The sequence below is a fragment of the Bos indicus genome, chromosome X (assembly GCF_029378745.1).
Source record: "Bos indicus isolate NIAB-ARS_2022 breed Sahiwal x Tharparkar chromosome X, NIAB-ARS_B.indTharparkar_mat_pri_1.0, whole genome shotgun sequence".
NCBI classification, from domain to species: domain Eukaryota; kingdom Metazoa; phylum Chordata; class Mammalia; order Artiodactyla; family Bovidae; genus Bos; species Bos indicus.
The window spans coordinates 22,371,375-23,480,604 of record NC_091789.1 but is presented as its reverse complement, the minus strand read 5'-3'; the positions used below and the strand labels follow the sequence as shown (position 1 = coordinate 23,480,604).

General features: G+C 40.9%; 5 protein-coding genes, 1 non-coding gene and 3 pseudogenes across 12 annotated transcripts; 5 read left to right on the top strand and 4 right to left on the bottom strand.

Moving 5' to 3' along the window:
• Window positions 1–74,861: 74,861 nt before the first annotated feature.
• LOC109555092 (RNA polymerase II subunit A C-terminal domain phosphatase SSU72 pseudogene) lies at window positions 74,862–75,437 on the bottom strand (annotated as a pseudogene).
• A 110,138-nt stretch (window positions 75,438–185,575) lies between these two features.
• Window positions 185,576–185,828, top strand: LOC109555063 (small ribosomal subunit protein eS27-like pseudogene; annotated as a pseudogene).
• An 88,023-nt stretch (window positions 185,829–273,851) lies between these two features.
• On the top strand, window positions 273,852–274,923 carry LOC109554776 (endoplasmic reticulum resident protein 44 pseudogene; annotated as a pseudogene).
• Window positions 274,924–326,424: 51,501 nt separating this feature from the next.
• Window positions 326,425–899,029, top strand: FGF13 (fibroblast growth factor 13). 7 transcript variants are annotated; one of them, XM_070784002.1, is made up of 8 exons: window positions 326,425–326,711; window positions 353,375–353,587; window positions 479,438–479,504; window positions 679,519–679,686; window positions 826,127–826,237; window positions 831,605–831,708; window positions 896,129–896,327; window positions 897,623–899,029. In XM_070784002.1, the coding sequence occupies exons 4-8, from the start codon at window positions 679,557–679,559 to the stop codon at window positions 897,757–897,759; spliced, it is 681 nt and encodes a 226-aa protein (XP_070640103.1). In that variant the 5' UTR covers window positions 326,425–326,711; window positions 353,375–353,587; window positions 479,438–479,504; window positions 679,519–679,556; the 3' UTR covers window positions 897,760–899,029. The 7 variants fall into 7 exon arrangements, with proteins under 7 accessions (XP_070640103.1, XP_019811528.1, XP_070640104.1 ...); XM_019955969.2 differs by lacking the exon at window positions 479,438–479,504 and having other exon boundaries at window positions 326,426–326,711; XM_019955970.1 differs by lacking the exons at window positions 326,425–326,711; window positions 479,438–479,504 and adding an exon at window positions 352,053–352,196.
• Window positions 451,698–479,431, top strand: LOC109555252 (RNA polymerase II subunit A C-terminal domain phosphatase SSU72-like). Its single transcript, XM_019955973.2, has 2 exons — window positions 451,698–478,509; window positions 478,596–479,431. Exons 1-2 carry the CDS (start codon window positions 478,123–478,125, stop codon window positions 478,914–478,916), a joined length of 708 nt encoding a protein of 235 aa, XP_019811532.2. The 5' UTR covers window positions 451,698–478,122; the 3' UTR covers window positions 478,917–479,431.
• Window positions 665,222–666,076, top strand: LOC139181644 (small ribosomal subunit protein eS1). The gene has a single exon (XM_070785175.1). It carries the CDS (start codon window positions 665,262–665,264, stop codon window positions 666,054–666,056), a length of 795 nt encoding a protein of 264 aa, XP_070641276.1. The 5' UTR covers window positions 665,222–665,261; the 3' UTR covers window positions 666,057–666,076.
• Window positions 899,030–1,019,309: 120,280 nt separating the features above from the next.
• On the bottom strand, window positions 1,019,310–1,019,444 carry LOC139181806 (small nucleolar RNA SNORA48). Its single transcript, XR_011565545.1, has one exon. It is a non-coding gene; the product is annotated as a small nucleolar RNA SNORA48 (small nucleolar RNA).
• A 7,830-nt stretch (window positions 1,019,445–1,027,274) lies between these two features.
• On the bottom strand, window positions 1,027,275–1,028,707 carry LOC109555000 (putative MAGE domain-containing protein MAGEA13P). The gene has a single exon (XM_019955559.2). The coding sequence runs from the start codon at window positions 1,028,644–1,028,646 to the stop codon at window positions 1,027,663–1,027,665; it is 984 nt and encodes a 327-aa protein (XP_019811118.2). The 5' UTR covers window positions 1,028,647–1,028,707; the 3' UTR covers window positions 1,027,275–1,027,662.
• A 70,612-nt stretch (window positions 1,028,708–1,099,319) lies between these two features.
• On the bottom strand, window positions 1,099,320–1,099,666 carry LOC139181725 (probable protein BRICK1). Its single transcript, XM_070785404.1, has one exon. The coding sequence runs from the start codon at window positions 1,099,658–1,099,660 to the stop codon at window positions 1,099,433–1,099,435; it is 228 nt and encodes a 75-aa protein (XP_070641505.1). The 5' UTR covers window positions 1,099,661–1,099,666; the 3' UTR covers window positions 1,099,320–1,099,432.
• Between the last annotated feature and the right edge of the window lie 9,564 nt (window positions 1,099,667–1,109,230).

Genomic DNA, 1,109,230 nt, shown 5'->3' with positions numbered 1-1,109,230 from the left:
GGCTTGTTGTCATTAAGATGGAGTTAGCCACTGGATTGATTTCTGACTCTGCCTGACACCTACATTGTCTCTACTTGGCCAAAAAGGAGCAGCTAAAAATGGTTTATTCAAATGTCACAATATACTTTCTTCCAGTAACCACGACCTCCATGAAGAACTATTGAATCAGTTGTCAAGTGAGTAAAATTGAGAAATAACACATCATTCAAGTAAAAATAGCTCTATTTTCAGGACTAGTATTGGAAAAAGCTAAGATAAAAATCTCCTTTTAGCTTTCTTTCCATTCCCCGCCACACTCCACACTTCTTCCAAGATGGTTTGGTTTTTATTTTTTTTTCCTCTACTAAACTGCTTCCTACAAATCTTGGCTTCATTTTTAGATTTAAGGAGTGATAAGGTAATGTACAGACTCATTCATTTGCCCTTTTCTTAATCCATGGGGTCGCAAAGAGTCGGACACGACTGAACTCCTTCTGTGTGTGTCTGTGTGTGTGTTAAATTTAAGTGAAGAAAGTCTAACATTACACACCTGCATGTGCCAGGAACTTCATACATGTGATCCCCCCTAAATCCTTGCAATCCATGAAGTAGGAATGATATGTTTTACATATGGGGAAATTGACACTCCATGACAGACAGGTTCTATAGGCTTGTTCAAGCTTATGCAGGTATTAAGTGGAGGAGCCACAATTCAGATCCAGCACTTTCTGATCTCAAAACCCTTTTGGTTGGCTTCTATGTTGATGCCTACTTCTTAAAGTTGTGGTCAGGATTAAATAAGATAATACATGTAAGGTACCTACTTAGCAGAGCAGTATACATAAATAGATCAATAAAGGGCAGCTATTACCAGCATTACAACCACCACTATTCTGCCTTCCATATAGTTGAGGTTCCCTGGAATACAGGGTGTGTGAACAACTCCCTGCAGGGTCTGTGCATAAGTGAGACAGTTTTAACTGTATAGTGATGCTCATTTACTGAATGTGAACCATATATTAGAGCCTTTTTCAAGTTTTCTCCTTTATTATCTTTTCATCTGACAACATTGTTAAGTTGGTATTTAAAAAACTTTAAAAAAATATAGTTAATTTACAATACTGTGTCAGTTTCAGATGTACAATTATACAAGTGATTCAATTATACATATATAAACATATATATTCTTTTTTATATTCTCTTATATTTTTGCAATAGCTTCCTATGCTATACAGTAGATACTTGTTTATCTGTTTTATATATAGTAATGTGTATCTTTTAATCCCAATCTCCTAATTTATCCATCCCCTTCTGTTCCTTTTGGTAACTACAAGTTTGTTTTCTATGTCTATTCAGAGTATATTTATATTTTGTAAATAAGTTCATTTCTATCATTTCTTCAGATTCTACATATAAGTGATATCATATGATCTTTGTTTTAGTTCACTTAGTATGATAATCTCTAAGTCCATCCATGTTGCTGCAAATGGCATTATTTTTTCTTTTTTTATGGCTGAGTAATAGCCATGAAATTAAAAGACGCTTACTCCTTGGAAGAAAAGTTATGACCAACCAAGATAGCATATTGAAAAGCAGAGACATTACTTTGCCAACAAAGGTCCGTTTAGTCAAGGCTATGGTTTTTCCAGTGGTCATGTATGGATGTGAGTGTTGGACTGTGAAGAAAGCTGAGCACCGAAGAGTTGATGCTTTTGAACTGTGGTGTTGGAGAAGACTCTTGAGAGTCCCTTGGACTGCAGGGAGATCCAACCAGTCCATTCTAAAGGAGTTCCACCCTGGGATTCCTTTGGAAGCAATGATGCTAAAGCTGAAACTCCAGTACTTTGGCCACCTCATGTGAAGAGTTGACTCATTGGAAAAGACTCTGATGCTGGAATGGATTGGGGGCAGGAGGAGAAGGGGACGACAGAGGATGAGATGGCTGGATGGCATCACCGACTCGATGGATGTGAGTCTGAGTGAACTCCGGGAGTTGGTGGTGGACAGGGAGGCCTGGTGTGCTGTGATTCATGGGGTCGCAAAGAGTCGGACACGACTGAGCGACTGAACTGAACTGAACTGAATATTCCATTGTGTGTGTGTGATATGTGTATATATATACATATACCACATCTTTTTTATCCATTCCTCTGTTGACGCACATTTAGGTTGCTTCTACGTTTTGGCTATTGTAAATAGTGCTGCTATGAACATTTGGGTGCCTCTAAGTGTGTCCTTGAGGTCACAAAGAGTTGGACACAACTGGGCAACTGAACAACACAAGTGTGTGAAAGAGTGTCACTAAGTCATGTCCAACTCTTTTGTGACCCCATGGACTGGTCAGGCTCCTCTGTGCATGGAATTCTCCAGGCAAGATTACTAGAGTGGGTTGCCATTTCCTTCTCCAGAGTGTCTTCCTGACCCAAGGATTGAACCCGGGTCTCCTGCATTGCAGGTGGATTATTTACCATCTGAACTACCAAGGATATAATTATTGCTGTCAAATGGCCTCCTGGTTAGCCAGACAAACCAGTATACTTGGAAGATGAAAGCCCAAAGAGTGAGTCTGTGCAGCTGGGCAAGAGAATCTCATGCCAAGGATGCTCTCCAGAGACTTTGCTGGCAGAATTTCATCTTTTTTACTTCTCTTGGTGTCTTGCCTCACTCATAGACAAAGCTTCCAGAATTCTCTCCAAGTTTGTATCTGCTAGAACACTCTCCTGCATTTCTCGAAGAGAAGCAGCCACAAGAAACGATGGAGGGATGTCTAAAAAGTCATCGCACTGGTTTTTAGAGATGAGTTTGTGTTACAGGGGCACACAAGAAGGTCACAGAATTGTTCCAACCCCGTATATCAAACCCTGCAGAGAAACAATATTAGTTTCTTCTATTCAATAGACTGCTGAGCATTCTTTCTGCCCAAAGACAGCTCTGACTGTCAGCCTCTGCCTTCTTCAGTCTCCAGCCCATGGACTCAGCCCCAATCCACCATGAGGCAGAAAGGATATTAATCATTCCATCCCTATCATCAGGTGGGGTCTGGACCTACTTTTATTGCCAGGCTTATATCCACTTTGCTTGAGAGGAACCCATGCAACCAGGCCATGTGACTGGGTTGTTGCCTTGTTTTTATCCACCTGGCCCACCAGTTCTCCACGTTCCTCTAAACCATCTTCTACCAGTCTATAATCCTTGACCCACTCTTTCTCTGGAGCCTGGACCTGGCCCTTACAATCTCAGCTGCTCAGTTTCCACTTCTCAGGTGCTGATGTGTGCTGCTAGCTGCCTTGGCCTATGGAAGCTGGCCACACTTGAGAATCATAGCTCCCCACATAAGCTTTTGGGCTAAGTGTAGTGGACTGTCCACCACTCTGTTCAGAGACTAGACCTTTGCCTGTTCACAGCTTTCTTCTCCCCTCGACTAGCTCACTGCAGTGGTCCTTTTGGCTCCTGTCTGAACTTGTACTGCTTATACATCATGATACATAGACGAGTACTCAACCATCTTTGTGATGTGATGAATGTGTTGTGTTATCATGGAGAGAACTGGAAAAGAGTGATTTTTCTAACCACAGCTAGCAACTGCCTTTTTCTTTACACCTTTTGTGTGAGTTGGAACAGCTTCTCTTTCACATGCCATGTAGTGACAGCTCTCATAACTTTTGGTGTATTAGTGAACTCAAGGTATACTGTTGGGACAGAAGACATGGGTTTGAGTTTGTAGATCTGTTATTGTGTGGGACCTTGGGTATGATGCCCCACCTTGCTGGATCCTAGTTTCCTCATCTATAAAAAGTGGGGGTGATAATGGTTATATATCTCATGATATATAGTGATGAGAAGATGAAAGAATGAATGTGAAAATGTTTCATGACATACTCTTTATCCTGTAGAGGAGAACCTTGCAAGTTATGAAATTTTATGACCAGAATTTTATGTTTTGTTTCTCACATGTGAAGATGTGCATGTGGGTATCAGGACATCTAGTGGCCAAAAAGTCTGACCACCAACTGATGGATGCTTATAAGACATCCAGTGGGCTTTCATATCTTAGATTTAGCTGTGGCTCTGTGACTTAGTGCATAGAAAATCAAACATTACACATTTGATTACAGCCAAATCCATATATGAGGAGGCAGCATGTAGTAGTGAAAAGAACATGGACTTGAGACAACCTGAATTCAGATTTCAGCTTAGCTGCTTAATGGTTGGGTGAACTTGGGCATATTAATCGATCTCTTTACATCTCAGTTTCATCACAATAATACCACCCACAAATGATTGATTTTTTTAAAGATCCAATCCAACCATTTTGGTCTATTGATTGGAACATTCAGCTCACTTATACTTAATGTATTTACAAATATATTTGGGATTAAACTTACTATTTTATAGTATTGTTCTTTGTTTTCTTCTGTGCCTTTCTTTCAGTTAATTATTTTTAATCATGCTATTATTTTCCCTTTGCCACTTAGAAAGTTATATACTCTATTTATTTAGATGTTAGCCTGTAAATTAAAACATGCCTAAATAACATCGAATTCTAAAGTGAGTCTAAGCCTTTATCCTACTCCCAGATACTGTAAGAATTTTGGAACTCATTTATATTTTGTCCTCTCCTTCTCACCTCAAGCTTATATACTTTTTGGTATTAAAATCTATTGCATTTCATTTTTGTTTTTAATACCTCTAGACATTATTATTATTGCTTTTATAGTTAATGTTCATTTATATTTGCCCACATTTTTATTACTTTATTTTTCAGTCTTTTTTACACCTCAGATATTCCATCTGGTATATTTTCTTTTGACTTTAAATAAATCTTTATTAGTAAATACTTTTTAGTAAAAGTATACACTAATGCTAGATCTGACAGACTGCCTGATGAACTATGGACAGAGTTTCGTGACATTGTACAGGAGACAGGAATGAAGACCATCCCCAAGAAAAAGAAATGCAAAAAAGCAAAATGGCTGTCTGAGGAGGCCTTATAAATAGCTGTGTAAAGAAGGGAAGTGAAAAGCAAAGGAGAAAAGGAAAGATATACCCATTTGAATGCACAGTTCCAAAGAACAGCAAGGAGAGATTAAAAAGCCTTCCTCAGTGATCAATGCAAAGAAATAGAGGAAAACAATAGAATGGGAAAGACTAGAGATCTCTTAAAGAAAATTAGAGATACCAAGGGAACATTTCATGCAAAGATGGGCTCAATAAAGGACAAAAATGGTAGGGAACTAACAGAAGCAGAAGATATTAAGAAGAGGTGGCAAGAATACAAAGAAGAACTGTACAATAAAGATCTTCACGACCAAGATAATCACGATGGTGTGATCACTCACCTAGAGCCAGACATCCTGGAACGTGAAGTCAAGTGGGGCTTAAGAAGCATCACTACGAACAAAGCTAGTGGAGGTGATGGAATTCCAGTTGAGCTATTTCAAATCCTAAAAGATGATGCTGTGAAAGTGCTGCACTCAATATGCCAGCAAATTTGGAAAACTCAGCAGTGGCCACAGGACTGGAAAAGGTCAGTTTCATTCCAGTCCCAAAAAAGGCAATGCCAAAGAATGATCAAACTACCACACAATTGCACTCATCTCACACGCTAGTAAAGTAATGCTCAAAATTCTCCAAGCCAGGCTTCAGCAATACGTGAATTGTGAACTTCCAGATGTTCAAACTGGTTTTAGAAAAGGCAGAGGAACCAGAGATCAAATTGTCAACATCCACTGGATCATCAAGAAAGCAAAAGAGTTCCCGAAAAACACCTATTTCTGCTTTATTGACTATGCCAAAGCCTTTGACTGTGTGGATCACAATAAACTGTGGAAAATTCTTCAAGAGATGGGAATACCAGACCACCTGACCTGCCTCTTGAGAAACCTGTATGCAGGTCAGGAAGCAACAGTTAGAACTGGACATGGAACAACAGACTGGTTCCAAATAGGAAAAGGAGTACGTCAAGGCTGAATATTGTCACCCTGCTTATTTAACTTATATGCAGAGTGCATCATGAGAAACGCTGGGCGGGAGGAAGCACAAGCTGGAATCAAGATTTCCGGGAGAAATATCAATAACCTCAGATATGCAGATAACACCACCCTTATGGCAGAAAGTGAAGGAGAACTAATGAGCCTCTTGATGAAAGTGAAAGAGGAGAGTGAAAAAGTTGGCTTAAAACTCAACATTCAGAAAACTAAGATCATGGCATCTGGTCCCATCACTTCATGGCAAATAGATGGGGAAGCAGTGGAAACAGTGGCTGACTTTATTTTTCTGGGCTCCAAAATCATTGCAGATGGTGATTGCAGCCATGAAATTAAAAGACACTTAGTCCTTGGGAGGAAAGTTATGACCAACATAGACAGCATATTTAAAAGCAGAGACATTATTTTGTCAACAAAGATCCGTTTAGTCGAGGCTATGGTTTTTCCAGTAGTCATGTATGGATGTGAGAGTTGGACTATAAAGAAAACTGAGCACCTAAGTATTGATGCTTTTGAACTGTGGTGTTGGAGAAGACTCTTGAGAGTCCCTTGGACTGCAAAGAGATCCAACCAGTCCATCCTAAAGGAGATAAGTCCTGGGTGTTCTTTGGAAGGACTGATGTTGAAGCTGAAACTTAAATACTTTGGCCACCTGATGGGAAGAGCTGACTCATTTGAAGAGGCCCTGATGCTGGGAAAGATTGAAGGTGGGAGGAGAAGGGGAGGACAGAGGATGAGATGGTTGGATGGCATCACCGACTCAATGGACATGGGTTTGGGTGGACTCTGGGAGTTGGTGATGGACAGGGAGGCCTGGCGTGCTGTGGTTCATGGTGTCGCAAAGAGTTGGACTCGAATGAGCAACTGAACTGAACTGAACTGAATGCTTATTATTATTAATATTATTATTATAATTGCCTGTAGTTGTCTGTGTTTTGCATTGATTCAAAAAAAATATTTCTGTAGCCTGTAGAATTCTAGGTGGATAGTTATTTGGGGGTACTCCCTGGTGGTTCAGTGGTTAGGACCTTTCACTGCTGGGGCCAGGTGTGATCCCTGGCCCAAGAACTAACACCTTCAAGCCATGTGGTATGGACAGAAAGGAAAAAAAAAATTTGTTCAACATATTGAAATAGCCTATTGTCTTTTGTTGCTGGTTTTGAGAGGTCAGCTATCTATTTGGTTATTCCTCTGAAGTTGACTTGTCTTTTTTATCCTACTTTTAAATTCATCCTCCCACACCACACATACCTCAAATCTGTCTCTGTATAGTTTCATTACTATGTGTCTAGGCATGAATTTCTTTTCCTGTAGCCTGCTTGGAATTCACTGGACCTTTTGAATCTTAGAATTTTGTCATTATTCTGCCTACGGTGACCATGTGATATCTTCTCACAGCCAGGACTCTTCCTAGAGTGAAAGGAGGTGATATTAATTATTAAACTGGCATAACAGGCCTAAGGTACGACTATCCCAAGCAAACAGAATACATATGGTCACTATACCCCTCTCTCTCTCCAGCCATCTTATGCTTAATACAGTTTGCATGGTATTTTTTTCCCCAGTCATTTACTTTTGACCTGTCACAGTTTTATTCTTAGTTTGTATCTTGTTGGCAGTGTATAGTTCAGTTTTGCTTTTTTATCCATTCTGAGAATCGGATTTAGGCTTACCATTTTGTTGTTTCCTGTTTGTCTCGTTTCTTTTTGGCTGTTGTTTGTATCCTATTTTCCGCTTTCATGTTGATTATTTGAACATATTTTAGTATTCTATTTTATCAATTGCCTTTTTAGCTGTAATAATTTATATTAGTTTTTAGTGATTGTCTTAGCAATTAAAATATACATTCCTGAGCTTTACCAATCTATTTAGAATTAATACGATGCCATTTAATGTAAAATGTAGAAACTTTTTAACCATATAGATCCCTTTAATCCCCATTTCATCCTTTATGTTATAATTGCCATATACCACATCTACCTACATTGAAAATCAGAAAAGAAAGTGTTATACTTTTTAAAAATAATCATGTATGATTTAAAGAATTTAAGAAGTAGACCACTTCTAATGCTTTTCATTTGTTCTTGAAGATCCAGGTTTTCCCCCAGTACTGTTTCCCTTTAGTGTAAAGAACACTGCAATGTGTCCTCTTAGTTCTCCTTTTTCTACAAATTTATTTATTTTGCCTTCATTCCTAAGGGATATTTTCACTTGATATAGAATTCTGGGTGACTTTCTTCCCTCCCATCACTTTAAGCATGCTCCACCATCTTATATTCTTCATATTTTCTGATGAGAAATCTATGGTCATCCTGCTTCACTGTCATCAGATAAATGAAAATTAAAATCACAGTATGGGACCAGTAACTTCTGAAAGGGGTAACTGTTTACTTGACAAAATACAAAAGCTACCTGAGGATTCTGATGTAAAAATATAAGTAGAAAAACTGTGGAGGAGACCTGCAATTCAAAGAAGCAACATGCCTGGGCATGAGTTTTGTGCTATTTGTTTCTGTCTTCATAGCTTTGCCCCAAGGGCAGGCACTCAGTTGTTTCCTGAGGCAGGGCAACAAAGGCAGCTTCCATTCTGATAGAAATGGTTCTGATTTCTGCCCAAGAGAACCAGGGAAAGAAATCCAGACAGTCATGACTAGAGTGTGAGGTGTAATTCCCAGAGGGGAGAGTTGGAGAAAGGGATCTCCTATTTCTGTGTATGAACACCAGGGACGTCTCAGGCTGACTCCTGAACCAGTAGTTATAGAGCAGACTTAAAGAAGCAGAGTGAAGACTTAAAGACTTAATAGTTAAACCACCACCATGCATGGGCCATGGTTATTTTGTTTGTATTATGTAATCTCCACTCGGTTTTTTTCCTGTTTTTGATTTTTATTATTAATTTATTTCTGTTATTAATTTCTGTTTATATTTCTGTTATTAATTTCTATTCTATTTTAGTTAAAAAGCATGCTGAATGGTTTTAATATTTTATAATATGTAGAGGTTTTTTTCATGGCTTAGCATGTCAGTTCAGTTCAGTTCAGTTCAGTCACTCAGTCATGTCCGACTCTTTGCAACCCCATGGACTGCAGCATGCCAGGCCTCCCTGTTCATCACCAACTCCTGGAGTTCATTCAAACTCATGTCCATTGAGTCGGTGATGCCATCCAACCATCTCATCCTCAGTCGTCCCCTTCTCCTCCTGCCTTCAATCTTTCTCATTTTCAGTCTTTTCAAATGAGACAGCTCTTTGCATCAGGTGGCCAAAGTATTGGAGTTTCAGCTTCAACATCAGTCCTTCCAATGAACATTCAGGACTGATTTCCTTTAGGATGGACTGGTTGGATCTCCTTGCAGTCCAAGAGACTCTCAAAAGTCTTCTCCAACACCACAGTTCAAAAGCATCATTCTTCAGCGCTCAGCTTTCTTTATAGTCCAACTCTCACATCCATACATGACTAGGCTCAGCGTATAGTAGATTTTAATAACTTCCGGGTGCCCTTAAAAGAATGTGAATTCTGGCTCTTTTGGATGCAGGGATCTGTAAATGAATATTGCATCGCCTTTGTTAATTGTTCTCTTCGGAACTTTTATGTGTATACTGATAGTTTTGTCTGCCTGGTCTAACTATTAAGATTGATGGAGATGGGCAATAAGATCCTACTGTATAGCACAGGGAACTATATTCAATATCCTATGATAAGCCATAATGGAAAAGAATATAAAAAAGAATATATATATATATATATAACTGAGTTACCTTGCTTTACAGCAGAAATTAACACAGCATTGTATATGAACTATACCTCAATTAAAAATATTGATGGGTAGTATTCCTTTATTATTGTGGAGTTGTCTATTTCTCATTTTAGTTTTCTCAGGATTTTTGCTATGTGTAATAAACTTAAAAGCTATATTACTATGTATATACCATTTTAGGATAGTGATATCTTATTGATTATATTGAAATCTTTGTCATCATAGAGATATTGAGGAGGTATTGACCTCTTTTTAACATTTAAAAAGTCTTACTTATTTTTTAACATTAAAAAATTTTAATACAATTTTTAAAGGTTCCTTTCCATTTACAGTTATTACAATATATTGGCTATATCCCCCATGTTGTATGATACATCTTTGAGCGCGTCTTACACCCAGTAGTTTGTGCCTTCCACTCCCCCACTCCTACACTGCTCCCCACTGGTAAACACTAGTTTGTTCTCTGTATCCATGCATCTGCTTGTTTTCTGTTATGTTCACTAGTTTGTTGTATTTTTTAGATTTCACATATAGGTGATATAGTATTTGTCTTTCTCTGTCTGGCTTATTTCACTTAGCCCTCTAAGTCCATCCATGTTAGTTCATTCTTGGGTTCTTCATTCTTTCCTGCATTTCCACATTCTGTCTGGGGTCCCTTTCTTCTGCCTCATGGACTCCCCTTATTCTTGTTGTAGTGCAGGGCTTGGAATGTTTGTATACTCCCTAGAATATTAGAGCATCTAGTCCTAGTTGTTACTGAAGCTCTCTCAGGCAGTTAAACTAGGATTTTTATAATGTATCCATATTTAATTAGTTATTGCAACAGGAGTATTTATTGCCCATGATTTATTACATTTTACCTCAAGGTTGAAGTTGTGTGATTATTTTTAATGTCTCTTTCTTGAACTCAGTTGTAAGCTATGTGAAGGTAGGAACATTGTCTGCTTTGCTGATTTGGGGTTGTCTGACATTTATAGGTTATTTGTGAATAAGTGAATGCATGATTAAGGGAGATGATGTCTATACAAATAGCTGGTTACATTGTAGGTTCTTGATAAAATTAATGGTACTTTTACTTCTTAACTCTCTGATTTCTGTCAACTGTATATCATACTAGAGTGGAGGCTAAAATCTGTACCTATTATCAGATATTTTTGCCTGCCTTTTAATAGAGGGAGTAAGAGAAGGTGTCAGGGGAGGCTACAGAGCTGGGATGTTGAGATACAACTGGCTGACTTACTTATATAGGTTTACTGGAGCTAAGTCTTGTAGCTGACAGTATGAGGATTTGACTCATTTCATTCTATGGTTTTGAGATTTGGGTTACACCAGTGGATGATTTGTGAAGTAACCACTCTCATACTTCAGCAGCAGAAGCATCTTAAGCTGTACTTAATCTATTTATGAATTCAACTGGAGAATGTCATGATAATTACTTAGCATCCTCTGTGTGTAAGAATCTGCAAATGAGCAGAGGCACCCAGGGAAAATGAGGTGCAATTGTATAGCATAATGTGACCCCATGGATACAGGAAGCAGGGAGACTACTATTCTACTCGTTAGATTAATAAGGTTTTTGATATATACGAAAATAGTGTTATATAAGTATCTGGCTTTCAATATGTGTCTTAGGGCCTTGTAAAAGTGTTGCTGCTCCCCTGCATTCTAGAATCAAGAGCCATATTAGTAGGATATAGCCAATTATAAGTGAGACAGCCACTCTGGTTATCAATTGTTATGACACAAATTGAGAGTAGAGGATTTATACTTGGTCATTTTTCAAAAAGGAGGTTCTAAGAGAAATTCATTGGCTTGTCTGAAATTCTTAAATTATTATCCTCAGAGCTGTGACATTTTTAGAAGAGGAGCATCATATTGCCTCCAAAGATAATACATCATAGCAGATGAAACATAAAAGGAATTTTTGAGTGATTCAATACAACGATGTTCTTTTGCTTTTTAAAGCATTTCATTTTCTTTAAAAGCCAAAAGTTTCTACATTTTAACAATTCCATTTGCTCTCCCATCTTGGGAATAAGGTAGAAGCCAGTTCTTCCAAGTTCTCTGAGTCATTTGGCTTATACGTGGATAGCATTTTACAATTGACAGAGCCCACTCCCATTTATTTTCATATTTGGTCTCATAGTAATCCTTTGAACTAGGCAGGGGAAAGAGTTGATATCTGTCTTATAGATATGGAAACCAAGACTCTGAGTCCTGGCCAGTGTTCTTGCCTTTATTCACTCTGCCATCCCAGAAGCTGAGTTTATGTTGGATCTAACTTCATTATTATTTGTTCAACCATCAGTTGAAAGTGAGTGTTAGTCACTCAGTCATGTCTGACTCTTTGCGACCCCATGGACTGTAGCCCACCAGGCTCCTCTGTGAATGGAATTTTCCAGGCAAGAATACTGGCATGGGTAGCTATTCCCTTCTCCAGGGGACTTTCCCAACCCAGGGATTGAACCCTGGTCTACCACATTACAGGCAGATTCTTTACCATCTGAGCCATCACTCAAACCCCTACATTTCAGCTTGTAGTATATAAGAAAGGAAACACAGATAAATTTTTGAATTCTTGCTGGATCAAAAGACCTATTTTCTCAAATATTTAATTAGATTTGTGTATAGTAACCTACCTTGAACTCTGCTTTCATCTGAGAAATACTGTCACAGTAAAATATGTCTGGGAAGAAAAATATCAAAAGTTAAAAAACATGCAGGTTGAGATGAAATGCCTGACTTAAAAAAAAAAAAATTCTTGCAAAGATAGCTTTCCCATTCAAATGACAGAAATGAGTGGTGAGACAGGGAAAAGTCTACAGCAGAGAGGACAAACATGATTATTAATTCATTAGTAAACTGCCTTTTCCTCCTGTAGCATCTGTCATTTTCCTTCTATCAAGTCTAGTCTGTTTTTCTATTGATGATGAACTCTCAGATAAAAAAATAATCAGACTTGGTAATTCTGTTTATAACTGAGTATAGCCATTTTATGTTGCACAATGAAAAGTTTTCAGCCAGGGGTTAGATGAATCTGCCTTTTTTGTGTGGCTAATTGAATTGTCAATAGTACTTCGTCATAAGCTTTGCAAGTTATTTTTATAAAGCATTAGGCCTACAGAATTGGCCTTGGCGATACCCCAGGGCCTGGGAGTACCTCTGCTCTGCCACTCCACCCCCATTCCTGTCCCTATTGCTTTATTACCAACTAATGTAGGTTCTCTGTCTCTCTGTCTCTGTGTATACACACACACACACACACACACACACACACACACACAGAGTTCCCAAATAATTGCCTGGAGTGAACATTTTATTTAGTGTTCAGTTCAGTTCAGTCACTCAGTCGTGTACAACTCTTTGCGACCCCATGAATCGCAGCACGCCAGGCCTCCCTGTCCATCACCAACTCCCAGAGTTCACACCAGACTCACGTCCATCGAGTCAGTGATGCCATCCAGCCATTTCATCCTCTGTAGTCCCCTTCTCCTCCTACCCCCAATCCCTCCCAGCATCAAAGTCTTTTCCAATGAGTCAACTCTTCGCATTAGGTGTATAGCTACTTTAATACATTTACCTTATTTTTATTCTGAGTTGACTAGTTGATTTGGGATTTTAAATCATTTATTCAAAGAATATTTATTGAATACCCACTGTGTGCTAGGTACTGTTCTGTGTCCTATGGATAAAGCAGAGAACAAGATAGGAAGAAAATCTCTGATCTCATAGACTCTGCAATTCAGTGTCAGAGGAGACAAATTAAACAGTAAAGAAAATGTAGAGTAACTCGGTGATGAATGCTGTGAGTAGAATCAGGGAGCACAGGCGGACAGGGAACACACCTGTGGTGTGTGGGAGAGGGTGCCATTTGGAATTGGGTGGCAAGAAGAGGTCTCACTGACAAGGTGCCATTTGAATTAAGATTTGAAGGAGCTGAGAGAATAATGCATGCAGACATCTGAGGAAAGAACATTCTAGGCAAAGGGAGAGCATCCAAGTGCAAAGACCCTCAGATGGACCTGTGCGTAGCTAGGTCTGTGAAATGCCAGGTGACTGGAATTGAGTAAGGGAGGTAGAACCTGGCTGGAGGCCTTAAGATGTCATGGAGGACTGTTGGGAGCCAGTAGGGAAGTGATATGATCTGACATGTGTTTAATGGATCACCATGCCCACTGTGTTGAAAACCAATGTTAAGCAGCAAGGGCAGAAGTGGACCAGTGAGGAGGCTGCTGCAGCACCCTAAGGCAGAGATGCTAGGGGCTGGAACAGGTGGCAACAGGGGCAGAGGTGAGAGATGATGGGGTTCTAAGTGTAGTCAGAAGCTATTGCCCATAGGATTTTCTTACAGAAGGCTGAGCACTGAAGAATTGATGCTTTTGAACTGTGGTGTTGGAGAAGACTCTTGAGAGTCCCTTGGTCTGCATGGAGATCAAACCAGTCCATCCTAAAGGAATTCACCCCTGAATATTCATTGGAAGGACGAATGCTGAAGCTGAAGCTCCAATGCTTTGGCCACCTGATGCAAAGAGCTGGAAAAGGCCTCAATGGAAAAGGCCTTGATGCTGGGAAAGACTGAAGGCAGGAGGAGGAGGAGATGACAGAGGACGAGATGGTTGGATGGCATCACTGACTCGATGGACATGAGTTTGAGCAAGCTCCGGGAGTTGGTGATGGACAGGGAGGCCTGGTGTGCTGCAACCCATGGGGTCGCAAAGTGTTGGACACGACTGAATGACTGAACAACAACAGATTGTGTGTAGATATGAAAGAATGAGAGGAGTCAGGATGACTTGAAGGATTTGACCTGAACAACTAGAAGGGTGGGGTTGTTATTAACTTCAATGGGGAATATTGAGGAGGAGCAGGTTTCAGGGGAAGTCTGGGCTTTGGTTTTGGACATGTTAAACTTGAGATACCTGTTAGATATTCAGGGGGAGTTATTGAGAAGGCAGCTGGACACATCTGGGCTTCAGAAGATACATATATGTGCATTGGAGAGTTGTCTGCATAGAGATGGAATTTAAAGACAGAGGACATGATGAGATCATGAAGGGAGTAAGTGTAGAGAAAAATGTCCAAATACTGGGCCCTGAAGTCTTTTGACATTTAAAGGTGAGATAGATGTGAAAGAGCTAGTAAAAGTGACTGAAATAGAGATGCAGGTAGGTGGTCTGAGAGACCCCAAGTGTGTGCCTGACAGTGCATGCAAATGCAGCAGTCACTTCATCTATTAGGCCTTGCTTCCTCCCTCAGCTGGAGGGGCTTCACAGAGTCAACTGTATGTAAGGGGTCTCCTCACTTATTTTTAAAGTTTAGTCAGATATAATTCCCTTGCAAGGGGATTGGTACAAGACGGCAAAGATATTGGGCAGTGACAGATGTGTCAAAGCAAATATTGTAATGGAACCACTCTTTGTTCCAGTGAATGCAGCGTGTGACAGTGAAGACACTGTCGTATTCTGTCATCATGACGGATTAATTTAGTGCTTTGCCCATTTCTTTTTCATTTGGGGGATAGGGTGTGGTAAGAGAGAAATGGAAAGGTCAGCATGAGGCAAGAGAGACTAACCATTTGAACATTTGACATTGTTTATTCTGACATACAACAGTAGGTCACACAAAAGAGGACCCAGGAGCTGTTTTTCCCCTCTGTGACCATTAAATGTCATGTCACCAGTGACAGCATGGTGGCTGATTCCATATTCTTGTTTGTTTGAAGAGCCATTCTTGAGACATAGATTTCTTCTGAGGCAGAAGGTTAAGGCCACATGAATTGTGAATTGAATAGTCAGCTCAACTTTTGGTTCTTTGCTCTTTGGCTTTTACCTTCCCTGAACTTGCCTGCCAGCATCTGTCATTTGTAAGAATCAATTTAGAAAATCGGTGAGCAGGTGTGCATTCTGAGCATCCCTTCAAGTCCCAGGTGAGCCCTCCTAGAGCACAGTGGCACTGCAGCATCCTTGCTGGTACCTAGGAATAGGACTAATTAATTTTCAGTGCCTTTCCCCATCTGAGAATTTTGGTCAGAAAGACTCATTTCTAAAAGATGGCCTGGAGCAGATTTAAGCACAGAGCCCTTTAATTGGCGTGAGCGAGCAACAGTTGGACTTTGTGAATTGAGCTCTTCCACAGTAAGCCAGAGTGCATAGAGACAGCTCTAATTGCCTCTCAGCTCCCCAGAGGAGGAGACAAAAGAGAAAAAAGAAAGCAGAGCAGTGAATGGCCTGACCAGATTAGCCCATGGGCATTGTTTCTGCAGCCTGTTTCTGCAGGTGAACCCTACTTTGAAAATAAAACGTTAGAATTATAAACAGGCACTGTAGCAGCTGGACTACGTCATCTTTTTTAAATTTTGATGTAAAGTTTCAAAAATCTGTTTCTGTGAATCATACCTCAAAGGGAGCAGGCTTAATTTTTGGACCTGTCAGATTTTCTGAAACCTTCATTTTCTTTTTGGGATAGGCTTATCAAATTTAGGCCCCTGTAGCTTTAAATACTAAAATATTCTCTTGGTTATTACACACACACACACACACACACACACACACACACACACACACAGTGTGCTGGTTTATGAGAGCTTTTTATTTCAAAGGAGAACTGTCAAATTAGTGAAAGAATAAAGAGTATAGAGTATGCACTCAATGATAAGATGTCACATTTTATACGGAAGGAATCATGCTTTTAGACAGGTAGGCTATTAATAAACTCTTTCCATAAATATATACTATGTGTATGAGTCCAAGAAAAATTGTGAAGGAGAAATACTGATAGTGCTGCCATACTTGTCTTCTATGTTGTAGTCTCTTCTTAAGGCCATTGTAGTTCATGGTTAGGAGACTAGCTGGGCACCCTGGGGGCTCTCCATCACACCCTTGCACTGATTTGCTGGAAGATTTTGGGGAACACATTTCAGCATTCTCTAATGGGCTTTCTTCATTTACTAAGAGGAATGTGGTGAGATGACGAAAGCCATGCTTTGCCACATGCGAGGTCAGCAGCACCAGGGCTGAGTCCATGAAGCACTGCTGAAACCCCTGGAGCTCTAGGGGCTGGTGGGTCAGCAGTTTCAAAAATGCCTGTTGTGCACTGAGTTTTAGGACTTATGCCTTCTCACGTAGCTTCAGATTCTGACAACTGGGTTGAAATACTGAAGGTTTAGGTGATAAGGCATCCTTTTTGTTCAAGCTGCCTGTTACATGATAAGATCCTTGGGGCCACCCTTCACTGCTCCTCACCCTGGCAGGACCTGAAGAGGTTTTGGAATTGTGTTCTCTGAGGGCCCCATGTCTTGGTGCCACTGTGGGCTCATCCACACCTTGGCTGGACACCTGCTTCTGTCTGGGGCCCACAGACCTCAGCCTCTTTATTTACCTCAGCCTGCTGAGTGCCAGGTGGAGTGCAGGTTAAGTAGTGTCAAGATTCGATTGTTCCTCACCAGACTGTCTTCTCATATCTATGTGTTTACTTATTTACTTAATCATTCAAACATTTTCTAGAAATAACTGTGAGATAGATCCTGTGATACTTTATATCAAGTGCGAAGCAGTAGTGGAGAATTATAGCACTACAAATAAAGCTGATCTAAGTTACAAAGCTATAATTGCAAGTTACTGAAGAAATATGAAGCAGGGTTCTGGAGACTTTGGGCTGAGGTTTAGGCTGAGATGCTAAAGGTGTCTCCAAAACTGCACACCAGTATCAGTTATTTAAATCTTTTCTCCCTTTCTCCTTTGTTTCAAAAGTGACTGGCTCCCATCTATCTGACGGTTTATGTCCCCTCCCATTTCCTGCCTGACTCTGCCCGTTGGTTATCTTCTGTCCATAGTTCTTGAAAACTTCCTTTTGTCCTGGGGTCTCTCTCTCACATGGAGGACATTCTCAGGCCTCTTCTAGCTCCCAGCCAATTCTCGTGACCTTATCAAGTCCCAGCCCTTATGCCCTTTCTGTCCACCTTCTGTAGTTACTGCTGAGCTGAAATTGTGCTTTCCATGGGTGCTGTGGGTTTAAGGGTCTCCTCCCCAAAATAGGTATGTTAAAGTCTTAACCTCAGCACCTCAGAATATGACTTGTTTTTGAAAGCTTTCTTTTTTCTTCCAGTTTTATTGAGCTATAATAGACATTCAGTACTGTATAAGTTTAAGGTATACAGCATAAAGATTTGACTCACATATGTCATGAAATGATATGACAGTAAGTTTAGAGACCATCTATCATCTCATATAGATACAAAACTAAGTAAATAGAAAAAATATTTTTCCTTGTGATGAGAACCCTTAGTATTGACTGTTAACAACTTTTGTATATAACACACAACAGTGTCAATCATCCTTATCATGTTGAGCATTATATTCATAGTATAATACTTTTTTATCTTACAACTGATAGTTACCTTTTCACTGCCTTCATCCAGTTCCCCTCTCTCTACTCCCTGTCTCTGGTCACCACAAATCTGATCTCTTTTTTCTATGGTTTCTCTGTTTTTGAGGCATAAGGGCTTCCCTGGTGGCTCAAGCAGTGAAGACTCTGCCTGCAGTTCAGAAGACCTGGGTTTGATCCCTGGGTCAGGAAGATCTCCTGGAGAAGGGAATTTGCAACCCACTCCAGTATTCTTGCCTGGAGAATCCCATGGACAGAGGAGCCTGGTGGGCTATACAGTCTGTGGAGTCTCAAAGAGTTGAACACGACCAAATGACTAACACTTTCATTTTCACTTTTGACCTACAACTCTGTTAGTTCCTGTTACACAACATAGTGACTTAATATTTCTCTAGATTTCAAAATGTGAAATAGAGTACAGGGGTGATCAAGTTAAAATGACATCATTAAGGTGGGTCCTAATCCCATATGACTGGTATCCTTATAAACAGAGGAAATTTGGCCACAGAGACAGACATGTACAGAGGAAAGACTACATGAAGATCCAGAGGAATACCATCTATAAGCCAAGGAACCCTGGAAGCTACCAGAAGTTTGGAAAGGGACATAGAAGAAATTTTCCTTCACAGCCCTCAGAAAGAACAGACCCTGCCAATGCTTTGATCTCTGACTTCCAGGTTCCAGAACTATAAGACAATACATGTCTGTTGTTTAAACCACCCAGTTTGTGGCAGTTTGTTATTTGAAAGCCCCAGTGCAATGACCACAAATATGATTTCCTGATGCTCAAAGCCAAAGGCCCCTTCTTACACACTCTGATTGACCCATCTGCACTTTTTAACCCTGTTAGTCACTTTCCTTTTTAAAATTTGAGTGAGATGGAGTAAAATTTGAGAGTGAGGATGGTGAGGTGGAATAAACCAGAGCTCTAGAGTTAGGCCAAGTGTTAGTCGCCCAGCTGTGTCTGAATGTTTGTGACCCCATGGATTGTAGCCCGCCAGGCTCCTCTGTCCATGGAATTCTCCAGGCAAGAATACTGGAATGGGTTTCCATTTCCTTCTCCAAGAGTTAAGCCAAGCTGGGCTCAAATTCTTGGGTAATTTTATTCCTCTTCTCTGCACCCATGAAATAGAATTTGTATCTACCTCATATAGTAGTTGTGAGGATTACATGAGATGATGCATGTAAAATATGTCATACAACTAAAGTGAAGTGAAGTCGCTCAGTCGTGCCCAACTCTTTGCGACCCCATGGATAGTAGCCTGCACCAAGCTCCTCTGTCCATGGAATTTTCAAGGCAAGAGTACTGGAGTGGGTTGCCATTTCCTTCTCCAGGGAATCTTCCCAACCCAGGGATTGAACCCAGGTCTCTCACATTGTAGACAGATGCTTTACGGTCTGAGCCACCAGGGAAGTCATACAACTAAGCACAACATAAATAAAACCTAAATGTTAGCTCTATAGTCAAGCTGGGAAGAACTTAGAGGTTGAGTGGTCAGCCAGGGTACCAAGCCAGATGGTAGGACCCTGGAAGTGAGCCCCTGATGGTGATTTAGCAGGGTAGGTGTTTGTCCCTTCTCTGCACTCTGACCTTTCTACTGTACTTAGCAGGCTGGGCCCTCTCATTGGTGCATTGTTTGTCTCATTAGATTTTAAGATGATTGATGGTAGACATATTAACTATTTCAAGAATGAAGGAATGACTGAGTGGGGCAAATCTAATAGAGCATTCTTGGCCTATCCAAGGGCTCAGTGTTTGTGCTGTTGTGTCAAGGCTCATCATGGAAAGCAGTGAGCTGTGTGAGTCTGCAGGATGACAGAAGCTGCTCTTAATGAGTTGATTGTTTGGACTGAATTGTGTTTTTCTCAAGTTCTCAACAACCCCCTCTGCCAGGACTGCATAAAAAATTCTTTTTTGTAAATCACTACTGGAGCCAACCCGAATGAGTGATGAAAATGTACTTTCAACATATCGTTTGAAACTGTAGGCACGAGGGCTGTGTATTACTGTCATTTTTGTGATTTCATTATCAGAATTGTCCACTTGTGCTACACAGATGCAGAGATAACAGCAAGACTGACATTTTAGAAAAGCAGTTTGTCACTTTAAGAATGCAGAAGGCCAAACCAGAAAGAACATTCACTTCATGGGCCAAAATTCTATGGCAGTAATCCTAGAAATCACAAATGTAGGTAGATCGGAACTTGCTGGTTCCTGTGTCATTTCATAAATGTCATTCAGCTGGCTGTGTAGAAGAATGGGCTTCCTCAGCAAACACTAATTTTCTTTAATGAACAATCGAAAAGCTCTTTGTATTCCTTATTATATGAGACTCTAAGGTGGGTTTGCATTGATTTTGTTGTAATTCAAACATAAGCTTCTGTTTGACATCAATCTGAGGGCTATCTTTTCTAGCTGTTCAGGAATCTGAATAGCTTTTTCAAACAACTCCATATTTACTCAGTTTACCCACGTCCCCACCCCTACCCTCCATTTATTCTAGTCTAGAAACAAATATTTCTCAGGGCAGATGTGCTGCTAAGTCACTTCAGTCGTGTCCGACTCTGTGCGACCCCATAGACGTCAGCCCACCAGGCTCCCCCATCCCTGGGATTCTCCAGGCAAGAACACTGGAGTGGGTTGCCATTTCCTTCTCCAATGCATGAAAGTGAAAAGTGAAAGGGAAGTCGCTCAGTCGTATCTGACTCTTAGCGACCCCATGGACTGTAGCCTACCAGGCTCCTCTGTCCATGGGATTTTCCAGGCAAGAGTACTGGAGTGGGGTGCCATTGCCTTCTCCACAGGGCAGGTATAGAGAGAAAAAAAACCATGGTAGATTTTTCTAGTGCTATTCAGGGAGCTTAAAATTAAAAAAGCTGTATTTATACTTCATTGAGTAAGAAGGTTGGCTTGGCTAAAAAAGCTGGCAAGCATTAATAAAATACAAGATTTAAAAAGAGGCAACAGTTGTGTTACCGCCCCCACCCCCTTGCAAATAAAAAACACAAGGCAGAGAGTGGCAGGAGATGAAGCTGAATAATGAGGCATTTTTCTAAGAAAAAGAAGGAGTAGTAAAGTGATTCTCAACTCTGGGCCAAATCCTTGGCCTAACCCTGGCCTGATTCAGTGCAGTCCAGTTTACACTCTACTGTAAGACTCAGAGAAGGTAGGGTGTACACAATCAGTATCCTTTTATGTCATCCCTTTTATAGGCCCAAGTTGTCTTGAAATACCCTGACATGCATGTTTTCATCTCAGTGTTACTTATAACACTGAAAACTTGGGAACATTTCAAGCATCAAACAGAACAGAACTGGTTAATTAAACTGTGATGCAGCTAAGTGATGCCCATGTTTTAGAAAAGGGATTGAATGACATGGGATGATATTTACACTATATCAATAATTAGAGAAAAAGCAGATTATATGATAATCCAGTAGGAGCTTCATAAACTGTGTACAAATATCCAGAGAAGTCTGGAATATAATTTCTCAAATTGTTAACAATGGCTGTTTCTGGGTTGTACAATTAAAGATGGATTTTCTTTTCCTTTGTGCTTTTAAAATGTTCTCTATGGGGGGGGAGGAGCCAAGATGGCGGAGGAGTAGGACGGGGAGAACACTTTCTCCCCCACAAATTCATCAAAAGAGCATTTAAACGTCGAGTAAATTCCACAAAACAACTTCTGAATGCCGGCAGAGGACATCAGGCACCCAGAAAAGCAACCCAACTCTTCGAAAGGAGGTAGGAGAAAATATTAAAAAAAAAAAAAAAAAGAGACAAAAGAGGGAGGGACGGAGTTCCGTCCCGGGAAGGGAATCTTAAAAAGAGAGAAGTTTCCAAACATCAGGAAACCTTCTCACTGCCGAATCTGTGCCGAGCTTTGGAAGCACAGAGGGCAACATAACAGGGAGAAAAAATAAATAAACAATTTAAAACTCGCAGATTGCGAGCCCTACAGTAACTCCCCCAGCAGAGAAGCAGCGCAGACGCCTGCATCCGCCATTAGCAAACCGGGGCTGGGCAGGGAGGCGCGGCGTGGGCTGCATCGCTGAGAGTAAGAATCTGGCCTGAATACCCTGAGCGCTATCTGAGCGAAATAATTTGGGCTAGCAAACCAGACTGTGGGATACCTACCACGCGAAAAGCCAGCCCTAACCTAAGACCGCCAGGCCCGCGCACGGAACAAAGGACTGAACAGAGATAGCCGGCTGCAGACCTTCCCCCTCCGGTGACAGGCAGCCAGAGCCGGAAGGGGGCAATCGCAGCCCCAGAGAGACATTATCTATAAAATTGTAAGCAGGCTTCTTTGCTAACTAAAACTTCTTGGGGGTCTGGACGGTCAACATCTGCCTGAGAAGGTGCGCCGGTTTTACATCCAGATAACCGAGTGGCGGGGAGGCGATAAGTCGCAGCATTGGCGCTCGCCTGGGAAGAGCAAATTGGCGCTCGGACCTGGGAAGAGCACAAAACGCAGGCCCAACTGAGTCTGCGCCTCTGAGGACTACCCGAGTGCCTGAACCTGAGCGGCTTGGACCTGGGAGGTGCATGCAGCCCAGGGCCAGCCTCGGATTGTTCCCGGCGGAACAACCTAGAGTCCGAGCAGTGTGGACAGGGAGGCTACACGCGCCGTGAGCAGGGGCAGACCCAGGGTGGCTGAGGCACTGCGAGCCCACGCCAGTGTTATTTGTTTGCAGCATCCCTCCCTCCCTCCCCACAGCGCGACTGAACAAGTAAGCCTAAAAAAAAAAAAAAAAAAAGTGTCCTCCACCGTGCCCTTTGAGTCAGGGCGGAAACCAGATACTGAAGAGACTAGCAAACAGAAGAAGATATAACAGAGGGAAACGCCTTGGAAGCTACAGGCAATAGATCAAAACCCTGTGGTTACTACAGACTACATAGGAAGGGGCCTATAGATCTTGAGAAATATAAATCTGACCAAGGAACTAGCCAAAAATGAACTGAACCCACAACACCCCCAAAAAAAAAAAAAAAACAAAAACAAAAACAAAAACAAAAAAGTCCTAGATATATTTTTATTATTTTTACGATCATTCTTTTTTTTTTTTAATTAAAAAAAAAAAATTTTAAGTCCTCTATTGTTCCTTTAATTTTCACTTTTATAACCTATTACTTTGCAAAAAAAAAAAAAAAAGACCCTATTTTTTTCTTCTTCAGCAAACTTCATATATATATATTTTATAATTTTTTGACCTTGTTTTTTTTGTTTGTTTGTTTTTGTTTTTTTCTTCTTTTCTTTAACATTGTATTTTTGAAATCCCAAACTCTACTCTAGATTTTTAATTTTAGCTTTTTGGTATATGTTATCAATTTTGTACCTATAGTTTTTTTTTTATATAATTTCTGTGACTTTTTTTTTTCTTTTTCTTCTTCTCTGTTTCTTTCTCTTCTTCTTTTATATAACATTGTATATCTGAAATTCCAAACTTTACTCTAGATTTTTAATTTATGCTTTTTGGTATTTGATATCAATTTTGTACCTGTATTTTCTTTATAATTTTTGTGACATTGTTCGTATTTGTTTGTTTGTTTTCTCTCTTTATTTTTCTTCTTCTTCTTTTTTTTTTTTTTTTTTTAACATTGTATTTTTGAAATTCCAAACTCTACTCTAGATTTTTAATTTTTGCTTTCTGGTATTAGTTATCAATTTTGTACCTGTACTTTCTTTATAATTTTCGCGACCTTGTTTGTTTTTGTTTGTTCGTTTTTTCTCTCTTTCTTTTCCTTCTTCTTTTCTTTAACATCGTATTTTTGAAATTCCAAACTCTACTCTAGATTTTTAATTTTCGCTTTCTGGTATTAGTTATCAATTTTGTACCTGTACTTTCTTTATAATTTTCGCGACCTTGCTTGTTTTCGTTTGTTCGTTCTTTCTCTCTTTCTTTTCCTTCTTCTTTTCTTTAACATCGTATTTTTGAAATTCCAAACTCTACTCTAGATTTTTAATTTTTGCTTTTATGTATTTGTTACCAATTTTGTACCTTTAAGGGCCCAATCTTCAGGACCCATTTTTCACTAGGGAGTGAGATTACTGGCTTGACTGCTCTCTCTCCCTTTGGACCCTCCTTTTTCTCCACCAGGTCGCCTGTGTCTCCTCCCTAACCCCTCTCTACTCTACCCAACTCTGTGAATTTCTGTGTGTTCCAGACGGTGGAGAACACTTAGGGAACTGATTACTGGCTGGATCTGTCTCCCTCCTTTTCATTCCCCCCTTTTATCCTTCTGGCCACCTCTGTTACCTTCCTCCTTCTTCTCTTCTCTGTATAACCCCGTGAACATCTCTGAGTGGTCCAGTTGTGGAGTGCACATAAGGAAGTGACTACTGGCTAGCCCACTCTCTCCACTATTGATTCACCTCATCTCATTTGGGTCACCTCTAACTCCCTCCTCCCTCTTCTCTTCTCCATGTAACCCCGTGAACCTCTCTGAGTGACCCTCACTGTAGAGAAACTTATCATCTTTAATGTAGATGTTTTATCAATGGTGCTGTATAGAAGGAGAAGTTTTGAAACTACTGTAAAAATAAGACCGATAATCGGAAGCAGGGGACTTAAGTCCAAACCCTGACTCCAGAGAACTCCTGACTCCAAGGAACATTCATTCACAGGAGCTCATCAAATGCCTCCATACCGACACTGAAACCAAGCACCACACAAGGGCCAATAAGTTCCAGGGCAAGACATACCAAGCAAATTCTCCAGCAACAAAGGAACACAGCCCTGAGCTTCAAGATACAGGCTGCCCAAAGTCACCCCAAAACTATAGACATCTCATAACTCATTACTGGACATTTCATTGCACTCCAGAGAGAAGAAATACAGCTCCACCCACCAGAACACCGACACAAGCTTCCCTAACCAGGAAACCTTGACAAGCCACCTGTACAAACCCACACACAGCGAGGAAACACCACAATAAAGAGAACTCCACAAACTGCCAGAATACAGAAAGGACACCCCAAACTCAGCAATTTAAACAAGATGAAGAGACAGAGGAATACTCAGCAGATAAAGGAACAGGATAAATGCCCACCAAACCAAACAAAAGAGGAAGAGATAGGGAATCTACCTGATAAAGAATTCCGAATAATGATAGTGAAATTGATCCAAAATCTTGAAACTAAAATGGAATCACAGATAAATAGCCTGGAGACAAGGATTGAGAAGATGCAAGAAAGGTTTAACAAGGACCTAGAAGAAATAAAAAAGAGTCAATATATAATGAATAATGCAATAAGTGAAATTAAAAACACTCTGGAGGCAACAAATAGTAGAATAACAGAGGCAGAAGACAGGATTAGTGAATTAGAAGATAGAATGGTAGAAATAAATGAATCAGAGAGGATAAAAGAAAAACGAATTAAAAGAAATGAGGACAATCTCAGAGACCTCCAGGACAATATTAAACGCTACAACATTCGAATCATAGGGGTTCCAGAAGAAGAAGACAAAAAGAAAGACCATGAGAAAATACTTGAGGAGATAATAGTGGAAAACTTCCCTAAAATGGGGAAGGAAATAATCACCCAAGTCCAAGAAACCCAGAGAGTACCAAACAGGATAAACCCAAGACGAAACACCCCAAGACACATATTAATCAAATTAACAAAGATCAAACACAAAGAACAAATATTAAAAGCAGCAAGGGAAAAACAACAAATAACACACAAGGGAATTCCCATAAGGATAACAGGTGATCTTTCAATAGAAACTCTTCAAGCCAGGAGGGAATGGCAAGACATACTTAAAATGATGAAAGAAAATAACCTACAGCCCAGATTATTGTACCCAGCAAGGATCTCATTCAAGTATGAAGGAGAAATCAAAAGCTTTTCAGACAAGCAAAAGCTGAGAGAATTCTGCACCACCAAACCAGCTCTCCAACAAATACTAAAGGATATTCTCTAGACAGGAAACACAAAAACGGTGTATAAACTCGAACCCAAAACAATAAAGTAAATGGCAACGGGATCATACTTATCAGTAATTACCTTAAACGTAAATGGGTTGAATGCCCCAACCAAAAGACAAAGACTGGCTGAATGGATACAAAAACAAGACCCCTACATATGTTGTCTACAAGAGACCCACCTCAAAACAGGGGACACATACAGACTGAAAGTGAAGGGCTGGAAAAAGATTTTCCATGCAAATAGGGACCAAAAGAAAGCAGGAGTAGCAATACTCATATCAGATAAAATAGACTTTAAAACAAAGGCTGTGAAAAGAGACAAAGAAGGTCACTACATAATGATCAAAGGATCAATCCAAGAAGAAGATATAACAATTATAAATATATATGCACCCAACACGGGAGCACCACAGTACGTAAGACAACTGCTAACAAGTATGAAAGGAGAAATTAACAATAACACAATAATAGTGGGAGACCTTAATACCCCACTTACACCTATGGATAGATCAACTAAACAGAAAATTAACAAGGAAACACAAACTTTAAACGATACAATAGACCAGTTAGACCTAATTGATATCTATAGGTCATTTCATCCCAAAACAATGAATTTCACCTTTTTCTCAAGCGCACATGGAACCTTCTCCAGGATAGATCACATCCTGGGCCATAAAGCTAGCCTTGGTAAATTCAAAAAGATAGAAATCATTCCAAGCATTTTTTCTGACCACAATGCAGTAAGATTAGATCTCAATTACAGGAGAAAAACTATTAAAAATTCCAACATATGGAGGCTGAACAACACGCTGCTGAATAACCAACAAATCACAGAAGAAATCAAAAAAGAAATCAAAATTTGCATAGAAATGAATGAAAATGAAAACACAACAACCCAAAACCTGTGGGACACGGTAAAAGCAGTCCTAAGGGGAAAGTTCATAGCAATACAGGCACACCTCAAGAAACAAGAAAAAAGTCAAATAAATAACCTAACTCTACACCTAAAGCAACTAGAAAAGGAAGAAATGAAGAACCCCAGGGTTAGTAGAAGGAAAGAAATCTTAAAAATTAGAGCAGAAATAAATGCAAAAGAAACAAAAGAGACCATAGCAAAAATCAACAAAACCAAAAGCTGGTTCTTTGAAAGGATAAATAAAATTGACAAACCATTAGCCAGACTCATCAAGAAACAAAGGGAGAAAAATCAAATCAACAAAATTAGAAACGAAAATGGAGAGATCACAACAGACAACACAGAAATACAAAGGATCATAAGAGACTACTATCAACAATTATATGCCAATAAAATGGACAACGTGGAAGAAATGGACAAATTCTTAGAAAAGTACAACTTTCCAAAACTGGACCAGGAAGAAATAGAAAATCTTAACAGACCCATCACAAGCATGGAAATTGAAACTGTAATCAAAAATCTTCCAGCAAACAAAAGCCCCGGTCCAGACGGCTTCACAGCTGAATTCTACCAAAAATTTAGAGAAGAGCTAACACCTATCCTGCTCAAACTCTTCCAGAAAATTGCAGAGGAAGGTAAACTTCCAAACTCATTCTATGAGGCCACCATCACCCTAATACCAAAACCTGACAAAGATCCCACAAAAAAAGAAAACTACAGGCCAATATCACTGATGAACATAGATGCAAAAATCCTTAACAAAATTCTAGCAATCAGAATCCAACAACACATTAAAAAGATCATACACCATGATCAAGTGGGCTTTATCCCAGGGATGCAAGGATTCTTCAATATCCGCAAATCAGTCAATGTAATACACCACATTAACAAATTGAAAAATAAAAACCATATGATTATCTCAATAGATGCAGAGAAAGCCTTTGACAAAATTCAACATCCATTTATGATAAAAACTCTCCAGAAAGCAGGAATAGAAGGAACATACCTCAACATAATAAAAGCTATATATGACAAACCCACTGCAAACATTATCCTCAATGGTGAAAAATTGAAAGCATTTCCTCTAAAGTCAGGAACAAGACAAGGGTGCCCACTTTCACCATTACTATTCAACATAGTTTTGGAAGTTTTGGCCACAGCAATCAGAGCAGAAAAAGAAATCAAAGGAATCCAAATTGGAAAAGAAGAAGTAAAACTCTCACTATTTGCAGATGACATGATCCTCTACATAGAAAACCCTAAAGAGTCCACCAGAAAATTACTAGAAATAATCAATGACTACAGTAAAGTTGCAGGATATAAAATCAACACACAGAAATCCCTTGCATTCCTATACACTAATAATGAGAAAACAGAAAGAGAAATTAAGGAAACAATTCCATTCACCATTGCAACAGAAAGAATAAAATACTTAGGAATATATCTACCTAAAGAAACTAAAGACCTATATATAGAAAACTATAAAACACTGGTGAAAGAAATCAAAGAGGACACTAATAGATGGAGAAATATACCATGTTCATGGATTGGAAGAATCAATATAGTGAAAATGAGTATACTACCCAAAGCAATTTATAGATTCAACGCAATCCCTATCAAGCTACCAACAGTATTCTTCACAGAGCTAGAACAAATAATTTCACAATTTGTATGGAAATACAAAAAACCTCGAATAGCCAAAGCGATCTTGAGAAAGAAGAATGGAACTGGAGGAATCAACCTACCTGACTTCAGGCTCTACTACAAAGCCACAGTTATCAAGACAGTATGGTACTGGCACAAAGACAGAAATATTGATCAATGGAATAAAATAGAAAGCCCAGAGATAAATCCACGCACATATGGACACCTTATCTTCGACAAAGGAGGCAAGAATATACAATGGATTAAAGACAATCTCTTTAACAAGTGGTGCTGGGAAATCTGGTCAACCACTTGTAAAAGAATGAAACTGGACCACTTTCTAACACCATACACAAAAATAAACTCAAAATGGATTAAAGATCTCAACGTAAGACCAGAAACTATAAAACTCCTAGAGGAGAACATAGGCAAAACACTCTCCGACATACACCACAGCAGGATCCTCTATGACCCACCTCCCAGAATATTGGAAATAAAAACAAAAATAAACAAATGGGACCTAATTAACCTTAAAAGCTTCTGCACATCAAAGGAAACTATTAGCAAGGTGAAAAGACAGCCTTCAGAATGGGAGAAAATAATAGCAAATGAAGCAACCGACAAACAACTAATCTCAAAAATATACAAGCAACTCCTACAGCTCAACTCCAGAAAAATAAACGACCCAATCAAAAAATGGGCCAAAGAACTAAATAGACATTTCTCCAAAAAAGACATACAGATGGCTAACAAACACATGAAAAGATGCTCAACATCACTCATTATCAGAGAAATGCAAATCAAAACCACTATGAGGTACCATTTCACACCAGTCAGAATGGCTGCGATCCAAAAGTCTACAAATAATAAATGCTGGAGAGGGTGTGGAGAAAAGGGAACCCTCTTACACTGTTGGTGGGAATGCAAACTAGTACAGCCACTATGGAGAACAGTGTGGAGATTCCTTAAAAAACTGGAAATAGAACTGCCTTATGATCCAGCAACCCCACTGCTGGGCATACACACTGAGGAAACCAGAAGGGAAAGAGACACGTGTACCCCAATGTTCATCGCAGCACTGTTTATAATAGCCAAGACATGGAAGCAACCTAGATGTCCATCAGCAGATGAATGGATAAGAAAGCTGTGGTACATATACACAATGGAATATTACTCAGCCATTAAAAAGAATACATTTGAATCAGTTCTAATGAGGTGGATGAAACTGGAGCCTATTATACAGAGTGAAGTAAGCCAGAAGGAAAAACATAAATACAGTATTCTAACGCATATATATGGAATTTAGAAAGATGGTAACAATAACCCTGTGTACGAGACAGCAAAAGAGACACTGATGTATAGAACAGTCTTATGGACTCTGTGGGAGAGGGAGAGGGTGGGAAGATTTGGGAGAATGACATTGTAACATGTAAAATATCATGTAAGAAACGAGTTGCCAGTCCAGGTTCGATCCACGATACTGGATGCTTGGGGCTAGTGCACTGGGACGACCCAGAGGGATGGTATGGGGAGGGAGGAGGGAGGAGGGTTCAGGATGGGGAACACATGTATACCTGGGGTGGATTCATTTTGATATTTGTCAAAACTAATACAATTATGTAAAGTTTAAAAATAAAATAAAATTAAAAAAATAAAAAAAAAAAAAATAAAATGTTCTCTATGATGATAATGAATGTGTATTAACTTTATAATCAGAAAAAGAGAGGGTACCTCTTTACCCCTTGTAAATGCTGTTGTAGTGGCCTGAATGGTGGCACATCACCCCCCCACCCCAATATATGTGAGTTTCCTAGTCTTTAGAGCCTGTGAACGGGACCTTATTTGGAAAGAGAGTGAAGATATAATTAACTTAAGGGTCTCAAGATGAGATCATCTTGGACTGTTCAGGTGGGCTATAAATCCAGTGACAAGTCTCTTTATGAAAGAAAAGGAGAAGGTACAGACGCAGAGAAGAAAGCCACGAAGCTGAAGTGGAATTTGGCCATAAACGAAGGCATGCTTCCAGTCACGAGGAACCAGAAGAGGCAAGGAAGCATTCACCCCTAGGTCCTCCTGGGAGGGGCACATACATCTACTGACACCTTGATTTTGAACTTCTAGAAATGTGAGAAAATTTCTGTTGTTTTAAGTTTGTGGTAATTTGTTACAGGAGCCATGGGAAATGAGTATGTATTACAGCAGGCCAGATAGTTTGTTGACTATTCCTTCTGCACAGATATCTCACCAGACTCCTCTCTGGCTCTCCTCAGCCCTGGACCACAGTTTTCACCATCTTCGAGGCATCATGCTGAGCTCTGTTGTCAGCTCATTGTCCATCCATGTGGCATGTCTCCTCCCTCCCTTAACTCTTCACTCTTGTTTGTGAGACCTTCCTTTGATCACTACATACCTCCTGTGTTGTCTGGTCCAGGCTGCGAGCTTGTCCTCCAGGTGTCTCTGCCAACTGGACAGTTGTTGCTGCACATTCACAAAAGGGCCCTGGTGGCTGCTGAAGGCCTCTGTATTTTCAAAGGAGATCCATTGACTTTCACTGTCCTTTCAAATATCTGCAATGACTTCAAGAGGCACCCACATGACAGGGGCACCCAGGATACTTCGGCTACATCATTATCCAGTTAGAGGAGAAAGGGAAATTCTTTATAGCAATGTGAGGAGAAATCATTCCCAAAGTCCCTGAAGAGATTTCCCAGAGACCAGAGGTAGATAGTTTGCAGATCCTTTGTTGTTCCTGTTGGCAAAGCAAGTGAAGATAGCCCACTGGTGACTTGACTGTGTCTAACATGGTGGCTTCATCTCCCATTCCTTGCTGATAGTCCAGTAATCCCTAGGTGCCAGGTTCTCCCCTCCTGCCATTGTTCCCACTCTCAGCTCTGCCTGGGATGAGGCCCTCATCCAGCATGGTCCTCTTAGCCTGACTCATCCCCTGCCTCCTGCCCCAGTCCTTCAGATCTGGCTCTGAGCCCCACTCTCCATTTTCCAGGCCTAGCCTCTTGTGTCTCTTTAGCAGCATGGCCTCCCCTCTACCTCTGTTCCAGTATCCATGTGTGGAAATGATCTCTTTGTGGAGGTGGGATGTTTTCAAGTTCATGTTACCTGATGATATGATATCCACAAGATGAAGGAAAGAAGAAATGAAGCAAACCCTCAAGTGAATGAAATTATTGTCTGTGGCTGAATAATCTCTGTGAAGAAAAGGCTGTAGTAAATCACTGCCATGAAGATCTTTTCCCTTCTGCCCCCTGGATCCACGTGATAATTCCCTAAGCAAAGCTCTAATTTTATTTTGCAAGGGAAAAAAAAAGAAGCTGATGAGAAAAGGTTGAACAGGGGCCTCCCAAATGTGAGAAAATGCTTGCCTCGTATGATCATAATAAAAAATGAGTTGATCTGTTTGGCTCTTTCTTCCCTACTGCACTAGGAACTACTCGAGGCAAGCAGCTTCTGGATTCCCAGCACTTAGTGCAGAGTTGCTGCCCCTTAGATATTCATGGAATGGATGAGTAAATATTTTGTTCACAGCCCTGTGCTTGTAGTTCGGGAACTGTCAAGAGAGAAGCAGAGCAAACACACTGATATAAGATCTACCGTTTGTCTGGATTAGTGTCCTGAAGCCCTTTAGACAAGACCTTCCTATCACCCATTTCAGAAGCATAAAAGATTTTCAGCAGGTGAGAATGGGGAAAAGCTGATAACGTTTTCTCTTTTCAGTCTAGAAAAAGTATCAGCAAGGAGCTTTATGCTAGGAGGTGATAAGGGATGCCACTCACAATGGGGCAGATCAATACCCAGTCCCTCAGTGGTCAGCAAACATGGTGGTGACACAGGAGGTGGTGCTGAGAGACTAATCAACTTAGGTCCTAACATTCCTCCACCACAGGACCCAGGATTGCAGGAATAATCGATGCAAGCTCTACTGCTTGTGCTAAGACAAGACAGGACAGGAATTGGTTTTCAGTTGCTGCTATCAGCCTCTAGAACACAATTGGAAGGCAGCTCCAGAGTGGTAGATTCCTTCCTGGGATGGAATAGAAGGATGATCTTCCTAGTCATGAGTCTTGGGGGCCAAGCAAAATGGTGTCTTGTAACTGAATTTCAGAAAGTTTTGCATCTGGAAGAAAAAAGCAATCTATATCTGGGAATGAAAGCCAGAAAATCAAGAGCTGAACAGTTAGTCAAACAGGTCACCATTCTGGAAGTGTTGTATTCTCAGCTGTAAGCCAGATGAGAATAAGGGAGCAAGCAGAGAGAACAAGGTGGCAGGGGTCAGAACTGGTGTCTAAAGTAATTTCATGAACACAGCCTTCCTCTGCATGTCCCCGCATGCTTTGTGGGGCAAGGGACAGGCTCTTGAAGCTCTAGAATGGCTCTTTTCCCCATTTCCTGGCCCAGTCAGATTAGCCCAGGGCTGACAACCATGAAAAATGGCAGGTTTGGGGCGGGAATGGGATTAGTATACCCCTGCTGAAGACAGTACCATGTTGAAGGGTTAATTTGAGGATTAATGATACGATATGCTTTGTGAAACACAGAACACTACACACTACAGGTCAACAAATATTTACTGAACTTATTGCATGTAAGACACTCTCATTAATGTAAGGATGGTATAGAGATGGGTATCAAATTCCATATTCTCCCTAAATATAGTGTCTTATCTTAGATGATAAAGACATGGAGAGAGATGGGAAAACACAGGTCATGTTCCAAGTACAATGCCAGGTAAAGTGGGGTGGGGACAGGAAATGAGGCAGGAAACATATGTTAGGTTAGACTCCAGTGCCAGCCACCAGCAAGTATTACTTAGAACGCTAGTTGGATAGTACTGTGTAGACGTGTGGAAGGCACTTGGGCTAATGCAGTGGTCTAGGTAGGGATGATGTGGGTCTGACTTAACTCTGGTGGCACTGGGACAAGAATAGAGACAGGACTGATGGACATTGGAGAGGTGAATTGGCTCTGATTTGGTGACTGATGGACTGTTGGGAATAAGGTAGAGAGGAAACAAAGATGACAGCAAGCTTTCAAACTCAGGGGAGTAAATGAATAGGATCACTCATAGAAGTTGAGAAAGCAGCTGGGGTCATGATTTGAAAGTGGACATTTGTTTGGTTTTGAACATGCTGGCTTTGTGCTAGTTGAACATCTGAATAAAGGTATCCCAAATACTACTGGAAATGTGAAATGAGACTAGCGCAGACCCTCTGCCATAGGTTCCCTGTTCCCTGTGTGCTCCCTACCTGCACACCACCTTCCCTTACAGCTATGTTTGTAATAAGTTTCTGTTAGCTCTGTATGGAGAAGGACTTTGTTCAATGTCCTTTGTTCAATAAGAAGTTATAGGTTCACAATATGGTGTTTTTTTTTTTTTTTTTTTTTAATTAGTGAGCTAGTGATTAGGAGCGAGGTCAAGGCTAAGTCTGATGGATAACAATGACCAAAGTGATCATTCAAACCACTGAAATCAGATGAAATCAGTGAAGGGGTGTTTTGGGTTGAACTGTCTCCCCAAATTCATGTGTTGAAGTCCTAGCTTCCAGTACTTTGGAATATATGCCCTTATTTGGAGATAGGGTCTTTATAGAGGTACTCAAGCTAAAATAAGGTAAAGAGGGTGGGTCCTAAACCAGTATGACTAGTGTCCTTATAAAAAGGGGAAATTTGGACAGATACAGGCATGCATACATAGGGGAGGAAAAATAATTTTCCCTTTATCCTTTTAGGTTCTTGGCTAAGACCCTGTATAACAGGAGAAAAGCAAACAAGTTTAATAATGTGTATACCTCCTGTATGCATGAGAGATACCCAGGAAAACAAAGCAGTTCTCCCAGATGGCCCAAGCCATCACATTAAATACCATCTCCAGGTAAAGAGAGAAGAAAATGTTAGGGGCAAGGGAATCAGTTATGAGAGGTGACCAGGAAGAGCACAGTGAACAAAGATACCGTTATCGTGCAGCTTTAAGTCCATGCCTTCTCCATAGATTTTTCTGGAAATGTGGACATTTTCCTCTTGGTATACAGGGGGAGACACACTTATAAATGGAGGTTTCCCTTATTTCTCTTTTTGTAAATCTCTCTTACAAAACAGTAACTTCTAGTTGACTTTCAGAGCTTCTCCTGTATCTGTTATTTCTTAAAAATAACCAGTTTAAGATAATCGTCAGGTCAAAGAGACATATTTTAGGGTGACATATCTTCTTGCTTCCCTTTGCATAGAAGGAAGATGATATCAAAGGGATTCAGAACATGTCTCCCCAAAATGTGCCACTTTGGCATGTGGATTATTTGGAGCCTGAAGACAATCAGGCTTCAAAAGTTTTAGGAGGAGCTTTTTACCTCCTCTGAACTACACAGTGATTCAGTTATGCATATATATGTGTGTGTGTGTGTGTATTCTTTTTCAGATTCTTTTCCCTTCTAGGTTATTACAAAATATTGAGTATAGTTCTCTGTGCTATACAGTATGGCCTTGTTGGTTATTTTAGTGTGTACATGTTAATCCCAACCTCCTAATTTATCCCTTCCCTATGCCTTTCCCTTTGGTCACCATAGTTTGTTTTCTGTTTCTGTGGGTCTGTTTCTGTTTTCAAGCATCTGTTCTTATTGTCCAGTGAATTACCCTCCTCCTTTCTGAAACACCAGACCCCCATCCCATCTCTTAGCTCAGGATGGCATATAAGCCTCAACTGCCCAACTTGCCTTTAGGTATCATATCTTTGGGGCTCCTGTACATGAATCATGAAATTTGTTTTTGTATGGTTAATCTATCTTATGCCAGTTTAATTATTAAACCAAGCAAAGAACCCAGAAGGGTAGAGGAACATGTTTTCTTCTCCTTCAGTATAAAGAGATATAAGGAAAAGATGGCTATTTACAAGCTAAGGAGAGAGGCCTGAAACAAATCCTTCCCACATAACCTCAAAAGAAACCAACTCTGCCAACACATAGACCTCAGACTTCTAGCCTCCAGAGCCGTTAGGCAGATTTCTGTCCTGTCTGCCATCTTGTTCGTGGGGATTTGTTATGGTGGCTCTGGCACACTAACAGAGGGTGAACATATGTAAGGGAGAAAAGAGCAGAGGACTCAAGTTCAAAGCATAAGATCACATCTATGCAGAATGAAGGAAAATAGGAAATAGGAAGACCCCAAAATATATTGGCTATTATAAAGCTAGAAGGAGAGCAACAGTAATGTCATGTCACGGAAACTTTGGGAGGCAAGAATTTCAAAAAAGGGAGTGGCAGATAACAGTGCCAGATGTTACCAGGAACACGAATAGGACAGACTGAGGGGTTTTGTCATGAGGAGGTCGTGGAGGTCTAACATGGTCTGTGGTAAGGGGCGGGGGATGATGAAGGCAGGTAATGTGTAAACAGGAGAGAGGAGTGGAGATTGTGGTACTCAGATGTGTCTGAAGAGTGGGACAGGTTGGCTGCCTCAGAGTCAGCTGGGGAGACAATAAAAAACTGGATTTTTAAGCCTCAACCCCCAAATTGTATTCAGACTCCTCGGGTGTGGGGTAGGTTTAGAACTCTGCTTTCTTAAAAGCTCCCTATGTATTTCTCATACACAGGTAGATTTCAGAACCACATGCTCGACTTTTATTGAAGGGAACTGGTAGTAAAGTAGAAGCGAGGGAGAAAAAAAGACTGTTGATCAGGATTGATTAGAAAAGATTGAACTAATAGCCCCAAACCTCAATGTTTTTAACTCTCTGTCAGTGAGGAATGCTGATTTCTTACTCCTGCTGTCTGATCATCATAAGCTAGGGGAGAGGTCTCTGTTTAAGTCAGGCTGACAAAGCCTTAATCATCTTGCTGCTATATCTTCTAGAATGTGAAGTTAGCTGCTCCTTCAAGGAAAAAGTGCATGGACATTTTATTGATATGTTTGCTCTTCTAAGCAAGTGATGTGTTAGCTCCTTTCACAATTCATTGGTCAGAATGAGTCACATGAGCTTTCCTAACCACAAGGAGTGGGCAGTATGGACTGTTACATATCTCGGAGGAGAGGAAAACTAGGTGAAGACAAGTCATGTTTGCTTGGAAAGAAGCAGAGAAGTGGAAAAGTGTTTTCCACTTGGGAGAGAACTGAGCATGTGTGTAGGGCAAGAGAAGGGTGCCAGAGGAAATGAATTGTAAAGGGGAAAGGAGGAGGGTGAGAAAAAACAAGAATCAACAGGGTAAAGTCCTAGAAGGGGGATGGGCACAAAAGTGCCAGTTAGGGTGGGCCTCACCTTGGACAAAGGGATGTGTTTCTTCCTTAGAGTCAAACATGCCCTAAAGACAGAGAATGACACATCTGTGTGATTTTGTAGGGCATGGAAATTCTCATCATCGCTATTACCAATATTATTCTGAGACTTGACCTGTCCTTCCTTTCTCCTGTTCAGATTTCTATTTACAATTCTTTCATATGAGAGTTCAGACAGTTCCAGCATTTCCAAAATTAACCCAAGATGATTAGTCAACAGGACTGAATTAGCAGGGCATTCAAGAGTCAATGGTGTCTCTCTCATCTTAAAGGTAAAGTTGAGCGTTGAATCAAAGCATATACTTCAGGGTCTCCTATGAATGGGCAGTTTGGGGCTTTTGGGGCTGCATTTTCTTGTGCAGGTTCCCAGAAAATGGGAATGGCCATCAACAAAGCATTACAATGTGAATAGTGTGTTCCCCTACCAGCTAGGGAAATGGTCATACTATGGCTTCCCCTGTACTTAGGATTCAAAGTTGTGAAAAGCAGGATTTCCATTTGCGGACCTTGAGAGATAAGACCATGATAAACTGACTAAAGTGAAAAAAATTGTTTCTATTTTTGGAAGCCCACATCAGAGACTGATTACTTGGTGACTTCCATTCTTGCTTTTGGCTAGCTTACTTCCCTTGCCTTGCATTTCAGATGCCTCTCCTCTTGTTGTGCTCTCTATGGACATGGAGAATAATCCCTTATATACACAAAGACATTCTTATACTGCCCTATAGCCCTCATTTCAAACTCAGAACATCTTTTCTTGTTCCCATAAATGTATCCCAGTGGCTAATATGTGCCAGTTACTGTGGCTTTAAAATTAATAAGTTAATAAATCAGTCTTTGCTTTCAAATAACTTGTAGGCAGGAAAAAATATCCCTTGGCTGAGTGCCCACCCACCCTCCGCCCCCTCCCCACCCCCTGCTGCCAAGCCAAGTGATAAATCACCAAGTAATAGGAGAAAGCAAATTTAGTGACATGTATCCCTTTAATATACATGGGAGAGACAGAGGAAAACTGAGTAACTCCTCCAAAGGCCCAAGTCACCACCTTAAATATCATCTACCATCTCCAGCTAAAGACAGAAGGTGATGTTGGTAATTGGAGTCAGTTGAGGGAGGTGACTGGGAAAAGCCCTGTGAGGCAGGGTGAGAGAGTGAGAAAGTGAAAGTTGCTCAGTTGTGTCTGACTCTTTGCAACCCCACGACTATACAGTTCATGGAATTCTCCAGGCCAGAATACTGGTGTGGGTAGCCTTTCCCTTCTCCAGGGGATCTTCCCAATCCAGGGATCGAACCCAGGTCTCCCACATTGCGGGCACATTCTGTACCAACTGAGCCACAAGGAAGCCCAAGAATACTGGAGTGGGTAGCCTATCCCTTCTCCAGGGGATCTTCCCGATCCAGGAATCGAACCGGGGTTTCCTGCAGTGCAGGTGGATTCTTTACCAACTGCGCTATCAGGGAAGCCTGTAAAGGAGGGTAAGGTTGGGCAGATTGAAGTGTCTGCCTTCTCTATTGATAAAGTTGTCTAGAGAGAGTCTTCCTCGTCTTCCTGGTTGGAGAGGGAGACACCCTTACAAATGGGGATTTACCTTGTAAATGTCTCTTACAAGAAGGTAACTTCTAGGTTTTCAGAGCTTTTACTTAAAAATAACCAGTTCTAGATAATTCTTCTGCCAAAGAATCATTTCTTTAGACTCCTGATCTAGTTAGGGGGAGACACACACACACTCTTTCTTTCTCTTTGGATTCTGACTTTCTTTCCTGTGGTTTAACAGAGGTAGGTTGCAGGAACAGGGGAGCACAAAGAAGGCATGAATCCCGGGCCTGGAGCCATCAGGAAAAGCTTCGCAGAGCAGGTAACAGCTAACCTCAGTCTCAAAGTCTTGAGTCAGGATTTCTCTTCCTATGTAACCACATTGATATGCCCAAATTCTCCCATCTTTAGGTTGTACCCTGTCCTTTATAATCAACTCTAATCCCACCCAATGCAAAGTGGGCAGCCTAGAATCCCTCCAGCATTTCTGAAGCCTCTTCTCTGGGGCCACTATTGAATCCTTGATCTTTGCTGTGTGTCTTATCTCTTGAAATAAGCCTGACAGATTTTTTTTCCTGCATTTCTCCATGCAGATCCTGGACTGGGCAGGAGGCGGGGGCGGGGGGGAGGGAGGGTTGCAGAGGACTTCAGTGCCTCCTTACCTTTGACTTGGGGCTGTGTGCAGCAGACTTTGCTAAAGGTTTGAAGACAGGGAAAGGGCAGGATTGAGGGGAATGCAGGCTGAAATTCAGCCCATGAGCCACTCACCAAGCCTTGTGCCCTAGCTAGGTCCTGGGAGGAAGGGTTAGTTTTTTCTATTATAACTAACCCAAACCTGTGTTATGGATTAGGTGGCATCTTTGAGGGGGATTACACTATAGTACAGCTAAACAACCTCAGATTGAAATTCCTAGAGTATTTGTCATTTCAAAATGCCCTGGTAGGATTGCCAGATGTAGCCAATAAAAAAATACAGGCTACCAGTTAAATTTGAATTTCAGATAAACAATGATTTTTTTTTTTTTTTACTATAACTATGTCCCAAGCAATATTTGGGACATACTTAGACTAAAAATTATTCCTTGTTCACCTGAAGTTAAAATGCAAGGTATCCAGTTAAATTTGATCTGCAAGCCCAGCTTCTGGGAGCTATTCTTGAGACCCCCATTATATGTGTGACTCAGCCTTCCATTGTGCTACATGGCCCCTACCTCCTGCCTTCCACCTCTTTTCTTTCCCTCTTCAGTTCCTTTCTTTCTGGCCACCTGCATTTCTTCCCTTTTCTTATAGAGAGCAGATTAGCTGTTAGGCTGGTCTCAGTTCAACCCATTCAGACTCTGCCCTGGGAGCTCATCTTCATAACCAAACATAGTCTTTGTCCTAAATCAAAACAGTTTTTTTCCCAGAGAGGCATTCTGCAGCCAGCCAGCACAGGTTCCTGTTCTTTATATAGTTAAATATTGCCCAAATATAAGCACAGTTCATGAGGGAGGGCTGATTAGTTATGATAATTGGCCCATCTTTCTTATGATGAATAAACAAAGAAGTGGGACAACCTTAGCTTCAGAAGATAATCCCACTCACATAGTTTCAACCTGGCAATTGAATCCTAGAGCCCAGGCTGTTAGGACTGAGATGGTTTTAGAGACTATTTTGCAGACAGAGGAACTGAAGCCACGAGAGGGGCTGTGACTTGTTCACACAGCAGGTTCATGTTAGAGCCTGGACTTCCGCCAGATTTGCTACCCTTTGTCTCTCAGGAAGTGCAAACAATTTGGCAGAATGTGCATTTTTCAAAGACTGACCTTTCTCCCTGTGGTTGTGGTGGTTCTTCAGTTTTGTGCTAAGGTGAAGGTAACTTCACAGTTTGTTATGCAGCCTCCCTGGAGAATCTCCAGTGCTATGCTCCTTCCCAGGCCCCCAAGCCCATCTTTGCTGGAGCCCAATGGCAGCTGCAGAGGGGAGCTGGCTTCCCTCTGCCCAGCCCCTTGGTCCTGCCAAGGAGTTGGAGTTACCCATGGTGATTTCCACAGAAAAACAACAGCAAATGCCTCTGCATCATCGGTTTCATTGCAGCGAAGAGAAAGCACTCAGCTGTCTCTTGAGTTGATGTGTAGATGTCTTCTCACTGTAAAAACATATGCCAAGTGTGAGTTCAGGGCAAAAACGATTTCTTGGCAGTGGTGCAGATGTTGCGAAGTCTCCCCCTCAGCTTTTCTTGAAGCTACTGTGTAAGGGCCAGTCCTGCTGAGAGTGTTTCCTTTTGGCCACTTTCGTTTTTCCTAAGTTTGTTGCCTTAGTAAATGTTGAACATGATTTCCTGACCTTTCTAAATTAGACCATGCTGCTTACAGGAGTCAATCAGTCACACTGCAAAATGACTCAGCCCCTTGGGTGAGGACTTGGGACATTTTTAGAGCTTCCTTGTATTAACCTCCCCCTGCTGGTGAAAGATAATCCAGGTATAGTCTGTTCAGGAGCTGAAAAATGTAAGGGGAGGGAATTTCAGTCTCACTGTAACACAGTGCCTTCCCTCCCACAAAGGTAATTCTGCCTTTTAAATACAAAAAATAAATGAATATCTCTTCCAGCAGCCATAGTCTGATCCTTTGCAGCTAAGAAGGAACCCTAGTTCTGCACAGTGTGTTTTTATGTAACACATGTCACAAATATAATGAAGATCCATAACCCATAGATGGCATTGTCATCTTTCTTGGGCATTTATGAGGTACACCTGTGGCTGTTGGCATTCCAATGAACTCTGAAAATGGGGGAGAATAGCCTCCTTCTGGCCAACCTTTTCCACCTTCTGTTTCCTGCATTTCAGTGGCTATGAGACATGAAAATTTGACACCTGTTAGAAATGTGCCCAAACTAAGAGTTAAGAGCCCCAGAGTGAGTCACTTGCATACAGAAAGCATGAGCCCTCAGGCCCTATGGAATGAACAAACCAAAGAACCAGTGCAGTGTATTTCTTCAGTGCCCATACTTTGTAAGATAGATTTTAGCTGCTCAGAGGAATTTTCTGCATTCTTTAAATTTTAAGTGCCTTCTTCAGGGTTGAAGTTGATAGGTAGGTAGCCTTGAGATAAGTTAGGTATTAATATGCTATTCGTAATCCTGGGGATTGAATTAAGAGGGGATAACAATGGAATACTGCAGGTTATTATAGAAAACATTTTCTGTTATTAAAATATGTGATCTTCCCTACAAGCTTGGCTCTGCAGTGTCCATCCATAATTTATGAAAGCTCCTTTGCTAAGGAATGAATGGTGTGGGAGAATACTTTGAATGGTGATGAGAGGGTAACAGGCAGGAAGGCCAGGGGTCTCCAAATGGAAGAAATAGCCTGCAAGTGTCAGACATTTTTATCTCTCTTAAGCGGCATGAGGAAACAAACTAATGATATTTTTTTCCTTCTCTATACAAATTTAAAAAGAGGTTTCTCTTAAAATACTGTTTTGCCATAATGACACCTGGTTTCACCTGAAGTTAACTATTCTCAAACCTGGAGATAACCAATGCCTTTTTCTTATGGAAATGTTTGTCTTAAGCTATGCTAATGTACTATGCATTTACCCCAGACTCTGTCTTCAGGTCGGTTCCACCTCTTGGCTCAGAACCTACTTGACAAACCAGTATGTTATACTCAGATATTGTTCCCCTAATCTATGTAAATGGAACTATTTGTATGGTGGTCTGCCCTTCTTCAAAATTCAAGTTAATCATTTTATGGCCCAAGATAAACCATTTGGTGCCAAGATTATCCCAAAAATACATTTTACAGGTGAGGGGCCTGGTGCCATTCTGAATTTTAAGACATTCCTTTTTTTCATTAACAGACTGCTAGTGACTATATAACATCCAGCTGAAGACTAACAGGGGGGTACTCTTCTGCCCCCTTCTGATGCCTATGTCAGAAGCTTTCTCTATCTCCTTTATACTTTAATAAAACTTTATTACACAAAAGCCCTGAGCGATTAAGCCTTGTTTCTGGCCCCGGATTGAATTCTTCTCCTCCGGGGGCCAAGAATCCCAGTGTCTTTTTGTGATTCAACAACAACCTTTTAGTGACATGCTTTATAAATGTTAAAGATCTTTTGTCTAATGCTAACATGCTTTATATATGTTAAAGATCTAGTTCTTTTGTCCGTAATAGATCTTTCCTGTTTGCCATGTTTTTTTTTTTTTGGAACACCTGTGCTCATGCTGAAGGATGAACAGAGACGACTAAGGCACAGTTTCTCCCCTCAAGTTGCTGAGAGCCTGTGAGGGAAAAGATGCCATGGGCACAGCTAAAACTGATGAGCAGTGTGGATGGACGCTTATGAAGGCATGACACTTAACTTCATGTGTGTGAGTTTACTCATCTGTAAAATAAGGGCTTTTGATAACATGAAATGTAAAACTATCATTCTGATTTTATGATACATACTGCAAACATACTGTTCCCATGTGGCACAAGTGGTGAAGAATCCGCCTGCTGATGCAGGAGGCACAAGAGATGCTGGTTGGATCCCTGGGTCGGGAAGATCCTCTGAAGGAGGAAATGGCAACCCACTCCAGTAGTTCTTGCCTGGAGAATTCCATGGACAGAGGAGCCTGGACAGAGGATTCCATGGCAGAGCCATGCAATCCATGGGGTTGCAAAGAGTCAGACATGACTGAGCACACATGTATGTACTGCAAAGGTACACAATCCATGGAATCAATGTTCTTCCTGTGTCATTCACTGCTGTTTCTGCAGCACCTACCATAGAAGCTAGCACACAGTAGATACTCAGTTGTTTCTTGAATGACTGAATAGAGAACATGCTAAAGAAATCTGAGTAAGGAGAGCTCAGTTTTGGAGTGAGTGATCAAGAACTTTATGCAAGATATTATATTTAAAACAGACCAAAAAAAAAGACATTTTCATAGGTGAAAACTTGGAATGGGGTGCAGTCAAAGCCACTGTGTATCCCAGGGAAGTTGCGTGGTGTAGTGGGAAGAAATGTGAGGCTCTGAGCCTGAAGATTTGAATTCCAGTGCAAGCTCTAATGAACAAAGCTAGTGGAGGTGATGGAATTCCAGTGGAGCTATTTCAAATCCTGAAAGATGATGCTGTGAAAGTGCTGCATTCAATATGCCAGCAAATTTGGAAAACTCAGCAGTGGCCACAGGACTGGAAAAAGTCCGTTTTTGTTCCAATCCCAAAGAAAGGCAATGCCAAAGAATGCTCAACCTACTGCACAATTGCACACATCTCATACGCTAGTAAAGTAACGCTCAAAATTCTCCAAGCCAGGCTTCAGCAATGTGTGAACCGTGAACTTCCTGATGTTCAAGCTGGTTTTAGAAAAGGCAGAGGAGCCAGAGATCAAATTGCCAACATCCACTGGATCATCAAAAAAGCAAGAGAGTTCCAGAAAAGCATCTATTTCTGCTTTATTGACTATGCCAAAGCCTTTGACTGTGTGGATCACAATAAACTGTGGAAAATTCTGAAAGAGATGGGAATACCACACCACCTTATCTGCCTCTTGAGAAATTTGTATGCAGGTCAGGAAGCAACAGCTAGAACTGGACATGGAACAACAGACTGGTTCCAAATAGGAAAAGGAGTACGTCAAGGCTGTATATTGTCACCCTGCTTATTTAACTTATATGCAGAGTACATCATGAGAAACACTGGGCTGGAAGAAGCACAAGCTGGAATCAAGATTGCTGGGAAAAATATCAATAACCTCAGATATGCAGATGACACCACCCTTATGGCAGAAAGTGAAGAGGAACAAAAGCCTCTTGATGAAAGTGAAAGAGGAGAGTGAAAAAGTTGGCTTAAAGCTCAACATTCAGAAAACGAAGATCATGGCATCCAGTCCCATCACTTCATGGGAAATAGATGGGGAAACAGTGGAAACAGTGTCAGACTTTATTTTTTGGGGCTCCAAAATCACTGCAGATGGTGACTGCAGCCATGAAATTAAAAGACGGTTACTCCTTGGAAGGAAAGTTATGACCAACCTAGATAGCATATTCAAAAGCAGAGACATTACTTTGCCAACAAAGTTCCATCTAGTCAAGGCTATGGTTTTTCCAGTAGTCATGTATGGATGTGAGTGTTGGACTGTGAAGAATGCTGAGCACCGAAGAATTAATGCTTTTGAACTGTGGTGTTGGAGAAGACTCTTGAGAGTCCCTTGGACTGCAAGGAGATCCAACCAATCCATTCTGAAGGAGATCAGCCCTGGGATTTCTTTGGAAGGAATGATGCTAAAGCTGAGACTCTAGTACTTTGGCCACCTCATGCGAAGAGTTGACTCATTGGAAAAGACTCTGATGCTGGGAGGGATTGCGGGCAGGAGGAGAAGGGGACAACAGAGGATAAGATGGCTGGATGGCATCACTGACTCAATGGACGAGAGTCTGAGAGAACTCTGGGAGTTGTTGATGGACAGGGAGGCCTGGCGTGCTGCGATTCATGGGGTTGCAAAGAGTCGGACATGACTGAGCGACTGAACTGAGCTGAACTGATACTGTATTGGTGTTTTTCTTTCTGGCTTACTTCTCTTGGTATAATAGGCTCCAGTTTCATCCACCTCATTAGAACTGATTCAAATGTATTCTTTTAAATGGCTGAGTAATGCTCCATTGTGTATATGTACCACAGCTTTCTTATCCATGCGTCTGTTGATGGACATCTAGGTTGCTTCCATGTCCTGGCTATTATAAACAGTGCTGCGATGAACAATGGGGTACACGTGTCTCTTTCAATTCTGGTTTCCTCTGTGGTTATGCCCAGCAGTGGGATTGCTGGTCATAAGGCAGCTTTAGTTCCAGTTTTTAAAGGAATCTCCACACAGTTCTCCATAGAGGCTGTACTAGTTTGCATTCCTACCAACAGTGTAAGAGGGTTCCCTTTTCTCCAAACCCTCTCCAGCATTTATTGCTTGTAGACTTTTGGATAGCAGCCATTCTGACTGGCGTGAAATGTACCTCATAGTGGTTTTGATTTGTATTTCTCTGATAATGAGTGATGTTGAGCATCTTTTCATGTGTTTGTTAGCCATCTGTATGTCTTCTTTGGAGAAAGGTCTATTTAGTTCTTTGGCCCATTTTTTGTTTGGGTCATTTATTTTTCTGGAATTGGGCTGTAGGAGTTGCTTGTATATTTTTGAGATTAGTTGTTTGTCAGTTGCTTTATTTGCTATTATTTTCTCCCATTCTGAAGGCTGTCTTTTCACCTTGCTTATAGTTTCCTTTGTTGTGCAGAAGCTTTTAAGTTTAAATAGGTCCCATTTGTTTTTATTTGCTTTTATTTCCAATATTTTGGGAGGTGGGTCATAGAGGATCCTGCTGTGATGTATGTCAGAGAGTATTTTGCCTATGTTCTCCTCTAGGAGTTTTATAGTTTCTGGTCTTACATTTAGATAGTTAATCCATTTTGAGTTTATTTTTGTGTATGGTGTTAGAAGTGTTCTAGTTTCATTCTTTTACAAGTGGTTGACCAGTTTTCCCAGTACCACTTGTTAAAGAGATTGTCTTTAATCCATTGTATATTCTTGCCTCCTTTGTCAAAGATAAGGTGTCCATAGGTGCGTGGATCTATCTCTGGGGTTTCTATTTTGTTCCATTGATCTATATTTCTGTCTTTGTGCCAGTACCATACTGTCTTGATGACTGTGGCTTTGTAGTAGAGCCTGAAGTCAGGCAGCTTGATTCCTCCAGTTCCATTCTTCTTTCTCAAGATTGCTTTAGCTATTCGAGGTTTTTTGTATTTCCATACAAATTGTGAAATTATTTGTTCTAGCTCTGTGAAGAATACCGTTGGTAGCTTGATAGGGATTGCATTGAATCTCTAAATTGCTTTGGGTAGTATACTAATTTTCACTATATTGATTCTTCCAATCCACGAACATGGTATATTTCTCCATCTATTAGTGTCCTCCTTGATTTCTTTCACCAGTGTTTATTATAGTTTTCCATATATAGGTCTTTTATTTCTTTAGGTAGATATATTCCTAAGTATTTTATTCTTTTCATTGCCATGGTGAGTGGAATTGTTTCCTTAATTTCTCTTTCTATTTTCTCATTATTAGTGTATAGGAATGCCAGGGATTTCTGTGTGTTGATTTTATATCCTACAAGTTTACTATATTCATTAAAGTCTCACTGTTTGCAGATGACATCATCCTCTACATAGAAAACCCCAAAGACTCCACCAAAAAATTACTAGAACAACCAGTCCACTCTAAAGGAGATCAGTCCTGGGTGTTCTTTGGAAGGACTGATGCTAAAGGTGAAACTCCAATACTTTGGCCACCTCATGTGAAGAGTTGACTCATTGGAAAAGACTCTGATGCTGGGAGGGATTGGGGGCAGGAGGAGAAGGGGAGGACAGAGGATGAGATGGCTGGATGGCATCACTGACTCGATGGATGTGAGTTTGAGTGAACTCCGGGAGTTGGTGATGGACAGGGAGGTTTGGCATGCTGCAGTTCATGGTGTCCCAAAGAGTCAGACACGACTGAGTGACTGAACTGAGTGAGATCTCTATTCTAGTAACACTGACTTGAAGCCCTGAATCTTTCCCTGTTTATTGGCTGTTTCAAGTGCCAAGATCCTTGGGTCTCTCTCCAGAAAGCTGGAAGTCTTGGCTAATTAACACAAGTGGAAAGTACAAGAATATCCTTCATACTCACTCAGAACATGCACCTGAGTGTCTGTTGAATTGAGACTTACCACCTTTTACATCATCTATCTTATTCCATCAGAATTCATAGGAGGTAGTACTGGCTATCTGGAAGTCACTCTGGGCCTCTTATTGAAACCATTTTACCTCTCCCCATTAGAGCATTTGTTTTAGATAAGACCTTCAATCTAATTTGTTAATAGTATTATCATTCATGTAGTCAATAACACTGAATGCGCCCCTCATTGTTATTTTTCATTAATGGTAGCTCAGGGCTGTACTAAAAGTAATTATGATTATTTCCTGGTGAAGGTACATGTGAGGAGTATAACTAAGCTTTGCTGCCCAGAGGGCTGCAGCATATCAACAGGCATGTCATTAATAATTTGCTTTATGCTGCAGTTATTGAGAAGAGTTCCAAGCTAATGCTATGGATTTATTTAGTTGACTTTTGGGTCACAATGTAATCTTCTTTATCTGGTCATCAGGCATCTCATTTTTAAATCACAATTTATCTCATATGACTTATAACTGTGAATGAGAGATTCATTTGGCTATTTTATATGCTAGACTTCTAAATGGAATGTGGTAGAGAGAGATTAGTTTTTTGTACCTATAGTTATTACTATGGCATGTACAGTATGGAAACTGAAATAATTAAATACTTTGCTTTGAGGAATTTGTGTTATTGTCAGAAGTTGAATGGTTTATACCCTTTGAGTTCTAGAAGGTTCTGTTATTATGTTTCTATTTGCTCTTCATATTCCTGACTGAGACTTGCCTAACCTGTGTCTTGTTTGGATTTTTGTTATCAACAGATCAATTCAGTCAGTTTTAGCTAAAGTTTATTTGCCTTTCTGCCTGTGTACATAAGACTTTTAAGAACAAATTTCAAAACAGCCTAACCTCTTTTACTCCTGTTCGTTAATTTTAATTAAGCTTTTTATTTTGACATAATTGCAGATTCAGATGCAGTTGCAAGAAATAATACAGGCTACCCACTTTTTCCAAAGGTGACATCTTTCAAAAACTGTGATATGGTGTCACATGCAGGATATTGACATTGATAGAGTCAACCTACAGAAGAGTTACAACCCCACAGGGATCCCTCTTGTTACTTTTTTATAACCATGCCTACCTCCCTCCCCCATTCATTTTATCTAGAATTATTCACAGGTGTATATTACCTCAATTCTTTTTATAAGTAGGTCGAGTTCTTCCACCATCCATAAATCCTGGATTGAATGAGGTATTGGTAGAAGATGTATTCTGTAACTTTCTCATTATGTGTGTAGTGAATTGCATGTAGCAAACCTCAGGTCTGAAGTAGCAGAAAGCATTTGAGTGGAACTTCTAACTGGCTTTAGCTCATACCTTGGGGTTAGAGGAGTGAGGGGACTCTTGGAGGGACTTACTAGAGCCTCTGCCATGAGCAGGTGCTGAGGGAACAGCAGGAGAAATAGTGGGACAGGTTATGAGACAAGGCAGGGTTACAGGCTCTGTTGCTAAGGCATGGCTATCCAACAGTGAAAAATGCAGCACCCAGTGGAGTGAGTGAACTCTTCCTTGACCAAGACTTACATGAGAATCTTCAAAATTCCAATGTATATGTGTGTAAGGGTAGGAGGGGGCATGTCAGGAGTGAGTGATGATCTGAAATCAACTGAAAAATGCTTTGTTTCTCTTGGAGAAGGTTCTCAAGCAAGAGAAGGATCCACTGAGAACAGGGTTCAAAATCCTGTAGGAAGGGTTGACCATCCTGGGGTGGAGCGTGGCTTGTTTGCAAGCCTGATTACTTAGTTGCTCAGTGTCAGGATTGAACCCAGCTCTCTACATTTTAGGCAGATTCTGTACCACCTGAGCCACCAAGCCTGATAGCCCCAGTAAGAAACTGAGGCAGAAGCCCACACAAACAGACTTTACCAACTGAGAAAGCATTCCAAGAAAATCATGACTTGGAGCATTCCAGAACTTAGTTCTACTCACTGTACATTTGTCAAGTACTTGCTTTGTGCCAGTGTCTGAGCCAGGCATTGAGGATATAATTCCAGTAGACTAAGGAACTGAGAGGCCAGTGGATATAGTACCAATAGACTGACCTAGGATCATTCTAGGGCAGCAACACAGTCTAGCTTCCATTTTTGGTTGTGGCTGGGGCTCTCGTAAGACTCTCTGTCCTAGTCAAGACTGGTTTTAGCATTTAGTATAGTAGCTCAGACAGTAACGCATCTGTCTGCAATGCACAAGACCCAGGTTCGATCCCTGGGTGGGGAAGATCCCCTGAAGAAGGAAATGACAGCCCACTCCAGTATTCTTGCCTGGAGAATTTCATGGACAGGGAGCCTGGTGGGCTGCAGTCCATGTGGTTGCAGACAGTCGGACATGACTGAGAGACCAACACACACATACATATTCCCTGTGTAGCTCCTTACTAGGGCTTAAAATTAATAGATAAGATATATACATATATAGATTGAGAGATAAATGGGAATGAAGCTCAGCAATTCCAGCAGAGCAGGGCTTCAGAAGGTGAGGGCCAACAATACCAATTCAGTGCTTTGTCCTTGGGGAATAACACAAGGCACATTTAACACTCAAGATATCAGTAAACAGATGGGTGCAGCTTCATGTCACTGTGAATGTTTCCAGAGCTCTGAAAAATCTATAGCTGACTGAAAAACCCCGGCGGATCTTGCTTCGGATCAAAAAGCTTTCGTTAACATCTTTAATCTGTGTGATGAAATCTTGAACTATTTTTCATGCCTTTATTGTCACTTCAACCAGTAACCAAAGTCTCAAGAGAACTCAGTGAATTAGAATGTGACCTAAAAATCAAGAGTGAAGAGTCATCAATCAATAGGGGAGATTATTTAGGAAACAGAAATGATTTGAATACCAAAGAAACACTGCTTGTTGACAGAAATATACATTTGTAACTAATGTTTCATTGGTCATGTAGGCCATGGAACACATCAAAAGTCCAAGTCAGATCAAAACGAAATTTGATTTTAGACTTCCCTCTGCCACCTTGATTTTCTAGAGCTTTGATTTAGATTCTCTGTGACCATATAAACTTTAGTGCTTTGTCTTCTTCTTGCTTTGTCTTTCCCGTCTTTGTGTTCTCTATTTTTTTTCTTCCCAGTTTCATTATAAGAATGATGTTTTCCATCTTGAAGAAGTACTCCACACTCATCTTTTCCCCCATGCTCTGTCTCTGCTAAATCAGGTTGTCAGATAGGAGAGAGGCCTTTTTCGTGAGTCCCTGTTGAGACAGTCTGATGAATTTAACAATCAACCCTCAGATTTCAGTGGCTTAACACAAGAGATATTTCTTTCTTGGTCACACAAGATCCAATGTTGATGTTCCTGGTTAATTAGTTGTCCTAGGCAGCTCTCCTCTAAATGGTGACTCAAGCATGCAGCCCCATTCCATCTTCTGATGCTGTCATCTTCAACGTGAGCCTCCATGGTCACTGCAGAAGAAAAGAAAGTACAAGGAACCAAGTGACACTTGGTCCAGAAGTGGTACATTCTCTATTTGTTTCATTCCATTGGCCAAAACTTCACATGGCCCCACATAGATGAAGGAAGGACTGAGAAAAGTAGCCCGAGGCTGGGCAGTCACTTCCCAGTGACAACAGTACACTTTGGTGTTCTGCTGCCTGTTTCTGTTTCACTGTGCTTTGAGAACATTGTTCCACGAGGGTGTCCGAGCTCTCTTCTGTCTCCTAAGTGACCTGCTCCGTTCCACATTCCGACTGAACTGTGTATAATCATGAAATCTTCAAGTCTTGAGTCACCAGTTAGAAATGCAGTGTTTTTTTTTTTTTTTTAATTAATATATCTGGAGAAGAGTGGGTACCTCTTCATAGGCGGTGCTACAACAGCTTACCATTTATGATTTCTAGAACCAGGAATCCCCCCATTAAAATTGGATCATCATTTAGAAAATTTAAAAAAACAGATGCAATAACTGATAATAATTTCAACTCAAGTTTTTGTTAAATATTGTGAATATAGGGAATGAACACCTTGATTTAATTTTCTTAGAAGCTGGGTTTTGATTGGTCCAGTTGAATTCCCTGAGTTCTATTCTCTTGTACTGGTTTCTGACCAGTGCAGATATGAGAGCCACTCTCACCATTCTGGTAAGGAATCCCTGTCTTAAGTGCTCTGATCTAGGGGCACCTTTCAGCATAACACATCAGCAAAAAAGCTAAGTATAGATATATATGGGTGAATACTTCTAAAGGCTAAAAATATTGTGTTGGTCCTGGCTCTCTTGATTCTATTAAGTTGCAGAGACCAAGGAATAACCTAGGGTTCTTAATCTTCTGTACTTAATTCAAGTCCTGTTATTTACATAACGATTTATTTCCTGACCAAGGCTTGCTGTTCTCCAAAGATAGGGGAATGGTTAAATAAATAATGTTTCATCTGTATGTTGGAGAATTAAAAAAGATTTAAATTTTGTCTCTTGGAATTTTTAATGACCACTGTAAATGCTCATCAGTTCAGTTCAGTTGCTCAGTTGTGTCCGACTCTTTGTGACCCCATGAATTGCAGCATGCCAGGCCTCCCTGTCTATCACCAACTCCCGGAGTTTACTCAAACTCACATCCATCAAGTCGGTGATGCGATCCAGCCATCTCATCCTCTGTGTTCTCCTTCTCCTCCTGCCCCGAATCCCTCCCAGCATCAGAGTCTTTTCCAGTGAGTAAACTCTTCGCATGAGGTGGCCAAAGTACTGGAGTTTCAGCTTTAGCATCAGTCCTTCCAAAGAACACCCAGGACTGATCTCCTTTAGGACGGATTGGTTGGATCTCCTTGCAGTCCAAGGGACTCTCAAGAGTCTTCTCCAACACCACAGTTCAAAAGCATCAATTCTTTGGCGCTCAGCTTTCTTCACAGTCCAACACTCACATCCATACATGACTACTGGAAAAACCATAGCCTTGACTAGATGGAACTTTGTTGGCAAAGTAATGTCTCTGCTTTTTAATATGCTATCTAGGTTGGTCATAACCCTCCTTCTAAGGAGTAAGAATCTTTTAATTTCATGGCTGCAGTCACCATCTGCAGTGATTTTGGAGCCCCCAAAAATAAAGTCTGACACTGTTTCCACTGTTTCCCCATCTATTTCCCATGAAGTGATGGGACCTGATTCCATGATCTTAGTTTTCTGAATGTTGAGCTTTAAAGCTCAACTTTTTCACTCTCCTCTTTCACTTTCATCAAGAGGCTTTTTAGTTCCTCTTCATTTTCTGCCATAAGGGTGGTGTCATCTGCATATCTGAGGTTATTGATATTTCTCCCGGCAATCTTGATTCCAGCTTGTGCTTCCTCCAGCCCAGCATTTCTCATGATGTACTCTGCATATAAGTTAAATAAGCAGGGTGACAATATACAGCCTTGACGTACTCCTTTTCCTATTTGGAACCAATCTGTTGTTCCATGTCCAGTTCTAACTTTTGCTTCCGGACCTGCATACAGGTTTCTCAAGAGGCAGGTCAGGTGGTGTGGTATTCCCATCTCTTTCAGAATTTCCCACAGTTTATTGTGATCCACACAGTCAAAGGCTTTGGCATAGTCAATAAAGCAGAAGTAGATGTTTTTCTGGAATGCTCTTGCTTTTTCCATGATCCAGCGGATGTTGGCAATTTGATCTCTGGTTCCTCTGCCTTTTCTAAAACCAGCTTGAATATCAGGAAGTTCACCATTCACATATTGCTGAAGCCTGGCTTGGAGAATTTTGGGCATTACTTTACTAGCGTGTGAGATGAGTGCAATTGTGCGGTAGTTTGTGCATTCTTTGGCATTGCCTTTCTTTGCAATTGGAATGAAAACACCTTTTCCAGTCCTGTGGCCACTGCTGAGTTTTCCAAATTTGCTGGCATATTGAGTGCAGCACTTTCACAGCATCATCTTTCAGGATTTGAAATAGCTCAACTGGAATTCCATCACCTGCACTAGCTTTGTTTGTGGTGATTCTTTCTAAGGCCCACTTAGTTTTTAAACATGTATTGCTATTGCTAAGTCACTTAAGTCGTGTCCGACTCTGTGTGACCCCATAGATGGCAGCCCACCAGGCTCCCCCGTCCCTGGGATTCTCCAGGCAACAACACTGGAGTAGGCTGCCATTTCCTTCTCCAATGCATGAACGTGAAAAGTGAAAGGGAAGTCACTCAGTTGTGTCCGACTCTTCGCGATCCCATGGACTGCAGCCTACCAGGCTCCTCCGTCCGTGGGATTTTCCAGGCAAGAGTACTGGAGTGGGGTGCCATCGCCTTCTCCATTAAACATGTATAAGTGATCTCAATTTGTGTGTAAATATATGTTTAGCAAAAAGATTGGAAGAAAATATGTCATGAGTTTAACTAGGATTGTCTCTGGGCAATGGGATTATAGATGATTTTCATAATCTTTGTATTTCTTTGTGTTTTCCAAAGTTTAAAAATGAGCATGAATTATTCATGAGAAGAATGTTAGTCACTACACCTGTCAATCCATTCCAGTATTAACCATTCTTGTGAAAATTACTGGAGGCTAGCAGAAAGAGGAACTTTGGCTGCCTTAAAGTAGTTGAATCCTCTATCTTTAAAAAAAACTTTTTTGACCACACTGCATAGCTGGTGGAATCTTAGGTTCCTAACCAGGGATCAAACCTGGGGCCTTAACAGTAAGAAAGAGTGGAGCCCTAACCTCTGGAGAGCCAGGAAATTCTCAAATTCTCTATCTTTAAATGAAAAAAAAAATGTAGAGTGACCTAGTATCCAAAAAAATGGTTGTGTCACTTTTTCCCATTCCAAAATTTTTACTGGGGAAAGTTACTGGTCCTCACAGATAAAATTAAGTCATGAAATGTGAACCTCAGAGTGAAGAGCATTAGCCTTTGATTTCCTGCCTTCATAGGAGGAGCCATAATGCACTAGTTGTGTGACTTGTAGCAAGTTACTTTAAGTTTCTGAAATGTGTCCATATCTACAGACTGTAGATAATACCTGTCTTGCAAGTCACTTTTGATGATTAGAGATGATATAAGCCTAACTCACGTACTTAATCCCTCAATTGCTTAACTAGCTTAATTGCTGCTACTGCAGCATTTGCCACTACTAATTACCTTCCCCTCCACCAGCGGAAGTGGTAACACTGTACCGTGTAGCTGTGTTGAAGTTGTTGGCCAGGTTAGTTTGACTGATGTAGCCTAATTTCCAGTCCTACAAAGGCAAGACAAGCTTTCTCAACCTACCTGTGCTCCCCCACCCCCCAATCCAGCAACTAAGGGGTTAGGTTCTAGTGAATCAGGGAACTTGCAGTAAGTAGCTGAGCCCTGAGGTCTGTATCTTTTTAGATTGTTTGTTGCCTGTGGTGTTCTGGTTGTTAAGTATTTTGAATATTATACTGGTTCTACAAGCTCCGGGAGTTGGTGATGGACAGGGAAACTTGGCGTGCTACAGTCCATGGGGTCACAAAAAGTCAGACATGACTGAGCAACTGAACTGATACTGGTTCTAAGGGAAGTCATTTATTTCCTCTGTTTCTGAAGAATATAATACCATAATGGCCAACTGTGTTTGAATATTGAAGGCCTGGAAAGTGAAAGGAGATTTCCAGTACATGTAAATTGATGATAAAATATTATTTCTCTTTTCACTTTGTGAATTGCTTGCTCAGATGGCTCTGAGATCAGGAATGTATTGGTGAGTACAGCTGCCTTGGTCCTTGGGAAGCATCTTTATGGAGAAGGAGGACATGACTGACACCAACAGGGGAATCTTTCATTTCCAATTTCATTTTCTAAGAGATGTAAAATGAACTTCATCAAAAACAAACAAAACCAAAACCCTGAAAAGCAAACAAACAAAAACATAACTTCCATAGCCTTCTTATCTCCCTCTTCTATGGCTGGAAATTTAGGAGAGAAGCCAGAGACTGATCAACCCTGACTTGACGTGAACTTTCTGTGTGGTCAATTCTGTGTGTGATCTGGCCCTGTTGTTACATTGCAAAGCAAGATCAATGAAGACAGTCTAACTCAAGCATTCAGTTCTTGGACTGTCACCCATATTTCTATGCATTTTAATTTGAGAGCTCTGGTATAATTGCATCAAGAAGGGAGAGATATAAATCTTACTTGAATTAGCTGATCTGGGTGGAATATTTGCCAAAAATAATTTTAGCCTAACTCAAGCCCTTAGAGTTAAAATATCTTGATTATATAAATTTGTCTTCTGTTCTCAACCCTAGAAGGACAGTAAAGGATGAGATTGCCTTGTCTCTGCCAAGACTGAATGAAGTAGAACTCTCTTATGGATGGAATGTTTGCATCTTCTCAAAATTTGTATGTTTAAGTCCTAACCCCGTATGCGATGATATTAGGAGGTGAGGCCTTTGGGAAGTAATTAAGATTAGGTGAGGTTGTGAGGGTAGAGCCCCCACGGTAGGATTAGTTCTCTTAGAAGAAGAAGAGACACTGGAGCTTCCTCTCCCGGCCATATGAGTACATGGCGAGAAGGTGACTGTCTGCAAGTTAAGAAGGGAGCCCTTATCAAGAACCACATCTTGCAGCACCTTGCTCTTACACTTCCCAGCCTCCAGAACTGAGAAATAATGTCTGTTGTTTAAGCCCCCAGTCTACATTATTCTGTTTTAGCAGTCTGAGCATACGAAGACAAATTCCACGACACCCAACCTTTCTGAAACATGGATTCAGTTATATTGCAGGCCAAAGTATGCACTCAGATATAGCAGCTCTATAAGGATGTTGATAGCAGTACTCTCCTTCAAGACTAGCATTAGGGTTGTAGGTGTCCATTTTGGAGGGATACGTTTCTTGTAGGAGAATGAATTTGTATTTTACCTTGCTATATATACAGTTAGTGATGCCAGACATGGCAGGTCTGTGCTCTGAGAAGTTCTTCAGTAAGATCAGTGCATTTGGACCGTGGTTAGACTAAGCTGGTCATGATAAAAGTAGGTACTAGAGCTGAGAGTGGAGACACCATCTTTTGAGCATCTGTGCCATAGAACAGCATTAGGCACTGTGGACTCTCTAGAGTGCTAGCAGCCAGAAGAGGCCCATATCCATAGCTGTTCATCCTGACAGCTGCTTAAGTGCTTCTGCTGGCCTTAAAGGTGAACTATTTCAAGCCTCTTCAGCCTAACCAGCCAGCCAGCCAGTCTGCAATTAAGGAGATCAGATTATCTCAACTTTAGTTTCCAACACTTATGTGGTCTTTAAAACAAAGTTTGCTCTAAATTCTTAATCACAAGAGTGTATCTTGTTTTCTGACTCTTCTTTTATTATGATAACATTGCGTTCTTGTACATGTGTCCTCTTTTTACTCCTTTACCCTCACTTTGTGCTGTTTGGGAAGGAAATAAATACAGCAATGTGAGATTTGATTCACTGCAACCGGACATCTTCCAGCATACAACATTTTCAGCTGCTCCTGGGGACTGACTGGCTCCTTCCCCATCCACTCAACTACTCCTCCATCACATTTCCGCCCATGCTCATTCTAGCCTGCTGGCCTGTGTTCCCTGATGCTGCAGCTGCTACAGTTGAAGGAGAGGACCTGTTCCACACAGAGAAACCACTCAGACACGGGTCTGCTTTCTCCCCACTCCTCGGACAAGTCTTAGTCAAATGGATTTTGGAATCAGATAGAAGTTCTTGCCTGGAGAATCCCATGGACGGAGAAGCCTGGTAGGCTGCAGTCCATGGGGTCGCACAGAGTCGGACACGACTGAAGCGACTTAGCAGCAGCAACAGCAGAACTAAGTTCAGATCATGGTACTGTCATTTACTTACCACACAGCATAGGAAAAATCAGTTAACTGACCTGAGCCTGAGTTTTTCTCTCTGTAAAATGGGCCTGGTATCTGTATCTCAGACTTTTCTGAAGACTACATGAGTGAAATTTTAGCCACACTTAACAAGTTACCTAAGCTATAATAGATTCAAAGAAGGAGAGTTCTTATATTTGTCTTAGGCAGGAGTTGAGGCTGAACAGCTATTGGTTACCTCCACAGGACAGAAAACCAGGCAAATCAGCTATTTGATACTAAATAATTTTTTAAAAGTATCTGACTTACTAGAAAGGCTGAACTGACTAGTCAGTTTAATCAAAAGAGATGTTTTTGTGGAAAATTTCCCTAAATTAAAACAAACAATTTATTGGATTTACCAACACATCAGCATCTTTAGATTAGTGGCTTACTAAAGTGAAAGCACTCTACTTGAAATGTATTGACTATTTGGGTGTTTGGAAGTCTATTTCAAATTCAGTGAGAATAGAGGATTCATGTGGCCCTTTTCTAGACCCTGAAATGAGAAGGTGGAGGGGGTAGGTGGTAAATAAAAAATACACAATCTGGCTCTGCAGGAACTTGCAGGAAGGGTGATGAGATAGATACTTAAATCATTATAATAAGCATAATACACTCTGGTTACATTTGAAGAGCTCACAGGAGTCAGAGTTTGTTTGTTTTTTCCCCCTTCTGTAGTTGACAGAGAGAGGTAGGGTGGGGATGGCATTCTGGAAGGAGTGACTTGTAGTTTTTTTTTAATTTAAATGTATTTATTTTAATTAGAGGCTAATTACTTTACAATATTGTATTGGTTTTGCCATACATCAACATGAATCTGAGGAGTGGGCTTTCATCTGGATTCTTTTTTAAGGTGGAAGCTCCTTGATTGTATTCTTTTATGAGATGGTTAGTCAGGCACAGCCACAAGAGGAGACAGAGAATAGGCTCAGGGAACAAAGATGATGATACTCTTAGGTGCTGGAGAGGCCGGTGGGGTGAGGGGCCACCCTGCTCCTCAGGCTCCACATATGAAAGAAAGACATGGGGTGGTTGGGAGGTGCAGAAAACAGGAGGGAGGGGAAGGTTGAGGCAAGGTGAACAGTTTGGGATGGGCTAGTTGGAAGAGTTTCCTTGGGCTCTGGGCTAGAGGGGTCGGTCCTTACTTGTTTGACACCTGGGGCTGAGTGATTAAGTCAGAGGAATATGTCTCCAGGGGGGTAGGTGCCAGACAGAAGGAGATAGTCTCTGGATTAGATGGTTTGCATATCAAAGACATACTTCTGCCTGGATACTTTATCTCTGAGAATTGGCTAGTCCCTGGAGGGGCAGGCTTTTTCCAGGCAGAAAGATTTTTTTTAGGATGTCAAAACATCATAATATACAAGAAACTTTAAATATTTATAATAGACTTCTTTAGCTGTTCCTTTGGCTTGTCCACGTTTTGACTTGGAATGTGTTGAAACCACTAGCACTCTCGGCAGGAAAACGCAGGAGGCCAACGGGTAGCAGGAGTTCTAACAAGAGAAGCAATGCCGTACTTCAATGTGGTCACAGATATTAAGGCTGATGATATACAGCCCCATGGCTGCCTCTGTCAGGATCTGGAGGGTTGGGTCAGCCCATCTCCGACAGGCCCAAGGCAGCTGTTGTGTCTAATACATCTTTGCTTGAACAACTGGATTAAGGTGATGTTTTGATGTATGGCTAGTCATCTTTTATAGCCCCAAATCTCTGACACTCTTGGCTTCCTAGATGATTGTGTTCCTGCTGGCTGTGGCAGCCCTGTGAGTACAGCATGTTGAGAGTCAAAAGCACATAAATCCACTCCCCTCCCATTTCCAGGAGTGTTGTGAGACTCTGCTGAGAATAATCAGTGGTAGGATAGGTGTTTGGCTTTTGCTGGCTGTCTTTCTGATGAAGTACCGTAGGAAGGAATACTAATGACTCAACTCGCTTTTGTTTTTTTTTCCTACAGATTGGAGTGTAACAGAGAGTAAAATGTTAGCATTAAAGAAGTTTTCAAATCATATAGACCCAGATACCTCAGTGGCTTATCTTGTTAGGTACTTGTTCCTTGCTTATTAAAGTCCAGTTGGCAATAGTAGGGGTGAGACAGTATCCCACAATCAAGGACTCAGACTAACAGAGATTCTGTTCTTTTCAACACATGATTTCATTGTATTGACATCAGCTGGCAGACAAGGAAAGAAATCACGTGGGAGATGGGTGTGACCCAGGCAGAGAGGTTGCTCACATAAATTCTACACAATTCTATTAGCCAGAACTCAGGCACATGGCACTGCCAGGATGCCGGAGGAACCAGGAAATGCACTAAGATAGAGCAGCCACTTCTCAGCATCAGCCCACTTTAGAGCAGGTACACACGATTTTCACTTTGGCAGCATTGTAACTGTAATCATTTTGTATCCTGCTTTTTCACTTCCCATATTTCATTGACCAAATACCTCATTCATGTTTTTCCATAAGATGTTATGGGAAAACCTGAACAAACATTTTGGCCAACCCAATATATTCAAACCATTCCTGTCTGCAGAGTTTGCGCAATTATTTTTAGTTGCAATATAGTACTCTGTTCTGTGGATGAATCATAATTTATCAGGCCATCCCTTATTGGATATTTAGATTATTTTTCTGGTTTTGAAGATTATACATTTTATTTCTATTAATATGAACATCCCTCTGCTTCAAGATTTATCTCTCTGTTAAATGACTTTCTTAAATTCCTATGAGTTGAATTAGTGAGTCAAAGGAAGTGGCTCTTACATAAGAGCCACTTTTAAGATGATGTTTCTGGTCAGAAGGCTACTAGCAGAGTGTGGAGATTCTAGTTCCATTTCAGTTTTATCAGGCAATGAGAATTGAAACACTACTCTTCTAATCTGCAGAGTAGCCTAGAGGAAACACAGTCTTCTTCCCCGGTTATTACTTTAAAATTATCCTTAAATATTTGAAGAATGTTTCTTGGTCAAAAGGGGATAGTCAAAAATTCCTGTTCCTGAGTGGTTGGATAAAGCATGACCCATCCACACAATGTTGTCTTAGGCAGCAGTTTAAAAAAGTGAGGGAGAGTCTAATGAACTGATTTGGAATCATTTCAAGAATATACTCTTAAATGGAAAAAGCAAAGTGCAAAAGCCTATACCCTTCATGTAAGGAAGAAAGGGATTTAAGAAAATATAGACATATCTGCTCATGTGTACAATATAAGCAGGAGGGAGGGAGAAACTGGAAACTGAACAGACTGATTACATGCAGGGTCTGGGATGGAATGAAGAGAAGGATGGCCATGAGGTAGTAGGGATGAGGGGGCAGTGACATTTCTCAGGGCTGCTCCTTTGGTACACCTTGGGTTCTTAGAACTGTGGTAATGTTCCCAATACCCTGCCAAAAATGAACTGATAATTTAAATCAACCAAGATGTGGGGAGAAGGAACTCAATTGGAATACAAACAGTATTCCAACTGTATTTCAAGACAGTATTCTTAACTTCTGTCTTGGGCACCCTTCTTCCTTTCTCATCCTGATAGAAGCTGGCTGTGAGCTGTCTGTAGAGAGATTCTTGTGGCAAGGAACTGATGTTTCCAGTTGACAGCTGTGGAGGAACTGAGGCCTGCTAGCAGCCACACAAGTGAGCTTGAGATCACTCAAGCTGGTTGACACCTTGACTGCAGCTTTGTGAGAGACCAGGAGCCAAAGGCATCTACCTAAGCTACCCAGACCCCCGACCCCACAGAACTAGTGAGAAAAATGTCTGTGGTTTTCAGTTGCCAAATTTTGGGGAAAATTTGTTATGTAGCAATAGTTAACTACTAAGATCCCCTGGAGAAGGAAATGGCAACCCACTCCAGTATACTTGTCTGGAAAATCTCATGGATAGAGGAGCCTGGTGGGCTGTAGTCCATGGGGTCACAAAGAATTGGGTACTACTGAGCGACTAACACATGTACACACACATAGTGACTTTGGAAAACAGCATTCTGACTGGTTACAGTAAGATTAAAGACAAAAAAAACTGTACCCAAATACTGCATTCCTTTTGGTAACTCTTATTTGCAAGGTATTGCTTAGCAATTCTTTAACAACTTTATGTGGTCAAGATTGAACAAATCAAATGAATCTATTGTAGATAATGAGAGCCTGTTTTCTCACAGGTGGAGAGAGAAGTTACAAATAAGGAAAGAGGGAAGGCTAGAATGATTGACGTGTTAGATTGGACTTAGCATTATCAGTGTGAACTCACGATTTGATTTCTGTTCGTTTCCAAGGCAAATCATTCAATATCACAGTAATCCAAGTCTATGCCCCAATCAGTAATGCTGAAGAAGCTGAAGTTGAAAGATTCTATGAAGACCTACAAGACCTTTTAGAACTAACACCCAAAAAAGATGTCCTTTTCATTATAGGAGACTGGAATGCAAAAGTAGAAGTCAAGAAACACCTGGAGTAACAGACAAATTTGACCTTGGAATATGGAATGAAGCAGGGCAAAGACTAATAGAGTTTTGCCAAGAAAATGCACAGGTCATAGCAAACACCCTCTTCCAACAACACAAGAGAAGACTCTACACATGGACATCACCAGATGGTCAACATCAAAATCAGATTGATTATATTCTTTGCAGCCAAAGATGGAGAAGCTCTATACAGTCAACAAAAACAAGACCAGGAGCTGACTGTGGCTCAGATCATGAACTCCTTATTGCCAAATTCAGACTTAAATTGAAGAAAGTAGGGAGAACCACTAGACCATTCAGGTATGACCTAAATCAAATCCCTTATGATTATACAGTGGAAGTGAGAAATAGATTTAAGGGCCTAGATCTGATAGATAGAGTGCCTGATGAACTATGGATGGAAGTTCATGACATTGTACAGGAGACAGGGATCAAGACCATCCCCATGGAAAAGCAATGCAAAAAAGCAAAATGGCTGTCTGGGGAGGCCTTACAAATAGCTGTGAAAAGAAGAGAAGTGAAAAGCAAAGGAGAAAAGGAAAGATATAAGCATCTGAATGCAGAGTTCCAAAGAATAGCAAGAAGAGATAAGAAAGCCTTCTTCAGCAATCAATGCAAAGAAATAGAGGAAAACAACAGAATGGGAAAGACTAGAGATCTCTTCAAGAAAATTAGAGATACCAAGGGAACATTTCATGCAAAGATGGGCTCAATAAAGGACAGAAATGGTATGGACCAAACAGAATCAGAAGATATCAAGAAGAAGTGGCAAGAATACACAGAAGAACTGTACAAAATAGATCTTCACATCCCAGATAATCCTGATGGTGTGATCACTGACCTAGAGCCAGACATCCTGGAATGTGAAGTCAAGTGGGCCTTAGAAAGCATCACTACAAACAAAGCTAGTGGAGGTGATGGAATTCCAGTTGAGCTATTTCAAATCCTGAAAGACGATGCTGTGAAAGTGCTGCACCCAATATGCCAGCAAATTTGGAAAGCTCAGCAGTGGCCCCAGGACTGGAAAAGGTCAGTTTTCATTCCAATCCCAAAGAAAGGCAATGCCAAAGAATGCTCAAACTACCACACAGTTGCACTCATCTCACACGCTAGTAAAATAATACTCAAAATTCTCCAAGCCAGGCTTCAGCAATATGTGAACCGTGAACTTCCTGATGTTCAAGCTGGTTTTAGAAAAGGCAGAGGAACCAGAGATCAAATTGCCAACATCTGCTGGATCATGGAAAACGCAAGAGCATTCCAGAAAAACATCTATTTCTGCTTTATTGACTATGCCAAAGCCTTTGACTGTGTGGATCACAATAAACTGTGGGAAATTCTGAAAGAGATGGGAATACCACACCACCTGACCTGCCTCTTGAGAAATCTGTATGCAGGTCAGGAAGCAACAGTTAGAACTGGACATGGAACAACAGACTGGTTCCAAATAGGAAAAGGAGTACGTCAAGGCTGTATATGGTCACCCTTTTTATTTAACTTATATGCAGAGTACATCATGAGAAACGCTGGACTGGAAGAAACACAAGCTTGAATCAAGATTGCCGGGAGAAATATCAATAACCTCAGATATGCAGATGACACCACCTTTATGGCAGAAAGTGAAGAGGAACTAAAAAGCCTCTTGATGAAAGTGAAAGTGGAGAGTGAAAAAGTTGGCTTAAAGCTCAACATTCAAAAAATGAAGATCATGGCATCCGGTCCCATCGCTTCATGGGAAATAGATGGGGAAACAGTGGAAACGGTGTCGGACTTTATTTTTTTTGGCTCCAAAATCACTGCAGATGGTGACTGCAGCCATGAAATTAAAAGACGCTTACTCCTTGGAAGGAAAGTTATGACCAACCTAGATAGCATATTAAAAAGCAGAGACATTACTTTGCCAACAAAGTTCCATCTAGTCAAGGCTATGATTTTTCCTGTGGTCATGTATGGATGTGAGAGTTGGACTGTGAAGAAAGCTGAGCACCGAAGAATTGATGCTTTTGAACTGTGGTATTGGAGAAGACTCTTGAGAGTCCCTTTGACTGCAAGGAGATCCAACCATTCCATTCTGAAGGAGATCAGCCCTGGGATTTCTTTGGAAGGAATGATGCAAAAGCTGAAACTCCAGTACTTTGGCTACCTCATGTGAAGAGTTGACTCATTGGAAAAGACTCTGCTGCTGGGAGGGATTGGGGGCAGGAGGAGAAGGGGATGACAGAGGATGAGATGGCTGGATGGCATCACTGACTCGATGGACGTGAGTCTGAGTGAACTCTGGGAGTTGGTGATGGACAGGGAGGCCTGGTGTGCTGTGATTCATGGGTCACAAAGAGTCGGACACAACTGAGTGACTGAACTGAACTGAACGAAGAGATAGATATAGAAGTATATTGATTTTTTTTATATGTGAGTTAATATACACACCTATATCTCTAGCTTTTTTTCTCTGAAAAGACCTAGGGCTCGGGACAATCCATTAGCAGTAAGTGCACTTAGTGCCCAGACTTGATTTTGAAATAATAGTTTTCCAATAAAAGGAACCAAGGCTTCTCAGAGAAGTGACTGATTTCAGAGTTGAAACATAAAAAATATCACATTAACCTGGAGCATCTTGTGGTAAGACAATTAGAAAATGTTCACACAAAATAAGCATGTCAAAAGGAGATAGGATCCAATCTGATGAGGCTCCCAATGGCCAAATTTGGGACAAGTTGAGCAACAAAATAAATGATGATAGTATAGTAATATTATAACCTGTAGAATGCAATAAATATCTATTTGTCCATATGTAAATGAATGAATGAATAAGTACCTGAAAGATATCTTACTTCATTTGGAGTGCTATAACAAAGTACTGTAAATTGGGTGACTTATAAACAACAGAAATTTATTTCTCACTTTTCTGGAGGCTGGAAATCCAAGGTCAGGTTGCCAGCATGGTCAAGTTCTGGTTAGGACCCACTTCTGGGTTGCACACTACTGACTTCTTGTTTCCTCTTGTCGAAGAAAGAGAGCAATAAGCTACCTCCTGACTCTTGTAAGGACCTCATGACCTCATCTAGCCCTAATTACCTCCCAAAGGCCCTACCTTCTAATATCATTACATTGGAGGGTAGGTTTACAACATATGAATTTTAGAGGGACTCAAACATTCAGTCCATAAGAGAAGATAATGGGCAGCTCTTTCTTACAGAAGAGTTCCAATTAATATGTATAGAAGGAATGAGCAAAATGCAGAATCACCATTAGGCAAACAGCACAGGGATAATTATTTACAGAAAGAGCCACCAATGGATAAAAGGAAAACAGTAGGTGGGAATTTGAGGAGAAACAAGATATTGGCATAGTCTCAAAATATCTCAAAGATGTTTACCAATTGCAAAGAGAAAAGAATATTAATATTTCTGTGGAGAAACCAATCAAATACCACCTAAACTATCTAATCAGAATTAACATCAAGGGTAATAAGACACATGGGCCTGATGGACCTCCTGATACAATGCACTCAGGTAGGTGGGGCACAATGTGACTTCTATGGCATTCATACCAACACTATATAACCTCAGTCTTGCCATAAGGAAATACCAGCCAAACTCAAATTGAGATCCATTCTGCAAATTAACTGCTCGGTATGCTTCAAGTGTCCAGGTTATGACAGACAAATGAATTCTGAGGAACTGTTGCAGATCGGAGAGGAATACAGAGAACTAACAATTGAATGCAAGGTGGGATTGTGAAACAGATTAAGAACATTAGTGGAAAAGCTGATGAAACTTGAATGAGACATGTAGTTAATAGTATTTCATTAATGTTAATTTCCTGGTTTTGATCATTATATTGTGGTTGTTTAAGATGTTAATTAGGGGAAGCTGGATAAAGGGTAGACGTGAACTCTATTATTTTTGCCACTTTTGTGCTAGGAAAATTCCTTTTTTTTTTTTTTTTTTTATTCATTTGGTGTCAAAAGGAAAATTCCTTTTTGAAGATCTCTGTTCCTGTCCCTGGAGGGCAAAACTTGCCTGGTTTTCAAGGAGAGGGACTGGATTCCCAGTCTAATGAATGTTTCTATAGGACACATACCTTTATTAGTTATATGTTCAGTGGGTTGGGAGTTAATCTACAGATATGTAAGTCTATACATAAAATCGATCCTGTATCACTTGACTTATAACCTCAGAATTATGCTCTTTCTGCATGCTTCTAAATCAGTGTTGTCTCTCTCAGGCTCTGCTTTGGATTATGTATGACATGTGAGGTCGTTTTATATTGATAGAAGCCCTAGACAGTTACCATGTTCTCCAGCAGCCTCCAGTAGGGTATCACAGAGCTTTTGCTACCACGATCCTTTTCTCTGCACAGTTCCTAAACTTGCCCTTTTTAACTTACAGGATAATTGATGTCTTCTGTCAGTGTTCTCTTGGCTAGGGTTTGTTTCATCACAAGCAAGAGGAGAAAGAATCACATGTTGGAAGAGTACAGGCAGCACATGCATGTTCAATAACCTAAATCAATTTGAAATTACCCTAAGTGATGACCCTGTAAAGTAGTTCTGACATGGAAGACTTACAGTGAAAGCCTCATTTTAGGGTCAAAACTAAATATTTGGCCAACTCTTTCTCCCTTTCCTGTTTATCACACAGTGATCCTTTAATAGGAATGAATATTTTTTATAAAAATGAATCAGGCAAGCTATAAAAATTCAAGCAATATAACAAAGGACAAAAACATGTTTAAAAAAATCTCAAATCTCAGTGCTCAGAAATGACTGATGTTATCATACTTTGTGGCCATGATTATGGATACTGCTACTGCTACTGCTAAGTTGCTTCAGTCATGTCCAACTCTGTGCGACCCCATAGACAGCAGCCCACCAGGCTCCCCCATCCCTGGGATTCTCAAGGCAAGAACACTGGAGTGGGTTGCCGTTTCCTTCTCCAATGCATGAAAGGGAAGTCGCTCAGTTGTGTCCGACTCTTACCGACCTCATGGACTGCAGCCTACCAGGCTCCTCTGTCCATGGGATTTTTCCAGGCAAGAGTACTGGAGTGGGGTGCCATTGCCTTCTCCGATAAAAACAGAAGGATGAATGGATGTGTGAATGTGCAGATAAAAAAATGTAAAAGAGAGGGGCGGTCCTAAGATGGCAGAGGAATAGGATGGGGAGACCACTTTCTCCCCCACAAATTCATCAAAAAAACATTTGAACGCTGAGTAAATTCCACAAAACAACTTCTGAATGCCAGCAGAGGACATCAAGCACCCAGAAAAGCAGCCCACTGTCTTTGAAAGGAGGTAGGAAAAAATATAAAAGGCAAAAACAAAGACAAAAGAGGTAGGAACAGAGCTCTGTCCCAGGAAGGGAGTCTTAAAAAAGAGAGAGTTTCCAAACACCAGGAAACACTCTCACTGCCCAGTCTGTGGCGAGCCTTGGAACTACAGAAAGCAACATAATCGGGAGGAAAAATAAATAAATAATTAAAACCCACAGATTATGTGCCCAACTGTAACTCTCAGGAGAGAAGCAGCGCAGACACCTGCATCCGCCACTAGCAAGTGGGGGCTGGGCAGGGAGGCGCGGGCTGCATTGCTTAGAGTAAGGATCAGGCCTGAATGCCCCAAGGGCAGTCTGAGGAAACTAACTTGGGCTAGCAAAGCAGACTGTGGGATAGATACCACGCGAAAAGCCCTAACCTAAGACACCGCCAGGCCCAGCCCACTCACAGAACAAAGGACTGACTAGAGCTACAGGAAAAGCCCTAACATAAGACACCGTCAGGCCTGCTCACAGAACAAAGGATGAGCAGAGCTAGCTGGATGCAGGCCAGCCCATCCCCCTCCAGTGACAGGCAGGTGAGAGCAGCCAGAACTGGAAGGGGGCAATCATGGCCCCAGAGAAGCATTATCTACCAAACTGCAAGCAGGCTTTGTTGCTAACCAAGATTTCTTGGGATTCTGGACGGTCAACATCTGCCTGAGAAGATGCGCCACTTGTACACCTAGAAAACTTAGCGGCAGGGATGGGGGAGGCAATAAGTCGCAGCGACCGCGCTCGGCAAACACTTGGTCACCTGAGCTGCTCGGATCTGGGAAGGGCACAAAACGCAGGCCCAACCGAGTCTGTGCTTCTGAAGACTGCCTGAGTACCTGAACCTGAACCGCTTAGACCTGGGAAGTGCATACAACCCAGGGCCGGCCTCAGACAGTTCCCGGCAGAGCAACCTAGAGCCTAAGCAGCATAGACAGGGAAAGCACACACGCCGTGAGCAGGAGCAAACCCAGTGTGGCCGAGACACTGCGAGCACACACCAGTGTTATTTGTTTGCAGCGTCCCTCCCTCCCCACAGCAGGACTGAACAAGTGAGCCTAAAAAAGTGTCCACCACCGCCCCCTTGTGGCAGGGTGGAAATTAGACACTGAAGAGACCAGCAAACAGAAGAAGCTAAAACAGAGGGAACCTTCTTGGAAGTGACAGGTGCAATAGATTAAAGCCCTGTAGTTAGTACCCACTACATAGGAAGGATCCTATAGGTCTTGAGAAATATAAGCTGGATCAAGGAACTATCTGAAAATGAACTGACCCCACACTGCCCACAACACCAGGGAAAGTCCTAGATATATTTTTACTATTTTTACTATCATTCTTTAATTAAAAATTTTTTTTTATTTTTAAGTCCTCTATTACTCCTTTAATTTTCATTTTATAACCTACTATTACTTTGCAAAGAAAAAAAGAGAGACCCTATTTTTTAAAGCAAACTACATATATATATATATTGTATAATTTTTGTGAGTTTTTTTTTTCATTAATATTGTATTTTTGAAAATCCAACTTCTACTCTAGATTTTCAATCTTTGCTTTTTGGTATTTATTATCAATTTTGTACCTTTAAGAACCCAATTTTCGGTACCCATTTTTACCTGGGAGCGAGATTACTGGCTTGACTGCTCTCTCCCACTTTGGACTCTCCCTTTTTCTCCACCAGGTCGCCTCTATCTCCTCCTTCCCCCTTCTCTTCTCTACCCAACTCTGTGAATCTCTTTGTGTGTTCTGGATGGTGGAGAACACTTAGGGAACTGATTACTGGATGGATTTGTCTCTCTCCTTTTGATTCCCTCCTTTATCCTCCTGGCCACCTCTGTCTCCTTCCTTTGTCTTCTCTTCTCTGTGTAACTCTGTGAACATCTCTGAGTGATCCCAACTGTGGAGGGCACATAAGGAAGTGATTACTGGCTAGCTTGCTCTCTCCTCTTTTGATTCCACCTCATTTCATCCTGGTCACCTCTCTCTCCCTCCTCCCTCTTCTCCATGTAACTCTGTGAACCTCTCAGTGTCCCTCACTGTGGAGAAACTTTTCATCTTTAACCTGGATGTTTTATCAACAGTGCTGTATAGATGGAGAAGTCTTGAGGCTACTATAAAAATAAGACTGAAAACCAGAAGCAGGAGGCTTAAGTCCAAATCCTGAGAACACCAGAGAACTCCTGACTCCAGGGAACATTAATCAACAGAAGCTCATCAAACACCTCCATACCTACACTGAAACCAAGCACCACCCAAGGGCTAACAAGTTTCAGAGCAATATATACCATGCAAATTCTCCAGCAACACAGGAACACAGCCCTGAGCTTCAATATACAAGCTGCCCAAAGGCACTCAAAACCCACTGACATCTCATAACTCATTACTGGACACTTCATTGCACTCCAGATAGAAGAAATACAGCTCCACCCACCAGAGCAGCGACACAAGCTTCCCGAACCAGGAAACCTTGACAAGCCACCCATACAAACCCACCCACAGCGAGGAAATGCCATAATAAAGAGAACTCCACAAACTGCCAGAATACAGAAAGGCCACCCCAAATTCAGCAATATAAACAAGATGAAGAGACAGAGGAATACCCAGCAGGTAAAGGAATAGGATAAATGCCCACCAAACCAAACAAAAGAGGAAGAGATAGGGAATCTACCTGATAAAGAATTCCAAATAATGATAGTGAAAATGATCCAAAATCTTGAAATCAAAATGGAATCACAGATAAATAGCCTGGAGACGAGGATTGAGAAGATGCAAGAAAGGTTTAACAAGGACCTAGAAGAAACAATAAAGAGTCAATATATAATGAATAATGCAATAAATGAGATCAAAAACACTCTGGAGGGAACAAATAGTAGAATAACGGAGGCAGAAGATAGGATTAGTGAGGTAGAAGATAGAATGGTAGAAATAAACCCAATCAGAGAGGAAAAAAGAAAAACGAACTAAAAGAAATGAGGACAATTTCGGAGACCTCTGGGACAATGTTTAACACCCCAACATTCGAATCATAGGAGTCCCAGAAGAAAAAGACAAAAAGAAAGACCATGAGAAAATACTTGAGGAGATAATAGTTGAAAACTTCCCCAAAATGGGGAAGGAAATAATCATCCAAGTCCAAGAAACCCAGAGAGCCCCAAACAGGATAAACCCAAGTCAAAAAACCCCAAAACACATATTAAGCAAATTATTTATTACTTATTAATGCAAATAAAATGGACAACTTGGAAGAAATGGACAAATTCTTAGAAAAGTACAACTTTCCAAAATTGAACCAGGAAGAAATAGAAAATCTTAACAGACCCATCACAAGCACGGAAACTGAAACAGTAATCAGAAATCTTCCAGCAAACAAAAGCCCAGGACAAGACAGCTTCACAGCTAAATTCTACCAAAATTTTAGAGAAGAGCTAACACCTATCCTACTCAAAATCTTCCAGAAAATTGCAGAGGAAGGTAAACTTCCAAACTCATTCTATGAGGCCACCATCACCCTAATACCAAAACCTGACAAAGATGCCACAAAAAAAGAAAACTACAGGCCAATATCACTGATGAACATAGATGCAAAAATCCTTAACAAATTTCTATCAATCAGAATCCAACAACACATTAAAAAGATCATACATCATGATCAAGTGGGCTTTATCCCAGGGATGCAAGGATTCTTCAATATCCACAAATCAATCAATGTAATACACCACAGTAACAAATTGAAAAATAAAAACCATGTGAATATCTCAATAGATGCAGAGAAAGCCTTTGACAAAATTCAACATCCATTTATGATAAAAAAAAAAAAAAAACCTCCAGAAAGCAGGAATAGAAGGAACATACCTCAACATAATAAAAGCTATATATGACAAACCCACAGCAAACATTATCCTCAATGGTGAAAAACTGAAAGCATTTCCCCTAAAGTCAGGAACAAGGCAAGGGTGCCCACTTTCACCACTACTATTTAACATGGTTTTGAAAGTTTTGGCCACAGCAATCAGAGCAGAAAAAGAAATAAAAAGAATCCAAATTGGAAAATAAGAAGTAAAACTCTCACTGTTTGCAGATGACATGATCCTCTATACAGAAAACCCTAAAGACTCCCCTATAAAATTACTAGAGCTAATCAATGAATAAAGTTGCAGGATATAAAATCAACAAACAGAAATCCCTTGCATTCCTATACACTAACAATGACAAAACAGAAAGAGAAATTAAGGAAACAATTCCATTCAGCATTGTAACGGAAAAAATAAAATACTTAGGAATATATCTACCTAAAGAAACAAAAGACCTATATATAGAAAACTATAAAACACTGGTGAAAGAAATCAAAGAGGACACTAATAGATGGAGAAATATACCATGTTCATGGACCAGAAGAATCAATATAGTGAAAATTAGTATACTACCCAAAGCAATGTACAGATTCAGTGCAATCCCTATCAAGCTACCAACGGTATTATTCACAGAGCTAGAACAAATAATTTTACAATTTGTATGGAAATACAAAAAACCTCGAATAGCCAAAGCAATCTTGAGAAAGAAGAATGGAACTGGAGGCATCAGCCTTCCTGACTTTAGGCTCTACTACAAAGCCACAGTCTTATCAAGACAATATGGTACTGGTGCAAAGACAGAAATATAGATCAATGGAAGAAACAGAAAGCCCAGAGATAAATCCACCCACCTATGGACACCTTATCTTTGACAAAGGAGGCAAATATATACAATGGAGAAAAGACAATCTCTTTAACAAGTCGTGTTGGGAAAACTGGTCAACTACTTGTAAAAGAATGAAACTAGGACACTTTCTAACACCATACACAAAATAAACTCAAAATGGATTAAAGATCTAAACTATAAAACTTCTAGAGGAGAACACAGGCAAAACACTCTCTGACATAAATCACAGCAGGATCCTCTATGACCCACCTCCAAGAATATTGGAAATAAAAGCAAAAATAAACAAATGGGACCTAATTAAACTTAAAAGCTTCTGCACAACAAAGGAAACTATGAGCAAGGTGAAAAGACAGCCTTCAGAATGGGAGAAAATAATAGTAAATGAAGCAACTGAAAAAGAATTAATCTCAAAAATATATAAGCAATTCCTGCAGCTCAACTGCAGAAAAATAAATGACCCAAACAAAAAATGGGCCAAAGATCTAAACAGACATTTCTCCAAAGATGACATACAGATGGCTAACAAACACATGAAAAGATGCTCAACATCACTCATTATCAGAGAAATGCAAATCAAAACCACAATGAGGTACCATTTCACGCCAGTCAGAATGGCTGCGATCCAAAAGTCTACAAGCAACAAATGCTGCAGAAGGTGTGGAGAAAAGGGAACTCTCTTACACTGTTGGTTGGAATGCAAACCAGTACAGCCACTATGAAGAACAGTGTGGAGATTCCTTAAAAAACTGGAAATAGAACTGCCAATAGAACTCCTTCCACCAAGGAAACCAGAATTGAAAGAAACAAATGTACCCCAGTGTTCATCGCAGCACTGTTTACAATAGCCAGGACATGGAAGCAACCTAGATGTCCATCAGGAGACGAATGGATAAGATAGCCTTGGTACATATACATAATGGAGTATTACTCAGCCATTAAAAAGAATACATTTGAATCAGTTCTAAGGAGATGGATGAAACTGGAAGCTATTATACAGAGTGAAGTAAGCCAGAAAGAAAAACATCAATACAGTATACTAACACATATATATGGAATTTAGAAAGATGGTAACGATAACCCTATATGTGAGACAGCAAAAGAGACACAGATGTATAGAACAGTCTTTTGGACTCTGTGGGAGAGGGCGAGGGTGGGATGATTTGGGAGAATGGCATTGAAACATGTATAATATCATATGTGAAATGAATCACCAGTCCAGGTTCAATGCATGATACAGGATGCTCAGGGCTGGTGCACTTGGATAACCCAGAGGGATGGTATGAGGAGGGAGGTGGGAGGGGGATTCAGGATGAGGAACATGTGTACACCCGTGGCAGATTCATGTTGATGTATGGCAAAACCAATACAATATTGTAAAGTAATTAGCCTCCAATTAAAATAAATAAATTTATATTAAAAAATAGTGTACATACACATTCATATAATGTGCAAAGTATACCAAAATAAGATGAAAAAAGTCTATTCATCAATAATGATATCACAATAGTTTCTATAATTAGCACAATGCTGTATCTCAACAAATGTATGTAATTGTAGGTTCCCAGAATGGACAGAAAAGATTCAAATAAACACACAATTCAGTCACATCCTATCATACATGCAGAGAGGATTTTAGATCAAACACCAGGACCCATGAATCCTACCACCTAAACTATGGCAACGGGAGCCTGGGTAGACACATGAGATGAGACCCTGATTTGATCTATGCTGGTGGCCCTTTCTCCCTTTGAAAGCTATACTGAGTTCAAGAGGATTAATCAACTGAAAAGTTACTCTTCAGAACTGCCTTCATCTTTTATGTTCTAAGATAGGGGAAAGAAAGGGAAATGAGGAGGGGAGAAAGTATTTTAAGCATCTAAGCATCACTTTCATTATTAATAGAGCCAAGGTCTGAAAATTCTACTGAATATTTAAGGAAAGACTTTTTATTCTTGCACAAGAACAAACCCAAAGTTAGGTGATTAAAAAAATAAACACTGAACCCTTTCAGTTTTCAGTGATATATAAAGAGAGGGAAGAAAAATACACAATTTGTTTCAGCGATGAACTCAGCCCCTTCATCTACAATCCTGAGTCACCTGACCCTTCTACTCTCCCCAGCAGAGAACCACCACACTGCATACCTGAGTCACTGCCACAATAATGGATGGTATGACACCAGGCTTTTCTATAAGACAAAGAAAGATTTCTTCAAGGTAAGAACAATAACTTAGAATATTTTAAGTGAAACTATCCAGTAGGGTCTGCCTGGTCCACTTCAGATTCATCAGACTCCAGGAGATAGGACTTAACTTTTCCAACCATCTCCTCAGGGGAATCTTCTGAACTATGTGTGGCCCACTACCCAAAGGCCCCAGGAAACCCCTTGGCATGGCAATGTCCATTTCCCTATTCTTTTGCACAAATGTAGCACACGTCCTTTTCCAGATCACTTTGTACATGCAACACTATTTTCCAGATTCATCTTTATTGATGAATGGGTGAATACCATTCAATCATTCAAAGTGCCATTGATAATACTAATTAATTCTCATATCTGGCCATTCACTTTTGATAGAGCAATACACATTCTGGTTTATGTCTTCTCACACATGCAAGGATTTCTCCCTGGTAAACATCTAGAAGAGGGACTTTGGGACCATAATAAGGCATGCACACCTTTGCTAGATATTGCTAGTGCTCTCCAAAGGAGCTGTATACAATTATATTCCCACCAGAACTTCAAGTTCCCTGCATCTTTCTGTGGAATGACCACTTGGCATGATCATGCTTTTTAATTTTTGCTAATTTGACCCTCCCTTGTGAAAGACAAGGGTCAATGTCTTTTATGTTTGCTAATTTGACCCTTGTGAAAGTTATGTTGAGTTTAACTTACCTTTTCCTCATTACTTGAGAGGTTGAGAACCTTTTCTCATTTGTGGATCAGCCGGTAAGGAATCCACCTGCAATGTAGGAGATCCAGGTTTGATACCTGGGTCAAGAAGATCCCTTGGAGAAGAAAATGACAACCCACGCCAGTATTCCTTTTGGTAATATTATTACTAATGACCATCCACATCTATTTATTGGCCAATGGCAGGATCCTTTACAAAAGTGGATCCTGTTGCTTTATTCAGGAATTCTTACATTATAAGCAGTTAGGGAAGCTGGAAAAGGGACGTTCAGTGAGAGGCAGATGTCTTGGGGGAAATGTGCTATCAACCGTTTTATCTTTTTTGGTTAAAGAAAAAAAAAAAAACCACAGTCAAGATTCTACTCATAAGGGAAAGAGGGATGGGAAAAACGTTTGTTTTGTGATCTGGCATTTCTGTATCTTCTCACTGCATACAGTACCATTTACTGGGTATTGCTAATGTCCACCAGCAGAATACCTAAAGGTAAAAACAAGTATCAGGAAGGAAAAAGTACTACCAAAAGGAAACTGAAGAAAATGGCTTCATGTGGGCTGTGGGCCGGGCATCAGGCTGGGCTCAGTAGAAGCAGACGGTGTGCAGGAAGCTCCTGCCGCTCTTTTCCTGGAACACCTGCAGCAGTTTGCTGATCCCATCCTCCATGTCCCCCATGAGCTGGACGCACTGGCACAGGTCGCAGATGAGGAATGCTCCCAGCGTAGCCTCTTTGTGGGTGTCCACGTTGATCACATGCACAGGCTGGCAGGTCTCCTGCTCCCCGGAATTCATATCTTCCACTACCTGGTCATACACTCGCTCTTCACAGGAGAGGATGAGGTCAAAAGGATCTTTGCAGTCCTGGAACCTCTCTGGCCTGGGCTTGATACTCTTATTTCTTTCCAGCATCCATAAAACGCCATTCTGCATATACAGTTCTTTGTCTTTCCTAAGAAGGTCTTTGTACATCTCGTCACACGTGGTTCTGAAATCATAAACGTTTGGCCTGTCGCGTGCTGGTCCTGGAAGCTTCACGTTTGTTCCTGTTCTTCAGGACCGGACACTGAATCCTCATTTGCTAAGGATGTCGTGCACCTCCATGCTCCAGTTCTGGTTGTTCGAGCATACCACAGTGAGGCGCAGTGACAAAGACGGCATGACTGCAGCTTCACTCACCAAGACTCCCAGCTCAGAACTTTCGCGTCTGGACTCCTGCTGCTTCCATAAAAGCAAGATGGTGGCCTTGACGCCTAGAAGTGGAAGCTGCGGCAGCGGCAAAGTAGAGTGTCAGGACTTATGGCCTGGGCACGTATAACTTGTCCTGGCAGGCTCCTCGCACAGGCCCAGATTGCTGGGTGGCAAGGTGAGCGCCACTGCGGTATTCTTGGCTTGGAAATCACATGGACAGAGGAGCCAGGGGTGCTACAGTCCATGGGGTTGCAAAAGTCAGACACGACTGAGCAACTAAACGACCACCACTACCACAGTTGAATCAGGTTATCCCTCTGTAAAATGCCTGGTCATATCCTTTGTATGTTTTTCTAATGAATATCTGTCTTATAATGATTTTTAGAGTGCAGATTCTAGATATTCTATTCAGTTGCTCAGTCGTGTCCAACTCATTGCGACCCCATGGACTGCAGCACGCCAGGGTTTCCTGTCCATCATCCTGTCCATCAGGAGCTTACTCAAACTCATGTCCATCGAGTTGGTGATGCCATCCAACCATCTCATCATCTGGCGTCCCCTTCTCCTCTAGATATTAATGCCCCCTCTCCTTCTAGATGTTAATCCTTCCTTATTTATAAGAGCTAAAAATAGCTCCCACCAACGTGTGGCTCATTATTTAAAATTTTCTTTGTGATATATACCTCATCAACTAGTCTTTACTTTTAATGAAGGCAAATGTATCTATCTTGTATAGTTTCCATTTTGTGTTTTTAAGAAACCTTTCCCTACTTTGAGATCATTAAGGTATTCTTTGTCTTTTTCAAGATCAAATAATTCTTGCTTTTAACATTTATATCTTTAATCCATCTTGAGTTTACATTTCTGTATAGTATGCTGCTGCTGCTGCTGCTACTGCTAAGTCGCTTCAGTCGTGTCCGACTCTGTGCGACCCCAGAGACGGCAGCTCACCAGGCTCCCCAGTCCCTGGGATTCTCCAGGCAAGAACACTGGAGTGGGTTGCCATTTCCTTTTCCAATGCATGAAAGTGAAAAGTGAAAGTGAAGTCGCTCAGTCGTGTCCAACTCTTAGCGACCCCATGGACTGCAGCCTATCAGGCTCCTCCGTCCATGGGATTTTCCAGGCAAGAGTACCAGAGTGGGGTGTCATTGCCTTCTCTGTCTGTATAGTATAGGGTAGGAATTTTTTTTACCATCTACATAGCCAATTTTCCCAGGACTATTCTATTGGTTTGTAATGTCTCCTCTGTCATAAACCAAGTCCTCATTTATGTATGAGTTTGTTTCTGGAATTTCAATTTTGTTCTATTGGTACACTTGTCTGTCCTTGTACTAATATCACACTTTTGTAATATAAGTGAATAACAATTATTAATATCTTATAGAGCTAATCTCATATTGTTTTTCTTCTGTAGAGAATCTTGACTAATCTTTACCCTCTTTCCACATAGATTTTAGGGCAAGTTTGCCAAGTTCTAGGGGAAAACAAAACTGTTGGAGAGTTTGATTGGAATTGCACTGAACTGCAAGTTAATTTGTGGGGAATTGATTTATGTATGATATTGAATCTTCCAAACAATTTAAAAGGTATATATCTTCTATTATTTAAATTTTGTTCATTGTTTATGGAATTCAATAAAAGCTCATAATATTTCCTTAAAAGACATACATTTTATTAGGTATAGCTCCAAATTTATTATGGGTTTTTCTACTATGTAAATGGAATTTTTTATCCTTTCCAATTTTGCAATTTATCTTGCAAATAAACTCTAATTCTAGTATTTATTCATAAATTACATAAATAACTAAGGAAATAGAGCTTATGTGCTTGAAAGTAGCTGACAGTCTGAGCTCACTAAAATAGAGTCAAGTTTGTCCTTTCATTAAACAAAGTGGGATAATTCCTATTATGTTCAGAGACTGTGTTTTAGTTAGTGTGACAGTGTTTCCATGTTTCAGAAACGATATTTTTTCCTATGAAAGCTTCCACTTTTCCTACCAGGGACTCACTCCATTATAGTAGTTATAAATACAAAGCTTTTTCTTCTTATTCTTTACAATATGTTTTGATCCTTTATTTTCATTTAAGGTATATACTTGTTCAAAGTCATGGTTTTTTTGTCCTTAGAGGATTATTAGTTTAGAGAGCATACACACACATACACAGGCAAACATACTTTATCTAGGTTCTTTTATATATATGAAGTGTTTCTTCTTTGTTAAAAATTGAAATAGAATTGATTTACAATGTTGAGCCAATCTCTGCTGTACAGCAAAGTAACTCAGTTTTACATAAATAAATATATATATTTAAAATATTCTTTTCCATTATGATTTATCTCAGGAGAATGGATGAAGTTCTCTGTATTATACAGCAGAACCTTCTTATTTACCAGTTCTACATGTAATAGTGTATACTTACCAACCACAAATGCCGAGTCCATCCTTCTCCCCTCCTCCTCCTTGGCAACCTCAAGTCTGATCTCTATGTCCTTGAGTCTGTTCCTGTTTTATAGATAGGTTCACCTGTGTCATACTCTACATTCCACATATAAGTGACATCACATGGTATGTCTTTCTCTTTCTGACTCAGTTCACTTCGTATGATAATCTCTAGTTGCATCCATGTTGTTGCAAATGACATTATTTTGGTTTATATGGTGAGTAGTAGTCCATTGTAGTAATAAAAAGAAAGTAACTTGATAGATTTCTTGCTTGAATACACTCAAGTTGAGGGAGTACATTCTATAATGAGCTGTCAAGTCCTTTACTTAGAGATAGGAACAAACTGAATTTTGAATAAGCTGGTACAGAAGCAGTAGCTATAGCAGAGTCACTATGGACCTGTAAGAGAAACCACTGGATAGGAGTATTCTCTAAATTCTTCCCAATGATCCTGTCTCCTCTTCACTTGTTCTTTGGTCTAAATTAGTTGATTTCTTTTTAAAGGGCCTAGAAGAAAGGAAGAACAAACTTCTTGATCCAAACATACTGGGGGCAGAGGGGCAAACCTTACAAAAACAACATAGGACCTGAAACGAGTGAAACATGGGAAAAGAGATACCAATATTGGGTGCCATGTTGGTTGTCAGAATTTGTCTTTATAACATTTTCTCCTTGATTCTTCCTGTTGAAGAGGATCACTATTGATTTTTATATATTGAGCCTATACCCAGAAACCTCGTGGAACCATATATTCATTTCAGTTCAGTTCAGTCGCTCAGTCGTGTCCGACTCTTTCTGACCCCATGAATCGCAGCACGCCAGGCCTCCCTGTCCATCACCAACTCCCAGAGTTCACTTAGACTTACGTCCATTGAGTCAGTGATGCCATCCAGCCATCTCATCCTCTGTCATCCCTTTCTCCTCCTGCCCCCAATCCCTCCCAGCAGCAGAGTCTTTTCCAATGAGTCAGCTCTTTGCATGAGGTAGCCAAAGTACTGGAGTTTCAGCTTTAGCATCATTCCTTCCAAAGAAATCCCAGGGCTGATCTCCTTCAGAATGGACTGGTTGGATCTCCTTGCAGTCCAAGGGACTCTCAAGAGTCTTCTCCAACAGCACAGTTCAAAGGCATCAATTCTTTGGCGCTCAGCTTTCTTTACAGTCCAACTCTTACATCCATACATGACCACAGGAAAAACCATTTAGTTATACTCATTTGTCTACATATTTTAGTACATTATCTGTGTAGACAATCATCCCATCTGTGAAAATAAAAATGTTTTCAACCCTTATATTTTTCTTTTCCCAATGAGATGGTTAAGATCTCATTTATAAAGCTGAATAAGAACAGTGACTACAGATATCCTTGTCAGTCTTGCTCCTGACTTGAAAAACATATGGACATCTTGAAGAAATGTCTAGTCTTTCCCCTTCTGTTGTTCTCTATTTCTTTGCACTGATCACTGGAGATGGCTTTCTTATTTCTCCTTGCTATTCTTTGGAACTCTGCATTCACATGGGTAATCTTTCCTTTGCTCCTTTGCCTTTAGATTCTCTTCTTTTCTCAGCTATTTCTAAGGCCTCCTCAGACAGCCATTTTGCCTTTTTGCCTTTATTTTTTGGGGGGATGGTCTTGATCACTGCCTCCTGTACAGTGTTTCTTGTACAATGGCACTCTATCAGATCTAATCCCTCGAATCTATTTGTCACTTCCACTGTATAATCATAAGGGATTTGATTTAGATCATACCTGAATGGTCTAGTGGTTTTCCCTACTTTCTTCAATTTAAGTCTGAATTTTACATTAAGAAGTTCATGTTCTGAGCCACAGTCAGCTCCTGATCTTGTTTTTGCTGACTGTATAGAGCTTTTCCATCTTTGGCTGCAAAGAATATAATCAATCTAATTTTGGTATTGACCATCTGGTGATGTCCATGTGTAGAGTCATCTCTTGTGTTGTTGGAAGAGGGTGTTTGCTATGACCAGTGCATTCTCTTGGCAAAACTCTGTTAGCCTTTGCCCTGCTTCATTTTGTACTCCAAGGCCAAATTTGCCTTTTACTCCAGGTATCTCTTGACTTCCTACTTTTGCATTCCAGTCCTCTATGATGAAAAGGACATCTTTGGCAGGTGTTAGTTCTAGAAGGACTTATAGGTCTTCATAGAACTGTTCAACTTCAGCTTCTTGGGCATTAGTGGTTGGGGCATAGACTTGGATTACTGTGATATTGAATGGTTTGCCTTGGAAACAAAAAGAGCTCATTCTGCTGTTTTGAGATTGCACCCAAGTACTGCATTTTGGACTCTTGTTGACTATGAGGGCTACTCCATTTCTTCTAAGTTTTTGCCCACAGTAGTAGATACAATGGTCATCTGAAATAAATTCGACGATTCCAGTCAATTTTAGTTTACTAATTCCTAAAATGTCAGTGTTCACTCTTGCCATCTCCTGTTCACTTGCTAGCTCCCCATCATTGCCATCACCAAAGATGTCTAGGACAAAGTACTGTCCAGAGAACCTTAGCTACAACAAAGGTCAATCACATGGAACCAAGCCATTTGAAAGGTTTAGGCGTGTGTCTCTTTCAATTCTGGTTTCCTCAGTGTGTATGCCCAGGATGGGGAACACATGTATACCCATGGCAGATGCATGTTGATGTATGGCAAAACCAATACAATATTGTAAAGTTAAAAAATAAATAAATAAAAAATAAAAAAGGTTCAGGCATCTAGTTTCGATGTTTTCCTACTCTCACCAGGAATGTTGCTGGAACACCTAGAATCAAAACTTTACTCACAGACTGATTTGTTCCCTACTGAATGAAGCTTGTGTAAGTTTTATGTAAGTTTACAACAGAGCTTAGTGTGATGAGCTGGCAAGAAATGTTTGCCAAGTTTCAAAGGCTTGGAGGAAAGATATCATAACCCTGAAAGGCATTTTCTTTTCAGTTTTGTTTGGAAGTGTTTTTAACTCTAAGAACAAAAGGTAGTCCTTGGACTGTCTCTTTTCCAGATAGCTGACACTACATTTCTCTACTGTTATCAGTTTCCTAAATAAGTGTAGCTGTATTTAATTACTGCTGAATACAGGGAAGACATGTGTTAGTCCTTTTGTTTAGTACTTTAGGATCAGAGGAATAACAGGTGTGGCAGTGTTTCTTCGTTCATTTAAAAGTCACCTGTATCACCAAAATGTACAACTCATCCAGCCCACCAACGTTAAGGAATTGCAATAAATACAATTCTAAAGAATTCAAAGCTAGCTCTGTCTTTCCCTCAGATATCAAATGTGGACGAATGTTTTGTTGAATAGTTGCCATCTCAAGAGAGATTATAGCAGGCAGATGATGTGAGCGAGCAAAGCATGCTCTTAAATCACTAGATATGACAGGCCCAACCTGAAGGAAAATAAGCCTGTTTAGGTTCAGAGAGGTGAAGACCTGCCCAAGGTCACACAGTACATCCATTTTTCTCTTCCACTGCTTCCATCCCAGTCTAAGTCAGCTGTGCCTGGTCTAGTCCACTACGGCAGCCTCCTAAAGACTCCCACTACCTCCAGTGGGGCTCCTGCTTTGATCCATTCTTCACCTCCTTATAGCTGGAGTCAGCTAATTAAAACATTATCTTACTGAAAACCTGCTAATGGCTTAACATTGTTATTACAAAAATGTTTCAACACTTTCTTTTTTTTTTTTTTTTACCATGAACAGGTAGGCCTGGAAGGGGCTGCCCCCTTCCTATCTCTTCAGTCTCAGCTTTACTCACTCCCTCCATCATGTGCTCTGCTTCAGACATGCTGGCCTTCAGGTAATGTACTAGAGCCTACTGGATTATCTCCTTATACCTGCTCATCCATCTTTGGGGAAGGTTCCTTTTATACACCCTTGCCTAAATAGCTCTTCATTCTTCATATTCATTTCTGATATCTCACCTCAAGTCTCACTTCTTTGGGTTGTGAAATTCCATCAGTGGATTTCACCAACACTCCAGGTGAGGTCAGGTCTCTCAAAACATGTACTTTTTCTTCATAGCACCCACCATGTTTGTTACGTAGTAAGTTCAATACCTCTTTGGTGAATGCATGAAGCATCTGATTGAGGTCTGTCTTCTTGACTAGATGGGAAGCTCCAAGAGCATCACTACTGCCATCTGTTAGATGGAGGAAGTAGATAGAGGACTTGGATTCAATCTCTCCTAAATCCCTCCTGTTCCCCAGACTTTACCTTCCCACTCTGCCTTACTCCTCTGCTCCTCTGCCCCCACCTGTCAGAACAGTGGCCCTCTTCCAACAGACACTGCCTAATTCCACTGGTAGCTCAAGGGGTGCTATTCCCAGTTTCACCTAGTCACTCACTGGCAATTACTCCTTGTCTAGGGACAGCCTTCATCAGGGGCAGAAGCAGCAGTTACCTGCTAGTACCTCAAAAGCCATCATCAGGACATTGTTACTTCCCATTAAGGATAGCTCTCTCCATGCAGTCCTCTTTTTAAATGCCCACAGGTCCATTACAGGGAAGGTAACATTTGCCCAGTCCATCCCTCAGTCAACATATTTGACTGCACACTCTTCACCTGGCTCAGAGTTGACTGAGGTGCTCATACGGTTAAATGGAAGAAAGAACTGAAATCAGAGAGAATGGATGAGAAAGAAAAGGCTCTCAATTTGGCCACAGGCTGAATCTGACTTCCTCTTCTGGCAAATGTCCCCATGAATTTGTAATGGATAACTTCATGTTAAACAGGTACATACCTGAATATTAAATTACCTATCCCAAAACAACGGCAAATGGTATGTATGTATCTCTCCAGTTATAAGGTTGGCCAAAAAACTCATTCACATTTTTCCATAAGATGTTATGGAAAAAACAGTTTGGCCAACCCAATACCTTCATTTACATAGCTTGAATCTATAATGACAAGCAAACATTCCTCGTAAGAAAAAGTGCTCTCTGATGACTATTTTGTTATTCTTGTTGTTCAGTCACTAAGTCATGTCCAGCTCTTTGTGACCCTATGGACTGCAGCCCACTATCCTTCATTATCACCTCCCCAGTAGAAAGAACATTACACTTTTCTGGTCACCTAATACCAAAGCACTCTATAGGCCATTAGTGCATTCTGGATTAGAAAACCCAAAGTGTGTAGAATGGGGATTTGTGATCTGAAAGGGAAAGTGAAAGTCGCTCAGTCATATCCAACTCTCTGCAACTCCATGAACTATATAGTCCATGGAATTCCCCAGGCCAGAATACTGGAGTAGGTAGCCTTTCCCTTCTCCAGGAGATCTTCCAAAGCCAGGGATCGAACCCAGGTCTCCCACATTGCAGGTGGATTCTTTACCAACTGTGCTATCAAGGAAGCCCTTTTGTGATCTGAATGTGGCCTAATTATCACATGGTCAAACACAATCAGTGCAATCACTGGAATAAATGCAATGGTATGGAAGTGTAATTTGCACTCATGTGAATACTGAACTATTTACCTGAAGCAGCATCTGTTTTTCAAGTTCACCAGAACCAAAAAAGAAAAGGGAATGGAACCCACCATGGTGGGAAGGGAAGAACCCACCATTTTTGGCAAGTACAAAGATTAATGAATTTGATTCCACACCAATCTGACTCCTTCAGAGGTGAAAAAGAATCTGGACTCTGATTCTCACCTGGGAACCCGGGAGGAGAAAAATTCCCATTTTTTCCTCAGGACCCTGACCTGATCTTTTGACAACTCTGAGAACTCAAAGCCTGGAAGGTTGTGAGGTCACTTGGCCCAGGTAACAAATTGTGCCTGTGAGGTCTGCCCAGAAGTATCAGAGGAGGAGTTCAGCCCATGAAGAAAATAGTGTCTGGCACAGGGGTGTTGATTTGATGACATGGAAGAGGAGAAAGAATGGTCTTTCTGAAATGTGCAGATTTGAAGAGGTGGGGTTGTGTGGAATGGCAGGATTGTTTTTCCTGTACCGCTGCACCTGAGCTGTTCTGGGGAATCGATTTCTTGTGCTACAAAAGGATAGGACAGTGTGATGGTGACTGGCCCTGGGGACACAGCTTCAATTCAAGTGCATTGATTCAACAAGGATGACATTGTTTTCTAGTAGGATCCAGCTGCCCACTTGCCAGACCCCTTGGTGATCCTTATTTAAAAAGCAGGAGGCATCTCTGAAACTTTAATATGCACTTTTACAGAACAATACAGGACTAAAATGTAAAGCACATCATTTTGCTTGTGTTGTTTTTAGTATTTGATTCAAGTGCATGTAAACTGTGAACTATCTTAAATGTATGGTTCAAGCAGATGTCACCAGGAGATGACTTAGTTGAGCTGAAGGATGTTTAAATAAATTAATGGTGTTGAGGACCACACAGTTGATAACCACCAATGATTCATTCAATTCATCATTTCAATAATTAAGATCAACTGTGAAAAAAAATTGGATCCATTCAGTGGAAAAAGAACCTGAGAGAACACACAGCCCATTCTTGACATTATAAGTGATCTCTAAGCCCAACACCACTAATGTTCCTTGAGAACTTACATGAATTGATCACAATTAGCTATTTTGCCTTCTTTACAAAGATTAGCCAAGATGGCCCTTCAACTGTGCTCAGTAATTAGCTCCCATCTTTAACTCCTATGTGCATCAAGGAAGGATGGACAGAAAATGTGACTTAGAGTCAGACAGGTCTGGATTCAAATCCTGATTTCATCGCTTATGGCTACATGACTGTGAGCAAAACGTCATGAGGACGATTTCATAGACTGTCACAAGGATGGAAAGAAAGCATCAGTAAAAATGCCTGGCATATGGTATTAATAAATGCCAATGGTACCTCCACTTAAAAAGCCACTGGAACAGAATTAAAATAAAGATTATCAATGGAACATTTCTTACTGATTAGTTTAAAACAATAATGTTTGGAGAAGTGTAGGTTCCTTTAGAAATCAAACCCACCTTTGAATGCCAAGGGGAATTTTTACTCCTGTATTTAGACATACTGGGCCACCTCATTGCAGAACAGAAAGCAGAATTAGGCAACTCGATTCTTAAGAGTAGGGACCATGTTTCATGGTCTTTGTGTCCCCAGTACCTAGGCACAGTGCCAGGAACAACATCAATACTCAATATATACACACATGCCTACCTATATACATACATAGCTTTATGAAGTGGCATCATAGCACAGAATCTTAACCAGCTTCTAAAACAGATTTGAAGCAGATGCTTCACTTTTCATATTAAAAGCTATCTTTCAAGAACGTTTTAGGAGCAGAGATTCTCAGTGGGGATAGAACTCCAGATAACCTGTGAACTTCTTAAAATGGAGACGGCTAATCACTACCTATGAGTCAATAATAGTAAGCATTCAAATAAGAGATGTATTTTTTACCTACGTACTGTCCCCTGTATGTCAACTCATTCACCCCTTTCAACAACCATATGAAGGCAGTGCTAACATTTTACCCATTTGACAATAAAGTGATGGGACTTGGAGAGGGTAAGTGATTTGCCAAAGAGCACGTGACTAGCAGGAGACAGAATCAGTATTCATACCAAAGTCCATGTGACCCCCTCCATTGACCTGATCTACCTGAACAACACCCATAAGGCTGCAGCTTGTGCATTTCTCTTTCTTTTTCTTAAAGTTTCCACAATGGCTCTGATTAATATGCCTAGTTAAGAGTCAGGTAATCAAGGAATGACTAGATAAAAAACATGCAAAGGAGGGACTTCCCTGGTAGTGCAGTGATTAAGACTTCACCTTCTAATGCAAGGGGTGCAGATTTGATTCCTGGTCAGGGAGCTAAGATCCTACATGCCTGTCAGCCAAGAAAGCAAAGCATAAAACAAGCAATACTGTAACAAATTCAATAAAGACTTTAAAAGTGGTCCACATAAAAAAAGTTTAAAAACATGCAAGAGAAAGAGAAGGAAACCAAATGGCCCAGGCCATTAGCGCAGTTCTCCAAATCCAAATAACAGTATGTGAAATAACCTATCCCTGCGACTCAAGCAGAAATTAGACCTTCACGAGGCTACAAATCACCTTTACAAGGTTTTGAACTCTTCTGCCACTATTGGCTCACTCTAAACAATCTGTCACCACACAGCGAGGCTGGCCCGGCTGTTTCCAGAAGGGCACAATTGTATGGTGTCCACCAGGCCTGATAGATGGGATTGTTAAGGACAATGACATGTTCTATGAGGTATCCTAACTTACTACCAAAGAGTAGATGTTATTAGCAGTTAATATTGTCTATTCTTTTCCCAGCTGAATTTTTAAAGACTGTGGAAAGTGATCTAAACCTCAATGCTATTGCAGAATCAAGAAGCAACTACCTCCCTAGTTCCATAATGAATGCTGATCAAATACATGTGAATTGGAAAGGTATATTTAATTTGAAGGTTTCTGTCTACATGGTCTGCTTCTATTTTCTTTGATAAGATTAGTGAACAAAGTTTAGAGGACTTTTTTTAGTTCAAACATTTTCCCATAATGGCAAATCAGTCTGCTTGGGCAAACAGAACATCAAAACGTTAACCATCAGGAGCTAACATGGGAAGTTGATCTGATTTACACATAAAAACACCTGCTAAAATTTAAATGAAACTTTATACAGGAACAAAACTGGATAAAGGATTTTTTGCATCTTTTCAAGCAGTGACTACAATAATTGCAAGAGTATGGACAAATGGTACCAAGTCTAATCAATCTTGTATATTTCTTCTGCACTGTTGCAAAATACATTTCATACCAGGGTAGAGTAAGTACACAGCAGGCAAAATGTGGTAGCTGAAGTCAAGCATAGCTAATATGCTGCTTAGAACAGGTGAGATCTACAGAATTCCCTGATCCATCCTGATTGGCTCTGGTATAGAGGACCGATTCCTAGCATGCTTTTCTTCTATGACTTTTATGTCCATGATATATATAGGCTGCTTGGATCTAAACAGATACAGGAGATGGTAGCAGTATGTGAGCAGAAAGCCTACTCTATTTTACATGGCAGTATTATGTATGATAGTAAGGCAATTTGTCATGCCAAGACTGGTAGGTGGGAGCCAGCAGCAGGTCTCAGACTCTCCCACCAGAGTTAATAACAGCTTAGAGAAATGGGCCAGGGCAGGGGCAGGATGATAGCATGGAGAAGAACAAAATGGAAACCTGATACCCACTGAGCCAGCAACACCACAAGATGTAACAAAGTCTCAGAGATAAAGGAGGCCAGTCATCAGAATGGGCTCCTCAGGTGGCTCCGTGGTAAAGAATCCACCTCCAAATACAGGAGATGTGTGTTTGATCCCTTTGTCAGGAAGGTCCCCTGGAGAAGGAAATGGCAACCCACTCCGGGATTCTTGCCTGGGAAAGCCCATGGATAGAGCAGCCTGGAAAGCTACAGTTCATGGGATAGTAAAGAGTCAGACATGACTTAATGAATAAACAAACAAAAAATAAAGTCATCAGAATATATACTAGGAGCCCAGAACAAAAGATTCTAGAACAGCTTCCCTGGAAAAAGACCATTCCTCCTCTAGCTCCATTTATTATTATTTTTCTTTTTTTCAAATTTTATTTGATTTAACTTTACAATATTGTATTGGTTTTGCCATACATCAACATGAATCTGCCACAGGTATACATGTGTTCCCCATCCTGAACCCTCCTCCCTCCTCCCTCCCCATACCATCCCTCTGGGTCGTCCCAGTGCACCAGCCCCAAGCATCCAGTATCGTGCATCGAACCTGGACTGGCAACTCGTTTCATATATGATATTATACATATTTCAATGCCATTCTCCCAAATCATCCCACCCTCTCCCTCTCCCACAGAGTCCAAAAGACTGTTCTATACATCAGTGTCTCTTTTGCTGTCTTATATACAGGGTTATTGTTACCATCTTTCTAAATTTCATGTATATGCATTAGTATACTGTATTGGTGTTTTTCTTTCTGGCTTATTTCACTCTGTATAATACGCTCCAGTTTCATCCACCTCTTTAGAACTGATTCAAATGTATTCTTTTTAATTGCTGAGTAATACTCCATTGTGTATATGTACCACAGCTTTCTTATCCATTCATCTGCTGATGGACATCTAGGTTGCTTCCATGTCCTGGCTATTATAAACAGTGCTGCAATGAACATTGGGATACACATGTCTCTTTCCCTTCTGGTTTCCTCAGTGTGTATGCCCAGCAGTGGGATTGCTGGATCATAAGGCATTTCTATTTTCAGTTTTTTAAGGAATCTCCACACTGTTCTCCATAGTGGCCGTACTAGTTTGCATTCCCACCAATAGTGTAAGGGGGTTCCCTTTTCGCCACACCCTCTCCAGCATTTATTGTTTGTAGACTTTTGGATCGCAGCCATTCTGACTGGCGTGAAATGGTACCTCATAGTGGTTTTGATTTGCATTTCTCTGATAATGAGTGATGTTGAGCATCTTTTCATGTGTTTGTTAGCCATCTGTATGTCTTCTTTGGAGAAATGTCTATTTAGTTCTTTGGCCCATTTTTTGATTGGGTCATTTATTTTTCTGAAATTGAGCTGTAGGGGTTGCTTGTATATTTTTGAGATTAGTTGTTTGTTGCTTCATTTGCTATGATTTTCTCCCATTCTGAAGGCTGTCTTTTCACCTTGCTTATAGTTTCCTTTGTTGTGCAGAAGCTTTTAAGTTTAATTAGGTCCCATTTGTTTATTTTTGCTTTTATTTCCAATATTCTGGGAGGTGGGTCATAGAGGATCCTGCTGTGATGTATGTCGGAGAGTGTTTTGCCTATGTTCTCCTCTAGGAGTTTTATAGTTTCTGGTCTTACGTTTAGATAGTTAGTCCATTTTGAGTTTATTTTCATGTATGGTGTTAGAAAGTGTTCTAGTTTCATTATTTTACAAGTGGTTGACCAGTTTTCCCAGTACCACTTGTTAAAGAGATTGTCTTTAATCCATTGTATATTCTTGCCTCCTTTGTCAAAGATAAGGTGCCCATAGGTGCGTGGATTTATCTCTGGGCTTTCTATTTTGTTCCATTGATCTATATTTCTGTCTTTGTGCCAGTACCATACTGTGTTGATGACTCTGGCTTTGTAGTAGAGCCTGAAGTCCGGCAGGTTGATTCCTCCAGTTCCATTCTTCTTTCTCAAGATTGCTTTGGCTATTTGAGGTTTTTTTTATTTCCATACAAATTGTGAAATTATTTGTTCTAGCTCTGTGAAGAATACTGTTGGTAGCTTGATAGGGATTGCATTGAATCTATAAGTTGCTTTGGGTAGTATACTAATTTTCACTATACTGATTCTTCCAATCCATGAACATGGTATATTTCTCCATCTATTAGTGTCCTCTTTCATTTCTTTCACCAGTGTTTTATAGTTTTCTATATATAGGTCTTTAGTTTATTTAGGTAGATATATTCCTAGGTAATTTATTCTTTTCGTTGCAATGGTGAATGGAGTTGTTTCCTTAATTTCTCTATTTTCTCATTATTAGTGTATAGGAATGCAAGGGATTTCTGTGTGTTGATTTTATATTCTGCAACTTTACTATATTCATTGATTAGTTCTAGTAATTTTCTGGTGGAGTCTTTAGGGTTTTCTATGTAGAGGATCATGTCATCTGCAAACAGTGAGAGTTTTACTTCTTCTTTTCCAATTTGGATTCCTTTTATTTCTTTTTCTGCTCTGATTGCTGTGGCCAAGACTTCCAAAACTATGTTGAATAGTAATGGTGAAGGTGGGCACCCTTGTCTTGTTCCTGACTTTAGAGGAAATGCTTTCAATTTTTCACCATTGAGGATAATGTTTGCTGTGGGTTAGTCATATGTAGCTTTTATTATGTTGAGGTATGTTCCTTCTATTCCTGCTTTCTGGAGGGTTTTTTTATCATAAATGGGTGTTGAATTTTGTCAAAGGCTTTCTCTGCATCTATTGAGATAATCATATGGTTTTTATTTTTCAATTTGTTAATGTGGTGTATTACATTGATTGATTTGTGGATATTGAAGAATCCTTGCATCCCTGAGATAAAGCCCACTTGGTCATGGTGTATGATCTTTTTAATGTGTTGTTGGATTCTGATTGCTAGAATTTTGTTAAGGATTTTTGCATCTATGTTCATCAGTGATATTGGCCTGTAGTTTTCTTTTTTTGTGGCATCTTTGTCAGGTTTTGGTATTAGGGTGATGGTGGCCTCATAGAATGAGTTTGGAAGTTTACCTTCCTCTGCAATTTTCTGGAAGAGTTTGAGCAGGATAGGTGTTAGCTCTTCTCTAAATTTTTGGTAGAATTCAGCTGTGAAGCCCTCTAGGTCCTTTTAAAATTCATTGTTCAAGAGGAGTTGGGAGATAAAGCCCTCCTCACCCACATACATGCTCTCCCTACCCAGCAACTATTACATGCCTGGAGTGAGCTATGGAAGAGTTCTACTGAATGGAGATGTATAAGCAATCCAACATGCAAATGCATTGAAGTACAGTGCGGAAGGGATTAAGAGTGTGGACAGGGACTTCCCTGATAGTCCAATGGATAAGACTCCGTGCTTCCACTGTAGGAAGCACAGGTTCGATTCTTTGTCAGGGAACTAAGATCCTGCAAGTCGTGGACCAGAAAAAAAATGTGGACAATTTAATCACAGAATTAAAACCTTCTGCACAACAAAGGAAACTATAAGCAAGGTGAAAAGACATCCTTCAGAATGGGAGAAAATCATAGCAAATAAAGCAACAAACAACTAATCTAAAAAATATACAAGCAACTCTTGCAGCTCAATTCCAGAAAAATAAATGATCCAATCAAAAAATGGGCCAAAGACCTAAACAGACATTTCTCCAAAGAAGACATACAGATGGCTAACAAACACATGAAAAGATGCTCAACATCACTCATTATCAGAGAAATGCAAATCAAAACCACTATGAGGTACCATTTCACGCCAGTCAGAATGGCTGCTATCCAAAAGTCTACAAGCAATAAATGCTGGAGAGGGTGTGGCGAAAAGGGAACCCTCTTACACTGTTGGCAGGAATGCAAACTAGTACAGCCACTCTGGAGAACAGTGTGGAGATTCCTTAAAAAACTGGAAATAGAACAGCCATACAACCCAGCAATCCCACTGCTGGGCATACACACAGAGGAAACCAGAATTGAAAGAGACACGTGTACCCCAATGTTCATCACAGCACTGTTAATAATAGCCAGGACATGGAAGCAACCTAGATGTCCATCAGCAGATGAATGGATAAGAAAGCTATGCTACCTCATTGTGGTTTTGATTTGCAATTCTCTGATAATGAGTGATGTTGAGCATCTTTTCATGTGTTTTTGTTAGCCATCTGTATGTCTTCTTTGGAGAAATGTCTATTTAGTTCTTTGGCCCATTTTTTGATTGGGTCGTTTACTTTTCTGGAATTGAGCTGCAGGAGTTGCTTCTATATTTTTGAGATTAGTTGTTTGTCTGTTGCTTCATTTGCTATTATTTTCTCCCATTCTGAAGGCTGTCTTTTCACCTTGCTTATAGTCTCTTTTGTTGTACAGAAGCTTACAATTTTAATTAGATCCCATTTGTTTATTTTTGCTTTTATTTCCAATACTCTGGGAGGTGGGTCATAGAGGATCCTGCTGTGATTTATGTCGGAGAGTGTTTTGCCTATGTTCTCCTCTAAGAGTTTTATAGTTTCTGGTCTTATGTTTAGATCTTTAATCCCTTTTGAGTTTATTTTTGTGTATGGTGTTAGAAAGTGTTCTAGTTTCATTCTTTTACAAGTGGTTGACCAGTTTTCCCAGCACGGCTTGTTAAAGAGATTGTCTTTTCTCCATTGTATATTCATGCCTCCTTTATAAAAGATAAGGTGTCCATAGGTGTGTGGGTTTATCTTTGGGCTTTCTATTTTTTTTTCTAATTTTATTTTATTTTTAAACTTTATATAATTGTATTAGTTTTGCCAAATATCAAAATGAATCCGCCATAGGTATACATGTGTTCCCCATCCTGAACCCTCCTCCCTCCTCCCTCCCCATACCATCCCTCTGGGTCGTCCCAGTGCACTAGCCCCAAGCATCCAGTATCGTGCATCGAACCTGGACTGGCAACTCGTTTCTTACATGATATTTTACATGTTTCAATGCCATTCTCCCAAATCTTCCCACCCTCTCCCTCTCCCACAGAGTCCATAAGACTGTTCTATACATCAGTGTCTCTTGGGCTTTCTATTTTGTTCCATTGATCTATATTTCTGTCTTTGTGCCAGTACCATACTGTCTTGATGACTGTGGCTTTGTAATAGAGCCTGAAGTCAGGCAGGTTGATGCCTCCAGTTCCATTCTTCTTTCTCAAGGTTGCTTTGGCTATTTGAGGTTTTTGTATTTCCATACAAATTGTGAAATTATTTGTTCTAGCTCTGTGAAGAATACCGTTGGTAGCTTGATAGGGATTGCATTGAATCTATAGATTGCTTTGGGTAGTATACTAATTTTCACTATATTTATTCTGCTGATCCATGAACATGGTATATTTCTCCATCTATTAGTGTCCTCTTTGATTTCTTTCACCAGTATTTTATAGTTTTCTATATATAGGTCTTTAGTTTCTTTAGGTAGATATATTCCTAAATATTTTATTCTTTTTGTTGCAATGGTGAATGGGATGTTTCCTTAATTTCTCTTTCTATATTCTCATTATTAGTGTATAGGAATGCAAGGGATTTCTGTGTGTTGATTTTATATCCTGCAACTTTACTGTATTCATTGATTAGCTCTAGTAATTTTCTGGTGGAATCTTTAGGGTTTTCTATGTAGAGGATCATGTCATCTGCAAACAGTGAGAGTTTTCCTTCTTCTTTTCCAATCTGGATTCCTTTTATTCCCTTTTCTGCTCTGATTGCTGTGGCCAAAACATCCAAAACTATGTTGAATAGTAGTGGTGAAAGTGGGCACCCTTGTCTTGTTCCTGATTTTAGGGGAAATGCTTTCAGTTTTTCACCATTGAGGATAATGTTTGCTGTGGGTTTGTCATATATAGCTTTTATTATGTTGAGGTATGTTCCTTCTATTCCTGCTTCCTGGAGAGTTTTTATCATAAATGGATGCTAAATTTTGTCAAAGGCTTTCTCTGCATCTATTGAGATAATCATATGTCTTTTATTTTTCAATTGGTTGATGTGGTGTATTACATTGATTGATTTGCAGATATTGAAGAATCCTTATGTGGAGAAAAGGGAACCCTCTTACACTGTTGGTGGGAATGCAAACTAGTACAGCCACTATGGAGAACAGTGTGGAGATTCCTTAAAAAACTGGAAATAGAACAGCCATACGACCCAGCAATCCCACTGCTGGGCATAAATACAGAGGAAACCAGAATTGAAAGAGACACGTGTACCCCAGTGTTCATCGCAGCACTGTTTAAAATAGCCAGGACATGGAAGCAACCTAGATGTCCATCAGCAGATGAATGGATAAGAATGCTGTGGTACATATACCCAATGGAATATTACTCAGCCATTAAAAAGAATACATTTGAATCAGTTCTAATGAGGTGGTTGAATCTGGAGCTGATTATACAGAGTGAAGTAAGCCAGAAAGAAAAACACCAATACAGTATACTAATGCATATATATGGAATTCAGAAAGATGGTAATGATAATCCTGTATGCGAGACAGCAAAAGAGACACAGATGTATAGAACAGTCTTTTGGACTCTGTAGGAGGGGGGGATGATTTGGGAGAATGGCATTGAAATATGTATAATGTCATATATGAAACGAGTCGCTAGTCCAGATTTGATGCAGGACACAGGATGCTTGGGGCTGGTGCACTGGGATGACCCAGAGGGATGGTATGGGGAGGGAGGTGGGAGGGGGGTTCAGGACTGGGAACATGTGTACACCCATGGTGGATTCATGTAGATGTATGGCAAAACCAATACAATATTGTAAAGTAATTAGCCTCTAATTAAAACAAATAAATAAATAAAAAGAAAGCTGTGCTATATATACCCAATGGAATATTACTCAGCCATTAAAAAGAATACATTTGAATCAATTCTAATGAGGTGGAGGAAACTGGAACCTATTATACAGAGTGAAGTAAGCCAGAAAGAAAAACACCAATATAGTATACTAACGCATATACATGAAATTTAGAAAGATGGTAACAATGACCCTGTATGAGTGTCAGCCAATGAGACACAGATGTATAGAACAGTCTTTTGGACTCTGTGGGAGAGGACGAGGGCGGGATGATTTGGGAGAATGGCATTGAAACATGTATAATATCATATGTGAATTGAATCGCCAGTCCAGGTTTGATGCATGATACAGGATGCTCGGGGCTGGTGCACTGGGATGACCCAGAGGGTTGGGATGGGGAGGGAGGTGGGAGGGGGGTTCAGGATAGGGAACACGTGTTCACCAATGGTGGATTCATGTTTATGTATGGCAAAACCAATACAATATTGTAAAATAGTTAGCCTCCAATAAAATAAATAAATTTACATTAAAAATAAATAAAGTATAAAAAATGTAAAATAATTGAATCGTATGGAAGCATGTTATTATTTTAATAGTAAAATATTAGATATACATTTTTTTCTTAAATTTAAAAAAGAAAAATAAAATAGAACTGAATAATTCACTGAACGTTAGGTAAAAGTTTCTTTGCCCTAAGAGATGTTGGTTCCTGAAAGATTTCTTTCAGATGAACAGATTCTAAAGGTCATTATGAGACTGAACTAATATTTGTTGTAGGGCTCCATAATCTAATTTTTAACATATAAGTGACCTTAAAAGACCAGCTACTTAGTTCTCTTACCACTTTTCTCACTTCCTTCCCCTCTACCTCTTGGTTTCCGTTGCTTGTCTGGGTTTCATGTTATTAGAGCTTATAATATTTACATTACTATTCTGCAATCACAATTCTCTCAGTTAAATTCTAGTTTAATTGGATTTGATGCTTACTGTCCCATTACCTTATGTTATCCTATCCTGAGTTCTTCATTAGACTCTCCTCTTGGTTGTCTGAGTTTCATTATCAAGTAGTATTTCTTTTTCAAGGAGCTCATTAGGGCTACATTTCCTGAGTGTTTAATTTATTCATGTTTGAGAATATCCGCCTATTATTTTCATACTTGAACAACTTGTCTTGGTAAAGCATTTTGGAGTCACGATTTGGTCTTTCTTCCAGCATGGAAAGTTTTCCAGGGAAGAATCTGAGGCCAGAATGTCCCACCTTTGTGGATGACTTGCTTTTTCTGCTTGGATACCTAAATAGATTTTCCTCATGAAAAGTTAAAGTGTTAGTTGCTTAGTCATGTCCAACTCTTTGTGACCTTAACATATAAATGACCTTAAAAGACCAGCTACTTAGTTCTCTTACCACTTTTCTCACTTCCTTCCCCTCTACCTCTTGGTTTCCGTTGCTTGTCTGGGTTTCATGTTTTTCATGGACTGTAGCCCACCAGGCTCCTCTATCCATGGAATTCTCCAGACAGGAATACTGGAGTGGGTAGCCATTTCATTCTCCAGGGGATCTTCCCAACACAGAGATCTAATCTGGGTCTCCTGCATTGCAGGCAGATTCTTTACCGTCTGAACCACCAGGGATACTTCAGGTTTAATAGCTTAACCAGAATACCTACCTTTGTCCTCTCCAGTTTTTCCTGCATTAGTCCATTCTGTTTTCTTGTTATTTTTAATTTATATATTATAATGTGTATTAACATTTTATTTTTTACTTTTTTTAGCCCCCCCCCATCTCTGTCCTCTGATTTTATCTTATATTTTAACTCCTGTTTTATTTCCTCTTTTTTTTTTTTTTTCAGCATGAAGTCCTTCCATAAGACATTTAAACATGACTTTGTTTTCTTGTTTTGTTTTCCTTCAGACTTGCTGGGTCTTCCCTTCATTCACCTCTCTCTCTTTCCCCTCCCTTCTTCTTTGTCTGCAGTAGTACGTTTGCATAGTTGCTTTGTCACCCCTGCTTATTTTTGATGGCTTTGTCCAAACCTTCAGTCCTAACTGATGATGATCTTATCTAGGTCCGTCTGCTCTTTCCTGGTCCGTGATTGCACCCACTCTTCCAGATGACTGTTTCACACATTCTCCTCTCTCCAACACCTAACACCTCCTCCTTCAACTACTCTCTCAAATAGTGTGCTTGTTTCCTTCTCTATTGAGAAAATTGAAGCAGTCTGAAGAAAACTGCAGACTCCTACCAAAACATCTACCCACACACATTCATGTCTACTTATATTTTCAGCCTCTGTACAGTGACTACAGATGAACTTCCATTGCTTCAAAAGACACCCCTTCCAGCTCTGCATTAGATCCTATCTCCCCATTACATTCTCCAGCAATTCTACCCTCTCCTTCATGTATTTTTCCTTTTCTCTTTGATCACTTTCTTCACCATAAAGACATGTTATTACTCATCTCAGTTTATGATAGTCTTCTGTTCACCCCACTCACTGCCCCATTTCCTTCCTTCAGTTTACATGAGAATTCATAGAGTTGTCTACACTAGCTGTCTTCACTTCATCTCTTCCCATTCTGTCTTGAACCCACTCTAGATGAGCTTTCACTCCCACTGCTCTACTAAACTGCCCGTTTCAAGGTCATTGTGACAGCCTTGTTTCAAATTCAGTGATCAATTCTGTCTTCATTTCACTTGATCTGTTAGCTGGCTTTGCCACAGTTGATCACCTCCTCCTTTTGGAAAACCTTTCTTCACTTAGCTTCTAGAACAACATAGTCTTTTTCTCCTGCTTTACTGGTCTCTCTTTCTCAGTCTCCTTTGCTTGTTCCACATCATCTTCTGACTTCTTGACTTTGGCTTGACTCAGGCTTAGGCCTTGGACCTTTTTTCTTTATTTATACTCATTCCCTTGGTAATTTACCCAGCCTCATGAATTTAAATAGCTTACATAGGCTTTCACGACATGTATATCTCTTGCCTGAATCTGTCCATTAAACATCATCCTTGTATATCCAACTTCCTACTTGGCATACTTATTTGGTTAATAGCCATCTCAAAACTAACATGTTGTAAACAGGACTTCTAATCTTCACCCACCTTCACACCTTCTCTACTAACAGTCTTCCATAAATAATTCAACACCAATTCCATCCTTCCTTTTTATTATTAATCAGTTCAGTTCAGTTGCTTAGTCTTGTCTGACTCTTTACGACCCCATGGACTGAAGCATGCCAGGCTTCCCTGTCCATCACCATCTCCTGGAGCTCCCTCAGACTCATGTCTATCAAGTCAGTGATGCCATCCAACCATCTCATCCTCTGTCATCACCTTCTCCTCCTGCCTTCAATCTTTCCCAGCATTTGGGTCTTTTCCAATGAGTCAGTTCTTCACATCAGGTGGCCAGACTATTGGAGCTTCAGCTTCAGCATCCGTCCTTCCAATGAATAATCAGAACTGATTTCCTTTAGGATTGACTGGTTTGATCTCCTTGAAGTCCAAGGGGCTTTAAAGAGTCTTCTCCAACACCACAGTTCAAAAGCATCAATTCTTTGGCACTCAGCTTTCTTTGTGGTCCAACTCTCACATCCATACATGACTACTGGAAAAACCATAGCTTTGACTACAAGGGCCTTTGTTGGCAAAGTAACATCTCTGCTTTTTGATAAGCTGTCTAGGTTGGTCATAACTTTTCTTCCAAGGAGCAAGCGTCTCTTAATTTCATGGCTGCAGTCACCATCTGCAGTGATTTTAGAGCCTAAGAAAAGAAAGTCTGTCACTGTTTTCATTGTTTCCCCATCTATTTGCCATGAAGTGATAGGACCAGATGCCATGATCTTAGTTTTTTCAATGTTGAGTTTTAAGTTAGATCAGGCCACAAACCTTGGAGTTCATCTTGGTTATCCTCTACTTCATATTTTCTTATACTCTATATCCAATCCATCAGAAAATGCTGTTCATTCTAGCCTGATTGACTCTTTTCTCCCTCCCTTCCTTTCTTTTTTCTTTCATTCTAGAATCTGACAACTTTTTATCACTTCCATTGCTATCATCCTAGTTCAAGCCACCATAATCTTTTACCTATATTATTGCATTCAGTTCCTTACTGTTCTCCCTTCTGCCTTGCCCCAACAGTCTATTTTCTGAGCAGTTGCTTTAGTGGTACACTCCTTTACTCAAAACTGCAATGGCCCTACATGAACTGGTCCCTTGTTGCCTCTCTTAACTCATCATTGGCTTTTCTTTCCTTCCATCACTCCATGTTAGCCTCTTTAGTCTCCTCACTATTTCTCAAACATGCCAGATACACTCTTCCCCATGGCCTTTGTAGTTGGAGTTGCCGTCCACTTGGACTATGCCAGGGCTTCCCTCCTAGTTCAGTCAATAAAGAATCTGCCTGCAATGCAGAAGACCTGGGTTTATCCCTGGGTCGGGAAGATCCCCTGGAGAAGGAAATAGCAACCTACTCCAATATTCTTGCCTGGAAAATCCCATGGACAGAGGATCCTGGTGGGCTGCAATCCAAAGGGTCACAAGATTCAGGCGCAACTGAGCAACTAACACTTTCACCTTCACTTTTTCTAGACGATGCTGATACAGGTTAGCAGTACCTGGTATTAGTAAGCACTCAAATGTGTTGAATTGAATTTGCTGAGGTCTCAAATTAAGCAATAGATTTTCTGAATGTAGAAGTTATAAGAGCACTCAATGGATCCAAAGGATCTCTTAATTCATTGTACTTTATTTTGGCTTCATTCTTTCCTACAACTCTTCTTTCATGTGTTCAGCAAGGAGAGGAAGTCAGAAAGTAGCTCTTTGAGATTGAGACCATAACTCCTTTCCTCCTGTATGAGATCTGACCCTCTCTGCATGTTCGGCACAAAAGCCAAAGGTTTCTCTGGCTGACTTGAGCATTCTTGGGCATCTGGAAAATATGATTGTCTTCTTGCTTTCCAGTTAGAGCAACAAATTATTGCTCAGAGGGCATATTCAATCAATGTTCTATCTGGATATCCTTTGTGGAACTCATAATCAGCCATTGTGAACATTACTCAACCAAAACACTGCTTTAATTTGGAGAAGCAATGTTCAGATTGCAGTCTCCCTCATCCTGCTGGGTTAAGCCATTGCCTTTGGTCTAGCACACATGTATTTCCACTATGTTTCATTGAACAAACCCTGACTTAATTCCTGGGGAGGCACACTTGGGTGTTAACAATTAACAGCATTGCTTCCAACTAATTAAACTCATTCTTAACATTTTTTCTCAGTTGACTTTTCCTCATTTAACATGTTTGTGCCTGCAGGTTTACTCTGCTAAAAAAATCGCCTTTAATTGCCAACGCCAAATCTGAAGACTACATACCTTTCTGACTGTTGGTTGCCATTTTAACACTGCAATGAAGTACAATGGGTATTTAGTTTTAAGCCTAAAATGGCATTACCTTGATAGAGAAGTTGTGTTCATTGGCAAGGAAGATTTGGAATGGCAGTGGGTCTGATTGCAGTGTACTTCCACTCTTTAGAATCTTTGTCAGGTATATATTGTGGGTGTAAGTGGAGAGACAAGTGATAAATGAGGAGGGTAAATTTGCTAGGATTTCTTGTCCTTTGAGCTTATAAAAATGGGTTTTTAAGAACACTGCTCATATTCATTAGGTCTAGGAGAAAGTAACTTTATGTCAAATAGCTATTGATATTACTTGGGAACCAAAGATACAGCTGTGGCCATTAGGACATATAAAAAATTCATTCTGCAAACACTTTTATTGGTGCAATCATCACATTTTTTTGCCTTTTGATTTTTTGTCTTATTTGACTAACCTGTAAAAGTGTTCAGCTACGGAGAAATCCATTTATTCTGAAGAAAGTACTTAGAGAGTTTATTTGGCAACAAGCACTGGGACTTTTAAAACTGAAAAACTGATGAAATGTTGTTACTTTCTCAGTTAATTTGTTTTCTCTCTTGCTATGTCTTAACCTCTATCTCAGAAACATTTCCTTAGTAAGCTGAAAAGGTTCTGGGACCCTATTTTTACATGGTTATATGGCATTTCATTATAGTTGTAAAGCACTGTTAGAGACTCCAAAGCATTTCACGTACACAAAAAATATTCATCTTGGAGGTTTCAAGGGAATGCTGTGGTCATATCAAATAGCAGTCAGGGTAAAGAATTGTAGTGTATATCAGCAAAGATATATGGTGGGTATATCTATCTATCTATCTATCTATATATCTTAGTTACTGTTATGGGTTAATTGTGTCCCCACAAATGGATGTGTTTGAATCCTAACCCCCAGTATATGTGAATGTGACCTTATTTGGAAATAGGATGTTTTCAGATGTAACCAAGTTAAGAGGAAGTCATGCTGGAGAATGTAGGGCTCTTAAAGTTCAGTATGACTGGCTTTGTTATAAAAAGAGAAGGGATGTTGGTGCATATAGAGAGAAGATGGCTATGTGAAGACAGAGGCAGGGATTGGAGGTATGCTGCCATGAACAAGGGATATCTGGGAGAGTCAAGGAAGCATCATTCGTTGGAAAGGTTGAAGGGAGCATGGCCCTGCCAACATCTTGATTTTTGACTTTTGGCCTCCATAACATATCTAATAAACTTAAGTCACCCAATTTATGGTACTTGGTTACAACAGTCCTAGGTAATGGATACATTTAATGAGAAACAGGGCCTAGCTCTTCTAAAACTGCCTACCTGGAGGCATAATTCATTGAGCAACAATGTGTATTGCTGGATAAATCTCTGGATTTTGGAACTCTGCATATGTTCCAGAAATAGAAGACAACTGTTTCTGTTTTGATGCTTCCCACCTTGCTTAGACAACAAGCAAAAAATTGTTGTGCAAATATGAAAGGGACGTCAGTGAATTTGATGTTCAAAGATAGGACCTGGTTTCCCACAGCAATGCCATCTTATAATACTGGGCATCTTGCTTTTAGTCCCCAAGTCCCCTAACCACATTGGTACCATAGCAATGATGACAGCATCTGTCTGAATGAGACAATGCAGCGCAATTGACTCAAATCACTGTGTTGCAGAAAAGACAACATAATTAAAGTTGAAGTACCAAAGTTCCAGGATTTCCTATCATGGAAAATATAACCTTTACTTACAGGAACAGAAAAATCAGACAGTTTAGTCAGCCCTTGGTCTCTCTTGTACTGCAGGGTTGCTTGCTAAAGTGGAGCAGGCAGAAAGGTTGTGCCGATTTTATGAGAGCTCTTTGAGATGCAAATGTCCTACCTGACCTTCTCAGGAACCCTTGTCTCCACCATCTTTTTAAAATCCAAATTTTGGAAAAGAGGGTAACATAATTTAGAACTTGACTTGTTTTCCATAAACATTAGCAGAAAAGGGTTTAGCCATCTAGACAAGTGAGCTTGATTTACTCTGTCAGCCAGAAACCCAATTTTAATCCAGCCTCTTTTGTAGACTGACTGGTTTTACACTGTTGTGCCTGATAGGGACTTCCCAGGTGGCTCAGTTCAGTTCAGCTCAGTCATGTCCAACTCTTTGTGACCCATGGACTGCAGCACGCCAGGCTTACCTGTCCATCACCAACTCCCAGAGCTTACTTAAGCTCATGTCCATTGAGTCAGTGATGCCATCCAACCATCTCATCCTCTGTCTTCCCCTTCTCCTCCCGCCTTCAATCTTTCCCAGCATCAGAGTCTTTTCAAATGAGTCAGTTCTTCCCATCAGGTGGCCAAAGTATTGGAGTTTCAGCTTCAGCATCAGTCCTTCCAATGAAAGTTCAGGAGTGATTTCCTTCAGTAATGAAGAATCTAACTGCCAAGCAGGAGACTTGGGTTTGATACCTGGGTTGGGAAGATTCCCTGGAGGAGGAAATGGCAACCCTCTCCAGTACTCTTGTGCCGGGGTCCAGCCCCGGTGGATCCAGGGAATTCGAAGCGGGGACGGCGTCGGCAAGGATCAGGAAACAATTGCTTAATTAAATGTTAATTAAGGATATAAAGAGTAATAGAATGAGGATAGCTCAGTAAAATTCAGTGAAGAAAAGAGGCTGAAATAAGGATAGCTCAGTGAGGAAATTCAGTGGAGAAAAGAGGCTGAATAATTCAGCCAGAAGGTAAGAGAAAGAACGACATGGTGAGACCAAGTTTTGGTGAACAAGGCCCGCACTTTATTTTCCAAAGTAGTTTTTATACCTTAAGTTATGCATAGAGGATAATGGGGGAAGGGGTAGAGTCTTGCAGCAAGCCAGGCTTTCTTCCTGCAAACTTATCATATGCAAAACTTAGGTGATTTGCATCATCTTCTGGCCCGGAGGCCTGTTAACATTTTAAGACCTTTTCTTCAGAAAACTTATTTTTCTCTAAAGGTGGTTGGTCAGGAGCCATCCTCCAAAAGCATTAGATAAAGTTGCATTCCTACAGAGCAAAGGTGTGGTGGGCTATAACAAGAAAAAGAATTAACTCAAGGGTCCCAGGTTACAAACATTAAAGCTACTATTTACACCAATTATATTAATCAATACACTGCCAGGGACACAGCAGGTAGGGGATATGGAGACTTAGCAGCAAACATTGGCCCAACAAGTGAAAATCCCTTCACCAATACAATTTCTAATCAATCTTTTAACTGCTCAAAGGAATCTGTATTTAGACAGTTTAGAACATCTCATGCCTCTCACAGTTTGGAGGCTCTGAGCAATCACATGTGGCCGGAAAAACCTATTCAGGCAGGCTAGAGGACTTCCAAGGGAGTTTGTAGGTTGAAACACTGTCACACCCAGGAATTATTAACTGGAGCTGTAAGCTAACTCTTTTTTCAGAGAGAGGTAGTGGGGGACAGCCCCCCATAAAGTCAGAGGTGTACGTGAAAGCACAAAGCAGAAAGTAGGCAGACTCTGGTTTTGGGGGTAGATTGCTCGAGAATTTCCAGGGAGACTCCTGAGGCTTGATCCCGCCTTTGCGTATGCCAAGCCTCCTTCCTCATGACCTTTGCCACGGGCGGAGCTCGCTCCCCGCATCTCCCCCTTTTTTATTTCTTAAAACAGCCATATGCAGCTCAGTCATGAGCTTCTGAATGTTCTGCCGAAGAATCTTGACAATACAAGGAAGAATGATTATGAGAAGCAAAATTAGAACTAAAGATATTAGACAGAATGTTTTTTCAAGAAGTAAAGTTAGAGAAGGTGTGAAATAAGTCATTGGCTGCTCCAGCTGTGGTAAAATCCAGTCGACAGTGTTCCAGGGTCTGTATTTGATTATGAAATTTCCCTAAGTCCAGGCCAATGTCAGAGCTGTTGCAAACACCTGAGATATGTTTTTTGATTTTTTCCCATTCATAATCTGTCTCGTTTACCTTTAAAGATGCCACACATATCCACCAGTAATCAGCGTGGCATGACAGAGCCATTTTCACTTTTAAAACCTGTAACTCAGTCCCAATATGCATTATTGCCTCTTCTAAGGTGTCTACTCTCATCTCCAATTTTCTATCTATAACTTCCTGTGTTGCTAGACTTAAAGAGACATTTTTAGACATAGCATCAACATATTGGGCAGTATGCACTTGTTGAGTCAATGATATTGCTGCCACAGTAACAGAAATAATTGCTGCTATTAAAGCTGATATTCCTAAAATAAGTACCCACAAATTGTCATGATCACATTAAATCTTGTAGTTGTTGTAACACAGCAAGACTATAGTTATATAAATAAGTGGTTACATCATAAGATAAGGTGGACATTGTAACACTACCAAAGAGCAAACATTATATTGAGGATTTAAACAAAATGAGAGCATGCATTGTTCACAAGTCACTACATTGGGTCCACCAGTGAAAGTCACATGTACATTAAGTTTTCCAGAATCGTTGGTAAAGAGAAAAAACATAAGGAGAGGGTAGACAAGCCAAAACAGAATAAGTAGAATTATTTTCTGGTTGGAGTTCGCGCTGCAGCAGCCCCGTCAGTCTCGCTGGGATCTCGATGTTTATCTTGCCTCCCCTTCCAGCGGGCTCCTCTTTTGTGATAGAAGCAATGGGGGAACTGGATGTCTGGGGGTCTGCAACATGGCAAATCAACCTGTCTTGGATCTAAATTGGAGAATCTGCATCCTGTGGAAAAATACAAGCACATCCTCCACCGCTAGTTAATAAGGGGTCAGGACCCTTCCATTGTCCTGAGAGAAGGTCCTTCCATTTGACTAACGGTTTTGCATTTAATTGCTCCAGGCACCAATGACGAAGCATTGCAGTAGTTCCAGCCAGATCAGTATTTAGAATATTTATTATGAAAAGAGCATGTTGCAAAATTTGATGGGGAGAACTATACTTAAACTCCCCTTCTTTTAGTTTTTGAATTTGGATTTTTAATGTTTGATGCGCTCTTTCAACAATGGCCTGTCCCTGGGGATTATAAGAGATGCCTGTATTATGTTTAATTTGAAACTTTATACAAAATTCCTGAAAAGACTTAGAAGTGTAAGCAGGAGCATTGTCAGTTTTCAAAGCTTTTGGCAGACTCAAATATGAAAAACAAGTAAAGAGATGTTGTATTACATCTTTAACTGCCTCTCCAGTACGAGCAGTTGCAATAATAAAATGAGAAAAGGTATCTACAGTTACATGAACAAAGGACAGTTTTCCAAATGAAGAGATATGAGTTACATCCATTTGCCAGAGTACGTTAGGTTTGAGACCGCGAGGATTAACTCCCATAGGTAGACTATTATAAACAGTGGGGCAATATAAGCAAGAACGCACAATTTCTCGAGCAGTCTCTCTGGGAATTTGGAATTGATATCTTAAGGCAGTAGCATATTGACGATAAAGTAAGTGAGAGGCTCTGGCCTCCTCAATCACAGTAGCCACTGTATTTCTGGTTAACAAGTCAGCCAAATCATTAAAGGCATTTAAAGGGCCGGGCAATCCGGAATGAGCCCGAATGTGCCCAATGAAAAATATTTTATTTCTTTTCCAAATTTGTTGTTGTAATTTAGTTAACAAATGAAATATGGTAGTTTTATTTTCAGGCAAAACTGCAGTTTCAATGTGTGGAAACAACCTGACAATATACTGAGAATCAGAATAAAGGTTAAATTCCTCATCTGCAAACATAGCAAAAGCCTCTATGACTGCTGTTATTTCAGCTCTTTGAGATGAAGTTTCCCGTGTTTCTAAAACCTTTTGGTGATTTTTAGTAACTATGGAGGCTTTACTGTTTGCTGCCCATCAGTAAAGTTTATCTGAGCATTTAGAATAGGAGATTGTTTACATCTGACAGGAAAAATAACTGGATGTCTGGATATAAAATTCAGCAAAACATGTGAGGGTAAATGATGCAAAATTTTGACCAAAATAGTTTCCTATAGCAATCTGCCAATTTTCATCAAACATTAGAAGAGCACCAAGTTGTTCCTTATTATATGGAATTACAATTTCTGATGGCTCTTTACCAAATAATTCAATGTTCCGCTTTTTTCCTTTAATATCAAAGTAGCTATCAATCCCGGATAAGAAGCTGCTACTTTTTTAGTTTGAGCGGGAAGATGGACCCACTCTAGGGGACCGTTTTGGTATAAAACCAATTTTTTGTCTGGTTACCCCAATTACACCTATGGGGGTTTTATGGCAAAGGAATTGTCAAACAGTTGTCAATTTAATTTTTAAAAATTTTTTTAAAATTTACATTTTAACAACATAAATTTAGAGATATGTTAATTTAGGTATAATGTTTAGTTTAGGTCCCTGTATAAATTTAAATAATAAATGTATAACCTCCTAATCTCATTTTGATATACAGATATACCTAAATGCAAAATGTATTTATATGTGTATATGGCAACAAGTATAAACTTACTGACATAATATACGTGAATTAATCTTTATAATTAATGTTAATTAATATATATTACAGCAATACAACACGTACACAGCCAATACCAACCAACACAAACCAATGTACTGTAATAATACATGTCACACATATATAATTATACAGCATACAGAACATATATCATCACAGCACATCAATCCATACCAATTAATATCAGCCACACACATTATATTACTGCAATATACATTTAATTATACAGTATATATATAATACATATATTGATTTATATACAAATTAAGTAAGTATAGATCTATAAATAGAATTAGGTATACCTTTATTATGTTTTATTTATACCCATACCTAATTAGGCAAACTGTAATTAGGCAAATATATTATGTATTTATAACAATATATAAAGTATTGTTAATTGTACCACCTGTTGATAACTAAGAAATTGAGAAAACCCTTCTCTGAGTATCTCCTATTTGAGACAGCACGTCCCTCCCCCATAGGGTAAAGGGGAGCGTAGGAACTACATACGGTTGGAAAGTTCCACAGGTATCCTCAAACTGCCAATCTAACATTTTTGAACTTTTAACGACTGTGGGGGCTTGAGGGCAAATGAAACAAAATTTGACCCCTGAAATCTATCAGGGCAACTTGCCAATTATCACTATTTCATAAAAGACTTGCAGTTGATCCTTATTGAGTGAAATTATTATATTTGCTACTTCTTTTCTAAAAAGTTCCACACTTCTTTTTTCCTCCTTTTATAATTAATTGTGCCACCAAGCGGGGATAAGATAAAACTATATTTCTTGGGGTCACTGGTAGATGGAACCAATGGGCCTTTTTGTCACAAGCACCCTGTAGGTGTATGTTTTATGGCAAGAATAATTTAATCTCATCTTTTGGTAATATTAATCCTAATTAACTGATCATTTAAAGTCTCATACACTTCAACAAGAGCTAACTCTGTCTCATTAGTCAACTTTCTCTTAGAACTGGAATTAGGATCAATTTTTAAGCAATCAAATAAAGGCTTTAAATCTGCAGTAGTCAGTTTTAAATGAGGGCGTATCCAATTAATGTCCCCTAATAATTTTTGGAAATCATTTAAAGTTAGTAAACAATCTCTCCGCAGCTTCAAAGGGGCATTTTCTCCTCTTGCCTGGAAAATCCCATGGACAGAGGAGCCTGGAGGGCTGCAGTCCATGGGGTCACAAAGAGTTGGACACAACTGAGCAACTAACCAATGACAACTTTGCAATAAAGCAGACATTAGGGCCCTTGTCTAACTCCCTGTCTAAATAAGATTGTTGTCATTCAGTTGGCAAGTTGTGTCTGACTTTTTGCAACCCCATGGACTGCAATACGCCAGGTCTCCATGTCCCTCACCGTCTCTTGGAGTTTGCCCAGGTTCATGTGCATTGAATTGGTGATGCCATCCAACCATCTTTTCCTCTGCCACCCTCTTCTCCTTCTGCTTTCTATCTTTCCCAGCATCAGGGTCTTTTCCAGTGAGTTGGCTGTTCAAATCAGGTGGCCAAAGTACAAGAAGAAATAAAGCCATGTTTCTAAGTCCATGTTTCATAAGCCTGTATGTAACATTCATCCACAGCCTCTGTTCATTCTAAAGAATGTAGTTAATCTTTTTGGTATTGATGTTCCCTTTCTGTTTAACATTAGGTCTTCTTTGCAAGAGGAATTATATGAATGGTTTTCCTAAATTACATAAAAGTTAAAATCTAGCTGTTTTGTTGTCAAGATTGGCAGGCATAAGGAAGAAAGTGTTGTAAGCATCAGCATCATCATGTTCCCAGTCATCATCAATAATCATTTATTTAGGGTCTTCTGTGTAAAAGGCAATAGGTAAACTTCTTGGGAATACGAGGAAGTGTAAGACATGTTATCCTGGCTCTCAACAACTGAGAGTCTGGTTGGAAAAGTAGAACATATAGAAATGAGGTAGCCAATGCATTATAGTTTGGCATATTAATATTTGAGCAGATGAAACATTCAATAAGTATATGAGGAGTTCATGGGACAGAGCTTTGCACTGAGTTGTAGAGGTAGCAAAGACTTTCTGTGGAGGTGGGACTTGGGGTGAATTGTAAGTAGAGTGTTTTTAAGGGGAGATGATAGGAGAGTCCATCTCCTTCCACCTGGGGAAAGTAGTGAACAAAAAACTGGATCAGAGAATGCAAGCAGCATGTTTAGGAGACCATGACTAGATTCATTTGATTAGACTGAAAAGTTCCTCAAGGGGAGCCAGTGGAGGCTGGATTATGAAAGATCTTGAATGCCTGACTTGGGTCTTTGGACTTTACTGTAGGAAACTAAAAAACATGGAAACGATATTTGCAAAGCAGTATTTTCAGAGATGTGCTGAATGGTAAGAAGTAGAAAAGTTACATGACACTTTGAAAATGTAGACTATGGTACATTTTTCTCTCTACTTTTTCTATAAGTTCTGGGGGAAAATGTGTTGAAATCTCTGACTAAAATTGTGGGTTTGTGCATTTCTCCTGGATTTTGAAACTCTATTATTAGGTACATAAACAGATGGGATTGTTATGTATTTGATGAATGATCCCTTTTTCCATTAGGAAATGATCTTATTTGTCTTCAGTTCAGTTCAGTTGCTCAATCATGTCCGACTCTTTGCAACGCCATGGACTGCAGTACGCCAGGCTTCCCTGTCTATCACCAACTCCCGGAGTTTACTCAAACTCATGTCCATTGAGACAGTGATGCCATTCAACAATCTCATTCTCTGTTGTCCCCTTCTCCTCCTGCCTTCAATCTTTCCCAGCATTGGGGTCTTTTCAAATGAGTCAGTTCTTCCCATCAGGTGGCGAAAGTATTGGAATTTCAGCCTCAGCATCAGTTCTTCCAATGAATATTCAGGACTGATTTCCTTTAGGATGGACTGGTTGTATCTCCTTGCTGTCCAAGGGACTCTTAAGAGTCTTCTCTAGCACCAAAGTTCCAAAGCATCAATTCTTTGGTGCTCTCAGATTTCTTTATGGTCCAAATCTCACATCCATACTAGACTACCGGAAAAACCACTGCTTTGACTAGATGGACCTTTGTTGGCAAAGTAGTGTCTCTGATTTTTAATAAGCTGTCTAGGTTGGTCATATCTTTTCTTCCAAGGAGCAAGCATCTTTTAATTTCATGGCCGCAGTCACCATCTGCAGTGATTTTAGAGCCCAAGAAAAGAAAGTCTGTCACTGTTTCCATTGCTTCCCCATCTATTTGCCATGAAGTGATGGGACCAGATGCCATGATCTTAGTTTTCTGAATGTTGAGCTTTAAGCCAACTTTTTCACTCTCCACTTTCACTTTCATCAAGAGGCTCTTTAGTTCTTCTTCACTTTATGCCATAAAGTGGTATTATCTGCATATCTGAGGTTATTGATATTTCTCTTGGCAATCTCGATTCCAGCCTGTGCTTCATCCAGTCCAGCGTTTCTCATGATGTACTCCGCATATAAGTTAAATAAGCAGGGTGAAAATATGAAGCCTTGACATTCTCCTTTCCTGATTTGGAACTCGTCTGTTGCTCCATTCTCCTTTCCTGATTTGGAACTCGTCTGTTGCTCCATGTCCAGTTCTAACTGTTGCTTCTTGACCTGCATACAGATTTCTCAAGAAGCAGGTCAGGTAGTCTGGTATTCCCATCTTTTGCAGCATTTTCCACAATTTATTGGGATCCATACAGTCAAAGGCTTTGGCATAGTCAATAAAGTTCTCGGTTCATGTACTGTTGAAGCCTGGCCTGGAAGATTTTGAGCATTACTTTGCTAGCGTGTGAGATGAGTGCAATTGAGTGGTAGTTTGAGCATTCTTTGACATTGCCTTTCTTAGGGATTGGAATGAAAACTGACCTTTTCCAGTCCTGTGGCCACTGCTGAGTTTTCCAAATTTGCTGGCATATTGAGTGAAGCACTTTCACAGCATCCTTTTAGGATTTGAAGTAGCTCAACTGGAATTCCATCACCTCCACTAGCTTTGTTCGTAGTGATGCTTCCTAAGGCCCACTTGACTTCCCATTCCAGGATGTCTGGCTCTAGGTGAGTGATCACACCATCGTGATTATCTGGGTCGTGAAGAATTTTTTGTATAGTTCTTCTGTGTATTCTTGCCACCTCTTTTTAATATCTTCTGCTTCTGTTAGGTCCATACCATTTCTGTCCTTTATTGTCCCCATCTTTGCATAAAATTTCCCATGGTATCTCTAATTTTCTTGATATCTTGGTATCTATGCCTTAGGTTGTCTTTAGTATCTTTGTCTTAGGTTCTCTTGGTATCATTGTCTTCAGTTCATTTCAGTCGCTCAGTCGTGTCTGACTCTTTGCGACCCCATGAATCACAGCACGCCAGGCCTCCCTGTCCATCACCAACTCCTGGAGTTCACTCAGACTCACGTCCATCGAGTCAGTGATGCCATCCAGCCATCTCATCCTCTGTCGTCCCCTTCTCCTCCTGCCCCCAATCCCTCCCAGCATCAGAGTCTTTTCCAATGAGTCAACTCTTCACATGAGGTGGCCAAAGTACTGGAGTCTCAGCCTTAGCATCATTCCTTCCAAAGAAATTGCAGGGCTGATCTCCTTCAGAATGGACTGGTTGGATCTCCTTGCAGTCCAAGGGACTCTCAAGAGTTTTCTCCAACACCACAGTTCAAAAGCATCAATTCTTCAGTGCTCAGCCTTCTTCACAGTCCAACTCTCACATCCATACATGACCACTGGAAAAACCATAGCCTCGACTAGACGGACCTTTGTTGGCAAAGTAATGTCTCTGTTTTTGAATATGCTACCTAGGTTGGTCATAACTTTCCTTCCAAGGAGTAAGCGTCTTTTAATTTCATGGCTGCAGTCACCATCTGCAGTGATTTTGGAGCCCCCAAGAATAAAGTCTGACACCGTTTCCACTGTTTCCCCATCTATTTCCCATGAAGTGATGGGACCAGATGCCATGATCTTCATTTTCTGAATGTTGAGCTTTAAGCCAACTTTTTCACTCTCCACTTTCACTTTCATCAAGAGGCTTTTGAGTTCCTCTTCACTTTCTGCCATAAGGGTGGTGTCATCTGCATATCTGAGGTTATTGATATTTCTCCTGGCAATCTTGATTCCAGCTTGTGTTTCTTCCAGTCCAGCGTTTCTCATGATGTACTCTGCATATAAGTTAAATAAGCAGGGTGACAATATACAGCCTTGACGTCCTCCTTTTCCTATCTGGAACCAGTCTGTTGTTCCATGTCCAGTTCTAACTGTTGCTTCCTGACCTGCATACAGATTTCTCAAGAGGCAGGTAAGGTGGTGTGGTATTCCCATCTCTTTCAGAATTTTCCCCAGTTTATTGTGATCCACACAGTCAAAGGCTTTGGCATAATCAATAAAGCAGAAGTAGATGTTTTTCTGGAACTCTCTTGTTTTTTCCATGATCCAGTGGATGTTGGCAATTTGATCTCTGGTTCCTCTGCCTTTTCTAAAGCCAGCTTGAACATCAGGAAGTTCATGGTTCATGTATTGCTGAAGCCTGGCTTGGAGAATTTTGAACATTACTTTACTAGCATGTGAGATGAGTGCAATTGTGTGGTAGTTTGAGCATTCTTTGGCATTGCCTTTCTTTGGGATCGGAATGAAAACTGACCTTTTCCAGTCTTAACCTTTGTCTTAGGTAATATTATTTGCTGTGAAGGCTACTTTGTCAGATAATAATATAGTCACCTCACATTTCTTTTGATGACTATTAGGATGAGATATTAGTTTTCATTATTTTAATTTTAATTGATGTGTGTTTTTATATTTACTATGACTTATTTTAGGAAGGGTATGATTGAGTCTTGCTTTATTATCTAATTACACACACTCTCTTTCCTTATTGAGGGGAGGGATTTCAACCATTTGCATTTAATGTGATTAGCAATATGATAGGATTTAAATCTACTATCTTGCTATTTGATTTCTCTTTTCTTACCTGTTCTTTGTTCCTTCAATTCTTTTGTCTGCATTCTTTTTGATTAACTGAATACTTTTTATGATTCCATTTTCTTACCTTAATCAATTTATTAGCTATGATTTTTGGTTTTGTTATTTAAGTGGCTAAGTTGGCTTGTAGTGTATATCTTTGATTTTTCATTCTACTTTTAAGTGATGGTATATCACTTCATGATGGCTACTCCATTTCTTCTGAGGGATTCCTGCCTGCAATAGTAGATATAATGGTCATCTGAGTTAAATTCACCCATTCCAGTCCATTTTAGTTCGCTGATTCCTAGAATGTCGACATTCACTCTTGCCATCTCTTGTTTGACCACTTCCAATTTGCCTTGATTCATGGACCTGACATTCCAGGTTCCTATGCAATATTGCTCTTTCCAGCATCGGGCCTTGCTTCTATCACCAATCACATCCACAACTGGGTATTGTTTTTGCTTTGGCTCCCTCCCTTCATTCTTTCTGGAGTTATTTCTCCACTGATCTCCAGTAGCATATGCAATATCAAAAACGACAGCATGATCTCTGTTCGTTTCCAAGGCAAACCATTCAATATCACAGTAATCCAAGTCTATGCCTCAACCAGTAACGCTGAAGAAGCTGAAGTTGAACGGTTCTATGAAGACCTACAAGACCTTTTAGAACTAACACCCAAAAAAGATGTCCTTTTCATTATAGGGGACTGGAATGCAAAAGTAGGAAGTCAAGAAACACCTGGAGTAATAGGCAAATTTGGCCTTGGAATATGGAATGAAGCAGGGCAAAGACTAATAGAGTTTTGCCAAGAAAATGCACTGCTCATAGCAAACACCCTCTTCCAACAACACAAGAGGAGACTTTACACATGGACATCACCAGATGGTCAATACCAAAATCAGATTGATTATATTCTTTGCAGCCAAAGATGGAGAAGCTCTATACAGTCAGCAAAAACAAGACCAGGAGCTGACTGTGGCTCAGATCATGAACTCCTTATTGCCAAATTTAGACTTAAATTGAAGAAAGTAGGGAAAACCACTAGACCATTCAGGTATGACCTAAATCAAATTCCTTATGATTATACAGTGGAAGTGAGAAATAGATTTAAGGGCCTAGATCTGGTAGAGAGAGTACCTGGTGAACTATGGAATGAGGTTCGTGACATTGTACAGGAGACAGGGATCAAGACCATCCCCATGGAAAAGCAATGCAAAAAAGCAAAATGGCTTTCTGGGGAGGCTTTACAAATAGCTGTGAAAAGAAGAGAAGCAAAAAGCAAAGGAGAAAAGAAAAGATATAAGCAACTGAATGCAGAGTTCCAGAGAATAGCAAGAAGAGATAAGAAAGCCTTCCTCAGCAATCAATGAAAAGAAATAGAAGAAAACAACAGAATGGGAAAGACTAGAGATCTCTTCAAGAAAATTAGAGATACCAAGGGAACATTTCATGCAAAGATGGGCTCAATAAAGGACAGAAATGATATGGACTGAACAGAAGCAGAAGATATCAAGAAGAGGTGGCAAGAATACACAGAACTGTACAAAAAAGATCTTTAGGTCCCAGATAATCATGATGGTGTCATCATTCACCTAGAGCCAGACATCCTGGAATGTGAAGTCAAGTGGGCCTTAGAAAGCATCACTACGAACAAAGCTAGTGGAGGTGATGGAATTCCAGTTGAGCTATTTCAAATCCTGAAAGACGATGCTGTGAAAGTGCTGCACTCAATATGCCAGCAAACTTGGAAAACTCAGCTGGGGCCACAGGACTGGAAAAGGTCAGTTTTCATTCCAATCCCAAAGAAAGGCAATGCCAAAGAATGCTCAAACTACTGCACAATTGCATTCATCTCACATGCTAGTAAAGTAATGTTCAAAATTCTCCAAGCCAGGCTTCAGCAATATGTGAACCGTGAACTTCCTGATGTTCAAGCTGGTTTTAGAAAAGGCAGAGGAACAAGAGATCAAATTGCCAACATCTGCTGGATCATGGAAAAAGCAAGAGAGTTCCAGAAAAACATCTACTTCTGCTTTATTGACTATGCCAAAGCCTTTGACTGTGTGGATCACAATAAACTGTGGAAAATTCTGAAAGAGATAGGAATACAGACCACCTGACCTGCCTCTTGAGAAATCTGTATGCAGGTCAGGAAGCAACAGTTAGAACTGGACATGGAACAACAGACTGGTTCCAAATAGGAAAAAGAGTACGTCAAGGCTGTATATTGTCACCCTGCTTATTTAACTTATATGCAGAGTACATCATGAGAAACGCTGGACTGGAAGAAACACAAGCTGGAATCAAGATTGCTAGGAGAAATATCAATAACCTCAGATATGCAGATGACACCACCCTTATGGCAGAAAGTGAAGAGGAACTCAAAAGCCTCTTGATGAAAGTGAAAGTGGAGAGTGAAAAAGTTGGCTTAAAGCTCAACATTCAAAAAACGAAGATCATGGCATCTGGTCCCATCACTTCATGGGAAATAGATGGGGAAACAGTGGAAACAGTGTCAGACTTTATTTTTTTTGGCTCCAAAATCACTGCAGATGGTGACTGCAGCCATGAAATTAAAAGACGCTTACTCCTTGGAAGGAAAGTTATGACCAACCTAGGTAGCATATTCAAAAGCAGAGACATTACTTTGCCAACAAAGGTCCGTCTAGTCAAGGCTATGGTTTTTCCTGTGGTCATGTATGGATGTGAGAGTTGGACTGTGAAGAAGGCTGAGCGCCGAAGAATTGATGCTTTTGAACTGTGGTGTTGGAGAAGACTCTTGAGAGTCCCTTGGACTGCAAAGAGATCCAACCAGTCCCTTCTGAAGGAGATCAGCCCTGGGATTTCTTTGGAAGGAACGATGCTAAGGCTGAGACTCCAGTGCTTTGGCCACCTCATGCGAAGAGTTGACTCACTGAAAAAGACTCTGATGCTGGGAGGGATTGGGGGCAGGAGGAGAAGGGGACGACAGAGAATGAGATGGCTGGATGGCATCACTGACTCGATGAATGTGAGTCTGAGTGAACTCCGGGAGTTGGTGATGGACAGGGAGGCCTGGCGTGCTGTGATTCATGGGGTCACAAAGTGTCGGACACGACTGAGCGACTGAACTGAACTGAACTGATGTCACTTCATGTGGTGGTGGTTTAGTCACTAAGTCATGTCCAATTCTTTGCAACCCCATGGACTGTAGCCCACCAGACTCCTCTATCCTTGGGATTCTCCAGGCAAGAATATTGGAGTGGGTTGCCATGCCCTCCTCCAGGGGTCTTCCCAACCCAGGGATCGAACTGAGGTCTCCTGCATTGCAGGTGGACATTGTTCTAATAATAACTTTGTAGTAATCTTTATCTTTTCTCTTGTGTATTTAATGTGTATTTTTTCCTCTGGCTGCTTTTAAGCGGTTTACTTTTGCTTTTAAAGAATTTGACTGTGATGTGCTTTACTGTTGCTTTTGCTGTGCTTCTGAAATTTGGGATTTGTTGACCTTCTTCAATCTGTTGGTTTATACTTTCCATCCAATATGAAAAATTTTCAGTCACTGTTTCTTCATATATTTCTTCTGCTCCCTTTTCTCTGCTTCAGAGATTACAGTTACATAAATATTCAGTTGCCTGGAGTTGTCCCAAAGCCCAATGATACTCTGTTCATTTTTTTTTTCAATTTTTTTGATCTTTTTTTAAAAAAATTATTTTATTTTTTAATTTTATTTTTTAACTTTACAATATTGTATTGGTTTTTGCCATTTATTTTAAATTGGAGGATAATTGCTTTACAATATTGTGTTGGCTTCTGCCATATATCAACATGTTTCATTTTTGATAGTTTTTATTTCTATTTCTCCAAATTATCTGATCTTTCTTTTTGTGATGACTAGCCTGGTGTTAATCAACTCTAGTCTATTTTTCATTGTTTTCATTTCTAGGGGTTTCACTTAGGTATTTTAAAATATCTTGTGTGTCTCCATTATCATGTTCAATATTTTCTCCAGCTTCTTAAAATATATGAAACACATGTATAACCAACACCTGTTTTGATGTACTTGTCTACTAATTCTGTCATCTGTGCCACTGGTTTTAAGTTGATTTTTAATTTTCCTGCTTTCTTGCATGCCTGATCATTTTTGATAGCAAGACTGATATTTTGAATTTTATCTTTAGAGTGCTGGATTTTAAGAAATATTTTTGAGCTTTATACTGGACCACAGTTATGTTAATCAGAAACAGTTTGATCCTTTTGGCCTTGCTTTGGTAGGCAGCATCAGAATAGCATTTAGTTCAAAGGCTTATTTTGCCGTGAAAAGTGAAAGTGAAAGTCGCTCAGTCCTGTCTGACTTTTTGCGATCCCATGGACTATACAGTCCATGGAATGCTCTAGGCCAGAATACTGGGGTGGGTTGCCATTCCCTTCTCCAGGGGACCTTCCCAACCCAGAGATCGAACCCAGGTCTCCCACATTGCAGATGGATTGTTTACCAGCTGAGCCACGAGGGAAGATTTACTATTTATTTTTGCCTTACTACTGAGAAGAACCTCTGAGTACTCAGTGCCTCATGAATTATGAGTTGTCCACTCTGCCTTGTGGGAACACGAGCTTTTCCCATCTCTGTGCAAGAACTGAGGACTGTTTGCCTAAACGTTTTGTGTGGTTCTTTCTCTGGTAGTTTCCTCACACACATGTGCTGCTCAGTACTCAAACCGCAGATTCAGCAGATCTCCAGAGTTCTCTCTGTGCACCTTGTTTCTCTCTGTTACTCTGTCCTATGAACTCTTGCCCCCTTGGCTTTTCCAGGCTTTTATCCCTGTCTCTTCCACTCAGGGGCACCATAGGGCTCTTATTGGGTTTCCCTTCTGTGTTCAGTTCAGTTCAGTTGCTCAGTTGTGTCCGATTCTTTGCGACGCCATGGACTGCATCACGCCAGGATTCCCTGTCCTTCACTATTTCCCATAGTTGCTTAAACTCATGCCCATTGAGTCGGTAATGTCATTCAACCATCTCATCCTCTGTCGTCCTCTTCTCCTTCCACCGTCAATCTTTCCCAGCATCAGTCTTTTCAAATGAGTCAGTTCTTCGCATCTTCTCTGCTCAGCAGCCTGGAAACTCCCTTCAGGCAATAAGCATGGGAAATTGTAGGTCTCATCTCATTTGTTTTCCATATTTCAAGGATCACTGTCTTTTATTGGATCACTTTCAATGTCTTGGAAATAGTTTTTTTTTTTTTTTTTAATATATTTTGGCCAACTTTTTAGTTGTTTCAAGTAGGGTGGCAAATCCCATTCCTGTTACTCCATCTTAGATGGATGTGGAAACCCAAGTAGTGTGAAGTAGTTAGACTAACATTTGCAAATATCCTCCATATCTGGTGCTTTGGGCAATGGAATATGGGTGAAATGGACAGTGTGGAAGCTCCAAGTCTAGATCTTAGAGGCAGGGCCTGTGTCTTCTTGCCCTTTTGATAAGTTTTAGCTTCTGCTGTGAGAAGAACATGAACCAGGTAGTTGCTGCCTCTCTGACCTGGGCTCCCTTCATGAAACATGCAGCAAGCTGGTTCTTTGCCTGTGGTTTGAAACAGAATCACCCCATCTGACTGAAAACACTTATGAGTAAGAAATAAAGACTTTTTGTTACATGCTATTGAGATTTTGTGAATGCCTACTAAGTTCTTACTTGGTCTGCATAAGCAGAAAAGTTTTAGGTCAAATGAGGAAAAATCTTAACCTGAATCATAAAAACAGAGAGTCATGGTCCCTTAATCAATTCCTAGACTTGAGTCACTTTATAGATGCAAAACATCTTCAGTGAAGGAGGGGCCAGTTCCCCTTGAGAAAAGAGCTGCCTGCACTGACAATAATGAATACTGTTATTGAGTAGTGGGAGAAGGTAGTTATGGATACCAGTTATGACCATGTGACCAGTTTCAGAAATGAGAACTATAATTATATGAATATTTCCTTATTTTGTTGTGCATAAATATGTGTTATATATACATATGTATATGTATTTATATACTATACATATATATACTAAGCAAATAATCTTTTCTTTCTTCCTTTTCTTATTCCTTTATCATGTAATATATATTGAATTAGTCATAGTATTTCTTATTGTCAGTTTTATAGCATAGTATTTAAGTGTCAGGATATGAAAGATAAAAGTAAGCATCCCTCAAGGACTTTAGCTCTTCTTCTGGGAAAGAGATTAGTATATTTTCAGTTCAGTTCAGTTCAGTTCAGTTCAGTCGCTCAGTTGTGTCCTACTCTTTGTGACCCCATGAACTGCAGCATGCCAGGCCTCCCTGTCCATCACCAACTCCCGGAGTTCACCCAGACTCACGTCCATCGAGTCAGTGATGCCATCCAGCCATCTCATCATCTGTTGTCCCCTTCTCCTCCTGCCCCCAATCCCTCCCAGCATCAGAGTATTTTCCAATGAGTCAACTCTTTGCATGAGTTGGCCAAAGTACTGGAGTTTCAGCTTTAGCATCATTCCTTCCAAAGAAATCCCAGGGCTGATCTTCTTTAGGATGGACTGGTTGGATCTCCTTGCAGTCCAAGGGACTCTCAAGAGTCTTCTCCAACACCACAGTTCAAAAGCATCAATTCTTCAGCGCTCAGCCTTCTTCACAGTCCAACTCTCACATCCATACATGACCACAGGAAAAACCATAGCCTTGACTAGACGGACCTTTATTGGCAAAGTAATGTCTCTGCTTTTGAATATGCTACCTAGGTTGGTCATAACTTTCCTTCCAAGGAGTAAACATCTTTTAATTTCATGGCTGCAGTCACCATCTGCAGTGATTTTGGAGCCCCCAAAAATAAAGTCTGACACTGTTTCCACTGTTTCCCCATCTATATGCAAATAGTTGCATCAGTTAGATGGAGTTATGACCTTGTTATTGTCTTTACTGGAGATTAAATGTGGTTTAAGAAGCTGCCTATGGTGCCACATTGTGGAATTTGTAGGCTTGTGATGGTTAATATTATGTGTCAACCTGACTAGGCCACAAGTTATCCAAATATTTGGTTAAATTCTATTTCAAGTATGTCTGTGAGGGGGTACCTGGATGAAATTAACATTCGAGTTGGTAGACTGAGTAAAGCAGATGGCCCTCTCCAATATAGATGGGCCTTATCCATCATCCAATCCTTTGAAGGTCTGAATAGAACTGAAAGGCTGAGTAAGGGGGAATCATTCTCTCTTCTCAACTGTCTTCCAGCTTGGACACTGATCTTCTCCTGCCTATGTATTTGTACTTGGACTGGAATTTATACCATCGAGTCTACTGGTTCCTGGGTCTTCAGACTCCGACTGGAACTCCCACTATTGGCTCTCCTGGGTCTCCAGCTTGCCAACTATAGCTCTTGGGACTTTTCAGCCTCCATAATCATGTGAGTTAATCACTCATTTAATATTTTTATCCAATTTATATTAGTTCTGTTTCTTGGAAGGACCCTGACTAATATAAGTAGTAACTGGCCAAAAAGTTTAAGAAACCTTGCAGTACTTAGCTTCCATTGCTTCTTCAGTTAGTGATCTTGTGCCTGAACAAACACTCCTTTCACAGTGTTGCCCTTTTGTGACTCCAAAGTGAAAGTGAAAGTCGCTCAGTCTTGTCCGACTGCAACCCTGTGAACCATAGCCCATCAGGCTTCCCTGTCCAGGGAATTCTCCAGGCCAGAATACTGGAGTGGGTAGCCTTTCCCTTCTCCAGGGGATCTTCCCAACCCAGGGATCAAACTCAGGACTCCCACATTGCAGATGGATTCTTTACCAGCTGAACCACCAGGGAAGCCCTTTGTGACTCCAATCTGTGCTCAAATGTGTTCCTAAGATGCTTAGAGCTTGAACTTGGATGAGCTCAGCTAGAGGGCTTCTTGGATATTCAGTGAATGACTGAGAGCTAGCACTGAGGGAACTTGGGGCAGGGGCAGAGAGGAAGGGAGGAGCCAGAGGTACAGTGTGCACTGTTTTAGGGTTTTCCATGAGGTCAGGTCATGGCAGTGACCATGACATCTTGTAGCTCAAGAAGTGAAAGAGTCAGCATGAGGCCACAATCAGATAAACCACCATGGCTTAGATTTGAGGCAAAAGCCATGGCCCTCTCATCTGTCACTTCATCATTTCATTTTGGTTGGAGGGGGAAATTTGGTCCTAGGTAGAAGAGGATGCCATAAACTAGTAACTTAAAGGAAGAATTACCCTAGGGCTTCTAGGGTGCTTCATCCCCACCCAGTCTCCAGGTTTACCCGGAAACCGCAGAGATCTGTCAAGGCACAGTAGGTGAGAGGAAAGTATTTGGCCTCAAAGCTTGGGAAAACCATGATATATGTTTTTCAACTCTGCTTATGACTTGGTGTATGAACTTGGGTATATCACTTAGTCTTTCTGGTATCTTGTGGTTTATGAATTCAGCTTCCTAATTCATAAAATGAGGATAATATCACTTTTTGTGTCTACCTCCCAGGGCTATCATAAGGATCAAATAAAGTGTTAGACAGGGATGTGGTTTTGACCTGTAATATGCATTGATAACGTAAGGCATTGCCCCACCACTGCCTAATCATGCATTCATTTAACAAATGTTTATTGAGGACTGACTATATAATGACACTCTTCTAGGTCCTGCGATAAAGCACTGAAAACAATATACTTTCTGTAATGGGACTTTTATTCCACTGGGTAGGAGAAAGAGAATAAACCGTATTTATGATATCATCAGGTAGTGATAGGAAGAAAAATAAAGCAGGTGAGGAAGATAGATAAAAATGGATGATAAGCCATAGCACTATTTTAGATAGAGTATGTGTGGATTAAGGGGCCTGCTGCTGCTGCTGCTAAGTTGCTTCAGTCGTGTCTGACTCTGTGCGACTCCATAGACAGCAGCCCACCAGGCTTCCCCGTTCCTGGGATTCTCCAGGCAAGAACACTGGAGTGGGTTGCCATTTCCTTCTCCAATGCATGAAAGTGAAAAGTGAAAATGACGTCGCTCAGTTGTGTCTGACTCTTAGCGACCCCATGGACTGCAGCCTACCAGGCTCCTCCTGTCCATGGGATTTTCCAGGCAAGAGTACTGGAGTGGGGTGCCATTGCCTTCTCCTATTCAGGGGCCTACATAATACCAACTGAGAAATTAAAGGGAAAATGAGGAAAGCATAGGGAAGATCAAAGACAAAGGAATAGCATAGTCCCTCACAAATTGCCTCCCACAGCACAATCATATTTTCATACTAGGTGAGAAAAGGTCATTGCATGTTCACACACACATAAAACGAGTTTCATGTAAAAACAAACAAAAAAGAGTTAGTTTATTTGGTGGTTTGCTTCCTGTCTTCCCAAACACAAGGACTGGTTTCAGAGTTAATAAGTACACAAGGAGGAAATTCAGAGTTTATAGAGTGATATTCCTTTGAGGGTTTGTGATCTCAAGAAGAATGCTGGGGCTTCTAAGTGGTGATGGGAGAAATCACTTAGTGAGTAAACAAAGTTGTAGCAGCGTATTTCAAAACAGAGCATGTGGCAAAAAACATTTTGGCAATTGATACTGTAGAATTGCCAATTGGGAGAGCCTGTTTTTGCAACTAGTTGAAGAAGTGAGAAACCCAAATGACAAGATATCACTTTGTCTTTTGCCAAACAAATGGAGCGAGGTGGTGGATTCCCTTTAGTGAAGATGGTTGAGACTGGTGGGATGTATTATACAAACCAGACCACATAGGCCCAGCCTCCTGGGAGGATTACTTGGCTTCAGAGCCCAAGTAGTATGGAGCCTGGCATAGAGGATGCCCTCAGAACATGTCTGAGGAAGAAGTGAGGTCCAGAATCTCCTCAAGCAGCTCATTCTTTAATGATTTAGCTCTGGGAAAGCTGGCTTATGCCAGTAAAGCTCATACTGTGAGTTAGAAAATCAACCTATTAATTAACAGGGAAAATATAAGTCAAATGATGACTCATGTTCATATTAGCACCCTCTCTCCAGGAAGGGCAGCCTTCTCCAATGCATTGGGGGTGTGCACTTGGTCAGTTATTTCATTTTTACTTTGACATAATTTAAAAAATAGAAAGATATTGCAAGAATAGTGTAAGGAACTACCCTGCACCATGTATCCTTTATTCCCTCTACCCCGATCCATCAACCATTTACATTTTGCCCCATTTGTATGTACTTATCTCTTGTCTTTCTTTCTCTTTCTCTCTCTGCCTGTACACAGACACATGCACATGTATTTTCCTGAATCATATGGCAATAATTAAGAGATATGGTGCCCTGAAAATGCTTCAGGGTATATTTCCTGAAAACAAGGATAAACACAGTACCGTTATCAAAATCTTCTGAAAATTTAACATTGATACAAACCAATTCTGTTTTTTAATTCGTAGTCTGTTTTCACATTTATCCAGTTATCCTAATAATGTCCTGTGTAGCTATGTTTTGCCTGATCTAGATTATAATTCAGTGTCATGCATTGCACTTGCAGTCATGTGAATTTAATCTCCTTTATTATTTTTAACTGAGGTACAGTGGGCAGATGACATTGTATTAGTTTCAGGCATACAACATAATGATTTGATATTTGTATATATTGTGAAATGATCAACAAGTCCAGTTAACAGCTATCACCACACATAGTTACAGAATTTTTTTTCTTGTGATGGGAACTTGAGATCTAATCCCTTAGCAAACTTCAAATATACAAAACAGTATTATTAACCATAGTCATTATGGTGTACATCCTGTGCACCCTTATGACTTATTTTATAACATGAGTTTGTACCTTTTTACTCCTTTCACCCATTTTGCCTACCCTCCACCACTTGACTCTGGCAGTCACTAATCTGTTCTCTGTATCTACAAATTAGGTTTTTGTTTTTTTTTTAAAGATTCGACACATAAGTGAGATCATGAGGTATTTGTTTTTCACTGACTTATTTCACTTAGCATAATGCCCTCTAGGTCCCTCCAGGGCATCACAAATGGCAAGGTTTCATTCCTTTTTAATGGCTAAATAATATTCCATGTATATATACAATGCTTCTTTACAACAATATACAACAGCTTCTTTATTCATTCATCTTTTGGTGGACACTTAGGTTGTTTCCATGTCTTCTTTTTAAATTAGTGTTTTTAATTTCTTTGGATATATACCCAGGAGTGAAAATGCTTATCCTATGGTAACTCTCTTTTAACTCTATTTTTAATTTTTTGAGAAACCTCTGTACTGTTTTCCACAGTGGTTGCACCAGTTTACATTCTCACCAACAGTGTAGGAGGGTTCCTTTTTGTCCATGTCCTTATCAGCACTTACTTGTTATCTGTTCTTTTTGATTCTAACAGGTGACATTTCATGTGGTTTGACTTACATTTCCCCAATGGAATTTTATCTTCTTTAATCTGGAATAGTTCTTCAGACTTTCTTTGCTACCTTGATCTTGAGATTATTGAAGAATATATGCCAGTTATTTTGTAGATTGTCCCTCAATATAAGTTTGTCCGATGTTTCTTCCTGATTAGATGCAAGGTTATGTATTTTTGGCAGAAATACCACAAGAGTGATATTATGGCTTTCTCAGTGCATCATATAATTTTGATGCTAATGTAAATGGAATTGTTTCTTTTAAAATTTCATTTTACAACTTTTTCCTTTTAGTATATAAAGATACAATTGATCTTTGTGTATTGATGTCATATCCTGACACTTCACTGAATTCACTTATGAGTTCTAGTAATTGATTTGGAAATTCTTTTTAATTATCTGTGTAAACAATGATGGCAACTGCAAATAGAGATTAATTTCTTCTATTCCAATCTTTAATTTTTTTCTTACTATATTAGATCTTCTAATACAATGTTGAATAAAAATGGCAAGAATTGAAAATTTTGCCTTATTACTGAAAACAGGGTGCAATATTAGCTGGAGGGTTTTTTAAAGATACATAATTGACCATTGAACAATGTTAGGGTTAGAGAGACCAGCCCTCTGCACAGCTGAAAATCTGCTTATAAAAGGCAGCCAGCCCTCTTTAAACACAGTTCCTCCATATCTGTGGTTTTGTATTTCCTGAAACACAGTTCCTCCATATCTGTGGTTTTGTATTTCCTGAAACACAGTTCCTCCATATCTGTGGTTTTGTATTTCCTGAAACACAGTTCCTCCATATCTGTGGTTGTATTCAACCAACTGTGGTGGGTATAGTACTGTAGTATTTACTGTTGAAAAAAATCCAGGACTTGTGCAGTTCAAGCTCAACTGTTCAAAAATCAACTGTACTTTATAAGATCAAGGAAGCATCCTTCTATTCTTCTATTCCTGGCTTTCTGGGAGTTGATATTATGAAAGGGTATTTAATTTTGTCAAGATACTTTCTGCATCTATTGAGATAAACGTGTTTCTTACTTTAGTCAATTAATATGTTGGTTAATGTTGGTTGATTTTGAAGTGTTACTCCAACTCTGCATTCATGGGATAAGCCCCTCATGGCCTTGATGTATTATCCCTTTTATGTCTTGACTGAATTATCTTTAGCAACATTTTGTTGGCTTCCCTGGTGGCTCAGATGGTAAAGAATCTGCCTGCAATGCGGGAGACCTGGGTTCTATCCCTGGGTTGGGAAGAGCATCTGGAGAAGGAAATGGCAACCCAGTATTCTTGTCTGGAGAATCCCCATGGACAGAGGAACCTGGCTGGCTATAGTCCATGGGGTCACAAAAGCATAGCTTTCTCTTTTTATAATGTTTTACCTGGCTTTCATATCAGGATAATGCTGACTTCACAGAAAAAATTGAAAAAGTTACTGTCCCTCCTATTTTTGAGAAGTGTTTGACTAGAAGTGATGTTTTTTGAGACTTCCCTGGTAGTCCAGTAAGACTCTGAGCTTCTAATGCAGGGGGCCCAGGTTTGATCCTTGGTCAGGGAGCTACATCCCACATGCCTCAACTGAAAACGTCCCACATGCTACAACTAAGACCCAGTGCAGCCAAATAAATAAATGAATAAATAATTTTTTTTTTAAAGAAATGGTACTTTTTCCTTCCTTAATTTTTAGAATTCACCAGTGAAGCTATCAGGGCCTAGAGTTTTCTTTGTGAGAAAGTTCAATGTGTTAATAGATACTGTGATATTCAGATGCTATATTTCTTCTTAGATGAGCTTTATATTTCAAGAAATTTGTTAATTCTGAGATGTTGAATTTTGATGTGTAAAACTATTCATGAAAATTTCTTTTTATCATTTTAATGACTTTAGGATCTATATTGATGTCCCCTTTCTTATTCCTGATATTGGTATTTAGTGTCTTTTTTTTTTTTTACTTTTTCCCATATTGGTATTTTCTGAAAACATGTTTGTAGTTTTATTGATTTTTCTCTATTATTTTTCTTTTTTCTATGCAACTGACTGATTTCTGCTTTATCTGTTTTATATTTTTACTTCTTACTTTGGGTTAAAATTTGCTCTTGTTTTGTTTGTTTCTTAAGGTGGAAGTTTAGATCATTGAAATGAAATCATTCTTTTTTTACTATAAGCTTTCAATGCACCAAATTTCCCTCTAAGCACTGCTTTAGCTGCATCCCACAAAATGTAATCTTTTGTATGTTCGTTTTAATTTAATACAAAATATTTTAAAATTTCCCTTGCTCAATAAGAATCATATAGAGCCATATTTAGAAGTATTTGTTTAATTTGCAAATATTTGAAGACTTTTCAGATATCCTTTTAGTACTTATTTCTAATTAAAATTTATTGTAGTCAGAGATTCATCATATCAGTTCAATTATTGAAAATTATTTAGACTTATTTTATGGCCCATAACATAGTATATATTGGTAAATATTCCATATGCTATTGAAAATAATTTTTACTTTGTTATTTTTGGATGGAATATTCTACAAGTGTTAATTAGGTCAAGTTTATTGATGGTACTATTCAAGTATTTCATATTTTCTGTCTAATTAGTTCTATAATGATTGAGAATTTGGTGTTAAAGCATCCAACATAATTGTAGTCTGATCTGTTATTTCTTTCAGTTTTATTAGATTTTTCTCATGTATTTTGAAACTCTGTTGGCATACATATTTAGAAAAGTGAAAGTTGTTCAGTCATGTCTGACTCTTGGTGACCCCATGGACAGTAGCCTGCCAGGCTCCTCTGTCCAAGGAATTCTCCAGGCAAGAATACTGGAGTGGGTTGCTGTTCCCTTCTCCAGGGGATCTTGCCAACCCAGGGATTGAACCCAGGTCTCCTGCATTGCAGGCAGCTTCTTTACCAGCTCAGCCACAAGGGAAGCCCAAGAATACTGGAGTGGGTAGCCTATCCCTTCTCCAGAGGACCTTCCCGACCCAGGAATTGAACCGGGATCTCCTGCATTGAAGGTGGATTCTTTCCAACTGAGCTATGAGGGAAGCCCCATACATATTTAGAATTGTTCTTTATTTTCAATGATTTAGCCCCCTTTTTTTTCACTCTTGATAATATTTCTCGTTCTGAGGCCTACTTTGTCCAATATTAGTATGGATAGTCCATCTTTCTTTTGATTGCTGTTTGCATGATATATCATGTTCTATCATTTTACTTTTACCCAACTGTGTCTTTACATTCAAAATGGGTTTCTTACAGAGAGCATATAATTGAATCTTGCTTTTTTATACAATATGTCCACCTTTGATTATTATTTGGTAGTTTTAGACTATTTGCATTTAATGTGTTTCATTATTTTTCAATGAGTTCTCTATAGATTACAACATGTATCTTTAATTTATCATGGTCTGCATAGAATTAATACTATGTTATTTCACATAAAATATTATACACTTTTAACTGCACAATTCCATTTTACTTCATGTCCTTTGTCCTATAGTTTTAATGTATATTACATTTATGTATGCTATAAAATTTAAGAGAAAGTTATATGGTCTTTATATTTACTAACATATCAATATTTACTAATTCAAGAGCTCTTAATTACATTCTGGAGATGTCAGTTATCATGCAGTGTCCTTTCTCTTCAGTCTGAATAACTTTCATAGGTCTAGTGGGAGCATTGTCTCAGCATTTTTTCTTTATTTTTTTTCAGTTTCATTTATTTATTTTACTTTACAATATTGTATTGGTTTTGCCATACATTGACATGAATTTGCCATGAGTGTACATGTGTTCCCCATCCTGAACCCCCCTCCCACCTCCCTCCCCATCCCATCCCTCTGGGTCATCCCAATGCACCAGCCCTGAGCACCCTGTATCATGCATCAAACCTGGACTGGCGATTTGTTTCACATGTGATAATTTACATGTTTCAGTGCTCTTCTCCCAAATCATCCCACCCTCGCCCTCTCCCACAGAGTCCAAAACACTGTTCTATACATCTGTGTCTCTTTTGCTGTCTCATATACAGGGTTATCATTATCATCTTTCTAAATTCCATATATATGCGTTAGCATATTGTATTGGCAGAGAAGGCAGTGGCACCCCACTCCAGTACTCTTGCCTGGAAAATCCCATGGACGGGAGGAGCTTGGTAGGCTGCAGTCCATGGGGTCGTGAAGAGTCGGACACGACTGAACGACTTCACTTCCACTTTTCACTTTCATGCATTGGAGAAGGAAATGGCAACCCACTCCAGTGTTCTTGCCTGGAGAATCCCAGGAACGGGGGAACCTGGTGGGCTGCCGTCTATGGGGTCACACAGAGTCGGACACAACTGAAGCGACTTAGCAGCAGCAGCATACTGTATTGGTGTTTTTCTTTCTGGCTTATTTCACTCTGTATAATAGGCTCCAGTTTCATCCACCTCATTAAACTGATTCAAATGCATTCTTTTTAATGGCTGAGTAAGATTCCATTGTGTATATGTAGCACAGCTTTCTTATCCATTCGTCTGCTGATGGTCATCTAGGTTGCTTCCATGTCCTGGCTATTATAAACAGTGCTGTGATGAACATTGGGGTACACGTGTCTCTTTCAATTCTGGTTTCCTTGGTGTGTATGCCCAGCAGTGGGATTGCTGGGTCGTATGGCAGTTCTATTTCTAGTTTTTTAAGGAATCTCCACACTGTTCTCCATAGTGGCTGTACTAGTTTACATTCCCACCAACAGTGTAAGAGGGTTCCCTTTTTACCACACCCTCTCCAGCATTTATGGCTTGTAGACTTTTGGATAGCAGCCATTCTGACTGGCGTGAAATGGTACCTCATTGTGGTTTTGATTTGCATTTCTCTCATAATGAGTGATGTTGAGTAACTTTTCATGTGTTTGTTAGCCATCTGTATGTCTTCTTTGGAGAAATGTCTGTTTAGGTCTTTGGCCCACTTTTTAATTGGGTCTTTTTTTCTGGAATTGAGCTGCAGGAGTTGCTTGTATATTTTTGAAATTAATTCTTTGTTGCTTTATTTGCTATTATTTTCTCTCATTCTGAAGGTTGTCTTTTCACCTTGCTTATGGTTTCCTTTGTTGTGCAGAAGCTCTTAATTTTAATTAGGTCCCACTTGATTATTTTTGCTTTTATTTCCAATATTCTGGGAGGTGGGTCATAGAGGATCCTGCTGTGGTTCATGTCAGAGAGTGTTTTGCCTATGTTTTCTTCCAGGAGTTTTATAGCTTCTGGCCTTACGTTTAGATCTTTAATCGATTTTGAGTTTATTTTTGTGTATGATGTTAGAAAGTGTTCTCAGTTCAGTTCAGTCACTCAGTCGTGTCCGACTCTTTGCGACCCCACGAATCGCAGCACACCAGGCCTCCCTGTCCATCACCAACTCCCGGAGTTCACTCAGACTCATGTCCATCGAGTCAGTGATGCCATCCAGCCATCTCATCTTCTGTTGTCCCCTTCTCCTCCTGCTCCCAATCCCTCCCAGCATCAGAGTCTTTTCCAATGAGTCAACTCTTCGCATGAGGTGGCCAAAGTATTGGAGTTTCAGCTTTAGTATCATTCCTTCCAAAGAAATCGCAGGGTTGATCTCCTTCAGAATGGGCTGGATGGATCTCCTTGCAGTCCAAGGGACTCTCAAGAGTCTTCTCCAACACCACAGTTCAAAAGCATCAATTCTTCGGTGCTCAGCCTTCTTCACCGTCCAACTCTCACATCCATACATGACCACAGGAAAAACCATAGCCTTGACTAGATGAACCTTTCCTTCGAAGGAGTAAGCGTCTTTTAGTTTCATGGCTGCAGTCACCATCTGCAGTGATTTTGGAGCCCAAAAATATAAAGTCTGACACTGTTTCCACTGTTTCCCCATCTATTTCCCATGAAGTGATGGGACCAGATGCCATGATCTTTGTTTTCTGAATGTTGAGCTTTAAGCCAACTTTTTCACTCTCCACTTTCACTTTCATCAAGAGGCTTTTGAGTTCCTCTTCACTTTCTGCCATAAGGGTGGTGTCATCTGCATATCTGAGGTTATTGATATTTCTCCTGGCAATCTTGATTCCAGCTTGTGTTTCTTCCAGTCCAGTGTTTCTCATGATGTACTCTGCATAGAAGTTAAATAAGCAGGGTGACCATATACAGCCTTGACGTCCTCCTTTTCCTATTTGGAACCAGTCTGTTGTTCCATGTCCGATTCTAACTGTTGCTTCCTGACCTGCATACAAATTTCTCAAGAGGCAGATCAGGTGGTCTGGTATTCCCATCTCTTTCAGAATTTTCCACAGTTTATTGTGATCCACACAGTCAAAGGCTTTGGCATAGTCAATAAAGCAGAAATAGATGTTTTAGTTTCATTCTTTTCAAGTGTTTGAACAGTTTTCCCAGCACCACTTGTTAAAGAGATTGTCTTTTCTCCATTGTATATTCTTGCCTCCCTTGTCAAGATAAGGTGTTCATAGGTGTGTGGATTTATCTCCAGGCTTTCTATTTTGTCCACCAATCTATATTTTTGTCTTTGTTCCAGTACCATACTATCTTGATGACTGTGGCTTTGTAGTAGAGCCTGAAGTCAGGCAGGCTGATTAATCCAGTTCCATTCTTCTAACTCAAGATTGCTTTGGCTATTTGAGTTTTTTTGCATTTCCATACAAATTGTGAAATTATTTGTTCTAGTTCTGTGAAGAATACCGTTGGTAGCTTGATAGGGATTGCACTGAATCTATAGATTGCTTTGGGTAGTATACTCATTTTCACAATATTTATTCTTCCAGTCCATGAACACGGTATATTTCTCCATCTATTAGTGTCCTCTTTGATTTCTTTCACCAATGTTTTATAGTTTTCTATATATAGGTCTTTTATTTCTTTAGGTAGATTTATTCTTAAGTATTTTATTCTTTTCATTGCAATGGTGAATGGAATTGTTTCCTTAATTTCTCTTTCTGTTTTGTCATTGTTAGTGTATAGGAATGCAAGGGATTTCTATGTGTTGATTTTATATCCTGTAACTTTACTGTACTCATTGATTAGCTCTAGTAATTTTCTGATGGAGTCTTCAGGGTTTTCTATATAGAGGATCATGTCATCTGCAAACAGTGAGAGTTTTACTTCTTCTTTTCCAATCTGGATTCCTTTTATTTCTTTTTCTGCTCTGATTGCTGTGGCCAAAACTTCCAAAACTATGTTGAATAGTAGTGGTGAGAGTGGGCACCCTTGTCTTGTTCCTGACTTTAGGGGAAATGCTTTCAGTTTTTCACCATTGAGGATAATGTTTTCTGTGGGTTTGTCATATATAGCTTTTATTATGTTGAGTTATGTTCCTTCTATTCCTGCTTTCTGGAGGGTTTTTTATCATAAAAGGATGTTGAATTTTGTCAAAGGCTTTCTCTGCATCTATTGAGATAATCATATGGGTTTTATTTTTCAATTTGTTAATATGAGGTATTACGTTGATTGATTTATGGATATTGAAGAATCCTTACATCCCTGGGATAAAGCCCACTTGGTCATGATGTATGAGCTTTTTAATGTGTTGTTGGATACTGACTGCTAGAACTTTGTTAAGGATTTTTGCATGTATGTTCATCAGTGATACTGGCCTGTAGTTTTCTTTTTTTGTGGCATCTTTGTCAGGTTTTGGTATTAGGGTGATGGTGGCCTCATAGAATGAGTTTGGAAGTTTACCTTCCTCTGCAATTTTCTGGAAGATTTTGAGTAAGATAGGTGTTAGCTCTTCTCTAGAATTTTGGTAGAATTCAGCTGTGAAGCTGTCTCATCCTGGGCTTTTGTTTGTTGGAAGATTTCTGATTACAGTTTCAATTTCCATGCTTGTGATGGGTCTGTTAAGATTTTCTATTTCTTCCTGGTTCAGTTTTGGAAAGTTGTACTTTTTTTACGAATTTGTCCATTTCTTCCAGGTTGTCCATTTTATTGGCATGTAGTTGCTGATAGTAGTCTCTTAGATCCTTTGTATTTCTGTGTTGTCTGTTGTGATCTCTCCGTTTTCATTTCTAATTTTGTTGATTTGATTCTTCTCCCTTTATTTCTTGATGAGTCTGGCTAATGGTTTGTCAATTTTATTTAACTTCTCAAAGAACCAGCTTTTGGCTTTGTTGATTTTTGCTATGGTCTCTTTTGTTTCTTTTGCATTTATTTCTGCCTTAATTTTTGTGATTTCTTTCCTTCTACAAACCCGGGGGTTCTTCATTTGTTCCTTTTCTAGTTGCTTTAGGTGTAGAGTTAGGTTATTTATTTGACTTTTTTCTTGTTTCTTGAGGTAAGCCTGTATTGCTATGAACCTTCCCCTTAGTACTGCTTTTACAGTTTCCCATAGGTTTTGGGCTGTTGTGTTTTCATTTTCATTCGTTTCTATGCATGTTTTAATTTCTTTTTTGATTTCTTCTGTGATTTGTTCGTTATTCAGCAGTGTGTTGTTCAGGCTCCATTTGTTGGAATTTTTAATAGTTTGTCTCTTGTTAGTTAGTTCAATCACTCAAACGTGTCCGACTCTTTGTGACCCCATGAATTGCAGCATGCCAGGCCTCCCTGTCCATCACCAACTCCCGGAGTTCACTCAGACTCATGTCCATCGAGTTGGTGATGCCATCCAGCCATCTCATCCTCTGTCGTCCCCTTCTCCTCCTGCCCCCAATCCCTCCCAGCATCAGAGTCTTTTCCAGTGAGTCAACTCTGTGCATGAGGTGGCCAAAGTATTGGAGTTTCAGCTTCAGCATCATTCCTTCCAAAGAACACCCAGGACTGATCTCCTTTAGAATGGACTGGTTGGATCTCCTCACAATCCAAGAGACTCTCAAGAGTCTTCTCCAACACCACAGTTCAAAAGCATCAGTTTTTCAGCACTTAGCCTTCTTCACAGTCCAACTCTCACATCCATACATGACTACTGGGAAAACTATAGCCTTGACTAGATGGACTTTTGTTGGCACGGTAATGTCTCTGCTTTTTAATATGCTGTCTAGGTTGTTCATAACTTTTCTTCCAAGAAGCAAGCGTCTTGTAATTTCATGGCTGCAGTCACCATCTACTGATTTTGGAGCCCCCCACCCCCCAAAAAAATAAAGTCAGCCACTGTTTCCACTATTTCCCCATCTATTTGCCATGAAGTGATGGGATGCCATGATCTTCCTTTTCTGAATGTTGAGCTCTAAGCCAACTTTTTCAGTCTCTTCGTTCACTTTCATCAAGACGTTCTTTAGTTCTTCTTCACTTTCTGCTTGCCCATGTATAATTTTACAGCATTTATAAGGTTTCTCTGAAGTATTAAGGTTAACTTTTTTTTTAAATTTTATAATAGTAATACAGGTTCATTACAGAACATTTAAGAAATATAGATGCATTAAAAAAAGAAAATTAAAACAATCTATAAGCCACCCTCCTACCCACCATATAATCACTGTTGAATTTTTAGTGCTTATCTTTCTAGTCCATTTTCTGTGTCTTTATTTATTTATTTTTTTCTTCCAGTGCACCAGCCCCAAGCATCCAGCATCGTGCATTGAACCTGGACTGGCATCTCGTTTCATACATGACATTTCACATGTTTCAATGCCATTCTCCCAAATCTTCCCACCCTCTCCCTCTCCCACAGAGTCCATAAGCCTGTTCTATACATCAGTGTCTCTTTTGCTGTCTCGTATACAGGGTTATCGTTACCATCTTTCTAAATTCCATATATATGCGTTAGTATACTGTATTGGTGTTTTTCTTTCTGGCTTACTTCACTCTGTATAATAGGCTCCAGTTTCATCCACCTCATTAGAACTGATTCAAATGTATTCTTTTTAAAGTATTACTCAGCCATTAAGGTTAACTTTTTAAAAAATTAAGACTTTATTTTTAGAGCCATTTTAGATTCAGAGCACAGTTAAGGGAAATGTACAGAAATTTCCCATATACTCCTGCCCCCACACATGCATGCTTCTGCATTATCAATATCCCACACCAGAGTGGTACATTTGTTGTTTAATAAATTAACCTCCATTGGAAAATCATAATCACCCAAAGGCCATAGTTTACATTATCATTCACTCTTCGTGTTGTACGTTCTATCCATTTAGAGATGGGAATACCAGACCACCTGATCTGCCTCTTGAGAAATTTGTATGCAGGTCAGGAAGCAACAGTTAGAATCGGACATGGAACAACAGACTGGTTCCAAATAGGAAAAGGAGTTCATCAAGGCTGTATATTGTCACCCTGTTTATTTAACTTATATGCAGAGTACATCATGAAAACGCTGAACTGGAAGAAACACAAACTGGAATCAAGATTGCCGGGAGAAATATCAGTAACCTCAGATATGCAGATGACACCACCCTTATGGCAGAAAGGGAAGAGGAACTCAAAACCTCTTGATGAAACTGAAAGTGGAGAGTGAAAAAGTTGGCTTAAAGCTCAACATTCAGAAAACGAAGATCATGCCATTTGGTCCCATCACTTCATGGGAAATAGATGAGGAAACAGTGGAAACAGTGTCAGACTTAATATTTTTGGGCTCCAAAATCACTGCAGACGGTGACTGCAGCCATGAAATTAAAAGGCGCTTACTCCTTGGAAGGAAAGTTATGACCAACCTGGATAGCATATTAAAAAGCAGAGACATTACTTTGCCAACAAAGGTTCATCTAGTCAAGGCTATGGTTTTTCCTGTGGTCATGTATGGATGTGAGAGTTGGACGGTGAAGAAGGCTGAGCACCGAAGAATTGATGCTTTTGAACTGTGGTGTTGGAGAAGACTCTTGAGAGTCCCTTGGATTGCAAGGAGATCCAACCAGTCCCTTCTGAAGGAGATCAGCCCTGGAATTTCTTTGGAAAGAATGATGCTAAAGCTGAAACTCCAGTACTTTGGCCACCTCATGTGCAGAGTTGACTCACTGGAAAAGACTCTGATCCTGGGAGGGATTCGGGGCAGGAGGAGAAGGGGACGACAGAGGATGAGATGGCTGGATGGCATCACTGACTCGATGGACGTGAGTCTGAGTGAACTCCGGGAGTTGGTGATGGACAGGGAGGCCTGGTGTGCTCTGATTCATGGGGTCGCAAAGAGTCGGACACGACTGAGCGACTGATCTGATCTAATCTGATAATGGTCTTTGTCCATATGTATTGTATCTTATAGAGTTTTCTCTGCCCTAAAAATTCTTTGTGTGCTGCCTATTATCTATCCCTCCCTCCCCAACCCCTGGAAACCACTGAGATTTTTTACAGTCTCCATAGTTTTGTCTTTTCCAAAATGTTATATAGTTGGAATGATATAATATATAGACTTTTCAGATCATCTTTCACTTATCAATATGCTTTTAAATTTCCTCTATGTCTCTCATCTTTTCATGGCTTGATGGCTCATTTCTTTTTAGCGATGAATAATATTCCATTGTCTAGATGTACCAATTGGTTTGCCTGTTGAAGGACATCTTGGTTGCTTCCAGATTTTGGCAATCATGAATAACGATGCTGTAAACATCCATGCACAGGTTTTTGTGTGGTATAAGTCTTTACTCTTTTGGGTAAATACCACGAAGCATGATTCCTGGATCATATGATGAGAGTATGTTTAGTTTTGTAAGAAACTGCCCAACAGTCTTGCAAAGTGGCTGTAGTATTTTGCATTCCTACAAACAGTGAATAAGAGTTCCTCTTGCTGCCTGTCCTGGCCAGTATTCAGTGTTGCCAGTGTTCTAGATTTTGGCCATTCTAATACGTGTGTAGTGGTATCTCATTGCTGTTTTAATTTGAATTTTCCTGATGACATGTGGTGTGGAGCATCTTTTCATATGCTTATTTGCCATCTGTATATCTTCTTTGGTGAAGTGTCTGTTAAGGTCTTTGACCCATTTTTTAATGGGGTTGTTTATTTTCTAATTGTTGAGTTTTAAGATTTCTTGTATTTTTTGGATAACAGTCCTTTATCAGATGTGTGCTTTAGAAATATTTTCTCCCAATCTATGACTTGGCTTCTCATTTTCTTGACATTGTCTTTCCCAGAACTATTCAGCTTAACTTTTATACAAAGAACAACTCACACTTCCATTTGATTCAATTAATATTTTAATTAAACCTATTAGTTATAATTAACCAGTAAAATTTGAATAAACAAGTTTGGGAATAAATGGAACTTATACTTAGTATGCACACAGCCTAATGGTGGAAGCAGAGCGAGTGGATGTGCTACAGTACAGTTTATTATCCCTGGGGATTCAGTGTACCATGGCCATTGGACAGAGCATTTTACAGATGGATTGAAGTACTTGATTGATTTTCCAAGTAATTGAAATGGAGATTGTTTTAAGGGAGATTGTACTTCACTTAGGAAATTTTGTAAGAGCAGAAGCATGCATGATTAAAACAGTCATGGCAAATGGATTTGAATAATCCTAAAGTGCATATTCCACCAGTGGTTGTGACCTGGTAAATTACTCTTTTACACTGTAGGAATATTTACATTTGCCAATTCTTCTGGATACTTAAGTCACCAAGATGTTGGAGACAGTCACATTGATTAGACTGGGAAGATTTTGGACTGAAGTTGATGACAAGGGAGACAAATGTCATGAATTAGATTCTTTGGAGGAAGAATAAGATAATGTCAAATTGTGCCATGTGACACATTTGTGCTATGTGTCAAATGTGCTTTCTGAGTCTGAGGAAATAGCTTTGGGACTAACACAGATGGCGGAGAAGGAGTGGGAAGGGAATAGTATAGGTGAAGCTTTAGATCCCCTCCCCTTACTTAACTGGACCAAATGTGATTTTTGTCCATTTGTCATTTGAGCTTATGCACTGTAGAAGGAAAAAATGAAAGAAGTTTCCCAGTAATCCTAAACGTAAAAGCATGAAGGCAGTTTCTCATTACTTCAGATGTTAATTTACAATGTCTGGAGTCATGAGCAAAGTGATCTTAAAGATGTCATATACGAAGTTAATATTATCTTGTAGGTTCTGGTGAGGTATATAGAGTTGAATTCATGATTAGAATGCTGTAATAGATGCTTTATATAAAAAACTCATCTTTGTAAGGGTTAAATGTCACAAGTTCCTTACAATCTGAATCTGTAGACCAAAGGAGAAATGTAACGAAATACAACTGGGAGATGATGTTTTTGGTGGAATACTATGAAATTCTTGAATTGATACATGACTGCTTTGGATGATGCTTCATAAGACCAGTAAAAACTAAGAAAAGCAAGATAGAGCAGTGATGGCACATTTCAACTGTAAGAGAGGCCACATGCAGATGGGAGACCAGTGTTCCAACTGTGTATGACATCGGGCATTTACCGTTAATGTTCTGTCCTTTTATGGTAGCAACAGACAATGGAACAAAATCAGTGATTGACGGAGCCTCAGCTTGGATATACCATACTAGAATTAAGAGAAGCAATGATAAGCATAAAAGAGAGAGACTACCATAGTGTTGATAAAAGCAAAGAAAGGGGAGGCTGTGCACAAAAGCCTATTATAGAGTATAATTCCAAAAAGTTCAATATAAAGTCAAGTATGAATGCATGGCCCACAACTCTAGAAAGGAAGATAAAATCAGAAATCAGGAAGATTAAAGCTCAGATTTAGTTGAGAATGCCAAAAGAAAAAAAAAAAAAAAAGAGGATGTCTGAAGTGCTGAAAGGGAGAATGTAAGAGATGGATTTAATTTCCTTTTTTCTTTGGCCACACCACATGGCTTATCTTACTTATTACTTAACCTACCAGGGATCGTGGAGTCCCAACCACTGGACCCCCACGGAATTCCCTGGATTTAATTCTTAAGACAAATGGCAGATGATAAAAGATTGTTCTCAGAAGGCTGATTTACTTACTTTTGTATGTTACTCCTCTCCTTTCTCTCAAGAGAAATGGCCATCAACATATTCAACGCTGCTTGAACAAATTCAACAACAATGCTTGAATACTCCTTGTTTCTTAATATCATCATAGACTTGAGAACAACCACAGCATGGGCTGTGATTGTTCTCTGCTCTACTGCCTGCATTCTTGGCCCACCACCACCACCACTGCCATGCTTCTGCCAATGATAAGAAGGCAATAAGAAACTTGATCATCCCACCCCCACAACCAACCCTGGTGTCATTTGCTGCCAGCCGTCTGCTCTCTCTCTCTCTCTCTCTATCTGACAATGGGGCTAAATGGCTTTGGTTACCTAGCAATTTAATGGTTAAAAGCAGGGGCCTTGAGTCAGAAAGACCTGGACCCCGGGTCTTTACTGCCTACTATTTATATGAACGTAAAGGAAATCAGTCCTGAATATTCATTGGAATGACTGATGCTCAAGCTGAAACTCCAATACCTTGGCCACCTGATGTGAAGAACTGACTCATTTGAAAAGACCCTGACACTGGGAAAGATTGAAGGCAGGAGAAGAAGGGGATGACAGAGGATGAGATGGTTGGATGGCATCACCGACTCAATGGACATGAGTTTGAGTAAACTCCAGGAGTTGGTGATGGATAGGGAGGCCTGGCGAGCTGCAGTCCATGGGGTCGCAAAGAGTTGGACATGACTGAGCTACTGAACTGAACTGAACTGGACAGTTTCTAAACTCCATGCCTCAGTTTCCTAATCTGCCAACATATGCCCTACTTGCCAAGGTTTCTGTGAAAACTAGAATGTTTAAAAACATCTAGAGTGAAGTAAGCCAGAAAGAAAAACACCAATACAGTATACTAACGCATATATATGGAATTTAGAAAGATGGTAACAATAACCCTGTGTACGAGACAGCAAAAGAGACACTGATGTATAGATCAGTCTTGTGGACTCTGTGGGAGAGGGAGAGGGTGGGGAGATTTGGGAGAATGGCATTGAAACATGTGTAATATCATGTATGAGACGAGTCGCCAGTCCAGGTTCGATGCACGATGCTGGATGCTTGGGGCTGGTGCACTGGGACGGCCCAGAGGGAGGGTATGGGGAGGGAGGAGGGAGGAGGGTTCAGGATGGGGAGCATGGGTATACCTGTGGTGGATTCATTTCGAGGTTGGACAAAACTAATACAATATTGTAAAGTTTAAAAATAAAATAAAATTAAAAAAAAAAAATAAACCTTTTTGCTGTGCTCAAAGACTCTGCATCACCATCCTGCTTTAAAAAAAAAAAACAGAGTATAGCACCGGAACACTACATCTTATTCCCTTTCATTTCCTTTTATAATAGTTGAAAATAACATGAGGTGCTTTGGCTGAAAATCAAGCTTGTTCTAGACCCGTGACTACCCTATAAAGCCAGAATTACACAAAGGCTCTGCAGAGCTCCATCCTCTCACCCCACGGCACAAACCCCAGTTCCTAGCTAGAGACCTAGGTCAGGAAGCATTTCTTGGTCAGCCTGCTCTCTTACCTTCTTCTAAGCAAAAGCAGGAAATCTGGAAATGAGTTTTCTAAAATAAAGCAAGGCATGTTCAGGAGATGGTTAAAATGGCAATATTTTCATACTAATTATTTTTCTAGATCACTTGAGGTGCTGGAGAAGACTCATTAGAGTCCTTTGGACAACAAGGATTTTGGCCAACTGATGGGAAGAACTGACTCATTGGAAAAGACCCTGATACTGGGAAAGATTGAGGGCAGGAGGAGAAGGGAGTGACAGAGGATGAGATGCTTGGATGGCATCACCGACTCAGCGGACATGAGTTTGAGCAGACTCTGGGAGATAGTGAAGGACAGGGAAGCCTGGCATGCTGTGGTGCATGGGGTAACAGAGTCAGACACAACTGAGTGACGGAACAACAGGAACAAATGAGGATTAAAGGCATGGACATTGGATGATCAGTGTATGGGACCATTGAATAAATTCACTCTGTTACTGTTGAAAAAAAAAAAAAAAACAAACATCTAGAATAGTATCTGAGTCATAGTAGGAGCTCAGTAAATATAGGTTTCCCTGTCTGATGTATCTCTGGATACTTGGTCCTTAAGAGATGGCACTGTGTTCACATAGCTGCTATTTATCTTAATTGCAGGCCCATTGCCTGGTAGGAAATTATGTCTCATGAGTCTTAGCCTGAATATCTGAAGCTTAAATAGCCTCTGAAGCAGTTTTTCTATCATTTATTTTATTGCCACCTAAACTCAAAAGTGTGCCAGTTTAGTTCAACTGCAAAGACTGCCAAATAGACAAAGTCTTCCATTTGGAAATATATTTTTTGAAGACTCAATTTAATTTAAAAATTATTGATGACCCTCTATATATTTGTCTACATTCTTTGGCATATCAGAGGGGCTGGCTGGCTGGCTGTATTCTTCACAGATGGGCTCTGCTTTAAGAAAACCTAATAAAGGAAAAAAAACGTGAACTTACAGAATGTAACATTGTACCTTGGTTGCTTCAGGGGTTTTCAGTGAGTGAGTATGTATATAGATGTGTGATGTGTGATATGTGTGTGTAAGGGGCAGGTTTAAGATTATCCTGTGGGGCTTTGTGAAACTACACACATTCCTACATTCCTCCTTTCTGCTTTTACAGTTTCTTTAAATATCCTCGCAATAAGGCATCTAGATGCTCAGGGAAAAGCATGAGTAGCTTAAAAATTCCAAAAAATCATAGATGACTCTGAAACACGTGTAACGTATTTACCTTACCAACATTTTGGTTTACAAAATTACTTGTCAACAATGCCACAGGGAAGGTATATATTATGACTGCACTCATTGGGAAAACACAGCTAAATTTATGATGACTCAATTCACACTTTAGAAACAGATCTACTGCCTAGTGCAAGGGACATGTGGAAGTGTGCTGTCAGGCCAAGCTCTCCAAAGCGTTCTTTCAGTCAGCGCCATTTCCTTACTCCTGTCAGAGAGGGGTTGGATGCTGGAGAACAAGGTAGGCACAGCAAAAGGAGATTTCTGGAAAGGGCTTTTGGGTGAATATACTGATTCTACCCATACTCCACTTAGTTTCCATCCATCAAGCATAGAAAAAGGTGATACTTCACTGAAGCTGTAACATTTAAGTTAAGGCTCAAAGGAAAAGCATGTTGGGGACAAATGACAACCAGCAGAGTGGGACTGGTAGCTCCATCAGGAGCACATTACCACCTTGTCAGCTGTTCTCCAGAGAAACAGAACCACTAGAAGATGTATATCTATATAGCTATAGATATCTACACACCTATAAACTCTCTCTCTAAAGAGAGACAGACCGACTATGTACTGTGTGCTCAGTCATGTCCAACTCTTTTCGACCCCATGGACTGAAGCCACCAGGCCCCTCTGTCCATGGAATTTTCCAGGCAAGAATACTGGAGGGGATTGCCATTTCCTTCTCCAAGACAGACTATAGAAAATAGGAAAAGAAGGGAGTGAAATAAAGTTTAGAGAAAGAACTACTTTTGAGCACTTGCCACTGTAAGGTTTGATCATATGACACTGCAGCATGGCCCTTGTTTCTAAAACAGCAGTAACATTAGTATAGCCTGTTTAAATCCAGTTAGGTACCCTCTGGCAAGCAAGAATATAGACTTAAATCAACATACATAAAAGTTCAATACATGTCCAGATAAATTTAACCAAACAACAGGGAAGGGTTCATTTGCATAAATGCTGTTAAAATAACGTGACATTACCATGGAGAAACATTAACTTAAACCTATGCCTCATGCAATATTTCACAGTCAACACAATAAAAATTCATGTCAACTATTTAGAAAATTTTAATTATGGTGGAAACAGAGAAAATGGAGCACTTATTCAGTTGTGAGAGGGAGATAATGCTTGATTAAAGGAGAAAAATGAATTACAAAGGAAAAGATAAGCAGTGTGATTATACAACAAAAATTAATAAAACTAAACCACAACAAAACCAAGATAGAAGTCAAGTGACAAGATAGAAAATTACTTTTATTTTTATTTTTATTTTTATTTTTTGTGAGGACAGATATCAGCAGAGGTATACTAAATCATTTTTTTTTCATTTTATTTTATTTTTAAACTTTACATAATTGTATTAGTTTTGCCAAATATCAAAATGAATCCGCCACAGGTATACATGTGTTCCCCATCCTGAACCCTCCTCCCTCCTCCCTCCCCATACCATCCCTCTGGGTGGTCCCAGTGCACTAGCCCCAAGCATCCAGTATCTGGAGCCTATTATACAGAGTGAAGTAAGCCAGAAGGAAAAACATTAATACAGTATACTAACGCATATATATGGAATTTAGAAAGATGGTAACAATAACCCTGTGTACGAGAAAATTACTTTTAATACATATGATGACATTTCCAAAATATATTGAGTTTTACAAATTTATGTTAAGTTCACTATGGACGGGCTTCCCTGGTGGATCAGAGGTTAAAGCGTCTGCCTGCAATGCGGGAGACCTGGTTCGATCCCTGGGTGGGGAAGATCCCCTGGAGAAAGAAATGGCAACCCACTCCAGTATTCTTGCCTGGAGAATCCCATGGAGGGAGGAACCTGGTAGGCTACAGTCAACGGGGTTGCAAAGACTGAGCTAGTTCACTGTCACTTTCACTTTTCACTATGGACAGTGGTCTAAGAATCCTTACATAAGATGAAACACCATTAGTAAATTAATATAGGAAACAGTATTAAGTCTTGCCAGCTATAAAAGAGGTACAAATTAAAATGATGCAATGTCACTTTATAACTCTAAAATTAGCAGCAATAAAGGAACATTAGTAAAACTAGTGATAGAACTACTGGGGAAATTGAAACATTTTTACATTTCTAGCAACACTGTAAATTATCTTAGTCAATTTGATGAATAATCTGGCAGTTTTTATCAAGAGTCATAAAATGTTCCTATGTTTTTACTGAATAATCTCACTCCAGGGTATTTATTTTAAGGGTATAACTCAAAATAAGAAATGCATTATGTGTTATTTATTATCATGGAAAACTGCATACAGCCCAAACAACCATTAATAGAGGGATGGTTATAGAATCATAGTATTTCAACTTAATGGAATTGCTTGAAACCAATGAAAATGATGGATATGAAGATTATTGAGATACATGGAAAAGTATATGTAAAATTTTAAGAATGAAATAAATTAAGTTATAAGAGCCTGTATTAAGAAGGTCTGAAAGGGCTGGAGCTCTATATTCTCTATGCTTCATTAAGTTGATGCACTAGGAATCTCCTTCCATGATGGAATGTGGTATTGAAGAGAAACTCCTGGTAGTTGAATAAAATTTAAACATGTAGGAATAACAGAGATGAGGGAAAGATAAGGTCCAAATAAAAGTTGGAGAGGGAAACAGATACAGTAAGTCCCCACATCCAAACAAGTTCTGTGGATTCACAAGTCCAATTTTGTAAGTCCAACAAAGTTAACCTAGGTACCCAACTAATAGAATCAGCTATATAGTACTGTACTGTAATGGGTTTATAATGCTTTTCACTTATATAACACATTAAAGACAAACACAAAAACAAAATATTTTAATCTTACTGCACAGTACCTTGAAAAGTATAGTAGTACAGTATAACATCTGGCATACAGAGGCTGACATTAAGTGAACAGACAAAAAGAGTTACTGACTGGAGGAGGGAGAGAAGGTGGGTGGTAAACCATATGAATCCAAGGAAATGATTACTATAAAATTGAGGATAGAGGTTATATTTGGGGGGGCTGTATAAGGATTGGTAATTTGGAGGAGCTTCTGGCATGGCTAGTTTTCTAGCCTGGATGGTGCTTATGAAGGTATTATTTGTATAATAATTCCCTGAGCTCTACATTTTTTTCTGTGGTTTTATATGTCTTCATTTTAAAATAAGGTTAAAAAATGACCTATGCAAACCTATAGGTTGAAAGAGATTAGAAGAACAAAAATATGGGTTGTGGGCCTATTTCTTCAAGAAAAGTTAATAATAATGATAAAGACTAAAGATTACAAATTAACTTTCTATCCCATCCTACAGGATATTGTAATAGAAGAACTGCAAAGGAGAATCACCTCATACTATATCTAGAATTATGATTTTTTTTAAGAGGAAATGTGTTCTAACTCTGCTATAAGTGGCATCTGTATAAGTGGGCCACTCTACTCAAAGAACATCCGTCTTTATAGCCATGAATCATGCAGGATGAATTTTTAATTTAGTCAGCCTCTATGGTCATTTTTGAAAAACTACAAACAATGGGACTTTTATTTAAGGATGTCATGTTGATTCAGGATCCTTGATGCAGAGTTTAATCTTGTCAACACCCAAGGGAGTTCCTGACACCAGTTATTGGAGATCTCCTCTCCTCAAAGTCCAGCCACCCAATACATCCTTAGCAAATGACCTCTCCTACTTTGCTAAGACTAAGTCCCTTGAATATCCTCTTTTCTCCACCTCAATTCATTGCTGCCTCTATCAGTTCAGTTCACTCAGTCCTGTCCGACTCTTTGTAACTCCATGGACTGCAGCACACCAGGCTTCCCTGTCCATCACCAACTCCTGGAGCTTACTCAAGCTCATGTCCATAAAGTCAGCAATGCCATTCAGCCATCACATCCTCTGTTGTCCCCTTCTCCTCCTGCTTTCAATCTTTCCCAGCATTAGGGTCTTTTCCAATGAGTCAGTTCTTCGCAGCAGGTGGCCAAAGTATTGGAGCTTCAGCTTCAGCATCATTATCTCCATCGAATATTCAGGACTGATTTATTTTAGGATTGACTGATTGTATCTCCTTGCAGTCCGAAGGACTCTCTCAAGAGTCTTCTCTAACACCACAGTTCAAAAGCATCAGTTCTTTGGTGCTCTCAGCTTTATTGACAGTCTGACTCTCCATCCATACATGACTACTGGAAAAACCATAACTTTGACTAGATGGACCTTTATAGGCAAAGTGATGTCTCTGCTTTTTAATATGCTGTCTAGGTTTGTCATAGCTTTTCTTCCAAGGAGCAAGAGTCTTTTAATTTCATGGCTGCAGTCATCATCCGCAGTGATTTTGGAGCCCAAGAAAATAAATTTTCTCACTGTTTCCATTGTTTTCCCATCTATTTGTCATGATGTGATGGGACTGGATGCCGTATCTTCTTTTTTTGAATGGTGAGTTTTAAGCCAGCTTTTTCACTGTCTCCTTTCACCCTCGTCAAGAGGCTCTTTAGTTCCTCTTTGCTTTCTGCCTTAAGGGTTGTGTCATTTGCATATCTGAGATTATTGATATTTCTCCTGGTAACCTTGATTCCAGCTTGTGCTTCTTCCAGACCGGCATTTCTCTTGATGTATTCTGCACATAAGTTAAATAAGCAGGGTTAACAAGATACAGCCTTGACATACTTCTTTTCCAATTTGGAACCAGTCCATTGTTCCATGTCTGGTTGTAACTGTTGCTTCTTGACCTGCATACAGATTTCTCAGGAGGCAGGTAAGGTGGTCTGGTATTCCCATCTGTTGAAGAATTTTCCACAGTTTGTTGTGATACACACAGTCAAAGGCTTTAGCATAGTCAATGAAGCAAATGTTTTTCTGGAACTCTCTTGCGTTTCCTATGATCCAACAGATGTTGGCAATTTGATCTCTGGGTCCTCTGCCTTTTCTAAATCCAGCTTGAACATCTGAAATTTCTCAATTCATATACTGTTGAAGCCTAGCTTGGAGAATTTTGAGCATTACTTGCTTGTGTGCTAGATGAGTGCAATGTGCAGTAGTTTCAACATTCTTTGCATTGTATTTCTTTGGGATTGGAATGAAAACTGACTTTTTCCAGTCCTGTGGCCAGTGCTGAATTTTCCAAATTTGTTGGCATATTGAGTGCAGCACTTTCATAGCATCATCTTTTAGGATTCAAAATAGCTCAGCTGGAATTCTATCACCTCCACTAGCTTTGTTTGTAGTAATGCTTCCTAAGGTCCACTTGACTTCACACTCCAGGATGTCTGGCTCTAGGTGAGCGATCACACTGTCACAGTTATCTGGGTCATTAAGACCTTTTTTAAATAGTTCTTCTATGTATTCTTACTACCTCTTCTTAATATCATCTGCTTCTGTTTAAAAATTAAACATATTTTTAATTTTTGAGTATAGTTGCTTTACAGTATTGTCTTAGTTTCTGCTGTACAACAAAATGAATCAGCTCTACATATACATATGTCCATTCTTTTTTGGATTTCCTTCCCATTTTGGTCACCACAGAGCACTGAATAGAGTTCCCTGTGCTATACAGTAGGTTCTTGTTAGTTATCTATTTTAGCACAGAGTTGGACATGACTGAAGTGACTTAGCAGCAGCAGCAGCAGCTGTCAATCCCAATCTCCCAATTCATCCCATCCATCCCCTCCCTACCTTGGTATCTATAAGTCTTTTCTCTACATCTATGTCTCTATTTCTGCTTTCCAAATAAGTTCATCTGTATCATTTTTCTAGATTCCACATATAAGCAATATTATACAATATTTGTTTTTCTCTTTCTGACTTTCTTCACCCTGTATGACAGTCTCCATCCACGTCTCTGCAAATGGCAAAATATTGTTCTTCTTTATGGCTGAGTAATATTACATTGTATATATGTACCACATCTTCTTTATCAGTTCCTCTATTGATGGACATTTAGGTTGCTTCCATGTCCTGGATGTTGTAAATAGTGCTGCAATGAGCATTGGGGTGCATGCATCTTTTTGAATTATGGTTTCCCCCAGATATATGCTAGGAGTGGGATTTTTGGGTCGTATAGTAGTTCTATTTTTAGTTTTTTAAGGAACCTTCACACTGTTCTCTATAGTGGCTGCACCAACTTACTTTCCCACCAACAGTTGTAGGAGAGTTCCATTTGGGATATGATATGAAGAATACCATTTGGGATATGATCCATTTGGAAGAATGGCAAACCAGCACAAACGTCCACAGCTTGTGGTATATCTGCTGTTAACCCATCACTGGTTTTTTTTTTTTAATTATTTTTAACAGTGTTTATTGCTGTCTTAGTATGTGCCAAAAGTAATAATACACTGGGTACTTTGAGGGATGGCAAGCACCAAGATAAGTGAGATGTAGTGCTTGCCTTCAAGAAAGTAACATTGAACTTATTTTAAGTAATGTACAAGGCAATTGATAAAAGTAAGCGTGGGGTAAATGTTGGGGATCGATGGGAGCAAACAGAATGCTGAATGTGGGCAAGCAAGCACTCGCAAATTTTCCAACTTTAATGTTTGGGGCAGCATTGGTCTATTCTATACACAAGAATACTTCAGGACAGCTGGAAGAAAGAAGCAGCTCTTCTGTGCATTATTTAACCCCTCTCTCCTCAGTATTAAATATTTCTTTTTCTCCACGGACACTGAGAAGTAGCTACAAAGACATAGAAACCATGGCACCTGACCTCAAAAAGCTTACATGCTAGCTGGGAAGATGAGGCACACCTGTGGAACTAGAGACATCCTGACTGCAGGGGTGCTACATAAATAAAACTATTGGCATACCTTTTATGCTGCTGCTGCTGCTAAGTCACTTCAGTTGTGTCCGACTCTGTGACTCCATAGACGGCAGCCCACCAGGCTCCCTGTCCCTGCGATTCTCCAGGCAAGAACACTGGAGTGGGTTGCCATTTCCTTCTCCAATGAATGAAAGTGAAAAGTGAAAGTGAAGTCTCTCAGCCGTGTCTGACTCTTAACAACCCCATGAACTGCAGCCTACCAGGCTCCTCCGTCCATGGGATTTTCCAGGCAAGAGTACTGGAGTGGGGTGCCATTGCCTTCTCCATACCTTTTATGAGTTGAACACTATTCCAGGCACAAGGAGATACCAGGATGATGAAAACATATTCTTACACTTACTATGGTTAAGCCATTTTGATCTGGTTTTTATTCCTGGGACATGCCAAGCAATGAAAAACTGCTAAGATTTAGAGAGCCATGAATAAGCTTTTAGTAAAAGCCATGCTTTAGCAAGATTAATCTGAAAACTGTTTATAGTAAAGGCTGAAGAGAAACTTCAGTAAGGCACTGAAGTTGGACAAGTGAGAGCTAAGAAGGGTCTTTAGCTGCCATAGTGCCTGAATATGTGCTTTGATGTCAGATATATGTGGACTGTGTATAACACTAGCTCTGCTGTCCATGAACAGTGTGATCCTGGGCAGGTCACTAGCCTTGTCTTGAATCTCAGTCCTAGTATTATTCAGGATTTGATAGATAGATAAATAGATTGATTATAGGAATTGGCCCATGTGATTTTAGAGATTCAGATGTCCCACAGTCTTCTGTCTGCAAGTTGGAGAACCAGGAAAGTCAGTGGTGTGATTCAGCTCTGATCTGAAGGCCTGAGAACCAGGAGAGCTGATGATGTAATTTGAAGTCCAAGTCTGAAGGTCCAAGAGTCAGGAGTTCAAGAATCAAATGTTCAAAGGCAATAGAAGGTAGATGTCCCAGATTAGAGAGAACCAATTCATCCTTCCTCTACCTTTTTGTTCTATTCAAACCCTCAATAGATTGGATGATGCCCACCTATATTAAGGAGAGCAATCTTCTTTAGTCTACTGGTTAAAATGCTAATCTCTTCCAGAAACACAGATGTGCCCAGAAATCATGTTTACCAGCTCTCTGAGCATCTCTTAACCCAGTCAACTGACAGACATTAGCCACAAAAGTCCACTCAGATATTATAGATGGAGAAGATGGAACAAATGGGCCAGATACTCTGAAGGTTTACTAGTGAAGACATGGCAGTTAAATAGAGGAGGGGAGCAAGGAGAAGCCCCTTCATGGATCACAGCCATGTCGTGGCAAAAGAACTTGAGTAACTCAGTGAAGCTATGAGCCATGCCATGCAGGGCCATCCAGGACAGACAGGTCATGGTGTAGAGTTCTGACAAAATGTGGTCCACTGGAGAAGGGAATGCCAAACCACTCCAGTATTATTGCCATGAGAACCACATGAGCAGTATAAAAAGGCAAAAAGATATGACACTGAGGCCCCTAGGTCAGTGGGTGTCCAATATGCTATTGGGAAAGAGCAGAGAAATAGCTCCAGAAAGAATGAAGTGGCTTGTGACAAAGCAGAAATGATGCTCAGTAGTGGATGTGTCTGGTGGTGAAAGTAAAGTTTGATGCTATAAAGAACAATATTGCATAGGAACCTGGAATGTTAAGTCCATGAATCAAGGTAAACTGGACATGATCAAGCAGGAGGTGGCAAGAGTGAACATTGACATTTTAGGAATCAGTGAACTAAAATGGACAGGAATGGGCAAATTTAATTCAGATGACCATTATATCTACTACTGTGGGCAAGAATCACTTAGAAGAAATGGAGTAGCCACTCATAGTCAACAAAAGAGTCCAAGATGCAGCACTTGGGTGCAATCTCAAAAATGACAGGATGATCTTGATTTGTTTATGAGGCAAACCATTCAACATCACAATAATCCAAATCTATGCCCCTACCACCAATGCCAAAGCAGCTGTAGTTGACTGGGTCTATGAAGACCTACAATACTTTCTATAGCTAACACCAAAAAAGACGTCCTTTTCATCATAGGGGGTCAGGATGCAAAAGTAGGAAGTCAAGAGATACCTGGAATAACAGGCAAGTTTGGCCTCAGAGTACAATATGAAGCAGGGTAAATGCTAACAGAATTTTGTCGAGAGAACACATCGGTCATAGCAAACACCCTTTTCCAACAACACGAGAGATGACCTTATGCATGAACATCACCAGATGGTCAATACTGAAATCAGATTGATTATGTTCTTTGTAGCCTAAGATGGAAAGCTCTATATAGTCAGCAAAAACAAGAGTGGGAGCTGACTGTGGCTCAGATCATCAGCTTCTTATTGCCAAATTCAGACTTAAATTGAAGAAATTAGGGAAAACCACTAGGCCATTCAGGTATGACCTAAATCAAATACCTTATGATTATACAGTGGAGGCAACAAATAGATTCAAGGCATTAGATCTGGTTGACAAAGTGCCTGAAGAACTATGGACAAAGGTTTGTACCATTGTACAGGAGGTGGTGACCAAAATCATCCCAAAGAAAAATAAATGCAAGATGACAAAGTGGGTGTCTGAGAAGGCCTTAAAAATAGCTGAGGAAAGAAGAGAAGCAAAAGGCAAGGGAGAAAGGGAAAGATATGTCCAATTGAATGCAGAGGTCCAGAGAAGAGCAAGGCGAGATAACAAGCCCTTCTTCAATGAATAATGCAGAGAAGTAGAGGAAAGCAATAGAATGGGAAAGACAAGAGATCTCTTCAAGAAAATTGGAGATATCAAGGGAAATTTTCATTCAAGAATGGGCATGATAAAGGACAGAAACAGTAAGGACCAAACAGAGGCTTAAGAGATTAGGAAGAGGTGGCAAGAATACACAGAAGAACTATACAAAAATAGTCTTAATGACCCAGATAACCACGTTGGAGTGGTCACTCACCTAAAGCCAGACATCCTGGGATGCGAAGTCAAGTGTGCCTTAGGAAACATTACTATGAACAAAGCTAGTGGAGGTAATGGAATTCCAGCTGAGCTATTTCAAATCCTAAAAGATAATTTTGTGGAAGTGCTGCATTCAATATGCCAGCAAATTTGGAAACATCAGCAGTGGCCACAGGACTGGAAAGGGTGAGTTTTCATTCCAATCCCAAAGAAAGGCAACACCAAAGAATGTTAAAGTTCAGTTCAGTTCATTCACTCGGTTATGTCCGACTCTTTGTGACCCCATGGACTGCAGCATGCCAGGCCTCTCCATTCATCACCAACTCCTGGAGTTTATTCAAGCTCATGTCCATTGAGTTGGTGATGCCATCCAACCATCTCATCCTCCGTCGTCCCCTTCTCCTCCTGCCTTCAATCTTTCCCATCATCAGGGTCTTTTCAATGAGTCAGTTCTTTGCATCAGGTGGCCAAAGTATTGGAGTTTCAGCTTCAACATCAGTCCTTCCAATGAACATTCAGGACTGATTTCCTTTAGGATGGACTGGTTGGTTCTCCTTGCAGTCCAAGGGACTCTCAAGAGTCTTCTCCAACACCACAGTTCAAAAGCATCAATTCTTCGGCACTCAGCTTTCTTTATAGTCCAACTCTCACATCCATACATGACTACTGGAAAAACCATAGCCTTGACTAGATGGACCATTGTTGACAAAGTAATGTCTCTGCTTTTTAATATGCCATCTAGGTTGATCATAACTTTCCTTCCAAGGAGTGTCTTTTAATTTCATGGCTACAGTCAAAGATACCATACAATTGCACTCATTTTACATGCTAGTAAAGTAATGCTCAAAATCCTTCAAGCTAGACTTCAGCAGAATGTTAACTGAGAACTTCCAGATGTACAAGCTGGGTTTAGAAAAGGCAGAGGAACTAGAGATCAAATTGCCAACATCCTTTGGATCATATAGAATGCAAGTGAATTCTAAAAAACATCTACTTCATTGACTTAATGAAAGCTTTTGACTCTGTGGATTCCAATAAACTGGAAAATTCTTAAAGAGATGAGACTACCAGACCACTTCACTTGTCTCCTGAGAATCCTGTATGTCAAGAAGCAACAGTTTGAACCTTACATGGAACAACTGACTGTTTCAAAATTGGGAATGGAATAATGCAAGACTATATATTGTCCCCCTGTTTATTTAACTTATATGCAGAGTACATCACGTGAAATGCCAGGCTAGATGAATCACAAGCTGGAATCAAGATTGCAGGGAGAAATATCAATAACCTCATATATGCAGATGATACCACTCTAATGGCAGAAAGTGAAGAGGAACTAAAGAGCCTCTTGAGGGTGAAAGAGGAGAGTGAGAAGGCTTGCTTGAAATTCATTATTCAAGAAAACTAAGATCATGGCAACTGGTCCCATCACTTCAGGGCAAATAGAAGGGGAAAAGTAGAAATGGTGACAGATTTTATTATCTTGTGCTCCAAAATGACTGGATGGTGATAGCAACCCTGAAATTAAAAGAGGCTTGCTCTTTGGAAGGAAAGCTTTGACAAACTTAGATAGCATATTAAAAAAGCAGAGACATTGTTTTGCCAAAAATGTCTGTATAGTCAAAGATAGGGTTCTTCTGGTAGTCATGTATGGATGTGAGGTTTGGACCACAAAGAAGGCTGAATGCCAAAGTATTGATGCTTTCAAACTGTGGTGCTAGAGAAGACTCTTGAGAGTCTCTTGGATAGCAAGGAGATCAAACCAGTCAACTCTAAAGGAAATCACCCCCTGAATATTCGTTGGAGGGACAGATGCTGAAGCTGAAGCTCCAATACTTTGACCACCTGACATGAAAAGCCAACTCATTGGAAAAGACCCTGACACTGGGAAAGATTGAGGGCAGGAAGAGAAGGGGACAACAGAGGATGAGGTGGTTGGATGGCATCACCAACTCAATGAACTTGAGTTTGAGCAAACTCCAGGAAATAGTAAAGGACAGGAAAGCCTGGTGTGCTACAGTCCATGGTGTCACAAAGGGTCAGACATGACTTAGCGACTAAACAACAACAACAAAGCATGGAGAAGGGAAGAATCAACGATGAGTCTTTGAGCCTGGATGACTGGGAGAATAGGGCTTCCCTGATGGTTCCATTGTAAAGAATCTGTCTGCCAATGCAGGAGAGGTGGGTTCGATCCCTGGGTTGGGAAGATCCACTGGAGGAAGAAATGGTGACCCACTTCAGTATTCTTGCCTGGAAAATCCCAGGGACAGAGGAGCCTGGCCAGTATAGTCCATGGGATGGCAAAGAGTCAAAGAAAACTGATAATGCACACACAAAGCACTCAAGTTCTGAGGATGACAATTTGTCATTCACAGAACTAAGAAGCACATCAGAGATAGGTGAAGGTGGCCAGCAGAAACCTGGAAATTTAGAACTAGGAGTCAGGAAGCCTGATTATGGATGCATGATTATGCATGATATTTTTTTGTTCGCTTTCTTGGAACATTCAATAATGTAGGCAGAAATAAGAAAATCTGTAATTGAGGGCATGTGGGCTACTTTAAGAATCAGCTCAAAGGACAAAAATGAAATAGTGATTTATTTATTTTTTTTTTTAATCTTTATTCAGAAAACAGTTTTATTGTCATACATAACAGTAAGAAAATCTCTATTGGAACATACACTCAGTTCAGTCTCTCAGTCATGTCTGACTCTTTGCAACCCCATGGACTGCAACATGCCAGGCCTCCCGTGGACCATGATTAACTGCAATCATCCCACTTAAGACAAATAGTGAAGTAGATACTATAAACCAGGAAGGCAGAGGTATTGAACATCAGCCTTCTTAAGTGCCTAAGATTACCTATTGCTGTTTTTCAATCTGAGAGTCCAAACTGTGTCTATCTGGTTCATCATTACATTTGCATCCTCTAGCACAAGCTTGGTACATAACAAGGGCTCAATAAATATCTGTGGGATGCATGATTATGGAATTAATATAGATCCATTAGTCCTGATGATTCTATCTTAGAGCTGTCTGTTCCTCTTCTTCCTACAGCCATTGTTCAAGTTCCAGAAATAATGAAAATTATTTCTCATCTGGTCTCTGTGGAGTCAAATAGGCCTATGTTTCTGGTCCTGGCTCAGTCACCTACAGCTGCCTGACTTGATAGAATATGGTTTTGATTGATCTTTTTTTCTTGATATGAATATTAAATATTTCTAAACTAATGAAAACATGGCCTAAAAGACACTGTGAATTGGTAAAACCCATGATTGGCACCAATGCCCTTGACAGAGTGCTACTTCTGCTTTTGTGTTTCCACAATACAGCTGATAGAGAAGAGGGAGCATTTTTTAAAAAATTTCTCAACAGAGAGGAATAAAATGACTCCTAGTCCTTTATACATTGGATGATCTACAAATAAAGGGAAATCTGTAAGTGCTCAGTGACCGAAATGAGGTCCTTTGGACTCTTGACAGTACTAGAATACTGATGGTTTTGGTGCTAGTGCAAATGAACCTCAAATATGGTTTGTAGCTATGGCAAGTGGTTTATAGTCAGGAAGCAGCCATCCTAGGAAGCTTCCAGGAAGACAGCTCTGTGACCTTGGGGAAAATCTCTTTTGCTCTGGGGACATCAGCTAACCCATCAATGTGAACTTGATTTCCAGTGTTCTTTGTGTTCTCAAATTCTGCAGCTGGTGATTCTTCACAATAAATCTACAAAAAAGCTCCCTGATTCAAATGACCTCAAATGTGACAAAACAAGACAGAGGAGCAGGCTCCCTCAGGCTGAAAGTTACATAGTACCATTCTGGCTTCATGTCTGTGCCTAAAAATGCCAGCTTCGCTGTGACCAGAATGTTGGATGGTTGTGGTACCATGTTAAAGGACTGTCTCCTTATCAGGATAGAGACATGGCCTTCTGCAAAGCCTTACTACCAAACAAAATCTCCAACTGCAAGCTAAGCAGTCATTTATTCTTGAGGCCATGGCTTCAAGACATTCCACTGACGTAGTAGTATTTTGTCAGTGGCATAAAGCTATTTTCCGAACTGTTAATTAGAATAGAGGCTCTTAATAATAGACCCATTCAGTGTTAGCTGCAGGGGACTCCTAATTCATGTTGAAAATTATGTTCCTGCTTTTAATCAAGAACTAAGCTACCCAGACTTTTTTCCCAGTTGCTACTTCACTAGGGAAAGAACAGTGCAGACTTTGGCACTTTAAGATGACTTTCAGCTTTACAAGGCATCATGGGAACTTTTTCCCCAATGACCCAGAGCATGCATCCCCAAATAATTAGAACGGGCTTGTGTATCTTGAAGCCTTATCTAATTGGTGTTCAAACCTGTTGCTGCCTCTTCTCCTTTTCCCTTATCTCTAAGGACTCCCAGAAGAGAGGAGAACATATCCATTAATCACACCTTCTCTCTCCCTGCACACACTCTCACGTGCACATGCGCACATGAAGACCCACACACAACACCTTTCATCCCCTCCAACTCCAATCCCTGCAGACACTCAGGATCACTCAGGAATAGAATTGTGTTCAATCTGGAATGGACCAGAAATATCATCTAGGCCCGCTTTCTCATTTTATAAAAATGGAGAAGCTGAGGTTCAAAGACAGGTGGTACACAGCAGAGCCAGGACTCAGATCCAGTTCTAACACCATCAGCCCCGTGTTTCCCACCAGGAGCTCAGGGTTTCAAGGAAGTGCAAAAGCACCTTGATTCAACTCTGTATATCTGCCATTCACTCTCTTTGTATATGAAACATTGTGCTGAGTTCCAGATGTGTTTTTGTAGGGGAATGAGCTATTATCCTGGTCCAGTGAGGGCCAATGGAGATGCATGTAAATACGTCAAGGGCAAGCAGATTGCTAAGTCTTCTCATAGAGGCATCAAGTAATTTGGAGATGAGAGTCAGAAGAGATTTGTTCAAATTGAATTATTGGTTCCAGGTGCCCTTTCTGAGTTCCATGGAGAGGGTTTTCACTGTGATTTGAGAGGCTAAAGATTATATTAAACTATCAGCATTCACATTGCTCTTTCTGCCCTTGTTTAGAGAAACTTCAGAAGTGTTTCCAATTAAAATAAATACTATGTTTTTGCTTCAAAAACATCAAAAATAAAAAGAATGAAAATATGTAGGTTTGAGGAGGGCAAGAGGAAATGGGAATGGTCATACATTACTACTGACAATTATGATAAATATATAAGTATGTGTTGGGAGCTTTAAAATGTGCATATTTTCTAATCCAGTATATTTGACTTATAGAAATAACATCCTGAAGGAATGCATGAGTGTTTGTGTGCATTTAATTATGTATATAATTTGTGTCTGTGTAAAGAATGAACACAAGAAATGCTTGTTATAGTGCAAGGGAAAAAATGTCAAGGGGCAAGACAATATATCTTCTATCAAAATCTTCTTTTGTGTATTTTATAGACTCACATATATCATACATAACCCAAATTTCAGCCTGGCTTGTTTCCACCAGGTGTCCACTTTGAGGTCAGTGACATATATCACATTAAAATACAAACGCCCACAAATCCAAGTCTAAAAATAGACAAATGCTGTGAGTTTTATCCACAATTTCATGACAAGATGGGGTAGGGGAAGAGTTATTTCACATATGAAATAGTAAAACCTTCTCATTTACTCTCCCTTCAAACATTTCTCCCTTGTCAAAGTTTAATGTCCTTCTCCAGCCACTGTTCTCCCTTCCCTTTCCTCTCAAACCCCTTCAGAGACTCTCCCCTTTCCTATTGCCAATGTCTCCTCCTCCTCTTCTTACTCCTCTACCACCACCATGACCATTGCCACCACCGTGCCCCTTCTGTGATGCTCTAGTTAAGCATTAACCAACAGAATGTTCTGTAATGATCAAAAGGTTCCATAAACTTCTCTGTCCAAGATAGTGGTCACTAGCCACACATGGCTCGTGAGCACTTGAAGTGGAACTGTTATGATTGAGAAAATAAGTTTATATGTTTCTTTAATTGTAATTGATTTAAGTTAACCACATGTGGCTAAGAAGCTTCTGAAATATGGCTGGTGTAACTGAGGAAATATATTTTAATTTTTATTCTAAGGTTGCTGCCAAGTCACCCCAGTTGTGTCCGACTCTGTGTGATCCCACCGACGGCAGCCCACCAGGCTCCACTGTCCCTGGGATTCTCCAGGCAAGAACACCAGAGTGGGTTGCCATTTCCTTCTCCAATGCATGTAAGTGAAAAGTGAAAAGTGAAGTGAAGTCGCTCAGTCGTGTCCGACTCCTAGTGACCCCATGGACTGCGGCCTACCAGGCTCCTCCATCCATGGGATTTTCCAGGCAAGAGTACTGGAGTGGGGTGCCATTGGTATTTAAACTCAATTATCCATATGTGGCCATGGGCCATCATATTGGGCAGCAAAGCTCTAGTTCTTTCTTAGGCAGAAAAAGGTAGGGCACGTCTGGGTCTTTAACTTCGCTTTGTTGAATACAGGAGATGTTAGGCATGATTCAGTGACTTCCTCAGCATCTGCTTTGCTTGGGAAAAACTGGAAAGGGTGGGGAGATGGAAAATAACTAATATTTTCTTTATTTTCATAGGTATGTACAGAAAAACCTAGAAATACGTAAATGAAATTAATGTTTAGGTTAATTTCTAGTAATTAGCTAATTGATGACTTCTTTTTTTCTTTTTACTTTGTGTTTCCCAAGTGATGCAGAGTGGGTGTTTATTACGTTTTGTTATTTAGAAAAAAATATATAACATTATTAAAATATCTCTTCTGTATGATTTTTGAAAAGCAAGTTAGAGGAGGCATCTCTTCTAAGGGTTCTGTAACCAACTCCCAGAGCAGCCTCTCGTTTGGTGAATGGGGAAGAGGCTGATAGATGTGGGTGGGGGTTTGTGTGCTGGAGTAGGGCCCGGGAACTGTGTGTGTGTGTGTGTTCTCCCAGCTGCTTCCTCACATCAAATAGCTAACCAACCAGAGCTCCAAAACCAAGCCAATTCCTGCTGTCATCATTGATGAAGCCTGTACACAGATGGAGAAGTAAATAAAAGGGAGAGGTGGTGAATTTTCTATATTTGACCCAGTTACTATTTTTGTTGAATAAGGAGAGAAAAGCTTGGGATTTCAAGCATGAAGAAATAGATCCTGATTTTGTGAGCAAAATCTTGCTGTTCTCTTTTAGCCTGTTCTGGATATGCATATCCTTCATGGAATCTGGGCAGAATTTAGCAGAATCCATTTGGACAGAGGAGCCTAGCAGGCTACAGTCCACAAGGTCACAAAGAGTCAGACATGACTGAAGTGATTTAGCACGCATGCATGTGGACTCCAAGTTGTGACCTTACAACCCAGACCAGAAGAGGGGCTGTTTGAGGTCAGCACAGCGGAGCCACCCAGAGGGTCTGAAAAAAGGCAACAGATCTGGGCTGCCCACAGGGTTAGCCTGGGGTCAGAACTTTCAGTTTAATAGAGTTGTCATGACATAGCCTGAAATGGCAACCCACTCCAGAGTTCTTGCCTGGAGAATCCCAGGGACGGGGGAGCCTGGTGGGCTGCCATCTATGGGGTTGCACAGAGTCAGACACGACTGAAGTGACTTAGCCGCAGTAGCAGCAGCAGCCTGAAAATTTGGACTCCAAAGTTGCTTAAGGAAAGGGGTCCCCTCTGGAAATGGCAGGCACCAGTAGGATCAGTGAAGTGTCTTTATGCAGTCTTATTTCTGACTTAACCACATTCAAGCCAGCTCAATGGTCACACCTATGGCAGTATCCTGACTCTCTTCTCAGCAGCTCCTCCCCAGAAAACCATGCCAGCAAATCTCTTGTGAGCCTACCCTCTTCCTGGTACATGATAAATGTAAAGGTTCATACAATGACGCCCTCCAGGATTTCTCATGTTTATTTCATAGAGGGCTCTAGAAGGCTGAAAAACTTTATGGGATTCAGAGGAATAAAACTAGAAAAGGAAATGGTACTGTAAGTGGGAAGTACTCAGGGGCAGGGGGGCAAATGGAATCTTTCCAGGGCTTTCCGCCCATACCCAAGCAAATATTTTGCATTCCACTTGGTTGCTGACTGAGTTTCTAGGGACTAATGTCTTCTTCAGTGAGGCAGAGAGGAGGTGAGGTACTGTATTCTGGTCCTTGTTGTGTAGCAACAGAAACCACATTTCGACTTCTGATTTTGTGTTTATTTTCACTGGTTATTTTTAGTTGGTTCAAGTCTAGAAATACTTAAAGATCACTCCTTCCTCAAATAGGTTTAGTTCTCTGAAATTGGAAAAATAAGATGCTTTCAAGTTGCAAATCATTGCATTGATGATTATAAGACATTCTTTTTATTAAACAGCCAGAGATTAAGTGAGCAGGAAATAGGCCCTCTGGAGTCCTGAGATGTTCAGTGCCTCTACTCAGCTTGATCATACTGCATTTGAATGAGTGCCCATGGAGCAGTTTCTAAAATATTTCCTTCTGGCAGATTTCAAGTGGCTTGAGAAAAGCTAATGCACATATTCCTTGTTTATTATATACAACATGGCTACCAATAAGTTCTTGACATCATCCATTTTACAAAAGGCTGTCTTAGCTCTAATATAGAAGTGCCTTGAGGATATTATTTATAGCAAATCCACACTGGGCCAGTCAGCTCTCAGTTGGCTAGAACCCAGAACCTAAGAGGCCATGGTCATAGATTCAATCTCAAATGGGCCACTTAGCTTTAAACAAAAGATGAAAGTTAATCTTTGTGTATGTGTTTCCAAATTGCAGCTCTCTCATTGCCTTCCTAGTTGCAATGCAGTGTGCTAATGAATAAGACTGTAGCTTGATATCTGACCTGTTAGAGGATCTGTCAGAGCTTTTTCCAGTAGGAAAACAGGGCATGAATATTTAGAACTCTAGGCCACAGTAGAATACGACAGTAAGAAGATGGTGGAGTTAGAGACCAGAGATGAACCCAAGTGCAGTTCGGAGGGGCAGAGCCAGGGTCTGAAGTAGGTATGGTACCTAGAAAGCAGCAGGTCAAGGAATAGTGAGCTTATGTGAGGGAATCACCAAGGTTATATAAGGAAAGTCTGGAAAAACTTGCTGTGGCTTTGGAATGTTTCTTTATCCTTTATTTCCCAATTTTATTGAGATTTGCTATTGTTAGAATTGTATAACATCATATAATGGGATTTTTTTGGTGTATATATATGTACTGAAAAATGATTACCACAGTTGAGTCAGTTAACACATCCATCGCTCAGATAAGTTGCCATTTTTTCAGGATTGGGGAGGGGGATGTTGAGAACTTAAGATCTACTCTCCTAGCAGCTTTCAAGTATTTAATACAGTATTGTTAACCATAGTCACCATACTATGAACTGGATCCTGGAATAGTTATTTTGGTACTTCAGGACTCTGTTGGTGTCACCTCTTTTGTTAGACTTCCAGACCACCACTCCCCTTGCATCCAGGCAGAGTTTGGGATTTTCTAAACTTCAACCGGCATAAAACCCTGTGATTATCTCTATTATATCACTTACAATATTATGTTTTAACCTTTCATTTGTATTTCAGCCTCTTCCATATAAACAAAGAAAAACAAAGTGTTGCTCATCATCCAGTTCTATAAGGGTTAGTTCCAGCCCCTGTAGTCACCAACTGATGTTGCACCCTGAGAGAGACAAATTCAGGATGAAAAACAGGGTACTCTGAGCTTTGGATGACAAGGCCTCATAGGTAGATGTATTTGTCTTAAGAAAAAAAAATATAATGATCCCAGATTCTATTTATATCTTCCCATGCATAGAAAAGGAATAAAATGATTAATTTGAGATATCTGTTCTCCGTGAAGAGCAATCATCTTTTACCAAGAATGTATGCTTGACTGCACCTATTCCTTAGCCAAAAATCATATTTAAACTGGCTTCTCCACTACCTCTTTGGAGCAGTTCCCTCAGAGCTGTAGTCTTCCTAGCTATAGTCCTCAGCAAGATGCTGAATAAAACTTAAACTCACAGCTCTTATTCTGTGAGTTTTTCTTTCAGTTGACATCCACTAGACAGCAAGCGTCTTTATGTTTAGATCTCTAGCACCCAGCAACTATAGGTTTAATGCATGCTTGTTGGCTAACTGAATCAGTGATCAAATGAACAGAAGAATGAAGAAACAGGGAAGAAAATGCCAAGGAAGAGATATGGGTGGGTTCTAGATATGGGTGAGTCAGTGTTTGATAGGAATAACATGCCACATTTTAGAGAGAGGGAGATGTTTAGTGTATCTGGTTCCCTGAATGCATGCAGGAAAGTCAGGGTAGTGGAGACTAAAGGGGAAGTTGGGATCAGAGAGTGAAGAACCTGTGCCACCTCCTAAAGAGTTGGAATCTTATCTCTAGCAGTGGTTCTCAAACTTCAAGGTGCACAGTAATCGTCTGGAGGGCTTGATAAAACACAGATGAGTGGGCCCCATTCCTTGACTTTCTAGTCTAGGTTGGAGCTCGCAAATTTTCTTTTCTAGCAGGTTCTCAAGTGATGTTGATACTGTTGGCCTGGGATCAAAACCCTGCTCTAAGCTGTGGGCTTGGGGCTGTAAGGAGACTGATCAGAAGAAGCTCAGACCTGGAAAAAAGTACTGTGAACTGGAGGCTAGTCACAGAAGTCCATTCATTCACTCATTCATTCAGTAAGTATTTAATAAACACCAATTATGTATGTGAGCCTGGTGGACTACTGTCCACGGGGTCGCAAAGAGATGGACACAACTGAGCAACCTAAGCACATGTACTTGGCATTGTTTTAGTGTTGGAGACACAATAATAAACAAAGGATTGTTAAGATAGGATTCAGGATGAGTTTCTATGCAAATTCACTTTATCCCTGAGTCATCAAAGGGGCAGACCTTGGTATTCTAAAATTTTGCCTCCTTCAGGTCAAGATTAGTCTCAGATTCTGATTCTCCTGGTCGCAGTCACAAGACATTCAACTCTTGTGAGAGACAGCAAGGAGTCCTAGTACCATTTTAGGGGAGAAGTACCACAGACTATGGTGGCCCCCTGGTGGCTCAGTGGTAAAGAACCCTCCTGCCAATGCAGGAGAGGCAGATTCAATCCACGGGTTGGAAAGATCCCCTGGAGAAGGAAATGGCAACTCACTCCAGTATTCTTGTCTGGGAAATCCAGATTCATGGACAGAGGAGCCTTGAGGGCTACAGTCCATGGGTTGTGAAGAGTTGGACATGACTGAGCAACTAAGCAACCACCATCACAGACTATTTTGGAACTCTAGCAGAGGAAGGCAGCCCTGTACTACTTTTTATATGAATCCTGTTTTCATAAGCTTGTCCAGATGCAAATGTTATTGGTTTCTCCTCAGTGTGGCTTCCATGTTTGAGGGTGTTGGAGGAGCCTTTGTAAAAATCTCAGTGTCTAAGCTGTCTCCTCAGTCAATTAATTCAGAATTTATAGGGCAGGATGCAGCCTAGGTACTTGGAGAAATTCCCCAGATGATTCTAATGTATAGCCAGAGTTGAGAGCCTCTTGCTGTTGAATAATCTGAATCCTCAAGAGCTGAACGTAAGCACTTGTGACCATCATAGATCACCAGAGACTTCTGTTGCTAGAGATGGAACCTCAAGGGTCAGGGTGGCAGAAATTCCAGGTGACTTCCTAGAATCTGATGAGCCACTGGAATATAATAAATCTTTTGATTTGCAGTGTGTTGTGCATAGCCATTGACAACTTGAATAGTTTTGGAAACTATTGGTCCTTCACTAAAATCTAATTGTGTTGGTTATATTTGCTCATCACTGGTCCCCTGTCCACATTTTGTCTCTGGAGTACAATGTCATGATTAAGAGTCTATGGTTAGAGAAGAGCTGGTTTTGACCCCTGGCTCTGTCACTGTCATGTGTCCTAACTTTGTGACATTCTCTGAACCTCAGTTTCCTTACCTATAAAACAGGGGTGTGAGTACCTACCTCATGGGATTAAAAAAAATTTATTGGAGTATAGCAGTTTCACAATGTTGTCTTAGATTCTGCTGTACAGAAAAATGAATCAGCTGTATGTATATATATATTCCCTCTTTTGGGGGATTTCCTTCCCATTTAGGTCACCACAGAGCACTGAGTAGGGTCCCCTGTGCTATACAGTAGGTTCTCATCAGTTACCTACTTTATACATAGTAGTGTATATATGTCAATCCCAATCTCCTGATTCATCCCACGCCCCTTTCACCCCCCTTGGTGTCAGTACTTTTGTTCTGGACATTTATACCATTTTTCTAGATTCCACATGTGTGTTAATACACAATATTTGTTGTTCTCTTTCTGACTTGGAAAGAGAACTTTCTTTCACTTACTTCACTAGGTACTTGGAGAAATTCCCCAGATGATTCTAATGTATAGCCAGAGTTGAGAGCCTCTTGCTGTTAAATAATCTGAATCCTCAAGAGCTGAAGGTAAGCACTTGTGACCATCATAGATCACCATCATAGATCACTGACTTCACTCTGTACAGCAGTCTCTAGGTCCATCCTCATCTCTACAGACAGGGTTATTGTTGACAGTGAGGGTGAAATCAGCAAATATCTGTAAAGTATAGCTCAGTGCCTAGATCACCTAAATCTCTGGAGACGAGGTGTCACATCAGGTAGCTTCAGTGGTCACCTCAGGGTTTGGGAGGGTGGAGGAAATGGAAGACTTTCACATTTTACTTTTTACCCTTCTGTATTAAGTTTATAGATGGAGTAATTTACCTTTGTAAGTTTTTTTTTTTTTTTTTTTAGTTTTAAACTTTACATTTTGAAAGTGCCAAGAAAAGACAAAAGAAGCTGACCTCCTATCATGACCCCAGAGAGTCTCCAAAGAGGCTCAGAGGTCATCCAGACTGTGGCCCTAATGAGTGCAAGAATCTCTGCTACCATCACCCTCTGAGGGCTTGTTCAATTTCCACCGCACATTCTCCAGGGCAGGATTTCATGTCCATGCCATTTCATTTTTCATATAGCTCAAAATGCTGGAGAATTATCTCCTTCTATATTGAGCCCAAATCTGTCTGCCTGGGATGTCCTTCCATTAGGCCTGCCTAGTTTCACCTCATGGAGCCACTCAGAGTAAGCTAAATAGAATCTCCTGTACCTAATACTTCATGACAAGCCTTGATATATTTAAAAAGAGTTCTCCTGTCAGTTTGAAATTTGCTCTTTTCAGAAAAATCCCCAAATATTTCAGCTGTTCCTCAGAGGACGTCATTTCCCCACACAGTCACAGATTGAGTTCTGTGGAAGGAGACATCGAACAGACTGGAGGGTGCAAGGTGTTTATTATGGGTCAGTGCTTACAAAGGGATTGGGGAAAAATCAGACAGGGGAGAGGAAGAAGTTGAACTCCAATTCAGGCTCAGCAAAGTGTCAGCTAACCAGGCACAGGAGCTCTAGAGAGGGAGTTGTCTGTCAGAGTTGCCCAGCAGTGGACGATATGCCCTGCCTCCCTCAGTCCTCATTGTGGGACATGTCTCCTCGGGTGACAGCTCTCTGCAGTCGAGTCTGTCTGCTGACTGCACTCCTCACAACTGGGCAACAAGTCCTTCCTTGGAGAGGGATCTGAATTAGCACATTCCCACGTCTATCAGCGGAGAAGGCAATGGCACCTCATTCCAGCACTCTTGCCTGGAAAATCCCATGGACGGAGGAGCCTGGTGGGCCGCAGTCCATGGGGTCGCGAAGAGTAAGACAGGACTCAGCGACTTCACTTTCACTTTTCACTTTCATGCATTGGAGAAGGAAATGGCAACCCACTCCAGTGTTCTTGCCTGGAGAATCCCAGGGACAGGGGAGCCTCGTGGGCTGCCATCTATGGGGTCACACAGAGTTGGACACGACTGAAGTGACTTAGCAGTAGCAGCAGCAGCAGCATGTCTATCAGAGTCTATCCATTGTGCCATCTGGATTCACTTCTTCACACAAATTCAAGGGACAGGTCTTCTGGGAACCAGGGGAGTCAGTGGGCCTCTCTTCCTGAGGGAAAACAGAGGAGGTGAGGAAGGTTAACTTGGATGAATTGGATGAACTACAGTCCCTGCTACTACAGTTGGTCTCAGGACCGTGACTGGTACTTGGTTCTATACCCTTTGTGTGACAGCATCCTGACTGCTTCCTGGTGACCATGTCAGTTGTCCTGTCAAGACATGGTTCATTCTTGTCCAGGTGTCCCTAGTAAGAAGTCTGAAGTGCCCAGGTTGCAGCTGTGCCTTATATAATTCAATGTGATTCTTGTTGTATCCTCTGGAAGAGGTGTTCCCCTTTGGGAATCACAGCCTTGAAGCTAACAAAGCCCTGAGGTTCATGGATGGAAAGCATAGATTCTCCCAATGGGTTTTGTGAGTGATAATAAGTAAGTGGTGTGTTAGTTGGATAGGGCTGCTATAAGAAAGCACCACAGGGACTTCCCTGGTGGTCCAGTGGCTGAGGCTTTGTACTCCTAGTGCAGGGGCCCGTGTTCCATCCCAGGTCAGGAAACTAGACCCCACATGGCACAACCAAAGATCCCCACAACTAATACCCAGTGCAGCCAAATAAATATTTTTTTTTTCTTTTTAAAGAAAGCACCACAGACTGAGGGGCTTAGCAGAAATGTATTTTTTCATGGTTGTGGGGCCTAAAAATATGAGATCAAAGTGTTGGCAGGGCTGGTTCCTTCTGAAGGCCATGAGGGAAGGATCTGTTCCAGGCCTCTCTCCATGAGAAACTACTGGTCTTTCCAAGTAAGGAAAGCTCAGTGTGGTCAACGTGCCTTCCAGGTGGCCAGGAAGACTCCTTAAGGCCTAGTGCCATGGCCGGGGCTCAGTGTTGGCCTCCACTGTTGCCAAGTTGAATACTGAGAGGCCACAGTAATTAGATCCATGCTTTCTGAAGTGGGAGTTCGTGCTGTTGGGCCACGTGCAGGCTTCATATCTGCCACCAGAGCCACTCCGCTCATGTCCCCATCAGGCCACTTTGGAGACCCCGGAAGGTTGACTGAGGTTACCTGGCTGGGTCATTCTGTCAACTTGCTTTTTCAGTGCCTCTATCACAACAGATGCTTGCTGGTGGAGATTAAAATGGGCTACAAAGGACTTCATATTTGGGTCCCACTCCCAGGTGCCCATCCATGTGCCTCTACTGCTGAGCTCCTTGCTCTCCGTACTCCCGTCTTTCTCCTTTATGGACCCTATCCAGCTGGCCAGACCATTCACCTCTTCTTTTTCCAGAGACAGTGGTTGCCTAGGTACACTGTCCAAAACTAGCCCATTGCAATCTCTTCCCTGCCCACTGTCTGTCAAGGCCTTCATTGAGAGAGGCCACACTAAGGTACTGTCCATGTTTCCCTGGCATCACACCCACCCACACGTAGATGCCTATGCTTCCATAAATCAAGCGCAGGCTTTTTCCTCCTCTTCCAGCTGGTGGTGTGGGATCCCGCATATGGCCTCAAATGTCAGCTCATGGAGGGCTTGGGGGCAACACTGGTGGATGCCACAAGGATCTGGGCTACTTATTCATGCATCATTCTTCTACCCCGTGGCCTTGTTCATATTTAATCCAAAACGTACTCCTTCCAGCTTCTTATGGATTATTGATTGGCTCACCTCATCTTGTGACTTGGGGCCCCTGACAGCATACAGACTATCAGGGAGATTCTGGACCCATGGACTTCTGGTGTCTAAGGGTTGGGCATTCTGTCTGTACCACTAGCAACCATGAGGAGTTTTTAAGTTTTTCAGGTCTCTCACCATGGTCTTGCACTAGAACTCCAGCAGACCGTCTTGTGGCTCTTCCCCTGGGGCTTGCCAAAATCTGTCGGTGGCCATTGTTCTCACCATGGACCCTCCAGCATCATAGCATCTGCTGAACCAAGAAGCAGCATTGCTTACACTAAAGCCTGAACCTGATGCAAAGCACTTCTGTAGGCTCAGAAGTGTCTGTAACAGCCTGAGGCCTCCTGCCTGCTAGCAACTTCCTCTCCACAGAACCCAGTCTTCAGATTCTGGTGACTATTCTAATGACTGGACCACCACTTTGTGCGCTCCACCTGTCACTAGTGAGTGGATTCTCAATGCCAGCCTGGCAGCCGGTGATTCCACTCTGGAGACCTGATTACTCCTCACACCAACTTCCTCATTCTGGGTTTTCTGGAAGCAGACACTGAGATGGAATTTAGAGGACATGACATTTTTTAGGGACTAACACCTGTGAAAGGAAGCATGACTGAGGAGAAGAAGGAGTCCCAGGGCAAGGCAGACTTGACTGCACCTCGGCCCACCTCGCCAGGAGCTCTGGAGCCAGTGCTGCCCTTCACAGTTGCCCTGGGGTAGGTGAAAGTGTCCATGCCTTTTTACCCATCACCCTTTGCCCACTTGGCCCAGCCACCTGCTGAGGGCAGACTCAGGAAAGGCAGTATTTTGGGTCCCTCTGCTCTGCAGACCTGACCTTGGCAGAGGCAGCTCTCAGTGCTGGTGGCTGCATGTAACCATGCACCCTGCAGGGGCAGCAGGGCCTTCCTGGAAGCAGAGTCTGACCAGTGTGTGTCTCTGTCTCCACCTCCTCCACCATTTTGATTATCTGCGTCAGCACTGCTTACAGGTTGTGAACTGTCTCATGAATCAAAAGCTCCCGAGCAAAAAGCAGTCTTATTACCCCAATGATTCTGAGACCAGTACCTCATTTTCAGCAAGATCCAACACACTGGTCCATGCCCCCCAAGGTGGCATGTTCTTTCCTTTTTTTTTTTAAAGTCATCTCACATTATCCAAATATACAAAGCTGCTTTGGAGCAGAGGAGTTCAAGCCATAGGTATGAAAGCAGAGCACAGCAGGAAGAGTGTGCTGTCGGATCGGAAGGAGATGAGTGAAAATCTCTGCCCTGCTACTCACTGACTGGCCAGCATGTATTTGCTTGTGCAGAAACATCGGTGAGAGAAGCTTTGAAGTAACATAAGTTCTCTAAGCCTCTTTTGTTCTCTAGAAAATGGGAGTCATAAACACCTACCACGTGCTTGTTCTGAGATTTAAAGAAAATAAGATAATTATGAACAGTTGTTCACTGCTATGTCCCCAGCACCAAGAACATCTGGTTCTGAGGTAGCCTTCAGATGTGTGCATGAGTGTTGATGAATGAATCAAAACCTTTGGTATAGAATGAATGCTGGCTTTTGTGATTATTATGGACTAAACACTTTACATGCGCTAACTCATGTACTCTTTGCAACAATCCTATGAGTATCTTCCATTTTACAGATGAGGTAACTGAGGCTTGGAAAGGGGAAGGTCATGTTGCCAGTAAGTTGGCGAACCAAAATGGGAGCCCAGATCTTTGTGCATCAGAAACCTGTGCTCTTTCCCATGTGCAACTTGTGGTTTTCAGCCATGTGTGTCAGCACACTGAGGTACTGATCAGGGAGTAATTTTCTGTCAGAAGAAAAGCCATGGTTGACCTTTTCAGAGCAGAGCGCTCTCATTTTCAAAGGCTGAGGTTGCTGGAAATTTGATAGTTCTTCAGGCTCTTGTGAAAATACACGCCTTACCCTGAAGGATCAATCCACTCCTCTGTCTTTTCAAAGAGCAGTCTCTCAAAATATAGACTTTTGATAATAGAGCAAGAAATCAGTCAAAGGTGTAGGGAGAAGGTTCGTTCATCAGTCAAGGTTTAATCGTAGCTGTGAGCCAACACTAAAATGAGTGCGTATTATATAAGAGGCTTTACACACTTTAAAATGCACATCTTGCTACTGCCCCAAGTTTTGCTTGCACTCATCCTTAGCTTTCTCCTGATGCTTGCTGGTAGCTTGGGGAATGGAGTGGGCTGGGGGAAGTCTAGGCAAAATGGCCCCTCCAAAGACCATGACCCCAACCCTACCAGCATGCTCCATTCACCAAGCTCAAGTCCACTAAACACCTTCCTGTGAAACACTGATTTCAAGACACTCAAAAAGTCAGTTTGGATCTCTTCATTTTCCTTCCTCTCCTATGGCCATCGAATCCTGAATCTGGCAAAATGGCGCTCCCTCTTGCCAGGTGGAACTAGGTCATGATTAGCCTGGCCCAGGGCTCTCAAATGCACAGCCGGCCCTGGATCTTCATCTTTAATCTCAGGACCACGATGTGATGTACTTTTGATATCATAATGTCATGTTATATAATGCTCATTTTCATCTGGACTCACAGCTGAGATTAAACCTTGATTGATGAATGAAATAGCTAAAGACGATAGCTGAGTATTAAAAACCTTGAACTGGCAGCAGTATGATAGCGCACATGCTAGGAAAGTGTAAGGAGCTTTAAAAACAAGCATTTTCTGCTAATTTTAGCTTTCCTGTGCTGTAAGAAGACTCACCAGCTCTGTGGCTCCATTCTTCAGAGATAATGAGAACAGCTCTGCTCTTACTCCTGGCAGTTGAAGCTTGGGCAGGGGTGTGGATGTGCACCATATTCTTCATTTCTGCACAGAAGTGCTAACTTTTTCCAGTCAGCCAGCCACTGTTGCATCATTAGCTCCCTGTCTGCAGGCTATATTGTCATCATCATCATCATTATCATCATAGAAAACGCTCATACCCCCAACTGAATATATTCTCCCCTAAGCCTGCTTTCTTCAGGACCTTTAACTAAAACACTTCAGAATTCTTCACTCTGACAGTTTTTTGCCATCATTCATTCAAAATTGAGTGATAGTATGTTCTTTTGAACTAGTGTATGCCTCTTTTCTTCTATTTTGACTCTCATGAAAGAGAGAAGAAATGTATATATAATAAACGTACAAATAAACGTGTGTGTGCGTTAAGTCACTTAATTGTGTCTGACTTTTTGTGATCTTGTGGACGGTAGCCCACCGTTCTCCTCTGTCCATGGGATTCTCCAGACAAGAATACTGGAGTGGGCTACCATGCCCTCCTCCAGGGGATCTTCCCGACCTAGGGATTAAACCCAAGTCTCTTATGTCTCCTGCATTGCAGACTGGTTCTTTACCACTAGCACCACCTGGAAAGTCCACCAAGCAAATATATATATGTATATATGTACATATATACATACATATATACATACACATATATACATATACATATATATATGTAAAACATTCACCAGCAATTCCAGTTGCCTTCACTTTCAAAAAAATTCCAGAATGTGATTACATTTATTCAGTATATATGTGTGTGTGTGTATAATCTCTAGCCTGCACCACAGCCATAGCCTCCTAACTAGTCTCTGGTCACGCTAAGTGATCACTCTTGTCCTGTGCAATCCGTTCCTTCTCTAATAGCAGTCTGAATAATCCCTTATTAATCTAAATCAGATTGTGTCCCTCTCTGGTTCAGAAGCTTCTAACCACTTCTGATTACATCCATACCTCCTGCCACACCCGCTGAGGCCCTGCATGGTCTGGGCTCTACTGACCTCTTAAACCTTATCTCCTCTCTCCTCCTTTCTCACTCTGCTCCATCCACACAAATGAAATCAGGTAAAGTGAATGAGGTACATGAGGGGACTTTTCCTAGAGTCCTGGATATTTGGCTGAAGTGCAAAACTGGGGGCTATGGGTATTAAGTAATTTGATAATAATGGAGGCTTACAATCCTTCGTCACTGACTATGTGCCAGGCATGCATCTAAGCACTTTGGCATGGATGGACTCATTTAAACACACCCCCTCGAAGCAGGTACTATTATCATTCTTATTGTACAGAAGAGGAGACCTAAGTACAGAGATGACAGGTTGTATTGTGTTAGTCTCTCAGTTGTGTCTGACTCTTTAAGACCCTATGGGCTCTAGCCAGCCAGGCTTCTCTGTCCATGGGATTCTCTAGACAAGAATACTGGAGTGGGTTGCTGTTCCCTTCTCCAGGGGATCTTCCCAACTCAGGGATCAAACCTGGGTCTCCTGCTTTACAGGCAGATTCTTTACTGTCTGAGGCACCAGGGAAGCCCAAGTCACAACACAATGGTGAATGCTGGGGCCAACCACACACTTTCAAGGGATCAGTCAAGGAGCTACCAAAGACACCTTTCTAATACTTCTCAAAGGCAGCTAAGCTGCCCCTTTAGACCCTTATCCCCACTCCATCCAACATAAAAAAGCAGCAGATGGGGGCTTTTTGAAGGTAGGGTTGCCTTGGAAGAGGGAATTTGCATTAGTCGAGAGTCGTCAGGCCAACTTGAGGACCTTTTCCTTCCCTCCTCATGGGGATCAAAGGACTCCTTCAAGCTAAATGAGATAGGACTGCTGATATGTCCTATAGGAGCAGTTGAACTGAGCTCTTTATTGGCAGGGGCTGTGTCTTTGGGGGTCTCTGGATCTGCAGTTCCTAAAACTGTGCTAGCCACAGGGTGAGAGTTCTGTGCACCAGTGAGGGACTCCTAGCTGTGCGGGAACCTTTCTTTGTATGCTTCCACTGGCTTAGGAATACCCAGAAAGGAGATGAAAGGTTTGGGCTTTGACCTTCTTATGATCTAGACAGGGAAATGGATAGCAGAGAGCAACTGGGAAAAGAAGAAGAAAAAAAGAGAGACCAGCACAAGAAGACAAAGAGAAAATTCCAGTTGCCAAGTATGAAAACTGAAGGCCATCTGGAAGGAGGGCTTCATAAAGGTTGCAGTTATTACTACCTTCATTTAGCAGATGTCAAAACAAGATACAGAAAGATGATGAAGGGCATGAATTTATGCCCATTGTGCAATCGGACACGCCAGAAAGATTCAGTCACTTTGATTTGCTGGGGCCCATCTCCCAGTCCTTATGAGTGACTGGGGCTCAAAGATATGGGATCATTATTGCAGGAAAAACCATGGAGAATCGTGACTATGTCTTATAGCTGCATCTGATTCCACTGTATTTGTGCCCATCGACTCAGAGTCATTTGAGTAATTGAGCCCAAGTTAGGGAGGCTGCCAGCGATGGGCCTGGCAGCAGGCACTGGATCTGAGAAAATGGAGTGAAGAGGTGGAGAGGGATGAACTTTCAACCAGAGCATTGGGCAAAGGGATTAGAGAGGCCTCTTTACAAATAGGGAGCAGATTTGTGCAGACTGTTGTTTATGAGCGAGGGCCTGGGAGCCATACTGTCTGGCTCCAGATTCCGGCTCTGCTTAGTGACTACAAGTAGCTTATTCATTCTGGCACCGGCATGTGGCATGTTGATTAACTCCTATATGCCTCTGTTCTTTTGTCCATAAAATAGAACTGTTAACAGTGCCTACCTCACTGGATTGTCGTGATTGTTACATGAAATAGTGTATGTAAAGTCTTTGACATTGAGCTAGTGCTTAGCAAATGTTTGCTATGATTGTTATCTCTTGCCATATTTTTTACACTGTGGTTTCAACCCATTAATAGATGAGAAAAATCATTTAAGTAGTCATGACTTGGGTATTTCTTTAATAAAATAGCATTGCATGAAAAATGAGTGCCTTGAGTGTTGTAAATGTTTCATGAAACTTTTTTAAGGGGTTTATGTGCATGTACAACATAACTGTATACACATAAATACTTATACACATGTATGGGCATATGTTAAAATATGTATATACTTATATGTGTAAGTATATACATGTACTTGTACAAACCCATAAAAACACTTATTCACATGCATACACAGATTCACATAAACACTGGCATATCCATTCACAGATACAAAAGCATGCATGTGCAGACATGCACACACATGCACACCTACATATATATAGATACATATTCATGTATATACACATACATATACAAACACATAATGTCCTAATAAATGTAAACACTCTCATAACACATATAAAGCCATATATACACACATTGATGTATATATACACACAAAAATGCAAATGAATACACACATATCTAGACATGCACAAACATACACACATAGATACTTGTTCACTCATGTGATGCTACACACATATATGTATAGATATACATTCACACACACATATATATATACCACCTGCTCAAATACAAACACACACCCACATATACCTATATAATACATACAGTACTCTTCTGTTGGCATGAAAATCAGATTCTAGATTTCAGGTCTGCCTTTGCAGACCATGTTTAGACTAGATCAGTCCTCAGACCCTAGCACACTTGATGCCATTGGAGAAAAACATCTGACCACACTAGAAGCATTTTATCATCATTATTGGCAGATTTCAATACTGCTTTGAAACCATTTATCCATATTACCTACTCAGAAAAGACTTGTGACATCATTTATGTTCAGTTCCTTAACTTCTGGGAGGTATTTGGACTTGGGTTATATCACCAAAGCCTGATTCCATGGGACAGACCAGTGTTTCTGGGAATTGTTTCCACTGTCTAATTTTGGAACAGTTTATCCCTTACTAGAATTCAAAGAGAAGGGAAATTCGTGTGAATAAAACCAATAACAAAAGCCCCAAATTAGAGACGAGACCTTTAAGATTTAGGCAACATAAAGGAGTTTTTAAATGTGTGACTAGAAAAGATAAATTGTACTTTCAACTTCTTTCAAAAAAAATGTGCAAATGAGCAGCCTACTGTCTTCATTAAAACTTCAGAGTTCAGCCCACATGTGAACATTGAGGATTGAGAGTACCAGGTAGACCCAGTAGAGATAGCTGATAAGAAAGAAGAATGGGGATTTCCCTGATGGCGCAGTGGGCAAGAATTCACCTGCCAATGCAAGGGACATGGTTTTGATCCCTGGGTTGGGAAGATTCCACATGCTGCAAAGCAACTAAGGCTGCGAGCCACAATTACTGAGTCTGTGTGCGGCAACTACTGAAGCTTGCATGCCCTAGAGCCCATGCTCTGCAACAAGAGAAGCCACTGCAATAAGAAGCCCATGGACTACAATGAAGAGTAGCCCCCACTTGCTGCAATGGGAGAAAGCGTGCACAAAGCAATGAAGACCCAGAGCAGCCAAGAATAAAATAATTTTTTAAAAAAGAAGAATTGGGCACTCTGTTGGCATATAGCCAACTCGATTCTTTTGTCCTCTACAAAGATATCATCCCTGTGTTAAGTTCTGAGGACATAGAGAAGAGTAAAAGACAGCCTCTGACCTCTAGAAGCTCAGAATCTTACCCCACCCTTACTCTGCCAATTTTGAACTTGTTACCCTACAGCCAATGGTAGAGATGGCTAACCATCCAACCAAATTCATGTTCCTCTTCCATTGTGTGGAGTGGTGTCCTGTTGGGAACTACATTCCTAGTCTTCATTAGAGTTTGATGGAGTCATCTGGCTAGATCTCACAAATAGCATGTGAGTAAAGAGTGTGTATCATCTCTAGGCAATCGTGCATTTTCTCCACCCAACTTTCTCTTTTCACTGTCCTGATACAAAGGAGTATAGTGATCGAGGAAGCTGCATATTGAAGATAAAGGAGCCACAGTGTATAAGGAGTCTGAGTCCCTGAGTCACTGCTTAGAAGAAAGCTGCCTGTCTAACATGAACACCTGTTTGGATTTTTAAATGCATGAGAAGTACAGTTTTATTGTGTTTGAGCCAATCACATATCTGAGTCTGCTTGCTTTATCAGTTACCTTATTCTGGGGCTTCCCAGGTGGCACCAGTGGTAAAGAATCTGCCTGCCAGTGCAGGAGACACAAGAGATGCAGGTTTGATCCCTGGGTCAGGAAGATCCCCTGGAGAAGGAAGTGGCAACCCACTCCAGTATTCTTGTCTGGAGAATCCCATGAGCAGAGGAGCCGGGTGGGCTATAGTCCATGGGGTTGCACAGAGCTGGACATGACTGAGCACACACGCACACCTTACTCTAATACAATTACCTTAGGTGAGATGCATCTTTCTTGATCTATTATTTAGATTAGACACTCCCTAAGTCTGGTGGTTCTATTAGTCAATCCAGGCTGCTGTAGCAGAGTTACCATGGAATAGAAGCTTATCAGTTCAGTTCAGTTCAGTCACTCAGTCGTGTCCGACTCTTTGCGACCCCATGAACTGCAGCATGCCAGGCCTCCCTGTCCATCACCAACTCCCGGAGTTAACTCAGACTCACGTCCATCGAGTCAGTGATGCCATCCAGCCATCTCATCCTCCGTCATCCCCTTCTCCTCCTGCCCCCAATCCTTCCCAGCATCAGAGTCTTTTCCAATGAGTCAACTCTTAACATGAGGTGGCCAAAGTACTGGAGTTTCAGCTTTAGCATCATTCCTTCCAAAGAAATCCCAGGGCTGATCTCCTTGAGAATGGATTGGTTGGATCTCCTTGCAGTCCAAGGGACTCTCAAGAGTCTTCTCCAACACCACAGTTCAAAAGCATCAATTCTTTGGTGCTCAGCCTTCTTCACAGTCCAACTCTCACATCCATACATGACCACTGGAAAAACCATAGCCTTGACTAGACGGGCCTTTGTTGACAAAGTAATGTCTCTGCTTTTGAACATGCTATCTAGGTTGGTCATTACTTTCCTTCCAAGGAGTAAGCGTCTTTTAATTTCATGGCTGCAGTCACCATCTGCAGTGATTTTGGAGCCCCCAAAAAATAAAGTCTGACACTGTTTCCACTGTTTCCCCATCTATTTCCCATGAAGTGATGGGACCGAATGCCATGATCTTTGCTTTCTGAATGTTGAGCTTTAAGCCAACTTTTTCACTCTCCTCTTTCACTTTCATCGAGAGGCTTTTTAGTTCCTCTTGACTTTCTGCCATAAGGGTGGTGTCATATGCATATCTGAGGCTTATGGGAAACAGAAATTTATTTCTCACAGCTCTGGAAGCTGGCAAGTCCAAGATCAATGTGCTGGGAGATGTCATGTCTGATGAGGGCCACCTCTCCAGTTCATAGATGGCCTTCTCAGTGTGTCCTCACGTGTTGGAAGGGGAGAGAGTGAACTAATCCCATTCAGGGAGACTCCATCCTCACAACTTAATTGCTTCCCAAAGACCCCCACATTCTAATTCCATCACCTTGAGGGAGATTTCAACATATGAATTTTGAAGACAAAAATATTCTATCTGGCACTCATGAATTCACAGTAATGTGAGGTTATCTACAACCCTCTCTACTGAATTTGGCCATTAGTACTTGTGCTCTGCATGTCGTTGTTCAGTTGCTCAGTTGTGTCTGACTCTTTGCAACCCCATGGACTGTAGCACACCAGGCTTCCCTGTTCATCACCATATCCCAGAGCTTGCTCAAATTCATATCCATTGAGTCGATGATGCCATCCAACCATCTCATCCTCTTTCATCCCCTTCTCCTCCTGCCTTTGATCTTTCCCAGCATCAGGGTCTTTTCTAATGTCAGGTCTTTGCATCAGGTGGACAAAGTATTGGAGCTTCACCTTCAGCATTCGTCTTTCCAATGAATATTCAGGATTGATTTCCTTTAGAATTAACTGGTTTGATCTCTTTGCTGTCCAAGGGACTCTGAAGTGTCTTCTCCAACACCACAGTTCAAAAGCATCAATTCTTCAGCACTCAGCTTTCTTTATGGTCCAACCTCACATCCTTACATGACTACTGGAAAAACCATAGCTTTGACTAGATGGACTTTGTTGGCAAAGTGATGTCTCTGCTTTTTAATATGCTGTCTAGGTTTGTCATAGCTTTTCTTCCAAGAAGCAAGCATCTTTTAATTTCACGGCTGCAGTCACCATCTGCAAGGAGGGGAAGATTTTAATAAAGGAGAAAAGCACTTAAATTATTATTGGTCTTTAGATACTTTAGTTGGTGCCAAGCATATAAAGATTATTTTGTTTAGTAAACAATTAAGAAACACTAGGCACTGTTATAAATACTTTATAATTATTAACATTAAATTTTCTCCAACATTCTATGAGCTAGGCTCAATTATTTCCTCCACTTTACATATGAAGAAACTGAGGCACAGTGAGGTTCAATAATGTGCCCAAGGTCACATGCTAATAAGCAGCAGACTAGAGAGGAAAACCCAGGCAATTTGGCTCCAGAGCTCTTACTTTTATCCACCATAACAGATTGCCTCCCATTCATGGATGAATGATTTTCTTCCACCCTCCTCTTGGTGGGAAGCAGATCTGGTTTCCTTCCCTCAACCATAAAATAGGTAGTAGTTTTTCAAGGAGTGTTAGAGACTGTGTTTTTGCTTTGGGCAGAAGATGGCCTTCTGGCCCTGGACACTTCCTGAATTAGAAAGTAGCTGACTGCCACCTACTGCCTCCGCGATCCCATTTTGAGCATTCCTTGGAGGTTGTGCACGCATGCACACAGAGGGAGGCAGCCAGCCCCACTGAGCTGCTTTGCTTGTGAGAATTAATAGGATCACAGCACACAGTGGTATGATTGCAAATAGAAATACCGCTCTGTTCAAACAAATCTGTTTCTTGCTTCATGCCAAGAACTACAGTGGGTAAACTTGCATTCAAATTGGCCTTGATGCATGGAATGTTGTTTCTTCTATAACAAACCCTTGGCCTTGGTCATATCTCCCTAGTTCAAGATCCCAGTCAGGGAGCATTCAGGGCAGATGTGGCCCATGGCTCTGAGATGTCTGGGGTCTGCTGTGTCTTTGGGTGAGATGAGTGGAGACAGGTCAATACCCCAGAAGTAGCAGGCATCTCTTGTCTTCACTGAAACTGATCAAAGTTGGGTTATTAATTCATATATACCCCTTTCCTTACTCCCTACTTAGATGTTCCTATGGGAGTTTTTAACTCTTTTCTCTATCACTTTTTATTCTTAAGGGTTGAACTCATCACTGCCTCTACTAACTTCATCCCTGTCTGTGTCTGTATCACCTATTTAAACATTTCAAGAACATAATGTTTCTACATGTTTATGTCTCTAGGTATAAAACCATGAGGACTTAGAATATCAGAGCTGGGAGCGCCCTTAGAGTTGATCTTCTCCCCAAACTCCTTCATTCTATAAACAAGGAAACTGCGGCCTAGGGGAGGGTGTGTTCCCAGAAGTGGAAGTGAATACAATGGCTGTTGAGAGTTGACCTATGACCCTAAGTCAAGGCTGTGACACTAATGAGCCACATTTACGTGGACAAGATATTGGTGTACTTTGGTGTTGGCCTCCTAAACCGTACGCTTGGCAGCAGAGTCCAGACTACTGTTCAAAGGACCACATGATTTAGTGAGGGTTCTGAGCAGGTAAGAAAAAGCTGTAACCCATGCTAAAGAGAAGAAATAGTAATATATACTAAACATCAAGCCCCCTCCTCTAGGTCAGCAGTTGTGCTGTGTGCTTATGTGCTCAATTTGTGAAGCAGTAAAGGGTTAACTATCTCAGCTGTATTACCTCATCTTGAGCTCCACTGTAATCTCCCAAGGTTGGTTTTTTTATCTTTATTTTACAGATGATAAACAGAAGCAGAGAGGTATTAAATATCTTTCCAAGGGTCACAGAGCAAGTAGTTGCAGACTCAGGATTCATACTGAGTTGATGTCACAGTCTGTGTGTTAAACACTGAGCCACGTGACTGCTTGGCCACAGTGTGAGACTCTCAGATGCACCTGGAAGTGTACCTCGATGTCCCCCTTCACTAATCTGATAGCACTTTGCCCATTTTATTTGGGAGAATCAGTAGTAGCATCTTAGAACCATGCCTTGGCTGGCAACCAGGCCTTACTATGGACCCTAGGAAGTGACAGGAGGAGAGTGGTTTTCATAGCCCATTGTCCCCAAGTAACTGATCATTTCCCCAGGTGACTCACTGTCATATGGCCTTCTGCAGTTACTCGACAAATGATGTGCACCATAAACCCCTTCACACTAAGGACTGTGTGAGGCTGCAATGCTTGTCCCTACCAGCTAGGTCTCATCCTCTTCACTCCTTCAACCACATAATGAAGAAGAAAAATGAGAATTAAGTTTGTCTCTTCTGAAAATGTTCTTGAATGAAGCTATGTTTCCTGATACTTGAGAACTGGGCAAAGTCTGGTGATAATAGCTAATATTTATACAACACATAGTATATTCAGTTGCTAACTTTAGTGCATTATATAGCCATTAATTCACTTAATCCTCACAAGGACCTTAAGAGGGCAGTTCAGTTCAGCTCAGTCGCTCAGTCGTGTCCGACTCTTCGCAACCCCATGAACCACAGCATGCCAGGCCTCCCTGTCCATCACCAACTCCCGGAGTTTACCCAAATCCATGTCCATCAAGCTGGTGATGCAATCCAACCATCTCGTCCTCTGTCATCCCCTTCTCCTCCTGCCCTCAATCTTTCCCAGCATCAATGTCTTTTAAAATGAGTCAGCTCTTTGCATCAGGTGGCCAAAGTATTGGAGTTTCAGCTTCAACATCAGTCCTTCCAATGAACACCCAGGATTGATCTCCTTTAGGATGGACTGGTTGGATCTCTTTGCAGTCCAAGGGACTCTCAAGAGTCTTCTCCAACACCACAGTTCAAAAGCATCAATTCTTCGGCACTCAGCTTTCTTTATAGTCCAACTCTTACATCCATACATGACCACTGGAAAAACCATAGCCTTGACTGGACGACCTTTAAGAGGTCAATATACTTTTATTATTATCACCATTACCATTTTACAGATTTAGAGGGTTTCCCTAGTAGCTCAGTTAGTAAAAAATTTGCCTGCAATGCAGGAGACCCCAGTTCGATTCCTGGATTGGGAAGATCTGCTGGAGAAGGAATAGGCTACTCACTCCAATGTTGTTGGGCTTCCCTTGTGGCTCGGCTGGTAAAGAATCCCGCCTGCAAAGCAGGAGACCTGGGTTCGATCCCTGGGTTGGGAAGATCCCCTGGAGAAGGGAAAGGCTACCCACTCCACTTTTAGAAACTGAGGCACAGAGAGGTAAGTTCACACAGCTAGGGAGTGGTGAAGTCAGCCTTGTAAACCTAAGCAGTGTGACTCTGGAGTACGTACCCATGATCATCACACTGGCGTACCTCAGGGACAGAAAATGTGGCCTAATTGTGAGCCTGCACAGCTTTTGAGGACAGGCCACCTGTGCTCTGACTCTGACTTGGTCTTGGCAGGTCATTGACAGAGACTGGAGTGTGGTGCACTGACCCTGATGTAGGTATGGTTGTTTGTTCATCTGCCCTCTCTGTCCTACGACTCATTCAGGGCTACCAAGAGCAAGAACGGTCAACATCCAGGAAATTAACACTCTGGGCTTATCCTCCTTTTCCTGCAAAACTGGAAATTGATGCCTTTTCCATAGTCAGTGGGTTCTACTCTGGCTGATTCTTTTGTAGACCAAGTCAATCAATTCACATGAAATGCAGGTAAAACTGACACTCACCTTATTATGTCTTGTCTCTGGAGAAAAGTGAGCGGACCCATTCATCAGTTGTGTAGTAGTCAAATCATATCCAAACTGGAGTGGTCCCAAGAACCTTCAGCTAGCAAAAGTATATGATTATGCGGGTGAAGATCAGGACCCCTAGGCATTTTTGCAGTTACCACCAATTACCAAAAAATATTTGAAGCTCAGCCTCAACAAGTTCAGAGTCCAGAACCCCAATGTTTAACCATGAAGGAGAAGCCAGGGGAAAGTAGACTTTGGTATTTGTTGTCCTTACATTCCGGAGAAGGCAATGGCACCCCATTCCAGTACTCTTGCCTGGAAAATCCCATGGATGGAGGAGCCTGGTAGGCTGCAGTCCATAGGGTTGCTAAGAGTCGGACACGGCTGAGCGACTTCACTTTCACTTTTCGCTTTCATACATTGGAGAAGGAAATGGCAACCCACTCCAGTGTTCTTGCCTGGAGAATCCCAGGGATGGGGGAGCCTGGTGGGCTGCCATCTATGGGGTTGCACAGAGTCAGACACGACTGAAGTGACTTAGCAGCAGCAGTCCTTATATTCAGAAAAACTAGTGGTTTCAAATATTACAAGCTGTTATTTTTAGAGGCTCCCAAACTCTTACTCACACTAGGTTTAGAAGGCTGATCTAAAAAAAAAAAAAAATAATAACAATAGCTTCTGCTTAAATTAGGTCTGTCTCAGTTTCCATGGCATCTGATCTGTTAGAATCAGTATTCTCACCTGGATCTCTGCTTAGCCTTTGGGATGGCAGTGTTTGCTTTTAGGTTTATAGGACTAGCATCACTCAGTGGATTCCATTACATTCTTGGAAACAGAGGATTTGTGGAAACTCGTTGGTGGTGCTGTATTTGATTCCTGGCATCAGTGTTTGGTCCTAGTCTTCACATGACTCTGTGGGTAGCCGGGACTTGATAGAATCATAGACGATGAATTTTCAGCAAGTTCTTGGCCTCCAGCTACATTGATCTATAGCAGCTTCTGCAGGTCATATTCCCAGGCTGACCCTAATAAGCAGATACCTCAGGGAAATAATTTCAATGCAGAGAGTATGGAAGCAACTAGGGTTTGGACAATGTGTAAATCTTCATTTTGCCCTACAAGAAACTTAACTGCAAGGGAAAAATCTTTTCATATGTCAGAGGGTCCACACTAAATTTATTTCCTCAAAAAAATAGACATACAAACAGGTAACCATACAAACAGTACCTCTGGTAGGCCTTCCTTAGAATGGGAAGAAAATATGATTAAACTGATAAGTGCAAATTTCCAAAGAAACTAGCAAGAAGGAAAGTGTAGACTTCTATGTTACAATATACATGACAGTGGGAAATGAAAGAATGTGTAGCAAGGTTAGCAGATGGAATGGCCTTAGTCCTTCTTTGGGCATATCATGTAAAAATAATATTCCATTTAGAAAATACATATGCAAGTACCATAGTTTAAAATCATTCCCAACTCTCAAAGTTTTTTATAGTGTTTTTTTTTTAATAAGGTGACAATATTTAACTTCCTGTCTTCTGTTTCTTCTTTAAATTGTCTTATTTTTTAATCAGATTGCAATTGGAGCAGCATCTTTGGGAAGATCAATCTAGATAGATCTTTCCCTTTAGTGTCCTTATCTTTCAAAGGAAAAGTCTGCATGGATACACTTCTTAGTCTGGGCTCCATGGATGGGCTTCCTGGCTGTCTCTAAACCCCAGGCAACTGTATGTAAGATTGTGTGTGTGTGTAAATACACATGTGCAGTGTTCTGAGGAAAGTGTCTATGGCTTTCCTCAGAATCTCTGATACTCACGTAACCCCAGAAAATTGAGAATTTCTGAGTTAGATCCTTTCTGAGTTCCTGTGTGACTCTAAAGTTCAAAGAGATTTGCTAAGCAGATTCATTACAGCTTGTCCTTAGCTGAGTGGAGGGTAATAGGAAATTCAACAGGTAGCCTGGTGAAGGTCATATCATATTTGCTATCGTCAAGCATAATTGAAGGTCTGACTATGTAATGAGATAATCTACTGTGTGATCTTAAATTGGAGACAGCAAAAGTAGTAAAGACTAATAATTTGCATGCCCAAATAATTTTCAGTCGTTTGAAACACTGAAAGATCTTCAAGTCCATTTTATTTTCAGTGCTGTTTATTATCATGCTAACTGCCTACTTCTCATTCTTTTTGCATTTCCATGGATATCCTGTGGACTTTCAGAGTAAGCTACCCAAATACAGAATAAACATGTGAGGGAGACTAGATGAGAATGAAGCTGACTATAATTGCAACTAGGTCAAATCTATTAATATGTGATATTTATGTCTCTGCATGGTTGAAGCTGCAAATCCTTTTGCATAACATTTCCTCTTGCTTTGATAGAAAATTTCTCACTCAAAATACTTCAAAACCAGCATTTTAATTTTTATCACCCCTGAAAATTTCATTCTTAACCAGAGAACCAAGTTATCATGCTAAAATAGATGTCATTGGATTACATCACTTGGCCTGGTGTGAAACTCTCTCTCTCTGTCTCTCTCGTTAATTTCACTGCCTATCAGAAATGCGCCTGTGAAGTTGGGGGCCATTAGAGGATAGAGCTAATGAGAACCAAGGTCATGGAGTCAGTCTCTGTAAGAGTATTAACTTCGTTATGTTTCCTGGCCACGGACTGTACCCCAATCTTAGCCAGAGGACTCTTGGGGTCAAGGGAATCCAGGAAAGAGATGACTCAGTGTAAACCCATCCCCCATGACCAGAGAGACAGCTCAAAGAACACCCATTTCAGGATCTTCCAATGTCCGTGTTGGAAAGAATCTCAGGCCTCTTCTTACCTCCCCATCTGACGTGCAGCAATTTTGTAAACGGATTAGTCAGTCCTCTCTTGAGTACCTCCAGTGACAGAGAACTCATTGCCTTCCATTGCCAACCATTCAATCTTTTTTTAAAAATTTTATTTCATTGAAGTATAATCTATTTACAATGTGTTAATTTCTGCTATACAGCGAAGTGTTTCAGTTATATAGATATATATTCTTTTCCATTATGATTTATCACAGTATATTGACTATCATTCCCTGTGCTATACAGTAGCCAACCATTTAATCTTGAAGCAGTTCTGATGAATTCTTTCTTATGTGAATTACAACCTTCTGTCATTCTGTAAACTGGTCTGAGGCCCTCCCTGTGAGATCAAAGGAATAAGACTCCAAACCAATCCTTTACAAGTTGGAAAATAGCAAAAGAATTGAACTTAGGGCTTATGGTTGTCCCTCCACATGGCCATTCTTATTGGCTTTTGTCAGCAGAGAGAGTCCTTGGTCAGAGAAGCAAGCATTTAAGCAGAAGTTTCGATTCTTTTATATAAGGGACTTGATACAGCATTTAGGAAATGAGTTTAAATTCCCTTTCCATTTTTGAGGCCAGTTTCATATGTAGCACACACAGATGGGTGATATAGAAAAGATCACTAGAGAGCTATCCATCAGCCCTCAGCCGTCAAAAAAACTTGCAATGGGGCACTGCCTTCAAGCTGAAGATTTTGATATTTATGAGTAGTTTAGACCAATCTGTCATTGAGGGCCTATTGGAAAGACCTTTGAATGACACGATTGACTTTTACTCCCATCAGAAGACATGTACTCACTCATTCATCCTTTCAAAAAGCACTTATTTAGGATTTTCTAAGCCCTAGATGTTAGGGATATGATAATGGTCAGCTGGGGGGTATATATGTCAAATAAGGAATCACTCAAAGTAATAGATCATTACAGACCATGATTAGTGATATAAAGGAAAGTGACAGATTATACTCAGAACATTTATCCTTCTCCAGGGGATCTTCCCAATCCAGGGATCGAACATGGCTCTCCTATATTGCAGGCAGACTCTTTACCCTCTGAGCCACCAGGGAAGCCCTTAGAACATATAACAGGTCTCACTTACTTGAGAATTTTGAAGAAGCCTTGCCTGACATTTGAGTTAATATATAAGGGGTGAATAGGAATGAATAGTAAAGGATACAGAGATGGGGGAAGCATTGCAGGCAGAGGCCCCATGGAAGAGAGGTATAAGAAGAAACAGAATATTCAAGGAACTAAGAGAGGGCTGCTGTTGGTGAAATTCAGAGATGAGGATATGATATAAGGTGAAGAGGTCTTATGATATAAGAATGGAGAGGTCATCTCTACTCTTTTCAGCAAATGCCATGAGCATTCCTCACCTTCAGTTCTTTCCTTGTTCTGGGAAAATTCTCCTGGTCATCTATCTCTTAAACAAAGCCTTACTCATCTTGTTTTCTGAACTTTGGCATCCAGAAAGTGGGGGTGAAGGCAAAGGGCTCTCATGTATATTCAACACTTGCCATTCACCAAGCTGAGTCCTTTATACGTATAATCTTTAATACCCTTATCCTAACACTGTGAGCTAGTGCCCTTTCTACCATCTTACCATGGGAGAAATTGGCTCTCAGAAATCCTGAGTCATTGGTCCAGTGTCAGATAGCTTAACTAATAAGCCCAGATGAAAATTCAGGTTTGCCTGACTCCAAAGATTCTGCTCTTTCTCATACATTGACTTGCTTGCAAGGACACATTCAAAGAAAGAGTATTCTGAACATCAAGAAAAAAATGTGTAAAACAATGTAATTAGCATTATAGATGTTGTCTCAGATGGAGCCAAAGGTCCCCATTCCAATCTCAGTGTGTCGCACCTTCATGAAATTCTTTCTAAAACTTCTTCCTCCGTGTCTTTCTCTCAATTACTTACCTGCAGGGCAGATGTCCCAAACTCTCTCATTTTTCATTCCCAATCTTTCCAAAACTTTCCCCAAACCTAGTCTGTGTTGCTGACGCTGGTCTTTCTTACTCTTAACTCTCATCTTCAGGATTTATTCATCTCTTTCTTACCGGTACCTTTCTCCTCTGTCCAATGTTAATCCTGGTGTGGTGTCAGTGATCAGGGTGGCAGAAAAAGGATCTTTACAAATCAGGAGGAGCAGGAGATGACCTGAATGTCCAAATGGTTTAAAGTGGATAGTAGTTCATTTTTTTCCTTTACACTTATTTTTTTCTGTATCCACTTCAAAATTCTTTCAACTCTCAAGTGTTAAAGAATCTGCCTGCAATGCAGGAGACACAGGAGATGTGGGTTTGATCCCTGGGTCTGGAAGATCCCCTGGAGAAGGGAATGGCTATCCACTCTAGTTTTCTTGCCTGAAGAATTCCGTGGACAGAGGAGCCTGGTGGGCTATAGTCCATGGGGTCACAAAGAGTTGGGCACAAGTGAGCTCCCCCACACACACAAACACAATAACTGTCCAAAGTGATTCATAGTTTGCTTTCTGTTTCCTCATCTTGGGAGAGTCTGTTAGTGCCCACAGTCTTGAGCTACTCTGCACTTCCCAGCATCTCTTTTGCAGCTGGATTGGCCATGGACTAGTTCTACTCTATGGAGTTTGAGCAGAAATGATATGTGTTACTTCTGCACTGAGATGGGTGAGTATCCAGTTTGTCTTTTCCAAACTTTTTTCCCTGTTTGCTGTTTGGATAATACTAGGTGACCTTAAAGCCACCATATGGAAGCGCTCTGAGTCCTTGAGTCATTGCTTAGAAGAGAATCAATCCACATTAGACTATAATGTGAGTGAGAAATAAACTGTTGTTACATTGTTTTAGTAGTGCTAATTAAGCTAATACTTTATTTTTTAATATTTTAGTTAAAATCATCAATAAGTTCATAATTATAATGAAGTCCACCTTATCAGTCTTTTCATCTGTAGTTAGTATTCTTTATGCTCTGTTTTAAATTTTTGTCTAACTCAAGGTCATGGAGGCATTTTCTGATACTCTATTTTAGAAATTTTATTGTTTTGCCTTTTACATTTTGGTCTAACTAATATGTATATCAAGTTAATTTTTGTATAAAATTTGAGGATCATGGTTAATTTTCCATATGGATATGCAATGAACCCAGCATCACATATTGAAAAGATCATCCCTCTCTCACTGGGTTTCAGTAGCCCCTTCATTGAGTATCAGATATAGCAGATAGTCTCTAAAACGGCTTCATGGATCCCCACGTTCTTTTCTTTCTTTTTTTCTTTTTTTGGCTGCACATACAATATTGTTAAGTTTAAAAATAAAATAAAATTAAAAAAAAAAAAAGCTTATGGGATCTTAGTTCCCCTACCAGAGACTGAACCTGTGCCCTGGGCAGTGAAATCACAGAATCCTAACCACTGGAACACCAAGGAATTCCTGTGACTCACCTCTAATGAACAGATATGGCAAAAGTGACTAGAGTCCCTTCTGTGATTAGGTTACCAAAGACCATGAGTTCCATTTACCCTCGCTTTCTCTCCTTCTTCAGTAAAGAATTTCGTATTTTCCCCTTGTAATCTAGTGTGTGCTGTGCTGAGGTTGGAGGGAAGTGATGTCGTAGGTCTAATGGTCTAGTTTGGTTGATATTGTGCAGAAAAAGATGACACCAGAAAGGTCCCTGACACTTGAACTGTTAGAAGGAGCCTCGCCTGGTTACCTGCAGGACAAGACATCACAAACGAATGCTCAGGTGCAAGATAAAATCAAACCAAATTCCCAGGTGCTACACTAGGTTGGGTCAGGATGCCTTGTATGTCAGAAAGGGGAGAGCCTACCCCATCTGAGTTACATGACAGGAAGCCAAATTTATCCAGATTTTGTTATCTGGAGTTAACCTTCTGTCAGTAGTATTACCACATATAAAATTGACCTCTTTTTTCTGTTTTTATAAGATTCTGCTTAAGAAAAATCTGAGCTATAAAATTTCATTTTCCAGCAGCATCAATTTTCTTCAAGATAAGACATAAATCAAATAAATATTTCTTTGTCCCCTCCCTTTCATCCTTCTCCCATCTGGACGTAAAACATGTATTTAGAATATAAACATAAGAGATGGGTAGGCAGGGCTGTGAAAGAATCAACATGCCTTTGGCTAGAGAGTTACTACGTTCATCCTTGGAAAAGAAGGGAAAAAGGATAAAAAGAAATGACTTGTTCAATGTCCAAATTCTTATTTTATGGATGTAAAATGTCCATGTTGCTACAGGATTTCCATGGTCTACAGCCATTCTCAGATAGTGGTCCTCTGTGCAGCTTGTTCAACAGAGTTGTACCAACCTACGGGAGGGAAGGCCAGGCTCACAGAGGGTGTTCATATAGAAGAAAGCAACACTAATGACCCACACAATTTCCTGAATTTGAGTGATATCACAGAAATCAGTTCCGTATCAGTTCCTTATCAGTTCCATAATTCTACTTAATCTATCAAGATAAGGTAATTACGTTTAATTTTGTAAGGGATACAGCAGTGACCTCCTGTTTTGGTATCAACTTTTCAATAAAGTGTTGATTATGGGCAAAAGCCAAGAACATTGATTTTCAGAGTCCAGAGAACATGCTTCTTTTCTTCTTGGTAAGTGAGCTAGTCTACTGCTGCTTCACCATTTTCTTGATTTAAGACCAAGGTTCCAGACAAAAGAGATACAAGCCACAGTGGTGGCTGGAGTGTAGTTGACTTTTTACATGGATAATTTTCAATCAAACCACAGCCTATCACTTTATTTCGCAATTTCCTGAGGTTCTAGAAATTCCGCAGTCTGCTAGTCCTGGCAGGAGGAGCAGAAGGTATTTTTAAGCTTCCATCTTGTCATTTATTCAGCTAATGTGCTTGGGCGCATCTTTATTCCTCTTCACCAGGCACGTGCGGCTGCTGACAGAGTGCCGGGGTCCCAGATTCCATCAGAGTCTGTGCAATGGGAAAGTCACATGAAAAAGAAGGGAGAGGTTCAGTTAAGTCTGTTTGGGTTGGCATATGTGCTTCTTATGAAGTATTGACAGGGAGGGAAAGCTTTAGAGAGTGACTTTGCCACTTCGCACAAAAGCAAAATAAAGCAATTTCACTTCCATTTCCTAGGAGCATGGCAAAATCCCAAGCCCCTTAGTTCCTGTCATTTATTCCTCCCTACAACTCTGTGAGGCAGATACTATTATTTTAGATAAAAAACTGGGTTAGACACAGAGTAAGAACTGGTATGAAATTCCATAGGTTGTAAGTAGTTAATCCAGGGTTCAAACCCAAGTCTATCTGATTCCAAGGTCCATTCGCACAACTCACACAACACTGATTTGTTATAGTAATAAGATGTTCAAGGGAGCGAACAATGGTGCATTTTACAATGGGAAAATATGCAGAAAAATGATAAAAATATGGAAAGATATCCAGTATATATTTTTGTCTATTTATATATTAAAAATGACCAACATTCACCTACTATGTGGCAGCCACAGTTTTAGGTGCTAGAAAATACAAATACCTTGTCCTCCCAAGGCCTGTTGCAGCAAGATTTGGCTCAAGCAATAACCTATCATCAACACTGTTATTCCTGCCCATAGTAAGTGCAGGGAACACAATAAATTAGAGCTCTGTGACTGGAGGGGATGTTTCAGCTTGAGTGGAGTAGAAGGATATCTCTAAGGAGGTGAGATCTAAGTGATGAGAAGAAGGCAGTCATTGTGCATTTCACAGTTGGGGAGGACAGCAAGTACAAGTACACAGAGAAGTGGAAAACATGTATGTCAGCTGGGATGGAAATAAGGGAATGGGGGCTCAGGCATAATGGTGGGGGGGATACTGGGAACATCAGTGGGGGGAGTGGTAGGAGATTTGAGGGGCTAGCAGGGGCCAGATCATACAGGAACCTGTAGACCACATTAAGGAGTTTAGATTTTATTTTTCAGTCCAGTTCAGTTCAGTTCAGTCACTCAGTCATGTCCAACTCTTTGCGACCCAATGAATTGCAGCATGCCAGGCCTCCCTGTCCATCACCAACTCCTGGAGTTCACTCAGACTCACATCCATCGAGTCAGTGATGCCATCCAGCCATCTCATCCTCTGTCGTCCCCTTCTCCTCCTGTCCCCAATCCCTCCCAGCATCAGAGTCTTTTCCAATGAGTCAACTCTTCGCATGAGGTGGCCAAAGTACTGGAGTTTCAGCTTTAGCATCATTCCTTCCAAAGAAATCCCAGGGCTGATCTCCTTCAGAATGGACTGGTTGGATCTCCTTGCAGTCCAAGGGACTCTCAAGAGTCTTCTCCAACACCACAGTTCAAAAGCATCAATTCTTTGGTGCTCAGCCTTCTTCACAGTCCAACTCTCACATCCATACATGACCACTGGAAAAACCATAGCCTTGACTAGAAGGACCTTTGTTGGCAAAGTAATGTCTCTGCTTTTGAATATGCTATCTAGGTTGGTCATAACTTTTCTTCCAAGGAGTAAGCGTCTTTTAATTTCATGGCTGCAGTCACCATCTGCAGTGATTTTGGAGCAAAAAAAAAATAAAGTCTGACACTGTTTCCACTGTTTCCCCATCTATTTCCCATGAAGTGATGGGACCAGATGCCATGATCTTCGTTTTCTGAATGTTGAGCTTTAAGCCAACTTTTTCACTCTCCTCTTTCACTTTCATCAAGAGGCTTTTGAGTTCCTCTTCACTTTCTGCCATAAGGGTGGTGTCATCTGCATATCTGAGGTTATTGATATTTCTCCTGGCAATCTTGATTCCAGCTTGTGCTTCTTCCAGCCCAGCATTTCTCATGATGTACTCTGCATATAAGCTTATTAGCAGGGTGACAATATACAGCCTTGACGTACTCCTTTTCCTATTTGGAACCAGTCTGTTGTTCCATGTCCAGTTCTAACTGTTGCTTCCTGACCTGAATACAAATTTCTCAAGAGTCAGGTCAGGTGGTCTGGTATTCCCATCTCTTTCAGAATTTTCCACATTTTATTGTGATCCACACAGTCAAAGGCTTTGGCATAGTCAATAAAGCAGAAATAGATGCTTTTCTGGATCTCTCTTGCTTTTTTGATGCTTTTATTGTGTTTTTAGTGTTATGGAAAACCAGTGCTGTGTTGTAAGTAGGGAAGGAATATGATCTGGTTGCTTTGTAAGGACTGAAATATGATAGTGCAAGAATGCAGCATTAAAGGCTATGGTGAGTGATGGTCAAAGGAGGTCAGCAAATACTCTTTCCTAAAAGCAATTATGGGCTTCCCTGGTGGCTCAGACAGTAAAGAATCTGCTTGCAGTCAAGGAGACCTGGATTTGATTCCTGGGTCAGGAAGATCCCCTGGAGAAGGAAATGGCAACCCACTCCAGTATTCTTGCCTGGAGAATCCCATGGACATAGGAGCCTGGTGGGCTGCAGTCCACAGGGCTACAAAAGAGTTGAGCATGACTGAGCAACTGAGCATGCATGCACAGAAGCAATTATAGCTCAGGCCCAAACTGATAAGACACCCATCTCTGGACCATGGAAATCGACAAAGAGTGTATAATAAACTTAGAATTGTTTATTATTTATTTATGAAAACGACTGAATCTCAGGTCAGAACTGTAGGAATTCAACGTTTTTAGTGTGGGGCTGCTTCTCTCCCTTCCATCTATTAGCACAGCAATTCTATTAGGGTAGGACCAGCCATACAAGCAACAACTTTGTGGTCAAAGGTGGCTGAATTGGTTTGGAGTGCAGCAGGAAAAAACCCTGTACTCCTAGGACTCATAGGAAACAGAGCTGATCTTGGTGACAAATGAATGGGGGGACGACAGGACAGCCTGCCTAGCTAGACTGACAGACTAGCCTTAAACTCAACTGGAAAATCCAGGAAATGAAAAACTGTGGTGGGCTTTGCCCAACTCCCACATGTCCCTGGCAGTCTAGAAGGCCGTGCTCATGCTCAAAGCTGCCTGAATGCTAAGACAGCAGAGAGAGTCCTTGCTCCCCTTAAGTACCTGTTGAAATGCAACAGAGGAGACATGAGAGGGCCTGATAGAAAATAGAAGCTGAGACATACTTTTAAACTGCCTGAACTTTGAATGTAACATCCAACCCACACAGAAATCCATCCGAAAAGGTGGAATACTTAACCTTCTCAGGACTTTTAAGCATATGTCTAACCAGTCCTTGCCTGCTCACAAAGATATGGTGACACAGGGCTGACCCCTAAGAGACAGGCTTAAAAATTAAAAACAGAATTTTCTAAAACCTGAGCAAAGACATTAGTAGCTACATGCTTTAGAGACAACAGACTTTACACAATGAGCCTAGAAAATCCATTAACTAAGTAACTAACAAAACATGGCCAACAACAGCCTCTGGGGAATCAATCTAGAGGTCTTACACTTTTGTTGAAAAATATCCAGTTTTTAGGTAACCAACAAAGATCTCCTGTATTGCACTCCATTCAATATTCTATGATAGCCTATATGAGAAAATACTGTGAAAAAGAATGAATATATGCATATGTATAACTGAATCACTTTGCTGTACACTGTAAACTAATACAACATTGTAAATCAACTATACTCCAATAAAATTTTAATTTTTAAAAGTGAAAAAAATACTCAGTTTTGAGTAAAAATGGTGAGACTTTCAAAGAAACAGCAAAGTGTGACCCATATTTAGGAAAAAAAAAAAAAAAAACAGTCAAAGAGGCTGACTCTGAGTTAGCTTAAGATGTTAGATTTAGCACCAAAGACTTCAAAGCCACTGTTATAAATATGTTCAAAGAACTAAAAGGAATGATGTCTAAATGATTAAAATATGGTATAACAAAAATAACTCATCAAACAGAGAAACGAGAATCCTCAAACAGTTGTGGTGAAGATGTAAAAGTGTTTCAGTCATTTTAGAATCGACTCATCAATTTCCTAACATATGATGCAGCAATTTCACTCCTAGAAATCTGCCAAAGATAAATGAAAAACATGTGCCCACACAAACATATAAGTTCAAATGCTCATACCTTAGTTATTCATAATGTCCCAAACTGAATATAATCCAAATGACCACGAATATGTACATAGTACATAAAATGTGGCTTAACTAGTCAATGGAATATTATTTGCAATTATTAATAAAAGGAATGAATAACTGGTATATGCAACAACATAGCCGAACCTGAAAAACATTGTGATAAGTAGAAGAAGCCAGGTATCAAAAAACTCGACATATTGTATGATTCCCTTTATTAAAATGCTATTAAAAGGCATATTTACAGAGACCTGAAGCAAATCAGTGGTTGTCTAGGGCTATGGGTGGGAGTATGGATCAGTTGTAAACATATAGGAGCAAACTGTTTGGGGTGATGGAAGTGTTCTAAAACTGAATTGTGGTTCTGATTGCAAAACTTTGCAACTTTACAAAAAGTCACTTTTAATGCTTACAATAGATGAATTTTATATTTGTAAATTATACCACAATAGTAGTGTTAAAACTAAAATTAACATTTTTTTAAAGGCTGACAGAGGCCCCGTCTGGGAAAATTTGCCCTAATGCACCGGAGACTTCTCTCCCCTGCTGAGAGACACCAGAGCAGGCAGGAGGCACTGGAAAACAATCCAGACAATCGCAAACGGTCAGATCTTGGAAACCTCTTTATCTTCATAGTTAAAAAAGTCTTTACCCCTACCCAGAGACACCAGAGAGGTTGGGGACATCAATAAGTGGATCTCAACACACCCTTCCCTTCCCCCACTGGGAACACCTTGCAGCCTGACCTTATGAAACCGCCAGTCATCACTAGCAGGAAACTCAGAAAGCCCTAGGGGCACAAGATGAATGAAACAGACCAAAATAACAGGACAGAGTCTCTGAAATCAAACTGCCATTGGAACCACAGCCCACAAAATTAGGTCAAGACCTGCATACTAAACTAAAACAGGGTGAATGCCTGCTGAAATCAAAGAAGTAATAGTTCTCAGAGTCCTAACGTAATGAACAAAATGTCCAGGAAACGCTTGAAAACCACCCATCATCACAAGAACTAGAAAATCACAACTTGAGTGAGGAATAACAATCAACTGATGCCAACACTGAGATGAATCAGATGTTGGAATTATCTGACAAGGATTTCAAAGCAGCTCTCATAAAAATGCTTCTGCAATCAATTACAAATTCTCTTGAAACAAATGGAAAAATAGAAAATCTCAGCAAAAAGTAAAGTCATAAGAAAGAACCAAGTGGAAATTGCAGAACTAAAAATTACAATAACTGAAATAAATAACTTGCTGAATGGGTTTAATAGTAGACTGAAGATGACAGAGGACATAAACTTGAGGACAAACTATACAAGTCACGCATTTTGAACAACAGAGGTAAAATAGACTAAAAGGAAACAGACCCCGAGGGACTTGTGGGATTATAAAATATTCCAATGTTTGTATAATCAATGCCTCAGAAGGATAGGAGATAAGGAGGCTAAAAGAGTATTTCAAGAAACAATGGCTGAAAAGTTCCAATTTGGCAAAAAACACAAAGCTACAGACCCAAGAAGTTAAGTGCACCATAAATAGGAAAACCAAAGAAAGATAATAAGATATGTCATAATTAAACTTTTGAAAAATTAAGAAAAAAACTCTCAAAAGCAGCCTGAGAGCCATGGCATATTACCTATAGGGGCACACCAATTCAAAAATGTATTTCTCATCTGAAAACACAGAGGCCAGAAGTGACACAACATTTTTCAAATGCTGAAAGAAAAGAATTATCAACAGTAAATACTGTTTCAGGTATCTTTCAAGAATGAAGAGAAAATAAAAATGTTTTCAGGCAAAGGAAAACAAAAAAAGAATTTATCACTATCAGACATACCATTAAATATTGGTTAAAGGAAATTCTTCAAAAAGAAAGATAATGATAAAAGAATGAAATTTGATGCATCAGGAATGAAGAAAGAACAATGGAAAGAACAGAAGTGTGGGCACATATACTATCTATTTCCTCAGGAGTTTTATAATTATTAGTAGTGGTGAAGTCAAATATAACATTATCTAATACTCAAAACAGTAATATTTAAAAATGAGGAGGGTAGAAAGACCTAAATAGAAGTAAGGTTTCCAAATCTTAAATAGTAAAAAGTTGATACCAGGAAACTGTTATAAGGCATATATTTATTTATTCTTTTAAATTTATTTGGCTGCATTGGGTCTTAGTTGTGGCATGCAGGATCTTTAGTTGCAGTGTGTGAGATCTAGTTCCCTGACTAGGAATTGAATGTGGGCCCCCTGAATTGGGAGTGTGAAATCTTAGCCACTGAACCACCAGAGAAGTCCCTAAGGCACATATTTATATTGTGATACACCAAGCAACCACTACACTTGTGTAATGAAAACTACACAAAGAGAGACTTAAAAACACTGTGAATGCATCAAGATAGATAGTAAAAAAAATGTCTAAGCTGTCCACAGGAAGAGGAGAAAAGAACAGAGGAATGAGAATCAGAGGAATTAAATAAAGAAAACAAATAATAAATTCAAGTGCTAATATATCCATAATTACATGAAATATAAAAGGTGTAAATAAAACAATTAAAAGAAAAAAAATTAAACGAGTAAAAAAACCATGACACAAATATAAACTCCTTAGAAAAACTTTAATGCTTTTTATAGTTTCTTGAGTTTGGAACTTAGGTTATTGATTTGAGACCTGTGCTTATTTCTAATGTAAGCATTTAATGGCTTAAATTTCCTTCTCAGCACTATTTTTCAATGTCATAAGGAAATTCATTGGCATAAATACGTTGAAAGTAAAAGAATGGGGAAATATGCAAATGCAAATATTGAAAAACCGGTGGCTATAGTAATATTTGATAACATAGACTTCTAAATTAAAAAGTTACTACAAATAAGGACATTGTTTAATAGGGTCAATCAGTCAGGAAGATATTACAGTCCTAAAAGTGTGCATACCCAAAATCAGAGTCTCAAAATACATACAGCAAAATTGATGAAGTTGAAAATAGAAATAAGCAAGTCCAGTACTACAGTTGGGAACTTTATTTATTTATATTTTTTTAAATTTTAATTGGAGGTTAATTACTTTACATTATTGTGGTGGTTTTTGCCATACATTCACATGAATCAGCCATGAGTGTACATGTGTTCCCCATCTTGACCCTCCCTCCAACCTCCCTCCCCATCCCATCCCTCTGAGTCATCCCAGTGCACCAGCTCTGAGCACCCTGCCTCATGCATCGAACCTGGACTGGCAATCTATTTCACATATGATAATATGCATTATTCAGTGTTATTCTCTCAAATCATCCCACCCTCACCTTCTCACACAGAGTCTAACAGTCTGTTCTCTACATCTGTGTCTCTTTTGCTGTCTCGCACATAAGGTCATCGTTACCATCTTTCTAAATTCCATATATATGCGTTAATATAGTGTATTGTTGTTTTTATTTCTGGCTTACTTTGCTCTGTATAATAGGCTCCAGTTTCATCCATCTCATTAGAACTGATTCAAATGCATTCTTTTTAATGGCTGAGTAATATTCCATTGCTTATATGTAGAACAGCTTTCTTATCCATTCATCTGCTGATGGACATCTAGGTTGCTTCTATGTCCTGGCTATTGTAAACAGTGCTGTGATGAACATTGGGGTACACGTGTCTCTTTCAATTCTGTTTTCCTCGGTGTGTATGCTCAGCAGTGGGATTGCTGGGTCATATGGCAGTTCTATTTCCAGTTTTTTAAGGAATCCTCACACTGTTCTCCATAGTGGCTGTACTACTTTGCATTCCCACCAACAGTGTAAGAGGGTTCCCTTTTCTCTACACCCTCTCCAGCATTTATTGTTTATAGACTTTAGGATAGCAGCCATTCTGACTGGCATGAGATGGTACCTCATTGTGGTTTTGATTTGCATTTCTCTGATAATGAGTGATGTTGAGCATTTTTTCATGTGTTTGTTAGCCATTTGTATGTCTTCTTTGGAGAAATGTCTGTTTAGTTCTTTGGCCCATATTTTGATTGGGTCGTTTATTTTTATGAAATTCAGCTGCAGGAGTTGCTTGTATATTTTTGAGATTAATTCTTTGTCAGTTGCTTCATTTGCTATTATTTTCTCCCATTCTGAAGGCTGTCTTTTCACCTTGGTTAGAGTTTCCTGCTGGGAACCAGTGTGAGGAACTCCGCCCGTGGCAAAGGTCATGAGGAAGGAGGCTCGGAATATGCAAAGGTGGGATCGAGCCTCAGGAGTCCCCCTGGAAATTCTCAAGCATCTACCCCAAAAACCAGAGTCTGCCTACTTTACTGCTTTGTGCTCTCACCTACCCCTCTGACTTTATGGGGGGCTGTTCCCCACCACCTCTCTTTGAAAAAGAGTTAACTTAGAGCTCCAGTTAATAATAATTCCTGGGCGTGACAGGAGTGTTTCAACCTACAAACTCCTCTGCAGGTTCTCTAGCCTGCCTGACAGGTTTGTCCGGCCACATGTGATTGTTCACAGCCTCCCAACTGTGAGAGGCACAAGATGCTTTAAACCTAAAAACAGGTTCTTTAGAGAAGTTAGAAAACTATTAGTATAGTATAGTGGGCTGATTAGAAATTGTACTGGTGAAAGGTTTTTTCATTTGTTGAGTCAATGTTTGCTGCTAAGTCTCCACATCCCCTGCCCTTATACACATTGATGAATATATAGAAGAAATAAGTATTAACCTTTGATATTAATCACGTTGGATCTTAGGCTAAGTAAATTCTTTTCTTAATTAAAACCCACTACACCCTCACCCTATAGGAATGCAACTTTATCTGGTACCTTCAGAAGGTGGCATCTGTTTTAAGAATAATCACCCCTGGAGAAATAAGTGTTCTGGTTGACTGACTGCTGTCACAAGGAGAGGGTCAAAAATTGTTAACAGGCCCCCTGGCCAGAAGATGATGTAACACCTCTGAGACCCTTGTATACATTTGTATGAAGCACCTGACTTTAATAAAAGTCAGGACTGCTGACCCCGCATGACTTTTGTATAATATCTCAGTGTATAAAAACAGACCCTGGAAAATAAAATAAAAAATGGGATCAGTTTCTCGAAAAACTGGTCTCCTCATGTCATTCTTTCTTTCACCTTCTGGCTGAATTCCCATCTGGAACGCAGAGGCCCACCAAGCCTACTAATTTTGCCTGGGCTTCTAAGATCTGACTGGGGAGGCCTTAGTGTCTTAGTGTCTCCTCTCCCTCGGGAGAACGGAAAGATGCCTTGGCCTACGTGGCTGGCGCAGACTTCTTGTCCTAATGTTTTATTGGTTTTCCACGTAAACCAAGTTATTCAGCCTCTTTTCTCCACTGAATTTTCCCACTGAGCTATCCCTATTTAACCACTCTTTATATCTTTAATTAACGCTTAATTGATCTATTGTTTCCTGATCTCCAAAGCCATCTCCTTTGAATTCCCAGGATCCACCGGGGCTGGACCCCAGCAGTTTCCTTCATTGTGCAAAAGCTTTTAAGTTTAATTAGGTCCCACTTGTTTATTTTTTCTTATGTTTCCATTACTCAGGGAGGTGGGTCATAGAGAATCCTGCTATGATTTATGTCAGAGAGTGTTTTGCCTATGTTCTCCTCTAGGAGTTTTATAGTTTCTGGTCTTAGGTTTAGATCTTTAATCCATTTTGTGTTTATTGTTGTGTATGATGATAGAAAGTGTTCTAGTTTCATTCTATTACAAGTGCTTGACCAGTTTTACCAGCACCACTTGTTAAAGAGATTATCTTTTCTCCATTGTATATTCTTGCCTCCTTTCTCAATGATAAGGTGTCCATAGGTGTGTGGATTTATCTCTGGGCTTTCTATTTTGTTTCCATTGATCTATGTTTCTGTCTTTGCACCAGTACCATGCAGTCTTGATGACTGTTGCTTTCTAGTATAGCCTGAAGTCAGGCAGGTTGATTCCTCCAGTTCCATTCTTCTTTCTCAAGACTGCTTTGGCTTTTCGAGTTTTTTTGTATTTTCATACAAATTGTGAAATTATTAGTTTTAATTCTCTGAAAAATTCCGTTAGTAGCTTGATAGGGATTGCATTGAATCTATAGATTGCTTTGGGTAGTATACTCATTTTCACTATATTGACTCTTTTGATCCATGAACATGGTATATTTCTCCATCTATTTGTGTCCTCTTTGATTTCTTTCATCAGTGTTTTACAGTTTTCTATATATAGGTTGTTTGTTTCTTTAGGTAGATTTATTCCTATGTATTTTATTCTTTTCATTGCAATGGTGAACGGAATTGTTTTCTTAATTTCTCTTTCTGTTTTCTCATTATTAGTGTATAGGAATGCAAGGGATTTCTGTGTGTTAATTTTATATCCTGCAAACTTACTGTATTAATTGATTAGCTTTAGTAATTTTCTGGTGGAGTCTTTAGGGTTTTCTATGTAGAGGATCATGTCATCTGCAAACAGTGAGGGTTTTACTTTTTCTTTTCCAATCTGGATTCCTTTTATTTCTTTTTCTGCTCTGATTGCTGTGGCCAAAACTTCCAAAACTCTGTTGAATAGCAATGGTGAGAGTGGGCATCCTTGTCATGTTCCTGACTTTAGGGAAAATGTTTTCAATTTTTCACTATTGAGGATAATGTTTCCTGTGGGTTTATCATATATGGCTTTTATTATGTTGAGGTATGTTCCTTCTATGCTTGCTTTCTGGAGGGTTTTTTTTTTTTATCATAAATGGATGTTGAATTTTGTCAAAGGCTTTCTCTGCATCTATTGAGATAATCATGTGGTTTTTATCTTTTAATTTGTTAATGTGGTGTATTACTTTGATTGATTTGCAGATATTGAAGAATCCTTGCATTCCTGGGATAAAACCCACTTGGTAATGATGTATGATCTTTTTAATATGTTGCTGGATTCTGTTTGCTAGAATTTTGTTGAGGATTTTTGCATCTATATTGATCAGTGATATTGGCCTGTAGTTTTCTTTTTTTGTGGCATCTTTGTCAGGTTTTGGTATTGGGTGATGGTGGCTTCATAGAATGAGTTTGGAATTTGACCTTCCTCTGCAATTTTCTGGAAGAGTTTGAGTAGGACAGGTGTTAGCTCTTGTCTAAATTTTTGGTAGAATTCAGCTGTGAATCCATCTGGTTCTGGGCTTTTGTTTCTTGGAAGATTTCTGATTACAGTTTCAATTTCTGTGCTTGTGATGGGTCTGTTAAGATTTTCTATTTCTTCCTGGTTCAATTTTGGAAAGTTATAGTTTTCTAACTAAGTTAGAAGTTATACATTTCTTCCCAGTTGTCCATTTTATTGGCATATAGTTGCTGATAGTAGTCTCTTATGATCCTTTGTATTTCTGTGTTGTCTGTTGTGATCTCTCCATTTTCATTTCTAATTTTGTTGATTTGATTCTTCTTCCTTTGTTTCTTGATGAGTCTGGCTAATGGTTTGTCTATTTTATTTGTCTTCTCAAAGAAACAGCTTTTAGCTTTGTTGATTTTTGCTATGGTCTCTTTTGTTTCTTTTGCATTTATTTCTGCCCTAATTTTTTGTGATTTCTTTCCTTCTACAAACCCAGGGGTTCTTCATTTCTTCCTTTTCTAGTTGTTTTAGGTGTAGTGTTAGGTTATTTATTTGATTTCTCTCCTGTTTCCTGAGGTAAGCTTGTATTGCTATGAATCTTACCCTTAGCACTGCTTTTACAGTGTCCCATAGGTTTTGGGTTGTTGTGTTTTCATTTTCATTCATTTCTATGCATATTGTGATTTCTCTTTTGATTTCTTCTGTGATTTGTTTGTTATTCAGAAGTGTGTTGTTTAGCCTCCTTAGGCTTGTATTTTTCATAGTTTTTTTTCCTGTAGTTGACATCTAATCTTACCTCATTGTGATCAGAAAAGATGCTTGAGATGATTTCAATTTTTTTGAATTTACTGAAGCTAGATTTATGGCCCAGGATGTGATGTATCCTGGAGAAGCTTCTGTGTGCACTTGAGAAAAAGGTGAAATTCATTGTTTTAGGGTGAAATGTCCTATAGATATCAATTAGGGCTAACTTGGCCATTGTATCATTTAAAGTTTGTGTCTCCTTGCTAATTTTCTGTTTAGTTGATCTATCCATAGGTGTGAGTGGGGTATTAAAGTCTCCCACTATTATTGTGTTACTGTTAATTTCCCCTTTCATATTTGTTAGCATTTGTCTTACATTTTGTGGTGCTCCTATGTTGGGTGCATGTATATTTATAATTATTATATCTTCTTGGATTTATCCTTTGATCATTATGTAATGTCCTTTTTTGTCTCTTTTCATGGCCTTTATTTCAAAGTCTATTTTATTGATATGAGTATTGCTACTCCTGCTTTCTTTTGGTCTCCATTTGTGTGAAATATCTTTTTCCAGCCTTTCACTTTCAGTCTGTATTTCCCTAGGTTTGAGATGGGTCTCTTGTAGACAGCATGTATAGGGGTCTTGTTTTTGTATCCATTCAGCCAGTCTTTGTCTTTTGGTTGAGGCATTCAACCCATTTACCTTTAAGGTAATTATTGACAAGTATGATCTCCTTGCCATTTACTTTATTGTTTTGGGTTCGAGTTTATAAACCTTTTCTGTGTTTCCTGTCTAGAGAAGATCCTTTAGCATTTGTTGGAGGGCTGGTTTGGTGGTGCTGAATTCTCTCAGCTTTTGCTTGTCTATAAAGCTTTTGATTTTTCCTTCATATTTGAATAAGATCCTTGCTGGGTACAGTAATCTGGGTTGTAGGTTTTTCTCTTTCACCACTTTAAGTATGTCCTGCCATTCCCTTCTGTCTTGAAGAGTTTCTATTGAAAGATCAGCTGTTATATTTATGGGGATCCCCTTGTGGGTTATTTGTTGTTTTTCTCTTGCTTCTTTTAATATTTGTTCTTTGTGTTTTATCTTCATTAATTTGATTAATATGTGTCTTGGGGTGTTTTGCCTTGGGTATATCCTGTTTGGGACTCTCCGGGTTTCTTGGATTTGGGTGGCTATTTCCTTCCCCATTTTAGGGAAGTTTTCAACTATTATCTCCTCAGGTATTTTCTCATGGCCTTTCTTTTTGTCTTCTGGGACTCCTATGATTCAAACGTTGGGGCATTTAACATTGTCCCAGAGGTCTCTGAGGTTGTCCTCATTTCTTTTAATTCTTTTTTTCTTTTTTCCTCTCTGCTTCATTTATTTCCACCTATCTATCTTCAACCTCACTAATTCTATCTTCTGCCTCCATTATTCTACTGTTGGTTCCATCCAGAGTGTTTTTGACCTCATTTTTTGCATTATTCATTATATATTGACTCTTATTTCTTCTAGGTCCTTGTTAAACATTTCTTGCATCTTCTCAATCCTTGTCTCCAGACTATTTATCTGTAACTCCATTTTGTTTTCAAACTTTTGGATCATTTTTACTATCATTATTCTGAATTCTTTTTCAGTTAGACTCCCTATCTCTTCCTCTTTCGTTTGGTGGGCTTTTATCATGATCCTTTACCTGCTGTATATTTCTCTGCCTTTTCATCTTGTTTAGGTTGCTGTGTTTGTGGTGGCCTTTCTGTATGCTGGAAGTTTGTGGTTCCTCTTCATCGTGGAGGTTCCTCCTTGTGAGTGGGGTTGGACTTGTGGCTTGTCAAGGTTTTCTGGTGAGGGAAGCTTGCATTGGTGTTCCAGTGGGTGGAGCTGGATCTTTTCTCTCTGGAGTGCAACAAAGTGTCCAGTAGTGAGTTCTGAGGTGTCTATAGGCTTGGTGTGACTTTTGGCCACCTGTATTTTTGTGCTCAGGTTTATGCTCCTGCTTTGTTGGAGAATTAGCTTGGTATGTGTTGCTCTTAAACTTGGCTCTTGGGTGGAGCTTGGTTTCAGTGTAGTTATAGAGACTTTGGGATGAGCTTTTATTGATTAATGGTCCCTGGAGTCAGGAGTTTTCTGGTGTTCTCAAGTTTTGGATTTAGGCCTCCTGCCCCTGGCTTTCAGTCTTATTCTTATAGTAGCCTAAAGACTTCTCCATCCATACAGCACTGATGATAAAATATCTAGGTTAATGGTGAAAAGATTCTCCACAGTGAGGGACACCCAGAGATGTTCACAGAGTTACATGAGGAAGAGAAGAGGGAGGAAGGAGATAGAGGTGACCAGGAAGAGAAGAGGGGGAATCAAAAGGGGAGAGATCAGCCTAGCCAGTAATCAATTCCTTATTTGCTCTCCACAGTCTGGAATACTCAGAGAGGTTCACGGAGTTGCATAGAGAAGAGAAGAGGGAGGAAGGAGATAGAGGTGACCAGGAGGAGAGGAGGGGGAGTCAAAAGGAGAGAAACCAGTCTAGCCTGTGATCAGTTCCCTGTTTTCTCCACAGCCCAGAGCATCCAAAGAGATTCATAGAGTTAAGTAGGGAAGAGAAGGGGAAGGGAGGAGATAGAGGTGATCTGGGGAAGAAAAAGGAGAGTCAAAAAGGGAGAGAACAGTCAAGCCAGTAATCACACTCCTAAGTAAAAATGGGTATTGAAAATTGGACTCTTAAAAGTACAGAATTGATAACAAATACCAAAAAGCAAAGATTAAAAATCTAGAGTAGAGGTTAGACTCTCAAAAATACAATATTTAAAAAAAAAACCAAAACCACAAAAGTTAGATAAAAAAAATATGAAATTTGCTTTAAAAATAGGGTCTTTTTGTCTAGGAAATAGTAGGTTTTAACAATGAAAATTAAAGGAGTAATAAAGAACTTAAAAATAAAAAAAATTAAAATTAAAAAATGATAATAGTAAGATATATCTAGGAATTTCTCTGGAGCTGTTGAGGGCAGTGTGTGGTCAGTTCAGTTTCAGAGAGTTCCTTGTTCCACCTTATACTTCTTCTTAAGGTCTATAGGTCCCTTCCAATGTAGCCAGTGCTAACTACAGGGTTTCAATCTGTTGCACCTGTCAGTTCCAAAGCTGTTTCCTCTTCCTTTATTTTGGCTTCCTTTGTTTACAAGTCTCTTCAGTATCTAACTTCCGCCCTGACACATTTCTGCCCCTGGTCATGTATTTAGTCTCACTTGTTCAATTGTGCTTCAGGGATTGATAAACACTGCAAACAAATATCACTGGCGTGTGTGGGGAGTGCTCGCAGTGTCTGGGCCACACTGAGTTTGCCTCTGCTCACGGCAACTGTGCTTTCTCGGTCTATACTGCTCAGGCTCCAGGTTGCTCTGCTGGGGAACTGTCTAAGGCAGGCCCTGGATTGCGTGAACTTCCCAGATCTACGCCACTCAGGTTCAGGTTCCCGGGTACTCCACCAAGGCACAGACTCAGTTGGGCCTGCGTTTTGTGCCCTTCCTAGGTCCTAGCAGCTCAGGTGAACAGGTGCTTGGCAAGCGCACTCTCCCCAGGTACAGTGCATCTTATCACCTCTCCAGTCCCAGCCTCTCAGTTTCCTGGGTGAGCAGCAGGAGTGCTGTCTCAGGTGTGCCGTGTGTCTCCTCTGGAGAGCTGATCTCTGGCTGCAACCCTCCAGGAGGATGACAACTGTCCAGGATCCCAGGAAGACTTGGTTAGCAACTGGAAGCCTGCTGGCAGTTTGGTAGGGGATGCCGTCTCTGGGGCTCAGTTAGCCCCTTTCTGGCTCTGGTTGCCATCTGTCTGCCTCCCTGCCTCCAGCAGGGGATGGGCTGGTCCACTGCCAGCTAACTCTCCTCTGGTATTCGTTCAGTCCTTTGTTCTGTGAGTGGCCCGGCAGAGCCTTAGGTTAGAGCTTTTTGAGGGAAAGTTCTCTCTCTCTCTTTCCTTTTTTTTTTCCCCCCCTCTCTGGATATCCCATGGTTTGGGTTACTATCTCATGTTAGCTCCCTCAGGTTGCCCTTGGGGCATTCAGGCCCAGTCCTTACTCTAAGCAATGCAGCCCATGCCACCCTCTTCAGCCCCCGCTTGCTGGTGGCAGATGCGAGCATCTGGGCTACTTCTCCACTGGGAGTTGCCATTAGGCAACTGTAATCTGTGTAATCTGTGGGTTTTATTTATTTATTTTTTTCCTCTCAGTTATGTTCCCCTCTGAGATTCCAAAACCCCCCACAGACCCGTCGGTGAGAGTGTTTCCTGGTGTTTGGAAACTTCTCTTCTTTTAAGACTCTCTCCCCAGGACAGATATCCATCCCTAACTCTTTTGTCTCTCTTTTTATCTTTTATATTTTGTCCTACCTCCTTTCAAAGACAATGGGCTGCCTTTCTCGGTGCCTGGTGTCCTCTGCCAGAGTTCAGAAGTTGTTTTGTGGTATTTGCTCAGCATTCAAATGATCTTTCGATGAATTTGTGGGGGAGAAAGTGGTCTCCCCATCCTATTCCTCCACCATCTTAGGACCACCCACTACAGTTGGGAACTTTAAAACCTCCCCTCTCAGCAATGGATAGAACTTCCCACAGAAAATCAACAAAGATATTAAAATTTTAAACAATACTATCAATCAATCAGAATCCAGTTGACATATACAGGAAATTCCATCCAATAACAACAGAATGTACATTTTTTTTCAAGCATATGGAAAGGGAAAGGCCCTAGGATAGATAAAATAATACTGATAAAGAATAAAGTGGGAGGAATAGCTGTACCTGATAATAAGGCTTACTCTACAGTCCCTGCTTTCCTGGTCGCTCAGATAGTAAAGAATCCACCTGCAGTGCAAGAGACTTGGGTTTGATCCCTGGTTCTGGAAGATCCCCTGGAGAAGGGAATGGCAACCCACTCCAGTATTCTTGCCTGGAGAATTCCATGGACAGAAGAGCCTGGTGGGCTACAGTCTATAGGGTCACAAAGAGTTGGACATGACTGAGCAACTTAACAAACATAGCTACAATAATCAAGATAGTGTAGTATTGGTGAGTGGATAGACAAACACGCTGGTCAATGAGATAGAATAAACAATCCAGAAAGAGATCAACACAAATCTCCTCAGTTGCTTTTAACAAATGTTCAAGAGTAATTCAGTGGCGGCATATCCTTCTCAGCACACAGTGCTGGAACAATTGGACATCTTCAGGCAAAAGCCAACAGCAAAAACTTTCACCTAAATCTCATACTTTATATAAAAATACCACAAAATGGGTCACAGATCTAAATGTAAAACAGAACTATAAGAGCTTGAGAAAGTACATTATTGTTGTTGTTCAGTCACTAAGTCCTGTCTGACTCTTTGCGACCCCATGGGCTGGCACGCCAGTCTCACCTGTCCTTCACTATTTCCTGAAGTTTGGTCAGATTCATGTCCATTGAGCTGGTGATGCTATCTAATCATCTCATCCTCTGCTGCCTGCTTCTCCTTTTGCCTTCAGTCTTTTCCCAGCATCAGAGTACTTTTCCAATGAGTCAGCCAAATTACTGGAGCTTCAGCTTCAGCATCAGTCCTTCCAATGAATAGTCAGGGCTGATTTCTTTTAGCATTGACTAGTTTGATCTTCTTGCTATCCAAGGGATTCTCAATTTCTGGAAATAGGCAGGGTGACAATATACAGCCTTGATGTACACCTTTTCCAGTTTGAACCAGTCTATTGTTCCATGTCTGGTTCTAACTGTTGCTTCTTGTTTTACATACTGGTTTCTCAGGAGACAGGTAAGGTGGTCTCTTATCCCCATCTCTTGAAGAATTTTCCACAGTTTGTTGTGATCCACACCGTCAAAGGCTTTTGTGTAGTCAACAAAGCAGAAGTAGATGTTTTTCTGGACTTCTCTTGCTTTCTCCATGATCCAACTGATGTTGGCAATTTGATTCCTCTGCCTTTTCTAAACCCAGCTTGTACATCTGGAATTTCTTGGTTCACATACTGTTGAAGCCTCACTTGGAGAATTTTGAGCATTGCCTTGCTAGCATGTGAAATGAGCACAATTGTACAGTAGGGTGAACATTCTTTGGCATTGTCTTTCTTTGGGATTGGAATGAAAACTGACCTTTTCCAGTCCTGTGGCCACTTCTAAGTTTTCCAAATTTTCTGACATGTTGAGTGAAGCACTTTAACAGCATCATCTTTTAGGATTTTAAATGGCTCAGTTGGAATTTGATCACCTCCACTAGCTTTGTTTATAGTAATACTCCCTAAGGCCCACTTGACTTCACACTCCAGGTTGTCTGGTTCTAGGTGAGTGACCACACTACAGTGGTTATCTGGGTCATTAAGACCTTTTTTGTATAGTTCTTCTGTATATTCTTGCCACCTCTTCTTAATCTGCTTCTGTTAGGTATTTACCATTCCTGTCCTTTATTGGGCCCATCCTTGCATGAAATGTTCCCTTGATATCTCCAATTTTCTTGAAGAAATCTCCAGTCTTTCCCATTCTATTGTTTTCCTCTATTTCTTCACGTTGTTCATTGTTCTTATGTCTCCTTGCTATTCTCTGGAACTCTACTTTCAGTTGGGTACATCTTTCTCTTTCTCCCTTGCCTTTTGCTGTGATCCTTTAAGGGGAGAAAGTACATAGGTGACAGTATTTAGGAACTTGGGCTAGACAAAGACTTTGTAGACTTGAAATAAAAAGCATGGTCCATAAAAGGAAAAATAGAAAAAAAATTAAAAACTTGTTCTGTGAAAGTCTGTGTGAAGACAATGAAAGATAAACTATAGATTGGGAGAAAATATGTGTAAACAACATATCTGACAAAGGACTAGTATCAAGAATATATAAAGAGCTCTCAAGACTCAGCAGTTAAAAAATCCTGTTGTAAAATGACCAAGAAACATTTCACAAAAGTGGATATACAAATAGCACAGAAGCACATGAAAAGATGTCCCACATCATTAGCCATCAAGGAAATACAAATTAAAATCAAAATGAAACATCACAACACATCTATCAAAATGGCTAAAATAAAAACCAGTGACAACACCAAATGATGGTGAAGATCACTCTTGTATTGCTGTGTAAATGCAAATAAATGGCAGCTACTTTGGAAACTAGTTCTTTCAAAACTAAAAATATGGGATTTCACTGGAAGTCCAGTGGTTAAGACTCTGAGCTTCCACTGCAGGATGCACGGGTTCAATCCCTGGTCAGGGAACTAAGATCCAACATGTTATGTGGTGTATCCTCTCCCCCAAAAAAAGACTATACACGCAGTTATCATACAACCCACCAAAGGCACCCTTGGTCATTTACCCTAGAGAAATGGAAATTTATGTTCACACAAAAACCTGTACACATATGTTCATAAAACATGTACACACATGTCCATAGCATCTTTATTCTTAATAGGCAAAAACTGGAAACAGTTCAGGTGTCCTTGAACAAGTGCTGGTTAAAGAAACTGTGGCACATCCATACCACAGACTACTACTCAGCAGCAAAAAGGACTAAACTATTGAAACACACAACTTGAATGAACCCCTAGGAAATTATGCTGAGTGGGAAAAAAGAAGCCAATTCCAAAAAAGTTAAAAATGCATGATTCCATTTTTTTCTTCCTTTTATTTTATTTTTAACTTTACAATATTGTATTGGTTTGGCATATATCAACATGAATCCGCCACATGTATACACGTGTTCCCCATCCTGAACCCTCCTCCCTCCTCCCTCCCCGTACCATCCCCCTGGGTCATCCCAGTGCACCAGCCCCAAGCATCCAGTATGTGCATCGAACCTGGACTGGTGACTCGTTTCATATATGATATTATACATGTTTCAATGCCATTCTCCCAAATCATCCCACCCTCTCCCTCTCCCACAGAGTCCAAAAGACTGTTCTATACATCATTGTCTCTTTTGCTGGCATCTGGTCCCACCACTTCACGGGAAATATATGGGGAAATAGTGGAAACAGTGTCAGACTTTATTTTTCTGGGCTCCAAAATCACTACAGATGGTGACTGCAGCCATGAAATTAAAAGACGCTTACTCCTTGGAAGGAAAGTTATGACCAACCTAGATAGCATATTGAAAAGTAGAGACATTACTTTGCCAACAAAGGTTCGTCTAGTCAAGGCTATGGTTTTTCCTGTGGTCATATATGGATGTGAGAGTTGGACTGTGAAGAAGGCTGAGCGCCAAAGAATTGATGCTTTTGAACTGTGGTGTTGGAGAAGACTCTTGAGAATCCCTTGGACTGCAAGGAGATCCAACCAGTCCATCCTAAAGGAGACCAGTCCTGGGTGTTCATTGGAAGGACTGATGCTAAAGCTGAAACTCCAGTACTTTGGCCACCTCATGCAAAGAGTTGACTCATTGGAAAAGACTCTGATGCTGGGAAGGATTGGGGGCAGGAGGAGAAGGGGACAACAGAGGATGAGATGGCTGGATGGCATCACTGACTCGATGGACGTGAGTCTGAGTCAACTCCGTGAGTTGGTGAGGGACAGGGAGGCCTGGCATGCTGCGATTCATGGGGTCACAAAGAGTCGGACATGACTGAGCGACTGATCTGATCTGATCTGATACAGGGTTATTGTTACCATCTTTCTAAATTCCATATATATGCGTTAGTATACTGTATTGGTGTTTTTCTTTCTGGCTTACTTCACTCTGTATAATAGGCTCCCGTTTCATCCACCTCATTAGAACTGATTCAAATGTATTCTTTTTAATGGCTGAGTAATACTCCATTCTGTATATGTACCACAGCTTTCTTATCCATTCATCTGCTGATGGACATCTAGGTTGCTTCCATGTCCTGGCTATTTTAAACAGTGCTGTGATGAACATTGGGGTACATGTGTCTCTTTCAGTTCTGCTTTCCTCAGTGTGTATGCCCAGCAGTGGGATTGCTGGGTCATAAGGCAGTTCTATTTCCAGATTTTTAAGGAAGCTTGATTCCATTTCTATAGCCCTTTTGAAATGACAAAATTTTAGAAATTAAGGACAGAGTAATGGTTGTCAGGAGTTAGGGACAGGAGAGGAGGCAGTAGGAGGAAAGTGGGTGTGATTATAAAATAGCAACAGGAGGGATCTTTCTGTCATTGGGACTATTCAGTATTTTAACTTTTGTGACAGCAAACCTACACAGGAGAAAAAAAAAGTATAGCATTAAATACAACACACACACACATACACACATGGGAACCATTATAACCAGAGAAATCAGAATAAGCTTGGTGGATTCTATTAATGTCAATATCCTGGTTTATAATTTTGTAAAATGTCATTTGTATAAACTGAGCAAAGTGAACAAGCAGTCTCTCTGTATTTCTTACAACTGCCTGGAATCTTCAGACATCTCAATAAGAAACATACTACTGCAGAAGTTGAGAGAACAGAGGAGGAAATTGGACTTAGGTGATAATGGAGATCTTACCAGGGTGTTATTCAGTGAAAAGAAACAAGGTCCAGGGTAGACTGTGCAGCATGTTCCCGCTTATGACTTAAAAGGATGCATCTGGGACTTCCCTGGTGCTTCAGTGGCTAAGACTCTGTGCAGGGGACCTGGGTTTGATCCCTGGTTGAGGAACTAGGATCCCACATGCCACAAGTAAGAATTCACATACTGCAACTGAAGAGCCTTCATGCTGCAACTAAGCCATGGTGCAGTCAAACAAATAAATAGTTTTGTTAAAAAGATGCATCTATACATTTGTATATGAACATTGAAAATTACTGTAAGGAGATATAGGAGATTATTGAAATAGTGGCCACTGGAAAGTCTAGCATGGGAGGAGAACTATTATTTTTCAAAATAGGCCCTTTTGTGGTACTTTATTTTTCTTTTAACTATGTGCCTGTATTGCTTGTGATAATTTATACTAAAAAATGCATAGAAACTAGAATATCTTACATAGAATGCGAACTTCAGTGTTTTAGGATATGAATTTTTATACTCAGTGCTGTCATAATTATCACAGAGACTCTGTGGGGAAAAATCTCACAGGGGGCAAACAAATTTGCTAGTTTTGCTGGAGGAGGAAGCTGTCATGAAGAAATGATTGCCATTGCTCTGATACTCCTGAAGCCCTAGACTCCAGGCCAGAGCCAGTTGCAGAGGGAGCTATCACATGGGAGTGAGGTGAGTTTTGATATGAGGTTGATGGTAGTTTAAAAAAAAAAAAAAGGTTCCTGAAGACACTGTTAGTTTGGTGTCAAACTGTACGGAAGCATTGAATCCTTTGTGCTAGTGTTTTGCCATTTATCCTGATCACTCTGATCACTGACCACATTTTAAATCTGTTCATGAAAACTAGCATGTATAATTTAAAAGTTTATATCCTCCTAATGCTTCCTTGTAAATATCAATGAAGTTGGTAGTAGTTGGTGTCTGAGATTTCCTACAGCCCACCAGCAGGAAGAGAGAAACTTACAGGCAAAATATAATAAATCAGCTGGGCCTAATTCTGGGCACATCAGAACTCCTGAAAAGGCTGATCTATTCTGACTAAATGAGGAACAACCAGGAAACAAGTCTGCTGTACAATTAATTGATGTGTAAAGTCTCTGACACCTTTTGAGCTAAATGTAATCCTCAGCCATAAACAGAGGCAAGACGGCACAAACTATTTAATCTGTGTAAATAGCAAAGGAGTTGTTGGGGGGTGGTGATCACACTTAGGTTACCTTGGGCCAATGTGATTTTAAAAATATTTGTTTTTTGACACTAATGAAAAATCACTATTCCACAGCAACATTTTCATCATAAAACTGATCTGGTTTAGCCCCTTAGTTTTACTTTTACGTCCTGCTCTATATCTTAGGAAGGTGTTGACAAGCAGCTGTTTCAAACAGCTGGGACAACTTTTAAAACAAATATCCTGGGCCTTTGGCTCCCTTTTCACATACCTCAAGGGCTGGAAGGCATCACTTTGCACGGACAGTGAAGGATCTCAAATAACTTTTGCATTTGAGCAATGAGTTGGATGATGATGGTGGTGAATTTTCACTGGTGAATGCTTAAAAGAAGGAATTTCACTAATTATACACAAACCTGTTCAGGAAATGGAAGAAGAGGTACACTTCATACATTTTTTCCTATGAAGCAGCAAAACCTTGTTGCCAGAACCTTGCAAAATGATTGATTTGAAGAGAACTACAAACCAATATATTTTGGGTACATAGTTGGAAACATCCTTAAATAAATATTCAGCTGAAACCAACAATATATTAAAAGAATAAAGGAAAAGGGGAGTGGGATATGATCATATCACTAGAGTAATGAGATTTTGACAAAATCCAATACCTGTTCATGATAAACAACAACAAAACCTCAGCAGACTGGGTACAGAAGAAATCTTCCTCCACATGAAAAAGCTACAGTCTCATGATATTTATTGATGAGATACAAACACTTTCCCACAAATTTAGAATTAGGCAAGGATGCCCAGTCTCACTGCTTCCATTGAGCATTGTTCTGGACATCTTAACCAGTGCAATAAAGGAAAATAAATGTTAAAAAGGAAAATTTTAAAGCATCTGTATTTGCATACAATATGATTGTTTACCTAGAAAATTCTAAGGGATCTACAAAATCATGCTTCAGACTAACAAGTGAATTGACCAAACTGACATGACTCAATCTACAGCAAGGGTAGTACATATTTACAGTGGCCTGAAACATTTGGGAAAAATTTAAGAGAATAATTTTGTTTACAATAGCATCAAAAACACAATATAATTTAAAAAAAACAGACATATGTGATTTCTACTTTGAAAAGTGTAAAAATTGCTGGATAGAGACTAAATAGTGGGATTTCCCTGATTGCCCAGTAGTTAAGATTCTGAGTTTCTACTGCAGGAGGAGCAGGTTCAATCCCTAGTCTGGGAGCTAAGATCCCACACACCACTCAATATGACCAAAAATAAGAAAAAAAAATTCTTTAAGGGTGATACTAGCCTACAGATAGAAAAATAAATCAGTGCAAGAGAATAGGAATTCTAGAATTTAAACCTAAATTTCTAAATTCAATTGAATTTTGACAATGTGCCAAAGTAGTTCACTGGCAAAAATGAAGTCTTTTCAATAAATGGTACTAAAACAACTGAATAACCATATAAAAAACATACTTTACCTCTCCCTCACACGATGCAGAAAATGTAATTCAAGAGGGCTCCTAGATATAAATATAATGCTTAAATTACAAAGCTTCTAAAACGAAGCACAAATGAATATCTTTGCAATCTAGGGATACCCAATGTTTTTGATAGATATGACACAGAGAGAAATAAATATATAAGCACATACTTGGTCAACTAGACTTATTAAGAATAAAAAACTTATGTTTATTAAAAGATACCATATAGAAAATGTATAGTCAAGTCAAATGCCTGGATGAAATATTCACAAACCATATTAAGCATTAAAAAGGTGGAAAAGACTATGTTTTTTCCCCAATCCATTATTCTTTATGATAGTTCCCCAGTTTTCCTGTTTTGCCATTTATCACAATATGTAGACATCCATTTGCTTGTTTGGTGTCTTGTGCACAAAAATGTAATCCCTCTGAGAAAAGGATCTTCTACCAGTTTCTGTCTCAGTGTATACAGTAAGTGCTTAAGAACATTTATTGAATAAATAAAGACTATTTATCCTTTGATCTCAGAGGGGCTGGGGTTGTCCATTCATTCACTAGATGGAGATTGGCATCATTCAAAGAGACAACTTAGCTGTGTGGGGGACACTCTAAATGTGTATCTTGCACACCTCAGGCTAGATCTGCTTTGATATTTCCAGTTATTGTTAACTTGAGATATCTCTCTTCCATACCTCTGCCTTAGAAAGTGAACTTTGATACTTGTTAGTCATCAGGAAATGGATCCAATCTTTTAGGCTTGTATTATTCTTTGAGTAATTCAACTATGTTAAGCTAGTTAGAATGGTCCCCATTGGAATAGTCCTAAATTTCTTGGTAAGTCTTTTGGATTGGAGTATGGCAGAGCCCAGCACTTCATCATGGGTTTAAAGTTGCTTTCACATGTTGATGAGGGTATCAAAGTATTTCAAGCTCCAGATGAAGCACTTAAGTGAATTGCACATCATCATGGTGTAGAAAGAATTGACTTTGGTGCTCATCACAGGTAGGATTTATCAACCTCATTTTACATCCTAAATGCTAGTGAAGATGGCTAACACTGAAAATACTTTGGCTATTGGTTGTTTATATGCCAGCCAGTGTTAAAATTTTGCTTTCAAATTGTCAAAGTCTATTTCCATTTATTTGCACACAAGTAAAGGGAACAGGATTTTGAAGTCAAATTGGCACCTAAATAAATGCCCCTGATAAATGCTTGCATTTGGCCAGCCTTTCTAACCACCATCTGGAAGGGGCAAAGTGGGTAATTTTCAAAGCTGTGTTTACTTTGAATAAATTTGAGAAATTCTATTTCAGCCTATTATATACTTAATAATAAAATACTGGATTAAACAAACTGAAGATTACCATTACAGAGGGTTGTTAGAGATTAGCCAACCTCAACCATGGTTTCAAAAAGTTAGAAAGGATAATAAATAGCATACTGTGGGGTGTCGAGAGAAAGCCACTGGCTGCCTTTGAAGAGAGGATTCATCTGGGCTCTTATTTCACTGTTCAACAGCCCAGTTACCCAATCACTGGAGAGCTTCCTAACTCACATTTCATCACAACTATACATTTTTGGAATGCTTTCTATACGTCAGGTACTAGGCTACCTATTACATTTTATACATTTCCCAAACTATTTTAAGTACATTTCCTCATGCGGTGCCCATAGATGCCCATCAAAGCAAGCGTCATTAGCCCTTATTTAACAGATGAGGAATGGAGAAGGAAATGGCAACCCACCCCAGTATTCATGCCTGGAGAATCCCATGGACAGAGGGGCCTGGTGGTGTACAGTCCATGGGGTCGCAAAGAGTTGGACACGACTGAAGCTAATTGGCAACAGATGAGGAAATGGAGGTCCAGAGAGGGGAGCCAATGATTCCACATTGTCAATGCGTGGAAGAATCAGAGTCTAATTCTTCTGTGTGTCAGTCCAGAAGCTTGCCTTGTTTTTTCTTCCTGATACGGATACAGTAACATTAACTAAAGATGTGACAGAATGAGGTGAATGGTTAGAGACGAAAGTAGCAAGGTACATTTCAGGAACCATTATTGAAGGTAGGTGATTCCCAGGTGGCGCTCATGGTAAAGAACCCGCCTGTCAATGCAGAAGACACAAGAAATGCAGGTTCAATCCCTGGATCAGGAAGATCCCCTGGAGAAGGGAATGGCAACCCCCTCCCGTATTCTTGCCTGGAGAATCCCGTGGACAGAGGAGCTTAGCAGGCTACAGTCCATAGGGTTGCAAAGAGTCAGACATGACTGAGGTGACTTAGCAGACACACACACTGAAGATAAGGACTTTCTCTGAGAATTGCCCCAGCCTACTGATTTCTCAGGGAGCCATACAGGGTGATCCTTGAGTTCTCCTTACATGCACTCCAGCTTGCCCAAGAATTTCCAAGCCTCTGACTCCCAGCCTTGGAAGGAAAAGCTTCAGAAATGAAAGGATGGTCAGCCCGTGCTTCTCTGAGTGGACTCTGTCTGCTTCTGGCCTTCAGGGCATCCGGACTATCTATGACTCTGGCTTTTTGTGCTGCAGGAAGGAAGCCCAGTGAAAGCAGAACCCATCCTCAGGGGTCAGTTGAGGCTTCTCCTGAAGAGTCAGTGCAGAGGGTATCAGAGCACTGCCATGATCACCAGTAACCCTGCCTGTACCCTCCATGTGCATGAGCTCTGTGACGAATAGAACTGAATCTAAGTTACCATGTGTCTGGTGCCCATAATGTAGTTAGCACCCACTGAATGTTTGAATACTTAAACTGAAATATCAATCAGTAGATGACCATGAGCCCCTAGGGCTACCTGACATTCCCATCCCCAGTACCTACTTGCTGACACCTGCTCCTCCATCTCAGACAGCCCTGGAAGTCCTAGTTAAGGATATAGGCTTCAGACAAGAGAATGTGATGTTGACTCTAGTTCACTTGGTCAATTTTTGGTTTTGTTTAGTTACTCAGTCATGTCTGAGTTTGCGACCCCATGGACTGCAGCATGCCAGGCTCCCCTGTCCTTCACTATCTCCCAGAGTTCACTCAAACTCATGTCCATTGAGTCAGTGATGCCATCCAACCATCTCATCCTCTGTCATCCCCTTCTCTCCTGCCTTCAATCTTTCCCAGCATCAGGCAGGTCTTTTCTAATGAGTCAATTCTTCTCATTACGTGGCCAAAGTATTTGAGCTTCAGCATTAGTGAATATTCAGGACTGATTTCCTTTAGGATTGACTAGTTTGACGTCCTTGCAGTCCAAGAGACTTTCAAGAGTCTTCTCCAGCACCACAGTTCAAAGGCATTAATTCTTCGACACTCAGCCTTTTTTATTGTCCAGCTCTCACATCCATACTCAGTCAATATGTGTTCATTAAGAATTGTTGAGAAAAGCAGTCTTGTCTGTGCTTGCAAGTCTTTTGACTCCCCCTCCCAATTTGGCCACATAAGAATGGGCTTTGGCCTGGAACACTTCCTCCCCACACCTCATAGGAGAAATCTTCCTGTTTCAGACTTCACGTGTATTCCTTTGTTCTGTTTAGCATGGGTGTCATACAGTGCCTTGTCAACTCCACTGCACTGTCTGTTCCTAATGGGCAGGAATGGGGTCCTTAGCTTGCAGTAAGAGAGTGGTGGGTGCAGATCATCTCCCTATGGGCCAGAACCTGCTGGCCAGGAGGAACTGATGCCCACCATGGAAGCTGATGTGTCTTCTCCATGCCAGTGAAGCGTGGCTCCATCCTGTGCCTGTGTGAGTCATCTTGGCAGCCTCAAGCCATGGTTGACCTCCTGGGACTGTGGTTCCTGGTGGCAGGTGTCATTTCAATCTTTGCTGTCCTCCATATAGTGGGATAACAGCCCTGGAAGTGGTAACAGGTGTCACTTTCTGGCCAATTCAACAAGCCTTTCATGTTTTCCAGGTCTCATGTAACAGAGGTTCTGAGTAGGTGGAAAAATAATTAAAACCTAGTCTTTCCACCCCCAGGGGCTTCCCAGGTGGCACAGTGGTAAACAATCTGCCTGCCAATGCAGAAGACCCAGAAGATTCGGGTTTGGTCCCTGGGTTGGGGAAGATCCCCTGGAGAAGGAAATGACAACCCACTCCAATATTCTTGCCTGGAAAATCCCATGGACAGAGGAGCCTGGAGGGCTAGAGTCCGTGGGGTCACAGAGTTGGACACAACTTAGCAACTGAGCATGCATGCCTAGCTCTTCATCCTAAGAGGCTCATGATTTCTTAGGGATACAGGTACACAAAAATTACAGTTATCATGTACTAAATACCTACTATGTGCAAGGGCTGCATCTGAACCAAAACTCTTTCTCATTCCATTAAACCTAGAGTTACTTTCATCTTGGTTTTGTTGGGACAGTCCTGGTTTATTCTTGTTATTCCAGTGAAATGATTAATGGCACCCTCTTCACTCTCAAAAGTGTCTTGATTTGAACAATAAATTATATGGTCATTCGAACTAAGCCACATGGTCCCTCATATATGCTGACTCAGGAGTCTAATCAGAGTACTGTGGGACTCCTGAAGAAGAACCAGTTACATCTCCTCAGGAGTGATGTGGGAAGAGGGTCATTGGAAAGGATGGAATTTGAGGAAGACTTAAGTAGAGGTGACATCTTTTGACGTGTTTTTCCTTTTCTTTATATAAGTGTCTATGTACTTGGATGTTCAAAGACAAGATCAATGAGTTCTGGTACAAAACATAGGGATTTCCATCTAAGCATATGAGTGAAAAAATAGAACATAATGTTTATCGATCACTTATTAGGCACCAGATATTGTGCTAAGTCAGTCATGTTCACCGTCTCATTGAATCCCGACAAACCTGTGGGAACTTCCGTGGTGGCTCTGTAGGTAGAGAACCCTCCTGCAATGCGGGAGACCTGGGTTCGATCTCTGGGTTGGGAAGATCCCCTGGAGAAGGGAAAGGCTACCCACTCCAGTATTCTGGCCTGGAGAATTCCATGGGCTGTATAGTCCATGGGGTCACAAAGTGTCAGGCACGACTGAGCAACTTTCACTTCACTTCACAAATCTGTGAGATGGTGCCTGTGAATGCTAATCCCCTTTCTAAGGAAAGGAAATGAAGGTTTCTGCTGCTGCTGCTGCTGCTGCTAAGTCGCTTCAGTCATGTCCAACTCTGTGCGACCCCATAGATGGCAGCCAACCAGGCTCCCCCGTCCCTGGGATTCTCCAGGCAAGAACACTGGAGTGGGTTGTCATTTCCTTCTCCAATGCATGAAAGTGAAAAGTGAAAGTGAAGTTGCTCAGTTGTGTCTGACTCTTATCGACCCCATGGACTGCAGCCTACCAGGCTTCTCCGTCCATGGGATTTTCCAGGCAAGAGTACTGGAGTGGGGTGCCATTGCCTTCTCCGAAATGAAGGTTAAGAGGGGCTAAATGACTTATTCAGGATCATACCACTAGGAAGTTGTGGAATCAAGATTCAGACACAGGTATTTCTAACTTCAGAGTTCCCATTACTATTTTTTTAATTGAAATATAATTGACATTTAACATTGTATAAGTTTATGGTGTAGAATGTGTTGATTTGATACATTCATGTATTGCGGTATGATTACCACCATAGCATTAACCCACACCTCTCTCAATATCACATTTTCATCATTTTTTTTTTGTGGTGACAACACTTATGATCTAGTGTCTTAGCAGCTTGGAAGCATATAATGTTGACTGCAATCACAATGCTGTGCATTAGATCTCCAGAACTCACTCATCTTCTAATTGCAAGTTTGTACCCTTTGGCCAGCATCTCCTTAATTCCCTTATCGTCCAGCCCCTGGTAACTAATACTCTACCCTCTATTCCTGTGATTTTGGCTTTTTTAGATTCCACATACAAATGATGTCATATATTGCAGAATTTATTGCAGAATTATTCACAGTAGCCAAGATATGAAAACAACCTATGTATCCATGAACAGATGAATGGATAAAGAAGATGTGGTGTGTTTGTGTGTGTGTATTTGTGTGTATATGTGTCGCTATATATCTTTATATATATGTATATATTCTATCTGTGGGTATTACTTGGCCATGAGAAAGAATGAAATTCTGCCATTGGGGACAGCAGGGATGGAACTTGATGGCATTGTGCTAAATGAGATAAGTCAGACAGAGCTCACATTCTTAAAACCTTTACTATCCTACTTCCATACTGTTCATGGGGTTCTCAAGACAAGAATATTGGAGTGGTTTGCAATTCCTTCTCCAGTGGACCACGTTTTGTCACAACTCTTCACTATGACCCATCCATCTTGGGTGGCCCTGTGTGGTATGGCTTATAGCTTCTTTAAGTCACACAAGGCTGTGATCCTACTTCCAGATATTTCTATAACCTGGAATCAAAATTTCACTGTTGTCCATGTGCCTGTCAGTTTCAGTGGGTTGTGAGAACAGTGCTAGGGACCACCATGTACTGAGCATCCCTGATGTGCCAGGCACTGCATATAATTAATTTTGAATCCTTGTAACCACCCTGCTAAATAGATACTTCTCATTTTATGGATGAGGAATATTTCATGTCCTTTATGATGGGGAGGGATGGTAAGTGTAAGAATGCCTTTGGGTAGCATGAAGGATATGCACTGCTGGATTTCATTACACACCTCCTGAGCTGGTAAGAAAGGCAAAATCCCCTGTTCTTTTAATCAGCAGACCTCTGAGAAATAACACAGAGTGCTACTTCTTTGCTTCCTCAGAGTCATAGCCTTGTCACCCTGGGCAATTTCGTTCCTCCCTACGAGTTGGTTTCTTCATCTGTACAGTGGAGATAACTCCTACATCACAAGTTTGCCAGCAAGACTAAATGAGAAGGTGCTTGCAGACTATCTAGCCCAGCATCTCTCTGCACATGACCCTTCTGTTTCCAACAATTATTGATCTTGTCTTTCTGTGGACGGTTCACAAGTATCAGTTTCACCTTTGCAGTAGTCATGGCTGAAATTTAGCTCAACCGCTTTTCACATTAGGAATGTGTGATCTTTCTACATTAGAATTTGCATACACTGGGGAAATTAAGCTAGAAGAATTTTGTGTCTGATTTTTCCCCACCCCCCAACATTCAAGAATTCTGTTCTCTGGGTGCTTACATGGAAATGCTAGCTTCCCAAAGAATGTACATAACAGAGGATTCCAAAATTTTACCTTTTTTCTTACTTTATATTTTTCATAATACATGCACTTGGGGGAAGAGTAAAATGGTTATACATTGAATAAATTGTTCTTTCTCACCACCCTCAATCTCCTAGTCACTCATCTTAGAAGTAACCACTGTACTTATTTTGTGTTCCTTTCAAGAGAGGTACTCTGTTTGCGTATAGGCATATCTGTATACTTTTTTTTAATTTAAATTTATTTATTTTAATTGGAGGCTAATTACTTTACAATATTGTATTGGTTTTGCCATACATCAACATGAATCTGTATACTTTAATCTCCCTGATTTTTTTTCACAAACAGGATAGCATAGTCTATACACTGTTTGAACCATATTTTTGTTATTTAACAATGTGTCTTGGCAATCTTTCCATTTCAGTATGAATAGATCTCCCTCATTATTTTTAATGGCTGTGTGGTATTCAAACATATGGATACCCTATAATTTATATAAACAGCCCCAGAGTTGTTTATGGTCTTTTGCTGTTACAAATAATTTGGAAGGCATTATCTTCACTCACACATCATTGTGCACGTGCATGTAGAATCCTAAGATAAATGGCTCTTACTAGAATCACTGAATCAAAGTGTATATACATTTACAATGTTGATAAATATTGTCAAATTGTCCTTCAAAGAGGGTGCCCCAGTTTAATTACCACTAACAATGAACAAGGGTGTTTCTTTGCATCCAAGAATACACTATAGCTTATCCTTTTCAGTTCTAGTTGGAAGAGGATCATTTGTTTTAATTTAATTTTGTTTTTCTGTTGCTATGAGTTGATTGATCATCTTTTCATATATTTGAGTCATTTTTTTCTATATACATGTTCCTTACCCATTTTCTTATGGATTATTAAATTTACTTTCAGTTCAGTTCAGTCGCTCAGTCGAGTCTGACTCTTTGTGACCCCATGAATCGCAGCACGCCCGGCCTCTCTGTCCATCACTAACTCCCGGAGTTCACCCAAACTCATGTGCATCGAGTCGGTGATGCCATCCAGCCATCTCATCCTCTGTCGTCCCGTTCTCCTGCCCCCAATCCCTCCCATCATCAGAGTCTTTTCCAATGAGTCAACTCTTTGCATGAGGTGGCCAAAGTATTGGAGTTTCAGCCTCACCATCAGTCCTTCCAATGAACACCCAGGACTGATCTCCTTTAGGATGGACTGGTTGGATCTCCTTGCAGTCCAAAGGACTCTCAAGAGTCTTCTCCAGCACCACAGTTCAAAAGCATCAATTCTTCAGTGCTCAGCTTTCTTCACAGTCCAAATTTCACATCCATACATGACCACTGGAAAAACCATAGCCTTGACTAGACGGACCTTTGTTGGCAAAGTTATGTCTCTACTTTTGAATATGCTATCTAGGTTGGTCATAACTTTCCTTCCAAGGAGTAAGCGTCTTTTAATTTCATGGCTACAATCACCATCTGCAGTGATTTTGGAGCCCCCAAAATAAAGTCTGACACTGTTTCCACTGTTTCCCCATCTATTTCCCATGAAGTGATGGGACCAGATGGCATGATCTTCGTTTTCTGAATGTTGAGCTTTAAGCCAACTTTTTCACTCTCCTCTTTCACTTTCATCGAGAGGCTTTTTGGTTCCTCTTCACTTTCTGCCATCAGGGTGGTGTCATCTGCATATCTGAGGTTACTGATATTTCTCCCGGCAATCTTGATTCCAGCTTGTGCTTCATCCAGCCCAGCACTTCTCACGATGTACTCTGTATATATAAAACCTCTTTAAAGTTTTAGATTCTTTACCATAGACATTGAAAGTATTTTATCTGCCACTTATGTTTCAATTTTATTCATAGTATCCATGGTATTTTGATACATAGAATGTTTTATGTTTTAATGTGTTTGTCTCTTGTTTAATGGTTCTTGGTATATGTGTCATACTCACAAAACATGTCTAAGAATGTAATAAATTTTTCCTGTTTTCTTTTGTTACTTTAGTGGTAGCACTTTTTAAGAAAACATTTAGCATTTTTATCCATCTGGTATGTATTTTAGTATAAGAAATGGGGCAGATATCCAATCTAATTCTTTTTTCAAATGTGTAGCCAGTTGGTCCAATACCATTTATTGAATAATTCATTTCCCCCTGTTGATTTTAAATGCCTCCTTAATAATAAAGCAGGTTTTAAAAAGCTGTATTTTGGTCTATTTCTAGATCCTCTGTTCTGTTCTATTGATTTGTCCATTCATTTAATGGCATCAAACTGTGTTAATTACACAAGTCTTATGATATCTTAATAGGTGTTATTGCTGCCATCCTCACACAACTCTTCTTTTTCCAAAATTTCCTTGAGTTTCTTACAAGTCATGTTTCTATTTGAACTTTGACAAGAAGTTGGGCTGCTTCAAAATATAATTGTATTTGAATGTTATTTTGAATTGTTGAAATTTATAAATATTCTTGAAAGAATAGTTTCAGTAAGAAGCATTTCTGTTGTTACTTTAAATGGATTGTTTTCTGTGATTTTATTTTCTAACTGATTATCTATATATAAAGGAAAGTAAGTAAAGTGAAAGTAAAGTCGCTCAGTTGTGTCTGACTCTTTGCGACCCATGGACTGTAGCCTACGAGGCTCCTCCGTCTATGGGATTTTCCAGACAAGAATACTGGAGTGGGTTGCCATTTACTTCTCCAGGAGATCTTCCCAACCCAGAGATTGAACCCAGGTCTCCCGCATTGTAGGCAGATGCTTTACCATCTGAGCCACCAGGAAAGTCCCATATATAAAGGAAAGTGGGTGTTAGCTTTATTAAAGAATCTCCTATGCAGCTATAAAAATTGTGGTGGGAAACCATGTGTACTGAGTCTACATGATGAACACTCTGATTCCAGTTTTGAAATGTAGACAAATATAGAGACTCCTAGGAAACATATTGACAAGACATGAGCCAAAATCTCAATCTTGATTATCTCAGAATGGATAATAACTCTGAATGTCTTTTGTTGTCTTCTTTGTGTTTTTCAGTGTTTCCCATGTTTCTTACAGTAAGCATGTATTATTATTATATCGAGAAGAAAAAAATTTTTAAGTTGATGGCATAATTAAGAGATATAAATTTGGAGTATACTTGATAGGGAGAAAGGGAACAACATAATTAACTAACTGCTTAGGGTAGATTAACTGCTGTAGTAAACTACCCTCAAACACTCAGTGGCTAGAAACAGTAAAATTTCTTTCTTAGGATCTAACGCAGGTCCACAGAAACTGGGGCAGGGAGAGGTGAACTATTGCATATAGTTGGTTTTAGGGTCACCTCCTCTCACATTCCATTGGCCTACACTCAGTCGTATGACTATATCCAACTGCAGGCATGGCTGGGCAATGTCACCTAGCTGTGCACCTAGGAAGGAGAGAGCGTGCAGTCTGGTGAGCACTCCCAGACTGTAGTGAGCTATTGACCATTTACAGTTGCACTAGTGTTTTTGCATCATTTTCCAGGGTAATTATTTGGGTTTGGGAGTGTTTTTATCAGGGACCTTTCTTAAAGTTATTGAGAGTACCCAGATTGTACTTGAATACTGAACAAGCAGAGGTGTGCCTCCCTCCCATGCAAACCTCTTGGTATCCTATTACCCATGTTCAACCTTTATGTGCACTAAGCCACCTCCAATCTGAAGTTGAATCCTCAGACTCTGATTACCCACCTTACATCTGCTCTGGTGTGGTATCTTCAGTCATTTAACTCAGTATCTGACCATCATCTATACTGGTTGCTGCTATCTCTATGTACAGTGGTTTGGTGAGCTGTCAGACACATTTCTTTCTGTATCTGAACTCACTTCATTTCCTGCTTCCTGACCTGACACTGAGTTGTGAGATTGACATCTCTAAAGGACTCTGCATCATCTTACCTATCTATGGCTGATTACTTCCTGGAGAAGAAGGGAATCATTTTCCCTGCTCTGGTTTGTGGAGAGTGATTGATGAACTACTTACTGTTCAGTGCATGTTGCTCCTTGTCCAGTGTCCTTTGGTACCCTGAGTTCATGTAAAGAAGCTGATGGATGTATGCAGTACAGCCCGACATGGCTTATCTGGAAAGGATTACACCTAGCACCATCACTTTCCCACAGAATATAAAAAATGCAGGATATGGTGAAAACATTCAGTGTGGTCACAAAGGACAATCCTTAAATAAATATCCTGGGAAGCCAAGGTCTGAATTTGCTAGCTCTGTACTCACCCTGAAAGAAACTCTTTGTTTCTTTCTCATAGGGCCTTTGGAGTATAATTCCTTTTTCACCCAGGATCAGTTTTCCATGTTGTGTTTCTATTTGCAATGCAGGAGATCTGGATTCAATCCCTGGGTGGGGAACATTCCCTGGAGAAGGGAATGGCTACCCACTCCAGTATTCTTGCTGGGAAAATTCCATGGACAGAGGAGTCCAATGAGCTACAATCCATGGGGTCACATAGAGCTGGACACAACTGAGTGACTAACTTAACTCTTTTATTTGTGTAGTTTCTGTGCTGTGCTCATCCAACAAGCTGCTAGGAAAACAAAATGCCTGGGACCTATGACCAGCCTTAGGTATTGAAATTCAGAGCTATTTTTAAAATAACATTTTCTTTCTGATTCTAAAAGTAATACATAACAATGACTTATGCTTTTGAGTACATGCTAAGAGCTCAGTACTGGGTTCTGTGCTTTGCATGCATTGACTGATTTACACAACAAATTTCTGTGGTAAATATTGTGATTTCCATTGAACTTAGAAGGAAACTGAAGTCCCAAGTAATCCAGCATCTTGTTCAGGTTCACAGAGCTGGGAAGTGGTAATGCTACAATTAGAACCTGGGTCTTCTGACACTGGAAACTTCACACTTTACTGCCACCAAATCCTACCTGTATACATAACTATTATGGCAAATTTAAAAAAGATAAAATAAAATGAAGAAAACAGCAATAAGAATAAAAAGTATCTATAGTACTTTAACTTGGAGATACATATTATATTTGGCACATTTTCTCCAAGTCTTTACCCTGGATGAGAATATAGATAAAATTTTTTTCTATATTCATGGTTTTGTATTCATGGTTTGTATGCTATTCTCATGGTTGTATTCATGGTTTTGTATGCTATTCTCAACAATTAACCTCTTATTGTGATTGTATTTCCAAGTCATTAAATTTGGTTGAAAGCATTTTCGTGGTTGCTTTCCACACAATTCTACCATAATTCATTATTCAATCTTTTATTACTGGACATTTTTCTGCTTTCAGTTTTTACTATTACAAAACCAGATAAATAGTTCTACCATGAATCAATTTGATTATATTTTGACTGATTATTTTCTTGTTATAAATTCCTAGTAGAATTACCATTTTAAATATATATATAAATAGATAAATAAGTGCATATATTTAAGGACCTTGACACACAGTGTCGAATATAATGGATTATTGATAGTATCTATATCCTCAGCCATAATTGACTTTAATATACTTCAAAATTTATTTTAACCATTTCTAGAGGCATCTTTTTTATACAGTAATTGAATATAAAATAGATTTAGATTATTTTTAAGTGTCCTGTCTTCTTTCTTATCTAAATTTCTATGTTTAGGGAATAAAGCAAAGATTGGACTTCAACACTACCAGTTCAGAAAAGACATGATGATCTCAGGAGACCAGAGATAGGGTGTATGGTATCTCCAGTAGTACATGGCCATCATGAGGGAAGACCTGCAGGACAGAGACTGAGGAAATTCTGTTTACTATAATGGTTTTACATGGATACAACATTTGCAGCTACAATCCATGTGTGAGATTGGCATTGTTGAGTAAGGAAGAGAGGTAAAAATAACTTTGAGCACTTACAGCTTCTTCCAGCTTAAAAACTGAATTTAAAGTACTACACATTTGAATATGTCATGAGCTTCCCTGTGTAATACCCTTGTGACAACCCTTTATGGCACACAGATTAACTACTATCATCCTCACTTTACAGAAGATAAGAACAGTAACAATGGAAATTTATCAAGTATGTACTAGGGGGCAGGCATTGTGCTAATACTTCACATGTATTATTCCCCTTAATGTACAGAAGAACCCTGTGAGATAGGTACTATCTTTAATGGATAGGGACATTGAGACTCAGTAATTTGAAATAATTTATTTAAAGTCACAAATTTATCAAGTGGCAGAACTGAGATTCAAACCCACTTAATTTGTCTCCAGAGAAATCTCAGAGAGATTCAGTGCCTTGTTTAAAGTTTCCCAGAGTAATACCTCACACTGATCAGAATTGGCCATCATCAAAAAGTCTACAAATAATAAATGCTGGAAAAGGTGTGGAGAAAAGGGAACCCTCTTACACTGTTGGTGGGAATATAAATTGGTGTAGCCACTATGGATGGAGAAGGCAATGGCACCCCACTCCAGTACTCTTGCCTGGAAAATCCCATGGACGGAGGAGCCTGGTAGGCTACAGTCCATGGGGTCGCTAAGAGTCGGACACAACTGAGCGACCTCACTTTCACTTTTCACTTTCATGCATTGGAGAAGGAAATGGCAACCCACTCCAGTGTTCTTGCCTGGAGAATCCCAAGCACGGGGGAGCCTGGTGGGCTGCTGTCTATGGGGTCACACAGAGTTGGACACGACTGAAGCGACTTAGCAGCCACTCTGGATACAGTATGAAGGTTCCTTAAAAAACTAAAAATAGAGTTACCATGTGATCCAGCCATCCCACTCCTGGGCATATATTCAGAAAAGACAAAAACTCTAATTTTAAAAGATACATGCAGCCCAGTTATTCATAGCAGCACTCTATGCCAAGGCATGGAAGCAACCTAAATGTCCATTGACAGAGGACTAGATACAGAAGATGTGGTGTATGCAATGAAATACTACTCAGCCATAAAAAGATGCCACTTGCAGCAACTTGGATGGATCCAGAGATTATTATACTAAGTGAAGTAATTCAGACAAAGAAAAACAAATATTATATGATATCACTTACATGTGAAATCTAAAAATATAATACAAATCAACTTATTTACAAGACAGAAATAGAATCACAGACATAGAAAACAAACTTGTGTTACCAAAGGGGAAAGGAGGAGGAGGGATAAATTAGGAATTTGAGATGAATATACACACACTCCCATATATAAAATAGATAGACAATAAGGATTTACTGTATAGCACAGGGAACTATACCCAGTATCTTGTAATAAACTATAATGTAAACAATCTGAAGCCATACACCTTAAACTAACACAATATTGTAAATTGGCTATAGATAAATTTTTTTGAAAGGGAAAAAGCTGTGAAAAAAATAAAGTCCTGAAAAAATAAAGCCTCTGAGAGACTTAAGCAGTGGAACTGGAGCCCACATCCAGGCCTCAGTATTCAGCGATCTTTCCTCTACATGAAGACTTCACTGTAGCTATTTGGATTCCGTTGACAATGTCAGCCCTCATTTGAAATACCCAACACTGTTAAGAGTCTCTAAAATGCAGACCAGTTTGCTCACAGATACATGGTGACAAACATTGCTTTTTTCCCCGTGCTATTAGTGTATTCCCCTGCGTATGTTTGTACCTGTGAAGACCTGACAGTTCTTTTAAGTGCCATTTTCCCAATGAGTAGGTACAGGAACTTAGAGATAAAATGATGTAGTCAAAGTCACATAGCTGGTAATAAAAGTAGAAATCATAATACTTTATCTCCCAAAATTGTTGAGAACATTATATGCATGTTCAAAAGTGCCTATCATAAGGTAGGCATTCAATAAATAATAGTAAATATGCATAGCACTATTGATGATAATTATCCAGTTGCCATGATAGGGTAATGAGTTCTTCTGCTTTCTTAATCCTTATGTCCTCAATTAAGGACCATTGTAGTCATTCATTGTCTTACTGGACCGAACACTACCTTCAAGATTTGCAAATACTAATTCCACTTTGTATGAAGACTGTCTCTGCGGGATGTCACTGATTAGTTAGAAGAAGCTGGATAACTTTGAGATCTTCAGATTTGTATTGATGCTCCAGAGGCTTCTAAGCAGAGGCATTATTTTCGAAGTGTCAACCTCTCACATATCTTTGATAAACAGGGACACTTCTACTTTTGCACACTATTCTTGGATACAAGTCTGCTTTAACATGATAGGAAGCCACATGCTACCCTCCGCCTCTATTTTAAGTAAGAAATAGCAAAATGTTGTGGCAGTCTAGGAAACTTACCTCTGCAGAATGTGCTGACACAGTAGAATGGAATGAATGGGACCTCACGCCTAGTGTATTTCTCCACCAGCATGTTTTATTCATCCTTGCCTGGCCGTATGAATGGGCAGTTTTCCTTCCAGATGAAGAGACACTCTAGTAACAGAACTATAATTTTCCAAGGAGAATTACTGGGCCCCTGTTTAGAAAGAAGAGGTCATTTCGGCGGGGAGAAATTATTAGTTTCCTGATGTGGTATTCCCTGTGCTATTAAAGTACATAGTGTGGAGATTCCAGCTGGAATTTTCCTAGGAACAATGAATGCCAAAGAGTGAGACTCTTTAGTCCTGCGTTATCAAAGCCATATATGCTAGCAAGGCTAGACCCAGACATGGCTCTCTGTTGAAGTCCTGGCTATAATTGTACTGGGGAACACATCACTGCAGTGTGCATTAGTCTGCTCATCAAGAAATGGGAAAACAGAGCAAGCCATACCCCCTCCAAGAGGCCTCGTGAAGAAAGTAGGTTTGGGACTTCCCTGGCAGTCCAGTGGTTAAGACTTTGTGCTTCCAGTGCAGGAGGTATGGGTTCGATCTCTGGTCAGGGAACTAAGATCCCACATGCTGTGAAATGTGGCCAAAAACATAAAAATAAAAAGTTTTTAAAAATAAATAAAATGTGCTGTATGCAATTTAAGGTTTTTAAAAAAGAAAAAAAGATTTGTGTCATCAACCTCAGACCACTGAAGGCAGTGTACTGCTAGGCCAGGGCCAGTCATTGCCATGAGAGCAGGCAGAGTATGGCAGATACAATAAATCCATTCCCACTTCCAAAATAAAACATAAGATAGAATAATTAATGGAAGACTTGATTTTTGTTGGGCATCAGTTATGTGAAAGAAAGAATCAAGCACCTCAGATGTGCTTGAATATTATAGTGGATGCTTTAGTAACCATATCACCAAACCTGAAAATAATCATATGGACTAGGCAGTATTATTATTGCACCCATTTTTAAGATAAGTAAACTGAGGCTCAGAGGAATAATTTTCCAAGAACAGATGGTAAGGAACAAAGCTGAGATGGAACCCGAGTAGTTTAATTTTAGAGCCTGTGTTCTTAATCACTAAGCCCGGTTACCAAAAAAATAGGTGTATTACTGTGAACATCAGATCAATACAGAAGTTTTACAGTGTATTCATTAGAATACCTGTGTTGAGTTCTGTGTGGAACACTCCATTAAGGAAAAAACCATCACAGCAGCCTTAAAAATTAAGTACTATTATCATGTCCATCATACAGATAGGGAAACTGGGAACACAATAACTTTAGGGTACAGAGCTGAGATGCAAACTCCAGTTTTTTTTATTTTAAAATACCAACCTATAAAGTGACTCTACAGATTAATCAAACAAGGCTTTTCCTTATTATGAATGTGTGTTCTCATAAGTGGGAAACGCACCCTGGACATGGATCACTGTAATACCAAGTCCAATGTAAAAAATTTCATATGGATAATGCAAAAGCAGAAGGAGAATGAAAGGGAGGGGAACAGGAGAAAGGAACAAAAGGAAGGAGGAAGGGAAGAAAGAGGGGATCCTGGGGAAAAGCAGGATACCATTTCTCTTCATGAATGGCTCTGTGGAAGAGGAGGCAGGAAGTACATCCTTCAGGCATGGATGAAACTGGACTAGACAGCTCCTCCTTGTCTTTAGAGCCTGCTGTATGTATGCCAGACCTTGCACTCGGGACTTTTCCTCCATTAAGACTTGGTCTCACAAGAACAATGTCATGAGTCCCAACTTGTAGACGAAGAAACAGAGGCTGGCAAGAGATGATATAGCCAGATGTGGTGAATGGCATGAACAAGGGCCTGGTCCAGGGAACATGAAGAAAGAGGCTGTTTTTACAGAAAATGCACAGTAATACTGGAGAGGTCCACCAGACTCAGATTATGGGAGTTCTGGGACTCTATTGAATTGACAATAAAGAGTCGGTCATTTCCTGAGAAGGCAGAAAGGAGATAATGAAAGCTGTGTGTTAGGAAGATTCTCAGGCATTGGTATGCAAGGATGAATTGAGTGACAGGAAATCAGTGAGTAAAGACACTTTCTCTACTCCAAGCTCAGGGCAATCAGCACAGGCCCCAGAGGCCTGAGTCTGAAGCTGAGCGCAGCCATTGATTAGCTGTGTGATCTTAGGCAAGGTGTTCCATCTCCCCTGACCCTCAACTGTCTCAGCTGTGGATGAAGATGATAATGGAAATGTATGTATCTCATAGGGAGGCTGTAAGGAGTCAACAGGACAACATATGTGAAATACTCTGCTCAGTGCCTGACCCGTAGTATCATGCTGTAAATGGAAGCTCTTATTTTTTTTTTTTTTTCATGAAAAGAGAGCAAGACCAGCTTGGAGGCTGTTTTAATCCATGCATGGGATGATAAGGGACCAGCCTGAGATGATGACAAGAGAGATTCAGAAGGGGAAAATAATTATGTTAAGTGTAAGACAGTGACTAGATTGTTGAGGGGAAAACAAATCTTTCCTAAGCCAGAATATTCTGTTGTCAAATGCAAAACAGATTTGAAAATGAAAATTATCTATCATGTGCAGTGTAGTATTTGTCGGGCTTTTGTTAGACTGCAGCACATTGACTCCAATTTTGTAATATCTATATCTATCATTCTTTAAGCATTCAGCATGTTGAGTTCATATCTCTCAAAGCCTTTCCATTTTGTAACTACTGAAATGAAAGGTTTTGAGATAAAGCAAGGGATTTGAGTATATATGAAAATGAATCCTAAAATGGAAGATTGAGTTTCATATTTATAACCTTTTATTCTGTTTCCAAAAGGCTTGCAATTTCATCATTTCCATTCTGTTTCCTGAAATGGCATGAATGTTATAGATATTAAGTCTGGTATTCAATTAAAGGGAGGTTGTCTATTCATGTAATTGCTGTCTAGGGTAATTAGTCATTTGTCTTAGATAGCTAGAACGGAATGTGACCACCACAAACTCAGTTATTTATTTGTCAGTTATTTGATACATAAATAAGGCCCTGGAGACAATGAACTTAGGAATTCAAAACGTGGGACCTGCCTTTGGTTTTAATATTCAGCCCACAATAAAAAGTCCTAGAATGCCAACCTCCAGCTCTTTCTTAAAATAGGTTTATTGGTAGATCACTAAACATATGGTATATGCCACATAATTAATTTTATAGTAAAGTTGGTTAAAGCCTGAGTAAATGGACAATTACCCTCTCCTCTGTGAGCAGATCCATTATCATAATTGCTAATGAAACAAAATTCACATGCATACATAAGACAAAAATAACCCTTCTCTCTGATATGACACAGAAGCAAAAAGCTCAATCTGTAATATTTAACAGGAATAATTCCTTCATTTCATTCTTTATCTTACAGTGATAATCAAATCTTCTTATAAAGCCATCCTATCTTGTTTGCATTTAATTCTCCAGCTTCCCTTATTTGAAATCTAAAGCTTGTGTTTAACACCAGAATATATTATTAGTTAGATTTCAAATACATAGATAAAATAGAGAGCATACAAATTTCATCAGAGGTTTGAAAAACATAATTAATATAATAGATCATTTATAAAGTGTCTATACAGTCATAGGTTAAATATCTCTCAATGAAAAATAGGAGAGATGACACATACTTTGAAATGGCACATACTTTGGTAACTCCTCTGCTGTAGACAGTAGAATTGATGGATAATATACAGAAAAGATAAAGAAAAAGACACATGGCCTTGGATAGAAGACAGGTATCTCCATGAATCAGATGCAGAAAAGCAAAGTACAGGTGTGAGCATGGCTGAGTGTTGCTGGGGTCCTGCTCTAGTAATGGGCAGTGATTGCCAAGTGGTTAGGTGCTTGGTGAGGCATCTAAAGTGCTTCATATATAAAGGGGGATCAGGACTAACTGGGTGTTTAAAAGCAAGAACTGGAAACGGAGGACAGAACACCTTGTCTCATAAAAGGAAGCTGTGAAATGTTACCTGAGACCACATCCCTTGCAAGATGCAGGCCTTGGGAACTAGGAGGACACAGATACAGCCTCAGGACCTAGGTATAAGCCAAGTGGCCCATTTGTTCAGTGAAAGCATCTGCCAAGTCCCTAATATTACCACTGGACAGAAACTTCAGACTGACTGTAAGACCGAGTTCTAGAATAGGGATGTGGGGCTGGGTAGAGACAACTGTAAAACTGCTAGATGGGAAGGGATGAGAATAGACACAGAGTTGGAGGGGGGAAAGGCTCTAGGCTGTTGCTTTTAAGATGATGTTTGCACAGCACTGAGTATAAGTGCCTCCTTAAATTTTGTGCCCCAGCTGCCTTATTCTCCTCACCTAGGCCCTGCTGTGAATCCACAAGTTCATACAAATATCAATATAAATAAATAAATGGAGAACTTGTGAAAGTTCTTCTTTACAGGAAATTTTAATAAATATAGGTGGAATCAGAAAATCACCATTTGGTAATATCGTTAATATATGCTAAAGGTAATAGGTTAAAATTTTGGTGAGAAATGGCATATTTACATATTTTCAAAGAGTTTCCTTTTTTTTATTTTATTTTTAAACTTTACATAATTGTATTAGTTTTGCCAAAGAGTTTCCTTTATAAGATACTTAATAACAAAGAAAAACATAGTAAGGAGAAGCCTGGAAGATACCACTGTAACCAAGTGAACAGACTTTATATCACCAGTAATGGGACATAGATAACATGTGTCTCCTAAGTTGCACTGAGAAGGACACATCATTTGTGTGACATCGCTGCCATAGTTATAGAAATAACCTGAATTTTTTTTAATGAGGAAAGATCAAACAAATCCAAATTGATAGACATTCTCCAGATTAAATGGCCTGTACTCATGAAAGACAAAGAAATGCTCAGCTACTCTTCTAGATTAGATACCAAAGAAATGTGACAACTAAATGCAATACCTAATCCCAAATTAGATCCTTCTGCTATAAGGAACATTAGTTAGACAACTGGTAAGAATCCCAGGGATGGGGGAGCCTGGTGGGCTGCTGTCTATGGGGTCACACAGAGTCGGACACGACTGAAGTGACTTAGCAGCAGCAGCAGCAGCAACACATAAATGAGATCTGTAGATTATAATACTGTATCAATGCAAATTTCCTGATACTTGATAATTGTGTTGTAACTGTGTAAAAGAATGACCTTGTTTTTAGAAAATACACACTAAAATATTAGGGAAAAAGAGACTTTATGTCAGCAACGTTCTTTCAAACAAACCTGTTTAGAAAAATATATAGTATTGGGTTGGCCAAAAGTTCGTTTGGGTTTTCCAAACTTTTTGGCCAACACATTACATACAATTGTGTGTGTGTGTATGTGTGTGTGTGTGTGTGTGTGTGTGTGTGTGTATGATGGGCTTCCCACCTGGCATTAGTGGTAAAGAGCCCCCCTGCAATGCAAGAAATGCAGGAGACCTGGGTTCAATCCTGTAGTGGGAATTTCTAATACTGTACTTTCACAGCCTTGAGAAATTTCATAGAAATAGTACCTGGAAAAACAGCATATATCAAGAAACTGTGTTGATGATTATTTTTCATGTTCTTCTTAGAATAACAGCCTTGTTACAGACCCCAAGGCCAGACCCAGAGGGAGTATGACTGGGATCATGAAAACATGGACCTTGGAACACCGGGTCAGTGTGAGGTATGAACACTGCCTACGCACTTGCTCATTGTTCCCAAGACTATCCCAGAAGGGAATGGCCTGGGGTAAAAACAAGGAGATCTGGACTATGTCAGTGTAGTGTCTTGGAAAAGATAGATCAAAGACAGTTTTGTAGTCTGCAATTAGAAATAAAGGCTGGACTCAGAATGAACTCTACACCTCAGTCTAATAGAGGCTGCAGATCCCCTGACCCATTGCACCAGATTTCGTGTTCTGTTTTCATTCTCATCGCTGACTCCCGGACCTTTAGGGCAACATGATCCCTGGGTTGGGAAGATCCCTTGGAGGAGGGCCTGGCAACCCACTCCAGTATTCTTGCCTGGAGAATCCCATGGACAGAGGAGCCTGGTGAGCTATAGTCTATAGGGTTGCACAGAGTCAGACACGATTGAAATAACTTAGCGTGTGTGCACTCATTTATATATACATGATAACCTTTGTGGAATTTGCGTTGTGGTACATGAGAATTATTTTATTATTTTTGCAACTTTTCTGTCAGTTTTAAATTATTAAAAAATAAAAGATCTGCCAAACATTGAAATGAATCCGCCACAGGTATACCCGCGCTCCCCATCCTGAACCCTTTAGTTTTGGCAAAACTAATACAATATTGTAAAGTTTAAAAATAAAATAAAATTTAAAAAAAAAAAGAAAAGAAGAAGGAAAAAAATAAAAGATCTAATGTTATCTTGCTGAAGTGATAAAGGTAATTTTACAGTCTTAACTATATTTAATCTAAAAATTAAAGCAAATTGAAAATAATTGAATTAAATGTTTAACTCAAGAAACCAGGAAAAAAAGAAAAACAAAGTATTTTAAAAAGAAGAAAACTGTAAGGAGCAGAAATTAATGAATTCAGTAGAAAACAAATCAGAGAGAGGATCAACAAATTTTAAGAATTGGTTCTTTGAGGAAAATAGGGATGAATATAGTGAGAAAATAACAACAGTAGTCAAGAAAAGACAAATAATTTTAGGAACAAAAAAGGGACTATGACAGTTGTACTAGTGAATTAGAGATTTCAGCAATAAGATAAAACTACAATCAACTTTATGCCTATAAACTTGAAAGCTTGAAAGAAATGAATATTTTCCTAGAAAATGTATCAAAAGTGACTCGAAGAAAACATACCTCTGTAATGCAATAAAAATTAATGGAAGTGAATTTTCTGTACCTTAAAAAACACTAGGCTCAAGCAGTTTTATAGAAAAAAAAATTACCAAACCTTCCAAACCCTCTTTTACAAACTGCTGCAGAGAATAGGAAAATATAAGAGAAATATCTACAAGATTTTGGAAGAACTAAGTACAGTATCTTGCTCTATCTCATATAAAAACTTCTTATAAAGCTGCATGGATATTCTCTGGTGGTCCAGTAGTTGGGCCTCCACGCTCTCACTGCCGGTGTGCATACAGGCTTAGTCGTTCAGTTGTGTCTGACTCATTGTGACCCCATGGACTGTGGTGTGCCAGGGCTCCTCTGTCCATGGGATTCTCTAGGCAAGAATACTGGAGTGAGTAGCCATTCCCTTCTCCAGGGGATCTTCCCAACCCAGGGATTAAACCCCAGTCTCCTGCATTGCAGGCAGAATCTTTACTGTCTGAGCTACCAGGGAAGCCCCCTCGCTGCCAGGACTGAGTTCAACCCCTGGTCAGGGAACTAAAATCTCACAATCCATTTGGCACAGCCAAAAAACAAACAAATAAAACAAAACTTCCTTTAAAGCTACAGTTGTTAAGACACTATGCTTGGTGCAGGGAGGGACAAAAACATTGGAACAGAATAGAGAGCCCAGAAGTATATTCAGATGAGCATGGACCCTGGATATATGTCAGAGATGGGGTGTCCAATTAGCAGGGGGATGGAAGCATCCCTCAGTATATGCTTCTGGTAGAATTGGGGATAATTTGGGGGAAATAAAAGTAAACGTCCGTTATATATAATGTGAAACCAAACCCAGGAGAAAATCTTCATGACCATAGAACAGGGAGTATTCTTAAACAAAACCAGACAAAACAAAAAAGCACAAATGATAAAGGAAACAACTGATACATTTGATTTTGTAATAAAAAAAAGAAACTTGCACAGAGACACCATCTAGTATCTTTAATTTATATATGTTTTATTACTTACTTTCATTGCAGGATAATTGCTTTTCAATGTTGTGTTGGTTTCTGCTGTACAACCACATGCTTCTGCTGCTGTTTTGTGACTAAGTCGTGTTTGATTCTTTGTGACCCCATGGACTGTGCCTGCCAAGCTACAATCCATGGGATTCTCCAAGCAAGAATACTGGAGTGAGTTGCCATTCCCTTCTACAGGAGATCTTCCCAACCTAGGGATCTGTAACCAGTGGCTCCTGCCATCTCTCCTGCATTGCAGACAGATTCTTCACCCCTGAGCCACCAGGAAAGCCCCTATACATCAACATGAATCAGCCATAAGTATACATATGTCCCCTCACTCTTGAACCTTCTTGCCATTCTTCACCCTATCCTACCGCTCTAGGTTGTCACAGAGCACCGAGTTGAGCTCCCTATGTTACATAGCAACTTTCCACTAGCTATCTATCCATTTAGTATCTTGAAAACATAATGTTGAGTGGAAAACCCAAATTGCCTTATTATACAGTATAACCTCATTTGTTAAGTGTTGAAAAATACATACATTGTTTATGGATGTACATGTCTGGTGATGATTAAAAATGTGCATGGGAACTTTAATACTGTGTTCCTAACTACAAGAAGAGAAAAGTAGGGACTAGATTGGGAAGAGTACAATGGGGTTCTCAACCCTATCTGAAATGGGTTTTGTTTCTTTGCCATGGCTTTTCAGGGTATTCTGTGGTTCCATACAAACTTTAGAATTGTTGCTCTATTTCTGTGAAAAATGCCATTGGAATTTTGATAGGAATTGCATTGCATCTGTATTATGGGTTGTATGAATATTTTGACAGTATTAATTTTATCAGTTCATGAGCATGGATTATCTTCACATTTATTTGTATTTTCTTCAATTTCTTTCATTAATGTCTTATAGTCAATGTACTATAGTCAACCTCAATGTATAGGTTCTTTCACCTCCTTGGTTAAATTTATTCCTAGATATTTTATTCTTTTTGATGCAATTATAAATGGGATTGTTTTCTTAATTTCCCTTTCTGATAATTTGTTATCAGTGTATACACACACAACAGATGTTGTATGTAGATTTTTATATCCTGCAGGTTTGCTGAATTTATTTATTCTAACAGTTTTTTGGTGGAGTCTTTAGGGTTTTCCATATATAATATCATGTCATCTATAAACAGTGACAGTTTGGGCAGTTTTTTGGGGTAATTTTTCATTTTGAAATAATTTCACACTTACAGAAATAGTTACAAAGAACTCCCATTTACCCTTCCACCTTAATTTTACCACAATCATTCTATTATTAGGATCAAAAAAGCCTTGATGAATAGGAAACCAAACTATCATATAGCCTATTCTATGGTAAAACAGGACTATTTGGAAGGCAGTATATAACCATGGTTAGGAATGTAGGCATTACATGTGACAATATGGATGGACCTTGATGGCATTATGCTAAGTAAAATAAGTCAGACAGAGAAAAAGAAATATCATATGATTTCACTCATTTGTGGAATATAGAAACAAACAAACAAAAATACATTAACAAACCAAACAAAACCAAACATGTAGATACAGAGAACAGAGTAGTGGTAACCAGAGGGGAAGGGATAGTGAAAGACAGACAAAAAGAATAAATGAATTAGAGGAATCCATTGTCTGGTGACGGATGGAAACTAAATTTTTGGTGGTGAGCATACTGTAGTGTACACAAAAGTAGAAATAGAATGTTGTACACATGAAACTTAGTATTATAAAGTGATAGTATCTTAATTTTTTTAATAAAGTGTGTACCCATTGTATTTTGACAGTCCTTAATGGGACCTCAGCTTTCCCACTGACCAACTTGTGACTTTGGGTCACCCAACTTCTTTGAGTCCATGAGGGAAAAAGTCAACACAGTGTGGCAACACTGGTCATCGATCCAGGCTTTGAATCAGCAAGCAGCCCCAACATTACTGAGTTGGGACTATCTGTAGCATTTTCGGAGATGCTTAGAGAGGCCTACCCTCCCTAAGGGGCAGAGAGATCTGGAGTCTGGCATTTTTCTCTGTGAACCAGAGTCACATGAATGAGACCCAGCTTCAGATGCCTGAGGCCAAACTTCAAATTTCCTAGATGCTTCTTTCAGAATGCATGCATGGGCACGCACAGGCACAATGCGCCACACGTGTCCTTTTGATTTGCTTGATTTTTTTCCAACTCATCAAACCTAGCTTCCTTTGCCACTTTAGTCTCTGTCTTGTTCTCTGCTGAAGCTTTTAGACATAGATGTTCTTTTCCTTCTGGGGAGGAAGAGGCCAGTAGCATTCCCCTTGATGAGTTTCTGACTGGTGCAGCAGTAAGCAGGCCTGGCGAAAGAAATCACCCACCCAGGGTGAATTTAGGGGACAAATAAGAAAGTTTTGGTGCCATAGAGCATGGAATCCCAAAAGTGGATCTGATGAGCTTTGCCAATCTTTAACAATCTTTCTTTTCTTTCTTGGGCCACATGACATGTGAGACCTTAGTTCCCCAACCAGGGATCAAACCTGTGCCCCCTGCAGTAGAAGTGCGGAGTCCTAACCACTGGACTGCCTGGGAAATCTGGACAATGATTCTTATGTGTACATGTTGCTGAGTCCTGTCCAACTCCCTGCAACCCCATGAACTGTAGCCTGCCAGACTCCTCTGTCCATGGGATTTCCTAGGCAAGAATACTGGGATGAGTTGCCATTTCCTTTTCTAGGGTATCTTCCTGACTCAGGGATTGAACCTGCCTCTCCTGCATTGGCAGGCAGGTTCTTTACCACTGAGCCACCTGGGAAGCCCAATGTTCTTATATCTGTATCTAAACGAGAGAGAAAAAAAAAAAAATAGACAAGATAGTGAGTTTTTTATAAAGCTAAAAGGATTCAACGTAATGACCTGTTCTCTATTTTGAGATGATGCCCTTCCAAGTTTTTTTGGTGATAAAATGTCTTTTCTTGTTTGAAAGTATTGTGGTACCTTTTAAAAATGCCTTCACTCGGCAGTCAAACTTTGTAAATTCTATGTATGTCTCCAAAATGTTCATGGAAAGTGTCATTGGTCCATGCAATTCAAAAATCTGGGAACCATTGATTCAGACTGCCAAAGATGAAAAGATTCTTTGATGTTAAGGTCCCTATCCCCATTTTGCAGATAAGTCAACTGAGGGACTTGAACTCAGAGCAAGTTGGGAGCAGAACCAAAATTAGGATCACATCCCTTGGTATCCAGCACACAAAGCCTTCCTGTGCCCTGCCCTGCTGCTCCAAATGGGAAGGGGCATTGAAGAAAAAAACTCTGTTGACCTAACTACGTAACAAGTTTTTACTGTGCAGTGTTTATTTCCCGTTTCATCTTAAATTCAGGAACCAAAAGAACAGCCAAATTCCCAATGGGAAATGATGATGACTGAGTTCCCTACTTCATAATCGTTAACCCTGTCAATGTGGAGGCGGGCAATGAAGTGCTCAATTAAGGATTTTGCTGACTTGCTCACTGTTAAGTTGGAAGAAGTGCCTACCCAGAGCATTAATTTCTGATTAGCTGTTAATCCTACCAGGTTGGAAAATAAGATGGTGAACAATAAGGCTTCCTGTATCCTTTTCATATTGTTAACTAGCAACGGCTTGCAGAACTGGGTCAGTGCTATTACAGAGGGGAAACTGGAGGCTTCCGCTCTCCTTAAAGCAAGAGACAAACAAGTCAGAGTCTGGCCTGAGGAAGCTGATGGGGGGGTGGGGGAGTAGGGGGGGGAACCAGTTCAAAATTAGGGCACTTTCGTAGCTCACACCAAGAATTCTAACTGCTGTGCCAGGATTCGAGGGACCCTAGAAAGAGTCATGATGAGTCACTGCCCTGGAAAAATGTCTCTCTGCCTCTGGGTTAAAGGAAGCATGGCTTTAAAAGCTTCATGATGTTTTATACTAGCATATTCATTATTTATATTTGCTGTAACAAATCACCACAAACTTAGGGGTTTAAAACAATGCAAACCCATTATCTTACAATTCTGGATGTCGAGAGTAAAATGAGTCTCAGTGGAATCAAATCCAGGTGTCAGCAGGGCTTCTGCAGGCTCTAGGGCAGAATCCATTCTTGCTTGTTCCAGCTTTCAGAGACTGCCCACATTCCTTGTCCCGTGGTGGCATCACTTGAACTTCCACTTCCATTGTCACATTACTGTCTCTCTTTCTCACTTTGACCCTCCTGCTTCCTTTTTTAAGTAAGAAAGAAGGATTTATTTATTTATTTATTTGGCTATACCAGATCTTAGTTGTGGCATGTGGGATCTAGTTCCCTGACCAGGGATTGAACCTGGGCCTCCTGCATTGGGACCATAAAGTCTTAGCCACTGGACAACCAGGGAAGTCCTGAGTCCTTCTTTTGAGGACCTTGTGATTACATTAGTCCTACCAGGATAGTCCAGGATTACTTAAGTACTCATCTCAAGATCCCTGATTTATTAATAAAACACATCCAGGTTAAGAATCCATTTTCCAATGTGTGGGATGCAAGTTCAATCCCTGCTCAGGGAACTAGGATCCCACATGCCAAGGGGCAACTAAGCCTCTGAGAGAGAAGCTGGCTTGCTGCAACAAAAGATCCCATATGCGTGCATGCTGTGACTAAGACTCAACTCAGCCAAATAAATAAATAAATATATTTTTTAAAAAAACACATTTGCCAATCCCTTTAGCCATTCAGGTAAATTCACAGCTTCCAGGGACTGAGATGTGGACATCATAGGGTGGGGGTGGGCTTTATTTAACTTATTACAACTAATAAAATCATTTTTTCAAGTGAAATCATGTAAGGAACCCCAATACATAAATTACATCAAAGCAGAACAGCTATACTTTAAGTCTTACTCATTTAACCTCTAGTATTTCCTAACCATGATGGTCCCAGAAGCACCCAAGGGGAACCTTTTGGCTCTAGGACTGGTTTAAATACAACTGATTTATACCTGAAAGGAAGACACTATTTGGAAATACTTCAGCCCCAACATCCTTGTGTTCAGTATATTTTTCAGTGAGACCAGATGCCTCTTAATATTTGTCTGTGAACTTGACAAGAGATCTTGTTCATTTAGCTCAGCATCACCAGAATCTGAGGTGTTAGATGTTTGTTGAGTGAACGAGTGCATAATCAACTCATGGTGAATGAAAAATGCTTAGGCAGCATCCGTTTCCTGTTTCCCTGCTAACAATTATTCATGAGTCAGACCTGTACCTCAGCATTTTTGGAAACAGATCAAAATGGAATGGTGCCACCTTGCCGTCCCTCACTATATCCTGTCCCAAACCACTTGTGCACATGGATACACACTGAATTTAAGTGCTTGTCATGAGCCTTAAAAAAATGTATTATTTCAAATCTTGACCATGGACATCTTAGCTGCACATCATAGAAGTAAACAGTGGTAGTCTAATATATTCCTCTTCCTGTCTCCTAGAGCCTCATTCCCTGAGGGCAAGATTAGAAATGGAAGAAGCAGCTTAGAGATGAAGGTGTTCTGGTACCTTAAAGGCTGTTTAAGGCAGGCAACTTTACAGATAACTAAAGAAGACAAGGGATTTACCCAATATCACTTTATTTACAAGCACATTTTGTAGGATCAAAACTAGAACCAAGTCTTCTGTTAGTGAAAGCAGTGTTCCTTCCATGGTTCCACAGTTGTGCAATACTGAACAGTTCTATCTAGAAGAAGTTCAGTTCAGTTCAGTTCAGTTCAGTCGCTCAGTCATGTCCAACTCTTTGTGACCCCATGAATCGCAGCACGCCAGGCCTCCCTGTCTATCACCAACTCCCGGAGTTCACCCAAACTCGTGTGCATCGAGTCGGTGGTGCCATCCAGCCATCTCATCCTCTGTCGTCCCCTTCTCCTCCTGCCCCCAATCCCTCCCAGCATGAGAGTCTTTTCCAGTGAGTCAACTTTTCACATCAGGTGGCCAAAGTATTGGAGTTTCAGCCTCACCATCAGTCCTTCCAATGAACACCCAGGACTGATCTCCTTTAGGATGGACTGGTTGGATCTCCTTGCAGTTCAAGGGACTCTCAAGAGTCTTCTCCAACACCACAGTTCAAAAGCATCAATTCTTCTGTGCTCAACTTTCTTCACAGTCCAACTCTCACATCCATACACGACCACTGGAAAAACCATAGTCTTGACTAGATGGACCTTTGTTGGCAAAGTAATGTCTCTGCATGTGAATATGCTATCTAGGTTGGTCATAACTTTCCTTCCAAAGAGTAGGCGTCTTTTAACTTCATAGCTGCAGTCACCATCTGCAGTGATTTTGGAGCCTCAAAAAATAAAGTCTGACACTGTTTCCACTGTTTCCCCACCTATTGCCCATGAAGTGATGGGACCAGATGGCATGATCTTTGTTTTCTGAATGTTGAGCTTTAAGCCAACTTTTTCACTCTCCTCTTTCACTTTCAACAAGAAGCTTTTTAGTTCCTCTTCACTTTCTGCCATAAGGGTGGTGTCATCTGCATATCTGAGGTTATTGATATTTCTCCTGGCAATCTTGATTCCAGCTTGTGCTTCTTCCAGCCCAGCATTTCTCATGATGTACTCTGCATATAAGTTAAATAAACAGGGTGACAATATACAGCCTTGACATACTCCTTTTCCTATTTGGAACCAGTCTGTTGTTCCATGTCCAGTTCTAACTGTTGCTTCCTGACCTGCATATAGGTTTCTCAAGAGGCAGGTCAGGTGGTCTGGTATTCCCATCTCTTTCAGAATTTTCCACAGTTTATTGTGATCCACACAGTCAAAGGCTTTGGCGTAGTCAATAAAGCAGAAATAGATGTTTTTCTGGAACTCTCTTGCTTTTTCCATGACACAGAGGATGTTGGCAATTTGATCTCTGGTTCCCAAGATTTGTCTTGGGATCCACCAGTTTGCCAAACTCAGCTTTACAGAGATCAAAGATAATTGTATCACCCTTGAAACCTCAGGTTTTATAATCTTTATAGCTAACTTCTTCTTCTCTCCTATAGAGATTATAAAACCTGAGGTTTCAAGGGTGATACAATTATCTTTGATCTCTGTAAAGCTAAGTTTGGCAAACTGGTCGATCCCAAGACAAATCTAACCCTCAGACCTGCTTAATTTGTCCATAGTTTTGTTTTCATTGAATTGGTATGTGTTTAAATAGAGTAGTCACACTCCAATTTCCCAAATGTCCCCAGCACTCCTGTTATCTTACACTGAGTCCATTTCACTCATTTATGTTTTATATGTGACCTTTGCAGACATGTAAGTTTCTTTTCCAATCTGCAAATGTGGATCTACAAATTTATTTATATACTGACATTTGAGTTTTTAACCCCTGACATAAACAATCAAAATGTACAAGACCTGTTCATCTTTGGAGTCAGAATTTCTAAGTGTTTTTAATACCATAAGTGATACAAAAGTCTGACAGACCATGTGTCTTGAAGACTGATGATTTAGAAAATAATCACCACAGTTAACCTGTAAATCAGTCAACACATGAGAAGGGAAAGATGCTAAAGCAGAGCGTGTCTCCTTCCCTTCCTCCAAACCAGTCATCCCTACCTCCCCACCTGGCTCTCTCTCCACCCACCCCTTTGGAATCTTTAGGTCTGACTCTTGTTGAGATTAGCCTTGGCTGACATGTGACTGTGACTTTGGCAGGCTAGCCTTATAGCGTGTGAAAGAGATAATTAGAAAGCCTGTTATCACATGAACTCTTGAGCATGAGATAACTGTTCCTAGTGGAGGAAGAGCAGTGTTCCAGTACCAATGGGGAGCTGGAATGGTCATTAGGAACTGTTGTTGGGCACAGACAATGAGATTTGGCATGGAGGCCATATTTTAGTTGGCATAGAGAGCCATAGTCTCTTCTCCAGTACACCAGAGAGCAAGTGCCAGCTAGCAGGACTGAGACTAAGCCTACCTGTGGTGGGCTTCTGGTATCCTACTTGGCATAGATTTTATAGGTTTTTCATACATAAAGCTGGCAGAGCTTGGCAAATAGGAGATGACCATTATCACCCTTCTGGGCACATCGCTGGTACCCAGTCAAAGCATATTGATTGAAAGGATTTATTGGAAGTAATTCCAATCTACCCAGTAGAAATAGAATCTGGTTTCAAGTTGTGGTTCTGGACTTGCACACCTAAAAACATTGAAACAACTTAAAAACTTTCAGCACGGTGTACCACACAGAATATTCTTGGAAACTCTCTGGTGTTATTTGGAAAATTATATCTGCTGTTTGGTCAGGTTTAAAGTTTCCTGGGCTTTGAAGTAATGTTGAATCCTAAACAGTGTGCCTTCAAAAGCTTTGACTGTTACAGGGCATTAATGTGATCTATAAACAAGAAGAGAACTGTATGTGAAAAAGGAAAAAAAAGTGCCAAGTTTTTACATTATAATAGGTAGGATTCCTTCTCTGTTTCAGCAACAAATACAACTCTGAGCAAAGATATATCAGGACAAGGCATGAGCAGGGAAGCAGGACAGAACATCGTCCTGGCTATGCTCCTGATGTCCTCTATTGGGGGACTGTCCCAATCCCCTGTTCCACAAAGATAGCATGCTACATAAGTGATAGTGGCAGAAAGGCAGTTTACACCAGAAATGTCCCCTGGGAGGCTTAGACATATCAGCTCCATGGAGAAAGAACTATGTTTATGATTCTGTTCTACCCTGTGACTTAGACAGTATGCGTGGCACATGGTTGGTGCTTATGCAGTGGAGCAAAGGGGGGTCCCAATTTCAATTTCATCATCTAGATTCTGAGCAAGTTGAGAAATACACAAAACAGTAAATACGGGCTTTAAAAGATCACTTCCTTGCTGATGGAGGCCATCCTAGAAGACTGAGTTTAATGAGTAAGTGAAATGTGTCTGTTAAATGAATTGTAAAAATTAGACAGACTTGCCCACTTCAATATAAGCAGCACAGAACCAGGGCAGGTTGCCCACACAGAGGAGCAGAGAACAGCTACTCCCAGGAGTACGATTGTTCCCAAGAGAAAGGAGGACTGTGTTGAGTTGAGCTTGTCTAGTAATCTACCCAAATGTACCCATTAAATAAGTATTCATCACTTGTGATGCTCAAGAAATACTCTGTGAAGGCATACATGTATGGTACCTGTGGAAGGTGGAATGTGAACTTGAACTGCGAAAGGTCAGAAGCACCCCCTGTGATAATTTGCTATTGTTGTTTAGTCGCTCAGTTGTGTCTGACTTTTGTGACCCCATGGACTGTAGCCCTCCAGGCTTTTCTGTCCATGGGATTCTCCAGGCAAGAATACTGGAGTGGGTTGCCATTTCCTCCTCTAGGGGGACTTCCCGACCCAGGATCGAACCTGAGTCTCTTTTGTCTCCTACACTGGCAGGTTGATTCTTTACCATTGTACCACCAGGGAAGCTCCCTATGATAATTGGTATAGCCCAAAGACTGCTCTTCATTTTGGCCTGAAGAGCCCTGGGGTAGCCAGAGTGGGGTATTGGTGTAAAGACCGCTTTAGAGCTCACAGTAATTTTCTGGAGTACCAGGCTTGAGATCCTCTCACATGCAAATAAGTGCAGATAAAGGCTGCTTTGATTTCTCAAGAGGATGTCATAGGAAAACATCTTTTACCCTGAGACAGGGAAAACTCAACTGACAGTCAGGGCAAAGGGTTACTGATATGGCTTAAATAAGAGGGATCAGCTAATTCTTTCTTCCCATAACAAAGTGGATGAAGAGAAAGAGATTCATTAAGCCAAAGCAAGTTTCAAGCTTTGTTTTGCTTTGGGTTATTGGTAAGACACCTGTTGATGTCACTCTCTATTTAGCCATGTTTCTCACTGAACTAATCCAAGGCAACAAAAAGAAGAGCCAAGAGGCCTCATGCTACTAGAAGGAGATCCTCAGAAGGAGGCTACTTTGTCCCTAAAGACCTCTATGATTGGGAGCCACAGGCTTGAAAGGAAAAACATTTGAATCTTCTCCATTTTTCTAAAGTACTGAGTTCATTCATTGGAAATGATTCAGAGGACTTCCTTGGTGGTCCAGTGGTTAAGAATCCATGCTTCCAATGTAGGGGGCCAAGTTCACTCCCTGGTCAGGGAACTAGATCCCACATGCTGCAACTAAGACCCGATGCAGCCAAGTATATAATAAATATATAAGTATTTTTTGAAATATTTAAATAAAAATAAATAGTTTTTAAAGTGATTAGAAGGGATTATCATTGTGTGTCCACGTTTTTGAGGTCAGAAGCCCAGCAGGTTCTGCACTGGCACTATTTTTCCTTTCAGGTAAGTTGTGTGCAAAGAGGTCACACCGTCACCCTGTGCCCTGGTATATGACCCAGAGTTCTAGGTCATAGCAAAGCAGAGTTGACAATCTTAACATTCCTTCATGGTCATCTCTCACATTTTTGCTCACAGACTTAGATGAGACCACCCTTGTTAACTCTAAATGAAATCTGAGAATCAAATCTTCCTGGGCCTAGGATTGAAAGGTTGTTGTTGAATCACACTAATACACCGGGATTCTTGGCCCCCGGAGGAGATGAATTCAATCCGGGGCCAGAGACGAGGCTTGATTGCTCAGAGCTTTTGTGTAATAAAGTTTTATTAAAGTATAAAGGAGATAGAGAAAGCTTCTGACATAGGCATCAGAAGGGGGCAGAAAGAGTACCCGCTTGCTAGTGTTAACAATGAAGTTATATACTCTCCAGTGAATCCAAAGAATGTCTGGAGGTTGTAAAGACCTCATCAGACCTACTCCCATAATTTACATTTTAAGATAACAGAATTAGCCAGAAGGTTTAATCCAAAGACTGTCCTTAATCCAGAGACTGTCCTCAGGCAGGATACATTATTGTTATATAATCCTAAGGAATGTGGAGAAAGAAAAAAAGTTTGTCCTTTCTTCCTCCTTGAGAATTCCAGACCCCTCTCTCCTTGGGGACCCCTAGATTTCCTATCAACCTGCCTAGGAAATGACTCTCTCAGGATTTGCATCAAAAGCCTAATGATGTATGCAGTTTTCTGTCACAACCATCAGTATTCTTTTTTTTTCCTCTGACATTTCTTTAATTTCCACCAAAGTACTATGAAAAGTTCTGATTATATTTTCTGATCTTTCTTTTGGACTGTAGATAAAGAGTACAGTCAATTTTAATTTGGGGGCTGCCATTATCCAGTTCACACCTTGAATTCCAGGGCATTATTTAGTCTTCATCTCTCCACATATCTTCTCATGAGATGGTTCTCTTACTCCATGCTAGATAGCAATAGATTCAGTTTTTTTTCTTTACTTAATGACTATCAGTATCCTCTTGATCCTGCTTAAGCTTTAGAGTGAATTAAAGGGACAGCCTCAGAGAAGGCAATGGCACCCCACTCCAGTACTCTTGCCTGGAAAATCCCATGGACGGAGGAGCCTGGTAGGCTGCAGTCCATGGAGTCGCTAACAGTCGGACACGACTGAGTGACTTCACTTTCACTTTTCACTTTCATGCATTGGAGAAGGAAATGGCAACCCGCTCCAGTATTCTTGCCTGGAGATTCCCAGGGCCTACGGAGCCTGGTGGGCTGCCGTCTATGGGGTCGCACAGAGTTGGACACGACTGAAGTGACTTAGCAGCAGCAGCAGCAGCAAAGGGACAGCCTTAGTTTTGATATTCATAAATGGGCATTAATTCCACATTTATGGAGGGCCTACTTTGTATCAGGCTCCATACTCTTTAAGCCCTTTACATACACTATCTCATTTAACACTTACAACACCCCTGTAAGGTTGATGGTATCCTCCCAATTTCCGAGATGAAGAATCATCTCATTAAAGAGATGGAATCACTTGGGCAGGTTCCACAGAGAATAGATGGTACGATTCACACCCAAGTCTTCTGAGCTGCCAAGCCTCATAAGCTCTTTCTAATCATATGTTCATCTGCTTCCAGCTACCTGTGGGCTCATCTCCAGATTAGGGGGACTGAGTCCTGCTTTATGTGATGTTTACTTTGTTTCTTCTCCCAGTTAAAATAGAAGAAGCTGCCCATCACAGTAGGATTGGGCCCCTTAATGGTAAAATATGCTCACTGATTTCCTCTTCGGGTAAGAACAGCAGGATCCTCTTTTTGTTATCTGCTTCTTTGTCTGGAAACTACCAAGTGTGAAGAGATGGAACATCATTAAACTACACTTTAAAGCTTCCTTCCATAACTGCAGAAACTAACAAACGGCCTTGTTTGGCAGAGCTTCCAGACACGAACTGAGGCTTGTACCATGACAGAACTTTGGAGCCATTTTAATCTAATCATCAACAAAGTTGTTTTTTGTTATAAATGGAGACTCTAAGCAGCTTCATCCAGGCCTCAGATCCAGAGGGATATCCACAGATCAGAGTTCAGGTCAAGTCCAGTGGCTCTAGGAGTCCTGACCACCCAACTCACCCATCCTGATTTTAGGGGGTCAGATGTCAGGGAAATAGGAGAGCAGAAGGGTTGTGATTCCTTGATATGTGGGTTAAAATGTCCCCAAAGATTGCTTTCTGAGGACACTCTTCCATACATATGCATTAAGAAAACAGAAGAGTGGAGCATCTGGGGAAAATGAGCCCAGAGTTACCCAGTGGATTCCAGAGTCCTGGCAGAGTCAGCCGTCACAGTCCCAAGTGTGGCCTTCCAGTCTAGCTGACCTGAGATAAATCATCTATTATAGAGTGGCTCTCATATTACCCACTGGAGAGTTCCTGTAACTCTGGTACAAGTTGATGTTTTTATTTTTGTAAACAGGAATCTTGTACAAATATGCTCTCATTTAAAAAGAGAATGGTGAATCCTTTCGTCAGCTAAAGAGATCTTTTGTCATGCAAATAAGCTCCCTCCAATCTATCCTCATTGTTTCTGAGTTTTGTGTTTAGGATTTTCTTAAAGAGGATGTATTAGTAATGCCCCAAATCACAAATATTGTGTTTATTTATCAGCTATTCATTTGAGCACACAGCCCACCTAGAAATTCCTATCCCATTGTTTCTCTTTATCGTTAATGAATCTTGCCAAATACTGACTGTATTTTAGAGCCGCTTCACCTTGTCACATCAAGCTTTGGAGACTTTGCAGGAGATTTTCAAAACTAACAAGGACAAAATCAAGCGGATCATGAAATAAAAGGGAAGGCAGATGTCAAGGATCAGGACAATGACACTGAGATCTTTGGTTTTGCTTTTCGTTTTTGTTTTTCCTTTGAAAAAGGAAGTAAGTGGTTGGTGCATTACAAGTAGTGGCACAATGACTTTTCTCTTCCTCAGTTCTCAGGCTGGAGTTAGGGCTCCAAAATCTTGTAAAAAGGAATCTTTCAAAATCCGAAAGCTTTGCTTTTTGTTTTTTCAACTTCAAATGTCTGATGGGTGTTGACGCCTCTTTGTTTCTTAGCTGGCTCACTTGCCAACTAATTTATCCTGTGGTTCCCTCAGGATAGCTGAGGCAGAAACCAGGCATCTGGACCAGATGCCTGATATTGAGGGTAAAGGCCTCTGAAAAAGAAAGGAGCAATTTTGAAATGAGATTGGAAGGACAGTAAGTTTGGGCTATAGCATTGATCACTCTAGCTGGGTAGTTATTGTTCAGTCACTCAGTTGTGTCTGACTCTTTGTGACCCCATGGACTGCAGTACACCAGGCTTCCCTGTCCTTCACTGTTTCCTGGAGCTTGCTCAAACTCATGTCTGTTGAGTCGGTGATGCCATTCAACCATCTCGTTCTCTGTTGCCCTCTTCTCCTGCCTTCAATCTTTCCCAGCATCAGAGTCTTTTCCAATGAGTCAGTTCTTTGCATCATGGCCAAAATATTAGAGCTTCAGCTTCAGCATCACTCCTTCCAATGAATATTCAGGATTGATTTCCTTTGGGATTGACTGGTTTGATTTCCTTGCTGTTCAAGAAACTCTCAAATGTCTTCTACAGCACCACAGTTCAAAAGCATCAATTCTTTGGCACTCAGCCTTCTTTATGGTCCAACTCTCACATCCATACATGACCACTGGAAAAACCACAGCTTTGACTAGATGGATGTTTGTCAGCAAAGTGATGTCTCTGCTTTTTAATATGCTGTCTAGGCTGGTCAGGGCTTGCCTGGTAGCTCAGTGGGTAAAGAATCCACCTGCAATGTGGGAGACCTGGGTTCAATCCCTGGGTTGGGAAGATCCCTTGGAGAAGAGCATGGCCAACCACTCCAGTATTCTTGCCTGGAGAATCCCCATAGAAAGAGGAGCCTGGCAGGCTACAGTACATGGGATCACAAAGAGTCGGACATGATGGAGCAACTAAGTACAGCACAGAACAGCAATAGGTTTGTCACAGCTTTTCTTCCAAGGAGCAAGTGTCTTTTAATTTCATGGCTGCAGTCACCATCCACAGTGATTTTGGAGCCCAAGAAAATAAAGTCTGTCACTGTTTCCATTGTTTCCCTGTCTATTTGCCATGAAGTGATGGGACCAGATGCCATGATCTTAGTTTTCTGAATGTTGAGTTTTAAGCCAGCTTTTTCACTCTATTTTTTCACCTTCATCAAGAGGCTCTTTAGTTCCTCTTCAATTTCTGCCCTTAGGGTGGTATCATCTGCATATCTGAGATTATTGATATTTCTCTGGGTAATCTTGATCCCAGGTTGAGCTTCATCCAGCCTGGCATTTTGCATGACCTGGGCTTGATCCCTGGGTTGGGAAGATCCCTTGGAGGGGGGCATGGCAACCCATTCCGGTATTCTTGCCTGGGAAATCCCATGGACAGAGGAACCTGGCATGGGGTAGCAAAGAGTCAGACACCACTGAGCAACTAAGCACAGCACAGCACCCTGCATAGAAGTTAAATAAGCAGGGTGACAATATACAGCCTCAACGTACTCCTTTCCCAATTTTGAACTAGTCTGTTGTTCCATGTCCAGTTCTAACTGTTGCTTCTTGGCCTTCATACAAGTTTCTCAGGAGGCAGGTAAGGTGGTCTGGTATTCCCATCTCTTTAAGAATTTTCCAGTTTGTTGTGATCCACACAGTCAAAGGCTTTAGTATAGTCAATGTAGCTGAAGTAGATTTTTTTCTGGAATTCCCTTGCTTTCTCTGTGATTCAACAGACGTTGGCAATTTGATCTCTGGTTCCTCTGCCTTTTCTAAATCTTTTGTACATCTGGAAGTTTTCAGTTCACGTACTATTGAAGCCTAGCTTAAAGGATTTCGAGCGTGACCTTGCTAGCATGTGAAATGAGTGCAACTGTGTGGTAGTTTGAACATTCTTTGGCATTGCCATTCTTTGGGATTGGAATGAAAACTGACCTTTTCCAGTCCTGTGGTCACTGCTGAGTTTTCCAAATTTGCTGGCATATCAGGCCCCAGAAACGGTAATGGAGACCAAGTGGATTGTTCTAAGGGTGTGGCATCAAATTATAATTGGCTTTTAAAGTTATTTGTGAATTGAGCTAATGAGTTCTTCAGAGGAAGTGCCTTGCTGACTGAGAGGGTATTTTCCCCAAGTTCCTGAGTAGGTCGTGGAGCCCAGAACATCAGGCACAATTCCCTGAAGAAGTCTCTAGACTCATCATGTTTAGTCTTATCTTCCTTACCTGTAAACTATATGGCATTTTTGAGATGCCAAACTGGGTAGGTAATTTTCAGTTACGTTCCTAATAAATTCAAACATAACTAGAAACTAAGAGGAAACCATTTTGTCCAGATGTTAAGTAGTCACTAATGGCATCTTTGAAACTAAACTTGATGAGAATCCTCAAAGGAGACATTAATGGATGAATTTGTGTACTATAAAATATAAATCCACCCTCACTTATGCTCTGCTTTCCTGTATAAGAAAATAACAACTAATTTGGAAACAAATTGAATTGTGATCCTGAATTTGGTTTAATTATGAGTCTCTGTGGTTTGAAATAACTGCTCATTTCTCAATGACATCTGCATCATCAAATTTCCTACCTAGGATGGACCTGACAATTTGTGTCTGCCACTTTAGTAATCCAGCCTGATGCTTCATTTTTGTGTATCCATATGGGGGTGAGGGAGGTGATTGGGAGGTACCTAAAAAGGAGGGTATCTGGAATACTAAAGAATAAGATGGGCTGCCTGGAGTCTAATCACATTTTGCTTTGGATAATTTGCTTGTTCATTTATTTATATAATTCTATGATTATAATGGCGTCAGAAACACATTTGATAGTGTAGGATTGAAAACGGCTATCATTTCTGAGCCCTTGAAAAGTAATTGTAGGAATAAATTGTAGCTAATGCCTAACTATTAGCCTTCAATAAAAGGCAAACAACATGAAGTCAGCATGAGGATCACATTAGCGATAAGTGGTAGTTAGAAAAATGATGCCTGGAACAGCAAGCAGTTGGGAGTTACTGAAGTTCTCAACACGTGGGTGGGTCTGGGAAAGGGGCAAGGGGACGTGTGAAGAATTTGAGGTTGGATTCTGCAACTTAACTATGGTCATATCATACAGTCAGCCCAAGGGGGAGCAGAGCTGATTCTTCGTTGTCCCAAATCACCTCTAGTTTCCTAAATCTAATGGACATTTTCCCATCCTCATCTTACAGGGCATCTGCCCCAGAGCTACTGTTGATGACTCCCCCTTTCTAAAAATTTATTTATATTTTAATTGAAGGATAATCACTTTACAGAATTTTGTTATTTTCTGTCAAACATCAACACGAATCAGTCATAGGTATACATATGTCCCCTCCCTCTTGAACCTCCCTCCCATCTCCCTCCCCATCCCACCCCTCTAGGTTGATACAGAGCCTGCGTTTGAGTTCCCTGAGACATAATGCAAATTGCCATTGGCTATCTGTTTCACATATGATAATGTAAGTTTCCATGTTGCTGTCTCCATACAGCTCTCCCTCTCATCCCCTCTCCCTGTGTCCATAAGTGTATTCTTTATGTCTATTCCTCCATTGCTCCCTTGCAAATAAATTCATTGGTACCATCTTTCTAGATTTCATATATATGTATTAGTATACAATATTTATCTTTCTCTTTCTGACTTACTTCACTCTGTATAATAGGCTCCAGGTTCATCCACCTCATTAGAACTGACTCAAATGCATTCCTTTTTATGGCTGAGTAATATTCCATTGTGTGTATGTACCACAGCTTCTTTATCCATTCATCTGTTGATGGACATCTAGGTTGCTTCCATGTTCTAGCTATTGTAAATAGTGCTGCAATGAACATTGGGATACATGTGTCTTTTTCAATTTTGGTTTCCTCAGGGTATATGCCTAGGAGTAGGGTTGCTGGGTCATATGATGGTTTTATTCCTAGTTTTTTAAGGAATCTCCACATCATCTTCCATAGTGGCTGTATCAATTAACATTCTCATCAACAGTGCAAGAGGATTCCCTTTTCTCCACACCCTCTCCAGCATTTATTGTTGGTAGACATTTTGATGATGGCCATTCTGACTGGTGTGAGGTGATATCTCATTGTAGTTTTGACGTGTATTTCTCTAATAATGAGCGATGTTGAGCATCTTTTCATGTGTTTGTTAGCCACCTGCATGTCTTCTTTGGAGAAATGTCTGTTTAGGTCTTTTTCCTACTTTTTAATTGGGTTGTTTGTTTTTCTGGTATTAAGTTGTTTGAGCTGCTTGTATATTTTGGAAATTAATCCTTTGTCAGTTGTCTCATTTGCTATTATTTTCTCCCATTCTGAGGGTTATCTTTTCACCTTGTTTGTAGTTTCCTTTGCTGTGCAAAAGCTTTTAAGTTTAATTAGGTCCCACTTGTTTACTTTTGTTTTTATTTCCATTACTCTAGGAGGTGGGTCATAGAGGATCTTGCTTTGATTTATGTCATCAAGTGTTCTGCCTATGTTTTCCTCTAAGAGTTTTATAGTTTCTGGTCTTACATTTAGGTCTTTAATCCATTTGAGTTTATCTTTGTGTATGGTGTTAGGAAGTGTTCTAATTTCATCCTTTTACATGTAGTGTTAGTTTTCCCAACACCACTTATTGAAGAAGCTGTCTTTGCCCCATGGTATATTCTTGCCTCCTTTGTCAAAAATAAGGCACCCATAGGTGCACGGTTTTATTTCTGGGCTTTCTATCTTGTTCCATGATGACTCCCTCCTTGACACCCTCGCTTTCCTAGCTCCCAGCCTGCTTTGTTCTTCTTAGTCTTCTCAGTCGGTCCTCTCCCTGACGTTAATCTGATGGAGGTGATCAGTGTTATGTCTTCTGTCCTCCGTGCTCAATTCAGTGCCCCGCTGGGGAGCTCATTCGTGCCTCACCTTCAATTCCTGCCTCTATACTGAGCTGACAGAATTTATATTTCCAGCTTCTTTCCCCTAAGCTCCTGATCTATATATGCAGCTGTCCACTGCCCTGCTTCCCAGGCATCTCAGTTCAACTCATCTCAAAAGGAACTCCCCGTCCTTCCAGCCCACTCCACACCATCACTTCCTCTGGGGTTTCCCATCCCCGTGAATAGCTCCCACCCATCCACCAAGGGTGCCAGCCTGAGAAGGAGTCACTCCTGACCCCTCCTGCTCCCTCACACTCCACATTCAATTCATCGCATCCCCTCTTCCTTCTCTCCTCCTCTGAGTGGCTATCACCTCTTCCTGGACAATAGCATCCATGCAGGTCTCTGCGCCCTCACTCTGGTCTGCCTCCCCACAATCCATTCTCTGCATGGCAGCCAGATCTTTCAAAACCTAAGTCAGGTCATGTCGCTCTCTGGCTTAAAATCCATCAACTGTTCCCCACTGGCCTTTTTAAAAGCAAGTCTAATCCTGGACCAAAGACCTTGAGTGACATGGGCCCACTGACCTCATCACCTCATCCTGTACCATTCTTCCTTTTCCTGATTACCCCCAGCCTAACTAACAATCTATCAACTCCTTCAACTTGTCACAAGCTTTCCTTTCTTGGGGTCTTCCTTAAAGTTTCCTCTGCCTGTAAGCCTTTCTCCCACCTACCACCCTGCCTTCTGCAGTCTCTGCCTAGAAAACTTCACATCCTTTAGTTGTTGTTTAGTCACTAAGTCATGTGTGTCTCTTTCTCAGACCCCATGGACTGTAGACCACCAGGCTCCTCTGTCCATGGGATTTCCCAGGCAAGAATACTGGAGTGAGTTGCCATATCCTTTAGAGCTCAGACCAAATGTTACTGCCTTCATGATCCTCCAAGCCCAGCCAAGCCTTCATTATCTACTCTCCTAGCAACCTGGTTCTTTCCTTCCCATCACCTACACACCTAGCAAGTAATTAAAACAGGAAGTGTATGGTTTAAATTAGGCAATCCCTTTCACTATGTTATAAGCACCTGATCGTCAGGGATGCTGTCTGCTTTTATATCACCAGCACCTCTCTAACACTAAGCATAGGACTTGGCACAAAATTTTACTCAATTCATAGTGGTTAAATAAATATGTGAATATTGTTATTTCTCGCCCAATTGAGTATTGTTTGTGATCACTGAGGGCCAAGCCAGCATCCAGCTTGCATACCACTGTAGTCTCTGCTCCCTGTTCCATGCCTGGCCAAGGAGCAAGTCTGGTTTAGGGATGGGCATGGCCTCACCTCAGGGATGCCTGGACCTGCTGCCAAATGCCAAGCCTGTGGCAGGCCTGGCTCAGTCATCTCTGCAGGAGAAGCCACAGCTGGTGAGGAAGATCCCCCTGGAGAGGGCTCCTGGAGGCTTTTGGAGCAGGAAAAGTGAAACAAGACTGCCATTTTCCAGAGTCCTCCAGAATTAGTACCACCAGGCCCCGATGGCTCAGCAGGTAAAGAATTACCTGCAATGCAGGAGATGCAGGTTCAATCCCTGAGTTAGGAAGATCTTCTGGTAAAGAGAATGGCTACCCACTCCAGTATTCTTGCCTGGGAAATCCCAGGGACAGAGGATCCTGGGGGGCCATGGTCCATCGGGTCACAAAGAGTCTGACATGATTGAGTGAGCACTAGTAGGGAGGACCCACTGTCACAGGACCTGGTGCAAGCCAGCTTATTTTTATTTATTTGTTTATTGACCATGCTGCACAGCTTGTGGGGTTTTAGTTCCCTGACCAAGGATCAAACCTGTGCTTCCTGCATTGGAAGCACACAGTCTTAACCACTGGACTGCCCGGAAATTCCTGAGCCAGCTTACAGGGCGTGCCAAGCACTGTGCTGAGAGTTTTACAGGCATTCTCTAATTTAATCCTTGAAAAACTCTGTGCAATACATAATCTTTTATAGGTGAGAAAATTGAGGCATAATGAGATTAGATAATTTTGTCAGGCTCATATAGCAGTGTCATTTTGAACTCCAGTGTAGACACTTGTTCTCTGGACATAAAATAGACTCCTGCTCATGGGGCCTTGGTGTCCCTAGGTGGACAGTGAAGAGGTTAGACAAGAGTGCCGTCAGGGGTCTTTCTTAGTGTTTCCATCTGGCAGCAACAGCTTGTTTTCCAGGGAGAAATTGCTGAACTGAGTCCCTTTCAGGGCCAGTTGTCACCTCCCGGGTCTCATTGTTCTGTGCGGTCAGCCTGTCCCCGAGATCCCTGCCACGGTACCTTGTATGAACCTCAGCTCCACTCCCACTGCGAGGAGTGGGTTGATGGTCATCTGCCGCCCTGGCCCTGCACTCATGGTTCTGCCTCACTCGCCCGCCTCCTTCCCGCCCACACACACACAAGCTGATGGAGGTCCCCTCTTCCCTTGGCAAGCCACTTGTCCTGCCTCCATTCTCCCACTCGGGGTTGCTGGGAGGTTGTCAAGGGACAACCTTGACAGGGGAGCTGACTCCCTCCAACAGTGGCCAGCGTCACATTTTACAGTCTCCTGGTAGGAATTGCTACCCTGTGTTGTGTGTGTCCTCCGTGCCAGGACATGTGCTGAATGCCATCCTCGTGTCACCACGTGGAATCCTTGCCATCACACTGTCAGAGAGAGGCCATCCTTTATACATAAGCAAACCAAACCTCAGGGAAATGACATCACAGAGCTCACCTCTAAAAAGGGGCCCCAAGCGTGGGAGGTGGGAGGGAGGTTCAAGAGGGAGGGGACTCATGTGGCTACTCATGTTGATGTATGGCAGAAACAAAAGCAATATTGTAAAGCAATTACCCTTCAATTAAAAATAAATAAGTTAAAAATAGAAAGTGGCCCCAGTGGAGGTCCAAGGCCAATCATTTTCTGCCTGTGCTGCTTTCCTGTCACTTCCTCTCCATGTGGGCTTTGGCCAGGGACCTGTCCTCCCCAAGCCTCAGTGTCCTCATGTGTGAAAGGAAGATGATGTGAGTGCCCATTTCATAGAGTTGCCAAGAGGCTCAAAACACAAGCTGTGTAGACCTAGCCCAGAGGAAGTGCTCCGTGTGTTTTAGCAATTACACGTGTGGTGGTTGTAGTTAGTGATGTAACCTTACGCCTCTAAGCTGCGCCCACTGAGCTCTTCCAGCCAGCCCTCTTCCTCTGAACAGCCAGGAGGCTAAGGCATAAGAGCCGAGCCACTTTGTGACCAGGGAACATGGTGGCTTTTCGTCTCTCCACAGTCCCCTTCCCCAACCCATTCCGTCTGCCCTGGGAGAGCTGGCTTTTGAGTCATGACTCTGCCCAGGTAACGAGAATAATGAGGTGATCCACCTAGTAGGCGACCGAGCCGCTCATGCCTAATAAAAAAGACAAATTCCCGAGGCTAGGCAGCCAGTGCCTTTAAATAAAACTGAAATCCAGTGAAAGGAGAGATCTTCACAGTTGTTGAAATCATGGCCTCCTGCACCTGCAGAAGGGAATATGTGGCACTCCCAGGTGGAAATCTAATACATGGGCTCCTAATCTCTTAGAACTGATTACTTTAATGAATTTTAAAGGTAGGGCTTTAATTAAAACAGGTCTTTGTGGACAGAAAGCATGCTATTTTGTGAGCTCGGTAAATATTGCCTTTTAAACTAGTAAGTTCAGTTACCAGAAATACTACTGCATATAAACAGTTGGTTTTTTTCATCCTGTGCTGTGGAAACATAACTAGATATTGAAGAGAGGCTGGCTGCATTTCAAAGCCTGGCATTTGGCTCTGCAAATAATAGCGACTTAAATGTACAGGACATGTTTCTCCTCTGGAGCACAAAGAACTTTCCAGTCATGATCTCATCCTGTCTTCAGACATTCCCCTCTGAGGCTGGACTGAGGAAGACAGTGTTCATGATGGCAGCATTGCCAGGCCTTTCTGACTCCCCCAGGACCCCTACTGCACCCCCCCCCCACCCTGTACATTACAGAGAAGAAGGAGACCACCCAAAGGAACACGACAATTTCTTCTCCCTTTCTCCTTACCCAGCTGGTAGGTACCACTCTCCTTTGTTCAGAAGAAAAATAAATAATATGAGTACTCAGGCTGACGTTATGTGCTAGGCACTGGGCTAAGCATGAACGTATTATTTCATGTAACACTCAAAACAATCCTGGGACATAGGTACTAATATTATCCGCAAAGGTTCCTCCACTTCACTCACTAACAGCCTTGCTGTGGCCTGCCAGTCCCCCCTGCAGGTCCTTCTAGCTCTCTGTTCTCATTCCCTCCCCTTTCTCCTTTGTCTGGTGGGATATCTGAGAGTCGAGGACAGGCTAGAGCAGTAGGCCCCACATTGACAAATTGCTTGCCAATATTTTTTTTTAAAAGAGACCCTCTCTTGGGCATCTTCTCTGTGCCAAATTTCATGCCAATCAATTTTACATTAACTATTTACCTTTCCCAGGAGCTCTGTGAGGAAGGTATCATTATTATACTCATCTTAGTGATGAGAAAACCAAGACTTAACAGAAGCTGAGTTCTCCCAAGACCATAGACTTGGTAAATGGCATGTCCTGGCCTTCAAACCAAACTGTCTACCTCCAGAAGCTGCTCTATTTCCATTCAACTCACTGCCTCCCAAAGTCTAGAAATCTGCCTGCAAACATATATGGAGTTCTGCACCTTTTCCCATTGCATATCTCCCATTGGTCACATTTGTAACTTCCCCTAATAGCAGCATAATTTATAGGCTGAGAGGCAGTGTGCGTGGCTTGTGTCACCTGTCATTCACCTCTAATTATGTGACTCAGCCGTTGAGTGCTTCATTGTCAGAAAGCAGATCCTTTCTGTCAGTAGAGTTCTGTCTTCATTCAAGTAACCTCTAATTTGTGAGCCGGCTCTTCCCTTTGGATTATTTAGAGAAGGTATAAGTCATGTTGTGGTCAGTTTCAGGAAACCCACTTATTTTCCTTTTGTCTTTTCTTATCTCCAGGTTCATTGTAATGACTTAGGGATTTGCATTCCTAATTGAAAATCAAAGAATGGAGGACTTGACCTTGGAGGATGTTGCAGAGATCCCTAGCACTCACCAATATTCATGTTCTACTCTTCTTAGGCATGTAGTTCAACTGTTGTTCCTAGGCTCCCCTGCAATAAGGTGTGGCCATGTGACTATTCCACATAAAACAAATGTAAATGATGTGAACTTTGTCCAGAGTTGGCCCAGAACAGCTCCAGGTAATCCTCAATCCTTTTCCCATATCTCAATCAGATTGATGGAGAGAACTCTAAGCACTGGGCTTCCCAGGTGGCTCAGTGGTAAAGAATCCACCTGCAATATGGGAGACACAAGTTCGATCCCTCAGTTGGGAAGATCCCCTGGAGAAGGAAGTGGCAACCTACTCCACTATTCTTGCCTGGAAAATCCCATGGACAGAGGAGCCTGGCCGGCTACAGTCCGTGAGGTCACAAAGAGTTGGACATGACTTCATGGCTAAAACAACAAACAACAGCTCTGAGTATGAGAGGAACCTGGATACAGGATAACAATGAGAGAGCTGCCTGACCAGGAATGCTTGCACTGGGTTATGACACGAATGGCAAACAACCCTTTTTTTGTTTTGCTACTGAATTTTTAGTTACAGAGGCTAGCTTTACTGACCTTAACTAATATAGAGGAAAGCAATAATTTCTGGATATCCAAAATACAGATGGAAAGGAAGGATGTATAATAAGCCAAGAAAAGCAGAATCACTGATGAGGAGGAATCTGATAAACAGTGAATGAATTACCTCCTTCTCCATGTCCATATATCCTTTTATTTCTCTCATCTCCCTCCTGCAAAGGAATCAGCACAACTTTGATCAAGATCATTTCCTCCCCTATGCTTCTGCTAAGTCACTTCAGTCGTTTCTGACTCTGTGTGACCCCATAGACGGCAGCCCACCAGGCTCCCCCATCCCTGGGATTCTCCAGGCAAGAACACTGGAGTGGGTTGCCATTTCCTTCTCCAAAGCATGAAAGTGAAAAGTGAAGGGCTGATTGAAAACAGTAGACACCAATGGATGAATGGCTTCTATGTATGTGCAAACCCATTGATCAACCTCAGCATCTCACCAATTGGTGGAATATACTAGATGGAGATTTTTTGAGGAGGAGTCTAATGTGTGGAGGTCACTGCTGAGCAGAGAGAGGTCTTCCTTTCCCACCACCAGTCGTCATGGGTCTCTGGAGATCAGCTTGTCTTCCTAATCCTTTCAGTGGTGACTTTGACCCATGAGAGTCAGCACAAGCAGAATCATCCCATTGAAGGAAGGGAGTTATGCATGTTTAATACCAGAAACCCTCATGGAGCCAGGGCTTTGGGTGGGAATGCAAAGAATCTTCTATATTTTTAACAGGTGACACAGGGGCTTGTTGTAACTTTTATCCACTGTGGAGACCTTTCTGTTAGATATGGAGGAGGTCTTTAGTAGATTGTATAGATGGAGACATGGAGGCCTCAGAGGGTGGGGTGGACATGACCTGTTGAACACCTCCTGGCTGGTCAGTACCAGCAGGAGAACTAGATTAAGGCTGACTGCTCCAGATCCTTTCAAAGCAAGCTTGGGTTTAATCATTTTATAAAAATGAGAAGTAATTTTAATGTAATAAATCTTTTATAGTATGGTAGGCTTAGAGGCATATCTTCTCCCCAGCCCAGAGTAAGTTATGGAAATATAACAGGGTGAGTCATCTCTTTGTGTGTATATGTTTATTTGAAAGTATCAGAATACTATAAATGAAGTGTTTTTCTGAAATATTAACTTGGAGATTTGCCGGAAATCATGCAGTTTTTGCCTCTGCTGTGTTATGTAAAAAAAAAAATGTTCCTTGATGAGTGACTAATAGCTGTGTATCTGTTTATCATTATTCAGTCATTAAACATTTACAGAGCACTTGTTGGAGAGTTGGATTAGGTGTTGTTTGGAGGGTTGTGTGGATATGTGGGCCAAAGACATGCCTTGCTCTGGGACACAAGCCCTTCAATTCTCAGGACCCCTCCCCTATATTACCCCCACAGAAGCCTTCCAGAAAGTCAGAGCAGCTCTGATCACAAAGAAAAGTTCTGCCTTTCCCCTGTCAGCACTGCTTCATCCAAGATCCATCCTTTCAGCTTCATTCTCATAGTCTCCCCTGCTTCTTAGCCTCTTTTGCTTTATTTTTTAAAGTGATTTTAGTTTATTGTTATTATTTTTTGACCATGCTGTGCAGCTTATAGGATCTTAGTGCCCAGACGAGGGACTAAACCCAGATCCCTGGCAGTGAAAGCACCAAGTCCTAACCACTGGACCGCCAGGGAATTCTCTAGCCTCTTCTATTTTAAATGGTCTCTCTTGCTTTTTATTAAGCACTGAACTTTTTAATTATTCAAAAATGCCATATTCTTTGTAGAAGGTATATAAAATATAGACAAGAAAATTGAGAAAAAATTGATTAACTCCACCAACCATAAGAAACCACTCAACATTTAGTGAACATGTTTTCAGTCTTTTTTCCTATGCATAGAGAGTCACATGTGTTTTAAATTTATACACATGAAATTATACTTCAGACACTATAGCTTGCCTTTTGATCAACTGTGCAAAGATTTCCATGACCACAAATACTGCATTTTTACTTTTGGTGTCTGCAGAACATTTTACTGTAAAGAGGAACTATCATGTACTTAACCACATGTTGGTGAATATTAAATTATTTCCAATTTTTCTCTGTAATGAATTGTTTCTGTATTTATCCTTGTATACACACACGTTGTTGTTTGGTCACTAAGTTGTATCCAACTCTTTTGTGACCCCATGGACTGTAGCCCATCAAGGTCCTTTGTCCATGGGATTTCCCAGGCAAGAATCCTGGAGTGGGTTGCCATTTCCTCCAGGGGATCTTCCTTACCCAAGGATCAAACCCATGTCTCCTACATTGGCAGGTGGATACTTTACCACTGAGCCACTAGGGAAGTCCTATATACACACATTTGTATGTTTATCTTATTATTTCCAAAGAATAAATTCCTAGAAACTGAATTTCTACATCAAGCGGTGTATACTTTTTTGAGGTTTTTAATCCTTATCTGTTTAGCCTTTGAGTCTATGTCCATAACACCCTGAACCTGCCCGATCTTGTGTCTTTAGCTTTTGATCCATCTTCTCCTAAAAATATTGCCTCCCAGATTATTCCATTTGCACTTCAGAAACCTCAGACCAAGTATTGCCCCACCAACCAAGACCTTAGGTCATACATCTAGCCAGATATTGTCAGAGCAGAAGCTAAAACCTTAATTTTCTGACCCAGTTGACTTATAAACATTTGGGTTACCACTAAGGGACTTCCCTGGTGGCTCAGTGTTAAAGAATCTGCCTGTGAATGCAGGAGATGTGGGTTCAATCCCTTGGTTGGGACAATCCCCTGGAGAAGGAAATAGCAACCCACTCCTGTATTCTTGCCTGGGAAATCTCATGGTCAGAGGAGTCTGGTGGGCTACAGTCCATAGGGTTGCTAAAGAGTTGGACACAACTGAGCGAGTAAACAATGACAAAGGGCTAACAATGGCCACCACTAGCCCACTCTTTCTTGCCAACAGTGATCTGGCTGCTTGCTGCCTGGAAGGAGAATCTGGCTTGCAATGGGCCTCTGGCTTATCTTCGCATTTTTACTCATGTCCAAATGGAAATCACATTACTTAAAATACAAACATGATTTAATGGTTTTTAAAATGTGTAGCTGTCTCCATTCTAATTGCCCATTAAGGCAAGGAACACGACTATGGAATGATAGGGAAAAATGATATGCAGATAAATGTGAAGCTGAGAGGAAAGGGATGCAAGAGACGTAGCCTAGTAGAGAAGAGCAAGGAACCATGGTTCTAAGTTTCATTCTGCCACTAAGTCTCTGGGTCATTGAGAAATCCTTTTGTAGAGGAGGGTGGACACTGATCTCTAGGCTTCCTGCCAGTTTTAGTGATATAGGATTAAAAATCAACAGGTTTGAAGTTTACCCCTTTTCCCAGGTTTATAAAGAAGGGGGTGTTTGAGAAGTCTAATAATAGATCCAGGACCCAGGGCTTAAAGCTTAAATCAACTGGCCATGAATTTAATGAGCCTTAAAGCCCCTTTTTTCACTTTCACTTCACTTTCAAAGCCTGAATGTGACTAACTTAATGTATCTCATGGAATCTAAAATGCCATACTAGTAAGATCCTCTCTTATATACCACTAAGAAATGTTTTTTAATGCTTACCATTAAACTACGAAACAATACTGTTTTATGTTTCAATGATAACTTACATCCTAATCTCAAATCTTAAGATTATCTGGCCTTCACACTCACAGACCCCTTTACGTTGTACAGAGGAAGAAAGCCTGGAGAAGTAACATGAGTACCCCAAAGCCACAGAGACAGTGTGGGACTAGAACCAAAAAGCAATAGAGAGAAGCACTTGCAGAATAGAGGAGTAAGGATGTCCAAAAATCATTCCTTCGTGAAAGCAGGGAAAACACTGGCAAATTTATCAAAGTCAACTTGTTCACAACTTTTTCTAGAAATTAACCAAAGGCTTCAAAAATCCATGGAGAATTTTATTCAAGAAAAATAGCTGGGCTTTGATAAGAATAGAAGACTTTGTTGTGTTTTATCTTTCCCTACTTACATCCTCCTCTCCCCAACTCAGTGGCAGCCTTGAAAACCAGTAGCCTAGGAAGAGAGCCAGTGTTAGAAGGAAAACAACAGAGCATCACACTATGGGAGGCAAAAACTAATAGAACTTCCAAGAGAAATAGATAAATCTACTATTATAGCTGAAAATTTCAACATCCCTCTCTCAGAAAAGGATAGATCCAACAGACAGAAAATCAGTAAGAACAGAGTTGAACTGAACAATACCCATCAGTCAACTGAATATAACTGATATCTCTTGACTACATCTAACAACAGCAGAATACACCTTCTTATCAAGCTAACATGGAATAGTCACCAAGATAGGCTACAGTTTGGGTCATAAAACACAACTTAACAAATTTAAAAGACTAAGTCATACAATGTCTGCTTTCAGACAACAAAGGAAAATGATAATGAAGGAAGACTATGAACAACTCTAAGCCCACAGATTTGATAACCTAGATGAACTAGACCAATTCCTTGAAAGACACAATTTGCCAAAGCTCACACAAGAAGAAACAGACAACAGATATGCCTGTATGTAAAGAAACTGAATCAATAATATCCTTCCAAAATAGAAAGCATTGGTCCCAGACTGGGTTCACTGCTGAATTCTATCAATCATTTAAAAGAGAAATTATAGCAATTCTTTACAATCTCAGAGAATAGAAGCAGAGGGAATACATCGTAACTCATTTGAGGGCAGCATTGCCCTAATATCAAAACCAGACAAGACATTACAAGAAAACTGCAGACCAATATCGCTCATGAACATGGAAAAATCTTCATCAAAATATTAGCAAATTGAATCCAACAATGTATAAAAAAGATTTTATACCATGACTAATGGGATTTATCCCAGGTGTGCAAGGCTGATTCAACACTTGAAAATCAATGTAATATATCTTATCAACAGACAAAAAAGAAAAAGTATCACATGATCATATCAATAAATGCAGAAAAAGCATTTGACACATCCACACTGAACTCTTAATAAGCTGGAGTGGAACTTCTTCAACTTGATAAAGTTGAGTGAAAGTCATTATACAATTGTCCAAGCCCATAGAATATACAGCACCAAGAATGAACCCTAATATAAACTATGAACTTTGAGTGATTATGATATGTGAATGTAGGTTCATTAATTGTAACATATAAACCACTCTGGTGGGAATGTTGATAATGAGGGTAGATATGCATGTGTGGGGCAGGGGATACATGAGAAATCTCTGTACTTTCCCCTCACTTTTTCTGAAATTTCATTAAAAACTTTTAATGAAAATGATCCAGCTATATTCACTTTACAAGAGGGTCACTTTAATTAAAGAATCATTATAAGGGACAAAGTATGACACTATTCATTGATAAAAGAAGTAGTCCATTAAGAAGATCCAATAATATAAATATATACATAGCTAATAATAGAACCCCAAAATATAGGAGCCAAAAACTGACAGAAATGAAATAGAATAGATAGTTCTCCATAATATTTGAAGATTTAAATACCTCATTTTCAAAAATGAATAGAATAATGAGAAGATCAATAAAGAAATGTTACACACCAACTAGACCTAACAACACTGTATGCAATAGCAACAGACTATACGTTTTTCTGATGTGCACTTGGAACACTATCTGGGAGACATAGGCCATAAATTAGGCTACAAAACAAGTCTCAGTAAATTTTAAAATATTGAAATTCTGTAAAGTAATTTCTCTAACTCAACAGAAACTAGAAATCACTAAAATAGTAAATCTGAAAAGTTCACAAATATGTGGAAATTAAACAGCACACTCTCAAACAACCAATGGATCTAATGAAATCACAAGGGAAAATGTAAAACAATTGGAGGTAAATGAAAGTGAAACAATATTATACCAAAACTTAAGGGATGCAATGAAAGCAGTGCTCAGAGGGAAATTTATGACTATAAACATCTACATTACAAAAGAAGAAAGATCTCAAATCAATGATCTATATCTTTGCACCATAAAGGCAAAAAAAGAGAAAACTAAACCCTACTGTAGCAGAAGGAAGGGTTGAGTTTAAAGTAGAAAATTTTCAAAGTACACAAGAGAAAAGCAATAGAATCAATAAAACCCAAAGTTGGTTCTTCAGGAAGATCAATAAAATTGGCAAACCTCTAGCTAGACTGGCCAAGAAACACAAAAAGAAGATTCAAATTATTAAAATCAAAAATGAAGTTGACATTACTACAGACCTACAGAAATAAAAAATATTGTAAGATAGTACTGTGAACAATTGCATGCCAAAAAAATTAGATATTCTAGATGAAATGGAACAGAAATAAAAAATATTGTAAGATAGTACTGTGAACAATTGCATGCCAAAAAAATTAGATATTCTAGATGAAATGGATAAAGTCCTAGAAACAAACTACCAAACCTGACTCAAGAAGAAATAGAAAATCTAAGTAGACTCATAACAAACTGAGATTGAATCAGTAATCAAAAACCTCTCCACAAAGAAAAACCTAGGACCAGATGAATTCTACAAAATATTTTAAAAAGCACTAACACAAATTCTTCGGAAACTCTTCCAAAATATGTAATTTTGAAGGGATTGTTCCCTAATTTATTCTTTGAAACCAGCATTCTCCTATCAAGGCCAGACAAAGACCTCACAAGCAAAGAAAACTACAAATTGATATCCATTACAAATATGGATGTAAAAATCATCAGCAAATTACTAGCAACCAAATCCAGCAGTATATTAAGGGGACTCTAAACCATGAGGAGTTGCGATTTGTCTAAAGAATGCAAGGAGTTCGACATTAAGGAAAAAGAACAGTCCAAATATATTAGTCTACTAGGACTGCCTTAAAAGAACGCTACAGCCTGGGTGGCTTAAATAACAGAAATTTATTTTCTCAGATATAGAGGCTGAAAGTCCAAGATCAAGGTGCTGGTTGGTTTCTAGTGAGCCTTCTCCCTTGCTTCCTTCTTGCTGTGTCTTCACATGGCATTTCCTCTATGCTCATGCACTCCTAGGGTCTCTTCCTCTTCTTGTAGGCATACCAGTCCTATTGGATTAACACCCTGTCCTTATTACTTCATTTAATCTGATTACCTCCTTAAAGACCCTATCTTCAAATACAGTCACATTGAGGGTTTGGGCTTCAACATATGCTTTTTTTTTTGAGGGGGACATGATTCAGTTCAGAATTTAATATACCATACTAACAGAATGAAGGAGGAGAAAACTCATATGATTATCTCAACTGAGGCAGAAAAAAGCATTTGATAAAATTAGATTTCGATATTTATGATAAGAATATTCAACAAATTAGAAATAGATGGGCACTTCCTCAACATGATATAGTGCATTTATGAAAAACTCACAGTGAACAACATATTTAATGGTGAAAGACTGAAAACTCTCTCTGTAAGATCAGGAACAAGACATGCAACTTGCTTTCCCCAATTCTATTCAACATTGTATAGGAAGTTCTAGCCAGAGCAATTAAGCAAGAAAAATAAAGAAAAGATATCCAAATTGAAACGAAGTAGAACTATCTCTATTTTCAGATGACATGATCGTATATATAGAAATTCCATGATATTATATATAGAATTCCTAGAGCATCCGTAAAAACTATTAGTGCTAATAAACAAATTCAGAAAATTTTCAGGATATAAGTTCAACATAAAATGATCAATTGTAACTTTATATGCTAGTAATAAATTATTCATAAAGGAATTTAAAGTAAACAGTTTCATTCACAATAGCAAGAAATTTAACCAAGGTGGTACAAGACTTATACATTGGAAATTACAAACATTGCTGAAAGAAATTAGAGTTAAATAAATGGAAAAATATCTTGTGTACATGAACTTGAAGATTTAGTATTATCACTATCTAATACTTCCTAAATTGATCTAAAGATTCAGTACAATTCCTGTCAATATCATAATAGCCCCCTTAAGTTCAGTCACACAGTCGTGTCCGACTCTTTGCGACCCTATGGACTGCCGTATGCCAGACTTCCTGTCCATCACCAACTCCTGAAGCTTGCTCAAACTCATATCCATAGAGTCAGATGTGAAATACCCGCCTTATTTTTACATAAATGGAAAAGTTGATCCTAAAATTCATATAAAATTTCAAGGGACTCTGAGTAGCCAAAAACAGTTTTAAAGACACAAAACAAACCTGAAGGAGTGTCTCCATCCGTTCAGGCTGCTATAACAAAATACCATAGACTGAATGGCTTATAAACATCAGAAATTTATTTCTCACAGGTTTGAAGGCTAGGAAGTCCAAGAATGTAGCACAACAGATTTGTCATCTGGTGAGGACCTGCTTTCTGGTTCATATATAGCTATCTTCTCAGTGTGTCCTCATATAGCAGAAGAGACAAGGGAGCTTTTCAGGGTTTCTTTTATATGGGCACTAATCTCATTTATGAGACCTCTGCTCTCATGAGCTGATCACTTTCTAAAGACTTCACATCCAAGCACCATCACCCTAGAGGTTAGGATGTCATCATGTGATTTTGGAAGGATACAAGTATTCAGTCAATAGCAAGGAGTCACACTTCCCTGTTTCGAAACTTGACTGAAAAGATACAGTAATTTTTAAAAGTGTTGGTAGGAGCTTCCCTGGTGATCTAGTGGTTGAGAGTCTACCTGCCAATGTAGGAGGCATGGGTTCAATCCCTGGTCCAGGAAGATTCCACATACCACAGAGAGGCTAGGCCGATGTGCCACAACTACTGAGCCCACACTCTAGAGCCTGCAAGCTGCAACTACTGAGTCCATGTGCTACCACTACTGAGCCCACATACTGCAACTACTGAAGCCTGCATACCTAGAGCTGTGCTCCACAAGCGAGATCACTGTAATGAGAAACCTGTGCGCCACAATGAAGAGTAGCCCCACCCCCTCGCCACAACTAAAGAAAGCCAGGGCACAGCAATAAAGACCCAGCACAGCCAAAACTATTAAAAGAAAAAAAATGTCGATAAAGGAATAGGGATAGATACATAGATTAATGGAATAGAACTGAGAGTCTAGAAATAAATCCATATGTCTAAGGTCAATTGATTTTTCACAAGGATGCCAAGATCATTCAATGGGAAAATGACAATCTTTTAACAAGTCATCCTGGGGAAGCGGGATATGTTTATGTATTAATAAAAGAATGAAGTTGGATTCATACCTCATATCATATGCAAAGATTAACACAAAGAGGATCAAAGACCTAAATATAAGAACTAAAATTAGGAGACCCTTAGAATGAAGCATAGGGGGAGCCTTCATAAAAGTAGATTTGGGAGTGACTTCTTATATATTACACCAAAAGCACAGGCAACAAAAGAAAAAATAGATAAACTGAACATCAAAATTAAAGTCTTCTGTGCATCAAAGAAGTACTATGAACAGAGTAAAAAGGCAACTCACAATGTCAGAGAAAATATTTGCAAATCAAACATTTAATAAAGGATTAATATCCTAATATCCTGAAGCTCCAATACTTTGGCTACCTGATGCAAACAGCTGACTCATTGGAAAAGACCTTGATGCTGGGAAAGATCAAAGGCAGAAGAGGTGACAGAGGATGAAATGGTTGGATGGCATCACCAATTCAATGGACATGAACTGGAGCTAGCTCTGGGAGATGGTGAGGGACAGGGAAGCCTGGCGTGCTGCAGGCCATGGGATCACGAAGAGTCAGACACGACTTAGTGACTGAACAACAACAATATCCTAATAAATTAAAAAAACTCATAGAGCAATAACAACAACAAAAGAACTAAAAAATTGGTAAGGACTTGAATGTACATTTCTCCAAAGAAGATATAAAAGTGGGTGACAAATATATAACAGATACTCATTACCCAGGTTCAATCCCTGGGTCAGGAAGATCCCCTGGAGAAGGGACTGGCTACCCACTCCAGTATTCTTGCCTGGAGAATCCCATGGAAAGAGCAGCTAGGCAGGCTACAGTTCATGGGGTCGCAAAGAGTCAGACATGACTGAGCAACTAACACTTCACTGTCACTATTATTCTGGAGAAAGGAATGGCTACCCACTCCAGTATTCTTGCCTGGAACATTCCATGGACAGAGGAGCCTCGTGGGCTATATTAGGGAAATGCAAATCAAAACCATAATGAGATACTACTTCACACCAATTAGGTTGTGTGTGTGTGTGCGTTAGCTGTTCAGTCGTATCCGACTGTTTGCAACGCTATGGACTGTAGCCCTCCAGGCTTTTCTGTCCATGGGATTCTCCAGGCAAGAATACTGGAGTGGGTTGCCATGCCCTCCTCCAGGGGATCTTCCCGACCCAGCGATCGAACCCACAACCATTACATCTCCTGCATTGGCAGGCAGATTTTTTACCACTAGTGCCACCTGGGAAGCCAAGTGACTAGGTGGAGATGTAAATTAGCACTTCTCAGTCTATGACATGCTTTGGAGACACCTGGGCATCCTGTTAAAATGCAGATTCTGATGTAGTAGATTTGGGGTGAGGTTTGAGATTCTGCATTAAAAAAAAAAAATTAGCCATGTCACACAGCATGTGAGGTCTTAGTTCCCAGACCAGAGATTGAACCCGCATCCCCTGCATTTTAGGGGGACACAGTTCTAGGGGGCAAAATCTTAACAACTGGACCACCAGGCAAGTCCTGAGATTGTGCATTTTTAATAAGCTCCCAGGTAACACTGATGTTGCTGATCTCTGAGGAATATACTTTGAGAAAGAAGGCTGTAAAGGAATGACTGTTCACCTAGGTTGTCAGTTAAAGCCTTCATTTAGCAATTTTTTGAAGAAACAACTGTACTAGAAAGTCATAGAGGCATGGTTTGTTGGGAATAAGGCTTTGAATAAAGTTGAGTGTGTTTTTGTGTAGAATAGCAAACACTATTTAGTACGTGTCAATCACAGTGCTAAAGCATCTCATTGATTATCCCTTTTCAGTCCTTTGAACAATTCCATGAGGAAGTCACTTGTCTTTTAGACTGGGTGGCTTATAAACAAGAGAAATTTGTTTCTCACAGTTCTCAAGTCTGGGAAATCAAAGATCAAGCTGCTGGCAGATTCAGTGTCTGATGAGGGCATACTTCCTGGTTCATAAATGGCCAGCTTCTTGTGGTGTCTTCACATGGTGGAAGGAACTAGGGAGCTCTCTGGGGTCTCTTTTGTAAGAGCACCAGTCCCGATCAAGAAGGCTTCATTCTTAAGACCTAATCACCTCCCAAAGGCCCCACCACCTAACATCATCACACTGGGAATTAAGTTTCAACATATGAATTTTAGGTGGACACATTCAGTCTATAGCAGTGCTATTATAGCTGAGGAACTGAGCACAGAGAGGTGAAGTGATTTGTCTATGTTTATGTATGTAGAACATGGCAGAGCCAGGAATTGTACACAGACAGTTGAACACCAGAGCCCTTTAACCAGGGCAGTACCCTAAACTTGCATATCAGTGTCTACCTAGAACTCATACACTTCCCAATGGCAAGCTATCATTTATGTGTTTATCTGTTTATTCTTCTCTGCCTCCTATACTTAAAATCATATAAAAATGTCTTTTAGAAAGTGATAGAAGAACATGCTTTCAGTGAATGCTTATTCTGTGCAGGTCTGACCAGGACCTATAACATAAAATCATCTCATTTAACTTAATTCTCACAACAGTCTTTTCAGATAGTTATTATAACCCCCTGTTTATATGTGATCACACTAGGCTTTGCATAGCTTAAGGAACATGTTCAAGATCACTAAGCTAGCACACGGTAGGAGAACCAGGGTGGAAACCCAGGTCACCAAGCCTATCAGTCTGTACTTCTTTTCATCTAACAGACTGTTTTTGCAATGATTTTCATAGACCTTGGTGTTGTACTACTCAATGAACACTTCTTGGCTTTGGGCCATCTAAGCTGTGTAGTCAAGGTTAGTATATATCATTTATGGCCTCTTTCAGGCCAGGTAGTTTCAGAGTGGTTCTTTTTTGTTTTGTTTTGTTTAGTTTTCATCTTACTTTATATGACTTCAAATTTTAATAAATAGGGTGAAGGAGAAGGAATGTAACTTCTGCTATTAATAATTTTATATTAAGCTGTAGCCAATTAATGATGTGATCATTTCAGTTGAAGAGCAAAGGGACTGAGCCACATATATACATGTATCCATTCTCTCCCAACACCTCCCCACTCCCAGTCCAGGCTCAGAATGGTTCTTTACACTATCCCAACCTCATCAGTTCCCAAGGCCAGATATCCTAGTTATCGAACTTTGGCTATAATCCTGTTCTCAAGGATCCTACTACACAGCAAATTTTCAGTGTGTGTGGTTGTGGTTATGGTGAGTGGTGATGGGGTGGTGGTGGAGGCTGGTTAAACATAAACACCCATCAGCCGTATTTGGGGCTTTCAAACTTGATAAGCCTCCACATTCTCTACACACTTTCTCAGTGGATTTGAGAATAGTTATTGTAAATGGTTGTTTTAAAAAAGTACATCTTGAACTTCACAGTGAAGTCTGAGAAGTCTAAGCAACTACATGCCACAGTGGAATCAGGTGTGCTAGATAATGGGTGGACTTGTACTCAAACTTGAGCAAAATGTTCTCATTAGGTTCTTTTAACCATTGTCAAGATGAAATGAGTTATGTTACATGAGACAGTTTAAATTCAGAGAAAAGTATACAGAGTACTTGAAGAGACACACCCATATACCATATCCAATATTAACAAATGTTAACCTTTTGCTTTAAGCTTTTTCATTTTTTTAAATAAAAAATTATATTACTGAAATTTCCAGTTGTAAAATGGTTGAATACAATTTTCGAGTTGGGGTAAATAGACCCTTGGGAATACAGAGGTACTCTGTATCTATTTCCATATCCTCTCCTTATATGTTCTTTCCTGAAATTGATCAGTCTGAGTAAAGATAGAAGGTTTAATAAACTTGCCCACTGACAGATCATTAAACATAATTTTTTTTTCTTCCTTTCATCCTTTTTTTTTTCTAATTTTATTTTATTTTTAAACTTTACATAATTGTATTAGTTTTGCCAAATATCAAAATGAATCCACCACAGGTATACATGTATTCCCCATCCCGAACCCTCCTCCCTCCTCCCTCCCCATACCATCCCTCTGGGCCATCCCAGTGCACCAGCCCCAAGCATCCAGCATCGTGCATCGAACCTGGACTGGCAACTCGTTTCCTACATGATATTTTACATGTTTCATTGCCATTCTCCCAAATCTTCCCACCCTCTCCCTCTCCCACAGAGTCCATAAGACTGTTCTATACATCAGTGTCTCTTGCTGTCTCGTACACCGGGTTATTGTTACCATCTTTCTAAATTCCATATATATGCGTTAGTATACTGTATTGATGTTTTTCCTTCTGGCTTACTTCACTCTGTATAATAGGCTCCAGTTTCATCCACCTCATTAGAACTGATTCAAATGTATTCTTTTTAATGGCTGAGTAATACTCCATTGTGTATATGTACCACAGCTTTCTTATCCATTCATCTGCTGATGGACATCTAGGTTGCTTCCATGTCTTGGCTATTATAAACAGTGCTGCGATGAACATTGGGGTACACATGTCTCTTTCCCTTCTGGTTTCCTCAGTGTGTATGCCCAGCAGTGGGGTTGCTGGATCATAAGGCAGTTCTATTTCCAGTTTTTTAAGGAATCTCCACACTGTTCTCCATAGTGGCTGTACTAGTTTGCATTCCCACCAACAGTGTAAGAGGGTTCCCTTTTCTCCACACCCTCTCCAGCATTTATTATTTGTAGACTTTTGGATCGCAGCCATTCTGACTGGCGTGAAATGGTACCTCATCGTGGTTTTGATTTGCATTTCTCTGATAATGAGTGATGTTGAGCATCTTTTCATGTGTTTGTTAGCCATCTGTATGTCTTCTTTGGAGAAATGTCTATTTAGTTCTTTGGCCCATTTTTTGATTGGGTCATTTATTTTTCTGGAGTTGAGCTGTAGGAGTGCTTGTATATTTTTGAGATTACTAAACATAATTTTTTATGAAATATGAATAAGTGATTAGGGTATATGATTCAAAAGGAGTTCAAGGAATAGAGTGACTTTGCTATACCAAACTCCTTTTAATACTTGCTTATGTGAACAAAGTTTCCTAGCCCTTATGCATACAAAAATGTAAAAGAGGGATAGAATTGATGCTGAACCTTATCTAATTCTGTCAGAAAGTAGTATCAGTTAAGAGATACCTAAGTTAACGGAGAACCTATCCTCATCCAATGCATTCAGAAATGGACTTGCAATAAAATTTTATTTTTAATAAATTTAGTGGCTTAATAAATAGTAAATGTTTTATTTAATATTATAAATAAAATGATGAATAATTAATCATTATTTAATAAAATATTTAATATTTAATGAAATAATCAAACATTTTATATTCTTTTTAAAATTGTGTAATAGTGATAATTATAATTATAATGCAGTTCAGAAGAAAGGCATATAGAACTTTGCGCCAATAGAAAATTTTTAATTTCAATTTACATATGTATTTTAATGTGACTTAATTATAGACATTCAAGTATAAAAATATATTAGGATAGAAATACTGGGGATATGGAATGGATATGTGAGGTCAAAGAAAAATAGGAACTGTGTATATTTAAAGGAGATAATACTTCAATGGTTTTTATTTTATTCACAATTTGTGGAAAATTATATTCCTTGTACTTCACACATGTAACAAAAGGAGTCAACATTAAAACATGCAAAGATTTGAAGACAAATGAAGTAAAGATTTTATTGCCTCCTTCTTTCAGAAATCATCTCAAATTAACCAGTATGAAAAGAAATCAGTATACACTCTGTAACCTACAACAAAAATGTATGAAGAAGGGGTGCCAAGTGTAACACACGCAGCTATGTAGGCAGGTGTGAAAGATACCAGGTGAGGTTAGGTGGGACAGTAAAATTCAGTTGAAGCTGGCAGAAATGATACATTGAACATTCTCTGATCAAAATGAACTATATGTAGAAAATTTAGATACAGTAACAAGAAAACACTATCACTTGAAAAATATGAATTTTAAGATCAGTAGGTCATGGAGAAGGAAATGGCAACATACTCTAGTATTCTTGCCTGGGAAATTCCATGGACAGAGGAGCTTGGCGGGCTACAGTCCATGAGATTGTGAAAGAATCCGACATGACTTAGAAACTAAACAACAATAGTCATACTTCCAAGGAATTTATAATTCAGTAGAGGGGGGAGAAGGTATATGTGTAAATAATTAGAATTCCAAAGTGAGAGTGATAGGTGCCCTTAAGGTATTTGTAGAAGTGGGTTGTAGATCTTGCTTCTTCCAGTGTCCTCACCTTAGGCCTACTGATTGAGAACTGGCACTTTAGCAGTGTACCTGGCTGATTCATATATGCCCATTAAATATGAGAAGTACAGCTGTAGATTTCTGAAAAGAGGAAAATTTCTTCTCATTGGCAGAATCAGAGAAGTCTTCTTGAAGGAAGAGGAGAATAGAGCCTTGAAATGTTAAACTGATGTTAAATTTTCAGTGTTAAGTGGAATGAATAAGGTAGCTTGTTCCCTTCAATAACTTAATAAATCTTTATTATGAATTGGTTACCTTCTTTTTTGGTTTTATATTTTTAAGGAGTCTTATTGTGTGACATGCTGACATGGCCAGATGTCAGAACTGGCCCTAAAGAAACTGGCAAAGCCCTTGGCCAGTTTCCATTAGGATGGCTCTTTATTATCTTAGCCAAAATAAAATCATGGTCTTTAGTGGATTCTCAGTAGCCTTCCAATTACTCCACTCAAGAGGAGAGGGACAAAAATGGGACTTTGGAGAAGTTTCTTATGTAATGCCATGGATCTCAGGTCTTGGTTCAGTTCTCGTAAATATTACAATGCAATTCTAACTGCTTTGATTCCCATGATGATATTGTGATCAAGATCTCTGATTCCTCTAATTCTGGGATTTTCTCATTATGTGAAACCTTGAACATTATACTTTAATGTACCTAATTTTTATTCACCTGAGTTTGTAGACATGAACATTACTAAAGTAATACAAAAAAGAAGAAAACAATGTAAAAGAAGGAAAAAAAATCTTAGAAAAATATGCAAGTATTGGAGCCAAAGAAAACTGTCAGAAAGTGCCATGGAATATTGCTAGTCTAGAGCTTCGCTCTTGTCTGTCTCAGAAACCAAGACAAACGAGGTATTACTTGCATGCTTCCATGGTTCTATGGAACAAAAAGTGGTAAAAAAAAAAAAAGCAGATTGTTGCACACAATTTTTGAGGAAGCTTCCAATGTCATTAAGGAAGAATATACAAATGCAAATCAAGTAGTGTTTGCCAAAGTTAATTGCGATCAGCATGCTGATATAACACAGAGATACAGGATAAGCAAATACACAACCTTCAAATTGTTGCATAATGGGAAGATGATGAAGAGAAGATACAGGGGTAGTGATAAGAGAAAGAACTTGCAGATTACATCAGGCAACAAAAAAGTGACCCCTTCAAGAACTTCATGACTTAGCAGAAATCACCACTCTTGTCCGCAGCAAAAGAAATATCATTAGATATTTTGAGCAAAAAGATTCAGAAAACTATAGAGTTTTTGAAAGAGTAGCAAATATTTTGCCTAATGATTGTGCCTTCCTAGCTAGCTGCATTTGGGGTTGTTTCAGAACCAGAAAGATACAATGGAGACAACATAATCTACAAACCATCAGGGCTTTCTGCTCCAAATATGTTGTACTTGGAATCTATGACAAATTCTGATGAGATATATAATTGGATTCAAGATAAATGTGTTCCTCTTGTCTGAGAAATAGCATTTGAAAATGGAGAGGGATTGACAGAGGAAAGACTGCCTTTTCTGATATGGTTCCACTGTATGAAAGAAGGTACAAAAAGTTTAGAAATGTTCCAGAATGAAGTAGGCCAACAATTCATAAGTGAAAATGGTACAATAAATTTTTACATGCTGATGGTGACACATTTAAACATTGTCTTCTGCACATACAGATTGCCCTGTGAAAGCTATTGACAACTTTAGGCATATGCATGTGTTTGCAGACTTCAGTAATGTAGTAATTCCTGAAAAACTCAAGCAGTTCATATTTGACTTACATTCTAGAAAACTACACAGAAAATTCCATCATGGTCCTGACCTAACTGATACAGCCTCAGGATAGGAAGTCCAAGATGTAGTAAGCAGTCCACCTGAGAGCTCCTTCCAAAGCACCCAGTGAATATAAGTATACTTTATTGAGGGATGGAGATGAGCTTTAAAAACTTAAAAAAAACAACTTGCAAGCCTTTCAATTATGAAAATTATATTTTCATAATTCTATGTTTGTTTTTATTTTGAATAAATTGAAAGATTTGGGGTTTTTTAGTTAACTTATTTTTTAATTGAAGGAAAATTGCTTTACAGAATTTTGTTGTTTTCTGTCAAACCTCAACATGAATCAGCCATAGGTATACACATATCCCCTCCCTCTTGAACTTCCCTCCCATCTCCTTCCCCATTCCACCCCTCTAGGTTGACACAGAGCCCCTGTTTGAGTTTCCTGAGCCATATAGCAAATTCCCATTGATCATCTGTTTTACATATGGTAATGTAAATATCCATGTTACTTTTTCTATACATCTCACCTTCATACATCTCATCTTCAATTTTTATTTTGAATAAACTGAAAGAAGATTTTTTTTTTAAAAAATCAGTAAGTCAAATTCTATGGAAACTTCTATTGGAGTTTTGATTGCGGTTGCAATGTATTCATAGATTACTTTGAAGGAAACTGACATCTTAATTATTTTGTGTCTTCCCATTCATGCCTACTTCTTTATTTAAATCTTCTTTTAAGTGATTTTGTAAAAGTTTATATAATAATAGATTACATATAACTGTGATGTGCCTCTTTTGATGTAATTTATCCCTTATATTTTATAGTTTATTTTGTCTATTTTTCCTTATTTATAGATACATTTACTTATTTTTTTTGTTTGTCTTGATTCTTGAATCTTGCTCATATTATTTTTGGTCATTTGTCTTTAGATTTTCATGGATTTTCTAATATAACCACATCACCTGTAAATAATGAAAATTTTATTTTTCCCTTTATAATCATTTTAATTGTTTCTTATCTTACTTCATCAGTCATGATCTCTAGTGAGTGGTGAATGCATTGAGATAATCAACTTCTTTTCCTTGTTCCTGATTCAATATCAGTGTTTCTAACATTTTGCTACATAGCATGAGGCTCACTATAGTTTTTTGTAGACATCTGTTATAAGGCTAAGAAAATTTCTTTTATTCCCATTTTGCTAAGAATTTTTAAATCACGAATTTGTGGACAATTTATTGAAATAACTTCTCTGAATTCAGTGGGATGATTTGATCTTTTCTTTGCTTTTTCTATAATTCCTGGAACAAATTCAACTTGACTTAGTCATGATGCAATTTTTTAAAAAAAGTTTGGCCACACCACATGACATTTTAGTTCCCTAGCCAGGGACTGAACCCCCAGCCTCTGCGTTGAGGGCACAGAATCTTAACTACTGGACTGCCAAGGAAATCCCTCTGATGCAGTTTTTAGAAAAACTACCTCATTGGTTGGATTCATCTGGCAGACATTTTAAGACTTTTTCATTTATAAGATTATGTTGAATTTGCCTATAATTTTACTATGTTTTTTGGTTCTTAACTTTTTTATTGGTTTATTTTGAAAATTAGGTTGTGATAGGATCATAAAGGAATTGAGGACATTGCTTCTTTTTCTATTATCTCAAATAGTTTTTAGAAGCTAGGAGGAATTTACCTGAACATAATAAAGGCCATATAGGAAAAGTCCACAGCAAATGCCATACTCAATGGTGAAAAACTGAAAGTCTTTCCTCTAAGACCAGAAACAAGGCAAGCATGCCCACTCTTACCACTTTATTCAAGTACTGGGGTCCTAGCCAGAGAAATTAGGCAAGAAAAAGATATAAAAGTCATCCTAATCAGAAAAAAAGAAGCTAAATAGTTATTTGCAGATGGCATGATTTTATGTATAGAAAACTATTTATATGTAGAAAAGATTCACAAAGAAGCTGTTAGAACAAATAAATGTATTCAGTAAATCTGAAAAATACAGATTCAACATAAAAAAATCAGTTGCATTTCTATAATCTAGCAAAAAGTTATTTGAAAATAAAATAACTTACAATAGCAAAAAGAATAAAATACTTAGGAATAGCCTTCAGCAAGAAGGTAAAAGCCATATACTAAAAGCTATAAAATATTGATGAAAGAAATTAAAGAAGACACAAATAAATGGAAAGACATCCCATGTTCATGAACTGGAAGACTCAATATTGTTAAAATGTCCATAGTATTCAAATTGACCTACAAATTATATGTTATCCTCATCAAAATCCCAATGGCATTTTTTTTTTACAAAATGAGGAAAACAATTGAAAAATTCATATGGAACCCACAAAAGACCCCAAATAACAAAGCAATCTTGAAAAAGAACAAAGCTGGAGACATTATACCTTTCTGGTTTCAAAATACATTACAAAGCTACAGTAATTAAAACAGTATAGTAATGGGATAAAGACAGGCATATAGACTAATGGAACAGAATAGCTGCTGCTGCTGCTGCTGCTAAGTCACTTCAGTCGTGTCTGACTCTGTGCAACCCCAGACACGGCAGCCCACCAGGCTCCTCTGTCCCTGGGATTCTCCAGGCAAGAACACTGGAGTGGGTTGCCATTTCCTTCTCCAGGAACAGAATAGAGGGCCCTGAATTGACCCAATAAAGTCATGGTCAACCGATCTTCAACAAGAGTGCCAAGAATCTACAATAAATAAAAGTCTCTTCAACAAACAGGAAAGTTTGGAAAGCTGTATATCTGCATTTCATACAAAAGGATGAAATTGGACCCTTTCCTTACTCCACATACAAAAATCAACTAAAAATGTATTAAAGACTTAAGCATGAGACCTGAAACTACAAAACTCCTAGAAGAAAACATTGGGGAAAACCCCCCTGACATTGATTTTGGCAATGACTTCTTGGGTATGATGCACAGGCAACCAAAGCAAAAATTGACAAGTGGGACTACATAAAAAAACCCAAATAACCTGATTTAAAAATGGGTAAAGGTCCTAAATAGACATTTTTCCAAAAAAGGCATACAGATGGCCAACACTTATATACAAAGATGCTCAACATCACTAGTCATGAGAAAAATCAAAATAAAAACCACAGTGAGCTATCACATCGCACCTGTTAGAATAGCTATTTTCAAAAAGACAAAAGATATTGTGGAGCTTACAATGAGTGATGTGGTAGGGAGGGAAGACAGATGTTTAAAAAAAGATGAAAGTTAAATGTCAGCGAGGATGTCAAGAAAAGTGTTGGTGGGAATGAATGATCCAGTAATCCAACTTCTGGATACATATCCAAAGGAAATGAAAGCTGAATCTTGAAGAGATAGCTGCACTCCCATGTTCATCACAGCATTATTTAAAATAGCCAATATATGGAAACAACAAAAATGTCTATTGACATGTGAATGGATAAAGAAAGTGTGGTATTACACACAATGGAATATTATTATTTGGCCTTTAAAAAGGAAAAAAGAAATCCATCTCATACAACAACATGGACCAACCTTCAGGATATTATACTAAGTAAAATAAACCGACACATAAAAACAAATACTGTGTGATCCCATTTATATAAGATATCTAAAATAGTCAAGCTCATAGAAGCAGATAGTGGAATGGTGGTTGCAAAGGGTTGGAAAGAAGAAGTAGGGAGTTACTGTTCAATGGCTTAAAGTTTTAGTTTTGTATGATGAGTAAGTTCTAGAAAGCTTTCTATAACACTGTGCCTACAGTTAATAGTTCTGTGCACTTAAAAAATTTGTTAAGGGGGTAGATCTCATGTTAAGTACTCTTACCAAACAAACAGGCAAACAAAATGGGGTAAGAGAAAACTTTTGAAGGTTATGTATGTTTATTACCTCATTTGTGGTGATGGTTTCACAAGTATATGTTTATGTCCAAACTCATCAAATTGTAAACATTAAATATATGCAGTTTTTTGAATTTCAATTATGCCTTAGTAAAGTTGTTTAAAAATATAATAAATACATACATATTATTTTATTTTTTCCTTTAAAGTTTGTTTTGGAAAATAGTCCCAAAAATTCCTTGGCTTAGTGGTTAGTTTTTTCTTTTTTTTCTACTATTGAATTTCTCTAGTACTTTTACTGTGATATTCTTCTTGATTGATTTAAGTACATTTTTAAAGGAAATTATTCATTCTATCTACATTTCCAAATGTATTGGCCTACACTCACTGTTCACAGTATTATTTTATTATCTTTAAATTTCTATAAAATCTATAGTAATGTCCTCCAATATTTATTTGTCTGTAGAGAACCAACTTCTCATGTTGTTGATCATTTCTGTTGTTTTTATTAATGTTTCTTTTTGATTTTTATTATTATCTTTCTTTTCTTTCTGCTTTAGTACTGCTTACTGTTATTTTTCTTTACTCTTTATTTGAACTTTTACCTCATTAATTTCAATTTTTTTCTATTTTCTAAATATGTATTTAAAACTATAAAATTTCCCCCAAATACTCCCCTTAAACCAAATCCCACAATTTCTATAAGTATTCCTTTCAGTGCTGTTTATTGCAAATACTGTATCCATCATGATCTCTTCTTTAATCCATATTTCATTTTTAAGTTCTTTAGAGTCCACATTTTTGCTATAATTATTGACTTCTAATTGCATTAGTTGTGGTTAAAGAAAGAAGTCTATATGGCACTGTATTCTTGGAACTGATTGAATTGGCCTTTGTGGTGAATTACTTGTATTTTTTTCTCATTTACTTACTCATTGGAGTAATTAAGGATTCCTTATTCCTTTTCTCCCCTCTCTTGGTTTGATACACATTTTGTTTCTATTCTTTTGATGGTTTTATCTTTATACTTAATACAGATTAAATTTAATCTGTATTTCTCTCCTCCTAAAAAATAAAATGCTTTTAGGGTACTTTAATTCCTTTTTTTTTTTTTTTTTTTAAAGATTTCTTTCTTTCTTTATTTTTGGCTGTGCTGGGTCTTGGTTGCTGCATGCAGGCTTTCTCTAGTTGTGGCGAGCCAGGGCTAATGTCTAGTTGTAGTGCATGGGCTTCTCATTGTGGTGACTTCTCTTCTTGAGGAGCATGGGCTCTAAGGCATGCAGGCTTCAATAGTTGTGGCCCACAGGCGTAGATGCTCCATGGCATGTGGGATCCTCCTGGACCAAGGATTAAACCTGTCTGCTGCATTGCAAGGCAGATTCTTAACCAGGAGACCACCAGAGAAGCCCCTGCTGCTGCTGCTGCTGCTGCTGCTAAGTCGCTTCAGTCGTGTCTGACTCTGTGCAACCCCATAGACGGCAGCCCACCAGGCTCCCGCGTCCCTGGGATTCTCCAGGCAAGAACACTGGAGTGGGTTGCCATTTCCTTCTCCAATGCATGAAAGTGAAAAGTGAAAGTGAAGTCGCTCAGTCGTGTCTGACTCGTAGCGACCCTATGAACTGCAGCCCACCAGGCACCTCCTTCCATGGGATTTTCCAGGCAAGAGTACTGGAGTAGGGTGCCATTGCTTTCTCCGAGAGAAGCCCCTAGAATGTTTTAATTCTGAGCTCACATGTTCCATCTTCTATGTTACCATTGTTTAGATTTTTAGTTTCATTTTATGTTTACCATTTTTATTAGTAATTTATTAGAGACGCAATACAGCAAACAGGTTTATGGGCACAGATTCTGTAGCCAGACTTTGTCACTTATTAGCTATGAGACAGTGAACATGTCACTTATCCTCCATGAGTCTCAGTTTTCTCCTTTATAAAATAGGATTATATCAGTACCTATCTCTAAAGATTCTTGTGAAGTGCTAAATATAATATTTGGCTCATAGCAAGTGCTGTATAAGTATTATATAATAGTAGTAAGTAAGTAAATAAGGTTGCTCAGTCATGCCCGCCTCTTTGTGACCCCATGGACTGTAGCCCACCAGGCTCCTCTGTCCATGGGATTCTCCAGGCAAGAGTACTGGAGTGGGTTGCCATTTCCTTCTCCAGGGGAACTTCCCAACCCAGGGATCAAACCCAGGTCTCCTGCATTGCAGGCAGACGCTTTAGCCTCTGAGCCACCAGGGAAGACCATATAATAGTAGTAGATGTAATATTATTTAAGTATATTGTTTAGCACTTTATATGTTTACAGTGATTTTTGTAACTAAAACTTCCCCTCTAGTTTTATTTCCTTTTTGTGATAATGTGTCATTTAGTAGTTCTGTTAGTGATGGTCTGTGAGTAATAAACTCAGAATTTATATGCCTGTAAAAGTATTTTATGCTCCTCCAAGATGAGAGCTTAGCTGTGTAGAGCTTATTAGATTGTTATTTTCCTTCAGCACTATGAATATATTATTTTTTCTGACATCTCTTATTGGTGATTCAATATCTACAGCAACTGTGGCATTCTTTGCTTTTTCCCTTCCATTTTTATTGAGATACAGTTGAAATACACTGCACTGTGGCTTTCCTTCCTTTGCAATTAATCTGTCTTTTGTCTGTGGCTGCAATTTCACTACAGTCTATCTAGTTGTGATTTTGTTGTAACATAACCTTCTAGGGATTCAGTTACATTATATATGCTACTTGAATCTGGGGACACTCACTTTTCTCAGTTCTGAAATTTTGGGCAAATATTATCTTGAAGATTGCATCTACACTGTCGGTTCTAGAACTCCCGGTGGCTAAGTGTTGGCTATTCTCATGCTATCTTTCATGTCTCTTCACTTCACTTTCATATGTTCTTTTTATCTCTTTGTGCTGCATTTTCAGTGATGTCCTCAGCTTTATCTTCCAATTCATTTAACTCTTTTCAATGATTTCTAATATATTGTTTCATATGTTGAGTTTTTTAAATTTCAATGGTTATATTTTCCAAATTTGGAAGTTTTTATTTGGATCATTTGTAAATCCTCTTATTCTTATTCATTTTCTCTCTTTTAACAAAATAATTTCAAAAAGAGCTTAAATTAAATACATTTTAAATGCTGAATTATTTCTAGTCTTGAGTCCAAAATCTCATTCACAGTGTTTTGTTTTCTTGTAAGTCTTGAATGTGAACTAGTCTTCAGAGGAAGTTATTTTAGTAGGTATCCTAGACCCTTTGGTAGCAGATGAAATCCTGTAGGTCAATTTGGCCCTTTTTTTCAGATCCCTATAGAATCTTCTTGCTTCAAACATATTTTTTTTATTTCTTGCTTCAGTTTCCTGAACCATGCAAGTACCATGAATTTGAGTCTCACTTCCATGGATAATGCAGATTTGGGAACCCATTCTTGCAACTGGCTCTTTTCTTTACCCATACTGACAAGAGTATGACAACCTATTCTGCTTCTTCCATTGGCTCCTAGGTAGAGTTTTGTGGTTCTCTGTTTCACATAAAGGACATGTTTTTTTTTGTGGGGGTGGGGAGGGGCATGTAGCTTTAGGGAGGAAGCTCAATTCTAGCTTTCTACACGGTCCTGAACCTTTATTTGCTATCCTTGAATAGATGTTAAAATACAAATACTCCAAGACCTGTCCTTGTCACCTATAAGAGCTGTTCTATGTCAATATCTGCCTGCCATTCTAACTTTTGAGTTCCTTCTTGGTTTTTATAAAGATATTTTCTCTTCCTATTTTTAATCTTGACCAGGCATTTTTAAATGATTTTGTCATATTTTATCTAACATCTATTTTGTGTTTGAGGCAGAAGGTTGCTTTTGTTTTCATTTTTACTATTGTCTCAGTACACCATCTTGACAAGGAGTACCTTTCGTTTGATATGTACAGGTACCAGCAAGCTGATAAGGGGACTTAATGGTTCACTTGATCCCAGATCAAAGCTTAAAAGATAAAAGTCCTGTTAACCTACTTTTTGCTTTATAGTACTTAGTCCTACTTATTTAAAGCTAAACTCTTATTGTATAATTTGCTTCAAAGAATTTTCCCCAAACATAAATATAGACTAATTATATTGCATTATTACTTAGATTTGAACATTTAATATAGCTTCCTCAGAGGACAATTCAAATGAAGTATGAATGTGCAAGGTTCAGAATGTAGTAAAGATTATTTGAGGTTTTATTTTTTGTTGACTTGTATGTATTCTTTATATACTTTGTATATTAACCCCTTATATTTTTTGTTGAGTTGAATGTATTCTTTATATACTTTGTATATTAACCCCTTATCAGATATATGATAAATATATTGCAAATACTTTACCCCATTCTGTAGGTTGTCTTTTCACTTTGTTGATGGTTTCTTTTGCCATATAGAACCTTTTTAGTTAAATATAGTCCACTTGTTTTTTTCTGTTTGTTTTTGCTTGTGCTTTAGGTGTGATTTTCAAAAAATCATTACTATGTCCCATGCCAAAGAGTTTTCTTCTGTTTTCTTTTAGGAGTTTCATGCTTTCATGTCTTATAGTTCAGTCTTTAATCCATTTGGAGTCAATTTTTTGAGTAGTGTAAGGTAGAGATTAACTTTGATTCTTATTCATGTACATATCAAATTTCTCCAGTATCATTTATTGAAGAGAATCTCTCTTTCCATTAAATATCCTTGGCTTACTCATCAAATATTGCTTGACTGTGTATGCTTGGGTTTATTTCTGGGATCTCAGTTCTTTTCCATTGGTCTATTAGTCTTTTGTTTGCCAATACCATACTATTTTAATTACTATAACTTTATGGTATACCTCAGCCATCAATGCAAAGAAATAGAGGAAAACAACAGAATGGGAAAGACTAGAGATCTCTTCAAGAAAATTAGAGATACCAAGGGAACATTTCATGCAAAGATGGGCTCAATAAAGGACAGAAATGGTATGGACCTAACAGAAACAGAAGATATCAAGAAGAAGCGGCAAGAATACACAGAAGAAGTGTACAAAAAAGATCTTCACTACCCAGATAATCACGATGGTGTGATCACTCACCTAGAGCCAGACATCCTGGAATGTGAAGTCAAGCAGGCCTTAGAAAGCATCACTACGAACAAAGCCAGTGGAGGTGATGGCATTCCAGTTGAGCTATTTCAAATCCTGAAAGATGATGCTGTGGAAGGGCTGCACTCAATATGCCAGCAAATTTGGAAAACTCAGCAGTGGTCACAAGACTGGAAAAGGTCAGTTTTCATTCCAATCCCAAAGAAAGGCAATGCCAAAGAATGCTCAAACTACCGCACAATTGCACTCATCTCACACGCTAGTAAAGTAATGCTCAAAATTCTCCAAGCCAGGCTTCAGCAATATGTAAACTGTGAACTTCTGATGTTCAAGCTGGTTTTAGAAAAGGCAGAGGAACAAGAGATCAAATTGCCAACATCCGCTGGATCATCGAAAAAGCAAGAAAGTTCCAGAAAAACATCTATTTCTGCTTTATTGACTATGCCAAAGCCTTTGACTGTGTGGATCACAATAAACTGTAGAAAATTCTGAAAGAGATGGGAATACCAGACCACCTGACCTGCCTCTTGAGAAATCTGTATGCAGGTCAGGAAGCAACAGTTAGAACTGGATATGGAACAACAGACTAGTTCCAAATAGGAAAAGGAGTATGTCAAGGCTGTATATTGTCACCCTGCTTATTTAACTTATATGCAGAGTACATCATGAGAAACACTGGGCTGGAAGAAGCACAAGCTGGAATCAAGATTGCTGGGAGAAATATCAATAACCTCAGATATGCAGATGACACCACCTTTATGGCAGAAAGTGAAGAGGAACTAAAAAGCCTCTTGATGAAGGTGAAAAAGGAGAGTGAAAAAGTTGGCTTAAAACTCAACATTCAGAAAACAAAGATCATAGCATCTGGTCCCATCACTTCATGGCAAATATATCGGGAAACAGTGTCAGACTTTATTTTGGGGGGCTCCAAAATCACAGCAGATGGTACTGCAGCCATGAAATTAAAAGACGCTTACTCCTTGGAAGAAAAGTTATGACCAACCTACATAGCATATTGAAAAGCAGAGACATTACTTTGCCAACAAAGGTCCATCTAGTCAAGGCTATGGTTTCTCCTGTGGTCATGTATGGATGTGAGAGTTGGACTGTGAAGAAAGCTGAGCCGAAGAATTGATGCTTTTGAACCGTGGTGTTGGAGAAGACTCTTGAGAGTCCCTTGGACTGTAAGGAGATCCAACCAGTCCATTCTGAAGGAGATCAGCCCTGGGATTTCTTTGGAAGGAATGATGCTAAAGCTGAAACTCCAGTACTTTGGCCACCTCATGCAAAGAGTTGACTCATTGGAAAAGACTCTGATGCTGGGAGGGATTGGGGGCAGGAGGAGAAGGGGACGACAGAGGATGAGATGGCTGGATGGCATCACTGATTCGATGGACATGAGTCTGAGTGAATTCTGGGAGTTGGTGATGGACAGGGAGGACTGGAGTGCTGTGAATCATGGAGTCGCAAAGAGTCAGACACGACTGAGCAACTGAACTGAACTGAACTATGGTATGCCTTGAAATTAAAAAGTGTGATGCCTCCTGCTTTGTTCTTCTGTTCTCAGAATGTCTTTTATATATGAATGGCCAACAGGTATCTGAAAAGTCACTAGTTAATAAAGAAATGCAAATTAAAACAACAGTGAGCTCTCAACCCACACCTGTTAGAATGGCTATCATCAAAAAGTCAGAGATAACAAATGCTGGCATGAATGTGTAGAAAAGGGCACTCTTGTATACTATTCATGAGATTGTAAGTTGGTCCAGCCACTTTGGAAAAACAGTATGGAGGTCTCCCAAGAAATTAAAAATAGATCTACCAAATAATCAACAATTCCACTTCTGGGAATATGTCAAAAGGAAATGAAAACAGTAACTCAAAAATATGTCTGCACTGCCACATTCATAGACACATTTTTTATAATAGTCAAAATATGGAAACAACCTTAGTACCCATAGATAGACGAATGGATAAAGAATTTGTGATACACATGCGTGCGTGCACACACACACACTTAGGTACAGTGGAATATTATTCAGCCGTAAAAAAATCAAGGAAGTCCGACCATTTGTGACAACATGGATGGACCTTGCAGACATGCTAGGTGAAATAAGTCAGACAGAGAAAGGCAAATCGGATATGATCTCGCTTATTTGTGGAATCTAATTTAAAAAGAAAACCAAAATCACCAAACTCACAGAAAAAGAGATCAGTTTGTAGTTACCTGAGGCAAGAAGGGGAGTGATTAAAAGGAAGGTAGTCAAAAGGTACAAACTTTCGGTTATAAAATAAGTACTAGGGATGTAGTGTACAACATGATGACTATAGTTAACACTGCTGTATGATGTACAGGAAGTTGTTAAGATGGTAGATCTTAAGAATTCTCATTACAAGAAGGGTGTGTTTTTTTGGTATTTATATGAGATGACAGATATTAACTAAACATAATGTAATCATTTCACAATATATGTAAATTAAAGCATCATCCTGTATACCTTAAACTTATACAGTAAAAAATATCAATTATTTCTCATTAAAACTGGAAGAAAATGAAGTAAAGAAGCATTAGACTTAGCCACCTCCTCTCATTGTTTTCCTGGGTTGTCTCACCACATTTGGTATTCTTGCTAAAATGTCTCTCATGACGTTTTTGACTTCTGAATTTTGCTTTTCAAAGTTTTCAAAAAGAATTAATCACATTGTTCAAATATATCAAAGATTGCAAAGAACATAACCAATCTGATTTCAGTGTTGACCATCTGGTGATGTCCATGTGTAGAGTTGTCTCTTGGGTTGTTGGAAAAGAGTGTTTGCAATGACCAGCATGTTCTCTTGACAAAACTCTGTTAGCTTTTGCTTTGCTTCATTTTGTACTCCAAGGCCAAACTTGCCTGTTATTCCAGGTATCTCTTGACTTCCTACTTTTGCATTTCAGTCTGCTAGGATGAAAAGGACATCCTTTTTGTGTTAGCTCTGGAAGGTGTTGTAGATCTTTATAGAGCCATTCAACTTCAACATCAGTGATCATGGCATAGACTTGGATTACTGCAATATTGAATGATTTGCATTGGAAACAAACCAGGATCATTTTGTCATTTTGGGGATTGCACCCAAGTACTGCATTTCAGACTCTTGTTGACTAGGAAAGCTACTCTGTTTTTTCTAGGGGATTCTTGCCCACAGCAGTAGATATAATTGTCATCTGAATTAAATTCACTCATTCCCATGCATTTTAGTTCACTGATTTCTAAGATGTTGATGTTCACTCTTGCCATCTGCTGCTTGATCATGTCCAATTTACCTTGATTCATGGACCCAAGATTCCAGATTCCTATGCAATACTGTCCTTTATAGCACTGGAGTTCACTTTCACCACCAGACACATCCCCAAGTGAGTGTCATTTCTGCTTTAGCCCAGACACTTCATTCTTTCTGAAGCTATTAGTAATCACCCTCTGCTCTTCCCCAGTAGCATATTTGACACTTTCTTACCTGGGTGGCTCTTCTTCCGGTATCATATCTTTTTGCCTTTTTATACTGTTCATGGGCTTCTTGAAGTGAGACTACTGGAATGGTTGCCATTTCCTCCGCCAGTGGTCCGTGTTTTGTCAGAACTCTCCACTATGACCCATCCATCTTGGGTGGCCCTGCACAGCATGTCTCATAGCTTTATTGAATTATGTAAGCCTCTTCACCATGAGAAGGGTGTGATCCATGAAGGGGCCCTATTTAATCTGATGACTATGTAACAGGCAAAATGTACCAACATTTACCTACTGAGTACTGAATTCCATATACCTGTGCTAATTGCTTTGGCATTGCCTTTCTTTGGGATTGGAATGAAAACTGACCTTTTCCAGTCCTGTGGCCACTGCTGAGTTTTCCAAATTTGCTGGCATATTGAGTGCAGCCCTTCCACAGCATCATCTTTCAGGATTTGAAATAGCTCAACTGGAATTCCATCACCTCCACTAGCTTTGTTTGTAGTGATGCTTTCTAAGGCCTGCTTGACTTCACATTCCAGGATGTCTGGCTCTAGGTGAGTGACCACATCATCGTGATTATCTGGGTAGTGAAGATCTTTTTTGTACACTTCTTCTGTGTATTCTTGCCACCTCTTCTTGATATCTTCTGCTTCTGTTAGGTCCATACCATTTCTGTCCTTTATTGAGCCCATCTTTGCATGAAATGTTCCCTTGGTATCTCTAATTTTCTTGAAGAGATCTCTAGTCTTTCCCATTCTGTTGTTTTCCTCTATTTCTTTGCATTGATCACTGAGGAAGGCTTTCTTATCTCTTCTTGCTATTCTTTGGAACTCTGCATTCAGATGCTTATATCTTTCCTTTCCTCCTTTGCTTTTTGCTTCTCTTCTTTTCACAGCTATTTGTAAGGCCTACCCAGACAGCCATTTTGCTTTTTTGCATTTCTTTTCTATGGGAATGGTCTTGATCCCTGTCTCCTGTACAATGTCACGAACCTCATTCCATAGTTCATCAGGCACTCTGTCTATCAGATCTAGGCCCTTAAATCTATTTCTCACTTCCACTGTATAATCATAAGGGATTTCATTTAGGTCATACCTGAATGGTCTAGTGGTTTTCCCTACTTTCTTCAATTTAAGTCTGAATTTGGTAATAAAGAGTTCATGATCTGAGCCACAGTCAGCTCCTGGTCTTGTTTTTATTGACTGTATATAGAGTCAACAAATCCCAAAGAAAGGCAATGCCAAAGAATGCTCAAACTACCGCACAATTGCACTCATCTCACACGCTAGTAAAGTAATGTTCAAAATTCTCCAAGCCAGGCTTCAGCAATATGTGAACCTTGAACCTCTGATGTTCAAGCTGGTTGTAGAAAAGGCAGAGGAACCAGAGACCAAATTGCCAACATCCGCTGGATCATCCAAAAAGCAAGAGAGTTCCAGAAAAACATCTATTTCTGCTTTATTGACTGTGCCAAAGCCTTTGACTGTGTGGATCACAATAAACTGTAGAAAATTCTGAAAGAGATGGGAATACCAGACCACCTGACCTGCCTCTTGAGAAATTTGTATGCAGGTCAGGAAGCAACAGTTAGAACTGGACATGGAACAACAGACTGGTTCCAAATAGGAAAAGGAGTATGTCAAGGCTGTATATTGTCACCCTGTTTATTTAACTTATATGCAGAGTACATCATGAGAAACACTGGGCTGGAAGAAGCACAAGCTGGAATCAAGATTGCTGGGAGAAATATCAATAACCTCAGATATGCAGATGACACCACCCTTATGGCAGAAAGTGAAGAGGAACTCAAAAGCCTCTTGATGAAAGTGAAAGTGGAGAGTGAAAAAGTTGGCTTAAAGCTCAACATTCAGAAAACGAAGATCATGCCATCTGGTCCCATCACTTCATGGGAAATAGGTGGGGAAACAGTGGAAACAGTGTCAGACTTTGTATTTTTGGGCTCCAAAATCACTGCAGATGGCGACTGCAGCCATGAAATTAAAAGACACTTACTCCTTGGAAGGAAAGTTATGACCAACCTAGATAGCATATTAAAAAGCAGAGACATTACTTTGCCAACAAAGGTCTGTCTAGTCAAGGCTATGGTTTTTCCTGTGGTCATGTATGGATGTGAGAGTTGGACTGTGAAGAAGGCTAAGCACTGAAGAATTGATGCTTTTGAACTGTGGTGTTGGAGAAGACTCTTGAGAGTCCCTTGGACTGCAAGGAGATCCAACCAGTCCATCCTAAAGGAGATCAGTCCTGGGATTTCTTTGGAAGGAATGATGCTAAAGCTGAAACTTCAGTACTTTGGCCACCTCTTGCGAAGAGTTGACTCATTGGAGAAGACTCTGATGTTAGGAGGGATTGGGGGCAGGAGGAGAAGGGGACGACAGAGGATGAGATGGCTGGATGGCATTACTGAATTGATGGATGTGAGTCTGAGTGAACTCTGGGAATTGGTGATGGACAGGGAGGCCTGGCGTGCTGTGATTTATGGGGTTGCAAAGAGTCGGACACGACTGAGCAACTGAACTGAGCTGAACTGTGCTAATTGCTATCTCATAGCACTATGTGGTTTAATGTAATCTTATCAGACAAGTATTAGCATCTCCATGTCATTTCATAACACAGTGGTAAGAGTTCAGATCAAGAATCAGATTTCCAGGGTTTTAATCATGGCTCTAGTATTCACTAGCTACATGATCTGGGACAGATCACCTGAACATTCAAAGTTTCAATGTCCCCATATCTAAAGTGTGAAACACTTCAAGCAAAAGGCCAGAATCATAGCGTACCTGTGAGGTTTAAATGAGTTACTACATATTAAGGTCTTAGCACAATGTGTGGCACATAGGTGATCAAGACTCCTGAGATGTTATTATTGCTACTAGAACAGATAATCATAAATATCTAGTCCCAGGTCACAAAGCTCTCTAATTCTCTATTTCCTATTCTTTGCCTGGTTCTGTGCTGCTTGTGATGGCAAGTCACTTCTCCTTTTTTGGTTTAAGTGAAGGTCCTCATTAAAATATATATATATATATTTGGCTGCTCCAGGTCTTAGTTGTGGCATGCAGGCTCTTTAGTTACGACATGCAAGCTCTTAATTGTGGTATATGGGGTCTATTAATAGTTCCTTGACCAGGAATTGAATCTAGTCCCCCTGTATGGGGAGCCCAGAGTCTTGGCCACTGAGGGAAGTCCCAAGAGCGTCATTTTTAAAGTAAACATTGTGATCTCTTGCTATACTATAAATTCGTCTTTCTGTTCTAAAAACAAAAGCAATGATTTCTGGAGAAATTTATATAGTCTAAGCCAAAAGTTGAGCAAAGAGCATTCTTTTCCTGGAAGCACTTAGCATGACAGCACAGATACAAGGCTGAAAGGGGGATACCAGTAAATATGGCACTGTGACCTAAAGTACAAGTATCTGCATGATTTGTGAATTATTTTGAGTTTTTCTAGTTGTTATAAGAGTATACAGCATATATGATCTGATACACTCAGAAAGCTTATTACTGAGAAGCACTGGGAATGCTCTTCTGTCCAAGCCAAAGGCAAGATAAATTTGGTTCTTGGCCTTCCTCTGTATAAGGATGGGAAGAGTCATGTCTAAAGAGAGAAACAAAAGCATAAAAATCCACTCTCATGAGGAAATCTTTCTATGAAGATGATTGAGGAGCTTGTCTACACCCATTAGATCTGTTCTAACAGAAATACCATGGACTGGATGACTTAACAACAAACATTTATTTCTCACAGTTATGGAGTGTGGGAAGTCTAAGTGCAAGGCACTGACAGATCAATGTTTGGTGAGTGCTCACTTCTTGGTTCATAGAAGGCCATTATCTCCATGTATCCTCACATGGTGGACAGAGAGAGCTCTGGTCTCTTCAACCCCTTACAAGGGCACTAATCTCATTTATGAGTATTTATGACATAATTACCTTCTAAAGGCCATACTTCCAAATACCATCACAGTGGAGATTTTATTTCAACGTATGAATTTTAGGGGGATACAAACAGTCTTTAGCAGAGCTCCAAGGATCAATCTTCTCTGTACAGGACAGGACACAACTTAGTGGCTGAACAACCACAACAACTTAATTCACTGTTCATTCCATCTGTTTCTTAACTGACTTCACCTCAAACCATCAGTTTATCAAATAATAGATAATATTTACTGAATCCTTACAACCTGCCAGGTGCTACTCTTAAGTGCTTTGAATGTAGTGCTTTAATCAATATATCATTCCTTTGAGGAAGAGACTGGCATTACCCTTATTTTATTTTTCCATTCTGGGACATCTTTTCATTTACACTACTCTTATTTTAAAGGAAGGAAATAGAGGCCAAGAGAGGGTAAGTTTCCCACATTCTCTGGCTAGTAAGTCAGGATTTGGAACCCAAGCAATCTCACTCCATGGCCTGTTCTCCTAAATGCCATGCTATAAGCAGAAGATGTGTCATAATTAACTCAGTAATCAATATTTTTCACTCAATTCCATAATTATATGCTAGAGTCCTGGGCCGGTTTTCTCTTTCAAATCTAGTGACTGACCAGTGTGTATTGATTTCCATAATCCTTTAACAGAGAGGGTATAATAAGTGACTTTTAGAAATAATATCAGGCAAAAGACTTTGTTGACAGTTCAGGATCTGATTTCTGCTCAGGAACATTTTAACATAATAATTCTGAGATGTAAATTAGTGATTTTTTCCAATGCAGACAGTACAAGTAAAACAGAAATTATGTTTCTCAGCAGTATCTGAATTAAATATATACATGATGTGAATGCTTAAAGGATATTTTAAAATGCAAGTAGAAATTTGATCACTTAAAATATTGTTTGATTAAAACTAATCTTGGAATTAATGATGTTTTAGATTGTCATACCAACTGCACTAGGAATAAAATAAAGGAAATTTCAAAAGGCAGAATTGTATATGAATGTTAAAATACTAGTGTATCTCAAAGTATTGGGGGAAATAGGAAATGTAATTGAGATTCTAAAATGTTGAAATTACAAAGATCAAATCGAACCAAATCTCACTATACTTACATGAAAAGGTCAGGACCTAAATAAATTTTAGAGGGTTTACTTAGATGAAGATGAAAAAGATGAAGAGAAATTTAAAAAGATGATACATTTATATTATTCTGTAATATTACTTCTAAACTATACAAGAGATCTGATAGAGACCAAATTTCATATATTAAAGTATTATTTATTTTTATGATGTTAGCTATACAGCTCATGTATAAAAATGAAGAAAAGCAGATAAGTAAATAGATGAAAAAGTTTAAAATACTCACAATTTATAATTCACAGCAAGTTGTCATGTAAACCTTGATGTTTATCTACTGCAGCTCATTATTATGCACCGTGTATAAGATAGTTTTAAATAAAGTTTACTGCATATATTATTTTTAACTTTTAAAAAGCATAAGATATTTAAAATACATTTGATAAATAATAATCTACATTGTCTTTTTTAGAGATTGAATTATTGTTGCAGTTCAGTGGCTAAATTGTGTCCTACTCTTTGTGACCCCATGAACTGAAGCATACCACTCCTCTGGCCTCCACTATTTCACAGAGTTTACTCAAATTCATACCCACTGAGTCAGTGGTGCTATCTAACCAACTCATCCTCTGCTGCCCCCTTTTTCTTTTGCCTTCAATCTTTCCCTGCATCAGAGTCTTTTCCAATGAGTAGGCTTTTCGCATCAGATGGCAAAAGTATTGGAGCTTCAGCTTCAGCATCAGTCCTTCCAATGAATATTCATGGTTGATTTCCTTTAGGGTTGACTGATTTGGTCTCCTTGCCGTCCAAGGGACTCTCAAGAGTTTTCTTCAGCGCCACAATTAGAAAGCAACAATTCATCAATGCTCAGCCTTCTTTATGTTCTAAGTCTCACATTGGTACTTGACTGCTGGAAAAACCATAGCTTTGACCATACGTACCTTTGTCAGCAAATTAATGTCTCTACTTTTTTAAATGCTGTCTAGGTTTGTTGTAGCTTTCCTTCCAAGCAGCAAGCCTCTTTTAATTTCATGGCTGCAAGCACCATCCTCAGTGATTTTGGAGCACAAGAAAGTGAAATCTGTCACTGCTTCCACTTTTTCCCCTTCTATTTATCATGAAGTGATGGGACTGGATGCCATGATCTTAGTTTTTTGAATGTTGAGTTCAAGCCAGCTTTTTTATTCTCCTCTTTTACCCTCATCAAGAGGTTCTTTAGTTCCTCTTCACTTTCTGCCATTAGAGTGGTATCATCTGCATTTCTTAGTTTTTAATATTTCTCCCAGCAATCTTGATTCCAGGTTGTAATTCATCTAGCCTTGCAATGTTTCACATGATGTACTCTATATAAAAGTTAAATAAGCAAGGTGACAATATGCGGCCTTGATGTATTCCTTTCCCTATTCTGAATCAGTCTGTTGTTCCATGTACAGTTCTAACTGTTGGTTCTTGACCCCTATACAGGTTTCTCAAGAGATGGTAAGAATTTAAAGAATTCCCATCTCTTGAAGAATTTTCCACAGTATGTTGTGATCCAGTCAAAGGCTTTAGCATAGTCAATGAAGCGGAAGTAGATGTTTTTCTGGAATTTCCTTGCTTTCTCCATGATCCAACAGATGTTGGCAATTTGATTTATGGTTCCTCTGCCTTTTCTAAACCCAGCTTGTACATCTGGAAGTTCTCGGTTCACATAATGTTGAATTCCAGCTTGAAGAATTTTGAACATTTCCCTGCTAGCATGTAAAATGAGTGTAATTGTATGGTACTTTCAACACTCTCTGACATTGCCCTTTTTGGAGATTGGAATGAAAACTGACCTTGTCCAGTCCTTTTGCTACTGCTGACTTTTCTAAATTAGCTGACATATTGATGCAGCACTTTAACAGCATCATCTTTTAGGATTTGAAATAGCTCAGCTGGAATTCCATTACCACCACTAGCTTTGCTTTTAGTAATGCTTCCTAAGGCCCACTTGACTTCACAATCCAGGATGTCCAGCTCTAGGTGAGTAATTATACACTGCAGTTATCTGGGTCATTAAGACTTTTGTATAGTTCTTCTGTGTATTCTTGCCACCTCTTCTTAACCTCTTTTGCTTCTATTAGGTCCTTATCATTTCTGCCCTTTATCATGCCCATCCTTGCATGAAATGTTCCCTTGGCATATCTAATTTTCTTGAAGAGATCTCTGTCTTTGCCATTCTATTGTTTTCCCCTATTTCTTCCCATTGTTTATTAAAGAAGGTCTTCTTATCTCTCCTTCCTATTCTCTGGAACTCTGCATTCAACTGGGTATATCTTTCCCTTTCTCCTTTGTGTTTTGCTTCTCTCTTTCCTCAGCTATTTGTAAGGCCTCCTCAGACAACCACTTTGCCTTCTTACGTTTCTTTTACTTTGGGATGGTTTTGGTCACTGCCTCCTGTACAATGTTATGAATCTCTGTCCATAATTTTTCAGGCACACTGTCTAGAGTTTCTCCATCTTAGGCTGCAGAGAATATAATCAGTCTGATTTCGGTATTGACCATCTGGTGATGTCCATGTCTAGAGTCATCTCTTGGGCTGTTGGAAAAGGGTGTTTGCTATGACCAACGTGTTCTTTTTGCAAAACTCTGTTAGCCTCTGTCCTGCTTCATTTTGAACTCCAAGGCCAAACTTGCCTGTTATTTCAGATATCTCTTGACTTCCTACTTTTGTATTCCAATCCTCTATGAGGAAAAGGAAATTTGTGGGGGGGGGGGGTTGATGTTAATTCTATAAAGTGTTGCACATCTTCATAGAACCAGTCAACTTCAGCTTCTTTGGCATCAGTGCTTGGGACGTATACTTGGTTCCACTTTTCCCCTATTTGTGATGAAGTGGTGAGACTAGATGCCATGATGTTAGTTTTTTGAACGTTGAGTTTTAAGCCAGCTTTTTCACTCTCCTCTTTCACCCTCATCAAGAAGCTCGTTGAAAAAAAAGTAGAAAAAGTAGCAGATTTTGTTTTCTTGAGCTCCAGAATCACTGTGGATGGTGACTACAGCCATGAAGTTAAAAGAGGCTTGCTCCTTGGAAGGAAAGCTCTGACAAACCTACGAGGCGTATTAAAAAGGAGAACCATCACTTTGCCAACAAAGGTCCAAATAGTCAAAGCTATGGTTTTCCAGTAGTCATGTATGGATGTGAGAGTTCAACCATAAAGAAGGCTGAGCACTGATGAATTGATTCTTTTGAACTGTTCTGTTGGAGAAGATTCTTAAGAGTCCCTCAGACAGCAAGATCAAACCCGTCAATCCTAAAGAAAGTCAACCCTGAATATTCATTGGAAGGACTGATGCTGAAGCTGAAGCTCCAATACTTTGGACACCTGATGTGAAGAGCTGAAACTCATTGGAAAAGACCCTGATGCTGGGAAAGATTGAGAGCAAGAGGAGAAGGGGGTGACAGAGGATGAGATGGTTGGATGGCATCACTGACTCAATGGACATGAGTTTGAGTAAACTCTGGGAGATAGTGAAGGACAGGGAAGCCTGGTGTGCTGCAGTCCATGGGGTTTAACACGACTTAGCAACTGAATGATAACAACTGTTATGTTGAATGGTTTGCTTTGGAAAGGAACCCAGATCATTCTGTTGTTTTTGAGAATGCACCCAAATACTGCATTTCAGACTCTTTTGTTGACTGTAAGTGATACTTCATTTCTTCTAAGGGATTCTTCCCCACAGCAGTAGGTATAATGGTCATCTGAATTAAATTTGCCCATCCCTGTCCATTTTAGTTGACTGATTCCTAAGATGTGGATGTTCCTCTTGCCATCTCCTGCTTGATCACATCCAATTCACCTTTATTTATGTACCTAACATTCCAGGTTCCTATACAATATTGTTCTTTACAGCATCTGTCTTTACTTTCACCACCAGACACATCCACAACCAAGTGCTGTTTCTGCTTTGGCCCAGCTGCTTCATTTTTTCTGGAGCTGTTCATAACTGCCTTCCGCTCTTTCCCAATAGCCTGTTGGACACCTTCCAACATGGGGGGCTCGTGTTTCAGTGTTGTATCTTTTTGCTTTTTCATACTATTCATGGGGTTCTCAGGGCAAGAATTGTTGTTGTTTAGTCACTCAGTCATGTCCAACTCTTTGCGACCCCATGGACTGCAGCACACCAGGCTTCCCTGTCCATCACCAACTCCCAGAGCTTACTCAAACTCATGTCTATTGAGTTGGTGATGCCATCCAACCATCTCATCTTCTGTCGTCTCTTTCTCCTCCTGCCTTCAGTCTTTCCCAGCATCAGGGTTGTTTCTAATGAGGTGGCTCTTCACATCAGGTGGCCAAAGTATTGGAGCTTCAGCTTCAGCATCAGTCCTTCCAATGAATATTCAGGACTGATTTCCTTTAGGATTGACTGGCTTGATCTCCTTGCAGTCCAACAAATTCTCAAGAGTCTTCTTCAACACCATAGTTCAAAAGCATCAATTCTTTGGTGCTCAGCCTTCTTTATGATCCAGCTCTCACATCCATACATGACTACTGGAAAAATTATAGCTTTGACTAGATGGACCTTTGTCAGCAAAGTAACATCTCTGCTTATTAATATGATGTCTAGGTTGGTCATAGCTTTTCTTCCAAGGAGCAAGTGTCTTTTAATTTCCTGGTGGCAGTCACCATCTGCAGTGATTTTGGAGCCCAAGAAAATGAAGTCTGTCACTTGTCAGGGCAAGAATACTGAAGTGGTTTGTTATTCCCTCCTCCAGTGGACCACCCTTTGTCAGAACTCTTCACTGTGCCCCATCTGTCTTGGGTGGCCCTGCATGGCATGGCTCATGGCTTCATTGAATTATGCAAGCCCCTTTGCCACAACAAGGCTATGAACCATGAAGGGAAGTGATTGGATAGCATCCCTTTATTTGAAAGAACCATGTATAATTTACCCATACCTCTATATTGGCATTTATGTAGTTTGAGGTTCATATCTACTAAAAACAATTCTACAATTAGGATTTATTTTCAGGGTACAGATCTATATGTATTTTGGTGGTATTGTAAAAGTTAATACTTGTTTTAAAATTTCAATTCCAATTGTTCATTGCCACCATATAGAAATATATTTTTGTGAGTGAATCTTACATCTTATGACTTTGATACAAACTCACTTATTAGTTCCAGAAGCTTTGAAATTTTTTACAGTTTCCAGCATGAATGAAAATTTATTTCTCCCTTTCAAATCTCTAGTAAATGAGTATCTTCTTCTTTTGTATTTGTAGTTAGGACCTCCAGTGAAATGTTGAGAAAGAGAGATGAGACTGGACATTCCTGTCTTATTCCTAATCATAGGGGGAAAAACACATAAACTCATCATTTGACTGTGATAGAGCAATTTTTTAGAGAACATCTACTGGCTGAGGGTTTTTAAAAAATAAATACTCTATCAGTTTTAGAAATTTCTCTTTTATTCTTATTTCTTGAGGGTTTTTAACTGAATAAATGGTGAATCTTGTCAAATATTTTTGCTGCATGGAGTGAGATAATAAAAAACAATTCACTTGTTATAGTGAATTGCCTTACTCATCTTTGAATTTTTTATTGACATATAGTTGATTTACAATGTTGTGTTAATTTCCACTGTACAGCAAAGTGATTCAGTTATACATATATACATTCTTCTTTAAAAATATTCTTTTCTATTATTATTTATCATAGTATATTGAATATAATTCTCTGTGCTATATGCTAAGACCTTGTTGTTTATCCATTCTATGTATAAAAGCTTACATCTGCTACCCCCAACCCCCTACTGCATCCCTTCATCAACCCTTTCCCCCTTGATAACCACCAGTCTTTTTCTAATGTCCATCAGTCTGTTTCTGGTTTGTAGATGGGTCCATTTGTGTCGTATTTTAGATTCCACATATAAGTGATATCATATGGTATCTATCTTTCTCTTTCTGACTTACTTCATTTAGTAAGATAATCTCTACTTGCATTCATGTTGCTGCAAATGGCGTTTCATTCTTTTTAATTACTGAGTAATATTCCATTGTATTTTTGTACCATTTCTTTATCTATTGGTCTTTGAATTTTGAACTAAACTTACTATCTTGGACCAAATTCTACTTAGGTATGATAGTTTATCTTTTATATATTGTCAGATTAAATATGTTAATATACAGTTAAGGATTTTTACATCTGTATTCAAGAGGGATATTATTTTGTAATTTTATTTTAATGCCTTTGATTTGGTATTGGGATAAAGCTGGACTTACAAACTGAATTAATTATTCCTTCCTCTTGAGTCAATAGTTTTCTTTGGGGAGGTTTTCAAACTAGGGCTAGAGTTTTGTTTGTGGTAAGGTTTTGACTATAAATTTTATTTCTTTAATAGCCATAAAAACATTCAGGTGATCTGTTTCTTCTTGAATAACTGGAGGCTTGTGATCTTCAAAGAATATCTAAGTTACTAAACTTCATCTAATTTACTAAATGTACTGGTATGAAGTTATTCATAATATAGCCTTAATATCTTTTAAATATCTTTAGAAGCTATAGCTATTACACAATCTATTTTGATGTTGAAAAGTTTGTGTTTTATCTCTTCTTTTTTGAAGTCTTGCTAGAGATTTATCAGTTTTATTCTTTTCAAGGAAACAATTTAATTGATTTTCTCTATTATTTGTTTTCTATTTGATTTATTTCTGTTCTTATATTTATCATTTCCTTCATTTTGCTTCTTTTATGTTTAATTTCTTCTACTCTTTCTAGTTTTTCAAAGTAGAACTTAGTTGATTGATTTTAGACTTTTCCTCTTTTCTAGTTTATACAATTAGTGCTATAAATTTCCCTTTTAGCACTACTTTAGCTCTACCCACACATTCTGACTATATTATGTTTTATTTTTATTCAACTCAAATTTTTTTCTGACTCTCCTTGTGACTTACCTATTGTTTCATAAGTTATTTAAAAGTATATTTCTTAATTTCCAAATATTTGGAGATATGCTAGATATCTTTCTGCTATTGGTTTCTAGTTTAATTCTTTTGTAACCAGAGAACATGGTTTGTATAATTTTAATTCTTTAAATATTTTTGGAGGACTTCCACTTTTGAGAAGATGGACATACTTTATCCTCTTTGCCCTGCTAAGTGCAAATAAAAGCCCTAGAAATTATATATAAAAGAAATGTAAGAAGACGCTGAAATGTGGAGAGACATGCAAACCATGTATGGACTTCAGGACCTGAGGTACAACATGGTACTGAGTTCTCTGGGTTTTGTTTTTCCTCATACATCCCAGACTTGAAGCTGGAGAAGTCAGTAACAGAGAAATAATAATGGGCACATACCAAGAGAAAAAAAGACCCAGTAGAAGCATGCCTTCTCTAGCCAAAGGACTAGGAAAGGAGTAGCCTAGGAAGACAGAAACTTTTAGAGAATACTGCTCTCCTCCAGCACAACATCACAGATAAAACTATGAACCCACCTCCAACTCATATCAACAAAGGCAGAATGGGGAGCGTAGACCTCCGTCCTTGCAGACTGCTAGAAGGTGACCCAAAACTCACATCAAGATGATATTAGAGAAGGCCATATAGGGAGCAGTGTTCATTCCTGATGGCTAATAGTGAGCTCCACACCTCCTGGTGTCAGTCAAGTTTATTTGGGGAGCAGTAACAAAGAACTCCTACCCTTCCAAGGCAAGAAGGTATCAATGGAGGCCTCATGAGGAGCCAGAAATCCTACTCACCACTCAACATTAATGAGATACCTCCTCTTGACTGACAGCAGAGGTCAAGTAGGAAAGTTGGATTTCTAACCCCTGTTATCAGCAGTGAGGCTGAGTCATCCTCCCTCTGCCAGTGTGGTGTCAGAGAAAGCCTGCTAAAGTTTAAATAAATTAGATCCAAAGCATTATAACACACTATGAAATTCTTCAGGTTTCAATAGAAAATTCAGTTCAGTCAGTCGTGTCCGACTCTTTGCGATCCCATGGACTGCAACACTCCAGGCCTCCCTGTCCATCACCAACTCCCGGAATTTACTCAAACTCATGTCCATTAAGTCAGTGATGCCATCCAACCACCACATCCTCTGTCATCCCCATCTCCTCCTGCCTTCAATCTTTCCAAGCATCAAGGTCTTTTCCAATGAGTCAGTTCTTCGCATCAGGTGGCCAAAGTATTGGAGTTTCAGCTTCAGCAGCAGTCCTCCCAATGAACACCCAGGACTGATCTCCTTCAGGATGGACTGGTTGGATCTCCTTGCAGTCCAAGGGACTCTCAAGAGTCTTCTCCAACACCACAGTTCAAAAGCATCAATTCTTTGGTGCTCAGCTTTCTTCACAGTCCACCTCTCACATCCATACATGACTACTGGAAAAAACAGCTTTGACTACATGGACCTTTGTCAGCAAAGTAATGTTTATGCTTTTTAATCTGCTGTCTAGGTTGGTCATAGCTTCTCTTCCAAAGAGCAAGCATCTTTTAATTTCATGGCTGTGGTCACCATCTGCAGTGATTTTGAAGCCAAAAATAAATAAATAAATAAATAAAGTTAGCCACTGTTGCCATTGTTTCCCCATCTACTCGCCATGAAGTGATGGGACCAGATGCCATGATCTAGAATGTTAAGCTAACTTTGTCACTCTCCTCTTTCACTTTCATCAAGAGGCTCCTTAGTTCACTTTCTGCCATAAGAGTGGTGTCTTCTGCATATCTGAGGTTATTGATATTTCTCCCAGCAATCTTGATTCCAGATTGTGCTTCATTCAGTCCAGCATTTTGCAAGATGTATTCTGCATATAAGTTAAATAAGCAGGGTGATAAAATACAGCCTTGACGTACTCCTTTCCTGATTTGGAACCAGTCTGTTGTTACATGTCCAGTTCTCACTGTTGCTTCTTGACCCACATACAGATTTCTTTGACCCTCATACAGATAAGGTGGTTTGGTATTCCCATTGCTTGAAGAATTTTCCACAGTTTATTGTGATCCACATAGTCAAAGGCTTTGGCATAGTCAATAAAGCAGAAATAGATGTTTTTCTGGAACTCTCTTGCTTTTTCCATGATCCAGCAGATGTTGGCAATTTGATCTCTGGCTCCTCTGCCTTTTCTAGAACCAGTTTGAACATCAGGAAGTTCACGGTTCACGTATTGCTGAAGCCTGGCTTGGAGAATTTTGAGCATTATTTTACTAGCGTGTGAGATGAGTGCCATTATGCAGTAGTTTGAGCATTCTTTGGCATTGCCTTTCTTTGGGATTGGAATGAAAACTGACCTTTTCCAGTCCTGTGACCACTGCTGAGTTTTCCAAATGTGCTGGCATATTGAGTGCAGCACTTTCACAGCATCATCTTTCAGGATTTGAAATAGCTCAACTGGAATTCCATCACCTCCACTAGCTTTGTTCATAGTGATGCTTTCTAAAGCCCACTTGACTTCACATTCCAGGATGTCTGGCTCTAGGTGAGTGATCACACCATTGTGATTATCTGGGTCATGAAGACTTTTTTATACAGTTCCTTTATGTATTCTTTCCACCTCTTCTTAATATCTTCTGCTTCTTTTAGGTTCCCACCATTTCTGTCCTTTGTTAAGCCCATATTTGCATGAAATGTTCCCTTGTATCTCTAATTTTCTTGAAGAGATCTCTAGTCTTTCCCATTCTATTGTTTTCCTCTATTTCTTTGCACTGGTCACTGAGGAAGGCTTTCTTATCTCTTCTTGCTATTCTTTGGAACTCTGCATTCAAATGGGTAAATCTTTCCTTTTCTCCCTTGCCTTTAACTTCTCTTCTTTTCTCAGCTATCTCTAATGCCTCCTCAGACAACCATTTTGCTTTTTTGCATTTCTTTTTCTTAAGGATGATCTTGATTCCTGTCTCCTGTACAATGTCACGAACCTCCATCCATAGTTCTTCAGGCACTCTGTTTATCAGATCTAATTTTCTGTTTTGTACATGTAAATCTTCCTTTTACATGTACAAAAAGAAGATTTGAAACTGAATAAAAAATGTATTCAAGAGGTTCCAATTCCAGAACTTCCCTGGTGGTCCAGTGGTTAAGACTCCATGTTTACAATTCAGGGGGCATCGGTTCAACCTCTGGTCATAGGATCCCACATGCTGAGAAGTAAAGCCACAAAATAAAAATGAAAAGAGGTGCCAATTCCAAGATGACATAGGTGTGAGAAGTGTCTGATGAAAATTTAAAGGCAGCCATAATAAAAATATTTCAAGGAGCAGTTTCACTTGAAAAGAATGAAAAAGAAAAGAAAATAAAACTCTCAGCAAAGAAACAGACAGTTTCAACAAAGGTATAGAAGATGCACAGAAGAACAAAACATAAACTTTGCAACTGAAAAATACAATAACTGAAATAGAAAGTTTAGTGGATGGGTTGAATAACAAAAGGAGGAGATCGCGGGATGGATCAGTGAACTGGAAGACAGAATAATATTTATTCTATCTCAATCTGTACAGCGCTTCCCAGGTGGCTCTAGCAGAAAAGAACCTGCCTGCCAATGCAGTAGACTTAAGTGACGTGGGCCTGATCCCTGGGTTGGGAAGATCCCCTGGAGGAGGGAATGACAACCCACTCCAGTATTGTGTTTTTCTTTATATATTTTAATTGGAGGATAATTACTTTACAACACTGTCATGGCTTTTGCCATACATCAGTATGAATTGGCCATACGTATACATATGTCCACTCCATCCTGAAACCCCCTCACACCTCCCTCCCCACACTGTCCCTCCAGATTTTAACCACTCCAGTATTCTTGCCTGGAGAGTCTCATGGAGTGAGGAGCCTGGTGGGCTACAGTCCATAGGGTCGCAAAGAGTTGAACATGATGAAGCAACTGAGCACACATGCATACAATTTGTACAACAAAAAATCTAGTACAAAAATGAATGGATCCTCAGAACCCCATGAAACTATAACAGAATATCTAACATTAATGTAATAAGAGTCTTGGAGGATAGGAATAAAAGCTGAAAAATACTTGAAGAATAATGGCTGAAAACTCCTCAGAGTTGGCAAAGACACACAGATTCAAGAAGCTAAACAAACTACAAAGGGGTACACTCAAAGAAAATCTATGCCAAGACACATTACAGTTAAACTTCTGCAAAATAAAGACAATTAAAAATCTTGAAAACAGTAAGAGAAAAATGACACTTTGTAGGGAGAAAACAATTGGAATAAGGGATTTCTCATCAGAATCCACAGAGCTAGAAAGGAACTGGCACAATCTTTCTCAAGTGCTGAAACAAAAAACTGTCAACTCAGAATCCTCTACCCAATGAAAATATACTTCAGAAATAAAAGAGAAATCAAAATATTCTCAGATAAAGGAATATAAGAATTTTTCAACAGCAGACCTACCCTAAAGGAAAGGCTAAAGGAAGTTCCTTCAACTAAAAGGAAATGATTTTTTTTAATTAAGTAATAAATAAATCTTGGAGCATCAGGAAGGAAGAAGGAATACACTTAGTAAAAATGCAAGTAAATAGACTTTTTTCCTGTTCTTGAGCTTTCCAAATTATGTTTGACAGTTGGAGCAAAAATTTAAAGTGTCTCTTGTATTTCTAACTGTATGTAGAAGAACTATTTAAGGCAACTCTATCATAAATGGAAAGAGTAAAGGGATGTCAATGGAGGTACAGTTGCTATACTTCATTCAAACTAGTTTAATGATGACACCAGTAGACTGTAAAGACATTCCTGGTGGCTCAGACAGTAAAGCGTTTGCCTACAATGCAGGAGACTCGGGTTTGATCCTTGGTTCGGGAAGATACCCTGGAGAAGGAAATGGCAATCCACTCCAGTACTCTTGCCTGGAAAATCCCATGTATGGTGGAGCCTTGTAGGCTACAGTCCATGGGGTCACAAAGAGTTGGACACGATGTATCTAGAGAAAATACTAAAAAATGCCTATACAAAGAGATCCAGTCAAAAATATTATAGATAAATCAAAGTAGAATTCCCACAGGAATGCAAGAAAAATAAAACAGAGAAAAAAAAATACAGAGGATAAACAGAAAATGAAAAATAAAATGGCAGACTTAAGTGCTAGCATAGCAATAATTAAGTTAAATGTAAATGGTCTAAATCCACCAATTAAAAACATAGATTTTCACTGTAGATTTAAAAAATATGACTCAGTTATATAGTGTCTATAAAAACTCACTCTATAATTAGAAATAAGTTGAAAGTAAAAGGAAGACAAAAAGAAATCAGGAGTAGCTACATTAATATCAGAGAAAGCAGACTTCAGAGCAAATAAAGTTGCCAGAGAATGACAGAGACATTATATAATGACAAAAAGATCAATCCACCAGGAAGATCTAGGGAGGACTTCCCTGGTGGTGCAGTGGATAAGAAGCTGCTTGCCAGTGCAGGGGACATGGGTTCAATTCCTAGTCTGAGAAGATTCCATGCGTCTTGGAGCAACTAAGCCCATGCACCACAACTGTTGAGCATGTCCTCTGGAGCCCAAGGGCCGAAACTACTGAGTCCACGCGGCACAACTCCTGAGCCTGTGCTCCACATCAAGAGAAACTACCACAGTGGGAAGCATGTGCACCTCAGTGAAAGAAGAGCAGCCACTGCTCACTGCAACTAGAGAAGGCCTGCATGTAGTGGCGAAGACCCAGCACAGTCAAAAGTAAATAAATGAATAAAAGAGAAGACATAGAAACCCAAAACAGAAATGCAGGGAAAAAAACCAGAGCTATAAAATTTGTGATGAAAAAAAGGAGAAATAGCCAAATCCACAGATATATTTGGTGACTTCAACATCCCTCTCTCAACAACTAGAGAGAAAATCAGGAAGAGTATAGAAGAAATCAAGAATATTGTCAACCAACAGAATTTAATTGACATTTATAGAACTGACAGAGCATGAGATGGTTGGATGGTATCACTGACTCAATGGACAAGAGTTTGAGCAAGCTCTGGGAGTTGGTGATGGACAGAGAAGCCTGTCGTGCTGCAGTCCATGGGGTCACAAAGAGTCGGACCAAACAACTGAACTGATAGAACACTTCCCCTCAAAACAGAATAATACCTGTTATTTTCAAAGGTCCACAAAACATTTATCAAGATAGTTCATATCTTGGGCCATAAAATGAACCTCAACAAATTTGAAAGAACCAAAATAATGCAGAATGTGTTCTCCTATTACAATGGAATCAAATTAGAAATTGATAATAGAAAAATAACAGAAAATTCTCCCAACATTTGAAAGCTAAACAATACACTTCTAAATAAACCATAGGTCAAAAAGGACATCTCAAGGAAACTTTTTAAAATACACTTTGCTGTACATCTGAAACATGTACAACATTGTAAATCAACTATTATAATAAAAAATTTTAAAAATAAAGCAATTAAATGTGAAAATAATATATTTTGTTTACCTTAATTTTTGCCATTTTCCACTTAATTTATCTTCATATATCCAAATTTCCATCTAATATCATATTCCTCTGAGTCTCTGTGTGTGCTAAGTTGCTTCAGTCATGTCTGACTCTTTGAGACCCTATGGACCATAGCCTGCCAGGCTTCTCTGTCCATGGGATTTTCCAGGCAAGAATACTGGAGTGGGTTGCCATGTCCTCCTCCAGGGGATCCTCCCAACCCAGAGATCAAACCCATGTCTCTTACATTGGCACCACTAGCACCATCTGGGAAGCCCTCCTCCGCCTTTCAGTTCAGTTCAGTTGCTCAGTCATGTCCAACTCTGCAACCCCATGAATCGCAGCATTCCAGGCCTCCCTGTCAATCACCAACTCCCAGAGTTTACCCAAATTCATGTCCATTGAGTTAGTGATGCCATCCAGCCATCTCATCCTCTCTCGTCCCCTTCTCCTCTCGCCTTCAATCTTTCCCAGCATCAGGGCCTTTCCAAATGAGTCAGTTCTTCGCATCAGGTGGCCAAAATATTGCAGTTTCAGCTTCAACATCAGTCTTTCCAATGAACACTCAGGACTGATCTCCTTTAGGATGGACTGGTTGGATCTCCTTGCAGTCCAAGGGACTCTCAAAAATCTTCTCCAACACCACAGTTCAAAAGCATCAATTCTTCGGCGCTCAGCTTTCTTTATAGTCCAACTGTCACATCCATACATGACTACTGGAAAAACCATAGCCTTGACTAGATGGACCTTTGTTGGCAAAGTAATGTTTCTGCTTTTAACGTATTATTAATATTTATTTTAAAGTCTCTGTTTAAAAATTCCTACAAGTGGGTTATCTCTGAATCTAGTTCTGTTAACTATGTAATCGCCTGAAAATGTTTTTTTTAACTTGCTTTTTTGTGTTTCTTAAAAATTTTTTTATTGAATCCTGGGCATCATGGTTAGAACATTAGCCTGCCAATGAGTACACCTCTTCTTCTGCTAGGCCAATGGGGCTTGAGTCAACTTAGTTGGGAGTTTAGCAGGGTTTGTGTTGTTTTGTTGTTGCTATCTTTACCTAAGTGTGCTACAGGCTTCAAATTTCTCCAGATCTTGGCTGTTGTTACCCTGTTCTTAGAATGGAACTTGATGCTCATGGGTTTTTCTCAATGCCTCCATTATCCACCCATAAGGGAATTACTAGGTTTTATACACTTGCCCTACAGAGGTTGACTGACTGTCCACTCTTGTTAAACTGCTATTGCTTGTTACTCGATAGTCGGCTTGTGGTAGGGGGTGGACACGTTTTCTGTTGTCTTGGTCCAGCCCCTTTCTTAGGCAAGCTCTGTGTACTTGGTCTTCAAGGGTAGTGTTTTCTCAGTGTTCTTGCCCTTCTTCCCTATGGCACCAGATTCTGCCTTGTTTTCAGCGTTGATCTGGTATAGGAGTTCCCTTCCCCTCTCCCAGATGATGTGGATCTTTGCTTGGTATCCTTGAAAGCTCCTGAGCTCGAGATGGATTCCTGCCCCTCCTTCAGGGTCAGGAGGTTTTTGCTTCTACCTTCCTCCTGAGGCAAGAGATTTCGACTTGGAACCTAGGAGCAAAAAGATATGTCACCATTCTCCCAGTCACTTAAAGCTTTTGCTTCATTAAAAAAAAAGGTTCAGGGAAATAGATGAGACTTTGTACTGGTCCCCCAGCATCAGTCATCACTTCCTGCAGGCCTCTTTCACCAAGAGGAGTTCTTTCCAGTCTCCTGCCTTCCCTTCAGTCTTTCAAGTCAACCCCCAGTGAAGGTTTGTGGAAGTGAGTGTGAGATCTGTTTATGTCTGCGCTCCTTAGCTATTTTAAACTGATGTGCTAACCCAGACTTGGCCTTTAAGAATTCGTTAAATTGTTAGCTGAGGGGACTTCCCTGCTGGTCCAGTGGTTAAGAATCCATGCTTCCAACGCAGGGGGTGTGGGTTTGATCGCTGGTCAGGGGACTAGATCTAACATGTTGCACAGCAAAGAAAAAAAAATGTTAGCTGATACCACTTGTGTTGCCAACTCCTTTTTCCCTCTGCTCTGCCAAAGATGAAATAGATCAGCTGTCTCATCTCTTCTCAGAAGGTTTGGTGATCCAAGAACTCATTTTACTTGCTTTCCCTCTGACTTCAGAGTTCTATTGGGATCAAGAAATGTTATGTTTTTATAAATTACTCAATCTTTCTCATTGTTAGGGTGGAAATCACATTCTCATGTGCCTTTCTACATCCTAAGTGGAAGTTCAGTCTCTGTGCACACATCTTTATTTCTTACTATAAATTCCTAGAAGTGCAGTTGAAACAAAGGATATGAATAAACACATTTTTAAGATTTCTTTCTACATATGGCTAAATTGCTGTTGGGAGAATTTTGAACATGTGCTTCCTTCAGCTGTTGCTATAGTAGTTCCACATTATAATTCCCATATCACAAAAAAGCTATCCATTTACTAAGGTGTGTATATGTTCGATTTAAAAGTTTCGTCTGTGGAACTAAGAAAAGATGTCTTAAAAAAAACAATTTTATAGTTCTAAACTTCTGGGAAGGACCACATGCTAGGATTGTCATCATTAAAACATTTGATAATGAGATTCTTTGAGGTCTTTGATAATCAAGTCTCCTCAGAATGTGTAAAGATCAACTTACATCAACTTCTGGCTTGTGGGAAAAAGTGCTTCCTTGAAATGCCAACATAACTGAGATGAGCTAAAGCCAAAACAGTACAGAAAGAGAGGGAGAAATAATGGAAATAACTAATTGATAGCAAGTGAAGAAGAAAGCTCAGTTGGTCCCTAGATGTAACAAAGGGTTTGTCCAGAGCCCCAAGGCTACTAACTTTCAACAGGTTCTTAGTGCTATAAGTCCTTGAAGTTGAAATCATTTCCAAAAACACTGGCCCCAGATCCCTATATGATCAGTCCTCCCCTGGTGAGATGGTCTGAATGACACAGACTCTTTTTACCCAGACCAGATGCAGGGTAAATGACTTACTCCTTTTCCTCTTTTCCTTTGGAGCCACTCTTCTTCTTTCCTTGCCATCTGAGGATAGAGGCATCTTCTGATCAGGAGATATTCTGGGGCCAGTAGAGAAATATACCTGTACCCCACCCCACCTTGCCAACACCAAGGGTTGTATGGAATGATTAGGAAGACACTGGCTTACATACTCTTCTAGCTCCTGTTACTTTGGGATAGGACTCTACTGTAGGCAAACAGACCTGAGGAGGCTGCCCAGTTAGACAGAGAATGGATGATTCAGAACAATCTGCAGGGTCCATGGCAATAAAGATTAGAGGAGGCTTGGGCATTTCAGTGTGGGTGGCAGCAACGTCCACTCATGTCTGGGCAAATGTCACCCTACTGTGTTTCCTCCTGCCCTTCCATTTATGGAGCTGACTGTCTCTTTCCTCACCCTTTGTGTTATCCTTGTAATTCAGCTTAGGGGAAAGAAGTAGGATGTCCTTTGCCAAAGGACTGCAAAGAACACACAGGATGAGTTACATGGCCAGTAAATGCCAATTTGGGACTGAAACTGATCAGAGACAAGAAGCAGATCACAGATGTCTGGACCCTATGAAACCATCCGCTGCCCACCTGACATGAGGAAGGAGATAAAAAATGGGGGAGAGAGTATCCTGGATTGTTTAAATATTTACTTGAAATAGGCATTAAAAAATGACCAAAAATCAAGAAATAATAAGTTTACTTTGAACTGGTAAGGTTAAATTTTTGTCTTCAGCATAAATAGGAGGCCTAAGGGGTCAGTTAAGCTTTAGAAATGTGAAGTTTTGTATTTATACACGTCATTGTTTCCGAAATTCATGTCTACAACACATAACTGAGAATTTTCTGTTCTCTTGACACACACTGCCATCCATCTAACAGCTGACCAAAGGTTTTTCTACTGTTTCTCTGCAAGTTGCAGATCATGATGTTACTCTGGGTTTTTTTTTTTTTTAATTTTATTTTATTTTTAAACTGTAAAATATTGTATTAGTTTTGCCAAATATCGAAATGAATCTGCCACAGGTATACCTGTGTTCCCCATCCTGAACCTTCCTCCCTCCCCCCTCCTCCCTCCCCATTACTCTGGGTTTTTAAAGCTTCAGGATTCTAAGTATGACTGTTTGGTGTGAGTTTAGTTTTATATTTTCTTCCCTGCAGCCCAAAAAAGAGCTAAAAATCCCCAAAGAAGGATCCTAATTCTGCACTCTCCCTTTGCTGATGAATTTGTGGGAAAAAACCCAAGCCTGGAATTCCTGAAACATACAAATATGATCAGGGCTTGTCAATTATCTTTAGAGGGTGTGTGGGCTTTGCACTCCCCATAGGTGATCCCAGGCTTTTCCCTGGTTTATCCAACCATTCTCATCCACAAGAATCATGGCTTTTTTTTTTTTGGCTGAGCTTCCCAGTTTGTGAGACTTTAGTTCCCTGACCAGGGATTGAACCTGGGCCCTCGGCATTGAGAATGCAGAGTCTTAACCACTGGACAGCCAAGGAATTCCCACATCTTTCATAATATACCAATATGCAAGTAAAAGATAGGCTTTTTAAATAGAGAAAACAATGAATGTTCCAAGGTAACTTTTGGAGAAAGTAGTTTGTTCTAAACTGTGTGTGACATTCCATAAGTGTTGTTGGCACCCATGTGTGCCATGCCACCATAACAGATAGCTCATATCATTCTCACAATAATTGTACAAAGTAAGTATTGTCATGCTCATTGGACATATCTTTGGGGCAGTCATTCAACCCACTGCAATGCTGAATCACCATCAGTGCCTGGATTACAGCAGGCATCAATAAAACTGTGTGATATGCTGCTGCTGCTACTGCTGCTAAGTCACTTCAGTCGTGTCCTACTCTGTGTGATCCCACCGACGGCAGCCCACCAGGCTCCGCTGTCCCTGGGATTCTCCAGGCAAGAACACTGGAGTGGGTTGCCATTTCCTTCTCCAATGCATGAAAGTGAAAAGTGAAAGTGAAGTCGCTCAGTCCTGTCCGACTCTTCGCGACCCCATGGACTGCAGCCCACCAGGCTCCTCCGTCCATGGGATTTTCTAGGCAAAAGTATTGGAGTGGGATGCCATTGCCTTCTCCAGTGTGATATGAGTAGATGCAAAAAAATAAAAGATATGAAGATGCAGGTGGGATGACCTCAGAAGAGAATGCTGAAAGAGAAGAGAACTTAAAGGCAGTCTGGCAGAGTGCTTACGAGCACCTAGCCCAGGGTTAGACTGCCTGGGTTTGCATCCCAGCTCTGCCATTTACTAGCTGTGTGATCTCAGGCAAGTTGCTTAAGTTCTCTGGGCCTCTGTTTCTTCAACTCTACAATAAGCATGACAATACGTACTTTGTAGAATTATTGTGAGAATGATATGAGCTATCTTGCATAAAATTCTTAGAATAGTGCCTGGCACATTGTCTAGTACAACTTACTACCTCTAGCACAAAACAGAGGGCCAGTTGTGGAGAAGGTGCTCAAGAAAGGCACAGACCTCATCTTCCTGATACTCTTGACTTGGTAAAGATTTTGAGGAAAATCTCAAGATCACTATAATATCCAGTGCATGTGCGTGTTGTTGTTTCACTTGTGTCTGACTCTTTGTGACCCTATGGACTGTAGCCCGCCAGGCTCCTCTGTCCATGGAATTCTCCAGGCAAGAATACTGGAGTGGGTTGCCATGCCCTCCTCCAGGGGATCTTCCCAACCTAGGGATCAAACCCACGTCTCTTACATCTCCTGCATTGGCAGGTGGGTTCTTTACTGCTAGCACCACCTGGGAAGCCCATAATATTCAGAAGAGTATGAAAAGTGCCTTAAAAGGGGAGAATGAAGGGTTCATCAGGATTCTGAGAGGGTACCGTAACATAAAATTAGTGGCCTTGGGAAGGCTTTTTCTATGTACTAGTGTCTGAGATGGGCTTTAATGAACCGGGTGGGTTTCCACAGTGGGCACAGGGGCAGTTCAAGTGGAGAATTTTCTTGAGTGAAGGGCTAGGGATAGGAGTGTAAGGGCATGTCTGGTACAGCTGGAACCTTGACAGTGGGTATCAGGAGAAAGAAAGAGAAACATGCAAGGGTTGATTAGGCTCAGAAGTTAGTTGAGTAGGCAGTGGGAAGGACTGGACCACTTTTTAACTGAGTAAATTACACAACCAGTGAGTATGGTTTAGGAATCGTGACCTGAATTAGTGGATTGGAGATGGGGAGAGGCAGAGGAGCTGGTTAGGATGTTAGCGCACTCTATTAGGAGAGGGCAAAGAGGCCCTAGGTAGATGGTACAGTGGACAGAAAGGAAAGCAGGACTGTGATGCATGCTGTGGAGGTTAGGTGAGTAACTTTGAGGAGCAAGGGTGGGGAAAGAACACAGATTCTAGGCTTTGCTTCTCACTTGCTAGGGGCCTTCAGACAATTCAATTCTCCGTGACTGAGCTTCCTCGTCTGTAAAATGGGGCTAGCTGCCTCAGAGAAATGTTATGAGGCCCCTAGTGCCATGGATTAAATAGGATAGTTATGACTCTTCTTGGCATATGGGGGTGTGGATAAGGACTGTTGAATTGAAAGTGACAGAAACACCATTCAATTCAGCTTAAAACAAAAAAGGGAGGAATGTGTTGGTTCCTGCGATTAAGCTGGGGAAGGACAAGAATGGAGCTAGCCCTGGGGACAGCTGGAAAGCAGGAAGAAGAATGCTTGGACAAGCTAGTTCTGCCTTTCCACTCTCTTTTCTTCATGGGGCAGCTTCATTCTTTCCTGCTGGAGGCAGCATCCTCCATGAGGTGAGAAACTGGACTGCGGGGACCCAAGAAAACAAAGATGGTCCTCCCCTCCAGCTCCAATTTGAAAAAGCCCAGCAGAAGGCCTTGATTGGCCAGACTTATGAGCGTTATTAGGGGCTTCCCAGGTGGCACTAGTGGTAAAGAATCTGCCTACCAGTGCAGGAGACACAGGAGATGTGGGTTCGATCCATGGGTTGGGAAGGTCCCCTGGAAGAGGAATGGCAACCAACTCCAATATTCTTGCCTGGAGAATCTAGTGGACAGAGGAGGCTGGCGGGCTGCAGTCCATGGGGTCACAAAGAGTTGGACACGACTGAACACACACATGAGCACTATTTGGACTGACCTCCATGGGCACAATAGGATGGGAGGTGGGGTGCTTCCTGGATCACATGTCACAGCACAAGAGGAACTGTTTCTCACAAGAGAGATGGAGCCATAAGCACAGCAGGTGAGGAGACTTCTAGAACCTGGGCAGTGACCACAATGCAGGCTCCACGGGAATTAAGGGTGAGGAAAGAATGAGACAGGCTAAAGGTTCAGGCTTGATAGTATCCTTCAAAATGAAGCACTGGAAAGGCAGGAGCTGGAGCTGGAGCTGGGGTGTTGAGGCATGTGCCCCAGGCAAGGGGGTCCCTGCCACCCTTGACCTATAGCATTTCTGGTGACATCAACTCCAGCTTCCCCTTCATCTCCAGCCCTACCCCAGTGTTGTTAACAGCTGGGCCTGACTTGAGAAGCCCTTGGTGACACGTGACTCTGTGAAGCCTGCATAGTCTACTTGCTCAGCTCCTCGTGTACGTTGGGGTGTGTTAGTTCTGTCCTGAACCTCTCCATTGTCAGGAGACACTCCAAGCATGACGACAATGTGACCAAGCTGTGTGCCTTATGCCAGCTCATCCTTCTTCCCTCAGGTTGTATAATATTTTCCTCAGGAGTGTCAGGATCAGGTCAGAGCTGTGCAAGCCAGTGGCACCCCCTGGTCATTGCTGACCCTGTCCTTGGACTTCTCAGGTTGGGTAACTGCAGAGGTACTTGGATGGTGCTGACAGCACTGGTTATTATGATGAGGAGGAAGAAGAGGAAGTCTATAAGAATATGGATAATTACTTTATTTTCCATGGGACTTGTCTTCTTTTCAAAGTGAGTTCCAGTCACATACATCATCTCCCGAGATCCTTCCCACGACTCTGGGAGGCAAGGAGTTGTTGTTGTTCAGTCACTCAGTCATGTCCAACTCTTTTTCCACCCCATGGACTGTAGCCCACCAGGCTCCTCTGTCCATGGGATTTGCCAGGCAAGAATACTGGAATGTGTTGCCATTTCCTTCTCCAGGGGATCTTCCCAACCCAGGGATCAATCCCATGTCTCCTGCTTGGCAGGCAGATTCTTTGCCACTGAACCACCAGGGAAGCCCTTGGACAAGTTACTAAATCCCTCCATGTCTCAGGTTACTCATCTCTAGGAAAAGAAGGGACTGTTAATAATGTATTTAACTGGTATGATCATTATGAATGTTACTTATTTATTTATTTGGCTGCTTTGGGTCTTAGTTGCACCAGGCTGGATCTTTCCTTGTGGTGCACAAACTCTCTAGTTGTGGCACATGTGCTTTGTTCCTCTGCAACACGTGGGATCTTAATTCCCCATCCAAGGACCGAACCTGTGTCCCCTGCATTTTAAGGCAGATTCTTAACCACTGGACCACCAGGGAAGTCCCAGTTATGGATGTTAGATGTGTTTTGATTTGTCAAGCACATAGGAGAATGCCATGCCCAGGCTCAGTCCTCAATAAATGAAATTTCAGAATCTGGCGGAGATGAGTTGGAATGCACCTTCACTATGTACTAACTGTATGACCTGGGGCTAATGACTGAAGTACTCTCAGCCTCATCTGCAAAATAAAGTTGACCTGAGCATCTGCCTTCTATAGACGCTGTGAGGATTAAGTGACAGAATGCAGATACAGCCACCAGCCCTGGTTCTGGCACCAGTTAGTATCGGATATATTTTTCCCCTTTACTCAAAGGTAGTGACATCATGAAAAACCAAAATCACCAGGCTTGAAAAAGGTAGACTTTGGTCATGGAATGAAGACCTGTAGTGGATTGAATGGTGATGCACAAGAGAACATCCATGTCCTAATTCCTAAAACCCGGGAATGTGACCTGATTTGGGAAAATGGTCTTTGCGGATGTAATGAAGTTAAGGATCTCCAGATGAGATCATTCTGGGTTGCCTGGATGGTCCCTAAATGCAACAAATGTCCTCCTAAGAGAAAGGAGAGAGATTTGACACAGAGCAACACAGAGAAGGAAATGTGGGATTTCCCTGGTGGTCCAGTGGTTAAGACTCCTCACCTTCACTGCAGGGGGCGCAGGTTCAATCCTTGGTAGGGGAACTAAGATACCACATGCTGCATGATGTGGCCAAAAAACCAAAAACAAGCAAACAAAGAGTTTGACAAGGGAATGGGAAGATGGCGGCAGAGATTGGAGTGATATCCACAGGAGCCACTGAATGCCAAGGAACGCTGGCAACCCCCAGAAGTGAGGAGAGAGGCAGTGAGTGGATTCTCCCTCAGCACCTCCAGAAGGAATCGCCCCTGCCAACGCTTTGATTTCAGACCCCCAGCCTCCAGAACTATGACAGAATACATTTCTGTTGTTTAGTGCCACCCAGCTGGTGGTACTTTGTTATAGCAGCCCTAGGAAACAAATGCAGACTCTAGAAGTTAAGAGATTAGTTGGGGTTGTGTATTTTCCTGCAGGCCTGACACAGCACCTCTAGCCCATGTCCCTGTTAGAACTGCTACTCTATATATAGCTGGAGATTTCTAGAAGCCCTAAAAGAAACATTAAAGTCCTTTCACCCCTGTATGTGAGACAGCAAAAGAGACACAGATGTATAGAACAGTCTTTTGGACTGTGTGGGAGAGGGCCAGGGCGGGATGATATGGGAGAATGGCACTGAAACATGTAAATTATCTCATGTGAAACGAATCGCCAGTTCAGGTTTGATGCATGATACAGGGTGCTCGGGGCTGGTGCACTGGGATGACCAAGAGGGATGGGATGGGGAAGGAGGTGGGAGGGGGGTTCAGGATGGGGAACACATGTACACTCATGGCGGATTCATGTCATGTCAAACCAATACAATATTGTAAAGTAAATAAATAAATGAATAAAACTGAGATTAAAAAATAATAATAAAATAAAGTCCTTTCACGTAGAGAAGAGGATTCCCAAAGGGAAAGAATGGCCTCCTGGCCTAAGCAGGGATCACATCTCTAAGGTCCCCTGAGGGACTCCAGATAATCTAAGAGGCTGGCCATAAGAAGCCACTTGGGAAAATGAAGCCAGACAGACTAATCTGCGTGATGGAAGAGGAAAAAAAAAAAAAAAAACCAATAGACTCTGTAGGAAACAAACAAACAAAAAAAAGATCAATTTATCTCTTGGCTACACTGTCATCTCATTGCTTTCGAAAATTAAATTCCACTTAGGAGAAGGAAGGAGAATGACCATTTATTGATTGCCAAGTCCCTGTAGGTGCTTCACAGGCAATTTTGTGTTTGATCATCGCAACTACCCTGAGAGGAAGAATAGTACCATTGTTATTCTCATTTTACCAATTAGAGAGCAGAGGTTCTAAGTCTCACAGCTAGTGAGTGATGCAGTTGCATCTTAAACTCACCTGTGAAAGGGTAAAATGTGCATATAAGTAGACACATGCCCTTATCTAGAGAGATATACTTTTCATCAGATTTTCCAAGGGTATTATTACCCCAGAAGAACTCTTACTGAGGTCTCCTACTGTTATTTTCCTGGTCTCTTCTGAGGTGTCACCTTCTTAAGCAAGTCTTCCTTAATACTCCCCACTGAAAATAATTAAGCCAACAGACTTGACAAGGTACCCCTCCTCCATGCTTTTATGCAACTGTTCCACAGTGGTTTCCATTTAAGTTCCTACTTATCCCTCCTCTCCCCACATTGTGAGCAACTAAAGCACAGTAGTGTATTCTCTTCATCTCTGTATCACTAGCACCAAAAACAATGCTTGGCATATGGGAGGAATGTGGCAAATGTCAGATGGATAGATGGGTGGGTGGGTGGGTGGCTGAATGGACAGATGGATGGGTGGGTAGATGGATGGTTGAATTGATGAGTGAATGGGTGGGTGGGTGGATGGATGGATGAGTACATGGGTAGATGGATAGATGGATGGATGAATGGATAGATGACTGGATGGTAGTAGGACCTCTCCAAGGTCAATATCCAGGCCTCTTTCACTGTTTGAAGCTTGTGATATATTAAGAAAAGAAGATGTTGAGCATCTTTTCATGTGTTTGTTAGCCATCTGTATGTCTTCTTTGGAGAAATGTCTATTTAGTTCTTTGGCCCATTTTTTGATTGGGTCGTTTATTTTTCTGGAGTTGAGCTGTAGGAGTTGCTTGTATATTTTTGAGATTAGTTGTTTGTCAGTTGCTTCATTTGCTATTATTTTCTCCCATTCTGAAGGCTGTCTTTTCACCTTGCTAATAGTTTCCTTTGATGTGCAGAAGCTTTTGAGGTTAATTAGGTCCCATTTGTTTATTTTTGCTTTTATTTCCAATATTCTGGGAGGTGGGTCCTAGAGGATCCTGCTGTGATGTATGTCAGAGAGTGTTTTGCCTATGTTCTCCTCTAGGAGTTTTATAGTTTCTGGTCTTAGAATGACATTGAAACATGTAAAATATCATGTAAGAAACGAGTTGCCAGTCCAGGTTCGATACACGATACTGGATGCTTGGGGCTAGTGCACTGGGACGACCCAGAGGGATGGTATGGGGAGGGAGGAGGGAGGAGGGTTCAGGATGGGGAACACATGTATACCTGTGGCGGATTCATTTTGATATTTGGCAAAACTAATACAATTATGTAAAGTTTAAAAATAAAATAAAATTAAAAATTAAAAAAAAAAAAGAAAAGAAGAAATGCCAAAATAGGGTAGCAACACTTGTGTTATTTTTTAAAAATCATTCATATATTAACACTTTAGCATGCACTTAGAATATCATTATAGTATAACTTTGGATTATATGAGTTTTTGTCAATAAAGATCTTGGAGTAGAGTCTGATACATACCAAATACAGTATGTTTGTTGTTGTTGTTAGATGATATAAAAAGTTGAATTGAGACTCTCTGTGATATATGGCTTAGGCCTAGTGGTTTCCTTCCCTCACAGCCCCCTACTCCACATAATCAGCCCTGGTTGGATAAGTACTAGCAGGATGATTTTTTTCTTTGAGGAACAGTTATCATTTCATCTTTTTGCCTTATCTCTGAAAACATTTATTGTAGATGCATGTTGAAAATAAGTTAATTTAGCTAGTAAAGTATACTACATTTTGTGAAAATAAAAAAGGTTTATAAACAGCTGTGTAGCAACAGAAAGAGCACTGGTCTTTCAGCCCTAATGTCTACTCCTGACTCTGTCCCTAAGATGCTGTGTGACCTCAAGTCAACTAATTTCCCCCTCTGGGCATCTGTCTCCAATTTAGTAATATGGGAGAGATAATTAGGCCAGGTGACCTCTCAGGCTCACTTGAGTTTGGGGAATACTGTTGTCTTGCTGATCGCTGAATCCAGGGTAGACAAGGCACAAGCAGGAAAGCTGGAAGAAAATGTGAGGAGCCATAGGAACTACAGACATGCTTTATTTGCTAATGGCTGATGAAGCACTGAGGCAGCCATGCTTTATTCTTTTGTGACTGACACAGACGCAAAGGCTGTTCAGGTGGTGCTTATATAGGTATTCCGAACAAAGGTGGCACGTGGCCAAGCGAGTATATCATGATGTACATGTGCATTGCTATAAATGATCTCCACTGTTATGTAACCATGCAAAGTTATTGTTTATAGAATGTGGGGTGAGAGTGAGAGAACGTGGGGCAAGAGAGCCTGACCATCACCATCTTGGCTAATTGGCACTTCTTTACAACTGTGAATCTGTCAGTCCTGGTATAGTAGGATGATCAGAGTGAGCAGACAAGTAACATCCCTAGGTTCCTGGCTAGGATAGGGTATGACTCTTTCCACTGTTCTACAAAATAAGAGGGAATAGGCCTTAGGCAGTTTCCAGTGACACCAAGAGGTCAGAAGAGCCAGCGGGATAAGGTGGTTTAGCTCTGGTTTCAGGATTTTAGGCTGTGGTTCAGCTGATGAGTTAACAGATGCTTTCAGGAAGTACTTTGAAAGTACTTTGTAGGAAGTGCTTCCATGTCACCTTGGAGGATTTGGGGTAGAACAGGAGAAGAAATGGTCATTTTTGAGAATTTACTGTGAGCCAGATAGGATGCTAGGCATTTCCAAATACAGTATTACAGTATTATCTCTACCTTACAGATCATAAAACTAAAGCTCAAAGAGATGGAGTGACTTCAACAGGCTGATAGACAGCTTTTCAGTTTCTCATTCCTACTGTCTTACTCACCTTGGAATCAGAGAAGTCAGATTCTGGCTGGTGGTGCAGAAGCCCTTTCCTGGTATGATGGCTCAAGGATCTCTATTGTACAGCACTAATCATTTTAGCCTTTACAATAGCTGAGATTCTTGAAGGAGGCTGGACTAGAGTGATTGGACAGGAGAACTAAGGATACAAACAACAACCAGCACTTGCTTGGCCCAAAGTATAGGTGTTTTGCCGTTCCCTAACATGTGACCAGGCTGAGGCCCTCCTTTTAGGACTAGCCCAGCAGAACATTTTTCTTCAATCCTAAGAAGAATTCTGTTGCTGCCCTAAGCATAGGGCAAAAGTCTCTGAAGACCATCACACTTCTGTCTCTCCACTGACAGGTCTCCTTCATCCTCCCCATCCAATGATGTTTCCTCACCTCCTGGTAACATCTCCTGCCTGGGCTCATTCCCCTCAAGGGGGAATGTCATTTAATTTTTTTAATTTTAATTGAAAAGTAATTGCTTTACCAAATTTTGTTGTTTTCTGCCAAATATCAACATGAATTAGCCATAGGTATACGTATGTCTCCTCCCTCTCCCCTCAAGGGTTTCGAATGGATTATTTTTCTACAGTCTTGTCCTCCATGCACTGAATTTCTGCTGTTTTTGCCTCCTCAGCTTTCATTTCCCCATTTTTTAAAAAATATTTTTGTTGGAGCATAGTTGCTTTACAATGTTGTGCTAGTTTCTACCGTACAGCAAAGTGAATCAGCTATATGTATACATATATGCCCTCTTTTTTTTGGATTTACTTCCCATTTAGGTCATCACAGAGCACTGAGCAAAGAGCAGTACTCTTTTTTTTTTTTTTTATCTTATCTTTTGGCCGTGCCTCATGTGGGGTCTTAGTTCGCTAACCAGGTATTGAACCCAAGTCCCCTGCAGTGGAAGTGTGGAGTCTTAACCGCTGGAGTACCATGGAAGTCCCTCTCCATCTTCTGATGACACTAATTTTTCATTGAGAAACATTAGGCCTCTATTCTCAGTCCAATTGGTTTGAGTGGGATTGACCCCTATCTATACCTCACATGCCTACTCATGTGACCTGGGCCTGGCCTACTGCTGAATTCCAAGCTTTTGGGCACAATGCTAATCCAGTCCAATGAGACTCAACCTGGAATTTGGTTTTATTGTAAAAGAGGTAGGTCTGTTTCTAGACTTGTGTCTCTGAGGTTATCAGAGAGGGACCCACCTGATGGGAGAAGCCTGTTCAAGTTGGGTTTCTATTACTTTCAATGTAAAGTCTTTACTAATACATTCAGGGAAACCCCCTCTGTCTTTCCCCCTTACCTTTCAAACCAGAAATCCATTGGCCCCTTGGTAAGGTTGCCTTGTCCTCATGCAGACTCCAGCCTGAGGGACCTGAACAGCTCCAGAATAGGCCTGCTCCTTGGATCTGGGTCTCTGCTTCTCTGGACCCCCTCACAGGGACCCGTTTTCCTCCTTTACCATATCCTTCTAACCTGGCCTCCCTGTCTCCATCCCTGACTGTTCTATTTCCATCCTCATAGGATGTTTATGACCCCAGGCTCCCAGGATGAAGGCTTGCTGCTTTCCTTGCAAATCTCATTTTTCCCAGATGACAATCTCTGTGCCTACTGAAGCAATTTCCTTGATTAAATTCTTTTTAACTGTGGATCATGTGGCTTCTGGAAGGCTAGGCCCAAGTGTTTACTACATTTGGCTTTTTGAAATTTCATATATATATATATATATATATATATATATATATATATATATATAATAGGCTTCCCCAACGGCTCAGTGGGTAAAGAATCCACCTGCAATACAGGAGATGCAGGAGATGTGGGTTCAGTCCCTGGGTCAGGAAGATCTCCTGGGGATGGAAATGGCTAGCCAATCTGGTATTCTTGTCTGGAGAATTCCATGGACTGAGAAGCCTGGGGTCTCAGAATCAGACACGACTGAGCAACTAAGCACACACATGCACACACGTATATATAAAACAAATGACAATGAATAAAAGCAGTACCCACCCCCCCACACACACACAATTACCTGTTTTGTAGGGTAAGTTGTGTGTTTCTGGATAGAATGTCCAGACAGCCTTAGATAGGAACTTTAGATAGTATCTGGACAGCTTGGGGAAGGTGCTGCAGTTTCCTATGTTTAATTAAAATGAATGATAGCATTTTCTATCTTTCACCACATGCTTGCTGGGTCCCTTCTCTGTGGCAAGCTGTGTGCTCAGTGCTGGGGTACCGAGGGTGAGAAAGAGGGAGAGGTAGACAAAGACATCACGGTCCCTGTCATCAGAGCACACACATTGTCCACATCTGTCAAAGACTTCATTTCCTGCTTTTGGCACAGTGTTGTTGTGAAGAACAGATGGGCTTATGGCAGGGCAGGTACTTCAGGAGTCTCTCCACATGGGAGGTGGGGGTGGCAGTGGTCCTGTGGTCTGTCTTAGCATTTCCAGGCTGATCTGGAGTATCCTTGTCTTTTACTCTGCCTGGTCCATCCTATCAAGCCATTGGACCCATCCCTGCAAGGTACCTGGAAAGAAGCTCCTGGAAAGCAGAGATCACAGAGAACACAGACCCAGCATGGTCATCTTGGAAATGGTCCCAGGAGCAGTAATGAATGGGGCACCATGACACGCCAGGTAGCTCAATTAGCTCATGGACTGAGGATGTTAACACAACTCAGCCCTCTGCCTGGTGAAGCCACTCCACCCTCGTTGAACTGCCAAGAAAGCATTGGACACCAGATCCAAAACTAGTCTCTTGATCTTCCTTTTCTCCTAACGATGCTCACCCCACCCTCATCCCTGCTCCTAGCATCTAGCTGCTCAGGACAAAAACTTAGGAGTCATCCCTGACTCTTCCTACTTCTTCACCCCCACTTCCACATCGGCACCTCATTCTGTTGATCATGTTTCCTAAATTCTTTTTTAAAATTTATTTATTTTAGGCTGCTCTGGATCTTCATTGCTGAGCAGGCTTTTCTATAATTGTGGTGAGAAGAGGCTATTCTTGAGTTGCAGTGTGCGGGCTTCTCATTGTGGTGGCTTCTCTTGTTGCAGAGCATGAGCTCTCGGATGCGCGGGCTTCAGTAGTTGTGGTTCCCAGGTTTTAGAGCACAGGCTTAGTAGTTGTGGTCCATGGGCTTAGTTGCTTCATGGCATGTGGTATCTTCCCTGATGAGGGATTGAACTTGTGTCTCCTGCATTGGCAGGCGAATTCTTAACCACTCACTGCACCACCAGGGAAGTCCTTTTTCCTAAATTCTTATAAAATCTGTTCACTTCTCTCCCATCCTAACCCTATTCCAGAAGAGGCCACCATTGTCTCTCATGGTCCTCTCTAATAGTCGGCCAGTGGGCCCACTGCTTCTACTCCTATCTCCACCATTACATTTCCCACCATGTTGCCAGTAGGATATTTTAAAAATGCAAATAAAAGCATATTAGCTGCTTGTTTGGAGCACTTTACTGGCTTCCCACTGCTTTCAGGGAAAAGTCCCCACTCCTTACCATGGCCCATGAGGCCTTGTGTCTAAATCTGCTTCCCCTCCTCCTCTCTTACTTCATATCCGGTTGACCTTGTGTTTCTTGATCTCAGCTGATGTAGCTCAGAAGAGGTTGAAAGTGAAAGTGAAGTCACTCAGTCATGTCCAACTCTTTGCGACCCCGTGGACTGTAGCCCACCAGGCTTCTCTCTCCACGGGATTCTCCAGGCAAGAATACTGGAGTGGGTTGCCATTTCCTTCTCCAGGGGATCTTCCCAACCCAGGGATCGAACCCGGGTCTCCCGCATTGCAGGCAGATGCTTTAACGTCTGAGTTGGGCGTATCATAAATGGCTATAAGTTGAGGTTTCCAGGTGATTCTGACTCTGTTACAGAAATTTTCAAGCATACACAAAACTGAAAAGTCCAGCGAACTACCTTGTACTCATTACCCAGCTCCAACAATCATCAACTCAAGGGCACTCTTGTTTCAACTGTATTCTTGCTCATTTCCTATCAGTCATGTATTGTTTGAAGCCAGTCTCAGATATTATATCTTTCCACTTGTAAATGCTTCAAAGTGTGTCTTTAAATGGCAAGGTAATTTTATTAACGTAATTCTATCTCATTAAAAATATTAACAATTTCTTAACTATCCAACATTGAATCCATATCAAAAGTCCCCCTGGCATTTCATAAATGTGTCCCTCTGGTTGGTATATTTGATTTGGGATCCAAACAAGAATTTGGTTTATGTGTCTCTCGAATCTCTTTTCATCACAAGTTCCCCCTTCCTTCCTTGTTTCCTAGAAATTTATTTGTTGAAGAAACAAGAGACCAGAAACTTGTTCTTCTCTGTTTCTGTGATGTCTAGTGTAGTAGCTAGAAAAGTATAAAAACTTAATCGATGTCACAAGAATGAATGGATGAAGGAGTGAAGGACCAAATTCCTCAGCCTGGTACCTGGTTTGGGTGGGCTTCCACTTCTTGTCTGCCTTTGCTCATTGTTCATCCTTAAAATAGTATCCTCTTGATCAATCCCTCAGTCTCCTGGTCTGCGAAGTGGAGCTGCTAATACCTGCCTTCTGCTCCATTTCCTGGGGAGGTTGTGACAAAGGCTGGGATTTTAAAAATAAAGCCTAAAACAGCTTTGAGCAATTGGTGCTATAAATACCAGACGAGGAATTCTATTATTAAATGTCCTTTGTTCATAGAAGCTCCAGGCAGAGAGGTAAGGTTGAGAAGTGGAACCCCTTGACTTTGTCCTTCCTGCCCTGCTTCGGTGGGTGTGGCCACTAGAGAAGGCAGGGCTGGGGCACATCCTGGGGTGGGGAGCCCCAGGGCTCCCTTACAACAAGGCAGCCCTGCTCTGGCTGGGGCAGGCCTGCAATATCCTATTCCATACCGGCAAAAATAGAAGAGCCAGGATAATGACAGCACTGAGACAACTGTTCCTATTTGGAAGAGTGTCAGAAGGATGTTGCTACAGGTGGGGGTACATGTCGGCCCCTGAGAGTGAAGTCCCGCCAGGAAGGGGCCAGGCCCCCAAGGTGCCCAGCTGAGGTTTGGGCTGGACACCTGCCAGTGCCTGTGGCCACAGGGTCTGATCAGGTCACTGGTGACAATGGAGAGCTTCTTGCCTGGAAATTGTATACGTGTTTATTAGTCAGTTAGTTTTCATTTCAAACAAAAAGATCAGAGAAGCTCTGATGAGTGGCCAGAAACTACTACAGAGAAGTGAATAGCCAGTGAGGTCAAGTTTTAGGCTCCCCTGCTTGGGAGAGAATTGTCTTCTGAAGCCAGCAGCCAGGTGGTATTGTTTGGGCCCATGCAAGCAGCCAGGAAACAAAAGGAAGGCTTGCCCTTTGGGGCATTTTTCACTGAACCTGCACTAGGCTATATTTGGTACTTCCGCTCCTATTCAGCCCCACCCCTTTTACTGGCACTTGTGGAGGCCAATACCTCTGGTCTACAACAGGAGGACTCAGCGCATAGGGTGTGGGCTGTGGGAATTACAAAAATGACAACAGAACATCGGAGCCTGCAAAATGAGCAAATCACTAGGAATTTTAAAAGTAAATTTAAAAGTAATGAGGGCCTAAAAGTACCCATATGTGAAGTGGGAAGTTTTAAGTTTCAGCCTTTTCTGAGCTTTCTGTGTGCCCAAAAGAGGAGCTTATTTTGGAAGTGGAAGAAGTATGGTTTTTTTTTTTTTCCTCATCAACTCAGAAGTGGTTGAACTGATTTAGCTCAAACTATAAAAAGATGAACACCAAATGCGGCCTGCTACAAGATTTCTGTGTGGAATAGAGTGGAAGCAACTAGAGGGGTAAGACCATGAAAATGTAGTGCCTGGAAGTCATATGGTTCCAGCTGATTTTTCAGATGTCTGGAAGCTGTGTGAGGTGAGGGGTTCTGAGTCTAATAGGCAACGAATTCTAATTTGAAATGAAGCCCTCTTTTCTGATAAGAGTTTACCAGAAGCTTTTGGAAATGTGAAATTATTTTTCTAAATATTTTCATCTTATTTTATTTAAGCCACCAGCACATTTAAGCTTTTCATATGTGTTTAGCCCAGGTGCTGCTAGTGGTAAAGAACCCACTTGACAATGCAGGAGACATAAGAGATGATCCCCCGGAGAAGGGAATGGCAACCCACTCCAGTATTCTTGCCTGGAGAATCCCATGGACAGAAGAGCCTGGCGGGCTACGGTCCATAGTGTCGCAAAGAGTTGGACACAACTGAAGCGAATTAGCACACACACAATGAATTTAACCATGTATTGACCAATTAAAGAAGGGAGTGGTCTAAAGTGGTTAAAAACACAAATTTCGGAGATAGGTAGACCTAGGTTTATACCCTGACTCTTCCATTTACTTGCTGTTTGAGCTTGCTACTGAGCTTTACTGCTCTTTCTGGAGAATCGGATAAATTTACCTCAGAAGATTGTGGTAGGGTAGACAAGATGATGACATGAAGTGGAATGGTGCCTGACACATAATGACTCCTCCCAAATAGTGGTTATAGTAGTATTAATAGTAATATTTATGAAATTGGGGGTTGCCCAAGGGCTTTTCTTCATGCTCTTTTCTACCAAATCATGTAGCTCACTGTTCTTCAAACAAATTTTATGATGACCAGCAGTAAGAAATACATTTTATGGAGTGATTGATACACATATCCATAGAAGAAGCAAGTTTCACAGAACAATATTCCCCTTTACTACGTGGAATGTGTTCTATGATATTCTAGTCTAAATACTTATTCTACTCTGTTTGTTTTATTTCTTTTCATTCTTAAATACTGATTACAGCCTGGTAAATAGCTTTTACTACTGTATAATGGGTCATGGCCCACAGTTTGTAAAACGCTCACCTAGATGGATCTGGGAAATGCAGTTAGCACACTCAGGATCTGTCTTCTTCTGAATTAACACCTCGGCCAAGGTTTGGATCCAAAATAAATCTTCCCCATTAGAACTCCCTCTGAGAACAATGACAGCTGCAAAGTGACTAGACACCAGCCCTCATACTTTCACCTCTGGCCTGACTCCTGGATCATGGCATTGTTTTCTAGACCCTTCTAACAACAAGTCCGGACCAAGATCGGGTTTGGCCTGCAGGACCTGCCACGCATTTGAGAATGCGAGTGTGTGTGTATGTGCATGTTTATGTGTGTGTATGTGAGAGAGAGTGTTTGTAGGAATCGGGGAAGAGAGGAAGGACTGCCAACTTCTCAGTTTTTCCTGCTGATGTCATCTACCTCTCAGGTTTCTGCCAGGTTGGAGGGGAATGCCCACTCCCTCCGGAGATGCCTGAGACGGCGAGAAGGAGCCACAGCGCCCACAGTCGCCAGCTCTTGGCTCCACCTCCCAGGTTTGTTTCCTTCGCCTTGACAGAGCCTTGGTCCAGTAAGATGATCTGACCACAGCTGGTCTCCTACACTTAGAACAAGTTGGAAGCAAGAGAACTTGGGGAAGGAATTTGGTTTCACTAAAAATAGCTGCTGTATAGACCCTGTGACTTACCACTCCTCACAACAGTTTGCTATGCACCGCATGGGGTCCTCTAACCCCTGCCATCACTTTGGATGATTTGCCTGTTCTGCCCGGAGCCCTTGAACCCACGAGGGGCTTAGGGAGCTGGGAGTGCTTTGGCTCAGATGCAGACTCTTGGAAATCTCAGACCTGCATGGTGATGATACGATCAAGAAGCTTCCTCCCCCGTGGGAGCGCGTGACCGTTGGCACTCATAACAACAGGTCCCTTTAAGAGTTTGGTCCATGGTGGGATCCAGCTTCTTCCTCACCACTGGGCCCATTGCATCTCCACTTCTAAGGTAAGTGAAACCAAAGTCTTTGGGGGAAAAGCCACTGGAATTGTGATACTCTTGGGTAACCTCGACCCAGTTTTCCTCCGCCTGGGCCAGGGAAGCAAATGTCAGGGCAGGACGTACCTTAGGAAAAAAAGTCTGAGTCCATGCTCCCAATCATGGTACTGTTTGGCAATTCTTTCCTTTCTTTGTCCCCTCCTGCCCAAAAGCCAAGATATTAGCCGGCAGGAAAGCAGCTCAAATGTTAGATTTAACCCTTTCTTGACTTCTCAACTTAGAGTTGCCTTTTTTTAAAGTTGCCTTGTGCTTTCTGCCCTGTTACTAACACTGAGAATTTGAACTTGGCCCAGGGCACTGGTTATCTCTGTTTGTCTTTTCTGCTGGTACAGTGACAGAGAGTGACACAGAGCTGCCTAGAGCAGGGATTCCTGTGGCTCAGGCAGGCCCTGTGACAGAGGGAATCCACCCCAGGTGCACAAAAGACTTGCTTGGATTCCCTTTCCTCCCTGCAAAACCCCTGTCAGGACACATCTATGATTTCCAGCTTGTTTATAGCTACAGGCCTTGGGGAAGGAGTTGGAATTGAGGGGAGCTGGAAAATTCTGAGGGTGAGGTTAGGAGACCTCTGAGAGAAAAAGAAGTTGCCTTGGCGGTTGGAAGGTTAAGCACTAACAATTTCTTGCTTAAGGTTAACTTTTGAGCATTTGCTATGCAAAGTACTATGCCAACATTCCAGCTTGCCAAACCAAGGTGTTTTTATGAAAACGAAGAGACACTTTAGTAACAGATATGCTTACTTTAAATGAAAACTACAATCTTAAAATATTACATGGCTGGCGGAGACAAATCTTTTGACTCAGAATCATCATTTGTGTACATTTTGTAGAAGAATGGATTACGGATGGACACTTGAACATTATATCCCTATCTTTTTTTTCCTTTTACCCATCTTTGGGGTAGATGAGTGTCTAAATATCATAAACTTGAAATCTTAAACCTAGGGAATGCCCTAGCAGTCCAGTGGTTAGGACTCTGTGCTCTTACTGCCAAGGGCCTAGGTTCAATCCTTGGTCAGGGAACTAGGATCCCACAAGTCACATGGCACGGCCAAAAAAACCCCCCTTAAACCTAGAGGAAACATCTTGGAAGTCATCTTGTCTGATCCTTAGAGGGGCATGAATTAGGTTGAGTGACCACCTAGTCTGTACCTAGATTGTTGCCTCAGCTTTCCCTGTGACCTCCACGTGGATACATGGTGGATATTTCCATTTTGAAGCCACGGTTCTATTGACATCACATCTTACTAGTACTTTCTCCTTTCCAATAATACTTTAAGGTTTATTCATGTTGCTTCAAAGCCAGATGAAACTAGAATGTTTTGAAGTATTTTCCCCATGTTGAATTTGTGTAACCATATGGCATCATTAATGCCAGATGCTGGTCTTACCACCCAAATGTGTTGTCACATTTCATCGAAAGTCGTCAGGGGTTTTGCATTCAAATTGGGTATTCATTTTATTGAAACACTCTAGAGAAGGTGATTTGCTGGATGTTGCCTCTAAATAGCGCACTTGTCTAGTACTTTGAACAAATGACTCCTCTAAGAAAATCGCCATGAACAAACAACTTTTCAGGAATGCATTTGTCAGTAAAGCGATGCTTCTCATATTCTACTTTATGAACCAATGCCAGGTTAGCTGCCCAGGAATCACCTGGAAAGATTGTTTAAAAATATGGTTTCTGGGCTGCATCCTTGGAAATTCAGATTCAAAAGGTCTGGGAGTAGAGTCCCAGAACCTGGACTTTTTAGCAAGCCATCCTGATCATTCTGATACATGGCCAGATTTTGGAGGCTCTGTGAAAGTCAAGGTTGCCCTGCTTTTGTTTCTTTGTCCCACATTTCTTAATGGTTTTCTGTTGCCTTCAGGAAAAAGTTCATACTTCATTTGGCATTCCCCAGGCCCTCCATGTTCTAGCCCTAACCCACCTTTCCAATCTGATTCCTTGTTTTTCCTCTTCACATCCACTCCCAGTCAAATTGAATTGGCCACTCTTCATTTTACTTCCATGCCTGGGCACTTAACTAATGTCTTTGACTGCTGCATCCTTCCTTACATCTCTGCACACCCAAATCTGCCCTATTTCTCATGGTCTAGGCTTCACTGTACGTAAGAAGGACTCCGAGGGCGTCTTTAAAATACCAAGTCCTAAATCTCACTTCTGGAGATTCTGATTCAGCAGGCCTGGAGTGCTCAGGAGCCTCAGAGGGTCTGATGCTGGCACGCTTTCAGAGACATTACATCTAGCTCAAATGTCATCTCTTTATAAAACCATTGCTCAAAGCTTTCATGCTTCTCCACTCCAAATCCTAAAGCATTTTGTTTATAGATCATAATTTAATACTTCACTCTTTACCTTTTATTTGAATCATTCCTGTACATCATAATTTCTCTCACTCAACAGACATTCACTGAGTGCCTAATATAAAGGTATATCTTTCCTCGAGAACCCACGCTCCTTGGGAGAAAGGATCTGTGTCCGTTTGTCCATGTGAACACCTTGAGCCTGAGTGTGCAGAGTCAGTGGACATCATCAAGTTTAAATCACTCTGCAGTAGATGAAGCAAGGCAAGAAACCATCCCAAGGATAAAGCTTTATTTTCCCTCAGAAATGTGAGTGTAAGGCAGACCCTTTCTGTCTCTATGCCCAAAATCTGAGATGTATGCACCAGAAGGGGATCTGAGAAGACTTCTGGAGTTGGAAAATCTCAGAGCAAAATGATGACTGGGTTCCAGGAAGTCTCTTGGCTTAGGTAGCATGGAAAAGCACCTGGCATTTCTAAATACAGTAGTTCTGCCATAAGGGAGGGACGAGCAGAGGAGGGGCAGGAGACACTGGGTGATGGAGATCTGCAGGGACTTCACTGGGAGTACACTTCCCTTCTGTCCTTCACCTGGTGTAACAACTGCAGCTCCTCTAGAATCATCCATTATTGAAATTCTGTGGCTCTTTAATTATTTGGAGTTTACTTAAACACATATTAATATATAATTGTGTAAAAATAATATATAATTATGTAAAAATACATAACCCACATTACTAGCCTTGTAGGTATCCTTCTATATTTCTATTCTCATATAATTATATAAAACATGCATATGTACACATAAATACATTTTTGTTATAGATTATTTTACAAAAGTTATGTCATGTTACTTAAACATTCTTGCATCTTATTCTTCTTGCCATGTACTAGCTGTGTGACTTTAGGTTCTCTGGTCTTCAGTTTCCTCATCTGTAAAATGAAGATAATAATAGTACTTACCGCTTAGGGTTATTATGAGTATTCATGGAGTTAAAATACATAAAGCACTTAAAATAGAGCTATATAGGAGTGCTTATTATTAGCATTATTGCTATTATTCTCATTCAACAAAACATACAAGTCATCTGCAGTTGCTGGACTTCATTCTTTTTAATGGTTGCACAGAATTTTGTGATGGAGAACAATTTCTCTATCCATTTGACTTTTAGTGGACATTCACTTTGCTTCCTTTTTTTTTTTTTTGGTCACAAGAAAGCAACATTGCAATCTTCCTATATATAACCTTTTGCTTTGTTGTTCAGTCACTCAGTTGTGTCTGACTCTTTGCGACCCCATGGACTGCAGCACACCAGGCTTCCCTGTCCTTCACCATCTCCCAGAGCTTACTCAAACTCATGTCCATTGAGTCAGTGATGCCATCCAAACATCTCATCCTCTGTCATCCCCTTCTCCTCCTGCTTTCAATCTTTCCCAGCATCAGGGTCTTTTCTAATTAGTCGACTCTTCACATGAGGTGGCCAAAGTATTGAAGCTTCAGCTTTAGCATCAGTCCTTCCAATGAACGTTTAGCACTGATTTCATTTAGGATTGACTGATTTGATCTCAAACCAGACCCTTAACCTGTACTTTTTTTTCTTACTCTGGGACAGATTCCCAGGAATGGAATAGCTAGGTTAAAAAGTGCATGTATATTGTTTTAAATTTCATTAAAGGTCACCATGTTGCTTTCTAAAAAGCATGTAACAAGTACACAATTCCATCAGTAAAGTATGGGTGTACACCATTTCAGGAAATCCCATCAATTGTTGATCTTTCTGCTGTTTTTAAGTTTTAACAGTTGTATGAAAAAGATCATCTCATTGTTATTTTAACTTGAGTTTCTATGGCTACTCATGAGTCTGAGTATCTTTTGAAAAAATTGTTGGCCATTTGGATTCACTTCTTAGTGGCTCTTCATATCATTTGCTTATTTTTTGAATGGGTTGATTCTCCTTGTCAGCTTCTAAAAACTCCTCCTATGTTATTGCTATAAGCCCCTCATCTATTACCTGTGTGCAGCTTTGTGTCCAGTTTCTTATTTTATTGATTTTACTTATTGGGCCTTGTGCCAAAATTTTGAAAATATATATATATATATATATATATATATATATATAGTTAAATTTCTTTTATAACTTCTGAGTTTTAAGGATTGGTTAAGAGAGTTTTCCCACTCCTAGCAAATTTGGAAAACTCAGCAGTGGCCACAGGACTGGAAAAGGTCAGTTTTCACTCCAATCCCAAAGAAAGGCAATGCCAAAGAACGCTCAAACTACCGCACAATTGCACTCATCTCACATGCTAGTAAAGTGATGCTTAAAATTCTCCAAGCCAGGCTTCAGCAATACATGAACCGTGAACTTCCAGTTGTTCAAGCTGGTTTTAGAAAAGGCAGAAGAACCAGAGATCAAATTGCCAACATCCGCTGGATCATCTCAAAAGCAAGAGAGTTCCAGAAAAACATCTATTTCTGCTTTACTGACTATGCCAAAGCCTTTGACTGTGTGGATCACAATAAACTGGGAAAATTCTGAATGAGATGGGAATACCAGACCACCTGACCTGCCTCTTGAAAAACCTATATGCAGGTCAGGAAGCAACAGTTAGAACTGGACATGGAACAACAGACTGGTTCCAAATAGGAAAAGGAGTATGTCAAGGCTGTATATTGTCAGCCTGCTTATTTAACTTATATGCAGAGTACATCATGAGAAATGCTGGGCTGGAAGAAGCACAAGCTGGAATCAAGATTGCCGGGAGGAAAAAAAAAAAAAAAAAGATTGCCAGGAGAAATATCAATAACCTCAGATATGCAGATGACACCGCCCTTATGGCAGAAAGTGAAGAGGAACTCAAGAGCCTCTTGATGAAAGTGAAAGAGGAAAGTGAAAAAGTTGGCTTAAAGCTCAACATTCAGAAAACAAAGATCATGGCATCTGGTCCCATCACTTCAATGGAAATTGATGGGGAAACAGTGGAAACAGTGTCAGACTTTATTTTTTGGGGCTCCAAAATCACTGCAGATGGTGATTGCAGCCATGAAATTAAAAGACGCTTATTCCTTGGAAGGAAAGTTATGACCAACCTAGATAGCATATTAAAAAGCAGAGATATTACTTCGCCAACAAAGGTCCGTCTAGTCAAGGCTATGGTTATTCCAGTGGTCATGTGTGGATGTGAAAGTTGGACTGTGAGGAAAGCTGAGTGCTGAAGAATTGATGCTTTTGAACTGTGGTGTTGGAGAAGACTCTTGAGAGTCCCTTGGACTGCAAGGAGATCCAACCAGTCCATCCTAAAGGAGATCAGTCCTGGGTGTTCTTTGGAAGGACTGATGCTAAAGCTGAAACTCCAATACTTTGGCCACCTCATGCGGAGAGTTGACTCATTGGAAAAGACCCTGATGCTAGGAGGGATTTGGGGCAGGAGGAGAAGGAGACGACAGAGGATGAGATGGCTGGATGGCATCACCGACTCGATGGACATGAGTTTGAGTGAACTCCGGGAGTTGGTGATGGACAGGGAGGCCTGGCGTGCTGTGATTCATGGCGTCGCAAAGAGTGGGACATGACTGAGTGACTGAACTGAACTGAACTAAGAGAGTTTTCCTACTCCTAGGTTGCACATATAGTTTCCTAGATTTTCTTGCAAGACTTTTACTGTTTTTATATTTAAATATGTCCTTACCTGGAAACTATTGATTTTTGGTATAAAATAGAAGTCCAGTTTTTTTCCCAAATATTTAGTTTTATTTATTTGGCTGTGCCAGGTCTTAGTTGCAGCATGCAGAATCTTTTTTTTTTTTTTAATTGTGGCATGTGAGATCTAGTTCCCCAACCAGGAATCGAACACAGGTCCCCTGCATTGGGAGCATGGAGTCATAGCCACTGGACCACCAGGGAAGTCCCGAAGTCTAATGGTTTATTCTTCCAAATTAATAACTAGTTCCATCTCTATTGTTCATTAACAATCCATCTTTTTTCCACTAAAATGAAATACTTTTGCCATGTATTAAATGATTATGTACGGGACTTAATTCTTTATTCTCTACTTGATTCCTCTGTTCTAATTGCCTATTATTCCCATGCCACTACCATGTTTTGACTTCATTATGTTGACATTAAGGTATATCTGATATCTGGTTAAAATTTTTTCTCTAATTATTCTTATTTTTCATGGCTATTCTAAGGTTTATATTTTTCCATACAAATATTAAGGTTATGTATACACATCTTCCTCAACTTATGATGGGGTTGCTAAGTTGCTTCAGTCATGCCCGACTGTGCAAGCCTATGGACTGCAACCTGCCAGGCTCTTCTGTCCATGGGATTCTCCAGGCAAGAGTACTGGAATGGGTTGCCATTTCCTACCAGCGGATCTTCCCGACCCAAGGATTGAACTTATGTCTTCTACATCTACCTGCATTTACAGTTGGGTTATTTACTACTAGCACCACCTGGGAAACTCTATGATGGGATTCAGTTCAGTTCAGTTGCTCAGTCATGTCAGACTCTTCGTGAACCCATGGACTGTAGCACTCCAGGCTTCTCTGTCCATCACCAACTCCCGGAACTTGCTCAATCTCATGTCCGTTGAGTCAGTGATGCCATCCAACCATCTCATCCTCTGTCATCCCCTTCTCTTCCTGCCTTCAATCTTTCCCAGCATCAGGGTCTTTTCCAGTGAGTCAGTTCTTCACATCAGGTGGCCAAAGTTTTGTAGCTTCAGCTTCAGCATCAGTCCTTCCAGTGAATATTCAGGACTGATCTCCTTTAGGATGGACTGGTTTGATCTCCTTGCAGTCCGAGAGACTCTCAACAGTCTTCTCTAAAACCACAGTTCAAAAGCATCAATTCTTCAGTGCTCAGCTTTCTTTACAGTCCCACTCTCACACCCGTACATGACTACTGGAAAAACCATAGCTTTGACTAGATGGACCTTTGTCAGCAAAATTCCCTTGTGGTTCAGCTAGTAAAGAATCCACCTGCAATGCAGGAGACCTGGGTTCAATCCCTGGGTTGGGAAGATCCCCTGAGAAGGAAAAGGCTACCCACTCCAATGTTCTGGCCTGTAGAATTCCATGGACTGTATAGTCCATGGGGTCACAAAGAGTCAGACGCGACTGAGTGACTTTCAAAAAAAAGAAGGAACCTGGAACATTGATTCAACAAAAAGAGAGAGGCGACCCTCCTCTCTTGATTGTCCATGGGCGAGGAGCTGCATTATGGGGTTATATCCTGATAAATCCATTCTAAGTTGAAAATATCCTGTTAAAAATGCATTTAATACACCTAACCCTTCATAGTATCATAACCCAGTCTACTTTAAACATGTTCAGAATACTTACATTAGCTTATAGTTGGACAAAATCCTCTAACACAAAACCTATTTTATAATAAATTGTGGAATATCTCAGGGCTTCCCAGGTGGCTCAATGGTAAATAATCTGCCTGCCAATACAGGAGCTGCAAGAGACAGGGATTTGATCCCCGGGTCCAGAAGATCCCCTGGAGTAGGAAATGGCAACCCACTCCAGTATCCTTGCTTGGGAAATAGAGGAACCTGGTGGGCTACAGTCCAGGGGGCTGCAAAGAGTATACTGGGTGACTGAGCACATACACAAGTTTGATATCTCATGTAATTTATTGAATACTGTAGGGAAAGTGAACAACAGAGTGGTTGTATGAGTACAGAATGGCTGTAAACATGGATTATTCATGTTTGTGATCATCTGACTGACTGGGAGCTGCAGTGGGGGCTGGTGCCCAGCATCACTAGAGAGTATGGGACCACATAGTTCTAGCCCGTGAAAAGATCAAAATTTGAATTACAATTTCCAGTGAATATATATTACTTTTGCACCATTGTATGATCAATAACTCATAAGTCGAAGCATCATAAATGGGGGACCATCTGCAAAAATAAATTCCCTCTCTTTTACTTGAAAAATCATGTTGGAAACCTAAACTGGAATTTTAAAATGAACATTGGTTTTGTGAAAATTGACATTTTATGATATAAAATCTTATAATTCTTTAATTCATTCCCTTTTTCAAGATTTTGTTTTATGTCCTTCAGTCAGCTATTGTAATTTTCTTCCTACTGGCCTGATGTTTTTCTTGTTATATAGGTTTTTTTCATTATTATAAATATAATTTTTCTCATTTTCATATCTTGGTGTTGATTGCTTGAATAGAGAAATGCTATCTGTTTTGTATAGTAACCTTGTATTCTTTACCATACCAAATTCTCTAAATAAGTCTCACAGATTTTATTAGAGTGTTCTGTTTGGGTAGCTGTACAAATATACCCCTAGCAGACAAAGAAATAGACATCTTTTCTGATATTTGTTAGTTCTTTCCCTCTTTTTTTGGTCTTTTTTATAAGCTAGAATCCCCAAGGCAATGTTGAATAGTAATGAGGATAAGAAGCATTCTTGTCGACTTCTGAATTTTATTTGAAGAGGTCAGTGTTTTGCCATTTGAGATAATATTTGGCATCCATTTTTGGTAAACAATCTGTATTATTTTAAGAAATTTCCTTCTAATCCTGTTTCACTTAGAAATGTATTAAGAGTGCAGCTGAGTTTTATCAGTTGACTTTGAAGCCTTTCTTGATACCATTATTAAACCAGTTTTCTTTTTTAATTTACTAATGTAATGAATTATGTTGATAGATTTGTTGATACTGAACCTCCTTTGCATGTCCAAATGTAATACTGTGTATCAGTAATTTCTGTGAAACAAACCAGCCAAAATCTCAGTGGCTTCAAAAACAACAATCATTTCTTCCTGTTCATGGTTTCTTCAGGCTAGTTGGGGTCTAATTAGTCTAGTCTGGGCTCAACCAAGTGGCTCTGCTTGTCGCTTGCAGGTCTGTTGGTCTAATGGGGCTGCTTTGCTTCAGGGAGTGGTGGCTGGAGCAGCTTTGCCCCAGGTGACTCTTATCCTCCTCCTGGGGAAAGCAGGCAGCCCAGGCTATTTCAAAGTGACTGCAGATGCACAAGAAGGGAGACAGAAGTGCATAAGGCCTCTTGAAGTGTAGGCTGGGGACTGGTACCCTTGGACCTCATTTTATTCCCTCAAAGCCATTTGGCTTCCCTGGTGGCTCAGTGGTAAAGAATCCACCTGCTAATGCAGGAAAGGCAGGATTGATCCCTGGGTTGGGAAGATCCCCTGGAGAAGGAAATGGCAACTCACTCCAGTGTTCTTGCCTGGGAAATACCATGGATAGAGGAGCCTGGTGGGCTACAGTCCATGGGGTTGCAAAGAGTCGAACATGACTGAGTGACTGAACAACAACAAAGTTAAGGTGCGGGGAAATATATACCATGTTGATGGCAGAAACTCCAAAATCAAATGAAAAAATTCTTGGACACAAGGAGGGGGCGAAGAATTATGGCCCTCGCTAGCCATAACTTTACTGAAAGATTGTTGGATTATATTTGCAAGTGTTGTATTCAAAATGTCAGCATCTACATTTTAAAAGTGTTTATGGATTTCTTCTTGGTAGCCTCCTTTGTAGATTTGGTTATTTAATTAAATTGGCTTCCTAGAAAAGAATTAAGGGGGTTCCCATTAACCTACTCTGGAGATGGCCCCAGCAGCTTTCTCCACTGAAGAAACCAGTGGCTACAGGAGTGCAAGGCACAAACCTAGACCACCCCCCCCACAGCTGACCCATGCCACTATGTGTGCTCTCAGGGCTAGACCCTCCAGCTGTGCTCTTGCACACTGCTGGCCTGAAACCCATCACCAGCCTTCACTGCCATGTGTGCATCTGTGTTGACATCCTACAGCCATGAAAGTGTATGCTGATAGCCAAGGCCCCTGCAGCTGCTTGTGGGCCTGGATCTGGCCCTTTCTCCTATCACTAACCTGTACCACTAAGCTCACCTGCAGCTAGGCCCAGCATTTATGCACCTGTACACCTCCAATTTGGTTTCCACTGCTGTGCATCAAAAATAATAAAATACTTAGTAATAAATTTAACCAAAAATCTATTTACAAAGCTAAAAGACATTGATGAAAGAAACTCAAAATGATAAAAATAAATAGAATGATATTCTACATTCATGAATCAGAGGAGTTAATATTACTAAAATGTCCCTACTACACAAAGCCATTCATTGCACCCTCTATCAAAATTCCAATAGCACTTATAAAAGAAATGTAAAAAAATCCTGAAATTCATATGGCACCACAAAAGACCATGAATACACAGAGAAATCTTGAGCTAGAAAAGAGCTGGAGTCCTCAATCTTGTTGATTTCAAACTATATTACAAAACTATAATGATCAAAACACTATGGCATTGGCATGGTCAAGGAAACAGACTTGAGAGGCCACTAAGGAGACTAGAATATTCAGTGGAGAATGGATAGTCTCTTCAATAAACAGTATTGGGAAAACTAGATACCCATATGCAAAAGAATGAAATTGGACCTCTATCTTACACCACTTACAGAATGTTAACTCACAATGGTTTAAGAACTTAATTGTAAGACCTGAAACTGTAAAATTCAAGAAATCTCCTAGACCTTGGTTGCTGCTACTGCTGCTATTAAGTCACTTCAGTCGTGTCTGACTCTGTGTGATCCCGTAGACGGCAGCCCACCAGGCTCTGCTGTCCCTGGGAGTCTCCAGGCAAGAACGCTGGAGTGGGTTGCCATTTCCTTCTCCAATGCATGAAAGTGAAAAGTGAAAGTGAAGTCGCTCAGTCCTGTCCGACTCTTCGCAACCCCATGGACTGCAGCCTACCAGGCTCCTCCATCCATAGGATTTTCCAGGCAAGAGTACTGGAGTGGGGTGCCATTGCCTTCTCCGAGACCTTGGTTATGGCAATGATTTTTTGGGTATGGCACCAAAAGCATAGGCAACACATGCAAAAATTAACCAGTGGAATCATATTAAACCAAAAAGCTTCTGCATAGCAAAAGAAATAATCAACAAAATGAAAAGACAACCTATGGAATGGGAGGAAGTATTTCCAAATCATGTATCTGATAAGGATTAATATACAAAATCTATAAAGAACTCATACAACTCAATAGTGAAAACACCCAAACAATCCAATTGAAAAATAAGCAAAACACCTGAATGGACATTTTTTTCACAGAAGACATACAAGTGGGCAACAGGTATAGGAGGAGGTGCGTGAAGTCACTAAACATCAGGGAAATCCAAATCAAAACCAAAATGAGATGTCACCTCACATCTGTGTGATTGACTACCATCAAATAAACAATAGATAACTAATGCTGGTAAGGATATAGAGAAAAGGGAACTCTGGTGCATTGTTATAGGAATATAAATTGGTACAGCCACTATAGAAAACAGTATGGAAGTTCCTCAAAACAATTAAAAAGAAACTGCCATATGATCTAGCAATTTGACTTCTGGGTCTATATCTGAAGGAGATGAAATTACTATCTTGAAGCGATATCTGCATTTCCATGTTCATTCCAGTATTATTCACAATAGGCAGGACATGGAAATAACTCACGTGTTCACTAATGGATGAATGGATAAAGAAGATGTGGTATATATATATACACACACACAATGGAATATAATTTGGCCATAAAAAGAAGGAAACCCTGCCATTTGTGACAAGATGGAAGAACCTTGATGGCATTATGCTAAGTGAAATAAGTCAGGTAGAGAAAGATATGGCATCTGGTCCCATTACTTCATGGCAAATATATGGGGATAAAGTGGAAACGGTGGCAGAATTTATTTTCTTGGGCTCCAAAATCACTGTGGATGGTGACTGTGGCCAGGAAATTAAAAAACAATTGCTCCAGCCTTGTGGACTCTGTGGGAGAGGGAGAGGGTGGGATGATTTGGGAGAATTACATTGAAACATGTATAATATCATATATGAAACGAGTCACCAGTCCAGGTTCGATGCACGATACTGGATGCTTGGGGCTGGTGCACTGGGATGACCCAGAGGGATGGTATGGGGAGGGAGGAGGGTTCAGGATGGGGAACACATGTATACCTGTGGCGGATTCATTTTGATATATGGCAAAACCAATACAATATTGTAAAGTTAAAAAATAAAATAAAATTAAATTAAAAAAAAAAAAAAAAACAATTGCTCTTTGGAAGAAAAGCTATGACAAACTTAGAGTATTAAAAAGCAGAGACATCATTTCACCGACAAAAGTCTGTATAGTTAAAGCTCTGGTTTTTCCAATAGTCATGTACAGATATGAGAGTTGGACCTTAAAGAAGGCTGAGCACTGAAGAACTGATACTTTTGAATTGTGGTGCTTGGAAGATTCTTGAGAGTCCCTTGAGCAAAGAGATCAAACCAGTCAATACTAAAAGAAATCAACCCTGAATATTCATTGGAAGGACTGATGAGGAAGCTGAAGCTCCAATATTTTGGCCACCTGATGGGAAGAGCTAACTCATTGGAAGAGAGTTAGCTCTTCCCATCAGGTGGCCAAAATTGGAAGAGACTCTGATGCTGGGAAAGATTGAGGGCAAGAGAAGGGGGAAACCGAGCATGAGATGGTTGGATGGCATCATTGATTCAATGGACATGAGTTTGAGCGAACTCCAGGAGATAGTGTAGGACAGGGAAGTCTGGTGTGCTGCAGTCCATGGGGTTGCAAAGAGTAAGACACAACTTAGCAACTGTACAACAACAAACAACAATAGAGAAAGACAAACACTATGTGATCTCTCACTCTCTCACACACACATATGCACACACAGAGAACTTACACAATGTTATTTGTCAATTATATCTCAATAAACCTGAGGGAAAAAGAATTGAAGAGCTTTCCTTCTATTTTATGGCCTGGAATAATTCCAATCATATTAACATTACTTGCTTTAAAAAAAAAAAAAAAGTTGAATTGAAACAAATGAACCACTCTTTTATGATGACTTTTTCAGTGGTAGATATTTATTCACTTTTTCCATCTCCTTTTTGATAATTAACTTATTCAACACTTCTTGTTCAGTTAATTTTGGCTCCTGAAGAATCATGCTTTTTTCCTAAATTTTCAAATTTGCTGCTATAGAGTTTAATGTAGTGTCATTTATAATTATTTAAATCTTTTATGTATACTTTTCCAATTCCAATGTTGTCAATATTTATTCTCCCTTTTTCCTTAATGAGGCTTACAAGAAGGTTACCTGTTTTGCATGTCTTTTCAAAGAACAAGTTTTGGTTATCTCATTAATTCCACTTTTTTTTTTTGCTGCTAAAAAGACTTTTCCTAGTTTTTGCATATTTGTTTAATTTCTGGTTCTTTCCCACATATCTTGAGATGAATACTAAGTTCCTTTATGTTTGCATCTTTGTTTGTTAATACTGAGATTGAAGAAGATAATTATTTTTCTGAATAAGGTATTTACTGTGCCAAGTAGATTTTAGAATAAAGTGTTCTTTTAAATTGCTTTCTAGATAGTTTGTAATTTCACTTTTTATCCAGTGGTGTTCTAGGAGTGTATTTCTTAATTTCCCAAACAGTTATTCTTTGCATCTTTTACATTATGTAAATTTTATAGCTGTTATGCTCAGAAAAATCTATTGTATTTTAAAAATATTACTGCCTTTCCTCTGTGTCTTCCCTCTTCTTCTAGAAGACTATTCATCAAGATCTACAACTCTCATATTTTCCTTCATGATTCCATGTCTTGGTATTTTTGACTTCGTGCTCTGTGATTCTTCTTTCACTTTCTCTTACAGGTGACTATTGGGTCTCAGCAGTGATCATCCTCTCCTTCAATTCATCCCTGAACTGTAGTTGGGGAATTGCATTTTGTAGTTCCAGAAAGTCCTTTTTAGTTACACTTGAATCTCTGTATGAGTTCTTCTTTTGTTGTTATAGCTGTTGTGGTTGTTCAAGTTGGCATCTGTCTATCTCCCAATCGGTTAATTTCTTTAGACATGCATTGCTTCATCAACCTGCCACTGGGTGCAGGTTGGGTATAAAGGATTTATTTGTTCACTCAGAGCAGTCAGCTCATGGTGGAAGGGGGTCTCTGAGAGTCCCACAGAGGCTAGGAGGTCCTTAAGTGGTGAGAAACTAAGTACCTGAAGAAAGCTGCCCTCTTCCCAGGTCTCCTTGCAGAGTCCCCCTCTGCTCCTTCATTCCTTTTTGGTCTCTAGGAGGCCTAGGTGTGAAAGTGAAAGTCGCTCAGTCCTGTCTGACTCTTTGCAACCTCATGGACTATACAGTCCATGGAATTCTCCAGGCCAGAATACTGGAGTGGGTAACCTTTCCCTTTTCCAGGGGATCTTCCCAACCGAGGGATCGAACCCAGGTCTCCCGCATTGCAGGCGGATTCTTTACCATCTGAGCCACCAGGGAAGCCCAAGAATACTGAAGTGGGTAACCTATCCCTTCTCCATTAGATCTTCCCGACCCAGGAATCAAACCAGGGTCTCCTGCATTACAGTAGGATTCTTTACCAGCTGAGCTACTAGGGAAGCCCTAGGAGGCCTAGGAGACCAGGAATATAGGTCTGATACTGTTTCCTGATCTCCTTGCACCAGGCTTTCCTGGGGCTGCATCCAGCTTTGCTTAGCAATCAAAGGATTTTGCTGAGACTCCCACAATGCCTAGGGCTTTGCTCATATTTGGTAGCTTTTTGGTTAAGGAGAGCCAGGCAGCCTGGAGTTAAGGATGGAAACAACTCATGCTTAGGTCGCTATCTTCTCAGGATCTTCTGTGGTTTCTAAAGAAAAAGAAGAAAGCCTTTTATATGATTGGACCTTAGTTACACTGAGTCCCAGAGAGTTGCTCTTTAATAACACAGGGCTGACAATGAGGCTCGGAGTGGAACCTATATCAGTTTGGGGGCAATCGTGAAAATAGAACTGAAATGTCACAGTAAGAAGGGATCTATCTATCTATTTATGTATACATATTTATAAAAAGTGGGAGTAGCTAGGAGAGTGAAGGTCCAGAAGGTTCATGCCAGAGGATCAAATGTCTCTAGTAACTGCAGCTCGCCTGCAATACAGGAGACCCCGGTTGGATTCCTGGGTTGGGAAGATCCACTGGAGAAGGGATAGGCTACCCACTCCAGTTTTCTTGGGCTTCTGTGGTGGCTCAGCTGGTAAAGAATCTGCCCTCAATGCGGGAGACCTGAGTTCGATCCCCGGGTTGGAAAGATCCCCTGGAGAAGGGAAAGGCTACCCACTCCAGTATTCTGGCCTGGATCCATGGAGTTGCAAAGAGTCAGACACGACTAAGCGACTTTCACTTTCACAAAGTATTGGAGGGGGTGAGGAAGCCAGAACTCACTGGAATTCTGAGAAGTTACCAGGTCTCAATGCAAAAGGTGACCTGGAAATGGAAGCTCAGAGAGAAAGATGTGTGAAGTCACACTGAATGTCACAGCGTCCCGAGAATGGTGACTTTGCTTCATTCCCACCTTCTAAGTCTGTTTCTCTCAGTGGCAAACTCTACCCTGGAACCACACAGTGAAGGGGCTTCTGGGTAACCTAGTTACTGGCCTTGGTCAGGAGTGACAGTGGTCGCTGAGCTGACAACAGACAGTTGAGCTCAGTATTCCAGCAGGAAGAGCAAAGAGGAGCAGGGTAGGACTGTGGCTGTAGAGAAGTGGCCTCTGCAGACTCCTTGCCTTTGGCCCCAGTGCCGTAGCCCTCTTGACGGCATGCTTTGATCTGTCTCTCAGAGACGTCCTCTCTATTAACACCAAAGCCACAGCATCACACACTTACTGGTCGTGAATTCTTCCAGAATCCTGTGGCCCATGCTAACTGGGGCAAGGCTGGTATGTGAGCCTTTCAACTATGTCAGCATCTGTCAGTGCAAAGTGCCCAGGCTTTTGCAACAGAAAGACCTGTGTTCAAATCCCTCTACTGCTATCTACTACCTGGGCAGGTAAATTACTCTTTCTCAGCCCTTTTCATTATCTCTAAATGAAGGGTAACAATCTCTAACTTTTAAGACAGTTACAAGTATGAAATGACAACTTATGTAAAGCACCATCTATTAATTACCGCTCCTCATTTGGTCACTGCCTTGACAATGCTTCTAGTGCTTGCCTACAGAGAAGAAAAATGATGCTGTTACTTCTTTCCTTCTGTAGTAAGTGGGGACCACAAAGGGGCTCCTCTTTTGCTGGCTGAGTGGCAGGGAGGCAGATCTCCTTTCGTTGATCTGAGAGGCTCTCTCGAGAAGAAGACACAGTAAATCTTGACTTTTTAGTCTGGATAAGGTACACAGAAGGTAGGCTTTATGTAATAGAGTGGAATGAATACGGAGAAGAAAGTAATAGGGAGCAGTCAGGCTAGACCCTGGGAGTAGGAGAGGAGGGTGAGAACATGGACAGGAAAATAGCACTGGAGGCTGCATTGGCAGAAGTGGAATGCAGCAGAATAAAGTATTTCAGGGGTAGGACTTCCCTGGTGGTCCAATGGTTAAGACAGCAAGTTTCCAATGCAGGGAATGTGGGATTGATCCTTGGTCTGGTCGGGGAGCTAAGATCCCACATGCCACGTGGTGTGGCCAATGATAAATAAGTAATAAAAAACAAATAAAATCCCCTACATATAAAGATATGTACATGCGTGTATGCTAAGTTGTTTCAGTCGTGTCTGACTCTTTGTGACTCTATGGACCATAGCCTGCCAGGCTCTTCTGTCCCTGAGATTCTCCAGGCAAGACTACTGGAGTGGGTTGCCATGCCCTCCTCCAAAGGATCTTCCTGACCCAGGGATAGAACCTGCATCTTCTAAGTCTCCTGCCTTGGTGGGCTCTTTACCACTAGTGCCACCTGGGAAGCCCAAAGACACTGAATGTACACATTCATTAAAAAAAAGAATTGCAGGACTGGGAAACTGAGTCCAGTGCATCCCTTAGAGAACATAGCCACAGACTGGCAGGTAGTTATACCCACAGGGTGATGGGTACCAGCACACCCCAGCTATGTGCTAGGTGCAAGTCCATCCTGTGGCAGGTAAAAATCACACCAACTGGGTACAGTTTCATGGAAGGAGAGTGCAGGTACAATTGTCTCATCATTAGAAACTCAGCTTGGTATTTCTGAACCATCTGCAAGTTATCCCTCTATCCCTAAAATGTAACTGTTCTAGACTGTACCAGCAGTGTATCAGAACTCTGTGGGCAGGTATAAATCCAAGCCCAAACTCCGGTGCTCCAAAGAGGGTTCTAAGCAACTTTCCAGGAAAATGGAAGTTGGAGGCAAACAGCACTAGCCACACAGTGATGGTCACTTAAACCACCAGAAGAAAAGAAAGATTCTCAGGATCTCTCTTTAACAAAAGCCTGGGCAGTCAGACAGCGTTGGAGAGAAAAGGAAAGAGGAGTCACAGGCTGTGATCTCTGAAGGCAGATAGGGTTTGTGCCAGAAAATGCTCACTCGGGTTCAACAAGTTTTAAAGGAAGAGGGAGGAGGTGGGATCAGGCAGAGGGAGAAGTTGATCTTGATGCAAGTGCCTCAAAGCCTCAGCCACCAGGTGGGGAGCTGTGGCATGAGAGGCCATCTGCCAGAGAACCTACATTGAGCCCAGATGGCCAGGCCTTGCCATTCAGATGTGGGCCATCCCCGGAAGGACAGGATTTCCAGTGAGGGTCAGGGCTGTGCAGCAGAGGCAGACCCTGAAGGAAGTGACCTCTGAGGCTGCCCCCTGACTCACCCCCTCACAGCTGGCTAGGAAGCCCTTCCGGGAAAGGGAATCCCTCCCGTGGACACACTTCCCTGTCAACCACATGGCAGTCAGGTATTGACAGGAAATGCATGAAAGCCCAATCTGCCCTGAGATCTCTATTCTCATTCTAATACTTGTATTTATTTAAAAATTGTAACGTTTTAAAATTATTTTAAAATTTGTAACATTTGTAAATTATTTTTATTTATTTATGTATTTGGCTGTGCTAGGTCTTAGCTGCAGCACAAGAGATCTTTAGATGTGGCATGTGAACTCTTAGCTGGGGACATGGGGTCTAGTTGCCTGAGCGGGGACTGAACCCAGACCATCTGAATTAGGAATGAGAAGTTCCAATGGACCACCAGGGAAGTCCCTTGGCTTTATTTTTGAATAAAGAGACATTTTAGAGCCACCAATGATGTTGTAACATTTATAAAATATGGAGTGTCACAGAGTAGAAAGAGTTGGGCCTTTGGAGACAGAAGGTACTACTTGAGTCTCAATTCTGGGTGTACCTTTTTACTTCAATCTTGGGTCAGTTGTTTCACCTCTTCAAGCTTGTTTTCTCTCGAAAATGGAGATAATCATAGTCACTAATTCAGAGGGTTGCTGTAAGTATAAAATTTGGATAAATATTTAGTACAGAGCTGGAAACCCAGTCAGTTAAATCACTGGTGATACAATGATGAAGTTATTTCCTGTGCCTTGGATGTGCCAGGTACTATGTAAACCATGGAATGGGCATGGGGGCAGTTAGGAGAGTTTAACCCAGTCCTTGTCATCTAGGAGTTTACAGTTTCCTTGAAGATTCAAGATATGGGCAAATGGGAGTAAGTAGTAGTATTGTGCTAACAACTTACTACCATATCCAAGAATTTTGTAAGAAATATCTTTTTTCTGCCTGACATGTTTTCTGTTAGTATTGCCATGTAACCAGTAGAATGGAGGCAAGAACAAGATTTGACAATCTTCTGGAAGCTGACCTTGGTCAAAGTCTCTTGTATGTTATTTACCGAGAGAGATGATGGCTAGGTCTTCTGATTCGGATGGAGAAAATGCCAGGAGCATGCTGTGGGGAAAAGGCCACCTTTGATGACCCATTCCTCTTGACTTGGGAGATTCTGAAGGCTGTGGACTGATAGGGATTCCGGCTGGGGACCCGATGCTGCCCAGTGATGTTCCTCGTATGAGAGCAAGAGTGAAATCCTTGAACAAGTTCTCCCTCATTGCTTCCTCCTTCACTGGAGAAGAAAGTGACAGAACATTTTAAGATGTTCATTCCTGACAGGCATCCCAACATTGCAGTTGCTGCTGCTGCTGCTAAGTCACTTCAGTCGTGTCCAACTCTGTGCGACCCCATAGACGGCAGCCCATCAGGCTCCCCTGTCCCTGGGATTCTCCAGGCAAGAACACTGGAGTGGGTTGCCATTTCTTTCTCCAATGCATGAAAGTGAAAAGTGAAAGTGAAGTCACTCAGTCATGTCTAACTCTTAGAGACCCCATGGACTGCAGCCTACCAGGCTCCTCCATCCATGGGATTTTCCAGGCAAGAGTACTGGAGTGGGTTGCTGTTGCCTTCTCCAAACATTGCAGTACAATGTTCTAAATGTTCAAGTTCAAGGGAGACAGAAGATCGTGCATACTCGGTATAGATTGGAAAGGTCTTAGTGTTAAACTGTTTTTGGATAAATCATTGACATCTCTCTGTCTTGTAACCTTTCCCTACTTTCAATTCTACTCACAGTTCTGTAGGTCAGAAATTTGGACCAGGCGCTGCAAAGATAGCTCTTTTCTGCTCCATGAATTCTGGAGCCTTGCAGCTGAATGGCTGAGCGCTGGCTGGATGGCTTGACTGGGGTCATGTGTCTGGAGGCCCGTGCTCGCCATCAGCTGGATTCCTCAGTTCTTCTTCACGGGGTCTCTTTGCATAGCCTGTTTGGGCTTCCTCGCCATGTGGGTGTCAAAGCATCTGCCTTCTTATGTGGTGGTTGGCTTCCCCCAGAAAGAAAGTAGAGCTATCAAGTCTCCTAAAGTTTGGCCAGGAACTGACACGGCATCACTTTGGCCACATTCTGTTGGTAGAAACAAGTCACAGGTCCAGCCTGGATTTAACAAGACATTATCTCTAGACGGTGGCATAGCATATATGTATAGGATTAGGAGAAACTGTTTGTCGCTAATATTTCAGTTACTATTTCTGCACAGCTTAGTACCCTCAAATGTAGCAGCTAAAAAATCCATTTAATTTTGCTCATAAAATTATGGGTCAAAAGTCTGAGAAGGGTGCCATTGAATAGTTCAGCACTTAGGGGTCTTTCACAAGGTTGTCATCAGAGGTCACCAGGACCTGCAGTAATTTGGTGGTTTGACTGGGCTGGACATCCAAATGGCTCGTTGCTCGATGGGCAGCCAGCACTAGTTGTCGTCTGGGAGCTCAGGTAGCACTGTAAGCTGAAAAGCCTAGATGTCACCTCTCCCCTGTGGTAGTCTGAGGGTAAGCTGACATCATGCTGGGTGGTTGGCTTTTCTGAGAGCAAATGTCCTAAGAGGGCCAGGCAGGAGCTGCATGGCCTTTTCTGCTGCTGCTGCTGCTGCTAAGTTGCTTCAGTCGTGTCCGACTCTGTGCGACCCCATAGACGGTAGCCCACAAGGTTCCCCCGTCCCTGGGATTCTCCAGGCAAGAACACTGGAGTGGGTTGCCATTTCCTTCTCCAATGCATGAAAGTGAGAAGTGAAAGTGAAGTCGCTCAGTCGTGTCCAACTCTTAGTGACCCCATGGACTGCAGCCTACCAGGCTCCTCCATCCATGGGATTTTCCAGGCAAGAGTACTGGGGTGCCATTGCCTTCTCTGCATGGCCTTTTCTAACCTAGCCTAAAATGAATACAGCATCGCTTCCACCATTGAAGCGGTTACAAGGCCCCTAGAATCAAGGAGAGTACTCATGGTGTCCACTTCACAATGGCCATGCCACAGTCACCATCTTTGGAGGCTATTTTGTGCTGTGCTAAGGTGCTTCAGTCATGTCTGATTCTTTGCAACCCTATGGACTGTAGCCCACCAGGCTCCTCTGTCCATGGGTTTCTCTAGGCGAGAATACTGGAGTGGATTGCCATGCCTTCCTCCAGGGGATCTTCCCAACCTAGGGGTCGAACCTGTGTCTCTTGTTTCCTGCATTGGCAGGAAGATTCTTTACCACTAGCACCACATGGGAAACCCTTGGAGGTTATTTACCCAGCTCTTTTAAAAAAAAATTTATTGGAGGCTTCTGTGGTGGTTCAGTGGTAAAGAATCCGCCTGCCACTGCAGGAGATATAGCTTTGATCTCTGGGTCAGGAAGATCCCCTGGAGGAGGAAATTGCAACCCACTCCAATATTCTTGCCAGGAGAATCCCATGGACAGAGGAGCCTGGTGGGCTACAGTCCATGGGGTTGCCAAGAGTCAAACACAACTGAAGTGACTTAGCACTTAGCATAGTTGATTTAAATGTTGTGTTAGTTTCACGTGTGCAGCAAAGTGAATCAGTTATACATATACCTATATCCACTCTTTTTAGATTCTTTTCCCATATAAGCTATTACAGAGTATTGGTTAGAGTTCTCTGTGCTATACAATAGATTCTTACTATATTTTACCCAACTCTAATGTTACAGAAATCCACCAACTTACCTATGATCTTGCTAGAAAGCAACCTTAAGTTATGACATGGACAAACACTGTAGGGTTTGCATCAGAAATGAATCCTTTTAGAGCTCTATCATTTGTTTCTCAAACAAAATTCCTGAGATGTGAACTTAAAAATTAAAGGGACTTCCACCTCTCAGATCTTGGCCCAGTGGGCCTTTCTTTATCTCAAGTATTCTGGTTGGAAGTATAGCTTTTGCCAGGCTGCCTCCTTCTGAACTGGCTTTCTGCTGTGAAGTGTTTTCACAAACGAAAAACACATTTGGTCCAGTGAGATGCAGTCTTGTCACTGAAGCATCTAATTTGGTGGTTTCTGATGACAATGGCTCTATACTCAGCTAGTCCAAACCTGTCAGGAAGAAGCCCTAAGTGCGTCTGTCCTCCATGGCCCCACTCACCCTAAGCTTACCCTTCTGCGCAGACAATGGAACCGTGTGGCATCTTGCCCAGAAGCATTGCTCAGAGCTGCTGGAGGACGAGCAAACCTGGAATCCAGAGGCTGGTGTCTTGAGGCATTTGGGAACTGGCATGAAACAGACACCAGGGAGGTGATAGGGCCAAAAGGATGAGATGCTCAGTAACTTTTCCACTTTCCTATCAAAGATTCACACTTGGTCCCACCCTCCAGAAAACAACCTGGCCCTCTTTAGGGGTGTGGCCATGTAGGCTTTTGTTTTGGAATATTGCTTTATTTCCAGGGCTGAATTACTTGACTCTACAGGGTAACCCCTGTGCCCCATGTTGTATTAAATGTATAGAATTCTCTCTCATAGGAGGGGCAGAGGACAGAAGGGACCATTTTACTGTGGTGACAAGTCAGGAGAAATGAAGGCATCAGATAGCACCAACTGCTAGACTGAAAGTGAAAGAACTTTCACCCCAGGAGAACAGGGCAGAAGGATCTGGGAGGGGCAAAGAAGTGCTACAAACTAAGCCCAGGTTTCATTGAGATGCTTTAACACTAGTGTCTATTTGGTGGTGGGGAAAAGACCACCCTCTGAATGCCCTCTGATAGCATCACCTACTCAATGGACATGAATTTGAGCAATCTCCAGGAGATGGTGAAGGACAGGAAAGCCTGGTGTGTTGCAGTCCATTGGGTCACAAAGAGTTGAACATGACTGAGCGACTGAACAACAACTGAATCCCCTCATGTGGATGTCAGATCTTCCTGCAGCAGATCATCCCAAATTACCAAGGAGCTTGGGGGCTGGACACAGCAGTATGGATTTTTCTGAGCCACTACCATTTTGTTCATATGAAACATCTCACGGGGCTTGGAAAAAGGGAAAGCCTCCATGCCTTTCACAGAAGAGGCTTCTGTGACCTCCCTAGCAGAATCTCCAGAAGCTTTATTTAGAGGAGATAACTTGCCCTGGTCCTTAAATATTCATGATCCTTGGTCTCGTGCATGAATATCTTTATGATGTCATTGATTTGCCCCCAAATGAACACACATCACTGTATTGTTCTTTCATGAAATGTCTAGTTTCTTTATCTTCTGATTATTTCTTTTGCAGAGTGGTTTGGGGTGAAGAAACACACTTTTTTTTTGGTCTGTTTGCATGGACAGGCAGACTCCACTCATGCTCCCAAGCAGATGTCTCTTCAATTCACCACAATCATATAAACTCACCTAGGTTTACTACTGCTACTAAGTCGCTTCAGTCGTGTCCAACTCTGTGCAACCCCACAGACAGGAGCCCACCAGGCTCCTCTGTCCCTGGGATTCTCCATGCAAGAACACTGAAGTGGGTTGCCATTTCCTTCCCCAATGCATGCATGCATGCTAAGTCGCTTCTGTCGTGTTTAACTCTGTACGACCCTATGGACAGCAGCCCACCAGGCTTCTCTGTCCACAGGATTCTCTAGGCAAGAATACTGGAGTGGGTTGCCATTTCCTTCTCCACACCTAGGTTTAGTCATATGTTAACTATTATTGTCCTTCAAGGAACAGGGTGATATCTGGCTTCCAGCTTGAAGTTACCTGTGCCAGAGGTGTCATTGGTAATAGGGCTTGGGGGTGGGGGAGTCTTCTCTGTGCAGAGAACTTTCTGGAAATTTTAGTGTGTCAGGAAAGCTTAGATACTCAGGATGCACACCACGCTTAATAACCCCCGGGACAGAGACTGACCCTTTTCCCCAAAGAGGGTCTTGTTGCTTACCGGAGTTATGTAGACAAAGCAAATGTTACATGCACACAAGAGAAGAGTGTGTGTGTGTGTGTGTGTGTGTGTGTGTGTGTGTGTGTGTATGTGTGTGTGTGTGTGTTGAACATGCTGAGTTAAGGGAGTTTGAAAAGACTGAGGGGTTTCATGCTTGGCAGATTTCAGTGAAAATCTGCTTCCTCCCCTCCTTTTAAGATGCTGATAGGAGTGTTGAGATACCGTGTTGTCTAATAGAAGAGCACAGAAAAGACAGAGACCCACCTGGTTTCCTATTTGCTCTCCTAGTTTTTTATCCAGGCTCCACCACTAGGAGGTGTGACCTCTGAGAAAGTTACTTAACCTCTCTGAACCTCCGTTTCCTCATTTGCAAAATGGAAATAACACTTCCTAGGCTTGTTGTGAAGATGAAATAAGATAATGATGTAAAGCATTTAGCCCGCTGCCTGGCACAGGGTAGTTACTAAATCCATAGTAACTGACTATTATTGGGTGTAAACTGAAGACTCAACCCCTCTCTCCTTCATCTTTCTTCTAAATTCACCCAGATTTCCATCCCTTTTGAATTCCGGTCAGTTGAAGAGAAATTCCTTCTTTCCCAGAGTACTGATATTAATGATCTAAACTTGGGTTGGATAATCACATTGTGTCATCAACTTCCAGATTATTAGATATTATTTACAAGAAAAATAGGCCTGGAGTTCCTTCCAGACCAAGGACAGAAGCTGCAAATTGAATTTAGAGGCTTGCCGACCTTTAGACCCGGGGCTGGAGGCAGGGGCAACCCACTCTCCTGGTCTTAAAAGACACAGCAGGCTCTCGTAATTGAGTTACCGCCTGGGATTCAGTAAGACTAATCCATCTATATAATTTCTTCGCCTGGTTTAATGACATTAACGAAACCGAATTAAGGAGCGGGTGGAGTTGGATGGGACGAGGGGAAACGGATTTTCTGTATGGTAGTCGCTGCCGCGTCTCTGCCGCCAGGCTGGAGCCTATGGTCTGATTAATGGACCGCTCTGAGGACCAAGTCCTGCCAGCGGCCACCCCGGTCCCATGCCCTTCCGGGTATCCACGTGCCGAGAACAGAGCCATCGTGCGCAAAGGGTTTCCCAGGATGTCCCAGGGTTACCCTGTCCCCCTTCCCTATTCCTGGCTCTCTCATCTTCCCCATCACCCCTCTCTTGTACAATTTTTGCTGTTTCCCTTTAGTTCAGATCTTCATGGACCGTCCCTCTTTGGTCACTAGCGTGCTCCAGGCGACAGGCCGATCTGCTAATCCCTCTCCAGCACCGGCCCCCAGTCCCACCTCACTCGGTTTATCCGGGGTTGGCCATTCCGCGTGGTGGGCACTCTGCGCTTAGGTTGCCAACCAGAGCGCCCAGCCCTAGGAGGAGGGGCCTGTGTGCGGGGGGTGGGGGTGGGAGGCGGCCGCGGCCGCTGTCAGTTTCACTCTCTGCCCTACTGACACCCAGATCCTAGCGCGCCCTCTTCACGGAGAGTCCAGCTGGCTCAACTTGGGCAACTGGCCGGAGGCGAGGAGTCGCCGACTCCCGAACTGAGATTCCATCGCTCGGTGCAGGCACTTGCCAACAGCGGAGTCCCCAAAGTGTAGGTGGTGACCAGCGCGGGCCCCGGCAGCGCTGCGGGGAAGGCGGGCGCCCAGATCAGAGGGTGGAGGGTAACGGGGGACGGGGTAGGTGGGGGACGGGGGGGCCCCGGGCTTCGATCTCGGCGGCCGACAGTGCGAGTCCGCCCTGGCGGCGCCCGCGGGTCCTGCCCGCTCCGAAGGGGCCGGAGGACGCCCGGCCGACACGCTCGCCGGCGCTCCGCTGGCCTCGCGGGGCTTTGGCCACCCCGCGGCTGACGTCGGCGCGCCCCTGCCGAGCTATCCTTTTACTACAGCCCGCCGGCGGCTTTGTGCCGGCCCCGCCCTCACCGGCCCCCGCCCCCCGCGAGCCCGTACCTTGTGGTCTATATAGAAGGCGCTGCCGCGCCGATTCTCGGCTCTCCGGGACCGAGAGTTCTTTGGAAGCAGAGCGCGAGCGAGGGAGCGGGCGAGCTCCTAGGGGGTGTGGGTGTAGGGAGAGAGAGAGCAGGTAAGGGCCGTCGCATCCCGCTCCTCTGCCCGCCAGCAACTCGGGACCCCCTTTTGGCAAAATCATAGGAACCTGGAACGTTGGTTCAACAAAAAGAGACAGGCGACGACCCTCCCTTTCTCGATTGTCCGCGGGCGAAGAGCTGCGCGGCTCTGCGGTGTAACAGGCTCACACGTTGCTCATCACATGTTCAAACATTTCCCTTTCGGGGAGCCTCGTTATTTTTAAGTGAATATTTTCGTCTTTGTTTTGATGTGTGTTTTTTTTTTTTTTAACCTTCCTCGGGGTTTTATTTTGATGGAGTTGGCGGCCCGCAGCATATGGGGAGAGTAGGGGAAGCGGCCCGCTGGCGCGCGGGTAGCCCACCCCCAGGCAACTCCCCGGGAGGCCCGCGCTGGCCCGGCGAGCGGCCGGCGCGGAGCCCAGGGAGGCCCGCGGCGGCCGAGCCGGGGAGTCCCGGCCGCACGTCTCGACGGCCCCGGGGGTGGCGAGCGCGGCTCTCCGCGGGCGGGCGGGTGGGCAGGAGTGGCGGGCGCGGGGCGCGGGGGGAGCGCCGCGCCGCTTTGTCTCTGCACTTCTGGAGCCAGGCGCGCGGCTCCTCCCGCGGCCGGCCGCTCGGGCTCGCGGTGGCGGCGGCGGCGGCGGCGGCTCCTCCTTCACCCCTCTCCTTTCCTCCCCGCTCTCTCGTAGGCAGAGGCGGCGGTGGCAGAGCTGGGGAACAGCGGATTCCGCCCGGAGCCACACCGAGGGGAGCTTGCGGTCGCGACTTGCCGCCCTAAGCACTGTCCCAAGTCCGGCCCGCTCGGCGAGGACTTCCGTCTCCTGGCCGAACCCTGTCAAGCAAGCTGGGATCTATGAGTGGAAAGGTGACCAAGCCCAAAGAGGAGAAAGATGCTTCTAAGGGTAAGCCCGCCCGCCGAGTCCGCCTGCTTCCCTTCCCTTGGTTTCCCTCGCCCGCTCGCGTGCGCGCCGCCCTCCGGCGGCTCCCGGCCTCCCTCCCAGAGCCTAAGCTGCTGGTGACCTCTGCGACCCCGGGCGAGAAAGGGGCGGGAGGGGGCCCGGGCCGCTGGGGTGGGGGTGGGGGGCTCTGAATTTGCACCACTTTCCCTCCTTCTTCGTGGGATTGTCGCCCCGCGAGTGCCAGCAGCCTCTTCACTCCCCCCTCCGGACGCACCGGGGTGGCGCTGCGGGCAGACGGAGCTGCTGCAGCCCGGAGCGCCGGGAACAGCGCTGCCTGCCACCGGCCGGCCGCCTCTCGGTGCGAGTGCCTGTGTGTTGCGTGTGCGCGAGTGTGCATCTGTGTGCTGCGCGGGTGCCACACGGTGACATACTCAGGAAGGAATCTGCCCCACTCTTAGAACCCGTGCTCCGATCCACCTTTCCGCACCCCCCCTCCCCACCCCCAATGCAAACAAAGAGCCTGGCCGCGACACGCACCCCCTTCCCCCCACGCTCCTTTTCCCCTCACGCCCCCTGCTCCCCAACTCTCCCCGTCCCCTCCCCAGAAGGCAGGAGCTTGTCACCTTCCCTACGCCGCGTGCAAAAGTGAGCAATCCCGGTGCCCCGGCGCCGCCCGCGCTGCGCCTCGGCAGCGCCGCCTCGCCGAGCCCCGAGAGAACAAAGGCTCTGGTCCCTCGGCCACTAGTGCCCGGCGGGAGCGGGCCTCCGCGGGAGGGGAGAGCTCCGTCCCTCCACTCTGGGGGGTGTTCAACCACCTGGCCCGCGGCGCCCGGCCGCCGGTCCCCCCCAGCCACGAGAGCGCTTCTCGGCCTGGGGCCTCCCACCGGCGGGCTGGGGAGGCGCAGCAGAACAGGGCGCAGGCCGGGGAGAACTCAGGAGCAGGAAGGGGCGTCCGCCCGAACTCCCACCCGTCCTAGCCGTGGCCTTGCTAAGGGCCCAGCTTAGCTCCCGATTGTAAACCCGAGACAGCATCCTGGAAGCCCCGGGTGCGGAGAGGGGCACAGAGAGAGAGAGTGGGGGGTGGGGTGTGGTAGAGCCGTGGGGAACGGCAGGTGCCTGAGGTGCAAGTGTCCGGAAGGGCCCCGGAGCGGACGCCGGAGTGGGCTGGACCGGCCCGAGGGCCCCAGGCTCGCCGAGCCGCAACGACCCACGCCGGGTCCACGCGGCTGCAGAAGTTGGGGCTGCCGCGGGGGGAGCCCCAGCCTTTGTTCACGGGCCCCGATTCCTCCTGGAGCCCTGGGGCTCCCTTCCCTCCCACTCCTTCCCTTCTTCCTTTTTCTCTTCTCCTCCTTCTCGCCTCTCCCCATCTCTCCGGAGCTTTCTTTCCGGGGAGATTCTAGGGCAGCGTCAGCCCTCCCCCGCGGAAAGTTGTCAAAGTCTTCAGCTCAGGGCCTTTATCCCTTGTTTCTAAATGGAGCCGCTTCTCCCAACTAGGCGAAGCGTCGACGAAAGGCTCTAAAAGTTTGAGGTGGGGAGGTTTAGATCCGTGGTGCTAAGGGTCAGTGTTGCCATCGGCCTGCCTCAAGGCTCGAGGTCACCCCCTTCGGACCTACTGATGCCCGCTGGCTGTTTGAAGCGCACAGATTAATTGAACCGGTCACCCAGAAAGTAGAACTCCTGCTACACTTCTCCAGAGCTTTACTCATTGTTGTGCGTTTTAAACAGGTATTCGTGTGATAAGAGAAAGTGACTTCAGGGTCGTTAGACTGTTTTGTTTGCCCTCGAGGGGCCCGGAAAAGTAAATGCAATTGAAGATGGTACCACCAAAATGACTTAGGCAAGGGATTCCTCTTCTGCATCTGGGTGTATTTCAAGTTTGTTTCTGAACTTTGGTCCTTGATTTCCATCAGGTGATTACCTAAGGCTTATTTCAGGCTACCTTTGGGCATCCTGAAACCAAATTCATTCACAGAAAATGAGATGCTGCTCTAGGAATATAATTTGTAACTGTCCAGAAGGGGAGTAACAAGTCTGGAAACATTATTGGCCCAAGTTTCTGTAACCCAATAATGAAAATTTTTACTAGGCATATGTCATAACATTTTCTTATGTTGATTCACTTGAAACGGAATACCTCTCTGTAGGAACTGTGTAATTAGCATTTGGAATTATGGCTGTAATTAGAATAAATTAGTGTAATTTTACAAGACAACTTTTAAGAAGAAAGTTTACTTCCCCAAGGAGATGGGACTCTTATGACTGTGAACAGAGTTTCTAGACTTTTTAAAACATAGGTAGTAGATAATTAGTAAGTTATTTTGTGCTCCTTAATGAAATGTGGCTTTCAGAGCATCTAAATTGCTCTTTGTCTTTTTAAATGATGTTTTTCAACTCACTGAGGTTAACACCAGTGATGGACAGTGATCTTTTCTGTAACCTTTTTCAGTAAGGTAGGCAGACAAGATAGACTCTTGGAGGTAGGAGGGGAATCTTGATTGCATTTGAAAGTATTAAAATGGCCTCTTGTGCAGCAAATCATCTTTTGTGTATTTATTTAGGCTTTGCACAAACTTTTAAATTGGCAGATGAATATATAGTCTGGGGCATTCAGCTCCTGAACAGGAGGACCTAGTTCTGTTTCAGGGAAAAAGAAAGCATAACATTTGTTTAAGTACATACTTGCTTAGCTTTGATTCACTCTTCTCTACCTTGTCACATAAGATCTTTTCAGCAGTTCTCTGTTGGAAAAGTACTCAGGGAAGGCTGTGTCTGGTTTATGGCAACCGTGTTCCTGTGGCTTTTGGAAAATGTGTGGCCTCTAACAGATAAATGCAGATCATTTGTGGATTGAGTGAAAGTGCTAGCCAGTTGTGGATTTCAAAACTGTTATTTGGTTTGGGCCATCCCTGGTGGTCCAGTGGTTAAGACTTCACCCTTCCACCGTAGGGGGCATGAGAGTGGAAGCATGAGTTCAATCCCCAGTCTGGGAGCTAAGATCCCGCGTGCTATAAGATGTGGCCAAAACCACTGAAACTGTCATTTGGTTTGTACTTGGAGTTTGGGTTTAGTTGGCTTTGTCTGTGTTTTGTCAGCAACCCCTTCCCTTGTGCTTAGCCAGAGAGCCATCATTTCTAGACAGGTTTCAAGGCCATGTGGGCTGTGGGTTGTGGGTTGGCTGAGACGGCCAGCACTCACATCAGGCTGGGTTCCTACTGGCTGCTGGGCAGTGCGGGACAATTCCAAGCATAGTCCGAGAGGCCAGCCACTTGCACAGCTGTTGCTCTCAGATTATGGTGCCCACATGCATTCACAGGGACAGCTCATTTTCAGCTCACTTCCTGGCCTTTTCCAGTAGCCCTTCCAACCTTACCTAAGAAAGGCCATTGCAGTCAGGCAGCCAGCATCTCACATCTTGAACCCTGAAGGCCATTCCTAAAGCTCATCTTGGTCTTGGTGGATTACTGCGATTTCTTCCGTCAAGTGTCTTTCTTGGGCTTGGGCCAGGCCAACCAGCTGTTGAGAGGTATTTCACCCATAAGAAATCATGATGCTGGTGACCTCTTATTAAAAACTAGCAATCATAACCTCCCTATTACTCATGAAGGGACTTCTTTTTTCACCTGGTGAATCAGTCACTGTGGACCAGTGTGGTTTGAGGGTCATCAGCCCCAGGTTGTTTCCTGTGTCTAAGATGGTAATAACAGCTTCAGTGAGGGGTTGTGACCAGGGAGATCTCTGATCAGAATTGTTAGTATGTTCCTGGGGATAGGTGCAAGAGATAAGTGAACAATACCCCCAGATCCTCTTCATTCTTATTTCCAGTGCTGTGCCTCTTCTTAACCCACAGGCTAGAGCAGGAGGGGGATATGGGTTGGGGGTGCTGTATCTTCTCTCTTAGTTCTGCTTCCTCTAAGTCTCTTTCCAGTACAGTTCAAGTCCTTTCAGAGGGTTCAGATGCATCCTCGGGCTGGCAATGTGAGGGAGGTTAGAGTGGGAAAGGATGTTGCCTGAGTAATGAGAAGCAGAAAGTGAGCTGTAGGGTTGAGATCCACGCCTAGTGCTGGGCCGTGTAGAGTGGCCCTGAGCACTGGACCAGAGCTGGTGAGAGAACTGGAATCAGGGTCTGGGTGGTAAGCTGGAGAGCTGATCTGTGTGTGAGGCAGTCACTAGGGAGACAAAACTGTTAACATTCCAGGTCTTTTTGCAGCTGTGCTATTTTATGTTCAAATCAACTACTCATTCTGGGAATTACAATCAACATAGAACAACCAGAATGTGTTGCAGCTCCTCGAATATATCCAATAAAAGGGCTTTCTAGTGTCTGCTTCATTATGGCTTGTATTTTTGGAGTTGAGAATTTGAAAGGAATAGAAGATAATTGCCAAGATTAAACAATTCAAGGAGGGGGAAAAAACCTCCCATGAATTAAAGTGTGGCGAGTGAAGGGGATCCTCCATGTTTATTACCTTGCTAAGCTTAACATGATCTTTGGAAGGTGAAGATTAGGCACATAAGTATACTCTTAGCCATTAGTAGAGAAGACAAACGTCTGCAGAAATCACTGTGTCTAGTCACCGGTTTATGTTTCCCTATCCAGAAGCATCCAGAAAACACATTCACAGTAGATTTGTTGCCCAGGCTGAGGAGCGGACTTCAGGCTCATCATCCTATGCAGTGTGGTTTAATCTAGTTGGTCCTCACCAGCTCAACAGGTAGCTTATCTCTGATAGACCAGTTCTACGAACTTATTTGAATCAGAATTCTGACATTTTTAAACATGGCACTTCGTCACTTTGTTGAATGCCATATCCTGATGAAACATTTCTTAGGGGTGTGGATTTCTGGGTAAATGGCACTAATTTCCTAAAGAAAGTGAAATACTATATAGTAATCATTCTGACCCCCACTCCAGCCTGCAGTTCTAATTTCTAATTGGATGGCCATTTGTTTTTCTCTAAAGCCCTGTTTTCCAGGATATTAATCCTAAAGATGAGGCTTTTATATTAGAAAATAGAGATGTTCTTGATTCTTGGGGCACGACGGAAATGTGAAGGGCTGTTTTATTAGGGATCTGAGTTTGTAATAAACATTAAGCCTAAATTACAATTACTGTAGGTTGAGTTTACTGTCAGACAGTTCTCAGGCCCTACTCATGCCTCTGCCCTTGTAAATTACTTTTCGCATTGCTTTTCAAATGGAAATAGTATTAGTGTCACTGGCTAATGACGGTCCCCACAGGCAGTGGGCAGAGGGTAGTAGGTGTCCATGCTGAGTCTTTAAAACCCTGGCAGCACCCTTGGCTTCTGTGGGTGTAAGGTTTAGGTGGACGGTCTAGGGGGTGCATCAGGGCTGGACTGAGCTGAGGCGTTTGCTTGACCTGCCTGCTCACAGCCTTCTGCGGAGACTTAAGGTTTGTTCTGGACAATCACTATTGCCCAGAGGCATTCTCAGGTATATATGTCTGTCCTTTCTGGACCCTGTCAGTGGGGTCTGAGAAGAAAGAAAAAAAAAATCTTCTGCTAAAAGGCAGGCCTGGTCAGAGGCCAAAGTATAAAAGAGTTATTTTTAAAAAATGGTATGAACCCAATTTCCTTTTGTGTAATTAAAGATTATATACAATAACATGTACAGATCTTAAGTGTACATCTCAATAGATTTTGACAAATGATTACACCCACATAATAGAATATTTTCATCACCCCAGAAAGTTTTCTTGTGTTCCTTTCTAATCATTCCCCCTTAGAAGGCAACTACTATTTTGATTTCTGTCATCACCTTTTAGTTTTCCCTTTATTGATCTCACAGAATGCCACTGGTGGTTCCTGAGACCTAGAAACCTCTCCAGGCAGTGGGCTTCCTGTCCCGGTTGACACCCCTTCTCCTTGTCTTGTCCTCTGGTTTCTTGGAAGACCCCCACCCTAGAACAGGGTCTTGTCCTTACCTGGCCCAAAAGGAGTATTTGTTGAATGATCTAGGCAAGGTAGGAAATTCATTTAAGCCTGGGTGTCTATTCATCATTTAATAATAATGATCGTAGTTATTATCATTACCATTACAGTAGCTTCTGAATTATGGACCACTTACTATTTACTAGGCTTGCATGATTTATATTATATATATATATATATATATATATATATAATTTAATTCTCATGGCAGTCAAATGAAGTGGCAAATAGTATTTATAGATGTTAGAGATGAGAAAATTGAAGTTTAGGGAGATCATGTAGCTTGTGTGAGCTCACACAGCTAGTGGGACCCAAATTACTGGCACAGTACCTGGCACTGAACAAAGGATTGCCAGAGGCAGTGCCTCTTAACACCAAGGAATTAATGTCAATGGGTGAGTTTTTGACATCTACACAGGATGGAGAAGTTATTTTGGTTGGGGTCTTAAAATACAATGTAACAGGAGCAGGACCCTGTGGGGTCTGCCCCTGACAGACCCCTCCCCCATAGCCTCTGTGGTAGTTCCTCTCTGAAGTACCCAGATAATAGTATCTCATGCATATTTCCTGAATTTTTCAGATGCTAAAACCCACCACCAAATGGAAGAAGTTAACTACTTGATGATCAGGTGCAAGTACCCCCCAGACCTTTGGCACCTAAGGACTGATAAAGTTAATCGCCCTGTTACCTCACCACCAAGAGAATTATGCTGGAGCTGATCACCTCCCCCACCCCACCCTCACCTGGGCTTTAAGGATGCTTAGCTGAAACCCTTTGGGGAGTTTGGGATTCTCTGCTCCAGACTCCAACGTTGGGCACACGAACTTGGCATTCGGTAACAATAGTTTTTTTGAGCACTGACCATATGCCAGGGATTGACATGAAATCGTTCAAGCTATCCAGGATTGATATACATAACACTGCCTTTCTAGGCAACACAGTTGATTCTTTTCTAATCCAGGTTTGCACAGGGACAAAATTACTTGCCAACTATCAACATAGACATGACTAGGAAGAGTTTGCCTATACTGGCACGATTGCTACAGGGCTGTGGTCTTTGTGCACCCAAAGAAATTTCTGAACAGATTTCTTGAGTGACTTATCCATCCCAGGCACTGTACTGAGAGAAACCTAGTCCTACCTTAAGCCTTAGGGGTACCCTTGTGCCCTTTTCCTTCCTCCTTGGCCTTGGGCATTCTGACTTGTAACTTCTGAAGTGCAGCTCCCCTCAGTTGGCCGTGACTCTTATTTTTCAAGATCTAAGCATCTGTCAGTTTGAAAATAATGGTGTTTTTTTTTCCCCCTTAGAACTGTGTCTGAGAGCTTATTTCACCTGTGTTCTAAGGCTACTCTTACTCATAATTCAGGACTGGGTAAAAGTCCTAATTATTTATTTATTTTTCCCATCAGAATCATCTGTCTCATTTCCCTTCTCTTTCTCTCTCAACCCCACCCCCTCCTCCCTTTTTCTCTCTGCCTCCTCCCCCTCCCTTTTCTGCACACCCCCACTCCTTTTCTTGTGAACAGACATCAGTGGTTTTCATTAACTGTCTGGATTTTCTCCTGTAATAGCTATATTAGCTTCAATTAAAGAAATCCTTACCCCCCTCAAAGAGTTGCTTCATGGAAGAAGCTTTTCATTACTTATTATGTAACTCATTTTAAATGGAAAAATAAAGTGTGCGCTTTATTTCTTATCTGTTTATGTAGCCTTTAGTTAGAGAATATTTCCAAAAATATATCTTGTTAACAGAGATGCACGCCTTGAACGAGCATATTAATTATAGTTCTCCAAGTTAGGACTCATGTAATGTTTCTCTTGTGCTGCAGAACCTATGTTTTAACAGCCGTAATTAACAGTGATGAGTCTATTGCAAGGTTATAGGTAAGTTTAATAACAAACGTGACACCCAGTTTTTAAAAAAAAAAAATCCCTCAAAATTACGGAGGTAGCATTTCTTCTGCTCTTGCGCTGGGGGTTAGTAAACAGATCGAGTTCTTAAAATATTTATCCTGCTGTTAAAAGTAGAAGTAAACAACCTAAAGAAGGCAGGCTGAGCGCAGTTCTTGAATATGCCTATGGATATTTTCAGAGTCTTCTTTCAACCACGACTTTGAAAGTATTGTGAATTGATCTGCTTCTTTTGCCTTTGATTCTCCGTGCGTGAGCTCGCCTCTCCCCCTGTTGCGGGGCGGGGTGTGTGGGGGGGTGGTTTTTGAACGTTAAGACTTATACAAGAGCTCTCGGATTTGCGCGTGGTTTTTGGAGCCTGGGAAACAATGTGAACCGTTCTCCTGGAAACGGGGCCGGCGCTCCTCGCGGCTCTCGCTCCCGGGAGCGTTGGTTTTCCTACTGGCTGGGACCCGACTTTGAGGCGAGCGCCGAACGGCCCGGTGAACCGGCGACCCTTGGTCGCCGCGGATCCGACCGGCGGGTTTATTACCAACCTGTGTGCTCATGAACCTCGTGATGCGGCAGCTGCCGAAAAAAGAAACACGGAAAAGTTGTGTCACCGAAAGTGAAAACTTGGCGAAGAAAAAGTGCTCGGCGCCCGGCATGACAAAACTGCTCTGCGGCCGACAGCGGCGGCGGGCAGCGGAGGGCTGCGCCCACCGGCCCCGGGTGCTCGCGTGGGGACACCACCCCGCGAGCGCCGCCGGGGCTGGGCGCCAGGGCCGGCGGGGCGGGCGGCTGAGCGCCGGGCGAAGGGGGCGGGCGGCCCTGGGCCTGGAGGTCTAAACCGCGGGTTCTGTGCAGCTGATGGGAGGCGGGCGGGAGGGGCCGGAGGAAGAAGGTCCCGCCCCCAACCATCGAGGGGGTTCCTTGCTCTGCCTGTACCTGACCTACCGGCTGTGCCCCTCAAAGGCGGATACCCGTCCAAGCCTGGAAGTCTGGACTTGGCCCAACACAAGGGCTTTGCTTCCTCTGTCTTCTGGTCAATGCTAATTCGGTTTCAGCTGTTCAGAAAAACCTAGGCTGCGTCTTGAACAGAACGCCCTGGACCATGTCGAGTTTGCTTTTATATGGTTTATGTTTCCGTTGCGTTGGTTCTTTTCAGATTACAGAATAATGCATGTGATTCGGAAAATCATAAAAGCATAGAGAAGAAAATATCCCCCCAAAGGTTGCACTCCTAGGTTCTTTTTGAGATTTTTCCTTCCAGTCTTATTTCTCTGATTTCATCTTTAAGTATTATGTGTGGGATCACATAGTAAATACTATCACATGCTTTTTTTTTTTTTTTTTTTTAACTTCAACACCCTGTTAGAATGTTTTCCGATGTCATTAAATAATCTTCCATAGTATCATTTTTGGTGTGTGCAGTGGTTGTGGATTTGGGGGTGACAAAGGAAAGATGGTGATTTTGTCCCTGTGGTTGTGAAAAGTTTTTCTCTACTGCCTTAAGATCTTTCTCACTGGGCTCCTCTACAAACATCATTCGTGTTTGGGTGCACTTTTAAAGATACATATATGCATGTATAGGGCTTCCCCGGTGGCTCGGATGGTAAGCAATTGGCCTGCAATGCAGGAGACCCAGGTTCAATCCCTGGGTCTAGGAGATCCCCTGGAGGAGGGCATGGTAACCCACTCCAGTATTCTTGCCTGGAGAATCCCACGGACAGAGGAAGCCTGGCGGGCTACAGTCCATAAGGTCACAAAGAGATGGTCAGGACTGAAGTAATCTAGCATGCACACATATGCATGTATAAATCTATAAATATAAAATTAAACGCATGTAGACAAATACGTATATGTCTAAATAAACGCAAACACAATTATGCTTAGAATACATCCTGAAAGAATATATATCAAAAGGAATCTTGGGGTGATTGGCTTATAGAAGATGTATAGAGGATGTGTATGTATATTTGTGTCTTCTATTTTCTCTACAATGGATGTATATAATGATCATAATGAAATAATGAAAATGGACATTATATATTACTTATAGATTGTCTTCAAACTGACTTTTCTGCTTCAGCTCTTACCATTCCTTTTTTTTTTTTTTTTTTTTGCTTACCGTTTCCTGACCTGGAATGCTCTATTATTTCAACATTTTGTGATCCTTTATGTCCAAGCTTAACCCACATCATCCAGGAAGCATCTCTTCCACCCTTGTTACAAAGAACTGCACTGGACTTCTCAGTTACCCATTTGGCAGTGTCCGTGGATAAATCTCATGATTAACTTTTCATCTATTTAGGTGTTTTATCTCCCCAGCTAGATTTTAACCTCCTCAAGGGCCTTTGTCACCAAAGAGATACTGAATGAATGTGTTACTTAACCATCAAGCTCAGCATCCTTCCTAGATTTCTTTAAATGCTTTTGTACCTTTGAAACTCCAAACCATATTAGAAGCCCTTAGGATGACGGCAACAATCTATCTGGATTTAATACTGCTAATTTAATTAGGGGTATAACTTCCAATTTCCAGTGGGCCATCTTCTATGTAAAAGTGGCTGCATGGTTAAAAGCATGGATTATAGAGACTTGTGTTCACATGTATGTTCCTCTGCTTAGTTGCTATGTGACATTTGGCAAAGAGGCTTTCTAAGCCTCTCTACAATGGAGATAATTATATTTATCTCATATGCTTATTTTAAAGATAGAATGAGATAATGTATGAAAAACATACATGGAATTTGGTCAGTGGTGATATTGATAGTATTGTTAAAATAGTAGTGATCTTCATATTGATTATTCAAGTTAGAGGGTTTTTGTTAAAGAGCTTGTTGGCCATAGAAACAAATCTGCAGAGTCACACATCTGTCTGACAGTCATACTCTGATTTAATGGATTTTAGTTATATAGTTACTAGGCTCCTGAACCATGGGTTCCTGGACCCTCCCAGATATCAAAATCTGTGGATGATCAAGTCTCTTACATAATAGCTTATTTGAATATAACCTATGCATATCCCCCATACTTTAGCTCATCTCTAGATTACTTCTAATACCTAATGCAAATGTAAATGCCCTGTAAACAGTTGTAAATACAGTGTGAATGTTATGTAAATAGTTGCTGGCCTATGGCAAATTCAAGTTTCGCTTTTTGAAACTTTCTGGAATTAAAAAAAATTTTTTTGGATCCACATTTGGTTGAATCCATAGATGCAGAATCTGTGTATACAGAGTGCCTACTGTGCTAATTCATGTATTAATTAATTCATTACTTTACTCAATAGATACTTGTTGAAACTCCTATGACAGCAGTGAGCAGAACAGATAATTACCCCTGCCTTCATGGAGGGCTTCCCAGGTGGCACAGTGGTAAAGAATCTGCCTGCAATTCAGGAGATGCAGGTTCGATTCCTGGGTGGGGAAGATCCCTGGGAGAGGGAAATGGCAATGCACTCCAGTATTCTTGCCTGGGAAATCCCACGGACAGAGGAGCCTGTCAGGCTACAGTCCATGGGGTCGCAAAGCATTGACTAAGACAGCATGGACGCATGCCTTCATGGAGCTGATGTTTTAAAGGAACTGGATTTTTCATGCACAAAACACTGTCCAATGTTGGCGGTGTGTAAAATGACCTGGTGCCCATCATAGCCATCTGGGCCCTGGCCAATCCACACTACCAAGGAGGAAGCTTGGATGGAGTTGGACATAGGTCATTCATTCATCTTTCATCCAGGGACCACTAGAGCTGAGGTTCTTGAAACTGCTTGAATGTCAGCAACACCTCCCACTGCATACATCCCCACCATGAGAATTTGACTTAGTAGATCTAAGTATGGGGCTTGTGAACCCATATGGTTTATAAAACTTAAGTGATTCCAATGCACAGCCAATTAAGGGGTTACTGCACCTGAGCAATGTTTCTCAAGGTTGCTGGAAGTTAACAGTCACCTGTAGGGTTTGTTCCCCCCTGGCCTGCTAAACCACAACTTTAGGAAGAGGGTTTGGTAACGTGAATTGTAAATAAGCATCTAAGTGATTCCTGTCATTGGGCAAGTTGGTGGGGCATTGTCCTAGAGACATCAAAGGACCCCTGGAAATAGTGTGTAAATGTGCATGTTTCAGGTGGTAGCATCCATAGTGTTCAGCAGATTCTCAGAGGGGTCAGTATCTCCAAAAACAGCCCTGAGCTCTGTCCTCAGCTCTGTCCCCTCCATGAACTGTGTGCCTTGAGTCCTTGGTTTTCTCTATCCTATTCACTCTTCATAGTCTAATGTTCTGTTTGGAAGTTTCCTTTCTCCATTCTTGCTTCTCTTTTCTCTTTTTGTCAGGCTGGCCTCCAGTCTTTCTCTTGCTCCTCTAGAATTTTAAAGACTGGGCCCTTTCAGAGAGGGAGGGAGGCAAAAGCCTGGAGGGAGCTTTGGGGACATGAGAACGGTGGAGATCAATGCTGAAATACTTTGACCCTTTTAATGGCTGCACCTCAGTGGGTCTTAATATAGTGGGATAAGGGCCTGAAGTGGGACTTCTGAGATAACCCTTTGCCAGTCTGGAGTAGGTGGGCAAAGGAATTTGCCCTTCTTGGTGCCATTTTCCTGCCTGTATCACGCAGAAGGTGGAGTAGAGTAGGAGGGTGAGAGTTAAGCTAGATCTAGATGCACCCCACTTCTCCTCCCCCAGGTACCAAGCAGTGTCGCTGTCACTGGTTCATGACCAATCAAGTGCATTGACCTATTACTGATGCTTACTTTGAGTTATAAATAGTTTTTATTCCCCCTGTGGAATTGGGGGTTCAGGCTGTATAGAATGACCTGATTTGTATCACAAGAGCCATTGGGACTTTGACAGATTTCACCATTTTAAAAAACACAGCTTTTTGCCTCCACCCCACTGGACATAAAAGCAACCTTTGAATTTATGGAACAAAGAACATGTCTTTAAAGGGCAGCGGGCACAGAGAGGGAGGAAAGGGAAGTAAGACAGTTCACCCTCTTTTCTGAGGCCATTGTCTCCAGACAAGTGACAACACTGAATACCTTGAAAAATCTTGTGTTGATTTTTAGTACGGAGGCATCTTCCTAGGATCTGGAAAATCCAGGTAAAAGACAATAAACTTGTTCTCCTGTCTTTGGGCCAGAAGTTGACTTGCTTCATTTACATGGCTGGAGGAGATGAGAGCACTTATCTCTCTCTCTGGAGGAGATGAGAGCACTCTCACTTCTACTGAGAGTGAAATTTTGACCAGGGCAGCATATTAATAGAGATGAAGCTCAGTTTCTGAAAGCCTGATATATACAGATGGGACTCAAATGGTGAGTGGGCAGGTCATTGCAATATTGAAGGAATTATTGTTTTATGAAAAGGTTTTCTTTTCATAGCATCATCTCTGGTGTATCTGAATGTTTCTTTAGGGATCAAGTATTACTTGATTAAAAATAAAGAAATAATAAGCCAAGGCTAGAGGTCTTTTGTTGAAGAATTTGAGTTTCCTGCAATTCTCATTATAAGTTACTGCTCACAGTGACTGTTTCAGCTTCCCAGGTTCTTTTTGAAAATGTTGATTGATTTTTACTTTTTTACTGTGGGAAAATAGTGATTTTTTTTGTAAGTGTACAGTTCTGTGTGGCATCATGTGCATTCAAATTGCTCTGTGACCATCACCACCGTACTTCCAAGGTTTTTAATGAGAGATTATTATGGTTGGTGCACGCGTGCGTGCTAGGTCACTTCAGTTGTGTCCGACTCTGTGTGACCCTATGGACTGTAGCCTGCCAGGCTCCTCTGTCCATGGGATTCTCCAGGCAAGAATACTGGAGTGGGTTGTCATTTCCGTCTCCAGGGGGATCTTCCCAGCCCAGGGATCAACCTCGCATTCTTTACATCTCCTGCATTGGCAAGCAGGTTCTTTACCACTAGCGCGCCACCTGGGAAGCCCCTATAATGGTTGGAAGGGACCATAATAGCCATTTGGTTCAACCTTCCCATTACAAAGAAGAGGGAATCGGGCCCACGGAGAGACAGTGACCTGCCTAAAGCCATAAAGCAAGTTATGGACAGGGGCCTAGCCCAGTGCATTCGTGTGTGACCACACTGAAGGTAAAGGTGGTCTCAGACTCTACTGAATCAAGGATCGGCATAAATATTTAGGATGTTTCCCTGATTTTTTTTTAAAATCAAGTAAGCAATCAATCACTATGATTTAGAGCCATAAATCAAAAGGCCATCTAGTCCCAATTGCTAATTTAAAATATTGGCTCTATTTGCTATTTCTAGATCCACATTCAACTATTTAATACAAAAAGGTGCTAACATTCTAATTTCCAAAATTCAGACAAATTCTCCCCCAGCCTTCCTTCCACTGACTCCAAGACATTCCATGGTTGAAACCAGGTCCTTTGTGGGTGGCTGTTATTAATAAGCTTTCTTTGGGATGTTTACAGTAACTGCTGTGACCTAAATAAGATTGCTTGTATTGTTTTCCCCCAACAAAGCCAAGAACAGTTTTTAAAAGTGTGTTAATCTCTCATACCATTTATTTACCTGTGACTAACAGAACCAAAGCATTATGTTTTTTTTTCCTGTTTATTACATTAGATGATGGAACTCCATCCACTACATTAGATGGAGTGGATGGGTCAGATGGAATAGAGTGTTTCTACACAAGTTAAACTGTTTGGGGCCTTTGTATACCATAACCACTTTTTCTTGGAGTGGAGTTTCAAGACAGTGTACCCTGTAGCATTATAGCATGATCTTTGTAAAAATTTTATTTCAAATTGTGGTACAATACACATAATAGAAAAAAAACCATCTTAGCCATTTTTAAGTGTACAGTTCAGTAGTGCTAAGTATATTCATATTATTGTGCAAACAATCTCTAAGATGTTTTTATCCTGAAAAACTGAAATAATACTGATTAAACAAAAACTCCCCATCCTTACTCCCCCCAGCCCCTGGAAACCATCTTTCTGCTTTCTATTTATATGAGTTTGACTATTTTAGATAGTATGTATCTTTTTGTGACTGGCTTATTTCACTTAAGATAATGTCCTCAAGGAGCATCCATGTTGTGGGGTGTGTCAGAATGTCCTCTTAAAAGGCTGAATAATACTCCATTGTGCATTTTATTAGGATTCTCCAGAGAAACAGAACCAACAGGATATCTGTACATTAGACAGTGATGGAGGATATTTATTATAGAAATAGGTTCATGTGGTTATGGTGGCCGAGAAGTCCCACAATCTACCATCTGTAAGATGGAGAACCAAGAAAGCCAATGGTATAATTCAGTCTGAGTACAAAGGTTTGAGAACCAAGGGAGCTGATGATGTAACTCCTAGTCCAAGATGGAAGCTGGTGTGGTGGTGGTCTAAGTCCTGAACTTTGAAGGTCTGAGAACCAGGAGCTCAGATGTCCAAGGACAGGAAAGGGAGGACCTCCCAGCTCCAGAAGAGAGAGAATTTGCCTTTCCCTCACCCTTTTGTCATATTGGGGGCACTCAAGGGATCCAATAATGCCTGCCCACATTAGTGAGGGGAATCTTATGAACTCAACCTGATTCAAATGCTAATCTCATTCAGAGGCACCCTCATAGACACACCCCAAAATAATGCTTTACCAGCTAACTGGGCATCTCATAACCCAGCCAAGTTAACACATAAAATCAACCATCACATATGTATGTACCACATCTTCTTTTTCCATGTTGTCTGCTGAAGGACATTTGGGTTGCTTCTACCTTTTGGCTAATGCTGCTGTGAACATGGGTGTTCATCTTTTGTTGTTGTTGTTTACCTGACGGGAGAAGTCTTTTTTTTTTTTTTTTTTGTGGTGGGGAGGGGTTCTCCACCACATGGCCTGGGTGATCTTACCCAGGTGATCTTTCCCCAACCGAGGATTAACCTGAAAGCACCGAGTCCTAACCACTGCACTGCCAGGGAATTCCCAGGAAATGTTGTTTTGACATACTCGATTTGTTTCTTCAATCTTAGTCCTAGGTCATCAAAGTAACATGTTGAATAAAGTGAAGAAAGAGCCCAAACCATCAGGGGTCCTGAGGATGGAGGTGTTAATCCAAATGGCTTGCAAGTTTGAGAACTATGAGAGGAGAGATGGGGGCTTTTCTTGGCCTCTTCTGTCTATTTATTGTTTATGGTGTGGATTTTTTGTGCAGTGATGTTTTGGTAGAAATAATGGGGTTTCTCTGTGATGGCCTCCATGACCCCTCATCTCTGCATTGGGAGTGGACTCTGCCTTCCAGTGACCTTTTGCAGTTTATCTCCATTTCCTTTTTGCTTTGTTGTATGTCTCTCCCACTATACTGTAAACTTCTTGAACTCAGAGACCCTGTCATTCATCTCTGGATGCCCAGTACCTAGGACAGAGCCTGGCCCACAAAGAAAAAACAGTGAATGCTTATTTGAATAGAAATTTGACTCTTTCTGTCATTTGGAAAAACTTTAACTTCCTAGTTAGTCTTGGAACAATTTGACATTTTTATTTGTTTTTCTCTGTTTCTTTGATGTGTGAGACATGTCTTCTGTTCAGGAGCCCAAATCAGGTTTAACTATGTGGCAATTAAGTTTTTTTCTTTTCTTCTCGATCCTTTGTGGGGAGTGTGAGAGACAGTTGCTAAATATTTGGCATGAAGTAGAGGAGATAACCAGGCAAGGACTTAAGTGTTGACCACCACGCCACCCCTCTGGGGCTCTTCCCTGGCTTTTAAGGGCCCTCATGGCTCAGACGGTAAAGAATCTGCTTGCAATGCAGGAGACCTGGGTTCGATCCCAGGGTAAGGAAGATCCCCTGGCGAAGGGAATGGCTACTCACTCCAGTATTCTGGACTGGAGAATTCCATGGACAGAGGAGCCTGGCGGGCTACAGTCCATGGGGTCGCAAAGAGTCAGACACGACTGAGTGACTAACACATCATCAGCAGCCCCTTTGAGCATCTTCACTGTGCATCCTCTCTCCTCCTAGCCCCTCCAAAGATGGTTTGTATAGGTCTTGCATGTGGCTTGGATTGGGCAGCCAGTGTCGTCCGTGCTGTGTTTATAACCAGGGCACAGATTTCCCACTCTATATATTGGCTCCTAAGCCTTGTTTTTCATGCCTCCTGCCATCTTCAAAACTCTCCCAAGCATCTTTATATGTTTCCTGAAATAGAAATGTCCCCAAGTGGACTCCAGTTTCTAATAAAGGCCCTGAAAGTGAAAGTGCAAGTCACTCAGTCAAGTCTGAATCTTTCTCCCCAGGCCAGAATACCAGAGTGGGTAGGTAGCCTTTCCCTTCTGCAGGGGATCTTCTCTACCCAGGGATCAAACCCAGGTCTCCCACACTGCAGGCAGAGTCTTTACCAGCTGAGCCACCAGGGAAGCCCAGGAATACTGGAGTGGGTAGCCTATCCCTTCACCAGCAGATCTTCCCGATCCAGGAATCAAACCGAGGTCTCCTGCATGGCAGGTAGATTCTTTACCAGCTGAGCTACCAGGGAAGCCCTAGCTCTGTTTAATATATTCTGTTGTGAAGGCCCTACATTTTTTTAATATATTCTGTTGCCCATTGATGAGCAGAGAGCGTGCAGATACACTTATCGTCAGGTGATAGACAATGCTTTAGAAACACATGCCTGAGAATCTGGCCACCATTCATTCAGAGAGCACCAGCCATATGGCAGGCTCAGTGCCAGGCACTGCAGAGACACTGAGAAGGCAGAGAGTCGCTGTTGTCACTCCCTTGGAGCTGACAATGGGAAGGATGGAGAGCTGGGGAAGCTTGAAGAAAGGGTACTGACCTTGTTGAGTGGTAATTAATGGTGGGGACAATACCCTGATACCTGCAGGTGAGCAAGGGTTCCTGAGTTGATGAGAAGGAAGAAGAATGTCCTGGAAAGCGGGAGTACTACATGCAGATGCTGGCAGACAGTGAGAACAGGGCTTACCTTGAGAACTGAGAAGTGATGGAAGTTCAGGGTTCCTGGATCAGCAAGTCAACCTAGTGTCAAGCCAGGCCTTGCATGTGCCGAGTTATGTTGCTCACGTGGCCGTGGACATTCTTATTGATGTCCACCTCTTAAGAAGCAATTTCAAAAATATCATTTCTCTCTGCATTCACAAGCAGGTTCCCTGATTGGAAGAAATATATGAAAAGACAAATCACATAGAAGTCAAGCAGGCTCATGATAACAATATATGTGTTTAAATGCCTATTGTGAACAAACTTAAGGGATACAATCTTTTTAAATGAATAAAACTTGCTAGATTTCAAAGTAGAAGCTTGTTGGTTGTTGGTAATGTTGGGTTTTTTTTTCCACCACCAAAATTTTGTTTCCATGGGTCACCATATGGTTGATCCTTTTGCATACTTTTGCCTGCCACTCCCCTCTCTGATAACTGCTCTTCTGTTCTCTATATCTATGTGTTACTGTTTAGTTTGTTCATTATTTTATTTTTTGTTGTTGATTATTTTTTTAGATTCCACAGATGATGGATATCATGTGGTATGTCTCTGACTTATTTCACTTATCATAATGCCCTCAAAGTCTTTCCATGTTGTCACACAGAAAGATTTTATCATTTTTATGTCTGGATAGTATTCCATTGTATATGTATCACATTTTTCTTCATTTATCTGTTGATAGTCACTTAGGTTGCTTCCATATCTTGGCAATTGTACATAATGCTGCTATGAACATCAGATCAGGTCAGATCAGATCAGTCGCTCAGTCGTATCTGACTCTTTGTGACCCCATGAATTGCAGCATGCCAGGCCTCCCTATCCATCACCAACTCCCGGAGTTCACTCAGACTCACGTCCATCGAGTCAGTGATGCCATCCAGCCATTTCATCCTCTGTCGTCCCCTTCTCCTCTTGCCCCCAATCCCTCCCAGCATCAGAGTCTTTTCCAATGAGTCAACTCTTCGCATGAGGTGGCCAAAGTACTGGAGTTTCAGCTTTAGCATCATTCCTTCCAAAGAAATCCCAGGGCTGATCTCCTTTAGAATGGACTGGATGGATCTCCTTGCAGTCCAAAGGACTCTGTGCATATATCTTTTTGGATTAGTGTTTTGTATTCTTTGGATACCCAGAAGTGGAATTGCTGGATCCTATAGTAATTTTATTTTTAATTTTTGAGGAATCTCCATATTGTCTTCCATAGTGGCTGTACCAATTTACATTCCCACCAGCAGTGTACAAGGGTTCCCTTTTCTCCACATCTTCTCCAACTCTTGTTATTTTTTGTCTTTTTTATAGTGGCCATTCTGTGAAGTGTGAGGTGATATCTCATTGTGATTTAATTTATTCTGTGCTGCTAAGATCAGAGGCCTTGGAGTTTTTTGAATCCTTGTCTCAGTGATTAGAGATTCATATATGTGTTTGCAGTTATTTAAAAAATTGATAACAGGAGTGAGAACCTCCAAGCTATCCAGAATATGGATTGTTTAGCAGTCAGATACTACCAGCCCAGAAAGCAGCTTAATTGACTTTATTCATACAAACTTCATTAGTACAAACTAATATGGCTAGTATCAATAGGTTATGATTTTTTATTAAGTCAAAAAAGACCTTTGGTATTTAACAAATAACATCATTCTTGAGAGTTTGGAGTATGGCCAGGCAGGAGGCAACTCATTTCTGACTCCAACTTACATCCATGGTGACTCTTAACTTTGACTTCAGCAGTTGCAGAAAAGTAAATATACTTTCACAAATCTTACAGAAGCTGCCACATAGAAATTTCAGGAGAGTTCCATGTATTTCACTTATCCATTCATTGAATGTGTGTTGGGTGCCATCTCTGTGTCAGGCTTGATTCTAGGTGCTGGTGATACAAAGGTGAACAAGCTACAGATAATCTCTTGCACTCATAGGGCTAACAGTCTAGTGGGGAAGATACACAAGGCCAGAGTCGATCAAGATAAACACAGCATGAGCAGTGCTGTAATAGGAGAAGCCCAGGGAGCAGTGCAAGCCCAGAGCAGGGCAGCTAACTCAGCTTGGAAAGGGCAGGGATGGCTTTCTGAGGAAGGAGACCTTTAACTGGGATCAGAAAAATGTGTGATGAGTTGGCTGGGCAGAGAAGAGCGGAAAGAGAATTTCAAGCAACAAGAACAGCACATCTGAAGACAAAAAAGGGAGGGGATGGAGGGAAGGGAGAGGGGGAAGGAAAAGAAGAGGGATTGCAAATATAAGTGTGAATAATTGAATAACATTCATTATGACTAGAGAGGCATGGGGGTGTACCTGGAAATGTAGGCAGGGCCAGTGCAGAAGGCATTGAAGGCTTTATCAGGATGAGGAGTTTGAATGTCATTTTTCAATGCACTGGGAAACCTTAGGAGGGTTGCATGGTGGAGAGCCTTGTGACCTGATATGTATTTTGAAAAGCTCTGGCTGCCTGGGAAAGCAGCGGGAAGCTGATGCAGTGGTCCCAGCTTAGACTCAGTAAGGTAGGAATGAAAATGGACAATGTCTAAAGGTCTGAGGGCACTCTTCAAGGTGGGGAGGAGATTGGGTTTAATGTTAATAGTAATGAGTGGTCTGTTTACATCTCACTTAATTAAGGGGGCGAGAGGAGTCCAGAATGATAACCCTCATATTTCTGGAATCCACTTCCATCTCTAGCACTTAGGAAGTATGTGATTGGACAGCATCACTTCTCTCTGGATCTACTTCTCTTCATCTCTTTAAGTTTCCCCAATGTGACTGCAGAACTGTTTTCAACTGTGATTGATAATGACCGTAATATCATATCATTTACTTCTAAGGTATATAGTAGACCCTCATCAACGTTGGGCAAATAAATGAACTGACATTGGTCAGCCATCCCTCATTTCTTATGCAGGCTCAGTTTCTGCTTAGGTGCATGTTAGCATGTTTGGTCTCTCTTATCTACAGCGTACTGATGTAAATATTATTTTAAGATGAGGACTAGACCAGTCAAAAGTGGAACTCAAACCTTAGAGGATATGTGTCATAATGTTCCTCATATTGCACTGAGACCTGAGAACTGCTTTGCTGGCATTATTTATTACCTGTTTTACTGTTAGCTTTTTTTGGCCTCACTGCATGGCATGCCAAATTTCCCTGACCAGGGATTGAACCTGCACTCCCTACAGTGGAAGCATGGAGTCTTAACCACTGGACCACCAGGGAATTCCTTGCTTTGCAATTATCTTGCCTTTCTTTATTTAATGAAAGAGAAAATCACTTCAGAACTTCATATCAACATTCATGTCTGTAATATGTAGAGGATAATGCTAGATCCTGACTTAAGATTTAAGGATGCTGTAATTAACAAGAAAATAGCTTTTGAGCATCTAGTGTTTATAATAGACCATTCCCCTAAGAACTTAAGGGTGGTTGTTATTGTGGGTGGGCTAAGACAGAGAAGCCTCTGAAGAGCTGTTTCAGAGAATCTGTGTCCTGGCTGTGGTATATATACTTACTGTAGTGATGGTGTGGGCTGGACCAGGCCAGTGGGCTATAACTGTGCTAGGAATCCCCCTGCTTATTCCAGAGGAGAGACTTCGCTCTGCAGTCTCACACAACATGGTCTTGTTTCAGAAATGCCAGATGTAAAACCAAAGCTACAACTGGTAAGAAGCTCATCCCAGGTCAAGGGAAATATATGGGCATTGGTAATACTATTGACAAAGGCTAAATTTTAAGGTCAATACTGTGAAGTCACTCTGCTGTGGAATCAGGGGATTGGTGTCTTCTGAAGAGAAGAAAGAAAGTCTCATATCAGATAGTGGATTGAAAGAAATACTTGCTTATGGACAAGTGTCCAAGTATATAAAGTGAGATGAACTTCTAGTGAAACAAAATTTTATAGAGTTCATGGATTTTGTGATTTTTTCCATAATGAATAAATACAATCTTTTACTATTTTCTTATTGTTTTTAGAAAATAGCTATTGGGACTTCCCTGGTGGTCCAGTGGTTAAGACTCTGAGCTCCCAGTGCAGGGGGTGTGGGTTGGATCCCTGGTCTTGGAATTAAGATTGCACATGCTGCATAGTTCAGCCAAAAAATAAGATAAAATACATATTAAAAATAAATAAATACAATCTATCCATTAAAAAAGGAATTTTATTTAAGAAAGAAAATAGGTATTGTCAGCCCCTGGAGGAGGGCATGGCAACCCACTCCAGTATCCTTACCTGGAGAATCCCATGGACGGAAGAGCCTGGCAGGCTACAGGCCATGGGCTCGCACAGAGTTGGACATGACTGAGCAACTAAGCGAGCACACACACACACACACACACACACACACACACACACACACACGCAGAGGTATTGCCAGAGCGGTTGAACAAGTGTCACAATGTGCTCAGCATACCCTGGCCCTGTGGCTGGTCCAGGCTTGGCCCCTGTGAGATATGAATTCTGTATCACTGAGTCTCATTTAATGAGTTTTCCTCCAGTACCAAACAAAGTTAGTACAGGTACTGCCCAGGACCAGTTTCACCTGTGCGTGAACTAGAGCTAAATGGTTTACATTAAGGCTCTAATGGTGAGAGTTGTCCCAATAAAGTGTCCTGGAACAAGTGTCTTGAGTGCTTCCTTTGAAGAAGACGGTCCTGCTAAGTCAGAAATGCTTAGTTGAAGAAATAAAGAAGTGTGTTCTTTCTGAAGTAAGGGTTCAAGTTGGTATGGAAAAATTTTGTTTAACTTGGAAAGCAAGGATTTTCTGTATGACATTCATCCACCAAATGCATATTGAGTATGTGCTGTGTGCTAGGCAGTGTTCAGGCGGAAGTGATGGAGCACCAACTAGAACTGAGATCCCCACCCTCCTGGGCTTACATTGCTGTGTGCATGTGCATGTATGTATATGTGTATGTGTGTGTTGGGGGGACATACAACACACAGAATGGTGGCAGTCGGAGTTTTTTTTTTTTTTTTTTTTTTTTTTTACCGAGGTCCTTTCTGCATTCCTGGATACATTCTGGGAGGCAGAATTTCAAATGTAGTCTACAGTTAATTTGAGTCTTTAAAGTACACAAAGAGCTTTTTAAATTGCAGTCTCTAAAGTGTGTGTATGTGCATACATATAATAGCCACAAGGATTAAATTGGTCCGTACCGGTTTCTACATCTGCTTTGGTGTTGAAAACCACTTGCTGATTTGCAGATGCAAGCATGCCAAGTTTTCGTTTCTGCAGAAGAATGCCTGAACCATTCTGATATCTTGGAAGAAGAGCATCTCCTGGTCTGGAGATCAGCTGGACTCTTTGACTTCTAAAGTTCAGAGGGAGTGGCAGCCGTGAGAGCAGCTGCTCCTGAGGACCTGAAAGGGGCGGGGGGAGCAGTGTTGGGCCACTTGCCTGGAGTAGTGACTGGAACAGAGGTTCTTGGTCAGTATTCACTGTGGGTTAATGTTGGGACTAGTCAGTGCAGATTTTTTCTTCCTCTCTCCACAGTGCTGTGCTTAACCCTTGCTGCTGGCAAGTAGATTAGGAGGGAGGACCCAGTAGGTCTAGAGAGGGGAGTTGATCCTACCGTGGGAAGACCACCAACCCAAAGTGAGAAGTGGTTGCTCCAGCCTCTCTTGAACAAGATCTGGGCATATGATATTTGTTGAGCGTGACCCGCCTGCTGATGTGTGTGACGAGATGGAGCAGGGAATGGGTGTACAGGTTCAGGCTGCAGATCAACCAAGTGTTCATTAGTTATATAAAGATTCGAATGGGATGGGAGTAGGGAGGAGGGAATGCAGTGTGTTTGTGGAAAGAAGACAGGAAATGAGTGCCATTGGGTGAGCCTCTTTGCCTCCCTGGGTCTTAGTTTCCTGAGCCTGTACAATGAGAATAATAATAAGATGCACCTACCGAACTTCATTGGAGAATAAAACGAGATGTGCATGCATGCAGGTGAATGAAATGTGGCACGTGAATGCAGGTGTAGCACTGTAGCTGTTAAGTGTGCCTTTAGAACTGGTTTTTCCCTACAAGGCCTTTATTGGTGGAATATTGTTCAGCCATACAAATGACACGTGGCCTTTTGTTGGGAAATGCCCCCAAATTAGCGTTATTCACATTTGAAGTCATCTGTTGGCTTCCTAAGTGTTCATCTCCCAGATAATTTCATTTTAACACCTTCTCCACTGCACCCCAAGGGAACCAGTGGACAATTTACTGTTGACAAATAAAAGATAATGTACTGTGAAAATGACAGGTACAGATCAGCAGGAGAACTGTCATTCAGTGATGGAAATATTATAGAACGTTTAATACTATATGTACTAGAACAATATGCAATTTTGAAGAAGCAACCTTATGACATTTCAATTTATTTTACAGAAAAGATTGATGGTCCTGTTGATGTCCAGAGTTGGGATGTTTTTCACTGAGGATAATTTAGCATATTTAGCATTTGCCTTCCAGTGTGGCCTTTCAGGCCTGACCCTTTGATACTTAGGCAAAGGTCCCCCCTAAGACTGCTCACCAGAGTTACTTTTGCCATGTGGACCTTTAACATCTCATAATAAAGAGATAATAGGTTACAGTGGTGAAGTGTCCAGAGCTTGTGCCTTAGTTTTCTCATCTATAAAATGGGAATAACAATAATACCTACTTCATTGGGTTGTTGTGTGGATTAAATCATTTAATTTATATAACACTAAGAATAGTGACACACATATAGTGAGCACTATATAAATGTTTGCTACTATTGTTATTGTCATGATAAACTCTCATCACTGAGATTAGATTGGCTTAGAGGGTTTCTGTCTAAAGGAAAAGTCTCAATAAAGTCTGGATTGTGTTAGAGAGGGAAGAGGAGATGATAATGAAATTGCATTCAGTAAGTAACCAACAACATCTGCCACAGAAGTTCTTCCCCATCTCACCCACTGGGCAAAGTCCTTCAGGTCCCTTCAAGGCCCACTTCAAACATCCACCCTCCCTACCTTCTCCCTAAACCAAGCAGATGATTCCCACTGCAATTGCAGCACTTTATCCAACAGATGATGTCGTTTATCACACTGTGTTCTATTACCTGTTAATGGTCTGTCTCCCTCACAGGCCGTGGGTTCTGGGAGAGGGGGGACTGGTATAATCAGAGCATAGTACCCTGGTGCACAGCAGATGCTCAGTTTGAGCTTGTGGATTGGCAGATGGGAGCTGGGCAGGCCATTTCTCTTTCAGGGCTGCCCTTCTTTATGGTTGCTGCCTTCAAGATTAGACAAGAGCAAGTGCCAAGTGCCTGCGATCTGCTGTGGGGCCAGAGCCCAGTGTCTAAAGAAGGCCGGACCTAAAGAAGGCCATTGGCGTGACCAAGGTGGGCGGCGGGGCCATTGCTGGGGCAGAAGGGCAAAGAAGAGGCAGCTGGAATGACAGTCCATCTCTGCCTTCCTGGGGTGGGGATAGGAGTGCTTTCTCTGAGCCCCCTAGCTTGACTGAGTTCATCTAGGGCAGGGCTGGTCTCTCTATGGCCTTCTCAGGAGCCCCCAGACAGACTAGCTGCTGCTCCTCCAATGTGTTCATAAGGGGTTTTATTGCATAATAGGGCTTCTCTTGTGGCTCAGCTGGTAACGAATCTGCCTGCAATATGGGAGACCTGGGTTTGATCCCTGGGTTGGGAAGATCCCCTGGAAAAGGGAAAGGCTACCCACTCGTATTCTGGCCTGGAGAATCCCATGGACTGTATATATAGTCCATGGAGTCACAAAGAGTCGGACAGGACTGAACAACTTTCACTATTGCGTAATAAATAACTAATAATAGTACATCAGCCATGGTGTGTTTGCCTGTCTATTCCTCCCTAGACTGTGAGCCACAAGATGGCAGGGACTCTGTTGGTTCCGAGGAGCAGCCTGGGGTCAGTGGTTGTTGGGCAAGTCAAAAACAGAATCGCTTTATCTTTCTGCTGCTACTTGAGCAGTCTGCCTGAATACTGTGGAAAAGCATATCCCATTATTTATCAGCCATCTTTGCTGTTTTAACTTGCAGAAAACTGTGGAACCATTCTCTCTCTCGTTGGGCACCTGGTGATAGGAGGGCTTCAGTGAATGCTTGGTGAATTGAATGGTACTTGAAAGCAGCACAGCCAAAGAGTTCTATTTTCTAGGTGACCCTGGGGGCAGGAATACACAGCAGCAGTCTTTTACATAGTAGTCTCTTGGGGAGGGGTCAGTGTGCCAGGCTGTGCAGTTTAGAAGGGGTCAGGGTGGTGACCACACTGGGTCACACAGTCATCAGCTAAATCAGGCGGCCTCATTGTACACCATCTTTGAGTACATCTGAGTTGCATGTCCAGCCCATTGTAAGGCTGATGCACATATGGTGGCCATATCTTGTTTGAGATCCTCTACTTGAGAAATTAAGGAAGCATATGGTATCTGCTAGAATGAGATTCCTCATCCAAGAGAAACAGAACTAAGAAACAAATTTAAACCCTAGTAGTTCAGAAAACTCAATTTCTGGATAGTAGAATTTTCACAGTGACCATCCAGGCTTGGAGCAATTTGTGCATGGAATGCCCTTAGGGAATGTGAGTTCTAGATCATCTTTTAGCTAAGTGCCCAGCACTGGTGCCAGTCTTTGTAAGGAATTTCCACTGTTGATAAGACCTGGTCTTTGTCCCCAAAGAGGTTGCATTCTCATTGACCTTGGGAGGTTATGTCTGAAATGAAAACAGTGAGCAGCTTGGAAGACTAGAAACCATAAAGCCCAGCTGTCCATTTTGTACCCGGAGGTGGGAAGGTGGGAAGCCTCTGTGAAGGAGAGAGACTGGGAGGAGAGCAATCAGGGGAGAAGAAAGTGCAGTCCAGGTAGGGGCAAGGGGGCAGGGATGGAAGTAAAAATGATTGTGAATTGCTGATGGGTCCAGCCTGAAGGGAGCTTCATTCATTTCTCAGGTATAATTCACTTGATCAGGTGCTTTGAGCTCGGCTCTGTGCTGCATGCAAGAGAACAGAGACACGTGGGATGTTGTCACTGCAGGTACCTATGGGGATGCCCAAGGAGTGTGTCCCTTTACTCATCAGCCATTCATGCTTTCATCAGGCATCTCATAAAGGTCTCATTTGCATCTCACTCCAGTGCTGGATGCTGGGCATACAAAAATAAATCCAACCAAAGAAGTCCAGGACCCTTCTGTCTTCTAGCTGGACACATATTAAAGCATACAATCAGCCATTTACCATTTGCCAAGTGCTTTTTCACAGAAGAGGCAGGTTGCACACCTCAGAGCAATCCTGTGAGGTTGTTCCCATTATCTCGTCTCCTGGATTAGAAAACTAAAGTGCAGAGACATTAATCGATTTGCCTGTGTTCATGCTATTAGGAAGCAGCTGAGCTAGAACACAAACCCACTTCTGGATGTTTTTCTTTATGTCCTGGAATTGCAGGACTGCCTGACTCGGAACTGTATGAGCAGAAATAGAGTTTGAAATCTGATGGTCTGTGGAAAGAGGTGCATCTTTTCCTAAAGAAATGAAAGAATGATTTCTCTGAATGGGAAAATTGCTGCCAACTTAGATAAAGTTATGAAAAGTTTGAAGACATGTAATGGGAGGGGACCACGTCTGGGTGCATCACTTCACTAGTCCACTATGAGATGCTCCACCTGGGTCTGCTGTCATTTCCTGCTGTTCTTTCTTGCCTAGGAGCTCAGATGCAGAGGACTGACTCCTGAGGACCAAGGTAGTCTTAATATTTGGAGAGGACTTTGAATAAAAATGAGAACTTACCAGGCCCTTGAGAAATTTGTATGCAGGTCAGGAAGCAACAGTTAGAACTGGACATGGAACAACAGACTGGTTCCAAATAGGAAAAGGAGTACGTCAAGGCTGTATATTGTCACCCTATTTATTTAACTTATATGCAGAGTACATCATGAGAAATGCTGGACTGGAAGAAACACAAGCTGGAATCAAGATTGCTGGGAAATATCAATAACCTCAGATATGCAGATGACACCACCCTTATGGCAGAAAGTGAAGAGGAAATAAAAAGCCTCTTGATGAAAGTGAAAGAGGAGAGTGAAAAAGTTGGCTTAAAGCTCAACATTCAGAAAACGAAGATCATGGCATCCGGTCCCATCACTTCATGGGAAATCGATGGGGAAACAGTGGAAACAGTGTCAGACTTTATTTTTCTGGACTCCAAAATCACTGCAGATGGTGACTGCAGCCATGAAATTAAAAGACACTTACTCCTTGGAAGGAAAGTTATGACCAACCTAGATAGCATATTCAAAAGCAGAGACATTACTTTGCCAACAAAGGTTCGTCTAGTCAAGGCTATGGTTTTTCCTGTGGTCATGTATGGATGTGAGAGTTGGACTGTGAAGAAGGCTGAGTGCCGAAGAATTGATGCTTTTGAAGTGTGGTGTTGGAGAACACTCTTGAGAGTCCCTTGGACTGCAAGGAGATCCAACCAGTCCATTCTGAAGGAGATCAGCCCTGGGATTTCTTTGGAGGGAATGATGCTAAAGCTGAAACTCCAGTACTTTGGCCACCTCATGCGAAGAGTTGACTCATTGGAAAAGACTCTGATGCTGGGAGGGATTGGGGGCAAGAGGAGAAGGGGACGACAGAGGATGAGATGGCTGGATGGCATCACTGACTCGATGGACGTGAGTCTGGGTGAACTCCAGGAGTTGGTGATGGATAGGGAGTCCTGGCGTGCTGCGATTCATGGGGTCGCAAAGAGTCGGACATGACTGAGGGACTAATCTGATCTGATCTGACCAGGCCCTAACCCTCATCCTTCCATTCAAAACTCTTCCCATTCACACTGCTCTTAGAGTCACTATGATCCATTTCTTTCCCAAATGACCAATGCTAGGCTGCCAACAGGCAAACCAGTTAGCATCATGGAATACTGACCATAGAGTTAAATGTTCTGAAAGTAAAACTGTTGTGAAAAAGTTGCTTGTGGTATCTTTCGCTTGCATGTGTCAATTCTAGATCTTGTTGGCTTGCAATTTATAAATGTATTTTTAAAAGAAAGACTCTGTTAGGTGGTTTGTGTGATAGATTTCTCTTTCTCTTTCCTCCTTTACTTCCATTACCTCCCTTCTTTCTATTCTTTTTTCCTTCCTTCCTTCCTTCCACTAAGTCAATAATTTTAATATAAGGAAATATATATAGGATTTAGGAGAAGGAAATGGCAACCCACTCCAATATTCTTGCCTGGAGAATTCCATGGACAGAGGAGCCTGGTGAGCTACAGTCCATGGGGTCACAAAGAGTCGGACATGACTGAAGTGACTTAGCACATATAGGATTTAGATCATCAGTGTGCAATTTAATTCCTCATTCTTTGCTGCAATCAGAGGACAAAGTAGGGAGATAACTGGAATGGGTTTGTGGCCACGAATGAAAGGCATGATTATAGACCTGACGACCAAATTACGCAGATTGAGACCACATGAAACACATGGTATACTGTTTCTGTGGCATGGTTCACTTGATCTTTCTCTAAAGCACTTAGATCTGAAGCTGACTGGAAAAATTGTATATCTGGTAATGACATTCTGGACCTGGCCACCTTGAGGTTTTCATGAAGAATGTCAAACTTTGCAATAGTGTGCAAATTCCTGTTGTGACAAGATGGTATGGAGTGTGGGCCTATGGCTCTCTATTTTTGATGGGATGGTTGGCATGTTGTCTTGAAAATACCTGTATAGAACTCGGCCACATTCTCTCTGGGCCTGTTAGAGCCAAAGAATTAGAAATGTGGATGGGTGTGGAAGTCTCCCCTGGCAGTCTGGTGTCAGTGGTGTACCCCATCCTTTCTTTCTCTTTTCCTTGTCATCATCCTAAGCTTGGTGACCACAGAGATCAGCCCAGCTCTCTACAGTTGAAGGGACTGAGGCTGGGAGAAGATGAAGGACTCGCCCAAGGTTTTGTGGTGTAGCAGAATAGAGCTTCTGGAATTGCTTTCCAACACTCATATCACTTGCTCTTTAAAACAGTTGGATGAGGTAGGTGGGGCAGGTTGTTTTGTTCCATTGTACACAGGAGATATTGGAGAGCCAGGGAAGTTACACTGCTTGTTAATGGTCCAAGAGATAGTCAGGAGCATTGCTGGGACTAAAGCCTAAATCTTCTGATTTCTAGTAGGACACCATCATGCCTCTGAATCCTTTTCTTTCAGAGCAGACATTTCCATTGTGTTGAGTTTGGCAAAGGTACTTCCTACATTGTTTTTTGACACCAGTATTCACTGGCTCTTGCAAATTGCCTTAGATTGGTTGTTATCTATTTAAATTGCTAAGTGTTTTGTTTCTCTGCTTTAGTCTATTCGGGCTGCTGTGAACACATTGCCACAGACTGGTGGCTTATAAACAATAGACATTTATATCTCACAGTCTTGGAGACTGGAAGCCAAAGATCAGGGTGCCTGCACAGTTGGGTGAGCGCCTTCTTCCGGTTGCAGATGCTTTGCATTGTACTCACAGGGCAGAAGGGGCGAGGGAGCTTTCTGGTGTCTCTTTTATAAGTAAAGGCACTGACATCATTCATGAGGGCTGCCCTCATGACCTAATCACTTTACAAGTGCTTCACCTATGACTGTCACCTTAGGGGTATTTGATGACAGCAGAAAAACACACAACTTGTAAGTGTGTTTTATGTGGGGACCTTATTGAGGATGAAACCCAGGGAGACCGTCTCTCAGAGACCTTGAGGAATGCTCTGAGGAGGTAAGGGAGGAGCCAGGATATATAGGAGTTTTTGTTGGGGAACAAGAAATCTTTCAGTTGGAATTCAAAACATTAGGCTAATCACAAAAAACAGATATCTCAAGTGAATGACTTTAGTGCTTTTCTATGTAGGAGAAGTTGCAAGTGTGGGCTCATTGAAATTATTCTTTAGAATATGCATCTTAACCTTCTAGGGCCAGTATCCTGGCTTTTTCTGCATCTGCAATTCCCCTCAGGGCTCACCATGGGTGGACGGGGGGAGGTGGTTTCAGTCAGTGGCTGGTGGGTTGGTTACTGGCAGCATTCTTTGTTAACTGGAAAGGCAGGCAATGTTTTTTGGCCCCAGCATTAAGTTGTGAACATATGAGTTTTGGGGGGGGACACAAATATTCAGACCATTGTTGTCATTTAAGCACTCAGCCGTATCCAACTCTTTGTGACCCCGTGGACTGCAGCACACCAGGCTTCCCTGTCCTTCACCATCTCCCGGAGCTTGCTCAAATTCACATCCATTGAGTCAGTGATGCCATCCAACCGTCTCGTCCTCTGTTGTCCCCCTCTCCTCCTGCCCTCAGTCTTTCCCAGCATCAGGGTCTTCAGACCATAGCAGTAATTATATCATTATCTGAGGACTAGGGATAGATAGATTTTATACCTTTTTTGAATCCCCCTTATACCTGTGCACACTTGATGAACATTTGTTGATAGACTGATAGTAGAATTCAACGGGGGACTGGTGTATGTCTAACATAAATCTGGAAATTAACATGTCTTTTGATTCTTGGCGCAGGATAAAAAAAAAAAATCATGGGTAATAAAATTTGCAAGTCTCCTAGCCTAATCAGGTGTTATGTAAAATATGTATCATGATTTGAGAAAATCTGTCTACCAGCAGATTCTGACTGCTGGAACATGAATATACAGGTTAATTTTTGGTTGTGCCATTCTGGCAATAGGACTGGTGGAACACCATGTACATTATTCACAGAGCTTTCTGGTGTCTGCCAATAGTGAACATGTTGATCCTGTTTCTCCTTAAAAGATTTCTGTCTTATGGGCTTTGTGCAGAAGTCTCACTGAGTAACAATCTACTCCATAAACCAGAACCTTGAAAACCAAGAATGGATCAAATACCTGGTTTGTGCTAAGAGCCAAGAAAGCGGAAGCCAGATTAAGCAAGGGTGAAAAATGGAGAGAGGGCAGGAGGAAGGAAGACATGGCAAGTGTAAGCTATGTGAGCAGGAGTCTGGCACAGGCTCCATGTGGAATCAGGACAAGGCTGCTGTGGGCCTGGCAGACTGTCCTTCCCCCACATGACCTGCTGGACAGAAAGTAGTTCCTATGCTGAAACTGCCCCTCAGCCTGCTGCACAACTAGCCCAAGAACCATCAGATTAATCAGAGAACTTTCTGCTCAAATTAAATTTGGGTCCTGATATTAAAGGCCTTCCCAGGTAGCTCAGTGGTTTAGAATCTGCCTGCCAAGCAGTAGACATAGGTTTGATCCCTGGGTCGGGAAGATTCCCCCCCCCCTGGAGAAGAGAATGGCAACCGACTCCAGTATTTTTGCCTGGGAAATCCCAGGGACAGAGAGGAGCCTGACACTAGAGTCCGTGGGGTTGCAAACAGTCAGACACAACTTAGCGACTGAAGAGCAAAGTAAAATAACCACTTCAAAACCATTTCCACTGTTTATGAAAGTGTATAGGATATTTATGGACCAGTAGGGAATTTAATACCAGTAAAATACAAGTGCAGAGTCATATCTGAGTTTTTATGTTGGGATCATATCTTGATTGAAGCTAGTTTTAAACAACTCTAAATAAATTAAGACCCACTGGGGGCAAAACACATCTTAGATATACCTAAAGTTTCAGCTTTTTTTTGGACAGGAAAGAGAGTACCAGTCAAATTGAACATTTACAAAGGAAAATAATAGAACAATGCATATTCGTCACTCTTTGAAAAGTTTATGAATCAGCGGCATGTCAAAACAATATCATAATCCCAATGTAGGGAAGATAATGCATTGCTTTCTTGAATAAAGTCATTAGCATTCTAACTTATTCATTCATTTGGAAATCACATATTGACAAGGAAATACTTAGCGTGATATTTCACAGGACTGGGACAGGGCCTTAGGCCTACCTGGGAAGCTGTTGAATAATGGGCTTTATATTTTAGAACAAAGCTTTGAGGAAAGTCCCTGGTGGTCCAGTGGTTAGGACTCTGCACTGTCATTGTCCGGGGCCCAAGTTTGATCCCTGATTAGGGAACTAAAATCTTCCCAGAAGCTGTGCTCTATGGCCATAAAACAAACAAACAAACTGAAGAAGAAGAAAAAAAAATAGCTTGGATTTAGATATAAAGTTGAATTTTTTCTGTTTACGAAGTAACAGTCATTATGAAAGAGCATAAGGAGACCAGCAGGTAGACAAGACAGCAAGGCAGAGCTTGGATTGGGACATGGGATCTGTAGATACCCCGTTCCTGCTGCAGGCACGTTATCATCTATCTGGGGGCTAGGTTAGAACCTCAGATAGAACCTTCCTAGGCCTTCTCCTCACAGTTTCTTGCACTTATTTCTTTCACAAGCTTTTTCCACATCCTTTGGGGACTCTGTTGTACGAGCTAGGAGAAATTAGGCATCTAATAATAGTTTTCTTAAGGAGGAGAAAGGAGCACGGTCTAGAATTTGCATTTTCACACATTTCTAATACGGATTCTTCTTTTAAAAACAGCCCCGAGAGTGGATCCTTATTCTTTCATCAAGCTTGCACTGGGCACCCACTGTCAGCTCCAGGGACACAAAGATGAATGGGACGCACCCTGCGTTTTGGATAGCTCCCAATCTAGTAGGCCCCATGGGATGAGACACACATAATAAAGACACCATGGGGGCCCGTGGGGATTCAGGGCAGAAGGAAACTGGTTCCTGCTGGGGGCTCCTGGCAGAGGGGCACTGGGAGCTGGTCCTGACAGCTTGGTGGGAGCTGGGGGAAGGCAGAGGGGGCTGTCAAAGGGTTGAGAAAGCATGTGACGTGGTGGCTGACAGTGAGAGGTCGATTTGTCTTGGAGGGTGTGGAAAGGCAAAGGTATAGAAAGGGAAATGATGGGAGGTGTGGTTAGTGATGTCACCTGAAGTCAGATTGGTCAGGACAGCCTTGAATGTCAGGTCAGAGTCTTTGGGACTGTATTTATAGGCAATGCTAAGACATGTCCAGAGGATTAGCTAGGCAGCCGCACAGACAGCTGTTTACAGCATCTTATGGCAAGAAACAGCATAGGAATGAGTGTGAGATGGTTGGGAGCACAGAGGAGGGAACCACTAAGCTGCTGAGGAGTGGAAGTAGAGGCATGGTCCTCCAGGCATTATCCAGGTGGTGACATTTAACTTGAGCCTTGAGGGATGGATATGAGTTTCCCGGGTAAGGAGTTGGGGGATGGGATGCCAGGCAGAAGGAACAGCACCTGCAAAGTCTGTGAGAGCATGCCATGCTGGGGACTGGAGACGACTTGTGGGTAGCCATATGGGAAGAGGGCAGAGAGCAGATGGCAACAGACTGGGTAGGCCTTGGTGAGCTGCTTGCACTGAAAGGCCAAGTTCAGAAAGGAGGTGTGATCAGACTTGTGGTTTAGAGATAGCACCCTCGCCATGATAGAGGTCGCTTTGGCTCAGATGACAAAAGCTTGGCTTTCTGGCAGGGAATGGCTATGGGCTCCAAACACATAAACAGTGTTTTGGGGCTTAGAGTCCGGGATAGAAGAAGTGGACTGAAAGGATTTAGGGGAATGGCTTTTATACTTAACTAGCACTGTAGTTGTAGCAATAGGAGTCTGGTTTCAAACGAAATCTTATAGGAACTCCTCCCTGCCGCCCGGTAAGGGAAACTGGCCTTTTGCAGGTGGGTCTGGGGACAGGCAGCCAGGTCGCTTTCAGAGGCTCTTACCGCTCCTGCTGGCTCTCTGGCCAGGTGTTTGGGGTGTTTTTGAACACCCAGGATCACCATAAATCCCAAAGCATTCCCAACAATTTTCCCACTCCCATCAGGCTGAATTTGTGAAAAGTGTCTTGGAGATCTAGGAAGAAAGCAGGGGTAAAAGACGCCTCTAGGCCAGAGAGGAACAAGGCAAACAGGGGGTAGGGCCTGGGTCTGGGGGTGAGTGGGACTGAAGTCCAGACAGTGCTCTTTCACATGGGAGCCTTTTTCTAATTCACACCAGGAAGCTGCATATTTGGAAAGACAGTGTGAGGAGAGGGTGAGAAGCCAGAGAGAATTTAAGAGTTGGAATTGGATTCAAGTCCCTGCCCCACCCTTACCAGATGTGTGATCTTGCATAACTTCCCTAATCTCTTGGAGTGTCAAGTTCATTATCAACCAAACACAAAATAATACTACTATCTCCTTCAGAGGGATTTTATGAAGATGGAAGCAGATAATTTGTGTCAAGTGCCAACCACGTATTAAGTGACAGAAGGATTTTGGCTATTAATGTCCTTATTTGAAATCAGAAGAACATCTACTCAATGACAACAGTGGCTTTAGACTTCAGATACAGATAAATTTCTCTTTACTAAGAAAGAGCTCCTCTCAGTTCAATGACATGAACATCATTTATTTTTAATTGTGTCTCACTAGGGGAATTCAAAGAATTAACACCAGCCCTGGTTTTAAAAAAAGTTAGGAGGAAATATTTCAGATATAAAAATGATATGAAGAATGATCGAGGGAGGGACTTCCATGGTTGTGCCGTGGATAAGAATCCACCTGGCAGTGCAGGGAATTTGGATTCGATCCCTGGTCCAGGAAGATCCCACATACTGAGGGGCAATTAATTCCCTGAATTAACTACTGAAGCCTGTGTGCTCTAGAGACCATGCTTCACAACAAGAGAAGCCTGAGCACCGCAACTAGAGAAAAGCCAATGCAACAGTGAAGACTCAGCACAGCCAAAATAAATAAATAAAAACTTTAAAAAAAAGAATATTCAGGTGAACACTGATGGATCCACCAGTCAAGGTAACAAATATGACTGATGATACAGTCAAAGCCCCTTGTATATACTTCATTGGTCATATTCCCCTCTCCCCTGCCTGAAGTCATCAGGATGCTGAATTTGGCATAAAGACTTGCACTCATGTTTTTATGTTGCTATTACATTTGGAACTGTCTGCAGTCCATGGGGTTGCTAAGAGTCGGACATGACTGAGCAACTTCACTTTCACTTTCCACTTTCATGCATTGGAGAAGGAAATGGCAACCCACTCCAGTGTTCTTGCCTGCAGAATCCTATGGACAGAGAAGCCTGGTGGGCTGCAGTCTATGGGGTCGCACAGAGTTGGACACGACTGAAGCGACTTAGCAGCAGCAGCAGAAAGAAGATATTTCTTTTCCATTATTTCTACTTTATGTGGACATCCTCTACATCACTCTTCTGCAGCTCAGTTTTTCCTCCTAACATTTATATTAATATATGCTTGTTGTGGTACATGAGGTAGGGGAGTAAAACTGTTATTTATTATGGAGAAGAGTGTTACCTTTTCATTGTAAAATAAAAAGAGTTAATATTTTTAAAATACTAAGGGTATTTGAAATTGAATTTCTATAGGCTCTAGGCAGCAAGTGACTGAGTTTGGGGAATTTGAGCTGATAGACCTCCAGACAAATCATAAGTATAGGGTGCCAATTGATTTGATGGTGAGATAGATGAAACTTCCAGAATTTTGTTTACCCAACACTCACCTGGACTTAGAGACTTGTCATTTTGACTATTAAGTATGAAACTTTCATGAAGAATTGTTGTTTACATGTAGTCTGAAATGGAACACCACATCTGTAAACTGTGTTCTCACATTTATTCATTAGAGCGTGAAATAGTATTTTGGTTTTCATTTTGAACTCTAGAGTCTTATGTGTGTGAAGTCTTCTCTTTAAGTGTAATTGCATGGTTTTTGAAAGGATAGGTATTTGTAGTTTATATTCTGGTAAAGCGGAATTGTTATTACTTGCAAATGATTACTCCACAGCTTTTACACTTTATTCTTTGAGATAACACCTATGTTTTTTTTTTAAAGCAGTTTATGACTTGCACATACTAACTTTGTCCCTCATTCTTGCTAAGTGGAATTTGTCTGATTTTGTGATTTTGTCTGATGAATGATGCCCTGTTCATCTTCTGGACCAAACATGTGGCTGATCAAAGCAGATATCACTTAACGGGCTCTGAAATGGCCAGCTGAGATGTTGTAGACATATGTGGTCAGACGCCAGAAACATAGGTGGTCAGAATGTTTATCATTATGTATGATGCATGAGAGGTCACGGCCAGTTGAGGTTTTGACATCTCATCATGTATTTGGTGTAATCCCTTTGTTGGATGTGGCTTATCTGGGACACTGATATTACCTCATTCCTGAGTGAGATGTCCTCCTTCTTCAGGTGCTGCCAACATTCATATCTCAGATACTGATAATAGAAAGTTGCCCAGAGAGAGATGAGATGATTGACGTTGACTGAACTGCTACTCTGCTGTAATTAATACACTGTTGACATACTGGCTTGACATGTGTGCACGCGAGTGCGTGTGTGAGTGTAATCGCTGACTTGACTTTTGCTTCTCTTCATCTCTGGAATTAGAATATATTTTCTCTTAATGTTTAGATTAAACCTGCCATTTTCCCATAAGCATTTTATCATCTGCCAGTTACTCTGCCAGGTACAGAATGTTTAGAGATGATTTTACCTTCAAAGAGCTCACAGTCCAGTAAGGCAGATAGACTGTACCCTTTGCAAGTTCTTTAATTGAGTTATGTCCAGTGTATTAGGTCTATGGGGTTGCACAGAGTCGGACACGACTGAAGTGACTTAGCAGCAGCAGCAGCATTAGAGGAACACTAGAGGTGGTTGTTGTTCAGTCGCTCAGTTGTGTCTGACTCTTTCTGGCCCCATGGACTGCAGCACACCAGGCTTCCCTGTCCTTCACCATTTCCTGGAGCTTGCTCAAACTCATGTCCATTGAGTTGGTGATGCCATCCAACCATCTCATCCTCTGTCATCCCCTTCTCCTCGTGTCTTCAGTCTTTCCCTGCATCAGGATCTTTTCCAATGAGTTGGCTTTTCACATCAGGTGGCTAAAGTATTGGAGTTTCAGCTTTAGCATTAGTCTTTTCAATGAATATTCAGGGTTGATTTCCTTTAGGCTTGACTGGTTTGATCTCTTTGCTGCCCAAGGGACTCTCAAGAGTCTTCTCCAACACGAGACGAAGAAAGTATTAATGTATGAAGGATAATGGCTCAAAGGAGCCGTCTCCGAGGAGGTGATATTGGAGATAGGAGTCTTGGTGGATGAGTACGTTTTCAAATTGAAATGCAAGGGCGGGTGTATCACTTGCCAAGATGCAGAATCAGAAAAGAGGATGGAGTTTGGGAAGCGTGTGTGGGAAGTGGTAAGAGGGAGGATGGAAATGTAGGCCTGAGTCAGATTATAAAGGATTGCATGTGCCACCCAGGGTGCTTGGCCATTTTCTCTTAGGTACCAGAGAATTGGTAGCATTTTCTCCAGGGAAGTGGAACGTTCAGATTGGCTTTTAGGATGAGCTGTCCTGTGGCTCTTTGGAGGAACTCAAGCTGAGTGTGTGGTGGAAGGGGGAGCCTCATTATGATCTGATCTAATGCAGAGAGCTTGGGGCTACATCAGAAAGACCTGGGTTTCAGTCCTTGTTCTGTTACTTAGTAGCTGTGTGACATTAGTCAAAGGATGTAGCTTCTCTAGGCTTCAGCTGCTCAGCAGTGAGACAGGATTGACAGTTCCTACCTTTCAGGGCTGTTGTGAGAACTCAGCACCAGACATACACCACCTATATCACATGCTGCTCTTGTGACAGATGCTCAGGAAATGCTACTTCCCTCCCTATTCTCTTCTTATATTTGCATTCCTGTCCTTCAAACGATGCCTGAAATAGTCTACTTTGCTCTGAGATTTTCCCAATAGGGATGTGTTTTCCTCCGATGGCTTTGTGGGGTTTACTTAGTTCACCTAGCTTTTGACTCCTTACTTCAATTTGACATTAAGCAACAGCTTAAGGACTTGGTTCTTTATCCTTACCTTCACTGACTGTGACCCACAAAACTCAGAGGTGTTGGCAGTGGTATACCTTATCTGGCCTTAGATTTTAAAGTTTGTTCATCATGAAGATGTACAGTACTGTCTGCCACCAAGACATTGTTTGATGGCTCTATCTATCATGTAAAATGCTGAATTTAACCAGGAAATGCTGTCCCATTGGATCCAAACCATACTTAGCCACTGTCCTAAAGATGCAGTGGTTTACTTGCTATAAATTGTCTGTATGTATAATTTCATTTCAACATTCCTCTTGCTGAGAGTCTTTGATGTCCAAGCCTTTGGGCCAAGTGAGGAGTTAGGAGTTGATTGTCATCTGTCTAGCCAATGCCTTTCCAGCACTTGCCTTCTGTGGAGTAGAGAGGCCATTCATCCAACTATGTGATGGAAAGTGGAATTGATTGAGAGATAAATGAAGGAGCCAATGAGCTAGAAATGATTGCTGTTGGAAAGCAAAGGAGGGGAACATTCATCAGGAAGGGATCAGAGAAGTGCTTCCTGGAGGAGGTAGCTTTTGGCCAGAACCAAGGAAGTCAAGTAAGGGATCTGTTGGTGGAGATGGCAAGGGAAAGGGTCTGATTCCAGGTGGAAGCAACCATGTGAGCAAAGACATGGTGTATAGCTGAAGAAGAACATGTTGTTGATTGTGGCTGGAGGGTAGATGTATTTGGAGATGAGGCTGAATAAAGTGGGAAAGGTCCTTGATGGCCTTGACTGTCAGGTTTGGCAGCATATACCTGACATTGAGGAGTCCTAGTCATTATTTACGGATTGTTTTGTTGTTTTTTAAAATCATGTGCTGGTTGTAGGAAACCTGAAAAATACAGAAACATGCAAAGAAAACCACATAACTCACACAAGGAAAAAAAGTACTCAATTATTTTGGTGAATTTCTCTTCAGTCTTTATTCAATGGGGATCACACTGTTTAGAGCTGTGTGTGCTGTGCTTAGTCACTCAGTCATGTGTGACTCTTTGCAACTCCATGGACTATAGCCCAGCAGGCTCCTCTGTCCATGGAGATTCTCCAAGCAAGAGTACTGGAGTGGGTTGCCATGCTGTCCTCCAGGGGATCTTCTGGACCCAGGGATCGAAGTCTGGTCTCCCGCATTGCAGGCAGATTTTTTACCATCTGAGCCACCAGGGAAGCCCAAGAATACTGGCATGGGTAGCCTATCCCTTCTCCAGGGGAACTTCCTGAACCGGGAATCAAACCAGGGTCTCCTGCAGTGCACGTGAATTCTTTACCAGCTGAGTTACTAGGGAAGCCCATTTAGAGCTAGCTATATTTCTTACATTTTTTCACCTATCATATTGTGAACATTTTTTGATGTGATTGAAACGTCCTTAACACATCATTTGTCATGACTGCATACTGTTCAATCATAAGGATGTATCAGTATTATATTTTATCTAATCATTCTTCTCTTGTTCACTGTTGAAGAAGTTTATAATTCTCTGTATGTGGGCTGTGATGAATGGCCTTGTTAATCTTTGTATTGTCACTTAAGGTTTGGAGGAAAGGGAGTGATATGATCCCATTTAAGTGTTAGGATGATCATTCTGAGGGTACTATGAAAAATAGATTAAAGGCATGTGAGAAATTTGAAGCAGGGAGAAAGGGGAAGTGGGAGAATATTCCATTAGTGCAGGTAAGACAAGATGAGAGATACACTAAGCAGGTGGCAATGAGAATGGAGAGGAAGTGACATATGAGAAAGACTCTAGGCAGGCAAATGAACAGGAAGTAGGATTTATTGTTTAGCAAAGTATAGCATCAGCATCACCATTTTGTGAAAAATGATTCAGAGTCCCCCTCCTCCGGGTTGCTGACTAAAACCTTCTGGGGGTGGGCTCTGATTTCCAAGAGGCTCTCCTGATTATTCTTGTGTGCCCTAAAGTTTGAGAACCGAAGTCTGTGGGATGTAGGGTTTGAGGGCCTTCATTTCTTACTGGCCAGAGGCCACTGTCAGTTCCTTGCCACATGGGCCTTCCCAACATGGCTGTTTCCTCAAAGCCAGAAAGGGGGAGAGTGTCTTTGCACAGGTGATGGGATGGATGTGATTTGTGTCCATGATTACATTGTACTGGAATGCAATCTCTCCTCAAAGTGGTGTGAATGGTATGAGGACGTGACCCTGGAGCCTGGGCTGATGGGAGCCATCTTAGCGTCTGCCCCTTGCAGCCTGTGATAGCAGCAGAAAAATGGTGACTTCAGTTTCCCATGTGTGACCTTTAAGATCAGAGATGGATTTATCATGAATGTAAAGAAGTTTTAGCTTTGGGGCCTTGTACTTCCATGGCCCCTTGCAAGGCCATATGGCTCATTTTGTACCCACTATTTCATGTTCTGTTTCTAAAAAGAGTTTCTTGAATTGTATAAGCTTCAGGCCCCACAAATCTGCCCCTGCCGGTAGGAGAGGTCAGCTTTGCAGTTGGCTGCTTGGGTCTGGAGCTCAACAGAAAGTTCAGTCAGCGCCCTGAGCATGAGTAACCTAGGGTGAAGCTCTCCATTGCCACCCAACACAGCAGGTCCCTGGAGCCCTGTTGCAGGTGATATTTTTGCTCTCATTGGAGAAGACTCTGCTGCCCAGAGCTCACCCTGATGGACAACCCCTAGCTGGGGCTTGCATAGCTTTGGCCTAGCAGCTGTCACCAGGAGATGGTCATTAACACAGGTAATCCCTGAATGATTATCTGAAGCACTTTCTGAAGAGTGGAGGTGACCAGTTCCATAAGACTGCTTTTGTATCGGGTCCAGCATTCTTTGGGAGCTCATGCTAAGCAAGGAGGAGAAAATAGAACTCTCAGACAGGCATTCATCATGCCCTCTGCTCTCCACCTGTAATCCACTTGGTGTCCATTGGCAGGGCAAACGCACCTCTGAAGACGCCTGGGTCCAGGCTCCTATGTGATGGCCAGTAAGAGCCATTGAAAGTTTCTGCTTTTCTTTCTGTTTCCAGGACTTTCCAAGTCCCTGCCCTAGAATAGGGAGTCAGGGAGTGCCCCATTAGCTGTCATCTCCTGAAGATAACTCAGTGGAGGATAGCCTGACAAGTCACACAAGTTTTTTCCCTACACTTTCCTGCCATCCAAATGCTGGAGAGTTGGGAGATTCTTTGCCTCAGGTGGGGAGTTGAGGAACTTTCCATCTAGTAGGTTCTTCTTGGCCATTACTGGTCTGCCGGGATCCTCCGTAGAGACTCAGAGCTGAACTAGACTCTAAAGTATTTGCAGCACTGGGTCCCAACCTGTGATCCCTGGGCCCTGAGGATGTGGGGGTAGCATTCATTCTTCAGATACTGAATATGCACAGCTAGTATTAGCTATTGACTAAATGATTAACATGGTCTGTATCTGTGCTTGTGCTTATCAATGACTGTGCTTACTATTGTGATGGCAAGTTAAGAACATAGGCTCTAAAATCTGCTTGGTTTGAGATCCTCCATCTAAAACACACAAGCTATGTGATGTGTGATGATGCTGGACATATTGGTTAATTTCTCCCAACCTCAGCTTCGTTATCTGGAAAGTGGACATATAATGGTGTATACTGCTGAAGGTTGTTGTCAAGCTTACGTTAGATAATCCCCCAAAGGGCTTAGAACACTGCCTGGTATGAAGTAAGTGACATATGTATTAACTTTTATTATTAATAACATACAAATTAAAAGAATTACTGAATGCAGTCTAGCTGTTTCTGGTTCAGTGTTTTCTCAGTCAAAAGATATTGAAAGTCCAATTGCTGTCATGCTCCTTAAATGAGTACTGAGCTGGGAATGGATGGAGCCTAGGGCTCCTAACTACAGTTGCCTCATCACTTTTGCTATTGTGGATCCTTTTTCTTTGTTTCTTAAAGCCTTGGTTAATGACAGTAAATTGGAAATTGTGCTGTTCTGTTCAGGGCCTATTGTCATTTAGTAGCCATCCTGTGATATTGAGGCACTGTCTAATTAACAAGTAGTGATTGTCTGGGCATTCTCCCAGAGCTCATTCTTCCAGAAGAGCTGTTGTTCATGATCTCTTGTTTCCATGGTCATGTTGTAGATTCATCCAGCCCTTTCCTGAGACAATGGATATGTTGTCTTGGATACCTCTCTGTTGCTGATTTGGGGTTAGTAAATTCATTTCTTCATTGATGGTTTTGGAGTGGTTGAGTTATTGCAACCTTTGTGAGCAGCACAAAATGTTCTGAATAGAAAAATCTCATGGTGACTCTAAGCAGGACTATTTTTGGTCCCCTTGTCTACTCCTGCACATGGGCTCTTTTCTGCATAGCCAGAAGCCCATTTCAATAGCAGTTGTCCTAAGAAGTCCTCTTATTACCAGGAACCAAGGTCATACCAACCAAAGATAGTCAAGGGGCAGCAGATCTTAGGTAAAATGAGAAGACCTTTTCTGTGTTAGTCTTACCTTAAGGTGGTTCCTGTGCACATTTTTTAGGACTATGGCAACCCATTCCAGTATTCTTGCCTGTGAAATCCCATGGACAGAGGAGCCTAGAGGGCTGCAGTCCATGGGGTCACAAAGCCAGACATGACTTAGCAACTTACCACAACAAATAAGTATAAAAAATCCGGTGGCTTGAAACAACAGAAATCTATTGTTGCATGGTTCTGGAAGCCAAAAGTCTAAAATCAAGATGTTGGTAAGGCTGTGCTCCATTTGAAGACTCTAGGAAGAATCCTTGCTTGCATCGTTTAGCCTCTATTGTGGCTGGCAATCCTTGGCATTCCAAGCTAGGCTCCTGTCTTCCCAAGGCTTCCTCCTCAGTGTCCCTTCTTTCTTTGTGTCCAAATTTTTCTCTTGTTTTAAGGATACCAGTTATTGGGTTAGGGCCCCCCTTAATGCACTGTGAGCTCTTCTTACCTGATTACACCTGCAAAGACTCTTTGCAAATAAGGTTATGTTCACTGGTCTTGAGGTGTCTTAATGTGCTCAGGCTGCCCTAACAGAATAACATAGACTGGTGGCTTAACAACAAGCATTTATTTCTCATGTTTCAGGTTGGCAATCTGAGATCAGGGTGTCATCATGGTCAGGTTCTTGATAAGGGCCTTCCTTGTGCTTTATAGGCGGCCATAATACTTGATAAAGATGTTGGCAGTTGTGGTTGAAAATGTTCATGTGGCAACAGTTCAGTTTAGTTCAGTTCAGTCACTTAGTCGTGTCCAGCTCTTTGCGACCCCATGAATCGCAGCACACCAGGCCTCCCTGTCTATCACCAACTCCCGGAGTTCACCCAAACGCATGTCCATCAAGTCAGTGATGCCATCCAGCCATCTCAGCCTCTGTCGTCCCCTTCTCCTCCTGCCCCCAATCCCTCCCAGCATCAGAGTCTTTTCCAATGAGTCAACTCTTCGCATGAGGTGGCCAAGGTATTGGAGTTTCAGCTTTAGCATCAGTCCTTCCAAAGAACACCCAGGACTGATCTCCTTTAGGATGGACTGGTTGGATCTCCTTGTAGTCCAAGGGACTCTCAAGAGTCTTCTCCAACACCACAGTTCAAAAGCATCAGTTCTTCAGCGCTCAGCTTTCTACACAGCCCAACTCACAGATCCATACATGACTAATGGAAAAACCATAGCCTTGACTAGACGGAACTTGTTGGCAAAGTAATGTCTCTGCTTTTCAATATGCTATCTAGGTTGGTTATAACTTTCCTTCCACGGAGTAAGCGTCTTTTAATTTCATGGCTGCAGTCACCATCTGCAGTGATTTTGGAGCCCAAAAAAATAAAGTCAGCCACTGTTTCCACTGTTTCCCCATCTATTTGCCATGAAGTGATGGGACCGGATGACATGATCTTAGTTTTCTGAATGTTGAGTTTTAAGCCAACTTTTTCACTCTCCTCTTTCACTTTCATCAAGAGACTTTTGAGGTCCTCTTCACTTTCTGCCATAAGGGTGGTGTCATCTGCATATCTGAGGTTATTGATATTTCTCCCGGCAATCTTGATTCCAGCTTGTGCTTCCTCCAGCCCAGCGTTTCTCATGATGCACTCTGCATATAAGTTAAATAAACAGGGTGACAATATACAGCCTTGACGTACTCCTTTTCCTATTTGGAACCAGTCTGTTGTTCTATGTCCAGTTCTAACTGTTGCTTCCTGACCTGCATATAGGTTTCTCAAGAGGCAGGTCAGGTGGTCTGGATTCCCATCTCTTGAAGAATTTTCCACAGTTTATTGTGATCCACACGGTCAAAGGCTTTGGCATAGTTGATAAAGCAGAAATAGATGTTTTTCTGGAACTCTCTTTCTTTTTCCATGATCCAGCAGATGTTGGCAATTTGATCTCTGGTTCCTCTGCCTTTTCTAAAACCAGCTTCAACATCTGGAAGTTCACAGTTCACATATTGCTGAAGTCTGGCTTGGAGAATTTTGAACATTACTTTACTAGTGTGTGAGATGAGTGCAACAGTACATGGAGGCAAATTCTTATAAAATCAGAGGGAGCTGGGAAAGTGGAAGCCAAATTTAGTCCTGCCAATAATTGGAGTTCTTGCCTGAATAGGGAAGGGAGGGAGATTGCTAATTGACTGCCAGGAGCACTGATAGGCTCCCAATGTCTCGTCCACCCATTCTAGGTCAAGCTAATATTTTTCTGAGCTATTAACTTGAACTAGGCCATGTAGAGTCATTGACCAGAAGAGTAGGTACCATCCCCATAGAGCTCAAGGTTACTTGAGGGCTAAACAATGTTAGACATGGACTTCTGTGGTGGTCCAGTGATTAAATCTTGGCACTTTCACTGCAGAGGGCATGGGTTTGATCCCTGGTCAGGGAACTAAATCACTTAAGCCACGTGGTGTAAACAGTAACAACAAAAAAAAAGAATAACAAATGCTAGTCACAGTTGTCTGTCAATTTACCTGAGGGCTGTGAGAAAAGGACACAACAATGGTCAAAGGCCGAGGAGCTGAGACCCACAAGATGAGTAGAGTGATCCAGAAAAGGAAGAGAGGACAGGCGATGGGAGCACTGGAGTGTGCCCGATAAAGGGAAGCTTTCATGAGCAAGGCAGCACTATGTGGCAAGAATGGAGAGAAACCCAGTTTGGTGGAAGAGCAGGGTAATGGGAAGGGGGCATCGTGAATAGCTTTGGGGGCTTTCTTTCAGGGACTTAAATATTTTTCCCCTCTGACCAGTGAGAAGTCATTTCCACGGTGGTCTGGGCATGGAGTAAGTGCTTAGGGTAGGGACTCCAACGCATTAATGAGAATGAGCAGAGCTTTATTCTGGATAAAGAAGGCTTCAGGGTGTTTCCATCTGAGTTCAGCTACCTTTCCAGTTCTTTCCTTTCCATCTGTATTAGTTTGAAATTAGCTCCAGCCTGTGTCTCAGACCTAGGAGCTAGAGCGTTCCTCTTATAGTTTACAGGTTTTAGCTTGTGGTGCAAGGCCTTTGTCTTGTGAGTGTGTGTACAGGTACCTGTGCACTGGCCCCCGCAGGAGCACTTACAACCGGGCATTGTTTTTTTAACTGAATTGACCCAGTAATTGCTCCAGGGCCTCTTCCATTTTTTTGTAATAGTTCACTTGGGCTTAGAGTTTTTGTGGATCTGCTTTTACCTTCTACATATGATTTGAGCTCTGGTTTCCTCTTTTCTTGTGGATCTGATCCCACATGCTTTCCATCTTCAGGGAATTGGTCAAATTCTGGTACACAGAGCATTCTCTTGTTTCCCAACTTTGTAGATGGTGTTGCAATTAATTCCTGTTAAGGCAATGTAGATTAGTTTATCTCAGTGTTTTTCAAGCCTTTGCTTTTATATTATTACTCGCCTAAAAATCCTTTATAGCAAGGGTCCCCAAACTCTGGGATCTAATGCCTGATGATCTGAGGTGGAGTTTATGTAATAATAGTAGAAATAAAGTGCATAACAAGTAAAAAAGGCTTCCTAGGTGGCCCAGATGGTAAAGAATCTGCCTGCAATACAGGAGACCCTGGTTCAATCCCTGGGTTGGGAAGATCCCCTGAAGGAGGAAATGGCAATCCACTCCAGTATTCTTGCCTGGAAAATCTCCATGGACAGAGGAACCTGGAAGGATACGTTCCATGGGGTCTCGAAGTCAGCCATGGCTTCGTGACTGAAAAACAACAACTGCAAATGGACTTGGCCTACATTGTGGCCTAGATGAGGGCTAAATCCAAAAGTAAGAAAGAACATGAGCTATTTAATAAGAATCCCAAGCCACCACCTCCAAAATAAGTCTTCTTCTCTATGGGAACCCCAGGGAGGACGTTAGTGTGGATGGCTGAGTTTGAGTGTTTGCCATTTAGATAGCAAAAGAGGTTTTTTTAAAAAATTTTAATTGAAGTATAGTTGATTTACAATGTTGTATTATGTACTGCTGAACAGCAAAGTGATTTAGTTATATATATATATATATAAACATTATTATTTTAAAATATTCTTTTCCATTATGGCTTATCACAGGATGTTGAATATAGTTCCCTGTGCTATACAGTATATCCTTGTTGTTGTTCCATTCTATATGTAATAGTTTGCATCTGGTAAGCCGAACCTTCCATTCCATCCCTCCCTCAACCCCCTCCCCCTGGCAACCACCAGTCTGTTCTCTCTGTCCGTGATTCTGTTTCTAGTTCAAATAAATAAGTTCATTTGCATCATATTTTAGAGTCCATGTATAAGGGATATCATATATTTGTCTCTGTCTGACTTACTTCACTTAGTATGATCATGTCTGGGTCCAGCCATGTTGGTACAAATGGCATTATTTCATGTCTTTATGACTGAGTAATATTCCATTTGTATATATGTGCTTCATCTTCTTTACCCATTCATCTGTTGATGAATGTTTAGGTTGTTTCCCTGTCTTGGCTATTATAAATAGTGTGGTAGCAAAATAATTTTAATGTGAAATGTTTGAGTAGATATCTTTCTGAAGTGTCCTACTTGCTGCTTTGGTTTTTTGAAGGAAATACTCCTGAATGTAAACTATGTTTTTTGGAAGACTCAAAACCTTACTAATGAGAATCAAATCTTAAGGTGTGGGGAACATTTTGCATTTCACCAGTGGCTTAGTGGTAAAGATGTAATGCAGAAGATACAGGAGACCCGGGTTCTATCCCTGGGTCAGGAAGATCCTCTGGAAGAGGAAATGGCTACCCACTTTAGTATTATTGGGCTTCCCTGGTGACTCAGATGGTAAAGAATCTGCCTGCCAATGCAGGAGATGTGGGTTCAATCCCTTAGTCGGGAAGATCCCCTGGAGAAGGAAATGGCAACCCATTCCAATATTCTTGCCTGGAGAATCCCATGGACAGAGGAGCCTTGCGGGCTACAGTCCATGGGGTCGCAAAGAGTCAGACACGACTGAGCAACTGAGGAGCATTTTATCCTGCACCAAGTGACTGATCTGAGACTACTCTTTGAGTTCTTGGGCTGATGTTTCTGAGTTTTGTATTTTTTTTTAGTCCCCTTTCCTGGTAGGGAAGTTGTTCCCTGTCACTTTGAGTTGTTAGTGGTACGCTCTTGGTACTTGGTCACCTACCTCCCTCTTGATGGTTCTTGGACGTTCAGATGGGAGTTGGTTGTGCACCCTTTAATAACTTTCTGAAAAGTAGGAAAAAGGAAGTTCTCCGTGTGGAGTTGAGGAGCTATTCTGTGAATAAATTTCTAGAACTTTGTATCTATGTGTGTGTGAACGTACCCTTGGTGCTCTAAGAGACCTCTTTTGCCCCTCTTCCTGTTATCACCTGAGTTCTGGATATGAAAAATGCACAGATCACTTTTGCGCTGGATAAACAAGGAGTTGGTGTTGTGTTCTCAGAAGAGTTTGGGGAAAGTGTTCATATGAAGAAGTTTCTCTGTGTCTCAGTGGATTGTCTCAGATTCCTTTTGTGGGGACTCACACTTGAATCAGGGGCTGCAGATCTCCAATTCATAGAGAAAATAACCCATGGGAGATCCAAGTTGTTTTGTACATGATGACCTGTACCTGCTCAAATAATCTTATCAAGTAGCACTATCTAACAGTGTTTCTAAGATGTGTAATTAACATTGGTTTGGAAAATGTAATTATTTGAATAGGAATTTTGACCCAGATACTTAGCTGCTATTCTTAGGATATTTTAAACTTAAACATACTTTGCTTTCACCAAACATACTAACCAGATATAATATTAGTAGCTCTTGTTAAGTATGAGCACATAAAGTTTCCAGCGTTTGTAGAGTTCTTGTTTATTGACCCTGTGTCCATTTAAAAAGTATTCTCAATGGAACACACCATGTGGTCCCCTTTTTGATGTCAATTCCATGTTTCTAATTTAATTTTAAGTGTTTAATTTTATGGATTACAAGAGTGTGCATTATGTAGGCAGGTCTAGAAACCAAAAATCTTTGAAATATTGCAAAGTAATGATGCATTAGGTACCACCATTTGAAGAAGCAAACATCCTGAAAGAATAGAGGAAGAACAAAGAATAGAAGAAAGGCAGAGAGAGAAAAAGAATCCTCAAGGGAAATCATAGAGTTTTGTAAATACATCACCAAATCACTGAGACTGACAGCAGAAAAGGTCAAAGCCATTTTAACTTGGCAGGAGACGAAGTCCAGTTGCCTTTGAGAAGTAATGATGTTTTGAGTAACTCGAAATTGTACTTAAGGTTTGAAATTTGGGACAAAGGGGAATCACAGCAGGACTAGAGGCCCGCCACCTTTTTGTTGGGCAGATCCCTGTGTTCTGGCAAGGACTTTACTTGTGTTCAGCGCTTTAATGAACACATCCCCATGAATGTCCCAGACATTCCCTAGATATCCAAGTATTTGGGGGCCTGCTATGCGCTGACATGGAAAACTACCATTGGGGCTCACTCCTCCCAGCTCCCAGCTCCTGTGCGTTTTGTCGAACATTCCTGTCCTCTTGGTGTTAAAGATGGACATACCTACCATATTATTTTGATTTCGGTTTTTCAACAGTTTGTGACCTTTTCCCATTGTATTTGAGCAGTGGCCACTGACGTTAGAAAGCCCAGTTACATTGCAACATTCTGGAGCAGAGCTGATTTGGGAAGGCATTTTTAGGGTAATTAGATTCAGAGTCATTCTTTCCCTTCTATTCCTTCGAAAAAAGCTGGCCTTTGGATTTATTGTGTAGGCTGCATGCAGCAAACATATTCTCTCCCTGGGAAATTCTATCCCCCTCACTGAGAAATTTTAGCATGAAATTATAGTCCCTAAATGTAAGGAGGCGATTCCTGGATAGCATCTGAAGTTTCCCTCTGAATCGGCAGGTGTGTGTACTGTGTGGTGCTGACCACGTGGGTGGGGGGTGCAGGGAACAAGGAAACAGGGAGGCACAGGAGTTGTGGGAGGAAAGCTGGAGCTGAGGAGGAAAACAGTCATTACCCGTGACTGTCATTTCCCTGTAGGCCTCTCACATCTGATAAGTGTGGAAGGCAAAACCTTCCCACAAGCCATGGCACTCACACACTCTCTGTGTACTGAGTGGAATTGAGTCCCCCTAAAATTTATGTCTACACTGAACCCCAGAATGTGACCTTAATTGGAAATAGAATCTTTGCAGTTGTAATCAAGTTGAGATGAGCTTCTACAGAATTTGGGTGAGCCCTTTCATCAGGGATGGATATTCTTATAAGAAGAAAGATTTGGAGACAGAGACATAGAGGGCCAAGTGAAGATGAAGGCAGAGATTGGAGTGATGCAGCTACAAGCCAAGGAATGCTGAGGATTGCTAGCAACCACCAGCAGCCAGAAGAACCTTTGGAGGAAGCATGGCCTTCCTGCTGCCTTGATTTTGGACTTCTAGTCTCCAGAACTGTGAGAGAATAGATTTCTATTGTTTTAAGCAACCCAATTAGTTGTATTTTGTTACCGTAACGCTAGGTACCCAATTCTACCATGAACACCATCAGAAGGTCAGTCCCGAAATCAGATTGATTGTATTATTTGCAGCTGAAGATGGAGAAGCTCTATACAGTCAGCAAAAACAAGACTGGGAGCTGACTGTGGCTCAGATCATGAACTCCTTATTGCCAAATTCAGACTTAAATTGAAAAAAGTAGGGAAAACCACTAGAATATTTGCTGCTGCTGCTGCTGCTAAGGTGCTTCAGTCGTGTTGGACTCTGTGTGACCCCGTAGAGGGCAGCTCACCAGGCTCCCCCGTCCCTGGGATTCTCCAGGCAAGAACACTAGAGTGAGTTGCCATTTCCTTCTCCAGTGCATGAAAGTGAAAAGTGAAAGTGAAGTCACTCAGTCATGTCTGACTCCTATCGACCCCATGGACTTCAGCCTAACAGGCTCCCTCGTCCATGGAATTTTCCAGGCAAGAGTACTGGAGTGGGTTGCCATTATGGCCTAAATCAAATCCCTTATGATTATACAGTGAAAGTGACAAATAGATCCGAGGGATTAGATCTGATAGACAGAGTGCCTGAAGAACTATAGATGGAGGTTCCTAACATTGTACAGGAGGCTGTGATCAAAACCACCCCGAAGAAAAGGAAATGCAAAAAGGCAAAATGGTCGTCTGAGGAGGCCTTAGAAATAGCTAAGAGAAGCAAAAGACAAAGGAGTAAAGGAAAGATATATCCATCTGAATGCAGAGTTCCCAAGAATAGCAAGGAGAGCTAAGAAAGCCTTCCTAAGTGATCAATGCAAAGAAATAAAGGAAAACAATAGAATGGGAAAGACTAGAGATCTCTTCAAGAAAATTAGAGATATCAAGGGAACATTTCATGCTAAGATAGGCACAATAAAGGACAGAAATGGCATGGATGTAACAGAAGTAGATGATATTAAGAAGAGGTGGCAAGAATACACAGAAGAACTATACAAAAAAGATCTTCATGACCCAGATAACTACAATGGTGTGATCACTCACCTAGAGCCAGACATCCTGGAATGTGAAGTCAAGTGGGGCTTAGGAAGCATCACTACGAACAAAACTAGTGGAGGTGATGGAATTCCAGTTGAGCCATTTCAAATCCTAAAAGATGATGCTGTGAACATACTGCATTCAATATGGCAGCAAATTTGGAAAGCTCAGTAGCAGCCACAGGACTGGAGAAAGTCAATTTTCATTCAAATCCCAAAGAAAGGCAGTGCCAAAGAATGTTCAAACTATTGTACAATTGCACTCATCTCACACACTAGCAAAGTAATGCTCAAAATTCTCCAAGCAAGGCTTCAACAGTACGTGAATCGAGAATTTCCAGCTGGATTTAGAAAAGGCAGAGGAACCAGAAATCAAATTGGCAACATCTGTTGGATCATAGAAGAAGCAAGAGAATTCCAGAAAAAACATCTACTTCTGTTTCACTGAATATGCTAAAGCCTTTGACTGTAGAGCACAACAAACTGTGGAAAATTCTTCAAGAGATGGGAATACCAGACCACCTTACCTGCCTCCTGAGAAATCCGTATGCAGGTCAAGAAACAACAGTTAGAACTGGACATGGAACAATGGACTGGTTTCAAATTGGAAAAGGAGTACATCAAGGCTGTATATTGTCACCCTGCTTATTTAACTTGTATGCAGAGTACATCATGCAAAATGCTGGGCTGGATGAAGCACAAGCTGGAATCAAGAGAAATATCAATAACCTCAGATATGCAGATGACACCCCCTTATGGCAGAAAGTGAAGGGGAACTAAAGAGCCTCTTGATGAATGTGAAAGAGAGTAAAAAAGTTGGCTTAAAACTCAACATTCAAAAAATGAAGATCATGGATTCCAGTCCCATCACTTCATAACAAATAGATGGGGAAACAATGGAAACAGTGACAGACTTTATCTTTTGGGTTCCAAAATCACTGCACTGTAACTGCAACCACAAAATTAAAAGATGCTTGTTCCTTGGAAGAAAAGCTATGATCAACATAGACAGCATATTAAAAAGCAGAGGTATTACTTTGCCAGCAAAGGTCCATCTAGTCAAAGCTATGTTTTTTCCAGTAGTCATGTATGGATGTGAGAGTTGGACCATAAGGAAAGCTAAGCATGGAATAATTGATGCTTTTGAACTGTGGTGTTGGAGAAAACTCTTGAGAGTCCCTTGGACTGCAAGGAGATCCAGCAAGTCTATCCTAAAGGAAATCAGTCCTGAATATTCATTGGAAGGATTGATGCTGAAGTTGAAGCTCCAATACTGTGGCTACCTGATATGAAGAACTGACTCATTGGAAAAGACCCTGATGCTGGGAAAGACTGAAGGCCAGAGATGAAGGGGACGACAGAGGATGAGAGGGTTGGATGGTATCACCAACTCGATGGACCTGAGTCTGAGCAAACTCTGGGAGTTGGTGATGGACAGGGAAGCCTGGCGTGATGCTGTCTGTGGGGTTGCAAAAAGTTGGACATGACTGAGCGACTGAACTGAACTGAAACCCAGGAAACTGAGACACTGTACATAAGGAGTTAAGATAACCCGGAAGGGTGGGTGCTCTTAGATTCCTTTTGTAGACTGAGAAGCCGAACCTTACTGAGGTAGTCCTTTGTCACTTATAGCACAGATCTTTTGTGAGTCAGGCTGGGCACTTGGAAAATTATAGATGGCCAACTGTGGCCCTCGCCTCCCGGGAGCTTGCTGAGTTATGGGCATGGAATGGTGACCACTTCTGTATTGTGGGGGGACCCCTAGAAATGGAGATGGATCTTCCTCCCAGGCTCTGTAACACAAGGCTGCTTGTGCTGGGCAGCCTTCATCTGCTTATAGCCTTTTTGATCCCCCTTAAGTATCTCTTATTGATTCAAAGAAGGTTAAGAGGTGACAAGTCAATGTGAGGAAATCCAGATCTATATGTGCTCCCAGCTACTCTCAACTGATTCTTTCTGGACCCAGACAAGTGGAGGAGTCAGTAGCTTAATTTTCTTGTAAGAAATTGTCAGGATCTAGGCATGCTTCTTGGGCTGGTGACAGCTGATGAGGATTTTGAGTAAGCTCTCTAGTGGGTGGAGGGATGGAGGCAGAAAGTAAAGGCATCAGTGAGGAGGACATTTCAGGGTGAGGAAGAGGTGAGAGCAAAGGTAGAAAGGTGTGAGCGTGGGACCCGGGGTGCATCTAGCAAGGGCTGGGGACCATATTATTAACACACAGCAGGAGTGTGTGTTACTTGTGTGGCTTTGTGGAGAGTGGAGGGAGAGAAGAAGAGAGGAAGGTCGAGGCCATTATGGACAGTATTTCTTTTTCTTCCACCTTTCCCCTATTTTTAAATGCTTTATTGCAGTATAATTGACATACAACTAACAGCAAAGCTTTCAAATGCACAGTTTGATAAGTTTTGATGTATGTATACACTGTGGAAGCATCACTACCATCAAGATAACGAACCTATACATCACTCCCCACAGTTTTCCTGTGCCTTTTTATAATCCTTCTCTGACACTGATGCTCATACATCTGTCCCTTGGAAGCCACGGATGAGAATTTCTTAAAGTGTGGTCCAAGGATCCCTGGGAGTCCCTAACTCCCTTTGAGGGAGCCTGCAAAGTCTTACCTTTTCTAATTACATATCTGTGTAAGACTGGAGTTTTTTCCTGTATCTGAGCTAAAACATCCTATTGCAACAAATCAAATGCAGAAGAAGACATGAAAATAAAAAAATAGAAACAGTGCTGTTTTCACCTGCATTTTTAGTTGTTTTGAAAAATATGGTTATGTTCTATGAAGTGGTTATTTTAATGAAAATATGATATTTATAGTGTATAGTGTTATTTGCTCAGTCATATCCAACTCTTTGTGACCCCATGAACTGTAGTCCACTGGTCTTCTCTGTCCTAGAATTCTCCAGGCAAGAATACTGGAGTGGGTTGCCATTCCCTTCTCCAAGGCATCTTCCGACCCAGGGATTAAACCCTGGTCTTGCATTGATAGTTGAATTCTTTACCACTGAGCCACCTGGAATGTAGCTGTTCCAAACTACTGGGCCTGTTATTTGGACATGAGTAACAGAGTCAGTAACCCAGATTGCCAATAAGTGTCCAAACATAAATGTCCTTAGAGACCCTTGGCTTTCTTTTCAAAATCTTCATAGCATGGTTCTCAGAGGCAAAAATGTTTCCATTGGCCTGTTAATCTCATGGGTTCCTTGTATTGTTTATCCTGCTTGTCAAATTTAGAGGGAATGCAAATGTTTGCATCGCTTTGCTCTGTTTTTGACAGTGTGTTATTACAATATTTTTATTTTGAATGGCATTAGATGATTGTCCAAATGCCCAGACATCCTTCTTTTCATTAAAGAATGTCTATCAGGACCTCTCATTGCCAATATCTCTTTAGCCTTTAGCACATGTTGTTTGTGGATGATGACAACAGCTATCACCACAAAGAAAATAACATTTGATGAGTGCCTGTTCTCTTCTTTTCATATATTAGTGCATTTCATCCTCATAAAACCTATCAGGGAAGTACTGTTTTTATTCTATTCTACAGATGGGAGAAACCAAGGTTCAGAGAGGTTATACCACTTGCCCAATAGCTTCACATAGCTTGAAAGTGACCGAGTAAGGAGTTGAACCCAGGCAGACTGGTGCCAAAATCCTCTCTCTCTTTTTTAAAAAAAATATATATATTTATTTTTTAATTGAAGGATAATTGCTTTACAGAATTATGTTGGTTTCTTCCAACCATCAACATGAATCAACCATAGATCTACACATATGTCCCCTCTCTCTTGAACCTCCCTCCTACCTCTCTCCTGTCTCTCTCTCTTGTTTTTTGTTTTTTTGTTTTTTTTTTTTGATGGCTGTACTGTGCGGCTTGTGGGATTTTAGTTCCTTGATTAGGCTTTGAACCTGAGCCCATGGCAGTGAAAGCATGGAGTCTTAACCACTGGACCACCAGGGAATTCCCCCAAGTCTCCTTTCTTAACCCTTATACTATACCTAAAAACCAAAAGCCACTTCGTCTCCCAGACTGTTAAGAACTAGAGGGATTGACTGTTTAGTGGCAGATTTTTGAAGAATCACGTATTTAATTAAAGTTTTCTTGGAGAGAGTACTTTGTTATTCTCCGGTAGTTTACACCTTGCCTATTTTTATTGTCTATGGTGCCATTTATGATGTTTTTATGTGTTGGTATTTTTATCTTTCTGTTGGCTGTCATTTTATCTACAGGACCTATAGCTGATTATCTGTGCTATTTTCTCACTTGACAACAAAAATATTGACAATAAACATCTCAGTCATTGCTTGCAGCTTAGAAGAAAAAACACGTGATGAAACACATTTATCGAAACTCAGTTGTGGAACCTGTCTTCATATGCAGGTGACAGCTGCACTTGCAAAGAGCTGTTGTTTCTGGCAGCAATTTAGATCTTGTAGAAGGAAAGAGGTGGTCTCGCTCAGCCTGTGGGCTTCTCAGACAGAGCCTGTACATAAGTGCTTGAGCCCTGCAAAGTCTTAATTTGGCCTTGAGCTCCAGGGACCTCTTCTTCCCATTTGCAGACTTATCAGTGTATCAGTCCCAGGGGCGCTAAACCCATGGCCTTACATCTCAGAAGCTAACATGATTTGAGCTGTGTTATCAGCTTTTAGTAGCTTGTTAAATAGTTACCTTGCACCTACTGTGTGTTTATTAGGCACCAGAGTACGAATGCACTAGAGATGGTCTCCATCTTCATGGTTTATTTAGGGAAATAGAACCTTGAAGAGCTAAATATGTTGTTGTTTAGTTGCTCAGTCGTGTCTGACCCTTTGTGACCCCATGGACTGCAGCACACCAGGCTTCCCTGTCCTTCACTGTCTCCCAGAGCTTGCTCAAACTCCTGTCCATTGAGTTAATAAGAGAAGTGGGAGAGGGCTGTGAAGGAGACTCAGAAAATTGAGAGATTTGTCCTTGTCTAGGGATTCTAAGGAGGCTTCCCCAAGTTAAGTGACATTTCAGCTGGAAAGGGAAGAGTGTGGAAAAGTTAATAGAGGATGAGAAATGAAGAAAGCATTGCAGGGGGAGGGACCAGTAGAGGTGAAGGCCCATGAGTGGGAGAAACAGAGAGCATGGTAGAAAACCAGGGCTGGAGCTGAGAGAATAAGTGGAGAGTGGTGGGAGACGATGTTGGATTTGAACCTTTTCTACCCCAATGGGAAGTCATTAAAAGATTCAAAGCTTGGGCTAACATGATCCAGTTTGTATTCCATTTTGAAAAGGTCAGTCCAGTTGTTCTTTATTCCACAAATAAGTATTACTATTTTTGTTTTTTTTTTTTCTGGCTGTGCTGTTTGGCATGCAGGATCTTAGTCCTCTGACCAGGGATCAAACCTGCACCCCTTGCATTGGAAGCGCAGAATTTAACCACTGGACCACCAGGAAGTCCCCACAAATAATTATTGAGCATTTACTACATTCCAGCCATTGTTCTGGGTTCAAAGGCTTCCCTGGTGGCTCAGCAGTAAAGAATCCGCCTGCCGATACAGGAAACATGGATTTGATCCCTGGGTCAGGAAGATCCACTGGAACAGGAAATGGCAACCCACCCCAATATTCCTGCCTGGAAAATCCCATGGACAGAGGAGCTTGGCGGGCTACAGTCCATGGAGTTGCCAAGTATCGGACACAACTGAGTGACTAAACAAGGAATAAGACAGACCAAAAAAAAAAAAAAAAATCCCTACCCTTGTGTAACTTACATTCTAGTTGGGTGGAGGGAACTAGTAAAGAAACCAACAGATAAACATGAAGCATATCAGATGGTGATGAGTTGCCATGGGGGAAGCAGCTGTGGTCTGGGGGGAAGGATGTCAATTTATATGGCATGGGAAGGGAAGACATTGACAGAGGCATTTCAGTAATGGCCTGAAGGAGGTGAGAGATGTTTGTGTGAGAGAGAAGAGTGTTCCAGGTAGTGAAGAGCAAGGTGCATAGGCCTAAGGAGGGAGGAGAATTGATATGTTTAAGGTTCAGTGACAAGACTGATATGGCTGGTCTGCGGTGGACAAGGGAGAGTGGTGGGTGCCAGAATTTGCAAGATGGTGGACAATCTTGGCCAATGTAAGGATGCCCTGCTTTCATGCTGAATGAAATGGGGTGCCACTGGACGGATGACACCATGAGCATATGTTTTGACAGGTTTAGTCTGACGACTGCCCACCCCTACATTCCCCAGGTGCCCTGTTGAAATAGACTGTAAGGGACTAAGGTGGAAACAAAGAGATGATGACTGGGACACGGGGTGTGTACACAGGAGGGAAGCTCAGAATGACTAAGTCCAGATCTGAAGAAGGATGAGAGGAGAAGCAGGGAGACCCATTAGCAAGCTGTGCACTAGACTTGTTGGGAGACTGAGAGGAAGCTGAATGGGGGCCTTAGGGAGGGAGAGGGGTGGGCAGATCTGAACTATAGCTAGAATGAGCAGAGAGCCTACCCACAGGACATGCTGATGGGTGATGTGGGATGTAAGGATGACAGACAAGTCCAGGATGACTCCTGGGCTTCTGATGGGAGTCACTGAGTGACATCATTTCTGGGAACACTAGACACAGGGCACTGAGTGAGGTGGGTCAATGATTCCAGTTTGATTGAACTGAGGTTGAGTTGCAGATACCTCTGGAGCCTGCAAAGAAAGCAGAAGAATAGACCACTGGAAATATAAGTTTGGCTTTCAGAAGTCTGACCTGCAGAGTTCCTAGTGGTCCAGTGGTTTGGACTTGATGCTCTCACTGCCAGCGACCAAGGGTTCGATTCCTGGTCAGGAACTTAGGATCCCAAAGTTGTGAGTTTAGCCCACCCACCCCGCCCCCCCCCCCCCCACTGGCAAAAAAAAGTGTGACCCAGGCTGGAGATGTAGTTTGGGCGGTTGACCATGAGGAAGATCGGAATGGTGATGGGCAAACTGAGCCTTAGTCGGGTCAGTAACTTTCTCAAGGCCAAACACTAAGTCAGTGGTAAAGCTGGGATTCAGATTCACTTCTACTTGACTACAAAACCAAAGTTCTTAACCATAGCACTCACTGCCTTTGAGAAGCAGGTATGAATGTACAGAAGGCCCCCTGAAGAAGCATGGCAGCAGGATTCAGCCAGTCTGCCCCAACCTCCCACCCCAGCAGCTCTTTCTGCACTAAGGACAGAATAGTCTGGCGACAGCAAAGCCACAGGGGCTCCAAGAGAGTTGGCTGATCACAGTCCCCCAGGCATCTTCAGAAGGACAGCTCCCTCCACATAGACCCAAGTGCATGGCTACCCAAATTCACTACACTCACATCTTGGAGATAAACACTGCAGGTTTCCCTGGTGGCTCAGATGGTAAAGAATCTGCTTACAATGCAGGAGACCCAGGTTTGATCTCCAGGTTGGAAAGGTCCCCTGAAGAAGGAAATGGAAACCCACTCTAGTATTTTTACCTGGAGAATCCCATGGACAGAGGAGCCTTGGTGGGCTACAGTCCATGGGGTTGCAGAGAGTCAGACACGATTGAGTGACTAACACTGCAGGGAAACTACAGTCCATACTGGAGAGGGATGATGTCTCCCCAGGCCTCAGAATGTTCTGCCTGGGATTTCAATAACTAGCATTCTGATTAGAGGGAACTAAGGTTTTGCCAACATCCGTTGGATCGTGGAAAAAGCAAGAGAGTTCCAGAAAAACATCTATTTCTGCTCTATTGACTATGCCAAAGCCTTTGACTGTGTGGATCACAATAAACTGTGGAAAATTCTGAAGGAGATGGAAATACCAGACCACCTGACCTGCCTCTTGAGAAACCTGTGTGCAGGTCAGGAAGCAACAGTTAGAACTGGACATAAAACAACAGACTGGTTCCAAATAGGAAAAGGAGTATGTCAAGGCTGTATATTGTCACCCTGCTTATTTAACTTATATGCAGAGTACATCATGAGAAATGCTGGACTGGAAGAAGCACAAGCTGGAATCAAGATTGCCGGGAGAAATATCAATAACCTCAGATATGCAGATGACACCACCCTTATGGCAGAAAGTGAAGAGGAACTCAAAAGTCTCTTGATGAAAGTGAAAGAGGAGAGTGAAAAAGTTGACTTAAAGCTCAACATTCAGAAAACAAAGATCATAGCATCTGGTCCCATCACTTCATGGGAAATAGATGGGGAAACAGTGGAAACAGTGGCTGACTTTATTTTTGGGGGCTCCAAAATCACTGCAGATGGTGACTGCAGCCATGAAATTAAAAGACGCTTACTCCTTGGAAGGAAAGTTATGACCAACCTAGGTAGCATATTCAAAAGCAGAGACATTACTTTGCCAACAAAGATCTGTCTAGTTAAGGCTATGGTTTTTCCTGTGGTCATGTATGGATGTGAGAGTTGGACTGTGAAGAAGGCTGAGCGCTAAAGAATTGATGCTTTTGAACTGTGGTGTTGGAGAAGACTCTTGAGAGTCCCTTGGACTGCAAGGAGATCCAACCAGTCCATTCTGAAGGAGATCAGCCCTGGGATTTCTTTGGAAGGAATGATGCTAAAGCTGAAACTGCAGTACTTTGGCCACCTCATGCAAAGAGTTGACTCATTGGAAAAGACTCTGATGCTGGGAGAGATTGAGGGCAGGAGGAGAAGGGGACGACAGAGGATGAGATGGCTGGATGGCATCATGAACTCGATGGACGTGAGTCTGAGTGAACTCCGGGAGTTGGTGATGGACAGGGAGGCCTGGCGTGCTGGGATTCATGGGGTCGCAAAGAGTCGGATACGACTGAGCGACTCAACTGAACTGAACTGAAAGTTCAAGGATGTCAAGTAACTTGCCAGTATCACCCTGTAGTGTGTGTGACAGTGTGGGCTCTGACCCATGGCATCTGATTCCAAAGCCTGAGCTTGACCATTCCAAGCCACATTTGTCACTAACTGGTATCAACCCATCAGCATACTACCAAGCTAGTTAGGCAGAGATTTACTGAGCATCTGACTGTCTACAAAGAGTGTTACAGAACACCCAGGAGTCCACAAAAATAGGCATGAGCTATGTGTCCTCGTTTACATACAAAACCACTTGCTTGAAATGGTCAGATCACCCAAAATACAACAAAATGTTAGCACACCTTTTATTACTTTTATTGAAGTATAGTTGATTTACAATGTTGTATTTCTGCTGTGCAGCAAAGTGATTCAGTTATACATGTATATGTATTCTTTTACAAAATAATTCTTTTCCATTATGGTTTATCATTGGGCACCGAATATAGTTCCCTGGTTTCTACAATAGGACCTTGTTTTTTATCCATTCTATATATAATAGTTTACATCTGCTAATCCCAAACTTCCAATCCAACCCTCTCCCACCCCCTTTTTCCTCTTGGCAACCAGAAGTGAAAGTCGCTCAGTTGTGTCTTACTCTTTGCAGCCCCATGGATTATACTGTCCATGGGATTCTCCAGGCCAGAATTTTGGAGTGTATAGCCGTTCCCTTCTTTAGCAGATCTTCCCAACCCAGGAATCGAACCAGGATCTCCTGTCTTGCAGGTGGATTCTTTACCAGCTGAGGTACCAGGGAAGCCCACAAACTCTGTTCTTTATGTCTTTTGAGTCTTTTTCTGTTTTGTAGATAAGTTCATTTGTATCATATTTTAGATTCCACATATAAGTGATATCCTATGATATTGGTTTTTCTGTCTGACTTACACTTACTTCACTTAGTATGATAATCTCTAAGTCCATCCATGTTGCTGTAAATGGTGTTATTTCATTCTTTTATGTGGCTGAGTGGTATTCCATACTTTTGGAAAGATCGCTTACTGCATATCCAGGCCACCTGAAATGACTTTTAAGCAATGTGGGGCCAAGAAGAGGAATGACTAAAAATAATGCATGTTGCTTAGCCCAGTGTCTGGTGCACCCAGTAAGTGCTTCATAAATGTTGGCTGTTATTGTTATTATTGTTGATACTGATTCTAGTAGGTCCTTTCAACTGCATTGATAGAGGACAGTCCCTAGTCAATCTGAGGAGAGGGGAACAAGGGACCACTGACTTTGAAGCCTTCCTCTGTGACACAGGCTTTAAGAATGGTGACTGGACCTTGTTGGTCTCTCTATTTTCAGGGCCCATGCTAGTGATTGGCCAGAGCAGGCACTGAATACAAGGCAAAGAACTTGAACTAGGTCTGTTAAACTTGTTCTACAGTGATTTGAAAGATGTTTCCTAAACACACATACACCACACTAGCTCATGAGATGAGATGAGAGAGCTGGCCTGCTGTTGCCAGCTCCCAGTAGCTCCATCAGTGGGTACTGCTAGGGTTGGCACATCAGAACATTTTGGGGAGGAAAGATGGCTATTTCCAACTCCCCATCCCTGGGCCAGGTCCCAGATGGCATCCTTTGGTGGGCTTCTGTCAGCGTAGCCCCACATGCTCCTTCCCGTTTATGATTTTGTTTTGTATCCTTTCATCATAATAAATCACAGCTACAAGAGCAGTAATTTGTCGAGTCAATTGAGTTCTTGAGCAAATTGTTCAACCTGGGCGTGGTCTTGAGGACTGCAGCACATAGATATAAGTATAAATGTAAGACACATTCTTTGCCCTCAGAAAGCTCACACTTTAGCTTGAAAGCCTAACATGTAAGTAATTACAAATAGTGAGTGAGGTTAGTGCAGGGTGGCTGGGGCAGCCCTGAGAAGGGACACTTCACCCTAGCCCTGGGGGGCTGGGAGAACTTTTTTGAGTTGAATTTTGAAGGGTAATTAGAAATTAGCTATGTGAAGCAAGAGGAAAAGGCCCCTGTTGAAGTCTAACATGCTTTTCTAAATCATTTTAGAATTGAATCACTCCTTTTCTAAAAAGTTTATTGGCTTTTTACTCTGTTCATTCATGAAAACACGGTTTGAAGGCTGACTGGCCTAAATTACTCTGGGATGTATACTGGAGCTCCAAGAATGAACAAGAATGGTCCCTGCTTTCAAGGAAGGTCTGGCAGTGTCTGGGTTGAGAGGTTGGGTTTTCAGAAGGTGATGGGAACAATCATGAAACCACCTAATCTATCCTGGGTGTGGGGACTCAAGTAAACATGCCCCGAGAGGCAGTGTCTAGGTGGAAGGACAGGTTGTTTCACCTGGAACAGGAGAAAGGCACTCCAAGAAGAAGAAACAACATCCTGTGGCAAGACAGACCATGATATCTTCTGAAAATAATAGTAGTTTAGCGTGTCTGGAGAGTAGCAGATGAAGGGGAGGTAGGCAGGAGCTATATTTTGACAGATAGTAAAGTTAAATAAACTCGGGGAAACAGAAGGAAAAAAGTGAGGAATGGCAGAGAAATTGGAGTAGGTCATGAAGAATTGTTGATCCGTGTGGATCCATGATGGATGTTCCATCATGTTGTTCTGGGATTGTGGGATTATCAGATGGGAGAGATGTATGGAAAAGGAGGCACAGAAGTTAAGGATATTGGCAAAAGGGTAACTGAAGTCAGGGAATTATGGTATCTATGATGGATGCAGGAGTGGCCTAGTAGACATCCTGGAACCTTAATAATCATGTGACCTCCACTTTCTATGTAAGTCCTGAAAGAGTGAGTGTCACAGGCAGAGAAAACCAGTGAGCAGAAAACAAGCAGTTTGAACTTAAGATATCAGAGTTGAGCTGTTTCAGGTGATTGTAAATTCTAGGGGTCACCATGGATACATGGAGGTGATCTTTGGAGATGGGAGAGAAGAAACTGAAGGCCAGTGGTTGTATATGTCATCCTCATGAACATTGAGGTCATATAGGATGAAGGTGGAATGTGCAGTGGAGAGGAAGCCTGGGAGCCAGGTGCCAAAGCCCCCAGTAAATGTGAGAAGGTGCTCAGGGGGCCTGAGGTGACAGTGATGGGGAGAGTACACTATCATTGTTTGGTTGTGAACCTCAAGGGAGAAGGGACATGTTTCTTATAATATGAACTTGCTCTTCTTCCTTTGCCTCGAAAAGCTCAATTTAACTGGGGGGCAGTTTCTGCTTTGATCCTAAGGGATAGACATCCTTTGAAATTTGTTGAATATTTAACAGTGCATTCTTCTACCTACCTGCTCAAACATTTGCTTTGCCCCAGCCTCCTGGGGAGAAGATTTTTCTCATGGTCCTGGAAGAACTATCCCAGCTTGACTTCACTGACCCTCCTGTTGGGATATATTTGTGTGCTTTGCCTGGGGAACTGGTTTCCAAAGGCCAGGCAATCCTGTCTTTGTATAGCTGCTATTGTTATTTATCAACAGTGTTTCCCAACGTATATTCCATGAAAATACTAGTGCTTCAAGATGCTTAGCAATGGTGCATTCCATGGTCAGATACTGGGGAACCTAAATCCCTTTTTTGGAGATTCATAAGCTCTACTGCTCTGGGAAGACCCTAAGAAATTTTGCAGAAAGGAAATCTCTGTGTGAGCTAGCATTTCCCAGTATATATAATCCCCGAAGCCCTTTTCCCATTTAATCCCCATCAATAGGCAATGAATACACATTGGAAAGTGCTGGCCAATTATCAGAAAATAAGTATGTAGACTTTTCCCTCCTGACCAATAGCCATCTATCTTGAAGAAGTGAATATTGCAACGGTGGTGTATTTTGATCCTACTTAAATGAGATTTCACTGTGTTCCCAAGTTTAAATATCATGAATTACTACATTTGGTTAGAACTAACACATTATGATATTTTGTTTAGACTAGCTGTCATTCTTATGTTAAGTGGCAGCATTAGGGAATTAACTAACAGCATTTCATTTTCCTTTGGAAGAATGCCCATAACTAAGATTAGAATCTAAAAAAGAAAATGCACACTTTTCAGAGTCCTCTTGCTCTTATTTTAATTAAAAATGACAGCATAAATTTCAAACTAATCACATTATTTACTCTTAAAGTAGTGATAAAATTTCTTTGCAAATGCATGCGGATCATTCATAAAAAGCAATGATATGCCTGGACTTAGATACATACTTTATAAAAAGACAAAAGTACTACAAAAAACACTTCATGAAGCTGTAATGAAGTGAAAAACAAACAAGGGAAATTAACAACATACTCTTAAATAATAGCGTGATTCTGAGAGAAGTGCAGAACCCAATAACCCAGACTTTTTAATGAGCAAAACAAACATAAATATGAACATATCAAAATAATGTGGGATGTTGCCAACATGGTGCTTAGAGGAAGATGCATTATCCTAGGTGTTTATATTACTAAGAAAGGAAACACAAAACATAATGAATTAAGCTTGCACCTTGATGTTTTTGAACAGGAGCAATGTCAGAAGCCACAAAGAGTAGGCAGAAGGAAGTAATCAACATAAAGCAGAAATAAATAAACTGGAGAAAAAGCTGATATACCCTAAGCTGATTTTTTGGGGAAAAAAAAAGAACGATGGTTTGCCTATCTAAAAAAGAGAAAATATAGATTCATTAAATTAGAAATTAGACAGGAGATCTGACAACAAATGTAAAAGATTTAGAATTTTGCAGAGAAACAGCACACTTCACTGTATGCTGATAAAACAGATAAATGAGAGGGAATGAATTACTCCTTGCAAACAGAAAGCATGACTGCACCTGTTGCAGAAGAAGAAACAAGTCATTCAAGTCTTACCATCACTTACACACACTGTGGGATATTTGGATCCAATACATTGATAGAAGGACCCAAACTTTGAAAGCCATGATAGTTTTTGAATGCCTTCTATGGACTAGATCATTTGTATACAGACACACAAGTATCTGTAAGTTCCAGTCTATACAATGTACAATGATTATACATGGGAGCTAGTAATACTAGTTTACAGATCTTATAATAGTAATGGGTCTGAGTCACCCAGCAAGTAAGTGGTAAAGCTCGGATTTGAACTCAGATTCATTTGGCTCCCTAATATAGGGAAAGTTTATAATCTTTCTCTATATTATACTTTCTACAGCTATAAAAAATTTCTGTCCCCTAAATTGTTTTAAAATGTTGAGTTGATGCTGCCTTAACTCAATTACCAATTTACTTTTTCAGAAAATATGACTTCAGTCTTCAAACTAGGAAAAAGTAACAAGAAGGAAAATTACACTTATGGATATTTATTATAATTATAAACAAATGTGTATGTGTGTGTGTTTGTGCTCAGTCACGTCCAACTCTTTGAGACCCTATGGGTTGTAACCCCCCAGGCTTCTCTGCTCATGGAATTTTCCAGGCAAAAATACTGAAGTGGGTTACCATTTCCTACTCCAGGGATCTTCCCAACATAGGGACTGAACCTGCATCTCTGAGTCTCCTACATTGGCAGGTGGATTCTTTACCACTGTGCCACCTGGGAAGCCCATAAACAGAAGTAATTCTTAGAAATTGATCTCTGACCAAATGAGATTTAATCCAGGAGCGCAGGATAAGATGATAAAATGAAAATTACTGTGACAATTCAACTTATTAATATAAAAACATTGTTAAAATAATATCTCAATAGATGGTGAAATGGCATCAACTATTCTTGAACAATCTATTTGGTGACTGGAAAATAATATGATTTCTATATATTTCAAAAAAAGACATAACAGTTCTTTTCATAAAGAACAGAGTTCCCATAAAAATAGAAAAAATTATAGGTGATGAATGTAGGACTAAAGTTCTACCATATTTTAACATTGTACTAGAAATGTGAGCCATAGTCATTGGTAAGGAAAAAGAAATTAGATGAGTACCACCAGCAAAGGAAGATACACCTTTCTTGAATGGGCTAACACTCACTGCATACAAGGCATTGTGACAGTTACTGGGGATATACCCTGGAAAGACTGTGTATATCTTTAACATATATGGTCATTGCACCTAGGTGGTATAAATGAGGTCAAGAACATCTTGAAATTCAAGGCAGATAAACACAAATAGTCATGTTTCTAGTTGCAAACAACTGAAGAATATAATGAGGGAGAGAATCATTTGCATTGGAGACAAAATACATTAAATACTGGGGCATTAATTTAACTGGGGATATGAGATTTATTTAAATAAAATTATACAATCCTAAAGGGAGGAATAAAAGGTGTTAAATCAATGAAGGAGAGTTACCTCGCTCCAGTTGAAAAGACAACATATGGGAAAGATTACAGTATCCCCTGAGTTAATATAGAGTGTCAGTGCATGCCAATTAAAGACCTGGTGGGATACTTTATGAGATGCGACAGATTGCTAGCAAAATTCATCTAGAAAAATAAGCAGGCAGAAATACTAAAGAGTTTTAAAATTAATCATTTGAAGTTATACTTTGTGTCATATATTCAATATTTGTGCATCTCTTTTTCCATATCCATCCAGTTCCAGCCCTGCACCTAACTCATCAGTTCAGTTCAGTTCAGTTGCTCAGTTGTGTCTGACTCTTTGCGACCCCATGAACTGCAGTATGCCAGGCCTCCCTGTCCATCACCAACTCCCAGAGTCCACCCAAACCCATGTCCATTGAGTCAGTGATGCCATCTAACCATCTCATCCTCTGTTGTCCCCTTCTCCTCCTGCCCTCAATCTTTCCCAGCATCAGGGTCTTTTCCAATGAGTCAGCTCTTCGCATCAGGTGGCCAAGGTATTGGAATTTCAGCTTCAACATCAGTCCTTCCAATGAACACCCAGGACTGATCTCCTTTAGGATGGACCGGTTGGATCTTCTTGCAGTCCAAGGGACTCTCAAGAGTCTTCTCCAACACCACAGTTCAAAAGCATCAATTCTTCAGAGCTCAGCTTTCTTTATTTTTTTTTTAAATTTTATTTTATTTTTAAACTTTACAATATTATATTAGTTTTGCCAAATATCGAAATGAATCCACCACAGGTATACCTGTGTTCCCCATCCTGAACCCTCCTCCCTCCTCCCTCCCCATACCCTCCCTCTGGGTCATCCCAGTGCACCAGCCCCAAGCATCCAGTATCATGCATCGAACCTGGACTGGCGACTCATTTCATACATGATATTATACATGTTTCAATGCCTTTCTCCCAAATCTCCCCACCCTCTCCCTCTCCCACAGAGTCCATAAGACTGATCTATACATCAGTGTCTCTTTTGCTGTCTCGTACATAGGGTTATTGTTACCATCTTTCTAAATTCCATATATATGTGTTAGTATACTGTATTGGTGTTTTTCTTTCTGGCTTACTTCACTCTGTATAATAGGTTCCAGTTTCATCCATCTCATTAGAACTGATTCAAATGTTTTCTTTTTAATGGCTGAGTAATACTCCATTGTGTATATGTACCACAGCTTTCTTATCCATTCATCTGCTGATGGACATCTAGGTTGCTTCCATGTCCTGGCTATTATAAACAGTGCTGCAATGAACATTGGGGTACACGTGTCTCTTTCCCTTCTGGTTTCCTCAGTGTGTATGCCCAGCAGTGGGATTGCTGGATCATAAGGCAGTTCTATTTCCAGTTTTTTAAGGAATCTCCACACTGTTCTCCATAGTGGCTGTACTAGTTTGCATTCCCACCAACAGTGTAAGAGAGTTCCCTTTTCTCCACACCCTCTCCAGCATTTATTGCTTGTAGACTTTTGGATGGCAGCCATTCTGACTGGCGTGAAATGGTACCTCATAGTGGTTTTGATTTGCATTTCTCTGATAATGAGTGATGTTGAGCATCTTTTCATGTGTTTGTTAGCCATCTGTATGTCTTCTTTGGAGAAATGTCTATTGGCTCAGCTTTCTTTATAGTCCAACTCTCACATCCATACATGACCACTGGAAAAACCATAGCCTTGACTAGACAGACCTTTGTTGGCAAAGTGATGTCTCTGCTTGTGAATATACTCTCTAGGTTGGTCATAACTTTCCTTCCAAGGAGTAAGCGTCTTTTAATGTCATGGCTGCAATCACCATCTGCAGTGATTTTGGAGTCCAGAAAAATGAAGTCAGCCACTGTTTCCACTGTTTCCCCATCTATTTGCCATGAAGTGATGGGACCAGATGCTATGATCTTAGTTTTCTGAATGTTGAGCTTTAAGCCAACGTTTTCACTCTCCTCTTTCACCTTCATCAAGAAGCTTTTTAGTTCCTCTTCACTTTCTGCCATAAGGGTGGTGTCATCTGCATATCTAAGGTGATTGATATTTCTCCCGGCGATCTTGATTCCAGCTTGTGCTTCCTCCAGCCCAGTGTTTCTCATGATGCACTCTGCATATAAGTTAAATAAGTAGGGTGACTTATTTTTCTCCTTTTCCTATTTGGAACCAGTCTCATAAAAGGTTCTTTAGTAATACTAGTAGAAAGAAGAAAGGGTGAGATCCTTATTGTAGGGCTTTGAATATAAACTAGGGACTGATTGCTTTCTCCAAGGTGTTAGAGAGCTGAAGAGATGGCAACACTGGGGATGTGGCCTCATCTTAAAGCAAGCAAGGCAGGAGTGGTTGTGGTCAGAATTCCAGGATCTTGTTGTAACCATGCTGCCATTTTCATAGCAGAAGAAGGGCCTGCCTGCTAGCTCTCTGCCCAGGCCCTTTGTCAGTATGACATTTGGGAGCCCTCATTCATCAGGCACCATCTTCATAAGGAAACCTGAGAAGTTTGAACAGGAGCACCAGTCTGGATCTCATTGCTTTCCACTGCAGCTCTGGGGTCTGGCCACCCTACTTTTCAGATGCTAGACATTTTCTCCATTTTTTGAGCCCCATCTCTGGTGTGAAATCTTTCTCAAATGGCCCTAACAAAAATGCTTCTCCCTGCCTTGCACTTTTGCTCAGTAGGACACAATTGAGTGACTAACACTTTCACCTTATACTATATTAAGTGCCCAGTCCATTCACTCTAGCAGGATTTATTTAGTACCATTTCCAGGTCACGCCCTGGGTGTTGGGTGTTCAGGAGCCATGGTTCCTGCTCCTGGGGAGGTCGATGTCTTGGTTTTCAGGCAGATAATTCCATCCCCATGTGATGAGTGCTTCACAGGGAAAATAAATCGAGGGCATAGTTGGGGTCAGGTACATACAAGAGGGAGGTTCCAATTCCCTTGGACCACTGGCAGGGTAAAAAGGTCTGGGAAGGCTTCCTGACTCAGAGGACGAGAGTTGAATGTTAAAAGATGAGTAGGATTTATCCATGTAGAAGAGAAAGGGGAGGACATTCTAAGGCAGGGGTCTGCAAACAGGCCTGAACTTGGCTATTCCAACCAAGGCTAACTGCCAGTGTGTAGGTACACTTACTGTGTTTGATGTTTGGAGGCTCATAGGGGAGAAGTGACTTGTTAAAGGCCACTGGGGCATAAGAGGCTGGTCCTAGCACTCGGACCTATTGTTAACTCTCTGCCCTTGACCTTTTATCTACTGAACCACCCCTTTGCAAGGCCTTGGCTCTGTGGCAGCTTTGGGCCCTTCGGCTATACATCTTCATTGAAACCATCCCCCCTAACACAGGACTGGGCAGTGAGCTGGTGCCTGTACATGTTTGCATAATTGATCTACCTAGGATTCAGTTAGGGAGAAGGACATGAAAACCCACTCCTGTATTCTTGCCTGGAGAATCCTGTGGACAGAGGAGCCTGGAGGGCTGCTGTCCATAGGGTTGCACAGAGTTGGACACGACTGAAGCAACTTAGCAGCAGCAGCAGGATTCAGTTAAGGGCTATGGGTTGTTCCAAGTTATGTGTCTAATAGAGCTAGCATCAAATTCTTTTGCTTGTTCCATAATTTTAATTGATACAACTTCCTGCTCTTAAAAATGAAGACATTCAACTCTGTGGAACCACATCATAAACATAGGAAGTCTTCCAGATTATGTTGGAGCTTCTTCGAAGGGAAAAAATAGTTTTCATTCTTAACTAATTATTTTTTAAATGAATGGCAGGTGGAACACTACAAAATCCGTAATTTTGGAAGCTGAAAAAAGAACTGAACATCTTTTACTTGCCAAAAGATTTTTTTTCTTTACTAGTGTTAGTGACAGCAGTTTTTTTTTTTTTTTTTTTTCTGAATTAGATTGAAGACATTTGTGAAATAATCAGTCCTAACTATGAATATTCCCATAGGAAGGCTGTTTCTAAGGAGACTTAAAAATACCCCTGAAATCAGATGTGTGACAATTTCTATTTCCGTGACTTCTCCCCTCACTTCCGTAATGGATTTCAATTGGTTGAGTCCTTGTTCCATGTTATGACCATTTTGGCCTCATAATTTTGAAAAAAAGGTGTTTTCTTTCCCTCTTTCTCACAGACAGTAGCATAAAACATATTATGTGATTTTGGTACTTTGGTTCTCAGGTTTTGGAACCTGAGAACGTGTTCCCTGTCCATGCAGCAGGGTTGGGTCTTGGTAATAGTGATTTTGATAGGGGGAAAGGATCTTGGTCCTTGTCTTCTTTGAAGAAAGAATTTAACAAAGGGACCATGACTGCAAAGCAGGCACAGAGCTTATTAGAAGTACAGAACATGTGGGTGAGCATATGGGCAAATTTGCAGAGTGAGTTGGGCCCTATTGGGGTAGCTGAGGTTTTTAATATGGGGTTAATCTTCTGGGATTTGGATGAGGGTGACTTCCCTTTTCCCTCTCCTATGTTCATGTCATCTGTAATTGCTTATTTGGGTTTCCACCAGACGTCATAAGTGAAACCCACGAGAGGTCAAAAACTGCAATGCTAACGATATTACAATGTGATTATAGTTACTACAGGATGACTTGAGACTCCTCCTGCACATGTACGGGACTTGGGAAAGTTCTCCAACACAAAAGTGGAGGCTGTGATGGACTGGCTGGTTTTTCATCCAGTTAGGGCATGTCATTCCCATTGGTCGTTTATCTCGAAGATACCAAAGGGTCAGCATGCAGCTGGGACCTATCTCTCTCCTACCTCAGTAGTACTCCTCCACCCTCCAGAGGATCCGTGAAAGAAGTTCCATTTGGAATTCAGGCTGACTGTGCCGACTGCCAGCTCACTGTCAGCCTGCCGGCCACCCCCCAGCTCCAGTTCACTCCGCAGGTACCACTTGTCTTTTCTGACTTGATTGTGGTAATAACAGCAAGTTCTTCATGAACACCAGCTATGGACTCGGCTCCATGCAGATATGCTATGCTCTCAGTTAATCCTAATGGAAACCTTGTGAAGATCTTGCTGTTATTCCCCTTTTCCAGATGAGGAAACTGAGACCCAGGAGGTGAGGGGGAACTGGCCAGGGTGACTCAGAGAGGAAGCGGCAGAGCTCTGATTGAACACCAGAACTTGTGCTTGCATGTCTGACTACACTTGATTAAAACAAATCCTGGGAACCATTAAACAGTCATAGAGTGGTGACTGGCTTGCTGGTAATTACACAGATTTTGATGGAGCCACTTCTGGAGTCCAGATTTTCCAAAATATAGGCTTATGCTCTTGCTTTGATCTCATATAGTTGCTTACTTTACAAATGATGCAGAGATGTTGGTCTCAAGAAAACACCCTAAACATCTAAAATCCTGTCTGATTTTTTTTTTTTTTTTTTTTTTGTGGAGGATGAAAATTGGTAACTCATTCTGTGACAGGCTCTATGGATGCGGCATAGAAGGAAATGTAATAAATTATAGTGATGTCAGAATTGTAACATTGGAGGCCCTTAGGGGATATAGAAACAACAATAAATGATTATATGCTTCTCCCCGTACCACTCACTACTATAAAATGGTACTACTGCATGCAGAGAGTCATCCTTACTTGTCAGGAAAGTGCCACCTGAAATTACTAGTGAGTAGGTTATAATTGCACGTTTGTCGTTTAAAAATGAGTAATACGCTTGTCATTTTTCCCTGCCTCCTCTGCCTTCATTAGTCATCTGTATTTCAATAGTGAGCTTGGTTGTCAGTTTGGGCCTGACTTCACTCTGGGGCCAGGGAGTCAGGGGGTTTAGGTCCTCCTACTGGTCTTCAGCCCACAGGGCCTGAAGCACTGGGAGACCCAGGCTCTGCAGCCACCCTTAAGGCATGTTCTGCAGCAACTCAGGTCAGGATGCAAGTAGACCTCCTGGCTTTCCTCATAGCTCAGTTGATAAAGAATCTGCCTACAATTCAGGAGACCCCGGTTGGATTCCTGGGTCGGGAAGATCCCCTGGAGAAGGGATAGGCTACCCACTCCAGTGTTCTTGGGTTTCTCTGGTGGCTCAGCTGGTAAAGAATCCACCTGCGATGGGGGAGACCTGGGTTAAATCCCTGGGTTGGGAAGATACCCTGGAGAAGGGAACGGCTACCCACTCCAGTATTCTGGCCGGGGGAATTCCATGGACTGTATAGTCCATGGGGTCCTAAAAAGTCAGACAAGACTGAGCGACTTTCACTTTCAGACCTCCTGGGGACCTGTAGCAATGTAGCTTGAAGACCAGAAATGCTTTTTCTTTAGCTAGAACCTGTTGTTTTTGGTTTTTCAGTTCATGGTGTTCAGTAGAGGCTATATAGCTCAGGGGGACCCAAGGGAAGTTCAGATGGGCAGACCTGTGGTGGTTATGAACATAGATTTTGCTTCCCAATCCAGATCCTCTTCTTACTGGCTGTGTAACTTCAGGCAAGTTAATTAACATCTCTGAACCTCAATTTCCTTATCTAATTGGAGGAATCCCCTGGTAGTCCAGTGGTTAGGACTCCGAACTTCTATTACAGGGGGCAAGGGTTCAATCCCTGGTTGAACTAAGATCCTGCAAGCCTCACAGCACAGCCCCCACCCCCCCCAAAAAAAGACATTACAATGAGAGATGATGGTACCTGCCTCCAAGGACTGCTCTGCAGATTAAATGAGTTAGTGCCCAAGAGGTGGTCTTTGTAATACAGAGTTCAGGAAGCCGAAGTGGGAGCCAGACTAGTTTTGGGGGCATTTGGCAAGTGTCTTAACCTCTTTGTGCTTCACTTACCGCTATAAATCAGAAATGACAATGATCATACGGTAGTTGATAGAATTACTTGTGCTAACCTGTGTCAGGGTAGTTAAAGAGTTCCTGCCACTTGGAAGGACTGCTTAAATGTCTGCGGTTATTACCATCGATCATTTCTATCAGTAGCCACAGGCACTGTGGTATCCAAGAGGGCAGACCCCACGTGCATCAGAGTTCAGATGAACAAGGGAGCTCAGAGAGCTGGGGGCTCCAGAAGCATCACAGAGACTGAGAGTGTGACTGGGCCGTGTGGGCTGCCAGAAATAGGTGCGGATCCCTGCTCAGCCACTGGTTAATCGAGTGACCTTGGGCAGTTTACATCACCTCTCTTTGCCTCATTTTCTCTGACTGCAAAATGGGGATGCTAATAATGAGGATTAAGTAAAGTCATACATGTAAAGTGCCGGGCATGTGGTTAGTACTCAATAAACGAAGATGCTGTTTACTAATTACTCCTCATATTTGCAATGAATTCAAGGAGTGACTCCTCTTATTGTCAGACAGAGTGTAAGCTGCCAGTGTGAGAGATGAGCAAGGACTTGGGTTCTTGAAATCCACGTGGTGAAAATCTTCCTGGGAGGGCTGCTGGTGGTGAGCAGACCAATTCGGATGCCTTAGCAGCTTCCTCTAGTGGGAGATGTGGTTTAAACTAGGGAGTGAAAGGCATTGGATGCCTAGGTATGGAATCTGGTTTTTATTTCACTGACAAGAGAGACTGTGAAGATCATTGAGAAAGGGGGCATCCAGGGAGGGGTTCAGGAATATTCTCTTGTTTTGCCTAAATATCAAAAGTTCTAGAACTAGAGTGAGTCTGAGGCTCCTTTCCTGTCTGTCTCCTCCTTTGTGGATTTTCCCTGTTTCCCAGTATATACACTTCTGTAAATGGGCAACAGCTGCTTACCCTGGGCCAAGCAGAATGCCTGCTACCTCCTCCAAGACGCCTTCACTGATTCTCCCAGCAGCCGTACATATTCCTCTCCTGCTGTAGCCTCCCACAGCACTTGTAGCCTCCAGAGATTCTTACCCCAGCTTATCTGGTGGAAATTGTTGCCTTCCCCACCCCCCTACCAGCCTGGAGAGCCTCCAGGGAAGCTAGACTGGACTGTGCTTTGTTTTTCTCTCGACTGCCTTGGTCCCCTCCTCCCAGCCCCAGCTTAATGGTTTGTAGAAAGGAGATGATATGAAGAGGATGGGATGCATGAGGAAACAGGAAGGAGGATGCTTCATTGAGCAAATGAGTGGGCAGTAATTGAGGGAAGAGTGCAGGGAGCACTTGGTTTGCATCCTGAGCAGCAGGGAGGCATCACCTCAGACATCCGTGGGGTGTCATATATGTGGGGGTGGGGGAGGGATGGAGTGGGGGGTGGGAGAGGGATGGGATGGAGTCCCCATAAGCACAGCTTATGGCTGTGCTTCTCCATCTGAAAAATGAGAGTAAGAGGACTTAATTCACAGTTGTATACCTTTCTGGATAGTTATGGGCTTCTTGGAAAAGGGAATAAGCATGTACTTCAGTTTATCTGAGACTACCTGGGGGATCGAAGCAGTGGTTTTCACACTTCACAGTAGCAGGACTCGTTATTCCAAATGACATTTTAAATGATGACAGATAGATAGTTGGATAGAAAGATAGATGTATAGATGATAGATAAGAATGACCTTTAGACAAGACACACTCCTCTGGACCTTGGTCTCCTCTGGACTGTGAGGGATGGAGTTTAGTCCAGATTTCTCGACCACTGACATTTTGGACTGGATGATTCTTTGCTGTGTGGGACTGGCCTGTGCATTGTAGAATGTTCAGCAGCATCACTGGCCTCTACTCCCTGGATACCAGTAGCAACCCCTCCCCCTCAGCCTGTTACAACAAACACAAATGTCTTTAGACGCTACCAAATGTCCCCAGGGGCCAAAACCATCATCAATTAACAACCACTGGGCTCTGTGGTCTCTGGTGCTCTTGTTCTTTTTTTTTTTCCAAACATTTTTAATGGTTACTCCTACTAGGTCTTTAGTGCATCTTTTAAATTCTCTGTTAATGGTGCCTGTTACAATCATTCTTCGCTTCCCTTTAGTAGTCCTTATAGTTTGGTTGACTTCCCTTTTACTTTTCACTTTCACGCATTGGAGAAGGAAATGGCAACCCACTCCAGTGTTCTTGCCTGGAGAATCTCAGGGATGGGGGAGCCTGGTGGGTTTCCGTCTATGGGGTCACAAAGAGTCGGACATGACTGTAGTGACTTAGCAGCAGCAGCAGCAGCATAGTTTGGTTATTCTTTGTCTAATACTGTGGCTGATATTTTTATTGTCCAGTTTGGTAGCATATCTCATAGCAAAATTGTTGGCTTTGCTTTCTCATTAGCAGTACCTGGGGAAGTCCAGCCATCAGTAATCAGGTGGTTGCCATGGCGGAGGAAGGAACATGGTCACTCTGTACCATTCTCCCTCCTGCTGGATGTTCTTCAATTTGGCTTTTCCTGTCCTCACTAACATTCCCCCTGGTGTTCTTTTCTCTTCTCGGTTAACTAGACACAGTGTAAAGTGGAACTTTTTCCACTACCCTTTTTTCTTTCTTTACCCATTAGAAATAACACGATCCAACCTCCAGAATGACTTCTTTTTCTTTAGGTCGCTTTAGGCCACTTTCACTGTAAGGCCATTAAAATCAGCTTTTAGCTTTGCAATGGAAAGGGGCGTTTGCCATTTTTATGTTAGTGTTCATATTCTTTTTAAGATTCAAGAGAATGCCAGGATAATATTCATGGGAAGAATTTAACTACCAGAATAGACAAATCTGCAGTAGAATTATTATAGTCTGTCATATATTAATTACTCCAAACAAGTTGGTGTTTTTGGATAAATGAGAAGTATTTGTTTCTATATTTTCTTGATCCAGGAGGAAAAATACCAGTAGGGAAAAAAAGAGTATGTTATAAATGAGCAAAATAAATTAAGGTTATTAATCTTAATGCCACAATATGAGCATCCCACTATTTTGGAGCTTGTACATTTTTAATGAAAATTAGCAGTTATCACTTATCATATATTCCTTGTCAAGATTTCAGAGTAGCCCACAACCAGAATATTTCTGCTTTTGTTAGTTTGCTGTTGAAATTGAGAGTTTTGAATGAAGTACTACAGGATGAACATTGTCTTCATTTTTTAAAACTTTTTATTTTGTATTGGAGTCTATGGGGTCGCACAGAGTCGGACATGACTGAAGTGACTTAGCAGCAGCAGCATAGCCAATTAGCAATGTTGTTGTGATAGTTTCAGGTGAACAATGAAGGGACTCAGTCATGCACATACATGTATCCCTTCTCCCTCAAACACCCCTCCCACCAAGGTTGCCACATAACACTGAGCAAAGTTCCACGTGCTATACAATAGATACCTGTTGGTTATCCATTTTAAATATAGCAGCGTGTACACGACAGTCCCAAATTCTCTATCCCTTCCCTCCCAACAACCATAAGTTCGATTTCTAAGTCTGTGAGTCTCCTTCTGTTTTGTAAGTACATTCATTTGTATCATTTCTTTCTAGTTTCCACATATAAGGGATGTCATATGGTATTTCTCCTCTGTCTGACTTCCTTCACTCAGTATGACACTCTCTAGGTACATCCATGTTGCTGCAAATGGCATTATTTCATTCTTTTTAATGGCTGAGTAATATTCCTTTGTATATATGTACCACATCTTCTTCATCCATTCCTCTGTGGATGAACATTTAGGTTGCTTCCGTGTCTTGGCTGTTGTAAACAGTGTTGGAGTGAACATGGGGTGCATATATTATGTCTTTTTAGATCGTGTTTTTCTCTGGATATATGCCCAGGAGTGGGATTGTAGGGTCATATGGCCCTCCATACTGTTCTCCATAGTGGCTGTACCAACTTACACACCCACTAACAACACAGGAGGTGGGAACACCTCTCTTTTGTCCTTTGCATAGAACCTGGCACCCAGTAGGTGTTCCATAAACATTTGTTGAATTGTATTAACAGAAGTGATCTTGGGGATCTCTGCATTTCCTCATTGAGTTAGAGGACCCTTTGTGATTTTTAAAAATGGGACTGACCTGGTGTGCCCACTACATATCATATTATATTCAAGCTCTTTGAATCATGTATTTGAAAAATATTTATCAGGCTCCTGCTATATGCCAGGCACATGCCAGAGTTGGTTAACAAAACAGACAGAGTCATACAGTTGACATTCTAGTTGGGAAGACAGACAAGCAACAATAACAAAATCACAAAGAAATAATAAAATATATAAATATATATTTCATAATATATAATAAATGTATAACATATGGGCTTCCCTAGTGGCTCAGATAGTAAAGAATCTGCCTGCAATGTGAAGACTTGGATTTGATCCCTGGGTCAGGAATATCCCCTAGAGGAGGGCATGGCAACCCACTCCAGTATTCTTGCCTGGAAACTCCCATGGACTGAGCCTGGTGCACTATAGTCCATGGAGTTGGAAAGAGTCAGACATGACTGAGTGACTAACACTTTCACTTTCATAACATATGCTATAATAAATATATAAATTAGATATAAATATATAGAAATAATGTACAATAATAAATAATAAAATGTCAGGAAATGCTATGAAAGAAACAAATATTTGAGCTGAGAACTTAGGAAAGTCATTCAACACCAGATAACGGTAACTTGTCAGAACAGCAGCTTAAACTTGTTTGTTTCACTTGAAATAAATATGGAGGTGAGCATTCCAGGGAAGATATAATGGTTCCATGCTGCCATCAGAACACCAACACCTTCCAGGTTTCTGCTTCTCCAGCTCCTCTGGATTTAGAATTAATTTAGTAACCCTCTGGATTTAGTAACCCATTCTTAAGGTTACTTCTTGATTCAAGATGCGGGAAGGAGGCAGAGAAGGCCAAAGGGCCTGCCTCCCTGCTGAATCAGTCCTTTGGAAGAGCAGTCCTTGGAAGCCCTACCCAGCAACTCTCTCTCTCTCTCTTTTTTTTAATGTCAATTGAGAATGGGACCCATGTGCTGTCTCTTAGCTGGACATGTGGCCACACTGAATAAAATGAGGGTTTTGTTAGTAAGAAGCAAGAGAGAATGCATGTTAGATAGTCAACTGGCAAGATAGGCAACAGACTGGAAAGGTGAGAAGAAGGTTGCCACATGAAAAGTTGGAACATTCACTGAGATGGGAGAGGCTGAGAGGAACAGGTTTGGGAGAAAGGCAAGAATTCAGTTTGGGCCACATTAAGTTTGAGATGGCATGAGGTTTGCCATGGAGTTGTCAGGTGGACACAGCACTAAGTTCCATGCTGCCATATGCAACTACTTTACTTCTTGTGGAAGTCCCCAGGAATTCATAGAGGAAGGACTTATGGTTGAAAGCGGGTGTACAGAGACTTAACTCTAAGACCTATTTATATAATATACACACTTTTAACTTAAGTTGTATTTTATGGAATTTGCTAAAAATGGCAATGTTTTCTAAAGATTGTCCCTCCCTTCCTTCCTTCCAGAACTATCTAATGAATACATTATGCTGTGAGTAAAAGCACCACTCTAGGTACTGGTGGTATATGTTAAAAACAAAATGAACATCCTTGTCCTCATATAGGGCATTCTAGTGAGACAGACAACAAATAACATAAATATAAGTAGATTATATAAGTCATGCTTTACTGGAGACTGAGAAAACATCATGGGCTATGACATTATGGATCCACTATTGTTATGGATTTTTACTGTGCTCAGTTTCTCTACTGCTGCCTCCTTGAACTCTTGCATCAGTTTTGTGAGATAGACTTCATTTTCCCCCATGAACAGTTGAGGAGACAGAGGATCAGAGTTTGGGCAAGCAAGTTCAAACACTTGCTTACCTGTCACCTTGTCTAGACATGCTTCCTGTTTAAGTGTCTGTCTGGAGGAGGACATGGCAACACACTCCAGTATTCTTGCTTGGGAAATCCCATGGACAGCAGAGCATGGTGGGCTACAGTCCATGGGGGTTGCAAAGAGTCATACACTACTGAGCCACTGAACACAGCACACTCTTCTGGGAGATGATGCTACCTTCATGGGCAGGGGCCAATTGGTCTGAGTTAGTAGCCGCATCCCCTGGCCCATTTAGCATTTAATCAGCATCCAGTAAATGTCCAAGTTGTTGAACAGAACTGACTGGAGCTCATATACCTAGCATTTAATTTTCAGAGCCAGGATTTGAATCCATCTAGGCCTGTTGGACTCCAAGCCCATGTTCTTTTGTACTATGAACAGTTGCCTCTGATACATCTATTTTGTACATCTAGATTTTATTTTGTTTATTCCTCCACACTGCCTTGGAGTGTTAATAAAATATCACTGTACATCAACATTTTAGATAATTGTGTTTTCTAAAATAGACCAAGTTCCCTTTCTTGCTTCATGGAGTTGGTTTGCTGCCGCCGCCGCTGCTAAGTCGCTTCAGTCATGTCCGACTCTGTGCGACCCCGTAGATGGCAGCCCACCAGGCTCCCCTGTCCCTGGGATTCTCCAGGCAAGAACACTGGAGTGGGTTGCCATTTCCTTCTCCAATGCATGAAAGTGAAAAGTGAAAGTGAAGTCGCTCAGTCATGTCCAACTCTTAGCGATCCCATGGACTGCAGCCCACTAGGCTCCTCCATCCATGGGACTCTCCAGGCAAGAGTACTGGAGTGGGGTGCCATTGCCTTCTCTGTTGGTTTGCTGCTGCTGCTGCTGCTAAGTCTCTTCAGTCGTGTCCGACTCTGTGCAACCCCATAGATGGCAGCCCACCAGGCCCCGCCGTCCCTGGGATTCTCCAGGCAAGAACACTGGAGTGGGTTCTCTGTTGGTTTACTTCAAGCTAAAACAATTCAGACTCTCCAAAGCAAATAATTCTACACAGAGGGCATTCTTTCTGTGGTGGTGAATTTCCTCTCCTTCCTTCAGCATGTCAACTTCCAGTCATCTGGGCCCTGAGGCCTTGGATGCAGCTCTGAGCTCTCTGCTGTTCTCTGACAAGTTCATGATTAAGTCACTTGGTGACTTGCTATACAAGGCTGTAAGACTTTAATTATTTAAATTAAGTGGGTGTTAAGAGAATCCAAAGTCAGTTTTGCTTTGCCCAGAGACATCAGAGAATCCAGAATATTAGAGCCAGAGGGGCCCTTAGGCAGCCCTGGTTCAGTCCCCCTCATTTTCCAGGAAGGGGAAATGGAGATTCAGAGGAGCAGAGGCTCTTGGCCAAAGCAAGTGATTAGTGATCCTGCCATCTGACTCCTGCTCTGTGCTCTTTCTATTCTCTCATCCTGCCACTTAGGCAGCAGCTCAAAAGCATTTCTCACCAAGAACAAGGAATTGTGAATGGACTCAAAAGTGAAGAGATGATTTGTTCAAACTGAACTGAACCATGTATTTCAAATAATAAGCCCAATATAGTCAACCTCTAACTTGGTTTGAAGTAGCAACATCTGCTGCTATTGAGTCATTGTACTTTTTAGTCGTATTTTTCTACTTCCATGTTCCTGCTACCATTACAGAATGCACAGAGAGGCAAATATACTTTTCTTTTTTGATTCCTGAAAAAACATGGATGATTCTAATAAAATAGCAGTGTGATGCAAGCAACAAAATGTAAAATTGGCATCCAGTGGCCTGACTTTGAATCATGGCTTCACAACCTACTAACTTTATGAGCCTTTGGTAAGAACTTTCTTGGAGCTGATGGTGAATCTGGCAGTTGTAGGTTCATACCCTCAAAGGATGTGACAAGGGCTACTCGGGAGGGAGGTGATGGCATGCTCTGGAGCTCTAGAATATGACTGGATGCCACCAGGTCTCTATGGCTGAATGTAGACAATGATTATGATAATTTGGAGCAATGTTTTAAGACACAGCCCTCAGATAAACTTGTCTCTAGTTGGCATTAAATATGAACATTTCCTTTTGCTTTCATGATGTTTTACTGCTATTCAAGAAGCCACTTTAATTTTTTTTTTCCTGGAAGAAGATCTGGACTAAATGAAATCTATACACAGGCACACACACTACCACTACATGATTAAGTAATTAATTCATGACATGCATATTGTGCTTACTATGTGCAAGGTACTAATGTCAGCCCTAGGGGTGCATTTTAATAGAATGACAATGAAAGATAGATGAAGAATGGAAAGTGGAAAATAAGCAGAATAAATGAAAAGAAGGATTGTGGTGACGATGGTTGCCATATATCTGGTGCTCATGGTGGACCAGCCATTGGCAAGAAATATTGGGTTGGCCAAAGAAGTTCGTTTGGGTTTTTCCATATGATGTTTCAGAAAAATCGTAGGGAACCTTTTGGCCAACCTGATATAAATGCCTTGTCTCAACAGATGCTCACAGCTGGTCTACAGAGTAGGTAGTATTATCATCTACCTCTTACAGTGAAGAAACTGAGGCCCAGGAAGTTTGAATTTACTAGCAAGTAGTGAAACTTGAACTCGGTTGTGCCTGGCTCCAGGACCCAAGTTCTTGGTGGTCTTTTGTGGGGATTAAAATGGCAGAATAGTGACTACTAATGGCTAAAAACTCGTTGGGGTGACAACAATATTTTAAAATTAGGCTGTGGTGAGAGTTGCCCAATTCTGTGAATTAATTAAAAAAATAATAATTGAATTGCACACTTTAAATGGGTGATTTGTGTGATGTGTATATTATGTCTCAAAGCAGTTATTTAAAAAAGGCAGGGTAACTTAGCAATTAATGTTAATTGATTGCTATCTACATGTTGGCCATTGTTTAATATTAGCTGTTCTCTGTGCTCACTCTTGGCAGTCCTGAGTCTTTTATTTTAAATGTACTCTTCATTTGGGGTGTTCTGTTTTGTTTCTCTTATGTAAACTTCCTTCATTTATGACAAGTAGCAGTGTGTGTGTTTTTTTCTAGAAATAGATAGCATTCATAAACTGAAACAGTTTCATTGGGGAAATTTTCTGTGGTACTGCGACAGAACGGTCTTGGCAGAAATACTGGAATCCTATAAAATAGAGTTAATATTGATATACTTTAATCAAAAATTTCTGTTTACAAGCAATAAAGCCACTCATTGTTAGGCAGCCTTGGTTCTATCCTTAGCCTTTCTGCTAAAAACATCTTCGTCTTTGGAGGATGACTCCATAACTATACATCAAGATTTTTTTCTCAGCTACTAAAAGAGAACTCTTTTTTAAAAAGTAAATTTTATTAATGAATAATTGATGTACATTGAAAGGGTCCAATGTAATGAGTTTATATATATTGTAGAATGATTACCAAGGTTAAGATAATTAATGCATTTATCACCCTACCGAGGTAACTCCTGCATGTGCGTATGTGTATGTTGAGAACTCTTAAGACCTACTCTCAGCAACTTGAGTATACAATTCCATATTATAATCATAGCCACCATGTTCTGCATTAGATCCTCAGAGCTTACTCTTCTTATACCTGGAAATGTGTATTCTTCACGTTCTTCACCTTCTTTCCTGCTTCTCCCAGTTCCTGGCAATCAGCATTCTCTTCTCTGTTTCTCTGAAATTGGCCTTTTTTTTTTTTTTTAAAGAGGGCTCTCTTGGGTCATAATAGCACTGAGCATCCACCAGCCTTGCCTCCCTAGGGTGGTGCACAGTTATTCCCAGGCCTGTCTGATGTCTGACACCATGATCACGGATGGGGCTCATCCCGTGGCTTCAGTCACTAGAGCCAGCCCTTGCCAGCCTAGCTGAGGTTGTCCACCCTTGTGGGAGGCACCTGGTCCCCCAGCTCCCCGGACTGCATTGTACACATACCTGCTCTGCACCTGCGCCCAGGCTCTTCCTACTAGCTGGGACATGCTCACTCTCTCTCTTCTCTCCAGCTGTGCCTTTTGAGATCATCCTTGTCTGTACCAGCCAGCCTTCTTCTGAAAGCCACCAAAGCTACTCTTGCTGTCTTAGGAAGATAAGGATTTTCATGCTGTCAATCAGGCACTGACAAAATCGCTGGGATGCATGGTCCTAAGGTCTCTAGACTGGGTCTCCAGGAGTAACACCCAGAGCATCATAGAACTAGTCCACCCCAGGGACATAGGGATGCGGGAGGCTGGAGAACTGGACTTCAGGACATGTACATGGTTAATGGGTGGCCCAGGGCAAGGAGGCCCTCACACAGCCACTACATCTGTTCACCCAGCCAGCAAATGAGGGCTGCTGGACCGTTGCTGTGACACGATCCACATCTCCATGACTTTGCTTGCCAGAAGTATAAATAAACCACAAAACAGAAACCAAAACCCAGCCATAAATGTAGGAAAATGGCATTTGCCTCTAAGTCTTTGAAATTCTCCAAGCGAGGCTTCAACGGTACATGAACCAAGAACTTCCAGATGTTCAAGCTGGATTTAGAAAAGGCAGAGGAACCAGAGATCAAATTGCCAACATCCGTTGGATTATAGAAAAAGCAAGAGAGCTCCAGAAAAACATCTACTTCTGCTTTATTGACTATGCCAAAGCCTTTGACTGTGGATCACAACAAGCTGTGGAAAATTCTTCAAGAGATGGAAATACCAGACCTCCTGACCTGCCTCCTGAGAAATCTGTATGCAGGTCAAGAAGCAACAGTTAGAACCAGACATGGAACAAGGGACTGGTTCCAAATTGGGAAAGGAGTACGTCAAAGCTGTATATTGTCACCCTGCTTATTTAACTTATATGCAGAGTACATCATGCAAAATGCTGGGCTAGATGAATCACAAGCTGAAATCAAGATTTCTGGGAGAAATATCAATAACTTCAGATATGCAGATGACACCAACCTTATGGCAAAAAGCAAAGAGGAACTGAAGAACCTCTTGATGAAAGTGAAAGAGAGTGAAAATAACTGGCTTAAAACATTCAAAAAAATGAAGATCATGGCATCTGGTCCCATCACTTCATGGCAAATTGATGGGGAAACAATGGAAACGGTGACAGACTTTATTTTCTTGGGCTCCAAAATCACTGCAGATGGTGACTGCAGCCATGAAATTAAAAGACACTTGCTCCTTGGAAGAAAGGTTATGACCAACCTAGGCAGCATATTTAAAAGCAGGAACATCACTTTGCTGAGAATGCTCCATCTAGTCAAAGCTATATTTTTTCCAGTAGTCATGTATGGATGTGAGAGTTGGTCCATAAAAAAAGCAGAGCACCGAAGAATTGATGCTTTTGAACTGTGATGTTGGAGAAGACTCTTGAGAGTCCCTTGGACTGGATGAAGATCCAACCAGTCCATCCTAAAGGGAATCAGTCCTGAATATTCATTGGAAGGACTGATACTGAAGCTGAAGCTCCAATACTTTGGCCCCCTGATATGAAGTACTGCCTCATTGGAAAAGACCCTGATGCTGGGAAAGATTAAAGGCAGGAGGAGAAAGGGACGACAGAGGATGAGATGGTTGAATGGCATCACTGACATGATGGACATGAGTTTGAGTAAATTCCGGGAGTTGGTGATGGACAGGGAAGCCTGATGTACTGCAGTCCGTGGGGTTGCAAAGATTCGGACATGACTGAGTGACTGAACTGCATTGAATTTTTGAAATACAGGAGTATATAAAAATAAATACATAAATTAATGTATATTTGTATGCGTGTGTGTGTACTAAGTCACTTCAGTCATGTCTGACTCTTTGTGACCCCATGGACTGTAGCCCACCAGGCTCCTCTGTCCATGGGATTCTCCAGGCAAGAATACTGGAGTGGATTGCCATGCCCTTCTCTAGGAAATCTTCCCAACCCCAGGATCAAACCCCAGGACCTCTAGGCTCCTTGCAGCTTGGGAGAGAGCTTTTTAAGTTGATTTGCCAGGGTGGCTGCACAAAGAGCTGCCATTATAGTTCTCTAACTGTGCACCAGTATTCCATAATGGGAAAAAAAATTATTAAGAATAATTATCAGGTGTATAGGACTTTAGAGTTTTCATGGCCTTTCCACTTTCATACTGTCATTTACTTTCCACAGTTCTAGATGGTTACGACAGGGATTGTTGTTTCATTTTAAGATGAGAAAACTGAGGCCCAGAGTGACCAGCTTGGAGGTGGCAGAGCTAAGACCAGAATCTACATTTCCTTGCCTATTGCCATTTCTCTATAGCATTTTCATTAATTGTGATAATATTATGTATTCAGTAAAATGATGGCCCTTTCTCTTCCTCCTTTCTCCTCCTTCTCCTCTCCTTCCTCTCCTCTTTCTTGTCCACTCCTCCACCAACTCCCCTCCCTCATCTCCTCTTCTTTGACTCTGTATCCTTATAGCAGTTGATAGTTTATAATTTGAGATAATGAATATCTGTTCATGAATGAACTCTTCATGGTTTTCATGTACTGAAACCCCCAGAAGAGGCACAAAATTATCCCTATTGCATCTAGGAAACTATCTTTCTCCCTTCATCCTTTTCTCCCTCCATCTTTCTCTGATTCTTTAGTTCATTCTATAAATATTTATTTTAAACTCTTTTTCCCAAGAGTCACTGGAGATTCAGCCTTAGCCCTAGCAGATGGCCTGAGAGGCCAGCTTTCATAACCTGATCGTTTTTCTTTTAGCAGTGAAGGATAAATATTTCACGATCAGCATATTTTATCGATGACCTAAGGCTTTCTGATGACTTTCCATCTGTGGGACCTAGTTTATTTTGTTGCCTTGGCTTTTTAAGAGGTTTATGGTATGTAATATATTCCTGACAGATAACCAGTTGCTTTTGTTTGAAGGAAAGTCATCTTAGAGGAGCAAGTTATGATTTGCTTTTCTCCTGCAACCCTAATTTTACATGTTATAAAATAACATCTAGTAGCATTATTATAAGGGACCAGGTGCTCCTTATGACAGTGGCTGGCATGGGCCCCCGTTTTTCATCCTTTGTTATACTTGTCAATTCCCTTGTCCACACCTGTCCCCTCACTCTCCTGCCTATCCCTTAAGGGTAGGACTGTGGCTTAATCACTTTTATATCCCCAGGGTCTGATTCTTATTAAAAGTAGAATAATAATGAAAATGTAACATGGCCTCTGCACACAGGATAATTTACAAGCTTCTGAAGCCTTCTGGAAATATCCTGAGGCCTGAGTCCCTCCTCTCTTCAGCGGGTGTGATAGTGATATGACAGAGTTACTGCTCTGGGACACTAGTCGACCTGCCCTAAGCTTCTTCACAGTCTCCTTGGTCTCCTCCCTGTCGTTCAGGGCAGTGCTGGCATCAGCAAATCCAGGTTCCTTCCCACGTGGCAGCAAAGAGTTTACAATCTTTTTTATTAAGAATGTCAAAGTCCTCTTTTAATTGTATGTAGCAGCTTTCACATATTTTCCTTAGTAAATTTGGAGTGCTAACTCCATCTTAGAAGTTAGTCCTCTTTGCTCATATTAATATATTCTTTGAGCCTGAGCCCAGTCAGTTTAGTTCAGTCGCTCAGTCCTGTCCAACTCTTTGTGACCCAGTGGACTGTAGCACACCAGTCTTCCCTGTCCATCACCAACTTCTGGATCTTACTCAAACTCATGTCCACTGAGCCAGTGATGCCATCCAACGATCTCATCCTCTGTCCTCCCTTTCTGCTCCCACCTTCAATCTTTCCTGGCATCAGGGTCTTTTCCAATGAGTCAGTTCTTTGCACCAGGTGTCCAAAGTACTGGAGTTTCAGCTTCAGCATCAGTCCTTCATTTATTTATCAGAGCCCAATAAAATCATTCATTTAAATGTTTAAGTCAGCTCCTAGAAACACTGTGGGTTTTCCTAGTGGCTCACATGCTAGTAAACTAATGCTCAAAATTCCCCAAGCCAGGCTTCAACAGTACATGAACCATGAACTTCCAGATGTTTATGCTGGATTTAGAAAAGGCAGAGGAACCAGAGATCAAATTGCCAGCATCTGTTGGATCACTGAAAAAGCAAGAGTTCCAGAAAAACATATACTTCTGCTTTATTGATTACGCCAGAGCCTTTGACTGTGCGGATCACAACAAACTGTGGAAAATTCTTCAAGAGATGGGAATACCAGACCACCTGATCTGACTCTTGAGAAATCTGTATGCAGGTCAGTAAACAACAATTAGAACTGGACATGGAACAAGGGACTGGTTCCAAATCGGGAAAGGAGTATGTCAAGGCTGTATAGTGTCACCCTGCTTATTTAACTTATATGCAGAGTACATCATGAGAAACGCTGGGCTGGATGAAGCATAAGCTGGAATCAAGATTGCCAGGAGAAATATCAATAACCATAGATATGCAGATGACACAACCCTTATGACAGAAAGCGAAGAAGAGCTGAAGAGCCTCTTGATGAAAGTGAAAGAGGAGAGTGAAAAAGTTGGTTTAAAACTCAACATTCAGAAAACTAAGATCATGGCATCTGGTCCTATCACTTCATGGGGAAACAATGGAAACAGTGACAGACTTTAATTTTTTTTGGGGGGGGGCTCCAAAAATCACTGCAGATGGTGACCATAGCCATGAAATTAAAAGATGCTTACTCCTTGGAAGAAAAGTTATGACCAACCTAGACAGCATATTTAAAAGCAGAGACATTACTTTGTCAACAAAGGTCTGTCTAGTCAAAGCCATGGTTTTTCCAGTGGTCATGTATGGATGTGAGATTTGGACCATAAAGAAAACTGAGTGCCGAAGAATTGATGCTTTTGAACTGTGGTGTTAGAGAAGACTTTTGAGAGTCTCTTGGGTAGCAAGGAGATCAATCCAGTCAATTGTAAAGGAAATCAGTCCTGAATATTCATTGGAAGAACTGATGCTAAAGCTGAAGCTCCAATACTTTGGCTACCTGATGTGAAGAGCTGCCTCACTGGCAAAGACCCTGATGTCAGGAAAGATTGAAGGCAGGAAGATAAGGGCATGACAGAGGATGAGCTGGCTGGATGGCATCACTGTCTTGATGGGCATGAGTCTGTGCAAGCTCGGGGAGTTGGTGTTGGATAGGAAAGCCTGTCATGCTGCAGTACATGGGGTTGCAAAGAGTTGGACACAACTGAGCCACTGAAGTGAACTGAACTGAATTGTCTCCATTGCAACTACCCAACTCGAGTTTAGTACAAAAAAGGCCATAGACTATATAGAAACACCGTTTTATAGTTACCGTTGTAGTTACAAAACAGGCAGCCAGCTGGATTTGGTTTTTAAGCTATAGTTGGCTGACCTCTGACATTAACAATCCTGACCCTATAGCAAGGAGTGTGCATTGGTGTGCTTATGAGTGCTTTGGGAAATGTATTCTTCTGTCAGGCAGGCAGAAAAGAGCCAAACCCAAGTTAGGATAGAAGAACTGACTCATTGGAAAAGACCCTGATGCTGGGAAAGATTGAAGGCAGGAGGAGAAGGGGACGACAGAGGATGAGATGGTTGGATGCCATCACCGACTCAATGGACACAAGTTTGAGTAGGCTCTAGGAGTTGGTGATGGACAGGGAAGCCTGGCATGCTGCAGTACATGGGGTTGCAAAGAGTCGGATCGATTGAGTGATTGAAGTGAACTGAAGTTAGGGTAAAGCAATCCAGTGTTGCCCAGTGACCCTGGTTACCCTTGGGTTTGCCAAAGGCCACATTTCTCAAAGGGTATTCCTTACTGTCTGATGGCTATTAAGTTTCACTTTTCTTTTTGGAAACCCAGCTTAAGAGGTATTTTGAGAAATGAAGTTTCATCAGCTAATGTGTATCTCAGTGGTAAGGACAAGAAGCCCTAAGCTCAGCCTCACCCTAGACACTTCAAACTCCTCTGAACTTTAACCACCCTCCCTGATCCGATATTGTTATCCCTGTTTAGTTACAAATATGTCTGAAAGATGATGACCATGGTGATTGATATTTATTGAGGACCTTGTACTTGTCAGGCAATTTACTTGACATTAGTACATTTTCATCATTGAGTTCTCACAACGACTTGATGAGGCAGATACTTTCATTTCCCCCATTTTGCTGATGAGAAAATTGAGGCTCAGACAGGTTCATTGATTTGGTCAAGGTCAAGTAGCAAGCAAGTGGCAGAAGCAGATTGCAAACTCAGGCCACGTGATGATAAAGTCTGTTCTTTCTTCTGTCTCCTTCCCAGATTCTCAAGGGCACAGGGAGCCTACCTTTCTTTCCTTTTTTTTTTTTTGGCCATGCCACCTGGCATGAGGGATGTTAGTTCCCCGATGAGGGACTGAACCTGCGCCCCCTGCATTGGATGTGTGTACTCTTATACCTTGGACCTCCAGGGAATTCCCCAGCCTGCTTTTCAAAGTACAGGCAGACCTCAGAGATATCACAGGTTCAGTTCCAGACCTCTGCAATAAATCGAATACTGCAGTAAAGCAAGTCACATGAGTTTCTGGGTTCCCTATTATATATGAAGGTTATGTTTACACTATACTATAGTCTGTTAAATAGCAACCCACTCCAGATTCTTCCCTGAAGAATCCCATGGACAGAGGAGCATGGCAGGCTATAGTCATAGGGTCACAAAGAGTCGGACATGACTGAAGCAACTTAGCACAAGAACATAGTCTATGGACATAACTTAATTAAAAATACTTAATTGCTAAAAAAAAATGCTAACCATCCTCTGAGCCTTCAGTGAATCCTCTTTTTAAAATGGTAACATCAAAGATTGCTGACTGCAGGTCACCAAAACAAATATAGTAATAATGAAAAGGCTTGAACTATTGCAAGTATTACCAAAAGTGAAATAGAGACAGAAATGGTGTTGAAAAAATGGTGCTGATAAACTTGATTGAAGTAGGGTTTCTGGGGTTGCCAGAATCCTTCAGTTTGTGAAATAGTGCACCATCAGGGAAGCACAATAAAGCAAAGTACAGTAATGAAGTCTGCCTTTAGCCACAGTCTCCCTCTGCCTCTGAATCAGAGAATGTTCTCTAATTCCTTCATCTCCCATGTTGCTCTTGCCTGTCTTTCAGCCTCATTCTCGGGCCTGCACTTGGACTGCTGCAGTGGCTTCTGACTGGCCTCTCTTGAAAACAGCTCTATTGAGATGTAATTCACATGCCAGACAAGTTACTTACAGTCAATGTTAGAACATGTTTGTCACCTCACATTTCAGTTCAGTTCAGTTGCTCAGTCATGTCCGACTCTTCGCGACCGCATGAATCGCAGCACACCAGGCCTCCCTGTCCATCACCGACTCCCGGAGTTCACTCAGACTCACGTCCATCGAGTTGGTGGTGCCATCCAGCCATCTCATCCTCTGTTAACCCCCTCTTCTCCTCCCCCCAATCCCTCCCAGCATCAGAGTCTTTTCCAATGAGTCAACTCTTCTCATGAGGTGGCCAAAGTACTGGAGTTTCAGCTTTAGCATCATTCCTTCCAATGAACACCCAGGACTGATCTTCTTTAGGATGGACTGGTTGGATCTCCTTGCAGTCCAAGGGACTCTCAAGAGTCTTCTCCAACACCACAGTTCAAAAGCATCAATTCTTCGGCACTCAGCCTTCTTCACAGTCCAACTCTCACATCCATACATGACCACTGGAAAAACCATAGCCTTGACTCGACGGACAAGGAGGCCCCCAAGCCTTTAGCTGTCACCACCACTATCCTCCTGTCTACTCCCCTCACAACCTTCAGCTCTAAGCATCCATTGATCTCCTTTCTGTCTATAGATTTTCTTATTCTGGACTTTCATATAAATGGAATCATGTATTAATAGTATGTGGACTTTGGTGATTGAGTCCTTTCACTTAGCCCCATGTTTTCAAGGTACATTCAAGTTGTTGCATATATCATATCTCCATTCCTTTTTTAATGGACAGATTATATTCCATTGCATGGAGAGACCATGTTTGTTTATCCCTTCATCAGTTGATTAGATGGACATTTGTGTTGTTTCCATCTTTTGGATGTTATGAACTATTTGGCCTCTTGAATGGCTTATTCTTCACAGCACTCTCAGTTTAATTTTCCTAAAGAGCAGCTCTCAGTCATGTCACCCCTCTGATGGAAAGTCATCATGGATTTCACACTGCCTCTAAGACATCATTTGGGTTTTCCTGTGGGAAAGTGCCTGGTGTGGAGTGGGCACTTATGCTGGGAAGGAATGGTGGGGAACTGTGCTTTATGGAGCATGGAGCCCTCCCACATGGATGGAGCCTTCTGCCAGCTCTCCCTTTCCACCAGCCAGAGCTCTCATGTCTCTTCTCCTCATTTGGTCCTCAGCATGTGCTGTTGCACCATTGGGAGGGAGATGCTTCTGTATGTTTCTCATTTCCTTTGCTGGACTGGGAACCCCTTGAGGTCAGGGAGCAAGGCTGACACATAATTAGGATCATGAGTGGACTCATCAGAGCTGTCATTTTGTTCGATGCATTGTATGTGGCAGGTCCTTTACTGGGTCCTTTCTTTTGTTAACTAACCAGGTGAATTATCAGGGAGGTGCTATTATTCCAATTTCATAGATGAGGAAACAGACTGTGAGAATTTCAGGAACTTGAATTTGGCGACTCAGTAAGTAAATGATAGAGCTCAGGTCCATTGGACTCTAGAGTTTGAAATCTTACAATGCCCTGCTGACAAGGGCTTCTATTTCTCTTCCTGCCGCTTCTCCTCCTCCTCCTTTATCGTCATAAATCATCACTCTCATTTTGTAGATGAGGACATTAAGGCTCAGACAGATAAGTGACTTCTCCTGTGTCAAGTCTTAGGAAATGATGAAGCAAGAACTTTAAAATTAGAACTTTTGTCTAAGCCCATTGGTATTTCCCCCCGCTGTACCATTGTATTTTTAGTGTATGTTGGGGCCTCAGCAAGCTATTTGATGGTGATAATTATGATGCTGTAAAACAGTTAGGAGGGGAAGATGGACTTATATAAACAACTAGAGGAGCTGAAATATACTATATCATGGTGAATATTATAAATGCCATAGAAATTTGAGAAGAGAAAAATTACAACAGCATCCTAGATGAGGGATACTGATACTAGACCTTGAAGGAGGGGTGAGTTTAGTGAGGCAGAGAGAAGAGAAGAGGAGAGGGCAAGAGATGAAAATCTTCCTATGGGGCCATTCTCCACACTGACCCAAATTCTCCCACACTCTGGGCACTGGTCTTACACCACTGGGACAGCTGTGAGAAAGGAATAAATAGCTTCATAATATGGAAATGGGCATGTGGCTTTGTCTTATGCTTATATGTCTCAAGGGCTTCCCTGGTGGGTCAGACAGTAAAGATGTCAGGAAGCATTTAACAGGAGGCTTCCTGTGTGCTGTTTTGGATCTGTCAGGAATTCTCTGTTCCTTATTAATTCCTGAATATTCAGGAATTAAGAGGAGAGGCAAGTTTCTCCCTGGACTGAGGAATCCAGGCATTTCCTTTGTTAGTTTTTCTATACAGTGATAAGTACCCTCTTCCTTCTTGTGAACCATACAGTAAAAGTGATTGTTTACAACTCTGTCTCTCTTTAATATGGATCGCCTATGTTTTGTAAGTCTGGAATTTTAATCTTTATCTTTGCTGAAAATAACTACAGTATATATGCCCACACCATGTTGATTAAAACACCTTTGCTCCATCAGAGCTCTGGTCCCCGTGTCTTTCTTTCTCTTTCTCTCTCTCTCTCTCAGGCTATTTCTTTGGAGCACAGAGGCCCTCTGAGTTCACTTTCCTGCCCGGGCTTCTAAGACCCTCTCAAGAAAGTGCTCTGCACCTTCCCCCCATCGAGAAGGTGCCTGAGACTTCTGTGAACAGAGCAAGCCCCATGCCAGGGGCTTTATTGACTTTCTGTGTAAACCGAGGAATATCAGCCTCTTTCTCTCCTTTACTTTCTTTTCATGGACTCTGGACCACCAGGTTCCTGCCCATTAAAGGACCTCAACATAAAGAGTATGCCTGCAATGCAGGAGACCTGGGTGCCATCCCTGGGTTGGGAAAATCCTCTGGAGAAGAGCATGGCAACCCACTCCAGTATTCTTGCCTGGAGAATTTCATGGGCAGAGGAGCCTGGTGGGCTCTAGTCCATGGGATTGCAAAGAGTTGGATACAATTGAGCAACTAACACTATATGTCTCAAATGGACAGGAAAGGACATTATACATTTGGATGATGTCTGTCAAAATTACTTGAAGATCTATGTTTAAAATAAATTTGTTGTGCTGACCATACAATTCCATTTTCAAGGACTGATTTGTAGAAGGGGTCACAGAAGCACCTGTCTGTATGTCAAAGCATGACATGCACACACAGATGGCATTCAGCATGCTTGTGACTTACAAGTCAGCCCTCCTTCTAGGGCATCACCCTAAGCCAAAGTTCTCCAGTTTCCTTGGTTTAGTTCCATCTTGTGAAACATGGAAACCGACAGCATAGGCCTGAACTATTTCTTAAATGGATACCCTGTTTTATTTATTTGATAGCCATACCACGGGGACTCTGTTCCCTGACCAGGGATCGAAGTCAAGCCCCCTGCAGTAGAACCATGGAGCCCTAATTACTGGACTGCCAGGGAATCCCCCAAGCCTGAACTATTGAATCAATCCAAGTTCTGAATAGTCCAGTGTGATAAGAAAGCATCATGCTATGGAATGCCTTGGCTGCTTTCTTCCAGGTGGTCCCCCAGGAGACAGCAAGGGAGGCAGACAGACAGACTGTGTTAGATGCCTGAGTCTCTAACAAGGGCAGCCTGGACTGGGGTGTGAGTCTGCAGTTACTTTGGACTCTGTCTTGCATTTTTCGCAAAAGCTTTTCTCTGACCTCAGAACAATTCAGTTGTAAACTTGAGTTGTAAAGCCTGAAGAATCAATCCCTTTCTTATTCTTCACTTCTGTTTCCATAGCACTTTTGCTTCATCATCTTCTGAAACTGTTCTGTGCTTACAGTGTTGCTGACTTGTTTCTGTCTGGTGGTCTACTTAGATATTAAATTTTTAAAATTTGCATCTACTTTCATTTACTGCAGTTTTAAAGGGAATAGATGGAGGCCATACTGTATTTCTTTTTCATTGCAGAGGTATTTTATCTTTATTCTGAAGATTTTATCCTTCCTCAAATTCTGTTTTTTTTTTTTTAATTCCTCAAGTAGAATAGCTTACCCAATCCACTGAATATTCTTTTTTTTTTTCAAAATTGAAAACCTGTTTCTCACTTAAAAATATGTTATCGTGTCTGATTAAAATCCACAAACACCAGAACATGTTCCAAATAAATGTTGTCGTTGGAATAGCAGTAAAATAAATCGAACTAGTTTTTAGGTATTTGCAGCAGAGTATTCAATAGCTTTTGGCTTCAACGATGATTAAAAAGTACATTTATTGATTTCTAACCAAACCACAATATTAATAATCTTTGGAGGCATAGTGGACTATTGGCTTCTTGTCAGAATGGCTTTGAGGAGAAGATGGCCTTGGGTTCTAATGCCAGCTTCTCAGCAGAGATCAGAGTTGGGTGTCTGAGTTCAGTGCATTTATGGTTTGGCAGCAAAGTTTCCCCAATCTTGAGGGACTTGTTCAGTTTGAGGGGGCATGAGTCATGTTCTGGAAACAGGACAGACACAAAATATCTCAACCTTACAGAATATTTCTCCTCTTGCTCCATCTTTTTGTTTGTGTCTTCCTGAGATGCTTCACCATGGCAACTACCTTTCTTGGCTTGTGGTATTGTGGGGAAAGAGCACAGGATGGGTGGCAGTGCATCCATTTCTTCCACTTGGACCAAAGAAGATGGCACACACATGAAGTTAGCCATGCCTCTGTCTTGCCCCAGGACTTGGCTTCTGAGCTTCTACTTTTCAAGGAAGTGGAAATTATTATGAAGATTCTCACCTTTCTTGGCTAGTGGAGGAATCCTATTGTTTGCAGGTGTTGGTACTTTTCTTTCTTTCTTTTTTCTTTTTGTTTTTTGGTGTGGACCATTTTAAAAATCTTTATTTAATGTGTTACAGTATTGCTTCTGTTTTATGTTTTGGGTTTTTGGCCATGAGGCCTGTGAGATCTTTAACTCCCTGAGCAGGGATCGAACCCACACCCCTGCACTGGAAGGTGAAGTCTTAACTACTAGGCTACCAGGGAAGTACCTGTACTTTTCAAAGGGGAAAAAAAAAGTCTTCCCTTCCTCTTCTTTGTGTTACAGCTCCCCTGAAGGCATCTTGGTCCTGGAGCGCTGGGTCTTGGGGTAGTGTCTGCCTTCCCTGCCTTTTGGTGTTTGATCTTCTGATCTAATTCCTGGTGTTGTTCACTGTTAGTGTTGTTCAGGGCCCCCCACTCTTGTTCTTCTCTGCTTCTTCACATCCTTTGCCCTCCCTGCCTCTTTCCTTTCCTTCCTCTCTTCATTCCTTTCTTCTGTTGCTCCCTCTCACTCCCTTCTTCCATCTCTCCATTCCTTTCACTTTTAGGTGCAAGTGTGTCCTCACTGAGGTACCTATCAGGGAGCTTTCCATCACATCCTTAATCTTTCACTTGTTTTTCCTTTGTACATGGTCTATTGAACCTGATGAAGCCGTGTTCTGAGCTGAGGCCATTTGCTCTCCAAACTCGGCTCAAATGCAGTCTTCTGCTGCCTCGTGATGCCCCAAAGAGGTTGTTTTGTCTCCCTGGTGGCTGCTGAGTGTGTGTGTGTGTGTGTGTGTGTGTGTGTTTGGCCATTAAGGGGCAGGAGGACCCACAGATTATTTTGGGAGTACAGAGAGGCCCTTTTCACACTCACACCTGCCACTTAGTTGCCACCAGTACTTCTGGTTATGGTTCTGGATTTCATGGACTTACTGGTCTAGGATTTTGTCATCTGTATGATCCAGACATCTTCTAATATAGTAGTTTTCACACTTTCTTTTTTTTTTTTTTTTTTGCTTTATATTCTCTTGTGTGCGTGAGTGCTCAGTTGTGTCTGATTTTTTGTGACCCTTTGGACTGTAGCCCACCAGGCTTCTCTGTCCATGGGATTCTCCAGGCAAGAATCCTGGAGTGGGTTGCCATTTCCTTCTCCAGGAGATCTTCCCGACCCAGGGATCTAACCCCCATCTCTTGCATCTCCTGCATTAGCAGGTGGATTCTTTACCACTGCGCCACCTGGGAAAGCCTTTGTATTCTTTTAACAGGTATAAAAAATCTTCTCTGAAATCTTAATGCAAAGTCTAATATTTCCAACAGGTCAAATAGGAGCTCCTGTGACTGAATGTGGTGGGGAGATCAGTGCTTGCCTTCCTCCTCCCTGGCCTCAGGAACAGCCAAGGGATTGTGCAGAAGAGGGCTGTGGGTCCTTGGAACAGAGTTTGATGTACTTACTCCTGGGTTGGTCCCCTTCCCTTTCAGTTCATAGGTGAGATCCAGAGATAGGGACAGGGGAGAGGGCATGGCCTAGAAAGGCTCAAGGACAGGAAGTTGAACAGTTGGGTGATTAGAGCCCAGTTCTTGGTCCTAAAGTGTTCTCACCTCTGTCCTGTGGGTCTTGGGGCTTAGGATGTGAAATCATGGTTCTCTTTGAGACAGAAAGGATCCTCTCCACCACTGCTCCCCACAGCCAAAAGCCCCAAACAAAACCAGACACAGACAGCAATTTGGCAGGTTACCATGCCTTTGACAGAAATCAGTTAAGTAAGATTTGTTCTTATCTTATTATCAGGTTGTTGTTCCCAACTTTTATTCTAAGAGAGGCTGGATCACTCAGACCCACCCAGTAAATGCAGATTGACTCCATCCATGTGGCCATGTCATTGGAAGGGCAGGGTTAAGATGGGCTGTGCTCCCAGGCAGGGAGATGGCAAAGAGCTGAGGTGAGGACACCCTGCCTGTTGTAGCCCTGGGGACAGCTCCACTGTCTGCTGTTAGGGGCACAGAGTTGGGCTGTCAGGAAAGGGGCTCTGGGACAAAGGTTGTTCACGAAAGGGAGGTCTCTTTGACAGGGAGGTGGGAGGGGGCCTCTGTGCCTTTTTCAGAGCCTTCTTACTCTCACCATCCTCCCCTGAGCTCTGGGTCGATGTCGAGGCTTCCTCTAAGCTCTCATGCTCGGTTCTCATGGTCACTGCCTTCTTTTAAGCTCTCCTCTCTCTCATCTGGACTGTCATGAGAGCACAGCACTGATCTTTTTACCTCCAAAACTCTGTTTCTTTTTTAAAAGTTTACAGTGAAATACACATGCTGAAGAGTACATATAATAGATGGCTGAAGATAAAAAGGATTATAATGGAAAAATCAGACAAACCCCCATATGTCCATCCTATAGCCTGGGAAATAGAATACTGCTACCTGTACTTTCCCTGGAGGAGAGCACAGCAACCCACTCTAGCATTCTTGTCTGGAGAATCCCATGGGCAGAGGAGTCTGGCGGGCTACAGTCCATGGGGTCGTCGGACATGACTGAAGTGACTTAGCACACACTTGTACTTTAGAAGTCTGCATCTAACAGCCTCGCTAAATTCCCTTAATCATATTCTAATAATTCCTAAGATTCTTGTATTCTGTGTAGTCAATCATATCTGCAAATATTGATGGTAATGTATTACTTCTTCCTTCCTAATCCTTTGGCTGTCTTTTCTATTGCTTTGTCTTACCTCACTGGTTAGGACCTGTAGTGCAGTGTTGAATCAAAGTGATGCAGTGGACATTTTTCTTTTGTTTCTGACCTTAAATAGAATGCTTATAATATTTTGCCATTGAGTTATGATACTTCCAAAATATTTTGGAAAATATATTTTATGGATAGTTCTACTAAATTTGCAAGAAACGCATAATTACAATCTTATACAAACACTTCAGAGAGAAGATGGGAATATTTCCCAACTCATTTTATAAAGCAACTCTCATCTTGGCACCAAAATCTATCAGGTGGGAGAAATTTTATCAGGTTGGAGAAATCACCACCTATAGTTAGCTAATATAGGTGCCATCCATTTATGGCAAATGGATTTTGACTTTTATCAAATACATTTTCTGTATCTTTTGAGGTGATCATATAGCATAGTTCTTTTCCTTTCTCCTTTAATCCTTTAAAGCAATGCATGGCTTTACCCTCATAAAATTTTTAATGTTAAAACAAACTCAAATTATTGGAATTAACCCAACTTGATCCTAATTTTTGTTTTTGTACATTGCTAGATTTCACTTGGTAATATTTTGTTTAGCATTTTTACTTTTATGTTCATAAGTTAGGCTAGCATGCATTTTTCCTTTCTTTTATTCTTGTCTATTTTTGGTGCCAAGATGAGAGTTGCCTTATAAAATGAGTTGGGAAATATTCCCATCTTCTCTCTGAAGTATTTGTAAAAGATTGGAATTATGTGTTTCTTGCAAATTTAGTAGAACTACCTATAAACAGCCCCCCTGCACGGGTCTGGCATTGATTTAATGGGATGCTTTAAAAAAATTTAATGGTTATAAGACCATTCTGGAGTCAATTTTAAAATTTATTTTTCTATTAATTTGGGTATTTCATTGAAATTTTCAAATTTATGGCTGTAAAGTTGCTCATAACATTATCTAAAAATTTTTTTCTTTGCTACATCTGCAGTTATGCCCATTTTAAGTCTTAATATTGTTTATTTATGCCTCTTCTTCCATTATGACTCCATTTTATTTCGAAGTTCACATGATCACCAAAATAGTACTAGTAATATAGTTTTCTTCTGTACTTACCAACTGCAGAAGGACTTTCAAAGCCTTTTATGATCTATTCCCAGCCTAGCTTTCCAGTTTTAACAAAAACAATGTTCTTACTCATTACTCTGATTTCCAGCCACACTGGACTACTGTCTTTCCTCTGGTACGTTCTTTTTTTTTTTTTTTTTTAGTTTTGGCTTTTACATTAATTATTTTTTAAGATTTTTCCTTTATTTTTAATTGGAATGTAATGGCATTACAATGTTGTGTTAGCCATAATTATATATATATAGCCCCTCCCTCTTGAGCCTCCCTCCCCCTTCCCATCCCACCCCTCTAGGTCATCACAGAATGCCAGGGTGAGCTCCCTGTACAATATAGCAGCTTCCCACTAACTATCTATTTTACACAGAGTAGTGTATATATGTCAGTGTTACTCTTTTAATTCATCCCACCATCTCCTTCCCCCACTGTGTCTCCAAGTCTGTTCTCTATATCTACATCTCTATTCCTGCCCTGTAAATAGGTTCATCAGTACCATTTTTCTAGATTCCACATATATGTATTAATGTAGGATGTTTGTGTTCTTACAACAACTTCCATTAACCAGTACCTTCACACCGTTTTGACCTCCATCTTCATCCTTAGAAATGTTCATTGTTTCTTAAGGCTTATCTCAAATTCTACCTGTTCCATGCAGCTTTCCCCTATTTTCCTCCAAACAGAATAAATGTCTTCTTCTCCTGCGATCCTATTCCCCACCCCCACCAAATTCTCCATAGCAAGTATCGTGGTCTGATCATATTTAAAGAGTTGCTTCCATGTCTGCAAAGTTATGTAGCTATCAAGCCTCTTGAAGGCAAGACTGTGTCTTATGCTTGTCTGCATGCTAAGCACCAGTAGGGGACCATTGAGACTGTTCATTCAGTTGAACTGAATGAAAACTGAGTGGAATTGAACAGGCATTCACTCTTCCTCTAGCAAAATGTAGAATTACAAAAATGTAGGCCACACATTGTAATTTGGGGTAATGTGAAGATGTTCTGAACCTGGGGTAATATGAAGATGTCCTTACCTCTTTCATGAACTGGCTGAAGTCTGAAAGTCCATCATTTGCATTTCATTTATTTGTCTTAATGTGTTCTCTCTTTGCTAAAAAAACTACCCTATGAGACTTCCCTTGTGGTCTAGTGGTTAAGACTCTGTGCTTCCAATGGAGGGAGCATGGGTTCTATCCCTGGTCAGGGAACTAAGATCCCACATGCTATGCAGCCAAATAAATAAATAAATAAAATGCTACCCTATCTGGGGAAGCATAGGAGACCTTATTAGGTATTGACATCTGACCCCTCAGAATTTTCCCTGGTCCCTACCAAGGGAGTGGATTTGTCCTGGAAAATCCCATGGACAGAGGAGCCTGGTGGGCTATAGTCCATGGGGTCACAAAGAGTCAGACACAACTAAACAACGGACATTTCCTCAGAGCAGATATATTGATGAAATGTAAATAAGAAACATCTCTTGGGGGAACAAAGATGATGAAAGGGATGGCTCGATAAACTGATATTTACTGTCCTTTATTTGGGATATACTCTATTTCAATATTGTGTTAGTTTCAGGTGTACATCACAGTGATTCAGTTATATATACATATTCTTCAGATTCTCTTCCCTTATAGGTGTTTACAAAATATTGAGTGTAGTTCTCTGTGCTATTCAGTAGGTCCTTATTGTTTATTTTGTATATAGTAGTATGTATCTGTTAACCCCAAACTCCTAATTTATCCCTCCCCAACCCCATTTCCCTTTGGTAATCCTAAATTTGTTTTCTTTGTCTGTGAGTCTCTTTCTGTTTTGGAAATAAGTTCATTTGTATCTCTCTCTTTTTAGATTGCACATATAAATAATATCATATGGTGTTTGTCTTTGTCTGACTTACTTCACACAGTATGATAATCTCTAGGTCCATCCATGTTGGTGTAAATGACATTATTTCATCCATTTTGTGACCAAGTGATATTCCATTATATATATATGTTCCACATCTTCTTTATTCATGCATCTGTCAATGGACATTGAGGTGGGACAACCTTATTTCTGAAGAGTGTATCGGGTTTGCTACTTTTTTCTTTTTGTTCTTCTTTCTTTTTGTGACTCCACCAGTTTATCTTTAAAGTCTAAGAATGTTACATTACCAATAGGCATCAGATCACCAAAACCTCAAAGTGGAATATTCACATTTTAATTATTTGTTCACTCACAGAAGGATTTGTCCCATCAGCACATCTCCAGGGTGATCAGAATTCTCTGTTTCTTGTATTTGGAAAGAGCTGATGTGCACTTTCTTATTGTACAAGTTTTAAGATCCCTTGGTGAAGAGACAAGATAGCAGTTGGTGCTACTTTTTCCTTCATTCATATCCTTACGTTAGGCTGATGTACTCCCTCTACCAACCTGTGCAGAATGATCTTGGTCAAGTTATCTCATCTTTCTGTAAAGGAGGAGCTGTCTGACACTTGTAACACATGTGGAATTAGCACGGGAGAACTTTGAAGGCAAGAAAGCACGTGGATGTGTCAGCTGGGGTATGATTGGGACAACAACTCTTCCCAGTCCACTGGAACCATGCGTTCTACCTAGTGTGTTGCAAAAGGCTGACCAGCTCATTAATTTTACATCTCATTTCATTGGAGAGACTTTGCTTGTAGTAGGTTCTGGTGACTAGTACTGCACAGTGTTTGTAGCCTACCCCAGTGCTCATCCTCGAAAGACCTGATTGTCCTTGGCCCTGCTGATGACTCCAAGTTCTTGCTTGCTTAACGTTATCCCATTTTTAGTCTTGGGGAGAGCTGTGAAACAGATTTAGTTAGAGGAAGATTTGAGATGTGTTCTACTGGTAGAACAAGGCTTCATCGAGTATTATGTCGCCTTGATCCTAAGATCAGTAACTCATCTTAGGGAAGAAGACTGAATCCACCTAGTTAATTTTCAGCAGAAATCATGGGAAGATGATGCAAATAGCTTCATGTAGATCAAACATAAACATGCAGTGCTGAGGACTGGTTTCTCTGGTGGAGCTTTGGGAACTCTTGCCCAGTGCCTCTCAGCTACTTTGGCAGAGTTTTAGTTGGTAAATATTGACTTCTGAATGGATGTATCTAACTGCCAAGTAGCTTTTTTTGTGTTACCTCTGATCTCAGTGTGAGTGGGGTCGATGGGAGTTGATGCCTGTGTAGTTTGAGGATTGGTGCTGTGAAAAGCCCTAGCGAGGAGCCAGGACCCAGAAAAACTGTGGTCATAGACTATGGGGTGCAGTAGTTGATGTGATCACAGTAAGGGCTGTTGTCTGGAACTGGCTGGATTCTGTCTATATATCCCACCCCCAAAAGCCTCCCTGAAAAGAGGCAAAAGTTTAGATTCTGAGGATGGAGAAAAGTGCTCACTTGTGCCAGAGTTTGGCCAGACACATCCCAGAGGAGAGTGACTGGGTATTCAGAAACTCTTTAGTTAGCCCTGTCCCTTCAGGGGACGAGAGCCTCTAAGGAATAAGGTGTGGGGACTGCTTCCTACTTCAGATCCCTTCAGTGCCCCTCAACCATTTAGTGCAGACCTAGAGGAAGGAAAGGAAAAGTATCACTTGGAACCACCTCTCTGCACGTCTATTGCAGGCAGTACCCTTTGTGCTGCGGTGACAAACATCCTTCTAATTGTTCTCCAGCATCCCATGTCTCTTCCCTCTGGCCTCTTCTCCCTCCATCCTGTACCCTAAAGCAGTGCCAGGTACGTCCTTCTAAGGCCCTCTTTGAATCACCTTCACCTGTCATGCAGACTCCAGCTGCTAAGGAACTGTCTCCTCTCCTCAGCTCCAAGCTTCCCAAGCTACTGAGCAGCCATGTGCTCCTCTGTTCTCCTTCATGTGTACTCATTTCCAGCCAAATTGGAGCCCTCAGTGCTTCCTGACCACTGTGACATTTTCTGCCTCTGCTACAGCTGTTTACTTAAATATATTTCTCCATCTCATCATTTTACCTGTCATTTGTCAACGTCTTCTACTTTACTAAGCTTTCCTTGACACCCTTCCCCCAAGTGGAAAGCAGTTTTGAACTCTCATAGCCTGGTGATTGAACTTCGTCTTGGCTTGAGTTCATGTTGCTTGTGACTTGTCTGTCTCCCTCTGTGTACAGGCAGCGCCTTGAGGGCAAGGCCCTGTGCTGGATTTATTGTCACATTCTGCCCTGGGTTCCTTACAGAGCCCTTGGTAACTATTGGACTTACCCCCCACCGCCCCCACCGCCACATACTCTGAAAAGCTTGCAAAGCCCCTAATTATTCTGTGGGAGGCAGTGAAAATGGATTTTTCCACTTAATCACGTCTTCAGCTTTCTGGTCCACCGATCAGGGAGGTTGTAAGATTTGGTTTTTTTTTTTTTTTTAAGGTTTTGACTAGCTCTAGTATTCTATCATGGGCTTCCCGGATAGCTTAGCTGGTAAAGAATCCACCTGCAATGCAGGAGACCCCAGTTTGATTCCTGGGTCAGGAAGTTCCCCTGGAGAAGGGATAGGCTACCCACTCCAGTATTCTTGCCTGGGAAATCCCATGGACAGAGGAGCCTGGCGGGCTATAGTCCATGGGGTCGCAAAGAGTCAGACACGGCTGAGCAACTAAGCACAGCACACTATTCTATCACCCTGCTTTCCAGGAAGAGTTTGTACAACTGGGTTTTCTTCTTAAGTAGAAACTCTATGACCCAACTTTCCAAGAACGGTTTGTATAAGTGGGTTTTCTTATGGTTTCAGATGGTTGCCTCTGGAGCACAGACTTGCGTTAGATTTTGCTGTCATGGATAAGGACAGAGACCAAGGATAGCCTCTGTTTCTTCTGCCTTCTGGGACCCCAATTCTCCCAATATTTCTGATTCCTATCTCTTTTGTGACCCTGGATACCAAGTCAGTGTTTTAGGGTTGTGCAGAATCTGCCTAGTGCAGGTTTAACATTGCGTGTGATGCTTGGTGCATTGTAAGAATGCAGTGAGGCCTTGCTGTCCTCATTATTGTGATTCATAGTCACTTCCCAATAAAAGAGACTTGAGTTCACATCCTGGTTTTGTCACTTACTGATGATGTGACTAGCAATGTCACTTTCTTGATCTATAGGAACCTCTACTGGGGACTTCTGCAGATACATTGGTAGTATCAACTAAGTTACCTCATGGTAAACTGCCCAGCATAGTCATGGTACTTGACACATCATAGCTCAAAAGTGTATTTATTATGATGTTGATGATGAAGATGATGCTGTGCATTATAGTATAGAAGGTTAATAAATTCATCCAAAAGCCGATTTTCCCTGATAGCTCAGTTGGTAAGAATCCACCTGCAGTGCAAGAGACCCTGGTTTGATTCTTGAGTCGGGAAGATTCCCTGGAGAAGGGATAGGCTACCCACTCCAGTATTCTTGGGCTTCCCTTGTGGCTCAGCTGGTTAAGAATCTGCCCGCAATGCGAGAGACCTGGGTTCAATACTTGGGTTGGGAAGATCCCCTGGAGAAGGGAAAGGCTACCCACTCCAGTATTCTGGCTGGGAGAATTCCATGGACTGTATAGTCCATGGGGTTGCAAAGAGTCAGACATGACGAGTGACTTTAACTATATTCAGAGAGCTGTGAAAACACCTTATTGATATGGGGACAAAGATGATGTTACTGATATTCATTGAGCACTGTCTCTGCTGTGGGCAACTTGAAGGACTCCACAGGTATCATTTCATTAAATCCGTAACTACAAGCTTAGGAGATAAGCACTACCATTATCCTTATTTTACAGATGAGGAGCGTAAGCCATATAGAATTTGGGGAATTTACAGAATATCATCCTAGGATTTGAATCCAGATGAAGAAACTGTGGCATATAAGATTAGTTAGTGGCAAAATTCAAATTTGTGTCCACATGTTTTGTCTCCAAACACTATCATTTCCATCAGATCATAACCCTTGAATAGCAGTAATTACATGGGGGTCTACATGGATATGAACAGGGCATCTAAAGCGTTGCTTTTGTCCTTTCATAAGAGTGTAGTTAGGTACCATATAGTTGTGGCCACAAAGAAGTTCAGATATATAAAAAATTTGGTAATGATGACACTGTTTTTGATTCAATATATTTATTTTACAAAGCTTGAAGGAAGCTTACTATTTTTGTAGTCCAGGAGTTCTCAGCTTTGAATTATTCTTTGCAGTAAATTTTAGAGTGCACTAGCAGGGTCCATGGGCTACCAGCTGCCCTGGATGCCAGCCCTTTCATGAGTGCTTCAGCCACCCGTCCTCATCTGCTCCACTGCCTGACTTCCTCTACAACACACACATACACAAACAGAGTTTATTCTCAGGGTTGTATTTTAATCTGGGTACTCCCCACTGGAGTGTGTTCCTAGCATGTATGTTATACTGTGGGGAAAAAAAATCACAATCTTCTCATTTTATTCCTGGATTGGAGGCTCTGAGAGGTGACATATCATTTACATTCCCTTTGCTTTACATCTACTTAGTGGTCAAATTTAATGTTGGGGGTTGTTTGTTTTGGGAGTTTTTCAAGTAATACTGAATGAATCCCACTGTGGCTGGCATTGTTGAATCCATTTAGGAAAACTCTGTAGGTTATTCTCTTGCCTCAGAAACCCTACCACGAAGAATTCTCTGCCAGTCCAGTGGTTAGGACTCTGTGCTCTCACTGCCAAGGTCCTGGGTTTGATCCTTGGTCCAGGAACTAAAATCCTCTAAGCCTTGGGGTGCAGCCAAGGTAGGGAAAACCCATCATAAAATTGGCTTTCATTCTAAGTTGATTATGTGCACTGATGGGGATGTTAACCAAATAGGATTTCCTTCCCCTTCCTTCCTGCTCCAGTTACTTCTTAACACATCATCATTGGCTCTCTGAGAAACAGGAAAGGAGTTGAGATCTTTTGTCTTTTTTGTTTGGAAGTCTAAGGAGTGATACTGAATAAACACACAGGGCTTCACAGGTTGGGTGTGCAGTGGATAGACTGCTGGAAAGTGGGATCCAGATTCAATTCACAACACTGTTTCCAACTGCTCAGAATGCCTGAAGTGTACAGCAAGTTTTTGGAACCTAACATTTTGCAGCAAAGGGCACTCTTCAGCTCAGACTCCAGTGTTGAATGCAGGTGTTGCAAAACTGCAAATTGGTGACATGTAACTTAACAAAATGCCCAGATCTTTGCTGTCGCCATCATGCCAGTGGTTCTTTGATTCCAAGTAGCGGGTCACTGGCAACCATGCAATCCAGCTACAGAGAGACACATTCAAGAAGCATTTGATCATAAGCCTTCTCAGATATTAATCTGTGCAAAATACAAGGAAGGTGTAATTTTCTTGGCTCTGGATGGAAAGATTTCTTTATCCTTCAAGTAAACAATCTCGCTGTGATTTGGAGTCAGGGCAGTGTGAGAGGTGCGGACGCAGAAACCGCTGTGTTAATGATCGTGTTTTTGAGACCCAGATGAAACCTAGATCTCCAGCATTCCCAGGGATAAAGTCGTAGGGCCAAGAGGGTGTGGCACATTACTGAGTTAATCCACACCCTATCACCTGCTTCTCACAACTGAAATAGAATGAGTTTGCTCAATATAGTTATCAAAACGTATGACCAATATACTGAACACTGAAGGAATTGGGGTGCAGAAAACAAATTCTGGGAAATGACATGAGGCTGATAATTTGATTAAAGAGTAAATATGTAAATTTGCTGAGAGTAAACGCAAATTGAGTGAAAAGAAAGAGTAAAAACTAGTTGTAAATATCCTCCACCAACTTGGCCTTATTCTGTTTTAAACCATCACTTCCAAACAGCTTCTTCAGTGTACCTTTTGGTAAACCGTACCAGGGTGACTGACCATCCTAGTTCACCCCAGACTTCCCCAGCTGTGGCATGAAAGTCCTGCATTCTGGGGAACCCCTCAATTAGAGGAACATCAGAACGATGGACACCCTCTCTGACCCTGAATTTCATTGCTCTGTAAATGCAAACCTTATTTTAATCCTCAAGAAAATGTCTGCTTCTTTCAGTTGACTTCCACAAATTCCAAATAAAAATAGAATTTAATTATAACGAATAAAATATCAACATAAGACTAAAAAAAAAAAGAGTAAATATGTATTTTTAAAAAAATATAAAGAAGACCAGGTAATTGAATGAAGAAAAGACTAGAAGTGGATTATTCTGGACGGAACCCTGGACTAGGACACTTCTGATTTTGTAAATTACTTATGTGTTCCAGTTCTCTCTTTTCTAGCCTCAGTTACCTATTCTGTAAAACAAAGTGGCTGAACTGTCCTTCAGTTCTAATAGTTTATGATTATGGTAATGACATGATGAAAATGGCATATTGGTTCATAATATGCATCTCCTAGAAACAAAGGAAAAACATTTCTATTAAAATTTTGATCTCGGTGTGCAAACCGTTTATGTATTGAACACACAAAAATTCTAAGAGGTGAATTTTCCACATCCGTATTGAAATTACCAACACTCAGTATTCATGGATTAAGTTTTGTTTTTATTTTATTGAAGTGAAATTCACAAACATAACAATTGTTGTTGTTTAATCGCTAAGTCGTGTCTGACTGTTGACACCCCATGGACTATAGCCCACCAGGCTCCTCTCTCCATGGGATTTCGCAGGCAAGAATACTGGAGTGGGATGCAGTTTTCTTCTCCAGGGTGTCTACCCGACCCAGGGATCAAACCCGAGTCTCCTGCATTGACAGGTGGATTCTTTACCACTGAGCTACCAGAGAAGCACCAACATACAAGTAGCCATTTTTAAATGTACAATCCAGTAGCATTTAGTATACCCGCAATGTTGTGCAACCATTAACTCTTATCTAGTTCCAAACCATGTTCATCACACCAAAAGGAAGCACATTCTCTTCCCCTCTCTTCCCAGAGTAGCATTTTAATTTTAATTAAAATGTACCTTCAAAGCAATTTCAAAGATGGCTTGATGTTGGGGCAGATGCACTAGAGAAAGCAAGACATATTTCTGCCTTCATCTCTCTCACAGAGGAAGTATGGGGGCCACAAGTAGGTGCGTGTCTGATTCCCTGGAGGCCCGGGCCTTCCACAAACAGGCATATCAGCCTCTGAAACCAAATGATGGATAGTTTGGGAGCCTTATGATTAAGGACCCTATTTTTCATGGTGTTGAATAAACACGTTTCTTGTTTAAAAAGAAAAATTTAACAATCCTCCACCCCTGAAAGTTCCAGTAAAAGTCCAAAGAGAAAGTGAAAGTCACCTAAATTCCTGTTATGCAGAAAGAACCCTTTTGATGTGTAAAGTCTCTGAGAATTTTTCTAGGCATTGTAACATATGTACCACATACTTGCAAAGTGAGATCAGGTGGGATACTTATTATTCTTTCATTCCCAAGTTAAAATCTATTTGTTGAAATTCACACAAGATAGGTTTATAATGTATAACTTTGAGCATCTGTTTCTTAGCTCCCCTTTTTTCCCCATTTGACAGCATATTTTGGACGTATTTTTCTGTCCATACATATACTTTTGGAGCATCAATTTCATTGTGACCTGGTAGTTGATTATATGTGTATATTCCAGTCTCAACTAGGCTCCTGTTTTGGACATTTGTCATTTTGGGCATTAGGGCCATTTCCAGGTATCAGCTACTGTAACGATGCTGTGACCTCTACCTGAATTTGCACCCCCATCAATGACTGGTTCCTTTGGACAAATGTGAGTCCGTGCTGTTTGATGATGATGGGGATGTCATATCCAGAAGCAAAGGCTAATGTTTAGTTGCTCACTTTGTAGTCAGCACTTTGGCAAACACACTTTATGGGCTCTTTTTATTTCCCACAGCATGCCTATATCCATGGTTTCATAATACTATCCGTGGCTAGTAGCTCGTATTTATTCTTTCTGTTTGTATGGGACACTATACTGTGTGCTTGAGTCAGAGATATCTTAGTTGATCTTATTTCTTATGTACTATTATTGTCTCCACTTTAGAGACGGGGAGAGTCAGGAGGCCCAGAGAAATTATGTAGATTGCCCAACGTGTGATAAGTGGTTGGAGCCAAAATTTTATTTTGGTCTTTTGGATTCCAGCTCCAGTACACCATGATGTCTCTTTGAATTATAAGATATTCCAAAGCTATATATGGGCAAGCGATTGAAATTCCACACCAGTTAACTTGGAAAGATTGAACAGTAAGGAAACAACATGGTATTCACAGACTGTGTCTCCTCTCTTCCTAGTCTGGGCTGCCTGCCTCTGGGGCTGCCAGTCTCCAGTTGATTTTTCCATGTGGTCTGTAAGAACTGTAAGTGTGCTGCCTGCCATGCTGGATCCTTTCCCAAAGTAAGACTAGAGTGGCCTGTTCCGGAGGCAGCTAGGTGTGGTTTCTGAAAGGTCAAAAGGGACCAGGAGCCGAGATTGGGAGAGGTCTCATGAATGTAAACAGTCACCGTGAATTAGGATCTGGGGTCACTTGCTCAAATGAATTCATCATTAAAGAGACAATAAACAGTATTAAAGAAAGGACAAATTGGCTGATCTTCATTGGACTGGCTCATTCTGTGCTGAGGAACAAATACTAGTTTGTGCTGTTTATTTCTCAGGAAAATGGAGCTGTGAAATGAGACGTAGCATCCCAATCCTCTAGGAGAATGTTTTCCTGGGAAGAAAGCTGGAATCTGTGAAGGTGAAAGTCACTCCATCGTGTCCAACTCTTTGTGACCCCATGGACTATACAGTCCATGGAATTCTCCAGGCCAGAATACTGGAGTGGGTAGCCTTTCCCTTCTCCAGGGTTATCTTCCCAACCCAGGGATTGAACCCAGGTCTCCCACATTGCGGGAGGATTCTTTACTAGCTGAGCCATCAGGGAAGCCCAAGAATACTGGAGTGGGTAGCCTGTCCCTTCTCCAGGGGATATTTCTGACCCAGGAATCAAACTGGGGTCTCCTGTATTGCAGGTGGATTCTTTACCAACTGAGCTACCAGAGAAGCCCTTGGGATCTGTGGGAAGGCAGCTAAGGCTCCATTGAGGGAGTTTCTGCCTGTTTTCAGGGACATCTGCTGAAGTTCCAAACTCTGTACTAGTTGGCCTTGGTGCTTGGTGGCTCCACAGACCCATGTTATGGAGCCGAGCTGGTGACTGGAAAGATTATGATTTTACAGAGGTCAGAACTGTGAGGGTCCTTGGAGATGCCAGCTTCCAGCATTGAATGGTGAGAAAAACCAAAATTCCCATGAGCAAAGGGACTTGTCCAACTTGCCTAAGCTGGTGACTGCCAGAGTCTAGTAGCACCTTTGCAGTCTTCAAGTTAAGTTAATATTTATCACTGACATGTAAAACTAAATTATTTCTCTACCTTCTCTTTCTTTCCTTCTCCACCTCTTCTAGCTTCTCCACTCCTCTTCCCTGCCTCCAGTGTCCCTTTTGCTTCTTCCACCTCCTCATTCATCTCCATCTCCTCCATCTTCTTAATAACCTCCCTGATGCATATCATGCATGTACTGTAAGTAACCAGCCCCTTACACCCCTTATCGTCTATGATCCTTCATCCACGTTGGCCATGGTGCCCAGAAACTGAGCATCTTCTGCATAGAAGGTACAAAGCAGAGGCGCCCTCTATGTCCAGGCTGGCTGGCTTCCTGAGCATTGTGCAGATGGCATAGACAAGTAATAGACTTCCTCTCTGGGATACTTTCTGTAGATGTTTGAGGGTTGGACTTCCTTGGCATAGTCTCAGGCTCAATGGCAAGGAAGGAAGGAAGTTAAGAAGGTTTCCTGTCATTGGATCTGGATCCTAAATAGACCTTTGCTTGGCAAGCCTACTTCCCATATTGCCTGGATGGCTCTGCTCTGTGGGTAGGGCCTCACTCACTGGCACTCTTTAGCCATGACCAGGTTCAATGCAGGCATCCTTATTCACATGGATGTCCATGACATGCCTCCTCGAAGAGCATCAACTTTTAATAACACATCCCCCTGGGACAATAGATTCCTATCCTAGGGATTTTGGTGGGGGAAGTGTTCATGGGGGAGAGAGAAGGAGAGAACCCTAAGCATTCAATAGAGAATTTCAAACACAGTGAAAAATTCATGTTTTTCTTTCATTCATTCTTTTTCCCCATTCATTCCACACAGATATATTCATTGAGTGCTTAATATGTGCCTGGCACTCCTTTTGGCCACAGGATACAACGTTTTCCTTAAGGAGCTTATATTCTAATGGGGGTGGTCAGATAGTAAACAAAAAGACCAATAGTATATTATCAAGTAATGACTCTGATATCATAATATGGGGAAGAATAAAGCAGATGCATTAGCTTCCTACTATTGTTGTAAGGTTGTCCTTCAGAGCAGACCCTTCGTCCACAGTTAGCAGCAAACAGCCAGAACTGGTGGGTACAGATGCCAGTCGGTGGGTAGATAGGGTGGTGGGAGGATGTGGAATTTCTCCTAATTGCTTCTTCTGAAGAAGCTGAAATCAGAAGCTAGGTCATCAGCTGAGAGTGAGGAGGAATAAAGAGTTAGCAGTGTGAGCAGAGAGGAGGCATATGAAAGAATTAGGGAAAGCAGACAAATGAACAGGGTAGGGGGTGCAATGGAGCAGGACCCTATGGTCCTTGCCCACCTCCATGTCCTCTACCTGCCTTTTGTCTGTGGAAAACTTTAGTCAAAGAATAAGTTTAATCAGAGAAATGAGAAATGCAGGAAAAAAAGGAAAATAGTCAAAAGAAACCAAGTAATAATAATGTAGTTATTAAGCATAGTCAAGGACCTTTAGTTTTTTTCTCAAGGGCTATAGATAATATTCTGAGCCACATCCTGTGAGCTATCTTATAGATACTAAAACCCCAGGTGGAGAAGTTAACTACATGATAACTTCAGACATGTACAGAAAACAGACTGTACCCATGACATAAGTTGCTAAAATTCTGAAAACTGGCCTCAAGAAATGGGAACAAACAGACTCTGGAACTAATGATTAACTGTACCTAAAACAACCAAGGTGATGCTGATCAGACCACCAATGACCAGTTTGAAGATGACTGTCAGAGCTGATGGTGCTGTTTCTATATGTAGCCCTCTCCTTGTGGCTACAAAAACTCTTGCTCCACTTGTTGCTGGTGCAAAGTTGGGGCTGGCAGGGCAGGGGGTGGGCAGTCAGCCTTTGGACAGATGTCTGCCACCCTCCCCCCTCAGTTGCTGGCATCTGAAATACAGCAACCTTTCCTTTCCACCAACCTGGCCTGTTTTTGGCTTTTGAGCAGCCAGCAGCCGGACCCTACACACTCTTTCGGTAACAGGAGTGGAGAGGGGTGGCAGGCAGCACTGAAGACTCACACTTGAGCTTTGAGGGTATCAGTTTAAAGGGGAATGGACAGCAAGGCAGATGGTGATCCACCTGTGAGCAGGTGTGGAGTCATTAAAGAGCTGGATTTAATCTGAGTTGGGTGTTGTCAAGGGTGCAGGACAGAGAGGAGCCTGGGTAGGGGGAGATGGAATTGAGGCTGGATACCAACTTCCTCCTGGATTTGTCTCCCTCTGCTTCCTTAATGTTTTTCGTTACCTTTTCACATCCTCCCTCATTTCATAACTTGGCAGATAACACTTCTGCACAGGTATGAAATATGTCCTCCCTAGCTACAAATAGATATGGGACAGAGAGAGACAGAGAATGGCAGAGCTCCAGAAGAAGCACAGGTATGCAAGCAAGAGAGACTGGCACTGGGCTTGTTGAATATTTAATTTTAAAAAACTTCATAACAGGTATGTTAGGAAAAAACTCGTTATGATTCTCCTTTTTATGATCTTTTGAGTTAGCAGTCTATTCATTTTGGGCTACATAAAAGCCTTCTGGTCATTTGTTAATAATGATAATAGCAATTACTGACTTTTATTGAGTACTTGCCATGCTGAAGACACTTCACTAAGTGCTTTAGATGCACTGAGTCATTTAATCCTCTCAACAGTCATAGGGTGAAGTAGGTGACATTAGTTGATTTATTCACTAGGACACAGCTAGCAGCTTCAGACCTGGCTTCTGAACCCAGAACTTTGTGATTAAACTGTCCACAATTTTTTTTGGTCCATGACTTGCAGGATCTTAGTTCCCTGACAAAGGATCAAACCTGTGCTTCCTGCAGTGGAAGCACGGAGTCCTATCCATTGGACTGTCAGGGAAGTCCCTGTCTACACTCTTAATCCCTTCTGCACTGTGCTTCAGTGCATTTGCTTGTTGGATTACTTATATGTCTCCATTCAGTAGAACTCTTCCATAGCTCACTCCAGGCATGTAATAGCTGCTGGGTAGGGAGACCATGTGTTTGGGTGGGGAGGGCTTCAGCTCCCAACTCCTCTTGAACAATGGATTTTAAAAGGAGCTAGAGGAGGAATGGCCTTTGTCCAGGAAAGCTGTTCTAGAGTCTTGTGTTCTGGACTCCTAGTATATATTCTGATGACTTTATTTTTTGTTTGTTTATTCACTAAGTCATGTCTGACTCTTTACTATCCCATGGACTGTAGCTTTCCAAGCTCTTCTGTCCATGGGATGTCCCAGGCAAGAATCCTGGAGTGGGTTGCCATTTCCTTCTCCAGGGACCTTCCTGACCAAGGGATAAAACACACATCTCCTGTATTTGCAGGTGGATTCTTTACCATGGAGCCATCTGAGAAGCCCATTCTGATGACTGGCCTCCTTTATCTCTGAGACTTTGTTACATCTTGTGGTGTTGCTGGCTCAGTGGGTGTCAGGTTACCATTTTGTTCTTCTCCATGCTATCATCCTGCCCCTGCCCTGGCCCATTTCTCTAAGCTGTTGTTAACTCTGGTGGGAGAGTCTGAGACCTGCTGCTGGCTCCCACCTACCAGTCTTGGCATGACAAATTGCCTTACTATCATACATAATACTGCCATGTAAAATAGAGTAGGCTTTCTGCTCACATACTGCTACCATCTCCTGTATCTGTTTAGATCCAAGCAGCCTATATATATCATGGACATAAAAGTCATAGAAGAAAAGCATGCTAGGAATCGGTCCTCTATACCAGAGCCAATCAGGATGGATCAGGGAATTCTGTAGATCTCACCTGTTCTAAGCAGCATATTAGCTATGCTTGACTTCAGCTACCACATTTTGCCTGCTGTGTACTTACTCTACCCTGGTATGAAATGTATTTTGCAACAGTGCAGAAGATATACAAGATTAATTAGACTTGGTACCATTTGTCCATACTCTTGCAGTTATTGTAGTCACTGCTTGAAAAGATGCAAACAATCCTTTATCCAGTTTTCTTCCTCTATAAAGTTTCATTTAAGTTTTAGCAGGTGTTTTTATGTGTAAATCGGATCAACTTCCCATGTTAGCTCCTGATGGTTAATGTTTTGATGTTCTGTTTGCCCAAGCAGACTGATTTGCCATTATGGGAAAATGTTTGAACTAAAAAAAGTCCTCTAAACTTTGTTCACTAATCTTATCAAAGAAAATAGAAGCAGACCATGTAGACAGAAACCTGCAAATTAAATATACCTTTCCAATTCACATGTATTTGATCAGCATTCGTTATGGAACTAGGGAGGTAGTTGCTTCTTGATTCTGCAATAACATTGAGGTTTACATCACTTTCCACAGTCTTTAAAAATTCAGCTGGGAAAAGAATAGACAATATTAACTGCTAATAACATCTACTCTTTGGTAGTAAGTTAGGATACCTCATAGAACATGCCATTGTCCATAACAATCCCATCTATCAGGCCTGGTGGACTGATGACTTTATTTTTTGTTTGTTTATTCACTAAGTCATGTCTGACTCATACAATGTGCCCTTCTGGAAACAGCCGGGCCATCCTTGCTATGTGGTGACAGATTGTTTAGGGTGAGCCAATAGTGGCGGAAGAGTTCAAAAGCTTGTAAAGGTGATTTGTAGCCTTGTGAAGGTCTAATCTCTGCTTGAGTCTCAGGGATAGGTTATTTCACATACTGCTATTTGGATTTGGAGAACTGTCCTAATGGTCTGGGCCATTTGGTTTCCTTTTCTTTCTCTTGCATGTTTTTAAATTTTTTTTTTTTTTTAATGTGGACCACTTTTAAAGTCTGGACAAGGAAATGGCAACCCACTCCAGTATTCTTGCCTGGAAAATCACATGGACCGAGGAGCTTGATAGGCTACAGTCCGTGGGGTCTCAAAGAGTCGGACACGACTAAGCGACTTCACTTCACTTTTAAAGTCTTTATTGAATTTGTTACAGTATTGCTTGTTTTATGCTTTGATTTCCTGGCTGACAGGCATGTAGGATCTTAGCTCCCTGACCAGGAATCAGATCTGCACCCCGGCATTGGAAGGTTAAGTCTTAATCACTGCACTACCAGGGAAGTCCCTCCTTTGCATGTTTTTTATCTAGTCATCCCTTGATTACCTGACTATTAACTAGGCATATCAATCAGAGCCATTGTGGAAACTTTAAGAAAAAGAAAGAGAAATGCACAAGCTGCAGCCTTATGGGTGTTGTTCAGGTAGATCAGGTAGATGGAGGCGGTCACATGGACTTTGGTGCTAGTCACGTGCTCTTTGGCAAATCACTTACCCTCTCCGAGTCCCGTCACTTTGTTGTCAAATGGGTAAAATGTTAGCACTGCCTTCATATGGTTGTTGAAAGGGGTGAATGAGTTTATGTACAGGGGACAGTACGTAGGTAAAAAATACATCTCCTATTTGAGTGCTTACTATTATTGACTCACAGGTAGTGATTAGGCATCTCCATTTTAAGAAGTTCACAGGTTATCTGGAGTTCTATCCCCACTGAGAATCTGTCTCCTAAAACGTTTTTAAAATATAGCTTTTAAAATGAAAAGTGAAGCATCTGCTTCAAATCTGTTTTAAAGGCTGGTTAAGATTCCATGCTATGATGCCACTTCATAAAGCTATGTATGTATATATGTAGGCATGTGTGTATATATTGAGTATTGATGCTGTTCCTGGCACTGTGCCTAGGTACTGGAGACCCAAAGACCATGAAACATGGTCCCTACTCTTAAGAGTTGAGTTGCCTAATACTGCTTTCTGTTCTGCAATGAGGTGGCCCAGTATGTCTAGATACAGGAGTAAAAATTCCCCGTGGCATTCAAAGGTGGGTTTGATTTCTAAAGGAACCTACACTTCTGCAAACATTATTGTTTTAAACTAATCAGTAAGAAATGTTGCATTGATAATCTTTATTTTAATTCTGTTCCAGTGGCTTTTTAAGTGGAGGTACCATTGGCATTTATTAATACCATATGCCAGGCATTTTTACTGATGCTTTCTTTCCATCCTTGTGACAGTCTATGAAACCGTCCTCATGATGTTTTGCTCACAGTCATGTAGCCATAAGTGGTGAAATCAGGATTTGAATCCAGACCTGTCTGACTCTAAGTCACATTTTCTGTCCATCCTTCCTTGATGCACGTAGGAGTTAAAGATGGGAGCTAATTACTGAGCACAGTTGAAGGGCCATCTTGGCTAATCTTTGTAAAGAAGGCAAAATAGCTAATTGTGATCAATTCATGTAAGTTCTCAAGGAACATTAGTGGTGTTGGGCTTAGAGATCACTTATAATGTCAGGAATGGGCTGTGTGTTCTCTCAGGTTCTTTTTCCACTGAATGGATCCAATGTTTTTCACAGTTGATCTTAATTATTGAAATGATGAATTGAATGAATCATTGGTGGTTATCAACTGTGTGGTCCTCAACACCATTAATTTATTTAAACATCCTTCAGCTCAACTAAGTCATCTCCTGGTGACATCTGCTTGAACCATACATTTAAGATAGTTCACAGTTTACATGCACTTGAATCAAATACTAAAAACAACACAAGCAAAATGATGTGCTTTACATTTTAGTCCTGTATTGTTCTGTAAAAGTGCATATTAAAGTTTCAGAGATGCCTCCTGCTTTTTAAATAAGGATCACCAAGGGGTCTGGCAAGTGGGCAGCTGGATCCTACTAGAAAACAATGTCATCCTTGTTGAATCAATGCACTTGAATTGAAGCTGTGTCCCCAGGGCCAGTCAGCATCACACTGTCCTATCCTTTTGTAGCATAAGAAATCGATTCCCCAGAACAGCTCAGGTGCAGCGGTACAGGAAAAACAATCCTGCCATTCCACACAACCCCACCTCTTCAAATCTGCACATTTCAGAAAGACCATTCTTTCTCCTCTTCCATGTCGTCAAATCAACACCCCTGTGCCAGACACTGTTTTCTTCATGGGCTGAGGTCATCCTCTGATACTTCTGGGCAGACCTCACAAGCACAATTTGTTACCTGGGCCAAATGACCTCACCACCTTCCAGGCTTTGAGTTTTCAGAGTTGTCAAAAGATCAGGTCAGGGCCCTGAGGAAAAAGTGGAAATTTTTCTCCTCCCGGGTTTCCAGGTGAGAATCAGAGTCCAGATTCTTTTTCACCTCTGAAGTAGTCAGATTGGTGTGGAATCAAACTCATCAATCTCTGTACTTGCCGAAGATGGTGGGTTCTTCCCTTCCCACCATGGTGGGTTCCGTTCCCTTTCCTTTTTTGGTTCTGGTGAACTTGAAAAACAGATGCTGCTTCAGGTAAATACTTCGGTATCCACATGAGTGCAAATTACGCTTCCATACCATTACATTTATTCCAGTGATTGCACTGATTGTGTTTGACCATGTGATAATTAGGCCACATTCAAATCACAAAAGGGCTTCCTTGACAGCACAGTTCGTAAAGAATCCACCTGCAATGTGGGAGACCTGGGTTCCATCCTTGGGTTGGGAAGATGCCCTGGAGAAGGGAAAGGCTACCCACTCCAGTATTCTGGCCTGGGGAATTCCATGGACTATATAGTCCACGGAGTCGCAGAGAGTCGGACACGACTGAGCAACTTTCACTTTCCCTTTCAGATCACAAATCCCCATTCTACACACTTTGGGTTTTCTAATCCAGAATGCACTAATGGCCTATAGAGTGCTTTGGTATTAGGTGACCAGAAAAGTGTAATGTTCTTTCTACTGGGGAGGTGATAATGAAGGATAGTGGGCTGCAGTCCATAGGGTCACAAAGAGCTGGAAATGACTTAGTGACTGAACAACAAGAATAACAAAATAATCATCAGAGAGCACTTTTTCTTATGAGGAATGTTTGCTTGTCATTATAGATTCAAGCTATGTAAATGAAGGTATTGGGTTGGCCAAACTTTTTTCCATAACATCTTATGGAAAAATGTGAATGAGTTTTTTGGCCAACCTTATAACTGGGGAGATACATACATACCATTTGCCGTTGTTTTGGGATAGGTAATTTAATATTCAGGTATGTACCTGTTTAACATGAAGTTATCCATTACAAATTCATGGGGACATTTGCCAGAAGAGAAAGTCAGATTCAGCCTGTGGCCAAATTGAGAGCCTTTTCTTTCTCATCCATTCTCTCTGATTTCAGTTCTTTCTTCCATTTAATCGTATGAGCACCTCAATCAACTCTGAGCCAGGTGAAGAGTGTGCAGTCAAACATGTTGACTGAGGGTTGGACTGGGCAAATGTTACCTTCCCTGTAATGGACCTGTGGGCATTTAAAAAGAGGACTGCATGGAGAGAGCTATCCTTAATGGGAAGTAACAATGTCCTGATGACGGTTTTTGAGGTACTAACGGGTAACTGCTGCTTCTGCCCCTGATGAAGGCTGTCCCTAGACAAGGAGTAATTGCCAGTGAGTGACTAGGTGAAACTGGGAATAGCGCCCCTTGAGCTACCAGTGGAATTAGGCAGTGTCTGTTGGAAGAGGGCCACTGTTCTGACAGGTGGGGGCAGAGGAGCAGAGGAGTAAGGCAGAGTGGGAAGGTAAAGTCTGGGGAACAGGAGGGATTTAGGAGAGATTGAATCCAAGTCCTGTATCTACTTCCTCCATCTAACAGATGGCAGTAGTGATGCTCTTGGAGCTTCCCATCTAGTCAAGAAGACAGACCTCAATCAGATGCTTCATGCATTCACCAAAGAGGTATTGAACTTACTACATAACAAACATGGTGGGTGCTATGAAGAAAAAGTACATGTTTTGAGAGACCTGACCTCACCTGGAGTGTTGGTGAACTCCACTGATGGAATTTCACAACCCAAAGAAGTGAGACTTGAGGTGAGATATCAGAAATGAATATGAAGAATGAAGAGCTATTTAGGCAAGGGTGTATAAAAGGAACCTTCCCCAAAGATGGATGAGCAGGTATAAGGAGATAATCCAGTAGGTTCTAGTACATTACCTGAAGGCCAGCATGTCTGAAGCAGAGCACATGATGGAAGGAGTGAGTAAAGCTGAGACTGAAGAGATAGGAAGGGGGCAGCCCCTTCCAGGCCTACCTGTTCATGGTGAAAAAAAAAGAAAGTGTTGAAACATTTTTGTAATAACAATGTTAAGCCAATAGCAGGTTTTCAGTAAGATAATGTTTTAATTAGCTGACTCCAGCTATAAGGAGGTGAAGAATGGATCAAAGCGGGAGCCCCACTGGAGGTAGTGGGAGTCTTTCGGAGGCTGCTGCAGTGGACTAGACCAGGCACAGCTGACTTAGACTGGGATGGAAGCAGTGGAAGAGAAAAATGGATGTACTGTGTGACCTTGGGCAGGTCTTCACCTCTCTGAACCTAAACAGGCTTATTTTCCTTCAGGTTGGGCCTGTCATATCTAGTGATTTAAGAGCACGCTTTGCTCTCTCACATCATCTGCCTGCTATAACCTCTTTTGAGATGGCAACTATTCAACAAAACATTTGTCCACATTTGATATCTGAGGGAAAGACAGAGCTAGCTTTCAATTCTTTAGAATTGTATTTATTGCAATTCCTTAAGGTTGGTGGGCTGGATGAGATGTACATTTTGGTGATACAGGTGACTTTGAAATGAGTGAAGAAACACTGCCACACCTGTTATTCCTCTGATCCTAAAGTACTGAACAAAAGGACTAACACATGTCTTCCCTGTATTCAGCAGTAATTAAATACAGCTACACTTATTTAGGAAACTGATAACAGTAGAGAAATGTAGTGTCAGCTATCTGGAAAAGAGACAGTCCAAGGACTACCTTTTGTTCTTAGAGTTAAAAACACTTCCAAACAAAACTAAAAAGAAAATGCCTTTCAGGGTTATGATATCTTTCCTCCAAGCCTTTGAAACTTGGCAAACATTTCTTGCCAGCTCATCACACTAAGCTCTGATGTAAACTTACACAAAACTTACACAAGCTTCATTCAGTAGGGAACAAATGGCTCTGTGAGTAAAGTTTTTGATTCTAGGTGTTCCAGCAGCATTTCTGGTAAGAGTAGGAAAACATCGAAACTAGATGCCTAAACCTTTCAAATGGCTTGGTTCACTGTGATTGACCTTTGTTGTAGCTAAGGTTCTCTGGACAGTACTTTGTCCTAGACATCTTTGGTGATGGCAATGATGGGGAGCTAACAAGTGAACAGGAGATGGCAAGAGTGAACATTGACATTTTAGGAATCAGTAAACTAAAATAGACTGGAATAGTTGAGTTTATTTCAGATGACCATTGTATCTACTACTGTGGGCAAGAATCCCTTAGAAGAAATGGAGTAGCCCTCATAGTCAACAAGAGTCCAAAATGCAGTACTTGGGTGCAATCTCAAAACAACAGAACGAGCTCTGTTTGTTTCCAAGGCAAACCATTCAATATCACAGTAATCCAAGTCTATGCCCCAGCCACTAATGCCGAAGAAGCTGAAGTTTAAGGGTTCTATGAAGACCTATAAGACCTTCTAGAACTAACACCCCCCCAAAGATGTCCTTTTCATCATAGAGGACTGGCATGCAAAAGTAGGAAGTCAAGAGATACCTGGAGTAAAAGGCAAATTTGGCCTCGGAGTACAAAATGAAGCAGGGCAAAGGCTAATAGAGTTTTGCCAAGAGAATGCACTGGTCATAGCAAACACCGTCTTCCATCAACACAAGAGAGGACTCTACACATGGACATCACCAGATGGTCAATACCGAAATTAGATTGATTATATTCTTTGTAGCCGAAGATGGAGAAGCTCTATACAATCAGCAAAAACAAGACCAGGAGCTGACTGTGGCTCAGAACATGAACTTCTTATTGTAAACTTCAGACTTAAGTTGAAGAAAGTAGGGAAAACCACTAGACCATTCGGGTATGACCTAAATCAAATCCCTTTCTATTATACAGTGGAAGTGACAAATAGATTCAAGGGATTAGATCTGATAGCATGCCATTGTACAGGAAACCCTGTACAGGAGGCAGTGATCAAGACTATCCCCCCAAAAAAGAAATGCAAAAAGGCAAAATGACTGTCTGAGGAGGCCTTAGAAATAGCTGAGAAAAGAAGAGAATCTAAAGGCAAAGGAGAAAAGGAAAGATGTACCCATGCGAATGCAGAGTTCCAAAGAATAGCAAGGAAAGATAAGAAAGCCATCTCCAGTGGTCAGTGCAAAGAAATAGAGAACAACAGAAGGGGAAAGACTAGAGATTTCTTCAAGATGTCCATATGGTTTTCAAGTCAGGAGCAAGACTGACAAGGATATCTGTAGTCACTGTTTTTATTCAGCTTTATAAATGAGATCCTAACCATCTCATTGAGAAAAGAAAAATATAAGGGTTGAAAACATTTTTATTTTCACAGATTGGATGATTGTCTACACAGATAATGTACTAAAATATGTAGACAAATGAGTATAACTAATATAAGGTTTCACAAGCTTTCTGGGTATAGGCTCAATATATAAAAATTAATAGTGATCCTCTTCAACAGGAAGAATCAAGGAGAAAACGTTCTAAAGACAAATTCTGACAACTAACATGGCACCCAATATTGGTATCTCTTTTCCCATGTTTCACTTGTTTCAGGTCCTATGTTGTTTTTGTAAGGTTTGCCCCTCTGCCCTCAGTATGTTTGGATCAAGAAGTTTGTTCTTCCTTTCTTCTAGGCCCTCTAAAAAGAAATTAACTAATTTAGACCAAAGAACAAGTGAAGAGGAGACAGGATCATTGGGAAGAATTTAGAGAATATTCCTATCCAGTGGTTTCTCTTACAGGTCCATAGTGACTCTGCTATAGCTACTTCTTCTGCACCAGCTTATTCAAAATTCAGTTTGTTCCTATCTCTAAGTAAAGGACTTGACAGCTCATTAGAGAATGTACTCCCTCAACTTGAGTGTATTCAAGCAAGAAATCTATCAAGTTGCTTTCTTTTTATTACTACAGTGGACTACTACTCACCATATAAACCAAATTAATGCCATTTGCAATAACATGGATGCAACTAGAGATTATCATACGAAGTGAACTGAGTCAGAAAGAGAAAGACATACCATGTGATGTCACTTATATGTGGAATGTAGAGTATGACACAGGTGAACCTATCTATAAAACAGGAACAGACTCAAGGACATAGAGATCAGACTTGAGGTTGCCAAAGAGGAGGAGGGGAAAAGGATGGACTCGGCATTTGTGGTTGGTAAGTATACACTATTACATGTAGAACTGGTAAATAAGAAGGTTCTGCTGTATAGTACAGAGAACTTCATCCATTCTCCTGAGATAAATCATAATGGAAAAGAATATTTTAAATATATATATATATATATATATATATATATATATATATGTAAAACTGAGTTACTTTGCTGTACAGCAGAGATTGGCTCAACATTGTAAATCAATTCTACTTCAATTTTTAAAAAAGAAGAAACACTTCATATATATAAAAGAACCCAGATAAAGTATGTTTGCCTGTGTATGTGTGTGTATGCTCTCTAAACTAATAATCCTCTAAGGACAAAAAAACCATGACTTTGAACAAGTATATACCTTAAATGAAAATAAAGGATCAAAACATATTGTAAAGAATAAGAAGAAAAAGCTTTGTATTTATAACTACTATAATGGAGTGAGTCCCTGGTAGGAAAAGTGGAAGCTTTCATAGGAAAAAATATCATTTCTGAAACATGGAAACATGTCACACTAACTAAAACACAGTCTCTGAACATAATAGGAATTATCCCACTTTGTTTAATGAAAGGACAAAATTGACTCTATTTTAGTGAGCTCAGGGTGTCAGCTACTTTCAAGCACACAAGCTCTGTTTCCTTAGTTATTTATGTAATTTATGAATAAATACTAGAATTAGAGTTTATTTGCAAGGTAAATTGCAAAACTGGAATGGAAAAAAATTCCATTCACATAATAGCAAAACCCATAATAAATTTGGAGCTGTACCTAACAAAATGTATGTCTTTTAAGGAAATATTATGAACTTTTATTGAGTTCCATAAACAATTAACAAAATTTAAATAATAGAAGATATATACCTTTTAAATTGTTTAGAAGATTCAATATCATACATAAATCAATTCTCCACAAATTAACTTGCAGTTCAGTGCAATTTCAATCAAACTCTCCAACAGTTTTTTTTTTTTTTTTTTTCCCTAGAACTTGGCAAACTTGCCCTAAAATCTATGTGGAAAGAGGGTAAAGATTAGTCAAGAGTCTCTACAGCAGAAAAACAATATGAGACTAGCTCTATAAGATATTAAGAATTGTTATTCACTTATATTAACAAAAATGTGATATTAGTACAAGGACAGACAAGTGTACCAATAGAACAAAATTGAAATTCCAGAAGCAAACTCGTACATATATGAGGACTTGGTTTATGACAGAGGAGACATTACAAACCAATAGAATAGTCCTGGGAAAATTGGCTATGTAGATGGTAAAAAAAAAATTCCTACCCTATACTATACAGAAATGTAAACTCAAGATGGATTTAAGATATAAAAGTTAAAAGCAAGAATTATTTGATCCTGAAAACGACAAAGACTACCTTAATGATCTCAAAGTAGGGAAAGGTTTCTTAAAAGCACAAAATGGAAATTATACAAGATAGATACATTTGCCTTCATTAAATGTAAAGACTAGTTGATGAAGTATGCACCACAAAGAAAATTTTAAATAATGAGCCACAGGTTGGTGGGAGCTATTTTTAGCTCTTACAAATAAAGAAGGATTAACATCTAGAAGGAGAGGGGACATTAATATCTAGAGGAGAAGGGGACGCCACATGATGATATGGTTGGATGGCATCACCAACTCGATGGACATGAGTTTGAGTGAGCTCTGGAGTTGATGATGGGCAGGAAAGCCTGGCGTGCTACAGTCCATGGGGTCACAATGAGTCGGACACGACTGAGCAACGGAACGGAATATCTAGAAGCTGTACTCTAAAAATCATTATGAGAAAGACAGATATTCATTAGAAAAACGTACAAAGGATATGACCAGGCATTTTACAGAGGGATAACCTGATTCAACTGTGGTAGTGCTGGTGGTTTAGTTGCTTAGTCGTGTCTGCCTTTTGCGACCCCGCAGGCCGTAGCACCCCTGGCTCCTCTGTCTATGTGATTTCCCAACCAAGAATACCACAGTGGCACTCATCTTGCCGCCCAGCAATCTTGGCCTGCGCTAGGAGCCTGCCAGGACACGTTATAAGTGCCCACACCATAAGTCCTGACACACTATGTTGCCGGTGCCGCAGCTTCTGCTTCCAGGCATTGAGGCCACCACCTTGCTTTTGTGGAAGCGGCAGGAGTCCAGAAGCGAAATTTCTGAGCTGGGAGTCTCGGTGAGTGCAGCCGCAGTCATGCCGTTTTTGCCACTGCGCCTCGCTGTGGTATGCTCGAGCAACCAGAACCGGAGCATGGAGGTGCACAACATCCTCAGCAAACGAGGATTCAGCATCCTGTCCTTTGGAACAGGAACAAACATGAAGCTTCCAGGACCAGCACGCGACAGGCCAAACGTTTATGATTTCAGAGCCATGTATGACGATGTGTACAAAGACCTCCTTAGGAAAGACAAAGAACGCTATATGCAGAATGGCGTTTTACGGATGCTGGAAAGAAATATGGAGAAGGAAATGGCAACCCACTCCAGTATTCTTGCCTGGAGAATCCCATGGATGGAGGAGCTTGGTGGGCTACAGTCCATGGGTCGCAAATCAAGCCCAGGCCAGAGAGGTTCCAGGAATGCAAAGATCTGTTTGACCTCATCCTCACCTGTGAAGAGCGAGTGTATGACCAGGTGGTGGAAGATATGAATTCCGGGGAGCAGGAGACCTGCCAGCCTGTGTATGTGATCAACGTGAACATCCTGGACACCAACAAGGAGGCTACGCTTGGAGCGTTCCTCATCTGCGACCTGTGCCAGTGCGTCCAGCTCATGGGGGACATGGAGGACGGAATCGGCGAGCTGCTGCAGGCATTCGAGGAAAAGAGCGGCAGGAGCTTCCTGCACACTGTCTGCTTCTACTGAGCCCAGCCTGATGTCCGGCCCACTGCCCACTTGAAGCCATTTTCTTGAGTTTCCTTTTGGTAGTACTTTTTCCTTCCTGATACTTGTTTTTACCTTTAGGTATTCTGCTGGTGGACGTTAGCAATACCTAGTAAACGGTACTGTATGCAGTGAGAAGATATGGAAATGCCAGATCACAAAACAAACGTTTTTCCCGTCCCACTTCCCCTTATGAGTAGAATCTTGACTGTAGTTTTTTTCTTTAACCAAAAAAGCTAAAACGGTTGATAGCACATTTCCCCCAAGACATCTGCCTCTCACTGAGCGTCCCTTTCCCGGCTTCCCTAACTGCTTAGAATGTAAGAATTCCTGAATAAAGCAACAGGATCCACTTTTGAAAAGGATCCTGCCATTGGCCAATAAATAGATGTGGATGGTCATTAGTAATAATATTACCAAATGGAATACTGGAGTGGGTTGTCATTTTCTTCTCCAAGAATCTTCTTGACCCAGGTATCGAACCTGGATCTCCTACATTGCAGGTGGATTCCTTACCGGCTGATCCACAAATGAGAAAACGTTCTCAACCTCCCAAGTAATGAGGAAAAGGTAAGTTAAACTCAACATAACTTTCACAAGGGTCAAATTAGCAAACATAAAAGACATTGACCCTTGTCTTTCACAAGGGAGGGTCAAATTAGCAAAAATTAAAAAGCATGATCATGCCAAGTGGTCATTCCACAGAAAGATGCAGGGAACTTGAAGTTCTGGTGGGAATATAATTGTATACAGCTCCTTTGGAGAGCACTAGCAATATCTAGCAAAGGTGTGCATGCCTTATTATGGTCCCAAAGTCCCTCTTCTAGATGTTTACCAGGGAGAAATCCTTGCATGTGTGAGAAGACATAAACCAGAATGTGTATTGCTCTATCAAAAGTGAATGGCCAGATATGAGAATGAATTAGTATTATCAATGGCACTTTGAATGATTGAATGGTATTCACCCATTCATCAATAAAGATGAATCTAGAAAATAGTGATGCATGTACAAAGTGATCTGGAAAAGGACGTGTGCTACATTTGTGCAAAAGAATAGGGAAATGGACATTGCCATGCCAAGGGGTTTCCTGGGGCCTTTGGGTAGTGGGCCACACATAGTTCAGGAGATTCCCCTGAGGAGATGGTTGGAAAAGTTAAGTCCTATCTCCTGGAGTCTGATCAATCTGAAGTGGACCAGGCAGACCCTCCTGGACAGTTTCACTTAAAATATTCTAAGTTATTGTTCTTACCTTGAAGAAATCTTTCTTTGTCTTATAGAAAAGCCTGGTGTCATACCATCCATTATTGTGGCAGTGACTCAGGTATGCAGTGTGGTGGTTCTCTGCTGGGGAGAGTAGAAGGGTCAGGTGACTCAGGATTTTAGATGAAGAGGCTGAGTTTATCGTTGAAACAAATTGTGTATTTTCTTCCCTCTCTTTATGCATCACTGAAAACTGAAAGGGTTCAGTGATTATTTTTTTAATCACCTAACTTTGGGTTGTTTTTTGTGCAAGATTAAAAAGTCTTTCCTTAAATATTCAGTAGAATTTTCAGACCTTGGCTGTATTAATAATGAAAGTGATGCTTAGATGCTTAAAATACTTTCTCCCCTCCTCATTTCCCTTTCTTTCCCCTATCTTAGAACATAAAAGATGAAGGCAGTTCTGAGGAGTAACTTTTCAGTTGATTAATCCTCTTGAACTCAGTATAGCTTTCAAAGGGAGAAAGGGCCACCAGCATAGATCAAATCAGGACGTCATCTCATGTGTCTACCCAGGCTCCCATTGCCATATTTTAGGTGGTAGGATTCATGGGTCCAGGTGTTTGATCTAAAATCGACTCTGCATGTACGATAGGATGTGACTGAATTGTGTGTTTATTTGAATCTTCCTGTCCATTCTGGGAACCTGCAATTACATTTGTTGAGATACAGCATTGTGCTAATTACAGAAACTATTGTGATATCATTATTGATGAATAGACTTTTTTCATCTTATTTTGGTATACTTTGTACATTATATGAGTGTGTATGCACACTCTTTTTTTAATATAAATTTACTTACTTTAATCGGAAGCTAATTACTTTACAATATTGTATTGGTTTTGCCATACATCAACATGAATCCGCCACATGTGTACATGTGTTCCCCATCGTGAAACCCCCTCCCACCTCCCTCCCCATACCATCCCTCTGGGTCATCCCAGTGCACCAGCCCTGAGCATCCTATATCATGCATCGAACCTGGACTGGCGATTAGTTTCACATATGATATTATACATGTTTCAATGCCATTCTCCCAAATCATCCCACCCTCACCCTCTCCCACAGTGTCCAAAAGACTGTTCTATACATCTGTGTCTCTTTTGCTGTCTCACATACAGGGTTATCATTACCATCTTTCTAAATTCCATATATATGTGTTAGTATACTGTATTGGTGTTTTTCTTTCTGGCTTACTTCACTCTGTATAGTAGGCTCCAGTTTCATTCACCTCATTAAAGCTGATTCAAATTTATTCCTTTTAATGGCTGAGTAATACTCCATTGTGTATATGTACCACAGCTTTCTTATCCATTCGTCTGCTGATGGACATCTAGGTTGCTTCCATGTCCTGGCTATTATAAACAGTGCTGCAATGAACATTGGGGTATACGTGTCTCTTTCAGTTCTGGTTTCCTTGGTATGTATGCCCAGCAATGGGATTGCTGGGTCATATGGCAGTTCTATTTCCAGTTTTTTAAGGAATCTCCACACTGTTCTCCATAGTGGCTGTACTAGTTTGCATTCCCACCAACAGTGTAAGAGGGTTCCCTTTTCTCCACACCCTCTCCAGCATTTATTGCTTGTAGACTTTTTGATAGCAGCCATTCTGACTGGCGTGAAATGGTACCTCATTGTGGTTTTGATTTGCATTTCTCTGATAATGAGTGATGTTGAGCATCTTTTCATGTGTTTGTTAGCCATCTGTATGTCTTCTTTGGAGAAATGTCTGTTTAGTTCTTTGGCCCATTTTTTGATTGGGTCATTTATTTTTCTGGAATTGAGCTGCAGGAATTGCTTGTATATTTTTGAGATTAATTCTTTGTCAGTTGCTTCATTTGCTATTATTTTCTCCCATTCTGAAGGCTATCTTTTCACCTTGCTTATAGTTTCCTTTGTTGTGCAGAAGCTTCTAATTTTAATTAGATCCATTTGTTTATTTTTGCTTTTTTCCCCGAATATTCTGGGAGGTGGGTCATAGAGGATCCTGCTGTGATTTATGTTGGAGAGTGTTTTGCCTATGTTCTCCTCTAGGAGTTTTATAGTTTCTGGTCTTAGGTTTAGATCTTTAATCCATTTAGAGTTTATTTTTGTGTATGGTGTTAGAAAGTGTTGTAGTTTCATTCTTTTACAAGTGGTTGACCAGTTTTCCCAGCATCACTTGTTAAAGAGATTGTCTTTTCTCCGTTGTACATTCTTGCCTCCTTTGTCAAAGATAAGGTGTCCATAGGAGTGTGGATTTATCTCTGGGCTTTCTATTTTATTCCAGTGATCTATATTTCTGTCTTTGTGCCAGTACCATACTGTCTTGATGACTGTGGCTCTGTAGTAGAGCCTGAAGTCAGGCAGGTTGATTCCTGCAGTTCCATTCTTCTTTCTCAAGATTGCTTTGGGTATTCGAGGTTTTTTGTATTTCCATACAAATTGTGAAATCATTTGTTCTAGCTCTGTGAAGAATACCGTTGGTAGCTTGATAGGGATTGCATTGAATCTATAGATTGCTTTGGGTAGTATACTCATTTTCACTATATTGATTCTTCCGATCCATGAACAGGGTATATTTTTCCATCTATTAGTGTCCTCTTTGATTTCTTTCACCAGTGTTTTATAGTTTTCTATATATAGGTCTTTTGTTTCTTTAGGTAGATATATTTCTAAGTATTTTATTCTTTTCGTTGCAGTGGTGAATGGAATTGTTTCCTTAATTTTTCTTTCTGTTTTGTCATTGTTAGTGTATAGGAATGCAAGGGATTTCTGTGTGTTGATTTTATATCCTGCAACTTTACTATATTCATTGATTAGCCCTAGTAATTTTCTGGTGGAATCTTTAGGGTTTTCTATGTAGAGGATCATGTCATCTGCAAACAGTGAGAGTTTTACTTCTTCTTTTCCAATCTGGATTCCTTTTATTTTTCTGCTGTGATTGCTGTGGCCAAAACTTCCAAAACTCTGTTGAATAGTAGTGGTGAGAGTGGGCACCCTTTTCTTGTTCCTGACTTTAGAGGAAATGCTTTCAATTTTTTACTGCTGAGGATAATGTTTTCTGTGGGTTTGTCATATATAGCTTTTATTATGTTGACATATGTTCCTTCTATTCCTGCTTTCTGGAGGGTTTTTATCATAAATGGAAGTTGAATTTTGTCAAAGGCTTTCTCTGCATCTATTGAGATAATCATATGGCTTTTATTTTTCAATTTGTTAATGTGGTGTACTACATTGATTGATTTGCGGATATTGAAGAATCCTTGCATCCCTGGGATCAAGCCCACGTGGTCATGATGTATGATCTTTTTAATGTGTTTTTGGATTCTGATTGCTAGACTTTTGTTAAGGATATTTGCATCTATGTTCATCAGTATTATTGGCCTGTAGTTTTCTTTTTTTGTGGCATCTTTGTCAGGTTTTGGTATTAGGATGATGGTGGCCTCATAGAATGAGTTTGGAAGTTTACCTTCCTCTGCAATTTTCTGAAAGAGTTTGAGTAGGATAGGTATTGGCTCTTCTCTGAATTTTTGGTAGAATTCAGCTGTGAAGCCGTCTGGACCTGGGCTTTTGTTTGCTGGAAGATTTCTGATTGCAGTTTCAATTTCCATGCTTGTGATGGGTCTGTTAAGATTTTCTGTTTCTTCCTGGTTCAGTTTGGAAAGTTGTACTTTTCTAAGAATTTGTCCATTTCTTCCAAGTTGTCCATGTTATTGGCATATAATTGCTGATAGTAGTCTCTTACGATCCTTTGTATTTCTGTGTTGTCTGTTGTGATCTCTCCATTTTCATTTCTAATTTTATTTATATGACTTTTCTCCCTTTGTTTCTTGATGAGTCTGGCTAATGGTTTGTCAATTTTATTTATCCTTTCAAAGAACCAGCTTTTGGCTTTGTTGATATTTGCTATGGTCTCTTTTTTTCTTTTGCATTTGTTTCTGCCTTAATTTTTAAGATTTCTTTCCTTCTACTAACCCTGGGGTTCTTCGTTTCTTCCTTTTCTAGTTACTTTAGGTGTAGAGTTAGGTTATTTACTTGACTTTTTCTTGTTTCTTGAGGTATGCCTGTATTGCTATGAACCTTCCCCTTAGCACTGCTTTTACAGCGTCCCACAGGTTTTGGATTGTTGTGTTTTCATTTTCATTTGTTTCTATGCATATGTTGATTTCTTTTTTTATTTCTTCTGTGATTTGTTGGTTATTCACTGGCAAGTTGTTCAGCGTCCATATGTTGGAATTTTTAATGGTTTTTCTCCTGTAATTGAGATCTAATCTTACTGCATTGTGGTCAGAAAAGATGCTTGAAATGATTTCAGTTTTTTTGAATTCACCAAGGCTAGATTTATGGCCCAGGATGTGATCTATCCTGGAGAAGGTTCCGTGTGCACTTTAGAAAAAGGTGAAATTCATTGTTTTGGGGTGAAATGTCCTATAGGTATCAATTAGGTCTAACTGGTCTATTGTATCATTTTAAGTTTGTGTTTCCTTGTTAATTTTCTGTTTAGTTGATCTATCCATAGGTGTGAGTGGGGTATTAAAGTCTCCCACTACTATTGTGTTATTGTTAAGTTCCCCTTTCATACTTGTTAGCATTTGTCTTACATATTGTGGTGCTCCTATGTTGGGTGCACATATATTTATGATTGTTATATCTTCTTGGATTGATCCTTTGATCATTATGTAGTGTCCTTCTTTGTCTCTTTTCACAGATTTTGTTTTAAAGTCTTTTTTATCCGATATGAGTATTGCTACTCCTGCTTTCTTTTGGTCTCTATTTATGTGGAATATCTTTTTCTAGCCCTTCACTTTCAGTCAGTATGTGTCCCTTGTTTTGAAGTGGGTCTCTTGTAGACAACATATATAGGGGTCTTGTTTTTGTATCCATTCAGCCAGTCTTTGTCTTTTGGTTGGGGCATTCAACCCATTTACATTTAAGGTAATTATTGATAAGTATGATCCCATTGCCATTTGCTTTATTACTTTGGGTTCGAGTTTATACACCCTTTTTGTGTTTCCTGTCTAGAGAAGATCCTTTAGCATTCGTTGGAGAGTTGGTTTGGTGGTGCTGAATTCTCTCAGCTTTTTCTTGTCTGTAAAGCTTTTGATTTCTCCTTCATATTTGAATGAGATCCTTGCTGGGTCCAGTAATCTGGGCTGTAGGTTATTTTCTTTCATCACTTTAAGTATGTCCTGCCATTCCCTCCTGGCCTGAAGAGTTTCTATTGAAAGATCAGCTGGTATCCTTATGGGAATCCCCTTGTGTGTTATTTGTTGTTTTTAGCTTGCTGCTTTTAATATTTGTTCTTTGTGTTTGATCTTTGTTAATTTGATTAATATGTGTCTTGAGGTGTTTCACCTTGTGTTTATCCTGTTTGGGACTCTCTGGGTTGTTGGAATTGGGTGATTATTTCCTTCCCCATTTTAGGGAAGTTTTCAACTATTATCTCCTCAAATATTTTCTCATGGTCTTTCTTTTTTTCTTCTTTTTCTGGGAGTCCTATGATTTGAATGTTGGGGTGTTTAATATTGTCCCAGAGGTCTCTGAGATTGTCCTCATTTTTGAAAATTCATTTTTTTCCCTCTCTGATTCATTTATTTTTACCACTCTATCTTTTACCTCACTAATCCTATTTTCTGACTCCCTTATTCTACTATTTGTTCCCTCAAGAGTGTTTTTTATCTCATTTATTGCATTATTCATTGTATATTGACTCTTTTTTTTATTTCTTCTAGGTCCTTATTAAACCTTTCTTGCATTTTCTCAATCCTTGTCTCCAGGTTATTTATCTGTGATTCCATTTGGTTTTCAAGATTTTGGATTATTTTCACTATCATTATTCGGAATTCTTTATCAGGTAGATTCCCTATCTCCTCCTCTTTTGTTTGGTTTGTTGGCCATTTATCCTGTTCCTTTTAATTCAGTTGAGTCGCTCAGTCCTATCCGACTCTTTGCGTACCCATGAATCGCAGCACACCAGGCCTCTCTATCCATCACCAACGCCTGGAGTTCACTCAGACTCACATTCACAGAGTCAGTGATACCATCCAGCCATCACATCCTCTGTCGTCCCCTTGTCCTCCTGCCCCCAATCCCTCCCAGCATCAGAGTCTTTTCCAATGAGTCAACTCTTCGCATGAGGTGGCCAAACTACCGGAGTTCCAGCTTTAGCATCATTCCTTCCAAAGAAATCCCAGGGCTGATCTCCTTCAGAATGGACTGGTTGGATCTCCTTGCAGTCCAAGGGACTCTCAAGAGTCTTCTCCAACACCACAGTTCAAAAGCATCAAATCTTCAGCGCTCAGCCTTCTTCACAGTCCAACTCTCACATCCATACATGACCACAGGAAAAACCATAGCCTTGACTAGACGGACCTTTGTTGGCAAAGTAATGTCTCTGCTTTTGAATATGCTATCTAGGTTGGTCATAACTTTCCTTCCAAGGAGTAAGCGTCTTTTAATTTCATGGCTGCAGTCACTATCTGCAGTGATTTTGGAGCCCAAAACAATAAAGTCTGACACTGTTTCCACTGTTTCCCCATCTATTTCCCATGAAGTGATGGAACCAGAGGCCATGATATTTGTTTTCTGAATGTTGAGCTTTAAGCCAACTTTTTCACTCTCGTCTTTCACTTTCATCAAGAGGCTTTTGAGTTCCTCTTCACTTGCTGCCATAAGAGTGGTGTCATCTGCCTATCGGAGGCTGTTGATATTTCTCCTGGCAATCTTGATTCCAGCTTGTACTTCTTCCAGCCCAGCATTTCTCATGATGTACTCTGCATATAAGTTAAATAAGCAGGCTGACAATATACAGCCTTGACATACTTCTTTTCCTATTTGGAACCAGTCTGTTGTTCCATGTCCGGTTCTAACTGTTGCTTCCTGACCTGCATACAGGTTTTTCAAGAGACAGGTCAGGTGGTCTGGTATTCCCATCTCTTTCAGAATTTTCCACAGTTTATTGTGATCCACACAGTCAAAGGCTTTGGCATAGTCAATAAATCAGAAATAGATATTTTTCTTGAACTCTCTTGCTTTTTCCATGATCCAGCGGATGTTGGAAATTTGATCTCTGGTTCCTCTGTCTTTTCTAAAACCAGCTTGAACATCAGGAAGTTCACGGTTGATGTATTGCTGAAGCCTGGCTTGGAGAATTTTGAACATTACTTTACTAGCATGTGAGATGAGTGCAATTGTGCGGTAGTTTGAGCATTCTTTGGCATTGACTTTCTATGGGATTGGGATGAAAAACTGACTTTTTCCAGTCCTGTGGCCACTGCTGAGTTTTCCAAATTTGCTGGCATATTGAGTGCAGCACTTTCACAGCATCATCTTTCAGGATTTGAAAGAGCTCAACTGGAATTCCATCACCTCCACTAGCTTTGTTCGTAGTGATGCTTTCTAAGGCCCACTTGACTTCACATTCCAGGATGTCTGGCTCTAGGTGAGTGATCACACCATCGTGATTATCTTGGTCATGAAGATCTTTTTTGTACAGTTCTTCTGTGTATTCCTGCCACCTCTTTTTAATATCTTCTGCTTCTGTTAGGTCCATACCATTTCTGTCATTTATCGAGCCCATCTTTCCATGAAATGTTCCCTTGGTATCTCCAATTTTCTTGAAGAGATCTCTAGTCTTTCCCTTTCTATTGTTTTCCTCTATTTTTTTGCATTGATCGCTGAGGAAGGCTTTCTTATCTCTTCTTGCTGTTCTTTGGAACTCTGCTTTACCTACTGGATATTCCTCTGTCTCTTCATCTTGTTTATATTGCTGTGTTTGGGGTGACCTTTCTGTATTCTGGTAGTTTGTGGAGTTCTCTTTATTGTGGAGTTTCCTCACTGTGGGTGGGGTTTTATGGGTGGCTTGTCAAGGTTTCCTGGTTAGGGAAGCTTGTGTCGATGTTCTAGTGGGTGGAGCTGGATTTCTTCTCTCTAGCATGCAATGAAGTGTCTAGTAATGAGTTATGAGATGTCAGTGGGTTTGGAGTGACTTTGGGAGGCCTATTATATATTGAAGATCAGGGTTGTGTTCCTGTGTTGCTGGAGAATTTGCATGGTATATCTTTCTCAGGAACTTGTTGGCCCTTGGGTGGTGCTTGGTTTCAGTGTAGGTATGGAGGTGTTTGATGAGCTCCTATTGATTAATGTTCCCTGGAGTCAGGCATTCTCTGGTGTTCTCAGGATTTGGTCTTAAGCCTCTTGCTTCTGGTTTTCAGTCTTATTTTTACAATAGCCTCAAGACTTCTCCATCTATACAGCACCATTGATAAAACATCTAGGTTAAAGATGAAAAGTTTCTCCACAGTGAGGGACACCCAGAGAAGTTCACAGAGTTACACAGAGAAGAGAAGAGGGAGGAGGGAGATAGAAGTGACCCGAATGAGATGAGTTGAAATCAAAACAGGAGAGAGCAAGCTAGCCAGTAATCACTTCCTTATGTGCACTCCACAGTCTGGACTGCTCAGAGATGTTCACGGAGTTATACAGAGAAGAGAAGAGGGAGGAAGGAGAGCGAGGTGGCCAGGAGGATAAAGGGGTGAATCAAAGGGAGAGAGATAGATCCAGCCAGTAATCCGTTCTCTAAGTGTTCTCCACTGTCTGGAATACACAAAGAGATTCACAGAGTTGGGTAGTGAAGAGAAGGGGGAAGGAGGAGATAGAGGTGACCTGGTGGAGAAAAAGCAGCATCCAAAGTGGGAGAGAACAGTCAAGCCAGTAATCTCGCTCCCAAGTAAAAATGGGTACGAAGATTGGGTTCTTAAAGGTACAAAATTGATAACAAATACCAAAAAGCAATGATTAAAAATCTAAAGTAGAGGTTGGATTTTCAAAAATACAATATTAAAAGAAAAAAAAAAAAAACAAAGTCACAAAAATTACAAAATATATATATGTGAAGTTTGCTTTAAAAAAATAGGGTCTCTCTTTTTTTTTTTTGAAAAGTAATAGAAAGTTATAAAAATGAAAAGTAAAGTAGTAATAGAGGGCTTAAATATTTTAAAAAATTTAAAAAAATAAAGAATGATAGTAAAAATAGTAAAAATATATGTAGGAGTTTCTCTGGTGCTGTTGTGGCAGTCTGGGGTCAGTTCATTTTCGGATAGTTCCTTTCTGATACTGCTGCTAAGTCACTTCAGTCGTGTCCGACTCTGTGTGACCCCATAGACGGCAGCCCACCAGGCTCCCCCGTCCCTGGGATTCTCCAGGCAAGAACACTGGAGTGGGTTGCCATCTCCTTCTCCAATGCATCAAAGTGAAAAGTGAAAGTGAAGTTGCTCAGTCTTGTCTGACCCTCAGCGTTCCCATGGACTGCAGGCTACCAGGCTCCTCTGTCCATGGGATTTTCCAGGCAAGAGTACTGGAGTATTGTGCCATTGCCTTCTCTGGGATAGTTCCTTGATCTGGCTTATATTTTTCAAGATCTATAGGCCCCTTCCTTTGTAGTTGGTACTAACTACAGGGTTTTAATCTATTGCACCTGTCACTTCCAAGGAGGTTCCCTCTAGTTTAGCTTCTTCTGTTTGCTGGTCTCTTCAGTGTCTAATTTCCGCCCTGACACAAGGGGGCTGTGGTGAACACTTTTTTAGGCTCACTTGTTCAGTCGTGCTGTGGGGAGGGAGGGACGCTGCAAACAAATAACACTAGCGTGTGCTCTCAGTGTCTCGGCCACACTGGGTTTGTCCCGTCTCACGGCATGTGTGCTTTCCCTGTCTACACTGCTTAAGCTCTAGGTTGTTCTGCCAGGAACTGTCTGAGGCCGGCCCTGGGTTGTTTGCACTTCTCAGGTCTGAGCCGCTCAGGTTCAGGTCCTCAGGTAGTCCTCATGGGTGCAGACTCGGTTGGGCCTGCGTTTTGTGCCCTTCCCAGATCCAAGCAGCTCAGGTGACCAGGTGTTCGCCAAGCACGGTCGCTGCAACTTATCGCCTCCCCCATCCCTGCCACTTGGTTTTCTGGGTGTACAACCGGCACACCTTTGACCATCCAGAATCCCAAGAAGTCTTAGTTAGCAATGAAGCCTGCTTGCAGCTTGGTAGATAATGCCTCTCTGGGGCCGCAATTGCCCCCTTCCGGCTCTGCCTGCCATCGCCTGCCTGTCACCAGGCAGGGGGATGGGCCAGGCTAGCTCTGCTCAGTCCTTTGTTCTGTGAGCAGGCCTGATGGTGTCTTAGGTTAGGGCTTTTCACGTAGCTCTAGTCAGTCCTTTGTTCTGTGAGCGGGCCTGGCGGTGTCTCAGGTTAGGGCTTTTTGCGTGGTAGCTATCCCACAGTCTGGTTTGCTAGCCCAAGTTAGGTCCGTCAGATTGCCCTCGGGGCATTCATGCCCGGCCCTTACTCTAAGCAATGCAGCCCACGCCTCCCTGCCCAGTCCCCGCATACTAGCAGCAGGTGCAGGCGTCTGCACTGATTCTCCGCTGGGGGAGTTACCGTTGGACATGTAATCTGTGGGTTCTAATTATTTATTTATTTTTCCTCCCGATTATGTTGCCCTCTGTGGTTCCAAGGCACGCCACAGACTTGGCAGTGAGAGTGTTTCCTGGTGTTTGGAAACTTCTCTCTTTTTTAAGACTCCCTTCCTGGGACGGAACTCCATCCCTACCTCTTTCGCCTCTCTTTTTGTCTTCTATATTTTTTCCTACCTCCTTTAGAAGACAATGGTCTGCTTTTCTGGGTGCCTGATGTTCTCTGCCAGCATTCAGAAGTTGTTTTGTGGAATTTACTCAGAGTTCAAATGTTCTTTTGATGAATTTGTGGGGGAGAAAGGGATCGCCCCATCCTATTCCTCTGCCGTCTTAGGACCACCCTCCTCTCTTTTTAATATCACTAGACGAATGCTCAAATCAGCAAGTAATAAAGGAGATTGGACCCAGTCCACTACTTGAGAAAAGTCACTTTCGTCATTTATATGAACAGATCCATGGTTGGAGTTTTAAAACTCTCTATAAGCATCAAAAAGATCTTTGATCTTAGATGCAATTCTAGAATTCTCAATCACCTTAGTGATGTTCTTGGGGAAATTCCACGAGGGCATGGGCTTTGTCTGTCTTGTTCACTGTGGTAGGGCCCAGTGCAATGCTAGGCACATGGTAGGACTTCAGTATTTTTTAAATGAATGGGTGGATGGATAGATGGGTGGATAGATTAATGGATGGTTGAAAAGAAGGAAGAGAGGAAGGACAGAGGGTGGCAGAAATCTGCTTTGAGGACTTCCATGTGGAAGGTGTTCACTTTGTCGGAACATTGACTTTTATATTTAAAATGTCTGACCTCTTACTTCAGATACCCAGAGTGGCAGCCACAGGATACTTGCTATTTATGATTTTTTAAATGTTTGAAGCCCATTCCAGGCAGTAAGGAAAGAAGAGCACATCAAAGCTGCCCTGCTCCTTTTTTGGCTTTGAGTTGAAACGTAGCATTCAAGATGATACAGATATTTGATTGTGTAGAGTTAATAATCCCCCAGAAGGTAGAAACAGCTGAAGTATAAATAGCTTCTTTGAATTTTTTTAGTAAACTAATTTAGGAGAATGGCTTCATACAAAAAAGTGCACAAATCCAAAATGAACAGCTCAGTAAATGTTTACAAATTGAACAAACTGTTGTAACTAGCACCCAGATCAAGAAAGGCAACATTACAAGCACTCTAGAGGTCATTCTTCTGCCCTGTTCCAGAGTTTACTCCTCACTACATGGGTAACCACTATAATTTCAAACACCATAGCTTGGATTTTCCTATTCCAGATATATGTGTGAATGGCTTATTTCACTGACTGTTATGTTTTCAAGGTTTATTCATGTTGTCACATATATCAATTCTCATTTATTCATATTGCTGGGTAACATTCCACTGTGTTGTATTTCTGTAAGATTACAGAAAAACCTGAACGAACTTTTTGGCCAACCCAGTATGTATACACTAATTCAGATGTATGTTTTTACTTCTTGGCTATTGTAAACAAAGTTGCTATGAACATTTGGGTACAAGCTTTAGTGTGGACGTATATTTTCAGTTCTCTTGGGTAAATGTCTAGTACTTGCATTGCTGGGCCCTGTAGTAACTGCAGGCTTAACTTTTTTATCAACTGCCAAACTTTTCAAAGTGACTATTCCATTTTATGTTCCTGTTAGTAGCTTGTAAGAATTCTATCTGCTCCAGATCCTTCCCAACCCTTGGTATAGTCAATCTTAATTTTTAACCATTCTGATGGGAAATCTATATTTTCTTCTCCATAGGTTTTGATGTCTTGTTATACTCGGAACATAATTCGAAAGCTGACTTCTATAGATTACCTAATCTTTAGGTCATTTCCAAGCAAAGGCATTAATTGAAACAACTAACCTTTTCCTCTCTTTTCTGAAATATGTGAAAAAAGCCTTCAAGGTTTGGCTCAGTTTCTTCTTCTACCAGAAAGCCTTTCCTGAGTCCTCTTCACCCAATCTACATGTGCTGACTTCCCCCTGAAGGCTCATTTCCTTTTTGTGTCTTTCAGCAGAGCCCCAACACAAAGTAGGTACCTAAATACACCTTTGTTGAGTGACTGTATTGTACTAGTAGACTCTATTCTACTGGGTTGGCCAAGAAGTAATTTTGAACTTGGCCAAATGAACTTCTTGGCCAACCCAACACACCCAATTATCTCAAAGAATCTTTGTGACAGAGTTCTAGAAGGGACTTAAATGTCATCTGCCCAATCTTATCACTTTATTGGTAAGAAACTTGAAATTCAGAATGATGAATGGGCATAGCCAGACAATCAGAGCCTAGTGGGAATGCCTCCTGACTCCTATTCCAGGGTTCTTTCTACCTACTCAGACAAGCTCCTTCCTGCATCTTTGCTTCCCTCTGCCATTAATTCTCAGAGATAGAAATTAATCTTTGGCAGGAAAAAACCCTGTACATTTCCAGGGCTTAAATTGAAAGTCAAAGAAACAAACCTCTTATGATCATGGAAACTGCATTATCCAGCATTGAAAACTACCGTCAGTTAAACCAGAGAAAGGAAACTTAAAGTGACTTTTCAGCAAATACAGTTTTTAATGATACACATATAATATCTTGTTTTGTTTTGTACTCTGATCATGATTAAGAATTTCAAATAGCTCAGGAAGAATTAAGAAGATTTACACCCATATTATTACTCATAACCATTTAGAGCAAAGAAAGAAATCTTTTTAAAAGATGTTTATTGCTTTCATACCAAATGAGAATCTGAATTAAAATGATTCCCAGCACAATCTTTTGAGTTTAAAATACATTCAGCAGTTTTCAAAATCCCTTGTAATAACAACAATGCTCTGTAATTTCATGGAGTTTGTAGTTTTTCAAAGGAGGTTAGGGGAAGATGCTGTAAACATGAACTTCCTAATCTCCGTCATGCAGTGACTGCCCTGGGCCAATCTTTTTAACAGCTGCTCCTCAGATGGAGAGTTTAACACTCTGCCTGGGTGTCCAGGTTTCAAGATTTGACTCCGTGTTCACTGCAAATTTACTTCAAATGTAAGAACCTTGGTTCTTCAGTAATTATCTGACCCTCAGTTCCTGGACTGTAAAATGTGATGATCTTGTACCCATTTCAGAGAAATAATGTATGGCAAGCACCTTGTTCTTGGTAGATCTTCTTCGTATGGTAGCTACTGTTAGATCCCTGCTGGAGAAGGCTATGGAGTAGGAAAAGAGCGCTTTATGGATTCCCTAACCCCAAATATCCCAAACTCATTCATTCACTTATTAATTTTTTGAGAATAGATTGACAGCTTTCTATTCCTGTAGTGGGGGTGAGGGGCATGCATATGAATTTCCCACATTTAAGCATGTCACATTATGTATTGTTTTTAGCTCATTGATTTCTGTAAATAACAATTATTACCAGTGCTAAGCTCTAACATACTAAAGGCTAACAATGTTGGAAAGAATATTTCAATCAAAAAACCAGTATATCACACATCATAAAAAGATAAGAACTGATGGATGAGCTAAAGTATCTCCTCCTGTCTAAGTAAATGTTAGAAATAAGCTTCAGGGACTTATGATTTATACTAGCTCCTGGATCTGGAAGACCTCATTGCTCGATTAATGGTCTAAAACAGGCAAAAAAATATAGGCTTTTTTGTTTTGTTTTGTTTTTGGTTTTGTTTTTAAGCCAGGAACACTTTCAGAATGGGTCTGAAATCAGTCATGTGCTTAATCTGGAACTCTCAGAAAACAGTGCTAACTTCTGTTTTCTGAAGCAAATGCAGAGCAAGAGAAGCTGCCAGGAAGGCTGCAAGGGCTGGAATATGCCCTTTGACCCGGAGTCAAGAGACCTTGTCTCTCACTCCAGATCAGTCACTGCTTTAGACTGGGACCCTGCACTTGTCACCTTGATGTTGTGAGATTCACAAGCTCACCTTGATGTTGTGGAAATTCTCTATCCAGGCAAAACTCTTAATTATAAAGTACATCCTGTAGATTTATAGGGTTCCACAGAGGTGCTTCAGGGATCACTGAAGGAGGCATTCTGAGATCTTAGTCCTCACCCCCAAGCCAAGTTCAGGGTTGCATTTGAATAAAGGGTTCCATTCCAAGTCCTGAGTAAAGCTGCTGGCCACTAGGCTAAGTGATCCTCAGAGTTCTTTGGTTCTAAGTAACCAACGTGGTTCTGAGTAACCAAAGTGGACATCTGATTTTAAAATTACTGATACGTTAGCCAGCCCTTAGCCTACAATGAGGGTGACAATCGATTTACCTACTGTACTACCCAGGTACATCCCAGACCTAGATTGTTTGATTTTGTGATGATTCAGAATCATCACAGGAAGGTTGAATTAGACAGTGTCATCTTACTCTCATTTTTATCTCTATGTGGTATATTTCATGGGGTTTAAGTATACTTCATGGGTCTCTGACAACTAGAAAGTTCAATTGATCCATCAGTGCCTTTCGTCAGCTATGCTGACCATCAGTAAATTTATTGAAGCAGACAGTGAACAATTTGAATTTGGGGCAGTGTTTCTCACACTTACATAGACGATGTCATAAGGAAGAGCCAGCAACAAGATGTGTGTGTGAGTGTTGGCCAATTGTTTTTATAGACGTATAGTAAAGGCTGATGTATTTGAGGCATCGAGTTATTTCAGGCAGTCTGCATTCACTGTGACTGAAAATGGTTCTTTGAAGCAATTCTATTTCCAAGTGACTAAAAAACACAGCCATGAAAGCAGAAATCTAGATTCTGTCAGGATACACCCAGCATCTCCAAGAAAATAAACTGGAAGTGTATTGCACATTCCAGTTTAAAATGTGGCCTCCCTCTGAGTGACAGTGGTGCTATTAATGTCCTTTTACTTTGTGGCACTATTGATGCTTTTATGTGCATTTCTATGTTTATTTTCAGTGTGTTTATCCATTTACCTCTTAACTGCTTCATTTTTGCTTCACCTTCTTCCTCTCTAGGCTCCAGTGCTTTTGAAACTTGACTGCATCCATGGATTCTTGGAATCTGAAATAAGTGGCAGGGTGCCTGTTGCTACAGAGCCAGGTTCTGTGGGAGACACTGCCTGTAATACAGGGATGATGAGCTGCTCTTGTTAGTATGTTACTGCATTTTGTAGGGTTATGTTTTGAGGGATTTTCACTCTAGGTGAGGCACTTGTTTAAGACTAGTGAAAGAATCAACGATTAAATCCAAGATGGAGGTTGGGGAGAAGACTTGAAGGGCATGGATCCTCTTAAGTCCTTCTTTGGCACGTCTAATCTTCCTATATCGTGTTGATTTGTTCACATATATCTCTTCTTTATTAAAATGATTGCTGTGAGAGCAGGTTTTGGACTCTTCTGGGATTTCTGGGGTTTAGCACACTGCCTATAGAATTGGCTATGTGCATTATAGTCAGTGCATGAGAAAAGGAGATTAGAGCCATAAATTGGGAGGGACTGTCCTAGAAAAGCAAAATGTGGTGAAGATATAGTACTGTGTATTATTTGATATTTTCATTGATCTCAAGGATGAGGAAAATTTTAATGATTGAGCTTTGAACTGCAAGAGGTAAAGATTTGACTCTCTCCCAAATATTCATTCCAGTCTTACTCCAAAGGTACCCAGATTGTTCTCTTGACTATCCAATACACAAATGCACTTATCCCAGAAATCAAAAGAAATGCCATGGAATTCCAAAACTTACTGCCATCTGTGCCACAAATGGCCGAATTATGAGAAGTCGTTTAGTCAGCAAGATAGAAATAGCATCTGCCTAGGCAGACAACAAACTCAGACATCTTTCCTCTGAGATCCAGCTGCCATTTTGACTGATGGCAAGCTCCCAGCCCCCCAAATCCTAGAATTGCAGAGCAGAGGCACTCTACCCAAGTCAGAGACTAGAAAAGGCAGGGGTGCACCTAAGCCACTTTTTTGACACTCTTAAACAAATAGATTCCTATTAATTCATTCATCTCTTGGACTCAGGTCGACAGATGAGTAGAGAAGTGAGAGAGAAGTATGAGTGACACTTTAAAAAATTGAGTTTATTCCAAGAATGCAAGACTGGTTCAACAATTGGAAATCTACCAGTATGACAGATTTGAAGCAGAAAAACCATGTCATTGATAGATACAGAAAAAAGAAAGTATTTTTGAGTTTTAAAAATCATGAATGAATGCTCAATTTTAAGTAAAATAAGAATAGAAAGCTACTTATTTAACATGATGTTATATATTTATTATAAACCAATAATAAACATCATGATAAATGGAGAAATACAAATGGCATTTCCATAAAAAACAGGAACAAGACAGGGATTCCCACATCATTGCTACTATTCAACATTGTTTTAGAGATAATCGTAGTATTATATATCAAGGAAAAGAAATTAGCTTTATAGACAGGAAAAGTGACAATTATTTGAATACAATATCAGTATATATCTATGAAAACCAGAAGATTAGATGATAAAATCTCTAGAATGAACAAGAATTTAATATGGTGACTTGATGCAAAATAACTATAAAAATCAATTGATTTTTACCTATAATAGCACCAACTAGGTAGAAATAAGACAAAATCCTATTTACAGTAAGATGTAACTAAATCATCTAGGAACAAAATTAATTAGAAAGATTCAATCTATGTAAAAAGCTATAACATTTTATGTAATGGCAGAATACAATATTTATTCAAATGAGAGATATACCATGCCCCTGTATGGAAAGAATTATTATCTTAAATACTTAGGATTTTTTTTAACTTGAGGTGATGATTCTGGAATTCATGTGGAAGAATAAATATACTAGCATTGATAAGGAAATCTTGGAGGGAAAAAAAGTGTGAGGGGTAAGTTCTCTTGTCAGAAAAGAACAAATCAGTATGATATTGACCCAAATTTGACAAAGAAACGAACAGATTGAAAGGTTGTTGCTGAACAAAAAGATGCCAGGATTCTTGGCCTCCAGAGGAGAAGAATTCAATCCGGGGCCAGAGACAAGGCTTGATCGCTCAGAGCTTTTGTGTAATAAAGGTTTATTAAAGTATAAAGGAGATAGAGAAAGCTTCTGACATAGGCATCAGAAGGGGGCAGAAAGAGTACCCCCCTGCTAGTCTTCAGCTGGATGTTATATAGTTACTAGCAGTAGTTAATAAAAGAAAGGAATGTCTTAAAACTCAGAATGGCACCAGGCCCCTCATCCATAAGATGCATTTTGGGATAATCTTGGCACCAGATGATTCATCTGGGGCCATAAAATGATTTACTTGAATCTTATAGAAGGGCAGATTACCATACAAATAGTTTAGTTTACATAGATTAGGGGAACAATATCTGAGTATAACATACTAGTTTGTCAAGTAGGTTCTGAGCCATTAGGTGGAACTGACTTGAAGACAGAGTTTGGGGTAAATGCATAGTACCTTAACATAGCTTAAGACAAACATTTCCATAAGAAAAAGGCATTGGTTAACTCAAGGTTTGTTAACTTCAGGTGAAACCAGGTATCATTATGGCAACACAGTATTTTAAGAGAAACCTCCTTTTAAATTTGTATAGAGAAGGAAAAAAATATCACTAGTTTGTTTCCTCCTGCCGCTTAAGAGAGAGAAAAATGTCTGACACTTGCAGCCTATTTCCTCCTTTTGGAGACCCCAGGCCTTCCTGCCTGTTACCCTCTCAAGATCAGGCGGAAGTTATAGATACAAGTAAATATGTGTGTGCATGTGACAGGTTGCTTCAGTCATTTCCTAACTCTTTGCGACCCCATGGACTGTAACCTGCCAGGTTCCTCTGTCCATGGGATTCTCCAGACAAGAATATTGGAGTGAGTTGCCATTTTCTTCTCCAGGGGATCTTCCTGACCCAGAGATCAAACCTACTTCTCCTAAGTCTCGTGCATTGGCAGGTGGGTTCTTTACCACAAGTTATATATGGGAGCCTGCTAATGCTAAAGGACTTACTGAAGTCAAAAGGAAAGACTGGCTTTTTGTTTTTATTTTTTATTTAAAAAGTCTAATTATTTTGTAATTTAGGGAGATAAAGTTTACATACCATATAATTCACCAATTTAAAGTATATAGTTTTGTGGTTTTGTTAGTAAGTCTATATAGAGTTGTGCTACTACATCACAGTCAAGTTTAACAAGAAACCCCATACCCCTTAGCAATTAGTCTTCCCAACCCGCACCCCTGCCCCAGATTTAGATAACCCCTGTTCTACTTTGTATCTCTTACTGATTTGCATTTTCTAGACATTTCATTCTTATGAATGAAATAATATGATTTTTTGTGTCTGCCTTCACTTAACATAATGCTTTCAAGGTTTAGTCACATGGTAGTGTTGTAGGAAAGGGGACCACTTTCGGGGCCTGAAACTGGGCTCTTGTCTAACACTCAGAAATGAATTGTCTGAGGAGACACATCTGCTGACAAAACAAGAGATTTTATTGGGAAAGGGCACCCGGGTGGAGAGCAGTAGGGTAAGGGAACCCAGGAGAACAGCTCTGCCACAGGGGTTTTATGGTGATGGGATTAGTTTCTGGGTTGTCCTTAGCCAATTATTTTGACTCAGAGTCCTTTCTGGTGGTGCACGCCTTGTTCAGCCAAGATGGATGTCAGAGAGAAGGATTCTGGGAGGTTGTCGGACATGTGCTGTCTCCTTTTGATCTTTCCCAAATTCTTCCCGTTGGTGGTGGCTTATTAGTTCCAGGTTCCTTAGCAGGACTTCCTGTCATAAAACAACTCATGCAACTATGGCAGTTTCGATCAGTATGCTTCCCCTAACAACTCCCCCCAAGAGACTTCATACTCACGATACTTCTTGGGAATTGGGGTGGAGGTCTCTTTTTTTTTGTATCTTCTTTTTGCTGTGCATGGGCGCTGGCCTGCCTAGCAGAGCATAAGTCTCTCTCTACCTGATCTAAGTCAAGGTATTTTTTTGCCTGAAACCAGCATTCACCCTTGTAATAGCAGCAATTTAGTTTGAAACTGTTGGCTCCTCTCAGAGATGAAATAGAAAAGGGTCAAACAGGAGACCTAACAGGATGGTCATCACTGGTCCCCAGAAACAGGAGGCAACATTTGGGGTGAGGGCTGTAGGGTTTGTGACTTTTTTTTTTTTTTTTTTAATTGGTTGGTGGTGAAGAAACAGAGCTGTACTCCAGGAACCTTGTGTTTAGTCTGAAGGTACCATCTTCCACCTGGGTGGGGGTTCAAGTTCTGTAGAACTAAAAGACATTGTTATGCATATTTCTTTGAGTAGGAACCGGGACCTGTCTCAAGGCTGTACCACCATTTGATTGTTTCTCCTCTGTTTCTGTATCCCCTCCCTTCCCTGATTGGCAATTGTTTGAATCCACCCTTTGGAACTCAGGGAAGGTCAAGGAGGCTGAATGAAGCCTATATCTTACAGATAAGAAATGGAGAACACACAACAGATCTGTACCCCAGAGCCCCACAGAGCCCTGCTCAGTTTTAATTTAGGGAACAGGGTAACTACGACTGTGATAACTTTCTGTCAAAATGGGGCATAGGACTACCTCAGCTTGGAGAATAGACACTGAATTGGAAGTATTTCTGAGTTTCAAGTCCTAGATCTGAGCCTTGTGTGATTAAAATCTCAATCTCTTGGTCTGCCATTTTGTTGTAACAGACCCAATAAGAAGTAGCTGGAGGAGGGATAACTGGAATTTTAATAGACAAAATAAATCTCATTTTCTTTAGAAGAATAGGCCTGAAACCCAGTCTGGACCTGGCACTTTGGGGAGACTTGTAGCCAGGTAGCCAGTTGCCTAGTTTTATGCAGATGACACCACTCTTATGGCAGAAAGTGAAGAGGAACTCAAAAGCCTCTTGATGAAAGTGAAAGTGGAGAGTGAAAAAGTTGGCTTAAAGTTCAACATTCAGAAAACGAAGATCATGGCATCCGGTCCCATCACTTAATGGGAAATCGATGGGGAAACAGTGGGAACAGTGTCAGACTTTATTTTTCTGGGCTCCAAAATCACTGCAGATGGTGACTGCAGCCATGAAATTAAAAGACGCTTACTCCTTCGAAGGAAGGTTATGACCAACCTAGATAGCATATTCAAAAGCAGAGACATTACTTTGCCAACAAAGGTCCGTCTAGTCAAGGCTATGGTTTTTCCTGTGGTCATGTATGGATGTGAGAGTTGGACTGTGAAGAAGGCTGAGCGCTGAAGATTTGATGCTTTTGAACTGTGGTGTTGGAGAAGACTCTTGAGAGTCCCTTGGACTGCAAGGAGATCCAACCAGTCCATTCTGAAGGAGATCAGCCCTGGGATTTCTTTGGAAGGAATGATGCTAAAGCTGAAACTCCAGTACTTTGGCCACCTCATGCGAAGAGTTGACTCATTGGAAAAGACTCTGATGCTGGGAGGGATTGGGGGCAGGAGGAGAAGGGGAAGACAGAGGATGAGATGGCTGGATGGCATCACTGACTTGATGGGCGTGAGTCTGAGTGAACTCCGGGAGTTGGTGATGGACAGGGAGGCCTGGCGTGCTGTGATTCATGGGGTCGCAAAGAGTCGGACACGACTGAGCGACTGATCTGATCTGATAAAAAGTAAGGTTGCAGTTACTAGTTTCCAGCAGACATTGTTTTGAGAATGGTGGCATCTAAGCCTGAAATGACTCAGAAAACTCGTGTTTAGCAATACAACGTCCAATCTGAAATTATACCCATAGTATCACCTGTGGGTGATCATTTAGCTTGTTGATATGTCACAATAGGCATAAATACCAAGGCTCAAGGTCTAGTGAAAGTCAGCTCCGCCATCTTGGACCTAGTTGACTCTAACAAGTTTTCTTATGGCTGTGTCATTTCTAACAAAATCCATTTATCTAACTAACTGTGATCTAATTTTAGAAAATCTTGATCATGTATAACTCTTTTTAGTATTTTTTCATACCTTTTTTTTCTTACTGAAAACATACTTTCTACTTTTCTTTAGCGACCAGTAACTAACTTTTATATTAACCTTTTATACATTGGTGAGCATAAATACCAGTGATAATTTCTAAAACCCTTGCTTTCTTAGAACATTTTAGGATGGCACCAAACATTATTCATTTATAGTCTCAATCTCTTTAGTTTCTCTGTAAAAGGAAATTAGTGTTTATTAGTAAATGTTTCAAAATCTTATTTTATTTGGAAATGATCTAACTATTCAATAGACTTCCAACACTTAGCACAACCCTTGGAAACTTAAGTTATGCCAATCTGGAGAGACTATTTTAGACAGATATTTCTAAAGAATAATTATTCTTAATAGAGTTTATATTAAAGCTCATATCTCATTTACATTTTTTTAGAAGCTTCTTCACTCTAGGTAATTTCCTTGTTGACAAACTTGTAACAGATATAATATTTAACTTATATTAAACCTAGATACAATGAAAATATTTTACTTAATGTTAATTACTCTAAGACATGTCTATATTAGATAGGCCAGCAAACAAACATTAATATCAGGTATTTAATACTGAATATTTCCCAGTTCACATGAACCTGGAATTTATTGGAATTTATTTATCAAATAGAATTTATTTGATTTGTAAGTGCTTGCCTTTTTTTAAAGCCAATTAAATAGAGCTCATTTACAAATTAACCTCAAAAATATTACCCAGAGACAAAGACATATCAAGACATATTTAGATAGACACAGTGCAAGATCTAGCTTCATTTTCTAAGTTTAGTCATGAATTAGATATTACAATATAAAATTTACTAATTTATAAAAAAACAGTTGAAATAAATAAAAATTTTAAAGTCTTTTTCCCTCAGTCTCAGAAGTTAGAGATGGTCTAGATAAGTGTTCCTGAGAGCCCTGGTCTCAAGGCACAGGGAAAGAAAATCAAGTTCTAACAAAATGGCGGCAGGTCTAAACCAAATGGTGGCCAGACAAAGCAAAATGGCCATCAAAAATCACAGCACAGAACAGGGTTAAAACACACACATAAAAACCTAGCAGTCTTCATCAGACACTCCTTTAAATACAAGAATACAGTCTCTCAGAAAACCTCTCCTATAGAAACACAACTTCAGATCCAAGTACTAACAGAGTAAGGAAAATGTCTCAGGTCTTTAAAGATTTCAAAGGGAGGAAAGGAAGCCAGGTTGAAAGAAGAAGGGGGAGGAGGTGGAAGAGGAGGGCAAAAGGGGTAGCCTTACAGATGTCTCCTGCCACCTGCAGATACTCAGGTGTTATAGGACTTTACCCTGGGCCTCCAGAGAAGGGAGGACTGGAACTCGGCCCTACCAGAAATCAGACCAGACCAGAACCAGAATTCGAGTTCTCTGCCAAGAGGAAGTGATCAGTCTCTGATCCTTAGCTCAGGCTGAGGCCCTTCGACCAGATTCCTGCATCCAGGACCAGGGGACTAGAAAAATGGGGAAGGATAGGAAGTGTTAAGGAGAGGAAAGAGAGAGGGAAGGGGAGAGAGGTCAATAAAGTCTCTTGTTCCTTACCAGTCGGGGCACTCTGGCCACTTGTCCACGTCAGGAGGAGACCAGAGACCAAAGGGTCCCAGTTGTGGCCGCTGGGTCTGGTCCGTTGGCAGGCAAGCTGGCCCCTGAGTACCCCGAGTGGTCAGGATGTCAGTCTCAGTGAAGAAGAATCCCACCAGAGTCGCCATTTATTGTAGGAAAGGGCACCCCTTCCAGGGCCCGAAAGTGGGCTCTTGTCTAACACTCAGAAATGAATTGTCCGAGGAGACACATCTGCTGACAAAACAAGAGATTTTATTGGGAAAGGCACCCAGGTGGACAGCAGTAAGGTAAGGGAACCCAGGAGAATAGCTCTGCCACATGGCTTGCAGTCTCGGGTTTTATGGTGATGGGATTAGTTTCTGGGTTGTCCTTAGCCAGTCATTCTGACTCAGAGTCCTTCCTGGTGGTGCACGCCTTGTTCAGCCAAGATGGATGTCAGCAAGAAGGATTCTGGGAGGTTGTCGGACATGTGCTGTCTCCTTTTGATCTTTCCCAAATTCTTCCCGTTGGTGATGACTTATTAGTTCCATGTTCCTTAGCAGGACTTGCAGTCGTAAAACAACTCGTGCAAATGGTTACTATGGTGCCTGGCCAGGGTGGGAGGTTTCAATCAGGATGCTTCCCCTAACAATAGTATATATCAGTACTTCATTCCATTTTATGATTAAATATTACTCCATTTTAAGGATACGTCACATAATTTTTCCCTTCAATAATTGATGGACATTTCGGTTGTTTCCACTTTGTGCAACTGTGAATAATGCTGCTATGTATTTTGGTGTAGAAGTTTTTTGTTTGGACATACATTCTCATTCCACTTGAGTAAGTCAGTTCAGTTCAGTCACTCAGTCGTGGCCGACTCTTTGTGACACCATGGACTGCAGCACACCAGGCCTCACTGTCCATCGCCAATTCCCGGGGTTTACTCAAACTCATGTCCATTGAGTCAGTGATGCCATCCAGCCATCTCATCCTCTGTCATCCCCTTCTCCTCCTGCCTTCAATGTTTCCAAGCATCAGGGTCTTTTCAAATGAGTCAACTCTTTGCATCAGGTGGCCAAAGTACTGGAGTTTCAGCTTCAGCATCAATCCTTCCAATGAGTATTCAGGGCTGATTTCCTTTAGGATGGACTGGTTGGATCTCCTTCCAGTCCAAGAGACTCAAGAGTGTTCTCCAACACTACGGGTCAAAAGCATCAATTCTTTGGTGCTCAGCTTTCTTTATAGTCCAACTGCTCACATCCATACAAGACTACTGGAAAAATCATAGCTTTGACTAGACAGATCTTTGTTGGCAAAGTAATGTCTCTGCTTTTCAATATGCTGTCTAGGTTGGTCATCATTTTTCTTCCAAGGAGCAAGCATCTTTTAATTTCATGGCTGCAGTCACCATCTGCAGTGGTTTTGGAGCCCAAAAAATTAAAGTCTGTCACTGTTTCCACTGTTTCCCCATCTATTTGCCATGAAGTGATGGGACCGGATGCCATGATCTTAGTTATCTGAATGTTGAGTTTTAAGCCAACTTTTTCACTCTCCTCTTTCACCTTCATCAAGAGGCTCTTTACTTCTTCTTCACTTTCTGCCATAATGGTGGCGTCATCTGCATATCTGAGGTTATTGATACTTCTCCTGGCTATCTTGATTCCAGCTTGTGCTTTATCCAGCCCAGCATTTCTCATGGTATACTCTTCATATAAGTTAAATAAGCACAGTGACAATATAGAATCTTGACGTACTCCTTTTCCTATTTGGAACCAGTCTGTTGTTTTATGTCCAGTTCTAACTGTTGCTTCCTGACCTGCATACAGGTTTCTCAAGAGGCAGGTCAGGTGATCTAGTATTCCTATCTCTTTCAGAATTTTCCACAGTTTGTTGTGATCCACACAGTCAAAAGCTTTGGCATAGTCAATAGAGCAGAAATAGACATTTTTCTGGAACTCTCTTGCCTCTAATGATCCAACGGATGTTGGCTATTTGATCTCTGGTTCCTCTACCTTTTCTATATCTAGCTTGAACATCTGAAATTTCATGGTTCACGTACTGTTGAAGCCTGCCTTGGAGAATTTTGAGCATTACTTTACTAGCATGTGAGATGAGTGCAATTGTGTGGGAGTTCAAGCATTCTTTGGCATTGCCTTTCTTTGGGACTGGAATGAAAACTTACCTTTTCTAGTCCTGTGGCCATTGCTGAGTTTTCCAAATTTGTTGACATATTGAGTGCAGCACTTTCACAGCATCATCTTTTAGGATTTGAAATAATTCAACTGGAATTCCATCACCTCCACTAGCTTTGTTCATAGTGATGCTTCCTAAGGCCCACTTGACTTTGCTTTCCAGGATATCTGGCTCTAGGTTGGTGATCACACCATTGTGATTATTTGGGTCATGAAGATTTTTTTGTATAGTTTTTCTGTGTATTCTTGCCACCTCTTCTTAGTATCATCTGCTTCTTTTGGGTCCATACCACTTCTGTCCTTTATTGTGCCAAATTGTGAGATCATATGGTAACTCTGACTAACCTTTTGAGGAACTACCTTGTGTATAGCCTTTTAATTTTTGTGGTTATGTTAGTAATCATGTATGTTCAATGGCATTAACTTCTTTTTTTCTTTTATAAATCTCAGAATAGTTTATTTCCTTCCTATTTGTAGCCTTTTCTTTTTAAAAATTATTATTTATCCAGCTTTATTGAGATATAATTGACATACAGCAGTATATGAGTTTAAAATGTGCAGCATAATGATTTAACTTACATACAAGTTTTTAAATATATGGTGTTAGAAGAAAATAAAAATAGAACCTCTTCACAGCTACAAAGATATATTCTAGATGTACTAAAGGTGAAATGTAAAAAGAAAACTACTGAAGTATTAAAAAGCAGTATAAGAGAATATGTATATGACTTTCGGGTGATGCTCCTTCTCTTTAAAGACAAAACAACTCTACAGACTTTATTACATAAAAATGATCACTTGGGAGAAAATATTTGCATATATCTGGCAGAAAACTTTGATATTGCTAATACATAAAATATGCCCACATTCATAACAAAAAGGAACTACCTAATGGATACATAAACAAAGGATTTGAAATGGTAATTTAATATGCAGTTAATGTTTAAATTTCATAGGTTGTTCCATAGTATCATAGTACCAGTTGTGTCTGACTTATTGCTACCCCATGGAGTATACAGTCCATGGAATTCTCCAGGCCAGAGTGGGTAGCTGTTCCCTTCTTCCCAACCCAGGGATCAAACCCAGATCCCCTGCATTGCAGGCTGTTTCTTTACCAGCTGAGCCACAAGGGAAGCCCTGAACCAGTAATTTAAAGGAGAAAGTACAGATTTGTTGAAGCATTTATTTGGAATATTAAAAAACTGAAAGGAATCTGAGTGAACATCCATAGGGAAAATACAAAATTGAACAGGTTCTCAATTTTGCTAATCATCAGGTAATACCACATTAAAACTTGATGTCATTTTATTTGACACTAGTCCAAATAAAACAGATCAATAACTGACATTTGTCAAGTGTGTGGGGCAAAAGTACTCCCCTGCTGTCCTGCTGGGGGTGCAACTGACTTTAACTTGTTGAGAGAAGAATGTGGCAGTATTTATTAGCATATAAATGTGGATACTCTTTGATCCAGCAATCCCATTTCTAGAATTTATCTAATAGATGAAAGGTCATTCCATAAATATATATTTACAGGAAAATTTGTAGAAGCAATTACATGTCCTTCTATAAATGAATAATTGAATAAATTGTGATAGTTCTCTACTTTGGAGTAATATGCATCTAGAAAAAGAATTCTATATACCTGTCTCGCTATCTATAAACTTGAAAGACTATCACTGTATATAATTGAATAAAACAAGCTAATTTTACAGTTGCATATATAGTATGATCCCATTTGTTTAAAAAGCAAGCCTAAATATGGGCACGTATAATTTTGTTTGTTTATATGGAAAAATAAACAGAAAACTGTTAATGGTGGTCACATCAGGGCCTGGTATTAGGTGAGTCATGGGAATGTTATCATGCTGACTTAGTTACTTTTGTATTATTAGAGAAGTCACAGTGAGCCAAAGAGAGGAATTATTTCATTAAAGCTAAAAAACTTTGAAATGTAAATAATGCCCATTCAAGGACATTGAAAAGCAATTCCATTAAAGAGAATGTAAACTAATATGCACAAAGCATGCAGTGTATAAAGATCTGTGAATACATTTTCTAATTCAGACCTCTAATTGATGTTAGAGTAAGAAGATGCTGTATCTCCATGTTACAGGTGAGAAACTGAAATGAAGCTCCGTGAGTTTGACTAAATTGCTTGGTGTTATGCAGAACTGACATTTGAAACCCAGTTCTGATGGGCTCAAAAATTAGTATTAAACCCTGAACTATCCAGAACCTGGGAAGATGTGTTAAAAGTGATGAGTTCTTGGGTCATTAAGAAAATATACCCAGACATTATTGGCATACTGATGGTGTATGTGCATTATAGTTCAAAGAAGAGTTTGAGTAGCCAGGGAATCCAGTCTCTTGATTTCATCTTGAACACTCATTTAGCAGAGTAACCATGGGCATGCCTTTCAGATCTCATGAAGTGGATACATGAGCAACTTGAATGACTGAAGTAAGAGAATGATGATTGAGAGCTTTGTGTTCACATTGTGGCAGACGAGTTTCCTTCCTTGCTGTGTTCTCTGAACAGATGCTCAGCCTTTCTTTGTAGACCTGGAAGGATGAGCAGTAGTGGAGCGGGTGCTTATAGCCCCATCTCTATCTTTAATCCTCTACTGTTCAATCTTGAATTGGATGAGGTCATAGGAACCACACTTGTCAGGTTTTTCAGTTCTGTTTATGAAGGTGGGGGATGCCAGTAAATAACTTACCATTATTTCCAAGTTAAGAATTAGTTGAGAAATAAAATTCAAAAGGCAGACAGATGGAAGCAGAATGCTAGCAATATTACCAATAAAGCTGATGGGAGAAACTGGCTTTAGATCTATTACTGAGAAGTGTTTTGCTAACAGTTGTACCTCCACCCCACTCCCTTACGCTCCTCATGTCCAGAAACTGGGACAGCAAACCTGAAGGAAAGGTTAGGCCCATAGGATAACCCTAACCCCACATTTACCCAGGATGCTGATTCTGAGCAGAAAGGTACAGAAAAGACTGAATCTCTAGTACTTATGCACTTTGAAAGAAGTTTTGGTAATTTATTTTGGTAAAATATACATGACATAAAATGTATCTTTTAAAACATTTTAAAGTGTACAATTCACAATGTTGTGCAACTATCCATCTCTGTCAATTCCAAAATATTTTCATCACCCCAAAAGGAAACCTCACACCCATTAAGCCAGTACCCCTTTATTCCTTCCTTCCAACACCTGGCATCCACTAATCTATTTTCTTTCTATGAATTTGCCTGTTCTGGCAATTTGAGGAATCATACAATATGGTGCTCTCTGTGTCTGGCTTCTTTCACTTAGCATAATGTTTTCAAGGATTCACTTGTGTTGTAGCATGTATTGCTATTTCATTGGTTTCTATGGCTGAAAAATTTACCAGTGTATAATCATACTACATGCTTCCTAGATAGCTCAGCTGGTAAATAATCCACATGCAAAGGAGGAGACCCTGGTTTGATTCCTGGGTCAAAAAGATACCCCGGAGAAGAAAATGGCACTTTCCATTTATGTTTCCAAGAATACCACTCCAGTATTTTTGCCTGGAGAATCCCCATGGACAGAGGAGCCTGGCAGGCTACAGTCCATGAGCCCTCAAAAGTCAGACATGACTGAGCGACTAAGGACAGCACAACACAGACATACTACATTTGGTTATTCATTTATCCACTGATGGAGATTTGGGTTATTTTTACCTTTTGGCTATTGTGAATAGTGCTGCTATGATCTTTTATTTTCAAGAATTTGTTTGAATACCTGCTCTTGATTCTTTGGGAGTAGATTACCAGAGAGTAGAATCTCTGATGATATGGCAATTTTATGTTTAACTTGTTGAGAATCCCCCATACTGTTTTCTACACTTGTGGCTTTTCAATATTAATGAGCTCTTCCTGACCACGCAGTGTAGCCCAATGCATGTGCACTACCAGTTAGGTAACTTACTCCTCTTCTTCAGTTCAGTTCAGTTCAGTTGCTCAGTCATGTCCGACTCTTCGCAACCCCATGAATCACAGCACGCCAGGCCTCCCTGTCCATCACCAACTCCCGGAGTTCACTCAGACTCACGTCCATCGAGTTCATGATGCCATCCAGCCATCTCATCCTCTGTCGTCCCCTTCTCCTCCTGCCCCCAATCCCTCCCAGCATCAGAGTCTTTTCCAGTGAGTCAACTCTTCGCATGAGGTGGCCAAACTACTGGAGTTTCAGCTTCAGCATCATTCCCTCCAAAGAAATCCCAGGGCTGATCTCTTTCAGAATGGACTGGTTGGATCTCCTTGCAGTCCAAAGGACTCTCAGGAGTCTTCTCCAACACCACAGTTCAAAAGCATCAGTTCTTCGGCACTGAGCCTTCTTCACAGTCCAAGTCTCACATCCATACATGACCACAGGAAAAACCATAGCCTTGACTAGATGGACCTTTGTTGGCAAAGTAATGTCTCTGCTTTTGAATATGCTATCTAGGTTGGTCATAACCTTCCTTCGAAGGAGTAAGCGTCTTTTAATTTCATGGCTGCACTCACCATCTGCAGTGATTTTGGAGCCCAGAAAAATAAAGTCTGACACTGTTTCCACTGTTTCCCCATTGATTTCCCATGAAGTGATGGGACCGGATGCCATGATCTTCGTTTTCTGAATGTTGAGCTTTAAGCCAACTTTGTCACTCTCGTCTTTCACTTTCATCAAGAGGCTTTTTAGTTCCTCTTCACTTTCTGCCATAAGGGTGGTGTCATCTGCATATCTGAGGTTATTGATATTTCTCCTGGCAATCTTGATTCCAGCTTGTGCTTCTTCCAGCCCAGCATTTCTCATGATGCACTCTGCATAGAAGTTAAGTAAGCTGGGTGACAGTATACAGCCTTGACGTACTCCTTTTCCTATTTAGAACCAGTCTGTTGTTCCATGTCCAGTTCTAACTGTTGTTTCCTGACCTGCATACAGATTTCTCAAGAGGTAGGTCAGGTGGTCTGGTATTCCCATCTCTTTCAGAATTTTCCACAGTTTATTGTGATCCACACAGTCAAAGGCTTTAGCATAGTCAATAAAGCAGAAATAGATGTTTTTCTTGAACTCTCTTGCTTTTTCCATGATCCAGCGGATGTTGGCAATTTGATCTCTTGTTCCTCTGCCTTTTCTAAAACCAACTTGAACATCAGGAAGTTCACAGAGTAGGGTAAGTCACAGGTGGGTAATAGCCAGAGCTATTACTCCAGCTGAAGTTCCTTCATGTATACACATCAGATGGGAGAATGTAGCACACATCCCCAAAGATGACACACAGCTGAGAGGAATAACTGATACAAGCTAATTGAGGACCAGGGAATAATGTGCCAGGGAGTGTAACAAGCATTGTAAAGATAAAGAAACAAGGAAATTTTTCATTCTTCCATAGGCTCAGATTGTAAAAGCTGTATGTAGATTTTTAGAAATGAAATAATGCACTAATCAGAATCTGTAATACATTAAAAAAATCTAACTGTCTGAAATTCAGATTTAACATTATAATGGTGATGTCTTTCAACGATAAGTGAACTCACTCTTTCATTACACCAGTTCTTAAAATATTTAAAGGGCCATGTCTAAAAAATTACACATAATTCAGTTGAGATGAGCACTGCACAAAATTGAATAAATTACAGTGGATCATCTATCTATTAAAAATAATGTTTAAGTTAAGAAATCAAAAGGAATCATTAGCTGTACTTTATTATTAAAATCAAGTATTTTTACATATGTAGATGTTACTAGGTAGGTGACATACACTGCAGCAATTATATTTGACAGTTTCAGTTTACAGTTGAGAATTGACCATCATTGTGTAATACATGCATGGTTCCGTCCCTAAACTCTCAAGTTCAGGTACCCACAATGAGCTGATTATATCTTCACTGACTGCATTAAACCACTGCCTGGGATATTATAGGACCATCGTTCTCCATTCTTGGAATGACTTGTGGCCCAATTGACTCATTTATTATGGGTCTGCCTCCACATACCCAAACCTGTGTTTTACATGATTGGTTGCTGCATTATTATGTACCACAGAGAGTATCCATCTCTTGCTAAGAATAACAGCACTTTTATATAGATAGAGCATAGCTCAGGCTTTTCAAATGGAAACAGACACAAGTAAGAGTGTTTACATTATCTCTGTGTGTAAATTTCGTTTAAACTCTTAGGTACTATAGATGTGCCCATTCTTCTAGCTAATGGCTAAATGCCCAGTATGGTCAAATACTATGATGGAATATTCTGATAGATCAGCAGTTTTACTCATGTGCTCAAATCATTCAGGCCATTTCCTCTCCATGACAGGCTACTAAACACATAAACAGTTTTTGACAGAAGAATGGGCATCATTTTCTCTGTAGAGAAAAGCTGCTTTTGTGCTTTGCTACTAAGATTTTTAAAAATCACACTAGTGCATTTTCTATGTTGTTCTTCCACAATCATTGAGTATTATGATTTGTTTTTTTTTTTTTTTTTAAACCAAATCCACCTAAAACCAAGTTCCTGGGTGAATTTATGATTAACTTCTTTATCCAAAACTTTATTCCTTTTCTTGTCCCACCCCTTTTCCTCTTAGGGCTGAGGAATATTGAAAAAAAAAAAAAGAGGGTTGGAAACCAAGCAGGACCTTGTGGGACATTCTCAGAGAAACCCCTCTATGTTTCCTGCTTCTTGTTTGGCCCTCCCGGCTTTGCAAGTAGCAGACTCAAGCAGTAATGATGAGAACAATACAGTCATAGGACTCCTAGTTCCTCCTGGATGAATATAGTTGATAATCTGATGTATTATCTCTGAGTCTTTCTGCATTAACTAAAACCTCCACCAACGTGGAGGACATGACTACATGTTGACCACAAGCTCATAGACCCCAGACCAGTTAGAAGCAGAAAGTTGAGATTCCCAAAATATCACCCTGTTACCTCACCACCAGTCAATGAAGAGAATGTTGACAAGCTGATCACACACCCCTGACCGTCATAATGTTGCCTTTAAAAACCCTTGCCTGAAAGCCGTCAGAAAGTTTGGGTCTCTTGCTGCCCATTGTCTTCACTTGGTGCTCTGCAAATAAAAACTGTACTTTCCTTTACCAAAAGTCAGTTTTAGTAGATTGGCTTTGCTACATGTCAGGTGGGTAAACCTGACTTAGGTTAGTAACATTTTGTTCAAATGCTTGCTTTCACATTAAATAAAAAATCCAAATTGGTGTGGTTAGTGTGATGAAAAAATATCCATTAAGGTTAGTTGAAGAAGTTAGGAACAATTGCAGTTAGAATACAAAATCAAAGTTACCCAAGCAACTGAGTGCTATTAACATATTGGGGTTTACTTGAAAGAGCAAAGCTAAAAGGTGACCATTCACAGTGCTGAAAATACACTAAGTGCTTAGTCAGTGTGAGTTAAATGGATGAATAGATGTAATTAATTTAAAAGGAAGGTCATCCAGGATATAATTTGAGGTGTCAGTGGGAGAAGTCTGTCCTACTGAAGAGACTCAGATGGAAATTCTGTTCCAACCAGCTCACCATATATGAGCATCAGTGCTTTTCTATACACGTTCTAATCCTAGCTAATCCTCTCAAGAGTGCGATCTTATTCACTTAAATGTGTTATAATAGAAAACAGATCCGCTTATTCTGTTCCACATAATAGGAGATTTAAAAGAAACCTTTGTTGTGTCAGCATACACGTTGTATCGTGTATACACTTACTGAAGGTTGTCTGAGCTTCTGTTTTGTTAGTCAAGTCTTGATCTCCCCTCCCAGTCCCCCAACCCTTCCAAGGGTTTGATTCTTAAGTGTCCTTTAATATTGCCAATCTAATCTACGTTCTCTTCCCTGCTGTTGAACACCTCTGTTGCCCTCCATTTCTAAATTTCTAGCCCCTCACACGAGAAATGCTTCAGTTACCTGAATTCCGTATTTTGTGAGTCTCTTAGTTAACCCATGGAGAAGGCAATGGCAAGCCACTCCAGTACTCTTGCCTGGAAAGTCCCATGGATGGAAGAGCCTGGTGGGCTGTAGTCCATGGGGTCATGAAGAGTCAGACACAACTGAGCAACTTCCGTTTCACTTTTCACTTTCATGCATTGGAGAAGGAAATGGCAACCCACTCCAGTGTTCTTTCCTGGAGAATCCCAGGGACGGGGGAGCCTGGTGGGCTGCCGTCTATGGGGTTGCACAGAGTTGGACATGACTGAAGCGACTTAGCAGCGGCAGCAGTAGTTAACCCATATGACTGGAGAGTGTCTGCAACTGCCTTGGTAGGTTGATTTCCTACAGTGTTCAGATGGGGCTATTATGTGGCCAGGCTTTGGAGTAGGATGACAGGGCATTCAACTTCTCTGTGCCTCCATTTGTCACCAATGAAAAGAGAACAATGAAATACCTGCCTTTTAGGGCTCTTATGAGAAGGAAATGGGATAAACACTTGAAACACCTAGTGCTTCCACTGCACACAGTAGACTTAATTAATGTTACAAAAGATGATGGTGAACACTGGGGTTCCTCACAGAAAAGTTCTCCCAAGTCACCCTGTTAAATAAACTACACTGGGAAAGTATCCCATTGATCTCATTTGTTTGAAAATGTAAATAGTCAGCCTTTTGGAAAAATGTTGGCACATCCCTAGTCTTCGGACATGGCTCACATTCTTCTCTTTCCCTCAGATTGCAAAGGGTCACTCGGAAATTGAATCTCCACGTAATCTCTGTGCCTGTGATGTCATCTAGGAGGGTCAGGAGAATTGTGTAATGCATTCCTAAAACATGGACGTAGTACCTGTGATGTGACCATTGCTGTTGTAGGGATATAGAGTGATGGAGCTTCTATCCCTGTTCAGTTGAAATCCCTTAGGATAGCCAGGGCTGCTTTTCCAGGCTCCTTGGTTAGCTCAGCCCTCTTCCATTTTCTTTCAAACTACCTTCATGTTGCCTTTCCAATGTTTGGCTCCTTATCCTTGATGGAGATGATAGGAGTGAAGTGAGAGCTGAATATCTTTGCCTTTCCCCACCTCTGGTTACAGCATGCTGTTGTTCCCAAGAATAAGCCTAGCATTTCCTCTTCATCCTCTCTGGGAAATAATGGGTAAGTCATTTCTAGGTAGCCTCTCCTGATTCTAGGTGTTAGGTTTTCTAACTGTTCTGAAGGCACTAGCACTTCTTGGTGCAAAGGACGTGGCTTTGGGAGTCAGACCCAACTGGACTCATCTCACCTCCACTGTTTCCCAGCTGTGTGATCTCCCATAAGTCGTTTCACCTCTCTGAGCTTTAGTTTTCCTTGTTGTTAATGAAGGCTAATGATTACCACTTTCTTGGGTTGTTGTGAGCATTAAAATGAGAGAATGTCCATAAAGCACTTTGTACAGGCCTGGCACACAGTAAGTGCTCAATAAACATTCAGTTCAGTCGCTCAGTCATGTCTGACTCTTTGCGACCCCATGAACTTCAGCAGGTCAGGCCTCCCTGTCCATCACCAACTCCCAGAGTCTGCCCAAACCCACCCAAATGCCCATTGAGTCGGTGATGCCATCCAGCCAGCTCATCCTCTGTCGTCCCCTTCTCCTCCTGCCCTCAATCTTTCCCAGTATCAGGGTCTTTTCCAATGAGTCAGCTCTTTGCACCAGGTGGCCAAAGTATTGGAGTTTCAGCTTCAACATTAGTCCTTCCAATGAACACCCAGGAATGATCTTTAGGATGGACTGGTTGGATCTCCTTGCAGTCCAAGGGACTCTCAAGAGTCTTCTCCAACACCACAGTTCAAAAGCAACAATTCTTCTGTGCTCAGCTTTCTTTATAGTCCAACTCTCACATCCATACATGACCACTGGAAAAAACATAGCCTTGACTAGATGGACCTTTGTTGACAAAGTAATGTCTCTGCTTTTTAATATGCTGTCTAGGTTGGTCATAACTTTCCTTCCAAGGAGTAAGCATCTTTTAATTTCATGGCTGCAATCACCATCTTTGGTGATTTTGGAGCCAAAAATATAAATTCAGCCACTGTTTCCACTGTTTCTTCATCTATTTGCCATGAAGTGATGGGTCCGGATGCCATGATCTTAGTATTCTGAATGTTGAGCTTTAAGCCAGCTTTTTCACTCTCCTCTTTCACTTTCATCAATAGGTTCTTTAGTTCCTCTTCACTTTCTGCCATAAGGGTGGTGTCATCTGCATATCTGAGATTATTGATATTTCTTCTGGCAATCTTGATTCCAGCTTGTGCTTCCTCCAGCCCATTGTTTCTCATGATGTACTCTGCATAGAAGTTAAATAAGCAGGCTGACAATATACAGCCTTGACATACTCCTTTTCCTATTTGGAACCAGTCTGTTGTTCCATGTCCAGTTCTAACTGTTGCTTCCTGACCTGCATACAGGTTTCTCAAGAGGCAGGTCAGGTGGTCTGGTACTCCTATCTCTTTCAGAATTTTCCAGTTTAATGTGATCCACACAGTCAAAGGCTTTGGCATAGTCAATAAAGCAGAAATAGATGTTTTTCTGGAACTCTCTTGCTTTTTCAATGATCCATCAGATGTTGGCAATTTGATCTCTGGTTCCTCTGCCTTTTCTAAAACCAGCTTGAACATCTGGAAGTTCACGGTTGATGTATTGCTGAAGCCTGACTTGGAGAATTTTAAGCATCACTTTACTAGCGAGCGAGATGAGTGCAATTGTGCGGTAGTTTGAGCAATCTTTGGCATTGCCTTTCTCTGGGATTGGAATGAAAACTGACCTTTTTGAGTCCTGTGGCCACTGCTGAGTTTTCCAAATATGCTGACATATGGAGTGCAGCACTTTCACAGCATCATCTTTCAGGATTTGAAAGAGTTCAACTGGAATTCCATCACCTCCACTAGCTTTGTTCGTAGTGATGCTTCCTAAGGCCCACTTGACTTCACATTCCAGGATGTCTGGCTCTAGGTGAGTGATCACACCATCGTGATTATCTTGGTCATGAAGATCTTTTTTGTACAGTTCTGTGTATTCTTGCCACCTCTTCTTAATATCGTCTGCTTCTGTTAGGTCCCTACCATTTCTGTCCTTTATTATCCAATAAACATTAGCTATTACTAGAAAGAGCCACACAGTAAAGGATGCCTGGTTTCAAATGTCCATTCCAAGCTTACTAGCTGATTCATTTATTTCAGCAAATTATTTACTTTCACCGAGGATTGGCTTCCTTTTCTGCAAAATGGAATTTAATATCTACTTATCTATTCACATGATTTTTCTATGGATTAAGTGAAATAAAAATTTCAGCAACAGTATGTAGAACATATTCTTCTGTTCTTCTGACTTCGTTCACTAATGGATATTTTGCAAGGTCTTGTGCTCAGCCCTGGGGGTACAGTGGAGAGAAAGATAGACATCCCATGCTCTCCTGGAGAATAATTATTTAATTAAATAAGCACAAATTATGAAAATGTTATGAAGGAAACAAACAGTGCTATTACAGTGACTAATAGTTGTTTACTTTTAAATAGAAGGATCAAGGACAACTTCTTTTAAGAGATGACATCTAAACTGAAATCTCAGTGTGGAGATCTCAATGCTGAGAAGGAACTACAAATGGAAAAGCATTCCGGCCAGAGGGAACACCATGTAGAATGGTGTGGGAAGAGGATGGCCTGTTCATTCAACCAAAAGAAGCCCAATGTCCTGAATATTTTGAAAGAATATACCTATACTGTATTTAGAACAGTAATCAAGGGCTGTAGACATCATCAAATATTCTAGTAAGGTCAAGGGAGTAAAGGCAGGCAAGAAGGTTTATAGAAGGTGATCCTGGTAAGCTTTCTATAAACGTCATTTTGTTATTTTTATCAGTTAAGGTTCCTGCAGGGAACAAGTGGTATATCCAAGGGAGTAATTAGAAGATAATTTAATAACGGGTCTATTTATTAATATGAAACTGTGGTCAGGGCATCAACCCTCATCTAAACCCATGGTTGTTTGCAAGGCAGTGTTTCAAGCTGAGCCTCCAGAGACCAAAGGTTTGTAGGTTTTTAAAATTTTTTTTACAGGAGGTGATGAGTTTTCTTCAACCAGAGAAGTTCTGCCTTTATCTATTTTGTAAATATTTAACTTCTGGGTCAGATTTACACACACACACACACACACACACAATATCCTGGGGTGGAAAAAAAATGTTTGAAAATACTGGTGGACAGTATTTTCTACCAGTAAAATACTGCACAGTAGAGTTCTCCATGGGTGGTCCAGAGCCTAGTGCTGAAGTACCTTCAGCCACAGTAGATGATAAGAAGAAGCAGAGACTCTGGGGTGATCAAGCAGCATGGAACTCAGACAAAGGGAGGAAGAACAGACTTTTGGGAGACCCTTGAGGCCTGGACTTCCAGATTCCAAGCAGAGGGTGGCCTTGAGAAGCTGCAGAATGACATGTATATGACAGCATCTGGAGTGGTATTTGATTTTTAAAGTGGATTATAAGAATTTGAGCTCCATCACCCAGGAGGCTTAATCATATTTGTGAAGCCAGGATGTTTCTGTTGCATTGGTAAAGGTCAAAATCAATACAGTTCTCAAATCTTCCCCTATTTCACAGGTCTGGTGTGCTGTTATTCCACAGATCACTAGTGAATTTCTCTGTGATCCTTAAGTATTTACTTGACATAAAAATGACTTTTAAGGTTTACTTACCAGTCCCTTGGCAAATGAAGGACATTTCATATCTCTAGTACTTTAACTATATCATCTGGAATTATTGCACATTAAGCTGTTGCTTTGCCTGACTGCTGAGAAATGTTCCTGAGTTTCAGAAGGGCTTCTTTTTGGTGGGTAGTGGGTGAAGAAACGAATTTTTCTGTCTGCTTCTCTAGAAAGGCTCTTCCTGAATGAAGTGAGTACATCAGAGAATGGTGTCCATGAAATACAGCTCAAGCCTCCTAAACACACCTTTAAAAAAATTATTTATTTATTTATGTTTGTGTTGGGACTTGATTGCTGTGCACACTTTTCTCTAGTTGTGGCGAGTGGTGACTGCTCTGTAGTTGCGGTGCACAGGTTTCTCATTGTGGCGGCTTCTCCTGTTGCAGTGCACAGGTTGTGGGGTGTGCGGGCTTCAGTAGTTGGGGCTTGAAGGCTCAGGAGTTGGGGCTCCTGGGCTCTAGAGCACAGACTCAGTAGTTGTGGTGCACCAGCTTAGTTGCTCTGTGGCATGTGGGATCTTCCCAGACTAGAGACTGAATCTGTATCGCCTATGTTGGCAGGTGGATTCTTTATCACTGAGCCACTAAGGAAGCCCAGCTTAACTTCTTTGAATCGTACTTCAGAATTAGGCTCTGGACTGCCCATGGAGGGTTCTACTGGAACTCATCAGAAGCCTGTCATCGTGTTGATGGGAGGGATTGGTATTGAAAGCACTGTCTGCAGTTTCCCATTCTCTACCCTTTAGAAGAACTCACCCAAGGGAAGATGCTCTCTGTTCTCACTACCAGGAAAGGCTCTGTTTCTCATGAGCAACTAACATGTTTTCTAACTTAGGAGTATTTGGAATTTTGTTATTTGAATGGTCAGATCCACTGAATAATACAACCATAGCTGCATATAAGAAATATTCATGCCTGGTGAGGCATATCCACTCTCAGGCAAGGATAATTTTTCAAAAGTCACCTTCCCTCCTAGTGATTCCTTTGAGCAGCCAAGATTGAGGATCACAATTACAACTAATTGCTTCTATGCTTTTGGTGACTGGAAAACTCAAGATCCAGTTTGGGACATTTTCTATCAGCTCTATAGGACTTTATGATATGCAGTGGTGAGTACACTTATGGTCTAGACTTGACGTTAGTGATGTATTGATTTACCCTTCCTCCTAACTTCTTTACCTATTTTTAAAATTAATTTATTTATTTTAATTGGAGGCTAATTACTTTACAATATTGTAGTGGTTTTTGCTATACATTGACATGAATCAGCCATGGATGTACATGTGTTCCCCATCCTGAACCCCCTTCCCACCTCCCTCCCCATCCCATCCCTCTGGGTCATCCCAGTGCACCGGCCCTGAGCACCCTGTCTCATGCATGGAACCTGGACTGGTGATCTGTTTCACATATGACAATATGCATGTTTCAATGCTATCCTCTCAAATCATCCCACCCTCACCTTCTCCCACAGAGTCCAAAAGTCTTCTTTACATCTGTGTCTCTTTTGCTGTCTTGTATATAGGGTCATCGTTACCATCTTTCTAAATTCCATACGTATGTGTTAGTATACAGTAATGCTGTTTTTATTTCTGACTTACTTCACTGTGTATAATAGGCTCCAGTTTCATCCACCTCATTAGAACTGATTCAAATATATTCTTTTTAATGGCTGAGTAATACTCCATTGTGTATATGTACCACAGCTTTCTTATCCATTCATCTGCCGATGGACATCTAGGTTGCTTCCATGTCCTAGCTTTTGTAAACAGTGCTGTGATGAACATTGGGGTACACATGTCTCTTTCTTTACCTATTTTTATAAATCACATTGCCATTATGTATTTTGGGGGGCTGTTTTGAGTGACCTTTGAAATGAGGCAGAAGATGTATTGGTAGGTAAGAGATGATGGAAAGACAGACAAGTGCCATACTGTGTTTATAATGGGTCTGTTCACTGCTGTGGGATATTTTCACACATTAGACACCACAAATGCCACTGCACTTGCCATTCTTCATGCAGATACAACAGAATACATGGTCCTTAGTAATATTATTATAAATCATGCCCTTATATCTCTTACTTTTTAACTGAAAAGAGGAACATTAGCAGTCTTTTAAAACATTGAAAGAAATAAATTTAAGACACATTTTTAATTCCATCTGCTACACATGCACAATATGACAAAAACATTTATTTTTTTCAGAAACCCAGTCTCTCCTCAGAGGGCTTTTCTTTAAGCACAGTAAATATAGGGAGTAGAAAAATCAACAAAACAAATATTTATGAAGAATAAGTCCAGTCTTCAATGGCACTTGAAATTCCACAATTGCCACCCATGCATTATGGTGAGTAAACAATAAGTCATTGGCTTTCATTCCTTCTCAGGGTACTCCAGAAACCATGACCTACAAGGCCTTCTAAGAATGGGCCCCTGTTTACCTCTTTAGCTCTCAAACCATTAACCTGCCCTGCCAACATTAGTGATAATGTACTTCTTTCAGTTTCTAGAGCATTCTCTTGCCTCTGATCCTTCACACTTTCTATTCCATCTGTCAGGATCATATTCTCTTCCTCCTTCCCCCATTCACCTAGCTAATTCCCCTTCATTCTTTGCATGTTTCAACTTAGATGTTTCTTCTTATTAGAAATTCTCCCTGAGGTCCAGACCTGTTTCCTGTTGTAATTACTTTTTCTGTTGGACAATTTCTCCCCCTGAAGGGTAATCACAGCATTAACTTCCTTCTCCCCTTCTAGAATATAGGCTCCAGGACACTGTCTGTCACTGCATTTCTAGCACTTACCACAGTGGCTAGCATAGAGTAAGTACTCAGTACGTGGAATTTGCTATGGTGATTATAAAGTGTGTATTTCAATATTTGAAAGGCACTTGGTAAATGTTGATGGTGCTTCTAGGAGTCTTGTTTGGAGCGAGACAGCCATGATTGTTCAGGGAGAGAAGATGATGTTCGTGCAGTGTGTGGACTCTATAGCTGAACATTCCTGGCCCCTGCTCTGTAGACAGTTATGAGGGGTAATAAGACTTGCAGCAAGGGAGAGAAATCAGCTCTCCTGAAACTGATTTTCACTTTTAGTTAGCACTTGCTCTATGCAAGGAAAGGTCATATCAGTTGGGAGCTTAACTGTTTCCAAGATGACTGCCTATTTCAGCAACTCAAAAGGGGCTTCTGGAGCTTTGCCTGGGCTGCAGTCATTTTGTCCTGAAGTGGAGCATGCCTGAAATATGACAGTTGAGAGTAGAAGCACAGGAGTGGGTGACATGAAATGCCTTGTGCATTTCTATTGCTTTTTTTTTTTTTTTTAACTGCACCTCATGACATATGAAATGTTTGTTCCCTGACCAGGGATCGAACCCACACCCTCTGTAGTGGAAGCATGGAGTCTTAACCCCTGGCCTGCCAGGAAGTTTCCTACCTAGCTTTTTTTTTTTTTTGCCAATAAGATTTTATCTATTCCCCTATGAGAAAGCAGGTGTGTGTATTGGAAAGTGCTTTGAACTTGGAACCAAAATTCCTCACCTTTCTATTTCCTAACATGGTTACTTTGGACAACTTGGTTGATCACTCTTACCCTTGATTTCCTCTCTTCTAAAATGGGACCTCATGAAGTAATGTAAGCCTCATGACCTCTGGATAAAATCACCTAGAAGGCGATTACTAAAGGCTTGTTAAATCCAAGTGTCCAAGAAAGATATGCCCCCATTGGGATGAATAAGTTTGAATGTTCTGGCTTTTCTTTATCAAAGTTTGAGCATGAATTTAAGCATTTTTATTGTTACTATTAATATTTATTTACACAGTACCCTGCCTCAAAAAAGATACAGAAAAAGGAATATCATGTAACTTACATTTCCAAATAAAATTGATTTGTTTAATAAAGCAGTAGCTGTCAGAAACTCCAATTTTGCTCTGCTTTGATGTAATCCATATGCAAACTGGAAGTTTTCCTACAGAGCTGAGGGGAAAACGGAGACCCACAAATCTCTCCAAATTAGCCCTTGAATATCAACCACATTTCTTTTTGAGCATAATCAGATACTCTGACTATGGCCTTCTAATTATTTCACCAGGCGGGGAAAGGAGAGCTAACAAATAAGGCCGATTCTTCCTTGGCACCACAAAATTCAAAAAAAGAACAAAAAGCCCATTGAAGTTCTCCTCTGTTCCTTTGAAATGTGTGCAATCTGCCTCCTGAGACTGCAAGGTTATTGAGTGGAGGCAGAAAGGTGGCAGAGAAATGAGTAAAGAAAGATCCATCCATCCCAGTAGTCATGACTCCTCCGTCATTCAGACACCAGCAGAGTAGGCAGCAGTGAGCCGCAAAGTGCAGACAGAAGCTCCCACCTGCTGCTGTCCATGTATCCAAACTCCTTAGGCTCCTTGCTAGCTTGACTGGTGCCTTCCTTCCTACCTGTGCTTCCTGGCAACCAAGCCAAGTCCTCCTTTGTGGCTCTGAGGGTTCTTCTCTTTCCTTCTTGGACTGTCTCTTATGCATTCACTGGCAGTTCCTAACAACTTCAGGTGTCACCTATCTGGGAACACATAAGAAGCTCATTTGGTAGTTGGATACAACCCAGAGACCTAGGGTTACAGGGAAGTGTAGCAAGAAGTGGGCTCTGAGAGCCCACGTTCAGGACTATGCATGCATGCATGCTAAGTTGCTTTAGTTGTGTCTGACTCTTTGCGAGTTGAACCATAGCCCTCCAGGCTCCTCTGTCCATGGGATTCTCCAGGCAAGAATGCTGTAGTGAGTTGCCATTTCCTCTTTCAGGGGATCTTCCCAACCCAGGAATCGAACCCACATCTCTTATATCTCCTGAATTGGCAGGCGGGTTCTTTACCACTAGCACCACCTGAGAAGCCAGTTCAAAACTATACTTGGTTTCAAATTCTGCTTCCAAGACCCTTGAGGTAAACTCTGGAGAAGTATCCAAGTATTGGAAAGAGCCATTTCCGGAGAGAATGGTTGCTTCATTATTTCACAAGTAGAGATGCTGGCTGGCCAGAGGGGTGGAGTGGCATAGTGGAAGAAAGCATCAGACTTGGCATCAGGCAGATTTGGCTTTAGATCCTTTTGTTGCCAATTCCTATGTATTTCCTTGGGCAAATCACTCAATTGATCTGAGCCTCAATTTACTTATCTGTAAAATAGGAATAATGCTACTGCCTACTTTATAATGACCTCATGGGGTTGTAGTGAGCAGTTGTGAGAAATAATGCATGCAGATTATTTTTCATGGTATAGAGTAGTTGGTCAGAAGGTCAGCTCCCTAAACCTTACTGCGGAAAGGACACCTGCCCTGTGTGTTGGGTTGGGTGTTCTGTCAGGTCCCTTGTGATTCTGGTTTATCTTTTCCACTATTTTTGTTGAATAATCCAGTAACTCTTATCTTCTTGCTTTGGATTTACCCTCAAGCAGGCTTTGTGACTAGAATCTTGAGCAAGGATTGCTTTTCACCTCAAAGGTCAGCAGCTTTACAAAATGTCTTTAAACTACCTTCAGCTTCTTTGAAGAGATTTTTACATCTTTATTATAAAGTGGCTCTGTGTGTCCCTTAGTGAGGTGAGGAGGCTTTAACCAAAACTCCTGACACATGCTCTGTAGCTAGATGATCTCGAGAAACACACATTTATGAGGAGATAGTGAAAGCTTAGAGTTTGTGATCTAGTTTGGCTTTAGACCTTTAAAGAAGTCAGCCGAGCACTGTTCCAAAAACTTGCTCTTCCAAATGGATACCTTTTGACATGCTTCTATCAGCTGGTTTCCAAAGATAGCATCCAAATGAACAATACTTCCTTGTATGTAGGTCCTCTGTTTGAACCAGGGCTGGCCTTTGCCCATTAGAATGTGGTGGGAGTGACACTGATGACCCTGTAGACTAGATCATAAGAAGCTTTGGAGCAACATTGGTCTGAATCTCTTGGAATGCTCATCCTGCTAGAAGCCACATTCCAGGTAAGAAATTCATGCTAGAGAAAGCTTAGATGTTCAGAGTCCACATGAAGAGAGAAATGTCTGACCAGCCACCAGTTGTTCCTACCATCCCAGCTGAGGGTGCCCGACCTGTTAATGAAAAAGCCTTCTTGGACATCCAGCCCAGGTGAAACTTTGAAGGACATCAACCTTAATCTGACTGTAGCTGCCAGAGAGACCCCAAGTAAGAACTGTTCACTTAGCCAAATCAATCTACAGAACTATGAGATTAATAAATTGTTTGGAGACACTAGTTTGCATCTTTATTTTTTAACTTTTATTGGAGTATAGTTGCTTTATAACGTTGGGTTAGTTTCTGCTGCACAGCAAAGTGAATCAGTTATAGGTGTATATATATATCCCCTCTTTTTTGGATTTCCTTCCCATTTAGGTTACTACAGAGCATTGAATAGAGTTCCCTGAACTCTACAGTGGGTTCTCATTAGCTATCTATTCTATACACAGTAGTGTATATATGTCAATCTCAATTTCCCAATTCATCCTGCCCCCTCCCCTGCTTGGTAACCATAAGCTTTTTCTCTACATTTGTAACTCTTATTTTTGTTTTGACAATAAGTTCATTTGTACCGTTTTTCTAGATTCCACATATTAGTAATGTTATACAATATTTGTTTTTCTCTTTCTGACTTACTTCACTCTGTATGACAGTCTCTAGGTCCATCCTCATCTCTGCAAATGGCATTATTTCATTATTATTGATAGCTGAGTGATACTCCATTGTACATATGTACCACATCTTCATTCATTCTTCTATTGATGGACATTTACATTGAATATGTGAAGCTGCCAGCAGAGTATCTAATCAGATTGTTTAGTAGTTGGAGAATCTAGTACCATTATTGCAGGACCTGTGGCTTCCTAGTAAGAGGGTCCATGTTGGTTTCCATTGACTCAAGTTGATGAGCCTTAACCCTCATCTAGAAAGTCACTTGTCATTGGGTTAAGACCACTAGGGCAAGAATACAACTTATATCTCTCTCACTGGACTCCTTGGTATTCAAGTTCATCCCTTCTTTCTTATTTGTAAGACAAGCTCTATAGAGGATTTTGTGCAATTGTTTCCCCAATTTCTTTCCAGGATGACCTTATGCACTCTTCAAAACTAGAGTTGGCAGAGTAGAGCCCACAGGGATACCACTAAGTATTTTTGTAAGTAAAGTTGTATCGAAACTTGCCCATTTATTTATATATACTCTTTTGCTGGTTTTTCACTAGGATGGAAGAGTTGAATAGTTGTGACAGATGGTATGGTGTGCAAAGCCAGAAATATTTACTATCTGACCTTTACAGAAAAAGTTTCCATAACCCTTTGCCAATCCTTTGCCAACCCTTGTCTAATTGAGCTAATTGGTTGATGGTATTTAAGATTACGTGCAGTATTATATGTAGACTGAATCTGACAACCTGACTTCATGATGATTTCCTTCTAATGTAATCTTTTCTGTGGACCACTAAGCAGGTAAATTCTGCCTCAGCTAATGTGTATTATCCTATGAGGTGTATATTTTGTCTCCAGTTTACAGATCAGGAAATTGCTGATTTGGAAAGAAAGGATAATTTAATTAAAGTCATATAACTACTAACACTACAAACAAAGCTAGTGGAGGTGATGGAATTCCAGTTGAGCTATTTCAAATCCTAAAAGATGATGCTGTGAAAGTGCTGCACTCAATATGCCAGCATATTTGGAAAACTCAGCAGTGGCCACAGGACTCAAAAAGGTCAGTTTTTATTCCAATGCCTAAGAAAGGCAGTGGCAAAGAATGTTCAAACTACCGCACAATTGCACTCATCTCACACGCTGGTAAAGTAATGCTCAAAATTCTCCAAGGCAGGCTTCAACGGTACGTGAACTGTGAACGTCCAGATGTTCAAGCTGGTTTTAGAAAAGGCAGAGGAACCAGAGATGAAATTGACAACATCTGCTGGATCATTGAAAAAGAAAGAGAGTTCCAGAAAAACATCTCTTTCTGCTTTATTGACGATGTCAAAACTGTTGACTGTGTGGATCACAACAAATTGTGGAAAATTCTGAAAGAGATGGGATTACCAGACCACCTGACCTGCCTCTTGAGAAATCTGTATGCAGGTCAGGAAGCAACAGTTAGAACTGGACATGAAACAACAGACTGGTTCCAAATAGGAAAAGGAGTACGTCAAGGCTGTATATTGTCACCCTGCTTATTTAACTTATATGCAGAGTACATCATGAGAAACGATGGGCTGGATGAAATACAAGCTGGAATCAAGATTTCCAGGAGAAATATCAATAACCTCAGATATGCAGATGACACCACCCTTATGACAGAAATTGAAGAAGAAGTAAAGAGCCTCTTGATGAAAGTGAAAGAGAATAATGAAAAAGTTGGCTTAAAACTCAACATTCAGAAAACTAAGATCATGGCATCTGGTCCCGTCACTTCATGGCAAATAGATGGGGAAACAGTGTCAGACTTTATTTTTTTAGGCTCCAAAATCACTGCAGATGGTGACTGCAGCCATGAAATTAAAAGACGCTTACTCCTTGGAAGGAAAACTATGACCAACCTAGACAGCATATTAAAAAGCAGAGATACTTTGTCAACAAAGGTCCATCTAGTCAAAGCTATGGTTTTTCCAGTAGTCAGGTATGGATGTGAGAGTTGGGCAATAAAGAAAACTGAGCTCCAAAGAATTGATGCTTTTGAGCTGTGGTGTTGGAGAAGACTCTTGAGAGTCCCTTGGACTACAAGGAGATCCAATCAGTCCATCTTAAAGGAGATCAGTCCTGGGTGTTCATTGGAAGGACTGATGTTGAAGGTGAATCTCCAATACTTTGGCCATCTGATGCAAAGAGCTGACTCATTTGAAAAGACCCTGATGCTGGAAACGATTGAGGGCAGGAGGAGAAGGGGATGACAGAGGATGAGATGGTTGGATGGCATCACCAACTCAATGGACATGAGTTTGAGTAAACTCCGGGAGTTGGTGATGGACAGGGAGGCCTGGAGTGCTGCAGTTCATGGGGTCGCAAAGAGTCAGACACGACTGAGCAAATGAACTGAATTGAACTGCTAACATGATTGAACTAGGATACGCACCCAGTCCACAGGCTCCAATACTTGTTTTTTTCTCCTACACCAGTGCTTTCCAAATTTGTGTGTATGTGTGAGTGTGCGCACGTGCTTATGTGTTTGGCAGCAGAACCTTCTTTTTCTCAAAAAATGCCTTCTAATTGCCTGATGTATATAAAACAGGTTAAAACAGAACTTCTTTGGTCAAAGTACTCTATGATCACCCCCCTCCTCCTTGTAGCATACACACATGCAAACACATACACACTTCAGTCTTAACCTAAATATAGCATGGACTTTCTCAGGACCTGTAGCAAGAGGTGGAATGGCATGAGATTTGGGCCATCATCATTCTATCTTTGTCTTTTTCATAGCACAGATGTCTGATTGCTCTTTTGCCTCAAAGTCAGGGATTCCCAAGGCATTCTGTAGAATTGCAAACAAAAAAAATTCAAGGATTACTATATTTAGTTATATGACTGCTTTAACCACTGCCAGGCTTCCAATCTCTCTAGCCAATCAAAAGTAAATTGAGTACTATTATTTTTTTTTAATCTTATTTTTATCTTGGTATATCCATATGATGGAATTTTATATATAATATTAAAATTACATTATAAAACTGTTTAATAATGTGGAATCTATAGGATAATGCAGGTCAAAATAGCTCTGTATACATTGTGATCTCAGTTCTGCATGATGTCTTTGATTGGCAATATGTGTATTAACTCACTCACCCTAGTCAAATAAAATTGGCAGGACCCATGACCTCTGGGTGGAGGGGTTCTCTATGATGGTTATCATCTGCCTTTCATCCATTCTTTCGAAAGCATGTAGAAACAAGTCAATTTGCCGAATAAATGTATCTGCATGTACTGTGTGATGACAGTTTCTGATGTTGTTTCAAAAACTGAAGAAGAAATAACTGGCCTGGAAGAATAGATTTCCATGTTGATTTCCGAGTTTTTCCTCTCTGTGTCCTGCATTGTCCTTTCACTCCTTGTCTGTCTGCATTCTTACGCCTCTTTATTTACAGTGACATTAAAGAAAGGGTACAAAAGGCCCTTGGCCTTTTGTTTAGCATGTTTAAAGATGTATCTCTGTTTATGGCTGTCAGTATTGAGTGAAAACTTGACTTGAAATAAACCTGTTCATATTTTGAACAAAAGAAGCACAGATGTTAATTGGCATCCTGTGTTTTAACTGTCATCATCAGTGTGTTCCTTTGGATTGTAAACTGAATCCATGCAGCAACCACAAAGTGTGAGTGAAATTATATTTAGGCAGATGAAGAGCTTGAGACACTTACAAATGACTCTTTAGGACTCAAGAAAGATAATACATGTGACACACTATATTCCTTTGCACTGAAAGTTTCCTACATCACACTGTGTGTTTAGTATGTAGGGAAGTTTTTAAACATATTTTTAGGAAAATGTAAAAGAAAAAGTTGTATCCTATTACAGGGAAGTGTTATATATTAATGCCACTCTCGAATTAAGAAAGATCAGTGTCTTGTAAAAATTTCTGTATTGGTTAGATTATGGTGTCAGTACATTTTATAAGGTCTAAGGAAACTTACGTAAGAACAAATATTTTCCCAATACAATCAAATGCCACTTTGAATAAGGGGCATGGTAGAAGAGATGCAATGGATATGTGTAATGTGTGCTAAATTCGTGATTGCCTTGGGCACTGCTAAAGCCACACTGGGTAATTTCACTTGACAGCCAAAAAAGAGGAGCTAAAGAAATGTGGCAGTTTCACCTCCTGTGTCTATTCACAAACTCCCATGGTGACCTCATTAATCTGGGGGGAGGGGGGCAGAGCACTCAAAGACTGACTGCATAATGCCAGAATGACTGCTTGCAAAAATCAAATTCCAGTCCATCTGCCACTGGTTTTCTTGATGCTGGTGTTTGGCAGCTTTTGAAATGGGTGGGCCGAGGTATGCCAGGTCATAGCAGGGGGAGGAGAATGTTGACAGCATACTGGTTGGAGCAGCGGCAAATGTGTTCCGTGCCTGCCTTGCCTGCCATCCAGGGCAGCTCAGACTCCAGCTCTCCCAGCTTTCTGCTGCTACTGGTTCTCATCATGGTGCTGACAGGAATCATGGAGAGAAGACTGGAAGCCCACTGGGCCTCCCACCAGAGATGGTGGCCTGCTGTGTCAGCACATGCATACTTGGTTACATAGGCTAGGGGATCATAATCCCTGGACTTGCTCCGAGTACCCCAGACAATTTGTTGGATTGATGCTTTACTTGCCTTTACTAACTTTGTGTTTTTGCAACCAATCAATTGTTTACTGCCCAAGGTCACTCACTGACTCTAGATGTGGATTCAGCAAACATCTATCATGCCACTTGCTGTGTACTGGATATGGTTCTGGTCTCTCCTGCCCCTTTATCTCATTTAATCCTCATTACATTTTGAGGGTAATATTAGTATTCTCATTTTTAAATGATTAAACCAGGACCTTTTGTGCTAACCCATGCTATGGCTCTCCTCACTTTAGGGGGAAATATACTAATGTTTTTATATATAATATTGTGTAATGTGAGATAAAGATGATAAAGCCATCCTCTTTCAAAAGATATATCTCATCGCTAAAATTTTACATTTGGCATTGACTGTTATAATAAAGACATACCACTGGTGAAGTGGTGTGAGGGCTGGGAAGTTGTGGTGGTGGGCATTGAAATACAATGAGTCCCATCTAGTCTACACGTGTTGGGTCCAGTCCTGAATCCCACGGCAGACATTACAAGGAGGCCATGAGTCAGATAGGTGCAGGCAGAACTAGAATCCATTGTCATGGACACCAAAGGAGGAGGAAGTATTTCCACCATGGTCTTTCTGCCACCACTCCAAATTTCAAACCCTAATCCAGTATTACAAACTTGCACAAAGATGGAGCAAATGTTTCAACACTGTGTTAGTGTACAGGAGGTCTAGAAAGAGAAAGCTTGCAAAGAGCCCAAGGATTTTGCTTTTGGAGGTTAGTGCTGACCTTCCCAAGGGCCCCTCCTATGAAGTTGGAAGAGCAAGATGCAAATGAATGAGGGATCCGTAGAAAATGAAGGAAAAGAATATCATGAATAGTTTGGGACTTCTAGTGGTTTTGATGGGGCAGGAAGGGGTGAAGGGACTAGTTTCTTGGGGACACATCCTAACAGAAGGGTACTTTTGAAAATTGTAAGCTATGAAAAGACTCCAACATAACTGGAGTATGAAAGGAAAAGGTCATGGAGAGAATGGTTTAGATATAGGATGAAACTTGAATACCAGTGTCTGAGAGATGACAGGAGAGGGTATGGAGCAAGACCCAGGGGAAGGATTGGCCTTAAACTGGATGATGGTTCTTACAGTCTTTGTGGTTTTTTTGGATGAGTCATGTGGCACACGAGGTTTTAGTTCCCTGCCTGGGGATCAAACCCAGGCCGTTGGCAATGAAAGCACCGAGTCCTAACCACTGAACCGGAAGGAAATTCCCACCAGTTCTCATTTTTGAGGGAAAAAAATGAGGAAGGATGTGATTTGTGAATGTTTATGTTGGAGCTGGAAAAAGTGAAGAAGATTATAGCCAAAAACCTCAGCTGTGTTAGTGAAGCAGGGGGCAAGCCAGAGATTGAGATTGGAAGGTAGCAGGAGCTTTTGAAGCAAGGTAGTGAAGGCTTAACATGGTCGTTGGGGAAGATAGAGTATGGACTGAATAAAAGTATAAAGGGGGTGTTGCTGAAAATCCAGCAAAGGTTGGAGATCATGAGTTTGTAATGTTGCCAAACTGCCCAGTTTGCATGAGTTTCTCTTGCTTAGTGAATCAGCAAGGGTAGATTGTAATATTGGGTTAGGGTTTGGAATTTGGAATGGTGGCAGAAGGACCATGAGGGAAAGAATCTGTGGGGGCTGGAGGACAAGTAGCTTCAATTTTTAGCCGTCAGATCCAGGCCAGGTAAGGATGGAAGTGAAGAGATAAGTCTGTGGATGCAAAGGCAATGCAGATCTCTAAAGGATCATGTCAGGACTTAACGGTAGTGGAGGAGGCAGTACACCATGAACTAAAATCATCTTGAATAGGTCATGAATGGGGAAAGTTATTAGGAGGCATAAAGTGGTAGATAGCTAAGAGGCAAGCATTTAAGAGACCAGAGGTTTTTATATGAGAATTTGAGAATAATGAGCATGGTGTTGGGTTACTAAATAACAGGTTCAGATCTCCATTATTCCCACTTTGTGAAATATGAAGAGTAACCAGTCTTCACTCGAAAGTCTGTTGGGAAGACAGTGTCATCAGAAGATAGTTAGGGTTCAATAAAAGTAGGAGCTGGAGGAGCATTCTGTCAAGCTTCAGCAAATAACCCGATTTCTCTTTTCATGGAATCAGAACACACAATGATGGATAAGGGCAGCATTGGAAGCTTGAAGCAGAGAGAAGCACCACAGTGGGGTGAGAATGAGACTGCAAATGATGTGTATGGGATGGAAGAGCCATTGAGATTGGCGCTGGCCTCAGGTTGGTGCCTGAAGCCAATGAGAAGCTTTATGGAACTTCTTTCAGCCCTTTGAGTTGTAGAGAAATGAGTCATGAGTGAGAGGTCCTGGTGTCCAAAGTTTGAGGTTAGATAAGGACCCCAAACTTGAGAGCTTAGTACTTTGTCAATATGTCTTACCTGTCTAACAGTTTGCTTCAGTGCAGATTCATCTTTGACGAGTGATATCTTAAGGACACTATTCATTCCTTAATACTCTTATCTTCTGCTTTCTTTTAATACATTTTGTTCATTTGTTTGTGCCCCTGCCTTATTTCAGGGAGGCTGTAAGGCAGGTAATTCAGTATTGTTGGTTTCCTTGTGAGAAGTATCAATGAAGTTGACTGGGAATGTATCTTTAGTTAATTTGGGAAAGCTTTTGAGGGGGTCAGTCTGCCCTTTTCCCATCCAATTTTTGGATATTCTGTGACCTGAAAATATCCCCATAAGCATAGGAAGTGAATGTAATATTCAAATTATTAACTTTGCAATAGTGTTTATAAAATGGCTTCCAGAGAAATTTCTGGTTCAAATGATGTTGGGGGCAGTAAGTGTGAATTTCACTGAGTACTGCTTTCGTACTTCTTAGTGGTATGGGTGTATGATGGTTTTCTGTGGGTTCACTGATATCGTGGACAGAAGAGCCAGCCCATCAGGGAAGACAAAATGTTTTTTCTTCATGATACTAAGCCCAACATGTTTAAAACCAGTAGAAACATTTAGAAACCCTTCAGAAGTCTTATAGAACTACCTCACTGGGATAGATGCAGGTAAAAGATTAAGTTCTTTTTCTTGATTATGAAAATAACACATATTCATTGTAAAAAAATATTAAAAACAAAGAATATTGTAAAACAAAGAAAAAAATCTTGTGTAACTCACCAGCTAGAGATATCCATTGTTAACATTTTCATACATATTATTCAGTCATTTTTATTTCTGTATCCTTTTTAGTAAAAATCAGATCATTGTTACATATTTTCCATTGTTTTTCCTTTATTGTCTTATGATCATGATCAGATGCCATGGAAACTTTTTGACAATATGGCATTCAATGTAGTATTCCATTGGTTTACTGTATTTATTTAACTTGTTGCATCATGCTATTTACCTGGATTTTGTTTGTCTATTTGTAGTTATAAATCATGTAGGTATGAACATCCTAGGGAAGAAATAATTCTTACACACATTCATGATTACTTAAATGCATTCTTAGAAATATAATAGCTAGATTAAAATGAATCCCTCCTCCCTCTTTCCTTCTTCTGTCTCCCTCCTCCTATCTTCTTTCTTTTTCTTCCTGTATTCCCGTTGGCCTTCCTTTCATCCTTTTTTTTAATGTTACAGTTTGCACTTGAGAACTAATGTATCCTTGTGATGTTGGGGTGGTGGATTTGTTATCAGATATATGTTACTGATTTAGACCAGAGGTTAACAAGTTCCATCCAACGGGTCAAATCCAGCTTGCTTCCTGTTTTTATATGGCTTAAAGATGCTCCTTGATTAGGGAGAATGATTCTTATAATCTAACAATACTTCTTTTATTTTTTTAAATTATTAAAAAAACATATAAAGAAGAATGATGTCCTGTGATATATGAAATTTAGATTTCATTGTCCATTAAGAAAGTTTGGAGTATAGCCATTGTATGTGGCTCCTTTCATGCATATACTATGGATGAGTTGGGTGGTTGCAACTAAGATTATATGACCCCCCATGCTAGAAATATTTACGATCAGGTCTTTTGTAGGGAAAGGTTCATGATCCCTGATTCAGGTCAGAGGATTTTATAAAGCAATTATAGGTAAACAACCAATCCTTTATTTTAATTCCAGAATAATTTGTTTATATGCTCCATTTATATTGTAAATCTGTGCCCCTGTTTCTTCATCTATAGAATGAGGATAATAATAATGACAATCTCATGCAGGTTTTGCAGAGAATGATTTAATACATTTGAAATGCTTGGAATAATGCCTGACTTAGAACTGATAAGCACTGTCACTGGAGAGCTTGCAAAGTGTTCCATTGGAGGGTGTGCCATTTATTTCCAAGGAAAGAAGTCCAAGATTGCTTTTGGTGAATTTCACATCTGTTCCACACTTTTGTGCCTTCTAAGATCATTGCTGATGCTCCCTCATGTGACTGGGGTGGGAATTGTTCTCCCTGAGCAAGCATCTTTGGGTTGCTGGCCTTGGTAGAGATAATTTAGGTGGTTGAATGGGGTTGGACTACTGTTAGAAAGTCACCATTGGCAGTGTGGGAATTACAAATGTGCATACAATCAGCGATTTATAGAAAATGAGGACAGTGAAGGAAATGACAAGAACTGATTTGGATAAAGAGTATATCAAGAAAGAGAAGAGGTGCTTGACAGTGGAGGCAGACAAAAGGGGGATTATTGGAATGTGCTGAGTTTAAACTTTAGCTCGGTTTAGGACAATCATTTTTAAAATGGTTGTATATTGTAAGCTTCAAAAAAGAATGCAGCAAAAAATATATGGAAACTAGACCAAGTGGGCTTCCCTGGTGGCACTAGTGGTAAAGAATCTGCCTGCAATGCAGGAGACTTAAGAGACACAGGTTAGATCCTTGGGTGGGGAATATCCCCTGGAGAAGGAAATGGCAACCCACTCCAGTATTGTCGCCTGTAAAATCCCATGGACAGAGGAGCCTGGTGAGCTACAGTCTGTGGAGTCTATATTTATATTTTTTTTAACTTCTCTCCCATCTTAGAGTCTTTCCTACTAAGACTAATTCATTGGTCTTGCTTCCCATTCCTCCTCTTGCTCCTGTCTCATCCCTGCATTGGAAATCTTTTGATTTCTCCATCAATTATCTCCACTATGTCTCTTCATCTTCAGACATTCCACGTGATATTTTCTACAGAATCTTTATCACAGGGTCTTCTTTGGTATTTGGAGGAATAAAAGGTAGGAATTCTAACATGGGTGAAAGAGACCACTCACTGCTGTCTGCTAACACAATCAATTTTCAATTATCCAGATAAATGAAATACAAAGTTAATATGGTGACTATTTTTTAAAGTATTCACCTTTTAAGTACATATCATGCTTACTCTATACAACATATTTTAAATACTGTTAAATTTTTGGGGGATCTGTGAATTATTTAAATTGCTATTTCAATTTCCAAACACACAAGTCTCTCTCCCTCTCTCTTCCTTTTTTTTTTTTTACCATTTTTTGGTTGGATCTTGGGATTTTGAAAGGAGCTTGTTTTCTTTTTTAAAGCATTTCTTTGGAATTTTTGAGAGTTGCTTTATAGCTAGTTTGTGATCAGATTTCCTTAACATCCTGCATGTGCTTGAGAGGAATATATATTCTCTAATCATTGAGTGTAGGGCTGTATTCAGTTCAATTAGATCAAGCTTGTTAATTATGTGGTTACAATCTTCTATGACTGTATTAATTTTTTGCCTGATAGATCTGTCACTTTCTGAGAGATGTTTGTTAAAACTCTTCTGCTATAATTGCTGATTCAGTGACTTTTCCTTGTAAGTATGACATTTTTGTGTCACTTATTTTTACAGTTATATTGATATATTTGATATGTAATGATTATATAATAAGCCTCTTTAATTCTAATAAAATTAATAAAATAAAACCTTAAATAAGTTCTTAACTTTTAGAACAACTCTACTTTTTATGAAATGGATTCCTAAATATTTACTTACTGAAGTATGTCTTAATTTTTTTTAACTTATGAAAATAATGTCTGGTTGTTGTTGTTCAGTCCCTCAGTTGTGTCCAACTCTTGGACTGCAGCATGCCAGGCGTCCCTGTCCTTCAATATCTCCCAGAGTTTGCTTAGACTCATGTCCATTGAGTCAGTGATGCCTTCCAACCATCTTATCCTCTGTTGCCCCCTTTTCCTTCTGTCTCAGCCTTTCTCAGCATCAGGGTCTTTTCCAATGAGTTGGCTGTTCACATCAAGCAGCCAAAGTATTGGAGCTTTAGTTTCAGCATCAGTCCTTCCAATGAATATTCAGGAGTGACTTCCTTTAGGATTGACTGGTTGATCTCCTTACTGGTTATTGTGGGAATTATAATTATAATTGATTTCTTTTATCTTTGTATACATTTAAACTACAATCCATCACCAAGTCATAATCACTGCCAACTTTTGAACATAGTTTTCCATTCATCTCTATGTATATTTTTTCTAGTTGAGATCTTATATAAAAAGCATTATTATATCTTGACTTTTTAAATTTCAGTTTACCATAAACATTTTCTCATATTATTATAAGCTCCTATTAGATATCATATTGCTATATCTATAACCACCAAGGGAATTAAAATGGATTCTAGGATACAATCAAACATACCTAAAATCACAAAGAGAACAGAACCAAATTGTGAAGTACAGAAATTAAAGAATATGATTTGAACATCAATCGTCTTATTTAAAGCAGTTTAGAAATTTTGAATTATAGAATTTCATTGATGGTGGCATCAATTTTTCCCTTGAGGGAAAAAATAGAAAAGGTGGTTGGTATGTATGTGCCTGCATGCTCAGATGTGTCCGACTCATTGCAACCCTATGGACTGTAGCCCACCAGGTTCCTCTGTCCATGGGATTCTCCAGGCAAGAACATTGGAATGGGTTGCCATCTCCTCCAGGGGATCTTCCTGACCCACATATCCTGCATCTCCTGCATTGCAGGCAGATTCTTAACTCACTAAGCCATTGAGGTGGAATTTAAGATTAACATTGCCCTCTTCTTCAATGCTAAGTTATCTCCATTTAATGAAGATATTAGAGCAGGCATGAACTAGGACCCTAATACAGAATAGATGATGGAGGGTAAAGCAGGTTATCAGTAATGTAAATGAAGATCCATCAGCTTCACTCTGTAGAGAAAGGGTGATTCATTAAAGAAGATGGGACCAAATTGGGGCACCTAGATTGTCAAAAGAGTTGTTACTCCCCTTGCCAAAGAGAGATGCTTATACCTGTGTTTTCGCCACACTGAGAAAAGGAAGAAGAAAGGGAATTATTATGTCTCCATTGGTCATGCTGTCTCAATGACAAAACCCTCCTGAGAAGGGAAGTGAAAACCATTAGGCTGATTCTGCCTGTGAATTTGTAATTCTAAGTAAGTGTATACCATCAAGTTTTATCCTTCATACAAAGCTATGAGAAAATACTAAAAATTATATTGATATTATCTAGGAAGGAGCCAAGGCTTAAGGAAGCTAAGAGATTTCCTATGTCCATAATATTATAGATCTTACGGCATCTAGTTTGACAGTTTTTCCATTACTCTATATTGCTTCTCTAGGCTAAACAACATAGTTTTCAAGGATGGTAACAATGGTTGCTATTCCTTTTATTCCACAACTTTTGGACCCTTATGGTGATAGTTTTTCCTAGAAAAATTCTGTAGTACTAAATATCAGAAGGAAAAAACCCATATGTCCTCAGGGAAGACCAACCTGATGGTTGTATAATAACTGACCTCTTCTTTTGTAGACTGAATTCCTGTGGAATTTTGCTTATACAGATACACACCATATTTATCCAAATATGGATCTCTTTTCACTGGTTTTGCCTGGTATATGCTCAGCTTTTTCTTCAGCTCAGGAAAGTGATCCTCAGCTTGTGGGATGTTAGTTCCCTGACCAGGGATTGAACCTGAGGCCCCAGCAGTGATAGCTTGGAATGCCAACCACTGGACCACCAGGGAATTCTCCAGAATGTGAATGTTTGGTTTTATTTTCTATAGTATTAGTTTGGCTCTTTACTTACTGTGTCTCACTTGACCTACCTTTCCCTCCACTTTTTACCCATTTTAGCAAATGGAACCTTCATCCACCCTGTTGCTCAAGCTCTGCGTCTCTGAAATCCTGTAAGCCTTTCCTATCAAATTCCAAAGTATGTGTTGTGTGTCTGTGTGTGTAGGTATAGCACATATATGTGTGTGTATATTAAATATGTCATACATTATATATACACACATACATATTATATATGATATATATGCTACATACATAAAAATCCCTCTCTCATCTATCTTCTGGAATTAAATAAGCAGTTATTTAAGACTAAGTCACTTAAAAGAATGCTGAATTATTTACCACAGAGGTCAGCTTTGAATTTTTGATGTGAGGGAAGTAAATGAATTATTTTGGAAAAGACATAAAATGTGACTGCCTGAAAAGAACTAGTGCATTTGCATCTTCCTTAAAAACACAGAAACGAACATTAAGACATGAGCAGACCTGTGTGATGTGGGAGAAAGCTACTGTCCCTTGAGTGGCCCATTTCTTTTTGGATCTCCATGCAAAAGGCCAAGTGGAGACATGCTGGGACCAGGGAGGCTTGAGCAACCTAGATAGGACATCGGTCGGGAAGCCATGTGACTGGCCCCGAGGCACCTCACAGACTGTCATCCCAAGTACTGTTATGGAGCCAAATGCTGAAGCGAATAAAATATGTTCTAGTTATGCTTGGGAGACCTCCCAAGCCCAGCTGTCTCACTTGCCTCCTCCCTTTGCTTTTATTTTTTTATTGCCATGATGATGTTTAGAGGGGAAAGGCAAAAGGAGAGGAGAGGGCTGGGCCAACACCATCAATGAGTTATATCATATGTTACCTTTTTATTTGCACCTGTAAAAGTTTAGATTCCTTACCCACTCCATGTTTACCTAACAACTTCAGGGCCTGTGATGAATAAGTAGGAGTCATGATCTTTTACTGACCTTGGGAAAATCGCTTCAGACTTCCTGAAATCAACTTCCACTTTTACCAAAATAGAGCTAGGGATAATAATACCTTTCTGACCCTTTCTACATATTGCTTGTTATAAAAATATAAAGCACCAAAGTTACTTTTCACCACCAAGATGATGTTTTGTAAACTCTTTCAGGAATTCAGCCAATTGATGTTTACAATGAGACTAAAATTTTTAGCTGTTGTAAAAGAGAAAAGTTAACAAAAATGAAATATTTTCTGCATATTAAAATAGAGATTTTTTTCTTCCCAAACCATGATGTTGTTGGTAAGGGGACAGAGAAGAAGTGGGTACTTTCATAGCCTTCTAGCAAGTGTTGAGATAATATGCTTTTCCTGAGCATACAACTTGGCAGTATGTATCAGAATCTTACACAGTTATGAAGCCTTTGATCCAGCAGTTCCACTTCTGGGGGTTTATTTGAAATAACAGGTCAGAGATGTGCATAGGCCATTTTTTTCAAGGAAGTTTGTTCACGGTTATTTCTCAGAGCAAAATGGTAGATATAATCTCTTGTCCAGTAACAGACAGTTAGTTAAGGAAATGGAAGACATAATTAAGTATAATGCAGTTGTTAAAATGTGTACTGTGAAAGATTATTTACTGATATAGGGAAATATTCTCAAAGGTGAGGATCCTTATTTATAAATCTTTCAGCACATTATAACATTGTTTATAGGAATGATAGCAGAGCAAACCATAGAATATCCAACAATAGAGAGGTAGTGAGTACTATAATACATGCTGTGATGTATGCATGATTAAAACCCCTAAATTTCCTCTATTTCCTAAAAAAAGTCTAGTCTCTAAGTATATTAATGCAAATGCTAAGTGAAAGAAAACACTGCATATTCAGTATAATGCATATGTCTGTATATACACATTATATATATATATAGGAAAACACAAGAGAAAAATATCTTGAAATGATGTTAGCCTTTCCAGTAAAAGAAGTGTTTAAAATGTTTTTATTTTCTAAATTTGAAATGAAATCTACAAAGTAAACTGGTATTTGGAATTTTAAAAGGTATAAGAGTTATATGTATTGAATGTTTATATTACCCCAAAATTATACATTGAAGCCTTAATCCCTGAAATGATGGCATTTGGAGGTGGAGGAAGGTAATTAGGATTAGATGAGGTTGTGAGGATGGAGCCCCCTTGATGAAATTAGTATCCTTATAAGAAGAGGAAGAGACTAGAGCTTTCTCTCTCTGTCTGCCAGGTGAGGACAGTGAGAAGGCAGCCCTTGGCATGCTAGGAAAAGAGGTCTCACAGGAATACGACCATGCTAGCACCTGGACCTCAGGACTTAGCCTCTAGGACAGGGAATGTCTGTTGCTTAAGGCACCAGTCTGTGATATTTTGTTATAGCAGCCTGAACAGCCTAAGACAGATAATAACAGAACTGGAGGAGCTGCTTCCTACTTTGGGGATCCAGTAGACTGATATAACAGGAAAATCATGATGTCTCTGATCACTGGAAATAGTTTCAGTGATTTAAAATGTATTGATCCTGAGAGGCAAGATTGGGTCAACTGGCATGATAATAAAAATAATGAAAATGGTAGTTATTACTTATTAAGTATCTACTCAGTGTATGACATTGTGAGCGACTTTTTTACAACTTTAACTCATGTAATCCTTATAATAACACAATATCCCATTTAATCTTTATTGCACTGTATGGCAGGGTGGGAGTTAATTTGGCAGACGCAGACAGTAAGCCTCTGAGAGATTGACAGTCAAGATCATGTAGCTATGATGTGCAAAAGAAGGAGATTTTTGTTCCCAGGTCTCCTTGTTTGCTGATCACCATGCCAGGAATTTCTAGCAGGGATGTTATTCACCTCTGGTGGTTAACCAGTAATTGGAGTTTAAACCTGAGTGTTCTAATGTTCTAGCAGCACATTTTCTTTAAGCAGAGATGAGAAAAGCTGCTTTATTTCTTTAGTTGTTCACTTTGGATGAAATAGATCAAAAGTCAAGGAGGGACTTTTAACTTTAATTTTGAAATAATTTTAGCATTTCTGAAAAGTGACAAAATTAACAGAGAGTTCCCATACACTTTTGATTGAAGTTCCTCTGATCTTAACTTCTTGTGTTATTATAATATAATTATTGAAATGAGGAGACAAACTTTGATATAATACTGTTAACTATACTATATAGACTTTATTTAGATTTCTCCAGTTATTCTACTGTTGTCCCTTTGCTGGTCAAGGATCCCACCCAGGATGTCACATAGCATTTAGTGACCCTGTGTCCTTAGTCTCTTTTGGTCTGTGATAGTCTTCAGTCTTTTGTGTCTTTCTTGTCTTTTGTGTCCTTGACACTTTTGAGGAGTACTGCTTAGTTTTCTTTCTTTTTTTATTCTTTTTGCAGAATGTTCCTCAACATTGGTTTAAGTCTCCCCTGATTAGATTCAAAATCTGAATTTTGGGGAGAAATAGCACAGGAGCAATATTCATGCCCTTCCCAGTGGGTCACATCAGGAGGCATGTGACATCACCCTGTCTCCTCACTGGTGATATTAACTCTAATCAGTTGGTTGATATAGGTCACCAGGTCATTCCATTGTGAAGATGCTAATTTTATCTTTGTATTAATTAGTATTTTATGGAGAAATGTAAATATGTGGTTTTTAACCATAATTTTACCACCCCTCGATATTTCTTGATGGCAACAATAATTTTTGTGGTGATCATAACCTTTCTTCTGTTTATTAATTCTTCTGTAAAGAGGATCTGCCATTTTCCATTGTTTCTTTATTTACTTATTTATTCATATTGGTGTGTACTCAATGATACTTATTTCCTTCCCAGATGACGCTAGTGGTAAAGAATCTGCCTCCCAATGCAGGAGACATAAGAGACCTGCATTTGATCCCTGGATGGGGAAGATCCCCTGGAGGAGGTCATGGCATTCCACTCCAGGATTCTTGCCCTGAGGATCCCACGGGTGAGGAGCCTGGTGGGCTGCAGTCCATAGGGTTGCAGAGTCTGACATGACCAAAGTAACTTAGCGTGCACACACATACTCAAGGATATTTATGTTATTGTATGCATGGAACTCCATTACTATCACCATTTAATTAAGCTTATATCTCACACCATATGAAAGAATAAACTCCAAATCAAACAGGCAAATAAATGTAAAAAATGAAAGGATATAAACATTAGAAAAAAATGTGGGTGAATACCTTTTAAACTGTGTTGTATCAAAATGCTTCCTAACCATCACTCAAATTCCAGATGGAAACATAATCAAATACATGAAACGTGGATGATTATACGAAATTAAAACCAATTGCACTATAAGACACTGTAAACATAGTCAACAGAAAACTGACACAATATGAAGAAAACATTTGTACTGTACCACAAAAGGTGAATATGCTATGCTATGCTAAATCACTTCAGTCATGTCTGACTCTGTGCAACCCCATAGACGGCAGCCCACCAGGCTCCCCTGTCCCTGGGATTCTCCAGGCAAGAATATTGGAGTGGGTTGCCATTTCCTTCTCCAATGCATGAAAGTGAAAAGTGAAAGGGAAGTCGCTCTGTCGTGTCTGACTCTTAGAGACCTCATGGACTGCAGCCTACCAGGCTCCTCCATCCATGGGATTTTCCAGGCAAGAGTACTGGAGTGGGGTGCCATTGCCTTCTCCGAAAGGTGAATATACTTAATAAATAAAGAAATGGTAACATGAGAACTAAATTACTAAAAGCCTTACGGAAACATGGGGAAAAAACCATGAAGAGACAACTTACCAAAAAATCGATATAAAGGTGACCCTTAACCATCAGAAAAATGTTCCAGCTCACTCATATTGAGAGAAATGCAAATCAAAGCCACACCAAATGCCATTTCCCAACGGTCAGAATGGTAAAAATTTTAAAGTAGGCCAATATGTGCCAATAGGTACTCTCATTCATTACTGCTGGGCATGGAAACCAGTACAAAAAGGGACATTTAGAGCTACCTGGTCCAGAGATGATAGAGGAGTTCAAACCAGAAATGTGTTTATTTTCTGGTGACATTTAGGAGTAGGCTGGTTTACAGTGTTCCTGAAGGTCACTGGTAGTATAAGTTGTGAAAGATTGTTCAACAATTTATAGGTACTTGTAATTGTTTCCCACCTGCTTCCCTCCTCACCCCCTTTTTATCAGTATCATGAAACAAGCACCCTTGTGACTGGGAAGCCATCTCCATGGTTGTTGATTTTGCTGCTTCTGCTTCTACTCCCCATTACACTCCTGCAGCTGATGCAGCTAGAGTCAAAAAGGCCAGAACTGCTAAGACCCTTAGAGATGTTCGAACCCATCCCTGAATGATTTACAAGAAGGAATGAGGCCCAGAGAGGGTCAGTGATTTTCCCAGGGTCACAAAGTGAGCCAAACCTGGAATTAAAGGGTCCTGACCAGAATGGATTGATACTTTTGAACTGTGGTGTTGGAGAAGACTCTTGAGAGTCCCTTGGACTGCACGGAGATCCAACCAGTCCATCGTAAAGGAAATCAGTCCTGAATATTCATTGGAAGGACTGATGCTGGAGCTGAAACTCCAATACTTTGGTCACCTGATCCGATGAACCGAGTCATTTGAAAAGACCCTAATGCTGTGAAAGATTGCAGGCAGGAAGAGAAGGGGACGACAGAGGATGAGATGATTGTATGGCATCCCCAACATGATGGACAGGAATGAGTTTAAGTAAACTCCAGGAGTTGGTGATGGACAGGGAGGCCTAGTGTGCTGCAGTCCATGGGGTCCCAAAGAATCGGACATGACTGAGTGAACTGAACTGACCAGAATATTCCATTTTGTCTTGCAATGTGCATGTAGAGTACCAGACACACAGTAGGCAAGCAGGCTGTGAGAGCAAGAATAACCAATTCAGTTTCATTCCCTGAGTGGAACTTGCCTTCTAAGTATACCAAATTTGAGGGAAGGTGTATATATCATATTTTTGATCCTCCCAGTATCCTTGGGCAGCAACAGTTCATTAGCAATGACAACCGTCACATCAAGGAAAGGCACCTAGTGGTGAGTTTGTGTTGATTTCTAAATTATGAGCCAGCACCAGATGGCTGAGTCCTTGCTTGAGTACCAGTTGGCCTGCATTGGGCCTCGAGTCTTCCATTTCAAAGGCTTGCAGTTTGAGCAGCACAAAAAGACCCTTAAGGAAGGAGCTAATGGGACTTGGGTCTGCCTGAACTCCACTAGGGAAACCTTGAGCCCTGGCTGGTGACCGCCTCCTTCCCAGGCAGGGATACTGTTCTCCCAGAGGCCCAGTCAGCCTTGAGCTTTGCTCAGTCACAGAAGCATAGCCTAGTGGAGATGCTGGTGAGATTCAAAGCCAAGTCCTTCTGAATTGTAACGCCTCTGTTTTTCAGTACTTACCCAGACAGCTGAAAGAGTTGAGAGACTATGCAATCCAGACCATACCCTTCACAGATAGAGAAGAATTTAGAGACAAGCATGTGGTCACACTGTACACACAGATCCCAGCATAGAATGCAGGAGTGATCATCAATCCAGGGCTCTTTGTAACATTCAAAAAGGCTCACTCCAAATGTACCATACAGTGCCTTTCTGGAGAAGAAAAGGAAACCTGTAATTTCTCAAATGAGGAAGTCTCCTGGCTTGGACACATACTTTCCAGAGAGGTTTTTTCTTAAAAACATTTTTTTATGGAGGATAGTTTCTTTACAATGTTGTTTTAGTTTCTGCTGTACATAAAGTGAATCAGCTATATGTATACATATATACCCTCCTTTTTGAATTTCCTTCCCATTTTGTCTAGATTCCTTTTAGATGCCAAAAACTTACTCCCAGCATTAGTTGATTTTACAAAGTCTTTCACAAGCTCTGCTTAGAAATCTGTGCCAAGGCTTCATTTAATTCAAGGCTGTGGAAACTGTAGCTTATTTGGGGATTTTGGGCTTTCCTGGTAGCTCAGAATGTAAAGATTCTGCCTACAATGCAGGAGCCCTGGGTTGGGAAGATTCCTGCAGAATGAAATGGCAACCCACTCCAGTATTTTTGCCTGGAGATTCCCATGGACAGAGGAGCCTGGTGGGCTACCGTCCATGGGGTCACAAAGAGTCTGACACAACTGAGTGACTAATACTTTCATTTTCTTCACCTTGAATTTGGGGATTTAATGTGACTTAAGGCATGAACATGCTTTTGGGATGGGCGAGTCCTGGTTCTTTTCCTGGTATTTCCCATGGTAGTTATATTACTCTAGGTGGGACATTTAACCCCACCTAGATGGCACCCCACTGCAGTACTCTTGCTTGGAAAATCCCATGGATGGAGGAGCCTGGTAGGCTGCAGTCCATGAGGTCTCTAAGAGTCAGACACGACAGAGCGACTTCCCTTTCACTTTTCACTGTCATACATTGGAGAAGGCAATGGCAACCCACTCCAGTGTTCTTGCCTGGAGAATCCCAGGGACGGGGGAGCTTGGTGGGCTGCCGTCTATGGGGTTGCACAGAGTCAGACACGACTGAAGCGACTTAGCAGCAGCAGCAGATGAATATCCTGCTTTTTCCCCACAGAATAATAAATGGTGAGTATTTTTCCATGTCATTATTCTTTTACATCATTATTAGTACATCTGCATAATATTCATTTTGTGACTCAACTATAAAATTTAAATATCAAATATGGCTAGATATATCTTCTGTTTCTCTTAATGGTGATGATGCTCCTTCTAGCTCTGCCTCTGCAGGACCCCCTAATTTTGAATGCTATTTTCAGATGGTATTTCACTATGCCAGATATCTTTAACAATACCGGGAGGTTTCTTTAGCTTAGCAGTATTTTGTATTTCTAAATACAAAAAATCACTAAGAAGAGTTACCATGTGACAGGTCTTTTCTAAGGAAATACTTTGGGTTAGGATATTTTCAAGGTAGGTATCAGCAGCTGTCCACTCCAGATCAAGAAAGACTCAAGGGGGTACTTGTGTAAAGTGTGGCTGTGATCAGCATAGCCTCTTGGTGTTCTGGATAGGACAACTCAACAGTAAAATAAAATCCTGGAACACCGAGTCAGTTGACTCAGTAAATGGGTTTCTTCCATATTGACGGAGTGACATCTAGGAAGTACAGTTTTCACTTTGATATAGTTTGTAACGAGTCCTTCCTGATTGTTAAGCACAAGTACCATTTCTCACTTAGTTCCTCTTGTCCTCATTCGTGGTTGGATTTATTAAAAAGATATCATCAGCATCAAGGAGGAAATGGCAACCCACTCCAGCATTCTTGTCTGGAAAATCTCATGGACAGAGGAGCCTGGTGGGCTACAGTCCATGGGGTCACAAAGAGTCGGACATGACTTAGCAATTCAACAACAACAACAACAAAGGAAATATATGCACATATCCTGGAAATGGCTGAAGAGAACACAAAGTAATAATGAGGAACTAATAGTTTAAGAGGAAGAGAATAAGGGTTTTTACTCTTTTCCCTATAAGTTGTATCCTTTCCTGTCACTCACAGAGCAATCAAACCTGTGCTGTCCGTCCAAAACAAGTTCTTTGCGACTCTTTGCGACCCCATGGACTGTAGCCCCCCAGGGTCCTCTGTCCATGAGATTTTCCAGGCAAGAATGCTGGAGTGGGTTGCCATTTCCTCCTCCAGGCACTATGTTGTAGATAGAATGCTTGAACTTACTCATTTTGAATAAAATGAAGTTCTTCGTTCCAGACTAGAGGTTTGGGCACGCATGTGATGGGTATGTTGCAATTATATATATTAATGTTTGCATACTCCTTAAAGCATACCACTTCTGACTGCTGTTAACAGAGCAGAGCTCTGTTGAATGACAGTATTTATTGGGAACCTTTTAGGAAAATCCTAATAAATGTTGCTACATTTCCAATCCGTGTGCTTCCCTCCACATTTATGCAACATCGTTCGGAGACTAGCTGAGGAGCCTTTTGTTACATCTCATCATTATAGAGCATCAGTTCAGTTCAGTTCAGTCGCTCAGTTGTATCCAACTCTTTGGGACCCCCTGGACTGCAGTATGCCAGGCCTCCCTGCCCATCACCAACTCCCAGTGTTTACCCAAACTCATGTCCATTGAGTCGGTGATGCCATCCAGCCATTTCATCATCTGTCATCCCCTTCTCTCACCTTCAATCTTTCCCAACATCAGGGTCTTCTCCAGTGAGTCAGCTCTTTGCATCAGGTGGCCAAAGTATTGGAGTTTCAGCTTCAGCATCAGTCCTTCCAATGAATATTCAGGACTGATTTCCTTTACGATGGACTGGTTGGATCTCCTTGCAGTCCAAGGGACTCTCAAGAGTCTTCTCCAACACCACAGTTCAAAAGCATCAATTCTTTGGCACTCAGCTTTCTTTATAGTCCAACTCTCACATCCATATATGACTACTAGAAAAATGGTAGCCTTGACTAGACAGACCTTTGTTGGCAAAGTAATATCTCTGCTTTTTAATATGCTGTTGAGGTTGGTCATAGCTTTTTTTCCAAGGTGTAAGCGTCTTTTAATTTCATGGCTGCAATCACCATCTGCAGTGATTTTGGAGCCCCCCAAAATAAAATCTGTCACTGTTACCACTGTTTCTCCATCTATTTGCCATGAAGTGGTGGGGCCAGATACCATGATCTTTGTTTTCTAAATGTTGAGCTTTAAGCCAACTTTTTCACTCTCCTCTTGCACTTTCATCAAGAGGCTCTTTAGTTCTTCTTCACTTTCTACCATAAGGGTGGTGTCATCTGCATATCTGAGGTTATTCATATTTCTCCCACCAATCTTGATTCCAGCTTGTGCTTCTTCCAGCCCAGTGTTTCTCATGATGTACTTTGCATATAAGTTAAATAAGCACAATGACAATATACAGCCTTGATGTACTCCTTTCCCGATTTGGGACCAGTCTGTTGTTCCATGTCCAGTTCTAACTGTTGCTTCCTGACCTGCATGCAGATTTCTCAAGAGGCAGATCCCATCTCTTTCAGAATTTTCCACATTTGTTGTGATTCACACAGTCAAGGCTTTGACATCATCAATAAAGCAGAAATAGATGTTTTTCTGGAACTCTCTTGCTTTTTCAATGATCCAGTAGATGTTGGCAATTTGATCTCTGGTTGCTCTGCCTTTTCTAAAACGAGCTTGACCATCTGGAAGTTCGTGGTTCATGTACTGATGAAGCCTACCTTGGAAAATTTTGAGCATTACTTTACTAGTGTGTGAGATGAGTGCAATTGTGCTATAGTTTGAGCATTCTTTGGCATTGCCTTTCTGAGGGATTGGAATGAAAACTGACCTTTTCCAGTCCTATGGCCACTGCTGAGTTTTCCAAATTTGTAGACATATTGAGTGCAGCACTTTCACAGCACCATCTTTTAGGATTTGAAATAGCTCAACTGGAATTCCATCACCTCCACTAGCTTTGTTCGTAGTGATGCTTTCTAAGGCCCGTTTGACTTTGCATTCCAGGATATCTGGCTCTAGGTGAGTGAACACACCATCATGATTATCTGGGTCATGAAGATCTTTTTTGTACAGTTCTTCTGTGTATTCTTGCCACCTCTTCTTAATATCTTCTGCTTCTGTTGGGTCCATACCATTTCTGTCTTTTATTGAGCCCATCTTCGCATGAAATGTTCCCTTAGTATCTCTAATTTTCTTGAAGAGATCTCTAGTCTTTCCCATTCTGTTGTTTTCCTCTATTTCTTTGCATTGATTGCTGAGGAAGGCTTTCTTATCTCTCCTTGCTATTCTTTGGAACTCTGCATTCAAATGGGTATAGCTTTCCTTTTCTCCTTTGCCTTTAGATTCTCTTCTTTTCTCAGCTATAACTAAGGCCTCCTCAGACAGCCATTTTGCTTTTTTGCATTTCTTTTTCTTGGGGATGGTTTTCATCCCTGTCTCCTGTACAGTGTCACAAAGCTCCATCCATAGTTCATTAGGCACTCTGTCAGATCTAGTCCCTTAAATCTATTTCTCACTTTCACTGTATAATCATAAGGGATTTGATTTAGGTCATACCTGAATGTCTAGTGGTTTTCCCTACTTTCTTCAATTTAAGTCTGAATTTGGCAATAAGGAGTTCATGATCTGAGCCACAGTCAGCTCCCAGTCTTGTTTTTGTTAACTGTATAGAGCTTCTGCATCTTTGGCTGCAAAGAATATAATCAGTCTTATTTTGGTGTTGGCCATATGGTGATGTCCATGTATAGAGTCTTCTCTTGTGTTGTTGGAAGAGGGTGTTTGCTATGACCAGTGTGTTCTCTTGGCAGAACTCTATTAGCCTTTGCCCTGTTTCATTCCGTACTCCAAGGCCAAATTTGCCTGTTACCCCAGGTGTTTCTTGACTTTCTACTTTTGCATTCCAATCCCCTATAATGAAAATGACATCTTTTTTGGGTGCCCATTCAATTATTCATTCAACACATATTATGAAGCCTCTGGTCTGTGCCTATTCACCTTAATGTGAACTAGAAATCTGGTTTGCTGACTTAGCTGACAAATTAGTCTGCTATAGAATTTAAGGCCCTTTGAGGGTCATTAGCATAGGACTAGTTGATGCCACGAGCAGAGGACATTCACAGCAGAGGAGGGTATGAAGGGAGAAGGAAAAGGGTTAATGAAGGAGGTTTGGGGTATGTAGATAAAAGAGCTCACTGGAAGGACACACAATGAATTACATGGAAAATGTTTCTGCTTCCTGTTCCTAACTAGGAAACAGGTGAAAACCATAGTGGGGGGGGGGGGGGGGAGATTGGGTTTTGTAAGTCAAAGTAATTTTTTTTATCTATAGCAATTAAACTGTGCTATTTTCATTGTTATAATGAGAAGATTTATCCTATCTAAAAAGGTCTTACAAGTTACTCATAAAATCATAAAGATTACATTTGTGTCCCCTCAACAACACTGACAGAGAAGGCAATGGCACCCCACTCCAGTACTCTTGCCTGGAAAATCTCATGGATGGAGGAAACTGGTGGGCTACAGTCCATGAGGTCGCTAAGAGTCGGACACGACTGAGTGACTTCACTTTCACTTTTCACTTTCATGCATTGGAGAAGGGAATGGCAACCCACTCCAATGTTCTTGCCTGGAGAATCCCAGGGACGGGGAGGCCTGGTGGGCTGCTGTCTGTGGGGTGGCACAGAGTCAGACACGACTGAAGAGACATAGCAGCAGCAGCAGCAACAACACTGAAAGTGATGCAGCAAATTCAACATCCATAGAAATCAAATCACAGAGACGGAGCTTTGGATGAAGTGGAAAAGAATAGCTTTGTTGCTTTGCCAGGCACAGGGGGACACAGTGGGCTCGTGCCTCAAAAATTCTATGTCCCATCCTGAGGTCATTTGGTGAGAAGTTTTATAGCCATGGTTCAAGGGTGGGGTTGCTGATAAGGATCAAGGTGGGTGCAGTGTCTGCACTTGTTTAATCTGGCCTCAAGTGGTCTCCTGATGAGTTTCTCTGTTCTTTTAATCTGGCCTTTGGAACTCAAGGAAGGTCATAGAGGCTGGAGTCTATTCCCTACAAACAGGTGATGGGAGAAACAGAAAGGCTTCCATGTCCAGGAACCCCGACAGAGTCTTGGTCTGTTTCAAAAGTGAAGTCACAAATAAATAGAACAAGCCTTATATATACTTAGTTTAGGGCTTCCGTGGTGGCTCAGACAATAAAGAATCCACCTGCAATGCAGGAGACCAGGGTTAGATTTCTGGGTTGGGAAGATCCCCTGGAGAAGAGAATGGTTACCCAATCCAGTATTCTTGCCTGGAGAACTGCATGGACGGAGAAGCCTGGTGGGCTACAGTCCGTGGGGATGCAAAGAGTTAAACACGACTAGCGAATACACACTCACACATCCTTAGTTTATCCCCAAAATGTGGTACATTTATTTTATAGCCAAAATCTGATTAGTAGTTATTAAGAAAACAAATATTAACCTACCCACCCTCCCTGAGAAACTTCCAATATAAGTCCAAGAGTTCACCCCTTGCCCCCAATATATCTGACTACTATTGCCATCAGCTAAATGCTTATGGGAGAAGGCAGTGGCACCCCACTGCAGTACTCTTGCCTGGAAAATCACATGGATGGAGGAACCTGGAAAGCTGTGGTCCATGAGGTCACTGAGGGTCGGACACAACTGAGCGACTTCACTTTCACTTTTCACTTTCATGCATTAGAGAAGGAAATGGCAACCCACTCCAATGTTCTTGCCTGGAGAATCCCAGGGACGGGGGAGCCTGGTGGGCTGCAGTCTAAGGGGTCACACAGAGTCGGACACGGCTGACGTGACTTAGCAGCAGCAGCAATATGCTAATAGGAACAATTATTTTACACATTCTTTGGAACATGCAAGCCAATCAGAAGTCATTTTGGTCACTGTTGAGATTACTGAACTTAGTGGACACCAGCCAAATCTTTGCTTTAGCAGAAAATTATCCAATGTTGAATTTCAAAATTTGATTAAATGAATTTATGTCCTGAGCTCCATTTGCTGTACTGCACATCTGGAGCTATATGCAAGGTTTGCATCTTGCATTTTGCTGCTGAGGCTGGTTTTGGCAGTCCTGGCAGGGTATTCAGAAGAATCCATGGGCTTACCAGTAGATGAAGAGTAGAGTCCATCAGCTAAACCGCTAGGGCAAGAGGAAGGATGGGGCAGAGCAGTCAGTGACACTGTGAAAATAAGAATATTGATATAATTCAAACCCAAGAAAAACAGAGGATTCGTACTTTGCTACTGAACCTACTGCTCCCTTTGTGGATGTCTCACGACATTCGTGTGCTACCCCAGAGACACCGTCTTCCTGGAGAACCTTTTCAGCCTCTTGTGAGTTATCTCTGGTTCCTTGGAATGTAGGGGTCATCTCTCCTGTAGTGTGGCTAGGCCATTTCATTTAGTACCTGCCTCCAGAAGGACACAGACATTGGAAAAAACTGTGCTGCTCGCTTTTTTTGTTCTTGAGAGGTTTTTGAAGTTTTGTTCATGTAAAATATTTGTCAGACAGCAACACTAATAGTGTTTAAGACTTGACTTGAAGAGATGGAAGATAATAGGTGATTTCCATGCTTCCTTCCTGTGACTGTTTTGATATACTTTTCATAATATCATGTGACAAGAAAATCGAATGTTACATATTCCTATTTTTTAAATGTATGCAGTGGGAAAATAGGACTGTATTACAGAAATTAACTCTAGCACCTGTTTACCTGGTATGTCAGCCTTTTCTTCAAAAAATATTTTCTTTATGTGGGAAAATGTGCCGTTGTCCCTCTCTGTGTGGGCAACACATTCTTGATGATGCATTGATTAACTGGATTTGCTAGCTCAATTGAAGAGGAGTTCGGCTTCAAGGGCGTGGTGCAGAAGAAGAATTTCAGGGTGGCACCATGAAGGATCATGGCACGTACTTGAAGTCTTTGTCTCTACCATTCCCTTATTTTTTGATCTTGGGTTTGTCCTGGGTCTCAGTTTCCTCATAAGTAAAATGAGATAAATGATGCTGCTGCTGCTAAGTTGCTTCAGTCGTGTCTGACTCTGTGTGACCCCAGAGACAGCAGCCCACCAGGCTCCCCCATCCCTGGGATTCTCCAGGCGAGAGTACTGGAGTGGGTTGCCATTGCCTTCTCCGATAAATGATGCTAGATGAGCTCAAAGTGCTACTTTGGTCATAATTACCATTCTCTGTGCTCTAACAGGGCAAAAAAATAGAAACAAACACTCCCACCACTGGGAAGTTTCCTTACCCATTGGCAGAAACACATGATGGTTAAGGGCTTGGGCTCTGGAGCTAGCCTGGTGGTTCTGAATCTTACCTCTATCACTTATAAGCTGTGTGACCTTAGGTGAGTGCTTCCAGGGTTCTACGCTTCAGTTTTCTCAACTGTCAAATGGGCATAAAAAAAGTTCCTTGTTATCTGTTTAAGGGTAAAATAATTTAAGGTTTGTAAAGCCTGAAGACTAAAGAGACCATTATAAACAAGAAGCTAAAACTTTTTTAGAGAGTTAAGCTATATGGTATCTAAACAGAGCACATAATGCAGCAGTCTTTTTCTCTCTCAAAAAACTCTGTAGAAAAAAAAAAATGCCTTGTCTAACTTTATGACCAGAGGGAGTTTTACTTATCAGAAGGATAAGAGTCTCACCTTATGAAATTATTCTAATGCTAATCACTTTATTGAAGAAATGCTGTTCTAATCTAGTTCTTATTTATTTTCAAACAACAAGAGTTTGCTGAATAATCATTCCATTTCTTAAGACTCAGTTCAGTTCAGTTCAGTCACTCAGTCCTGTTCAACTATTTGCGACCCCATGGACTGCAGTACACCAAGCCTCCCTGTCCATCACCAACTCTTTGCATCAGGTGGCCAAAGTATTGGAGTTTCAGCTTTAGCAACAGTCCTTCCAATGAATATTCAGGACTGATTTCCTTTAGGATGAACTGGTTGGATCTCCTTGCAGTCCAAGGGACTCTCAAGAGTCTTCTCCAACACCACAGTTCAAAAGCATCAATTCTTTGGCACTCAGCCTTCTTCACAGTCCAACTCTCACATCCATACATGACTACTGGAAAAACCAAAGCTTTGAGTAGACAGACCTTTGTTGGCAAAGTAATGTCTCTGCTTTTTAATATGCTGTCTACGTTGGTCATAGCCTTTCTTCCAAGGAGCAAGCATCTTTTAATTTCATGGCTGCAGTCACCCTCTGCAGTGATTTTGGAGCCCCCAAAATAAAGTCAGCCACTGTTTCCACTGTTTCCCCATCTACTTGCCATGAAGTGATGGGACCAGATGCCATGATCCTAGTTTTCTGAATGTTGAGCTTTAATCTAACCTTTTCATGCTCCTCTTTCACTTTAATCAAGAGGCTCTTTAGTTCTTCTTCATTTTCTGTCATAAGGGTGGTGTCATCTGGATATCTGAGGTTATTGATATTTCTCCCAGCAATCTTGATTCCAGCTTGTGCTTCATCCAGCCCAGTGTTTCTCCTGATGTACTCTGCAGATAAGTTAAATAAGCAAGTTGAACAGGTCTATGAAGACCTACAAGACCTTTTAGAACTAACACTGGAAAAAGGTGTCTTTTTCATTATAGGGGACTAGAATGCAAAAGTAGGAGGTCAGGAAACAAGTGGAGTAACAGGCCTATTTGGCTTTGGAGTGCAGAATGAAGCAGGGCAAAGGCTAATAGAATTCTGCCAAGAGAACACACTGGTCATAGCAAACACCCTCTTCCAACAACACAAGAGAAGACTCTGTACATGGACATCACCAGATGGTCAACACCGAAATAAGACTGATTATATTCTTTGCAGCCAAAGAGGCAGAAGCTCTTTACAGTCAGCAAAAACAAGACTGGGAGCTGACTGTGGCTCAGATCATGAACTCCTTATTGCCAAATGCAGACTTAAATTGAAGAAAGTAAGGAAAACCACTAGACCATTCAGGTATGACCTAAATCAAATCCCTTATGATTATACAGTGAAAATGAGAAATAGATTTAAGGGGCTAGATCTGATAGACAGAGTGCCTGATGATCTATGGGCGAAGCTTCGTGACATTGTACAGGAGACAGGAATCAAGACCATCCCCAATAAAAAGAAATGCAAAAAGGCAAAATGGCTGTCTGAGGAGGCCTTACAAATAGATGTGAAAAGAAGAGAAGGGAAAAGCAAAGGAGAAAAGGAAAGATATACCCATTTGAATGCAGAGTTCCAAAGAATAGCAAGGAGAGATAGAAAGCCTTCTTCAGTGATCAGTGCAAAGAAATGGAGGAAAACGATAGAATGGGAAAGACTCTTTAAGACTAGTGTTTGGTAAATTGGCACCCATACTTGGTAATCACTCAAATTTGTAGATAACTATTTTCCTCAGACTTGTGAAGGGTCAAGGTCCTTTTGATTGCTTTTGGCCCCAGGCATTTCCTCTCAGCTGAAAGCAGGCACTCTTGGATCCTTGCAAAGTGCCTTGCCTATTTTGCTCAGTCCCACTTGTCCAGAGTAACCTTGGCCAAAGCCTAGAGGCACTTTCTAGGTCTTTCAGCCTCTTTGACTTCCCTGGTGGCTCAGATGGTAAAGAATCTGCCTACAGTGCAGGGGACCCAGGTTTGATCCGTGGGCCAGGAAGATCCCCTGGAGGAGGGCATGGAAACCCACTCCAGTATTCTTGCCTGGAGAATCCCATGGACAGGGGAGCCTGGTGGGCTACAGTCCATACAGTCCATGGGGTCACAAAGAGTCAGACACGACTGAGTAACTAACACTTTCACTTCACTTTCTTTCAGCCTCTTTGGCTACTAGCATTTCCTATCTTCTAAACTGTAGCTGTGGAAAATTCTGAAAGAGATGGGAATACTAGACCACCTGACCTGCCTCTTGAGAAACCTGTATGCAGATCAGGAAGCAACAGTTAGAACTGGACATGGAACAACAGACTGGTTCCAAGTAGGAAAAGGAGTACATCAAGGCTGTATATGGTCACTCTGCTTATTTAACTTATAAGCAGAGTACATCATGAGAAACGCTAGGCTGGAAGAAGCACAAGCTGGAATCAAGATTGCTGGGAGAAATATGAATAACCTCAGATACGCAGATGATACCACCCTTATGGTAGAAAGTGAAGAGGAACTAAAAAGCCTCTTGATGAAAGTGAAAGAGGAGAGTGAAAAAGTTGGCTTAAAGCTCAACATTCAGAAAACGAAGGTCATGGCATCTGGTCCCATCACTTCATGGGAAATAGATGGGGAAACACTGTCAGACTTTATTTTGGGGAACCCCAAAATCACTGCAGATGGTGAGTGCAGCCATGAAATTAAAAGACACTTACTCCTTGGAAGGAAAGTTATGACCAACCTAGATAGCATATTCAAAAGCAGAGACATCACTTTGCCAACAAAGGTCTGTCTAGTCAAGGCTATGGTTTTTCCAGTGGTCATGTATGGATGGGAGAGTTGGATTGTGAAGAAAGCTGAGCACCGAAGAACTGATGCTTTTGAACTGTGGTGTTGGAGAAGACTCTTGAGAGTCCCTTGGACTGCAAGGAGATCCAACCAGTCCATTCTAAAGGAGATCAGTCCTGGGTGTTCTTTGGAAGGACTGATGCTAAAGCTGAAACTCCAATACTTTGGCCACCTCATGCAAAGAGTTGACTCACTGGAAAAGACTCTGATGCTGGGAGGGATTGGGGGCAGGAGGAGAAGGAGACGACAGAGGATGAGATGGCTGGATGGCATCACTGACTCGATAGACATGAGTCTGAGTGAACTCCGGGAGTTGGTGATGGACAGGGAGGCCTGGCATGCTGCGATTCATGGGGTGGCAATGAGTCGGACACGACTGAACGACTGAACTGAACTGAAACTGTAGCCAGAGAAGAGGAGAGCAGCTGTTAACTGAGTCACTTTTATTTTTCCCTCTCTGTAAGAGAAAACCATGGCTGGGGAGGTGTTGTTGCAGGAAACTGCATCCAGTTTACCAGAAGTACTGAATGGAAAGGCTATGGGCTGAGAGACAGCCAACCTGAGCTCTGCTCCATCCCAGCCACTATTCACTGTCCTGTCCCCTTTCCATGTCTCAGGATAAGTCTGTGATTCTGGGAACCTTGTCAGTTTGGCTCGGTGCACATGTGCTCATACACACACACACGCTCACACACACACACACACACACACACACACACACGCTCACACACACACACACACACAGCCTCCCCCAACTACCCCCCAAACCAGGTACATCACTTCTTGTCTGTGAGCTTGTGAAACATGCCATTCCTTCTGAAGTCTGCTGTCAGCTAGACCTGGCATCAACCTTCTCCTCCATGCAGTCCTACTGGAAGATGTGAGTGTTTTTCTTCCTTACCAGGGGTGTGGTGAGGAGAAGTGTGCTAAAGTCCAGGTGCACTGTTTGAGCTCTCTGGGAAGAAGCTGCTGTCTAACTAAAAAGCACTCATATGATTAGGTCCAATGCCATTAATATTTCCCCAAACTGCCTTTATCCTATTAGTGTCTGTAGGTAATTGTTGTGGCTGGGGAATGTCTCCAGTCGTGCTTTCATTTTTATGAGAACTGATGATGGTATTGCTTCGATTGCTGTTAAAGAAAAAAGTTACAAAAATTAAAAAAAGAAAAAACCTACAGCAAGCTGACACAGAAGCTTAGGACATGACACTTTTAACTTGATTCTGAAACAAAGCAAAAAACCACAAAGAAATGCCATGGTCCCTTCTGACTCAGGTCTTCCTGGCCACCTACCAGTCAAATTTCCTCATTTTTTCAACAGTGAAACTGTGGGTCCAAGAGAAACACAACAGAATTTTCCCAAAGACTCTGAGCCAGCTGGCAGCAGAGCTGGGGTGAAGACCATGGCCTTCTGGTCCCTGGGTCCTGCTTTCCCCACTCCAGCCTGAGCTGATCTCTGCTAGGCCCCTGGATCATAAAGATGAAACTTTTTCTTGTATTAGTATAAGTCTCTGAAGGTGTGTAATTGATTCTGTGTGGTTGAAATCATGATTTCCTCAACCTTTCTTGTACAGTTTCTTTGGTGGCTGCATTTCAGTGTCTTCCTGGGTTCTATGCACAAATCTGTGAATGGAATGCAGAATCCATGTCCCTCTGCTATCAATAATTTGTTTCCCATTGAAAAATACACATTCTGAGTTTGAATTTTATCCTCTTTGGTTTTCCCCTGGTGTAGGTGTGTCCTGACTGTATGGACAGGCTAGACAAGGATTGTAATATTACTTAAGGGAAATGTTAATGGTGGTGTTAAAGCAGAGAAAATGGGCTTGAAATTTAAGGGGAAAAAAAGATGTGTAATTACTAGCACAACTATTTCTCTTTGCTCAAATCAGATTTATGGATGCTGATAACACCCAACTCAGATGATTTTCCGCTGACCTGCTAATCTCCCATCTCTGGTCCTACTCGCATTCTCAACCTTAGAGCATCTTCCCCTAGCCTTGATTACATCCTTAGACGTTTCTACCCCCATAAGTCATTGCCTCCACTGCTGACTACACTCCCATCCTCACACTCCCCAAAGTGTTCACAGCCAATAGTACTGAACACTGAGTGCTCCTCCAAGCCTTGTCAAAGTGCTCAGCTCTGATCATTGATCCTTGATCCTTACTATCTATTGGTGACTGATTCTGGAAGCCAGATCTAAGGCAAGGGTTGGGAGAAAAAGAGTTAAATGAGTAGTTGTATGGGAGGGAGAGAGAAGTCAGGAGTGAGGAGGGGATGAAGTGTGCTGATAACATGGGGGACTTCCTGATGTAGCTCCTGAGCCTCACATGAATGCCCTGTGCTTTTGGATGAAGACTGGGGATAAACTGAGTGAAGCATGTAGGCTATTCTTGATTCCTTGCTGGGGAGCAGGTAGGTTATTGGACTATGTCGTCCGAACCTTAAAGGAAGGGCTGATTGAAAATTCTCTGGAACCCTGTGTGGGTGAATACTGGTAATGTGAAGATTTGGTCTGTGAACTCTTCAAAGGAATGTGTCCTACCTATCCTCACAGTCTTTCCTTCAATCCTAGCGTCCTGGCACACATGTAGCATATAGTTTTTGGTCAAAGTAGAAATATTTTTTCAGGATAATTCTCTAATTCCTAATTCTTACCTGCCTCATTTCTCAACACCATAAGCCCCCTCTCTGCTGTTCCTGTACACACATACACACACACACCAGCATGTATACCTCCATTCCAACTGTGAATGGGCCACATGCTTTGAGATGCTTTTGCCTTTGCACCTTCTGTTTCTCTTTCTAGCATGTGCTTTCCCTCTACCTTATTCAGTCTTTCAGTCTTAGCACAGGCATTATTTTGTCCACAATGTTTGTCTTGCTAACCCACAAAACCCCCTCCCCACTACAGCCCTTCCAGATGTCCCTTCTCTATGTTGTCATAGCATTCCACTCTTACGGCATCATTGTCATAGAAGTGAAATAAACAAAAATGGACAGTTTTGTTTGTGATCTCATCCCATACTGAACCAGGAGCTTTCAAGGGGCAGAGGCTGCATCTTACTCAGCTCTTTCTGTCACTGGTCCTTAACCCAAGGCCTTGCACATACTAGGTTTTCAATATGTTTCCTGAATATGTGAATGGAAAATGTCTTCCCTCTTATCTTGCCTGCTCCTTTCAACACTTTCATTTACCTCTTCCATTCTTTTTGTCTCTAAGCTGAATACACAGATCATGAAGTCCCCAAGACTAATGAGCATTGACAAGCAAACCCTATTCATTCTTATCATCTAGGAAACAAAAGATACCAGTATCTCTCCTAACCATGAATTTCTCCCATGCTTTCCTTCCATTAAAAACACAAAAAATACTTCAGGAAACATATCCCTGGTGCTGACTACCACTACTAATCTCTAGAGATTAGTAACATTTATCAACCAGCTGTTTCATGGGAAGAGCTTTAGCAATTGTTCTGCATTTTGTAGCTAATTGTAGGAACAAAGTGGCTACTCATGCAAAATTTATTTTTTAAAAGAAAACATTCTCTCCCTAATCAAGTCCACATGGGAAAGGCAATATCAAATTATTATTGATCAGCATTCATGAGCCAGGAGAGAGATGAAGTAGTAGATTCTTTTTGATTCCTTGTTAAGAAGTTGAAAGGTAAGATGTTCCATGTTGCAAGGAAATTTGCAGAATCCAGTGATTCAAATGTTGGAGAATTAAAGTGAAGGAAGACTTTGCTGAGGGATTAAAAAGAATGGATAAGAAGTACTTTCTGAACATTAGAGAAACCCAGACTAGTAGAGGTGTAAAGGTTTTTATTTTATTTTTTAAATTAATTAATTAATTAATTTTACTTTACAATATTGTATTGGTTTTGCCATACATTGACATGAATCCACCATGGGTGTACATGTGTTCCCCATCCTGAACACCCCTCCCACCTCCCTCCCCATTCCATCCCTCTAAGTCATCCCAGTGCAACAGCCCCGAGCACCCTGTATCATGCATTGAACCTGGACTGGCGATTCGTTTCACACATGATATTTTACATGTTTCAATGCCATTCTCCCATATCATCCCACCCTTGCCCTCTCCCACAGAATCCAAAAGACTTTTCAATACATCTGTGTCTCTTTTGCTGTCTTGCATACAGGGTTATCGTTACCTTCTTTCTAAATTCTATGTATATGCGTTAGTATACTGTATTGGTGTTTTTCTTTCTGGCTTACTCCACTCTGTATAATAGGCTCCAATTTCATCCACCTCATTAGAACTGATTCAAATGCATTCTTTTTAGTGGCTGAGTAATACTCCATTGTGTGTATGTACCACAGCTTTCTTATACATTTATCTGCTGATGGACATCTAGGTTGCTTCCATGTCCTGGCTATTATAAACAGTGCTGCAATGAACATTGGGGTACACGTGTCTCTTTCAATTCTGGTTTCCTCAGTGTGTATGCCCAGCAGTGGGATTGCTGGGTCATATGGCAGTTCTATTTCCAGTTTTTTAAGGAATCTCCACACTGTTCGCCATAGTGGCTGTACTAGTTTGCATTCCCACCAACAGGGTAAGAGGGTTCCCTTTTCTCCACACTCTCTCCAGAATTTATTGCTTGTAGACTTTTGGATAGCAGCCATTCTGACTGGCATGAAATGGTACCTCATTGTGGCTTTGATTTGCATTTCTCTGATAACGAGTGATGTTGAGCATCTTTTCATATGTTTGTTAGCCATCTGTATGTCTTCTTTGGAGAAATGGCTGTTTAGTTCTTTGGCCCATTTTTTGACTGGGTCTTTTATTTTTCTGGAATTGAGCTGCAGGAATTGCTTGTATATTTTTGAGATTAATTCTTTGTCAGTTGCTTCATTTGCTATTATTTTCTCCCATTCTGAAGGCTGTCTTTTCACCTTGCTTATAGTTTCCTTTGTTGTGCAGAAGCTTTTAATTAGGTCCCATTTGTTTATTTTTGCTTTTATTTCCAATATTCTGGGAGGTGGTCATAGAGGATCCTGCTGTGGTTTATGTCAGAGAGTGTTTTGCCTATGTTTTCCTCTAGGAGTTTAATAGTTTCTGGTCTTACCTTTAGATCTTTAATCCATTTAGAGTTTATTTTTGTGTATGGTGTTAGAAAGTGTTCTAGTTTCATTCTTTTACAAGTGGTTGACCAGTTTTCCCAAATTGTTAAAGATAAGGTGTCGATAGGTGCATGGATTTATCTCTGGGCTTTCTATTTTGTTCCAATGATCTATATTTCTGTCTTTGTGCCAGTACCATACTGTCTTGATGACTGTGGCTTTGTAGTAGAGCCTGAAGTCAGACAGGTTGATGCTTCCAGTTCCATTCTTCTAACTCAAGATTGCTTTGGCTATTCGAGGATTTTTGTATTTCCATACAAATTGTGAAATTATTTGTTTTAGTTCTCTGAAAAATACCATTGGTAGCTTGATAGGGATTGCATTGAATCTATAGATTGGTTTGGGTAGTATACTCATTTTCACTATATTGATTCTTTGATCCATGAACACGGTCTATTTCTCTATCTATTTGTGTCCTCTTTGATTTCTTTCACCTGTGTTTTATAGTTTTATATATATATATAAATCTTTTGTTTCTTTAGGTAGATATATTCCTAAGTATTTTATTCTTTTCGTTGCAGTGGTGAATGAAATTGTTTCCTTAATTTCTCTTTCTGTTTTCTCATTGTTAGTGCATAGAAATGCAAGGGATTTCTGTGTGTTGATTTTATATTCTGCAACTTTACTATATTCATTGATTAGCTCTAGTAATTTTCTGGTGCAGTTTTTAGGGTTTTCTACGTAGAGGATCATGTCATCTGCAAACAGTGAGAGTTTGACTTCTTCTTTTCCAATCTGGATTCCTTTTATTTCCTTTTTCTGCTCTGATTACTGTGGCCAAAACTTCCAAAACTATGTTGAATAGTAGTGGTGAAAGTGGACACCCTTGTCTTGTTCCTGCCTTTAGGGGAAATGCTTTCATTTTTTCACCATTGAGGATAATGTTTGCTGTGGGTTTGTCATATATAGCTTTTACTATGTTGAGGTATGTTCCTTCTATTCCTGCTTTCTGGAGGTTTTTGATCATAAATGGAAGTTGAATTTTCTCAAAGGCTCTCTCTGCATCTATTTAGATAATCATATGGTTTTTATTTTTCAATTTGTTAATGTAGTGTATTACATTGATTGATTTGTGGATATTGAAGAATCCTTGTATCCCTGGGATCAAGCCCACTTGGTCATGATGTATGATCTTTTTAATATGTTGTTGGATTTTGTTTGCTACAATTTTGTTAAGGATTTTTGCATCTATGTTCATCAGTGATATTGGCTTGTAGCTTTCTTTTTTTGTGGCATCTTTGTCAGGTTTTGATATTAGGGTGATGGTGGCCTCATAGAATGAATTTGGAAATTTACCTTCCTCTGCAATTTTCTGGAAGAGTTTGAGTAGGATAGGTGTTAGTTCTTCTCTAAATTTTTGGTAGAATTCATCTGTGAAGCTGTCTGGACCTCAGCTTTTCTTTGTTGGCAGATTTCTGATTACGGTTTCAATTTCCGTGCTTGTGATAGGCCTGTTAAGATTTTCTATTTCTTCCTGATTCAGTTTTGGAAAGTTACACTTTTCTAAGAATTTGTCCATTTCTTCCAAGTTGTCCATTTTATTGGAATATAGTTGCTGATAATAGTCTCTTATGATCCTTTGTATTTCTGTATTGTCTGTTGTGATCTCTCCATTTTCATTTCTAATTTTGTTAATTTGATTTTTCTCCCTTTGTTTCTTGATGAGTCTGGCTAATGGCTGGTCAATTTTATTTATCTTCTCAAAGAACCAGCTTTTGGTTTTGTTGATTTTTGCTATAGTCTCTTTTGTTACTTTTAAATTTATTTCTGCCTTAATTTTTAAGATCTCTTTCCTTCTACTAACCCTGGGGTTCTTCATTTCTTCCTTTTCTAGTCATTTTAGGTGTAGAGTTAGGTTATTTATTTGACTTTTTTCTTGAGGTAAGCCTGTATTGCTATGAACCTTCCCCTTAGCACTGCTTTTACAGTGTCCCATAGGTTTTGGGTTGTTGTGTTTTCATTTTCATTCATTTCTATGCATATTTTGATTTCTTTTTTGATTTCTTCTGTGATTTGTTGGTTATTCAGCAGCGTGTTGTTCAGCGTCCATATGTTGGGATTTTTAATAGTTTCTCTCCTGTAATGGACATCTAGTCTTACTGCATTGTGGTCAGAAAAGATGCTTGGAATGATTTCAATTTTTTTGAGTTTACCAAGGCTAGATTTATGGCCCAGGATGTGATCTATCCTCGAGGAGGTTCCGTGTGCACTTGAGAAAAAGGTGAAATTCATTGTTTTGGGATGAAATGTCCTATAGATATCAATTAGGTCTAATGGTCTATTGTATCATTTAAAGTTTGTGTTTCCGTGTTAATTTTCTGTTTAGTTGATCTATCCATAGGTGTGAGTGGGGTATTAAAGTCTCCCACTGTTATTGTGTTATTGTTAATTTCCCCTTTCATACTTGTTAGCATTTGTCTTACATATTGTGGTGCTCCTATGTTGGGTGCATATATATTTATGATTGTTATATCTTCTTGGATTGATCCTTTGATTATTATGTAGTGTCCATTTTTGTGTCTTTTGACAGGCTTTGTTTTACAGTCTATTTTATCTTATATGAGTATTGCTACTCCTGCTTTCTTTTGGTCTCTATTTGCACAGAATATCTTTTTCCAGCCCTTCACTTTCAGTCTGTATGTGTCCCTTGTTTCAAGGTGGGTCTCTTGTAGACAACATATATAGGGGTCTTGTTTTTGTATCCATTCAGCCAGTCTTTGTCTTTTGGTTGGGGCATTCAACCCATTTACATTTAAGGTAATTATTAATAAGTATGATCCCATTGCCATTTACTTTATTGTTTTGGGTTCGAGTTTATACACCCTTTTTGTGTTTCTGTCTAGACAAGATCCTTTAGCGTTTGTTGGAGAGCTGGTTTGGTGGTGCTGAATTCTCTCAGCTTTTTCTTGTCTGTAAAGCTTTTGATTTCTCCTTCATATTTGAATGAGATCCTTGCTGGGTTCAGTAATCTTGGCTGTAGGTTATTTTCTTTCATCACTTTAAGCATGTCCTGCCATTCCTGCCGGGGTCCAGCCCCAGCAGGATCCAAGGATACCCTCAGGGTGAATGGCATCAGTGAGAGAGAAAGTAAAGGAGAGAGAAAGAGGCTGATATTCCTTGGTTTACACAGAAAGCCAATAAAGCCCCTGACATGGGACTTGCTCTGTTCACGGAGGCCTCAGGTGCCCTCTCGATGGGGCGAAGATTGTCCGGGCAAAAAAGTTAACTCAGAGGGCCTCTGTGCTCCAGGGGATCAGCCTGAAAAAAGAAGAGAGAGAGAGAGAGAGAGAGAAAGAAAGAAAGAATGACATGGGGACACCAAGCTCTGATGAAGCCGGGTCTGCAGCTTTATTTTCAAAAGGGGCTTTTATACCCTGAGTTACACATTTCCAGAAGTGAAAGATACAAAGTCATGCTGAGTCAGCTCAACATTACATCAGTTTTACCTTTATCAAAACCAAGACATTTTCTGCATAGCTCTTCATAAACAAGGGTCTTATGTTATGTACATCATCTTCTGGCCCTGTGGCCTGTGAACATTTTGCAACTCTTTCTTGATAAAGGTTCATATATGATCAGTCGCTCAGTCGTGTCCGATTCTTTGCGACCCCATGAATCGCAGCACGCCAGGCCTCCCTGTCCATCACCAACTCCCGGAGTTCACTCAGACTCATGTGCATCGAGTCAAGGATGGTAGTTATTTGTTTGTATCTGGTCTGATATTTCTTGCAGGTAAAGCAGATAAGGTTACTACTTAACAAGCCTTCATGCAAAATCCATAATTTAACAAGCCTGTTTCATGATAAGTAGAAAATACACTTTACTGTGGGGCCAATACCTCATGGTAGCTGTCTGTTTTTTGAATAGCTTATTATTTACCTCATTTTGTTAGTCTCTTGAATTAAATTGTAAGGTTTCAAGAGCATAAAGCCTGTCTTTCATTCATTACTTTATCTCAAAGTCCCTTAAAACAGTCAGTAACCTATATGTCTCTGGGGTCAAACTGCCTTGATTAAAATATTGGTTCTGCTATCTGCCAACAATATGACTTTGGGCAAAATATTAACCTCTCAATACTTCAGTTTCCCCATCTGTAAAATAGGTTATAAAGATTGAGTATATGCTCTAAGTCAAGTGCTTGAAATTATACCTGGTATATTTATAATACTATTCAATAAATGTTAGTTATTGTTGTCATTCTTGGTGATTGAAACCTTCAAATAATCTTACATTAAGAGAATTAGGAGAGCTAGCCTATGAAGATGAAGAAAGTTGGAAAAGTACATTAAATTCATCCAAAGGCAAAAAGCAGATAGAATGCAGGTCTGCAGAAAGGGAGGATCCAGATAGTGTTATGGAAGGTCATCAAGTCACAGATAAAATCATAGTTTAGGAAAATGCTGTCTAATTGAAATTTCTATGGTGACAGAAGTGTCCTGTATTACACTGTCTGATGTGGTAGCTACTAGTCACATATGGCTTTTGAACACATCAGATGTGGGTAATCCTAGTGAGGAAATTGCATTTTGCATTTTATGTAATATTAATTAGTTTATAATTAAATTTCAGTAGCCACATGTAGCTGATGACTACCATCATTTTGGCCAGTACAGGTTCAAGATATCAGCCTTATCTTTGTCAGTCACTGTAAATCTCTGAGTAGGAAGCCAGCTTCAACTGGTTATGAGGACAGCAAAAGTGAAACTGACTTGAGAGTGAGTGGTGTGTGGTTGGGAGCAGGGACTTGGAATTGCTTCCAAGTGGGATTCATATGGATCTCATCTGGCTCTGTCCCTCCTCTGTTATTACCTCTCCTTCTCCTTCTAGTTCTGTTCTCCTTTCTCCCCTTTCTTCTGTACCCCTTCCATTATCCCTTCTTCATTCCCTATGTCCGTGCTCTTTAGCCAAATATATTATGAGACCTGTGCACAGGTATGTAAGTCCCAACCAATTAAGGTCAATGAAATATCCACAAGAACATGTTTTAAGACATGTGTGGGTCAATGGCCAATTCCTTAGGACTGGAAGCCCACTGGGAGGAAGTCAGAAGCTGTGGCAAATAGAGAACTTTTCCCCACACCATTTTCATGTTTAGTGTCACCCTCCATTGATTTAGTATTGATTCCATTCGTCTTTTAAGTAGTAGATCATAGAAGATTTTGTGGGTTGTCAGTGGAGCCTCCCACTGTTTTCCCCTGAACTAGATACAGATGATATTTCAATACCTTCCTCATCTTAGAAAGACAAATACCATATGACATCACTTATATGTGGAATCTAAAATATGGCACAAATGAACTTATCCATGAAACAGAAACAGACTCATAGACATAGAGAAAAGACTTGTCATTGTTGATCAGGGTGTAGAGAAAGGATGGACTGGAAGTTTGGGATTAGCAGCTGCAAACTATTATATATAGAATAGATAAACAACAAGTTCCTACTGTATAGCTCTTAAGAGGTCCCTCCTCTGTAGTCAATATCTGGCGTTAAACCATAATGGAAAAGCATATGCAAAAGAATATATGAATATATGTATAACCAAATTGCTTAGCTGTACAGCAGAAATTAACATAATATTGTGAATCAATTATATGTCAATAAAAAAATGCAAAAAAAAACTTACTCGTCTTAGAACATATTCTATTTTGAAAGCTTAATGAGTCCTTTAAGGGAAAGATGAACACTTAATATGTCAAGAAAGCAAATTGCAATGATGATATTTGGAAGGTGAAGAGGTGCTAGCCAGGACATGTGAATCGAGAATCTCACACATTGTTATCCAAGCGGTGTTTGGGTCCAGTGTTCTCCATGGGAACAAACTTCCAGACCTTCTAGAACAACTCCTTTCTGTGTTTCTCATATACAGGTTAAAACAGTTCATTGTTAGTATTTTCTTTAAGATTTGTTTTTATGTGGACCATTTCTAAAGTCTATTGAATTTAAGAATATTGCTTGTTTTATGTTTTAATTTTTGGCCGCAAGGCCTGTGGGATCTTACCTCCATGAACAGGGATCTAACCTGCACCCCGTGTAGGAAGGACGGTAATGTTTTAACCACTGAACCACCAAGGAAGTCCCATTGTTAGTATTTTTAATATTTTAAATCTGCACTGAGTCATAGTTAGGATCTTAAATAGTCTGAATATTTGCTGTTGTAAAAGCAGCTATTTTGCAGAGCACCGGAAAACCTCTTTTTATTTGTGGAACCCATCCATATTAAAATCATCACTTCAGCAGCTTTCTGTGGAGAAAATGGTAGTTCTGACCTTTTATTCCATTTGACCATGGAGAAGAGGACTATAATTTCAACAATAAAATCCCTAAAGTGTTCTTGTGCCCATTTTCTTTCTGCAAAATGTCATTCTGTCTGTCTGCTAGTAATGCACCTTAATGCATTTTCAGTGACCTTTCCCCCGCAACACCACAGGAAGTTCTCAAAAATACTTTTCATTTTTCTTTAAAATAGAACTAACCATTGTAAGTTCTTACACAGATACTTAGAGAAAATGTTTATAAGTGTAATTCATTTGGAAAGCAAAAAAGTGGGCCTTCCCCAGAAGCTTTTTAGGGTCCTGTGTCTAACTCAAGTAATACACTGTTCGAAGGCCAGGCTGCAAATAGCAATTGCCAGTGAATGGCCATGAATACAAGTCCAGATTTCAAAAACAAATTTTGAGAAGCATCCAATGAACAGGGAAACAGAATCTAGTCTGGCAGGTCCCAGATCTCATTTTGGGACAGCTCCCTCCAATCCCATTTTCCTATAGTGGGCAAAGTTGTGCCTTTCCAGTATATCCTCCACACTGCTGCATGTGTACACTTACTCAAGTATAGTACAGTGGTCTTGCCCATTGCTGTTCTTGGACCTCTGCACCACCTGATGCCTGCCAGATGTAGTCTTTTACTGTCCCAAAGTCAAAAAGTCCTTCATGACTTTGCTCTTACCCTTAATTCCAGCCTCTCTTCTCATGGGTCTGCTCTCCTGCAGCCCCAGTCACTGTTTTCAGCTCTCTTGTCACCTGCCATCATTTTTTGCCACCTCCCTTTGTCCACACCATTCTATCTTCAGCATCCTTTTGCTCCTCTGGATCTGTCAGGCAAAGAATGATCCATTCCTGTCATCCCAGTTCAAATCCTTCCTTATCCAAGGAACCTCCCCAGAATCCCCAAACATGCTGAAGGCCCTTTTCTGTGCAGTCCTCTGGCACGTTGAAACTGGTGTAGTAGAAGAGCTCAGATTCAGAAACGCTGAGTTCGAATCCCAGCTCTGCCATTTGCAAGGTGTGTGATCTTGGACAAGACATTGAACTTCACTTTCTGAGGCCGTGCCTTCTTCTGGCACACAGAGACAGTACCTTACCTCCTCTGCACATGTCACAGGCTGGCTGTGACCCTCAAAGGAGATAACACACCCAAAGTATGCAGTGAAATGCCACAAACATGGGCAGTACTGGTCTTCTCGTGGTTGTTCTTCCATGAAAAAGGGAGCTTTGAAATAATCATTCTGGAAAAAAAAAAAAAAAAAAAAAAAAAAAAGAAATAATCATTCTGAAAGGTGCTGAGGGAAGATGTTTTTCACCCAATCCCTGGGCATGACCATCAGCTTGGCCCAGAAACTGTAGTCTTTCAGCCTCTAAACTCTACTTTCCAGATGGCCCCTGGCACCAGAAGAGGTGTGGAAACTTTTAGTCACTCTTCATGTTCGGATTTTTGGGTTTGAGAATCAAGAGCAGCTGTGGTCACAGCACTTGCTCGCACTGTTGAGGTCTATAGGGACAGCGATGCATCTGATTCAGCTTCATGTCTTCTACAGAGCCTGCCACCACGCTGATGCCACAATGGAGGATGTGTGCACATCCTCACCCTCCTTTAGTGAGCTGTGATGAATGGTAAAAATATACAGTGTAATACATGTAAATGAAATCCTCGCTATTAGTTTCCCAAGCCCATATCATGCCGATCTGATCTGTTAGACTTTTCCTACAGTATTGAGGGGTTCTCCTAACTTGCACTAAATATTTAAGAGATAAAGACTTAGAAGTGGAGATAGTGACTCACTGAAAAGAATGGGGTCTCAGAATGGTGACTTGGCAGCACTGTAGAGATGGGGCTTATGCACGGTGGCAGTCTTGCTTGAGCCCTTGTTCTCAGGGTTGGGGAATTCGTTGCAGGCTAGATTATAAAATGAACCAAATATTAATAGCACCACCCAGAGAGATCCACTGTCTATGCCGTGAATACGAGTCCACGCTTTGAAAACAAATTTTTTTTGTTGTTTTTACAGCGAAAGCAATGCAGCCGACGAACAGTGATGCAAAATCTAATCCAGCTCTCCAATCCCATTTTCCCTATAGAGGGCTAAGGTCCACTATCTGTGCCACTCGTACTCTTTTCACCAACTCATCCTGTACCCAGCAACTGATTGTAGAGAGTTACAGGATTTGCAGCAATTGATTGTAGAGAGCACCCAAGTTCTGTAAGCACCATAGTCAGCTTTTCATATTCTTCCAGTCTTTACTCAATCCCATCTTCTTCAGTACTGCATGCACTCAACCCTTGGCCTCTTGAGCCCTATTCCACTGAGCTAATCTATTTATGGGGTTTTGATTCATGGGGGCTAGCAAATTCCCCATGACATTTTTCACAGAACTAGAACAAATAATCCAAAAGAGAAAGGTACATTTAAAAGTTCTCATCTGCCCATTCCCAAGTGAACTTGTTAGTTGCTAGTAGATATCACAGGCCCACTGGGTGCTTTGTGCAATCAGAGATGTCTATCTCTGTCTCACTGATAGCAGGGGAAGAAGAAACGTGCCTTCTGTCTGAAGGTGGGTGGGCTACAGAAGTAGTGCCAATTTAGATGCTCCCACAATCTTCCATGAAAGTCTTTGACCCTTCTTGTTCAAGAACATTTCCACTCAGACCCAATACACCTTTAGGAAACAATATGGCAGAGTAGACACACTTTAGGCCATGGGGGCAAAGAGCATATAAACCCCAGTGGCATCTCTTCCTAGCTGCCTGAAGTCAGTGTAAAATGGGACTCATGCCTGCCCTCCTTCCCTCTCTTGTTTCAATTATTTTAAGAAAATTCAGCCATGTGTCATGCACTGTGCTGAAGAGTATGGTGTAAAGGTGAATAAAACACTTACCCAGCACTCAAGAAACATAAACAGATTTCACCTACCTTCCTGTTGGTTCAGCCTGTTCTGAGAATTTAAGGAGAGTGGAGGATGTATTAAGTTGGCCAAAAAATTCGTTTGGGTTTTTCCACTAAGATCATATGAAAAAGCCATACTTTTTTGGCCAACACAATAAAAGTGGTCAAAATATAGTCAGTGCTCACACAGCATGGCCATCCTTTCCTTGTCTCCATTTTGTTGTTATGGCATTTGGTATACTTAGGTGTGCACATATGCACCCAGATCTCTGTGACTTTCATTTCTTTTAGTCCAAGATTGTTGCCATTTGCATACATAATCCTTAGGGCAGGTGCATCAACCAGTCAAAAATGGTCTCGAGGGACTTCCCTGGTAGTCCAGTGGTTAAGACTGCACATTCCCAGTGCAGGGGGCCTGGGTTTGATCCTTGGTCAGGGAACTATATCACCACATGCTGCAACTAAGACCCAGTGCAGTCAAATAAATAAATATATTTTTTTAAATGGGCTTCATCACTTTGCTTGAGTAACTTGACTGCCAGCAAAGCAGGACTGATGAACACATAGTCACTGAATCAGGTGGCTTTCAGGATTTCCTTTGGTGTTAGAATTTCAAATTGAGTTTCCTGCTCCTGTGGTTAGTTGTGTATTGGAGGCACTGACAAGCTATTAGCTTTCCAATTTGTTGTAACGATTTGGTGATTAAAAGACATCCCTAATATAGTGTGTTTGGGGTTCAGAAGTGAATGCTCTTGTAAGAAAATGATGCTAGTAATGAAAACTGTACTGTGCTATTTTGTGACAAGTTTCAAAATTATGACATCCCACAAACTCATTTTATTTTCCAGGCATTGTAGAAGTTCTCTTGCCATAGTGCAATTATCTGTCATAATTGATCATGTTCCTCCACACACTGCCCTACACCATGTAGGTCAAGCCTTTGTGATTCCACTGAAGAAGTTAGGAAGCTGGAAGTCTGCCTAGATGTTTCCTTCTGTGTCACCACCCTCCCCCAAATCTGTTCCATTGCAAAGTTCTTGAGTTTATTCCTTAAATAGACGTCATCTCCATCCCCACTCTGTTCAGTTCAGTTCAGTTCAGTCGCTCAGTCGTGTCTGACTCTTTGTGACCCCATGAATCACAGCACACCAGGCCTCCCTGTCCATCACCAACTCCCGGAGTTTACCCAAACTCATGTCCATCGAGTCGGTGATGCCATCCAACCATCTTATCCTCTGTCGTCCCCTTCTCCTCCTGCCCCCAATCCCTCCCAGCATCAGAGTCTTTTCCAATGAGTCAACTCTTCACATGAGGTGGCCAAAGTATTGGAGTTTCAGCTTCAGCATCAGTCCTTCCAATGAACACTCAGGACTGATCTCCTTCAGAATGGACTGGTTGGATCTCCTTGCAGTCCAAGGAACTCTCAAGAGTCTTCTCCAACACCATAGTTCAAAAGCATCAATTCTTCAGTGCTTAGCTTTCTTCACAGTCCAACTCTCACATCCATACATGACCACTGGAAAAACCATAGCCTTGACTAGACGGACCTTTGTTGGTAAAGTAGTGTCTCTGCTTTTGAATATGCTATCTAGGTTGGTCATAACTTTCCTTCCAAAGAGTAAGCATCTTTTAATTTCATGGCTGCACCATGTTCTCTTGATCTCAAACATCAGTGACACCAATAACTCAGAAGTCCTCTTCACCTCCAGTCAGTCCCCCTCCACCTTCCCCCACATCCCAACCTTTCCTTCAGAAGCCATTGACTGGCTCACAGGTGACCGTAGCACTTTCCTGTTAAGCATCTTCAGTGGCTCCATATTGCTTATACAGAATAAAGCCTGAACTGCTTGGCATGATATGCAGCACTCTGCCCAGTTTGTCTCCACTTTATTTAGCCTCTACTCTCATTATCCCTGTTTCTTTCCCAGTCATACCAAAAAAAGTTCTAGAATAGAGCACCATTCATTCATTCAGTGGCTATTTATAGCTAGACACTGGGTATACCACTGTGAACAAACAGAACCAAGGTCCTGTGTTCATAGATTTTCTATTCTAGAGGGGGAAACAAAAAACACACACATTATTTGTGCAACTTTGTCTCCATATGCCCATTTCTCCAACTGAAGAAATTTCCTTGCCTTCTACATCTACCTCATTCCCCTTTCAGGAATTAGCTTTTAAACATTTTGCTTTCCACTTTTTTCTCTGTGCTTTGGCATATTTTGAGGATAGCATTTGTTTTTCTCTCATTTCTTGTTGTTTGCATGTCATATCCAGACCTTCTGATGCTCTCTGTTTACTTGGATAGTATCTTTATCTCTTTGTCTTCAGAGTCCCCAACACTGTGCTAACACTTAATCAGGGCTCCGAAAAGGTGTTCGGTCCACAAAAGAATTAAAGGAAGTAAGGAAACTCATTCACTTCCAATTCTTTTTAGCTTGGAAAACTTTTAACTAGTTTTAAATTATGACCCACTGGGGTTGCTTAGACAAGAAAATGCCACTGAATTTTACAACTGATGGTGTTTCCTATAAAGTATAGAAGGAACAAGTATTCTCCCTGTGATTTGGTTTATAAGTCATTGTCTCATCAACTTTATATTAAACTAAGAAATTAAATGAAATATTCCTCACACACAGGTAAATTAATCTTTGCCTTCATATCCTCTTGCTGTGTAATCATTGTCAGAGTTTACAAGAGGTAGAAAAACAGGAATCACAAAGAAATGATTGAAAGAATTGATACATCAAAATTAATTTAAAAAACTTCTATTCATCCAAATACCAAAAATTAAAACAGCTCTTCTTTAACACTCACTTGTATTGGCTACGACTTTAACGAGACTTCTGATCTTTAGCCGTCTCTTCAGGGTGTGTGGTCTTTTACTTGTTTTAATGCTCTGCTGCCGCCATCTTGAAATTCTTAATTTTAGAACACAATACACCATCCTCTCTTATCTTGTACTCAGCCCCCTAAATCATGTAGTTAGCACAGAGTCCCTTGAATCATTCCAGAACCTTCATGCTTCCAGTGACAATTTTTACATCAGGCCCACTTTTATGATGTAGGAAAATACCTTGTCAGCAATATTGGACCTCAAGGTGAATACAGAAAGTCACCTACACATTGATACCTTGGTCGTGTACCATATAATCCTGGTATTCATTCATTTATTCCTTCATTAATTTAATGAAAATGATTCTGTGTCTATGCTTTGTGCCAAGCATAAAGGCTGAGAGCAGCTTCTCAACAAGTATATATTTGCCAAATATATGTATGAATCAGTTCAGTTTAGTTGCTCAGTTGTGTCCAACTCTTTGTGACCCCATGCACTGCAGCACGCCAGGCTTTCCTGTCCATCACTAACTCCCGGAGCTTACTCAAACTCATGTCCATTGAGTGGGTGATGCCATCCAACCATCTCATCCTCTGTCATCCCCTTCTCCTCTTGCCTTCAATCTTTCCCAGCATCAGGGTCTTTTCAAATGAGTCAGTTCTTCACATCAGGGGGCCAAAGTATTGGAGTTTCAGCTTCAGCATCTGTCCTTCCAATGTATATTCAGGACTGATTTCCTTTAGGATTGACTGGTTGGATCTCCTTGCAGTCCAAGAGATTCTCAAGAGTGTTCTCCAACACCACAGTTCAAAAGCATCAGTTCCTCAGTGCTCAGCTTTCTTTATAGTCCACCTCTCATATCCGTGTAGGACTACTGGAAAAACCATAGCTTTGACTATGGTTTTGACTCTGGACCTTTGTTGGCAAAGTAATGTTTCTGCTTCTTAATATGCTGTCTAGGTTGGTCATAGCTTTTCTTGCAAGGAGCATGCATCTTTTAATTTCATGGCTGCAGCACCATCTGCAGTGATTTTGGAGCCCATATATATGAATATGTGGTATTATTTCTATCCCCATCTTACAGATGATGAAACAAAGGCATGGCCGGTTGATCCTGACCAAAGTCAAAGAGGTGTTAGGTGGTAAAATAGAAACAACTTTCTAGTTATCCATATTGCTTTTCTAGACATGTAGAGGTGTGCGCATGCTCAGTCACTAAGTTGTGTCCTCTTTGCAACCCCATGGACTGCAGCCCTCCAGACACTTCTGTCCATGGGATTTCCCAGGCAAGAATAATGGAGTGGGTTGCCGTGTTTAGAAATGATACATATAAGACCAGCTAAATAAGGATTTTCTAGAAGTGAAACACCAACTATGAAGATTCTTTTTGATTTGTTTTCTCTTTATTCTCATGTGGTATGCAGTGTAACAAGGGAGGTCAGATAACTGCAGAGCAGGTAAATCCAGCAACCCAAGGTAGTGTGAGTCAAGTACCAAGAGAGTTTGTGTAGGTGTGGGCTGCTGTGGCAAGGTGGGGACACAGAGAAAGCCCCAGGCATGCGCTAGGCCAAGCCATGAGAGTCACCCAGGCACATCACCCCACGAAGGTAGTTCCATGTGGGTTGGCTAGCCAGTGCCAAGGGAACCATAATCTCTATGGCAAATGTCCCAGGACACTCATTAACTCGTCCCCAGGTAATTTGTTCTCCAAACTGCTACACTCCAGTCTGCAACCACAGCCATGCTGAGAGTCGTCCAGCAAAGGAGTGGTCAGAGGACCTGGCCCAGAGTGCAGTCTTGTCAGATGCCCAGAAAGTTAGAGTAGGGATCTCATGTCATATGAAAAAGGACTTTGGGGGCCTAAAAGTGTTTAATATTCCTATCAGTGATTGGTTGGGGAGAGTCTCTTAACTCATCAGCAAGTATTTATTGAGTGACTACTATGTGCCAAAGAAGTCAAATGGAGATTGTGTTTCTGGCAGCTGGACTGTTAACTCCCATCTGTATTCTTGGTCTTGAGTTGGACATCAGTCTGATGTGGAAGTACAAAGTAAATCTGTTTCTGTGCCTGCTCATTCTTTATCCACCTTTCCACTACATAGTTCCCAGCAGTTGTGCCAAGCCTTTCTGAATGCCAGGAAATCAGCTATGCATTTTGAGAGTGTCTTATGGAAGTAGGAATTGTTTCTCCTCACTGTAATGGGTTTTAATGAGCTTGGACAATGCTCTCAGTCTCATCTATGGAGAGACTCTATTGTGATGATTTCTCTAATTCTGATGGGCTAGCTTAGATGTGAACTGATCTCTTGCTTTCTTTTCCTTTTGATTTATTCTTTCTTTTTAGATGTATCCTAATGTCCTCATTTATACCCAATCCAGATTTATAGTGCAATGGATTTCTATGGTGTGGAGCCTTCTAAACATTCTGCAATTCTGCTAGGAGGGCTCATGCATACCTTTGAGAATCTGATGCAAACTATTAACCCTTTCCCACAGAGAAGTGCACTTGTGTATGAATGTGTATAATTCAGCATCCAGGTAAGAGATGTCTCAAGGGCATAGCCTGTCCATAGATGCTGCCTCATAGCACGTGGAGACCATAGAATTTCTGCAGGGTCAGCCCTACAGATCATTGAGTTAACTGGTTTTCAAAATTATTTTAACCACGGAGCCCTCTGGTTGAAGGCAGCCTGAGTAATTCTCACCTGTATCTCCCCCAAAGTGCTTCCTGAGGGGGTTCTGAGAAATGCAATTTGAAACCCAGTGTTCTAGTCCAGCCCCTTCATTCCTTCACATGGGAATATTGATTCAAAGAGAGTAGAAATGATTTAACAGAAAGTCATACATTCTCTCAGGGGTAGAGCTGAGACCTGCAGAACAGAGCCTCGGTCTTCCCTCATTTCTCTTGTGATTGCAAAACTCCCACCATCCATACCACATTAGTGTTGCAGAGAACCTACACATACCATGGTTTAAACTCACATATAATCATCACTGTTGAAGTCAGAGGAAACAGAAATACACAAATGACTTGCATGCGGTTGGCCACCAAAGCCGTCTTCATTCTGTCTCATTTCTGCTTGTTCTCTTGCCTTTGTGACCTGCATCCATTTTCCAGCTCGTAGGTTATTAGAATACACAGCACAGTCAAAAGTATCCTGGTTGTCCTCCACAAAGTGCCATCCTGTTGGCTTTCCACAAACACTCTGCCGTAATTCGTAAGGAAGCAGCAGCCAGCTGTGGCCCTGGCACAGTGTCCACTTGGCTTCAGGCCACCAGCTGAACAATCCAGGCTATTCTTGGGCTGGTCTCCTCCTCAGTCTTCCAAGCTACTTTGTCACTGTCAGAAAAGCCAACTGAGCCCCAGCTGCAGTCTGTAGACTTGTGGACCTGACAGTGGGCAAGCCATGCCGAGTCTGTCTGGGTCTCCTCTGTTGTGCATTGGTCCATGGTGAAGACAGCTGCTTCCAGGTACATAAGTCGAGAGAGAAATGACAAAGTCAAGAAGGCAAGCAGGCAGTTCACAGACACCATTGTTGGGGTAAGGGATGAGCTGGTCTCCAGACTTCCTGATCCACATTTCTTTGGGTGGAATTTCTCTGCACTACATACATTGAAAGCAAAGATAGCCCATCTGCCAGGCCAGAGATCCATTTACACATCACTTCAGCCTATCTAGGGGACTGAGGACTAGTGGAAGGTGTTCCCAGCCAGGAGAGTGGCATGGTGGAGTGGTTAAGAACACACACTTTGGATCCAGTCAGATAAGAGTTTGAATCATGACCCTGCCACTTACTGTCTGTGTGGCCTTGGCTAAGTTCACTTTCTTGAGCCTCCACTCCCTCATCTGTCAAGATGCAGAACATAATATCTACATTAGAAGAGAGTTCTAAGGCATAAGAGACAAACTGAGCACAACGGTATGTGGGATTTGGTTCCCTGACCAAGGATGGAATGCAGGCCCCCTGCATTGGGAGAGTAGAGTCCCAGCCACTGGACCACCAGGGAAGTCCCCAGACTTCATATTCTGAGTGTCTCATTCTCCACCAATCCTCTATATCCCAATTGTGAGGAGTGACTATCATCATTATCTTGAGTTTTTGTTTTGTTTTGTTTCTAAAGTACAGATGCTCAGGTGGCCCTCCCAAGCTGTCTGAGTGAGGAGATCCAGAGTGTGCTCTGCACGAATGTAGATGATACGTCAGGTCCCCCCAGTGATTCTGATGAGTCGTCAGGCATGGGGACCCCTGATTCTGGAGAGTTCTACAGTATTTCCCTTCCCCAACTTCCTTTGGTCTCAGAACTTCTTACCTTCACAAAACTCTCTCCTCATTAATCGGGCCCACACACATGGTGGTTTTCACACAGAACATCAAAGAGTATTTACAGTTTGTCTAGAGGACCTCAAAATGAGATTTTTTTTCCCCCCATGGTGATTTCTTTTTGTTCCTGCTTTTATGACTTGAGATCAGATTCTAGGGGATGGAATACTAGAAGACAATGAACTTCAAGGGATCTTTCTTATGGCTTCCCCAATGATCACTCAGATCATTTTGAAGATGCATTTTTCTATTTTATGACTCCAGCTGCAGTAATGAAGTTTACCAATTCATGTAATGGAGTGGAAGTATCTCAGGTTTCATCATAATAAGAGCTACTAGATAATTTTTAAATGTCAGTTGCTACCTGTGTTTCCATAATCCTTATGATAATCCTTGATATAGGCAGTAATCTTTTTCCCAATTTTAAAACAAAGATAAAGTTTGGATACCTGCATATGTGCATGCTGAGTCACTTCAGTCATGTCGACTCTTTGTGACCCCGTGGACTGTAGCCTGCCAGGCTCCTCTATCCATGGGATTCTCTAGGCAAGAATACTGGAGTGGGTTGCCATGCCCTCCTCTAAGGGGTCCTCCCAACCCAAGGCTCTAACCTACATGTCTTATGTCTCCTGCATTAGCAGGCGAATTCTTTACCACTAGCGCCACCTGGGAAGCCCCTATCTAAAGCCACACAGCTAATAACAGATCTTCATTTAGTGAATAGGGATGAGCATAATCTTTTGAAATTGCAAACTGGATCACCTTCCTCGCTCTCTTAAATTCCTTCAGTGATTTATTCTTTACCCTTAGCACAGTTTCCAAAACAACTTTGTGAGGGTAGTGATTTCTGTCAGTTTTCGTCACTACTATATCCCCAATAATGAGAACAGTGCCTGGCGTATAAAAGGAACTCAATAAGTAAAAACTTATGGAATAAGTTTAATAATGGGACCCGGATTCAACTCAAGACTATCTGATTTCAGTGCTCACTTTTAAGTAGTACTTTTTTTCGGTTAACAAGCATTTATTTTATACTGAAGTATAGTTGATTTACCATGTTTCAGCAAACTGATTCACATGTATGTAATATTTCATATTCTATTGTAAGTGATGACAAGATATTGAGTATAGTTTGCTGTTCCATACAGTAGTTCCTTATTATCTCTTTTTATATATAGTAGTGTGTATTTCAGTAATTCTTATACAGACACATCTTTAACTTAGGTTAAATTTACATACCATGGGATGTACCAAGATTTAGTGTACGATTTTATAAACTTTAACAAATATTTGCAATTGTGCCATCTGCAATGCTATCAACATATAAAACATCACCCTAGAAACTTCCCCTTTGTCACTTCCCAGGTAACTTCTCCACCCACTCTGGAGATAAAGGCTATTCTGTTTCTATTTTCATCATAGTTTACTTTTGTGTTTTCTAGAATTTTGCATAAATGTAATCATACATTATGAAGTCCCTTGTATCTGGTTTTTTTTTTCACTCAGCATGATGGTTTTAAGATCTATGTTGCTAATTATTAAGTAGCCTACCAATGTATGAATGGCTTCCCAAGTGGCGCTAGTATTAAAGAACCTGCCTGCCAATGCACAGCACATAAGAGACGTGGGTTCCATCCCTGGGTCAGGAAGGTCCCCTGAAAGAGGGCATGGCAACCCACTCCAGTATTCTGCCTGGAGAATCCCATGGCCAGAGAAACCTGGTGGCTATAGTCCATAGGGTCAGAAACTGTCAGACATGACTGAAGTGACTTAGCATGGACTATGAATGTAGCGCAGTTTATTATTCTCTTGTTGATGGACATTTGGGTTGTTTTCAGTTTTTAGTTTTACAGATTTTTACCTGAACATTTGTGTTCAGGTCTTTTGTAAATATGCTTTAATTTCTCTTCAGCATTTATCTGGATAAGCATTTCCTAGGTGATATGGAAAGAGTTTGTTTAATATTTCAAGAAAACTCCAAGCATAGTTTCAAATAGATTGCCACCAGCAATGTATGAGAATTGTGGTTAATTTATATCCTTGACAGCACTTTGATATTTGAAGTCTTTTTAATTTTAGCTACTCTAGTGGGTGTGCTATGGTATCATTATGGTTTTAATTTGTATTTCCCTGATATGTGCCTGGTGAGCACTGCTTCATGTCTGTTTGGCCATTCACGTGTTTTCCTTGTGAAATGTGTTAAAGTTTTCGCTTTTTTTTTTTAAAGTATTTCTGTTGTTTATTTCTTTTTATTCTTATTCATTTATTTTCATTCACTGGGTTTTAAGTATCATGCCCTGGGCCCCCTGCATTGGGAGCAGGGAATCTTAGCCACTGGACCACTAGGAAGGTCTCTGGTCTCAAGCCAATATATTTTATTGGCTTGTTCATATTTTGACCATTGAATTATGGAAGTCCTTTATATGTTCTGGATACAAGTTATTTATCAGGTAAGTGTTTTATGAATATTTTTTCCCAGATTGTGGCTCAGTTATTCTTCTTCTACTCTTTTGATATATAGGATATTTTAATAAAATGAAGTCTAATTTATCAATTTTTTTTCTTTTATGGCTCATATTGTCTCTGTCCTAAGAAATATTTCTTAGTCCCAAGTCTGTGAAGATAATCTTCTGTAAAGCCTCTGTTTTACACTGTAACATGCACCCTCTCCTTGACCTTAGTTTTATAGTGGGTGCATTACTTCATCAGATCATTTTTTATCAGAAGGAGCTGATGGGAGGCACTGTATAGATGGCTTTGACGTTTGACAGATGTGAATTCAAACCCTGGTTCTAATACTTATTAGCAGTAATACTTAGCTTGGGCAAGTTACTTGATCTTTCTGTGTGTTGTTTTTTTATTTGTATAAAGGGAATAATACCTCCTGCTTATCCTACAAGGAAGTGATAGTTATCAAATGAATAACTGTATGATCACTTCTTTTTCTCCTAACTTTTTAGTTTTTATGGGAGTATATCTGATTAATAATGTTGTGATAGTTTCAGGTGGACAACTGAGCAACTCAGCCATACATATACATGTATCTATTCTCCCTCAAACTCCCCTCCCATCCAGGCTGCCACATAGCATTGAGGAGACTTCCCTGTGCTATACAGTAGGTCCTTGTGCATTATCAGTTTTAAATATAACAGTGAATAATTGTATGATCACTTCCTAACAAAAGGCACACCACATAGTAAGTCCTCAACCAATGGTGTTTGCTGTAGATAGAATGATTTCCATTCAAATTATATCTATCTCACCACTAGCTCTAAATGCTAGAGGCCAATAAAGATAGACTTGCCTTTTTTACCTGCTCACCAGACTTCAAACAGAATCACTGAACATAGAAATGACCCATCGAGAAGAAACCAACTACAGCTATGAACAGAGTTATTTATATATGTCTAAAATCATTTTTACACTTTTGATTAATGTGAATAACAGAATCTCCCAATGCTGATATGACAGATATGATTACACAACTCCCTGGCAGAGAGGACAATTTTATTGAAAACTGAAATTGTATGAAAGAGCAGATGCAATGCTTTTCTAGAAATGCAACGTGCTGGTTAAATGTGGTTAAAGGCAGATGTTTAGAGGGTTTTAAAGTTACTGTTGTACAGTGAAAAAAGAAGGGAGATGAAGGGAGATGAAACAAACAAGGAACTTGAATTCTTGGCCCTGTCGCTTGACTGTTGTGAACTGTTAGGAACCTCACTTCTATCATCTGTAAAACTGAGTTTAAGTACTGAGAAATATTTTGTGAGTGTTACATAGAATGTGAGTACAAACTATGGCACATAGTAGGCCCTTGAAAATGGTACTTATTGGTTAGCCTCATTCTTTTGTGACTTGTATTATTACTTTTATATGTAATATCAAACAAAGGTGAACTATTGAGTCTCAAATGAATTACATCCTAAAGGAGGAAAGCAATATTTTTAATGAATTTCACCTCTGTGTTTTGGAATTATATTCCCAAAATACACCCGTTTGATATGCGAGGCCATTTGCAGAACACTCACTGATACGGTGCATTCCTGAATCATAGTGAAGCATCCCTGGCTATTTGTCATGTTGAAATGATGGCAACACACGTTCCAATGATCTTGTGTAATGAAGAAGAATGTGGCTTTTGCTCCACACATTTCCCCCTTTAATACTTTAAACATCTTCCTGTAGTCGTGGGGAGAGGGAGGAGAGGATTGTACATATAAATTGCTATTGCTACTGCTGCTGCTTTCAGAATGAAAACACACACCCACCAAACACAGAAGGCTATTGGCTGAGCATTCTTTCTGTGTTTTGAAGGCAACAAAGACTTTAATCATGCCTTGAAGTGACATCTGCTCATGTCCTCCCCACGGGACTCACTCTAGGTCTGTGCTGGTCTCAACCTATCACTATAGCTCTACCTCTTTTCTTGCCAAAGCAAACCAGTTACCATTCTCCAAACAACTTCCGTGTTTTACTGTTTCTGCACCTTTGTGTGTGCTGTTTCTTCCTGCAGACTTGAGAAGCTTTTCCTCTCCTATCTGTCTGCTAAATGTGTATCATCCGTTCTGAGTAATGTTCCCCTAAAATGCATGTCCATCTGGAACCTCAGAATGTGATCTCATTTGAAAATAGGTTCTCTGCAGATGCAATTAGTGAAGATGAGGTCAAACTGGAATAGGGTGGACCCTAATCCAATGACTGGTGTCCCTATAAGAAGTCACTGAAAAATCAAAATCTTAAAAAAGTAAATAAAAGGAAAAAAAAGCAAAACAATGTATAAATCAATAATAAAAGTTGTTGAAAACATAGAGTCACAGACTTATGTGGACAAAGCCATGTGAAGTTGAAGGCAGGGGTTGAAGTGATGGAGCTAAAAGCGAAGGCCAGCCAAGGATTGTTGCAACCACCAGAGGATAGGAAGAGGCAGGGAAAGATTACTCCCTAGAGCCTTTAGAAGGAGAATGGACCTTGATTTGGGGCTTCACCCTCCAGAACTGTGAAAGAATACATTTCTGTTGTTTTAACCTACCTAGTTTATGGTAATTTGCCATGGTAGCCCTTAGGCTTTTTCAAGGTCAAGCTGAAATGTGACATCTTCCAAGATCTCCTCAACTAGATGTCATTTCCCCCTCTTGACTTCTGTAGCAAGGCTGTAGTATAAAGATCTCATTCTTTGGTGCCAGAAAAATCTTGGCTTTCATTATGGCCCAGCTACTAACAAAATTTCGTCATCTGTCCACTGGAATTAATAATGTCTATCTAATAGGATTATTATGTCCTTAAATATGATTTTCCCCTTTTTTGTTTATCAGTTCACCCATTCTGCCTCATATTGCAGTAATTTGGTAGTAAGAGCAATAGTTCTTTTATTACTGGTTCCAGTGCTGGAGGGAGCATAGGTAGGCATGTAGTCAACTTCATCTCATACCAGACAAAATATAGCCCCCTCCAGTGGTAGAGACAGTCAGTTTTCCAGGAGTCTCCCTTTCCTAGCTGTGTTAGGAGTCCAGTTTTCGACAGTGGAAGTTCTTGCTGTAAGTTTGTTGATTGACTTAAAAAAGACAAATGGGGAAGTCTGCTTTTAACTCTTATGCACCAGAGTTGTAAGATCCAGGGTGGATTTTGTCTCAGTGTCTAAATGTGGAGCAAGTAAGAGCCCTCTACTGATTGTCCAGCTCCTGTAGAAGGCACTGGAACATCGTGACACTTGATAAAACCAAATGTTTATCAAGCTCCTGCAAAGCTGGTCTCTCTTCCTCCAAGACATCCTCTCAAAGGCCTCATCCTTGGAGGATTTCTCTGTTGTTTTACTCCTGGAGTCTTGACTGCCACGCCCAAGTTGGGCACTCAATGGTGCTCCTTGTCTGCAATTCTTTTTGACTGTCTGTACCCTCAGTCACCACCCTCACCAAGCTTTTTGAAAATGTCAAGAATAATATCATCCCCTACTTTTAGTCCCAATCCCCTTTTTGAAAGCTTTTCTATAAGACTGCACTGAAGTGTGTATGGGTATTGACTGGTACTCCAGTTAGTGTTGACAGAGTTAATAAACCCAAATGCCTGCCCTCTCTGTCTGGTAAGCCCTTGTATTAATATGCTAGGCTGATAAAAAAAAATGACCATGAGTGGTTTGAACAACAGACCTTTTTACCCTCACAGTTCTGGGGGCTAGAAGCCCAAGATCAAGGCATCAGCAGGGTTGATTTCATCGTGAGGCCTCTCTCCTTGCCTCATAGATGGCCATGGCTGTGTCCTCATGTCGTCTTTCCTCTTTGTGAGTACATATCTGAGTTCAAATTTCCTCTTATAAGGATGCCAGTCATACTGGATTAAGGCCTCACTATGCGTGTGTGTGCTAAGTCGCTTCAGCCATGTCCAACTCTTTAGGACCCCATGGAGTCTAGCCCATCAGGCTCCCTTGTCCATGGGATTTCCCAGGCAAGAATACTGGAGTGGGTTGCCATTTCCTTCTCCATGGGATCTTCCTGACCCAGGAATCAAACCTGGGTCTCCTGCATTGCAAGTGGATTCTTTACCACTGAGGCATTGGGGAAGCCATAAGGCCTCACTCTAATGATTTCATTTTATCTCAGTTACCATATCCAAATATAGTCACATTCTTACAGAGGGTTAGAACATGAACATCTGAATTTTGGATGAACAGAAAGCCTAGACAGACCTGTAGTTGTCTTATGATCATGATCAAAATGATTTGAAATCATTTTTTGATGAATTTATTATTTAGTTTTTCTTCTCCAAATATAACATCTTTAAGCGTTCATGATGTTTAGATTCATGGTGTTCATTATACATATAGAATTACTCCAGCACAATTTATAGGTCTTCCTCACCAGGAGAGGCAAATAATTGACAGAAGTTAGCACTTGTGAACATCTTACATGTGCCAAGCACTGTAATGGTATTTTTAATTTACTCCTGACAGTCACTCAGATGTGGAAATTAAGATTCTGAGAGGCTAAAATGATTTGGTCAAAGACACACAACTACTAAGTCCTAGACTTGGGATTTAACTGTAAACCCATCTGATTTTAGAGCCATGTCCTTTCTACATGCATCCCTTATCTAGAATTGGAAAATAAGTTTCCTCTTTCCCATTTCAAGCTCTTGCACTAAAGTGAAAAAAAAAACATAGAGTTTCTAGAAGTTTCCAGTCATCATTTATTCATCCTTCCATTGATCATCTATGCATACTTGACTGTGCATTCTTTATAGTATTATATCACTTGCTGTTTGCTTGTTTCTTTTTTAAAGATTGCCATGCAAATTGCACAACTGAAGAATTAGGAAATGGTGACAGTAAAGTGGTTAATTATAAAGTGGGATGGGGGAGGGACTTCCCTGGTGGTGCAGAGGACCCTTCCATCTCTAATCTGGGAAGATTCCAGATGCCGCATGGCAGCTAAGCCCGTGTGTCCCAATTACTGAGCCCATGTGCCCTGGAGCCCATTATCTGAATTGAGAAGCCACCACAGTGAGAAACCTTCACACTGTAGCAAAGAGTAGCCCCCCAGTCACAGCAAGTAGAGAAAGCCCATATACGTAGCAAGGATGACCCAACACAGCCAAAAAATAAAACTAACTAAGCAAATACAATTTAAAAAATAAGTTGGAAAAAAGAACTGAGGAGAGGTGATGTTGCAGGGAGCTCTTTCAGACATGCTGGTATAATAAAGGGATTCAGATTTGTCCTATGGCCTCTGCAATCAAGCTCCACTTCACAGCACATGGGCTTGCACTACCAAAAAGTGGTCTGTTGGTGTGCATTGTCCCCTATGCAGTTTTCTTCCCACACTCTGAAAGTGGTCAGAGATCACACGGGAAAGTCAGGAGCATCCCAGTTCTCCAGACATTTTCTGTGATCATGACATATTTTGTGATACTGTTTCTACCCAGAAAATGGTTCAGCTCTTAAGTATGAATTCTTTGCAGAGAAAGAGGGTTTTGGCAGTTCAAGTGACAGGTAAAAAACATTTGAGAGGATTGGAGGACCAGTTAAAAATGATGATGTCTGTGATAGCAGCCATGCTTTCCACTGTGAAATTCTTTATGGTGTATATGGATCTTCTATATCTCATTTGATTTTCACAAAAATACATTGAAGTAATCAGGCAGACACTGTTATATCTTCTTTCCAGAAGTGGAAATTGTCATTCAAATAGGTTAAATGGAAGCAGAACAGAATCCCAGGTCTTTTGATCACCCCTGACTTTCTCGCTAAATTACTCTTTAGAAGTCCAACTCACTGAGTTCATTCACTTCCAACTGTTGAATGCTTTATCCTCCTGGAACAATTTGTAAGTAGAATTGGGACCATAAATAATTGCTTATTAGTTTCAATTGCCCAGTGGATGCCAATAAAGATGCAGGGGTTCTTTTCTCTCCAGGCTCTATGAAGCCAAACATTTACTAAATTCAGGCCATATTTCAGTCTTCCTTCCATTGCTCTGGCTGCTAATAATTCATAACAAATAGTCACCATGTATGGAATATTAGCCATTCGTCAGGTGCTGCCTTTGCACTGGGATCTGATCTTCACCAGAACTCTGCAAGAGAGGTATTATACCCACCTGACAGATGGGGAAACCAAGGCTTGGCACTCTTAAGTAACTTTCCCAAGGTTACACAGAGAGTAAGTGGCAGAGCCGGAATTTGAAGTCATTGAATCTGGTGGCTGACCATTGCTTTTAAAGACTCTACCTCTTTACCTGGGGGAAAGTTCATTCCTCAGTAAATTGATTGAAAAAAATAAATAGCAATCTTAGATAAATGCAATGGAATATGCACCTGGAAGGTGGAATTGTCATCTTACTGCATCATCCAGTTAGGTAATAGTCTTCTGTTGTTGCCTAGGAATCTCATGATGTCAACCAAGATTCTCTGGGTGTAACCCGCACTCACTCTGCCCACATAGAGGATACTGTCTTTGCTTATTCTTGATATAAAATAATTTCTGACCTCATCTCTCTCTACTCCACCAGATCTGTTCAATGCATTCCACATATTAGTTTGGTTCCTATGTAATCACTTAATTGAAAACATACTCACCAACAGACGTCTCAGTTCCTAGATCCTTTCTGGATAAAGGGTTAATCACTTCTATTGGCAAGTGGTATCAAGAAGCATCCTAATGAAGAGCCCTGGGAAGGCAGATCCTTTCTACTAGGAACAATCCCCGCTGTGCATAGAGCTGGCAAGAACCCTGAACTGAACTGGCTTCTTTGGGACTCCACTGTTTGAATGATCTGTAGCCATGTATCTCTTTTGTCATGACCTGTGATTTGTCCTCATCACACGAGCTGGCAGAGGCTAGGGGAGAGCTACTCATCACACGAGTTGCTGGGGGAGCAGAGGATTGGTCCTTACACAAATCACCTTCATGACTTAACAGGACTTTGATTCAGATGGCTCAGTGCATGTCCCAGAGATGTCTCCTCTTGCAGTAGTGAAGAATGGATGTAAAGATGTAAAGACTGAAAGTCCAAGCCTTCCCTGATGCTCCCCGTCCATCCTCGGTGTCTGCATTTCTGAACATGGTAGTACCTTTTCCTGGGCTGTTCCTGGCAGGTGCAATCTTGACTTCTCAGAATGGGTGGCCTCTGTACACTTATTACCTCATCTCAGCCCTCCAGCCACTAACACGAGCAGCACCCTTAGAGCTTCAGTGATGAATACCTTCCATCGGAGGCCAAACCGGGAAAAGGAAGACTGTATGGCATAAATAGTAGACACATTCAGTACATAGGACCAGAAGGAAGGAAAGAAGGGACAGATGGTTTTCAAAATTAAAATGGCTTTATTAATCCCATGGTGGCAGTGGGATGGTGGGAAATGTTTATTCTTCAAATTTTAGATTACCCCTTTCCCAAATAGAATAATACCAGTGAGAAAATTGCCACTGATTTTCAGTCACTAAAAAATTTAATATCTAAGCATATTTGAGAAAAAGCAACACAGAAGCTGCTTTTTAATCTTTCATCCTGAAATTAGCCTGCCTGGCTCTAAGATGTAGCCTGTGGTCTATTGGCTATTCAGGAATGCTTTAGAGGATGTTCAGGCTGGAAGGGCCCTTGGAGATGATCTAGTCTAGTGATTCCAGAAGTTTTCATCACCAAGGGCATCTTTAATTAACTTCCCTATGCCTTCTATGTTTTGAAATATCTGACCTACTAAATAAATACTGAATAAATTCTACTAAATACAAACTTTGTCAGCAAAGTAGTGTCTCTGCTTTTTAATATGCTGTCTAGGTCTGTCATAACTTTCCTTCCAAGGAGCAAGCATCTTTTAATTTCATGGCTGCAGTCACCATCTGCAGTGATTTTGAAGCCCAAGAAAAAAAAGTCTGTCACTGATTCCATTGTTTCCCCATTTATTTGCCATGAAGTGATGGGACTGGATGCCATGATCTTAGTTTTCTGTTTAGTTTCAAGCTAGCTTTTTTCACTCTCCTCTTTCACTTTCATCAAGAGGATTTTTAGTTCCTCTTCACTTTCTGCCATAAGGGTTGTGTCATCTGCATATCTGAGGTTACTGATATTTCTTCCAGCAATCTTGATTCCAGCTTGTGCTTCATCCAGTCCAGCATTTCACATGATGTACTCTGCATATAAGTTAAATAAGCAGGGTGACAATATACAGCCTTGACATACTCCCTTCCCTATTTGAAACCAGTCCTTTGTTCCATGTCCAGTTCTAACTGTTGTTTCTTGACCTGCATTCAGTTTTCTCAAGAGGCAGGCAACGTGGTCTGGTATTCCCATCTCTTTAAGAATTTTCCAGTTTATTGTGATCCACACAGCTTTAGCATAGTCAATGAAGCAGAAGTAGATGTTTTTCTGGAATTCTCTTGCTTTCTCTATGATCCTGCAGATGTTGGCAATTTGATCTCTAGTTCCTCTGCCTTTTCTAAATCCAGCTTGCACATCTGGAAGTTCTCAGTTCGCATACTGTTGAAGCCCGGCTTGGAGAATTTTCAGCATTGTTTTTCTAGCATGTGAGATGAGTGCAGTTGGCGGTAGTTTGAAAATTCTTTGGCATTGCCTTTCTTTGGGATTGGAATGAAAACTGACCTTTTCCAGTCCTGTGGCCACTGCTGAACTTTCCAAATTTGCTGGCATATTGAGTGTAGCTCTTTCAGAGCATCACCTCCACTATCTTTGTTCGTAGTGATGCTTCCTAAGGCCCACTTGACTTCGCACTCCAGGATGTCTGGTTCTAGGTGAGTGATCACACCGTCGTTGGTTATCTGGGCTTAGGTTTAAGCCATTTCCCTTAGGCTTAATGAAATGCTGAACATAGTTTATAGGCACCCATCATGGCCTTATAATCCTTGTGAAGAACCATTCATCTTTTTTCCAATGAGTCAGATGAGAAGACTAAAATTTAATAACAAGAGTGATTGGCCCAAGGTCACACACGCCTTAATGGCTAGGAGGACCAGAACTCCTGTCCCTCGGTCTCCATCCTCTTTTGCCACAGCCTCAGTTTTCATGTGCTTTCCGTCTAAGAGCTTAATTAGCATTGCTTCCTATTCTTTGTTGAAAGGGGCTTCTTAATGAGGAGATAGGGAGGAGAAAACTGCAAATTAGCTTTGATTAATTTTGAGGATGGCATTGTTGAGTACAGAGATTTTGGATAACAGAGGGTACCACAGAAGCTGGAATGGGAGTATAGTTTTATGGAAAATGTGTAGTCTTTGGTGTCAAATTTACATGGATTTAATGCCTAGCTCTGCCACTTAGTGGCTGTGTGACCATAGGTCAGTTCCTTATTACTCTGAACGTCTGCGTCTGGCACATGTGGACATTCCACAAGTATTTGTTGAACCAGTGGAATGGACACCATGATGCTTACCTCATGGGGCTCTGTGTGGACTGAATGAAATGATGTAAATGTATACCCTGTAATGTGTCTAATACCTAGGAGATGGGAAAAATAAAAATCCAGCCTCCTTTCTGTGAATGACCTCAGGCATCTCCCTATAGACTATCTCAGGCACTGTTGCTCTTGAAAAGTTCATTTAGGCAGTCAGTATATGTCAATCCTTTGGACACTGTCCCAGAGGGCTTAGAAGGATCTGAGTTATTCTCAGTAGTGAAGTTCTCTCTCCTGTCTTCCTCCCCTTTTCAGTGATAGTCTTTGCTAAAACGATTAGAATTTGAATACGAATACCCCATGATGGGGCTTCCAAGGTCTCACTAGTGGTAAAGAACCCATCTGCCAATGCAGGACACATAAGAGAAGTGGGTTCGATCTTGGGTCAGAAAGATCCCCTGAAGAAGGGAAGGCTACCCATTCCAGTATTCTTGCCTGGAGAATTCCGTGGACCGAAGAGCCTGATGAGCTACAGTCCATGGGGTTGCAAAGAGTCAGACACAACTGAAGTAACTTAGCACGCTTGCACTTCTAGTTTGAGCCATAATGAAGATCCACTTAGGCATCTGACTTTTTCTTTCTTTTACTCTGATGGCTCTGTGACTGTTCATATACCTTGTAGTTAACCAGGCTGCTTTGGACATATACCTACTGCCCAGTAGGTCAGATAATAAAGCTTCAGCAGTACGTACTTTATGTGATTTTCATTAGAAGCTATATTTGGTAAGTTCATACTCTCTTAGTTTAGTGAAATGTTGAGACAAAGCCTTAATGGTAGGGCTTATGTTCCCACATGTAAGGAGACAGTCACGTTGACCAGAATGAGCTATGCACAGCATACACAAAAAGAGCTGGCCAGGCCCTACTACACATTCCAGCCTGGGTCACAGGAGGCATCTGTAGTCCCTCATCACTCACTGGCCATGGAATGTGGAGGTGAGCCAATAACACCCTCATGCACAGCTCCAGAGCCCATTTTGATGCCCCAGAGAGGACCAGGTGGCCTAGCGTTTGATCAACTGTCCCCTCTCATGACTGCAGGGATGCAAAAAAAAAAAAAAAACCCACCCAAACCCACAAAATCCCATAGTGTGATTATTACAAAGGGTTTAGAGTCAATGTGAGAGAATAGGTGAGATTTACCTCCCCCACACTGGACTTTTACGTCAAGTTGATATAAATTTCATGAGCTATGTAGAATCTTGGCTGGTCTCATGTTTGCAGAAACTGTCAGACTCAAATAAAAATTTTTCATCTTGTAAATGACCTGGAGCAGTCTTGAAGATGAAAAGTTGTATGTTTGAAAGGCAGAACAAGCAAACAAAATACTTGAAGAGCACCATGTACAGTGAAGCCGTATAATGAGAAATTTGATGCGGTTTTGTTTTTCTTGCAGTAGTGTGTGTGTGTGTGTGTGTTTTCTTTTTCCCCCATTGTGAACTAAGGAGATGGAAAATACCATTGAGACCAGTTAAGAGTGGATTGATAATTAACTGTCCAGACATTTGTCTTGTGAGGTACAATGCTGAGACAGTTCTTTCTATGGATTGGAAGAATTAGCTCTGAAACAGGCAAATGAAAGGGACTATTTCTTCATACTGGCTTTTCTGAGGAAGCCAGGGGTAAAGACCAAAGAGGACATTATCTCATTGCTCAAATGACTAGGTGTTTTGGACCCAGAGCTGTGGCTGATTCACAGCTGACCCGAGGTCAAGGCTCCTAGGTTGCCTCCAAAATGTCCCTTTCTTTGCCCAAGTGGTATGTGGAGGTGTGTGTGTGTCCTTTTTGGGGCACATTTCTCAGTGGAAGTAGAAACTTATTTACCTCCTTATTGACTACTTGTTGACTCTGGCTTATTGACTACTTATTGACTCTGGCTTATTGACTATTGAGTCTGAAACTACTTATTGACTCTGGCAGGCATTTTGCTCCTGAGGAGCGGGTGCAGGTGTGGGGTGTGCTGGGGTCTTAGCTTGAATATTTACTACATATATAGCCTGGGGCAGATGGCTTATCTTCACAGCCTCAATTGGCTCATCTAAGAAATGCAGAGAATAATAATACCAACTTCTAAGGGTTGTCTCATGGGTGAAATGAGATATTATTTGTAAAGCCCTTTCTCCCCATGCCAGGCACATAAGGAAGCAGCTGGTCAATGAAAGCTAGATGAGAATCACAAGGTTTGGCAGGGAAAAGACTGACTGGGCTTGGAGACTATTGTTTTGGATGTGCCATTGGTGAGGATACTTCATTCTTTGGGCCAGTGAGTTACTCAGAGAAGAGTCCTGACAGATGGCTACAGGATGCAGGTTGGAGCTCAGTCTAGTGCTCCTTAGTTTCAGGCATTGGTATTAAGGGACAGGTGGTTAAAGACCTGAGGGACTTCCCTGGGTGTCCAGTGGCTGAGACTTCACCTTTCAATGCAGGGCGTGTGGGTTCGATCCCTACCAGCTTTGGCAATCTCAACAGGAGGCCAAGCTAGGTCCAGATTCATTATTTCCTGGCACTCTCTCAACCAAGCATGCAAATCTTCATCAGACTTTTGGGTTTTGTTTTAGGAAATACTCTAAATTGGTCTTCCCTTGTGGCTCAGCTGGTAAAGAATCCACAATATGGGAGACCTGGGTTTGATCTCTGGGTTAGGAAGATCCCCTGGAGAAGGGAAAGGCTACCCACTCCAGTATTTTGGCCTGGAGAATTCCATGGACTGTATAATTCATGGGGTCACAAAGAGTCGGACACAACTGAGAGACTTTAACTTTCACTTTAAATACCAGCCTTTCTTCTCCTTTAAAAGCAAAGTATAATGAAAATTATACTTAAGCCACTCCCCTCCCCACCCCGCCCCCATCCCCTGCCTGCCCATGGTTTGGGAAACCTCAGCAAATGACTCTCAGTGCCTGGTGGACAAGCTTCTCATTGGAGCCTCTCTGGCATTTCCCTTGCTCTGAACCCCAGCCCACAGGAGAAGGAGCAGGCCAGAAAAGACTGCATTGTGTTCTGCATGAGAAACTTACCTAGGCATCTAGGAATAGGACCTAATTTAGACATTAGACAGTTTCTTAGAAGTACGTCAACGTGAGTCGCTCAGTCGTGTCTGACTCTTTGTGACCCTATGGACTATACAGTCCATGGAATTCTCTAGGCCAGAATATTAGAGTTGGTAGCCTTTCCTTTCTCCAGGAGATCTTCCCAATCCAGGAACTGAACCCAGGTCTCCCACATTGCATGCGGAGTCTTTACCAGCTGAGCCACAAGGGAAGCCCAAGAATAGTGGAGTGGGTAACCTATCTCTTCTCCAGGGGATCTTCCCAACCCAGGAATCAAACCGGGGTCTCCTGCATTGCAGGTGGATTTTTTACCAATTGAGCTATCAGGGAAGCCCCGAAGTACATCAAGCTCAGCCTCAAATCAGAGCATCTCTTGGGGAGAAATGTGTATTTGAACGTTTCATTAAAAAATTCCTCATTGAATCCCAAAGTATTTTGTTGCAATTCCTACTTGATCCCTTCCAAATTCTCCCTAACTCTTTTTTGATTTCAGTGATTTGATTAATAATGGATGGAATGGAGTGGGCAAGATTGTGCCAGGCTCTCATCTGTGGACAGAGGGCAGCACAGGTAGAGAAGCCCTGCCTCTCTGGGGCTGTGGAAGCCAGCAGTGCTTAGGCTAAGAGCTTGCCACCTAGCCTCCTTTTTCTGGACACCTGTTATTTGCATCCTCGAACTGCTGTGATCTGGCTAGGAGAAAGGCCTTTTTAAGTAGTGGGCAGGAAATGAACTACTAAAAAGATTTGGCAAGGAGATTACATTTCCATGAAGGTATCTGTACTGCCACCCACCCTTGCTCTTTGCCCATTCTCTTCTCATCACCTTCTAGTCCTCCCTCCATTGAGACTACTCTTGTCCAGTTCACCAGTGACCTCCTGTGTTGCCCAATAAAATGATCTTCTCTTTTGTCATGTCATTTGATTTCTTAATTGCATCTACCACCGACTATTCTTTATTTTTGGTTTATTTGATTCTGCCTTCTCCTCTTTCTCCTTCCTCAGTGGATACTCTTTCTACGCCTCCCTTACAGGCTTGTCCTCCTGTAACTGATCTTTAAATGGGAGGGTTCCTTAGAGCTTGTTTCTGGGCTTCTCCTCTTGCCCATCTCTACATACCCTGCCCCACCATCTCATTTACTCTTGGTGCTTTAATGTTTTATGCAGTTGACTGCCATATTTCCTTCCCCCACTCTTCATGCTTTCTACCAAGTGTGTTGGGCTACACTCTCTACAACAGAAGACTGAATTAGGGCTAACTGTGAAGCACACTGATGGTTTAATGTCATTTTCTTTTGGTCCATCTCATGTCCATCGAGTCGGTGATGCCATCCAACCATCTCATCCTCTCTCGTCCCCTTCTCCTCCTGCCTTCAATCTTTCCCAGTGTCACAGTCTTTTCCAATGAGTCAGTTCTTTGGTGGCCAAAGTATTGGAGCTTCAGCTTCAGCATCAGTCCTTCTGATGCATATTCAGGGCTGATTTCCTTTAGGATGGACTGGTTTGATCTCCTTGTAGTCCAACTGGAGGGACTCTCAAGACTCTTTTCCAGCACCACAGTTCGAAAGCATCAGTTCTTCAGCACTCAGCTGAATCAGCAGAAAGACTGTCTTTGCAAGTATTTCTTAAACCCTCAGCTCAGCCAGGGACTGCAAATGTACCTGCTGCAGATCCAGAAGATGCACACACCACTTGGCTCCATTCATCTCAATTATGTGACATTATTAAAAAGCCAAAACTATGGTGATGTAAAACAAAGCAGTTGTGAGGAGTTAGGAGTAGGGGGGCAGGTGTGACTTAGAAGAGGTAGCATGAGGTTGGAGTGTTTGGAGTGATAGTGATGATAGGTCTGCAAATGTATGCATGTGATGAAACTCAGAACTATAACTAACAAAAGGCAATTGTACTGTATGTTCTTTTTTATCAGCAGAATTTCAGAAAGAACGAAGGCCACCTACATTGTTTTTATTTCTCACCCATTAGTGTCCCTGCCCCAAAACTCGGGCACTCTTAGCCTTAGATGACTTGGCAGGTTTGGAAGAAAGCTAGTAAGAGAAACATAGTTTGAACTTGGCCCATGATTCTTTTCAAGTCATGAGAAGCTAATTTATCCTCCCATGTACCATCTCTGTTGAAAAGTGCCACATGGGCAATGAGGGATAACGCAGGGTGCTAGGGCATGCTCCCATGAAGTAGTGGGAAGCTGGGTGAAAGAGAATTTTTGCCCAAGTTACAGCCCGAAATCCTCAAACGCTCTACTTTGCAGCTTTCTGTGAGTGTTTGATGTGACTTCAGTTCCTGTTTGTACTTGTAGCCCAGAGCAGGCAGACCGAGACTTCTGTAGACTCCAAGCCCTTGATGGTGGTGGTGTGTGGGGGGTCACCCCCCAAGCTTCCAGGACAGAGTAATGACTCTGGAACCTTCAGTTCAGGTGCTGTAGGGCAGAAGGACCACTCGTTTCTGCCAGACTGGGGAGCTGCCCCTTTCCCCTCTCCCTCTCTTGTATCTCGTCCTGAAGTCTTGGGTATGTTCTAGTCCAGGACAAGAGGAAAAGAGAAGGAATGATTTGTCACCACTTACACTGTAACTGGACTAGCTTCAGTAAAAGGCATAGTATTTTTTCCCCCCAAAATTCCTCTTCTTACTTACTGCTGGGCTTTTGGCAAGGCATTTAACCTTCTTTGATTCTTTCCTCATCTGGGACACGTGGATAGCAACATCTGTTTTGCTTAACTTCCAGAATGACCATTTGGATCAAAAGTCAAGGAGTTGGGCACATTTTTGTGATGATAAGAGTGAGCTGAATAGGATTTATAATGGACTAGCTTGGACACTTACCATTTCTTCCCATGGGATGGTGTGTTGTGATTTCCAACTTACTAAGCTACCCAATTACAAATACATTTTTTGCAGCCTCTAGCACATTTCATTCAGCTTATTTTCAAAGTCGTGAGTGAAGAGCCATGCTCAGTGAGCAGAGCACTTCTGAAATAAAATACAAATTCCCATCAATGTTTTCTGACATGTTAGACAGGATGCCAAATTGTTAATGTGATGCAGAATAATTAGGCAGCATTGAAAAGCAATTTTTATCATGCCTGCAATTCATTCATACTTGCCCACAATCAAACCAAGCATCTTTTGAGGTGTGTTAATTTGGGGGAAGAATGACCTAGATCCTTCATCCTTAAGCTTTTGAGGATGAGGCATCTTCTTTTGTGGCTATGGGCCCACTCCCTCCTGTCCTCTGAACTCCTCTGACATTTTGCTGGGACCACTGTTAAAGCTATTGCCACATTTTTCCTATATCATCATTGCTTCTTTATTTGCCACATCCTTGAATGGTCTAGAAGCCCCTCCAGGGCCAGCACAGTGTGTGCGTACTGCCTTGTGCATGGCTTGTATCTAGATTTAGCTCTTGAGTTGAAAGTGAAAAGCAAAAGATGCTACCTTGAATTCTAAGAAGACAGTATGGGGTTTTGTTTTGCTTTTTCATTTAGGAAAGCAAAACAAAATGTGTTGATTACTGAAATAGTGGTTAGCAAAACAGAGAAAAGGAAAATTAGCTGCAATCCACCCCTTAGGTCAACAGGCTCATCACTTATTCCAGCTTCCCGTGTTCAGTTGCTGTGAATGGTGGTTGATGGTTTGTGTGGTGAATCTCAAGATGTTATGGCTTGGCCAGTGCCCTCAGCCACCTCACAGAGTGATGGGGAAGACAGATACAGGAACCTCGTCCTATAGGCATTTGGGAGCCAGTACTAGTCTTGAGCAGGACTTTGAGAAGGTGAAAATATTTCAGGGGTGGATATTTATCCATTAGTCATGCGCAGGATGGTGTGAAGAAAGCGTGGCCTCAAGTCTGGAGGTGAGTAAGGAAGCCATTGCTAAGAGGCCACACATTTTGCCATTTGGCCTGAAGATTAAAATGATGTCACTCAACCAGAGGGACATCCCTCCCAAGTTACTCACTCTGGGAACTTCCAAGAGTGAGACTTGGAGGGGAACCTTGCCCTCTTCACAGTGACCGAGCACAAAGGGACTGAGAGGAGCCCTTCACTGTAAGGGCGGCGGGCCATGTTTTCTCTCTCTCTCCCCCGACTGGCTGAGCTCCCAGGCCATGCTGCAGAACTGAGCCCTAGGGGACTTACCTTTAACCCACAAAGCAGGCACTAGGGGTTCGTATTAAGAAATATCTTGGAGCATCTTCTCCAAGTCTTCCCCTGTGACTCGGTAAGAAATTTAGATTTTCCTAAGAACTAAGATGCTCTGGGTCAGAATGGTCTAGATCGCAAGACATTTCAAGCTAGAAGAGCCTTGGAGACCTTTCATTTTATAGATGAGTTAGGGAGACCTGGAAAGGTCATATTTGTCCAAGTGTCATGCTTGCCCACTTTGCCTTAAGTGGCAAAGGTGGCCCCAGATTTCTCTCCTGAATCCTTCCACCACGACCCAGCCACTAAATACATGTTGCTTCCAGGATAGAAAAGATGGCTCAGCCTCTGCAAACCAAGGCCTTTATAGCTGGGACACCTGCAACAGAACCCAGACTCCAAGGACTCTGGTTGATTGTTGGACACAGTGCTGCAATTTCAAAACAGTCAAGAAGCAAATAGACTCAAAACTTATCAATCAATCCCATTACTCCCCTTTTAGACACCCCCCCTATTTTCTGCTGGGGTTATTTTTGAGATTATTTCAGGAATACGCTTTGGTTTTAATGGCACCATAAACTGTGATCTGGGATGGAAGGATGGGATTAGTGGGCTTGTTTTACTGTAAAAGGTACTAAGCTCTTCTGACTTTGCACCTGGTACCACTTCGCAGTGATATTTAGGTTTAAAAGGCCACTATTGAGGGTGACAAGTTTACTGTTAGAACCAACCTCAGGAACAAGAAGTGGCTAGAGACTGCCTTCAGGAGGGGTGAGCTACCCAAAGTTTGAAGGAGGAGTGACCTTTCTAATGATAGGGTTAGTTTGCTGCTGGTTTTTCATTCTCTGTGGTTACCCACACCCTTAGGGCTTCCCTGGTGGCTCAGTTGATAAAGAATCTGCCTTCACTGAGGGAGCCCTGGGTTCGATCCCTGGGTTGGGAAGATCCCCTGAAGAAGGGAATGACAACCGCTCCAGTATTCTTGCCTGGAAAACTCCATGGACAGAAGAGCCTAGCAGCCTATAGTCCATATGGTCACAAAGAGTCAGACACAACTTAATGACTAACACTTTACTTTTAACCCACACGCTTAGGAAGTGGACATGGGAAAATATGAGCTACATTTTTTATTAACTGAGTTCCAGTCATTCTTTTCTATTCATATGCTTCTTTTTATTTGAACCCACAAACCTCTTTCTGTATGCTGTAAATTGCCCTTTGTCACATTCTTACTACACTTATATACATTTAGGATCCTCTTGGCTTCCCTGGTGGCTCAGCTGGTAAAGAATCCACCTGAAATATGGGAGACCCGGGTTCAGTCCCGGAGTTGAGAAGATCCCCTAGACAAGGGAATGAGGAGAGCACATGTGAGTTTTTGGAAAACAGTAAATTCTCCCTTCGGTGTATCCTTGGGTAAAATTGGAAACATGCAGGCTTCTGTGTATCAATTTACAGAAGCTCATGACTCTATTCAGATGCTGTGACATTAGGTCTGTTGGAGACCAGGAGCTGTTTGGCCACAGAGAATGTTTTCAGGTTTGGAGGAAAAGTTAACCTTGAAAGTAGATAATGTGACATGTTCTATTTTTAATGAGTTTATTTTCCTGGTTCAGGTTAGAGGTGTTGGTTCATCATTTTGATTCTTGACAAAGGATTCTGCTTCGACTCTCAGCTCCCTGGTGGGTTACGTTTTCACAAAAAACATCTGCACTACAGCAAAGGGATCTGTGCTATCCTCGACAGTGTTCACTAGAAGGTTACCCCATGAATATCTGTAACTGGAAGCAGCCTTGTCAGTCTTTACTCCCAGCTGTAGATAGGTCGGCAGCCTGGCTAGGGGAAATTCAGAGTTATTAAAAAAGAATCCTTTGCTATCAGTCAGGAACTAAGTGTGGGGGAGCAAATGGGCTGTATTCAATGCTCAGCTATTTCTTCTAGTATCTTCCCCAACATATACTCACTATTGCTAAGCATTGTGGGTACTTAGGGAACAAATAGTCCCAAAGATTGGCCTTGGGGGGAGGGGAACATGACTGGAATTCTGATTAAGGGAAAACTTCCTTTTTGACTTATAATTCCTAAGAAATTTATTTCAGAAGAGAATCAATCTTAGATGGTTTTTCCCCCTCATTTCAACTGTCCTTTCTTTTCATTTTCGGTGGCTCTTGCAGACAAGCAATTACTACATGGAGGATATGTGTGTACCTCGGTGACCCAAGTTGCTAGGGAGACATCAAGTGTCTCAGGCCAGAGCAGTTGGGGGAGATTTGGGGTATCTTTGCAACCCTTGACTTTTCAACTTCAATTATAAATCCATTTGGTCGAGTTGTGGTTTAAGCTGTGTGTAGGCTTTCAGTAAACAGCTGCAGTACACAAGCAGCCTGGCCCTATTTGTTATCATCTCTACTAAGCTGCTGAGATAAATGCATGGGGAGGGTGATGTAGCAAGTGAAAGCCTGTCGAGTTTTAGTGTAGGTTCTTAGGTTCATGAAGAAAAATGACGCTTGGCACATGACTATTTTTGATTTTAAAGGGGAAAAAAAAAGATGAAAAGACTTTCAGATCTGTTCTCCTAAGTAACATCAGAAAATTTTTTTTCATTTATCTTTGTTCCTGCCTTTTCTGTGGATTTAGAGCAGTCTTTTGAGGGGGAAATTTGCCCCATTCAGAAAGCAATAGATCATGTTTTCCATTCTATATGCATTTTACTATCCATCTACCTTGTTTCGGTGAACATTAAAATCAACCAAACCCTACAATCTAAATTTTGTTTTCTCGATGTAAATGAACACAGTAGTTCTTAGTTGAATTCAAGCAGCTTTCATGTAGAAACATTATTATGGCACAAAAGCAGCAGGAAAAAAAAAATCAGACACTGTAGCACAACACATGTTTCACTGGGCCCTTGACAAATATGTTGACCTGAGAGTAACCAAACTATATTCTCTCAGACTCATTAACTCTTTCAGGACACTTGCTACTAAGCACCCAGTATCCTGCTGGCTTGAAGCTGTGACTTTGAAGACTATTAGTTTCCTGCCAAAGACTGGCTCAGAGTCAGAAAAAGGCAAATTTAGAATACACGCTGCATTTGTTAGGCAAATATTTATTTAATCTATGCTCTGACCAGTGATAGGGACTGTCACACGCTTGTGCACAACACACATGTAGGCACACACAGCTATGATAGGGAAATAAGAGTTCGTGACAGCATGTGACTGAGGATCAGGGTGAATAATGTGGACCACAGTTGATGCAGAGTAGTTCAGGAAAAGTAAGTAGGTCATCACTGTGAATTCAGGGAGCCAGGGAAGGGCCACTGGCAAAATGGAGCTTGAACTTGACTAAGAAGAACTGGGAGATCATTGAGTCATGAAATTGCCCAAGTAAGGCAATTAGTTGTTGAGGGCCTCTTACTTGGTGGACACCAGGGGCAAAGTGAAGAATAAGCCAGGCATCGTCTAGGCTTTCATGAAGCTTAACCTGTAGTCTGAAGATGATTATTTTAGTTGTATTTTACTGTCTGGGCTATTACTGTGAATAAGTTCAGAATCCATTTGAACAGCCTGAATAAAAGAGGCAATCAGACTGGAGGAGTCTGTGAGTGCAGTCTGACCTGGGTCATGTGGCGGGATTCAAGAACAGGAAGGTCAAGAACTCAGATTACTTGTCTCATCATCTTGGGTCAAATAGACACTGACTGTGGCTTTTAGCACTGTTTCAAGTTCATCTCTTTTCTCCTTTTCCCTACACCACACATACACACACACACACAGAAGTTTTGTTATCTTCTAGTTTCATGCACTTATGGTTATATCAGCCTCAACTTTAAATCTGCTTTCTATTCCAAGTTCAAGGATCCAACAGAGACTGACCAGAACTCCTGTGTTTCATTGCCATGTTGTACATTCCAATCCAATCAGCTGTGCCTCATGGGGTAAGTCATATAGCTTTGAGGAGAGTGCAGGAGAAATGATTGTTACTTCAGGTACAGACAGTTGTTGGGAGAAAGGAGAAGAGCACGTGCAGAGGATTAATATTTGACCCAAATATGGTGTATTTGATAAACAGTGGGGTATCACTGAGAACCAGGCGTACCATGGTAGGAAGTGGTGTGAATGTAGACCAGAGAGGTCAGTAGGTGGGCCTGTGTTTTAGGAGAGCATTTAGGTAAGGAAGAGGAAAAGTCCTGGGGTGTCATTGGTATTGAGGTATATTCTGACTGCCCAACTCCTGGAGAAACAGGTGAGAAAAGTCTTGCCCTGGATGGGGACTTGGGGGACTGGAATAAGAATTTTCTGAGATTGATTTTCTGGGTTTTTTATTTTGAAGCTGCTTCAGATTCCTCTGTGAGAGGAGCTTTGGTGATTTTTATCTCTCCTGGGGAGTGAGCTGCCCTCTGGGGGTCAGGAGAATCCTGGGAGGTGAGGGCACCCTCAGGAAGTCTGGCCTGACTTCCTGAGAGTCCAGTGTTAAACACTTTTCCCAGAGAAAACTGTGTCCTTCAAAGGCAGAAATGAGAGAGATTGAAAAATCTCCTCCACCTTAGATTAATGCAATATACATGTGTAATACACATGCCCCTTTTCTTGGAGGATCCCACGACCCCACCTAGACAGGCTTCATTTTTTAATAATACCTATTACCCAACTTTAAATATTTAAATTATTTATTTACTTTTAAGCAGTTCTAAAATAACCATTTATTAAAATTTAATATAGAAATTAGAGTCTTTGCATCCTCTGGGAGATTCAGGAAAGTATACAAACTGTCTGTCACACCAATCACCTGAAGAAGATCAAGTTAGCATGTTGTTGCATTCTTTCCAGTATTTTGTATATGTTGTGTATTATTTAAAATAAAATTAGAAAAATGTGGCACCTAGAGGTTATTTTTTTCTTTTTGAAGAATAAAGTTGATCAAAATTTTATTTCACTTCACCCCAAAGGGATTGTAAGTATGAAATTTTGTAAGCTCAGCTATCATGCATTTCTTTTTTTTTCTTAATGTTTTTATTGGAGTAGAGTTGATTTACAATGTTGCGTTTGTTTATTCTATACAGCAAAGTAAGTCAGTTATACATACACATAGACTCTTTAAAAAAAAAAAAAAAAAACACTTCTGTGGTACTAGAGAAGACTCTTGAGAGTCCCTTGGACAGCAAGGAGATCAAACCAGTCAATTCCAAAGGAAGTCAACCCTGAATATTCATTGGAAGGACTGATGCTGAAGCTGAAGCTTCAACACTTTGGCCACCTGATGCGAAGATTCAAGTCATGTGAAAAAACCCTGATACTGGGAAGGATTGAAGTCAGGAGGAGAAGGGGACGACAGAGGACAAGATGGTTGGATGGCATCACCCAACTCGATGGACATGAGTTTGAGCAAGCTCTGGGAGACAGGAAAGGATAGGGAAGCCTGGCATGCTGCAGTCCATGGGGTCGCAAAGAGTCAGAAATGACTGTGCAACTGAATAACGGCAACAACAGCTGACTAACAAAAAGTGTTGTGATAGCTTCAGGTGAATAGCAAAGTGATTCAGCCCACATACACTCTTTTTCTTTTAGACTCTATTCCCATATCCGTCATTACAGAGTATTGAATAGAGTTCCCTGTGCTCTAGAGCACGTTCTTATTAGTTATCTATTTTACATATAGATATAAATGGGCTTCCTGATGGCTCAGATGGTAAAGAATCCGCCTGCAAAGTGGGAGACCATCCCTAATTGGGAAGATCCCCTAGAGGAGGGTATGGCAACCCACTCCAGTGTTCTTGCCTGGAGAGTCCCTATGGACAGAGGAGCCTGGCAGGCTACAGTCCATGGTGTTGTAAAGAGTTGGAAATGACTGAGCAACTAAGCACAGTACACATTTTATATATAGTAGTGTATATATGTCAATCACAGTCTCCCAGTTTATATGCACCCCTATTCCCCCTGGTAACCACAAGTTTGTTTTCTACATCTATAACTCAACTCCTGTTTTGCAAATGGGTTCATTTGTACCATTTCTTTAGATTCCACATATAAGTGATACCGCGTATTTGTTGTTCTCTGTCTGACTTACTTCACTCAGTATGCAATCTGTAGGTCCGTCCATGTCATTGCAAATGGCATTCTTTTTGCAAATTCATTCTGTTTATGACTCAGTAACATTGGTACATAGAGTTTTGTGTCCATTTTCTCCCCTTAGCATTATATAATGAACATTTCCTCATATCACTAAATATTCCTAGCGGTTATATAGTTGTATAGATACACACTTAAATATGCACTTATTTGGGCAAATTTGATTGTCAGCCTCTCACCTTCCCAAATAACAATGCAAATAAATATCTTTGTGTGTAAGCACTTCACTATCTCTCTTACTCCAGCTTTCAAAAATTGAAATTACTAGGGGAAAGGATGTGAAGGGTCTTGTTACAGAGTTCCAAAGGGTTTGCTAGAAAGAGTACTGGTACATATACTTGCATGGGCAGTTACATAAGAGATGTTGACAAGCCTATCCTCTCTGGCGCTAAGCAATCGTATGGCTTGTATTCCACATTGGAGAGCTGGAAAGCTCATCCAGGGCCTCACCCTTGACATTAACTTCTTTAATGGTTCTCAATACATATCAGGCACAACACACATGTTTGTTGAATAAGCCACCACCAACAGGGAAGGTGGTAAGATCCATTAGGGTGGTATATGATTTGCTCCAGGTCTGTGGGGATGTCAAAAGGAAATTAATTTAAGCCTCTGTAGGAAAAAAGTGGTAGAGAGGTAGGATTGAGAATGAAGGGCTAGTGAGCAAGGATGCTGTTAAGTGCTTTGGAACTTAAGCATATCGTGTTAGGTAGAGCAAGTTGTTAAAAATACAGTATGGTCTACTCCATTCAGCAAAGCACAGGTAACTGCAAAGGAGATTGTCTGTTATTTCAGTGGAAGCATCAATAGGTTAAACCTTGGACCCTGTGGAATAGGTCTGAGGATCCCCAGGCCTAAGATGAAGTAAGAACTGGAGAGGTGACAGGATGATCTGGTTGTAATAATAAAAGTCAAATTTTTGTATTCATTTTTTCCAGTCATCCATTAGCAAATAGTTTTTGAATTGGCGATATTTTCTTAGTGGGGATGTAGCTATGAACATAGCATTGAATCTTCCATTCTGGTACTTCCTTCAAATGTATTGGGGGAGGAAGCTGGTAAAAGGTTTTCACTCTAGGCCTAAAGCCATCACCTTGGCTTTCTAAGAGGCTGACTGAGCAAGGCTCACTCTTCTCTGGCCTCCTTGCTGCTCTTCAAATACATGAGTCATGCTCCCACCTCAGTGCCTTTGCACTGGCTGTTCCTTTAGTGTGGCATGAGTCTTTCTCAGATACCCACTGGACCAAATCCTTCATCTCGTTTAAGCCTTTGCTCATCTCTTACATCATCAATGAGGCCTACATTGACCACCCTATTTAATTTATGACATTTATTATTTATTTTAAACCCCAGCTCTGGCACTCCTATTTCCCCTTACGCTGCTCACATTCCCCCATGTTCATCAAATTGCACTATATTTTTTATTATACTGTAAAAGCATCAGACTCAATTTAGCAACTAACAGTAACTTAATTTGTTATTCTGATTGTTTGTTGTCTGCCCCACCCCCTCATTTTTGCAAAAGCAAGAATCTTTGTCTGTTTTGGTCCTGCTATATTGCTGGAGCCTAAACAGTATCTTGCCCTCAGTAGGAGATCGTTATATATTTCTGGAATGAAAACCTGATTATGTGATTGGCAGCATGACATTGAAGCGGATGTTCACAAAAGCAAGGGAGAACATTCTGCATTGCCTGGGCTCTGGACTCCAGATGGCAGTCTGAAGAAACACCCTACCCTTCCTTGGGTGGCGGGTAGTGAGATCAGCAGGAGAGACAGGACAAAACATCATGGGGAATATTTGGGGTTAGAGTGCCTTAAGCGACTCTGTCATGGTAACAGTAATGCTGGCCATTACTCTGTCATGGTAACAGTAATCTCAGCTCTTTAAGTCAAGGACCTTATCCAGATGTTGAAACCAGATTTCCATGGCTGCTGCTCCTACTGTTACTGCAGTTTCTGCCCCTCCTTGACTGCCTACCACTGTGATCTGTGGTCTCAGCAAACAGATGCTCACTGCCACTTATCATTTGCAGGACATGTCCCATGGCCCAACTCAGGCCTGCCTTCAATGCACGGACAAGGAGGATTATAAGAAGATTCACTGGGGGTAGACTGGGAAGTAGTGCCACAGCCTCAGTATGTACAAGCGTGGGCCTGGGAAATGTGAGGGCATTTCTGAGCAAGTTCAGAATCTTGATTGAATCTCAGGGCTGTTACTCATCCATTTTATGGTGCCAGTAATGGGCTGCTGGGAGAACCACAGCTGTTTTGTGCTGAGTCATCCACTTGTATTTGTACTTTGCCTTCCATGGAGGAATCCAAGGTTGCTCTACAATGACTTGGTTAAAATTAGCCCTGTCAGAGAGCTCCTTAAAGAGTCTTGTGAAAAGTCTTCCAAAATAAATCAACATGGGGTTTAGTCATTCCCCTTGCTCCTTTCTTCAGCTGGAAATGATTTTAATGGAAAGATGAGTCTGTAAGATCTTTGTGGCTGCCATTTTTGAAAATATAGGTTGTAATAAGGCAGGGGCTTAAGATAGAATGGGTCAGATAGGGGTAGAGAGTCAAAGGCCTGCTGTGTCACGAACTTGCTGTGTGACCTTGCATGAGTTCCATAACCTCTCTGATGTTCCTATGTCCCACATGTAAAAGGTGGGACTAACAACATGTCCTTTGCCAAGAGTCAGTAGATATGTAATTAAGTGGAATAATGTATGTGAAGTATACTTTCTGGTGTCTATAGGCCCTGAACAAAAAGGAGCAGAAATGATACTGGTAACTGCTTTCCACATATCCTTCAAATAAATATGTCCCATATCCAGCTCATCACTCCCTCCCCTACTGTTCTTATTGAGAACTGCTGCTCCTCCACATCCCTGTAGCTCTCGGGAGCAGCATTTGTCCCAATTCCTTGATGAGTAATCTCTTCCTGTCCATCACTTCTGATACTCTGGCTCTGCCCCTCATCACTTCGTACAGGGACTGTTTTACCCATTCTCTCTCTTGATTTCCCCCATCCACCTGGAAGTTCACCTAGTAGGATGGAACAGCCCTTGATCTGCTCACAGCTGTTGGCACAGGCTGTCACAGAATAGGTGCTCAGTAAAGACTGGCTAGAATTAAAATCTCTGCGAATCTGTGACAAGGTGTCCTGAAGGTGGGTTAAATGACATTTTCACTATCTTTTTTTAAAAAAAAAATATTTATTTATTTGTTTGGCTGCACCGGGTCTTAGTTGTGGCACTCAGGATTGTCTATCTTTGTTGCGCCATGCAGACTCTTGGTTTTTGTATTTGAAATTTAGCTCCCTGGCCAGGGATGGAACCTATGCCCTTTGCATTGGGAGTATAGCATCTTAGCCCTGAACCACCAGAAAGGTCCCATTGTCACTATCTGAAGTGACTCTGTTTATTTCTTTATTTGCACACCTATATGTCCTTGCTCCTTCACAGTTGCCCTTGTTACTCCTGTGACATGTTGGGAAAGGCTTGATGCCCAGACAGTTCATCGTTCACCAAGTCATGCCTTCCAGACAGCAAGATCCTTGCCTTTCTTACTATTCACGACTGTGTCCCAAGCCCAGAGCCTAGTGTTCTGTGATCATCTTTTCCAAATGTGAGCAAATCATGCCTGAAAATGAAGGCAACACACAGAAAAGCAAAGCTAAGAGATGGAGAGGCCAAGCACTGCTCCCATTGTCCAAATCCTCAGATCTTGTCACGCTTAAAGCCAACACATAACCTTTGACCTCCCATTTGTGAGCCAATAAATCCCTATTGTTACTGAAGCTCAATTGACTGAGGCGTCTGCCACTTGCTATCAAAAGAGGATTGACTAATACCCTTTCTCTCCTGTACCTCCTACAGCTTCAGGAAAATCAAAAGGAACTTTTCATCAGCAAAAGGTCATAAATTCTGGTATTAAAAGTTTCTTTTTCTGCCTTGATCAATTCAGCAGTGCAGAAATAATGATGCCACTCGAGACAGAAGGCCTCTGTAATGGGCTAAGGAGCACCTAAAGTAGTGTTGAGGGTGGGTACTCTCCAGAAAGGAAGTGACACTTAAGTTGACATCTGAATGAGAAATAGTCAGATATGTGCTTATCTAGAGAAAGAACATTCCAGGTAGAGGAGAGAGCAAGTGTTAGATTGGCCATAAAGTTTATTGGATTGTATGGAAAAATCTGAACAAACTTTTTGGCAAATCCAATGCATAGTCCCAGGGACTGGAAAGGGCTTACTCTTTGTTTTAGAACTCTCCAGAAGGTCCACGTGGCTAGAGCTTTGTGGCACAGGAGACAGATGGGAGATGAAAGGTAGCCAAGTGTCACTGGTATCTTTTAGGGGAAGGCATGATGTAGGCAAGGGGAGTAGTCTTGGAATCTCCCTCTGTCTGACACAAGGTCAGAGGGAAAAAATGAGCAACAGCAAAGACAGTGCAGGCTTGCAGTCATTCAGTCACCTCACAGGGGGGCTTGCCTGGCTGGCACTGTGTCGTTCAGTGTGGCTGTACAAGATGGTACTTGGAAGGCTGTAGGAGGGAAGCCACTGTTCTACTACCAACCTAGAAAAGCCAGTGAATCAGCCTTCTGTTTTGATCATATAGTTAAATATATTCTGTTTGATAGGAAGTTAGCAGAACTGGGAATAAATGGCTCAGGTTTGAGACATAAATTACCCTCTCACATTCACCAGGGCTTAATTTAGCGATTGCTTCCTCATTGCTCTAGATGGCCCAGCAGTACACCCTATCTGGGCGTGAGCACCTTACTCTCGGAATTTTGCTTGGTTTCCACAGGGGAGCCCCATAAAATATGAACTCATAACATTAATAAATTGGATATTAGGAAGCTCATCATGATTCCAACATGCTGGTGATGTAATAGTATGTGAATATTATAGAAGTATATCCTTCTTTCTAAATCTCGGGACAGTATGCTTGTGAAACACAATGAAATCCTGTTTGTTCTCTGGCTCTGAAAGCATCCTTAAGTCATTAATGTGCACATGTTTTGAATAAAGAAACTGCCATTTTAGGAGATTGGATAATGCACTTGAATTCATCTCAATTCAACAAACATAGATGCCATGCTTGTACGGATTTACAGTCTAGAAAGAAGATTCTGCTCCCATTGTGAACAATAATTGGATGAAAGGGAAGAGATGAAGCAGGGGGTCCTTTGAAGGACATTACTGGCACACTCTGGGGAAGAAAAGATACGAGAATGAGCTATGAAAGTTACAGAGGAGATGGTACGTGGGCAGATACAGACATCTGGGGGCTACACTATCAGGACTTGGGGACAGATTCAATGTTGGGAAATAGGGTGATATGCAGATCAAATGTTATGTCTATGGAATCACCAGACAGGAGCTAACCGACTAGAACAATGTTGGTGCTTCAGATAGAATTGGGAATTCTTGAGGAAGTCTAGTTTGGAGTGATGCTGCCCAGTAGACATCTGGAAGGCAGGTCTAGAGCTGCACATCAAGTTAAGTCCTGAAGATTTATGATAGTTTTGGAGATTATCCCCCACCCCCCGAAGATGATTGTGAAAGCCTTGGAAATGGATGACCGCCTCCAGTAAGGAAGAGTAGCATGAGAAGAGAATTACCGCAGATGGAGGCCTGCAGAGTCCCATGTAAACCACCCTGCAGTCACCCATAATGCCTTGCCCCATTCAGTAATTAGAACCATTGGGTCCATCTTGATTTGGGATTCAAGCCTTATACTATAGAAAAGAGGGATTTATGGGAACATTCAATTTCTACCACTGGGAGCCTGTTTGATGGTTGGATGGTGGACCCCAGACATTGAGAATAAACATTGCATCCACTGAGGATTCAGTTACAAATCCCTAAATTAACATATAAACATTTTCAGAAATGGGAAGTGATTTCTTCTTGAGGTTTATGTGGGTGCATAGCCAGCAGCAATATCAGCTATTGACACCCTGACCTGTAGACCGAGATGAAGCATAGTCAGGCAGAGGTTTTGTATCTTTTTTTAATTCCATGAGGAGAACCTAGGTGGCTAATTTCATTGACTGTTTCATGTATGTAAATTTTATCTCCCCAATTTTTAGTTCCTTGAAGCATGGATTCAGCCTCATAATTTGTGGATCTCCCTACAGTTCCTAAAATAGTGCAGGCCTAGTATAACATGCAACCCACTCCAGTGTTTTTGCCTGGAGAATCCCAGGGATGGGGGAGCCTGGTGGCTGCCGTCTATGGGGTCACACAGAGTCGGACACGACTGAAGTGACTTGGAGCAGCAGCAGCTCAAATGCATTCAAATACTTTTTGTGGAAAAATTACATCACAACAAGTAGAATTTTCAGGCTAGATAGAAAAAGCCCTGAAACACGGTCAAGTCTGTTTACATGCCTGTGTGCACTGCTGCAATCAAGTTGTCCCATAAATATTGACTTTCTTCTTATAAATCACAAGCTATCTTTCTTAGGCTTAGGCACAAAGTCATATGGAGAAATCATTGCTTCAAGGGCTCTTTATGGCTGGAAGTCAGAAATACCAAGGGAACTAGTAGTAATAGAGACAAAAGGAAGCACTGTTAAGACTCACCCTAAGGAGCTTGGTAATAGCATTTCTTATAATACATATCCCATCAACATTGTTACTCAAAAGCAGGGCCACTTTGGAGTTAGAATTAATACCATATGAAGTAATAAGTTTGCAAAGAACTTGATAAATGTCCATAGCATCATCACTTGGGTTCACAGTAAAAACAAGGACTTTAGGAGTTCACAGTGCACAGATTGTGCCTGGTAGGAATGATGAGTGGATGCATGTTCTAACCCATTTCACTTTTTTATGACCTCTTAATTGCATCAGTAGTTTCTTTCTGATATAAGTAATACTTAATGGGGTTGGGTGGTATTGAATATAGATCTGACACCATACTAATTGTTTTAACTGAGATTATTTCACTGAATCCTTAAAATAACCCTATGAAGTAGGGTTTTATCTTTTTATCATTAAAATCAGTGCCAGTTCTTTTACACATAGTTGGGTAGAGTTGCACTGAGTTCATGGAACCTTGCCAAGGACTGTTGAAACCTTTGTTGATGGCTATGAAATAGAGACGAGAGAAGACCAAAAAGAGCTTGAGCATTTTTGCAGCGGCTCTTCTCACCACCTCCTCAAGTTCTACCTTTCTCTGTGGTTAAAACATTGACCGATAGTCCTAAAACTTGGGCAGACTTGGTAGCACATTGGGTATCCTCGTGTACCTTTTCTGTTACAACATTTTATTGAATTGTCTAAAGGACACTATGATTTGATGTTACTCAAGTCAAGACCTTGAACAGTAAACTTATCCATGTAAGAAAGCCTCCCTAGGTTAAATCGAATCATCTTTGGCTTACTTTGTGGTGATTTGTCCAATTAATTTCAGCTGAGGCTCTAGAAAAAAGGAACAACCTTATCATCATCATTATGATCATTTCATACCAGCCATTAATCACATTCGTACTATGCCAGGCACGTTATAGCCATTATTTTAATTAATTTTACAAAAAGAAATCTGTATAAGGCAGGGATTATTGTGCTGACTTTATAAAAGAGGAAACTGATATTCTGAGAGCTAAGCAATTTTCTCATGATTGCACAGCTAGTATGCAATAGATATATGATTTGAAATGAGTTATGCTTTAGCTGGGCTCCCCAGGTGATTCAAGTGGTAAAGAATCTGCCTGCCAACACAGGAGACCAAGGTCTGATCCTCTAGGTCAGGAAGATCCCCTGGAGACAGGAATGGCTACCCATTCCAGTTTGCTTGCCTGAGAAATTCCATGGACAGAGGAGCCTGGCGGGCTGCAGTCCATGGGGTCACAAAGAGCCAGAGAAGACTGAGCACGCACGCGACAACAAAAGCGCTTTCGTCACTTTCCACAAGACCTCCCAGTGTCACTCTATGGCCACATCCATCCCCTCTCCTGAATCTCTGATAACTTACCTGTTTGCTCTTTAACCTGTTTTTTTTTTTTTTTCTATTTTTCTTTATTATGATGATCACAAAAGAATTCCAACATAGACTATTGGGATAGAAAATAATATTACTTCCTCTTCAGTGCCTGCCAAAAAGATCAAATAAAAGTTAATATTTTGCCTCATGTCTACCCATACTTTTAATTTTTAAAAAAAATTTAATTTGAAATAATGGTAGATTCACCAGAGCACCCTGCCCCATCTTCTTCCAGTGTTAACATATTACCCAACTGTAGTGCAATGTCAAAACCACTGACAGTCCTTAGCACTTATTCAGATTTCTCCTGTTGTATGTACACTTGTGTGTTGTTCTATGGAGTTTCATCATGTATACAGCATGTGTAACCACCACCACAGTTAACATACCCCACTGTACACAAGATGTCCCTGATTTACTCCTTTATAGCCAGACCCATCTCCTCTCACCCTTCCTAATCTCTGGCTACTACCTGTTTTCCATTATCCTAATTATTGCAAATTATTGCATGTAGCATGCTGTATAGTATGGATGGACCACGGTTTAACCAGTTACCCATTGAAGAACATTTGTATAATTTATAGTTTTTGAAAATACGTCTTCCTTTCTCTGGGATAAATGCCTGAGGGTGCCATTGCTGGGCCTCATTGTGTAATACATTTTTAGTTTGGGAAGACACTGCCAAAATATTTTCAGGGAAGCTGTCCCTTTTCCTTCTCGTTAATTTACATTTTCAAGATGATGTTTGATGTAGAACATCTTTTTATATGGTCTTTGACCATTAGATCTTTTACTTGAAATTCCTATCATTTGCTTATTTTTTTCTAATGATCTTTTTGGCCCTTACTGATTTGTTGCAGTTCTTCATTTATTGTTGATTTTAATCCTTTTGTTGGTGAAATATATTGCACATGTTTTCCAGCTTGTGACCTATTGGGTTAATTTGCTTATGATGTCTTTTTTTATGCTACATTTAAATTTTGCATGTAGTCACATTCATCATTCTTTCCCTTTATGGTTTGTGGGTTTTGTGGTCTTGAATATGAAATCGGTTTATAGTTTATTCATAGTTAAGACTTCATAGAGACTCAAACAGTGTCTTTGCTCTTAATTTATACCCAGTATTACCATTCCTGCTGATCTGATTTTGAAATACTTTGCACACCAGTACTTTGGATTGAGTCAGGGAAATTCTAGAGACAGTTGTTAGTCTCATAGCAGCAAATAATGGTGATTTTCTGGTCATCTCAGTTCTTTGTACTTTCTGCCCACCACTCATTCATTCCTATTCATCCTTCAGGACCCAACTTCATATCTACACTTCTGGGAAGATTTTGTTGATGATTTACAAGTCTGTTTTCCCAAATCTCACATTGCCCTGTTCTCACCTCGTTGTAGTGCTTTTCACACTGCTGTGTACCTGCATGTTTACACCCCAGGTCCCCAACATGGCTTTGGCTAAATGAGATAAGAGAGGATTACCAGTCTGTTTAATAGTTGTATCTCTCCTTGCAGTGTTTGAACCTGTGGTGAGTGACTAGTGACCTTGATGGAATGTGGGGATGTGGGAGATCCGTGGAGAATAAGCCGACATCAGACCTCCTGAATCACAGTGACCCAGTGTGCATGGCGCAGAGGAAATTCTGTTGTTATCCAGAGCTCCCTTCCTCACGGGGAATGTCAACTGCCCAGGGCTCTGTGGGCTGACACTTCAAGTAGAGAATACAGTCCAGGGGTCAAAGGCTACAGTGTGGGGTTTCATACTCAAAGCTGTGGGAGGAGGGGCTTGGTAGTGGAAGGGATAGGTTTGGCCAAACAGAGTGAAGAAAAGTCAAGGGCCAATTTCCTGAAGAGCAGGTATGACCAAGCCTCAAAGTCAAGAACCAAGAGCTACAAGGAAGTTACATGAAAGCACAGTTGGTAGAGAGTCTTACATTGTTTTTCCTCCTCTATTTAAGGAAGCAGAGAAGTGTGTCAACTGTTCGGGAAAGCTTTTTGCTCCAAGATGATCAAACTCTTTGGTGGTCTCGCTCCTCTCCCCCATCAGATATAGAAACACAGATATGTGTTCATTCCAAGGGAGATGGGCTAGCCAGCCCTGAAACAATTCCTGGCTGTTCCTTTTTTTCAGAGGAAATCATCATGTACTTTCCTTTTGGACTCAGTGTAGCTCCTGAAAATTGTTCCATGGGCAACTGAGGAGAAAATAGGGCCTCTTTTCCGGCAGCCCCTGCTGCTCCCAGGCTCCGACTGCCTTCAGGAAGCGAGAAGGCTCTTTTTAATTAGAGCTGAAAGCCTAATCTTCTGTCAGGGTAACCTGTTGCAGCCAAAATAGACACTCCCGGATGCTGCCTGGAACAAAATCTGCCACAGCCAGGCAACTGAAGAGGAAAAGGGAAAATAAAGAGCAAACTTGGGGAAAGCATGAAACAGGGTGAACAGTTTCATCATCTGTACTGAACTGTAAGCAGTTGTCCAAAAGCGAACTATCATTTCAAATGTGTGGTAGGTTAGAGGAAAGGACATTCCCTTAGGTTAGACTTGCTGCTCACCAGGTTAAATGAAGGGTAGGAGAGGCACACAGGTCAACATGCATTTACCTCAGTCCTCAGCTGCTTCGTTATTCAGGATAATGCCGCTCCTTTTAAATTTTCTCTTTAATCTTACCTAATTCATAGCGATCTTTGTGGCCACTACAACATCATACTTAGGATCAGCTTCAAAAAGAATCTTTCATATTTCCATTTCCCCTCCTCCCCTCTTTCACTCTTGCTCGCACCTTATTATTATTATTATTTTTTTAATAAAGGGATAGTCTGGTTTGTAAAAAGAGCTTTGGTCCATCAGCCAGGTCATGTTGGCTGTGGTCATGACTCTAGTATCGAACTTAAGCACATCTCTTCTCCTTTGAGGTGTTCATTGAGTCCATCTACACAAAGAGAGACTTCAGAGACTTGCTGTCAAGTTTCTCCTGTTTCTACTTAGATTCAGTTCAATTCAGTTCAGTCGCTCAGTCGTATCCAACTCTTTGCGACCCCATTAATCGTAGCACGCCTGGCCTCCCTGTCCATCACCAACTCCCAGAGTTCACTCAGACTCACGTCCATTGAGTCAGTGATGCCATCCAGCCATCTCATCCTCTGTCGTCCCCTTCTCCTCCTGCCCCCAATCCCTCCCATACTTAAATTGGTCCCATTGAAATATGACCACCACTTGGTTGGATATTGATGTGAGGCCTGAACAGCCAGCAGTCATGTGATCATTCTAGCTGAAGCAACTTTCTGAAAGCAATCGGTTTGTCAAATAGGAGTGAATGTCTTCTGCCTGCCTCATATTAATATTTCTATTCATGATATCTCTGAGCACATCAGAGGTGGGAGTTGATAATCAATGTGATTAGCTGAATGCAGCCCTTTTCTGACTTACTGCTGCCCTCTTCTGATGGTGCTCTATCAGAATGTAGATCTTTCCTGTGCATCATAATCAAAAGGCCCCTGCAAATTTCACCACCTTCTTTATGAAGTGTGTTTCCTCTGTCATCCAGTTTCCCCAGATCAGAGATTTCAAATGTGTTCATCTCCCTTGCCAACCTCAGTCATTTGGTGAAAGATGTCAAGAGTCTGTTCAGCACGTTGTGTGAACGGTTTGGCCACTATAGACTTAGAATTGTCAGTTTGGCCAATCTGTTAGGAATTGGCCCTCCCAGGCCTGGCATGAGATTTTCAAGTCATCTCCTGCTGTCTTCCAATTGACTCACTGGGGATTATAGAGCAGATGTTGCTCTGTGATCATTAGGCCTCTCAAAGCCCTGGAGGCACCCTTTGTGCAACACCAGCAGGACCAATTGAGGAAACATGACCCAAACATCATAGAGCCGCTTGCTGTTCACTTTGCAGCTTCTTATGATCCAGGACAAAAAATGTTACTATAGCAGTACTTGCTATGAAATGGCGAAGTATGATTAGTGATGGTGTTAGAACCAGAAAGAAATTGGAGAAACCAGGACAGCCAACATGTTACCTTATCTCTCATTTGTTCTATGCATACTACATGCCAAGTGTTTTTAAAGGCACTTCACTTCCTATCTAATCCTTAGTGTGATGGAGGTATTGAAGGTTTAAGTAGTTTTCCAAAATTCACATGAGAAGTAATGAAGTACCTCCCCGAAGCCTGGGTGGAAACTGATGAGAGTGATGAAGAGATGGCCATGAACTCATCAGTTTAAACCCTTGAAGATCTGGAAGTCCGCATGTGTAGATTCCTTCCAACAGTAGAAGATAATCAATAAAGATGAGGCACAGTAGTGAGGCAGATGGAGAGGTAGATGATTCACCTTGATTTGTGATAAAGCTGTTTAGAGATTTCAACATAGGTCCATCACCAAGCAGACCAGAACATCTTTTTCTTTAAGCCAGCAGATTGCAAGGAGAAAGAGGGAGCTGAGCTAAATATGCCCAGTTCTTCCTTCGTCCAAACTCATAAAATAGACTGGTCACAGCTTCACAGGGATGAGTGAGTGAGCTGGCTGCAAGAGGGCATGTTATAACTGCGTTATAGTACAGGCAGCCCTCCTCATGGAATCATGAAGGTGCCCAAAGAAATTTGTCCTGAGAGACACAGGAATGCACTGTTGAATGACTGAGATCAGTCCCAGGGAAGCCTAGTTCTCCAGACCAGAGCCAAGAAGTATAGTCCCTGGTTTGGGAATCTTCTAGAGTGGCCCATCAGGTGGATTAAGCAAGAAGTCTTACCAATAACTCCTAATTCATGACTGTGAGTAGTAGCTGAAGATTACACCTTTCAGTGAGCATCTTGGCCAGCTCCCCAAGTGTCCCTCCTCATCATAGATAGCAACATCCTCGAGATGCCTTAGAAATGCCCTAGGCCCCTCCTCCAGGGCTGAGCCAGGGCCAGCAAGCATCCCAACTCCTGCTCTTGTGGATGTAAAGTGCACATCCAAACAGTCCTTGGAAAGAGCACTAGCTTTCACTTGAGGGCAGGAAGGCTGCTGTGCCCAGACCTGTTGGCTTTCCCTCAGAGTCTACCGTGTAGCCATGGCAGCAGGGCTTGGGGAGAGGTGGTCATGGAACTGGGGATTAGAATGATAGAGGTCTTAACTCACTTCTTCCAGAAGTAGACCCTAAGTTAAGACTTGAGTTTAGGTGAGTTATTTCAGAGGTGCTTCCAGGAAGCACCTTGATAGGTGGAAGGGGGAAGCAAGGACTGTAGGCCAATATATACACAGTACATGATGTAGTAAGTTTCCAATGTGGGCAGCTAGGGTCTAGTCACAGAGTTGGGCAGAACATTCCTTAGACTTGAAGAAAGTGGAGCATTTATTCATGGACCCATATCTGTTAAGGGACTACTACTGGAAACGTCAGCTCACTTATTGTTGCTCCGTCACTAAGTTGTGTCCAACTCTTTGTGACCCCATGAACTGCGCACGCCAGGCTTCCTTGTCCTTCTCTATTTCCCAGAGTTTGCTCAAACTCATATCCATAGAGTCAGCTCCCTGAAACTTCCTAACTCCCTAGCCTCCCTCATGCCCAGGATGAGCAAGTTCCTCTGGCCTCTGGCAGGCAGAATTGCAGATTCTCCCAGTAGAAAGCCCTCCATGTGTCTAGGAACTGGAAGTACCAAGGGAACATGGGTGGGCTGCAGAGAGTGTGGCACCTGCTATGATGCCTGAAAGCATTTTTGTAAGAAGATGAACTAAGTAAGCCCTTACTTGGAGCAGTTTGCCCCTTCTTCCCCAGGGGGTTTGCCCCCACACTCTCTCCAGCTGAGCATGAGTTGTGTTGGTTTTTTTTTTTTTTTTTGGTCCAAATAAGAAAAATAATTTTTTCCTTCTTTCTTTTATTTTTCTGTTTGTAAGGCAAGAAAGGTCCAAGAGAAGCACAGAAACAGTAGCAAGGTCTTGACTTGACAAAAGCTTTGGAAACCATTAGTGAGTTTCGAAGCTGTCAGCGTGCTGTCAGGCAGATAGGTTTTCAAAAAAAAGGGCAGAGGTAAGTTAGAAATTGTATTCTGAACCATGGATGCTCTCCAGCCCTGCTTCTAGGGAATTGAGAAGGAAGGCAGGTTGAGGGGTGAGGCTGTATTCACTGGGAATGGGAAAAGGAAGAGGCAGAGGCCAGGAAATCAGCCTAGATTGCAGTGTGGTTTAACTGCAAAATCATGGTAGGAGAAGGAGTCAAGGAAATGAGGTGGGGCTGAAAGGACTGGAAGGGTATTTGTGTGAAAGACAGTGGCTGCTTAGAGGGCAGAAAGCGGGACGAACCCTCGGGTTCAAGGCCCCTTTGCCTGGGTCTGAGTAGTTTCTTGGTCATCAGCTGCTTGCTGCTTAGGGGAAGCAATCGGAGGTGCCAGTGGGCAGGTCTCTCCTGAGGAGCCCTAAGATTAGGGTCACAGAGAGAACTGATGATTGACTTGTAATCAGTGAATGAAGTTTGTCAAAGGCATATGTAAATTTTCCAAGACTCTTTGTATTTTCTTTATTTTTAAGGCCCGGAACAGGAGGAATTATCTCAGTGGGCGCCTTGCACTCATTAATGAGGCATTAGCTCACCTGGTTCAAGCACAGTACAAACCATGCTAACAGGAGGGCAGGGAGAGCCTTCCCTCAGGGGTTGGTGTGGATTGAATACTGGGGTGGAAGCATGTTGTTTCCATTAAGTGCTTTATTCCTGTTTTATCTTTCCACCAAAACCCCCAAACAAGCTGTTGATTTCTTTCAGTCATTAAGGATAGACAAAACTGGTCAAGTCAGATTATTTTTTTAAGGATGATTTAAAATGCTAGTTGCACAATGTGATGGTTGTTTTCTCGTTGTTCGTTTTCTTTTTCTTTCCTGCCCTGTTTATGGCTGTAATTTGGAATAATTCAATTCATCATATTTTCACAGGTCTAACAGTACCCCAAGTATTTTGGGGGTTTCTAAATGGTAGAGGCTTTTCCTGCCCGGGTGCACAAGAAGGAAATCAGAACAAGGACCTGTCCCTAAAAGGGAATGATGTTTTCTTTGGTTACTTTAACAGTGTTTGCTCTTTATTGCTTTAGAATCATAACCTGGGTTGGAATGAGTTGTCTTTGCCAGGGGCTTCCTTTCTCTTCATACCAGAATAATAGAAGAGTGAAAGCACATTCTGAGGGAACGTCAGGGCCAAACGTAGGGCTCACCCAAACAGTCTGGACTGTCTCTTCCAGGGGCTTGTACAAGCCTATGTGAAGAGTTCATCTTCCCTAGATGCAGTATGACAACTGGCCCCACACTCCCCCAACCCCCACTGCCATTTTAAATAGGGACTTCAGTGGAAGGCCGGACAGAGTCTGGGTGTGAGACTTCAAATCTGACACCTTTCTAGTGGCATAAACCCATGAGATGTAACCATAGCTGCATAACAGCATCATCTGGAATCCTGTTAAGGCAGATTCCTGGGCAGTATTGCCAAGATTTTGAGACAGTGCATGTTGGATGGGGTCTGGGTGTCTGTGATCTTTAATCTGTTCCTTTTGGTCAGTTTGTGTCAATCCCTTACTCTAAGTCAATTAAATAATAGTATGTTGATAGAAGAGTCTTCTAACTCTAATTCAGTGACATGTTGCTTCCTTTCCTTTGTATGGGCAGCAGGCTTGTTGATTAATATGCCTACAGAGTCCAAGTCTCCGAAGTCAGTGTTCTGTTCTCAAATCTGCCTCTGATTTGAAGGATGACCTTTAACATCATGGTGCTTGAGTCTCTCCCTGTCTTCTATGTGGACCTAACCACTCCTGTTTAGCATGCTGGATATAAAAGGAAAAGGACTGTGAAAAGTTCAAAATGTAAACTGCAATGGAAATATGATAGTGTCAATAAAGCACATATACTCAGCAGAGGAAGGGAAAGACAGATCTAGGATGAAACTATCCTTTTGTCAGTCTTGCATTAATCAATCTCTGTTATCATTTTAAATAGAGTGATTTCAAAGGAGTTACAGATTTCAGGACTGAATTTGCCTGGCTTCAGTTCAGTCACCTAGTCATGTCTGACTCTTTGCACCCCCATGGACTGCAGCACACCAGGCTTCCCTGTCCATCACCAACTCCCAGAGCTTGCTCAAACTAATGTCCATCGAGTCGATCATGCCATCCAACCATCTCATCCTCTGTCATCCCCTTCTCCTCCTACCTTCAATCATTCCCAGCATCAGGGTCTTTTCAAATGAATCAGTGGACCAAAGTATTGGAGTTTCAGCTTCACTATCAGTCCTTCCAATGAATATTCAGGACTGATTTCCTTTAGGATTGACCAGTTTGATCTCCTTATAGTCCAAGGGACTCTCAAGAGTCTTCTCCAACAACACAGTTCAAAAGCATCAATTCTTTGGCACTCAGCTTACTTTATAGTCTATCTGTCACATCCATACATGACTACTGGTAAAACTGTAGCTTTGACTAGGCAGACTTTTGTCAGCAAAATAATGTCTCTGCTTTTTAATATGCTGTCTAGGTTGGCCATAGCTTTTCTTCCAAGGAGCAAGCATCTTTTAATTTCATGGCTGCAATCACAATCTGCAGTGGTTTTGGAGCCCAAGAAAATTAAGTCTGTCACTGTTTCCATTGTTTCTCCATCTATTTGCCATGAAGCGATGGGATGAGATGCCATGATCTTAGTTTTCTGAATGTGAAGTTTTAAGGCAACTTTTTCACTCTCCTCTTTCACTTTCATCAAGAGGCTCTTTAGTTCTTCTTTGCTTTCTGCCATAAGGGTGGTGTCATCTGCATATCTGAGGTTATTGATATTTCTGCCTGCAATCTTGATTCCAGCTTGTGCTTCATCCAGCCCGGCATTTTGCATAATGTACTTTGCATATAAGTTAAATAAGCGGAGTGACAATATACAGCCTTGATGTACTTCTTTCCCTATTTGGAACCAGTCTGTTGTCCCATGTCCAGTTCTAACAGTTGCTTCTTGACCTGCATACAGATTTCTCAGGAGGCAGGTCAGATGGTCTGGTATTCCCATCTCTTTCAGAATTTTCCACGGTTTGTTGTGATCCACACAGTCAAAGGCTTTGGTATAATCAATAAAGCAGAAGTAGATGTTTTTCTGGAACTCTGTTGCTTTTTCTGTGATCCAACGGATGTTGGCGATTTGATCTCTGGTTCCTCTGTCTTTTCTAAATCCAGCTTGAACATCTGGAAATTCATGGTTCATGTACTTTTGAAGCCTGACTTGGAGAATTTTGAGCATTACTTTGCTGGTGTGTGAGATGAGTGCAATCATGCGGTAGTTTGAACATTCTTTGGCATTGCCCTTTTTCGAGATTGGAATGAAAATTGACCTTTTCCAGTCCTGTGGCCACTGCTGAGTTTTCCAGATTTGCTCGCCTATTGAGTGCAGCACTTTAACAGCATCATCTTTTAGGATTTGATATAGCTTATCTGGAATTCCATCACCTCCACTAGCTTTGTTTGTAATGATGCTTCCTGAAGCCCACTTGACTTTGCATTCCAGAATGTCTGGCTCTAGGTGAGTGATCACACCATCATGGTTATCCAGGTCATGAAGATCTTATTTGTATAGTTCTTCTATGTATTCTTGCCACCTCTTCTTAATATCTTCTGCTTCTGTTAGGTCCATACCATTTCTGTCCTTTATTTTGCCCATCTTTGCATGAAATGTTCTGTTGGTGTCTCTAATTTTCTTGAAGAGATCACTAGTCTTTCCCATTCTGTTGTTTTCCTCTATTTCTTTGCACTGATCACTGAGGAGGGCTTTCTTTTCTCTCCTTGATGTTCTTTGGAACTGTGCATTCAAATGGATATATCTTTCCTTTTCTCCTTTGCCTATTGCATCTCTTTTCTCAGCTATTTGTAAGGCCTCCTCAGACAACCATTTTGCCTTTTTGTTTTTCTTTTTCTTGGGGATAGTCTTGATCAGTGCCTTGATCACTTGATCACTGCCTCCTGCCTCCCGCCTGGGTTACTATTTTTTTATGTGGACTCCAAACATTGTTTTAAAATGTTGTCCTGTCACTTAGGGGATATACATGAAGATCAATCTTTAGGCGAGGAAGGAGCTGTTTGCTCAGGGACCTGGGAGGTTCATTTTTTTCTTCCTTTTCCCAGGAAGGGGAGGAGCTGTGAGGATCTGTGTTGGGCACATATGTATCCATTCAAGTTGTGGAATGGCTCCTGGGTACCTTGCAGGGACAGGAGTCTTCTTCTGGTTGTTTCTTATTCAGACTGTTTTAGGGCCTGTGGATGTGAGAAATATGGAGCCCCTGCTTTGACCCATTCATGGTAATGATTGGGAAGTTTGGGAGAGAGGTAAATTATTAACTGACTGAGATACCAGATAAAATATTTACCATGGAGATTCAGAGCAATGTGAGGTCCCAGTGTGTTAGAAAAATGAGCAAATACTTCATAGAGGGAAATATGATTTTAGATGGCCTTTGAAAAACATGCAGGATTCAACCAGACAAAGACATTCCCACTAAAGGAAAGAGATAAAACAATGACCTGATGGTAGCACAGGCAAGATATGTTTAAAATTGTTGTGAAAAACTCACTGAAAGATTTTTCAGATTGTCCTGGAAAGAGAGTAATTTACCCTTTCTTGGCAAAAGCAGGGTTCTTTTTTTTAAATCAATTCATTTATTTTTGGCTGCCTCAGGTTTTATTTGTGGCACATGGGCTCTTCATTGCAGTGGCCGAGTTTCTCTCTAGTTGTGGCGTGAGCTTAGTTGCCCCACAGCATGTGGGATCTTAGTCCCATGACCAAGGATTGAACCTGCAGCCCCTGTGGTAGAAGGCAGATTCTTAACCAGTCGACCCCCATGGAAGTCCCTAGGGATTCTTTTTACTGTTTAATCTGTCAGGGATTTTATAGACACCCTGACATTGCAACCCTCCTCTTATATATAAAACAGGCCTAGGATGCCAGTGCTTGTTAGCTATGGGAACACAGGACCAAATAGCTGCATCCCTTTAGGCCTGGAGGCCAACTGTGGGATCCTGCTTAGGATTCAGCACTGGAATATGTTACTGAAAGAGGCCAAGAGGCTTAGGAAAGACAAGCAACCTGCCTCTTTTATGGGTCAATGAAGAAACCTGGGCTTTGGAATCAAATTGACCGGAATTTCAATCCTTGTCCTGCTACTTCCTTGCCAGCATTATCCTAGGCAATCAATAAATGTAACTGGCACAGTGTCCCTGTTGCAGCTGGTACATTGTAAATGGTCAGTAAAAAAACTGCCTGAGTCCCGCGTGCAGAGGCCAAGTTTTAAAGAAGGATGGTAGATGCTCATCTGCATTTCCATAGGGTCCCTGCTCCTGTTTTATAACCTATTATGTCTCCTTCACATCTTAGCTATTCACTTGGCTTTAGACGTGGTTAAGTTTGCTCTGTGAAGTGTTTGCCATTTGGCAGAAAGAAAGACCATTCCTATAGAATTGGCAATGGCTTCCTCATTTGAGGATTCTTTCAGCTAATTCTCCCATCTTGCTTTGCTCTGATACTCTGCCTCTACTTAAACTTTTTAATCTTGCTGGCTTTGTCCTATCTGCCTTCGACTGTGACCCCAATCCCACTGAGGTAGCAATGTCACCGCTAGACTTCACTTCCTTAATGTCTTCTCACGTGGACTCCAGTCTTTGTCCGGGGCATGTATTGCCAACCAGTCTTATGGATTTCTGTGGGTGGTCAAAGGTCACCAACCTTTTCATGACTGGTAGCCTTGGGCACAAGCTTGGGACCAGCCTGAGTGCTTGAACTGGCCTCCTCAACCCTGGCCTTCCCGAACAGATGATGCCCCTTAGGCAACGGATGGAGGACCTGGGAGTCATAGCTCAGTCTTGGTGCTACATCCTCTGGAAAAGCTGGTGCTCCAGAGTGGCTCCCTTGGGCCAACCTGACACTGTTAGCCTGCCCTGAACTGTCCATGGGGCTTCTGAGCAGCTTCTAGACTCCATGATAAGTTGGGAAGTTGGTGGTATAAGAGCTATAAATATAATGCCTTAGCTTTATTTCACCTAATGTTTACCCAGATTGTGAGATCATAGTACACTGTGCTCGGGTACACCCCGAGTCATGTACAAACCCACCAAACACCTATGAACATACCTAGAAAATATTGATAGTTTCTTTACACTTCTGGAAAATGTCCTACTTTAGTCTTCATAAACATACTACAAGATCGATTTATTATGTTCATTTTATTGATGCAGAAAATGGAGTATTGGAGATCCAAAGACTTATCTGGTGTCACCTAGTGAGCCAGTTGTAGAGCTGCTCACACCCATTGCTCCGATTGTACACACAGCCCTGCTGTTGGCTCTTGGGATAGAAACATCATGTGAGCACAACACTGAGAAACCATCCCCTTGCAGAGGTTGCCCATGTCCATCACAAGCCCATGTTCATGCCCTGCATTGTAGACATTGGATTGGCTCAACTTGTAGACTGAGTTGAACAGGAACCATAAAACAAGGTTGGGAAGCATGTCGCTCAGTGTTAACCCCAGGGGCTTTCCATGGGGCCTACTGTCATCTTCACCTCTCCTCAGCCTTGGAGGAATTCTGAAATGGGAGGAGCACTGATCACGGCATAATTACCACCTGCTCTACTTGAGGACGTTGCCAGCATCTTCCACACCCACTCCTGAGCCTCGAGTTCCTGGTGGGAGGGATGGTAGAGGCTTTTGCAGTGCCAGTTGTTCTCTTCATGGCCCAGGGACCAGGGAAACAGCACAACTACAACAGCAGAATCCTTCTTGCTAGAGGATGTGATCGTCCTGAGTCACAAAGAAAACCAGATAGAGACAACTAGAAACTCAGTGATGAACCCCAATCCCCAGCAAACACTTGCCCACTTTTTTGGGGGGATAAAATTCCTAAATGGTATTTAACATGGCTGAGCAGACAGGGGTTCAGGTGTTGGTACTCTATATGTTTCTTAGAGCCTGTTTCATCATCCATAAGCAGGGCATAATTAATAACAATACTGTTCCCGTTTACCAGGGTGGTTTTCAGGATTAAATGAGATAATTGATGTGCTTTGTTATTTATGTTTCTGAGGAACACTCAAAAGCAGGATCTGAAATAAAGAAATGGCTTCAGCCGAAGGCAGACGTTATGAATAGTTTGTTATTAATCCCACACTTCAAGATCAAGATCAGGATGACTGTGACTCACAAGCAAATGCAGAAAAATACTCACACCTGCTCGCTCTCGGGCTGAGTGTCATTACCCTGCAGAGAGGATTCGCTCCACAGCACAAGACAACTTTGGTCAGGGTGACTTGAAATAGTGGTCATGTCCCAGCTCTTTAAAGTGCCTAAATGTACTAGTATTAAAAAATAAATGTGTTTGCAGCACTGAATGTTAAAACTACCGTCTCCTCCTCCTGCCCCTGCCTCTCTTCACAGATGGGAAAGCAAAGGACCTAAAGAAGAGACTGTACCTGGCTCCAAAGTGACACAAATCATAAGAATGAGATTCTAACGCTGATCTTTTATCTTCTGTGACGTCGGTGTTCTGATTTGTCATGCTTATTAGATAAAATTTGAAAAGTACGGAAAATGATAAGGAAGAGACCGCCTGTGCAGATAACTCCACTCTGACCATTTTGGTGTATTTCCTTCCTGTCTTCTCTCAGCGCATTTTCTTCCATTTACCTAGAGACATGGTAAAACCCAGGGCTTCTAAGCTCACACTCAATGCCGTCACTGGCATAGCAGGCCACCTTTCTAATCACTATCGTTATTTGATATATGATCAATAAAAGTTACATTTTTTTTCTAATTTTATTTTATTTTTAAACTTTACATAATTGTATTAGTTTTGCCAAATATCAAAATGAATCTGCCACAGGTATACATGTGTTCCCCATCCTAAAAGTTACATTTTTAATCCTCAAAGCTAAGGAAAGCTGCCCATGACCCCCCAGATGTATGTGGCTCATTTAGAAAACAGGTGTAATAATGACATCAGATCCTCAGGATGGCCCACAATAGGAAGCCAAGATTTGTTTTGTTTTTTAATTTATTTGACTATACTGGGATCTTTGTTCATGTGCAGGATCTAGTTCCCTGACCAAGGATCGAACATTGGGCCCCGTGGGTTGGGAGCATAAAGCTTTGACCACTGGACCACCAGGGAAGTTCCCAGGAAGCCACCTCGGTGCTAGACTTTCAGAGGACTCTCCTGAGCCCCTCACTACCACCCCCACCCTACCCAGCGTGCCCTCCCTGGTGTGGCCCTTGTCAGAACCAGATGCACGCAGCCTGTGTTCACCCAAGCTGGAATCCGAGCCGAAAATGAAGAGGTCGCATGAGATGCTTCCCACAGTCCTGTTCCCTTTAGGAATGCAATGCCTGAGCCATGGGGCACTTTGACTCAGCTTCTGTGCTCTGTGCCAAGGCTGAATGACTAGAACTCCAGCTGCAGCCTGCACTTTAAAGCTCCGTTCTCGTCCCAACCCACAATCTTGTTATCCAGGCTGTCAGAGGAGGGGAAGGAGGAGCTGGGGGAGATGTGACTCAGGGGGCCTGAGACAGGTCAGAATGCCCTTCCAGTTGATCTGCTTTCATGAAAGTGATGTGGAATCATCCTGTGCCCTGAGAGAGTGTAGGAGAATCCACACACCCCCCCGCCATTACTCCTCTCATGCCCCCTTAGTTCAGCTGAGAAGCTCCCCTGAGGCTTTTCCTAACAGCAGCATCTGAATCCTGTACACCTGGCCATCTGCCCACAATTCCTTGGGGAGACAGGAGCTCACTCCTGTCCTGGCAGACTTGAATAATAGGAAGATGCAGATCAGAGCTGGGCAGCGTCTTTGTTACACAGCACCTTACTGAAGTAGCCAGCTATTTTTAGAAGAGAGGGAAAGGTAGCAGCTTGGCCTTTAGGGATGGACAGGAATAACAATCTGGCGAACCTGAACATTCAAGTTTTTGTAGCTGGGCTGCAAATGAGCCTTTCTTCCCTACCTCCTTGCAATGCCATCAGTGACATCACACGTCCCTGGGCAGGCCACACATGAATGCTTCAAACAGGAGATGGGAACAGAGGGCCAAGGGAGTCTGCTCCACTGAGTACCTGGGTGATAGAACTGACAAACAAAATAAGGTGCCCCAGTCACTGAGAAGATTGAAACCTCGGGTCTCTGCTCTGGTGTCACCCTCACTGAGGTCTCCCTGTAACTTATCACAAGCAGGCCCTGACACTGACACTCCCTTTTAGCCTGTGTTATTGTTCTTCCCTGCACACATCACTACCTGACATTATGCCCTGTTTATTCCTTTGTTTATTCCTTTATTATGCTCTGTTTATTCCTTTTTCCATCATTTGTCTTACTCAGTAGAATGTAAGGTCCAAGAGAACTTGGAGTTGGGTTTTCTCACTGCTGTGTCCCCAGGGCCTCGAACAGGGCCTGGCCAATGGCAGAACACCAGGAAATAGATATGAAATAAACCAGTGTATTCTTGGAATGTATGAACCTAGTATGAACCAGGCAAGGAGCAGACCAATTCCCACAAAGACAACAACAGCAGCAGTTGATGTCTTGAAGGCTGTGATGAACTCCCTGAATGTTCTCAGCAGTTCTGCATTCTCCATGTTGTCCTTAACCCCATTTTGCAGTGAAGGAAAAACTAGACTTTAGGGGTTAACAGGTGACTTGTTTCTGTGACCCTGAGGTCACCATGCTAATAAATGGCAGAACCAGGATTTGATCTCCAGCCTGGGGGCCGTCTTTTCAGATATACCAGACTGAGCATTTACTTGATAATCTTTTGAATTGAGTTAGTTGGAGCTTCTTTCCATGATTCTTACTCAGCTTGATCAAGCAGTTGCTTCACGAAAACGACTGCATGAGGTGGATGTGTCATTTGCATGTACTAAACCTATGACATCCTTGAATTTGTCATCATAAACCCAAAGTAGCAGAGCATTCTTTGTCACAGTGATGGCTCAGTAGTGAAGCCATACCATACAGGTAGTTGGAGTTCCTTTCCTTGACAATTTGGAAGTAAAGATGAACTGCCATTCTGACATGTCCCATTTGTTGAGTTTCACTTGCTGAAGACATATGGCTAGGAAAAAACTATTTATTGACAAAGTATTTTACAAAGCCAGAGCATGTTAGGGCCTCTTAGTTACTTTTTTCATCAGCTTTTTTAAATGAAATTGCAATTTTCTTGTACCCTCCCTCCCAAAAGAAAATGCAACTAAATGTCAGACCAAAACACCACATCAAGGACCAGAAGCCTACTGGGCTCCCCAAGGCTAGGGTATGCTTCTTTGTGTACCCCACAGTCCTCAAGGCCCCTGCAGAGGCTCATTTCCTTCTGGGGGCTCCCAGGTACCATCAAGGCACTGACTCAGGGTGTGCCTAGAGTGTCATTTTCCTCCTGATCATGGCTTATCCACATCATAGCAACTGGTGTATTCCATTGTCACATCATTATCTTGTGTCTATGAAAACTCAGGTCTCTATCATATTTGTATTATAATCAGCCAATTAAAGAGTCCTATTAATTCCTCTTTAAGGAGGCCTCCATATGAGTGAGTGAGAGACTCTGTGTTTCTGTGGAAGATTCAAGAGATCCCCTCTTGTTTCCAAGGCAAGCTTCAGCACCATTGACTCTGTGGATTCTGTGTTCGGTCACTACCCCTATCCTAAGAATCCCAGGGTTTATGGAAAATGTGGGCCACCCAACTCCATCTCGATATGTTCCTTTTTATTTCATATTGATTTGTAGCGAATGAGTAAATCCCTAATAGGAGTACAGACTCCTGGCACTTGGATTTCTAACACATTAGAGAACAATCTATTTTTCACCCAAGTTTCACTTTTCAATTTATGCCGTCAGCTCGAGTCATCAGTTGTCAAGGGAGAAAAGTTGCCCGTGTGATTTGTTCTCTTGGGATACACATGTCTCTGCTCCCAACTAGCTCAGGAGTTCGCACCCTGGCTGTATATTAGAATCACCTGGAAGGGTTTCTTCACATTAAAAATGTTCAGGCTTTACAGCGGGTCATGTAAATCAGAATTTCTGGGCTTAGAGCTGAAGGGATTTCTTATGTACCTAAGTTCAAGAACCACTGAATCATATAGCTTATATTAAATGGCTCTGTTTTCCCACTGCCTGACACCGGGTAGAGAACCTTCCAGGTACTAGTCACATGTATGTGGAGAGACCATAAAGAAAGCTGAATGCCAAAGAATTGATCCTTTTGAACTGTGGTGCTGGAGAAGACTCTTGAGAGTCCCTTGGACAGCAAGGAAATCAAACTAGTCAGTCCTCAAGGAAATCAACCTTGAATATTTATTGGAAGCACAGATGCTGGAAACTCCCAATAATTTGGCTGCCTGATGCAAACAGCCGACTCATTCAAAAATACCCTGATGCTGGGAAAGATTTCCATTTTATGAAACTAAGCTACAAACCCTGTGAAAATAGGTACTTTAACTACTTGAGGAAAATTCTCAGCCTGACCTGCAAATGGCTCCTCTAAGGCTCCCAGGGGCTGGGTTCTAACCCTTGAAACAGCCTCACCAGTAGAAATGGCTTCTCTAGACTAGGTTGATTGCTTTTCAGCTGAAAGAGTCGACTTTTATAGGTCCCTACTCATTTTGCCATTTAAATTTTTTATAGACTTGTCAGTTTTCTTGTCTTCTGTTCTACAATAATATTTTCCAGCAGTATATCAAATTTGACCGTTGGCATATTCAGTAATGGAATCTGGAGAACCAGTTTTATTGATGTCCTAGAAGCTTATATGCAAGGGATAGTCATCTGTGCTTGGTAACTAGTATTTTTAATCCTTTGTTTTTAATTGTTAAGCGGCTTTTAATCTGGTTGGGAATGGCAACTCTTCCACTGGTTTCTAGATCTTTTTTTCTCTTTTTTCTTTTCACCATTCCTAGAAACCATACTGGATCTCAGTTTCTCTAAGATTAAACTTCATTTAAACCCTTTTCTTAGTATAACAGATCATGAAATGTTGACTCTGTCTAACCCAGATCTCTGGACTCGAGTATTTCTCATCAAAAACTACTTTTTTTTCCCCCTGTAAGACTCAACATTTTTTGTCCATTGATTTATTTGATATGAAAGTCAGTGTGATTTTTGAAACCACGAATTTTTAATCAAATGTGGTGATGGGTCCCTCAGAGACAACTATCAAAGATTTTATGGTTTTAATTAAGCTTTTAGGTTATGCTGCATGCAATTTGTGTTTTGCTTTAAATACAGAGGCCATTATCAAATACATGCAGAATTCCTTAATAGATTTCAAAAAGATTTCCTTGTATAAATGTATTTATCATATTTAAATGTTTCTACCAAGCTATTTCTTAGGCAGGGTTTTCATCTCCTTGATTTCCTAGTCCTCCGCTTCCTGCTTGTTTTTGAACTGACAGAAAGATGGGAAAGAATCAGAGATCTAACTTAAATTTTTTTCCTTTTTCTTAAAAACATATAAAGTAAATGGTTAATAAGCTATATGTTCATCCACCTCATTAGAACTTACTCAAATGCATTCCTTTTCATGGCTAAGTAATATTCCATTGTGTATATGTACCACAACTTCCTTATCCATTCATCTACTGATGGACATCTAGGTTGCCTCCTTGTCCTAGCTATTAAAACAGTGCTGCAGTGAACACTGAGGTATATGTGTCTTTTTCAATCTTGGTTTCCTCAGGGTTTATACCCAGTAGTGGGATTGCTGTGTTGTACAGTAGTTTTATTCCTAGTTTTTTTTTTTTTTTTTAAGGAGTCTCCATACTGTTCTCCCCAGTGGTTGCCTCTGGCCAATTCATACTGATGTATGGGAAAAGCCATCATAATATTGTAAAGTAATTATCCTCCAATTAAAATAAATATAAAAATTTTAAAAAAAAGAAAAAGATGTAAATGGATAGAAGGTCGAAATGATTAGTTACGATGATATTGTGAGAGTATCTGTGGAAAGGAAAAGTTGCCAGAGTGATGGAATTCTGTTAGAAAAGGAGGTATCGTCTCCTTCAGAGAACAAGGAGAGACGAGCCAAACCTGAGATGGGGTTCCTCACAATAAAGGAAAACACTGCATTGGCTTTCCAGCAGATTGGCCACCTTAAGAACATTTGTGTGTATAATACATGACAGGTACCCCATTTACCCCTTGGTAAAGCTATCAAAATAATGACTGTCTAGTGCCCTGCTCTAGCAGCCCGACAGAAATAGCTAACATCCTTATATCTGCAGCTTGGCAGGCTGAGATAGTTGGATGGTGTCCAGACATCAGGGAAAGTACTGAACTGGCCCAAAAGTTCGTTTGGTTTTTTATGTACCATCTTGCCAAAAAACCCAAATGAACTTTTGGGCCAACTCCCTAGATTTTAGAGTCTGTAGTACAATGAACACTTGGAACCAAGCTCAAACCTCCATTAGTGTCGGTTTCTGATATTTTATTGCTTTTTTTCGTTGAATGTTAAGAGACTCAGGGTTATCTTTACAAATCTTAAACTATTCACTTTCTCCCAAGAATTGTAAAGAACCTAAAGTGTTTTATCTTTGATCTCTCAATTACCATGTACTAAATTACTGTCTAGTTGTATTTAGAACCACCTTGTTTTCACACTCCCTCCATTAGCTATTATTTTCCTTTATTATTTCATTAGTGTTGAATTAGATTCATTAGCAACTTTTTTGCTTGCCATTTCATTCTTACATTCTACTGCTTTCATTTAGATTCAGTTGCCTTGTTTTCAAACTATAGAATATCCTTGTACTAAAGCAAAACACTCAGTTTTTCTCTGAAGATGTTGAAATTTTTTTTTCATTCTTTTCATCATAGGTTAGCTGGGTAGAGGTGTCTTTGTCCCCACTGCCAAGTATAGCACTTTCAGAACACTTCTCTATTTATTGCTGTGGAAAAGTGTTGTCAATCCAATTGTCTTTCTTTTGTAGGTAATCTTTTGTTTTTCTTTAGTCTCTTCAAATATTTTTTATTTTTCTTCCACCCCTACAGTTTCACTAAGCATATGTAGGGTAAGATTTGTTTTTATTTAGCCTTCCTGTAACTAAGTGTGTTATTTAAACTTGAGGATTCATGTCTTTTTCTGCAATTCTTGGATATGATTGTCATGTATCTTAAAATATTTCCTCTCCCCTGTCTTACTTTGGTTGGTATTCCTCATTTCACTTTTCATGTCTATTAACCTTGTCTTCATCAGTTTCATCTGTTTCTCTCTGTGTGTACTGCAGTCTGGATTTCTTTTCTCAGAAAGCTTCCTGTTCACCAGTTTTTCAGATCTGTGTGGATCTGCAACGGATTCAAAATTTCATTTTCATGATTCCCGACACCCTCAAACTAATAGGAAATTCATCCAGAGTAAGAAATTCAGCCAGGAGGTCACTCTCCCTGCTTGTGGTGTGTGTTTTAAGAGGACAGACACTGACCATTGATTTTTTTTTTTCCCGAATAAATGTTTCAAGATTTCACATTTATTCAATTTCACAATAAATGTCTTGTGAAAGTCGTTGAATGAATCAATGAACCCATTCCCCTATGGAAATGCAAAAATTCCAGCCAATGACCTCTTAGAGCTTACACTTTAAGAGAGAAGTCATCAATCACATCACCCTGTCATGAGTTTACATGTTCAAGATATGGTTGGAGCCAGAGGAAGGAATGGCAGCCCGGGAAATATTTCGGAGGCAGCTATGTTCATACTGGGCTTTGCAGGATCTTTAAGAGTTTGCCATGGGCACAAGGCACGGTAAGGAGAGAGGAATTACTGTGTAGTCAAAGGCTCAGAGATTACCAAGCCCCTAGGACTCTTGGAGATGGGCATATTGATGTCTTCTGATGAGGGAAAAGCCTTGGGCATAAAGGGAATATGTCCCCGCTGCCCTGGCCCCTTCTGCAGGCAGCTCTGCCTCCAGCACACCGAGCTTGCCACTCTCCCACGCAGCTTTCCTGGTGACACACAACAAGGGGACGAGCAGAATAGCCAGCAGGCTTCAAGCCTGTGGTGGAATGAGCAGGCCCCACTAAGATTCCAGCCAACAGTTCCACCTTCTGTGTCATGATTTTATCAGTTATATCAGTCCAGATGCTGAATCCTGAAACTTGGGAGGAAAGAGAAATTACCAACTTCACCAGTAAAATGAGAAGCAAATCTGGCCTGCCTTTACACACAGTCACCCTGTTTATGTGCCAGATGATGCGCTGGGAGTTCGGCAGTGCACAAGCCAAAGAGACACGCCATCAACATGTAACCCGATATAGAGCTACTATCATATAGTCATAAATGTGCTGGGGAAAAGACATAGAGTGAACGGGGAGAGAGGAAGCTGGGTGAGAGGTAAGACAGACCTGAATAATGAGCAATGAGTGGGCAAGCAAAGGGTTGAAGAGTGTTCCAGGCAGAGGGCAGAGGAGGTGCAAAGCCGCCAAGGCAGGAACAAGTGGATTAGGTCCAAAGGGCAGAAAACAGCCTTGAAGCCGGGGGAGAGTCAGAGGAGATAAAGCCAGCAAGGTGGGCATGAGCCATGTCACCTAGGGCTGGGCAAGGCATCCTGAGGGAGTTGCATTTTCTTGTAAACAACATGAGAAAAATGCTTTAAGCAAAGCAACAGCACTACCAGATTTTGGTTTCTAAGAGATTTCTCTGGAGATTATATGAATAATTCAGTGGAAAAGGGCAAGTTTGGAGATAAATTAGGACCCTGCTGTAGGAGTAGAGATGTGCAATGGTAGCTTGGCCTGAGATGGTGGGGTGTGGATGGTGAGAGTAATTGAATTGGGGATCCATTTTTGGGGCAGAATCCATTGGACCTGGTGATGGGTTAGAATTCAAGGTGTGGGAAAGAGAGGAAACCCAGGTTTTATACTGAGTTACTAGATGGTGAAGATTGGTAAGAGGAAGAGAGGGGCAGGGATGAGTATCTAGGGTTCAAGTTTTTTGTTGTTGTTGTTTTTGAGACATTTTAACTTTATTTTATTTTTAAACTTTACAATATTGTATTGGTTTCGCCAAATATCGAAATGAATCCACCACAGGTACACATGTGTTCCCCATCCTGAACCCTTCTCCCTCCTCCCTCCCCATACCATCCCTCTGGGTTGTCCCAGTGCACCAGCCCCAAGCATCCAGCATCGTGCATCGAACCTGGACTGGTGACTCGTTTCATATATGATATTATATGTATTTCAATACCATTCTCCCAAATAATCCCACCCTCTCCCTCTCCCTCTCCCACAGAGTCCAAAAGACTGTTCTATACATCAGTGTCTCTTTTGCTGTCTCGTACACCAGGTTATTGTTACCATCTTTCTAAATTCCATATATATGCGTTAGTATACTGTATTGGTGTTTTTCTTTCTGGCTTACTCCACTCTGTATAATAGGCTCCAGTTTCATCCACCTCATTAGAACTGATTCAAATGTATTCTTTTTAATGGCTGAGTAATACTCCATTGTGTATATGTACCACAGCTTTCTTATCCATTCATCTGCTGATGGACATCTAGGTTGCTTCCATGTCCTGGCTATTATAAACAGTGCTGCGATGAACATTGGGGTACACGTGTCTCTTTCCCTTCTGGTTTCCTCAGTGTGTATGCCCAGCAGTGGGATTGCTGGATCATAAGGCAGTTCTATTTCCAGTTTTTTAAGGAATCTCCACACTGTTCGCCATAGTGGCTGTACTAGTTTGCATTCCCACCAACAGGGTAAGAGGGTTCTCTTTTCTCCATACCCTCTCCAGCATTTATTGCTTGTAGACTTTTGGATTGCAGCCATTCTGACTGGCGTGAAATGGTACCTCATAGTGGTTTTAATTTGCATTTCTCTAATAATGACTGATGTTGAGCATCTTTTCATGTGTTTGTTAACTGTCTGTATGTCTTTTTTGGAGAAATGTCTATTTAGTTCTTTGGCCCATTTTTTGATTGGGTCGTTTATTTTTCTGGAATTGAGCTGTAGGAGTTGCTTGTATATTTTTGAGACTAGTTGTTTGTCAGTTGCTTCATTTGCTATTATTTTCTCCCATTCTGAAGGCTGTCTTTTCACCTTGCTAATAGTTTCCTTTGTTGTGCAGAAGCTTTTAAGTTTCATTAGGTCCCATTTGTTTATTTTGGCTTTTATTTCCAATATTCTGGGAGGTGGGTCCTAGAGGATCCTGCTGTGGTTTATGTCGGAGAGTGTTTTGCCTATGTTCTCCTCTAGGAGTTTTATAGTTTCTGGTCTAATGTTTAGATCTTTTATCCATTTTGAGTTTATTTTTGTGTATGGTGTTAGAAAGTGCTCTAGTTTCATTCTTTTACAAGTGGTTGAGCAGTTTTCCCAGCACCACTTGTTAAAGAGATTGTTTTTAATCCATTGTATATTCTTGCCTCCCTTGTCAAAGATAAGGTGTCCATATGTGCATGGATTTATTTCTGGGCTTTCTATTTTGTTCCATTGATCTATATTTCTGTCTTTGTGCCAGTACCATACTGTCTTGATGACTGTGGCTTTGTAGTAGAGCCTGAAGTCAGGTAGGTTGATTCCTCCAGTTCCATTCTTCTTTCTCAAGATAGCTTTGGCTATTCGAGGTTTTTTGTATTTCCATACAAATTGTGAAATTATTTGTTCTAGCTCTGTGAAAAATACCGTTGGTAGCTTGATAGGGATTGCATTGAATCTATAAATTGCTTTGGGTAGTATACTCATTTTCACTATATTGATTCTTCCAATCCATGAACATGGTATATTTCTCCATCTGTTAGTGTCCTCTTTGATTTCTTTCACCAGTGTTTTATAGTTTTCTATATATAGGTCTTTAGTTTCTTTAGGTATATATATTCCTAAGTATTTTATTCTTTCCATTGCAATGGTGAATGGAATTGTTTCCTTAATTTCTCTTTCTGTTTTCTCATTATTAGTGTATAGGAATGCAAGGGATTTCTGTGTGTTGATTTTATATCCTGTGACTTTACTATAATCATTGATTAGTTCTAGTAATTTTCTGGTGGAGTCTTTAGGGTTTTCTATGTAGAGGATCATGTCATCTGCAAACAGTGAGAGAGTTTTTAAATGGCTAAGGGGAGTGGCTAAAAATGGCGATATTGTATAAGGACATGTTAGGAAGGAGTTAGGATATGGTCCCCCACCCCCTGTGGAAGCCTAAATGGAGCTTTGGGCCGTAGTAAATAAGATGATTAGCTTGTGGAATTTTGAATGAGGCTGGGCATCCATTGGGGGTCCTGAAATGTTGACAGATGTATAGTCAAAATGGTTCTGACTCCGTGAGCAAAAAGAACCTTGCTGACTTCCCAGGCCTGATGAGACCTATGACCGTGTACAGTCTAAGTTCTTATTCTTTTTCTCATCTCCCATTTTCTTTCTCTGAAACTTCAACCCTTCCATGATGATAAACCCAGGGCATATGCAGATAGACCCACACACGAAGATACTGACGCATTCCTACATATGCATGATTGTGTTATTTCCCAAATTCTTGCAAAGAGTGGGTGACCTCACTTAATGGAGCTGGCCTCACTCTATGTTTCATGCTTCTAATTGCAGGCAATTTCCTGGGGCTTTGACAGCTCAGTTCAGTTCAGTTGCTCAGTTGTGTTTGACTCTTTGTGACCCCATGGACTGCAGCACACCAGGCTTTCCTGTCCATCACCAACTCCCAGAGCTTGCTCAAACTCATGTCCATAGAGTCGCTGATGCCATCCAACCATCTCAACCTCTGTCATCCCCTTCTCCTCCTGCCTTCAATATTTCCCAGCATCAAGGTCTTTTCCAGTGAGTCAGTTCTTCGCATCAGAGTGCCAAAGTATTGGAGTTTCAGCTTCAACATCAGTCCTTCTAATGAATGTTCAGGACTAATTTCCTTTAAGATGGACTGGTTGGATCTCCTTGCAGTCCAAGGGACTCTCAAGAGTCTTCTCCAACACCACTATTCAAAAGCATCAGTTCTTCAGTGCTCAGCTTTCTTTAATGTCCAACTCTCTCATCCATACATGACTACTGGAAAAATTATAGCTTTGACTAGATGGACCTTTGTTGGCAAAGTAATGTCTCTGCTTTTTAATATGCTGTCTAGGTTTGTCATAGCTTTTCTTGTAAGGAGCAAGCGTCTTTTAATTTCTTGGCTGCAGTCACCATTTGCAGTGATTTTGGAGCCCAAGGAAATAGTTGTTCATTTATCCAGGAGAATCTTAGAATAAGAGAGTGTTGCATCTGAGTCTTGATTCAGTGGACCTGACTTTTGGAGTTGTGATGGTGTGGGAAGGGAGGCTGAACACACCAGCATTTAGGCAAATGCCAGAAAGATCTTTGCTCAGTGAGAGGAAATGTCCCAGGCTTTTCAGTGGCACAGTCTCCTCCTGACCCCTCAAAGTGTACATGAGCAAGAAAGCAGGGATGAATAGAAGAGCACCAGTGAGAAGTCACCAAAGAGATTCACTCAATTATTTCTTTCAGACTGCTCTCTGCATCTGGAAGACAGCTTCTCTCCTTTCTATCTATAAAATTGCTCTGATATTTTATGAAGATGGGAAAAGATTCTCTTTTTTATTCTGAGTGTCCTCCTCCCCAACAAACTTGGGGCATATCATTATCTCTCAGTACATTTTCAACCTTCTATTGAAAAAAAGCTATGAATGCTTTGAAACAGGAGTAGGACACAGGAAATGGGAGTGATCTGACGTGTTGACTGAAGGTGACCTAAGTCCTGTGTTTCTCCCTCAAAGAAGCGAGGTATGAGGTGGGTGCTGGGTGCTTCAAGGTTAGGAAGTATGATGAAACCATGACTGTAGTTCACCCCATGTGTACTGAGCACTACTAGATACTTCCCAGGTGGTGTTAGTGATAAAGAAGCCGCCTGCCCATGAAGGAGACATAACAGACTCTAATTTAATCCCTGGGTTGGGCATATCCCCTGGAGAAGGGAATGGAAACTCACTTCAGTATTCCTGCCTGGAGAATCCCCATGGACAGAGGAGCCTGGCAGGCTACAGTCCATAGGATCGCAAAGAGTCAAACAGGACTGAAGTGACTTAGCACGCACACGAGATACTTGGTGTTTAATAAAGTGCCAGTGTGCACCCCTAGTGGATCTTCAAGAAATATTTATGGACCAAGTGCTCTAAGGTTTGTCCCATGAGAGTTGCTGATGATGGAGATGTGAACTAATCAGGTCCCACATGCCCCTAAACAAATGACAGAATTTAGATTGTTAAAAGGTGTGCAGTAGAATAAACCGGGGCTTGGACTCCCTCCCTTATGCCTCCTCTGTCTCCAGCTCCACTAGGAAATCTTCATTTGTGTTGTTACAGTTAACGTCAGAAGCATTTTTGCACAGCAGCACAAATATGCCTCTTGTAGCTGGAGAAAGGTCCTGTAGCATTTATTCAGGCAAGTGGGATTTCACTTCAGAGGCAGTTGATGGTGTGGCTGAGGTTTGTACATGTGGAACAATTTGTCAGCAGGCCTATCGAAAGTCTGAGAGGGTGTTCCCTGATCCTGCGGATGTTTGAAAGAGTCCTGTGAATGTTTGGCCTCATCAAGAAAAAAGAGAACCCAGGGCTCTTGGGTTACTTTATGACAGAAGGAAGGATCCTGGTTCAGATCTCAATTTGGACCAGCGCCCTGGCCCTCAAGTGCATTCAAGTTGCAAGCTGCTCTGGCTGACCTCACGGGCCCTGGATGTGAGGAGAGTGTGGAAACCCATCCACCCAAGTGGTTTGGTGGGGTGAACTCTCTGGGCTCGTATCCAGGTTAATCAGCAAGTATGCCCGGCCTCAGTGGTTCTCCTGAAAGTCTTCTGGAAGCAGGACAGTGGAAATAGTGCTGACCCAACAGACAGAGGATGAGATTGTTGGATGGCATCACCAACTCAATCAACATATGAGTTTGAGCAAACTCTGGGAGATAGTGAAGGACAGGGAAGCCTGGCGTGCTGCAGTCCATTGAGTTTCAAAGAGTCGGACATGACTTAGAAACTGAACAACAGACAGAGATGTGGCATCTACTGTGGCTTGTTCTGCTGCTTTGCTCCTGAGTTTCCCTTCTAGATTTCTTAACAACTGTGCCTTATGTCATGTGGACTTAGTGCCTGCTCACTGGAGAAGGAACCATTCCAAGCCTGGGGGATCCATGTTCACTTGCCAAGCAAGGCTTATGTCTGTTCAACACCCCCCTCACCACAGCTTTTGATTAGATCATGTTTTTAAATGCTTATCATTATCTACTATTGTTGATATTATCTCATTGTTCTTCCATCCCATCTGCTAATGAAGTGCTGTTGGAGGGATATTGTAGGAGTCATTCAGACAGAGATGGCAGAGAAAGGGTTGAGGAAGGTATTCCAGGCAGGGCGAATTTTTAAGGTCACTGAGGCTTTAGGAACTAGGCATCATGCTGAAGTTTACATGTCTAGTGAGTAGCAGAGCAGAGCCCAGATTTAACTCTGTGTGTCTAATTAGGTCCAAAACCTGTGCATCTGCACATAAGCGCCTCCTGAAGGCCAGCCTGAGGAGTTTGGCCATATCATGTAAAAAGTGGGCTACCTTACAAAGGTTATGGAGAAGACTTATGTGAAGAAAGCAGTGTTCTAGGAAGATAAATTTAGTGACCATGTGCTAGCTGGATAAGCAATGTGAGAGGCTAGAAATAGGAGACCAGTTGCAGGACAGTGTAAAAGCCTAGTCATAAACGATTTAGGACCCATTTACTGTTTGCTGAGCTACTGCTGTTTACTTCCCCTATCGTAATTTTGATCAGAGTTGTATTTTTCAAAGTTGGTCTTTGCCCGCTAATCTGTAAGCTTGCTTACAATGGAGACTGTATCTCTCTTATTCACTGCTTTATCTTCACTGCCCACACAGTTCCAGGCATGTAATAAATACACAATAAATACCCGTTGTTTGGATGAATGAATGTGAATGAAGGACAATGAAACAAGATTTGAAATAGTTCACCTGAGGTAATGTAGATAAACATTGAAAACATTAGCAGAACGATGGTAACAGCTATCATTTCAGGAGGAGCTCTTGAGCTAAGCAAGTATTTTAACTAAATTTCCTCAATTCATCTTTATAGCCACTATGGAAAATAGGTCCTGCTATCAACCCTAGTTTATAGCTAAGGAGATTCCCTTTAAGCAGGTGTAGAATGGAGCATGGTGACTGTAATTAACAATACCCGATGGTATATTTGAATGTTGGTTAGAGAGTAGATGTCAAATGTTCTTGTCAGTCATACAAAAAAGGGTAACTGGCAGTCATAGAAACGTTAACTATTCTTATTGTGGCAGTCATTTCACAATATGTATGTGCTTAAAATCATCACATTGGACATCTTAAACTTACACAGTATTATTCATCAATGGTATCTCAAGGAAGATGAAAAAGAAGGCATAGAATGGCTGGCCACATCACCAGAGAAAACGGAGCCAGCATGTGAATTGAAACTACGTCTGAGTTGAGTAGTGTTGAGAAATTGGGAGAACATGAAGACCGAAGCTGGAAAGTAAGGCAAGGGAGACTCTCCTCTTTCCCTTTTGGCTTATTGGTCTGTGATTTGAAAGATTTTGGTTTTAGATGTCTTTTGAGGTACCAGCAGTACAGCCCAGTACAGATGAGATTCCCAGCGGATGATACCGAAATGGGCTTAGATGAGACTTCAGGCTAGGGGTAGAAATTCAGCAGCCAGCAGCAGCACTACCAGCAGGCAGGCAACAGGTGAGACCCAGAGAGCCTTTTCAAGACAGAGAATGTAGAATGTTAAACCCACAGGCCCAAAGCCTCCACCTGGGTTGTTAACCGAACTCAGTAGACTAGCTGATGAAGAGGAGCTGACAAAGGGTGTGTCTTCCCCAAGATCAGGTGCCTTGAGTAGCCTACATGGAGACCCCAGAGCAGTTGGAGGAGAACCTGGCAGGCAGACATTCATCTCTCCCCTGGCTGGGCTTCTGGGTAGGGAGCAGGCCCCACAGTCTTGATTGCCAGGGTTGAAGCAGAGACCCTGGGAGATTTTTCTCCTAACAGTTCTTCTAAAGGGAAATTCTGTGACAGAGCTACTAACACTTCCAAAATAAGTTTTCACATTTAGGGGAACCAGGAGAAGTCTGGAGCATCCATACAGAGCTGAATGGGGACTTCTGTATTCCCTTCAGACTGTGTACTTACTGGGCTCCTTGAAGGGGCAAGATGAACTGCAGCCTTGGGAGCTCAGTGAGGGGGAGTTGGAAGAAGGAACGGTTTTTATCTGTGTTTCATGTTACCTAGAGGTCACATGGCCATTGAGTGTCCTGGCAGAAGTCCTGAGAGAGGGATTCACGCATTGTCCTTGCTACCATTAGGCATGTATGAACATCCTGATGCTATTGCTACTGAGAGAATTACTGAATCGTGATTTCTCTGTGCTCTTGGTTTTTGAAACTTACAAAAATAATCTTGCAGTCTTCCTGGATGCTGCATCCATCCATCAGAGAACAGAATTGCCCATCCCCACAGCACTGGTGCCTGCCCCGCCATCCACCTGGGCAATATGGCCCTGCATGCTTACTCTTGGCTCCACTCTTAAGATTTTTTTGCTTTATGTTTTGAGTGGTTCCTGGGCTTGGATTTTCATGATGAAATTAACTAGAATGTGTCCCTAGAAGAATCACTTCTTCAGTCTGTTTCCTGCAAGCCACTTAGGACACATAATAGAAGGGATCCAAGAAGCTGATGATCATGCTAGCTGGACCATTACATTCCATAGACTGAGACAGAAATAGATGCTTTCAAGTTGCTAATAGCTTACCAACTGCTTATGTAGCTATATTCATAGTGAGCTCTCCTCACTGTGGTTCCACTGCCAGGAGGAAGGAAGAAAAAGCCCAGGGCTCACTGAAACCCACAGTGGGCAAAATAGTAGTGCAGTTCCACACAAATGACCCTTTCGCTTCCAAATATGAACCCACCATCTCACTCTGCCCATCTCTGCTCTTCAGTGGTGGGCAATCCAAGGGAACATACTCCACACTCACCTTAGCCTGCAACACCATCAGCCACCTGGTTGCCTAAAATCAGAGTCTGCCTGGACTTGGGATGTCGGCATTGGCAGAGAGTATAGGGCCGCATTATCATCTGAGAGGCATATGAGCCATCATGGCTTAGCTTCCCAGCACCTAGTTGTTCTTCCACGGTGACTGAAAAGAATACTGATCCACAGAGTCCAAGAGAGATAGTCCTGTGCTCTTTGTTCCCTGGATCTTTTCTGTTTTACTTCTACCATCTTATGTGTATGCCAGGTGGCTTCATCTTCTCTGAGGGGTGACAAGTAGATCCAGGGCTGTTAAAAAGAAACAAACATGATATTGGACTAAACACAGATGCACACACAGCTGCTGGAATCTCAGCAGTGGTCAGACGTACCCTAAGAATCTGAGCCAAAGTGGCTCTGGCCATGTTTCCTGCCCAGGAGCCATATTCATTTGGCAAAGTGGTGGGAGTGTTTTGAGGCTGTCTGCCATTTTGTGCGTAGGTGCCAGTGTTGTAAAACACTCTGCATTGAGTGGGACATCCTGCTCCACTGGGAAGTATCCAAGCCCTAATGCCATACAGTTGTCCCTAGTGGGAGACTCTGGAGCAGAAACTGGTGAGGGGGTACAGGCAAGTTTTATGGAATTTTTAAAGTTATGAGAGATTTCAGAGAAGTGGCTAAAGTAGTGCTTCTCAAAGTATAGTTTCTATATCATCTGTGTCAGAATTGCCAGGAGTACTTATTAAACACATTCTCAACCCCACTCAAGACCTGGGAAAACAAGAAGAGGCTGAGGGCTAAACTAATTGACATATAAAGTCATCTAGAAAGTCAGCTATCCCCACTGAGGAAATCACAATTGGAAGTAAGGTTGGGCAATAGAAAGAGGTATTTAGGGTAAATTTAGGGAGATAGAAGGGGCTTCCCTCATAGCTAAGTCGGTAAAGAATCTGCCTGCAATGCAGGAGACTCAGGTTTGATCCCTGGGTCGGGAATATCCCCCACGAAGGAAATGGCAACCCACTCCAGTTTCTTGCCTGGAAAATCCCATGGACAGAGGAGCCAGGCTACAGTTCATGGGGTCAGATACTTAGTGACTAAACCCCCACTTCCAGGGAGATAGAAAGAATCCTTATTTATTCTACTTTGAAAATATTTAGAATCTCATTGTTTTTAAACAAGAGTCTGGTCTCAAAGGCCTTAAAAAGTCAATTTACAAAATATAGCAGGATACAAGAAGCTTGGGGCTGGTGCACTGGGATGACCCAGAGGGATGGTATGGGGAAGGAGGTGGGAGGGGGGTTCAGGATGGGGAACACGTGTACACCCGTGGTGGATGCATGTTGATGTATGGCAAAACCAATACAATATTGTAAAGTAAAAAAGTAAATTTTTCTTAAAATTTATATTCTACATCTTCTTAGGCCCTGGATGTATAACCAGAGATTTTACATAACTTCTTATATAACATTTTTAGTTCATTATTAAAACAAAAACTTTTTTTAAATGATGTTTTTAGAGAAAAATTAAAAATTAAATTAAGCAGGTTGAATATATTCAATTTGCAAAACTTACTGGACACTTACTATGTTGTGTAAGATATGTGTGAGACATGATAATCACAATGTAAATAACATACACAAATATTAACTAATTATTCCAGTGTAATAAATATCTAGAATCTAAAAAAAAAATACAGTCTACAAAGAGTCAATAACCTATGAGAAGTTCCTTTTCTAGTAATCAAGGAAACTCAAATTAATAAAATATCTATTTTATATTTATCATATTGGCAAAGATGATTTCTTCGTTTATCTGTATTTTACTGGTAGTACGGGTTTTTGAAGAAAATTATGTCAAGACTGGCATTCAAGTACATTGCTGTTGGAAATGTACGTCCAAATGATCTTTTTAGAAATCACTTTGACCACATGTATCCAAAGCCTTAAAATGCACATATCCTTTCAAGTTGTAATTCTACATCTAGAACAAAGACTAAGTTATTTTACTGTTATTTGTGGTATTTTGTTTACAAATCATATCTTCTTATTTATTACAACAGAAATGGAAAAAAACCTAAATGTTTAACATTAGAAAATAGTTTGATAGCATATTACATGGTCATTTACATTTCAATCATATGATAAACTTTAACAACATGGATAGTGCCCATTGTAGATTGAGATATCAAAGTTTTAACTATAATCATATGGGGAAAATTAACAATATGTAGAAAAAAGAACTGGAGGAAAAAAATGCCAAGATGTTAATAATCTCTAATTGACTGGTTTTTGTGTAGTTGTTTACTTCCTTATGCTTTTCCCAATTTCCCACAATGGGCATGTGAAACTTTAAAGAGCAGAAGTAAGTTAATTTAAATATATCTGTGGTAAAAGATCCCCTAGAGGAGGGCATGGCAACCCACTCCAGTATTCTTGCTTGGAGAATCTCACGGACAGAGGAGCTTGGCAGGCTACTGTCTCTAGGGTTGCAAAGAGTCAGACAGAAGTGACTCAGCACGTGGTAGAAACTATAGGCAGGAAAGAATGAAAGTCCTTTCCAATTACCCTTCAGTAGTGTGAGGTGGGATGGGGATCGTGGATTTCATTTAACATAATCTGATCAGCTCTGACCACCAGCTTATACCAATACAGCATTATCTAAAAAGGAAATTTGTTAGTGCTCACTTTCCCTTCTTGGGTACATTCCATTACTGGTTTCATATTGATTTAGCACATGTCATTCCTGATGGAAAGGTGGTTGGAATGCAGTATACTTGGGTGGTAGTGGTAGTTAGGGCTTTTTTAAATTTTAATTTACATTTCATGAATATAAAATAAATTGGATTGACCACAACATTTCAGTAAGGCATCAGGAACTTTGCACATGAATATCACTCTTTTGTTTACTTTTTTTTCTGAATATGCCATTTGCATTCTATTCCCTTGAGTTATTTATTGTTTGTAGCCCTCATAGAATTGCTAGATTAAATTTCTCCAGTGCTATTTGTGAATACTGTACAGACGCAATAAAATACTTATGGAGTCATGTTGGCAGGAAGAGCTTGGATTTCCAATAAAGAAAAACCAACTAAAAGTATTCAGTAAATTCAAAACCACCAAGACCACAGTAATTCCAATTGGAAGCTGAGCTTTAAAATGTGAACCATCAATAGAGAGTACATTTAGAAGACACTGACTGCACATTTATATAGTATGGCTTTACAAATTCCCAGGAAAATTGGAGTGAGTTTCTGTAAATAACAGGACTTGGTACACTAGAGAGTTACCAAAGTAAACAGGCTGTAGGTAGTGTGTCATAACATGTGCTTTACTCATTTCTTTCACTAAAGGGAGTTAGATTCTAATTATTTGTGAAACTGTCACTACATCCTTAATAATAACAAGCAGGTCTTATAATCAAATACCTCTTTGACTCTGCTGTGAACATGGGACTCATAAGTAGGCTACAGAAACCCAAATGTGGTTTTCCTTCTTGCTTTTTTTTTTAGTGAACTATTGAGTCTGAGGATTAGTCAGAAGGACCTGGAAGAAGATTCTTCCAATCAAATATGTAAAATTACTAAGAAGTTTCTATGCTACACTAAATATAATTTAGATGGTAACGGGACAGCAAGGGAGCCAACTTCAAACACATATTCACCCCCTGATTGTGGTGGAGACTAAACAACAGGCATTGCTGCCTTTGCTTGAGGAAGTGAAAGACACAATTCAGGCTAAACTGACCAGATCACTGTCACAGTCAGTGGCTTACCAGCCTTCCTGCTGGATTGAACTGATAGTCTTTTATTTTGCAGTGATGTGACAGTCATTGGCACTGCTTAAATTGTCACTGTTATAATATAGTCTCGGCCATAGCTGCAATTTATAATTATATGATATTCACTTTGATTTTCACAGACCCGTTTTTCTTGTGAAATATTCCTGGAATATTCACATCATTTGAAAATTTCTCCTTAGAATAATTATGTAAATATGCAGGGAATATAGTATAGGACCTGAGTCTTCTCTCCATACCCCTTGGGTCCCAGTGCATTTCAGAATATGGAACTGTTTTGGAAAACAAAAGTGAAAGCCGTTCAGTCGTGTCCAACTCTTTGCGACCCCATGTTCTATAGAATCCATGGAATTCTCCATGCCAGAACACTGGAGTGGGTTGCCTTTCCCTTCTCCAGGGGATCATCCCAACCCAGGGATCAAACCCAGGTCTCCCACATTGCAGGTGGATTCTTTACCAGCTGAGCCACCGGGGAAGCCCAAGAATACTGGAGTGGGTAGCCTATCCCTTCTCCAGGGGATCTTCCAGACCCAGGAATCAAACCGGGGTTTCCTGCATTGCAGGTGGATTCTTTACCAGCTGAGCTACCAGGGAAGCCCAAAACAATAAATATTATATATATATAAAAATAAAAGGTAACTAATATTATGAAACAGAAGCTATTCCTAGCATCCTGACCCCACACCCAACTCAGTCACTTCCTGTGGGTTTCTTGTGCCTAGGCCTTTTTATTAGCTCATGTTGTTCTCTGGTCCAAAATGCTCTCCGTCCTCTGCTTTACTTATTCTTAAGCATTCTTCAGCTCTACTTCCATGAAGCCTTCTGTTACACCTGCTGTTTATAGTGATCCTTGCTCTGCTGACCTCCTGTAGGTCTTGTCCTCAGTGCCATCAATCCCTACTTATTCTCTGCTACATGTGATACATATATATGTGTGTGTAAATATATATATATATATATATATATATATATATATATATATATATATAATACTCACATGCATTATTTGCTTTTGGATAGGCAGTGTATCTGTACCACTCCAAATTGCTGTCTTGCTCATTTTATAAGGTTCAGAGAGGTTAAGTAACATGCCCAAGGCTACATAGTTCATTAGTGGTAAAACTGAGATTGAAACTCAGTTCTCATATGAATTCACAGTCTATATTCTTTCAGTTCAGTTCAGTTCAGTTCAGTTCAGTCACTCAGTCATGGCCAACTCTTTGCGACCCCATGAATGGCAGCACGCCAGGCCTCCCTGTCCATCACCAACTCCCAGAGTCCACCCAAACTCATGTCCATCGAGTTGATGATGCCATCAGTCATCTCATCCTCTGTCGTCCCCTTCTCCTCCTGCCCTCAATCCCTTCCAACATCAAAGTCTTTTCCAATGAGTCAACTCTTATTCTTTACTCCTACATTATTGGATATTAATCTATGCCTTAAAAGAACTAACACTCTAAATGGGAAAATAAGAGTCTGACATCATGTATCTTCTTTTTTAATGACTGAATGTTTGTGGCCCCTGGAAATTCATGTGTCCTAATGGTATTAGGAGGTAAGGCCTATCAGTATCTTATATGCCACTTGGCACAGTGCTTGACACATAACAGGCACTACAAAAATATTTGTAGATTGAACAAGTTGTGGACTGATCTCAGACCCTCACTGTGCTGAAATATCTATGTATTGATAAAATAAGTTCCAAAGATAGAGGTTGGATTACCTGTTTCCATCATGTGAAAAATGAGTGGATTACCAATACATACTAATATTCAGTCTCTTCCTCCACTCTGAGCCCCCAAAGCCCAATTTTTGCCTTAGCACCATGGCAGACTTTTCTCTATTCTAGCCTTGATATACAATTATAAACAAGGATACCACCATAATAACTCTGTTCCCTGGCATATGAATGAGAATGATTTTTCTTGGAGTTCTCTATGCCTGCTGCTTGAAATTCTTTTGTCATTTCCTTAATGGCCCTGTTCAAGAGAACTGGGCTGCCAGATATGTTGTGAAAGCCATAGGTATTGTCTTCTCTGTCACTAGGGAGATTTGATGGGTTTTCCTTTTGTGTGGTTCTAAGGAGATACCCTTCTAATCTTGGAGAGACTGCCTTTTGTTACCCTTGGGATTTGTCATGGTGGCATCAAATCAAAGGGCTTTTGTAGTGTTGGGAGGAAAAACAAACATTCTTGCTGAGAGGCACCTTTGAGACCATCTGTTCGAAATTCCCATCTAAAGGCAGGGACTGTGTTTGCCTTGTTTCAGTTTGTATCCCCAGTGTATAGCAATATGCTTGGCAAAGAGTAGGTATGTGATAGACGTCTACTGATCAAATGAATATTTTGCAAGTGGAAGACTGTAAAAACTTTATGTTGGCCTATTTTGATTTGTCCATTCTCCTCTGTACTCCAGCAAAGAAAGTGTTTTCTTTCTACCTGTTCCCCCATCCTGGATTATTCAGCCCTGTTCTCTAGCCCCACACATCCATAATTTTCCCTATTAAAGTACTTGCTATACAGTAATGTGTCTGGCTTTCTGCCCTTCCTCTCATTCCTGTGGTTCTGTGTTTGTGTTGTACTCTCAAGTAATGAGAATAGAGCTGAGCTGATGCTTGATGCTCAGAAAATATTAGTTGGATTAATGACTTTAATGCCCATGGTGGACAGCAAAAACAATGACAGTGCCATGCATCACATTTGTATAACACAGGATTTTTTGTGGACAAAGACATCTGAAGAATGGTGGCATTCATGGGACTGCTGCCACGAGAATGATTGGTCATAAACTTTCTCCATTTGGAATATAGGAACAGTAATAATAGTGAAATCCCTGGAAGGTTGTAGAAGTTCAGTAGGAATATACTGTACAGGGAGCTAGCTCATGACTTCTGTAGTTGCAGGAGAAATTTGCTTCCTCCCCACCCCCATTACTATGAGCAGGCAGAAGGATGGGGAAGAAGGAAAAATGGCCCTGCCTTGGGAAGCAAGCACAGCTGACTCCTTCCCTTTCCCTTCCTCTTTCCCTTCTCACCATTTTTGCTAAGCCAAACAATGTGCTAAAAGCCCGCCATCAGCCTGAGATGAAGACCTGCTGAACACAGGCCTTAGAGGATCAAAACAGTTGAGGACTCAGCCAGGTTCCACGCAAGCTGGAGAAATGAGAGTCCAGGGGCCTGAATGAATGCTAGAGTAGAAGAAATGATGTGGGTCCAAGGACAAGAAAGCTTACCCTGATTGTGGGGAGGTAGATGGGTGCCCGCAGAGGTTGTGTGATGGCTTTCTCAGTTTCCGTATCTAAGAATTTGTTATAGTATATTTTCCGATTAAATAGTAGGGCTTGCAAAGTGATCCTCCTAAGGGCATTGCAATGGACCGATCCACTCAATGTAAGTGGTCTTAAACTAACAATGTGAAGGTTGTAGAAAAGTGTCTGGCAGAAAGGATTATTATTACTGCTTCTCATTTGTTCATTTAATCATCTCTTCATGCATTCATCCAACAACTATTTAATAAGCTGTTCATGTAGATTAACAATTGACCAAAGAAGAGGAAATATAGTGGTGTGCATGGAAGATATTGGGCCCTGCCCTGGTGGTGTTTACAATCTAATGGGAAGAATGAAATCATCAGGAAAGTATAATTAGAGTTCCGTGAAGGACATATGGGAAGGGCTCTAATAGCAGGAGCATTATGAAGAGTCAGAGAAAGGATTCTCTTTTGAGCTGAGAATTGATGGGTGAATAGGTACTAACCAGTAGAGAATAGATGGAGGAAGGGAATCATGAGAGATCAGGCAGAGGAAGCCAAGGCGGGCATTGTTCAGTGGGTGAAATGGAAGGAAAGGGGAGGGAAAGGGAAGGAAAAGGGAAGGAAAGGCTACTTGTGAGAGTCACTGCCCAGTTTCCAAACAAACTTGAGACAGACCTACTGGTATTATCCCTTTGAACACACAGAAAAATTAAACCTCAGACATATTCATGTCTTTAATTGATTTAATGAGTCATTATCGAAGCCCTACTAGATTCAAGTCAATGAGCTAGAGCTGGATGAACATTTAGATATGGTTACTTCCCTCCAGGAGCTTGACTTTCTAGTATAGAAATGGAGTGAATTAGCCTCGACCACAGTTGCTAGTAAGATGGAGGGCTGAAACTTGAGGTCTTTTGACTCCAAGCCCAGCACTCCATGTTGTTATGTTGTGCTTCTAGAAGGAAGAGGCCTTGTCAGTCACATCCTTGAAGACTTGGCTCAGTGAGGCAACTGAGCTTTTGTTCTAGCAGCTGGGGATGTCTTCCTTAGTGCTCAGTGAGGACACTGGGACCTGGACACGTAAAACATAAAGTTGAAACTAAAACAGAAAAACACAGCTCATCTGTGTAACAACCACAGCTGCACCTTTTGGAGTTAATTCTGTGGGCTGAACATTTTTCACATGTCATGCAGCTCATCCTGACAACAACCCTGTAAATGTGGTTCATACTCGCACTCAGTTGTTTGGTTAGTAATTCACTGGTACAGTATGCAAAGCTACATGGTCCAGTTCCATAGCCTGTGCTCTTACTCTCATTCCATTTAGGCTTCCACAGATCAGCTGCTTCACTCTCCTTAAATGTTTCTCCTCAGACCCAGACAGTTGCCCCCCTGTGGAGATCAGACCCCTGCTTCAGTTCCTACCCTCGCTGAGGGCAGGTCCAGTCCTATTAACACTCCTGGTTTTCCCCCCAGTTCCTTTGTCCTACTGACTTTTGCATGGGGAAATAGACGGGGAAACAGTGGAAACAGTGTCAGACTTTATTTTGGGGGGCTCCAAAATCACTGCAGATGGTGACTGCAGCCATGAAATTAAAAGACACTTACTCCTTGGAAGGAAAGTTATGACCAACCTAGACAGCATATTCAAAAGCAGAGACATTACTTTGCCAACAAAGGTCCGTCTAGTCAAGGCTATGGTTTTTCCTGTGGTCATGTATGGATGTGAGAGTTGGACTGTGAAGAAGGCTGAGCGCTAAAGAATTGATGCTTTTGAACTGTGGTGTTGGAGAAGACTCTTGAGAGTCCCTTGGACTGCAAGGAGATCCAACCAGTCCATTCTGAAGATCAGCCCTGGGATTTCTTTGGAAGGAATGATGCTAAAGCTGAAACTCCAGTAGTTTGGCCACCTCATGCGAAGAGTTGACTCATTGGAAAAGACTCTGATTCTAGGAGGGATTGGGGGCAGGAGGAGAGGGGACGACAGAGGATGAGATGGCTGGATGGCATCACTGACTCGATGGACATGAGTCTGGGTGAACTCCGGGAGTTGGTAATGGACAGGGAGGCCTGGCGTGCTGCGATTCATGGGGTCGCAAAGAGTCAGACACGACTGAGTGACTGTGAACTGATATATTCTTTTCTGATGGTCAGGTACTCTTGTCCGCTCTCAGCTGGTGTTCTGCAAGCACATCTGTGTCTGAAGGAGTATTCCTGATGTATCCGTGGAGAGAGATGTACTCCACATCCACCTCCTCCTGTGCCAGCTTGTTCTCCTGCTAGCCTGTGCTGTTAACCACCATGCCACCCTGGAGCTGTCTGTTGGACTAGAATGGAATCAGTGACATTATCCCAGAGACAATGGGACATCCTGAAACAAAGGCTCTTCCTGGCAGGACTCCTCCGTTCAGTTCAGTTTAGTTGCTCAGTTGTGTCTGACTCTTTGCGACCCCATGAACTGCAGCACACCAGGCTTCCCTGTGCATCACCAACTCTCAGAGCTTACTCAAACTCATGTCCATAGAGTTGATGATGCCATCCAACCATCTCATCTTCTGTCATCCCCTTCTCCAGCCTTCAGTCTTTCTCAGCATTAGGGTCTTTTCAAATCAGTCAGTTCTTCTAACCGTTGCTTCTTAACCTGCATGCAGATTTCAGGTGGTCTAGTATTCCCATCTCGTTTAGAATTTCCACAGTTTGTTGTGATCCACACGGTCAAAGGCTTTGGTGTAATCAATAAAGCAGAAGTAGATGTTTTTTCTAGAACTCTCTTGCATTTTTGAAGATCCAACAGATGTTGGCAATTTTATCTCTGGTTCCTCTGCCTTTTCTAAAACCAGCTTGAACATCTGGGAGTTCACAGTTCATGTACTGTTGAAGCCTGGCTTGGAGAATTTTGAGCATTACTTTACCAGCGTGTGAGATGAGTGCAATTGTGCGGTAGATTGAGCATTCTTTGGCATTGCCTTTCTTTGGGATTGGAATGAAAACTGACCTTTTCCAGTCCTGTGGCCACTGCTGAGTTTTCCAAATTTGCTGGCATATTGAATGCAGCACTTTCACAGCATCATCTTTCAGGATTTGAAATAGCTTAACTGGAATTCCATCACCTCCACTAGCTTTGTTTGTAGTGATGCTTTCTAAGGCCCACTTGACTTCACATTCCAGGATGTCTGGCTCTAGGTGAGTGATCACACCATCGTGATTATCTTGGTCGTGAAGATCTTTTTTGCACAGTTCTTTTGTGTATTCTTGCCACCTCTTCTTAATATCTTCTGCTTCTGTTCGGTCCATACCATTTCTGTCCTTTATCGAGCCCATCTTTGCATGAAATGTTCCCTTGGTATCTCTAATTTATTTGAAGAGATCTCTAGTCTTTCCCATTCTGTTGTTTTCCTCTATTTCTTTTAGGCATCTTCAAATTTTTCTTTAAACATTATCCTTTGTGTGCGTGCACACTAAGTTGCTTCAGTTGTGTTCGACTTTTTGCAATCCTATGGATTGTCAATCCGCCAGGCTCCTCTATGGGATTCTCCAGGCAAGAATACTGGAGTGGATTGCCATGCCTTCCTCCAGGGGATTTTCCTGAGCCACAGATTTAAGCTGTGTCTCTTATGTCTCCTGCATTGGCAGGTGGGCTCTTTACCACTAGCGCCACCTGGGAAATCTAATTACCCTTTACGTTGAATAAATATAATATGGACAACCACTAAAAAATAAAGGATTTCTATTGTACCATTAAAAAAATAGGTACTGTGTATGCAAGTGTACTATGATATAGTGAGATTTCTTTTTCATTCCATGTCTCCCACAAAACCTCATTTATTAAGTATTGATTTTTTAGTCACAAACAGTATATTATATATTATATGCTGTTGCTAAGTCGCTTCAGTCATGTCCAACTCTGTGCAACCCCATAGACGGCAGCCCATCAGGCTCCCCCATCCCTGGGATTCTCTAGGCAAGAACACTGGAGTGGGTTGCCATTTCCTTCTCCAATGCATGAAAGTGAAAAGTGAAAGTGAAGTCGCTCAGTTGTGCCTGACTCTTAGTGACCCCATGGACTGCAGCCTACCAGGCTCCTCCATCCATGGGATTTTCCAGGCAAGAGTACTGGAGTGGGGTGCCATTGCCTTCTCCAATATAGTATATAAGGGGTACAAAAAGTAGCACATATTATTTTGTAGGTCTTTTAAAACAAGTGACTTATATGGAAAGCTTTATTTGATAGATGATATTTAGATTTTTGTTCAAATACAGCTTATTGGTGTGAGGGTGACAGCTTAGAAACCTTTTAGGATATATGACACACCTTTACTCCACTGGGATTTTGTCTACTCAGTAAGTGTCACTGGATTCTTTCTTGAGGTGTTTTGTTCTTCATGATTGGCAGAATTGGGCACTTTATGGACTTTCAATTTCAAAACAAACATGGCTCATCACCAGTGTAGAAGTGATGACTGTGGTTGATTTGGTGAACATTTAAAAATATGAAGTGGAAATAAACATGACTATTCCTATAAATGTTTTTTAAAAAGCAAACCTAATGCACTGGAAATGGTGTAGATGAAATAGAGGGGAATGATGAGAACATTGGAAATAGAGTCTCATTAGCTCAAGCTGAGGGGAGAGGGCTTTAAAATGAAGGAGCTATTCATTTACTTATTCAATCAATATTTAATGAGCCAGGCATTGTTGTAGGCATTGGAGAAACAGTAGTGAATTAAAAAAAAAAAAAACACAAAAATTCCAGCCTTGTTGGAGCTGACATTCAAGGGGGGAAGAAGATAAATAAACATAAATAAAGCATATTTTATGTCAGATGGTGATACGTTGTATAGAGAAAAATAAGGCAATGAAGAGTGATGGGGTTGCTCATGTATGTGTTAGAGAAGCCTCAACCAAGAAGATGCTATCTGCACACAGAGAGCTCCAGGCTGAGGGAGAGCCAGTGCAGAGACCCTAAGATGAGGGCATGGTCAACGACCAATCTGGTTGGTGTGGAATGAGGAAGCAGAGAGTGGTGGGAGGTGAGGATACACAGGTTCCCAGGGAGCTCATTGGCCCAAGGTGAGAAGCTTTGTTTACAAGGTGTCTGGTTGTTGTTTGGCTAGTGTAATGGACAGTGTTGGTGAGCTGCCCACCTTCCCTTTCCCAGTTGTTGGGGATTTTGGTCGCTGAGGTTCCTCATTGCCCCCTTCTCTATAGCAAAAGGCCTCTTGCCTACGAGGGTGTCCTCCTCATACCTGAGGGAAGCCCATGGCAAATGACTTGTTCAACTCCATTGCCTGAAGATGGAGAGTGAAAAAGTTGGCTTAAAATTCAACATTTAGGAAACTATGATCATGCCTTCTGATCCCATCACTTCATGGCAAATACATGGTGAAACAATGGAAACTGTGACAGACTTTACTTTTTTGGGCTCCAAAATCACTGCAGATGGTGACTGCAGCCATGAAATTAAAAGATGCTTGTACCTTGGAAGAAAAGTTATGACCAACCTAGATAGCATATTAAAATCAAAGACATTACTTTGACAACAAAGGTCCATCTAGTCAAAGCTATGTTTTTTCCAGTAATCATGTATGGATGTGAGAGTTGGACTATAAAGAAAGCTGAGCACTGAAGAATTGATGCTTTTGAACTGTGGTGTTGGAGAAGACTCTTGAGAATCCCTTGGACAGCAGGGAGATCCAACCAGTCCATCCTAAAGAAAATCAGTCCTGAATATTCATTGGAAGGGCTGATGCTGAAGCTGAAACTCCAATACTTTGGCCCCCTAATGTGAAGAACTGACTCATTTGAAAAGACCCTGATGCTGGGAAAGATTGAAGGCAAGAGGAGAAGGGGATGACAGAGGATGAGATGGTTGGATGGCATCACTGACTCGATGGATATGAGTTTTGAGTAAACTCTGGGAGTTGGTGAAGGACAGGGAAGCCTGGTGTGCTACAGTCTGTGGGGTCGCAAAGAGTCAGACATGACTGAGCAACTGAACTGTAACTGTAACTATGGGATGAAGCCTGAAGATGGGACCAATGCTATGGTGCCATTTGTGGTCCAGTGGACCTTGTGGGATCAGGTGAAAGCTAGCTTCAAACTGAGACCACAGCCTTCCTTGGTGAGCGCCCTGCAACCCCCACTCCCCACCTCTACCCCACACCCCTGCCCTCTCCTGCCTGCTCCCTTCTCACTAAAGAATCCCTGTCCTGGGATCTGAACTGAAGACAAGCAGCCTTCAGGAACACAGTTCTGGAAAGTTACTCTGCTCTATTTTTGTCCTCAAAACCACAGCTTCTTTCCCCTTTCTAAAGTAGACAGAGGGAATAAAAGGCTACACAGTTAGACAAAAGGTGTCTAAAGCATGTGTGTTTCTCAGGAACAGACATGTCTTATATTCACTCACACACAATTGCCGGGTTACAGGAAGGAAGTCAATCTGTATTGACTACGATTCCAAATAACTAGAATAAGGCACCTCAAGGGACCCTCCCGTGGTTTCACTGCCTGATGTAATCACAAGTCAGTCACTGTAACACAAGCGCATCAAGACCCAAGTGAAAAATGCCCTCCTCCACTGAGAAGCAGAACCCAGGCCCGGGTGTCAGGGGTGGCACCTCTCCTGCCAGCCTGCTCAGGGACCTCTCTCCTGGCTCCTGAAGGCAGTGGAAGGCAGTGGCGACTGGCTTTAGAAATCTGCCTCACTGTCCGTGGTATGTGGTTCAATAATAGATAGCCCAAAGTCGGCCTTTGAGGAGAAAAATTGCATATATTAGTTTGCTTTCATTGTGTTGTTGAAAGTTGGTTGTCTTCAATTTGGTTCCCTGGAAGCAAATCCAGGGCCTGGGATTCTTTGAGGAGAAAGGAAAGGGCAGGGGAGGGTGCCCACCAAGCAAGGCTGTGCTCTCAGCCAGAGAGTAGCTGTAACCTGACCTCGTGTATTCTGGCCCCTGTGCTCAGCTCTCTCTAACCCCATCAGAGCCAACTGGAGTCCAACTGGTGTCAGCCGCCCTGTCTCCCTCCTTAGTTAATCCTACCCTGTGCAGTTGTTCCCATTCTGCACGTGAAGCAGGAAAGATTCAGAGACTTAAGTGACCTGCCCAAGATCACAAAGCTAGTGAGTGCCAGAGTCAGAGATAGACCGCATGTCTTCTAATTGCAGGGGCTTCCCAAGTGGCTCAGTGGTGAGAATCTGCCTGCAATGCAGGAGACATAGATTTGATCCCTGGGTTGGGACAATCCTCTGGAGGAGGAAATGGCAACCCACTCCAGTATTCTTGCCTGGAGAATCCCATGGACAGAGGAACCTGGTGGGCTACAGTCCATGGGGTCGTCAAGAGTCAGATACAACTGAGCATGCATGCACACTGCTTACCTCTGTGCCTTTGGGGTGGTATGAGAAGGCAGTGACTTTTTGTCATTCTGCTTGTTAATATGGTCATTCTACTTACTGGTGATCTGGAGATGGCATTGCCTTGTACATTTTAAAGGCAGATCTTTGTTTCCTCCAAGTAATGTGGTCTCCTCATGGAAGCCTCCTCTTGGCTGCCGGTGATTCCCATGGAGTGGTTCTTGTAAGCTTCCCGCTTTTGGACTCTGGATTGGCTGGTTTGTTTCTGGAGCCTCATTTGACATCACTTTTCATCACTTGGTTCGCCACCTGTGCCCTCAGGGATTGCCTCTGCCTATGTAGCTGAGCTCCATCTACCAACCCTCCTCAGTATGTTTGGATCAGCTTGCTTTCGCTTCAACCAGAAGGTCACAGTTTTAGACAGCAGAGGACAAGTGCTGAGGTGAGTGAGAGGTACGATGAAACTGGGTCCTGTGGAGAAGATGGATGGCCATGAGTTTTGTGGCAGAAAATAGAACTCTGTCAATGATTCAAACCATCCAAGGTGGGGGGGCAGGGTCCTCGCTTACCATTTTTTCCTAAAGTTAGCCAAAAGGAAGCAATTCAGTTATCATCGTGGACTGAGCCCATATTCTGAGTCTCCTGAGAAACTTCCTAGGGACATTGTTCTGTAGAATGTTCATGACCTGTCTTTGTGGCTGGAAAAGCCCAAGGTAGGGCGAATTCTTGGAAATGGAGAGTGAGGTTTAACAGCTAGACTTTCAGAGACATTGTATGGCCTCTATTTCTGGTAGTTGTGCTGGCTTCTGTGGAGTCATCTCTCTTCTGTCACTCCATTCTCCTTAGGCCCCGTGGGGGTATCTAGGGTGACATGCTTGACCAGGCAGGGCCTAAAACTCTCACCTCACATTTACCCACGCTGTGCGTGAAGTGGCCAAGCTGAGTCACTACAGGCCCTGAGGTGAAGTGGAGTGTGTGAGAGAAGCCCTACCCACCTCTCCATCGTTTCCAGGGCACCTGCTAGGTTGGCACTAGGCCCCATTCAACAGGAGAAAGGAAGCCAGGCCTGGCCAAAAAAGCTTTTCTAAACCAACCCTCTGGGCTTGGGCAGTCCTGTAGGGCTGGCTGAGACGGCTTCCTCCACCCCTCACACTCCAAATGCTGAGTGACGTTTGCATCTCTATGTGATGGCATTGATACATGGGGTTTATCTACACCTGCCTGTATTTAGATTCATACCAAACTCAGTGGGCACAACTACTTATAATTTTCTTGCCAAAACATGGAAAGGTTTAGGAGTCTGTGGCCTTTTAATTCAATGAGGAAAAGCACTATGATTTTCTCCAGCAACTGAGTATGAGGAAATGTGACTCCATCTTTGTGTTTATCTCTGGAAGTATTGTTCAGGCTGTTTTGGGGGGACACCGTTGTACTCTTGTTGTTGTTGCTGCTGAATTTCACTTCAAGAAGGAAAATTGTAAAAGTTGTCTGGAGTAATTTGCTCCCAAGGGGCCATGCTGGCAACCCTTAATTGGATAATCCTTCCTTCTCAGGGCTGCTTCTAAGTTCTCCACTGGCCCTCAATGGGCCTAGGGTCCCAAGTCTTCAGCTTGTTCATGTTGTGTATGTACGATGCTTAGCATCATGCGTCTCAGAAAGAAAGTCTCTGTTATCAGATCAACACCCCCATTATCATGTCAACATACCCCACACACATACACCTTCTCTCTCTGGGGAGCTGTGTAAGATGAGACAAAAAAGAAAAAAGCTGAGAGCGATTCATTTATTTATTAACTTCATGTAAACGTTCATTGGTTTGGTCATAGCTATGTGCTTCAGACAGAGTATAGCACAGATCTGATACATAGTAGATGCTGAGTAAATGGATATACTAATGAACTTATGAAATTTATCTGTATGTTAGATGTCAGTTTTAGGATCAGCAACTTCGTTGTGTTCCTAATTCTGGCGTATATTCTCTGGGTAACCTTAAGCAAATAATTCTTGGAGCCTCACCTTCCCTCACTGTAGCAATCAGAATTGTTAGGAAGGTGTACATTACACCAAATTGGGGACTACGTGGGAATGTGATTTTTAAAGGGACAACATATCAAGCTGGTAACTGTTCTACTGGTCACACACAACATTAAGTTCGTGTATCCTCTGTACCATGATAACAACCGTCAGTGTTTTTTACTCACTGCATTAAAACATTTTGATAGCACATAAGAGAAATGATGCTGATCATTGGCAAATTTCATTTAGGATAATCACTTCTGATTAGGGAGAGGTGATCACCTTTGATCAGAATTATGTTGAAGTGTTGATTTTAACCTTTTCCAGTGTGCATACACACAGGGATATAAAATATGGAATGAAATACAAAATAATTTGCCATCAAGCAAAAATTCATTCTGTCATAACACTGAAGGAGTTGGAGGAACGATTGTAACTCTGCAGACCCATGTACTTGCCCAGGGCACTTGGGACTCATGCAGAGTGATGGAGAAAACACTGAAACATCTAATAAACAGTTTTTAGATTCATGGTTGGGCTAGATCAGTTTCCAGTATGGAAAAAGAAGAAGTGAAATAAGTGATTTATCAATTGCAAGGAAGAAAAAGGACTGGGAGATGAAGATGGGCAGCTCAAGTCCTGCAATCTTCTTCTATTTTTGTTGTTGTTGTTGTTAAAGCATGAATGGGCTTTTCCAAATCTAGCAATCTGGCAACACACAGGGCAACACACATTGATAAAAATTATCATATAAGAAGAGTGCATTCACAATGTTTGACCAACTACCTAGGGACCCTATGGCTCTGTCAAGGTGTCACATAAGATGAACCATTAGAGTATTCTTCAATAATTGCAAATTCTTTTCCCTGACAAGTGGGTCTAATCCAATTATCATGGCAGCAGGACTCAACTAGTTCCTGCTTTACCCCAGAAGTGAGGGGCATTCCTCTGACTGTTTCCTACAACCATTGGTGGAGGAAACTTTGGCGTTTTAGGCAGCATGCTTCTAGGGAGCTTCTGGAAGAAGAGATGTAAACTGGACTTGCTTAAGGGCTGAGAAGCAAAGATGAAGCCAAGAGCAGCAGCAGGAGGCCTTCCCTGGCTAGAGGTTCCCAGCTTGGCATGCCTGGTGCCTCTTCTTCACTTTGCAGTTCCTCCATTCTCCCACTAGTACTCGAAGTGTTAGTCTTGTTTGGTGGAATCTTTGACATACTGACAGAGAAAATACATTGAGAGAAGAGAGAGAAGCATGGTGTCAAGGCTCAAGAGAATCTATTTCTCAAGAATGTTGTTTTGCAAACTGTCCATTCTCATCTCCATCACTCATTAATACTGTCCTGCTGTGTGAATGTTTGCTGGGTACCTATTGGATCCCAGTCTACACAGACGCATTTAGTACAATGAAGTCATGCAGAAGAGGGTTCAGTGTGAGGAGAGGTCTCTCCTATGCTGAGAGAATAGAGTTAGCTCATCCATAATAAATATTTTCCCTTTGGGAAGTATATATTCCACAGAATTACCATTTTCAAAGGGTATCTATATGAAGCACCATCATTTGCGGCTACATAGTGTTAGCTCTTAGACATAACTTCTGTTCATAAAAGTTTGTATTCCTAGAGTATGTACCCAGAATACAACCACTTCTTCATGCCTATACCACTAAGTCCTAACTTCTCTCAACCTTTGCATGGATCATAGCAGTAGCCTCCTAACCAGTTTCTTGTCTTCACTCCTGAAGTCTGTTCTCTACATAGCAACAAGAATGAGCTTTGGCTCACATAAGCCAGGTCTGATCACTCTTCTGCCTGAGTCCACCCAATGGCTCCCTGCCACCCAGAATTGAAGCCAGAGATACTACAATGGCCTGGTGAGTGGGCTTCTATTTACTTTTTTGAACTCATCTCCTCCCACTCTACCCTTTAGTCTCTCACTTCCAACCACATTTTTTGTCCATCTTCATTTTCTTTAAAAGGAAAAAAAAAAAAAAAAGACCCAGAGGAGCAAGTCCTACTTCTTCCCTCAGGATCTGTGATTTTGATCCCTTTACTGGGCACACTCTTCTGGGTCTCTCTCCATGGCACTTCATTCAGTCCTCTGCTCTGTTTTCACCCTGGATTGCTCTAAAGGACAGCTCACTGATGTATCAGGAGCTTAACTTGTCAGTGTTTATTTCTCAACTATGTGAGTCTTCCGAGGATTTCAAGCACATTCCTTCCTGTGAGTGACTCAGAGACCCTTGGAAGTCTCATCTTCCTGATTTCTTTACTCTCTGTTTACCCCTCAGCTCCACTCCAGAGGTGTAAACTCCATGAAGGCAAGGGTTTTTCTCTACATTTGTTTTCCTTTCTGCTGTGTACTATATACATTCAATGGTGCCTGGCATATGGTAGGTTCTCAATAAATAGAAGGCAATGGCAACCCACTCCAGTACTTTCGCCTGGAAAATCCCGTGGATGGAGGAGCCTGGTAGGCTGCAGTCCATGGGGTTGCTAAGGGTCGGACACGACTGAAGTGACTTAGCAGCAGCAATAAATAGTTTTTGAAAGAATATTGAAAGGTAGTATTATGGGAGGCAATGGAAAAGCAAAAGGCCAAAGGAAACTTCTTTGTGCATATGTTTTCTTCTCAGGCTGAAGATAATGAAGGTATGTCAGTTCCACATATTGATATTTGATTATTGTTATTAAAATACCTTTAGAAAGCTTATGGGATATAGAACCTAGTTAGGTTTTCAGTATTTAAACATTGAATATTTTCTTAGTTTTCTGCTGGCCTAACAATATACCACAATCTGGGTGGCTTAATCACTGCAAATTTGTTAATCTTGCTGTACTGAAGCTCAGAAGCAAGTCTTGGCTTGCTTTGGGTGTATTTCTTCCTGGAGGCTTTAGAAAAGCATCCATTCCCTTTTCATGTTGGTTTTTAGCAGGATGCAGTTCCTGGTAGGATGGAGATGCCCATCTTCTTGCTAGCTGTCAACTGAAGGCCGTCTCCAGCTGCCAGAAGCTATGTATATTCCCTGGCCCAGGCCTCCTTCAGGCCACTTTTGAAAGCCAGCAACAGCCTGTTGAGTCTTTTCACACTTTTAATCTGACCTGTGTCTTCTTCCTTTTCATCTCTGTGACCAAATCATCTCCCTTTTGATTTCAAGAGTACATAGAAATTACACTGGACCCACCTGGGTAATCCTTCTAAATGACAGTTTATGAGCAACCTTACATCTGCAATCTTCAAGTAACATATGCCCAGGTTCCAGGGACTAGGATGTGGGCATCTTTCAGGGGCCATCATTCTGCCTACCACAGATATATAATTGAGTATACAGTACGATACAGTGAGTAAAAGTATAGGCCCTGGAGACATGAAGTCCTGGGTTTGAATCCCAGCTTTCATCTTGCTTCTGGGTTCCTCTCTGTTATCTCTCTGACATTCATTTAGGTTCCTCTGTGCCAATTGGGGACGGTAATGTCACCTGCCTTATGAGGTTGTTACAGATGTTGAAAATATATAAAAGTGCATTTATACACACAAGACACTCCACTTTACTCCTTTTAAAAATATAATGTGAGTATCGAATGGGCAAACAAGAAGGTTCTACTGTATAGCACAGGCAGCTATATTCAACATCCGGTGATAAACCATAATGCAAAAGAATATCAAAAGAATGACTCTTTGTTGTCCAGCAGAAAGTAACACAACATTATAAATTGACTATACTTCAATAACAAAAGAAAGAAAAGTGCAACTTTGAAATTTTGTAAGAATTGGAAAAAAAAAGTGAGTATTCCCAGTGTCTTAAATGGGAGCACTAAATCTAGCCTTAAGCCCACCTCAGAAGACCTTACCTTTAATAGGATTAAGAGAAAAATAGGATTAAAGAGTGCTCTTTGGCTAAAACCTCACTTAACCAGCTGGGTTTGTAGGGAATGAGGGGGAAGTTTAAGTGTTTATGATTCATTTACACCTAAATCATTAAATGCTATTTTAAGGACATTTGATGGCTCAAAGCTTTTCAAACAGTCATAATGCCTCTTTCTTAAACAGAAATGCTGCCAAGAGTAAACAAACTCAAATACCATTTGCTTTGCAATTTTTCATAAACAAATTTAGAGTGGGTTCTAACCTGGCACACTATATTCTTCCTTCTGTCATCCACACAGGGACAGCCCTCCTGAGAAGAAACAACAGCTCGGTTTGTTTAATGGGGAGTTAGAAACTATGGCGGACCTGAGTGCAGAGAAAAGCACTCATGTTACTGAAATATTTCTGTTTGAGAATTCTCTTCTGGATTTCTGCCACTGGATTTGGGAATTTTGTTCTGAAGCTTTCCATTGGCTAAAAAATGTCCCTTTTTTAATTATGTAAGGGCAAGGAATTCTTCCACAGGATATAGGTGAAGACTACATTTCCTGGAGGTTTTAAAAAACCATTTGAGCTTGTAACTTGATGAATTTGATATTGCAGCCAAATTGAGCTGTCATTAGAAAAATTTATAATGGAATTTTGTTGATTAACAGTGTTGTGTTAGCTTTAGGTGTACAGCACAGTGATTCAGTTGTGTTGTTGCTGTGTGTTAGTCACTCAGTCATCTGACTCTTTGCGACCCATGGACTGTACCCGCTGGGCTCCTCTGCCCGTGGAATTTTCCAGGTAAAAATACTGGAGTGGATAGCCATTCTCTTCTCCAGGGCATCTTCCCAACACAAGGATCGAACTGGAGTCTCCCGTGTTGCAGGCAGATTCTTTACTGTCTGATCCACCAGGGAAGCCTGATTCATATATATATATGTGTGTGTGTATGTATACACATATACATATATCTATTCTTTTAAAATTTCTTTTAGGTTATTACAAAGTATTGAGCAGAGTTCCTTCTGCTATACAGTAGGTCCTTGATGATTATCAATTTTAAATATACCAGCTTGTACATATCAATCCTAAATTCCCAGTCTATCCCCCTCCTCACTCTTCTCTAGTAACCATAAATTTGTCCTGTAATTCTGTGAGTCTGTTCTGTTTTGTAAATAAGTTCATTTGTATCATTTTTTGAACTGTGTTTTGATGAGCTTGAGTGCAGCTTGTGACTAACTTGAAATGGAAGGATTTAACCAGTGCATAGTTTAAATGAGACAAGACTTGAGATGGCTCACGTCTTGATTAATTGAAAGAACCTTTTCTGATGTCTTTTCAGCGGCCTTCTTTCCCCCTTTAGTACTTCTCAATCAACGATACAGCCACACTTCACAGAATGCCAGGGAGCACAAAGCCATAATAACATAAGCCTAGTTTATAGTTTTTGAGAAATGCTTTTTATAGATCAGCCCATACGTTGATTTTTGCTTCATGGTTCCTGCCCAAGGGTCAGTCAAGATGAGCTGCTAATGTACTTGAGTGAATTTTCTTCAGTGTTGCTGGGGTTGGAAGGAGACATCAGTAAGTGACAGAAGCACATATGGCCCATAGAACAGTGGCAGGAAGAGGAAGTAAGAGAACTCTGATTGCTTGAAAGGATTGTAATGGGTTGGCCAAAAAGATCATTCAGGTTTTCTTATGCTGTTATGGAAAATGCAAATGAACTTCTTGGAGAACCTGATATTTTATAACTAGTTAAGTAAAATCTGTTTGCTGCTTACCTTTTGGGGGGATATGGAGAGGTAGAGGTGAGGTTGACAGCACTTGATCATATAATTTTTACAGTATAATTTTCCAGTCACTATCACCAGGGCTGAGGGATTTCTGGCTGTTAGCATAGCCTGTGAGGTGGGGCTCTTGAGACATCTCAGAAGACATGGGGCAACCATGAGATTTGAATCAGAGCTTAGCTTTCAAAACAGGAGAGAAAAGTATGAAGGAAATAGCAATCATGCATAGTTCAGGGATCTTCTAGCATGCTATATGAAGAAGTATGGTCACCATGAACACAGTTGCTAGTAAGATGGGTGTAATGCTTGAGAGTGCACTTTCTAGTATGTAGGTGAGGAAACCTCATTCCTCTGAGATTTAATGCTCTAAAAATAGAAAAAACTGCTAGGGAAAAAATAGGCTTTCTTTAGCAATGTAGCCTATGATGTTACCAAAGAAAGGTCTTAAGAGCAAAGTCTGAGAAAATATCAGGAGACAAAGTTTCCGTAAGTAACTATGACATCATTTTGTGAGCCTAGCCGGAGCTCTTGTACTAATAGTTATTAAAAATAAAGGCATGTCTCTAGCCTCAGACACATACATAGACACACACTCACACACACGGGGCAGAGCTGGCTGGGCCAGCATGCTGTGGCAGTCCCCTTAGTTTACTGTCTCTGAAAAGAAAGACTCCTTATTAAATGGTGCCAGTGATCTCCATCATTATTCATGGAGGAAGAGGCAAAATTTGGTGGAAAAGCCACACCTAGAATCAATCTATAAGTAATCTTTAAAGACTGCCTAGTTGTTTCAGTCCCTAGGACATCATGACCAGAAGCGTGCTGTGTCATAAAACAAAGTAAGTGAAAGCAAATAAAATTTTTCCATGAACCCAGTCATAATGAAACATTTTCAAGAAATTCCAGTTGGCAATCTGGAAGAGATAACCATTTGTCATTCATTTTCTTACTCTGTGAGCAGTATAACATCTTTTTTTCCTACGAGTCATTCTCCCTACTTTGGTTATAAAATTAACATGAGGGTCATGTGAAAGCTTTGTCTGTCAAGCTAGAAAATAGATGGCTGTTTCCCCACCCCCCCCACCTTGGGAAAGACAGCTTCACGTTAAATTGGATTCAGCCTCAGTTAATGTTCAGGGAGTACTTAATACATATGGAGTACATATCAAGGGCGAGGCATTGTGCTGGACAGTTTCACCTAAGCATCTCTTTTACTTTTTAAAACAACCTTGTTAGGAGTTCTATGTTGATTTAGTTGGGTCATGTATCAGATCAGATCAGTAGCTCAGTCGTGTCCAACTCTTTGCGACCCCATGAATCACAGCACGCCAGGCCTCCCTGTCCATCACCAACTCCCGGAGTTCACTCAGACTCACGTCCATCGAGTCAGTGATGCCATCCAGCCATCTCATCCTCTGTTGTCCCCTTCTCCTCTTGCCCCCAATCCCTCCCAGCATCAGGGTCTTTTCCAATGAGTCAACTCTTCGCATGAGGTGGCGAAAGTACTGGAGTTTCAGCTTTAACATCATTCCTTCTAAAGAAATCCCAGGGCTGATCTCCTTCAGAATGCACTGGTTGGATCTCCTTGCAGTCCAAGGGACTCTCAAGAGTCTTCTCCAACACCACAGTTCAAAAGCATCAATTCTTGGGTGCTCAGCCTTCTTCACAGTCCAACTCTCACATCCATACATGACCACAGGAAAAACCATAGCCTTGACTAGACGGACCTTTGTTGGCAAAGTAATGTCTCTGCTTTTGAATATGCTATCTAGGTTGGTCATAACTTTCCTTCCAAGGAGTAAGCGTCTTTTAATTTCATGGCTACAGTCATCATCTGAAGTGATTCTGGAGCCCAGAAAAATAAAGTCTGACACTGTTTCCACTGTTTCCCCATCTATTTCCCATGAAGTGATGGGACCAGATGCCATGATCTTCGTTTTCTGAATGTTGAGCTTTAAGCCAACTTTTTCACTCTCCACTTTCACCTTCATCAAGAGGCTTTTTAGTTCCTCTTCACTTTCTGCCATAAGGGTGGTGTCATCTGCATATCTGAGGTTATTGAGATTTCTCCCGGCAATCTTGATTCCAGCTTGTGTTTCTTCCAGTCCAGCGTTTCTCATGATGTACTCTGCATATAAGTTAAATAAGCAGGGTGACAATATACAGCCTTGACGAACTCCTTTTCCTATTTGGAACCAGTCTGTTGTTCCATGTCCAGTTCTATCTGTTGCTTCCTGACCTGCATACAAATTTCTCAAGAGGCAGATCAGGTGGTCTGGTATTCCCATCTCTTTCAGAATTTTCCACAGTTTATTGTGATCCACACAGTCAAAGGCTTTGGCATAGTCAATAAAGCAGAAACAGATGTTTTTCTGGAACTCTCTTGCTTTTTCCATGATCCAGGGGATGTTGGCAATTTGATCTCTGGGTCATGTATAAAAGGTAGGAAATTGACGCTTGGTTATGCAGTAGGAGGCAGAGGTCTCTCAAGTCCTCTGCTTTTTCCTCTATCCTGTGGTTGGGTTTCCAGGAATATACATAAAATTGCCGCCTAAATAGTTGTTTGGACTCAAGGGACAAGGGAGTGAACTAATCCTGAGGGCAGACTCCAGGACTATCTGCCAGCCCCTGTTCTAGGTGCATCTCAGTCTTTAGTATGCATTGAAGTCACCTTAGAATCTTATGAAAACACAGATTCTGACTCTATTGGACTAGACTGGGCAGGGATGAGGGACTACATGTCTAACAAGCTTACAGGTATTACCCATGATGCTGGTCCAGGGTCCTCTCTTCCAAATAGTGATCAACCTGTTTGTTGGATTCAGAGGAGACAGAACTTGCTGAACACACTGTTGAGACCACTTCTGGTCTCAGAACTGGAATTTAATTTTTTTTTTTAATTGAAGTCTAGTTGATTTACAATGTGTTAATTTCTGCTGTTCAGCAAAGTAATTCAGATATATATATATATATATATATATATATATATATATATATCCGAATATATATATTCTTTTTCACATTATTTTCCATTATGGTTTATTCCAGGATATTGGATATAGTTCCCTGTGCTATACAGTAGAACCTTGTTTCTCCATCCTATATATTGGATTAGCCAAAACCTTCATTTGGGAGGGTACAAAAAACCCGACTGACCCCTTTTGGCTCTCTGAGCGGCACCATGGCGGTCGGCAAGAATAAGCGCCTTACGAAAGGAGGTAAAAAGGGAGCCAAGAAGAAAGTGGTTGACCCATTTTCTAAAAAAGATTGGTATGATGTGAAAGCACCAGCTATGTTCAACATAAGGAATATTGGGAAAACATTGGTCACGAGAACTCAAGGAACCAAAATCGCGTCTGATGGCCTCAAAGGTCGTGTTTTTGAAGTGAGTCTTGCTGATCTGCAGAATGATGAAGTAGCGTTTAGAAAATTCAAGCTAATTACTGAGGATGTTCAGGGCAAAAACTGCCTGACTAATTTTCATGGTATGGATCTTACCCGTGACAAAATGTGCTCCATGGTCAAAAAGTGGCAGACCATGATCGAAGCTCACGTTGATGTCAAGACTACCGATGGTTACTTGCTTCGTCTGTTCTGTGTGGGTTTTACTAAAAAGCGCAACAATCAGATTCGGAAGACCTCTTACGCCCAGCACCAGCAGGTGCGCCAGATTCGCAAGAAGATGATGGAAATCATGACCCGAGAGGTGCAGACAAATGACTTGAAAGAGGTGGTCAATAAATTGATTCCAGATAGCATTGGAAAAGACATAGAAAAGGCTTGCCAATCTATTTATCCACTCCATGATGTCTTCGTTAGAAAAGTAAAAATGCTGAAGAAGCCCAAATTTGAATTGGGAAAACTCATGGAGCTACATGGTGAAGGTAGTAGTTCTGGAAAAGCTACTGGGGATGAGACAGGTGCTAAAGTTGAACGAGCTGATGGATACGAGCCACCAGTCCAAGAATCGGTTTAAAATGCAGACTCTTAATGGTGCAATACAGGCACACCTCAAGAAACAAGAAAAAAGTCAAATAAATAACCTAACTCTACACCTAAAGCAACTAGAAAAGGAAGAAATGAAGAACCCCAGGGTTAGTAGAAGGAAAGAAATCTTAAAAATTAGAGCAGAAATAAATGCAAAAGAAACAAAAGAGACCATAGCAAAAATCAACAAAACCAAAAGCTGGTTCTTTGAAAGGATAAATAAAATTGACAAACCATTAGCCAGACTCATCAAGAAACAAAGGGAGAAGAATCAAATCAACAAAATTAGAAACGAAAATGGAGAGATCACAACAGACAACACAGAAATACAAAGGATCATAAGAGACTACTATCAACAATTATATGCCAATAAAATGGACAACGTGGAAGAAATGGACAAATTCTTAGAAAAGTACAACTTTCCAAAACTGGACCAGGAAGAAATAGAAAATCTTAACAGACCCATCACAAGCATGGAAATTGAAACTGTAATCAAAAATCTTCCAGCAAACAAAAGCCCCGGTCCAGACGGCTTCACAGCTGAATTCTACCAAAAATTTAGAGAAGAGCTAACACCTATCCTGCTCAAACTCTTCCAGAAAATTGCAGAGGAAGGTAAACTTCCAAACTCATTCTATGAGGCCACCATCACCCTAATACCAAAACCTGACAAAGATCCCACAAAAAAAGAAAACTACAGGCCAATATCACTGATGAACATAGATGCAAAAATCCTTAACAAAATTCTAGCAATCAGAATCCAACAACACATTAAAAAGATCATACACCATGATCAAGTGGGCTTTATCCCAGGGATGCAAGGATTCTTCAATATCCGCAAATCAATCAATGTAATACACCACATTAACAAATTGAAAAATAAAAACCATATGATTATCTCAATAGATGCAGAGAAAGCCTTTGACAAAATTCAACATCCATTTATGATAAAAACTCTCCAGAAAGCAGGAATAGAAGGAACATACCTCAACATAATAAAAGCTATATATGACAAACCCACAGCAAACATTATCCTCAATGGTGAAAAGTTGAAAGCATTTCCTCTAAAGTCAGGAACAAGACAAGGGTGCCCACTTTCACCATTACTATTCAACATAGTTTTGGAAGTTTTGGCCACAGCAATCAGAGCAGAAAAAGAAATAAAAGGAATCCAAATTGGAAAAGAAGAAGTAAAACTCTCACTATTTGCAGATGACATGATCCTCTACATAGAAAACCCTAAAGACTCCACCAGAAAATTACTAGAAATAATCAATGACTACAGTAAAGTTGCAGGATATAAAATCAACACACAGAAATCCCTTGCATTCCTATACACTAATAATGAGAAAACAGAAAGAGAAATTAAGGAAACAATTCCATTCACCATTGCAACGGAAAGAATAAAATACTTAGGAATATATCTACCTAAAGAAACTAAAGACCTATATATAGAAAACTATAAAACACTGGTGAAAGAAATCAAAGAGGACACTAATAGATGGAGAAATATACCATGTTCATGGATTGGAAGAATCAATATAGTGAAAATGAGTATACTACCCAAAGCAATTTATAGATTCAACGCAATCCCTATCAAGCTACCAACAGTATTCTTCACAGAGCTAGAACAAATAATTTCACAATTTGTATGGAAATACAAAAAACCTCGAATAGCCAAAGCGATCTTGAGAAAGAAGAATGGAACTGGAGGAATCAACCTACCTGACTTCAGGCTCTACTACAAAGCCACAGTTATCAAGACAGTATGGTACTGGCACAAAGACAGAAATATTGATCAATGGAATAAAATAGAAAGCCCAGAGATAAATCCACGCACATATGGACACCTTATCTTCGACAAAGGAGGCAAGAATATACAATGGATTAAAGACAACCTCTTTAACAAGTGGTGCTGGGAAATCTGGTCAACCACTTGTAAAAGAATGAAACTGGACCACTTTCTAACACCATACACAAAAATAAACTCAAAATGGATTAAAGATCTAAACGTAAGACCAGAAACTATAAAACTCCTAGAGGAGAACATAGGCAAAACACTCTCCGACATACATCACAGCAGGATCCTCTATGACCCACCTCCCAGAATATTGGAAATAAAAGCAAAAATAAACAAATGGGACCTAATTAACCTTAAAAGCTTCTGCACATCAAAGGAAACTATTAGCAAGGTGAAAAGACAGCCTTCAGAATGGGAGAAAATAATAGCAAATGAAGCAACCGACAAACAACTAATCTCAAAAATATACAAGCAACTCCTACAGCTCAACTCCAGAAAAATAAACGACCCAATCAAAAAATGGGCCAAAGAACTAAATAGACATTTCTCCAAAGAAGACATACAGATGGCTAACAAACACATGAAAAGATGCTCAACATCACTCATTATCAGAGAAATGCAAATCAAAACCACTATGAGGTACCATTTCACACCAGTCAGAATGGCTGCGATCCAAAAGTCTACAAATAATAAATGCTGGAGAGGGTGTGGAGAAAAGGGAACCCTCTTACACTGTTGGTGGGAATGCAAACTAGTACAGCCACTATGGAGAACAGCGTGGAGATTCCTTAAAAAACTGGAAATAGAACTGCCTTATGATCCAGCAATCCCACTGCTGGGCATACACACTGAGGAAACCAGAAGGGAAAGAGACACGTGTACCCCAATGTTCATCGCAGCACTGTTTATAATAGCCAAGACATGGAAGCAACCTAGATGTCCATCAGCGGATGAATGGATAGGAAAGCTGTGGTACATATACACAATGGAGTATTACTCAGCCATTAAAAAGAATACATTTGAATCAGTTCTAATGAGGTGGATGAAACTGGAGCCTATTGTACAGAGTGAAGTAAGCCAGAAGGAAAAACATAAATATAGTATACTAACGCATATATATGGAATTTAGAAAGATGGTAACAATAACCTGGTGTACGAGACAGCTAAAGATACACTGATGTATAGAACAGTCTTATGGACTCTGTGGGAGAGGGAGAGGGTGGGAAGATTTGGGAGAATGGCAATGAAACATATAAAATATCATGTAGGAAACGAGTTGCCAGTCCAGGTTCGATGCATGGTGCTGGATGCTTGGGGCTGGTGCACTGGGACGGCCCAGAGGGATGGTATGGGGAGGGAGGAGGGAGGAGGGTTCGGGATGGGGAGCGCATGTATACCTGTGGAGGATTCATTTTGATATTTGGCAAAACTAATACAATTATGTAAAGTTTAAAAATAAAATAAAAATTGGAAGAAAAAAAAAAAAAAAAAAAAAAAACCCGACTGAGCTTTTTGGCCACCCCAATATAATAGTTCACACCTGCTAATCCCAGTTTATACCTGCTGACTAACTGGAAAAGACCTTGATGCTGGGAAATATTGAAGGCAGGAGGAGAAGGGAACGACAGAGGATGAATGGTTGGATGGCATGACCAAATCGAAGGACATGAGTTTGAGCAAGCTCCGGGAGTTGGTGATGGACAGAGAAGCCTGGTGTTCTGCAGTCCATGGGGTCACTAAGAGTTGGACACAACTGAGCGACTGAACTGAACTGAATCCCAAACAGACTTGCAGTTGCCAAGGGGGAGATACTGGTAAAGGGGAAAACTGAGAGTTGGGGGTTTGAACTGGAATTTGAACCAGTACCAGTGGATTATGAGGCCTTTGCCAGTACATTCTTCTTCATTCCCTAAGGCTTTCTCCTTGAGTGAGCCATTTGTATTCCATATTTATTGGAATTTATTGTGTTCTACATTTATTTGTCCAATCATTAAGGGGCTTAGAACTCGAAATTCCCAGTATCTTCTAGAGCGCTTCCTTTTTTGTTCAGGAAGACATCTTTGCAGTTAATTGTGCTCACATTTGCAGCTTCAATTTTTCTCTTGCTCCTTTGGTTAGGCACATTGGTTCACCATCCTAACTGCACCTGAGAACTACCTGGGGAGCTTTACTGCCAAGGTCCATACCCTTCTCCAGGACCAATTAAAGAGACTTTCTGGAGGTCGGGCCCAGGCATGGGTGTGTTATAAAAGATCCCTGAAGCAGTTCTGATTTTGTAGCTAGGGTGGAGAGCCCCTAAATTACAGGGCTCAAGGATGCAATTTATGGAAAATGTATTCCAACCCCCCTTTTGTGATGTCATAAAAGAAGGACTAGTGTATTTACTGGACTGGTCACCAACAAGGTTCCCGATGAATCCTTGGTACAATTTTATTTCCTGACCATGAGCTGGTGCTGCACTGTGGTTCAAATTGCATCACATGGAAAGTTTGCAGTGACTCTGTGCAGACCCTGAGGGTGAGGAGTCTATGTGCAGAGCTGATCAGCATGAATCCAGAGTTGTGACATGCAGCATCACCAACTGGCTTCAGGGCCAAGACACCTGCTATCACCAGCCCAAGACATTGACCTTGAGGGGTTCTAATAAGCAGAGAGCTTGCTTTGATTCCCTTCAACAAAACTGGCTAGTGAGGAGATTGTCATCTTGAAAGACAAGAACCTAGGGTACTGTGGGTTGATGCTGTGGTAGAATTATGCACCAACCATCATGGCTGTTCAGAGTACAGTAGACTGACTGTGGGGAGATAGGAGCTGCTGTAGAGTTTTACACAGTGAACAGTACCAGTGCCCAAGAGGACATGGCCACTCTGGCCTGAGGTGTGCAAAGAAATGGAAATACGGTTGATTCTTGAACAACGTGGGTTTGAACTACCAGGGTCCACTTACACGCAAGAGTTTTTTCAGTAGTTCCTACTACAGGACTGCATGAGCCGCTGTTGAATGAATCTGCAGATGTGGAACCTTGCCAATGTAGGAACTGCAGATAGGGAGGGACCAGTATAAGTTATATGTGGATTGTCAACTGTAAGGAAGCTTGACAACCCCTAACCCTGTGCCTTGTTCAAGGGTGAACTGTAGCAAGATAATCAGAGGCCAGAGCTGCCCCCGCTCCAAAGGAGAGAGAGGAATTTTCACTGGAGAAAGCAAGAAAAGGCTTACAACAGTCATTCTTAACTCCAGTTATGCAGTTGAATCACCAGCGAGTTTGGAAACCCACCAGCACTCCAGCCACAGGCTGGAGAGTCCAGTGTAATTGATCTGGGGTGGTACCATGAGAACTTCAGTTTTTAGAAGTTCCACACATCATACTAGTGCTCAACCCTAGCTGAGAACCAATGGTGTAGACTATGTTTGTACCACGTGGAGGAGGATGCAGACAGCAGAGGTAGCTGGAACAGGTAAAACACACACCTAGGCAGTCATCCCCCTGCCCCTATGTGATCCTTGAGCAGCATCAGCAGCACTTGGGAACTTGTTCATGCCCACCCCAGACCAACTCCATCACAAACTCTAGGCGAAGGTACCTAGCAACCTGTGTCTTAACAAACCTTCCAGGAGACTAGGATGGATACTTCAGTCTGACTTGGACTTGAACAGGTGCATGGGGGAGAAGAATGCGATGACATCAGGCTAGAAAACTTGGAAGTAATGGGCAGGTGCCAGCCCTGCAGACAGTATATTGAGGTGAATTTACAGCACCCAGTGTTCTCAGGTCAGGTCGAGTGTATGTCTAGGCATTTCTTTCTCACATGCTTTAAATGGTGGTGGGGACAAAATCCATGCCATTTCAACTGTGCACAGAACCTCTGCACACAATCTGTTCTGCTAGAGGGAGCTGCCACTTTTCTGCATGAAGGACTCATTTCTGTCTTGAGGGACGGGCTGCATATTCCCTGATGTTGTGTGCACATGTGCATGTGCTCAGTCACATCTGACTCTTTGCAATCCTGTGAACTTTAGCCCACTAGGCTCCTCTGCCCATGATATTTTCCAGGCAAGAATACTGGAATGGGTAGCCGTTCCCTTCTCCAGGGGAATCTTCCCGACCCAGGGATCAAACCCAGGTCTCCTGCATTTCAGGCTGATTCTTTTACACTGCACCACCTTGAAAACCCATATTTCCTGGTGATGTGGGTCCTTTGATGATGAGAAGGCCGACCTTCAGGAAAGCTACCTTAGATAAGGCCTCAGAGAGTTGCCCACCTTCTCTTCTTGCTTCTTGTCTCCATTTGAGGTGGGTCTTTGGTACGCTGTGCCCCATCTATTATGCATTCTCAGCACGTGCCTGGACATACTCCCCTAACGTTGTGCAATGCCATCGATGCTGCCCAGTGGCATCCCTCACTAGAGAAGGCCTTTGCCATGAGCCGAGTAAGGACTTCACTGGTGTGCAGCTATAGTGGTTTCCATCTTGTTGAGGGCTTTCTTTACCTGAATGACTGATGTGCTCACTAGCGCATCTTTCTCACTATTTGGTCTGAACCAAACTCCCCTGAATAGAACATCTGAGTCCTTGCTAGATGCTAAGCATCTCTGAGGTAGAGGTCGGGGATGCTATTATGCATCTTGCAGCGCATAGAACAGCCTCTTAGAACAAGGAATTATCCAGCCCCAGATGTCAAAGTGCTAATGTTGAGAAAGCCTGGCCTGGTCCACATCACTTATTATTGTTTTATTTTTTTTAATATTTTTTCACACTCTTTGGCATGTGGGATCTTGCACGGATCAAACCCACATCCCCTGAAGTGGAAATTTGGAACCCCAACCACTGGACTACCAGGGAAGTCCCCATGTCACTTACTTTTGAAATGAGAAAACTGAGACTCAGAGATGTGATGTGCCATTCCAAAGGTCACCCAGGAATTTAGCTGTTTCTCAAGGGTGGGGATCCTGGTACAGTGCTCAATGGGCTCCATCTCTGTCATATATGGTCTTTCTTCCACTGCAGCCACTCTAGTGCCTTCCAGGTACCATGCAATGTGCTGAACTCTTTCCATTTCTGATCCTTTCTTCTTAGTACACACCTTCAAGGTAGGCAGGACTCTCCCTAGAAGGGACTCAGTTTGTGCGTGCAAAGTTACCATGCACAAAGCACTGTAGGTGGGCCATTAGGAAAGCAAAGATGATACCAAAAGAGACATGGTTCTGGTCTTCTAGGAGCTCCCATTCAAGTTGTGGAGGAAAGACACATCTAAGAAAATAATTATCAATCTCACTTTTCACTAAAAGCTTATGATGATGTCTAGAAAGCTATCTCAACAAATGACAGGATAAATTTCTTAAAGTGTTATATGGACATGAAGAGTTGTTGTTGTTGTTGTTGTTGTTCAGTCACTGAATCATATTTGACTCTTTGTGACCCGATGGACTGTAGCATGCCAGGCTACTCTGTCCTCCACTATCTCTTGAAGTTTGCTCAAATTCACATCCATTGAGTCAGAGATGCTATCTAACCAACTCATGAAGAGTTAGAATGAGCTATTTACCTTTGCTTTGAAATAAGGCTGGGTGAAGGTGGGCATCTTTCATTTGATTCATAAGAATTCTTTGAGTGTGTTTTACAACTGACTCCACCTATAGAATGACAAATAAGACAAATAGTGTTTCTGCATCAGATATCCTATATTCATGTGGGAAGAATCAGAGGAGAGGCATGTACATAAACACCTACATAATTACAGATTGAGTGCAAACCTATTTAACATGGCTAAAAAGAAATCTCAGAAGAGGTGGCATTTGAGTAGAGCCAATGGGGGTGTCATATTGAACAGCAGGTACAATACAAGGTCTTCAGGCATATTTTAGACACTATGTAAATCTAGTGTGTGGAAGAAGATGGACATGTGATAGAATTTTGGAGGTGGGTGGCCACCATGATAGTGACTTTGAATTTTTTCCTTCCATGAAAGTAGCAAAACAGCCTGAAGAAACAAAATTGAAGGAAAACTGGATAGTGCTTAGGAGGCTGCATGAAGTTGGGGAAGATTGCAAAGGGGAAGGTAACTGAAATGTCTAGAAATATTTTCAGTTGTTTCTATTTTGGCCAAACCAAATGACCATTAGTATTGATTAATGCAATTCAGTGAATTATCTGAATAACTCATTGACTTCCCCAATGGCTTAGCAGGCAAAGAATCCACCTGCACTGCAGGAGACACAGGAGATGCAGGTTCAATCCCTTGGTTGGGAAGATCTCCTGAAGGAGGAAATCACAACCCACTCCAGTGTTCTTGCCTGGAAAATTCCATGAACAGAAGAGCTTGGCGGGCCACAGTCCAAAGGAACACAAAGAGTCGGACATGACTGTGCTTGAGCACAGATGGAGACAGAGAATTCATTGACATTTAAACTTGCCATTGATAGTATCCAGTGTGGCAGTAAAGCTTATGTAAGTATTCAATAGATGGAGCTTCCCAGGTGGTGCTAGTGGTAAAGAACCTGCCTGCCAGGGCAGGAGACCTAAGAGACTCGGGTTTGAACCCTGGGTCAGGAAGATCCCCTGGAGAAGGGAATGGCAAGCCACTCCAGTATTCTTGCCTGGAGAATCCCATGGACAGAGGAGCCTGGCAGGCTACGGTCCATAGGGTCACACAGCGTGGGACACGACTGAAGTGACCTAGCAGGCACACACGCATCCAATAGATAGTGAGTTAGAAAGCAAAATGGAGGACTTGAGTTAATTCATTTGTGGCTGAATTTACTTTTCTGCTTGACAGGTGCTCAGTGACAAGGAAGAATAATCACTCTAATTACTCTGTTTCCTACTGACTTTTTCATTATTCGAGGACATTTGATAATCTGTGTATTTTCCCTTATTTTTACTTTCACAGATGCTTTCAAGCATTTGCTTTTTGGAGTCACTAATATATGTCCAATAACTTTGACTGGTAGTCCCATGGCTGTGTTCATTGCTGTTGCCCTGGTGATCTCAGATTTTCTTTGATTTCAAATCATGTATCATTCATTAAGTATGTTGAGTCGTCTTTCCAAAGAGTTCACTAAAGGCAAAAAACAGTGTCATCAAATAACTGAGGGCTTATTAACTGCTTCCAGCTTGAAATCAGCACACCTTACAAGTCACAGTGGCCTGGCCAGGGGCCAGATGCCTTTGTGGCATTGTCTGAGTAGTTTCCCAGGTTGTTTCTGGTTGCTTTTCTGTCTTTAAATAAAGACAATAAACCTCGTTGGAGACAGAGATAATATTTGAAGCTAAGGTATACAAAAGATCCTGTTTAAATATATAAGTTTGTACAAAGAAAAGCGACCAGAAGCTACTTAAGACTTTCTGGTAAACACCCTAAAATCCTGGCTTCTAGGCTGGGCTTTTCCAATAACTTTGTGGCTTGTCAATTCCCCTTCCTGAGCTTTATTTTCCTTATGTTTTAAGACAAAGGGGTTGCATTAAGTTATCTCTAAAGAAATTCTGTTTGCAATGACTTGGAAGAGTGTAGTGTTTGTGATACTACTAAATATTTGGGTAGGTATTTTATCTAGCCAATATTATATTTATTGATTAAAGTACAGGGTAAAATTAGAAATTGAGTTTCTAAACATAGAAAGAATAAGTGATTGTTAACTTCTTTAATTAAAAATGCATTTAAGACATATATTACATTGGAATTAGTTTTGCTGAAGCCGAAGCTCCAGTATCTTGGTCATCTGATGTGAATAGTCAACTCATTGGAAAAGTCCCTGCTGCTGGGAACAATTGAGGGCAGAAGGAGAAGAGGGTGTCAGAGGATGAGATGGATGGATGGCATCACTGATGCAATGAACATGAACTTGGACAAACTTTAGGAGATGTTGAGGGACAGGGAGGCCTGGCATGTTGCAGTCCATGGGGTTGCAAAGAGTCAGACATGACAGAGCCACTGAACAACCATGACAAATGTTTTCATTTTATCACAGATGGTTTGCTACAGATCGATGCATTATGTCCGGTTTGAAATGGGAACACTATTTCTGTGAACATGGGTAACATAGACCAGGTCACTGGCTTTAGATATAAACTCTCTTCCCTTCCTATGACTGTCCCCACTCGTGACCATGGCCTTGACCCTGAGAATTGCTGAGAAGCCTGGAGGAGAATGAGGGTGGTTTACTGCCAATCCAGGACTGTTACTGGGAAACCAACCCTGGATGTAGGCTTGCCCACCTAATGGTTAGTCAATAAATACCTTGTATAATGGGAACAAGGTCTTCCATAAATTGTGCTCTTAACTATCCTGCCACCAGTAGAGTCACTTATTGTCACCCTGTGTCTGAGTATGCCACCTGTCAGTGTCTGCATGTCTGTGGGTGTGTGAATTTGCATGTGTGCACTTCTCTCATCCAACTCTCTACCACTCTTGTGGGACTTTGGAATTCTGAGTAGGTGGCCTATGTGATCAAGGTCAAGGGCACTGGCTATGTGGGTGTCATTTCCCGGCAGAGGCCTACTCCTTGGCTGCTACTGTCATGGGGCTCGTGGCCTTTCTCAATACCTGGGTCCTGCAGTTCAGAAATCAACCATGAGCTACTTTTACCATCTTACCTGTCTGAAAGAGTCAAATTGAAGCTCTGAAACTGGAAGAGGTTTAGTGTAAATCTATTGTCTGCCTAATCACTGGAGTCTTTCATGCAAACTTCAAGATTGGATAAACATTACTGAGAAGAAGGGCAGGAGTCACTGCATAAATGTGGACAAATAGTTTCAATGAACAAAGGCAAGATTGGTTTTCAGAGGCTGGAATGGTGTGCAAGAAGGAATGCACTAGAAGTGGGGGAAGAGCAGAAATCCTAGGATTAAGCCAGGGGAACGTAGATTCCATTCTTTTTTCCTGTTTCGATGAGCTGACTTATTTGCAAGTCTCCTCTCCCTTTTCTAGTTTGTGCCCTTTGGACACATTGTCTCCTCATCCTTTTTTTAAGGTAGTAGAATTAAGGTACTCACCTGCCTTAGTGCTGGGATCTTATGGGAAGTTCCCTGTCACTCCTGCTGTTAATTGCACATACAGTCACTGTTCTACCTGAAGGAGCCCTAGGAATAAATTAATACAACAGTTTTAATCTTTCATCAAAATGAATTTACATTCAAAGATTTTATAGACTGAAATGAGGTGTTTCCTGTAGATTGCCACTTCTGGTTAAAAAGTCAAAAATATTTTTAGGTCTTGTGTCAAAATGACACCAAGGTATGCTAATAGATTTAATATTTTTTTCTGTTTTTCCTGAATTGATTTATGTTTGGGGCATTTGAGTAGAGACAGCCTGGATGCAAAGCTAAGCCATTAACTCCCAGATGTTCACAATTTCCAAGGAAATGTTCTTTGCCTGCGGTCATTACTCAGATGGCTCCTTAAATGCTCTCATCTTGGCATCTTTTTCACTTGCTAAATTCAATTTGAGGAAAGAATAGGAGAGAGAGAATTTTGTGGAAAGCAATTATGTTGCACTTTTGTGACTTTCCTGCTTTCCCCATGATGATGAATTTGGGGTCTGGTTCTTATATCAGTCAGTGGGGCTCTTTCACTAGAATTTTGTTGTATGTTACAGATACTAGTTGTATCTAATTAAACAATAATGATGGAAGTACAAGGCTTTTTGTGGGAATTAATGACCAGCTGGTTAAAGCTGATGGCTAAAGAGTCAGCCAAAGGCTTTTGTGCCATTAATCTCCAGAGATGCCCATTTGTGATGTCATTTTTGGTATCGAAAAATGAAAATGGAAAACAATTTACTGGTGTTTATCATGTACTTCTGAACAATAAGCTCTCTATGTATTATCCAAAAGTTGTTCTTTTCTTTTTAATCCTCCAATTCTCTTCTGATCTTAAAATGTGTTTCTTATATACAATGCATGAAAATGGGATTTCTCAGCTTCTGTATAATCATGGGGTTTTGTTTTGTTTTGTTTTGTTTTTGAGTTCTAAGTTTCGGAGGTTTTCATTAAATATTTTGTATGGTCAAACTAGAACTTACCTTCATCTGTGATGCTAGAATTTGATACATGTATATATTATCATAACTATCTGCTCATGGCAGGAAATGGTTGCCAATGGTCTGAATAGCAGCTGTTGCTACCAAAGATGTGCATTCAGCAACCAGATTCTAAGAAGTTGCAGTCACATTCCTAGTAGATGAAGGGAACTCTCTTTCAGAAAAGGCTGTACTGGTCTGTCTATGTAATATTTTTGATTACTACTGCTGAGCACTAGAGGAAAATAGAAAGAGAAGTGACTAAAATATTCATCACCTTCTTGCGTAATTTAATTACTTATAAAGGAAGACAACAACTCCACACACAGCCAGTCTATCAAGAACTTGTTCTCAACTCATAATACTAATTTCCAGGTTATGCTGGTTTTCATGCCATCTTCATTCCAATGTGAAAGAAAGTTCTTAAAAGTCTGTTAAGATCCTAGCCAGTGAGCTGAGAATGTTGTGCCAAATGTGGAAGCATGAGATCCCATCCACTCTCAGCCATAAGCTGGTGATATTTTACAAGCATCATAGAATTGTTCTCCCCATAGGAAGTTTGCAGCTGGTACCCAGTGTTTCTCAAGGCATGTTAAGAGTTATGCATTTGAGGGAGTAGGATGAGTCAGTCCATTGTTAATCATAACTTTACGGGTACTGACTCACTCCTGGTAAAATGGGATGACCTCACTGGAAAGGTGTGAAAAAAAAAATCCATTCTGAGGTCAATGCCCTGTTTCTGCAGACCCAGATCAAATTTGCACACTCTTTGGTGGGTAGTTATCAGGAAAAACAATGTTGCAGTGGACCAGGTGAAAGCAGACACCTTGTTTTAGCAGGGAACAAACACTAGAAATTCACTGTATTCCTTAGGAAAATGCACAAAGGGCCTAGAAATCTGAGAGGGGCCTCATATCTGAGGCCAAAAGTGAATCAGGCCCTGCAGTGCTACAATTCAAGGTAGGTCTTTGATCCAGTGTTGATTATTAGGCTCTTGACTGGAATATGTTCACTTTATTAGGGGATTTCGAATATGTGAAGGTTACTTGTCATGGCCCCAGTTCTCTTTGGGAAACACAAAGTGAATTCTTTTGTCCAACTCTGTACATAGTGCATGAAAGCCAGGCCCTCACCAGGAGCAGACCCAGGAAGAAAATGTAAACGAATACACTGAAAATTTTGTGGAAATTAGCCATTTTCGCCTGTAAATATTTATATTGTACCTCAAGTTGAAACATGTCGCTTTCCACAGTGTTTATTTAGATACAATATGGTTATTGGTATTAACATGTTTTATTGCTCATCCCGACGATCTAACCCTTAAATGCTCAGTATATTGTGATGGCCACAAAGTTCATCTGGGTTTTTCTCACCTTTGGCTGGAAAAAAATCCGATGGAACTTTTTGGCCAACTCAGTACTAGCTATCAAGGTATGTATAGCTGAGTAAACGATTCATATTAGCAAACTAAGCCCCTCAAAAGAAAACCCCCAAGCAATGCAATGCTTTTCTTGGAAACTTTTCATGGGACTGTTGTTTCTATAGTCTCCCCCGGGAGTAGAGTTGATGTAAGACGTTTCCCTGCTTTCCTGAAGCTCTAACTTGAGTTCATTTTGTTATGTGGTGACCACAGTTCTGGATGACGCCCCCCCTGGCACACAGGAATACATTATGTTACGGCAAGATTCCATCCAATCTGCGGAATTAAAGAAAAAAGAGTCCCCCTTTCGTGCTAAGTGTCACGAAATCTTCTGCTGCCCGCTGAAGCAAGTCCACCACAAAGAACACACAGAGCCCGAAGGTTTGTGCACGACGGACGCGTGTCTTGCTTGTTTCCTCTCATTCTTCTTTCTTTCTCTTTCTTTCTGACTGTGCATTGCCCTCTGGTGTGCTGTGTGTTGTGCGGCTCCTGACATCGTTCCGAGGCCCCGTAAGCTAGCCAGTGAGTGTCTTATGCAGCCTCAGATGGGACGCTGTATAATACAGTCAGCTCTGGCCCAGCGCGCAGCATCTTCCTGCTTCTCGCAGCTGACACGTGTTCAGCTGGTGTCATGACACTGCCCCGTTTTGGCTGCTAAAGTTGCTTGCTCCCGTAGCCAACATCTGGCCGAGTGTGGTCCCATCACCTCGCCTTCCTGAAGCAGCAGTCGGCTGAGGAATGGCCCTTCCAAAATGAAATCATCAGACGATGGTTCCAAATTTTCTCCCTCTTCTCCACTCCATAAAGCCTCCTGCCTTGTGTTCGAAGAATGCTCATGGTCTACTCAGTTGGCTGAAGCAGGCCCAGATTCCCCTGTCATGCACGCCTGGTGCGCTTTGCCATAGTGAAATGCATGCCTCAAGGAAACGATGAGTAGTTTGTTTTTCTTTGCAGCTCAAGTACAGGTTTGGAAAACTCTACTCGCTGGTACTTGAACTGAGGTCAATAAGGTATTCATTGCAATCCATACTACAAATGTATCTCAAAAGTTCCTTGTCTCTGCAGAAAGCGTATGCATTCATTTTTCCCCCAACTTTTTGGCATATATCAAATAGGATCAGTTTTCACATCACAAATGTGGTAAACGTTTTGCCATCTGTGTATGTTTTGATTTCCAAAATGACAATGGAGAGGTATACTGTGTATGCTAATTAAGTACTTATTGTATAACAACTTGAGTTCCCTCCCAGATCAAATGCCATCCATGCAGTTTAGCAATGAATGATGTCAGAGGTGACAGAATTCAACCAGTCCTTTGGCAGTCGGTATGCACTTTTGCATAACTGTTTCTGGTACGATTTCTAGAAATGCCCTTGTTCCTATTTCAAGTTGCCCTTTTGGCAACATTATGGGGTTTCCAGTACAACTGTCTTTCTGTTGCACAGGTCTGTTCAAAGTTTGGTGTTTGAGGAAATTATTCCCAATTGACTCCAATCTGTAGTTTTGGAAGCAGATTTTCATATCTCAAAGTCTCCCCCTTTTCTGCCCTTCCACGCAGAGCTTCAAATGTTCTTTGGCAGAAAATGACGAGTGTACATTTTCTATGCTTAACTCTATTTGACCTGTAGAATACAGCATTTGTATTTGTTTTCTACTTCATACTTTGGTATGCAAGCTGTCCACTTTGCATAGGAGTTCTGATGTGAACAGTTATTCATCTGGAAATATAAATGGTGGCCCTTTACGAGTAAGACAAAATTTTGGTGGTTTTGTAGAGAAGATACTAACTTGATTTTATGCTTCACTGAAACAAAAAATTTCAGCCAGTGATGTTTGTGTACCGTATATATATTTGCATGCACAAAACAGTACCTGTATTATAGAAATACACTATTTCTTATATAATTATATTCTTACAAATGTGTGTGTCTGTATTAACAGATACTATACTTTTTTTTCTAATTGTACATTATCCTGAAACACAAAGATTGGTTTGAGTAAGTATAATAAGCCATTTAAGAAGCAGTTGGTTAAATTCAGTCAAGAATTTGGTTAGAAACTTACCTCAAATTGTTTTAACAATTCTCAGATTCAAAAAAAGACAGTTGAATAACTAAATTTAAGACCCACCCATTCTCTTATTATATATAGTTTAGACAGGATCTATTAGTTTTCAAAATATCTGGAATGTATCATGAATACTATTATGAATGTTTTCAAATATGAAGAATTCTTTACAGAATGGGTATCAGTTGAGCTCTCTTATACAAGGTTTGGATACTTTTTATTTTGGCTGTCCTTGTGTTAAATGTGGCTTTCATCCTTTCTCTTGTGTGCTTTGATGATGGGCATTGTCTTCTTTCAGATTGAAGATTTTCCTTAGTCTTGCCGTCCTGCCAGGTCCTCTGGAATAGTGAAGCTAATACTTCCCTCTTGATTTGTAAGAATTATTTATAAATAGTATTAGACACATGAGAGGTTTTCTGGGATGACATTGTGATACTATTTACAATTTTACTTCATCGCCTTTAAACAAGGACTCCGAAGCTAATGGTGATCCCAAACATTGCAATGAATATACTTGATTTCTGTACAAATTAACAGGATCCCGAAGACCTTAGATGGGGGTGAAAGAAAACATGCCACGGAAGAGACCTTGGATAAATAAGGAAACAATGCTATGAAATTAACATGCTTACTTCATGTAGGATCTCGAAGGCCAGAAACTCATCATTGCTGGGAGGTGAAGTAACTGTGGGTTTAGAATGGTTCAGTGGTCATTCTGGCCACCTGGAAGATTTTTGCAAGACTGATTTTTAAGTGTTGTAAGGTCCTGTCTTCAGTTCTCTCTTCCAGTTGCTATAACATTTTATTATAATGAGTATAAATAAGAGATCTCTTTATTAAAAATGGATAGAATCTCAATTCTCAACTATGTCCATACCTTGAAACATTTTATTCTCATGTGAGGCATTTTGAAGAGAGAGGTCCTTTCATGGCCTCTCTTCCAAAGCATGAAACATTAATTGACCTTGACTGTGGATGCCCACCATTTCCACTGCAGGTGAAGGCAGTGGGCAGCATGGTTAGCCTGATTGATCTGTGCAATGCCAAGCTGCTCATGTGACCTCTTCTAATGAGACTGTGTGTGTGTGGAGCCCTCAAGTAAAGAATGAAACATTCATTGAAATTTGGCCAGGGTAGTGGTGGGGGATGGTGGTGGTGGTAGAATATAAATTAGAGTTGGAAAAGTCTTACAAATGATTAAATTAGGTCAAAGCGGTTTATATATATTATGATAAAGCTGGAATTAGTTTTCTGCTTCTTTACTGAATTGATAAAATCTGTCAACTATTTTTGCATTATTATAGACAAAGTCTTGGTGTTTCTTTTGGTTGGTGATGTTTTTGTAAAGGCCAAGTTATTTCCATAATTTATAATCACCTGAGATTTGGTACAGATAGCAATTGTTCACCACCGTCTGTCTTTTGAAAGACATTTTTGCATTATTTCCAAGGCCTTCAGAATTCATGTAAAATAATACACAGAAGGCCTGAAATACCTCATTGGCTTTTCAGGATATCCTTAGGACAGATTACACTTTGCCAGAAACAGGTTTCTATTTCTGAATAGCTGATTCCAAAATAAATGCTTTAGTCTGTTTCCAAATACTTGTGATTTTCAGTGATGTGATTATTTCCATAAAAACCACTTATGATGTAATCTTATACTGGAATTTGGCTGAAGAAGCACACACAAGTGTTTGAGAGTCTAATTTTGGCCCAGGACCAGCTATGGTCTTTGTTATAAGAAAGCCACTTGGAGAGCTGAGATGTTTACCAAAATCTTTTTTTTACTGTCCCAGGAGCCTTTTGGCAAAAGAAAGTATAATCATTACAGCTTTATTCTTTCCCTCATTTTTTCTTTCATTGTCATGTCTGCCCCAATAAAATCACTGATTTAGAGTACCTTCTGAATGCCTATCTATTACCAGTATAGTTGTTGCTTCCTAAATTCGAGTCACTGGTCTGTTACTGATGCTTGAAGATTGTTCAGAAGAATCACATCGAGGTATACAGGCTTACAAGTAGATAATGTTGAAAATCTGCAGAGAGAAATAAATCACAGATTACCTGCACATACTTGTGGGATTGAAAATCTGATTACAATAGCAAATTTGAAGGAGTTCAGGCAACATAGGAAAATATCACAAAGTTCAATGATTTGTCACCATCTTAATCAAATGTCTGGCCTCCTTCCTACAGTCCTGTTTTCATGTGAATTTTTTTTAAGTTATATAAATATATATATATATATTCCACTCCCCTTAGGACATCTGTAACCTTTTTATTCAGAGAGGCATCCAAGCATAGTGACTTTGGTTGGAGGAGAAGAGAGTCTGTGCTCTAGACCGGTGATGAAGTATGGCAGCTTTCACCAACCAAAAGAAAGCAAAATTATGTGCCAAATGTTAAGGGGGCATATTTGTAACAAGTACAATGTCTGTTACTCTGATAATGCCTTGGTTTCCTTATCCCAGAGAGAGAATATGTCACCATAAATATCAGTCTTGCCTAAATGGTAGGAGAGAAAGGAGGTAGAAGAATATTTAGGAAAGTGTCAAGAGAATTGTTTTTATTTTTATCCTCACCTTTTCTTCAACTCTGATGTCTCCTGTTGTGTGTCTTCCTCATAGTCCTACTAATTTGCCTTTTGAGAAGAATGGGTCTAATACTATTTGAATTCATAGTTCAATAAAACTAAATCACCTCTGATGCTTGATATTGGAAAATGTCTTGACTGGCAGAAACGGTATAATTGGGTTCAATATCTGTCCCCTTGAATGTAAGAATTTAGGGCTATTCCTATTTGATTAGAAAAACATGGGGCCATATGTTTATGTGACTCTGAAGCAATAAAAGATTTTATTCTGAATCTTTAAATTTCAAAGTAACTCATTTGTGGTCACTTTTCCTTTGATTTATGATGTGAAGGATGACAAAACAACTCAGAGAGGTTTCTTTGCTCATTGAAGCCAATGGCAGCTTAATTGCAGTCACAAGAAAAGTTAAAATATTGGTCCATATCAAAATCAAATTAAAAGCCCCAAATTTGAAAGCCTTGTTGTTTAGTAATGAATAAACATTATCCTTTCCCCATATACTGATCAAGTGTATTTCTCTTGGTTGCTTGTCAGCTATTTCTTAGAAGACAACTTGTTATCTCCTAACAAGATTGGGAAGCTAGTAATGGCACTGAAACACAGTCTCTCTTCTCTCCTATTTCCCCTCCTTATGGCAGCAAGCACAGCATTAAGTCATGTTTGGGGGATAGTTTCTACTCTCTGGAAAACTCATAATTTGATCAAGGAAGTATACATAACAGCCAATAATTCAATTTCAGGTCAGGATGGGCATTTATTATTCTCTTATTAGATGCATGCATCTCAACTCAGTCTCCAGGCTGGCTTTTCCGGTAGAAACAAACAACCACTCATGATTTGATGATTCATTTTTTAAAGCAACAGGCCTTCCTTCTCCCTCGAGCCTCGGTGTTCCTGTCGAGGCGGTGGTGAGGGTTCCTAAGAAGTAATCTCTCCTTCAGGACTCTCTTGACTGAAGTTTTCCTCACTTAACATTGGAAGCAGATATTTCTCCTTTGTGAAACCAACACAGATGGTCCACTTTAAGTATTTATATTTAAAGGAACACTGCCCTGGGAACGTGCCCAGAAAGGTCTACTGGATGAACAATGGTGGTGATTTTGATTTTAAAACAAAGTCAAAATCTAGATGCTGATCCTTGAAAAAAATCTGGAAGGTCTCCATCCATGCAGCACTGCCCTCCTCAAAGCTGTTCCATCAAGGTTTGTGTTGCCAGCATGCTTCTGGTGCTCTGATGTCTCAGCAACACCTTTTGGGTTTTTCCTTTCCACAGTCGGTTAATAAACCACTGAAGCAAATCTGCATTTCTGACCTGGCATGGTATGACTGTAGGTAGACTGTGGACCATCCCCAGAAAGGCATAGCCTGGATGACTTTGAGCTGTTTTACCAAGTCAAGCCCAACCCTAAGGTCTAGGGGTCCGCCTTTGCAGAGATGCACCACATGGGCTGCTGTGTCAGCTCCAATTTTCACTCTTTTGTTTTAAATGATAACTTGCTTGCCTGGTTGAAGAGAATGTAGAATTAACTATACTCTCTTTTGCAGGTTCTTAAATAATAACTGTATCACTATTTTCCAAATTATGTTTTATGAACTACTAATCACATGGCTTTGTGAAAAGAAAGATTCTGTGATCCCATACGTGTTTGTTGAATTCCATATCTCTCTTAGAGAGTCATCCTGCATAGGAGAGTAATTTGTCTCACTTTGGGCAGTTAAGTGGTAAACCGCATCTTTCAGGTACCAAATCATTTTTGTTCATAATACATAGTAACATCCTAAAAGTATGCTTTGAGAAATGCCTTGCTGGCTCCACTAAGCAGTGTGTTCCCATCAAAGCTCAGCTTTGACAAGTAACACACTTTTAAAGATGAATGCCGGTCCCTTTTTCTCTGACCCCCACCTGTTATCTTTAGGAAAGTTCTACTCCAAGTGTGGTCCATGGTTCAGGACTGGGTCTGAAATTGTTTGTTACCAGTCAGTGATAAGATGACGAGCTTGTGCCAGAATGTAAGTCAATGCACTGTTTGTTTTATCAAGAAAGTATTGCTGTCTTTCTGCGTGTAAATCAATGAAGTTAGAGCACTCCTTCACACCCTGCACAAAAATAAATTCAAAATGGCTTAAAGACTTACATATAAGACATGACACAACAAAGTTCCCAGTATGGAACATAGGCCAAACATTCTGACATAAATTGTAGTAATGTTTTCTTAGGTCAGTCTACCAAGGCAGTAGATATAAAAGCAAAAATAAACGGAACCTAATTGAAATGGCAACCCACTCCAATGTTCTTGCCTGGAGAATCCCAGGGATGGGGGAGCCTGGTGGGCTGCCGTCTATGGGGTTGCACAGAGTCGGACACGACTGAAGCGACTTAGCAGCAGCAGCAATCAAACTTAGAAGCCTTTGCATAGCAAAGGAAACCATAAACAAAGTAAAAATGTAACCTAAAGGCTGGGAGAAATTATTTGCAAACAATGCAACTTACAAGGGCTGGATAAAGAAGATGTGGTATATATGTATACAATAGAATACTACTCAGCCATAAAAAGGAATGAAAATGTGCCATTTGCAGCAGCATAGATGCACCTAGAGATTATCATCCTAAGTGAAGGAAGTCAGAAAAAGACAAATATCGTATGATATCACTTATATGTGGAATCTAAATTATGATGCACGTGAATGTATGTACAAAACAGAAACGGACCCATAGACATAGAAAACAAACTTAAGGGTACTAAAGGGGAAGGATGGGGTGGGATAAATTAGGACTTTGGGATTTGTAGCTGCAAACTATTATATATAGAATGGATAAAAATCAAGATCTTACTGTATAGCACAAGGAACTGTATTAAATATCTTGCAATAAATCATAATGGAAAGAATATGAAAAAGTATATGTGTATATAGGTGTGTGTGTATATACATGCATACGTGCATACTTAATCACTCAGTTGTGTCCACTTCTTTGCTACCCATGGACTGTAGCCTGCCAGATTCCTCTGTCCATGGGATTTTCCAGGCAAGAATACTAGAGTAGGTTGCCATTTCCTCATCCAGGGGATCTTCCGGACCTAGGGATGGAATCTGCATCTCCTGCATTGGCAGGCAGACTCTTTATCACTGAGTCACCTGGGAAGCCCATGTATATACATACATACATACACACATACACACATATACATATATATGTATGTATACATACATACATATACATATATATGTATATATACATACATACATATACATATATATACATACATATATATTTATAAAACTGAATCACTTTCCTGTACATTAGAAACTAACACAACATTGTAAATCAACTATACATCAACTAAAGAAAGTATTGTTATCTTGCTGTGAAAAGTAGTGTCAGCTGAACTAAACAGAAATGTGCCTAATGACAAGTTCATGGGTCAGCACTAAGGCTGTGGACCCTACTTTCAGTAATATTGCTTAGATTATTTCAGTGATTCTCAACCTTGACTCCACCCTTGAATTATCTGAGGACCTTTTAAATAATAGTGATGCCTGAATTATCTGAGGACCTTTTAAATAATAGTGATGCCTGAACCCAACATCAGACCAAAATCAAGTAACTAAACAATAACTTGTCCAAATGAAAACCCTGCAAGGTCTCTTGTGGCTGATTCTTGATGTGTGTGTGTGTGTGTGTGTGTGTGTGTGTTTTAATTTGAAAAGTTCCTAGGTGATTCTAATGTACTAGCAGGGTTGGACTCGCTGCCTCAGAACAGAATTACCTTGGCATAGGTCATTTGTATGATGTCAGCTGTCAATTCACAATTCTTATCATGCTAGTTGCATGAGCCTGTTGAGGAGGTGCCCTGTGATTAGAGGGCACGCTGGACAGGCAGCACTTATATGACCTTTAGAGCTTGTGGCCATGTAAGGCATCCGTCCTTCCCACTACACACACACACACTCACTCTCTCTCTCACACACACACACACTCTTACCTTTTTGAAGTTCTCTTGCCTCTGCCTCTCTGAGCTTTTAGAAATATAATCCAGCTTTTCCATAGGAGCGTGGTAACCTGCCACCTTGTGACCAACATCCTTTTTTGCAAGTAGTGGTGGAAATACTTGTTCTGCTCTCTGTGATGCAGCTTGCAAATGTGGGAGGAAGAGTTTCTTGGGACCTCCTGTGATCTCACTTAAAGAAGAAAATGGAGAATTAGCAGAGCATATCACCGTGCCAGAAAAGGTCATCTACGTGCTTCTTGACTTGCTTCCTGCTGCTCTAGGGTAAGATTGCAGAAGTGGATACCAGCTGCTCCTGATCTGGGTATCTCTCCCTCAGGCTGTCATCACTGGGGCATTACCCTTTTATTATCTAAACATCATCGCCAGCTCCCTCAGCATAATGTTATTACAGCAGCATGTACGTGAAGAATGACTTTGCCATGATTGGGAGACTTTCAGTGTTATCTGTGTTTATCAATCATTCCTAGCACTCTAAGTTACATTCATTCAGGTATTCATTTGTTATACGCTACAGTATTTCTCTGTGTGCTTGATATGCAGCTTAGATAATGCCCATGGGAAAGTGTGGAACAAGAGATATTACATCCTGCATTTTATCAAACACTTACCCTTGTCTTGCTTCGCAGCCAATATCCACACTCACTCCAACACATCAAAATCACATGTTCACTTCCACTCATGTGCTAGCCTATTGCTACTTAGAAGCCCTGGCTATTTTAAGATGTATATTTTCAGAACAGCTCCAGGTCAACCTTCAAGCATATCCAGCTTTGGAAGCAACTCGTATACATTGTCTGGAAAACCGGATCTCCACGGAGGAAGGCAAAGAGAGCCCAGTTTCACTGAGTTAACATGTACATGCAGCAAGCACTGTGCAAAGGCCCTGGGAGGTAGGATCACAAAACTTTGTAAGGTAGGGGCTGCTCCCAACCTTTCACAGATGAGCACACTAAAATATGGGAACGCTAATTCACTTCTCCAACAAATGACTGGACTTGATTTGAGTGTGACTTTTCTGGCCTCCAAAGCCCATGTCCTTTATCTTCCATGACTTCTGCATATGCTCAGCTTTACCCTATACGTGAGTTTGCTGTCTAAAAGCAGTTTAATTGCTGAAACATGTTAGTTTTCAAGAGAAAAATGTTGTCTGCACTCCATTCTCATCTTTGCTATTGCAGGACATTGTCACAGGCAGAAGGGACTTGGGAGGTACTGGTTAATTCTGGGGCCTAGAGTTAGGTGGTGGAGAAGGCAATGGCAACCCACTCCAGTACTCTTGCCTGGAGAATCCCAGGGACGGGGGAGGCTGGTGGGCTGCCGTCTATGGAGTCACACAGAGTCGGACACGACTGAAGCGACTTAGCAGCAGCAGCAGAGTTAGGTGGAATGGGGCACTCAGAAGGAGGAAGTGAAATGACCCTCACCGTCAAGGAGGTGATGACCTGTCCAGGACACGCAAAGGCAGAGTGGAGTGATTATGAAAACTACATTCCATCTGAGTGCAATAGAAGGTTCCCTTAATAAATAACAGAAACTGGTCACTTGCCTCATCTTCTTTCATTATGCCAGAGGATGCTCATCACCTATAATAGCATAAATGAGGAAAGGTCATTTCTAATAATTAAAAAGCAGATTCTATTGCTTAATTTTTTTCTCAGTTCATTAAAATTCCACCCTGAATGGGAATGTTATTAAGACCCGTTCTGAGTATTTCCCCTTTTCTATTGGATTAGGTTTTTCCTAGAGGTTTAGAAATTAGCCATGAGTTCTCTCTCATTACTTGTTGGAACCCTACTCTATAGTTTACGGTAAATAATAATGAAAGCAATAACTGACAAATATCCAGAATTTACTATGTGCCAAGTGCTTTGCCTAACTTTATCTTAAGTCTTTCAAAGATTCTTAGAAGTATGTAGGAGATTTTTTTTCCCCTCTCCTCTTGATGGATGAAGAAACAGAGATGGAGAGACGTGAAATAACCTGTTCAAGGTCACCTGACTGAGACATGGTAGAGCCAATGCTCCACTGCAGCTTGTCTCACTCCAAAGACTGTGGTCTCTCCAGCACAGGAGAGTGTGTCTCATAATGAGACCGGCCCTAGAAAAAGCTCCCCTTCCGTTCTCCATTCCCCCCAGTATCATCTTATGGAGACGCATTGCCAGGTATACTAAGGTCCACCCGTGTGGGCGGACCATTGGTCTGCTGTGAGAAAAATGATGGAATCAAAAGGTAGCTTGTTCTTCAGAGAAAAGGTAAACGGTGAGGGTGAACTTCAGCATGTTTACAGGGCAGATTCTCATCATATATGACTGTTGAAATGCTGTACAATCTACAATGTAAGAACTGCGATTGACTCACTGTGCTGGTGTGCAGTATTCAGCTACAGGCCAGTTCTTAATCACCTCAGGCCAGTTGACCTTCTACCTTAAAACCTTTGCTCACAAAACACCTGCTGACCTTAAATCCCTGAATGACACAACCTTCATGACCTAGTGAGGACTGACTTAAAGGCACATGAAGAGAAGTCTCACCCAACTAGGTTGGGTCGCTGTCAAGAGATTATTCTATGTGAATTTCACAATGAATGAAATTGTATAAAGTGGTCCACTTCTCTCTGGAAGCACAGAGAAGGAGGTCTCCGGAATTTGTGTGGACTGCTCTGTGCATGACATTCTGTACTGTGCTTTGGTTAGATGCTCAGCTCTCAAATTTTTTAGCATCTTTTCTGTGCCAGGCACTTCAGATTCATTTTTACTAATCTTCCCAACCCATGAGGTAGGTATAAGTCTTGAAGGACACGATGGGGATACTGGTGTGTAGAGATGGGAAATAACTTTTTCAGCATCATTCAGATAATAATGCCCTAATTGAGATTTGAAGCAAGTCTTTTCATCCCGGAAGCCTGATCTCCTTTACCACACTGTGCTGCCTCAGCTCATCCTATACTGTGATACCTGACTCCCTCTTTTAAGTGTAAGAGCTCAGCACCATCTTATCCATCTTATTTTTCTTGTTTTCCTTTTTTAATTGGCATATGGTTGATTTAAAATATTGTGTTAATTTCAGGTGTACATCAAAGTGATTCAGTTATATACATATATTCAATATATTTTTCTGATTGTTTTTCTTTATGGCTTATGTCGGGTTATTGAATATAGTTCCCGGTGCTTTATGTGTTTTATATATAGTGCTGTGTATATGTTAATCCCAAACTCCTAACTTACTCCTCCCCCTTTGGTTACCATAAGTGTGTTTTCTATGTTTGTGAGTCTCTTTCTGTTTCATAGATAAGGTTATTCATATCTTATTTTATATTCCACATGTACGTGATATCATATGGTACTTATCTTTATCTGAGTTGCTTAGTATATTCATCTCTAAGGTCCATCCATGTTGAAGAGCTCAGCACCATCTTATCCACTGCTGGTGAGAGATACGGTTTAGAAAAAGACTATATTAATCTCTCTCATGTCTCAGCACAGTGTACATACCCAGTGCATCCCCTGGGAGACTTCCCTTGTGGGTTTCCCCACATCCTGGTAGGAACATCGGTATAAGCAGTAGGCAAGGGGTTAAACAGTCATCCCTGAGATTTGTCACGTGTTCTTCTCCCTTGTTCCCTAGATGAACAAAGTGCAGGTCATTCTTCCTGCATTGCTTTCTTAAGTGGAATAATGCTTCTAATTCATAGTTTTCCTCATTGAACCACTGCACCTTGAATCCACCGTAACTGATTGTGCTATGAGCTGCTCTCTAAGAAAAGGAAAGCCGTGATGCAGAGTTCTGGGCGCACCAAGATTCTGAGGCAGGGTCCGTACCAGTACAAAACTCCCAAACTCCCAGCTTTGGGCACTCCCAATGAGAGCTCTGAGGTTCCACACATGCTCTGGATTCTTTGTGCACTTCGGAATGCAGTGATCTTGTGCACTAAGGGTGGACCCCTTTTTGGCATAGCCCGTCTTTAATGTGAGTTGGTTTTAGCAACACATGTTCATATTGAGATTATTTGCTCCTTCTCCTTTCTCTTGGTGTGAGTGCATTTCCCCAGGTCTTATGTGTGGTCCTCCACTGGGGACTTCAATGGAGCAGGAACTTCTTCAGTTTAATTCTCCCAGAGACCCAACATTACCCACCCAGCTCTGTGGATTCTGCCCCTTCCAAAAACACAGAACCCTAAGACAAGTGAAGTGTGCCCCTTGTGGTCGCAAGTCAGCATTCAGAGAAGAGGTAAACACACAGAGACACACACACACACACACATATACATGTATGCACACCACTAGTGAAAATACTTTTTTGAGGAAAAACACTTACAAGCAAGGAGGTAGTAGAGCTCCCATGGTCCCTCTCTTGGGGCCCTTTCTAGAATACTTCCAGCCCACGAAGCTCAGCCTAGTCACAGTCTTCTATGGGATAATGTGGGCTCAAGCAGTCCATTCACACAGGGAGCACATTTATCTCACAGGCTGCCTCAAGCTGTGAACTAAATCTACTTCTTTTCATGCAATAAGGAAGGAATAAAGGGCATTTCAAAAATTAGGGAGTTATAGAAGCTGCCAGCCAATAACTTTTCTGTTTGGTTCCCTCCTCAACCATTTCCCCTCTGTAATCCCTTGATTTTTCTCTCTGAGAAGGTAGCATTTTGGATTTATGCTAGAAGATTCATGAACCGATTCAGTCAATTTCTAATTGGCATGCATGGTTAGCTGTTCACTTAGTGGATAATTGGTTAAATATACCCAGAATATTTAGTGGGAGGGAACAAAAATCCCCAAAGCAAATCAGAATAGTTCACAAGCCTTTTATTCTAGGGTAGCATTTTGTTTGGGAGCAGTTATTGGTGTCTTAAAAGAGATCTGTCTCCTTTACCAATTAGACTCCATTTAAACATACACCCTTTATTTCATACCTAATAAGTAGAGCTTTATTACATAGAGACCACAGGCCTAGCACAGTGTCCATCAAGAAATAATAAATATTTATAATTATTCCAATAACAAATTTTGGTACTCTGAGTTCAACCTGCCATTTACCATAATTCTAGGCAGAAATGACTAATGATGCTTTTATTCACTGTTAACAGAATCTGATGTATTTATCAATAGGTATTTATTGTCTTGTACAAACCAGGTACTGTGCCGGTTATTAGGCATACCACCAACAAGAGGTACAATCTCTGCCCTTGAGGAGGCAAGACTGACGTGAATGGCAGATCTTGAACCATCAGTTAGCTCTTGTTGTTTGTTTTTTTTTTTTCCAGTTTCTAGAGGTGCCTGCAACCTTTGGCTCGTGGCCTCTTCCTCCAGCTTCAAAGCCAGCAGTGCAGCATCTTCTAACTGTGCTTCCATCATCACATGGCCTTTTCCTCTCTCTCTTGTTGTTTTTTAAGTCACCCTAAAAAATTTTGGCTTGAAATTTATTCTTTCTCATAGTCTGTAGTTATTCTTTCTCATAGTCTGTAGCTGGTGAGACAGGTTCTAGGGTGGACTTGTCTAAGACAGCTCAGCTTTCTTCTACCTGTCTTTTGCTGAAGTCCCATGAATCCATTTTTTTTTCTAATTTTATTTTATTTTTAAACTTTACATAATTGTATAAGTTTTGCCAAATATCAAAATGAATCCGCCACAGGTATCCATGAATCCATTTTTATATTTCATTCATGTAACCCTTATCCTACCCTGGTGGCTCAGACAGTCGAGAATCTGCCTGTAATACAGGAGACCTAGGTTCATTCTCTGGGTCAAGAAGATCCCCTGGAGGAGGGCATGGCAACCCACTCCAGTATTCTCACCTGATAAATCCCATGGACAGAGAAGCCCAGCAGAGAGTCCATGGGCTCCAGAAGAGTCAGACACAACTAAGCAACTATCACTTTCAACCCTTATTGAGCAACATTTCTGAGTTCAAAACACTAGTGGACCTGCATTTAAATTGCTCAGGAATAAGTTATAGGCTGGTGACAGACATTACCAGCCTGTGGGTGGTGTGAAAAGCATCAGACCAGAGGAGATCATCTTTGGAGGGAGGAGAGGCAGAGAAGGTGATCTGGAAGAGAAAGGACTCCTCAGGAGTGAGAGAAGGAGAAGCAGGAAAAGAAGGTACTAAGGAAGCCAAAGCGGGACTGAGCTTCAGGATATAATTAGTAGAGCTGATTGCAGGAAGGAGATAGTAATTTAATGCAAGCTTCTCATATGTCCCTCATAACATCTGGACTTTGTAGCCCAATTGATTTCAATGTCAAAACATGTCTCCCCACTTCATATACCTTCTTATACGTCCTGGAAATAACTGGCATGAATTATTGAGGCAAGTTTGGTGTGAATGACCCTTGATAGAGGGAGTGATGAGGAATCACAGACTCTCTAAGCGCTAAAGAAAGAGTCGATCTTTGTAAAGATGTCACTGATTTTTCTTCTCAGCGCATCTCAAGTTTAAGTCTTTGCCAGGACTGATTTATTCTTTTGTTGTTTGTCCTTTTAAATATAGTTAAGCTTTCTCAATAATTTTTAATAGCCTAAAAATATTGGACCACTGGGAATTCAAATTAAAAGTAAATTACCTCTTGAGTTCAGTATTTTCAATCTGACATACTTTGAAGTTGTATTAATGTGCTGCAATCCAGGATGCTGTTACATGAGTTTTCAATAAGGCAAGTTTTCTGCCAACTTTACAAACATGTGCACTCTTGCTAGACTATGGAAATTGATTCCTTGTCTAACAGTGAAAATCTCTTCCTATATCAGAGCTTGGATATAAAAAGCATAGGTACACAGTTTTTGCAGTGAAGAACTGTTGAGTTGACAATATGATATAGAGTCCATATAATTGAGCTGAGTTTTCATCTAGGATTTACAAATTTACATTGCAAGGAAATGTTAACTTACTGTGCAAAACTGGATGAAAGTCCTCTGTACAGGGTGTCCCCTTGTCCAAGGTCAAATCCCTCTTCCTTAGTGGCCTCAATAAAGTAAAAATGCTTTGTTTTTTTTCAGGATTAGAAAATAAAAAATTAGTTATTTTTTCATAAAGTTGTTCAGGGATTTTGTGGGAAACTTATTTTTAAAGAAATTCTTGTACTTGGATTACCCCTTAAATAAAACTACATTATGCTTTACTCATTTTTAAACTAAGGGCAGAAGCTACAGCTTCTAAACTCTTGGCTCAGTACCCTTCTTCCCAAGACAGCAAAATGTCATGGTAGATGAGAATGTATTCATTCACCCACCTCTAATGACATTTTCCCCCTTTGCCTAGCCAGTACTACTCTCCTGTGTCTCAATTAGATCTTTGCTGAAACAGTATCCTTTACCTTAAAATGTAGGTTGGGATCTTGATAGTGGAACATGAAAACTAATCAAGGAGACTGTATATTCCTTTGGCTTGAGAAGCTTTTTGATATCCTGTCATCCTTTCTCATCTGTCTGCTGGCCTCAAGAAAGAGCTTTGAAAAGGAAGAAATAGTATCTCTACAGGTAGGGGGAAGAGGTTTAGATTGAACACAAAATCTGAACTTTGTCTTCTCTCCTGTTGCATTCTGTTGCTGCTGGGGGTAGAGGAGTGGACATGGGGAAAATCAGAAATGGACTGGTGTCCCTAGAGTGTCCCCAGCGGGTGGGGGAGGCATTGTCTTTATGTAATTGTTCCTGATTTGTTTGTACATAGAGGAGTTTATCACATCAACCAACACAATCGGATACTTGATAATGAATAACATTGGGTTACAAATGACACCAAATTAACATGGGAAACATAAGTGAGAACTAAAACCCAGGGAGCATATTTATTTGTGCTTCTTTCCTGCTGTAAAAATCAGTTTATATATCTTTTTTTTCCCCCTTCAGTTGGTCAGTTCAAGGCCCCATGTTGGGCTAGACTAAGGTTTCTCAACCTCAGCACTACTGACCATTGGGTCTAGGTTATTTGTTGTCAGAGGTTGTCCTAAACCTGGTGGGATGAGCAGATGCCTGGACTCTGTGCACATGATAGTAGTAGCAACCCCTCAGCTGGCCCCTGCCCCACTGAGTGGTGATAACAAACAGACATCTTCACACGTGGCCACATGTCTCATGAAAGTCATCACCCAGCAACGCACCCCTTGGCTATATCATAATATGCCAATAAGAAAGCTATGGTCTGAAAGTTACTGTTTCTTTGAGACATTCATAATGCTTCTGTTTAATCACCACCAGCGTCCTGTTTCCTTGGATTATTAAAGTCATAATTTCAATTTAATCCAAATTCTGCCTCCTAATTCTTCCCTCATCCTTCCAAAAGCTTTTTTTCCCATTAATTTAATATTTGGGTTTTTTCCCATGGTTGGCTTACCAGCTTATAAACACAAGGTTTTTTCCTTTATTACATTTTTTAAAAACTTATTTGTATTGGGTATAGCCAATTAACAAACAATGTTGTGAAAGTTTCAGGTGAAGAGCGAAGGGACTCAGCCATACATGTACCTATATCAACTCTCTCCCAAAAGTATAGTTGATACATGATGTTGTATTAGTTTTAGATGTACAGCAAAGTGATTCAGTTATACATATTTGTATAAACCTATCTTTTTTAAGATTCTTTTCCATTATAGGTTGTTACTAGATATTCAGTATTGTTCCCTGTACTATATATTATGCCCTTGTTGGTTATCTATTTCATATATGCTGTACTGTGCTCTGCTTTGTCGTTTAGTCGTGTCCGACCCTTTGTGATCCCATGGACTATAGTCCGCCAGGCTTCTTTGTCCATGGGGATTTTCCAGGGAAGAATACTGGAGTGGGTTGCCATGCCCTCCTCTAGGGGATCATCCCAACCCAGGGATCGAACCCAGGTCTCCCTCATTGCAGGTGGATTCTTTATCATCTGAGCCACCATAGTAGTTTATATATGTTAATTCTGAACATCCAATTGATCCCTCCCTGCCAAAAGCTTTTAAAGTTATACTTTTGAACTGTTGGAAAAGACTCTTGAAAGTCCCTTGGACTGCAAGGAAATCCAACCAGTTCATCCTAAAGGAAATCAGTCTTGAATATTCATTGGAAGGACTGATGCTGAAGCTGAAACTCCAATACTTTGCCCACCTGATGCAAAGAACTGACTCACTGGAAAGACCCTGATGCTGGGAAAGATTGAAGGTGGGAGGAGAAGGGGATGAAAGAGGATGAGATGGTTGGATGGCATCACCGAATCAATGGACGTGAGTTTAAGTAAACTCCAGGAACTGGTGATGGACAGAGAAGCCTGTCATGCTGCAATCCATGGGGTCACAAAGAGTCAGATGTGACTGAACTGAACTGAAACTATTTATGAGACTTTCCAATACAGAAGATGATTGGGTAGAAGAAAGCTGAAGGCTGTGATTCAGTGAGTCTTTTTTTTTTTTTTCTAATTTTATTTTATTTTTAAACGTTACATAATTGTATTAGTTTTGCCAAATATCAAAATGAATCCGCCACAGGTATACATGTGTTCCCCATCCTGAACCCTCCTCCCTCCTCCCTCCCCATACCATCCCTCTGGGCCGTCCCAGTGCACCAGCCCCAAGCATCCAGCATCGTGCATCGAACCTGGACTGGCAACTCGTTTCCTACCTGATATTTTACATGTTTCATTGCCATTCTCCCAAATCTTCCCACCCTCTCCCTCTCCCATAGAGTCCATAAGACTGTTCTATACACCAGTGTCTCTTTTGCTGTCTCATTGTTTTCCCCTTGTGTCTACTGTAGGAGATCTGGAGAAGCAGGGCAGAGTTCCTTGCTTCTAGGAGCTTCGTAGCAAACTCTCACCCATGAAAAGTTTTAAATAGCATCAGTCTGTTTGGGGCCAGGGCCAAGGCTCAAGTATAATCTTGTTCAGGAAGCTCTTTTCATTGCAGTCCTTCGAGAAATCTTCCCTTAGTTCACTCTTTTTCTTTAGCAGAGCTGATGATGACCAGAGAGGAATGTGTTCTTCAGTGTTTTCTTTTGCCTGTCTCCATATCTAGTTCAAAATTCAAAAGCTTAGAGAATTAAATCTAACCAGTGAGAATGAACTCAAACTGCCTTGGTACCTACCTTTATGCCAGGCACTGGACTAGTTGCTTCCTTCAGAGTGTTTAGTTCTGAAAACACCCCTAAAAATGAATTATCACTTTTCCCTACATTCGTAGTTCCTTTATACCACTAATAAGCACGTGAAATGGCAACCCACTCCAGTATTCTTGCCTGGAGAATCCCAGGGACAGGGGAGCCTGGTGGGTTGCCATCTATGAGGTCGCACAGAGTCGGACACAACTGAAGCGACTTAGCAGCAGCAGCAAGTAATAGTTTAAGGGACAAACAGGAATTCAACTCATCTAACTTCAGAGAAGTCAGTCCTCTAAAAGACGAAGAACGAAATTAAATTTACCTCAGCTAATTTAATAGATTTTTATTTAGTTTTTTTTTTTCAAAAGCAGTTGCAATTTTTCTGGTTCCTGTTTTTTAGCTTTGCTTTTATTCTCTTATCAAGGTAAAAGGCTCTCAGGGAGTTATATAACTTGAACAAGGTCCATTCCATCTTTGGGTCTCCATATGCTTGTGTTTAAATGAGGGGGGGATGGATTGATGGGGGACTGATTGACTTCTTGTTTTAAATGTCTCAGTGGTTCAAATAAGACTCTATCTGTTGCTAGGTTTCCTAACAATGTTATGCACAGTCCAAATGGAAGGAAATTGGACTGATAGATGTGGTTGAAGTCTGACTTCATGTAAGTGTCACATGTTTTCTTCATTCAGCTGGATAGTTCAATGTTCAAAAGCTCCAGGGCTTCATAGCCAAATGATGTCGGCCATGGGCATCTCCTTTTCCAGATTCTTGCTGAAACTGGCAATCTTGATTCTGGGCAGCTTTAAGGGAAGAAAAGGCCCAGGCATGGGCTGGTGTTGGGGTGGAGAGAAGAAAAGTAACCTTTTCTGAGTACTTCACTGTCTGCATTTCAAACATGTGTTAGTATGAGCCAATGAGCTAAGTAACATGCCCAATATCACACTATTAGAAAATGGGGGAATTGAGTTTCAGACTCAGATTGCCTTGCCTAAGCTGTACTTTACTTTCTCTGCAGCAGAGGCTCTCGGGACTGCTTTGAGGAGGATTAAGAGTTAAGCATGCTTTCCCTTGATGACCTTAACTCTTCATGCTTCTAAACTTGACTTCAAGGATCTGATGCTGTCATATTCGTGGTGTGCAGAACTTCCATTTAGTACCCATTGGTGGAGAAGTTCTTTGGAGCTAGGAGGATTCCCTTAGCACAGAAAGTCAGAGCTAGGGGTGAGAGAGATCTATCGGCTGCTTGGTTAGACTGGCACCCTAACCACTGCACTTCAGTCCTCTTATTTCCTGACTCGGGATCCTAGGTGTCAATCTTCGCATCCCTCCTCTGCTTACTGCCCCTCATCTTGGGACTCTACCACTTACTCTCATGTTCACTTCCTTCTGTGGGAAGTTGAATTAACAACCCACATCCTCCTGGGATCTAAACTGTTTCTGGGTGATGTTAGGTAGAAGGCTGTGGGATATTTACTCAACTCACTAAAAGTGTGAAAGTGAAAGTCACTCAGTCGTGTTTGACTCTTTGTGACCCCATGGACTATACAGTCCATGGAATTCTCCAGGCCAGAATACTGGAGTGGGTAGAGAAGATCCCCTTCTCTAGGGGATCTTCCCAACCCAGGGATTGAACCCAGGTCTCCCACATTGCAGACAGATTCTTAACCAGCTGAGCCACCGGGAAAGCCATAAAAGAGTATAGTTTTCCAAATTACCCAATTTGCTTTTAGGTGGTAGCTTGTTGTTCACAGAATCAGCTCCATTCTCCTATGAGCACTGCAGCTACTCTAAAAGTCCTCCACCTACTTTGGATGCTGATGCTTTGGATGATAGAGGAGCTTAACAAATGGTTAGGAAAATGGAGTGATGTGCCAGTTTGAAGAAAAGTGGGGGAACCTTTTGGAATATCACATCAAGCAGGGCTTCTAGCTCATGTCTCCTCACCTCCTGTCCATCACACCTGACCTTGGACAAGAGGCAGTGATTACTGTAGACACCATTTATTTGAAGACCCAGTCTATGTTAAGTACATATAGAGTTTCTCTAATCTCTATATAAATCTTGTAATGTAATTATTTTATCCCCATTTCATACATGAAGTAACTGAGACTCAGAGAGTTTGGACAGGACTTGGAACCTCAGTTCAGTTCAGTTCAGTCACTCAGTCATGTCTGACTCTTTGCGACCCCATGAATCGCAGCATGCCAGGCCTCCCTGTCCATCACCAACTCCTGGAGTTCACCCAAACTTAAATCCATTGAGTCGGTGATGCCATCCAGCCATCCCATCCTCTGTCGTCCCCTTGTCCTTCTGCCTCCAATCCCTCTCAGCATCAGAGTCTTTTCCAATGAGTCAACTCTTCATATGAGGTGGCCAAAGTACTGGAGTTTCAGCTTTAGCATCATTCCTTCCAAAGAAATCCCAGGGCTGATATCCTTTAGAATGGACTGGTTGGATCTCCTTGCAGTCCAAGGGACTCTCAAGAGTCTTCTCCAACACCACAGTTCAAAAGCATCAATTCTTCAGCATTCAGCTTTCTTCACAGTCCAACTCTCACATCCATATGTGACCACTGGAAAAACCATAGCCTTGACTAGACGGACCTTTGTTGGCAAACTGAGGCTCAGAGAGTTTGGACAGGACTTGGAACCTAGGAGGTGTTAAAAACATAGTTTGGTTTGAATTTTGAACTCTTAAGTTATACAAACCAGCCTTTGGATAGATTGACTCCTCCATCTAGGGTATTCCCTAAGTTGATGACTTGAACTGTTGCTTAAGATGTAACTAAATTTCAGTTTATCATCTCTGTGCACAAAATAATTTATTCTAGAATAATAGCTCCCCTAGAAACATAAAACACTGCTTTGGTAAATCTCTTGTTAGCCATAAAAATGATAGCTGTGTAAATGTATATTCAACTGTATTTGTCCTTAAAGAGAAAACCTGGCTTATCGAGTATCTTTATTTCTGAACTTTATTCTTTAACTTGAAGTCTTTCACTTTTCTTTTAATATGGACAACAGAGCCCAAGGCTGTAAATTTGAAGTTGATCAAGTTCAAAAGTCTTCAAAACCTTGCTCAAATCCAGTCCTTCCTCTTGCCTCCCTAGATCTACTCCCAACACTCTCACCCTGAGACTCTTTTGGAATCACAGCTTGTTGTCAAGTCCTTTATCACTGCCTGCCTGATGTTAAACTTCATCTTCCCATAGACTGCAGGACCCACATCTTCCGAGCACACTATAGGTGTCTAATACAAGTGCCTTAGTTGAAGATGCAACAATTCCATTTTAGAAATGAGGCTGCGTGGCATATCAAGAAAATAGGAACCTCCTTTACCTCTTAATGCACAAAAGAATACTTCTCAGAATTGGAAAATACTGCATGTTACACATCGCTGTTAAGGGCATGTTTGTCTTACTAGTGAGAGGCTTTCACAGATCGTGTTGCACAATAAAGTCTGTCTCTTGAGTGTTGTTTTACCTTAATGAAAATTTTCAAATGCAGAGTGAACCATAGATTCGTTACTTGATCAAGGCAATTAGCCTCCACATAGAATTTGCTGGCAGGTTATTTCAGGTTAAAAACATTTGTGTTGCTGATTGTATTTTTAATCCTGAGCTGTGAGAATCCATTCTTACATATAATTTTCTCTTGCTGCCTTCTGCTGGGTGCAATTAACTGCAGCATAAACTGCTATATGATATGCTGCCGGTCCTTCAGAAAACTGTCTTCATCAATGTGTTCATGAGAGACAGCTAGTGAATGGAAAGAACAGCAAAACCCGGGTTTCAATTCTACCCCTGACACTCACTGGGTCATTAGGTCAAACAAGGGTAAAATTAGAGACAATAACATGGTTGAAATTTATAGGGCTGTCTTGATGACTGATTGACCTAGTGCCTGATACACAAAAAGTGATCAATAAAGGTGAACTATTTTTATCACTCTTGATGATGAAGATGTAGCTGAGGATGAAGATGTAGATGTAGTGAGGATTTTAACTCATCAGGCCACCCTTAAGCCTATCCAGCCATTGTTATATATAAACAAGCCTTTGGAGTCCTCATCAGTTTATAGCCACGGTCCCAAGGTACTTACTGTGACCCATCTTGTGCGATGCATTCAGACTGCTGCCTGTGTATCACTTATTCTGTCCCTGGCACTTAATAAGGAGAAGGCAATGGCACCCCACTCCAGTACTGAGGACCCTGGTAGGCCGCAGTCCATGGGGTTGCTGAGTCAGACACGACGGAGCGACTTCACTTTCACTTCTCACTTTTATGCACTGGAGAAGGAAATGGCAACCCACTCCAGTGTTCTTGCCTGGAGAATCCCAGGGACTGGGGAGCCTTGTGGGCTGCTGTCTATGGGGTCGCACAGAGTCGGACACGACTGAAGCGACTTAGCAGCAACAGCAGCAGCAGGCACTTAATAAATGCTAGTTATTCTTATTGTGGTTAAAATTGTCTTTAAGGCAGCATTTCTAAATATGTTACCCAAAGGAAATGCTCCCCTAGGATGGGTCCCAAGAGTACAAATTGTTTGAGAAACAGCTGCTTGCCATCTTCCTGCCCTGGAGATTTGCACTGCACATTAGGATATTAAAGACTCTGAAGAATCCTATATCATTCTTCTTTTATGTGTATGAGATTGTTTTTTGTAGTTACAAAACACCTCCCCATAATAAAATCTCTTCTGTTCTTGCTGTCTTCATTTTTACATCTTATCACTCTCCCACGCTCTTTCCACTTCAGGGAAGTCCCTGAATAGACAAAGGCTATGAAGTATCTGTCACTGTGATCAGGCCACCAGGATCTGTTTTTTAGAAGTTTCCAAGTGGTTGGTATTGAATGCCATTTTCTAGCTCATATACAAGTTCTCACAATACCATGCCATGCTCTAGGAGTTGCCAGATATTTCCTTTGATATCAGCTAAATATAATCTCATATAGAGGAGATTATGTGCCATATATACACCACCATGGTAAAATTCCATGTGTCTGAAGCTTTATGGCTTGCAATTGACTTTCAGTTCAGTTGTGTCCAACTCTTGCGACCCCATGAATTGCAGCACGCCAGGACTCCTTGTCCGTCACAACTCCCAGAGTTCACCCAAACTCATGTCCATCGAGTCGGTGATGCCATCCAGCCATCTCATCCTCTGTCGTCCCCTTCTCCTCCTGCCCCCAATCCCTCCCAGCATCAGGGTCTTTTCCATTGAATCAACTCTTCGCATGAGGTGACCAAAGTACTAGAGTTTCAGCTTTAGCTTCAGTCCTTCCAATGAACACCCAGAACTGATCTCCTTTAGGATGGACTGGTTGGAACTCCTTGCAGCCCAAGGGACTCTCAAGAGTCTTCTCCAACACCACAGTTCAAAAGCATCAATTCTTTGGCGCTCAGCCTTCTTCACAGTCCAACTCTCACATCCATATATGACCACTGGAAAAACCATAGCCTTGACTAGACGAACCTTTGTTGGCAAAGTAATGTCTCTGCTTTTGAATATGCTATCTAGGTTGGTCATAACTTTCCTTCCAAGGAGTAAACGTCTTTTAATTTCATGGCTGCAATCACCATCTGCAGTGATTTTGGAGCCCCCCAAAATAAAGTCTGACACTGTTTCCACTGTTTCCCCATCTATTTCCCATGAAGTGATCGGACCAGATGCCATGATCTTCGTTTTCTGAATGTTGAGCTTTAAGCCAACTTTTTCACTCTCCTCTTTCACTTTCATCAGGAGGCTCTTTAGTTCCTCTTCACTTTCTGCCATAAGGGTGGTGTCATCTACATATCTGAGGTTATTGATATTTCTCCCGGCAATCTTGATTCCAGCTTGTGCTTCTTCCAGCCCAGCATTTCTCATGATGTACTCTGCGTATAAGTTAAATAAGCAGAGTGACAATATACAGCCTTGACATAGTCTTTTTCCTATTTGGAACCAGTATGTTCCATGTCCAGTTCTAACTGTTGCTTCCTGACCTGCATACAGGTTTCTCAAGAGGCAGGTCAGGTGGTCTTGTATTCCCATCTCTTTCAGAATTTTCCACAGTTTATTGTGATCCACACAGTCAAAGGCTTTGGCGTAGTCAATAAAGAGAAATAGATGTTTTTCTGGAACTCTCTTGCTTTTTCCATGATCCAGCAGATGTTGGCAATTTGATGTCTGGTTCCTCTGCCTTTTCTAAAACCAGCTTGAACATCTGAAAGTTCACGATTCACATATTGCTGAAGCCCAGCTTGGAGAATTTTGAGCATTACTTTACTAGTGTGTGAGATGAGTGCAATTGTGCGGTAGTTTGAACATTCTTTGGCATTGCCTTTCTTTGGGATTGGAATGAAAACTGACCTTTTCCAGTCCTGTGGCCACTGCTGAGTTTTCCAAATTTGCTGGCATATTGAGTGCAGCACTTTCACAGCATCATCTTTCAGGATTTGAAATAGCTCAACTGGAATTCCATCACCTCCACTAGCTTTGTTCGTAGTGATGCTTCCTAAGGCCCACTTGATTCACATTCCAGGATATCTGGTGATTATCTGGGTTGTGAAGATCTTTTTTGTACAGTTCTTCTTTGTATTCTTGCCACCTCTTCTTAATATCTTCTGCTTCTGTTCGGTCCATACCATTTCTGTCCTTTATCGAGCCCATATTTGCATGAAATGTTCCCTTGGTATCTCTAATTTTCTTGAAGAGATCTCTAGTCTTTCCCATTCTGTTGTTTTCCTCTATTTCTTTGCATTGATTGCTGAGGAAGGCTTTCTTAACTCTCCTTGCTATTCTTTGGAACTCTTTATTCAGATGCTTATATCTTTCCTTTGCTCCTTTGCTTTTCACCTCTCTTCTTCTCACAGATATTTGTAAGGCCTCAGACAGCCATTTTGCTTTTTTGCATTTCTTTTCCACGGGGATGGTCTTGATCCCTGTCTCCTGTACAATAGTTCATCAGGCACTCTGTCTATCAGATCTAGTCACTTAAATCTATTTCTCACTTCCACTGTATAATCATAAGGGATTTGATTTAGGTCATACCTGAATGGTCTAGTGGTTTTCCCTACTTTCTTCAATTTAAGTCTAAATTTGGCAATAAGGAGTTCATGATCTGAGCCACAGTCAGCTCTCAGTCTTGTTTTTTCTGACTACGTAGAGCTTCTCCAGCTTTAGCTGCAAAGAATATAATCAATCTGATTTCGGTGTTGAGCATCTGGTGATGTCCATGTGTAGAGTCTATGTATTAATACACCAGTGTACCAGCTTACTCCTTGGAAGAAAAGTTATGACCAACCTAGATAGCATATTCAAAAGCAGAGACATTACTTTGCCAACAAAGGTCCATCTAGTCAAGGCTATGGTTTTTCCAGTGGTCATGTATGAATGTGAGAGTTGGACTGTGAAGAAAGCTGAGTGCCCAAGAATTGATGCTTTTGAACTGTGTTGCTGGAGAGGACTCTTGAGAGTCCCTTGGACTGCAAGGAGATCCAACCAGTCCATTCTGAAGGAGATCAGCCCTGGGATTTCTTTGGAAGGAATAATGCTAAAGCTGAAAGTCCAGTACTTTGGCCACCTCATGTGAGGAGTTGACTCATTGGAAAGGACTCTGATTCTGGGAGGGATTGGGAGCAGGAGGAGAAGGGGATGACAGAGGATAAGATGGATGGATGGCATCACCGACTCAATGGACATGAGTTTGAGTGAACTCCCAGAGTTGGTGATGGACATGGAGGCCTGGCGTGCTGCGATTCATGGGGTTGCAAAGAGTCGGACACGACTGAGCAACTGAACTGAACTGAACTGTACCAGTTTCGGGCCATAATATCCATCTTGGAATAAAAGTTGCTTAAGCTATAAAGCTGTGGAGCTAGGGTCTCTTGGGTCATAAGTAAATCCCACTCTAAGTATTACTATTTGAGCATTTAAATTTATAAAAGAGGTAAAATGGGACCACTTGTTCCTTTTATTAATGGATCCACTGCAAGATTGCTTTGTAAAGCTTTTTGAAAGTATTTTTACTTTTTGAAAGTATTTTTAAATGAGCATTGATTTATCCACAACTTTCTAAGATCAAACCATTTTATTAGACAAACTGAGGGGTAGATGCCTTGGGCTATGTGGTTTGATTCTTTCCTGTCACAGCATCCTTTGGATCTAATTTTTTTGTTGGCAGATCATGAAGGGGCTTTCATGACTAGAATATTTTGTGAACTATTACCATTCAGGTCTTTCTTTTTACCACTTGAGAAATTTGTTCTTTCTTTTTACCACTTGAGAAATTTGTACTTTAGTCTTGTGTTTTTATGTTCTGTATTCTTTGGAAAGGCACTGTGCTTTGGTTTTATTCTGGATGGATTTTGTTTGAATGCTATAAATGGCTTGTAGGGAAATGGTTAGGCATTTAAAGGACGTGCTGACTTGTAGATCACCCAGGTACCATTAATATAATGTAGACATACATTGTCTAATGGTATTCATTTAGCCTAATAGAGATAAGAGATTTTCAGAAATAGATAACTCATTCCTAAGGGCACCTAATGCTTTGGGCAAATCATCCTGAAACTCTGAAGACTTATAATACCAAGGTTCAGTGGGAAATGGCATAGGCAAACACTTAAGGAAGGACAGGTGTCTAGAAAGGATCTTGATAAACCAGGAAGCTGAACTGACAGAGACTGAAAGGATATATGGACTTCCTGGGTGGTGCTAGTGGTAAAGAATCCACTTGCCAGTGCAAGAGATGTAAGAGAAATAGGTTTGATCCCTGGGTGGGGAAGATCCCCTGGAGGTGGAAATGGCAACCCACTCCAGTATTCTTGCCTGGAGAATCTCATGGAAAGACGAGCCTGGTGGGCTACAGTCCATGGGGCCACAAAGAGTCAGACACAACTGAAGTGACTTAGCATAAAAGAATATATTGCTCTTCAACCAGCAAAAAATTTTCATCAAATGCTACTGCCATAAATGCCCTTAACCACACGATGAGAAACCAACATTGTGGGTCAGATTTTCTAGACGCCCACCCAGGTTGGCCTAGTGTAGCCAAACTCTTTCTTCATTCCCCAAGGAGTTAAAAACTTCCTGTTTAAGAAGCCAAGCGGTGAACAGTCCTCATGTGAATTTGACTACCATCACAGAATCAAGTACACTGCAGAGCTTTGGACACTATTGGTGGGAACCCTTGAATTCAACTTTTGTCAGACTGCCTCTGAAAAATGTCATCTTACCTTCGTATGCTCAGAGTATGCCTCCCCAACAGTAATATCTATTGCCTACATTTTTACTGTGTACCATATGCCAATCACTGCACTTTACATCCATGATTTCCTTTCATTCTCACTTTACAGATGAGGAAACAGAGACCTGGAAAAGTTATAATGGACAGGGACTCAAACTTGGACAGTGTCCAGAGGTCAAGTTCTTAACCACAGCAGTCCATTTTGAAGTGGTTTTCATGTTTTATGATGCGGCCTGGAAGGACAAAAGACTAGTTCCTTTTGCCTTTGAAACAAAAGCAAGAGGAAGCACTGAATAATTTTTATGTAGCTACACAATATGGAGCACCGCTCTGTGCCAGATGCCATGCTAAAGCTTTACATGCATTATCTTTGTAATCCTCCCAACAGTATCATGTGTTTGATATTATTATTTACCCCTAATTTTGAGATGTAAGAATGGAGACTTGGTGCATGAATTTGAATTTATGTGCCTCAGGTCAACTAGCTAGTAAATTGTGGAGCTGGGATTTGAACCCTGATCTGACTCCAAAGAGTATTACCCTTAACTTCTGTGTATATATTGCTCCTAATGAGCAACCCATAAGCCCACCAAAACAATCACTTTCACTACCACATTTATCACTCTTAACTGAGATCCTGAAGTGATGGGTAAAAGAGGAGATGAGTGAATTGACAAGCCCGATCTCCCATGGTCTTTTTCAGTGGACCAAAAATCATCCTCTTTAAAGGAAGGCTTTCCTCAACTACTTCAGCTAGTGTGCTATCTGCATAAGAAATAGATTGGGAGCTGCCCGTGTGTTGGAGGAAATGCACAAAAGGAGAAAATGTTTGAGCCCAAATTGAGTAAGGTGTATAATTCCCTTACAGCAAGAGGTAATAGTCTGCTTACTGAAGCAGAATGACAACATTTCTTTTCCTTAGGGATTGTAAAGCTCCAGGATAAGAGAAGGAAAGGATGTGAGTTAGAGGTTTTTTAACATGGAAAATCCTAATCACTTCTGATCCTGTCTCTTTCAAAGCCACATGTTACCATATTATGGACTCTTAGGCAGAGTATGGGCAATACCTTGTATTAATGACCAAGATCTTTGATGCAGATCCACTTTTAAGAGGTACTTTTTATCACTAAGAATAAGTTTTTATTATGTGTCTTCTATTATCTCTTAAATTTTGACCTTCATAAAGTCAGTTTTTACAAAAAAGTAGCATCACTGGTCATTTTTAAATTTTTTTGGATTATTTATACTCTGGTACATAATAAGAGAAGAATTTCACCTATTAATTCTTTACACTGGAAAGTGAGTAGAAAAAGAGCATCCAGGATACACAGCCTTGGCAGTGACATCATTGGGTCAGTTATGTATCATATTGTCTCCCATTTTCATCTCCCACAGCGGATGTCCTTAACATGCCACGGGTCTCAGGCCACTGCCCCATCTGAAGTCTACTGTATCACCCTCCAGAGAAACACACACACACACACACACACACACAGATAATAAGAATTGGCTTGTGTGATATGAAAGCCAGGACTCATAATCTGCCATCTATTTACAGGCTGCAGAACCACGCAAGCTCATGGTGTAATTCAGACCACACTTGAATGCCTAAGAACTAGGGGAACCAATGGTAGAAGTCTCAATCTGGGTGCAAAGGCCCAAAATCAGTGTGCATGGGGGGTGCTGTAGGTCCCTGTTAGACTCGAAGGCTTGAGAACCATGCGCCAGCATAGGAGGGCCGGAGAAGACTCATATCCCAGCATCCGAGAGCACACTTGCCCTTCCTTGGCCTGTTTGCTCTATTCGGGCCCTTGATGGATTGGATGATGCCCATGGACATTGGGGAGGGCAATCTTCTTTACTCAGTTTGTTGATTCACAAGCTAATGTCTTCCAGAAACACTTTTACAGATGCACTTAGGAATCAGGTTTTACCAGCAATCTGAGAATCCCTTAGCCCAGTCAAATTGACACATAAAGTTAACCATCTCAATTACTTAGCAGAGGAACTCTGAACACTGCAGAAGAAACTCCAGGTGAATCCCCTTAGCTTCCCTCCTCTGCACCTTCAAACTTGTAAGCAAATCTAGAATCCGGTGCTCAAAAACGGTGACCTTTGTAGTCATGATATTGTTTATTGTACTTATAGTAGTAGTAGAAATAATCATATGGGGAACTGAACTGAAATGTCTTCAGAGCAGATCAGAGCAGATCAGTCACTCAGTCGTGTCCGACTCTTTGCGACCCCATGAATCACAGCACGCCAGGCCTCCCTGTCCATCACCAACTCCCGGAGTTCACTGAGACTCACGTCCATCGAGTCAGTGATGCCATCCAGCCATCTCATCCTCTGTTGTCCCCTTCTCCTCTTGCCCCCAATCCCTCCCAGCATCAGAGTCTTTTCCAATGAGTCAACTCTTCGCATGAGGTGGCCAAACTACTGGAGTTTCAGCTTTAGCATCATTCCTTCCAAAGAAATCCCAGGGCTGATCTCCTTCAGAATGGACTGGTTGGATCTCCTTGCAGTCCAAGGGACTCTCAAGAGTCTTCTCCAACACCACAGTTCAAAAACATCAATACTTCGGTGCTCAGCCTTCTTCACAGTCCAACTCTCACATCCATACATGACCACAGGAAAAACCATAGCCTTGACTAGACGAACCTTTGTTGGCAAAGTAATGTCTCTGCTTTTGAATATGCTATCTAGGTTGGTCATAACTTTCCTTCCAAGCAGTAAGTGTCTTTTAATTTCATGGCTGCAGTCACCATCTGCAGTGATTTTGGAGCCCCCCAAATAAAGTCTGACACTGTTTCCACTGTTTCCCCATCTATTTGCCATGAAGTGATGGGACCGGATGCCATGATCTTCGTTTTCTGAATGTTGAGCTTTAAGCCAACTTTTTCACTCTCCACTTTCACTTTCTTCAAGAGGCTTTTTAGTTCCTCTTCACTTTCTGCCATAAGGGTGGTGTCATCTGCATATCTGAGATTATTGATATTTCTCCCGGCAATCTTGATTCCAGCTTGTGCTTCTTCCAGCCCAGTGTTTCTCATGATGTACTCTGCATAGAAGTTAAATAAACAGGGTGACAATATACAGCCTTGACGAACTCTTTTTCCTATTTGGAACCAGTCTGTTGTTCCAGGTGCCCTTTATTTCTCCAAATATAAGTTTGGATTCTGTAATCTCCTGTCCCATCCTTTGTAACAGTGTTTAATATATTTCAAATGTATCCTAACTCTTTCCCAGTTTCATTTCCTTTCAGCATCCCCCACCCTTGTTCCAGGCCTGCTGGCCTACTTCCTATTCCCCAGTCATGCTGAGAACTTTCATTCCTCATGATTCTGTTCATGTTGTTCATTCTACTTTCTCTGCCTTTCGCTTTTCTCCCCAAGTCCTAGAATGGTGCACTTTGATCAGTAATGTTTTCATCATTCTCATAGTATGGGCAGAGTTGGTCATCCCATAGTTTTACATGTACTGTCCCACATGGTATGTTCATTATTGACCTCCTTTTCCATCCTGCCCCACTTGGAACTCTTCATGGACTAGGGTAAGTTAAGCTTCGTATATCCAATGCCTGGGTACTTAGTACAGGCTACTATGGCCTCGTGACACTGCCCACCAGTTGGTCACTTCAACCAATTTATTTTTATCACATTATTGGAGATTGTTCTTTTTGTACTTTCAAAGGTATTAAATAGCAATGCTCCTTTCTTAAGCATTCTAAAGATAGAAAATTAATACAATATTCGGTTCCATCCTTTCTGTTCCCATCAATGCTATAAAGTCAAAACTTTTAACTTCTTGATTAAAAGGGGGAGGTAGCCTCTTAAAAAATAATTGGCTCTTGTAAGCAGAATCCCTTCTCAGCTACTCTTCTTTCACCTTCCCGAGGGCATGAATGATTTTAGTGATTTCTCATCCATTTGAAAGACAAAGCTGCCATCTTCCCTGTTCAGTGTGTATGAGGCCGCTTAGCAAAGTCAGTAATTATCATCAACTTCCTCCTTCTAGGATGCAAAGTTTGCCTTCAGCACTTAGCAAGTGTTTCAGACAAGAAGAGAATCTGATTGGCTCAGGGTCAATCCCATTGCGAGGGTCAGGATTTGGGTGCTGGTAGGCAAGACATTGATTGAGGAAGGAGGAAGCAGTCAGAGCTCCCTTGGCCAAGGGACTGGATTGTTACTTACTTTAGAAATTCACAATCTTGTGACAGCTGGTTGTTTGTTTGTATCTTGGGCATTGGCTACAGATATGCTAAAGACCTTTGCTTTTCCTATGAAGAGATCAGACTCTTTCTTCCACAAGTGAGTTTTCTTTATTCTTTTCTTCTTGGCAACCTCAGGTTTAGAAGTGACCTAAAAAGTCAGTTTATCCAAATATGTCTGTCTTCTTTGATCTTTGTTTGAATCATTTCAATGCTGTCTACATGTCTGTCTTGAACAAAGTGATTAGGATATCTAGGTTAGCCATTGACCAGTTTTTTCTAGCCATTTTTTACTTTTTTACCTTCAGTTCAGTTCAGTCACTCAGTCGTGTCTGACTCTTTGTGATCCCATGGACTGCAGCACACCAGGCTTCCCTGTCCATCACCAACTCCCGGAGCTTACTCAAACTCATGTCCATCAAGTCGGTGATGCCATCCAATCATCTCATCTTCTGTTGTCCCCTTCTCCTCCCACCTTCAATCTTTCCCAGCATCAGGGTCTTTTCAAGTGAATCAGTTCATTGCATCAGGTGGCCAAATTATTGGAGTTTCAGCTTCAGAATCAGTCCTTCCAATGAATATTCAGGACTGAGTTTGAGCAGCTCTAGGAGATGGTGAAGGACAGGGAAGCTTGGCATGCTGCAGCCCATGGGGGTTCCAAAGAGTTGGACACAACTTAGCAGTTGAATAACGAACAATGTTTAGCAGAGTCCTTCATCTCTTGCCCTTGGCATGCAGGTAATAGGCCACCCCTTTCCCCAGTGTGCCCCTGATGTAAGAGGTGACTTTGTTGGGGGGAAACACTCCCTGTTAAGACCCACTGATTTAAAACAGTTTTCAGTTTTGAACATAACTGTGCTCATTCATTTATGCATTGTCCATTGCTGTCTTCTTGCTCCAGTGATAGTGTTTCTTCAGCTGTCTACTTTATTTAGTTTATTGCAATTGTTTGTTGCAGTAAAGAGTGAATGACCCACAAAGGCTAAAATATTTATTATCTGGTGTTTTGCAGGAAAACTTTCCCTACCTCTGTCCTATAGCTTGGGGGTTCTGTGTTCGTCATCTTCCTTGTCCTAGGACAGCACCAGACACGTGGCAAGTCCTCTGTAAATGTTTCTGTGATTGAACAGTAAATTAATTGAATGAAATTGAATTACTGAGTTGAGTGAAAGTTGATGTTTTTGTCTGAAATTGAGAAGATTTTTGAGGATAGAAAATCCTTTCTGCTACCTGTTTAGAATTCTTTACAGTATCTACCCAATTGTCACTTTATAACTGTTTGCTTGAATAAAGCAATTTTTCTTTTACCTCCTTCATTCTTTTTTTAAAAATATGATGTACCACCTACCATTCGTACTTCAGTTTCTATTTGATTTAACTTGTTTCCCAAGGACACAAAGTGATTAATCCTTATAAGTTGAGTGCCTCCAACACAGAGAAGTGGCAGAAGCTGTGAATTCAAGTCTTGGCTTGATCTTTGGCCTAATTGACTACTTTGGATAAGACACTTCACCTGACTTGTTAGTGTTCTTTTCTGAGTCTTTAGTGTAAATTATATTATTCCACCTTCAAGTTATTACTTGAAATACGTGTGAATATAATATGTAGTTTTGTAATGAATATTCTTAACATGAGATAGATTTTTTTTTAATAAAAGAAGCTATTTTTCTTTGTAGACAATCAAGAACTGAGCAGAATATGCACAAGTTTACACATTACTTAGAGTCAGCCTCCATTATTAAAAGTTTCCCGTTTGGGGGATGAAATTGTTGGTCATCGATAACACTTTCATAATTCTGTAGTAACACCAAAAAAAAAAACCCCACATGTTCATCACTTCTCATATTGCATTGTAAAACTAGAATTCTGAAAGCCAACATTGGAGACAGTTTCCCATTTGAGCTCTATGAATGAAGAACTAGACATCTTGTTGAAAGTTCTGGAGGCTTTATGACATGAGGACAAAGATGGAGGGGCCGGCATTCCATTTCTAGGATGACTTTCCACTTGAGAATGACTAGAAACATTCATGATCCACACCAACCCTCACACCTAGTCTTATAGTTGCATCTTCTAGTTTGCTTTTTCAGAATTCTTACGTTAATGAGAGATTTCACTTATTGAGCTCAACTGTATACTGTTAACGAAAAATTAATCAGTCAACCTAAGAAAGGAATGGAAAATTTTATTGGAGCTAAATTTGAGGATTATAACCTGGGAAGAGCATCTCAGAAAGCTCTGAGAACTGTCCTGCAGGTTAGAAGTCAAGGCACAGTCACAGAAGTTTTTTTCAGACAGAGGACTGTACAATAAATGATGTATTATTGACAGTTTACATACTCCATATCTAAGCACCATCGTGGTGAGTCATGCGGCCCCTTACAAGATCAAGAAGGAATATTATCTATAAGGAGTTGTCTTGTTGCTGCTAGGAGACTGTTGCTCTTTATGGTTGAACAGGTATAACTCCCAATGGGGGAGGTTTGCTTGATGCATAATTCAGATACACAATGCACGGTAGGGGTAGAGGGGAGACCAAAGACCACGGAAGAATTTTTATGTTTAATTTTTTTCTTGCCTTGCCATATAATATGAATTTTGTTTCACAATATCATCTATATTTCTTGTTTATATAACTCATTTCTTATCCTCATAACCCCGTGAGGTAGGTGCTTTTATTCTTAACTTACAGATAAGAATACTGCACCTCGAAAAGACTAAATGCCTTGCACTCAGGTCACATAACAAGTAAATGGCAGATCTGGGAGTTGAACCCAAGTCTCTGGTGCCCATGGTCTGAACCACTTACAGAAACTGTGGTATTTTCTGGCATGAACAATATTAGGCTTTTTGTAACAACATCCCTATACTGTGCTTTGAAATATTCTGCCTTTTTCATATAGAGGATGAATCCTAGAGTGTAAAGGGACTCAAGAAGTCATCTAATTTAACCCGGAGAGGTTAAACAACTTGCCCACATGACCTCATCTATATTCCTGGTCAATTTTAATATTCAGGAGATGCAGGTTCGATCCCTGGGTCGGGAAGATCCCCTGGAGAAGAAGATGGCAACCCTGTCCGATGTTCTAGCCTGGAGAACCCCTTGGACAGAGGAGCCTGGCTGGCTACTGTCTAAGGGGTCACAAAGAGTCCATCACAACTGAACGACTGAGCATGCACTACAAAAGTACCCCAAGATGATTTTTTTTTTATTCCAAATCTGTGGTAAATCTAGCCAGGGATACCAGCACATATGAAATTGGCTCTTTCAGAGTTCTGCTGCTGACAGTCTGGGCTACTGTGAGGAACTCTCTAGATCTCCCTTAGCCTGAATTTCTTATCTGTAATCTGAAGAACTTGGGCTAGGTGAAATCTAAGGTCCTTTCTGGCCCATAGTTTATGATTTTGAGTGATTAGGAGGTGCCAGGACCTATTCAAGGAGACAGATTTTGGTTCAATAGAAGAAATTGTTTCAACTGGACATTACCTTCCTAAAATGAATTGGGATACCCTAAGACATGGGGAATTTCCAGTTTTTTAAACTTTTAATTGGAGGATCATTGCTTTACAATGTTGTGTTGGTTTCTGCTACACAACAGTGTGAATCTAACATGAAACTAAAAGTGTTAGTCACTCAGTCATGTCCAGCTCTTTGTGACCCCATGGACTGTAGCCCACCAGGCTCCTCTGTCCATGGGATTCTCCAGGCAAGAATACTGAGGTGGGTTGCCATTCCCTTCTCCATGGGATCTTCCTGACCCAGCAATTGAACCCTGGTCTCCTGCATTGCAGGCGGATTCTTTACCATCTGAGCCACCAGGTAAGCCCTGCTGTCCCCTCTGTCTTGAACCTGCCTTCCACTGCCAATCCCATCCCACCCTTCTAGGTTGTCACAGAGTGATAATTTCCATATTTAAGTAGAAATGGACAACGACTTGTTAGGAATGTTGTAGATGTTATTCGAACATTATAGTAATGATTGGATTACAATTATAATTGAGGTTATCTCTGTACTTCACACTCTATGAGAAACAGGTACTTTGAAATTTCTAAGCATAACCAGACAATCTCACCCTGTGGTCAACCATGAACTCATTCAGCAACTGGTTATTGGTTACCTTAGAAGTTTCCAGCTATTGTACTAGAACTGGGGACGTCAGGATTTAGGACATGGCCTCTGTCTTAAATGTCATACACCAGGGTCAGCAAATTATGGCCCTCAGATCAAATCCCATCCATCATCTCTTTTTGTGAATAAAATTTTATTCGAATAGAGCCAACGCCCCTCATTTTCATGTTGTCTCTGGCTACTTTTGCACTACTATAGCTGAATTGAATAGTTGCCACCCAGGCTGTGTAGCCCACAAAACCTATTTGATTCTTTCCAACAGAAGTTTGCCAAAGCTCCTTGTAGACAAACATGTACATCTTTAATTTTAATCCACTGGCCTAAGTACAAAACGGGAGGAGGCACAAAGGCAACACATATAATTACATCTTGAAGGATCAGAAAATCTTCAAAGGAATTAAACCACATAATCATGCCATCTTTGAGTGGGAAGAAACCTTTGTGGTTCTAACTGTCCTAATTTCCCATCCAGTCCTCTACATATTTCCTCTACAGTATCTCTCATACCCGGACATTTCTTTAGGGAGGAAAATATACCTGCTCCCTACAGAGAAGTGGCAAAATCTTATAAAATTCAGCCTGCCAATGTATGCAGAAGACAGAAATCCATAGGTGGCCTATGGATTCTCAAGGGAATTAAGAACCAGTTCTCTTCAGGTTGCTCTTTTAATTTCAAATGAAGCAAGTTCAGAATCTCTATGGACCCTTGCTGAGGACATTGAACTGTAGGTAAATAAGGGAATAAGGACCAGCGGACTATCTTCCTTTCCATAGGTAAGAATGAAAATCCAGCGTTTGCAGTCATTCTCTAACCACCCTGGCCTGTGTCCTAGTAACCAGACTGAAATGTACTCAATGACCAGCTTTAGGGAGACATGGAAGAATAAGCAGAATGACCTCCATCACTTCTACAGTAATGTGACATAGGACCTCCTGGAGTACTCTCCATGCAGTAGGAATTCTCAAGATGAATGGTGTTGACTGATTGGCTGACTTTTTACAAAATTTACTGTCAGTCTGGGGAGAACTACAACAGTGTGATTAATGATTTGTTAAATATTCTGTTGTCTTACACATTTAAAGCCTTGATTCTCTATTTTGAAACTGCAATGTGAGATGGATACTATGAAAAAGGAGGTCTGAAAATTCTTCTGATAAATTTGTGAAGGCTTCTTTAGAGGAAAAAGAATCTTTTCTCTTACTTCTGACATGATTTTGGACTTAAAGAGAAATCACAAGAACGGAAGTGTATAGTATATCACTGTTTTCCTATTTTTGCCATTGCAGTGCTGTGATAAACAATCTTGTACATACATATTTTCATATTATTAAAGATAGATGTTCAGAGTAAATCATGGTAAGTGGGATTGCTGAGTCAAAAGGTAAGTACATATATAATTTGGTTAAATAGTGCCAAATTCCCTTCCCAAAAACTGAACCAGTTTACATTCGCACCAACAGTATATGAGAGTGCCTGTTTCTCCACAGCCACACCTTCAAAGAGTGCTATAGTCTTTCATTTTTGCCAATCTGATAGGTGAGAAATGGATTATTAATGTAATTTTCACTAACATATCATTTATTATGAGTGAGAGTGATTTTTTGTGATAAGCTTAAAGACCATTTTTATATCTAGTTTGGTGTGAGTTATGCATATTTTTGGCCATTTCTCTATCTGGGATTTATGTTTTATTTTCCTTTAAATTTTAAGAAGTATTTTGCATTAGAGATATTAGACATTTATGTGTCATACATGTTACAGATATTTTTCCTGGTTTGTCAGTTACCTTTTTGTTCTGTTTATGGTATTTATTGATGTGCATTCATTTAAAAAGTTATTATAAGGTGAGATTTGAAAGTCATGTGTTTTACTGTATCTGGATTTGGATTTCTAGTTAAAAAATCTATTACTACATCCAGATTAAAGAGGAATTCACCCATATTTTCTTCTAGTGCTTGTATGGTTTCACTTTACATTAGATCCCTGATCCATTTAGAATTTGTTCTTAGGTATTGTGTGATGTGTGGATCTAATTTTCTTTTTCCAATTGGTTAACCTTTTTCCCTGTGCCATCTATCAAAAATGTTTATCTTTCTCTGCTTATTCAAGATATGATCTTTCTCATATACTAAAGTTCCATATTTACTTGAACTTATTTCTAAACTTTCTATTTTTCCCCCTGATCTCTAAATAATGTGCTAGTACCCCTGGAGAAGGCAATGGCACCCCACTCCACTACTCTTGCCTGGAAAATTCCGTGGACTGAGGAGCCTGGTAGGCTACAGTCCATGGGGTTGCAAAGAGTTGGACACGACTGAGCGACTTCACTTTCACTTTCACCACACCTGTTCAGTTATAGAGGCTTTGTAGTATGTTTTAATTTCTGGTAGGACTGGTACCTGCTCATAGTTTTTCAGTTTTGTATTTCCATGACTTGTTAATTTTTCCATGTGAGGGTCAGTGACAGTTCATCTAACTATTTAAAAACTTGCCATTTTAAGTAGGATTATGTTAAATTTATAATTTAACACTATAAGTTAGACTTATAAATTAAGTGACATCTTTATACTATCAAGTCATCCTATCAAAAAACAAGGAATGTCTGTTCATTTCTTCAACTCCGAATGGCACAACAGCAGAAGCTGAGAGCTCAGTTAGGAGGATGTGAGCACAGTATAGCCAGGAGATGATGGTGGTTTGGTGTAGACTCTAGATTTATCCTGGAGATGATGAAAGTGGTTGAATTTGAAATAGATTTTATAGGTAGAATGAGTGAGATTTACTGATGGATTGAATATAGAAGATGATGGAGAGACAAGAATAAAGGATTAATTTTAAGTTTGGGAGCTCAACAACTGAGTGGTGCTGCTATCTATCGAGATAGGGAATACTGGGGAAAAATCAGGATGGAGTCGTGGTGGGGTTAGAAATCTCGTGTCCTTCTATGATCATGTCAGTTTTGAGATGTCCGCTAAACATGGAAGTGAAGACAGTCAGTGTGCCGATGGCTTTATGAATGTGGTAATAAAGAAACAAGTCAGTACCAAAGCTATTGATTGCTCACAGCTCTTGGCTAGGTGGTTGATTTCTAGAAGTTGGGCCTAGAGCTAAGTGATTATTATATATTATATAGTGTCTGTCCTAAAGGACCCTCTAGTCTGGTTTGGGAGGCAGAAAATCATCTTAGAATAACTCATTAAGCAAAAGTACACAATTGGAATGAAATGTGATAGAAATGGTCAGTGCAAAAGAAGGCCTGAGAAATGAGAGATCAGATCTTTGAAGACTGCAGTGGACGAAGGCTTCCCGCACGAGGTGGCATTTGCTCTGGGCCCTCAATGCTATGCCCAGGGAGAGAGAAAGGTTGTAAACATTCAAAGGTCTTCTAAAATATAGTGTGGCCTTCATTCTTTGTGAGGGTATGCTTTGACGTGGCTTGATTTGATGACTTTGACATTTCCTCAGAGTACCCTGGGTGCTGTGCTCCATTTGGCTTTGGGGTGGAAATGCCCCAGTTTTGCCAAAGTCTTTGCTCCTGGTTAAGGGATGTGGACAGTGGAGTGCAGCAGGGCACGTGACTTCCAGAGACTCTCAGTTCTCTGTTCCCTTCGTGGCCTGTCTTGAGCACCAGAGACAACCACCTCCCCCTGGGATTACACTCTCTGCTTGGATCAGGACGCAGAGTAATTTCCACAGAGTAGTATCAACTCGGTTTCCCAGGTAGAAAAGCTTTGGAAGGAAGTACAGGTGTGCCAATGGGACAGCACATGGGGAGGAAAGCACTTTCCACACTTAGACGTGTTGACAGGGCCAGCCCTGTGCACTCTGAGTATAGCCAGCAGGTGGTGTGTTTCTGCTAAGGCAGCTGCCACCAATAGCTATGCTATTCCAGGAAGCCGCCATAATCTGATCATAGCTCATGCTCATTTCATCTTGTGATACATTCTTTCAAGTCAATCTATTGTTGTCCCGCTCCAAATTCCCGCCACATATCCTCCCCCTCAGTTTGAACTCGGCTTCCCTTCTCTACCCTTGCTGCAGGCATGTCCTAGGGCACTAGTTTTCAAACTCCGCCTTTCAGAATCCTAGAATTCTGAACTCTGGCATATTAGGAGAGAGAGGATGAAGTTAGCAGGCAGATGTATTCAGGATGAGACTAAAGGCCCCCTCCCCATACCAGCTGCCAGCTCCGTGATTACATTTCTAAGAGGTTTATCTATGGTTTCATTCACATAAAGTTTGAAGTTCGCTATTCTAAATGTGCCAAGTCACTCCAGTCGTATCCAACCCTTTGCGACTGTAGCCCTCCAGGCTTCTCAGTCCATGGGATTTTCCACTCTTAATTTAACTATATTCCTTTGTTCAGTTGGGCAATCTTCTTCAGAATTGTTTTCTTACTTCTAGTCAACCGAAGAACATGTTAATTTTAATGATTGGGTAGGTCATCTAGCAAGAAAAATGTGAGTGTTAAGGGGAGAATAAACCCTCAATAGTCACAACAATGACTATAGTAAGATGAGCAGGAGAAGTAGAGATCCAATATTCACCATAGAATGAAATAATTAATAGAGTATTTGGAGGAAAGTATTGTTATTTAAGGATCTTTTTTCATTATCTTTTTTTCTATTTACTCATTAATAGCTGTTTATTGAGTACCCACTATGTGCCAAGCACTGTGCTTCATCTGGGAGTCACAGAAATGGGCAAAGTTCACAGACTTTTTTATTCTGATCATCAACCAGCCCAGATTTCTAATAGTGCCCCCACATTCCCCTTGCCCTGGAGGATTAGCAGTGCTTAGGCCCTAACACTTGCAGAATTTTGCTCTACACATTTCTGAATCATGAAATTTTAATTTGTTTTTCATTCCAACCATTGAGCATAAGACTAATTAGATTGTTGCCCCTAACGGATTCCTCCACCCCTATGCCCCTACTTTAGATTGCTGGATCACAAATCCAGTCAAATATTGCATTTTAAAAAATGCATCCAGCCATTCAATTAGCCAAAAAGCATCAGACATTTTAATATTTAAATTTCTTCTTCAGTGTATGTGTGTGCTTATGTTTATCACATATTTTATGCTGTTATATCAATTCACTTTATTTCACATGGAATGTATCAAGTATCTGAAAATATAGTGAAGAATTTCGAAAGATTTTAAGGACAGGAGGTAAAGAGGTTTCCTGAGACAGCAAGATCTGAAAATAACTTGGCATCTGATATTACTTTGTATATTTATTTCCCCAGAGTCACCATATATGGTTTTTGTTATCCACATCCAAGTGTATTTATTTAAACTTAAATGTATAGGAAACTATACGTATACTAATTCGTTTTTATATAACATACAGAAACCCACATCAGCTTGACATCTAACATTAATTTTGCTCATACTTGAAATATCTGCCTTTCCATTTCATTGGTATCAACAAGTAATTATTATGAGTCTTTCTTTTTACTCTAAAATGATTCATGATAACTTTAGGTAGTATGACGTGTTTGTTAACCTTTCCCAGGTGGTGCCAGTAGCAAAAAGCCCGCTTGACAATGCAGGAGATGTAAGAGATGAGGGTTAAATCCCTAGGTGGGGAAGATCCCCTGGAGGAAGGCATGGCAACCCACTCCAGTATTCTTTCCTGGAGAATCCCATGGACAGAGGAACCTGACAGCCAGGCTCTGGTCCATAGGGTCGCAAAGCGTCGGGCATGACTGAATTAACTTAGCACACACTCTAATATTAAGTTTCTATTTCAATATTTCTTCCAATCCTCTGTCTCCTACCTGCCCTTTCAACTCTTTGAAGGGTTTATGGAGATTTGTGTTCACTTTCTCTAGTGCTTGGATTGCCTCTGAACCACCCTTCTTGCTTTCAGCAGTCGCAGTTATGCAGCTAAGATACGTCATGCCTTGACATCTAAATGGAGGAAAATTCAAACCCTAGTGATTTGGATTGGGAAGTTTGCAATGAAGGCAGAAATGCTAATTAGGAGGTAGATACACTGTAGCAAGAAATAGAGGGTAGACCTAAAGGAAGGTAATTGCATTTAGAGTTGAGCAAATGTAGGAGTAAGTTGGTAAACAGGTCCAGGAGAAACTGGTGCTGTCCTGGTTGTATGGCTCAGAGAGAGGGAAGAAAAAGTGATGAGCTTAAGGCTTCAAGCCTTGGTCCCTTGACAAATGGGACCTTTCACAGAAAGACAGCAGAAGGAAGAGTTGATTTAAGATGTTGAGTTCTGTTTCAAAAAGATGACTCTTAGGTGCAGGTGCAACCTTGCATTGCAGAATTGATGCTTTGGATACAGGCCAAAATTGCAGAATTGTGTGAGGAGAACACAGAGTAGATGAGACCACTAGGGAACATAGGTAAAAAGAGAGAGCAAAGAGTCAGAGATGGCTCCCCTGTGAATACCTGGTTGTAGGGCAGAGGAAAAAAAAGACAAAAGAGAAGCTAGTAAAGGAGTACAGGGAGCAATGGTCAGAAAAGTAAGATGAGCACCAGGACAGCAGTGTCACAGAAACCAAGGGAAGAGACTGGTGGCCAACAATGTTGTGTTCTTCAAAAGATCCAAGAGGGTGTAAGCTGACACAAAGCCACTGGGTTTGGTGCTTGCATCTCCCATTCTCTTGTTTTATTATAACAAAAGCTAATCAAAGCCATGGCCACCACCAAGTCCTTAATAATGATATAAGAACCTCAGTGGATCTGTAACTAAAAGACTTTGGAGAAGTCAAGTGATCCGATTTTACTTCCTTAATTTATTCATTCAGCAAACCTTTATTGAACTTTTCTAGGTGCCAGGCATCATGCAAGATGTTTTGTCTCTATTGCCAGTATCAGTTATAATATTAGCAGTGCCCTTCCCATGCCTTAGAGCTAGGTCTTCACGCAGTAATAGCTCCTCATTTCATCTTTAAACATGTTCTGATTTGGACAATAAATTACATTTATTGCTTATGGTCCACTTCTCCAATTTGTCTGCTCTAGTCTGGTTCTATAAGTCTTTTCGCCTCTACAAAGGCTTTCTGAACTCGATTGGAATAGGACCCTTATGTGTGCCATGTCTGTGAAAAGAATCATTCCCTGTGTGTCTTTACAACGCAGGTTGTATATTCCCAAACATAAGTCAAAACATGTGTAACGTGTCTTACAACAAAGAATGTTTGTGTTCCTGAGGCTTTACCTGCTCAAAACCTGCCATTCATGTGTTATCTGCCAAGACCCCTTGACAGCCATTCAGTTTGGATGGATCTTGATGATTCAGAGTGGGTCTGTCAGTTACTGACAGAAATAACTCATGGTACAAACCAGCCTAGATTCATTGTATTTATTTTAGGACTCCGGCATCTTTGCCAGATCCTATTGTGTGAAAAATAAGTGGGGAAGGCAAAACTGACTTGGCTAAACCAAAATTCCTCCAGTGTACAAATGACGATTAGGGCGTTTTTAGTGGTTCATAAAGGGTGCTAGCTACAGGCACTTGGAAATCGAGGCTGTGCTTATTTCTCACATTTATAAATAACTTAAACCTATGTAGGAGTTAATTAATTTGGCTCCATTCCACCTACATTTTAGCTTCTTAAGGGAATAACTTGATCCTTCCTACACCCTGTGTTTGTAGTTGTAAAGAGAATTCCCAATAGAATGAAGAAAACCGCACTTGGATTGTCTGAGTTTCATTTCCCGTGCACTTCTGCAAAGAAACTCTAAGATATCAAGCCCAGCAGAAAATGTCAGAATACCTCTTCAGTTGAGGACAAACACATGCATGGCTGGAATTATTTATCATTCTGGTTTTTTCTCCTTTAAATGACTGATCCACTACCGCAGAGTTAAGTTGTGACTTGGTAGAATGGAGAAATTTTGCTTACTTCAGGCTGTGCTCTTCTTTCCCTGGTGAATATTTTAAAACAAAATTATTGCCTTTTGAGCAACAGGTCAGTTTCTTCACCTCTGAGGCTTCCCATGATTAATTAAGAACTTACAGGAGTTTTCTCAGTTGTCAGAATCCCAGAACGAGGAACACTGAACAGTAGGAATAAAAGAGACCACTTGTCATGCTGACAGATCTCACTGCTAACACCTCTAAAAGAATCTGACACACAAGGCTCCAGGTAAGGCCCGAGAGCTGAGCATAACAGATGAAAATGAATTCAGTCATTTGATGTCACAATGGAAATAAAGTTTGACTTCATAGAAAGTAATTATTCCTAATGCCATGTCCCTTGCATCATCCACTCTTTCCAGCCACTCAAATGACTGCCAGCACAAAATGTCATGACTGAATCTAGCCCGGTAGCTGTGGTGGTAGCTTGTATGGTATTGTTGATTTCATTTTTAAAAATGTAAACTCTGTGAATCGTTCTTTTAATAAATGTGACCAAAATTTTCATCTACGTTACCAATACATAATGGTTGGGAACAGTCACCTAGCTCACCCAGGGAATTCAGCTACAAGATCTGAGAAACAAAAAGCAGATAAAGTGAGGAACCATCTGCTCTTTCAGAGCTGTGATGTCCATCCATTTGTTGTTGTTGTTCAGTTGCTAAGTCATGTCCATCTCTTTGCAACCCCATGGACTACAGCACGCCAGGGTTCCCTGTCCTTCACTATCTCCCAGAGTTTGCTCATTTCCATTGAGTCGATGATGCCATCCAACCATCTCATCCTCTGTCGTAGCCTTCTCCCACCTTCAATCTTTCCCATCATCAGGGTCTTTTCCAATGAGTCAGTTCTTCACATCAAGTGGCCAAAGTATTGGAGCTTCAGCATCAGTCCTTCCAATGAATATTCAGGACTGATTTCCTTTAGGATTGACTGGTTTGATCTCCTTGAAGTCCAAGGGAAATGTCCATTGCATTTCACCATTTGAGACTTGAGTTCAGTATGGAAGGGAGGCTCTTGCTTTGAGCCATCATCTTACATTTAGGTTAGAGCAGTGGACATGAGGATAGATCTTGCTTCTTACTCTTGTTTTTAAAAAATTAATTAATTGTTTATTTAATTGGAGGATAATTGCTTTACCATATGCTGATTTCTGCCATACATTGAATCAGTCAAAATTATACATATATCCATACCCTCTTGGGCCTTCCTCCCCTCGCAGAACCCTGCCCCTCTAGGTCACCCCAGAATGCCAGGCTGGGCTCCCTGTGTTATATAGCAGCTTCCCCGTATCTCTGCACTTCACACATGATAGTGTATATATGCTAATGCTCCTCTCTCAATTCATCCTTCTCTCCCTTGCCTCTTACTCTTGAAGCAGCTCAAGGAAAGAATGGCAGAGACAGCGCTGCAGGCTGAGGTCTCATGACTGAAGAGAACACCGACCACCACTCAATGTGCCCTTGTTTGGTGTTTCATAGAAACTTGTGCTATTTAACTCAATCCTGACAATATCTCAGTGAGAAACTTTCTAGTCACTGTCAGCTCAATGACTCTGTTACCTTGAACAGGACCAGAACTCAAATCCAATGTTTTAGAGCACAGTCTGTACTCATTTCTCCACATTGTGCAGCTTCAGATGAAGTTTAAAGGCAGGACCGGTTGTCCTAATTGAAGCCTCACTGATGCCCTCGTGTTTCTGGTTAGTACATCTTGTACAGTATTGATTTCTTGTTTGTAAGAATCCTTAGCTTGCATGCCTATCAAGATTTTCATGGTGCTCGTATTAATGCAGGTGTTTCCAATCACAGTGCCTTTGCCAGGCCCCAGTCACCATCCACTTTGATCACCACCATCCACCAGTCTGAGAAGTTTGCCCTGTACCCTGCATTCTAAGCATCCTGAATTTCCTGGTTGGGAGTTTCTCATGATCAAAATACTCAGTCCTAGAGGTAGACAGAGCTGTCCTTGTATGTATCTCCAGACGGAAGCACCTCAAACCACACTCAGGGTGTGCATTACTTTCCCGTGGCAGCCATCACACATGACTGCAAACTTGGTGACTTAACAGAACTTTCTTCTCTCACATTTCTGGAAACTGGAAGTCCCAAGTCAAGTTTTGGCAGGGCCACACTATGCCCACAGGCGTTCGGGAAGAATCTGCTCCTTGCCTCTTCTAGTTTGGGGTGGCTTTGGGCATCCATTGATGTTCCTTGGTTTGTAACTTCATCACTTTAATGTCTGCCTCCATATTTTTTTAATATTTGTTATTTATTTATTTATTTATTTGGCTGTGCTGGATCTTAGCTGTGGCACACGGGATCTTTGATCTCTGTTGAGACGAGCAGGATCTTTAGTTGTGACACGTGGGATCTAGTTCTCTGACCAGGGATTGAACCCCCTGCATTGGTGGCGTGGAGTCTTGGCCAATGGACCATTGGGGAAGTCCCTGCCTCCATCGTCTTATCACCTCCTTTTCTACCCTTGTCTTTCTTTTATAAGAACATTTGTAATTGGATTTAGGGTCCCCCCCACCTAGATAATTGAAGATGATCTCATCTCAAGGTCTTTAATTTAATCACAGATGTAAGGACTTCTTTTTTTAAATATGATATTATTCACAGGTTCAGGGATTAGGATATGTACCTATCTTTTGGGGGAATCAACATTCAACTTACCACAGGAATCTCAACATCCCCCCACAGCGCTCTGAACCACAGGGAATCAGGTTGCCCAGGGCCAAAATGAGCCATGAGGAATAGGGAAATGACCTTTTTAAATATGGCCACTTACCCATAGTGTCCTCCAGGCCCCAGGTTGTCCTGACACCCCATGTGATGAGTCTCAGGTCAACTGAGGTGCAACATGGACGTAGGGAGGTATAAGAGACAGCATGAACTTGGGAAGCTGACAGAACTGAGTTTGAAGTTACTGCAGTACTTTCTTGTAATGAGACCTTGAACAAGTTAATTGACCTTCTCAAGGACTCAGTTTACTCACCTGTAAAACAGAAATGAGATAAAGAAGTCCATTTTGGTCAGAGGCTCCTGTCAGAGAGAAACAAATGCCTGGCTTTTGAGGAAAGAAAGACATGGGTCTGTTTCCTGTCTCTGCCACCCCTACTAACCACTTGCCAGTTTGGGCAAGATACTGAAAATCTCTTAATGTTCAGTTTCTTCATCCACACAGTAGGGTTTAATATCCCTTATCCTACAGAGATGTTAAAATGTAATAGTAAAAGTTATAGGAAATACCGTTTGTGTCAATGCATGTTAATTATATTATTATTGATTATTGTTGTCATTAGCTACAACTAATGAGAAGGCAGAATCTACACCAGATGTCCTACTGTGCACAGGAGACATGCTCTTATAGAGAAGGTTGAACTTTTAGAAGGAGAAAGATGGTGTGATTGTGAGAAACTAGAAACTTCACTCAACCTGTTGTTATTTTATTCAGTTGCTCACTCATGTCCGACTCTTTGTGACACCATGGACTGCAACATGCCAGGCTTCTGTGTCCTTCACCATCTCCCAGAGCCTGCTCAAACTCATGTCCATTGAATCGGTGTTGCCATCCAACCATCTCATCCTTTGTTGTCCCTTCTAGTCCCACCTTCAATCTTTCCCAGCATCAGGGTCTTTTCAAATGAGTCAGCTTTTCACATCAGGTGGCCAAAGTATTGGAGTTTCAGCTTCACCATCAATCCTTCCAATGAATATTTGGGACTGATTTCCTTTAGGATGGACTGGTTGGATCTCCTTGCAGTCCAATGGACTCTCAAGAGTCTTCTCCAAAACCACAGTTCAAAAGCATCAATTCTTCTGCACTCAGCTTTCTTTATAGTCCAACTCTCATATCCATACATGACTACTGGAAAAACCATAGCTTTGACTAGACGGACCTTTGCTGGGAAAGTAATGACTCTGCTTTTTAATACACTGTCTAGGTTATACCCCTGAAAATTAATTCCATGGGATATTTCTTAAGTCATCGTCACTCTTGGGTGAAATTGCATAAATTTGAAGAGTTTAGAAAGGAATGGAGGAGCTGAGGGTGAATTAAGTTTTAATGAGCCAACATTTTAACTATGGTGAACATTTTGATATCAAGACCACAGATCAAAGCTAATGTCTTTCCTGTCAAAATTCATAGATTTTAAATATGTCCTGGGGATAAGTTGAGAAATGTAGACAACTAACAAATGAACCCTTTTTAATTGCATTTCACTTTTCAAGCCGAATGCTCACGGAGATTTTTTCTTGTTTTACTGGCGAATTCCAATTAGGGTCATTAGAGTGACAAAACCAGCTTGACTGTTCATAAATATCTTGCTTTGTACAGAAGTTAAAGTATTGCTGCTGACATCAAGATAATACAATTCAGACCACCGAGGGAGACTTCCAGGACAACAGTCCACATTAGCCTGGTTCCTGCCTCCTTTGATTGCAGTTAAGTAGAAAACATCTGCTAAGTCTTTCAACATCAGTTCAAATGCATTACCACAATCTATGGTAGAGGCAAATGACTTCCCTATAGAGAGCAGCCAATGAACAGTAACAAACAGAAGGAAGGCCTTGACATCATTCTAGCCATAGAGTCCAGGAAGTACAACTTCAAATCTAGGCTTTGAGGATCCATTCTTGTGCTTTGTTTATTCAATAGACAAGTGATTAAGTTCTGATGACCCTTGAACAACTCGGGGCTTAGGAATGCTGACCCTGCTAGAGTCGAAATGCTGCCCAGCAGTTGACACTTGGCCGGCTGTATCCGTGGTTCTGCATCTGCAGGTTCAACCAGTCATGTAGCATGTGCTGTACTATGTGTTCAGTGAAAAGAAAAATTCATGTGTAAGTGGGCCTGTGCCATTCACACTCGTGTTGTTCAAGGGTCAACTGTACTTTGCTTTGTGCAATACAGAGATAAGGAGGACTCGGCCTTAATGGGGAATTAAAAAGTTATTGTGACACTGCTGCTCATTTTCAGAAGGGTCAGGGCAGAGGGCTTGAGGAAGACTTATGGCCCCAGAGGAGAAGCCATACCAGCTACACTTGAGAGGATGGAAAGAGAACTAAGCCTGGATATCAGAGGCAAAGGACAAAGGCATAGAGATGTGAAAACAAGCAAACAAAAAAAGAGCATTAAGGTGGGTGAATCGGAAAAGGGCTAGCTCTTTGGGTCTGAACCTATACAGGAAGTGTTTCAGCATAGATTCACCAGTAACAGAGAATGGACAGGAGACAGGAGAGGAAAAGGGGAATGGAGGCAGAAAAGCTGTGAAGCCTTACTTAGGCACTGGGAGGGCAGCTCGGGTTTGCACAGTGTACTTTCTCTAAGCAGCAAAATCTGGGCCACTGGAGACCACACATCCCTGGAGCTCCCATCTGGCAGATTAAGAACTTATTCAAATATCAATTAATCGTTCCTCATTTAATTTCTTTTAAAACATTTTCACAGTGCAAATAATGAGGAAAAATCTTCTGCTTTGAAAAGTCAAGCAGGACCCACCACTTTAAAGAAATTAGTTTCAAACTGTTGCAAATTGGAAGCTAGTAAGTGGGTAGATATTGGCAGTTTGGTTCAGGAGCTTAAGATTTCTCTGTCTCACAAAAGAAAGCGAAAGTGAGAGTTGCTCAGTCACATCCAACTCTTTGCAACCCCATGGACTATACAGTCCATGGAATTCTCCAGGCCAGAATATTGGAGTGGGTAGCCTTTCCCTTCTCCAGGGAATCTTCCCTACCCAGGGATCGAACCCAGGTCTCCTGCATTGCAGGCAGATTCTTTCCAGTTGAGCCACAATGGAAGCCCTGTCTCACAAAAGAAAGACTAAATAAACCATGAACTTTTTCCAAGGAAAAAGAGGCAAGTCCCAATGATTTTTTTATTATTTCTTATATATATTACATTTCCTCTCTTTGATCTGGTGCTAGTAGAATTGCAGCTTGAAAGCTAGCAGTTGATTGTGGAATCTTAGTGTTAACATGGACCGTTGCAGGTACATTGAGGCTCCAAGAGGGTATGTGGCTTGCCCAGAGTCACACAGCTAGTTAGTGGCATATCTAGCTGGACCAGAAAGCCAAGGTTTTCATTATGTTTCTTTCAGTCGGTGCTGCCCTCTGACCGCCATAATGAATGATTGTTCACTAGCTGGTGAGAAAGACAGTAGTGGATGAAGTAAAGAGATAGATGGTGGAATTAGAACAAACTCGGATGCAGGTAGTTTTCTGGCTCACTGTAACACCTTCTCTGGCCCACTGAAACCAGCCCACTTGAAGCAGGGTCTTCAGATTAGGGAAATATGGAAATCAGTCCCCCTGGGAAGACCCTGGAGGTGCCAGACTAATTGACCCATGCTTGCTAAAGAACTGCCAAAGGCTTTTAATTTCCTGCAAATAAAACAGTCTTCTCCAATGCAGATATGGAGTGGGTGTTTATATGTTAGTTCCCTTGCCTTTTCCCCCAATTTTTTTTTCTGAAAAGTGGAGGCTGAAATCCCTCTGTGACTTTTTGCACAGGACTGCTTGGGAAAGTAGGTAGGAAAAAGAGTTTAGATTTTATTCTAAATCTCTCAGGTAGTTCCTGGTTGATTTTAAGTAGGGAAATGAATGATTTGATTTTTAACCATGTTTTAAAATTGAAGTATAGTTAATTTACAGTGTTGTGTTAGTTCTGATGCACAGCAAAGTTATACATATATATTCTTTTTTAGATTCTTTTCCATTATATTGATAGATTATTACAAGATATTGAATATAATTCCTTGTGCTATACAGTAGGTCCTTGTTGGTTGTCTATTTTATATATAGTAGTGTGTACATGTCCATCCCAAGTTCCTCATCCCTTCCTATCCCACTATCCACTTTGGAAACCATAACTTTGTTTTCTATGTCTGTGAGTCTATTTCTGTTCTGTAAAAATGTTTATATTTTTAGATTTCACATATAAGTGGTACGATATTTGTCTTTCTCTTTCTGACTTACTTCACTTAGTATGATAATCTCTAGGCTCTGGGTCCATCCATGTTGTTTCAAATTACATTATTTCATTCTATTTTATGGCTGAGTAATATCCCTTTATACACACACACACACACACACACACACACACACACACACACACACCACATCTTCTTTATTAACAGTTAGTTTGCTTCCATGTATTCACTATTATAAATAATACTGCTATGAACACTGGGGTGTATGTATCTTTTTGAATTGGAGTTTTCTCCAGATATATACCCAGAAGTGAGATTGCTGGTTCATATGGTATTTCTCTGTTGTTTTTTAAGAAATCCGCATATTATTTTCCATAGTGGTTGCATGAGTTTACATTCCCACCAACAGTATAGGAGGGTTCCCATTTCTCCACACCAACTCCAGAATTTATTGTCAACTTTTTAATGATGACCATTCTGACCAGTGTGAGGAGTAGTTTTGATGTGCATTTCTCTAATACTTAGCAGTATTGAGCATCTTTTCATGTGCCTATTGGCCATCTGTATGTCTTCTTTGGAGAAATGTATATTTAGGTCTTCTGCCCATTTTTTGACTGGGTTGATTTTTGTTGTTGTTATTAAGTTGTATGAGCTGTTTATATAGTTTGGAAATTCATTTTTCTTTTTTTCCTCTTTCTGTTCAGTGATAGTGATTTCTACTACTCTTTCTTCCAGCTCACTGTCTCATTTAGTCTGCTGATGATTCCTTCTTATGTATTTTTCATTTCAGTTACTGTATTCTTTAATTCCTTTGGTTGTTCTTTGTATTTTCTAATTCTTTGTTAAAAAGTACTAATTTCTTGCTCTTTGCATCCATTCTCATGCCAAATTATTTGAACATCTTTATGAGCTGATGCTTTCAAACTGTGCTGCTGGAGAAGACTCTTGAGAGTCCCTTGGACTGCAAGGAGATCAAACCAGTCAATCCTAAAGGAAATCAACCCTGAATATTCATTGGAAGGACTGATGCTGATGCTGAAGCTGAATCTCCAATACTTTGGCCATGTGATGTGCAGAGCTGACTTACTGGAAAAGACCGTGGTGCTGGGAAAGACTGAAGGCAAATAAAGAAGAAGGTGGCAGAGCATGAGATGGTTAGATGGCATTACCAATGCAATGGACATGAATCTGAGAAAACTCAGTGCACTCCCCTCTCATCACCCAAGGGCCAGGGGTCATCTGGTTCCCATGTTAGTGTCTGGTCTGCATTTGCAGATTTAGTCTGCAGGCTGCAGGACCATAGTTTTCTTGCTCATGGTGTCTGCTGCCTGGTGGGTGAGGCTGGTCTAGAGGCTTGTGCAGGCTTCTTGGTGGAAGGAGCTGGTTCCTGCCCACTGATGGTTAGAGCTGCTTCTTGACCCTCTGGTGAGTAAGGCCATGTTTAGGGGCATGTCTAGAGACAGCTGTGGGCTCAGGAAGTCTTTAGGCAACCTCTCTGCTGACAGGTGGGTATGTGTTCACCAACCAGTTAGCTGTTTTGCCTGAGACATCCCAGAGGTGGATCCTATAGGCTATTGGATTAGGCCAGGTCTCAGTGCAAGATGCCAGCCTCTAGGAGAGTTCATGCTGATGAATAATCCCAGGGATGTCTACCCCGAGTGTGTATGTCTCCAGGTGAGCCATAGGCTGCTCCCCCGGCCCTGCCTCCCTGGGATACCCTCCAAGACCAGCAAGTAGATCTGGTTCAGGCACCTATGAAATTGCTGCTTTTGCCTTAGTCCTGGTGCACGTGAAATTTTGTGTGCACTCTTTAAGAGTGAAGTATCTATTTCTCCCAATTCTGTTTAACTTCTGCAGTTAAGCCCCACTGGTCTTCAAAGCCAAATGCTCTGGTGGCTCCTCTTCATGGTGCCTGACCCCCAGGCTGCGGCAGGGGGGAGCGGGGGGCGGCACTCATGTGGGGCTCTGAACTCACTCTCCTGTGGGAGAACCTCTGTGATATAATTATTCTCCAGGTTGTGAGTCACCCACCCAGTGAGTATGGGATTTAATTCTATTGCAAGTCTGCCCCTCCTACCTTCCTCAATGTGGTTTGGTTCCTTCTTTATGTCTTTTCTTGTAGATTTCAGACTTTTTCAACAATGGCTATTCTGCAGATTGTTGTTCTTTTGGTGTGTTTGTGAGAGGAGGTAAGCTTAGAGTTCTTCTACTCTGTCATCTTTGCCACTCTCTCTTTTTCAAGGATTTTTAAGTTTATTACAGGGCAGAGACTGATGATTAGAATCTGCTGTGAGATCCAGTGCTGGTTGATGAATTGCTGGAGACTCAGTGCAGGCAAGTCTGAGCATTATAAAATCCAGGAGGATCCCATCAGAGGGGCCACTCCGTAAAATGCAAGATTTACCTCAAAGAGCTCAATCATATTCCCACAGTAAATATAAAAGAAAAATCCCCTTGGGCATCATAGAAGGTAAAGGGACCATTTTTGGAAATTTGATTTATTTTTTTTAAAAAAATGATTACTCTGGTGTGACTGGAGAATGGATGGCAGGGAGTTATAAAAGCTAAGTAAAATATATCAGAAGCAATTGCTTTAGGCCAAATGGGAATGCTGGATTAGATCAGAATGGTAATATTAGTGACGGATGGAAGTAGACAGATTCAGGATACATTTTTGGAGGTAGAGTATGAAGGATTTTTGGATGATTTGAACATGTGGTGAGAAAAAGAATGAAATCAATCTTAGACTTTTTTATGTAAGCAACTGGGAGAGTTGGGAGAGTGGACTTTTGCAGGAAGAATCATGAGTTTTCATCTAACCATGTTGATTTTGAGGTACCTATTGGACATCCAAATGGTGATGTCAGGTGGGCAACTGGATATTAGTGGAAATGTAAGCTTGGGAGTCATCAGCACATACACAGTATTTAAAGCTATAGGACTGAATGAGGTCACTTAGGGTGAGAAGAAAAGGAGGCTACAAAATAGATTGAGGAGAGGCCAGTGAGATAGAAATAGAACCAGGAGAGTGCAGTGTTCTCGAAGCCCAGGGAAGAACAGAGTTTAAAATGGATGGAATAGTCAGATGTGTCAAGTCTTACTGAAAGTCAAATAAATTAAGATCAGAGAAGAGACCACTGACTTTGATGACATGAAGGTCATTGATATCTTTTCCAAAAACAAATGTTATCAAAAGCTTCTGTAGCATGGGTGGTGGAGATGGAAACTAGATTAAAGTGAGTTGAGGAAAAAAATGAGAGATGAAAAGTGAAAATGGTGACTATAGACCATTTATACAAGAGATATGGTTGTGAACTGGATCAGAAATGAGGTGGCAGGTGGAATGTAGATGTGAGGTAAAAGGATTTTAAAAAAAGTGGATAATAGCTAGGGCATACCTGTTTGCTGATGAAGATGATCAGAGAGATGGGGAGAATTTTGAGATATGAGAAAGAAAAGGAATAACAGGAGGAAGGGGACCCCTGTGAAGGATGGAGGGGATGGGATGGACACTGAACACAAGTGGAGTAGTTACCCCCAGAGAGAGGCGGGGACATTTCCCTATAGGGCACCTGCTTTGTCAAGTGAGTGAGGCAAAAACATCATTTGTGAGTGAAAGTTTAGATGTTGGATTTGTTTGTAGCTTTGAAGAGGGAGAGAAAGCTGTGAAATAGTTGTTTTGGATAGTAGGAATGTGAACATTAAAGTAAGAGGTGGGATGTTCAGGCAACATAGAGGGCTCATTTGAAATTTATGACCTTGATTTTAAAATGAAGCCTGCCAACATGACTGTGATTATTCAGACAGTGTTCAGCTGCTAAAATACAGGGATGTAGTAGGCAGAGAGGATGGCTCACTGAAATTGGGACTTTGCAAGGCAGATGTGACAGAGAAAGAGAAATTACTGAGGCAAGTTTGTTTCTAAGAGAGTGAATATAATGCTGGATTGTTAAGATGAAGATCTGGATAGAGTGAATTGAAGAAACAGGATTGATGATTAAATGTGAGAAGTTGTTGAGTACTTTGCAGTACCTTGCGGGACTTGATGAAGTTAATTACTGAATGAGATAGTGTGGCAGGTGATCTGATAGGAAGAGAATAGGCAGATAAAGAGGATCCCAAAGGGGAGATTAAGGAGTGATCCCTGATGTAGGAAATGGAAACAATGATTCCAGAAGGAGCAGTCAGTAGGGTGAGACATCAAGTGAGATAGGGATAGAGTGACAAGAGCCATTTCAGTGGAATGATAGGATCCATTGTGGTGGATTGAGAACTGATTGTGAAGGGAAACTAAAAAAATAGGTGGTTCCTACAGACGAATGGAGCCTTAAGTGATCGAGCAACATGCTTATTTTTTTTTTAATGAAAATTGCTATTGATATAATTGTAAATTGACATGCAGTTGCAAGAAATAAACAGATTTTTTGAGGGACCTGCCTAGTTTCCCCCAGTGGTGAAAGAAAAAAAGTAAAGTTGCTAACTTGTGTCCAACTCTTGGCGACCCCATGGACTGTAGCCCACCAGGCTCCTCTGTCCATGGAATTTTCCAGGCAAGGATACTGGAGTGCGGTGCCATTCCCTTCTCTAGGGGAGCTTCCAGACCCAGGGATCAAACCCAGGTCTCCCACACTGCAGGCAGACTTTTACCGTCTAAGCCACCAGGAAAGCCCTATGGTAATGGTAATATCCTGCAATAAGACAGTACAATATCCCACCCTGGACATTGACACTGATATAAGATGCCAATCTTCCCTAGATTTCCCCTAGCACCACCTGCACTTGCGTGAGTGTATACATATTAAATTGTATACAATCTTATCACCTGTGCAGTTGTATGTGCATCAGCACTCATAGGACTACATGTGCTTCCAACACCACAGGGATCCCTCATGTTGCTCTTTTATAACCACATCCACTACTCTCCTATATCCCTCTCACCACCCCTCCCCCATCTGCTTGCAATCACTAATGTTTTCTATTCCTATAATTTTGTCATTTCTTGAATGCTATATACACGGAATCACCCAGTATGTAAACTTTAGGAATTGGCTTTTCTCATTCAGCATAATTCCCTAGAGATTCATCCAAGTACTCTAAGTATCAATAGTTTATTCCTTTTTTTTCTTGAGTTCCATGGTACAGACATGCCACACTTAGCTTAACCATTTGCCCATCAAAGAACGTCTGAGCTGTTGCTGCTTTTTGGAACTTACATGTAAAGCTGCTGTAGACATATGTGTACAGGTTTTTGGGTAAAGATAGGTCTTCATTTCTCTGGGATAAATACTCAGGAGTGAAATTACTAGGTCATATGATAGTTGTATGTTTAATTTTTTAAGGGACTTTCAAACCATTTTTCAGAGTAGCTGTATCTGTTTACATTCTTACCTGCAGTAGATGAGTGATCCAATTTTTAGGCATCATCACCAGAATTTTATGATATTATTTTTTTTGTTTTAGCCACACTGCTAAGTGCACAGTGGTATCATATAGTGCATTTAACTTGTGTTTCCCTGATAGCCAATTATTTTGAACCGTTTTTAATGTGCTTATTGGCCATCTATATATCCACTTTAATGAAGTATCTGTACTTTCGTTGATTTTTTAATTGGATTTTTTAATTTTTACTGTTGTGCTTTGACAGTTCTATAATTATAGATAATTTAGATACTTTCAATCAGGTATGTGGTTTGCAAATAACTTTTTCCCAGACTGTAGCTTGTGTTTTCATTCTCTTCACATGGCCTTTCTCGGAGAAAAGAATTTTCTTTCAGTACTTGAAAGGTTGTGCCACTTCCTCCTGTTCTTCGTGGTTTCAGATGAGAAATCTGCTGGCATATGAATTGGTATTCTCTCTGGGTAATGTGTTGTTTTTGTATGGCCGCTTTCAGGAATTTTTTTGTCTTTATTCATCAGAAGTTTAATTACAACGTCTTGGCATGCATTTCTTTGTATTTATACTATTTGGAGTTCGCTCAGCTTGTTGAATCTATAGGTCTACATCTTTCACCAAACTTCAGAAGTTTTTAGCTCTTATTTTCTACTTTTTTTTTTTTCAGTTCAGTCTTCTTTCTCTTCCTCTTGGAGGTCCATGATGTGAATATTGGATCTTTTGTTGTTTCACAGATCTCTGAGGTTCTGTTCATGTTTTTTTTTTTTTTTTTTTACAGTTTGTTTAATTGCTGTTCACAGACGCTTGTGTGAATTCATTTGACCCATTCTCAACTTCACTGATTCTGTCCTCTGGTCATCACTGCACTATCATTATATCCAGTGATTTTAAGTTTATATTCTTGTATTTTTCATTTTTATAATATCCATTTTGTTCTTTTTAGTAATTTCTATTCCTTTCTGAGATTCTGTATTTTTTTGTTTCAAGGGAATTTCTAATTGCTGTTTAAGCATTTTTATGATGGCTGCTTTAAAATCTTTGTCAGATAATTCCAATATGAAAGTCATCTGTTGAGATTAGTTGATTACATTTTTAAAAATTCAGGTTGTGATTTATGACAGGTGATTGTTAATTGTGTCCTGGACATTTTGGCAAATATGTTAGGCAAATAGAGGAGGTGCAGATTAGGTAAACTTATCGGTTTCATAGCAGAAATTTGAGGGCATTCTTATCTGATGGACATAGTATTTTTTCTGTGAAACAGAGAGACAGCATAAGAGCCCAGACGCTGGAGTTTGCCATTCTTGGCTACGAACTCCAGCTGTGCTTCTTACCTGCTATTTGACCTTTCGCAAATCACATAATCCTTATATGCCTCAGTTTCCCATGGGAGGGAAAAAACAATAGTGTATATACTCAGAGGGATGTTATGATGATACATTGAAGTGCATTAATATTTGTGAAGTGCTTAGAATCAGGTGTTACATAAATCTTTGGTACATAAAACTTTCTCATAGGGTTCTTGTATTAAATGAAATAAATTTGCTAAGCCCTTTGCTTATCAAGTTGCTCGGTATTCAACATTTAATAAATATTACTATCATTTTCAAACGTGTTCTTTTCAGCCTTTGGCTCTTCCCTTGAAGTAAAAATCATTGATCAAAATTTGCCAAACTCAACTCAGTCCTGTGCCTTTGGTAGAGAGGGTCCAGGCCATAAGCATCTGGAACCAAAGTAGGTAGGAATAGTGGGGATTTAGCAACTGAGTATGAGGAACTCTAAGACGTAGTTCGAGCATCTTCTTCCCTGGGAAGCTTTAGGTGAGTGCCTGGGGCCAACTGAGCTCCCAACCCCCACCCCAACCTCCCTGCCATTCTGCTGCAGAGCTGTTTGCCTGCAGTGCTCTCTGCAACTTTCTGCCCTTCTTTTCCTTAAACCTTAGTGCTCTCAGGGTCATGGTCAGCAGTAAGAGAAGGTTCCAACCTCTTCACGTCATAGTATGGCCTCCGTGTTACAACATACACCCTTTCCCAAAGTAACATGTAAAGTCCCTGAGAAAATTATCGTTTTGAAGTATCTGAAATATGTTCATAGGAGCAGTCAGCTACATCAACTTGAAAAAAAAAAAAGAAAACCCTCATGGTGGTTCTGTTTTGCAACAGTGGAAAAATTATAAAATCTTTCATCACAATAGAAAGGGAATACAAAGAAGAATTAGGAGTGCCATCTTGTGGCGTGAGCTGTTATTACTACTTAGCTACAAAAAGCCACTGATGGGAGCTGTGTGTTTAATGTCCTCAAGAACCAGCCTGAAAGAAATGCTTAAAAATTATTTCCTGAATAAATAAATGCAAGAAGGGGATAGGGATGAAGTGGAAATTTGCTTTGGAAAGTTACGCTGGACGTCATTTTGATAAAACATCTGATGTCCTGTCCTTTGTTGGCTTGGAAATGGTGTTGTTGGAGACATTTTTGCATGCATGCTAAGTCACTTCAGTAGTTTCCAACTCTTTGCAACCCACCAGGCTCCTCTGTCCATAGGATTCTCCAAGCAAGAATACTGGAGTGGGTTGTCATACCTCCTCTGGGGTATCTTCCTGACCAAGGGATTGAACCCAACTCTCCTAAAGTCTCCTGCATTGACAGGTGGGTTCTTTACTACTAGCGCCACCTGGGAAGACCCTTGAGGCATTATTATGTACCTGCAATAGAGAAAATGAGGAATAAGATATTTGCATGAATAAATCAAGGACTACCAATTTTTCCATAATCTGGCCTTGTCTGTGGTAGATGAGTAGAACTATCTGATGGTATTATTCTCTTTCTGTAGGTATCAATGTGCTACAAATTAATAAAGCTTTGAAAGAGCATGAAAAATAGGTTAGCTTCAGAGCTGGTAGGTGTTGTCTGTGTTCCAGAAGGTTGAACTAGATGAAACTGACAATGAATTGTTTTGACCTGTAACGATGTCAACTTCATATGGATTGGATTAATATTTCAAATTAGTTCACTTAACAAATTTCTCTTGGACATGTGAAAGTGAAAGTCATTCAGTCATGTCCGACTCTTTGCAACTCCATGGACTGTAGTCCATGGAATTCTCCAGGCCAGAATACTGGAGTGGGTAGCCTGTCCTTTCTCCAGGGGATCTTCCCAACCCAGGGATCGAACCCAGGTCTCCTGCATTGCAGGCAGATTCATTACCAGCTGAGCCACCAGGGAAGCTCTTTAGACATATATGGGCCTAGATATTGTGCAAGGCCCTGGAGCATACAAAGACAGATGAGACATGAGTCTTGACTTCAAGTATTTTACCATTCAGTGGGAGAAAAGGACACTTAGATTCAGTTCAGTTCAGTTCAGTTGCTCAGTTGCTCAGTGTCTGACTCTTTGCAACCCCATGAACCTCAGCACACCAGGCCTCCCTGTCCATCACCAACTCCCGGAGTCCACCCAAACCCATGTCCATTGAGTCAGTGACGCCATCCAACCATCTCATCTTCTGTCGTCCACTTCTCCTCCTGCCCTCAATCTTTCCCAGCATCAGGGTCTTTTCAAATGAGTCAGCTCTTCACATCAGGTGGACAAAGTATTGGAGTTTCAGCTTCAAAATCAGTCCTTCCAATGAATATTCAGGAATGATCTCCTTTAAGATGGACTGGTTGGATCTCCTTGTAGTCCAAGGGACTCTCAAGAGTGTTCTCCAACACCACTATTCAAAAGCATCAATTCCTCAGCACTCAGCTTTTTTATAGTCCAACTCTCACATCCGTACATGACCACTGGAAAAACCATAGCCTTGACTAGACAGACCTTTGTTGACAAAGTGATGTCTCTGCTTTTTAATATGCTGTCGAGGTTGGTTATAACTTTCCTTCCAAGGAGTATACATCTTTTAATTTCATGGCTGTAATCACCATCTGCAGTGATTTTGGAGCCCCAAAAAATAAAGTCAGCCACTGTTTCCACTTTTTCCCTGTCTGTTTGCCATGAAGTGATGGGACCGGATGACATGATCTTAGTTTTCTGAATGTTGAGCTTTAAGCCAACTTTTTCACTCTCCTTTTTCACTTTCATCAAGAGGGCCTTTAGTTCTTCTTCACTTTCTGCCATAAGAGTGGTGTCATCTGCATATCTGAGGTTATTGGTTTTTCTCCTGGCAATCTTGATTCCAGCCTGTGCTTCCTCCAGCCCAGCATTTCTCATGGTGTACTCTGCATATAAGTTAAATAAGCAGGGTGACAATATACAGCCTTGACATACTCCTTTTCCTATTTGGAACCAGTCTGTTGTTCCATGTCCAGTTCTAACTGTTGCTTCCTGACCTGAATACAGGTTTCTCAAGAGGCAGGTCAGGTGGTCTGGTATTCCCATCTCTTTCAGAATTTTTCACAGTTTGTTGTGATCCACACAGTCAAAGGCTTTGGCATAGTCAATAAAGCAGAAATAGATGTTTCTCTGGAACTCTTGCTTTTTCGATGATCCAGCAGATGTTGGCAATTTGATCCTGGTTCTTCTGCCTTTTCTAAAACCAGCTTGAACATCTTAGATTACATGCCTCTTATTCTACTCATTTCTGTTAAGTGCCAACAGCATTGTTGTTGCTGTTGTTGTTGTTCAGTCACTCAGTCGTGTTCAACTCTTTGTGACCCCATGGACTGCAGCAAGCCACACTTTACTGTCCTTTACCATCTCCCGGAGATTGCTCAAACTCATGTCCAATGAGGCAGTGATGTCATCCAACCATCTCATCCTCTGTTATCCCCTTCTCCTCTTTTGTCCTCCTTCTCCAGTCTTTCCCAGCATCAAGGTCTTTTCCAGTGAGTTGGCTCTTCGCATCAGGTGGGCAAAATATTGGAGCTTCAGCTTCAGTATCAGTCCTTCCAATGAATATTCGGGACTGATTTCCTTTAGGATGGACTGATTTGATCTCCTTGCAGTCCAAGGGACTTTCAAGAGTCTTCTCCAGCACCACAGTTCGAAAGCATCAGTTCTTTGGTGCTCAGCCTTCTTTATGGTCCAACTCTCACATCCTGTACATAACAGTGTTAGGGTAAGCCAAAATCTGTGCATGGGCTACGAGAGCTGTAGGAACACCTAACAATTTGGTGTGGTGGATAAGAGCACAGACTCTGGCTCCAACCTGTCTGAGTTTGAATCCTAGTTGTTTTTGAATCCTAGTTTTGAATCCTACTTACCAATTGAATGACTTTGGGCAAGGTCCTAAACTTCTTAATACCTCAGTTTCCTCATCTATAAATTGGGAGAATACAGTGCTTCCTTCATATGAATGAAGGCAGGATTAAATGAGTTAATATATACAAAACACTTAGCCTAGCTTTTAGTAAGTGCTGTGTAAGTTTTAGCTCTCCACATCATCATCTCTATTGCTACAGAGAAAATATTTGAAGTGTATTTTGTAAGATGACCTAAATTTCACAATTAATTTTTTCAGTTTTTAAATTTAAAAATAAGTTACGTATTGAGGTCCTACTTTCCTTAGTTCCTGCAAAGAATAAGTAGAAACCGTTATCTCCTCCTTTCTATGAAATCATCATCTCCTTCAAGTCAGGGCCTGAGGCAAAAGCTAGAGCAAAGGAACAGGACGATGAAAGGACAGAGGATAGTAGCGCTGGTGTCACTGGACTGTATGGTACATGCGGGGCTGAGAAAAGAGTGAGCCAAGGCCTCGATATTCGAATCTATTCATGTACACACTTGTAAAGGTAAAAACCCCTTCTGCGTTGGCTTGAACAAAATCAGCTGAAAAGTCTGGAAAGAATGTTAACAGATTAAAGGCAAGGGTGTGTCCCACTGTTGGCATATAGTACCTTAAATGTGTGGTCTTTGGATGGATGCTGAATGGTCTGTGTTCTCAAGTGAAATCACCCCTCCATGAAGTATTTTCTATTAAATTGCTTGCTGCTGCTGCATCGCTTCAGTCGTGTCCGACTCTGTGCAACCCCATAGACGGCAGCCCACCAGGCTCCCCCGTCCCTGGGATTCTCCAGGCAAGAACACTGGAGTGGGTTGCCATTTCCTTCTCCAATGCATGAAAGTGAAAAGTGAAAGTGAAGTTGCTCAGTCGTGTCTGACTCCTAGCGACCCATGGACTGCAGCCTACCAGGCTCCTCCGTTGGGGGCCATAGCAAAAGTTCAGAAGAACTACAGAAATGACCTTAATTACCCAGATAACCACGATGGTGTGATCACTCACCTAGAGCCAGACATCCTGGAATTCAAAGTCAAGTGGGCCTTAGGAAGCATCACTATGAACAATGCTAGTGGAGGTGATAGAATTCCAGATAAGTTATTCGAATCCTAAAAGATGATGTTGTGAAAGTGCTGCACTCAATATTCTAGCAAATTTGGAAAATTCAGCAGTGGCCACAGGACTGGAAAAGATCAGTTTTTATTCCAATCCAAAAGAAAGGCAAAGCCAAAGAATGTTCAAACTACTGCACAATTGCACTCATCTCACACGCTAGCAAAGTAATGCTGAAAATTCTCCAAGCTAGGCTCCAACAGTATGTGAACCAAGAACTTCCAGATGTTCAAGCTGGGTTTAGAAAAGGCAGAGGAACCAGAGATCAAATTGCAAATATCTGTTGGATCATAGAAAAAGCAAGAGAGTTCCAGAAAAAACAGCCGCTTCATTGATGATGCCAAAGCTTTTGACCGTGTGGATCACAACACACTGGAAAATTCTTTAAGAGATGGGAATACCAGACCACCTCACCTGCCTCTTGAGAAACCTGTATGCAGGTCAAGAAGCAACAGTTAGAACTGGACATGGAACAAAGAACTGGTTCCAAATAGGGAAAGGAGTATGTCAAGGCTGTATATTGTCATTTCGCTTATTTAACTTATATGCAGAGTACATCATGTGAAATGCTGGGCTGGAAGAAGCACAAGCTGAAATCAAGATTTCTGGGAGAAATATCAAAACCTCAGATACACAGATGACACCACGCTTATGGCAGAAAGTGAAGAGGAACTAAAGAGCCTCTTGATGAAAGTGAAAGAGGAAAGTGAAAGCACTGGCTTAAAACTCAACATACAAAAAACTAAGATCATGGTATCTGGTCCCATCACTTCATGGCAAACAGACAGGGAAACAATGGAAACAGTGACAGACTTTCTTTTCTTGGGCTCCAAAATCCCTGCAGATGGTGATTGCAGCCATGAAATTAAAAGACGCTTGCTCCTTGGAAGAAAAGCTATGACCAACCTCAGCAGCATATTAAAAAGCAGAGACATTATTTTGCCAACAAAGGTTCGTCTAGTCAAGGCTGTGGATTTTCCAGTAGTCATATATGGATGTGAGAGTTGCACCATAAAGAAAGCTGAGCACTGAAGGATTGGTGCTTTTGAATTGTGGTGTTGGAGAAGACTTTTGAGAGTCCCTTGGACTGCAAGGAGATCCATCCAGTCAATCCTAAAGGAAGTCAGTCCTGCATATTCATTGGAAGGACTGATGGTGAAACTGAAACTCCAATACTTTGGCCACCTGATGCGAAGAACTGACTCCTTAGAAAAGACCCTGATGTTGAGAAAGACTGAAGGCAGGATGCGAAGGGGATGACAGAGGATGAGATGGTTGGATGGCGTCACCAACTCAATGGACATGAGTTTGAGTAAGCTTTGGGAGTTGGTGATGGACAGGGAAGCCTGGCATGCTGCTGTCCATGGGATTGCAGAGTCGGACTCGACTGAGTGACTGAGCTGAACTGAACATAGCAAAATTATTGACAGCTAAGAGGTAAGATTATAAGCATTAACTGTTCCTTAATATGAACAGTCCAAATTTTACTTTGTTTGTAATGCCTTAGTCAACACACAATATGTTATAGCTTGATTTTACAAAAAGTGGATATTGTTCATCATTTGATTGTTTAGTATTTCAAAATTGTTGGGTTACTGGGAAGTTGTTATTGGCATTTAATATTTCATAAAATATGCCAGTGGGAACAATGGCATGTTTGATCCCCCCTCCATTGCCACCTACTTGGTCTCTGAAACTTGGGGAACCCATCTGCTTTTACCATTAATAAGTCAAACCTTACTCCTCTGTCCTGTAGGGGCCCAGTGAGACCAGGATTTCTCTGGAAGGCCCTCATGTGACCTCACTGGAAGAGACAGCATTTATGCATTAGGACTAATTCCCAGGCACTGTACAGACTATGGGAAGCACAGGCCATAAGGATGGACTAACTAGTTCCATGGTTCTATTTGTAGTAACTTGCTTCCTGGAACCCTGATCCCTCTTTAAATTTTATGAGACTACTATCATTTGCTTTTGCTGAGTATCAACTGATCATCTCTTTCGTTTTTTAGTGAGGCCATTTTTTTTTTTTTTGAGCTAAATATAGACCAGCCATCACCTTCAACTTACAATGACACAGCAGTTAGCTCAGTGCAGAAATAGTCTTCTATGCTGCCATGGTTTGAGCACACTATATATATGTTCATATCTAGCTTTGCCAGCAAGACTCCATGAATGACATTTTGTGTAGATTTGTGTTAGGGACAAATAGTATGAGAGGTAACACTGACCTAACACAAGATCTAATTGCAGTTAGAGTACTTCGTGGATTTTAAGTTTCCAAAGCTGTTAAATAGGTCACAGAGGTAAAAGGAAAAGTGGCCAAAACCATAGTGGATCAATTTGTAATAGAACTGGAGATTCTCATTTGTGATCCAGCTAGCAGAACATGCCTTTGAGGACAAAATGAGTCCTAATCTCTGGCCATCTTTCCGTCTTTGCAGCTCACTCACTAAACTAGCAAAGTTTGCTCAAATGCCAATGTTAAGCATGGCTGAAAAAGGCATGGAGTTAATGGACTGACACAGAGAATAAATAATAACTAAAAATAAACAGTATCAAAATTCTGTCAGGATAAAATCTTTGCTCTTTGTGAAAGTGAAAGTGTTAGTTGCTAAGTCATGTCCAACTCTTTGCGACCCCATGGACTGTAGCCTACCAGGTTCCTCTGTCTATGGAATTCTCCAGGCAAGAATACTGGAATGGGTTGCCATGCCCTTCTCCAAGGGTCTTCCTGACCCAGGGATCGAACCCAGGTCTCCTGCATTGCAAGCAAATTCTTTACCATCTGAGCCAAGGGTGCTATAATTTGAGAGTACAAATTCAGCACTGATGGTGAGATGTAAGTTTTCGAGTTCCCTACACTTGCCTTTCCCCTAAAAGTTAGTCCTTTGTTCTAGACAATCTTGTTACAGTTTGAAAGAAGGGAAGACTATAGAATATTTCTCCAGATTTAGAAATAATGCCAAACAGTAGACATGATAGTAATGTTAGCAGCTCCAATTTTTGGAACGTCTACTCTGGTTACGTGCTTAAAATGTGTTAGGCTTAGTTCTTCTAAATTCCTTAGGCATAGTACTTTTATTCTCCTTGTAATAGTTGATAAACTTCCCTTTTAAAAAATTATCAATGTATGTTTTCTCTGAAAGCACAAAGTCAAAACCTAACCAATCAATAACAAAAATGAAGGCTCTCTCCACTTTTCACTTTAAATGGATCTGTTACCACAGCCTCCACAGATTTTAGCAACCCAACCTCGATGTTGCTAAGCCACCTGTTGTGAAAAGCTGACTCATTTGAAAAGACTCCGATGCTGGGAAAGATCGAAGGCAAGAAGAGAAGGGGAAGACAGAGGATGAGATGGTTGGATGGCATCACCAACTCAATGGACATGAGTTTGAGTAAACTCCGGGAATTGGTGATGGACAGGGAGGCCTGGCGTGCTGCAGTCCATGTCGGACTGACTAAGAGTCGGACACGACTAAGCGACTGAACTGAACTGAACCTAGATGTTCTAAACCCTTTCAAACTGAGTTTGCTCACTTTCTTTCAGAGAGATACACTTCTTTCTCTTCTAGAATCATGACAGCCTCCTTTCTCCCTGTCTTCACCATGAATGTCAGGAAAGAATGAGAGATTGTTCCCAAGCTTATCTATTAATTACTGCCTCCAATGCCCTGGACTTTTTTTTTTTTTTTTTGAAGGTATAGTCATAGGACAGTTTGACTATCCCATAGCTGTTCATACAAAGGCATCACATGTGCAATTGCTAATAAAAATAAATGATGTCGAGGGAAATTTGAATTTCAGATGAGCAACAACAATATCTGAAACATTGCATGGGTCATACTTATACAAAAAACAAATTTACTGTTATCTGAAATTCAAATTTCACTGGGCATCCTATATTTTATCTGGCAATTCTCAGTGTTGTTTATCATTTCCAAGTTATATAAATAAAATGCAGCTGCTGCTGCTAAGTTACTTCAGTTGTGTCCGACTCTATGCGACCCCATAGACGGCAGCCCACCAGGCTCCCCCGTCCCTGGGATTCTCCAGGCAAGAACACTGGAGTGGGTTGCCATTTCCTTCTCCAATGCATGAACGTGAAAAGTGAAAGTGAAGTCACTCAGTCGTGTCCGACTCTTAGCGACCCCATGGACTGCAGCCTACCAGGCTCCTCCGCCCATGGGATTTTCCAGGCAAGAGTACTGGAGTGGGGTGCCATTGCCTTCTCCATCATACAGTCCCTTCTGAGAGCCAAACTCAAGTTAAGTTCTGGGAATACAGAGATGGATGGTGCATAGTCACTTCCTTCTGGGATAGCAGCGTCTGGTCAAGGACCAGGAAGTCAAGAGATCATAATGATCTGTGCCATGAAACAGGGTGTGCCCTGTGCATGGTGAGCATCCCAAGAAAGGTGGACACTTTCAGCCTGGCGGCATGAGCTAAGCAGCCCTTCTCAGAGAAATTGTGGCTGGATAAGAATCCACATGGAAGAACAGAGTTAGTGAGGCAGACACGGGTTGAGGAAAGAGAAAAGACGTTCCAGGCGGAGGAGGGTAAAGCAGATGCAGAGGTGTGAGATCGCATGCCAGGCTTTGGAAATTCTAGATACTCATTTCAGCTGTAATGAGAGTGGGGAATTAGCACGTTCCAAATCATCATCTCTACGGAGAGTGGATTTGGGAAACACTGGATTAAACTGTGCCCTGGAGGGTGATTTGGTTCTTTGCTCTATTTCTCTCAGTGCCTAGAATAGTGACTGATAAATACTAAGCACTCAGTACGCATTTCATTAAAGGAATGAACCAACAAGTGATTGGCAGGACTTGTCAGAACCTTTAGTAGGCTAATGTATGTTACAGATGTCAAAAGAGGGGTATAGTATGCAGAGTTGCCACCTTTGACCACATAACTTTTTTTTCACCAAATATTACATTTTCAGAGTCTGTTGTTGTTTTGGAGTACGTTTGACAAAATCATGTTCTACAGAAGACCTGCAAATGAATAGCTACATGAATGAATATAGAGTGAGAGAAATCCAGTATAAGATTTCAGGGATTACATTTAGGGACAATGATGTTCAACTTTCTCAGTAACTGGATGGTTGGTTGCAGGTGGGCAGCACGGGTCACCAGATGCAAAGAGAGCTGACCCTAGTCTCAGGGGGTTTTGCAAGGCCTTTTCAGGGACAATAACTCATACTTTTTCCTTTTCTTTATTTACAAGTCAGATTATACTCCAACTAATCAGGATAATACGCAGCTTCCCTAAGGAGCAAATGTTCCCACAGCAATGCTAATCTCTGAAACAGTTGTCTCAAAATGATCACAGTTAGCATTTGTCAAGTGCTAACTTTGCATCACACATTTTCTACATTTTGTCTCCTTGATTTTCCATGGCAGTCACAGGCATGATGATGCTACAATAATGATTACTTACTGAGTGTTTAAATCTGTGTCAGGCACTGGTCTAAGCAAATGTTACAAACATTATGTCATTCATGCTTCATAACAACTTGATCTATTTCAAATAAAACTGAGGCACAGAGAGGTTTGGTAACTTGTGCCAGGTCACACAGCTAGTAAGTGTCAGAGCAAGGACTTGAACCTGAATCTATCTTACACTAAAGCCCACATGCTTAACCGCCCCACCACATTGCTATCAGAGCTACTGTATATGGTTCCTTTCAGTGTATAACTAAAGAGGAGTTGAATCCAACTCCTGTGTCCACAAAGACACAGGAGAAGATTATCTTGAAGAATAAAATCCTAACCTCAGTAACTACCGTGAAATAGTATCCATTTATGACTGCATGCCAAGTAGCCATGGCTTGAGTATGTCTCATTGCTCTCTGTGACAGAGAAGCTTGATGACAGTGTTATTGGACGAGAACAGTCAGCTGAGCTGTGCTCCTTGCTGAGTCATACCTGTCAGCTGACGCAAGATGTTGGCTCCCGCGGTGTCACACAATTAGACACCACCTGGGACAGAACCAAACCAAGCAAGTCAGGGCACCACCATGCTGGACCCCAAACTGCGCGGTCCTTCCTACACTTCCCACAGGAGTTCGAGGCTTCCACAAATCTGCTTCATGCCTTTTTTCACATAGACCAAAATAAAAGGAAGTGGGCTGACAGGGAGAATCAATAAGATGTCACCTCCTAGGCTGTTGGCACGGAGACTGGCCACTAGCAAGATTTTTTTTAAACTATCCTACCTACTCTTGCTTTCTGAACATAAAAGCACTTATTCCCAACATTGCCTAGTCTTGTAGATGAGTTAGTATGAATGGCATGTTTCAACAGTTTGTAGTAAAGTATTTGCATATACAGAAGATTGCACATATAATTAATGATTAAGGTTTATACACTGAGCACACTTAAGTAATGACCACCTAGATGAAAGCATTACCAGCACTCCAAGAAGCATCACTCTGGTCCTTAGCTTCTAAGGGAAACCTCTATCCTGTTTGTGAACAGCATAGATGTTAAAAGAAACTAAATGTCAGACAGGAAATGTGGACCATCTGATTCCAGACATTTTATTTTGTTTTTTATACATCAGGTGATGCATGCCTAAAAACTACAAAACTTTCCAAATTCCATAGAGAGAAGAAAGTTTCTAGTTTTAAAGAAGTGTTTGATGGTGTCTGAAGATAAAATGATAGATACCTAAATGTGCATGGATGCTCAGTTGTGTCCAACTCTTTGCAACCCCATGTACTGTAGCCCTCCAGGCTCCTCTGTCCATGGAATTTCCCAGGCAAGAATACTGGAGTGGGTTGCCATTCTCTTCTCCAGGGGACCTTCCTGACCCAGGGATCAAATCTGCATCTCCTGTGTTGGCAGGTGAATTCTTTACCACTGAGCCACCAGGGAAGCCCTTAGATACCTAAATAGCCAGGCCTGAAAGGGTGGCCATGGTGGTGGAGAGGGGCGGTGGGTGATGCCAGGTTTCAGTGACAGTATTCCTCATGGGGCTGATGGCAGTTGTGAACTTAAAGGGCTAAGGACCAAGTCCCAAACATCTGTGGCTTTGCAGTCCCCCTATAGGCCCCTTTTCTGGCAGGTATTTCCACAGAGGAGGCTGCCAATGAGGAAGCTTAGTTGGTTAGCTAGTGTGGGTCTTAAATGCAACCAGGTGTTATGGGACCAAGATGTCCCTTGGCTGTGCTAATACAATCACTGCCAGGCTCTGCACTATATCTCAAGTTTATGATGCTCCAAATTCCCTTGGCAATTATTATCCCTTTACACTAATGAGGAAACTGATGGTCAATAAGGTTAAATGTCCTGGCCAAGGTCATACAATTTGTAAATAACTGGACCAGGATGTCTGTGTCTGTTTTGACTACAACTTCTGCTTGTAGCCTTCCTACTCCAAGCTTGAAACACCCCTTAGCTTTCCAAAGAGTTGCTTTCTTGGGGAATTCTTGACTGTGACCCCCAAATTTAAAGTTGATGCCTTGGATTTCTGCTCTTTGGGGGATGGTTAAGAAGGAATTTTCAGGGCATCAGAATGATCATTGATCACATTATTTACTACTGATGATACCGAAGAAAGATGAAAGTATCCGTTAGGACTTCACTTCTCAAAGTCTGGTTCGTGAACCCATAGCCTGAAAGGATCCCTAGCCTTCTGTGTGAGAATTTGCATTTTACCGAGATATCCCGGGGATTTGTACCCACATGAAAGGTTGAGAAGCATAGTTGAATGCCCAAACACCACATTCTGTGTACTCTGCTCAAAGTGGATTTATAGGGAGCTTATATCTGTCTTGGGTAAAAGACTTGGAAAATAGGAGTGAGATTTTACTGTCATTTCAAGAGGTAGAAAAGGAAGCTGCCTTCTCACTGAGGCAGTGGGAAGATGCAAGAAATTATAACAGAAACAACCTCCCTCGTTCACTTTACAGGAACGTGCTGTCATTAGCATTGATTGGATTTACAGTATTCACACACCTGCTGGGGAAAACAGACACCTTAATTTGTTGCAGTGTAAGGAAACATCAGCCATCTCAGCTCTGCCTTTTCAGACATTATAAATCACATGCAATGTCAGAAAGCTATTTAAATTCCTTTAACATGGCCTGCATTATTTGGGTTTGAATAGCATTCTGGCTAGCAACAGAAAAAAGAGATTTGCCCTGAAATTATGTCATTGGGAGGTTGAAACTGTTACTCTGAAAGGACCTGCTACTTGGACCTGCTATCCAAGTTCTTGCAGATGTTAGCCTTCAGGAACTTTTGCTCTGTGAGATGATGAAGTTGATATCCTCTAAAATAAAATACATCCCAGAGTCATTCATTCATTTATCCAATAAGTGTTTATTCTTCATCACCCACTATGTAGTGGGCACAAATCTAGATACTAGACAAAATGGTGACCAGACCCTTGTTCTCATGGATGAGACAGACATTTGACAATTAATACCCACTTTACACTTTTAAAAATGTATGTACTGGTGTCAAATGCTAGTCCATAGAGGCACAGGATGCTGTTGGGAGGGTGGTGTTCCATAAACCAGTTGTGTGGATACAGGGGTAGGGTTAGGAAGAACTTTCTGGAGAAATGACATTCAAACTAAGGTCTGAAGAATGAATAAGAGAAGAATCAAGATGCCAGAGTCGTTGGTCATGGATCTCATTTCCTCCCACAAATACATCAAAAATACATCAACGAATGGAGCAGTTCTCGTAGAACACCTACCAAAAACCAGCAGAAGTCCTCAAATACCTAAAAGGACAAGACAGATGAAAGATAGGTAAAGGAGGCAAGAGTAGAGTGGGGGAGGGCATTTCACTCCCACCTGGGGAAATAGCACATGCAGAGTCCCTTAGGTAGGGAAGAACATGGAACATTCAAGGATCTGAAACAGGTCCATGAAGGCTTAAGAGTAGACAGAGAAAGAAGAATTGAATATAAGCCAGATCATGCAGGGTCTTGATAGCCATCTTGGGAGAGGTGATGCTATCTCTGGGGCAATGGGGAGACTTGGAAGGGTTTTTAGTAGCCTCAAAGAGATTATAACTCATTCCAGGTCTCACAGATGCAGAGGCAGAGTGGGAATTCAAATCCAAGCCCATCTAACTCCTGAACCAGCTCTCTTAACCATGACAGCATGGCTTTTGTCTATTTTCATGCAGCTGTTTTTTTTCTGAAATCGCCTTCAAGCCATCTCTAACTCACATTCTATTCCTTGTTTTGTCTCTTGGGTTCTTTCTGCCATATAACAATTGGGCATGGGATCAGGGTACCTGGCATGGTACCACTGAGACTAGGGAATCTGATTTTCCATGTCAAATAAGCTGGTGGAGTGTATACTAGAGGACAGGATCATATAATCCCACCTGGACAAAGGCAGCACATGTACTTAGTTTCTGTAAGGGGAAGCCATGCTTAATAGATCTGACAGTTTTGAAAGGGTGACGAAGCAAGTGAACAGAGGAGAGACAGTACATATAATAATCATCACACTGGCATGTGAGGCACTTTTACTTTTGCATTTAAAAAGCACTTTGGGCTAGCTAATTGTTTCGGAGTCCAAACTCATAAAGCTTGGCCAGTCAACTGAGAGACAAACTGTTGGGTCAAGGAGTGGTGGCTTTATTAGGAAAGCCAGCAGGCTGAGAAGATGGTGGACTAATGTCCTAAAGAACTGTCTTGCCTGGGTTTGGATGCTAGTTTCTTTATTGTACAAAGAAGAGCAGGTGAGAAGTTAAAGTAAAAAATTCACTAAGTTGTTGCAAATATTTCCTAGTTCCCACCAAAATATTTCTTAGGTCCTGCCAGACTCCAGAAGAGATATTTTAATTTCTTCTTTCCTGCAGCCATTCATAGGCCTATTCAGAATGTTTCCTGTGAGCTAAATAAAGATATTTTAGCTTAATGTTCCAGGCATAGGAGTCAGGGTCCTGAGAGATTGACTATTATGCCTCCTTTAAGCTACTGGCAACATCCCTTTAGTCATTAACTTGTAGCAAAAGCAATAGGGTACAAAGGTTCAAATGAAAGAAATAGATCCAATATGGAGTCAGATTTGTTCTTCCCTGTTACATAATTGGAGCTTTCCAGGTGGTTCAGTGATAAGAAATCTGCCTGCCAATGCAGAAGAGATGGCTTTGATCCCTGGGTCAGGAAAATCCCCTGGAGAAGGAAATGGCAGCCTGCTCCAGTATTCTTGCCTGGAAAATCCCATGGACAGAGGAACCTGGTGGGCTGCAGTCCATGAAGTCACAGAGTCAGACATGACTGAGTGAGTGAGCACATAGGCAGGCACATGAGACATAGTTATTCTCACACTGGACTGCTATGTACACTAAATGGGGTAACATATTATTAATTCATTTTGCCGATAAGGAAAGAGGCTCAGCAAGGTCCCAGGATTTCTCCAGTTTACATATTAAGCAAGTGGTGGAACTAATATCCAAAGGAAGATCCCCATACCTCTTACATTTGTAACTACTTTTTTTTTTTTTTTTTTTGCCATTCAGTGGCTTAGTACATGTTTATTGTATTGAGTAGATCCTTGCCATTATTGTGAAGGAACCGATTGAAAAGAGGAGAAATAGCCATCTCTCACAGGCCCCAGATTTCCTTCCAGTCTCTGTGTTGCCTTTTGAATTCCCAAGAAGGTGCATTTAAACCCATCATCTAATTTGATCCCTACAAAAGTCTTAAGATAAAGGTACAGTTAATAGCATTTTATAAAAGAGATTATCGGAACACTAAGAAAGAGGTTGAAAAACTTTTTCCATAAAGGGCTAGGCAGTAGTATTTTAGGCTTTGCAGCCTCTGCTCCAATGATTCAATTTTGCCACTGTAGTTACAAGGCAGCCACAGACAATATGGATGGCCATGGCCTTGTTCCAAGAAAACTTTGCTTAAGGACCTTGAAGTTTGTGTCACATAATTTTCATGTATCATGCAACATTATTCTTCTTTTGATTTTTTTCAACAATATAAAAATGGAAAAAACAGTCTTAGCTTGTAGCTGGGCCAAAACAGATGACAGTGGGCTGTGTGTGACCTTTGGGCCATAGTTGGCCAACTTCAACACTAAGAGGACCAGCAGCAGGCCTAAGGGTGCCCACCTAGGAACTGTTGTACCACTTTTTAAAAGTTGAGTGTTTCCCTCAGCAAGGTATAGAGGTTTTCCCTATACTTTAATTTTATTTCAGGTGGAACAACAGAATTTGATTTTATTTCACTAGTGTATCAAAGGGTTAATTACACCTGCTTTTATCTGGAAAAGCTGCCATGATTCCAGTGACCCAGGTTCAGGGTTGACATGCTTTCTAATCATAGTTGGTTCCTGTGCTGCTGGGCTGTCCAGGTGGGGCCTGGATCTGAGGCTTCCTGGGCAGAGGAAGGGGTTTCTCAGCTCATGGTACAAGCTACAAACACAGCAAATGCTACTCAAGCAGGGGGCAAGAGGCTCGTTTGGGACAACTGGATCCAAAGAAGTGATGGTGTCTTTCTTTTCTCTGTGCCTTGGGCACGGCGTGGGAAGCAAGGTAGCTGACTGGTAACCACTTGCTTCTTTCTAAAGAGCCACCAGCTGACAGTGTGAGCACTTACTATGCTTCTGTTTCCCCAATTCAGCCATTTCTCCAGTTGTTTTTTCTCTGCCCAATACATAAATGCAAGCGTGACATGTTGTCCCATGGTTGAGGATGTATTCTTAGCACTGGATGCAGCTCAGAACTGCAATTTACCATGTGGGCAAAGCATGCAAGGCCTTGTTTGACAGCTGGTGAATTCACAGCAGGGAGGGGGTGGTCCACCCAAGGAAGAATGCCAACTCTTCAGTGTCCTCCAAAGTCGCTCCTCATGTTAAGGTTCATGATTTAGGATCAAGGATAATACTATGATTAAGGATGCTAACTAACTGTTACCAGAACATTCAGTTCCCAAATCAATGTTGACTTTAAGGTCTTAGCATCCAATTATCATTCTTGCTGTACAGGAGACACCGTCTTACAGATACAACATCCATGCTTTTGTGCACAAGCAAATGTAGTAGATGTGACATGGAAGGATTGCAGATACTCATGGAGTGAGCCATGTATCTGTCCCCAAACCAGCAAAGATACACAGGTTCCCAGCTAGAAGTCTAGGTATTAAGGACAATGTCGAATAGGGGAAGCACTTCAGACTTGTAAGATGTATGTAAGTATATGTATGAACAAGATATAACATATACTGCATATATGATATGTGTAATGTATATTTATATTATATAGCTAGGTAGACTGACTATAACTAGAGAAAGTAGAGCCCTCTGCTTGACTCAAAGCAAGTTTGGGGAAAAAACAGGTTTATGTTTATGTATATATCCATATGTACATTATGGATATATACATATATGTTAATGTATATACATTATATAAAATATATATGTGTGCTTAATCACTCAGTCACGTCTCTTTGCAACCCAATGGACTGTAGCCTACCAGGCTCCTCTGTCCATGGGGATTCTCCAGGCAAGAATACTGGAGTGGGTTGCCATGCCCTTCTCCAGGGGATCTTCCCAACCCAGGGATCAAATCTAGGTCTCCTGCATTGCAGATGGATTCTTTACCATTTGGGCCACCAGGGAAACCCTAAAATATATATACAATGTAATATATATACATCTATATTTTATATTATATATACATGTACATATTTTTTCCAGGCTGTCTGTAAGCCAAGCAGGGATTCCATTGTCTCTAGTTATGATGAGATAGAATTAAAAACTCAGTCATTTTGGGAAATATTTCTCTATAAATCCAGAATACCTTCCAGGGCTCTCTAGTTGGCTATGAAAACAATTCTATTAACTTGTGAGTAGCCATACAAGGCTTAGAAACCCAGAGTCTGAGAGTACTCCAGAACTGAATGTACAGGATGAGGCCTGGTAGCCAGTTCTGCTACTAAAGGTGTATTGATTTGGGGGACCTCATTAAGTGGCCCTCATTTTGGACCTGGGATCCAGAGTTCCTGGACCTTCTTATGAAGGGCATGTTTAAGCCAGATTAGGGAACTCAGTTAGCTTGTGATCCAGGTCCATATTAGCTATCATTATTACCACTATTCTATGCCAGACAGTTGCATTAGGTACAGTTTTATGCATTAGTTCACTTCAGTTCAGTTCAGTCACTCAATCATGTCTGACTCTTTACGACCCCATGGACTGCAGCACGCCAAGCCTCTCTGTCCATCACCAACTCCCGGAGCTTACTCAAGCTCATGTCCATTGAGTCGGTGATGCCATCCAAACATCTCATCCTCTGTCGTCCCCTTCTCCTCCTACCTTCAATCTTTCCCAGCATCAGGGTCTTTTCCAGTGAGCCGGTCCTTCGCATCAGGTGGCCATAGTATTTCACTAATCCTCACAATAAGTACAGGAAGTAAGTGCTATGATTGTCATCCCCATTTTACAGTGAAGAAACAGGCACTAAAAGGTTAAGTAACTTGCCCCCATTCACATCTAATAAGAGGTAGAGTCAAGATTCATACCCAGACAGTGTGACTTCAGATATTACCAAGATCTTAACCCAGTCCCCACACTACCTCCTCAGAGGACAAAATCTGAGCTCTTCCTGTCCTGCAGGTGGTGAAGGAATGGGATACATTTGGAGAAGAATGTAGGTTCTGGATTTCATCAGCCAGCTAAGTCATTTGCTCTTCACCTGAATTCCAAAATCCTAGTTCTCATAAGAATGGATGAAAGTCAAAGTAATTCACTATCCTTTGTTCGGGCTTCCCTGGTGACCCAGATGGTAAAGAATCTGCCTGCAATGCGAGAGATCTGGGTTTGATCCCTGGGTGAGGTAGATCCCCTGGAGGAGGAAATGGCAACCCACTCCAGTATTTTCATCTGGAAAATCCCACGGACAGAGGAGCCTGGTGGGCTACAGTCCATAGGGTCGTAAAGAATCAGACACAACTGAGTGACTAACACACCACTCCCCTGACGCTTATTTATTTATATTTATCCTTTGTTCAGACTCTCATTTCACAAGTATTTGTTGTATGTGCTGGGCCTGTAAGTAGAGATTTTACTGGAAGTAACATTGATGAAACTCTTCCATGTACACTTGGTTATCAAGTCAAAGGACATGGAAAAGTCATAAACATGCAAGTGTTACCTGTAGACATGTGACCAAATGAGACTTCCACACATGAGTGTCTAGAGCTGGGCTATCCAAAAAGATAGGCATGTAGGCACATGTGGCTAGTTAAGTTTAAGTTATCTGTAATTAAATGAAGTTAAAAATTCAGTTCTTCAATCCCACTTGCTACACTTAATTGCTCAATGGCCATATCTAACTTGTGGCTACCATACTGGACAGCAAAGATTTAGAATATTTCCATCACTGCAGAAAGTTCCATTAGACAGCACTGATCTAAAGAGAAAAGAAGGAAGGAGAAGAGTAGTGTTCACAGAATCTTGAGTACCACCAACAATGAGGAGTTTGAAGTAGAAAATGGAGCCCTTAAGGAGATAGGAGAGGAGATGGAGAAGCTGGAAAGATAAACTGGATAATGTGGGGTCAGGAAAGCCAAGAGTGGGGGAATATCCAAGAACCAAGTGTGGTTCTTAATGTCAGGTGTTGGCAAACAGATCTTTTGAACTTAAGAGTTGAAAAATACCATCTGGATTTGATAAATAGGAGGAAACTTGGTGCCACCTTAGTGAGCACTGATGGTGGGGCAGCTTTATCACAAACATCATACTGGACAGTGGAACAATCCACCACTGCTCTCAAGTCCCGTGAGGCAGACATCACACTATTCATTTTTGAGAACCCGACTTACCACCAGCTTTAACAGTGTAGAGGGCAGCGTGCCTCCTGGCTAGCCTGCTGCCTCAGTGGCCCTTTCTAAGCTTTCAGCCTTGAATATCTCCAAAGCTGTTCCAGGAATGGTGAAGTGCTCACAGCTCTAGAGGAGCAGTCCTATTTCATTCAAAAGTTATGACCGAGTTTGATAATGAGAGTAAAAAATCATGTCTGTGACCTTTGTCACAGGCATAAGTCATCATTAATAAGAACTGAATGGCAGGTGAAGGAGGACCAGGTGGCATGGCAGAGAATATTAAACCTCAAGGGCCATAAAAAGCATGAGCAAGGGCCCTTCAAGTAGACTTAAATGAACCCTCTGGGGTTCTTTCTGGCACACTTAACATGGTAATTCTGCTGAGATCAGAGCCAGAGAGGAACATAAATCTGCATGTTCAGGATTTTGACCCACAGTCTGATAGTGCGATGCGTGTCCAGACATGTGTTCTTAGAAGCTGAAAGAAAGCTGAGCTTTCATGTTGACCTGTCCTTGTTCCATTGTCCCAGCTTTTTCTTTCTTGTAGCTTTCTAGGCACATTTTACGGTGGAGTGTGAGAGGGCTGGGGTTCACACAGTTTAGATATGGGTTCTAATCCAGCCTTGCTGTTGACTTAGTGACCTCAGTGCTGAAGTCCCACTGGAGGCCCTGACAGTAACTGAACTGGAGACTGGGTTGTGGTGGGGTGGCATGGTAGCCCTCAGACTTCTCATCTGCAATGAGTTGTCTGTTAATTTCTTTTCTTTTGGCCACACTTTCCAAGACCTTTCCCCACCCACATTGGCAGTGGGAGGAGTGTTCTGGAATCTCGGTTCTCTAAGGGGGCTGCAACCTTGACATGCCAAGCTAACACCAGGGTAGGCTTGAGATGGCTGCCTGCTCCCTCTTTGCAAGAATCAACACTGGAATGGGATGGTTAATGTAAAGAAACCACTGTCAGACACTTGCAAAGGGTTTTCTAATCCTTGCCTTTCTCTTTCGGCACAAGTGTGCACACATATGCACATGCACACAGCTGCTCAAACCCCAGAGCAGTGCCTTGCTGCTTGTTCAGCCCAGGATGGACACAAGGAATTGCTGAAGGAGAGCAGATGTGTGACAAGAACTATGATGTCAGAAACTTTGATCTGGATTAAATGTGCATTGTTTATCCTCTCTTACACAAGCATCTCTAAGATTAATAATGGTTGCTGAGGTAGGCAGAGTTTCAGGGACCTGACCATTCCTTTAATTATAACCATTATCTCCCCACTTCTCCCCACCCACCTTCACATGCCCCAACAAGGCACACAGAGTTCCTAGCCCAGTTCCTAGCACACAGCAAGGACTCATCAAAGGCCAGGTTTATTCATGAAGTAACTGTGCTGATCATTGTTATGAGAAGAAGGGGAATACAGGATCCTAACTTTCAGAATTAGCCGGAACAATTGCCATTTATTGAAGTCCTGTTAGATTTCAGCTGCTTTATTAGAATCATCTCCCCTTAGCCTCCTGATAATCTTGCAGAGCTCCAGTTTACAGAGGAAGAACTGAAGTTTAGAGAGGTGACATAATTGCTCCAAGTCACATCTCTCCTAACTGGTGGAGTCGGTCCAGGTCTCAGATTCTGGAGGTTGTACCCTTTCCTCTTATACACATCACACTCAAGAAGTAGGACAGAGAAAACAATGAGGAAGCCAGGATCAGGCCCCAGAGTGAGGCCAGCAGGGCTGCAGAGAGTAGTGTTAAAGGTCATCCTGTTCCCCTGGTGACCTCGGGCTTGGGATCAGTGAGCTAGGCCATTGTAACCGCTCCACACGCTTTCTTTCTCCTCAGCCCATATGCGAACTTCACTCTCCCTTTGTTCGCTAATCCAGAGAACAGCATACTTGAGGTGTCTGCGGGAGCCATGCCCTGCTTTGCTTACTATTAATAGCTCTCTCTCAGCCAGTTGCCATAAATGGCATTTTACAGGAAAGATGACCAGTTTGAAATAAGCCCTAAGGAGCTGTCAGGGCACCAATATTCACTTGGTGTTTGCAGGGTTCCCCATCTATTGCAAAAACTTAGGTGTGTTGAGATCCTGAAGCAAAAGTGGGTCTATCAGTTTCATGATGTCATCCCCAGTCTTATTCTGGGTGTCTATGGTTAAGCAGACATTTGCATCTTTACCTATGAATCGAAAGCCAACAGTGACTTTGACCAACCAGCAGTGAAAACTGAATGCAGGCAGCATGCGGTAAACCTGTCTACCCTCTCATCACGAAAGGGCTATGATGTGCTCTTGGCTATGGATTGGCCTTCAAGAGTTAATGTGCAGCCAGGAGACCTGCCTGCTGTTCCCGCTGGCCTGCCAGCACAGTTGTATTAAAGTGAAGTAGGTGCAGACCATCCTAAGATGATTCAAAAGGGGGGGGGGGCCTCAATTTATTCACATGAGCTGCTTTCATTATTTTCCATTAGTATATAGCCAAATCATTGATTGTGGATCTATTATTTACTTAGCATAAATGAAATGACTGTTATAGAAGATAGAATGCATATATTGATTTTGGCTGCGTCCTTTAACAAGGATAAATGATTTTACTTCAGAGAGTTTTTGTAATCAAAACTTGCTTCAAGAGCTGCAGGACCACAATGCTTCAGGGCCAGCTGCAGTTTAAGGAGGGAACATGTGATATGCCAAGGGATTTACATTTCCTGTGTGAGAGGAGGGTAAGTCCTGTTCATCTCAACCTTTCTCTGGTGATAACTGAGAAGGGAGAGTCTAAGAGCCAAGAAATCAGAGCCAAAGTGTTACATGGTATCTGCCTTTGAAGCTGCATTTGCAGGGACAGCACAAGAACAGTATAGCCCACTGGAGTCTTTAACTGACCTGGTTCAAATCTCGCCCGACTACTTTTTAGATGCGTGGTGCTGGGCAAGTCCATTAACCTGTCTTTTTATGATGTCAGAAATGGGTGGGGTAACGGGACCAACTTCACGACTTTGCCAAAGCCATTGAATGAGCTCTTCTGGGTAAAGTACCTTGCCCAAAATCTGGTGGAGGGCAGGTCCTCAAATCTGCTTTGTCCACTCCCCACCCCTTGTCTGTTTTCTCAGGCTTCCACATCTCCTTGCCCATCTGTCCCTGCAGTGCTCAGTACCTGTCTTCCTCAGCAGTCTGAGCATTTCAAGGTCAGGGATTACCCATTTGGCCCTTTCTGGTGGCCTTCGGCCTCCATTCCTTTGACAACTCACTTTTGACTCACACTCATTTCTAGGCATAGAAGAGTTCACAGAGAGTGGTGGCTGGCTCCTCGTCATGCTTGCCTGACATTTTCATGATGACTGAAAGCAATCACAAGACAGTTATTTTTAGATTTTCTCAGAAACCTAGTGAGGTGCCACACTGGATTGAAATTCACCTCTACATGTATATTCAGCACCTACTAAGTTAAAAGAGTTGGGAAGCAACTTGGGAGAATGTCCAGTGACACATAGGATAGGTGAGGTACAAAGGCTGGGGGAGGGGGTGAGGAGTGGGGTTGTGTTGGCAAGGAGAGCCCTGAGGTAGCGGTGATCAGCATACAGAAAATGTAACATGACCTGCCAGTCAAACCATGATGTCACACTTGTTCCTAAGGGAGCACGGGATTAGGTGCCAAGCCAGTAAGTGCCACGCTCAGTATATACACAGGGTTATTTCTCCTGTCTCTGTCCTACCCTTATTCACCCCCGGCTCCCATCTTACAGCTTCTCACATACAGCTCTGTTATAGGATGCTCATCATAACACATTATTGTGATTGAGGGGAAGGGAAAGGTTATGGTGTCCAAAGAAGCCTTCATGGATGACAGGGGTTTCATTCAGCCTAGTAGTAGATAAAGGATTGGCATTAGACAAAGGGAAGGAGGACATTCCAGATGGAGTCTACGGTGGGAACACAAGCCTGGAGCCAGAAATCTGCGTGGTACATTGCCTCGAGGCAGTGGAGAGGAGGGATGTGAGGAGAGGCGGGAATGGGCAGGACTATCAAATCACCAGGATGACTGGAATGGGAAATGTGCAAAGCACACTGAGTGATGCGATGGTCTAATTGTCCCCCAGGCAGCCTGGCATTCATGGACACTGTGCTCCACTAAAGTGCTGGGATTGGAGGTGGGTGGGCGGGGTGTGGAAATTAACCAAGAGGAAGAAATCCTATAAGCTTTGTTAGGGCTCCCCACCCCAGTTAGGAACATATGGCCCTGGCAAGTGTCCTTGCTTGATTTGGACCCATTCCTTATCCTACCCTGGCTGTCAGTTGTTAGGGAAAAAGGAAAAAGGCAGCTGTCCTGCCTGAAGGAGCAATCATTAGCTAATGCTGCCATCTCCAGGAATCTGCTTGCTAATGACCAGCACTCAGTAGCCTGCATCAGACTTTCTGCCATCACAGGCTCCTCCCCAAACCCTACTCCAGCCTCCACCAGCTGGCTTGGCTTCTCCAGCCTGAAATTTGACTGGGCAACGGGAGAGAGGGATGAGCTGCCCAGAGCTCCCAGAATCTCTGACTGCCAGCTGCCTTCTGTTTTCCCTGGTCTGACACGGATGCGTAGCAAAAGTTGTCATCTGAAGGATGACATTTGTATTCGTTTGCCAGAGCTACCATAACAAAGTACCACCGAATGCGTGACTTGAACCATAAAAATTTATTTTCTCACAGTTCTCAAGTCTAAGATCAAGGGGTCAGCAGGGATGGTTTCTTCGAAGACCTCTGTCCTTGACTTGCAGATGGCCACCTTCTAATGTCCGCACGTGCACTTGCCTCTTTGTGTGTACATCTCTGGTTCTCTTTGTGTGTCCAAATCTCCACTTCTGTGGACACCTTTGTTTGGACTATCACTGTTGTTGTTTGGTCGCTAAGTCATGTCCGACCCTTTTGCCACCCCATGGACTGTAGCCCACCAGGTTCCTCTGTCCATGGAATTCACCAGGCAAGAATACTGGAGTGGGTTGCCATTCCCTTCTCCAGGGGATCTTCCCGACCCATGGATCGAACCCATGTCACCTGCAGCTCCTGCATTAGTAGGTAGATTGTTTACCACTGAGCCACCTGGGAAGCCCCTACTGCTTTCCTTTAATATAATTATCTCTGTAAAGGCTGTATCTCCAAATAGTCACATTTTGAGGTGCTGAGGCAATTAGGACTTCAACATAGGAATCTGGGGTATAAGTTTAACCCCCCATATATTCCTCATACAGAAGACTTTGGATAAGCTCTTTCCCTCTCCTGACCTTTATGATAAATGAGTTAGAGCTACCGGCTTAGAAATCTTCTCCACAAATAACTGATTCTATGAAGTATGGGTAAGTTTTTCAGAAAAGAAATACAAATTTGTGATGATTCGCTAACAAATGGATTTTCACAGTCCAGACTAATTTCTTATTCTGAGAGCAAACTAATGTAGCAATTTCATTATAGAGTTTGAACTTGATATATATCTTCATTAATTTGTTTATTAAATAACTACATTTGAGTGCCTTATATATATCAGGTGCTATGCTAAAGGCAAGAGAAAAAACCTGAATCTATTAGATTGTACTTTCTAATTAGCTCTGTTACAATTTTAGACAAATATTCCATAAGAAATTGTTAGACACTGAGGTATAAAAATCAGAACTAATATTGGGTTTAACCATCTTTCTGCCTTTAACAATGAGTTTGTACATGTAGTTTAAGGTATTAATTTTCAATACATAGTTCTCTAATTTATGTATTCTTTCATTAACTCGTGTGTTCCACAAATTTTCAGTTCAGTTCAGTCACTCTGTTGTGTCCAACTCTTTGAGACCCCATGGACTGAAACACGCCAGGCTTCCCTGTCCATCACCAACTCCCGGAGCTTGCTCAGACATGTCCATCAAGTCAGTGATGCCATCAAACCATCTCATCCTCTGTCATACCCTTCTCCTCCTGCCTTCAGTCTTTCCCAACATCAGGATCTTTTCCAAGGAGTCAGTTCTTCACATCAGGTGGCCAAAGTATTGGAGTTTCAGCTTCAGAATCAGTCCTTCCAATGAATATTCAGGACTGATTTCCTTTAGGACTGACTAGTTGGATCTCCTTGCAGTCCAAGGGACTCTCAAGAGTCTTCTCCAACACCACAGTTCAAAAGCATCAGTTCTTCAGTGCTCAGCTTTCTTTATGGTCCAACTCTCACATCCATACATGACCACTGGAAAAACCATAGCTTTGACTAGACGTGCCTTTGTCAGCAAAGTAATGTCTTTGCTTTTTAATCTGCTGTCTAGGTTGGTCATAGCTGTTCTTCCAAGGAGCAAGTGCCTTTTAATTTCATGGCTGCAGTCACCATCTGCAGTGATTTTGGAGCCCAAGAAAAGAAAGTCTGTCACTGTTTCCATTTTTTCCCCTGTCTACTTGCCATGAAGTGATGGGACTGGATGCCATGATCTTTGTTTTTTGAATGCTGAGTTTTAAGCCAGCTTTTTCACTTTCACTTTCTTCAAGAGGCTCTTTAGTTCTTCACTTTCTGCCATATTAGGTTGGACAAAAAGTTCATTCAGGTTTTTCGTAACATCTTACTGAAAACCCAGAACAAACCTTTTGGCCAACCCAATATTTTAAATATTCACAGTCAGTGTGCCAGGCACTGTGCTAGGTGCTGCTGATACTGTGGTAAATGAAACCAGCAAGGTTACTGCCCCATGGAGCTGACAGTCTCAGGTGGATCTGAGGCGATTTTCTTTATTTCATGAAATGTGATGAGTATATAGTAGATGTGTTAGGAGTTGCCCAGACTACTCCCAAGCTCAGTGATTCACTAGAAGGACTCACAGGGTTTAGCATACGGTCTTGCTCCTGTTTGTGATTTATTACAGCAAAAGGATATACACCAAAGCCAGCTTGAGGATAAGGTACATGGGAAGAAATCTGGAGGAAACCAGGCGCAAGTCTCCAAGGGTCCTTGCCAAGAGGACATGCTTGTTTCCCCAGCAAGAAGCATGACAACACATGTGAAAGGTTGTCTATCCAGGAATCTCATTAGAGACCCAGGACTCAGGGTTTCTACTGAGGGCTAGTCACATAGGCACCATCTATCTGCCTGATACATGCCAAAATTCCAGATACCTAGAGGGAAAATGGATAGGTATTCAGCAAGAACTACCTTGTTTGTACAGAATTGTTTAAATGCACCAAGTCACGTTTATCATTTCATGCAAGTTTCATATCATTTTAGGGAACTGTTTGCCAGCCTAGTTCCAGACACCAGGCAAGGGGCCAGCTGTGCAAGCAGGCCTTTTTAAGGACAGTAGTGTCAGGGCAGTTAAGTTGGTGAAGTAATGTGTGTGTGCGGTGGGAACCAAGGAGTTAATTTTCTGGAAATGAGCATTCTAACTGATTGAAGGCAGAGGAGAGAGAGTCAGATTAATCTAGTGGACAGTCTTGTATCCATTCATTCATTCAAAACAATATTTATTGACTGCTTACCATGTGCCAGCTATTATATAAAGCATAGTACACACAGGGAGCCAAACCAATGTTCCTGTCCTCAGAGAGCCTCCGTTTTAGTGCCTCTTACCCACATATGCTGAATTATACCATATCCATTTTACTGGAAACTCTCTCTCTAGTTTTAAATAGACCGTGAACATGTAGATCTACTTGGCATGCTCCTTCATTAGAAGAAACACAGAGGATAACTTCTATCCAAAATTCGAGCTAGTCCTGTGTGTAAGTAACACATACATAGTAAATGCTGATAAAATGGATTTTTAAGCGGGAGCCAGTTGTTACTACTATAATCAAAGACTTTGGCATTATTTCAGTTGTGAGTCTCAGAATCTGAATCCATTTATGTGTTGGCTGCATGATTTTGTTGGTGGTGATGGTAATAGTGGTGATAACAAGAGGGAGGAATAATCTGTTAGCTATTGAGAGAGCAGCAAGACACAACCAGTCCAGAAAACATTCATCAGCTTTAGTCAAACAAAAGAGCACAGTTAGAAGTCTAGTGTCTGATCAGTTTTGATTAAGTTCACAAGAATACTGCTACTTGATAGGCTGAAGTATTCTTATTCATTGTCTAGCCCAGCCAGCCAGTCAGCCATCTCAATCCTGTCACCCTATTGTACCACTGAGAGTGGTTCTCAGCTCAACTTGAGACATTTTATGAAAGAGAAATTTGCTTTCATTAAGTCTTAGACTCAAACATTGCTCAGTTTTGGCCATACAAACTAGAAAGATCAAGATGGTTATAAGCTTCATTGTCTCATCTCACAAGTTCCAGGAGTCTGATAGTTTGGCATTGTTGATTCTTAGTTGAATTGGGCTGTCTTGAAACTCTTATCATACTGGCAGGGCAGATGCTTGGTAATTCAGACACATTCTTATCTTTGCACTCTAAAAATTCAAAGAGTAGCGCATAGCCATCAAAAGGGAAACCACTTCTGCACCTGTGACTTCATGTCTATCAGTAAAATTAATTCCTGTGTATTTGCTCTATTCATATCTGACAATTAAAACTTGAGCCCCTGACAAGGCCTTCTTTTTTGTTGTTGGTGGTGGCCACATGACTCAGAGAAAGGGAAAAAATAATACCCAGATAAGTAAAGCTTTATCTAGCATTTAACTTTTGGAAAAGACAAAAACTGAAGATATGCTAACATACAAGTTGAATTCCTTAGTGCCTAGAACAGTTCTTAGAATAAACAATGCTCTCAAAGATTTGATGAATGTCTGAGACAATGGAGGATTCAACATATTAAAGAAAAGTAGCGCTTAGGGAATGTGGGAAAATGAAGCTAACCTGTAATGTGGTCAGTTATCTGGGAATGTATTTCAAATTTTAAAATTCTTTTCATGTTTCAACTATAAAAAATCATCATCACTAAAAATGAGTAATGGAAGGTGCTGATTCAAACACAGATACCCCTGATATTTTTCTGACAATGAGAAATAGCCTCTGAGGATAAATGTCTGGAAAATAAATTGTTCACAGAACTATATTTTAAATTAAATCCATGGTCTGTGCTTTCGTCCAAACAGTACAAAGGATTTGTGTACTTCATAGTGGTATAAAATAGACTCAGGTACATGGGTTCAGGAGACAGACAGCGTTATGTGTAATTTATACGAGATCAGGGCTAGTGAGGTTTTTGTTTATCACTGTCTGTACACCCGGTCATCTACAAACCTCTTGATCACACACCTCTACCTGAGTGTACATATTTATTTGTGTGCAATTATGTATATGTAAATTTTTACTAATAGATTTAAATTATATTCTAAAATAAACATAAGCATACAAATAAAAAAAAGATGAAAGAAGTAAGTGTATTTGGAGTTCCAATCTGTTCTTCCCATATCTGATTGCTTTGCCCATCCCTGAGACTCATGTATCTGACTTGGGAGAACACTTTTCTAGAGTGAGGTCCATCATAGGAGGTGCTCGACTCTTTTCTTTATTTAATTATTTATTTATTTGGCTGTGCCAGGTCTTAGTTGTGGCATACGGAATCTAGTTCCCTGACCAATTCCCTGATCGAACGCGGGCCTCCTGCATGGGGAGCTCAAGAGTCTTAGCCACGGGACGACCAGGGAAGTCCTTTAATTCTTCTTAATAGTATTTGTTGAATTATTAAATGTGTTCAAATGTAAGTTCTTCTACTGCCTGAGCAGGTTCTACTTTCCATATACTGGGCTTTTGTCATCTATAAAATAGACTAAGTTAATAATGGCTAAACTCATTTAATTGTGGATCTTGGATGTTAGGCTTTTGATTTTAATTTTTTATTTCAGCCCCCCTTGAAGATGGCAAACAATGGGCTGAAACAAAAAATTGAAATTAAGAGCTTAATGTTTAGAATTTGGAGGAAATTCAAGTGAGCTCTCAGGTGATGTTTTATGCGTTTGTAACATTTATACTTCTACAAGTATCAGAGCTTCAAATTGCACAAAGACTTCAGGAGGATATCCTGTATCTTTATAGACCTGGCCACCTCTTTTTAAAATAGTCCTTTGCCTGGTGGGGCTGTTTATCTGCTTGAGCACCAAAGTTTCTTTTTTCTAGATTTGGTAAAGGAATTATGAACAATAGCATAATTCTTCTGTAACAAATTGAAAGGAATTGGACCCTAATAGTACTCTAGCCTGGAAAATCCCATGGGCAGAGGAGCCTGGTAGGCTGCAGTCCATGGGGTCACTGAGTCGGACACGACTGAGCGACTTCACTTTCACTTTTCACTGTCATGCGTTGGAGAAGGAAATGGCAACCCACTCCAGTGTTCTTGCCTGGAGAATCCCAGGGACAGGGGGGCCTGGTGGCCTGCCATGTCTGGGGTCGCACAGAGTCGGACACAACTGAAGCGACTTAGCAACAGCAGCAGCAGCAGCAATAATGGCTGCATTTTGAGATAATCATGAAGAGTAAATGTAAATAATAGTTGCTATGTTGATGATGATGACAATAATGATAACAGTGGCAAACACTGTTAACTGCTCCCTTCTCAGATGAAGGTAATTAGGCTCCACCCTTACAACACCATTACTTTTGACCATGGATACCCTTCACATATTCCACTTGATAGGATGTGTTATTTAATAGGGTTTGATGTAGGGTCTGTTCCTACTGGAAAATTCTGTTGCTGCTTATAGGTGTAATTTCCTGCTAATGGATTTACAAAAGAGTGAAAAGGGAAGAGGTGGTTACTCTCTTTAAGCTCATCTCGAAAGGTGATGCCTTTCAACAATATGTTACTGAAACAGAATAAAAGATGCTAGCAGAAAGATACTATTTCCTCTCCTTCACTCCCTCCTCTTCCTCTATTATAAATGTTAGCATTTCTCAAGATTTCGTCCTCAGCCTCCTCCCCATCTCCTTCTATGCATCCTTCCCAGGGCGTCACATCTTATCTACTCTACCCGCCAAGACTTCAGTTACCGTCTCTTTGCTCTTCACTCCAGAATCAGGTCCCTCTTCCGTGAAATGATCAGTTGGCAAAGAATCAGAAAATATTTGGCTTGTAGTGCCAATTGTCACTCACTTTTTGAATGATATTGGGTGAGTTTACTTTCCTCACTTGTAAAAATAGGCTATTGGGAAAATGAACTCTGAGGCTCCCTATCTTTTCTTTTTACCGTGCCTCATTGCTGATGGGACCTTAGTTCCCTGACCAGGGACTGAACCCGGGCCCTGAGCAGTGAAAGTGTGGAGTCCTAATCACTGGACCACCAGGGAATTCCGCCCACAGTTCCCTATCTTGATGAACAACAACACCTCAACCATCCAGTTGCCCAAGTCAAAAACCCTAGAGTATTCTTTGACACTTGCCTCTTCTTTACCTTCCATCTCCCGTCCATAATCATGTTCTATGCATTCTACATCCACAGTGGCTTTGAAGTCTGCTTTTTCTCTGTTCACCATGTCATTGCCTCAATTTAGGCTCTTGACATTGCTTCTGGGATAACTGACATCTCAGATGTCATCCTCCTCCTCTAGTCCTGTACTTGCAGCCACCACACAGTCTTCACACTGCAGCCACTGAGCTCTTTCTAAAATGCCAACTGGGTCAGGTCCCTCACTGAAAATGCATATTTCCCCCCGGGCACATAAGATGGTGGCAAGCCTTTCCATGGTCCACGAGGTGCCACACGATCCAGCCTTCTAGTAACTTTCACGACTTCATGTCTCATCCCACCCCTGCAGATCTGTGTGCCAAGCATTCCAAGCAGGATGCGTCTCTCAACTGGTCTGATTGTCTCAAGCCTGTCTTTGTATTTGTTCCCTCTGCCAGGAATTCTTAGCCCCTCCCAACTCACTTGGCTAATGAGCACTGGCCTTCAAAACTCTGCCACCACCACCTGCTCTGAGAAGGTGCTTCCCTGACCACCCCTCACCCCACGGCTGGGTTTGGTAGATGCCCCACTCTGTGCTTTCATAACGTCTTGTGCCACATCCCTGTTGTTATGCTGACTACCTTGTAAGGTTATTAATTATATGTGTGTTTGTTGCTCTCTCCTGGGAGCTAAGAGCTCATTTAGCATAGAAACTTTGTATGATTCTTCTGGGTTCTGCCCCTTTCTAGAACAGTTCCTGTTTTCACCTGATTGCATCTTGTTTCAGATTAATATCCCCTTTTCTGGATGCCTTCCCTGATTCCCAAACTCGGACCAATGTCTTCGACGTCCCTGCCCTGTAACCCTGAACTTCTCTCCTCTTTAAATGTTTACTTCTCTGTCTCGTCCACTATATGCAGAATCCCTTGAGATTTTATTCAACATGGTGTTTCCGACCCCAGCCTCCTGTTACAGTCAAGCACAGAGCCAGGTACAGATTACTCATTCATTAAACGTTTGCTGATTTCACTTTGCATTTGGACATTGTGATTTTGCCTCATTTCTATTTCATTTAAATGACATTCCTGTTTGTGTATCACTCCTGGTTGCATCTTTTCCAAGCGTTATACAGTTTTACAGATTTGGACTCTTTTGTCCTCTAGGTGGGGTTGTTTGGAAAAGAAATGCAAAGTTATGTATACTTTAGAAGAAGGAGGTACTGTATTAGTCAGCTCGGGCTGACAAAGCAAAATACTAGAAACAGCATGACTCAAACACTGGACATTTCTTTTCCCAAAGTTCTAGGGGCGAGAAGTCCAGGATCAAGGTGCTGTAAGGGTTAGTTTGTGGTAAAGCCTCTTTCCCGGCTTGTAGATGGCTAACTACTCATGGTGCTCTTCCATAGTCCTGGGGGCGGGGGAGTGGGAAAGAAAGAGAGAGATTTTCTGAGTGCTCTAGTGTCTCTTCCTCTTCTTATAAGGACTCCAGTCCCTTCAGATTAGGACCCTACCATTATGATGTCATTTAGCCTAATTAACCCCCTAAGGGGGCTTCCTTGGTGGCTCAGGGATAAAGAATCCTCCAGCAATGCAGGAGCTGCAGGAGACATGGGTTTGATTCCTGGTTCAAGAAGATTCCCCTGGAGAAGGGAATGGCTACCCACTCCAGTATTCTTGGTTGGAGAATCCCCATGGACAGAGGTGCCCTTGTGGGCTACAGTCCATAGGGTCGCAAAGAGTCAGACACGACTGAAGCGACTTAGCATGCATGCATGCACCCCTCTAAAGGCCCTATAGCCAAATTGGGGGCTAGGGCTTCAACCTCTGAATCTGGAGGGGAACACACAATTCAGTGCATAAGAGAACCACATCCCAAGGTTATCAACATTTTGTGCCATTCCATTAAATACTATATTCATGTTAGAACAAAAGCAGCAGGGTTGGTTGTAACCCCAACTTATGGTGAGACTTCCTGAGTCTCTGTTCTCTCATGTGTCAAAGGAGGGGACTTCCGCTGCGGAAGCGATGTGGGGGCAACTGAGCCCACAGGAAACCCTCGGGCTGGAGAAATGATACTTGAGTTCTTTCCCTTTTTCTGGCACTTCATTACCTCAGAAGCCTAGAGTCACTGTGGCTGGCCCACAAGCGCCCTCCTTCTAGGTCAAGTGGACTGCCTTCTTCAAGGGCTTCAGTTTTCTGGGTACCAGGTTTTCGAAACTTCCTTCAGGGAGCCCTCGCCTGGAAACCAGAAATTCCAGAAGTAGTGGAGGCAGCGCCATCCGGGCGGTTTTCTGACCTCTTCACTCTGGGTCATCTGATACACAGGTGGAGAACACAACACCCACCTAAGATCAGGACCTTGGAACCATTCCACGGGCCCCCTGAGTGATTCTGCCCTGGCTAAAGAGGCTCATGCCGAGGAGACCTTAGCTCGGCATGTCCTCAGTGGTTTTTCACTAAATACTAGTATTAAGGAACATTAGTAGTTATTGTGGGAAATAAAGGATTCTGGGAACAAATTAGTATGTTTAACCCAGAGTTTCTCACAGATAATAGGTTTCTTTATTGTAGGCTTTATGAGAACCTTCAGCCATCCAAATGTATAATACAGAGCTCCAAGAGCAGGGCGTGGTGAACAGCCTTTCCCAAACTAACTGATCAAGGGGCCTTTCAGTCAGAAAATCTTGGTCAGATTAGTGTTTCCAAGGACTCACTCTTAGGAATGCTTACTCTGGGACAGTCCTATAAAAAGCCATGTGGGAGGTGCACTTTGACCCAAGCAATTCCTCCAGGCCTAACCGTGCTCTCTCTCTCTGCTTGGGCTCCCAGCAATGCCAAGTCCTCTTGTCCTCCCATCCTGACTTGGCCTTTGCCTGTTCACCTGCCTCTTTCTTGGCTGACTTAGAAATCCCATAGGATTCTGCTGCCAGCCTTCTTTCCAGGCTCTGTGCTTTCCAGTAAGAATTGGCAGGTACACAGACCAGGCCCTCTGGACCAAGAAAGTCTGGCTTGATCTCAATTCTCCCTGTGCAGTTTAGACTCTGTCTTGGGCAGGAGGGATACAAACTGCTGAAATCATTAGATACCTTTCAAATAGAGGGTTTCCTGAGACCCAAGGCAGGTATTTAATACTATGGGACTCGCATAATAGGCATCTTACAAAAGACTCATTTGCCTGGGAACACTGAACAGGGAAGGGGAAGGGGAAATACAGTAAGGTTTTTTTTTACATTTTTAAAAATTTTAACAGAGCCAGAATGGATCAGAATTTTGCTTAGTTTTCATGTTACATAATGCTAAGAAAAACACAAAAATATAATCTCTAAATTTAAGTCTCTTTAGATTTATTTATTTCTAATTGAGGGATATATCAACTGCTTATTATCAGGGCTTCCAAGGTGGTACTAGTGGTAAAGAATCCTCCTGCAATATAGGAGATACAGGAGATGCGGGTTCAACCCCTGGATGGAAGATCCCCTGGAGAGGGAATGGCCACCCACTCCAGTACACTTGCCTGGAAAATTCCATGGACAGAGGAGCCTGGCAGACTCCATGGGGTCTCAAGAGTCGGACACAACTGAACTACTGAACACACACACAGACACACTTACACACATATTATGTGCCAGTCACTGTAGTGAGTACTTTATATACATCACCAAACTGAGTTCTCACAACCACCCTAACAGATAGCTACAATTATTCCATCCATTTTCCAGAGGAGGAAGTTGGAAGTCAGAGATGTGAGGAAATAGGCCCAAGGAAGCTCAGAGACAGGACTCAAGCCTCCGTCTGTGTGGCCCTGGAGCCCATGCTTTTCACCACTTTGCTCTGTTGCTTCTCTAGTCACTCATGTGCCTGACACTCGAGCCAAATGGAACCATTGGAGTTTGGAGCAGAGAAAGGTTTGCTGCAGGTCCGAACAAGGAGAAAGGAGGGGCTCATGCTCACAAAGCCCAATCTCCCTGATGGTTTTGCTAGGGAAGAGTTTTTATAGGCAAAATTTGGAGGAGGTGGTGGGAAGCACTGCAGGATGTGTGGCCTTCCTCTGATTGGTTAGTAGTGAGGTAAGAGGATGGTGTTTTCAGAATCTCAATCATCAACCTTCTGATTCCAGCCCATCTGGGGTCCACATGAGTGTGCTCAGCCTGAAGTTACCAACCTCTATCTGGGTGAGGACCCTGGTTCCATAGAAGAACTCAAAGATAGATATCATATTGTTATGCACACCCTCAGAAGGAGCCAGGACCCTGCTCCATGCCTGCATTGTTGCTTGTTCCTGCATTCCCTCACTCCCTTAATGATAAGTGTTTGAATCTGCCCTGTGGAACTCAGGGAAGGACTGGAAAGCTGAACCGTTTTTCCTACAAACAAGAGAGGCTTTTCTACCCAGGAGGACCCCCACAGGGTCCTGCTCAGTTTCAATCCCCTGCCCCCTTTTTTTTATTCTGCTCCATCTTGAGAGGAAAAGGAGTAAGACAAGAAAGGGCATAACGTTTTTGGTAGAGAGGTTAATCTCGGCAGAAGAGTTGGCTTTGGGGGGACTCAGTTTTACTTCCTTGTGAAGCTCCAGATGGGATGGAGCCCATTTGCCTGGTGTCCAAATCAAAGAGCAGCTTAGGTGACTATTTGAAGTCATCAGTGCCTGCCCCTCCCCCAACCCAAGAATCAGTTGTGTAGTGAAGAGAACTAGGGTTTTTTGTGGGGGAGGTGGGGCAGCGTAGTGATGGTGGGGTCTTCAGAAGGAACCTATGACCCCCTCATTATTTCTCACTGTGTCACTTACCAGAGCTCTCTGTTTCATTCCTCTCCCACCCCCAAGGCTGCAGCCCATGTTACCTGTGTGAGAGCACTTTTAAACCTTTCTAGTATGAAACCAAATTGCCCTTGGGGTGAAGTCCAAATTCCTAAAACTGCCTGCTTCTTCAGTTTATGCCTCCGAAACCCTCTGTTCTTCACTGCCCATCCTTAGCCTGTGGTCATGCTAAATGACTTCACCTTCAGGAGTGTCCCATGTGGGTTCGGCTTGCTCTGTCTACTTTTTTGGCCTAGAATACCTATTTCTCTTACCTAACCCATCTGCCTTGCGAACAACTATTCAACTTTCAGTGCACAGGTCAACTGTCTCCTTCTCTATGAAGCCTTTTTGGTTTTTGCTCACCGTCTTTGAGTCTTAACCTGGCCTGGTTCACTTTTGAAGATGGTTTCCCAAGGGACCTCTCAGCTCTGGACAAGCTCCTCCCCAGCAGGGACCCGGGCTTCTTTATTCCAGTGTCTCAAGCAGCCAGAACAGACTTAGCACATAATAAGCACTCAGGAAATGTTTGCTGAATGAAAGGTAGTTTCCCTAAAATAAGAAATTGACATTCATTTAAAATTCGGCCAAGATAATTTTCAGAATAAGAGAACTAAACAAACTATAATTTATTCCTATGGTATTGAGATATTGAGACTTATCTAAAAAAGCCAAAATTTTTAATTTCTACCTCCATAAAATCTTAAGAGGAAAATAAAAATCATTGAAGCAGGATTAGCACACAACTGAAATATGCTAGCTCTCCACCAGAGGGTGCTATGAACATAAAGGGAAGCCGTTCTTTAGTTTGTTCTCCCTCAGAGACAAAGTGCAGAAACCAAATAACTTTTCTGTTTTCCCTGCATTGCGTACAATATGGGGAGAAATGAATAACTCTCCCACGATGCTTGAAAATCACGTATGTCTGGAACAAGTCTTCCTGCTAATAAGATGCGCATTTGTGCCTGCCTGCTGGCACACATGCACGCACACACACACACACCTTTAGAACCTTTAAAAGATCAAGCATCAAGTTTACAAATGTATGAATTGTTGTATATCTTGAACTTGTTCATCGACACATTCGGGTGTTATTTACTATAACATGAGAAGCAGAATCAAGCAGAAGAAAACATGTGCTATGTTGCTTTTAACCTTGACATAGAATATTCTAGACCAGTCCAAATATCAGAGATGGGGTATCATCCAGCTCTTGCTCCTAAGAGCACAAAGACAAAGCAGTACCAGCGTGTGCGCACTAGTTCAGTTTTGATTCTTACAAGACTGTAACAGGGGAACACACACAACACGATCAATATTTGGGGAGCTGTAGTTTGTATAACCAGTGACTTAGGCCAATCAAACCTTGTTTTCAACATCATCGCTCCAGTTTCTGCCTTCAGCATAGCCCTGTTGGCCCTGGATGCTGAGTGATATTTGTAAACTGTATTCATGTTTAGCATCCTTTTATATTCCCCGAGCTCCAGGTATATGTGTGTTTCCCATCTGTGTCTCCTGCACATGCCAAAGGTGCACTGTAAGGACTCAGTCAGTGTTCATGGATTGCTTGCTTATTGATCAGTTTCTGTAAAAATGCTGCCAAAAATGTCAGGAAGGATAGCGACGAGACTACAGGCGATACGAGTAAATGGGCCAGAAGGGACTGAGGGGAAGAGAAAAAGACTCGCTTCATCGACCACTCAGTGTGCTGGGCACCGCCCTACCCACTTTCTGTGAATTTCTCATCTAATTCTTACAGAAGCCCAAGGAAGAAATCATTACCACTGTGATCCCATCACTTAGCTTTTTGCACAGTTGTGACTGTTACATTAAAATACTCAATTAAGCAGCATTCCTGGGAGTGGCCAAGGTTTCATGTGTGCCTTTTGTACCTTTGGATTTGAGCCGTGCGCAGAATAAATAGTGAACTGTTACTGAGGCTGACTCCTGTATTCCCAGGGGTAGGGGTGATGTGGATCTCCCTGGCTGCTTCTCTGCCTCTGCTGCACTCAGAGAAATTGACAGGGAGATGCAGCCCTAAGCAATGGACAGAAGTGAAGCTGTTCCTATCTTTTGACTGAAGTGGGGGGGGGTGCCTGTTGGGCATTTCCTTTCCTCCCTGGGACTCTTTAGTATCATCAGAAATGAAAGACATGGGCAGTGCTGATGGATGTTGAGCAGTTGGATTCACTGGAGAATGCTTTATAGAGGAGGAGGGATTTGCCATCATGATAACTCTGCCTCAGGAGAAACCATAAAGGGTATCCAGTTTAACCACCAAGCAAGCTTTTGAGACCCTTGATAGGATTCCAGCCACTTGCCCGCTGTGTGATCTTGGGCAAGGAACTTCACCTCTCTTAGCCTTCATTGTCTCATCTACAAAAACAAAGAGCAGAACAAAGACCTTACAGGGTCATCATGAGGATTCAATGAGATAACATGCACTCCTGAAACCTACTAGGTACTCAGTACTTTTCATTTTTATTTTTTAGAGCAGTTTTAGATTCACAGCAAAATTGAGGGGAAGGTACACTGATGTCCCCTAGGAGACGTCCATTTGAAAGGTTACACTATACCCCTGTCCCCTTCCACACACAGTCTCCCCCATCATCCACATCCCCTACCAGGGTGGTGCATTTGTTGCAGTTGATGGAATGAGAGTGACATCCTACTCACCCAAAGTCCATAGCTTACCCTAAGGTTCACTCTTGGTCTTGGGCTTTCAGTGTGTCTGGACAAATGTATAATGACATCCATCCATCGTGGTATCATGCAGAGTATTTTAACTGCCCTAAAAATCCTCTGTGCTCTGCCTATTCATCCATTCCTCCTCATGATCCCTTGCAATGACTTTACTGTTACCATATTTTGCCTTTCTCAGTATGTCATCTGGTTGGAATCACACAGTATGTGCTCTTTTTTCATTGGCTGCTTTCACTCAGTCGTATGCATTGGAGGTTCTTCCATGTCCCTTAGTGGCTGGATAGCTCATTTCTCTCCATTTGTTACTATGTGCTAAATCACTTCAGTCGTGTCCAACTCTGTGATCCCCATGGACTATGGCCTGCCAGGCTCCTCTTTCTATGAGATTCTCCAGGCAAGAATACTGGAGAGGGTTGCCAAGCCCTCCTCCAGGGGATCTTCCCAATCCTGGAATCGAACCCAGGATCTCTTACATATCCTGCATTGGGAGATAGGTTCTTTACCACTAGTGCCACTTGGGAAGCCCCTTAGTGTTGAATAATATTTCATTGTCTGGATGTACCACAGTTTATTTATCTGTTCACCAACTGAAGGACATCCTAGTTGCTTCCAAGTTTTGGGCAATGAGGAATAAAGCCACTATAAACATTTGCATGCAGGTTTTGGTGTAGGCATAAAATTTCAAGTCACTGGTACTTTTCAATGGAAAATGTGTCCATCCTTACTCCTATAAATTCCTCTCTCCCATAACTTTTTCCCAACGTGAGGGATCCATGCAGCCTAGATGCCCAATTTGCAGCAAAACCGTCTTATTAATTAGCCAGAAAGCTGCAGTGCAAGTGAACAATGTACTACAAATCTGTTTACATCGACTTCTGCAGACATTTTAAAACAATTAAACTGTCAAGGGGGCCTGGAGACAGCCTTGCATTTTAATGGGAAATGATTAAATATCAGGCATTATTGCTTTGGATGTGGATGTGTCTGGGCTCTAAGAGGAGGGCAGAGTATTGATCAGGGCCTCCAGGAAGGCAGGATGCTTACTCGGGCTACTGGGCCACAGGCTGATGAAAGCTTGAAGATCTGAACTTCTAGGGCTGAGATGAAAGGCCACTCACTGGAGCTGACTAGATTTGTCAGCTTCTGTCTAGTGGGGCTCTGCCTGTAGGGCAGACAGTAGATTGTGACTTTGGAGGGGTACTATTGGTCAATGGGCGGAAAAAGAGGTGCTGAAGAGGGTGATGGACACAGCACTGCATGCTGACCCCAATATCAATCCTACCCGGATGAAATCCTTGTAAGGGAAGTGAAGGCACCCTGGCAACCCCTGTGTAAGCTGACAAATGCAAAACTGTCCTACAGCAGGTGAATGTTTGTCCCAGTGATGATAGCTGTGCAGGCTCAGGCTCCTAATGTGTTCACCATTTAGGATACCCTATTTTCTGTTGATTTCATTTGTTCACGGGCACTTGTCAGCTCACATGGGGACCCTTGCCCTCAGGCCCACTTACAGGCCAAAAAATGTAAACAGCTGAATGCAATCAAGTCGAATAGTCCAATGATAGATGTTTGTGTTGGGCACAGTGAAGGGACCAAGGAGGCCATGGTCAGCTGAGAAGTGTGGAGAGGCTGGAGGAAAAACCTTCCTAGGAGATGTCCATTTGAAAGGTTAACAGGCAGACAGAAGGCACCCAAGGCTGGGAGATCTTGAACAGACCTGCTGAGGTGTGAAAGAACCTGGTACTAGTTCTGAGAACTCAATTAGTCTGGCATGTGGGGTTGGGAGTGGTACCAATAGGCTGGCTCAGCCCAAACCTGTCCCCCTTACTACTTTTGAAAGGGTGGGAGGACCTTAGCACTAAGGTTCAGAAACTGTAATCAACCAAGAAGTGATGAAAATGTTGAAGTCCATCCCACCTATGGCAAAATAGACTAGCATCCCTTATACTTTTCTGTCGCTTGAAATCCTTCCATTGGTCCCAGAGTATGCCAGTGAAAGAACAAGGCTCTTTCTTTCAAAGTGAAAACACCTTTGTGAGATTTGTCATTTATTCACGAATTCATGTGAATCCATTTAATCGGATTGCTTTCCTCCATAATGCCTGACCAAGACCAGTCACATTGAGGACTAGGAGGCTGGGGAGACCTGAAATGCAATAGAAGCAAGGGCCTGGGGTACGGAGGGGGCTGCCATGCCTAGTAGGGGACTCCTCCTGCAGTGGACTTCTAGCAGCTGGCGAAGGCTTGCAGTAGCTGACAACTAGTTTGGGAGAAAGGAGTGCAGAAATAAATTTCACCTGCCTTGCAGTTTGGCTCCAAGTCAGCCCTCACTTTATTTCTGTACCGTCTAGACAGTTGAAGACTGAGCTGCTCTCATCCCAGTGCACTGACCGATGCAGCCCCTGTCCGACCAGAGGAAACTATAGCGCAGCTACAGGGAAGATCCGAGTCTCTTGATGAGACCCAGTAAGACCACTCAGATGGAGATGACTTAATTTCCTCCCTTGAGAAATGCCTTTTTAATAAGAGTTCTTCCATTGGCCAAGAGAGACTGCTTCTGTATTAGGGTTTTCTATTTTTGTTTGAAGGAAGCTGGCATCTGTCCTGTGTAAGGAGTTCACTGAAGCCTCAGTTCTTCCATTAGCCATTTGGGTTGCAAACAGGGATCCAGGCCTGTGCAGCTGTGTGTCTGGTGCTAGAACACAAGCTCAGCTTCCCAGTCTCAGGGCCGTGGGGAAGACCCCATGGCCACACTCTGAAGCTGACCATCTGCCCCTCTAAGCAGGACTGACGAATGGCTGGCAAGGTTCAGGAATGGCTACCTAATTTGCAGGGCCTGGTGCAAAATGAAAATGTTAAAAAATTCTCTTTGTTCCAAAATTATTGAAAATTAAAAACAAACAAACAAAAAACCCCAAAAACGGTGACAACAAAGCTTATGAAACCAGGACACTGTCCCCTGCTGAGGAACAGCTCCTTGGCTCCTGTGGGTTCTAAGGGCTCCTGGTGTTCAGGCCCCCTGGCTGTGAGCAGTGGATGGGGGCGGGGAGAGGATGCTTGATTTGAGGGCAGAACAAATTTTCTCCATCCTCTGCCTACTGCTGAAATCCTGTCCTTACAGCTAAACCAATTTCGCTGGAGGCTGGATCCCTTTGGGAGGGGCTCCCGTCTGCAGCTGTTGTCTGTTACACTCTTCATGTTGGATGGAAAAGTGGAGGGAGAGAGCACAAGGCAATTTTGAGTATGCAGAGACGCTTAAGGGAAAAAAAATTATGTAAGTTTATGGAATGCTTTTGGGTATACATAATCTTCCTTTCCATATAGCACTGAGGATGGGTGATGGGTTCAATAAATATAGCTCCTGGTGGGTGTCAGTAATTCTTCAATATTCACTGATAGTGACGATATTCAGACCTTGAGACAGATTTCCTTTCTTTCTGACTCAAGGGAAATTTTCCCAGAGCCACACAGAAGGAGAATCCAATCTGTTCAATAGGAAAGACTCATTTGCTCCCGGAATAACTTAATTTCCATTTCCATTTGAATTTTTAACCAAAATAGTGGATCTTCCATAAGGCAGAAATAAAAAGAATGACAATTTGGTTTGGGGTTTCACTTTTCCTTAAAATTTTGATTCCTATATTAACACTGTTGAGTGCTTCAGTAACGTGTGTGGCATAATGTTAAAATAGACTGTGTTTCTTGCTTTTTGTTATAATTAGCTAAAAGCCTCATCATTGGCTGCTAGTAGAGTCTGAATTTTTTAACAAAGGACCTCAATATGAAAATGCATTTTTTGGCAAGAAACTCAAAAATCAGGTAAAGTGTCAACATTTGACAAGGAATTGTGACAGGAGATTCTTATCCATGTTTATTTTGCTTGTAGCCTTTTTGATTCATCAGTAATTCAATTTCAAAATAAAGGACACATTTTCCACATCCCAAAAGGTATCAGGGAGCCTTTCAGACAATAAGATTTCTGACTGTGGGAGAAACGTCTACCAAAGAAAGCAGCTTGCTCCAAAAACTCATCTAATGTGCTGAGGGATCCTGTTACAGACCATTTTTCGTAATTCTAGAAGGCAAAATAAAATTTTATGCTTGGAAATAATAAGTTTAAGCAAATAGTATGGGCAAAGCTTATATCTGAGTCCAAGCAATGGTCTGATTATTGCCAGAACAATACTGCTGCATGATGAATCATTAATGATCTGTGAGAGTCATAATGGTCTGTCACTAATGCCCATTAATGATCTCTCTATACCGCGAGTATGGGCTTGATGTTTCTGGCCAGTACCTTGGAGAATACTTTAGATGTGCCCTAAACTTTCTCTGATCTCCTTTCTCTCTGTCTGCTCCAAATGTAGACAGCAATTGTCTGGGGTAGGACCAGCTTATAAAGAAGCATGGCTTTGTTAAGGAAGTCGTATTCAGGTAAGATTTATTTAAGCAATGTTTTTGAAGGACAGATTTGAGAACTTATCCTGGACATTAATGCCTTTGTGGAAATTAGCAGAGTTATGCCGGAGATCTTTCTGTTGAGATCTCTTGTGTCGGGATGGGACAGCGGCTGTTCAGTTTCCCCATTCTCCATGATGGGTGGCTGTTGAACACAGACTCTTTGAGAAATGCTTCCTTTGTTTTGTTGTGTTTTTTCCTAAGGAATTTGAGATCTTAATTGTTAGAGAAGAGAAATGTTTGTGTCCGGAAAGCCCTGTTTGTCTTTAGAAAACTGTGACACAAGCTGGTTCAAGAGAGATTTCCTAACTCTCGATTTGCCTTTATTCTGTGTAGGTAGCACAAGGCATTCATTTGAATTTCTAAAGGAAGAAAGGGGAATAAATAATTATCATCAGCTTGAAATGTATTTTGCTTTTAGCTTAGGAAAGGAAGGAAAGAGAAGGCAACATAGAGCTAAGGCGGGGGCGGGGGGAGTTCGACACAGTCACATATTAATTCTGAGAATCTTATTAGGTGTATCTTCAGGGAAATCACAGAAGATAGGCACTCCATATCTAAGTGAAACTAAAAGAAGATCCGTTCCTCCATGGCGGCCAGGGAGATGCGGCAGATAGCTAATGGAACCAACGCCCAAGAGAAAACAAGATGAGACAAGGTTGCCTAAGTGGCCACTTTCCAGCCTCTGAAAATAACATGACAGGGATTCTTGGGGAGGGTTTCAGTCACCCTGCTGGCTACTTTTTGATGAGAAATATGAACATGTAACTAAATGGAAAATGACATCTTTACTTTGGAAACTTTGGCCAGTCTTCATATTATTTGAACGAAGTAGCCTTATCAAGCAAACATTTCCATTGCAACCCTTTGCACTTTCTTGATCATTGAACTCACGAGGACCAGGGAGACTGCTCACCCTTCTAAATATTTCATTTTGCTAGGATGTTTAGTCCAAATGAGTGATTACTCTTTGCAATTTTTGTTTCTTCAAAATCTTTTCCTCCCTGTTCAAAAACTACTGAGTAGCATGTGTTTACTCAACAGAATTAACTGGGATTGATAGATTTTTCCCTTCTGAGAACTTCATAAGATCTCCCCAACTACTTGGAGTGGTCCTGGAGCATCCCAAGATGAAGGTTAGGATTGATCTGTCATGTTGCATGGGCCTTGCTTATTTGGTTATTTTCAATTGATCTCCTCATGAAAAGGAGAACAAAGCTCATCTGAGCATTAGGGCATCCTGGGCAGTATTAGTGATGGAGATACATTATAGACTTTGTGAGGTCAGTTCAACATTTCATTTTCTGATTATTTTCACAACTCATGCTTCTAATAAACCCACCAAAGTTTCTACCTTTCAGATGGGAAATGGCTTGTAATCATCCTTAAAGGGACTATGGACTCCATGCCCCTTAGAATACATGTGGCAGAAACCTTTAAACTCATTGCTGTGCTTGTAAAATATTTGAGTAGAAAGCATGCATTAATTCTTTGCTGAGTAAGGTCTGTGCCATAAGTAATTCTTACCAGACAATTATTTCATTGACAAGTGCATAGATTAATTGGAAGTGATCAGATTGCCATCTAAGCTGTTTGGTTAGATTCAAGCACAAACTAACTTTATGCTTACAAAAGACTTCTAGATTGATTGATGAAATGCTATAAATAGATGTGTCTGTTTTAAATAGATGTATGTTCATGGCAAACCAAGGCCCTTTGCAGAAATGAGTGCAAACTTGGGGACAGATTGGCAGTCACCGAGGATGCTGCAGTGTCTCTTTGAAAGGAAAGAAAGTACCTGATGTGATATAGGGTAAGCTCTGAGTCCATGGTAACACAGTGCAAAGGAGACCAGGAGAAAGGATTTTGCAACCGAAGAATGACAAATCTCAAGAAAGGTCAAGTAGTTATCTTTTAGTGTTTAGACAGGAAAATACTTCTCTTGTACAGATGAGACTTGTCTTCAGCCACCACACCCACAAGCTCTTGAGCTCTTTAAAGAATTCATTTCAATGGCTCTTAAGGCAAAAACATTCACCCTAAATTCTCCCTCCTCTAGTTGAGTCTGGTGCCTCTTTTTTGGTCCTCAGGGAACCCAGAAAACAGACTGTAGCTGTGTTCTGCGTAACCCTTCACAACACAGAAGGGCTTCCCTGGTGGCTCAGATGGTAAGGAATCTGCCTGCAATGCAGGAGACCTGGGTTTGATCCCTGGGTCGGGAAGATCCCCTGGAGGAGGAAATGGCAACCCACTCCAGTATTCTTGCCTGGAGAATCCCCGTGGACAGAGGAGCCTCACAGGCTATAGTCCATGGGGTCGCAAAGAGCCGGACACGACTGAGCGACTAACCTTTCCTTTCCTTTCACAACACAGAAGCCCTCCTGATCATGCTAATTGAAGTTAAAGATGCTAAGAGTCTTTAGCCTCCTAAAAGTCTTAATGTCTAACCAGTCCTGCCTTACCTCACCCATTTATTTCTCTAAGTCCTTATATCTTTGTTGTACTGCTTTCTGCTTGTCCCTGTGACAATTTTTTCAGCGTTTCAAAGTCCTTTCATATCCATTTCTTTTTCTGGCTGTTGTGGGCCTTCTATTCATGGCTATGCCTACATCTGCCTAATCATCCACATATCATGTTGACTGAGAATTTCCAGAATTTAGAACACATGAAGACAGATTCCCCCTTCTTTAGGAACTATAGGAGACAGTGTATTTGTTTTGTCTTTAGGCACTACAGGAAACAGTGTATTTGTTTTGTTTTCTTATCGATAGGCATTTAGGAAATGGTATATGTATTCATTGTTTTTTAATCAAAGATGACTTAAGTCTATTTTTCAGGGGATGCAAATGTGTACTTTCAGCTGTTCCATAGATCTCTCATTTCAATCATGGAGGCCATTGTTACTTGGGCAGTGCTTCAAAGTGCCTTCTTATGATACACAGCTCTGACTAGCTGGCCGTGGATCTGGGGCTTAGAAGATACTCAGGGTTTTTTGAGTGAATGAATATCTTGACAATGGTTGCATAGAGAGCACTCCAGAATATTTCAATCTAGTTGCTTTGGACAAATGAGTAAAAAATCTAAACTGATCTTGTAAAACTGGCCAGAAAGAATATCTTCAAATCATGTCTTTAGAATGTATCGTGGAAGTGTGTATTTGCCTTTGCCTTTCACTTTAGAAACTGGAAGTTTGGGGTTGTGAATACTGTTAGAAGTGAAGAGATCTTGAGAAGAAAAGGAGAGTATTCACAGGAAGCAAGTGTCTTTGGGGTAGTAAAAGTTTGATAAGTTCCTCTTGGAAGGCCAGTGATGTGGGAGAAAGATGAATATGCCATAATGTTTCTTTTAATTCCTGCAGTGCCACTGGATGTGGCCCGTGACTTAAAGGATATCTCAATTTACAGAACAAGTGTGTCTTGCTTTATACAATTAAACTGCTTCCAGAAAATTATGTGTACATCAAGTACCATTTGAAATCCAAATGGAGTGTGTAGTAAGGAAACGAGCCTTGTGAATGTTTTTGTAAGTGAAGACTTTTTAAAAAATAGATATATTTAAAAAATTACCCTTTAATCTATCCACTGGAAAGTCTGAGTTTTGCCTACAAGAATTAAAACATAACAACATTCTGTTGAGAAGGAATTCTTTGACCAGGGCTTGCTAAACTGTTTTAATAGGGCCTCCTTTGGGAGAGGCGGAGAAGGCAATGGCACCCCACTCCAGTACTTTTGCCTGGAAAATCCCATGGACAGAGAGGCCTGGTAGGCTGCAGTCCATGGGGTCGCTAGAGTCGGACACGACTGAGCGACTTCACTTTCACTTTTCACTTTCATGCATTGGAGAAGGAAATGGCAACCCACTCCAGTGTTCTTGCCTGGAGAATCCCAGGGACAGGGGAGCCTGGTGGGCTGCCGTCTATGGGGTCGCACAGAGTCGGACGCGATGAAGCGACTTAGCAGCAGCAGCAGCAGCATTTGGAAGAATGTTAAAAATGGTTTCATTTAAGTCTGGTTACTTTATCTTGCAATTTCTTGTATAATTTATTAATTTCTTTGGATTTAGCAGCTATTATCTGACATGACATGATACTACTTCCTTCTAAAATAGAATTTTGAAAAAGTTTCATTCAAAGGGAGTTGTAAATAACAGGTATGATCATTTGTATATTTAAAGACAATATGTGCTTCTCTCCTGGGCGTAAAGCTTTAATCTGTTACCTGTGCCAATTTCCCATGTCTAGTTCAACATGTAGCTTCAGTGTCCAAATATTAACCCTTTCCCAACATACTCCATCCTGTACTCTGTTCTTAGAGGACCAAGACTGCTGATTCAGGATCCTTGCCTTACATGATAAAATGAATGTTGTCTAGGCATATACTAGGGCTCCAGAGGAGTCAGATTTGGGATATCTACTGGGACTCTTGGGCTTCCCAGGTGGTGCTAGCGGTAAAGAACCCGCCTGCCAATGCAGGAGACATAAGAGACACGGATTTGATACCTGGATCTGGAAGATCCTCTGGAGAAGGAAATGGCAGCCCACTACAGTATCCTTGCCAGGAGAATCTCATGGACCAAGGAGCCAGTTGGGCTACGGTTGACAGGGTCACAAAGAGTCAGACATGACTGACGTAACTTAGCATGCACACACGCACTGGGACTTTTTCTTTGGTTGGTTATGTGTGTGCATTGCTGGCATTCTTTGTACTATTTACTGTTCACTAGAGGGCTTAACTGCATGCTTGAGCAAGAAGATATTTTTCCAGCTCCAATACTAGCTAGTATAAGGTATCATGACAAGGTCTTCAAATTCCACATTCATCATGTTGCTTCTCTCAAGAAAAACACTCACTGGATTCATTCTGTATGCCAACCAGTTGGAAGCAGAGGGTGGTTGGCTTTATTCTGTAAGCAGAGCCCACAACAGGCTGGCGCAACATACCTTTCTAGTCCTATCTCCTTTCTTCCCCAAAAGAACGGCTTCAGTCAGTCCTGTTGTCTCCATTACACCAAGAGGAATTTGTCCAGTTCATTAAAGTGTTCTCTCTGCAGCAGCCTCTCTGTGATGTTCTACTTGCTGAAGAAGGTGCCAAAATGAAAGAGCCATAGGGCCTGCCTTCCAGGAAGGCACAGTCTGGTTGCCCAGCTAATACCAGACCCATAACAAGTGCTGTAATGGAAATACAAAAGCCACAGGGGGTCGGGACTAGGAGAGCTGCCTTCTGCTGGCTGGTTTTTGGGATCGCCTCACTGAGGAGGTGTTATTTAACCAGAGATTTAAACATGTGTGAGACTTTGGTTCGTGTCCTCTGAGCTGCCCTTCCAAAGCTCTCCCCAGACAAATAAGATTTCTTGGCCCCTAGAGCTCTCATAGGACTTACTGGCTAAACCAATCATATGACACTCGTTCTAAACTCCTTCATTTGTATTGAACTTTGTGCTCATTTCCCCACTGGATTTTAAACTCCTTGGAGGCAGGGCTCCTATTGAAACTTTTTTTTTATTATTAGTATTATTCCTCTAATCTATATTTGCGTGTGTGCTAAGTCACTTCAATCGTGTCTGACTCTGTGCAACACTATGGACTGTAGCCCGCCAGGCTCCTCTGTCCATGAAATTCTCCAGGCAAGAATACTGGAGTGAGTTGCCATGCCCTCCTCCCGGGGATCTTATGACCCAGGGATCGAACCTGCGTCTCATGTCTACCTGCATTGGCAGGCAGGTTCTTTACCACTAGCGCCACCTGGGAAGCTCCACCCCCCCCCCCACCCCGCACCGCCCCCAGTTGATAGCACAGGACTAAACACAATAGTAACTTAAAAATATCATTTATATGAAATAAAAAAGCACAAACTTTTGTTTGCATCCTGAGAACTCCCTGATTTCTTAGTTGGTTGACAAACGAGCTACATAGTAAAATATCGAGATATAACACAACTACTCAAGTTCACTATAGCTGAGCCAGCCTGGACTGCAGAAAAATTGTGATGCTTCCTTTGAACCTCTTTCATTCACTCAACAGCTATGCACTGAGAGCCTGCTGTGTTACAGGCGCTGTGCTGGCTTCTGGATGGACAGTGCAAACCACAGGATATATATAGTCTAGAAGCAGTTCAAAAAGCCTTTTTGATCCCTTTCCCCTACATCACATCATGATCCTGCTGTATAGATCTTAACACTCGAAAAACAACTATATCAGGCTCTTAGTATTTTCTGTTCCATATCATTTCATTCTCTTAAATATGTGATCTGCTTGGTCCTTGTTCTTGGTCAGCAGTTTCATTCTTCCTCCTCATTAAGAAAAAGAGGCTGTATACCTGTGGCGGATTCATTTTGATATTTGGCAAAACTAATACAATTATGTAAAGTTTAAAAATAAAATAAAATTAAAAAAAAAAGAAAAAGAGGCTGAAGTTATCACCCTAATGGTTAGACTGTGTGACCAAGAGAAAACAGCTACTATTTGTTACATATCAACTATGGGCCAGCCTCCAGCTTAAATATTGTACGTGGATAACTCTCATTCTTACAACTACCCTGCCAGGCAGGTGAATATCTTAATTTTACTGCTGGGGGAACTGAGGCTCAGAGAGATTAAATAATCATACTGAGCTCCCATTTCATGAATGCTGAAGCCAGTCTTTAATATAGGTCCATGTCATGCCATATTGGGCTTCCCTGGTGGCTCAGTGCTAAACAATCTGCCTGCAATGCAGGAGACCTGGGTTCAGTCCCTGAGTTGGGAAGATCTCCTGGAGAAGGAAATGGCAACCCATTCCAGTATTCTTACCTGGAAAATCCCATAGACAGAGGAGCCTGGAGGACTACAGTCCGTGGGGTCACAAAAGAGTTGGACACAACTTAGCAACTAAACAACAGCAAATACCATACTGTCCAAGGTATAATGAATTTTGAGCAAATATTGGTTTCTTGATTGGCTGAATGTTACTATTCTAATTTCAAGATCTTTATATATTTAAAATACCAATGTCAAAGGTTGATAGTCTTAGGTTGCTAGCAATCCCCAGTCTGTATCTTTCTGTTCCCTTAACAATTCTATGACTGCTTTATGTATCATAGAAGCAAATTATTGTTTTGATACAATAGAACTCATTCTTCTAAAACATTCTTTACATGAATACCAATTGACAGTTCATCTCAATAACAGGAAGATGTAGAATCTCAGTTAATGTTATAGTTTCTGTCAAATACTCAAAGTTTTCAAGCCTCCAACTAAAAATTACAACATCAATTCATCTCAATAAAATAAAATAATCTGATTCATAGTTTCATAGACATATGAAAACTGACTCATAACACTCATCACTTGTGAAAAGATCCAAGATCACATTTCAAGCCTTAGCTTCAGTGTTGTCTAACTACACTATTTCTCTATGATAAACTTCTGGATTCTGGGCTGAAAATCTTGGAACCCAGCTGTTTCACAATGTCAGGGTGTGCCATCAGTATCCTCTGTGAAAGTGGTTCAAGTTGGTGATTCCCAGCTGATTTGGTTGGAACCCAGGAATCTACTGAAAAACTGATGCTTTTAAACTGTGGTGTTGGAGAAGACTCTTGAGAGTCCCTTGGGCTGCAAGGAGATCCAACCAGTTCATCCTAAAGGAAATCAGTCCTGAATATTCATTGGAAGGACTGATGCTGAAGCTGAAACTCCAATACTTTGGCCACCTGATGCAAAGAACTGACTCATTGGAAAAGACCCTGATGCTGGGAAAGATTGAAGGCGTGAGAAGAAGGGGACGACAGAGGATGAGATGATTGGATGGCATCACCAACTCAATGGATATGAGTTTGAGTAAACTCCAGGAATTGGTAATGGACAGTGAGGCCTGGTGTGCTGCAGTCCATGGGGTCTCAAAAGTCAGACACAACTGAGCAACTGAACTGAACTGAACAAGAATCTACATTGGAACAAGGATTCCATGTCATTCTGGAACAGGAAGATGACACATACCACACTCAGAGAAATCCTTCTGGAACTGTTCTTCTCCATTCACTATTCTCTTCCCAGTCTTCATTGTTGTCCTTCCCTCACCAGCCTCCCACATCCACACACAAGAATTTGAGTGTATATTACTTTTTAAAGTCTTTTTTTTTTTTGCTATTTAGATATAATTTACATACAGTGACGTTCTCAGATCTTAAGTAGACATAGATAGTGTCACCAGTTTTGAAAAAAACGCTTTCACTCATGTAATCTATACTCAAGATAGAGAACATATCCATCACCCCAGAAAGTCTCCTTATTTCCCTTCCTAGTCAACACCCCAGAAGCAATCCCTGAACTTATTTCTATCATCATGGGTTAGATTTTTGCTACTTTAGAACTTCCTATCAATGGAAACATTATAGTAGGTGCTTTTTTTGGTGTCTGGGCTCCTTTCGCCCAGTAGAAGTTTTGTGAAATTCACCCATGTGTCTGTGTGTATCAGTAAGTCGTGATACTTTCTTGCTGAGAAGTATTCCATTGCCTGAATATATCAGTTTGTTTACCTAATCTGTCACTGAGGGACATCTAGACTGTTGCCAGATGTTGCCTACAATGAGTAAAGCAATTCTTAGAAATTTTTCTATGGACATACATTTTCATTTTTTTTTGGACAAACACCTAGCACTTGCCTATTAAGATTGATATAAGTTTAATTTTTAAGCTACTGCTAAACAGTTTCCCATCATTTTTATATTCCTGCCAAGGAGAACTCTGATTGTTCCCCATAATCACCAACATTTGGGGTTGACAGTTGTTTTTATTCATCATAGTCTTGTATGTATACTGTGGGATTACATTTTGGTTTTACTTTACATCTGGCTGATAACGAAGGATGTTGAGTACTTCTTCATGTGCTTGGTGGCTCTTCGTAAATCTTTTTTACTGAAGTATCTGTTCAAGTGTTTTGCCTGTTTTTCACTGAGTTTTTGGTCTTTTTTATTGAATTGTCCACAACAGTCTCTCATTATCCTTTTAATGGCTGTAGTATCTCTAATGATCTCCTCATTTCCATTTATTATATTCACAGTTTGTTTGTTTGTTTTCTTTTTCTTGATCTGTATTGGTGGTGGTGGTGGTTCAGTTGTTAAGTCGTGTCCAATTCTTGCGACCCCATGGACTGTAGCCTGCCAGGCTCCTCTGTTTATGAGATTGTCCAGGCAAGAGTAATGGAGTGTGTAGCCATTTCCTTCTCAGGGGATCTTCCCATCCCAGGAATCAAACCTAGGTCTCCTGCATTGCAGGCAGATTCTTTACCAACTTGAGCTACAAGGGAAGTCCTTTGATCTGTATTGCTAGTGGTTTAAAATTTTATTACTCATTCAAAGAATCATCTTTTGGCTTTGGTGATTATCTGTTCTATGTGTCACTGATAACCCCATTTTTATCATGTCCTTCCTACGTATACATTTGGGATTTCGTTTGTTCTGCTCTTTCTGACTTCTTTTTTTGAATTTATTTTTATTGGTTTATACTTGATTTGGGATTCCCAGGTGGCACTATTGGTAAACAACTCACCTGCCACTGCAGGAGACATAATAGACAATAGACGTGGGTTCAGTCCTTGCATCGGGAAGATCCCCTGGAGAAGGGAACGGCTACCCACTCCAGTATTCGTGTCTGGAGAATCCCATAGACAGAGGAGTCTGGCGGGCTACAGTCCATAGGGTTGCAAAGAGTCGGACAGGACTGAAGCAACTTAGCATGCACGCATACTTGATTTACAATGTTGTGTTACTTTCAGATGTACAGCAAAGTGAATCAGTTATACATATACACATAGCCACCCTTTTTTAGATCCTATTCCCTTATAGTTCATTACAGAGTATTGAATAGAGTTTCCTGTGCTATACAATAAGGTTTTTTTTCTGGCTTCTTAAGGTGGAAATATAAATCATTTATTATACAACTTTCTTCTTTTTGAGTAAAGTCATTTAAAGCAGCTATACATTTCCCTACAAGGACTGCTTTAGACTCGTTTCACTTTTTGATCTATTGTATTTCATTATCACTCACTTCAAAGTATTTTCTTTTGTTAATTAATTTTTATTGGAATATAGTTGCTTTATATTTTTTTACTTTATTTTTTAATTGGAGGAAATTTTCTTTACAAAGTTGTGTTGGTTTCTGCCGTGCATCGATGCAAATCTGCCATAATTACATGTGTATCCCCTCCTTCAGTATTTTCTAACTTCCACTTTAAATTTTTCTTCTGTGTATGCATGCTACTTCACTTCAGTCATATCTGACTCTTTGTGACCCTATGGACTGTAGCCCACCAGGTTCCTCTGTTCATGGGATTCCCCAGGCAAGAATACTGGAGTGGGTAGCCATTCCCTCCTCCAGGGGATCTTCCTGACCCAGGGATTGAACCTAGGTCTCCTGCATTGGCAGGTGGGTTCTTTACCACCAGTGCCAGCTGGGAAACCCAAATTTTTCTTTTACCTGTGGCTTATTTATTAATAAATATGTAATATTGGATTTCCAAATTTGAGGGCAGAGTCTAGTGTATATTCTTGGTGTGGATTTTAAACTTGATATGGTTGCAATCAGATATATCTGTTTGATTTCAGACATTTATTTAAACTATTTAGAGGGCTGAGCTCATAGTGTACTTGGTGCCCTTGAGGAGAATGTGCTTCCTGCTATTGGTTACAGTAGTGTTCTAAAGTTTATATAAGGGCAAATTGATTGATAGTGTTTTTCAATTCTATACTATGATTTTTTGGTCTAGATATTTTATCAGTGCAATAGAGATGAGTATTGAAACCTCTGACCATGATTGTGGGTTTATCTGTATTTTTCTTTTATTCTTATCAATTTTTGCTTCATGTATGTAATAATGCCTTTGTTAGGTGCAAACACATAAGAATTTATATTCTTGATAAGCTGACCATTGTATAAATAATGTGATTTCCTTCTTCATCTCTGATGATATTCACCTCCACGAAGCCTACCTTATCTAGTACAGCCACACCATCAATGTTAGGCTCAGTTTTGCAGTACATATATTTTCCACCCTTTGACATTCATCCTCTTTGTGTCTTTATGTTTACAGTGTGTTCTGTAAAGCAGTATATAACTGAGTCATTATTTTTCTTCCTTTTATTTAGGGTTTTTAGACTGTTTATATCATAATTGGGCTTCCCTGGTGGCTCAGACTGTAAAGAATCCACCTGCAATGTATTCCAGTATTCTTCCGGAATACCGATTCCAGTATTCTGACTTGGAGAATCCTATGAACAGAGAAACCTGAGAGGGGTTGCAAAGAGTTGGATACGACTGAGCAACTAACACTTTCATTTTTCGTATTACAATTATGTATGTTTCAATTTAAAGTTTCCGTTTGGGTGCTTCCCTGTTCCTTTATTCCAGACTTTTTGGGGTGAATCAAAACAAAATCTTTTTTTGGTTGCACTGTGCATCATGTTGGGATCTTAGTTCCTTGAACAGGGATCAAACCCCCATCTCCATCATTAGAAGTACAGAATCTTAACTACTGGACCATCAGGGAATTCCCTCATATATTTTTTTATATTTCATTCTTTGAATTATTTTTAGCATTTTCACAAGATTACAGTATGCATCTTTGGTGGTGGTTTAGCCACTGAGTCATATCCGACTCTTTGCGACCCCACGGACTGTAGCCTGCCAGACTTCTCTGTCCATGGGATTTTCCAGGCAAGAATACTGGAATCGGTTGCCATTTCCTTCTCCAGGGGATTTTTACTACCCAGGGATCGAACTTGGGTCTCCTGCATTGCAGGCGGATTCTTTACCAACTGAGCTACCAGGGAAACCATTCAGTATGCATCTTTATCTCTGCTATTTTCAATATATGTTCTATTATTTCACATAGACTATAAGAAGCTTGCAGAATTATTCTTCCAGTTATCCCACTCACAGCCTTTATGATCATTTTCTCATGTTTTATTCTATGTGTTCTAACCTCCCCCTTGTTATGTTACTATTATTTTTACCATAAACAGTAGTCTTTGATATGATTTCTACACACACACACACAAACACATATTTACTGTTTTTTAAAATAATGATTCTTTATATTTACCAGTATATTTACTTCTTCAGGCATTTTTTATTTCTTCCAACAGAATTAGATTTCTAGGTGGTATAATTTTGCTTCAGTAAAAAGAGCTTATTTTGAGTACTTCTTACAGCATATTTCTGCTGAATAAAAATTCTTCTTTTCAGCTTCCTTTTTTCCTGAAAATTTCTTTATTTCACTTTCATCTTTGAAAAATATTTTTGCTGGATATGTAATTCAGGTTTGAATTTTTTGTAATTCAATTTGTAATATGTAATTCAGGTTTGTAATATGTAATTCAGGTTTGATATGTAATTCAGGGTTTTATTTTTCTCCCAGCGAGGAGACAAAATGCTATTCCATTGTCTTCAGTCTCATGGTTTCTGATGAGACGTTACATATTATTCTTATCATTGTTCCCCTGTATGTAGTATTTCTGATTTTTCTTGATGCCTTCAAGATTGTCTTTTTATCTTAGTATGTTTAGTAGTTTGATTCTAATATGCCTAGCTGGTTTTTGTTTGTTGTATTAATCCTGATTGGTATTCTCTGAGCTCCTTGGATAGTAAAGATGTCTTTCCATAAATTTTGAAAAATTGTTGGCCATTATCCCCTTCTATATTTTTTCTGCTCATTTCTCTCTTATCCTCCAGGGATTCTAATTACTTGTATGTCAGATGGTTTGCTATTGTGCCACAGATATCAGATGCTCTGTTCCTTTTTTTTTGCTGCTTTATTTCTTTTTGTTTCTTTTTAGATACTTCTTATTTACATGTATCCAAGTCACAAATTTTATTCTCTGCTGTAGCCAGTCAACTGATAACCCCTCAAAACAAATTCATCATCTCTGATAGTTTACATTTTATTTTCAGCTTTTCCATCTTTCTCTATTCATAGTTTCCATCTCAATGCTGAAATTCTATATCCATTTATGCATGTTACTCACCTTCCCACTATATCTTTTGAAAATGTGTATCATAGTCATTTTAGCATCTTGTTTGATAATTCCTTCATCCTAGATTATCTCTGGGATTGGTTCTATAGTCTCTTTATCTCTTGAGAAAGAGATATTTTCTTCCTTTTTTGTAAGTTTTTTATTTGTTTCTGTAATTTCCTCTTGATTACAAGTCACTATATGTAAAAGAAGAGAAACTGAGTTAAATTATATCAGTGTCCAAAAATGGGAATGCCTTTTCTTCTATTAGGCCATTAGTATTGCTTTGGGGTCAGTCTATTGTTAGATTGATCTGGAGCTGAGCTTTGTTGTTGCTTTAGTTTTATTCAATTCACAATAGGCTTCACTTTATTTAAGAGCAGGATTAAAGCTTTTTCTTCAGCAGGGCTTTTGGTCTGAGTACCTGGATCCTTTGTTTCTGTTCTGCTTCCTTATCCCCATGCTTCAGCGGGCTCTGTAAACTGGAACTATGGCAGATGGGGGTGTTCTCTCTTTATTCTCCTGCCCATCACAGCAGTAGAGGGCCACTGGCTGGTACTCAGTGTTTTCCAGGTCCTCAGTGCCTGTGAGGTTTCTCTCGGTTATTTTTTTCTTCTTTTTTGGTCATGGTGTATGGCATGTGGAATCGTAGTTCACTGATCAGGGATCGAACCCATGCCTCCTGCAATGTAAGCACAGAGTCTTAAACACTGGGCCACCAGGGAAGTCCCCTCTGTCAATTATTTTCCCTGCCCTTCCTGCAGTGCGTACCTCGGATTGAGGAGCAAGGGATATCTCCCTCTGCTTTTCCGCTCCTCCTCCAATGGCAGATGACTGCTGTCTCCTATTCATTGTAAATAAAGGCTAGAGTATGGCAAGAATTGTAACTCCTACTTTCTGAGTTTTGTGTGCCATGATACCTTAGATCCGTAAGTACCATTATTGCAGAAGCAATAGCGTCAATATAATGCTCATAAAATATCCACTAACCACATAATATTCCAAAATTCTGTGTATGCTTGACTACATGATAATTATGCATATGGCCTGATTAAACCTGTTCTCCAATTTGGAGGTCAGAGTTTGTTCATGGTAAATTTTTCATGAGAGGTTTTTGTAGAGTCAAGGGACTATGGCTCATTGGGAATGGGAGAAGGGAAAAATGTTACCTCTTGTCTCCCCATATTTAAATGCTGGATAAGAAATTATCTTCCCTCTGAAACTTTGTGTAACCTGGAGTAAGTTATAATCCACAGAGCCAAAACAGGAAAACTACAAAAATTGTATCAGCTTAAAGTATAAGCAACTAAGCCACTGCATGATGGATTATGATTCATAAAAGGCTTTTATTTAATATAAACTCATTCATATTTTGCTGCTTATAAGGTTCCTCAACAGTATGAATTCACACATTTTTCTTCAGTTTTTGCTAAGTATGGCTTTAGGAAGGATAATATAATATTAAAATACTGGAAGAGTAAAAGTCCGTTCTATTTAAAATATAAGTTTTCCTGTCAGTCTTCTTTTTCATATTTAGTTTTATAACCTTTCTGAACTTGGGAGACTATTTTTTTACACAAAATTGAAATAAGGAGTTATATAAAAGTAATATCCAATGGGAAAAGCATAAACACTGCAGAACTTCTATATTTTTCCAGCCCTTCCTTTGTTGTTCACTGTAATTCCTCTTGGAGCATTCTTTGTGGACCATGTTTCCAAGCATCTAAGGACAAGGAAATATTAACTGTTGGCTTTGTTTCTCATTTTACTAGGTATGTTTTCTTACTAGATCACAAAAATGCATTGGCTTCCTTGATAGCCTGTGTATTTCTAGGGTACATCAAGAAGAACTATTTGCCCAGAGAATTCAATCGGGTGAATTTGTTCCACGGGGATTTCTTCCAAGCATCTCATTGTATTTCATCATGTAACAAGTGATGTGATTATGGGCTTTAGTCAGAATGTTGTTTTGCTCACTTAAGATTCATTCTCAGGAAGGTTGAGCAAATTTGAATTTCATATGAAAGCTTTCTTTGTGTGCTTCAGTAACTCTTTCCCTTTATGGAAGAGAAAATCTTCTTGTTGGAGGGATCTACAGATCTCCGTGCCTGTGGGGCCTGGACCAGCAGCAGGGGGCCTCCACCCAAGGCTACTGCTTCCTGAGCCTCATTAAGGGCATCCTCTGCAGATTTCCTAGGGAGAACGTTGGTGTTGCAGTTATCCAACCCTTCCAGAAATTTGACACTGAGCAAAATTTGCCTTCATCTCCCACTAGAAAGACTGAGTCTAAAAAAAGAAAAAAACTAAACTAAAAACCAGGAATCTCAGTCTTGCTAAGAAACAGCACAGTAGAGAGTGGGCAAAACACGGATTACAGAGACAGCCTCTAGCCCTCCCTCGCTCTGTGATATTGTGCAAGTTACCCAGGCTTTCTGAGCATCACTTTCCACAACTGTGAAAAACTGAAGTAAACATAATACCTTCCTTGCAGGGTTATCATAAGGATGAAGGATAAGGTTTGTAATGAGTGTAGTGCTTCGTAGGCACCTAATAAATATGAGTTGTTATTATGGCAGCAACACATAGGGTTAAGAGCAGAGACTCTGGAACCAGACTGTTAGGGTCCAAACCCTGTGCCTGATGTATATATACTAGCTGCTACTTAGGCAAGTTGTTTTAACTCCTCATACCTCAGTTTTATCATCCCCCAAATTAGGGAGAATGATAGTACCCGCACTAGTCATTTCTGTTAATCTGTGGCAGATGGGAAATTCTGGCTGTTTTTTTCAAGGTATGTATGTAGATAAAGTTGAGTTTAATAATATGTCTCAATGAGAAGAATGATAGAAACAGCAACTACAGTTTATTCTGTGTATGCTGTATACCAAGAACATGCTAAGCTCTTTACCAATGCTTTGCTAAACATGCTGTTTACCAATATTAATCCTTTTAGCTCTCACAATTCCCCTAGGAGATAGGTACTAATAGTAATATTTATCTTACAGTTGAGAAAACTGAGGAACAGAGAGGTTCATCAGTGTTCTAAGGTCACGCAGCTCACCTGGATTCACACCTATGTTTTCTAGTGGCAGAGTTTGTGCTCTTAATCACTCTGCCATTGCGCTCGCCATCTTCTATATTAAGTGGAGAGCCTGTCCCGGGGCTTCAGGCTTCTTGTGCTTCATGACTTTTTCAATTTGATGAAGCAACTGTATATGATGGACAAATAATTGTATGGCAAATGAGATAAACTCCCATGATCATTGTTTTCCTGATTAGTGGTGGGTTAATTACATTTAAAGAGGTTTTTTTGTATATAGGTCACTTGTTTTCTAGATGAGGAAATAGAAGCCTTGAGTGTAGACAGTTTTCCAAAAATCTCAAGACAAGTTATGAGGAGAACCCAGGATTCTTATTTTCATCATTCCATCAAGCCTGTAGTTGAAAAAGAAGAAATGATAGTTGACCTTGGACACAACTAAATACCAGTTCTAATTATCATGTGCAAACCCACAACAAACGGTGCCTTATTACAACCCAGGTCTCCTGCATTGAGGGCAGATTCTTTACCAGCTGAGCTGCAAGAGAAGCCCAGGAATACTGGAGTGGGTAGCCTGTCCCTTCTTCAGCAGATCTTCCCGACCCAGGAATAGAACCAGGGTCTCCTGCATTGCAGGCTGATTCTTTACCAACTGAGCTATCAGGGCTCCTTCTTATTTCTGCAAATGCCAAGTCATGTTTTGTCCATTACCAATAATGTCAATATTTTTGCGGGGAGGAGAAAACAAGCTTCAAGCTTCCCAGGCACGTAAAAGGAAGTACCAGTGGAAAGGCATGCCAAAACAAATATCCTTAGGAAAGAAGCTATTATATTATCTGCACTCTTTGCCTTCAATGGCATTTCCTCTGCTGCAATCACAAACACCATCTGCAGCCCGCTCCTCTGAAGAGGGGAAAACTTGAAATGCGTAATGTCTGATGCTTGCTAGCTGAGAAATCTCCTGGTACAACTTAGGAAGAACAAGGGTGCAGTTTCTGATTCAGTAAGAGGGAAAGGAGCACTCTCCTTGGCTGTGTCAACCTCTCGTGCTCTGGGGGTGAGATGCCAGTCACTGTACCCTCTGGTACATCACCATGTCATGGCTTCACTTGTCTTTACTTGACGCTTTTCTATCGGTGACAGAGGGTATGCCTGCTTTTCCAAACAGACTTAGCAGCTTTCTTCTCTCCGCCCTGTGGGTGCAGCGTCATTTGTGTACTCAAGATGGTCCCCTTAACTCAATAAAGTATAAAATTGGGGGAAAAAAGGAGTGAAGAAATAGGTCTTATTTTAGACACATCTTTTCCATCCCCATCAATTCCTACTACTTATTTCCTCATAGTTCAGATTACAGAGAAATTCTATTCAGACTAGAAGGCCTGTAAAATGTTTCCCAAATCAAAGCGAGAAACAAACCACAATTTGTAAAACATATTGAACTATGATTCAGAAATAGATCAACTGAAGCAAGCCATGAGGTACAAGGAAAACTCAAACTGTTTCTTTATAAACTTAATTTTTTTTTGAATTTTAGATTTGCAGAAATATTGCAAAGATGATACAGAGAGTTCCCACTTACCCTGCATCCAGTTTTCCCTATTTTTTTTTTTTTTTTAGACTGTGCCTTTTGCAGGATCTTAGCTCCCCTACCAAGGATTGAACTTGGATCCTAGCAGTGAAAACACTGGGTCCTAACCACTGGACAGCTGGGGTATTCCTACAATTTCCCCTAATGTTAGCATCTTAATTTACTATGATACATCTGTGAAAACTAAGAAACTAACACTATACATTACTATAAGTAAATTCCAGATTTTATTTGGATTTCACCAGTTTCTCCACTAATGCCCTTATGCCTTTCCAGGATCCCATCCAGGATATCATACCTCATTTAATTGTCATGGCTTCATCTCTTGTGGGTGTCTTCTCAGTCATGTCTGACTCTCTGCAACCCCATGTGCTGTAGCCCACCAGGCTACATGGGATTTTCCAGGCAAGAATACTGGAGCAGATAGCCATTCCCTTCTCCAGGGGATCGTCCCAACTCAGGGATTAAACCTAGGTCTCCTGCATTGTGCAGTCAGATTCTTTAACATCTGAGCCACCGGGGAAACCCTAAGAGATGAAAAGAGCTTCATCTCTTCTGGTCTGTGACAGTTGCTTCGTGTCTCTCTCTCTCTTTTTTTTAACCTTGGATGTTTTAACACTAACTCCACGTAGCTCCTGTATCTAAGACAACTCCACTGAGTATCCCAGAAACTCACCTAGTTTACAAGTTCTGATCTGGATTTATAAGGACTGAACTTAACAAAATTCTGCTTTAAAACTGCCTTATGACCAATCCCAGCCTCTGGAACCCTTGTAACTCTCACTTTTAAGCCACTACTGAGCCTCTGACAAGAGGGTACAGCATGTTTTTAAAACCAGTGGCCTTCACTGGTGGTCTTTGTGTTGGATTTGACAAAGGGATTCATAACAATTTAATTCAATCATCCAGTAAAATGCAAGAATTCTTTCTACAGCACCTGATAAGTCTCTATCAGGCCTGTGTGAACCCCACCACCCATATATAAACACTGCAATAACAGGACACTAATTACCTCCCCAAAGAATCCATTTTCTCCATTTTTGGACAGTCCCTATTTGTTAGAAATGGCTTCATTAAAGTGAGCCCTGACCTATTGCCTTGCAGTTTTTCTTCACTGACACTATTGCTGTCTTCTACAGAGTTAAGTTTCCCCATCTATTTCCCATAAAGTGATGGGCCCAGATGCCATGATCTTAGTTTTCTGAATGTTGAGCTTTAAGCCAACTTTTTCACTCTCCTCTTTCACTTTCATCAAGAGGCTTTTTAGTTTCTCTTCACTTTCTGCCATAAGCAAGTAAGCTCCGTCTTAAGTTAAATATGGGATGGCAAGTCCCACTCCAGGGGAATGGCGGCAGTCAGACACACTTGGGTGGTCCAGCTTCATTCAGATACTGTCACTCGGTAGGTGTCTGAATTTGGGTGTGTGATTCAACAGCTCTGCTCTGGGCCTCATAGAATTATTATGAAAATGAATGAAGTAACACATATGACAGCACCTGGCACACTGCCAGGCACAGAGAAGACTCTTAATACATGAGAGTTGGTCAGGATGATCAACTGCTGAATACCCAGAATGAAATGTACCATTTATGTTGCACTGGGTTGACCCAAAAATTTGTTCAGGTTTTTTGGGCAAAATCTTATGGAAGAATCCAAATGAACTTTTGGGCCAACCCAGTATTGTGTTATTACATTCTTTGCTCTTCCTCACAGCAGTGAATTCTAACTTTCTCTTCTTATTAACTGATTTCAAAGACATAAGTTTATTTTCCTGTGACTTTTTTTCCTCAAGGTTTAATTAAGCTATTACTGAACAGAACTGAAGTGTTAAATAACCTGAGAGGATCAGTTCCTAACATTCATGAATATGGTATATTGCCAACGTAAGAGATTAGTCATGGTAGTGGATGGGAGAATTTGGAAAGGATTAGCAAATACCCCTGCTAATCAACAAAATATGCAAATGAAGCCCCTTCTTGTGGCATTGATCTCAGTCTCCATGGCAACACCAGAGTTATCTGTGTACATGGGAAGAAGTAATTTCAAAGCTGCAAAGTATGATAGAAAGCACTGTGAGGAGCATCAAAGGGGAAAAAGATCGCTGAAAAGTATTCCCACTTCTTGAAGAAATTCATACAACTTTCTGTAAGTTTTTATTTTCCCTGGGCCTCTACTGCGTGTGTGTGCCTGTGTGTGTGCGTGCTAAGTCGCTTCAGTCATGTCCGACTTTGTGTGACCCTGGGACCATAGCCTACCCGGCCCCTCTGTCCATGGAATTCTCCAGGCAAGAATACTGGAATGGGTTGTCATTTCCTATTCCAGGGGATATTCCTGACCCAGGGACTGAACCTGTGGATCCTGTGGTTCCTCCATTGGCAGGTGGGTTCTTTCCCACTCACCACCTGGGAAGCCTGAGCCTCTACTACTGGAATGTTAATTGATGTTATAAACAGAAAACAACAACAAACGGGAGTAGAAAAAGGTCAGAAGGGACCCACAAAATCTATAATCCATTGTTTTGACCGAACAACTATAAATTAAGATTATTTGCATGTCTCTGTGTAGCAGGATTATCTGGGTTAGGAACCTAGTTCCAGCAATCATCAGCTATATATACCTTTAGGCAAAATCTTAACCTCTTCATACCTCATTGTCCTTATCTGTAACGTGGCGATAATAATAGTTCCTACCAAGTAGGTTTGCTATGATCATTGAGTAAGTCAACACATGTAAAGTGGTAGAACAGGGCCTGGTCCAGACTAAGTGCTCCAAAAAATGCTAGCTGCTATTATTATTATTATCACGCCTCATCATTATTCTTGCTAGTTGGTCATGCTTCTGGAATAGGGACTACCTTTCAATTTTATATCCTGTGAGGAAAATACAGAGCGAGAAAGGTTATATTTTCCATTTTCTAATTTTGTTTGTACTGAAAAAGAGACTTGAAATGTCAGCCCTGAAGAGGTTTTATAGGTATTATAATTTTCAATTTCAATAAAACACTTAGGAAAATGGTAACTGTGACTCTGGTTGAGGCGTGAGATCCAAGTAAGGCCACATCATTGTTTAAACTTTCATCAAAATCTAGGAGCAGGTGGATGTCCTTAAAATGGGATGTGATCAAAATTGAATTCATTTACTTCAGAAACCAAGCCACCTTTTGATCTAAATGTGTGTGTGTGTGTGTGTGTGTGTGTGTGTGTGTGTGTATATATATTAAAACAAATGCAGGCCCTTGTACCTTCATAGGCCAATTTTTCTTTGTGGTCTCAGCTCATTTCACCTTGCCTCTGTGTGTTGGTTGCTTAAATTTCTAGTCCAAGCAGGATAATTTCAGGAATTCAAGTTTGGGTTTAGTTTTCAGTGCTTACATTTGATGTGAGATTATTCTAATAGATATTGGGCTACTTGCTTTGTGAGGTTAAAAAAAAATTTTTTTTTTTACTGCAAACAAAGCTCCTGCTGATCACTACCCAGTGGTTCAAAAGCTTTTGGAGGCAGCCTAATGGAACTAAAAGAGAGGAGTCTAGGAGTCTGAAACCTGAGGTTTGAAACCCTGCTGGCCTCTGCTACATCTGACTCTTCTTCCTTCACTCTGCTGCCTTTAGTTTTCCTGGATACCTTTTGTAAGTAACTACACTGCCTCTTTGGAATGAGGTAGGGCTTAAAATGATCAGTCAGTAAATGAGGTATGTGATGGTAGGCAAGCCGTGACCCCTTGGTGAGAAAACAGTTTTCTGGTCTGTAAAATGGAGCCAACTGAAATCTCCTCTGGCTTCATCAGCTGTTCTCAAGCATATCAAATAAGACAATGGTTGTAAGAGGGCTCTGTCAGACCTTAACAGATTGTATACTTCTGAAGAATTATTTTAATATCAAATATGACAATATATGGGTCAATCTAATTACCAACATGATTTAACTTCCCCTTTCACAAGGATCCAATGGTTCCCGGCTTATAGTTTGATGCGTGAACTGTATAGTTCTTCTAGGTTAAAACATGGCTACCTTCTAACATGCATTCGTGTATGAACCTACTCATTAAAATAGTCCTGTCTGCATTTCAGTGCTCCAGATGCCTACTTTCTAAACAGAGAAACAGAGAGTTAGCTAACTCATGGAGCCAGGAAACTGTCATTTATGGAGTCCCTCCTCTGTCTAGCTGTGGGTATCCAGAGATGAAGTTCCAGCCCCTGCCGTGGGAGCTCCCTGCTTGGTAGGCATGACGGACAAGTAGACAGTAAATGAACAGTGTAAATGCCATAATAGCTATCTGTGTAGGGTGCTATGGAGCAGAGAAGAAGAAACTGTCTTTACAGGGAGATCGTGGAGGAAGGTTTCCCAGAGGAGATCATGCCTGAAATAAATCTGGAGGTTTGCTAGTGAGGTAGATAGAATTGTCAAAGCTGTAGCAGTTGGAGTGGCTAAAGGGATGGAAAGGATGCCTTGGGGAAGGGAAGTCCTTTGGTATGGCTGAAATGCAATGTGTCTGAGGAAGGACATAAGGGTGCCAAGGAAGTCTAGGGCCCAATAATGGAAGGCTTGTGAGTGGCGAGCCACTGAGAGTTGTTAACAGGGCATGCATGATCAGATTTTTCTGTTAACATTAGAGCAGTTAGCCGAGTATTTTGGTCACAGTCCAGAGAGGAGGCTATGGTGAAATTCAAGGAAGAAATAACACTGGAATAGGTGAAATATTAACAAGAGGAATTTAGAGAAGTAGTAAGAATATAGAACCTGCAGTACTTGATTACTCATTGGATGTGAGGTGGGAGAGGGAAGGACTCGGGATAATACCCAAGTTTCTGGCTCAGTTGAGATGGTGAATGAATCCGGAAAGAAGTAGGCTACAAGAAACAAACTCAATAGCCACATGGAGTAAGAGAAGAGGAACCAGTCTGGGGGAGATGAGTTCAATTTGAGATTTGTTTAGTTTGAGGTCCTGAGTGGCATTTGGGGAGAACTATCCATGTATTGAGTTCAGAGGAGTTATCCGAGCTGATGAAATTGTAGGGGTCAAGAAAGGTTTCCCCAACTCTCGTAGATTTCAGACCCAGCCTCAACCTTGGCTAGGTCTGAACAACAAAGACAAATTCAAAGAAAAGCATTCAGAATTACTTAGCATCAGTTTTACATGGCATTGTTGTTGTTGTTATTCAGTCGCTCAGTCTGACTCTTCGCAATCCCATGGGCTGCAGCATGTCAGGCTTCCCTGTCCTTCACTATCTCCCAAAGTTTGCTCAAACTCATGTCCATCCATCTCATCCTCTGCCACCCCCTTCTCCTCCTGCCCTCAACCTTTCCCAGCATCAGGGTTTTTCCATTGAGTCAAATCTTTGTGCTAGGTGGCCGAAGGATTGGAATTTCAGTTTCAGCATCTGCCCATCCAATGAATATTCACAGTTGATTTCCTTTAGAATTGACTGGTTTTATCTGCCTGCAGTCCAAGGGACTCTCAAGAGTCTTCTCCAGCACCACAATTCAAAAGCATCAGTTCTTCAATGCTCAGCCTTCTTCATGGTCCAACTCTCACATCCATACATAACTACTGGAAAAACCATACCTTTGACTAGGTGGACCTTTGTTGGCAAAGTGATCTCTGCTTTTCAATATGCTGTCTAGGTTTGTCATAGCTTTTCTTCCAAGGAGCAAGCGTCTTTTAATTATGCGTCATAAGAGTCTTCATAAGGTAATGCAGACTAGAAGAAACAATTAGAAGTGAGTATTTTTATGCTAGTTTTCCTGAAGAATGGGCAGCCATGTAGAAATGTAATAGACCAAGGGGTACGAGGTAAGTGCATAAACTTGAGGAAACTGAGCAAGGCCTTTGGAGACAATGATGTTTCTTTCCTCTGGGTACAATAAGGGCACTTGGTGAAAGTGAAAGTCGCTCAGTCCTGTCTGACTCTTTGTGACCCCTTGAACTATACAGTCCATAGAATTCTCCAGGCCAGAATACTGGAGTGGGTAGCCTTTCCCTTCTCCAGGGGATCTTCCCTACCCAGGGATTGAACCCAGGTCTCCCGCATTGCAGGCGGATTCTTTACCAGCTGAGCCACCAGGGAAGCCCAAGAATACTGGAGTGGGTAGCCTATCCCTTCTCCAGCGGATCTTCCCAACCCAGGAGTCAAACCGGAGTCTCCTGCATTGCAGGTGGATTCTTTACCAACTAAGCTATCAGGGAAGCCTCTTACATGAGGATTTTATGACCTGCTTCTGACAAGGGAGGATGAAAGGTCAGTGACTTACCTGCTTTTACTGTTTTCTCTAACTCCTTCAGCTTAACATTTTCAATGTGCCCAAGTGTCCTATTTAGGGGCAGCATGTCCTCAACTCCATCAAAAGCAGTAGAAATTTCTGGATTTGTTACAGTAGGAAAGGTAGTTATTTTCTACACTATTCATAAGGCTGAATTCCTACCATATACCAAGCATCAGCTAAACCAGTTCTCCTTTTAGAGGCCTTCCCTGACCTTCCAATCTCAACTAGCTTCTTTGGTATTACTCTCGAAGAGTTTTCTGTTCTTTTGCTTTATAGCAGGGATCTCAATTTCTAGCTAGTTATTTATGTTTGAGAGTCCAATCTCTGGCTATCCATGTGAGCCCAATCACATCTGCCTTGTTTACTCCTGAATACCTGCAACTCAGCACGGCACATAGTAAGTGCTCCAAGAACATTCGTCAAATGGATGAATGAAGAGTAAATACCTTAAAGAAGACAATAAGGGAGAAAATTAGAGGACCTCGGGCAGAATCCTGTGGAACTCAAATGCTCAGTAAGAGGAAAAGGAGACTGAGAATGAGCAATCAAATATAAATAGGAGGAAAACCAGGAGAACAGGGTCTCAGAGAAGCCTATGGAAGAATGTCAAGAAGAGAATGATCACTGGCATCCAATGCTGCTAAAGAGCTGTGCAAAGTAATGACCGAGAAGCAGTCATTGGATGTAAAAATAAGAAGGTTATTGATGATCTTAGTAAAAACAATTTTAGTGTTATGATGGAAATAAAGTTTGAATCGAGGTTTCTAGTCAATATGTTGAACTATTAGACAAGCCCCTGTCCTTCCTTAAAAATGTATAAGGAGCAGATAAAATCTAAGCATGTCTTTGACAATTCGAAAGTTCTAAATCCAAAAGAAAATTTCTAGGTGATAGAAACAAAGCAGAAATTCAAAGCCAAAGCAAACTGCAACAGTTGAAGCTAAATGGCCATCAAGAGTATTAGACCTGGATGTATATCTTGGAGCTTAAGGTGAAGCCATGGTAAAGAATCTGCCTGCAATGCAGGAGACCCGGGTTCAGTCCCCGGATCAGGAAGATCCCTCTGGAGAAGGGAATAGCAACCCACTCCAGTATTCTTGCCTGGATAATTCCTGAGAATTCCAGAGAAGCCTAGTGGGCTATAGTCCATGGGGTCACAATGAGTCAGACACAACTGAGTGATTAACACACTCAGGTGAAGCCACAGCCCTGATATAGAGCCTTGAGTTCCCTTCATAAACCTAGGAGCCAAAAGTCCATCCGGCTCATGATGAATCAGGACTCAAGGCCTGGGATGCAGAATATAGGTGGAGTGTCCTCTCTGGGCCTAGAATGTAAAAAATCAAAGCCCCACATCTTAATTTTTACTAACAAGCTGGGAAATTTAAAAACTGACTTTGATCCAGTGAAACCCAGAGAATGCTGGCAGAGAAAGAACACAAAATTGTAGAGATAGATAACTCTGCTTTCCAGGGTTCACATAGGACTTCTACAGAAAGGAACTCTCCTGCTGAAGTTGAGCCCCTCAGATTTCCAGAGAAAGAAGGGAAATAAGTCATTGCAGGGGTGATCAGAAGTGACAATAAACAGGGTAATCTATATTCCAGAAAAGTTGTATAATAAGGCAATATGGGAGAGACTTTAACATAAGCATCTTCAAAATGTTCAATAGGATAAAGGAAGGAATAGAATCCATAAAGTATAAACAGCACATTATCAAAAAATAGCAGACATATTAGAAAAGATGAAACAGACATTATAAAAATTATATATATATGTGTGTATATATATATATACACATATATGTACAGTAAGCCCCCTACATATGAACAAGTGCTGTTCTGAGAGTGCATTCATAAGTCCAGTTTATTTGTAAGTCCAGCAGAGTTAGTCTATGTCTGCAACTAACATAAGCAGTTACATAGTACTGTACTGTAATAGGTTTATAATACTTGACACACAAATAATACATAAAAAACAAACAAAAAGTAAAACATTTTTAATCTTATAGTACAGTACCTTGAAAAGTACAGTAGTACCAGCTGCATCACTGCTGCTTCTATGCTTGCTTCTGGACATGGGCTTGAAATAAAGATACGGTACTATTGTGCTCTATATGCTACTGTGCAGCAAAGTACACAAAAGTCCAACCACTTGTACAGGATGCATGCATGCGACAATGTATGCCAGACATGGGAACTAACTTTCATGATTGGACCAGGAATGCACATTTGCACCTTTGAAAATTCTCAGCTTGAAGGACTTACTATATACATATGCTTGTATGTATATATATATATAATTTTTAATATGCTCTATATATTTTAAGTTACATAATGTATAATACAGTATTTGTGTGTGCATTGATGGAATAAAAACAAAATCAATCAATAGACTAAATCCAACTAGAGAAGGGATAGGTCAAGCGCCCCTGATTCTACAAAGTTAAATAGTTGGGATTAGGAAAGAGAAGGAAGAAAGGGAATGTAGGAGAGAATGAAGTCTCATGTACACCTAACAGAAGTTTCAGAAGAAGAATAGCAATTTAAAGGGAAACATTAGATGAAGAGTTGATGGCTAAATTTCCAGAATTGAACCAAAACTATTGAACAATTGAAGGAGCATAAGAAGAGGAATGCAATGAAGAGGAATATTTTAAATATATTCAAATACCAACCAAATACTAGTTGTCCTCTAAAAGGGGTATTGAAATCTATAGGGAAGAATTGCTAAGAATACACACACACACACACACACACACAATTTTATATGATAAAATTAGAGTGAATGGTGAATGTGAAGAAGGTAAGTGTGTTGGTAAAGACCACATTTTTTCATGAATCCTGGCCAGGAAGGGTAAAAAACTTGAACGAGAGCTGAATGAGCTTGTGTGACATGGAAATTTATGCAACATGAATAGCAAAAGCAACACAGTGAGCTTATGTGTACACTCACATGCACACATATTCATAGAGCTAGTAGAATAAAATGGCAGGGGACTTTGAAGTATAGTTGATTTATGATGTGTTAGTTTCTGCTGTACACCAAAGTGATTCAGTTATGCACATATGTGTGTGTGTGTGTATTCTTTTTCATATTCTTTCCCATTATGGTTTATCACAAGACATTGAATATAGTGCCCTATGATATGTAGTAAGACCTTGTTTATCCATTCCATATGTAATAGTTTGCATTAGCTAGTCCCAAACTTAAAATCACAGTGAAAAGTGAAAGTGTTTAGTCCCTCAGTTCGGTCCAACTTGTGGCGACCCCATGGAGCGTAGCCCGCCAGGCTCCTATGTCCATGGAATTCTCCAGGCAAGAATACTAGAATGGGTTGCCGTTCCCCTCTCCAGGGGCTTTTCCTGACCCAGGGATCAAATCCACGTCTCCTGCATTGCAAGCAGATTCTTTACCATCTGAGCCACCAATTGCAGGGAACTTTTATTTTATTTTATACTGATTTTTTACTAATTTATTTATTTTGAATTTATATTTACTAATGTCGCTAAGTCGTGTCCAGCTCTTGCAACCCCATGGACTGTAGCCTGCCAGGCTCCTCTGTCCACGGGATTCTCTAGGCAAGATTACTGGTGTGGGTTGCCATTTTCTTTTCCAGGGGATTTTCCCAACCCAAGAATCCAACCTGGGTCTTTTGCACTGTAGGCAAAGTCTTTACCAACTGAGCTATAAGGGAAGCCAATTTAGATTGGATTCTGTCAGCCAGGATGTATGAATGTGTGTGTGTGTGTGTGTGTGTGTGTTGATTTGCTACTGATGTATATTTGCTACATCATCAATTATTTTTCAACTGTAAAAGATTTATTTAACATCATCTTTCCTACAACTTTTGAAAAGCAAAAGAAAAAATGGTGAGAAGGACTGAAAGGACAGTTTTAAAGTGAATACATCAGCATTATGAAGAATTCCTTACATTTTCATGTTTTTCCTCATTCATCTCAAGTAGGTGAAGTTTTCACCGTGGAGTGTGAGACCACAAATCGGTGTTTAGGAACTACTGCTTTAGATGATGCCTTTAAGGGCGTATGAAAGTTTTATCACTTTAGATAGTAACATCACAGAAGATAATTTTATAAATTCAGAAAACACTGAAGCACCATTAAAATATGACTTTAGTCATGACCTCGTGCATTGGGGACTTTTAAATTGAGGGATTCTCCAAAGCTCTTAGTTCCCTTGAAGCCATTCAGGCAGCCTGTTCTGTCATTTAAAATGTCACCACTAGAGGTGCTCTTTTGTATTGATAGTATAATACTGCCTCCATAAAATCCTTATTAGAATGAGCCACTTGCCAGAGAGGGGGGTCATGAGAACATTACTAGTAATCATTAATCCAGCACTGATGAGAGGAGCTGCCTTATTGGAAAGCGGTGACCCAGGGATGTGATACGGGAAAGGACAATATTAATGAAGGAATAGAATTAGGACAACCCGGATCCTAAAGTCTTATCTGTAAGAGCTGGCTCTTGTGGAACCTCTAAAGGACGGGGGGCATGTGGGCTGAGATGTTGGCAGTAAAGCATTGTCTGCAGCCTGTCTGGAGTGTACACACACGCACGCATACATGTACATACAGTATGTTGTCTTGGTTCTTACAGTGAAATGAGGCAGTTGTTTCCCTTGACAATTCTAAGTAGATTTTTTTCAGACCAAAGTATACCAAGATTATGATAGAGAAAGTAGGCACTGGTATTTTAGCAGCAGGAAGAGGAATGACTCAGTAGGAAGATTTTGTTCTAATATGTTTACAATATACTCAAACAGTAACCAAATAATAGTTGTCCCTCTCCAATAGGAATATTGACATCTACCAAAGAAATTAGTAGGATTATCTGGTTGGGACAGTCATTTCCCTATAATCTTTAATTCACTAGCTTACAGTTTTATCATCATCATCATAACATTATTTAATAACTGCCCACACTTAAATCTCTGGTCATTAAGCTAACCCGTTATTGCAGGAGGAGAATGTGTGACTCACTGTGGTATACGTGCCAATTTAATTTTCATTTTGATTGGCATCTTTCCAAGGGGATTACTTCTACTAAACCCTCTGCTGATGGAAGTGGTAAATCGATAAACTACTGTACACTTAAACATCACCGTTGACAATATTGTGTGGAATACAATCAGTGGGAAAGGGAAGACAGTTGTTTACAAGCAAGAAATAAACAACTCACAAACGTCTATCAGAACCTCCACATAACACATTTTATTTTTCCCGATCCCCAGAATGCCTAATAACCATACCTATAATCAATATTTCACAGAAAAGTACACTTCTGAAGAATGCTTACAATAAGGGATCAACTTGTTGCCAAGTGATTCAAAGTGTAGGGGTATAAAAATTCAAGATTGTGCTCTTTAACAAGTGGTGCTGGGAAAACTGGTTAACCACTTGTAAAAGAATGAAACTAAAACACTTTCTAACACCATACACAACAATTAACTCAAAATGATTAAAGATCTAAATGTAAGACCAGAAACAATAAAACTCCTAGAGGAAAACATAGGCAAAACACTCTCCGACATAAATCATAGCAGGATCCTCTATGACCCACCTCCCAGAGTATTGGAAATAAAAGCAAAAATAAACAAATGGGACCTAATTAAACTTAAAAGCTTCTGCACAACGAAGGAAACTATAAGCAAGGTGAAAAGACAGCCTTCGGAATGGGAGAAAATAATAGCAAACGAAGCAACTGACAAAGAATTAATCTCCAAAATATACAAGCAACTCCTACAGCTCAATTCCAGAAAAATAAACGACCCAATCAAAAAATGGCCAAAGAACTAAACAGACATTTCTCCAAAGAAGACATACATATGGCTAACAAACACATGAAAAGATGCTCAACATCACTCATTATCAGAGAAATGCAAATCAAAACCACAATGAGGTACCATTTCATGCCAGTCAGAATGGCTGCTATCCAAAAGTCTACAAGCAATAAATGCTGGAGAGGATGTGGAGAAAAGGGAACTCTCTTACACTGTTGGTGGGAATGCAAACTAGTACAGCCACTATGGAGAACAGTGTGAAGATTCCTTAAAAAACTGGAAATATAACTCCCATAGACCCAGCAATCCTACTGCTGGGCATACACACCAAGGAAACCAGAATTGAAAGAGACACGTGTACCCCAATGTTCATTGCAGCACTGTTTATAATAGCCAGGACATGGAAGCAACCTAGATGCCCATCAGCAGATGAATGGATAAGAAAGCTGTGGTACATATACACAATGGACTATTACTCAGCCATTAAAAAGAATGCATTTGAATCAGTTCTAATAAGGTGGATGAAACTGGAGCCTATTATACAGAGTGAAGTAAGTCAGAAAGAAAAACACCAATATAGTATATTAACACATATATATGGAATTTAGAAAGATGGTAACGATGACCCTATATGCGAGACAGCAAAAGAGACACAGATGTAAAGAACAGACTTTTGGACTCTATGGGAGAAGGCGAGGGTGGGATGATTTGAGAGAATAACATTGAAACATGTATATGATCATATGTGAAATAGATCACCAGTCCAGGTTCGATGCATGAGACAGGGTGCTCAGGGCCGGTGCACTGTGATGACCCTGAGGGATGAGATGGGGAGGGAGGTGGGAGGGGGTTCAGGATGGGGAACACATGTACATCCGTGGCTGATTCATGTGAATATATGGCAAAAACCACTACAATATTGTAAAGTAATTAGCCTCCAATTAAAATAAATAAATAAAAATTTTTAAAAATTCAAGATTGTGTAAATCCTCTCACCTCAGGGTAAGTAATATATCCTGATAAGAATTCAGCACCAAGAGTCAGTTTAACCCAGGTATGAAGTCTGGCTTTACCCAGTTTTGTTCCCCAACTCCCTAGCTCTTTCTCATCCTTCAGAATTCATCCTCCAAGATGTTTGTTTTGTTTTTTTTTTTCCTGAAGCTGACCTCTACTGCCCAGAGTCAGCTGTGCCTTCTTTTGTGTACTCCCAACACTTTGGACATTTGGTCCTACTCTTACTGTGCTTAATAACATTTGGTTTTAGTCTATTTATTTCTCTTTCTCCTCCACTTGAGGCCAAGGACAGTCTCTGGAGAGACAATAGAGCCCTTTTAAGATCATGGGATATAAGTCAGAATGCATGGATTTGAATCCATCACTTCCTACCTGAATGAACTCAGTAACCTCTCTTTTCCTCAGTTTTTTCATCTGTAGAATGAGGATAAGCTCAGAAGGTTGCTGTAAGTATTAAGTGAGTAAATAAGTACAAGGTACTTAGATAATGCCAGGGATATAGTTCAGTTCAGTTCAGTTGCTCACTCGTGTCTGACTTTTTGTGACCCCATGGACTGCAGCACACCAGGCTTCCCTGTCCTTCGCTATCTCCTGGAGTTTACACAAACTCATGCCCATCGAGTCGGTGATGCCATCCAACCATCTCATCCTCTGTCGTCCCCTTCTCCTCCTGCCTTCAATCTTTCCCAGCATCAGGGTCTTCTCTAATGAGTCAGCTCTTCGCATCAGGTGGCCAAAGTATTGGAGCTTCAGCTCCATCATCAGTCCTTCCAATGAATATTCAGGATTGATTTCCTTTAGGATGGACTGGTTTGATATAGTTGGTGCTCAGTAAATTGTTGTCATTTAGTGGCTAAGTCATGTCTCACTCTTTTGCAACCCCATGTAGCCTACCAGACTTCTCTGTCCATGGGATTTCCCAGACAAGAATACTGGAGTAGGTTGCCATTTCCTCCTCCAGGGGATCTTCCTGACCCAGGGATGTAGCTGTTTTTACCTTTGCATCTTTCAGGTACCTTTGCATCCCTTCAGGGTGTAGCTCGGTACATGGCAAATGGTTCTCAGTAAATTTTAAACCAAGGAATGAACAATTTGGTCCAGGACAAATTAATTTCACTTATCTCAGATCGCTTCTGTAAAATGAGATGGTTAATTGAGCATCAAGGCCCCTGTTATGAAATGAGGTTCTAAAGTTACTTGAGGTCTTCAGTGGTTACAGGAGAAATTAGTAAATAATTTCAATCTCTTGATTGTTTGTCAGAAGGGAAATGTTAGAGCAAATTAGTTAGAATGGATCTAGAGGAACCCCTGATTGCAAAAGAATAGTCATGGGCGTCAGAGCATGGAAGTGAATACATTGTGTGTAATATTTTTCTCTCTTTTGGCTGAACTCAAGCTTCCTGTAGCTGAAAGCAGATGGCACAAAAAAGCTTACAGTGTGCAAAGCCAGTTCCAGTTTTCCCTGTAAAAAAAGAACTGAGCGAATTGGGAGTCACTTTAACTTCTCATCACTGCTACGAAGGGGTGAAGATCAAGTTCAGGATATGTTATGTATCATAGCATTCCAAACCTCAGATGATGTGAGTCAGACCAGGTCCTGTGCTCAAAGTACTCCCTGAGCTGAGAAACGCAGAATAACATCAAGCAGTGATTTGTAATCATTTAATTTATTTATTTTTGGCTGAGCTGGGTCTTTGTTGCTGTGGTGGGCTTTCTCTAGTTGTGGAGAGAGGGGGCTACTTTGTCACTGTGGTGCATGGGCTCCTGGTTGTGGTGGCTTCTCTTGGTGCAGAGCGCATGCTCAGTAGTTGCAGCTTGTGGGCTCATGAGCGAGACCAGGGATTGAACCTGTGTCCCCTGCATTTGCAGGTGGATTCTTTAACCACTGGACCACCAGGGAAGTCCTAATCATTGAATTTTAGTGAGAAAGGTAGTGAAGTTTTCTTTAAATATCACTCTGCTGCTGCTACTGCTGCTAAGTCGCTTTAGTCGTGTACGACTCTGTGCGACCCCATGGACTGCAGCCCACCAGGCTTCTCCGTCCATGGGATTCTCCAGGCAAGAACACTGGAGTGGGTTGCCATTTCCTTCTCCAATGCAGGAAAGTGAAAAGTGAAAGTGAAGTCGCTCAGTTGTGTCCGACCCTTAGCGACCCCATGGACTGCAGCCTACCAGGCTCCTCCATCCATGGGATTTTCCAGGCAAGAGTACTGGAGTGGGGTGCCATTGCCTTCTCTAAATATCACTCTAAGAAACTATTATTCAAAGTGTATGGACTATGCTAATAATTGTGCATAGGTCATATCTATTCTTGTTTGTTTCATAATTCACTTTTGTTTAAAAAAGAAAAAAACATGTGAGTTGAAAATCATGCTATATTTCATCTTTTCCTGTTACCCAAGCCAGAAGATAGTCATATCAAGCACCACTGTTCAGCAACCTAAATTTCAAACCCAATGCCAAGAAGAAAAGGTCTGGCCTTGTAAACATAACGTTGTATTGTCTGAGAATCCTTAGTTTAAATATAAGCTCTGCCACCTATGTACAGGCCGGGAAACCATAGATACAAGTCTCACTAGACTTTGCTTTCTCATCTGTAAGTGGCAGTTTTGATAACACTTTACAAGTTCTTGTAGGGATTAAGAAAAATGCTGATGTCACATCACTTGTTGTTGTTATTCAGTTGCTCAGTCATGTTCAACTCTCTGAGACCACATGAACTGCAGCACGCCAGGCTTTCCTGTCCTTCACTATCTCCCTGAGTCTGCTCAGTCTCATGTCCATTGAGTCAGTGATGCCATCTAACCATCTCACCCACTGTTGTCCCCTTCTCCTCTTGCTTTCAATCTGTCCCAGCATTAGGGTCTTTTCCAGTGAGTCGGCTCTTCGCATCAGGTGGCCACAGTATTGAAGCTTCAGCTTCAGCATCAGCCCTTCTAATTCAGGGTTGATTTCCTTTAGGATTGACAGGTTTCATTTCCTTGTTGTCCAAGGGACTCTCAAGAGTCTTCTGTAGCACCACACTTCGAAAGCATCAGTTCTTCGGCACTCAGCCAGCCTTCTTTATGGTCCAACTCTCACACCCATACATGATTACTGAAAAAACCATAGCTTTGACTATATGGACCTTTGTAAGCAAAGTGATGTCTCTGCTTTTTAATACACTGTCTAGATTTGTCATAGCTTTTCTTCCAAGGAGCAAGTGTCTTTTAATTTTGTGGCTGCAGTCACCATCTGCAGTGATTTTGGAGGCCAAGAAAATGAAATCTGACACTGTTTCCACTTTTTGCCCATCTGTTTGTCATCCGCTTAACAAGTTGTTTATCCAATTATAACAACAGTATTTATTGTTATCACCATTTTAAACCCCAATTTAGGGGGAAAAAAACAACCCAAAACCAAAAAACGAATGAACAACAACTAAAGCAGTGTGGAGGGTTTAAAAATCCTCTAAGGCATCTGAATGGTTCTCAGGTGGATCACTGACCTGGCTTTTGTCCCCTTCTTAGAATCTGATGGATACCATCTCCCCCAAATTCAGTCGGTTCTCCTGCCCACGTTCTGGCTGCTATCTACAAAGAGATGTGTTAAGACTTAATCGTGAGAGAGCACTAAAGTAGTTTCTCATTACCTCTCTGCTCCTGTAAAAGATGGCAACTCTTGATAGGAACTTGATGGAAACAATATCATTGGCAAATAGGAAATCCATCCAGAGTTCCTTATCAATTCAGTTCAGTCCCTCAGTTATGTCTGACTCTTTGTGACCCCATGGAGTGCAGCACACCAGGCTTCTCTGTCCATCACCAACTCTCAGAGCTTACTCAAACTCATGTCCATCGAGTCGGTGATGCCATCCAACCATCTCATCCTCTGTCGTCCCCTTCTCCTCCTGCCTTCAATCTTTCCCAGCATCAGGGTCTTTTCCAATGAGTCAGTTCTTTGCATCAGGTGGCCAAAGTATTGGAGTTTCAGCTTCAGCATCTGTCCTCCCAATGAATATTCAGAACTGATTTCCTTTAGGATTGACTGGTTTGATCTCCCTGCAGTCCAAGGGACTCTCAAGAGTCTTCTCCAACACCACAGTTCGAAAGCATCCATTCTTCAGAGATCAGCTTTCTTTATAGTCCAACTCTCACATCCATACTGACTACTGGAAAAACCATAGCTTTGACTAGACTAGACAAAACCATAGCTTTAACTAGACTAGAGTTCCTTATGTTGGTTGTGAATCCTGCCCCACCCTCCCAACCCACCCTAACCATAGCTTTGACTAGACTAGACAAAACCATAGCTTTAACTAGACTAGAGTTCCTTATGTTGGTTGTGAATCCTGCCCCACCCTCCCACCCCACCCCAACCCCAACTTTCCCTAACAGGGAAAGTTAGATCTTTTGCAAACACTGAATTCCCTTCCTTGCATCTGGAGTTTAGATCACTTTGCTCCAGAAATCCTATTTCCTGAAACAGCTTAGATCCAGAAAAATGACTGATGGTCGGCTTCTGGCTCAAATCCTCCCATTATTTTTCCCCCTAGCTTTTCATTTAGATTACTTAGTTCACTGTGCAAGAAATGAACCCTCTGCTACAGATATTTTGCCTCTGAGTTTTGTGCATTTCTTGTCTGCCCTAAGTGTTTCATCATAGAAACATCTCATTTATATTTGTTAGTCACCAGTCAGTTCATAAAATAGCAACTATTCCTTCAAGATCTTCAAATATGGTTGAACAAAACTAAATTGATTTCAGAGAAGCTGGTGTCGTTGCTGGCTGGGGACACTGTATCACCACTGGGGCAAACCATTTGGTTGAGAATAGATGTATTGTATCTGCCAAGTATTAACCACACGTTGCATGAGAGAAACTTTAGAAAATGAATGTGACTGCCTTGACCCGAGTGCTCCAAGTTCACTCAATATAGTCTTCCAAAGGCAAAGCTACTAGGAGTCTCCAGGCTCCATCAGACAGGACCATACACTTTCTCAGTAACGGTGTTGCTACCCTTTTCCTCATGACTCCTTCTTGGTTGCAGGTCATGAGTATGTGAATAGTGTGTGCGTTCATGTTCAGTCACTAAGTCACGTCCAACTTCTTGTGATCTCCTTGACTGTAGCCCACCAGGCTTCTCTGTCCATGGGATTTCCCTGGCAGGAATACTGGAATAGGTTGTCATTTCCTTCTCCAGGGGATCTTCTTGACTCAGAGAAGGAACCCACATCTACTGCTTGGCAAGTGTATTCTTTACCGCTGTGCCAACTGGGAAGACCATGTGAATAGAGTATAGTTTTAAATCACAGAATGAGAGCCTTGAGCCCACATATCCACTAAGGTAGAAAAGGTTTCTATTGGAGTCACAAAATCTTCTATCAAAAAATCTGCCAATTTTTAACTATGTTATTGGACACCCTTGCTGAAAAGAGTGTTTTCCTTGTACAAAACTTCAATCCCCACATATTGAAGCTTAAGCTCATTTTCTTGTGATCCTTCCTCTCTCATAATCCTCAGGGAAGAAAGGTCCATTTCAGTCATCCGGTATTTTTCTCCAGGTCTTCTTAATTAAAAATGACTAAGCAGATATTCAATAAAGGACAGAATGGTATGGACCTAACAGAAGCAGAAGATATTAAGAAGAGGTGGCAAGAATACACAGAAGAACTGTACAAAAAAGATTTTTATGACCAAGATAATCACAATGGTGTGATCACTCACCTAGAGCCAGACATCCTGGAATGTGAAGTCAAGTGGGCCTTAGGAAGCATCACTATGAACAAAGCTAGTGGAGGTGGTGGAATTCCAGTTGAGCTATTTCAAATCCTGAAAGATGATGCTGTGAAAGTGCTGCACTCAATATGCCAGCACATTTGGAAAACTCAGCAGTGGCCACAGGACTGGAAAAGGTCAGTTTTCATTCCAATCCCAAAGAAAGGCAATGCCAAAGAATGCTCAAACTACTGCACAATTGCACTCATCTCACATGCTAGTAAAGTAATGCTCAAAATTCTCCAAGCCAGGCTTCAGCAATACGTGAACCATGAACATGTAGATGCTCAAGCTGGTTTTAGAAAAGGCAGAGGAACCAGAGATCAAATTGCCAACATCCGCTGGATCATGGAAAAAGCAAGAGAGTTCCAGAAAAACATCTATTTCTGCTTTATTGACTATGCCAAAGCCTTTGACTGTGTGGATCACAATAAACCGTGGAAAATTCTGAAGGAGATGGAAATACCAGACCACCTGACCTGCCTCTTGAGAAACCTATATGCAAGTCATGAAACAACAGTTAGAACTGGACATGGAACAACAGACTGGTTCCAAATAGGAAAAGGAGTACATCAAGGCTGTATATTGTCACCCTGATTATTTAACTTATATGCAGAGTACATCATGAGAAACACTGGGCTGGAAGAAGCACAAGCGGGAATCAAGATTGCTGGGAGAAATATTAATAAACTCAGATATGTAGATGACACCACCCTTATGGCAGAAAGTGAAGAGGAACTCAAAAGCCTCTTGATGAAAGTGAAAGAGGAGAGTGAAAAAGTTGGCTTAAAGCTCAACATTCAGAAAACGAAGATCATGGCATCTGGTCCCATCACTTCATATGAAATAGATGGGGAAACAGTGGAAACAGTGTCAGACTTTATTTTGGGGGGCTCCAAAATCACTGCAGATGGTGATTTCAGCCATGAAATTAAAAGACACTTACTCCTTGGAAGGAAAGTTATGACCAACCTAGATAGCATATTCAAAAGCAGAGACATTACTTTGCCAACAAAGGTCCTTCTAGTCAAGGCTATGATTTTTCCAGTGGTCATGTATGGATGTGAGAGGTGGACTGTGAAGAAAGCTGAGCACCGAAGAATTGATGCTTTTGAAGTGTGGTGTTGGAGAAGACTCTTGAGAGTCCCTCGGACTGCAAGGAGATCTAACCAGTCCATCCTAAAGGAAATCAGTCCTGGGTGTTCATTGGAAGGACTGATGCTGAAGCTGAAACTCCAATACGCTTTGGCCACCTCATGCGAAGAGTTGACTCATTGGAAAGGACTCTGATGCTGGGAGGGATTGGGGGCAGGAGGAGAAGGAGACGACAGAGGATAAGATGGCTGGATGGCATCATCAACTCGATGGACATGAGTTTGAGTGAACTCTGGGAGTTGGTGATGGACAGGGAGGCCTGGCGTGTTGCGATTCATGGGATCCCAAAGAGTCAGACTCGACTGAGCGACTGAACTGAAGCAGATATTCAGAGGCATTGAACCCTTGATGTTGCTGCTGTTATGGCTAATTAAATGTGAAAGAGTGGAATTCATAGGTATGATTAATTCCATCAGGATACTTTATGATTTTAAAGTTCATAAATTATGAAACAATGAAATTTTTATGGGTTATAGGATTTTTCTTCATAAGGATCAGAATCAATTAGTGTGTTCCCCACAGATTTTATTTATCTATTTTTTGATTTAAATATAAACCAGAGGTAGATTCAGTACGTTCTACAGCTTAAGCATTTAGAGAATGATCTCAGAAATAGGACGCAATGAAGACCAACCCAACTAGTCTAGAGCAGCAGAAGCCTAGGGTTCCCTGGCTTTTCATTCTGAATGGGGATAAGGAGAGCCAATCAGTTGCCAAAAAATTGATTTTGTAGACCTTTTGTTTCCAAAACAGAATTCCCCCAAATGATCTGACTAGGAGAGACTCTATGCCAGCTAGTAAATGTGTCAGGTTATGTTACAGAATACAGTAGTCACTCTTTCTGTCTCTAGAATTCCAATGTGACATTGACGAGATTCCCTTAAATCATATTTTTCTTTCTGCTTGGAGTTATGTGGCAAGAGCTTTTGCTAATGGCTTTTCTCTAATCTCCTCATTTGTATTTCTATCCAGTCGTTTCTCTGGGCTTTTGGATATAATTAAATAAACCACAAAAAGTGGTACTTGCTACCCAGTCTCTTCAATATCCCCTCTGCTGCCCTAGTCAGCTACTGGCAAGATTCCAGTGTTGCTTGGCCCTGGTACACTTGAATCCACCTCCCACTCCCAGCGCCCTCCCTTTGAGTTCATCATCAGTCCTTGACCTGGTAACTTGTCACTTAGATGTTTTGATGGACTGTTAGCGAAGGTGCAGAGCCAACCAGCAAGAGGCTCTGATTATGTTTATCTTCACGGAGGAAGGGTGTTTGAAATCTTTTCTGAGTTTCAGAAAGACAGCCAATTCCTTCCTGCTCAGAAAGTACTGAGGCTGCTTCTGATTAGGCTGTCTCAATTCTCTCGTTTTTACTCATCACAGTCACATCTGTTCGGGTTTCTGTCTCTCTCCTGGAGGTGCCTCTTGAGAGCAGGTCCCCTCAGCTTCTTTCCAGCTCCTCTGAGTCCTGCCAAAAGAGACTGGCAGACCACGATCAGACTTCCCTGCTCCAGTAGTTCACATACCTCTCCCTGAAAAGAATACCAAAGCCTGCTTCTCAAGTGAACCCAGGAGGAATGGAGCCAAAGAGACTTTCAGATTTTTCTTTGAGATTCCCACGTAGAGTTTATATTCTAATGGGATGGGGAGAGAAAGGGCAGAGGGCAAGTATGAGGAGGGCATGATGAAAAGGTGGGAGGAATAGGGGCACAGGTGCAAAAATCATAGGCTCCCAGAGTCAAGAAGACTTTCTAGAACATCTCATCCCAAGGTTTTCAAATGCTTTGTTGTCAGCAGTGTCATCATTTTTATTTTTATTTTTTTGTAAGTAATCATATGTACAAGTTCCAGTATATAAAAGTGAGGAAAGTGGAAGTGCTACGATTGAAACACAGGTGAGGGAACTTACATCCTTCTACTCTTTGGGTTCTGCAGGATACAACTGGAAAGCCATCTATCATGTTTCAAGGATGCTTTTAAAGATGGGAAAACTGAAGCCCCAACAGGGGCATTGACATGATAAAGGTCACACAGTGGTAGAGATTCAGACCTGTGCCCCCTGTCACTCAGGCTAGAACTCTTTGTGAGTTGACTTGGAGAAAGGAGCCAAGAATTTTTTCTTCCTGAGTCAGATGAAGGAGAGAGCCTGGTGGAAAGTGCAGTGAGTATCAAAGGTCTGGGAGGAGTTGCGGTGAATAGGGCCACCTAGCATAGAGGAGTTGTGAGCCTTGGAGTTAAGCAGGAAGAGTTGAAACTCTAGATCTGTAGGAGATCTGGGAAGTTCCCCAACAAGGGTGCAGGGTGAACCGGTAGGAACAGAGCAAGACAGGAGAAAAGGGCACATTGGAAGTGAGTGTCAAAGGAAAGGGCTTCCCAGGTGGCTCAGTGGTAAAGAATCCACCTACTAATGCAGGAGATTCAAGAGATGTGGATTTGATCCCTGGGTTGGGAAGATCCCCTGGAAGAGGAAATGGCAACCCACTCCAGTATTCTTGCCTGGAGAACCCCATGGACAGAGGAGCCTGGCAGGCTACAGTCCATGGGGTCACAGAAAGTCAGACACGACTGAGCAACTGAGCATGCATGTACACTAAAGGAAAGTCCTTGATTCATCCTTCCACTGAAATGCCACACTGCTGGTCTGGGGTGGCAGTGAGACAGAAAGGAAAGGCAAAATATGCTTCTCTAGGGTGACCTGCAAGTCTTTCTTTCATTATTGCCTTCTCAAGATGAATGAGTTTTTAGCACAGGTCTCCTCTGAGGGTTTCATTGTTGTGTTAACACACTTCTCTGAGAGCACCTGAGAAAGACACAGGAGAGTCAGGAAAGAATGAAAAGCTCTGTTCCATTAATGGTTAAAGTGATTGTACAACACAATTTGGACCCAAAGTGCAAACAGGTTTCCTTCAGTCCCTCACCCCGACCACTTCCCCCAACACCCTCCTCCCTTGCCATGATCCCTCTCCAGTGACAGCCCTCAGATTCTCTTATGGAAGAGAGAGCACGCATGTGGTCTGTAGACAGATCACAAAGAGTTAGAGACCCCTATGTCTGGTCTTACCCATCACATGTCATTTGTTTTCCTGTCCATGGAGTTGAAAGGATAAAGGGAGGATAAAAATCAGCAGAAGTACATTTTATGGGCTGACAGGGACATGGGACAGGGAGAGACTCTGGTTCCCCTTATACCTCTCATTTTTCAAGAGAGGTCAGAGCAAGAAAGATATATATAAATACCCAGAGAATCATCCGGTTGTCAGCTTTGACCCAGTGGTTTCATGTGTTCATAGCATAGAGTTTAATTCTCTAATTAATATGTTTTAAAAAAGCCTGGGGTGGTGGGTACGAGTCAGGAAAAGAGTTGATATATTTACCTGTTTGTGTTTGAGTCTTTGTAATGGTGCGCTGCTTCTCTTCATTATATATCCCTGAAGTCTTCTCTACATCTGTTTACCTCAAATCCCGCCTGCAAATACCTTGTGAGTGACATTCAGACAAGCAAACAGTGAGTGCTGACCTGGTGGAGAAGCAGTGGGAAGAGCCTGGGAAAGCCTTCATTATTTTCTCAGTACCATTCCCTTATTCTTCCCAAGTTCTGTCCCTTGTCTGAATCAGGACTCTGTTTTTCTTTAGCTTTGTCATGCCTGCTTTGGTGCAAGGTCCCAAGAAAGAAACAAGAGGGAAAAAAGGTGGGTTTGTGGTGGTAGTGGGGGGGGGGGGTGGATTCTTGAAGGCAGTATACAGCAGAAGGTAAAAGCATGCACAATGAGTAGGAACCTCTTAACTGTCCATCCCACACCCCAAATATTTGGTCCTGGTCAGAGCTGCTTTCAACCCCTCTTTTGGGGAGATTATTTCCCTTCATTGTAGTTGGGATTTAAATCAAATACCTTCTGAGCCAGGAAACATCTTTGTACCCTTCAGAATCAGTATCAGTCAGTCACTTGTCAATTATTTTTAATAAACTTTTCTTGAGCTTAAACTATGTGACAGGAAACATGCCAGGGGATGGGAATATAGTGGTGACCAAAACCCAGTCCCAATTTTTAAGGCGTTCAGAGTCCCAGGATTTTTTCCCCATGAATTAAAGTCTAAAGATACTTCAGTGGACTTGAGATGCTAAAATTCTTCTACCTTATCCTCCCTTTTCTCTTGGGAAAATGCAAAGCACAAAAGAGCAGTAGACTAACCTGCAAGAAATTTCAGACTGTTGGGCATCATTGTCCCGTGTCTATCCATTTCAGTCACTGCAACCTTCAGGCCAGTGCACTTCAGCAGACACAGTTGTGCTTACCGTAGAGCAAGAGACACTTCAAGATTGGGGAAAGGTGGAAGGGAGGTGGCAGCAGCTTACCCGGTGGAGCAGTGAAATGTACAGAAGGTTCAAGAGCTTTAACTCTGACGGGCTAAAAGTAAGGAGCCTGAAAATTTCAGTTTCTTAGTTGAGGCTCAGGCCCAAGAGCTCAGGAAAGGACCAGAGCCTGGGCGTTTGGTTTTGCATCTACAGCAGTTCTGAAAAGAGCTGGAGGTCTAGTCGACAGAGCAGTAGTGATAGCTCCATGTCAGAGCCGACCTACTGTTGAGGGGCTTCCTTTCTGGCATAGAAATCAAGTAAGAGATGGGGCAGAACTTGTGAATTGAGTGAGGCGAGCAAAAAGCCACACTTGATTCCTGAATTGGAGGGAGGCAGGCTGCCTGAGCTTGAGGAGCAGGGGAAATTAAAAAAAAAAAAAAAGATGAAGTTAGGATACTGGAGACGCGCCAGAGCTTAAAGAAAGGCTCAGCTCTGCATTTCTCAGATACTGCTTCTGTACACGACTTCTTTGCGTGGATCCCAAAGCCGAACTGAACAGTGAGGGGGCGCAGAGGGAAAACGGGGTTCGGAAGGCACAAACTGGCCTGAAATGAAAAGTCAGCAAAAACCACTGGGTGGCAGCGTGGTGTGCGGGCGCAGCTCTGCAGTGCCTGCTGCTTCTGCTGCTGCCGCGGGGGGAGGCTGAACCAGTCTGCGAGCCCCGGCCTCGCTCCTGAATGGCTACAAGTGTCGCCATGCGAAAAACCTCAGCGAGTGTGTTAGGAGGGGAGTGCGTGTTGTGAGTCCCAGCCTGGGGCAAGGGGCTGGCGAACTTCCACTGGGCTCCAGCCCGGGCGTCATGGGGCCAACTCAGAATTACCCAGTAACAGAACATCCCACTCCGCCATCCCCCATCTCCAAGCAACCCCCACCTCCCTCCCCGCTCCTCCAACCCAAGTGCCTCATCCCGGTGTCTCCTCCATCACTGTTTCCGCCCGAGGCTCCTCTGGGGAGGAGGGTTTGGGAGATGGGGCAGTGCCGGAGCCCCGACAGGTGTTAGCCCGAGCGGCCCGCCGGGGACTTGGGGGGATGGGGCGGGTGGGGGCGGCCGGCGGCGGGGCGCCAGCGGGCTGGGCTCCGGGAGGGAGGGGCCACCGGGGGAGGGGGCCGCGGGAGGCCGTCGCGCTCTTCCGGAGGGTGCCTGCGGCGACAGAATTCCTATACTGAGTCGGTGCCGCGCCCAGAGCAGCAGCGGCGGCAGCGGCGGCAGCGAAGATGCGAGGCCATTACCTGTTTGAGCCGCGTCGGAAAGCTGGCACGGGCCAACTTTTCCCGATCGGCGGGCCAAGAAGTTGCAAGGACTAGTGGGAGGCTCGGAGGGGCCAGGGCGAGGGCGCGCCCCCCCAACCCCACCCCCCCCTACCCCGCACGGTTCCTCCATCCCCCCCTCCCTGCCGCCGCCCGCGCTCCCGGCCTCTCTCTCCCGCCCGCGCTCCCTCCCTCCGCCCGCCTCCCTCCTCCGGCCCCCTCCGCGCGGCACCGGGCGGGGGGTGCCGCCAAACTCCGACCCGAGCCACTTGGACTCGCACAGTGTCCTCCGGGCGCAGGGGCCGAGCGCACGCACTAGCGCCGCTCTGCCGCCACCGCCTGCCAGCCAGTCTCGCCCGCGATCCCGGCCCTGGGCTGTGGCGTCGGCTCGGACCCAGGCAAGGCGGCCGCCCGCGCGGGAGCCGGACCACCGCCGGAGGAGCTCGGCCGGGATGCTGAGCCCCCTCCTCGGCTGAAGCCCGAGCGCCGAGAAGCCCGGGCAAGCGCCGGCTCCGGAGACTAAGGCGGCGGAGGCGCGAGTCCGACCGGGCGAGCGGCGGAGGCGCGGGAGGAGGAGGCGAACCCGGAGAGGAGCCGCGAAAGAAGTGGTGGTGGTGGGCGTCGTGGCCATGGCGGCGGCTATCGCCAGCTCGCTCATCCGGCAGAAGCGACAAGCCCGCGAGCGCGAGAAATCGAACGCCTGCAAGTGTGTCAGCAGCCCCAGCAAAGGCAAGACCAGCTGCGACAAAAACAAGTTAAACGTCTTTTCCCGGGTCAAACTCTTCGGCTCCAAGAAGAGGCGCAGAAGGAGACCAGGTTGGAAGGGGGCTCTTGGCTGGCTCTTTTTTTTTTTTTTTTTTTTCCTCTCTCCGTACTTTACGAGTGTGGAGGGGGCTGGGGGGCGTGGATGGAAGCGGAGGTGAGTTTGTCGGTGGCCCATCTAGTGCGGATGTGGCCACCTAGCTGGTCTGCGTGCGTGGGAAGCGATCCCTCTCTCGCCTCCTTCGTAACAGTAACAGACTTGCTGCATTGCAACTGCCGTGGGACAGGCGCAGAGCTGGGGGGCATACCCTGCCCAGCGGGCGCGCCATCAGCTTCCAGACAGGCCACATGTGTGCAAGCTCGGGCGCTCTGGGCAGCCGTGTGTATGGCGTGTTTTGCAGGCGCGGAGCTGGGCAGACCCCTGCCCACCCCTCCCTCCAGGGAGGGGAATCCCTCCCTGGCCTTCATCCCCGAAGCGCTGACCCTTCCCCTCCCAGCTTCTACCCCCAAGGACCCTGGGCTTCCGCTGTCTAGGCATTCTGTTTCTTTGGTCACTTTTAAGCTTACTGGGACAGACTTGTGGTGTAGCTTTGAAATATTTGCTGGAGAGGAGGGGGTGGATTCCTAGAACCTGTGGCCGAGAGCTTAGTGATCTGGTTCGACTAGTCAAATTGGTTGGTTACTTGCTCCTAAAATGCAGGATTGAAGAGAGAATTTAACCAGATCGTGGGTCCTTTTGAACCAATTCAGTGAGAAGAGCAGCGCGGTGTTCCGGCGCCAGGGGAAATTCACACAGCTCGAGGTGTCGGGTTGCGTCAAGGTTTACCTTCAGGCGAAGAAGCAGCTTCTTGGGCTCTTCTTAACCAAATGGATCCTTTACTCAATTTTCTTACTTGTACTAAATACATATTACAGAATTTCTGACGTATCAGTCTGTTATTTCGCTATTTGTGCGTTCTACACATCCTGGAATGAACATGCAGACATAAATTTTCTGCTTGCTCGAAGTTTTTAAGGAATGGGCTGTAAATTAGGCTTGCTTTGAAACAGGTTTAAGCGGTGGCACAGCATGATTATGTGGTCTGAATAATGACATAAATATCATTTCAGTGCAGGTATCTGTATTCAATAAAAGCAAATTTTGGATAGCATGGCGGTTATTGATAAATGAGGTGCTTCATTAATCTATGGTGATTCATAATTGAAAATTATCTTGAGAGCACATATTTTGGATAATTACATTTCTGATACTAAATTTGAAAATAAGTATGAACTAATTTTCTTTCCTCCCCACCAACAAAACCCCGGCTCTTTGCACGCATTTTCCCCTAAGGAGAATTAATATGTTTGTTTTATTCTCCCTCTCTCCCCTCCTTTTTTGTATGGCGGCTCAATTTTCTAAATAGAAATCCTTTGATGGGGTTCCAGGTTGTTTATGCATTTTTAACCTTCTTAGAATGGAGGGGATGCTTTATTCCAATTGTGGTAATTCTGAGGGAAACTTTTGCTGGTGTGTTTTTGGTCCCTGCTTGGAAAACCACTCTAAATCTCATCTTAGTGTTTCTCTTTTTCCTTCCGCATGAGAAGTGGCACATTGTTAAAAGGCAGAATATGCCACTTGCCAAGCCATTTTGAATGCTCAATGAGATGAAGTGCCACTCTGTAAGCCAAAGGACACGCCATCAGAAACTGTCTCTGCTGTCAGTAGCTTTAGGGCTTTACCAATGTTACCAGGTGGCAGTCAAATGTTTCTTCAGTCTGAAGGTTGGTTCTGAAACTTGCAGTTTGTTTGCTTGTTTTCCTTTTTTCAGAGGACTCTTTATAAAAAGTGTCGTTTGACCTTTTTCCACTAAAATTTGTAAATGGAATTCGAATTCTAAGTCTTTTCAACCATATGTGCACAACTTATCAATTGACCCCAACCATCTTTCTCTTTGCAGAGCCTCAGCTTAAGGGTATAGTTACCAAACTATACAGTCGACAAGGTTACCACTTGCAGCTGCAGGCAGATGGAACTATTGATGGCACCAAAGATGAGGACAGCACTTACAGTAAGTGACTGCAAAATAAATAATAGTATATCCCAACATATTGTTGACACTTTCTTTCTTTCTTTATGTAAACAACCCTGCTTAATCCCGAAGTGAATCCAAAATAGAGTCAGCACTATATAATCCCATTTCAGCAGGTTAGCCTAAAGGAAGGGGAACATAAAAATATCTAAAATAGTGAACGGTAGCAAATAATGTTGACACCATCTGAAGAACAATCCAAATGTCATCTCCATGGTAATCTGGATAGATTTATGGCTGTCCTTTGGATTTTATTACTTTTTTCCCACAGAAAATTTACTCACCCCCACACTGATCCTGAAATAGCACAGTTATCTCTACTCTTAAGCACCGGTCTCATCCCAAGAGAGAAGAGTGGTTTCATGTCAGGAGAATTCATCATTACAAGCTTTCACTTCTGTTCCCCCTGCCCTACACACACTGATAATTCTCAGACTAATTGGGATTTTAACATTGAGATACTTCCACAGGTGGGTAAAGAGATTTCTTTGAGCATTCTATTTTTAGTCATGGTTTAAGTCAAGACCAAATTGGAGACCATCATGGTGAACCTAAAAGAGAAACACATCAAAAAGAAAGTTAGTTTTATTTCCAGTTACTGAAGTATAATGATTCCAAGATGTTATATAACCTTTTGTGATAGGCTTTATTTATTTGGAGTCATAAATGCATGAACTCCTTAATAGTGACACCCTCTTCAATGATGATAATTGGTGGTTTTTTTTTTTTTTTTTGCAATTAGAAGATTGCTGTAGACATATTCAATATTTCATGAGGCTAAATCACCTAGTTCTCACAATTCCTTCCCAATTTTCCATAATTTATATTTCATTTCCCTCAGACTTCATTAATCTCCCAGAAATTGTGCCATTGCCAAGAAAAGCCCATCTGAAAGCTAACAAGTTCTCTGCAGCATTTTCAGAGGTACAGGGCTAGAGAGAGCAAAGCCATAGACAAGGGTTCCAATGTTGAATGTTAAAAGAGTTTCACATCTTTTAAGAAAGCTTCCTGGGCTGATTGATGACCAAGGCAAGACCTCAAGAGGAAGTCACCTTTAATTACCTTTAAAGAAAGCTCTGTGGGTACCTAGGATGAAAAAGTTCCATATATAAACGATTTTATCGTTCTTCACTGTTTTGCAAAATGCTGTTACTGTTGCAGTTCTACAATGAGTATGCTAGATGTTCTTTCAGGTATAGTCTTCTATTTGAAAAAATGAGTCAAGGCTAATTAGAGGGTTTTACTGTTCCCCTGTAACAGACGTGAGTCCATCATAAAACATTCCCATGAATTGCTACAGTCCATGGGGTCGCAAAGAGTTGGACCCAACTTCACGACTGAACAACAACAAAGCTGCTCCTCTTTCCAAAGTGCCTCAGCAAAACGGATTCGTTGGGCATTACTGAGAGGAAGTTGATGATCAGCTGCTAATGACCCCCACCCAGTCAGGTTTTCCCTCAGTTACTTTTAACATTTTCTGCAGATTAGTGCAGAAATCAGTGGAAAAGTTTATTTTGGGTCCAATGTTCACATGCCTTTCCCGAAAAGGAAAAAAAACCCGGATGATTCATTTATTGTATAAGCAGTGATACGGCACACACCTCAAGATCACAGTGTATGTAGTCATTGTAGAGTACTATACACACACACATATATCTACACATAGACACATACGTATACACACACACACGTGTGTATGTAAATAAAGCTCCATTTCTTAACTGTGGACTCAGGTAGTCAGTTTTACTTTTCAGTTCCTGCATATGCATAGCTCCTGGTTGTCTTATAACTGACTGATATGCATGGCATTTCTGCATACTAATGATATTGTTGGGCCTTAAAAGAGCCAGAATCTGTGTTTAGGCAGAATGAAATAATGAGAGGTGAGTCAGCCAAGGGTGAGTGTTACCATAAGATGAAGCACACAAATGAAAAGTGTCTCAAAAGAAATAGCAAGCCTTTGGGGCTTGACTCTGCCCCAGCTGCCAAGTATGATCAGAGGCCGGCGGGCTAGCTTGTCTTCCCACTTGAGTATATTGTAGGGTGTAAGTCATGAGGAAACAAGAATACTTAATGGTTAAAGTGATCATTAAAATGATCATCATTAAAATGGAAGTCTAACTATGTAGATGTATTCTTTTTTCCCCCCTAAAGCCAAGCAATTTTCTTGGCATTCATTATTTATTTTGTTAATATACTATTTCCTTAATATGCATCCTTGTTATTTATGTTTATATTTTTCTTAATTTTTAGGGTTTTTCATCATATTTTTTTCTCACTTGGTTCACCTTGGTTGATTTTATGATATTTTAATTCTGACATGATAAGCCAGATCATGATAAAACAAATCAATTCACACTTACCAAGATACATCTGTTTCTGAAAACATATATTTGGTATTATGCATTTAAGCTAACCTTAGGTAGCTTTATTACAATGGTAAATATCAGTCCAGTAAAATCTCACCATGAACAAATCAGCCATTGTAAATTATGTATTGCCCCCTGAAAAGGAAAAGATGATAGACATTTCATGAGAGCAGTTTTATTATATCTGCCTTGGACTCAGTGAGGGCCATGTTAGAATAGGCAACTTTCCTTTCAAACCTCCAGTAGTGTTACCAATTTAATGGGTCAAGTCTTTCTGATCAACATTAATATATACTTTTTAAATTGCTCCCTTTGAGAAGTTGATCTTAACCCAACTGATAAACAAAAAGATGGCCTCCTTTTTGTATTAAGCAAACACTGAGTGCCAACTCTGTGCACATCTCTAAGAAAAATGGGTCTTTCAATGTACAAGGAGTTTGTTTTTATGTAGATACAACAGGAGACAAGAAATGGGGCCCTTTTATTTCTTCCTCAAAATTTTGACAGAAATGGAAGAAGAGAGATCAGATGTTTAATGAATGTGTTTTAGATACACACATAAAATCCATTGTTTTCTTCTCATGCTTAGCATATTTTCATCCTAATCAAAATAATATCCTAAGTCCATGAAGAAGTACTCCAGATTTAGAGAAACAGAGGCATATTGGAGAATACTTAATCTGTGCAAGATCACCCTTGATGTAATAATTTCTTTGCATTTTTATCTAGAAAGACTGTCCCTTTAGACAGACAAGCCTGTTTATGATCTTAATTGATCATAAATTCATCTTAATGATCTTAAATGTTTATGATATTAAATGTCTAAAGAAAAACAGTTGGACTGGTATCACCAGTCACTCTCCACTTTTGCTGTTTTCTTCATTTTTTTATTTTAGCGTGGTATTTTTTATTTTTGAATCGGGCATCACAGATATCTATGGTACATAGTGAAAAATCCGTGTGCCACTGTATAGTTCATACCATTATTCAGGGATAGATAATCCTGGGCATGGGTTACTCATATTCTTTGCTTCTCTTCCTTCTACTGCTATCTGATGTTTGAGAATTAAACATTTTATTGCCCATTAAAACACACGTCAGAGTAGTTGGGGCACATGGTGAAAATCAAATATTTCTCTCTTTCTTTCTCTTTTTTTTTTTTTTGCTTGTTACCACCTGTATTCAGGGAACTAAGAAGGTTCAGAATATTGTAAACAATGGAGTTCTAGAAACAATTCTAAATATCCTTTATTACCTGTCATCGATCATCATCTATTAGTTTGATTAAACTAGGACTCCAGCATACGCTGGTGTTATAGTTGTCTAGTGCTATGCCTTTTAAGCCAAACCCATAAGGAGGTTTTTGTTTGATTTCATTTGATTTCTTAGATATCAGAATTTTAAACCTCTGAACTGTTATGTAATGGGACCGTGATCTATTACATTTCAAAAATATAATATCATGATTTCACCATACAGATTGCTAGCAGTCCACAAATGTGTGTTGAGCACCTGCCGTGAGCAAGGTGCCATCACAGAAAGAGATGGAACAAATACATGACATGCTGAACAAGATCAGACTTCATTCCTGGGCACTGCATGGTCAAATATAGCATGAGATCCTAGTTTGCAATCTGTGCAATTCCTTTCCTTCACCTCACATAACAGAAGGGCACAGCTTTTAATATGATGAGTATTGAATGAAGTGCCATCAGCAGCATGTGGCAGGAACACTTGCATTTTGCACCATACAATCTGTCCTAGCTCCTCTGTGGTAACACCCTGATTTTAAGGGAAAGGTACATTGTAGGCTCACCAAGGAATATTGAGTTCTTCATTAATATTTCTCATCTCTATAACTCCACCTACTGCAGTAGAATATATATACATCAAGATAAGAGATCTGAGAAAAAATATTCCTGCCCACGGGGTGACTACGTTCTTGCTCACAGAAATGATAGCAGACCGATTTATCATCCTCCATAAACTTACACACCAAAGCAAAAATCGTCAACATTGGTCTAGGACTCTTGAGAGAAAGGTGCACAGGCTATTTTCAAAAGATGTGTGTGGCAAGCACTATGTTTTAAAAATGTACTGTTTTATTTTTATTCCTGGTGTAGGAGGGAGTAGACAGCTGGTAGGGGGAAGACACCCACTGGTTTTCTCCAGTGAGTGGTGTGTGATTGTGAGGACAGCCGGGATGTAAGTTTCACGCAATCAGACCTTCAAATGGAGAAATGAAGTCCTCTTTGGCACCAGCCAGCTGCCCACTTACAACTATTTAGGAAAAAAAATTAAATAAAACTCTCAAGTTTGTTGTTTTTATTCCTATAACCTTTGCTCCCAGAGACTAAAAGCTAAGACCCCTCTGAACCCCATCTTAAAAAAATGTTCTTTAAGAAATACTACTCTGGGAACATGAGATTCCAAAATGTGACTTTTTTTTTTTTTCAAGTCCTGGATTTCTTTTTTTTTTTTTACTGTGTCAGAAATAATACAGATAATTTAGGTGAAAGAGTTGGACTACTGTCTTTTCTAAGATTCTAGGAATCTCTCCCCAACTGGTAGATCATATCTGTGTCTGTGAATCTCAGCAGTTGTCTAAGAGAGCAGTTTAAAACCTTGGTTTGTTGAAGATAAAGTTATTTAATATGTAAACTAATTCCTGGAACTGGATCACTTCAGAAGCATCAAAATTCCCCACCTCCAACACTGTACAAACCATGGAATTACCTTCCATTTTCTCCAGGGTGTTTGAAAATTACATCCCCATTATGTGACTACAACCATGAATTGAGGGTACTGAAAGGTAGAAGAGGCTTTATCATCCATATCTATCTATCCATATGTACATATATGAATGTTCTTACCAAGCAGACTTTACTTTTGAAAGACCAGAGAGCCCTGCTGGAAACATTGAAAAGCTATGGAATTCGATATTGTAACCTTGTTTTCACATTGTTTTTGGCTGCAGCTCTGTTTAACCTCATCCCTGTGGGTCTTCGAGTGGTGGCTATTCAAGGAGTTCAAACCAAGCTGTATTTGGCAATGAACAGCGAGGGATACCTGTACACCTCGGTAAGTCTTTCACTGTGCTCATGTTTTGATTATTCTAGTTTTCATCTGATATGAAGGGAAATTGCTACATATGTGTTATCACTGCAGGTTTGTGTAATTCAAGGAGGAGTGTTCTGGATGGAAATATTAAAAGACAAATTAATTTCCAATGAAAGTATATGTATTACTAATTAATCATTTGAAGCTAACATTTTTGATAGAAAATTCAAAGACTCACTAAGCATTTTTGCATACATTGGCATTTGGGTTGTTATTTTCAACCCAAATGTCTATCTTGCAGACTTGCTTTGCAACTGTGGAAAGCAAAGCCATTTGTACAACTCAGTTCAACATATATCTATCCATGTTTACTCCTAAGGAAATTAATAAGACCACTTCCTCAAATCAACTCTAGGACACAAAGAACAGTTTCAGAAGTGTTTCTTTATCTTACCTTTCAGTTCTATTAGGTCATGTTTGCTATCTCTAAGTACTATTTTTCCATCAAGTACACTCTTCTTACATACAAATTCCAGCTTGGCTTTTTCTTAGAAGTTTGTGATGAATAGAGTAAAAAGTGAAACTTTTCTCAAGAAATTTATAAGCAATGTAGACAACAGTTCAGCTAGGAACCTGGGGCCACATTAAGCTTTTTAAAATTTTATATTTAAATATAGGCAAAAATGGTACAGTGCCAGGGTTAGGATTTTACTGTTAGCAGTAGATCTAGTTACTGATTAGAGGAAACCACTTAATATATGGATTTTTCAAATCTTTGTTTTGAATTTCATACAGTCTAAGAAAAGGATAAGATGTTAAAAATGGAGAAAATTGCTTGTCAGACTTTATTCTAGATAGCCTTGAAGCAGTCTATTACCATAACTAAAGATATCTATTCCTCAAAGTGCAAAAGTGGTTACCTTTAAACACTCTTGCTCTGGCCTGTCCCTTAAATTTATTTCAAAGCCAGGTATGTAGAAAGATTCTTAGAAATGATGAAAGCAAAGCATAACTCTGTTTTTCAGAGGCTAGGATGAGAAAGAGGGGAGGGAGAAGAGTAGAACCAAAGGGCTCATTCATTTGGTAAACTGGGGTAGAACATTTCAGATTTTACAATAAAAGATTAGCAGCATAATCTTCAAATATCAGTCCCTATCAGCATTCCCATCAGGCCATTTCTACTGTCTTATTGTTAAATAAATGCAGGGGTTTTATCCTTTTTACAAATGCAAGATTTGAATGTATCTCAAACTAAATGAGATCTTTCAGTTTATTAAATACATGGCTAAGCAGGGCTTCCCTGGTGGCACAGATGGTAAAGAATCTGCCTGCAGTACAAAAGACCCAGGTTCTATCCCTGGGTCGGGAAGATGCCCTGGAGAAGGGAATGGCAACCCACTCCAGTATTCTTGCCTGGAGAATTCCATGGACAGAGGAGCCTGGCGGGCTATAGTCAATGGAGTAGCAAAGAGTCAGATGTGACTGAGTGACTAACACTCACATACACACACGTTATTAAAAACAATAGGAAAAGGGATTTGTTTTCAGATTTGTGCATTGAGGTAAGGTAATTTAACAATGAAGTATTTTAATTAACTTTATTTAGATCAACAGACTACCTCACCAGGACCAGATGCAAAGGTAGGTTTTTCATAAAAGAAATGATTGCTTTCTGCAACTCCTGTGCAGGCATGGGAACTAAATGGAATACATGGGGCATACTTTTGAGAAGGTAAATAGCAGATGACATAGGAAGTCATTACTGGTAACGCATCCAGAATTTCCCTGAGTTGTGGTCACCATTGAGGTGCCCTGATGAGAGGATTGGATTTTTTTTTTTTTTTTAATCTGGCAATAGTAAATGTTTTTAAACAGTTTGGAAATAATACTTAAGTTAGAATGAGAAAATGTCATGTAAGTTAGTTAGTATGACACATGCTCCTACTTAAGAAAATTAGGGCAAGAGTATTACATGGAAGGAATTGATGTCAAAACTCATACCCTACCATTCAAGTTGACCATTATTCTAGCAAATGGTAAATGTCAATGTGAGCTCATTTCTAAGGAAGGCCTTCCAGGGGACTCAGCATTGTAGATGGATGGGCTTCCTTTCTTTGGTAGGCAGGCCAATCTATAGCAAATATGGGTCTCTTTGTACACATATCCCATTAAGGAAAAGAAATCTTAAATATTTCCTATTAAAGAAAAGAAGCTATATTTTGGTTAAGGAGGAGAGATGTCTGATTGATAATCCTGGAGTTCAGAGGAAAAAGATATCCAAATTCATCTCCTCCAGGAAAGAATTGGAATCTTCTCCAGGATAAATCTTCTGATTCTTCCCATTACTTCTTACTGATTGTGACTTGGAGTCCCATCACCACATTGATCACCATCCTTAGTGGGTGATTCATTTATTATCATCTTATTTAAAGTGTAGCACTCCGACTCTGAGGATATTGCCTGTCTTAGTGATTTTAGCACCACAAGACCAAAAAGCCAAATGACATCTTATCTCGTCAAGAAGAATGGGTAACTAAAGAGAAAGGATCACTAGTCCCTTACGTAAAATCATGGCACTTTTACTCCTGAAATATGGCAGGCAGTTTTGTTAGAGAAAATAGGATTGGACAGTGACCCGAGGAGGAAGCGAAAAGAGGAACAGGAAACAGAGGCTACTGCTATAGCAAGGAAAAAAATCTGTTAGGAAGTTATCAAAAATATCTTGGTGAGGGCTGAGTAAAGTCTGCCTTAAAACATTTGCAGTGGCAGGGGCTAAAAGGAGATGGATTCAGGAGGTATTTCAGAGGTAGAATCATGAGCATTTGGTGGCTGTTTGGATTTGGAGGGAAAACAGGAGCACCATGTATGGTTGAACATATATAGTTGCCATCCACTGCACAGATAGAAGTGAAATATCTTCAGGTAGACGTTGTTTAAAATGTGCACAGTATTATTAGGGTCCCTGAAAGAGAGTGAGAATTATATCTTTGGCAGTTGAGTTGATGGTGAGCGATTAACCAAGATGGAGAATAAAAGAAAAACAATAGTAGGAAAAAAAGGATACCCAAGTACAGGTTGGCATAGGTATTTGAATATATGACCCTAGAGCTTGAGAAAGAGGTGTGAGCTAGGGATAAAATGTGAGAGTTATCACATGTAGGTGGTGGCTGTTGCCATGAGAATAGCTGAGGAATACATAGCATGAGAAGCAAAAAAAGAGTTTGTCAAATAATATTAGGCAATAATAGCATGGAAGCCCTGCAACAGAAGAACAAATTGTGACAGATGCCATAGCATTGTAAAAAACAAGTGGGGAGAGGGTTTTTGGAAGAGTCAACAATGTCAGATGCTTCAAAGAAAACAAATAAAACAAGAACTAGAAATTTACCATATGAAGGTCTTGAGCATTCTTGATAAGAGCACCTTGAGTGGAGTAGTAGAGACAGAAGCTAGACTGCAGTGACTTGAAGAGTGAATGGGAAGAGACAGGACAGGCAGTAGCTGTAGAATGTCTAAGGGAAGGGGAGACACGAGTGAGTATTTAGAGGAGGACACGGAATTGAAGAAGGCTTTGAGGGTTCTTTGCCTAAGACTCTTAAATATATTTGTTAGCTGAAGGTCAAGAGCCAGTAGAGATGGAGATGTTGAAGACATAGGAGATGGGATCCTTAGGGTCTCAAAGGAGTCAGAGAGAGAGTGATGGAATTGAATATGTGAGAAGATCAGATTCACCTTGAGATGCTGCTTCTACAGTAAATCGATGAGGACAGATGTCAACATAGGTGCACTGAATCTGCAGGTGATGGACAAGGAAGTTGAAGAATTTCCAGCTGGATGATTGAAGCAAGATAAAGAGTAATCAGCTAAAAATCAGGCATAAGGATGACACAGGGTGAAGGTTTGCAACAGTGGTTTTAGAAAAAGGGAGAGGAAAGAGACAGTCTAATGACCAGGGGTGGATAAACTGGCCCACAGGCCAAATCAGGCCTACCACCTATTTTTGTAAATAAAGTTTTACTGGGACACAGTCACACCCATTCAAAAGTTTTGCAATACAAAGGCAGAGTTGAATAGTTGCCCCACAAAGCCTTAATTATTTATTATCTTGTCCTTTATAACGGAGAAGGCAATGGCACCCCACTCCAGTACTTTTGCCTGGAAAATCCTGTGGACGGAGGAGCCTGGTGGGCTGCAGTCCATGGGGTCACTAGAGTCGAACACGACTGAGCGACTTCACTTTCACTTTTCACTTTCATGCATTGGAGAAGGAAATGGCAACCCACTCCAGTGTTCTTGCCTGGAGAATCCCAGGGACAGGGGAGCCTGGTGGGCTGCCATCTACGGGGTCGCACAGAGTCGGACACGACTGAAGCGACTTAGCAGCAGCAGCAGCAGCAGCAGTCCTTTATTTAAAAAAATGGTTTTTGACCCCTGGTTGGATGATAGTTCACAATCTTAGTTACCTATTAGGATCACCTGAGGACATTTAAGAAAATTCCATTCTGTGTGCTAAATAGGAACCAATAATATCAAAATATCTGAGGGGGGAGTCTGTGTAGGAATAGTTTCTAAGGCTCCCCAGCTGATTCTAATGTGTAGCCTGGGTTGAAAACCACTAATAACACAAGTAAGGAAAATGATTGCTGAGTAGCACTGAGAACCACCTCCACCCCCAGTGAAGTTGGAAACCATGCATTTATAGACACTCTGTCCCATATCTGAAATTTCTGAAACTGATCTTTTTCTGTTCTTGCAAACAAATTGCTTTTACATTTCTGAAGGACTATTTCTTGAGATGAAAGAAAATGCTGATCCTTGGAAGAGCTTTCTTATTTTATTTTCTTTTCTGTTTCCTGTCTTCTTTTGCATTTCTGCTTCTACATCCCTTGATTTCTTTCAAATTCAATTTTACACTTTTGCCCTTTCTTACTCCCCTTTGGCCATTAAACAAAGAAACAATACCTCCATGTTGTTATTGCTACAGAGAGCAATTTGCTTTCCATGATTAATCTCAGGATTTTTGCACCTTTTCCCCCCTCCCTCCCTTTTTTCCTTGTTGCCATGGGGGCAGACTTGATGTAGGCTCAAGTGGCAGTGAGAAACCATCTGTGGCACAGAGAATCATAATTAGCCATTATTTCATAACATATTTACTTTTGTCCTTGATATAACCAAGTCTTTCTAGAACTGTAAGGAAATTATTATTCATTGTGTATAGAGAACTTTGTTCATACCTTTGATTTTTCTTTACCAAGAATAATGAAAAAAAAAGAATAATGAGTTGTACAGAAGCTTTTGAGAGTTCTTCAAAACTTACTCATATAAAGCTATTTGTTATACATATTTCAAAGTTGCTTGAAATAAACATTAACTAAAGGAAATCAAGTCTTAAATGTAAAAGTGTTATTAATGTCCTAGTATCTATTTTAATAGAGGAATAATAACAGGTATTAGAGACAAGATAGTAAAGATTCAAAGCCGAGCCCAAAGCATTATCTTTTGATTTTGAAATGTTCCAGAACTTAGTAACAGCATTTTTCCCTGCCTAATTATTTATCATTCATCAACACTTGTTTTCCATTTCCAAAGTACACAGTGTTGCTTGGGTTACTGTAGGGGTAGCTAAAATGTGTAGATAAGTAGAAATCCTTTGACAGGCAAAACTTTTCTATTCATGTATTTCTAGAGAGGACTTTTAAGAGTGATTTTAACTGCTGTTTTATGGTCCTGGGCAAACTAGATGCAAGACCAGAAAGCAGGTCTCCCTGAGTGTTAGCTTGATGCAATGGGAATGAAGCAGTGTGTGTTACTGATCCCGTGGGCCCAGGCAGACTTGGGATCTGAATTAAGGGGACATTTTCCTTCTCTATCGAATTATTTTTACCTAGTTTAAACTTAGCAAGTTTCTTCTCCCATCACAGATGTTAATTTTGATGATCCATTCAAGATGTTGACTGACTTTCCACTGTATAGTTCTTGCTTTTTAAATTTATTTTGTGGCAACTAGCAAACAATCCATTGGGAGACACTTTGAGTAAATACTTGCTCTCAAGAATGCAGTTTTTAACATGATATTTTCAGGTATCCCAAATCTCTTTAGAAAAATAGGATAATTAGTCATAAACTGAGAAATGACCATTTGTTTTTTTTTTTTTAGATAGACCATACAATTTACTATAAGCTAATTTGAGGTTGAGAAAATTTAATAAATTTTCCCCAAAATGAACAAGTGTCATAAAAAATGCAATTCAACAACAAAAATTTCCTGGGTTCAGCATTCTAGTCACTAAGCTTAAATTCCATTATTTAATGGAAATTTAAATTGTCCAGGTAAATTAAAATGCATTCTGATACATGTTTTGATTTCATACTGTATGTAGGGGGATTGTTTATATTAAGAGGCCTCAGATGTTCAGGACATTTAGCTGTCATCTGAGAACTTACTCTTTTACAGATTTGTTTAGTTTCTCTGATTTTAGTATGTGACAATTTAAGATCTAATTTTCAGTGATATGGCTTCACAGCTCAAGCCCATATTCTAATACAGAAAGGATGTTAAAGTTTAGATGAATTCATCGATCAATTCACAGTGATGAAGGTACTCCCAGCAAACATTTGTAGCATGTAAAATGTTTGAGTTATGTCAAATCTGTATATCAGCAAGTTTGTATAATTTAATTTCTGGGGTTATTATGACAGACTTTTCAATTTAATAGAATTAAGTGAAAGGGCACTGGTTTAAACATTACTGCTCTTTAGGGAAGTGGGATTAACTCGGTTATAAAAGAAAATACATTTCAAATGAACATGAGCACTATCATATCCAATGCAGAAGAAAATGATCATTATGGATTTTGCATATAGCCAGTAGCCATCATGTATAGCGCTCCCTACAAAACAAGTAGACACAAATTTTACCTTCTAATTAAAACATTAGTTTATGTTTAGTGTTTATGACTCAAAAACTTAGATTCCAAATTTTGGTACCTACCTCTAGAAAAGGCTTCTCTGGTGGCTCAGGTGGTAAAGAATCCTCCTGCAACGTGGGAGACCTGGGTTCGATCCCTGGTTTGGGAAGATCCCCTGGAGAAGGGAAGGGCTACCCACTCCAGTATTTTGGCCTGGAGAATTCCATGGACTGTATAGTTTATGGAGTCACAAAGAGTTGGACACAACTGAGCGACTTTCACTCACTCACATCTAGAAAACTTTTTTGTTTCCACGGGCTGTGGGATTAAACATTTTTGATTGACATTTTCAGTTCAGACTAATGGTTGTAAGGGTAATTATACGCATACATCCCTATTTCTGAGTGGTATCAATAAAATGGGAAATGTAAACAATGGGATTATTTTACAGGAAGAAAGGCAAAGAAAACAAGCACATTTTATTTGTTAATGAATGACTCTGCTAGCTCAAGGAGACAAATTTTATGTTTTGAAGAGGCTTGCAGTTATTATATTGGTACTATTGAACTAGAGGTCATTATAATTATTGTAGTGAAAAATATACCAAAGTATCTGTATTCATCTTAGGTATTCCTTCAGAATACCGGTGAATCAGCATAATTTTCAAACCCAAAACACATTTCCTAAGTCACAGATTATTTCACATGTTTAGTTCTCTTTGCAGTTAATGGAAATTTCATTCAAATGTGAAAGAAAATCTAGCTTGGCATTATTTGAATGTGAAATTAGATGATTCTGGTTGGTTGTGCCTTCAAAGTCAAGGGCCTTCTCTCTTTTCTCCCTAAAAAAGAAATAACCAAACTGGTAAATTATTCAGGGTGAAGCTCTTCATTTCTTAGGTGGAGAAAATGACTGAGGATAGTACTTTCTCAGAAATCAAGGAAACAATAGTAGTTGTAGCTAAATAGAATAAGATTGGCTCTCAATTCTGTTTTTGAGGCCAAGTTGAAAAAATAATCCAAATGAAAGGTCATTGGGATACATATTTAAAAGAGTGTCTCATGGCTTTAACTCAGAAGCTAAATTCATATTTTTAGGAAAAAAAGCCAGTCTGTTGGAGCTAATAAATAAAATAACTGGCAAGAATAACAAAGAAGAATTTTAGCAAGTAAAACTAGATGTAAGGAGGTAATACACACACATGTACACATATGCATACACCCACAACACATGAAAGATAATGAAAGAAACCAATTTTATGTTCATAGCTCTGTTGCTATTACAGGATGAATTATTATGGAATTCCTAAAATAATTCAGTTTTAAATACATACCCTGCACCAAATGTGTAATACCTTTAGAGATTGCTCTAGCAACATATTTGATAACGCTTGATAGCTTTATAAAACAGAGCAAAAAGACTTTTTAGCTATATTTTATGTAATCATTCAGTGAATCTCATGGCTTGGTATAGGCATTGTTTTTAGTCCCTGTTTTCTTGTTTGTATAGTTTTTTTAGTATAATGTTAATCTACAGTGTGATAGGAAAACACAGAGCTTATCAAGACCCTTTTTCTTATTATCCTTTTTTCCATGAAAGCTATATTTAAGAATAGTTTGCCTAATAAATCCTATGCTCATTAAGGAATAACTGGTTTTATTTTTCTCCACCTCCCTCTTAGTCAGAGAGCAATGCCCAGCAAAAATTACCTTTTAAATAAATATTTATTAAATTAGTAAAGATGTATATAATAAAGAATAAGGACAAAGCACATTATTTCTGTCAAGCCTTTGAAATATTTAAAATAAGTTAAAAGGGCCAATTTTAACCTTCCATCCTTCCTTGCAAGTGTTAACATTTCAAGATTATATAAGAAAGTGAATTACTGAGACATGAGAAAAAAAAATTGAAGGCAACAGCACTGGTTTCAATGGTTACACTGCTTAAAGGGAATTGTGACTTCTGAACAGGGAAACTTTAAATGAAAGCGTTTCTCTGATCATTATAATAGCTGTAACCAAGGTTAATAACTGGCAAGCCCCTGACTAATACATTTAATATGTTTTGCCCAGGCTGAATGTGTGAATAGATAACACGTCTGTACTAAAATTCTGATTAAGTTATTCATCAGATTCTCTGATGCTAACTGCTTTTGACAGTCTTGGAAGTGAAAGTACTGGAAAAGCCTCAATTGATTTCTTAAAAAGATTTAACATATAGCCAGTAGCCATGTTACATCTCCTTCCATAAGGGCCTCAGATGTTATAGGAATTCTGGCTCAGCATAAAACAAGTAGCTAGAATGAGAGATGATGTCCATTTTTTACGTGAGAAAAAAAATTGTTGTAGAGATTTGGAAAAGTCAAATGTAAGTAACCACCCCAAGGTGTTAGGACATAGATTGTAAAAATACAAAGGATGAAAAGATGCCTAACAGAGGGAGGGTATGAATCATCCCATGACACTGTCATAATTGACAAAGAGACACTAGAAAATGACAGTGATAGCTTTCAGAAATGAGATGTCAACAGGTATACTCCTTTGTGTATAGCAAATAGCATAACAGAAAATCCTGTGCATAACAAACCCATTGCTATAATCTGGCCCCCAAATCAGCAAGGCTACAACAACAAAAGTGTTTGCTTGTTGGTTTGATTAAAAAATTCTCAAAAGTATTATATACAGTATTCCCTGGTCCCTGCCCACATCATCATAAGGATGATTTACCATAATACAAGTGTTAATACTTTGCAGACTCTTTCCACTGAAGAAGTTATAGGCAAAGCCTAGGAGAGATCAGAAGCTGAGTATTTTTATACTGTGTCATATATCTTATTTAATTTTTTAAATTTTATTTTATATTAGAGTATAGTTAATTTATATACTTTCTAGATTAGCTATTATTAATAGTTAATTCATAACCTTTAACATACAAATGTGCTGAAACCTCCCTCCATTCCTCCAGTCTCAGAAAGCCCAGTCACACATCTGGGCCTGAAATAGCCCAAGAGCTTTATCAACCAATCAACGACCAGATATCTGTGCAACATCCTCAGATACTAGGCAGCCCTGTGATCACGTTGATTTCTACTGACGATGGCTGGAGTTTATAGTGCACATAAGGAGATTTGTCCTAAGTTCCGAGCCCTAATCGTTAACAGTTGATCTACTGCTGGAGGGATCAACATAACCTGTTTCTCCCCTAGTTGGGCAGCCTCGTGTGTGTGTGTGTGTGTGTGTGTGTGTGTGTGTGTGTGTGTGTGTGTGTTAGTCGCTCAGTCGTGTCCGACTCTTTGCAACCCCATGGACTGTAGCCCACCAGGCTCCTTTGTCCATGGGATTCTCCAGGCAAGAATACTGGAGTGGGTTGCCATTTCCTGGCAATGATATTTTTAATCTAGAATTCACTGTAAGAAATTCCATATAGGGAAACAATTTGAATGTCCTTGGGGATGGGGGTGGGGGAGGGTGCATCATTGTGGAAATTTACCAGTTGCGTTAAATATATATTGATGTGGTCACTGAGTAAGAGGGGTCTCAGAGCAAGAGGAAATTGTAGGGTCAAAATCTGGCTCCATTTCCTCATTTGCCATGAAGATCACTGGTAGGAAATGACCACTTGTTTCTGACTAGGTGGGTGGTTAGATAGGTATTTAACACTAGAGACAGCAAATGGATAAAAAGCACATTTATTGAAGCTGTTTGTTATATTTACATTCGTAATATCCTCACCAGCAAGGGAAGTCACCTAACCCACTGACTTTGTTTCTTTCTTCTCTTCTATTCCAGAGAGTCATTTGCTCAGACCAAAAAAGTTCTGATTCCAGTAGGGCAGTCCATGAAACAAAGCATTTGCATGTCACAAGGGTATTTGAATCTAACAATTCTTAAATTTCGCATAAGATAATAGGCTCAGGAAACACTTTAAGTGCCAGTGTCTTTGATCTAGGCATGAGACTTTATTCAAACCAATAATTAACCTAGAGAAAAGAGGTCAAGGGGACCGTGATGGCTGGTTTTGCTCAGTGCTTTTCTTTGCTCTGGACCATGGCCTGATTTTTGTTCACACTTGGGGCACACAGAGCAGCATTTTATTTTCCATGGTTTGGAAGCTTTTTTGGTATGCCCTCTCTCCAGAGTCGGGGTGCGGGGGTGGGTGGGTGCTTTTTTATCTCCATAATTCGTCTTTCACCATCCCTCAAACAGCAGCTTTCTTGAACCTCTCAAGCCTTGGTGAGACTAGTGGATTTTGACCTCAAGGTTGAGGGGTAGGGTGTGTTTTGTTTGTCTTTTACTGTCTGTGGAGATATTCATCTATTTGCATGGTTCTTGCTGTCAAAGAGGTAAGGGCTCTGGTCTCCTAGCTGTCACCTTCGTGTGGATGCAGAGAGGAAGTTTGACAACCAGCTGGCGGGATGGTAGTACTGTTTTTGTAATTGTGTACCATCATAATATCAAAAGATGGAAGCAAACTGGTGAGGAGTGATAGTATTAAAGAAGTAGAAGAATTCCAGATGGTTTTGAAACAATTCTGGACTAGATTTGTTTCAGAACTTTCTGTCAGTCGAGACACCTCAGTCTTGTCAGTTTCAGGGACCCAAAATGAAAAAGGAAACTTCACTCTTTCTTCCACAAGATTATAAGTGGTCTGAAATTCCAACTAGGCTATAAGGGTGACGCTCCACCTTCTGGGTTCAACAGTCCGGGTGACCTGGCCCAGGCCCCATAATCCCTGTTGCCACCATAGTGGTAAAGATATGCCATGAAATGACAGGAATTCAGTGAGTCAGTAGAGGAGATTATATGATGGCAGATCTTTTCAAATACGTTTGCCATCATTGCCTTTTTTCCCCATTTGTGCTAATAATTCATTCAGGTAGCTCTGCAAACAGGTTTTAAATGGTTCTATCACTCACCTAAAGCTCAGACTCTCTTGTTATTTTGCTTAGAATTTTCTGTCAGAATATTTGACACTGTGTTTTTTATGGCAAATATAGAAGCATTTATACAATAGTCTTTTTATATGGTCAATCTTCTTTTTGGAAGAGGGAAATACTTGGCATTTTTGTCAGGATAATTGTGAGCTGCCTGAGTTTAAAAATTGGAACCATAATGAGAGTTGATTGGTGCTGTGATAGGGTGGTTATTGTAACTGACTAAATGCTGATATAAAAAAGCCTGCTGAAAGAAGATGGACAATTAGTTGGTTTGGAGTTTTGCTTTGCTTTAACCACCGGTGCCTAATTGAGTGTTTATTATTATTGTTATTTCCTGGAGTATTGTTATGCGTCATTGAATGGTGACTTGAGTCATCCTTTGAGAGGCTTTGCTGCTGCTGCTAAGTCACTTCAGTCGTGTCTGACTCTGTGCGACCCTAGAGACAGCAGCTCACCAGCCTCCCCCATCCCTGGGATTCTCCAGGCAAGAACACTGGAGTGGGTTGCCATTTCCTTCTCCAATGCATGAAAGTGAAAACTGAAAGTGAAGTCTCTCAGTCGTGTCTGACTCCTAGCGACCCCATGGACTGCAGCCTACCAGGCTCCTCCGTCCATGGTATTTTCCAGGCAAGAGTACTGGAGTGGGGTGCCATTGCCTTCTCTGTTGAGAGGTTTTACAAACATACAATTCTAGCCTGTTTCTATGCATACCTGCCTAATACTCAAGTCTAGGTGTCATTTGCATAATTTCCTTAAATCATTTCTTTAATATGATATAATTTTCTTAGCTAGCAGTATATAGAGTTCATCAAATCTAGAATTCAGTAATCTGAAAAGTTCTCCCAAGACCTCACTGTCATTTGTATAGAGATCCCTCTGTATGAAATGTGTCATAAGAGTATGAGATTGAGACCCACTGATTTATTGAGTACATAGCATCTATTGGGCTTCCCTCGTAGCTCAAACGGTAAAGAATTTGCCTGCAATGCAGGAGACTCAGGTTCAATCCCTGCGTTGGGATGATCCCCTGGAGAAGGAAATGGCAACCCATTCCAGTATTTTTGCCTGGAGAATCCCATGGACAGAAGAGCCTGACAGGCTGCAGTCCATGGGGTCACAAAGAGTCGGACACGATTGAGCAACTTTCACTTCTAGCGTCTATTAGTAGTTAAATCCTGATTTTTAAATGGCTCGGTACTCCCTTAACCTGAGGGATGTCAAACTTCATCTGGTTCCCAGTTCAGGGAAATGAAAGTAGGACCCACTGAAAAAACCTGGAAAGTCTCATCAGCAAGTTGCTCATTTATGGCACATTAGTTAATTACTTCACAAATTGTTCATCGTGTTCCCATTTCACATTTGTAAGCACACTTTCTGAGTGTTACCAACTTTTAATTTCTTGGAATCAATGACTATTTCATAAGTTATGTATTAGCATATGGTATCACCCAGTCGAGTGGCTACAGTGCATTTTCAAACATTTGTTGGAGCATTAAGGGGAAATCTAAGCCAACCAGGGTCACTTTTGCATAATTAATGTATTTTTCTCTTAGAATTTAAGGGAAAACTTTGTTCTTAAAAGTTAGCAGCAAGACATTAAAAACAATAACATTTTTCATGGGGAGTTTATCTAAATACAGCAGTAATAGAGGAAATTTGTCTTTTGTATGAGATTTTATTAAACCTTTATTTGTTGTTATTCTTGCCACCAAATCCATTTCCATTTTGTCATGGACCAGTGTTTCATTTGATATATTGAGGAAATTAATCATTCAGGAAGCCATATACAGAGCCACTTTGCCAGAATCCATGATGAGTCAAAGTTCATGGGAGACCCTTGATATAAATGTACTCTTTCTGTAAAGGATGATCCTGTTGAGAGAGTTTAGCTTGTGTCATGCGAAAGAAAGTTTGCTGTAAAAGAAGTTTTTATTCTAAGTTTTTCCTATCTCTAGGATTCTAAGGTTAGATTTATAGAGAGAACCCAATGTAGTAATAATATCAAAAACACATAATATCAAATATGGTGATTTCCTCTTTCTTAGCCCTATTGCTTACATCATAGTATGTGTGTGTAACAAATGATCCAAAAAAAAAGTACTGCTTTTGGATCACCATGTTGTACTGCTGAATTAAACGCAAAGTCAAAATAAGTATATTTTGTGACAATAAACCCAAAATTAGTAATGTGAAATTCATCCTTTTGTCCAATAAAATCTGTTTGATCATTATGGCCTAGAGTCACACTGAAAGAATTCTTCATTATTCCAGAAGTTGCAGGTATGTACCTAATGTTTATATGTGAGGCAGTGTTGGCCAAGAAAAATTCAGTGCCTTTCTTGCAACATACATGAACTTTTCTCTAGTTGTTTCATGCATCTTGATCTTCTGTGGAATTTCAGCATCACCACCTCTGATGTGATCTCATGGCAGATTCACATATCTTCCAGAGGTCTTAGAACGTTTTTTTTTGCTACTATGATACTAACTGTAGTCCCCAAAGCAATCATGTAACTTCTGTGGTCATCCCACTTAATTCAACGGCAAATTGTTCCTCCAGACAGTTTTATTGTCTCTGTGGTTGCTCAAAGAAGCTTCCTTACCAACTCAATTTTAATTCCTGCTTTCAATTGAAAATTTCTTTTATAAGGATACCCAGTAGTTCATTTTGCCTTCAGGTATGACATTCTGAATTCAAATGAGATAGACACTCTTGTTTGTTTTTGCTTTATCATTTGCTTTGTCTACAGTCATTCCCTCCTCTCCTGAATTACTCATGGAAGAACTTCCAGTCTTCAAATTTTTATTTAGCAAAAGTCCCTTGATAGAAGCTGGATTACATGTCCTTAAGGCCCTACTCTGTTTGGCTTCATTAAGCCAATTGTAAATACAGAGATTAAAGAAGTATGTGACAGTATCAGACAATTACCCTGCAGCATTACAACCTTAGAAACGCCTGCATAAACATCACAGGGCCTCACTTTATGTTTCAGAGCAGACTGTATGTCATATTTTCATGTACCTCTTTTATTCCCCAGGTGTTTCTTGTGTGTAAATCGAGCATCCTCAAACCTTATTTTAAGCTATTTGTGGGTAAGAATGGCGTGCCCTCCTTTTATATCCCCCCTCCATACCAAATTCGTTATTAAATATCTCATACATACTCTACTAATATTTAATAAATGATAGAAGATGATAGAACATTTTGCTGTGTTAGAGGCCAACGAATGAGAGAAATGAAATTATTTCTTTCATTTCCATAATAAGAGATGGCTGAATCAAGAACACCACAGTTTAGAAAGGAACCATTTGGAGAGCCAGACTACACGTGGGCTTCCCCCCTTCCTCATGGAGGCTTGAGTGTTTACCAAGTCTCTGTCACCATTGCAAGATAGTGATGAATAAAATGCCACTTGATAAATCATGTCCTCTCTTATACATGAGAAACACTGTTGAATAGGTAGTAATGTCACAATTGTCCAGGGAATCCCAAGGTGGGCACCCTGAGCTAGAAAGCTGAGAATGCAGCTTCTAAGTCCAGTTTAGATAAAAGTATAAACTCAGGTAGCTCCCTTCCTTGGGCTTCCCAGATGGCTCTAGTGGTAAAGAACCCACTTGCCAATGCAGATGATGCAAGGGACTCGGATTCGATCCTTGGATCGGGAAGATCTCCTAGAGAAGGAAATGGCAACCCACTCCAGTATTCTTGCCTGGAGAATCCCATGGACAGAGGAGCCTGGCGGGCTGCAGTCCATGGGGTTGCAAAGAGTTGGATACAACTGAAGTGACTTAGCACACACGCACGCAGCTCCCTTCCTTATACTAAATGAGATAATTACCTCTGATCCCTCTGACCCCTAGAATCTATTTTGCAAGTCCTAAATACCTGAACTTTGTATCCGTCATGAAGTTTTTTCATAAAATCTCCAGCAATAAAGTTGAATAGCATGCAGATCTAATGAGAGCTCCTTGGTACTGGTTGACCAAGGACCATCTTTGAAATAGCTGGGTTGTATCTGGGGAAAAGAACAATTAACTTTCTACTCATGATCAAAAAATTGTTACTGGTTTCTAATGAATCTTTCATGATAACTTATCTTCTTTGTCTCTGCTTTTGATGATCTGGTTTATTTATATAAAAGTACCATTAGGATTCCACTGGGGATATGATTGGACTTGACCAATAAAGGATGACTGTTTGTGTCTTCTAATTGCCTCTGCTTAATGGTCCTGCTCTTCACCCAGCTCAACTGTGGAAAATGTCACATTTCCATGGTCTGTGACTCATAAATGAACGTGTGAATGGTGTCAAAATATGGCAGTTTGCTGTATGTAAAGGGAGGTAGACAGCTTTTGAAAATGGTAAGGTACATAACTAGATATTTCTTGACTGAGAACATTTCTCATTTGGGCTTAGAAATAGGCTTTTTTGCTGCACTCAGTTATCACATCACCTAATGAAGGGCTCACTTGCCTTGTCTGTATTCCTGCCCACTGGTAAACTTGTTTGTTTCCTGACCCAGGAAACAAATCAAGTGGACTCCAAGCTTGACTCTCATTACCACATACAATGGGAGAAAATACATGATTTCCTTCTTCTGTTAATATCAGGTTTTTCTTTGTGCTAGTTTGCTTAGTTTCCCCCATAGTGCAGTCTTCCAAACATTTGTTATTTTCTCTTTTCATGCAATTTGAATTAATGTGGGTAATTGTGGTAGTTAGAGGCTTTCCTCTCTCAGATGGTAATTATCCATTCTATAGTTTCATTCCAAACCCAGTAGAACAGTATTTGAAAACTTGATATTTATCAAAAGGGATCTCTGGGCATAACTGAATATGCACAGTTTAACAAATATATAATCAGAGGTTAAATTAAACCAAATTTACCCACAGAGTTACCCTAGTTGCTTATGTATTATGTTAACAGATTTTGTTAGTGTTACTCCAGAATATCAGCAAACGTCTGATATATTAATGGGAATTTTCTCTCTTCTATGAATTTATCAAAGCATGATTCCCTAGAATATATATTGCTTTTTCTGGCAAGAAAACATGTTTGAGATTTCTTTGGAGGAATTGATAGCAGATAACCCATTCAAGCTTTGTTGATCTGAAGGGAGAGAAATGTCTAGTGTACCAGATTTGACTTAAGTTTTGTTTATCTATTCCTTTATATCGAATTTCATAGAGAATCAAAAATGCTGGCCTTTGGTATTTCTGAAAATTAAACCCAAGGAGTTCTGTTGTATTTCCTCATCAATGAGCCAGGAAAAGCTGTTGCATAGTTTATCTCCTTTCTTTCATCAATCTCTACATGACAGTGAAATTAAAGATAACTTTTAGAGGACACAGAATCTGTCATAAAATTCCTGTTTCTGCACAAATCATTTCATTATAGAGAAACAGTAAGATTAATTTTCCCACATTGTTTCTTTGTAAATAGATTTGAGGATTGAGATGTATAGGATTCTGTCAGGAACTAGGAGGATTCTGAGCACATTTAACCTGTAGAACTATGCTGAGGAGTTCGTGATGTAGGGTTGGCCAAAAAGTTTGAGCTTTCCCAAAACAACTTGTGGAAAACCCCAAATGAACTTTTTGGCCAACCCAATAGCTTTCTACTCTTGTGAGCTTTTTCGTATCTTAGAGAGACAGCCACCAGAGTGGTACAGTCTTTAGGGGTAGTGTAAATATTCCTTCGGAGAAGGCAATGGCACCCCACTCCAGTACACTTGCCTGGAAAATCCCATGGATGGAGGAGCCTGGTGGGCTGCAGTCCATGGGGTCGCTAGGAGTCAGCCACGACTGAGCGACTTCACTTTCTCTTTTCACTTTCATGCATTGGAGAAGGAAATGGCAACCCACTCCGGTGTTCTTGCCTAGAGAATCCCAGGGACGGGGGAGCCTGGTGTGCTGCCATCTCTGGGGTCACACAGAGTCGGACACGACTGAAGTGACTTAGCATAGCAAATATTCCTTAGGCACGGCAATTCTTCAGGTTCTCCATCTCATAATACATTCGTAGGAATATAGGGGAAAGAATTATCCTTATTCCCCATGTTTGTAGGATTGCAGAAAGTAGTGGACTAGGAGAACCCTCAACTGAGACACAATACCTACATCATAAGCATGTCCACCCTTCACTGTCACTTGCCCACTTTGTGATCTATTGCAGATTCCTCATCTAAAACATGGAGTATTACATATTTCTGGGCTTCATGAAGATTACTTCTGTGAATTGTTTGACATATATAGATGCTCAATGAATCTTTGCATCCCCATCACTGTGGTTGATTGAACATTGAACTTAAGGCATCCTTCTATGTAACAAAAGTTTCAGAGACTTTTCATGAGGCTCATGCAACTGTAGAATCTAAAATTAAATTTTAGCTTACAAGTGCAGCTTATGAAGGAGCAATCCATTTTTTGAGTATTTTCTGAAACACTTTTATGAAGAAAACCATCTCTTATGGGTGCATTGTTATCCTGTTTTACTTGGTTGAGTGTATTTCTTTGCTCATTATGAGCTGAAAGCTCTTCTAAGTTAAATGAACTGAAGAATATCAGTGGGCCGGGGGTGGGGGTGAAACACTACACTCATGCAAGTTCATGTTTGTTTAAGTCTGGGATCACTTCTGAGCTCAGAATTTCCGTGGCTCACCTATCTATCAAGAAAAACATAGGGTCCAGTCATAAATGTGCATGAATAGGGCATGGTGATAGGCTTGCAGTCAGAGCTTTCCTCTTTCTAGGTTTGATGATGTGAAAGGTATATGCCATTTATCAAAAGGAGCAAAGAGCACATGAAAGATACTAAGAGAAAAGTTGACATGTTGGAATCTCACAGCTTCGTTACCCACTTCACAGGATAATGTATTTGGAACGCTGCTTTACTTCCTAAGATACCATCCCATAGTTCATCAGCAGCTCTGCTCTTGTTTTGCAGAGATGTTCTATCAGTGCATGAATCTAACAGACCGTGCATGGTGTAGTGACATATGAGAAGCTCTCTGGGAAAGAATCAACTAAATCTGAAGGAAGAGCTATTTGAAATGTTAATCATATTCCCCAACCTTTTAAATTTCTGATTGGCTGATGTATGAGTAGGAGTTCATAATTTTCTGAATTCCGTGTAAGGAAATCACGACCGTCTCTACAAAGGTGGTCTACTCAAATTCAGTTAATATACCATTTTCCCTTTGCAGCCTACGTTTTTTTTATAGACAGGGAGACTGAGGGTCCAGTTAGCCTTTCTGAATTCATTGATACGTACTGGGGAAGAAAACATGTATTCATAAAAATAAATCATTACTAGACATTTAACTGGGTTTTCTAAGTGCATTAATCCCATCCATGTTTTAACATGCTTTTGGGACTGGAATAGCCCCATCAACCTCACCTTTGCCGGTTTCAGCTCACCCTGGCTTATTAGGCTCCCGGGCTAACAAATCTTATAAGGACCAAACAGCTGCAGGTTCACTGAAGTATGAGTTTTTCAGCTTTCTCTTTCTTATGTTTTTTTCTGCTGTCTGTAATCTTTGATCACCCCCCAGTACCTCTATACTAAGCCATTCTGCTACAGATTGAAGATATTTCTATTCATTCAAAACAAGTATTTCTCATTTAGAGCAAAACCTTTCATTAATAGTAATGATGCTTTAGTAACTGGCATGTATTTTCTCCATAATTTAACAGGAACCTGAATTATTGCAAACTGCTAAGATTAAAAAGGTTCAAGAACAAAAACAAAATCTCTTTGAGGACTCAGGCCTCAACTCTTGGGCTCTCGTTCCCTATAAAAGAGGCACATACCTCCAAAGATTCAAAAGTAGTTATTACTGCATGGTACAATCATACATGATTCTTATTTTTATACTTTTATCAAAGCTTCTAAAATTAATTATATTACCTGTATAAAAGATAAGAAAGTGAAACAGTGTTCTTTGGACAGTGTCTAACTTACCTCAACTTTTCAGTCCCTTTTGTCTGTGTGTTGATTTAATATGTGACATTGTCACTAAGGTGCATATTAGATGATCAGAAGTCAGCAAGTCACAAATTGATATGAAACTGATTATTTGTGAAAATGACAAGGGTTTGGGGCAGTCTTCGGAACTATAACCATGGGAACTCCCAAATGTTTGTTCTCTATTATTAGTTTATCTTGGACTGTGCACCACTTTTTAGTTTTCCCTTAATTGAAGAGGAGCTAAGAGGCATCTTTCTTGTGTTTCATTATCATTCTTTTCAACACTACTGTCCATTGCCCCTTGACAGACACTCTCCAACATTACTCTTGTAAATCTTGATGATTTCAGTATCCATGTAGATGGCTTTCAGGTGCTCTGACCTCTCAGTTCTTTGAATTTTTCTTTTCCAGTGATCTTATCCATCCTACCTCAGCCATCCACTCTGAAGGAAAACAGTAGATGGTCATTCAAAGTAACCTTTATCCCCATTGTAATTTCCAGCATCGTGTTCTTTGACTATCACTTTCTGCCTGTACAGTTCATTCCTTCTAGTCCCCGGATTCAGAGTGTCCATTTCCTCACTTAGCTTCTTCCCCTACTTAGGTGACAACAATCCATCATGCTAATCACTCTTGGTTACACTATCTATTGAATTCAATTCCTCCCACTCGTTGTTCATCAACTGGCAACATCCCCACCCTAGTTAAATTCACATCTTTGCCAATTTGACACCTGCACAAGTGTGGCTGGAGGAAAACACAGTGCTGCTATCTGATTTCACTTTAATGATTTCACTGATCATTGGTGGACCATCAATGCTTCCCGGTAAGCCTGCTACACAGATGAATTGCTGACTTGACTTTGTTTTCTCATCTGTAATATGGGGATAGTAGTAGGAAACTAAGCCATAGGGTTGAGAGATTTAAATATGTTGGCATATATAAAGCCATCTTCCTCTACCTCATTCTCCTTATTAGTATTAATATTATTAGAATTTTCCTAGTTGAATTACTTTTATACCAACGTACTTGATTGTTTCATACTTCTTTCTCCTGAAATCCTGAATGTTTCCTCCCGCTCTTCAGGCTAAGATTCTTGTTTTACAAAGAAAATAGAAAATAAAATTTCCCTTGTACTTCCACCAGTTTATCTCTTACCCGCTTATATCTATGCCTACCTACTCTGCCTTTCCCCCCTGTTATTATGTCACTTTTCCTTGCTCCTATAGAAAGCCAGCCCTTACAGTTTTCCACTGGATTCAACCCCACATCTTTCAAGATGATCAGTTCAGAAATGATCACCCGTCCCTCCTATGTCATCATATTTTCCTCTGTAACATATAATCCCCATCAGCATACAAACATGCTCCTATTTTTCCCATTTAAATAAGAAAAATCTCCCTTGATTATACATCCCTCACTAGGTACCAGTCCATTTATTAGTTTCTTGTTACAGCACAACCCCTCAAAGAATTGTATGCTCATCTCCCCTCATCTTCTCTCATTCTTCCTTAAACCTAACCAGTCTGGCTTTTGCCCTCTACACACCCCCGCACCCCACCCATCATAGTATTCCACCCAATTACTCTTTTCAAAATCACCAATTACCTCCACATCTCACTGGGCCTCCAGAACACCACGCTCTCTTGGTTTTTTCTCCTCTCTCACTGGCCAATCCTTCTGTTTCCTGTGCTGGTTCCTTCTTAACTTCTTCAAGTTTAGATTTTGGTGGGCCCAGGGACTTGGCTCTTGGATGTGTTCTTTATCTATGTTTATTCTCTTGAGAACCACTCTCATGACTTGAAAATACTATCTGTATATGAATGTGTTAATCGTTCAGTCACGTCCGACTCTTTGCAACCCCATGGACTGTAGCCCACCAGTCTCCTCTGTCCATGGGGATTCTCCAGACAAGAATACTGGAGTGGGTTGCCATGCCCTCCTCCAGGGAATCTTCCCAACCCAGGGATCGAACCCAGATCTCCCACATTGCAGGCAGATTCTTTACCCTCTGAGCCACCAGGGAAGCCCATCTGTATATGGGTGACTCCCCAAATCCTCCAGCCTGGACCTCTTATCTAAAATCCAGAACTGTATTTCCAATTGCTTCTTTGACATCTCCATTTTGGGGCCTAATCAGCACCCTTGTCCAAATAGAAATATTTATAACCCTTCCCCAGATTTGCTTTACCCTACAAGCTTCTCCATTTCCATAAATGGCAACCTCATCCTTCCAGTTGCTTGGGTCAATGTCCTTGGGGTTGTCTTGCATCTTTTCTTCTCTAACATTACACACCCAGTGCAGCAGCAAAGCTTGACTTTTCCTTCAAAATATATGCAACTTGAGAACCAAACCAGTTCTCATCACTTCCATTTCTACCTTCTTGGTTCCCCCTCTCATACCTGGATTTTGGCAACAACCTCCTAGGTAATCTTCCTTCTTACATTCCATGCCTCCCTGCTCTATTTTACCATCATCCTTTTTACATATAAGTCAGATCGTGTAATAGCTCCTTTGCCCAGATTCTTCCAACGGCTTCCTCAGAGCATGCTTCAAAGTCCTTACTATGGATGGTCAGACCCTCTGTGACATGGTCCCCCAGCTCTCTGACTGCACCCTCCGCATTTTCACTGGCTTCTCACTCACCACTCGCTAGCTCAAGTCACATTGGGTTTCATGCTGTTCCTTTCGCACATCATGAGAAGCCTGCTCTGCTTCAGCGCCTTCTCAGTGGCCGTTCCTTCTGACTGGACTCCTCTTCCCCAGATAGCCCCACTGCTCGTCTCTGCTTTCAGGTCCCTGTTCAGATATCACCTTACCAAAGAAGCTTCCATAATTTAAACTAGTACTTTGTCCTCCTGATTCTCCATCTCCCACTGTCCATAATATATACAGATATAAATTGATCCAATCAGAACAAATACGTTGAATGTATGTTTGTTGAATAAAATGTTTATTGGTATGATGTTTGTATCTATATCCTAGAACATAAATTATCTGCAGGCAAGAATTTTGTTTTGTTCACTGTTTCTGTTGAATGAATAGATATGTACATGTTTATTTATTTTGTCTCTCTACTAGAATGTCAGCTCCTTGAGGGCAGGGTCTTTATTTTGTTCAGTAACCTCTTCTTGGTGCCTGGAACAGTGCAGTGGGTGCTCAATAAATAGCTGTTGAAATATTTAGTTGATTCATTAGGACAGGCTTAAAATAAGTTCTGGGAATAATGCTTAAACTCATATTGGTGTAGTTGATACATATCCAAGTTCTGTATGAGGAAAACATATTAATAAAAATTGACTGTGTTTGTAAGATTCATAATTTTATCCTACTCCATTATATAGAAATGATGATTTATTTTTAAAAACTATTAAGTATAAATTTGAAAACCATAGGTTTTTCTGGCTAAGAGTATACCACCATATGAAGTAGAGATGTCATTCAGCCTAATTTAAATTGAACTTCTATAGTCCAACCATTGACTCCTTTCTCATTTGTTACAGATTTGTTGCTAGGAAGCACTATGGGTATTTTAAGTATATATTTATTTCCACTAAGAATTATGTAATCAGTTTTAATATCTTTTAGTATCCTTTATAACGATGTAGATTAATAATGGAAATGATGGTGGTGGTGGTATGTGTGTGTGTGCACGCCACAGCTAAGGAACAACTTTGAGACTTGCTGTTCAGTTCACACACACACACACATAAAACCCACTCACTACTAAAAAAGAATTACGAAGTGGGTCAGTCTTATAAAGTATTTTTTAAAGAGATGCAATAACACCTGTTCCCTAGATTAATTCAAACTATGCTTATTCCTTTTTTGGTAAAGGTCCTGAGATGACCTGATTTAAGGAAATTATGTATAATTAATGTCTCAGTTGTTCACATGTGAATTAAAGTAATTTGAGGACTCTAGAAAAGTTTGTTCATACATACTTTGTTTCTTCTATTTTTCATTTTATATGAAAGTAAAGAGAAGTTAAACATTACCCCGAATTCACCAACCAGAGATTTCAGTGTCCGTCACCCATATGCTTCTCTATGTATATACACATATATGTACTTTGTTGTACATAAATGTGATAATTCTGTATGTGCTACTCTGTAACTTGCATTTTTTTCACTTACATCTTGTGCACATACTTTGTCAATAAATGTGCATCCACATCATCATTTTAAAAGGCTGGTAATATTCTATTGTATATATGTACCATAACTTGCTTATCCAATTCTCTGTTGATGAATGTTTAGAGTGTTTTCTTTTTTATTGTTGTTATAAAACAATGCTGTGGTAGACATTTTTATGCCTACATTTTTAATAAATATTTTTAAGTTTCTTCCTCAGTCCCATTATTTTGTACCCATGTCTAAATGGATCGCTAAACAAAAATAAGTTTCTCTCCATTCTGTTTTTAATTATTGTAAATTTCAAAGTAGTGAAATTTGAATAAATGAGATTTGACTCTGTACTTTGCCCCACAACCTTCTCTCAGAGTATATTCAAAGGGAGTGAAAGGGCTCATTAACAGACAGAGCTATTTGAGTTAAAGATCAAATTTGTTGAACATTTTCACTTAAATATACCAATCTTATCTTCTTGACATTTTTTGTTATATTTGATGCTGACAATAAAAACTTTGGGATAAGCTATAATTTCTGCATCCATGCATATTCAGGTCTGAAAATGAAAGAAGAATATGACAGGTTTGCATGTAGCAACTTGCCACCCACACAGTTCTTTTCCTTTCTGATTCTGACACTTCAGCCTTTGAAACAGTTCCCATGAGCAATACTGAGATTCAGACTATTTAGATCTAAAGGAAAAAACACAAGATCTTCCACCACTTGTATCTAGCACCTGGAAACCTCTTTGAATAAGTGCTGAAATGTACATCATGCTGTTATTTGTTATGCACACAGGAGAAATCCTAAAGGTATTTTAGGCAGAAGTAGGAGGCTGAGTCTAGAGATAGTAAGGACAGCATGGGGCCCAAGGTTGGGGAGGGAGCCCCAAGCCACATTATTAAAGTGACATGGTTTCCATATATTCTTGTCAGTGTGCAAGTAGATTGCATGTTGCATGTCACTTTCATGCAAAAGTATCATTCTCAGCTTTTAGAAGCCTGATACGACAAGAAAAGGGAGAGACCTCTTTGTTGAAAAAATGTCTAGGTTTAGCATCAGGTGAAGGGGTTATTGGTGGTTTTCTGAAGTAGACTAGATCCTTTTAACATTACTTTTTTCCTGTGCCATATAGAACAAACCTGAGTCCATAGGTGTACCTTTCCTTCCTCACCATCCAAACACACTGCAATAGTGACAGGATTTTTTTTGCCCTTCATCAAAAAGTCTTAATACTGTGAAGGATCTTACAGGTCCTTCCGTTCAACCTCCCTCTCCCAAAAGACGGCCTTTTCTTCCATTTTAGGGCTAAGACCTCTGTCTTTCCCCTTTTTTAAAAAATATTTGTGTGTGCGTGTGTATATATGTATGTGTGTGTGTATATATATATATATATATATATATATATATATATATATATATTTAACTTTACAATATTGTATTGGGGTTAGGGTTAGGGTTAGGATGATTGTATCATTTCCCAAAGCCATGGAGACCTAGATCAGTATTTTGTTTCCCATACTGTATTTTAACTGTCTCCTTGACTATCAGCTTTTTACCATTAGCATACAGATAATTGTCAGGACTCCCATTCTCAAAAGTCCCTCCTGGGACTCTTTTCCCCTCTCAAACTGCTTCTTTTCCTTGATAGCCAAGAGCCAACCTAATCTATCTTTGATTGGTCTATTTTCTCAACTACTCATTAATTCCTCGATCGTTTTTACTTTCTCTTCTGCGCTTATTACTGTCCTTAAACTCCTACTGCTGACGTCACCAGTGACCACCAAACTAAATCCACTGTTCTCTTCAGACCTCACCTGACTTCTTCCTGTAGCAGTGGACTAGGTTCATCACCTCCTCCTCACTGGCACAAACTCTTCTCTTTGGCTTTCCCAACACTGCTTTCTCTCTATTTTTCTTTTGATTCTTCCCTTTCTTTTGTCTCTTAAATGTTGATACCTTTCCTAACCCCCAGGTTTCCACCTCAGTGGCTGTCTTCTTTTCTACACATATTCTCAGATTATTAAATCTCCTCACAGGCTACAGTTACCATTCCTATGCAGAAACCGCTTCCCTCTTGACAAGGGACTGGCTACTACATCTCAACATCTGTCTACTACTAATGAATCTTCAGACTCAAGATAGCAAATAGTGGAATCATGGTTCTCTGTCTCCAAAATAGAATAATCCTACTTCTCACTCTCTGGCAACAGCTTTTTGATGTCCTAGGTTTAAGGAGGCTGCAGCATCATTAATAAATGACACTTAATATTTGCCTTCAGGATGCTTACAGAGGTTAAGAGGGAGGGCTCTGTCAGACGTGGATTGGAAACCCAGCTCAGCTGCTTATAAGGTTTGTGATTTGGGATAAAGGAGTTAATCTTTCTGTCCCTCTACCCCCCATTTCTCAAATGGGGGTAATAGTAGTATAGATTTCATGGAGTCCTTAAGAGGATTAAATGCGGTGACACACACACAGTGTTTTACAGTGTTAAAAGCACAAGAGTTCATAAATATTTGATCTTATTATTTGCTGTTATGGTCTATACAGTGACATGCTGACTTCAGCCTATAATTCTCGGAAGACTGAGGATCTTATCTATTATATTGTCAGATTGTGCCTTTTTTCTAAGACTGAATTAATAAGATTCATGGAAAATCCAAAAGTATGGTTATTCCCAGGGGACAAACTGTTCCGCAAGGTCACGCTACCCTCCTCAGCCAGTGCTCATCACTGCAGCGGGACGGTTCCACAGGAAAGGGTAACTCAACGAGCCATCCATTCCCACCTAAAATCACAGCTGAAGAGAGAAAATCTGAAGTGGAACGTTGACGAGGCTGCTGTTGGGAGACCCTGGTCTGCACTCTGTCTGTATGCTTACTGAAGGGAGCGCAGGGCAGGGTTTCCCATACAGAGGGCACAGGCAACCACTGCATGGCAAAAGTGGATCAGAACTCAATTTTAAAGCCAATTCACCGGAATCTACCTCCACTGCTCCAATGCTTCATGAAAATCCAGCTGGTCTGCTCGTAAGAAGTGCCACCTGATAAGTCTCTTTAGTAATTGTTGAAATGTCCTTGTAAGTCTCTTATAGTCTTACGTGGAACAAGACTTTTAACTTTCTAATTGAGTCTTCCCTTTCCCTCTCTCTTTGTTCATCTCTCTCTCCCTTTCTCCTTCTCCCTCTCTCTAAAGGAATACTGATTTTGAGGATATTAATTTCCTGTTTAACGGGGTAATTTGTGCTTGTAGAAAAATTGGAAAATACAAAGAACTATCCATTTTAAGGCCCCCCTAAGCAGTGACAACCAATATTAATATTCTGTTATAGATCCTTACAGTGGCCAGTGACTGTCTGTTTCTCTCTCTAATGTTTTATATATATATATATATATATATATATATATATATATATATAAACACATATATTGGAGAAGGTGATGGCACCCCAGTCCAGTACTCTTGCCTGGAAAATCCCATGGACGGAGGAGCCTGGTAGGCTGCAGTCCATGGGGTCACGAAGAGTCGGACACAACTGAGCGACTTCACTTTCACTTCTCACTTTCATGCATTGGAGCAGGAAATGGCAACCCACTCCAGTGTTCTTGCCTGGAGAATCCCAGGGACGGGGGAGCCTGGTGGGCTGCCGTCTATGGGGTTGCACAGAGTTGGATACGACTGAAGTGACTTAGCAGCAGCAGCAACACACACACACACACACACACACACACACATATATATATATATAAAATCATGTTTGATACACATTTGATACACACACACACACACACACACACACACACACACACAGAACATGGGCTTCCCAGGTAGCTCAGTAGTGAAAAACCTGCCTGCCAATGCAGGAGATGAGGGTTCAATCCCTGGGTCGTGAAGATCCCCTGGAGAAGGAAATGGCATCCCACTCTAGTATTCTTGCCTGGGAAATCCCATGGACAGAGGAGCCTAGTGGGCTAGAGTCCATGGGGTCGCAAAAGAGTCAAACACAACTTAGTGACTAAACTACAACAACATACATAATATGTTTGAAACCTTTTATTATTATCATAAATATTCCCTCCTATATTAAGATATTCCACATCATTATTTGAATGGCTGAACACTAATAGTGTACTTAGATTATTTTCTGTTTCTTCAGTTTTGTTTTTTGAAATGCCTAAATGTGTGCAACCTCTGTGTCTAGATCAGGGCATTTGAATCCTTGAAAAAGTGGGAGGAAACAGAATAGTTAATAATGGTCTTTGACTTACAAATTGTGTATTGTTGTGTATCCTGGTCATGTATAATACGGGTAATTGACCTATGTCTAACATTTTCAAGTGTATAGTGTTTTTGTGTTCATTTCTTTGTTTGATCCCTGCAACCACCTTGTGCGATCCCAAGGGTTATTATTATGTCTTCACAGATAAGGACACTCATGTTCAGAGAGATGAACTGATTTGACAAAGGACACGCAGTTCAGAAATAAGTGGCAGAATTGAAGTTGAACTCAAGTCTTTTCATTACAAGCCAGTCTCTTTCCAGTCCATTTTGCCCTGTTCCAACTTCTCCACTTAAGTTCAGGGCTTCTTACTCACATTTCTTATTCAAATGTTCTCTTCTTACACATTTTTCTGTGTGTTTTTTTTTTAATATAAATTTATTTATTTTAATTGGAGGTTAATTACTTTACAATATTGTACTGGTTTTGCCATACATCAACATGAATCCGCCACAAGTATACACATGTTCCCCCTCCATCCTCCCTCCCCGTACCATCCCTCTGGGTCATCCCAGTGCACCAGCCCCAAGCATCCAGTATCATGCATCGAACCTGGACTGGCGATTTGTTTCATATATGATATTATACATGTTTCAATGCCATTCTCCCAAATCATCCCACCCTCTCCCTCTCCCACAGAGTCCAAAAGACTGTTCTATACATCAGTGTCTCTTTTGCTGTTTTGCTTACAGGGTTATCATTACCATCTTTCTAAATTCCACATATATGCGTTAGTATACTGTATTGGTGTTTTTCTTTCTGGCTTACTTCACTCTGTATAATAGGCTTCAGTTTCATCCACCTCATTAGAACTGATTCAAATGTATTCTTTTTAATGGCTGAGTAATACTCCATTGTGTACATGTACCACAGCTTTCTTATCCATTTTTTTGGTCATGACTTAGGTACATGTAGTTTTCCCACCAATTTCCTCATTAGCAAAAAATGAATATGGCTAGATCCTAACAATAAAAACACATTTTTTTCCTTTCAGAAATGCCAATGTGCTGTGTATTAATTATACTTGGTGAAAAAACTCTTAGATGTTGGACTTTTACTGATGATGTTTATGAAGTACCTTATATAGCAACTTGGGCTCTTCTCAGAAAGAGGGAAATCCTTTCTTTTCCCTTAACAGTTTAGGCAGGCTGGCCTGCAGTCATTCAGAGTTGGAACATCTTGATTTGAAAATGCAGATGGTCAGGTTAAGAAATACAGTGTAAATGCTGGGGAATTAAAGCATAGGATAAAAACTCCCTATCCTGATATGAGATAGGAAACATGTTAAAATAAAGACACTGGCTAAGGGGTGTGGGTCAGAATAGCCCACCCTGTAGCCAGCCTTGAAGTTGATATGTTTCATCTAGTCTTCTCATTTAGTTAGGCTCCCAGGACACAGTGGAGCAGGAGTAAGAAGTATGTGTGTGTGTGTTTCTCAGAGACCGAGAATGAGAGTGAGGTTCCATGTGCTTATACCCGGGATGGGGCCCCTCCTCACCTGATTACCTGGGAAACTGATGACAAAGTACCTCCAGTCCCTTGTCTGCCCTAATTTAGTTGATGAGATTACTGTTCCTTGCTTTTTTTTCTTTTCTTTTCAGCAGATTGCTTTTTTTTTTTTTTTTAATTTAAAAGTAGCACCTTTTGATGCTCTGCTTTATCCTGGTGCCTATTAAGAAAGTGGTCAGGCACACACTTTGGCCATCTGTTTTATATGAAGGTAAAGACTTGCTTTTCTTTCAAGAATTAAGTGTCATTTACATCTCAGCCAACTCCCTGCACGTAATGAGCACTTACAGAATACTGAAAACAATCTACCGCAAAATAATCTGCATATTCTTCATAAACAGGAACGAGATGCTTTTCACAATGTCCCTTTGCTCAGAATTAATGTCTGATTAGCTGTAGTATGCTAGGTGCTTAAAATACTTTTCCCAAAGGCCCAGCCAGAAGGGCGCATTGTAGATACATAGATTCTAAGAGTTTATGAAATCTGCCAAAATTATGTTCCCTGTGTCTCCTTAAAATGCACGGGTATCACTCACTCACTATTCCCTCAAACCAAGCAGGAACAATTGCAGTAAGTATAATGGCTGTTCGGCGCACAGGGATGAAATGATCTTAATTGCACAGTTGGATCAAAAATAACTTGAAACCACAGGAGCCCTGGCTTGAACTGAACCCCACAATCAATGTGATGCTTGAAGGAGAATTAACACACGTTCCCAGACCTCATCGGACCAAGGAGAAGCAGACAGCTTGGCTTTGAAAGAATGAATTAGCTATCAACGAAGGAATTTTAGACTTATTAAAGCCTGGATCTTGACTCAGAGTGACCTCTGACAACTCTGACCTAAAGAATATTCTCCAGGAGGGAAGGGACTAGAAGAGCACACTCCAGGGCACTGAAAACCCCCTTTCGTACAAACAGAGATCTTGGTTGTACCCCCTCATTTTCAGGGAGCTCAGTGGACCCAGCATGTCCTTGAGTGTGGTGGTCAATGAACAGCTAAATTTAAGAACAACAAGGAAGTAAACCGATAGGGCAGTAGTGAGGAAGGTAGAAAAGGGTGAGAAGAGAACCTCTTTCATATACTTAAATTTCTTTGAACTTCTCACTAGCAAACTAGTTGCTGTATATTGCCGGGCTTCCTGGAGAGGCTCAGGGTTTTCATCTCTTTCTCTCTTTCCCTGTTTCTTGGTCCTCCTGCCCCTGCTTTTAAAAAGAGAATTTTTCTTGGCCCTATGTGGGAAACCCTCTGGCATTCTCTAAACTGCCTAGTGTTCTAGAACCAGCCATCTGTGGAAATTTTTTTTCTTAAGTTAATTTTTTAATTAGTTCCTTTTCTCTCTCACTCTTACACACATACTCAGACTAGTGTTGAGGATTAATGAGCAACTAACCTCTTGGAACAATTTCCTTTTTACAGCTGAACTTTTTTGCTTGACTTTTCTGAATAATTTCTCCTAAAACATCTTAAATGAGGTCATCTCACAGAAACAAAGGAGTGATGTGTCTTTTCATAGCCTGTACAGGTATCGAGTATAACATTTCAAAACTGACTTGTAATTTGGAATAACTGAGCTTCATAACAGCCCTGGCCAAAAAAATAAAGTATGTAAGGTGGGCTTTCACATTATTGTCCTCAAAAGAATGTGCTAACCAAAGTTTCCTTGCAATCTGTGTAGGGAGCTTCATGTCATAATAATTTTCAGACTTCACTGCATCAATCAAACAGATTGTTCTTATAGTGGTACTTCCCAGGGAATTCGCCAGCTGGGAGTTTGTACCATTGAGCCAAAACAGGCCACTGGAATGGGCCATAGTCTTTACTTATTCATTTATGGAGCCATTTAAGACAACACTCTTGCAACAGCTGCTCGTTTGTAAGAGCAGCCTTGGGGGGAGCGGGGAGTGGTGCTAAATTTAAGAGACCTAAATGGGACTAGTAGACATCAAATGACAAAGAATACCAAAGAGACAGGTGACTCACAGAAGATAACTGTGGTACTCTCTGTAGGGCTTCCCCACAGTGACTCTGAAATAACTGAAGTTTCAGCAGCAACGATTTGGTGAAGTACAAAGCACTGAAAATATAGAAACGGAATGTGCGTGCGCCTCCCCCCACCCCACTACACACACACCAGCTCTATCTTATTTCTGATATAAATTTGGATTTTAAGTAGTTTGCCAGTTTGCTTTCTAATAAGTGAAACATGTGCTGGTTTATTTGCATGTCTGTGGCTAAGGTTATCCACGACCATATGTCCATTCGTTTACTATATGCTTACATATTGGAGAGTAAGGGAGAGTAGTTGAGAATGACTCATTTGGGACTAGATACAGAATTCGGATGTAACTCAAATATTGCCATTCTCAAGATTTTAATGGATGTCTCTACCTAAGGCTTGAGCTTGAAAATGGCTCTGCTGGTTTCTGGTGTGGATTTACTGTGTACTCGTTCATAAAGGAGCTTCTCTGGTGGCTCAGTGGTAAAGAATCTGCCTGCAATGCAGGAGACTAGGGTTCGACCCCTGGGTCAGGAAGATCCCTTAAAGGAGGGCATGGCAACCCACGCCCAGTATTCTTGCCTGGAAAATCCCATGGACAGAGGAACCTGGCGGGATACAGTCCTCGGGGTTGTGAAAGAATCGTTCATAAAGGACATCAATGCTCTGTAGATTTTGTTCCGGGAGGGGAGTTCAGGATTGGGAACATGTGTACACCCGTGGAGGATTCATGTTGATGTATGGCAAAACCAATACAATATTGTAAAATAATTAGCCTCTAATTAAAATAAATAAATTTAAATTTAAAAAAAAGAACATAAAAATAACAACAACAAAAAAAGATTCTTTACTGAACTTTCAACTATCTGGGTAGAAATAATCAAGGCAATGTTAACTGCTCTATGGATTTTGTAGAGCAGTTCGGTTCAGAATTGATTAGAACCAGTTAGGATGTGGAAAACTGTGGTTTGTACATGTAGAAGATTTTAAATTCCAGGCCATCTCAGCCTTCAACTTCCCAGTTCTTCCTCCATATCTCAGGAGGTTCAGAGAATATACAACCATTTTAATATTCACATAAGCTTCCCTGGTAGCTCAGCTGGTAAAGAATCTGTCTGTAATGCAGGAGACCCCTGTTCAATTTCCGGGTCAGGAAGATCCCTTGGAGAAGGGGGTAAGCTACCCACTCCAGTATTCTTGGGCTTCCTTGGTGGCTGAGACTGTAAAGAATCCACCTGCAATGTGGGAGACCTGGGTTTGATCCGTGGATTGGGAAGATCCCCTGGAGGAGGGCATGGCAACCCACTCCAGTATTCTTGCCTGGAGAATCCCCATGGACAGATAAACCTGGCAGGCTATAGTTCATGGGGTCGCAAAGAGTCAGACATGACTAAGTGACTAAGCACAGCACAAGCAAAATATAATCAGGAAGACAAACTTCTGCCCCGAACATCACGTTGCCCAATACAGAATTCCAGGAGGAACACGTTTGAGGTCAATCTGTTTTCTTGGATAACTTATGCTGATTTTTTTTCCTTTCCATTAGTCGAGTATCTAGCTTTGGGAAGTGGTAGAGGCGTTGGTGCTCTCCAAACTGGAGCTCCTTTCTACAGGTAGTGTAGAAACCCTAAATAAGACTTTTGCAGCAGACAATGAAAAAAGAATGTTCATCGCAGCACTGTTTATAATAGCCAGGACATGGAAGCAACCTAGATGTCCATCAGCAGATGAATGGATAAGAAAGCTATGGTACATATACACAATGGAGTATTACTCAGCCATTAAAAAGAAAACATTTGCATCAGTTCTAATGAGGTGGATGAAACTGGAGCCTATTATACAGAGTGAAGTAAGCCAGAAAGAAGAACACCAATACAGTATAATAACGCATATATATGGAATTTAGAAAGTTGGTAACAATAACCCTGTGTACAAAACAGCAAAAGAGACACTGATGTATAGAACAGTCTTATGGACTCTATGGGAGAGAGAGAGGGTGGGAAGATTTGGGAGAATGGCATTGAAACATGTAAAATATCATGTATGAAACGAGATGCCAGTCCAGGTTCGATGCACAATACTGGATGCTTGGGGCTAGTGCACTGGGACAACCCAGAGGGATGGTATGGGGAGGGAGGAGGGAGGAGGGTTCAGGAGGGGGAACACATGTATACCTGTGGCGGATTCATTTTGATATTTGGCAAAACTAATACAATTATGTAAAGTTTAAAAATAAAATAAAATTAAAAAAAAAAAAAGAAAATGTGAACACCCAGAGCCTTCTGGAGCAAAGGGACCACGTCTGTCAGGTGACAACCACCCAGTAACTACTCAGTGGCCATCAGTATCTCTGCCCCACAGCCCACACATTCTCTGGACTTCGAGAGGATGGAAGCAAGCTGAAAGCCATTCCCTCCTTCTTAATGATTATCCATTAATACACCATGTTTTTTAATTGCAGAATAGATTAGAAACAATTACCAAATGAAAAACTGAAGAGGCCTTTGCTGCTTTTAGCCTTCAGAAGCAACTTTTGAATGGAATCAAAATGTTCTTTTCAGAGTCAGATGTATCATTTTACCTGGATTACATTTTATTCCTCTGTCATGGATACATGCTTTTTTCTATCTAAAAATGGAATTTTCCTGGACGTGGATTCAATCTGTGTATTGCTGATTGCTGCAATTTATTTTTGGATAATGCTTTTCAGAAAGCATTATTTAGTAAGCTAATTTTTTCATGCTGAACAATGTATATATTAAAATCATAGTTACAGCATATTCCAAAGGTCTCTTTTCATTCAGCAAGGATATGGAACCGTATTGATAACTGCTAAGACAGTTTAATCATTCATTGTTAACTGGGAACATTTTCAATTTTATTGTAGTTGTCATTGCCTATCATGGTACTCTTGTATAAAAAGAAACTGTTTTATAGGGGAAAATAATAAAATTAAAGGAACAATGGATCTAATTTTTGTCAGTGCTCAGGAAGTGAATCATTCAGTGCCAGGCCTGTAGAAATCAGGCAACATCATTAGAGCTTCATGAATTTCAACTTTGCTAATGTGGAATTTTTTTTGTATTTCTTACTTGGACATGGATGAGGCTTTATATAAATGCAAATTCCCTAATTTCTTATATTGAAGACTTTGTTTATTTGCATTTTTATCCTACCTCCTCCAAAGAGAAGGAAAACTTGGTTAATATGCAAGTTAGAATTTTTATTGAGGCTTGTGTTTTCTTCTTTCCAAAGACTAGGGTGATAAAGAAAGTTCAAACTGCCTGATGAAATTTGCATCACATTTAAAGAAAGAGCGTTTAGCAAGAGAGATTTTGTCATGAACATTTTCACAGCTTGATTCTATTTCTCATTATATCTCAATTATCAAATCAAATCAAATGAAGCCATTCCTATAGAATGAAACACATGAAGATGGCAAACTACCCATGAATATGAATAAAGAAATATCCATCTTCAACTGTTCCTATATTTTTATCTCACCTAATCTAGCAATTCTTTCCATCTCATTTTTTTTAACTGAAGTAATCTCAGGCTAATAAATTAAATTACTATCTAATATTATTGCTGAAAACAGAAGGCTACATGAGGAAGAAGGAAAACCTTCTGACTTGATCGTGCTGCCTCCTGGAGTCCTGGTTATGGAAAGCGTCAAATATAGCTCAGTAATGCGGCAGCAGCAACATCACCAGAGTTCACAGTGAAATATTTTCATTCATCCCCATTGGAACGCCAGAGTGCCAAGTGGACTCAGCATTAGAGCTTAGAAGTCTAGAACCTCTGTTGTAGATTTCTCAGTCAAGAAAGAGACTCAAAGTTTAGATTTAGGCAAGAGGTACAAAGCAAAATTATTTCATATCCACAAATGCCAGTTGTAGAGGAGCACCAAGTGTCTGAAAAGGCGAGATTTGAGGGTTATACTGCTTCTAACAAACTTTCCCAAGCTCTTATTTATTCAGTGTGCAATAGAAAGAGAAGGCTGAGTAAGACAGCTATGATAGGGACTGGGACAAGGAAGAACAATGACTTATACTAGCCAAGCAGCCTTGTAGTTTGAGTGATTGGTCATCCATTGATCAGCTCTAACTCCTCCAAAGAATGGGTAGTAGTAGTAATAGGCTTCTGGAAAGACAGCACAGTGCAGATTTTCAAAAGGAACAGAACTCCTCAAATGTGTTTCTGTTGGATCCTGGGACTGTACGTGATGGCATTTGTTGCAGAAATTGTTCTTCTCAGTTACATTTTATTGGGCAGATAGATACTAAAGTGAGCATGTATTCCCTATGTAACTCCCCCAAATGTAATACATTTCAAATCACATATTCTAAAAATGAAGACTATCTTACATAGATAGAGCAGTATTCAAATCAAATGTATTCCATAGAGTACTTCTAGGAAGGGTGCTTCAAATCATTGGCTTGCCTTGCTAGAAAAGGTATAAATTATTTAAACAAAATATCCAAGTGGATTAAAAAAAGACTATGAGGCTGCCATCATTTACTTGCAACCCACAGGATTTTCAGGGAAGGCTACTGATTTCACTTTTAAAGGAGTGGGTTTAAACAGTGATCTCCTTTAACAAATTAAATTGGAAATCCAGTTAAATTTTGTTTCCCCTGACCAACGTTTAGTTAATAACCTATGTGATGCCTTTGTTTAGACATGACTACTCCAGTTCAGTTCAGTCACTCAGTCACGTACAACTCTTTGCGACCCCATGAATTGCAGCACGCCAGGCCTCCCTGTCCATCACCAACTCCCAGAGTTCACCCAGACTCACGTCTATCGAGTCAGTGATGCCACCCAGCCATCTCATCCTCTGTCGTCCCCTTCTCCTCCTGCCCCCAATCCCTCCCAGCATCAGGGTTCTTTCCAATGAGTCAACTCTTTGCATGAGGTGGCCAAAGTACTGGAGTTTCAGCTTTAGCATCATTCCCTCCAAAGAAATCCCAGGGCTGATCTCCTTCAGAATGGACTGGTTGGATCTCCTTGCAGTCCAAGGGACTCTCAAGAGTCTTCTCCAACACCACAGTTCAAAAGCATCAATTCTTCGGCGCTCAGCCTTCTTCACAGTCCAACTCTCACATCCATACATGACCACAGGAAAAACCATAGCCTTGACTAGACAGACCTTTGCTGGCAAAGTGATTTCTCTGCTTTTGAACATGCTATCTAGGTTGGTCATAACTTTCCTTCCAAGGAGTAAGCGTCTTTTAATTTCATGGCTGCAGTCACCATCTGCAGTGATTTTGGAGCCCCCAAAAATAAAGTCTGACACTGTTTCCACTGTTTCCCCATCTATTTGCCATAAAGTGATGGGACCGGATGCCATGATCTTCATTTTCTGAATGTTGAGCTTTAAGCCAACTTTTTCACTCTCCTCTTTCACCTTCATCAAGAGGCTTTTTAGTTCCTTTTCACTTTCTGCCATAAGGGTGGTGTCATCTGCATATCTGAGGTTATTGATATTTCTCCCGGCAATCTTGATTCCAGCTTGTGTTTCTTCCAGTCCAGCATTTCTCATGATGTACTCTGCATATAAGTTAAATAAGCAGGGTGACAATATACAGCCTTGACATACTCCTTTTCCTATTTGGAACCAGTCTGTTGTTCCACGTCCAGTTCTAACTGTTGCTTCCTGACCTGCATACAGATTTCTCAAGAGGCAGGTCAGGTGGTCTGGTATTCCCATCTCTTTCAGAATTTTCCACAGTTTATTGTGATCCACACAGTCAAAGGCTTTGGCATAGTCAATAAAGCAGAAATAGATGCTTTTCTGGAACTCTCTTGCTTTTTCCATGATCCAGCAGATGTTGGCAATTTGATCTCTGGTTCCTCTGCCTTTTCTAAAACCAGCTTGAACATCTGCATGTTCACAGTTCACATATTGCTGAAGCCTGGCTTGGAGAATTTTGAGCATTACTTTACTAGCATGTGAGATGAGTGCAATTGTGCGGTAGTTTGAGCATTCTTTGGCATTGCCTTTCTTTGAGATTGGAATGAAAACTGACCTTTTCCAGTCCTATGGCCACTGCTGAGTTTTCCAAATTTGCTGGCATATTGAGTGCAGCACTTTCACAGCATCATCTTTCAGGATTTGAAAGAGCTCAACTGGAATTGCATCACCTCCACTAGCTTTGTTCGTAGTGATGCTTTCTAAGGCCCACTTGACTTCACATTCCAGGATGTCTGGCTCTAGGTGAGTGATCACACCATCATGATTATTTGAGTCTTGAAGATCTTTTTTGTATAGTTCTTCTATGTATTCTTGCCACCTCTTCTTGATATCTTCTGCTTCTGTTCGGTCCATACCATTTCTGTCCTTTATCGAGCCCATCTTTGCATGAAATGTTCCCTTGGTATCCCTAATTTTCTTGAAGACTTTCCCATTCTGTTGTTTTCCTCTATTTCTTTGCATTAATCGCTGAGGAAGGCTTTCTTATCTCTCCTTGCTATTCTTTGCAACTCTGCATTCAGATGCTTATATCTTTCCTTTTCTCCTTTGCTTTTCGCTTCTCTTCTTTGCACAGCTATTTGTAAGGCCTCCCCAGACAGCCATCTTGCTTTTTTGCATTTCTTTTCCGTGGGGATGGTCTTGATCCCTGTCTCCTGTACAGTGTCATGAACTTCCATCCATAGTTCATCAGGCACTCTTATCTATCAGATCTAGTCCCTTAAATCTATTTCTCACTCCCACTGTATAATCATCAGGGATTTGATTCAGGTCATACCTGAATGGTCTAGTGGTTTTCCCTACTTTCTTCTATTTAAGTCTGAATTTGGTAATAAGGAGTTCATGATCTGAGCCACAGTCAGCTCCTGGTCTTGTTTTTGCTGACTGTATAGAGCTTCTCCATCTTTGGCTGCAAAAAATATAATCAATATGATTTCGGTATTGACCATCTGGTGATGTCCATGTGTAGAGTCTTCTCTTGTGTTGTTGGAAGAGGGTGTTTGCTATGACCAGTGCATTTTTTTGGAAAAACTCTATTAGTCTTTGCCCTGCTTCATTCCATATTCCAAGGCCAAATTTGTCTGTTCCCCCAGGTGTTTCTTGACTTCCTACTTTTGCATTCCAGTCCCCTATAATGAAAAGGACATCTTTTGGGGGTGTTAGTTCTAAAAGGTCTTGTAGGTCTTCATAGAACCGTTCAACTTCAGCTTCTTCAGCGTTACTGGTTGGGGCATAGACTTGGATTACCGTGATATTGAATGGTTTGCCTTGGAAACGAACAGAGATCATTCTGTTGTTTTTGAGATTGCATCCAAGTACTGCATTTTGGACTCTTTTGTTGACCATGATGGCTACTCCATTTCTTCTAAGGGATTCCTGCCCGCAGTAGTAGATATAATGGTCATCTACTAATGACTACTCCAAGCATGGATCAAATTAACAAAAGTATATGGCCAATGGAAACAAGAAGAATTGTTAAGTCTATAATGTTAGTTTTACATTTATTTTTTTAAAATCACCCTATGAAACATTTTTAGGTTACTGATTTAGAAGGTATTAATGCAATGGTGAAGATCAGTCTCTCATCTTTTCTTTTCAAGTCAGCACACATGTCCTTCACGTGTCAGAAGGATTAGAAAGATAAGACCAATTTTCTGGATTATTTAAGATGGATAGAAAAAGCAAGCTGGCATTTCATCATCAGTCTGAATTAAGATCCTATATTTTTACTTAGCATTGAAGTGTGATGTCGTTGAAACTACTTTCAATGTGAGGTATTTGTCAGAATATGCAGGAGATGGGGGCTTCCACTTTTAAACCTGACTTCCTCTTTAAGGATAGTTATGTGAAAAACACCAAGCTGTTTATGTGGCCTTGTAGAAATACTATACATCATCCCTTTAACGTGTAAATTACAAAGATCAGTATCATTCTTTCCATTATATAAACTAGGAAACCCAAGGTTCGAAATACTTGTCAGACTTAAGTAAGTGAAATCAAGTGACAGAGCCCAGGGTCTTTTCCCAACAGAACTCCTTGATCTAAAAGAATGTAACTGGAGTTGCATAAGCTACTCCATACACTTGAATGCACAGACATTTTTCAGACAAACTGGAAAGTTCTTTTCTGTAATACTTTCTAAGAATGATGATTCTTCTATAGTATGTCAATTGAATTTCAAATCTGTCATAATTGTTAACTTTTGAATCATCTACCTAGCCAAAATAAATCAAAAAATTAATTTTAAAAACACAGTTAGAATAATTGGATTAGCTCGGTGCTTTCATCTAAGTAGCCATACAAAAGGAAATGAGCTTTTTAAGGATTAGTTTCCCGCATGTGCTGTGTATCCTAGCTGATAGCTGTTGTAGTGAAGGCAATTTCTGTTCATAATTGCTGGTTGTATTTGCTCACACCTTTCTTTAAAGGAAACTTGTCTGTTTTGGCAGGCTCCCATTTTTTGCTCATTCTGAAAATGACTTGGGAAAATTGCTTGAGTGCAGAAAATTTATTTTTCCTTCTTAGAAAAAAACATCCCTCCCTTCTGAACACAAATACTGTAGCCTGGTGAAATCTAACTCTTCAGCTTCCCTAGGTGGCTTTGTCTCAGTGAGGTTTTGTAGTCACAAGTGGAACTTATTACACAGTCTGCATCATGCTGATCCTCGAGAAAATAAACCAACCAGTTAGGCATAATAAATATTTTACTCTCAGCTCATTTTAAAAACCTGAAGCAAATCAATAAGGTGAGGTCTTCATTAAATTCTTCTGCTCTCTTCTCTAGAAATTGAAGAAGAAACAAGATCATCAAAAAGCTAGAGACATCAAATAGTTCAGGCTGTGATTAGTGGCATCAGAGTGGTAATCATAGTGGGGGTTGGTGATTTCTTTCAGCAGGTGAAATACTAGGAAATAAACTGAATTTCTGTTGTGAATTCCCAGAGTAAACCTTCATAAAGCCCAGTCATTAAAGATTTGACTTCTTTAAGCATATAGCCACAGCCATAAAGTGAAAACTTAAGATAAAAAGTAGCTCATGTCACTCTAGCATCACATGTAATACAATTGTATCAATATAACACTGGGTCCAAGTTTTGAAATGTTTTCAAATAGATTGTGCATACACATGTGGCTTGAGTGAAAGCCTACTACCGGCTTTTTAGGGGTTAAGGCAAATGTCCATCTTTAAATCAGCTCTTTCTGGTGCCTGCTAGAGATAAATCTCGGAGAAGCCAATGGCACCCCACTCCAGTACTCTTGCCTGGAAAATCCCATGGACAGAGGAGCCTGGTAGGCTGCAGTCCATGGGGTCGCTAAGAGTCGGAAATGACTTGAGTGACTTCACTTTCACTTTTCACTTTCATGCATTGGAGAAGGAAATGGCAACCCACTCCAGTGTTCTTGCCTGGAGAATCCCAGGGACGGGGGAGCCTGGTGGGCTGCCTTCTATGGGGTTGCACAGAGTCGGACACGACTGAAGCGACTTAGCAGCAGCAGCAGCAGAGATAAATCTGTGTTAGGTTCTAGTAAGATCATTGAAGAATATGGCGTGGTAATAATATTGTAATAGTAGATGGAGTCATATAGATGCCTAATCTGTCAGTTAGTGATTTTTAATGGGTTGTGTTTATTCATAATAAATGTGACCCTAGGGGGTCAAAGTTAAAAGCAAAGATTCAACTAAGTCTTTTCATTCATTCCTAAGAATCTAGTACAGTACCCTGCCCATTGGCCATCCATTAACCTAAGCCAGTTAATTAGCTTTGTTTTTGTTAAGACTGGTTTCCTATAATTCCTTAAGAACAAGGCTTCTTTCAGGGGGAACAATAGAAATAAGTCATTTTACCAATAATTGGGAATGGAGCTCACAGTGCACACGGGTGATCTATAAATGCCATCATTTCTGAAAAGCTTCAACAGGGGTCATTAAATACTCCATTGTCAGTCAGGTTAGGCCTTAGCAATGCCCATAGCTGGCACTTTCTTCCTTTCTATGTATGGCATGTCCATGGTTAAGATGCCCTGCCATGTTCCCAAATTAGGCTTGCCCAGCCATCTCTGTTTTCCTGGACATTGTATCTGTTTTTTCTCCACCTGTCATTTTTCTTACACTTTAGTAGTGCCTCCATGGAGGATGGCAGAGAAGGCTGTGTTTCCTATACCCCCGTCATTTTTAAAAACCATTTTTACCCTCCAGCATTCAGCTAGTGACCTGCTGGCATCTGCCAGAAGAGGTACTAGTGTTAGACCCACTGGCAATGTGGAATCACTATTCCAAGTGTGGTCATTCACCGGCTGTCATGAGAATCCCAAGGTATGATGCTCAATCCCTCCAACAAGCTCAGGTGAACTCCTTGGTAACCAAGAAATCGTGCTGCAGGATGGTTCTTATTCTCTATTGCTGTTAGCTGTGAGAAGCCACTGCAGGCTAGAGAAAGCCTTCTTAGAAAACTTCCCAAGGCAACTCAGCTCTTTTCCCTCCCAACATCTATGGGGTTTCCAAATGAGATTCCCTCCTGTTGAGTTGGAGGAGCCCTATACATGTTATCAAATATTCAGGGTTGTGACTGAGCCTCTCTAGTGGCCCTTAGGATAAAATGGCTGTTGAACCTGGGTCTGAGAGGCTTTTGCCGAACCGCAGCTCCTTCCCTGACTGGATAGCTGACAGTGTGTCCTCCAAGATCCCATAGGGCGCTATGGTTATTCCTACTTCAGTACTCACCTTGCCAGCAGTACTTGAGCATTTCTCTCTCTTGTTTCTTTAACTGGACTGTAAACTCCATAAACAACCATGTCTCATCCACTGCTGCAGCCCTAGTGCTTAGCTTAGTGCCTCAACTTTTCATGCACATTGTACATGTTCAGTAAATGTTTGCTGAATGAATGCATATTAATTATAGTTATTCTCATTGGATACTAAGTAATGGTGATGGACAGGGAGGCCTGGCGTGCTGCAGTTCATGGGGTCGCAAAGAGTCGGACATGACTGAACGACTGAACTGAACTAAGTAATTATCCTTTCACCGTCATTAAGTAATATTGATACTGATTGGCTACAATCTGGTTAAAGGAGCAGCCTCTAAAAGGCATTTCCCCTCTCGGGTAACCCTCACACTTGCAGATCAACCCTGGTAGCCCCTTCTTAGGCTATCTTAACCCTCTTTTTTTCACTTTTTCCACCTGCTATTGATTGTCTCACCAAATTATACACCTAATCTGAGCTCCTTTTTGTTTTCCTTTAGCTAGTTAGTAAGGATATATTTCTTGCTCTTTTTAGATCTTTAGTCCTTCTGCTTCTCTCATAATAGCTTCCTGTAGTATACATATTTCCATCCATCCATTATCCATCCATCCAAGCAGTAATCCAGTGATTTCCTGATACTTGGCAAACACAGTCCCTGCTTTCTCTGAGCTTAGAGTTAATTGGAAGAAACAGACTTTAAACTGTTAACCGGTCCCTTTTTCACAAATACCTGAGCACTAGCAGATGAAGACTATCATGATAGATCACCATTGCAGTGCAGCATTGAACGGTATTTTTAAATGTGGATGTTAACAAAACAAGAAAGGCCTAGGAACTAGGATGTAAGCAAGAAGGTGCACTTAGATGCATTTTTAGTAGTCACCATCCAAATTAAGCTCTTGGAATTCATTGCCTGGCAACAGGAGAAGTGGCTTCACTCCTGAAAAGCTGAGAAAGAGCAGAGGAGTGGCAGAGCATGCCAGAGAAACCCCCCAGGGATTTCTTAGCCAGATGTTTAACAACTCATTGTTTCAGTTCTGGGAGGAAGACAATCCTAACCTCTGCTCGAAGGATGACTGATTAAGGATAGAAAGAAAAACAGACTTTACCCCAGAAATGACTTTACTGAATTTTAGTACCTGCCACCACCCTATTTTCTGAGCCAAACACCTAAACCAACCCCTCCGCCCCCAACCCCGGAAGCAGAATTGATGCAGACTACAGACGCCAGTTGATTGTCAGTCCCACTGTGACTTGTGCAGAGAAGTGACATGACTTGGTTAGCAGCTTTCACTGCCCCGATGTTTTATTCAAGCACAAAGTAATTGTGCTTTATATGAATGCCAGTGTCCCACAATAGTGCCTTTCATTCCTGAATTTAAAACATTCGCTTTAGAAAATTCTCTTCCTTATTAAGGGAGTCCTGTGAAAATCTTAACCTATTTAATCCTCCCAACAACCCTATGAAGAAACTTATTTTCCCCCATTTAAAGATGAAGAAACTAAGGCCAGAGGTCATAGTAGTTACCCAAATTTACCTAATTAGACAGAGCTGGGTTCTAATTTGTGCTCTGCCACTGTTTGACTTGAAAACCTAGTTTCTCAACCAGGGCACAAAGTTGCCTTAATATAGAACATTCAATGAAGAAGAAAAGACTGGAAAGGACAACAGTTCTGGGCTGGTCTTTGCCATCAGCCTTTAGTTAAGATTGTTTATCCACTTTTCCTTTTCCCAGTGTGTCAAAATCAACAAGCCAAGACGTTTGACTGAAGTCAGCATATCTTAAAAACCAATTTCCATAAAAAGAACTGCTAGAGGCTTAATATGTATGTTGCTTTATTTTATAAGGTTCCAGTATCTAGTCCATTAGTTTATATCCAAAAGAGACTATCTCCCAGGGAATACAGCCAAACCTCTTCATTACACCTGGATCACGGCCCTGAACTTCTGCTACTGGCAGAACCATCCCAGGCATTTGGTTAGATAAAGTTCCTTCTGAGTCCATGTTAAACCAGGCACATTGCAGCGGCGTCCTGATGTTCACACTTGCTTCACATAGTCACGCTCGTCCAGTGAGTGAAACAGTGGCATGATTTGCATTTATTGCTGTTGACAGATTTTGAGGTTTATTTGTGCAAAGTGGGTCCAAATAGAAACCATTCTTTTTTCCTTCTCCTTCACCTAATGCTTCCTTTCAAATTCTTCCTGTCTCTAAACAACATCTAAAGTATGGCACGCCAAAGTGGTTTTCCTGTTCCCTTGTACTTAATTAGCAAGTTGTGGCATTTCTTTCTCCTTCAACATTCCTCTTTCTTCAGAAATTCTTATCTTTGTTTTGGTAAGTGGCAGACAAAATGTGGTCCACGGCAAGGACATGAGATGTGGTCCCTTCTACACTGCACCTGTTCAGCCCAAGACGCCTGGGCTCTGTGCAGAGCAATGGAAGCACAAGTCACACCAGGTGTTAAACCCCCATGAAAAACACATCAGAGTGAAGCACTGGGTCCCTGACTAAACTCCTCTTGATATTTTACTGTTTTAATCTTTATTTGATGTATTTTAAATACATTAAATTTTTTTGAAATTTTTGATGAAATCATCAAAAATAATAGCATCTTCTTGAAAGACATATTCTTCATTTATTCTTTTGTTCAGTACAATGAACTGACATTTCTAATATGTTGAGAAGATTGCATTTTCATATATTACTGAGATAAGCCCTTGAAATTTACTAGCCATCAGGATTTGCTGCTTTTAATGATTAATTACCTATTGGCATACTTTTCAAAGGTATTATTCTTTTTAGCTATTTCCTTTCATCTTGACCTACCCTTTTTTTATGAATAGCCTTTCATGTATAGCTCAAAAGAGTGTTAGCAAAGGTTTATTCTGTTTATCTACGTAGAGATGCTGGTTTATAATTATAATGCAGCTCGTAACCACAGTGAAAATGAAAGCCCTGATAACTGTACCTCAAAGGAGCTGAAACATCATTTTATGACAAATCTAATTCCTTAATACTTATGCAGAGACCTTCCTTTCAACTTTTCAGGCCACCAGAATTCATCCATCTATTCACTCAGCACATTTCTATGGCATGAATACAGAGCTTGATGCACTGTTCCAGGTTCTAGAATACAACAATGAACAAAACATAGTCCCTGTCCTCATGGAGCTTATGTTCTAGAGGGGTTAGACAGACAGCAAATATAAACAAATCCATATATAATTTGCTTTGGAGAATGAACAAGCAGGGTTTGAGGGACAAGGGTGTGCTGAGAGATAGGGACAACTTTCATGCAGAGTCATCAGGGAAAGCCTTTCTGTTAAGGTGATTTGATGGACGGGAAGGAAGGGTTCAGATGAGTGTCTAAAGGAAAAAAATTATTGATAGAGGTATCAGCAAATTCAAAGGCCCTTAGGTGAAAATAGGGCTTCCCTGGTGGTTCAGATGGTAAGGAATCAGCCTGCAATGCAGGAGACCTGGGTTCCATCGCTGGGTCAGGAAGATCCCCTGGAGAAGGGCATGACGACCCATTCCAGTATTCTTGCCTGGAGAATCCCCATGGGCAGAGAAGCCTGGAGGGCTATAGTCTACGGGGTCGCAAAGTAGGTGAGAATATGGTTGGCATATTCATGGGACAAGCTAGGAAGCCAGTGTGACTGACATAAAGTGGAAACAAAGAAACAAACAAACAAAAAATGGGCAAGTGAGAGATGAGAATGGATAAGTAGCCAGGATCAGATAACGGATGATTTTATTGTCCAAGGTAAGGACTTTGCTTTTGACTCTAAGTGAGAAGGGAAGTCATTGGAGCGTGTTGAGTAGTGGAGTGACACGATTTGCCTTATGCTGTAAATTAATGTTTTACCACAAGGATGGCTTTTCTGGCATTAGTGACCAGCTAAGACAATTAGAGGATGCTCTGGAGGAATCTATGATCTCCCCCCGGTGCTCACAGACTCTGTTCTGCAGCTACAGATTGAACCTCAAACTTTAACCAAAAATCATGGGCATTTGCTCCGAGGGTCAAAATACAGGTGGCAAGAATGTGTTCTTAGCCCATGCAATCTCTTCCATACTGTGAGGAGGGAAAAAAAAAAAAGAGTACATTCCTTTAACTCAGCCGTCAGCAGTGCAGGAAAAACAACTCCTACTGAAGTGAGTCAGTGCATCTTCACAAACAAAAGCAAGTGTATTATGCCTTAAATGATGGCTCAGTGGCCTCAAGGAAGTAACACACCTTCCTGAGCACCTAATTTACTACCAGGCTGTGACTCAGGCTCAGGGAAAAATCAATCCTATTATTGCTCATTCAAAATACAATAAGCAACTGTGGATACTCATTGAGACTATTTAGAAGAACAGAGAGTTAATGTTGCTAAAAAGACAAAATGTAATCTGCTGTTCTCACACGGACTTGGTGTGTACATCTGTCCTTCCTTGACGGGTTGCTCTGTGCACCCCATCTCTCATCTCTGCTTTCTCATTGGAGCCACATGCGTGATTTGAGGTGTTGGTGCAAAGGTAAACACCAAAGTGCTGATGGTTTCACATCTGTTTGATCTGTCACCCCTGTTTCTTTCTAATGCTAGAACAATTGCAAAGATTGTGACAACTGGGCAAGGCCTATGGAGTCACCCCAAAGCTCTGAGACTTGAAACTCTGCTAGTGTTTACTCAAAGGAGTATTTGTACTGTCTTTTTTTTTTTTTTTTTGCTATGCTGGGTCATAGTTGTGGCATGTGGGATCTAGTTGCCTGACCAGGGATGGAACCTAGGTCTCCTACATTGGGAGCTCAGAGTCCTAGCTACTCTACCTCCAGGGAAGTCCCTGTACTGTCCTTTATTCTGGTCACTTAGCTTACAGCCTACCTGTTCGTGCCTTTTCCTTATGATTTTTCCACAAATACCTTGCTTCTGAAACCATTCTTTCAATAGATCAGAATTGCAGAAAGTATAACTTCAGCGACACCAAAATGTGTTTACAGCATATTGTTGCTGGTGGTTAGAGTACTAGTAACCTCGCCCTGCAGGAAGGTGTTTTAACGACGGAACCTTGTTATCTTATATTGGCATATGATGCCAATATAAGATAACTTATATATGCCAATATAATATCACTTGCAGTTGGTTACTAGGTTAAATTGACTCGAGTTTGGCTAATCATAGAATGTAGGGGTTCTATGTTCCTTGAGGTAATATCACAGTGGCAACTTTGATCGTTCTGGTGTGATTCTGAAGGATTTGTTTTTACATATGGCATCCGGTCCCACCACTTCATGGGAAATAGATGGGGAAACAGTGGAAACAGTGTCAGACTTTATTTTTCTGGGCTCCAAAATCACTGCAGATGGTGACTGCAGCCATGAAATTAAAAGACGCTTACTCCTTGGAAGGAAAGTTATGACCAACCTAGAGAGCATGTTCAAAAGCAGAGAAATCACTTTGCCAGCAAAGGTCTGTCTAGTCAAGGCTATGGTTTTTCCTGTGGTCATGTATGGATGTGAGAGTTGGACTGTGAAGAAGGCTGAGCGCCGAAGAATTGATGCTTTTGAACTGTGGTGTTGGAGAAGACTCTTGAGAGTCCCTTGGACTGCAAGGAGATCCAACCAGTCCATTCTGAAGGAGATCAACCCTGGAATTTCTTTGGAAGGAATGATGCTAAAGCTGAAACTCCAGTACTTTGGCCACCTCATGTGAAGAGTTGACTCATTGGAAAAGACTCTGATGCTGGGAGGGATTGGGAGCAGGAGGAGAAGAGGACGACAGAGGATGAGATGGCTGGATGGCATCACTGACTCGATGGACGTGAGTCTGAGTGAACTCCGGGAGTTGGTGATGGACAGGGAGGCCTGGCGTGCTGCGATTCATGGGGTCGCAAAGAGTCGGACACGACTGAGCGACTGATCTGATCTGATCAGCTATTGCCATTCTAATCTGTACCTTGACCCCGGATCGCCACAATTTTTGAGCAATTGGTAACTCCTTAGCTGCTGCTGCTGCTGACAGTAGAACATTTAACTATAACAGATTAAATGACTAAATGAATCTTTTGCAAATGAAATAAATGCTGAATCAGGTTGTCATAGTGGGAAGAATGCACAGTAGGTCTGTATCTTGCTTGACCACTGTAGACTACAGAACTCAATTTTGACCTGTTGTCTCTCACCATAAGAACACACCTTGGGGCACTGTATGAGTTCTGATTGCAGCTTCAAAAGTCCTCTTTGGACAACTGTTGGGGGACAGCAGCTGCTCTGCCAAAAGTGCTAAAGCACCATGAGTATCGGCATCTAGTTTAGGAAAAACAGTGCACATGGTAGGCACTCAAACAGTCTTCATTGACTTGAAGGCATGTAACTCCCATAAAATGATATGTAAGACAATTCATCTTCATACATTGTATAAAGATGTTGCTCAGAGCTCTGACTCACTAGGTGAATCATACATTGGGATTTGGTATACACATCAATTCCTTGCCAGGGCCAGCACTTTTACCTGCTTTACCTGGAGAATAGTAACAAATGGCTTGGCACATGTGAACATGCTTTGTTTGATATGAACCAGCACATGTTATTGAATGTATTCTAGCCTTTCCTGAACAATTGGCGTTTGAGAGTCAACCAAAGAACAAGGGTGGGCTTTTTCCAGTAGTGGGCTTCAGAACAGAGAGGAAATGGATCCATGACAGGCCCAAATTGAATGTTGAACCCACACAACCCGCTCCCTAGAGACATCACTTGAGCAGAAAAGGATGTACATCTGGTATACCCTATCTCCCTTCCAGTCCTCAACGGTTTATTGTCATCAGAAGTCAGCATTTAACTGGTTCTACTGGAAGCTTGGTGAGGGAATTTCCTTCTGAGGACTGTGATCTCCTCTTTCTCTTGGGGAAGGAGTGTCATTTGCAACCTCCTGATGCAGAGGGATATGGTAGGTAACATTGTGTGGCTACATCCCAAATGTATTCTCTCTACAGGTTTAAGAAAAAAAAGAGACATAATCCAAGTGCTGATGTGATTCATGAATAGAAGATGCAGCTCCTAATGATTTGATGATATGATTTATTGTGTCCCATTCGCATGCACTTAGAAGAACCTATGTGTGGAATCAATAGGAGCCATAAAATTAAATCCAAATATATTGTGACCATTTAAAGTTTTAGCCCCCTTGATTATCTTTAATATATACAGCAGATTTGCCAGTATAGATTTTTCATCACCAGCCATCTGGTAAAAATTAGTATGAGATAAATAATTTAGCTTCCTTCTGTTCAGATACAATTTCATTACCCTTTTCCTCGATACTGTGAAAAGTCTTCAGAAATAGTCAGTTGTAAAGTGCTTTTGCATTCTGGCTGAAGCTGAGCCTGGAGGTTCCTGACATGCTGACATTTGACTCTCTTTTCTCTTTGTGCCGTGAAAGGAAGAGCTACCGGTTATTACCAAGTGGCCTCCAGAAAATTTCATACCTGGGGGCAGCCCCTGCTAAGTCACAGGGTGCAGAACCGAGACACAAGGTAGCTGGGATGTTCCAGAAGTGCAAGACATTTTCTTTGAATTTAAAAAATAAGAATAATGCAGAGCCTAAGAAACCCAGGAGAGATTAGTTATATATTCCCTGTGACGCAGTAATTCTCTCTAATCACAGTGAATATCCCAGCCTCTAAAGCATACTAATTGGTTTGGAGGAGATATTTTTCCATTCATAAGAAAAATGTCTGCTCCTTTTGGTCCTGGCCTTATTTCTCCAATCTGGCTGGAGTTGAGGAATCTTATGCTAGAATTGTAGGAACACATGTGTGAGATTATGGAGGGCCTTGAACGCCAGGCCAGGGAGTTTTGGATTTTATCCTGTAGGCAGCAGGGAGCCATTAAAAGATTTTAAACAGGAGGAATGTAAAAAATAGGACTTGATTTGGATTCGTGTTTAGTATAAAAGTGCAATGATAAGATATATTAAGGGAGTGTTATGGTTCTGTTCACAGCATGAATATAACTGGGGAATTCATCTCTACTAGCTGTCTAGTTCAGCTTTTACAGCATGCAAATTTTCAGGGCCAGCTGTAAGAGCTTGATGGTAAAAGAACAAAGTAAGAATTGATAATGTGAATACAATTGTAAAGAAAGGGACTTTAGTGGTCAAGATCACTGATAACAGAATAATAAGCATTGTAAAGGGTGACTGTAGAATTATTTGTTATTTTGTTGGAGTTCTTTGAAATCACTTCTATGCTATATAATTACCTTAAGTTTTAAGTGTTCCCTGCAGGGATAATTTATGTATTTTGCATTATCATGCAAATGCTTTAACAATCTACACTGTTGAAAATGAAAGCTGAAAATTATTCCAAATAGATGATGGTTGTGCAAAGCTTATGCAATATTAATCATCTTGATATATTCTCATAGTTTATATTGTATCCTTGCCTTGTGTTTTCAACTCTGGTAATACTTAGGTAACAAATATTTGAAAATTGAAATTTCATATTTTGATAAAGAACTGTATTTATTTCAAAATTGAATGACATCAAAACCCTTTTAAAAAATGAATCTAAAAATGCTGCAGTATTTCAGGAAATCCAGAACAGACCAAATTTAATTTAATCTAAGCTACTGAAAGCTCATTTATAAATTGTAGCTGGATACTCGGTCTAAACACTGTTGTAAAGCGTTGCGTTTTCCACCGTGGTTTCTCTCAAACAATAGTATCAGGTGATGAGGAGCATAAACAGCATCACAGGTGAAAAGAGTTTGGTCATAAATAGGGAACCGTTGTCTTGTTTACTGCGCCATAGTTACACATCTGAACATTACGTCCCTCTTATGAAAATATAATTCACTTTATGATAACAACATTCATATATCAAAGTGTCTTATTTTAATGAACTTTATACTAATCCTGAGTTTCTCCAAAGACCTGGACTTCCTTTTTCTTTTCCTTCAGAGATGGATGTGCTTTCCACAGAGGAAAATCTCTAGGAAGAAATAGGTTTATTTGTTTATCAGGCTCCTCTATAGATGCTGACTTTACAGAAGAACAACCTGCCCTGGGTGGCTTCTCAGATTTTACCTGAGGTCTGAGCACAACCTGGAATTTGGACAGGAGACAGATTTTCTCCAACAAGAGAGATGGCTCACTTTCTCACCCTCTCCATGTACGGTGGGGGTGGGTGGAGTCCGGATGGGGAACGGCAGGCATTTCTGAAAGGCCTCAGGATTATAGAACTGGGAAAAAGAAGAACTTGCCACCTTGACTTTTTCTCTTCTCACTTCTTCTTGTCTTTCTCTGTCTCTTTGTCTGCCCCACTCCCGCTTCTCTTTTTATGTCTGTCTGTCTCTTGAGAGGGTTTCCCTGGTGGCTCAGATGGTAAAGCGTCTGCTTGCAATGCAGGAGACCAGGGTTCGATTCCTGGGTCAGGAAGATCCCCTGGAGAAGGAAATGGCAATCCACTCCAGCACTCTTGCCTGGAAAATCCCGTGGACAGAGCAGTCTGATAGGCTACAGTCCATGGGGTCGCAAAGACATACAGACACAGGACTCCGATCAGGCTGATTTCTATTTTGCTATATCAGTTACCCACCTCTTAGCAGCAGCAGCAGCAGTAGCATCTAAAGAGGCAGAAGGCTAATGTCAGTAAAAGTTCTCTGGGGTCATCCCCTAAGAACTCTTGAGTGTAGAGAGGTCCCTGAAAAGAAAAGAAAAGCAGCACTCAAATGTACTGAAATTCAGACATGAATATTTTGCCATAGAAGAATCAAGTTTTCATGGCATAAACTAAGAGAATGTTCCATGGACACATTACTTAAGATTCATGGAATGTTGCCTGGCAGGATTGACTTGTGCTCTGTGGTAAAGCTATTCCTTTCCTCTGCAGCCCAGGGCCAGTTAGCACTGCTGGGTCCTCGGTGTTTTTCAGCTCTGGAAACATCTTAGAGATCAAGTTGCCTGAAAATAAGGGTCTCTCGCACGTCAACATGGCTTCCCAGGTGGCTCAGTGGTAAGGATCCATCTGTCAATGCAAGAAATGTGGGTTCAATCCCTGGTTCGGGAAGATCCCCTGGAGAAGGAAATGGCTCCAGTATTTTTGCCTGAAGAATTCCATGGACGGAGGAGCCTGGTGGGCTACAGTTGCAGAGAGACAGGACTGAGTGACTGAGCACACACATACACACACGCATGTCAACACCGGCTACCTTAAACAGATTCCTGCTTCCTCTAGAAGGAGTTGCCTCCCTGCTCTGGATTCATTCTCTAAATGAAAGTGTGAAAGCCAGATTCCAATGCATTAATATCTCTGGTTTCATTTCTTCAACTGTAAAAAAAAAAAAAAAAAGTCTACCAAATCCATTGTAATCATTACCTTTCTTATTGTCATCATTATAAAAATGTCCCTTATCTGTCACTCGAATGTCATTAACTATTGAAGCATTTGTAGGAAACTGTTAAAGTAGTTGCTGCTTAAACATAAGGAGCTATTAGAGTTTTCAGGATTGTTGTTATTAGTAACTTACATGATGAAAGTAGAACTAGCAAAACAGTGGTTTAGAACAAAAGAAATGGAATAGTCATGTTGCACTTTTATGGCATGGTAATTAAAATGAGATGTGTAAATATCACTTGGCCCATTAATACTGGATTATTTCACAAATCTCTTTAATGTCATGCAGGTTCACTGATACACATTACAGTAATTCAAATTTTGGAATCTTAGGATATTTTAAGCCCCAAATGAAAGATGAGTGCATTGCCACCCTTGCAAAGGAATCACTAACGAAAGGAGTTCTCACCCATATAGTTCATGTGTAACTTGAAGCTCTGTGAACTGGCAAGGCACTTCTCTACTCCCTGATCAGTTTGAAGTTGGGATGGTCGTGGGGAGGAGACTGCATTGACCTGTCTATCACACGAACAGGAAAGTAAGGCAAGGCCAAGGACCCTATAGTCTGTGAGCACCCCCATGTGTGCTGGCTGCTTTCCGTGCTCTCTGCAGTCCTCCCTGGGAGGCACGTGTTGCTATTCTCCTCTTAGCGATTCAGGATCAGAGCCCAGGTCAGCTGCCCGAAGTCAGAAATCTGGAAAGTTGATGTGGCAGGTTCGAAGCTCTGTGGTGTTCAGAGAGCCAGGACACACGAATCGGAGGAAAGACTGACCCTTCAGCCAACATTGGAACTATTCATTTAGAGGAGAACTGACATCACAGCACTTGTCTACACAGTGACTGTTGGGGTGAAAGGGTGCACTTGCAGTGGAGTTCATAAGGGAGTGGCTTAGTAAGGGCTTCTTTCCTGTGGTTTTTCTCCCTTGTGAGGTGGGAGAACTCCTCTCTCAGGCCACAGGGAGGTCATTCCATTCTGAAGCTCATACAGAGACCTGCTTTTGAGATTAAATTAGATCATTATATAGGCAAAGGGACTTCCCACAGTGCTCGGTGCACCGTAGGCTCTCAGTAAGGAATAGGTGAGAATGGATTCTTCATCTGAGTCTTCGGTTAGTGAATAATCATACCACTCAGACTCGTGGTAAGTGACTGTCACAGGCATCCTTTCATTATCTCCTTTCAAGGGGTAAATGTTAGTGGAAATGCGTTCTCTACGTGGAAACAGGACTCTGTACAATTTCCTATCCCCAGAAGTCGTTTGCAGGTGTTATGCGATGTGGTTGTCCCATAGCCTTCTATGACATCTTTCTCATCCTTGGTTTATAGATGAGGCCTTTGCACCTTGCCCTGTGACTCCAGGTTTTCTGGTTTGCAGTGGAAAGCACATATTAGTGACTTCCTTCTGAGCAGAGGCATTGCTTTGCTACCTGTGCAAGAGAAAAGATAAGAAGTCTTCTCTGAAAGTCTTTGAAGAAGTAGACTTCTAGCTATTGTAAATGACTCTGTTCTGCAGAGATAGACCCTATCAAATCTAACTCAACCACTATCCAACACAAATCAGAATTACCACCCTCACAGTGGCCAGATGCACCCACCTGGGTACAATTTTAGTTTTAATAGGCCACCTACTTTGCCAGAGTTTTTTCAGTTGATCTATGCAGAAAGAACCTTTCTTCTTTGCATGACAGTTTGTTGGATGTCTAGGGAAAGTTTTCACAGTTCCCAGGCTTTGAACATTTGGGCAGAAGCTTGGAAGAGCTATCTAAAATACAACCTAAAAGTTTATTCACTTGGTGACTACAAATTCTTCCAAAGTCATTCTCTTGCTGATGGGTTTAGATCCTGCTCTGAAGACTCCCCAGTGGCTCAAATGGTAAAGAATCTGCCTGCAATGCTGGAGACCTGGGTTTGATCCCTGGGTCAGGAAGATCCCCAGGAGAAGGGAACGGCAAGCCACTCCAGTATTCCTGCCTGGAGAATCCCATGGACAGAGGAGCCTGGTGGGCCACAGTCCATAGGGGTCACAAAGAGTCAGACATGACTGAGTGACTAGCACTTTCACTTTTCTTTCTGAAGTTCTTCTACAGAAGAATCCTGCCACAAATTAGAAAGCATCACAGTAATGGAGAATAGCTAGCTAATAGTCACAGATTAATTCCAGTAACCAGCCAAAAGACAGGAAAGTTTCTTTTTAGAGATCATATCTGATATTTGATTCCCCTTTCAAAGCACATAGTTCAGCCCTGCTTATAAGAAAAACCAACACTGCGCATTAATACACATCATAGACAAAAAAAAGTTGGAGAAAGATACTTTAGAGAAGTGTTCTTCACTTGAAAAAAAATGCTTTTCCATGCACAGATTTGTGTTCAGCAGTAAGATTTAATCTAGTAAGATTTTTAAAGAAAGTATGATGGCCACATAGTCTCTGTAATATCTTATGTAAAATGAAATCTCTCTTCTGCTCCCTAATTGGATTCCTAGCCAATCTGTATTCTTCTGCAAGGCTTGGACCAGACTGACACTGTCTTGGACCAATCACACAGCCCTGGAGATGTGTGGCCTATCCCACTTCTTCATCACAAACGTCAGCAAGTTACTTCCATTTCAGAATGTATCTGCTGACCAGGTTTGGAGCTGAGTGAGGCCTTAGGGTCTTTTTTTTCTTTTCTTTTTTTTTAAAAGAATCATTTATTTTTAACCACAACAAAAATCACCCTTCTTAGGCTCTGTAAGGGATGCAGTGTTTTTGTTTTGATTCCTGCTTTATTCTAGCTTATTTCTGTGTATTTTATAAAACGAATTGTAAAATTCAATATTTCATGAGACTGCTCTACAGAAATAGATGAAAATCTAGAACAAGCCAATACAAAGGACTCAGTGAACCCCAGGGCCAAAATGTGGTCATATCTGCATCCTAATTCTGTTTATACAAGCCATTGCTTGACAATCTCGTTAAAATTTCCTTTTTTTTTTTTTTTTTTCATTTTTGTTTGTTAAGAGTTGAAGAAAGGCAATACCGGGGTGCCCTATTTTGTGGACTCAACATAAGGTCAATGAAAATGTCTATTAGATACCTTGGAATACAAAAATGCTACTGAGAAGTTTCACTATAACCATATGAGGAGAAATAGTCCCATGTACATATTCTTAATTATGATTTGTTGCATTGCAAACAGTTGCCAGTTAGCACGTGTACTTTGAAGTCATTTTGTGACGTGGTATTTCATGAAGCCTATTTTTCAGTACTTCATCTCTTTAGTGCTGTGGCTTGAAGCACTGCAGCCTTTTCAGCCGACTGCAGACCAAAATGACAAATGGAAGGAAGCAAAACAGTTTTGGGGGAGCCAAGCTTGGAGGAGAACGCTAAACACCGAGTGTCATTCACGTGCAGTCCTCATTTGGGGCAGAATTTATCTCCTTCCATGGCAATAAAACAAATATAGGCAGATCCTTTCTTTAGAAATTGATTCCAGAGTGCAGAAGAACCTTGAAAAGAAGAGAGAATGTATTTATTTTACCTTGGTTTTCTGGGCATGTATTATCAGAAGTAATCACACATTTCATGTTTATGGGGCTTTACAATTCTCAGAGCTTCTTTCACATACATCATCTCATTGCCTCCTTGTCCAACCATCCAGTACGATCACCAGGACTGGTCCCCACCCCACCTCCTCACCTTTTTACAGAAATCAAGTGAACAGAATTTAGTTGCAGTCTTTAGCTGTTTGCAGAGCCAAAGACCAAGAGTATGAGTTTAATGCCTATATCTTGGTTACCAGAAAATCTCTTTATTCTTGGAGCTTCAGCTTCGGTTTTGTCTTTATTAGTCCCTCTTCTCTTCCTTCCTCTCTGTCTCCCTCCCTCCGTCCTTCCCTTTCTCTCCTCCCTCTGCAGTTTTTTAAATTGAATTTATCTGTAGGCTGCTTTCCTCCTTTTATCACCTACTCTTTCTGCCCTGGCAGGCAAGTTCTGACTTGTCAGTCTCTCCTCTCAAACAGCCCTCTATTCATATCCCACCACGTTTAACCCTTTTTTGGACCTGTATAAGCTATCTCCCAAGTCCTCTTCCTATGAAATCCCATTCTTTTCTTTGTTTATTTCATTAGATATATATTGATCATTGACTCTAAGCCAGGCCCCATGCTCGGAGCTGCCCTCAAGTATTCCACAGTCCAGGGAATATTTGAGTGAACAAACCAAACTCTGTTTATCATGAATTAATAATTTTGTTTAGCTACAGTGAACTGGCTAAGTATTGATTCCTTCTTCTCCAACCTCTCCCTTCCCGTGCTTTGATCTTAGTAATAATGAAGTTCATTCACATCAAATATACCCTGAGAGAGAACATCAAAGTCCTGAATATAATAATTAATCCTGGATTTTGAAATCACCGATAGAAGGGAAGCTTATATAGAGAATATAGGTAGTTATGGGGTCACCCGCTATGGGTATGATTTATATTTTAGATTCTATTTTGTTTTATTTTTTTAAACAGTTGAAAATCTAATGTTAATCTGCATATTATTTTCATTAGGCTGGGGAATAATTGACACACACAAGTCAGACCTGTTTGTATAAGCTGCTAACTTTAAATCTAGAAAATAATTGTCATCAGAACATGGCTGAGAATCAGAAGAGTGACCCTTGCTCTTGGCAGTAATTGTTAAATTAATTGGATCGTCAGGCTACTGAAAATGTGGCCAGAAGAGAGAAGGAAGTGAGAGAAGTAAAGGGCGAGATAGATTAGTTATGTTTCTAGAACTTGCTGAAAAGAAGAAATTATGTTTTATTGAGTTCATTTTTAAAAGTTTCTTTAAATGCTCACTCATCGACTTACACACTGTTTTTCTGTGTTCTATGATGCCAATAAAAATGTGACATGTGAATAGAGCAAAATGTATGGAGACACATTCATCTCTACCAGGATTTGTGCAGTTCACATAGTGTCTACATGTGCGAAAACTTATATTCAGTGTTCATGCTTTGTTCAACAGCCTAGGACCTCTGTGTTGCCATTTTATATATGGACAACCTAAGGAGACTCTGCTGGTCTCTTGAGATCCAAGGAAATCAGCACTGCCCTTTTAAAAAAGATTTCTTTTGAGAGAAATGTGTTCAAAGCATTCACGATATTCCTAAATCCTCAAAGCCTGCTAAGGACATCACTTCAGTCATGTCCGACTCTGTGCGACCCGATAGACGGAAGCCCACCAGGCTCCCCCATCCCTGGGATTCTCCAGGCAAGAACACTGGAGTGCGTTGCCATTTCCTTCTCCAGTGCATGAAAGTGAAAAGTGAAAGTGAAGTCACTCAGTCGTGTCCGTCTCCTCGAGACCTCATGGACTGCAGCCCACCAGGCTCCTCCACCCATGGGATTTTCCAGGCAAGAGTACTGGAGTGGGTGCCATTGCCTTCTCCCCCTCAAAGCCTAGTGAGGTACAAACTCAAGTAGAACACTGCCACCCTGTCGGTTGGTAGCATAGCTGCAAGTACAAAAGCTGGGGGCAAAAGTATGAAAACGCTGCTATTACGGTGTGTGTTTGCCAAATGACTTTTTTTTTAATGTGGACCATTTATAAAGTCTTTATTGAATTTGTTAGAATATTGCTTCTGTTTTATGTTTTGGTTATTTGGCTGGTGGGATCTTAGCTCCCCAACCAGGGATCGAATGCATACCTGTCAGATTGGAAAGTGAAGCCTTAACCACTGGACCACCACAGAAGCCCACCCCCCACCCCCACAATGACTTCTTTTAATCAAGAAGAAACTTAGCCATGGGTGTGTGCACTGTGGTATTGTGGACGTGTTTAGCATGTGGAGATGATGTACATGATATACAGATGGTTTTGAGCTCTTGCCATTTGGGTTATGGCTCTACTGGAGGAGGGCATGGCAACCCACTCCAGTATTCTTGCCTGGAGAATTCCACGGATAGTGGAGCCTGGCAGGCTACAGTCCATGGGATTGCTAAGAGTCGGACATGACCGAATGACTAACACTTTGACTTTCTTGAGGATATAGCTTCACATCCCCTGCGGAGTGATGAGGCCCTTAGTAGGCTCCCTTCCGGGAAGCTACCATCACAGCCCATGCTTCTTCTGACCTGGCCCCAGCTCCAAGAGGCCAGAGAGCTATTTTATCCCCTCCATCCTGTGCCCTTGGTGCCAGAGGCAACTCAAGGCACCAGGGTAAATTGCTATCCCAGGTCCAGAGCCTTTCTTCTGGGACAAAGTTGCTTTCTAGCACACCATTGGATCTGGGGGGCTCTTTGCGTATATCCTGCATTATTGATTGCATGAATGCCTTATTCACTTGATTGTTAAAGTCTGTGTGGAAGTCTAATATGCCCCACTGAGGGCAGCTGACCATCACCATCTGTAGCTCTAAGTATTCTCTAATATGCTCTATTGACCTGATGTTGAGGGTTTCAGATGTTTTCATCTTGTTAGTGGTAAACCTTCAAAGACCTATATTGCCCTTAATAGTGAATTAATTGGTTAAAAATAATTGTACTGTTAGGTTTTGCTCCTGGATCTGTTCATTCTGCAAATGTAGATTTTTCATTCTTTACTCAAAATATAATCACTGTCATTAACTGGTATGGATTCTGTGGATAAAAAAGTTAGGTAATCACTGCGGAAAAAACTAACCTTGGACTTTAAGGGGAATAGAGAGGATGATTACAGAAAAGAGTTGAGAAAGATTGAATTTTTTTTTGAGAGTTATTCCTCTGAACCTTACTAACATTATTCCTCTGAAATAAGTATAGATATGCAAGAGAGGTAAACAACTTTTAAGAGAAATCAATGCATGAAAGGTTAGAAGACATAAAGCACCTTTTCTTTTGTACTCATGTCAAGTAATTTCTTCGTGGCTGTGCAGGGAATGCTTGACATCTTTTTAATTCATTTATTATGATAGCCAGTATTTATCTAATGCCTATTCAATACAGAGTACAGTGAGTGCTGCCTCTATTTCATGCCTACTAAGTGTCAAGGCCACTGTGGTACCTTTTTTCCCAGACCAAGAATAATCATCTCCAGATCAATCAAAGACTGATTGCTTGCCAGAGGTCTACTTGGTATTCTGTGAATAAGGCTTCTCTGGTTAGGGTTCAATCCGATTTCTATTATTTCTGTGAACCGCTGCTGAGACACAGAGATGTAGCTCTACCCCTCTTCCCTTTGGTGGCCCTTCCTGTGTTGGGTGGGATGTTCACATCTTTCCACATTTGATAAAAATCAAGCCTCTTCTGCCTACTCATTTCAGCACTGGATAAAATGACAGTGTCACACACCGAGAACAGAACACTGCTTTGGTTGCTTCAACATTCTTTTTTTGGCCTCATTTTCCTCCCTCTCTACTGAGTTCTTGAGTCCAGATTTAGTGGTGATGACTAAGAAATTGCCAGGATGTGACAGAGCATTCAGTTCATTGAGTCCTTCCTTGCCATTTTCCAATAGTTGTAACAATTGCCAAGTTTTTTTTTTTTTTCCTCCGCATGTTGGAGGTGCCAGTATCTGTGTAGTATCTGTTATTCTGAACAGATTTGAAGTCACACAAACAGGATTTGTCCCTGAAATGACAGCCTCCATCTACATACAGCTGATTTCATTCTGTGGTATTCAGGAAATTCCCTGCAGACTTCTTACTGGGTTGATACTTTTGAATCCCGGTGTTTCCAATACGTCAATCTGAACCTCTGCAATGCAAATCCTGTAAACCATCGGTCCCCAATCTTTTTGGCACCAGGGACTGGTTTCGTGGAAGAGAGTTTTTTCCAAAGACAGGGCTGGGGAGGGAGCGGGGCATGGTTTCAGGATGATTCTCTTAAGAAGTGCACAACCTCGGTCCTTTGCATGCGCAGTTCACAGTAGTCTTCGCCCCCCTATGACAATCTAATGTCACTGCTGATCTGACAGGAGGCAGAGCTCAGGCAGTAATGTGAGTAATGGGGAGTGGCTGTAAATACAGATGAAGCTTCGCTTGCTCACCTCCTTCTCTGCAGCCCAATTCCTAACAGACCACGGAGTAGTGCTGGTCTGTGGCCCAGGTGTTGGGGACCCCTGCTGTAAACAATAACTGGATGGTTTACTGTGTTCAGTAAACTAGGCAATATGATCAGTCACTGATGGCTGAAAGGCAGATTCAGAAATAAAAGACAAGTTCCTTGTCTTCCAGAGCCAAGCATGCACATGTCCGAGTCACGGGGCCATGCCAGAGATGGAGATAAGAGTTCCTGGGAACACAAATATATGTGTCATCGGTTCTGATTTCAGTCAGTTCAGTTCACTCGCTCAGTTGTGTCTGACTCTTTGCAATCCCATGAATTGCAGCACACCAGGCCTCCCTGTCCATCACCAACTCCCGGAGTTCACTCAGACTCATGTCCATCGAGTCAGTGATGCCATCCAGTCATCTCATCCTCTGTCGTCCCCTTTTCCTCCTGCCCCCAATCCCTCTCAGCATCAGAGTCTTTTCCAATGAGTTAACTCTTCACATGAGGTGGCCAAAGTACTGAAGTTTCAGCTTTAGCATGATTCCTTCCAATGAACACCCAGGACTGATTTCTTTTAGAATGGACTGGTTGGATCTCCTTGCAGTCCAAGGGACTCTCAAGAGTCTTCTCCAACACCACAGTTCAAAAGCATCAATTCTTCAGCACTCAGCTTTCTTCACAGTCCAACTCTCACATCCATACATGACCACTGGGAAAACCACAGCCTTGACTAGATGGACCTTTGTTGGCAAAGTAATGTCTCTGCTTTTGAATATGCTATCTAGGTTGGTCATAACTTTCCTTCCAAGGAGTAATCGTCTTTTAATTTCATGGCTGCAGTCACCATCTGCAGTGATTTTGGAGCCCAGAAAAATAAAGTCTGACACTGTTTCCACTGTTTCCCCATCTATTTCCCATGAAGCGATGGGACCAGATGCCATGATCTTCGTTTTCTGAATGTTGAGCTTTAAGCCAACTTTTTCACTCTCCTCTTTCACCTTCATCAAGAGGCTTTTTAGTTCCTCTTCACTTTCTGCCATAAGGGTGGTGTCATCTGCATATCTGAGGTTATTGATATTTCTCCCAGCAATCTTGATTCCAGCTTGTGCTTCTTCCAGCCCAGCGTTTCTCATGATGTACTCTGCATAGAAGTTAAATAAGCAGGGTGACAATATACAGCCTTGACATACTCCTTTTCCTATTTGGAACCAGTCTGTTGTTCCATGTCCAGTTCTAACTGTTGCTTCCTGACCTGCATACAGATTTCTCAAGAGGCAGGTCAAGTGGTCTGGTATTCCCATCTCTTTCAGAATTTTCCACAGTTTATTGTGATCCACACAGTCAAAGGCTTTGGCATAGTCAATAAAGCAGAAATAGATGTTTTTCTGGAACTCTCTTGCTTTTTCCATGATCCAGCGGATGTTGGCAATTTGATCTCCGGTTCCTCTGCCTTTTCTAAAACCAGCTTGAACATCTGGAAGTTCACAGTTCATGTATTGCTGAAGCCTGGCTTGGAGAATTTTGAGCATTACTTTACTAGCATGTGAGATGAGTGCAATTGTGCGGTAGTTTGAGCATTCTTTGGCATTGCCTTTCTTTGGGATTGGAATGAAAACTGACCTTTTCCAGTCCTGTGGCCACTGCTGAGTTTTCCAAATGTGCTGGCATATTGAGTGCAGCACTTTCACAGCATCATCTTTCAGGATTTGAAATAGCTCAACTGGAATTGCATCACCTCCTCTAGCTTTGTTTAGGAGAGGTCATATATGATTTCAGGGGCAGTCATATTTGAGCTCAACCTTGAGGAATGACAGGAAAGCCAGTTGGTAGAGAGATCCAGGAAATGACATGAATGGGGTCTATAAAGGCACAAAGGCACAGACTGAAGGCATGGTAATGACTACATTGTGGAGAATTTTAAATGCCACATGGAGTTGTCATTTTACTCTAGGCAAGGCTAAACCAACATTCTATGCAATCGTGCTCATCCCTGGAGAACACGTGGAGACTATTTTAGTCATATTTCTTTGTAGGCATACCTTGGCTTTCCCTATGTTGAGAATTCTACAAAGAGGAGTGTTCACAGCCCATAAATAGAACGCTTTGGTTCCTACCCTGTGATAGTTGCCTTCAAAGTACATTGCTTCTTGAGTAGGTTGAATTTGTGTGAGTCTTCTGAGTCTCTACTAAGTATGCCCCTAGGCTGAAATTATCCCAAAAGATGACTCTGTTCCAGGCGCTCTGGAAGCCAGATGGAAGAACCAGTGAAATTACTGAGTGAAACAGATTTTGTGGATTTCCAGAAAAAAGAAAAGTGTTCAATTATTTAACATTAAGAAAAAAAGCTGCCTCATTTGAGGAATCTGTCTCTCTTCGCTGAAGTGATTCTCTGATACTGTTGCTCAGATAGTATACTTTGCTTGGAATGCTACCTAACATGAAAATGAAGGTAAGTATCGTTCCCAAAGGACAGGTGTCCGGAGAGATTGCAATATTTTGTTGCAAGGTGGGTTTTTTTTTTTTCAGGTTTTATCAAAACTTATTCCTGATAAGATCCCAGCAAAATAGCAAGAATCAAAGGGCATCCTTGGTGTCACTGTCATAGGAAACTCACTTAGCATTTTCCTCATTATCTTGGACTCCAAGTGGACCCACTGCCACCCTGCAGATTATTTAGAGGTTAAAATATGCTGTTCATTTCATTGTCTACAAATGGATATTTTACCTAGCTATTTATTGTATAATGCACATATTGCAAAGCTTAAAAGAAGGTTTTCTGGTTTTGTTTGTTTTCAGAAACAGTCTGTTGGGTCAGGAACCTTTCATTTGTATGGGGAAGTCCAAAGAAAACATGGTCACGTACATGGCAGAAAATCACATTGTCAGGTTCAAAATCCCCTGGGGTGCTCTCTCATGTCTGCTCTCTCATGTCTGCAAGTAAATTCCTTGCTTCTATATTGATTTGTGTGAAATGTTACTGTAAGGCAAGGATGGGGTGATGAGGGACTTTTTTTTTTCTGTTTTTAAGTCAAGGTCCAATGATCTGAAAATTTCAGTTTAGTTTATCTAAAAGTGAAAGTTAGTCTTTCTTAATAGCATCTCTTTAAAAATCTAGGCATTCAGCATTGTAACACTGTAACACAGATTTCAGCCTGGGGTGATTGAAAATTATAGCATATAGTAACTGGACAATCTATGAAAATTAAGTATAAGGATGAGATGTTTATTTCTCAAATTTAATCTTGAAAGGAACAAAACTCCATGTGACAGTGTTATGCTTGTCTCTTCAATCTTTGGCTCCTCTATTTGTCCAATACATTACACTTATGTGACTGGTTCTCAGTTTTCCATTACCTTATTACAAAGAGAGCTAATTATTGATCAGTAGCCCTTGCAGTTAGGGCTTTTTATAAAGCATCACATGAAATGTTATATATAGTCTCAGTTTCCAATGATAATAGTTTCTGCTGTTAAAATAGAATGCCAGTCTTAACAAGCTTTAACAAAGTATGTCCTAAACTCCTGAAGGGCAATACCATATGGTTCTCCATGAAATTCATAGCTGTAAATATTGAGCTTTTGTTTATTTACTTTTCTTGTAGGAACATTTCACACCTGAGTGCAAATTCAAAGAATCAGTGTTTGAAAATTATTACGTGACATATTCATCGATGATATACCGTCAGCAGCAGTCAGGCCGAGGGTGGTATCTGGGTCTGAACAAAGAAGGAGAGATCATGAAAGGAAACCATGTAAAGAAGAACAAGCCTGCAGCTCACTTTCTGCCCAAACCACTGAAAGGTAAACTCGAGAGTATACCAGCTGTGGATGAAATGAGTATCGGTATGGAAATTAATCCTTTATTTTGAAAGTGGAACCTAATCCTTCCATCCTGAGGCATTTATACAAAAATTTGGTAAAATTTTACACTTAAAAAGAACATTAAAGCGTAGATGGGAACATCTAATCTCCTGATTGGAGTTGACCAAAAAGTTTATTTTGGCCAAATCCAAATGAACTTTTGGCCAACCCAATATATCTACATGTGGTAACACCTTACTTACGTGGAAATAGCTTAATTGCTAACTCCCGGACAGCCAAGAACCTCAAGATAGGCCAAAATAGTTAGAAATACAGATGCTCAAATGCGTGCACACTTAACACTTATTGGAAACCTCCTTGGGCCCAACAATGTTGTCCCAACAGTTTTCCTTCACAGTTTTGTTTTTCGGTCATTATTAGAAGCCTGGTGGCAAGTGAGAGGGCTTCCATCGTGGCTCAATTGGTAAAGAATTTGCCTCCAATGCAGGAGATGTGGGTTTGATCCCTGGATTGGGAAGATTCCCCTGGAGGAGTGCATGGTCACCTACTCCAGTATTCTTGCCTGGAGAATTCTATGGACAGAGGAGCCTGGTGGGCTGCAGTCCATGGGGTCACAAAGAGTTGGACACGAATGAGAAACTAACACACACACACACACACACAGAGCAAGTGAGAAAGTTTGAGGGATAGGAATGGGCTACAGGAAGTAGGGATGACAGAAGGAGTGAGACACAGTGGGAAGGGGATAGAAAATCCAGACAAAGGAGAGCAAGCCCTTCAAGAGGTTACTGGCTCGAGGTTAGAAGAGCAGTTTACCAGAGGGGCAGTCTGCCCAGTCAAGTCATCACAGCGCCCTTTGACAGCACATTTTCTAGAGCCAGATTACTTGAATCCTCCTGCAATGCAGGAGACCTGGGTTCAATCTCTAGGTTGGGAAGGTCCTCTGGAGAAGGGAAAGGCTACCTGCTCCAGTATTCTGGCCTAGATGATTCCATGGACTGTGTAGTCCATGGGGTTGCAAAGGGCCAGACACGACTGAGTGACTTTCACTTTCACTTTTCATATAAAACCATCAGTGATGGAAATAAGGCATTAGAATTCTCTACACACCTCTGTACCAAGACTGGCTTTTGCTTCATCTGGTCCAAAGACTCTACTGAGTCTTTGAAAGCAGCATTTCTCAGGTTTGGCCTCCAGCAGAGAGGCCCAGGGGGTAGAAGGAAAGCTGAGGGCCAGTGCAATGGCCTCTGACGCCGTGTCTCTATGCTTTGTAGTGGCCATGTACAAGGAGCCGTCTCTGCATGACCTCACGGAGTTCTCCCGATCTGGAAGTGGGACCCCGACCAAGAGCAGAAGTGTCTCCGGTGTGCTGAACGGAGGCAAGTCTATGAGCCACAATGAATCAACGTAGCCAGTGAGGGCAAAACAAGGGCTCTGTAACAGAACCTTACCTCCAGGTGCTGTTGAATTCTAGCAGTCCTTCACCCGAAAGTTGAGATTTGTCAATGACGTTTACCAAACAAACAAGGCAGAGTTCACTATTCTAATCTGCCATCAAACCTTCTCATCCATCCAAAAGCCCCATAATTTAGATCAAGCTTGTGCAAAAAAACAGTGCCGAGCCTGATCAGTGAACTAAATCTGGGAGAAGGACTGCCCAATTTTCTCATGATCTCACCTCTGCTTAGGGGAAGACAAACCAAAAACATTTCACAGCACTAATGCTGATTAAGAAAAATTTGCTCTCCAACCAAGACAATTGAAAAGACCATCATTGTTCTTCAAAAACAAACAAAAAAGAAAACAGAACAAAATTAACTGCTTCCGTGTTTTGTAGGGGCAAACAAAATTCTGTGAACTGTGTTGTTTTCTTGGCTTAATGTTTTCTATCTATGCTTGATTCATATGTATTCTTTACGTTGCAGTTTTATGATTTCTGAAATTCAATGGTTCTATTGACTCTCTGTCACTTAATCCAATTCAACCAAATTCAGGGTTGAAGCTGAATTGGCATCTCAGGCTCAAGGTTCTTATGATTTTACCATTTTTTCCCCTTTAGATTCATAGTATTCTGGTCAAGTTCTTGTGCTGTACTTTGTGCGTAGAAATTGTGTTGTGTTGTGTTGTGTTGTCAACCCCAGTCAGTAAAGATTACTTAAAAATAAAGATTATCCTCAAGTGTAGTTTTCTCTTAATTCCATTTGTGTTATCATGTTAAACTATTATTGTGGCTTCTTATGTAAAGACAGTAACTGTGGAACTGTGATGTTGTCTTTTGTGTTGTTAAAATAAGAAATGTCTTATCTGTATACGTATGAGTCCCTCTGTCATTGTATTTGGCACGTGAATATTGTGTACAAGGAAATGTTAAGACTGGTTACCCCTAAACAACATATACTTATACCTGCTTCTGGAAAAGTGTTTAAGACTTAGCTAGGTTTCCATTTAGATCTTCATATCTGTTGCATGGAAGAAAGTTGGAATCTTGGCATAGAGTTGCATGATATGTAAGATTTTGTGCATTAATAATTGTTAAAATCTGTGTTCCAAAAGTGGACATAGCATGTACAGGCAGTTTTCTGTCCTGTGCACAAAACAGTTTAAAAAAAAGTTGTTTAATATTTGTTGTTGTATACCCAGATACGCACCGAATAAACTCTTTATATTCATTCAAAGAAAAATCCCTTAACGTGTATTTACTGTGTCCATTATGTGCCGTGAATTGTGGTAGAAACTGGAGTTACACACTGAATTATGTACATCTGATCACCACCTTCAGATAATCTACAGTCTAGAGATTTATATTCGCATGAATACTCTTAAAAGTGTAATTGTTATACTTGAACTGCAGGCTGGAACAGAAGAATTTTCATTCCCATTCAGTGATGAACTGTAAAAAAGGATCTATATTCTAGTACCCTGCTGTTCACACTGTCATCTCCCCCTCTCTGATGCTCATTTCTTTCCATAGAGGAAAGGCACGGGACTAAATATCTCAAGTCTTTTCCATCTCTGAGAACTGAACATAGCTATTTTCTTTTTTTATTAAAATTTCAAACCATAAGTTAAAAATAGAATGTTACAGTGAATGCTGGTAAACCTACACCTGTGTTCAAATATTCACATACTACTATACTGTACATCTATCCATCCATCACTCCATCTTATTTGTGATACGTTTCAAAATCAACTACAGATATCTGTACACTTCCTCATAATTTGGTATGCATTTCAGTAACTAGAGTTTGGTGTCCATTTGCAGTATTTTGCATCATATACAACTTACAATAAAGTGCACATAGAGTGTCTTTGTTGAGTTGACAGATGCATACATTTGGGTCACCATAAACATTGTCAGTGTTGATGACTTTTCACTATCTCCCCAAAGCTGCCATCGCCTGGTCATGATGCTTCAGGAGTCGACCATGTAGGAAGGTGAGAGTGGAGGAACAGGTGAAACATAATTGGCATCCATCAAATAAAGTTCCTGGGGCCCCAAGCAGCATGCTTTTGCACAAAGGAAGGCTGCTGGTTCCTAAGACATCAGGGCCGGATTCAGCAGGAGCTCCTAGCCTAGGCCAACCCAGCCCAGTTCAGTCACCTTGTGATCCTGTCTTAAGCCCTCATCGTGCCAGAGCTCTTGGGTCCAGCTACATGAAAGATGCTGCCTGCCCAGTTTGGACAGGAGCCTGGGTACCCTATGCCATAACCAGACTCACTCAGCCTTGCCCCCCTCTATTCAGTCTTCCTAATTTTCAATCCATAGAGAAAAGTACTGCATTGTCTCAGTCTTGCTCCAAGGACTTTAAAATTTGATTATTGACGAGTTTCCTTGCAGCTTTTCCTTTTTCATTGCTCAAGAATAGCATAGGTCTGTTGGTAACAAACAAGTCAGTACCTTGGAGTCTTAGGGAAGCCTGGCATAAATTAGAAGTGGCCAAAATGCCCAGGAATAATCCTTTTTTCCCAGCATTCTCTATGAGCTGACTCACGTTGTTTTTAACCGAAGGTGATCTTTAAATAAGTCAATAATTAAACTGACCTCCAAAAATACCTCACCACAAACAGCCATACTTTCACATACCTTCATTACATACACATTCACACACACACACATAAACACCAGAAACGTTTCTCGTGGTTGGAAACATTAGCTGTGCCAAATGTTTGATGAAATAAGTTTTGGAAAAACACCACAAGGACTATTGGCTCGCAGATATGCGTCCACATTGTAGACACCTAGAGGGCTTGTAAGATACAGATGGCTGGACCCCACCTCCAGTGTTTCTGATTGAGTAGGTCTGGAGTGGACTCAAGCCTTCGGATCTTTAAGTTCCCAGGTAAGGCTGCTGCTCCTGGGGAACCATACTTTGAGAACCACTGGCACACACAGTATCCTTCAGGATTGAAACTGTGTATTAGAACATTGAATTCTAGAAAGTTCTGTGTTAAGGAAGCCTGCTTAACTGAGAACTGCTAGGGTGAACTGCTGCTTCTTTGACCATGGAGGCAGTTTCACAGAGCCCATATTAACCCTGCAGTAGAGCAATGGTACTCAGGCCTTTGGGGATACCAGAACCACCCAGGTATTTGGCCTACTTCCACAGTTTTAGGCCAGGCCTAGGAATGTCCTAAATTGGGCGCCCACCACAGTCTGAGACCACTGCTCTGTGGCTTGCACTCAGTCTCAGGTAGTCACACTCTCTGTTAGTGTATATCCACAGAGTATATACAGAGAAGTGTATATCTTCTTGTCGAATTGAGTCTAGGAAACAATATGGAAAACAACAACCAATACCCTTCTTCAAGCTTCTTGAAAAACAAATGCTAAAGTTTTCCTCGAAGAGTTGCCCTTGTACCTGGAGGGAACACGAATCCTTAAAGGACTGAGCAGGGAAGTGATCTGTAGCCCTTATCCTCACCTTCCTCACTGGCCTGGTCCTAAGCCAATCAAGTTCACTGAGTGAGGGAGTGATAGTCACTCAGTCTTGTCAGACTCTTTGTGACCCCATGGACTGTAGCCCGCCAGGCTCCTCTGTCCATGGAATTCTCCAGGCAAGAATACAGGAGTGGGTTGTCATTTCCTTCTTCCAAGTTCACTGAAGAACTTGTCAAAGGAGCCAGCAACATGTATCCAAATTTTCCAAACAGCCATAATCCAAGTGAACACAGTGGAGGAAATGAATATCCAATAGGATCATCTCTTCATCTACACTGACTGATTATTATTAATAACCAGTCTGTGGAGAAGGCATGGCGGAATCCAGGGCTGATGACCATTTTGAATAAATGTCATCCAGGTGCCTTAGAAATCTCATTTAGTTGAGGTGTGTTATTCATGAGATAAATTGAAATGTGCCCTCACTGGCACATCATATTCCTACCAACAGTCTTTCCAAGGCAATCTAGACTTCTACTATCATGCTTCTCAAACTCTTCCAACCTCTAGTTAAAGCCATTTCCACATTTTAGATCTTGATTATAGCAGCACCCTATTATAGTACCAGAATCTGTACAGGAATGTGGTAGTGGCAAAATGGATGACCATTTCCAATCAAAACCAAGTGGAGAGCTGTAACTAGGGTAGGCATTTGTGCCCCAAATTATTAACTTTATTGACAATGACAACTTATCATACCTTTCATCACGCTATATGCCAAAACATGTGGTCCCAGGGTTTGGCTTGATGCATTTAGCTATCCTGGAATGAAGCCACCTGGCAACCATGCTAACTTTTTCTGACACCTTGGGTGTGCCCTTTACCCCTAATGAATGGGAATGCTACAAGCAGGTACATGCAACAGAGTGTGCCTTAAATTCTGGATTCCTATTTAGCTCTAAATGAGAAAAAAAAGGGGGGGGGGGAATCCACACTTTGAGAAAGGGGACGACAGAGAATGAGATGGCTGGATGGCATCACTGACTCGATGGACATGAGTCTCAGTGAACTCCGGGAGTTGGTGATGGACAGGGAGGCCTGGCATGCTGCGATTCATGGGGTCGCAAAGAGTCGGACACGACTGAGCGACTGATCTGATCTGATCTTTTATGAATCATCACATCCTGGACCTTTTTAATCTCTAAACATTGTGCTACTTTTTAGAGGTTAGTTTGAATTTGCTACACAGAGAGCAATATTCTATGCCAAATAAGTCAGCCCTTTTGCTAATACACATGAATACAAATGTCTGGTATTTTCTTCATCACACTTACTCTAATAAAAAAAATAAAGGAAAGTACAGGGCATCTTCCGGGGATGTTTCCACTTCTACGTGGGCATTCTTGAAGAGGTTTGTAACAGCTGCAATTCTGTCATTATGCATGCAGTCTTTCTAGAACACCCAATATGGCTGGTTTTCAATATGAGGATTCCAAACGAATTTACCAAATATCAATGCAATCTCTTCTTTTCTATTAATTTTGTTTCACACACTCTGCCTCTCTGTCTCTCATCAGTCACTTCACACACACACTCACACACACACACATACAGAGATGTGACCCCAAAGATTCTCAGAAATGCTCTGTTTCTCTGGGAGGATAACATATGTCTATTCCATAGGGACACTGGGACAGCCAAGTTTAAAAAACCAGGACTCAAGACAGAGATGGCCAACAGGTACCTGAAAAGATGCTCCACATCACTAGTCATGAGGGAAATACAAATCAAAATCACAGTGAGATACCTAACCGCACACCTGTCAGAACAGTTGTTACAAAAAGGACATGAAATAATAAGCATTGGTGAGACTGGAGAAGCAGGAGCCCTCCTACACTGTTGGTGGGAATGTAAATTGGTGCAGCCTCTATGGAAAACAATATGGAGACTCCTCAAGATATAGAACTACCATATGATCCAACAATTCCATTTCTCCATATTTGCTTAAAGGAAACAAAAACACTCATTTTAAAGAATCTGAAAAAGAATATATATATATATATATACACACATATATATATACAGATGTATATATATATAACTGAATCACTTTGCTACAATAGGAAACCAACACAACATTGTAAATCAACTACAGTTCAATTCAAAAAAGAATGTAAATAAGATAACCTAAAAAAAGATATGTGCACCCTTAAGTTTATTGCAGCACTATTTACAGTAGCCAAAATATGGAAGCAACCTAAGTGCCTATTGGTAGATGAATGGGTAGAGAGGATGTGGCATATAAATATACAGTGCAATAGTACTCGGCCATGAAAAAAATGAAATCTTGCCATTTGTGACAACATGGAAAAAGCAAACAAAACAAAAATAGACTCATAGGTACAGACAGCACACTGGTGGTTACCAGAGGGGAAGGAGGTGGGGGTTGTGCAAAATAGATGCCAGGGATTAAGAGGTACAAACTTTCAGTTGTAAAATAAACAAGTCATGGGGATGTAATGTCCAGCACAATGAATAGAGCTAATAATACTTTAATAATTGCGTGTGGGGACAGATAGTAACTAAATTCATTATGATCATAGTGATCATAATGTGTAAAAATTTCAAGTCACTATATTGTACATCTGAAGCTAACATAATATTATAAGTCAACTATACTTCAAAAAAATACTAGGAAGAATAAAATCAGATTTTAAAAAATAGTGCCCCCTGGCTTCTGAAGCTGTCCTGCCAGCTATGACACTTCTTTTCACTAAGGAGAATTGTTCAGATTTGTCCCCACAACATGTTAGCATGTCTGTACATTCTGTACTCTAAATAATTGTGTGCTCTCAATTTGTTTTCAATTCTGCAAAGTTAACACTTAGAGTAAGAGAAATGTACAAGGGTAATGACTGAGTAAAAACTCAGCTCCTTGGAGTCAATTTCTCAGCTTGTTGGCTCAGTGGATATTTTTTACCTTATAAGCCTTCAGTGCACCGCAGCACATGACTGAGGTCTGGAGAAAGCATGCAGGCAAGGATAAATGGATTGACACTGAGTGAATCTTGCAGAAAAAAAGATATTTTAGGGTTTGAGCAGTGGGGACATTTTCCTTCCTTATTGGGATTAGTAAAGTGGAACTCCAACTGGAAATAACTATGCAGTTTTACATTCTTCATATATGTAAACCTCCGCATCACTAATACCCTCGTATAATACAAACCGGATGGTTCCAACCCAAGTGTTCTTTTCTTCTTTAAAAGTTGCAAAACTAGGATCAATTAGTTCTCAAAGACTGGCTGTACTACAGTTTTCCCTTTAATATAAAACAGCTGAACAAAACAGCTTACACAACATTTGAGTTTCCTGGGTCTTAGGGACATTTCAAAGTACATCATCATTACATTCACCAATGTGCTGTATGCCAAATCCACACAAAACACTTCCCTATGGTGTGTGTATGTAGTGCATAGGGCACTAAATAGAGTCCTGCTACCTACTCTTATGGAAGTTTCAGTGAGGAGATATCCAAATATCCTTGAAGTCACCCATATCAAGTAGAATATCATGTGACTAAACCATGCTAGAAACCAAATACACAGGTTCTGCTTTCCAGAAACTCTCAGTCTAAAATAGTCAACAGACGTGCAACTATCAACTTTAGTCAGATTAGGACAAACACTGTAATACATATAATCAAGGTGTCAGGAAAACACAGCGGTGGAAGAAAATTGATTAGAGAAATTGAAAAAGTTTCAAAGAGGAGTTCATCTGAGTGGAGTCTTAAAAGACAAATAGGACTTCAACAGTTAGAAAGGTAATATAGATGACTCTAGGACCAAAAACCAATATAAGCAAAACATAGAGTCATTAAAAAGCATTGAATGTCCAGAAAACATTAATTAGACTAGTGTAGCTGGACAAGAGGAGGCAGAGCCCCTGCTATGCATGCAAGAGATGCTTGGGAAGAGAATAACCTCCCCACCATGCTTCATTCCATTATGTCTCATTGCCGGAAAGAGACTGTGAGCCACCTAGGTCTGGATTATTGGCATGTATAATATAAGTTTTGAAGCCTAGTTGTTCTATATGTTTTGTAAAATCCCAGTGAGTAAATGGCTCTCTTCAGTAGACAAAGATGAAAGATAATGATCTATGAGCAAAGTATGAATCACAATCTTGCCTATTAGACTGGAGTGGATGGGTCTTACTAATTTTCCCTTCTCATCTATTGAACAATCTGTTCTTTGCCAGCTTTCAAAAAGAATTTGTCAAGCAATATGGGTTGTTTGACCAGTACAATCACATAGAGAAAGAAAAGCCGCAGCAAGATAATGAAAGGAAAACTTTCTTCCAGCAAATTCCTTCCATCTAAATGTACATTTTAAAGATATTTTTCCTTCGAATAAAGTTTATTTGGAGTTTTCAGGTTTCCAAAGTTAAAATAACATCTCTGCCTCCATCTGTATACTCCATCACATACAGGCCCCCACACATGCCATGGGTGAGCTTGCACACACAAACACACACACAATATTTGTATACTTCTTTGGGAAGGAGAGCTAAAGTTTTCATATAATGTAACATAAAAAGTTCTTAAGAATAAAATTAATTTGGCTTGACAAACATAATCACCATGGAACCCAAACTCTTGTAATATAGAGTGTTTCCAGCACCACAACCAGTTTTCTTATGCCCCTTCCCAGTCAATTCCCACCCACCACCCAAAGGCAACCAGCAGTCTGATTTTTTTCACCTTAGATCACTTGTTCCCGTTTTAGAACTTATTATAAATATTATCATACATATGTGGTCTTTGTGTAAGATTTGTTTTGCGCAGGATAATGTTTCTGAGATCCATACATGTTGTTGTGTGTTATCTGTATTTCATCCTGTTTATTGCAGAGTGTTGTTGTTTAGTCGCTAAGTCACTTTGTGACCCCATGAACTGTAGCCCGGTAGGCACCTCTGTGTGTGGGATTCTTCAGGCAAGAATACTGGAGGGGGTTGCCATTTCCTTCTCCAGGGGATCTTCCTGACCCAGGGATCGAACCCAGGTCTCCTGTATTGTCAGGCAGATTCTTTACCACTGAACCACCCAGGAACATAATTTGGCTATACCCACAGTTGGCTTACCCATTTCCAGTTGGCAACACCTGGGCTGTTTCCAAATTTGGGCTGTTGGAAGAGAGCTGCTATAAACAGCTTCATATGCAGGTTTTTGTGGAAACAGGCACATAAGTAAATACCAAGGTGTAGATCTTCTGTTCTCCTGGAGTAGGTGTATGGTTCATTTTATGCATCTGTCAGAACTTTCTCCAAAGTAGTACTTTTTTTACACTCCTACCAGCAGAGTATAAAATCTCCAGTTGCTCCAAATCCTTGTCAGCATTTGTGTCTTCATTCTTTTTCATTTTAACCATTCTGGTATGTGTGTAGTGGTTATCTCATTTGGCTTTAATCTGCATTTCCCTGATGATTAGTGATGTCTACCACATTTTCATGTGCTTATTGGCCATTCGTGTATCTTCCTTTGCGACGTGTCTGCTCCCATGATTTGCCCATTTATATCACACTGTCTTTTTATTATTGATCTGTAGGAGTTCTTTATATAACCCAGATACTAGTTCTTTGTCAGATACGTGATTTGTGAATATTCTCTTCCACTTTATGGCCTTTTTATTGATTGTTTTAATGATGTCTTTTAGTGAGCAGACATTTTAATTTTGATACAATCTAATTTATAAATTATTTTCTTGCATTATTATTGATTTTTATGTCTTATCGTTAGCTTTTATGTTTTATATATATGATCCAGCTCGAACTAACTTTTGTGTACAGTATAAGGTCCTAGTTGAGGTTAATTTTAAAATGCGAATATCCAGCCCTGCTGGTTGAAAAGACTTTTATTTCCACATTAGGTTGCTTGGTGTTTTTGACAAGAAATCAAATAAACACGTATATGTGTGAGTCTATTTCCAGACTCTCTATTCTGTCCTACTGGTATATTTATTGATTCTTATGTCATTACTACACAGTCTGCTGCTACAGCTGCTAAGTCGCTTCAGTCGTGTCCGACTCTGTGCGACCCCATAGACGGCAGCCCACCAGGCTCCCCTGTCCCTGGGATTCTCCAGGCAAGAACATTGGAGTGGGTTGCCATTTCCTTCTCCAATGCATGAAAGTGAAAAGTGAAAGGGAAGTTGCTCAGTTGTGTCCAACTCTTAGCGACCCCATGGACTGCAGCCTACCAGGCTCCTCCATCCATGGGATTTTCCAGGCAAGAGTACTGGAGTGGAGTGCCACTGCCTTCTCCAACTACACAGTCTAAATTACTTTAACTCTCTCATAGGTCTTGAAGTCTGGTAAGAATTCCTTCCACTTTCTTCTTTTCTGGATAGCTTTTGAACATCCTAGGTCCTTCTCTGGGGAGCTGGATATGTCCCACAAGGCTTCCTCTTTAATCTGCCCTTCTACTTTTCCATCCCCTCCAAGTGCTCACCTGATCTCATGTTTTCATTCATCATTGCTAACTAATGAATCTCCAAATCAAATCGTAATCTCTGGCTAAGTCCAATTCATGCTCCAAGCCCATGTAGACATTCCCCTAAAGCTTAGCTATTTCTCCACATCAGCAACGAATTGAACTCACTAGGCTTTCCCCCAAGCTGGCCCAAATGAGAAGTAAGATCACTCTTACCAGCTTCAAGCTCAGAAATACAAGGTCTTTGAATTGTCTCTTCATCTCCCATGGCTAATCACTGACAGTTACAAATATTTATTTGTTTTTATTTTCTATTTTTTTTAAACCATTCTCAGAACCACCTTCTCTGGAACATTCCACCTGAATTAATGCTATTGTCTCCCACTACCTCCACTTCATATCCCAGTTAGATAAACTTCCTAAAAATCCTTTGGACCATATTGTTTCCTTATTTGATAATGTCTGATCAATTTCAAACCTCTGCATTTGGTCCTTGGAGGCTCTTCCACATGTGTATGCATGCTCAGTCACCTCAGTCGTGTCTGACTCTTTGTAACCCCATGGACTGTTGCCACCCCCCCTCCACCCTCCTCACCAGGCTCCTGTGTCCATAGGATTCTCCAGGCAAGAATACTGGAGTGGGTTGCCATGCCCTCCTCCAGGGGGTTTCCTCCAACTCTCTCACTTCCTCTCCTAGCAGACTTTATAAATAAATGTGCTATCTGGTAGTTATTTGAGCCTTTCTTTTTTTTAATTAATTAATTTATTTTAATTGGAGGCTAATTACAATATTGTAGTGGTTTTTTGCCATACATTGACATGAATCAGTCTCTTTGAGCCTTTCAACAATATTTTTCTAACTACATAAAATCCAGCCTTTCCAGTGTAGCTGTAAAAATTTTTCTCAGGTCAGAAGCAAAAAAAAATTACTTAGTCACCATGCCATATTAAATGTTTTCACTTTTCAATAGTCATTTTGGCATAAACTTCAATTATTTACCTATCTCACCTTTTAAAATATTCTTGCATCTATTGATGAATAAAGCTCTGAGAGCCACCTTAGATTGCTTCATTGTTCTAGCACTTGCTACTCAGCATTGGCTATGTAGTTCATCAAAACCTCAGGTCCTCTGCAACCTGACCAACGATGCTAAACAGGAATGCTTTTGAATTGTGTTCCTAGACACTTCTGTAGGGAGCACAATTTAGGCATTTTTTCTTTTGCTCTAATGACAAGGCAGGTATTTTCAGAATGTACATTAGGAAATACTGACACTTCTTTTCGTATTTAATACATGACTAATCTCCCACTACATCCCTCAGTCTAGGCTCCAGATCATTCCAACTCATTGTTTCCTAAAGAAATGCCTATCATTGTAGAAAGAAGCCGAGTGTGGTTTTCATTTTGTTAGAATTTGGGAGATAGGCACTCCAATTCTAGCCATCTCACTCACCTGCTTGATGAGTTAGGATGAGTCACTTCTCCTCTCTCTGGTTTTTCATTTGGAAAACGTGGGGTTCAGAATCAATGTTGAAGGTTATTTCAGTTACCCCCATCTAAGATCATATTTAAGGTCTGAATGTGTCCCTCCAAATTTCATACATTGAAATCTTAATACCCAATGTAATGGTATTAGGAGGTGAGGCCTTTGGAAGGGGCTTAGGTCCTGAAGGTGGATGCCTATTGAGTAAAGTTAGTGTTTTATAGAAGTGACAGGGACCCATCACCCCCTCCCCCACAGGAGGACACAACAAGAAGTCTGCACCCTGGTAGAGGGCCCTCACCGTCAGTGCTGGCACCCTGACTCTTGGACTTTCAGCCCCCAGAAATAAATTTCTGTGTTTATAAACCACCTAGTCTGTGGTATTTTTGTTATAGCAGCCAGAATGGACTAAGATAAAGGCCTTCTGGGTGCCTGGGTGTGAAGTCCTTCCCTCAAAATATAGAACGTAGGAAATTTCCAGTCTATTCAAACATTAAGTTGGCCCTGGATCTAGAACTATTGTATCACTGGACCATATTTGGACCCCAAAACTTGAAAGTAAAACTTACAGAAATGGTCAAGAGAATGAAATATGCTACCCTTACTATCAAGTCTGGGGACCCCAAAACACACATTTTCCAAGTATGATGACCTCATCTATCACACTTATTCATTTATCATAAGTGTATTAGGTTCTTACTAAGGTCCAGGCCTTGTGTATGCACTTAGAATATAAGGATGAAATAAATTCGATCCTTGTCCTGGGAAAGAATATAGTCTAAAGAGGAAGATAGGACATCTACAAATAAACTACCCTATTGACTGGAATGCTAGGTATAATCTTTACAAAGTGTCCAAGGACCACATTCTGCTAAGTTAGCAACATCATAGCAAATAGAGTTTCTGCCACCAATTAGGAAACTAGAGTCAGTTCAGTCCCTTGGACTGTAGGGGTTTTTAAGGAAAACTCATTGCCTTTTCTTCCCTGGCATTGCTAGTGTGAGAACATATCAAGGATTTTACATTTTCTAAGAACCAGAATTGTTCTTGCAGTATAAAATATAAATATAGTGAGAAAATGCCCTAAACCTAAAACTAACCTTAGTGAGGTTGAGAGACTGTCATTTTGAAATCCACTATGAAAAGATTCACAGGGTAAAATTTTAACAACAAACAAACATAAATAAGCAAACCTATATTGTCATAACTCTCCTCCATTATTGCATTATCCTTGTACTTTACTCTCTGATCCCCAGAAGGTGGTGTTTCTGAGCCTTTCTTTTTTGCCATGACATTCACGCAAATGGACCTATTGTGATTCGTTTCAATTTCTAGATTACTGGCTTTGACTCCTCACCTCTTCTCTTCACTTGAGGAAAGCTATCAAAATGTAGGTGAGTGCAACATAACAACTGTAGGACTAAGCACAAGTCTTCCCTGACTAGCTTCTTTATATTTTTGTCTTGAAATTATGATAGATTCATGGAAGATGCAAAGAGTACAGAGAACTTTGTGTTCTCTTTACCTACTTCTCCTAAAGGGAACTATCCTAGGATATCCAAACAAGGAAATTGACACTGGTACAATCTACGGAGCTTATTCAGATTTCATCAGTTTTACAATGTGTGTGAGGGTCCCTGTAATTTTATCACATTTATGGATTTATGTAACTACCACAATGATCATGATATGGAGCTGTTTCATCACTGCTAAGATCCCACATATTGTTCTTTTATAGTCACATCCATTTCCCTCTCATCTTTCCCATCCATAAAAGCTAGTAACCACTAATCTGTTCTCCATGTCTACAATTTTGTTATTTCAAGAACGTTATATAAATGTCATCATACATAATACAACACTTTGAGATTTGTTTTTCCCACTCAAGCAAATTCCCCTGAGATTCATCCATGTTCTTACATGTATCAATAGTGTATCCTTTTTATTGTTGCATAGTATTCCTTGGTATGGATGTGCCACAGTTGATCTAATTATCAACTTGTTGAACTACATTTGTATTGCTTCCAGTTTTCAGCTATTACAAATAAAGTTGTTATGAACATTCATATACAAGACTTTTTATGGAAATTAGTTTTTATTTCTCTGGGATAAATGCACAAGAGTATAATTGCTGGATCATATAATAATTGGTTTTGTAAGAAACTGACAAATTGCTTTCCACATGGCTGTATCATTATAGATTCCACCATGAACATATAGTGATCCAAGCTCTCTACAACTTCACCAGCAATTGTCAACATTCTGTTTTATTTTAGTCAATCTGATAGATGCATGTCATGTATCACCATGATTTTAATTGCATTTTCCAAGTGGCTAATGATATTGAACATTTTTTCATGTTTTAATTTTCCTCTTTTGTGAAATTTCTGTTCATAGCTTTTATCTATTTTCTTTTAAATTTTTAAAAATTTTCCACACAGTTTTATGAGTTTGTTATGTACCCTAAGTATGAATCCCTTGGCAGAAATACAGTTTCCAAATTATCTTCCAGTGATTGAGTATTAAAAGTATATAATTAGGGAAGACCTTTGGGAATGGTAGTCAGGACCTATGAAAATAGTTTCCTTCATAAAAGCCATGAGAACACTGGCAAAAATTTTAAATCAGCCTTTTGAGAACCCTAGAAATTAACCAGACCACATAAATAACTCTCACAACTTGACAATAAAAAGACAATAACCCACTTGAAAATGGTTTCATGATTTGAATAGTCATTTCTCTGAAGACTACATAAAAATAGCCAATAAGTACATAAAATGATGCTCAACATTGTTAGTCATTTAGATAATTCAAATCACAACCACAGTGAAATTGCTGTAAACACACCCAGTAAAATGGGAATTTTTTAAAAAAAACACATTAGTGAGAATATGATGAAACTGGAATCTTCATACACCAGTGGTGGAAATGTAAAGTGGTGCAGCCACTTTGGAAAAAAGTCTGACAATTCCTCAGAAAACTAAACATAGAGTTACCATATGACACAGCAATTCCATTCCTAGGTATAGATATAAGAACTTTTTATTGAAGTATAGTGGATTTATGTTTCAGGAGTACAGTAGAGTGATTCAGTTTTATACATATACATATATATATATATATATATATTCTTTTTCAGATTTTTTTCCCATTATAGGTTATTATAAGATATTGAATATAGTTCCTTGTGCTATACAGTAGGTCCTTATTGGTTATCTATTTTATACATAGTAGCTCACAAAAACTTATACATGAGTATTCACAGTAGCATTATTCACATAACTAAAAAATGGAAATAACCCAAATGTTCCACCAACTGATGATTGGATAAACAAAATGTGGTATATCTATACAATGGAATATTATCCAGCCACAAAAGGAGCTGCTGCTGCTGCTGCTAAGTCACTTCAGTCGTGTCCGACTCTGTGCGACCCCAGAGACGGCAGCCCACCAGGCTCCCCCATCCCTGGGATTCTCCAGGCAAGAACACTGGAGTGGGTTGCCATTTCCTTCTCCAATGCATGAAAGTGAAAAGTGAAAGTGAAGTCGCTCAGTCTTGTCCGACTCTAGCGACCCCATGGACTATAGCCCACCAGGCTCCTCCGACATGGGATTTTCCAGGCAAAAGTACTGGAGTGGGATGCCACTGCCTTCTCCATAAAAGGAGCTAAGTACAGACATATCTACAACATGAATGAACCTTGAAACATTATGCTAAGTGAAAGAAGGAAGACACAAAAGGACACATATTTGTATGACTTCATTTATATGAAATGTCCAGAGTAGGCAAATTGATAGAGACAGAAAGTCAATTAGTAGTTGCCATTTGCTGGGGAAAAGGAAGATTAAGGAAAGAATTATAATCAGTATGGGGTTTCCTTCTGAAGTGTTGAAATATTCTGGAATCCATGGAGCTGTTCGTATAATTTGTGAATATAATGAAAACCACTAAATTGTACACTTTTTTTAACTTTAAAAAGTACATAATTGGGAATTTCCTGGTGGTCCAGTTGCTAGGACTCTGTGCTTTCACTGCCAAGGGCCCGGGTTCAATCCACGGTTGGGGAACTAAGATCCCACAAGCCACATGGAGTGACAAAAAATAAAAATAAAATAAAAAGAACATAATTAGCAAACTTTGGTCATTGAACTAGTATTAGTAACAAAATATGTTTCATATGTTTCAAAGCATATGTCAGGTCAATGCAATTGAGACCCACACCTCTAAAGAACACAGAAAGACAGCACTTCCTAAAGGCTCTGCCAGAAAAATGGACTTCACCTTTGCAGAGTTCTTTGGTTCCTCTCTGCTATTTCATGTGCTGGGGTGTCATTCTGATGATGTAGAACTCCTTATCCCTGGATTTCTTTATATATTAAATAAGGATCATAATAGTGCCTTTCTTATAGATTTCTTACGAAATTTAAATTAAAGAGCGTAGAACAGGGCCTGGTACATGGTAAATAAGAAATGTTCACTATATTACGTAACATGAAAATAGAGGTATAAAACAAAAAGTAGGGCTCAAATAACAGCTTAATGTTTTTGTCATTATTATTGCTGCTGCTGCTACATCACCCCTTTTGGACACTGAGGGGCATATTATATTGTCTATTGGTCTCTGTTGAACAACTTCCTACACAAATGAGTATGTCATTATGAGAAAAGAATGATCATTTTCTTTCTTTAATTATAAAATATGTAATATATGGTAGAAAATTTGAGACCTATAGAAAGGCATAAACTTTCTGAAACTATAAAAATCACCAAATTAAAAATAAATAACCACTATATACCTGTGTGTAAAAATACATGTACCTGTGTGTAAAAATACATGTACTTGTGTGTGTATATGTATATGTATACATATATAAAACAGATGTAGCAGAATGTCAGAGACAGCAGGAACCTCAGTTTAGTATCTGCTGTTTCATATTTTAAAAACATGCCATCTTCTGTCCTGTCTCTTATGTGCTTATTCCTGAGGTTCACAGTACAGATATTGGATAGTTTACTATTCTAATGTATAATTTGGTTGAGCACTTCACCCTAATCCAAACATTTATTTTTACAGATGAGGAAATGGAGAAATTGAAAATTTAAATCCCTCGACCTTGGTCACAGACTTCATAAGTGACCCTCCTGGTCCCAGACTAGTGCACTTCAGACTGTACCTCACTGATTGGACTTGGGCACATTAGATTCAGTGGCAAAAGTCATGTTGCAGTACATCTGTATTTGGAACTGAGAAATTTAATTTCCTTTCTGAATGTTTATGTGTGTTCATAAGTTCCAGGTGAACTTCAGGAACTCTGTGTAAGATCTGTGTACGCATGCTCAGTTGTGTCTGACTCTTTGTGACCCTGTGAAGCGTAGCTTGCCAGGCTCCTCTGTCCATGGAATTTCCCAGGCGAGAATACTGGAGTGGGTTGTTGTTTCCTTTTTCAGGGGATCTTCCCCCAACCCAGGGATCAAACCCACGTCTCTTGCATCTGCTGCATTGGCAGGTGGGTTCTTTACCACTGGCACCACCTGGGAAACCCTGTGTAACATGGGACTTGACTAAAATCCAAATATCCACCTATGGAATAAGCAAAAGAATTGAAAGGATGGCAGGGGATCTATTTCCTCTTTGGAAACCAGGTAAGAGTGTTATTTACCTGTCAACTTTTAAGAAATATTTTCTAAATATTAAGAACAAATTTTCTTCTAAATATTGAAGAAAAGTGCCAATGCCAGTCTTACCTCTTTTTGGAAACAGCATCAGAGAATTATGGTCACATGGAGAGGGCATCAAAAAGGCAACAACTGAAGCTAACCTGGCCTCTGTACCCCGGCACCAAGTTAAATCCCTGAGACAAGAGTTTTGGATGAAGTAGGAAAGAATAGCTTTATTGCTTTGCAAGGCAAAAGGGAACACAGCAGGCTAATGCCCTCAAAACTGTGTGTCCCAACCTGGAGGGGGTAGTTTTATAGTAATCATTCAAAGAGCACATGATCAGCTCATGGACATTATTCTGATTTGTTGGTGGTGAGATAAGTGAACATTAGCATCATCAACTTCTAGTTCCAACCAGTCTGGGGTCTACATGCTCCTGGGCATCATATTATTAACTTTTCCCACGTGGTGAGGATTTCAGTATCTGCAAAACAGCTTGAAGGGGAACCAGGACACTGCCCCGAGGCTGCACTATTGTTTCTTGACTATTCCTCCCTTATCTCTGCATCCTCTCCCTTACCTCAGTTCAGTTCGGTTCAGTCGCCCAGTCATGTCAGACTCTTTGCAACCCCATGGACTGCAGCACTCCAGGCTTCCCTGTCCATCAACAACTCCCGGAGTTTACTCAAACTCATGTCCATTGAGTCGATGATGACATCCAGTCATCTCATCCTCTGTCGTCCCCTTCTCCTCCCACCTTTAATCTTTCCCAGCATCATGGTCTTTTCAAATGAGTCAGCTCTATGCATCAGGTGGCCAAAGTATTGGAGTTTCAACTTCAACATCAGTCCTTCCAATGAATTTTCGGGACCGATTTCCCTTAGGATTGACTGGTTTGGGCTCCTTGTATTACAAGTGACTCTCAAGAGTCTTCTCCAACACCACAGTTCAAAAGCATCAATTCTTCGCCACTCAGCTTTCTTTATAGTCCAACTCTCACATCCATACATGACTACTGGAAAAACCACAGCCTTGACAAGATGGACCTTTGCTGGCAAAGTAATGTCTCTGCTTTTTAATATGCTGTCTAATTTGGTCATAACTTTTCTTCCAAGGAGTAACCATCTTTTAATTTCATGGCTGCACTCACCATCTGCAGTGATTTTGGAGCCCAAAAAAATAAAGTCTGACACTGTTCCCACTGTTTTTCCATCTATTTGCCATGAGGTGATGGGACCAGATGCCATGATCTTAGTTTTCTGAATGTTGAGTTTTAAGCCAACTTTTTCACTCTCCTCTTTCACTTTCATCAAGAGGCTCTTTAGTTCTTCTTTGCTTTCTGCCATAGGGTGGTGTCATCTGCATATCTGGGGTTATTGATATTTCTCCCAGCGATCTTGATTCCAGCCTGTGCTGCATCCAGTCCAGCGTTTCTCATGATGTACTCTGCATAGAAGTTAAATAAACAGGATGACAATATACAGCCTTGACATATTCCTTTTCCTATTTGGAACCAGTCTGTTGTTCCCTGTCCAGTTCTAACTGTTGCTTCCTGACCTGCATACAGATTTCTCAAGGGGCAGGTCAGGTCATCTGCTATTCCCATCTCTTTAAGAATTTTCCAGTTTGTGGTAATGCACATAGTCAAAGGCTTTGGAATAGTCAATAAAGCAGAAATAGATGTTTTTCTGGAACTCTTTTACTTTTTTGATGATCCAGTGGATGTTGGCAATTTGATCTCTGGTTCCTCTGCCTTTTCTAAAACCAGCTTGAACATCAGGAAGTTCACAGTTTGCATATTGTTGAAGCCTGGCTTGGAGAATTTTGAGCATTACTTCACTAGTGTGTGAGATGAGTGCAATTGTGCGGTAGTTTGAGCATTCTTTGGCATTGCCTTTCTTTGGGAGTGGAATGAAAACTGACCTTTTCCAGCCCTGTGGCCACTGCTGAGTTTTCCAAGTTTGTTGGCATATTGAGTGCAGCACTTTCACAGCATCATCTTTTAGGATTTGAAATAGCTCAACTGGAATTCCATCACCTCCACTAGCTTTGTTTGTAGTGATGCTTCCTAAGGCCCACTTGACTTCACATTCCAGGATGTCTGGCTCTAGGTCAGTGATCACACCATCGTGATTATCTGGGTCATGAAGATCTTTTTTGTATAGTTCTTCTGTGTATTCTTGCCACCTCTTCTAAATATCTTCTGCTTCTGTTAGGTCCATACCATTTCTGTTTTATTGAGCCCATCTTTGCATGAAACGTTCCCTTGGTATCTCTAATTTTCTTGAAGAGATCTCTAGTCTTTCCCATTCTATTGTTTTCCTCTATTTCTTTGCATTGATCACTGAGGAAGGCTTTCTTATCTCTCCTTGCTATTCTTTGGAACTCTCCATTCAAATGGGTATATCTTTCCTTTTCTCCTTTGCTTTTCACTTCTCTTCTTTTCACAGCTATTTGTAAGGCCTCCCCAGACAGCCATTTTGCTTTTTTGCATTTCTTTTGCATGGGGATGGTCTTGATCCCTGTCTCCTGTACAATGTCACAAACCTCTGTCCATAGTTCATCAGGCACTCTGTCTATCAGATCTAGTCCCTTAAATCTATTTCTCACTTCCACTGTATAATCATAAGGGATTTGATTTAGGTCATACCTGAATGGTCTAGTGGTTTTCCCTACTTTCTTCAATTTAAGTCTGAATTTGGCAATAAGGATTTCATGATCTGAGCCACAGTCAGCTCCTGGTCTTGTATTTACTGACTGTATAGAGCTTCTCCAATTTTGGCTGCAAAGAATATAATCAATCTGATTTCGGTGTTGACCATCTGGTGATGTCCATGTGTAGAGTCTTCTCTTGTGTAGTTGGAAGAGGTTGTTTGCTATGACCAGTGCATTGTCTTGGCAAAACTCCACTAGCCTTTGACCTGCTTTGTTCTGTACTCCAAGGCCAAGTTTGCCTGTCACTCCAGGGTTTTCTTGGCTTCCTACTTTTGCAGTCCAGTCCCCTATAATGAAAAGGAAATCTTTTTTGGGTGTTAATTCTGGAAGGTCTTGTAGGTCTTCATAGCACCATTCAACTTCAGCTTCTTCAGCATCACTGTTTGGGTCATAGAGTTGGATTACTGTGATATTGAGTGTTTTGCCTTGGAAACAAACAGAGATCATTCTGTCATTTTTGAGATTGCATCCAAGTACTGCATTTTGGACTCTTTTGTTTACTATGATGGCTACTCCATTTCTTCTAAGGGATTCTCGCCCAAAGTAATAAATATAATAGTCATCTGAGTTAAATTTACCCATTGCAGTCCATTTTAATTTGCTGATTCCTAAAATGTCAATGTTCACTCTTGCCATCTCTTGTTTGACCACTTCCAGTTTGCCTTGATTCATGGACCTAACATTCCAGGTTCCTATGCAATATTGCTCTTTACAGCATCGGAACTTGCTTCCATCACCAGTCACATCCACAACTGGGTGTTGTTTTTGCTTTGTCTCTGTCTCTTCATTCTTTCTGGAGTTATTTCTCCACTGATCTTCAGTAGCATATTGGGCACCTACCGACCTGGGGAGTTCCTCTTTCAGTGTCCTATCTTTTTGCCTTTTCATACTGTTCATGGGGTTCTCAAGGCTATAAGAATACTGAAGTGGTTTGCCATTCCCTTCTCCAGTGGACCACATTTTTCATGACCCATTTACACTTTGTATCTTTCTGCCTGAAATATGGATATGAGGGTTGGAGGTCAAATAGCCACCTTGCAACCAGGAGAGGGAAAGTCACAATACGAAGATAGAAAAAGCTCAGATTTTGATGATACCCCTGAGTACATCACTGAAATAAACTCGTCTTTTTAGACACTGTTAGTCTGTTTTCTCATACACATAGACAAATGTGAGTGGATTTTCCCTAATTAGCAACTATTTGAACTGCCTATGGGAACTCTCAGGGAGAGCTGTAGAAGCTGAATGAAACCTATTTCCTATAATCAAGAAATGGGAGGGGAGGAGTGTGCACGGGTTGGACAGAAAGGCTTTTGGGCCCAGGAGCCCCACAGGATCCTCCTCTGTATCACAACAACCACCTCATTTGGAAAGGCAAGGGCTGCAGGCAGGAAAGAAACTTAGGGCAGATGAGAAACAAGCCTCCTTGAGCTCCCTTTGCCAACAGAGAGCTAGAATATCAACAGACAAATACCCGGGAAAGCTCCGGGAGGCACAGAGCTACCAGGAACAGATAGATAGCCAGCTGTACAGATGGCTACATTTCTGACAACAGCCCTGGGAAGAAGGCCAGACAAAGCCATCAAAGAACTGAAATGGAGGCTAGGTTAAAAGATATCTAAGTATATAAAGCTGTCCCACTGCGCAATGGCTTTACCAAAGAGAAGGAAGATATCACAGAGAGATGAAAATCTCTTTTCTGGGACTTGCCAAAGCACCAACTCCTTCTCCACACTCCTCCACCACAGAGTTTTGTTTTGTTTTGTTTTGTTTTTTCCACAGAGTTTTTTTAAACATATATCAGTCTGTCTTCTTGAATAGCAAACTGGTAAAAAGTAAATGTGCTAAAGGAAAATCTACTCACATTTGTCTGTGTGTATGAGAAAACAGACAAGCAGTGTCTAAAAAGATGAGTATATTTCAGTGATGTACTCAGGGATGTCATCAAAATCTGAGCTTTTTCTATCTTCTTAGTGTGGGACTTAGTGTGGGACTTTCCCCCTTCTGGCTGCAAGGTGGCTATTTGATCTCCAAGCCTCACATCCAAATTTCAGGCAGGAAGATACAAAGTGTCAATGGGTCATGCCAACTTAGTAGGCTCCATATAAAAAGTTTTCAGCAGGCCTTATTCCTCTCCCTCCCCACATTTGCTTGTATTTCATTGGCTGGGGATTGTGTCACATGACCTTACTCAGCTGCAAGGAAGTCTGGGAAGGAAGGCAAGGTAAAGGGTATTATAAATTTCTTTGGAATGTCATGTCACTGTGTTGGTCACACTTTGGAAATGGGGAAATAGTGATCATGGACGACTTCTCCTCTTTCAAGAGAAAGGACATACTTTTAAAAATAATTTATGGAAGGGAAGAAAAATAAATTTTAGGTAACATTTTAATGGGTATTATTAGAAATGGAGAGTATAAAATAAGAAATTAAATCTGAAAGTATGAAAAAGGAAAGTTACAGAAAGTCTTTGGCTAAGAGAATGAAAAAATCAAAAGAATTTGGAATAATGGTAACATATAAGGAAAATTATAATTCACCAAAAGAAATTAAAATCTTTAGAAGAAGTGACGAAGATCAGAACACTACAATGATATTAAGGTTCTGCCAGTTAAAAAGATGATTATAAAAAGGAAAGGAAGGATGGGTATGAGGGATCAGGCAAATGCAGACCATTCATGCTCTTGTACAAGGAACCAGAACAAGATGAGAAACCAAAATAAGCAAGATATAAGAAGGAAAATATTTCTGAAGAAGTAAAGATCTGGATCTGCACACCAAGAAAATTTTCTAAGAAAAATTAATACAGATATGGAGAAAAATTGGGCAAAACTTTTCATTTTTATGATCGAGAAAACAAACGTAGGAAAAAAAAAAAGTAAATTTGCAGAGGAGGAAAAATCAGATTGGCCTCAGACATCTGAGGTTAATGGAAGATAACAGAGCATGGTTGGAAGAAAACTTTCCAAAATATTTTTTGCTTCAGCAAGTTCCAAGAAATTCTCCAAGTTCCAAGAAAAGGTTTTGTTTTGGGTTTATGTTTGTTTAATCAAAGAATTTTACAAAATGCTGCAGGTATGTGTCTGCTTGGGTGGTTCAGTAAAGCACATTTGATATATTTTTAAATTTTGAGAATTTGTGTGACAAAATTTTAACTCCATACCTCCTCAAATTTATTTGACCCTTTTTTCATGTAATAATGATGATATTCCACATTTATAGAATGGGTTTGGGGAAATTTCAGACCTTGTTTTGAAGGTAATGTTTTAAGTCAAATATTATCAAGTCAGGTAAGTTATTATTGTCATCTTCCCTGTAGTTCAAATGGTAAAGAATCTGCCTGCAGAGCAGGAGATGTGGGTTTGATCTCTGGGCCGGGAAGATCCTCTGGAGAAGGGAATGGCAATCCACTCCAGTATTCTTGCCTGGAGAAGCTCATGGACAGAAGAGCGTGGCAGGCTACGGTCCATAGTGTTGCAAAGAGTTGGACGTGACTTAGCATATTACAGATAAAATTTCTGAGCTTTGGCATAAATTTTAAAAAACAAAAATAGCCTTTCTGTTCATCAGCCAAAGTAATACACATCAAAATCAATAGCCCCTGGGCATCCCTGGTAGTCCAGTGGCTAAGACTCCAGACTCCCAAAGTAAGGGGCCAGAGTTCCATCCTTGGTAAGGAAACTAGACCCCATAGAAAGAAAGATAGAAAGTGAAGTCACTCAGTTGTGTCTGATCTTTGCGATCCCATGGACTGTAGCCTATCAGGCTCCTCTGTCCATGGGATTTTCCGTGCAAGAATACTGGAGTGGGTTGCCATTTCTTTCTCCAGGGGAATCTTTCCGACCCAGGAATCAAACCCAGGTCTCCTGTATTGCAGGCAGACACTTTACCATCTGAGCCACCAGGGAAGCCCTAGTGCTGCACCTAGAAGATCCTGTGTGCCACAACTGTGGCACAGCACAGTCAAATAAATAAACTGTTGCTGTTGTTCAGTTGCTCAGTCGTGTCTGACACTTTGTGACCCCATGGACTCCAGGCTTCTCTGTCCTCCTCCATCTCCAGGAGCTTGGTCAAACTTATGTCCATTGAGTCAGTGATGCCATCCAACCATCTCTTCCTCTGTCGCCCCTTTCTCCTCCTGCCCTGAATCTTTCCCAGCATCAGGGCATTTTCCAAACAAATAAATACTTAAAAGTAAATGAATAGCCCCCAGAATGGAATGTATGACTTCTGAAATCCGTTAAATACTTTGGTAAAAGCCAAAGGTCTACAAGGTTCTATACATTCTGCCATCCTTTTTACTTCTCTGACCTCATCTCCTAATTCTCTCCCTCTTGCTCACTCTGCTCCAGGTACACTGGCCTCCTTACTTTTCAGACTCATTTCTGATTTAGAGCTGTACTTTTCACATGCTGTCCTATCTGGAACATTGTTTACCCAGATCAGGATCTGCATGGCTGACTCTCTACCTTCTTTCAAATCTCTTCTCAAAGTCACTTTATCAGAGCATCCTTTCTGAACCACCCTACTTAAAATTGCAACCTCTCTTTTTACCGTCAGTATTCAATATCCTCTTTCCCTGCTGATTTTTCTTCATAACACTTATCACCACCTGATATATTATAGAAGGTTTGGTTCGATCATTATCTTTTTTCTGCTATGAGGGTAGAGTCATCGTCTGTCTTATTTTGTAGCTGGAGACATATCCCCAGTGTGAAGAACAATGTCTAGCCCAGAGTAGGTACTGAATAAATATGTGTTGAAAGGAGGGATGAGTAAATCATTATTTTCAAGTGACATTATAATTAACATGGAAATAAAAGAGAGAAAAAAACTGATAAATTGTTAAGAAAAATAAAAGGTGATCTGTTTTGAGTAACAGAGGAAAATGAAGAAGGACTTGAAAGAAATGAAAGTTAATGAAAGATAGAGAGGAATGAGGCAGAAAAATGAATAGGAATAAAATATTAGAAAGGAGAGGAACTGCAATGGGCAAATCATTAGTGAGAGGCTATAGTGATTGTATTTTTGCAAGATAAGAATGTGAGCTTTATTGTTTTGGCCAGTGGCTGGGGAGCTACAGACTTTACAGGTGTGTATATTCAATCCAGGGCTATTGCAGTCGGTTCTGTTTAATTTTGGAGCAAGAAGAACTTGCAATCTTCAGAAAGCACATGGACAGTGGATAAATACTCTCTGTGTTACATTTTAACCACATGCTTGTTTTCACCCTAAGTATTATAGCTTGAAAATTTTCCTAGGAAATTGAGCCATGAATAATGGGCTAGGGGCTTCCCTGGTGGCCTAGTAGTTCAGAATCCACCTGCCAATGCAGGGGACACAGGTTCAATCCCCGATCTGGGAAGATTCCATTGAGGGAGGAAAGGAACAGGCTGAGCTGACTCCATCTTTAAGAAGAAGGAAACTCCATCTTGCACTTTCAGTGAACTTTGGACCATGTGCCCGGTAACCATGGGGATAACATACCTACGGCCGAACTGGCCTCCCGGACTGATAAACACTAGATTCCATACCAAGATTTCCCATCACCAAAAAGAATGTAATAATCCCCTATGTAGTCAATCACATTTGTAATCTTTATGGCACCCATTGGTGTAGGCTACAATATATAACCAACTGACCCTTCTGATTATGAATCATGGCTGTAACCTGATTGTATCTCCCTTTAACACTTTCCAGGCTAGGTTTAAGGAATTTGAGGATGTGGGTTTGAGCAGTACACTTAAAGTATATAAGGTTTCCACAAAAGTTGGTCGGGGTCCCTGGCTAAAGAGGAAACTCTGCCTCGCACCTGCCAGTGAAATAAACTGCACTCCACTATCCACGTTGTCCTTCTGAGTGAGTTTTTTTCGTAGAGCGTTTGGCTATAATACCATGGAGCAACTAAGCCTGTGTGCTGCAACTACTGAAGCCCACACCCCTAGAGCGGGTGCTTCAACAAGAGAGGCCTGCACACCACAATTAGAAAGTAGCTCCTGCTCGCCGCAACTAGAGAAAGCCTGCAGGCAGCAGCAAAGACCAAGCATAACCAAACATAAATAAATGAATAATGGGCTAGGTTTTGCTGCTTACTTTTCCATATGAGTAAGTACTTTCACATTTTCTTAGCTTTCCTTAAATAGACATCACGAATAACACAATCTAGAATAAGACCTGACTAGACTGAGGTAGCCAACAATGCAAAGTTTCGGAGAAGGAACGTTCTAACGTTCTAGTCAAAATAATAGCAATTAAGTGACATCAGTGGGAATGATGGAATAAGAAACTTCGTAAACCCTATCCTCCATAAAATCAATGAAAAGATTGTCGTTGACAGAATCAACTGTTTTGGAACTCTGAAAATTAACCAAAGGCTCAGAACAATCTGGGAGCATCTATTCAAGAAAAATAGTTGAGTCTTGGTAAGGAAAGGGAGCTTTACAGCATTTTAATTTCCCCTTTTCCCAAGCTCCTTTTCCCTGCTCTACAGAAGCTGGACAAGCCTGGCAGCCATTGGAGGGGACAGAATGGCATTGGACTCCTGTGAAAGGTCATTCACAGTACTTTACCTGGTGGCTCCTTAGTAGATAACATTCCCAAAGCTTATCTTTATCCAACCTGACTCAAAATGAACCCAGTGCTAACTACCTTTTTCTTGAAGGTCTTTGACAAAAACAATTGCAGCAGTTGTTTAAAATTACAGCTGTTTGAGGGGGTAGATAAATAGCTGGGGCAAACCAGAGGCTAACCAAAATGCTTAAAAGGAAGTCTTGGACATGTGTTGTACATAGAATGCTTCAGAAAGCTCTGATTTCTGGAAATCTGGAAGACTAAGCACAGGTATAGGGGTGTGTGCATCCCCAGGGCTTTGTGAATGTTCAAGGAAGATCTGAGAAGGTCCTGAGCTCTCACCTTGAGCTGAACTTAAAGTCTTTGCAAGAAGAAAATAAAGACTAGAGTTGGAAACGATCAAGTTGGCCAGAAAGTTGGTTCAGATTTTTCTGTCGCATTTTAAGGAAAAACACAAATGAACTTTTGGGCCAACCCAGTATGTATTGAAGTGTGGATGGCATGCCCAAGCTTGAGAACAGAGCCCTTCAGCAAACACTGGGAAACTTTTTGTTCCAAGCATTTAGGAAATCTTTGTCTAACCATTAGTCCAACCATCAGACTCTCTAACTGAGCAGAGTGATCACACACAATAAATGATTTCCTTACAGTACACACAGACTTTAGAGAATTAGTTTCAGAAGGTGACTAAACCAGCAAACAACAGTAGCAGAAAGAGCAACCCCTAAGGAAAAGGAGGAGGGCTTTGATTTCCAGCTTTGACACGTTATATTATGTAAAATGCCCAATTTTGAACAAAAGAAATGTGAGCCATGCAAAGAAGCAAAAGGTATAGCCCACAAATGGCAAGAGAAGTCGTCAATAGAAAATGTCCCTGAAGAAACATAGTTGTTGCACTTAGGTAGAGTTTAAATCAACTGTCTTCAGTATGCTCAAGATCTAAAGGAAAGTGTGGACAAAGAACAAAGGACACCAGGAGACCTATGTATCACCAGATAGAAAACATCCATAAAGAGATAGGCATTCGAAATGTACAGCTGTAAACGTCCCTTTAAATACTTCTTTAGGTTCATCTCGAGTTTTGGTGAGTTGCACCAAAATGCTAATAGTAAGAGCAGGGGTTGAGTTTGGGATGTATTTGAAGGTGGAGTACACTGAACTTGCTGAAACATTGATTCTGGGTCTGAAGAGAAGGAGATAAGCCATGAAAGCACTTAAGATCTTTACTTATGCAATCTGGCTGATGGACATGCTCTTCAATAAGATGGGAAACACTGGGGATATTAATTTTGTGGGTAGAAATCAAGGGTCTTGTTTGGGACATTTTAAGATTTAGATGCTTATGAGATATAAATCTGGATGAAATCTAGATGTGATGCATGTGTGTGTGCTAAGTTGCTTAAGTTGTGTCCAACTCTTTGTGACCCTATGGGCTGTAGCCCACCAGGCTTCTCTGTCCATGAAATTCTCTAGGCAAGAATACTGGAGTGGGTTGACATGTCCTCCTCCAGGGGATCTTCCTGACCCGGGGATCAAACCTGCATCTTTTGTGTCTCCTGCATTGGCACGTGGGTTCTTTATCATTAGCGCCACCTGGGAAGCTCTAAGATACGAGAATTTTTAAAATTAATTTTTATTGGAGTATAGTTGCTTTGCAATGTTGTGTTAGTTTTTACTGTATAGCAAAATGCATCAGCTATACATATACATTTATACCCTCTTTTTTTGGATTTCCTTCCCAAGATGAGATAGGATTTAGAGATTGGATAAAAGATGAGGGAAAACTAACAAAGGAGGTTGACATGGAAAAGCCAGTAGGGTATCAGGAGAACCAAGGGACTAGAGAATCCTAAAAGTTAAGTGAAGAGACTGTTTCAAGAAGAAGACAGTGATGAACTGGGCCAAATATTGTTGATGAATCCTTAATAAAAGGAATGAAAACGGATCACTAAATTTGACAAGGTGAAAGTTGTTTCAATGGGGTGGATGGGGGTAAAAACCGAACTGGTATGGGAGGTGAGAAAATGAAGATAGTAAGTGTAGGCTACTCTTTTGAAGAGTTGAGCTAGAAAGGGAAGCAGAGGACTATGGGAATATCTAGGGGAGTATGGTAATCAGATCTAAACTGCTTTCCCATGATTCCCTGTGTGAGTACCAGAACTCCTCTGGAGTTCTGGCTGAATTTAGTGACTCACTTCTAAGAATAGAATGCGGCAGAACTTATGGGGTGTCACTTCTGGGAGATTAATTTACATCAAGGCTGTAGCTTCTCTCTCTTTCTCTCTGAACACTGGTGCCTGGGGAGGCAAGCTGCCATTCCAACTCGATGGAGAGGACCAGGTGGTATGGTCAGGAACTGAGGACCTCAGTCCAAGCGCCCACGAGAAAATGAAGCCGACCAGCAACTTAGTGACTAAGCATGAAGGAGAACCTTTCAGCTCCAGGAGACTTGGGACTATAGCCTTGGCCGACAGCTTGATGACAGCCTCCTGAGAGAACCTGATCTAAAGCCACCAACTTATTTGCTCCCAATTTCCTGATCCACAGGAACTGTGAGATAATCCCTATTGTTTTCAGCTGCCACGTTTGGGGGACTTTGTTACATGGCAACAGATAACAACTTTGGGGGTGGAGGAGTGGGGAGGATGAATGTATGTTTCCCAGTGTAAGAAGGGTTTCCTTTTTAACGGAGACCTTTTATAGCATGTTTCTTTTTTCTGTTTGTCACAGATCATTCTCATCAGCATACAGTGATGCAGTAGAGAGGGATGCTAATTAAAATCCTTGGGTAGGGATCCTGGACTAAGGCAGAAAGGTTGCTGTTACATAGGAAAAAAAGGATGAGGCACTGTGTTTGTGTATAATGTAGTGGGGTTAGTGGGTTTGGCAGTGGGAGGATGTGTAAATTCTCTTCTGATTGCTTCTCTTTTCTCGGTAAAAGAAGGAAGGTCACCACCTCAGAATGAAGAGAGACAGTGAAACTAAATTAGTGATATGCAGACTGAGGGACTTCACTTTCACGCATTGGAGAAGGAAATAGCAACCCACTCCAGTGTTCTTGCCTGGAGAATCCCAGGGACAGAGGAGCCTGTTGGGCTGCCATCTATGGGGTCTCACAGAGTCAGACATGACTGAAGCGACTTAGCAGCAGCAGCAGCATAACAATTAACCTATGGTGGAAAGGCAGTTCATAGAATTTGTGAACAATAAAACCATTGCCAGTACAGAGTAACTATGATTTCCTTCAGCTGTTGTCAAAATGCTCCTTCCTTCAAGCTTTTAGATTGTGCATCCCTCTCCCTAAACTGCATAAAGATCTAATAAATATAACTTTTACCACAGTCAAATAGAATGGCCACAGAAATTCCCAGGAAGTTTTCTTTGCAACATCTATCAGTGAGGACTATATACATAGACAATAAGGAGAAGACGCATTTGAGGATGTCAGAGAGGAACTTTGTCATTCAGAGATCACACTATTGAGGCAAACTCTGGGACTGGGACTAGGATCCCATGAGCTATGAAATTTAGGTCCACTTATGTCTGGTCAGGGTAATTTGAGCTAAGTAATCTGGCATCAATCAGAACTAGAGAACAGGAATTGGCTGGGTAGTCAGCTAAGAATTATCAGGGGTTACAAAATAATGAAAGAATTAGAAATCCACAGATACCAAAACAAAACCGTCTAAGAAGGTACATATATAGTGAGGCTTGGAATTGGCATTCTGATAGTCCCATCATTGCTAAATGAATAAATAAAACATGCCTCCATTCCAATCCACTGAGAAGTGCTCAGAGCATGATTTAAAATAATTGAGCAGTAATACAGTGAACCTGTACTGCAAATAGAAAGCTTCCAAGTGTAATCAGTTTCAGTGTCCAAGGTCTAACTACCATCCCTGAAAAGTTGACTATGAGATTCACTTTAACTTTGCAGGTGCTGATGGGAAACATTTCAGATATGTCTGCATATTTGGAAGAAAGTTTGAAGTGGATAATCATAATAACAGCAGTTTCATACTTGAGCTGACTTTCACACATGAACCAAAAATTTATTTTCTCTCCTAAGCTAAATCATAGATCAAGCCCAATGACGGAAGGATCTTCTGACTCCATCTGACATTTATTTTTACCCTTTTCTACATGGTGCATTGGGAAATCTTTGCACTTATATATAGCATGAGGTATCTGAAGTCCACATCTAAATAGTGGACATGATTCCCAAAAACATGATTTTGGTCCCCCAAAGTAGAAGTAAAAGGAGTACCTGATTACCTGTTCATCTGGTCTGTAACTAGATCCCACATACCACAGCTAAAAGTTTGCCTGCCATTAAGTAAAAGTCCCTGCTTGCCTCAACGAAGATCAAAGATCCTGTGTGTCGCACTAAGACCCGGTGTGGCCAAATAAATAAATATATTTTTTAAATATTGTGAATACTTATGTACATAAAGGTCTGCAAGATAGATCAAAAAGATCCACATAAAATAGAAAACAGTATGTTCCTAGAATTTATTATTATTCTATTAATATTAGAATAATATTCTATTAAAATCCTATTAATGATATTCTTTTAATATTCAGGGGTTTTTTTTCTGTGTGGGATAGTGTATATAATCTGATTGCAAAATTTGTCATGTCATATTTTTTTATTTTGCTGATATTTTCAAAACAGAGAATGAAAGGTAATTCCCTACTCCCCTTCCCTCCCCCTCCTCACCCTTACCCCAGGGTAGTGAGGGCTTTTGGTCCTGCAAGTCTGGTTCCCTTGGCCCAGGTAAGTCTTCATTTAATTAGTTAGTTTTGTGTATACTAATATAAGGGCTTCCCTGGTGGCTCAGACGGTAAAGAATCTGCCTGTTATGCAGGAGACACGAGTTAGATTCCTGGGTTGGGAAGATCCCCTGGAGAAGAGAATGGCAACCCATTCCAGTATTCTTGCCTGGAGAATTCCGTGGACAAAGGAACCTGGTGGGGTATAGTCCATGGAGTTGCAGAGTTAGACACAACTGACTAACTAACATACACATGCAGACACACACATATACTAATATAAATCTTAGGAGCACAGAACTGTAGTGGTAATAATCTTCAGATCATTACTATTGGGCTATTCATGGGCACTTGGGCTTCCATGGTAGCTCAGCTGGTAAAGAATCAGCCTGCAATACAGGAGACCTGGGTTCGATTCCTAGGTTGGGAAGATCCCCTGGAGAAGGGAATGGTTACCCATTCCAGTATACTTGAGCTTCCCTGGTGGCTCAGTTGGTAAAGAATCTGCCTGCAATGTGGGAGACCTGGGCTTGATCCCTGGGTTGGGAAGATCCCCTGGGAGAATGGAAAGGCTACCCACTCCAGTATTCTGGCCTGGAGGATTCTGGACTATACAGTCTATTGGGTCACAAAGAGTCGGACACAACTGAGCAACTTTCACTTTCAAAACATTATTATTATTATTTCCCCCTCAGTCCTATCCCTTTACTCCAATATAAAAAAGAAAATAGAGTGGGAAAATATTTATAAGTACACATTTAATCATAAGAATGATCAAGGAAAGGCAATTTGAGAAAGAAGTTGTAAAAAATTCAGTGAGTCCTAATGCTGGCTTCAGTGTGGCAGAACCAGTATTATCATATGTAGAAAATTTAACTGAAAATTTTAGAGCTCTCTTGGAAAGCAATTATAAAATATGCAATAAAATATTTATACCTTTTGACTAATTAATTCCACTTCTGGGAGTTATGCTTAGGAAATTTTTCGAAATATAGTAAATGTTATATGGATGAAAGTACTCCATATAGCAATACCTAAAACAGCCATCCTAAATGCCTGGCAACAGGGAAATGGGTAAAGAAAGTATGATGCATCCTTCTATTAGGATATTATGCATTCATTAAAATGATAAGTATAAAGGATAGATACTAGTACTTGAAAATATTTTGGCTTAAAATCAATATGATTCAAGCTATAAAAAAGAGATTCATGGAAAACTGTAAGAAAAAATACAAAAATGTTAGTAGTTATATTAGAGGGGAAAGGAGATTATGTATTTACAAAATCCCACCCTCCCCCCTATCTTTGGCTTCTCTTTTCATGGTTTCAGTTACTCACAGTCAACCATGGTCCAAAAAGATTAAATGGAAAATCCCAGAAGTAAGCAATTCATGACTTTTAAATTGAGTGCCATCTAGCAGTGTGATGAAACTTCCTGTGGTCCACTCACTCCTGGCCGGTGATTCATCCCTTTGTGTGGCTTACCTGCCTGTGTATGCTCCCCACCCTGTTAGTATAGGAAAATCATAGTGTTAACATATAGAGAGTTCAGCACAATGTCCAGTTTCAGGCATCCCCTGGGGATCTTGGAATGTATCCCTCATGGATAAGGGAGAACAACTGTACATGAATAAATGTAAGGAGTTTCTAACCTTGGTCCAAAATATATACAAAATTTGGAAACACATCTGAATCTGAGAAGACTTTCTTGTTTCTAAGATACTAGGCTATAATTTTAAAATTAGAGGACCATTTCTTAATGTATCCAGAACTTCTGGGCTTGTGTCATTACAGAGCAATTATTTTCAATCCTGGCTATTCATAAGAATGATCTGGGGAGTTTTCCCAAAAATGCTGATGCCCAGGCCCACCTCCAGAGGTTCTGATTAAATTGGTCTAGAGTGGACCTGAAATATCAAGGGTTTTGTTTGTGATATTTGTTTTGCTTTCCACTTTCTAGATGATACTATATAGCCGGGATCGAGATCCCCAGTCTCAAATTCTGAAAGCCCCTTTTCTTACAGAGTTTCAACAGTTACCACATCTCAGCTGCACTTAAAAAGGCATAAGATTTTTTCTTTTAATTAGTTAATTAATGTTTATGTTTGGCTGTGCTAGGTCTTCCTTGCTGCTCCCGGACCTTCTCTAGTTACAGAGAGTGGGGGCTACTCTTCGTCACAGTGCAGGGCTCCTCATTGCAGTGGCTTCTCTTGTGGAGTACGGAATCTAGGCGTGTGGGCTTCAGTAGTTGCGGCTCACAGGTTTTAGTGTGCAGGCTCGGTAGTCGTGACACACAGGCTTTATTTGCTCAGCAGCCTGTGGAATCTTCCTGGACCAGGCATCGAACTCATGTCCCCTGCATTGGCAGGTGGGTTCTTATCCACTGTGCCACCAGGGAAGTCCCAAAAGGCATAAGATTTTTAAGAAGAAAAATCTCAATCTGATGTGAATTTAAGTGAACCAATTTAACATCCTTTCTTCAAATTACACTCCTCCCTTAAAAATCTCATAAATAATAAAAACAGTGCCTTTACAGGATATGGGCTTCCTTTGTGGCTCAGCTGGTAAAAGAATTCGCCTACAGTGCAGGAGACCTGGGTTCGATCCCTGGGTTGGGAAGATCCCCTGGAGGAGGGAAAAGCTACCCACTCCAGTATTCTGGCCTGGAGAATTCCATGGACTATAAAATCCATGGGGTCACAAAGAGTTGGACATGACTGAGTGACTTTCACTTTACAGGATATAGGTGATAGACTGAATATTTGCACATTAAAAAAAAAAAAAGACTTAGGTATACTAAAAACCTGAGCTTCCCCAGTGGCTTAGTGGTACAGAATCCGCCTGCCAATGCAAGAGACATAAGAGACAGGTGTCCAATCCCTGGATTGGGAATATCCCCTGTAGGAGGGCATGGCAACCCACTCCAGTATTCTTGCTTGGAGAATCCCATGGACAGAGGAGCCTGGCTGGCTATAGTCCACAGGGTCGCAAAGAGTCAGATCAGACATTTCTGAAATGACTGAGCATGTACACATACTAAAAGCCTATTTAAGTCCACAGTTTAAATGTAGAAGTAGTGCCTGCTTGGACTCCCTTAATAGATATTTGGTATCTGCACTTGTCATTCTTCTTTGGCTGCCCTCTTTAGATGACCAAAGGCTGGGACTTCCTGGTGGTCCAGTGGTTAAGAATACACTTTCCAACGCAGGCGGATTCAATCCCTGGTTGGGGAATTAAGATCCCACATTCCGTGGGGCAACTAAGCCTGAGCACTGCAACTACTGAGCCTGAGCACCTCAACTAGAGAGTCCTGCCTCCCACAACTAAGACCCAGTGCAGCAAAAAGTAAAATAAATAAATAAATACTAAAAATTAAAAAAAGATGAGCAAAAGCTACAAGCAAGGGGCCAGGATTGTGATGGACTATGAAACTATGCAAGATCTGGGGATGAATGATTTCAAGAAGAAAAGACACAAAAGTACACAATAAAAAAGTACCCAATAGCTTTCTTCAAATACTTGCAGGGTTGTTACATGGAAGACAGACTGAGCAATGTCTGGATGTCTGGAACTTAGAGATTAGATTAGTTCCATATGGTCCTACATTCAAATACTAGGATGAATGGTTGAAGATAGATTTGGGGCTCAGCACAGACTTGAACTATTTAATAGGCTTGTTTAAAAGAGCACTGGACTGCTTCAGGAAACTGTGAGACACCCATCATTGAAAGGGTTCAAGAAGAGGGCTGAAGATGCCCCAGTGGCTCAGACCATAAAGAATCTGCCTGCAATGCTGGAGACCCGGGTTCGATCCCTGGATCATGACAATGCCCTGGAGAAAGGAATGGCAACTCACTCCAGCATTCTTCCCTGGAAAATCCCATGGACAGAGGAGCCTGGTGGGCTGCTGTCCATGAGGTCACAAAGAGTCGGAGACAACTGAATGACTAACACTTTCACTTTCAAAAAGAAGGAAACAATTATTCAACATGGATGTTCTATTGAAAACACACACTATACAGAGGATTCTGAAATGTAAATATAAATATTTTCTAATGTTCCTTTCAAACTTGAAAAGTTCTATGAATTGTTAATACTCCAAATTACCCTCCTTCCCAACTTAAGCTTCAGCCTATGTGGTTTTTGTATATTAAATTTCACTTCTATATCAAAAAGAAAAAAACACAAAATAGTGGTCCATAGTTCAACATCACTTTTTAGTAAATCTGTTGGGCTTTCCTTTTCAGTATTAAGTCACAGGGAAGGTTTATCTTTGTGTAAGTTTACATCAGGCAGAAATATGTTGCCAGATACCAGTCTCTGCATCTCCATGGCACTGCTGGTTATTACCTGTCCAACAGCCGTGCTCCTCTGCCACCTTGCTAACAGAACTCTGACTTTGTTCAGGATAGTAGCAACATGCCAAAGCTGCTCCAATCTAAACCAAGCATGGTAACCCCATTGCTCTCTTGCCAGTGATTGGTTTCCAGTTGAACATGTGACCCAATTTTGTCTTAAAAAAAAGTAAGAGGAATTCTTCCAAGGGGAGAATTCTGTGCTTCTGTGAAAGGTTTCCTCTCTGAAGAAGAACAGAGGATGCAAAAAGAGAAAGTATCTTCTTCCCACTTTTTGACAGGTCCTCTGACAATGTGATCCTTTGAGCTGTGATAGCTATCTTGCAACCATGAGGGGGAAGCCAAAATAATTGCAGAGAAATCAACGGAGACTCCTGCATTATAGACCCCAGCAGAAGGCTAACTATGGAGCTCTATCAAGTGAGACAATAAATCCCTATTGTTTTAAGTCATTTTTAGTCAGGTTACTTGCAACCTACATATCCTAGTTAGGGTCCCAGAAGAATTCAAGTTGAATGAACTGCAGAAACTATGTGACAAACACACACACACACACACACATATATATATGGGAGAAACTTCTATACTTGGATGGTAGCATAATTAATTAGCCATAGTGGAATGTAGATTTTGTCTGTCAATATCTATGTCTATTTATCTATTTTTCTATCATCTATCTACCTATCTATAATTTGGTAGCTATAGCAACAAAGTTAAGAGAAACAGCCTTTCTCAGTGTAAACAGTCTGGCTTAATGATCAATTTGAGTCATTTTTAGCACTCATCCCTGATTGTCTCAGCCATAAACCTGCTGTGTGATCTTCATCCAATCACCTGCGAGTTAAAATTGCATTGGCCAATAGTAATTACAGAAAAACCTGAACAGTTTAGCCAACCCAATACATGAACACTATGTTACAAGAGGAGGAATCACTGACCTTGAGTAAGAAATCCAAGGCCGTGTGGCTAGAAACTGGTGAGGGCAGCAAGGGATAAAATCAAACCTCATGGGATCTGATCCCTAAACCCTTGTTTCTAATAAGGACACCATACTATCCCCCATACTGAAAGGTAGCATGATAAAGGTAAGGAATGAGAGATATGATCAATAAATATGAGACAAGGAGGATGTTCTAAGCTTGGTAGAACCAGTGGCAGTGATTAAAATGGGTTTCCCTGGAGTTCCAAGTATCAGAAAAGCAAAGCTTCTAAATAGAGCCAACACACTAGGTCCAAGACTTGCAATTAAGTGAGAGAGCAGTAAAGAGGATGTTGCAGGGAGGAAGCCAACTCTGACTCTATGTTGGAAACTGTTTCTATGACTTGCTTTTATTATTATAATCATACTCAATGGTTGGTCTGGAGGACCCTGCTCCCCTCAGTCAGTTCAGTTCAGTCGCTCAGTCGTGTCTGACTCTTTGCAACCCCATGAATCGCAACACACCAGGCCTCCCTGTCCATCACCAACTCCCGGAGTTTACTCAAACGCATGTCCATTGATTGAGTCAGTGATGCCATCCAACCATCTCGTCTTCTGTCGTCCCCTTCTCCTCCTGCCTTCAATCTTTCCCAACATCAGGGTCTTTTCAAATGAGTCAGCTCTGCACATTAGGTGACCAAAGTATTGGAGTTTCAGCATCAGTCCTTCCAATGAATATTCAGGACTGATTTCCTTTAGGATGGACTGGTTGGATCTCCTTGCAGTCCAAGGGACTCTCAAGAGTCTTCTCCAACACCACTGTTCAAAAGCATCAATTCTTCGGTGCTCAGCTTCTTTATAGTCCGACTCTCACACTCATACATGACTACTGGAAAAACCATAGCTTTAACTAGATGGACTTTTGTCCCTGCTATGACTAGACAGACCTGCTCCCTTGCTTGACTGTAAAGTGCCTTTGTTCAGCTCCTGGAGAGATAGTTTGTCCCTGCCCACCTGTGAATAAAAGAGATTAACACACACCTTCTGAAGGCTGGTCATTCCCTTGGAGATGTTTTGCAAAACTGAAGACTCTTTCACTTTACTTCCCCACTGCATCTCCCTCTCTATTCTGCTTTTTGACTTTAGTTCCTCATTGCTTCTCTCTCTCAGATCAGAGATAACAACCTGGCATCCAGACCCCAATAAGATGGTTATTTTGAGGCACTAGCTTGCCATCTTCTCAGTCTGCTGGCTCTTCCTTGCCTCAACACCTTGTCTCTCGGATTCATTGGCCTATTGTGCGGTGAGCAGAGTGAGCTTGGACTTGATAACAAGGAAACACAATGTCTTATGAAAGAGTGAAAATGCCTTTTTCTTCAACTTTCATGGATTTCTACTCATCACTAGAAACAGTTGTTTCAGTGTGCTAAATGGGAGTAGTAACCTGGTTCCTCTCACTCTGTCATATTTAAAAAGCCAACTTTTGATGAGAAAATGATGGACTGTTTTTTCTCCTTCTCCCTAGAATCCTCTGACTTCTTGCCTTTTCTATTTAGAATTCCAAATATTTCAGGAATAGTTTTGCAATAACAATTTTTTGCGAACTCTTTTTGAACTGAAGGAGGAAACAGAGCTGGACTCCATCTTAGGCCAGGCTGTAAACATTAGGCTACATGCATGGTCATCCTCCCAGTGGACGCTGAACTTTGTACCCAGTGTCTATAGAAATGGCATACCAATGGAAAACCAGACCCCAGGATAAAAGAGCCTCAGGACTTGTACTTGGACTCTCCGTTGCCTAAAAGAATATGCTAATTACTTCTGTAACAGAACAAAGTGGTAAATTCCATTATGTTTATCAGGATATGACCACAGGCCTACTGATAAATATCCACTGTTTATCTCATCTCGTGACACATGAATCATGGGTTAACTTTGATCGTATCTCTCTTTTACCTTGTCCAGACTAGTTTCAAGGAATCTGGGGAGGTGGGTTTGAGCAAGTACACTTAGGGTTTATAAGGTTTTCACAAAAACTGGTTGGGGTCCTTGGCTAAGAGGAGACTCTGCCTTGGCCCCACCGGTGTAACAAACTGCACTCCACTATCTGCATTGTCCTTCTGAGTGAGTTTGTTTCCGGGAACGCATAGCTACAACAGAACATTTTAGAAATACTCATTTAGTTATGGGTTATGGTAAAGTTCATTTAAAGAATACCATTCAATTCCTTGGTGCAAATTGCCTAACACCAATATCAATGATATTGCCTAGAAAGTGAAACATTTTACTTGCATGTAGAAGAAAAGCCATTTAGGTAGGTTGTAGGTAGGAGTGAAGGTGTGTAGGTGCTAGGGTTAATGCATTTTCATGTGCCCGATGGACAGTGAGGCCAAACTGAAAATTCAGAGTTTGGAGCAGAGAAAGGTTTACTGCAGAGCCATGCAAGGAGACAGGTGACTCATGCCCTAAAAAGCCCCAACTCACTGAAGGGTTTTGGCAAAGCACTGTTAAAAGCCCCATGAGAGAGTGGGGTTGCAGGGTCTGCTATCAGCTTGTGCGCCAGTCTCTGAACGGCTGATGGTGAGGTCACAGGGGTTAACATTATCAGTCCTTAGGGTCCAGGAGGCTTGGGGCTATGTGCTCATTGCCATCAAGTAGTTAAACATCTTCCATTTGTTGGAGATGGGGAGGTTTTTACATCTTCAAAGCAACTCAGGAAAGGTGCATCAAATTCTATTATAGGTATTTCAGATAGGAGCTAAAGCAGAGGATATGGGGGAAGGCCATACTAGTCTCTGCTACCAAACTTAACTCAGTGAATAAGTTGGGAAAAATAACACAGCCTCTCTGAGCCTCTGGATCCTCACATGGAAAATGAGGGTGCTAATACATGTGCTATTATGAACTTTTCGGTACTGTTCTAAGATCATGAGAAGCCATAGATTTGAAATTCTTTTGAAAGCATAAAGGCATTCTATACACAGTATTTTTTTATTGCTATTCATCTAAACATTCAGAAATATCAAATTTTCATTAATCCAAACTGGCCTCTTAAATATTTCAGGTATGTGTGTATTCAAGATGAAATCGAACGGAACTGTGTATTGCTTTGAAGTCACAGCTGCATTTTTTTTTTGGCGGGGGGAGGGGGCTTCACTGATAGCTCAGTTGGTAAAGAATCTGCCTGCTTGCAATGCAGGAGACCCTGGTTCCATTCCTGTATCAGGAAGATACAGGAAGAAGAGATAGGCTACCCACTCCAGTATTCCTGGGCTTCCCTTGTGACTAAGCTGGTAAAGAATCGGCCTGCAGTGCGGAAGACCTGGGTTCGATCCCTGAGTTGGGAAGATCCCCTGGAGAAGGGAAAAGCTACCCACTCCAGTATTCTGGCCTGAGAATTTTACAGTGAACTTTCACTTTTAGCTTTCTTTCAGCTGCATTTTTAGGCTGAGAGATGGGGAAGGAAATGGGGGTGGCAGTGCTTATAGAATTGGAGGCAATAAATACCTTCTGAATAGGAGAGATTATATGGAAAAATGAGTCATCATTAGACAACTAGTGCATTCCCGGGGAAGTCTATTAGTAACTATTCTCTAAAAGCCCACAAGGAAACCCTAGAAGGGTGTGTATCAGAATGACAATAATGTATTCACATAATTTTGCAGAAAATCATGATGGTGTCAGAAAGAGATGATCTTTTTCTTTAGTTTCATCTCCATTAGAGACAGAGCCAGTCGGATTCCATGAAGCTGAGATTTATCTGCTGCTTAGGTGCCTAACAAGACACTAAATGCCAGAAAGATTTTTGTGAAAGAATTACGAAATCGTTTTTAGTTTCTGCTAGCTAACGTCAAAGCTTAGGCAGAATAGGCCTTAGGGAGTGTGAAGGATTGACAGGTCTATAGCGGCAGTGCAGGGGTTCAGGGAGTCTGTTTCATTAAAAACTGGCTTATTAGTAAAAGCACCACCACTCTTATAACTTGACCATGTATTTACATTAGCTGATACCTTTGCTCATGGTCAGCCCATTAGCCTTGATTAGCATAAAGGAATCTCAATAAAAATTTGCTTAACTGTAGAGTGACTCACTCCTAATGGTTGTGATTTTATGCAATTACCAAATAGGCATTTGAGAAAATTTCTGAGCCCAATTTAGAGCTAAGGGATAGTAGAAGCAGTAGATGCTCTGATTCTTCTTTCTTCACAGAGAGAAAATAGTTGCTCCACAAATGAGCACAGGATTTTACCATCATGGGATTTTGCAATGGTGTCCTCTGTAGGCTGGGTATTGTACATTTCATTGTCTTATAAAAATGCTGGAAAGAGTGATTTTAAGACTCTGGTGTATGATCCTAGGTTACATATTTAGTCTTAGAAAATCTTAGTTTTCTCTTCTGTAAAATTTGGAAATAGGTTTAGATAATATCCAGACATTCTCCAAGCTAAAAAAAAGAATGTGATACTGGCCTTCAGGATTGTTCAGGTTTGTGAAGTTGGGTAAGAATAATTCAGAGACACACAGAAAACTGAATCATAACTCCTCTCTAGAGTGACATCATTATTTTTGAATGATAGTTTTTACATTTTTCCATTTGCTCCATTTCAAACATAAAACCGCATAACTTAACGATACATTTGAACGATACATACATAACACACATAAGGTATTGGAATTAAAAGCAAATATGTAAATCAAAAGAAGTTTATTTGGGTTGGCCCCAAAAATGATTCAGGTTTTCCCATAGCATCTTTTGGAAAAACCCGAGCTAACTTTTTGGTGAACCCCAAATTTTGACATGTTCAAGCAAATTATATTAAGAGAAACTTTCAGTGACCTTCTAAGAATGATTCACTTCCCAATCTCTATAAGAGCCACATGTAACCAGACATCCTATCCATCCATTTTACTACCACTTTAGCCAAACATTTTAGAGTGGTGTTTTCTTAAATTTTATTTTTAAATTAATTTTATTGGAGTGTAGTTGCTTTACAATGTTGTGTTGATTTCTTCTGTACAGCAAAGTGAATCAGCTGTATATATACATATATCCCCTGTTTTTCGGATTTCCTTTCCATTTAGGTCACCACAGAGTACTGAGTAGAGTTCCTTGTGCTATACAATAGGTTCTCATTAGTTAACTATTTTATACACAGTATTGATAGTGTACATATGTCAATCTCAATCTCCCAATTCATCCCACGCCCTCCTTCCCCCCTTGGTGTCCATATGTTTGTTCTTTACAAGGAGTGGTGTTTTAATTTATTATAAGTAATTTTAAATAGCCAAAACGTTTTAACACTCATTCAGGATTTTAAAAATCATATTCTGTGAAAAAAATTTTCAAATTTTATTTTACATTTATTTGAATCTTCAGTCTTTATGCTGCTGCTGCTGCTAAGTCGCTTCAGTCGTGTCCGACTCTGTGCGACCCCATAGATGGCAGCCCACCAGGCTCCCCCATCCCTGGGATTCTCCAGGCAAGAACACTGGAGTGGGTTGCCATTTCCTTCTGCAATGCATGAAAGTGAAAAGTGAAAGTGAAGTCGCTCAGTCGTGTCCGACTCTTAGCGACCCCATGGATTGCAGCCTACCAGGCTCCTGCATCCATGGGATTTTCCAGGCAAGAGTACTGAAGTGGGGTGCCATTGCCAGTCTTTATACAACCCTGCAAAAAGAAATCTTCATATAATTTTAAAAACAAGAAATAAAACACACTAGCATCAAGAGATGGCAACCCACCCCAGTGTTCTTGCCTGGAGAATCCCAAGGACGGGGGAGCCTGGTGGGCTGCCGTCTATGGGGTCGCATAGAGTTGGACACGACTGAAGTGACTTAGCAGCAGCAGCAGCAGCATAAAGATAAACACAATATAAAATCTACAGTGGGGATACACTTTTCCATACATTATAAAGCTTGAAAGCAAATAGTTTCATTGCAAAGTGAAAAGACTTTGTAGTTTCATTATGAAGGAACAATGGTCAGAGTGATTTTATTAACACATGCTATGTCAAACGTGGGATCTCTGTACAGTTATTTTTTTCATGCAGTTGCCTTAATTTCCCTATAGGTGTAATCTAACTTTCAGGGTGATTTTACCCAAAATATAGTAACAACTACAAGGTGATTCCCATAGACCAAGAGGGCAGAACTGATTCTGTGTGTGCTTGCTAAGTCACTTCAGTCACTTCAGTCTGTGTGACCCCATGGACTGTAGCCCGCCAGGCTCCTCTGTCCATGGGATTCTCCAGGCAAGAATCCAGGAGTGGGTTGCCATTCCCTTCTCCAGGGGATCTTCCTGACCCAGGGATTGAACCCATGTCTCCTGTGTATCCTGCATTGGCAGGTGGATTCTTACCAGTGAGCCACCTGGGAAGCCCCAGAACTGATTCTACGGCCTTATATATTCTATAACATTTGGGCTCCTAACAATATTTCAGAAAAGACCTCAGAGTCACGATTCAGAAATCCAGAGCCAAAGCAACCTTAGCCTCCAGAGACGATCTTCGGAAATGACCAGACTCTGTTGCTCCCAGAATGTTGAGGCAGGTTGGAAAAGGTTGAGCACAGGTTGGAAAAGAATTTCCAGACAAGGGCATTTCAGAAAGGTGTGAGTTTATTAAGAACAAATAGCAGAGATAAAATGGGCTCTGAGAAGGCAGTGGGCCAACCTCCTGACAGACCAGGGAAAGCTGAAAGCGTTCATGGGTCAGTAACCAATCTTTATAACCTCAAGACAGGGACAATTCCTGCTGGAAAGTTTGCGTTAGGTGACTGGTTGGGGCGCTATAAGGTGTTTACTGGAGTGCACGTTTTTGCCTAATTGGGAATCAGGAAGCTTGTTAGTAATTATCAGGGGGCTTTTGGCAATGGGTACAAAGCGGGTCAGTCAGCTTTTGAGGTGACCTTGGTTTTGGGCTCCGCTTCTGTGGTCTTGGCGCAAGGCTTGCACCTGTGGCCTTGGAGGCAGGACTCAACACAGAGCCAATTCCCTGCCTGTCACACTCCTTCCTTCTGCTTCTGGGGCAAGCTGCCGATCCTCTGTTTCAGAGATCTGGGATAAACACACAAAAATGAGACCATTTTCCCTTGTATGTCAGGAATCCATGCCCACCTCCCTAGAGTGACAATGAAGTGGGAGGAATTACTGATCTCTATGAAGCAATAACATAAAAGAAAAAAAAGGCCCAGGTGAGATACCATCATACCATACATGATAAGAGAATGGTAGCTCAAAATAGAGAATTTTTCTGATACATTCAGTTTTAAAAGGGTTTCAGGAGAGCATGTCTTTTGCAGCCGCATAGTTTCCCTCTAAAATGCCGATGAAGGCACATAAAAATGAAAGCTCGGCAGCAGTGAAAAGTCAGATTGAGAGACAACTGACTGACAGACTCTGGGAAGAATTTTTATGATTATAAGACTGACTGACTTCCCTGGTGGTCCAGTGGTTAAGACTCGACACTCTCAAGGCAGGGGGTCTGGGTTCCATCCCTGGTTGGGGGACTAAGTCCTTCAAATGGCATAGCCAAACAAACAAACAAACAAACAAAAAAAGACTGATTGAGCTCAGAAAAAAAAGATCACTTCCCCATTAGTGCCCACTTCTCCCTGTCTCCCCATGTAGCAGAGCAGCCTGGTCTCTCATTTACTACTTGGCGCTCAGCACAGAAATTCCAGGTCTGTACAGACCTGAAAATTGGGACAAGCAAGTGTTTGTCTATTGTAAGACCCCTGTGCTTTGAAGTGACCAATAAACTATTCCACAATACCAGACCTCTTTACTTAATAAATAAAATAATATTTACTTGGATTTATATTTACAAAAGGGATATGTGTTCTCAGTGGAATTTTTTAAAAAAAGAGTAAAGTGATTCCTAATGTTGCTATCCAGCATATTAAAAAGCAGAAACATTACTTTGTCAACAAAGGTTCGTCTAGTCAAGGCTATGGTTTTTCCAGTAGTCATGTACGGATGTGAGAGTTGGACTATAAAGAAAGCTGAGTGCCAAAGAATTGATGTTTTTAAACAATGGTGTTGGAGAAGACTCTTGAGAGTCCCTTGGATAGCAAGGAGATCCAACCAGTCCATCCTAAAGGAGATCAGTCCTGAGTGTTCATTGGAAGGACTGATGTTGAAGCTGAAACTCTAATATTTTGGCCACTTGATGTGGAGAGCTGAGTCATTTGAAAAGACCCTGATGCTGGGAAAGATTGAAGGCAGGAAGAGAAGGGGACAACAGGATAATATGGTTGGATGGCATCACCGACTCAATGGACATGAATTTGGGTAAACTCCAGAAGTTGGTGATGGACAGGGAGGCCTGGAATGCTGCGGTTCATGGGGTCGCAAAGAGTCAGACACGACTGAGCGACTGAACTGAACTGAATGTCACTGTCCAGAGATAACTATTATTTGCTTGAGACTGGATGGTTCAGTGCCTAAGTTGTGTCTGACTCTTTGTTACCCCATGGACTGTAGCCTGCCAGGCTCCTCTGTCCATGGGATTTTCCAGGCAAGAATACTGGAGTGGGTTGACATTTCCTTCTCCACTGAGAATGGAACAGTTCAGTTTAGTCACTCAGTTGTGTCCGACTCTTTGCGACCCCATGGACTACAGCACGCCAGGCTTCCCTGTCCATCACCAGCTCATGGAGCTTGTTCAAACTCATGTCCATTGAGTCAGTGATGCCATCCAACCATGGATAGCCTTTCATTTTTATGTATTACTTTATTTTTACAAAAATAAGAAGATGGTAGATAAATAAGATTTTGTAACTTGTTTTTAAATTTAAAATGACATAATTCATGTAGTTAAATTGTTTAGAACCTGAATGTTAATAAATATGTATATACATACTGAATAAATATACCCCATTATTATATATAATATTGTATATATTATATTCCATTATTCCCTTCAATGCATGCACCCCACATATTTTTAACCAGTCTTCCACTGTTGGACATTAAGGATGTTTACTGTTTTTCTCTATTGTTAATAATATTCTGTTGAACACGTGTAGGTTTTAATATATATCCATGTATATTTTTCTTAGGATGCGGTTTTTAGAAGTGGAATTTCTGGGTCAAAAGAAATGTTTAGTTTTTCATTTTAAACAATATTCAGATGTATTAAACAAATTTTTAAAAGTATACTGGGACTTCCCTGGCAATTCAGTGGTTAGGACTCCATGCTTCCACTACAAAGGGCTGGGGTTCCATCCCTGGTTGGGGAACTAAGATCCTGCAAGCCATGGGTATGGCCAAAAAAAAAACGTATAGAACGTTTAATCTTCTTCAGCTTTAAGGTTTATGTTGCTCCTGATTTTGGCATGTAATTGAACTTTCCAATCTGCTCACACTTGCTGAATTGATTCCACTATGAACTCTAAGATGTCATTTTCCTCTTGCAAATTTTTCTTTGCTTCTTCTAACATTTATGATGTTTCTTCTTGAAAATGGTGAAAGCATCACCAATGGGATAAGGTGTCATTAGGCCGTCATCCACCAGCCTGATGTCATCACAAGCATCTTCTACAGTTTGGAATTGTTTCTTTACCCCTTCTTTTTCTTCCTTTAGTTCTGGGCTTTAGTCAGTCTGCGCAAATGTATTATCTCTTGTTGATCTTCAAAAGTAATAGTGACATCTTTTGTAAGGTCCAGTGAACTAGTAGCACTCACTCCATGAATCTGTGAAGATTAAATGTAATAATCCAGGTGAAGTGCCCATCTTGATGATCAATGCAGTCAAAGGGACCTTTGGCTTTGCAGATCCTAAGGGCAAGAATTGTGGGGTCCTTGGTTGTGGGGTCCTCAGACTCCCCAGGAGTACTCTCAGCCAAAGAAAAGGTGATCTAAGGCCCACTGAGATGGTGCTCCATTTTGGTTGACTGGGGACCTTATCCCACACTGGGCCTCAGCTGCGTATTGTTAGCATCCCACGCCCCCCAGCACCCCGTGGCCAAACCCCAGGCTCTGCCTAAGAGCCCAGGACACCAAGTTCTTCATTCCCCCAGGAATGCTTATTTTTAATCCCTTTGAGGTATAATGCCAAACAGCCACAAGAAAGATGATACCATTTATTAGCAGTGTCTGAGAGTGCCTGGGTTCATGGGTTACCACTAATCCTGAATATCATTATCTCTTTTTATCTCCTAGGTGAAAACTTTTCTGTTTAAATTTTGTTCGTTTCATTACTGTTTGGTGTTGACTGTTTGGCATACATTTATTAGTCATTAGTGTGAACAGTATTTGCATACCTTTTGCCCATTTTTCTGCTACCAGGTGTTTATTTTAGTTCTCTTAGTATGTATTGTCTCTTCATCTGTGTGTCTATTAATCTTTTGTCTGTTATATGGATTGCAAATTTTTTTCCAGTTTATAATTCACCTTTTAATTTTGTTTATGATGTTTTTCTGCTATTTAGAAGTTTTAAAATGTTCCTATAAGCTGTGTATGACTTGCTTTCCTCCCTTGAACCTGATATGACCAAAATGGAATCCTTGATCTAAGTTGGGTTAATTTGACTTTTTCCCCCAAGAACTTGACTTTGAAACACTGAGACACTGGGTCATTTACATGATTGAAGAAGGCACTTAGAATAGAATGCTGGCATGGAGTTGCCACCATGATATTTCCACAGCCTCACGAAAGTAATTGATATGGAAGAGGGAAATCTAAAGGATTTCAGAGAAGGCCACTTTGTCACTATAAGAATTAAACATATGTATAGAGAAAAGACAAAAGAGTGAAATGACAGGAGCGATTTTGGACTGCAGGATACCAGACCTCAGACTGAACTGAGGTCTGAAGTAAGGTTCTATACTGAAAATAAGGAAATTGGTTGCAAGTTTTCATATTGAACACTGAGAGCCCACAACCCTATTTTCTCTGTTGGCTCCCAAAACAGGGGCCCTAAAGATTAGAGATGAGAGAAATCTTCTCTGTGAAAACTGGCCCTAAACAAAATGCTGCACACACACACACACACACACACACACAAGCACGTACATTTAGGTGTCTCCCACTGAAAGAAGTTCCTGATTTATGATGTATTTCACATACAGAAAATCTTATTTCCCAAATATAGAAATTCCAGTGAGATTTTTAGTAACACAATAATAAATATGAATGGATAGCAAATAATCACACATATTTAAGCAAAGACTGCAATATTAAGCGATTCCTGGGTTGGGAAGTTCCCCTGGAGAAGGAATAGGCTACCCATTTCAGTATTCTTGGGCCACTTGGTGGCTCAGATGGTAAAGAATCCACCTGCAGTGTGGGAGAACTGGGTTTGATCCCTGGGTCGTCGGGAAGATCCCCTGGAGGAGGGCATGGCAAACCTTTCCAGTATTCTTGCCTGGAGAATCCCCATAGACAGAGGAGCCTTGCGAGCTACAGTCCATGGGGTTGCAAAGAGTCGGACACAACTGAATGACTAAGCACTAATATTAACAATAGAGTTCAAAATGAACAAAAGTAAAGAACTTGGAGGAAATAGAGATGATGCAAGGAATAAAAATAAAACTTTAAATGACACTGTAATTTATATCCTCTGAGAATCAGAGAAAATCCCATCACTGAACATGAACAGGATGCTATTTTAAAGGAATATTCTGAAAACAAGGTAGAGCTCTTGGAAATTAAATATGTAATTGCTGATGTGAAAATTTAATGAAAGATTGGAAGATAAATTTGAGCAAATCTCAGTGAAATAGAAGAAAAAGGGGAAAAGGGAATAAAGGGAATACAAGGGAATAAAGACAAAAAAATTAGACAATCATTACAAGAAGCCAAACATCCTACTAACTACAGTTTTAGAAATAAAGAATAGTGAAGTCATAGACAAGGAAATTATAAAGTGTATGACACAACTTCCTGGAACTGAAGGATATGAGTTTCTAGATCAAAGAACCCACTAAGTGTTCAGCACAATAAATTGGAAAAATTATCCATACTAGGTACATCATCATGAAATTATACAAAACCAGAGCTAAAGATTGAATGCTAAATGTTCCATGGAGAAAAAAAATTGGTCACATATAAGAGAACAGGAATCAAAATGGCATTGAGCTCCTTAAAAATAACAGTAGAACTAGGAAACAATGGAGATGGCATCCACTTTTAAAATTGGCAGCTAGACAATCAGAATAATCTATAGAGTACATCTAAAAAGTCGGATGCAATATAAAAGTCATATTAATGAAGCACAAAAGAACTAGAGAAAAATCCATATTCTAGGAGAAGAGGAGAATGAAGAGGGAATCCCAACATTCAGAGTGACTTTGGTTCTGAGCGTATTTTCTACTCTGAAAGAAACAGCCATAAAATTGATCTGCATTTTGGGTAATACCTTGGGATGAAGAGAAAGAAAGTGAAAGAGTCATGTCAGACTCTTTGCAACCCCGTGGACAGTAGTCCACCAGGTTCCTCTATACATGTGATTCTCCAGGCAAGAGTGCTGGAGCAGGCTGCCATTTCCTTCTCCAAGGGATCTTCCTGACCCAGGGATTGAACTTGGGTCTCCTGCATTGCAGGCAGATTCTTTACCATCTGAGCCACCCAAGGCCTATGGGATGAGGAGGAGGATGATCAAATCCCAGGATCCTCCTAGGGGGAAAGATTGAATAAATTACCACCCACTCTAATTCTTGGGTTAAAGGTGAATTAGAAGTAAATTGGACCATAAATGGTCCTGGGTGGTCTGCACAAACCTTAAATATCTATTAAGGTATTCCTGGAAAAGCAGTGCCCACAGGCTCCTGCTGTAAGCAAACAAAAAGTCTTCCATAGGAGAAAGCTATCATTCTAGGCTTCATGTAATTCCTGCTAACAACATTTCTTATCAAATATTGAGAAAACAGGCAACTGTAACTAGATACATAAGGAAACAGGACACTAAGAACAGGAATCAACAGAAACCACAGGCAATAGAAACATATCACATGTGATAGGCAAAATTCTATGAACACAGCCCCTTAGAGGTCCCCCAAATTCTGTCCCCAGCTATTCAATCAAACATTAATCTAGGTGCTGCTGTAGAGGGATTTTGCAGATATAATTAAGGTCTTAAATCAGTTGACTTTAAGATAGGGAGATTATCCTCTGTGGGCCTGAATTAATCAGACCCACAGAGGACAATTTATAGGACTCTTTCTGTTGAAGGGATTTGAAGCATGCATGAGCGGGATTTGGCACAGGGAAAATCTCTGTTGCTGGCTTTGAAGGTGAAGAAAGCCACATGGCCAGGAATGCACAGTATCTGGGAACAAGTGTGCTCCCCAGCTGACAGTAAACACTAAAAGAGCCAACTCAATCCTATACAACAGCAAGAAATGTAATTCTGCCGCAACAACGTCAACTTGGAAGAGACTCTCAGCTGCAGATGAGAATGCAGCCTGCCCAGATCCTTGATTTTAGCTTTGTGAAACACCAAGCAAAGAATTCTGCCTGAATTTCTGACAGGCAGAACTGTGGGCTAGTAATTGGTTGTGGATTTAAGTGACTAAATTTGCAGTAATTTGTTATGCAACAATAGGAAAATCATAATCAAGAAAGACCTGAGAAATTGGAACAATCTGTAATCAACTATAAAAGAGCTATGCTTGCTGTATTTAAAGAAATAAAAGAAAAGCTTTAAAAGATCAGCACGAAACATGAAGCCATGAAATTTGTCACAGAGTTCTACAGTCATCCATGGTAGAGTGATCAAGATGGGATTTACTCTTCTGGCTTAAGCAACTAGAAAACTGGATAAAATAAACAAATCAGCTTTTCAGGCTGGACAACAGGAAGCATAGGACTATTATCACAAGGAGAAAAGAAATAAATGAGGCGATCCCTCAAATTGCTCCAACGTATGGCTGGGAGGTTTTTCTAAGCTACAATGCAGAGGGAAGTGGGAGCCAAACACAGCCTTGTGGTGTTGCTGAATTGAAAAGCTAAAGAACAAGATTCAGGGAGGCCAGTGCAGCTGGTAATCATGGGATAGAGTAGCAGAGAGGAGAAAGCTGCAGAAAGAAAACTCCAGAGATCTGTAAAGGTGTTCCCTTGAGCTCTCAGCTTATTATTCCTGTGCATGCATGAGAGGAAACTACCAGGCACAGGAAATAGAATCACGTAAAGCACTAGGCTGAACAATTTCCAAAGCTCCCGTAGGGATGGGAATATTCTGTGCTCTCACCAGCCAGAGTGAAAAACTTTATCACACAAAGGACATAGGTTAGGGTTGTCAGGAAGATAGTACCATGGTAGAGGAGATATATTAGCTCTTGAGTCAGGGACACTCCAAGAAGGCTTAAAGGCTCCTTGACATTGGTCTTGGCAATTATTTTTTTTTATATGACAGCAAAAGTGCAAGCAACAAATGCAAAAATGAACAAGTGGGATGACATAAAACTAAAGAGCTTCTGGAAAAAAAAAAAGAAACAATCAGCAAAATGAAAAGGCAACCTATGGAATGGGAGAAAAATATTTGCAAACCATCTATTTGATAAGGGGTTAATATCCAAAATATGGAAGGAACTCATACAACTCAACAACAAAAACAAAAAAACCCCAATGAATCTGATTTTAAATGGGCAAAGGACTCAAATAAATGTTTTTCTAAAGAAGATGTACAAATGGCTGACGAGTATGTGAAAAGTTGTTCAACATCACTAATATTCAGGGAAATGCAAATCAACACAATGAGGTATGACCTTATACCCATTTGAGTGGCTATTGTCAAAAGGCAAAATGTAAGTGCTGATGAAGCTGTGGATGTGAAGAAAAGGGAACCCTTCAACACTGTTGGTGGAAATGTAAATTTGCACAGCCACTATGGGAAACAGTATGGAGATTCCTCAAAAAAACTAAAAATAAATATACCATATGATCCAGCAATCCCAATTCCAGGTGTACATCTTAAGGATATGAAACCACTATCTGAAAGAGATATCCATACCCCCATGTTCATTGCAGCATTATTCACAATGGCCAAAACTTACAAACAACCTAAATGTCCCCTGATGGATGAATGGATAAGTAGAATGTGAGATATACAAAATGTGAGACACACACATACACACAAGAATATTATTCAACCATGAAACAGAAGGAAATCCTGCTATTTGTGACAACATGATGGACCTTGAGGGCATTTTGCCAAGAGAAATAAGACAAAGAAGGACAAATACTGTGTAGTCTTACTAATATGCAGAATCTAAAACGCTGAACTTATAGAGAATAGAGTGGTGGTTGCAGGAGCTAGAGGGTAGGGGAAATGGGAAGATGTTGGTCGAAGGGTACAAACTCTCAACTAAATAAAATATGAATAGCTCTGGTGATCTGATATACAGAATGGTGACTATAATTAGCAATACTGTATTATATACTTGAGAATTGCTGAGACTAGGTTGTAAATATTCTCCCCACAGAAAATAAGTGTGTAATTATACGAGGGGATGGAGGTGTTAACCTTATTGTGATATCTTGCAATATATATGTGTATCAAGTCATCACATTGTAAACCTTGAACTCACATATGTTATGTGTCAATAATATCTCAATAAAGCTGTGGGGGGGAATGTAAAAAATATAGTTTAAACAGACAAACAAAACAACATATGCTGTCTACAAAAGATGAATTTTAAATGAATATTCACAAATAGGCTGAAAGTTAAAAGATGGAAAACAATATATAAATAATACTATAAGAAATCGGGATTGATTATACCAATAAAATTCAAGACAGTTTTATTAGTGAGAAAGATGGGCATTTCTTAATGATAATAGACAATATCTTAGGAGAAAATAAGAATTCTAACTCTGCATATGCCTAAAATACAGCCAAAATGTCATTAAAACAAATTTGACTATATTAGAGAAGAAGATAAACCCCAAAACATAATCAGAGATAAATACCCTGTCTCAATAATTGATAGAGCTAAATGAAAAATAACTAAACATATAGAAGATTTGTAGAATGCTATCAACCACTTCAACCTAATTGGCATTTATAAAATGTAACATCAAACAACTGCACAGAGTATGCATCCTTTTTAAATACACATGAAATGTGTACTAAGATACACATATACAAGGATATCAATCAAGTTTCAATAAATTTCAGAAGTTTTTTTTGTAAGTTTATTTTTCTGATTACAGTGAAATTAGGTATCCATTGCAATAATAAAACTAGAAGAGCCCTAATTATTTGGAAATAAAGCAACATATTTCTAAATAATTCACAGTACAAATAAGAAATCAAAAGGTAGATAAGGTAGTTCACAGTACAAATAAGAAATCAAAAGGTAGATAAGGTAGTTCACAGTACAAATAAGAAAATAGATAAGGTAGTTCACAGTGCAAATAAGAAATCAAAAGGTAGATAAGGTGGTTCACAGTACAAATAAGAAATCAAAAGGTAGATAAAGGTAGTTCAAATGGAAAGAAAATGAAAATACAAAACAACAAAGTTTGTGATTGGCAGCTAAAGCATGCTTGGAAGGAAATTTATAATAAATGTTTATATAACAAAGAAAGAATGAGTAAAAATAATTGTTACATTTCTATCTTATGATCCTAGAAAAATAATACCAAACTGAATCCAGTTAGTAGAATGAAAAAAAATTATAAAGAGCAGACATCAATGAAATAAAAAATGTAAAAACAACACAAAAAGCTTACTAAGTCAAATGTTAGTTTTTGAAGAGGTTAATAAAATTGATGAAACCCTAGGAAGACTCACTTAAAAAAAAAAAACAGAATTAAAGCAAATAATTAGTACTAGGAATGAAGGAGCAGATATCCCCATCGGTTCTACAGATGTCAAAAGGGAAATGTTATGCCAGTACATTAGACAAGTGAGAAAAAAATGCACTTGAAAAATAAGACAATCAAAACTGATACAAGATGAAATAGAAAATCTGAATGCCTTATACCTGTCAAAGCAATTGAACTTATTAGAAACATCTACACTAACAAAACCCGTCTCAGATTATCTCACTGGTAAATTCTATTGAACATATCAAAAAGAAATAAGAACAATTTTATACAAAGTCTTTCAGAAAATAGAATAACCCTGATACCAAAACTTGTTAAAGGTATTCCACCAGGAGGACAAATCCAAAAATTTGTATCAAATATTAGCAATTGTATCTAATACGTAAAATAGAAAATACATTTTGACTGAGTGTGATTATCCTAGCCTAGAAGGTAAAAATAGTCCATGTAATTTACATGTAATAACAGAAAATAAGATTAAATGTTGAAAAATTATATTTCATAAAAATTAAAAATGTCTCCTCTTCACAAGATACCATTAAGGAAATGAAGAGGCAAAAGATAAGCTGGGTACTATGTCTGTCATAGTCCCCAGGTTTCCTGTAAAAACTGCAAGCATAGCTGAGGAATAATTCCTTAAAGGCATTGGAGTATTTCTCTGATTCTCTCTCACCTATGTGACTCCCCAAAGGGCTTTCTAACCTGAGCTCCTACATGCTCAGCCTCCAAACTGTACTGCAGAAATCAAAGCGTGTTCGAAAGACCTCAGAAGCCTGCCTCCTTCCAAGAGTCATAACCAACCCCTACTTCTGGGCCATTGCATGGACTGGAAGGCCTGATGACCCGGCCACAGGGAGTTGCTAACCCTGGCATGGTTTACCCACCTACTATGGCTTCTTGAGACTATTAATATCCTTTGTTGTGCTGCTCAGTGAAGCATCCAGGAGATTATGTTTTGTGCTATAAGCAACAACTATAGGTTCAAAAAGCAGTTTCTAAAACTTTGGACATGACTGAGCGACTAAGCACAGCACAGCACAGCACATAACAGCTATCTAGCCAACATGCTATGATCTTAGTATAGTAATTAATTCCCTGGCATAACCCACCATAGAGGCACTCTCTGTAGGCTGAAGGACAATGTAATATGAGAAACCAATGCCCTAGACAAACAGATACTTCATTTTGGGGTGGGGTGGTGGTAGTAATCTTAAAGGTGAATCTCCATAGGCAGTTATTGCGGACAGGGCTGTTTGTCAATTGCAACGAAGAGCAGAGGAAGAGTTGGCTTTGGCTGATGCTAGGAGAGCTTCATGGGTCTCTGTAACAGATCACAAGTTTGTAGCATGAACATTTGGACAATGAAATCATGTGGCAAGAAAGATTTCTTGGATCTATAACAAGCACATACTGCAAAGAGCTGTGAAGTCAGCCCCAATACTCTTATTCTCAGGGTACTACTATGTAACAGGCAAAGGCCAAGGTGGGGCCTTCTGCTGTACAAATGGTGGAAAGCAGAGAGAAAGTAGGTCACCAGGCAGTGGGCAACCAAGAGGAAATCTGTGTCTGGACTGTCTAGTTCTCTGTTCTAACTCTGACATCTTCAAGGCACTCTTTCATCTCTCTACAAGGTTTAGCAGGGTATGGTTTTCAGAGCCAGTGGCCGCAGCATCCAGCCAGGTATCATGTAAGGACCAGATCTAGCTGCGTCTTAGGGAAGCAGGCCTAAACACGTGGTATTTATGGAAGAAGTTGAATGTACTCATGAAAGGTACTCTGTGCTGGGCACTGTGCTAAACTGCAGTTTACAGGCAAAAATTGTCTTAATTCTTGTGAAAACCCACAGATGGAAGAACTCATTATTCCCATTTTACAGATGAGAAACTGATGTTCAGAGGAAATAAATGAATGTCTGAGATCACACGGCCTGTCAGTGGTGAACTGCTGTCTTGAACTCAGTCCATCTTTCTGTTGTTCTGGTTATCTGGATGGCCTCTTACCACCCCTCTATGAAAAGAGCAAAGGGTGGTCTTTGAGCATCCAATGGACAAGCAAAAACCTCAAATGTTGACACTCACAAAGGAGGGTGAATAATTATAATTCATAAAAATTAATCTCAGATTTCCACTATGACACCATGACAACTGTTTTGAACTTAATACAGTGCATGAATGTGTCTATAAGAACTGTATTTTCTTTTCCTTTTTAAATTTCAATATAGCTGATTTATAATGTGTTAATTTCTGCTGCACAACAAAGCGATTCAGGTGTGTGTGTGTGTGTGTGTATATATATAGGAAAGCAATCACTGGAGACTATCTGCCTCTTGTTGGCTTACAAAATCAAATATCCCAGGAATTGTTTCTTCTTAGAGGAAACCATGAATGTGCCAGCATCAATAGAATTTATGAATTTTATGATGAATGTAAAAAAAGATATAACATTAAACTATGGAAAACTTTCACAGACTGTTTTAACTGTTTACTGATAGCAGCCATCGTGGATGAGAAAATATTCTGCTGTCATGGAGGTTTATCACCAGATTGTCAATCTACGGAGCGGATTCAGCAAATTATGCGAACAACTGATATACCAGATCAAGGTTTTCTTTGTGATCTTTTGTGGTCTGACCCCGATAAAGTTGTCTTAGGCTGGGGTGAAAATGACAGAGGAGTGTTCTTCACATTTGGTGCAGAAGTGGTTGCAAAATTTCTCCATAAGCATGACTTGGATCATATACATATGTATATATTCTTTTTTTTATATATTCTTTATTGTGTGCTCAAATAAATATTTTTTTTGTTATTCTTTATTTTTTTTTTACTTTACAATATTGTATTGGTTTTGCCATACATCAACATGCATCCACCACGGGTGTACACATGTTCCCCATCCTGAACCCCCCTCCCACCTCCCTCCCACTTTCACTGCCAGGGCTTGAGTTCAATCTATGGTTGGGGAACTAAGATCCCATAAGTCGTGCAGCACACAAAAAGTTTGAAAAAAGAAATAAATCGTTTCATTAATATTTAATAATCATTAGGAGCTGCTTGAATTGCCTGCCTTAAGGCCAGAGAGTGGCTTATATGTAATATTCCTATTTATGCTTTTGTAAGAGAGGATAAAAGGATACATTCTGTAGGAAGCATCATGCCACTATGTAACTAATAATTGCTGCTTCAAGTCTATTTTTGGGAATGAAGTCGGGTATAGATAATAAATGAAATCAATATGACCATAATTTCCTCTGTATACCTGTTTAATCTTTCTTCTATCCCACCTCACTCTTCCTGTAAAAGTCTCTGCTCCATTAAGTTCATGCCAATTGCTGTTCAGCCCTCTCCTTCCCATCCCCACTGAAATCTCCTTCTGACCTGTAGACATTCCCCTTTTTGAATTAAGCTTCCCTGGTGGCTCAGATGGCAAAGAATCTGCCTGCAAGGCGGGAGACCTGGGTTCCATCCCTGGGTCAGGAAGATCCCCTGGAGAAGAATATGGCTACCCACTCCAGTATTCTTGCCTGGAGAATTCCATGGACAGAGGAACCTGGAGGGCTACAGTCTATGGGGTTCCAAAGTCACACATGAATGAGCAACCAACACTTTCTGTACCCCTCCCCAGTCATCATGTTCAGCTCCACCTCAGCTACCACCATCACTCTGGGAAGTCAACATGCCCAGAATGCCCCCAGCCAACTTTCTGGTCTCAAACCCTTACTTCCTCAGAGCCAATGAGGAAGTCCTTTTTCCCCCCTCCCCCAATTCAACCTGGTACTTACCCTACCCCCCACCAGGGCAATCCCCACAAAGTTATCATGAGAAACCACTCCTCTGTAATCCATTTCAAGCCCCCCAACACTGACCACTTCCTCTATCCCTCCAGCTCTCTGTGGACTCATCTCTTGGACGCCTCACAGATACCTTCAACTCAACAGGATTACAACTGAGAGGAGCCAGAAGCACACCCATATATTTAAGTTCGTTAATAACACGTGCAAGTGTTAACAGCACAGGGCTTCTTGGGCCTTGGGAGATTTTGGCGATGAATAGGCCAGTGTGGACTCTCTCCAGATTCTGGGACTCAGGTATCAGCAGTCCTTCCCACATCAGAACATTTCATGAACCTGAGATTTGGCGTCCTTGTCAAAGACGTGTTGGAGCTGTGGGTGGTTGTGCTTTGCCCTGTGAATCTTGCAGTTGCTCTGGGTCTCATCGCTCACCAGCTTCAGAACGTTGGAAGACACATTTTTGAGAATGGCAGAGAGGTAAATTTGGGTGGTCAAGTTCTGGTTATGGGCATCCTGGTTTCCCTGGAGGTGGTGATCCACATGGCTCTTGGAGAACTGCAGCTTAGTTTTCATGGTGCAGGGGACTGTACGCTTCTTAAGCCCATCGGAGCTGTGATAGCTTCTATTTCCAGACATGATGTTTTGCTCTATTGACCTAGCTTAACTGTTTAGCTGGTCTGAGCCTTTCAAGACACCAGTCACCCGTGCTCATTCCTGCCAGCTCTGTCCCCCTATGCTCCAGCTGCCAACTGGTCAGGGAGTAGCCTTTGTGACACCATAGACATCAGAATGTCATTGGTACCCACTGGGCTCTGATCAGTCCTCAGCCTAGAAATGTACATATTAGGTTATCCTAACTGGATAATTAGTGTTATCCAGTTATGTATGACTGGATCAGAATGTAACACTGACATGCCCTTCAGAATGGCTGATAATATTTAATGTGGATGAGGATGTAGAGCAACTAGAACTCTCCTACATAGCTGGTGATGTGGAAAACAGTTACAACCACTATGGGAAAAAGTCCAACAGTTTCTTATAAAACTAACTAATATACACCTACTTGATGATCCAGCCATTCTTCTGGGTATTTATTCAAGAAAAATAAAATTATATTTACACACACACACAATGTGCACTAGAGTGTTTACATCCCTTTTATTCATAAAATCCCAAACTGGAAATAACTCAGGTGTTCACTAACAGAAAAATGGATAAATAAACCATGATATCTTCATACATTCTGCAAAACAAAACCCAAAATTAGAACTACTGAAACACACAATCACAAGGATGGATTTCATAGATACTGTGCTGAATGTAGAACCCAGACACAAAAGAATACATACTATATATATATATATATATATATATGTTTATGTACATGAAATGTTGTATATATGTTTCAGTTCAGTTCAGTTCAACTGCTCAGTCATGTCCGACTCTTTGCAACCCCATGAACCACAGCATGCTAGGCCTCCCTGTCCATCACCAACTTCCAGAGTTTACCCAAATTCATGTCCATTGAGTCGGTGATATCATCAAACCATCTCATCCTCTGTCATCCCCTTCTCCTGCCTGCAATCTTTCCCAACATCAGGGTCATTTCAAATGAGTCAGTTCTTCGCATTAGGTGGCCAAAATATTGGAGTTTCAGCTTCAACATTGGTCCTTCCAATGAACACCCAGGACTGATTTCCATTAGGATGGACTGGTTGGATCTCCTTGCAGTCCAAGGGACTCTCAAGAGTCTTCTCCAACACCACAGTTCAAAAGCATCAATTCTTCGGTGCTCAGCTTTCTTTATAGTCCAACTCTCACATCCATACATGACCACTGGAAAAACCATAGCCTTGACTAGACGGACCTTTGCTGACAAAGTAATGTTTCTGCTTTTTAATATGCTATCTAGGTTGGTTATAACTTTCCTTCCAAGGAGTAAGTGTCTTTTAATTTCATGGCTGCAATCACCATCTGCAGTGATTTTGGAGCACAAAAAAGTAAAGTCAGCCACTGTTTCCACTTTTTCCCCATCTATTTGCCATAAGTGATGGGACCGGGTGCCATGATCTTAGTTTTCTGAATGTTGCGCTTTAAGCCAACTTTTTCTTTTGTTTTCTGTTTTCTTTTTTTGAGATTTTATTTTATTTATTTATTTTTAACATAAATTTATTTATTTTAATTGGAGGCTAATTACTTTACAGTATTGTATTGGTTTTGCCATACATTGACATGAATCTGCCACAGTTGTACATGTGTTCCCTATCCTGAACCACCCTCCCACCTCCCTCCCCATCCCATCCCTCTGGGTCATCCCAGTGCACCAGCCTTGAGCATCCTGTATCATGCATCGAACCTGGACTGGCGATTCATTTCACATATGATAATATACATGTTTCAATGCCATTCTCCCAAATCATCCCACCCTCGCCCTCTCCCACAGAGTCCAAAAGACTGTTCTATACATCTGTGTCTCTTTTGCTGTCCAACTTTTCCACGCTCCTCTTTCACTTTCATCAAGAGGCTCTTCAGTTCTTCTTCATTTTCTGCCATAAGGGTGGTGTCATCTGTATATCTGAGGTTACTGATATTTCTCCCAGCAATCTTGATTCCAGCTTGTGTTTCATTCAGCCCAGCAGTTCTCATGATGCGTTCTGCATATAAGTTAAATAAGCACGGTGACAATATACAGCCTTGATGTACTCCTTTTCCTATTTGGAACCAGTCTGTTGTTCCATGTCCAGTTCTAACTGTTGCTTCCTGATCTGTATACAGTTTATGTACATGTATTTGTATATGCATATGAAGTTCTAGGTGAGTCAAAATTCTGGTTGCCTTTAAGGTGGAGGAGGGGCAGAATTGATTGTAAAGGGAACTCTCTGGATATGGGTGTAGACTACATGGATATATCAATTTTTTCAAAATTGTGCAGTTGAAATACGTGTATTTTAATGTATGTCATTCTTAACGATAAAAGAAATATACAAATGTTACAATCAAGTCTCTTGGAAATTGGGCAGGAGATATAGATGAAACAAAAATGGTAGAATGTTGACAGTTGTGGAAGCTAGATGATGGGTACATGAGGTTTCATGATTTTATTTAGCTTATTTTGTTTTTTGTTTGAAATTTTCTGTAATTAAATTAAAGAAACAGAGGTTGAAAGAATGAAAGAAAAAAGGTAGTCATTATTAATCCATCATGGTATCCTCATCTTAGAATCCTTTTTAGTCTGTTACACACACACACACACACACACAGAGGTAACCAGAACAACTTACTCCTATATATTAAAGTATTTAATTTCAGGTGGTAGGATTTGAGAGATTTTTACCTTCTTTCTATTTTTCTGTACCTTCCAAATATATAATTATGAATATGCATTTCTTTTATAATCAGAAAAGTAAACTATATGAAAATTTGAAAATATAATTTTCATTGAGTTTCTCCTGTATTGTTACTATGGTTTCAAAAATTCAACAGACTTTACCACATTATCACTCTCAGGAAAAGCAATGCTGCTAATCATATTATTTGTTAGCAAAAAAAGCTTTTGCCAAGGTATGAGCCTCCAGGGTACTTTTTTTGTGAAGATAAAAATGCAATACTGCACAGGAGATCTGCTTATTAGACATTGGGCATGCTCTCTGTAGAACCAAAATAACTCTTCAGAAATTTCCTGCCAAATTCACAGCTAAACTGTTATGCAAATGTAACTACATCTAAATTAAAAGTGTTGAAATGATACAGCCAACAGACTTTGAAGTATGATTGCTTTTGGTGGTGTAGGCAGAAAGGTTGAGATGTTTTCAAGTAAACAAGCTCTATCACACTTTATTTTGTTTCCTGTTTGGTTGGGGATTTATAGTGTATGAGAAAGAAAAAGTGATAAGTGAAAATAAAACAGAGTGAAACCTTCATAGAGCAAAACAAAAAACTGGACATGAACTTAATTGCAGGTACAGTCTGTAAAAGCCTTAGAACCTTACACAAAAAAGGGATGATAGACTTTGTACTGTATATGTTGCAGTCTTACTATTTAGCTTTCTGTTTATATCTTGCCTCTCCAACTTGATCTTATTTATTTATTTTCAAGCTTTTTATTTTGTATTGGGGTATAACCAATTAACATGTATACCTGTGGCAGATTCATTTTGATATTTGGCAAAACTAATACAATTATGTAAAGTTTAAAAATAAAATAAAAAATTCAAAAAGTGAAAAAAAAATAATATACTGATTGCAACCAATTTAAGGAACAACCTTTTGAAAGCCACCTGTGCTTATATTTATCAAGTGCTTTGAAAATATTGAGGAAATAAAATGAATATGTAAATTAAAAAAAAAAACAAAACAATGTTGTGTTAGTTTCAGATAGTTTGAGCAGTGAAGGGACTCAGTCATACATAACCGTGGATCCATTCTTCCCCAAACTCTCCTCTTACCCAGGTAGCCACATAACATTGAGCAGAGTTCCCTGTGCTCTATAGTAGGACCTTCTCCCCAACTTAATTTTAACATAGATAGCTCCCAAGAGTGGAGAATCTATTTTTCACTTTTGGTTACTTGTCATTGGGCTATACGCTCTAAGAGGGCACACTCCATCTTCTCCATAGTTATACTCTTAGAGCCTCGTTCACTACCTGAGACATGCTAGGCATTCAATATTTGTTGAATAAATGAACAACTGCTCCCAATAGCATGTTATCTGGTGCCTTGTCCATAGTGGACATTGAGTAGATATGTGTATTGAAGTAGTTATCCGTTAATCCATTTATTCACGCCATGAATATTATTGAGTGCCTGCTATGTGAGAGGCACTCTTCAAAGTGCTGAGGACAGGACGTTGAGCAAAACAACATTCCTGCTCCCACAGCACTTACATTCTAATGAAAAAATGACTATCTAGACAACATAACAGAATGTGATCTTTAGTCTTCATTGACATAAATGACAACTTCTCTCCATTTTCAATGTTACCACATTAAACAACTCTTGGGTGCATTGGGCCAGCATTTCACTTCTAGGGCACTTCACGTTGCTAGGTGAATGTGATTAAGAGTGGTTAAAGGTGACATGTATAAGCACACAAAATTATTGCAATTGGAGGACTTTCCAAGATAACACATGAAAATCATTACAGAATATACCGTTCTTAAAGACTGCATGCTATAAACAACGAGAGAGATGGTTTCCAAAAGAAACAAAGATGCCTTTTATTGACAAAAGATGAATTGTTCCACTATGACTCTCCTCTTTCTAATTTCCTGGCTAGTCAAGAATCAGTCAATACTCCTTAGACAGTACCCATTTAAGGCTCTGACAAGTGTTATTTTTTTAGAGGCCATTCTTTAAGCCTTTCATTAATGAAAAGCAGTAGTGTAGCATCTATCGCCACTTCTGTTTCCTGGCCCTGCTCAGTCTGGGCCTGATATTACAAACAGCTGAAATCAGTACATTGTGATATTATGCAAATGTGCCCTGGCAGGCTGAGCTAAGAATAGTGTGTGCATTGGGCTAGTTCACTTTATTTGGTGTATGGATGAATTTGGCATTTTTAAATTACAGAATTGTACAGACACTTTCAAAATCTCTGCATTAGCAGTGTCTTTCCTTATGAAGGTTAAATAAACCCAAATCTGTGGAACAACCTTAAACTTGCTGAGTTTAAAACTAGGAATTCAGAGAGAAAGAAAGAAGAGGGCATTGCATTGGGAAAGCAGATATTAGTGTGTTTCATGATGTCCTTTTGGATGAGTTACAGAGGTGTGGGCTGCATGCCCAGTAGAGCTTGGTGGATTCAGCCATGGTCGATTCACTGTAGCCAAAAGGTGCTCATTAGAGCTCATTGCAATCCTGAAGGGAACTTTCTAGTATCATACAGAAGAGCTGGAAATTTGGTCTTGACCTGTTCCACAATTTTTCAGTGACTTGGAGGAGGACATCCATAACATAGGTATAAAATCTGCTTATCACAAGAATTTGGTAGGGACAGTGAATGTATTTTTAAGACATAATCAGGAGCTTTAAAATCTATCCCAGCTAGATACTTCCTCTGAATCTAAAAGCTGAACCTTGATTGATATAAATAAATATAAAATTTTATATTTATGTTGATAAAAGGCTTTTTCATTTTAAGGGAATTTTTAGTCAAATATCAGGGAATACTTCTCATTTCCAGGCTCTAAATTAACTGATTATTTTCATAAGGCAGCCAGCGAAAGATTTTGAACTCAAAAAATAAAAAAAGAATTTTTCAACAAAATATGATGGGGATAATATTAAAGAACAATCAGTTTTTACCTGTAATGATTTTTCAATCCTAGTTGCAATGTTTCTTCCTTTAAAAAAGTCTGAAGAGTATAAACGCCACCCTTCTTCACTTTCTCAGGAGAACCAAGCTCCTTTGGCATCACCTGTTTAGTGCATCTTAGGGGAGTGTACGTCTGACTCGTACAACCAAGATGATTGATAATTGTAATGTCTAATCCTGAGTTTTCCTTTCTCATTTGGGACAGCAAGAAGTGGGTTTCTTCTATACCTAAGGGCTTCTCTTGTGGCTCAGCTGGTAAAGAATCTGCCTGCAGTGTGGGAGGCCTGGGTTCGATTCCTGGGTTGGGAAGAACCCTTGGAGAAGGGAAACACTACCCACTCCAGTATTCTGGCCTGGAGAATTCCATAGTCAATGGGTCACAAAGAGTTGGACATGACTGAGCCACTTTCACTTTCTATACTTAAAATTACAAAAGAGCCAACATACATATTGTCTTAGGACAGAAAGCAAGATGTAGAATTTTTTGAAGAGCACCTCGCGATTTGTTCCCTTCCCTTGTAAAGCATGCAATACATCAATTATTTGGGAAAAGAAGGGCCAAGTACTGATACCACTCTGTAGGAATACAAATGAGAGTTTATTAAACCCACTTTAAAAAAAAAGAGGATTGTCACATGGAGAATTGCAAAAAGCTCCTGGCTTGGAAGGACAGGACTTTTCAAGTGATTCCTGGCACTGTACTGAAAGGAGCATAGTCGGGGAGAAAAAATCTCAGAGGTTTTTCATTTACTGAAAGTAGAAATGAGTGGAGTATAAAACATAACTTCCCCAAAGCTAGTGTAGCCTTGGTTTTATTAAACAAAGTAAAATGTCCAAGAAAAAGAGTTAACGGCTCAGCTTTGTTATATGCTAGTCAGACCATCCTTGTATGTGTTCTGTTCTTTTAAAATATTTATTTGGCTGTGCAGGGTCTGAGTTGCGGCACCTGGGATCTTTAGTTGTGGCACGCAGTATCTTCAGTTACAGCATGCAAACTCTTAGTTGCAGCATGTGGGATCTAGTTCCCTGACCAAGGATCGAACCCAGGCCCCCTGTATTGGGAGTGCAGAGTCTTAACCACTGGACCACCAGGCAAGTCTCTGTATTCTGTTCTGACACTGTAGTTTGAGAGAGATTCACAAACAGAAGTATATCCAAACACTGCTGTCTTTAGAGAGGATGGCAATTCTGGAAGCTACATGATATGGGGAGTGGAAGAAGGACCTGGGAAGTTTAATCAAGAGAAGAAATGACTAAGGGAGGACACAGTAGTGAACTTCAGTTGTGGGAGGCCTTATGGCCAAGGATAAATGGAATCTTTCTCTGACGTCTACAGATTTAGAGCAGGACTGAGGAAGGAGGCAATGTTTGGTTTAATTTAGGAGAGATCCATGTAGCAGAACTCATCAAAAATGGAATGGACCATCCACAGAGACAAAAATGTCCCTACCAGTGGGATGTGTTTGAAGAGGGAATCTCAACATTATGTGGGGCTAGAGCAAAATGGGCCTGCGGTCTCCACCATTCCTAATATTCTGAACTTGTGCAATGACATCAGAGGTCTAGTTCTGAACAACACTGAAATAATCTTCTGTTCTTGCCTAGCACCTCTTTCTTAATCAGTTAATAAGGTCCTGTACAGTGTGTCTTGCATCATTCTTGTATTATTTTATAGTGATCTGAACATTACAATATTCTCCTAATTGAAAAGATACATAAAAATTAACATGTACACATTCTTTGGGGAAGGTGGTTTACAAATTGGCTTACAACAATGGTTAAACATTTTCCATCTCTGTACGGTGGTGTCTTTGCTGTGTAAATTTGTCATAAGATCCATCAACATGTATACGTATGGCTGAGTCTCTTTGCTGTTCACCTGAAACTACCACAACACTGTTAGTTGGCTATATCCCAATACAAAATGTTTATTGTGTTAAAAAATGAATAAATAAATAAAAATTAAACAAAGAGGTGACTTAACCTTCCTACTCCTTTTATCCGGGGTGCTGTGGGTTTACTCTGACCAATAGAATGTGGCAGAATTATTATCATGTGGCTTCTGAGTCTAGGCCATAAGAAGCTTTTCAGTGTCTGTTCTCACTTGCTTCTATCGCTCCAACCTTGTATTTCATCCGGGGTTAATTTTGAGGATGAGATACCACATGCAGACTGAGATTATGTGGTGAGAAAGAGGGGCCCAGCCATCACAGCCCTTTTTAGTGGAGCCCCCAATAGGGGAGAGGGGCATCTAGGACCAGCCAACCCACCAAGAGACTGAACATGCCTGAGTGGGTCCATCTGGCATCATGGGGAAGAGAGGTGAGCCATGGGCCCTGAGCTCTGTCCAAGGTGCCAACCCAGGAAATCATGAACAAATGAATGGCTGGTGTTTGACAGAGCAGTGTATCATGCAACAATAGAAACCGATATGTGCTTTTACTCTGCTAATTTTGTTTCTAAGAATAACCCTATGCATGACATATGTACACATATGGCCGCTAGAGTGTTTCTAATAAGGAACAAAACAGAAAAAATAAAACAGAAAGAACTGGTTTACAAAGCATAGCATATCCATGTAATGGAATACTCAATAGCACTGAAAAGGAATCAGGTGGTTCTCTATTTATACGTGTGGAAAGGTGTCTAAGGTATATTGTTAAATGAAAAAGCCATGTTCACGACAGCGTGAACAGTTAACCTCATTTATCCAAATAGACAAGTCTAGGCATAGGCATCATGGGAAAGACCCTCATGCTGGGAAAGACTGAAGGCAAAAGTAGAAGACAGCGGCAGAGGATGAGATGGTTAGATAGCATCACTGACTCAAAGGACACAAATCTGAGCAAACTCCAGGAAGTAGTGGAGGACAGAGGAGCCTGGCTCCTGCAGTGCATGGGATCGCAAAGAATCAAACATGACTTAGCGACTGAACAATAACAGGCATAAGTGTACATGTTGTAGACACATAGTAACCATCCAGAAGGATGCACAAGAAGTTAATGGTTTAGCTAAGGAGCTGGGCTGGAAATAAAGACCTTTATACTCTCTATTCCTTTATATACTGTCTTATAAGTGTATATTACTTAAACAAGTTAGTTAAAATCAAATTGCCAACATCCGCTGGATCATAGAAAAAGCAAGAGAGTTTGAGAAAAACATCTGCTTCATTGACTATGCTAAAGCTTTTGACTGTGTGGATCACAACAAAGTGTGGAAAATTCTTAAAGAGATGGAAATTCCAGACCACCTTACCTGCCTCCTGAGAAATCCATATGAGGGTCAAGAAGCCAGAATTAGAACTGGACATGGAACAACAGACTGGTTTCAAATTGGGAAAGGAGTACATCAAGGCTGTATATTATCACCCTGCTTATTTAACTTCTATGCAGAGTACATCATGGGAAATTCTGGGCTGGATGAAGCACAAGCTGGAATCAAGATTGCTGGGAGAAATATCAATAACCTCAGATAATCAGATGACACCATCCTTATGGCAGAAAGTGAAGAGGAACTAAAGAGCCTCTTGATGAAAGTGAAAGAGGAGAGTAAAAAAGGTGGTTTAAAACAACATTCAAAAAACAAAGATCATGGCATCTGGTCCCATCACTTCATGGCAAGTAGACGGGGAAACAATGGAAACTGTGGCAAACTTTATTTTCTTGGGCTCCAATTTCACTGCTGATGGTGACTGCAGCCATGAAATTAAAAGATGTTTGCTCCGTGGAAGAGAAGCTATGACCACCCTAGACAGCATATTAAAAAGCAATACTAAAAGAGACATTACTTTGCCGAAAAAAGGTCCATCTAGTCAAAGCTGTGGTTTTTCCAGTAGTCATGTATGGAAGTGAGAGTTGGACTATAAAGAAAGCTGAATGCTGAAGAATTGATGCTTTTGAACTGAGATGTTGGAGAAGACTCTTGAAAGTCCCTTGGACTGCAAGGAGATCAAACCAGTCAATCCTAAAGGAAATCAGTCCTGAATATTCATTGGAAGGACTGATGCTAAAGCTGAAACTCCAATATTGTGGCTACCTGATGTGAAGAACTGACTCACTGGAAAAGACTGAAGAATGTAGGAGAAGGGGACAAAAGAGGATGATGTGGTTGGATGGCATCACCAACTCGATGGACATGAGTTTGAACAAACTCCAGGAGTGGGTGATGGACAGGGAAGCCTGGCATGCTGCAGTCCATGGGGTTGCAAAGAGTCGGACACAACTGAGTGACTCTTTGCAACACATTCTGTGTAATATCACTGCGATAGTATAATTGTAATACCCTTTTTATGATGTCACTCCTCTGTTTACTGAGTCTCAATAACTCCCCACTGCTTAGCAATGGTCTTCAACGTGAGGGATGTTCTATTTATATATTTAAGCTCATACAGTCAGAAAGAAAAAAAGCTCTATTACTTTTGAATATCTGCAAATGCATTGGCACACTCCCTTGGTATTTACGTGACCATCTATTGCATGAGGGAGACAAGCGGTCCCAAGGAATGTGGGGAGTTCCGCCCCACAAAGGGCTTAAGGTGATGCCATAGCTCATCCTTTCAGTTTCCCCTGATATCAACTAGTTACAGTTTCTGTGAACCCAGAAAGCCAACTTACAGATTTTCAAAAATCTAGCTGGAAGTAAAGAAACCTTTGAAAAATTGATGTCACTTAAAAATATCCCTTCAAAGAAACTCAGCTTTGGGGCTCTTATGAATAACATAAGCAGAAATTAATGACAAATAATTGGCTGATCAGACCCACTTCCAATTCCCGGTACAAGTGCTTGGCTATATTACAAGGTAAAAACAGTGATCATCACACAGATGTGACAGAGTTAGCAAAAAAAAAAAAGGTGAACTCCAGAGTTTCAAATGTATAACATCATGTGATACTCAGTCCAATACTTTACCCAAGTTCATTTAACAGTGATGAAAGTTTGCAGCCCCTGCTGAGGATTCTCACTTATTCCCACACCACTTGAAACACTTTTGTTCATTTGCCATGACAAAATGACTGAAATAACATGTGAAGGAAACATGATAATAAAACATAAATGTATTCTTTGTCAGAAAATACTGTTGGAGGATGCATAAAAATTATTGTGGCAGCATAGTAACATGAAGGATTCTCAAAATCATTATGCTGAATAAATACCTTTGTTTGCTTAAGTTTACTTTGAGTTGCTTTTCTATTACTTGAAACTGAGTCTTACTATACTATCTACCAATATCCAAATTTGACAGATCCAAATAGTAAACCAGAGGTCAAGGTCACACTGAAATTATTTTTTAATCCAGAAGATAAAATGGAACAGGAACTGACAATGTTTAAGCTACTACAGAAGCATAAAAATTAACTACGTGGTAGAAAAATATAGGAAAAAGCCTTAATGCTTATCAGCAAAGAACTGGTTGTATAACACCTGGTTCAGCCATATATGAAAATCTATATCTGTCAAAATGAATAGAATATATTTATTATGTATGGGCATGGAAAAAAAGAAAGAATCTACATATAGGGGTACATCTTGTATAATTCCATGGATATGAAACTAGAAATTATAGAAAATGAAATTTTGTAGAAATTCTAGAAAATTCAGACAAAACCTTTGGTGGTGGCCTGTGGCCAGGATCAGAAGTAGAGATGGATTGCAAAGGGTTGCAAGAGATCTCTTGGAGCTGATAGAAATGGTCTGTATCTTGGTTATGGCAGTGGTTCCCTGGCTGTATGCATCTATTAATATCTAAATTTGTACATTGGGGATGGGAGGGAGGTTTGAGGGAGAATGGATATATGTATATGTATGGCTGAGTCCCTTCGTTGTTCAGCTGAAGCTATTACAACATTGTTGATCAGCTGTATCCCAATACAAAATAAAAAGTTGGAAAAAAATTTGTCCATTGAATGGATTTAGTTTATTGTATGTAAATCATATACAATTAAAGTTAACTAAAAATAAATATCAAAAAACATACTAAATTACATGAGAGGAAAACTAAGCAATGTGCTAAAAACTGAAGATACAGTGTTGAACAGGAAAATGCCCTGGTCTTTCAAGTTGATTGCAGGTTATACAGGCAGGTGGCTAGAAGCAAAATAATCACAGAGTTACTCCAGAAAAGGACTATGAAGGAAAGTGGAGATTCTAGGAGAGCCTATACTGAAAGAACTTGCCTTAGCTTGTGAAGTCAGGGAAGAAAGGTGGAAAAGGCCCAAACAGATGGAGAACTACGAACTTCCACGAACTTCGTAAGCCTGATCTCTCATTTGGCATATGGCCAAACTTTTAGTTTTGTCATAAAGAGATATCTTTACTCCCTAACTAATCAAACTGAATGTGGAAGTCACATTACAAATTTCTTTGTATCCCCTTTTATAGCACCTGGAGAGCAGGATACCAGTTGACTAATTTGCCTGCATGCCACAGAGAACAGACGTATCCAGTGTCCCTCCTAAGAGAGCCAGTGGCCAAGGGAGAAAACAGACCAAATGCTTGGCAATCTGCCCTCATCTCTCCCATCCCTTTTGGAGGCCATATGCCCCATGGCTCTGGCTGGCTGTCCCCTAGTCTGCTCTTCAGACAAGTTGTTTGGGGGAAATTTTAAGGTATCTCAGCCTTGTTCGCCCAGGCATTTTCACTTTAGTTTTTCACTTCATAAATTTAATTTGTGCTTTAAAATCCACCTTTTGCCTTCTAACTCAATCAAATGATTCAGTCATTTTGACAGCCATGGCAAGGCCCAAGAAATATGTATCAATCAGTTGAAATGTCAACCTCAGCTCATAAAAGGGCTCACTCCATTGTCCAAGAGCACGAATTCAGTGTCTATCTGAAACTGAGCTGAAAATAACTCTCCCAAAGTTGTGCTGTGGGTGCCATCTTTAAACAGCCCAGATTTAACTGTTACCACATATAGCCTTTAACAGCCAGTATTTTGGATTGTAACGGCTAGTCTGCATGTCATCTGTCTCAACATGCTGTTTCAGGTCACTGTTTGGTCAGGTTGCTCTATTGTGTGAAAATTGGCCATTAGCATGGCTAAAAATAGAGAATTGACTCTTCCACAGATACGTGACTTTAGAGGTATAGGGATATGAAAATGGTTGATATGCTAGAACAAAGAGAACATCTCAGAAGACTTAAAGAATCTCCCAGAAAGTGCTGCTTTTTTCCCCTCAAAAGCTACAAGCAAACCGCCAAGCCACAAATGGAATTACCCTCAGCATGACCATTGATTATTTTATAGACAACTCATTCAACTAAAAGGCTTTTGGTGGCAGCTCTACTAACTAAGCATTGTTCTTTACAAAAAGAAAATTAAGGAAAAACGATGGAATATTTTGTGAAGCATAATATTTATGTAAACTGTGGGTGATGGTTATTTCTGATGTAAACAAGGGCATGAAAACTAAGAAAGGGATTGAATTAGTGTATGGAACATAGTTCTATACTAAACGTTAGGAATCCTTGTCCCTTAAAATAGAGCATCTCTTCACTTCAAAGCCACTGTGCTTTAGAATACTGACAGAACATGTTCAAAGTTAATATAGAGGGAAACCATAGACCTCCAGAACTTCAAATCAAGGAGCACTGCACCACCAAAACTGCATCGATGAATCATGTTATGAGGTGTAGCGTAGGCTGTGACAGATTGGCTATTATTCATGTCACTGTGCTGTATTAGTCTTGATATTGAAAAGAAGACATGAAATATAAAAGCAGCCCTTTCTGTATGTAAGAAACCGGAGTGATGGTGTAATGGGAGAAATTGTAAGTAAAAAAAATGGCAACAGCCAGTTAGCATGAATAATTAACTTTTCTAGGACACTCCAGGAGCCATAGGAAACTAGAATTTGCTGATATACCTTTATGTTTTAAATAATTATTTTCTTAGCTACGTTGTAAAATGTCAAAAGGTTTATTCCTTTCAAAATATTACTTATTTGTCCTTATTGTTTCAATAAGGATAATTTTCTTTGCTTGCAAAGTGTCTCATCTTCTGTGATCTTGTTTAGTCCTTTTAACAGCCCTAAGAAACTGGCAGGCAAGATGCTACTTTATAGATGAAGAAGAGAAATTGCAAACTTGTCCAGTGTCATTAGCTAGTATATGGCTGAGCAGGGACTCAGATTCACATCTGCTGACTCCAAATCACTTTGCTGATTGGCTCCTTTCTCCCTTGCTCCTTAAAAAAAAAAAAAAAAAACTTTAATATAGTTATCAAAATGCATTGGCCTTGATTCCTGGATTTTGAAAACTTTCAAAAGCATTTGGTACATGGGCTTGGTTTTGTAGCTGCAGCATGGTCAATATTAAACCAGGCAGAGTGTCTGTACTCTGTTCTTGGACAACTGAAGCCTAGGGCTGTATTGTACCTGTATTGTAATCCCAAAGGCATAGGGATTTGGCTGTTGGTGTCCAGAGTGTTGAAAGACAGTATCCAGGGGGGAAACCAAAATTGAAGCCAGATAAAAGGAAGAGGAGAGTGAAAAAGTTGACTTAAAGCTCAACATTCAGGAAACTAAGATCATGGCATCCAGTCCCATCACTTCATGGCAAATAGATGGGGAAACAGTGGAAATAGTGGCTGACTATTTTTGGGGGCTCCAAAATCAATGCAGATGGTGATTGCAGCCATGAAATTAAAAGACGCTTACTCATTGGAAGGTAAGTCATGACCAACCTATACAGCATATTAAAAAGCAGAAACATTACTTTGTCTACAAAGGTCCATCTAGTCAAGGCTATGCTTTTTCCAGTAGTCATGTATGAATGTGAGAGTTGGACTATAAAGAAAGCTGAGCACTGAAGAATGGATGCTTTTGAACTGTGGTGTTGGAGAAGACTCTTGAGAGTCCCTTGGACTGCAAGGAGATCCAACCAGATGTTGAAGCTGAAACTCCAATATTTTGGCCACCTTATGCGAAGAGCGAACTCATTTGAAAAGACCCTGGTGCTGGAAAAGATTGCAGGCAGGAGGAGAAGGGGATGACAGGATGAGATGGTTGGATGGTATCACCGACTCAATGGACATGAGTTTGGGTGGATTCCAGGAGTTGGTGATGGACAGGGAGGCCTGGCGTGCTGCAGTTCATGGGGTCGCAAAGAGTCGGACACGACTGAGCAACTGAACTGAACTGAAACATACAATTCAAACAAGGATTCTAAATAAGAGTGTAAAGAAGATGGGGAGAATCCAAGAATGAAGAAGTGGGACCTGCAATATAGCTCCAGAGCATAATGGATGGTGGGAAGCAGAAAGCAAGGCTTAGGGGAATTTACTAAGCCTCTTTTCAGTGCACAAGTAGCTCTGGCAATGAGTGAGAAAAGAGTTTGTAAGGGTGTAATGATGGCTCAGATATGCAGATTAAACCTATAAATGATCTCAGAATGAGAGCTGTTCCCTCTCTGTGATTAAGAGAAATCTAAAAAAATAATAATAATAAAATAAAAAAAAAGAATGAGAGCTGTCAAGACTCCTATTTCTTTCTTTCTGGAATCCAAAGGGTCAATGATTAGATGCTTGATTTTATTTAATAATGTGTGACTTTAAAAACTCAATATATTTCCAAATTATTATTTATTTAACATTTGTATCCAGGTGATAGTGAAGGACAGGACAGCCTGATGTGCTACAGCCCATGGGGTCGCAAAGAATCCAACATGACTGAGCTAGTGAACTGATACTGATAGATTAATTGTACATCAGCCAGTCCTTTAAAGAATCATTCTATCTTTCCCATAATTTGATATTATGTAAAACTACCACAACAATGCAACATCTGAGACACAGTTAAAAATTGATTACAACCATAAAAGAGATTAATTGACCAGGCTAATAAAAAGAACACTTTACATATAGGAGAATAAAGCCATATCCTTTCCAGTGATTGCTGTTGTTGCTGTCATTCAGTCTCTAAGTCATGTCCAGCTCTTTGTGACCCTATGGACTGTAGAATGTCAGGCTTCCCTGTCCTTCAGTATCTCCTGGAGTTTGCTCAGATTCACGTCCATTGAGTTGGTGATGCTATCTGACCATCTCATCCTCTGTTGCCTCTTCTCCTCCTGCCCTCAATCTTTCCCAGGATCAGGGTCTTTTCCAATGAGTTGGCTCTTTGTATCAGGTGTTCAAAGTATTGGAGCTTCAGCTTCAGCATCAGTCCTTCCAATCAATACTCAGAGAAATCAACCCTTTAATTTCCTTTTAGGATTGACTGGTTTGATCTCCTTGCAGCCCAAGTGACTCTCAAGAGTCTTCTCCAGCACTGCAGTTTGAAAGCATCAATTCTTCAGTGCTCAGCCTTCTTTATGGTCCAACACTCACATCTGTGCATGACTACTGGAAAAATCATAGCTTTGACTATACTGACCTTTGTAGCCAAAGCAATGTCATCTGTATATCTGAGGTTATTGATATTTCACCTGGCAATCTTGATTCCAGCTTGTGAATCATCCAGCCTAGCATTTAACACGATGTATTCTGCATAGAATTTAAATAAGCAGGATGACAATATACAGCCTTGACCTACTCCTTTCCAATGTTGAAGCAGTCCATTTCCCATGTCTGGTTCTAACTGTTGCTTCTTGACCTGCATACAGGTTTCTCAGGAGGAAAATAAGGTGATCTGGCATTCCCATCTCTTTAAGAATTTTCCACAGTTTGTTGTGATCCACACAGTCAAAGGCTTTAGCATAGTCAATGAAGCAGAAGTAGATGTTTTTCTGGAATTCCTTTGCTTTCTCCTTGATCCAATGGCAATTTTTTAAATTTTATTTTACTTTTTAACTTTACAATATTGTATTGGTTTTGCCATATATCAACATGAATTCACCACAGGTATACATGTGTTCCCCATCCTGAACCTTCCTTCCTCCTCCCTCCCCATACCATCCCTATGGGTCATCCCAGTGCGCCAGCACCAAGCATCCAGTATCGTGCGTTGAACCTGGACTGGTGACTCATTTCATATATGATATTACACATGTTTCCAATGGCAATTTGATCTCTGGTTCCTCTTCCTTTTCTAAATTCTGCTTGTATATCTGGAAGTTCTCAGTTCACATACTGCTGAAGGATTTTGTACTTAAAGGATTTTGAGCATAACCTTACTAGTATGTGAAATGAGCACAATTGTACAGTAGTCTGAATATTCTTGGGATTGGAATGAAAACTGACCTTTTCCAGTCCTGTGTCCACTGTTGAGTTTTCCAAATTTGCTGACACATTGAGTGCAGAACTGTAATAGCATCATCTTTTAGGATTTGAAATAGCTCAGCTGGAATTCTATCACCTCAACTAGCTTTGTTCCTAGAAATGCTCCCTAAGGCCTACTTAACTTCACATTTCAGGATGTCTGGCTCTAGGTGAGTGACCACACCATTCTGGCTCTAGGTGAGTGACCACACAATTCTGGCTATCTGGGTCATTGAGACCTTTTTTGTATAGTTCTTCTGTGTATTCTTGCCACCTGTTCTTAATCTCTTCTATTTAGGTCTTTGACATTTCTGTCCTTTATTGTGCCCTTTATTGTGGGCAATGTTGCCTTGGTATCCCTAATTTTGTTGAAGAGATATCTAGTCTTTCCCATTCTATTGTTTTCCTCTTTTTCTTTGCATTGTTCACATAAGAAAGCTGTCTTATCTTTCCTTACCATTCTCTGAAACTGCACTCAGTTGGGTATATCGTTCCCTTTCTCCCTTGCCTTTTGCTTCTCTTCTTTTCTCAGTTATTTGTAAGGCCTCCTCAGATAACCACTTTGCCTTCTTACATTTCTTTCTCTTGGGGGATGGTTTTGGTCATCACCTACTGTACAATGTCACGAACTTCCGTCCATAGTTCTTCAGCTACTCTGTCTACTAGATCTAATCCCTTGAATCTATTCATCACTTTCACTGTATAATCATAAGGGATTTGATTTAGGTCTTACCTGAATTGTTTAGTGGTTTTCCCTACTTCCTTCAATTTAAGCCTGGATTTTGCAATAAAGAGCTTATGATCTGAGCCACAGTCATCTCTAAGTCTTGTTTCTGCTGACTGTATAGAGCTTTTCCATCTTAAGTTGCAAAGAATATAATTAATCTGATTTTGGTATTGACCATCCAGTGATGTCCATGTGTAGAGTCCAGTGACTGTGGACTTCTAAAGAACATACTTGACAATTGACATAATACAAAGTTTATATCAAATATACTGACTGGCATTTTGATATCTATTTCTAGGAAGTCTTAATTTTGTGGGCTCTGCAGAGTAGAGGGAATTACAGAGAAGTTACAAGTGTATTCAATTTGATGTGTGAAAACATTTTAGTAATCCCTATGAACAGATCATCATGAATTTAAAGAAGAGAATTTGAATTCAGTTCATTTATAAAGTTCAGTAAGAATGTGGTAGGATCTTCTTAGTGGAACCATATTGACTGAACCAAAATTACACTTTTCCAATGACTCAGGATGTTTGGCCATACTATTTTTGGCCAGAATGACTGTTTTCCATTAAGTGCGTGTGCCAAGCTATTTCCAAGATGCACTCTGTTTAGCTGTTAGCCCTGAGCATACATGACCTCAGTGTTGTGATTTAAGTGACAAGATCGAGGGAATAAAATGAGTCTGCTGAAAAGGGAGGAATACAAATAAGAAGGTCTAAATGACATTTTCTGTTCTAACTATGAGAACCAGGGACTCAAATCATGACCCATCTATAATGTAAAAGTTCATTTCCAGAAAAAAAAGAAGTAATAGTAGTAATGAAAGTAATTCAATTACAGAACTAAGTATTAGGTTAAACCATATAGAATAACCAACTGATAATCATTGTTTACCTAGAGAAACTGATTTCTTATGGTATGCCATGATATTACCATAATCATAGCTCAGTGTATTGTATCAAGTATGTATTGATCAAATTCACCTCAAACAAGGGCTGACACTCTGCCAGGATTTGTAGGAACATAGCAACTAGAAGGAAAACCTCATAAGAGCAAGTGGAGATTGAAGGGAACACAACTCAAGGAAGAGTGATTCCAGAGGGAATAAACAAAGTCTTCATGGAGGAGTTGAACTGACCTTGAGTTTTGATCAAAGACAAGAACAGACTGCAGATACAGGGGGGCAACGTTTGCAAAGAGTAATGCACTGGGATCATCTCTAGAATAGAGAGCTATTAAGTAGGTCAATCCTATTTCCAAGGTCCATAGGAAGCTCAGGCCATGTGGCTGAGGATATGGAATAACATGGTGACTAGTTTAGATTTTATTCTGTGGATCTAGTAAAGGTGTTTAGCAGGTGAATGTCATGATCAGAGCTGTGTATTCAAAATTCATCCTGATGACATGGAGAAAAGGGAACCCTCCTACACTGTTGATAGGAATATAAACTAGTACAGCCTACTATGGAGAATAGTATGGAGATTCCTTAAAAACCTAAAAATTGAAATACCATATAATCCAGCAATCCCACTCTTGGGCATTTATCTGGAAAAGATGAAAACTCTAATTTGGAAAGATACATGCATCTCAATGTTCATAGTAACACTATTTATAGTAGCCAAGACATGGAAGAAACCTAAATGGTCATTGACAGAGGAATAGATAAAGAAGATGTGTGTATAGGATGGAATATTACTCAGCCATAAAAAGAATAAAATAATGCCATTTGCAGCACCATGGATGGACCTAGAGATCATCATACTAAGTGAAGTAAGTCAGACAGAGATGACTCATATGATATCACTTATATGTGGAATCTAAAAAAAAATGGATACAAATGAACTTATTTATGAAACAGAAACAGACTCAAGAAACATAGAAAATAAACATTTGGTTACCAAAGGGGAGAGAGGTTAGGGGAGGGACAAATAAAGAGTTTGGGATTAGCAGATACAAAATACAAACTACTATATATAAAACAGATAAACAACAAGAATTTACTGTATAACACAGGGAACTATATTCAATGTTTTGTAATAACCTATAATGGAAATAATCTGAAAAAATAGAAAACTGAATCACTTTAGTACATACCTGAAGCTAACAAAATATTGTAAATCCACTATACTTCAATTAAAAAAAACCCAAAGGACACACCCTGGTGATAACATGAAGGATGGAATGGAGGGAAATGAGAATAGAAACAGAAAGATGACTTAGGGGACTTTTGTCATAATGTTAGGAAAGAATGAGGGCTTGAATTAAGTTAGCTTGACCACAGAGTAGAGGTCAGACTCCATCCATATTATGGTTTTACAATTAATAGGACTTGGTGATTACCTACATAAAATGTGGTTTAAGATAACAGAGATTAACTGTGTGAAAGTCGCTCAGTCTTATCCAACTCTTTGTGACCCCACGGACTGTAGCCCACCAGGCTCCTGTGTCCATAGAATTGTCCAGGCAAGAATACAGGAGTGGGTTGCATTTCCTTCTCCAGGGTATCTTCCTGATCCAGGGATCAAACCCAGGTCTCCTGCATTGTAGGCAGATTCTCTACCATCTGAGCCACCAGGGAAACCCTCACTATGTAGTACCATTAAACAAAATGAGGAAATCCGGAGAAGCAGCTTATTGGACAGGAGTTTGTTAGTCACTCTGTATCCGACTTTTTGCTACCCTGTGGACTGTAGCCCACTAGGCTCCTTTGTCCATGGGATTTTCCAGGCAAGAATACTGGAGTGGGTTTGCCATCTCCTTCTCCAAAAAAAAGGCTTCTTTGACCAGGAATCGAACCCAGGCCACAGAGGTGAGAGCGCTGAATCGTAACCACTAGACCACCAGGGAGCGTCAAGTGATGAGTTTAATTAAAAAAAAAAAAAATTTAGTTTAGGGAGTCTAAGGAACATTTACCTGAAAATATCCATCCGGGAGTTGGTAAGGTTAGATCTGACACCTAGATGAAAGATGAGTGCTAGACATGGAATAGAGAAAAGGAGAGATGAGCAGGCTTGGAGGGAAGAACCAAAGAACAGTAATGGAATCAAAGAACCTGTAGGAATGAATTTGACTTAAGGTGGTGGGGAGATGTTTCTTTCTCTAAAATACAGAAAGAAAATGAGGAAGTAAGTGAACCGAGAGATGACTTCAGAAGTGGAAGAGAAAGACCTCGAGTGAACCAGCAAAGACTGCTTTGATTGTCTTGAATCTTCTCCATAAAGTTTGAATGGAGAGTAAGAAGAGTTAAGGAAGGATTAGGGATTTAACATGTGTAGGAAATGTTCAGAAAAGTCTTTGCATGAAAGGCATGCAAAGTATCATCACTCTTAACATGTCATACTAAGAAACTGATAAGAAATATTCAAATAGCTTTATCTGGGAAGCAGTTCAACTTGTTAACAAACACTGCCAATATATATCTTCTAATAAAAAAAGTCACTATAACATGACAGAACTGAGGAAAATAAATAACCTGTTCATATGTAACTAATTTAATTTATATGTCAAGTGATTTTTGAGTGGTATCTCTAAACTTTTTTACCTTTAAAAACATTCTTTTTCATGATGCCTGGTCACTACAAGACCTTTTAGAAATAACACCCAAAAAAGATGTCCTTTTCATTATAGGGGACTGAAGTGCAAAAGAAGGAAGTCAAGAAACACCTGGAGTAACAGGCAAATTTGGCCTTGGAATACGGAATGAAGCAGGGCAAAGACTAATAGAGTTTTGCCAAGAAAATGCACTGGTCATAGCAAACACCCTCTTCCAACAACACAAGAGAAGACTCTATACATGGACATCACCAGATGGTCAGCACCGAAATCAGATTGATTATATTCTTCACAGCCAAAGATGGAGAAGCTCTATACAGTCAGCAAAAACAAGACCAGGAGCTGACTGTGGCTCAGACCATGAACTCCTTATTGCCAAATTCAGACTTAAATTGAAGAAAATAGGGAAAACCACTAGACCATTCAGGTATGACCTGAGTCAAATCCCTTATGATTATACAGTGGAAGTGAGAAGTAGATATAAGGGACTAGAGCTGATACATAAGAGTGCCTGATGAATTATGGAATGAGGTTCGTGACATTGTACAGGAGACAGGGATCAAGACCATCCCCATGGAAAAGAAATGCAAAAAAGCAAAATGGCTGTCTGGGGAGGCCTTACAAATAGCTGTGAAAAGAAGAGAAGTGAAAAGCAAAGGAGAAAAGGAAAGATATAAAGATCTGAATGGAGAGTTCCAAAGAATAGCAAGGAGAGATAAGAAAGCCTTCCTCAGTGATCAATACAAAGAAATAGAGGAGAACAACAGAATGGGAAAGACTAGAGATCTCTTCAAGAAAAGTAGAGATACCAAGGGAACATTTCATGCAAAGATGGGCTCGATAAAGGACAGAAATGGTATGGACCTAACAGAAGCAGAAGATATTAAGAAGAGATGGCAAGAATTCACAGAAGAACTGTACAAAAAAGATCTTCACTACTCAGATAATCACGATGGTGTGATCACTGACCTAGAGCCAGACATCCTGGAATGTGAAGTCAAGTGGGCCTTGGAAAGCATCACTACGAACAAAGCTAGTGGAGGTGATGGAATTCCAGTTGAGCTATTTCAAATCCTAAAAGATGATGCTGTGAAAGTGCTGCACTCAATATGCCAGCAAATTTGGAAAACTCAGCAGTGGCCACAGGACTGGGAAAGGTCAGTTTTCATTCCACTCCCAAAGAAAGGCAATGCCAAAGAATGCTCAAACTACTGCACAATTGCGCTCATCTCACACGCTAGTAAAGTAATGCTCAAAATTCTCCAAGCCAGGCTTCAGCAATATGTGAACCGTGAACTTCCTGATGTTCAAGCTGGGTTTAGAAAAGGCAGGGATACCAGAGATCAAATTGCCAACATCTGCTGGATCATGGAAAAAGCAAGAGAGTTCCAGAAAAGCATCTATTTCTGCTTTATTGACTATGCCAATGCCTTTGACTGTGTGGATCACAATAAACTGTGGAAAATTCTGAAAGAGACGGGAATACCAGACCACCTGATCTGCCTCTTGAGAAATTTGTATGCAGGTAAGGAAGCAACAGTTAGAACTGGACATGGAACAACAGACTGGTTCCAAATAGGAAAAGGAGTTCATCAAGGCTGTATATTGTCACCCTGTTTATTTAACTTATATGCAGAGTACATTGAGAAACGCTGGAGTGGAAGAAACACAAGCTGGAATCAATATTGCCAGGAGAAATATCAATAACCTCAGATATGCAGATGACACCACCCTTATGGCAGAAAGTGAAGAGGAACTCAAAAGCCTCTTGATGAAAGTGAAAGTGGAGAGTGAAAAAGTTGGCTTAAAGCTCAACATTCAGAAAATGAAGATCATGGCATCCGGTCCCGTCACTTCATGGGAAATAGATGGGGAAACAGTGGAAACAGTGTCAGACTTTATTTTTCTGGGCTCCAAAATCACTGCAGATGGTGATTGCAGCCATGAAATTAAAAGATGCTTACTCCTTGGAAGGAAAGTTAGGTCCAACCTAGATAGCATATTAAAAAGCAGAGACATTACTTTGCCAACAAAGGTCCATCTAATCAAGGCTATGGTTTTTCCAGCCTTGGAATGGATGTGAGAGTTGGACTGTGAAGAAGGCTGAGTGCCGAAGAATTGATGCTTTTGAACTGTGGTGTTGGAGAAGACTCTTGAGAGTCCCTTGGACTGCAAGGAGATCCAACCAGTCCATTCTGAAGGAGATCAGCCCTGGGATTTCTTTGGAAGGAATGATGCTAAAGCTGAAACTCCAGTACTTTGGCCACCTCATGGGAAGAGTTGACTCATTGGAAAAGACTCTGATGCTGGGAGGGATTGGGGGCAGGAGGAGAAGGGGACGACAGAGGATGAGATGGCTGGATGGCATCACTGACTCGATGGACGTGAGTCTGAGTGAACTCCGGGAGTTGGTGATGGACAGGGAGGCCTGGCGTCCTGCGAATCATGGGGTCGCAAAGAGTCAGACACGACTGAGCGACTGATCTGATCTGATCTGAATATATATCTTCTAATAAAAAAGTCACTATAACATGACAGAACTGAGGAAAATAAATAACCTGTTCATATGTAACTAATTTAATTTACATGTCAAGTGATTTTTGAGTGGTATCTCTAAACTTTTCTACCTTTAAAAACATTCTTTTTCATGATGCCTGGTTGATTTTTCATGTTTTCACACATCATGTGATTTTTTCCATCCATCTTTTCTTATACTATTTATGATGCAATTAAAACATAAATTCTTTCCAGATTTTAATCATTTAAAAAATTGACCATACTTCACTTTTATTACAAAAACTTACAATATTACTCTTTTCTTGATTACCACATGCTCGAGAACCCATACTATTGCTTTTAAGTTGTATGGCTGTAATGGAGCATTAAAAACAGTAACCAAATTTTGTTGGTAGTTGGATTGCTCCTTCACCCTTAAATGATCTGTCACAGAATTTTTGAAGAGTCTGTTGAAGTTACCCAGCTTCCTGCATTAATTTGAACTAATTGAGGTTTAGAAAAGAGTGGCATGTTTCTTACTTCCCTATCATTGCTGCAGAGGAGGAATTTGTTAAGACTTTGACACTTCACCATAGGGCAATATTCAACTCATGTTGCCATGGTTACTCTTGGTCAATTTAAAAAAATACAGAAATCACAATTTGTGCCAATGAATAATATTATCAGTCACTGACAGAATCAACAGTTTCCTGCTGCTCTTTTTTTCTTTCTGAGTGAATTCTTGCACCCAGTAAGTATTAACTAAATAGTTATTGAATGGTGCAGACAGCTAAGAAAACCAATTCAGTGGATTAAAATAATACATTTACTCTGGTAATAATAGATCGTAAAGGCTTGAGTCTGAAGAGGAATTCAGAGATCATTTAGTCTGAATCTTCTCATTTCACAGATGGGAATAAATGATTCACAGGTGTAGAAAAGGACTGCTTAACGTCACACAGATAGTAAGTGATCAGAATACATAAACACGATTCTTTCTCATATAGCAAAATGAGGATGGATTTTTATTTTTCAGAAAAGCTATGGAAATACATGAAAAAAAGCTAAGATCTTCCTTATCAGTGATTTAATTGATCATCACTGGGATATATAGCAGTGAGCTCTAGGAGTTCTGTGATGAATTTCAAAGAGAGACAATGTAAGTCATATCTGAGGAACTGCAAATATTGGCCTACAGTCCATCTAATCAGCATGGCTATCTTACTGATGGAGATATATTAAAGCTGTGCTTATGATGTAACATACTAAGATATAAGTCCTTTGGGGGGAGATGCTGTGTCATCTATTCAGTATAAATGCGTACATATGAATCTGAAGAAGACACCATTCTTGTTCTCAAGGAGCATTTTGTATACCCCTCCATACTGAATACAGTGAATTTCCTGGCTTATTAATTGACATGGTGCTCCTCTATCCCTTCTCCCCAAATGACTGCTGTGGTTCGCAGTAGGATGGGTCTGTGTGGCAGGTTTGGATCCTGGTTTGCATAGAGGAAGTGTGCCTCAAATCACATATTCATTTGGTACTTTAGAGCTTACGCATTTGACTTTTGTGTGTTAAGACAAGAGAGGACACAAGCAACTGCCAAGAAGAGGGCACAAGAGGTCCTTGTGGACTCTTCTAACACACTAGATTCAAGGCAGTCAGTTCAGTTCAGTTCAGTCACTCAGTCATATCCGACTCTTTGTGACCCCATGGACTGCAGCATGCCAGGCTTCCCTGTCCATCACCAACTCCCAGAGCTTGCTCAAACTCGTGTCCATTGAGCCAGTGATGCCATCCAGCCATCTCATCCTCTGTTCAAGGCGGTGGTTTCAACAAAATAATTTGAAAAGGAATTTAGAAGCCAAAGAGTTCAGGTGTACTTCCCATGGTAGTCTGAGATGAGAACAGTAATTTTCAAAAGTTTTTAAGGAGGGGAACCTTTTATTTTTTCAAACAAAATTTTGTATTAAAAAGTTCAATAATCATATAAAACATATAAGAGCAGAAGTGCTCTGAATGAGTCTGGAGTAGGGGGCTTGGACCCTCACCAGCTAGGCTTACTCTTTCCTCCTCTTATTTTATCAATGAAGAAAGAGAATTCCAGATAAGTAAAAACGAATTTGCCCTAAAATTCATTGTTAATAAGTGATACAACCAGAACTGGATCCCAGATCTATTTCTACTCTACCATATTGCCTCAAGAGTATTGAATTTTCTTGGGATCTAGGCTATCATAGACTCATTGGAAGGCATGAAAGAAGCTAAAGATGCAAAGTTCTCCTTGAAGGAATTTACAATCATAGTATAAAGATGAAACAAAATTGTATTTATTTGGAAAATGTCTGCTGAACTTTTGCTACTTTTGATGCACTAGGAGTTTAAAGGCTAGTAAGAGCACAGCCTCTCAAGAAGCCCATAGAATTAATTAATGGAGAAAGTGATTGGCTGAATAATGGCCCCCAAAGACATCCAGGTCCTAATCCCTGAAACCTGTGAATGTTACCTTATATAGTAACAAGGGCTTTGCAGATGTGATTAAGTTAAGAATCTTGAGATGGGGAGATTATCCTGGTTTATCCAGATGGACCCTGAATATAATTACAAATGTCCTTACAAGAGGGAGGAGGCAGAGGCAGATTCTACTATAGAAGAGAAAAGACGATGTGACAACCTCAGCAGAGAGAGAGATATTTGAAGTTGTTGGGCTTTGAAACATGAAGGAAGGGGTCATGAGCCAATGAATTTGAGAAATTCAGAAGATCTCTAGAAACTGAAAAAGGAGAGGAAACGTTTTGTCCCCTAGAGCCTCCAGAGGTTCAGCCTAGTGAAATTGATTTTAGACTTCTGGCCTCCAGAAAGTCCAGTTCAGAGAATATATCCATGTTGTTTTAAGCCTTCAAGTTTGTGATAATTTGTTAGAGCAGCAATAGAAAATTATTACAAGGAGATAGTCACATAACCAGAGAATAAAGTGAAATGGGAATGCTCACTTTGTCAGCACGTATATTAAGCCTGGAGTGATAAAGTGATAAAGGGAACGGTAGCATGAAACAAAAACATGAAATATCTCACAGTAGGGAAAGAATAACCATTCAATCCTTTGTTCAGAAAAATGGACTACTCACATGAAAATTGAGCAAATGTAGGTTTCTCTTTCATACAAAAATCAGTTGTAGGTGGCTTAAAAGTCTAATGTGAAGAGCCAAAATTTTACTGATCTTCTACAAGAAAATTCAGGAAAAGATCTTAATGACTTTAGAGTAGAGAAATAGTTTTTTAAAGAAGACAAAGAAAACATGCACAAAGAATAACTTGACACATAACCCCTGTAAAAAAAAATGGCACAAAATTTTTTTTTAAGTAAAAAGACATACCATACATTAGGAGAAAATATTTGCAATGTACATAACTGAAAACAGAATTAGCACCCAGAATATGTAAAGAAATCCTACAAATCAGTAAGGAAAATGTCACTTCAAGAGAAATCATGACGACATTAGTCTAGTTCATGATTTGATGACTCCACAGAGAGGGGACTGAAGGAATGAAAATTCTACCATCCATTCAATTTCCTTCTAATGTTCTCCATGTGAAACCAAATAGAAGTCAAAGACAAGGGAACTCTTGGCTGTCATGCATAGAGTTCAACCCTTGAAACTAAGACAACATTGCAAATCAACTATACTTAAAAAAGAAAAGAAAAAAAAGAATGCATTTTAGTCAGTAGGACTTTAAGTTTTATTCATTTAGAAACTACAATTTCTCTCAGGAAAATTTATGCTCAGTTCACAAAGAACTGCTCAAGGTAAAGGAATTTGTTATGCTATGGCTGTCTTCCCTTAAATTTGTATTGTGCTCTGCTGCTTACAAAGCCTGTAAATCCTCATAGTCCTGAGAGGTGGAAGGGCAGGCAGCTGTACCCCCATTTTACCAGGACAAGTCCAAGCCTGAGAGAGGTACAATGACTTGCCCATGGTTACCCATTGAGTGATGGGACAGGCCTAGAACTTATTCTTTCAAAATTTTAAGTTCAAAATGTAGTCAACTACCCTCTGCCTGTTTCACATTCTCACAGCTGAAGTTAGATCAACACTTGGAACACCTTCTGTTACATAAACACAAATCTACAGAAGAGCTCTTTAGCAAATTTGAATGGGATGAGAGTGCTCACAGACACATTGCTAATAATTTATTTGTACAAGGCAATGATTTATTGCAGTGGGGCAAACTGCCCAATCCCTTAGGAACAGTAAGTAATTGGGATATTCCAATAGGGCTTCCTATGTATAATGTTTTTCAAAGTACACAATCTGATTAAAAGTGTATTCTTCTAGTAATAAATAGCTCCAAGGTTACATTTCTTCTATGAGACAAGAAATTCTATAAATGAAGTCAATGAAATAAAGCTGATGTGTTCTGTTAATAAAGTGATCATGAAAATTGTCCTTGGGCCACTAGGCTATAGAGTTTTTTAATAGAGACTGGGAAAACACTGTTAGAAATGTGTCTAATTTACACTTCTACTTTTCTCCCAGCAGCAGGTCAGTAAGCCTATGTAAGAGTCCACAGAAGGGACAAAAGGTGATCTCAGTGCAGTTGCAGATGATCGACTGGTTTAAAAAGATTAATTTATTGGATTTTATACTCAGAGATATTCATATAGCCCAAATGCAGTTAGTGCATTGAATGAGAACTGGCACTGAAACATATCAATGTTTACTTTTGGAAACCCCCTCTGACCTGACTTTTTTTTCTCTTGATATTATGGGGACAAACAAAGGTATGACTTATCTTCTGCCTTCAAGAAATTTACAGTTGCATTTGGAATCAGTAAAACATTTTGACACAGTTAATTATGAGGTATAGACTGCAAGCACTGTTTGGAAGACAGTAATTGCAATACCTAGCAGATAGTTATTACTCAATAAAACTTGATAGAATAACATCTGGAGAAACTTTGTCCTTGTGGTTGCTTTCTTTCTAAAACATCTTAGGCATATTGTGAAACCACTGTTTTCCTGAGATGGTTTGAGCCCCACGCTATGTGAAAGGCAGCAAAGTGCAGAATGACTCCTGGACTGATTAATCAACCAACCAAGGGGGTTGCTTCTGAAGCCACTGATTTGCAAAGAAGATGCAATTTAGTTTAAACTACATATACCTTGAGCTGAGAAAAGTTTAAATTGATAAAAATGGCTTGTTTAAAAATTTCAAAACAGTATTTTGTAACTTGTATTATTTCTCAAGTAACAAAGAGATGAGACTTCATCCACTCATCCACTCGTTTACATGTACCCCCCCCATGAAGCATTTAACCATGATTTTAAATACAGCTGGAAATATTTTATAATTAGGACAAGATCTAAAAAAAAGTCTCATAAGAAAAAATAATAAAGCTAGTGTTTAGGACTAAGAAAACCAAAGCAGTATGCAGTAATTGGATGAACTCAAAGAAAAAGAACAAAAGATAAGCAATAACATATTAAATTATTGTTAATTGGAAAAGCCAAGATGTTCCTCCAGGCAGAAATCAGTAATTAGAATGTGGTGAAGCTCATTATCATCATCTGGGTTGGAAATAAAAAGTAGATTGCATCTCCTCCCTACTCACGTTGCTCTTAGTCAACATTGTGATATTTCTGCTGGTGAGATAAAGCCAGGAAAGAGGTAAAATGGAGCGTCACAACCCTTTTATCCCTGAGAGATGGAGTACATCTGCAGGTTTCTGAGGTCCTTCTGTCTTCCATCAGCACCTATGAGCTCAGGGCCACCCCCACACAGCGGGAAGTATGAAACAAGGCAGAGAGCAGGCCGCCTTAGGAAGAGGCTTCCACTCTTGCAGGTCTCAATGATGTACTGATTTCTGATAGTTGGAACATTAACTAAACCCTTCAGTGTTGATCTCCCCACCTTAGTTCATCTCCTTACTCCCATGGCCTCTCCAGTCTTGAATAACAAACCTACCAGCTTCTACCTGGCCTGCCTATTTCATTGTCTGTGCCTCTAGGGTCCTGAGAGTCTAGGGATTCTTCCTCTTAGCCCAAAGCTCCGGATTCCCCAACCTATCTTGGGCTTCAGTATGAAAATTCATCCACCCACACCAAGAAGCAGGCCTGATATTTGTGTTTCTCCAAATGTGCTTCATGCTGCTACTGCTATGTCACTTCAGTCGTGTCCAACTCTGTGCGACCCCATAGACGGCAGCCCACCAGCCTCCTCCGTCCCTGGGATTCTCCAGGCAAGAACACTGGAGTGGGTTGCCATTTCCTTCTCCAATGCATGAAAGTAAAAAGTGAAAGTGAAGTCGCTCAGTCGTGTCTGACCCTCAGCGACCTCATGGACTGCAGCCTTCCAGGCTCCTCCATCCATGGGATTTTCCAGGCAAGAGTACTGGAGTGGGGTGCCATTGCCTTCTCCGAATGTGCTTCATAGACCACCAGAATCAGCAAGGCCTTAGGGTGGGCATGAAGCTTGTTCAGTCACAGATCTGGGAGCTCAGCTCAGATCTATTGAAATCCATGAGGGGAATTGGAGCTCGGAAACTGTCATTTAAATCAGTCCTCTTGGAGATTTTCACCAACATGAATATTTAAGAACCAGTCCTTGTTGCTTGCTGTTCCTTTCCTTGGATGTGTCTTTCCATGAATCCACATCTAGCTTACTTTTGTTCCAGAGGCTTTTCCAGGTCCCTCAAGAGAAAGATGCCCTGCCACCATCCTCAATCATTCTCTTGTCATTCTCTTTTATTTTCTTCATTGGAGTTAACACAATGGAAATGAGAATGCAAACTCCACACAAGTAAGACTCTGATCTTTCTTTATTTTTTTCTTCTGATCTTTCTTTCATTGCACTTTCTTCCTGTGCTGAGGATAGTGCCTGACATATAATAGGTAGATTCTCAGTAAATATTTGTTGAATTAATCACTGATCTAGTGTAAACACTCAGATATTGGAATGCCATGGTATATTAGATCAGTGAGAACGGGGAAGCTATTTGCCTACTCAAGACCTTACTTTGCATAAAGCCAGATGTGGAAATACACAAAATTAAATCTGAAGCAGTTAGGTATGTGCATTTTGAATATGCCACAATGCTTGTGTCATATCCCTACAACTTTACAGTGATTAAGCTTTATAAAATTGAAATCTTTGAAGAAGTAGTTGTTTGAATAAACACTTTTTCTAGATAGGCAAAGATTAACCCTTCGGTGTCAGAAAAGTGTTAATGGTTTACTGACATTGTTTCTATAAGTTTTTAATGTATTGGCAATATTACAATTTATTAAAAATTGGTATTTGGTCATTCATATGACCAAAATATATTTATCATATGTATTTGGTTATTGCCCATATTTCCTGGCTTACAATTCCACAGGCTCTAGAAATTTCCTGAGAAGACTTTAAAGGTGTCTTTCGTTATATTTCCTCATAACTCAGTTGGTAAAGAATACGCCTGCAATGCGGGAGACATGGGTTCAGTCCCTGGGTTGGGAAGATCCCCTGGACAAGGGAAAGGCTACCCACTCCAGTATTCTGGCCTGGAGAATTCCATGAACTATATAGTCCATGGGGCCCCTAAGAGTTGGGCATGACTGAGCCACTTTCACTTTCACTTTTGTTATATTAATGAGATGACTTTTGTAAAGCTTGTAAGGATGGGGGCTGGTTGCCAGAAGAATCAACCTCCTGAATGGAGGGCTGGAAATCTCAGTCCCAGCCCTACAGCTCCAAGGACGGGAGGTGGGGGAGGTTGAGTTCAATCACCCGTGACTACTGGGTTAGTCAATCATGCATATGTAAAAGAAGCCTCCATAAAAAGCCCAAAAGACAGGGTTTGGGTGAATTTGGGTGAATTCACCAGTTGGTGAATTCGTGGAGATTTGGGTAGAGTGGTGCTCCTGGAGAGGGCGTGGAAGTTTTGCAGCCTTTCCTCATATCATGCCCAATGCATCTCCTCCATCTGGCTGTACCTGAGTTATACCTTTTTATAATAAACAGGTGATCTAGATAGTAAAATGTTTCTGGAAATTCTGTGAGCTGCTCTAGCTAATTAATCAAACCCAAGGAGGAGGCTGTGGAACCTCTAATTCATAGCCAGTTGGTCAGAAGTACAGGTAAATACCTGGATTGAGGCTGGTGTCTGAAACCCAAGGTGGAGGCTGTTGGGAAGCCCCACTTTGTAGTTAGTTGGTCAGAAACACAGGTGACAACCTAGACTTGGGACTGGTATCTGAAGTTGGAAAGGGCAGTGAGTGGAGGACAGTCTTGTAGGACTGAGCCCTTAATCTGTGGCATCTAATGCTGTATCTCTGGTAGAAATGGTGTCAGAATCAAGTTAAATTCTCAGGCATCCTGGTGATATCCCTTCATTGCTGTGGGGGAAACCCCTCTGCCTGCCTCCCTGCCACACACATTGGAAATTGAGTCTTAGAACACCAGAAGCGTATTTCTTGGCCTTAAAAAATATGTTAAGGGCAGGGAACCAGGCATATGACTTTGGTTCACCTGAGCAAAGATTCCCAGGCATTCCGATGTCAGGGATTCATTAAGGATGAACTGAAGCCCAGTTCTCTGCATGTGTAGACACTGCAGTCCCTTGAGTTAAAAAATTTATTCTGGCACTTTATCAATGATTTTCTGAGCATTTGGGCTCCTATGGTGGTTCTTTTGAAGAAATGGACCTTGTTTCATTGAAATCAAGCAATTCAAATGATTATCAATCATTTTTTTAGCCACTCTATTTTGGTTTATTAATACTATCATGGGGGTTAAGACCTTCAAAGTAGGCCTTGTTTCACCCATGCATTTGAATATACCACCTGATTAAAAGTTACAGTCTTATATTATTATCTCTATTCTGACAGATGAGCAACAAAAGCTCAGGAAATTTAAATAACTCATCTAAAGTCCAAACAGGTGTGTGAGTATGTGTATACTGATCTTCCTGAAATTGATTACTTGTCTGTCCAGATGAGTAGAACAGGTTTTGTAGCTTTATCTCTTTTATTCAATCTATTTTTATTTTTGTCTTTCCTCTAGAGATCACCATGTGTATGTATGCTAAGTCACTTCAGTCGTGTCCGACTCTTTGAGACTGTATGTACTCAGCTCGCCAGGCTCCTCTGTCCATGGGATTCTCCAGGCAAGTGGGTTGCCATGCCCTCCTCCAGGGATCTTCCCAACCCAGGGATCAAACCCACATCTCCTAAGGTTCCAGCATTGCAGGCAGATTCTTCACCACTGAGCCACCAGGGGAGCCTGATTACCATAAATATCTTTCAATTTTAACAGTCTACTTAGAGCTAATATTTTGTTGCCTCATGGAATATATAGAAACCTTGAGTCGTATAGGTCCACTTTCTCCTTTTCTCATTTATGCTACTTTTTTGTCACGTTCAATGTATAGTTCTACCCAAGACACCGTATTGTCTGTGAGAAAAGTTGAAATTTCATGGTACATCTTAAAGAAAAATCATTTCAAAATCACTTGAAAAGTGATTTTATAGGTTCCCAATGCTAGTAGAAGGAGATCAGCCCTGGGTGTTCTTTGGAAGGAATGATGCTAAAGCTGAAACTCCAGTACTTTGGCCACCTCATGCAAAGAGTTGACTCATTGGAAAAGACTTTGATGCTGGGAGGGATTGGGGGCAGGAGGAGAAGGGGACAACAGAGGATGAGATGGCTGGATGGCATCACTGACTCAATGGATGTGAGTCTGAGTGGACTCCGGGAGTTGGTGATGGACAGGGAGGCCTGGCATGCTGCGATTCATGGGGTTGCAAAGAGTTGGACACGTCTGAGTGACTGAACTGAACTGAACTGAATGCTAGTAGACTATATATTAACAGAGTGGATCTAAGAGAGGCAGGAATCACAGGATCATAGAATATCAGACCTGGAAGGAATCTTAAAAATCCTATCGTCTTTCCCCAGAGGAGCACTACTGGTATTTTGACGGGGACAATTCTTGCTCATGCAGTTACCTGCTAAATGCCAAAAAATAATGTCCCCATGCATCTCCAAAGTCCCAATTGGGTGTATTATACAACCCTCAGTTAAGAACCATTATGAATTGAGAGAGTAGCATTGATTATATACACTACCATGTGTAAAATAAATAGCTAGTGGGAAGCCACTGTATAACATAAGGAGCTCAGCTCAGTGCTCTGTAATGACCTGGAGGGAGGGAGGTTCAAGAAGGAGAGAATATATGTATACATACAGCTGATTCACGCTGTTGTACAGAAACTAACAGAACATTGTAAAACAGTTACCCTCCAATTAAAAAATTATTTAAGGGAAAAAAAGAACCATTGCTCTGTAATGACCTATAAGGGAAAAGAATCTAAAAATAGGATATGTGTATATGTATAACTGAATCACTTTGTTGTACACTTGAAACTAATATAACATTGTAAATCAAGTATACTCCAATAAATTTTTTTTAAAAAGAACCATTGTTACTAAAGTGTTAGTCTCTCAGTTGTGTCCAACCCTTTGCGATCCCATGGACTGTAGCCTGCCAATCTCCTCTGTCCATGGGATTTTTCAGGCAAGAATACTGGAGTGGGTTTCCATTTCCTTCTCCAGGGGATCTTCCCAACCCAGGGATTGACCCAGGTCTCCAACATTGCAGGCACATTTTTTACTGTCTGAGCCACCAGGGAAGCCCAATTGTTACAAAATGACCTCATTATCCAGATGGAGAAACTGAAATTCAGAGAAGATAGGTAACTGGCTTAGAGTTGAACACCAATTTTTTTCAATAGAACTATGATTAAATCCTGGTTCACATTTCTATTCTCTTTTAACTCTATCATGCTCTATCTGAGATTGGGGATGAAAAATATGTTAACTGTAACAACCATTAACTAAACTGAGGAATAGTTTTATTTTGGGGGGTCCTAAATTAGAATTATCTGTTGGAAAAATCACCTTAAAGAAATTAAGAGTTGGGGATTCTGGGTATGACTCTAGTATAAATTTCATGGGCTTTCTATAGCCTTTTAACCACTGAATAAGAGTTGCATTTCCTCTTATTCTCTCTGCTAGACTGATTTAGCCACATTTATCTGCCTACAATGAGGGAGGCCCAGGTTCAATCCCTGGGCCAGGAAGATCTCCTGGAGAAGGAAATGGCAACCCACTCCAGTATTCTTGCCTGGAAAATCCCATGGATGGAAGAGCCTGGCAGGCTACAGTCCACGGGGTAACAAAGAGTCGGACATGACTGAGCGACTTCACTTTCTTTCACTTTCATAAAATGCTCCATGTAAAACTTTCACAGGCAAAAGGCCCAATATAATTTCAGTAGAATAATTAGTGTTTTATTTTGGTTCTTTATAAATAGGTATACCTTTCTATTTTTAAATTCTGAAAAACTCAGCATTTTTTTCTAGAGTTTAGTGAGTATGAATATAATCTTCTGCTGTGTACTGTCATAAGCATAACGACTCAAACGGCTCCTAAAAGCAGCTTGAAAACTCATTCCCCCGCGCTACCACCCACACACAACTCAGCTTGTCCCAACATTCCCAGTGGGAGGTGGGTACTTGGTCTATACAAGATCTGAACCTGCTTCACATCAGTCATGTGGTGAGCAGGGCAGGAGGCGTGGCTGTGGAATAACCACTGAGAAGACGAGCCTGTGGTTCAGAAGTCCTGGGAAAAGATAGAACACCAAGTCTTGAGCAGGAAAAGGCTAAATATGTACCAGACACCTAGATTATGTTTCTTCCTTTGGGCAAGAAGAAGTTCAGATGGGGCTGAAAACAAAGCCACAGGCAAATATATGAATAGAAATATTTAGCAGATGGATGGGGCAGAGGGGGTTCTGAGTGGGTGTTGGCAAAGATTGTCAGAGTTCCTGGATTCTATCCAACCAAACCGATGCTGCTTAAGTATGCAAGACTTTCTTTGTTAGCATTAGTTAGTAACTGATAGGGAAATTTTTCACTAGGGTATTTCATCACTAGGTTGCATTCGATTATTTATTCTTTTTTATATGGTGGTTTAGTTGCTCAGTCATGTCCAACTCTTTGCAACCCCATGGACTGTAGCCCACCAGGCTCCTCCATCCATGGGGATTCTCCAGACAAGAGTACTGGAGTGGGGTGCCATTTCCTTCTCTAGGGGATCTTCCCAACCCAGGAATCGAACCCCAGTCTCCTGCATTGCAGGCAGATTTTTTTTTTTAATCAACTGAGCTACAAGGGAGATTCTTTTTTTTTTTTTAATTTTATTTTATTTTTAAACTTTACATAATTGTATTAATTTTGCCAAATATCAAAATGAATCCGCCACAGGTATACATGTGTTCCCCATCCTGAACCCTCCTCCCTCCTCCCTCCCCATACCATCCCTCTGGGTCGTCCCAGTGCACTAGCCCCAAGCATCCAGTATAGTGTATCAAACCTGGACTGGCAACTCGTTTCTTACATGATATTTTACATGTTTCAATGTCATTCTTCCAAATCTTCCCACCCTCTCCCTCTCCCACAGAGTCCATAAGACTGTTCTATACATCAGTGTCTCTTTTGCTGTCTCGTACACCAGGTTATTGTTACCATCTTCCTAAATTCCATATATATGCGTTAGTATACTGTATTTATGTTTTATATAACAAATATTTATTTAATACCTACTGTAAGTCTAGTGTTGTTCTAAATTGATGTAGTGAGAATGACACTATATGATCTCAAATATGGACTCTAAAAATAAACCTAATTCATAGATATAGAGAATAGATTGGTGGGTGCCAGAGGCAGGGTTGTGGGAGGGTGGGCAAAATGGGTAAGGAAGTCAAAAGGTACAAACTTCCAGTTACAAAATAAAGAAGTCATGAGCATGTAATGTACAGCATGATGACTATAGCTAATAATACTGTACTGCATATTTTAAAGTTAAGAGGGTCGATCTGAAATGTTTTCATCGCAAAAAAAAAATTGTAGCTACGTATGGGTGATGGATGTTAACTCAATGTTTATTGTGATTATTCTGCAATGTATACAAGTATTGAATCATTATGTTGTACACCTGAAGCTAATGTAATGTTGTATGTCAATTATATCAATTAGAAAAACTGCTCCAGGCACTCTAGGGATGAAAAGAAAGAGGAAAAGAAAAATAGAGAAGACCTTACCCCTTTGAAGCTAACCCCTTCAGTGGGGGTGGTATACAGACAATATATAGACAATAAGAGGGATAGTAAGCACAGGTGAGGAGGGTTGGGGAATCTTCTCTGATAAAAAATGGTATGAGCAGAGATATGAAAGAAATGAGAGAGATGGTAATGAGAATACCTGGGAGAAGATGGGTCCAAGCAAAGGCAACAGCAAGTTTAAAGCCTGAAGGCTGAGGGAAGCCTAGTATGTTCCAGGAATAGGAAAGAAACAAGGTGGCAGCAAAGGAATAAGAGAGTGGGGTGTGTTAAGAGATGAGGAATACTACCAGTACCGTGAGTGCTAAGTTGCTTCAGTCATGTCCAACTCTTCATGATCCCATGGACTGTAGCCCACCAGACTCCTCTGTCCATGGGATTCTCCAGGCAAGAATACTGGAGTGGGTTCCCATTTCCTTCTCCAGGGGATCTTCCCAACCCAGGGATTGATCCTGCATCTCCTGTGTCTCCTAGATTGGCAGGCAGGTTCTTTACCACTAGCACCACCTGGGAAGCCCCGCCAGTACCATGCCTCCTGTTTAATTTAAAATGTATGGTGAGATTGTGTGACTTTGCAAGAAGACAGAGAGGCTATGGGTGAAACATTTTCTCATTGTTTTAGATCATTTTTTGTGTCCCTTTCTTTCCCAGTACTGACCCTCTGTTCTGTTTAGCCCTGTCTTCATCCACATCTCTCTGTTTATGCTTTCTCCTCTTCTAGAGAATTGAACCTAGCTGATATAGCTAAATCCAGAAGCTAGAGCAGGCATTTGTGGGAAAAAAATGCCAGTTCAGAGTACTGAGATTTTCAGGTGGCTGCACTGCATCCTCAAAGGCAGGCTCAGGATTGTCATAAGAGTTATGGGGAGAAAAGTTAACTTGTCCCCAGAAAATAAGTCCAGCCTTCTCAACTCCTGAGTCCTACCTCTTGTAGACTCTACTAATCTTTTCCTATTAACTGTGATCTTAAACTGTTCCACATAAAGATGGGTGTCTGCCATGACAGTCTGCTTAAAGATGACCATCTCTTCTCCTGCCATTCCAGAAACTAACTTCTGGCCATGATCCTCTGATTTTATTCCTCTCCAGTGGCTTGAGAACCTTCAGAGTTGAGCAATGCTTTAGTGCGCCATTAACACTGTATTCCATATATGCTATGTGTAAAGTAAATTACAGCAGTCCACGTGAAATAGGGTGATGGCTTAGACTAGGGGAAAAGCTATAGGAAGGGAGATATGTGGACAGATTTAAGAAATCTTTAGCTGAGGATCTTGACAGGACTTGGAGATAGATTAAATGCAGATGTTGTAGAAGAAGGAGGTATTATAGCTGACATATAGGTTTCTGACTTACAGAACTGAATAGAAACTCTTCACTGGGGCATGGAGTATTGAAAGAGGACCTAGCTGGTGGGGGAAGATCATAAGGAAAAACTGAGTTTGGAATGTCTTTGAAAAATTGGATATCAAATAGACAGAGGAACAGGTGGATTTCTGGAAGTCAGAAGAGAGATTTACCTTGGAAATATAAATTTTGGAAGTTTTCAACATGTAGTTATTAAATATCTTTAGGTATCGAGGGAAGTCTCAAAAAAAAGAATATAGTATGAGAAGTGATGTCCCCATAACTGAACCACAATGCACGCCATTATTTTGAAGTCAGTTGTGGAGGAAGGACCAAAAAAGGACACTGAGTGGGATGGAAGGAAAACCAGGAGAACATGTGGTCACTCTCAGTCCCTTGTATTCTGATTTGCTTTCTTGAATGAGAAGAAAAGGGATGCAGTTATGATGACTGCCCTGAGACTTTCTCAGAAGAATGGGGTAAGCATATTCATGCCTTCCATTCTATGTACCATGGGAGAAGCAAGTTGAGAATTGATGCATTGAATCATACTATCTTACAGTAGCCAGATAAATATGAAGTCTTTTTATTTTTTTAAAAATTATTTATTTGGCTGTGCAGAGTCTTAGTTGGGGCATGTGGCATCTTTAGTTGCTGCATGTGATCTCTTATTTGCGGCATGTGGGATCTAGTTCCCTGACCAGGGGTCGAACCCAGGCCCCCTGCATTGGGAGTGGACTTTTAGTCACTGGACTACCAGGGAAGTCCCTAAAGTCTTTTTAAAAATGTCTTTAACTAGAGCCAGGAAACTTCAAGAATATTAAGACAAAAATGTTTTTTAAAGTTAAAGAAGAGTAACTTTGGAGGATGAGTTGATGGTGGTGGTATTGTAATGACACTGGTGAGACACATGAAACCCAAGTTGTTTGAAAACAACTTATTCCTTGCAAATTATCTCATTACTATTTTAAACTGCTTTCATGTTGATGGTTAATATTTTGTATTAACTATATTAAATAATATAATTTTAAATAATATAGTTTATTATTAAATCCCTTTAATTCCTGGAAATATTTTAGCCTATAGAGCAAAAACATTCTGCTGATCTCAGCCATAACTGGCCAATACGTGTCACTGCAGAGACTGCAGGTAACAGCTTGTAGGGAGGACAGTACTACTGAACCAAATGCAGTAGTCTGGGTGGGAACAGTGAAAATGCTTTTATGGCTCACACTTAGCAGGAAGTAATGGGCTAATATCATAAAAAAATGCTGAGAATGCATTTTGGGGGGCTTTTGGCTGCTAATCAGCTGGGGCAGCCAATGGTCTTTGATAGAGAGCCACTCTAATTTCTGTGGTAGCTGGGACTACAGACACTTTGTAATGAAGAAAATTACCAGTTCCTGTTCCTAAGGACAGAGTAGTGCCAAAGATGGAAATTTCATTTTGTATCCAAGAAAGGAGGGTGAATTGGAGTTAAGAAGGGAAGGGAGAGAGATTGGTTTCTTGGTGCATGGCCAAGAAATAGTTCATTCCTGACATGAGCATCATGTACAGAAATTGTCTAGGATAATGTCTGGTTCTCACTGAATGTTTAGTAAATGTTTGTTGGAGTTGATCTTCTCTTTAACTCTTTCCCTGACATGGAATAATTATAATTAACTCATTATTCTGATCAGCATCTGGCATCCTGATACTAGATCATTAAATGAAATAAACAGCAACTGAAGAAGTGGTTAAATGTTAACCCTTAATTCTGTATTGCATTGTGTGCTTGTGGTTTATCTTACACCAATAACTTAGTTCTTCACAAGTCTTCTGACCATTCTTCAATACTTCTTAGTAGGCATTGAGTAGGAGTGGCCTGTCAGGAGAGGGTTATTGACCAGGTGACATTGAGCAGCTGTTTATCTTTACTGAGATAAGGGCAAGAGAAAACAGATTTCCACTGTATAAGCACCTCCTGTGATATCAGATAAAACTCAACTATATAATCATTTGAAACTGACACAATATACCCAGATTAAACTTCCAAAAGCATAGCTCTGATTTTATAATTCTGTACTCAAAAATGTTGGATGGCTCCCCATTGGCTGGTGAATAAAATTAATCCCTTAATCTGGCACTCTATGGTGTATATTCTACCTTTCAAGGTTATATCCTGTTCTCCTTCACAGATCCTGAAACTTGATCTAAGCTATTCTTCACATGTTTCCTTGTCTTTCCATCCAAGGATTTCCCTTATGCTATGCTTTCTAATATGTATGTCTTCCCTCACATTCAGATTCATTCAAATTTTATCCATCCTTTATGTTAGATTGGGTTCAGATGTTATGCTCTTCAATAAGTCATCCTTTATTCTTTCAGAATAATCATTCTCCTTTCTCCAGAAACTTTGATGAGGCTTTATGGTGCTGACAGAGATAGGCTGACCATCTCTTTCTTGAAATTCTCAAACCCCCAAAGCTATGAAAATAAAAATAATTTCAAAATTCATTAAAAAATCAGATCTGACCTGAACTCATTTGGTAGTAAAATTCAACCTGAAGTGATGTGAGACTCTCTCTAGTCTTTATTTATCTCATCTAATAAGCATTTATTTCAGTTCAGAAATAGAAATGTATTTGATAATGCACTACTCTCTCAAATCCCTCTGTGTTATTTAATCACTGGCAGGTAAAGAAGCTGTCTGCCAGTGCAGGAGACATAGGAGACTCAGGTTCGATCCCCGAGTTGGGAAGATCTCCTGGAGGAGGAGATGGCAACACACTCCACTATTTTTTGCCTAAAAAATCCCATGGACAGAGGAGCCTGGTGGGCTAGAGTCCGTGGGGTCACAAAAGAATTGGCCATGACTCAGCAACTGAGCATGCACACATGCCTGGTATACTACTTGTACTTGAATACTACTTGTATATGAATCTTATATCCTAAGTCTGAAAATGTATGAATCCTGAAATACATCTGTTTCCAAGATTCTTGGAGAGGAATTGTAAACTTGATTAGATTTATATACAGTTGTCTTTTTTTATTCTGCCTTATATCTAGACAACCATTCTATTCTGAGAGAACCTGCCATCATGTGAGTCAGTGGGAATTAGGGCTCCATCTCCATCATGAATTTTGAAGTCACCTGGTACTTCAACCTCATCTCCCCTGGTATTTGGTCACAGATGTATAACCTAAGCTTCACCATTTGAACGTTCCCTCCTGGGACTTGGAATTCTGAGAGCGATGCAAAGGAACAGAGAGATTTAGAGATTATTCCTTGAGGCGGTAGTTAAGTGACCTGTGGCAGTGATGCCATCACCAGCTGTTCCTGTAAAGTGACTTTGGCTGTATTTCTTGTTGCCTAGTTACCTTTGGTTATTGATTATTTTTTTTCCCTAGTTTTCTTTTTTTTTTAATTTATTTATTTTAATTGAAGACTTATTACTTTACAATATGGTAGTGGTTTTTGCCATACATTGACATGAATCAGCCATGGGTGTACATGTGTTCCCCATCCTGAACTTCCCCTCCCAGCTCCCTGCCCATACCATCCCTCAGGGTTATCCCAGTGCACCAGCCCTGAGCACCCTGTCTCATGCATCGAACCTGGACTGGCGATCTATTTCACATATGACAATATTCATGTTTCAATGCTATTCTCTCAAATCATCCCACCCTTGCCTTTTCCCACAGAGTCCAAAAGTCTGTTGTTTATATCTGTGTCTCTTTTGCTGTCTCACATATAGGATCATTGTTACCATCTTTCTAAATTCCATATATATGCATTAATATACCATATTGGTGTTTTTCTTTCTGACTTACTTCACTCTGTATAATAGGCTCCAGTTTCATCCACCTCATTAGAACTGATTCAAATGCATTTTTTAATAACTGATTAACATTCCATTGTGTATATGTGCCACAAATTTCTTATCTATTCGTCTGCCAATGGACATCTAGGTTGCTTCCATGTCCTGGCTATCGTAAACAGTGCTGTGATGAACATTGGGGTACATGTGTCTCTTTCAGTTCTGGTTTCCTCAATGTGTATGCCCAGCAGTGGGATTGCTGGGTTGTATGCACCCCCACTCCTGTAGTCTTGCCTGGAAAATCCCATGGACAGAGGAGCCTGGTAGGCTGCAGTCCATGGGGTCTCTAAGAGTCGGACACGACTGAGCGACTTCACTTTCACTTTTCACTTTCCTGCATTGGAGAAGGAAATGGTAACCCACTCCAGTGTTCTTGCCTGGAGAATCCCAGGGATGGGGGAGCCTGGTGGACTGCCATCTATGGGGTCGCACAGAGTCGGACACGACTGAAGTGACTCAGCAGCAGCAGCAGCATGGGGGTTCTATTTCCAGTTTTTCAAGGAATCTCCACACTGTTCTCCAAAATGGCTGTACTAGTTTGCATTCCCACCAACAGTGTAAGAGGGTTCCCTTTTATCCCCACCCTCTCCAGAATTTATTGTTTGTAGACTTTTTGATAGCAGACATTCTGACTGGTGTGAAATGGTACCTCATTGTGGTTTTGATTTGCATTTCTCTGATAATGAGTGATGTTGAGCATTTTTTCATGTGTTTGTTAGCCATCTATATGTCTTCTTTAGAGAAATGTCTGTTTAGTTCTTTGGCCCATTTTTTGATTGGGTCATTTATTTTTCTGGAATTGAGCTGCAGGAGTTGCTTGTATATTTTTGAGATTAATTCTTTATCAGTTGCTTTGTTTGCTATTATTTTCTCCCATTCTGAAGGCTGTCTTTTCACCTTGCTTATAGTTTCCTTCATTGTGCAAAAGCTTTTAAGTTTAATTAGGTCCCATTTTTTTTATTTTTCCTTTTACTTCCATTACTCAGGGAGGTGGGTCATAGAGGATCCTGCTGTGATTTATGTCAGAGAGTGTTTTGCCTATGTTTTCCTCTAGGAGTCTTAGAGTTTCTGGTCTTACATTTAGATCGTTAATCCATTTTTGAGTTAATTGTTGTGTATGGTGTTAGAAAGTGTTCTAGTTTCACTCTTTTACAGGTGGTTGACCAGTTTTCCCAGCACCACTTGTTAAAGAGATTGTCTTTTCTCCATTGTATATTCTTGCCTCCTTTGTCAAAGATAAGGTGTCCATAGGTGCATGTATTTATCTCTGGGCTTCCTATTTTGTTCCACTGATCTATATATTGGTCTTTGTGCCAGTACCATACTGTCTTACTGACTATAGCCTTGTAGTATAGTCTGAAGTCAGGCAGGTTGATTCCTCCAGTTCTGTTCTTCTTTCTCAAGATTGATTTGGCTATTTGAAGTTTTTTGTAATTCCATACAAATTGTGAAATTATTTTTTCTAGTTCTCTGAAAAATACCATTGGTAGCTTGATAGGGATTGCGTTGAATCTATAGATTGCTTTGGGTAGTATACTCATTTTCACTATGTTGATTCTTCCAATCCATGAACGTGGTATATTTCTCCATCTATTTGTGTCATCTTTGATTTATTTAATCAGTGTTTTATAGTTTTTTATATATAGGTCTTTTGTGTCTTTAGGTAGATTTATTCCTAAGTATTTTATTCTTTTTGTTACAATGGGGAATGGAATTGTTTCCTTAATTTCTCTTTCTATTTTCTCATTGTTAGTGTATAGGAATGCAAGGGATTTCTGTGTGTTAATTTTATATCCTGCAACTTTATATTGATTAGCTCTAGTAATTTTCTGGTGGTGTATTTATGGTTTTCTATATAGAAGATCATGTCAGCTGCAAACAGTGAGAGTTTTACTTCTTCTTTTCCAATTTGGATTTCTTTTACTTCTGTTTTTTTTTTCTGATTGCTGTGGCTAAAACTTCCAAAACTGTAGTGGTGAGAGTGGGCACCCTTGTCTTGCTCCTGACTTTAGGGGAAATGCTTTCAGTGTTTCACCATTGAGGATAATGTTTGCTGTGGGTTTATTATATATGGCATTTGTTATGTTGAGGTATGTTCCTTCTATGCCTGCTTTCTGGAGGGTTTTTATCATAAATGAACGTTGAATTTTGTCAAAGACTTTCTCTGTATCTATTAAGATAATTATATGGTTTTTATCTTTCAATTTGTTTATGTGGTGTATAACACTGATTGATTTGCAAATATTAAAGAATTCTTGCATCTCTGGGATAAAGCCCACTTGGTCATAATATATGATCTTTTTATTATGTTGTTGGATTCTGTTTATTATAATTTCGTTAAGGATTTCTGCATCTGTGTTCATCAGTGATATTGGCCTGTAGTTTTCTTTTTTTGTGTGGCATCTTTGTCTGGTTTTGGTATTAGGGTGATGGTGGCCTCATAGAATGAGTTTGGAAGTTTACCTTCCTCTGCAATTTTCTGGAAGAGTTTGAGTAGGATAGGTGTTAGCTCTTCTCTAAATTTTTGGTAGAATTTAGCTGTGAAGCCGTCTGGTCCTGGGCTTTTGTTTGTTGGAAGATTTTTTATTACAGTTTCGATTTCCATGCTTGTGATGGGTCTGTTAAGATTTTCTATTTCTTTGGGTTCAGTTTTGGAAAATTATACTTTTCTAAGAATTCATCCATTTCTTCCAGGTTGTCCATTTTATTGGCATATAGTTGCTGATAGTAGTCTCTTATGATCCTTTGTGTTTCTGTGTTGTCTGTTGTGATTTCTCCATTTTCATTTCTAATTTTGTTGATTTGATTCTTCTCCCTTTTTTTCTTGATGAGTCTGGCTAATGGTTTGTCTATTTTATTTATATTCTCAAAAAAGCAGCTTTTAGTTTTGTTGGATTTTGCTATAGTCTCCTTTGTTTCTTTTTCATTTATTTCTGCCTTGCTGCTGCTGCTGCTAAGTTGCTTCAGTCGTGTCCGACTCTGTGCGACCCTGTAGAAGCCAGCCTATGAGGCTCCTCTGTCCTTGGGATTCTCCAGGCAAGAACACTGGAATGGGTTGCCATTTCCTTCTCCAATGCAGGAAAGTGAAAAGTGAAAGTGAAGTCACTCAGTCGTGTCCGACTCTTAGTGACCCCATGGACTGCAGCCTACCAGGCTCCTCCATCCATGGGAGTTTCCAGGCAAGAGTACTGGGGTGGGGTGCCATCACCTTCTCCATTTCTGCCTTAATTTTTATGATTTTTTTCCTTCTATTAACACTGCGGTTCTTCACTTCTTCTTTTTCTAGTTGCTTTAGGTGTAGAGTTAGGTAATTTATTTTATTTTTCTCTTGTTTCTGGAGGTAAGCTTGTATTGCTATGAACCTTACCCTTAGCACTGCTTTTACTGAATCCCATAGGTTTTGGGTTGTTGTGTTTTCATTTTCATTTGTTTCTATGCATATTTTGATTTCTTTTTTGATTTCTTCTGTGATTTGTTGGTTATTCAGAATCATGTTGTTTAGCCTCCATATATTTGTATTTTTTAAGCCTAATTTGCCAGATATCCTGTTGATTCTGTGAACTATCCAATATCCTTTCAATAAACTTCTCCCCTTAAGTTAGCCAGTTAGTTTTTGTTATTTGTCTCTAAAAATCCTAACTGATTTTAGACTGTCTTTTCTTTCAACCTTTATCTTAGTTATTTCAGGCTCCTATAAACAAAGTACCATAGACTGGGTAGTTTACAAACACAACAGAAGTTTATTTCTCACATTTCTGGAGACTGGCTTTCCTGGTGGCTCATATAGTGTAGAATCTGCAGGCAATGCAGGAGATCCAGCTTCTATCCCTGAGTTGAGATCCCCTGGAGGAGGAAATGGCAACTCAATCCAGTATTCTAGCTTGGAGAATTCCATGGGCAGAGGAGCCTGGTGGGCTATAGTCCATGAGGTCACAGAGTTGGACATGACTGAGCAACTAACACTGTCACTTCACTTTTCTGGATACTGAAAGTTCCATGTCATGGTGTCAGTATGGTCAGGTTCTGAGGAGGACTCTCTTCCAGGCTATAGATTGCTGACTTCTCCTTTTATCTTCACAGTGTTGGAAAGGAAGTTAGCTATATCTCTGGCCTCTTCCTATATGGGCACTAATCCCCTTCATGAGAGCTCCACCCTCATGATTGCATCTAAACCTAGTGCAACCCCAATTACTTTCCAAAGACTCCATCTAATAAACATCACATTGGGATTGGTGTTTCAGCATATGAACTTGGGGGGCACAAGCATTGAATTCATAACACCACTCTCATCTAGATTTTTATCTTTGTGTACTCAAAACACCTAGTAACAACAGATAATTGATAACTTTTACATATGGCACTGGTCATACTGGTAGTTTAGAAAGATCACTCTTTTTGATGATGTATAGAAAATGGGGTAGAAGAGGAAAGATTGGAGTATTCCAGTTGGGAGGTAATACTGTCGTGATTAATGTAGTAGATATGGAGATGGTGGGAAATTTTATGGATTTGAGCAATGTTTTAGGAAATAGGTCAGGATTTGATGATTGATTGATTGTGGTGGGAAGTGAATAGGGAGGAGGACAATGACTACCAAATATCTGTTTTGCATCATCAGTTGGATAATGGTGCCATTCAAAGAGTCAAGGAACATAGGAACAATAGCAGTTTGGGGGTGATAAGGGAGAGAATTGGGTCAGCTGGCAATGTATTGAGTTTCAGGACCAATGGACAGGTCCTGTAGAGAATGACTGGTGGGTCTAAAGGTCAATCAGAGTCAGAGATTAGGCATCACCACAATATTGATGGTACTTAAATCCATGGGAGTAAATGAAACCTCACAAAAGGCTAGTATAGATTGGGAAGCTACCTAGGACAGAGCACTGAGGAATATGAAAGTGATCAACTAAAGCCGAGGGAGCCATCAAAGGGGGAACAAGAGAGGAAGGACCACTCCACTGTAAATTGTGTCTGTAACAACCAATAACACATGATCTTTGTCTTCAAAGGTTGCAGGAAAGGGAAGAACAAACACATCAGTGTTTGCAACACAATGTGACAGGTATTAAATCAGAGGTATATTCGTGCAGAAGAGGTGAGTATAAGGAGAAGCCTAGTAATGAATGGGACACATCCATTATTCTGAAGTGTAGTTGACCAATTATCTGTATGGCATAATGTATTCATGGGTATATTCACGTCGGTCACATGACCGACAGACTACATATTTAATATTAAGCTTCCTTTGATTGAATTTCCTTTCAGCACCTCTTTTGCCTGCTAAGCAAGATTTCTCTAGTATTTCTTTCAATCTGCTTTGTGGTGGTAACTACTTACAGGTCAACAGAGATTCTTTTTTGCCAGTGGAAAAAGTCCGTGGGTCTAGTTAAAAATAGTCAAATATCTGACAATTTCTTTTAAAACTTTCTAGATAATTTTATTTAGTATGATTACAATTGGAAGAGAGATATTTTCATTGAATCTGGATGTGGCTGAAAGTGACTGAGTATGAAGTGAGTCAACCATCTTTATCTTCTTGGCTTGTACTTAGCCATTGATTTTTTTTCTTTCCAGCAGGAAATATTTTAAAGCACAAAGAACTCAGTAGTGAAAAGAGGCCCCCTGGTTTCTAATTCTACCTCTGCCACTAGTTAAATGTGTAACCTAGAAAAGTCACTTTTGCACTCTGGGCCTTGGTTGCTACTTCTTGACAAAGGAGTTGCTATCTGTCCCAGGCACCTCACAGAATTGTTGTGGGAATCAAGTGATAAATCGATGCAAAACTCCTTGGATAACATAATGGTGCTTGTGGAAGACACCAGTCCTTTCCCAGCTTTCCATGTGATCCCATAAACAACCTAGTATCCTTTTAGTTATGTTGGAACAATGTGAAACCTCTGCTAATGAACTGAGTGGGTGTGACATGTAACTGCTAAGTCAAAGCATTAAGAGTTCATAGGCTATCTCCAAGCTCTCTATTCCCCTTCTTTAGTAGCCATGGAGATTATACGTTCTGAGGACAGAAGGAGCCTCAGTCTCCGAGTCACTAAATTGTGGAAAACCCCACTTCCCAAATGCTCCCCAATTGACTTTGCATTAGTGAGATATGTTTGGTTCTTTAGTCTCTGTGATTTGGGGGCTATGTGTGGTTGAAACATATCTAAGCCTCTTCTGGTGAACAGTGTCACAACCTAAGGCATGATGATGTTAGATTTTCTGTGGAAGTCTGTGGGAAACTAGAGATGTGCAACTTTAAACAGCTTTTGATGGTAGTTCCTGCAAGAGAAATGATAGGCTTTATTGTTTCTTTAGCAAAAACCCTTCATTTCCCATTGTCTTTCCAAACCATCTCAAAATTCAGTATTGCAACCAAGATACCAGTGCTGCCATTGGTCCTATTTTGACCCTAAGGCTGAGAGCTCACTCCTGCCACTGTTTCCTCCCTTTTAGATTATTCAGACCAACCAAAAGAATGACAACTAGGTAAAGACAATAGAAGCCTGGTAACTGCTCTACCAGGGTGAGTCCAACAGAGGTAGAGTGGGATAGGATAGGGAGATCTCGCTTTGTAAGGGTATTTTTGTACAGGAAAACCCCCTTTCATTTCCTCTGATTATTTTCTCCTTGTCTGCTTCCTATTATTCTGCCTTCTATTTATTTTTTACTCATGAGCTTCTCTTATTTTAAGAGAGAGGGAGTGGCCACTCTGTGCTCAGGGCTGTAAGACATACAGAGCAGTTTAAGATACACTTGCCTTTAAGGGATTTATAATACATTGGGGAAATGAGCTTTCCACACAGCAATCAAAACCAGTGCAAAATTATGGAATTCAGTGCTAAACTGAGAGACACAAATTGGAAACGCTGTAGCAGATAGCAGAGAGGGAGAACAATGGAGGTCATTTGGGGCGAGAGAGAACTCGGAAAGTGAGGGCTGGGATAGGAGGCTGTTGCCATAATCCAAGAGTGAGCAGATAAATCTTTGGAAATTGGCATAGAGAAGGGGAAGGGGCTTCCCAGGTGGCACTAGTGGTAAAGAGCATGCCTAGCAATGCAGGAGACTTAAGAGACACAGGTTCGATCCCTGGGTCAAGAAGATCCCCTGGAGGAGAGCATGGCAACAGACTCCAGTATTCTTGCCAGGGGAATCCCATGGACAGAGAAGCCTGGTGGGCTATGGTCCATAAGATCGCAAAGAATCGGACACAACTGAAGCAGCTTAGCATGTACGCATGCATAGAGAAGGACATGTTTGGATGAAATGCATGCATTTGGTTTTTTTTGTTGTTTTTTTTTTAATTTTATTTTATTTTTAAACTTTACAATATTGTATTAGTTTTGCAAATATCGAAATGAATCCGCCACAGGTATACCCGCGTTCCCCATCCTGAACCCTCCACCCTCCTCCCTCCCCTCCCCTCCCTCTGGGTCGTCCCAGTGCACCAGCCCCAAGCCTCCAGTACTGTGCATCGAACCTGGACTGGCGACTCGTTTCATACATGATATTATACATGTTTCAATGCTATTTTCCCAAATCTCCCCACCCTCTCCTTCTCCCACAGAGTCCATAAGACTGATCTATACATCGGTGTCTCTTTTGCTGTCTCGTACACAGGGTTACAGATGGCTAACAAACACATGAAAAGTTGCTCAACATCACTCATTATCAGAGAAATGCAAATCAAAACCACTATGAGGTACCATTTCATGCCAGTCAGAATGGCTGCGATCCAAAAGTCTACAAGCAATAAATGCTGGAGAGGGTGTGGAGAAAAGGGAACTCTCTTACACTGTTGGTGGGAATGCAAACTAGTACAGCCACTATGGAGAACAGTGTGGAGGTTCCTTAAGAAACTGGAAATAGAACTGCCTTATGATCCAGCAATCCCACTGCTGGGCATACACACTGAGGAAACCAGAAGGGAAAGAGACACGTGTACCCCAATGTTCATCGCAGCACTGTTTATAATAGCCAGGACATGGAAGCAACCTAGATGTCCATCAGCAGATGAATGGATAAGAAAGCTGTGGTACATATACACAATGGAGTATTACTCAGCCATTAAAAAGAATACATTTGAATCAGTTCTAATGAGATGGATGAAACTGGAACCTATTATACAGAGTGAAGTAAGCCAGAAAGAAAAACACCAATACAGTATACTAACGCATATATATGGAATTTAGAAAGATGGTAACAATAACCCTGTGTACGAGACAGCAAAAGAGACACTGATATATAGATCATTCTTATGGACTCTGTGGGAGAGGGAGAGGGTCGGGAGATTTGGGATTTCATATCATGTATGAAAAGAGTTGCCAGTCCAGGTTCGATGCACGATACTGGATGCTTGGGGCTGGTGCACTGGGACGACCCAGAGGGAGGGTATGGGGAGGGAGGAGGGAGGAGGGTTCAGGATGGGGAACACAGGTATACCTGTGGCGGATTCATTTTGATATTTGGCAAAACTAATACAATATTGTAAAGTTTAAAAATAAAATACAATAAAAAAAATTTAATGTAATTGAAGGACAAAGGCTCTTCTGTCAACAAAAGCCTTGTTATCCATAAAATGAGGAAGTTGGACTACTTGATCACAAGAGCAATTCTTGTTCTGACTTTCTATAAATATGGATCCAAATCTACAATCATAGAATATTTTGAAGTTACAAAGCATTGCTGCTAGTTTGTATGGATTCCCACATAGCTTTTGGTAATAGCCACTTTTAAAAGACCATTAATATTTGAATTACCACAATCACTAATTGGAGGTAGTTTTTCGCTAAAATTCTGAGGTCATTTTAGAAATCAAAATGATTCTATCGGAGAGATAAGGCTTACTTCCAGCAGAATGGTAACAAGAGTGTGGAGGCCATCAACAGAAATAAAGAGAAAAGCTGGTCATTAATAAGCCACAATAGCCCTAAAGATTATGGGAGGAGAACCCTGGCCTAGCAAATTACCATGTTTAGCTCTAGGTTGAGATATAGTATTTTGTAAAATTTTTCATATGGCCGAATTTGTTTATAGTTATCCTCATAGTCCAACTGCAACATTTCTTAGATCGCAAGTCCTTTTGTAATTCTTTTTCAAAACTCCAGGCAGTATATGTGGAATGAATTTCCTAGGAAATGCCCTTGGAGTTGTTTCTCTAACGGTGGACGTGGAAATACCCTGATTGCTTCACTTCTGCCTGATGCCTGCCTCACAATGCAATGACCTAGGATTAAGTGGCTATTGAATCAGACCAGAAGACTTGGTTTGCTTACTCAGTTTCTAATCAACAAGTTAGCTGGGCATAGGTCAAATAAGGATTGGCTGTCTGAAATATGAAATCTCTTCTAGGAAACCTGCTAGGTGCCAGATGTTTTCTATATATTTATTTAATGACCACTTTATAGACAGGAATGCAGGCAAGACATCTGCCAGATTGAATTCACTGTAGTAGTGAATATGTGATGAGACCAGTAAGATACTTTTGCTATTTACCATTGACTAAAGCTTAGTTCCTTTAGTTAATACTGCTTTATTGATTTTGCGATTATTTTTTGAAACAGTATGTGTTTAATATCAGTATTTAATTTATTTCCACAAAATGCAAAGTTCACCCTGAGAAGAAACTGAATGTTAAAACTAACACAGTTAAAACTAACACAGATCAAGTATCTCCGTACTAAGAAAATACCTCCTGGACGAAGGGGAAGCTTTGCGATTCAGCCAGTAAATCCTGCTTCCTAAGCTATAGTGTGCATAAGGCTTTCCCACACATCTCCTGTTGCTACGGAAACCTCTTTCAGTGTCTGAGCTCTAAACAGCTGACTCATTTCAAAGTCTGGCTCTCAAACCTCTCAGCTCACAGCTTAGAGAGACAAATGGAAACAAAGAAAAACAAAGAAACAATGAAATATCAATATATACTATTTCATTTTAAAAGTAAGTAAATTATGTGTCTTAACATATAGGCAAAAGGCAAAGTAATGCAAATCCCCAGTTGCTACAGACTGCAGAAAAGATATTTCAGAAGCATCCACAATCCATGGCCTGTAAAAGGGGCTTTCTATCCTTTGGACTTAGTGACAAAGAGTAAAACTGAAGCTGAAAGAGAGATCCTCAGTGACTCCCTTATACCAAAACAGTCCAACCAGATACACATGAAAACACAAGCAAACAGAATGATCAGCAAAGCAGTTAGCATGGAGGGGGAGGGCAGAGAGAGAAGGGGGAGGGCAGAGGTAACTTCAGTGCAGTTCAGTTCAGTCGCTCAGTTGTGTCCGACTCTTTGAGACTGAACTGAACTGAACTGAACTGAAGTTACCTCTGCCCTCCCCCTTCTCTTAGAAAACCTCAAAGTAGTCTTAGGAAGTGTCAAAACAAAGCTTAAGAATGTCCTAAAGGAAACTTCCTACTTTGGTCTCCATCTTTGGTTCTATTAAGTCAACTTATTCAAGGAATACACAGATGTACATTTATTAAATGGGCAGATGCCACAAATCTAGGAGTTGGATTTCAGTCCAGAGAACTTCATAACATTCCTTTGGAATTTCAGACTGAGGAAATAAATGTCTGAACACGCTCATTGGTGCCAACTGGCCCAGAGTGTATGCTGGAATTTTGTATACTTTTTACATTTACAGCTAGTAATTGTCACAGATAATAATGGAACTTTCTAAGCAGTCTGAATGCCTTTAAAAGTGATTTAGTTTTTGTGTTTTGTTTTCTAGTTTTTGGCCCCACCTTACAGCATGTGGGATCTTAGCTCCCTGACCAGGGATCGAACCCACATCCCCTGCAGTGGAAGAGCGGAGTCTTAACCACTGGACCTCCAGAGAAGTCCCAAAAGTGGTTTAGTCCCCAAGTGATTTTGTAAAGTGAAAATCAACTTTAGTTTGGTAGTGAGAAACCAACCTTTGAAGACCCAGTATGGTATGGATTAGGGGAAAATGTTACTATCTGAGCATGCCTTCACATTTTAGTGTGGGGAGAATTGCTTAGTTTCTATGATATTATTGATATTGTCTCTATTATCCTGTGTCCCTGAAAGAACTGATCAGAATATAGCTCAAGTGAATATTTAAGCATCTCTTTGTTTTATTTGCCACTACAAATTATTACTGTGATTTTACTGTGGGGAAAAAGCAAATCAATAATACATATTATTAAAATAATATCTTGGTGGAAAGATGTGGAAAGAACCATTACTCAATGCATATTGAGTCTGCAAAATATCTCAAGCATTGCTCCCAAACAGGCAGAGTGTGGAAAGCAGTAAAGCAAGGCTTGTGTTTAATAAAAGTTATGACTCTTGAGGAGTCATTTTGTGTGTGTCCAAGCACATGCAGGATAATTGGCATGTCCAGTTTATTGTGGTACTTTCTACTCAATTCATTCGATGCATTGCAGTTAAATTAATGGATTCAGTTGATGAGCCTTGAAAGCCTAACTAGGCTGGTAAATCAAGGGAATGCTGTTGAACCAATATGTCTGAAATTCAAGGGGGAAAAAAAACTGGTAGGTGGAATCAAATATGTTCACATTCTAAACTCTAGAATCTGGGAAGATGTTAATTTACGTAGCAAAAGGGACTTCTCAGGTGTGATTAAATTAAAGAAATGCAATGGAGAGATTAAGGTGAAATATCCAGATGGGCTCAAGGCAGTCTTTCTTATAAAAGGAAGGTAGTACAATTAGGGTCAGGGAAAGGGAAGCTGTGATGGTGGAGGTATAGGTTGGAATAATGCTCTGAAGGTTGAAGAAGGGACTTTGAGGCAAGGGATGCCAGTCTTCTCTGAAACCTGGAGAAGGCAAGGAGTTTTAGTCTCCCCTGGAATCTCTAAAAAGAACACAGCCCTGCCAATACCTTTTCAGCTGAGTCATGCCCACTTCAGACTTCTGCTTTTCAGAATTTTAAGATAATAAATTCTTGTTGCTTTAAGCCTCTAAGTTCATAGCAATTTGTTACAGCAGCCATAGTAACTAATACTTATACTCATTAAATTAGGCAAAGAGTTTAACTATAACTTTAGAAACAAGAGGGAAAAACATGGACTAGATGATAAGATAGGTAAGAGGCATCATACTTGGTGAAAATGTACACAAATATGAATGGAGCAATGTTTATGTGGCTAGAGAATGCCTTCACATGGTTTGTGCTTGGCCTTGGGTCTTTCATCAGTTTCTCTGAAGCAATAGTTAGAACCGGACATGTAACAATGGACTGGTTCCAAATTGGGAAAGGAGTACGTCAAGGCTGTGTATTGTCACCCTGCTTATTTAACTTATATGCAGAGTACATCATGAGAAACACTGGGCTGGAGGAAGCACAAGCTGGAATCAAGATTGCTCTGAGAAATATCAATAACCTCAAATATGCAGATGACACCACCCTTACAGCAGAAAGTGAAGAGGAACTAAAGACCCTTTTGATGAAAGTGAAAGAGGAGAGTGAAAAAGCTGGCTTAAAATTCCACATTCAAAAAACTAAGATCATGGCATCCGGTCCCATCACTTCATGGCAAATGGATGGGGAAACAATGGAAACAGTGGCAGACTTTATTTTCTTGGGCTCCAAAATCCCTGCAGATGGTGACTGCAGCCATGAAAGTAAAGGACGCTTGCTCCTTGGAGGAAAAGCTATGGCAAACATAGACAGCATATTAAAAAGCAGAGACATTACTTTGCCAACAAAGGTCCATCTAGTCAAAGTTATGGTTTTTCCAGTAGTCATTTATGGATGTAAGAATTGGACCATAAAGAAAGCTGAGCACTCAAGAAGTGATGCTTTTGAACTGTGGTGTTGGAGAAGACTCTTGAGAGTCCCTTGGACAGCAAGGAGATCAAACCAGTCAATCCCAAAGAAAATGAGTCCTGAATATTCATTGGAAGGACAGATGCTGAAGCTGAAACTCCAATACTGTGGCCACCTGATATGAAGAACTGACTCATTGGAAAAGACCCTGATGCTGGGCAAGATCATATCAAGATTGAAACCAGTACAGATAATCATAATGTGTCCCTCTGCTCGATCCCCACTATTAACAGTAAAGCATTCTTCCTAATATATTAGTGATAAACAAACAAACTTCATAAAGGAAATATTTTTTCACTCATATGGTACCCTTTCAAGACATAAGGTCTAAAAAAATAATGTTTAAAATACTTTTAGTTCTGTAAAACAAGAGTGAAGCCAAAAGTGGGAAGAAGTTCTATAAGAAGTACTCTGGAGGAGTTAGAAGAAAAAAATATTTAAAAAAATAATCTGAATAGACACAGATAGCTAATAGGTACATGAAAAACTGCTCAGCACCACTAATTATTAGAGAAATGCAAATCAAAATTACAATGAGGTATCACCTCACACTGGTTAGAATGGATATTATTTTAAAAAAGAAAACAAAAACAAGAAATAACAAGCGTTAGTAAGGATGTGGAGAAAAGAAAATCATGCACTGTTGGTGGGAATGTAAATTAGTGCAACTACTGTGGAAAACAGTATGGCGGGTCCTCAAAAAGCTAAAAGTAGAACTACCATCTGATCCAGCAATCGCACAATACCTAGAAAGTATTAAATCTGAAGAAAATGAAAATACTCATTTGAAAACATATATGCCACCCTATGTTCATTGCAGGTTATTTACAAATGCCAAGATATGTAAATAACCTAAGTGTCTAGCAATGGATGAATGGATAATGAAGTTGTGGTATACATACAATGAAATATTATTAAGCCATAAAAAGAATGAAATCTTGCCATCATTTGTGACAACAAGGATAGACCTATAATCTTTAGAGGACAGATTTAGGACCTACCACAGCTCCCCAATATTAGAATTGGTGACCTTTCCTCATTTCTGCAGTGTAGCGGTTGTCACGTTTGCCTCACATGCAAAAGGTTCCCGGTTTGAAACCAGGTGGAAACAGACTTACTCTTTGGGCTTCCCTGGTGGTTCAGATAGTAAAGAATCTGCCTGCATTATGGGAGACCTGGGTTTGATCCCTGGGTTGGGAAGATCCCCTGGAGAAGAGAATGGCAACCTACCCCAGTATTCTTGCCTGGAAAATCCCATGGACAGAGGAGACTGGTGAAGAGTCGGACATGACTGAGCAACTAACACACTTTTTTTCACTCCTAGTCACTGCAAATATTTGAATGAAAATGAAAAAAACATATGTTAAGAATCTCAAAGAGGGATTCCTACACAGAAAAGAATGTAGGACTTGATAAACTTTAAAACAGTATTCAACACAGATTCTATGGCTTAAATCTAGGAAGGTAAATTGACATAAGGCAAAGCAATATGTTGATTATTTAATTTCATAACTGCTCAGAGAGGGAGGAATTCATGTTACAGTGTTCCCTTTAAAGAAGATTTTAGGATGTGAACTGTGAACCAGGCAGTGAAATTAGAAATGGTTACTTTGACAATGATAAAAAGTAACTATATATTTTCATAAATAAATGTGTTTTAATGTACATATACACAGATATATGTTTGTGTGCATGTGTATGTATGTATGTACATATGTATGTATCTGAATTATATATATTATTGTTGTTGTTTAGTTGTTAAGTTGTGTCTGACTCTTTGTGATCCCATGGACTATAAACTCGCCAGGCTCCTCTGTCCATGGGATTTCCCAGGCAAGAATACTGGAGTGGGTTGCCATTCCCTCCTCCAGGGGATTTTCCCAACCTAGTGACTGAACTTGTCTCCTGTGTCTTGTCCTTGGCAGGTGGATTCATAGATATATATATAAATTCTTAAATATAGACTTTGAAAATTGTCTCTCTGGAAAATGTTAAGCACCTTCTCTGAGTTTCAGTTTCCTCAATGATAAAATGAGAATGACCATATATCTAGTTTATAGGATTTCTGTGAATAGTATATGAAATAACATTTAAATTGTTTAATTCTGTGTCTGATACATTAGGGTCTCAATAATCCACCTATATGCTTATTATTTGTATATATATCTTAGAGCCTTGTTAGGCAACGAAAGACTCTGTTTTATTTAGCATATAAATGTTCTTTCCAAGTTAAAGTGTTCTTCATATGAACTTAATTTTTCACCCTCTCCTTATTCTATACATTGCCATTTAAATGAACAAGCTCCTTTGCTACCTAAAGCTACAACCAATGTTGTTACAGAGTAGAAGTTTTAAACTGGATGAAAGGCCAGAAATTCCCTTTTATAAATGCTGACATTGGCTCAGATAAGTCATCTTGCTGTTCATGTTTGGTTATATCCTGTGATGGGAATGATATATGCATTCCACAAAAATATTGACTGTTATCTTTTTCTATAAGTTGGCCTATTTCTAGCTCATGTTACATTGAGGTATATTAAATATGAGATAATTCCACAAACAAGATAAACAGGAACTCCACCACATGGTCTGCAGTAGGTATTAATACAGTGTCCTGCCATGATTGTATATTCATTGTACTGAATCTTTTTATGGCACATGGATGAGCCAGGTTTAGAAAGAACTACATACAGTGGCAATTGTCCTTCAAGAAGATTTTTAATTCTACCAACTGCAAGAATGAATGCTCTTAATTGGTTCTCTGTTTTGTTTTTTATAGTTTTAGCTCTGTGCTAACAATTCCCAAGTCTACGTTGCCAAAATAGAACACTCCTCTGATACCTGCTGCTCATTTCCATTTGGTTGGAATTTAGCCAACCAGCTAAATAGAAAAAGAAAGAAAGAAAGTGAAATCGCTCAGTCGTGTCTGACTCTTTGCGACTCCATGGACTGTAGCCTACCAGGTTCTTCTGTCCATGGGATTTTCCAGGCAAGAGTACTTCAGTGGGTTGCCATTTCCTTCTCCAGGATATCTTCCTGACCCAGAGATTGAACCTGGGTCTCCCGCATTATAGGCAGATGCTTTACCATCTGAGCCACCAGAGAAGTCCAACCAACTAAATAAACATGCCCAAAATATAACCTGTCATCTTCCTTAAAAGTTCTGCCCTTTCTCCTACATTTTCCATGTCATACATCATGTCACTAGACAGGATCTGTGAAGTCAGTCTAGACTCCCCCTCTCTTTCCTCACCCGCTTTGGTCAACTACCCAAACTTCTGGACTTTACTCCCAGAAGTTACTTCCAGCACCTAATCTCCATCTCCCCCAACCAGTACACTAGTTTAAGCTCATAATCTCTATGGGATCAACCTTACATTAGTCTATTTAATAATTTCCCTGTCGCTACCCTTATTTGCTTCAATGGATGCTCCATATGTTGCCAGAAGAACCCATCTAAAAGAGGAGCTTGGCTGTATGATTCTGCTAAAAACTAAAACTTTTCAATAGCTAAAAACTTTTCAATAGCTCACTACTGTTGTCAAAACTAAGTACAAGTTGTCTGACTTGGCGAACCTGGTTGTTGATGACTGACATCTATCTTTCCAGCCCTATCTTTCACAACCTCTGACTTCCACTTGACCTTCCAGTGACACAGAAATGCATTCAATTCATATAGAGTTGCCAAATTTAGAAAATAAAAATATAGGACACTTAATTAAATTTGAGTTTCAGATAAACACAATGAGTGCTTTTTTACTATGAGTGTATCCCAATGTAATGTGCTGTTTCTTACCTTTTCCTTAGTCCATGCTATCACATCTCCCTTTAATGCACTTGCCAATTTTAAGGTTCAACTCAATTACTACCTTTTGGAGTCCATCTGTCCTCCACACTCCCTCCCACCAACCCTGAATGAATCAAATATCTCTCTTATCAGCACATACTATAATTGTAATTTTTTGAGTCTTCCTCTATCAGTGAGAATCCTTGAGGACAGGGAGAATATCTCATGTGTCTCTGTATTGTCACTGCCCAGTTTGATGACAGATACATAGTAGATACTTAGTAAATATTTGGTGAATAAATGATTCTCCTGATACTAATGGTTGGATTTTCTCTTTACACCCAATGGAAAGAATATTTTTACCACTGCACAAAAGAAAATAAGAAGAAAACCCAGGGTGGGATGGGATGGGAGGTGGGAGGTTGGAGGGAGGTTAAAGAGGGAGGGGACATATATATACCTATGGCTGATTGATGTTGATATAGGGCAGAAATCAAAACAGTAATATAAAGCAATTATCCTACAATTAAAAATAAATACATTTAAATTAAAAAAGAAAACCCTTTCTAAATTAGAGCCCCAAATTCAAAGTTGATAGAACAATATATTTTCCCTTAGAGATTGAAAAGTTAAATATAATAGAAGCAAATTTTCCTTTAAAAAAAAAAATTTGAAACCTATTATATTTCATGAATTTTCAGCAGCTTCTTTGACCTCAAAACTATACGATGTAGTGGCTCATATCATTTGATTTTTTACTTATGTTCCCATATATCTTTTAACATGTATTTTTCCGTATTTCCAAGATCTACGGCCACTGGAAGCTGACGGATATAATCCCAGCTAACAACCTAAGAAGGGACTCACACTAACACTTTAATAAGGTATTCAGGACAAGTTCATTTGCCTGTTGCCTGCATTTTACTTCACTAAGCATAAGCTTTTACTTAGCACTTGAAAATGAATGTGTTTGAGTATCCATCAAAAAGTGAGTCAGCTGCAAATTTGATATTCAACTCTATGCTTGTGGAGAAGACAGGTAAACACATTAATCAATGAGTAAGCAAAGGTTAGTCATAGCGAGAATCTGAACTCTAGGATGAAATTTCTGCTCCCAGTCTACCTTGTTTTCAAAGCATACTCTTTTGTAGTTCATTAAATTCTGCAACGATTCTTCAGTGGTATAATATTCTCTAGGTTTAGTCATAGAAATTGCATCAAAATTTGCTTTGTACTGTACTCAAGACATCTTGCTGCTAGGTCTGGCTGCTGAACTAATACCTGAAAATGGAAGGATCTTGGGTTTCACGGGTTACTTAAAGACATATGGATGAGACTTTAGGGTGGGAGGGTTAGTGTGCTGGGGATGGTGAAACAAAGTAGCACAAACTGGGTAAAATGGGTGTTTTGAAAACATAGATATTGGTTGTCTCTCAGTTCTGGAGGCTAGAAATCTGAAATCATGGCATCGGCAGGGTTGGTTCCTTAGAAGGGTTCTCAGGGAGTTTCTGTTCCGTGCTCCTTTCCTAGCTTCTGGTGGCAGCCAGCAATCCTTTGCACACCCTGGCTTGTAGATACCTCATTGCAATGTCTGCCTCCACCTCTATGTGGTGTTTGTCCTGTGTCTGTGTCTGTGTCTGCACATCATTTCCTTTTTCTGTAAGGATGCCAGGCATACTGGATTCGAGCCCACAATAATAACTTGATTACATCTGCAAAGAACTTATTTTCAAATAAAGTCAGTTTCACATATACTGAGAATTAGAACTTCGTAACACATTGTGCATGCGTGTGCATGCATGCTCAGTTGTACCCAACTTTTCACTATCCCATGGACTATTGCCCACCAGGCTCCTCTGTTCATGGGATTTCCCAGGCAAGAATATTCAAGTGGCTAGCCACTCCCTTTTCTAGGGGATCTTCCTGACCCAGGGATCAAACTCACGTCTCCTACATCTCCTGCATTGGCAGGCAAATTCTTTACCTCTAACGCCACCTGGGAAGTCCTCAACATGTGGTTTGTTTTTTTTTTTTTTTTTTTTTGAAGGGGCACACAATTCAACCCACAACAATCTTCTTTTGCACACCCCCCAGTTCATGTACTTCTCATGTACAAAATACATTAACCCCATCCCAACATCCCCTAAAGTCTTAACCCGTTCCAGCACCAACTTTAAGTCCAAAATATCATCTAAGTATTATCAACGGAAGTCCTAAATCTTATCCTATACATCATTTAAATAAGTTATAGGTGAGATTCAGAATATGGTCCATCTTGGGGCAAAATTATTCTTCATCTATATACCTGTGAAACCTGGAAAAGAAATTTGCTTCAAATGTATAATTATAGAACAGCCTTAAGATAGACATGCTAGGGACTTCTTGGTGGTCCAGTGGTTGGGACACTACACTTCCATCACAGGGGGTATGAGTTCTATTCCTGGTTGGGGAACTAGGATCATGCATGCTATAGGGCATGGCCAAATAAATAAATAAAAGTTAGACGTCCTATTCTAAAAGGGAGAAATTGGAGGGAAAAAAAGGTGTCAGTCTAAAGTAAGTTCACAATAGGGTAGATTTCACTAGGTTCCAGGGCCTAGGAATAAATCTCTGTGACTTGATGCTCTTCTCTCTTAGCCCTGGGAAGCAGCCTTACCTTCTGGAAACAAAGAGGCAAGTCTTCCCCCTCTGCCTGTAGTCTTTCTGGCCTTTGCATCCATGGCTCTGCCCTTAGAGTCATGCTTCCTTCAGTTTCTCCCACCTCTGTCCTTCCAATCTAGGCTAACAATGCCATGTTGGTATACTTCTCAAAAACCTGCCTTCCATGAATGTCAAGGGAATTCACATCATTTGACATGGGGTTTGCCCCAGAGCCTTCTGAGATCACCATATTCCTGTTGCTGACTTTTGCTGAGATGGTTGATTGGATCCACAAGGCACACACCTAAACGATGTAGCCAATAGTTGTTCAGCCACACCTTTGACCTTATTTCCAGTCTATCTACATAGACTGAGAATTTTCCTAATCATTAAGTGTTGGTTGCTTTTTGCTTAATAATTTATTCCTTAATTTATATCTTTACTCTCATCTTTTAATAAAAGCAGTACAAAGAAAACAAGTTGTATCTTCCACACTTTGAAAAACTTCTCAGTGAAATATCTAAGTTTATGGTTTTTAAGTTTTACATTTCACCCAACAGCAAAACACAATCCAAACAAATTTTCTGCCACTCTATAATGTGGATTGCTTTTCCTTCAATGCTCAATAACGCATTTATTTCTTTCTAAGGCCTCACCAGAAGTGCTTTTATTTTTTTAACATATTTTTATTTATATATTCCTGGCTGTGCTAGGTCTTCATTGCTGCACATGGGCTTTCTCTAGTTGTAGTGATCGGGGACTGCTCTCTGGTGGTGGTGCACAGGCTTCTCTCTGTGATGGCTTCTCCTGTTGCGGAGTACAGGCTCTAGGCACATGGGCTCAGCAGTTGTCGTACTTGGGTCCAGCTGCTCCACGGCAAGTGGGATCTTCTTGGACCAGGGATCCAACTAGTGTCTCCTGCATTGCAAGGTGCATTCCTAACTACCGGACCACCAAGGAAGCCCCCAATAACATTAATATGCCTGTAATATTCATATTTTTACCATCCTCTCTTAACGGTAATCCAAGCTTTTTTTGATCAACACTTAAGAATTCTAGCCTCTTCCCATTATCCAATTCCAAATCTGCTTCTATACTTTAGATATTTGTTACAGTAGCAACCAAAATCTGTATTCGTTTTCTAGGACTGCAGAAACAAAGCACTACAAACTGCTGCTGCTGCTGCTAGTTGCTTCAGTCGTGTCCGACTCTGTGTGACCCCATAGACAGCAGCCCACAGGCTCCTCTGTCCCTGGGATTCTCCAGGCAAGAATACTGGAGTGGGTTGCCATTTCCTCCTCCAATGCATGCTAAATCGCTTCAGTCATGTTAGACTCTGTGCGACCCCATGGACAGCAACCCACCAGGCTCCTCTGTCCATGGAATTCTCCAGGCAAGAGTACCGGAGTGGGTTGCCAAACTGGATAGCTAAAAGCAACAGAAGTGTATTGTCTCATAATTCTGGAGCTCAGAAGTCTGAAATCAAGATGTCAGCACTGTTGGGTTGCTTCTGAATGTTCTAGGGAGAATCTGTTTCATGCTCTGCTCTAGCTTCCGGTGATACTTGCAAACTTCAGTGTTCTACGGGTCATAGGCACATCACTTGAATCTCTTTTTGTCTTCACATGGCATTCTCTTCGTGTGTCTATGTCTTCACATTGTTTTTCCTCTCTTATGAGGACACCAAGCATATTGGTTTAGGGTCCACCCTAATGACTTGGTTACATCTGGAAAGACACTTACTCCAAATAAGGTCATAGTTTCTGGGGGTTAGGACGTCAACATATCCTTTGTGGTACACAAACCCCACACAGGGAGGAATCTCTCAACGTTCTGAAATTATAGAAAAAAATATGATTTTGTCTATAATTTTGGACAAAAATTATAGACAAAATTTTATGCACTTAGGAGGGAATTTTCTTGACAAAATTTCTCATTTCCCTTACTTTCATCAGATTCTGAAAAGGATCCATACCCCAAAACATTAAGAGCCACAGTGACAATGAAAACAATGTTGAAGGGAAGGACACAAAGGGTCTTGGTCACAAAAGTTCTGTAGTGTTTTTTGAAAGTGACTATGTGACTTCAGGAGAAGGCAATGGCACCCCACTCCAGTACTCTTGCCTGGAAAATCCCATGGATGGAGGAGCCTGGTTGGCTGCAGTCCATGGGGTCGCTAAGAGTCGGACACGACTGAGCGGCTTCACTTTCACTTTTCACTTTCCTGCATTGGAGAAGAAAATGGAAACCCACTCCAGTGTTCTTGCCTAGAGAATCCCAGGGATGGGGGAGCCTGGTGGGCTGCCGTCTATGGGGTCGCACAGAGTCAGACACGACTGAAGCAACTTAGCAGCAGCAGTAGCATGTGACTTCAGGATGAATATTGTGTTTCTGATTCATGACTTAACAGTCTCTCTACCACTGACTCTCTGTGAACAGCCAAGTAGGGCAAAGTGAAAGGCCAACCAGACTCTTTTAACTTCAAGGCATGACTTCAAGTGCTTTGTCCTTCTCCTATTCATGGCAAGCAATTATTCCTATTTCCTTATATATCTTCAAGAAATTATTCCAACTTCCTGACTTCATAATACAGATGTTGTAACATTTAACTATTGAAAAAATAAAAATCTTTAAAATTGCAGCATCTTCACTGAATAGAATGAAATCCTTTCTTTTCCCATGTGTCCAGGGCATGAGCCAAGCATGGGCACAAGCAAAAAGCCAAGTTGGGATAAACAAGGAGTTGTTTTGTTCCTGGTTAATATGAGACAGGCACCACCAACCAGGTGCCACTCTCCCCAGGTCAGGGATACACATGCTGTTTTATGAGCTCAGCCCAACTTCATCTTGTTTACCTTGTAAGTCACACATGCTGGGTGACAATTGTTCCACTTTCACAGAATTGGTAAGTTCCAAGAGATTTGTTAAACTAAATGCTTTGGTTTAAAAGATCATGAGACCTTATAAAAATATATAGCAACCAGACATCTAGATATATGATTCAGATAATTAGGCAGAGATTTATAAGATTCTGATTTAATACTAATTATGTCTCATGATAATTACGTTTTAGGTTCCAAGTAGCAATTACTTATAGTTTGAAATGCATATATTAAATGCAAATATCTACTCCACTAACAACAATTTTAGCCCAAAATGAGCAATTTAACTGACTTGGCCATGGTAATGGTTAAATCAGTCATTCATGTAGATAGTTAAAGTATGTGCTAATTAGATGACTAACTAGTGAATTTGTTAGTACATTTAAATTGGCATTTAAATTCAAAGTGACTTGGATACTTAGAGAAATGATCTTTCAGGAGCAGAGAGAAATTCAATACATGTAACAGCATGATATGGCATAGTTGGTGAGAATGAGTAGCTGACCCTTAGCTACCTCCCTACTTCCTGCCTCCAATCCATTCTATCCTTCAAGATTGTCTTTCCTCAAGCATAGCTCTGATCATATCAGCACACCTTTCAAAAATCATTAATGGTTTCCCATTGGTCAGCACATTATGTAGAAACTCCTCACTGTAGCATTTAAGGCCTCGACATTTATTTTATTTTATATCATCAAGATCCCCAGATATTTGGAAATTAAACAATACAATTAGTAAACCATGGATCAAAAGAAATTATTGAAGGAAACTGGAAAATATTTTGAACTGAATGAAAATGTAAATACACCATATCACAATTTTGGGGACTTAGCTAAAGAAGTACTAAGTGGGAAATTTATGTCATTAAATGCTTATATTAGAAAGGAAGAAAAGACTCAATTTGATAATATCTGCTCCTAATGTAAGAAATTATAAAAGTAAATTAAAACCAAGGCCAGAAGAATGATAATATCACTAATAATATAGATACAAGCAGAAATCAATGAAATTGAAATTAGAAAAATAATAAATAGCATCAATGGAACAAAACAAGGGAGCTGAAATATCTAAGAACTTTTTTTAAAAAGACTGTTATAAAACAATGGCTTTGAACACTGTCTTCATCAGCTTAGGCTCCTATAATTAGATACCATAAATGGAGTGACTTATCAACAACAGAACTTTATGTCTATTAGTCCTGAAGGCTAGAAGGATGAGATTATGGTGTCAGCATGGTTGGGTTCTGATGAAAGCCCTCTTCCAGGTTGCAGACTGTTAACTTCTCAGTATCCTTATTTGAACTGTGGTGTTAGAGAAGACTCTTGAGAGTCCCTTGGGCTGCAAGGAGATCCAACCAGTCCATCCTAGAGGAAATCAGTTCTGAATATTCATTGGAAGGACGGATGCTGAAGCTGAAACTCCAATACTTTTGTAGCCTGATGCAAAGAACTGACTCACTGGAAAAGACCCTGATGCTGGGAAAGATTGAAAGCAGAAGGAGAAGGGGACAACAGAGGATGAGATGGTTGGATGGCATCACCGATGTGATGGACATGAGTTTGAGTAGGCTCTGGGAATTGGTGATGAACAGGGAGGCCTGGCATGCTGCAGTCCATGGAGTCACAAAGAGTCAGACACGACTGAGTGACTGAACTGAACTGACTGAGCCTTACATGGAAGAAAGAGAACTAGCTAACTCTCTGGCCTCTTCTATAGGCACACATTTATTAGGGCTCCACCTTCATGACCTAATTACCTCCCAAAGACTTCACCTCCAAACATATAAGCATTTGGAGAAGACATAAATATTCAGTCCATTGCAGACATAGTTTAAATTATATGAAACTGTGCATAGAACACAGGAGTTTGCAGAAAGGGCAAAAATGACAGGTTACTTAAAATCAGATACAGGTTATATAAAATCATACTCTTCTTACTACTGTAAGAAGAATGTCTTACAGTAGTACTTTGTTATGTTTAAAAGTGTACAATAGTGATTAAATGATTTAGATATAGAGCAAATGCATATAAAGGAAACAAGGTGATGACGTGGGAAAATTAGGAACAGTTTTAATTTTCCAAGAGGAAAATGCTAGCTAACTTATTAAATGACATTGGTAAAAAAAAAAAAAATGGTATTGGAAAAGTCACTGGTGCTTATTAATTCACTTGCACCTTTATTATTCTTTAAATTGAAGTATATTTTCACATGTATCCTTTTTTTGGAGAATGTGAAACCTACATTTTAAAAATAAAAAAATGAAAGTATTAGAAAATATCCAGTTGCAAAGAAATAAATCATATGTATATATTTTACAGCTAAAAACCCATAGAAACACATTTGGATCAAAATGATTTGGTAAAATTCAGGGGCTGATTCATTTCAGAAAGTAGGCTATGGTCCAATACAAAGAAAATGTTCACATAAGGAAAGAGGCTATGTAGTTGTACTTTACAAAAAAAAAAGAACAAAAGGAAGGAACAAAGGGAAGAGAGAAAGAAAAGTAAAGAACAAGCAATAAGCAACACAGTGGTTAGAATATCCTAAGGCACACAAATGGGCTTCCCTGGTAGCTCAAATGGTAAAGAATCTGCCTGCAATGCAGGAGATCCCGATTTGATTCCTGGGTCAGGAAGATCCCCGGGAGAAAGATAGGCTACCCACTCCAGTATTCTTGGGCTTCCCAGGTGGTTCAGAAGGTAAAGAACCCACCCACAATGTGGGAGACCCAGGTTCGATCCTTGGATTGGGAAGATGCCCTGGAGGACAGCATGGCAACCCACTCCAATATTCTTAGCTGGAGAATCCCCATGGATGGAGGAACCTGGTGGGCTAGAGTCCATGGGGTTGCAAAGAGTTGGACATGACTGAGCGACTAAGCACAGCACAGCACAAGGCACACAAATAATTTTGAATCATATCAATAATCATTAATGGCTTTGTTAGGTCAGTGTGTGAATGAAACCATGAAAATAGTGAAATAGTTGAGTGCAGAAAATGAGTATGTGAAATATAGCCAACAACAGAACATAAAACCTTCAGTAGAGAAAATTATCAAAATTATCAATTACAACACTTTTTACATGATATTTACTTGGTGAAAGATAATCATGACTGTGTGTTGATAATAGTCTATGAAAGAAAATGATAAGTGTTCTAATGAAAATGTTGCATCAGTCATAAGAAAATAAAAAGTGCATTTTCAGGCACAAGTTGGAATTAATGCAGTAATGACTGAAGAATATCATTTAAAAATAGCATGATTTATTTATTATGAGCTCTGACAAGAGACACATAAACAACATTCATAGTAATGAATGTGATAATTATAATTCCTTCTCCTCAAATTGCCCATATACTCTCCTTTGTATAAATATTGGATCCAATCATATCATGGAGAATATGATTTAGATGTAAATGTAATTTTACTTTTTGAAATACAAGTTAATACTTTTTCTGGAGAGAAGGCTTTAAAAAGGAGATGGATTCTTATCTATGCAGCACTGTCTTTGAAAATGTGAGGGAAGTTGGATGGCTACACATAGCTTACTAATTGGATTGCATTTCTTTTTCTTTCTAGTCAAACAAGCAGTAGGCAAGCCAGAGGCTGGGTAGAATTCAGCAAGAGGTTGATCAATTTTTTTGCAAACAAACCATCTAAAGGATATGTATTTATTTTTGGCAGTCAAAATCAGATTTAAAATATTTATAGTTATAAAGGTAATTCATATATATTTCCAAAATGTTGGAAAATTTTAAAACCATGAATAAGAAAATATAGAAATCATTTATATTTCCACTAGTAGAGAAACTAAAGAGCCTCTTGCTGAGGGTTAAAGAGGAGAGTGAAAAAGCCGGTTTAAAACTCAACATTCAAAACACTAGGATAATGGCATTCGGTCCCATCACTTCATGGCAAATAGAAGGGGAAAAAGTGGAAGCAGTGACAGATTTTATTTTCTTGGGCTCCAAAATCACTGCAGACAGTGACTGAAGCCATGAAATTAAAAGACGCTTGCTCCTGGAAGGAAAGCTATGACAAAACTAGACAGGGTATTAAAAAGCTGAGACATCAACTTTGCTGACAAATGTCCACATAGTCAAAGCTATGGTCTTTCCAGTAGTCATGTGCTGATGTGAGAGTTGGACCACAAAGAAGGCTGAGCACCGAAGAACTGATGCTTTTGAATTGTGGAGTTGGAGAAGACTCGAGAGTCCCTTGGACTGCAAGGAGATCAAACCAGTCAATCCTAAAGGAAATCAACCCTGAATATTCATTGGAAGGACTGATGCTAATACTGAAGCTCCAATACTTTGGCCATTTGATGCAAACAGCCAGCTCATTAGAAAAGTCTCTGATGCTGGGAAAGATTGAGGGCAGGAGGAGAAGGGGATGAAGGAAGTTAAGATGGTTGGATGGCATCACTGACTCAATGGACATGAGTCTGAGGAAACTCCGGGAGATACTGAAGGACAGGGAAGCCTGCCGTGCTGCAGTCCATGGGGTTGCAAAGAGTTGGACACGACTGAGCAACTGAACAACAGTAGGGAAATACATTGCTGACATTTTGCTGTATATTCTCCTAGTCGAATGTATGTCTGTATTAACATAAATGTGCCCCATAGCCTTTCAATACTAGTTATAATGTGAATAAGACTGAAATTCGAGGACATTTGTCATGCCTTGATAATTTAGACTTTAAATTTGGATTATAGAACTTCTGCTTCTGGCCACAGTGGAATGAGAGGAATGGAACTCATACCTGATATACCTAAAAATCCAAATAAGAAAAAACTTTCAATTTATTGGACATCAGGTCATGAAGGACACTGATCTCTAAGAAATGGAAAGCAAGTGAATTAAGTCCTACAGTGCCCCAGTTTACACCTGGGTATATAATGCAGGCCAATCCTCTGTCCTGGACAACCTGGTGGCAATGAAGACCAGCAGTCATAGCTGCAGGACACCCACCTTCTAGTGTCCCAATAGCTCAGAAAACAAGGGAGGCAGCCTGAGGCAGGGACAACATCTGGATCATTTTTCAATGCGTGCCCATGCCTAGCCCTTTAGCCAAAGAGTCTCTGAGGTGATTAGTCCCAAGGATTGCCTCTCCAGTTGCCCTCTCCTTGTGACTGTGCATCGCCTTCCACTCTTCACAGGTGCCCCTGGCCTGTCTCAACTGGTAGATGTCGGTCCCCAACCCCACTCACTCACATAGCCCTAGCTTCTATGGAGGGCTCCACTCTACACAAGGGCAACACCCCAGCCTCCAGCAGGCATCAAGACAGCTTCCAGCCCAGGGACACTGGCAAGGGTGCCCTGCACCCCTAGAGGTGTCAAGAAACGTAGCTCATCCAAATGATGGAGGGTAGCAGCTGTGCTCTTTCCAACAGGACACAATGGGTGGTGGGGAAGTGAACGGGTGGTGTCTGGTACATGGCTGGTCCACTCCTCCAATTGACTTACCCACTCAGACCACACTGAGACTTCCAGCTGGTCACAAATGCCAATTCCCCAGCCTATTCTTTTTTTTTTTTAATTAATTAATTAATTTTAATTGGAGGCTAATTACTTTACAATATTGTAGTGGTTTTTGCCATACATTGACATGAATCAGCCATGAGTGTACATGTGTTCCCCACCCAGAACCCTCCTCCCACCTCCTTCCTGATTCCATTCCTCTGGGTCATCCCAGTGCACCAGCCCTGAGCACCCTGTCTCATGCATTGAACCTGGACTGGCGATCTATTTCACATATGATAATATGCATGTTTCAATGCTATTCTCTCAAATCATCCCAGCCTTGCCTTCTCCCACAGAGTCCAAAAGTCTGTTCTTTACATCTGTGTCTCTTTTGCTATCCCGCATATAGGGTCATCGTTACCATCTTTCTAAGTTCCATATATATGCGTTAGTATACTGTATTGGTGTTTTTCTTTCTGACTTACTTCACTCTGTATAATAGGCTCTGGTTTCATCCACCTCATGAGAACTGATTCAAATTCAGTCTTTTTAATAGCTGATTAATATTCCATTGTGTATACGTAGCACAGCTTTCTTATCCATTCATCTGCCGATGGACATCTAGGTTGCTTCCATGCCCTGGCTATTGTAAACAGTGTCCAGCCTATTCTTACAAGGCATTCAGTACCACCCACCCAGGTTCCCCACCATCTCTTCTTCTGGCCCCTGAACTCTGGACTCAGAGAGCCCCACCAGCCTGACTGGGCCTCTTCTGACTTGGTTTTGTAGGTGGTCTATTTTCTGGACTCTGGCAATTGCTCTTGCCAGGATGCTCTCAACGACGCTCACTGACTGATTGTGTCCTGTCTAATCTTTATCCCTGGCTCCTGGTCATTCTAGCTCATTGCTTGCTTCTTGAAACAAAGGGGAAAGGTCCTGCTGACATTAAATCCTGCCCTGAGGAATCCCTTTACTCAGGACTTCACTGCCTAAATCCGTCTTTATATGGGTGAGAAATTAAATTGATTTTCTGCTTAACCTAATGAGAAAAGGGGAGACACAAATTACAATAATGTTGATATATTTGGGGCTGTTCCACTGGGAGCAGGGCACAGTCTTCAGAGAAGAGGACGTGATAAGCTGATTAGCAGGCCACATTCCAGAGTTGGACAGAAGTGCACATGAAGGAAGACCACTGGAAGGGTGTGTAATGCAAGAAAGTGCCAGACCCCAGGACAAAGTGTCAGCACCTAGGCACAGTCAGATTTCAAGGAGCCCTGGGGCTCAGGCACAAGGACCAGAGGTAAATTAAGGCAACACACAATCCAGAAATCCAGTTTAATTCTCATCATCACCTTTCTTCTTTAGTCCTGCTTTTAGTACCTTGGCCACAGGGCCCTTCTTTCTGTTGCCATGATGCAGTACTGGGAAGAGAAATGAACTAAGAGACAAAAGGTCTGCCTCAGGCTAGGAGGAGTGGAGAGAGCCTGGATCTCAGTGAATTCAGACCAGGAATCCAGTCCCAGCTTTTTCACTTACTGGATATGTGATACTGGGTCCATGGACAAGTGGCCAATATGAGCCTTAGGTTCTTCATTTGTGAAGTGGGTTTAACAAGCCCTGACTTGTGGGACTGTCAAGCACATGGCCTGGCATTTAATGGACCTTTAATAATAACAGTAATTCTAATATGATTTTGACCCTAAACTCTATCATTCTCCTGGGATTGTGTCTGTGTGTGTGTGCGCGCGCGCTCACGCGCATGAGTGCGCTCCATGGCATCTCAGAGAATATACAACACTCTAAGACATAAAACAAGTGAGCCTCAAATGTTGCTTTGTAAACAAAACTCAGTAAATTTTCCTTGATAGTAGGTATAATCTTTAATTTGGATATTAGGAGGTCTTCCCCAGCTGAATGCAACTCAAAACCCCCAGAATTTGAGTCAAGGACTAACCCTTTCCTTCCTCCCAACGGCTCTTCCATCCAAAGGACTATTTTCATCCATTTCACCCCTAGCAAAGATCTAGCCCTTGCTTAGGGTTGGCCAAATTACACTAATGATAACTTATTAATAATTAAATGTCTTTTCAGTGCCATGGGCTCTGTTTCTCCCAGTATGGAAAAAGTGCCAGCCTATGGGCACTGCTTCAAAGAAATATCAGCCTTTTCTCAGGAAATCCTTTTAGGTGATGTGTACAGAACACCGAGTTTGTACACTGTATTTAGTGGTGTGGCGACAGAGGGCAGGACATCTTCCACACCTTCTCCAGGTGGAGAGTGGGCTCTGTTTCTCCGTGATCCCAGAGGAACTGCCAGGGGCAATTTTCCATTCTAGGCTTTTCTTTCACCTCTAAGACCCACCTATAAGCATAAATAAGCCAGTGAGCCAGGACTCTTATTTATTAGAATTTAACTTCTCATACATTGTTTAATTAGCCAAGCAAATCTAAGTGTATATCTTTAACTTTACAAAACAGCAGACAAAAAGAGATATAGGATTCTTAGGATAACTGCCTTTTACATGTTTTTCTTGTTTCTTGATCCCATCTATTTTACTGTTGGGCTCTTGCAGGTTTCTAAGGAAATTCCTATTCCAATGCCAGGTTTAACAGAATAGAAAAATACTTATTCTAAAATTGGACAGAGGACAATAAGTATGTGACCAATGTCATTTATGAACCTAGACGCTGGCCATGGCAGAAGTAGCATCCCCAGCGGCAGCTCTCTCTTTCTCATCTCTCAAAGCTTCCTCATACCAGTATGGGAAGGAAGTGGGGTCAACCCCATTGACCTTGGAAAAAAACTTCAGGATTTTCATCTTGCTGGTTTCAGCATGGGCCCTTGGACCCCACTGGAATTCATAGCATGGAGGATCACTGTTGGGCACCTGATGGTACTCCAGATACTTTTCCTCCACCAAATCTTTGGTGATGAGCTTCTTGGGCTCCCCGTAGATGAAATCCTTCTGCCCAGCACACACCCCAATCATATTTAGCACTTTCCAGATTCTCTCCTCAGTAGCACGGTTGCCCTCCATGAAGATCACACCAAGGATATATATCAGGAAGCCGGTCTTGGGCATGCTCTGGCCGTCATTCAGCATCCCATCGTAGGTGAGACCTAGTGTCTTCTGGAGCACATAGGAGTGGCTGGTTGGGTCCACTTCCTTTGCTTCAATGCCGAAGACAATCTCCATGCATTCACAGGCTTTGCTGAAGATCACAGGGAAGTGATCCTCATGCTCTTTCATGACATTCTCCAGTATTTCTGCCTTTGTGACGGGCTCCTTTGTTACATATTTGACCCTCATCAACTGTACCAATTGAGCCAACTTCTTGTTTAGCACATCACTGAGCAAGAACATGGGAGCCTGGAAGCTGCTTGGACTCTCTTCTTGGCTGCTGCCCTCATTTGATTTGCTCAGTGGAATGGCTTCGATGGTAGTGGAGGAGGAGCAGGCCCCCTGAGAACTCTGGGGAACACTCTGTGCCCCAGCAGTAGGCACAACCTCTGGGGTGCCTTGGATCAAAGAAGAGAGCAAGGAGGCAGTGGCCTTCTTCTCCTCAGCTACAGGAACCTGTGAACCCACCAGGCCCTGAGCCTCTTTTTCAGCCTGAAGGCCTACTTGAAGCTTGTGGCTCTGACTCTTCTGACTGTGAGGCATGGTGATGCTGTTGAGGGTGGCAGGCAGAGGCGTAGGCAGGAGGTGGTGATTAGAGCTAATTGATCTGAGGAAGAGAGGAAGAGTATGAGAAACTCAACCCTGTCAGCTCTGACCAAGGCTATCTTAACAGATCTTCCCTTAGATAGTGCTCGGGGTAGGGGTGTGGTCTCCTGTCTTCCTGACTGATCTGTGCCCTAAGAATCCCAAGAAAGCTCCTCAGGGTGCAACCAGCCGGCTTAGCCTGCAGATTCCAGGCAAGACAGCAGAGTGTGCAAGGTTGGGCACTGTGGTGTCCCCTCTGTTCTGGTGTGGCAGACATTCAGGGACATCACCTTGACTGACTCCTGGCCCTGTCTGGGCTTCTTCTGCTCAGCTTACCTGAGGACACACATTTCAGACCATGGTCCTCACCCCCAGGATGATGTGAATCCCTATAAGAGGAGCTAAGGGACACCTCAGGCTGCAGCTGCAATTACAGTCCTGCCCCCAACTCAGAGTGCTGACAGGACGGGGAAGGCCAGACTTTGTGATGTCCTCACTGTTCCAAGGTGGATGGTCCCATTAATGCCAACTGAGAGGCCTCATCTTTCTCCTGTCCAGGCAGGCCTGCACCCACCCCTCTGCTGCTCTGAGACAAAACTCTCAGAACAAGAGTTCACATTCCTCAGACCAAGAGGAGGAAGTGAGGGAGGTGCCACATTTGGCCACACCTGCCCAGAGCCTCCCTGGGGTGACATAAGAGCTGGATTAACTCTGGGGAGCCAACTCTCCTGTAACAGGGGGTTCACGGGAGTCCTTATGTTGAGACTTGTAACTCCTCCCTCTGCTGACATGAGGTAACCCTCCTGAAACTAAGGTCTCACTTCCCTGAGATAGCAGAGGAGAAAGTGAAGGGGCACCACACTCAACCACACACCCTGGGTCCCTGATGGCTGAGAGCAGGGGCAGGGAGGCGTGGGCCCCATCTGTTCTTCAGTAGCGGGTCCACTCCTCCAGTAAACCCCTGGCAGAGCCTGAGACTCATCCCTCTGCTGCACTGAGCTTTGCAAAACCAGCAGATGGGGGGTGCATTCTTCCCCTTCTCACCTGCAGCTGCACCCTTGAGGCCCAAGCTCTGCCTCCCAGAGACCAGACAAGGGAGCGGAGCTGGGGTAGCGGGGTGGGCAGCACAGGGCACTGAAGCAACCCTATTTGGGAGTCTACTGTGGCTGATGGCAGGAGTGGGACGAGGCCAGAGATCCATCTCTCCACAGTGGAAGGGCTTCCCTCTCCTACCTTTGGAGTCCTTGTCTCCACTCCTGCTAAGGCTGGGGCTCCTCCTTCTGCTGACCGGAGGGTGAACCTCTCAGACCACGGCAGCCACCTCACAGGGACTACGGAAAAGGCCAGAGGCCAAGAATCTCCCAGACAGGCCTGTGGGGTCTCTGGGGCCGGCAGCAGGGACAGGGCAGTGTCTGCACAACTCTCTCTGCGTCGGGGTTCCTGTCGGGTAGAAACACTCCTTTCCTCGGACTAGAGAGGGTTTCTGTGGGGCGAAGGCCACCATGTCTGAGCCGCCGGGGAGTGGGGAGGTGTCCGGAGGATGGAGGTGCCTCCCTGGGCCTCTGACGGTAGAGAAGAGCAGGTCTCTCTGGGTCTCCTCGACCTCTCAGCCCACCTGGAGCCCACCGTTCCTTCATCCTGCAACCACCATTGCCCTGAGGTGCCAGAGACAGAAGTCAGAAGACAAAGAGGGGTGCAGCACTCCCTAGCCCTGGGAGCTAGGGCATCATGGGCCCCTGGGTCCCCATGGAGTTCCTCTCAGCCTCACAGGGCAGGATCCTCTGCATCCTTACCTCCACGTCTCCCACCCTGAGTCCCCCACTGACAATGCCACTGTGCCTCAGTTCCCTGGGGTGGAAGTTGAGACACATCCAGAACCCTTGCCTGAGGTCTCCCAGGGACGAAGGCAGGGGCAGAGCATGCCAGAGCCAGGGGCTGAGCGGGCCTGCTCTCCTCGCTCTGAATACTCACTTTGAATCCAACCAACCTCTAGTGGGGCCTGGACTTCTTCGTCTGCTGCCCCTCAGAGGCACCTTGCCGGGAAAACCCCACAGGTTTCACCTTGACCACGGCACTCTGTGAGCGCCCTGCCTGGGTCCACCTGATGCCTCACCCTTCAGATAAGGAGCCTTCCCTCCCCAAGAAGGGAGGAAAGGGGAGCCTCCACCTGACAGACTTGTGTGGGGGTTCATCAGAGCTGATTGCAGGGTCAGGGGGCTCTGTATGGCTCCCTGTGTGTTCTGGGTTGGGGTCACCCTCATCTTCTCCTAGGCCTGCATCCCCTGCCTTCAGAAGGCCCTTCTTGCCCAAGATGCCTATTGCAGAAATTAAATGGGTAGGGTGGTGGCACCTTTTCCTGACATTCCTGCTTGGGGTCTTGGGTATCTTTCTGTGGGAACCCTCTGTTTGGGATGGGCAGATAATTCAGCCCTCCATAAGGGTGCTGGCAGGGTCTGGGAGTCCTTCCTTGGTTGACCTGAGTGCTCCCTCAGATCAAAGCCCTCACCTCCATGTAAATTTATCTCTTTTGCTGGTGGAAGGCAAGAGTCTGCCACATCTGACTATCTCCCAAGGTCTCCCAAGGCTAACAGCTGGGGTAGGATGGGCCTGGGGACCAGTTTTTTTCTGTGGTGGGAGTTTTTAGTCCTCTCTTAGGATCATCACCTTGACTCCTATCACTAAGTTAGCCTTCTCCCTCTGTGGGCCAGAGTCTGTCCATATCAAATCAACTGTGGAAGACAGCCACCCAAGCCTGTCATCCTGGAACAACTTTACTGAATTCGTTCATTATTTCTAACAGTTTTGTTGTTGTTGCTGAGGTTTTACAGTTTTCTGTGTATATGATTATATCATTTCAACTTGAAGAACTGCCTTTACTATTTCTTGTAAGGCAGGTCTAGTGGTGATGAGCTCCCTCACCTTTTTTTGGTCTGAGAAAGTCTATATTGCTTCTTCATTTCTGAAGGAGAGCTTTGCCAGGTGTAGAATACATGTGAATGTATTTCATTATTTCCCTTTTAATGTCCATGGAATCAGAAGTGATGCTTCCTACTTCATTTCTGATATTTGTAATTCTGTCTTCTTTTCTCTTGGCTAGCCCAACTAGAAGTTTATTAATTTTATTGATCTTTCCAAAAAACCAATTTTGTGTTTCCTTGATGTTCTCTATTGTTTTCCTGTTTTCAATTTCATTGATTTTTTTTTTACTCTATTTTTCTCTCTGCTTTCTTTACAGTTTTGTTAAGTTATACTTCCATTTTTATTTAGCTTAAAATATATATTTTAAATCTCTTTGGGCTTTTTTCTTTAACTTACAAATTATTTAGAAGTATGTTATTTCATTTCTAAATATTTCAGAGATACTCTAACTACCTTCTTGTTACTGATTTTCAGTTTAATTCCATTGCGGTTTGTGAACAAACTTAGTATAATTTCTATTCTTTTAGGTATGTTTAATGGTTCTGAATTTGTTCTATCTTGATAAATGTTTTATGTCACTTGAGAGTAATATGTATTCTGTTGTTGTTGGATGGAGTATTTCATAAATGTCAAGTAGATCGAGTTGATTGATAGTGCGCTTCAAGTCACCTGTTTTTCTACTGATTTTCTGCCTTTTTGATCTATCAATTACTTCCAGAGTGGTAGTGAAGTCTCCAAATAAAAAAGTAGATTTGCCTATTTCTCCTTTAATCTCTATCAGATTTTGCTTCATATATTCTGATACTTTGTTTTTAGTTGCATATGCATTTAACATTTCTATATTTTCTTAGAGAATTGACTTATTTTTCACTGTTATGCCTCTCTGTATCCCTAATGACTTCCTTGTCCTAGAGTCAAAAACAAAAACCAAACAAAAAAATTTTTTTCCATATCTTTACTTTTAGCCTACCTGAATTTTTATCTTTAAAATGAATTTCTTGTAGACAAAATGTGATTGAATATTGTTTTATATCACTTTGTCTATCTGTGTCTTTTAACTTGTATATATAGATCATTCACATTTAAAGTGATTGTTGAAATAGTTGGATTAATGTTTACTATTAATATATTTGTAACTGTTTTCTATTTGTTTCATTTATTCTACATTTCCTCCACTTTTTCTGCCTTCTCTGCTTTTATTTGAGAATTTAATATGATTCCACTTCATCCCCTCTTTTAATTGATCTATATCTTACTTCTGTTTCATTGACTACAGTAAAGCCTTTGACTGTATGGATCACAACAAACTGGAAAATTCTTCAAGAGTTGGGAATATCAGACCACCTTACTTGCCTCCTGTGAAACCTGTATGCAGGTCAAGAAGAAACAGACAGAACTGGGCATGGGGCAACGGACTGGTTTCAAATTGGGAAAGGAATACATCAAGGCTGTATATTGTCACCCTGCTTATTTAGTTTATATGCAGAGTACATCATGTGAAAAGCCAGGCTGGATGAAGCACAAGCTGGAATCAAGACTGCTGGGAGAAATATCAATAACCTCAGATATGCAGATGACACCATCCTTATGGCAGAAAGCGAAGAAGAACTAAACAGCCTCTTAATGAAGGTGAAATAGGAGAGTGAAAAAGCTGGCTTAAAATTCAACATTCAGGACAGTCCTAAGATGGCTGAGGAATAGGACCGGGAGACCATTTTCTCCCCCACAAATTCATCGAAAAATCATTTGAACACTGAGCAAATTCCACAAAACAACTTCTGAACTGGCAGAGGACACCAGGCACCTAGAAAGGCAGCCCATTCTCATTGAAAGGAGGTAGGATAAAATATAAAAGATAAAAAGAGAGACAAAAGAGTTAGGGATGGAGACCCATTCCGGGAAGGAAGTCATGAAGGAGAAGTTTCCAAGCACCAGGAAACCCTCTCACCGGCGAGTCTGTGGGGGAGTTTTGGAATCCCAGAGGGCAACATGACTGGGAGGAAAAAAAAAAAAATACCCCACAGATTAGGCACCTAACCGCACCTCCCAGAGAAGAAGTAGCCCAGATGCTCGCATCCACCAGCAGCGAGCAGGGGCTGAACAAGGAGGCGTGGCTGCATGCTTAGGGTAAGGATGGGGCCTGATTGCCCTGAGGACAATCTGAGGGAGCTAACATGAGATAGCAACCCAAACTGTGGGATTGCCAGAGAGAGAGATAGAAAGAGAGAGAGAACTTTCCTGCAAAAAGCTCTAAGGCACAGCCTGGCCCGTTCACAGAACAAAGGATTGAGTGAACACCAGAGGAGAGCTAGCCAACTGCAGACCAGTCCCTCCCCCGCTGGAGGCAGGGAGGCAGGTGGGCAACAGCCAGACCCAGAAAGTGAGGGGCAGTCTCGGCCCCAGAGATGGCATCCTCCACTAAACTGTGAGCAGGCTCCCAGTTGCTAACCAAGTTTTCCTGGGATCCTGGATGGTTGACATCTGCCAGGAGGTTCACACTCAGAGATCAGTTCCCCATGGCACACCTGAGACAGCGCTCTCACTGTGCACCCAGGAAACCAAGGGGTTGGGACCGCGGAGGTGATAAGACGCACAGCCCACCTGGGAGAGTGTGCTCACCAAGCACCTGGACGCCTGAGCTGCTCAGACCTGGGAAGGGCACAAAACGCAGGCCTAACCAAGTCTGTGCCTTTGTGGAGTACCTGAAAACCTGAACCTGAGCGGCTTAGACCTGGGAAGTGCATGCAACCCAGGGCCCGCTTTAGATGGTTCCCCTGCAGAACAACCTGGAGCCTGAGCAGTGTAGACCGGGAAAGCACACATGCCATGAGCTGGGGCAAACCGAGTGTGGTCCATACACTACGAGCTCTCTCCACACACAGTGTTCCTCCCTCCCCACAGCACACCTGAACAAGTGAGACTAAATAAGTGACCACCTTCACCCCCTTGTGTCAGGGTGGAAATTAGACACTGAAGAGACTTGCAAACAGAGGAAGCTAAAATAAACAAAGAACAGGGAACTGCTTTGGAAGTGACAGGTGCAACAGATTAAAACCCTGTAGTTGACATTGACTACATTGGAAAGGGCCTTGAGAAGTATAAGCTGGAACAAGGAACTATCTGAAACTAAAGTGACCCCACACTGTCCTCAACAGCTCCAGAGAAATTCCTAGATATATTTTACTATTATCATTTCTTAATTTTTAATTTTTTAAATTTTAAAGTTCTTTATTATTCCTTTAATTTTTGTTTTTATAACTATTACCTTGCAAAAAAGACCCCATTTTTAAAGCAAATTTGATACATTTTTTAAAATAATTTTTATGATTTTTTTTAATATTGTATTTTTGAGAGTCTAACCTCTACTCTAGATTTTTAATCTTTGCTTTTTGGTATTTGTTATCAATTCTGTACCTTTAAGAATCCAATCTTTGGTACCCATTTTTACTTAGGAGTGTGATTACTGGCTTGATTGTTCTCTCTTCTCTTGACTCTCTTTTTTCTCCCCCAGGTCACTTCTATCTCCTCCCTCCCCCTTCTCTTCTCTACCAAACTCTATGAATCTCTTTGGGTGTTCCAGGCTGTGAAGAACACTTAGGGAACTGATTACTGGCTGGATCTGTCTCTCTCCTTTTGACTCCCCCTCTTCTGTTCCTGGTCACCTCTATCTCCCTCCTCCCTCTTCTCTTCTCCACATAACTCTGTGAACCTCTCTCTGGGTGTCCCTCACTGTGGAGAATCTTTTCACCATTAATCTAGATGTTTTATCATCAGTGCTGTATAGATGGAGAAGTCTAGAGGCTACTGTAAGAATAAGACTGAAAGCCAGAGGCAGGAGGCTTAAATCCAAAACTTGAGAACACCAGAAAACTCCTGACTCCAGGGAACGTTAATCGACAAGAGCTCATCCAAAAGCCTCCATACCAACACAAAAACCAAGCTCCACCCAAGAGCCAACAAGTTTCAGAGCAAGATATACCAAGCTAATTCTCCAACAACACAGGAACATAACCTTGAGCATTAAAATACATGCGGCCATAAGTCACACCAAACCCATAGATACCTCAAAACTCACTACTAGACACTTCATTGAACTCCAGAAAGAAGAGATCCAGCTCCTCACACCAGAACACAGGCACAAGCTTCCCTAACCAGGAAACCTTGACAAGCCACTCATTCAACCCCACCCACAGGGAGGAATCTCCATAATAAAGAGGAACCACAAACTTCCAGCATAAAGAAAGGCCACCAAAAACACAGCAACCTAAACAAGATGAAAAGGAAGAGAAATATTCAGCAGGTAAGTTCAAGTTCAAGTTTGAGTTCAGTCGCTCAGTCGTGTCTGACTTTTTGTGACCCCATGAATCACAGCACGCCAGGCCTCCCTGTCCATCACCAACTCCTGGAGTTCACTCAAACTCATGTCCATCGAGTCGGTGAACTGAACTGAACTGAACTGAACCTAGTTACCATACTGTATATTATATTACCAGAACTTGTTCCTCTTATAATTGAAAGTTTGTATTCTTTGACCACCTTCACCCATTTCCACATCCCCTTTCCCCACCCTACCCCAGCAACCATCAATCTGTACTCTGTTTGAGTTCATTTTTTTTTTCAGATTCTACATGTAAGTGAGATCACATATTATTTCTTTTTCTCCATGAAACATATCAAATATGTTTTTTTAATTAACAGTTTCCATAGTTTATAATATTAAATATTTTTCATTCATTTACATTTACCTTCAAATAACACAAAGCTGCTTCACATATAATATATGTATTTTATTAAAGAGCATTCCCGATTCCTTCCACCCATTCCTTCTGACATTGCTATTATATTCATATTTTATGTGTATGTTATAATCACCCAGTACATTGTTAGTAGGCAGTTATCAGAGCATTTAAGAATAGGAAAAAAAAATCATTTTATTTCTTTTCCCTTTTCTCATGCTCTTCCTTTCTTTATGTAGATCTAAGGTTTTGATCTGTATTATTTTCCCTTCTGTTCAAGGAACTTTTAACATTATTTTTTTTGCAAAATGCATGTATGGGCAATGAATTCCCTCAGTTTCTTGTTTGTGGAGAAAGTTTATCTTCTCTTCACTGTTGAAGAACAATTTTGCTGGATATAGAATTCTAGCTTCGTGAATTTATTTTTTTTCAATACATTAAATATTTCATTTCACATTCTTTTCTGCATAGGTTCTGATGAGATGTCCACTGTAATTCTTGTATCTGTGTATTAGTTTCCTAGAGTTGCCAAATTACCACAAACTGAGTGCCTTAGAACAAATTTATTTTTTCACTGTCCTGGAGGCCAGAAGTCTGAAACCAAGGTATTGGCAGGACTGCTCTGGGGCAGAATGCTTCCTTGCTTTTGTTTGTCGTCTGGTGGCTCTAACCTTTGAATTGGGTCAGGACTCCAATCTCTGCCTCTGTTTTCTCCTGACCTTTTCTTTTAGTTATCTCCTTTGTGTATTCTGTATCTTTTCTTATTTTTACAAAGACATTTGTCATTTGGTTTAGGGCCCATCCAGATAACCCAGGATGATCTCATCTTGAGATTCTTCACTTAATCATATTTGCAAAGAACGTTTTATCCAAATAAAGTCACACTGACAGCTACTGGGGGTTAGGAGTGACACATCTTTTGTGGGACCACAGTTCAATCTACTAAAACCTCTTTCTCTATAGATAAGTTGTTTTACCCCTCATTATCAGTTATTTAGATCTTCATTAGTTTATACCCACAGTGATATTTAGTTTTTGGTATATAGTTTTTATATACCTTTTGTCAGATTTATCCCTATGTATTTCATATTTCCTGATAACTACTTTAAAATCACTATTTTTCATTTAAGTTGGTAATTATTCATTGCCAGTATGTAAAAATAAAATTTATTTTTGTATATAGACTTTGTATACTGCAACATACTAAATTCAAATACTGGATTTTGAAGCCTTTAAAAAAAAGATTGATAAAGTGTTCTATATACACTATCTTGGAGTCTGAATAATTTTTACATCTCTCTTTCTGATCTGGAGGCCTTTTCCCCCTCCTGTTGCACTGGATTGAATCTTCAGTATGAAGGCGAACAGTGCTTCCCTGCTCTGGGTGAGCACATCAGTTTTAGATAGTAGCTCCTGAATGCAAACACCCAAGAAAAATTTTCAGCATGTGAATATTTGCCACCTCACCACCTGCAGTGAAAAAACCTAAGCCTAGGTAACACTTTTTGAGTTGAACATAACCCCCTAGATTTAAAACAAGAATAGGATACTTAGTAAGGCAAATTTAATTCACAAAAGCCTTGAGAGAATGAAGGTAGTGATTTCAGGCTAGAAACAGAGAACTGAGAAAAACCACATGACATTGTGAAAATGAGGAAGAATGGAAAAGTTGCATATAAGGGAAATTTGTAGGGAGAAAGTGAGACAATTCACATATCCACTGAGACTTATATATTAAATATAGTCACATTACATTGGAGGGATTTTAGATAAGACATCCAAAATAATAGGTCATGCATGGTGAAGGGTGGGAGAGAAAGAACAGAATGAGCCACTGAGTAGAGTGGCTGTGATGAAAGGCTCGGAGAAGACACTTTTTCAGGCATGTTGACTGTCAGAACTGATTGTGGGAATGAGGAAAAGTGAAAGTTCATTTTGGGAAGGCTGTTTATAAGTGCTAAAAATAAATGTTCCCATTCTACAATTAGAGTGTTTTGTCTTACAGGGTCCCCTTACAACCCCACACTGAGGTATCAAGAGTGGTGCTTTTTAATGTTGAAACCACCCCAGAGTTACTACTGCTGGGGAAATTCCTTGCTGACTAAAGAAAGCCTAAGAGTATGGTTCTTCATTGTCTTGGGAGGGATATATAGGGAAATAAAAAAAAGTGTTCAAGCATTCAGAGAACTGAAACCTTTGCCATTTGGCTCTGGTGAAGTATATAATCAGTTTTAGCGTGCACCTGAAAAGGCAGAACTGAAACATTCACGAATCACCATTCCAAAGTTTTCATAAGTTTAAAATCTAAGCATTCTATCTTACTGAATTGGGAAAGTCTTTAGTACTTCTTCAAATAAGATAGCCTAACATAGTTATATCAAGCTGAGAAACAAGCTTAACAGTGGGAACCACGTTAATTAAATAAAGCTTAGAAGAATGTACTATAAAAATGATGCTCTCACCCTGTAATGTTTTTATGAAATTCAGACATGCTTCAAATAGAAAATAAAACTCTAAACATAAATAAACATACATAACCTGTATGTAAACCTACATAACTTTTCTATTCACACCCTCCAAGTTTACCACTGTGAACAATTTCTGTATATTCGTCCAGAGAATTTAGCTTGAACATTTTTCCATGTTTTAATTTGCACCATCACTTTATTTTCATTGACTGAATAATATGGATCTTTAGGACTTTTTCAGGTTTTTATATTACAGATAATATGACAATAAACACCCTTCCATCTTAGTGTACTTTACATAATGGTTTTTGTAGGATACATTGCCATAAATGAAATTGCTCAATCAAAAACTTATGCACCGACTTCCCTTGTGGCCCAGTGGTTAAGAATCCGCCTGCCAGTGCAGGGGACATGGGTTTGAGCCCTGGTCCCAGAAGATTCCACCTGCCGCAGGACAACTAAGCCCCTGTGCCACAGCTACTGAGCCTGCTCGTTGTGGAGCCTGTGCTCTGCAACAAGAGAAGCCACTGCAATAAGAAGCCTGTGCACCACGATGAAGAGTAGCCCCCATTCTCTGCAACTAGAGAAAGCCTGCTTGCAGCCACAAAGACTAACTTTATAAATTAATTAAGTAAAAAACCAAAAAATTATGCACACAATAAACTTTAAAATGTATATACACTTTACAATTTGTTAGTTACTGTCATATTTTCCTATAAAATGGTGTCAATTTATATTCTCACAGTGTTCAAAAACACTTGTTTCCCTTACATTCTTGCCAAGACATTTTAATTTTTGCCAATATGACTGGAGAAATTAACTTAGAGTTTTAATTGCCTTTTACAATTATTAGTAAAGATTGTTTTAAATGTACATTGGACAGTTTTATTTCTTATTCCTTGAAGTGTTTGTTTCTTGTCTTTGTGGACCTGTAGTTCTTAATATAACATCAACAATGATGGGTAACATCTTTAGAGCATCTGACAATGTGCCAGGAATACTTCAAGTGCTTTATATATTTATTATTTAATTCTTCAAGAAAACCCAAAAGGGAAGGCCATACATTATCTCTATTCATTTGACAACATAACTGAAGTACAGAATGGTGAAGTAACCTGCCCAAGGTCATATAGTAAGTGGCTGCACTGGAATTTGAGCCCTGGGAGTTTGACCCACAACTTACTCTCATAACTGGAATTACATTGAATTTGTAGGTTAATTTGGCAAGAATTGGTATCCTTACTCTGTTTATGTATTTGTGGCTTTCCTGGGTCCCTGTTGCTGTGCATGGCCTTTCTCTAGCTGTGGTGAGCGGGGACTGCTCTCTAGTTGTGGTGCTCCTCATTGCAGCAGCTTCTCTTGTGGAACACAGGCTCTAGGGTGCACTGGCTTCAGTAGTTGAGGTGCAGCGTCTCAGTTACCCCATGGTATGTGGAATCTTCCCGGACCGGGGATCAAACCTGTGTCCCCTGCATTGGCAGCTGGGTTCTTATCCATTGCACCACCAGGGAACTCCAATATCCTTACTCTTTTCAGTCTTCCCATGACCACTTATTCATGTTCTCCATTTATTTAGATTTTTCAGGTAACTTTCAATTAAAATTTTTATAATTTTATATGTAATGGTCTTGCACAACTCTTATTGGACTATTTCTAGGTATCTAAGATTTTTGTTGCCAGTATAAATGATACTTAAACACTTTGACTGCATTTATAATTGTTGCTAGTGTGTAGAAATATCAATAAAATTTTTTTTACATCAACATCACTTTCAGCAGTGTATCTGAACCCCCTTATTAGTACCAAAATTTTTTGACTCTGTTCTCTTGGTTTTCTATGTAGGGAAAATTGTCTTAATGAATACTAGTCCTATTTTCTTCCTTTCCAAATCTAATAACTTGTTTCTTTGTTGTTGTTGTTGTTTTACAGTGCTAGGAACTCTAGTGCAGTGTTGAATAGGTAGGATGCCAGTCCATTTCTTAATAGTTAGACACGTATAGATTCACAAGGAACATAGCCATGTTAAAAGTATGCTGAGGGCAGACTTCCTGGTGGTTCAGTGCTTAAGACACTGCAGCGGGCAGGAGTTGGAACCCTGATCAGGGAATTCCTGCATGCGGTGTGGTGTGGCCAAAAAAAAGGTATGGTGAAGGCTTGCAGTTAATACATCTGCTACCAGTTATATAACATTACTATGTTTAAGTTACTATTCTAAGTTCTTTATATGTGTTAGTTCATTAAATCCACCTAAAATTCTGTGAGGGACTAGTATTACCTTTATTCTGTTGTTGAGGAATTTAAAGCACAGGGAGAATATGTGACTTGTTCCATGTCACGTGGCTAGTAAGGGATAGGGTCCACATGGTGGGGTTCTAGAGTCCATCCTTTTAACTATTATGCCAGACTGAATTAAAATTCTATTCTAATACATTTACTTTAAATAGCAGATGGAACTGTAATGTCACTTGCCTATAATAAAATAACAGCTAGTGTGGGTTACATTTATTTTGAGGTTGTGAGAGAAATGCAAACCATCTTAAATTATACATATATGGAAATATAAAAATAGGTCTACACTAATGAGTTAATGTCTCCATCTTCTCTGCCTTTATAATCACATGCAGACAAAGTGGGCTGGGTTCTCCAATAAGATGAGCAATGAAATACAAAATGGTCATTTAAAGTATAACAATGATCAAGGAATGATGGCTTAGCCATATGTAATAGTAAATAGTGTGTTTTTCCCCAAAGAGTTTGTAATCAGGACTTTTACATACAAAGTCTGATTAGTTTAAGAAGACTTACACTGATGTTTCCAAAATTGGTGTGAGATCACTGGCAGGTCTTTTTGTTCATGTATAATTATATTTGAGTAGTATTTCTAAGGTAGAGAGAAACATTTTCCCAGTCAGAGCCAGTCAGAAGTGAAATGCCAGTGCCCCTGGTATGAAATAGGGCCATCTGATACCTCTGTAATGGAATAGTAAGTCAACAACTAACAATGTGAACTGGCTCATAGGAACTCTGAGTCATACCATCCATTTATTTGTAAAACTGATGAGTGAAAATGAGTGGGTAAAAGTCATCCAAGTTTTGTTTTCATATATTTCCTCTGTAAACACAGTTATGATTTCTAAATACATAGGTGACATTTGCTATCACAGTGAAGTGTAGCACTTCCCAAACGAATCTGATACTAGTGTCATGAGCGATGGCAATAGGGTTTTTTTTAAAAAAGGAATTCAATTATCAAATTAATTTAGCCTGTGGCACCCCACTCCAGTACTCTTGCATGGAAAATCCCACGGACGGAGGAGCCTGGTAGGCTGCAGTCCATGGGGTCGCTAGGAGTCGGACACGACTGAGCGACTTTACTTTCACTTTTCACTTTCATGCATTGGAGAAGGAAATGGCAACCCATTCCAGTGTTCTTGCCTGGAGAATCCCAGGGACGGGGGAGCCTGTTGGGCTGCCGTCTATGGGGTCGCACAGAGTTGGACACGACTGACGCGACTTAGCAGCAGCAGCAGCAGCAGCAACCTACCCTACAACTTGATCATACTTCTCTCCCATGTGAGATTATTTGGGATGTGGGTACAGTCATCTTGTATCAGCCCAATTTCAGATATCCATGTCCTTTTTCATAAAACCTACTTACAATAAATATACCGTAAGAAGAATGAGTGTGTTGTTTGTACTCATATTTTATAAAGATATTTTTGCCCTAAGAGAAAAGACAAATGTAAACCAGTAGTAAAAATACTGTGTGATAAGTGATTGACTAAAGCAAATAACAACATATATAACAGACAATGGAAACAGATCTTCTGGGGAATTTGGGAAGGTTTCGTAGAGATGGTGGCCCTCAGACTGAGAATAAAAAGATGAATAGGAGTTTTCTAGGCAGTCACGGGTTCTTGCTCATACATGGTATGCTTAAGCGGGCTGGTGAGGGGCAGAATCAGATTTAGGAGGAGGGAAGACAGGCTGCACAGGGTGTCAGTCTATTCTGGGTGCTAAAACACTAAAGTGTTAAATATTAAATAGCGAATGACACCAGTTCATTCATGCTTCTATCTACAGTTTTTTACATAACTGCAAAATGGAAATCAGATCCCCTTTGACTGAAATATTCAGTACTTCAAGTAGAAATAAAAATATTCCTGGTGGTGCTGACTTGTCATGGTTGAACAGTTTTTGCAACACACACATGCAAGTTGCAGGTTCCAACTACAGGCAGATGACACAACTAAACCCAAGACCAGTCAGAGGACAGTCACCTAAATTCAGCAGCAAAGAATAAGACTATTTATTTGGAATAAGAAATTTTATCCAGTAGCTACATGTTAAATGGTTCACTATGCCTCCCAGGAGGTTGTCAGAATTTGGAAATTGTATGGAATAAATTAATGTCATAAATCCTTTAGCTTAAATGTAAAGAAGCATAAAAATTTTATTATTAGAAAATTCATATCTTTCCATCCTCACTTTAAAATATGGCTGAGGAAGTATGTCTTTAAAGAATATCAACTTGATGGGGTGCCAAATTAGTAGCCATCCAGGGAGTACCACTTGTTATCATTCTGGCTCTGAATATAGGGGAATAATGAGAGATGAGGCTTCAGAGATCAGCAGGGGACAAATAACTAGCAGACCATATAAGCAACATAAAATATAAAATTTATCTTATGTGTCATTGGGATCCACGGAAAGGATTTAGCTAAGAGATTGGTGTAATCCCATTTATGTTTCAGACAAATCACTCTGCTAGTCATGCAGAAGATAGCCTGAGCAGAGAGAGGAGGGAGCATGATTAAAGGCAAGAAAACTACTTAGGACGCTGCTGACATAGTCTAGGCCTGAAATGATGAAGCATTGAACTAGGCACTACCTGCAGAAATGAAGGGAATATTAGAGATTCAGAATTATTTTCTAAGAGGCAGATGCCACAAGACTTGGTGGCCGATTGGGGGTGGGGGATAAAGTGGAGTTATGAGTCCAGAAAGACTTATTCATCCATTCATTTCAAAAATATATTAATGTTCTGTGCTGTGCTCTGCTAGAGTGCTTCAGTTGTGTCTGACTCTCTGTGACCCTATGGACTGTATCCTACCAGACTCCCCTGTCCATGGGATTCTCCAGACAAGAACACTGGAGTGGGTTGCCATGCCCTTCTCCAGGGGATCTTCCCAACCCAGGGATTGAACCCATGTCTTTTCTGTCTTCTGCATTGGTAGGTGGGTTCTTTACTACTAATGCCACCTGGGAAGCCCATTAATGTTCTACTTTGTTCCAGAAATGGCTTAGAACCTAGAAATCTGAAGATAATTAAAACATAATCCTTGTTTTAAGGTGAAAAAAGTAGAAGTGCATATGAATAATTATAAAAGAACACGATGGGCTATTGTAAAATTATGTACAATCTACAGTGGGGCAGGAATAGGAGGAAGTGTTTTACTCTACCTGGAAAACTTGAGGAAGGCTTCAGAGAGGTGGTAGCACTTCAACCAAGTGTTCAAGAATATATAGGAGTTGGTTGGATGATCACAGATCATCCTGGTAAAATCATTCCTGGAAGAAGGAACTGTATGTGCAAAGGCTCATAAGTTTAAGACAGCATGACTGTATTTGGGTACTGAAACTTCACATTTTTCAGCCTGACAGTGTGGGTGAATGAGGGGGCGAGAGATGAGAGAGGCCATAAGCAATGAATAAGAGATAAGGGTGAAGAGCTAGAACAACTAGGTCATAAAGTGCACTGGAAAAGCCCACGCTGAGGAGTGTGGCCTTGTCAGATGAAAAACTAGCATCGTCTGCATCTCATTCTATTTTTTAATTTTGAACTGAAGTATAATTAATTTACAATGTTGTGTTAATTTCAAGTGTACAGCAGAGTGATTTGTCACATATATATATATATATACTGGGTTGACCAACAAGATGTTACAGAAAAATGTGAATGAACTTTTTGGCCAACTCAATATAAATATATATAAGACAATGTATATATAAATAATTTATAATATATATAATATAAGTACTTTTTCAGATTCTTTTCCTTCATAGATTATTATAAGATACTGAGTATAGTTCCCTGTGTTATACAGTAAGTTCTTATTGTTTACCTATTTTATATATAGTAGTGTATATATTAATCCCAATTCTGTATCACTTTAGAAATGATTCTTCTCTTTTTACATAAATATAAAATTTCATTTATTTATTTTTGCCTCTGCTGGGTCTGGGTTGCTGTGCACAGACTTTCTCTAGTTGTGGCAATTGGGAGCTACTCTGTAGTTGCGGTGTGTGGGCTTCTGATTGTGGGGGCTTCTCTTGTTGCAGAGCATGGGCTCTAGGCTGCGTAGGTTTGGCAGTCGCAGCTTGCAGGCTCTAGAGCTTGGGCTCAGTAGTTATAGCACATGGGCTTTGTTGCTCTGCGGCAGGTAGGATCTTCCTGGACCAGGGATCGAATTTGTGTCTCCTGCATTGGCAGGCAGATTCTTGGTCACTGGACCACCAAGGAAGCCCTGATTCTACTCTTTGAAACAGAGTTCTGCAGACAAAGTTGATCCTGTTTTTTTGTGTGTGTTTCTACAGTCCCTGCTGTTTTCCCACTTATCATACTTGAGTCAAACTGAAAAAGTTTGAATCCTGGGTCCATCGCCACTTATTATTAAACCTTGGGCAAGTCATTTTACCACTGATTCTTTTCCCTGTTCTGTTAAATGGGGATATTAATAGTACCACCCACATTGGGTCCTGGTAGGCATTAAAAGCAAAGAAGGCGATGGCACCCCACTCCAGTACTCTTGCCTAGAAAATCCCATGGATGGAGGAGCCTGGTAGGCTGCAGTCCATGGGGTCACGAAGTGTCGGACACAACTGAGGGACTTCACTTTCATGCGTTGGAGAAGGAAATGGCAACCCGCTCCAGTGTTCTTGCCTGGAGAATCCCAGGGACGGGAGAGCCTGGTGGGCTGCCATCTATGGGGTCGCACAGAGTCAGACACGACTGAAGCGACTTAGCAGCAGTAGCAGAAGCAGCAGGCATTAAAAGAGATAATACATATGAAATGCTTGTAACAACGTCTTAAATACCGTAACCACAAAACAAAACATTTTTGTTTGTGTGCTTCCAAGACAATCTATCCTTCAGAATTTGACTTTTCCAAGGGTAAGAGTTGTGCCTATTTTCATGTTTCCAAGCCCTGGTATAGTGCATAGTTATGGTGGACAAGATGATTTGCCACCCAGATCCCTCTTACGTGAAGGATTTATTCCCCTTACTATTGGGAGGCCTTCAGTTGTCAGCTCCTTCAGGAATCACCTCAGCTACATAGAACTGCCTTGCTCAAGGTCACATCCTTTTACAAGGTAGTTGAGACACAAGGATTAATTAATTTAGAAGTATACAGGCATAGTGATGGCATCCTTCAGCATGGCAACTCTGAAGGGGAACTATAGCTTCAGAGATCCCTGTGGGGTTAGACAAGGCTGTCATTGGGCTATATCATAACTTGACCTCTTCCACAGCCCACTTCTACTTCCTTCCTACTCTCTTCAATAGGTGTTTATCTCAAAGGCACTCCTTAGTAAATAGCCTGCACAATGATGTCTATCTCAGAACTGGCTTCCTAGGAAATCCAACCCACCATTGTGGCATTTGTAGTCAAAAGGTTAGTCGAACGAATGAATGGATGAATGCTCATCTTAAATTTTCTGCAAAATGTGAAAATCATGGGCTTTGTGTGTTATTTAACCTTTCTTCTCTTCATCTTTATGGGGATATAGTAAACAATGTGCTCTGACAGGAGAATATATATATATATATATATATATATATATATATATATACACATACATATACATACACTCTTAAGTATGTGACTCCAGGAATAAATTATACTCTGGCAGAGTGCAAACTTTCTGTGCCAAAAGTATTTCTGTTGGTTTCTCTCCTTGTAATTAAACCATGTTCATCCTTGAGGATGCCTTAAAAAGAAATGCTTGGATTTTAAGAGAGCACTAATACAATATGAGAGAAAGCTATGTTGATAATGTCTTTTTAAAGAGATAGCTAATGCAAAAAACTTTAAAAATATTATAAAGTAAATCAACTCAATACAGCATATGAAAATGTAATCTCTTGTTTCCTCCTATTTTGTTGGTAGGAAAGGGCTTTTAATTTCTTTATTTATCATGTTGCTTATAACAAGACTTATATATATATATTTAAAGCATGCTGCTGCTGCTGCTAAGTCGCTTCAGTCGTGCCCGACTCTGTGCGACCCCATAGACGGCAGCCCACCAGGCTCCCCCGTCCCTGGGATTCTCCAGGCAAGAGCACTGGAGTGGGTTGCCATTTCCTTCTCCAATGCATGAAAGTGAAAAGTGAAAGTGAAGTCGCTCAGTCGTGTCTGACTCTAGCAACCCCATGGACTGCAGCCTACCAGGCTTCTCCATCCATGGGATTCTCCAGGCAAAAGTACTAGAGTGGGGTGCAATTGCCTTCTCCATTTAAAGCATATATATATATATATATATATATATATATATATATATATATATAAAGAACTCAATTCTAGTCTTCTGTGGTGATTATCAATTCACTATAAATGCGTGGGTTTATTTCTGGGTTCTCTGTTCTGTTCCATTGGTCTATATATCTGTTTTTATGCTGGTACCATACAGTTTTGGTTATGATCACTTTGTAATAAAATTTAAGTCACTTTCAACATACTTTTATTGCAGATGTAGTTACATGGGAAAATAACACAAAAGTTGGAGACCTGTCTTTTTATTCTTGGAGTTCACAGTCATTGGGACATGGAAAAGTAAAGAGAATACTGCAACCCAGTATAAGAGGGACTACAAAAGAAGCTGGAAGTGAGAACAAGAGGCTTTGGTTGCCCACAACATGAACACCTAATTAAGAATGGAGTGGGGAAAATATGCTAGGGTAGCTTCCTGGTGGAGGTGATGACCAACCCAAGTTTTGCATGACCATTAACACTGAATCAAGAAAAGAGAGGGAAAATACTTTTCAGGCAGAGGGATCAGTACATATAAAACGTTGAGCAAGGACTAAGAGGGAGTCATGATGAGAATTCTGGAAGTAACAAAACAAACAAGAACTTCAACTGGGATTGACATATATACAGTACTATCCTACTGTATAGCACAGGGAACTCTACTCAGTGCTCTGTGGTGACCTAAATGGGGAGGAAATTCAAAAAAGAGGGGATATATGTATATGTATAGCTGATTCACCTTGCTGTACAGCAGAAACTAACATAACACTGTAAAGCAACCATACTCCATTAAAATTATTTTTTACAAAAAGAACTTCAGTGGAATTGTTGTTGTTCAGTTGCAAGTTGTGTCTGATTCGTCATGACCCAGTGGACTGCAGCATGCCAGGCTTCCCTATCCCTCACCATCTCCCGGAGTTTGCCCAAGTTCATGTCTATTGAATCAGTGATGCCATCCAACCATCACATCCTCTGATCAGTGGAATAGAAAAGTTTATTTTTAGTCCTAATGTGATATCTCATCATCTCATTAAACAATTCATCTTGGAAGTCCCTTCTATATAGATGGTATACGTCTTTCACTTTGTAACTCACGTGTATGTGTGCCCAGTTGTGTCTGACTCTTTGCAACCCCATAGACTACAGTCTACCAGGCTCCTGTGTCCATGGAATGTTCCAAGCAAGAGTAGTGGAGTGGGTTGCCATTTCCTCCTCCAGGGGATCTTCCTGACCTAGGGATTGAACCTATGTCTCCTAAGTCTCCTGAACTGCAGGCAGATTTTTTACCACTGAGCCACCTGGGAAACCAAACATCCGTTGGATCACAGAAAAAGCAAGAGAATTCCAGAAGGACTTCTACTTTTGCCTCACTGACAATGCTAAAGCCTTTTACTGTGTGGATCACAATGAACTGTGGAAAATTCTTAAAGAGATGGGAATACCACTCTACCTTACCTGCCTCCTGTGAAACCTGTAGCAGATCAAGAAGCAACAGTTAGAACCAGGCATGGAACAACAGACTGGTTCCAAATTGGGAAAGGAGTACGTCAAGAGCTGTATATTGTCACCCTTCTTATTTAACTTATATGCAGAGTACATCATGCAAAATGCCGGGCTAGATGAAGCACAAGCTGGAATCAAGATTTCTGGGAGGAATATTAATAACCTCATATATGGAGATGACACCACCCTTATGGCAAAAAGCAAAGATGAACTAAAGAGCCTCTTGAAGAAGGTAAAAGAGAAGACTGAAAAAGGTGGCTTAAAACTCAAATTCAAAAAATGAAGATCATGGCATCTGGTCCCATCACTTCATGTCAAATAGATGGGGAAATGATGGAAACCGTGACTATTTTCTTGGGCTCCAAAAATCACTGCAGATGGTGACTGCAGCCATGAAATTAAAAGACACCTGCTCCTTGGAAGAAACGCTATGACAAAACTAGACAGCATATTAAAAAGCAGAGACATTACTTTACCAATAGAGGTCCATATAGTCAAAGCTATGGTTTTTCCAGTAGTCATGTGTGGATGTGAGAGTTGGACCATAAAGAAGGCTGAACGCAGAAGGATTGATGCTTTTGAACTGTGGTGTTGGACTGCAAGGATTTCAAAACAGTCCATCCTAAAGGAAATCAATCCTGAATATTCATTGGAAGGACTGATGCTGAAGCTGAAGCTCCAATACTTTGACTACCTGATGCGAAGAGTAGACTCATTAAAAAAGACCCTGATGCTGGGCAAGATTGAAGGCAGGAGGAGAAGGGGATGACAGAGGATGAGACGGTTGCTTGGCATCAATGGACATGAGTTTGAGCAAGCTCTGGGAGTTGCTGAACAAGGGAAGCCTGGTGTGCTGCAGTCCATGGGGTCTCCAAAAGTTGGACACAATTGAGCAACTGAACAACAACACCTGGGAAGCCTAATTCCCAAAAGTGAATATTTACTATAAGTTTTATCCATTTGAGAAACAACTTTCAAATGGCCCAGCTTTTATAAATATCTATATATGGAGATTAATATAGCACTGATTCAATAGTTTCACTATATATTAATATTTAGTACTGAAATTGGCCCAAGCCTGGGCTTTTCAAGCTGACTCTCTTCCCCAGCCACCCTGGGGCCAGTATGCCTTAGTAATGGGAACTTGCAGCTTTCTGAATAATAGCACATGGCAGCACCCCTTAGGTAAGTGCAGAGATCTCATAATTTAAAACTCATCACCCTCTTTCTAAATCACTTTCTATGGCAGTCCATTGCTTTTAAAAACAAAGTCCTATTTCCTATGAAAAGCATTCAAAATCTGGGACAAATTCACCCAAAACTTCTATTCCCAGGCTCCTTTCCATGCATTTTTCCTCCCCTTCACACCCTGAAGGTAGCAGCAATGCCAGAATTCCTTGCATTGTGTGAATATCTTCTGTAGACCTTTAGCTTTGCTCATATATCCCTCTGCCTAGAATTCCCTTCCTTACTACACCCCACCCCTTTCTGACCCCTTTCCTTACTATGTAATGCATCGCTTTTCTTTGAGGAGCACTTATCACCTATTGGACAATGGTGATTAATACTGAGTCCAAAAGAATTGTGTTCAAATTGAAGCTCTGCCTTTTATCCTGGCTGTGAAACCATGCACCAGTTAATTAACCATTTTAAACCTCTGTTCTCTCATTTGTAAAATGGGAATAATGATAATACCTTTGTCATAGGAGGGTGGTGAGGATTATATGATATAATTATCATAATACGGTGCCTGGCACAAAGTAAGTATTCAATAAATGTTAGTTCTTTCATTAGTATTTTTCTAAATGTCTCTCTCCTTTTTGGACTTGAGTCTTCCAAAGCCATGTCTGGTTGATGAACACAACACTTATAATAGGTGATATACCTAATGAGGACCCAATAACCAGTTGTTAAAATGAATTATTCAAAAGGAGTTCCTTAGTGAATCAACAGATTTGTGAATAGATAAGGATTTGTACTGAGTGAACTGTTTGTTCTTATCCAAACATATATCTGACTATAAGTAAACTTATGAGTCTCTTAGGTTTCACAGCATTCTGTAGACATGGTATTATTTGAGTATCACATGACTTCTTAGAGCATTTCAGATTATGAAATACTGCTAGGTTTTTTTAATAACAGAAGAATATTTGTAAGACATTTCAAATTTACATAAACTGACTCTTGTCTTTCATTTGTTCCTGTATTTAGAGTTCACTGAGTGAAATAATTTCCTAGTCACAGTTGAATAGAAACCCATAGTCAAATGACAAATTAGAGTAAAATACTAGCTTCTTGATATATTTATTCAAAATGCAATTTCCCTTTGCTCCCAATATAATTTACTAAGTGGGTACAATCTAATTACATGTCAAATATTATTTTCTCTTTCTGTGACACACTGAGAAATTTTTCTACCATTTAGTTGATTATTTGAAATCTTGCCAACTAGGAACATCCTACTCAGAGTCTCCTTAACATAAGAGGCTTAGGGAGCATTGAAACATACATCCATTAGAGGCAGATAGTAATCAGAATGCTTCGAGCACAATTTCGAAAACACAAAGCCATTTGATTTTTTAAATCAAATTAAATATATTAGTTGTGATATTTCAAAGCATCATTTAGATAACTATCTTCAGTTTCAGGCATATTGTATAGGTCAGCACACTCGTATAGCCCTATATTAGAAATGTATGTATTTACTTAAATTGCAGAAAGCAGAACAAAGGCAGAAATACTAAGACCTTCAGTAGTATCTGATTCTCATGAGTTGGCATTTTTGAAGGTCATTTTGAGAGGGTCTAAGGGTGAGATTCCCATGTATGAGTTTGCATAATCATGACCAAGTCATATTGATTTTGGAATTTCAATATTCAGTTATTTCTAAAGTTTCATTGTAGATTGTGTTATTTGCTTCAAATTCCTCATCCTTCCATGTCTGTGTTGCGTAGCATCCTCCCAAACTCAAATTTGAGTAGGACTGTATGATTTGCCTTGGACTTTAGAACAAGCTGGAAGTAACAGGGAGCCAGTTCCAAAGCTAGTCCTCAAAAGGATTGCATTTTTTCACTTGCTCGTGTGCCTCTGCTGTTGCTGGAAGAATGTGGCAAGCTAAGGATAGCCCACTGGACCCCAAAGAAGGATAAGAGAAAAGTGAAGCAGAGTTTCTACCACAGCAAAGCCTGGCCTGCATCAGCCAACTCCCAGCCAACTTGTGTGAACAAGCATAACTGAGGTTACCAGAGCTGCCTACTGTATCCCAGACTAGATCAAACAACCACTGGATATGTGAGCAAACATATCTGAGATCAAAAGGGCTGCTCAGCTGAGCTCAACACAGATAAACCAATCCCTAGACATATAAGCAAGTGAAACTTGAGATTAGCAGATCTGTCCAGCAGAGTCCAGCCTAGATTAGTTGACCCAGTGTTGTGAGCTAAAAAAGTACAATCTATACCACTGAGATACTGTAGTTGTTTGTGTGTTCCTGTGGCCATCCTTAGCTGATAGGTTGTATACAGACATGTAAAAGGTTTTGTTAACAAAAGGTTTCATAAGAAGAACTCTATTATCATGAGTAAAGATCAAACACATTTATAGGTTATTACATGTGTGTGTATGTTAGTCACTCAGTCATGTCTGACTCTTTTGAGACCCCATGGACTATAGCCTGCCAGGCTCCTCTGTCCCTGGGATTATCCAGGCAAGAATACTGGAGTGGGTTGCCATTTCCTCTTCCAGGGGATCTTCCCAACTCATCGATTGAACCTGCATCTCTTGTCTCTCCTGTATTGGCAGGCGGATTCTCTACCACTGAGTCACCTGGGAAGCCCCAGATGTATCCATTCAGAATGATTTTATTTCCACCTCTCAGCCTATCTACTTATTATAGTTTCAACTATAAGTATATTCTCTAATAAAACTTGATGGTCAGAAATAAAATCAACTAAGATTATCTAAATCCAGAAAACATGCATCTAAATGCAGAGAGCAATATTTACTCCCTTTTTAAATCACATTTTAATGTACCTAGTAGCTCATTGTTTTTGTTTAGTTGCTAACTCGTGTTCAACTCTTTTGTGACCCCATGGACTGTAGCCCACCAGGCTCCTCTGTCCATGGGATTTCCCAGGCAAGGTTACTGGAGTGGGTTGCCATTTCCTTCTCCAGGGGATCTTCCCAACCCAGGGATCGAAGCCACGTCTGCTGCATTGGCAAGCAGATTCTTTACCACTGAGCCACCAAGGAAGCCCAAGTTGTTTATATGAAAGTAATTCTTAACTATTGGGCCTTGGATATTGCAGGGAAAGGGTGTATGGAGTTATTGGAAATGTTCCTGGAAACTATATTTATATATATGCTTACACACTAACATGCAATAAATATTTCACATGAAGGGGCTGGGAATGACCATCAAAGAGTGTTTCATGTAAGGCAATGGATAATCCAACGATAGAATTAAGAAAATTTCACTCACAACAGCATCAAAAAGAAAACAAATGCTTAGGAAAAATTTGACAGAAGTGCAGCTCTTTTAAGTGAAAACTATAAAACATTGCTGAGAGAAATTAAAGATTTAAATAAAGGAGAGAACTTCCATGTTCATAGATTGTTAAGTTTTAACATTATGTGGCAAACTGATTTATGGATTCATTGCAATGAAATTCTCAATTGGCATTTTTGCAGAAATTGCAAGGTATCCCCAAACCCACATGGAATTGCAAGGGACCCAGATTAACTCAAAATAATGTTAAAAAAGAACAAAGCTGGGGGACTCACACTTCCCAAATCAAAAGTTACTACATTAGTAAAGATATTATGGGAGTGGTGTACAGATAGGCATATCAATTAACGGCCCAGGACTGAAATTCTCAAATTACTTTTGCATTTATGGTCAACTGATGTTTGACAGAGTTGAGAAGTTAATTTGATAGGGAAAAAATGGCTTTTTCAACAAGTGGTCCTGGGACAATTAGATAGCATGCAAAAAATATTTGCAACTCCTATATCTACTAAAGAACTGGTATCAAGAATAATTACTCTCATAACTCAATAATAAGAAGGCAATCCAATTAAGAAATGGTCCAAAGATTCAGATATTTCAACAAAAATGATACAGAGATGGGTGAATAAATACATGGAAATAAAAACCTCAACATTGTTACTCATTACAAAATGCAAATTAAAATCAAATTGGTACAGCACTAAAATGCAACATCTAGAATGGTCATACCTCACTGGTGAGAATAAAAAATGTTGCAGACACTTTAAAAAACAATTTGACAGTCTCCTAGATAGTTAATCATAAACATACCACACAACCAAACAGTACTGTACCTAGATATCTATGAGAGATACAAAAACATGTTTCCACAAAGACTTGTGGAGGAATGTTTACTGATGCATTTTTTTGACAGTATCTACAGACTGGAAGCATCCCAAATATCTATCAATTGGTGAAAGGATAAACAAAATGTGGTTTTACTGCAAAATTATTCATCAATAAAAAGAAATAGACTACTGATACATTCTGCAACAAGCATTAATCTCAAAAACATAATGCTTAGTGAGAATAGACAAATGCAAAAGATTATATATTAAATGATTCATTTTAAATGTAATTTCCAGAGAAGATAAATCTTCAGCACCAGAACAGTTCACTGGTTGTCTAGGGATGGGTCTGGGAGTGTGTTTAGACTACACATGAAGGTGAAGGAACTTTTTGGAGTGACAGAAATGTTGTAAAACTAGACTACAGGGCGAGTCGCACAACTTCAATTTTGAACAATTGTTCTGAATGAACAATTTTGTTCAATCAGAGTTGAACAACTCTGATTTTACTAGAATCATTGAAATCTATACTTAGAGTGGGTAAATTTTATGTTATATAAATTATACCACACTAAGGCTATAAAAAGTGGCAAATGAAAACATCTATGCTGTTACCCCCAATTCCATTAAAACAACAATGAAGAAATAAGACACATATAAATCATAGCCACAAAGAACAGGAGAGAAGACTCAGCAGGAGAAATAAGCAAAAATCTGAAAGATCTACAGTAGATAGATTGGTAAAGGGTTTAGAACATAAAGAACTGAAGCCTAAGTAGCTACAGAGGGGAATAACAAGACCTGAACTAATCTTTCTTTGTCAAACTTAAGCATGGGTAAAGTTGAGGTGATACGAAAGGACTGGTTAATTAACCTCCAATTAAAATAAATAAATTTATATTTTATTTTTTTTAAATTTTATTTAACTTTACAATATTGTATTGGTTTTGCCATATATCAAAATGAATCTGTCACAGGTATACATGTGTTCCCCATCCTGAACCCTCCTCCCTCCTCCCTCCCCTACCCTCCCTCTGGGTCGTCCCAGTGCACCAGCCCCAAGCATCCAGTATCGTGCATCAAACCTGGACTGGCGACTCGTTTCATATATGATATGATACATATTTCAATGCCATTCTCCCAAATCATCCCACCCTCTCCCTCTCCCACAGAGTCCAAAAGACTGTTCTATACATCAGTGTCTCTTTTGCTATCTCATATACAGGGTTATTGTTACCATATTTCTAAATTCCATATATATGCATTAGTATACTGTATTGGTGTTTTTCTTTCTGGCTTACTTCACTCTGTATAATAGGCTCCAGTTTCATCCACCTCATTAGAACTGATTCAAATGTATTCTTTTTAATGGCTGAGTAATACTCCATTGTGTATATGTACCACAGCTTTCTTATCCATTCATCTGCTGATGGACATCTAGGTTGCTTCCATGTCCTGGCTATTATAAACAGTGCTGCGATGAACATTGGGGTAAACTTGGCTCTTTCAATTCTGGTTTCCTCAGTGTGTATGCCCAGCAGTGGTATGGCTGGATCATAAGGCAGTTCTATTTCCAGTTTTTTAAGGAATCTCCACACTGTTCTCCATAGTGGCTGTACTAGTTTGCATTCCCACAAACAGTGTAATAGGGTTCCCTTTTCTCCACACGCTCTCCAGCATTTATTGCTTGTAGACTTTTGGATAGCAGCCATTCTGACTGGTGTGAAATGGTACCTCATAGTGGTTTTGATTTGCATTTCTCTGATAATGAGTGATGTTGAGGATCTTTTCATGTGTTTGTTAGCCATCTGTATGTCTTCTTTGCAGAAATGTCTGTTTAGTTCTTTGGCCCATTTTTTGATTGGGTCATTTATTTTTCTGGAATTGAGCTGTAGGAGTTGCTTGTATATTTTTGAGATTAGTTGTTTGTCAGTTGCTTCATTTGCTATTATTTTCTCCCATTCTGAAGGCTGTCTTTTCACCTTGCTTAGAGTTTCCTTTGTTGTGCAGAAGCTTTTAAGTTTAACTAGGTCCCATTTGTTTATTTTTGCTTTTATTTCCAATATTCTGGGAGGTGGGTCATAGAGGATCCTGCTGTGATACATGTCGGAGAGTGTTTTGCCTATGTTCTCCTCTAGGAGTTTTATAGTTTCTGGTCTTACGTTTAGATCTTTAATCCATTTTGAGTTTATTTTTGTGTATGGTATTAGAAAGTGCTCTAGTTTCATTCTTTTACAAGTGGTTGACCAGTTTTCCCAGCACCACTTGTTAAAGAGATTGTCTTTAATCCATTGTATATTCTTGCCTTTGTCAAAGATAAGCTGTCCATAGGTGTGTGGATTTATCTCTGGGCTTTCTATTTTGTTCCACTGATCTATATTTCTGTCTTTGTGCCAGTACCATACTGTCTTGATGACTGTGGCTTTGTAGTACAGCCTGAAGTCAGGCAGGTTGATTCCTCCAGTTCCATTCTTCTTTCTCAAGATAGCTTTGGCTATTCGAGGTTTTTTGTATTTCCATACAAACTGTGAAATTATTTGTTCTAGCTCTGTGAAGAATACCGTTGGTAGCTTGATAGGGATTGCACTGAATCTATAAATTGCTTTGGGTAGTATACTCATTTTCACTATATTGATTCTTCCAATCCATGAACATGGTATATTTCTCCATCTATTAGTGTCCTCTTTGATTTCTTTTACAAGTGTTTTATAGTTTTCTATATATAGGTCTTGAGTTTCTTTAGGTAGATATATTCCTAAGTATTTTATTTTTTTCGTTGCAATGGTGAATGGAGTTGTTTCATTAATTTCTCTTTCTATTTTTTCATTATTAGTGTATAGGAACGCAAGGGATTTCTGTGTATTGATTTTATATCCTGCAACTTTACTATATTCATTGATTAGCTCTAGTAATTTTCTGGTGGAGTCTTTAGAGTTTTCTATGTAGAGGATCATGTCATCTGCAAATAGTGAGAGTTTTACTTCTTCTTTTCCAGTTTGGATTCCTTTTATTTCTTTTTCTGCTCTGATTGCTGTGGCCAAAATTTCCAAAACTATGTTGAATAATAATGGTGAAAGTGGGCACCCTTGTCTTGTTCCTGACTTTAGAGGAAATGCTTTCAATTTTTCACCATTGAGGATAATGTTTGCTGTGGGTTTGTCATATATAGCTTTTATTATGTTGAGGTATGTTCCTTCTATTCCTGCTTTCTGGAGAGTTTTGTTTTTTTTTTAATCATAAATGGATGTTGAATTTTGTCAAAGGCTTTCTCTGCATCTATTGAGATAATCACATGGTTTTTATTTTTCAATTTGTTAATGTGGTGTATCACATTGATTGATTTGCAGATATTGAAGAATCCTTGCATCCCTAGGATAAAGCCCACTTGGTCATGGTGTATATGTTTTTAATGTGTTGTTGGATTCTGATTGCTAGAATTTTGTTAAGGATTTTTGCATCTATGTTCATCAGTGATATTGGCCTGTAGTTTTCTTTTTTTGTGGCATCTTTGTCAGGTTTTGGTATTAGGGTGATGGTGGCCTCATAGAATGAATTTGGAAGTTTACCTTCCTCTGCAATTTTCTGGAAGAGTTTGAGTAGGATAGGTGTTATCTCTTCTCTAAATTTTTGGTAGAATTCAGCTGTGAAGCTGTCTGGACCTGGGCTTTTGTTTGCTGGAAGATTTCTGATTACAGTTTCAATTTCTGTACTTGTGATGGGTCTGTTAAGATTTTCTATTTCCTCCTGGTCCAGTTTTGGAAAGTTGTACTTTTCTAAGAATTTGTCCGTTTTTTCCAGGTTGTCCATTTTATTGGCATTTAGTTGGGGATAGTAGTCTCTTATGATCCTTTGTATTTCTGTGTTGTCTGTTGTGATCTCTCCATTTTCATTTCTAATTTTATTGATTTGATTTTTCTCCCTTTGTTTCTTGATGAGTCTGGCTAATGGTTTGTCAATTTTATTTATCCTTTCAAAGAACCAGCTTTTGGCTTTGTTGATTTTTGCTGTGGTCTCTTTTGTTTCTTTTGCATTTATTTCTGCCCTAATTTTTAAGATTTCTTTCCTTCTACTAACCCTGGAGTTCTTCATTTCTTTCTTTTCTAGTTGCTTTAGGTGTAGAGTTACATTATTTATTTGACTTTTTTCTTGTTTCTTGAGGTGTGCCTGTATTGCTATGAACTTTCCCCTTAGGACTGCTTTTACAGTGTCCCACAGGTTTTGGGTTGTTGTGTTTTCATTTTCATTCATTTCTATGCAAATTTTGATTTCTTTTTTTTTTATTTCTTCTGTGATTTGTTGGTTATTCAGCAGTGTGTTGTTCAGCCTCCATATGTTGGAATTTTTAATAGTTTTTCTTCTGTAATTGAGATCTAATCTTACTGCATTGTGGTCAGAAAAGATGCTTGGAATGATTTCAGTTTTTCTGAATTTACCAAGGCTAGATTTATGGCCCAGGATGTGATCTATCCTGGAGAAGGTTCTGTGTGCACTTGAGAAAAAGGTGAAATTCATTGTTTTGGGATGAAATGTCCTATAGATATCAATTAGGTCTAACTGGTCTATTGTATCGTTTAAAGTTTGTGTTTCCTTGTTAATTTTCTGTTTAGTTGATCTATCCATAGGTGTGAGTGGGGTATTAAAGTATCCCACTATTACTGTGTTATTGTTAATTTCTCCTTTCATACTTGTTAGTATTTGTCTTACATATTACGGTGCTATGTTGGGTGCATATATATTTATAATTGTTATATCTTCTTCTTGGATTGATCCTTTGATCATTATGTAGTGACCTTCTTTGTCTCTTTTCACAGCCTTTGTTTTAAAGTCTATTTTATCTGATATGAGTATTGCTACTCCTGCTTTCTTTTGGTCCCTATTTGCATGGAAAATCTCTTTCCAGCCCTTCACTTTCAGTCTGTATGTGTCTCCTGTTTTGAGGTGGGCCTCTTGTAGACAACATATGTAGGGGTATTGTTTTTGTATTCATTCAGTCATCTTTGTCCTTTGGTTGGGGCATTCAACCCATTTACATTTAAGGTAATTATTGATAAGTATGATCCCATTGCCATTTACTTTATTGTTTTGGGTTCGAATGTATACACCCTTTTTGTGTTTCCTGTCTAGAGAATATCCTTTAGTATTTGTTGGAGAGCTGGTTTGGTGGTGCTGAATTCTCTCAGCTTTTGCTTGTCTGTAAAGCTTTTGATTTCTCCTTCATATTTGAATGAGATCCTTGCTGGGTATAATAATCTGGGCTGTAGGTTATTTTCTTTCATCACTTTAAGTACGTCTTGCCATTCCCTCCTGGCTTGGAGAGTTTCTATTGAAAGATCAGCTGTTATCCTTATGGGAATTCCCTTGTGTGTTATTTGTTGTTTTTCCCTTGCTGCTTTTAATATTTGTTCTTTGTGTTTAATCTTTGTTAATTTGATTAATATGTGTCTTGGGGTGTTTTGCCTTGGGTTTATCCTGTTTGGGACTCTCTGGGTTTCTTGGACTTGAGTGATTGTTTCCTTCCCCATTTTAGGGAAGTTTTCAACTATTATCTCCTCAAGTATTTTCTCATGGTCTTTCATTTTGTCTTCTTCTTCTGGGACCCCTATGATTCAAATGTTGTAGCGTTTAATATTGTCCTGGAGGTCTCTGAGATTGTCCTCACTTCTTTTAATTCGTTTTTCTTTTTTCCTCTCTGATTCATTTATTTCTACCTTCTATCTTCTAATTCACTAATCCTATCTTCTGCCTCTGTTATTCTACTATTTGTTGCCTCCAGAGTGTTTTTGATCTCATTTATTGCATTATTCATTATATATTGACTCTTGTTTATTTCTTCTAGGTCCTTGTTAAACCTTTCTTGCATCTTCTCAATCCTTGTCTCCAGGCTATTTATCTGTGATTCCATTTTGATTTCAAGATTTTGGATCAATTTCACTATCATTATTCGGAATTCTTTATCAGGTAGATTCCCTATCTCTTCCTCTTTTGTTTGGTTTGGTGGGCATTTATCCTTTTCCTTTACCTGCTGGGTATTCCTCTGTCTCTTCATCTTGTTTAAATTACTGGGTTTGGGGTGTCCTTTCTGTATTCTGGCAGTTTGTGAAGTTCTCTTTATTGTGGCATTTCTTCACTGTGTGTGGGTGGCTTGTCAAGGTTTCTTGGTTAGGGAAGCTTGTGTTGGTGTTCTGGTGGGTGGAGCTGTATTTCTTCTCTCTGGAGTGCAATGAAGTGTCCAGTAATGAGTTATGAGATGTCTGTGGTTTTAAGGTGGCTTTGGGCAGCCTCTATATTGGAGCTCAGGGCTGTGTTCCTGTGTTGCTGGAGAATTTGCTTGGTATGTCTTGCCCTGGAACTTGTTCGCCCTTGTGTGGTGCTTGGTTTCAGTGTAGGTATAGAGACATCTGATGAGCTCCTGTCAATTAATGTTCCCTGGAGTCAGGGTTTGGACTTAAGCCTCCTGCTTCCAGTTATCGGTCTTATTTTTACAGTAGTCTCAAAACTTCTTCTTCTATACAGCACCATTGATAAAACATCTAGGTTAAAGATGAAAAGTTTCTCCACCGTGAGGGTCACCCAGAGAGGTTCACAGTGTTACATGGAGAAGATAAGAGGGAGAAGGGAGTTAGAGGTGATGCGAATGAGATGAGGTGGAATCGATAAAGAGAGAGCGGGCTAACCAGTAATCACTTCCTTATGTGCACTCCACAACTGGACCACTCAGAGATGTTCACGGAGTTATACAGAGAAGAGAAGAGGGAGGAAGGGCACAGAGGTGGCCAGGAGGATAAAAGGAGGGAATGAAAAGGAGAGAGACAGATCCAGCCAGTAATCAGTTCCCTAAGTGTTCTCCATCATCTGGAACATACAGAAATTCACAGAGTTGGGCAGAGTAGAGAAGGGTTAGGGAGGAGACACAGGTGACCTGGTGGAAAAAAAGGAGAGTCCGAAGAGGGAGACAGCAGTCAAGCCAGTAATCTCACTCCCTAGTAAAAAATGGGTACTGAAGATTGGGTTCTAAAAGGTACAAAATTGGTAACAAATACCTAAAAGCAAAAATTAAAAATCTAGAGTAGAGTTTGGAATTTCAAAAATACAATGTTAAAGAAAAGAAGAAGGAAAAGAGAGAAAAAGAAAAAGAAAAAACAAAGTCACAAAAATTATAAAGAAAATATAGGTACAAAATTGATAACAAATACCAAAAAGCAAAAGTTAAAAAATCTAGAGTAGAGTTTGGAATTTCAAAAATACAATGTTAAAGAAAAGAAGAAGAAAAAGAAAGAGAAAAAAAAAACAAAAACAAAGTCACAAAAATTATAAAGAAGATATAGGTACAAAATTGATAACAAATACCAAAAAGCATAAATTAAAAATCTAGAGTAGAGTTTGGAATTTCAGGAATACAATGTTAAAGAAAAGATGAAGAGAAAGAAAGAAAAAAAAAGTTACAAAAGTTATATAAAAATATATATAGGTACAAAATTGATAACAAATACCAAAAAGCTAAAATTAAAAATCTAGAGCAGAGTTTGGAATTTCAAAAATACAGTGTTAAAGAAAAAAAATAAAGGTCACAAAAGTTATAAAAAAATATATATGAAGTTTGCTTTTTTAAAAAAGGGTCTTTTTTTTTTGCAAAGTAATAGTAGGTTATAAAAGTTAAAATTAAAGGAGTAATAGAGGCTTAAAATTTTTTTAAAAATTAAAAAAAAAAAGAAAGAAAGAATGACCATAAAAATAGTAAAAATATATCTAGGACTTTCTTTGATGTTGTTGTAGGTATTGTGGGTTCAGTTCATTTTCAGCTAGTTCCTTGTTCCAGCTTATATTTCTCAAGCTCTGTAGGCCCCTTCCTATGTAGTTGGTACTAACCACGGGGTTTTAATCTATTGCCTGTCGCTTGCAAGGCGGTTCCCTCTGTTACAGCTTCTTCTGTTTGCTGGTCTCTGATTTCCGCCCTGATACAAAGGGGGCGGTGGTGGACACCTTTTTTTTTAAGGCTCACTTGTTCAGTCGTGCTGTGGGGAGGGAGGGACACTGCAAATAAATAAGACTGGCGTGTGCTCACAGTGCCTCAGCCACACTGGGCCTGCCCCCACTCACAGCGTGTGTAGCCTCCCTGCCCACACTGCTCAGGCTCTAGATTGCTCCGCCGGGAACCATCCGCGGCTGGCCCTGGGCTGCTTGCACCTCCCAGGTCCAAGCCGCTCAGGTTCAGGCACTCGGGTAGTCCTCAGAGGCACAGATTCGGTTGGGCCTGCATTTTGTGCCCTTCCCAGGTCCGAGCAGCTCAGACAATAAAGACAAGACATGACTGAGCTACTAACACTTTCACTTCACTTTCAAAGACTGTCTGGTGTGATGTTTAATCATTGATCAGTTTAGATTATTTCCCATTAATCCAGTATCTCAAAAGCTTATGGTGGATTTTTAGGATGTGAATAAAAGTCACAATTCAGTATAAACTGAAAAACAAATTTTTTCTATGACTAAAGAAATAATGAAATTAGATCACCAATTGGAGAAATGTAAATTCATAAACCTTTATGAGATTGAGGAAGTTCCTTTCTACTGTCAGATTTCTGGGGATTTTCTTTTTTATCATGAATAGATATAAAATTTTGCTAAATGCTTTTTGTTTATCTATTGAGATGCTGATATGGCTTTCTTCCTTTGTCAGTTAATATGGTGAATTCTTCTGATTAGGATTTGAATATTGAATTAGCCTTATATTCCTGAGATAAAACCCACTATGTCATAATGCATTATTAGCCTTTTTATATACTGTTAGATTATATTTTTTGTGTTTTGTGTCTAATTTGTGTTTTGTTGAGTATTTTTGTTTTTATGCGAGGGTTACTTTTGTGTAGTTTTCTTCTGTCGGAATGTTTTTGTCTGGTTTCCTTATCAATGTAATTCTGGCCCCATAGACTGAGTTAGAAAGGGTTTCCTTTTGTTACAGATTTTGGAGGACTTTGTGTGGAAATGCTATTCTTTCCTCAAATATGTTTTAAGATTTGCATGAGAAGCCATCTAGACTAGGATTTTTCTTTGTTAAAAAATTTTTAAATTACAAATTCAATTTCTTTGAATAACAGCACTATTCAAGTTATCCCTGTTAACTTCGGTGACCTTTAGAAGCTTGTATCTTTTGAAGAATTCATTTCATCTTAGTTGTAAAATGTATTTATTGCCACATGTTGTTTGTGGTATCCTTTATTATCATCTTAATATTTGCACTGTCTATAGTGATTTCCTCTCTCATTTCTTATATTTGTAATTAGTGTCACTTTTTTGGGTCAGTTCAGCTAGTTTATCAAATTTATTGACTTTTTCAAGGAACCTACTTTTCATTTCATTGAGTCTCTCTACGCTTTTTTGTTTGTTTGTTTCTCATTTTGGCTGCTTTCACATTTATATTTTTCATTCTCCTTGCTTTTTCTTAAATTTGCTTTTCTTTACCTAGGTTTTTTGTTTGTTTGTTTTTTGGTGAAATCTTAGGTCATTGATAAATTTTTCTTCTTTTATAGAATAAACCTTAAATGTTTAAAAATTTCCTCTCAGCACTGCTTTAGCTATCTTGTGAATTCTGGTGTGTTGTGCTTTTGTTATACTTCAGTTCAGAATACTTTGTCATTTATCTTATGATTCCCACTTTGACCTTAGGAGATTTTACAGAATATTTATTTTTCCAGATATCTACTTTAATTCTGTTACAGTCAGAGAATATGTTTTATATAGTATGGTCTATTTTAAATTTGTTAAGCTTTGCTTTCTATCCCAGAATATGTTCTATCTTTGTGACTGGCACTTGTGCACTTTTCTTAACAATGCCTTTTGAAGAGCTAGAGTTTCAAATTTTGATGTAGTCCAGTAAGAGTTGTTGATTGTTACTAAGTGTACTGATGCCCTGAGAGATAATAAGCAACTAAGAGTGGTTAACAAATAAAGGCCAAGTGTGAGAGCCAGAGAGTCACCTTGGTAGCTTACAAGGGAGCCTGTATCTCCTGTGGGAGAACAGGTGAAGCTGAGGAATAAATTCAGGATTTGACAGGATCCTAGAGCGCCATAGACATTTGAATTGTCAGCCAAAGTCAAGTCTATTGTTGGGAGGGTCCCTGAAACATGAGATGGGGACATCTGAGAAAATGCTCTTGAGGATTTTGGCTCTGTAGATTCCCTGAAACCCCAGAGAGCTTGCAAAAGATGGCCCACCATTCTGGAATAAGAGCTAGCACTTGGTCCATGAGGGAAGAAACTGCAGTTTTCTCTGATGCAAAGCAACAGGTACTCCTCAGCCCTCAGAGGTGCCTTACTTCCTCTCCTGGGTGCCAAGACAATAACCAGGGTTCAATCCCAGGGTAATTTAGCTCAAGATGTGGTGGGTCTAATAAGGAGGAAAGAGAGTATACCCAGAAGGCCTGTAAGAACTTGGTAGCATGTCCTATAAAAGCCATAGTACTCCCTGGGATTGGATTATGAAGATGTTTCTACAAAATAGCTGGAATCTAAGATTGAGTTATGAAGAATTAATTGACTTAGGGCACAGGATTTAACACCTTGTAAGGACTCCTATCAGTGGTAAAAATTCATTTAGTATGTCTCAGAAACCTGGAGAAAGATAGATCTCATGTCATAGGAAGTGGAAATGCCAGAGTTGCCCTGGCAGATGGTAGAGGAAAGAATTTTAAAAGCTCAGGAATGTGGGCATACTATAAGAGATATATTATGTGGGGCCATAAAACCCATCAGAGAATTATCCCCAGGGGAACCCAAAGCACTCACCATTTACCAAGGATCTCAAAATGTGATGGCTAGAGGGGCCCTAGCATCACTAAGGAATTGAAAGGTGGCTCTGTTCTGCAGGCCAGGGATAATGGTAGAAGATTTTGTCTCCAAGCTTGGTTTGTTAACAGCCATGGGAATGACGAGTAATCAAGTAATAGAGGCTAGAATCCATAACTGAGACATTCTCCAATAAAGATGATCTTTTTAAGAGTATTTCAGGTGATTCTGAGGCAGATCTAGTTTTGAGATTCATAATCTCTGGTGACTAGCTCAGTGTTCTTTCCATTAAATCATTATGACATCCTTGTTTATTTAGCTCTGCTCATAAATAAGTTATTTTTCTCTATAACAAAAGTAACTGTTCATTACAGAAATGTAGGGAAAGAGGAGATCAGAAAGAAAACAAAAGGAATCATTTCTGGTATAACATGAGTTAACATGATTATTTCCTTCAGACCAATTCCAAGAAGCAGAATTGTTGTGTCCCGGGTGATATATACTTTTAAGGTTCTTTGGGTACATTCTCCAGAGACTCACCAGATTACTCTCCCAATTTCAGCCTATCAATATTCCCATTCTCCATTCCATTGCCAGCATTAGTCATTATAATTTTGCAAAGTTCCACGAGTTTAACTGAAAATTGTGTCTCTATTTACATCACTTCATTATTTGTGAGACTGAACTTTTTCATGTTTTATCGTGTCTTCATGATTTTTTGCCTTCTGTATTTCTTTTCTGAATTCATATAATTACCAATTTGGGGGAAAAGTTTATCCTATTCTTTTTGATTTGTAAAAATGGTTTACAGGGTAGGGCTTTTTTCTTTTTTTGGTTTGTCATTTGACTTCAGTTTTCCTCACAGATTTTCCTTACATAAGGTTTTATTGATTTTTTTAAAGCATCATATATGATACTTTTCCTACTGACATGATGTTTCAATCATATATTTGTATCTGATGTATTCAATAACTCTCAAAAGTAATGTTTCATTCAGCTGACTCTTTCTATGGTAGTATTATGCTTTTAAAATTATTTTGTAATATGAGTACCCTCTTAATGACCTAGATTACTGTGATGGTGTGATCACTCACCTAGAGTCAGACATCCTGGAGTGTGAAATCAAGTGGGCCTTAGGAAGCGTCACTACAAACAAAGCTAGTGGAGGTGATGGAATTCCAGCTGAGCTATTTCAAATCCTACAAAATAATGCTGTGAAAGTCCTACACTCAATATGCCAGCAAATTTGGAAAACTCAGCAGTGGCCACAGGACTGGAAAAGGTCAGTTTTCATTCCAATCCCTAAGAAAGGCAATGCCAAAGAATGTTCAAACTACCACACAATTGCACTTATCTCACATGATAGAAAAGTAATGCAGAAAATTCTCCAAGGTAGGCTTCAACAGTACATGAACCGTGAACTTTCAGATGTTCAAGCTGGATTTAGAAAAGGCAGAGGAACCAGAGATCAAATTGCCAATATCCGTTGGATCATAGAAAAAGCAAGAGAATTCCAGAAAAGCATCTATTTCTGCTTCATTGACTATGCTAAAACCTTTGACTGTGTGGATCACAACACAGTGGAAAATTCTGAAAGAGATGGGAATACCAGACCACCTTACCTGCCTCTTGAGAGACCTGTATGCAGGTCAAGAAGCAACAGTTAGAACCAGACATGGAACAACAGACTGGTTCCAAATTGGGAAAGGAGTACCTCAAGGCTGTATATTATCACCCTGCTTATTTAACTTACATGTAGAGCACATCATGTGAAAAGGTGGGCTGGATGAAGCACAGGTTGGAATCAAGTTTTCAGGGAGAAATATCAATAATCTTAGATATGCAGATGACATCACCCTTATGGCAGAAAGCGAAGGAGGAAATAAAGAGCCTTTTGATGAAAGTGAAAGAGGAGAGTGAAAGCTGGCTTAAAACTCAACATTCAAAAAACAAAGATCATGGCATCTGGTCCCATCCCTTCATGGCCAATAGATCGGGAAACAATGGAAACAGTGACAGATTTTTTTTTTCCCTTTGGCTCCAAAATCACTATGGATAGTGACTTCAGCCATGAAATTAAAAGACACTTGCTCCTTGGAAGAAAAGCTATGACAAACCTAGACAGCATATTAAAAGGCAGAGACATTACTTTGCCAACAATGGTCCATCTAGTCAAAGCTATTGTTTTTCCAGTAGTCACGTGTGGATGCGAGTGTTGGACCATAAAGAAGACTGAGTGCCAAAGAATTGATGTTTTTGAACTGTGGTGTTGGAGAAGACTCTTGAGAGTCCCTTGGACTATAAGGAGATCAAACCAGTAAATTCTAAAGGAAATCAATCCTGAATATTCATTGGAAGGACTGATGCTGAAGCTGAAGCTCCAATACTTTGGCCTCCCGATGTGAAGAGCAGACTTATTAGAAAAGACCTTTATGCTGGGAAAGATTGAAGGCAGGAAGAGAAGGGGACGACAGTGGATGAGATGGTTGGATGGCATCATTGACTCAATGGGCATGAGTTTGAGCAAACTCCAGGAAATAGTGAGGGACAGGGAAGGCTGGCATGCTGTAGTCCATGGGGTTGCAAAGAGTTGGACATGTCTGAGTGATTGAACAGCAACAATGATTATACTCTAATTTTTTTTCACAATTTTGTTGATGGATCACACTTATTTTTCCTGATGAGTTTATTTTTCCTTAAAGATTAATTTTAAGTTCCAGAGTAAGTTGCACTGCTTTTAAAATTGTATTCAATGTATATAGGAATTATGGGGGAAAAATGAACATTTGTGTAATATTGAGTCTTCATATTCAGTAACATAACTTCTTTTGTTTTTGTGCAATTTTGTTTCTTAAACAAGGTTTGTCCTGTTTTAGCATATATTAAATATTTCTTTATTCCAGAATGAGAAAGACTAGAGATCTCTTCAAGAAAATTAGAGATACCAAGGGAACATTTCATGCAAAGATGGGTTCAATAAAGGACAGAAATGGTACAGACCTAACAGAAGCAGAAGATATTAAGAAGAGGTGGCAGCAATACACAGAAGAACTGTACAAAAAAGATCTTCACGACCAAGATAATCATGATGGTGTGATCACTCACCTAGAGCGAGACATCCTGGAATGTGAAGTCAAGTGGGCCTTAGAAAGCATCATTACGAACAAAGCTAGTGGAGGTGATGGAATTCCAGCTGAGCTATTTCAAATCCTAAAAAATAATGCTGTGAAAGTGCTGCACTCAATATGCCAGCAAATTTGGAAAACTCAGCAGTGGCCACAGGACTGGAAAAGCTCTGTTTTCATTCCAATCCCAAAGAAAGGCAATGTCAAAGAATACTCAAACTACCGCACAATTGCACTCATCTCACACGCTAGTAAAGTAATGCTCAAAATTCTCCAAGCCAGACTTCAGCAATACGTGAACCGTGAACTTCCAGATGTTCAAGCTTATTTTAGAAAAGGCAGAGGAACCAGAGATCAAATTTCCAGCATCCGCTGGATCATCAAAAAAGCAAGAGAGTTCCAGAAAAACATCTATTTCTGCTTTATTGACTATGCCAAAGCCTTTAACTGTGTGGATCACAAAAAACTGTGGAAAATTCTGAAAGAGATAGGAATACCAGACGACCTGACCTACCTCTTAAGAAACCTATATGCAGGTCAGGAAGCAACAGTTAGAACTGGACATGGAACAACAGACTGGTTCCAAATAGAAAAAGGAGTACGTCAAGGCTGTATATTGTCACCCTGCTTATTTAACTTATATGCAGAGTACGTCATGAGAAACGCTGGGCTGGAAGAAGCACAAGCTGGAATCAAGATTGCTGGGAGAAATATCAATAACCTCAGATATGTAGATGACACCACCCTTATGGCAGAAAGTGAAGAAGAACTAAAAAGCCTCTTGATGAAAGTGAAAGAGGAGAGTGAAAAAGTTGGCTTAAAGCTCAACATTCAGAAAACGAAGATCATGGCATCTGGTCCCATCACTTCATGGGAAAGAGATGGGGAAACAGTGGAAACAGTGTCAGACTATTTTTTTGGGCTCCAAAATCACTGTAGATGGTGACTGCAGCCATGAAATTAAAAGACACTTACTCCTTAGAAGAAAAGTTATGACCAACCTAGATAGCATATTCAAAACAGAGACATTACTTTGCCAACAAAGGTCCATCTAATCAAGGCTATGGTTTTTCCAGCCTTGGAATGGATGTGAGAGTTGGACTGTGAAGAAAGCTGAGCACTGAAGAATTGATGCTTTTGAACGATGGTGTTGGAGAAGACTCTTGAGAGTCCCTTGGACTGCAAGGAGATCCAACCAGTACATTTGAAGATCGGTCCTGGGTGTTCTTTGGAAGGAATGATGCTAAAGCTGAAACTCCAGTACTTTGGCCACCTCATGTGAAGAGTTGACTCACTGGAAAAGACTCTGAGGGATTGGGGGCAGGAGGAGAAAGGGACGACAGTGGATGAGATGGCTGGATGGCATCACTGACTCGATGGACATGAGTCTGAGTGAACTCCGGGAGTTGGTGATGGACAGGGAGGCCTGGCGTGCTGCGATTCATGGGGTCGCAAAGAGTCAGACATGACTGAGCAACTGAAGTGAACTGAACTGAAATATTTCTTGATAATTTACTCTTAGAATAATGAAGTCCTTAGGTATTTTATTTCTTCCTCCTCCCAACTTCACCATATGTTCTTTTCATCACTATAAATTTTATTTCATGGTCTTATGCTAACAACCACTTGCCTGGCTTATTAATTAAATATACCAGGAATCTTTTGAAAAATAGGAAATGGACAGCAATATGGGATAATTCAAAAAGAGAGAAAACACGGAGATAAATGGGTACCCAAGGAATGGATGGCTGTGTTTCAGGGACTTAGAGAGAATGCCTGATGAAAATTTGACTCATTGATTCAATAAAGTAGTTTAATTGATTCTCAGAATTTGGTTTAATATATTGTTAGCTCCTGTCTCCAGGCAGTGTTTATTATAAGCCAGGAATTTCTCTCCAATGATGAGGAGAAACTCCCATCAGCAATTTGAAAAGCCATTTGGGCTGAAGATAGAGATAGTACCACTCAGTGTGAAAGTCTTAGTGGAAAGCAATCTTGGCTTCCATCAGAGGTATCATTCTCATCAATGAACTTGAGATCTTAATGGAATTGTACAGCATTTTATATGTTTTGAGTGTATGCATGTGCTTTAAGGATGAAAAGAAAAGAGAATAAGGACACTTTACAGGGGTGCTAATTATAATGGTAAGGAATGGGTGGTGAGGTTAGAATTTTAGAAAATCTTATTATAAAAAGACAAAAGTGATTAATATATTGAGTCGTCTAGTGTTTTTCTCCTGTTTGCTAAAGAGACTTCTAGTGTGGTATGTGTCAGTTTCTTCTTTTCCTGCATCTTGGAAAGATGGTTCTGCCTGATCAAATTTACTCTTGGAGTTTTGCAACATAGAATAAATCAAGCATAAAGAGCAGGAGCATAAGACATTAACAAGAATCATGTAGAGTGGAGAGATGGAGGGCTTTTTATGGGTTATGGAGAGAAGAGCTGTGATTTATGAAGCAAATTGATGAAAAAGAAGTGGAACACCTTAAGGACACTTCAAGGATGTGTTGATGTGGTTTATGAATTCCTGTTCACATTTGTGCTGGTTATTTTCTGTTTGCTCTTGCAGGGTCATTCTCTACCTTTCTCTGCTTTGCTTTGTACTCCTGGAGGCTCCAGGTACTACATCTCCTGGGTCTGTGGCTGGGGCTAGAGTCAGATTCAGCCAGAGGGAGGCACTAGCATAAGGTCAAAGGGTGTGAAGAGAAAGAAGTTGGGTAGGGCTTTGATTCCCCACCCTGTATCCAGACTGGCTAGGTTTTTGGCAGTGGCTGCAGTCCTTTACAGGCTTCCCTGTCAATGCAGGAGATGCTGGTTCGATCCCCGAGTTGGGAAGATCCCCTGGAGGATGGCATGGCAAACCTCTCCAGTATTCTTGCCTAGGAAATCCCATGGGTAGAGGAGCCTGGAGGGCTACAGTCCATGGAGTTTCAAAGAGTTGGACACAACTGAGGAACTTAGCACGCATGCACAGTCTTTTACAAGAGCCACAGTTCCCACTGAGGCACCCTTCTCCCGTTGCTACAGCTCTCACTCAGTTCTAGTAACACCACCTCCCTCCCTTGGCTCCTTCAATCCTAAGCAGTAATGAATTTCCTCTGTTCTCAGTATCCAGGCACTTTACCATCTTTGCTGGTTTCTCTTACCCTGCTTACTCCTTTGTAAAACCTTCCTGACTTATATGCTTTGAGTATGCCATCTATATTTTGCTGGGACTCTGACTGATACAGCAATGTTAAGAAATACAAGTAAGGACTAAGCTTATTTTAAAACTACTCTTGACTGTGTAGAGTATTTTGGGCAAGGACACAACTCCAGTAGTAAACATAGAATAAAAACTTGTGTCTTACCATATAGCATAATTTCAGCCTTTTATTTTGTTGTTGTTGTTCAGTTGCTAAGTCATGTCTGGCTCCTTGTGACCCCGTGGACAGCAGCACGCCAGGCTTCCTTTTCCTTCACTATCTCCCAGAGTTTGCTCAAACTCATGTCCATTGAATCAGTGATGCCATCCAACCATCTCATCCTCTGTTGGTGCCTTCTCCTCCTGCCCTCAATCTTTCCCAGCACCAGGGTCTTTTCCAATGAGTCAGCTCTTTGCATCAGCTGGCCAAAATACTGGAGCTTCAGCTTCAGCATCAGTTCTTCCAATGAATGTTCAGGGTTGATTTCCTTCAGGATTGACTGGCTTGATCTCCTTGTAGTCCAAGGGACTCTCCAGAGGCCTCCCCAGCATCAAAATTCGAGAGCATCAATCCTTTGGTGCTCAGCCTTATCTATGGTCCAACTTTCACATCCGTATATGACTCTTGGAAAAACCATAGCATTGACTATAAGGACCTTTGTTGGCAAAGTGATGTCTCTGCCTTTTAATACACTGTCTGAGCTATTTCAAATCCTAAAAGATGATGCTGTGAAAGTGTTTCACTCAATATGCCAGCAAATTTGGAAAACTCAGCAGTGGCCACAGGACTCAAAAAGGTCAGTTTTCATTCTAATCCCAAGGAAAGGCAATGCCAAAGAATGTTCAAACTAACACACAATTGCACTCATCTCACATGATAGAAAAGTAATGCTCAAAATTCTCCAAGCAAGGCTTCAATAGTACATGAACTGTGAACTTCCAGATGTTCAAGCTGGATTTAGAAAAGGCAGAGGAACCAGAGATCAAATTGCCAACATCTGCTGGGTCATCAAAAAAGCAAGGGAGTTCCAGAAAAACACCTATTTTTGCTTTATTGACTATGCCAAAGCCTTTGACTGTGTGGATCACAACAAACTGGAAAATTCTTCAAGAGATGGGAATACCAGATCACCTTACCTGCCTCTTGAGAGACATGTATGCAGGTCAGGAAGCAACAGTTAGAACTGGACATGGAACAATGGACTGATTTCAAATTGGGAAAGGGGTATGTCAAGGCTGTATATTATTATCCTGCTTATTTAATTTACATGCAGAATACATCATGGGAAATGCCGGGCTGGATGAAGCACAAGCTGGAATCAAGATAGCCTGGAGAAATATCAATAACCTCAGATATGCAAATGACATCACCCTTATGGCAGAAAGCTAAGAGGAACTAAAGAGCCTCTTGATGAAAATGAAAGAAGAGAGTGAAAAAGCTGGTTTGCAACTCAACATTCAATAAAGGAAGATCATGGCATCTGGTCGCATCACTTCCTGACAAATAGATGGGGAAACGATGCAAACAGTGACGGACTTTATTTTCTTGGGCTCCAAAATCATTGCAGATGGTGACTGCAGCCATGAAATTAAAAGACGCTTACTCCTTGGAAGATAATCTATAACAAATCTAGACAGCATATTAAAAAGCAAAAACAGTACTTTGCCGACAATGGTCCATCGAGTCAAAGCTATTATTTTTCCAGTAGTCACGTATAGATGTGAGAGTTGGACTATAAAGAAGGCTGAATGCTGAAAATGCTTTTGAACTGTGGTATTGGAGAAGACTCTTGGGAGTCCCTTGGACAGCAGGAGATCAAACCAGTCAATCCTAAAGGAAATCAATCCTGAATATTATTGGAAGGACTGATGCTGAAGCTCCAATACTTTGGCCACCCGATGCAAAGAACTGAATCATTGGAAAAGACCCTTAAGCTGAGAAAAATTGAAGGCAGGAGGAGAAGGGGATGACAGAGGATGAGATGGTTGGTTGGCATCACCGACTCAATGGACATGAGTTTAAGCATGCTCTGGGAGTTGGTGTGGACAGGGAAGCCTGGAGTGCTGTAGTCCATGGGATCGCAAAGAGTTGGATGTGACTGAGTGACTGAACAGACTGACTAGGTTTGTTATAGCTTTCTTTCCAAGGAACAAGAGTCTTCATTCCATGGCTGCAGTCACACTATCTGCAGTGATTTTGGAGCCCAAGAAAAGAAAATCTGTCACTGTTTCCGCTTTCCTCTTCTATCTGCCTTTAAGTTTTGGGACCGGATGTCATGATGTTAGTTTTTTTTTAATGTTGAGTTTTAAGTCTTTTAAAGTTTTAAAACTCTAACTAGGAAAGAGGCATGAGGATATGAATTATGTTTCTGGCAGGGTTTTGAGGTAATATTGGATAAATTTAGAAGAGAAATAGATTTCATACTTACTGCTCTATCTGTGGGCTTTGTGATCTTAGAATGCAATTTGATTTCCTAATGACTCTGACTTGTCTTAATGAAGTCAGCTAATGCTTTCCTTTAATTTTAATATAAATTAATTTTATTTCCTTCTTGCCTTTCTAATTTCTCCTCTATCAGCAAAAAGCTAGAGCTGCTATATGTGGACAGCTTGGATCCCTAGAATCATTATTTAGTAGGTTTAATAATAATATATAGCTACAGAACGTAATACTTATTACCAGAGATTCTGGTGCACATAGCAATGTTATGGCAATGTTTGATTCCAAACGGACAGTTCAGGAGACATACTTTTATTTTCAACCCATTGGATAACTCTTTCTCTTTGCGATTGGTTGGTAGCTTAGGAAAACCACCCAGAAGGCACTGGAACAAATGGAAAGAATTGTGTCCAGTTCATGCTTGCTCTCCTTGGCTCTTCATAAAACACCATGTCTTTCTCTCTTTGTACAGGACTTCCTACCTTTGCCCAATAGATATGTTCATGGGGAGTTATACATGGAGAAAAGCCCTTCTAAAACACACTATTGAAAGAAATGCTGATGTGAATATTTTTATAAAGAAATCATTTCTAATTTATCTTCAAGAAAATTCAACATAAATTCCAATTTTACGTCTAAAATATAGCATGGTTGTAACATGTTTGCTTTTTTGGGGGCATTCCTTAAAGCACTTGTGGAGTTGAGCTAGGGAAGCAACTTAACTCTTTGATAAGCATTTGTAACGTTCAGCTACTCTGTGAACTAAATTCTTTGTCATGAGTGGGCTTTACATCACTGTTCCATTAGGTTTTTCTGACAACTTAGTACTGATCCTAAGCAAGGTAAGTAGGGCAGCCTACTTGGCAACATTGCTGCCGGCATCTGTCTTTCTTGGTTTGCTTCTTCTTTATTCCCCAAAATGTCTGCCCATAAAGACTTTTAGTTAAGCTCTTCAATTCTTAGACTTTTCTGATCAGTCTTTATGAGATCATCATGAATGGAGATCTTTATCAGGTATTTGGGGGTGAAGGTGGGGGACCACTGAGCTTCCCACAGCATATCTTAACCCTGACAAGGTCATACCCTCTCCAGCCCACCTGGCTGAAGTCTTCAGAGCAAAGATGCACAGAGAAGACCAAGGAAACTTGGGAAGTCATGACACTTTCCCTCCTGCTTCTTGTTCTGGCATATTAAATGTTCTGGTTTAAAAATTATTTATTTTAGCCTCCCTTATATGTGCCCAGATTAATATAGAAGAACCTTTCAGAGCCCACAAGGCGGCAGTGGTTTATCTTTACCTATAGTCTGGAGAAAAGAAGTGTCACACTTAGTCACCCTTCATTTTCTGGCCTTCTCAGGCTCATGTGTGTTTCTATGACTTAAGCCCTTGTACTCCAAGAAGCCAAGAAAAAATGAGGGCAAAGTGGAGGGGGAGTGAATACTACTTACTGAGCACCTATTATGTGCTAGATCCTTGTGTGAGGGGCTTTATATACAGTATTCTAGTTAAGCCCCATTCAGCCTTAGTAAATAGGTGCTATTACTGGTCCCGTCTGACAAACGAGAAAACTGAGACCACGTGTACTGAAGTCACAGAATACACATTCAATGGCACATCTGGGATCTGAACTGGGCTCTAAAATCTGCAATTTTCATCAAACTGTGAGACAGCCCACTTTGTAAGGCACCCATCTCTCTGAGTTTCAGGAACATTTTGAACCAGGTCTTTGTGGCTAGACAACAGTATATCAAACTAAAAAGATGTTTGGTTATTACAGCCCAGCTCTCTGCCTCTTGGAAGGGCTTCACCTACACAATGAGGGGACATGCAGGAATCATGAACCTCCAAGGCTCTCCTATACACGCTTATAGGAATGGATTTAATCTTCTATTTTAGAAGGAGAACACTTGCATTTTCATGCTACTTTTCTAATACTCACCCCTCAGATTGAACAAGTGAATGACTGGGTTGGCTTCATTCTCTGCTGCTACCCTCCTAGCACAACAACCATGAGCTGAACTGCAAAGGCAGCAGCAAACTAGTCATAGCCATGTGGCCAGAGACACGAAATGCTTCCAAATCTCAAGGAACCAAGTAGTATGTGGTCTCATCTGGGGGTCTCCTACTTTGGGTGGAGATGAGCAGCCATGAGAACTCCACTCAGCCAGAGGAGAAGACAGAGGTGATGAGGGAGGCTGCATACATGCCTCCTGATGGTCCTAAACCTGCTGGGATCTATTAGTCCTTTTCACTTACATGTACACATTCCCCAAGTCTTCTGTGGCTTATTAACTTTGTCAGCCCTTGAGGAGCTGGCAGCATTGAGCTGTCAAATGTGAAATAGGGTAATCTCCTTTATGTGCGTTCCCTAGACCTCTCCAGTGAGTCTCTGGAAAAGGCTGTCCTGTCTATGAGCAGCATATCTCAGGCAAAATCATGAGAAGAAACTCTGTTTCAAAAATCGCTTGTAGATGTAAGACAGCCTAAATGGGCGCTGGACGATTAGAACAGATGCAAATAATAGGTAGGACCGTACAGGAATGTTACAGCTGGATGTCAGCCCTGTTGGAAGCTGTTATTATATTACTCTTAGAATGAGTGACCAAGAGAGATGTATGACCAGGAGAGACTGAAGACAGGGTTTAGCAGACATCTAGTTAACTCTTTGCTTTCCATCATTAGGCAGGAACTTGAATTTTCATTTCTTTCAAGGCTCTGCCAAAAGCTGTCTTGGGGAAACTTTCATGGGCGTGGGCAGAACACTTAATGAAAGAAGATGGAGCTTTTGGCTGATTCTCTATGTGTCTCTTGCCCTTGTCACACTGCATTATTTCCTAGAAATGCTATTCACTAGCCACAACTTCCATGTAAATTCTTGTTCTTTTCTATAAAGTCCTCAGCTGGTGTTTATGATTGTGTTTCTGGGAACAAGTGGCATGTGACTCCAAGTCTCAGTGAGGAAAGTTTACATGTCATTCAATCTGTTCTCCTGCTGCCAAACTTGAAATTACATGTGACAGGGCTTTGTCACTTGCCCTCATATTTTGCCATGTCTTTCAGAGAGAGACCCCCATAGATCCCTGAGAGATAAAAAAGACACTTGATGCTTCCTCTCTTTCACTCTTTTCTTCATCTGACACTGAATCCCTTTTTCTTGATTTCCTATGGCTAGTAACAGGGAACAGCAGGGTAATGCACTTCACAGGCAAAAGCTCTGATTCTCCCAGACTGGTATCGTCTCTCCTCACCCCCAAAGACTTCTTGCTGACTCTGTGTTCTAAGTGGTCAAAGCAAACCAAGAAATAATATGAATCAAAGGAAGAGAAACCAGCTCTAAAGAAGGTGAACACAGGAGCAGTGCAGGGGAAAGGCTGGATGGGTAGGAAAGTGGAGATTTTCTCTCTTATTCTGGGAATATGGATGTGATTAGTGTTGAAAACTGAGAGATCCCTGTGACAGGGATTTGAGATTCCTATTTCTTTTTTGCCTGTCTCTGGCCCCAACACTTTATCATTGTGAGGCCTTGTCAGAGCTCTGTCCCTTGTATCATTTACAATCTAATCTGTCAACTGTGGGCTTCCCTGATGGCTCAGTGGCAAAAGAACTTGCCTGCCAATGCAGGAGATGTGGGTTCAATCCCTGGGTCAGGAAGATCCCCTGGAGAAGGAAATGGCAATCCACTCCAGTATTCTTGCCTGGGAAATCCCATTAACAGAGGAGCCTGGCATGCTACAGTCCACCGGGTTGTAAAGAGTTGGACACGACTTAGTGACTAAACAACAATAACTGTCAGCTGAGGGGTCTTGAAGAATCAAATAGCTAATGTCATTCTCCAACTTTGAGCCAATAAAATTGAGTCCCCCAAACCAAAAGGTCTCACTGCTGCTGCTAAGTCACTTCAGTCGTGTCTGACTCTGTGCGACCCCATACACGGCAGCCCACCAGGCTCCCCCATCCCTGGGATTCTCCAGGTGAGAACACTGGAGTGGGCTGCCATTTCCCTCTCCAATGCATGGAAGTGAAAAGTGAAAGTGAAATCACTCAGTTGTGTCTGACTCCTAGTGACCCCATGGACTGCAGCCCACCAGGCTCCTCCATCCATGGGATTCTCCAGGCAAGAGTACTGGTAAACTTTATTCATGCACATAACAATTGTTCTCCTAGTCCCTTCTGAAAGGAAGTACAGCAGATGTAGTTCAGGAAAGATTAACCATAACTTTAATAATATGAACTGGACACATGATACTATCATTCAAAGCCTTAATATAATGAAACACCCTAATTGAGACTTCCCTTGGTATTTACCATGGGCCTGTATTGATCTATTGCTATGAGATTAGAAAGAATAAAAAACAACCAAAGTAAAAGTAATGCTACGACATGAAGGGGCCAATAGGAGGTCAAGACTCTAACCTCAGCAAATCAGTGACCTGGAGTTATCTGAGTACTATTCACAAATATTTACAGTTGCAAAAGAGACCTTTATGTTATGTTTTTCACTGAAAGGCATTTTTAAAAGGGTTGACACAATTTTTGCTTTTCCCACATTTCCAGTTAATATAATGCTGTAGCTATAACTGCTTCATCATCAACTTTTTGACCTGGATACGCTGTTCAATCATTCAATATACAATATGCAATACATTGAGCATCTGTACTTTCTGTCTAGATCACAATAGGCTTCTGATGAGTTTTCAGATCATTTCAAATATCTTTTCTCTCCTAATACCCAACCCCCTAATTCTATATCTAGGTAAGAAAATGAGGTTAGTGGTGATTTAGTGGCAGAGTCAAAATTAGAACTCAGATCTCCTAATTCCCAGGCAAGCGATGCCTCATGTTCCAATGTTCCTTGCCAAACAGGCTCCAAGAAGACCCGTAATCTTCCCTGCAATGGGCCTACTTGACACCTGTTGGCAACTACTAACATGCTTCCTATTTCATAAGATGTTACTATGGCTTCAGTGAGATCTTTTAAAGAAAGGCTTCATAATAGCTGGCAAAATTGCCAAAACAAACATCAGACCATTATCTTGACAACACATATGCTCTTGGCTTTCCCTGTTAATGTACTAATAAAAATCAACAAAATAATTAAAATTTATAAGAGCAGATGTATGGATAATAATTAGGCAGCATCAGTGACATAAGAAAATGAAATGTGTTTTTGATTGTAGAAAAGATGTCTTTTGCCCATATGCACAATAAGATCCCTATTTATAAAATATATTAAAATTACATAGTTTTACCAAGTGTTAATAGGAGTCATAACTGAGCAGTAGGATTCCAGGTAAATTTCATCTTCCTTTTGTGCTTATATATTTTCCAAATGCTCTACAATGACAATGAGTTAATCTAGTGATTAGAAAAAGATTTGTACTTGCTTTGAGTTTTGACATAAATGCATATCATATACAGGATTGGGAGCCACTGAGCTATGTGTCCATCAATAAGTGGTTCTCCCATAGAAAGACTATTCTTATTTTTTATGTTATACTGCTGCTGCTGCTGCAGCTAAGGCACTTCAGTTGTGTCCGACTCTGTGTGACCCCATAGATGGCAGCCCACCAGGCTCCTCCATCCTCGGGATTCTCCAGGCAAGAATACTGGAGTGGGTTGCCATTTCCTTCTCCAATGCATGCATGCATGCTAAGTCACTTTAGTTGTGTCCAACTCTGTGCGACCCTATGGACTGCAGCCCATCAGGCTCTGCCATCCACAGGATTCTCCAGGCAAGAATAATGGAGTGGGTTGCCATTTCCTTCCCCATTGTCATACAAATGAGGCATATTTATGTACTAGTATTTCAACTTTAAACTTATATAATTTATTTTTACTCTTCTTGCACATATGTGGCCTGGTTTTAGGTCATCTCTCTTGTCACTTGAGTTTAGGTCCTATGTTTCAAAGAAGTTATGTTAACTACATTGACCTAATAAGTGTATACACATTGACTGTTTTTAGGAACTGCCTAGTTAGATGAGTGTCATTACAAGGAACTACTTAATCATTTTATTTTTCATGCATCTATTAAGTTGGCACCATGGTCCAAATGGAAACCATTTTGCTATGCTTCAGTGTTAATCTAGTTTTAATGAGTCTCTGGAGGTCTCTGGATGGATTTTTGCTGCCAAATACCATTCAGCCTAACACTGCAAGTGAAGCATCGAACTCAGGGTATTTTGTCTGCCAATAGATTTCTGCTTGGAGTAGCATCCTATACATTTGGAAGATTCTCAAATGACAAATTTCTAATACTTTACCACAAGACCACCCAGATGAATTCAATGTGCTGGTCTTGGTTCTAATAAGTTGCCTATAATTATCTTCACATAAATATGGTGCTACAAAAATATTCCATATCTACATTTAATAAGAATAAAATAAGAGAATAAGTGAAATAAGTGAATTGACTCAGTGGTTTTGATCTCTGCTGCTGCTGCTAAGTCATTTCAGTCGTGTCCAACTCTGTGCGACCCCGTAGATGGCAGCCCACCAGGATCCCCCATCCTCGGGATTCTCCAGGCAAGAACACTGGAGTGGGTTGCCATTTCCTTCTCCAATGCATGAAACTGAAAAGTAAAAGTGAAGTCGCTCAGTCGTGTCTGACTCTTAGCAACCCCATGGACCGCAGCCTACCAGGCTCCTCCATCAATGGGATTTTCCAGGCAACAATACTGGAGTGGGGTGCCATTGCCTTCTCTGTTTGATCTCTAGTTAACAGCTATTTAAGGGCTTCCCTGGTAGCTCAGCCTGTAAAGAATCCGCCTGCAACTCGGATTCTTCCTGGGTTGGGAAGATCCCCTGGGGAAAGGATAGACTACCCACTCCAGTATTCCTGGGTTTCCCTGGTGGCTCAGATGCTAAAGAATCTTCCTGCAATGTGGGAGACCTAGGTTTGATCCCTGGGTTGGGAAGATCCCCTGGCGAAGGGAATGGCAACCCACTCCAGTGTTCTTGCCTGGAGAATTTCATGGACAGAGGAGCCTGGCGGGCTACAGTCCATGGGATTACAAAGAGTCAGAAACGACTGAGTGACTTACTTTCACTTTTAACAGCTATTTACGTATTTGTATACTATAAAGCAATTAAACGGTATTTGTGTAATATTTGTGTGGACAATGATGGGGGAGTTGATACTATAATCTTTGCCTTCAAGTTGCTCACAAAGAGGTTGGAAGAGACAAGAAACACTCCCCTCTGCCCCAACGTCTAATAAATGTGTACACAAGAAATGGGTGAATGCATTTAAATGGGAGTGACAGGAATAAAAGGGAGCCATTCTTCACACTGTCACTACGTAGAAGCATGAGGGAAGTCAGTTCAGCTTTTGCAGTGGTCCGTGTCTGACATGATAAAGGCCTGGATTCGGGTGGGAAAAGTGGGAAATGGAGACATAAGAGTTCCAGAACATTATAATGAAGAACAAACAATTGGTTTAGTGATTAATTGATCCTGAGGAGAAGAAAGTGGAGGTTATTAGAAACGATTCAACTTTCAAGCATGGGTGACCTAAAGAAGAAAGGGCCTCTTCGTCAGAAAGAGGACAAGAAGAAGTAGATTTGTCATGGAGTAAGGTGATGAGATAGGTTATGTTGAGTTTTGTCAACTGACATATCAAAGGTATTCTATAAAAACGGTGCAAATGGACTTCTATGTGGCATTTGACAAAGCCTTTATTGTAATCCTATGCATGCTGCTGCTGCTGCTGCTAAGTCGCTTCAGTTGTGTCCGACTCTGTGCAACTCGATAGACGGCAGCCCACCAGGCTCCCCGGTCCCTGGGATTCTCCAGGCAAGAACACTGGAGTGGGTTGCCATTTCCTTCTCCAATGCATGAAAGTGAAAAGTGAAAGTGCAGTCACTCAGTCGTATCCGACTCTTCTCGACCCCATGGACTGCAGCCTACCAGGCTCCTCCGCCCATGGGATTTTCCAGGCAAGAGTACTGGAGTGGGGTGCCATTGCCTTCTCTGATCCTATGCATAAGAGGGATAAATAGGGACCAGACAATTGTATTGATACATGTTAGATTAAGTTGTCTGTGTCCTAATTAATAGATCAATATTAACACATTTCTAATGAGTCTCTATTGTATGCCTTGTCCTAATAATCATTTATATTAATTAATTAAATGAGAACACAGTTGACATGCTTATTCAACTATTAGTAGATACAAACCAGTAGGGATAATGGCTTATGAAAAATAGATCTTGACCATCTCTGTAACCTCTTGGTTTTGGATTTTGATTTTAACAAGATAAAATTTAGAACGGTTGGATGGCATCACCAACTTGATGGACATGAGTTTGAGTAAGCTCCAGGAGTTGGTGATGGACAGGGAAACCTGGCATGCTGCATGCAGTCCATGGGGTTGCAAAGAGTTAGACATGACTGAGCGACTGAACTGAACTGAACTGAAAAGTACAGTAGAGCATTTTGGGGTGAAATCTTAAAAATGTGAGGAACAAGTCAAAGAGACTTACTGTCTTCATCAGGTTCCATGAATCAACAGCATTATGAGGCTGTATTAATAGATGTTCAATATAGACTAGGCAATAGGCTTGCTCCATTTTGCACAGGTCAAAAGGACCTGAATTGACCCTGTTCTTGCTTTGACATTTTAAAGACTCTATGCTGGGATGTGTTCAGAGAGGAAGTACCAGGATGGTGAACCATCAAAACGTCCTCCACCATTTAAAGCATCAAGAGATCTTTAGTTTCAGGAAAGTTCAGAGAGAAAATATGAAAAATATTGCAAATTGGCTCACTCAATACCTCTTCTAATCCCCCTCTACCATAGTTTCCCATACTAAGAGTCTTATAATCACAAAATCACATTTCCTAGATTCTCCTGAATCAAAGTTTCTGTATGTGATCTTGGCTTCACCAACCAGATGTACTTGCCTCTTAAATTTGAGAGAAAGGTGCTGACTGTGAATAAAGAAGTCGAATCTTCAAGGGAAACTATGGCAGAGGTTCTACTCTTTGTTGTCCAAAATCATAGGTGCTGAGTGATAGGTAGCAGTATTCATAGAATTTTTGTTGGAACAGCCCCACGGTGGGGTTGGGCCTTCAACTTGGCTGTGCAGTATCCAAGGTTGAGTTCCTTGCACTTCTAAGATATTCTGTAAGTTATCTAGCAACGTGTAACAAAAAGCCTTTCTTGTTTGAGCTAGCTAGAGTGGATTCTATTATCTATGAGAGTAAGAACTCTGACTGATATAGGCATATCATACCAATCGATTAGTGCTATGAGAATAATGATTTCATCAAAGCTGACCAATGATGGAATGAATATGCTTCAGAAAGTGAAAAGTGAAAGTGAAGTCGCTCAGTTGTGTCCAACCCTCAGCGACCCCATGGACTACAGCCTTCCAGGCTCCTCCATCCATGGGATTTTCCAGGCAAGAGTACTGGAGTGGGGTGCCATTGCCTTCTCCGAGAAAGATCATTAGTTGTGCTCAATCATGATGGAGCAGTCACTTGGTGGGGACAAAAGCATCAAGATTTGGTTAGATCAGACAACTTGGAAGTCTCCTGCTGATGACCTGAGATTGTATTGGTATACAAAGAAAGTATTCGATTATCTGATCAAAAGTATTCTCACTTTGATGTGAATGACACATAGACTTTAACCTCGGCTGAGTCATATAAAAGGGCTATTTAATTCATATTAATCCCATTGTGAAATTAGACAGCAAAGATGTTTGAGGAAAGAGTACTTTTCATTACTTTGTATGAACTCTGGATAGTCCCCTGACCAACTTACTTAATTTCTTCATGGTTTCAAGTAGACGAGTCTAACATTTAGATATTCATAATGTATTGGCTTGGTCAAAAAATTCATTCAGGTTTTTCTGTACTATCTTAGGGAAAAACCTAACAAATTTTTTGGCCAATCCAATATTTAATTACTCAATACTTGTGCAAAATGGAAAGGAAATAAAAGCACTTAGGACATAAAATATTACCATATATTGGGACTCATCTGACTTGACTCAATCGTTCACGGCCATATTAATAAATAACTGATGCTCTCCATTGAAATTCATTGTGCATTTCTTTCAGTTCAGTTCAGTTGCTCAGTTGTGTCCAGATTTTTGCGACCCCATGAACCGAAGCATGCCAGGTGTCCCTGTCCATCACCAACTCCTGGAGTACACCCAAACTCATGTCCATTGAGTCGGTGATGCCATCCAACCACCTCATCCTCTGTCGTCCCCTTCTACTCCTGCCCTCAATCTTTCCCAGCATCAGGGTCTTTTCAAATGAGTCAGCCCTTTGCATCAGGTGGCCAAAGTATAGGAGTTTCAGCTTCAACATCAATCCTTCTGATGAACACCCAGGACTGATCTCCTTTAGAATGGACTGGTTGGATCTCCTTGCAGTCCAAGGGACGCTCAAGAGTCTTCTCCAACACCACAGTTCAAAAGCATCAATTCTTCTGTGCTCATCCTTCTTCACAGTCCAACTCTCACATCCATACATGACCACTGGAAAAATCATAGCCTTGACTAGATGGACCTTTGCTGGCAAAATAATGTCTCTGCTTTTAATATGCTGTGTAGGTTGGTCATAGTTTTTCTTCCAAGGAGTAAGCGTCTTTTAATTTCATGGCTGCAGTCACCATCTGAAGTGATTTTGGACCCACAAAATATAAAGTCAGTCACTGTTTCCACTGTTTCCCCATCTATTTCCCATGAAGTGATGGGACCGGATGCCATGATCTTAGTTTTCTGAATATTAAGCTTTAAGCCAACTCTTTCACTCTCTTCTTTCACTTTCATCAGGAGGCTCTTTAGTTCTTCACTTTCTGCCATAAGAGTGGTGTCATCTGCATATCTGAGGTTATTGATATTTCTCCTGGCAATCTTGATTCCAGCTTGTGCTTCTTCCAGCCCAGCGTTTTTCATGATGTTCTCTGCATATAAGTTAAATAAGCACGGAGACAATACACAGTCTTGACGTACTCCTTTCCCTATTTGGAACCAATCTGTTGTTTCATGTCCAGTTCTAACCATTGCTTCCTGACCTGCATACAGATTTCTCAAGAGGCAGATCAGGTGGTCTGGTATTCCCATCTCCTTCAGAATTTTCCACAGTTTATTGTGATCCACATAGTCAAAGGTTTTGGCATAGTCAATAAAGCAGAAATAGATATTTTTCTGGAACTATCTTGCTTTTTCGATGATCCAGCGGATGTTGGCAATTTGATCTCTGGTTCCTCTGCCTTTTCTAAAACCAGCTTGAACATCTGGAAGTTCATGGTTCATGTATTGTTGAAGCCTAGCTTGGAGAATTTTGAGCATTACTTTACTAGCGTGAGATTAAGTGCAATTATGCAGCAGTTTGAACATTCTTTGGCATTGCCTTTCTTTTGGATTGGAATGAAAACTGACATTTTTGAGTCCTGTGGCCACTGTTGAGTTTTCCAAATTTGCTGGCATACTGAGTGCAGCACTTTCACAGCATCATCTTTCAGGATTTGAAATAGCTCAATTGGAATTCCATCACCTCCACTAGCTTTGTTTGTAGTGATGATTCCTAAGGCCCATTTGACTTCATATTCCAGGATGTCTGGCTCTAGGTAAGTGATCACACTATCATGATTATCTGGGTAGTGAAGATCTTTTTTGTACAGTTTTTCTGTGTATTCTTGCCACCTCTTCTTAATATCTTCTGCTTCTGTTAGGGCCATATCATTTCTGTCCTTTATTGAGCCCATCTTTGCATGAAATGTTCCCTTGGTATCTCTAATTTTCTTGAAGAAATCTCTAGTCTTTCCCATTCTATTTCCTCTATTTCTTGGCATTGATCACTGAGGGACGCTTTCTTATCTCTCCTTGCTCGTCTTTGGAACTCTGCGTTAAGATGATTCTATCTTTCCTTTTCTCCTGTGCTTTTCACTTCTCTTCTTTTCATAGCTATTTGTAAGGCCTCCCCAGACAGCCATTTTGCTTTTTTGCGTTTCTTTTTCTTGGGGATTGTCTTGCCTGCCTCCTATATAATGTCATGAACCTCCATCCATAGTTCATCAGGCACTCTGTCTATGAGATCTAGTCCCTTAAATCTATTTCTCACTTCCACTGTATAATCGTAAGGGATTTGATTTAGGTCATACCTGAATGGCCTAGTGGTTTTCCCCACTTTCTTTATTTTAAGTCTGAATTTGGCAATAAGGAGTTCATGATCTGAGCCACAGTCAGCTCCCAGTCTTGTTTTTGCTGACTGTATAGAGCTTCTCCATCTTTGGCCACAAAGATTATAATCAATCTGATTTCTGTGTTGGCCATCTGGTGATGTCCATGTGTAGAGTCTTCTCTTGTGTTGTTGGAAGAGGGTGTTTGCTATGACCAGTGCATTCTCTTGGCCAAACTCTATTAGCCTTTACCCTGCTTCATTCTGTACACCAAGGCCAAATTTGCCTGTCACTCCAGGTGTTTCTTGACTTCCTACTTTTGCATTCCAGTCCCCTATAATGAAAAGGGTATCTTTTTTAGGTGTTAGTTCTAAAAGGTCTTATAGGTCTTCATAGAACCATTCAACTTCAACTTCTTCAGCATTACTGATTGGGGCATAGACTTGGATTACTGTGATATTGAATGGTTTGCCTTGGAAACGAACAGAGATTATTATGTCGTTTTTGAGATTGCATCCAAGTACTGCATTTCAGATTCTTTTGTTGACCATCATGGCTACTCCATTTCTTCTACGGGATTTCTGCCCACAGTAGTAGATATAATGGTAATTTGAGTTAAATTCACCCATTCCAGTCCATTTTAGTTTGCTGATTCATAAAATGTCAACATTGACTCTTGCCATCTCTGGTTTGACCACTTCCAATTTGCCTTGATTCATGGACCTAACATTCCAGGTTCCTATGCAATATTACTCTTTATAGCATCAGACCTTGCTTCTACCACCAGTCACATCCACAACTGGGTGTTGTTTTTGCTTTCGCTCATCTTCATTTTTTCTGGAGTTATTTCTCTACTGATCTCCAGTAGCATATTGGGCACCTACTGATCTTGGGAGTTCATCTTTCAGTGTCCTATCTTTTGCCTTTTCATACTATTCATGGGGTTCTCAAGGCAAGAATACTGAAGTGGTTTGCAATTCCCTTTTCCAGTGGACCACATTCTGTTAGACCTTTCCACCATGGCCCATCTGTCTTGTGTGGCCCCACACGGCATGGCTTAGTTTCACTGAGTTAGTCAAGGCTGTGGTCCTTTGCCTCTTTGCAGTCCTTTGTGTTTCTTTACCTCTCTCCAATCTTTATTTGTAAAAACCTCACCTCCTCTCTGGGCTTTCATAAATGCCATATCTCATGATTTTTTTCTTAAACACTGCAAACTCATTTCATCCTCAAAATCTTTGTATTTGCTGTTCCCTCTGACTGGAATCCTTTTCCCTAAGACACAGGCATGAATAACTCCTCTTCATTCAGGTGTCAGTACAGTGCCATTCTGTAGCAAGAAAGGCCTCTCCACTCTAACTTAAATAGCAACCCTACTAGATGAAGAATCCGTCTGCAATGCAGAAGATACAGGCAGATGCAGGTTCTATCTCTGGGTTGGGAAGATCCCCTGGAGGAGGAAATGGAAACCCACTCCAGTATTCTTGCCTGGGAAATCCCATGGACGGAGAAGCCTGGTGGGCTACAGTTCATGGAGTCACAAGAGTCGGACACAACTAAGCACGTGTGTGGCAACAGCAGTGGTAGTCTCTCCTGCTACTCCATTAAATTTTTAAATCTTACTTGTTGCTATCTAAAATACTATCAGGACATAAAACCACACTACTTACTTGTTTTCATGTTTGGTGTCTGTCTCCCTCATTATAAAGTAAATTCCAATAGGCTAGGGAATTCATTTATTTTTTACTGCTCTATCTCAGAATGTAAAATAGTGGTTGACCTATAGTAGAGATTCATAAATTTTTGCTGAAAGAAAGAAGGAAAAAATGGATATATTCTCTCATTGGGATGTCATGTTCCCCTTCTCTGAATCCTGCTGCATTGTGCTTATTGTTTTTTAAGATAAGAGCATTAATATTCTGCCTTCCATATGACAATAATAACTATGCCTTACTTACTTTTAATTTCTCCTATGATTTGTACCATCTAATACAGGGTCAGTTCAGTTCAGTTCAGTTCAGTCGCTCAGTCGTGTCTGACTCTTTGCGACCCCATGAATCGCAGCACGCCAGGCCTCCCTGCCCATCACCAACTCCCGGAGTTCACTCAGACTCATGTCCATCAAGTCAGTGATGCCATCCAGCCATCTCATCCTGTCGTCCCCTTCTCCTCCTGCCCCCAGTCCCTCCCAGCATCAGAGTCTTTTCCAATCAGTCAACTCTTCGCATAAGGTGGCCAAAGTATTGGAGTTTCAGGGTCAATATATGCCAAATTAGACATGGTCAACAGCTCTTGATAAGTTCTTTATCATACCCATATATGAACAAGAGATAAACCAGCATTTCAAATATGAAGGTATGTATGTGACTATCTGTGGTTTGAACAGAACTGCAAACCAAAGAGTATCAAATATAATGGGGGATATAAATCATATAAGAAGTAAACAAATACAGATCTTCCTTAACTCATGATGGAATTATGTCCTGATAACCATTGTAAATTGAAAATATCATAAATTGAAAATGCATTTAATACACCTGACCTACTGAACACTATAGCTTAGCATAGCCCACTTTAAACATGCTCAGAACACTTACATTGGCCTGCACTTGGGCAAACCATCTAACACAAAGTCTATTTTATAATAAAGTGTTATATATCTCATGCAATTTATTGAATACTGTACTGAAAGTGAACAACAGAATGGTTGTGTGGGTACAGAATGGCTATAAGTATATGAGTTGAGATCACGTGCCTGACCAGGAGCTGCAGTGGGGGCCTCTGCCCAGCATCATGAAAGAGTATGGGACCACACAGTGCTAGCCTGGGAAAAGATCAAAATTCAAAGTACAATTTCTACTAAATGTGTTTTACTTTCGCACCATCATAATGTTGAACCATTGTAAACCAGGGACTATCTGTAGACCCATATATTTAACAGTTCTTATTAAAGGTCAATGTGATGGTTAAATTTATGTGTCAACTTGGAGGATGATTTTGGATGAGATTAACATTTAAATCAATGAATATTGGGTCAAGCCAATTGCCCTCCGTAATGTTGGTGGGCCTCATCCAGTCATTTCAAGGTGTAAGTAGTACAAAAAGACCAGCCTTCTTGAGCAGGAGGAAATATTCCCACAGAGTGCCTTTGGACTGGAACTGCAACATCAGCTCTCCTAGGTCTCAAGACTGCTGGTCCACACTGCAGATTTAGACTTGCAAGCCTGCATAAACATGCAAGCAATCCTTTAAAATCAATCTCTTTCTGTGTGTATATACACACATGCAAACATCTTACTGGTTCTCTGGAATACCCTAGTGAATACAGTAGGCATTTAATTTATTTGCTCCACTCATTTCATTGGTGGCCAAATTCACTCTTTTTGCTCAAGATTTCTTGTTTTCCTGTGAAAATGAGAACGTCCCTGAAGGAGCAAATACCTGAAGTCTTACTAGGCATTTATATTTATGCAAATGACTCTCAAATCTATAATTCTTTAGAACAAGTTTTGATAAGAGAAGGGACGCAAAGGAGAAACGAGGTTGACAGAGAGTGATCCTCCAAGTCTTGGCACGCTTTGTTAAATGAAGTTTGATAAAATATTGGCTGTAACCTGATTTAATCTATGAAAAAGGTTTTAGATATATTGTGCTTTACATCCAAAATGCTTAAAACTACAATTTCATCATTTGGACCTAGTCACAGCTAATACTTATACTAATTGACCAAACCATTACAGTTACTACTTCCCAGAATAATGTAGTCTTTACACCCCAGAGAAAAGCCTAAGGACATCCAGGAAGAAGTCTTATGCCATTAGAGTGATGGAACATTTATCAGGCTTTCACAGAGCACTAGACTGGCTGGGACACTCAGGAGACATACACTTTGCTTATACACAGCCTTATTTGAAAGGAAAATGGCAGAACTCTGCTAAATCACTCTCTAATAAAGAAGCAAATGAAAATTTTAATTCAGCTGATTGAATTCTATGAAGCTTATCAATTTGAGGGGTGTATGTCCCTTGAGAGGAAAAAGTCTATCTGGCCTCATTCTATAATGAGCAGGCTAAATGGGATCTTCTACTATGATATAGTCTGAAATATTTGCTCTCCCAAATCTAGAGACCTTTGACTGCCTAAAGCCCCTAACTGTGGCAGCCCACCTCATTCACCCTTCACATTTCCCTCATCTTCCCCGGTTCCCACAAAGAACATCTTTGCTTCCTGCTGCTAGAATTGAAATTTGCTTTTTAGGGGCAGATAATATGTGCATAAATTTAGAGTCAGGACAATTTAAATTTTCATAGAGGTTTTCTCCTCACTGTCTGTGAGCTCACAACATGCTCTCCAATCCATTTACCTCTCACCATCTCTCTTGCCACCACTCTGCACCCCACCCTCATCTCTCCTGTGAGCCACTGAAATATTCTAACTGATCTTTTGGTCTCTGGTTTTAATTCTATGCAATTCTTTCTCTACAACGCAGCCAGCTATCGCCTTTTTAAGTTTAAATCAGATCTTGATCTGTTCAGTTCAGGCGCTCAGTCACGTCCGACTCTTTGCGACCCCATGGACTGCGGCACGCCAGGCTTCCCTGTCCATCACCAACTCCCGGAGCTTGCTCAAACTCATGTCCATCAAGTCGGTAATGCCATCCAACCATCTCATCCTCTGTCCCCTTCTCCCACCTTCAATCTTTTCTAGCATCTTGGTCTTTTCTAATCAGTCAGTTCTTCACATTGGGTTGCCAAAGTATTGGAGTTTCAGCTTCAGCATCAGTTCTTCCAATGAATATTCAGGACTGATTTCCTTTAAGATGGACTGGTTGGATCTCCTTGCTGTCCAAGGGACTCTCAAGAGTCTTACCCAACACCACAGTTCAAAAACATCAATTCTTCGGTGCTCAGCTTTCTTTATAGAACAACTCACACATCCATACATGACTACTGAAAAAAACCATAGCTTTGACTAGACAGACCTTTGTCGGCAAAGTAATGTCTCTGCTTTTTAATATATTGATGCTTCTCTGCTAAAAACCTTCCATGACTTCCCATTTCACTCAGAGCAAAATCCATAGTCCATCCATGTAAACAAGCCCCTTTGGCATCTCCTATTCTGATACTTGCTCTCCCCATTCTCCAATTCTAACTCAAATTCACATTCACTTCCTCTCTTTTCAAAGTCATTCTCCCCTTAGAGCTATTGCTATTCTTACTTCCTGAATAAACTCTGTCATGAAATCTTACACAGGGCAGCTGTTTTCCTCTTGTTTATTCTGAAAGAGATGGGACTACCAGACCACCTGACCTGCCTCTTGAGAAAACTATATGCAGGTCAAGAAGCAACATTTAGAACTGGACATGGAACAACAGACTGGTTCCAAAGAGGAAAAGGAGTACGTCAAGGCTGTATATTGTCACCCTGCTCATTTAACTTATATGCAGAGTACATCATGAGAAACGCTGGGCTGGAAGAAGCACAAGCTGGAATCAAGATTGCCGGGAGAAATACGAATAACCTCAGATATGCAGATGACAGCACCCTTATGGCAGAAAGTGAAGAGGAACTAAAAAGACTCTTGATGAAAGTGAAAGAGGAGAGTGAAAACATTGGCTTAAAGCTCAACATTCAGAAAACGAAGATCATGGCATCTGGTCCCATCACTTCATGGCAAATAGATGAGGAAACAGTGGAAAGTGTCAGACTTTATTTTTGGGGGTCCAAAATCACTGCAGATGGTGATTGCAGCCATGAAATTAAAAGACGCTTACTCCTTGGAAGGAAATTATGACCAACCTAGATAGCATATTAAAAAGCAGAGATATTACTTTGCCAACAAAGGTCTGTCTAGTCAAGGCTATGGTTTTTCCAGTGGTCATGTATGGATGTGAGAGTTGGACTGTGAAGAAAGCTGAGCACCGAAGAATTGATGCTTTTCAACTGTGGTGTTGGAGAAGACTCTTGAGCGTCCCCTGGACTGCAAGGAGATCCAACCAGTCCATTCTAAAGGAGATCAGTCCTGGGTGTTCATTGGAAGGACTGATGTTGAAGCTGAAACTCCAATACTTTGGCCACCTGATGCGAAGAGTTGACTCATTGGAAAAGACCCTGATGCTGGGAGGCATTGGGGGCAGGAGGAGAAGGGGACAACAGAGGATGAGATGGCTGGATGGCAACACTGACTTGATGCACATGAGTTTGGGTGAACTCTGGGAGTTGGTGATGGACAGGGAGGCCTGGCGTGCTGCGGTTCACGGGGTCGCAAAGAGTCAGACACAACTGAGCAACTGAACTGAACTGAACTGATTCTCAGCCCCAGTGTTTTCTTCTCAAAAGCAGCTAAGTCTCCACCACTGTCTTTCACATAACCTTGTCTATTATATTTTATGTGGCTGCACTGTGTGGCTTGTGGGATCTCAGTTCCTTGACCAGAAATTGAACCAGGGCCCTTGGCAGTGAGAACTTGGGAGTCTTAGCCATTGGACTGCCAGGGATTTCCCTCTGCTGTTCTTGTATAACTTGTAATGAAGTGAAATTTCTATTTTTTTGTGTCTCTTGCTTCGGGAATGAAAGCTCTTTGTGAGGAGATACAAAATCTGTTTGCTCACTGCTGTATCTCCAAGGCCTTGAAGAGCATCTGGTATACAGTATGTACTCAGTAAATAACCGCTTAGTAAATAAAAAAATAAATTATTTTCCGTAAGTGGTTAAGAGCTTAGGCCCTTAGAAACAGACTGCCAGGATTTGAATCCTGGTTCACTGCTTCCTTGGTGGCTCAGACGGTAAAGAATCCACCTGCCAATGCAAGAGACCTGGGTTTGACCCCTCAGTTAGGAAGATCCTGTGGAGAAGGGAATGGCTACCCACTCCAGATTTCTGGCCTGGAGAATTCCATGGACAGAGGAGCCTGGAGGGCTACAGTCCGTGGGGTTGCAAAGAGTTGGACACCACTGAGCAGCTTTTTTTTTCCCCCCCACTGGTCACCAGTCCAGTGCCCTTGGGCAAGGTGCTTACCTTTTCCATGACCTGGCTTTATCATCTTTAAAAATGGTAATATAAATAGAAGCTACTGTGTAAGGCTGATGGGATAATCAAATGAATTAATATACATAAAGTACTTAAAACACTGGCTCATAGTATGTGGTATATAAGGGTTTCATCATTAATATCATTATTATTGCTGCTACTATTACTACTACTGCTACTGGTGCTGCTGCTGCTAAGTCACTTCAGTTGTGTCCAACTCTGTGCGACCCCATAGACGGCAGCCCACCAGGCTCCCCTGTCCCTGGGATTCTCCAGGCAAGAACACTGGAGTGGGTTGCCATTTCCTTCTCCAATGCATGAAAGTGAAAAGTGAAAGTGAAGTCGCTCAGTCGTGTCTGACTCTTAGCAACCCCATGGACTGCAGACTACCAGGCTCTTCCTTCCATGGGATCTTCTATAACCAACTAAATCATATGGTTCTGATGAAAATCAAATAAGTTAAAGGAGGTGGAAATAATTCCCTAACTGTAATTTCTAAAGTATAGTTATTCTTAACAAAATACAGAGCACTATAGATATCTTAGAAATTGCTACTTCAGTTTATCATTGGATTAATCTGTTGACCCTTAGGTTGTTTACATTTTAAAAGAGATTGCCAATCCAAATGGGCAAATAATAAGTAGTGAGGGATATGTGGCAGAAATAATTCTGGACAGAAGAAAATATCATTCTTCACATTATACCACTGGTGACATCTGAGTTAAATAAGGCCACTTCTTAATATTGGCCCAACCGTTTTCTTTAGAATGTAAATTCAGAACATTACAGAGATGTAATATATAGAAATATTTTAATGGAGAAATAGCTATTGCACAGTAAAAGACATGAACATATGTTTTAGGTATCTGAGCATTGTTTCTAAATATGATTCATTATGATGTCTTATATTCATGAGTTTGTTATTTACAGACACTGACTAACATAGAGACAGAACTTTAAACTATTACACCAGAAAGGACTTCTTTTGTACTGTGGCTTATAAAAATATGTCTCGTGCAGTGGGGAAATTCTGATGGACTACAGATAACTTCTCAATATGGCTCAATATGACTAAATTCACTCAGTATGACTAAAGACAGAATGTTATTTCCCTGGTGCTGTATGACAAAGGAGAATTTTCAAGATATATATGTGTGTATGCCGGTAGCACCATGTGCCATGTGGGACCTTAGTTCCCCTACCAGAGATCAAGCCAGCACCCCCGGGATTGGAAGGCAGATTCTTAAACACTGGACCACTGGGGAAGTCCCAAGAGTGTATTTTTAAGTAGAACAGTAGTATAGGAAGAGCTGCAATTTTTGAGTCACAGGTCCACTATAATTTGGCAGTTTCATCATAGCTAAGATCATTTGCTGTGTTTGATGGAAACATAATATACTATTTTGGGTGTTCTCATCCCGTCTAATAACATTTGGGATTCAGCAGCAATAGAATTTGGGGTCGAATGTTCTGTCATGTAATGTTTGTTCACATATTTCTCGACTTAATTTGACTAGAGTCTGAAAGGAAAGTTAAAATCTTCCAGCTTTAGTCATTTCCAGTTTTACTTAATATTTTGAGTTTCAGTGTTTAAAAAAAATCTGCACTGTCAAATGCTGAAGTGGACAACACTAGATCCATATATAAAGAAAAACTTTCAATACCTTTGGACCATGAAATTTGTCCACCTTATTTTATGTCCTTGGATATATTCCAGTGTCTCCTAGCTTATAGTCTATGGGAACTTGAATAGAATTTGTATTTTACTGTTGTGTGAAAATTATACAAATCTTAATTATGTTGAATTGGTTCATAGTGCTTTTCAGGTCCACTATATCCTTCCACTTCTCTGTATATTCATCCTATTAATTTTGAGAGCTTGATATTGAAACTCCAACTAAAAATATTAATTTATGTACTTGAAAAATAATTATAATATATAGAAGAACTATAAAGTATCCCGTAAATGTTATTATGCTTTCATAATTTAAAACATGAAAGAGAAAAAAAAGAAGTTCAAAGATTAGACATACATATAAATATGTATTGAAACTAGAGGAATTGGCCTCCAGAAATTTTCCACCTTCTTTTTAAGTACTCTGCTACCAGAATATAGAAGAAAGATATTGATTTTAGAGTCAGCTGACCTATACTTGCAAGGAGATCCAACCAGTCCATTCTGAAGGAGATCAGCCCTGAGATTTCTTTGGAAGGAATGATGCTAAAGCTGAAACTCCAGTACTTTGGCCACCTCATGTGAAGTTGACTCATTGGAAAAGACTCTGATGCTGGGAGGGATTGGAGGCAGGAGGAGAAGGGGATGACAGAGGATGAGATGGCTGGATGGCATCACTGACTCGATAGACATGAGTCTGAGTGAACTTCAGGAGTTGGTGATGGACAGGGAGGCCTGGCGTGCTGCGATTTATGGGGTCGCAAAGAGTCAGACACGACTGAGCGACTGAACTGAACTGAACTGAACTTACCTATACTTGAGTCCTGGATTTTCCACTCACTGGCTCAGTAACTCTGGGCAAGTAACTTCAACACTGAAACTCAATTTTTTTACCTATATGATGGGGAAGATAATGCCTACTTTTCAGGATAAATAGGAGTTAATAATCCATATAAAATTCTTGACACCTAGTAGGTCCCTAATAAATAGCAGCTATTAAAGCTGCTTTAGCATTGAAAATCAATAAATATAAATCAGAACATTAAGAGAATAAACGAGGGAAGCTATATGATCATTTCAACAGATATAACAAAATCATTTGGTTAAACTCAACCCTCTCTCATCATAAAAAATTCTCAGCCAACTAGGAATCCAAGGGAATTTCCCTGTAATAGAAATGACATCTATCTAAAAATCTACAGGTAATGTGGTAGATTTTTCTGCAAAGTTGGCCACCTACAATTCTCACATTTATTTAAATACATATTACTCCTCCGAAAAGGGGTGTGGCCTATTTTCTCTCCTTAAATTTAAGCTGGCACTGTGGCTTCTGTTGAACAATACATTTGGTATTATAAGTGTTCCTGTATGTCTTCTGGGCTAGACTTTAAGAGGCCTTACAGCTTCTGTTTTGGCTTGCTTGAAATGCTCTTATAGACCTGTAAGAAAGTCTTGCCGACTTACTGAAAGATGGGAGAAAATGTGCAGAGAAAGGCCCTGAGGTTTAATGAAGAAAGGCCTGGCTGCTCTAGCACCCCAGCTGAGCCAAATCCTGAACTGTATGTTATGGTGAAAGCATCCACGTGAGTTATCCCAGGAAAAACTAGCAAAGGAAGCCCCTAGCTGATACACAGATTTGTGAGTAACAATAAATCAGTATGGTTTTTAGCCACTAAGTTTTGTGTTAGATTGTTAAACAGTAATAGATAACACCACACTAGTGAAATGTATAATTTCACACTAGTGAAATATAGAATTCTTTTCTTCTAAGACCAAGGCAAGCATATTGATTCTCACCAGTTCTAGTGACAGTGATCATAGATCCAAATGTAAAATGTATACATTTTCTAGAAGAACACTTAAGGGAATATATTTGCAACCTTTGGTGTAAGTGAAGGTTTATTAAACCAGACACAAAAAGCACTAACTATACACGGAAAAAATAATGTGATGCATTAAAAATTAAATATTCTGCTCTTTAAAGAAACAGTTAAAAAATAAACAATGGATAAATAAACTATGGTATGTCTGGACAATAGAATATTACTTAGTGCTAAAAAATAAATGAACTATTATGTCACAAAAAGACATCAAGGAACCTTGAGGTGGTATATTTGCTAAGTCGTATCTGTTTCTTGTGACCCCAGGGACTGTAGCCTGCTAGGCTCCTCTGTCCATGGGATTCTCCAAGAAAGAATACTGGAATGATTTGTCATTTCCTTCTCCAGAGAACCTTCCCAACCCAGGCATTGAACCCAGGTCTCCTGTATTGCAAGCAGAATCTTTACCAACTAAGCTACGAGGGAAGATGCATATTAGTAAGTGAAAGAAGCCAAACTGGAAAGGTACCTACTGTTTGACTCCAACTATATGACATTCTGGAAAAGGCAAAACTGACACAGCAGTTACCAAGGCTTAGAGGGGGGAAGGAGGATGAATAGGCAGAGCATTAAGGATTTTTAAGGCAGTGAAACTACTCTGTATAATGTTAAAATGGTGTGTGTGTGTGTGTGTGTGTGTGTGTGCTAAGTAGCTTCAGTCATGTGTGACTCTTTGCAACTCCATGGGCTGTAGCTCACTAGGCTCCTCTGTCCACGGGGTTTCCCAGGCAAGAATACTGGAATGGGTTGCCATGTCCTCCTCCAGTGGGTCTTCCAGACCCAGGGATTGAACTCACATCTCTTATGTCTACCTGTACTGGCAGGTGGTTTCTTTACGACTGGTGCCACCTGGGAAGCCCAAAATTGTGGATATATGTCATTATAAATTTGTCCAAACTCATATAATGTACAACATCAAGAGTGAAAGTAAATGTAAGCTTTAGACTCTGGATGATAATGATGTGTCAAAGCAGGTTCATCAGTTGTAACAAATGTACCACTCTGGTGGGGGATGTTGATAATGTGGGAGTCATACAGTGGAATGCTAGATAGGAATTTTAAAAAATGAACAGTTATATGCAAAAATTTAGTTGATTTTCACTAAGCATTGAGTTAAAGAAGCCAGAAAAATAAAAAAGCAAACCATTTATGATTTCATCTATATTATGTACAAAAGGAGGAAAAATAAATCCATGGTAATAAAAATCTAAAAAAACTAATACAATTATGTAAAGTTTAAAAATAAAATAAAATTAACCCTTAAAAAAAAAAATCTAAACATGGTTGTATTGGTGGCTCAGACAGTAAAGAATCCCCCTGCAATGCAGGAGACCTGAGTTTGATCCCTGGGCTGGGAAGATCCCCTGGAGGAGGGGTATCTTCCACTCCAGTATTCTTGCCTGGAGAATCCCCATGGACAGAGGAGCCTGGCGGGTTACAGTCCATGGGGTTGCAAAGAGCCAGACACCACTGAACGACTAAGCACAGCATAGGAATTAACTGGAAAGGGGAACAAGGGTACTTTCTGAGGTGATGGGTATAGTCTATGTTCTTCACTATGTAATAATTACACAGGTATTTATAACTATCAAATTTAATCCAATGGTACACTTAAAATATGTGCATTTACTATATGCAAATTTTACAATAACAGAAAAGGACAAAGGTAAATAAGGAAATTATGATTGTTGGAAGCATGATTATTTTTATTTTCACACAGTGCTGAAGTTATAACCTAAGTATCCTTTGTCTTTACGATACTTACTGTGTCATTCCATACAGGCCTATCTCACTCACACACACACACACACACACACACACACACACAATGAAGAAAGCTATCAACTCTATATTTCATGGGTTTGCTTCCATCCTTCATCTTAACAAAATTCTCATTTCATCAATACTACCATTAAAAATGGTTTTAGTGGAGGAATATAACTGTATTTTCAAAAAGTGATGCATAACAGGCTTTCCAGGTCCTGGATTATGGCATAATTGTATTTGTGTTGGGTGTAACCAACTAGTTGGGTTATGTCAAGCATGTTACTTTACCTCCCTAAGCTTTGGTTTCCTTACTTGTAAAGTGAAAAGGATTGATTGCTAATATTCTATAGTATTTCTACAAAATACATTAAATATTTGACTAGGGATTTAACAGAAGGGCACAAAGGAACACATACATTTGGGGCACTAGACTGTGGGAAGCCACTAAAGGCAGTTTTTGCCAACCCTAACTTGGAGGTGACTTGTAGAGAAAGAGGGAACAAAAACATGACATTGTCCTTGGACACCACTTCTTGCTTCACATGGGTTGCTAAAGAGATGAGGAAATTCAAATTAACTACTATAAACTATCTCCTTTATTTTTTTTTTTTTTTTTAAAGTTGAGGAGTTTATTAGGGAAATATGAGAGGTAAAGACACCCCAAATGACAGACAGAAAACTCTGAAAATGTCCCTTTTCAAGCCAAGTGGGGGCCTGGCCTTGACCTCCCCAAAAGGACAAGAAACTGGTGGGTTAGCAACAACATTCTCTGGCAGCCACCTCACCAGGGCATCTGAGCCAGGACTGCTTCCTACCCCCAGCCAAAGGTGGGAATAAGACAAGGACTGTTTATAGAATCAATGCACAGGCAATGAGAGCTATAAGGAAAGACTGAGAGAGAGAGAGAGAGAGGTGGGGAGGACCTTGACAGAGTCCCAGGTTTTTGGCTCTCAGTGCCTCAAATGTGTTGACATGTAGTTCTACAGAATGTTACTGCAGAGGTAAAATGCCTAACAATGTTTCCGAGAGGGCCCCGGACTCCTCCCCACACGCCACATCACACTTCTGGGTGTGCATGGCAGAGCCCAAAGGCCACACTTTTGAAAAAAAGAAAAACAAGAATAAGCCCTGTTGTTCTTTAAGGAGAGAGGAAGGAGCTGAAGGCTGCTGGGGCCTTTCCCACGAGAGGCTGGCTGCTGTAAGAGCAAACTTCCCAGCAGCAGCATGGCACAGTCCTAGGTGAGGGTTTCACCTTTTGTCACCCTGGCTTCTATGTACTCTATTCTCCGCTCAAGAGCTGTCAATTTCTCATTTAGTGTTGCGAGTCTTGAGCGACAAGACATATCGAATGAGTTGAGAAAGTCTGCGATTTTCTTGATGCTGCTGGTGATGACCTCAATGTACTCCCGGTTCGCCCAGTCCTGGTGAATCTCCCGCTGCACCGGATCCTCTTGTCCCGCCATGGCTGCTGCCCCTATCTCCTTTATTTTAACATCATCAACACTTGGATATTCAGGAGGAGATTCAAGTTGAACAAAACCAGACCCACCCATTTTCTGCAACTGTTTGAGGGTCACAGTAATAGAGATTCAGTTATTTTAAGCTATAATTGAGTTCTATGTTGTTACTACTATTTACTTCCCACATATATAAATACTTAAAAGGAACAAGGTAAACCAGAAGTGAACAAGAATAATAAGCACATTAAGTGAACAAGGAAGATAAGCACAATATCACCTCCACGTGATCGCCCTTAGTTTAACTCTTCTCCAGATAATGTGAAAGGACAAAGAAGGAGTGGTACATGTGAGGTATGTGTGTGTACAGGGGCAGTGTAAGTCACAATGCTTGATGCTGCTTGAACTTATTTTTCTGAACTGTTTGCATTCATGTTTACCTTCAATTATGGTTTCTATAGTGTTAATCTTTTTTATAGCATTCTAGCATATCCTTTAGATTCAATTAAATTTCTTAGAATGTATAAAATATTATTTAATCAATCCTACAATTTCATTCCTAATTAACAGTCTCTTCACAGCCTGTGATTTTCAGGTAATCAGTCTGTAATTCACCAAGAATCTTCACAGAGCCCACAGCACTGGGCTGGCTCTTGAAGGTCCATAATCAAGGTTAATGAGGTCTCTCCATCCTTAAAGAACTCACAGCTTGAATTAAAAGGTGGCTCTTTGTCTACATATATTTGGAGGAGAATTCTACTATCTAACCAGAACATAAAACATAATTTTGCACATGGACTTGGGAAAACTGGTTACAGACACCAGCATTGGCATCTGCAAATCCTTTTTTTTTTTTTTTTTTTTGACATTTGGCTACTGCTAGGGACTATTGGCAGGAGAAGGCAATGGCACCCCACTCCAGTACTCTTGCCTGGAAAATCCCATGGACAGAGGACCCTGGAAGGCTGCAGTCCATGGGGTCGCTGAGGGTCGGACACAACTGAGCGACTTCACTTTCACTTTCATGCATTGGAGAAGGAAATGGCAACCCACTCCAGTGTTCTTGCCTAGAGAATCCCAGGGACGGGGGAACGTGGTGGGCTGCCGTCTATGGGGTCGCACAGAGTTGGACACGACTGAAGTGACTTAGCAGCAGCAGCAGCAGCAGGGACTATTGGCACTTGGGTTTACAGTGGGATAGGAAAGTGTAAAGCTAGGGGAAGTGGCTTGAAATGTTGATCTTAAATACATCTGTCTATGACATCTAGATAGATTACTGAATGAAAAGTGGATTTATTGGAATGATTTTGATAAATGCTTTCAGTTGATCATGAAGACAAACTCAGATAAAACCAATTTCAGGGAAATAACCCATATCCTACATGGTTAGAAATGGCAACACAACTTAAACCAATATTAAAAGGATCCTCCAAGGAATTATGAGGAGGAAAAGAAACTTGGTCCAGTTTATGGTGTAAAATGACATTTGCATTTCTAGTTTTCAAGATCTCAGGAAAATCAAAGCAGAAAGCTAGCTCCTTAGCTACATCAAGGGAAAGACTGACTGAGGAAAAATACGATCAAGGCAGAGCCATCTGTGGCAATTTAATGATGATTTCAGGCTTGTACTGAAAACACACTTAATAAGAAATTAAGAGCTAAAGGGCAGAGAATTTCAAAGGGATTTGCACATTGAAGAAAATATCTGTGTATGTAGATACAATTAACTGTTGATTAGATTTTAATTCTCTTGAAACAGGATGTCTTGGTGGAGTTGGGAAGATCTAAGGAAAACAAACTTCGATAAGGCCTTTATTTGTTCTTATCTGAGGCAAATAAAAAAATCACTTCCCTACCTCTTAATTGACATCTCTGTCATATTAGGCAAAAATAAAGAGACTCAGCTGAAAGAAAACAAGAAGTTGTAGACATTTTAAACTCAGTTATACCATATCATTTGCTGAAAGTGTTTTTAGCACATTAGTGTATGAATGAAAATGCTAGCGTTCTCTCATTCTGAGAAGTTTGGCCCTAACACTTAGTGAGGTGGGACTTGCCCTGAGTCAGGTGCACACAATGCCCTATGGCCTGTGGAGGGTAGTCCGGAACTCCGGGAACTCTGTGGTCAAGGTTATAGTCCTCTCCTACTTTTGGAAGTAGATAACTCCAAGTATGACACAAAATAGGACATGAGTGGCCTGGTAATTTCAGAGAATTCTCTTTTCCGTTGCCAATTGAAGTGAACAAAATAGTAACTTTATGAGTCAGAAATGAGATAGAACCTTTCCTTAGAAAACAGAAAAATTAGTCAAAATAATTTCCCTTGGTAAAAATCTTACTTCTGTGAATAATATCAGTAATACTGAGGTCAAGAAGCCTAACACTGAGCTGCTTATTTAATACACTCAACAAGTGATATATTACAATAAAACAAAAATTAATATTCTGATTCAGTTAGCAGCTATTCATTAGGGAACCTTTCAAACTTGATTGGTGCTGTCACCTTTCATTAATGATTTTACTAAGTACACCAGGGGCATGGTTATAATTTTTTTAAGTCAATGTCTACACTTTAGGTGTTTCCCAGGTGGTTCAGTAGTAAAGAATCTGCCTGTCAATGTAGGAGACTTGAATTTGATCCCTGGGTTGGGGAGATCCCCTGGAGAAGGGAATGGCTAACCAGTATTCTTGCCTGGGAAATCCCATGGACATAGGTGCTTGTTTGGAAATTCTAGTATGAGAGGGTAGCAACTTGCATTCTTATAACTGGAGCAGCCTCTTTGTTATGTCTGTGCCAAGTAGTAAGGGAGAAAGTGAATCCACGTCCAGCCAGGTAGACAAACATCCATCCAGTTATCCGTGGGGTGACAATGGTGTAACAACAGTGCTCTCACATTCCCTTAGAAATGGTTAAGTTAGAGGAGTGAGGGGACGGTTAGTTAGCTCTTAGCTCTAAAAAGTTCTAGGCTAAATCCTTCTGCCTCTGTAGCATTTGTTGCTGCTGCTGCTAAGTCGCTTCAGTTGTGTCCGACTCTGTGCCACCCCATAGACCGCAGCCCACCAGGCTCCCCCATCCCTGGGATTCTCCAGGCAAGAACGCTGGAGTGGGTTGCCATTTCCTTCTCCAATGCATTAAAGTGGAAAGTCAAAGTGAAGTCGCTCAGTTGTGTCCGACTCTCAGCGACTCCATGGACTGCAGCCTATCAGGCTCCTCCATCCATGGGATTTTCCAGGCAAGAGTACTGGAGTGGGGTGCCATTGCCTTCTCTGCTGTAGCATTTGGGTAGCCATAAATAAAGAGTTTCTGATTATCAGGGGATGTTGGAGAAAAGCAGTCATTAAAATAAAAGGCAGACAGCATAAATACATGGGGTCAGTCACTAAATCTACCTCTTCTCAAATATGCACTGGACTGATGCTTAAAATGTCTGCGCTGATGCACAGCAAGGGGTTTGACTGCACCAGACTAATCCTTCAACTGAACGTGTTTTGGCACAGGAATCCCTTAGTAAATAAAATACAGTAAAGGTCCATGAGCACAAGTGAACTGAAGGCCACAACATATGAAGAGTCCAAAAATTTTCAGTGTCCCTGCTTCACCCAAGTCTTGGTCATTTGATAAAATTCTGAAATTTATGAAACTTCTCACTAGCATCAGCATTGCTCAATGATTAAAGCCCCAGAGTGAAATCAGCCAATTGGAATGATACATCACAGAGTACATCACAGAGTTGTGTCACCCATCCTCATTTTAGGATCAGAGGTATTTCACAGGTTTAATGTAGCAGATTAGCTTGTTTGGGGAAATAGTTGATGAAACTGCTCTTTGTTCAGCTGTTAAAAAAAAAAAAGGATAACAACAGCACTTACCTCACAAAGTTATGGTATTAAAGAAGGTATTATATACATAAATTCTTAAAACAGTGCCTAGCATGAAGTAAACATTGAAAAGGCATTATCATCACCATTGCCATTAAGGTTATTTAATAAAGCTTCCCAGGTTGCTCAGTGGTAAAGAATCTGCCTGCCAATACAGGAGATGCAGGATACCGAGGTTTGATCCTTGAATCAGGAAGATCCCCTGGAGAAGGGAATAGCAACCCACTCCAGTATTCTTGCCTGGATAATCCCATGGACAGAGGAGCCTGGCAGGCTACAGTCTATGGGGTCACAAAGAGTTGGACACAATTGAGCACATAAACACACACACACACTCACACACACAGCCCATTCACACTTATTTTAATAACTGTTATGTTTGACCAAAATCAAATGACAGAAAATAAATTGTGCAAGTTCTGAACCCACTTCCTTCAAAGAATTTGCAATTTACTTTTATGGTCTTGGGAATCCTGTAACCACCTTCATGAGTGAACACAAGGTTGCTTGCTGGACCATGAGAGGTCACATGGAGGATGTCTTCAGTCCTGTTTCCCAGAAAACAGATTCTGGGATGGAGATTTTCGAACAGAAAGTTTACTGGGGAGTGCTTTTAGCAACAACTGTGAGGCAGGAATACATGTAGGATTGATCATGGGGAAAGTTAGGCTGCAGCGCAGTTGAAACAGAGGTCTCAGCTGATCCCTTAGGGAGCTCTGAAGCCGAGATGGCTCTTCAAAGTTGATTCACATTAAGGCAAAGGGGCTGGGCACTTTGATGTCTGCATCAACCAGTCATTGGATGAGGGCTGCCCTTAAGGAGGGAGTGTGATCTAGGGCTAGGTAGCTGCTTTTGGCATTATGGAGGTAGAGGTTCACCAGCAAGTTGTCAACAGACAACTAGTCACTGTGGGAAAAATGTCTTGGCCTTACAGAGGGGGATCTGGGTTGCATGCCATAGTATTCACTACAGAGGATGCCTAGGATGTCATCCAGGTTCCACTCAACCTACTACCTGACCACAGACACATCAATGAGCCCAGCAGAGAGAAAGCAAACCAGCCAAGATCAGAAAAATATCCTAGAAGACTAACAGAATCTTGAAAGATAAGAAATAGTTATGCATTTAAACTATTAAGTTTTGAAGTAGTTTATTATGTAGTGATTGATAACGATTCAGAATATTACATTATATTACACTATAACAGTAATCATTAAAGGCTGTGAGTATAAGATTAAAAGGGCTTCCCTGGTGGCTCAGAGAGTAAAGAATCTGCCTGCAATGCAGGAGACTCAAGTTCAATCCCTGGGTTGGGAAGATCCCCTGGAGAAGGAAATGGCAACCCACTCCAGTGTTCCTGCCTAGAGAAGCCTGGCAGGCTACAGTCCACGGAGTCACAAAGAGTCAGACACGACTCTGAGTGACTAACAGACACATAAGATTAGAGTGGTTCTAGTTGTAATGTTAATAACAGGTTCTACATAGTTTTTGCCAAGGGCATTAGAATCAACGTACATTTGAGATTAAAGCAGCAACTCAGATGCTACTCAGATGTATAGAAGCTGGGCTGTCACTATGCAGTACAACTGCCATGCCAAGAGGATGCCAACTGCCAGCACATGAGGTCGGCACACAGGCCTCTTGAGAAGGAACGAGCATACACTTCCGGGAATCAGTGTTCAAAGCGTTTCTGTCATCGGGACAATACAACTACAGGGAATTGTCAAAAGTTTTCCCTAAGGTATTATTTGAGGAACTGGGAACTTACAAAGGGGAATCAATGCCATTCTATTTAGAAATTGATATTATATATATAATTGATATATATATATATATATATATATATTATAAAAATTATTTACTGAACAAACATAACTAGAAATCCCCTGGAGAAGGGAAAGGAAACTCCCTCCAGTATTCTTGCCTGGAGAATACTGGACAGAGGATCCTGGCGGGCTACAGTCCACGGGGTCACAAGAATTGGACACAACTGAAGCAACTTAACATGCATGCATGCCTTGCTCAGTGATAGAAAACTTTCAGTAACTATAAATTTGTGTAAGTTTGGATAAGAATGGCATCCAAACAAAAAACCAAGAAAGTAGATGATAGAAATTCAAGAACAGTGAAGAGGACAAGGAAGGTGGCAAACAAAATGAGAATTCTTAAAATGCTTGATAATAGTGAAAGCAAGACTTCCGTGCTACCCCAGGTGGCACAGTGGGTAAAGAATATCTGCCTGCCAATGCAGGAGACTCGGGTTGGATCCCTGGGTTGTGAAGATCCCCTGGGGGAAGAAACGGCAACCCGCTCCAGTATTCTTGCCTGGTGGGCTACAGTCCTTGGGGGTCGCAAAGAGTCAGACACAACTGAGTGACTAACACATCCTCCACCCCACACACATAACTAGAAATAAAAAGAATCATCTAGCAACCCTACCCTTCTATCAAGTCCACTGTTTCTGTTTTCTCATGTTCCATTTCAGTCCTTATCCATATTCATATCATGATTAAATAGTTTTAAATGTAAGGTAGATTGAATTTTGTATTAGAGTAGGAGTTTGCAAAGAAAATTATCGGAACTAGGAATTTTTTTTTACACAAAGCCTAAAATCCTTGAAAGTCAAATTCGATTAAGAGCTCTAGACTGAAGGGCTTCAAAAATTTCTCACTGTCAAAGAGTGGTTACATTTTAGAGACCTAGGAGAGGATTCATTTCAGAAAGAAAGAAATTGAACCTACAAAGAGTGGGATGTGAAAGGTAAAAAAAGGAAGGAGGGACTGGGAAATTAAAATTCAACAAAGCTCGGATTGTATAAATCAGAACTTGGCAAACTATGACCTCGGGCCAAAAGCAGCCCACTGCCTACTTTTGTACCTATAGTTTTATAGACCACAGCTACTCTCATTCTTTTACCTACTGTCTGTGGCCACTTCCATACTATAGCAGAACTGAGTTGTTTTGACAAGGGCTGAAAATACTTACTATCTCATCTTTACAGAACATGCTTGCTAACATCAAATCAATGACCAATTATGTTAATGACTGATTTGGGTACAAACAATTATATTAATGATGAATTTTAGGGTGATGTGATTAAAAAGAGGGTGGGACTGTAATACTAGAAAACAAAAATATGGAAGATAGGAGAGGTGATATCGGAGTTATTCTATCATCTTTGTATTGCTTGGCAAGAGTTAGGAATAATGCCAGGCATGTATGTTAAAAGTATAAGGATAAGACTTTTCATATACAATACAGCATTCATAGATTTCATATTGAAAGTTTAAAATAATTTCAAGTGACCCTTTAGGTTGATGATATAATAATTTGTCTCTCTCCCACCCTGTTAGCAACCATCAGGAGTCACTTAGCTGGCAGGTAGAGCTGGTGGGTTGGCAACCACTTCCTCTGCAAGTGGCATGATTGTTCCCTAGTCAACCTCACATAATTCTAAGTGATAAAAACCTGTGTGGGTAAAAATAGCCCCCACAAGAAAGTCAACTGTTGGTGACACATGTAGAAAATTTCTCCAAAATTTATTATTCTTAGCCATAAAACAGGAGTTTTAGAGGGCAAATTGTCTGCAATCTTAATATTTGTGAATTTTGAAAACTTAAAAAGTATATGCCCTTTATAAATGCAAACAAACTGCTTTATGTAACTGTAAAAAGTTCTGTACCCAATTGATTCAACAGTTTTTGCTTGTACAGAATATACTAAGGCAAAAATTTTGTGAATCAATGTTTGAACATTGTTATATTTATTGAAAATTATTGTTGTTACGTTTAAATCATTTAGCATAAAGTAGATAAAAGCTAGTTAACCAAGTCTTACATTTTTCAACCAGTGATTTTAAGCTTTTATAAACAACCTAGTGTCATAAACTGGAATTTAATCCAAGGGAAATATTTGAGGCAACTTAATGTAATTTAACTTATGGAAATCATAATTGCATTGTGAATCATTCTGGAACTTCAGCTTTATATTTTTTATACACAATAAAACTCAGTAAAATAAACTGTTAACCATCTCATAGATAATTCTGAGTCTTTTAATGTACATTGTTCATTATTTTGTCCACAGGATTTTTCTATTTTTTACGTTGTCAGTTATATATCTTTCAGACAGTTAAAGATTCTATATTTTTTGTTGTTGGTATAATAATCCATCTGATGCAGACATTTTTAGAACTTCACAATATATAGCTCCACTGAATGGTGAGCTCCTCCAGGGAAAGAAATATTCCTTATTCATCTTTTTACCCTCATGATCTGACACATAGTGGGCACTTATTAAATGTTTGTTGAATGTATCAGCTGGCAACATCTCATAACCCTTAATTCTTTGAGAACAAATTGTGGTTCTCTTCACAGGGCCCATGTATCTTCCTAGTCCTACTCTATTGTAAATATTTATCTCTTTTCTCTGTTTTTTCCATGTACATCTCAATTACAAATTTAAAAAAAAATCCTCTATGTGCTCCCAGTTGCTAGCACTGGTACCAGTTTCTGACACAGAGTAGTAGTAGATGCTTAGGAAAACATTTTTGAACTGAATGGATCTCTGGAAGTCTTCAAAATGGTGGGCTTCAAATTGAGAGAAGATGGAAGAATTCATCCTTTGTGATATTATCCCTCTCCTTTAATTCTTCTCAATATACCATGGGCTCCTTGATAGTAGGGTATAAGGCCTTGCCCTCCCTCTCTCCCCTGTACCCACTACCTATATGCTCAGATGTTGAACTGAATTGAACTCCCACCTCTAATCTTAGGTTTGACTTCATTATAAATTAACCTAGCCCAACCATTACAGTCAAATAGCTTCCTGGCTTGATTCAATAAATGCAATCAAATTCAAATCTTGAATGTCTGTAATAAATCTTAGAGTTTAAAGTGCCAGATTAGACTATTTTGCCTTAATTAGTTTAGCTTTATTTGATTTGAACATGGCCCATTAATTTAAATTAAATAAGCAATTCAAAGCCTGTGGACAATAAATTAGATAAATGTAAACGTCAGGAACTGCAATCCCCTGGCTAAACTTTACAAACAGTAAATATGTAAGACATCAGAACCAAATATTCCTTTTGATGATGATAACGAGCTGTTCTTGATTGAGACTAAAACTGAGACTTATTTTTTAAATCCGCAGACACTACAAACATCCGGCAACAAATTTTCTTATTTCTGTGCATGAAAGTTGCCTTATTTCAAGGACAGTTTTAGAAGTTATGACCAAATTGTTTGCATGTTATGCTATTTTTCAAGAGACAGTTTGTGACAATGGTTTAAGAATCTCTTTACCATCCCATACTAGACACTTTGTTTCTGGTGATCGTTTGTGGATGTTCATTACAAAGCTAATGACATTGCTTTCCTCCACCCACTAGAGTCTGCCAGAACTTAACCTCTATTACAGAAAACCTCCACAACTAGTAATTTGGATAAATGGTCATTGTAGTGGACAATAACAGCAAAACCTAAGAGTTATTTGAATCAGTTGAGAGGTTGTTTCACAGAGCTGATGGGTAAATCCAACAAAAAGAACTGATGCAACTAGTAAGAACCTACTGTTTAGCACAAAGAACTCCACTCAATACTCTGTAATGACCTATATGGGGAAAAAACTCTAAAAAAGAGGGGAGATATATCTATCATATATATATGTATATATACATAGATATATATTTGATTC

What these genes read in the sequence shown, in the direction of transcription:
- FGF13 (XM_019955969.2), top strand. Translation starts at nt 353,539, where the DNA reads ATGAGTGGAAAGGTGACCAAGCCCAAAGAGGAGAAAGATGCTTCTAAG. An exon ending in GGAGAAAGATGCTTCTAAGG is followed by an intron (nt 353,588 to 679,518) that starts GTAAGCCCGCCC and finishes TGGTGACCACAG; the next exon opens with TTCTGGATGACGCCCCCCCT. An exon ending in AGGGATACCTGTACACCTCG is followed by an intron (nt 831,709 to 896,128) that starts GTAAGTCTTTCA and finishes CTTTTCTTGTAG; the next exon opens with GAACATTTCACACCTGAGTG.
- LOC109555252 (XM_019955973.2), top strand. Translation starts at nt 478,123, where the DNA reads ATGTTGCCGGTGCCGCAGCTTCTGCTTCCAGGCATTGAGGCCACCACC. An exon ending in TACGGATGCTGGAAAGAAAT is followed by an intron (nt 478,510 to 478,595) that starts ATGGAGAAGGAA and finishes ACAGTCCATGGG; the next exon opens with TCGCAAATCAAGCCCAGGCC.
- LOC139181644 (XM_070785175.1), top strand. Translation starts at nt 665,262, where the DNA reads ATGGCGGTCGGCAAGAATAAGCGCCTTACGAAAGGAGGTAAAAAGGGA.
- LOC109555000 (XM_019955559.2), bottom strand. Translation starts at nt 1,028,646, where the DNA reads ATGCCTCACAGTCAGAAGAGTCAGAGCCACAAGCTTCAAGTAGGCCTT.
- LOC139181725 (XM_070785404.1), bottom strand. Translation starts at nt 1,099,660, where the DNA reads ATGGCGGGACAAGAGGATCCGGTGCAGCGGGAGATTCACCAGGACTGG.